Here is a 1,144,849-nt window from a genome sequence, read left to right as displayed (position 1 = left end):
GCGTGCGAATACAGACTGGCCTGTCACTGCTTGTATGAGCTGATGTCAAGATGTTTCAGTAGTTACTTACCAGTGGTGTGATTTTTTTTTTTACTTTATTTTTTTTTTCCTGAGCCACTTTAAAGTCTCCAGCGAATCTGGGCAGTTCTGTACAGCAGTAAAAGGTGTGACACCTGAAGGAAAGAATCTGCGTTAAAACTGTTAAGGTCAATGACTGTGAATCTGTAAATCCAGAAGAAGGTAATTTGTAGAACTGCATGTCTTGCTTCCAGATCAGTAAATTAATTTCTTGACAAGGTAGCTAAAGTGCAGGCAGAAATAGTGCACTCCTTTTTTTTTTCTCTATCATCAGGCATACCTACAGGTGCTTTATCAAAATGGCATTGGGTGGCTTTAAAAAAACAAAACAAAATAAAACAAAACACAAAAAAAGAGAAGCTGTTTAGGTTCAGACCATATATCTCTTTTCTTGCTGTGCATTTGCATTTAATTCACTGTTTAATATCAAGCAATGAAGCAAGAGAAGCGCAGGTTAGTTTTCCCCAGGCCTGCTTCTGCCTCAGCCCGGTTCTCTCACGACTAGCGCTGTGCTCAGCTAACGCTTCTCCATTAATGGTCCTTTTAAAACAGAAGTAAGGAAAGAGGATAGTAACTCCAATTAGAGCTGCAGTTCCAGAGTAATATTAAGCGATCTAACATGACTCCTGCTAGTACTGTTATATTATATCAGCTCCTGCCAACTCTTGTTTCATGGTTGCTGGTGAGAGGCTGCGCCTGCCCTTGCCCTCTCTGGGAAGAGGACACCGTGCTCCAGCCGCCACTGCTACAGGTAGGGCTCACTACTACTCGCATCCAACATTAGGCAGCAGCAGCCTTCCAGCCTTGAGCCTCTGCCTGAAAACTACTTTAACTTCATCTTTAAAAGCAAACAAACAAACAAACAAAAAAAGAATAAAAAAGCAAAAGACAAAAAAAATATACACCCCCCCTTTAAACATATTGTCAATCCCATGGGAAATGTTCAACGGAATATCTGCATACTAATTACCTCTAATCGACAAGACGTATTTTCTGTAGTTTACTATAGAGTTTTATTTCATCAGTAACCTACAACGAAACAGAGACTCATTTAAAGCAGTCTGACCCTTTAGGAATTTAGTTTGCTGATGATAGATTTGAACTTTTAAATAGAATTTAAAAACAAAACAAAAAAAAAGAAAAAAAAAAAAGGGGAGGGGGGGAGAGAGGGGGAAAAGATTATACAAATCACACGGGGAAAGTCTTGTTCAAACTAAGTATTTCCAACAAAATGTAATATAAAATAATTTTAAACAGCTCCTAGGAGAATAATTTATTGTTCAAGTTTTTAACAGGATATTGACACAAAAAAAACAACAAAAAAAAAAGCCAACAAAAAAACAGTTGCTTTGTTTTCCTTTTCTTTTCACGAAACTGTGATTTTGTTTTTAATGGTTTTGGGGTGTGGGTTTGTTGTTTTATTTCCAACTTCTGAAGGCGATCCCGTCCCCAGCAAGGGGGAGAGCTAAAGCTGTGCAGTTCGGAGTTGTATTTAAAAGAAACATTTTTTCCTTCTCTCTTTTTTTTTTTTTTTTTCTTAAAAGCTGTATAAAAGATGTATGTTTATCAGATCACTTTTTACGAGTGGAGGCTTCACGCTGGTGAAGGGAGTTTGGTAAATGGTTCGATATTTTTTAAACTTGCATGTAAAGCTAAAACAAAACGTGTCGAGTGCTTACCAATTCTGGCTGCCGGCCTTCGGGCTATCAGAAGTCCGGCAGTAGTCTCACCATGGTTTGTTTCAGTATCTTCTTCTCCTTTGTTATGCTTTGGGGGATTTGGGGGTTCTTTCCTCTTTCTTTTCTTTCTTTTCTTTTTTGCTTTTCTTTTTTTTTTGTTTGGTTGGTTGTTTTTTTTCCTTTTAATTTACGTTCCTATCTTTGGTCATTGAAACTGCACTTCAGTGAGCAGAAAAATTGCCAAGCAAACTAATGGCTGTAAAAGCATAAACTGCATGTGTGGGCATCAATTACTGAGCCTCATTTTAATGAGGTGTTGTACAAAGAGTTTTAATACCTTTTGTAAATAAAACTGTAAAGAAAAAAAAAACACATTATCCCACTTATCTTTTCATCAGAAGGGAGAGAGAGTCTCTACCTATGGATATCCCTTTAGCCAAGCCTGTCTCACTCTGTTTGGGATGCCCACAAGTATTTAATTGTAGACTCACAGAACCCCGGGTTGGAAGGGAGATCAAGGATCATCTGGTCCAACCTTTCTTGGCAAAAGTGTAGTCAAGACATGATGGCCCTGTACCCTGTCCAGTCAAATCTTTAAAGTGTCCTGGGATTGTTTAGCCTGGAGAAGAGGAGGCTCAGGGGATACCTGATTGCTGTCTACAACTACCTGAAGGGTAGTCTCCCAGGCAACGAGCACCAGAACAAGAAGACACAGTCTCAAGCTGCACCAGGGGAAGTTTAGGTTCAAGGTGAAGAGAAAGTTCTTCACTGAGAGAGTCGTTAGCCATTGGAATGGGCTGCCCAGGGAGGTGGTGGAGTCACCATCCCTGGAGGTGTTCAAGAGGGGATTGGACGTGGTACTTGATGCCATGGTTTAGTCATGAGGTCTGTGGTGACAGGTTGGACTCGATGATCTTTGAGGTCTCTTCCAACCTTGGTCATTCTGTGATTCTGTGTCCAATGTTCAGGACTGCACTGCTTCCCTGGGGATGTTATTCCAATGGCTGATTATTCCCCTGCAAAAAAAAATTGTCTTTTTGGGTCCAATCAGAATCTCCCCAGGAGTAAAATGTACCAATTACCTCTCCTCTTTTCCATGTGACTCCATGTAAAAAAGGGAGTCTTCATCTTCTTTGTAGCTGTCCTTTAAACACTGGAACATGGTTGTAACGTCTCCCTTAAGCCACCTTTTCTCAAGGCTAAACCAACTCAGTTCTCTCAGCCATTCCTCATATGACAGCTTCCCAGTCCTTGGATCATCTTGGTGGCCCTTTCCTGGACCATTTTCAGCCTGTCAAATTCTCTTTGTATAGGGGGAACCAAAACTGAATGCAATATTCCAAGTGTGGTCTGACCACTGATCAGAGTAGGATGATGACTTTTATCTCTGCTGGTGATGCCCTTGATTGATCTTAGTTCCAATTTATGAAGTTTACCTTATCTACAGTTTGTTTTTGACAAGTCACTGCAAACTCTAAACCATAGGAAGTGATCCTGGTGTTAAACAGATAGTGTGCACCCAAATCACACCCCAGCAGGGGCAACCCCTGTGAGGGCACCCCTAGCCCAACCAGCCTGATGGTCCCCATCAGAAACCAACTCCCACTAGGCTACTTCAGGAGCCACTATTGATGATGCTCCCTATGAAGACCTAGTGTGTGCTGGAGCAGGACCAGACTTCACTGTGATGGCTGGTTTGTGGAGATCATCTCCTGGAAAAAACCAAATCAATCTAACAGTGAAAGTCCTAGGTTGGCAGCACTGCTTGCAAAGCAGGTGGCCATGGGGTCTGAGTGACCAGCGTGGTACTTGCTAGTCAGAGCACTCCCTGAAACCCAGCCAGATGGGCTGCATGGACTTGGAGTGCCACTGTGATGGTGCTTCGGGCTGTGAGTAAAATTGTGTGGCAATCGCCCTGGTACCTTGCCCTGGTCAGCACATGGTGCTGGGCGGTGCACCCTGTCCATGGGGCTGCCCAGCTTCCTGAGGGCCTACCACCAGCTACTGGTGCTTGTTGTACATGAGCACAGTGATGGAGCACAAACAGAGCCTACCTACATGTCTCCAGCCAAGTCTTCAGCAACAGCAAAATAAGTTCAGGAATAAGCAAGGTCTAAATAAGGGCAAAAAAGGGGAGAATACCTGACCCTAAACTATCCTGCAAGGCTGAAGGTTTCAGGTTGGTTTAGGGATGATAAGGTCATGACACCACTGGGTGCCACCAGCCCTTTGTGTGGCAGGGAGATGCCTACAGCACCCTGGCCTTGGGGCAGCCTTTGCTGAAATGAGCCTATTTATATGTAAAGCACCCACACAATCAATGCAGGGAAGCATGGGAAAAAAAAACAATTGTTTTGTCCTTTAGTCTGAAGATTTAACCAAAATAATGCAGCCAAAGTCAGCAAAAGCAGGTTAATCTCTCCCCAGCAAAGTGAGCAGAGAAAGAAGCAGAAGCAGAGAAAGAAGCCCCCAGAATGTTTCCATGTGTTTCAATGTTTTGGTACAGCAAGTCTTACAGCAGACATTTCTCCAATGAAATTGTTTAGAATTATCTTTAGTTTTCCTTTTCACACCCAATAGTGATTTTTTTTCTATTTTTTTCTACTTTTCTGCTCAAAATCTGTAACTCAAAGGCACAGCCTAGAACCACCACAAACATTCAGGCCAATGCAGACTGGTAGCACTTTTTTCCAGAGACTACTCCCCAGTGCCTGATGGCTACATGCAGCCCTGCACCAGGCATGGGGGTGAGTGATACTGCCTTTCCCATGTACTTGCCAAAATCTGCCACTGCCAGCAGGGCTTAATTTGACTGCTGAGCCCTAGCACCAAGCTGGGAGAATGAACAAGCCAGCAATGCCAGGCTGATGGCCAACCTGTAGCTGGTGCAGTGTGGCTCTGCTGGGGTCACACCAAGCACCAGAGCTGAGCAAAATGGGTCATAACTTTTGCTAATAAATGCACATCAGGCCAACCAAGGCAATTAACTCTGGGGTGAAGCACCAGGGCTGCACCAGCAAGCTGGGAGAGCCCAGCCAGCTGGGATGGGAACAGAACCATAGCCACAACGGTAAGGTGCAGGAGCTGGTCCTACAAAACTGGACAGGCAGGGGCTGGCAGAGCCCCGGGGCCTTGCCAGGCTGCAGGGGCAGTGCACATTGGGTGAAAACCTGGACTTTGCAACACAGACTGCAGGTGATGCACCAGCCCTGAAAGGAAATGGTCTGACACCGCAAAGTGACTTTGGCTTGGGACTCTTGGGGGAAATAATACAAGGAAAAATTCAAAGCAATTCATCGAGCCTCTAGAGACAGCAGCAGCAGCAAAAGGGCCTCAGCAGCAGTCAAGTTCAGACCTAAAAACCCCATAGCCCTAGCAGCGGGGAGCACATCTGACAACAAAATAAAGCAAATCATAATAAGCCGAAAAGCCACCTCCACTATATTATTATGGAATAGTTTTCCTTCCAAGGTCTTGAGCCAAGCACTGCAGCATGATTATTTTTTTTTCAGTGAAATATTATTTATGGTTATTAAAATAATAACAAGTCATGGTTATTAAAATTAAATTACAAAATGTCTTTGGTGCTCATATTCATCATCTCAGTCTGGAAAATTGACTCTATTTTGCAGGCAGCAATACATAAACAAGCTCTGGATAATGATAGCTCGATTCAATTAAACTAAAGGATTTAAGTACAGAGATAATATTTTCATGGATATTATCAATTTCAAAGTAATATTAACTCATAACACAATACATCTAAAATTGGTATCAACACCCACAGCAGCAGCATTGCACACACCCTAGCATGCTGCTGGCCTGTGCTCAGTGATCCCATGGCCCAGGCTGGCCCTCTGCCAGTGGCATCAGGACAGGTCCTGCCACATCTTGCCCAGCCCAGAAACCTCAGGCTGGAGTTCTGCCACCAGTGTGGGGACCCCCCTCCACTGTTCTGTGTGGCACCTTATGGGGAGGCAAGTTCAGCTATAATACTTAAAGTGGGGGACAACCTTTATAGCAAGGCCTGTTAAGACAAGGCAAAATATGATGTTTTTAAGCTAAAAGAGGGAGATTTAGATGAGATAGAAGGAAGAAATGTTTTTTTACAATGAGGGTTATAAAACACTGGCACAGGATGTCCGTAGAGGTGGTAGTAGCCACATCTCTGGAAGCATTCAAGGTCAAGTTTAACAGGGCTCTGAGCAATCTGATTTAGTTAAAGATGTCCCTGCTCACAGCAAGTGGGATTGGACTGGATGACATTTAAAGGTCCCTCCCAACCCAAAACATTCTGTGATAAAATCTCCACCCTTTGTCCTGCAAAAAGCCCCTCTAGTCCTGCTCTGGCTCTATACTCAGATGTTCAAGTCTTTATTTCATCATTCATGAACAGAATACCTACTGAGACTGATGTGTGACATGGTGGCATCGCTGCAACAGCATCAGCAGAAGTGCTGAGCAGATTGCCCAGGTGTGAGCAGGGGCAGCCTCCCTGTGAGTGAGGAGCAGCTTGACACCACCCTGGTTCCCAGAGGGGAGTCTGAGCAAAGGAGCTGCTATACACACCTTGCAGCCAGAGTTTGGCCTCTGCCCCTTCCCAGCTCTGAGGCTTTCCACACCCAAATGCTGCCCAGTGCAGCTGATGAAGCTCACTGGAACACCTGCAGCGCTGGTTTTGCTGGGCGCTGTAGCACTAGCAGACTGATTTGCTGGGTGGCAGAACCTCCGCAGGCTGACTTGAAGGGCAGGATGATGAAACCTTTGTGCACATACCACATATTTATTTATTGCAGTGGTTAACATTGAAGTGTTAGCCCTAAATTATTTACGATGGCTCTGGCATTTTAGGATGACAGGATGTCTTACAGAAGGATAGGATTCCACACTGCAGCAATTTGTAATCAGAAGAGCAGGAGGGGGCAGGAGGAGCAGGGAAAGTGCCATGAGAAGCAATAGAGCTGGCAGGGGAGGCGGTGGGGGGAGAGCAGTGGCTTCCCAGCAGCACGTTATTTCTAGCTGGTGATGAGGCTGTTGACATCGCCAAGCAAGCAGGCAGCGCTGACACCTAAAGGTGAACTTGGAGCCAATTTGTAGCAGTAGGTGAGGAATGAAACCAGCCTGAGCTGTGACACCTGGCTTGTCCTGACAGACACAGGATTCTCCCAGAATCTGCTTTGTGGCCATTTCAGGCCTTTCTTACTATATTCTAGTTTCAAGCAGTGTGAGAGCAGTGAGGAGTTGGAGGCAGCAGCAGAAAACAAGCTAAAGTGAAGGAGGAATGGGAAACAGGGCAGACAATGACAGAACTGCCCTCTAAGAGTGAGGACCTGTACAGACACCTCAGAGCTTAGGAGTGGGGCTGAGCTGGTGACCAGTCCACAAAGATTTAATGGGGTTCCCCATATGCACCTCCTGTCCCTGATAGCAAGGAGAAAGTAAGGACATAAAACCTATAAAGCAATGCACAGCACAGACCACAGCCATGCTGCTGGTAATGACTGGTGCTTTAGATAATGTCTAGCATATAAACAAAGTAATTGACCAATTAATGAGCACGTGGCAGATGCTTGATATGCTGTAACAAGTAGGGAAAATGTACCATATAACACAAGAAATTGATTACAGGAAAAGAGAAGAGGAGCTGGCTGGGAGACCAGGAACAGTGCCTGTGTGCTGGCCCTGCCAGCCAGCTGCTCTGCACTGGGGTTTGGGTCAAGGCCACAAGTTTTGGGGGAACACAAGAGTTTGGTCCCCACTGAGGGCCCAGCAAGGGCAAAAGGATAGTGCCAGAAACCATGGGCCTGGGGAGGGGGGTCTGGGACCAGCCAGTTTCCCCTGTGTCTCCATTTCCCTGGGTCTAACCCCCCACCTTTTTGGCCGTGAAGAACTCAGAAGTATTTGCTTTCAGCCACGCAATGAGAATGTGCCCACGAGTTTTAGTGGTGCCCAGCTACTAAAAGCACCAGAAAACTCACATAAAGCTCCCAGGCTTTAGCTGCGGGACGTGGTCCTCTGCACGCTGCCGTTGTCTGGAGCAACACTGACATGCAGCGGCCAGTCAGGAGGGAAGCCCATCAATTCTAAACGCGGTCCCAGTTGGCTGCAGCCTGAGGACTGCTGTCCATCTCCTGCGAGGAGCTGGGGGCTCTCCCCAGCCAACCCAGGTGTCCCCCAGCCTCACCCAGCTGAAGCCTAGCATGTGAGCTCTGCTGGAAGAGCCCCAAGCCCAGCCCAACCCCATAGGAAAGGTGGGTCTGTGGCTGATGTGTGTTTGAAACCACTTAAATTGCTTGTTATGGAATCATGATTTAGGATCCTGCTTGCTGTGTAATGAGCAGAATGCACCTCACAGAATAAAAAACCAGAAATACGTTTTGCTGAAATGATAGAATTATAATTTGGCTGAGTATAATTTGAAAGTGATGGGACTTTTAAAAGTTTAGCAGAAATTTATCAAGATTCAATTTGGGGGCAACGTTCACCTTATTGACTACTGCATGGAAGAAGGATTCAAGATACAGTTGAGTTAGGATGATTTGCAGAGGAGACTGGACATAAAAAGGGTAAGGGGTGCAGGGACTAAGGGGATAACAATTATTAGTCAGTTGTCAGGGTGATTAAACAGAATTTACCATAATCATCACAGCAACTTGTTTGACGATTTGAGACTGATAACATTCACATGAGATTTATCAGTACTTACTGGGTCACAAGGTGATTGGCTGTGGTTGGAATTTTTCCCCTTTGGCCATTATTCCTGTCAGGCAACCTTGGCACCCTTCAGCATGGGCTGTGATCCAGAAAGAAGGAATTTTTTTGGGTATGTTTACCAGGCAGCAGGAGTTCAAGGCATGGTTAGTGAGTGCCTAATGTCCCTTCTGATTGTACTTGTACTCAGGACAGGAAGACAGTAGATACCTCAACTCACCGCTGACTAGGTGGTGTCAGATTGTCCCAGCCCATTGCACTTGTAATTAAAACAAGAACACAGTGTTGTCTGGGGTTGACATCATCTTGTAGTGCAGAGAAGGGGGCACTGTACAACCAGAGGTCCCAGCCATCCAACCCCCTTCTAGCTCACAGCACTCTGGTTTAGCACCCGTTTAAATGTCTCCATTTGACTAACCCTTTCCCACCCATGTTGCTGTGAGAGCTTCCAATGAGGGGGCTGGCATTTCCTGAGGAGAGGTGTTTGCTGTGTGCTCAGGGAGCAGATTTTAATATCATTTGAAGCTTTTCAACAAATATTGGATCTAAATTCCAAATATTGGATTTGAATTCCAAATATGGGCTGAGCAGGCTAATTACCAAAAACCAGAATTAATCACAGAATTAACCAGGCTGGAAACAAACCTTCAAGATCATCAAGCCCAACCTATGACCCGACACCATCTAATCAACTAAACCATGGCACTAAGTGTCTCATCCAGTCTTATTTTAAACATTTCCAGGGACAGTCACTCCACCACCTCGCTGGGCAGCCCATTCCAATGGCCAGTCACTCTTTCTGTGAAGAATTTCTTCCTAACATCTAGCCTGAAGTGAAAATAGTTTTAGAAGCATAGAATTGTTGGGGTTGGAGGGGACTTGAAGGATTATCCAGTTCCAACTGCCCTGCCATGGGCATGGACACCTCACACTAGATCAGGTTGCCCAGAGCCCCATCCAGCCTGGCCTTAAAAACTCCCAGGGATGGGGCTTCCCCCACCTCCCTGGGCAAACCATTCCACCCTCATGGTGAAGAATTTCTTCCTAACATCCAATCTGAATCCACCCATTTCTATTTTTTTTCCCCCGTTCACCCTAGTCCAATCATTACCTGACACCCTAAAAGTCCCTCACCTGCCCCCATTTTCCCCAAATCCCAGAGCACCTGGGCCCTGTTGGAGTCTCCTCCCTCTCCAGGTGTGGCCACTTGGCCCTCCCCACCCACTCTCCCTTTTAATCCCCACCAGGAAAGACAGCAGCCCTAAGCTGAGCCCATCTGGGCTGGAGGATCCTCCTCTCATCGCTGGTGAGTACCCATGGTGCACACTGGGTGATGGTGGTGGTGACAACAAAGGCCGGGGGGCCTGGTGGCCCCCCGGCTGTTAGGAACAGGACTGATGACTACTCCAATATCATCCACAGGTGCTGGCTGGGCCTCCTTACTGGGGCTGAGCTCCTCTGTGTGGTATCTTGGCTGGTGAGGGTCTTACCCCCAGCTCTGGGATGGGTGCAAAAATGGTGGTGGTGGAGCAGGAGCTGTTTACTCATATGATATTATGCTAGTTACACTATTTTTACCTGGAGACCCCTTAAGTTTGCTCTCATTGTTCAATAAATCTCTGCTTTTGTGCCTCATTTACAGACCTTTTCTTCCCCCTAACTGCTTCTTTTCAGAAATAAGGAAGGAAAGAAGGAGAAAAGGCAATAAGGCATATCTGGAAAAAACATTCACTTATCAATCAACTCTAAGCAAGAAGCCTTTGGGAAGAGGGACAGGTTGGAAAATGAGAATCACTTCTTATGAATCACAAAACAAATTTCATAAAGAACAGACAGAAAAAGACTGCATCTTCTCCATTGTGGTTATGTTTCATGGTGGTAAATACAGAGGAGAAAACCTTCAAGCTGGCTTGGAAATCTCAGTTGCACTTCTCTACAGAAAGAATTACTGAGAAAGGGACATTGTGACAAGTGAATACCCGTCCTTCATACAGAACATCCTTACATCTAGCCTAAACCTCCCCTGGTGCAGCTTTAGACTGTGTCCTCTTGTTCTGTCACTGGGAGAAGAGACCAACACCCACCTGGCTACAATCTCCCTCCAGTTAGTTGTAGACAGCACTAAGGTCCCCCTTGAGCCTTTTCTCCAGGCTAAACAACCCCAGCTCTCTCAGCCTCTCCTCATAGGGCTTGTGTTCCAGAGCCCTACCCAGCCTTGTTGCTCTTCTCTGGACTCATTCCAGCAACTCAACATCTTTCCTAAACTGAGAGGCCCAGAACTGGACACAGGACTCGAGGTGTGGCCTAACCAGTGCTGAGTACAGAGGCAGAATGAATTCCCTGCTCCTGCTGGCCACGCTATTCCTGATCCAGGCCAGGATGCCATTGGCTTTCTTGGCTACCTGGGCATACTGCTGGCTCATGTTCAGCCTACTATTGAGCAGTACCCCCAGATCCCTTTCTGCCTGGCTGCTCTCCAGCCACTCTGACCCCAGCCTGTAGCTCTGCATGGGGTTGCTGTGGCCAATGTGTAGAACCTGGCACTTAGATGTGTTAAAGCTCATGCCGTTGGACTCTGCCCATCTGTCCAGCCTGTCAAGGTTCCTCTGGAGAGCTCTCCTACCCTCTAACAGATCACCACCTGCCCCCAGCTTGGTGTTGTCTGCAATTTTACTGATGATGGACTCAATCCCATCATCCATAAAGACACTGAATAGGATTCCTGGGGAATACCACTAGTGACTGGCTGCCAACTGGATATGGCACCATTCACCACCACTCTCTGGGCTTGGCTATCCAGTCAATTCCTAACCTAGCGTAGTGCCCCTCTCAAAGTCACAGGCTGACAGCTTGGCCAGGGGTTTGCTATGGGGAATAGTGTCAAAGGTCTTGCTGAAGTTCAGGTAGACTATATTTGCAGCCTTCCCCACATCCACCAGGCAGTCACCTAATCATAGAAGGAGATCAGGTTGGTCAAGCAGGACCTGCCCTTCCTAAATCTATGCTGGCTGGACCTGATCCTATGGAGGCCACTCTCCCATAGGTATGGATATTCCTTCTCAGGGAATGGCCCCCCCTCAGGAAACTGGAGTATTGCAGAGCACATCTGAGGTGTGCCAGCTACAGCCCTTGATTTCACAAGCTGTGGCAATTTGTCTGACCACTGCAGTTTGCTGCTGGTGTAACTGCACTTGCTACACCAGCAGGAGGATCAGCATAAGCTTCCCACATCTTTCCTCCTTTTCCACTACTGCTCACAAAGCCCATGAAAGCACCAGGCTGCTCCTGCCATGTCAGCAGGCATCATGGGCAAGGAATGAACTCTTCAGGGTAGGTATATTGCTCCTGAAAGCTACATTTTAAATTGTTTGATATAATGGTTTGAGCTGGAAGCAACCTGAAAGATCATCTAGTTTCAACCTCTCTTTCATGGGCAGGGACACCTTGCACTAGACCAGGTTGCTCAAAGCCTCATCCAACCTGGCCTGAGCACTTCCAGGGTGGAAAAGTTTCTACTCACTTCTAAGTAACTCAGCTGACATCTTCTGTTTTGTTTGGAGACTACACTACATTCAGAAACCTGAAGGTGACCCCTTTCTTTCCCCAGCTTAACCCCATCTAGGTGTGACAGCCTGCTGACCTGGCAGCTCCTTGGGGACACTGGTTGCTATGTGCATGGACAACCAGCCAAAGCTTCATCTCATTTGTACTGCAGTAAATCCTAGGGACCAGAGTGACTTTGATGGAAGCATTTAATTTAAGACTCAGCCTTAATGAGTTAATTAAAAGCACCTGAGTATTTAGCTTGGTTGCTCCTCTTCTTCACCTCTAATTAAGTGGGTCCCTCATATCTCATTCACTTCCCAATTTGTCTTTTCCTTGCACTATGGGACAGGCCCTTCAGAAATGGCAAAGCCAATCAGAGGAATTTTAGTGATGCACCTAGAGTGTCCAATTTTTGGTTCAAGTTCCCACTTTTCTAAATTAAACAAAAGAAAACCAAGCAAACAAAAAAAAAACCCACACAAACAAAAAAAACCAAAAATCCCACATAACCAGCAAACAGCCCACCACCAAAACCCCAACCACAAGATATTGAAGACAAGGAAACCTCTGTGTTTAATAATACTAATAGGTGATACAAAGTGTTTGGGTTTTATCATTATAGTCAGCAAATATCCTGATAGCTACAGGTTTGCCTTTGTTAATTTTGAATTCATACCAAAAAACCTATTTCTAAACACTCCTGGGAATAAAACAAATTAATCTGCTTCGAGGACAGAACCTGTAAGTCCAAGATCTTCTTGTCCCATTAAAAACCTGTCAAGTTCTAATAAGGCAGCAATTTTATTGCTGTATTGCAATTATTTAAAAGGTCTTTATGTCATCAGCATATTTTTCCCCATTGTCACATACTTTGAGAATCAAAAAATAGTTTGAGAAAGAAATGAACCTCAAACTGAAGCTCCTCCTATGTGATTTTTTTGAACAAGGGGGAGAGCAGGACCAGAGAAAGCGATACAGGTGACAGACCACGTAAAGCAAAACAGTGTCAAAACACAGCATACAGCAATTAACTCGCCATTTAAGACATGATCTAAGTTTTTAATGTCACTTAAGGTTACACAAGGCAATGTCACTTATTTCTGTGCATGCTTTTAAAAGTTCACATAAACAGAATATTGAGCATTTAAATCTATTGTGTTTATAGAATAGAATAGAATTAACCAGGTTGGAAGAGACCTTCGAGATCATCGAGTCCAACCTATCACCCAACACTATCTATTCAACTAAACCATGGCACCAAGTACCCCATCAAGTCACTTCCAATACTCCACCACCTCCCTGGGCAGCCCATTCCAATGGCCAATCACTCTTTCTATGAAGAGCTTCTTCCTAACATGCAGCCTAAACCTCCCCTGGCACAGCTTGTGTCTTTGTCCTCTTGTTCTGGTGCTGGTTGCCTGGGAGAAGAGATCAAGCTTGTTCTGATGGAGTTCTATTTTTTTGTGCTTGTGACTAAACCTTGTTTTCCAAGCCTGTTCAGGACTAATCTCCCTGTGTAAACCTGATTTATACCAGTTTCACTAATAAGCATCAATGACCTTCTACCTGGGGTGGCACAGCCCACAGGAAGTGTTTATGGACATCACCACTGCCACCAGCACAATGCCTCACAGAGCAAAGAGAGCAAAGGCAGCAGAGACCAGGGCGGCATAGCGATGGCACTAATACAAACCACAGCAGCCCAACAGAGAGAATGAATTTCCTGCTTGTCAGTCTGACAGGGTAACCTTATAAAACATAATAATCCTCTCCTGTTAGAGATTGCAGGGAATAAGAACACCTTCCTTTATGTAATAATTCCAGTACAACAGGGACTAGAATACATTACAGTCCTGGGAACTGTACCTACAAGAAATGTCAAGTCTTTGATATCATCACCTTGCAGTACTTGCACTTTTCAAGCTACTTAGATGACACATCCTCCAAGAAACTGGTCCCTGACTTCATAAAATCATAGCACAACCATAGTGGCAGGGACCTCAAGGATCATCTGGTCCAATCTTTCTTCTGGTAAAAGAACAGTCTAGACAAGATGTTTCAGGACCCTGTCCTACCAGATCTTAAAAGCATCCAATTGAGAATTATGGAATGGGTGGGGTTGGAAGGGACTTCCAAAGGTCATTTAGTCCAACTCTCCACAGTGAGCAGGGATACCCTTCACTAGGTTCAGATTGCTCAGGGCCTTGTTAAACCCAACCTAGAATATCTCCTGGGATGGTGCCTCAACTACCTCCCTGGGCAATCTGTTCCAGTGTTCCACCACCCTCATGGTAAAGAACGTGTTCCTAACATCCAAACTAAATCTACTCTTCTCTAATTTAAAATGACTGTTCCTCATCCTACCACTACAGGCCTTTCTAAACAGTCTCCAGCTTTCTTGTAGGCCCCCTTCAGGTATTGGCAAGACTTCATCTTTTAAAATAGTTATTGAAATTAAGGGGACTGGGATTAGCTCTGTATTTGCTGTGCCTTTTAAATACCTTCAGGCAGCAGCTGTGACAGCTCTGCTTCTGCTCACAATCTTCTGACACTGGATGACAACCAAGGCTGTAAGGTTTCAGTTCTGCTTATAAGTCAGTCTTACATTGTGAAATGTCTTCCACTGGCATAAGATCCTCTCCTCCACACTCCAACAGTTTTATTGCATCAGCAATAATTCTGTTGAGGAGCAGAATTTAAAAAGGAGACAGAAGATAAACACAAAGGCTGAAAGGGACCTAATTGATGCAGTCTGATACTACAATTCAATGACTTGGTATGCAAATGGCACCAAAAGGGGAAGTTTTCTCTCCCCCTCCAAGTGACCACTTCTCTTTCATACAGGCTGCCTGCAGAGTACAAGGGTGACTCTTAGCTGGGGTTTAAAGTGAGCTCTGCCTCTCAGGACTTTGGTCAAACAAAGGAGAAACTGAATGCAAAGTTTCAGTGTCCTGTAGTCCCTGAGCAAGACCTGGCTGCAGAAAAAGAGTACAAGATGAATCATCCCCAAAACTTAACAGCAGCTCCTGCTTCTTGAATACATATTCATTTGGTATCAAAACTGCTGTACCCAGGCCCAGAAAGCTCAGTTTCCAACTATACCTTTCTAATGAGTAAATAGAGAACAAAGTCTCTAGACGAAACATTGGAATCTCCCCCTCTCCAAAGAGGGGGAGATTCCTCTTCACAAACTGATTCACAGTTCAAACTACTGATCATTTTTATTGAAGGAAATCCATACCTTGTGGAGAGGAGGGGCAGGGGGGGAAATCAGTCACCCATGTGACTAAGATGGCAGTTTCACCAAAATGACCTACCATGCCACGTCAGAAACCAGCATTCCTTTTTAGCCAGGCATGAAACTAAACAGGCCCAACTGAACTAAGGTATTAAGACACTAAGTCAATCTGAGTTTACTAAAATAGGAGAAAATGTGCCAGCGATTTTAGTGAGCTTTTGATGAGTGACAAACGCTTCGAGAGACGTACACTTGACTGAATGCAGGAAGACAAACCCTGAGCTTCTCAAATCCACTGGAGAAGTGTAACATCTGTCACTTCACAGCAGGCACCACACCACGCCACTCACGCTCTGCAAGGGCTCAGCAAGCGGGTACAGAGGGCTTGCACGCCGGGCCAGAAAACACTCTCCAGCTAGCCTCAATGTTCGCACCACTCCATAAAGCAATAAAGTGACCACACAGAGAATGATTTACGACCCATTGAGAAAACTATTGTTTATTTAGAAAAAAGGTTACACTGGTAGAATTCAGCAGATAAAAAATTTTTTTTCCTTTTTTTTTTTTAAAAATGTCTTGTGAAACGTTTCAGACTAAAGGTCAGCAATACAAAGCTCCTGTAGCTGTCATTGAATCTCAATTTATTTCCGGTTTTTGAAGAGAGCATTTCCAATTACTCTAAAAACGACAGGACAAAAAGTGTGGCAAGGGACGACTGAGCACAGGCTTAGGTTGGGATGGATGGGACTGGGTTCATTCTTTTGCTTCTTGAAACAAGTCAACGTTGTGCACAATATACAAATAATCCCTAAGCTTTGCATGAAAACACTGCTCCCACTTGACTTCTTTTTTTTAGTTACTGATATTAAAAACAGGCCAGGTAATAAATAAAAACTGAGCTTAAATGAGGTAAATCCAAAAAGAAAGGTTCAATAACTGTTTATTTGTGGTTTTCAAACATCTAAAAGAATGCATTTTCAGATTGAAAGAATTACTAAACTCAGGCAGTATTTTTGACAACCTAAAGTGGAAATCTGTACACATGAGACCTCATTTGCACTATGGCAACTGTTTGTTTGCAGCACATTGTGCTAAAATATGGAATAGGTAACACTTTCAGCCAGGTACTGAAAATAAATGTGTAAGAAACTAAGCAACAAGTTAAAAATACAGTAATGTACAACTCAACAATTAAATCCTCAGCACAGGGAAATAAAGCAGAGAACTGAATAATTTAAAGGAGATGCAGATGGGTCCTCTTCATTCACAAATTTCTGTGCAATCTATACTCTGGAAAATACATTTCTGGTCACAGCTGGATATCTTCCCATTTCAATTTCACCTGCAATGAAGGCATACATAATTGAATTAGCTGTTGTTCAAATGAATACCGTTCTCACAACTTAACATTTTGTTCCATTCACAGTTCAAACAATGATGAGGAAAATAAAACTATACTGGGATCTATCCACAGTGATCAGACAATACTGGCTCTGAAGGATAAAAAGAGTCAAAGAAGTTCTATTCAATTCTTTCCCCAAAGAGTTCTCTTCATTTGCTGTTTGGAAGCTATTCACAGAAGCATCTTCTATTATTTCGAGAAGATAACACAAAACCAAACAGCTCTAAGAAGCAATAACCCATCCGTTTTTCCTATCAACACCCTCCAAACAGCACACAGTATCAGCTGTATGTTGCTACACAAAACCCCACCAAACACTTCCCCTCAGCTTCAGTGGCTGAATGAACAGTGTCACCAAATTAAACTTAAGACTCTTTTTGCAGTAATTTCCTCTTTGCAGCCACAATCCACATGCGGAGACGTTCTTCAGAAGATACTTCCAGATGATTGAAGGTTTCAGAATTCAAATTTTGGTTTTTCACCTGTTGGACCCTCATCAAAACACTCCTTTTTGTTATATAAGGCATTCCACAATCCTGAGGCCTCTTGGAAAAGAATTCCCAACAGCCAAGCATTTACAGCTTTCAGATCGGGTCTCTGCTCTTTTAGTTGGAGGCAAATGTAAGAACTTTGGACTATGGTCTAGTCTTTCTCTGACATCTCAAGCAAGTACTGTAGCTACAAGGAACAATGTTAATTTGAGGGTCCACAGCCAGTAAATCTCTCCACTAAGTTTTGCTATATAACATTGCCTTAAGTAGTCTCAAATGTAATACCCATACAATTAAATTTCAAAACCAGTGAGGCTGGAAGGGACCTCTGGAGACTGTCCAGTCCTACACCCATGCTCAAAACCAAGCAGAATTAGCTAGAACACATTGCTCAGGGCTGTGGTCTGCCAAGTTAGGTTTTGAACACCCAAGAGATGACAGCTCTGCCACCTCTTATGGAGGGCAAACTTACAGTTTTTACCAGCCTCACAGTAAAAAGATTCTCCCTTCACATCTCTAAATAGAATTCGTAACAAATTGTGTTTGTGAAAGGTAGCATCACTTTCTAGACCAGCCAGGATAGCCATGAAAGTGAAGATAAGTATTCAGCCTCATCAATCCTTCTTCAAAATCTGAGTAAAAGAAGGACTTTTTAAAATGTGAAAAGCAAAATGTCCACTGCTTTATGTGGAAAGATTTGTAACCAGTCAAGTCAGGTATGTCTAGTGAATTAATGTGAAGTTCACTGGGACCTAATCTTTGTGTTGATGAAGGACAAAGTTTTTATTTTTGAACAATTTTTTTTTAAAGTCAGCAAAAACCCAACCAACCAAAACAACCACTCCAAAAAAATCCTCCCAAAGCAACAAAAAGAACTCCAAAAAACCCATCCTGGGCATTTCCACCCTTTCACACTCCCAATTCTGTTTTGTCTGCATATCCTTTACCAGTCAAAAAGGAGCCACAGAAGATATCAAGTCAGAGTAAATCCTAGAAGTTTTTACCTTGACTGGAACAATCTTCATTATCTGTGCTTGTCTGAAGATTTATGAGTAGACTCAACATTAAGGAAAAAAAATCCAACAAACAAAAGCCCTTTTTATTACATTCAATAAAAGAAACTCATTTTCTGTATTTTCCTGAAATGCTAATCATAGAATGGTCCAGGCTGGAAAAGACCTCCAAGGGACCTCCCTGCAGTCAGCAGGGACATCCCCATTTAGACCAGGCTACCCAGGGCCTCACCCAGCCTCAGCTTTTAATATCTCCTGGGAAGGGGCCTCAACCACCTCCCTGGGCAACCTGTTCCAGTGTTCCACAACCCTCATAGCAATGTGTGAAAGGATATTGTTTCTTTTCTTCTTTCCCTCCAGTGCTATCTCGTTTTTCTTTTTTTTCTGTTTTTTCTTTATCATGTCTTGATTCCTTTAAAAATAATACACAGATGGGAAATTGTTTATTAGAGTATACACTGTAGAGTCTGATCATCAGAACAAGTATACATATTGAAAGTTGTAGATGGCCACAGCCAAGAAAAACACCCAATACTTAGAATAAACCATTTATTTAGAATAAACCAAACCAGGTTGGAAGAGACCTTCAAGATCATCGTGTCCAACCCATCAACCAATCCAACCCACCTAAACAACTAGCCCATGGCACCAAGCACCCCATCAAGTCTCCTCCTGAACACCTCCAATAACGGTGACTCCACCACCTCCCCAGGCAGCTCATTCCAATGGGCAATCACTCTTTCTGTATAGAACTTCTTCCTAACATCCAACCTAAACCTCCCCTGGTGCAGCCTGAGACTGTGTCCTCTTGTTCTGGTACTGGCTGCCTGGGAGAAGAGACCATCATCTGCCTGTCTACAACCTCCCTTCAGGTAGTTGTACAGAGTGATAAGGTTACCCCTGAGCCTCCTCTTCTCCAGGCTAAGCAATCCCAGCTCCCTCAGTCTTTCCTCATAGGGCTTGTGTTCCAAACCCCTCACCAACTTCGTTGCCCTTCTCTGGACTCATTCCAGCAAGTCAACATCCTTCCTAAACTGAGGGGCCCAGAACTGGACACAGTACTCGAGGTGCGGCCTAACCAGTGCAGTGTACAGGGGCATTATCACCTCCCTGCTCCTGCTGGCCACACTATTCCTGATGCAGGCCAGGATGCCATTGGCCCTCTTGGCCGCCTGGGCACACTGCAGGCTCATGTTCAGCCTACCATCGACCAGTACCCCCAGGTCCCTCTCTGCCTGGCTGTTCTCCAGCCACTCTGACCCCAGCCTGTAGCACTGCATGGGGTTGTTGTGGCCAATGTGCAGAACCCGGCACTTGGATGTGTTCAATCTCATGCCGTTGGATTCTGCCCATCTGTCCAGCCTGTCGAGGTCCCTCTGCAGAGCCTCTCTACCCTCCAGCAGATCAACTCCTGTCCCCAGCTTGGTGTCGTCAGCAAATTTACTGATGATGGACTCAATTCCCTGATACATATCAGAATAGCAGATTTCTGAGGTAACTCTTTGTTTCACAGTTCTATGATAACCTCTACCACTGAAGTGTTACAACTGGAAACTCTTGTTTGGTGGTTTACAAGCACAGCTACAACATAATTACCTGTTTTGACAAAAAAAAAAAAAGAAGAAAGTGCTGTGCTGATCCATGCACTTGAAATCCTGAATACAAGCTGAATACTTTATATGTAAATGAATCTTTAATGTATTTGCTCAGCAAAGTAGTCTGTAAAGATTCTAGATTATTCAAAACCTGAAGTGTAAGCACTGACTTTTGCTGGCTACTGCCAAAAGTAACTATTCCTCCAATTTATCCTGCCAGGAGTGACTGCTGAAATATTCAGAGCCGCAAGATACCAGAACATCCCAGAAGCATTTTCTTCCACATTCACAATCCATCTTTTCAAATTAGACCATAAAGCAGCAATAAAAGCCAGGAAAAAAGAAGCTGCTTGCTCTAAAACAACAACAACAAAAAACTCAAATCAGCAGAATGAGACCAGCTTATTTTACCTTTTTGCTACCAGAGGAGCTCTTCTCCATCTTTTCTGCTTTAATTGAATCACCTTTCTCTTTTCCTGAAGATTTGGATTTGTTCTTCTCTTTCTCCTTTTCATTTAAGCGAGGGGAATCAGAAGGACTCTCACTTTTACTATGTTTTGAAGAACCAGCTAAAAAACAGAGCAGAAAGTTGTAATTCACAGCAAGTAAAAGCCTAACACGCACACAAATGCACAAACTGAAAGTATGACTTACTTGTCCCATTTTCTTCTTTGCGTCGTTTAGTTGAATCCTGTGGTACCTCTCGTTCATTGTTTGAATGATCCTGGCACCAAATACAATTATACAGATGTTAGCTGATTAAAATATACTCCTGAAGTAGCACCTGCTTATAATGTGATTTTTGAGAACTGATTTTTGAATACTTAAGATATAACCAAGTTATTACATCTTGTGTAAAGTTTCTGAGGATCGGTTTTGAAGGGGAAGTTTTGAATACGTTACCGTAAACCGACCTTAGAAGAACTAACAAAAGGAAAACAACCTTGATGTGGACCACTTCTGCCTGGACAGGCCATACAATCAATTATTACTGCAAAGACTTGGAACAAAAAGTTCTCCAAGTACACACCAACTTTCTAAACTAGTTCATAAAAATTTCACCAACCCTTTTTCGATCTTTCCTGTCCTTGTCATCTTTCTTCTCTCTCTCTCTGGATCTTTCCCTTGACTTGTCCAAATCTTTCTTCTCCACTTCTCTCTCCTTACTCTTGGACAGTGTTGGAGTAGTGTGGTTAATGTAGTGCTGTTAAATTAAGGCAATATCACTGAAGATTAATATGTATTCCCAGATATGTAAATAAAGAGTCTTACTCTAACATAACAGATCTAGCTCACAGAGGAAATTAAACATTCATGCTTTACTTGCAAAACCAAAAGTGATCGAAAACACTTCCAGACTTGTCATCTATAATTTAAACTATAGCTTTGTTTTCTCAACACTGGAAATGCAGAAACACCATCTCTTAACTGAAACACATTAAATACACACAGCGTTGCTCACCAGCATTGTTTGATACATTGAAACAAACCAGACAGCAGCACTACTGAAACAGGATATGCACATTCCTGGACTGACTTAACACTTGCAATCTTGCCTGGAATGAATGAATGAATGGAATGAGCTGCTTAAACAGGTTCCAATTAATTTGTGAAGAATAATCTTAATCTACAAATAATGCTGTTTTTTTCATTTAGAGTAACAAAGCTCCACCTTAAACCAGCCAAAAAGAATTATTTTGCTGTGTAACGTGCTGTTCTTCCTCTCTCTCCTAATAAATTTTAATGAGCTCCATAAAACATATCAGTTTCACGGAGCTGAAAATTTTTAATACAAACTAGGGGCACAGGGGAGGAGAAGAGAGGTCACAGAAATGTTAAGTATAACACTTGATGATATTTAAATGCTACTGTCTATAGATAAGGTAGCACATGTATTACCTAAGTACGGGTGCATTGCTGTGACTGATTTCTGTCTTCTAAATACAATTATAGAGTTAAATCATTCTAAGAAATTATTTTCATTAAATAACAATAAAAGCACATTTTTAATTAAAAAAAGGTACACAACTTTCCTGGGTATTTTATATATTTTAGTTACAGTGACACAGAATCAGATTCACATCTATATACTTTAATCTCTCCCCAGTTCCATAAGCTATCAACTTTTCTGGGGGGGAGGTAAGGGGGAGGGAATATAGTATCTCTTAATTAAAATATTCTTTGTATTTTGTTGAATATAAGGACACCAAAAAGGTAATTGGAAGATCTGTTTAGAACAATCTAGCAATCACTTGAACCAAACAAATATTGGTTTAAATTAAATTAATCCTGTCCTCCTTCAGTTCTGGTGACTGTTTAACTTACCAAAATCTGATGTTACTGGTACTATGTTAAAAGTCACACTGATAATATGAGGTCTCTTTTCCTTTTATTACTTCACTGGAATTTTTCAATCCTCCTGTGCCACAGACTGAACCATCAACACCTCTTTCATTAGATATTTTTCTTTCTGCTCTTTTTCCTCACTCCTCTTTTCTTGTTCCATTTCCTATACTACCATTTCACAAGTAAATTCATCCATGCTCCCTTTTTATGGTAAACTTCTAGGAGGGACTTGGACTCCCTTTACAAAAAAAGGCTGGATTTACCTCATCAGGCTTTCTCACCTTGCTTCTAGAAATGCTAACTGAAGCCACAAATTTTGGGCTGTGTTGTACATTGTGTAACTTGGGCAAAGGCCAAAGCAAGAATAAACAAACCTAACTCTTGTCTGACACCATTTATTTAATAACCTGCAATGTAACCAACATTTCAATGATCTGGGCAACGTCAGGAATGAAGAAACCCTGTAAACACAATAGCGCCAGACTTCTAACTGTCAGTGGGAGCTGAAATCTTAAATACTATAAGCTTCTGAATATCCCACCCTTCTCCAACCAAGAACGTGGCAGTGAAGAAGAGCATTTAACTTGTTTGACACCATCTATAGGGAACGTTGTCAAGCAGTGCCTTAAGTCTGCTAGAATGGCACTGAAGAATGAAAATTCGTTCAGATGAGAAAGAATAAAGCATACAGTAGAAGGGAAGAGTTGGACACCTCTTATGCCCCAAGCACATAATAAATCCATGGAAAAGCCACAAAACTGCAATACACTTCCAGCTAAGTCTATAGAAACAGTTATAGTTAACTCTGAAACCTAACTTTTCAAATTCACTAGCAAACTAGATGATCAACCAACAGCTCGACAAATAGCTCCACTGTCTGTTTGATTACCACATCAATGTGTTAATAAGTAAAATGAATAGTTTTAAATAAAAATGTATCTTAACTAATGAAAGCTTGAATGAAGTTTCAATTAACCAGTTGAACCTTGACTAACACAGGGAAGGAAAAGCAAGATTATACAGACTACCATACACCACACTTCAGACAGGTGTGAGCTGAAGAATATTATTGTTTCCCAATTTCAAAAACTTTAAATATATGATAATGTGTGGTGGATTGGTTGCTTGGGTTTTTTTAAGTATATAGATTCAATCTATAGACACTAAAATTTAATGAACTATGAGAACCAAAGGCTGCTTCCTACACACACTCTCCCTGAAGTAGGTATGATTGGTACTGGTCAGAGTCAAGCTAAATAAATAAACAAACAAAACCCCACATCAGTAAGTGTCCATCATAAAATCAGAGCTATTTTGAAATATCTGAACACTTTGCTTACACAAAGAGGTCCAAGTAGAACAGTAGTGAGAATAGAAGAATAGGAAGCAATTACCCATTATGCATTTTTAAATCAAGTGAATGTTAAGTAATCCTACATACACCCACAGGTTATGCATGAAGTCCAAATGGTCAGTGGTGAACATACGTTCTATTGAGGTACAAACTGTGTAATCAAAAATCTCAACAGCAACTTTAGAAGATTTGACCCTATCAGCCACATACTGAAGTATATACCAGCAAGCTGACAGGTTTTGTGACTGTTACTTTGCAGATGGCTCAGTTTCAAAAAAGCAACAATGTAGTTGCACAAATTGTCTAAAATACAATATTCCAAAATATCATTCATCTTATACCCCACTCTACTCAGCACTTGACAGGCCATACCTGGAATACTGTGTTCAGTTTTGGTCCCCACTAAACTAAAAAGATGTGGACAGGCTGGAGAGGGTCCAGGAAAGGGCCACCAAGATGATCCAAGGACTGGGAAGCTGCCATATGAGGAAAGGCTGAGAGAATTGTGTCTGTTCAGCCTTGAGAAGAAGCATCTTAGGGGAGATCTTATCACCATGTTCCAGTATTTAAAGGGCAGCTACAAGGAAGATGATGACTCCCTTTTTACCAGGAGTCAGGTAGGAAAGAGGAGAGGTAATGGGTACAAGCTACTTCTGGGGAGATTTTGACTGGACACAAGAGGAAATTTTTTCTGTAGGAGAACAATCAGCCATTAGAATAATTTCCCCATGGAAGTGGTGCAGTCTCTATTTTCTAAGATTCAAAAGACAGGGTGCTGGGCTGTGTTTTTCAGGCTGTGATTTTTGCCAAGAAAGGCTGGTCAAATGGTCCTTGAGATCACTGTCAACCTAGGATTCTAAGAGTCTATGAACTCTTGAAAGCATTCTTTAGCATATTCTCTTAAGATGCTGAATCTGAAGTAGGATTTATAGGATTTAGGAGGCTGGCTGTGACACAGTAAAGCATGAATATGACAGTAGTAAGGGGAAAGAGCACTGGTATTTCACAGTTAGGTCTGAAGTTTTTGTTTTTAAATAACTACTGGATTTAATTTGCATTAAAAGAAAAAGCAAGCAAACAAAAAACCACAACACAAAAAAACCCTCAAAATTAAACTAACTGTTCTATAAGAACTATTTTAACTATTCTATTACCTCTTCAGCCAAATAGATCACTTAATCATAAGGATGTTTCTACAGATTTACAAGTTTCAGAGAAAAAGAAAATGCATCAACCCATGAAAGCTCAAAGATATTGTCAGAATGGTAAATTCAGGGAATTTTCATGACATTGCTTCCATATAACTATCCCTCTCTCCTGTACATAGGTCCTATATAGCACACTGAAAAAAATCCTCTGTTTTCCTACACTAGCATTTACAGGAATGGAATCTGAATTTTCTCATGAGGTTTGCCACAAGACCAAAAGTTAAAGTTCTCTCTGCAACAAAACACGGAAGTAAACTTGGGTGGTGTCAAACCTTTGCTGAAGAGTCCTTGAGTTCGTTGAGGTTGTCCTGTAGAAAATGAACGGAGATGACACGTAAGCTGGAATAGTTTTCAGAAACCAGAGGAACTTTGGGAAGCATGGCCGCACCCTTGAAACAAAAAACAGCTACTCCTTCTGGAATAAATCTTATGTTAATACTGTATACTGGATAAAACTAGGAACTCACTTATCCACTTATCTTTTAAAAAGGGAGAAGGGAAAAAAAAAAAGAAAAAGAAACACAGTCATATCTATTCCCTAGACCCAATTATTATCTTAACTACAAAATGTGTTTATATCTACTTCTTCGTAAAACAATGAAAAACCACTCTCCCACCACAACAAAATTTAAGGAAAAAATCTCTAAGGACAGCTGAACCACAGGTGAAACAGGTTTAAAACCTTTTTAAACCTGTATCTTCTCCACTTGTTGTTAAATGTGATAGAAGCCACTCTAGAATGACTTTACATTGCCATTTACAAAAAAACAGGCAATAAGAACTCGATCATTTTGGGTAGTTATCACTGTCACCTGCTTCCTCAAAACTAGTAACAGCTCTTTGAGTTCTCAAAATTAAACTATAGCTTTCAAGTAAATCTTACATAGAAAAAAATGTAGACTTTTGGGGGGGGGAAAAAAAACCAAACAGAAAAAAGGTAAAGCTTGTTCTTAAGCTGGCAAGATGATGAAGTTTAAAGGCCCACATAATCCATCACAGTGCTCTTGATGAAGAATTAGTAACTTACAGTTTGAAATGTTCAACGTACTGCAAATTCAAAGATTCCATGAACATAGGTGGTTTAGAAATAAAACAAATATGGAGCAAGGAATGGCTACCCTGAGTCTTCAAGTAGGCTACGCCCATGGTTTTGTGCTGCGCTCGAGTGCTTGGGGTTTCTCTTTGCTGGGTAGTAGGCTTGGTTGCCACATCTGGTTTTATCGTAACGCAGGGCTCAACATGGTGGGAACCCATTGGAAATAAACAAACCTCGAAGGGAAGGTACAACCGAAGCTGCATGCGCACTGAATACACACAACTACAGGAGAACTGATCACCAAGGAGACTTTAAAATGGAACTCCTTTCAAGACTCCTCCTTAGAAGGCACATATCGGTATGATGCTCATCAAGAAGCCTGATGAATTCAGAGGTATCGTACATCCCGTATCATCCAGGAATCTTCAGTGCTAGAGATTCTTCAATAGAAGTGCAGAAAAATATGCTCCACTCTGCTGCAAAGACTCGTTTGCTTGTAGCTACCATTGCACTCCAAAAAAACTGACTGCTTAAAACAATGAGGCACTTCTGTGTAAAAATGCTCTTGCCATTTCCAAACACTATTTACAAAATTTGTGCTAGGTCCTTGAAGCATGATTTTGGTTAATTAAAAATATTTTTATAGAAAAAAAAGACAGTCCACCAATAAGAAAAGGAATGCATTTTCTAATGCAACATAAAACCTCCAGTGGTTCCAGTGTATACTTGGCACAAAACTTGAAGGAAGTCGAACATTGGCATCCCAAACTTGTGAGCCTAACATGGGCGCTGCCTTCCTCAGGCTATACTAACCTTTACTGTTGAGGAATGTGATGGAGAAGAATGTGTATCAATTTTGCGGCGTTTTTGTTCTGAGGAAAGAAAAGAACAAGAGCGTTATTAAAACACTGTTAAAAGAGGATCATCTAATAATGTGACTTGCTGAAGAACCAAAACAGTTGAAACTAGAATTCAAGTTTTACCACGATCTAAATTCAGGTTTTCTTACACTATCTAGAGTTAGCAGCATGTCTTGACCCTCTTTATGTAAGTTTGCAGGCAGTGTAATGTGAACTACCTTGCTCCAAAGTTACACTCATTTCAATATTTCATTTTATGTAAGTCTGGATCAGAATTTGAGAGTTGCTATGAAGGCTCTGAAAAGGTGAACCCAAAGAGAAGTATTACAATCCTCCTCTAACTGGTTTGCCTTAAGCAGTGCCAAATGTAAAACTCAACATCAGCCTCAAATTAAAGTAGTTTAACATTAAAGATTCGTTAACCCTTAAGGAACTGATAAGGTTTACTGTGTCCTTTTTAAGGACACAAAAGGCCTACATCTTCCACATCCCGTTTCCTTTCAAAAGGTATGATGAAACTCCCCAGTGAGCTCTTCGAGGTTTTGACAGAAGTTTTTTGCAAAACTTGCAAGGCCACAATTATATAAATATAGTTTAATTCAGACTTTTGCTAAAAAACAATAGGCCTTATGAAAATAAGCCCTCAGTACAGACATGCAAAGATCACACATTCACATGGTTTGTGTTTTGGAGCTACCTAACCTACCTAATCCCGGTGGCTAATTGTACTTAAAAGCCAATGCCAAAATGTGAGCTGTAATTCAGCAATTCTCTCATCATCTTAAGCACTTTCTACATTTAGTGAATTTCCTATTACATTTTCTATTTGTCTAGATTATAAGAGAAATTAAACAAGTAAATTTACCCCTTTCAGATTCTGATGCTTCTGATCGGGGAACAGGTGACTTCAAGGACCCAGCTACTGGCACCTTTTCGCCTCCTTTAGCATTTTCCTTCGATTTCATTTCCTTTGCTACATCTCTTTCTCTGGACGGCTCCTTTTCTCTTTCCTTTTCTGCAGCTGACTTTGACTCAATGATGGTAACAACTGTCTTGGACTTTTCTTCCTTTGAAGCTTTTTCTTCTTTCTTGACTTTTTCCTTCTCTTTGTCAGATTTCGGTGTTTTCTCCTTGATCTCTCTTGCTTTATCATCTTTGTTTGCCCGTTCTTCCTTAGGTTTTTCTTTCCCATCCTTCCCAAGTGCCTTCATCTCTGGAGTGGCAGTTGGAGTCTTGTCTTTTTTTTCTTTATCTTTTTCCTTCCCACTTTTTTCTTTCTCATCTTTCTCCTTAATAATTTTGCTGCAAAAATAAGAAAGGCCAATTAGGAAGCATACAAAAACAGCTCTAGTATTATGACAGAACTTTTACTTCTGATGGATTGATAGAACCTCCTGAAGCAGTCACTGTCAGATACCAGATTTGCTCTCTACCAGAACAACAACAAGCAAATGTTCTCAGTTCATTTATGTTTACTTAGCTAAAATGGGATGCATTTGAAGACAGTGTCAGATCAGCACAGTTGTATGTTTTGGAAGAAAATATCTCATTTATTAAATTTAGAAGAAATGGAAAATATTTACATGGAACTTGAAAGGCAGATCAATTTCAAGTATAATTCTATGGGCTGGGATGAAGAAAACAGAAGAGGTCCAAGAGCAGCTGTTCTCACCTATTAGAAGCACTGTTTCCATTGCTTGTTGTCACTTTTGGTGCAGCATTGACAGCTTTATTAATAACTTTCACCACACCCTGAGACTTCTCCTTCAGTTTATCTGTTTAAAAAAGAAAAAGAGAATAGCTTAATTTCAAGAATATACATGCTACTACTTAAAATAAAACAAATGCCTACATATATTTATGCAAAATCATGCGCAGCTAACAGTTCAAATAGGTAATTAAATGCACAACACCCTCTCTCAAAGCCAACTAAAGATAAAGAGCACAAACTAAATTTATTCAGCATTGCATTTAGATCTTCTCTTCAGTTAAAGGAGTCAGATTTTGAGAGAATAGCCTGTAATGTCAGGAGAACTGTACCAAATGAATAAAAATAAGGTTTGTTTACCAGCCTCCTCAGTAGCGCCTTCTTCCAGTCTAACTGTATTTACTGTGAGAGATGCAGGCATCGCAGCACCACCTGGCCCATTTTGTACTGTTGCAGGTACAGCATTCCTGGCAGGTGGGTCTTTGTGGTGGAATTCGTTTTCAGGTATCATGAAAGGCTTCCTACTTTTCAACTGCCCAGAATAGCTGCAAGTCGCACAGATTGTTAAATATGCACAAACATAAAGCAGAACATGGGTTGAATTTTAAATGAGGATCTAATCTAACAGTTCATCTGTTATTTATTTCACAGTTTTTCCCAACTGATATGCAGTTTCTTCCCCCTTTATCGATGAGCTCAGAAGAAAAAAAAAAAAAGGGAAAACAAACAAACAAACAGAAAACAACAACAAAAAAAAAACATCCACAGAAGACTAGACAAAGCAGCAGCCCTACCTCCACACCCTCTTCACAACCACCACCACACACACACCTGCCAAACATCCAGAAGACTACTGACAAAACTTACAACTTTTAGGGCCACCTGAATCGCCCCCTCAAGCACACGTGAATGACTCTCCATTCATCACAATTAGGTAAAACACAACTAAGTGTGCCAGTTTAGCATTTTAAAATCATATAAACTTCCAAAACCTAAGTGGTCTTGCATCATTAGCCCTTGTCTTCCTCCATTTTACTCTCACTCTTCTATGCTTGCAGCTGTACTATATCCCTAAAATTAAGCTATGCTCTTGTGAGTGGAATCTTTTACTATTTGAAGTGGTCTACTACAGTCTTGTAAAGGAAATTAGTGATCATCCAGCACAAAATGGGAGTTTTCATTCACACTGCCAGCCCTGAGACGCAGGATACCAAAATCTTCTGTGATAAGGCAAAAATCAAATGTTAGGACTGTAACAGTTCCGAGTCTTTAGAAGCTTTTCATGATCCACTTTTAACCACTTTCTTAAAGTAAGGTGTTGTTACCCCATAGCCAATGCATATAGATCAGGTCTCTTCTCTTTCTCTTCTTGACATATCTTATGTACTCTTCTTTCCAAAGCCTGGCCCAGGTTCAGCACTTTTGGGTACCATGGAAGGATTTTGGTCAGCACAATCAGGATATTTCTGATATGTGTATATTCTCCTGTTTCAAGGCAGTGCACAGATGCCTAGAACAAAAATTAAAGCTAATGAAGTTAGTGTTTTTTTATTAAAGCTTAAAAAAAAAAAAGTACTTTTTTAGGCCTGTTCACCTTAGTTAATTTATAGTGCCATTTGTGTACTACATGTCTAAAATTCTCATAATCCAATTGATCAGCTTTATTTCCACCATCAAATCCAGTTGCCCGTAATATAGTCAGGAAGCCTGGGTAGTTGCCACATTCCTACATGAACATGAAAGAAAAAAAAAGATTCAGAAAAGGTAAATCAGTAATTCTGACAAAGTTCATGACAACTGATGCACCTTTTCACTGATTGTACTAAAGACCAAGACATGATCAGACAAGACTTGCACATGAACTTTTTAAAAATCCTATTTATATTTAAATCTTAGTTGTGTGCAAGATAAAACTATTTGCAATTTAACTAGCTTTTACAGGAGTCTGAGTCTCCACACACTCCCTAAATTATCTTAAAAGACAAGCTATGATTAAAATCAGAGATATTTGTTTAGTGCCTGTATTTTGACACTATATAAAATTACTTTTAATAAAACTAAATTAGTTGCAGAAACTTAATTCTAAGATTGCACCATTAGAAAAATTCAATCACACAGTATTGTTAAATGAAACCATTTTGTTAAATCCATTTTTATTAGGATGAATGACTCAAGTGAATATATCCTCCTGAGCAAACTCATTTTAATGACTTCACGTACCTTTTCATATATGACTCTGTCACTGTGCCATCTAGTCACAGTTTCCAACATACAGCATAAAAACCTGCCGTATCTACTAGCTTCGTTTTCAGTGCAACTTGCAACTGTATATATAATATCAGAGAAAACCTGTGAACAGCAGCAATAAAGTTAAAATGACTTTAGTGAATTACAAAAGGGACATGAGTCAACAAAAATTGCAAATTTCTCATCTAAATGACAATTAAACTGGTTTCTAAATATAAAAGGGATATCTCTTATAAAATATCTTGTTTGTCTTCAAGACTTTATTGCTCAGCTGCTGATCCTTTACACTTAAAGTTCAATCCAAGCTGCTGCTGACAAAGTTTCCCATAGTTAAAGTGTGTCTTCAGTGTTTTGTTTTCAAATTAATAATTTACTTGAGCAGGGAGAAGCAAACACCTAGCCAAGCTGGTGTAGAAGGATTTTCTTCCTGGCCTATACAGGTTCATCTGGGCTCATGTAGTTGTCTACTTCTTTTACCTAAAGCATGGACTCAATATTTAAGAAAGCTCACTGGAACCCATGAAATCAAAGCAGACACTTACTCCAAATATCTCATCTCAACAGAAACCAGGCAAACTTAATTGAATGTTTGTAGGAAAACAATCTTCATTGTAATTATTTTACAAAATAACCCCATATACATCCTTTTAATCAGGCTTACAGCCAAATCTGCACAGATGATGCACTCAGTAATTTAACTTCCTATAGCAGTTAACTGCCAGAATGTTTCTGATACCCTGTAACAGTACTGTTGGAGCTGAATACATCCTGCAAAATTATTTAATCTACATTCTCCACCTTTTTCCTCCACAGGAGAAAAAGAATGGCTATATGAATAACAAGAGCAGCCTGAAACAAATGACTCTTTCAACTTTCCTGTTCAACCGAAACAGTCAGGTTGCTCCTGCTATCAAATGTACTGCCCTGTACATCAGTGATACAAGTTCATCCAGTTCATCCACTATCTGCAGCACCATGATTTGTCACAGTCAGAAGGGTGCTGCTTATGAGTGGCAAGTAGAAGAAATTTGATACTACAGCAGCAGGACACACACAGATAAAATGGGAGGGTTAGACGAGGCCGTAGAAATGCTGACCACTGGAAGGCTGCAGAACCTGAACGCAAGTCCTATCACTACTGACGACTTTGCTCTGAAATTCTAGGTAGGATAAATTGAACCCAAAAAATCTTCTAAGTAACTTCCTGAAGTTCCAGGAAAGCAAGTTTTTTAGAATTTGAGTACAAAAAGAAGCTTTTGATTGTCACAGATTCTAAACACAGGTAATGGATTTGTTGACTTCCTTTGGGAGGCAGGGGAGGTATTAGTTTTGCATCCTCAAAATTAAGTAATTAGGTACACACTACTTACCCTGTCGTAACAGAGAAGCGTGGAGAAGTTGGGTGTTTTCTGCTGATGCACCAGTTCCACAAAGTGAGCACAATAAACTGCATCGATTGCCGAAAAAATGCATCGAGGAAATATACATAATTGCAAGAATTTTGTGATAGTCTCATTTTTGGTAGACTCTTCAAAAACAAGTTGAGAGAAAAGGAAGAAAATAAATTAATGGATTAACATGCTATTGCTCTCTTCCCAAAAACTTCAGTATCCATATTCTTGAGGTGGTACATTAGACTGTTTATGTCCCAAACGTATCTTTGGCACTGCTGAGAAAAGTCAAAATAAGCATAACTGTTCAAGGATAGGGGACAGAGCAGGAGGGTGGCAGTGGCAAATCTTTATTTCTTACTAGGAAAATTATTCTGCTACACAATGGGGGTAAAAATAGGCTCAGAACACTCTTTGATAAATTTCTGCAGGTGCTCAAATCACAAACGTTAGCAGAAGGAAAACCATCTGCTGTTTCTCTGCAACTTATCTTCTCCTTTCTATCAGCTCAGTTAGACATGGAAAAACATGCTGTCTGAATACAATCCCTTAAGAGCCATTTTTCCAATAAGCCAAAGTATTATAGGAATTTAAATACAGGAACGGTATTCAGTAAACCACCATCCCAATATACCTTCTGTTAAAGCTCCATTCTACTACTCAATGAAGATCACACTGCATGCTCAACTGTTACCCATTCTGTTTGGCTGACCACTGGTTGGTCACCACAGACCCGAACTAGTCCCAGGGCAGCTCTTGCCCAGTTAACAAGGAGTATAAAACCAAGCTAAAAGCAATATACTATGTAAAAGGAAGCTAGAAAGAAAATAAACTTATGGATCAAAGTACAAAACTGAAGACTGAAAATGGACGCCTTCAGCAGAACTATCAAGATCCTCATGAGAGCAACTGGTGTTTTTGCACTTGGGATTCTTGCACAGGCTGCAGGACACAAGACCCAGGATCTACTTGCTTCAATTCTGCTTTGCTTATGCAATAGATCTTGTCCAAAAAGGACTCTTAGCTTTTACTTAACTAAGAATTTTACTTCAAAAGTGTAAAGGATGTAAAAAGTCCTACAGTGGATCTGCTCTTCAATTTCTTCATACAGCACATTACAGGTAACTTCTTTTGATAGGGAAACTGATTAAAAAGTTACATTTGTTTCTGGATGCAATACTGGGAAACATCTTGCAGCTGAAGCCTGAGCACTCAAGAGCCAACAATAACCATATACACCACAAATGCCTGCATTATTAGGAGTATGTGTTTAGATACACTGTATCTACACAATTTTCTACATGCTTTTGGATGCTTCCTTAAGGAAAGAAATTTATCAGTCAGCCCTAGACCATGCTTCAGTCAGGCAGTAATTCTTCAACCAGTAATTTCATGTAGCTAATTAGCTGTTTGCATCAGTACATTAAATACTCATAGGGAATAACCTTTCTTGGTTTAATTCTCAGTGCTGCTCCATTAAATCAGTTGGGTGTATCTTACATGAGTCGGACAATAAAACGCTTTCCCACTGGATTATGCTAGGCTCCTTGGAACAGATGAGCAACTACTTTCAGTTACAAACTGAAAGTTCTTCCAGAGAAGAAAACTGACCAGAGAAAAACATTTCAGATTAACCATATCAATAGAGTTCACAATCAATATGAAATGTTAATGAGACTTTATCAGAGAAATGGTTTGTTCTGCCTTCTGTGCATCTGCCATACAAAACATTTGCATGCTGTTTCATTTCATGGTGCTATCAGGCTGTAAAAGTACTTATCTTGTCACTGGAACAGGGCTAATGTTACCACCCAAGTACTGACATATTGTTCCTGACCACAAGACTCAAATGAAGTTAACTCAAACCATTAATTTTGAGAAATTACCCTACCTTACTTACTGCAATTTGAATGCTGCTCAGTGCAAGCCATTTTGCAATTACAACTTTTCACCAAATTAGTCAACCATTTATTTTCTAAACTAGTGCAGTATTTAAGATATTGACATATTTAAAAGATACAGACAATTGCAAGAAACAAACTTCTCCCTGAAAGTCACCTACTCAGCATTTACAGCAAAGGCATATTATATTCCAATTATAAGTTTACCTCATTAACAGATATAAAGAGATTGAATTTGAAGTCAATATTGAGTATTAGTGCAAAGTAAACTTTTAGTTCTGATGACACCAAAAGTACAGTGTTTTCCCTACACACACTTACTTGCCAGAAGCCAGTTATCCTTCTCTAGTTTCAGTCTCTGTAGAACCCTCTGCACATGCTCTAGCTGCTTCTTCTCCTCTTCTAGGAGCTTGTCCTGAAGAGCTGTGCAACGTTCTTTTTCTTTTTTCTTTTTGTTTGGAGGCTATAAAATGCCAATGCAGCTCACTTAGAAAGTTTTCAAGTATTTTTTAGCATTACCAGGAATTTAACTTCTCCATAGTGTTACTATAATACTGTTTCACTAAATGGTCTTCCGCTCTAGTAATCAATTGATCTTATGAACACTGACTGACTAAAGTTAAGACAAAAGTAAACATCTAAACCACACATAGACATATTAATGATTGCTTTCTGATACACAGATTTACCACTGGTTTCCCCTTAATGAAGTCAATGGTATTTTTAACATGGGAATGAGTTCAAATTATGTTAATATGACAAATCAGAAAGATTGAATCAAGTAACAGTATCTCCCAGATCTAAATTACCTTCAACTTTAATTACCTTAAACTAAGACTCCACAAAAACAAGAAGTCTCTGAAGGTTAGAAAGTTTAAGTTGGACCATATAATTATATAAACATACCATTTCCTGATTGTCATCTATGGCTTTCATCTGGACTTTAAGTTTGTTGACTTCTCTGTCATAGCTACTATGTGGGACGGCAAGGTCATACATTGTCAAAGACCAGAATGTAGCATAAAACTGAGGACTGATGTCATCCCAAACTTTGGGAAGGTGCAGAGAAATCACAGCTTCATGAACGGGAGCCATCACCAGCTCACATGCTGTAATGTATTTATGAACTTTGTGTTGCTGTTTATTTCCCTTCTCAGCTTTCTTTAGTTCATCATACTTTGACTGTGGATAAAAAAAAAAAATATCTTTATACTCAAGCTAACTTAACTCTTACAATATCATTTAACTTTTCCTAAAAACTTCTTTATAACAAACATGTACATGTGAAATGTTATTTATGTACATAAAGCACTGAAGAACATTGTATAGAACTTTTAATACCCATCCATATCAGATGGATTTATCTTTCTTCTATGATGCTCCTACCTGTTGTTATAGTAACACACTATACTTCTTCGAGTAAAAAGTCTCTTGATATTTAACATTTTAGAGGCAGGAACAAATTTATTTATGACACTTCCTGAGATACAGCATCTTCCAGCAGCTGCAAAATTTTCTTCCACATCAAAAACCCATCTAAAATATCCATAGTAGGATTTTCAAGTGAATGGGGCAGGACACAACTAGTGATCATCCAAATCATCAGACCATCTACACTAATTAACTAGAACTTCTGCAGTTGTGAAAGCTGACACAAAGGCCATGTTTTTTATGAAGATAAATGATAACCTGTTCCAAACCACAGCTTCTCTTTCTACTCAAAAAAGATTGCAAGTTTTATTTAGCAAGCAAACTTTAGAAGGAACCTAACACACATATTGATAACATGTAACATTGATAACATGCAGCACTAACAGCAGGCAAAAAGAAAAGTTCTACTTACTGAAATATGGTGTGCATACATGGGTCTTGAGAGGAAAAATGCAGCATCATGAGGTGTGTGGAATTCATTACAGAGAACATCAATAGAAGGCACTCGCTTAATGTAATCCTCTGTGCTCAGATTGGATGCTAAGAACCCACCAAATTGTACCAGGGTGTCATGGCACTACATGGGAAAGATACAAAAGTTAGAAAACAGTTATTATTTTGTTCAAAAGTGAAGTCAAGCAGAGGTCAAAAGTTTCTTTTAACAGAAAAAAATAATTAACATGTGTTAACATAACATAGCAAGAATTTTCTCATGGGAGAAGAGATACTAAATTTTCCATGCCACATACTTCTGTCATTCAATGCAGACTAATTCTATCTGCATTAAAAAAAAAGAAGAAACAACAAACCAAGAGCACTACAAAAGCCAGCAGAAATGTAAGAGCTTTCTGTTCTACCACAACGAATACAGCTAGTTCCTGCTTCCCAAGACAGCAAAAAAAATTTGGCTGCTGCTTTACAAATAAAAAATTAAAAGTAGAAAGTAAGATCCTCTAACAAATTAAGATCAGAAAAAGCTAAGAGTCAAGACAGAATTTAACTTTTTATGATAAAAGATGTTTGAATCTTTCACTTACAAATCCTTTTGTTGATAACAGTGAGATCATTCCAACTGATCTTGAGAAGTATTACATACTCTTATGTGCTGAATTCTTATAGATTGTGCTGATACACTAGATGTTAGCAAAGAAACAGAGAGGTTTTTATAAATGCAAGTGTTTTTGTTTACCTGATCATACAGTTTTCCCACCAGCTTCAGATGTTTCTCCCCTCCCTCTTGAAAGATCACACCATTTCTCTGTTGAGCCATAAGCAGGCACAGTGGAAGCGCAAGATCGTGGTCCAATAATGCGTCTTTCAGTCTCTGAGAAGATTTTTTTGTATTTCTGATTTGGCCAAAGTATCCACCCTGCAGAGTGAAGAAAAAGGCTGGAAATAGCACATTGCAAATGGAAAGCCTATGTCCTTCTGACTCCTGTCAAGCAATAAAATTCTCTCTCTGAATCTCATATTGCAATGTATGCATCTAAGAATCAGAAACTGACTAGTGTTCTGTGCTTGTAAAATCAGGTTTTTGCACAGTAAACAAAGAGTGACATTTTGGCTTAGGCATCCTGATTGCATTCCAGACTTAAGTCTGCTGTGATCTGACCAGTGTCTCATCTCTACTCAATACATGAATTTCACATTTTAGTTCTAATTACAGCTACTCAACTCCTTGAAGTACTAAGTCAGACTCGAATAGGTCTTTGACACCAAGGCTGCAAAAATTTTAGCTGCTAAAATGGTTTAAGATGTTACTCTACTCAACAGTGAACTGCTACCCCCCCCTGCAGCAGGGCTAAAACAGCAGGACAGGACAAGGTACAAGCTCATCGGCTGCTGTAATTGACAGATCTGTCATATAACAGTGGATAATTAAGGCTGCTTTTGTTAATATGAGATGCTGTGAAGCACAACAATTACGGCTCTTGTCTGCAAGGCTGCCCATCTGCAAGGAGGTGTTTAAGAAGAGACTGGATGAGGCGCTTGGTGCCATAGTTTAGTTGATTGTGTGATAGGTTGGACCAGGTGATCTCTAAGGTCTTTTCCAACCTGGTTAATTCTATTCTATTCTAATAGTAAAGGCTTGTAAGCTCAAAAGAGCAGGAAGCGCTCTGATGAAAGCAGCAACAACTTTCTCAATACACTGCCAGAGTCCATGAATCAGTCTTCAAACCCACCATTAAACAACAGATATTATTAATTAAATTTAACAAACACACCTCAGCTTTCAGTTGTTCTCCACCAGTCATGGCTTCCAACTGTTCCATTGTCATTTCTTCTGTAATTTCTATCCCTGCCATTTTCTGCACTACCTCTTTTAAAATAAGCAAATCAAAGCTGCACAGAAAACAAAAGTGGAGTAAAAACAAAAATACATGTTTAAGAAATGGAAGCTACAACATTCAAAGCAACACTATGATGCATGTTTGAACAGCTAACATTTTTATTATGTTTTTGAAGAAGAAACTAGTACACTGGAACACACAAGAATGTCTTTGTTGCAAGTAAGAAGTTAGTACTTAAAAAGAATGCAGGCATTCAACAACTCAATTTCAGAATCCTTTCAGAACAGTTTGTTTCTGAAAACAACAGTGTGTGGTGCCATCAACTTTTAAGTACCAACAAACCAATGAAAGTTTGTTGTTCCCTTTCCTCCCTTTCCTGCATAGATACAGTATGAAGCTTGTTAAACAAGAAATTTCAAGAATGGGGAATATTTTAAATGTTATTTAAAAGATCTGGATCAGTACATGGCCTTCGAAATTTAGTGGCAAAATTAGTCTCGAGAAGTCATTGGGAACATGGAAAAAGTTTTTTAGTTGAAACACAGAATATACAAATCACTCATCCCATCCAGAGACTAGACTTTACTTCCTGCTCTGAATTCTGTAAGGGCAGTGATTTTTCCTCAACACTAGTAAATTGTATCATGATGTGCCCAGTACTGTCCTTTTCTTAAAGGCACAGCCTCAAACGGTCACACATGATCACTCACATCAGTAGTATTTTCCAGTAACTTCTAAAATTTGTGTGACCTACTTAGAAAAAAATTGTTGACCCATGGCCTTCAAAATGGTTTTATATTTAAATAATTCATACTGTTTACACTTTTGTTTGCTTTTCCAATCAGAAATATGTTTTCTATCTAGGAACTATGCAACACCAGCATAATATACTCTAGTTGAAATTCTTCAACACTCCAGTGGTACAGAATGGATTTAGTGCTAAATCCATTTAATTTCTACAGTCACAAATACTAAAATGACTATTTGAAAAAAAAAATCTTGCAGTTTAAATACTTAGTTCTGGGGAAAAACAAGAGGCATTACTTACCCTTCCTCTGTTGCTCAATGTGACTGTACCATCATCAGAATACAAAACAAATTGGGGACAGGGGAGCACATGAGACTGAGCGTCTACATTGCAGGGGAGGGAAAAAACACCCGATTTCTCAATGTAAATACCCTAAAATAACATTCTGCATTATGTCCACCTCTAAGTTGGCTTTCAGTAAGTATATGAGGTTTCATAATAAAAATTAACTCCATACTCACCTATGTGATACAACACATTAAAATTAATAAAATGCATGAAACAGTAATATTAGGTGATGATGACTGAAGGACAAAAGGGAAACGACAGTTCAAACTGCAAGCCGCGTTTAAAAAACCCAGTTATGATTAACACCAACGTATCAAGAAGCAATTCAACTCCCACTATAGAAGTCGGACAAAGGATTTAAAATAACATGAAAATGTTAAGAGCCATCCCTGCAGAGAAGACACTGAGAAAGAAAAAGCTAGATAACTGTAACAGTCACACCCTTTTACACCACAGATATTTGGATTGTTCAACACTATAATTTTTATGACAATATTAAGGACCAGCAGGGGTTTTTCCCTGTCCAATTAGTTGTTAAGAAAACTATTAAAATAAATTAGATGAAAAAACAGTACTTCAGGAATAATGTCACAGCTATACCATGAGAGAAAAAAAAATAATGTACTCAAGAGGACAAATAATGTATTAAAGAGGATATTATTATTTCTGCTATTCAAGTTTCTTAACCTTCCTCGTATTACAACCAGAGTTTTACCAAACACCCAAATGATACATTAGAAAAATTGAGTTTATAAAGATCACTTGTACAGGACTTGCCTTTTCCCAGCTTTCAGTTGGTTGGCTACATATTGAAGCAGACCAGCAAGTTCAATCGGGTATTTTCGGAAAACTGCACCACAAAAGCTAGCCAGACCTAGAGCAAGGAGAAACAGCCATGACTGCACCTCATGAGATCCTAATCATACAATAAGCATTAACAAAATATATGTGAGATGCTATTATCTGGTAGATGCAGGTGAAATATTGATCATAATGATCAATAGTACGGTGAAGTATTTTAAACATTAATATAATGAATAAAATGAGAGTACTAACTCTGAAGCCAGCTTGAGATTGTAGTGTCATCATGCTTCATTCTCTCCTTCTCAGGATTTGCCAGAGCTTCAATGATACAGTCTTTGGTGGAGTTAAAGAGAGTATTTTTCCTCAATTTGTAAAAAACACTTACACAGCTCCAAAATTTGTAATGTATGAAGCTATTATGCAAGTATAGCAAGCATGAAATAGAGGATCCACTAATACAGTTATGGTATTAAAACAGTAACATTGAAGAAATGGTGACTTAAAAAGCAGCATTTACCTCACTATCTATAAGACCATTACATTTCCAAGAACATAGTGAAAGTAGCCAAATCCTTAGAAATACAGTTTTCCTAGTGTGCATGAACAAATAATTATAACCCACTAAGAAGGCAAAGGTATTTCCAAGCTCCACTAAAACTTCCAGCAAAAAGCAGCAAGAATAGAAATTAAAAGAAGATAGTATTTACTCCCAAACAATAGATTTAATCTGTCTACAACTGCAACTTTATCAGTAACCAGCCACATTGATTTACACAAAAGGATACACGCCAAGACATCGTAGTTCAGTGAAGTGAGGTATTTCAGTGAATCAACAACCGGAGTTATTAAGTTATCATATTTTTGTATTTGTGATAAAATCTGAAAATTACAAAAGATATTCAGCTGAAGAGAAGTAACACTTCTGACATTTCATATCACAAATCAACATTTAACAAGGCTTATCTTCAAAACCTACACAAAACATCCTTTTAAATTAATTTCTCAGAACCTCTTAAAACACTGGCAAAGAAATAGGTAATCTCATTAATTTATCTCGTACCTTAGAGATATCAGGGAAATTTCTAACATGTGAAAACAATTCTGTGTAACAATTTTTCATTTATTAGAAAATAAAATCATGAAAACATTTCACTTTTTTTTGTTGTTGTTGTTGCTTTTTTTTTAAACCAAGATTCACATTTATGAGTAACATGAAGGCCCACTGAGAGACTTTTATACCTCTCAAGTGTTTTGTAGCACCAAGTAATGTTAAAAATCCTCTACAACTAGACTGGTCTATTTCAGACTTTAAAGCTTGTTTAGTTTCACACAGTTTTCTTCTAAATGACCCTGATGTATCTTTATCACACATATGTCCAACAGCCCAGAGAGACCCAACTTGACTTTGCATGCTGCGTAACCTGAGAAGCACATCCCAGTACCCCTGAGACCCACCTCATCTACTTCAAATTAAATATGTGACTCCTATAAATGTTTTGTTTTCTGTGCAGTTGTGGTTATTGAAGAGCTATTGTCTGTCTTAATCTCAGACCTGTGCATCACTAGAAAATTACCATATTTGAAAATTTGCATTAAAAAACTAGAAGTAGTTAAAACTGCCCTTTAAGACAGCAGGTCCATTTCCACACTTTACTATCTATTGTCAGGATGAACTAGTATCCAAATACATGTTACTACATACATAATCAAATAAAATTGTAGGATTGCTGTGGCTGAGCTTCCCAATTTGTCTTCCAGAAGGTTTCACATTTTCCTTAGTTAAGCGCCTGTAAAACAGAACATATTTTATTGTAATAGACAGGCTGAAACAATACTCAAACTACAGCTTAGTTCCGCTGAAGAAACACCTTTGTTAGTCACAGAGATTAAATTCTCACTAGCACATGCATTTTTAAGAAATCTAAGCACAGAAACACTGCTCTTCTGGGAAACCAAAATTTATAATCCTGTAACATGCAAAGTAGAAACCAACAAGTTGCATTTGTATTACTATGTATTCTATTTTCAACTCTGAGCACTTTGCATCTGGAAATTGTCAATGGGACCTATACCACATACAGAAATAGTGTGCAACGTTACCTCTCCTGCAAATTTAACTCATGCACAGATCAGCAATTCTGCATTCCCTGTTGAAGATAGGGAATGCAAAATTTGAAGCTGACACACTAAAGTAAATGGCACAGATAATCCCAACAACTGGCAGCACTGTGGCTCATTGGCACAACTACAACTCACTATGCAAGAGAAGGGATGTAAAGTTTTATGGTCTATGCTAGCTCTGCAGCAAGTCAGAAGAGAGTCAAAATCATTGTTGCTAGCTTTCACAGCTACAAGTTCACAGCTTTTTACTCAGTTAACAATTACTCTGTCTTGCCTCTGTAGAAAAGTTCTAATTATCCACATTATGAAACCACAGCATTTGTTTTTGGCAACAACAAATGGAGAATCCAAATCCCTGATGATGTCAGAGAAGTTAAATCTGAGCTAAATGTGAAACAGTTATTTGCCCACCTGGAGAAAAGAATGAGTAATTCCATTCTATTCCCCTTACTGCCCTAATTTTGAACCTATGGAAACAAAAACTCTGACAAGATGTTTGAGACTCTTCAGTTTAAGGAGTTTCCATCTGTAGAGAAAATATGTTGCACTGACATTTCCACAAGCAAACCATTTTATCAAGAACAGCACAGCCTTGGAAAAGGTTTTAAACAATTTAATGGGACACTCAGCACCCTTGATGACAAATTTGTTGTATCCTTACTTGACAGGTTTCAATCACTGTACATTAAATACATCAGGAACGAGTATTATCAATGAAATTACTCAGTCATTAAAAGGGAATGTATTTGCAAAGGTAATTTTCTCCATCACTTGGTGACATGCAATACATTTTATCACAATTGATAATTACTCAAAGAACTTACTTCATGATGTATTTGGCTCGGTCTATAGTCTGAGCTTTAACTTTCACTAGAAGTGGGTGACTATTGTAGGTTTCGTTCTTCCACTGCCCATAAAGACGGTACCTTGAAAGATTACATGGGAAAATTATTTTTAGCACTGACAAGTCAAGATAATCACTTCCAAAGAATGGGAACAAATTATTCTGCTCACCGGTACTGGTATGGAAATGTTTTGAACATTCCCCATAATTCTTCAGACATGCATGCATTGCAGTCCATTAAAGACAGAGATGGAAGTAAGACTTGATCAGTAATACTCAATAAACAGCTAAACAGTAGCTCCTGAAATATAGACAGAAAACTCAAGGTAACTACCAAGTACATTAGAAGCAGTGGTATGCATGCTCTGCAGACCCACACAAATTGCACATCTTAGTGGACTGATAAAATACGAAGTTTGCCACAAGACTGAGATTTCCTTAAAAAAAAACCAAAAACAAACCCACAAAACTTAAAACTATGTCCCATCATAAATCTTTCGTTATTTATGGACCACATAGAATGCCAATGTTTTATTTGATGTGTATCTTATATATGATACTTGAGCAAAGCTGCTCAAGTTTTCAGTGAGTTTAGGTTTGCGAAATGTAGGCTAGAAAGAAGAAGAAAAAAACAGGACAGAAACACAACACCCCCCACTGCGAATGGTTCAAACTTGCCTAGCAAGACAAGTTTGAAATGTAACTCCACAAAGAAGAGATGTACAGTTGTTAAAACATTTAGTCACAATTACAGCCTCACATAAAATCACCTTCCTCCAAAATAAACTCACCATTTTGTCTTTATCTTCTTGTTTGCTTCCATCAGACTGAAACTACAACAAAGACAATCAAGTTAATAGTAGCATAATTACCGTAACAGTTCCAGAACAAGGCTGCCTCAGCAAAAGCATAAACCTGAAGAGCCACATGCCTAGTAAATGTTTAATTTTCCAGATCTGTCAGCACAGAAATAGCTATGAACAGCAATTCAAATGCACTGATGAAATGCATTGCTTCCATATACAGGGACATTGTACACTTTTGTTTAAATTGAAGTAGTAACTAAAATATCAAGACAGCTTACTATTTTATGAAATACTGAATTTTCTTACTAGAGAAAGGGAAAACAAATTGCCCTCAGCAGTCACCTTATAGCTAAAAAAAACCCAGGACTTTTAACCCAATTATCAACAGCTACAGATTATTTTCCCCATCTTTCTCTTAAAGCAATACTCTTTTGAGCTTTTAGTCTTCATTTCTTCTTTCTTTCCTCTCTTCTTGCTGCACTCACCATGGAAAGCATATTAAGTTGTCACACCAGTAAGTGTAATTATTTTAAAGATACACTTGAGCGTGAAAGCTGCGGTGCAATGTTAGTAAACTTTTTAACTGCTGTATGTGTTAACTTACAGTCAAATCACCTCAGTTATTTCTTCTGTGTTAAATGTAGTTTCATAACTAGAACATGCTGGTGGCAATAGTACATTAAATATAACTTTCCCTAGGTTACCTTAACCATTCTGTCACTGACGAATTTCTTCACAGTTCCAACCTAGAGCAAATAGCTAAAATGGTGCTCATTCTTGTCAGAAACATAGTAAACTATTATATTCATATATATACAGTAAAACTGCACAAGAGATTCTTATAACCAACCATTAATCACCATTCTACTATTCTACTGTATGTATCCACAAAGAAACAAGGGCTTCCTCACAAACCTGAAGTAACTGAAATGCATTACAAATTTGTTCTAGTAGTGTACTGACAGCAGTGAGATTAATTACTCCCTTGGAATGACGATTTTCAAAGTATCTGCATTGTCAGTGCAATATAACATATCACTCAAAGAACAATCGTCTCGTAGGCCAGCAGGAGATCAACATGATGTAAAGCAAAAATATCAACCATTGGAAAACCATCCCGGATGAGATGATGTGAAATTGTATCTTCTACAAAGACATGGAAGAAGGGGATGATGAATATGCTTGAAGTTATGATTTTATTACAAAGACTCTTTGGAGTTCTCTAACTGCATCTTGGAACCTGGGAAGATCAAACACTCTTGCCACAATCTGTTAAGTTAAAAAAAAAAAGACCTTCGATCCCAAGAACTATCTCTGTTCTTAGCTCTGCATCATCAAGTACAGCAGGAAATGGAAATGTCTCCTCAGGTGGCACATCAGTTTTGAACGTTCCAGTATTTGTTAGTTGCAGTTGAAATAAATAGTTTTAAGAAAAAAATGTTATAAAACTGAAAATAGCCCCTTCGGTACCATCTAAATAAATCTAAATCTAAATAAATCTAACACAAGCCCTAGGAGGAGAGGCTGAGGGAGCTGGGGCTGCTTAGCCTGGAGGAGACTCAGGGGTGACCTTATTGCTGTCTACACCTACCTGAAGGGGGGTTGTAGACAGGCAGAGGTTGGTCTCTTCTCCCAGCAGCCAGCACCAGAACAAGAGGACACAGTCTCAGGCTGTGCCAGGGGAGGTTCAGGCTGGAGGTCAGGAGGAGGTTTTACACAGAGAGAGTGATTGCCCATTGGAATGGGCTGCCCAGGGAGGTGGTGGAGTCACCATCACTGGTTCATCACTGTTCAGGAGGAGACTTGACAGGGTGCTTGGTTGCATGGGTTAGTTGATTAGGTGGTGTTGGGTGATAGGTTGGACGCGATGATCTTGAAGGTCTCTTCCAACCTGGTTTATTCTATTCTATTCTACTCTAAATCAACCAACCCCTCCAATTTTCAGAGTTAAACTTTTTAATTTAAAATAATAAGCTAGGTAACAAAAAGGGATTTCTAAGGTGAAGGGCATAAATGGGGTGTTGCTTGCATTTCATAATCATTAATATTGTTTTAAAAACTTTAAGACTACAAATTCAGAAGTTTCCCTAAGCTGCCATAATTACAATACCACCAACATTGAATTGAAACTCTTAAACCCTTTTATTGTTGACTTGAAAACACAAGAAGAACTACTGGTCAAGTAGCAAACTGTCAGAAAAACGGTCTCAGTTCCAAGGGAGCTAAGAAGATAAATTTAACTTGTGGATTTTTAAAACAGGTTGTACTACAAATCACAGTATCACAGTATCACAAAGGTTGGAAGAGACCTCGAGGATCATCGAGTCCAACCTACAAACACAGAGCCCAATCTTTCACCATATGCAGTAAAGACATGGTCAAAAGCCAACAACAAATCTCAAGAAACCATTTTATTTCTAAAGTTTGTGACTTAAGGCTCTATAAGGCATTTTAAGTCTCCACATCGAAACCCTCCTCAGTGACATGCAAAGATGTCAGGTTCAATAGCAGCATTTTAACAAGCAAAAATGGGGACGCCTCAGTAATCAAAGAAATGGGTCATCCCCCTGCTTCCCAAGTAACATAACTGGTGGAATAGAAAATACTATTTTAAGTACTGGATGTGTATTGGGTTATTGTTCTCCACTCTAATAATGTAAAATAGTATCACTCAACATAAAAGCTTCCTCGCTATTAACATCATGTTTGGTTGATGGTTTGGTTTGGGTTTTTTTTTCGGTTGGTGTCTTTGGTTTGGGGTTTTTGGTTGATTTTGTTTGTTTGTTTTTCAACAAAGCCACACAGAGATAATTTTTTAAAAGATGAAGATCACAGTGACAGATCAGTTATCACTAAATATTCCTGGTTATAAACCAGGTGTGCCTTAAACTGTTTGTTAAAATGCGTTATGCTCATTGATCATAAAAACTATCCAAAATTAATATAAGATTTTCTAAACCTGTCCTAATCAAAGAAATTTGTTATGTTTCAGTATTTGAATACATACACAATTGGTAAGATTTGAGCATTTTTTAACATCAGAGGAACTTTTCAAGTTCTGACATACCCACCTCTTTCATAAACGCTTTTCCGAGGCGCACCACTTTTGCAAACAAAATGGGATCGTGTGAGAGATGAGGACCAAGGTAACAAAGCATGTTGAACACTTCCTTTCTCAAGTCCTCAAAGCTGTCTGCTTGTTTTGGTGCTCTCTTGTTTGGCAAAGAAGAAACTGGTGACCCTTTAGCTCCTTTAGGTACACCAACCCTGGAAAAGTAGATGTGCAAAATTTCAGATGGATTAGAAGTGAAAATTTTAATAACGTATCAACACAAACTAGGGCTGTGAGTGAATTCATGCTTAGAAATAAAGGGCAGTTTTCTCCAGTGTAGGAACAGACTTCTACTTTTCACGTTACCTGCGGTACAGAGGTTCAATTGTCACATGTACAAGCTGGCAAAGGGCAACTGCAATCGACTTGTGTGAAGTAGCATAAAACGGAGGCATCTGGTCCATAATACTTTGTGCATGCTGCCAATCACCAATTTTTAATAAAGCTTCCAATAAACCAAGCTTCTGATTGTCAGGAGGCTGCAAGACAACAAACAATTAATGGGAAAAGTATACTCATAAGGTCTTCTTAACATTTCTCCTTAAGCTGCATGCAACTGTAATCCAGAGCTAGGAAAGAAAACATCCAGTATTCCAACTATGTAATAAAATGCATAAAACAAAATTCAGCTAGGCGTTTAGACAAGAAGCACACCTGAAAAGCAGTAACAAACAAGTCCACATAGAATCCAATATCCGGGTCAAAGAAAAAAGTTATAGTTCAATAGAGAAGTTTATTAAGTTGTTTGACACAGGTCTGACCATGTACTTTTCAACTTTATTTTTTTACATGACATTTTAAGAACAATGCAAGCATTTGAGAATCTTTTGCATTGTGTTTTGTTCTGGATTTTAAAGTAGGAATTTCTCTTGCAAATTCAGATTATCAATAAACCCCAAAACCACCACCATCTCAAACCTGAATCTTTTCCTTGTCTTTTAGTTTGTCTGTATCTAAGATTAGCACTAATATCTAGTGCAGAAATTCCTAGTTTTAAGTGCAAATATACAGGAAGTTTTCCAAATGTTCCATCTTACGAAATAGGGGCAGGAGGCAATACAAGTTTATGATTAAGATTGTGCCTTGAAGCATTTTTACATGCACCTGGTATTGATACATTTTACCGTTTTGCTGGTCCCCATGGTAAAAGTCTACTTGTAAGTGATTAACAGTAAGGAATAGTGACTGCAAAGTAGGTGTATGCAACTAGAAGCCTAAAATGATGCTTATACAGGAGGAAGATTACACATTTAAGGCAAAACATTTAAGCTTTTATGGCAAAAAAAACCCCAGTTTTACTTTAAATCACCCAAACAAATGACAGACTGACAAGAAAAATTAATTACAAAGCAGATACTTCTGTGGTTCCACAGTTTGCATGGATTTTTAATTTCTTTCCCTTTTAAAGATTTTTTACAAAACTAGCAACTGTTTTCTGATACTTTTGAAAACAGAAAGCAGTCAAGTACACAACAACATGCAGAGGAAAGCTTTGGAACAAAACAAAGTGCAGAGATCTATTCTACACTCATGTTGAGCTTATACAGTAATGAAATCTTAGCCCTTCCTTTGGGTTATGACAAATGCATCCTAAAAGACAAAAGCAGATGATGATTTCTTTCCATACTAAATTTATATTAGAGGCATGAGACAGTACTAAGTTTTAACCAAATAAGCACTTTGTTGATAAAAAAAAAAGAAGTCAGTAATGGTTAAACACTGTTTTCCTTATCCTGGCATTTACCACACTGTACTGTATCAAAAACTGTAAGTTAAAGTTGCATGCTGAATACAAAGTACTCAAATTTAGACACAGCTTTCACATGTAGATGGTGCACTAATTGCTATGAATTGCACAGCTAATCACATACAAGAATGCAAACACAGAAACAAGCTCTACAAGAATCAGCATGTATTGCATAACAGTGTGCAAAGAGCCACAGAAATCGTTTTTAAGTACGGCTCTCCATTTTCCCATCACACAGGCTTAGATCTTGTTATTTGCCATTGTAATCCTTCAGAAAAACATTGCAGTTTCTGCTGGAGCTTAAAATTCCCTAGCTCTTAATTCCAAAGCTTAGCCATAAAAACTGTCTTAATTCTTCTGACATTACGTATGATATATACACTCCCCATGTCCCATCAAGAGTCCAGTTTTCCACCAGGACATGGTGACAAGCACGCTTCAGAGTATACCAGGCAGTCTCCACTGACTGCAGAGCCAAAGCAACTTGGTATAATCAAAGCGGATATTGACATAATGCGTGGGAGAGAGGTCAGGAACTTAAAGCAGCAGAGGTGGCTGTAATTGAGAGCCAGAGACCAATGACTGTATCAGCTGCCTAAGGGAAAATAATGAAATTACTTTTCAACTAGGCAAGAAAAACAGAAGGAGTATGAAAGATGCACAGAATCAAGGTAAAGTGGAAAAAACAGGAGTAAGTAGGCAAAATAGATTGATGCAATGAACCCAGAATTACAGAAAAATAACAACAGAAGCAATTATGACTGAAGTATATGAATTCCAGGACATACTTAGTGGAGCTTATACAACCAAAATGGAAACAAGAAAGCAATCAGACGCTGAAGCAAGAACAGCAAACTTAGATTCAGAACAACCTCCAAACAACACATTTTCACACATTTAATGTAACAGGGGCACAATCACAGGACAGACACAAGCCTTGCAAGTAGTACACACCTATCTCTCTCAAAAAAATAGAAAAATATTTTCATGGCAATTATTATGCTTAGTTTCAGATAACTTCAAATAATGTTACTGGAATGGAAACTATTCACACACCTTTTCAGTTTTCTCCTCCTCTTTCTCTTTTTCCTTTTCCTTTTCCTCAGTCTTTTCAGAGGATAAGACGACCATTGTAAGTTTTCTGACAATTTGCTTGGCTTCCATTAACTCTCGCTTATGCTCCTCAAGGATGGTATTATCCCCTGGAAGAAGCTAAAAAAACAACACAGACACCACAACAGAACAAACATTACATCTGAGAATTGAAATTGCATACTGCTACTATTTACCACTTGAGCTCGAAGCAAAAATTTGTCTTCCCTGCTACTAATCAGATAATCTTACTGCCTAGAAATTCTCCTTGCCACAACCATTCTGACAAGTAAACTATTAGCAGACTAGTCTGAAACCTATTAGCAGACTAGTCTGAAACCAAGGATTTACGAAAAATAACACTGTCCTACTTCCTTCCTCACAACCATTACTTGTATAAGGTACCCTTCTACTCTCCAATTCACTATTTGGCTGTAGCTACATGGTGACAATTATGCACATATATACATTCAGTGCCTTAAAACAATGTGACTATCAAAAGGGTGCATTTTCACTAAATCTAAAGGAAAAAATAATGAATAACCAAGGAAAATCAGGCAATCTACTTGGGCACACACTTTCATTGCACTTGAGTTTAAAGGAACAGAATACTATTTAAAGGTTACCAAATTTAAACACATGAGTATCAGTTCTGTAAAAGACATCTCACTGTAACAGACACCTAGTATGATTAAAAACTCAGTGTCTTGTACTTGAGGAATGTCCAGGGTGAAGAAGATAATCTTATGCTCTACAATTAAACGGTCACGTTGCAAGACACAGAAAAAGCTCTTTTTCTGGCAAAGTCAGACTTCATTTTGATTCCTAAACAAAACCTACTGGAGTCATGACCTCAAATACAGTAATCCTCTATTGTTTTTAGCAAGGGAAGATTCTTACCATTTTTTCCTCAGCAGAAGGAAAGACTTAGCATAACCTTCTTCAGAGAAAAGATAGTAGAATTCCTCAATTTCAGAGAAATTTGGGGAAGAAAGAATCCCACTTAGAAAGGCAAAAGGTTTAGAGCTAGTCTTTTCGTATTAGAAAACACAGGTAACCTACTAAGATTCACCAAGCAGTACCTAGTGTGGAAAGAATTTCAAGGGGTAAATTGTATCTCCATGATGCTGTACACACATGAGTGTATACACACAAATCAAAAACAGTTCTTACAGGCTTGGAAGGGGGAGGGAGGAAGCACATTCTCGATATGAATGATAATCCTGACAACTGCTATTGTATAGGAGCCACATGATATATCTCACTTAAGACCTACACACCAATTATTTTCTTGAAATTCTCACAGCAAGTTAAATCAAGCCTGAACTGAAAAGACAGGGAAAAAAAATCATGTCCCAAATGTGCAAAGACAGACAAAGAGTCTGACAGAGATTCTAGAAAAGTAGATTAAAAATGAGGCAGAGAATGAACATGATGAAGGTGAACAGTATAAACAAATGTAGGAACCACTCTAGCTGTGACACTGTCAGAAAACATGGCCGTATCTGTATAGGGCTGAGACTTCACAGGTCTCTGTACAGATCACAGCCTAAGCATCTGTTTCATAAATTTAAAAACATTCCTTAAACTAGCACTATCATCCTGCACTCCTCCCTCCACACTGATTATCTGAGATATGAACTCCTACTCGTGTTCCTGACGTATTTGTAGCCAAAACACTCCTATGAAGCTAGTTACTAACAAGTCAGATTGTGACTAATGCTGTTAATTGCTACACAAATTGATGGCAGGACTACATTCCAACATTTCCATAGTTGTAACTAAAGCTCACTTCCTTGGTCTCAGTGGAACAGTAGAGAGTCTTAAAATAACTATGGATATTCTAAAATTAAAAACTGGAGTATAATGAAACATTATTTTGGTAACTGTAACATTGTTTACCATCACTCAAACTGGTATGGTGGTTTGTTGATAAGACTCTCAGGCTGGAGAAATCTCTGAATAAATCTGAACTTGTAACTCCATTTTCCTCTCTGACCTAACAAATGGTCAGAATTCCTGAAGATGGAATAAGAGGTGTATTCAAGAGTACGTGAGAGGGTGTGTTTTTTAATCCTACTATTAAACTAAAAGAATGTTAAGAGTTGACTTGTCCTACCACTTTTTTTCATAAGTTCATCTTCTAAAGCAAAACAGTCAAAGGGTCCAGTTCTTAAGGAAAGTAACTCAGGCATTTACCTCCTATCTCCTATTCAGGCAGGAGGTAAACAATCTGGAGGATACTACCAGGTTAAGTCAAAGTGCATCAGCATTCATATTTCAGTGTGTGTTTATACAAACAGGTGGCATTATAAAGTGATAGGAATTTTAAGAACTATTGAACATATAAAGATATTGCAATTCCCTTAGTTTTGACATTTGACATGACAGAAGTGTCGCTTACATGAACGTAAAGGTCTTCCAAATCTATGAGATTATGTTGCAAAAGGACAGCAGCAACTCTGTATAAGGAGGGCGGTGTCTCACCACTTGGATCCTGAAAAGGACAAGATTGCAAATATAAGAGAAAAAGCCTTGAAAGAGAAACTACTCCAAGCTCAGTTGAATCATCAATCCTTGTTATTCTTGTTCTCCTTGTTATCATGTCATTAACTGCTATTACTCCAAAGTCACTAGACTTAATTGCAATATACAATCTGAATTTTCAGAAACAAAGCATTTAATTACGTTCGCATCTTCTGGTGTTTCTATGCCATCCCTAAACACACATCTAGAAAACACAGAACATCTTATCAAATGTTAACCATGACTCCCTTGCAAACAGGCTCCTCACTCCTGTAGAGAAATGGTTTTTTTATAAGGTACAATCTCTTCATTAATGGTAGCCCTTAAACAACAACACAGGTTCAAATCCAGAGGATCAAAGATTGTTTTCAGATGTCTTTCTTGGAGAATGCTAGGCACTCCCCTCTAAAATACATTATAGAGATTTCCACTCACATTATGAAATTATTGCCTTTAACACTGGAATTCTACAACTTTGAAATTAAATTCTATGCAAAAAGAAAAAAAGAATCTGCAGCAAAAACTCTCATCACCAACTACAGATCAACACCAAGTATAACCAATCAATCATCAAAACAAATTATTAGGAATGGAAATACATTACCTGATAGAATTTGAATTTGAACCCAAGGATATGGCATAGAGTTTGAGGTTCACACATGTACATGTAAGACTCTATCAGTGGTACAAAGAAGTCATCATACTCAGGCCTGCACTCATAGACTTCTAAGATAATGTCCAGAACTCTGTTAGGATCAAGGTTAAAACAACCTAATGGAGAAGAATAGAGTAGAAAAGGTTAGCATTGCTAATTTCCATCTTAATTCTGTTACACCCCAAAAATTGTTCTGGCTTGAGCTAGACCCTGGTCCATCCATTTGTACTGTGCTGTCAATCCAGTCCTACTGCTATGCTAGCGTTAGGGAGAATGGTTTATTTTGAAGGGAGCAAGAGTTAGGATATAAATCAGCTTAAGCCAATGTTGTAATCATACCTGTGTTTTACTATATAAACTCTCCCCCAAAACGCCAGGAGATACTTGAGACAGAAATATTACTTATATCAAAAGAGTCCACATCTAGACTATTTTTTCCATTGTGCCATGAGACGTTTTATTCAGGCACATCTACTATGCAGATACATAACTGCATCAAGTCCTTCCTTCCCAACAGCCATCTCCACTACACCAGGAGCTACTGCAAGTCGGTACTTTAAAGGAACTGACAATTTGCAATTCCTAAAATTCCAGAAGACAGAAAAATATTTTGTTATAAAATTCTCATTTCTCTTTATAAGGAATCACTTGTTCAACTTCTTCAAGACTAAAAAAATACACAGTACCTTAAAACAGCAAAAAGCATTACTTGGTTACATTCCCAATTTGCCTGCTAAGAGATGACAAGCGCATCCTCAAAAAACTACTGCGGGATGAATCAAAATCACAGCACGTAGATTTGAGGTTGTAACATAAATTCAGTATCTAAATTAAACTGAACTACACAACATCTCCAAAATGATTTTTGACACAGAAATGAGAACTTCCAAATGTCATAATTCTACCCAAGGTGATCTGCCAATACGAGTGTCAGACTACAAGCCTGCACAGTATATTTGATCCACAGATGATCCCAAACAATTGCTTTAACACCATGCAGGTTAATCTGTGCTTGCATTCCTTCAAATTCCTTACCTATTAAAGACTTGATATTTTCAAGGATTAAATCACTAGTGATATTTCCAGATAAGTCTTGCCCCAGTTCTGCAATGAGCTTTGCATAACCTTCATTCTCCTCTCTTAACAAGTTGAACTTCTGTTGCTTATAACTGGAAATAAACAAAATTAAGCTGTTGTGTAACACATGCTCACAGTGAATCTTATTTATGCTTTTACAAGTATTAAATTTGTTATACAAATGGTAATTTTGAACACATTAAGAACTTGTGAAGTACTTGAGCTATTGCAAAATATTATAGGCAGCAGTATTGAATACAAAGGTAGTGAGCATTCTCAAAACAAATCCAGCTCTTCTTAAAAGCAAGATTATGCTCATACTTAACAGTAAAACTCGTTCTTATACACTGTGCTGGAGCATTGCTCAATAACAGTCCATGCTAAAGGACCAATTTTAGATTCAAGTTAGTCTTTGAGACTGAAACATTGGATGCAGGGACAAAAATGAGACACATTCACCAAAACTAACACAACCACATTTACGAAAACGTTTATGCTTAATTGATGCCACAAAAATAATTTTCTTACCCTGCAAACTCATATTCATCACAATTAAGTATATAATCTGCACTGTAGCAAAAGCTACAGCAATAGGTAGCATTAAACAACATTTTACTTCTCTCAAGGCTTAAAAACTAAGAGGACTAACAAGGTTCATTTGTCAATAACAAGTCAAAGTGTAACAAAACATACTTCATTAACCAAATTGAGCATTGAAATAAACATATAGCATTGTTAGAACACATTGTTACCAGACTAATTACCATTATCCCCTCCCCCAAACAACCCTTGCCCCCAAACTTACAATAGTTTTGTCTTTATTTTAACAGATTTCTGATTGAACTGCTGAGACTGCTTGATAAGTCCCAATGACTCTAGTGTCTCTGGATCTAAACGCTCCTTCAGGACAGTGTCAGATACAAGATACTAAAAAAAAACAAAAACAAACACCACCAAAAACATGTATCAGATTTGTATATTACAGAGACCTACAAACCATGTGATGATTGCTTTAGGCTACATATCATGCATTCTCACAACCCAAAAAAAAATTTCAAATGTCATGACATGCCATGATACAAAATACATTCTCCTTCAGACACAAAAGTGGAAAAAAGAGACACTATTTAACTAAACCTGGAATTTTACAGTGGTAAATTTTATATACAACAGCACCTTGAAGAAACTTACCAAACAGGCTAACACCAGTTGGGTAAAATGATCCCTCTTACTTTTTTCTTCTAAACAACTTGTTTCAATATCTGGTATAAAGCAAGATGGAATAAAAGGAAAAAGGAAATCACTACTTGTGGAAGAGTTTAATTTTTATAATATTCTAACAAATGGTATAGGTAACACAAGGCAAAGCAGCTTGTTTACAACATGATGGCTTCTTGCCATGCTTTACAGTTACTCATCTACCTTGAGGTCAACATAGTATATGGATAACAATTGTCACAGAATCAGAAATCTCCTGAAAAGGTAAAACAAACCAGAGGAATGACATAGTATTTTTTTTTTCTTCTCTCTCTTGCACTCATTTAGCATTAAGAAACAATAATATGCCCAAAAGGAGGCCAATGCAAATTGATGAAAAACACTGCATGATCAAACGTAACATATTAGTCTCTTTCCCAGTGTCTGTCTATAGAGTAACTACCATTTACTGTACTCTTTCACTAGCTATGATTCTGCATTTCCGTTCCTTTCTTTTGCATTTTCAACTATGCAATTCATAAATTCACTCCCGTGGGAAGACAGGCCATAATACAATGGCTGAGGAAGCACACCTATCTAAAGCAGTCTTAAAAGGCACATCATTACAGGAAGCTGCAAATGGAGCGGAAACACAGTAGAAGAATGCAAGACAGATGTTACAAAAAAAAAGAACAACAACAAAACCAAGAAACCCGCACACCAGAAATCCTACATATCCATAGAAAAAGCAAACCCATAGAGAGAAGAACAACAAACATTCTGAGAAAGAAACACCCAAACAGGATGAAAACAAACGATGTGGGTGCAGCAGTGGAGGAAACAGACTTTGCAAACTAGTCTGTGTCCTATCAGCCAAGCCTTTAAGCCAAAGAACCTGCAGAAAAAAATTATTTTGGGAATGTGGATGAGTGGATAAATGGCTAAGTAGATAAATCCAAATTCTCATCTACTGAAACATCAACTGTAAGATGGTATTAGGGGAAAAAAAAGAAAATCCTGATATTAGAATAGAATAAACCAGGTTGGAAGAGACCTTTGAGATCATCATGTCCAACCTATCATCCAACACCACCTAATCAACTAAACCATGCAACCAAGCACCCCATCAAGTCTCCTCCTGAACACCTCCAAAGATAGTGACCCCACCACCTCCTTGGGCAGCCCATTCCAATGGGCAATCACTCTTTCTGTGTAGAATTTCTTCCTAACCTCCAGCCTAAACCTCCCCTGGTGCAGCCTGAGACTGTGTCCTCTTGTTCTGGTGCTGCTTGCCTGGGAGAAGAGACCAACCCCCTCCTGGCTACAATCTTCATTCAGGTAGTTGTACAGAGCAATAAGGTCTCCCCTGAGCCTCCTCTTCTCCAAGCTAAGCAACCCCAGCTCCCTCATCCAGATCATCAGTAAAGATTAGCAGATATTGTTTATAGGGAAAATGCTCATTAAAAACAAGCAAGAAATTGTCATGTGTCCTTTATCCCAGAGTCTGAAATCTAGCTCCTTAGCCATACACTTTTCTGCTACTAGTGGAGGTAGAGCATTTTTCTACATAGGAATTTGAAGGGAAGGAGAAGAAAACAGCTATTCCACTAGTTCAAGAAGCAACTAATTTTTCTAAGCCATCTTCAATACAAAAAGGGGAATCAGTGTAATACAGCATTATAAAAAGTAACTATTACAAAAATATCAATCAAGTGCACAGAATGAAATACTATTAATAAAAGTCAACACTCATCATTTAGACATTACAGAACAGAGGCTGCATATGAAAACCTAATTAGGTGCCCCTCTGCATAGGGACACAAGACACCCCTCTCCTTCAGTATACAGAACCAACCACAATCTGTGAAGAGCGGAATGTCCAAAGAATTTGCTGAAATTTGTTTAAAAACCAGACACACAGAGAACATAATAGAAACTGCAAACAATTAAGACTATGCTCTGAAACAAAGTGTACTTGATTACTATCCTAAGAACCTGAGAGAAGGGCAACAAAGTTGGTGACGGGCTCCCTATGAGGAGAGACTGAGGGAGCTGGGGTTGCTTAGCCTGGAGGAGACTCAGGGGTGACCTTATTGCTCTCTACAACTACCTTAAGGGGGGTTGTAGACAGGCAGAGGTTGGTCTCTTATCCCAGGCAGCCAGTACCAGAACAAGAGGACACAGTCTCGGACTGCACCAGGGGAGTTTTAGGCTGGAGGTTAGGAGGAAGTTTTACACAGAGAGAGTGATTGCCCATTGGAATGGGCTGCCCCGGGGAGGTGGTGGGGTCACCATCACTGGGGGTGTTCAGGAGGAGACTTGATTGGGTGCTTGGTTGCATGGTTTAGTTGATTAGCTGGTGTTGGATGATAGGTTGGACACGATGATCTTGAAGGTCTCTTCCAACCTGGTCTGGTCTATTCTATTCTATTCACATTACAACATAAAAATCCAGAAGTTATTACTACAATGTGGAGCATGCATCCTTAAAGCTTGCTCAGTTGGCAGAGAGTAACTTGGCAAATGATGTCATCTGTCTTAACATTTCTGGACAATTTGTACAAGCTCCAGTTCACTCAGAGGGACTAACATGCAACATCCTTACAACCTAGCACCTTCAACCCTTTGCAGACTGACTCCTACTGCCTTTAATAGTTAAACTTGCGGAAACTCTTAACAGGACAAAGCAGAATGGAGAAGCATTGAGAACTGAGATGTAGATACACTGAGGAAGAATCACCACGTATTTTTTAAAAAGAGAAGTCATGCTTTACAGATTTAATGATATTTCCTGAAGAACTCAACAAGCAAAGGCACCAGGCCTGGATTTCTCCAAGCCTGTGCTGAATTTACCTAATATGCAGAATACATCAGCTAGGATGGAAGGCATGTCTTCCCGAAATTCCTAAGAAGGAAAAGGATCACATTCAGTGAATGCAAACTCCAATATGCAGACTTAGAAAACTCTTATTCCATTATATCAAACATTTCACTGTAAATTAAGGTCAGAACAATTATGCAGATAATTACTAATTAAAAATTCAGAACTAATGAAGATGCTCATTTATTAACTAATAATATAAGTGCAGTACTCATACTGTTATGTAATGAAATAATATAACATTTTAGTGTAATTTAAAACAGCATCTAGTGGCCAGGGACAGTACATTCTGGTTACTACTTCCATTCCTCTAACACAACAGAATTCCCTGTCTGAAGAATAGCATCAGCCTGTACAGTAAACTAGACTTTCTCAGGCACTGAACAAACTACAACTTTCCATAGTAATTAAAGATCAAACATTACCACATGCTACCCCAACAGTAAGGTGCACTTGAGCCTTGACATCTCTCAAATCCAACACAGAAATTTAATAAGCCTAAAAATGTTATCCTGATATAGAGTAGTACAAGACCTATATTTTCTTAAGCTTCTTCTATACAGTTCTAAAGGGCAATCTACAAACTTGCAAAGAACAGGAAAACATTTTCAGAAGACTTAAATGTATTTTTTCTGTGTTTTTTTCTGTTTAGTTGGTTGATTAGAGCTTTTTGTAGTTTGGGGGGGGAGGGGTTTGGGGATTTTTTTGTTGTTGTTGTTTAAGAAATGCCAATAGTTTGCAATTTTAGAAGTTTGGAGGCAAATATGCCCTAATACACCCTAATTTTTCAAACAAAAAAATATGTCTCATTCATTATGTTAAAGGTAGTCATAGGATTTAGACATCTCAACAGTAAAATGGCAGACACTGCACATTCTTACACTGTGAGATAGAAATTATAAAAACCAGTAGGTGGCATTACAGACATGCTGCATAAGCAAGTGAAATATATTCAGTCTTCACATGCCCTTACAAATGAAATCATTTTTAATTTATGCTAAAATTAATACAGCTATTCCTCACCATAAAAAGTAGGGGGTGGGGGGAACCAGAGTACATATATTCCAATTCCATACAAATGGAGAAAAAGACAAGAACAACTTTTTCAACATGGAAAACCAAGTCTGTTTAATATTATCCACTTGATTTTCACTCCTACTTTTATACATATTTTTTTTTATCAAACACTTACTATGTATGCAATTATTACAAATTTATACTTACTATGACATCACCAAGAACATTAGAAGCTTGGTCATGCTTTAAGTTTCCTCTGACGACATGGTATGCAAGCTCGTACAAAGCCTGCTGGATGTCTGTCGAAAGAAAAAAATATGACTATGACACATACTGAAGCAATGTTTACAATAATGCTGTAGACACATCCTGCAATTAAAGAGGATACACTTCTCTATTACCAAGGAGGACTATTACTTTATTACTGCTGATAAGACTAAATTTGAGCATCAATATCTAAGACTTCACACAAGCAGACAGTAAGAGATGATCCACTTTGCTGAGAGTTTAAGGAATAACAGTAAAATAGGATGAAAAACTACAGTCCTCTGCCCTTAACTTGAGTTTAACAAAGACCTTTAACTTACAACTCAGAAATATTAAGAACATTTATATACATGTAAAAAATGTTACACACAGAAAATATTACAGTACTTTTTCTTAGTATCTCAGCACAGACATGCTTTCAAAAAACATTTCTCCAGGTGAAAGTAACATTTAATTGGAGATAAAATGCTTAAGAAGGATTTTATCTATTTTTATGAAAAGTCTGCCATAACTCAGGAATGTTGTTTTACAAACACTTGTATTAAACTGAAACACTAAACAGAGATACTACATTTGAGAAAACTCTGGCAAAATTCAACTTGATGGTTGCAAAAACAGCTACAGTAAACTTACAAGGAATCATTCTTAAATTCTGCCATTTTAGGATGTGAAAATAATAAACCCTCATGCTTTCACCTTGCACTTGTGCCATGTGGTCTGCTCAATAAACAATTGCAATGGGTATACAAGTTACAGATATTAGCCACATGAAGTACTCACTAACTTGGTGACTGCAAACCACTGCAGCTGCATTAAAAGCACATTTATTTGTTCTTTAAATTGACAGTTTAATTGTACCTATCACAGTGCCTTTGACAAAGAACACTAATTGCTGAAGACTCAAATACAGCAGGATTGATTTAGCCATTAATTCAATGCAAAACATAACTACTATTCGAAGTGGGCAGCATGTTGCAGTACCTAATCTAGTAATTTATGATGAACCTGTAAGCACAGCATCAGACATGCTTCTGTGTTGTGCTCACAGGTACACAAGACAAACCTGACCTGCCTCTATAAGCTTGCAGTAATACTGGACTTCAATAAATGTCTTTTGGGCACTAAAAGGCAGAAATGCAAGCACCAGTGAAGTTTTCAGAACTGGATCCAGACTCAAACTGTAGACAGTATCCATGTACCTCACTCCAGATAATCCATATTTTCAGGGGTTTTATCCATCACCAGAAGAACTTAAACTATTTCTACTGCATATTACTTCCTCCACTGTATGTATCTATCTAGTCATTCCCACTGGATCTTTTAGAACCTGACAGCAAGGACAAAGAAAAAGAAAACAGCACACAGAAATCATTGACTTCTATGTAGAACAGAGATCATCTGGCAGCATTTCTTCCAAAACTTTGGGAACAGATATTTTGCTTTCCTGAATAATAAGTGACTCATTTTTTGCTGTGGTAGAAATTAATTTTCCTGCAGTACACAATCATACTTGCACATATAAATGTTCATACCTCTGACTTTTAGAATAAAAATCTAGTCCTATGTTGAGTTTGCAGAATGGAATTCAATTCTCTACCATACAGACCAAATACTAGATCATCTCAGCATCACTTACTGCTGTTTAAGAAATCTTTCACCTGGACATCTGAAAAGAAACATAGTTGCGCATGCTGCTACTGCTTTTTTACCTGTCATATTCACCTTTAGCATGCATTAGTAAGTACCATACAAGTATGCCCAAGCAGACACACAGAGGCACCATGATCAATCTTTTCCAGCTTTTCTTTAATCAAAAACAATCCAAAAACCCCACACAACTTACCTCTGAAAACCATACTATCATGGCTTTTGTTTTCACTGAGCGCACGACATAGCTGCACACTGAAAGAAAAGACAAAACAATATTGGGGAAAAAAAATAATTAGATATTAGCACATAAATATTTGTTTGGGGTTTTTTTATATTGTTCTGGCTAAAATAACCCTACATTTGGGCAATTTAAATGGCTGACTACATTTTCATAGAGTAAACGCTAATCCACAAAAGTTACACAGCAAAATAATCCAAGACCCCCCAACAGATCTCATACACATGTATATCACAATTAAAAAAAAATAAACACAGAAAAGTGAGAACCCTGAGCAATTTTAGTATGTGAAAGGAAGCACAGAAGTAACTGTTAACAACTACTGTTGTTAACTGATGAGGAAAAGCGTCTCACAGAAATACTATGACTACGATAAAACTCCAGCCTATGAATCATTCTAACATGTAATGTCTTGGCAACAGTAGGACAGAATTCTACTTATTCTAGTCACGAAGAGAATCCACTACAGGCTGCAAAGACCTGTTGTGTTACTTTTAATTTTAGTCACTCCTGAAGCTCCTTCAACAACATTACCCATATGTAAAAAGTACCCCTTAAAGGCAACTGGAAAATAGGCAGTTTCAAATACAGCTTAATCAGCAGAAACACGCAAGCTCAGGAGAAAACAAAACTGAATATCCCAATAGGTTCTAAATGCTGTTCAAGAGAATGCAATGTACTTGGAAATAATGAGAACAGAAGCAGTAAGACAGGGGAATAGATAATTTATTTTTCATAAATGGTAGATACACTTTTCTTAAAAGAAGCAATTAATTATTTTTCCCCAGCTGTCCCCCTAAAAAGTACCAATTTGATCCAAGCCAGATTTTCTTACATTTTCATTACTACTTCTCCATAAAGAATGTACCCAATAAGCACTCATTTCTAAGTCCTCTATACAAAAAACACTAAGGTGAAACATTTGACTCCAAAAAAACTACCGAGATGTGCACTTTGAACCATGTCACCAGGCAGTATTATCAACCAGTCTATGTGTGCAACAACTCTGTCTACTTGGTCTCAAAAGTTCATTTAAGTGACCCGCCTGGTAGATGCGGGGAAGGCTGTGGATGTAATCTACCTGAACTTCAGCAAGGCCTTTGACACCGTCCCCCACAGCAAACTCCTGGCCAACCTGTCAACCTGTGCCTTGGACAGGTACACGCTGCACTGGGTTAAGAACTGGCAGGAGGGCGAGCCCAGAGTGTGGTGGTGAATGGTGCCACATCCAGCTGGCAGCCAGTCGCTAGTGGTGTCCCCCAGGGATCAGTGCTGGGCCCCATCCTGTTCAATATCTTTATTGATGATCTGGGTAAGGGGATTTTAACCTCTTCCAGTTTCCTTTCCAGTAATGCCAAAATAGTACTATTAACTTCACATTACTCTAAGATATAAAACTGTTTGATCAATGTAACAAGAAATCCTACTTCAGATCAGTCTATAAAACAACTTGCTTTATACTTGTAAATAAAAAAAAAAAAACTATTAAACTGAGGTGGGGAGAGGGAAGCAAGTCTTTTCTTTTTGTGAAAGTCTACCTGGGAAAATGCTGGTAGTAGAAAGGAAAATGCTGGTAGTAGAAAGGAAAATGCTGGTACTATTCTTTGGATTTAAATTAATAGTTGTGCGTATTTTCTTCCATACAGATACTACTATCTCCAAAGGAGGGTAATCTTTCCTGAAGATGGTGTCAGGCAGTAGAGCTGAGCTGAATTAATGGCTTGTTGCTGTGGAAATGGACACATTCACTGACACTTCTTTCCTTCTGGTGATGAAGTTCTAGCCCTCATGTCAGTTGAATCAGTTAAACTGACAAACTTGGCAGGGAACAAGTCTTCAGCCATCTTTGCAAGTTGAAGCAGCTTACCAGGAGGTCAGAAAAGTACCAGGCAAAAAAGCCCTCATGAATGAAGGCAAGGCAGAAACCCTCCATTCCAGTACCACCAAGATCTGAGATTAGTTCATTTAGTCTCCGCTAGTTGTGCATTCACAAGAATCAAAATTTCAGTATTAGTACAATTAATCCACTCAGGGAAAAAAGCTACAAACCTTTCCCACTTAAGCACTGCATAGGACAACGGAAATTTATCAGGTCCCCTTTTCAGTTTAACAGATGTAAACTGTCTGCACAGAGCTTCTGTTACTCCTATCCTGTAGTTCATTGCTGCAAGTTTAGGATGGAGAACTTTTCTACTCTACTAAAACATACAACTCCTCACCCAAAGACAAAATGTATAATAGAAGCAAAATACGATTTAAAAACAGAATAACCTAGAACTTAAAAATAATTAAAAAAAAAAAAAAGCACAGCACCATGTCTGAAAATCAAAATTTCAAGATAAAATTTGTTTTGGATGGATAGGATAAACCGATTCTGAAGCACTGTTGAGCATCTACTGAACAAGCTTTCACATCAGAGCCAGCGACTCACCCTAAGCTTCCCAATTCATACACAATGACCTATATCCTCCATTACATTCCCACGCACAGTATATGGCAGTAATTATCACAAAGTGCATGTGCCTGCAAACATTTAAGTATATGCATAATTTAATTGGTGTGGGTAGCTCTCTAGTCGAGTTAAAGCACAATCAGTTGCATTTTGCACTAAGGATGGCAAAACTACAATTGAACTCTGTTTTCCTGACTCTCAGCCCTTTAACTCAACCTTGTGGCATTCCTCATGCAAGGGAAATAACAAATATATGGAGTGCTTGAAAGATTGAGTCTCAAAATTTCACATTCACAGAATGCTAAGTTTCTTCAGTTCATCTTGAGGCTTGACAAACTGTGTAAGCTGCCAGCCAAGTACATTATTAAAGCCTTAATTCTTCTCCAAAGGGTCTTTAATGTGTTTATCACTAAACAAGGCAAAGGTATCAGTGCCTGCCATTTTATGCATCTTATAGATAGTCATTGACCAGTGTCTTACTGTGGAAGACTACACAAAACAAGACCACTACAAAGGACAGTGCACGTATACAGGTCTACACAGCATCTTGACTGACCAGCATAAGCATTCACACACAGATTCCAACTCAATCTCTACACAGTATCTGGCAGTAGAAAAAAATATTTCATTAATTGTATTTAGACAGAGAAGACTCTGTCTAAATACATAGAACAAAATAGAATCTGACAGACAGATGACCACATCCTGACCAACTGACAGTTTTGGCAGCTAAGAACTACTGAAACTACCACATGATGTACATTTATGAATCGGTGTTAGTTATTATTACACACCAGTAGATGGATTAAATTTAAAGCATGTACAGTTTTGAACAGGGTCTCTGAACAATTTCTAAGAAGTGAATGGTCACTGCTCCCTAAGCTCTATGATGCTGCCTTACTAATTAACATTATGACTAAGAAATACAAAATTCCTACCTTCTGGGTTTTGGATATAATTGTTTATCGTAACAAATCAATCACATGAGCAAAAACAAAGTTTGTTATTTTTCACAGTAAAAGATCAGTTTAAACTTGGTTTCCTTACTACATTTCTTTAAAACATCCTTATTGTTTTGTTTTCTTTTTAAGCTCTCAAGATTACAGCAATATTACAAATCCCATATGCTTTCAAGCGTAAGCAAACCACTGCTGCACCACTCATGAAGAAAACACAGTGATTATCTTATATATCTGTTATTAATCACAATAGAAGTTGAAATGCCAAACATAACAAATTATTTACTTTCCTCAATACAGTTTCATATCCCCCCAAAATATAAAACTATGCTTTTATTTATGTAACCAGTAACTGCCAAAATACTACCTTGGGCTGATTCTGTCAGATCATGCAAGCTATTTCACGCTCCAGCAAGTCAATATATTTTTTTTTTCCACAAGACTTAATCTTTTCTTTCTGTTAACTGTAAGTTTTTTCCCTGTCATTTTCACTTTTTAACAATAGTTATTTGTCTCCCACCACTCTGTTTAAAAAAAACCCAAACAAACTCCAGAAGAGTTAATGTTCTGACTTCATGCCTAGGCTTTATTAGACCAGGCCTTTCAGAGTGAAAAACAAACAAACAAAACTTCTTTTTTTCCAATTTTTGTATTTGCTAGAAATGTCCGTTTTGCCCTTCTGCAGTATCCTTCCTCTCTCCACTTTTCTAACTTGGTTCATCAATATAAGGCATTGCTTTCACAAACCCCAAAACTGGAATTGTGGCCTAGACATGATTTGTATATTTATATCAGGTAACAAAAATAAGAACTATGGTTACAATTATTCAACTTTTACTTCAATATTGTAAAATATTTGATGTGTATCATTCAGTAACTTTATTAATCTCCAGTGAATCAGGAGGTAGGAAGTTTGGGAAAAATAAACACAAAGTTCCACACTGAAGATTCCTCCAAAAACCCTGTTTTCTAAAAAGTCCTCTACATATTGGCTATACTCATTCTTTTGCTTCTAGAAAGTTCATACATATATGACATGCTCATAAAGCTGTCACTGACAAACTGTTACCCAGACACAATCACACTTATTTTAAAATGTATGGCCTGTTTTGCAAACTGATCTTTAAATCATTCTGGAACTGCATTTAAGCCATATTCTAAACGAAGTGTAAAAGCCACAAATACAGGAATGCAGCCTATGATTTGTTTTATTGGTCTAACAGCAGATTAATAGTTTCTTCCCATGACAGTTAGGCAGTACTGCTCTAAGGGGAAGAGAGAATCACAGTTTTATCATGGTCAAAAGCTGAGGCAACTTACCTGCTACACAGAAAGTTCTGAGAATTCAATGCAAACAAATGCAGTTGCCATTTTATGATCAACTATGAAATCTGTCTTCGTGCAAACTCCATGCAATCTCAGTCACCATAAGCGAGTAAATTACAGAAATCATAACCATACGTGACTCCATGACCTAACAACCATAGAGATACACTAACAAGTGCATCTACATGTATATAATGCTAGGTAAAACAAGGCATTGTAGCTAGTTTTACTTTTTTGAAAGGCATTAGTATACATTTATAGTCTTTTGTATCAGTATACATTTTATTCTTCTGTATTCATACAGACATTTATAAACACTTAGGATAAATAGGTCTTTGTGCTTATTGCATACATATTGCCACGCTGGATGCATATTTGACTACTGCTTTAAGATCTGAAGCAGGAAATTAAAAATGCAATGCAAACCTAAGCATTGTTTGGGAGCTCCTGAACACTGTAATTATTGTAAGAAATGCAGATACAGAAGAGATTTTCATTGCCTTGTATCATTTACATCAAAACATGTTAAACTTACATGGTAACATGATAATGGTTCTAACGCAATTCAAAGCCAAAAATGACATGGCTATGAGGGGGAAGCCTTCACTACAAAATGGAGAATGGTGTTTTGTGCAGGGAGCCTGTACATCCTCTATTTCTCTGCCCCACTACCTTTTTATTCATGCACAGGGAAGATCATTACCATTGCTGCACAATCTTCAAACAGATCAGCAACAACAACAAAGTGTGCATAGCACTAAGTGTTTCTCAAAGTAATCCCCTATACACCCATATTTGAAACTGCGGGGGTTTGTAGTTGCAACAAACACCAGAAATGCTAACATAGTAAAACTAAACTGACAAACTAATGAATAACCCTTTGAACAGACCTCCTCAAACACAGCAGACAACACAAGTTAAGACTATTTAAAAGAGATACACAGAAAGCCCTAAAAGAGAAAGCTCCAGCACACCTAGATAGCAATCCAGGTGTGGGAAGCTGCAATCAGACCCCTCGATGCCCAAAGGTTATCTTGTAGGATATGACTATCTAATCCTGTCTTGCCTGAATCAAAGAATACAGCGATAGTTCCCTCGGAATAGGTAGAAAGGTGGGAACAAGGACCGAGACCTCTGCTAGAAAGGTCAGCATCGTGGAGCACGCAAATCAAAAACACTTCATGCTCCATGTTACCCCAGGGGGGGCGGCTAAAGCACAGCCCGACACCAGATAAACCTGACCCAGAGACAGGAAGGGGGCGCTCGGGGTGCGGGCAACGGATGTCGGGGGAGCTAGGCCCAGCTACGGGGATCGAGTTGCGGCGGAGGTCATTATTAACCGACAAAAGACGCCAAGCAGGATAGAAGAGAGGCCTGCTCCCTTCGCCCGATCAGAGTTTCGTCCCTAAGCCGCAACCGCAAGGACGCAGCCCTGAACGACGTCCTCCCCACCCGTTCCCACCTCTTCGCCACCCCCCTGCCAACGTCCCCCGGCCGATCAAGCCCAAGACCACTCTCCCCCTCCACAGATCCGCGACCTGTAGCGCCTCATCGTCTTCCCGAGTCAAGCCCCCCGCACTCACAACTCGTTCTTGCCCCCTTTCTCCCAGTTCTTTATCCACTCGGCGGGGAGCAGCGCCGCCATCTTCCCCGTGTGGCGCCGAGAGCCCGGATGGTGGAACAGCGAGCCCGGGTCAGAGGGGACGCAGCGGCCCGCGAGGCACGACGGGACGCGGACGCGCCGTACCCTGGGAGACAGCGCGCGCCGCCGCATCGTCCTTCTGCATTGGCTCCGCCCTCTGCGCCGCGCGGCGGTGCTCGCGGGTGGCCATTAAAGCGGCGTAGCGCAGCAGTAGTGCGGTGGTTTGGGCTTGTGCTAGGCCTTCACGAGGCCTCTGCTGCACGCTCCCATACGCCCGGGCTGCCAGCGGAGCTCCTCAGGCCTCCCAGAGCCGCGCTTGCTCGGCCACCGCCCGGTAGGGCCGCCCCAGAGACACCTTCTTGCACAATGCTGGCTGCTTTGGTAAACGTTTAGATCTCTCAACTGTCATTGAGAGCAATCTCGCTAGAAATACTGTCTGTCTTCTCTCTTGGCTAGAGCTACAGACTTCTTTTTGTGTTTTTCTAAAACGTTGGCTTAAGCAGTACCACGATCAACAGTGTGCCAACGTAGTGCAAGCTCTTGCTGTTCTGAAGTCGGGATTTATGTAGCAGATGCCTGTGGTCTGGGTCTGTGACAGCAGTGGAGGCCATGCAGCCCTGCTAAAGAAGTACTGTTCTATAGGGTTAATATTTTATATATCAATCGCGAAATTAATGACACGAGACCAGATTTTGGAAAGCGTTAAGGGTGTTGACCATAAAAGAGTTTGCAAAAGTAGGTCAGGTGCCTGGTTGCCATGGCTTTCGGTAGGTCTGTCAGAACTACCTAGTTTCAGTATGTTTATCTCACCAGGCACTCACCTGCTGCCTTACAAATATATTTGATTATCTGAATCTTAGAATATGTGGACTTCAAATATCATTAGGGTGTGATACAGCTTTTAGAAGATGGATGTTTTAAGTGGTTTCATGGCTTCTAAAGCTTCACAAAATGAGTGTCACTGAAAAGAATTGCAGAAAACCTGTGTTGTGGATCCAGCATCAAAGAGTGACTCAGTAAAAGAGTATTTTATTGTTGTAAGGTTTGGGCTATTAATTAAATAATGTATTAAACACTTCAATTATGGAATAATTAGGCTTGGGATTAAAATGCAGTCAATTTTTGACAAATAAATTAATCAAGCCAACATTATTACATTTTCTATATTATCTATACATTTATTTTATACTAACTAAATGATATGGTGAAAGTGTGGTGAATGATAGCACTTACACAGTAAATGCAATGCATTATCTGTGGGCACTGACATGCTGCAGTTCTGTTGTGTGGTAGATAGTAGGTTATTTACAATCCATTTAGGGCCTATTCTTAACACAATTTATGCTGGTGAGTAATTTTACCTGCTGAGACTTGCACGGACAATACATGCATGAACTTCTCTGTTATATAAAAGTTTGCAAAGCCATGTTCTAATATGTAAATATATTGAACTCTAGGTCAGAAATACTTACATTTTTCAACACATTGCAATTCTCTGTTCCAAGTTACTATTTTCAGGTTTTAAATAGAAATATTACAAATACTAAATAAACATAGGCAGTGAAACAGTTTTAAGTCCCCATGAAATCTTTTCTCAGAGTTTATCATCAAATCAAGCACTGTATATTTTAGTTTCATCTTTAGAACTATGGTATAACAGAAAAAGATGGAAAACATATATATAAATTTGGGGTTTAGATATATATATGTTCTAGAATCAATTTACTTGCCATTTTTCCGTTAACATTGTTGACACTGTTTAAGACAGATATGAGAGAGTGAAGACCCCAGATATAGCACTTTTTAAGGGACCTAAATGAAGTTATTTAGCATTTGGCTAAAATATATTTTAGATACATTTTTTAAGTTCTCTTGCAGATAGTTCAGCCATTACACATTTCCTATTAGCTACAGTGTATACAAATACTTATATCTTTATCAGCCATTTACATTTTTAATGGCTTTTACAGCTACAGAATCATAGAATGCTTTTAGGCTGAAAGGATTTTTGGTGGCCACCTGCTCTAAAGCCCTGCTCGAAGCAGGATCTAAAAAGTTCTGTCAGGCTGCTCAGCATCTTATCTCACAGAGCTGTCAATAGCTTCAAGGAGGTAATTTCACTGTCTTTGTGTTTGAGCACAGAAGTATTTTTCCCTTGAGTCAAACTGGAATTTTCCTTGCTGCAGCCTGTGTCTGCACTTCTCTGACAAGAATCTGATTCCATAATATTTCTATAGCACTATAGGAAACATTCTGTGATAGATTTTATATAAAATATGCTCTACTACATATATATCTTATATAACCTCCAAAACATAGACATTCATACACTTTAATAATACAGGCAAAGCCAAATATTTGAAGAGAAGCATGTACCAATTCCTCATCAGATTAATATATTACTGACACAGGGTAGTCTTCACTCCCACGCTATGAAATCATGTTCAATTTTGTCTTATCCTTGAGCATGTGGTGGACATCTTTCTTAGTACTATCTGATGTTAGCTGAATGATGAGGAATTTCTAGGTTAAAAATACTTACATTTTAGTTCTATAAAACAACCTTTATAGTTTTTTCATCTCTTCATAAAGCTTGTGAGTGTAAGAAAAAGTGTCATGGGCATCCTAAGATTCCTATAAATGAATCAGAGATGCTTGTTAAAAGCTAGGATAGCTTTTTGTTTCCTTCTGTTATTTCTAGAGGCTGACATTTACCTTTCTAAATATTGGGGAGAAAAGGAGAAAAAAAAAAAAAAAAAAAAGGAGGGGGGAGAAAAAGTGATAATGACTTCAAAGGCACAAAATGTCACACTGCTGTCTTAAGTCACCTACTGTGCTTCCTGCTAGAATAAAGCAGCAATCTGAACGTTTTGTCTCAACTACATTAAAGAAAATGCCTGTGTTGGGCACTATGGTAACAGCTGGATAGCAGCAGGAAGTTATTTAGCTCAACACTGTTACAAGGTTTTCAAGGGTGTAGTATGTTATCTAGCAAATAGAAAAAAAAATCCAGGTTAATCTTAGAAAAAATTATTTAGTCTTAGTTTTCTAAGTAAATGCTACTGACACCAATTAGGAGAGCTAGAAATGTACAAAAGCAGAACTAAAACATCCAACAGCTCATTTGCTCTGTATTAACCAACTCCATGAATTTGTGTGACAAGGCACAACTTTATTTTCTGCTCTGAGTTGCAATCAACTGAACTTTCTTATATAGATATTTAAGAACAACTGTTTGGAATAAAATGTCCTTTATTACTTGGCTTTTGTATCGTATCCGTGTAAGAATTAATTGTTCTAAGTCCACAACTGATCTTTTATTTTTTAAATCAGTCATTTGGCAATTGTTCCATGATTTGTAATTTATTTTTTAAATCAGTCGTTGTTTGGCAATTGTTCCGTTTTTCTGGGAATATTTTCTAAACTATCATGCAGGAGAAGGCACACTTCCACATTTCCCAGATGATTTCCATTTGGTGAATGCTGTTTAGGCAAGTAAGAATCCTAAACATTTGCTATTACCAGATGTTTCTATTCATCTGGGCAACCGAAAGGAGAAATATTCTCGGATAGTGATTCTCATAAAGATCTTATAACTATTGAGGCTTTTTGACATAGCTAAACTCAGTGTCACTTCATCATCCTGAGCTGTAAAATGTTCCAGATTTAATTGAGATCAGTGGATGTGAAGGAACATTCTGCATGGGAAAGGTTTGGTTGTCGTCAGCTCACATTAAGCTGGTTTGTTTCAGTAAGAGCTGTTTGTTGTTTGCCTTTCTCACCCACTTCCCAACACAAGCAAGAGCCAACCACGGATTTAAGTTCCATCCCCAAACCCTGTTGGCCTGTAAGTGCTCTGGGTTCTGGTCAAGTTGTTAGAACAGCTGCATTCATCTTAAGTTGTTGGTTCTGTGTATGTTTATGTACCTGCTGGTGGAGAATGGAAGGCAGAAAGACTAAGTTCTGCCACACAAGGCCTGTGGAGAAGAGGCTTTGTTAAAAATGATGCTGGGAACAATGCCTAGAGCAATGCTATTGGAATTGTTTGGTAGGCAGCAGACCAGTTATTTTCTTGACAATATATTTCATTCCAGTGTGTATTTCTTTCTGATCAGAGTTTATACTTCTGAAGAATGCTGTTTGGTTGTTTTTACAATTAGCATGAATAAGGAAAGACAGAAGTAACCCACAAAAGCTCGGGTACAGCAGTGGCTTTGAACAACTTAGAAATCTACACATACGGAAGGGAAAGAAAAGAAAAGAAAAAGGAAGATAATTGCTTCTTTAATTACAATCTCACCAAATGGCAAAACGTTAATGGAGAAGTGGAGATCTGTTGGGATTTGTCTCAGGAGTAGAAATGAGCTTTTCTGAGGGGTGTTGCTTCCAACCTTTGCTGGAACCATTGCATGAATGATTCCTGTTTCCCTGCTCTGAGTAATGAAGGCATAATGGAAAACTATTAAATTAATTAAGAAACATTTTGGCTTCTGATACATGCACCTTCCTAGCAAGTGCTGTATCAAGGTCATTTATTGGAATCTCAAGATAATAGTACGTAAATTGTGAAAATGTGTTTTAAAAAAGAGGAATTTTGCATATTTTGTAAGCTGAGCAGTGACAGCATCACTGGCAATGTAATTAAGAGTCTTGCAACATTACCCACGTTTACTAATACAGAAAGAGTACAACTTGTAAAACAGGTATTCCTGAGCCCACAGGTCATCAATCACTTATTTGTCTAATAGCTGGGTGCTCTTCGGGATCAGCCTGTATCATTGCACCTCTTGGATGACTACATCCCACAGAAAAATGGTATTTGACATACTGCACCCTGCTAACAAAATCCCTTTGTTAACTTCAGCATATAATTAGCCACTGTCATGCATATGAAGGGTCTGCTGTAGCAGCTCAATGGCAGCAGCTATCGGACATCAGGAGATCCAGGCAGCCCATGCTGGTGTCCAGGCAGTTTCGCAGCATGTCCTTGCAGTTTACACTCCTACTTCTCCCCTCTAGAATGTGTCCAGAGAAGCTCCAAAGACTAACATCTGTGGAAGATCGGCTGGGCACACGGAAGCGTAGGGAGCAAAGGCTTGCAAACAACAGTCACTGCTTACCGGTGGGTGAACAGTAACTGCAGCTTGCCAGAGCTGGTTGGTGTGGCTGCTACTGAAGTTCACAGGCACTTGCCCCACTTTTTTGTAGACTTGAACACCATAGGTACCTTGTGCTGGTCTGTTGTGAAAGGTTAAAGGCATTAGTGCATTGAGAAAATAGGAAAGTTTGAGAGTAAAACCTAAATTCAGTAAGTCAAACTTTTATCAGTGTGGTCCACACCCTTGCTTGGGTTGCTTATCCCAGATACCAGGTATGTTAAAATGGAAGTGTGTCTGTGGCTAATGATAATCATGTAAGAGAAAACCTAAGCCTGGGGCTTGCAGACCGATTGGAGTCAAACTATTCCTGAAACTATCTTTCCTAATTCTTGATCCCAATCTGGAAAGAGTCTGTTGGCACTTTGTCCATTGCTTTCTGTTCTGCTGCTGCCCAGCCAAGATTTGGATGATGATCTTGAATTTCCCTCATATATATTTATTCTCAGGCATTGTCAATGGGATGGGGGGGAAATGAATGACCAAAGTGATCATTTACAAGGAACATGCTTGTTAACCATAACATTCCTCTTAATTTCTCTCTCCCTGTTTTCTCCTATCAAGATAATGTCTGGAAGCATGCAGGGAATAGGCAAGCATTGCCTTGAGGTTGGCATTTTTCTGCTTGCTGTATCACTGGCTTACATAGTACCTGTGTGCCAGAACTAATATCCTAGCACAAAGTAATTATGAACAGAAAACCATGTATGTGGTTATGTGTCACATGCTTGCTAAATCCAAAGTCCCAGTTCTAGATAATTATTTCTTGTATTGATCAGATCAAACAGAACTAAAATGAATCAATAGTTGCATGCATGTTTACCATTTCCTTCTTCATTTGGCATTTATCCTTGTTCACTGTCTCAGTGAGTTGTGAAAGAAAGTAAACACTCTGTGTTTGTCCCTGATTTGACACTGCGTGTAAGTGAACTTAGAAGTAGTTTCAGTTAGTGTAGCCAGACATCAAAAGAAGGTTAGGTTTTTGCATGATTAAGTGCTAACTTTTCCACAGGGCATGTATTACTGGGTTTAGTATTGCTGCCATGATTGGATGCTTTGGGAATTATAGGAGAGTTTGTCCTCCCTAAGATTTCATTGCTGAAACTAGAAAGGCTTACCATGTTTTTCAGTGTTTGCTATGTCTGTACTATGATGATACCTCTAATTATCTTCAACTTCCCTTTGGACTTTTCCTCTACCTTCACTAAAATGTAATGAGAAGGATGTTTATTACCTGCTTGCAATGAAAGGAAATGAAGAACACGCTGTAATAGTAAGTGCTGTGCATAGAGGGACTGGGTGTCATATGCTTTCAGAAGAGAATCAGAGTTGATTTTCTGTGGATCAGCATACAAATGCAAGGCTTTCCTGTTTCTGTGTATCTCTTCTTCCAATGGTAGCAAGAACATTGGATGTAATTCAAGAGGAAAACACAGCTTTCAGCCATCTGTTACTTGTCAGTTATTCAATTTTCTATTGTCATATTCATGAGAAAATATCCTTCGTTAAGGCACTGTTTTGTCATTTTTCTGCATTTGATTTTGTTTCTCTGCTGCATCTATGAAATTTCAGTTCTGGACTGCATAGGATTTTTCACTCCATTCATTAACCTGATCATAATGGACCAATTAAAGAGTCTATAAGATTAGTAGGAAATAAGAAATTACATTAATTTCTTGGGGAATATACCAAGAGACTCAGTTTCCCATTGAACCTCTGTGAGTCATGACCCATTATTGACTAAACAGTTTGTGCCAGAGAAGTGTTTGCTAAGTCCAGTTTTTATTTATCTGACTCAAACAGCTTGGAATAGATTGACATTTTAAAGGCTATTGTGTAAAGACAGTTTCAGAGACTATACCTGTGGTATGGTCTGATTTCTCAGTTTTATATGATTTGTGATATTTTTGAATCATAGACTCGGAGTATTTCAAGTTGGAAAAGATCTCAGGAGGTGATCTAATCCAGCCTCCTGCAGGGTTGGCCATGAGATCAGATCACTTCACCCAGAGCTTCTTCCAAACTGGTCATAAAGCCCTCCAGTGATGGGGACTGCTTGACTGTCTTCATATTTGAAAAGCTTTTGCTTATACCCACTCAGAACCTCTTGTGTCTGTCCATGCATATTGTCCCCTGCCCTTCCACAACACACCACTGCCTCCATTTTCTTGGCAGCTCCCTATGTATACAGGAAGGTCACTGGTAGGTCCCCCAAGTCCTACCTTCTCCAGGCCAAACAAGTCCTCCCTCTTCCTTTAGCCACCCTGACCATCCTGGTGGTCCAGTAGTGCTGACCTCACCCCAGATGGTAAGTGTTTTTCTTTTACTGGTGTCCCCAAAAATGGATGCAGTATTCTAAATGTGGTCTTGAAAATGTTACCAGAAGGATGTTGAAAGATAATCTTTGCATGAAACAATTTGAAACGTTTGGAAACTGTCCAATATGAAAATTGTCCAAGAAAATATGAACATTTGTCTCCATCCACTTGGTGGTGACAAAGATATTGGTAGAAATGTTCTTCAAAGTTTAATTACTTCTTGTAGTTCAAGTACCACCACTGTACGATTCCATCTGCAATCAAAAGTACTTTGAAGCAATACAAATAGTTCTAATGCTCTTGGGTCACCAAACTCTTTGCATTGGCTTTACAGTACGACTGCTCTCTTTGGCTTACAATTCCACTGATTTACAATTTTATTCAAAATTAACTTGAAAATCAGTTCAACTCAACAGAAAAAAACCCAAACCAAAACAAAAACCACACAAACCCAACCTGCTTAGTTAGAAAAGAAATGTTTTAGGAGCATAACTGTCTTTATTCTTTTCTGTTTTCTTACTTCCATTTCTTCTAGGTATTGGTGAGAGGGCATTTTGGGATTGTTTTACCAAAGTTTCTAATTTAGACATGAAAACCTGTAAGTGGATCACTGTAAAAGCACTTTCTGACCTCTAAAAACAATCTGCTTCATTTGGAAAACTATCAAAACCTCAACAGAGCAAGGGCCATTGTGAAAATCATTGCTAATGAATGTATTAATAATGTGGTATGACAAGGATTTATAAGATTAAATATTTGTGCTCACATTGCAGTGTTAAGGTACAAGCCTCCTCTTGTATCATATTATGCCAAAGATCCTTAAATAAATGATCTTACTCTGGACCGATGTGAAATGAGTTTAGACTGATGTGACACTCACTACTGTGAGCTATTTCTCAGACAGTGAGACATGTACAGTAATCACTTTGGCATTTTTAGGCAACTGAATTCTGTCTAGATCACACAAATATTGCCTGCAATAATCAAGCCTTTTACATTTGTTTATTTTCCTCTTCAGGAAATAGAGGATAACACTTGAAAAAAATTAGAATGTGCATACATTTCAGAAGACAGATTTAGGTTATTTATTTGAGGTGTGTTTTACCATTGCAGTCAGTTGTGTGTGTCTAAAGTGATTTGTTTCCATAGCACATTTCTTGAGGCCATCTCTGTTCACATTAAAGAACATCCTTGAGATACTTTACAGGTTGGACTTGATGATCTTTGAGGTCTCTTCCAACCTTGGTGATACTGTGATACTTAAATAATACTGTTACAGTATTTCCCCGGATAATGGTCTGCATTTTCTCTACAGTTCTCTTGTGTGGAAATTACTTTGTGTTTTTTCTTGGGTTTAGTCTGCACAGATTCTCTGAAGATTTCACATTGAGAGAAATGCCAACCTCCTGAGAGACCCCCCCCACATTACCAGTGACTAAATGGAAAAGTAATTTATTCTTATGAAGGAATGAGAGCGATACTAGCCTCACCAGATGCCAGAAGTATGGAAACAAATACAAGGATACAATTTCTTTTAAGAACCACTGTAAAACATGTATTTTTAAAAATATTTTTGCAGGACAAGTACTAGAAGTACAGTACTTAAGTTAGATTGTAAACCAAGAAAGATGGCTGCCTGAAGTCTGTCATGAGCATAACCATGACTTTGCAGTGTCAAATTACAAAGCATTGGTAGCACTGCAGTCAAAGTGTTGTTATCTTTAAAAGTAATGTTAACATGAACCTATCTTTTCTGATAGCTTTTCATTAGACTCAATATATTTCTAAAGTCTCAGACCTTTTGAACTAGTTTTTCCTTTAGTTCAGGGAAAACTTTTGTTCATCTCTTGTCGGCTCAGCAGCATTGTTGGGCTGCATAGGTAAATATTACAGTTTAAGTTGTGGGTCATTCTTTTTTGAATGAAGAGCAAGTAGTATATGGACTTGCATCTTAAGTTACTGATTATTGTTGATTACTGAATATTAATTGTGATTTTTTTTTCTGAGTGACCAAAGGGAGTTTATGATTTCATTACTTATGTTAAGTTACTATAATTACTTGTAATAACTAGAAGCTTTGAATTAAATTGAAGTCTTAATAGATGTTAGACAACATAAAGTGAGAAATAGTCCTTATCCAAAAGGGCTTCCAGTCTAAGCCCTGGAATTTGCAGGCTCTCTGGCACATTGTATAACTAGACTGCTTCTCCTGAAATTGTCCCAAAACATTTCTGACAAATCTTCAGAGATTATGAATTGAAAAACATAAGTTCACACTGATCATATGCACAATGAGGAAACCAACAAAGTTTGAGAATGTTTCTCCAAGTAGCTGGCTTTTTTTTTTTTTTTTCAGGACATCAGGAAGCAGGTCCCCTATATAACTCCAAATATCTTGGCTATATTAAATGTTGTTTTGACTAATCATGAAGGCACCTGAGTTTCTAAAAAAATAGAAAAAAGGTTAACAATATTTTAATGTTGCACAACAAAGATCTTAGTCTTGAAAATTATTAGATGATTTTGGCCACAACTACCAAAGAAAATGGCTTGAGTTTTCTGTCTGATCTGGAAAATGTTAGTGCAAATACATGAAATGAGAACATAATATAAAGTGAGGGAAGAGGGGGCAGAAGAGTCCATGGTAAACTACTTAATAAGTGGCACTGCTTGATTTACTTTGATAGCCTTATGATTTATATGCAAAGATTAAGAAAAAACTATAACACAGTCCAAGCTGTACTGAGACACACCACCAGCAGGCAACTCATGTCATGAGTACTTAAAAGATTAGCATCTCAGTTCCCATATGCAGTCAATTAGGAGAAGTCTATACATTTCAGAACAACTAACTGCACCATCATTCTTTCAGTGAAGGTGGTTCTCAAGAGCCACACCTTCCTTAGGACAAACTTGTGACTTTATTAGTATTGATCTTGTCAGCTGGCCAGCAGCAGCATCCATGAGACTTTGCAGGGCCCATCAGGTTGTGGACCAGCCACGCACATATTCCACCCTTGCACTGCGTTGCGTTGAACAGATTTAAGTCCTAACAAGCCGTTAATAGTGGGGAAAAGGGGTGAGAGCAAGAAGAGATCTGCGATAAACATGCGCCAGAAACCGTCTGGAGAAGATGAGGTGAAAGGGGCCGTTCGAGATGGTAAGGGAGGAGAAGGAGCCTCCGGCCTGGCTAAGACGGCGCGGAGCTGGGGTGCGGTGGGAGCTGAGGCGATGAGGGGACGGAGAAGCAGCCGGAGCTGAGATGTGGCACAGGCGGGACAAGCGAGACTGAAAGCGGTGCGGGGGGCCTTCGGCAGGAGCTGCCGTTCTGCGCTTCCCGCATGTTGCCACTACGTGCCGCTCTTCGTCGGCAGGAGTCGACCTGTGGCGGCCACCCCCTGCCGCCAAGGGGCGCTGCTTTCTGCTCCCCTCGGAGCCGTGGAGAAGGGCCGGAGAGGCTGCCGGGAGCCGCCATTTTCTCGGCGCGCGCTGGCTGTGGGACTGCCGGTAGCCGGTGATGGAAAGGACGGGGGATGAGACGCGGTGAGTTGTCAGGCGGGTGCGTCCGTAGCTGTCGGTACCCCGTGGTAGTGGGAGAGATGGGCTCTTTGGCTGTCCGCTCTGCCGGATCTCGCTGCCCCCCGTGCAGCTCGGCAGGGATCCCCGCTAAGGGGCAGGGGCTACCCACGCAGATGGTGCTGGAGTTCCCGAGGGCTGCCGGGGACGTCGCCGCCCCCGGTCTCTCCCGCGCGGTGGGGGCGGCGGCGGGGGTAGCCACCGCCGGGGTTAACCGCCGGCCGGGGCAGGCGTTGCCATGGGAACGGGGCGCGCTCCCCCCGTGGTCAGCTGCCGGTGCGGCCGGGCCGGACCCGACCCTCCGGCTCACCCTGACCCCTGTCCCGGAGCCTGTCCCTCCGGGTGGCTCTGCGGTCCGTGTCCCGACTGCTAGTTGGAAGGTTCAAAAGCGGCTTTCCTGTGAATAGAACATTCAATGTTGTGTTCTCTTTACATAATTGAAAGAATAATTGGCTGTGCTAATACGCGCTTTTGTGGTCGCCTGATTCTTTTGACATACTTAGAGATTGTCTTGCTTCGCCTTGTCCACTCTCCCAATAGACCCATCACTTTCTAGAACGCTCTTTGTGCTTCTAGTTATTAAAAATGCAGCTTTTGTTCGGGTTTTCGATGGTAAGAATTTAGTATTTATTAAGAATTCTGCAGGAAGAAGTTCATTCGGCTCGTATTTTTTCGTCTTTAATTCAAACTTCAGGCAGTTCCCTTTTGCACAATGGCTATGTATTTATGCTGATAGTATTTAGCATTTTTGGGTTTTTTTTCTGCGGGTGCTCTGATAATCCTATGTACCTGACAGAAGTCCTGTAAAGGAGTGTAAGAACTATTTTTGGTCCTGCTCATTTCTGGCATAACTGTTACTACTCTACATCTGCTAAAATGTGTAATTTTGTTCATGAACCCGCTTTTAGATGCTTCTGCAGAACTGCTGTCCTTATCCCATCATTGCTACAATCTTATGTTGCAATTTGAGTGCTTGTCGTGTAGCTAAGTGGGGAGATTTTGTTCTTTCAACGAACAATTAGAAACTACAAGATCTTACAGTAAACCAGTTTGGAAGGAAAGGCAGCCAGCTTGGGCAGGGACGATGCCTGTTTTGTCAAACACTGTTGTAAAAACGTAATACCTTAACAAAGAACAGTATAATATACATTATAAGCTACTCTTTGTTCATCGTGAAGTAAATCACCACATAACAGAAGAAATTCCCTGTAAGAAAGCAAGTACTCATGTGATGGATTTGAACATTAAGCTTTTCTCTAACTTTTTTAAATTTTCCTGACTGCTTCACTTTGCTGTCTACTTGATTATATTGTGGTTTTCTTTGGGACCCTTTAAAGAATACCCCTGTACTTCTTTCCATAGAAAACTTGTCACCTACAGCATTGGTTAAAAAAAGGCAGAAGAAGGGTTAATATATGGTTTGTAGTTCTCTGACCTTGTCCTCTGTAACCAGCAGCAAAAGCAAAAGAATTCCATGAGGGTGATTGCTTGGTTGTGGAATTTTTGACTACTCCCACTGATATAAGGCAGAGGTGTATTTGTTATCAGAACAGTGAGAAAATGTGTGTTCCTATCTCAGTTTTTGAAGTAAGAATATGGATGTCATTTCAGGCCTCTGAGTACCTGTGATAGTGCTTCTACATCTGTTTCTGTCTTCTCAGGGTGAGTGAGACAGCTGTAGGGAGCTGGAGAGTTTCAGCAAGTCTAATTTATGTCAGATGCAGAATTTCCTAGGAGAGAGGAGGGCGACTGGAACAAGATTCAGTGCTCCAACCTTGTTACCTTTTTGCCACCCTCTAGTTTTTAATTCCAGGATTTTGTATTGCCCCTGTTGGATCCCCTGAAGTCTCCCCAGTAATTAGTGCCTTGCTAATTTTAGTAAAACATTTGAATTTCAGACATTCCCTGATCTCGGCCTCTTCCAACTTTGGAATGTATTTCAATTTGGATTTCTTGGCCAAAGGATAGGATTTTGAAGTGTTTTCTTTTTTCATCATAGCTTTGGAGTTGTGCCTTTGTAAACTATGTTCTCTGAAAAGGAAAATTTTTCATCTGTTGTTTTTTTCTACCAAGAGCAATGTAAATACTGGGATTTGTTCTAAAGATGGATGGAAAGTAGAGATGAAACCAGTAGCTACTTTGATTAATCTATTACTAAACTTGGTCTGATTGAATGCTAACTATTTAGAGTAAAACTGTGAGTACCCTTTGCATTTTATTCATTCAGGGCTTAACAGTGCACAGTCCTGTACTACTTTTTATGTCTTGTAGCATGTAGTCTGTCTTGTGGAGGTCTAAACAAAAATACACTGAATGTGACAATTGAAAATTAGGCTCCAGAAATAGTAAGATTTTTGAATACCAAAAAAAAGGTTGAAAATGTGATAAGACTGAAGGAGACATGCCACAAAGCTTGAATTGAATGTCACTCCTATTGCAGAAAATGTATAATGAAGCAACACTTACCTTGTAGCTTGATGTCCTCCTCCTGCTATATTTTGGAAGGTTTCTTATTGAATAGGAAGGCAAGCAGAGTGTTTTCAACAGGTGGAACTTTCATATTTAATTTTTGGCACGATAGTAGAATTAGAATGAATCCAAAAGTCATCCCAATTTCCCAACAAATTTATAAGTAAAATGTAGAATATAATTCCAGAGAGATTTCCAAGTTTACAAATTATTTGTGTGTATGTATATGTATGTATACATACACACACACATATTCATGTCATTGTTTAGTATCAAAACATACTTTCTGATATCACTAGCAGTGTTTCTGCATGAGGCTGCAGTTAAATGAATGTGACACTGGTATGGTTGGGAGGATTAGCTGGGTGGAAGTTAACACCTTCACCAGCGAGCAAGGCAGATGGTGATGGGCTCTTTGTACTTACGTGGTTTTACAACTTTGCTTTACAATCCAGAAGATTCAGCAGTTTTACTGAGGAACTAATTGGGCTGCCATAGCTGAAGTTCCCTATCATTGTCTCCTTGATGAAAGACACCCCTTTTTCATCAATTTTAAGTTTAAATGGTCTGTGAAAGGATGTAGCACCAAAAGGTGGAGCACAGTTTATACTCTAGAAAAAGTGATGTATTCCAGGGCACTGCAGATGTTGATAGGCATTTTTTACTGTTGGCTTTTCTGCTTAATATACTCCCACTGACTGCATATTTTTTTATTTCTTTAACAAAGGGGCACTAACTCAACTCTTAGGGCCACATTTCTATAGTGGTGCACTTTACATTCACAGATTTAAGCTTCAGTTTGTTTATTTATCTTGTCTGTTTTATAGTCGACAAAAGTATCATGTCATCTCTCCTGTTGGGAGGGTAAGAACTGCTTAGCTTGCATAGCCCCAAAATGTATTGGTAGACTTTGATGAATGGAAGTGTGCTTCAAATTGCATTAAATACAATTTCTAAGCTGTGCTCTATCAGAGGAAAAAGTTCTGAAATTGAATTCAGTTTCTCAAGGAGGAACTTAAAGCTAAATCAAATTCTTGTTAATAATGCAGCAGCTAATGAATTAGATGCTCTAAAGTTAAAGCATCAAAATTATATAGAATGTAGATATCCTGTCACTTGAATTGTGCATCTAAAATGTAAGTGCATAATATAAAAATGAAGGATCTTTTAAAAAATTGATTCCCACCCCCATGTAGTAGTGTTTGTAGTACCGAATTTGAAATGTATTTTCACAGTGATTTGTCTAAGAAGCCTTCTATGAGAAAGGGAACGCTAGCATAAATAAGCGAAGGAAGACACTGGTAGGAGCTATGGAAACAGGATGGAAAACCAACAAAGCTAATTTTCTGAAGTGCTGGGAGGGGGAAAGAAAGCCACAAACTAGTGATGTAAAAATTACTCTTTGTCTGTGATTTGCCTGAAAGAATACTTAGAAAATCTCAATAAGTTTATATGGTCCAATTCAAGTGAACACATTAAAAATTGATAGCTACATCATACACAGAACTCTGTGTGATTTACAGGAGTACAATGCCTTTCATGAAAAATAGTTCCTTATATTCCTGCCTATGCCATGAATAAAACATTCATCTTACTGGAACTGCCAGAGCAACTTGGGATGGCTGGGATTGCTCCTTCCTGTTTTATAGCTTTGTTTTAAGTTTTGTGCTTTTGGTGTTGGCTCTCCTGATCTCTCCTTTTACCTTTGGAGACTCTATGTTTTCTCAGTAGGCCTGAGGTGTAGGGTTTGGCAAGGTTGTCTTTTTGTGTGTGTGTGTTTTTGTCTTGGGGCTTTTTTTGGTGTTTGGGTTTTGGTGTGTTTTTTCTTGTTGGGTTTTTTAAATTATTTGTTTGGTTGGTTTTTTGTGGAGAGGTTGGTTCCTCCCCCTACACACACCTTATTTTTAGGTACTGTCATCTGTAGGCAATTTATTTCAGTGGCAGCAGCTGTCAGGACTAAGCCTTTGCCTTAGATAGGTTTTCCTGTGTCCAATTTTAAAATGCTAGCATCTCACATTCTGCTTTGCACCAAGCACTTAGCAAGGTGAGGCAGAGCTAAAATGACTTTCCCCAGACCTTTAGTGCTTTCTCTTTCATGGTCACTGAATAATGCTGACTTACACGTTCCTTAACAGTTCTAATTGATTATGACTTATGTTTGACTTTTGATGTCTTTGTAGGACCGTGTTTGTAGGGTACAGCATGCCATTTTTTCTGTAGTGGCTCATATTTGCTTCTTTCTTCTTGTACACCTCTAAAAACATTTATCTTGCAAGTTCACCAAAAAAAATATTTTTTTTTTTTTCTATGCCATTGGCAGGTGCAAATTTCTCCCATTCTTACTGAGAGCACTGCCCTGAATCTGTTGTTTATTGCTCTGTTCTGTACCTGTAAGACTTCTTCATGAATAAAAATGTGACATAAAAATTATTCTCTAAATGGTATGTTTCTATTGACCTGGTTTTATTTATTTCTGAGGTGGAGAGATGTAAAAGTCCTTGTGGCTAGAGTCAAGATTTAGGAGGCTCTGACAGCCCACTATAGCCTTGAGCTGCTGTGTAGGAAGCTAAGTAGGAGCTCTTTGAAAAACAGACAAATGAAGCTGAGCTGATGGGTTTATGTAAGCTTTGGTGCTGAATCAGGAGGTGTTGTGTAGATACATGCCCTCTTTATAAAATAAAGTTAAAAAAAAAACAACAGTTGGGTGTTTTTTTTTTAATGGCTACTGATAATTACATGGAAATGTGCTAATATTTGTAAACACTGTTTAAATCAGTCTCTGTGTTCCTTTATGGTTTTAATCTTTATAAATAAGGCTTTCAGTTATCAGCATACACCTTCTTTGATCTAATTGCAGCTCAGCAGGCACGAAGTGAAATTCAGTGGAGTGACATATGCATAATCTGCGTGTCAGCTAGTACAGTATGTTCTGTCTGATATTTACTCAGTGCACTACACTCACATTTCAGAATTCAGTCAACAATAAACACTAATGTTGCTCTCATAGTGAGCATGTCAAGTAGTGGAAGCTTCATGTTTACGTACCCTTTGGTCAGGAGCATGGGGTTGTGAGAGTAGGTTTCAGACTTGAAGGTTGCTGACGTGCTTCTCATGTGGAAGATTTAAAAATAGCTCCTTATAATGCCAGTCTGCTTTAGGATTAAGGAAGGAAATAATCATCTCTAATATAATATCTTTGAAAGGAAAAAAAGCAAGTTCCCCACTTTCCCTTTGAGGCATTTCAGATCTAGCTAATGCAGTGATATATTTTTGCATAAAATCCTGCCTGTTAATATTTTTAAGGCTGAATTAACGTGTTTGCTTGCAAAATCATAGTGCACAATTGTGCATTTTGAGTAAGCTAGTATTGCTTCTATGATTTTTTTTTTCTTCTAAAATAGACCATGTAAGTTGGTACCTTAGGTTGAAAGTGGAAAGTGTCTTTTATTCTATATGCATGTGATACTGCTATATCAGACTTTCTTCTTTTTAAGAATGGCAAATTTAAAGTTGAGTTCTGATAATGAAGCAGCTAAGTGGTGCTTAGAGCATGCAGATAGGTAATAAGATGTGGAGGCATAATTATTTCTGTCTTATAACTGGTTTTTTAACTTCATGTATTGTAGTCATTATAGTATGGAGTCATTCTGTATCAAAGCAAGGGTGATCTTTGTGCCCACAGTAAATTCCTAAGATAAAGTCAGGCTTGAGCTTTCGTCTGCCTTTACCTCTGATTTTACCAAGGACAGGGAGAGCAAATTGCAAAGAATGGCCGAGTAGATAATTTCTGATTTGCCACAGTTATTTTGTATGCAACGGATCAAAGAGGAGATATAGAAGCTCTATTCTGATTTTAAAGGAAATATAAACCAAAAAGAGTTTATGTGTAAAAAGATTTAAATAGGCTGAGTTGTTTACTGTTTCTGAACTCATTTCCAGATAAGTACATTAGCAGTGAAAGTATACTGCTATACATATATTGAAAGCATATGCATTTGTTTATTGTTTTCAATGCAGATTTTGGAAAGGATTCTCTAAAGGATGTGAGGCAGACTTTGCCTTCTTGTAGAATTTCTTTTAGACATACAGATAAGAAAATGACTATGTGGCTAGTGGTATTTCAGTAATGCAAATTATTTTATGAATGCATGTAGTTGTAAGGATGATAGACCCATAAGATCACTCACAATCTGTACAGAAACAGTCCTAAAGTCCTAAATTAAGATTTCTAAATGAAAATAAACATGAATTTCTAAGCTTACATTATAAAAGTAGATTGTTTTCAATACACATGGGTATTAAAAAAACCCCATATATTAGGACATCTTTCATATTACTACATGTAGCTACTGATTTATTTAATTTTTAGTTAGGGTTTGGGGGTTTTTAGGTTGGCTGTTTTTTTTTTTTAGTGGGGTTTTTTTGGGTGGGTGGTTGGTGATGGTTTGTCTGGGGTTTTTTGGGGGGTTTTTTTGGTGTTTTTTTTTTATTTCTCCCTTCAGGGTGAAACCAAGCATATAGGACAGATTTGTAGGTCAGTCAATGCACTTTGTTCAGATGCTATTTTTAAAATCACAGTATGATTTCTAGTGTCATTACATTACTCACAAACTGTCTTACAGAAGGAATTAAAGCTGGTGCTCAGAAGTAGTCTTGTGCTCTTGACTACCTGAAGCAAGCATGCTGGGTCTCTAACGTCATCCTTTCTCAACCTGCTTATGGGTTAATTATCTTTGTCATCTTGGCAGGGGATGTGGTGTTCCTGCATTTTAATTTTCCCCTCCTCCTTCTGAACTTTAAAAAAGGTTTTGTCTTTCCTGCAGAAGTTAAATCTGGTATTATATGAGCAATTATAATTGTAAGGTCTGCATTGACCTTACAGGAAGTATAATCAATATTAATGCAGGTGTTGAGGAAGATGAATATTTGCCTAATGGCCTACCTTATACAAGTGAGACCTGGAAATGGATGCATTTCAAGATTCATATAGAAAATGGAGGGGGGAGAGTTGTTCAAATTGATACATACTATATTCTTCCTTACATGCATTTATTTTTGCTGATTGCCAAATTACTTTGTGCTAAGAACTCCATTTGGGCAGTCTCATAATAATGTACTTTAACACTTTATAAGGGAGTAGGTTTGAGGTGTTTATCAGAAATAACCTGTGTTTTATCCAAGACTTTTCAGGTCAATAATATCACTACACTTGTCAGGACAAAAGATAAACTTTTACTGTGCTCAGCTTTCATACATCTTGGGATGAAGGCAGTGACTGTCAGTTTGTGGTTCTTCTGTAGGACCTGCAGGAACCAAGTTATTTATTCCACCCTCATAAAAGGGTTTTGTTTGAGTGCTCTTAGCAGCCTTCTGGCACAGAACGGCATGGGGTAGGGCTGGCAGTTGGCACTTACCCTGGAAAAGTGCAGGCAGGAGTAGGAATGTGGGACAGGTGGTAAGGAGAACGATGCTCCTTCAGGAAGAGAAGGGAGGAAAAGCTGAGGTGACAGCAGAGGTACAGAACACATGGCAGAGGGTAGGCAGGGCATGGAAAAGTGGAAACAGTGTGCTGGGCATGAATGCTAGTGCTGGGCAGTCCGAGATGCTGATCTTGAAAGCAGAGCACAGCACTTCGGTAAAATTACCCCAGGGAAACATCTGATAGTTTTTTTCATGAGATGTTATGCTAAAAGGAAAACTGGGATGTACATCTTTACAATATAAAACAAGTCCAAAGACTTTTTTTTGCTTTTGGTGGGTTTACCAGTTGATGCCCTTATGTAAAGGAAATGGTGGTCATGGCCTTCATTTGGGAAAAAGAAAGTTGTATTTCTGGAGTGGGCTGTAAAATCTTGCAAATCTGGTTGGGCTTGTATCAGTGTTTTAAATGCAATAACTTTGTATTTCAGGTTCAGAAACCTTAGGGCCAGGTTTTGCCCAGAGATTTTCTTAAACATTCTGTTGATTTTGTTCCTTCAGCATTTGTTTGTTAGGAGGTAGAACTGCTTTTAAAGCTATAAATGTGTAAATTTGTGTGTTTTTCCAGGTAAATTTTTATTGCCCTGTAAACCTTAATGATCTTCCCGCCTTTCTTTATGGATTTTGTTGTTGTTTTTAACGTTCTGGTGTTTGCCTCTGCATGGCAGGGAAGGCAGGCAAGGGTAGCATGGGAGAGAAGAGGAAGAGGTGTTATTTTAATTACATAAAGGCTAGATAGTTTAACTTAGGCAGTTTCCAGAGTTGCATATGGTTGTGATCCATTCTTCTCTTTGTGAAATTAAAACACTTATTCTTTGTTTAGGAAATAAGACAGGAGAGCCCTGCTTATGAAGAGATGACGTGTAACGGCCCAGACAACTCAGAAGCTTCTGCCACTTCAGACACTGATAGTGACCAGGAATCGGCACAGGAACGCTACCGACTAGGAACTTTTGTTGAATTTCCACTTGACTGTCCAGTTTCAGCATCAGCACTAGCACGAGCTGGCTTTGTTTATACCGGAGAAGGTGACAAAGTGAAGTGCTTCAATTGCCATACAACTATTGAAGGATGGCTGCCTGGGGATTCTGCAGTTGAGAGGCACAAAAACCTTTCTCCAAACTGCAAATTTATTACTGAGTCTGCTTTTCTGGAAAATAACATACCTCCTGTCACCCAGAACTACCAGCACAGAACTGAAAATGGTTCCAGCAGTTCAGCCCTCCCATGTACTTTGGATGACTCCTCTGATGTGGAGGCAGATTACCTTTTGAGAACTAGGCAGGTTGTGGATATGTCAGATAGTTTCTATCCTAAAAACCCCACTATGTGCAGTGAAGAGTCAAGATTAAATTCTTTTCACAACTGGCCTCTCAACAGCCAGTTGACACCAGAGGAATTAGCTAACGCTGGATTTTATTATACAGGTGTTGGTGATGAAGTGGCATGTTTTTGTTGTGGTGGAAAGCTGGAACAGTGGGAACCCAATGACATAGCTTGGTCAGAACACAAGAGGCATTTTCCCAAATGTCTTTTTGTTCTGGGCCGGGATGTTGGAAATGTTCCAAGTGAATCCATTCCTGCTGAGCTTGGGAGAAGTGGTCTGAACAGTGCACAGCAACCAAGGAATCCGTCTATGGCAAAATTTGGAAGACGTTTACAAACGTTTTTAACTTGGATATATCCTGTTGACAAGGAACAACTTGCTGAAGCTGGATTCTATAGCACAGGTAAACCAAACCTTAAAATGAGTACTATCTCCTACAAAGAAATTTTATACAAGTGTCTCATTCTGGAAAAAAAAAAAATAGATATTTTGTTATTCTACTATGGAATGATCTGCTGGAATTTCTTGACTCTCTAAACTGCATCTCGTAGTTTTTCTGTAAATTGATATGCATTATATTAAGTATTTTTAATAGTGAAGCATAAACTTGGTCTATTTTATTTTTTTTCAGTATAATACCAGTGTGTTTTCCTTGTCTGCTAGACCCCTCATTATGCATCTTTAATAATGACAACCACTGACGTTAATACTTCTTTAAAAAAGTGAAGTGCTGTCCTCTGGATACCTACCTGAGGTCTAATCAGTGGGCTTGTGGCCTGCACAGAAGCCTAGGAAAAACACAATCCAAGTTGTGTGCCATTTTAGTAACATGTGTTTGCATTGTCATATCATTCAGACATCTGGGTCTAGCAAATGCCAGTAGTACCTGTTGTAAAAGCTCTGTGAAGGCGGCGGCTCCAGTTGAAGAGCTTTTACTCTACACATGTAGTGTTTGACTTGAGTGAGACTCCAATGTCTTTGTGCAGTGGTTTCCCAATTAGATTGAATCACACAGTACCTTAAAGCTCTTTGAAATTCTGCACTGAGAAGTGCTGCAGAAGTGCAAAGTGTTGCTATTATTAGGTCACAAAGAAAAGGAGATTATCTGGGGTAATTTCTTGCTCTCCTCTGAACTGACTTCTCTTTGTAGCTCTCAGAAGAACTTTTTTATTTGACTCCATTTGTTTTACTTGTGGCCATAAATAAAAGCTTTGATATATTTTTGAATGGGTGATATAGGGGCTATATTTGTGCCCAGCAGAACTGTTTTTATTGATTTCTTCTTGGATTCCTAAAAATACCTAACTTCAGGCAGCCACATGAGAGCTGTATTTTATACTTCTTATCTGTTACATCACTTGCCAAAGTGAAATTCAGAAATATTTCATATGTTTCTTATTCTGTATTGTTTTAAACTCAAATCTCTCCTGAACATTTGTTTCAAATCATACATATTATGTCATCCTTTAAAATGGAGTTATTTTTAGTTACAGTTGCTAATCAGTAAAATGGGTGTTAATAATGTAGCTTCTTAGTTGAAAGTGTATCGCTGTATGTACTACGAGTGTGGAACTTCATTCTCACATCTTTCCTCAGGAAATGGTGATCATGTTGTGTGTTTCCATTGTGGTGGAGGATTGCAAGAGTGGAAGGAAAATGAAGACCCATGGGATCAACATGCCAAATGGTTTCCTGGGTAAGGTATTTTTTGCTGTTTTCTTGTTGCGTGTCTGAGTCTTCCTTACAGTGCACTACGTTTTAATGACAGAACATGCTAATAAAGGTTTTAGAAGGTTCACTGTGACTTAACATTGTTTGGATTCATGAAAGTAACTGATTTTTTTTTAATTTGTCCTCCCCACTTCCTTCTTAATTTTTTTTTTTCCAATGGTGGTACAGGCACTTGCTAATTATCAATTTCTGCCACTTGGAAATTCCAAATTTTGACTTGGTGCAGTGAATGGGTAGGGCGCATTTTCTTGCTACATTGCACTCATTATGGATTTGATTTAGTTTTAGTTTGCTTAAATTATGTCAGATTTGATTATTTCCTCTCAGATTATTAACTCTTACCTGAAGTTTATGTCTGCACATCAGTCTCAGTGGCAGCATGTCAGTCTCAAAGCATACTGTGTCCAGCAACGGCACACCATGATGGTCAAGTATTTGCTGAAGGTAGATAACTATTGTTGAGGAGTTATGCCATGCCCTAAATCTTCAGGTAGGGAAGAACTCTGCCCAGTGGCTAGGACTGGTTGGAAAATGGTGAAGGCAAGCATGTATGGCACCTATCTGACCAGTTACTGCTTTTCTTTGATTGCAAAAGACTAAAAAACCCCAATATTTTAACATAATGTTTGGGTTTTGTTTGAGTCTTTAGTTAGATAGACCTACGGCATCAGCTATCATGGCCAAAAAGGCTTAGGTTTCCATCTCACCAAAAATTTGAAACAGGTAAGTACTGCTGAAGCGATTATGTTGTTTTTAAGGCTGTTTAAACAACATTACTGGTGTTGACTAAACATTTAGACATTTCAAAAGCAAGCATTCTGTATGATGTAGGAAATGTAAGGAAGCTTTCCAAAGTTCATAGTCAATTTTTGTTTGCTGCTCCGGCACTTTTATTTTAACTCGATGTTTTCATTTATAGGTGCAGCTTTGTAAGAAATGAAAAGGGGATGGAATTTATAAATAATGTTCACTTAAGAGATGGATCTGGGGATTCAACAGTAAGTGTCTTGCTTACCAATATCATTTTGTTAAAATAGAAAACAGTCTTCACATAATTTTGATACGGAGTTACTCTTCTAATTATCTGCATGTGATTTAGTCCTCCTCCTGCTACTTCATTGGCAGAAAGTAGAAAGACATCAAAGTATGTTTTGGTTCTGTCATTCCAGGTTTGTAGATCTCTCAGTTCTCCTTAGCCGAGTTATTGATCACAGGTGTCAGGCACCCTGTAAATGCTGTGCATTTGGTACTGACCAACTGCTGGGTTTTTTATAGCATGAGACCCTATGGTTTGCAATTAATAATTCCTTTATTCAAGTATAGTAGATAATTCTTATTGTTAGCGGAGCATTATTAAACTGGTGTGTAGTCACTAAAACATAAAGCTAATGTTAGTTTAGAATTCTTTTATACACTAAGAATTGTGTACATATGATTGTGGCAAAGATGGGTTAACATGAAAATTTTAAACAATGTTAGAGACATAACATAACAGTGATCCCTTTGAAAGATTCAGAGCAGATTTAATCGGTTTAGTCAGTAAAATAATGGAGATCAAATAGCTATTTTCTGTCTTGGAGCTGCATAGGTTCCCTTCTGCATTCTCCAGAATGGTAATTTTGTCTGTTTATATTTCAGTTGCAGACAGAAGCTGCTGAAGGGACAACACTTCCTAAAGGTACCTGTTTAGAAAAAACCAAACCAAACCCACAAACACCACCACTCTCCCTGCTTTGCAGTATCCATCTTCACATGTCTAGTAAAGGAAATGGTTAATTGTAAAAATAACCCTATTATGTTTTTAAAGAAAGCATGACAGGCACGTTCTTGGGTGACACTCTTCCATTGCTTCTAAAGAACCATGGAATGAATTTTATTTCTTTTAGGGGAAATCTATTCATGGTTGGATAAATACTGTAAAGTGGAGATTGTAAGCCATGAAAGAAGTACGTATAGGATGCAGTCTTATTTTTATAGCTAGGAGGTATGCATCAAGTAATGAATTAATAGTGCTGTGGGATGAATGTTAAAGAATACTGAACTGAAACAACCATTGTTGCTTTTCATGAGGCAGGAAGAATTGGTCTGTTAAATGGCAAGGGCTAGGAAGCGGAGAAAGCTTAAACAGCTCAGTATGTGTTCCAGTGTTACACATTCCTGCAATGTGTTTTACAAATACCAAGCAATAAAAAGACAAGAGAGTTAAAGGGGTACTAGGAAGACAATCAAGCAGCTTCATCCGAGGGAATGATGGCTGTTGCTAATAACAGTGGTTATACAAACCCTGTTTTAGAAATCTCACATGCTGCTCAGATGTTAGAGTGAGAATTAGGTTAAAATTTTTGCTCTTTGAACAATCTTGTTAAGAATAAATTAGTCATTTGCATGTAATAGAAGAACTGTAAATAAGGCACACTGCTAACAAATTACCAGCAAATGGTATTAAAAAGAGGGGGGGGAACAAACTGAGAAATGGTTTCCCAAAATAGTGATGTGTCTTACCACAGATAGACTTGCTTGCTGATTGTGCTATATTTTGGTTTTGTAAATTAAAATCCTTTATTGGTCCCTCTAAATGTAATTATGAGTTTGGTGGGTTTTTTTTCTTTCCTGGAACTGAACTAAATTTAATGTAATGTTATCAAATGCTTACATATCTATTGTGCCTTGGAATTTTGGATGAATTTCAGTTAAGATTCAATTATAAGAATTTATGATGTTGTGATAAAACCTTTTCAAAAGAAATTGAAGTACTTGATTGGAATAGCAAATCTTGGAGGATTTCTATATTATGAATAGGTGCAGACAGGGAAAGCTAAGATGGAAGATGTCTCAAGTCTGTAGTTTTTGGGTGTTTTGACAATGTAGTTTTTACAATGAGCAAAATTCTCAAATTGGAAATACAGTTCCTTTGGATAGATATTTGCAAAGGTGTTTTAGAAGAGTACTGTAGTGAATACTGACTAATAATTGGATTCATCCTTGCTAAATTGTTTGTTTATTTTTTAATTTCTTGTTTTAGATGATCTCTTACAGAATCCTTTGGTACAAAGTGCCATAGACATGGGTTTCAGTTTGAATGAGATTAGAAACACCATGGAAAAGAAATTGCAGATGTCTGGAGAAAGTCACACATCTGTTGAGGATCTGGTAGCAGACTTAAGTGCTCAGAAAGAAAACACAAGGGAAGAAGAAACAAATGAAATCCCAGTTCAGCAGGATGAGCTTATTCAATTGCAAAACCTCTGTGTGTACTTTCATATCAGTTTTTCAGTCTGTGAAATATATCCTACTGCTATGTGTTTGTTTTGCACTCTGATCCAAGCCTTTCCTAAGGTGGAGTTACAGTATTGTAACTTAAAATTCAGGAGATTTATTTTTGGACATTAAAAAAAAAGAGCTGAACAAAGAGGGTGTTAAAATATTTGAGTGCAGCAGCATTTGTGAAATACCATGTATAAAATAAGTAACTAAGTGCGCTTGTGGGCAAGGTTATACATGCTCATTAAAAAGCCAAAATCATTGTGACAATTCATTTAAAAATAAAAGCGAGAATAACTATAGATGTGGGAGCTCTGGTGGCAAAATTAAATAGATGCTGCAATGTATCTTCAAATAGTCTACTTGAAGTTAAACAATTCTAATATGGGACTATTTATCTTTCAGTATAAAATTTTGCATGGAATACAAGTAATTTCCTTCTTGGCCAATATGAAAAAGTGTACTTCTAGTTGATGTTTCAATTGTTTGTTATCCAGCTATGCTGGGACATGCAGAGTTGTGCTCAGAAAGCCATTGTGGTACACTGCAAACAGACCAAACCCAAGACTTGTAACTGTGGACACTTACAGTTTAAGACAAGCATATGGATGAATTCATAGGGAGCAAAAGACCATCTGGTTGGCCTGATCAGCAGAGATCTTGCCAGCCTGCTACTTCAGTAAGATTTTTAATGCATGTGGCAGAAACTGAACTTGAAATGAAGATGGATATTCTTGTTGTGGTTGGCTGTGCAGAGCTTTCCCCAGCTGCTGGGGGAAGGAATTTAAAGTTTGCAATTTCAGCCCAGGCATGCTGAAATAACAGAGAGCTCACATGCAAAATTGTTTCTTTCTGTGTTACAACTCTGTAAGCTTTTGAGGTATGGGCATTTAGAAAATGGAGGCAGGGAAGGAAATCACATCCTCGTTCTTTTCACTGAGGAAACTCTCTGTTAAAAAAACTCAAATTTCCAAATTACTTAACCAGTATAAATGAGCCTTCCTTTCATCTTCTGTACAGATTTAGGGAAAGTTGTTATTGGAAAGTCTGTGAAAAGAATGGTTCCTGATTGAAATATGCATATCCTAAATTCTATAGATATTTCAAGCTCTTCTAAATATAGATAGTTGAATTCCCTGCTTGCATTGGCCAGGAAGATATCCTGAGATGGCAGCAGGGAGCAGGGGGGAGGGAGGGAGGGAAGAGGATTCCATGCTGCAGCTTGGTTTCCTAGCTTTTATAATTATTTTGTTTGCTTGTTTTTAAAGATGTGGCCTTTAAATTATATATGAAAAAAAGAAAAAAACTCAGTGGTACTAAGTATGTTAACTTCTTTTTATGTGTTTATTTTTCTTAGATCTCAGTACAGAGGAGAAGTTAAGACGCTTGCAGGAAGAAAAGCTTTGCAAAATCTGTATGGCTAAAGATATATCAGTGGTCTTCATTCCCTGTGGTCACTTAGCTGCCTGTAAGGAATGTGCTGAACCATTTGATGACTGTCCTCTGTGTCGAACAAATATTATGAAAAAACAGGAAGTTTTTATGTACTAGTGAGCTGCATGGCACTGGGGAGGCAAACGTTTCCTTCTTTACTGTAATCATGTAGCAGCATTTGGATTTTTCTGCTGTCAGACTTGACATATAGTTTAATGCTTCCCAAAATATTTTCCCCAGATGATTGATTTCTTTTGTTGTTGTTTTTTTTTAATGCAGAAAATCAGCATGTAAAGGCAAATATGTACATTCTGTAACTTCAGTTCATAGACCTGATCTGGGAAAGCCCAAGTAATGCAAAGCTTTATTTATGTGATCATTCCTTTGCTTCACCTTGGTAGGATTCTCTACAACTGAGGTTTATGCAAATACAGTTGTATAGTCTGGCCCTAAATATAATCTGTAAATAAGTGAGGTTAAATTATTATATACATGTACATTATATGAGAGATTTTAGCTTCTCAAAGATGTTATGTAAATTATCTTATTTCTATACTTTTGCTTGTGACATAATTCAGAGAATATGTGTAAACCTGCTGCCTCGATAGTTCACTTTGTTCCTGATATATGAATCCTGTCTTCCCATTTATTTTTTCTAGTTCAGATGTGTAATTTGGCTTCAGTAAACTAGTTTTATCTGTCCATTTTGCACATAAAATCCCTCTACATATAAAATACACAATAATTTCATTCCTTGAAAAGAGAACTCAAGAGAAATTAGGTTTTACATACCTTGCAAAAGGAGCAGTCTCCTTTTAAAATTGCCCTCTACACAGAGAAGTGTTCATTGTTTGAGTTCTTTGTCTTGTGTTTTTGTAACATTCAGCATTATCCCAATCATTTATGTGCTACTACTTTTGCAGTCTGCTTGTTCATAAGAAAAGATTAAATTATGTCCCTATGAAAATGCTTTTTCTTTTCTTTTTTTCCCTTTTTTTAAATTCACCAGTAGAGGTAGAAATCTTTTACTTTGGTTTTTACCAATTTGCAGTAACTAAAATTAAAAAGTTAACTATGCTAGTGACTGTCAACTTAAAATTCTTAAACAATTTCTTACTGGACTGATCCTTAATTCTCCAATTAAAGTATCATAGCTTTGTATTTAAGTCCAGCTGGTTTACAATCACTCTGCTTAATTATGTGACTTCTTCACCTTGTGAAGGTGAAATGTTCTTGTATATATTTTTATCTTTGAGTCCTAAACACTACGAGATTTGGAGTATGCAGAATATATAATTCTGTGACTTCTTCACCTTGTGAAGGTAAAATGTTCCTGTATATATATTTTTATCTTTGAGTCCTAAACACTAAGAGATTTGGAATATGCAGAATATATACAGAATATAGTTTTTCACATGATTAAAGTTTTAAATCCAGTAGACAGATATTTAATGCCTACTCTTCTATTTTTTTAAATAGGTGCTGTGGTTATTTGCTGGCATAACATTATGAGTGTTTAAAATGAAGGGCAACCCAGTTGTTCCTTGATCAGTAGATTTGATTCTCACTTTAATAAAGAACAATCACAACAGAAGGTTGCTTTCTGCTTTCGTGTTGGTTTGTTTGTTTTTGTAACTGAACTGTTACTAATTTAACCTGAACGTTAAGGATAACAAATACATTTTAACTGGAGAGGAAATAAAATCTATTGTTGGTATAAAATAATTAGTGATGACATTCAAATATGTGAGCTTTTACACACCCCACACCCCCTTTTTTTTTTTATTAAATAAATTATCATTTGGTTCTTGGAGTGTATGATGACTAGAAATTCATAAAGAATTCAGCACAGAAAACTGTTGTACCTTTGTGAAGAGTTCAGTGCTTATGAGGATTTTTGAGGACAGATAGGAACTGGCAGTTCTGACAGGCTTGTTCCTAGCTCCCATTTTCACTTACAGGGAGGCTTTCCTCTACTTTCTGAGGGAAGTCAAAGGGGCGTTTGCCTAGGAGCTTCTTGCCTGAAATAGCATGTTTAGTTAACGTTGCAAACCACGTTATGCTGACTTGCTTAAGCAGATGGTTTGTTACCTAACCTTGACCTAAGTCATGTGAGAGAGACTATCTGGGTGAGCTGGATCCAAGTTACTGGCTGCAGAACTTGGCATGAGCCTCAACAAAGCCCTGTCTGGGAAAGAGATTGGACAAATTTTACTTAGGACTGTTACAAAACTAAATCCTAGTAAGGAGATGGGTTTGGATGTAAGTATAGTATGTGAACTGTCCCAAGAGGAGTCTTAAGTAGGTCACAGAAAGTACCTTCTAATCTGAAAAGGAGAGCAAACATATTGTCCAAATAATGTGCTAGCAAATAACAAAAATGCTTCATGTTAAAGCTTGTTGACTTGTTAGCTACAAGGTTGTTGAATTGTTAAGTTATAAGGTTGTTGACTTGTTAGTAATAAGGTATCCCTTATTGCAACTTTTGATAAATGTTACAAAAGATAGAGCTGTAGTAGCAATTCAAATGTTAATCAGTTAGGAACGTTAAAGTGTTACAAGCCTGTTAGTGAGATGACAAAATAACTGCTCTGTGGCTTTTTAAAAAGCTATAATCCTAGTTCTACTCAGAGTAAATACAAAAAAATAATTAGCATATTCATCAAAATTTGACAGCTGGAATTAGGAAGATTTTTTCCAAAGTACTTTCAATATCTTGAAGCAATTCCATGGACACTGATACTGGGCTAAGTGTTCAAAGAGACAGAAATGAACAACGTGAATAAAGGGAGTAGAAGCTCAGGTTCTTGGAGCCGGAGGTTAGTAGCAGCACAAAGGTATCTTGGGAGTTGTTTTTTATAGAAGAGTTACCCGGAATCAAGAGCTGGGGAACATGCTCAAGTATCAGTGTTCAGTAACTCTCTTCTAGGAGCTTCTGTGTAAAAATCTTTCTTCCATTTTGCTTGTGACAGCAGAACTGTCTGCTGCTCTAGATTCATGAGAAATTTACAAGGCTTTTTAATAATGTGTTCTGGAATGCCTTTTTTTAGGAAACATGGAAACTGTGTGCCTAATTTAGGAACAGAAGCTAAAACAAGGAAAACATATACATCAAATTTGTGTTGTTGTTATTATATAGCTTTTTTTCTCCCTGTCTCAAGCTGTGCCAGGGGAGGTTTAGACTCGAGGTGAGGAGGAAGTTCTTCACCGAGCGAGTTGTTCGTCATTGGAATGGGCTGCCCAGGGAGGTGGCGGAGTCATCATCCCTGGAGGTGTTCAAAGGGAGATTGGACGTGGCACTTGGTGCCATGGTCTAGTCATGGGGTCTGTGTTGATAGGTTGGACTCGATGATCCTCGAGGTCCTTTCCAACCTAAGTTATACTGTGATACTGTGATACCATACTGGCTGCTGCCACTTCAATATCTTACACATACTTTGTTGTCTATGCCTTTTAAAATTTGTTTCAGAGCTTGGTTCAAAGCTCATGGTACAATAAAAATTATTTTGGTTATTACAGATTTTTGTTTTAAGTAACAGAGTATTTAAACACTTCTTTTAGTACTGCCTGGTTAGTTTTGATCACAATGCTCCAATGTTTATTTTTGTTAGCTATATGTGCAGCCTGAAGCTGCAGGACGAATAGTTTGTCAAAGTTTTCAAAGCATTGCTGTTAAGTCATGGGGATTTTAAATCGACTTTTGTCTTTGTTTTTATTGAAATTAACAAAAATCTGAATACAATGGGTTGTTTGAATTGAATTCTGACTGGGTGTGAGGTCAATGGAGACACTTGATTACCATGTTCATGTGGAGTTTCAGGCAGCAGTGCTGTATGCTAGGATTAAACATTACAAGGGGCTATGGCATTGGCTGCTGCAGTGTTTAGGAACTACTGAGAAGCTATTCTGCCTTTCAAAGTGTGCAAGTTCTTGCATATGGTGTTAGGCCTGCCCAAAGGGAAGGTTGGCTGTACATAGAGCAAAGGACAAGTTGGAGATTTTTCTGGCTTTTGCAGTGTTTTTCTGCTGCAGTAAGTGAACAGCAAGGTGTTACATGGTGGTCGTTTTCACCCAGCACTTGGTATACAGTTGACTCCTACCAGCAAGAAAGCTGGATACTAAAGAGTACTAGAGGAGCACTTCTACTGCTGCCTGTGAGGCTTTTAATTGCCTGTCTTGTGCAGAATGGCTGGATCAGCCTTACTCTTTAACCTGCTTTGTGAAGGGTGGTGGTTGTCTTCTCCAGGTAGTCAGATGGGAAGAGCTTGTCTAGTGAAATAGCTTCATTCCTTGTGGAAATTAAGTATGAGCAAATACTTCCCCTCTTACTCATTTTTATTTGTTTTGCACGAGTAAGTGTAACTGACTAGCTTAGAAATCAAATTAAGCTTTTCCCTCTCCTGTGACACTGGGGTGCCTTTGTGCTGATTCGGGTTCTTGAAACTATCTTGCCATCTTTGCCACTGCTGCTGTCACTTCGCTTCAAGAGGTGCACTGATGCTGCTGTACAGCAATTAGTATGCTCTTATTATGACATGACTTTTTGTGAGGAGGCAAATGGCCTGTGATGATAAAGAACCTTTGCTGAAGTTAAGGTTCTATCTTTAAATTATTTTTTTAACCAGTAATCCCTATTAAGCAATACTGACATCAATATTGTGGTAAATCTGTAAGTACTAATGCAGAAAATAAGGCTCTGTAACCAACTTCTCCAAAGAACCTGCCTTTTCCTAAGAGAGGAAAGAAGACAGTATATGGAAATGACCTGGATAAACAAAGCCTCAAGGAAAATCTGAGGAAACAATGGTATTAATTATATTGTATGTAATATTGCAAGGCAAGTGAAAATTACTTGGTTGCCTTTGGATAATTATTAATTCTTACAGATTTATAGCCTGGACAGCTATTGATGATGGTTGAAATAAAATGCTTGTTAAGTTATAATGGATGGAAATGTGTTGAATAGAGACATGAATTATGGTTTTGCTCCTAGATTGAAAAATGGTATTTACTATCAAAAACTGAAAAACACTTTTACAGAGTCCCACTATGAGAACTGGGAGAATCATTACAATGATCAGGGAAAGCCAAGTTTAGCAGGAACACATAGGGTCAGTTGGAAATTCTGGAGAACACATTAGTCTAACTTGCAGAAATCACCAGAACAGAGAGCAGTTAAATGTATTCATACGTGGTTGTTGGTTTGTTTGGGTTTTGGTTTTGGGGTTTTTATTAATATTATACTTAGATCTCGCTGTAAGACTCTTGACACAATTTCTCTTATGTAACTTCATTTTGCATAACATGATGAGAGTCATCATTAAAGCCAAATAGTTAATCTTCTAAATACAAGCTTTTCAAAAGTGGGTGTCAAGCCTCTTTTAACTCTTGTGTAACACAGGCTTCTGAGTCTGGGATTGACTTTACCTCCCTTTTCATGGTGTTTTGCAGCCAGTGAGGGGGCTCTGTTGGTAAGGTACAAGCCACCAGAAAAATAACTGTTGCTTCAAAAGTCTTTTTGTTTGTTTGGTGTTTTACAAAACGGAATGTACCAGAAGTAACATTCACTCCCATTTCTGCATCACAGTGTACCCCTTTTATAGCTTTGTTAACGGTTGTTTGCAAAGGCTTAATGGCAAGTTGCACATTTCTGTCAAGAAGTCTCATGTTCCAGGTTAGAAGTTTCACCTCTGTTCTGCTCACAGCTGGAACCATCAACTGCAGAGAAGGGAGGTAAGAGTATGTCCTGGGGAGAGCGAGGCTGGGAATCACTGTCCTCGTCCCCTGTGGTGAGTGTCCCAGGAGTACCCTTTGCCATCCAGGGGAAACCTTTTGGTCACAGCTGCTGACACTGAGGCTTTGTAGGACTTCTACAATCATGCTAAAGGAAGTTACAGTCTAAAAGAAGTATTTTTTATCTTAACGGTTTTGAACATCTGCACAAACCACCAAGACGTCATAAACTGTTGTATTTATTCCTTGCCACTTGTCATGCATCGTGCCACTTAGAAAAACTCTAAATCACAACTAATGACAAGATCACACTTTGCTTCTACCTCCTACTTTGTCAGAGAGTTGAGGCAGCCAGAATGGCCTTGAGCTCCAGACACCGTCAGACATAGACAGGACTTCTGAGAAGCACTGTCTGAAAGAAAACTCACAGCTGTTTGATGATGAAATTTAACCCAAAGGAAACCATGTTAGGCATACATGTAGGATCTTGGGAATGGGGTAGGTCAGCCCCAGAAGACTTTATCAGACTATGATCTGAAAGAGTAAGCTGTTCCTTGACCTTATTTGTCATGTAAGCAACAATCCCTCGTTGCATATACTCACACTTTAACCCTCTAAGTTCTACCCTCAGTAGTTTGTAGAGAAAAGGCCAAGATAAACCAGTGCGCTGTCATCATACATACCTGGCATTTGCTGCAAATACAGAAGACAGCTGTCCCAATTTGATGGGGGATTTTCTTCAGTGCTTAAACTTAAATATATTTGACTTTTTAATTTTTTTGCTCTATGATCCTGTGCAGAAGTTGAGCTGAATAATGCTGTCTCTGACCTAGTTCCACTCTAACCTCATCTAACCACAAACCAGGCTTCTTCACTCTTCAGAGACCCCCCTGGCTCTGTATCAGAATCTCAGGGGTTCTGGAGGCCCTAGGAAACTCAATCAGCTGAGAACTGCTTTCTGTTCCTGATGGGTGAGTTGCCCTGCACATCAATAATATGATGTAGTTTCACTGTTTATTTCTTAGCTGCTTCCCATGCTCAGAGCTACTTGCTGCTGTTTGACCCACTTGACCTTATTTCAATTCTTGCCTACTTATCACCCCAGCCCTTTTAGTCATACAGTCTGTTCTTTCCTGCCTTTAACCATACCCTGCCTCTTACCTAGATTACCCAATCTGAAACATGTTTCTCTGGTTCCTGTGCTTCTTCCACAGACTTTGTCACTGATACTGTTGTGGTGCCTGACTCATAAAATGGTCCTTGATTCAAGATCCCTCTGCCCGGACTTAGCAACAAGATACAATTACATCTTAGTTATGTCTTCCCAAATCTCACTACATCTGGAAACTGGAGCAGATCATGTCCTGTCTCCAAGAGATGTAGCCTGAATGGCAGCACTTACTCTTTCCTGTGCATAAGGGGAGATGAAGCTTCAAGTGAAAGCAACTCCTCTTGACTGAGGCTAGGAGAAGGACTGTTCATTATTTCGTACTAATAACTGATGTGGCTGTTACACAGTTTGGTGATGAAAACTTTAAAACGTACCTAAAGGATTTTTGTCTCAAAGAATAAGACACAGAAAGAGCTCTTCACCTTAACCAGGGCAAAGAGCACAGGGCTGCAGGTAACAAGTGGCACAGACTGGATAAAGCTGCTGCTAACACAATTAGGAGGAAGGCATTTATGATTTACTGGAGTTCTATTCCTTTCCAGAGCTGGTAATGAAGGGGAGTTAAAGCTGACTTCCTTTCTAGTGGTACAGGACAGACTGTGATTCTTTGTTTCATTACAGGTCTGAGGGCATGGTACGCAGAAGCTTACTGAATCAAAGAAAATTCTGACTTGAGTTAGGTGTTCTGGAAAGACCTGGCCAGAGATAGAGGCATGCAAGGGAGACATAGGCAAATCAGAAAAGGACGGAATTATTCACAGAACATGGAAAGGCCTAGGGAGTTACCGATGTGCAGTCTCTCCTCTGCAAATTATGGGAAACTAACCCCTTTTTTACTGTTCTTTTGTTTTTTGTTCCCCCCCAATTTTGTTTGTTATGTAATAGCTCATCTCCAAACAGATTCAGAGCAGATTTCCCTAGAGTGACTAATCTAGTTTCAGAAATCTGGGAAAGAAAAATATCTGACTGGAAAGAGTATTTCCCCCTCTGTATCCAACTTATTTAATACAGGCCATCAAAGTTACCACCTCATCTTGGAACAAACCCAGTATATTCTGGTTTGCTTTCCAATTCTCATAAGTAAATGAGAAGTCCTTTTATTTTATTTTTTTTTTTTTAAAGGAAGGGTAAAGGATTGCCTTTTTTATTGTTGTTTGTTGGGGTTTTGTTTGTTTGTTTTTTAAAGTTGAGACGAGGAAACAGATTTGCAGAGAGAGTCCCTGCTCTGCTGTCCTCAAAGAAAAGGAAGGAGTCTCCTGCCTGGAAGAGTGAATCAGAGTTTATTCTGATCTCTAGTGGTGAACCTCTGGCCATTAATTCAGATGTGGAATTTGTATCTACCCTCCCTCCTTGTTCAGTTTCTTACTTGGGTGACTGATCAAGAGTTCTCTTTAGACCAAGCATGGTATAAGTCTGAATTGGGCTCAATACCAGAAATGGTGGACTTTGAAGCTCTTAAAGAGTAGCTTTTGTGACAAAGATGTCCTGTAGAATACTTTCTGCTCAGTTTTCTCTTGGATATAAATCCTTTCTAGGGAAGTCAGAATTTAAAAGCTATTTCTTTATCATGCTTGGGTAACACTTCTTTATTATTTTACATTTTTACATAGTAAATGATGCTAGAAAGCTAAAACTGTATAAATTTCAAGATGTTCTTTGATTTCTTCACAAAAACAGATGGTAAAAGCTTATTCTGGAATTATTAGCTTAGAAAGAACTGCAACTGCTTTTCATTTCATCTTCTGTGTTGAACCAGCTGGAATGCTCAGTCCCAGAAACATGATCAGTTCATGGGGACAATCTATTAGTCAGGCTCTTCCTACCTTGCTCTTCTTCCTATCCACTAATTGAGACTGGAGTTTCCTCCCTAGATGTGTGCTACATAAACTGGTTTATGGTGGTTATTGGCATGATCTGAGTGTGGTGCTGTGTCAGGAATCCTCCCAGGGCACAGTTGGTTTAAGAAATTCTAATCTTCTGGTCACTGGAGCAGAGCAGAAACATTCCTGGCCTCCATAGGAGCACCTCACATCTCCCTCCAACTGTACTTACTAGATTGGTTGTATCATTGTACTCTAAACAGCACTGGAGAAATAACCTGGTTTGGGGAAAATGCAAAATGAAACCCATCCCTTAGAAAAAAAAACTGTCCCTCCTCCCTGTTCTGATAACGTATGTTTTGCTTAGACAGCAGCCAGCCAAACAGCTGAACTGCACAACTGGGAGGGAGGAAATGAACTGGAGAGTGCAAAATCCTCTTAGGCAGGCTCTGTGACCAATGGTTCATAGTATGCCACTGCACCTGGAGTCTGGGCTCCGGAATGTTTCCATGTGTTGTCCCAAGTTTTGAAAAGCAAATTCTGTCATGTCAGTCAGGGCAATCAGAGGTGTTGAGTCTGGGCTTCCAAGGCCTGAGTCAGCTTTTGGAAACCGTCTGAACCCTCTGCCATGGTGCAGTCTGCACTTGCACACTCATTCCTTCAAAACCAAACCCTAACAACTACAGCATGTTTTGTTCTGTTAAACATATTTACCTAAAATACCTCAGTGATGAGGTCAAGTGTGAAGTAGTGTTTCCGGAACAGACCAGAGAGCTGACGCACGTGCTAATACGTGCAGCTGCCTCTGGAGATGCCTCCCTCGGTCCTGTGCTTCTGCCAACTCTTGCAGCAGACTGCTATTTACAAAGTTTTGGATCTGAGCTGTAATATGAGTAGCCCTATTGTATCACAAAGCAGAGGACACGTTATTGGAATTCTGTGTGCAGGCAGAATGCTAGTTTTGGAAGCGTGTAGGGTGTTGGGGTTTTTTTTTCTTTTTATGGAAAAATTGTCTGTCTGGCAGCAGTCAGAAGTTGGCTTCATAGAGGGAAGGCAGAAATGGATCCAGCTCCTTTCCATCTGTTCCTCTGTGTAATTTAACAACTGTATATATCATAGGCAAGTTTAAAACTTAATTGAGGTTTGGTGTGGGGGGGAGTTGTTGTTTGTTTCTTTGGTGCTTTAACATATTATCTTTTATTCACAATCCTTCTACAATTTCCAGACAGACATTAACAGATTCACATTAAAGATCAGCATCTGTAGCTGCAACCAAAACCTTGAATGGAGTTTTATGAGTAAGTGTTCCAGATATTATTTCAAAGTGTTTCTAAAGAGGTAAACTCCCTCCTCATTTTCCTGTTTCCCCCCTCAGCATTGGCACGTATTCGAGCTATAGAATACGACCGACTTCTGTGACAGTCTCATGTACCCATAGATTATACCTAGAATTGCAAAGCGACATCAACCCCTGTTACGCCGTGAGAAAAATAAATTTATTATTTTAAACACTATTTTTTTTTCCTGACACCAGTTTTCATGTTAAGTGTTGTTTGCTCTGCAATGCCTCTTCTTCCTTTTGAAGGCTGGATGTTATGTGATGAACTCTGAAGTGTCCTGCCTTTGTTAGGCAGGTGGGCAGAGTACTCAGCTTGGTGCCTGCTTAGTTATGCTAACCCTCTCCTCAAAAGCAGACAAGCAGAAGAAGACAATTAGAGACTAATTACCAGGACAAAAGTATTCTTGTGATGACTGATGTAACCATATGCTGTTGCACGAGTACTGCGCCTAGAATTACACAATACAGAGTGGAAAAAAAGGGGAAAAAACCCAGAAACCACAAAACGAAAAACAACAAAAACCAACCCACCAACCCACCCCCCCCAATACAGAAAGAATTAAAGAATTTTGTGTTTAGAAAAATAAGCATCACAAATATAATATCTGGTTGCTTTAATGTGTAACACTGCTTATATGTGATCATTTCAGGGTCATAGGAATCTTCATGAAGGGAGAAAAAAAGAATCGCCCTGAGAGCTCAGTAGCAAATGTAAATTAAAACGGGGATAGCACTTAGTTACAGGCAGAAGCAGAACATTTCAGAATGCTCCTAAGCACCAGCAAATATCGTTTCTGCTCGCATCGCCACCCAGCCTGGCGTTCTCCAGATAAGGCGCTCTGCATCCCTGCGGGCAGCTCTGCATTTATCTCCAAAACCGCTGGGTCCCTCGCACACGACTTTACTTCCTGAACGCAAAACGAGTAAGATAAAACAGATGAGCTGTGGTTGGCTTTAAGAAGCCAGCGCTGGCTTGGCGCCGGCGAGGAGACTGCCCCGTAGTCGCCCGCCTATGCCTCCCTCGCCTTCCAGCATCGGCAGCTCACGGCCCCGGCTGGAGAGCAAAGGCGGCAAGCGGTGAACAGGTTACTGCTGGAAGACTGAAGTTGGCCTCAGGAGAACAATTATTGCTCACTTCCTATGGGAATGTAATGAGAAAGGCCACCAAGCCCCACGTCCGTGTGCGCCTCTGCGAGGCCGGCCGCATCCCCCTGACTCCTCTCGGGCCGTGCCGAAGCTCCTTTTCAGCCTGTCCTCGCGTTTCGGTTACCCGATCCTGCCCCGGGAATGCAGCCGGCAGCTGGGCCTGCTCCGCCAGTCGGGCCCGCAACGCCTGCCTCGTCCCCGGCAGTACCCGCCGCCGCCTCACTCAGTCCCCGCTCTCCCGCGCCCCGCCCCGGGCCGGGCCGCAGCCGACGAGCACCCGCGCTCGCGAGCCGGCGGGGGAGAAGCCCAGCTGCGTGTGCATGCGCGGCACCTTGTTTACCCCGCTCGGCGCGGTCCTGCCGCGGCCGGACGGCAGGTGTCGCCCCACGCCCAGGAGAGCGGGCCTCGTTGGGTGGCCGCCAGGTGGCGCCTGCGCCCTCCATTCGCTAGCGAGCCGCCGAGCAGCGAACACCCCAAACAATCCCCAGCGCCGCCGCCAAATTAAATAACCTGCCCGCGCCCCGCGCCCTCCCTAAACCCCCCCTCCGCCGCCAAGTCTCCGGGCCGGGCTGGGCCGGGCGCGCAACCGGCAGCCGGACCGGGGATATAGGAGCGGAGCTACGCGCCTTAGGCCTCCTCGCTGCCTACGCCGACACTAGGCAAGGTAAGTTAGAAAATGGCGGCGAAGCTTCTGGAAGTTTGGAGGGGGGACTCGGGATCGCGGTGCGTGGCTGCTGAGAGAAGCCGGGACAGGGCCTGCGGTCCCCGGGCCTGCGAAGAGGGCGCGGGTCGGTAGGCCGGCTGGCCACAGGGACTCCATGCAGCCAAGATGGAGGACGGCGGGGCCGAGCCGCGAAAACACTCCAGCCCCCCGCTTCCCCACCCCCCCTTCCCAGCGCGCCTCCGCGGGGAGGGGGGACGCGAGCAGCAGCGCGAGTGAGGGAGCGAGAGGGCGCCGAAAGCGGACCCCGCTGCCCGTCCGGAGCCCAGTTCTTTCTCCTTACAGCCGGCGGCGGGCAGGCTGGGCCCAGTGCTTAGCGAGCTAAAATGGAGAACCACCTTCTCCTCCTCCCCCCGTCTCCCGAGCCGAGCAGGGGCTGCTGGCAAGATGGAGGACTCGGGCATTGTGTGTGTGTGGGCAAACCGGGCCGGGTCGCTTAGGGGTGGGGAGGGAGGGGAAAGGGGGTCGGAGCTGCTGCGGACAGAGCGGGCCGCGCTCGGCGGGGGGGGGGGGGGAGGGAGCGCCGGGCCGCGCGGCGCGCAGCAGAAAATGGTGGGGCGGCTATCGGTGCCCCGGGGTGGAGTGTCGGAGGAGCACGGGGAGAGGGGACTCCCAACCCTGACAGCGCTCCCTCTCCTTCCCGCCGCCCAGCAGCTGAAGTTGTTTGTACCAGTCCGCTGCCGGCGGCTTCCCGCGGAGGGAAGCGCCCAGGGATTGGGTTTTCCTCTTCTGCGTCTTTTCCCACTGACTCGCCCGAGCTAGGGCAACTCTGGCCGCCTTTTCCCGAGTGACTGAGCTGGAGAGCTGGCGAAAGCGAGGTCCCTCGGCCCAACTGAGGATTGACCTGCACCTCCCCCCCCCCCCCCGCCTCCATTCGCTGCTTCCTGTGAAAGAGCTGGCGACCCCCTTTTCCCCCCGCCCAGCTCGGGGAAGGCCTTTGTGGAGCGAGTTTTCCCCTCTGAGTGACTTTGGGCAAGCTCTTCGGCGGCTGCCTGCTAAGAGGAAGAGTTGTGGCAGTTTCCGTTCAGCCTGCTTTCTTTTTTTAATTTTTTTTTTTTTTTTTTTAAAAGAAAGGGCGCTTGTTAACTTGTGCCGGGGCTGCCCGATGCCGGGAGCCGCGTGTTGCAGGAACCCCGCTGGGCTCTCGCTGGCCCTGGTGGGGGAGGGGGAGAGGAGGAGGAGGAGGAAGAAGAATGCTTCTTACTGGGGGGTTTTGGCGCCACTTTTGTTTCATATAGTGCTTCTCTGCCCCCTCCTCCTCGGCACGTACTGAACTGAGCTGAACCCTGCCCAGGTAGGAAGCGAGAGCTTTCCTGGTGGTTTTTTGTTGGCGCTTAATTTTCTCTGTATGGTTTTAGATAGATAGATACAGCTGTTGCCGTGCTTTGAGACTTGGAGGGATAGGGGAGTGAGGAGCAGAGGAGGGCAGATGGCTGGGGGCCTTGTTTTTCGGGTGTTCCCCTCCTTCTGCCCGTATGCCCGGTGCCGGGGTGAGCTGGTTTCGGGTGCCTGCAACCGATGTTCCTCCATGCTTCCTTCATCGCGGTAGCGTTGTATAATCGGTCTGTCCTGTGCAAATGTGGGACCGACCTCAATTGTTATTTTTTTTTCCTCCTCTTCTGAGAGCGGGCAGTGAAGGCGCTCGGCCCCGACTCTGGCCGCTTTTATTGATTGTACAACTCCAGCTCGACTCGTGCTGTTGTTGTCTTCCCACGGGATGCGGTGCCCAGAGTTAACACAAACTTCAATACGCGTCGAGTCCGGTGCTGTTGTAGCTGCGGGTGTTTGGTGTTTTGAGGGGTTTTGTTCTGATTTTTTTTTTTTTTAATTATTACTTTTTGGCAGTGCGGCTAAAGCTGCCGCGTCTTCTGCCGCGCTTGGTAAGTGCTCTCTTCCTGTGTACTCTCCGGAGCCACACCCTGGCGTGTCCGGTCTCAGGCGCCTTATCCACCGGTGTGACCCCGCATTCTCTCTCGCCTCCCCTCCCCCGGGAGGAGCGGCTGTCCCGGCCGGTTGCAGCGGGGAGCGTCCGGAGGTAACCCGGGGCATCCGAGGCTCCGCTGCGGCCTGCTGCTGTCTCCTTTAGTGGGGCGAGGAGGGGCCATGTCAGCGCGGCGGTTCGTGCTGGGGGCGGAGAGTCGGGTTACCGAAGTGCGTCACACGCGGCCCCGCCGAGGCCTGCTCCGCTGCCGCTCCGGGCCGGCGCCGCCTCACCCTCCCGCCTGCCTCTGCCCGTCGCCCATTGGCCAGCGCCCGGGCGGGAGGCGGCGGCTTCCTCCCGCGTCCCGCGGCGGGCTCCGCGGATGGGCCCCGCCACCGGACCCCAGCCGCGACGCTCTCGACGAGGGGCGTGTGGGTGGGGGCTCTCATCTACAGCCAAAGTGGAGCTTCCGCGGCTGTTGCTGCCCGGAGTGTGTTCGAAGCGCAGTTATTTCGGAAAGGTGGCGGCAGTGCAAAGGTCACCTCGTGTGAATCGCGTTAACGTCTCTTAAGTTCTGTTTAGTTTAGTTGAAAGAGAAAGAAAATGCATTTTGGAGCGCGTTCTCGAAGCCATTGTACGGTCGTTTTAATGCTGTCTAGGAGTTTTGTTCATTCCTGGTTTAAATGACCAGAAACTACAGAGTTCACAGCGTTATCTTCAGTGGGGTGTTCTCCAAGTACAGATCTCACTGTTAACTCTTTGCAGTTCAGTCTTGATCAGTGATAGATCGCTTCTTAATAGTTTGTAATGCTTGGCCATTTAAAACAACTTTTTCCCGTTTTCATATTTCATTTCCCCTAAATCCACTGTTTTTTGTTTGTATGATTATTCTGGATTGTCTGTGTAGTATTGACCTTTGCAGGACTTACAAGGTAGCCTTGTGCCGTCTGACTGGTTATCTGCAGATAAATAAATACCACGAGTGATGATGCAATTGACAGACATCAATCTCTGCTTTGGTATTACTCGTCCTCGACTCTTAATTTTTGTTGTGGCATCTTAGTAGTGATGAATTGCAGAATCAGGATGCCACAGATCTTTCGTGGGGGTCTCTGCTGGGTTACAGTTTCTTTTCTCTTAGAACCGTGATTACAGTTCCATTACAAAATGTAACAGTGTGAGAGGACAGTCACCATGCTGTTAGCATGAACCTTCATCTTGTGGCTGTCAGCGCTAGAACGGAATGGGGTGGTGTTTATTTATACCCATACCATTTGGGTTAATGAATAAAAGACTAAGAAAGCCTCAAAGTAATACAAAAAATTTACTACTTTGTTCCTACTTATAACAAGTAGATCTTGTTCCCTAACTTACAGGGCTCTGAGGAGTCATTTATAGCAAACTCGTATAGCAAACTATGGTGTCATCTTCAGGTGGGTTTTATTCAGCTTTTGAGAGAAAACTGTGAATTTCTGTTGTTATTGTTTGTATTAAGTTAGCTATGGTAAAAGTAACGTTGGATGTTGTCTAAGCTTAGATTCAGGCAAACAAAACCCAAACAAACCCAGGCATGGAAACTGGGGGATGGGAGAGACTCTACTTTTCCTGTGAAACTTCCTAGAGCTGTCTTCCAAGTGATATACTTGGCCCAGAGTTATGCTTCTGGAGCTTTTTCCTCTTTTTACAGTTTTAGGGAGGTAGTACTGAATAAAGTCAACAAGCAATGTAGAGGTTTGTTAAACTTGCTCTTAAGAAGACAAAATTTGTGTAGAGATGCTTTTTTCCTCCCTTCATTTTTTAGATGTGAAGTCTTAATGTTTTGTCCCCAAAAGCTGAAATTATTGATGTGTTCAAATTAATGATGCTATGATACTTTAATATATATCTTAAAAAAGAAATCCTTGAAATTACTTAAACTAGTAGGTTCATAGTTTATTAAAATACTTAGTTTAAAAAGGCATTGCACTTCTTGAGTGCTCCATTTCAAAAAGAGGAGTATTCAGTTAGCTGACTGTTAATCTAACTCAGATTCCAAGAATGTATCACATTCTAGCATTACATGTTAAAGTCTTTAAAGGCATAAAAGTGTGGAATGGAATAATATCCATTTGGAAGAAGTGTAAATAGAATTATCAGTTAAATGCTGTCTTCAGTTTTCTTTCAGTATAACATATCAACAGTAATTGAGTTATTTTTAAAAGAAGTAATGTAGCCAGCTTCTCTTGAATATTACATGCTGTTACTGTCTCGTGTAGAAGATAGCTGAAGGCAACAAACCACTTGAAAGTGCATGCTCTTGGTGGTGGGAGCAGTTCTATTAGGCTGAGATCATTAAATGATGTTGTCACACCCAGAGTATTTTGAACTTTTTACAATTAGATTTTTTCTTCGTCATTTATGGTTCAAATTTGGAATGATTGGAGAGTCCTCATTTGTCATTTTCATTTGTGATGCTACTGTCTTCTGTTGTTTTGATGCAACTACTGTCTTCTGTTGTTTTGCTGCAAGCAAACATTACAGGAAAGATTAAGTGTTCTGTAACTTGTATGCCAGCACAAACAAGTTGTATGTTTTACAGAAACCTTAAATGCTTTGGTTGCTTATTTTCATCAAATGAATCCCAAAAAGTAAGAAAATATTTCTGCTGGTTACTTAATGCTTCTTGGTTGTGTTACTGGAATGCTGTGTTTTGTCAAATGAGGGGAAGTTTTGAACTCAGTGTGATCCCTGCCAATAGTGTGACCATTTCTTCAATTAATTTGTAAACTTAGAGTTTTGTAGGTGTAAATTTCCCAAATTGTGCTGTTGATTTTTGGTGGTAGGTTTCATAGTTGGGTTTGGTTTTTTTCATATAGGTGTGGTGTTGGGTGTTTTTTGTGTGTGTGAGGAATTAAGAAAACATACTGGAAGAGGAATGTTGTGTAGATTTTGTCTCTGTCAGCTAGATGCTAGAATTTTGAAGAGCTTCATCTGCTTCAGTAATTGTCTTGCAATGGAAAGAAGTGATTGATAGCAGCCATCAACATACCAGTTTAATATTCTTAAATAAGCTCTGGTTGCTTTCTTGGTATCACTTAAAACGTTCACATTCTGAAAACTTCAGCTTATCTATATGAGGATCATTGAGAAAGAAGAGAGAATGAAGTGATAACTTAGTCCTTGGGAAAATGGTGTGGGCTGGGAGTTGGAGTTTTAGATTGGAAAATAGGAAGCTTATATGACACAAATCTGTGGAGGAATGGAAAGAGCTCCTGTCCACATGCATCAAAAAACCTTACCTGGTGACATAAAGACTTACTGCAGTGGTTTAGATTCAATGCCATGTAACCTTTTAGATCATTTCCACCTTTAAAGTCAAATGGTAAGTGAAAATGGTAATTCTTTATGGTCCCTTAACTCTTCTGTCACTGGCCCTGTGATTTCATCTGCTCTGGTTGTCTCTGTGCCTCCTGACCCTTCTGTCCTGTTGGCTGCGGACAGGCGCAGCTAAATGAGGCTGCAGGCAGATCAAACGTTCTTGTGCAAACATTGGGGTCCTTCCTGACACAAAGGTGTTTATAGTATGATGAGTTGCTTGCTGTAATCTATTCAGGTTTGCACTCGTTCTGGAGCAAGATCTGAGACCACATATTGGTGGCGGTATGACATGGCCTCAGGTCATCCTGTGACACGGCACTGGTCACTGTGCTGCATTGGCTGTCCCTGCTCCCAAGGGGGCACTGCAGGGTCTGGGGTGGGGTTGGTGTCTGGGGGAGAGCCAGGCCTGGGGTGGCTGTAAGTAAGTTAGGAGATCTTTGGGTTTTGTTTTGCTCAAGGAAATTTGAGGGAGAATCTTTTGGTAACCTGGATCACTTTCAGGAGTAAACCATTTAAACCATTCCACCATTCTGTGAACAATTCATATTTGAAGATTAATCTGGTCATTTCAGTTAGTCTTTTATATTGGAGAAAAACAGAATCAATTTCAAAAGATTGTGTGTTCTTGTGGTTTAAGGATAAATGTTTGAATCTCATCTGGCTTTTAACAAAGTCAGAGATTTGCTAATGAGTGATACTGTGAAAACTTATGTTTTGAGAGTTGGAGATTAAAAATGTACTTTTAATAATATGTTGCTTAATTAGAATTTTTCTTTACATTTTCTTGTGTTGCAGTTCATAGAACTGATGAAGTTTTTTGTTGTATTTTGGTCTTCCTCCCAATTTGTTTGGGGTTTTTGAGAGTAAATGTAAAGTGATCACCACAGACAAATGTAGGGCTGATGCTGGCTCATTCAAGCTTGAGGGGCTGTCATCTGACTAACTTCTGTCTTGAGGAAGATGTTTCATTGTCCAGGTATCAACCCCAGAACTGTGTTATTTTTCATGAACCTCTCAGTTTGGTGGCTGAGATCACTAAGATTAGACTCAGAGTCCTTAAGTTTGCTGGGTTATGCCATTGCAATAGTAGTTGACAGTATAATGTATCTGTTTTTAGTACCTCTGTGTCCAAGTGTTGCACTAATAAAATAACAGAGATCTGAGATCTTGAGTAGAGAAGAAAGGAATGTGAGAGATGTTTCTTTCATCTTACAAACACTTTTAACTGCTCAGATATGTGGAGAGATCTGGTACACAATTTTGGAAATAGGAATGAGAAAAGTTCATCCTTTAAGGTATCTTTTTGGCTTTCATGCAACAGATTTTTGTAGCCTTTAGTGGCTACAGAGTTGCACAGAGGAACATAGGCGCAGTGTCTCTTTAAACCTCTTTATCCCAATTTGAGTCAAGAAAGGACTCAAATTGGGATAAATTCTGGGACTGCATTTCTATGCAGTTAACTGTGAGTGGGGAGGGAAGTGAAGTTAGTTGTTGGCTACACACTTTATGGCCAGTTATGTACTTAATTGCATGATCTCTGTATTTTTTGACTGTGTAAGCAACTGTAACTTACCCCTCCAGAGTGCTTATATTTGTAAAAAAGTCCAATCAGTGGAGTAGATATAAGAAGACTGGCATACATTGGAGGGTAGATTGTGTTCTATGATTGAGAAATTATTCTTAATACTCACCCAGACCCAGTTTTCTAGAGATGAGTGTGTTGGCTGTTGATTTTGTTGGGTTTTTGGGTTTTGTTGTTGTTGTTTTTTTAAGGTAGATGTACGTTTTATTTTCTTACAGCTCTGAATATGATGAGCTGTTTGTCTTGCTCATACATAACCATTTGTGGGGTTTTATGTTTTTAGGCTTTTAATTCAGTAGAAGTTGGTCATTGGATTAAAGCAAGGGAATATGTGTGGCCCTGGAAGTCAGTGGAAGAATAGTTTTCTACAGCATTTTTTTCTTAGTGCTTCTGTGTCTCTCTTAGAGAAGAAAGTATTTTTGTATCTATTCCTATTGTTTTAATGTTGATTGGTCAAGTTAATGGCTTTTACTTGTATTTTGAATATGATCTCAAATGTTGCCAGTTGCCATGTAATACAGATGTCTGCAGTGGTCTAGCTTGCTAAGAAGAATTATTGTTGGAGTTGAAATTTCTTCCCCCCTCCCCAGCAAAATATGAGAAATACACTGATGTTTCAGAAAGTACAAATCATGCTCAAAAGTAAAGACTCCTTAAGAAACAACAAATCTTAGGAATGTATGTTATATTTAGTTGGGACTGCATTCCAGAATTGACTTTGAGTTATTGCTGAGTTTTGGTGAAGTGCTGCTCAGCGTCTGGCCAGTGAGTGAGCTGTGGGTGGGTGGGCTGCAGGAAGACTTACCTTACCTGTAGACTTCCCCTGAGTAGTACCAAACTCCAACTGACTAATTTAGTGTATGCTTGTCAAGTGTATACTTCCTGGGAAGATGTCATGATGTAGTACATGTGGCAAAGAGGACTTAATGCAGATATTTTCCTATTGCTTAGTACATGTGATCTGTCTAGAAAGAGATGAACAATCTTATCTTGATTTGGAGGTGACGTTGCTATTCTTGGTTATGGCTGAGTTGCATTTTTTTTCTTAACACAGGATTGGATTTCAGCCTAAGTTTTATTGAATAATACCATGCTTGCAGCATCTCATCTGAGGGGAAAAAAGATAGACTTTTACTTGGTTTGCAAATAAATATAAGCTGTTCAAGATAAGACTTCTGTCTTGCACAATTACCAGTAATTTTATAGACTAAGTCACAGTTCGTCCCTTAAGTATCTACTCTGGCAGTTTGGACCATATCAAGATTTAGTAAGCAGATCATATGCAAGTAATGTAATCAGCTCATTTTAGTTGTCAAAGTCTTCAATATGAGAAGAGCTTGTATTGAGTAGGTGGTGTGAATATTACAGATCTGTATTTTTACTAAAAAATCCAGTGTAAGTAGTAAATGTCAGGAATGCAGTTTTGTAATTCATGGGGTCTGCATTTCAAATGGCTAGATTTCAATCTGAAGGTGATTTTATGTTAAATGAATTCTGGAATAAGTTTTGTTTTGTATTTTTCTATTTTGGTAGTTAAGGATGGAGTGGCTAACTAATGTAATTTGATTAATAAGAAGGTACATCATAACCACTAGTAACATTTTAAATTTCTAATTAAATTTCTAATCTTAGAGAACTGAATAATTAAATCCTGACACCCTACACTCCCCCTTGCCCCCCCTGCCTTGCCCTGAAGAAAAATGTTTTGTGGTGTTTGTGTTTTTTGTTTTTGTTGTTGTTTTCCACTATGGGAATGACCACTGGCTGCAGTATACATATGGCAGTGCTGTGCTTGTGGCAGACAAAGTAGAATTTAAATGGACTATTGTATGTTGATTTAGGGTAACAAATACAATTCAAATGTAACTGAAAATGTTATTTTGCACTATTTGGAGTGGGAATTACGTTCTTGCACACTTGGGTGTGCTGGCATGCATTTCTGTCATTGTTTTACATACCTATTTAAAAACTATATACAAAATACTTTTTTTCCCCCACTCCATCTAAAATAAAGCTTTGCACTGTGTCTGGGAAGTTGCTTCCTAGAACTGATGCCACAATGAAGAAAACATATTCTAGGTCACAGAATCGTGTAGGAGGGAAAGGCTGTCTGGAAGTCTAGTTTAACCTGCTTTTAAAACTTACCTAGTTAGACCAAGTTGGTCAGGAATTTGTCTAGTCAGGTTTTGAATATTTCAGAGGATAGCATTTCCACAATCACTGTGGCAACCTATCATGCAGTTCTTACTGGATGATGCTTTTTTATTTTAGGTCTTAATGACTTTTTGATGCTTTCTTTCCTATTCTTGCACTTGCTGGTTTTGTTCTCTTGTTCTTCATGCTCAAACTTGATTTCTGTGTCTATGACAATGTCCTGCAAATAAAATTTCCTTTCCTAAGTATTTACCTGTTTGCTTGTGTTATTCATACACCAATCAAAACTGTGCTTACTGCAGTTTTCACGTTTAAACAGTGATATTTTTATTCCTTCTCATAAGTATTATTTCTAGAAATTAACAGTTCATTTGAAACTATGGTAACCAGAATGGAAAGCTGCACAAATCTCTCTCTTGCATCTGTGTTGCAAGTCTGTCACTACTTGCCTAATAGAGGATTGGCCCCAAAAAAAAATTAAAAAAAGAAAGAGGTAACTGGCTTTTGCATATTGATTTCCCAAAATAAAAGTAGTTTATTGAGGTAAATACTTCAAATGGAAAAATATTTGTGGCTTCCCCCCCCAATCCCCCATGTGTGCTGCTGGATTGTTTTTTTCTCTTCAATATTCCATGTTTAAGCTGCTTGTGTTTAATTAAGTGGGCTTCCATTCAACTTACTTTGATTAGCTGTATTTTCAAAACTGCTCCATTTATGTTGGTATGTGTTTTATTTTTAAAATGTTTGAATTGCTGATGTAGCTCTGTGTGTGTATGCCCTATTACTATTGTACTGTGAAATGGAGCAGATTTTTGGAAAATAGAAGACCTGTAGCTTGACAGTTGAAAAATAATCAGAAAAATCAGCCTTTAGGCATTTTATTTCTCTTGCTGCATTGCATTCTCTTTCTGGTTATATTGCTCAATTTCTATTCAGCAATGCAATGGTTTTATGAGAGTTGTGTACTTAGAGAGTATTTGTGCCTCAGAGCAGTAGCTGCTGCTGAGCAAAAATTTTCAAAGACGGCAAGACACAGGTTGTGTACATCACTGTGATATAAAATTGTCAAAAACATTTCCAGAAACTTTCAGTTCAATAACACTGTGGATATAAGAAAATACAGCAAGTATTGTCTGCATCTACAGTAGGTCAGGCACTAAGATTCTCCATATGCACTCACAAATGCACTAGCAATCTGTAAACCTGAATTCTCCTTTTTTTTTTTTTTTATCCTTTTTGTGCCAAGGGGATATCAACTGTGAGGCGTACCTTGCATTCAAAACTGGTTAGGGAAGCTCTGTTTACAGAGAGGATTTATACATTCTTGCATAATCCTACAAATGGTCTCCTGCTGTTGTTGCTACTTTTCTACCTGATCTTACTCTTAAAAACCCTTTGGGCGCCATGCCAGTTCCAAAAGTAATCCTCTAATCTTTGCACTTTATCTTGTGGTGTGTTTTTTTTTTTTTTTTCTTTTTTTCTTTCTCTGAAATGTTACATATCCTGTCATAGATCAATTAGAGCTCTGCAAGGAAATTCGGGACTACTGTTGATTTGCATTAATTTATGCAGGCAGGAAGATCATGTATTTTTTTTCTCAAGTTTCAGTCTATGCACTGGTTAGAAGTTGTGCAGGTGTTACTTTGAGTCTGAAGGAGTAAGAGAAGATTTAGCAATGGTTAGAGAAGAGTTTCCTCAAGATTTTCCTTATAGTCTTAACATGGTTAATCAGATGCTGTTGTCAAAACTCTGCTAGACCTCCTCCTTCAGTTGGATGCTTACCAGCCTTTTGTGGTTAGATCTTATTATGAGCCTTTGCACTCTCCAGTTTTCCGTGGTTTATGGAAGCTGCAGTGCTGGTTCTATACGTGAGGTCTGTCTTCACCCTTTTAATGGAATGTGTATCATCATATGCAATGGTCTTGAGCCCTAATCCCTCCTAGCTTCTGAGATTTTTGGGGAATGCTGAGGCTACGGGTCTCATGTGTGGGAGTATCTGATAATTAAACCAGACATACCCTTTTTAAATCTTGTAAAATGTTAATATTGTCCTTTAGAGATAATGAGAAATAATGCAGTTATGCCTGCACACATTGCCAGGCTGTTTTCTCTACCTCACTTTAGGCTCTGTTTGTTTTGTTTTCTTCACTCTTTTAAAAAACATTCTGCAAGTTTTCTTTATTTTTTTTTTTTTTTGTTAAAACTAGGTAAGAAGATGCCAACTCTAAGTGTTTAGGAAGAGCTTTATTGTTTATTGATGGAAACTGCTGCATAATAGTTCTTTGCTTAATTTGTCATCATTTTAGAATGCAGATCCGGGAATACTGGTCTGTTCTAGGCAGAAGCTATGACTGGTTGAAAATAAGCTTCTGTATGAACTTAGAGCTACACTGTAGGCTGTGATTTTGCTTTGTTAAATTGTAGTCTGGTGAGAAATACTAGGCAATGGGAAAGCTACATGTACAGAATTTGGTGAGTTTTATAGATCAATTCAGGCTCTAGAGAGGATTGTGGAGATTCAGGTTGTGTAGTGTCAGTTTTTATAACTCTTGTTGGAACGAGTTATTTTTTGGTGTTGAATGTGTAAAAGACAGTGAGCATGGGTAGTGGACATCGGTTATTCTCACTTTTTTGGGTGCTCCTTAGAAGGACTGTTGTGAATGTAGCTGTAAGTGCCTGAGTGCTCTCAGTTTCTCTGCACTGCTGTTGAAATGTTTCTGTGGGACTTCCCTGTTTGGAGGCATGCCAGAATGAGTGTGTGGGAAGACTTAATACTTGCTACTTCCATAGCATTTTGTATGTTCAAAGTCTTCTGCAAATATTAACTAATCTTTATTTAACATTCAAGTCCATTTTCTGTCAGTATAAATCAGTGACAGCCAGTTTTGACCCCTACTTTTTTGATGTGAAAAGAAAGAAATGCTGTAACTAGTGTGGTTAAGAATAATCTTTGTCATCTTAGTAACATACCCTTTTTGTCACTCCACCCTTCAAGCTAAGTGTGATGTAGAAAAAAAGTTATGAATAGAGTATAGTGCTACACTTCAGGAGGTCCGTGTGTTGTAGGATGCTGACTGCTGGAAAGAATAGCACTTCGTTCATTTTGTGTGCAGTATTTCAGGCTTTTCTGTGCTTGCTAGTTTTTGTTTCTGTTATATTAAGGTTTATTTCTTTCTAGCCTGGAGAGCTGTAGTGTATTCGTAACAAGTCATGCTGCAGGAATAATGTTCATTCTGAACTTGCTTCCTAAGAGCTGTCTGTCATTCTTAAAATGTAGTGTTGAAAATTACTTTAATTGCTTACTGTATACCTGTACTAAAAGATTATGAAGGTTTTCTCTCTCTGTGTTCTGGCATTATAAATGGTAATTTTCAGTTAACTGTTATTTATCAAATATAGCTGGGATGACTAATATATTGTGCTTAGTGTTTTGATTACAATTAAGTTCTCACAACACAAACCCAGAGGTAGCCATGTATGTTTTTACTAGGACCCCATACTCTACTTTGAAAATTACTATGTCAGGCTTTGTCTGTGCTGGTGATCTGCAGGTGACTAGTGTGTTGTATGGAAGTATTTTGCTGCAGCCGTGCCTGAGAAATCAGTGTGGATTTAAACCCAACATTTAAAATTTATAGAAATGTCCCTTTGGAGTAGCAGTTTTTACATAAAGTTATGTAGTTGTATGTTTTAGCATGCATTAACCAGATTTTCTACTGCTTGTATTTCTTTTGAAGATATTCTGAAGTATTCCTTTCTTCAGGTAACTGAAATACGCATGAATTTATAAACATCTTCGGAAGTTTGATTTGGTATGTTTTCATGTTAAACATCCTTTTAAAGAGAAGCTACAGCAGTTCTTACTTCAAGATTTTGTCATTCCCTTTTTTTCTCAGTAGAGTTAAACGTGAAAATTTTCAAGAACAGGTATATGCAGTAAATTATGTGCTGGAAATGGTGCACACTAGTAGGAAGAAATATTGATAACAGGGCCATCATGGTATAGGGTGGGGTACTGTGTTGAAGCAGCTCTCTTTTTCTACACCAGGTTTGGCCTGGGTACTTTTTTGTGGCATTGCATCTTGTGGAGACACATACTGAATACTAAGGAAAATGAAGTGTTAGGTAAGGGTGTATTGGTCTTAAACATGGATCAGAGAGTTGAAAGAGAAATTTCCTAAATGAATGTAAAAAAATTTGGTCTGACAGTAATATGTAGTCTCTGGCAATACAGTTTTCAGAACAAAGTTAAGTCTGTAAGCATGTTTGATTTGTAACTTGTAATGCATTAAAAGCAGACTAAATTTCAGAGAGAGAGCATCTATAGAAAAAGGTCCAGTGTTCTACATTCCGTTATGTTTTGTCTTTGGACAAACTATTCACTGATTTTTAAATGCCTGATATATGTTAATTTGCTGTTTAGTTTCAGTAAATGAGGGTTTTTCTTTGTGAAGTTCAGTAGCTTTAGAAGTAATTGTCTCTCAGATTTCTGACTTCCACTAAGTGTCTAAAATGTGTCTAGCTTTTAAAGAAAATCGGTGGTGTATGAGTGTCCCCTGTGCAGGCCTGCTGCTGTTCTAATAATTCTTTTGATCTTAGTTAAAATGGTAGTCAAAAGAAGAACACAGTAAAACAAGTAATTTTGTTTGTTTTCTGGTAACAGCATGCTTTTTAGAAGCTACACAGATCAATGAAGAAAATCATTAAGAAACAGAACTAGGTCTCATTATGTACTCTTACAGTATTAGACTGCTCAGTGGTGAGTGCTGTCTATGGGTAAAGCTAGTCCTGGTTTTAGAGAAAGTAGTGGCAGATTCTAATCATGTCTGATACGCTGAAGAAACATTGTAATAGCAGTAGATTATAGAACTTAAATGTACTTAGTAAAATGAGCTAGTGGTTCTTTGTTAGGCAGTGGCTGAGGGAACTGAGACTGTTTAATCTGAAGGTGAAGGAGAGACTTTCTTGCTCTCTGCAACTATCTGAAAGGTTCTGTACTAAGAATCATAGAATGTTCTGGGTTGGAAGGGACCTCTGAAGGTCATGTAGTCCAATTTCCTGTGCAGTATGCGGGGGTATCCTCAATTAGATCAGGCTGCACAGAGCCCTATTGAGCCTCACTTTGATTATCTCCAGGGATGGGGCCCCAACCACCTCCCCAGGCAACCAGTTCCAGTGTTCTACAACCCTCATGGTAAAGAATTTGTTTGTAATATCCAATCTGAATCTGCCCTTATCTAGTTTGAAGCCATTGCTCCTCATCCTACCACTACAAGCCTTTACAAACAGTCTCTCTGCATCCTTCTTATAGGCCCCCTTTTTAGGTACTGGAAGGCCACTCCCTCAGCCTGTCATTGTAGCAGAGGTGCTTCAGCCCCCTGATAATTTTTATGACCCTCATCTTGACCTGCTCCATCAGGTCCATGTCCTTCCTATATTGAGGATTACAGACCTGGACACAGTGCTCCAGGATGCAAGTACACGCTGTCTGCTCATGTCCCAACTTCTTGCCCATCAGCACCTCCTAGTCCTTTTCCTCAGGGCTGCTTTCTATCATCTCATCCCTTAGTCTGTATTGATAGGATTGTTCCGGTCCAGGTGTGGAACCCTGCACTTGCTCTTGTTGAACCTCGTGAGGTTCACCTGGGCCCACCTCTTCAGCTTGTCCAGGTCCCTCTGGATGACAACTTGTTCCTCTGGCATACTGACAGCATCATTAAGCCTGGTGTCATCTGCAAACTTGATCATGGGGTGCTTAATCCGACTATCTGTATCATTGTTAAAAATATTGAACAGTAGAAGTCTGAGCATGGATCCCTGAAGGACACCACCTGTCACTGCTCTCTATCTGGACTTCAAGCCACTGAGCATTATCCTCTGGATGTGGCCATCCTTAACCATCGAAGAGTCCACCCATCAAATCCCTATCTCTCCAACTCAGTAGGATGTTGTGGGGGACCCTGTCAAAGGCCTTGTAGAAGAACAGATCACTTCCATAGGTCATCCTGTATCCACCAAAACAGTAGCTTTGTCGTAGAAAGCCTCTAGGTTAGTCAGGCAGGATTTGCCCCTAGTAAAGCTATGCTGGCTGTCTTGAATGCATCATAGTGCTGTAGCCAGAGTGGATAAGCTAGGAGGGGATAAGCTAGATTTGGAGCAAAGTGTGACAACTTTTAAAGCAGTTGTATTATCAAACTACTATGGTGGTGGTTTGTAGTTTCATTCATTAGCAAAAGAGAGGATAGATGTAGTTAATGCAATCTGTTAAATTGGTATAAAATGTGCTTTGAGTTGATAGTTGAAAGGAATACTAGGAAAGAATTTGAAATTACTATTACCTGGCCAAGTTGTTGCTGTTGGGTGTCTTAATTTGCTAAAGGTAACTGACTGCTGGAGAAGGTTTGTAAGAGTAAAGATTGTGAAACTAGTGGAAGTGCTTAGAAATGGATTGTTGGAATACAGTGTGTTACATTGATGTTATATTTCAGTAATAGTACTGTATAATGTTTACTACTGGAGAGCATGATGCTTTTACATATATGTACATTTTGGGGATTTGGTAGTTTGTGTGCAGTAGACTTAACAATGAGGTTTGGAGTTGAAATGTATCTGTTGGAGGTTCTATGTTGAGATTTGTGTATTCCAACATACTGGAACATAGTCCAGAGTATTAGGAATCTGGGGTGTCTGTGTTCTCAGCCCGCTCAAATTTTGCCACATAGTTATTTTTGTTTTTCTAAGCGATTCTCTCAAGCCGCTAATGTGGGAATAGATTATGCTCCAAATAAAATGTAGGAAGATTTTGCAGTTTGCTTGGTGAACATGTAGATGACCGAATTAATCACTTAGACATGTCAAACAGGCACTTGAGAGTGGTTTTTAAGGAAAATACAGGATTTTGGTTAGTTTATATTGGGTTTACTGGACAAATATGTTTGTCTGTACTTGTGGAGATATTCCATCCTGCTATGTAAGTTAGGCTTTCTTTTTTTAATAACACTGGATTTTAACTAATACTTAGTGTAACAGTGACCTTTCAAGCTATGTGTTTTGCACCTTATTTTGTATCTCTCTCTCCCTCCTCCTTTTTTCCCTTCCTGGTTTCCTGCTCCACTGTATAGGCATTCTTTTAAAGAAAATGCGAATTCAGCCACTGCTGTAATACTAGTATTTATAATTCACAAAACAATCTGATGCCAGCACTCTGTCAGTGAATCAAAAATGGCACAGTTACGTGTTAGGATGGTGCTAACTTACTCTGCCTATTTGTAAAACCAACCTATAATTCTCAGTGAGGTTTAATGATAGATCACACATCTTCTCTCCAGGACAGATCTGGCATTGTGTTCATGCAAAATTAGCAGAGATGGAGTTGCATGCCTCAGCCTAGTACATGTTGAGTTCATGACAGGGTAATCTGGTACTGATTTGCTCAAGTGCTAACAACTTTGGTGTTAGTGTCAAAGGACTCGTGTAGTGCTGTGTGCTGTTGGCACAAAAGGCAGAAGTTTATGCTGAAACCTTAAAGATGTTGTAACTTAAGTTTCATGCTGCACTTTCTGACTGTCCTGATCTTCTGTGCTTAGAATTTTCCTGTGTGGCTTCATTCTGGAGTAAGATAATTATTCTGAAAATGCCTCACAGTTACTTCGTATAGACTGGGTTATTCTTCCCCTAAGCATTGTTCCTGGTGGACTGTGTATGATGACAATATAGGTGAATATTCCTGTTAGTTTGTGGTGTCTGCCAGTGTAGCTTTATGGGGTACAGAATGAGATTCATGAGTTTAATTATTGTTGAAGTTTCTAAAAACTGTAAATTACTTCTGGAATACTAAAGTTCTCTTCACTGAGAGCCTAATTAAAATAAAGGCACAAGATAGTGCAGAGAAATCAGTGATACTAATTTTGCTTAATAAAGACTAAATTGTAGGTAAATACTGTCCATTTCATTATGGCTGAATATCATTTGTCTTGCTCTAATTTGGTAGCAGTTACCTTCCTAAAGCGATTCTTTACCGTGCCATTTTAATTTGTTTCCTCCTCCTTCATTCCTGCCCCCACGTATTTAGAGTTATGATTAGATTCTGTCTTTTGACACTGTAACTCAGAACTGCTGTCTTTTGCAGTTCTCTGAAAGACGTGGTAATGCTGCCCTATTTAATTACATTAAAAAGAAAATAAATCTTTGCATTGATGTTTGCTAATTCTTCTTATGAGGTAAATGGTCTTTAGTAGAGCAAGTAGAGATGGGAGTCATCAGTAATGGAGATGGAAGCTAATGGGCGCACGTTAACAACTACCCCTGACAAGGCATAGGAAACCATCAGGGCCTGCTAAACTGGATAAAGGCCTGGGGGATAGTGGGATGTGGAGACCCATTCCTGTCTATGAAAGTAGAACTGATCACTTGGTACCAGATAGGACAAAAGGCTGGAAAGGGACAAAGAAAATGTTTTGCTTGTTTTTCTGTCATTCACTGTTACTTGGTGCAGTTTCCTATGAAGTATTAGAAAGGGGCCTTTTTTTTTAAAGTGTTAAAATACGTTGTTAGGTTACTAAAGATTTCCCTGCCCATAGAAATATGAAAGCCCAAAATCAGCTTCAAGTTCACAAAGCAGTTAGCAATTCTTGGACTAAAATTCCATTTTGCTCTTGCATGTCTTGATGGAGAGTGTACAAGCCACGTGTGTGTTTGTCATCTCAGGACAGGTTTTTATGTGAGACCAGTCAATTTTAACTGAAATGATTAATTACTGTGGACTAAGAAGTACAAAACTGTGTTCTTGAGTAAATGTTAGTAAGAAAGTTTATGTAATACAATTCTCCCTTTTTAAAAAACACGCAGTGCTTCTAATCTCACTTTGACATGCAACAGTGCGTGCTTCAGAAACTGTGCTGTGAAAACCCAAGCTTAGGAAAGTGATTGTTGAAGGCCAGAGACATTGGTGAGCAGGTATGCTGCTGAGACCTTGAGGGAAGTGGGTTTTGTTAGAGTTAAGTTAGATGAGCACCATCTGAGGAATTTTCAAATAATGTGTTTGGCTTATGTAATTCTAATGAGGGAGGCTTAAAACTGGGATGTGCTACAAAGTTTGAATTCTTTAGTGTATCCTAAACCACCTTGGTAGGTTGACTAGTGGATGGTCAACCTTAATGCTTTGGTCAACTGTATTTAACTATTTGCAGTTCTCTGTAAAATGTACCTAGCTTAAAGATCTGTAAGATCTTATTGCTAAGAAATTTTCTAATTTCTTGTCAGTAACATTTGCTCTGGCATTTTCCTGGAAACTACACCAATGTCCAATCACAAGGGGGAAAATAGTATGTATTTAGGTTCTTAATGCTTTTTTCTTATGACTGAAACATGGGATTCTAGTAGGTAGCCTCTAGAAAAACATTTTGGATTCCACAGTAGTCATATGAAGACAGTGACTTAAATGGTTTTATGAAAATTACTTTTCTTTTCTTAGACCATGGCGTTTTCAGGGAACACCATACAGCTTGCCCTGTTTGAAGGGTAACTGTTATTTTCATAGCCTGTTTTAAGAAGTAAGCTTAAAGCTTGTCTTTTGAAATAATGGTTACATTAATTGTGGTGACCAACATATTTTAGTATATACGCATTGCAAGTGGATGTCACTGAACATAATTTTGATTGTAGTATCAGAATTACGACAGAGCTTTCCTTACTAACCACTGATAAATTAGTTCATGAGTTACTGTGTAGATTTGTATTTTGACTGCCTGTACTCCACATGCTTGCAGGATTTTTAGTTATTAGTGAAGAATTGCAGAAACCTTCCAGAAGTTCCAAGCAGTTGTCACAGGTTAGTGAGATTCAACACGTTTAGTAAAAATGCATGATTTCCTTCTGATCCTACTGTAAGGGATCACAGAGAATGCAGAGAGCCTGTGTGGCAGGGGCAAGTAGATTGATTTTTAGAGATGCAAATGAGTGCTGTCTGTATGGTAATACTTGAGAACGTTTGGAGAACTAGGCATCATCTATTACAATGCATTATCTTTTTTCATTCTCTGCAGGTATGAAAGTACAGGCAGCACTGGGGCAGACATAGCAGAAATTTTGCCTACTGTAAAATGGCTGGGGGAAGCAAGGAATGTGAAATACTTTTTAGTCCAGCTATGTAGTTTTCTTTGGATTCTTGGGTGTTCATAAGTATTTTGGTTTCAGGCTGGGTTACAGGAAAACAGGTAACCTATATCCAATGCAAAAACTTTCTCCTGTATACAAGTTTGCAAAAGGTTTGCTGTGAAATTATTATATTAAATTACACTATTTTAAATGTTTCTTAAAATAGTGCTCTTCATAAGTTATATTATGTTTGTATTACAAATACTCAAATACCAGTATTTCCTGTGAAAGATGGGAATTTGGCTAATTGTGGATGAATGGTTTTATCAGTAGGTTCTCTTGAGTCTTGACAAAATGCATGTACATCCCATCTTTCATGTGACTGAAGGGTCTAGAATACTGCAATATTGCTGATTTGAGTTTTGCTGGCTTGTAACTTCTGAGGTTGATACAAGTCATGAGGCCTTTCATTTTTCCCCCCCTCTGCCAGTATCAGTTTGGGGCAATTGTTATCTGCCTGTGTGCATAGTTAGATATGTGATATTTGATGTTGCTTTTATCAACCGTGAGCAGTTTCTAGATAATATCTTGAAGACGTATTGTTTCCTTGGGGATTTACTGCATTTGCAACATCACACCTCTGATCCTTCTGCTTATGGAATATGATTATCTGCCATTAGTACGGAATACTTAAACATGGTCACCGTGTGATGTTCCCTTCTTGGTGATTTTTTTTTTTTTGTGTGCTGCTTGTTATGGTGCTTTCTCTCCTGTGTTTAATTTTTTGTTGACTGTTTTCACACATAGTGGGGTGGGGTTTTTTAATTATTCATCATTACAGTAGAAGTTCTGCATAGATGTTAGTCTTGCTGACAGAAACATTGGTAGATTTTTGCACAATGAATGATTTGACAAAATGTGTTTTCTTCATTTCCCCAGGGAAGATAGAAGTTCTACCCTTACAACAATCAGTCAGTTTCTTTAAAAAGATTTAATACAGGTGCTTTCTGTTGTTTGTTCCCCCTTTAGTCTTGTGTGCTCCAGAAAATAGAACAATCATGTCCAGAATTTTTGGGTTTTGCCTTCATATTTCTTACATGAGAACTATTAACAAGTAGCAGGACATACTGCCCATTAAAGGCCATGTGATGCCGGAGAGCATCAAATGGTACTTCATCCCCAGTGGTTTAAATCTTTAGTATTGTCATACGTATGACAATAATTATTGTCACACTGTACTACTGTGCTGGAGATGGACATTATATGAAATGAGGTTGTGATTAATTTTTTACATCATAATAAATAGTATTTATTCAGTTTGCTATTTTGATATACTTTTTGGGAATCTTAAAATGTGTTCTTTTTTGTCTCGGGATAGGACACCATCATTGTGCATAAAGTTTGTGTTAATTCATCAGAGATTTGGTCACATCTCTTTTGTCCCTTGACAAATACTAGCTTCCATTTTGAACAAGAGTATTGTTTTGGTAAAGGAGAACCATTTAATGGCATTGTTTTATGCTAGTGCTTGAGGGTTGTAAATACCAATCTGGCAAATACGCGGAGATTTCTTGAGCTGGAAAGTGCTGCCTGTGTTGCTCCAAGGAGTCACGTCATATGTAAAGTGAATTGCTTGATGAATACTTCACTTTCTTCAGGGTTATTGGAGGAGGTGAAAATCTTATGGTGTGTGAGAGTCTGGAAATAATGCTGGAGAATTGTGTATTTCCCTGCAAAATGATGTTTTTTTCTCCTATTTAAACTTAAGAAAATTGATTCTTGGGGAAGTAAAGTGAAGATACCTTCATATAATTTAAAATTCTCAATTTATACTATTACTGGTTTTGACCTATCATAATTTTCTGTCCCATTAGTTCTTTTGGGGTGTGTGAAGAGACTAACTGATTGCAGTTGTAAAATATGCATACTTGGTTGGGATGTAATAAAGAATTAAATACAGAAATACTGTAATGTAAAGAATGATAAAACCTTTGTTGCTGTGGAATGTAACTTTTAATCTGTCATTATATGGTCTGATAGAGAATGGCATACAACTATTTTGCTTGGGAAGATGAGATTAGTATTTGTATAATGCTACAGAGAAATCTGATGACATTCTGTTAGGCCTAGACTTGTAAGGTGTCCTTTGTGGATTGGTGTTTCTGTAGTCAGGGTAAAATGACACAGTTACTTCCTTAACTGTGTCCTAGGTCTTGAATTTTTTTGCAGCTTTTTCAAGAAAGCTGAATGAACAACAGTTTTGATGGAGTACTTTCTGCTTTCTTGTTATTACTGCTTGCTAGGATTAAAAGGCTTCTTTAGAGCTTGTCACTGGTAGTGTTTACTGTGTATAAATCTAGTGCCAAGGCTTGATGTCTAGTTTTGAACACTTACTATGCTTTCTTTTTTTTATACATGTGAATCTCAATTGGAGTTAATTCAAAATGGCAGAGTTTTGTAAATTTTGTAATTTTGCTGTCCAAACACTGTTGCTGTTTGTGTGGTTTAGGCCTTCAAATGATCTGCATTCTTATACCTTACCTTACGATTTAAATTAAGTTCACAAGTAACTAATTACTAATTGTTCTGTGGTCCATCATCAGTCTTCTGTGACCTTTGTAAGGTGGTGGGTGGTGTGGTTTGTTGGTGGTTTGGTGTTTTTGGTTTTGTTTTTTTTTTTTTTTTTTTTTTTGCTGTCTGCCTCCTTCTCTTCTTGTCTGCTTTTCTTACCTTTGTTCCTTCCCTGCAGCTATGACTTGCACAAGAGGAATTTTACTAGTTTGTGACCTAGCAAGAGTATCTTGCTATGATCACCTGCAGGAAGTGCTTACATATCTTTCTGGTTTTATTCCTTCTGCCTTATTTATAGTGGTCTGTGTATTATACCAGATTCTGTGCTTCTCCAGTAGCTTTTACACTTGGTATATAAGGTCTAAAGTTAATTCACTAGTAATAAAGTGCATGTTCTGCAATCAGTTTTTTTGGCTGGCATCTGTTTCACAGTAATGAATTAGTAGCAATTCCTAAAATATCTGTTGACTGTCTAGAGAATTGTAGAAAGTTGGCGTTTAAAAATGTTTCTCATAATGAAAAGTGGGCAGCTTTAATTTAATCCATAATTTCTCAGAAAAGCTTAACAAACTTCCAGATGAACTGCATGTACATATTTGTTAAAATAAATTTTAAAAAAATACTTCTTTTTCCCCTCTTGACCTCTTGCCTTTCTGTAATCTCAAAACCACCCTGAAGTTAGAAATAATATTTTAAGGTTACAGATTTAGGGTAGTTTTGTTTCACATTAAAAAACCCCTACACCTTCTCACCCCCCTCAAAAAGGCAGTCACCATCACCCCAAGAAAAGCAAACACTCACCCCACAAATGACACAAAACAGCTAACAAAAAAAAACCCCAAACCACCGAACAATAAAAAATGTGAAACCAATAAAAAAACCAACCTTACTTGCCATGGTGCTGTCTGTTATTGCTATTGTCTCTTCAAGTCCTAACAGCAGTTGAAAAATGTGGCTCTGATTGCAGGTTCATTTTAGGTTGCTTGCAAGACTGTTTAATGATCTAGGATTTTCATACCCTTGGGCAAGATTATAGTAAGTGGAGGTCAAGCTGAACAACCGCCAGACCTAATTTACACTGGGATAAAAATGTTCTTGTCTAACAATTAGATTGAATGTTATTACCTCTTTCCTAACTTTAGCTAAAATTTGGTTTATATTATTTCAAGACCAAGGCAGTCTTATGCCAAAAAGGCATCCTCTGAACCGGACTATTTGCCTCACCTTTCAAATACATGAAATAGCACAGGATCAAGTATACATAGTAACGGCCCCTGTCATGCTTATTGTGGAAGAAATAGGACACTTACTTAGAATATATTCTTAATACATAAACTTCTTAGTAGTGTGTCCACAAGAAAGCAACAGTCAATGCTGAAAACAGTGAAGGAAAGGATCTTGGAAAGATGTAACCCCTCTGATAATTTTATTTACATTTCATCTTCCAAGACAGATGTGATAATTGTTTCAGTAGGATTATTATAATCGCTTCTTCAGAGCAGTTAATTAATAACCTGTATTTTGCAACTTAAGTTGTAGATCAATGTTTGTCGTGTAGGTTAGGTGAGGAATTAAACCTTACCCTGAAATACTGCAATGAATTACACTTGTATATGGGCAAACAAAAGTGGAGATGATAAATACATTTCTGTCAAAGCATTATGTTATTTTAACTGGTTGTCCAGGTGTTCAAGAGGGGATTGGATGTAGCACTTGGTGCCATGGTTTAGTCGTGAGGTCTGTGGTGACAGGTTGGACCTAATGATCTTTGAGGTCTCTTCCAACCTTGGTGATTCTGTAAATGTGTAGATATTTTATCAGGTGATGTTAACTTCTAGTGGCATTCCTCTATAGGAGTTCCATTAAAATTTTAGAAAATAGTGACTACAAACTTATTCACAACCAGATATTACCCCTGTAATTCTGATCAGCAGTGCAACAGCATGAGAATTCTATACTGCTGATCTGTTGTACAACCAATTATAAACATAAAATGGCTATTTGAGTAAGAACAACACAACATTGGCCGTTTGCATTAGTAGTGTAAAGAGATTAATATAGCTCATCACTGATCCAGTGTTCTTATGAAATCAGTGTCTGGGGCATTAAAACTATGATGTGAAGAAATTTACTACTTGATGATACTTAAGTACACTAGGAAATTTTTTTTGTGTGTAAAGGTATTCTAAACATAAAAGAATCCAAATCCAGTTACTTAATTTTTTGTCTCTTCCCACAGACAGCCCTATGATAACAAATGTCTGTAACAGATTTTTTTTTTTTTAAAATGTTTTTTTTTAAGTAGACCTAAAACCACCACACTTAGTTTCCTAAGAACTGAACTTCATGTAAGTAGTAAATGAATTTTCTAGAACCTTACCAGATGGACAGCTTTTAATTTGATGTTAAAATCCTGAACAGTGGTCTCAAACAATTGGTAAAAATAATTGGCTAACAAAATCTCTTGACTGTAAGAGCAGAGTCTGCTGAGTTCAAGACAGGAGTAATTAATTATGTAATTGATGGCTAACCAATTAAGCCAAAGAAACACTGCTCTTGAATAAGCAGCTGAGACAGCTCAGTAACTTAAATGGGACATTCTACTAGATACACCTTTTTTCCCAGAAATTTATATATGTTAATGAAGAAAGTATATTGATTTATTTCAGCATTGCATCATTGTGCAACATGAAATGGAGTAGAAAGATCAAAGCAATCTGAAAGTGGTATTGCCTGTTTGAAATAATCCCTTTTCTGTCCAACTTTTAAAATAGTTGGAATTATTATTTAATAAGAAAACTTAGAGAAACCGAAGTAGAGCTGAAAAAGGTCTATACACTTACCAGTATGTTGTGTTCTCAATTGCTGAGTTACCCATATAGAACTTGAGTGTGGCAAAACGGGGGGATATGTGTTTGGTACAAAACAGAGCAAGAGAAGCCTGTGTGAAGGGTAGGAATGCAGTTAATTATCAAGCCACAGTAATTGTTGGGGGAGATGCAGTGGCAGATACAGCCCTTTGCAATCTCTGAATTCTCACTTTAGTAATTGGAGGTAATTTCAGACTGATAAAGACAAGCATCAACTGAAAACCACCAGAAGATGATGGAGTTCAGATAATACATTAAAAGCTGAAAGTATAGTCAGCGACTGAAGTATTTTTCCACATAATTGTTGGACACCTATAGGTTTTTGATAGTTGTCCTCTGGTGACTTCTGCTGTGTCAGCTGTGTTTTCCATTTCTGTGTTTGAGGTTACCACGCACTTAATGAAAGTCAGCAAAATTTGATTTGTCAGTTCTTTAGTCCTACGTATTTGTAGTTCAGAATGTTAGCCTTAATTGCCAGTGGAGATGAGCTGTCATTAATAGATCTGACTGTGAACCAGAGCATATGAAATGTGAGAACTTGCTCTCTGGTGGGAGTTTCTATTTTTTTTGCTTGGTTGTTGTTGTTTTTTCTAATGGAAGGATAATGTTTGATGTAGCTATGTTTCCCTTCCTGCCTTGTAGCAGGTTCAAGGAAATGGTTGTTCAGCAGTGAATTTGTCAGCCACACAAAATCACAAGTATTAAATTGCTGCTGTGTATAATATAGCTGCTGTAAACATTCAACACTGCAGTGAAATGGTATTTAACATCTTATATGTACTTGCCAAGTAGATTTTAGTGGAGAAAAATGTGGGGTTTTAGTACACTTTGTATTAAAGGAGATAATAAACTGCAGTGACCGAAAGGAGGTTCTTTCTATGTTTAAGATGTGGAAAAAAACAATAGCTTAAATTCTTCATATATACCCAAGATGACATTTTTGTCTTAGCTCTCATTTAGCATGTGAGACTTGTTTCATCTGCTGGAGGTGAGGGTTATTAGTAAGTGATTGGTACCTTCAGGCCCTAGAAAGGTACTGTGTTTCATGTAATTCCAGGAGTATGGGGCAGTTCTCTGAATTCAGCTAACTGATGCTATAGGGTACACCCCTTTCCAGAATGCCTCTCTAGGAGTGGGGGAAGGGGGAGGAATCATAGCGCATGTAGTTTGTTTAAGAGACATCTGGCACTACTGCTCCTTTTTTTCTTTTTTTTTTTCCCTTCTTTGAAAAAAACTACAGGAAAAAGAGGATGGAAATAACTACCTTATCTCCACAGCTTCTACTGTGTTGTTGAGCTACTAAGTATGATAGTTACAGAAATATTTTTTTGTGTGTTGAACATTGCTTAAGTAAAATATTTACTGCAAATTATGGTACTTGCATAATGCAAGCAGTATATTTACAACAAAATACTAATTTAGCTGAAGGCTGTAATTGCTTTTAAAAGGAGGGATCTGCTAGCTTTATTTACATCATCAATTTGCTCAAGAACAAAAACAACACTTTTTTAATTTTCAATTTTATTTTATTAAATGGAGAAACTAAGGGTTTAATTTTTCTTGTCTTAACATTTTGTGTTTTAGATCAGTGTGAAATAAATGCTCCTGTATCCCTATGCCTAATGCACAGCATTTGAGAGCCTTACAGAGGAAGATACTTTCAAAGGGACATGTCTCAGTAACCTTTGCTTCAGAATATTTTATACACGCCAAGAGTTTCTCAGCCTCCGTAGTAAAATGATTTTGGTTTCTAACAAAATGGTTTTGATACCTTTCATAAAAAAATGTGTAGCATGCTGTAGCTCTCCCATTTGGCACAGTTTGTTGCCTGCAACAAGTATAAGGAATTAGAGTTGAAAGAACTTACTGATTTGAATAATGTCAATATTTTTGCAATATTCTTAGGATGTATACAAGCGACCGTGATGGTTTCCTTTGGATGTTTAATGAGTATCAGTAGCTAACTGGTAGCTCTCCATGCATGGGGCTTCAGCACCAGCCATCTCTCCCATAAAATTCTTCTTTTAGGATGAATAGGGAGGATGATTGCACCTCACTTGGTGCTGATAATTTTTTATTTTTTCCATCAGCTACTGAATTGTTAACAGATTACTAGCTTCCTGCATTGTGGACATATTTGTTTCTCTAAACTGTATGGAAGAAAACCATGCACATCACAACTGCTGTTTCATATAAAATTAGTATTCAGTGCAGCAAATCTCTCAACACAGCGGTTGGGATTTTAGCCCAAATGATACGAGAGAGAACGAGAGCAAAATGTTGGGTATTAAAGATCTTTTAAGTTATGACTGAGGATGTATGGAGCACAGATGTTCTGAGGTTGGCAGAATTGCAGAGATTACTTTTTAATGAAAGATAACAAGGTTTCTATCTTTATTTCTTCTGTTTTAGAGGTGAAGCCAACCTTTGCATGCATGAGTAGTTGTTTGAATTTTATTCTGTAAGGATGGTTATTTTGATTGATTGTTGAAAGAGCCATAATCCAATTATGAAAGGCTTATACTGCTTGGTTGGATGTGGCACAGTATTTATTCCTTTTTGCTGAAATACTCATTTTCCTTTCTGATGGCACAGATGTTCATTTGAGCCAGGGAAGAGTGGTTGGCTGCTGTTTTTTTACATAGCCAGCAAGGTAATGGCAGTTTTTGGAGCTTCACTACAAGAAGGCTTCTGTAACTTCTGTTGTGAGGCTGATAATGGCAGACACCTGACTGAGGGTGACTGAAGAGTGCAGTGTGCTGGGGTGCAGAGCAGCTGTGTTCCTGCAGGTGGCCCTGAGGGAATTGAAGTGATGAAGAGATGTCATATCTGTAACCCTGGCCTGCTAAGAGGAAAGTTGGGATGGTGCAGGGGAAGAAGGCATGATGGAATGGCATCAGGAAGTACTGTCACACATCAGCCACCTCCCCACCCCTTTAAAGAAAAAAACAAATTCTGATTAAGACTAAGGCAGTTTGACTTGTGATTATATTATTTTATATTTGTTGCTGTGTTTGACTTAGTCCATTTAGTTAGTGTCTGGAAGCAATTCAACCATTCTTATGTAGTATGATGCTTCAGTTAAAACTCTGGTGGATCTCAGCGGATAAAACAATAGAACTGAGTAGGTTATAGCTTTTCTTATCCTGGAAAGCTTGGGACTACAGTGAGGAGTAGTATAGTGGGATCTTCAGAGGACTATAGAAAGTGCACTAGGCCCTGGGCTGATAGAAGCAGTCAGGGAGATGTGCTTGAGAGATTTTACTTTGCACTCTTCAGTAGTTTTGTTATATGGAGATTTTCCTTATTTCAATCATCTAATATTGACTGTATCTTACACTAACATCTGATGCTGTTTTAATATATATTGTGCAGTCCCACCTCCAGAATTTGTAGTTAAATTCAGTCATTCTTAGAAATGCCGAAGCAAAATTTTGGGCACAAAGCCCTGCTGATCTGGACTTCTCAAAGGGGAAAAAGTCTCTTTGGTAGGAGGGGAAGCTGAGGCTCCTGTGTAGTGGGCAAACTTGCCGGCTCACATTCATCAGTGGAAGAGCAAAAGCCAGGACTTGCCAGATGGGATAACTTGTCAGTTGGAGAACTCTGCCCATGCTGTATCTGATTTGTCACTATTGGCTGCGCATATGAACAATGATAATTCTGTTCTTGGCTTTTTTTGTGTAGCTGGTTACCTGCTTGCTGTGGGTAGTGCCTGTGCACCTTCAGACCTAACTTGTACAAGAGCCAGCATTTAGAGGAGATATGCAGAGGACTATGCTTTTGAAAAATCAGTGTGCAAAGGGACATACTGATCTGTTCTGTAGATTTGCTTAGAAATTTAGGGCATTTAATCAGCTAGGAGGTATGCTTCCCTTGTATCTTAGATAAACTAGTACCTCTCTTTTGTAATGTTGAAGTAGGCATATGTGGCAGGTGGGTTGGTTTGTTTGTTTTAAATCTTGGTTGTCATCTGACTTGGTTTCTATTCTTTCTAAGGCTCTCATTTTCTGTGCAGTCAGACTGTAACATCTGGAAACCATCCCTTCTTCAGCGGGGAAAGATGTGACAGACACAATGAGGTGTAACTTCTACTTTTGTTATCTTACCTTTGCTTTTTTAAAAAAGCATCCAAAATCAAACTCCTGAGAAGATGTATGGGAATTTCAGGTGCATTTTAGCAAAGCTCAAGAATGCTGTTGAGCAGAATCATTAGAGTAATACAGACATTTTTTCCCCTTAACAAGGGTACTAGTTGCGTGTACAGTTTATTTTTTCAATGTTTTGAAATGCTTAGATCAAGTGTTTTGAAAGTGCAGTTTTACTGAATAGTGTGAGTTCCTAAATACAATATAATAATCTCATGATTCAAACTGTAACAGTGTATTTATATTTCAAACTAGTATTCAACTTACTGCATTAAACATATTGATGTTATTAATGATACTTCAATGAATAATCTAATGACTAGTATTGTAGCAGGATCATTTCCTTCCATAATAGCTGTTCCACATATTCATTGGATAAACCCAGCAACCCTCTCTTACTGAGGGAGGGACTATTTGATGATAAATTAAGGTTAGCAGACTTTCTTATATGTTATTCACTTTTCAAGTCTCTAAACTTGGGGTGAAGTCTAAACCACCACTTCAGGTTTTAACCTGATTTTTTTCATATGCATTATCTTTCACCTGTGGTTTCCATGTACTTGGCTGTTTCTGGATGGTCTATTCTGAGGATCACTGGGCTTTTCCTCTGAAGGCTGGTAAGAATCAATTGGTTATGTCTGTATGTGTGCAATAAGCTATAGAATGAAAGCACAGGAAATGCATGTGAAAAAATGAGTAAGGGGAATGCTTTGAGGAGAAGACAGCAAAGACTGGGTAGGTGCCTGGTGAATGTAAAGGTAGAACATGTGTGTGTCACAGCTGTGGTAATTATCTGCAGGCTGGCTTTCCCTTCAGCAGGTAGTCAGCTGGGTGTGTGAGTGGGAGCTTGGTGTGGGATCTGGGCCTTACTGCTTGCTTTGCCCAACTGCAGCCATGGAACAATGGTCTGGGCTGTGGCCTCTCCAACGGGAAGGGCTGGAATATTAGTAGTAGCTATATGAAAATTCCAGTTGGCCGCTTCTTTCCAATACACCTAGTCTTGCATTACAGCAGAACAGTCACTAGCAAAGCTCGTTGTTGGATTTGTTGTAAAGGGGCTGACTTCAGGTGCCTTGGATATTTCATCTAGTGACTGCAGGTGGGGTTGATTCAGTTGACTTATCCAGGGAAGGGCTAATCCTGAGAGGAGGAAATGGTTTTGTTTTCATAATTTGCTGCTTGTTCATCTGAGTGCTAGAAGTGAGCAGAAACTTTCCTGGGTGTTTGGTGAGTGTTGCAAAAGTGTGTGTTCTAAGATGGCTCTTTCTCACTTAATCTGAAGGCTTGTTGCATGCACTAGAGAGCAAATATTTTAAAAATTGAATAGAGAGAAGGCCAGGGAATAAAAATAGTAATGTGATGGCATAATATCAACAGCCTCCACATCATTGCTTTTTCAGCTTTGAGAGATAAGTAGAAAAATGTGTGGACAGAAGTGGTGTGGAGGGTGTGCAAGAGCTGGAAGTTTAGAAAAATTAAATTGTGAAGAAAGGGACTGAAGAAACAATACATGTAAAAATTAAGGCATTTAGGTTCTTTGGAGTGCTATTAAGTGACTTTGGCACTGAGGACTGTTACTGTGTATACAGACCATGTCTGCTGGAAAGCATGGAAGAGTGTAGATTGATGTCTACTTCAGGTCTTCTTGTAAAGGAATTACAAGACGGATTTATTAAGCAAAAACCACAAAAATAACCACAGATCTGAAGGTATTAATTGCATTCTTGTTCACTTTAGTCTTGATTATGCTATCCTAATATGATCAAAACTGCTGATACAGTTATAACTAAATCATGTTAAAGTACAGTTGTTACAATACAGAAAGCTACTTGAAGTATGTTTTCTGTATTTTACTCCAATTACAGAATTCCTTTAAAGCTGGTTGGCAGTTGAAATATTAGGTTGTGTAATATTAGTAGAAATAACACGTGTAGAATTAACACTCTTCCAGAGCTGTAGGGACTATCCTACAGTTACTTAAAATCTTGTTTAATAATTCACTTATTAAGGATGAATACAAGAGTAATATGAAGAAGCATACTTACTTTGGAGAAAATAAAACACAAACAGCCAAACCTCATTTTATAAAACAAAAGTTTAGACATACCATGGTCTCTTAGAAAAAGAGAGAGGGATGTAACATAGTTGATAACATCATTCCCTTTGAAAATAGCTAAGGGAAGATACTGGATGTACTTCTGATCCTTTATTTAATTTTTTTTCTGACTAGCATTTTAACTGATGCTGATGCTTCAGAACTGATTATTCAGCAAATCTCATTCATGGATAGATAAATAATTCAAGGATGAACTCTAGCCATACACTTTGTCACAATTTTAGAAGTTCTAATTTTCTGAATTGTGGAAGTGAGGTACTTGATTTAACAGGTGATTAACAGAGAAAAAAAAATCAATACAGATCCTAACAGCCATCCTGCATTTTCAAAATATTTGTTGTGGCTGTGTAGCCCATTTTTAAGTTTTACATCTGTACCTTCTCAGAAAAAAATAACAAATTTTACTGATTTTTGCTTTATAAAATGTTCAGAGAATAGATGCCAAGAAACAGCAACAAAAAGGAGCATGCGTAGGGAACACATTCCAAACCAAAGCCCATGTACCTGAAAAATCTTTGTTGTGAGCTTGTTAAGTAACACTCTAGTTACTGCACTTACACAGATGTATGAAACAGAAGTTTCTAGGACAGATCTTATGGGATTCTTTGTCATTTTTATGTGTGCGTGCGTGTATATCTGCACATACGTTTTTAAGAAAGGCTACTCCTGCATTATATGAGTTTGTTTAGCCTCTTTTTATAGGTAGTAGACATTATGAGAGGACAGGTAGCACTCAGCAGCTGCTGAAAATGTGTAATTGTGTGAATTTTGCTGTTGGGATTTTGTCATTTTTTGCTGGGTCCCATCATTAGGCCAGTACATTTCAATTAATCTCAGCTATACTTCAATTAATTCTTCATGTATTAGGGGAAAATAAACCTTTTACAATTCAGACCTGCTTTCCTGTGAAGACATATTCTGAGTTCTTTGTAGTGTTTCACACTTAGCTTTTCCTTTTATCAGACTACTATTTTTTATTTTTTTAAAGATAGAAACTCCTCTTACATTTAGACTGGGCAACGTTGTGTATGATTAGTGTTCATGGACTACTTCTGTTGTTCCAGTGTTTTTTTTAGGTCATTAGCATTTGTGTAGCAGAAGTTTAAATGGCAAGAAGTAATAAAGACCTATATTATGTCTGCTACTAAAATGTATTTTAAAATTATTTTGCTTGCTTTTCAAAAATAAATCTGAGACTAGTTGTAGTATGTTAACTGTATGTATTTCTGTCTTTGCAAGAGTCATTGAATCAAACTCTTATGCATTTATTTCAGAAAAGACAGAGGCATCTTTTAGCGCCTGTGTGCAATCTAAATATAAATCTAAGGAAGTGTACTATAATATTATTGCAGTTTTAGCAATCTGTTATAAAGTTTATTACACAGAAATAACTAGGTCAACCTCTGGATGACCTGTCTTTTGGAGTTTCTTCAGTTAGCTTTAGGCTAGAGCTCCACCTTGTGATCTTTCAGCAGGATACATTTTCTTTTTATAGCTAATAATTTAATTATGATCTCATGAAGTTGAGTGTCTTCAGAAAGTTTTCACAGACTTGAGAGACTTCAACATCTACTTGAGAAAATTTAAGTTGGAATTCTGTGAACATGCTAAAATGAAGAGCTGCTTTTTATGATGCACTTCAGTTTTCACTGAACTTAATAATCTGCTTACTAGACCACTCTTCCCAGATAATGTAGACTTTCAGTGTTTGGAATGACACCTGCAAGATTTTCAGTTTCCTCTTTTCAGACTGCACTGTGATGAAGTCAGTGAATTTTAAAAGTTTCGACAGCATGATTATTTGGACAGTTTCCCTTTCTCATTGACTTCCCAAACTGAGTGCTTTAAATGAGTCATCAAGTATGTGCATGAAGACTATGTGGCTGGCAACAGACTTGAATTTCCGGAGGGTATTTACTGAGATTAAGGATAATGGGGAATGACCAATGCCAGTCTACTCCCAAACCAAATGAGAACATCAAATGAAATTGTAAAGTGATCAAATTCAGAAGATGCTTCTTGGTAGCATGGAGTTTGGCTATGGGAGTTCTTGTGTGGAATACCATCACTGTTGAATATTGGTTCAGTCAGTAACTGAAAGTATTAATGAGGAATATATTGATAAAGGATTATAAAATAGCCTTTTTTGCTAAAAAAAAAAATCCCTGAGTTACGTCTGTATGCCAGGAAGGTATGCAGGGGAAGCACTGCCAATAGGAGCAAAGCAAGTGTGTTCCTTTTTGGGCAACTTCTGTTTCATACTGCCAGAGAGGGTGTGCTGAATGATGTTGATTCTGCTGGTTGAGTCATACTCTGGATGCACGTAACTATTTTAAAATGATGCTTTGCTGGGACAAACACAAGGACTTTTCTGCATCATTGCTGAAGTTTGAGCTTGATGGTAGAGCTTCCTTGCAGTCTTACCTAGTATATTCTTGCAAGGCATTACTTTGTAGCTACTGTTTTCCATAATACCAGTTTATAGTTGCACTCACAATGACCAGGTTGCATCTTCCTTCAATAAAAACGGTTCTTGTAACATAAATCTTAGTAGCTTAACGCTTCAGCATCTAGCAGGAACTTGATATTTCTTTCCCATTTTATGAGGTAATTCTGACCAAACCATGCCATATTTTCTTTCATGTTTTGTTTGTACTAAGTGTTCTTACAAGAAGTATAAACTGCAGTCAACTACTTCTGTAAAGTGATGTGACTTGATGTAGAGAATATATGTTGATATATGTTTGCCCATTGTTTTTCATAGTTTAGTAACTATTTTTTCCTCTTTAAAATATTTCTGTGTTAGTAAGAGATTTTATTGAGAATTTTTGCAGAATTTGAACAATAGATTGGCTCTCCATAAAGGGAGTAAAAAACCATGTTAATTCTGTGAACAAGTGGTATAACTTGCCTTGTTTATCAGTACTCAAATTCTGTGGAATAGGTAATTTGACAATTGTAAATAGGTACTATTAATAAGCCATAATGCAAAGTTTTCATGTAAGCAACCCGATTGTCACTTTAGTACATGACGTAGCTTAATACTGAATAAAGTGAACTAGCAAAAGTCACATAATGGCATGTTGATAGATTGAACTTCAGTGAGGTTTTTGAAGTTCGCTGCTTCACTTTGCACTGCGATTAAATTACTAGAGTGCCCCTTCAGAAGGCTTGTGTGGCTGGAAATTACTTTCTTACTTCTGTTTCTTTTTGCTACTCTCTGCTGCCTCCCTCCTAACCAACCTTGCCCTTTACTGAGGTTCTCAGCAGCTGCGACCAAGGCACTGAAGTGTGTAGTGGTATTTTTCCAAATTCAATTTGCTGACAGGTATTGGAGCAAATCTTAAAAACAAATATTTAAATATAATCCCACGTGTAGATCATTTTGTTATGTCACCAATTGAGCGTGTATTCTTATGGACTGGGTGGTATAACAACGCTTTGACTCCAAAGAAGGGAGTTTTAGTCTGCCCTCCCCTGCTCATGACTACTCCTGATACCTGCTGTTGAACTAGTTTAACTTGATAATTCAAGGAAAAGAAAAATTCATGAGATATGTTTTGCCTATTCTATAGGAGTTTTGAGTTAAGTGATACTGAATGGCAGAACCTACGAAGATAAATGGCTGGGGGAGGGGATGTTGCCCTGCAAATGGTTGGTTGCTGGAATGTGTGAATGGAGCAGGAAAGGATGAACCACATTGGTCATGTGCCTGCATGATTTTAGGGAAAGGAGAAGTGGGGTAACAAAGGTTACTGCCTTTCTGCTGTAGCAATGCTTTTGAAGGTTTTTATCTTCTACTGTGTTATGCTTTACTAGCTGCAGATTATCTTGAGAATCACCAGCCTATCTCAAACCTCTCTTTTTGCCACTATTTCTTTCCACTCTGACTCTCTGCTTTTATATAATTGAAATGTGAAGGAAGAGAACATAGTAAGTTCAGGGTTTATGGTTTCTCACAGCTGTTTAAATTCTGGAAGCTACAGTGGCCCCTAGCATCCAAAATAAGCACTAGCAGGAAAAAAATGTTCGGCCTCTTTATCTCCATGCTCGATTGAAATGCAGTCTCTGAAGCATAGCTACCAGACATTAAGCAACATGTGCTTAGCATGCCAAAATTAAATCTTTCCCTCAAATACCTAATCACTCCAGCAAGCTGTAGTCAGCAGATGTTGTCTCTGAAGGCTTTTATTCCTCCTTGCTATTGTTTCTTCAAAATACTTGAACAACATGTTTTGCTAATTTAACTGTATAAAAGTTAGCTTGGGGCAGACAAAACTTTAGCCTGCATAATTAAATCTTGCATTTGAATTATCCAGTAAGGCTTTTCCCTATGCCTTAAATATATGAAAATGAGATAAATAAGAAAGTTTATAAATAAATGATAGCTTTAAGTTGAAGTATTTTACAGTCTGAGTTTTTCTTGATAAAATGCTGTGCTGTTTCTGATTATTTATTTATTTTTTTTATAATGGGGATAGTATATGATCTTAATTGATAGTCTTGTCAAATGCTTTAAATGTTACAATTATTTTAAGCCTGGTTTATCAATTCTGGAAGACAGTTGTGAAATGGCTGGTTGTCACAACTTGTTATAATAGCTTGTCTGTGCAAAATGTCATGGGAGTTTAGAAACCAGAGGTACAGAGTTTGTATATGTACTGTTCGTAAGTGTACACATACTGTGCTTTAAATTTAGCATCAAATCTGGGTTTGGTTTGGTTAGCTGGAAGTATCCTTGTGCTGTTAAGTCTGGCCTCTGCAGTGCATGTCATTACAGTTCAAACTTAAAGCTATTATGGATTTAGAAATGAAAGCTGAAAGCTGTTACTCGGAAGGTGTTAATGGAAACCATTACAGTTTGAGTTTGCTCATCCTACTCAGAAATAATTTTTTTCCCTTTCCCCCCAAATGTTTCTGTATTTTATGTTATTCTGATGCTTTTAACACTTGTTAAGGTACTTTGTAGTAAGATCATGGGAGGAACCAAAAATAGAAAGTCTTCGAACAGGAGAAAGCTTGGTTAGAAACAGGGAATGGTGTGATGTGACTTTTCTGTTTCCGAAAGTCTTCATGTGTGGGAAAACTTTACATTGTATTTATTTTTATTTTCTTACAGAAGTTGTCCACTACAAAAGAAGAAAGAAAAGTAAGCTTGTACTTCAGACTGTTTTTTAAATATCTTTCTAATACAGTGGTGTTCCAGAAGATGATAAAGAAATGATAGCAGCTCCAGAAATACCAACTGATTTTACTCTCCTTCAGTAAGTGTTTTATTTCTAAATATACTTATTCTTCCTAGTGTTAATGCACATAGTTGTTTTTCTCTTGGAAACAAATTGAGGCAATAGGATTCTAGATTTCTTGCTATTTAGATGTTGGAAAGGTTTTGTTTGAATTCTTTATTAAGTATTGAACATTAAATAAAATAAGTATTTTAGAAGTGCTTGATTATTTTAAACCTGTTTTTAAACTTTATTAATAGGAAGCCATTGTGGCATGCTCTTTTGATCATGTGATGTACTTCTCAGGATTTTTTTCCTGAAAATGAAATGTTTGATTAAGAAAGCCTTTGATTAGGAATACCAAAATAAGATTCCTTTTATTAAGGCCTCTTTATGTATTGAGAGAAAGTAGTTGAGGTATTTTCCCTGAATAACTGGAGCAGGTCACCATTTATTTAAAAGCCTCAAAAGAACTACAGGTTGTCTTGTTGATGGAGAAATCTCTCTTAAAATTTTTTACCTTTCAACATAAGTGCATACCTCTTTACTTAGTTTCTAATAGCAGGAAGAGAAGTTCTGAGGCACTTCTGTTGCAGGGGAAGGTGGTGGATTCTTTGTGCTGTTCCCCCCCGTTTTTTTGTTAGTGTTTGTGGCAGATATCTGTAATGTTCTTTGCTTTTGAGATGATGTAATGTTTGTCACGTGCCACAAGCAAGGTGCTGCTGATATTTTCTATGCATGTTCACATCTTTTAACCTTTAACATGGCTTTCTTCACAAGTAAATTGTTTTGAGGAACAGTGTAAATGGTTTGTCTCTTTATTTTTGCAGGGAGTCTGAAACACACTTTTCTTCTGATACAGACTTTGAGGATATTGAAGGAAAAAACCAAAAACAAGGCAAAGGAAAAGTATGTTCAGTTTATAAGGATACTGAAATGCTTCTGCTATTATGACTTCAAGAGCTCGGCACTTGCTTTGAAGCAGAATGAGCTAGCACTGTTTTCTGAGAATGCAGCTGTTCTGTGAAAACAGTCCCTATTTGTATTGATACTTCCTTACTACTATGAAGACATAAGGGATGTGGGGAAGAAAAAGATTAGCTTTGATTTGATTAGACTTTCTGCACTTGTTCTATCCTACACTTGATATTTGGTGCTAATACAAACCATTTTGGACGGTGTCATTAATTTTGACTCTCTTTTAATTCAAAAAGTGAGCAGAAGCCAATAATGCAATCAAAGTTTTTGCTTAATTAACTCTCAGACCTCTAACCCAGGGGGTTACACTGCGTGAATGAGGAGGTCTAAACCCACTTACAGCCCTTCTCTCCCTTCACTGGGCAGGTGCCCACCCTCCTGGATGGCTCCTGCCCATTTACTGGCTTGGCATCAGCCATATGTGGCTACTTCCCAGGCAGGGCACCAGCTGGCCTGCACTGTGGCTGCCTGTCAGGCATCTGATATAGCAGTACAGAGTACCCAGTTTTTAAGAGGTGCTGATAAATAGTTTTATGCAAGTCATTTAATTTATGGTTGGTTTTTTTTTTTCCTTTCATGTTTCTGTATGTCATACTGGATTTGAGGAATCAAGTACAGACAGCTGTCTGCTCTTCCTCGCCCCCACTTGCCAAAGTGTGCTCAAATGGAAAAAACAATAGGTTAGGGAATTGCAGAGGAGACTGCGTGATGTCTAAAGGCAGTTGCCTTAGCTGTTTTAAATAAAATTTGTATAATCTATTTTCCAGTTGAAACAGGAAAAAGATCTTTGCATCATATACTGTCACTAATAACAGTTTAGTTGCTGAAAGATTTTACAGGAAGGAAGAAGGAAATGGAACCTGTAGAATTCTTGTTGGTTTTTGTATCACCCAGGATCAGCTGTTGTTGTCAACTCTGGATTCAAAATCTGGTTTCTGAAAACAAAAGGCCTTATTTGTAGTTGTCATGCTATGGATAGTGATTATTTTATATATTGAGTTTGGGTGTTGGTTTGGGTTGGGTTGTTTTTGTGGTTCTTTTTCTTTTTCAATTAAACTGCTATGTGATACCCAGTTACAACTCCTTGTGTGTGATTACAGACCTGTAAAAAAGGAAAAAAAGGGCCAGCAGAGAAGGGGAAAAGTGGAAACGGAGGAGGGAAACCTGGTGGTCCTAATCGGATGAATGGACATCACCAACAGAATGGTGTGGAAAACATGATGTTGTTTGAGGTAGTTAAAATGGGCAAGAGTGCTATGCAGGTAAGACTTGAGATATCTCATCTCTATGGCTTGGATGGCTATACAATTTAAATATAACAATATTTTCCTGTACATACAATTTAATAAAAATAAGCCTAAAGTAATGAATCTTTTCATAATTTTTTAGTCACAAGTTAAGATACTTTTTTTTTATTTAAAAAGTAGTTTTGCATTGTTAAGGTTCGAATCTGAACAAACGGATTTTCATTCCTAAATGTCAGGTATGAATAATCACATCTATAATGAAGAAAGTCAAGCTATGATTCAAAGTGAATTTTCAGTATCCTGAATGAAGAAAGGTTGTTTTAAATCGCATGATTTTGAAGTCCTTGTTGTGTGACTTCAGATACAAATGTGGTTTATGCCTATAGCTGTCATAGAAGTTAACAAGAAATCTTCAGTTTGCAAATGTTCTTAGAGCTTAGATATAATTCTCTTTTGTCTCCCAATGTATAATAATCACTAGCTACAACTTAGGGGAAATTTAGACTAGTCCTTAAGTTGACATGGCTGATGTGTATTGCAACACTAATTAGGTGGAATTTGGGTCAGGAATTTTTAATCTGTCTCTACCTTAGGCCCTGTCTCCAGTGCATTTACTAATAGGAATGAAATCAGTTTATTAAGAAATGTGGCACTTTTATTTATTAACTTTCCTATTCCCCTTGCAAAAGAAAAAAAAATCAGAACAGTCAAGTGTTGTTTGCTTGACTGTGTATCTTTCAGTGGAGAGGGGGTTAAAGTCTAAACCTGTCAGCCATGAAGCCTTCCTGCTGACTCACTCATGTGACTTCTCGGCAGCCTTGAAGAAAGACTATCTTTGGGATTGAAATCTAGAGTTTACAGCTTCTGTGGTAGGCATGCAGGAACCTATATGCAGTTCTCTCTAGATTTGTAGGCTTCTGCACTAGCAGCCTGAATGGTGTGGCAGAAATTTAGTTCAGACTTGAAAAAAAGAACAGACTACTTTGATGTATTTGCACAGAGAAATCTGGTACTTCTGTAATTTGTGTTTTTCTGCTAGATTTCAAAGTGAGTAGCAAAGCTATACTTCTCTTAACATGCTCTGTGTGCTACATTTTCAGCCAGTTGTCAGTGATGGTATCTAAATGCCATGTTAACTTTTAGAAACTATATAGTCAAGAAACCTTTTGCTCTTCAAGAGAAAAGCAGATGTTTGCCAGGCCTGCATACCCCAAGTTGGAAAAATTGATACTTGGTTAATACAGGGAATCTTATTCAATATATTTTGTCAGATTCAGGGAGAAAAGAATTATCAGATTACTTAGAAAATAAAATCCACTTCAGCACTATGTTTAAAAAGTTCTCAGTGGCCCTCAGCACTTGCTTACCTGAAAAAACTTCAATAATTTTTATTTTATATTAAATTCTGTTTCATATTTTCTTCTGAGTTTAGTGTCTGTTCTCTGGCAAAAACAGATGTTTCATCCACTGAGAAGAAATGTTGGAGAAACTACTGTTTTGCTAGAGGTTATTTAAAATAAATTGTGGAGAAAAGGATGCCCTGCTGAAATACTTCTCTTTTTCCTGGCATTATCTTCTTGCACAGTGACCTTTTAGATGTTTCCTAGATTATTTCCTCCTTCCCCACAGATCAATCAAATGAGTACTAGTTTGGGAGTTCTGCTCATACTGGGAAGACTGACAGTTTCACTTGGAGTTTTTCATTCTTTTTGTCTTGCTGATGAAGGTTGTGTATTATAACATAGAGAGTTTTAAATTTTAAGAGGAGGCATTTATCTATATCTCTGTTGAGCAAGTTTTCTGTGTGGCAGCACCTTTGGTTTGTCCTTGCCTGTGAAAGTAAGCACTTGAACATACAGACAAGAAGCAATGGAGATGCTATTCCGTCATCTAATTTATTTAGAATGACTCTAAATTTTAGAGCAGGCTGTTACCATAATAAGAGTCTCTTGTGCCTGTGTTAATGAATTTCATGATGTATGTTTTTATGATGTTTGCAGTAGACAGTTTGTACTACACATATGGATGTTTGCAACATAATTGCATGTAAATTCTGTGTCCTTGCAAATGTTATCACAGGCTTTCTATTAATTTGCTTCCTTTTGAGATTTTTAGTAAAATACTCTTGTGGAAAGTGTCCCTGCCCATGGCAGGGGGGTGGAACTAAATCATCCTTGAGGTCACTTCCAACCCTGACAGTTCTATGATTCTGTGATTCTCTTGTTCCTATTTGTTTCAGAGAATACAGAGTAATAAATGTCCATGCAGTGTAGGGCAGTGTTGTTCATTCTGTTATGGTTTGTGTGGGTAGCACAGTTGATCAAAAAGACAACATTTTGAAAGAGTATTGGAAGTTACAGCTGTTTGAACTGAACACCTAAATAGTGCATTTAGAGAGGTGACACTTCTTTGGAAGAGGGGAAAAAAGAGAATGCCTGTTGCCTGCTTCTCTAAAACATACCAACTATTTCTGCATTCTTCCTCAATGAAAAAGAAGTTACTGTAGGACTGTGTGGTATTCCTGTGCTTTATTTAGGTGTCAGCTTTATACTTGTGTATATTTATGGAATAAACTTGAACTGTTTTCTTAAAAACTGCATTTATGGCAGTAAAGGATCATTCAAACATTTTGTCCTGTATTAATCACACTCACAGAGTTAAAGTATTTTATGGAAGAAACAAGAATCACTTACTGGAAAGCACTTAAATAACATTGACCGTGTTCAATAAAAGCACTTTTATATTTGTTTCTTTTCAGTCTGTGGTGGATGACTGGATAGAGTCATACAAACATGACAGAGATATAGCACTTCTTGATCTCATTAACTTCTTTATTCAGTGTTCAGGCTGCAAAGGTAATATACTGAAATGTTTACTCATCTGTTTAAGTAATGTCACAATATAATTCTTCTGCTTTGCTTTTACACTACATACACTGTAGAACAGCTTCATCCCTGTAGCTGGTTTACATTGTTAGGTTCTGTAGTTGAGCTGGTATTTCTGAAGGTGAACAGGTCTAGAAATACTATGCTATATTTAAAAAATACCCTTTTGTATTTACACCAGAGACTGCAGTACTGGTATTTAACACTTGATCTTCCTCTGCTTCTGCTATTATTTCAGAAAACTCTTTTAAACATTGATAGTTTGTTCAGTCTTGGAATTCTAGTTTGTATTTATCTGCTTCTTACCATTGAGTGTTTTAAGTTGTTTCATAGTGTTTATAGAGATGCTTGATTTAAAAGTTCAGTATGGACAGCTTCTTAGTAGCCTGTCTACAGTAAGATAGTATTTCCAGATTTTATTTACCTTGTTTCCATGACCTCCATTCTTTTTACCCTCGCCTCCTTATGAAGAGAAGGTAACTTACCCTGCAGTGTCACTGTTCTTGGCAGAGTAGGATGGGATGTAAATTGTTGTCTTGAAGTGTTTCTCTGTCCCCATAAGCATATAATGTGCATAAATCTCCAGAAAACTAACAGCATTTCTCAGAGGGAGGGTATCTAGCCTTTTAAGAGCGGTGACCTTTTGATTATTGTTACCAGATAAATCTACAGGATCTTCTAATGCTTTCTGAGCTGATCCTTGTCATGAATTTTTGCCAGCATAGTTGCAGTAAACTTTAGGAGATACGTTTGGTTTAAATATCACTGTTTACGCTCAAACAATTTCAGGCTAAGACAGAAAATGTGTGAAATCACAGTGTGTTTATTACAGTGCAGAAGATAATAAATAGCAGTAGAACTCTTCAAAATTGTTCTACATCATTACGAATAGAGAGTCCTAAAAGGTCACTCTCAGCTTAGGAAAGAGGTCTGGCACAAGCATCATTTGACTAGTTGATGAGTAAATTCTAGATGCATGTGTGCATGTGCACAAACTCACTTTAAAAAAAGAAAAGAAGAACAGTGGGAAGTGTCTATGTGTGCAGAAGCTATTGGTACTAAGCACTTGTTACATGCTCAAATGAAAAAACCTGTAGCTTCTGAAAAATTCATGTATCACCTGTAGGTTAACTTCAGATGGATAATTTCTGCGTTGTAGCAGGAGGTATCTAATCTGTTTTCATATTAAGTGTTCTAATATTCTAACATTTCAATTGTAGGGGTTGTTACAGCAGAGATGTTCCGACATATGCAGAATTCTGAAATAATCCGAAAAATGACTGAAGAGTTTGATGAGGTAATTTAATGAAGTGCTGATAATGTATTGATACTCATCTTTTTTTGGTTGTACCCGTCCTAATCTTACTGGATCATGTTGCTACAGGTCTCTTTCAAGGGTAAGGTCAGCTGCAAAAATGACAGGACTTCTATGAATGAAAATCTTGTACTCTTGAACTTGTAAGACTAGGAAGCAAAGCTCTGTATAACTTACCAATGGTTTAAGAAATCAGTATGACTTTCAGTTTGTGAACAGTGGGAACTCTGCTAGTGTGGGTCCTTGTGGGGTTCCTCGTAGTTCCTGCTGTGCACTCTTTAAGATGACTTTTAACTTTTAGAATGGTTGCTAAATTTATTTCTGTGCATTCATTAATCTACAATCAAGGGGATTTGAATTTGATTATTCTCCAGTTGAAGAGCAATGGTTTGCCATTAATGGGGGTTGTAACTTTTTTGGACACATTGGGATTTTTGGTGTAGGATATTTGTGAGTTTATTTTTGAGTGGTACTCCTTTTACCCTGTATGTCAAAGACTGTAAAAGTACCAAGACTGTAAAAGTATCTTTTTAATCTTCCCTCAAAAAATACCTAATAGGGAAATAATTCCTCTCCCCCAATGTAAAAATTGAAAAACATTGTCAACTTTACAGAGAAGGAAAATGTTATTTGCTTTTATTTAAAAGGATTTCAGTATTCCTTAGAAATATCTCAGTGCATAAATGTAGTTGTTTACTATAAGGCAATATTTTATGCAATATGTGAAGCTGGGACTGTTTGTAAAGGGATGGTTTTTTAAGTGTTAGGTTTTGCTCATTTTCTCTTGTACCACTAAGGGATTTCTAAGCCCTTTTCATGGATGCTTTGATTTTCAGCTTGTAATGTTGGTTATCCTCTTAAAGAAGCTGATCACAGAAGCACTGATACAAATATTTATTTATTTATTTACCTACTTATTTAGTTATTTGGTTTCTCTTCCACCCTCTCCACCTTCACTTTACCATTACTTGTAAAGGTTCTCAAATCAGGAGAAGAACACACATTTGTTATAGCCAAGGAGTTGTAGTAGGTCATTTTATGACTTCAGGAATTTCCACTCTGTGAATTTTATGTTCATGAACTGAGTGTTCCTAAACACGTCACCTAACTCTTCATGTCCTAGTTCTAGTGTAACCTGAAGCAGATTTGTAAGGAGTATGAAATTTTTTTGAAGGAAAAAATAAAAAGAAACAACCTGTGACTCTTTTGTTGAAGGGAGTAGGCAAAAAGCAGAGAATAGTGGTTATTTCAATATATGCAATTATGCAGGTTTTATAGTAGGACTTCTAGAATGTTGCCTCTGCCATAACAAGCCCAAGCTGCAAAGTAGATACATGTGTATCACATTTTTATTTCAAAGTTGTACTTCTCTCTTCTTAATCTTCATTTAATAAAATAACTTCTAAGATGTTTGAAAGAGTTTTCTGGGTTTATTTATTTTTTATTTATATTTTTAAAAATAGGATAGTGGAGATTATCCGCTAACTATGGCTGGTCCTCAGTGGAAAAAGTTCAAATCCAGCTTTTGTGAATTCATTGGAGTACTCGTCCGACAATGTCAATATAGCATCATATATGATGAGTATATGATGGATACTGTCATTTCACTGCTTACGGGGCTGTCAGACTCTCAAGTCAGAGCATTTCGGCACACTAGCACACTGGCAGGTCAGTGAATTATGTTTGTGTATTGCTTCCATGTTTAAGTTTTACACTGCACAGGGAAGAATTGTTCTGATTCAACTTCTTGATGCCAGACATTCCACTCATTTCATTTTTCATTTGATAACAGTTTTTGTCTAAAATGCCAAGGCATTCATTGCAGAAAGAGGAACAAACCTTTTTATTTCAGGGTAATATACCAGTTCTGCTGTGTCATCAATTTGACTGTTGTACCATATGACCAACACAAATTTTAGTTCTTAAAAACCCAAGCTGTAACTATTGTGTTTCAGTTGTGCCTGAATGTAAGTTGCAAAAGTTGTGCTGTGGCATGTTAATTTCTCTCACATACAATTATTAATCCATATGTGTTTATTTATTCATATCAGTAATAGATTCTTGATTGTTTTTGTAATTTCTTTGTCATTTCATATGAGACTATAATTTGTATTCTTGAAGATTGTTTTAGATGGGATAGAAGCAGCCTACAAAATACTTGTATCCATAGTTACGGATATTTGCAGTAGCTTTGGCTTCTACAGGCGATCTTGGACATGATCTTCAGATGGCCCTTCCAACCCCTACCATTCTGTGATTCTACGATTAGCTCAGACTTGTTCTGTTCATCTTGCTACACTTAGAGATCAGTGTGCGATGATATTTTGATTTATTGGCATGTCTATGCCTTAGTTATGAACTTTATGCTAATGATACATGCTTAGTAAATTGCTCTGCCAATGCAAGCCCTTTCATGTCTTGTTAGAAAAGTTCCTAACAAAAGTAAGTATGCTGTTGACCATCTCCTGGTTTCTGGAATAGGCATATTTCCACCCTTTTAAAAAGGGCTGATTCAGAAATAAATGCACACCAATGAATCCAACCAAGTGTATCTTACATTTTGGTCAGTTCTCTGGCTTCTAATTGACTACTGTAATTTCTCTGCCTCTGTAAATAAAGGGTATTGAAAGAAAACGACTCCTCAGCAAAACTAAATTGAGGAGCAAAGAATAGTGCAGTGTGGTGGCATTGTCTAGGACATTTCCTTTTGAAGAATGAAACTTACTCTATGTTTGACTTTCAGTTTGCAATGCCCATCTACTATATGATTCTAATAATGGAATCCTTTTAAAGTTTCCTGGGCTCTGTCTGTAACTCTCTTTTGTTAATTGTTTTCCTTAGGTCAGGTAACCTGTTAAATATTTTTTGTTCCTGTCATGTTCATTGTAGCCATGAAGCTGATGACTGCTTTAGTGAATGTGGCATTAAATCTTAGTATTAACATGGACAATACACAACGGCAGTATGAAGCAGAACGAAATAAAATCATTGGGAAACGGGCTAATGACAGGCTGGAGCTCTTACTACAGAAAAGGAAGGAGGTTAGTGCAACTGCCTACAGCTGGTGTGAGCAGGATGAGTGTTGATAAATGACAGTTTTTGATTGTCTGTAATTTGTTGTTTTGTAAATGTAGTTACTACTCCATCTCTTGGATTCTTTAAGTTGTTGATATTTAAGATTTGAAAAACTTTGAAAGGTGCTTCTTACTATCTGCATTTCTGTAAAAAGAGGTAAACATAGATTCAAAAATTTTCAGGTAGTGCCATCTTAGTAAAGCTAGCAAATGAGACTGCAATCAGCAATTCCTTTAGTTTCCTAAACTAAGTTTAAATATGTAACAAAAATTACCATATGACCTCTGAACCCCAGGATCCTGGGCCAAAATACTGCTTTTATGATGTCATTACTGATCTCAGCAGAAAGTGTCTTTAAAGGATGCAGATAAGGTACTTTTTCTTCTACAGAAAACACTATCTACATTGAAAATGCAATTTGCTGATTCGTTGCTGACACTGCTGTCTTGTTGAAAACCCTAATTCAGTCAGGTTTATGTTTCAGGATTTTTTTTGGGAACAGATGTTTTATTTTGAAGGTTTGGTTTTGGTTTGTTCTTTAGACATTAGCAAATAACCTTATGATTAAATGCTGCGTCTCACCTTTACTTTCAGCTTCTGTGCTGTTTCCTGTTAACTTTTTTACTTTACACATCCACATTAACAGCTTTGTCTTCTGTTCATCTCACAAAAATCTTACAGTTTGAGACTGATGCCTTAAACACTCATTAAATGTAGATGTGTAAGGTGCATGCAGGACCAGACCTAGTGTAAGTAATATGTAGATACACTGAAAAAGCATTGCTGTGAGAATTGAGCCTTTCCCAATCTCAAGTAGACTAAGGTATTGGCTTTTAGGATTTCGTACCAGCTGTTCTCATTTAAGTTTTGATATTCTAGTTTTCTTAATACTAAATGCAAGTAGCTCCAATTTTAGGTTTTGTTTAATTTATAACAGACTTATCCAGTACTAAAATTCACTTCAGTGATGGACTGTTTTTGTTGGCTTTTTGTTTTAATGTTTTGACCTGTGCTTGTTTGCTGACAATATTTACTTTGAAATATTTTAACTGGCACTCGTGCACTTTCAAAGCAAATACAATTTTCTGTGTTTTAAAGCTGTAGCGCATTTCCACTCATTTACATGTTGTACTCTTGTGTTGTTACTGTCTGGATTTCTTCCTTCTATTACTTTTCAGTTCCATATTCCCTTAATTCTACCATCAGCACCATCCAATCAGACTGTAAAACTGCTGCTCACTTTCTGTACTCTGTTCATTCTTTCAGCTTCAGGAAAACCAAGATGAAATAGAAAACATGATGAATGCAATATTTAAAGGTGTTTTTGTGCATAGATACCGGTAAGTTTATCCTAGTAAATAATTTGTAGCTTCATTAATTTATTTTGGAAGCTGGTACAAGGTGTTTCTACTTATTCATCTGTTTAATCCTCTTGCCCCACTCCACAGAGATGCAATTGCTGAAATAAGAGCCATCTGTATTGAAGAGATTGGAATATGGATGAAGATGTACAGCGACGCCTTTCTCAATGACAGCTATTTAAAATATGTAGGGTGGACTATGCATGACAAGGTAAGTTACATTGAGGCAAATGAACAGAGTCATGAAGCATAAAGCCAGGTTTTTGGTTGTTGATCTTGCTGGACTCTAGGTTCTGATCTCTTAACTGTTTTAATCAGGCACTGCAGTACTTATAATTAATTTCAAAATACATATGTGTGTGTGTCTATATATAATAAACTTGAGTCTTCTGAATGGTTTTAGAAAGTGTGTTTATATATGGGCTTGTAATAAGCTGTTACTTGTAAGGAAAGGGCTTAATCTATTTATTTATTGCTTATACAAACGTCTACCTTATAATACTTAACTATTTAAAATTAATGCTTTTCATGTGGACTAATCCAGTCATATGGCTTCCCATATCCTGTTTTGTTAAGAAACTTTTTAGCATACTCAGCTAGCTGTAAAAAGCATAGGAAAAGTCCCCTTTTGTGCTGATGAGTGCATCAAGCTGTTACTTTACCAGCTACCAGATAGAGATTATTCTCTGCTTGGAGTAGTCAAAAGATACAGTTTACAAATAATTCTTGATTCATTGTTGAGTCAGCACACAGTCTCAGTTCCTGCATAGGAGACTTGAAGCTATTGAATTTGATGAACGAGGGATGCTCACTCATGCTAAGCTGTCATGGGTTTGGTATGAAAAAACAACCTCTGGCAGTGGGGTGATAAGAAACTGAACTCAGTTGTTCTGGATTTTTGAAAAGTATTTGTGTGTACCTTAAAAAACTTAAATCTTGTTCTTTAGGAGCCATATTTCTCTCTGCAGATACTTGGTAATTCTGATCTAACAAGAGATGACTAACAATGTAGATGATGCTGATTTTAAACAGTTCTACTTAGAAATAACTTGATCATTTAGATTACATTTTTAAAGAACAGAACAAGGGTATTTTCACTTAAAGATACTAACTACAGTAAGACATTGGGTTGTGGGGTGTTTTTTTATCGACTTGTTGCAAACAAGGGTATATTCGTAAGTCATAAACATGATTATTGATAGTATATTTGTCTTTAATTTAGACTGCAAAAGAAACTTGTATAATTTGAAATTGCATCTGTATCCTATACTTTTAATCCAGTACTTAATTTTATTTTAGCAAGGGGAAGTGAGACTCAAATGCCTAACTGCTTTGCAAGGGCTTTACTACAATAAAGAGCTTAATTCCAAATTGGAACTCTTCACCAGCCGTTTCAAGGTTAGTATAACTTCATATTTTTAAGTGCATTTATTTGAAAAGTTGTATCACACTTTCCCCTCTTTGAAAATACTTTTCTTTTGTCTTCTTAGGATAGAATTGTGTCTATGACTCTTGACAAAGAATATGATGTTGCAGTCCAAGCAATAAAATTACTCACTCTTGTTTTACAGTAAGTACATGTGTATCTCTTTATCTGACCTACAACAAATATTAAAAATTATTAAGTGTTTCACATCCCTGTGGGTGAGGAAAGCAGCTGGATAAAAATCAGGTAATTGAAAGTCTGGAGAAATGTCTATATATGTTACACTCAAACAAAGTGGGATTTCAATGGTAATCTGGCTAGAGTAGTGCTGTTGCTTAGCTGTTGCAGTTAAGTTAGGTGTAAAGTTTAGAAACGTAGACATCACGCTCCCTAATTTGAAACTATCATGGAATATTTGAAGAAATAGAAAATGTACTGAGCGTTATGAAGTGGTTGAACTTTACAACATAATCTTACACCGAATGGTTATATCTTAACCAGTAATTTTATTTGGGAATACTTTATAACTGAACTATCTTATTTGGGGGTTTATTATGATAAATTGAAGGAAAACATTCATGTTCTCCTTCATTATCACTTCCCATGTTGGATTTCTTGCTTTGAGTCCACTGTAGTGATTTGGTTGTTTTTTTTCCCCTCCTCCCCATCTCCACCCCTAGGAGTAGTGAAGAAGTTCTGACTGCAGAAGACTGTGAAAATGTCTACCATCTGGTTTATTCAGCTCATCGGCCAGTAGCAGTTGCCGCAGGGGAATTTCTTTATAAAAAGTAAGATAGAATTGTTCCTGAAGGTGTTAGTGTGCATTAGTATTACGATTCTTATTAGTTTTAATTAAGAGAAGGAAAATCTGAATAATGAAGTGGCCTTAAGTAGTAACACAGAAAATGTAATGCTACTATAGATTTTGTTGTCATTTTTCTGAATGGGGGGTAGTAATTTTGAAGGCTGTACTTCGAAAGCTTGTGCCTACAGGGAATATAACAACAACATTTCTTTGTTCTTCTCCTTTTCTGTCCCTACTGTGTTCTTTGAAATATCTTAAAGTACTCATGGTTTCATACCTAAAACTTGTGCTTGCATCCTACTGAGGTTTCTCACATTTGCAGTTCATCCCCCTGCCCCCCAGGTTGGGTTGTTGGGTTATCTAACTAGTCTGTTTTTAAAAAAAAAAAAAGTTTCAAAACACATCAGGTGTTAAGAGGAACAAAATGTTTCCATCGTGTTTTAGACCTTTTTCCAGTACTATTTTGCTGCTTGAGGAGCATGGAACCTAACTTAAGCACAAGCGATTATCAGTGATGTTTGTAAAGTATTATAATTACACGTTCAACTGGAGACAGCTCAGCACATAGGAAGTTATTCAAGTTACGCTTGTTCCAAATTACTTCCTTTCAAAACAAAATGTGGAGCAAAGCAGCAAGGTATTAAGTGTGTATCTGTAAAAAAACCCCAATATCTTGATATTAATTTACTGTGGCAAAGGTAACAAAGAAGAAACTGATCCTGAAATAATTTCCCCTTTTAGACTTTTCAGCCGCAGAGATCCTGAAGATGATGGAATACTTAAAAGAAGGGGAAGACAAAGTCCGAATGCTAATCTTGTAAAGACGTTAGTATTCTTCTTTTTGGAAAGTGAGGTAAGTTGAGTTTCAGGGATATCCTTGGTTGAAAGACTGTGTTGTGTTTATTTGAAGGATCTGCCCAGTACACAGTGTTGAGAGTGGCTGTTAGCTCTGGCAAATGCTCTTCTGGCATTCCTCATGCTAATATGTAGGTGGAAAGAAATTGTGATTTAAGTGCTTTATATGGGGGTTGGAGGGGTGGCGTTAATCCCCCAAACCCCACAACCATCCCTCCAACAGCTATCCCCCAAGTTCTGAAGATCCTGTGACATATTCTTAACTTGACTGGGGAAGAGAGGCTTTGGTTGAACCAAAGGGTGCAAAACATTTTCTGGTTTTCACCACAGACAAGAGTCAAGCAGGAAAAATACCCTGTATTATAGCAAGGTCTGTAATGAATTTTGTTACCAGTAAAGAAAAATACTTAATCTGTTCTCTTTTTAGTTGCATGAACATGCTGCTTATCTTGTGGACAGTATGTGGGACTGTGCAACAGACCTTTTGAAGGACTGGGAATGTATGAACAGTCTTCTGTTGGAGGAGCCTCTTAATGGAGAAGAACGTAAGAGATTTTCACAGGCATTTCTTTATATTGCTATGCAGTGTTTGTTAGTCTTAATTTAGAGTCCCCATACATTCTCTATTTTTGCATGACTATAATAAATCACTGATACTACTTACAGAATGTGAAGAGCAGTAGGAAGAGATCACTTCTGGTCTGGAAGCGAGATACAGAACAATGGTGGCGAGAGGGAATAATTATGCAATGTCCAGTTTCCCTATTGTTTAACATGTTCAGGTTGCACTGCTGGCATTAGAAACTTGAGTTTCTTGTGAAACTACTTCATTCGTTGAGTGTTAAAACTACCCTATGGAAAAATACAGTAATTTCTGTAATGACAGTGAGACCAAACAAAGCCCCTGGCATAGTTCTGTAATTCATTGTTCCTAGTAAATGGACCTCTGAAAAATGAAAAGGAGCTAAAATGATTATAAAGCTTGGTACTTGTTTCATCCTGTCCTGTGACTCATGCAGTGATATTAGCTTGTTTTCTTGAGATATTTTATAAGGTTCTTATCTTCTTTATTCCCTGTGCCACCCCTTCTTTACACACCTAGGTATGGACTATTGCTGTAAATGCCCCCCTCCTCTCTTATTTTTTTTTTTTTAATACATGTTTTGATCTTTAGGTACTAATATGTGTAGAAAATGAAAGAAAAGGCAACAAGCTGTATATTAACACCTGTTTGTTTCTTACATTTCAGCTTTAACAGACAGACAGGAAAGTGCACTGATTGAAATAATGCTTTGTACTATTCGGCAAGCAGCTGAATGTCATCCTCCTGTGGGAAGAGGAACAGGGAAAAGGGTAGGAAGCAAAAAGTGACTTGTGTAGATATGTGTAGGAGTGGCTATGTGGGGGACAGTGGGGGAAGATGGAGAAGCTTGTAGACTTTTTCTGATGAAGGGACTGAATTTGAAAACTCAGTTTCAGCCCCTACAGCCTCCAGTATCTGACCACCCTGGCTAATTCACCTTCTCAACACCTTGGCACATGCTTAAAACCATTTGAACTATGCATTTATTTTCATTATAAACTGGTTTTGAAAGAAGTATTGGCTGTAAAGGAGAATAAAAATCATTGTTTGGGAAAACTAAGACTATTTTTCATTTGAAATAGCAAAAGTAGGGAAGGGAGTATACTTTGTAGTCTCTTTGGAAGGTAGACATTCCATCAATTGGCTTTTCTGTAACTATGTAGAGGTTAGGCAGCTCTGTTTTATTGGTACGTGAATTGGAAAGAACTGCTTTCAAGACTGAGGAAGCTTTTGGTAAGAAGCTATTAAGTACAGATAGAAATCTTTGTATGTAGATCAGATTGAAATATGAATTGAATAAATAGCATTAAAAACTTGAAGGAAGCTGAAAGGTTTTCTGCTCTTCCACTGTCAAGAAAAGCATTTACTGATCATGGTATTTTGTTTCGGGCAAGGTACGCCTTTTGTTCTAGATGGTCACTTCTGTTTTCAAGATACTGTTAGGTGTAACTTCTAATTGCATTTTTCAAGTGCAGGGTTTTTTTTTTAATTGGCTGCTTTTTTTCCCTGTTTGGTTTTTTTGTTTTTTTTTTTTTAATCATACATATTTTACAGGGGTACTAGATGGTACCTAATTGTCATTTAATTATTTTTAATGAAACTTTGTTCCAGAATTTTCAGTTACAAAACCCTCACAATCCCATTATTTTAGGTGCTGACAGCGAAAGAGAAGAAAACCCAGCTGGATGACAGGACAAAAATTACTGAACTTTTTGCAGTGGCACTTCCTCAGTTGCTAGCAAAGGTAGGCTTAATTCCGTTGCTTGCTGATGGACTGTGGTTGAAATGTGAACTGGTTTCTCTGATTAACTGCTTGGCTTGGACAAGTTTTCCTTTTTTTCCCCCCTTACTTATCTTTATTAATATTTGATATCCCTATAATGAATTGTGTTGTACAATACCTTTTCACCTTTTTCCTTGTAAATTTTACAGTATTCTGTAGATGCAGAAAAAGTCACCAACTTACTGCAGTTGCCACAGTACTTTGATTTGGAAATTTACACAACAGGGCGATTAGAAAAGGTAAGGAAACATTTGGTAACGCTTAACACAAAAGGCGAAAATCCAGAATTTAGGCTCAGTCACCAGAATTTCAGTCACCATTGTAGGTGTGAGGTTTTTTCTGAGACTTTATTTATCATAACCCTTTATTGTTCAGTTATCATTCCAAATTCAAGTGTTGGATAAAACCATACTGAGCACTGCAAAATTTTAATGACTTCAAAAATGCATTGAGTCTTTAGCCTTAGCTAAGCTGCTACTTAGCTTTTGCCAAATGGATTTTTAATTTACTCAGTTGCTTTCTGGAAGTGTTCTTTGTTGCATTTCATAGTTACCAAAGTAATACACAGAATTCATAGTTCATTAAAAATGTGTACATTTGTGTGTGCATATGTGTGTATATATATGCTTATAAATTACTATTTTATTTTTGTCTTTTCACACTTTATCTTTTTTGTAGCATTTGGATGCGTTACTGCGACAAATCCGGGACATTGTGGAGAAGCACACAGATATAGATGTTTTGGAAGCCTGTTCGAAAACATACCATGCTCTCTGTAATGAAGAATTCACAATCTTTAACAGGGTTGACATTGCAAGAAGTCAGTTAATAGATGAATTGGCAGACAAGTTTAATCGACTTCTTGAAGACTTCCTGCAAGAGGTATTTTAATATACTAGATCAACTTTTCCTACTTCTGTAAATGTTTCCAGTATGTTTTTCTGCCTTCCTATGGAAGCCAGTGAGTTAGAGATGGGAATTTCCCTTCTGACCTTCAGAACCATTAAGTCAGGCACAATACTACAACATTATCATTGCTGCGATTGTGTGAACTCAGATTATTCTTTTATAATAGGACAGAGAGTCTTTGCTTTTATTCTTCTTTTGACAAGTGTCTTTAGGGAACTTGAGGTAAGTTTCAGATAAACTTTTAAATTATGTAAACTTTTCACCTTAAGGTTTTGAAGCTCAAATTTTTGAGATACTAGGATTCTCCCCAGATGTAGTAACGTTGCTGGTCTTGCTTCTGATTGCATGTTACTGCTGTTAAATATCGTAATCTCTAGAAGACATTTCCCTTCCTAAATACACACAGGTGCAGTTAATAGCATAAAAATCACTTTGTTCCCACACCTTGCTGACCTGAAGAGCGAGAATTTTCTCATACCAGTATTTAACTTCACTGTGTGGGATCTCTGACACTCAGACAAAACTTGTTTCTCCTCCTCAGCTCTGATACAGAGCATGGAAAGTCTCGTTTTGATGACTGACTTGTGCACACTTCTGAGATGCAGACTTAACCAAGCTTTACTCATGTTCTTGCTTATTGGCTTGAACTAGGATTTCACGTTGGAAACCCTAGGCGCATATGTGGACTGATTAAGAAATGAGCCTATTAATCCACTTATTTCCCCTTTTGTAAGGAAAAGAAAGAATGAGAGGTAAAGCAAGGAAATGCAATGTCAGACAGTTGGTTTGAGGGAAAATAGCAGTACTGTGGTGGAAGTCTTGAAATCCATAGCACTTTGATAAGACTGTGCAACTCCTGAACATCTTGGATGAACAGAGGAGTTTCTTTGCCTTAGATAATTTATCCTATGTATTTAAATAGATAAATTTTAGACCCTTTTCTTACTCCTTTCTCCAAAAGCATATGTACGTCAGAATTTGTGGGGAGAATTTGAAGAAAACACTTCCCTTGCCTCTCTCAAAGCCTTTTTTCTGTTATTAAAGCAAGATAGAGATGCTGACCTGTGGCCCATCTAGTCCAGTATCTATTGTCTGACAGTGGCCTCTGCTGGATTCTTCAGAGAAAATTGAAGCACCTGCTTAATACTTTCTGTTCTGCTAGCCTAGACTTTCTTCTTTCCTTCTTGTTTTTTTAATCTTCTCCTTCCTGTCTCCCTCCCTAATTTCTCCTTGTGATTTCTCCTTACTATTTGTAAACATGAGCTGGTACCTTGTCTCTCAAACTCTTTAACTCTTCCAAATATCATAAATAAATAATTTTTACGCAGTTCTCTCTTGGCTGTTGGTTGGAGTGGGGGAGAGGTTTGGGGTTCAGTGTTGTGTTTTATGTTTTGTTTAAACCTTCTGAAGTTCCCTAGTTTGTTTGACATTTGTTGCTTTGGGTATCTTACGATATGTTTATTAAATAGGGGGAGGAACCTGATGAAGATGATGCATATCAAGTCTTGTCAACACTGAAGAGGATCACAGCTTTTCACAAGTAAGTAGGCTTCTGCAACCGTCTGTCAGTGTGGTATGTGGGGTGCTGTTTTTGTTTGTTTGTGATTTGATGATTGGAGGGCTTTCTTTTTTAGTGTGAATGATTGATAGTTGTGCAGAACATGACATACTGACTCTGTCATGAAATCTTCTGTATCTTTCTAGCTTGGTATTTTTTTGTGGTGTTGGGCAGGGGGTATTTCTCCTGTATTTATTTTAAAGACAGGCTAAGCTTTTAGTGGTTGTTAGCATGAAAATGCAGAAAGCATGTTGCTTAAATTACATATTTTCTTAATTTCTAATACTTACAGTGCTCATGATCTATCAAGATGGGACTTGTTTGGCTGCAACTACAAATTGTTGAAAACCGGCATTGAAAATGGAGACATGCCAGAACAGGTCTGTAGTCAAACCATGTTCCTTAGGTACAACAATAAATAACTTCTGTCTTTTGTTGGCCTTTGTCTTCTAATGCATTTTTTGCCTTTTGATTTCAGATTGTAATTCATGCACTGCAGTGTACTCATTATGTAATCCTTTGGCAGCTAGCAAAAGTTACTGAAAGCAGTTCCACAAAGGTATGCCTTATTCCACTTGTATTAGTAAATGCTTGCTATAGGCCTGTGGTGACATCAAGTGGGAACTGTGATGGAATTAAGACTAAGAATTTATTTTATTTTTAATGTATGAATGCCTGCCTACACCTACCTCTTTAGTGAGTTCTTCAGAACTCATAGTTTTAGTAGTGGAATGCATGAGTTTTAAACCTAATATTTTTCTAAATGGTAATATTTTTATTATTTAAATGTGAATAATATGTTGAATTTGTCAGAATTTAAAAGCAGCTGTCATAAATAAATGCATACTTTTTAGCCTGGCACACTAAGAATGCTGGAGAGGGGAAAATGCCAATTAGAAAACACAGCATAGTCAATCTTACTACCTCTTAAGTAGTGGAATTGCTTTTTTCTAAACTGTGAAGTATCAGTGACAGGTCGGTGAGAAGATTTTGCATGCTGTCACAGTATTGCTCAGTATATTGCCATTGTATTTTGCTCTTCATCAGTGTTTTAAATGTTTTTAAATAAAGACAGAATAATGGGAGGGCCTGTCCTGGTTCTATGTATAGTAGATTTTGAATGACAAAATTCTGATGTCATCTTTCTAATTTCACTACTTGGAAACTCTTGGAGGAAGGATTAAAGCTCCTTCTATCCAGTGGACAGCACTGCTTTGAAGAGGTAGTTAGCTTTTGATTAGGCAGTTAGCTGTGTGAACTGTCTAACAAAAGATGATTGTAGATAGGCTGGACAGTTTAGAATGGAGTCTGAAATATTTTCAGGATTTCTTGAACTTAAACAGTGTTACAATTAAACTAATTTTTCTGGAACCCTTCTACAGTCACATTATCATAGAATGATTTGGGTTGGAAGGGACTTTTAAAGGTCATCCAGCCCTGTTGGAAGGGTACATTTTGTGCTCTGTCACCAGAATTTTATGCTACAGTTGCACTTCGTTATTGGGGTTACTGATAACACACCCTTTATTTATGTCAGAGATGAAATAAGTGCATTCTTCATTTTTTAAAAAGTATTTTGATTGCCATGCTTAAGAAAAATCAGCTGTAGACGTCTGTCATAATTTACTGGGGCAAAAACAGAGATAACTCACAACATTAATAATTAATGCATAATAAATGCATTGTAATTTGTAATTAATCTAATTAGTCCAGTGAATAATTGCAGCCTTATCAATTCAGTAGTTTATACTAGTGAAGATGTGTTCTTCAACTCTGTCTGGCTAGCTAGTTTACTGTCTAGGTTTTAACAGCTCTTAGGATTTCCGAAACAAAAAATACAAATACCAGGTGGGTACAGGTTATTGAGAAACACTGATGCGAACAAAGGATTTGCAGGCTTTGATAGCTCATTCTTTAAAGTGTGTACTGCAGTCTGAGGTTTTTGTAATAGTGATAAAAGCTTTATCAAAAGCCTGATGGCAGAAGCCAAGCTAAATACTGAAAAGTTAGGTTAGAAATGAAGATTAACTTAGCTGTTTTGCAGTAAAATGTCATTTGTAATACTTCCAGCAGGAATGAAAATGACTTATTTGAGTGGTCTTTTATTGAGACTGTTTTCTGCTCCTGTATAATAAAACCTGTTAAATTAAAGCTTTCCTGGGTTTAACTTCTGAAAGCTATTTTATTACATTTAACTGCTTGACTGCTGTCAAATAATACCAACTACATACAGAAGTTCCATTGATTTCTGTTCAATGCCAATAGAACATAGCAGCAAAGAAGTGGAAGCACAGAACTAGAAGTTATTGAAATGTACTCTGCCTAAAGACTTTTTATTTGTCTGCTTTTTGTTCAGTTGTTTCTTTCTGTGATAAAATTAACTGCTGACTGCATGCTATTTGTGAGCAGGTTGACTAAGTATGGGAATTAGCTTCATAATAGAGGGTGCTAAGATAAATAAGACTTTATAAATGGTTCAATTTTTATTAAAATTTAAAGAATTCTGTATAAAGGAAACAAAATGTTGAGAGAAAAAGTTTTATGTAGTGAATTTTTTCTGTACTTTAACTCTTCGTCAAGAAGCGGCCATTACAGTATCGCAGTATCGCTTAGGTTGGAAAGGACCTCGAGGATCATCGAGTCCAACCTATCAACACAGACCCCATGACTAGACCATGGCACTGAGTGCCACATCCAATCTCCCCTTGAATGCCTCCAGGGTCGATGACTCAACCACCTCCCTGGGCAACCCGTTCCAATGACGAATGACTCGCTCGGTGAAGAACTTCCTCCTCACCTCGAGTCTAAACCTCCCCTGGCGCAGCTTGAGACTGTGTCCCCTTGTTCTGGTGCTGGTTGCCTGGGAGAAGAGGCCAACCCCTTCCCAGCTACAACCACCTTTCAGGTAGTTGTAGAGGGCAATGAGGTCACCCCTGAGCCTCCTCTTCTCCAGGCTAAACAATCCCAGCTCCCTCAGCCTCTCCTCATAGGGCTTGTGTTCAAGGCCTCTCCCCAGCCTTGTTGCCCTTCTCTGGACACGTTCAAGTGTTTCGATGTCCTTCTTAAACTGAGGGGCCCAGAACTGGACACAGTACTCAAGGTTCGGCCTAACCAAAGCAGAGTACAAGGGCACTATGACCTCCCTGCTCCTGCTGGCCACACTATTCCTAATGCAGGCCAGGATGCTGTTGGCCCTCCTGGCCACCTGGGCACACTGTTGGCTCATATTCAGGTGGCTGTCAATCAGCACACCCAGGTCCGTCTCTGTTTGGGAGCTCTCCAGCCACTCCGACCCCAGCCTGTAGCTCAGCATGGGATTGCCATAGCTGAAATGCAGCACTTGGCACTTGGACTTGTTGAATGCCATCCCATTGGACTCTGCCCATCTGTCCAGTCGGTCGAGGTCTCTCTGCAGAGCCTTTCTACCCTCTAACTGACTAACATCTGCCCCTAACTTTGTGTCATCTGCAAATTTTCTGATGACTGACTCTACCCCTTCATCCAGATCATCGATGAATATGTTGAAGAGGACAGGGCCCAGCACTGATCCCTGGGGCATGCCACTAGTGACTGGCCGCCAGCTGGATGTGGCACCGTTCACTACCACTCTCTGGGCCCGGCCCTCCAGCCAGTTCCTAACCCAGCACAGACTGTAATGGTCCAATCCACGGGCTGACAGCTTAGCCAGTAGTTTGCTGTGGGGGACGGTGTCAAAGGCCTTGCTGAAGTCTAGGTAGACCACATCCACAGGCCTCCCCACATCCACCAGACGGGTCACCTGATCATAGAAAGAGATCATAGAAGAGATCATTGCTTCTGTCATGCCTGGTGAGGCTATATGATGCGTCGTACCAGTGTGCGACCTGCTTCCCTGAAGAGACTTGTTTTGGTTTAGACTGAGCAGAGAGTTTATCCACTTATCTCAGGGGTATTTCTTCTTTCTTTTTTTTTCCTGGACTGCTGGTTACACAGTTGGCCTTTTGTAATATGACTTCCCCAGTTGCACGTGGGCTAAAATCTTTACCTGGTTAAGTGCGATATTTTAATCAGCTCAGTAATCTACTTCTGTGGAAATTACTGCAATACTTAAAAAGCTAATAATTTTTAAACTTTACTTTCCAGTGGAAGAGGGGGAAGAAAACCCCACCTCTGAGCTGACATTTTACTTTATCCCCAAGCAATGAGCTAAAAAAAAAATAAAATAAAAAATTCCATGTAGCTTTGTCTGTCTTAGTTATAAATAGCTAGCTAAAATCTATCCTCTAGGTTGAGAATACAGATATTTTACAGAGAAAATGCTTTATGCTCTGGATTGTGGGTTTTTTGAGGGGGTGGAATGCTGGTGAGGGATTTTTAGGTTTGGTTTAGTGTTATTTCTGTTACCTTTTCTTAAAATAAACGTCACTATTTTCATCCCAACTTGCATTTCTTTTTGTGGTGCACAGGATGACAAAATTGAGGCAAAGTGCTACTTGCTATTTTTTGTTTGTAATAGTAATTTTTCAATAATGCAGTGAATGTTAGAACAACATACAGGGCTGTGGTGGATTGCTCTATGAAAATGCTTACTTTAAATGTGGCTGTACAATTAAAAAAGCTAAACTCTTATGTGAAATCCTTCTCTTTAAAGGAGGATCTTCTGCGTCTAAAGAAGCAGATGAGAGTGTTCTGTCAAATCTGTCAACACTACCTGACCAATGTAAACACTGCTGTTAAGGAACAGGTTAGTGTCTGCTCTTTATCCTTGTAGTCTTTAAAACGTTCCTCTTGCTAGCATTTTTAGTGCTTATGGACTAATGTGGTGTGTCTGGGGTGTTTAGGTTGAATTCCCTTTGAGTGTGAATACATATTGTACTTGTATGCCTGCACTCCTTCACACAATTTAGGTAGGATTTCAGAATCAATTTAAACTTCATTCTTTGTAGTAATTTTAGGTAGCATAAACTGTTATCCAAAGGATTTTAAACACTTTTTCCCATTCTTTTTAAAACTACGACTGGACAGGTGTCTTCGGGTTTGTAATTTTAAGTGGGAGAGTTCCTTTGTAAAGCTCTTGCTTATTACCACATGATCTTGACACATCTTCAGTGGGTCTGGTTGTGGATTCATAGACTCAAAGCTGAAAGACCTAGGGAGAACTATATAAAAGAGAGAAAATTGAGACATCATATTGGGAAATACTTGTCTTGAGTCCTGAGAATAGCAAGGTCAAAGGAAAAGGCTAAACTGTAGGGGCTGAATCTCTTTCAGTTTGTGGTCAAATAGTTTTCTAGCCAGGATGGTTACAGAAGTTTCAGGTTCCAGTGAAGAGGCACAGGGTACTGATACCAGAATTAATTCTAACTAAACAACTTTAACCCTTTAGAATACTAAAATGAAACAAACTATCTTCTGGGTATACCTTTTAATTATACAAATAGGATGCTGGGAGCCCTTTTGCTGCTGAACGTAATAATAACTTGGTTGAGCTTAAAGTTGAGAATCTGGAAGTTGCACAAGTGCAGCTTTTGAAACTCTTGCTGTAACAAGAATATTCCTGGAACAGGGTAGGCCTGTTCTATATTGGAGAGCTATCTAGTGTCAAAATCACTAGTTGTAGAGTGTGAAGGTAGGAGTAACAAAAATTACTGAAACTCTTTAAAAGGCTGTGTAACTCTCAGACTTGGATGAATGAGCTAGGAACTAGAACTGCCTCAGTCACATAGAGTACAGTAGCTATGGTTCTGCTTTCCTTCTGTAATCGTATGAAAGGGCACAAGGACTCAGAGGAGCATATGTATTTTTGTGACCGGGAAATTAGTTATGTTTGCTTTGACGAGGTAGAGAACAAACCTCCTTGTTAAAATGGAAATATTTTAAACATTAAAGTGAGAGATGAGGTGCAGCACTAAGCAGCGTGTTGCCTTGATCTGTTAGTTTCAGGAATGTCAGTCTAGGTGCTGATACATTGAATTTTCTGAGGAAGTGAAGTATATGCACTTAAATCTAATGTCAGCTGTACAAATGAGCCAACGAAATGAACCAGTGGTTGCTTTCTTTGGAAGCATGCTTTATTAGGATTTAAAGGAATTTCATGACCCCAGCCGTTTAGATGTTTGTTTTACAAATGTGATCAAAACAATTAACAAACTGGAACAAAAGACCCCAAGACTGTATTACGGCTGATGTCCACAAAGTTTTCTGGTGACCTAATGTAGTATCAGGCAGAACTGGGAAGTTTCAGGCTCCTCATATTTTAGTCTTGCATTTTAGTATTTTGTTGGCTTCCTCTGTGCAGTATTTTTATTTGGAGGTCCAGTCTTCATACAGCAACTTCCTGTAAGAAACTTAACACATTTTGATTTCCAGTTGGCCTGTGTCATTGTGTAGGACTTAAGAGCCCCATAGTGTACACAGGCCACTTAAGTATTCTGTGAAGTGAAAATACATTACTCTGAAATGGAGTTTCCAAGCAAATACTTACTAAGGTTTCTTTTTAACAGGCTTTCACAATTCTGTGTGATGTGTTGATGATCTTCAGTCATCAGATTATGACAGGAGGACGTGACATGTTGGAGCCGCTTGTTTACACTCCTGATTCTTCATTGCAGTCTGAACTACTCAGTTTCATTTTAGATCATGTCTTCATTGATCAGGATGATGATAATAATAGTGCAGGTACCACATTTATATTTCCTTTGTATTATTTGCCTTCTAAGTAGTATATTTATGCCTGCGCTACTTTTGTGGTGTGTGTGTTTGGCTTTTTGTTTGTGGGGTTTTGTTAATTTTTGTTTTGATTTGTTTCCTGACATTAAAAGGTGTGCATGGGCACAGAGGTAGGTTTCTTTTCAATGTCAGCACCCAGTTAAAGCATGTTATGTTTTGAGCATGTGTAGGATAATTGTGGTAAAGGTTTGGTTTAATTGGCACCCATATATATATCCCTGTATCAGGAAAAGGGGCTTATCAGTGGGCAGTGAAGAAAAATGCTGTCAGAACTGACATTTGATTTTCTGAATCCTGAATGTTATCCCATTTACTTTATATGTGAATGCATAAATATGAACCATTTAGACCTGACAGTATTCATGTTCTGAACTCTTTCTAGATGGACAGCAGGATGATGAAGCTAGCAAAATTGAAGCGTTGCACAAAAGAAGAAATCTACTTGCAGCTTTCTGTAAACTCATTGTATATACCGTGGTGGAAATGAATACAGCTGCAGACATTTTCAAGCAATATATGAAGGTAAATCTGAGGCCTAGCCATGATAGTTCATAAAACTGGTAGAATACAGCAGATGTGGAATTTTATCTTATAAGCTAACATTCAAAATGTGAAGAATTAAACACTCCATAGTTGTAGTTTGTAGCCCTTTGAAAGTTCTTTGTCCATAAGTAGGGGGAAAAATGACTGAGATAAGTTTTCGCAGTTCCAGTATGTGGGGAATGGAGAAGAAAACCTGATAGCTATTTTTATGTTGTTTTGAAGCAGGTGACGCCTAGTCAGGTCAAGTAACTTCAGCTTAAATTTTCTATGAAGGAGGGGAAAGAAAAAAAAGTTTTGTGAGCCCCCTTTTCACCCCAGCCCTGGTCTTTATCTTACTTAAATTGAAAAAAACCCCAACACCTTCTTGGTCCCTGGGATTCACAGCCACACAATAATGTGAGTTCTCATTTTGTGAACATGATAAAGCATTATTCCTAGGTGATTTTAAAAAATTTAAAATTTAGGCAGCCTGCTTTTGTCTGAGTGCCCTACATATATTTTGAATCTCTAAATAATTAATTGGGTCTTCATTAAATCTGAAATACTTAAATGAACAGGCAGCTGTCTTCACTGAAAAAAATCATGGCTATGATGCTATCTGTAAGAGCTTCCTTTCAGCAATGAAAATAGAAGACTCCCCACCAGAGTTACAGGAGTTACTTAAAAGATTAGATTCTAATCTTGTACCCTGAAGGGGTGGACACATGTCATTAACAAATGTGTCATGGCCTTGAAGATATATAGGTCATTCTGCCTCTGAAGTAATATGACAAGAATAAAACTAAGTGGATATACGCTTTCTGATTTGAGTGTTTTTATCGTTTGGGAAGTGTTTCAGGATATAATTTCGATGTAATCATGAACTTGTTAGGTTTTTTTTTTTTCCTTTTGTCAGTGTTCAGTTATTTTAAAAGGATCTAGATGTTTTCTGACAGATTAAGTAGTGGTATTGCTTTCAACAACAACAAAAAATAACCTTTTTTTTTAAATGATTTTTCCTAGTATTACAATGACTACGGTGATATTATTAAAGAAACGATGAGTAAAACAAGGCAGATAGACAAAATCCAGTGTGCGAAAACGCTTATTCTTAGCTTGCAGCAGGTAAGAATGATCTACAACATTTTCATGCATGAAATGCCATACTGCAGAGCATGTCTTGTTATTTAATAGCTGGTGTGCTATTAATGAAGAAATTCTTATGGAACATAGTGATAAGAAGGTCCAAAATGAAATGCTTTTTCTGCAACTGCTTGAAAAACTGCCAGAAATCTTTTCTGTACTTACGCCTTTTGTAGCACAATGTTTGGTATGTGAGAGACTGACAAACACAAAACAAATGTGATACCTTCTTAACTCTAAAATGGCAGTCTGAATCACATATTCAGAAGTGTTGTGAAAAAGTAGATTTCTTATTCATGAACAGATAAACAAGGGAAAACACTTCCTGCCTGTGTGGTGGGCGTCGTGTGTTTGTTTTGACTCTTTTTTTGGTTGGTTGGTTTGGTTTTGTTCATTTGTTTGTTTTAAACTTCTGAGAAGTAATGGGAAGCTTTAGTAATTGATTATTTGTTAATGTTTGGTAGGGGCTTCACCCATCTTTGAAATTAAAACATGATTTAATCCTCTCTTCAGTAAATGAGCTTATTTGTGTGGAGACCTGATGATTTCATTTGAGGTCAGAGTTGGATTCATCTGCTCACATGAACCATTTGTATGAATCACATTTACAAGATCAGAACAATAAAGCCATATCTCTGCAAACAACTGTAATCCGCCATGGATCTCTGCCATCATTGAAAGGAAAAATATATACCCCAGTTTATCCTCTCACCACACCTTTTCATTTATTTTTGGCTGGAGGTCATAATGCCACATAGTGGATATGGATTTAGATACTGATCTTGGCTGAGGACTAATCAGAGGAAGTCCTTTATGAAGCCCTTGAACTGGTTTATGTGTGTGGATATTGCCAGTATCGGAGAAGTTGAGGTCTTTCCTTCTGATTGTAAAGTTCAGTGTTCTGCTTTGCCAAGTATTGATGAATAGTTAAGTCTGATCCTCAGTGGCAAAGTTTCTGATGTGTTTGGCAACTTTCCCCAAAATATGTTTCCATTTTAGAATTTCTTACTTATACTTGTATTTTGAAAAGATACAAAAAAAATTACTTAGTGGACCAGGTGAGAATATACCCCATGTATTTCTTATCTTTGAGTGCGCATTTCAGAGAATCCTACCAATTTTTAGTATTCTCCACTCCAGAAACTCATTCAGGGAAGTGCTGAAATCTGTCATCCCACATATTTGCAGTTTGAGTACTTGGACAGTGTGCATTTCAAGGATTAGCTTTGAAGTGCATACTCTTCAAAAGTGGCCTTGACTTGACTTCACTAAACCTCCATGTTTAAGTTTTGGGATCAAAAGGGTTATAAACCACTTCTTTTTAAACTGGAACATAATATTTGTGTCAATTGATCCAAAGTTTGGCATCATCTTTTAACAAATTAAATCTCTCTTTTCATTTCACACAGCTTTTCAATGAAATGATTCAAGAAAATGGTTATAATTTTGACAGATCATCACCGACATTCAGTGGCATCAAGGAACTTGCTCGGCGTTTCGCTTTAACATTTGGACTGGATCAGCTGAAAACAAGAGAAGCCATTGCTATGTTACACAAGTAATTGTGTGCTTTGTATTACTTACACTTCTTGACTTAAAATATCTTTTCAAGTCTTTCAAAATCAATTTTAACAGAGCTGATCAGCACTAGAGATGATAAAGTCTATTTATAAATTAGGAGATGACTACAGTTTTGTCCCTGAGCTAAACTCAAATGTTAAATAATGTTGATGTTCTTCAGCATCATTGCGTAAAGCCTGCAAGTGATGGAAGTGTTGATGCTATCATGGGAGCTATTTGTAATGTCATATCAGTAGCAGTAAGAACTGATATACTTTGTTGTCAGTGGTGGTGATGTTGGCCTCGTGATGAAAAATTGAAATGCCAGTTAGAAACATGACATGGAAAGAGTGTGTCCAGGTTCAAATTGTGAATAATACTAACTTTCTTGATGTAGAGGAAAGGGGTTCATTTTTGGTCGTTCCCAGTGCTTAAAACTATTTTTTTAGTTTGTACTTTGTAATCTAATTTTAACCTTTTTCTTAGGGATGGCATAGAATTTGCTTTTAAGGAGCCTAATCCACAAGGTGAGAGCCACCCACCATTAAACTTGGCATTTCTTGATATTCTGAGTGAGTTCTCCTCCAAACTTCTCAGACAAGACAAAAGAACAGTGTAAGTATTTTCTTAATATTCTTAATATTTGTACTGATAACCATAGGAGACATGCATCTCAATGAATATTTATGTGTATTGCATTTTTCTAAAGTGAACTCTTTGGTACATAAACATTAATTTTACACTAATGCAGTCAAGTACAACCACAAAGGGTAAAATTGTATTTATTCTTGTTTTATGCTGGATAAACAGAAATCATATTTGGGATTTATTATTGTGAGGCCTTTTTGTTAATGAACATTGGGTGTTTGTTTGTTCGTTTTGGCAGTTACTTACCTTGAGATGTTGACATGTTGTTGCAAGTATTTTGCATCTTTGTAATTATTTTTTCCTTTTAAAGGTACGTTTACTTGGAGAAGTTTATGACCTTTCAGATGTCTCTACGAAGAGAAGATGTGTGGCTTCCTCTCATGTCCTACAGAAACTCACTATTAGCTGGTGGGGATGATGATACTATGTCAGTGATTAGTGGAATTAGTAGTCGAGGATCTACCGTAAGAAATAAGAAAACAAAGCCAGCAACAGGGAAACGGAAAGTACCTGAAGGTAGAACTTCTCTCATCTTTAAAACTTAAAAGAGTATATATAGACTACACGTAATCCCTATTTCTTAGCCTGAGTGAATATTTTTTTTGTTTGCTTTACTGTATTTTCTAAAACCAGTACAGCTTGCGTATGTATGTCTTGGTGGGAAAACTCTTCATTTGAAGAGTCTGAATAACATCATGCTCATCCACAAAAAGAAATAAAAGCACTACTCTGCGTTGAGCCACAGAACGTAAACGTATTTTAAATACTATAGCCAGAGGTTATAAATCCAGGCCTTTTGGAGAATGTGTAAGAATTTGTGGCAAAAAGTGAAAAGAAATAGATTCTCACTGAGCAGAAACTAAATGCAGTTAATTTTAAACATTAAAACTTTAGACGAGTTGGAAAAAATGTACCAATGTTCTGTTTTCTTTCAGCTGAAGAAAGCAGTAGTAGTGACAGTATGTGGCTGAACAGGGAGCAGACAATGCACACACCAGTCATGATGCAGACGCCTCAGCTTACTTCCACAATAATGAGGGAGCCCAAGAGATTGCGACCTGAAGAAAGTTACATGGGTGTCTATCCTATGCAGCCTGAACACCACCAAGCTCCACTTGATTACAAGTACGTAGATGTCTAGGTCTGCTTTGTGTTAGTGTTCATACACAAAACCAGTTCATGTTTAAAATAGAATGATGGTCTTTTTAAGCACGCAAGTAACGTGGATGTTGGCTCAAAGGCAACAGGAAGAAGCCGCGCGACAACAACAGGAGAGGGCAGCGATGAACTACGTGAAGCTGAGAACCAACTTGCAACACGCTATGTGAGTGAGAGCGGAGTATTCCTTTAGTGGGTTGGGGAGGGGAGGGTTTGTTAAATGCAGTGTCTCTTAAGAGAGCTGTACATGTTCTAGTTCTCCAGTTATGTTTTTCCATGTATTAACATTTTAAGTTTTCTTAGAAAAGCTGTGGTAGAAGTGCATGGTGATGTGTTTAGCAGAATAGATCTTTTAGCTTTGTTGCTTATTTGTGAACTTAAATTCAAGAAAAGTTAGTAGTTAGATTTATAATAAAGGGAACTGGTTTAGAGTACTGTGTCCAGTACTCCAAATTTTACCCCTATTACAAGAAAGATACACACATGCTGGAGCATGTCCAGAGAAGGGCCACGAGGGTGATCAGAGGGCTGGAACACCTCTCCTATAAGGACAGGCTGAGAGAGTTGGAATTGTTCAGTTTGGAGAAGAGAAGGCTCTGGGGAGACCTTACTGTGGCTTTCAAATATCTGAAGGGGGCTTACAAGAAAGCTAGTGAAGGATTTTTTAGGGTGTCAGATAGTGATAGGACTAGGAGGAATGGATTTAAGCTAGAGGAGGGTAGATTTAGATTAGACATCAGGAAGAAGTTCTTCACCATAAGGGTGATGAAACACTGGAACAGGTTGCCCAGGGCTGTGGTGGAAGCCCCATCCATAGATGTTTCTAAGGCCAGGCTAGATTTGGCTCTGGGCAACCTGATCTAGTGGAGGGTGTCCGTGGCTGTAGCAGGGGTTGGAACTAGGTGATCCTTGAGGTCCCTTCCAACCCTGACAGTTCTGTGATTCTGTGATAATACATGTGAAACATCTTTATGCATTTGTAACTGCAGAGACTCAAAATGAGTCTTAAACAGGTGTTCACTGTGTGAAGCAGAACGTTTCTGCTCAGTTTAATTCTATTTCCTTCTTCTTTGACTTCTGAGTTGTAAGTTCAGGGTTCAGCTGCTTTTTATTTAAAAAAGTATTCCTTTTGAAGAAACTACTATCTTCAGCATTGCTGTGATCGATACAGATTTTGTCTGACCTAAACTGATACTAAAGTTGAGAAGAATCTCGTGGTACTAGTTTTTTAGAACTTCCCAACCCAAACACATGAAAACCCTGTGAAGTTCTCAGTTTTGTGAACGACGATGAAGACAGTCTGTTTCTTAAACTGATGTTGTGCTTCAGAGGTCATACATTCTTACTGTAACGTCATTACTTCCTTGTGATTCCTTGTGTGTGCATTTTGATGTGCATGCTAGCGAAATGATGTTCCAGAGCTAGTTTAGCTGGGGAGGTGAAGACTAGTTTCAGAAGTTCTTTGCTTAATGTGGTTCTGCAGAAGAAAAGTACAAGTTATAACTATGGACCATATGTACTGAGGAGGTTTTAACGTTTTTTCCCTTGATATTTTTAATTCTTAAACTATGTTATATGAAGTACTAGTATTAAAGTGTGGATCTTTTTTTTTAATATAGTGACACATTAGAATGACTCCTTCCTTGTAAAGCCTGTTGCATGTAGAAGTTGCAAGGCAAGAGGATGAAGAGGATTTATACATCCACTTTATTACAAAGATGTTGTTCCTTGCCTTGTTATAAGGCAGGAACAGTTGGGTTTTAGGTAGCAATAGAATCATAGAATCATCAGTACTTAGGTTTTCTCTCACTTGGGTATAAATACCTGTATGGAAATTCTCGTAGCCCCTCAGAATATCCGTTAAGAGATGTACCACAAAGTTCTGTAAGCTGGTCTTTGTTAGTCACTCTCCCTTGATCTCTTAGTATTTCCTATCTGGTTAAATACCAGCTTTCTTTCATAGTTATTAGGCATTTATTTAATAATTTATTTTCTAGCTAATGAAATTGTCATTGTTTGGCAGTTCTTTACTGAACATTTAGCTTTTACAATATTCAGATAAAAAATCACTAGATTTAGTTCTATAAACAGTATGCTTTGCTTCTCATTTCAGTCGACGTGGCACAAGTCTAATGGAAGATGATGAAGAGCCAATTGTCGAAGATGTGATGATGTCATCAGAAGGGCGGATTGAAGATCTCAATGAAGGCATGGATTTTGACACCATGGACATAGACCTAGTAAGAAATCTGCTTGTCTTTTTACTGGATTTGGGATTGGTATTTCTACTTTTGAAGTAGCATATTTGAACCAAATTTTAGTTCTGGTGGAAGAGACAACCCGTTCTTGACCTCTGTATTCTTACATGGCTATGCCACTATCTGAATGCAAGTGCCGTCTCTTCAAACTGCTGTACAAAAAGCACCAGTACTGCCTGTACTGATAATGTGAGAAATGAACATTTATGCCCTATAAATTCTTAATGTCCTGAGAGATCAGTTTTATTTATTATTGTTTAAAAACTCTTGTGTTGTTTTCCTACCATCACAATTAACATGTTTATTTACTTATTTTCTAAAGCCACCATCAAAGAACAGGAGAGAAAGAACGGAACTAAAACCCGATTTCTTTGACCCTGCTTCAATCATGGATGAATCGGTAGGTTAACTTACGTAAGAGGGAAGTAATGTAAAAACAGTCTTAAGGCTACAGTACTCTTTTACTTCACATTTCAAATGGAAAGAATGCAATCTTTAGGTTGTCTGCATTACTTTATTTTGGCAGACTGATGAAGTCAGTAAAATACTTAATGCTGTAATTCAGCTTCATAAATTCCAAGGCAGTCAATGTTCTTTGCAAGTTTATAGAATTTTTGTTCTTTATATGTAGCTATGTAAATACTGAAAAGCCTTTGAAAATGAGGGAAAACCCCCCGTATCTGATATGGGAAAGACCCTTGTAGAGATCAGTAGCAAAGAACATTTAAAAATAAATAAATTGTGCATACACAATAACAAAGGCAAGCTTCCTGTTATGATCTTGAGCTGAGTTGAGTGACTGATGTCATTGCCAGTTGTCAGCATTGGATGGTTTGCATTTTTTTCTTTTATTTATTTTTTTTTTTAATTGGCATATTAACTTCTGTGCTTGAGTAAGATAATGAAGAAAATAGAAATAATACAGATACCTGTCTATAGAGATGAGAGGTATTTTTTCTTTCCATATGAAGTTTTAGGTCCAAAACATCCGAAGTCTGTAGTTTCTGCTTGCAGTTACCCTTTTTTCCGACTTGATAAATCTGCAGTCTCTATTCTCTTTTAAAAATCTGCATGAGGGATTCCTTCTGTCTTGAACCACTTGTAATGTATGCAGCCAAAATTGACCTTGTGTAGCTGGTACAAATTTACACTGGAAATAACAAGCTGCAGCAAGCCAGCAGAGGACAGTACAACAAGGCTTCCTGGGAACCTTGGACAGCTTGGTGGAATTTGGAAGACGATTATGTATTTTTTTTACAGTATTGTTGCAGCGGGAACCTGTTCTTGTTATGGGAGAAAGAAGTCTTAAATGCTGTTTCATATACAAATCCATATATTTTGTACCAGTAAGCCTTTGCTTTACTAGTAATGGATCAGATTAGGTTGTGCATCTAGCTGTTGTGTGTTCTGTTATTAAGTAACACCAGGAAACAATATCACCTGTTTTCTGACCTTCTGTTCTAAAATAGTTCTCCTCTCTCCTTGATTTTTAATTGATTGATCTGTGAAATACCAGTCAATTTTTATTCTGAAAATGCTGAAGATTTGCTCTTATGCAAGTGCAATTCAATGACTTTAGAAACCTTTCAGTTTTTTCAGTTTCTAAAACTAATTAAGAATAGTCTCAATAGGTTTACTGTTAGATTTCTTCCTGTTACTGTATTTCTCCTTCACCATCCCGCGGGAGCTCGGGATTTGCTGGGCTCTCCTTAGTTGCACTGTGGGGCTGTCACCACATGATGGCAGCCGGTGTCAGTCACATTGCTCCGCAAGCTGCTGAGCCCAGCGGTAGTCCTGCTCGGTGTTCCAGCAGAACAACCTGTGCCCTGTTCCTCTGCAAGGAGGGAGCAGTGGTGCGCTGGAATGAGCTGGTACGGTCAAGAGGGCACCGGCTAGCAAACCTTTCTCCCAGTCAGAACACAGCAAGGAGGCAGGACTGCAGAAAACAGCTGCATCACAGCATACAGCTGCTCTTTAGCATATACCCCACCTAAATGAATTTAACTGTCTAAATGAGGAGAGCTCTGATAATTGCCTATGAGACAACATGAATTTATATTAAATCAGAGCTGAATTTATCAGTCAGTAGCTTAAATATAAAACCCCAGTTTCATAAATGCAAAAAACCCTTATCTGAATAAAATTAATATGCTTTATTAATATAATTTATTTCAGAGGTCCATTATTCTTGGCATTGCTTCACTTGTTTTTAATAGATCTAGACATAATAAAGCTGTTTAATTTATTCAGATGTGTGATTTATGATCAGAATTTTAGTTTATCTTTTAATTTTTTGGTGTGTCCAGTTACTGCTGGCACCAGAGGCAGTTGTATTTTAGTGTGCTATATTGTTTGGTACATCTAAAGTGAATTTTATACCAAGAGCAGTTAAAACTGGTTTCTAAACAGATAAATGTGAAAAGCAGCATTAAGGTTCAGGAAAATTAAGTCTCATGGTTCTCTCTTATTTATAAAACCCTAAAAACAAGCTATGACTGGATTAGAATTCGGGGTGCTTGGTGGTTGGTTGGTTTGGTTTGGTTTTGGGTGGTTTTGTCTATTTTGTTTGTTTTGGTTGGGTTAGGCTCTTTATTTTTTTTCTTTGGTCATATCAGTGGTGATAGCTACTTTCACTGGCATAGAAAGCTATAAGGCTTGTTCCCACAGGGGAAGTGGAATCTGATTTTATTTTTGTTTCAGGACACCTATTTCTTTGCTTAATCACACAGCCTCCTGAAGGATAGTTTTTCATTTTTACCAGATTATTGTTTGAGGTTTTCACTGTCTTCCTGACAGAGTTGTTCTTATTTAATAGGAAGTACTAAGTTTGTGTCCTGGCCAGCTGCTGTGAGATGACCTGCTGTTTTTATGAACACAGGCACAGCAGCACCTAGCGTATAGTGTTTTGTCCCAGGCTTAGTTGCTGGAAACTAGACATTTGATGTCAAGTTAAGGACTATAGAATGCTGTTGTCAGAGAAGCCCGAGTTAGGCAACTAACTAAAAATTATTTGGCAATTACTAACTAAATAATTAAAGCACGTTTTTATCACATTCCTACTGGATCTAGTTCATTTCAAGTGTGGGAAAGCTATTTTCTGATGAATGAGGTTGGTTTTTTTTTTTTCCATATTATTACATAAATCAGAAGTGTGGTCAATCTGGTTTGGAAGAAAAATAAACTTATAATGCCTTAACATATCTTGGGAGTGTCTTAATCTTAAATCATATACTGATTGCTTTGTTTTTCTTAAATGTGTGGTAGACTACAAATTGACACCATTTCTAACTTTTTTTTTAGGTTCTTGGGGTGTCAATGTTTTAATACCAGAGCAGCAAATAAATCAGTGGTGAAGTCATTTTCTAAGTGGAAGAGGAAGTTTTTCAATACAAAATTGTGGTAGATACAGTGAAATTCTGAACAGATTTTTCTCTAAGGAGAATGACATGCTTTCAAGATCAAGTGCATTGAAGGGGCAGTTTTGTTTGCCTGAAAAAAAAAGAAATGTAAAGGACAAGTAAACAATTTGAGGATAAGCTACACTTTTTGTTGGGGAAAAATAATCAATATTTTATTTATGTGCTATCAGTTTATTTCCGGATCATAAGAACTATTCCCTCTGAGTTTTTAATCTAACAGTCTGAGAGGTGTTTGGTACAGATTTGAGCCCCTCTCTTCATACATTTGCTGGCTATACTAAATAATCACAAGCTCTGCTGGATTGCTGTTTACATCCATGATTTGAAATAATAGGTGAATTGGTTTTCCTACAGTGATAGAACCAGAAGAGTGTCAGTATTTTAAATTACATGCAAACTTCAGCAACAGAAGGTTTGTGTTAATTAATCATGGAAAAAAAAAAAACAAATACATAAAGCAGAATTTTAACAGCTTTTTAATCTAAAATACACTTTTATTCCAAAAGCTTCATGCTAGTCTTTTCAGAAAGGTCCATAAACTATGAACTACAAGGAGGTAACAGATCTCAGTCATGCTTGCCCGTTACCAACCCTGAAAGTTTGCTTGTCCTTTAAGAAAAATGTAATGTTGTGAAATTCCTTCCAGTAGTGCCACTGTATTTTGTCTCCAAATAAAAGAAGCTTATTGTAGTATGTTTGCAGAAAAATTCTAAACAAAAATTATACAGCTTATTAGAGTGTGGGAATAGGGATCTAAATTTTAAATAAAATTATATATATATATAAATTGGTGCTGATTTTATAATTGCGCAGTTTGTTTAGTTTTTTCTTACTTTTAAATTCCAACTTAAAATTATGAGGTTTCAGAAATATATTGAAAGTTTAACAATGTTTAAAAATAGAAGAGCATGAGAATTCATGCTTTAAAAAATGATTTTTAAATTTGTATTTTATATTGTTTTATCTATCTGTCTTTGCAAGCAGTCTTCAGGTTAAAGATACTTCTAACAGGTTACAGTACATTTCCTCTGTATGTAAATTAGATTGGATAATAGAAATTCATAAACAACCCATAATATTCTTTGAAAGCTAAGCTTTAAACTTCATTTTGTGTCCATTCACAAATAAATTAAATTTGGTCTAAAACAGAAAGTGGATTTATGCCATTTTGACATCAACTCATTTTGCAAGGCTTAGGCAGCTAGACATCATTTTAAAGGAAATATTAACTTATATTACATATGTATATTTTTTGTCAGTTTTCTCTCAGTTCTTGAGGTATATTATTTTAATCATTCCATGCCTTAATATGCTTGCAATAGAAAAATCTCCCCACATGGGTGAATACAAAAAGGCTTCCTGTTTTTAGACTCAGAAATTAAACATTCGGCTGTGGTAGCCAAAAACCATAGATTATCTAAAGGTTCATGATAAAATATAATTATTTTACTAAGTCATGGGGTAACAACAAACTCAAACCTAGATCTGCCTAACTCATTTTGCATAAATAAATACTCTCATGTCTAAAAGTACTGCCTATATTGTTTTTCACACCACTGCATTTAATAGAACTGCTGAGAGGACTGTATATATGATTTTAAACTTAAGTTGATTTTTCTTACTCTTGAAGGAGTGTTTCTTTGTGAAAGCAGTTCTTACAGCTTTGTTTTCAACCAGCTAAAAATGTTTTATATATTTACCTTAACCTGTTGTCCTCCACATTCTATTGTCCTAATTGTACTGTTTTCTGATTTGTATTTATGTCTTGAGACAGTAACTTTTTGAATAAAAATAAACCTACAGTATGTTGTATGTTTGATCTTTTTAAAACGGGGTTAGGGGAGGACAGTGAAGAAAGGGGTATGAGTAATGCAAATGTTATGTTTATAGAAATCAAAATCTTTTTCCATGTCTTTTAAGTGTTTGTCTCAGAGTTGGGATAATGTATGAAAAACTGCACTGTTTTATATTTGTAATAAAATGTACAAGTTTTTAAAATGTGAATAAAGCACTAATTGGGTAATAATTTAAAGTAGAAAAGTTAATGCAATCATGATTGTTTTAAATATGCTTTAATTTGAGATAAACTTGTTAAAAGAATTAGTGTAAATACAGAGTGAGCTTTTCAAGAGGTTAGTACCTGCAAATAAAATTTTTAAAATTTGTATAGACTTTTACATGCCAAGAAATCAATGGTTAATTATTTTTGTGTTACGGTTTTTAAAGGTGTACCCAGAGCCTTTCTGTTGGTTTCTTTTTCCTATTAACTTTTACCTGACACTGTTTAGAATGCTTTCGATTCAGATGTTGAGATATTGTACATAGTCCAGTTGAAATACCACTAAAAGTGTATGTTGCTCTCAACTTCTTATATTTATCATACACCTGATAAACGTTCTAAGCAGAAGTGGCAAAGACAGCAAGGAAATGAGGGGAGAACCCTAAAATCTCTTCTCACCTCAACTACTGAGCAGCTCTGGCTGTGTGTTGAAACCCTTCTGTCACAAGGCTTTTTAAAGGAGTCATTAAAAAAAAATCTGAGAGAGAATACTTCTAATCCTTGATAATGTAACCTTGGATGTTTGGGGTTTTTTTATTATTATTATTACAAATGTTTATTCCTGTCTAAATCCTGCTGTAAGTTCAATACTATATTGTGGAAAACGGTTTTAGTGAGTTCTAGGTTTATAGCACAAGAAACATACCTTCGTTATACAGTGTAAAGTCTGTTCTAGTTACACACTTTGGTACAAAAGCCTGTAAATGAAAGAAATTTGAGATTTGAAGAGATATGTAAAAATACTGTAGAAAACAACAAACAATTCAGAGAAAGTAAAAGCCTGTCCTCTAGTTCACGAAAGAGGCCACGGAGGGTTTTGACACAGAATGAAATTCCAAGGAATAGTCTTCACATATTCTGTAAAAAGTATTTCTTGATATTAAACAACCAAAGACGATATGTAAGAAGTTAGTGATGCTGTTGTTTGTTTGTTTTTTCCTTTGGATGGTGTGGTGCTGATTTGCTGCAGCTTGCTAGAGCTGGTAAATCCCCATCTTCTCCACTCTCAGTATGTCTAAATAATTGCCTCTTTAAAATTTAATCTGTTTCCCTGGTAGTTGACACATAACACTTGTCCTAACATGGAGTCTTAAGGATACTAAGTACTATTAACTTTAGCTTCTTACCTTTAAAAGGTCCACTGAGTTTTTTGATGCTTTGATTCACAATAATGCTTTGCTGCTTTGCAACCAAGAGCTACCTTATTATCTTTTGGGTGTTTTTAATATCCTGATGAATATAACAGGCTTGTTCCCTCTTCTGAAGCATTTGTCAAAATCGTCAGTATCTGCTTCAGAATTCTTTGGGAGAAAAAAAGAAAAACACAAAATGGTTCTTTTAAAGAAAATTAAAGCAGTTAAGAACAAATGAGTATACTTTCAATCAATTCGTGGTACTGATGTGCAGCTGATGCCATTAGCTTTTTATTTTTTTACAATCCCATGAAATCTCCAGTACTGAGACTGTTTAATTTCTGGTATTCATTGACATCCAAAAGGGATCATATCTTTGATGGAGATGAGTGGTGACACATACTTGGAAAGCAAGGTAATGTAGGCCAGTGCTATTCTATTAAACACAACAACAATTCAGTGTCACTTTCCTCAGCTGCCTTTATCTCCTTCTTCATGTTACTGAGCTTTCTTGAACGTGTTTCTTTGATGAAATCTTAATTGTCATATTTAAAAACAAAAGTTTATAAAAGTTAGATTTCAAGTGATCATAGATTTTGTAACTGAGTGCCTTCCAAGTAGAGATTCAGTTCCCTTTTGTTTGTTTGTTGTGTTTTTGTAGCTACTGCCAGATTTTATAGATGTAAATGATAGTGGCAGTACAGTGGTGAAAAGCTGTAACCATGCCCAGAAAAACGCTCCAAATCATGTTAAAGTGATGGAATGGATGGTTGACAGAACCCCATGTGAAAACTTCCCTGCTCTTCCATCGAATATGTACACTTCTTTGTAATGTAATCGTGCTTCCCAAAACTGGCTGTGGAATTTCTACTAAGCTGTTCTGCCTGTTGGCGGTTTTGGAAGTGAAATTGTGTTAAGCTGGTAACAACTTGAATTTTGCACTTTGAGAAAAGGTAGTTTAAAAAAACCCCAAACAACAGCAAACGAACAAAACACCCACAAAACAAAACAACCAAAACCCTGTTAAACTGTAAGGCAAGAAAATCAAACCTCTAGGGGTCTTAGAACATCTCAGAATAGGAGTGGGATGTGAAGTTGGTAGTTACATCATGAAATCATTCAAATGCTACAATGAGGTTTTGGAGATCTTGACAGTTTCTCATAAGTTGAAGTGGGTAACAACAGGTCAGGTCAATGCAGACAGCAGCAATTTGTTTCAGATTTGGTGGGCTGTGGACACTTAGAATGCTTTGGGGTAAGGGACCAATGTTCTGTTTATTTCCATTCTTTAGGGGTGCTTTTGGGAAACTTCCCCCTCCCGCCCTTTTCTTTTCCTGGGTAACAATATTGTTATGATGTGGTTGTTGGAATTCTAGCAGGAATGCTGTCCTTGTACTTACTATTTAGTCCTTCTCTAGACTGCTCATTCAAATATATTTGACCTTAAATTTAATCTTTTTCTGTGTACCTTTCTCTCAAAATAGCCTGTAACATCTGTCAGCAGCCATTGTAAAACACAGGGTCCTTGGGAATTGATAGGAGCACTGTGCCATAGCTAATACCCATAGTTAATAGCTGGGTTGGGTTGGCTCAGAGCTGTAGTTTGTATGACGGGGCTTCGTCTCAACCTTCTAATCTTGTGCTGTTCAGCCAGAGTATTTATCTGATGGAGTGCTTCAGCTTTTGAATACTGTGTTGGCAGCTCCATGTGAAACTTTGTGTTTACCACACCGTATGGCCATTCCAGGAAGCCGTGCAATTTGCTTGAATAGCAGTTAAACCACAGTCCTTGAGTGACGTACGCACGCATCTCTCATTATTTCAACAGGCTCTTTTCACAGGTTTGTGTTCTGTTTTCTTCATTTTAGACTGCTGAACTCTACCAAAAGCAAAAAAGCAAACCACATCCACTTGTTTTTCATATCATGCACAAAAGCACTTAAAAGATGTGGCATATCTTATATTTAGCGCGCTTTGTATTTTTCATCCTAAAATACTGAGCTGTCTTTTACACGACTCTTCTTGCGTATCAACTGACAAAACCTGTCTTTTCATTATTTCTGTGCCTGGCTTATAATCTTTTGAATCTTGAAGAGCACATTTTTTGAGGCGTTTTTTTTAACTGAAGTCTTCCGTTACGGCTGAGAATTGAAGTGCTCTGTGAAACCTAGCATGGATTAGGGAAGTGGCTTTGTCAGTGAAATCACTATCTTGTCATTTCCATCCTGTTTGAGGGTACTGATGGTGTTTCAGCTTACGGGCATATTGTAATGGGGAGCCTACAGATTGGACTATCAGTAGTTTTCCTTGTTCAGGAACTGTTGTTTTTGTTCTTGTTCATATCAATAGCTTGTACTTGGTGAAAGCAGCTTGGTTGTAGTGCCACAAAGCTGAAAGGAGCAGATGTTCTATTTAAAGTTGCTTTCATTACAAATTCTCTCTCTCTCTTTTTTTTTTCCCTCTTTCTTTAACCTTGCAACATTTCATCTTCTGCTTCAGAACGACTTTTTAACTTGCATAGTTCTTTAACTCACCTGGGTGGATTTGTAGATCTGACAGGAAGACGTGACACCCTGTAGAACAGAGAGACTGCCAAGGACATGATTTCAGCTGTTTGCATTACCTTCCTTTTCCTGGGATTTGTATTTAGTTAACCCAAGAGAACCTACAAGGAAAGTCAAATTGTCTTACTTGTTCTTTTAGGTTTGGTTTGCTCTTTATTTATTATTCATTTACTAGAAATGAAGAATGTGTAGAGTGGTCCATAGGGCCAGACCACACCACTTTGTGGTGTATAATCAAAAATGTAGTAACTTAGTAGAATGGGTCTTGTGGGTCCCTGAGAACTCCTGTCCTACCAAACACAAACAGGCATGCACAAGTCACAGCATCACATCTACTTTACACCAGTGGAACGAGGATCTGGAGAGCAAGATGCTCTCACCAGTCAGCATGTTGGGCTGACAGCTTGGCCACAATGTGGTTCCTCCTTGGACTTTGTCTTCTATGTGGTGTCACATGTGCAGTGCCCATCTCCTATTTGAAGGGCAATTAATTATTTGTACACTAATTTATCATCAAGCTGCCAGTGGCATTACCAGGCCTGTAACCCTGGGTCAGCTACTTTCTAACTTAGCAAAAAAAGTTACCCTTGTCATCAAGTTAGTTTTAAATTGATTTGTGTGATCAGCTTGAGCCAGGCAAATGCAGTCAGGTCTCACCTGCCTGTGGAATAAGTGAATTCATTTTTTATCAGAAAAATGCTAGAGAAATTAAGCAGCTTGGTTTGGGACCAAGGCTTCCAGACCATTGCATTCTAGGAATAAAATCACAGATTTAATGCATCAGCATGAAGCAAGGGGGATGAAGTTCCCTCCAGGACTTGCTGGGAAGAAGAGTGAGGACATTTTTTACTGCTGATGTCTTACATATTTGTTCAAAAACCTCTGGAAGATTACAGGTAGTCCTTACTAATTTCTGCTTAGTTCTTGAAAAAGTCATCCTGAAATGAGGGCTGAAAGTGTCACTTCTGTTATTCTTCTCACAGCCTGAATTGAAATGACCCCTCTTACTCCACTTTGAGTGTAACAGGTCAAGAGCATGATTCAAGTCTGTCACTGTCTCCATCCTCAGATGCTGCTGTGGGTAGTGGAAAATGGGCACCAGTGCTTGCCCAGGGGGATTGCAATGGCACATGCTGAGATACCCTCCTTCACCTGCATACACTGACAGGATGATTATTTTCAGAGCCATGATTCTTTCTTTGAAGGCAGATATGTACCATTAAGTAAGCTAATGTTGATGGTACAGCTGATTACAAAGAATTCTGCTTTCAAAGGATGATGCCAGCAATTACACAAAGCGCAAGTTGGTAATACCATGCAGCTCACATCAGTGGAATTTTCCAAGTGATGGCTTGCAGCTTTTGCAGTGGTCATAGAGATGAGATTTCCCTGATTTTGTATGAGAATCAGATCTGGAGAGAGAATTTCTGGTAACTTATTCATTGAATTTGGCCTCATCTATTTGTTCAGACATTGGATGTTTTCTCAGTTACTTCTATTTCTGAAACCATTGTCCCTGGCTGAGATTCACCTATTTTTTTTCCCCACCCTTCTGAAATACAGGGAGTACTTCTAGTTATCTTTACTCCCTATTGTCTTAAAAAGAAAAAAAGTACTTGAAGAACCATGGCTTTTAAAAACTATTTCTGTGTGGCTCTTGATACTTAACACACTGCTGCATGAAGATAGCCTTTATATTTACAGCCAATTTGAAACTTCTGTTGATAAGCAGATTGAGGGAAAGTTGCCAGTATTTATGATATTCAAAAGCAAGAAAATGGTGATTACAGCATCCAACCTGCTTATAATTTTAGTAAGATTGTAGCATTATAGAAGTACTGATTGGAATGCTGATTTCAGCATTCCTCTGAAAATTTGTCAGCCAGCTGAAGACAGCCTAAGCAACAGGTTTCTCATAGCTGAGCTTTGAATGTTCTGAAGGACACAGTAGTCTGCTGCAGTGCTGCACTACCCTCCTGGCTCAGATTGTGCATGTCCCAGCTCAGTACTTCAAGCTCTTTCCCTGTTTGTGTCACTCACCCAAACCAGGAGGAACTTGGCCCCACGGTATTGGTGACTGCTGGGTACTGGCCCATTTGCCAGCCCACACAGCTTGATTCTTTGCCCTCTCCAAAGTTGTGTGCCCATTGCCATGACCCTCTCATAGCCTCTTCTGGGCTTTCCCAGTTTCTCACACTCTTGAACTGGAGGCCCATCAATTGACACACTATTCCAGTCATGGCCTTGCCAGAGCAGAGGACCATGACCTCTGAGTCTGATGGCCAGACAGACTGCTGTGAACATAGGGAAGATCATCTTCAATCTGCTTAATCCTGGATCAACTTCAATGTTCAGCTGACTGTCCACAGGCATTTCCAGAATTGCAAGGTAAATATATTTAACTGTACATTGTATGAACATATCACTACTTGAGGGAATATTTAATGTTCTGTGATGTCTCTTTGGTCACTCAATCTGCATGGGCAGAGATTTGCTCCCACCAGAGAGAGAGGTGTTGGAGCAGAGACATGCTAGTCCTCCCTAGCCCAGCAGCCTGCCTGCTCCAGCCAGCAGCTTGTTTTCCATCAGACTTCAATGATGATTTATTCTCTTCCAAATATGTTCAGTTAACTCTGATACCTGTGTGTGAACTCACAATAGCAGTGTCAAAGGTGTGGTGTGATATGACCCCTTTCTGCTGGGCCTGTCCATCTGCATAGACACATCCTGGATGTTTCCTTGGGCTAGAACTGATCTAATCCCCCTGATGGGAGTGTTGCTGCGGTGCCTGGGTCATGGCTGTTTGCAGCCTGGGCTAAGGTCTCTGGGTTGGTTTGGGTTTCTTTCCTTCTCACTATTTATTTATATATTTATTTTGATTTATTTAGTCGCCTTTTACCTGCAGACTTTCACAAAACTGTAAATCTCTTCAGGGTTTGTGTTGAGGTGTCTCCACCATCTCTTGCAGGCTCTGTGTGGGGACTTTGCCTTGTGTCACTTAACCCTGGGAGCTGTTGGGGGGCACTGGGAGGGCGTAGGTGTGTTTTCAGTACAAGGCAACTCAGTGTTCTGCTCTCCCAAGAACAGTTCTGCTTCTTGCTCCAGCAGCCTTCACCTTTGCAGAGGCTTTCACCTTTCTGCAGACAGAGGATTACCTCTGTCTTAATGAACAAAATGGCAAGTACTTCTGGACCTGAAAGGAATTAATTGCTAGATTAAAATGAGCTGTATTCTCTGTCTTAGGAAAATATTAATATGTTGGGAAAATATTAAATTACAGGTGCCTCTAATAGAAATAAAGGAGCTAGCCGAGTAGAAAGGTAGAACAGGAGATGTTTACGTGGTTTTAGGGGCTGAGAAATTTGAGAACAGATTGTACTTTTCACTTCTGTCAGGATGTGATTTACAGATATTTGAGCTTAGGTGTGTAATGGAAAATACATTTTAAGTGCTGGAGCATCACTGCAGAGAAGACTGCTGTACTTCCCAGTGGAGAAAAGGTCAGGTAAGTGTGTTTGGCTTCTGGGGAGAGGACTTCACTGTCCTTTCATCTGACCAGAAATCTGGGGAAAAGAATACCCTTTGTTCAGGATTAAGTGCAAGGTAAATATAGCTGAATTTACTCCAGGACCCAGAGTAGCCCCGAAGTGTAAGTGGTGGTGCATTACGCCGTGCAGATACTCTTTATCTCCCCTTATAGATCCTCCAGTCGCCTGATAGACGCCTGCATTTCCGCAGCGTAAAATGGTCTGCCTCAGTCAGGTGGTCATCTTGCTGCTTTTCAAGAGATATATGGCCACCAGAAGGGCCACTCCACTGTGATGGAGTGGTCTCTAGTTGGGGCTTAGGGAAAAGATTCTGTATCGTGGCAGGGAGGGAAAAAAAGAGATGTGCATCAATCACTCTTGGATTCTGTTTTCTCTACTAGCATTTCTTACTGCCCTCTCAGTGGCTTTCTGCCTAGAAAGAAAAATAAAGATCTGAGCATGTCCAGCAGGATTTTGGGATGTGACTTTCACAGAAGCCAGTTACCCATCTTCCCATATTTTCTGAAAATTTCCTTTTTCTTTGGCTCTGTCTTCTGAACAGACTTGTCATGGCCATGAAACCTTTCAGTCTTGAAAATACTGATTTTAACCTTTTGGTAGTTTTGCCTTACTCATCTGTGGGATATTTTCCTTGCAATGGGGTGTTGGAAAGCACCGACCCTTGCTGCCAGCACCCATTTCCTTGGCTCCAGCAGTGGCACCTCAAAGCAGCAGGCACTGTGAGGTGAATATCAGTAAAGCATAAAGGAGTAACATGAGAAACTATATGGCTACTGCCACACATTAGATGATGATGTAAGATATGCAGGTATTTCATTAATAGCAGTTAACCTAATGAGCTCTTTTCAGCCTTGAGTACCAGCTTGTCAGCCTGCCTGAAGTGCTGTCCTTGACTGTACTGCCATACTTCAACCTTTCTTCTCCCCAGACTGTTACAGTTTAACTCATTAGACATTTGCACAATTAGTTGTCAAACACTGGCACAGTAAGAAGAAAATAATATAAAAGTAGTATAAACCCCACCATTTTTACTTAAAAATTAAATAGCTTTAAACTGGAATTTATTTGATTCCACGTTTGGCTCCTGAGCTGGTGTCAGGACCTGGATAATGCCAACTCCTCCACCAATTAGAACTAATCAGTGTCATTAAAAAAGGAATTTAGAATGTGTCAAATTGTACATGCTTTCCACTAAATAATGAATGTTTCTGTCTCCCCCTGCTCAGCTGAAGTCTCCTTGGTGCAGTAGATGGATTTGTTTTAAGCAAGGCTAAAACTCTGCAGGCTTTTCTTCCAATCAGCCAAGCATTGTTGCAGCAGTAAAAGGAAATATTAGAGGAAGTAGGACTAAAGCCCTCTTCTTTCTTGAGGAATGATCATAAAACCTTGGATGACTGTGGGTTTTGCCTCCATTTTACACTTCATGTAGTTGAAGCTATCTCTGTAAGCCCCATATATGTTCTACAGCATCTCTCCAGTGCTGTTGGAGAGTGGAGCATTGTGGTCGTAGAAGCTGAGCTGGTGGCTCAGCATCTGTGTGCTCCCTGGGGCCAGTGCTGAGAAGGAGGGTGTGGGCTGGGGAGTCATGCAGGAGTGACAAGTGGGAACTGCTGATTTGGATGTTCAGAGACTCATGAGAGGAGAGGGTTGGGCACTTGCTCAGCAGGTGATGTCAGCTGCACAATACACTCCAAAGTGGAATTTTAGCAAAAACGGGATCCTTTGTCACTGTCCAGCAGAAAGCTGAGCTGCAGGAGCCACTGAGCAGGTGTCTGATATACAGACATCTGTGTCAGAACAATGTCTAAGCCATGGGACAAATTTGCTGGAATTGTTACTGTATCTTGCAGTACTGGTTGATGTTTCTCTGCAAGGCTGATGGAAGCCACACAGCCTCTCACCTGAATCATCATTTCCTGAAAATCTCTTCCAGTGTATCATAAAAGATTACCTTCTGAGACTTTTAAAAGTTGATGTGCAAATTAAAACCAACCTTTCTCTTGAGCAAGGGCTGCACATCTGAATAACACATCTCACAGCTGAGCAGAGCACATACCTTCTAAATGTGGGGTTTATTTCCCAACATCTAGGCATGTCCACTAAAACATCACACCATGGTGCTGAGTGCTCTGCAGTCCCCTGCTAGTGTCTTCCAAAGCTCTGGGAGCACACCTAGCCCAGAGGCAGTAATGTGCCATAGGTACACAATCTTAGGACAGGTGGACAAGAAATAGAGGGTGAGAGAAGAGGGAGAGCAACAGATTCACCTGATTCCTTTAAGACTCTTTGGGCTGTGTTTGCTGTTTTGCTGCAGCACCATGAAGCTCCGTGTTTGTCTCACATCCATAGATTAAGGGAGCTGTCTAGGTTGCACAGAGCATCCACCTAAACAACCAGTGTGGTAGCAGGGTGAGAACAGTGAGATGAGCTGGGCTGTGCAGCTGCAGGGAGCTGGAGACTCTTGTGTCTGGAGGATGGACCTGGGAGTGGAGAAAAGAGGGATGAGAACCATATGTGATACAGGTGGGGGGAAATGGGCATTTGTTGATACCAGTCAAGCTGGTAATCTGGCAATTAGGTGGACTTGTGGGTGTCCCAAGAGAAGAAGCCATTAAGGAAAATGGACCTGCTAGCAAGTGACTAAGAAGGAAACTGCTGGTGCTGCTCTATAAAATCTGGACTTTGAAGGAAACTGTAGTGTTGGGTGGAAAATCTGAAGTCACTAAAATGGAACGGAAAAGGAAGTTACAGAGCTACACAGAAGGCAAAAAGTTCTGCAGAAACGTGATCAGTGCTGCTGAGACAGAAGGAGTCCTGCTCAGGTAGGTAAGGGCAGGAGAGGCAGCTGCCTGCATGGGGATGGATCCCTTTGGCTGGGAAGGCTTCCCCTGACAGTGCAGCTCATCACAGTTGTCTCTTGCAGCTTTTGGAAGCTCTTCCATCACAAAATCCTATGTGTTTTAATGGATGAGAGGAGCCCTGTCTATCTGGTCATAAATGCTCTTCCAGGCACCACTGAGCAAAAGAAAATCTTGTCCACTGATCACTCTGGCTCTGACTCCACTCCAGGCTTGCAACTCAAGAGTGCTTTGTGACCCCACAGATGAATGCTTCTCCAAGCAAAGCATGTAACACATTCAGTGGTGTTGCAGGGTCCACGGGCACAGCCCCTCCTGCAAGCAAGCATAGCTGGTTTGAGTCTGCCCACACCATTTTGGGAAGTCGCTGGGCACTGGTGTGGTGGAACTGTAGGTGGTGGCTGTAGGTGGCCCCAGCCCCACAGCCAGGCAACTGTGGACAGGCAGCTGAGACCTGGGTGGAAACCAGAGCTTGCAGATTTCCAGTGTGCAGGGCTTGCAGCAGGAGGGGCTGTGATGCTGCCTTGTCAGGTCTCTTGGCTCCTGCTCGTTCTCTTTGCTCCCCCATGCAGGAACAGACAGCCCCTGTGCTGCCCTGAGAGCTGTAATGAGCTCTGCAGACTGCCAGGAGCCTTTCTTTAGAAGAAAATGAGATGATTTAGAATCTGGCTTAGTGGAACATCCTCTATTTCAGCAATTAGGCCTCTTTCTGAAGGAGAGGAGCAGTGTTTCCCTGACAGTGTCCCATTGTGCCTGTAGGCTGTGCTATGTTTCCCACAGTGCTGAGGGCTGTTCTGAGTGGGTGAGTGCCTAGTAACACCATCACGGTCACTCCAGGACTGTGTACCTGGGGAACACAGAATCATGTAATCACAGAATGGCTTTGGTTGGAAAAGGCCTAAGATTATTGAGTCCAACCATCAACCCAACACCACCACAGCCATTTAACTATGTCCTGAAGTGCCAGGTTTACAGTGTTTGAGCACCTCCAGAAATGGTGACTCCATCACCTCCCTAAGCAGCCTGTTCCAAAGCCTGGCCACGCTTTCATAAAGAATTTTTTCATGAGATCCAATCTAAACCTCCCCTGGTGCTATTTCCTTTCTCGTCAATCACTTGATACTAGGTATCAAGTACCTTTCAGGTAGCTGCAAAGAGGAAGAAGGTCTCCCCTCAGCCTCCTCTTCTCCAGACTAAACAGCCCCAGTTTCCTCAGCTGTTCCTCATAGGATTTGTTCTCCAAACCTTTCAGCAGGTGTTTTGCCCTTCTCTGGACGCACTTCAGCAACTCAATGTCCTTCTTGTGGTGAAGAGTCAAACATTCAGCACCGTATTTCAGAATGGGGAATGGTACTTGGCCAGCAGCTCTCTTATTTCCAACCTGCCCCATGAAAGGCTGGATAAAGGATTTGAGTCTTGTTTACTTGCTCTGAAAATTGTCTAGAAGACTCACTTTGTGTTAAATTGAATTCAGTATTCAGTATCACTAAGGTTGGAAGAGACCCCAAGGATCATCGAGTCCAACCTGTCAACACAGACCCCATGACTAGACCATGGCACCAAATGCCACGTCCAGTCTCCTCTTGAACGCCTCCAGGGACAGGGACTCCACCACCTCCCTGGGCAGCACATTCCAATGATGATCGACTCACTCGGTGAAGAACTTTCTCCTCACCTCGAGTCTAAACCTCCCATGGCACAGCTTGAGACTGTGTCCCCTTGTTCTGGTGCTGGTTGCCTGGGAGAAGAGACTAACCCCTTCCCCGCTACAACCACCCTTCAGTTGTAGACGGCAATGAGGTCACCCCTGTCCTGAGAAACAGCCTTCAGGCTGGTGGAAGAAAGGCTTCTGCTATGGAGGGCTGGAGGGCACTGTCCCTGAGGCTCAGTATTTAGTAGATCAGTCTCCATCACCTGCCCCCTGAGACTCTGCCAGGCTGAGCTCTGTCCTACAGGTGTCCATCTGTCCAGCCCATGTGCTCCCACCATCTCAGTACAAGGTACTCTCAGCTGGCAAGGAAACCCCCAGTGCTCTGAGTTAGTGAGAGAAGCCTGTAGAAAGGTTTCATGGCCTTTCTGGAAAGTTCTGGGAGGGGGACAAAAAAGGAAAAAGAATTATTTTTTTCTTTTCAAATTTCTTGCTTGCTATGGGATTCTGCAGCCTTTCAGGCACCTGAGTAAATGTTTGTTCTGCTGCATCTCTGTGATCAAGCTGAAGTGGTTTGAGCAGGGTCACTAAGAAAAAAGATGATAATACATATTTGCATTTCTGCTTCAAACTGTTCAAAGCAGCAGGCGGTGAGCGATTGCTGTGTTTCGTGGCTTGGCTTGTGGTTCAGGTCTCCCTGGTGCTTTTATGCCAGATCTCCAAAAAAGGCCCAGAACTAGCCTGGGGAAGGGTTTTTTGAAAGTGCATCATCTAATTCAACTACAAAGCAGCTGAGCAGCCTTATAAATGTGATCATTCATGTGCTTAAGTCAAAGCATTATCTCTTTGAAAATCCAAATAGCTGTTCTTCAATCAGAGCTGCCAGCTCCTGTTTTTTCCCCCAGTTTGTTTATTTTTAATATCTGGCTGCTGGTATGGCTGCACTCCACCTTAAATGCCAGGAGACAAAACCTGTGCAATCTTGCTGGTGACAATGTCTTGGGACAGCACCGTGATTTGTGTTTGTGGGTGAGCAGTGACAAAATTGAGATGTAAATACAAGTTCAGGTTGTATAAATCTGACACTGTATGAGGTGCTGCTTGGTGGTAAATCCCTGTGTTCTGTGTTGCAGAGGGAGGAGGTGGCAGGAGGCTGGCTGGGTTCTGGCTTGCTACAGAGCCTGTGGGCATGGAAGGAATCAACAAATACACAAAATACCTTAGCCAAGGGCATTGACCTTTTGCAGTTGCAGTGTCCATGCTGCTCCAAGGTTGAGCCTGTGGGGAACCCATTGCTGTGTGCTGCAGGGCATGCTGCCTGCTGAGCTGCCTTCAGGTATATTGTATGGAAGAGAAGACACAAACCTTGCTGCCTGCTCTTCTGCCATGTCTTACCTTGTCTGTTTGGCACTTAAGGGTGTTTCAAGGTGTCAGGGATTAGCAAGTAGATCCCCTGTAGGACTTGAGAGCAACAATCCCAAAGCAAGGTGAGTAATGGTGCTGGGACAGTCCTGCTGTTGCCCTGGAAAGGGCCTTGCTTCTCTGCTGGCACTGGGAAAGGTGCTAAAATTGTCCCAAGGAGACCTGAGGTAGGGGACTGTCCTCCTGGGAAATACACCTGAGCCTCATTTCAGCTCACTTACCACAGGCCCAATGCTGGGGTTCTCTGGGTGGAAGGAAAGACTCCTGCCCTGGCTGTCCCCAGCTCCTTCAACAGCTGTATTTGGAGAGAACCAGCTTTTAATACAGGAAGGTATTTTCCAGGGAAGTAGGAGAGCTCAAGTACTGGGAAGAGGTTTGGCCATACTGCTGCTGCTGCTGAGGGCTGTTTCCAAAGAAAAAGTATATTTATAGAATGTCTCAGAAATAGTGATGTGATATAGCCGCAGTGCTGCAAGCCCATTGTACCCTGCCGAGACATTTGGGGTGGCTGTGCCATTTGAAATATATGAGGCATAATGCAACATCAGCTGCCATCAGAGCTCACACAGAGAAGCAAAAAGTGTCTGGGGATGTCAGCATCATCCCTGAGCCACGTGCCCAGAACAGCACATCAGTGATGCTATCCTTCCATCAAACTGTTTACCTTCTGAAGGTGCTTGCAAGCACTAAAGTCTATTATTAGCATCTTTAACTTATTTATGCTTGGAGAGCAAGTATGATGGAGAGAAAAAAATAGCTCAACTCTTCTTAATCCCTCTAGTTATTTATTCCTGTGCCTCCAGCCTGGCCTTTCCATGGGAGCTAGAGCTCGGTCCTTTTGTGCTCCTCATTCAAGGAGCTGCAGAAAAGATAGGGGAAGTCAAGTTCCCACAATGTTGCCCTCAGCTGAGAAGAAATAAAGTCAGAGATTTTGCAGTACCTATATAAATACATGGAGAAGGTAGAAGAAATATGCAGGTAGAGAAAGTAGCTCTGCTGCTGCCCTTGGAGGCAATACTCAGCATTGGGTCTTTTGGACCTCCCTGAGCTCTGCTATATACTAGGATGGAATTTGTGCATCCCAAAGAAGAGGACCTCACAGTGCTGCCCCATGAACTGCAAGGAACAGCATTATTCAGACACATGGCAAAGGAAATATTTCCATTGATTTCAAGAGGCTCAATCAAGGCTAAAACCCATGTACATTAAGATGAGGTTTGTTCTGTGTAGCCATGCATTGATTTGTCCTGTACTGGCAGAGGAGTGGGATGTTCCCCTCATGGGGCCACTTGGAAGATCAGTTCTATCCTGCATGCAGCTGGGGAGTAACTTACCTGTGGAATCAGCTGCCTAAAGGACAGCTGGCTTTGCCACTACATTTCCTGGCTGTATGTTCTTTCCTGATAAAAAGATGTATCTCCATCCACCCTTCCCTGGCTAGGGGAAATTTAACTTGATATATGGAATTTGAGGACTGGGAGGCAGTGTTAAGACCAGAGCTTAGAAGCTTTTGGAAGCTGTTAGATAACTGTGCTTAACAGTGATTAAAAGATTACTCTGTTTCTGTTCTGCCAATGGGGGTTGGACCTCTCCTTCCCACCCTGAGCACTGCTGGGGCTTGTGGGCAGATGGAGGAGGGCACCAATCCCTGTGGCTGCAAAGGGATGATAAAGTGAAATGGAAACTGGGGGTTCCTCAATAAAAGAAGAGGGGAGGGTCAGCTTTGCCTTCCTGCAGGAAAGGGGGATTTGAGCTGGAGGTAGAAAAGGCCACCAAATCCCCACTGCAGGATCTAGGTGGAAACAAGCTGTGTTGATTTCCTATGAGATGGGCGAGCAGGACTAAGGGCCAGCTACTGCCTACGACTGACCACACTTATCTGACCCCATCGTAAACCCTCAGTGACTTACTCCTGTGAGCTTGGATTGTACAGGCAGATACAGCATAAGCTGTTAACGTGAAGCAGCAGTGAGACATGTTGCTCATCTTAAGGCAAGTTGTTCCCACTGCTTAAACCAAACAACTAAACCACAGCAAAGGTAAAACCTTCTAGCTGGGGGTTTGCATGAGAAAGTGTGGTAGTCACATCCTTTTTATGGTCTGTTTTATTTATTTGTTGATACTTCATGTATGAAATGGGAGTCTTTGCATCATCCATGCTCCTCTCCCTGATTTAACTCTTTCTTCTTTACAGTAATGCCTGCTGCTGCTGCTCTAGAGGGAGTTGACATGTTGATCTTTGTGTTAACATGACAAAACTGACCATCTTTCAGTGGTCTGGTGTTACAGGTGGAGGGATTTTGCCCCATTGCATTTGTTGTGGAGTCTCATACTTTTTACATGCTCTTAGGAGAGATGAATGCTAGAAGTCAAAACCAAATTATAATTTTTAAAACAACTTGAAGAATAAATAATCCTGACCCAAAAGCATGTTGCATGATATATCACCCTAGCCACATCCCTCTTGGTTTGGAGCCAGACAAACCAGGGACAACTGGGCTACATCGCAGGTCAAACTGAACCTGAACCCTCTGCATCTAACCAAGCACCAAGTCACCCTTGGCACTCACAGGATGTTCAAGCAAGGCAAGTGATCAAGGAGGGCATAGTGAGACAGTGGCTGTGCGAGCAGGTAGAGCTCTGCCATTGTGGTGCAAGCAGAGGATGGTGGGGTGAGGTATGTGATAAGGATAACATGTTGGGGTGAGGTATGTGATAAGGATAATGTGTTGGGGTGAGGTATGTGATAAGGATAACATGGTGGGGTGAAGTATGTGATAAGGATAACATGGTGGGGTGAGGTATGTGATAAGGATAACATGGTGGGGTGAGGTATGTGATAAGGATAACATGGTGGGGTGAGGTATGTGATAAGGATAACATGGTGGGGTGGTACTTCAGACAGCAATGCCTCTGTGTTTCCACCTCTGTGTTTCCACCTCTGTGCCTCTCACCACTGTGAGCTACTGGTGCCCTGGGCTGCTTGTGGCCCTGATCTGCCTGTGCTGGGGAGTGATACGGCAAGGGGCAGTGACAATGAGGAAAGGGGTGGTTCATGGTCCATAGATAAAACCATAGGTCAGACTGATCTATGCTCAAACAGCTGATGGTGGAAAAACCTTTGGTGTGAGATGAGGGCTGGGCTTGTGGGATGTGCTGCTCTGTACTGCTGTCCCTGGGTGTACACATAGTGGTGACAGAACAGTCTGTTTCTCTCTAGCACTCCCTGATACTCCTCAACCTTTCCAATTTCTCTTCCAGCTCTGCCACCCAACTGAGCAGATCATACTACACACAGGTGTCCTCTCTGCTGCCCTCTGGTACCGGTGCCAGGCTTAGACACTCCCTGCAACTGGGCACTTGGACAGCTACATACATGTGGGGGAATCTCATTTGAATCCCCACATTCTTCCTGGCAATGGCTTCTACCCATGTAGTCACCATACTGGGTCCTCTACTGGGAAGGAACCAGTTACAATCAACTGAGATCACCTTTGTGCTCTCTGAGGCTTCTTATCGGTTGTGGTTGTCTCATGTAGGTGTGCCACTGGGGATGCTGGCTCTGTCCATGCCACCTCAGCAGCCCACCTACAAGCTGCCAGCTCTTAGCACAGGCATGCTGCTTTCCTGGCTTCACAAAGCTGCCTAAAAAGCCCCTTCTTGTCTCTTTTTGCTGTGATTCCCTCTCCCAGTGCAGATTTACCTACACTGCAGCTGGTCTCCTTGCTGAGGAAGAGGGTGGTTATGCTTGTGCCTGTGTCTGGAAAGTAGAAATATGGTCATGGGTGTTAGTGTGTCCCAGCTCCTTTTGCCACATTTTGCCCTGGGTCAATCAAGGTCACTGGGCTGGAACTGGCTTTCCAGCTGGACTCAAGGCTGGACTAGGGCTTCATTGTAAAGCCTGTGTTCCCTCATGTCCTCTCTAATATTTATGTCCAGACTGCAGAGGTTGGAAATACTTCCAGTCGATAAAATAGTTCGACAAAACCCAATCAATAAAACATTACAAAAAGCAGTGAAAGCTGGAGGAGAGATCCACTGGCTGTAAAGCACCACTGCTGTGTTCAGTCACTCCAGACAAGGAGCGTGAATTGCTGCTGGCTTCCAAACCTTCCTGTTCCCATGGGGTGAGGAATAGGAGGGTTTAACATCTCCAACTTCTGGCATGGGGTGTGTAGAGCTGTAATGGCATCAGTGGAGCATCTGGGCTCTCCTTTAAGAACCAAAACTATTGGCAAAACCTCTTGGTTGTGGTCGTTCCTCTTGGAATGACAGCAGACCATGTACAAAGGCTCATGATCTCCAAAGCATCCATGTGGGCCTCAGCACCCTGCATGGGCTGTGGATGAGGAGGGCAGTGCAGATCTGGTCTGAAGGTTGGTGCTGCTAGGATAAGGTGCCAGGGAGGAGATGAGGGCATTGCCAGTGCAGCTGGGTTACTGTACCTGGGTAAGGGCAGCAAAGCCAGCCTGATGCTGTATTGAGAGCTGCAGATAACCCAGGTGATGCCTCATGGCAAAAGCACAAAGCCATTCCTCAGGGTCTGACTGATCTTTCTGTTCCATATAATATGGAGAAAACAGGAAACAAAACTGTGAAGGCCCAAAGCAGGGAATGTCAGAGCACTCAGCAGAGCCTGTGGTATTGCTGCAGCCACCCACACTGTTTTCCCTTTGTTTAATTAAAACCCAGGAAGTGTAAACTGTGACGGTTCTGCAAAGAGGAAGCGATCTCACAGCTCACTTCCTCAGCAAAGGCAACTATTACGTTTGTGTTTTCTGTTGTAGTCTCAGCCGTAGGTGTGGAACTGAGTGGCACCGGCTGCCCAGGCTGCATCGTTCTGGGTGCCCTGTCCCACTCAGATGCTAGTAAAGAACCTAGAGAAGGTTGAACTGAACCAGCCTTTTCCTGGGAATCACTAAAGTCTTCAGGCAGTGGGAGTGCCTTGCCTGGCTTGGGGATCCCTCTGGATTACAGCTCCTGATGTTAGATATATATATTTATCTTTCTGCTGCAGAGCTAACAGTGCTGGGCTCTGCAGGAGCCCTATAAATACCAGCCTTTCCCTGTCATCTCCACTCGTCTTGATTTTAGAGCACTCAGTGGTACCTGGAGTATTTAACAGCACTCCAGCTCTGACTGATGGTTACAGATGCACAGAAGACGGAAAGATTAGCAGCTCAGCTGTCTGATTAATATGTAAATGTATCCAGTTATGTGTGAGTGCTCTTAATGAAGTAACACTTCTGCCTCCATGTATCAAAGGTGATTGATGGAAAAAGCACTTTAGGTGCTTGTTGGGAAGTGTAAAAGTTGGTTTTGTCTATATCTTTCATTTAAAAAAGAATCTGTGGGCCTGGGGCTGAGATTTCCTAAGGGAGAAAAAACAACCCAGTCTGAGTTTAATCTAAACTAATCCAAATTGTTGGCCATGCTCCTGCAATATCTGTAAATTCTCAGATAGGAATAATCCATCAGGATCCTGTGTAACAACTCACACAGTATCTTAAATAAACCTTCTTGTTGGTTATAGCTTGCAGCTGACACCTACTGTAAATTATTTGATGATACTTTATATGAAGGGCTGTAGGCTGAACGGAATGTTATGGTGAAGGCAGGAGGCCCCAGCCCAGTAGAAGATGTTCCTGAACTGCTGCTCTCACCCTGCTCCCCAGCCTGCTGATGGAGCTGTGCTGCATGGGGCAGCTCGCAAGAGTCACACAAAATCCTGATGGATTTGTGCAATGCAAAGGGCTTCCCAGGTGGGAAAAAATGAATCCTTCAGTGCTCATTCCTGCAACACAAGGTGTTGATGGCTATCCCCTTGACAGGGGCTCTCACCTTCTGTGTGTGCTCCATCCCTTGGTTGAGCAGGCCTGTGCCCCCAACAGGTGAGTTGGGAGCTCCTGGAGCAGTGGGGCATGTGTGCCTCCAGCCAGCACCCCGCTCATGTGTTTTTTCCTGGTGGGGAGGACAGCCCTGGAGACACCTCCTGAGAACCCCACTGTGAGTCACATCAGGCTTTCATCTTGTCCCTCAAAACCACTGTATATGTTTCAAGATCACTCTCTGCAAAACAAAGACCATTATGTGGAAACTGGATGGGGGTGGGGAAGTTTTGCAGCAGTAGTAAAATTTAGCATGGTGCTGCAAGCTAAGCCTTGTGTAATGTCAGCTCCCCAGGCCAGGAGCTGTAAAGTGCTTGGTTGCTGGAAGATTTCACACAGATAAAATGCATAACAGTACTTGCTGTCAAAGGAGTTTAAAACAGTTAAATCCTGTGGTAACTTTCCTTTGCTTCATGCTTCTTGGTCCCACAGAAATTCCTGGGGCTCAGAGCATGTATCATTTTCATCTGTTCTCCAGGCTGCTGGGACTTGCAGCCTCTTCCTCCCTGACAAAGTCGGGCTGGGTGGGAGCCCTGTTCAGCAACCCTGGCCCATCAGCTCTCCCTGTAACACATCTAGTGTTTCTGCCTCCTTGTCCTGTAAGCCTGCTGAGACTAGAATTACTTTAGCCAAAGTTTTCCATGTCTCTAGCTAGGTTTTCTTAGTGTGGTTTTAAACAGACATTTTCTGTGAGCTGGGGTTAGAGTGGTGTGACGTTTCCTTGTTGAAAATATTTGCGGATGTTCTCTGTGTGAGCACACACTTGGTTAGTGTGTGAGGGAAGGGGAGTGACAAAGCAGAAAGGTGATCAGTTTTGGGGCTGCCAGCATCCAAGACAAACCACCACCACACCCCCATCCTGCTCATCTCTGCAGAGGAGGATTTGGGGCACAACTCCCCTTGTGCTGACTTGCAGGAAAGCCCTGTGGCAGATGTGAGGGCAGCAGGGTGACCTGCAGCACCAGGCGGGGCAGCTTGGTGTTGGTGGGTGCCAGACCCTGGCCACTGCTTGGATGCCAGACCCTGGCCACTGCTTGGATGCCAGACCCTGGCCACTGCTTGGATGCCAGACCCTGGCCACTGCTTGGATCCTTCTGTGTAAACAAGTGCTGTTGCTGGCTCTGAGGGTTTTGCTACCTTTGTCTTTACTGGTGTTTGTTGTCACGAGTCTTTTTCCCCTAAAAGCAGCAACTTGTGTGCACACTCTGGCATTTTACATGTTTCTTTTTCTTCCTTTTCATAGTTTCATAGTTTCGTTCAGGGTTGGAAGGGACCACATGGATCATCTAGTTCCTCTGATGCAAGAGAATCAACAGCTTGTAAGCAATGGCATAGTTAATGGTTTATTGTATTCTGGATGACAAATTGGTTGAAGATAATTATTAGGCTGCTGTTTAAAGCTTTCAATGCAAATCAATGCAATTAAACATGAAATAATACTTCATAATTCATACAGAGAAAGATCTTTGTCTGCAGCCAGTGTTTCAGAAGAAAATGTTATATAAGAACCATTCAATCCCTGTCAGAGCAGTGTCCATCCCAATAGGTGCTGAACTGGAACTGTGATGCTGGGTTTTTTTTTTTCTCACTTCAAGTCTCATGGGTTTTCCTGGTCCATTCTTTTTTACTCTCTGTATCTGTAGTAACATACACCTATCCCTGCAGGCCTCTGGCAGGAATTCAGAGGACGTAGGATGTGGTTTGCAGCATTAGATGTGTGCTGAAGCACCTGCTGTGGAAGGAGGAATGTCCTTGGCCAGCCTGGATTGGGGAAAGCTGCTGGCATGGCCACAGGTGAGAGGGTCTCCAGCACTTACCTGCAATGCTGAGGGTCTGAGACCTGTCTCCTGTTTCACTATGACAGCAGAAAGGGACAATGGCTTCAGCACCTAGTTCTGGACTTAATTCTCCTGCTGTAAGTTCTCTGCATTGCCTTCTCTTCCCACCCTTTCATGAAGAGTAGGTAGGAGAGCAACCCAATGGTCGTTTGGGTCATGTTCCCTGTAAGCTGGCCTGTTCTTCAGCTGGAAGATGTTTAAGGATTCACAAATTAAGAAATAGTCAATGTATTGATCTCTCAGACTGGGTAAACACATAGTGAAGGATTCAGCTCTCCTTTGAAATAATGAGGAGATGAGACTGATCCATCACCTCTTCACACAATAAGCCACTTTTTGCAACTGGTGTGACACCCAAAGTTGATTGTTTATACTTGCCCAAGACAATTCAGCTTCACATCTCCTATTTTTGCTGATATCCCTCTCTGACAGGTTCTGGACTCCCCTGGGCTCTGCACCTATCTAAACTACTGCAGTCAATAGCAGGAAGATACTCACTGGGTTCACCATGGGTAGTGGGCTCAGGCTGTCATGGAAGAACAGCAGCCTGGGTTCTCACTTTTATGTCAACATTATTTATAGGTTTTTACCCAATAATTAAAATGCAGTATATTCACTTTGCTGTCACCTTGCAGGTTACTCATGTATTAGTAATTACTAACAACACAGATCTTAGATCCTTCAGGGTGCAATGTGACCAAAATTTCTGCAGTTTGATCCTGTATCAAGGCTTCAAATTCTTTGATCCTATATTACAAATACAGGATTAAACTTGTACAAGAAACATCCAGTATTTCAAAGCCACATTGCTTAATTTGACACTGCTTTAGACCTTAGCTTCTAAGCAGAGTGAGCCTGTGTCCCTTGCTAAGGGCTGGTGTTTTGAGTGTACTTCACAAAGTCCTAAGCAAATTCATGGTGGATTCAACTTTGCTCTGGCATTTGCACTCAGCCCTTTGCAGCCATATCCAAATCTCTTGTGGTAGATTTTTGGTTTTCCCCTTCCCTTCTTTTTCAATCCTGAACCAATTGAAAACCTTTTAATGGCAGTAAGTCTACACCTGAGTTGCTATTTTCAAGCTGCACTTTCTGTTGTCTCAGAGTAGCATCAATCCCAGCACCCGAGGCAGCATAAGGGCTTACAGTCACCAGGCTGCTGGGCAGGAATGAATCCCTGCTGTTTCATTAGGAGCAGCAGCCGCTCCCCAAAGAACCACTTACAGATTGTCCAGAGGCAGCCTGAGCATCATCCATCCAGTAAAGCATGGGCCAGCCCTGGTCCCTGCCTTGCATTCACCCACAGTGGGTGGAAATCCTTCTGAGTGGGGACAGCAGTGGGCACAGGGCTCCCAGCCCCTCGCCAAGACTCCTCTGATGTCTTGCTAGGTACAAATTCATCTAATCAGCCTCTAAGGCAAAACAAACACAGCAAATTTTGAACTCAGGTTCAGTCTGGGGGTGGTCTTGTTCTGGGACCCTAAAGATAGCATCTAGCACTGAAAGAGTGAGAAAACCTCACTCTGTTTTCTTTCCCATAGGAGAACATTGCATATTTTCATGCTGTGCCTCACTCTGGGTTAGAGGAAGGATTTTTGGCAGTCCTGGTGAATCCTTCTAGCTCCAAACTACCTGGGACAGCAATGTTGTCACTATAAAGAGGGACACTGGCTAACTATGAACTCTCCATATTTTGCAAAACCAGTGAAGAATTGTCAAGGAAGAATGTACACTGATGGTGGTCTTTGATCTATTTTTAAAAGGCAGCAATGAAACTCCATGTCTCGTGACACACAGACAAACCATCAGGAAACTTGTCAGAAGAGGTACAGTGCAGTATACTTTCCTTTTCCACTCTCTTCATCCCTTGCCTTGTATGCAGGACAAACATGATCCCAGTTTCTGTGAGAGTTCCAGGGGAAAGGAAAGGCAAAACTAGGAAAAAGACAGATAAAAGGGGAAGCAGCAAGATGTGATGGATACATTTACATATAATTTTGCATTTGTAAGAACAATCATAACTCATTTACAGAAGGATGACATCAAGGTCCCCCCTGTCAGCAAATCAGTTTTAAGACCTTTCAGGATTTTTACAGAGTAAGTTCTCTGCAGGCATTTTCCCTTCTAATCAAGACCTGTCCAATCTGCTACTGGGATCTGTAGACTGAAATTTAGTATAGCTTTTTTTTAATCTGTCATACCAAAAGCTTTATTAAGTGGGGCTGGAAACTGTGGGCTAAGGGGGAATGATGAAGAATGTGTCTGAGGTGGAGATGCTGGCAGGTGTGGTGGGTAGGGCAGATCCAGCATTTAATCAACTGGTTTGACTGCACCGATTGCCCGTGAGTTCCTGCCACTGGGAGAAACCAGTTCTCAACCCCTTCTCTCAAAACATATCCTTTTCTAATTCTGGCTACAGATCTCTTCTATATTCAAGAAAATGGATCTTCCTTTTGTATGGTAAGGCAAGTGATCGTAGACTCGTAGAATTGTTAGGGTTGGAAGGGACCTCAAGAATCATCTAGTTCCAACCCCCCTGACATGGTTCCTCAAGGGCTCATCCAACCTGCCCTTGAACACCTGCAGAGAGGAAGCCTCCACAGCCTCCCTGGGCAACCTGTTGCAGTGTCTCACCACCCTCATGGTGAAGAATTTCTTCCTAACATCCAATCTGAATCTACCCATTTCAAGATTTTTTTCCATTCCCTCTAGTCCTATCATTACCTCACACCCTAAAAATCCCTCACCAGCTTTCTTGTAGGCCCCCTTCAGGTACTGGGAGGCCACACTAGGGTCTTCTTGGAGCCCTCTCTTCTCCAGACTGAATAGCTCCAACTCTTTCAGTCCAGCCCTCTGATCATCCTCGTGGACCTTCTCTGGACACACTCCAACATGTCCAGATCCTTCCTGTAATCGATTGCCCTGACCCAGATGCAGGACCTTGCATTTGGTCTTGTGGAACCTCATGAGGTTGTCATGGGCCCACCTCTCCAGCCTGTCAGCATCCCTCTGGATGGATCCCTTCCCTCTAGCATGTCTGCTGCACCACACAGCTTGGTGTCATCAGCAAACCTGCTGAGGTGCACTCAATGCCACTGTCCATGTCACCCACAAAGATGCTGAACAAAACTGGTCCCAGGCTGATGCGCACAGTACCAGCTGAAGTGCAGAAAAGCCATTGGCAATGTAGAAAAGGTGCTCAATATATGCAGGAATGGTAAATACATGTGTTGTGTTTTGAAAAAAACAATTTTCAGCTGTGGTCATACTGCAGGATGGAAAGTCCCACAGTGACTTTGTGTGTGACACATCAGGGACCACCACTCTGCACCACTGGTTCCAGGGGGGTAATCACTGGTACTAGCCTTGCAGCTCTCTGAACTGGTTGTACTGTTTTTCAGCGGTGCTTGGGTCATCGTGGCTGGGAAGCAATGAAAGCAAGCTGCTGCTGTGCCACGATTTGAAAAGCAGCTGGGGACAGCCCAGCTTGACAGCAGTCCTACACAAATGTGTAATACTGTGTGCAAGGGTATGACTAATGAAGGATGGAGAGTTATTCCGTCACTGTAGGGTTACCAAAAAGAACTTGATATCTTTTTAATGAGATTGCAAATTAGAGTGCTAAAGGTAATAATGTTATTGTAATTTACAGAGAAATTTGATTCTTCAAAGCTATTGATTAAGGAATTAGAATTATAGAAAATTAATATGGTACAGACTGCGTGTATTTCAAACCAGCAGATTTACAAGACTCACAACAGAACTGTAAACAGGGGAAGCAAGCAAGCCTGTGTCTGCACAGCTCTGGTGGGGCTCAGGTCTTGCTCTTTCATGATTTAACATGTTTGTCAGTGGTTTTAGGGGGAAAACGGAACACTCATAGATGGCATTAAAACAGAAGAAAGGTGAAGAATGAGGTAGTAAGTCACCAAGGCTGAGCATCTGGGCTTTGTATCTTGGCACAAAGCCAAGCTTTGTAGTGTTTGTTTTTTAATAAGGTCAAACATCCAGCCCTGCATCCTGGAAGCCAGGAGCCAGACTGTGTTTGCAGGGCAGGGATTTCTGCCCAGACGAGCAGGGAGCCAGGGAGCAGCTGAGAGATTATGGTGAATTAGAGCTCCTTGTCCAGCACTGTAGCCTAAAGGCAAAGGAGTAAATTCAGTGGGATAAAGAAGGTAATTGCAGCACTGGGAAGGACATGCTCTTGTTTCTGTGTTGGATGATATGTTGAGATTTCTGAAACATGAGTCCGTTTCTGGTCCTCTTTAAGCAAAACAATGCTGCTGAAGGCCCTGAGAGCAGGTGGGAGAGCAGAGTGCTTTGTTGTTCCTGCCTGGCAGAGGGAAGAAGCTGTGCTTCCATTGTGCCTGGCTGGCTGGGTGGTGTGTGAGGTGTGAGATATGGCAGATGTCCTGGACCTCTCTTGGCATGCCCTACCACGATGGAGCACCTTGTGCTGACACCCTGGTGCCTTGTGGAGCTGCTGCTCTGAAGAGGCACATGGAAATGCACATGGAAATTTGGTGAATGCTGTCAGAACTAGAGGAAGATCCTGTTTCTGCCAGCTGAAAGTGGGCAGATGCAGAGCAAAGAATCATAGAATGCCTTGGGATGGAAGGGACCATCAAGGGTCATCTAGTCCAATGGCTGTGCAGTGAGCAGGGACATCTTTAACTAGATCAGGTTGCTCAGGACCCCATCCAGTCTGTCCTGGAATGTCTCCATGGTGAACAGAGGCTGGCCCTGTGCATGGAGATTTGCTGCTGGAGGGCTCAGAGAGAGGAGTGACCTGTCTGGGGTGTGCTACAGGAGCTGATTATAAGGGTTCTGTCTAACCTTATAATCCAGGAATTATACTGCATGTTTCAAATAATCCTTAGTTTTGGTGTGACAGCTCATCCCAGGTGAGTTTTGTCTGTCTAAACCTACTTGTTGGACTGAGTTGCTCACTCCCCCATCATCACTGTGGCTTTGTATGGTCTAGACACACAGATGAGTACAGAAGCAGGCGGAAGCAGAGGGGTCAGAGTGGTAAGTTTTCATTTCCCCTGTGCCATTACCTTTTACTCCTCCGTAGTTACTTGGTGAGAGCCAACTGCAGCCTTCAGCCATTGGAAATATTTAAAAATCATCCCCTTTGCCCAGGGGAAAGGTAGCATAGCAAACAACTGCTACAAACCCTGAGAGATCAATAACACCCTGTAGGAAGCTAAATCGTCCTTTATTAATCTGATGAATTAGCCTGATACTGGGAGGAAGAGATCAACAGCATGGAAAATAAATGCATACCCAGAAGCAAAGCTCGTCAGCTATGGAAATAGAAGTGTCTTTCCTTTTATTCATAACAAATAATCTTGAAAGTTGGGCTAGGAGACCAAAGTGACTTCTGAGGTTTATCAGTGGTACGTGGATAGAGAAACTCGATTCTCTCTTTGGAAAGCAATTACACAATCACACAGAGACAAGCACTTTCCCTGCTGTGCTGCTCAGTTGAAACCTTGAATACCTTCCTCCTTATACTTTAAGAGAGCCTGATTCAGCAAAGCACTTAGGTACATGGTTGGGCATCGGAGCCATTCAAGGCAGCCCAGCTTCTAGCCTTGCAGAATCAGGATCCTGGGAAAAGGCAAAATGGAGCAATATTTTCATGACAAGGAACATAAAGCATCACCTCTGAGCGGCGGCACTGGAGAGGCAGCCCCAGCTCAGGGTTTTTCCCCTGCCTTCATGGGATGAGTTGCACACCATCAAGAGTTGTGGCTTCCTCTCAGAAAATGGCAGGATGAGGCCATTCTGTATAAGATGTGGTCAGCTTTTCACGAGTCTCTACACTCCCTTCAGTTGCACTGATTCTAGGCTAAACTGTCATAAAATACCTGGGAAAAAAAAAAAGGTGAGATTTAGGGTTTGAGAGCATGTCAGAGCTTGCAAATGATTGAACATGGTGAGATGCATTGGTAGGTTTAGCTTTAGAGCTACCATTTTGAGGGATTTCTGAAGGTGTGCCAGAGTTGCCCTGGAAGATCTTCAGGTACTGAGGAGTATATGGGTCTTGGTGTATTTGCCTAAAGGAATTAAGTGCTACATGTTCCCCACTGAACTACAGAGCTTGAGTTAGACTGAAACGTTGGGAGTCTCTAATTCAGCCTTTCCATATTACTTTTATTTTTACTTAATGGAAGATACAAAGACACAAATAGTTCCATGCAGTCATTTGGTCTGTGCACAAGGTGTTACCGCAGAGAAAGGGGAATTCTGCAGGTGCAAAACCCAGTTCAAATGATGAACTACCTCCAGTGTCAATGCTTTGCTAGTTTCCCATCCCTATGGGGAAATATGATTTTTTGGAACTGTTAATCTACAGCTCTGAATAAAGTTATGCAAATCTGGTGTAATGAAGAAGGCTTTTTAAGCTATGATAGGTCTATCATGGTCCTCTCCCATTCTGTGAAATTGCTTTACAGCCAGACCATAATCACAATGACAGACATGCTTGATTGAGTTTTGTCTCCCTGTTAATCTATGGAGTTGTTTGCAGGTGGAAATGAAGAGCTGTGTGTATCGGTGACACTGAAGATGCACTGAAAAAAATATCCTTTTAATACTGAGTGTGGAGATTCCCCTGTGTTATTAGAGGAGTGCATTTTAGGATTAGTGTCTTTGGAAGCTTCTCATTATAATTGTGATTTAGTTTTTAGTGGTTTTTCTCCATAAAGTAATATTAGAGATTAAGGAGCATATATTTCAGGTGGTAGTGAAAACCTGAAGATTAAGGCAAGGTACTGGACAATGTAAGGCCATGAATGTCTAAATCCACTTTTTTTGCAGAAGTTCTTTTATGGATCCCCCAAATGAGACCAAGAAGGAACCAAATAGCTGGTTTGGGGGGTAAAACCCCAAAAACCAACAAACCACTTGAATTTATTTTGCTTATATACAGGAAGAAAAATCAGAAATATAGAAAAGGAGGAAGAAATAAGCAAGGGGTAGCAAAGCAAAAAGATAATTACCACCACTGATCTGGGTGATGTTTCGCTGATCCCTGAAGGTCTTGATTGGTGGGGAAGCTTACAGCAGCAGAGGCTGAGATATTGGAGCAGAGGAAGCCTCACTGCTTGGTCAGTGTGTAAGCTTCAAACTCTTCCTGTTGCCTCTGGGGTTTTATGCCTTTCCCAGTCCCATGCACAGTCATACTGTCCAGTTCAGCTGAACACATCCAACTGGTGTCAGCACCGGGCCCACAGTTGCTTGCCTGTGCCAGTCTCTCATGGTAGCATTCCTGAGAGTAGAACCCGTGGCCTTATCTGGTTATCAGCTGCTGTTGTCACAGAGCTTGTGGAAACACTTTGGGAAACTGATGTGTCTGTCATTTTTTGATGGTCCTGTCCATGAGAAGGTCCACAAAGACTTTTCCCAGTGAGTCCCAGCATCTGCTGGCTGTGAGCATGGAGTCTGTGCTCTTGTAGGTAAGAAGAGATTCCTCTTGAGACAATAGTGTGAAGATAAACATGAGGATGTGAGTCTTGTTTACAATGGGATCCAGTGTCAGCACAGAGCTTGTGGTCCTCTGGGACAATGGTATAAAACATTTTGGGAAGGTAAACAATGCTGAGGCAACTAGAGGTAAACAAACTTAACTCCTTACAATGAGAGATGGTAAAGATGAGACATCTTTCTAAAGCATGGGGTGAAAGCTTAACTGAAAGGGTGAACAGATGTGAGGCAGTGTTTTATTGTCAGATCCTGAAAAATGTCATTTCAGACTCTTAGGGGAATTCTGCAAGGGCTGTCCCATTATGAGTGTAATTTAGTGCATGTGAAAGAAACCAATGACAAGAGGATGGGTGGGCTTTCACAGCAGGATGAGGAGGAGAGCAGCACTTTTCAGGCAGGGTTTGACTTGCAATAGCATGTACGAAAGAAAGCAGGAAGGCTGGCTGTATCCTTTGCTAGTGAGGATGAGCCAAGGAGAGGTATGACAAAGTGCAGTAAGGTTATCCTGAGTCTACAGTCGTGGAAGGGATTGGTGGGACTCACCAGGACCTGGAGTGGCATGTAAGCTTAAATTCACCCCTTGAAGCTCTGGAAGGGGCTTTTCTCCCTTTGATTTTGAACAGTGAGCTTTATGCATGCTGCTGCAAGACCTTTCTGCAGCTGCTGTCATCCTCTGCAGTCCTGCAAGGTTCACATTGCTTCTGTGAAATGGAGATAACAGCCCTTCTTATCTAGAAGGCTCCTTTCAGATATCAATAAGATTAAGCACACACATTTGTAGAATGTGCCCTAGCACCTCTTATTATTGATGACAAGGATGACTAGAAGCAATGAGTCAAAGTGAAAAATCAAAATACAAGGTAAAGCAATGGTGAGATAGCAACTCCCCAGTCACCAAGTCCTCTGGCGCAGTTCTTGCTGCCAGGGCTGTTTCCAGCCCTGCCATAAACCAGGTAGGCCTGGCTGCAGATGGCATTGTGGGTGCTCCTTGTCTAATTGTGACTGTATGAGTCAACCCCTTCAGCTGTTGTGTGCAGTGCAGAGCAGTGACAGAAGGTGAAGGCAGGAGGCTGAGGTGGGAGGGGATTGGTAGAGACAGCTCTGCCCACCGTGGGTGAACCCAACCTGATTTTCTCCTCTGAAAAGGAAGTTTAAGAGAAGACAAAGTGAGGCAAAGAGCATCCTGATATACTGACTCATCTTTATGCCCAAAGTCTTTGTCCTCCCCACCAGCTTGGCTCCCCACTAGCCCTCTTCATCTGCAGCTAGTTGCGTGCCCAGCAAGATGGTGACTAAGGGAGCAGGATCAAGCTTCTGGGAGGAAAACATTTCTTGTGAACTAGCAGTCAGTGGGAGAAAAGGAAAGAAAAGAATAAAAAAGCCTCTTTGTGCTGATCAGCTTTTAAATGCAGCCATCCAGAGATGTTTGATCCAATCTAAAGGGAAAATTGTAACCGCTGCTGAAGAGCATGACTCCCTTCAGTGGGAGGTGGCAGGGTGCTCCGGATATGATAGTGTTGAACCCAGAGGGAGGTTTAGTTTTAGGTCTCATGTTGACTAAGTTCTCCTCTCTCATTTAGAGAGGGTAGTGTTACTGTAAGGGAGGATATTCAGATGATCATTGCCTTGGGCCTCTCAGAAAAATTGCCACATTTTACATTAAGGGCAACCTTCCGCACACAGCACATCGCTGCCATTAATTGTCTTGACACATGATTAGTACCTGGGGGCAAGGACGGATCGTTCTGTTGATTGGGCAGGGATGCGTTATTAATTGTATCAACTGGCTCATAGTCAAAGGACAAAAACCAGTGGCTGTGGTATTTGAAAGAGTGCAGGAGATTTGTGGTGGGGCAGTGCTCCTTTGCCATCACAACATTATTAAGACTCTCTCACTGCAACATGTAAGAAACAAGCCTTTAAACCTGATCCCCAGGCCACGTTAGGTTGCTTGGTGTTTCTGGTACTGTGCTACACCTCCCCACCTGGTCCTGTTTGTTTCCTCTTTGCATGGACGTGGCATCTGGCAGACTGCACAGCACAGGTAGTTTCTCTCTGAGAGCAGGGAGTGGTTAGGAGTTTTGTACTTGAAAAATGAGCTGGCTCACCTTGACTCATTCTGAAATGATGTGATGTTCCATTTAGAGATTTAGTTCCATTTTATGCCAAAAAGTCAATTTGAAAGGAAGTTAAGGTCATGAAGGATCTTACAAGATTCAGAAGAAGATAAAAAAGAAAAAGCAAAAAGAGGAGCAAACCCAGTAATAATGATCATATCATGTCACTGATTCTCTCTGCATCCCATGTTGCTGATGCAATTTTATAGGTATTGTTACTCGGCTCAGGTTCTCTCAGTGTTAATTACCAGACAATGCAATACAATTCAAGCCTTAAGTCCTTCACTGAAAAGAACCCTACAGTATTTCACTGCTGATTACAGGCTGTGCATAGCAATGCAGATGCTCTGGGTAGCACAGCCAGGGATGAAGGGGGCAGTCCCCAATGGGGAAGAACAATGACAGCTCGGAGGTGAGCACAGCAGCCACAGGGTCCTAGATTTGTAGAGGGAAAGTTGCCAGCTGGAGGCCTCTCCTGGTTTGAGCTAGAACAGAACTAATTCTGTTCAGTGATTTTGCTTTTCAGTTACATTTCTTCTAAGTGACTGCAATTTCTGAAGTTAATGGTGTATTTTTGCAGACAGTGTCTGCTCCTGGTAGTGATAATGCTTGCTGTTCATGGTTGCTACCAAAGTGACCCTAAACTGATCAATGGGGTATTCCCTTCTGTATACATCATTTTCTGTGTAAACCTGAGGGATCACAAGGGCTAATCTGGCATCTGAAGAGGACTCTGTTCTGGTTTTGATTCCAATTGATGTGTTCCTGAATCCAACCCCTCTATCCGGCTCCTATCTACCTGGTACTTTCCCCAGTGCCTGCCTCCAGCACCAGTAGCGATGGTGGTGTAATTGCCATTGGGGGTGTTGGGTTTCATTTTGGTTTTGTATATAGTTGTATGTATGACATTTTATTGTAATTTTTTTCATCACAGATGGTTTTGTTTTCTTTTCCAACCCATCAGTCTCTTTTTCTTATTCCCTTTCTCCCCCCTTCCAGGAAGGGAGAGGGGTGAGCATCTGTCATTCATTCAGTGGCTAGCCCAGCCCTAACCCTTGACAAGGCCAAAGAAAAGTCAAAAGTGCCAGGGCAGAAGGAATATGTGAGTTGTGATCTATCATGATGGGACAAAGGGGTTTTTTTTTCAGGTTAGTTGTGGTGTGCAGCGCCTGAAACATCTCTATAACCAGGAGACATTTCCATGCACTGTATTTTATTTATTTTATTACTGTTCACTTCTTCATTCCTTACTCCACATCCCCCCTGCACCCCCAAAGAGCTGTAGGCCCTAATGGTGGCAGCTGACACTTGCACACTTTCAGTTATGCTTTGTGTGAGCAGCAGCTCACATTCTCATTTCTGAACTCACCTGATGTGGTCAGCTGGTGGTGGCTTTCTGGCAGTGCCCATATTGGGGAGGACAATCATGCCCTCACTGCTGGGCTTGCAGCCTTGGGATGCCCATACTGTTCTTTGCACTGTGCTGGGACAGCTTGCTCAGTCATCTAACAAACTGGCTGCCTCTGTGCAGCTTCACACTATGCTGCCAAAATCTCTCATCTTGACAGCATCACCCTCTGCTCTCATTACATTAGAACCAGAAATTGTACATACCAACTCTTTAGAGTGACAGCTAAAGGGAAATGCACGTTATGTTACCTGCCATTATTAAGTGCCTCAGGCTCCAGCAATCTTTTTTCCTGCCTGCATTGATTCATTAAGCGGCATAGGAAAGTATAATAGTGGCTGGTATTAGGTTATATCCTCCCTTGCTAACCAGACTAATTTTTCTTCTTCATTTTTATTTCCACTCTTTTGTATTGTTGTAAAGAACAAATTGCACAGGATAAAAAGCATCCACTGAATTCTAGCTTTTTGGCTTGTGCATTTTTACAAGACCCATGTGTTTCACTGATAGGGCTTTTATATATTTGAAACTGAACCCCCAAACTTTCTGATCTGAAAATGATCTAGATTTACATGGCATGTTAAACTAAGAATGGACTTCTCAAGTTCATGCACATTCAAAAGTAGCAGGCCATTGTACCTGAAGATGTACAGGAATGTCCAGGGCAGGAAAAATAGGAAGAGAAGCCAGACAGAGAAAGAAAACATCCAAAAAGAGGCATCATAAGCAACATGACAATATACTCGCTCCCCACTGGAGAAACCCCTGTTTCAAATAACAAAAGCAACCCAGTTGTGGTTTAGCTGAAAGCAAGGCTCAGTGTGTTCAGAGGTGGTCTTGTGCCGTCTTCTGCAGAAGGCATTAAAAGCTTGTGCCAGTACCCTGGTTTTCACAGGGCCTAAGTTCTGCACCCACCATCATGTGGATGTGCAACACTTTGCTTTTCTGGTTGATCATCTTTGCACTTTGTCAAACCTCATAGCAACAGAATTAAAAATAAACCAACCTAACCCAACCGTGTACAAAGCAAGGTGTGAGGGCTGCTTCCTGGGACCACTTAGAGCACGTGGTGGGGAAAGGACAGGCAGTTTGAGTGCACAGCTGAAATGCTGCCTGTCCCCTCTAGTTAGGTGGGGTTTAGCATCTTGCTGAATTGTGTTCTCAGCCAGCTGTGCAGAATTCCCTTGGTTTCTACTCTCTATTACACCTGTGGTGATGGTTCAAGGGGAGAAGTGACCAAAAAGATCACCCTATGAGAAGCCCCAGCATGTCTCACCCCTGTGCATCTCTTGCAGTGCTGGTCTCTGCTTGCAGGTTAGTTTCCAGTTGCTCAAGGTGCTGCAGGTACATAGTGTTGCCTCTAGGTGCTGCATGCAAAAGGCTGCTTGGCTGGCAGCAATGGTCGTTCTGCTTTTGGGGTTTGTAGGAGGGCTCCCTGCATACAGCCATACCCGTGCTTTGTGCAGGTGGATGCTTGAAGGGGGTCAGATCTGCCTGAGATCCTGATATCTCAGTGACCCACAGTGGGGTAGGTGGCTTGAAGACACAGTACTCAGTAGGGAGTAAGGACAGAAATGGTGGAAAAATGGATGGTGTTTCCCTAGACACATTGACTATGATCTTTCTTTTATCAGAAGACTTGTTCCTAGAGCCATCACAGATGACTTCTTCCTTCAGCTAAAGCCCTGCATCAGATCCCATGGTGCCTCTTGATGCAGTGGTGAACAGCTTGGCTTAAACTGCTCACTGCAGTCTCTCACAAGTGAAACCCAGCAGTTCTAGTGCTGCCACTGGTGCAGGGGAACCTGAGGTGGCTGTGGACTCACCCCATAACACTTCTTTCCCTGCCCTGGTAGAAATGAGCCCCCTGCCCTGCTTATACATGCATCTTGAATTTTAAAACCTCCCCAAGTACTTCAGAGCTGCTCCTGAAAAAAAAAACCTGAGAAGAATAAAACTGCAAAATAACAGTGATATATACTCATCTGTAGTAAAAGTCAAGCACCCTGTTAACCAAATACTTCATTTCTTAATTCAATTTAAACCCTGCTAGGAGAAATTTGCACTTTTTTTCTTTTTTTTTCCCCCCAACAGATGATGCATATTTGAAATTCATTCTTAAAATGATTATCTTAAGATACCCTAAGGACAAAGAAACGATGCATGTGTGGGTGCTTGGGGCAAGACGAGGGCAGCCGTTCTTCAGTGTGAATTTATTGCTGTTTTCACCTACTATGTTATCACCCATCATGTATTTTATTGTTGTTAATAGCTCATTTGTGTATTAATATTTATTACTGCTTTGGCCTTTGAAGGATTCCAGAGCTCTGGAGATCGAAGGGAGCACTGACAGACTCTTCACACTCCAGCTGTAACTTAAAGATGCTCAGCTGGCAGCAGCGGAGAGCTTCGCTGCGTGATCCTATCGCTCTGCGGAGGCAGAGGTGAGCTTTGTGCGTGGATTTTGAACCCCTCTGCAATTGAAATGGAAAGGCAGACCTGAGCGATGGTGGGTTTCCCCATGTCAGAATTTCCTGTGGTGTCTCTGGTGCTCTGGGTGTGGAAGACCTCTTCTTTTATTATTATTTTTTTTTCTGGTAGGCAGTAATCTGTGAGTAATTTTCTAGGTAAAACAAAGGTTGAACTTTTGAAGCAAATGTACACAGTATGACCTTTATATCTCTTAGTCACTGTCAGGCTTCGCTGAGTGCTCTGCACCTTGACATTCAGTAAAGCAATAAAGAACTGAAATGCACTAATGTAACCTTTATAAAAATAGTTAAAATAATAGTTTAGTTTTTAATCTTCTACTATGATGTTAAATAGGCCAAATAGGCTTTGGCAGTAAATTATATTCAGGAGGAACTTGATTTAAATAACATGATGGCTCTGGTTGTCAGCGAATTATATCCTGAACTACTGTTTCAAGGAAAAAAAACCCAACATGTTTAGGGTGGGACTGTTGACCTTTCCAATTTTTTGGACAGCAATTGGACCACTATTCAATTTTTGGTAATTAATCTGGAACCTTAGGTCCTTTCTTCTCTCATGTTCTCCCCAGGTAATCAAGAGGCTGATGTAGATGAAATCCCTCAGCAGCCAGAGCAGATGAGAGCTTATGTATTTGAGCCACAGCACTGTGTTTTATTTCATCCTTATAAACGACCTGTACAAAACCAGGACCAAAAGACTGCTTAAGGGGAAGATAAAGAAATGAAACAAAAGAATGGTTTAAGCAAGAGTAGAAAATTGGTATAAAAAATAATTTCTTGGTCTTCATATAAAATGCCATTGTTTGCTGGGTGATCACTGCAGATCAGGCTGTAAAACTGGGCTGAGTTTGTGACTCTGGAGTACTTCTTGCAAACTGAAAATGCCCTGTATAAAAATGCATGCTGAAAGTGAGTGCTGTGTGATGGTGGACACCTGTATATCATACACAAGTTATTTAGAAATGGATATAGAAGACTGTGTTGCATTTTACATTTAAACTATTTCACAAATATATTCCTTGGAACTGTTTTACCCAATGTGCATTCCTTCTGTAGTCTGTGGTGACAATGCAGTCTTCATCCATTGACCTGGATGTGGTTTTCATCTTTGTTTTGTCTAAGTGGACAAAACATAGTCAGGAAGGTAAGGGACATGTGCCTGGTATTGGCTTGGCTGTTTGTTTTAATCTATGAGAAGTATTGACATTCTACTTATTCTCTTGCAAAATTAAATCTTTCTCCTGTAGAGCAGCCTCTAATTGCCTGTAGTGCTTAGACAGAGCTTGGACAGGGACCATAAAAGTACTTTGACAAATAGGTAGAACTAGAGAAAACAACGGTGCCTCAGCACCACTCATCCTCTCCCGTGTCTGCGCCTGAGAAGCCTGGCTGCACTATATCACGGTGGAAGGGGACACGCTGCCTGTCACGGGGGAAGCACCAGGGAAGCTAAATACAGTGAGAAAATAGAGCAGTGCCACCATCTCAGCTAGACCAGGAGCTATTACTGGAGGACTGGCTTTATTTCTTATAGCTGTCTGGAGGTTTCTGTTTCTTTGAAGCTGAGGAGAGCACAGCGAAGGGAGGGGAAGAGAGACAGAGAAGAAGCAGAGTTTGTACTAACAGGGAAAATAAGCTGAAGGGAGGAAACAAATCTTACCTCTGGGCGGTAAAAAGGTGGATGCACATTATATACTAGTGGGTGCTATTTTGTGGAGAAATGGTGATATCTACTAGCAGGTGATCTGGATTGCAGTGCTAAAGGCTTATTATGGTGCTCCCAATGCTTCTTTAGGCTTAGGTAATGTCGCATTTTCTCTATAAAGAAATAATCTTCTGAATGAGTTTTACTGTATAATTTTCAGTGAATGTAATTTTAAAAGGCTTCTGTAAAACAACTCTTTACCCCTTGAAAGAACGAGGTCAAAAATTAGTGATCTTGTTTCACATTATTAGGTTTCCCCCAATCAAGGCAGCAGTGAATGTACTGCAGTAATAGAGCACCAACTGTCTAGAACAAATGGATTATACTTCCCCCCCTTTTATGGTAGTACTATAAATACTTTGTCCCTACATACCTTTGTCATTGGAAGTGAAGAATGACATTTAAACACGTGTAAAGAAAGCGCATCATCTTATCTCCATAAAAGTAACTTTCACCTTCTTATGACTAATTAGGAACATGGGGACATTTTGAAAGTCCTTTCTTCCTGAAATTAAGGCACACAAATGTGTTACAGATGCTGAATCAGAAGAGGTTTCATGCCTATAGTCATATTGCTACTACTTTGACTGAGGCTGTTTGTACACTCTTGCAGAAGCCAAGACTTGTTCAAGGCGGCACAAATGGTAAGAGAGAAGTGGGCTAAAAATGTGATGCTCCATAAAATTATCTGACCCCAAATGCCTGGAAGCTAAGAGGAACATTTCTACCAGCCTGTAAGCTGGACATGGCTCAGTGAAGGGAGCACACATTTTGCCTCTTCTGTTCTCTCTCTTTTTTTTTTTTGATGTCTGTCACCTTTTTCTGTGAAACGAAATGCTACCTAGAATGATCTCATTTCTTGGACTTCTATTTGCTTTCCCTTTTTTCACCCAGTAATTACTCAGTTGTTTTCAGTTAAAGTATATAAGTGCTACCAGAGAGATGTAATGTTTGCATCTCTGAAAGTTTTGTAAGAACTGAGGGAATCTTGGAAAATTATGGAAAAAAATAAGAATTTTATGATGCCCTAAAATCTGCCAGGATTATTCTTCTGTCAATTTGAACTGGTGAGCAAAGATATTGCAGGAAGAAAATGAAAGAAGGACTTTCAACAACACAAAGAGGCAAATAGTTTAGGAAAAATTAATGTGCAAACTAATTAAATGAAAATAAAATCAGAATAGTATTTTGCTTTAAAATGTTCACTACAGTAACTTGGTGAGGAAAGCTCCCAATATTTGATGAATAGCTGCCCGAGAGAGGGGAAAAAGTCAGGCAGGAGACTTCTACCTGGTTTAGCTGTCATAAGTGCAGGAAATGGAAGTCAGACACACACATTTAGCAGCAAAGGAATGATGTGCCTGTTTCAGTCTGAGTGGCAAATTGCTGGCACTGTTTCCTGGCTGGGCAAAAATGTAGTCCCTGACTGTCCCATTGCCACTGCTTTGCTCCTGCATAGAGGGCTGGGATCCCTCTAGAGGGCTGGGGTGTCTCTGCCAGGTAGGTCACTGCAGCCTGGAGCCTGAAAATGTTCCTGAGCACCTTCCTCTGTAAGCAAAACTCTAATGTGTTTTTTGGACAACCCTGAGCGTGCTTATGAATAGTTTATAGTAAAAGCTTCCACAGAGAATATAAAAAGCAATTAAATCTTAATGGCCCAATGTTTACATTTTTTGCAGTACAGGTTGGAAAGCTTGAGTGCAAATTGTTCAGTCACAGCTAACATTTTTGCTGTGAGGGGATTTGTGATAAGCACTGGGCAAAAAAATCTAACTGATCTAGTCTTTCATTTTTTTTTTTCATATGCATACTCTTTATACCACTAAAAATAAGGGACTTCAGTTATATTTTAGAGGAGAGTTCCCTCAGAAAAAGGGCTGCTGGTACCTACAGAGGAAGTCCCAGGGAGAGGGGAGCCAGATCTTGCCCAGGCAAGGAGGTCAGAAGGGTTATGATGTCTCCAAACACCTTCAAGGTGTTTAGATACCATCCCCATGGAGTCATTATGACTACGAGCAAATAAAGCAGACTCAAGTGTGAAGTACTTTATAGTTGGGTTTTAGGAACCCAGTCTCACAGGGGCAGCAGCCTTGTGGCAGGCAGATTAGGCATGACCTGGACCTGGGTCCCACCTCATGTAGACCTGCTAGCAGGCTTTCACGTGCGTTATGCCAAATCAGGCAGTAAGTTTCATCTACCAAATAAAACTTTGACACTAGGGAAGATAATACCTTTGGTGTCTTAAGCTTTTTTCTGCTTTCCACTGGCCTTTGTCCCCTCAACTTGGGTGTAACCCATGGGCCAAGACTCACCAAGGGAGGAAAAGACAATGGCTTTCTTTTCAGCCTTGCAGACTTTGTGCCTTCATGCCTGAGGCATTTTTATTAATCATAAAGTAGGGAGCCACCACATGCAGTCTTCCTCATCCTGTCCTTCTGGCTTGCCTTAACCCTGACACAGAGAGTTCAGCAATGCTTGGGACACAGCTTCCTAAACAATGGGGCTGCTGATGTATGCCAGCCAAAGGGGAAATATTTCTCTGCAGACACTTGTGTAGGAGTGCTGGCTCTCAGAAGGTGCCCATCTGGTATGGACTGAAAGCAGTCACCTAAAGTGGATTCTCTGCATCTCACAAGCCTCGTCTGCTTAACCTTTGAAAAACCCACATCTGCCTCAGGGAATGGCCTTAAATGCACAGAGCCATGACAGCGATGCAAGGAGTAAGAGCTTCTCTTGGCATGTAAATGTCGGTCTGTTGGCCTACTCAGTTTCATTTGGGTTTTTTCCCTCACTGTATTTGATTTAGTCTGTGATCAATAGTGGAATGAAAAGGGCGTGGGTTTAGTCCACCCACAAACTTTCGCTGTCTGCTTGGAGATGCCAGATCTGCAGGGTTCTGCTAATCCATGCTGCATGGCATGCAGTAGGTCTAACCAGAACTCAGAGAGTCTTTGCCTGGAGATTGCTGATCTCCAAAAACTTGCACTTCCTGTTGTCTGCCCAGGGAAGTTTCACCTGCTCTCATTCTTGCTCCAAGTATGACAGCTTTGCTTGATTTCAGTCAGAAGAGGATTAGGACTATTACTCATCTTACTATCAGTGCAGCATATGGTGCGGTGGTACAGCCCCAGCACTGAGTCCAGTGCAGGTTTTCTTTCCGGGGCTGAAGCAAAGTGTCTCTATTGCAGGCTTTCACCTGTGGGAAAAGATAAAGCTCGATGAGGGTGTTTTTCAGGACCTGTCAGGAAAAATTTTAAAGTACATAAGCACCAGACATCATTTGTATACACAACACATCTTCAATTTGTCTTTTTTTTTTTTCAGGACAGAAATGTAATTTTTCTAGTTGCTGAACTCTGTGATGTAGGCCAGAAAAATAAGCTGTGCCCAAATACTAAGGCAGACTTTCAAAGAACTGTTAGTATAACCAGAGTAAGTTCTTTCACATTTGTTTAGCTGGCAGCCTGACTTGTGAAACGAGCATAGAGTGAAGTCCACTGCCAGTGTGCTGTCTGTACAAAATACCCAGAGTGGAAGTGTGTCGGGGTGTATTTCTCTGTACTGAGACTGATGTCACATCGCCTTTAACATCACCACAACAATGAGAGAATATCTGCAGGGCTGTACAGAGCTATTTTTTCCCCCCCTAACATTTAGTTTAAATTTGAATAATAAACCACTTCAAACCTAAAAATTAAAAGACAAAAGTATCTATCTGTATTTTTTTTTCCTTTGTACTGTTATAGGTAGACTGATTGGAGTCTCAAAACAGCAGAAACTCGAGGTGGAGACGGGAATGTGCACACAGAGCATTTCTATTTTGCCACAAGCAGTGTTTGGTTTCAGGAGAAGCAGTTTGTGCATCACCACAAATTGATAGTATAGGATGATGAGGTGAGTGCAGTCATAAAGAAACCTGGATTATACAATAAACTGTTCCCACTGGGATCAAATGATACATACCAAATTCTGTATTTATGAAATTTCACCACAGTGTAGTTTTCTTCACCCTATAGTAGTGTACTGGGAGGAAGAGATTTCATTATAGACCAGAGGTTCATAACAGGAAAGAAATTCAGTGTGTGCTTCCAGGGCAGCAGAGAACTCTTCACTGCTTTTGTGCATGGCTGGCATGACAAAGGGGCTGAACGTTGCTGAAATAGGTACCAGGTAAAAATAAAAATACATAAACAAGAAGGACCAGGGAGAACACTTCACCCTGTGATTTTCAGAGTTCAGTGAAGCTTATTAGAAAAAACAAAACAAAATACTTGAGAGGCAACTTGACTCCAGAGAATAAGCACTTACACAGGGAAAAAATAATGGGTGTCAAAGGGCTTTTTAACTTAACTCTGAAATGTGTAATGATATCCTGTGGATAGAATCTGGAGCCAGACAAATTCAAATTGGAAACATGACCTACATTTTTAATAGTGAGTGCGATTAGCCATTGGAACAAAGTACCCACAAAGTAGTGGATTCTCTCCTCTTGATGGCTTTGAATCAAGACTAGATGCCTTTCTGGAAGATAAGCTTTAGTCAAAAATAGTTATGCTTTAGTCAAACACATGTTACAGGGCTCAATATAGAGGTAATTGGGGAAATGTAATGGCCTGTGTTATCCAGGAGGTCAGGCCAGATGGTATAATGATCCCTTCTGGCCTCAAACTCAGTGACTCTCAGAATGAATATAAATGCTATCATCTGGATGTGTATTTGAAATAATTGTAGGCAGAGATTAGACACGCAATGGCATGCGGTTCAGAACTGATAAACTTCCCTCCAGAACAAAAGCCCTTACTGATGTCTAATTACATGATGCTGTTGTAATTCAGATAAATATCCATTAGGAACTCCGATGGGATGTCAGCAAATCAGTTTTAACTGCTCCATGTGTGTGGTGTTTGAAAATCCAGTTTCTAAAGCTTATATTCAACTCCAGGCATGCTCACACAGGAATGCATGCAGGAAGAGCTCTACTATGGGCAGTTACTCCACCCTGAGAGAGTGATTCTATGATTTAGTCCTGCTGAGTCTAAAGCTGATCCAACTAATCATAAAGACATGGATGTCCTGCCCCTCAAAGTGCCTGGGTGCTTAATGCTTATGATTACCTGTGCATTGCTGCATTTTACAGGAAAGGGTTGTTGAAAGAGTAATAGCAGAAAACAAAAAGGTGCAACTTTCCCTGACTAGTTTTGCTTCTGCTGACCTTATCGCAAATGGCATCTCCACTTGGTAATGCACATGCCTCTGCAAAATAGCCAGCTGCTGCAGTGCTTCTGGAGAAAGGCACAAAATATTAACTGGTAAAACGAACCACATTAGAGCACAGATAACGTTTAATATGAATGTCACCATAGGATGTAACTTTCAATTTTAGTGTTATCTCACTCAAAGCATACAAAACAACTTGCACAGGTAAGCAGTGAGACCGCACAGAGGAAATAACGTCGTTAAAGTTCATTGAAATGTCATCATTTATGGTATGTGTGTATTACCTGTGCTCAGAAGACGATTGTTGATGAGTATCATTTCATTCATAAGGATCCATGACCTTTCATATTCTCAGTCTTTCCCCAGAATCAGCTCTGATCGATGGCACCAAGCACTGAACTACCAGGTAACGAGAGTATTTATTTTTGAGTCCTGAGCACTTCACAGAAATCTTCTCAGTGGCTAATCTGCCTCTTGAGGATGTAAAATTCTGAGGTAAGGAGATTTTCCCTGAGCTACATATTCAATTTGAAGGGGGCCAAAGCCTAAGTCTGCTCTGCCCCCACAAACACCCAGACATTTGAGCATTTCTGTGAGAGCTCAGTTTTACGAGTTGACCTTTGTCAGGGTAAATGAGATTTGAATGATATACATATCCCAAAGTATCAAGCTGGAACCTGCACCTGCATCTAAACTTCATTTACTATAACCACCTTCCATTTTTTGGGGGGCTTTTTTCCCCATAAACAACATACATAGAAGATCATCACAAGCACAGAGGCTGTAGAAATATACACTAATCTGTCAGGTTTAAGCCAAAATGTTTTAGGATTCTTCTATATCAGTGCTCAGAACCTTACCATTAATTGCACATTTGCTAATTGTAGACTGCTTTTTTCTAACCTCTGTCATTTCAGCTCAGAGAGAAAACATGAGAGTGGTGACTCTGCAGGTACCCTGTAGAATAGCCAACACTTTACTGAATCATAGCCTTACTTTCCTATGTCAATAGCAAGTCTCTTGTCTGCAGATTCATTTTACTGAATCATTAAGGACAAAAGTGACACAAAATAATGAAAACAGTATTTAAAGTTATCTGTGGTTGAGTGTAGCATTTTGCCAGAGTTTTTATTTGTTTGTTTAGCTGCTGATTTTCAAGCTGCTTTTCCTTCTTCTACAGGGTTGGCATTTATGATAATACTGTTGTATCAGCAAAACTACCAATACAGGTGTTTTGCTTTTGAGTTTGCTTTATGGCCCTTTATACAAGACCTTCCTATAACAGTTCCACAGTAGCATTAACTTCATAGAGGTTCTGAAGGTCATTCTTATTTTCACTCAAATAATAACATCTGAGAATTTTAATGATGCTCTCGTATTAGTGGTACAGTATTCAGAATTGTTATAAAATTCAACAATGTATGAAAATGTCATTGCCAGGGATGAATGAATCGGCTCATCTGAAAATGAAAATCAGCCCAGATCTCTGCAGGTGTTCGGAAAACTTGAGGTAATTTCTTTTTGTCTCCCCTACCTCCACTTCTCAGCTACTTCTACAAGTTCCGGTACCTGAAATACCATCATAATTGATTTTTCTAGACAAAGGAAGTGTTTAAAGCTAATTATCTAAACTGAAGTGCAGCATTTGGTACAGTGCCATGTGGGAAATTCTTAGCTGAAATGGGAGACTAGTACAGAAACCAAAAAGTGAGTAAGAAAGTGAGTCGTAATAGGAGAAGATCAGTACTGAGAGAATGTAGTAGAGCTTCCCAAGCATCAGTCTTAGACCTGATACTCTTTAACATTTTATTAATAATGATGCCATAAAAAATAAGCATGTGCTAATGGAATTTACCAGTGGCATAAGGGAGGGAGGTACTGTCACCACAGAGATGAATGAAATTCTCATTAAGAAGAACTAAGTGACCTTGAGGACCAGGGTGAGGTAAATTGGATGAAATTTGAAAGGATTTGAGTGCAAGTTTGTGCTCCTGGGTCTTGTTAAACAGGTTTCCACCATACCTGCATGTTCATAGGTAAGAAAAGAATTAGGAGGGGAAAGACACAGAACATACAAATCAAGGTATTTTCACCTGGGTAATGAAGTGCTGGTTAAAGGTGTATAAAATCAGCCAGGATAATGCATGGTATTCACAAAAGAGTCACTTCTCTTTAGGGAAGATACCAAAAAAGAATGGTTAGAGTGACCATGGGAGGGAAGAGCCTTAAGTGAGAGGAGTTTGGTGAAATGAAGGCTGAGGGAGGCCACTAAATATAGCATAGGCATAAGCTTTGGGAAGAGAAAACATCTATTTAAACTGAAGGACAACATTGGCATGAGAACAAATGAGTATAAATTGGTCATGAATAAATTTAGGATGGAAATTGGAAGCAGGTTTCCAAACAACAGAATAGCAATGTTCTGCAATTGCTTTCCAGCACGGAAACAACAACAAAAAACCCCAAGCTACTTTTAAGACAGAGTATAATGAGTTTCTGAAAGGGATTATATGATGTGTTTGGCTAAGATAGCAGGAAAGTAGGCTTGATGACCCAAGAGGTCTATGCCGGCCTATCTTTCTAAGCCTGTTTTTCATGACCAAATATTTCAGAGTACTTTTAAGTGCTTCCTTTCCTTCATGTATTTTTTAGATAATTCTTTATACTATACTGCAGGGACCACAGGCTGGACTGTTTTATGGAAGGCACAAAACTGTAGTGTCCATCACATGCTGAATGCTGTCCAAACAAAACAAGAGAAGTGCCCAGCATCCTACAGGGCAAGGTTCAAAGTGCTTAAACAAATCACCATTTTTCAGCAGAAGGCAATGAGGACTAGGTCCAAGCAGGAGCAGCATCCTTTTGAAGCTTGGTTCTTTGTAGTTTCTCCTGCTACTCTATTTTGTAGTTTAGTTTCTCAGCCCCACTACGTGCAGCAGTCCAAATTAGGATGACAAACAACACTATAGATGCATAACATTAAACAGATAAAAAAAATAAGCAGCTGGTGTCATCTTAACTGGTGATAACAGTGCAAAGCTCCAGTGAAGATGTTTGTTTGGGAGAAGGGAGGATTTCTCCAGTCTTGGTGGTGTGGGGCAGCGCTGTGCCAGCAGGGTCATGGTTTCATTCTCCTCAGCTAAGGAGGCACCTGTGTCCTTTGGTTTGGCTTATCCTGCTAGTAACCTTGATGCTTCTTTAGTGTCCCTTGTTTCAAAATCTAGCATTTCCATTACTTCTCAAAAGCTGTGTCTTCTCTAGTCAGTGTGGTCATAAAGGGATTTGTATGGAAGTCCAGGCTTCAAGGTTCAGTAGCTGGAATTCTATGGGTTCCTTATCCACAAAAGCGCAACTGGGTTTTTACAGCTCTTTTACAGTAATAGATACTGCTTCATCAACGTGCTGGGACCATGTAGGCTGGCCTGGTAATGTGGTGACTCCCTTATTAAGAGAGCATCTCATGGTCAGAAGTTCTGTGATTTCCTACCTGTAATTTGGTTGAAATTTGATGAGTGGGGCAAAGAGATCTGCAGAATTGGATGATTCTGGTTGTTTTTTCTCTAGAGCTGTCTGCACACTGAAATCAGCTATCACTACTGAGAAATGGGAGAGTTAGATAAAAATTCCTAAGAGTACAGGTAGTTTGGAATAGGAAAAGAAATAGGCAGCAGCTTTACGAGGCAACAGTGCTTTGCTTACACTTTGTCACCATCCACATTAATCACATTTGCAATAGGCACCAACTCTACCTTTCTGTGCAAATACTTTAACAACTGGTTTAAACGAGTGGGATGGCTGAGTACCCAGGTTCATGTAAACAGGGTAATGAACACTTGGGTAACAAAATAGAAAAGCTGTAAACACAGTAGTGGGAGGTTTCAGTCCCTCTTCAGCTGAGGTTTTCTGCATTGTTTTTCATCCCCTCAGGTGCTGGGCAGAGAAGCAGCCGCTCGCTGGGGTTTGCCTGTGAGCAAGACGCTCCTGGTGCTTCCAAAAGCTGCAGCTTTGCTGCTGGTAACATTGATGCAGTGCCCCATGTGCGAGCTGACTTGTGACTCACTGGTCAGAAATGCCCATACCTCAAAAGGAAAAGCTAAAGCTAGGATGAAAATAATGTTTTTCAAGGGAAAACTGTACTAGAGGTGAGAATTGAAAGACATATGTTGTGAAAGTATCAAGAGAAAACACTTTGAAACTTAAAGAGAGCAGCCATTATTTTGGGTGGGTTTTAAGTTAATTTTTCTTCCTGAAACATGTACATCTAGAGAGCATCTCTTTTACCCTTCCTTAACTACAACCAACATACAGCATTCTGTGGACATCTGAGTGTCATGTTTTCATTCTGCCTTGTCCTGCTAGCAAATTCAATTCAAAAAAGATCAGTCACAAGTATGACCTGTGCTTAGGGCTGGTTTGGGGCAAGTTATTACTTGTACACCCAGGTGTGGGAACGTGTCTCACCAGGCGAGCACAAAAGCCTCACACCAGGGATGAATCCAGCCCTGAGCTTGCTGCAGCTGGCCCAGTGGCTATGGTTGCAGGTACAGCACCACCTCGTCACTGCCCTGTTGTGACACTCAGTGCCAGGAAACTGTTTTTCCATGGAAATATCTCTTGGCTGTAAAAGCACATTTTCAGCTCATTCTTGTTTACAAACAGACTTGTTTACAAGTGTGTGCATATGGCAGCTCTTAAGAGATGAGTGTACTGAGGAAAGGTCTGTGACCACAGCAGATGAGAGAAATGGCTTCTTCAGACAAGTCTCTGGCTTTTGGCTGTCCACTTGTGTGCCACACAAAGAAGCCAGTGGCATTGATGAAGCTGAGAAGAATGTGGGAAGCCTCCTTGCCCACACTGAGACTGTTGCCTTCCTCCAAGCAGAGTTAACAAGCAACCTTGATATTATCAGTGGTTAAACTTCACCAAAGATTATGAAAAGAACCACTCATGAGGTAAATCAGTGGGGGTACTGTCACTGTGGACACTGGACCAGCCACCGTAGAGCAGAGTGCCTGGGTCTGAGGCCAGTGGCCTGGTGGGGCAGGGACAGTGAGACAACCTTACTTCTAGTCTCTCTTTAAAAATAAGAGGTTAATAGATAATTCATGCTTGCAGAGGGGCTTTGGGGTCTACTTTGCTCTTCTTTGGTTTTGATTAACACCACAGGAGAAAATTGTCTGGCAGTAGCTGCTGATGGTGATACCATAGTCCTGGCCTCCATGCTCCAACACATGGTGGCCATTGGGCTCACAGTCATTGTGTACTTTGTTATGCCACCTCCCTGCTGCTGAGTGGGGACCAACATGGGTGAGGGTGGGCTGTGAAATGACACCTCCCTGTGTGAGCTGTGATGTCGTGAAGACGTTACAGCCTTGCAAAAAAGGAAACTAGAAAGGGGCAAAGGAAAAAAAAACACAAAGAAGTGTGCTCGTTCCTCACTCTTCCCTCAGTGCTGTCTCGCCTTGTGCGGAGGCTTCTGAGGTGTGAACACATCCTGTTTACATCTGCCAGCGAGACGGAGATGCTGAAGAGAGCACAAGACTGAGGAGCTGAGGGAGAGCTGCCCACTCTGGGAGACGGCTCCAGCATGGACACACTGCCCATCTACCATGGGGGCATCACCCGTGAGGCTGGGGAGAAACTGCTGCTGGCAGCGGGCACCGATGGCAGCTACCTGCTGCGGGACAGCGAGAGCATCCCGGGAGTCTACTGCCTGTGTGTGCTGTGAGTGCATCTGGCCCTGCATGGCTACCATCACCTCGATGGGGTGTGGGACACCTGAGGGCATCAGGGCTGGGAATGTGGGAGCAGGGTGCTGGGAAGGGCTGGTCAGGTGGTAGCTGATTTTCAGCTTTCACATCCACAATATGAGATATTCCCAAATAACAGTGACAAAATGCATCTTAATATTAGCATTTGCAGACATGAGTGAGACTTTTTGCTTCTTCATCTTGATTTAAGGCAAAGTGGTGCATAAAGGGTGTGGAGACTTTTGCAGATCAAAGAGGACTAGGTTTTGCCTTGAACAGCCCAAGCTTCCTATGGGCATAAACTAAGAAGAGAAAGCAGGTCTGGAGCATGTAGGATAAGAAATGTGCCATGGAGAAGAGCCAGGCAACTTGACTGGGGGAAGATGTGCACTGCCTTCTAGCGCTGGAGAGTCATCTTGCTTTCTACCTGCTTTCTTCCACTTCTCTAATGCACTCATTGAGTGTCCTTAGCATGAGTGTCCTTAGAAACATCCCTAGTGACCTCAGTCATCAGGAATGATAGCATGGATTGCTGTCATCCAGAATGTGCATTTGTTTTGGAACACTCAGTCAGGCTGTCCCCCATGAGGTGTTGGGCTTGCAGTAAACCACCTGTAAAGTTCATGAGATAATGATGACTGACACACTAAATGGCAATGTTTCATCAGATAGGGTGAAATGGGAAAGATCTGATGCGATGGTCTGTCGGAGAGAGCAGAGAGGATTCTGAGAAAGAGCTGAGAGACTTCATAATCATAGGACCTAATTTTAAACAGGTGATTTAATTACCCTGCTTTTGGCAAGAGCAGAAGTCTTGGAAGTCCTGTGTGCAATGAAACACCATTCCACTCATGAACAAAGATGTGCCTACCAAGGCTAAACAGACATTTGTGCCTTCAGTAGGAGAAGGAATACAAGAGAAAACTAATTTAGGGACAGCAAGACATTAGCTAAGAGAGGTCTCTTAGGTACCTGGCAAAAAGAAGGAAGAGAAGGAGGAACTCTAAAGCACAGATTTTCCCCAAATGTCTTGAACACACTTCCAATGATATCTAATTAAGCCCTGGGTGAGCATTATTATTTCTTTGCTGTAGACTAGTAGATGGAAATATGTAAGAAGGTTATAGGCAATCTAGAAATACACAGCCTTCTTTTGGGGAAGATCTTTGCAGTACAAGATGTATTTTTTTCTTCTCTCATGAAATCAGAAGGTGAACCAAGATAGGCACCATTGCTAACAAACACCTTAACAGCTAGCTGAAAAATGAGAAATGAGAAGCATCCTGAGCTAAAATGAAAATGGAATAGCCATAGCAAGAAGTAAGGAGTGCTATGATTCCTGTGATGGGAATAGGCAATAAAAGCAGAATCTCTTTTAAATAACCATCAGAGGAAATAGCGATACATCTCCTTAAATCTCAGAAGTCTTACAGTGCAGGTGAAATACTAAGGCATTAGAGAAAGGGTCTGGAAGAATGCAGAGCAAAATAGAGAATTCTAAAATTAGTCAACCATTAGTCTAGATCAGGGTGTAGATACATAACAAGGTCTTTCATCTGCACACAATCAGTTGGGATATTTAGAATCAGAATTGTTAGGGTTGGAAGGGACCTCAAGGATCATCTAGTTCCAACTCCCCTGCCATGGGCAGGGACACCTTGCACTAGATCAGGTTGCCCAGAGCCACATCCAGCCTGGCGTTAAAAACCTCTAGTGATGGGGCTTCTACCACCTCCCTGGGCAACCTGCTCCCATTGAAGGAAAGACCATGAATGAAGTAAAACACATAAAGTGAGAATAGGAAGAACAGAAAGGATTGCTAACTATAAAGCTCTGCAATCTCTGAGGGAAAATAAAAGAGACTTCAGTAAGAAACAGAACCCTATGTAATTGTTTTTGGAAATTATGGACCACACCTGTCTCTATGTTATGTTCCATTCAAATATATATATGATAAGCAAAGGGGTAAGAGCAAAAAACATTCCTGTTCAGTGCTATGTGGGCTTGTTACAGAATAGAGATCCTCATTATTTATTTATTTATTAATATGGGAAATTTTCAGTATCAACTTGGCTAAATCTAGATGAGAAGATAAATGAAAAACGTTATGGTGAGTATGATCTGATCTAGGCAGAAGGGTGGCCGAAAAACGCTAGTGCTAATCGTTGGTTCCAATACTTCTTAACATTTCAGTTCATAGCATTATGTAAGAAGTAGCAGATACAGTAAACAACACATCACACGATAACTTTGGAGGCAGTTATCATAAAGATGTCAGGAACCAGTCTTGCACCTGGGATGGCAATGGAAGTTTAAAGAAATGTGGGCCATAAACTAGAAAAGTGCTCTGACAGGCAAAAGTTTACCAACACAGAATACTTTACTGGAGAGACTGGGGGGGCGGGGAGGGGGGCAAGCAGGCAAGGCAAGAGAGATGTAGATGGTTAGTCAATGGAGGATGCTAAGCTTGACTTTGGTGAGATAAACCAATGGACACAACCCAAGACATTCCAGTCTGAACATCATGCACAAAACAGGTGACAAGCTTTGGCAAAGACTAAGGGAAACATGCAGTTGCTCTATGCACTGTTTAAGAAAAGGAAAAGAAAAGAAAGAGTAAATGTTTCTCTGCTATTTTTAGACTTCCTTCTAAATAAATAATGAAAATTATGAGAAATGACAAAGTTAATTAGAAATCTACATTTTGGTTCAGCCTTTGTGTTGAAATCACTCTAGGAGTACCTAGGTACATCAGGATTAGGAAAAAAATGTATTTGCTGGAAGTACTGAAGTAATCTTTGAAACATGAGAAACAAAGCTGGTCAGATGTTAGATATATCACAGTAAGTATCAAAGCTAAACAAAAAATTTTACATCTTTCCAATGACAGTTTCTAACAGAAGTGCCACTGTTTCAGGCTGCCAGTGATGTTTCTATTGCTCTTACAAAAGAAAAAGAGAAAAGGCAGTCCAGCTTTCCAATATCAAAGCATGTTCAGTCTGTCTGCTTTCCTCTCCCCCTGCATTTCCCTGGAGAAGTAAAGCAAAACAAATCTAACCCCAAACCCCTCCAGCTCTGAGCCTTCTTAGGTTCTCTTCTTTTTACCGTAGGAGAAGGAGTTGCCAAAATTTAAAGGTGTAGTTCTGATGAAGAGTTTTAAAAGAAATATTTATCAAAAGAATCATTAGACAAATATTTGGGTGGCAGCACTGTCATCAGTTTGAATTCACATAGGTGATTGCTCTGCAATTCCAGCGCCAGGTACAGTAACTGGTAAGTCCTGTGATTGCCACTGCATCACTTAGGCTCTATCAGTGCCTCCTTTTTCCAAGAAAACGCATACATTTGTAATGTCACCCCCTCCGCCAGGCACCCCCCAAAAGCACTGGTCTTTAAGTCTCTATAGGCAGGTAGTCAGGGCAGCTGCATTCACAGTCAGGATGATTCACCTTTTGCTTTTCCAATTAAAAAGTGGAGCCCTGACCTTTAAAAAGGAGAGGAGTCAAAGACTTCATGAATCCCTTGCGACTGACACCGATTTTACAGGGCATGCATAAAAGAGATAGGTAGCAACATAAAACCTGACCGACAGAGATGGGTAACTGCACCAGGCAGGACCCTGTTGTTGGAGTGTTTAGCTACAAAACTCTGCTTTCTGCCTTTATTTCTCTTAGGGTATTGCTTTATCTTCCTTGAAAGCATTGTCCAAAGTCATGGTGTACACATGGCGTGTCTGCAAACCTTCAAAGAGAGACTGGGTTTTGGTGTAACCATGGCAAAACACAAAGAACACTCTTCCACGAATATCTTAGGTCCACAATTAAGTTATGCATGGAGGAGTAGAAAGGTTTTGATTTGTCCCCTGGGACTCTTACAGACAGGAGCACTACCTGAAGATTTTGGCAAATCTTTTTAATACCAGATGCTCCCTAAGATCTTTATTGCATGGACACCATTATTAAAATGATACACTTTAAGGATGTTATTCATGGTCTCTTGTTCATGTGACAACAGAGAAGCACACTCTTTCCCTGGATTATTATGGTTTTTTTTTAGGATTGCATTGACATGCAAGAAGCTTTTTGCTGTTTGTGAAAACTGGGCTAGAATAAATGAATATACTCTAAAAAATGTTTTACCTGTAAACCTGTTAAGACACTGCACCATGGCACACCACAGTTTTAATATCAAACCCTGATTGCTCCTGGGAACTTTCTTTACTGGCCTGCTTTCCTCTTTGCTCAATACCCCATTTGATGTTTTTAGCACCCTCAGAAATCCTTTGTGCACACTGCTTCTAATGAAGTCAGTGGGGGACATGAGCCACAGCAACAGTGCCTGGTTTGAGAAGCAGCCTCTTAAACTGTGCCGGCAGAATGCTTAAATAAAACGCCCGAGAGTGCCAAAATCACCACTTTCTTTCACAGATATATGAACACACATGCAGAAACGAGCAGCTCATGCCTGAATTGGCAAAGATAAAGCATTGGTAGTTTGGGTCTTAAATTTTATATATTTGAAAATACTTGGAATGTTAGTAGTTTATTCAGACCCCTAATTAAGCTAAACATGACGTACTTGTCAAGCTGTGTGTTCAGATTATTTGTTTAAAAGCAGCCATTCATGTACTGTGCGGCATTCAATTTCTGGAGAGTAATCAAAAGCTGGAATAGAAATGTGTTTAGAGCTCTTGAAGTAACAGTAATGGCAACAGGGATAGGCTGCAGTCCTATCAGATTTTACCTGTGCAATTTTTTTCTGTCAGTGTAACCACAGTGCACAAGTTCAGGCAACGTGCTGAAACTTTCCAATGCAGCAGCAGATGTATCAGCTGTACAGCGAGAAGGTGCAGCGCAGGATCACGAGCCAGCTTCACTTTAGCATGTCTTTTGTTTCCCATGTAATATTTTTGATAGAAATGACAGATTAATTGCATTTATTATAACACCACACGTAATAATCATCATCATTTAAAATGTAGCTTGGAACAAAAGCCTCTCTCTGAGGAGGAGCCCCTCAAGTCAAGGTTGTCGTTGTAAATATCACGCCCTATTTTCAGCTTTGGAAAAAGTCTTCTACAGCACAACAGTAAATTCTAATGAGGGGAGTATTTCAGCTACCTGCTAATCAGCATGAGCTTCATCTTTGCTGAGAATATCTTGGCTAATAACCTTCAGATGTTCTGATGGCTTTTCTTGGGAAAAATATGAGCAAGGTAGGCAGCCTGAATTGTGGGCAGCCACTACACTAACCAATCTGTAAATGGGTACAGTCGTTAGAGAAGAGACCCTAGATTAGCTCCACTCTGGGTTTTTAGGTTTGAGTTTAGAGGATTTATTTGCATTCAGGATTTCAGGGTCAAGGATTTTATTGTCAGACTCTGCCTGCCTTTATCTGAGAGAAAGAGTAACATTTACAGAGCTATTGACAGTGCTTTATCTACTGTAGTTCTGGTAAGTTTTGCCTGAAGTGATGAAAGAAATTTCACCAGAAAACCTTATTTCATTATTTTTTGCCTTTTGTGAGGTACTATTCTGGAGGACATAGTTATCCATGAAGCTGGATTACGGGCCCCTTAGAAAAATACTTTCCTTCTATTTAGCATCTCAGATTTGAATAAATTATCATTTTATTTCCAAATTTGAAGAAATTAGTCTCTGAGGCACTGCTTTTGGCTGACATCACCTTGTGCCAGACCAACAGAAATCCTGCTCAGAAAGGCTGCAGACTTGCTCTTTAGGCACACTAGTGGCATTTCTACTGATGGTTGGGAGTGTTCAAGCAGTGAAGATGCTGACAATCTTTCTCAGAGACCTGTACATGACTTCAGAGACATTTCACTCTTCCAAGCCTTTGTTAATTTCAGAAGAGACAAATCAAGATAACACATTTGCTTCATAACGTTGCATTTTTATGGCAAGCTAATACTGGGTACTGTTTCAGTATCATGGGCAAATTTTTGCCACAAGAAGTATTGGTAGGAAAATCAGTGACAGAAATGTAAACTCAAGTGGGTGTGTATAGAATGAGGCTGTGAATTAAGCTACAGTAACTCTGTTGGGCTTTTTAGATGTTGTGAACACTGATTTAAACTATTTTATTCACCCTTGCTGACATACAGCTTGTGTTTTGCACATCATCTCAATGTGAGTTCTATTTCTTCAGCTAGGGTTAGCTGATGGGTGGTAATTGCTAAGCTTCTGTACATTTATTGTATTTGTGAGACCTAAATACACAAGAACCTGGCTGCTTGTCAACCAGAAAATGCAAATTCTAGGGCAGAGTGAGGAGCTGTAAGATTAAATAGGATTTTCTCCTACATTAAATAACAAAACTTTTTGCCTCTCCATGATTGATAAACAAAGCAGAAATTTAACAATTAAAAAGGAGAAAGAAAGACTGGAAGAAAGAAAAAGAGACAAGTTAAAGTGGACAGCTTGCTTGACCACTTCATCATTTTGGCAGCTGTCACTTTTGTTTCCTATGGGGAGATAGCGGGGGAATGGGGACACACAACCGTGAAGCTCAGAGGTTCCCTGAGCAGAAGAGACCTTGGTGAGTACACATATGGGATGTGCAGGTTCCCAGGCACAGGTGTGGATCCCCCTGACCTCACAATCTTTGGCTCTGTGGTAGCCATCTCACACCACTGTAGTCACTGTGGTGTCCATGCAATCACCCCTGTTCCCAGCCCAGGGTTGCTCCCTGAAGTGCTGCTTGCTGCTGGTTTCTCTGGCTGGGCATTCAGGAATTGATTTGCAACTTGAATCAAACACATCCAAATAAGGCAATCTGACCTCTTGTGCTTATTATGTTACCTACTCCATGCCATTGACCTTTCACTCTGAAAGTGCTGAGCTCCCCAGGAGCTCTCCTGTAGTACTCATCTCCATAGAACTATACATCTCTAAGCATTACCTCAGTTTGTGAGATGAAGGGTTTATTAATCTGCTTCACACAGGAGGCTCCTCCTGTTGTTCTGTACAGCCTGCTGATTTGCTTGCATTGTTTAGGTGTGATTCCTTGTTTCATACAGGTGTCCAAAACATCTATCCTCTGTTTTGGGCTTTTTTAACCCTCCAGCACTTTGTGCTGCTCTCAGTTCAGCCCCTCTCATGCTTCACCTTCCTGTATCCCCTTCCTTACTCATTTAGCTCATTTAGCCATTAGACACAGATCCCCTTCTCTTTCCTTCCTTCCCTCCTTCCACACCCACCCCACCTAGTCCCAACCTTCCTTTCCAAAATTCTAAAGTCTAAATTACCTTCATTTTTTTACTCCTGCTAAGCCAGGCCAGGCAGCATCCACAGAACACTTTTGACTTGAGATCATGGACACTGCTTATCTGAGTGCCCATTGTACAGCCAGAGGAGACATGGTGCAGCTACAACTACTAACAATCTTTAGAGAGCCTCTCTCTTGCAGCCTAGACAACCACCACTGCTTTCTCTGAGGCTGCAAGAAATACACCTTCCTTATAACAAATCGATGTCTTATTCTAAACATTGGGGAAAAGACCCAACAACTGAAAGACTTTATCTTTAAGGGGAAACACATTGTTTTGCCTAACATGTCCTCTTTTCTGACACTTCTGCATTCTCTGTCTCTAAGTAAGGTTGAGGTGAACACTTAAAAAAAAAATCAGTCTGAAAGGCTGAGATGTGGCAAAGTCACAAGAAACTGAGCATGTTTGTAGCCCACACCACTGTTTGGTTCCTAAGTGATATTGTAAAGTGAAATTCCATGGTAAGATCAGGATGCAAGTATAGCAGGTAAGAAGAACTGGTTGATACAGTGTGAAAATAACAGGGAAGAAAGCTATGGGAAGAGGAAGGAATTGATGGCATTTATTGCTGGCATGGCTTTCCCCTCTTACTCCATCTTTCCCCCTTTGTAATTGTTCCATACCGGGCCCAGAAATGAATACAAATTAGTTTAATAAAATCTCCCAACTGAGATACAAAACATTTGGAGATGATTTAAAAATATACTGTGCAGCTCCAATGTCATGGTTAATTTTAATCTGCAGCATGCAGCTGATATCCTCTGGCTATTTCAGTGGTGCAGAAGATTGTAATTATTCACCTGTTAAAGTAAACGTAGCTTTAACAAGTCTGATCACAGTTGCAGAGGAGGAGTGGAGAGGACAGGTAGACAGATGCTGTCTCAGTATGTCATCTGTGAATGAAACCTTTGTAGCTCTTCAAGAGGAATTATCTAGCTGTAAAGAAAAAAGCCTATAATATAGAGTAGACCAACTCCTGTAAAAGCATCTTCTTCTAGATTTTTCTTTGGCAAAGTTTTCCCAGCTTTGTAACATTGGCACAGAGACAGTGCTAGTGCAGTTCCCAGCTGATATAACATAGCCTTTGTTATGGAGATGAAAAGATAAGTGATGACAAAAAAATATCATCAGTGGTGACCAAATCCTCCTTTTTAAATGCTGCCCAATATTGTTCTTACAGCAAAGGCTGTTTTCTGCTTCCCCTCACCAGCATTTTGGCATCTTTTGCCTTTGATCAAAAATTTATAGGGTGTCATTCATCAAGTTGTTAATTCGCAATTGCTTCTGTCCCTCGAGCCTCACTGGCATGAAAAAGGAGCTTTGCAATTGTGAGTGAGTCTTGTGACTGTCCTTGGGCCAGGTGAAGTGGTGGGGGAGTCCTTCACTGGGTCTTTGCCTGGGTGTCAAGAGCTGGTCTTCCTCTAAGATATATTGCTACTCCACTGTCACTTTAGGCATGCTCTCTGAAATCGTCTCAGTGACATGTGTCCATCTCTTGTTGCAGAGAGAAGGAGTTCAGGGCACTGAGAAGTGGACCTGGCCAGACCCTCACTAGGCAATGGGTTCAAAGCATAAGCTGTGAGAGAAGCCTCAAGTGGCTAAGGCCACATGGTGTTTGAGGTTTGGCTTTAGCTATGTGACCACACCACATGTAGAAACATTTTGTCACATTAGAAGCTTTTTTCTGCCATGAATTGAGTAAAATGTAGAAAATTGAGCTGTGCTGTCATGGTGGCCTGGGTATTTCTTATCTCCTGAGACCTAAGCTCAAGTGAAATCACTTTTCCACTTGCTTTTGCCAAGTGGTGTGTTTTGCTCTCTGGAAGCTAATGTTCTGCACAATCTCAGTGTTCATTTTTGCTTTAAGAGAAACACCTTGATCTTCCTTCAGTCCACACTGATCTCAGTTGGGAAGTTTAAATCATAAAAACCTCTCTCATGGGAGGCTGTGCCCATATAGCAGTAAAAAGAACTTTGCTCATCAAAATCATGTCACTGGAACATGCAAGGTAAAATCACTTTGAAGTGGTAATGAAGTAAGTTCCTGCTGCTTAACAGCAAGCTTTGATAAGATCTTATTTGTTGGGTGAGTACTTATCAGAAGAGCTGCAATTCATTTTTGTGGAAACAAAGGTCCCAGTGGAAAGTAGATGGGAAGACTTAGCTATTCACCTTCTTAATGAAATGTGTCTTCCATCCTTTGTGAATTTTCTTTGAAGAAGATGTGGTGGTCCTGGATCACCCCTATACATGTGGCTGTGTTTACTGATGGCTTCAGAACTAACAGCAGATGAGATGCTGAGTTACTGGAATGTGTCCTGGGAAGGGCAACAAAGCTGGGGAGGGGTTTGGAGCACAAGCCCTATGAGGAGAGGCTGAGGGAGCTGGGGTTCCTTAGCCTAGAAAAGAGGAGGCTCAGAGGAGACCTTATTGCTGTCTACCACTTACCCGAAGGGAGGTTGTAGGCATGTGGGGGTTGGTCTCTTCTCCCAGGCAACTAACACTAGAACAAGAGGACACAGTCTCAAGCTGTGCCAGGGGAGGTTTAGGCTGGATGTTAGGAAGAAGTTCTTCACAGAAAGAGTGATTGCCCATTGGAATGGGCTGCCCAGGGAGGTGGTGGAGTCACCATTACTGGAGGTGTTTAAGAAGGTACTAGATGAGGCCATGATTTAGTTGATTAGATGGTATTGGGTGATGGGTTGGACTTGATGATCTTGAAGGTCTTTTCCAACTTGGTCTGGTCTGGTCTGGTCTATTCTATTCTATTCTATTCTATTCTATTCTATTCTATTCTATTCTATTCTATTCTATTCTATTCTATTCTATTCTATTCTATTCTATTCTATTTTTCTATTCTTCTATTCTATTCTACACTGGGTTCTTCAGCTTAAACACAGGTAACCCCCTCAGGCTTTACAATCTTTCTTCCTCAGGGAAAGAACACTTCTGTTTGCTATGGGAGTGGAGAGATCTCACTTGTCCTTTGTGATAGCAATGGAACACTCCTTCCATTCTCCATGCTGTGCTCAAAACATCCACGTTCCCAAATTCTTGTTCCTTTTATTCTGTATCTCATGGGTTTATAATCTGAACTATCCTTTGCACTCTCTCTAGGTTTGGTAGAAATATTTTACAGAGGAATATTTTTGAAAAATGCAAGACAGGTATCTCATACTTCACCTTGCTTCGGCCCCGAGTATTACTTTATCTGACCTTTATTTTTCAATTTGTTCAGCTTAGTAAACCCTCCTGGCAGAATGCTGAAAGCCATCAGACATTTCAGAGTCAGGGCAGCACCCCAGCCCCTCAACAACTTCAAATCATGCAAGCTCTTCAGTACAGAAAATGAAAGAAACAACAGATGGCAGCTTCCAGACAACTGAGCTGTTTGTGGAAAAAACAGATTTTAAAGAGACTGAAGTGGTCAGAATGCTATGGGACAACCAAGAACAATCATGGGTAATGTGCACAGTGTATTATTAAGGACAGGAAGCAAGAAAGTGAGTTTTGGATTTTTACATACCAATTTTGTTGTTTTTGAGGCTTGAAAGAAAAGTCACTCTGGAGATGGTCAAATACCCACTTCAAAGAGAGGAGAGAAAATGCCAGAACCTCTCTGATGTTACTCAGTACACTAAGGCACATAAAATCCTAGTTTCTGTAATCGTGGCTGATGTGCTACATATGTAGGTGCAGGAAAGTCCCTTGTGACAGCCAAAAAGAAATGATGAATGTGAGTATCAGTTACTCATGAAAAGCTGACAACATAGGCACAGCTCTCAGAGGTTTTAAGAAAGGATGAGATTGTCTAACAACCCCAGAGACACTGGATTCTCTGAATATGAACATATCTAGTGGCTTAGAGGAATGTGTTTCTAAGCAAATGGGCTTGAGCTGTGGCCTCCAGCACCAGTGATCGCAGTGCTGTGGCATGGGCAAGAGAACGATGTTGTCCTTCCATGTCCTTCCCATGTCCCACAGCAGCAGCAGGCTGCTGACATCTTTTCCCTAAAGTTCTTTCTGACCTATGCAAATCCCTGATGGACTGCAAAAAGCTGGGTTTGCTGGGAGAAGCAGGGGTAGTGGTGGCTGATTTCCTCCTCTGGTTTCCATGAAGTGAGTATGACTGGCCACTTCTCATGTCCATCTGGTTTAAGGCAGAAAGTCATGTTTCTGGGGGAAACACTCCTTGGTTAACACGAAGGTGTGGATGAAGTTGTGGTGAGATAGTAGGGTTGTGTCAGCCATATTCCCTTACCTGAGGAGGAAGGCAGTGTCTCAGCTGCTGCTAGGGAATTCATCCCCGCAGCAGCCCTGATGGGAGGGAGCAGCTTTGTGTCTTGCACCTCCGTATTTAATCATAGTGGGAGTTGAGTGCTGTGGGGAGAGCTTTCAAATCACAGCAGGCATTGCTGCTCCCACTTTGCAGGGTTGTAGCAGTGTGACAGCTGTTAACAACTTCCTGCTTGGGTAAATTATATCAGACACTGCTTTGCAAAGGTTGCTGTAGTGACTTTTTAACAAGAATTTATCCAGAAACCATGACACAGAGCGTAAGTAATTGCAATCGTATGGTATCTGTGTCACCGATGGTGTCTGCTATCTGTAGAGTATCTGCTACAATACCACATATAATTGGAAAGGAATACAGTGTTTTTCTGCTTTTATAAGAATTGATGCTGAAACAGGGAATGGTCCCTAAACTCCTGCTGTGTATTTATGTAAATCCGTGCAGTACAAAATGCAATCTTTCTTATCTGATATCATCTCAGCGAACATTGCACTCACAAAACTACTATCAATTTTCTCTGCATCTGAGTTAAAGTGTTGAATATTGCTGTAATAATCTACCATGTAAATAGTGCAAGGTGCTTGGTTCTAAGAGAAGCAAGACTGACTGTAGACACGAGTACAGCTTGTGTAATTAGTCTATGACTCCTAATTCTCAGAAGACTCAGATTTAAAGGGACACTCTTGTAAGTGTCCTTTGTCATTATTTGAGAATTAGGAATGTAGGGGCAAGGCAAAGGGTAACTGACCTCACCTCTATGGGTCCAGCTTTCTAAATACATTGCACTCATGCTATTGCTTCTGGGAACATCTGTGTTTAAATCCATCACAATACAGCAATGCTATCTATCAATAATCCATCTTCTCTTTTCCCAGGGATAGTATGTCTGGTGTGTGTCAGTAAAAGGAGGTCACTGAAAAAAAACAACAATAAAAAAATGCTGAGGTAGGAAGGAAAGCAATGTCACTTGATGCAGAATAACTGAACACTGCTGAAGTATATCTGAGTCAGACCGATTTCTTTGATCTGAAAGGAACCCAGTGCATTGAACACTGCTTCTGACCTGCAGCTCAGGTTTTTTTTAATCTACCAAGAGCCTTTATGGGTGAATTTATTTTAAGTAAAGGTTAGCAGATGAACTGACTTCCCCACAGCAGAATGTACTCCTTGTGAAACACGACAGCACACATGAGTAACAAATACCTGTCGGTTTATTTTTTCACAGGCATCAGGGTTACGTTTATACCTACAGAGTGTCCAGGACAGAAACTGGATCCTGGAGTGCTGAGGTGTGTACTTCTCTTTAGTTTTCTGAAAATTTCTGCCTCTTGTTTGATGGTTGTATTGATTTAATGAAATATATTCAAGTTATGCATGTTTCTTGCACAGTTTGATTTTCATCAAAGGTAATCAATCCTGAGTGTGCCCATCACGAAGATGTCTCGGTGCCACTTCTGGCAGTCTTGAACTTGTAAATTAATTCACTGTTACATTCTATCTGTTGCATAATGCAAGAGTGCATTATTTTGCATCATTTTAAATGGTGAAAATATTGTGTTTTTATAATTTGACAAGCACAATCAGTTTCCTTCTATCATCTCATGTACCATTAATGTCAGATTAGTAAGGAAATTAGTTTCAATCTACAGTGTTTTAATTTATCTCCAGATTAATTCATCAGTGGTACAAAACATATGCAGGGTAGCCAAAACTTGATGCAAAATACATTTGCACTCATCTGATAAAAGGCTGGTAAGTCAAATGTAGAATAACGTCATCTGCACCACAGATAGTTATTTGGGTTGATGCAATTTGGATATTAACCTGTTGTTATTTTATGAAGGTCTCTTTCTTTGGATGTACTTTGTGTGCTAATTCATAATTAGCTTTCTGTTTGCACATTAATGAGCACTGATTACAAACATTAAATGATTTCTAGACACAGACATAATTACTTGGCCATTATTATAACAGAAGTGGCTGCAGTGGTCTGGAAGGCAGGGCTGATTCCTGGAGTTACTCAGAAGCAGATTGAGGAGTAAAAGTGACTCACATTACTGTGGAGTATATAATTATCTGTGTCACCCTTGGTAATGGTGCCAGGAAGAATTTGCCGACTGGTTCCTGTAAGGCATTGGGAGCACCCATATATTTGCAGTGCACACACAGCAGGAGTTTCGGGATGGGGCGAGGGTGGTAGTTCATCCAGCATGCCAAGGCGAGCACTGCTGTCTCAGAAAGGGTGCTGGTACCCCCTGGGTCCTCCACCTGTGAAGGAAAATTACCTGAGTGAGGCTGCAGCCTACTTTGACCTCAGGTAATATCAATGTCTGCAGCAAGATTATTGTGGTGTTAGACAGGTCTGCTCCTCCTCCTCTTCCCCCATGATCTCCACTGGCTTCCTAAGATGGGTCTTGGGCTTTCCCTTGCTGTATTTTAGGCAAACCTTATTTGAGTTTGGCAGCATCCTGGAGGCCCAGAACTCTCAAGGAAGGGTGCTAGCCACAGAGCCATGCTACCAGCCCTTCCTTTAGGTAAACAGACGCCATTAAGTAGTGTTGCTAAGACCATGCTGGACTCTGCTCTTAGAAACAGCAGCCTAAATCCAATTTATCCCCACAAAATGTACCTCTGAGCTGCAGCTGGTGCTTTCCTGACTCTTCCTCATTCCCTGTGGCTGGTCAGTCTCTGAGCAAGCTCACGTCACACTCATCCTTCAAGGACGATGCAGGGAAACTAAAGCAGTGCTGGTAAAATCCCAGCCACTGTGAAGCCTCCAGCTGGTGCCAGTATTGAGCCCATGACTGCTGGGTGAGAGCATCCCTCAGGTGAGCCTATGCTGGCAGGACCTATGCTTGCCCTCCCATGACTTTGGTGGGGAGGATTTATTATGAAAACTCCTTGAAGGATTTAACAGAAACACTGGATTTTTGATTAAAAGCTTCATTTCACAGTGTTCAAAAAGATGCTAAAGCAGAAAGAGAGAAATACTCCCACTTTTAATAAATAGGTAACATTTTGCTAGTGCTCTTGTACAAGACACAGACAGGAATACTGAATGAACACATAAGCCAGCACTGAATGCTCAGAGAAAAGCTTGCAAAGAGGCTATGCCCATGTCTGAATTTAGTGGTGTAAGGACTCCCTCTCCCCAGCAAGTGCCAGGTAACTCTAGATTCTCTTCCAGGCTGGAAGCATCTAGTTGATAAACCCCAGGCTGGAAGTTAAATCACTGCCTGCAATAAATCAGGGTCAGAAATAGTGAAAGATCACTGAGTAATTTGCCTAACAAATGTAATGATTAAGAAATTGTCCCTCTTCCGGTCTTATATCACCACACTGCTGGAGACTGCTTTTAGTGCAGGGAGGCTGTGATATGCTGGGGGAAGGAGAGAAGCAGGACTCACCAAGTCATTCATACTTGGCACATCACAGGGTTCAAGAGAAGGGCTTGGCTCCTGCCCTGGAGGGTGGGTTGTGTGCATTTCTGAGAACAAGCCTTCTGAGTCAGTGCCCCAAACCCAGCACAGGTGCTGGGCACCCAGCATCTCCTCTCACCTTTCACCCTTTGGCTTTGCAGACAGCACCTGGAGTCCACCGGAGGCTCTTTCGGAAAGTGCACAACCTCATTTCAGCTTTCCAGAAACCTGACCAAGGCATCATAACACCCCTGCAGCACCCAGTCATCAACCACACCAAAGCCAAATACTCCCCAGGTGTGTGTGGGGTGAAGGGAGCCTCAGCTGTGACTGAGCAGAGCGGAGCCCTTGTTCGTGGTGGGGATAGAGGTCTTAGAATAATTTATCTTTGATCTAAACTAGTTATGAGGGTGGCATTGCCAGAACAACTCCCTAACTTTACTACTGTGGAAATGCTGGCACTCAGGTGCTCATTAGGGCTATGTCTGTCCATGTGATGAGAAAGTGGATTTTGATCATGTATTCTTGAATACTATATCAGCAGTGAGTACCTTCCCACACTAGCACACTTTCTCTTGTATGAAGCTTCTGCTCTCTCCATTTTCTTGCAGCATTCATCCTTTCATATCTTTTGTGCTTATTTTTCTTAGGCAGAAATGAAGGCCATGACTTCTCCATGCAGCCATAATGATGACATTCCTGAAGTGAAACATAACTGTGTCTTCCAATGTCTCCTTTAGTTCATGCTCTAGACCAGAACAACTTGTATGATAGTTAAAATAACTCCGTGAGTTCTCTTGTAACATTTGCAGAAATGTGTATTTCACAGAATTTCTAGCTCAAAGTTTAGAAACTTTAAGCTTCAGAATGTTTTGAATTAGGAGTGGTTTTTTGTTTGTTTGTTTGGTCTGAGAAGATTTGCAGTCTTTAAATAGTGTATCACCAATATTTAAATAGTGTAATGCCTTTCCTCCCCCTCTTTGTACTCTCAAGTACAATATGTGTATCACTTAAATATTAGTTATAATGAATAATTAGTTATTAATTTTGTGTAACTTAAATTTGGACTCTGCTTTTTTCTGGATGGCATTTGTACAGAACTGAGCAAGACCCCTTTTAGAGCATTAGGAAAATTGCTTATATTAAAGTGTACCGTGCCTTGAGTGAGCTGTGTGACTGTCATTCATACAGTTCCTAAAGGTATTCCAGAAGTGGCATCATGAGGATCTTCAGTAGCTGCTTTCCCATCACATCAGGCTCTCTACCCTGTAAGTAAGCAGAGCTAGCTACCACTGCTTGGATGTACACAATTGTAGTTTCCACAAACAGTCAAAAGCTTAAGCAATGCACCAAGAAACAGAACCACCAGTGATGTGGAGAACATTGCTCTCTGCTCTTAGGTATTCCCTGTCCTTGAAACAAAGCCTTTCTTCATACAATTTTAAAAAGTAAGTTATTTCTCCATGAGTTAATTTGCTTTGCTTTACTTAACTGTTTATCTGTTTGTGTTTCCATGCTGCTGCTGGGCTCTGGAGGAGAGGTTTTGAATCCACAGGACTCAGCTGTGCAAGATTGGCATGTGGCTACCAGAGAATTCAGAGTATGTGCCTTCTACACCCAGGGTTTAACATGCATGATGAAACTGAGCTGGCAAGCTTCTTTTGAACAGAGTGGAAGTCCTACAGCCCTCTTTTTTCAGGAGATAGTACTGTGTCTGCAATGCAGTCAAAATGCGCTAGACATGGTCCGGGCTCCCTCTGTACAGGCTGCTGCCAGGCCTTGTTTGTGTGTCTTCAGCCTGTGAGGGGGGTGTGTCTTGGCTGGTTGGAAGGTTCATGCCACTCTTAGTCACTCTTCAACTTACACAAATAGTCACAAAAATCAGTCGAACGTGATTCTCACATGCTCCACTCCAGAGCACAAGACTAACAGGGACTGCAAATGGACTACAAAATTATATGTATTTAAAAACCCACACAGTGCTTAAACTTGGGCTGCGCTGGTTGAATGTTTCATGCTTATACTTCTGACTTCTGCTCAGCTTGGAAAGGCGGAAGCATTACCTGAGAGGAAAAGAGGCCTTTTCCAGAAACAGGCTCAGGAGAACAAAACCGATCAAACGCAACCATCCACGGCTCGGTGGCACAGGAAGAGGCTCTGCAATCTCTTGGGGCTGGTGCTGGGTCCTGAGGGAGCAGCCCAAGTGAGTGTATTTGTATCTATGTACAGTATACGTACAGGAGGAAGCCTCTTCCAACAGCATGTGAAAACCCCCTCCAGTCATACTAACTGTTGTATGCTGGATCCTGCCTTGCAGTCATCTCATCAAAGACAAGGTGCATGTGAGCAGCGACCAAGCTAAATGGGCTGCAAGTGCAGGATTCATCAAGGCTGGTATGCTCCAAGCAGCATTTGGTAAGACAGAAAGAGTTACTGGGTTTTTTTTTTTTTCCCTTTCCTGTAAGAGTGTGTGTGTGTGATGGTGCAAGCAATAAAACATGCTCTGTGAAGCACAAGTTCCTTGTAAACCAGCAGCGGGAATAAATGCAATAAATAAACAGACTCATGGTAACAGGGACTAGTGGGCAATGTTGTTGGGAGAATTCATTACTCAGTTTCTCTGTATTTGAAGGCCAGTTTTCATTTGTGGTGAAATCTCCCACCTACTATTGACTAGTCACATATTTTACAGTGTGTTGTGTTGCTCTGCATTTTCCTGTTACATATGCTTGCTGGCTGAAACAGGGAGCTTAAGACAGGCCCATGCAGTGGCAGATCCAGCATGATTTACTCTTTCATAAAATATTTACAAGCTAGTTTTTTAATCCTCACATAACTCAGCAAACTTCAGCCATGGAGGTACTGAGTTGCCCACCACCAGCACAGAGCACAGCCTCTGTATCCACACATTGCTTTGCTGGCACTTGTGTCCTTGTCCCTTTTGCTCCTCTGTGCCTTGAAGGTTCCCTGGCTTGCTGAATGTCTGCGATGGCTGGACCCTTGGCCATTCTTCTCTCTTTTTGTGCTCCTGAAAAACCATCCTTCCCCAAAACCAACCTGTTGGGTGCTGTCAGAGTGTGTGTTCCCCCCCCCACCCCCCCAGGCTTCTTGCGGGAGACCTTTTGCTTTCTAAGTGCTGGGTCTAAACTCTTGATTTACCTGGCCTCTCCTGGGAGCAGGAAAGAGTGTGCTTGGAAATGGTCCGTGGCAGATGATTGCAGCACAGCAGGGATAAATGTAGTGGGAAGCACTTTGCCCAAGGGCTGTTTCCTATAGAAAGATCCTTCTTGCAAAGCAAGGTCCTTCAAGCAAAGGCTGAGGCTGTCAGTGCTGCATGTGCAAATGCTGCAGCACAAGAACAGCAGCTCTGTGTCCGCTCTGCAGTGCAGTGAGCTGAGGATAACTGGTTTGACAGCGGATGACTCGACTCCAGCAGTGCATTGTTCTTCTAAAATATATATATATATAAAATAGGCTGGAAGATGCCACTTTTGTTTAAAGATGAGAATATTGCTTCAGTTTCTGATGTAAATTATTAAGACACAGATTTGTTTGTGTTGTTCCTTCTGGGTACCCAAGAGTCTGGAATTGCTGTAGGCTTAAACAAGGTGGAAACAGAAAGAAAAGCTCAGGGTACCCGTGGGACAAGGAGTCAATGCTTGTTCATAGGAACAGTAATATTCATGCATTGACTTAGGTGTGAAGAGCTACAGATCCTGAGAGCAGCACTAGCTGGATTTTGTAGGCATGACCTGCTTCTTCCTACCCACCATCCCTGCCGGATGCAGGCCCTCGTGGTCACTCTGCCCTGCTTGTCCGAGCCCTCCTGCCTTCCCATCCCTGCCTCTCAGCACAGGGATGCTGCGTCTCCTTCCCCAACCCCCTGCTCTGCCTCCTCCCCAGCAAAGGTGATGCTGCTCCTCTGCAGTGACTAATTCTGCCACAGCTCTGGTTTGGCCTCTGCTAAGCCCTCTCCTAGTGCTTGTCCACAGCAGTGACAGACCTCCTGCAGCACTAAATCAATACTGTCTCCCAGGCTGCTCTTCCCTTTTCTACCAGAGTACCCCTTTGGCCTTGCTTCTCTTATCCATCCAACACAGCTCTTCCAGACTCATCCCTCATGCTGGGATACTGCCCAGCCCTGTTGTTCCAATCTGTTTTTTACCATCTAACCTTGCCATTAGCCTTTAACACTTCCTCTACCCCTCCGGCTCATCTCCTCTCTCCTGCATGAGGTGGGCCTTTAATTTTCCCTCACGTGCACACATTTGATACACACAGTCATTTATAACCATCTATTTGAGGCAGGCTCTACAAACTGCGCACATACTTCAACTTTGCTCATCTTCTACCACCACTGTTGACTTCACCCACTCAGTTCTTGGCAGTGTGAAAGCATTTAGCAGATTTTTTCTTTTCCTTTTCCCTCCCTCACGTTTGTTCTGATGAAATGTAATAACCTGTGCACAGATACTGGCTGTGATTTCACCTGCAGAGCTCTATACAGAAACTCTGACGAATCAGAAGTAAAATGAAATCTTGCTAGCAATCCTCTGCTCCCCAATTTCTTGACAACCAATATTGTCTGAAGCCCTTACTGAGCTGTATGGAAGCATCTTTTACTGACAGGACCAGAGCATCCCCCATCCAGGGTCTAAACAAAGACACTGAGGCACACCATCAGTTTGCACCTTTATTTTTTAAAAATGAAATAGTCAAAGTACTTTCTTTTTCAAATATCGACACATAATATATTAACTTTCAATATTTACAGCGTGTTGCTGGGATGTTCTTGTAGAAAATGCATGCTTCTGGTCTGAAATCCAGAGCAAAATGCATCAGACCATTTAACTGCAGCCATATAACATAAACCTGTACAGTATCCAGTCACTATTCAGCACAGGAGTTAGAGCAGGAATAAAAAAATTGGGATCTATTGTTTCCTAGCAACGAGGCTGAGGCCATTATAACACAATTTCTGTAAGATCAGAACCTCTAACTGGTGTTAGGCAGAAAGTGAAGATCTTGGCATACATTGTAAACATTTGTACTGTTGATGAGAAAGCTAGAAAGGAACGTTACTTTGACACATATTGTATGCTATGCTTCTCTTCCTCGTTTATAGACACTTCTGCCTGATGAGTATGAAGATTTTAATGTTTTATCATGGTTCATACAAGTAAAATACTGTCAAGGACACGATCTGATATACTAACATTTATTAAAAAGGCTAAAGTCCACCACAAGATCTAAGGAAAAACTGGAAATTGTCAAACACGTTTCCTTAGACAAATAATGGCAGGTGACAAATGCCCGGACAAATCCACAGTAAGTCCGACTCCACTGGTCCCAGTTTCTGCCGAGAAGCAATTCCTCTGGCAGTCAGGGTGCTTTCAACCTGGTAATGTTTTGTATCAAGGAGAGGTTTAAATAACAGTCAGCATTGACAGGGAAAACCCTTACAGCTGTTGATGGCAGCCTGATCTGAGTGTCACTGTGCCTGATCTGAGTGTCACCGTGCCTGACCAGCTGTGCTATGGCAAATCCCCTCGAGTAAGCCAACACCCTGCCGGGGATCGGTCGGTCTTTTTGCTCAGGCTAAACCAGGAGCTTCTCTGCCTAAACTGCTTTCCCCTTTGCAACTGTCTTGGCTTCCAGCAGCACCCATCGCCATTGCTCCTCTTGGAAAAGCTGCTGCTGTGCAACCTGGGCCCTGGCCATGGCAGAGCTGGGGCTCGGTGGGCAGGGGAGTGCAGGGCTGGGGCACCACAGCAGCTTCAGGAGCACTCATGGCCAAAGAGAGTGGCCATATCTACCTAGCTAGTGTACAACTGAGAGTATGTTAGAGAGCTCAAACCAAATAGCTAGGATGTGTATACCGAGATGCACATTGACCAGTTCATATATATTTATTTGGCTATGTTCTACCTAGATATATATATATATATATTTATACCTTTGAAATGTTCTAGATCTGCTAAATAAAGATGAAAGCAAAGGAAACATTACTTCTACACACTGGCTCTCATAAAAAATATATCACATATTTCTCATGGTAGGTACTTTGCTACAGGATAGTGTGCAACAGTGGTATTTTATTTTATTTTATTTTACTTCATTTTACCCATTTTCAAAACCTTGTTTGCAGTGCAGAATACTAGCATCAAATTATCCAATCTAAATAACAGTAAAAATTTTCCATGCTGTTTTTTGTTTTTCTCATTTGGGTCTCTAGGCTACAGTGCAAAACAGAAAATGGAAAGAGAACAAGAAAGGAAAACTACAAAAAAAAAAAAAAAACAACACCCCAAAACCCAAACCAAACCAAACCAAGCCCAAAACCCAATCAAAACCAACAAACCCAAAACCACACAAAACCCCCAAGACTGAGAAATTGGTCTAACTACTAGGAAAAATAAAAATGGAGACCGAAATATTCCCTGCCTCCATCTGAGGTTGCTCATGAACGAGATGGTACAAAGCTACTTTTTGCTTAGTTCTCACAAATCACTGCTGGCTGGCCCACGTGTAGCTACGACTCCAGTCTCTGGTGCTCTTCCAGTGAAAACTTGGTTCCTTAGCACTGTCATCTCCACACAACACTTGTATTTAGTTTCCTAAATTTCTGAAAGCGTTACAATGAAGGCATTTTGCTTTTTGTAACCGCGATGTGATGTGATTCTTCATACATCCATAATCTCACAAGAAATATTATTCAAAAATGTACCTTGGATTGCACCCAGGAACTGGGAAAATGCCAAATCTACTTTCAGAGACAGACTTGTAACACATTTCACTCTTTGACCTTTTGGCATAATATGAGAACAACAGTAATCAAGGCAGTATTAAAAAACCACAGCTGTAGGTAATACAAAGTGCATTTCCTGCATATAATACAAATATAACTTTAAGAAACTAAAGGCACAAGCTAACTAAATATGTATTACATACTAGAAATGCACAGTTCAAGGTAATTCTAAGAGCTTCAAATATTTGTTTATAATGGATATTTAAAGCAGTTTGAAAATGATCCTCATTAGTGAATTGCAAAAAGTATAATCGCTTAAAATATAAGTAAAATAGACTCTAATATTGACATCTTGGATCAGTGATAAAATACATCATCACGTTTATGAATGCACTCTCTATATACAACTCAATTATTCTTCCATTGATTAAAAGCATATTAGAGGCTCAAGGAGAATGAAGGTCCATTTTTAGGCTGGTGTGGAGGTATTCAAATTCTCCGTGATCGTATGGAAAATTACAGAAATCAGAGCTGTCCAACCTGGCTGTTGTCAGCTCCCAGTTCTGTACGTTAGTTAATGATGAGCCCAATCAAAATGTGTACGTGCAGATTTTGGTCCAAAATCCCCTCTGGCTGGGGAGTTGAGGGTAGTTTCAGAGGCCAGGCTCTCACTCAGCCTGATCCTGCACCCTCAAAGCTGCGCTGGCTCCCAGGGGAGCAGAAGGAGTCTGGAAATTGATGCTAATGGTGTGAGGCTGAGACTTGAAGTCAAAACTCTGGGTGTTTGGGTCTCAGGTGCCAGTTCAGGCTCATCTCTAACTTTGGTACAGTCTGCTCCACTTGCCCAAAAACAAGGGAAAAAAAAGAAAATTGGAAAGAAAGGGAGAAAGACAAAGAAAACACTTTGTTGGCTTCAGTAAATGTGAGCAGAAATTTTTTCAATATATTTACTATGTCTGTTTTGAAAGAAATGTGCAATAACATCACTGTTACGGATACACAGGCTCTACAACAAGACTTCTAGCTCTCTCTGAAAGTCAGGAAAGGAAATCTGCTTACTTGTCCCTCCCCACCCTGTGTGCCCTCCCCACCTCCCAGTAACCAGGACTTTTGAAAATGACAAGCTGAAAGAAGGATCACCTACTCTTCTATGAAACAACTGTGCCAGCAGCACATGAACCCTGGGAAATAAAAATTTCTGTCCATGCAATATAATGCTTTTCTATGTGCTCTAGATAGCGAGCTGAAGAGTGAAGAGTCATCCCCAAAATGTTCTATGGTTATCAACATATTTACTATCCACACTTAGGTTCATCAACTCCCAACCCACTAATTTTCTTCAGACTCAAAATGATGCATAATACAACAGGATTAGTAATTTGAGATGAAAAGAAGGTAATGCCTGAGCCCAACAACACTGCGATTTCCAAATGATCTATGAAAAGACAAGTCCTGGCCCAATGACTAAAGCCAGGTCTGATCCTGCCCTCCCAGCTGGGTGACCAGGATTGTCCCTAAAGCACCAAGTTAAAGCCCAGTTTGTAACACACTGACAGTGGGTAGGCTTCTGTTGACAACAGTGCTCACAAAGTCCTTCTCTGGCCACCCCAATGCTTGGTTTAAGCACAGCAACGTGCTGCCAGCCTGCACCCTTCTGCTAGGAAGATGGGCAGTTCTATGTGTGCTGCTGGACTCCAGCATAACCCATTAATGAGGGAAACCTTGGGAGAGAGGCCCCCACATGCTAAAAGCAGAGGCAATGTGGTGTTCATCACTGAGAGGTGGCTACAGCTGAGTAAAGCTAAAGGCCATTTGGCAGGCTTTTACCTACTGTATCCAACGCAAGTCAGGTTTCCCAGGTTAAAAAATCCCTTAGACCATAGCTGTGAGGAGTGACATGCGTGGGGTTGGTGAGCAGCTATGGTTTCCATACACAGTCTGGTTTCTATATGCCATCCCTTGAACTTATGGGAGATCTCACCAGGACAAAAACTACCCAGTAAGTAGGGGTTGCAGAATCAGGCTCTGTAGCCTTTTAAACAATTGGTGAATTATTAAATCAACAACAAAAAAGTTGTGTTTCCTTAGAAGGCAGCAGAGCAGCGGCGCTCTCCCCAACGCCGCAGGGACGTGCGGTGTCACCCCGGGGTGCCTGGCACGCAGGTCGCACTGCTCAGCTGTCAGGACTCTGCCTCTGAAATTTTTGAATACTGCCACACAAGAACTAAAAATTGTCACTGTCATCTCTCAAAGAGTTAAACGAACAATATTAAAATACCATCTTCTGTCACATTTAAAGGCAGTTGGATATGTTTTTTTTCTGCTATATTTATATATACAGAGTTCGGATCTAGAAAAACCAATACAATAAACCATTTGACGTTTAAAAACAGGCAGTCTTTGGTGACGCAAAGGCAGAGATTTTCTTTGTTACCTTCTGCCTATTTCACTCTGTCTCATAAAGTGAATATTATTGGCACTGTCAGAAAGTTCGAGATACTGCTCCACAGATAAAACAAAATATCCATCGTAGCCTTGTACTCGCCCAGTGCTTAAAAGCTGCTGTTTCTCTCCATCTGTCCATGCCCTAATGCCTTCTTCCCCTTCCTGCAGCCGCCTCTGCTCCTTAGTCCAGGCCTGAGCCACGGCTCTCTGCCTGGCTATCTCTAACACGTGGTTCTTCTCCTCTTCCACCGTTGTTCCATAGCGCACATTGAAGCAGAGCGCGCCATGCTGGAGCTGGATGTCAGCGAAGCGTCTAGTCCTCCCATTGATCACGGAAGTCATCTGCGACACTGTCACGTTGACACCATTCTCCAAGATGCGTCGTCCTCCTGTGTTTCCAATTAAGGCCAAATCTTCTTCCAAAGACCCCAGCTTGATGAAGTAATGCGTGTCTCGACCATCTATGGTGAAGTGCAGGTTCTCCAGGTAGTGAGCGTTGTTGAGGATCGCAGCGATACGCCGGCTGTCCTCGTTAGCCACGCCTATAATGTCAGCTGTCACTATACCATCCTTTATAGCAAACTTGATGCCTTTTCCAAATACTGAAGGAACAGCTGCAAATCTTGGTTGCTTCACTCCCTCATAGCACTTGCCATCACTATACCTGGGTGTCATAGGAAGTTGATCCAAGGATATAAAGTTCCGGAGTTGCTTTTGCAGCTCACACTGAATACCAAGGACAGTCTGGAAAAGAAAACACCAATAAAGTTTGCAGACAAGCACCTTGCAGTTCATTATAGTGTCTCACAGACCCTCCTGATCGCTTAATTGCTTCGAATGGATCTTCAATTTTTGTGGAAAACACTGTGCACATCTACAGAGCCTGGTGTACCCTCAGGCTTTTTAATCACCCACAGTATTGCTTTCTGTCTCCTGGACTCTTTAATTTCTAGAAATCAAGTGCAAAATGTGTTTATCACAAGTGCTATTTTCATATTCATTCTTCCTTTTTTTTCCTTCCTTCCTCCTTGAATTGTTAATGGCTGATCTTTTGACTCTTGGCCATGGGGAAAGCCAGCTCAAAGTTGTTCTCTTTCTCATGATTCTATGCTAAGTCTCTCTGCATCTAATTATATCTTCTGTGGAACAGCAGTAATATTTTCCATAGCCCTTTCTGTCAGGAAAGCAGGCTGTGAAGGCGTCAAGATAACCAGAACAAGTGGAACCTCAGATCTGTAGATCTTGCTCCCCACTGGGGCTAAAGAAACCCTGACTCCAACTGTCTGTTTTGTCTTTTTAACACTATACCTGTCACTATACTCCTTCTGTGTCTTTGTAATACCTTCTTTGACATCTCAGTGACAATTTTACATGGACATGCTCCTACAACTAGAATCAGCTCTGACCCTCTGCATTTTGTGTAGTCATTTTGCACAGGAGAAAAAAGAAGTGTTAAATGCTCTGAACATGAACTCACATCACTTTATACCTCCTTTTCCTGGCTACACTGGAGAAAAGAACTCTTTCTCTCTTGTCTTTGCAAATCCATATTTCTTTATTGACAGATGTCCATATGGTCAAATGTGAAACTTAAACACCTGCTCAGAAGATCAGTAGTTGGTCCTATTGCAGTTACTTTGATTGCTAAACCCTGACAATGGCTGCATGCTTTTTCCTCATTGAAAATAAGCCACGGAGTTTTACAGACACCCTCACAGATCTATAGCATTTCTGTTTTCCTGCAATAATTATGCAGACATAGAGATTCATAAAGCCATTTATACCCTCAGTGATTTTGCATCTCTTGTGGCTTCTTTGCTAGAAAGATGAAAACATGTTGTCTAAGTTTTTTTATTCCACAAACCACTTTTTTTTTCACTTTTTTAATTTCCCACACAACTTCTTACCCTTTTGCCTATCCTGCCCTTCCGATTTGTCTAGTTTCTCTGTAAAAAGCTGCAAAGTTTCATCACTGTACTGCTAAAAGTTTCTCCTTCAAACTCTCCTCCACTCTGAAGCCAGTGCATAACTGACAACATTAAAGTCCTAGCATCATTAGGCTATTTTCCTTGCTGATTATGTTGAAAGATAGAATCATAGAATCGATAAGGTTGGAAAAGACCTCAAAGATCATCAAGTCCAACCTGTCACCCAAGACCTCATGACTACTAAACCATGGCACCAAGATACAGACATATTGTTTCCCTGGCCTTCAATATTTTCTAATAAAGTTCCTTAGTTTAGTATTAGGAGCAGCCGAACAGAGCAGTTTTACTTACCTTTCCAGGATCCCACTCTTGGGTTTTTGTCTGAAGCTGTAGAAGTTCGTATGTTGTCTCCAAAGCTTCTATCTCTGGTTTCGGGAATCCAGGCAGCACATTATGCAGCTGGAAACCAAACAGCTCTAGCCAACTTCCAATGTCTGCAAAACAAGAAAAGCATGTTGGCAATAAGGCAGATAAATCCTAGAAAAAGCAAGAACAGTCTGCAGAAATTCCAGCTCTGCAGCATTAATTATTTCACATCAATTTATGTTTTCAGTGCTGGTTACAGCATTTATTGTAGCAAACAGTTCATTTGATTACAAAGCATAGCTATATTCAAATCAATAGTGTACCTTCTAACAATTTATAATGGAAAAAATTCAAATGAAGCTGCCTCCGCTCTTCGCCTAAATTTAGCACTTAGAAAAGCAGCAGAAACAACTACTAATTATTTTCTTGGTTACCATAAAGGCTAGAGGAAACAGATCAAGCTCAGTAGGATGTTATCTAGCAAGGAAACAACTTCAATATATGAGCCAAACAGTAATGCAAAAGATTTCTTGAGTCTCAAATCCATTCCAGAATTTGACTAAAGTTGTGTTTTCATGGGAAATGTGTTACTTTTACCTGTTGTATATTTAGCAACATCTTGGATTCTGCCAACTGGATAATTATTTTCAAATGAGTAGAGATTAAATGGTTGTGGGACAGCATTCAGGTGTTTCCATATATGGTGATTTGGTGTTGTCCATCGACCAGCAATGACATCATAGTCCCGTTGACCCAGATGAACTAATTTAGTAAGAGAATCATAGAGACCTCCATGAAAACCAATGATAACCTCAAAGTCAGGATTAGTGTCCTGGTAGATCTCGCCGTATGGGGTGTACAAAATTTCTTTTATGACTTGGCCCCGACTGCTAAATATAGCTAGAGGTGTTCCAGTGTTATCACAAGCAACATAATATTCTTCTCCACTGCTTAATTCCATTGCAATCAGATGACCTTGAAGATCATAGTATAGGGATGTTATTTCTGAGCTAGTATGGTTGTACAGGTGAGTAACTCTTATTGGGTTGGAGAGATCAGCATAGAAGAACTGTAAGTGTTGCCCTAGGCTTGATTTGCTTGCAACTCGTCTTCCAAGACCATCATAACAGTATTGCACAGTCCAGCCAGATACTTTGTTGTATGCTTTGCTCAGCAGACCGTTTGAGTTGTACTCAAAGATCTCATTGCCTCTTTGCCTGAGAAAACCATCTTCATCCATTTTATATTGAATTTCTCCAAGTCTGGTAATGCGATCTCTCAGATCGTATCTCAGAGGAGTGAGGCGCGCACTGTTTCCATGGCTCAGCAAGTTGATGTTGCCGTTAAGGTCGTAGCTGTAGCGCCACTGGGTCTTGTCATTCACAGACACGGTCTGAAGCTGGCCATCAGCATCATATTCATAAAAATATCTAGTTATGTTGGCATCTACGCCTATGCGAATATCACAGATCACCATGCGACCCATATTATCATACTGGATGGTCATCCAGTAAGCGATGGACTTGAGAATTTCGTATTGCACTTCAATCACCTGACCATTCGCACTGAAGATTTTGGTATGTTTCATCACAGTGGTGGTTATAACTTGGTTTAAGTCGTAATTAATGACACTGAATTTTCCAAATTGTTCGGTCCTGCCAGAAACATCGACGTAACGGTACAGGTCTATGGGGAGAGGTGTCTCGTTGATCATGGCCTGCATGCTCGTGACACGGAAGTTATTATAGCTGTAGTCAAACCTGGCATTTACGAGCCCTTCTTCACTAAACCTGAAAATCTGGCGACCAATAAGTGGACCTGTCCAAAACAGAGAGGGAAAAGAGGAAAAGCAAGGAAAACAATGAATTATATCTTGCTTAACCTACAGGTCTAGCTCAGACAAGTGATGAACTCAAATACACCCTTAAGCCTTATTGCTACTTGACTGTCTCAGAAAATGTCATTAAGTATATGTTATTCCCTCACAAACCTTTATTAATGCTTGCTCTACAAAATGTTTATATTTTATTAACACCTGTTTCATTTGTGTTTATTAACATCTAGCTGGGGCTGCTTAGCCTGGAGAGGAGGAGACTCAGGAGTGACCTTCTTGCTCTCTACAACTACCTGAAGGGGGGTTGTAAACAGGCAGAGGTTGGTCTCTTCTCCCAGGCAGCCAGCACCAGAACAAGAGGACACAGTCTGAGGCTGCGCCAGGGGAAGTTCAGGCTGGAGGTCAGGAGGAAGTTTTACACAGAGAGAGTGATTGCCCATTGGAATGGGCTGCCTGAGGAGGTGGTGGAGTCGCCGTCATTGGAGGTGTTCAGGAGGAGACTTGACAGGGTGCTTGGTTACATGGGTTAGTTGATTGGGTGGTGTTGGGTGATAGGTTGGACGTGATGATCTTGAAGGTCTCTTCCAACCTGGTTTATTCTATTCTATTCTATCTGCTATTTTATTAATAATTATGATTTCTATTTACTTAGAAGATAATTCTAAATTAAATTTATTTTACATGGTGGCTTCTTTCCTCATATAAACAGTCCTTTTGAATTTATGTTATACTATGGAATAAGGAGGGAAACTTGAAAATACAAACAATAAGCCAACTTGATTTAGTATTTAGCAAATATCCACACAGTGGAATGAAACAATCTTTGTAAGAGCAATTCCATACCAAGCAACAGAAGGAAAACTGTACTTCAAGTGGGACAGCTGTATGTGCCTATGGATACAGACAGAAGAGATACACACATATATTTTTCTACAGAAACATAAGATAGAACAACTTCTAGACAGAAAAATAATGGAATTTCTTGCTAGGTGAGTGCAGAATCAGGACCAAAAACTTTAGCAAAGTAGTCACAATTCCACATACCTGTTTGCCTGTATCTGATGGTACAGATGAAGCCATCATGCATTAAGTGTATTGTTTTAATAACTCCAGAAGATTCCTCATAGGTGAATGTGACTTGGGTAGTATCATAAAGGATCTCAGAAAGTCGAGACTGTTTGGTGTACTTGTAAAGGACCCTGCGTCCTGTTCCAGGATACAGTGTTTGCAGCAGCCGTCCATCTCTGGTGACATCCTGGATGAAGGCCGCGCTGCTGTCTGGAGGGGTGTAGATGTTGCGGTAGTAGCCGACGGACAGCATGGTCTGCAAGGCATGGCGCACCATGCTGGGCATGGTGACCGAGAGCAGGTAGTCAGACTGGTCATACTCAAAGATGTAGCGACGCTGGCTGTGCAGCAGGAGCATCACGGACTGCAATCAGACAGGAATGGCAGTGTAAGTGACTGATCAAACTAACAATTATTCACCCAGTGAGTGTCCGAAGATTAAGGAACTGAAGAAACAACCATCCGCTCTGGTCCTTTGCTCTTACTGCCTTCTGTACAACGCCGGGGGAAACTTTTAGCTCCAGGAGACCTGGCCGGCAAGGTGGTACAAAACAGAAGGAGAATAATAAGTCTAGCACTAAGGACCTCCAAACTCCAAACAGATGTGACTCTCAGTAGCATGTCAGTCTCATGCTGACTTACTATGTTGTTTTGAAATATTTAGGTAATCCTCCCAGGAAGCAAAAACAGAGGGAAACTCTTCCTCACACACAGGCAGAGCATCTGCACCAGCAGATGTTTCTAGGGGAGGTGAAAAGGAGAAACTTTCGATGGTGTGTACAAGGTGTTCAGCTTTTATTGGCACTCTACATATCTCTAGCACAGACCTATGCCTTTTTCTGCATGTCTTCTATTAAAGGCACATGGCTTAGGATGTCACAGTATCTCCATGCTTACAGATGGATGAAAACAGTCTTTGGTGTGAATACTTCTATGTCTGGTTTGAAATGTTTACAAAGAATATAATTTCTACATGAGTATTTGATATTTGTCCTGTGCTGGTTAACCATGGGCTGGCTGGTTTGATTGGCAGATGAATGTGCAAGCATTGCAGACATTTTTCTATGAAAATTTAACTTTGGGTTCTGCAAACTGTTTCACCAGTCATGTGCAAAGTCACAGAATCACAAGAGCACAAGCTGACTGGTGAACAGTCACCATTGAAACAAGCATAATGAAAACATATCTATGGGGGACTTTTGTAACCTTGCCCCTGCTCCACTTGGCAGGACCAGAGCACTGCATATCCCTGCCACACTGAGCTCAGATACAATGCTCACAGTGCACAGTCCCTAGCTCACAACCCAGACCCACCAGGCACACAAGCAAAATTATCAGGCTTCTGCATCATTGAGACATCACGCAAAGCCAAGCCTTGTGAGGAACAGTGTGACTGCCTTCCCACAGAACACTGGGGGAAGAAATCAAGTAGAAAAAAAAACCAAAACAGACACACAAAAAAGAGGCTTCTTCCCCCCCCCTAAGCTGAGTGTTTCCTGGAAAGGAAACACTCAGAGATCAGCCCTGCAACGTGTTAGGTAACACTGGCCCTGAGCCACTTTGCTCTGACAAATAACTCAAGTGCTAATTCAAAAGACAAAAGACAGGTTAAGCCCTGGCCATCCTCTCTGCAGCCTTGCCCCCCTGCCCTCACAGGATGTATTTCTTCCTGCCCTTGGTGAAAGACATCTGCCACCTGTACACCAGCCAGAGATCACCAGCATATGCCACTTGAAAGCTACCCTCTGCCAACTGGTGATGCCAGACCTCTACATCGAGCTTCTTCTGATCCCTTTATTGCTGGGCTGCCAAGCATTTCTAACACACACAGTGTTTATTTGGTTTTCACCTTCAGTCGAGAGTCCCCAGTCTGCAGTAAACCACCGGCTGAACTCTCTCCCAGCACCGATGTGACGCCTCTCTCTATATACTGCTCCCGAGCTTGTTTTTAAGCTGTCTGCCACTGATGGAGTATGAATAACAAGATCAGAAACATCTCTAATATAACTTTAGTGCCCCTGTGTGCTATTTCCACAGCACTTTGTGGCTTTTCCACTTTTGTCCAGGATAGTAAAAGGATAGACAGTTATAAAGGCTGGAGCCTTAGTATCCTCTCTAGCCTGTCAGATGATATGATAAAGAGAAAAATAATAATAATTTCCAATTCATAGTAATAACATTACAATAGATTTTCCAACTGTTTGCACAAATTGGATTCTAATTGTTTTAAAGGATTTCAGAGGGTAGCTCATAAAACATCCCAAAAGCTGTCGTTTTATGAAAGCAACCACAGCCTGGTCAACCATGTCAAGATTGATGCCGCATGGTGTCCAGAGACAAACAGCCAGTGGCAATTGCATGGAGCTCTACTGGGAGTACACAGAAATGCTGAGCATCACCACTAGATGTCAGCTCTGTCCAACACACGCTCGCAGCTGCTCTTCTACTTTGGTGGCAAACGGCAGGATTTTGGAAGAGGGAGCTTTGGAGTATTCAGGAGAGTTTGTGACACCATCAACTAATTGAGGAAAGTGACCAAAACAATGGGAGCTGAATCTCATCAGTAAAAAATATTTGCGGTGCCACTGTCATAGTGCTTTCTAAGACCTAATTATTGGAGCTAATTATGTAAGGAGTGGAGAGTTTTGAAGATGTACAATTAACTCATCAAGTGCAAGGAAAAAAAAAAAAGAATTAAATCACTATGAATTGGAAGTGAACTAAGTAATTGATTTTTTGCTAAAAGGAATCATTTGGTCTTATGAGGTTCCAGACAACACTTTGCAATCATTACATAATTAACACAATGAGTTATTGACTTTAATGGAACCACAAAATTATATTTCAATGTCTAATTTTGACCATGAATTCGTCTTTTTGGCACAAGGAATAAACAGCAATGAAAGTACATTAAATAGCTAGGTGATTATCTTCATGGTGTGACTTTCAATCCTATTAATTACAAGTTACAGCATAACCCAAGCCTGCTAGCTGAACCAGTAAGCTTTTGCCATTTGTTTCAACAGGATCAGAATTTGGCCACTTGTGCAGAATTCCAGAACAGAAGTTTTAAGCTGTGTGGCTTTATGTATAAGCGTGTCATAAACTAAGAACAGACAAAGTGGCTTGGAAAGAGAAGTATGCATCTTTCCAAAACTGTGGTTCATTAGACCCAAAGAAAAGATTTCTCCAAAAGTTACATTGCCAAAATATTTGAAAGCTGTACTGCCTGTTTACTTGCAATTTTCAGAAGTGCATACAGGCAAAAAGAAGCCTTGACAAATTTATCTGAACCAAACTTCTGAAGCTTCAAGGGTTTGCCAATCTTGTTAACACATGGAAGAACTGTACTGACTGCATGCAGACAAGGAAGGAATCACATTTTTATGCAGTCTCCAGTCTAAATATTTTTTTTCCTCTGGATTAGGTTAAAATTTTTTGAGGATCAGGCTTAAATACATTCAAAATAAGTACAGCGAAGTTTATCTTAAAAGTACACATTTGGAACTTTTAGATATATAAATAACTTCAAAGTGGTTGGATTTCCTGTACGTAATACCCCCTATCAGTTTTACCTCACCTGCCTGCTCCTAGCCCTTCCCTGTTTTTAACAAGGTCAAAGAAAATGTTCTGCAAACTTAGGGTACATTTGATAGTCCAAGATGTTGCTAGTTTAAAACAAACAAACCAAAAAACAAAAAGTCTGAAAGGACACTGAATACAATTTCACACCAAATTATGAAAGCTTTAAAAATAAATACAGGCTTTTTGGTTTTGAGAGACAAGGTGATAGCAAACAAGATGCTCCTACAGATGAATGAGATGCTGTTCCTCCTTAGTCTGTACAACACCTATTCCCCTCTTGTGGCTATTACCTATAGACATAAATGAAAATTACAATGCTCAGGCAATTTAGACACAAAGTCACTATAAAAGTACAGTAATAACTCATATTAATATTCCCCCCCACTCCCAAATAGCTCTCATAAATACTGAAGCAATCTTTCTCTTCACAGAATCAATCCCTTTTTTTTATAGCGCAGAACTGAGTAGGTGCAAGCTTGTACTCCATGGCTCACAATTTTGGCCTAAAAGAACTGTGTTTGTGGGAGGAAACAGTTCCTTTTCAGTGACTTTATGTTTTTGACTATGCTATACTGAGCGACGACGTGTTTTTCAGCAGTGAGAGTCTCCTTTGTTCACTTAAACTTGGACTGAACCCGAGAAGTAATTTCTACCTACCAATTAAATCTGTGGTGCTAATAACTATCTTCAGAACTAAATGATGGCAGGTTTGGACTGATGACATGTAGGTCTAAGTATGTCCAGAGACATTTTTATCTAGCCATGCACCTGTATGCATTTTCTATTTAAAGAGTCTTTGACACTCTCGCGATAGATAGCACTATAATGTGGTTCACAACATAGTGACTAAATCAACACAAATACTTTTGCCTTAGGACAACAATCTACATCTAAAATTATTTACCTTTTCTAAATACGTGTAACTCCATATTTTACCATCTGCCCATGTTCTGGAAATTATGTTCCCGCTTGGATCATACTCCATTTTCTCAGTCCAGGTTCCTCTTTGGATATAGGTGACTAATCCAGAATGTGAATAAGTGATGTTGACCTCATTGTACTTGCTGATGGGTGACCATAAAATTGGGCGTCCTGTCTGATCATACATAATCCGAAGAGTGAATTTGCGATGGTCATCATAAATCTTTCCTGTTCTTGTTACATGATCAAAATCAATGGAGAGCAGGTTTCTGTTGTGGGCCTAAACACAAAGATACATTAAGGTAAGAAAACAGTATCTCTCCATCACACACAATGCAAACGTTTCTCTGTTATCTCTAATCAAAATGTGTAGTGGTTTAACAGTATGATGGTGAAATTAGGTCTTATCAAAGACAAGAAAATAGAAAAATATTCAGATGAGAAACAGGAGGCCCAAGAACCACTTATACTTAGCATCACTAGATGTTTCCTGTTTCCATGTGCTAAACCCTCACCTCCTACCTTACCTTATCCTAAGTCTTTCTTCTTTCTTCCCAACTTTCATCTCTCTGTGGATGGACTTTTTGACTCCAGCTAAAGATGTGTAGTTAAGCTCACTAATTAACAAACATACCCTATCTCATATCCTCTTTCTTAAGTTCTGTTAATGGCGACAGGCCAGCTACTGCTCTGGGCTAGCTCATACCAGGTTGCATACCAATGCTGCGAAGGGATGAATTGTGGTTGCAGCTCTGGAAGACCCTGCTCATCAGCACCCTCATATGTTGTCACAAAACCATCCCACCCCAGAGCTCATGAAAGCCAGCAGCACCAGTGCTGGATTCCAGCACTTGTTGCCTTGTTCCTTGTTTTAGATTTCTCAGCACATTCGGGGCCCGCAAGATTGGTTAAATTCCACTGCATCTGATAGACGAAGGGGAAAGACTGTGACACAATCTGTTAATGGTCCAAAAGGAAAATGCAGAGGGACAGCCCACTCCTCAGTAAATCATGTTCAAAGCCAAGCAAGACTCATGAAGAAAAAACACATTTATCCAGTACTTTCATCATTGCAAGATTCATGAAGAAAAAAACGCATTTATCCAGTACTTTCATCATCTATCTTCTTAGATCATTCAGTTTCTGGGCAATCGCCATTAAACTCCATTTAAATCGGCGACATAATTTAGGGAGCCGCAAGACATTGTTCACTGACTTATCTTTTTCAGATCAATGCTCATATTAATCGACTGAATTTTGTCTAATCGCTTATATTAATCTATTCCAATTAATAAATTCCTTACAGCAGAGATGATGGCAGTGCAGGTGTTAGCTCAGTGCACGGCACAGGGCTTGCTCCTCATTGAGACCTGGAGGCATAGCCGTAAAATAAATTGTTAAGAATACCTGTTTAATAATTCAAGCTGGGATCATATGGTGGTAATGATTAGAAAGAACATTTTTTTCCTTTCCCCTTTCTGTTTTTAGATACAAAATAATTTGAAAATCTAGAGGAAGCAGGTGTTCTTTCTTCAACTACCATTCCTGGGGTTTTATATACACATATGTCTCACTTTAATAGTGTTCATTTACAATAGCTGTAAAATACCCATATAGCCCTGTAGACTGCCTGTAACTATTACAATTTATGCTCTAATGATAGTCAAGGAGCCCAAGTAAAATGTGATGCTCAGTTCAACTATATTTGCTTATATAAAGTCTGATGGATTAAGTTTATTATTATACATTTCTTTGCAAACTTCTTGCCACTTCTGAAAGCCAACACTCTTGGTGGTAAAATAACTGAAAAGCAAGCAGGGGATATACCCAGGCTCATATTCATGTACTGTCTATGCTTCATTCTTGTTATTACAATTAAAAAAAGGAAAAAAAAAGAATCAAAATAGGTCAGACTGGCCGAGCATTCCACTTTCAATTTTGCAGGTATTCAGTTATAAAACCTGGGCTACATCCAATGCCAAGTTCCTCTAAGTTATGCAAAAGCCAGGAAGGAACAGAGTTGCATTCCAATCAGGGTATTACTATGCATCATGCTCATTGGTTTTAACAACAGCCTTTGCTTCATTTTTAGAAGTCAATTAAAATAGCAGTTCAATTGATAAAAAAGAAGTCTTGCTAGATTAAGATTGATGTTAAAGTGCCTGATTGTACGTAGATTTATTATTAATATAAAATGCATACATGCCCACAGACTGTTTTATATACTTTCTGGAAGCCCCAGGGCTGGCAGTTCTGTACTTCAAGGAAACCTGTGATTAATTCCTGTTTCCCACATTGATTTAGATACTGAGATAAAGTTAGATGCCTTTTCTAGCATCTTAGTTAACTTACTCACTTGTGCGCTATTTCTAGAGCAGGGAATTCACACCATGCAAAAATCCCACTTTTTGAAACACAATGTTTACAGCATTATTCAGAATGTGCTAACAGTGGCCTCTTTCCAAAACAGGAACTGTAATAGAGTGACATGCTTTCAAGATGGTTGCTAATTGCGATTAAGAATTGGAAACGTTAGGACCAAGCAGAAAAGAAAAAGCTTTTTTCTCTTCAACTAGGTCATCCTTTATCTCATCCTCAGTCACCTGCCTTCTAATTTATACTTCATAGCACCCAAAGCCGTTTGTTTCAATGGCGGTATCAGGACTGATCTCTAACTAACAGCTTTAAACCTCATTTCTATGCCTTTTTTCTTTTCTTTTTTTTTCTCTCTCAGAAAACTCTTCCATTGTGCTGTTTTCTTTCTTTAACTGAGGGCTCCTGCAAGTCTGTTCATTTCCACTGAGAACGAGTCCAATCCCGAGAGCTTTTCATTACATATAGTTTCAAAGTTCAGCATAGATCTGTCTGCCCTACATTGCAAGCTTTCTAACACAATTCCTATTGTGCCAGTCATAGCATATTAAGTGTTTAAAACTTTCCTTTTAAAATGTAACTCACTAGAAATTTTCAGGAGGTCTCACCAGAATCCCATCCAGCATAAGGGCTTCTAATGATGGTACATTTTTTTCCCCAGCAGTATTCAAGTGTCAACAGCAAGTCCTAAATCCCTTTCATTATTTGGCATGCTGCTTCAAACACAGTATATGATGGTACTTTTTCCTCCTGCTGTCCTGCATATTTCCTTTAAAAGAGAGATAGCTGTGTCTGGGTAAATTCTCCTTTGTCTTCCTTGCCAGCTATGCCTTTCTGGCTCCTTCCTACTCCACTGACTCCCCACTTCATCAGCATCCTATGTGAACTTCTCAGTGCTAAAGCTGAGCTACAGGACCCATATATTTCACCTGCCCACCAACGTCTATGTTATTGGCAGTAACAGCCCCAATAGTCACGCCCATGTACATAGTGCATCCTATGCACAGAATAGATTCTCCTCCTTTCCACAATCAAATCCTCTTTTAATGTGCTATCCCAGCAGGTTCGCTCCAGCCTTGCCCTGACAGATCTCAGACAGATGGTCCTAGTGCTCAGAACAGCCAAAGGAGGTGAAAACATTGTAATACAGGCAGCTGACTTGTCCTTGTGAGTAGGCAGGGACAATCCATAAGCCTTCTTTATCTTGGGTAGGCATAAAAAGACACAGAATTAACAACAACGGTCAACTGCTATGATACTTTGAGAAGGGTAGAGAATATAAAACAGTGGCACATCAAACACTTCCATCTTTTCGCTGGAAAGAAGAGGACAAAGAAGCTGCAATCAATTTCAACAACAGGAAATACCAACTGTGTAACAGGAAAACTGTGCATGACGAAGGCGTCATATTTATAACTGTTCTGAACAACTTGGCCATGGCAAGGTAAGCAGAACAGATAATTGACTATACCTCTTCTGTTTATGACTTTTATTACAAAAGATTGTTTAAAAATACCATTATTTAAGCACCAAATCACACCAAAATCAGTTGATGAGTAATGTATACCATGGGGGCCATAATTTGGATTTTGCCATCTTAACACAGGTTTGCTACTGTTCTAAACTCAGCTGTCTCCATAAACAAGGCTATAAGGACTCACACTATGACTGGAGACAGTCAGAAGATGGGTAAGAAACACTAAATAAAGCTTTCCCCCACTTGCAAGATCCTAATGAACTAACTGTGATTGTCAAATCTGAAACATGTCCTTTCAATTACATGTTTCTCACTGACAGTAGTTGGTCTGGCCAGATCATCAGTGTGTTACTGATTGATCAGTGCAGTTGAAAGTGAAACGGATGCTAAACCTAAATATATAGGATCTCATGACTGAAATACAATCCTGAGGTTTTAATAATCAGCTCAGTATTTTCAAAGCTAACAGATGTACCTTCAGAGAAAATACCTATCCAGACAGGTTGTAGCGAAAAATGTGATATTTGCAAGGCCACAATTCCCAGTCATGCTAGTGGTACAGACATTTTAAAGGGCATTCATGTGATAAACAGGACTGATTTTGTAAAAAACCTGCTCTGCAAGGTAGCAGTCTCTTTGAGACTTAGCATTACATAATTAAATGCTGAATGTTGACCATCTGTCATTGTAACCTGTGAATTTTCCTCACAGATAAAAATAAACCGTGGATGCAATGTTAAAGTAATTCTTTGTTAGAGCCATAGTGTAATACAGCCAGAGGGAGTGAGGAGGTTTGAGAGCTTGTGGTAGACGGCAGAATGCATGGCCTGTCTGGATACACAGGGAGGCTCTGCATCACTCTGGCTTGTGGGAAATACACCGGCCAGGACACCCAAGGTGTGCCCTGCAACACTTGCTGCCCCAGATGGAGGCTGGCACCTGCGCTGTTCCCTAGAAGAAAGACAGATCTGAGAGAGGGAGAATGTGGCACTCTCTCTGCTGCTGTGCCTGACTAACTATGCATCGTCCTTTGCTCACAGCTTCTTCCAAAGCCATAATTAAGCTCTTAGTTGAAAAAGAAGAGGAAGAAAAAAAGTAATTATGTCTTGAGGTCAAGTCTCACAACCATAATCGAACTGAGATCAAACATCCCTGTGACTGTCGGAGGAGTTTGGTTTTGAAATGCATGGCTGGAGTCCACCATTGATACAAACTTTCCATTGCTTTTCTTACAAAGTAGAACATTTCAACATGATTTTAGTTCAATGGTTTTCAAAGGGAGCACTGCACTTTGCACAAGAGGAAGCCTTACCCTTAGCCTTCTCTCAAACGTGGAGATATTGCCTTTGGTCTGCTCTCTCCTTTGCCTCCATTCAATGAGATTTGAGTTATGCTCTCCAGGAAGGGAGATATTGCACTTTCCTAAAGTGGGGCTGACAACCCCTGCTAGAATATGAGGCTCTGTGTTGAGCGTGATTTCCATTCCACTGGCAAAGGTGACTCTCAGAGACCCATCTGGGCTGACCCGGTAGATATTCTGTGTGTTATCTGTCAAAAAAAAACACCAACCAAAAACAGGAAAAGAGAAAAGTTCAGATCCCCAGATCTTAGAAACAAATGTTAGGTGCAACAGGGCTTTGTTTGTCCCTAGGTTACAGACAACTGAACATACACCAACTGCAGTGTGATTTTTGCAACCTGCAACCTCCAGGCCTCCCCATGTCTGAACAGCTTTTCATGGCATTTAACCTGATGATTTCCACTGTGAAGGTTTCTTGCAACAGAGCTTTTGCCTTCAGCTTTAAAGTATGCAAACCCAAGGGCTGGGTTTTGACCACTAACATTCTAATGATTTTAGCAAGTTGAGATCTGCTAACAGGACAGTACGCTGCTTCAGTGACTGCAACGAGTAAGAGGTCAGGCATGAAAGCCATTTTCAAAATGTCAAGGATGATGGCTAGTCTCCCATTCTGCCCCTTTTCCCTGTATCAACATACTAAAATGTCCTCATCTTCCCTATTATCAGCAGGACCCCAGGGTAGAGGCACAGTGACAGTCAGCCACAAGCCTGAATCCTGGGGCATGAGACCCAGTGGAAAGTGCTTGGTGACAGAAAAACAAACAAGTTAGCAACAGTGGCACAGTGAGCAGCCCCAGAGGCTCAGGACTGTGCCGCAAAGGGCTGTTAAGGGCAGCCGGGATGACCTAGCGCAGCCTCCTTTTCCTACCTAAAACTGCCAGAAGCACAGAGACAGTCCAGAGCAGGTCTCCACTGAAAGGACTGTGCTGGGTTGAGGCAGCCCCCTTCCCCACCCCTGGCAAACAATAAACACTCAGACAAACGGATTGCAAAAGTGATGGAAAGTTTAAATAGAAAGCAGTGAACTTTTACAGAAAAACAAAAGCAGAGTGACAAAGAAAAATCCCCAAACAGACCCAGAGAGATCCCATCCCTACCTGAGGGTACACCCGAGACCCCCAGGGCTCCTTCTTCCCCCTCCCATTGCTAGGCTAGTCTCAGCTGGCCAGATCTGAGACTGCCCATCCCCCCGTGGCCTTGGGCCTAACCAGGCCCAAAGCCAGGAGACATCTCCCCCAGTTACCGTCTGACGGAGGAGGAAGAAAAGAGAGAGTGCTAGACTCCGCACTGCATCTTATAGTGGTGCAAAGGATTGTGGTATGAAATACTACATAATTTCCTGTGTCCACCCCTCTGGGCTGGACTTCTGGACACAGGAAGTAAACATTGCAGGGGGGCACCCAGCTCAAACTGTAACAAGGACACAAAGGCATACAGCTAGTGCACACTCCCTTTTTTTTTTGGCCTGGGAACTGCAGCTCCTCCACTGCAGGCAGAGCTGTGTCACATCATTTTGCATTTGGTCAAGATAGGATGAAGAGGAGGACGCAGGAGGTTACTGTGGCTCAGCTGCCAGGGGAGCAACTCCATCACGAGCCTGAATGTTTAGTGCTAAGAGACAAAGTCAAAGTCTCATCCTTAAAATGCAGTTAAATTCATACCAGCTAGGGACTATGAAGAGCATCCTTTTTTCCCCCTTTATTTTTAGCTGGTCCAAACAGAACTAACCAGTTCAGCTCTTGAGACCTGAGTATGTAGAAAATAGAATTGCTTTGGTTGGAAGAGATTTCTAAGGTTATCATGGCTAACTGTTGAGTATGTAAGAAAGTGAAGATAATAAGAATTACATTAAAAGAGACTTTGTGACTCAGATGTAAGGATACCATGTCTGACTGCTTGTTCAAAGGGTGCTTCATGATAGTTTCACAGAGACATGGAAATATGCAAATTATATGCATTATATGCAAATACTGTAGCTATAATAATAACTACAGTTATTACTGTAGCTGTACATTTCTGGCACTGCCTATAGTGTGCTAGCACTTTCCTGAGGTGGAATTTGCTAACATACCAACCTTGAGGACTTTCAGATTTAAGGACTGACACAGTCAGGCAGTGTGCAGACGACAAGAGAGAGCAGATGGAGTCACTTGGACAAAACCTAACAGGTGATACAACAATATTATTTCCACTTATTCAGTGCTCTCTCTGCAATATAGTAGCAAAGAGGAATGAGTAAGTATCTTGTTGATGTAAGTTCTCCCTATTTTCTTCTTACAGATCAAAAGCTGCAAGGAAGATAATCAGAGAGCTATTTCCCAGCACCAGCTCTCCCAAAGCCAGATCAATTAAACTATATAAACCCAGAACTTTGGCAATGAGACTGCAAAATCTGGAAGAGAACATCAGAGTACATCCATTAGGGAGGGAGGAAGTTCTTCTTGAGAGATATGATATTGTCAGGGAAATAGTGTGGTGACTACAGAGGCTGATCCGAAATCTCATTCCCAACACAATCACCTGCATAGGTGGGTCCTTTCCTCTTTCCTTGCAGTGCTGTCACCAGGACACAGCACTACCAGAAAGAATTCACAGCATTGGCCAAACAAGGCATTTTAGCTCTAAACTGTCAGTGGAACATGCCACTCTTCAGGGATATACTTCTCAGAACAACAAAGCTCAGTGTATTATAGATACTGAAGTAGAAAATAGCACGTAAAGCATGGAGAAATCGAATAATCTAACCATGAGACTCTTCTAGGAAGAAAAGAATTCACTTGTGGTTTGTCTCTGACTGGTACCCCCAGGAAAACTAGTATCTAGCTATTTGCAGTGAAGCAAGGAAGAAACAAATGAACTAATTCTAATGTGTTCTGCATGAAAAGAAGTGTAGCAAGCAGGTCAAGGGAGGTGGGACCTCATCTGGAATACTGCATCCAGCTCTGAAGCTCTCAGCACAAGGACATTAACGTGCTGGATTCTATCCTGATAAGGGCCACAAAAATGAATCAAGGGCTGAAGCACCTCTCCTATGAGGATAGGGTGAGAGAACTGGGATTTTTCAGTCTGGAAAAGAGAAGGTTCTGGGGAGACCCTATAGCAAGCATTCTGTACTTAAAGGGGGCCTGTAAGAAAGATCAGAATGGATTTTTTAACAGGGCCTGTTGTGACAGAATAAGGAGTGATGGTTGAAATTAAAAGAGAGGTTAAGGCTAGATACAAGGAAGAATGTTTTACAGTGGTGGGGAAACACCGGAAGAGGTTGTCCAGAGAGGTGGTAGAAGCCCAATCTCTTGACACACTCAATGTCAGGGTGGACAGAGGTCTGAGCAGACTGATCTAGTTAAAGTTCTCCCTGCAGAAGGGTTGGACTAGATGACTGTTAAAGGTCCCTTTCAAACCAAATCATTCTATGATTTCATGATAATATATATATATATATATATATATATATATTAAAAACTATTAAGAACACAATATTGTCTAGGACTTGAAACTTAATAATTAGCAAAGAAATAACAGAAATGCTTTGACTACCTTGTTTTAAAGTATATATTGTAGAGGTAGCTGAGAAGTTTGTAGCTGTGATCACATTCTCTCTGTTTGAAGTGTCAAGTTCCACTCGTGTTAGTTTTTCAACATCGCTGTGGAAACTGCTGACTTCCCCAGTTGGGAAGGTTGCATTGGTCAGATGGCCATCAGAGTCATATCTGCAAGACATGAGGTGAAAAAGCCGTGAAAATACATTACTATTGTCTTCTAGAGACTCCTAAAGGGAAAAAAAGAAAGAAAAAAAAAGAAGAGAGAAAGAAAACACTCAGAAGCATTCTCAACATTGCACAATCTGTAAAAGGTATGAACTGCTCCATTTATTCACCCAAATTGCATTCATTGCCTAATCGAAATTCTTGCTACCTCTCTTTTTCAGTGGTGCTGGATAAAAGACAGACGGGAACAGCACAAGATCACTCAGCTTTTGCCAGAGGTTGCTGCACTACAGATGGTCGGAACTGTGATTTGGGAGGGTGGCCACTGGAGGTCACTCGGCATTCAGGCAAAACCACTCCCCCCATCAGGCGTTTTCTTACCCTTAAGTTTAAATAACCCCAAATCTTAGGCTCTGCAAGACTCAGAAACTGCTTTTTTTTTGGCTTATGTGTTTAGTACATAACATGAATGGTGAATTTAAAAGGGGGACTTAAAGTGTAACAAAAGCAATAAAGGCAGAGTGAAATCTGCAGTGATTAAGTTGCCTGCATGGCTTTTACTCTTGTGTTATGTTTGTCACTGGCCTATTCAAATCAGCACATACTTCTCATCACAACTAACAGCACCAGAATCTAGAGCACTACATTCTAGTTCACCTGAATTTTACCAGTGCTAAAAAAAATCTTTCATTTAAGGTATTTTATTTCAATCATGCCACGCTATGCAGAAGTCAATAATTAATTCAGGTCTGGATCAGTGTTTCAAACAGGATTTTTCAGTTCTGCAGATGTATTCTTTCTGATGTTTCACACAGAAAACAATGCAGAACTCTGCTTGATGCTTGATATTTTTCATATTAATGCCTCTTATCTTAAAAACCTTGCTGATGCTAACACATTCTTATTCATAGAACCATAGAATCAGTTTGGTTGGAAAATACCTTTAGGATCCAACCATTATCTACCTACTAAGTCTGGTGCTAAACCATGTTCCTCAGCACCACATCTCTATCATTTAAATGCCTCCAGGGATAGGGATTCAACCACCTCTCTGGTGAGCTTATTCCAGTGTTTAAGAACCCTTTTGGTGAAGAAGTTTCTTCTAATATCCAATCTAAACCTCTCCTGGTGAAACCTGAGGCCATTTTGCCTCGTTCTGTCACTTGCTTCTAGGGAGAAGAGATCAAACTCCACCTTGCTATAACCTCCTTTTAGGTAGTTGTAGGGAGCAATAAGGTCCCAAGACACTTCAATGATACTACAGATTTACTTTCTTGAGTAGAACCAACTCTGTTCATGAAACAGAAACCTATTTGTGCAGCTAGTAAAGCATAATTAAGTTTTCATGTCTCCTCTCATTGACAAAACATATCCTCAGCTGGCAAATCAACCAGCAATGCTCCACTGTCTCCAACAGAGCTCTTCCAATTCACATCAGCAGATGATCTGGCTATGTCCTTCACTTTAATGTGTTGGCATAATTTCCTTAGGATCTTTATTTCCCCCTAATTAGTCAGACAAAATCTATATGTCACAAGAAGTATTGGTGAAAAAGAACCACAGGATTTGTTCTCTTCCCCACACACAGTATTAAAAAGAAAAATAGAGCAGCTGTTCTTTTGAAATGAAACACTGGAGATGAACTAGTGCACATCTTGGGTTTTTTGACAAATAAATTGATCAAATGCTAAATACAATACAATCTCTCTTTCACCTCCTATGGCCCTCATACACATCACATGAATTATTTACATTCTGCCTTCATTCTGGTTCTGTGCAAACTGACTGCATGCCACACCCAGCCATTAAATTTGACTCAGATAACTACTTTTCATCATCAGAAAACTCCATGAACATTAGACAGGTGTATTTAATGTACTGCTTGATCAAACAGATATGACAGATTGCTAGGTTATTTGGATTTGCTACCACACCAGAGAAAAATACCCAAATTATGCGTTTTAATGGTGGAAATATAGCCAGTTTATTGGAATGTACTCGTGCACAACCTTAGGATCCATCTTTGCTGAGGATCCAGTTTTGCAGCTGCTGAGATATAAAAATGGGATAAGCTGTGGCTGGATGGCTGGCCAGATATGGTACTGACTTCTAATGAGATTACAGCACATGCCAATGGACTCTTACTCATGTAGATGGTCCCAGTGACTTCAAGGAGAACATACAGATTAGTGTCTTAGTAATGATTCCACAATGTGACCATCTAAAATGTTGTCTTTATTCCAGATTGCTCCAAGAAACCCAATCCTCTGAGGATAGATTCTGCCACCTTTCACATGATGAATAGTGGCATACTGGGGCTCAGTTCCTGCAGAGCAATGTCCAACCCATACTAATAGGGGCAGAATCACCACATATTTCTTAATGTTAATTTGGGGGCCAGTTATGCCACTGTTAATCATGTCAGTGACCATTTAATCATGCAAATAATTGCATTGATTTCAGTACTCACATGAGGAAGTACTCACCAATATTTGAAAAGCACACTTGGGGATACAGCTTCACAATCCATTTGCATTTCTACATGTAGCACAGTGAAGAGTTATATCATTTCAGAGGGAAAGCGGTCTAATTAATTTTTTCAGTGAGAGTTGTTTCTTGCAGGTGTTTTCTTGTCCTTGATTTAATAGAGGTCCAGTGCTTCCCCTCCCTTTTTATAGCTTTAATGATACAGTATTAAAAAAATCTAGATGACTGAAAATTTTATATTAGCTATAATTTTATGCAAGAGCTCTTTCAGTACTTCCATTCCATCAGATTAGAGTAGATGGATGACAAGTACTTTTGTAGGTGGCTTTCTACCTCTTAATAATTTCCTTCTGTGAGCAGATCTGACATATAGGTAGATGTTCTGAACAGTTCATTATCTTTGCTCTAACTCCCAAATATGTGCGGTATGTGTTGTTAAACAAACCCATCCCTATTGCAGCTTGACAGTGCCATGGGTTGAACTTTGGGATATGAATGCAAATCTAGCTTAAACAGAGAAGATGGTTCCAAGCAATTTCAAAGTTGCTCAAATGACAATTATCTTAACTCCAATAGTATGTTCATATAGGACTTGGAATTAATTCAAGTAAACCCTTCAAAAAATTCCAATTTTCAAACTGAAATCAGGTTCAGGTTCAGAATGTGACCTGGAAAATAGTGTCTGGTTAAAGGATAGCTAAGGACCATCATGCCCCAAGAACTACGTATGGCAGAAGGTGAGCAGCGCATCTTCTCAGCACAGAGCTGATTATAGTCAGCTGACCCTCTGACTGCAGCAGAATGAGTGACATTCTGTGTATCAGCCATTCAGGAATTTGTAATATATTATGAAGATGACTTAAAATCTTGGCCTGAATATAAATATTAATGACACAGCTTTGCTATTTAATTTTGCTGTTGATTTTGTAATGCTAATAGTTGTAGTTCTGCTCATTTCTGCTGACTGATCTGGACTGGTAGAAGTGTGTGGTCGTGCAAAGACTGGACAACTCACAGTATCAGTATCAGCCTGCAGTAAAGCTGTGAAAGTGGGAAAACCTGTTTAATTTAGCAGAAGTTTCTTTGTGTGAATGATATGCAACATATGAACCCTTCCAAGGCACAGGTATGCATGAAAAAATCTGTACTGCATACAATGGGAGGCACTTGTAAGCAGGTGAAGTCATCTCACTATGCTCGATTCATACAACGACTTGCCAGAGACAATAGGAAGAAGCAATAATTGTGTGAAATGATTTACACTCAATGTCGGGGGGACAGAGTAAGAATACCAAAACTGAGGAGCATATGACTAAAAATAATCTGTTCTAACATGCTCTAACAATCAAGCTCCTGCAATAATTCAGTGTTCAGCATTTTATAAAGTAATAGGCATGACTTGGAGCTACTGCAAAAGCTTTTTGAAAGTGTCATTAGTCCATGGTCTCGACTGATGCCATCCTCAAAGATTTAAATGGATCACCCTTAGTGCTGAAATTATTATAAAGAAGTAGACATTTTCAGTTAGTTCTGCTGATAAAAGGTAACGCTCAGATCAGTGTTCAAAAACCACCAGGTAAACAGTGATCTTTGTTTTATTGCAACATAATTTAAATTGGTGTCAATAGATGCCTGATAATGGGAACTGAACCAGGAAGGCCCTGTATGGTTTAGTTTTCCTGCACAGTGCCAAAAATGTCCCTCTCTAGTGGTTTATTCTTATGTACACCCTGTCAGTTTAGCCTTCTGCCAAGTAATAGAGGGCAGGATGATAAAACATCCTATTGATGAGGAAACTACTGCACTAGGCAGTAGTGTTCTCTGCTTTTAGCCTACTTGTATTATAAGAAAATGTAATTCTGAAAAAGTGTAATGATGCTAACTCAACTACCTCTCCAGATGAAGTAACTTAATTCTCCTCAAAGTGCTTTCTGTTTGTATGTCACCTGGATGGCTTTTCATCTTAGTTCTTGACCAGGAGTTCCAGTGTTCACAGAAAGCAGGCATTATTATCCTTCTTGAAGGCTCTGAACCAGTACTGCAATGTTAATATATGATTTCCATCCATCACTTGTCATATCTCAAACAGGGATTATGACAATTAATTATAAATAATGAGAACTCCTGATACTTCACACCTCACTGTAAATAAACAATGAACCTTCTCTTGGGCTGTTATCTCTCTGGGACCAGACTGGGATGTTCTGACTGCATCTTTAACTGTCTTGTTCTTTAGAAGTCCCATCAAAAGATTCCTGAACATCTTGCTATTCCTACTCCCTGTATTTACAGCAGCCTTTTCCAATTGCATAGTGTCTGGTTATTATATATTCTCTTCCTCTGCTGATAGAGGGAAGTCCACTCTTGTCTTTGAATACTTCTTCCACTGAGGTTCTCAGTTTCCTTTGCAATACTCCCTTCTCTAATGAGCATGCTAATTTCCCCCTTTTTGCCTTCCTCAGGAACCTTGCAAATTCCTGATTTGTATCACAACTTGCTTTTACTTCCTCAGTCTCAAAACCCCCCACAATCATGTTTTCATTTAGAGAAACAGATTCCCAATAATAAAACGAAAATGAAGTACAATTTCAGGCAGTTTCTGCTACACTTAATGGGCACTATGTACAGAGCTTTTACATATGACAGGTTCTGGCACTTAAGGAATGGTAGGGTTTCATTTTAAAAGCTTGTGCAACATCCCTACTTGTCCTTTCTTATGCAGAGTTAGTAGCAGTTTAAATTACTAGAAGTGACTGAAAAAATACCAACAGTCATTTAAAACAGGGTTCCTTCTATCACACATTTAATGTCATGGACTTACTCATACACGGTTGTCCATCCGTTTTCATCGCTTTTGGTCGCTAAAAGCCCCGTGTTTCCAGGGTATGTCATCAGAGCCAGGTTGTAGCCTTGGGCGTAAACTCTTTTCAGAACGCCATTGCTGCTTATTGTCAGCCAGTACACTTGGCCCCCTGGCACCACGATCCACAGGGGCAGCCCACTTGTGTCTCTGCGGATGTGAACCGAATTCCCGTTGCTGCTGGTGATGGTGCCAATATCCCCTTCCCCACTGTAGCTGAAATTGTAAATGTAGTCCCTCGTGATGAGGTTCAGTGTGTGGAGGTGGGTGCCGTTGATGGTGAATTGATACAGTTCCTGGTCTGCTGGCGATGCAATCTCATACATATTTGTGTCACTGAGGTGAGCCTTGTTCCGGCTGACTGCACGGATGCGAACGTTGCCAAGGTCTGCTACATACAGTGTGTCATCAGGAGAGACTGCTAGAGAAGAAGGTGCTTTCAGCTTTGCATCTTTGGCATATCCACCATCACCTGAGGGAGAAATGGTAATTTTTGTCATCTGTGATGTCCATAATCCATAATATCCATAGCTGATCCCCTAAACCTAACACACTGCTTCTCCTCAGTATCATTTACAGTCCAACAAAACAGTATCTTCAACTAATTAAATACCTACTATCTACGGTTGGTGCAATTCTAATTTAGTCTCAGTGAAGGCAAACAAGAATATAAATTATCTAATTTACAGCATTTTTGCTAAAGACAGAACTCAGTTGCTCAGGAAAGCTTTAATGGTAAAATTGTGAAAGAAAAAGACATGTCACCTGAAGCTTCATTCCCTTCATTTTTGTCTGCTGGAATGCAGCTAAAGTAAAATCATGTTATACATAAAATAAAGAGAGAAGAGAACCAAATAATTCAGCTAAAATGACACTGAAGGAAAGATTAGTTTATACTTATTAAATACTCAACACTCAACAGGAAAATATAATGACCCAAAATGCACCTTGAGAAACCACTCTTTCCAATATTACTTTATAATTTACTTGCGTTTTGTATTTTAAGATTTGAGAAAGATATACAGGAGCTGCATGCAGATATCAAACTGACTTTACATGAGCAAAATTTTCTGTAACTAGCAAGAAAGCACATTAACCTCACTCTTAGATAATACATTAGTGTTTGGATTGCTCCCTTTCTCCTGATGGAGAAATGAAATTTGCTGGACAGTTTGAGCATACCTTATGCTTCCTTGGAGATGGACAAATAAACTTTGTGCCAAGCTGATACTGCCTTTTACCGACCCAGCCCTGGCACAGTCATTAGATTTGGGACAGTTTTTCATTTTCCCACACCAAGGGTAGTTTTCCTCACTAAGAACCCTGAACAGGATTCTTGTCAGCACTGGTCAACCACGGCTGTAACTGAAGTTGGCAGCACTTGGCAGTGCACAGGACGCTTTGATTATCATTACAATGCTAGGTCAGCAAACCACCTTCTCTGGAAGACCATTTGCATTTTATTCTCTCCATTCTTGACATACTTAATGTTTTCTTGTCAGTAATTAACCTTTTACTTGAAATGAAAGGCTTAAGAATTATGATGGCATTATGGAGCTGAACACAGTGGTTCTTAAGGATGACAAGATGACAACACACTGCACACCTCTGTGTATGGGAATGATGTCCTTTGTCCCTTTATGAAATATGTTTATGAAAACTAAAAAAAAAAGAAGAAGAAGAAAAGCCATGATTTGTTTTGGTGCATGCAGGGGAGAAGAACTTTGCTGCTAAGAATGTACAGTGGTGGAGTGTGGGCCTGGCACTGGTTTTTCCAAGTTTAAAACACACGAAGAAGTTCTGAACATTATGTACTTGTACCATTTTGCTGGTTGTGCAGTGTGACTTAAGTGATGGGAAGGAATAAGTGCTTTCCACTTGGTGTGAAATGTCTGGCTACTCTTCTTGGTAAGAGGGCTGTCTGACACACCAGCACTTTGGGGCAACTTGCTCTGGGGCTGATACCATCTTCAACTCAGGCAAACACAGATGACAGAAAGGCAGATATTGTGGAGTCTCTCTACCAAAAGAAGAAATGCTAAGACCAGCCTGAGGTTCCTCCAATGCCACTGGAAGACTCACATCTCTGAATCCAATGGATGAAATCCACAAAGAGTTGCTGAGAAGGTGGGTTGTAAACCACCACATCACCCTTCCAAGGAAAGGGAATCATTGCTTATCTCTCCTTCCCCCTGTCACTTTGCTAATCTGCAGCTGCACCAGGGGCTCACAAAAGGCAAAAAGACAGGAAATAACTAGCATCTCCTTACCTGAAAAACAGTCACAATTAGGATCAATCTTGCAGTCACAATCTGATGGGGCTCCAGCGATTATGGAGATCTCACCATTGGTTGTGACCTGTTGTATACGGTTGATCTTTCTTTCATCTGTCTCTGCGATGTAGAGTATGCCACTGTGAGAGACAGCGATGGCCCTGGCTGACTCCAGGGTGGAATGGATGGCCACCTTGCTGACGAGGAAGTGGTCGATGCCTGGCACCTGGCAGTGGATGGGGCGTCCTGCAATAATTCGCACACGCCTGTTCTCAGAGATCTGCAGCACGATGTTGTTGTCCAGAACATAGAGTGAATTGTCTAGGGGGTTCACTGTGAGGTCTGTTGGCCACTCTAACCGCACCTGGGAAAAAAAAATTAAGGGGAAGGCAGGGAATAAAAAAAAAAAGAAAAAAAAGAATGGTTAAGACAATAAGGAAGCTTCATTCAACCATCTGTGATCACTGTGTCATCAAGGCACTCACTCAGTGGATACCCCCAGCACCATTTCTCTAGTACCTTTAGATGGGTTTTGCAGAAGTTTCAACAAACAGTCTTTTCTGTGGTCCAGCTCCAGTGTGGAACAAAACTTGCTTTGAAATGTAATTTAGCACCCTCTGAGAGGTTTTGTATGAGTCCATTAAGATAGGAACTATGCAGTCATGCAAATAAAAACACACACTTCATGTTGTGCGACATCAGCCAGTAAATTTTCTAGGTCTGAATGCTGTTATTTCAAGGTTGCAGTCAACACTGGCAGAGTGGAAAGCAGTTAGAGGTTGTCAATGTCCTAACACTTTAATTGACTGTTAGCAGAAAATGACATACTAGAAGAGTAAGACACATTTCCACAATTTATTTACTAAGCAAGAAATGTTAATAAGACTTAAATGCCACAAGAAATATAAGCTCATTAATGCTTTGCAACATAATACCCCAATATATCACAATTCACATGATACAGTACCCCAGCTGTAATTATTTATAATGATTTTGGCTTTGTGAATTCAGTAGTTCAGTCATGGATTAATTACATTCTTCATACTTAAGGTTATCTTTTTTTGCCTCTTTCCATGCATGTGAGATAAGAGCGGCAACCAAATAGAGCTTCAAAACAATGCTGGAGGGAATACCAGAACAACCTTGCTCAACTGATACCTGTTGCATCAGAATCTGGAGGAATTAAACGTCCTCCAAATTAAAGGTGGGGCTGCCTGTCAACCTGAAAGACAGCCACTATGTAGGCTGCTGATTGTAGCATGTCCTGGCCAGAGCTTCAAACTGCTCCTGTTGAGAAGGCTCAATAGGTGGTACAGGATCACTGAACTGGGAAACAACAACAGAGTAGACTGGTTCCTTTTGCCAGCTAAGGCCAGTGGAGGATTTGGATTGCAGCTTGTCTATGGAAAGGTCAGAGAACAAATGAGCCACTGAGATTGCATGACAGCCTATTTTTGCCTGTCTCAGGATGCTCTGCTTGTTATTCTTCATGAAGAAATGGCTGCTTTTATCTGAGTGGAATTTTTCTGGACTAAATATTTCAGTCATCAGAAGAGAATAAATACCAAGCTAGAATGTAGCAGTTTTATATGCTTTTGATGTCACAGAAGCTTCCATTATTTCGCTTACTGATTTTGTTGCTGTTTTTGCTCATTTTTCCACTGCGCCAATTAAAAGATCTATGAATGCAGAGACCACAGATGCTAACACAATGCTCAGCACTGAGGAATAACATATGGTGGAGTGTGTGGCCATCACAAGCCACCTGCTCGCCTGGGGTCAGCTCAGGAACCAGGCTGGAGGCCAAGTATCTCCCTTTCTGAAGCATCAGTATTTCCTGAATAATCTCATTTCCAGGAGTACATTGCTTGTTTGATAACTGATGTTTTAATAAAGTGAGGGCATTGTGGCTACTGCATCTTGTCCTGCGTGGTTACATTGTGAACCACACAATTATGAAGACTCACAGAGTAATTGAATTCCTCCCTGTGCCCAGCCTGTTTTACTAGACAGCATAATAACTGCCATTAAGACTAATGCTGTTGGGTTCAAGATCTCTTCTGAACCAGGTGGTAGAGTCCTTCCAAATGATGATAAATGTGGTGAAACAGTTGGAAGCAGATTCCTCCCATAAAGGTGCTGATTTCTGTGTGTGTGTGAGACTGCCTGGATTCCACCTGCTGTGCTGGGCTGCTTTACACACTGCTGTTAGCTCATGCTTCAGCTGAGAGTTCACCGAGACATCAAATACAGCTCTATAGTTAGTATAAAAAAATCCCTGCAAGGGAACTTGGAACAAACTGTATTTCAAATCTACTTTTAATGCAGAACATTTGACTGCTCTGTCCAGGTAAATGGATTATTTATATTGGGAAACAGACATCTTCAGCTTCAATAGCCTCCTTTACAGATTGTAAAAGCAGTCTTTGATTAGCCATAACTAGATTATTAGTGATGAGAACTGGGCTGAAACTCTCTATTTTTGCCATAATGACTCTGCAAAGCATCTGCCATGTCTTAATATCTGGATTTTCCTTTGTGAACCAGCCACACTGCCTTTTTCCAGGAAATAATTTGAATTTGTCCCACTGTGAAGGTATGGATGGTGTCCTGTAGATAAACAGGCACTGGTTTGGGCCAAATCAACTTTTTTTCTCTGGCTGATTTGAAGCTGACTTGGTTTACTGAGATAGAATGAACTTTTATGCAGCTGTCCATTTCACTTTTAGCAATGTGCCTATAGCTTAGCCTTAACAGCTGTTGACTGCAAGCACGTTTGTTTCATACTGGTCACATCTGTAAATCCAGCTGCATTATGGTAAAAAGAAATAAAATTTTAGATGGGAACATCTGAACAATTTTGGTCACCACACCAGAAGTTTTGCCTGGTGCTCTGCTCTGCAAAGGTAACAGAAGGTACAGCTACAGCTTCTCCTTCCCAGGTTTAAATTCGGCCATGGATGCATTAATGGTTTAATCTCAGGTGAAATAAAGTTAGCATGTACATGTCTTGAGGCTGCAGCAAAAAACACAAGCTGCTGTTCACAGCATGCTTACGCTAGTGCAACTGGAGGAGGGAAAAAAAGGTGACAGGCCAATTTAAAGCAAACAAACATAAACTCCTGAGCTTTCTTAATCTGAAGAAGAATTTCACAGATTTAGACAAAATCTGCATTGGTTTTATCAGGATATGGCCCCGTGGCATTTTAAACCGGTGTAAACCGAGGCTGCTGCAGTCCTTACCCATCCTTCTCCCAGCGCAGCTCCCAGAAGCAAGGCCAGTGTTTATGTGCTCCTACAGAGAGCAGGTTTGGGACAGTTTGCTGGCTGAAAACTAATCACCTAAATCAGCTTAAGCTGAAGTGTAACTGCACCCTCAGGTTCACTGTTATCTTGCAAACTCACTGCTTGTTTCTTTTCTTTCAAAGCAAGCTGCTCTCTGGCAGCTTTCTGTGACCAAACCATCAGTTGTGCTTTATACAAAGCCAATAAACACATTACAGAGAAGTATTTCAAGTCTCATCTGATATGACTGTGCCTATTAAAAAGTTCTTTCAGACAAAATCTGTTAGAATTAGAATATTAAATCAGTTACTATACCTTTTAATTTGAAGCACTACTTCACTAGCCCCTGTAAAAGTCCTCTCCCATAGATTTATACTTTTCTTATAAATCGAGTCTGGGCCTATTTCAAATGTTTTTTTTTCTTACATTTAATGAGTTCTTTTTTTCCTTTTTTCCCTTTTCTTTTTGATTATTTTTTTTTTTTGGGTAGTGTACAGCAATGGCACTGCTGATTATCCCATTATAAACAAATAGACAAGGTTTGTTCAGTAGCAGTCAGTACATCACACTCCACACTGACTGAAATTTTCAGGTGACAGTGCTGGTTTGGTTCACGGGAGACTGAGTATAGGCAATGGAAATCACTGCCACAACAAGTGAACCCTTGAGCAATGAGACCTTGCACCTAAGTATTAACATGTCAACTTCTCTAGGAATTCAGCATTTAACTGTCAACATAAAGGCTCCAGCTATATCTAATAATCAATCTCTGGTTTGAGAAGTGCAAAATTAACACCTACTGGTCTGGCTTTCTAATGCATTTTTTTCATGTCAAGTGTTCTGGAACAAACAAAGTGCACAAATCTGGCTTCAGTTGAAATGACTTTTCACAGGGAGATCTACATTTAGGCAGTTAAATGGCTCTCAGATCCAAATGGTATTTTTTGTGTTTGTCGCTTACTTGCAAAATACAAAGGTGCATGTGTAACTACATATCCACCTACTGTCTGGGTTTGACATATCTCAATATTTTCCCCCCCAGCAAAGCTTTAAAACTAAATAAATAATGTGATATTTTATTTTCCCCTTTTCTTTCAAAGTAGCACTGATAGGTGAGCCTGCACTCAGAAACTTCTTAATCATACATGCCCACAAATCTGCACGCATTTAGGTGCTAGTGTGTGACAAATATTGTTTCATTTTTGGTTTTGACCATATGGCTAAAACTTCCTGCACATTTTGATTGACATTTTGCAGCTGTGACATTTTTTTGGTGCTATTTTAAACAAATCGGATCAAACAAATTCTACTGTTCGTATCAAAGTAAGAAAAGAGTGAAAAATTTATCCTTGTCTGCAGACGCCAGTTTCAAGAGCTTAACTGTTTGGTTGCGGGGGTAAATTTCACTGGGATAAGTTTAATTTGTCGTGGATTAAAAGAAGCTACATAAATCCCTAAAAAAGCTTCACCATTGCTTTGATTTCTTGCCATGCATTGCTTGTATATTTTGATTCAATTTCATGCAGTAGCATAAAAATTCATGCCAAAATTCTTCTGATAGTCCTGACTGATGGATTACTTCCTATCTGTACTCCTCAGCTTCAAGCCCTTCTGTTTATGCTACCTTTGCCTTTATTCTGCTCTACAACATGCATTTGCAGACCTCATCACAGCCTCTTCCATACTTCTCTTTTGCTGCTAACTTCCTCTTTTTCATCTCCATCTTGTTTAGACTCACTTCAGCAATTGTTTCCAGGCCAACCCCCTTAACTCCCCACAATGTCCTTCTAAATAGCATTTTATTTCTCTTCCTGCTCAAACCTTTCCTTATGGGAGAGAAATGGCTCCAAAGAAGGACCGACACATGTGGTCTACGAGGAGCAAGTGTGCAGTTTACAAGGCTGAAGGATACTGGTTCTGCTTCCCTGAACTTTTTACAGGATGTCTCACTACATATATTTCTCTCTATTTTCTTACAGTTGACAACCATGGTATTTTTTCATCATCTTCTGTCAGTTTGCTCTCACTTCTGGGCTCTTTCTTTTGTTGACACTGACACTGTCAGGTCCTCTCAGCAGCTTAGCTACTTTCTTAATGGCACACAGAGATGCAATTCAGCTCCTGCAGTCTGACACTGGGGAGCCCTTCCCCACAGTGGGATTACAGCCTCCTCCCACACTGCAGGAGCCTTTGTTTCTCATGCTCCTGATGCTACATATTATAAAACTCAGAATTATACAGTTCAGCTGTACTAGTCCCTGCTCTAAACTTCACAAATGCTGCTCCCTCTGCATTCATTGTTCCCCAGTGAAAAACCCAAATAAATGAATTTTGCAGCCGAATAACTGCTGTTTTCTACACTGGGCTGGGAATGCAGCTGCAACACATTTGCAGATGCAGCTCAGGGATCTGAGACCACCAGTTCTCCAGGATTGTGACTTGTGTAGTCTCCCCACCAACCTGTATTTGCTGTCAATTATTTCCAGTGGATGAGGGACACTGTGCAGGAGCATGAAGGCAAGGCATGACTTCAACACTTCTCACTGCTTGATTTTTTGTCTCACTTGCCACAAGATTCACTGTGCTCTCACTTTCCAGCTCTCCTTGTTTCTTAATTTCTTTTCTATGATTTTGTTCTGCTTCACAACTTCAACAACTGTATCTGGACTCTACTAAGAGGAAATGTTGATTTCTATGGGGACAGGCTTCACACTGCCTTTATTTAATAATAGAGGGAATGTTATCCACAATCACACACACCCATTGACTATGAAAATCAATGGGAGTCAGATTCCTAAGTCATTTATGTCTGTTTAAACATGGTACCCATGGTTTATACAGGCTGTGAGAGAAATACTTTGTTAAATGCCCAGAAGGAATTTACAAAGTATTTTGAGCAGCCTGATACCTCTCAGAGGAGGAATCTCAGACTCTTCAATTAAAATATCTCAAAATAGACCATGAATTTGAATCTAAGCCAAATGTGTCTCCAGTGCTGGAGTGGGAATAGATGTCCTCCAAACATAACACTGCAGTTAATTTGCATGGCCAAAAGGAAGGAGTAGAACCAGGTGGAAATCTAGCTAACAGCAGCACTATTTCCATTTTGCCTCACTTTCTAGTCTGCGTTTCTAGGTCCCCACACATGGCAGATGAAACAGCACAAAAGTAAGGTTGCATAAATCTTAATAAAACTCCATAAATCTCTCAACTAGTTTTGGCCTCATCTTTCCATTTTGGGCTCAGAAGTTCTGGATAGAGAAAACCAGTGTACTGCCAATGCAAAAAAAGGTGGGAGGAAGATACTGAAATGCTTTAATTGAGATAGTAATTAAGAGCTGTTTGAGAACAGTGAGATGCTGGAGCTGGTACACTATGGTGTCTTTTGCTTCCAATAAACAGTGAGGTTGATAAAAGCATCTGGCCTGAAAAGTGAGAGGAAGAGAGGATACATAGGAATGAAATTTCCATAACTGAAAAAAGCAAAAGCTCTACCTCTGAGCAACATCAGCCACTGTCGATATACTACCTAAAGACTCTGACCTGAATCCTCAGTCAAATTAAAAATGAAAATTATATTAAATTATTGAAATGGAATACAGATTTGTGCCCAGGGAACTGTCTCTGCAGGGTTATGATCTCTGACAACAACATGGCTCCTCAGGGCAGTGTTCCTTTGACCCCTGGGCTAGGCAGAAAGTGAGACCAGGGGAAGTGAAGGATGAGATGCTGCTGCCAGGAGGTTTCCAGTTGGGCATGAGGGAGCCACAACTGCTCCTCAGCTGGAACAGGGCTAGAACACATTCCTACAAGGATCAGAACAAATGCTTTCATAAGAAAATGCAAATTCACTTCTGTAGTTTAAGCTTTCCCTTAAGACTTACACCGTTAGACTCATAAACACAACCCCTGCAAGTGAAAGAAAGAAGGATGGAAAAAATAGATATTCTGCAATTCATGTTTATGGCAGGGCACCCTCTATGGCATATTTCTACGATATACAATTCAATAGTAATAGCTTTTTAAAATTCATTGTAAGAGTGAAATTCTTTACTAAACTGTAGCAGAGAGATAAAGCAGAACAGCCATAGAACAGTTTCATTTTTATCTTTAAACTATGCATATTTTTTCACATGGATAAAAAAGTTCCAGTTAGAAAAGCAACTGGAGTAAATCAAGTCCTTACTTTCATAAAAAAATAGCATCAAGATTAATTGTTAACATGATTTTCTGCTGCTGATTTTTCACAAGTATTTGCACAACAGATACTTCAGCTAAGCAAAATGAATGTAATCTGACTAGCTGTCATGCTGCATTGAAAGCAAACACATACTGCTGTTAGATTTCAAACAGCTAATAAAAAAAAACTTAGGCATCTTGCATTTTGCAGAACAAACAAGACAGCTGCATTCCATGCAGCAATCTTTCCATGATTAGACACTTGTAAGAAGACACACTGAAGAGTGTTTGATTCTGGTCTGAGACTCTAAGAAGGCACTCTGTTTACATTTCTGTCAGCTAAGGGCACTGGTTGCTGCTGTGATGCATATTTGGATATGCATTATCAGACTGTGCCAGAAAAGCTTACAGGGATAAAGTTTAGGACTGATGTTTTTTTCAAGCAAAATAAAAGAAATACCACCAAACTAAGTAATGTATCTCAAGCCTGGGATGGATACAAGCTCAATGTAAAAGGAAGAGCATTCGGTTTTCTTGCCTTTGAAAAGACTCTAGACAAGAGATGTAAAAAGTGCATCTGAAATTAGGTTTCCAAGAGGCTCCCAATGACATTGCTAAATAAAGTTTATGATTTTCAGTAGCTGAGCTCTAGATCTGGAAAGGCATAGAAAGGCTCCAGACCTAGAAGGTCTCAAGAAAGCCTCTTGCAAAACAAAAAACTGAAAAGGAGATAGAGGAAAGGGAAGTGCAGGAGACCCTAGGAGGGGTCTCTGGGAAGTTCTGTTTTCTGAAAAGGTCCATAAGGGCTCTGGATCTAGGAAAGCCTGCCAAGCTAGAAAGGGCTGCAGAAGGGCTCCAGAGAAGTGCTAGGCAGACTCTGAGAAAAGGCTCTAAAAGGCTTCCAAACCACCCCAGGAAAAAGATCTAATGAATGTCTAGACATGTTCCAGAATCTATGGATCCTCCTCCTTCCCCACTCCAAGCTCTAGATCTAGAAAGGTCACAGATCTACGCATGTGCCAGGAAGGCCCTTGATGCCTCCAGCCAAGTTCTAAATCTCTACATCTCGATCTCTTAGCAATTTCTAGATGTAGCAAGCAACAAGAATCTCCAGACAGTGGTATATCTAGAAACACCCTTTAGAAAAAAAATATTTTCTTTGTTCCTTCAAACCACATCCAAAAACACCTGAGCAAATAGCTGGCTGACAAGCATGCTGGCTGGCAGCATACAAAAATCACTTCACAATGAAATTAGCTCCTTAAGACTATATTTATACCAAGATTCAACCACTTGACCTCTCCTGATTCCCCAAATGTTAGGCATACCTTTTATGAGCATCCCAACACACCTATAGTTTACAGCAGTAATAACATAAACACATTAGTTCTGTTGTCACTATCGATACGGACAGAGAAATACAACCCTTAACTGGCGAGGAAAAGAAAAGAAATACATATGGATGGAGGACCTAAAGGGTTTTACATCATATCATGACTTTCCCCAATTCTCACCAGAGACAGCTACATGCTGCTCAGTTTCCCGTTTTGCTTTGAGCGGTTGATTGAATGGCTATTGAGTGATGTTCAGACATTTATGATTTTCCTGCAATGTGACCTACATTGCTAAACTTCAAAAATTTATTCTCCAGGGCAGTGGATCATTTTGCATTCCATCCCCATCCCAAAGGAACCTATCAGCAGGAGATGAGGCCCAGTTTGTAAAAGCTGAATGTCCTTCAGACATTTTTAGCTAATTTGTTTGTAAATGTGCTATTGTCAGAGTAACATACTGTGTAAAATGGTGCTCTCCATCACCCTGCTTGCATCTCTCTGTGGCCTAAACTTCAGAATGCACACTATAAACGTAACCATGGTATGGCACACTACAAATGGTTACAACCAATTTCTGTCCCGGCATTTGCTTTTTTCCCCTGCACTGACACAGTCACCTTTTTTTTTCTCTGCCCCCCATACCCCCCTTGGCACAAGCAAGGTCAGAAAAGAGGCTGAAGCAAACATGGTATCATGATGATGAGGAATCAGGCATCCTTAGCTGCCATTATTCAGGCTGCAGCTCCTGCCACATTACTTTTTGTGGTCATCACAGTTTACTTTTGTTTGACTTTAGCAGCTTGTAAGCATAACTCAGGGCAAAACTAGTCTTAATAATAATACTGGACATATCACTAATAACTCCAAAGTAACACTTAGTACTAAAACCTTTTCAGTCTTTGTTTATAACAAGCTTTGAGACTTGAGAAGTACCCAGACAGCAAGGGAACAACACCCTCTGACGTTCCCTCATGCTGACACACTTCAAAATCCTGCCCTTTGTGAGCTGTTACTATTGCAGTGGTTTTTTGACAGGATCTGCTGACTTTCAGGTTCCTCTTAGCACCTGGAGCATTTTGCAGCCCAGAAGTATCACTGTGCTGACTTTTTTAACCCTCCTTCTGCAGGGTACCGTGGTGCAGTGCTTTCAGTCATGCAAATATACCCACACTTTCTTTTACAGCTTTTAAATGCAGTAGTTAGCAGCTATGTAAAATGTCAATGACATGATGACAGAATTAAAAGCCTGTATTGCTTTTTTTCATGCCTTTTATTTCTGTAAGCTTTTTCCTGATTTGTGCTGCCATGAAGATGGACCACAGGGCCCAAAGACCAGTCCTCACTCCTCTACAATGTAGGACGGCCTTCCTCTGACCTAGTCAATGCAACAATTTCTATCCCAGCAGAGCATGATGTCTCTGCAGGATGAGCGCTAGGACCTCAGGTGATTGCTGGCCTCAAACCTTTTCTGTACTCAAACTCCAAACTTGTGTCAGCCCATTTAATCTTTCTCCTCTTAATGCTGCGCAACACTTCCAAGTGCCCAAATCAGAACCCACTGGGTAATCTGAAAGGCTTCAAACAGAGGCAGTAAAGACAGTTCATATAAAGCTCAATTATTATTATTCTTCGCTTTATAACACACAAAACCCCTTACATCTGTGGGAGGTCCTTTACCCCATAGATGTGTGAAGGGCTGGTTGGAGACAAGAGCAACATACAGTATCAGCCCTGACAATCTTAAATAGCGTGGCTGTGGTAGGAGTTACCTCCATCAAAGCAGGTATTTCTTAAATCACAGACAAGTCTTGTTATTAGTGGATGTGGATGATCAAGTGGATTAAAAGAGAAGGAGTAGCACTCTCTGCTCAGCCTGCCTCTGCATGCTACCATCAATACCTATGTTCCCTTCTTAGTGGACCTTCTTGGGGTGTTGACTCCAGGACGTTAAGGACCAGCTTTCAATGTCAAACTACTTGTGTTAGCTCTGTGCAGAAATTACATATGCACATATGTTATAGCTGCATAAATATATATACCTATATATTATGTGTATATATAGTCTTCATGCATGCACTTTGTCCACTATGTCTCCTCAAGAGAGGAAGAAAGACAGATGTAGTAACCAATATATCTCAACCCATTGCAGACTTCAAACAGTCTGGCAAAGCTGCACTAAACATTTTCAGCAGTGCAATTCAGCACAGTAGATGCAAGGTTTCTGCCACAAATAACTCATCAACTAGTCCCCATCATTCTGAAACCATACTTAAATGGAGAGATAATAAAAGGCTACTTGTTTGTAAGGAATACAAAGTGAAACAATCAGATTTAAGTTTGTTGCTTAGAAAAGACTGACAGCAGAGCCTCAAAATAAGCCAGGCTTCTCAGCTGGGAACCCATTCCCTGGAGAGCTTGAAGAGGATCAGGTGTCTGGGGAGCTGGGTAGTGCACTGGGACCTCAGCCATGTGAGGACAGTGGGACAGCTGGAGGAAGCCTGGGGGTGGTGAGGCAGCTTGGATGAACTGGAATTGCTGGGTGAGTATGTACATGACAGCTTTGTACACACATAGGCAGTATTGGGCGAGTGTGCTGTGGTGACCCAAGCTGGCAACTCAGCCCCACAGAGCTGCCCACTCATTCGCTCTGCATTGGGGTGGGGGAGAGAACTGGAAGAGTAGAAGTGAGAAAACTCATGGGATGATACAAACACGGTTCCATAGGTAAAGCAAATGTTTTGTGTGCAAGTAAAGTAAAGCAGGGAATTCATTCCTCATTTCCCATCAGCTGGCACGTGTTCAGCTATCCCCAGGAAAGCAGAGCTCCATCATATGTAGCAGTGACTTGGGAAGGCAAACACCATCACTCCTGCTCCCAGCTTTTATATACTGAGCTTGACATCACATGGTATGAGATATGCTTTGGTCACATGAGGTCATCTGTCCCAGCTGTGTCCCCTCCCAACTGTTTGTCCACCCCTAATTTACTTGCTAATGTAAGGAGCAGAAGAGGATGTGAATCTGTGCAAGCACTGCTCAGCAGCAATGGAAGCATCCCTGTGTTATCAACACAGCAGAAATCCAAACCATAGCCCCACACTAGCTACTGTGAAGAAAATTAACTCTATCCCAGCCCAAACCAGCACAGTATAAAGGTTACTGTTAGTCAAGAAAGATGCATCTGAGAGCACCTAGACTTAGGGATGAACCGCAACCTTCTTGCCAGCCATCCAATTCTTATGGAAGTTTCTTCCTTCGTAGCAAAATGTCAGAGAAAAATCATAAGCAGAGGTCTGTCAGGTCTCCTTCACCTCACCACCGAGTGTCTAACACTCCCTGCCTCAACAATCAAAGAAAACGATAGAATATCTGGAAGAGTTGATTAAAATGTAGATAGTCTTTACTCAGCAGTAATGCATTACTTATGGCAGTTAATTGAAATAAATTGCTGGTTTGCAGGTGACCAACACAAGAAGAGCACTTGGGCTTCAAGGAAGAAATTGCAGTGTGACTCCATTGCATGCTATCTTGCTTCTATGACTAACATTTCAAGTTCAGTGAAAGAATAATTTGATTAGAATATAAATTAGCCGTGATGAAACCACCCTACTTTCTATTTGATATTCTAAAAACCACATTATACACCCACAAATTTGATTCATGACTTTCACAGCTTTTTTTCCCCCCCACCTGAGGTCCTAATCCTATGAGCCTCTTTTCTCTTAGCTCCTGTTAAAGACAGGCTACTTAACCTCTCCTCTGCTCCTGGGAAAAGATTATTTTATCTCTGCTTGAAGATCCCTTTTTAAAAAGGCTTTCAGCTTGCTTTTGCATCAAAGTGTGGGTACCAGTGACTGCTTCTTCCTACATATGCTATTATAGCTAGAATTATTTTGTATAGGCTTAAGGTCCCGAAAGACTAACAATTAATTGCAGGAGTGGGGAGGGCTCTTTTTTGAAAAGGTTTGAAAATACCTCAGTAAAGGCTCTGTTCACTACTTGTTTAGGTCTGTTTTTCAGAAGCATATACATTCTCTTAGGATCCAGCTGCTCCTTGCTATCCACGTGCCACTCAGTACCCTTTCAATTATGCAAGAACCCAGGGAGAATCCCCCAGTTCCACAGTGGCAAAACAGTTGCTGATTTTGCTAGGGCCACAAATGCTATTCTAGGTAGCTCCTCTGGTACTCCAACAAAATGAGAGAAGAACAAACAAGAAATTAAGGAACACAGCAAGAAACATCAGAGAATAAGATGGCAGTATACTGGAAAATAACAACAGTTTTCCTGGACACCTTCATGAAGCAAAAATGAGGAAAAAAAATCTTTTCTAAAAAGAAAAAAAGCTCTGAAAGTCTTCTGTAAGGCAAGACCACAAATGAAAAATAAAGGGCCTATAAATTATCATTTCTGCTTTGTGTGCAATTTGCTCAGCAATTTCATGAATACACATAAACCATGTTTCTGTGAAGCACTGAAAAACAGAGTTCAGAGATTTGGAATATTTATGATGCATTAATTACACATAACTACAACAGTGTAGCAAAAGCTTCACACAAGTAGAGGGCTAAAAGTAAATCAAGAGCAGGGGTAGTTTTGCAATACTTCACTGTGATGCAAACAGAGTTGTTCATTTTTGATGGTGTGCAGCTCTCCAACACAATTAGAATATTATAGATCTAGTCTTTAAAAAAAGCCAGTGAGAAATCCATTCGTGCTTACTGCTTTTACAAGAACACAGTATGTGCTGTTGGGTATGGAGAGAACCACCTAAAGGGATACTGTGTCTTCCTCTGATCTGCAATACTAATTAATTCATTTGCTCCATGTAATCTGGTAGTTGCTTTGTGATACTCTACTTTCAACATGTCTTAAAAGTACTTCAGCCCAGAATCAATTTGATTTTTATGCTGCCACCTTGCTCCCCTTGTTTCTCATTCATTCATCAGATCATATTTTTGTCTTTCACATTTTCCTTCCCTTCCTCCAAACATACCCAGTGAAAGTTCTGTTAGGCTATGCTTGCTCTGATGAGCAGACCCTCATTGTGGCCTTCAAGTGAGGTCACTGTGTCCTGGGAGCTTTTTGTTCTGCTCAAAAAGGCTTCCACAATGCCACTGAAGCATATTGTGCCTGTGCAGATGCTGGTGGGGAGAGCCTGCAGCACTTGTGACTGCAGGAGCAATGTCAGCGTTTGCATTTTTGAGATATATATGACATTTTCAAGCAATTCTGCTCATCTTTACTCCTGCTTCCCAGCACTCTGTCTCTCACTTCACTATTTCATGTAGGTCATCAACAGCGTTACTGATTGCTCTCTCCCCTGTCCTCCATCATTCAAAGCAGGCTGGTCCAGGACATGGTGTTCTTAACATTTGTGGGTTGCCTTTAAAACCTGTTCTAGAAATCTGCCTTTTAATTTGACCTGTGCAAGCAAATTGCCTACGTAAGTAACACTGTCACATTTTTAAAGGGGAGCAAAACATTTTGCAGTGTCACTGAAGTTTATGTGAACCAACACAATATAGATGGTTCCCTCACATGGAAAACTGCTGAACAAAGGCTGATGAAGTGCAAATGTCAAGAAAAAGTCTTCAAACCAGGCCTTTCATTTTGGAACACAGCAGTGACAGTTATTAACACCATCAATCAGGCTGGAGCTATTACATTGGCACAGACTCATGCGTAGTGGGACTGACATCAGCACGAGAACAAGGCCATGGTTATAGCATAAGAGAAAGCTCTTGGGATTAATTTTGTGTTGCCTTGCAAATGTTTGGTCTCTGTATTTGCAGCAACTGTGCTTGAGATTGGTTTGAATAGTTCCTAAACACTAACCACTACCACTCACACAGAAATAAATGACTTGAGGTTCAGAGCGGTGGAAATTCAGCCCACATACTCCTCATGGGAGGAAAGATACAGACTGAAATTGCAAGATGGTAGAAACGTCTGCTAATTCTCTCCTCAGCTTTCACCACAGCAATGGAGGCAGAAGAGCAGTGAAGCTTATCACTCAAGCTGAGCTGAGCTGAAGTGTTTTCACTTTCACACAAAACCTCCCACAACATCAATATAACTTCTATGAACAGTGGATCTAATGAAGTCTGGTTTCCTAAGGACTTCCGTTGCATGGTTGGATGACTTGGAGTTTAATAAGATTCAAGCACCAAATGAAGCTTTTCCTGTGAATGGGGCATTTATTAGGTCCTGAGTGGAATCTCTGGTGTTTAATAAAAGAAAGCTCATACTGCAGTATTTCCTTCTGAAAGGGTACTTAAGGTCTCTCTCTGCCAACTGGATTAATATTTTTTTTACGGAACGTGGTAGAAATTGAATCACTATGAAGGCTGCTGTTCCTCTACAAATTTGTTTGAAATTGGCCCAAAACATTGATTTACTGGGAGGAAAAGTACACTGACAGACATGCATACCCACACAGTGTGCTCTCATTTGCTATCAATAACTAGGCTAAAAATTACTGTATGCCCTAGGGAGGCAGCAAACACTGAGAAAGCATGCACGCTTGAGAAAAGTAGCACCTAGAGATGCCTCTGATCTAGACCAAATTCATCAGGCAGTGAAACAGAATGATGATCCCCTGTCTTTTCCTCCTTTCACTTTCCATCCCAGTCTCCTCTGTTAGCATCCATATTGTGACTTGTGGACAGGAGACCAGGACCTCCTGTGGGGTGGTCCCTCCAGTCAGTCTATTACTGGCACAAGTTTTGGAAAGCAGTTAAGAGTGTATCAATTCAACAAGTCAATAGTAGTATTTTACATCAAAGCTTATGTCCCTGATTTAGTGACTACCTACAATACTCTTCCTATCCCAAGTAGATGGGGAAGGCAGGAGATGTAGCAGGCAGTTCTGTTCTCTTCAGCTGGGCTTCAGTTTGGCAGAAGACTGTACAGCTGGGAGATCCATTAGCTCAATTCATGGGTTCTCTAACTCAGATGCAAAAGTGTAAGTTTTGACATGGGTTTATTAATCATTTAATTAACCTGCAACAAAACAGTTTCCAAAGAACAAATGAAGAATGGGAGCCAGAGCTAAAAGTCAAGGATGAGTGGCAAGGGCACTCACCTAAGAAGTCTGGCATTCAGTTTCTGGGTGATGTAAATTAGTAAGGTGAATATTAACAATCACAAAACAAATGAAGGCCAACATCACCTTTTGATATGCCTCAAAATTTTTTTGCCTTTAGAATTTATCTTTTGTTCATATTCTAGTATTCAGGCTTTCAGAGACAGCATTGTCAAAGTACCTAACCAGCTTTATCAGAACGAAAGACATGGGAATAACTGATTTAAATGGAGGTGTCTGCTAAAATCCTGGCACCAATGGTGAGTGTTGAGTATATGCACATATATATTCATGAATACAGCTCAGAAGAACCATTTTCTTTAGATTTGCTTCTTATTAATTGAAAAACACACAGAAATCATATGTGCTACGAAGAAAAGTCATCCAAGTTTTGCACATGCTGAAATAATACTGAGAACACTAGCATACCACATAAACACTTCAACTGAATGTCCTTTCCTTCTAAATTCAGATTAACATCCTCACAGTGAAGGATGAGATCAAAGTAATTAGACAGAGCTTGGTGGTTTATTTGCCTCAGCATATAATCTTTTCAACCCCAGCTGTCCTTCTCTCGCCCTGTTATGAATGCAGAATACTATATTTAAGGATGAGAAGGTGGTGAACAACAAACACAGAATGATTAATAAGAAGTGCTACTATCAAAACTATCTTGGAATAAATGATTAAACCCTTTCATAATCAACTCATTTATTAAAGTGAATGCCTTAAAGTGAAAGCTTGTCATTTATGGTGGCTTTTGGAATGGGCAGTTATTCTATGTGTTTATTTCAAGAGAACAGTTTTGTACTTTGGTAAATCAAGAAATACTGATTTGAACAAGTCGTTGATTTTATTGTCAGAACAAATTTAGCTTTGAGAATTGATTTCATTAACCTATTTCATGAGTCCTTCTAAACACATAATTTGACAGAAACCCACATTCTCTTGATGCAAATGCCATTTGTAATTTAGCCAAAACCCCAATTTCAGTGGAGATGGGCCAATTTCATTTTTCATTTACATTTATGCCATTCTGAAATACACTCAGAAGTCTTGCAAGAATATACAATTGTTTCTGACTAAGTAAAAATATCATTCCCTTATTTTCATTGAAATAATTTCAGGTTAACATGCCTGACTCCAAGGAGATGCAATAATTTCATATGGTGTTCTGGTTATCACCAAGAATTTTGGAAGGAGACTACTGAACAAGTTTGATGCAGTTACTTTTCAGAATATGCATTCTCAACATTAATTTTGTGTCTGTGTCTTACTGCATAATACGGACTTTGTGAAAAATCTAAATAAGTAGATTCACTTAAACCCCCACAAAACAAATCTTCCACACAGGAAATGCTTCCAAAAGCTATATGCACATCTGTACTGAGAATTGTCAACAACGTGAGAATAGAATAGAATAGAACAGAACAGAATAGAATAGAATAGACCAGACCAGACCAGACCAGACCAGACCAGGTTGGAAAAGACCTTTGAGATCATCAAGTCCAACCTATCACCCAACACTATCTAATCAACTAAACCATGGCACCAAGTGCCCCATCCAGTCTCTTCCTAAACACCTCCAGTGATGGTGACTCCACCACCTCCCTGGGCAGTACATTCCAATGGGCAATCACTCTTTCTATGAAGAACCTCTTCCTAACATTCAGCCTAAATCTCCCCTGGCACAGCTTGAGACTGTTTCCTCTTGTTCTGGTGCTGGTTGCCTGGGAGAAGAGACCAACCCCCACCTGGCTACAAATCATATAGTATTACTATACTTAGATGTAGAAAACGAGACTGGCCCCTTTCTAGGAATGCTTTAATATGCCATCAGCCAGAAGGTTCACCCCCATCACCAACAGCTTCCCACTTAACCCAGATGCTCCTACCCACATAGTCTCTCTATCACCTTTCACCACACTTCAGAAAAAGATGCAAAAATCAGTTCCAGACATAGATGATGGAGAAGCCACTTCAACAGGACCCAGCACACTACCTTAGCTGAATCCTGAGTGCAATACCAAGAAGACTTTTCTCTATGACGTGTTTTTTTTTTGTCTATGATTTTATAGAAGTGCTTTGCCCATGGCATTAGAACTACAATGTTGAGTAAGGTAAGGTAAATCTGTTTCTGGCAAGTAGGCAACCTTCCAAAACCCAGGATTTTAGGTTTATTTTAATTTACTTACAGATTTGGCATATTTGATTCTAGCTCAAGAAATTTATGTTTTAAATTTTGTTTTTCTGCATTTGCCCCATCCCCTGCTGCAACTTATCTGCTAAAGGCTATTTGCATTTTAAAAGGGGAACTGAAACTATCAAAACCCACCATTTCAGATTTATTGAGACATTCTGTCACTGAGCAAAATGAGCAAAAATTTGAACATGAATACACAGCCATGCACGATATGCCCAGTAAAGCTATTATTTGTACAGCCTGAGATGCAGATCACAGGGAGAAGGCAGGGAGCAGACGTTGCACCTGGCACCATTCCCTGTACCTCAGAGATATCTAATCTGGTTATTGATGCCCCAGGCAGTTGTTACACATATCCAAGAAGCAAGTAAATGTGCTTCAAGCAGCTTTAAGTTCCATGAAGTATTGCTCCTGCCAGCTGGTAGGTAGCAATGGAGTGGAGAGTGAGTGCCTCCAGCTGAGGAGCACCGCTTGCTGTACTGAGTTCTGCTCATTGCCTGCAGGACTGGCTATCCTGCAAGGAGAAGTGCCAGAACAGAAGCCAAGGTGCCCAGAAGCCATAGGATAAAACAATTACTAGGCTAGTTTAAGCTTGGGTTTAGTACAACTATGCCAGTTTATCCTGTTTTGCTTTACATAGAACGTTTATTTGTCTACTGGGCTGGTGAAAATACAAAGGCCATAACTGGAAACAAGGAAGCTGAGGGTCCCCTCCCTACATCTGAAAAGACTTAGGGTGCAGGGACATGTGAAATGAAACACAAACACATTTTTCTGTCTAGTAATAAAACCCTCAGGTGCTTCTTAGACAGTGGTATTTAAGTCCATCATTTGTCCCTGTGAAATTTCATGAGAACTATCCAAAGCACTAACTCCCACATCCTTCACATACGTGAAGAAGATCAAAGCTACCTACTGTTACTCCGAGTCTGCTTAGAAATGAGGAACAAGCTCTTAACCATGGTTGCACTGTATTTTAACTGTGACTTTCCAATTGTGAAGGACTGAGGAAAGGGCAGGGAGAAAATGAAATATATTAACTGGATCCTGGTTATTAGTTTACACAGTCCATACTACAGCTCTAGTATGTTACTTGAATGCCTCGAGATTTTTTCAAGTACATCTTTCCTCAGATTCTGAAGCTGTTTAATTCAAGTACTTATGGGCAAAGGCCAACCCCTTCCTTGTGCTGTTTATAAGTGTGGCTCACTGACTAGTCAAGAGCACCATTTATGTTTCTTCATGTTTATCTATATATCTTTTTTAGCACAAACTAGAGATGTGATGTGCCTTTTAGTCCTATTTCTTCCACACTGCTCTTAAAATAAGAACTGCAAAGCACTCTGAGAAATGTATTGAAATGCAGTAGCTTCACTACAACACCGCTGTTGTATAATTACTTACTGTAATGCTCCTTCAGGATTTAAAACAGACTTAGATGTTAATAGAAAATGTATTTTTTTTTTCCATTTAGCAGTTCAGGCAAATCAGTCTAAATGCTGGACTAAAGGAAAGAAAAAAATGTCTGAAAAACTCTTTAGAAGATGCATCTCAGAGTAGGAAGCAACTTTCTAAAGCAGTATGTATTTTTATATAATCCCCTCTATACATTCATCTACCATTTCCTGGAAAAAAAGTCCAGTGTACAGTTTTGCGTTTGTATGCTACACCTTAAAACAATGAGGTGAACGGAACAGCCACTCCATACTGTGCATGTCATTCAGCATATCCTGACACACAGTCCCTGTACAAAAACGAAGGTATTTTATCTCCACAATGTGTAGAAAAGTGGCAAGACATGAAAACCAGGTGCTTACCTGAGTGATGTCCATTCCAGAGTCACAGCTCAGCGGCTGGGTGGATGTGAGGCCGTTCGATCCTATTATTGTTGTGATCACACCGTTCTCATCAATTTTGCGAATCATGGTGCCATCCACAAAGTAAATAAATCCATGCTTATCCACAGTGATACCTGGACAAAGTTAAAGGGTAAAAAAGGGTGTTAATATTGATATTACCTAGATTAAACTGTATGAGCTTAAAATGTTTCCTTTCCCCTCATTACTTATTTGAGGCTTATACAAACCATATATGGAAAGGTCATACCTATATAACAGACTGTCTTTGTCTTGGAGAGAAAAGAGGGAAGATATGAGGAAGAAACAGAACAAACCATCAGAAGCTTTCATTGTAATGCAATTCTATATACATAGAATTAGTCTCTTCAATAACTTTATTTCATGCCCATCGTAAAGCGGGACAAGACTGGTTTTTCTAAGAACTTACAGTTGATTTTTCTTCATTTTCACAGAATCATTAAAGCTGGAAAAGACAACTCTTTTTTTTTTATTACTGTCCTGTGCACTCAAAGTGTCTGAGAAAGGAAGAAGCACCCACAGAAAATGAGAGACTTTTATTGCGCTTTGTGTCTTACATACAAATGGAGCAAACCAGGCTCTGTTTAGCAGGCAGAAGGAATATCAGTGCTGCAGAATGTATTGCAGTGCAGTGCTGCCTGAAATGATGACCATGTACTGGAACCAGTCTCATGACAACAGTGGACTTCAACAGGAACTAGTGCAAATCTCCCACTTTTGGATCTGAAATAGTTCTAGCACCACTGCACTGGAGATATGGACCCTGAAATGAATGTGAGGGCTATGCAAAGGAAAGGTCATGGTCTTCTGAGGAATGAAGGGCTTGCTGTCTTCCACCAGCAGTGTGTGGTCCAGCCATGTCCCAACTCATGCCCAGCCTTCATCTGTCTCAGTTTAACACTGTTTAGACATTTCCATACTGGATGAACTGCAAGATCTTTTTGTCCCCCTGAAATATTGAAAATATAGGTAGAAAAAACACTTCTACTCATGACAGGTTTGTGAAATCCTTTTCACCAGACCTTCTCGATTTCATATTTTAAACTACTTCATAATTTCCCATTTAAGTTGCATAACGTTGCAATTATAGCAGCTGCTATGCACAGCCAAGCTATTTTAATAATGAATTTATGTTCTGCTACACAAAAATGAAAGGCAGAGGACTTGAACAGATGGTTTGGACAGTGGCTTATATGGTTCTTGATTTTTGTTCCTTGCATTTAGCACAATCAAAGGCTGCATGTCCTCCGAGTTTACAAAACACTTGTCTACAAGCCAGTTTAGGCTCTCAGACAGTAATTCTACATGCCATTAAAACAGAAAAAAACCCAACCACCAAATTCCCCCATCTTCCAGCCCCATTTCATTACACTTGATTTCATTTCCTTAAGTACACGGAAGGAGTTACAGCTGGGGCAAGGGAGAGTAAGTAATCTGAGGGGCAGAGGCAAGATCAGGCGTGCCTGACAGAGAACATGCAGGTCCCATGGAGCTGAGAGAAGAGTGGAGCAGGGTCCCCAGGCTCCCAAAATAAATCTGCACCAGACATTTGGAAATGCTGGCAAGTGAGTTTGAGTTACACACACATTTAAGTGTAATATGCTTTCTCTTACTGTGTTACCACCCAGTGGCAGAGTCTCAAGACTGTCTATGACCCCTTCTTTTGTAACAGAAAGTAGGAATAGCAGCCACACCAGTTTTTTGTTGTGGCCAGCAGGTTAGGGTTCAACTCTTCCCTCTGCCAGTGCAGGCTGACCCGTGTGCAGAGGGTTCCCAACCCTTACATTGGCTGAGACAAGGACACTGAGCAAGGCTGTGAAGGCCTTGTGGGACAGCCTTTCAGGTGCACTCTACCATCATGTCCCTGACCACCCAGCTCACATCTAGAGGTGTCTCTTCACTGCTCCTTGAAAAAGTCTGAGGATACTGTTACAAACAAAAAGACAAAACCAACAAAAACCAAAATAAACCCAAAGGCCACAGTAGTTATGTTTAGCACCTAGCACTCCTACTATGTCCAGTTTTCATGCTATCTTTCAGCACAGTTTTGGCAATTGAAATTAATTCCCGAAATTCTCAATTCAGTGCATTCATCCAGCTGTGAACTGCTACTAGAAGAGGGCTATTCAACATGATGAGGGTGGGAACTACAGTACATGTGCTGTGTCTTAGTCCTCCTTGCAGAGGGGTGGTGCTGCCTGGTATGCCAGGAGTTCTGTTTCTCACCTGGGTAGCACAGCCCTGGATCAGATCCATGCCATAGATAACACGAAGCCAGTATCTATCAGTAGGGCAAGTGCATCTTCTGTTTTACGCAATTTCCCTGTGAACAGATGGCTGTGTTGGCTGCAAACCATCCATTATATAAAAATCAAAAATTATGCTGCAATGAAATAAAGCTACTCATCTGTGGCACTGAATGGAAACTGAAACACTGACTAGATAAGAAAAGCAAAGATCCTTTAACATTAATAGTGTACATTCTGCTCTTCAGCCGTTGCAGATAAGCAATTTAACTGCAAGGGAAGCACATATGCCAGGCTGATGGCGTAAACAAGCCCATGTCTTCAATATTCATATTACAGATAATTTCTGGTACTTCCCAATAAGCCAGTTTCTTCAAATAGCAGTGTATTGCTTCCAGTGACATCACCTATGTGAAAAAAATACTTCTGCATTTAAGTCTTGTTGACAAATACTCTGTATCACAGTATCATTCAGAGTTGGAAGGGACCACAAGGATCATCTAGTTCCAATCCCCCTGCCTTGGGCAGGGACATCCCACACTAAATCAGGCTGCCCAGAGCCTCGTCCAGCCTAGTCTTAAACACCTCCTGTACAAGGCATCTACTGGAAAACAAAATATGGATTTGAGGCTAAAGTGTCCCAATTTATTCATTGTTATGAGTTGGATTCATTAATGCTCCTGTCACATCTTGCACGAAGCTTCGCATAATCTGTACTCCAAGAGCTTATTTTTAATCCTTTTCTGACGTACGGTATAATGCAGAATCAAATCACACACAGCACTTCGATTGTGCTTTAATCACCGAGGAACTCAGAGGGGAAACAGGCACAGGCTGAGTGTAATGAATTGCACTGAGTGCAAGTAGGAACACTACTCACTCCATGAGTGAGTAACAAAGGTCATAGTTTAGTTATTGTTCCTTTGCACAGAGAATGAGATGTAGCTTGTATTAGGTTCTCACTTGTATTCTGTAAGGGCTTTTTAAAGCAACCATAGCGCTAAACCGTACGTCTGACTGATGCTGTCTTTGGGCACAAATGTGACATCACCAATGACAGACTTGCCTTGCTGGGATACGAGATTCCTCCTTAAACACTGATGTCTGAGTAAGGGCAAAATAAACCTGTGCAAGGATTTTTGTTTTCTTCTTTGACTCAGGGCTGAGCACAATCTCTTCCTGAGTAACATCCTTGTACTGAAGGACTGTTTTCAGTCGTGTTTAGTCACTACCTCCGGTAGATAGATGTGCAGACATCTTGGAATAGTATTCATAAGACTTGGAGATCTTTTTACCAGTATTATTTAAATTATCTTAACTAACCTTAAAAATTAACTGCAGCTAAAGAAATCACATGTGGCTACTATCTATCATCATTAAAAAGACTGCAGGACAGGTTTTGCTCTTTATGAGTGTTTTCGGCATAAAACAGTGTTATAGATGGGCTGTGTACAACCACGATAACCACAAGGCTGACTATAACCTCTCTTCTTGTATGCTCTCAGGAGTTATTTTGGTTAAAGGGTTATTTCTCTTGGCAGGTCTGCCTCAGTGCATGTATGAACACAATTACAAATGCAAATAACACTTTGAAAGCAAAGTGATCACCTTTGTGCTTAGTTCTCACAGATACCAATTCAAAAGACATATGATTATAAATACAATCTTTCAGTTTAGAAAGTCTGGCATTTCAACTTTAATGGAGGTGTGAGTATGGTGCTAAAAATATGGATTAGAAGTAATATAGTAAATTCCTCATTAAGGTATTTCCTTTTTGCCCCCTCCTCCCACATTGTTGTCCACACTTGCATTCTAAGAGGCTTGTTTTGAGGAAAAACAACTCCATTCCAAACACATCAACAAACAGCAGCTAGAGCTATATGTTGCCCACGTGTGGAAGCTATACTTTTTGCTCAGCTAAAAACTTTACAAATGAGCATCCTGCATTGAAAACTTCTAATTAAACTTCTGAAGAATTCATAAAAGAACATCTAAAACTACTGGCGAGGACTGATAAAAGAGAATGCCACCTCCTTCAGAAAAAAAAATGCATGTAGAATGAACTTGTGATTCTCATAAAACTTTTAATAGGAAGAAGTGAATCAAATTGGTTAATTATCATTTTATGGTTGGTAAAAGGGCAAATTACATGCCATCCATTTCTAAACTTCTAAATGTCTCCAGTGCTTTTAATTAAAGCTGCCATCTAGAAACTACTAAAGCAATTTTATGCAATTAGTTATTTATAGGTTACCATAATACACCACTCAAAATATGATTCAAGTGATTTGCAGTCTGTTGCTTTGTGATCTTTGTCATCTTTACTTCATTACTGTCTCAGTGCTATCAGCAAAATATTCAGCAGCTCTTTGTCAGCTGGAACGTGAGTTTAGTACCCACACTTCAGTGTCCTCTTCAGATGCATAACAGTGGACTTGGAGCAAACAGCATTTTTAACTACTGACTGAATGAAAATGTCCTGCTTCCAGACTGAGACAGGATGACTGGGGTCATAATTACTGCTGACAATGGCTAGCAGAACAGTGAATAACTCATGCGTTCAGATGAAGGCTGGATGAAATTTAGGAAAACTTGCTGTCCAAAATGTTTATCAGCTGTTCTACAAGGTTCTCAGACTTCTAAAATCACAGGTAGCTAAGATCACAGAAGAGAATAACAATGAAAAAAATAATCTGCTGAATCAAAACCAGTATGATGATATTTTTTTACTGGTTTTATGATGCATAGGTGGCAGTGATTTGAGACAGCAAATCACCTTGGTTTGTCTACTATTTACTCTCTATATAGCTAATGAAACATCTTACCCAGTTCTGCTTTCTTTTTGAATTGTATGGTAGGGACAAAAAGGTATTAGGAATTCATAGAATAGCAGAGATTGCTGAATAAATCATAGAATCATAGAATTGTCAGGGTTGGAAGGGACCTCAAGCATCATTAGTTCCAACCTCCTGCCATGGGCAGGGACACTCCACCCTAGATCAGGTTGCCCAGAACCACATCCAGTCTGGCCTTCAAAACCTCCAGGGATGGGGCTTTCACCACCTCCCTGGGCAATCTGTTCCAGTGTCTCACCACGCTCATGGTGAAGAATTTCTTCCTAACATCCAATCTGAATCTACCCATTTCTTTATCCATTTCCCCTAGTCCTATCATTACCTGGCACCCTAAAAGTCCCTCACCAGCTTTCTTGTAGGCCCCCTTAGTATTGATCATTACTTCTTGTTTCCACAATAGGCTGTATTGGGAATTTGGTGCACATCCTGCTGAAGGTAACAGGAATCTGTTAGCTGAGCAGGAGGAGCAGTTCTTAAATGTGCTGTTGTCATTTGACAAATGCAAAGGTTTAATCTCAACAGTTGTTCTTGCAGCTTTATTTACTTTAGAAGGTATTACTGCAGATGGTGAGCTACAAGACTGATTATTTCCGGATAAGCTACTGGGGTGAGCACATTTTCCAAACTACAATTCAAAATTCTTTTTAAAAGAATTGTTTGCCTTGTCATTTGAAGCAAAATGAATAAATCTACATTGCAGAACTAATTTTTAATTTCATCTTTCATTTGTGTTGCTAGTTGATGGCCACGGGTTTGAGTGAAAAACGCTCATTGGTACAGCTGTGTACTTGGTACTTTATAAGCATGGGATTTAGAACTTACTCCATCCTCCTACATTTCCCTGGTGCTTACTCTGAGGTCACTGCATCTGTAGTAAGGTCACTGCACTGCATTCAGGTACTCTGTAATCAGTGTACAGTTTTTAATTTCTTGAGCTGTATGCACAGCTTGCACAGACAGCTCATGCATCTATCTTTTAGGTCTAGAATCTGATCTGGATCCAGGAATCAAAAAGCAGACACTACAGGACCTTAGATGCTTTAATCTTGGGATTTAATGTTTGCGCTTCCAAATGTTGTAAGTCACTACTGACACTTAAGGTTCAGTCACTGGAGGCACTTGCTGCTTTCATAAGTTACTTAGTTTGCATTTTAACTGCAGCTGTCCTGTGTGAATGCTCTGAGTGGGTCACATACACAAGGGTAAGCGAAATTGGACATTAACCTAAGACACTTTTCCTAGTAGACTGACTGGGAGACACTGCAGCTAAGCAAACAATGTGTTAACTTAATTGTTTCAGCCTCTCATCGGCTTTGTCAATTAAGCTTGGAAAGTCAAATCTATTTAGCATGTCTGAAGCTCACTGATTTCAGAAGGACAGGGTAGGTAAGTGTTTAATGACTTTGATCCAGGCATTGCTTTTGCAGTGCTAAGTAGAAAAACTCCCAGGTATTTCTGTTCATTTTATCGCTTTTTATTGCTCCAACACTCAATGACTAACCTAGTTAAAATCAGGACATTATCCCTTAGCATCTTGTTATAAATACTAATCCAGATTGTGCAAACGATAGGGTTGGTGACTAGACATGCCATAAATACTTCTTTTGCAAAAAATCCACAAACCCACCAAACAGAATTTCCCACCTCAGAATTAAAATCTGTTACTTTGTAAAGTTCAAGTGATTGGAATTCAGTAAATGATTAATATCTTGTGTAGTTACTTCTTCATTTTCAATATCTTCTTGTGTAATAAATGTGTTCACCTTGTCACAGATCCTATTTTATGTCCCTACCTCTCATCATTTCACATTCTGTTTAAGTATTTGGTCATCTATTACATGACTCATTAGTCTGAGATCTCTACAGAATTAAAGAAAGTTGCAGTAAAAATAATATATTGAAGTTCAAATTTCAACTACATCAGCCATGCATGTTTAAAAGCATCTTTCAAAGTCAGCTCAATATAGAATAGTGCAAGATTAATGTTCACTAAGCCTCATCTCTAGTCCACAGAGACATGGGAACAGACTGAACAACACTGCACGTTTGTTACCTGCAAAATAAAAGTTGTGGAAAGCAGATCAAATAATAATTGATTAGTGTGACATCATGTTTTCCTGTCTGGCATTTAATTCCTGGTCAGTAGGCAAAGGTAGCCTTGCCAAATAAAGATAGCAAGAAATAAAAGTGGATGTAAGACTTAAATCATTAATAATCTAGGACTTTTCCAAAACCTACCTGCGTGATCACGGAAGTGAAAAACTAAAATTCATTGTAAGTTCCAAAATGTTCAAACAGTATTTGAAGCAACTTTCATTCAGGAAAGTAAATATGAAAGAGCATTTGGATTTTCATGTATTAACATACTTCTGAGGATGTTAGCAAACAGGATTAAGTTTCACAAGTGTTACACGGTCGGTATTTCTTATCAATGTTGCAAATGATAAACTGAGAAATATAGATAAGCCCTTATATGGAGGCACAAGCAGCCAGCAGCAAAAATGAGACAACTTCTGAGATGTAACTAGCCAAGGTCAGACAGCCACCAAATGGAGTTCTTTCTGAGATACTACCTTCCCACCAAATAACAGGTAAATTTACTTTTCATTCAGAACAGGGAAAGAAGTAATACTCAGGACAAAAAGATAGAGGCAAGAGGGGAAAAAAAAGAAAAAAGGGCACTAACCACGTTATCAGTTTAAAACAAAAGCTAATCTTGTCTGGTCATTGAGTAATGCAAGTGATTATATTCAATAATCTCTTGGCTATTACTCTGTCTTTATGTGCATTATTAAGTACCTGTTTTTGCAATGTAAAAATCTCAGAGGTGAGAAACTAGAAGCAATTCACTTATTTCTGTGGTCAAATACTACATAACATTGTGTTACTTTGTGTTCAAGTACTTTTAAACATGGATAAGATGTAGGTGAATCTGTGGACCCTCCAAACATTTTTCTCAGTGTTTCCTGCTTCCTGGAAAAAAATGTATTTGTGTATGCTGTTTGAATGCTATTTCAGTAGAAATGTGACAGCTTCTAACTTACTGATTATTCCAAGAACAAGCAAAAAAACCACCAACAGAATCTTTAAGACTGCATTTAACAGTGGGAGGTTTTTAGGTTTCTTTATAAATAATAGATCTGTGGGTATCAGACAAGTACTTCCAACTACTGTCCAAGGTTAATCAACCTCTTACAGTTTAGAAGAAAAAAAGGGCCATTATAAGGCCCTCATGATAATGCACAGGTAATTGCTCATACTGCACTGGTGACTATAGGCTGATGATGCATTTTGCTAGGCCTTGTACAAAAAGGGCATGTTGCAGCCCATAGTTCCCTGAGATTAAAATCTAAAACCTAATTGATCTGACAGTTTCAAACTGATGGAATTTAGTGTAGATGCATAAATCAAGAACAGCTGGGAGCCGTCACCTGAATTTGCCAATATATGATCCATTCTGCTATCAGTGAATGTTTTAATATTTGCTGGTTGCCCCAGAACTCATAAATTGTGATTTTATTGCCCTTAATTTCTTTATGACTAGAATCTTCTGTTGAGGAAGTCAGCTGTCTCGAAGCATTTTTAAAGTAAACAGTATATTATAAATTTTCATCAACATACTTCCCCAATAAGAGTGTGAGATGGAACACCTAATTGTATTATAATTAGATATAATCAATCGTAACCAGCAATAAAACATCGATCATTTTCCTGCTAAAGGTAATGAAAACCTTTGTTTTCTACTATTTTTAGAATTGATTCATTACATTAATTAGCTGCCTGAAGATCAACATTTATTTGTACTTACCTCACGCTTACCTTCTATCATTAAAGACAAGTTAAAGTCACTCTATAATTACATGTTTCTTGCTAAGCCTTAAAAAAAGGATTATTTGCTTGTCTTAGAAACATTTCTTCCTAATAATACATTCTAATTTCCTACCGATATACAGCCTTCCTTTATTAGCACATGAAAAATAATCAAAACCCTTCCTTAGAGGTAGTCATTAGGTGGAGCAGTGTGCTACGGGAGAAGTGCGTTAAAAGACTACTCTAGGCTCTGCCATGGGAGCTGCTGAATATCCTTTGTTCCAGGGACTACAGTGGGAGTTGAGGGTGATCAGCTGCTTTAGAGCACCAAATCCAGAGACTTTATCACAGTTTTAATGCACACTGCAAGGGAATTAATTGTGGCACTGGTGGGGATTCAAGCCTTCACATACATTTTGCCTGTGACAATACAGGGTGTACTCAGAGGGGAAGGCTGTAGTAAAATGATTACTTCATGTGCAGCAGGTGAGATGCTCATATTTTGCAAATTGCATTTAATAAGCAAGAACAAGCAACTTCCAAATAAACTTGATTTTGCTGGCTGCCTGACTTGAAGAGCTCTGACTTACTTAGTATGAGTAAGCTCCACTAATATTTCAAGAATCATCTGGATGCATACAATCTAAAAAATGTACTTTGCAACCATATTATTTGCTTAAAAGTTAAATATAATTAAATGCTGCCACCTTGCAATTGAAAGGTAATAAAAGAGAAGTGTTGCCACACAAGGAAAGAGTATTTCACAGGATAGCAGCTGGAGTTTGCTGCTTGTGCTATTCCCTCATAAAGGACTGACTGCATTAAAAACACGAGTAAGCTTTATGAAATGATCTGGCTTGCTTATAGTTGGCTGAATCATCACCTCAAACCCAGTTTTATACATCCAGTTACATTTGAGTTTCTAAATAACAGCAGTAAATGACAGATGACCAACACCAAGTACTTCAGATATGTTCTTACCTCTTGGACTGTTGAGAGATGCCTCAGATGCCTTTCCACCATCTCCACAGTGACTCTGGTCAAATGGAAGGCACTGATCCCCTGTTCCTGCCACCACATCTGCGTTTTTGGCCAGATCCTTTGTTTCAGTGATAGATTTTGCTTTGTAGACTTTTCTGGTGTTGGTATCTGACAGGTAAAGGGATTCTGACACTGGATCAACAGCCAAGTAATATTTATGTGCAGGACTTGTACTAAAACAGAAGGGAAATACATCAAAGTTAAAATGGTTTTCTTTTTAATCTCTCTTCATGGCAGTGTAACAACTGCATTCTACTTATCTGAAGACATCTGTTTAATGATGACAGAGGGAGACCAGCTTTAATGTAGCTTGCACAGGCACCACTGGAAGGAAGGACCTAGTACTGGCTGCAGAGCCTGACCAGCTAGATATGTATCAGCAATCTTATGCAGAGAATGGAGTAGCAGAGTTAGTCTGCCCATTAGTACCAAGCCACCCAGTATAAAGCTAACCAGAGTGATTTCATCTTAGTTATAATTATTACTATGGAAAGCAAGGTCATTTTCTATACCTGATAACTCCTAGTACTCTTGGCACTGAAAACAAATCTATGCGTTGCAGCAAAGTGAATCACACACTGTTCTGCATGGGCACGAATACCCACTCTTGGTTATTTTTATGTTTCTAAACCTTAGGAAATATGAAGGTGTGAAATATGGTGCCTTAATTCATGCTGACTGTATTGTCAGGAGCAAGGCAGAAGGCCAAGTACTGTCAGTGCAACTAGGCATGAATTAATGCACCATAATTCATGCACTGAAGTGCCTTATTGAGATTATAAAATGTTATTAAAAATATTTACATATGTTAATTAAATAGTGAGAATCATAAATTCTAATCGAAGAACTGGGCTGCATCTTATTAACCAGTAAGACTGTTTTTTATTTATTTCTTTTTTCAATGCAAAGTTAATTTCCAGTCTGAGGAAATTGTCTAAGCACATGGCACACCATGCTAATTGTCCTCAGTCTGGTGAGACTGTGGTGTAGTCCCGATTACAAAATAGAAGTCCAGTTAGGTGTAGCTCCTTTAAAACACACAGTTCATCACTGAAATGGTGGGAGATAGGTGCAGAGCATTAAGGTGCTCAGTGTTTTTATCCCTGCCACGTTTCTAATGGGCAAACCTCTGACCTGTTTCTATTCTTTGTGACTCCATATGGGACTTTCCTATCTGCTCTGCAGATTAAAAACACTGTTAAATTCCTACTTTTCTATTATAGAGACATTTTACTAACATTTGTACTATTAGCTAATGCTTAAGATGGCTGTAACAAATTTTGTATATTAGTTAATCTTCTCAGCTTTGTTCTGATTAAGGTGGCTTTAGAATCATAGAATCAACAAGGTTGGAAAAGACCTCAAAGATCATCAAGTCCAGCCTGTCACCACAGACCTCATGCCTACTAGACCATGGCACCAAGCACCATGTTCAATCCCCTCTTGAACACTTCCAGAGACAGTGACTCCACCATCTCCCTGGGCAGCCCATTCCAATGCCTAACAACTCTCTTAGTGAAGAAATTTCTCCTCACCTCGAGCCTAAACTTCCCCTGGTGCAGCTTGAGACTGTGTCCTCTCGCTCTGGTGCTGGCTGCCTGGGAGAAGAGACCAACCGCCTCCTGGCCACAACCACCCTTTGGGTAGTTGTAGACAGCAATAAGGTCTCCCCTGAGTCTTCTCTTCTCCAGGCTAAACAATCCCAGCTCCCTCAGCCTCTCCTCACAGGGCTTATGCTCGGGGCCTCTCATCAGCCTCATTGCCCTTCTCTGGACATGTTCAAGAGTCTCAAAGTCCTTCTTTAATTGAGGGGCCCAGAACTGGACACAGTACTCAAGGTGTGGCCTAACCAGTGCTGAGTACAAGGGCACAATGACTTCCCTGCTCCTGCTGGCCACACTATTCTTGATGCAGACGACGCTTGGAGTACAGCCCCTTCTACAGGGCTGGGGTTTTGTGCCACAAGCCAGGAAAGGAATAATCTAGATAAAATTGTAGAACTGGTAGAGGCTCCAGGGTGGATATGTAACATCTGAGATGATACTGACTTATTTTACTGACTTGATTTCAGGCTGATGGAGTCTCTTCAAACAAATTTTTGCTTGGCTGAGAAATGTTGCAAAACAATGGAAAAGTTATTTACAAATGGCTTTTGGCAGTCTACTGAGTAGCCTAAATATTGCTAAGATACTTCTAAAAGATGGTCAGCTAAAATCTTACTCTCCCTTATAAGTGATAAGGTTAATGTTGTACCATGATAAATGTAACAGAACTTAAGCCTATTTCTGGTAAAGCCCCATGGGTTCAATGGATGGAGCATTCAGTAGATAAAGAACTGGCTTGACAGCTGCACCCAAAGGGTGCAGTGGAGGCCAGCAACAAGTGGAGGCCCTCAGGGATCCGTACTGGGATGAGTCTTGTTCAACATCATTGTTGGCGACCTGGACAGTGGCATTGAGTGCACCCTCAGCAGGTTTGCTGATGACACCAAGGGGGATTGGAACTAGATGATCCCTGAGGTCCCTTCCAATCCTAACAATTCTATGATTCTCTCAGTTCTCACTCTTCATCCAAAAAGACAGAAACTACTCAGCATCTCTCAGGACTGAATCACATGCTAGATCAGGTTAAAGCTGACCTTAGTCACAAACATCTATAAAAGACAGAAGGGAGAAATACGAGGAAAGAGGTATTCCCACAGTTGGGGAACAGATGTGAAACCCAGTCCAAGGCAACACAGGAATGAGAGGACAGTGACATGATGAAAGGTGAGTATCAGGATGAGTCAAACACAATTAATGATGAATTATGTATCACCAGGACTAGAAAATTTTGTTTTATGAATATAGTAAGAATCATTTGTACTTTCTGGAGTGAGCTCAGAAGAGATGGTCCAGCCAACAGATGACTTTTTAGTAAAACCCTTCTGTGGAAAAAGTTGCAAGGAGAATTCTAGATGTTAAATAAACATTGTTCATCATGCCAATACTGTAGAGAATGAAGGGTCCTATACTCTCCTTGCCTGCACATTTTCTGTCATCCTTGTCGTTATGTTTAATAGACTGGCTATTAGAAAACTCTTGATGTTTATGCTTAAAGCCTTGCATACTAAATGTTTAAATTGAAAAAGAGTATTAGTAAAAAATGGAGCAAATAAAATACTTGCTATCTTTGCAGAAGTTTACAATCAAATTTAAATCGGAGTTCATTTAAATTAGCTTATTAAAACTGATACCATGTAGACTAATTTACAATGAATCCTGCCAGAACAAGTTATTACTATCCTGCAGTTAAACTTCTCCCTGTAACCTCAAAGCTGAATTCCCACTTTTACCAGCTATTAAAGAGCTTTGTTATTTCTTACTGAAATCTTTGTGACAGGGAAAACAAATGGCCTAAGTTTGCTTTTAAACAATCAAAGCTAAGATCACTGGCCCTCCCTGTTTACTGATCTCCAAATTCTGTCCCCTTCTACATGGTTTTTTTAGGTCCTCGTAAAAAGAACCCTTTTTCCCTACTTTTTGGAGATTACAGGTTGTGTGGAGAAACTGGATTTTGAAGCCTTTTTCTGTTTTGACTGTTATGAGCCTCTGATATGTTTTAGTTGTGGCTTCCACACATTTCTTTGAGCACCCTAGAAATTTTCACCGGGACTATGGCTTTGACAACCTCAAGAAAATGGCACAGAGTGGGACTGCTGAGTACTCCCCAATAGGATCACAGGATGTTAGGGATTGGAAAGGATCTCTGGAGATAGCATCAAATAATACATTAACGTCAAGTGATTTCCTCCAATCTTCCACAGATTTTGCTTGGATAGAATACTGACACACAGAGGCAATTATTGTAATTAAAAGGGTTGGGGTACTTGAGTATAGTCACAACTTGATTTAATTAAGGTTTAGACTCATCTCAAGAAATTAGTATTACTGAATTAAATTATACTTTATAAATGAAACCCCTGAATTTAAAGCCTGAGTCATGTTCTGCATGTATTCTAGAGTAAATAAGTTCAATTTGATTTTTTTCTTTACAAAGATATTGGTAAGTTTAAAGAGAATGGGAACAATCCTTGTGTGAAAAAATAGAATCTTGCACTTACCAACTAGGAATTATTCTTTTTTAAAACCTTTTTGTTGTAAAAACCATGAGATGCGACAGCATCTGTAAGAAGGCTGGAAAAACAATCTACAATGCTCAATAGAATTATTGAGGTTAAAGGGACTAATTCCAACCAGTACTCTCATCTTGTAAACATTCAGTCCACACTCCATTTCTACACCATGAAGTTACCACTCAGCTTAGGCTGTACTAGTGTTGGCTTATTTGTCTCATTTAAGTGCTGAAACAGTAAGAAATTTGTTTCCAAGGATACAGAGTGCCTTGCCTTCTTTCTAGCATGCAACATCATTTCTGCAGCTGGATTGTCATAGGCAACTCCCTTACTGTCTGTCGCGGAGGCCTAATGTGTCACATTCATTCTTTTAAGGAAATCCCTATATTGGAGTGCCAAAATGCTAACTGGATAGGGTGGAAACCGCTTGGTTTTGCTTTACCTGGAAAAGCAGGGACAGCGCTGTGGACTCTTTGTAACTGTGGCAGGTATTAAAATTTGTAGTATTCTAGAACTGCTAAAGCACAGTCCTGTGTGACTCTGAAAGCCTTTCTTATTTTTTCTTTTCCTAAAAACCCAGTTTCCTTGGCTGGCTATATCTATGATCATTCAAACACTGTGTGAAATGAAGATGACAGCTATGAAATGCATGCCCAACCTTCAGGTTTAAACTTCTCCATCTCTGATTGATGATCAGAAAATTGATTTTTAGACACTTCATTCCTTCAGAGGGAACAAATCAAACCTACTTTACCATAAATGAAGGTGAATTTGGTTAACATTTGTATTTATTAAATTCAGCGTGTCTCTATATCTAGACTTCCAAAAGCACTTTTGTAAGACTGTTTCTGCAAACATGGTTCAGATATTAGTTTTACTTACCTGTGTCTTGTGTCTCTATTCCTAGCAAGACAGACCAGTTCGGGTTTAAAGATAAAAAGAAGGGGGGTAGGGGGAAAGAAAAGAAAATAAATGTTAGTCTTCACCAAAACTGTATTCTCTGCCTGACCGTACCCAGAGTTGTACCACTACAACAAAACACTGCTTATTCTGTCACCATTTCCTTCATTCAGTGCTTCCTTACTGCTGCTGCCATATCGCCAAGTTAATTCTGAGTACTCGTCACCACCTAGTTGGAGATTCATGGCTGTGAAGTGCATCAAATGTATTCTATTGGTATCTGGAATATTTCCTGTCTGTCTTTCTGGCCATGAGAGGGAATGGGAAACTGGAATCATAATGACAGGGGAGCTGTTAACAGCAGCACCTCAGATTGCAATGCCAGGTTTGGTCTTGTCTGCTTAAACTCAGCCACATCTTCTGTTACAGATTTAACAATTTAGAAGTATTAATTTTAAACATGGTCAGACTGTCTTCAGCCATGGTGCTGTGACTTAACATAAGACTCTGTATATTTGCTATGGAATTAGAGGTTTTTCTTCCAAAATATGCTTCATGGAATATTTTAACTTTCTGACAATGTATGAAAAATCTTGCAGGAAAAGGCACCCACTGTTAATTCTGAACTTTGCAGAAATTCATTATGTAAAACCTGTTCTAAAGCCCACTGAAGATGCCCTCTTTAACTGATGACTTTAAGTAGAAGTTTGCTGGTGAATTTGCTTGACAGCTGAGACATGCTCACAAGACAACTAAATGTGGCTGCTTCTTTAAGTCCTAAGGGAAAAAAGGCTCCCTGTAGTTTTCATAGGCACATCCCAGGTGGAAAAATGAACGCTAGTCAGAGAAAGATGATTTTGTTACCTTAATTCTAATATACCAATTGAGCTTCCAGAGGGAAAGATCCGTCTGACGAAATTGAAGTCACCAACATACACGCTACCATCAGGTCCAGAAGCAAGAGCAACTGGGGCAAAGAGTTTGCTGTTGAGTGCGAGGCCATTGCAGTTGGAGCAAGAGACACTTCTCTGGTGTCCATTGCCCATCACGGTTGTGATGACTGGTGGCTGCTGGGAAATGAAGAGGTTTTCACCATTTCCTTTGTGTAAAATTCCTAAAGGGGGGAGGGAGGGAAACAGAGACAAAAAAAGCAAATGTAGTGCATTTAAACACTTCAGCAGTTTTTTTATTGTACAATCCTCTTTAAAACCAGCTGACCAACACATCAGCACTAGATGTGTTGACTATCACAGAGTCCCACTAATCTCCTCCAAGTTTGTACTACCCCAACCTGTCCATTACTGGTTATTGGTTAGTGACTATTTTAAAACCTAACATCATGAGAAAAACTCATGGTTGGTTAATGCTCTAACAAATTGACTGTTAATTGCAGTGCTATCTGATTTCTTGGGGATTACTACTTTAATATTCATTCTATTCATAAATTTTTATTAGGTAGCAGAGGAACTTCTTAGGCAGTTTGAATATTTAATTAAGGAAGATTAATAGCAGGACTACTATGCATTTTTTACAAAAGAGCACTGAGTGGCAGTACAAAATCAATATTTAAATTTGAATGCAAGTCCTTCATGGTATATAAAAATGGTGCCAAGTGCAGCAAAGCCAAGTTAAGAGTCAAAGCATAATTCTGAGGCGTAAGTGAATATCTTACCAGTACGAATATATTAAGCTCTGCCATAAAGCTTAAAACAACTTTTTTAGTGTGTCAGTATTTTAGCACTGCTCTGCAGCATATGTTATTGAAATTATTCTCAATTCCTAGGCTGGTGATACCAGAACCAGTATAAAGATGTATTTTTTCAAGGTGATGGCCACAGTGTTTATTTTAAATAACAATGTGGGAATATAGTTAGGTACCTTTGAGATGACATGTTCTTGTAAGATTTTGGCTGTTTCTGAATGATAGATAGTGATTCTTTCAGACCACAGTCAAAAATCTCTTACTGACCTTTGACCAGTACTTATCTGAAAGGTGAAACCATTAAAGGAATAAACACAGGGAATGTGCTTTCTAGAGGACTCGTATACTGTGAAATGAGCATATTCTAGATACTGCAGGGAATACAGGTTGAGACACGTCCAAATTTTCCTGAAGTTTGGCAAATGTATTTATGTACTGACTATACCAACTCTTGTTAAACATTTTTTGTGGCTTACAGGTAAGTTCATAGCTATTTTGAAGGGTATTTTATGTTTATGTTTAAAAATATGTTTCTGAACAGAATACATACATCTGTATGAGTGTTATCTTAAAATGCAACTTGAAAACACACCAGTAAGATTAATGGCAACATCCTCCCTTATGCACCAGATAAAAAATCCTATTAAATGAAGATGCTGCCCTTTGACTGAAATTAACAATGTAAAAGTAATTTTTTTCATACAAATGCCAGTAAATAATTAGGGCTCTGGAGAATATGCTTTGCTGCCTACAAATGCAAGCACGTGCTTAATTTCAGGCTTTTGAGCTGCTGCTTTAATTTTAGTGCTGTGCTGCACAGGGGTGAAATTACCTTAAAGCATAAAGTCCTAGTAAAATTACTTGTCCTTCTCCCAGATAAAAATGGAATCAATATATTTGCCCATCAGAAGAACAATTGAATTCAAGGCATATGCTGAAAGATTAGCTAATAACATGCTCATTTGCATTTGTGAGATGTAGGTGTCTCTAAAATTATTCTATGAAGGAACTAGTATTTATGGTAGATGTTTTCTTCTTGATTGTGGGAAATGTCCTGGTGATCCTACAAGCTGGCCAAAATCTTTGTGTTAGAAAACACTAATATCTAAATCATGTAACAAATTAGAAGTCATCAAATCTATAAACTGGAAGGGAAAACAGCTAAAAATGAAAAGAACAGTGTACTATAGCTGAGATCAGGATGTGATTCTTTGTTAACCCAACAGTCATAACAATGCAAAACCATACACATTAAAAAGATGGAGTTTCCAGTGACAACCACAATGGAATGATATGCATAATTTCATACTTATTCTGCTGGAAACTGACAACTTTTCCTTTCTGTTTCTGAAGATTCTTACGCCTGGCAGTAGAATGCAGTTCAAACTTGCTATGGTTTCTGCATGTCAATACTTGTACCTCCACAGCTTAGACTGTGCTTCATTATGAAGTGCAATTCTGTGAAATCCCATCTGTTTCTTTTGCAACTTTTTCTGTGGTATTTAGTTTATTTTGTAGCATCTCAAAAATAAAGAGCCTTTATGGGGAGGGAGGTAAGCACATCCACCTTAGCTCTAAGAACATTGTGCACGGCAGCAAATCTACTGGGAGACAAGGCTTAGTGGCTGAAGTTAGACGGAAACTCTTAGCTTCTCAGTTAGAAGCTCTTTAGGACTGGTTGTCCAACCAAGCAAAGTGTCTCCAGCTTTAGTTTGAAACCAAAATTGTAATTTGCAATAGAGAATTTTTAGAAAGGCATCTGTGTTATATTCCGGCACTGTTTTTGTAGTTAATCCAGCAAATGTTTAAAAACAGTTGCAAGTTTCATGCTTCTATAAAGAGGTCTTCATACATACAGAGGGAATACTTTAATCAAAAGCAAAAAAATCTCAATATATTCCTACTCAAGAAGGCTACTCAGGCTTTTCATTTCACTCATGGTGGTGTGAAGGTAAGTCTGAAATGTATAATTCGATGTTTGAATCATGTTCTTGTACTTATTTAAAGCATGTGCTATATATCTGAAATGAAAGAGCAGTTCATTGGTTTCTAGAACACTTGTTACTTTTATCCTTCTGGTTAACTCAGTTCATTATTTGGTTTTGTTGCTTTAACACTAGCCTACAGGCTGCTCTTTCATGTGAGCACTAGCTGTGGTAGAGTCATTGTTTTTCTTCTCCTAACTGCTTTTGTGGTTCCTATTTACAAGCCAGGTGTGCACGTTCAAAGCCTATTATAATCATGAGGAACATTTGAGCTCTGCCTGGGCTTTGTCTTCCTCAGTAGAAATACTCTCACATGCAAACTACAAACACAAGAGACCCACTGATTTCAAGTCAGATGTGCTTATACCCTCCCCTCCAAAGATTGTGTCTCTGTATGTAATGGATAAAGACATTTAGCAGCTTCCCCCTGACTTCAGCCTTGATCGTGCCCAACACAGTGGGAACACACGAGGAAGAGGAGCAGGTGTAGGAAACTGCACATTCCTCACCTTTGTTATTGAGCTGGGATAGCATGCATAGCTGGATGATTTCAGAAGAGGCAGCGTGTGTCTGGCATATCAGTGCTCTTGACCACACAGCTGAGACTGGGCCAGGAAACAACTTGTCACCATACACCCAGTGCTCAGGAAAGCAAAGATTTAGCCCTGCTCACATTGTGATTGTATATTTTACAAAATCTCAGAACACTTTAGTGCCTATGGGGTGAATTATAGTTCTAACCATTGCAGTTAGCAGATAGTCATATAAATTGGAGCTATTGCCAGCAATTCAGTCTTGAAATTAAACTATGCAAGTGGTAAATTGGCACTAAGGAGTAGACTATGGGGCTCACAGTTGGGGGCTGAGCTGACTGAGGTCAGATTTCTCTTTGTGTTAAATGTCAATAGCTGGCATTTAAAAGAGACAGTCTATACAAACCAGTAAGACAGGGTATGAAAGAACTGCTGTTTAAAATGTCAAACTATTGTAAATCAAAACAGAAATCCAGATAATTTACAAACTAAATCTGACCTTTTGCATTTGGAATATTTATACTGTAGCTGCGCATTCAACAACAGAACTTGTAAAAACCTGACAGCCATACATCTGTGCATGAATCTTCACTAACAGAAGTTTGCAGATGGAAACAGATTTCAGTGGACAGACTTTCAGCTGGAGTAAATTCAGGGACCGTTACTGAATCCCATATTCTGATGATTTGTAAGTGCTGAAATCCGACCCCAAGCTTGTCTTCTCCTTGACTGTGAGATACCTATTTATTGGTAAAACTGTATTTTGCTAGTTACCATAATTTATCTACAAGTATTGTTTTAATAATTTAATCCCACAAGTTCCTCATTATAGATGTTAAGGGAGAAAAAACCCAAACCACTTCAGGGATAAAAAGCAATGAGAAAACAGGTTCAAGCCTCCATGCTTGAAGAATGTCTATGCAGTGTTGGTGCTGTCACACCAAAAAACATTTACAGTTCTTCTATGTTGTTTTTTCTTTGCTTTGGATTTTTTTTTTTTTTGGTTTTTCTAATGCTTGAAAAGGTGCTGGATTGCTTACTGTGTTTCTCCACGCAGTAGGCAGCCAGCAAAGCTCCTGCATATCACTGGCAGTGTGGTTTTGGCAGTGCTACCTCTCACTCAGCTGGTTTGCTTTCATGGTTGGTTTGTATCCCTGGTGCAGTGACTCTACTAACTGATGTTAGTCATTGGGTGAATTAGGGGTGTAGACACCTCACTGAGGATATTACACACTCTAAGCTCACCTAAAATGATGTACTTCTGTACCAACAGTGTGAGAACCGACCTAAATTAGTATGCCCTTTTCCCATCCCAATGATAGCAATGTGTTAGCGATTGCAAGAGTTAGAGATATTAATGTTTAATACCTGGGAGCCAGAACATTAAAAATATCCTTTCAGATGGCATTTACAGTTCAGTTCCCAATAAATGAGGGTGCACATTCAAAGAGGATTACACATTAGGAAGTGTAACGCTTAGAATCTCAACAATTAATTCCTTTAAAATTTGTATTCCTCTTCTGCATGGACAGTTAATAAAGGAAGGACTTACCACTCTGTGGATTTAGTACATGGTGTTTGTTTATAGACCAGCCTCCCAGATTTGAAGCATCCATTTCAAAGCCTTGAAGGATTACTGTTCTCTTCTCCCACAGTATAAAATCGGGACATGTTTCATATTCATATCCCACTGACACTGCAAACAAATAATTAAAGATCTATCAGTCTGGTTTTTCCCTCTGTGAACTCCTAGGTAATTTTTCATATTGGGTTTTGATATTCACCTGTCAGTAAAGATGCCATTAATTTTCCTCTCCCTGATTGCTGTTGTTGAGTGATTATTTTTTCAAAACAAGACTTTAAGAGATTATAACAGCTCTAGTTACTGCTGTTTCAAAGCAGAAAATGCTGTGCTGTGTCAGTTAGGGGTTTCTTAGGTGTGTGAATCTCCTCCAATGACTCCTGACTTGTTTACTGCATTTCTGCTAATTACCTGAACAACAGCTTAAATAGGAATGAATAAATAAATAAATAAATAAATAAATCCATGCTAACCCAAACTGGTTTTAATTTGTTTGCTAACTGTAAAAACTGTAGTTAGGCAGAAGTAGATTGCCAAACTGAAAATGTCTAGAAGGAAACATTTTGTTTTAAACAGGCTTACACATGACATGGCTTCCTTCTACAGCTGGCCACAATACCTGCTGAAAACCTTGAATTTCCAGAAGGATGGTGAAGTTTGGACCAAACCCCTTCTCTGTAGTACTTCAATAAAGCACAAATAAAGCTTCAATTGAATTTTGGCATCTCTAACAGAGCAACTTCTTTGGTGTTTTTTTTTTTTTTTTTAATATAAAATTACTTCTCCCCTCTAGTGAACCTTTTTAGTGTTCAGTGCAACTCCTTCATATAAGGAAGAACGCTATTTTTGACATCGACTCCCTAAATCTGATCTAGGAAATATTGAGATAGGAAAGGCTGAACTGTCTATAGAAATATTTTAAGATAATACAATTAAAATAAATTAAAAATCACAGTTTTCTGACATTTTCAGTATTTTTCTTCTCACTTTTTCTCTGTAGAAGCTTTAGGTACATTTTACTTGAACCACAAAAAGTCTTAATACCATCTAAATTCCATTAGTGGATACAATCAAAATATTTTGACCAGCCATAGCAGGGAGCATTTGTGTTTGAAAGAGAAATGTTTTATGGCAAACTGAAATCCGTTTCTTACAGCAACTACACTTAGAGCTGCTTCATCATTTTAGCAGAATGAACCTATTTTTGCAGCTCAACTCTGACTTGTAAAAATCACATCTCCTTAAGTACTGTACATACTGTATGTTTCAAACATTCCAGGTTTCAGTTGGAGAGTCCAGCAGCCACTCTGTTCATTTTTTTGTACAGGAGCTCTTATGACTACCATCAACAGTGTTCCTGAGTACCTCCCTGGGCTGAGTGCCCAATTGTGGCCACTCAATTTCTTCCGGAACAGCCACATCCTGTGCTGGAACATCAAGGTTCAGTAACTGAACATAGCTATTTTCTATGTGTTAATGGCAGATTTCTTCCTAGGAAGCAACCTCACACTTGCCACCTACACATTAGCATCTTTACTCCATTCATGCACTTAACACGTTCAGTCCTGGGCCAGACACCTACACTTGGCAAGAGCAAAGACCTATAATACAGTCACTCAGCCTTGCTCAGTGAACCACTGCAGACCCCCAGGACACTTCCTCAGCTGCTGTAGGGTAACATGCTGATATCTGGGTCAAAGGAAGTATAAGAATTTACACCATCTGAGAATCTGTGTCAATGGATCCACAGCGGCCATTTACCGGGACTGTAGCCACCACTGTAAAGCATCTGCTATTCCTGGCCTATAGCTGATGTTTCTGAGATGCCAAAGATCTTCTAGAGGTTATCAGTCTCTTTCTTGAAGTTCACTGTTCCCTGCTCTCTCTAAGTTATTGTGCATAGATGACTTTTTGTTCCTTACCAGTAACAGACAAATGGACACACTCACTTCATGTGTGTCTACAATCATATTTCTGTGTATACTTACAAATATCGATGAAAGAAGTCTATGCTCTGAACAGGAATATCTGTGATCTTAAAGCAGGGCCTTCCAAACCATCTAATTGGAATTACTGATGTACTGTCTATGAAAATTTCCTATCTAGGAATCAAGGCAAAGCATAATGACAGAAAAATCAACGGAGTGACTGCAGTGCCACTTGAAAAATAAGTTCTTTGTTACTGGTAGTTTTTTCAAAGCATGATTTGTAAGTGAAATGACAATCTCAATCAGCTTACCCTCATTGTGGGGTGGAACTTTCTGGTCAAATTAATTTATAGCCTTTTTTTGAGGCGACTGAGGGAGAACTGTAGTGTCTCTCTTTTAGGACACTAACAGCCAGCAAATGCAGTCTCAAAATGGCTTTCAAAAGATCTAACGAAATAATCTGTACCAAAAACGTGGTCTTTTTATACAACAACTATTGAGAGGAACAAACAATATTTTGTTACTAGTGCAGTATATCACAGTTCAAGAGCTGTTGTGAGAATACAGGTAAGAAATAAAAGACATGATTAAACAGGTCAGTAACCTCCACTTCAACCTCTCCTGAAATATTTGTACTTACCAGCGCCTTACTTCTTCAAACAATGAACACAATGAACACAACCAAAATAAGGAATAATAAACAGAGGAGATCTAAGACTGCTTGAGAGTTGGTTTATAATCTCACCTAGAAAGGGTTAGTCCTTACACAACACTTCAGGCTATTATGTGGGATACAAGGGCTTGAAGGAAATAAGATTGTGCATGTATTGAGTGTCCTACTGAAATCTTTGTTTTTCTTATGTTAAATTACAAGAAGACGTAGACTTTACCACCGAGGATTTATGTCAGCATCCACAGAACATTCTTTTCTTCTGTTATTCAGAACAAAAGAATGTTACTTTATCATCTTAGTTATTACTCTGAGAAAATGGCTTCTTGTTAGGGACTCAGGGACTAGACAAACACCAGCAAACATTTCACCAACAAATTTGAAAAGAACCACTTCTGAGTGGAACTATACTACACTTAAAGTGTTTTTTGGCTGCAACTAATTAGATGATCATTGCCGTCAATAAGTCTGAAGAAGAATAAAGACGTTTATAGTACTTATAAAAGCAAAAGCAGATGGTTACATTCCTGAGTTACAGGACTTCAACCTGCTGCAAATTTAATTTAATTGACATGAAAACTGAATGGAATGCATTATTAAATATTGGTAATATACTGGCAGAGGAAATTATTTTGACAAAAATTCATATAATGGCTTCAGATAAAGGTCCCTGAGTACTATAGTGTGTCAAATTAAATCAAGCGTTATTGGGATCTAACAAAGGATGGCAACAATACACTTAAAATCTAAATTTATTTTGCTGCTATTTTGCAAGAAGCATAATTAACCTAAACTTTGAAGAAAGGAGGAAAAAAAAAAAAAAGCACCAAGTAAATAATTTAAAAGTTGATCCCCAGCACTATTGCATAAGCTTTCTTCATATTTAAACATATTACACTCACAAACTTCTACATTGGGGATCTGTAACTACACTATTATTTCATACAATGGTATGCATTTGATTTCAATTTTTTTAAAGTCCAGGTATGAGGAAGGCTTCATGGTCTTCAGAAGACTCCTAAATGACACAGAGGAAGCAGGCATACTCAACTGCTCCCTCTCAGACACCCTAGTGATAGACTCCGAAAGACTGAATACAGGACACACAGTCATATCAGACTATGAGGTCGGGGAGCAGTGTAATGCCCTGGAAATCCATGAGGAATTAGTTCGGGACCTCCTGAGCCACTTGGATATTCACAAGTCCATGGGACCGGAAGGGATCCATCCTAGGGTGCTGAGAGAGCTGGCGGATGTGCTAGCTAGGCCACTCTCCATCATTTTCCTCCAGTCCTGGCTCACAGGTCAGGTCCCAGATGACTGGAAACTGGCCAACGTGGTCCCCATCCACAAGAAGGGTGAGGAGGAAGTTCTTCACCGAGCGAGTCATTCGTCATTGGAACGGGTTGCCCAGGGAGGTGGTTGAGTCATCGACCCTGGAGGCGTTCAAGGGGAGATTGGACATGGCACTTGGTGCCATGGTCTAGTCATGGGGTCTGTGTTGATAGGTTGGACTCAATGATCCTCAAGGTCCTTTCCAACCTAAGCGATACTGTGTGTGTGATACTGTGTGTGAAAGCCTCACGTGGCACCCATGAAGCATCTGCTCCTGCCTCATCATCCATAGGGTGGACAAAGGGCACAATGGGATTTATCTTATTTTTTTAATTTCTGGATTTGCACAAATATACTTAACTGAAATGAAGAAATCATTTAATACATTCACTCATTGCAAACCTCGATCTGCAAAGGGCTAGTGCTACATTTGCCCTCAGCAAGTGCCAGCACCTGACACCTTTGAAAAGTTGTCCACCCTTCTGCATATGTGGTAGATCAGATGCAGATATGTTACATGATGCAGCAGCTTAGGAAACCTTGCACTAAGGGTGGAATTTTGATCAGTTTAGGCCAATGTAATGTGAGAGCTACAGCTGGATTAAGAAGACCTCTGCTTCTGCACTAGCATTCATAGCAGATAGGAAACTAATGAAGCTGAAAATTTATCACTTATTTTCTGGTTTCTTCAGTTTTCAGCTGAATTTGTTCCTGATCTGGCTCATTTCATGACCAAATGAATGTGAGTGGTGGCTCAGAGGCAGGGAGAGAATGTGGGAACACTGTGGCATCAGCCTGCAGTTCTATGTGTTGAAGTAGACTGCGGGACCACAGCCCTAGAGTATGCTCTTTCTTTTCTGATTTATCCCTGTGTGCATTGTCTCACAACTCTTTGTGGACACCAGTGGCTGACTCTTGGGCACCTTTGCATGGATCAATCTGCAGGCACACTGCCCGTATGGATAACATGGCAGAACCTGACAAAAGCTTGTGGCTGCCCCTCAGAACAGCATTTGCATATTGGGAATGAGGCATACTCCCCATAAGGGTAGACAGCACCATGTAGCCCTTGCTATTTGTGCTTTGTACAATGTTCTAGCCGATGCTGCTTATTATAATTCCCCTGACTTAAAACGCAAACCACAACCACTAAGGGAGTGAAACTTACTCACAATGCCAAGCTTTGCTGGTAAGGTAAATAATCTTAATGGAAAGTAGCTGTACGATTAGTCAACTAGCAAAATAATCCCAAATTTAATTAAAAAATAAGAAAGCCTTTTAAAAACCAAATCATGAAATTAATGAAAAATGGCTGGCTCAATAAAAATGTGTTTGCACAAGCAGAACTTCTGTAGCGATTCTCAGAATAGCTGCTTGTGCAACTCAGTAAAGACAGCATATGAAACATGATGATTTTCATCTAAACATCTTTAAACAATAAATCAATTAATCTTAAATGTTGGGGACATGAAATGGAGTACAAAAAGATGCCTAAAAGTTAGAATTTTGTAAACTCTAAGTGGAAATGACATTTTAAATGTCAAAGCCAAAAACTGACAGAAACAATGACACACCAAAGGTCATATTCAAAGTAACATTCAAACCCAAAGACAGCTGAATATAATGCTGTTAGTACACAACCATTCTCTGAGGGAAAAGGAGATTTTCAAATTGATTAAATTAGAAAGATGACATTGGAAGAACAAGAAAATAAATGTTCTTAGGAAATCATACAAGTCACTTTACCTAAAGAGGCATTTGATTTAAAAGAATATGAGTACAGCAACAAAATTTCTAAGCCCTATTTTCCTTGCTTGATGTATATAAGCACTTCTGCTTAAGTCAGGGTGATTCTACATACCCATTGCCTCAGCTAGACCAGAAACCTTCTGTCCATATATATCTGTCTTATTCCAGGCAAATGTGTACACCAAATTGGCTGCAGCAGGAAACCATTTCTGAAGCAGACGTCCTTCAACAGCAACTATCAGGTGGACTTTTGTCATTCCAGAAGGGATGGTTGTGTGTGTCAAAATAATGCGCAGTAAAGTTTTATACCCTGGTGTTCGACTGCTGAGATAACTCAGCTTCACAAAACTTGAAGGAATTGGGATTTCCTCTTGGACCACCTTGGAGAAAAAACACATCATTTTATCTGTAGCCAAGGAAAATGCAAAATTATAATAATAACAGCAGGTGCTTATTTTACATCTGACAATCATGACATGAACACAGTACCGCTTAAAACACTGATGTCTTCTGTGTTCATATCAGCAGTGCAGTAGCCAGAAATATTACAATGCTGGAAGTTGCTTGGTTGACTTACTGGATGGCCATCTCTTTGTTTTGATAAAGAGCCTCTTCCTGTGATGCTTTACTCTTATCTCCTAAGTAGCAAATAGTGTCTGTGGACATATTAATACATACGACCTCTATGGCTTTACCTTGGCTTTCTTAGTTGGTTTACTTAAACAATGTTCTTCATCAGAATGCTAATAAAAATGTTATCAAAATTGCACACAATTTGTATGTTACATTTGAGGAGAACTAAGAAAGCAAACAAACCTTTACGTAAACCATCTTCTGTGCAGAAGTGCTGGCAGCAAGGCTGAGTGTCAGCAAGAAGGAGCATGCCACATGTAGGTGCAGCATAAGGAACCTAACAAGCTAAGTGGGGACACATGGCAGTGAAGATGAAACAGTCTGGGCATCAGAGTCATCTAGCTAACAGGTGAGTCCCCAGGGTGTGCCACAGAGTTCAAATCCCCTGGCACTGCTGTCAGGGCTGCTGTCTGAATCACTTGGATTAAAGCTGGCTTGGATATGCCCACTGTGGGTAGTATCAGTTCCTGGCCGCAGTGAAGATAAGCCTTCAGCAACTAGAAGGACTATATAGACTGTGAGCTTGCGAGGGAAAAAAATGAATTTGGCCTTGACCTTGTGAATGATGTGGGCCTTGGAGCTACAAAAAGGGATTTAGCTCTTGTGATCTCCTGAGAGAAAGATCCTTTCTGGGACAGACTGTGAGGAAGAACAGACAAGAGAAGAGAGCAGCTTCTTGGAGGATGCCACTTCAGTCACTCAAAAGCCACTGCAAACTAGGCTGTGCTTAATAAGGTTCATGGTTTTAGTGTGCTTTTGTAATAACAAGCCGAGCTAAACTCATCAAGCTTTGAAAATTACAAACTGATTTGTTCATACTCCCCAGTTTTTAGATTTTTCTTGTTTAACAATAGTTGATTTCACTTTCAAAACAATGTCATTTACACATTGCAACAGCATCACTGTCACAGGATTGCTGCAGTACAGATGAAGGCCTGCCAGCACTTGTCGTTTCGACATATGAAGTGTAGTGTTGCCAGGGAAATCCTTCTCCTTTTATTGTTCCTGATTTGCTGTGTTACCCTTCTTTCCTGCTGACATCCCAGCTGCCCCCTCTGTCATACATCTGACATCTCTTACCATTTTTTGATAGAAAACCAGGAAGAAATATTCATTCATTGATACATGCTAATGTATCTCCTTCTCCTATTATTCTGAGTTTCTTTTAGTTCAGTTCCCAGCACCACACAATGGAAATCAACACCCAATGAACCTTCTAATGGCAGAAAACAGGCCTGAAGACAGTTTCTCCCTGAGCAGACTGCAGCCTGCATCTTTGGGTACCTCACTGTTTAAAGAAAACCCAGGAATACCTTATGTGGAGTAATGTGACCCAGTTTTTTCTTACTAGTGTGCATCAGTTATTTGTAATTTATGCTCATTAGCTTCACTTAGTACATTCTGTGAAGCAACATTATGACCATCAACTGCCTGAAACATAACAGTGTTTTTAATAGTTATGGAGATGTTTAGACATAACTGAGTTCAATCAGAGGCCTCTTACAGGTAGAATAAAGGCTCTTAATCAATAGCAATACTTTTATGAGAAAGAGAGAAAAGGTTGGAAATATTCATGGCTACAAGTAGCCTCCAAAGCATCTTCCAGACATGCTTGGTCAGATTAAAAGAGAACCCAAAATTGCTCTGCTGTGTAAAGAAAATAATAAATCCCAAGAAGCTAGCATATAGCTTGAGATGCCACTGTAAAGAACTAGAAAATGTGGACAGATGAAACATCCCTAATGAGTCTTCAAAGCATTTTGAGTCATGTCTCACACTGACGTATGGGGAAGTTGTACTGTTCATCTGTAACCTTGGAATGGCTTTGTGCAACACTTACAAATTAATTAGCATTTCAATAATAAATCGTTTTAGGACTCCCCACTTTTTTCTAGCTGGAGGTAAGAAATAAAGCACTTGAAAAATACAAAAGAAAAAGTAAGAAAGAAAAAAACTGTGAAACTACTGAAGAGATACACATTGACGTCATTCCGACAAGTGAGTAACATCACAGCAGTTAATTGCTCACGATTTGGTATGGGATCATCTTCTAAAATTGCCTAGAACAGCCTCTTCATTTGAACAAATGGTTGATTCATTACCTGTAGCTCTGGAATAACAGTTCCTCTTTCTGGGCAGGACCCTCCAAATGCTGTCAATGGTGAAGGAAGCACAATTGGATTTGGGCTGATGAAACTACTCATGTCACAAGACGGTGTATCTGACTCTGTTCTCTGCATTACGACTTTGTCTACGATGATAAATCTATTCCAAGGCAACCAAAGTGTTCTTTTTTCAGATATGAAAGGAGATCTGTCAAAAACTAGAGTGACAGAAATACCTCCAACAGCCACAAGGTCAAAACTGGAAAAGAGAAAACAAATAGTCTTTTTTTTACCCTTTGTTTTATCACATTAGCACAACTTTCAACGTGTTACAAACAAAAGCTCTATGTTTCTCATTACAGCCCTTAATTTACTATATGAAATCATTCCAGTGTACCTTCCTAGTGTCACCTTGGTAGGCATGAAGAAGCTTTATTTCTGTGTTTTTTCCCCATGCACATCAACAGCAAGGTACAAAAAGACCTTCAATGCTACTTGGCCTACCTGCCCTCTATTAACCAGCCAGAACCAATACTACCAAGTCATCTGTAACAAAAGTGTGGGCCCAGTTACTTTGGTTTATTTGAAAAGAAATCCCTATCCTAGGAAAGGGATGCTACTTATACTCTATTCAGGTACAGCATGCAGAATAAGAAGCCTCAAAGCCCATTAGGCCTTTTCTCTATTAACCTATCCTTTTCCTTTTTTTTTTTCCTAAAAGAAGCAGGAGGAAAAGGTTGAGTATGCTGTGCAGGAGACCCCTCTGTGCAGGATATGAAATTTCTGGGAAAGATGACAATTAATTGCACTGAGAACTGAATCAGCTCTTGTACAAAAGGCGGGTGGATCCTCTGGGAGCTATTGTGAAGAACCTTTGGCATATTTGGGCTGCAGAACAGTGGGATGTAGAAGGCACAGTATATGGAGGCTCAATTTCCTGAATTTCTGACATCCACAGTTAGGCGACACAAGGTAATATGTAAATAGATACTTCACTCCCTGTATTATTGAATGCATCTATTATGGAGGCTTTTGATGGTAACAAACTGTGATAAGAAGTCAGACTTAATTACGCACATCTCATCACATTTCCCAAATGACACCGATTACATTCACAGTGAAGTACAGGTAGCATATTTTAATGCAACAACTTTATCTAGGCTAGCGTAAAGAGGAAATGATAATTACTAACTTTCAGTAGTGCCATTTGAAAGTCAATAAGCTAAGGTAAAATAAATATGCATGCTCTTTATTTTGATAAATTGACAAAGCCAAACAAAACAAAAAAATAATTGTAGAAACAGTGACAAATTACACTCGTTCTTGTTGGAAGATAGCTTCTGATTTCTTGTAGTTGACAACGCAGCCAAGGCAGATGAAGTTTTGAACTGTCCTTAGCAGCTTAATTCAAGTTCAGTAGGAAATCATGACCCTGTTGCAAATGGCCTGTCAAACCTGGAATGCAATATGCATTATATAGGAACTTCACCTCTGAGAACTGAACTCAGCTCTACAAGATTGGGGAAGGACAGGAAGCCAGGATTGCTCAGGACTGGTTGTGGAACTGCAATGTAACCATGTGGGCACTGTAAAGAGTGTGTCCTCACCCTTACTTACATGGCTCAGGTGATCAGCTAAAAAGACCAGCCGATCTAGTGGAAAGCGAAGGGGGGTTGGAACTAGGTGATCCTTGAGATCCCTTCCAACCCCAATGATTCTGTGATTCTGAGTTACCATCATGCCTCAGTAAATGACTTGGAAGATTCACACTTAACATGAGAAAAAAAGGAAAGAGAGAATTCTCTAGAATACCTGGCTAGTGAAAATATTCAAATACCAAGAAGGTACTGTTACGGCAGTCCTGTCACATTTTGACTCCAGGTGTTTGAATGTCACTGAAATCTTGTTGCCATTCAGCACTTTTTAATTTTTATTTCTTCTTTGGTCCCTTTACTCCAGAGAGCTTTACTTCAATGTGCTTCCAGAGCAGAGGCCCAGATGCCATCCTCAGTCTGCACTTTGAGCGGTGATGTTTATGAAACTTTTTGGTGGTAGATGGCCCTAACTATAAAAATCAAAACCAGTGAAAGACCAAACATGAAAGTCAAACCTTCCATCTTGTCGACTGATGGTGTATCCATACTCATTGTGGTGCAGAAAACTGACGTTCACTCCAACCAGAGGTGTTCCATCTATGGCTACCACCTGGCCTCGAATGACGCATGCCCGTCTGTTACAAAAGGGTTAAAAAGCAATGTTAGACACATCAGGAGGGTGAGAAGGGTGTGGATTTCAGAAACTGTGCCATACTTCTGTCCCAGACAGAGAGTACTACTCTGATTTCACTGTGACTGCTGATTCTGAATGAAAATTCAAACAAAGTCCAAAGGACTGATTTGAAAAACCATTATCTCAGCAAGATGACACACAGACTCCCCCGTGAATTGCTGGTGTATCGAGAATACATTTCCATTTCTGGCTATATTTCAGGATACCATTTGTCCTGCCATTGAACAGCACTGCAAAGATTTCACTGATAGCGTGACTTAGCTTGCTGAATCTCTAGGCATTGATGATTTGTGAAAGGGGAGAATGAAACCTCATTCTTTGCTGCCAGGAAGAAAGCATCGCTGTCTATTAGAAAAAAGGCTGAACTGATGCAATAAGGCAGCAGTGAGACACATGGTCTTCACTAAACTTCAGAAAGTTATATAGGTAAACCCAGGAAGCACCCAATCAAATGTAACATACTTTTGTTTTTTCTTTTATTTTTTTTTTCTTGTTCCAGTCCCCCATTGCATGTTATGCCCTTTTAAATTCCCTCTGGGATATGCTGGACTTGTATCCACTTTGCAGAATAAATATCCTCCCATTGCAGTAAAGAGGTTGGAATATGGCAGCACAGCAGAACACATCAAAGTCAATGGACAGGAAAGTGAACTCATTACTAAGTGAGTCTAATCAGAGGCTAACAGGATCACAGAATCATAGAAAATGAGAGCTGAAAGGAAATACAAGACTATATCTTGTCCATTCCTTTGCCTCAGGTAAGATCAACTATACCTACATTACTCCAGACAGACGCTTGTCTAACTCTATAACCTCACCAAGTAACCCATTTCACCGCTTCTGTACAAGTCCTTTTTACCCATGCCAAGTTTTCCCTCTGTCTAATGGGAATCTCCACTGTTGCCCTTTAAGACCATTACATTCACCCTAGACACAGAAATGGTGAAGAAATTACTCTCTTTTTCTTAGCATTAGCCTTTTATGTATTTGAAGACTGAACAAACATAAAGTCTCATCGAGAGTAAGGAATAAGATGTAAAATAGCTTCACTAAGATGTAAAATAGTGGGATTTTCTAAGGTCTTGCAGAGCTACATTCCACTGAAATACCTTGCAGCATGTTGCCCCATGCTGTGAGATACACTACAGTAGCATACCTCCAGCAGATGAATGGATCCAGGTTTTGGGATGCACACAGTCCCTGGAACTATGCTTTCTCAGAGCAAAGTGAACACTGAATACAGAAATCTTTGGATAACATTTTAAGGCATTTAGTGTCCAAACCAACAGAATTCAGAATTCTTACAATGGTAACTAGCATTAATCACTCAAGATAAAAAATAAGCATAAATTTAGACATCGTTCTGTTTTCCTCTCAGTTTGAAAGCTCATGGCATACCTCAACAGACACATCCAGCCTTTGCACAGTGAGTGTCACAGTATCAGTATCACAGTATCACTTAGGTTGGAAAGGACCTCGAGGATCATCGAGTCTAACCTATCAACACAGACCCCATGACTAGACCATGGCACCAAGTGCCACGTCCAATCTCCTCTTGAACGCCTCCAGGGACGGTGACTCAACCACCTCCCTGGGCAACCCGTTCCAATGACGAATGACTCGCTCGGTGAAGAACTTCCTCCTCACCTCCAGTCTAAACCTCCCCTGGCACAGCTTGAGACTGTGTCCCCTTGTTCTGGTGCTGGTTGCCTGGGAGAAGAGGCCAACCCCTTCCTGGCTACAACCACCCTTCAGGTAGTTGTAGAGGGCAATGAGGTCACCCCTGAGCCTCTTCTTCTCCAGGCTAAACAATCCCAGCTCCCTCAACCTCTCCTCATAGGGCTTGTGTTCAAGGCCTCTCACCAGCCTTGTTGCCCTTCTCTGGACACCTTCAAGTGTTTCAATGTCCTTCTTAAACTGAGGGGCCCAGAACTGGACACAAACTAAAAGAAAAAACTTAACTACTCCTCAGATCAAAGTTATTTAGAAGTCTATATATGAATTTAAAAAATAACCCTTGAGAGATTAATTGCTCATGATCCAATGAAATCATAAGTACAAACTGGAGATCATAAATTTCTGAAAATTCTGACTTGTTTCATAAGATTCCATTCTCCAAAGCTGTTCAACAGAACACTAATTTATCACTATGATATCATCAAGCCTGGCTGACTACGATCTGAGAAAATGCAACTGGTGAATGTTAAGCCCTTTGTGAGCACATCATTCACCACATTTGTTCATAGGAATTCCGTGCTCCCAGGACATAGAAAGATGCTGATTTTCAGCACAGATGCTGATAAATCCCAAAGGAATGTGGGAAGGCTGCAATACTTCCATATGTACAACACAATTCTGATTTACCACTTTTTCATTTTCTACATTAACTAAATTGGTTGTGGCCCTATTTGCAGGCAAAATCTGCTGCTCCACTGAAAGCAATCAAACTCTTGTGAGTCTCAACAGACGCACAAGATTCACTCAACAGGACTGTCAGGTTCAATTATTCTTTGATTTGTTAGAGCATAAAATACGACCTTCTATTGTTTCCTCGTATTTCTAACATCAACAAACCTGCCTTTCCTTTTCTAAGGCTTTTATTAGTACACTCCATATATTTACAACTCACGGTGAAGTGAGAAAGAGAGACACCTCAGAGTCATTATTATTCAGTACATCATCCTCATACTCCTGTTTGTTCATTCCACACAGACCTGTCTTTTGACTCCACTCTCTCCTCATATTTTATCAATCATACAGATTTGTGCGATAACAACTCATCAAAGTCTTCATTATTTCATACATAGTCTTTCTTCCCCCTACTCATTCACTTTACTTCTCATTATTCATAAATAATATTAAGAGACTTATCTTTCAAATTTCTTGTTCCCTTTTTATTTGTCATATTTTACAAGCCACACACATTTATGGTATATGATAAAGACACATAAACCTCATTATTCTACATCTATCAGCATTGAACTGTCTTTGCAATCTTTTAGATTTTAAATGTTCTAAGCCTGCCTCTGTGTTGCCACATTTGTCCTCATTATTTACTGTCTTTTTATTATCTACCCTAAGCTGAAGAGTCTTACTCTCTGGCCTCTTATTTGAATTACTAGCACCTACTAAATCTCTGACTACGCATTTGATCAGAATCAGTTTTTATTTTTGCATTTACTGCAGTTATGGGAACATTTTTCAGTTACTTCATGACCAGCACAAGTGCTTGGGGAGTTAACAAACAACCCCGCAGTGTGCAGCAGGTTCTCCTCCTTCCCCAATGCCCTGACATCTCATAAAGTGGACTGCCATGCCTGAAGGCATGTTGGCATGCAGCTTCCCTGCAGCTTTGCTGCATCCTTTCCTTACCAGAGCTTTTAGGGCATGTTCTCTGCAGTGGTATCACTTCATACTCAACTGACACTTCACGCTTCCTTGCTTCAACATTCACCCTCTTTCCAGATGAGCTGTGGACCTTGCTACCACTCACGGCTTTTCTTAATTCTATCAGAGAAACCTCTAAAGACCATTGTGCCTCCTCAACGTACTGCATCTCTCCTGCTCTCAGCCTCTAAGATTTATTCTACAAGCTTGTGACTGGCCTGCTTTTCTTTCTCATGGGGGATAACTCCTCACATTACCTGTCCAACAGCAACCTACTTGCTACAATTGCATAATCTTGGACTAAGGCTGTCCAAGTTGTTTTTAACTTGAAAGTAAGTGCAAAAATGTCTTTTCTCATTTGGAAGAACTGGGAAGAACATGTCCCTGATAAGCTGCCTTAGTGTTTTCAAATGCATTAAAAAAATGTTTCTTGTCCCCTGGCAAGCTGTACTAAATCTGTAACTCCAGAGGGAGCAGTTGGCTTTTCGAGAGAAAGCAGAGATTCCCACGGGTTGCAGGTGGCCTAAAAGGAGTTGGATTTTTCTGTCAGTGCTTCATGGGTCATTCCATGTGTAACTGAGGATCTCAGCCCTGTGGGCCTCAGCTCTCTGCCATCAGGCAGTTTGTCTGACATCTCTAATTTAAAATATAAATAGAAGTTTAAGATTCTAGATGCATTCTTTCACTTGTAAAGCATTTTATTATTCTACTACTTTGCCTGGCTCTACTGCTACTTGTCTGTTACTTCTTTGCTTTTGTTTTGTGTGTCAAGTTTCCAATATTCTCTGAGCACCTCAGGCTGAGGCATAAGGCTCAGATGAGGAGCTCTGTCAAGCAACTTGTGAATTTGCAAGTGTCACATTACCAGAAGATGTCATTTACTGTATTACATTTCTGATTAAAATCTTCAATCAGAGAAATTAAGCTAAAGGCTAGTAAGGTACATTCATTTCTTCCTGCTGACAATGTTGCTGTAAGCAGCCTTTGAAGGGTAATTAATTCAGTACCATACATTGGACCCTTTTTGTAGACAATTTACAGGGAGTCAAATAACTTGCCAGCAGCATGCATTGAAAAAAAACTCAGCAATGAAACAAGCTAAAAACCTTCTTGAGAACAGAAGCTGATAAAAACATTATAATCTGCTATAGCCTGGTACATGCAGTAGGTCAAAACCATTCCTGATGTAAGCAAGTACATTTCCATTTGTTCAGAATGTGTCTAATCTGCCTTTCAGCATGTCACACTCTAAGTTGTGAGTTTGTAAAAACCCTGCAAAAATGACATAGCTTTGACATAGTACAAAGAAAAATAGGTTTTGGAAACATGTAGCTTTTTAGCATACATTTTGGTGCAGTATTCAGCTGTGGTTCAACACTATGTAGTAGTAGGCAAATGTTTAAAAATTAAATCTAAGCTAAAATCTAATGTGCAAATGCAAAAGGATAGATGTCCCAGCAGTTGTCAGAACAACTAATTTTAACATTTCACACAATGTTTAAAATGCCAGGATATGGCAGAGACCAAACACTTTCAGATGGAAGGACAGAGAGCTTCACCATTTTTGGATAGCTATCCCAAATCTATTTCACATCACTTTGGCTTCACCTAAACTGAGATTCATGCAAACATCACCCACATTGGAATTCCACTGTCCTGTGGTACAGTAAAACACAATGTCATCTGAAACAGAGGATTGAAAACATTGGATAGGCATTTCTTCCATAATCCTCCTAATGGCTTCAGAGAAGCAAACAAACAACAAAGTAGCAAAACAAGACAGACAGGGATTTTCCAAATTCAAGCACCAGGGGGAATTGATGCCAGTACTCTGAAATGAATGTCACCATTTCATCCAATTCTTAAAAATGCCTTGTTGAACCACCAATGCTATAAAATGAGTGGCATTGCAGGCAGCCATGAGTTAGAACCATACGCCTGGATGCAACCTTTTCAGCAATAGCCAAGAGGAGATTAAAAATCCCCAAGCATTCTTTGGTCTGTACCAGATAGGCAGGATCACAGATTCCTGATTTTTTTATTTTAAACTGTACTAACACTTGTCTTTCTGAATTTTTTTCAGCAATCTTAATTCTCAGAAGAACAGACACTAGATGACAATCAGATTGACAATGTCAGTGGAAGATTTCTGAACAGAGGCAGCACAGCTAAGCTATTGCCTCCTTCTGAGACTCTGCTTATCTCTCATCCTTGAGGAAAATTCTGGCAGTTTTTAATAATATTTGACTTATGGATGAGCAATTTTTCAACAGCCTGGAAGACCTGAGGATCAAGTAAAGTGTGGACTGATGAACTCCTCGGGGTGCCCAGTACATTGCAGATTATTGTTGACAAAACCCAGGAGACATGGCGCAGCGCAGGTCTCCAGGCACTGCCCTGATTCCCAAGATATGGGCAGCCTCATCTGAATTCCAATGATCTTTGCACCAAACCAACTAGCAATTTCTCCACAGTGGGAGGAAATGATATCTGGGATGTGAACAAGGTACTGGTGCAAGTATAAGTCTTATTCCTTAGTGGTATAAAGTATCAAACAATGGCAAAGGTGGGCTGCTGCTCACATGTGGCCCTTCGCTGCTCTTCGCTCTTCAAAGCCAAGGCAGATATCAGGGTAAAGAAATGGAATACTCAGAAAAAGCTTTTAAATCCAAGTTAAATCCCATCAATGATAGCTTTAAAAGATCAGTTCCTTATATCTATAAAAGCACGTTGATGGGATTATATGCAATCTGGCTGCTAACATTTGCAGTGTCACAGAACACTGTACAGGCAACTTGAGTGCTCACCTCCTCTCTGAAAACACGTCCCTGTGAGGCATGTTGATGAGGAAAATCTTTCACTGGTGACTAATGACTTTTGGTTTAAATTGCAGCATGCTCAGCTGAGCATACAGACAGTCAAGGCTCCTGCACCAAGAGCAGTGGCACTGTGCATCAGCAAGACACTGAAACCCACCACGGACATGCAGGGGCTTTCTATCACATTAATTTTCATACCCCATACTTCTACATATTTATAACATCCTGTTAAATTATTAATAGTGATTAAATGTTTAGGTATTTCAGATCAATAAAGACTCTGTTTACATATTTACTTTATTAAAAATTAATAAGCTACAAAGCAAAAGTGCACTGAATTAGTGTGCATCTATGGAATGAAGTTCAGGTTGTAAGCTAAGTGCTATGCACTGTACTGTGAAAATAGAAACATTCTTATGTCCTTATTACTGGAACATGGTTTATCTAATGCACAGGCCTAGTTGACAGGGTAACAGTTAGGTGATGGGGATGATTTGTGGATCTCTTTGTCAGTATGTAAGTTATAGGTTCCCAAGCGAACTACAGCATAAAAACTTATGTGCCCCTATATTTCAAATGTTCAAGAAAATATGTGCTACCACATTTTCTGAGCAAGTAAATGCCCCTCTCCAATTGCACAGTATTTTCCTGTTAAAGGGCAAGCCAAACACTCAGAGATCACTGTTGGCATGACAGCTTGAGAGTAACCTGCAGCACAAAATGGTAAATTCCACACTGGTCTATCAACATGTAGTAAAACAAACAAGTTTGTTAATTAGATAGCTGGATTATATGTAAGGGGCATGTGTTAAATTTATTACACTGTGAATACCAATCAAGTTCTACAGGGCAGAAAGGTGACTGAATACAAAACATATGAATCTAACTCATCCTTCTGCTTCCTGTCATTACATCTACCTACAGCATAAAGTGCTGAAATTTCCACCACTTACTTCACAAGTATGAGATACTTTACCTTCCACAACAAAGCTGTCTTAACAACAGTAGCAACTTGTTGCTGTGACACTTTAATGAACTTCATAGGTAGTAACAAGAATCTGATAAACAAGTTTCTCAGCTGTTGGGACTTAAAAGTTTGCCATCCTTTTGGGTATTTTTTGATCCCTGGTGAAGAATTCTCAGCTATCCAGGTTTTTTCCTGGTTAAATGGCAGTTCTCAATACTTAGAGAAGTTGTTTCTTTAAAAGAAAACTCACCTGCTTTCAAAGGTTATATCTCCTGGGATGACGTGAGTGCTTTCCTTCCCAATAAGGAATCTAATTCGATCATAAAAGAGCCTTGGAGGATGTTGAGAGAATGGAGGTTGGCTGTGTTGAATAAGGTCAAGGGGATCAGGTGAACCCTGGCAGAGAGGACTGGCATAACAATTGCTTTGCTGACAGCAGTCAGGGTCTACGCAGTCTGTCAAGCCATCTGAAACATAGAAGGGAAAGTTCAGGAAATTGAGTGATTCTGAGAACAAAGCACTGTGTTCACTACTGGAGAACACAGGAGGTATTTAATCAATTGGAAGGCATACTGATTATGGCACATTCAAATTCAATAAAGCATTAACATACATGCCTAGCCCAGGAAGGGTGTTTCTCTCTAGTCACTAACAAGTATCACCTTGTGAAAGCTCTTCATTATAATGAGAAAACAGAACATACAAACTAAGTAAATAGGGAAGAGCAGGACTGTCTTCACTGCAAAACAGGCAGAAGATGAAAACCATTACACAGTATTTGTTAGTCCAGCAGGTGCCTGATCCCCACTGCATCTCCAAGAGTTCTTCAATGTTCACATCTGTAAAGAACATGAGCTTGCAAAACAGTCTGCAGTAATGACCTCTGAAATGCTACCTCATTCTCCTAAGCATTTTCTCTACAGCAGTAAACCGAGATCCTTGGCACAGTCATTCAAATAAACTATTTTAAGCCCTAAAATAGTTTTATTATTGCTTTAGGATGTTTACTTTTCTCTTACTCATTGCAATACTAGAATGCTCTGAAAAAGGGCAGAATCATGACTGTACTCCTTTTGTAGTTGGTGACAAACAAATACACATCTTGATGCAGGATCTATCCCAGTGACCTGACAGATACAGTCATCTTCATGGATGTTTGCACCAGGAAAGCAAACTTGAAAGTGAAAATAAACCTATTCCTCCTCCCTCCATTTTTAAGTATGAAAAATAGAATAAATAATTGATTCCTCCCATCAAGAAACCAAACCAAACCAAACCTGCTTTTCCACATGGACAAACTTGCAAAAAGATTTGTGAGAGAAATTTATTTACTCAAATATTCAAAGCTTATGATGAAAACTGAAGCACTGAAGTGCATCCAAATTAAGTACCTAAATAAAAGCAGAAATTGGGCTGTTGGCACATAATTGATTCTATCTGCAGCTTAGATGTCCAAATTACCGAAATTACATACTTGACCAGAAACACATTTCATAAGGTACAGTAAAATGTCCAACTGTCTTCTTAAACGTCCAATTTATGGCTTAGCAGTTGCCAACTTGCTTGGATTGACAAGCACACTAATGCATATAAAGCAAGATTAATGCATCGTATCCTTCAACAAAGACATCTCTTTGTACTGTTAACAAGGTCAGTCTGAATAAATGTGGAGTAATCATGCCACTGTATGGATTTCCCTGGTGTTAAAATCAGAAATTTACAGGATCAACATACATTTATCTATTTTAACTTCGTATTTTGACTTTCCATGCTCTGTTCATACCAACACTTTGGTGCCTATCAAACTCTACCTCCTCAGGGCAAACTGTGTTATCAGGGAAGCTGCTATAGTTTTGTCATTGACTTTAACGGGTGTGAGACCAGCCCTCAGCCAACTGCTCTTTTCTCAGCAGAGCATACTGCACCGTGTGAACGTGCAGTAAATAACAGCATAAAATATTCACTTTGAAAAGAGAGAAAAAGCCCTTCTACAGAACAAACAAGTGTAATGGAATTGGTTTTCCTGAAATCCGAAAATCCTTGCCTGACCTTGTGCAAGGTAATTGCTCGAATAAGCAGAAAATATTAACAAATCTGTCCTACTGCAGCTGGGGAATCAGTGCAGGCTAGTTTTTGTGATAATGAGCCAAGGGCAATTGCAGATAGCTAGCAATAATAATCTGAGACTCTTGGATCCACCAAAGATGGCATAGCTACAGGTCAGCTAATGCTTTAAGTTCTTCCCATGTTCCTGAAGTTGTGAGGATAACAGGCCTCTGCCAGAGGTGGGAGAAGTAGTTCACAGGGCACTGTTGAGTTTATTGAGTGTACCACTCACTTGGGATTCAGGAAAACCTAGAAAGCTATTGAAATCTGCTAGGATGGAGGAGCCCATGATGTAAAGCAGGATTTTTTCCATTGTGTTCTGATGAAAAAACACAAGAGCTTTTTGGGTTGAAATCTGAGCAGCAGTATTGGAACTGGAAGGAAAAAAATACCTTTTCTTACTGTTTCCTCTTTCTTGTCCAAGGAATGAAACTCGACAGAATTTATATTCTTAGCAAGTGAACTGAAAAGCATAACATTAGTAGTAGATTCTCCAAGCCTGCTAGACTTGAAGAGATGATACCACATGATCACAGGGCGTTAGGGGTTGGAAGGACTTCCTGAGGTCCCTTGAGTCCAGCCCCCCTGGCACAGCAGGATCAGGTCGCACAGGAATGCATCCAGATTGGTCTTGAGAGTCTCTACAGAAGGAGACTCCACACCCTCTCTTGGGAGCCTGGTCCAGTGCTCTGTGACTCACAGAAGAAGTTCCCTCTCATATCAAAACTGAAATCTCTTACTTTTGCTTTATATGGGTGAATATCCCTGCAGAGAGCTCTAACATGGTTAGATGTAGCCACTCAGGGCTGGTCTCTGCTACTGAGATGGTGTATGGCAGTGACAAATCCTGTTCAAGGAGTCAAGGTACCTTCTGGAAGGTACTAATTCCTACAAACTGACCTGGGAAAATTGACAAACATTGGTCTGACAGAATAAGCACTAATCACTAAAAAGCACACTTATTTCAGACTAACAGTGTCCATGGGGAAGCTATTCTGGAGTAATTTATTCCACAGTAGCTATTCTGATTAATTTTTTCCTTGTCAACAAGCCATTAGATGTGGGAAATAAGCTGACCTGATTAATTTATGTAAGAAATAAAAGTGAAAAGTCACAGAATTATTAGAATGTGAAGATTTGCTTAGACAAGAAATAGCTATAAAAATAACAATTAAATACTTTGCTTTCTCCAACAGAGTCCTTATTCTTCTCTGCTTCAGTCAACAGCTTACATGCCTAGCAACAGAATTCCGTGCATTCATGTTGGACACAAAAAGAAACCAAGTAAAGGGAAAGCAGGTTTCCATCTTCCAGTCAGACTCAATTTTCATCTTTTCTTTGCAGCTTACTTGTCAGCAAAGTGACTCTCTGATAAAGTCTTCCAGGTTCTGCTAATAGAGTTATTTTGGTTTGAATTACTTGCACTTGGTTTCATTTGCCTCTCCAGGCTCTCAGGGCTACAGAACAGTGGGTTTCCTGTAAGTAGGGATGTGAAATCCCAGAAGCATGTCTGAATTAAACCATGGTGAGAACGGTATTTGTCCAAATAGCACCATGAATGTACATGCAGATTAGCATTCATGGTTTATCTCTTTCACTCATACTGAGCACCAAATCTAACCCCCGCCAAAAACCTACTGTAATTCAGCATGATACCCCTTAAAACAAACCAGGTAAATCAGACTGGTACAGCATCACAAGTTACATATGGAGACAGGTTATGATAATGCAAATCATATTAGTAAGTGCATGTGAGGAAGACTTTTGAAATGAGATTTTTAATCCAGGAGAATAACACAGAAAACCCACATTTTATAAAGTATAATATCAAACTCATTAACTTGAAAATGCCACAAATATGCTAGTCAACGCTCAAGCAATGGTCACATTATTTAGTTAAGTTTTCATATTAGGAACTAGCTACTAAAAAACTCACTGTGTTAAGAAAGAAACAAGATTTCTTATAAATCTCAGGAGACAACAGTCAGAAGTATGAACAAACTGCTACAAACAGCAAGAACTATAATGCATGCAGCAGAGAAGCCTGTACACTGACATTTTACTGTCAGTTACCCCAAAGTGCATCACAGGCTGAAATGTATTCCAGAGGTGTAAATGATTTTGTTATTAGCATTTCAAATGCTAATGCATAATCTCTAAAATGCAGCCAGGCACCTTCATGGTGCACTATACGTTATATAACAAAGTGATTCACATCTTGATGAGTTTGAGATTACGGTTTCACATCTTCCAGGTACCTTGTTTGGTATGCAAGAGATAGTGATGAACTAGGATTTTTGTTTTTGAAATGTGACTTAGACATTTAGAATACCTTTAATACTGCTGCTAAAATAGAATTCACAAAGATCAACTTGAGGATAAAGAGCACTTCATAGCACTCTTACATTATTTAAATGACCTCAAAAAAAAGGCCCAGAAGCCAAAGCAGGTTGATCTGGTTTCAGTCACATTACTCCTCTCTGCATTGCTGTAGCTCACAGAGTAAGGACAAGATTTTCCCATTTCCTTGCCAGGGAAGGGATCCTTTCAAGAAGCCTTCTATAAGGAATGATATTAATATTTATAGTGTCAGGAGTTTGTGTCAGTGGAATCATACAATGTTCTCCATGAAGCAAAATAGATTTTCTTGCTTATACGTTTATATATATTTTTGTTTTTTAAATTTTTTTTAACTTAATATGATGGAAACAATACCATGAGTGTGATGGAATTACCTCCTCAGCTGTGTTTCTACTGCAGTGATGGAAGGCTCAGTTTGTGCATGGTACAGCACATTCTCTAATGTCCACATTATGCAGCAATCTCTCCTCTACATGGATGATCACCTTCAGCAGTCAGCCTGATTTGCTCTGCAGCTATGGACCCACCTCTTCATTGTTACTTGCCAGCAATATATCTTTACTTACCATGTTTGGGCAAATGCTCTACAGTGATTGTATTTCATATGATTTGTACACAAGCTTTCTATATGCTGCATAGTATCTATATTAAGTCCTCAATAAAATAACATCTGGAGAAGAAAAAAAGCATAAGCTAACAGCAAGAACATGGAACAAGTCACGTATTTTTGGGCACAATGTGAACAGCTCGATGCCATCTACTTTTCAAATGCTGGCTTTTCTAGTTTTTTCATCTACCTTTGCATTACTTGCAATTCAGGACTGCAAATATGGGAATAACACAACTCATGTGGCTGAGAATGGATTTGTGTTCACAATCAGTACAAATTGTCTAGGTAGCAGAACAACTAAGGACATTAAAGAGGCACTGGGTGGGGTCACTGGTAAGGGAAGCAAAGAACAAAGCAGTTCTAATTTCAGCAGCAGTTGCTTCCCTAGCTCACCAGCACAGTGTGCAATAACTGTCACAGTAGCTTCTTTTCTATTAAACCACTGAGACGCTTTATTAACTGGCTATGAAAATGACAAACTCAATCAGACTCTACCTCCCATGTTACTGGGTTAGTTAATTTAATAAAACATTCACTATCATTAGGTTCTGGCAAGCAAAATGTAAATAACTAGCAATAATCCTTAAAATTGCTATTCTACTTTAAAATTCATTAAAAGAGCAGAGTTCTTAACTCTTCGGGCTTTTTTTCACATGCAGAGAAGACTCTACTAATGTTAACTGTGATAGCTTTGAAGTTTTACTGTTAATGCCAAACCCAGAATACTAGAAATGGTGCACATGCTTATACCTGTATCCTTGCATACTCACCAATCCTAGAACAGCTTGGCTTGGAAGAGACCTTAAACATCGTCCATTTCAAACACTTATGCTAATAAATATACTTGCTCAGTCATATGAAAATCAAACACATCTCTAAGCAATACACTAAATTCAATGTAAGTACTAGCAATGACCTTTGTTTTCAGTGCTGAAGAGCAGCCCAGAGGTGTGTGGGGGAGTGTTCTGCTCCCACTGTACTGATCTCAGGGAGCCATTACACCTATGTCCAGTATGTCTTCAAAGTCAGTGAAAAATGGGCTTTAAGTTCCTCCTTTCAGTAAGCAGATTTCATTCTCTGCACTCCTTTGGCAGTACAATGTCGCTGTAGGGTTCAGGGGTCAACCCAAGCAATGAGGATAAAATGCAAGCAGAGTATAGAGAGAGGGACCGGGACCCAGACCAAGAGACCAAAGACTCCCTTCAAGCAATTTGTATTTGTATCTCTGCTCTTAGTGTGGCTGCATGTGATTGGTTCCAACAAGCTTTTCTTAAGACTCTTACTGGCTAGTGATACTTGTTAAGCTAACACAGCTGACTCCTATCTTACCTGCTATAGTTACTCGTTAAGCTAGTGCAGGTGTTTCCTATCTCATTTTACAGTTTCTCACTCTCATTCGGTTCAAGGGACTTTCCAGATTCTCATGGGACACAGCCTCCCAGAGTACAACCTAAAAACCTCAGCACCATGACTCTCAACACTTCTAGGATTTGAGCTTTTCGGTGCACTTCATGTTCCATACTATTGTTTGTGCAAAAAATATCCACAGGATTCTTCAGCTTGCACTTGCTTGCTTCCATTTACAGATTTCAAATAAGCATCACACAGTGCCTGTGCCGACTTGTTCCACCAGAGGCTCAGTTAAGTCCAATTAGGGTTGCCAGGTTATCTACGCAAACTGAATCAAAGAGGAACTTCAGAAGAGAATAAGCAGCAGTAACCATCATGAGATTCTAATGCCGACTTGTACACATTAATCTAAACTGCTTCTTGGATATTAGCTCTTAATACATACCATGAGGCTGTTAACTGGGAACACTGGCCTTTGTAAAAAGACATTGGGAACTCGCCAGTGTTCCTGTGGAAAGGCTGCAGAGTGCATTATCCAGCGGTGCTTGGCCTTCCATGCACAGGAGAATGCAAATATATCAAGGTATGATTTTTAGAAACTCTGAGTATCCCCAAGGAGCCCTCACTGCTCAGCAACAATGAAAACCATTCCCATCAGTATTATTTATATTGTGTAATAATAGCATATTACTTATATATGGACTCAATATCTCTGTGATGGATAGGTTATTAAAATGCCAATGGATGGGTCAGAGATACATCAATATTTTAGCAGCACTGGTTATCAACCCAAGGCTATGCTGAGTCATATATTTTCCTGTGCTTGGGAAAGCTTGGGGAAAGCAACAATAACTGTCTGAAGTGACTGAAGGAATATTTGGAAAAGAATTCAAAGCTTGTAGTAAATAGTATTTTCCTCAAAAACAAACAGTCAAAATTGATTCACAAAAGCAAAAAGAAAACGATGCAAAGAGATCCAGGTGAATTTAAAAGGGAGATGCATATCAATGAAATTAATGGGAGTGACAGCCTGCAACTTTCAGCTCAAGTCAAAGACCAGCATGTGCAGCAGCAATGTAAATAGGTGTGAGAAGAACAGGTGAATTGTGGCTTGGCAAGGCAGAGAGGTGACCTGGGAGGTGATGTTGAGTGCCTGGTGTGTCCCAGTGCTGCAGCAGCATGCTCAGCTTCCTCTGCCTGGGACATCAGCAAGTGCCTGCACTGAGCTCAGCAGCTACCGAAGCTTCCAAACGAGCTTAAAGGAACAGCAGACAAGAGAAAATGACCTGCTCAGATGAGCTGAAAAGTCATTTTATAAACTGAAAATGAAATCATGTCATTCATGACAATGAAGGAGAATAAGAAAGGGGGAATAATGTGATACTGAGGGAAGCCGCAGCAAGGGAAAGGCTCCACTGCAAAGGACATCTGCTTGACTTCTTGGCATTATTTAATGGACATCACACTGCTAACAGACTGAAGATATACTCCACAAGAGCAAGTGCAAACCAAGTTGTTGCACATCTGTTATAATGCTGAGACCTTTTCAATGATATTTGTAGTGGTATTTGAACAGGTAAACATGCCCTTAAGTCTGCAAGTAGGAAAAAGCCAAGGGAGAGTTCTGAGATGGAATGGGAAAGGCAGTTCTGGTGCAGTCAGGGTACAAGTATATACTAATGGGAGTCTAAAAGCGATGGTGCTCTCTGCTTGTTTAATCTATGGGTAAGTGCACTGGTGGGAAACTTGGTGCTTCCTTGGTCTACAGAACTGGGAATGCCTATGAATATGTTTGTGGCTTGTCTTTATACTAATATACTAGTCCTTAGGAGATCAAGACTTCCTCCCCATCCAAGCTTTTGTGCTGTTTCAACAATACCACTTCAGCAACAATAACAGTAACCCTTCCTCATGTCAAATAAATAACATTCAATCTGTACAGTTGGAACTAAGAAAATACTTCCTTTTCTAACACCTTTTTTTTTTTTTCTATCATGTATTTGAATGCAGTTTTATATAGTAAAATCTCAGTTTTCCAGTCCCTGAAAGTACTGTATAATGAATCACATTGAAACTACACAAAATTATCACTTTAACTCTTGAAATTAGTATTGGTTTGAAATAATAATTATTCAGCTTTACTACAGCTTTGTTCTTTGGTTGAGACTTTTTCCTAATGAACCTGAAGCACAAAACATCTCTTAAGGACTGAGATATAAATGTTTGATTTAAATACATCTGCAATGACTATGACCTTTGTTAGTGAGAATCACAGAATCATTAAGGTTGAAATAGACCTCTGGGATCAAGTCCAGCCATCAACCCAATACTACCATGACCAATATACCACGTACCTACCTGCTACATCTACACAATTTTTAACACCTCCAGGGATAGTGATTCTACCACTTCCCTGTGCAGCTTGATTTGGAACATACAACAGTAGTAAATTAGTGAAAATTAGGTAAGGGCTTTCAATCCTAGAAAAGTGACCTTGGCTGGTGTTGTCATCAAGGGGAAAGGGTCTCCATACAGGCAAGATGTAGTGTTGGAGTGGTGACTCCCAATTCCTAAGATGAGTCTTAGGGCTTTTATCCCCTGATTTATGTGACTGTGGGCAGGGATATGCCTGAGTGGATTATACTTTCTGGAATGTTTATCTTGGGCAGTGTAATGAAGTTTCCCCTTATCTTTCTTTATTCCATCCATAGGTAGGGTGTCCTTTTTTACTTCTCTTCTGCTGATCTTACGACTGTCTGGATATACAGAGCAGCCAGATGAAACTCACACTTAAACCCCCTCAAGCTTCTCTGTATCTTACTTTCTTGGGCAACTGAGTAGTGGTTTGAATTGAGACTCGGCACGTCTTATTTGTAGAGGGATTTCAAGGCTCAGCTCAGGTCTCAGTTCTCTGAATGATGCAGCACTCTCCTGTTTGGTCTATGGCTTATGGACAACTTGGGACTGAGATATCTACACAACTCCCTGTAGGTCATCTCTGCATAGATAGGGCTTCAAGGCAATCCAAGTCTGGCTTGCTTTTACCACCCCCTGTAAGTTGCCTGCATGCACTAGACATTACTGGAACTTGCTCATGACTCTGAGCAAGACAATCCATACAGTATGTCAACAAACCCCCAAACACCAGGAATCAGCTTACATTTTATATTGATGCAACACTCCAATGACTTCAGAGGAATTTTTCTAATTTATGCCTATGCCAAATCAGGTCCTATGAACTTCATATATATAAAGAGAAGTAGTTTTAATACATAGATATAATTTTCTTTTCTTATATAAAATTGATGGAGAAGGAAACTTAATTACATTTAGTCCATCTGTAGTAGTCATATTAATTAAATATTTCTCTCTGCACTTATCTCTAATTGTAATGTCAACAGAGCTGTCCTAGTCCATGTTATGATGCCATTAAAATGGAAAAAGAAAATTACTTTTAAAACCTGCAGTGAAATGATGTTAAGTGTCTGCCTTAAACTGACAAATTCAAGGAGATTTAAAGTTAAAACTGCCAGCTCTTTCAATAACTCACTGTTATTGCAGAATATAAAGCACCCAAAACCACAACAGAGGGCAGTTTATACAGAGCCAGTTCATGGAGTATATCAGAAATGCTTTACATACATTACAGGCTAAGCAGGGTTTTTGTGGACAGATTTAAGAGTGCAGGCAGTGAGTCAGAGCCTCAGACAGCAGGGGAGAGCACTGGACAGATGGGAGAGCACGTGGGGGTCTGTGATGCCAGCTGTGGGACCTTGTGTGAGAGGGATACACACCAGCAAGGAAGAGCAGAGAGAGTATGCAGAGAGATGGTTGTAAGATGTCTTGGAAATAAAGTGAAAAGGAGGGATAAGAGAGAAATAAGGGGATTTTGAATGGGTTTCAGAAATAAGAAAACTTTTGCCAAAGGACAGCATGGTCTTAGAGCCCACAGGATACAAAATGAGAAGGTCTCAAAATATATCTGCAAATGAGGAACTGTCATTGAGTCAGAATGTTTCTAATGAGGTCCCACAGTGACCTCAGTTCTTGGCCTAAAATCAAATTTAACTTATTAGCGAGTTAGAAGAAAGTAAAGCTATCATTATACTAAGGTTTGAGACTAAAATGGGGTATGAGATCTCACACAGGACAGTGAGATGGTCTGTAAGAGTGACACAACATCTATTTCAATACATCTCAGTTTACAATCTAAGGAAAAAAAATACAAAACTCTGCTTGGGGGAGAAGCATTCACAGTCTGAATGAGAAAGCTGCACAGCTCCAAGTATGAGGGCAAGCACACTGTAAAGGATGGTAGGAAGGAAAGGAAAGCAATAGTCCTTCCTGACTGACCAGTAAATGAATATTCCTAAAATAGACAGGAAAAATAATTATCTCTAAGGATGATGAGTGGGGAATGCTGTATTTTTTCTCCCACTGTGACATAAGAGTTTGAATGTTTTTTTCTGAACATAATTCACTAGTTTATGTATCAGAATGAACTCCTGGAAATGAGGCAGAGGCTAACTAGTGAGAGATCTATGTTTTTTCCCAGCAAACCTAAAACTTAGGCAGCCTTAGAGTGAGTCAAGATTACAGAGTTCTGAGGTAGGGAGCAATTAGTGCCAAATCCTCTGGTTCAACTGGTGGAAAAGAGCTAATGATGATTTCAGCACAGGGTTCTGTTTATGGCACTTCCAAAAATTACTTCTGCACACATTCTGTACCAGCTTATTCAACAATCACTCACTTAAAGGTTCAGATAACTGCAAGGACTGGGCTGTGTCTCAGTGGAAACATTAAGAAAGAGATTAATGTTAAAAAAAGCATCTCTAAATGTATGCTTTATGCTTGCAAATGTATTCATCTATTAATAACATAAGACTAAACTCTGGATGCATTTTGACAGGAACAGAGGCTTTTCTCATTTTGGTATTCACTGGCTGTCTTTTCTGAAATGGATGCCAGACTTTTGAGATAGAGTGGAAAGGACATGGAAGAAATTACTCATTACACTTTTTTTTCCCCTTTCTTATTTTTGCTTGTCTGATTTTTATTTTTTTTTTAAATAAAATAAATCAAGTACTGGGATGATGGGTACAGCACATCCATAATTTCTGCCTTGAATAACATCAAACACAACAGTGTGTTTTCTCACTGCACCGATTCAGATGAAGTTAGGGGAACAACTGCCTTGAGCAAACAGAGAAACATTGACATTCTGTGATAAAAAAGGAAAACACAGACCAAAAGTATAAATTCAAATGACAATCAGGGATGTGACAAACAAACAAAGAGATATGAACTATGTTTCATACCTCCATCATTGTCCAGGTTATCTCCACACACCATTTCCATGACAACGTTGCATCCTGAGCCACTCCAGCCCACTTGACAAACACAGTGCCATCCATTTTGATCGAGAGTGCACCTCCCATTTCCATAACAGAGACCTGGGCAGCCATCTAGAAAAGAAAATGTAAAAAAACCCCAAAAAAAGCCTTATTGAGGAGCTTTCTTTTGTTCTTTTACAGTTACATTCTCTAACATACTTTCATGTAGTTGCTGCCTTCAAATGATCACAGCTCCTTTGTAAACCATTTATATTTTTGGTCAAATACAGAAGAATTCCCATCCTGATCCCTTCATCCACCCACCCAGAAGTCACTTCTCAGAGAGGAATGCAGATTTTTTAGTGTGTAACAGTTTGTGTGCAGGAAAAAATGTGAGCAAACGTAGAAGATATTTAACAGTCAGCCATGTCTCTTTCTCTACTTAGAGAAAAATGAGTTGTAGATCACAAATGAGGGTATCTACAGAATCAACATTTTTATCAAAGACACGCATGGCAAATATTGTTGAAATGACAGATTGGCATTTGTGGACATAATCATACAACACATTGCAGGGAGTGGAGATGACCTTTTTGTTCTGTCCATAAATCCTCAGCTGACTGAGAAAAAGGCGATTTGATTTATGTTGCAATGCAGCTCTTTCTACAGCAGGCAAATGAGGGAGCATTTTCCTCCCAGTGTACAGTTTCACTTCCTTCACATCACAGCCGATTCAAGAATGACAAACACTTGCCCTTTAGTGGCTCTGGTTCTAGATCAAAATTGGAATGACTGTAGCATCATCTGGATTCTATGCTTGTAAACTCTGTATCAATAGTAATTTGGGCATTCTCAGCTAGACCTCTTGCCTATAAGAGTGAGAGGAATTGTCTCTTGGATGTGTATACTCATGTCCATCTGCTTGCATAGTTCAGTGCCAGCTCAGACATTTGTCAAATCCTCACCATATCACACATGGAGCCAAAGGACAATGGATAATGCTCAGCAACAAGTTTAACAGAATAAGTGGGATCCCTTTTAAAAGGGCTCCTTTCTTTTTGCCAGCATAGAGGAGCTGACAGTCCTTCTGTACTTGACAGGAAACATCAACACTTGTGTGTCATTAGAGGATTTTGTTATTTGTTTTTAGAAGAAGAAAGCAGAGGCTTCAATCTGCATATGTTTGGCAGCACCACGAGGTGCTCCCAAAGGACCTTGAGGAAGCTGACCAGAGAGTAAGACAAGCTGTATGACTGGTCTGCCAGGTTGTGACCTACAGCCCGGCATGCAGCACATTTCGTGGCAATTTACGCCAGACACATCATCTCCCTCGTCCTTAGCTTCAGCACAGTCTATCAAGCACATCTACAGAAAAGGGACTGGGGAATCTGACCCTCCTGCTCAGAAGAGCTGGAGGTGGGTGGCATCATTTCATCACACTGAAATTCTGGAAAATGCTGCTCTAAATTAGCCTGAGGTTGGCAACAACCAGATATACTCTAAAAGCCAATTATTTACCTCTTTTGGGTAGTTGGGGCAGGATGCGAGAGCTCCTCTAGGTGATGGGGATATTTTTCCACTTCAGTTTGCTGTCCTGCTGAGTTAATTAATTTCTCACATATGATTATATTTTGCTGCTCTGTGTGGTTATCCTCTAAGATTATAAATGTAATCAAATGAATGCCTGCATGATTTTATTATTATCTAATTCTGAAGAAATAAAATAGTAAATAGAAACTAACCACCCAGGTCTTTCTGGAATATCGGTCAGTTTGATATTTCAGCTAGCAGTGTTTGTGGAAGGGGCAGTGTGCCTCCCTGCTCTGCATGGAACGACTAGGGCTGAGGGACTGCTGTCAAACCCAAGGAAGGTACTTGTGCTGACATGAATAAGCAAAACCTGCGGCAAGGCACAGAAATCAAACAAACAGCACCAGGCACAAACCAGCATCAAATTTAACTCTCACACCCAATGATTTCAAGAGAGCTGTATCACATCTAACATAGACAGCTTTTAAAAAAAAAGGTGTACTTCTCTATCAAAAGAGAACAATTTCAAGCACAAATGATCAAAAAGGGGGAAAAAAAAAAGACATGTTTTGTTCTCATGGAAGACAGGATCAACACAAAGTTTTTAAGCAAATTTTCAGGTCTGCCATTACTTTGGAATGGTAAATGAGAGCAAAAAACCCTATTTGCCTAACATAGCACATCAGTTGGGCACAAAAATCATGCTTACATTGCTACAACCTTGCAAGTGAGTTGAGCACATTAGTTCTTAAAAACTGCATTTTCTTCTGTAAATCTCTGTGTTTCTCTGTGTGTGTATCTAAATATATCTATATCTCTGTGAACAAATTGCTGATCTATTTCTGCAGTGCAGAACCTCAGACGAAACAGGTAACACAAAACACTCCATTCCCAAAACTTTTGTGTCTTTTCATTATTCTTTTGCAATGCTGATATGAAAAACTTACCTCGAACAGCATCTAAGTAGCGAGCTTAAAAAAGAAAAGAACAAAACTGAGATGGATTGAACTCCTGTACCCAAACAAAAATACAGACACCGTTTGCTTATGGCTTGTCACCCTGTGCTTAGCTATACAGTGTCTCCCTCCTACTGCAGCCAGATCTGTTCCTGTGATCACAACACGTTGTGTGTGTGATCTCCATTTGGTGACAAGCATGCAGAGGACAGCTTGGGCCATGCTTGGCTGTGCCTACAATGGGAACAGCAGCTCTAATTATCCTTTTAAATACTTTGGTCCTTTTCTGGATTCAGCCTACACAAATCTTAATAAAAGGAGGTTGTTTCTCCTACACAAACCTAATTCTTGATTTAGCAAATCTGATTTAGTAAATTCTAGAGACAGTGAATGAATTATCTTAAAAAGGATCAAGATAAAGATCACTCATTCTATTTTTTTGTCAAGAAGCAAGCACGAGAGCTTAAACAGTTTACCTCTGGAAACCAGATACCCTGCTATTATAAACAATTAAAATGTTTATGAATAATTGTGCTTTGGGGCATTTTAGGGAGAAACACTATTAGACTTTGCAAAAATTGATTGTATTTCATTAACAATAGAATTATTATGTTTGTATGCTAACGACTTCTAAAAAGATCTGAAAGCTTTACCTTATTAGGTATGCTGTTAGAAGCCAGCTATAGAAAAACCACCTCTAGTAGTAAGTAAAACATGTAAATCCCCAGAGATGAAGATAAGAGATTTAATGCAAGAATTACTTAAGCTGAATAATAGCTTCATCCCATTACACCTTCTATTTCTTAAATAGTTTTTTTCCCTCCTGACTTGAAGTTTTCATATTAATACAACACAAGCATGTGTTAGGACTGAAAGCATCTTTCTTTCCTGTGTGTGGTTTTTCAGAAAACAAAATATTTATCAGTATTGTTTCCTCTAAACAGCTGCACTGAGTTGCTATTCTGTGGGACAAGTAGGGTGCATCAGGAGCAGGCTGCCTGGGGTGGGGTTGTGGAGTCTCCCTCTCTGAAGATAATCAGTATCTGCCTGGATATGTTCTTGTGTTCCGGTATAAGTGATCTTGCTCTGGCAGGGGCATTGGACTAGATGATCTTTTGAGGTCTCTTCTGCCCCTAACTTCTGTGTGATTCTGCGTGTGATCATCAGTGGAGAGGCACCTTTTTATACCCAGCCTGGTTCTGAGTCTGTTTGTCCAAAGTGACTTGAACCAGTCCGATGGCTACAGCAGACCTTTGTGTAACTGGTTAAGATTTTATGCTGTTTTCTTTCTCCAGGTACAAAAGTCCCTTACCAATGGTGCAGTGGTCCCCTTCCCATCCAGGGCTGCACTCACACTTCCCATCCTTGCACTGGCCGTGTTCAGCACAGTGAGAGTGGCAGGTACGTTCTTCACAGGTTGGTCCCACCCAACCCTCTTCACACTGGCATATCCCTCTTGAACAGACACCGTGGCTGCCACAGTCCAGCGTACAGAGCTCTGTAGAGGATTACAAAAACACATCATGTGAAACGGCAATTTCCTACTGCAAACAGACGTTGTACCAATGCTAAATTTAATCACTTCTACACTAATATCACTCATCAATTGGATCAAACATGGCATTTCATCACCTTACACAATCTGGCTGCCTCCTTCTTTAGCAGTCACTTGCAAGATCATTTATCTGTATGGGGAGGGGACTGCAAAAATGATGATTTTGCAATGGCAAATGGATCTAAACAGACACATACTGACACAAAGTCTCTAATATTCGACTGATTTCAGGTAAGGCCCTCAACAACAGCATGCCATGGCTTTTCCCAGGTCCCACCAGCTCAGTTCTGAAATCTTTTATAAAATCAAATAGTGCAAGTGAGATGAACTATAAAGGATAAAATAGCATTAAATACACACAGGCAAAAGTCTGAGACATACAGACTTTTGTAGTGATGACAAGTTTGCCATCATTTACAGTAAGAAAAGCCACCAGAAAGGTAACAAAGAGAAAAAAGAAGAGCAAGCAGCCCACCCTGATGGCAGTATACAATGTTGTATGACTTACAGGCCACACACATCTGCTTGGTTCTAAAATGGATTTTAAAGATTAAAATTTTTTTCCCTTCTTCATTTTCAGGAGTCAACTGCTAAGAAACCAGAAAAGCTGTTCTGGGAAGAAGGGAGCACTTCTTTTGTTGCATGCAGAACAATTTCTCTACCTGGGCATTGCAGAACACCACTTATCATGAAGTGGAATGAAAGTCCTGAATTGTTGTAATACATCACAATATGCCAATTGCAATTCTACTTCCACTTAGACTAAAGTTGTTCTGTGAAAAGAATGGCTTCCTTATACAAAGGTTCTATGTAGTTTGGATTTATTTAGAATAATTAGTGTCAAGAGATAGAATTTGCTTGTGATTCTGCAATTAACCTGCCACAGAAATGTTTCCTCCTTCTTCCTCTCAGAAAGCAGCTGATAGCACTACAAGTGTAAGCCAAATATGTCTGTGCTGATTTCAAATATCAGGGTTACATATTTACTTGTAGCAAGATTTTTCCCTTGACAGATTTTAAACTATAATAATTTGTGTCTGGGAATTATTGTATATAAACATTCTTAAAAGCATTTGTAGTGACAAATGCTGTCACTGGATATACCAAGCAAAGTTTTTAAAGTTTAACTTGAACTTCAATTCCACTCATTTTAAACACAAAGAAGCAAGCAGCACAGACACAGAGCTGCACAGTGCCATGGCTGATGTGCTGGGCTCTGTCGCAGCTTATGAATCTAGCCTTTACTTTTGTTAATAGACAGGGTGATGGCATAGAGTGCAATCAAAAGAATGGGTAAGTGACAAAACCAGCAGAGTATGGTCAAACTCAGAATCACTGTCTGAAGCAGAAGGCATGGCAAACAGCCCAAGACAAGGTTCAGTAACAGCAGCTGTGACATACTGTTCTAAGGATGTGAAAATCAGCTGCATAAAAAAAAAAAAAATAATTAATTTTACTGTTCCAGAGAGAGATTTATGTGATACTGGATTACAAGATAAACATATTTATCTGATGATATTCCTGTGAAAGAGTATTTAAGACAAGAAAAAAGGCTGCTCCGCTATAGTCCAAGGAAAACCTGTGTCCAGCCTGGGGCATTATCCTTTAGAAAGATTTTATTGCTGCTTGCTGATCATGCATTAATCTAATGCTTGAAGTGTCTGTCTGCAGGTACAGGGAAGCACTTTCTCCCCCTTGCTGCATAATTTGGCTTGGCTTTTTTTGTTTGGTTACTTGCTCCTTGGAAACGTGGGAGAATGCTCAGAGGACTGCAGCAGCGATTTGCCCTTTTATTTCATTAGTACTGAAATTGCCCAAATACTTGCTCCTATGATCAGAAGTAAACCAGTCCATCCCATCTGGGCTCACAAAAGAATGACCCATAGGTCAGACTGGTAGAGAACCACTGGTATTATTTTAACCTACCCTTATAGCTTGGGGCATGGGCTAACTCCTGAGAATTAAATCTAACAAATTACCTATTACTTCAAGGATTTAAGATGCTAGAGGGATACCTTTGATCTCTCCTGATCTCCCTCTAGTTCATTATAATTATTACTTTTGGTATTTTACTGTAAGTGGCAAAGATTCTTAAGAGAGTTTTAAGACATATTCTGTAGTATACTCTATGCTGGGTTAAGTAGACTAGCTATGTTTAAAAGCCTTCTGGACTGAGTGTCTACTACACAGTTTTTTTGCAGCTGTGGGACTGGCTTAGCCCAACTGATGCCAAAACTTCAGGGAATATTGTAGCCATCTGTATACAGACGTGGCAATGAATGTTGGAATGGCTGAAGAGGGGAAATAAAGAGATTTATTGTTTGTGTCAACAGGTCTCACCACTTCTCTATCTGTAAATGAAGCAGTGAACCAACTATGGGAAACCCTGACCACATTTCCACACATGGCCTGCATGCCTGCCTCACATCTCAGGATTCTGATCATCAGAAACTCATCTTCCAAACAAACCAAAGAAACTGCAGTATGGAGCCAGAGACAATGTAAGCACATTCCTACTACAGGGACAGAGATCTTATACATATGTCTGTTTTACAACCTTCCTAATTAAATGGATCTTAAAATGTTGGAAAGTTTTCCATTGTTTTCCCCACATTTCACACAAGGAATGGAATATTTACGCACTATGGAAGATACTAAATTCAATCAGATTAATGATGTAGAGATACAAGATTTCCTGTTTCGTTAAAAACTATCCCAGGACAGTCAATCTTCACTCACAAGGCTCCTTTTTAAAATTCTATTTTCCCACATATGATTATATACAGACAAACAACATTTTCCTTTCTTTTTCACCTGTTGGAACACAGCAGCTTCCTCTCTCCCAACCACACCATCTTGGAAAGACAAGACAGTGGCAGAAGCTCTAGACTTCAAACTAACTCTGTGTGACTGGAAATACTAGGTTAGTTCTCTTGTGCCCAGTCACGCAGTTTTCACACCTTGTTTCTGCCAGCAAGTCGTGGCACAGTAACCAGACATCAGTTACTTAGTAAAAAAATGTTACAAGAAAAGTGCGTGTCAAACTTGTCCCAGCAAAGGAATGTCAGAACGCTCTCACCTAGCTCTTGCCTTTCCTTCTAGTGATGCATGTCCTCCCCCAGATACTCAGACTAAATCTTCTTTGATGCAAATCACAACCAGTTCTGAAAGCACCAGATGTAATGAAACCTGGTTGCTAAGTTTGGAGCGGTTACTCTAGCTTTCCTGCTGCTCAGTTCACTCATCCTTTACAGTCACTGAGGCCAAGGCCAATCTTTAGACTTACATTTGTTTTAGCAATTTAATATGAGGCTTCAGAAATGTTGTTCACTGTGATAATGGATTCTTCTGCGTACAAATCCAAGATTCTGCCCAGACTCCTCATGCAAAGCCAGGGACACCAAGCCTAAAGTCATCCTACTAAGGCTGTGGTAGGACCTGCAGCTTTAATTCACAGCTAACTCAAACAACTAAGATTTGGGGGGGAAAAGGGAAAAAAAAGCTCAGCATTATCAATTCAGGTTGCCCTGTTTTCAAATGCAAAACAGTTTCCTGGCTCCTCCTGTAAACAAGTACAGAAGTATAAGCAGAGCAAGGAGGTGGGATATCATTTGTTGTTTGTATCAAGAGACTGGATTTCCACAGCAGACTAGACAAAACGAGATACACCAGTGAGTGGACAGTGCCCAAGTGCAACAGAAACAATACAGTAACTTGCAATAGGTAAAAAGCTTTAGTCAATGCTGATAGGGTAAAAAGTCAGACATCATGGAGCATCTTCCTCCTTCCTTAGCAATTGGTCCTACAAGACTTGGAAGCACCCCAAAACACAGAGGGTGCTCCATGCAGGGCCAACAGAGCAGGACAAGGTCTCTGAGCTGTGGGTAGGTGCAGCAGTTATGTCTCCTCCAACTGAAATAGCTATTCTGCTCACTCACCTTTCCATCCATCTCCTGGAACGGTGGTTCCTGCTTGGAGTTTAGCATCTGAAATTGTCATGAGCTGATTCAGGTCATCAAACTGGCAGATAATTATTCATTTTATTTTCCTGGGTTAATACCTGACAGCTTGCTGAGATAAATCAGCCCACCAAGGGATCAAAGAAGCAATGCAGACAGGGCAAGGGAGGAGAAGCATATCACAGCCTGAATGGGGACTGTCCTGCTGAGGAGCCACAAGCTGTGACATCATCTGACTGCAAAGGACACAAGCAAGGCAGAGGTGACTTATTTAAGGTAAGAAGGAGGCAGCTGACAACAGGTACAGTTGGGATTAGTTGACTGCGGGATATTACATCACTAGCCTCTAGTTATGCTGTTACATTAGCTGTCAATCATTCTCACAATGTCCAGTGTGACACATACAATTTGTTAGGCCCCCCAGCTGTGTTGGTGTTTAGCCCTGTGGGCTTACATGAAAGCCATCTCTTCTTTCCCACTCCTCTTTATCATTGTGTAGTGGGATACATGCCTGCCCAGCTCACCTGCCTGAGCTCAAGACAGATCTTGTGGAGTGTGGTGGGTTGAAGGCTGGTCTGTGGCTAACAGACCACATCCTCACTAAGTGTGAATTTTCATGGCTTCTGCAAAACCAACAGTCTCCCTAACTCACAGTAATTCATGGCCCTGTTTCAGGATTTGTACCTGTGTGCTTTGCAATCAAAACAAGCTTCTCTGAGTGTCAGGCTGGAAAGTTAATTTCCTTATTTAAAAACAAGCTCAGCTGTGCAGAGTCACTGCAAGGAATGTGCTGGCAAATGACTGGGTGCTGGCCTCAGCTGACCTCTGCAGTTTCTTAAAGACTTTCGTGAAACACAGCCTCTATCAGAGTCCTTAGACTTAAACCAATTAATGAGTAAGAGACTTAAAAAATATTCAACTCAGCCTAGAATTTTTACTGACATGTCCTAAATTCTGAAGGCTCATTAATTTTCTTGGAAGAAGGCAAATGTGAGCTGTGAAGCATTATTTGTACATATTCTTGAAAAGGAGACAAGTATGTTGATCATTCCTGAGCTAATCTAAAAAGCATTAAAAATTCACTCCACACTCTTCATTTTAATTATCTAAGTCAACAATGAGCTCTTTCAAATGTGTTTTATAATAAGTTTCTACTTATGTGATATGAAAAGGGAAATTAAAGCTAAATATTTTATAATTTGTGATGATAAGGGAAGATTTTAATGTTAATTCAACATGTTTCAGAAATAACTCTCAGCAAATCATGCTATGAATCCAAAACTATGTGTAAACAAAAGTGGCCAAATCTCAATGAAAACACTTTCATTTCACTTTTCTTCACATTGGGTTGCTCTACAGCCAGTCTAACCCTTAAGTAACATCATCATAATTTTGCTCTCCATTTTTTAATAAGTGGTTTTCCATAAAGATTAGAAATTAATCTGTCCTGACTTTCACCCAATAAGCTTAACTGCTGGAGGCAGCAAAAAAAATCACCTATCTAGGCCTAATAGAGGAAGTTTTTTTTCAATTTAAATATACATTGCATTTAATAAGCTTGCATGGTGGTTTCAACAATGTTTCTGAGCTTTTAAAATTACCTTCCTGCTGTGTCCTGGAGACAACTCTGTTCTGGCTTTCATTTTCAGCAACTAACTTTATTAATATAATTTTTTATGCCACAAAAACGTTCAAAATTTTGAAGTTTTAGGATTTAGACACCCACCCCACCCCCAAAAAAAAATAACCAAACCAACAACCTAATGGAAAGCTCTCCACACAAGGGAAGGTTACCTGAGAGCGTGAACTATTGAGGTTAAATGTAGATACCAAGTTTTATGCATCTGTACTAGAAGAGATGCTATTTTTGTGGTGCAGCTTATGTTATTTTCCTAATTTAAACAGACTTTGGCAATCTGGATGTTAACGGCAATCTGCATCTCATCTTGGCTTTCCCAACATTGCAGTATGTCAATTAGGTGTGCAGAGTTTTGCACGCTTAGCCCACCAAAGTTATGCCAACAAACCATCAAACTAGGGGTAGTTTATCTACAGAGGTAACACAGATGGGCTATGCCAGTAATCAGTGGCACCTGCTCCTTCAAGACCTGCCTGGAAATTAAAGGGACTTGGAAGTGACTTTAAAACATTAGTTTTGAAGTCTTTAGCTGTCAGCAGAGATAAGATTCCTGCATGGAACAGGCAGCAAAGGTGCATTCCCCAACACTGACTGCTACATCTCCCTGTCCTTTGCACCACCAAACAATATTTGGATGAGAAAACGTTATAGAACTTTATGTGAAATTTGGTGCAATCAAAAATAAGTCACAGTGATATACCACCACTGAATGATTGACAACTCTGGCAAAAAAAGCCCAACCAACAAACCCAAACCAGCCTTTACTGCTCTATTGTCAGAATACTCAAATAAGACACATTTCTGACACGTATCTGTGTGCATAGCCCACTCTGCCTATTTTAATGTAGATTTATAGAAAACAAGAGGTGCAAAGAACTTAGACAATCACCTGTTCTTCCTTGTTTGGCTTGAAATCACATCTGGCATCTCTTAAAAGCTCCCAGCAACAGAGAACCTATAACAGGACTAGGTAATCATAGTTGACTCCATTCTGGCTCTGAAGGTTAGAGAGGCTCCTAAGATAACTACGTATAGGTTTCCATGTGTTATATGGATGTGGACATTCCTTAAACTCCTTAAATATAATTATTGTCTTTTTAATGTCTTCTATTACTTGGACTTGTATTAAGTACCCCATTTCCCTTGTGATTACGTGTCTCATACCCTATTTTGTATTTTCTCTTCAGCAGATCTGTCAGTTTTCCTGCGAAATGAATAAGCGACTCCAATAGGTAAGATTTTGGGTGGTTTCACTGACAACTGAAAAATAAAACATCTGAAATGCCTCTGACTGAAAAAAGGTTCAGTCCTGGTGCTCTACTTCACATTACAGACTGCATCATCTCAGGAGATATTCTATGGGAAGGCAAAGAGGTGTGTCTGGAGATCAGGTCATCCTCAGAGCGACGGAGTTGCAGAGAAGTACTATTGAACAGTCCTTGTCTTCAGAACAATGTGGGGCAACCTAAACTTCACACAGTCCTATTATCTGGGGCAATTCAGACGCAATTAATTACTGCACAAATGATAAACTCTTTCTAACAAAGGGAAAACTTCTCTGAAACTTCTTTATTCTCCCAGAACTGTTTAATTTTAAACCTTTCCACTGTAAGCGTTATGCAGCAAACCTTCCTGATGTTGCCTCACAGATACCTAACTGCCTTTCTTATCTTACTACCACAGGCCACAACACATAAAATAAACCCGCTGGAAGTAAAACGCCATATCCTCACTGTTTGTTACTCAGAATGTTTCATCATCAATCTAGCAACAGTTTTAATTGCTTTCTGGAAATAACCTTACCATCATCTCATTGAACTTATTTCTGATGCATTAAGTACTCTATAAATAGCTCTTCTGACTTCTGGTAGGAAGGCTGCCATTAACACTATTGAGTATCTCCAAATACATGAATACAATTGTGTTTCTAAAACACCCATGCAGTATAGCTTCTGATATTGCTGCACCTATTTGAAAGCATCTTTTCCAAACTGGGGGCCTCAATTTGCTTGAAAATCTATTTGAGTAAAAAAGTAATCAGTAGGCAGAAAGAAAGGTCTAAAGGGCAAAGACAGCAGAGGTGGGGGAAATGACAGAAACTTTTTCCCTTTCTTAGATTTTTTTATCACAGTTTTCCTCCAGCTTTATTTTTCATCTGATGAAGAGTATTTTTTTCCTGATCCAAATCCAATTTGTATATATATATAAAACCCCTCACCCTTTATCGATTTCGCTCTGGTTCAAAATGGTATTTTTACAGTGCAAAAATTTAATCAATACAGCCTGATGAATCTGGACTGGTAATGGTAAACATCCGAACAGATCTTTCATTCCAGGCAGCCAAAGCTCTGAAAATTGATACAACTGAAAGGATGACTCATTTGCCATTGGGTCTATCTCTGTTTACCCAGCCATAGCACTGGTGTAAAGCAAAGTACAATTATGCTGAGCTTGCCACACGAGGGACTTCAGTTGCAGAACCTGTCTCTTTCTTAGAGATGATGCCAGTGGGCAGGTCAGACCAGGCCTTTGTAGGAAATGTTTAAACTAAATGAGCAGAAGGGAGATTAGGCTGACACAAGGCTGAGGAGAACCACACAGTATTCTGACCGGGACACTTTTTAAATTCCCAAGTAACTGTAGAGTTCTGTGTCAAAGTCAGTGCTGTTTTGTAATTTGTCTTCACTGTTTGATTTCAAGTTGTACACATTGTAAAGCAGTAAGATTACAGTTGCCACTGGAGATTCATGCTCTGACTAACAAGCTCTGAAATCCTTCGCAATACACCAAGAACCACAGAAGTAAATGTCGTGCAACGCTGACCTTTTTCGATATTTTATTTGATCAGGAGCCTAGTAAGAAAGCAGTCCAGAACAATCTACTGTGAGCATTAATAAGTGAGATGAAAGCTGTGAAGGCTCTGCCTTTGTGTTCACTCACAGAGGGGAAAATGCAATCCACAGCTCCTTGGGCTGAAAAGCCAGTTGTGCAGGAAAAATGGGAAACCTGTTGAGTAAGTGACAGACCATGAGAATTGGAAAAGGCATGAGGCCCATGATAATGATGAGACACATGGAGAGTAACCAAATGGCTTTGTAGGAAAAAAGGAAAGAGGCAAAGACATGGCTCAGTAGGTATATTTAATAAAGCTATCTCACAGGTACAGCCTGAACTAACACAGCATCAAAAGAAAACACAGATTTTTGAGATTGCAAAGGTCCACCAGATTGTCTGACCGGATGGGGGTATGCCTTTATATAAGCACTGCATCTTTTCTGATACACACAAATACTACTCTTAACACTGACTAGGGCTCTGCTCAAGGCACAGAAGTTTTCCACAATTATTTAATGAGTAAATTTGATTAGTATCATTCAGTAATGATTTATTTAAGCACTATTTGCAAAGATTAGGAAGCATCTTTAATCCACTGGCTTACAGTATGACCTTTGAGCACAGGTCCACTCACAAACATTGCTCCAGAAAGAGCTTACCTCACCCAGTTCACCCTGCTTTGTATGTGAGATGTATCTGATGACTTCAGTAATGAAGATATATTTCACTTTTCATTTCTCTGAAGGGCTCAGAGCACTGAAAATGTTCATCTGTGTGGCAGCCTCAAAATGGCATAGCTGCCATTGCTGCCCAATTCAGACATAGAGAAGGAAAGGGGATAGTTACTTGCAGAATATACATCAACATGCCAGGACTAGATGCTTTTAAAAGGATGTACTTCTATTTTTACCTTTTTTTTTTCTTTTGGGGGGAAGGGCCAGACTACATGGATAAACAAAAACAGTGGATCAGCTAAAATAAGCCTTAGGAACTCTGTTCCCAAAACCCAATCTGTATCACACTGAAGACCAATATGAGATAAAAAGGTCATTACTACCTTCTAAGTGACATCTCAGTTTCAGAATCAAAAGCAAAATCAGCTGAAGAGGCTGGCCTTGCTTCCTCTCTTTTTAGCACAAATAGGCAGTTTCAGGGACAAACTCAAACTCAGCCAGGCACAACAGCTTTCACAAAAGGAATGCAGCCTCAATTAGCCAAACCCAGAGTGCTCTGTGACAACTACGAAGACTGCTTACAGGGACAAGGAGCAAACATTGCCATGTCCATTACTGCATTTGTGAAGATGAGTACAGCAAGAGATGAAGCAGCCCTCGGTAAATAAACCATACCTTCCTCTGTGTCAGCAGCACAAACAGAAATAGCAACACGCATCTGGCAGCTGCTGTTCTGACGTGCTGCTGCTAAAGCAAAGCTGCAGTTCATGACTTGCATTTTTCCTGCACGAGGAAGAAGCAGCACCTTGGGCACAAGCCCTGGGGCTTGAAGTGAGCCCTGCTGTCACACTCCTTTCTTAATGTCCCTGTCATGACTTGCAATAGTGCTTTGTACATTTTAAGAAGGGAATGAGTTCCCTGTGTTAAGCTTACTTCCTTCCTTCTACAATGCCTACATTTTCCCACTAACCCATCACTTCTCTCCGGCCCCTCCTTGCCCATGCAAATTCTGCTTTGCTGAGGCAGTTCTGCTGTCCCCATGACATGCTGCCCGGTCACATACTGCTCAATGTCACCCAGCTGCTTCTTTCTGCAGAGCTGACAGAGGCACTGCCAGGCTGACCACCCTCTACAAGGTGTTTTTGTAAGGGGTGACCGGAGTGGGAGGTGAAAATACAAATGTGCCATGTGAACAATCAGCTGCCTGCACTCCATCAGAAAATGATTTCAGATCACAAGGTGATAGACATTGTTTTAATAACCTGTTTATAAATTGCAGGGCTTCCTAAATTGAAGGGTGACATGCACACTGCACACACACAATTTTCACTCTATTACCATTGAAATATTCTTGCATAATTACTAAAAATTTAGTTTTATTTAAAAACTATTACTTAAGGCTAAATATTTAAGTAGAAGTCTTTAGACAGCAGAGACCAGGAATTCCTTAGATGGCTACCTATATTATCCTTGCAATGATCTACACAGGCAGTAAGCTTAAAAAGTCCAGCATGTAGGAGAAAAGAAATTTGCCATGATTTAAACTTTTACCAAAAGCAATTTCCCATTTTCAGGGAAAAGTTAAACTTCTTAACTCTGCTGTATAAATGTAGTGAAATGATGGTATTTTTGGAGAACTACAAACAAACAAAACCAACAAAACAACTATCAAAATCTGCTTTTCAGCAACTGATGCAACAAATTCTGCACAATAGGAGATTTCAAATTTGCTGAATGACCAAGTCTCCAGTTGCTCCAGTGTTTATTTTGTACTCTTGCTCTCACAATTCCCATTCGCGCTGTTCCAGCTCTGAGGAAGGGAAGCTTCTTCCTAACGCAAGAATCATTCCTCAAAGTTTCATCACTGGACCTGGCACAGCAAGTTATATTGCTACTCTCCTGTTGTCTATCTGGGCTGTTTCCCCTCCTCCACTGCAGCATCCACAACACCAGCAGAACATTCTCATGACTTCTGTACTTCGGAAACCTCTTTTATAAAAAGTTCTTGTTGCTTATGCCTTTCAGGTTCAGATTTTTCTTGGACGGACATAGAGTATTCACAAAGTCCTTTCCAGTCACCTGTCAGATGTTTTACTATAGTTCTTAACTACCGTCTAGTAGATTGACTACCATGTAGGCAAAAAAGGTTGAGATGCAAAAATGGACACAGATATTTAACTACAATTTTAAATATCTAAATTCAAATTTTAGACCCTTAAACCCTTTGCTCAGCTTATGTAATTTGGAGGTGCCAGAACCAATTTGACACCTGAATTGCTACAGAAATCCCACTTCTTTGACAAGTTTTACTACTACATAATCACCCAACTGAGGACATAACAGCTTTATGTTAGGCTCTCTAATTCCGTAGTGTGCATGAGGTGGAGAGTTCCCAGACAGAATGGAGTCCCCACAGAGACACAATGCCTTGAATATAGAGAAGAAGGCCCCTGCAGCTACTTAAAGGTAGGATAATCCTGACCATATTGCTGTCACCAAAGCAGTTTGACTGTTTGGCTCCTAGAAAAGGGAAGAGGTGCTGTGATAGAAGCCAGCAGTATGCTCAGGTGGCCAAGAGGGCCAATGGCATCCTGGCCTGCATTAGGAATAGTGTGGCCAGCAGCAGCAGGGAGGTCATAGTGCCCCTGTACTCTGCTTTGGTTAGGCCACACCTTGAGTACTGTGTCCAGTTCTGGGCCCCTCAGTTTAAGAAGGACATCGAAACACTTGAACGTGTCCAGAGAAGGGCAACAAGGCTGGTGAGAGGCCTTGAACACAAGCCCTATGAGGAGAGGCTGAGTGAGCTGAGATTGTTTAGCCTGGAGAAGAGGAGGCTCAGGGGTGACCTCATTGCCCTCTACAACTACCTGAAAGGTGATTGTAGCCAGGAAGGGGTTGGTTGTAGCCATGAAGGGGTTGGTCTCTTCTCCCAGGCAACCAACACCAGAACAAGGGGACACAGTCTCAAGCTGCACCAGGGGAGGTTTAGACTCGAGGTGAGGAGGAAGTTCTTCACCGAGCGAGTCATTCGTCATTGGAATGTGCTGCCCAGGGAGGTGGTGGAGTCACCGTCCCTGGAGGCGTTCAAGAGGAGATTGGATGTGGCACTTGGTGCCATGGTCTAGTCATGGGGTCTGTGTTGATAGGTTGGACTCGATGATCCTCGAGGTCCTTTCCAACCTAAGTTATAATGTGATACTGTGATCTGAGACTGGGGCTGCGCATTCTGCCCAGTGAAACAAGTAATACCCTTTTGTGGATTAGAGCAGGATTTACAAAAGCTGACATAAGGAATTTATGTTTACATCCGAATGAGGGATATTTCCAATAATTGCTGAATGAGGTGCAGACAGCAATAGATTATGAATCTTAATTTGCAGGAACAAAAAGGGAAAGAAAGAGCCATTACATCTGGCATATCTGCAAAATAAGCAGCAAACAGTTGAAAAACATCCCAAGTTTCCTCACTGTGTATCTCATACCCTTGACTTACCCTATTCCTTAAATCAATACATGACTACATCAGGTATTTCTGGGTTCCCTCTGGACTGATTTCAACATGCAGGAGAATTAATTTTTATTGGAGTGCTTCTTCACTGCTTTAAATTTCTCGTGTTTTAAACTCTCCAGCAACACATATTAAGTGTTCCAATCTTCAACTACTAAGTTTTTAATAGGAATCTTGCTCACCAGATCTCTTTTTGCAAACTCTTGCAACTCTACAGGAGATACAAATCAAACTAGTCACACACCAATTTTTTTTTTTCCTGTTCAGTGAAACACAGTAGTAAGAAGAGTCTTTCTCCAACGTCAGACAATGTACAGGAGGGGAAACTTCAATCATCCTTTTAATTAGCAGAGCTGTAATAGCCAAGGCTCCTCACAAATTAAAGAAAGAGGACAGTTAGGTGAAATTAAGCAAGTCCATCACTTCTTCAGAACAAAACAATGAACAATGGTTAAAGTGTAATTAAAAAGTTCTAGAGATTTGTCTAAAATAGGAAGCAGAGTAGAAGCACCGACGTGGACCAGAGCAGAGTACAGAAAAGGCGTGACATTACATCACGTACTGAGGAAATTTCAAGGCTAATTTCACTACAGTGAGCTTTTTCTGTAGTGAATACCCTTGTCCTTGGCAAACGAGAATGACTGACAGCCGTAATTTGCCATTTCCTATACCCGAAGAGTTTTCTGATTGCGATGAAACGGTTTCACCTAATTATTTTTTCAAGTTGCAGTTTTTGATGTTTAATTTTGAAACCAATTTGAGATGTCTTGAACTATATTAATACACCGTATTATGCCTTCATCTCTTTTTTGAAGCACTTTAAAAAATGCATACTTCTAATGATTTTTAAATCACTCTGCTCTGCACATATCAATTTACAACAATTACAACATTTTGCATTTCTCAAAGCACTTCAGTTTTAAAGAGGTTTTATGCTTTGCATAAGGAAGGAAGAGGGTGCTGATCCATTTTTACCCTTTGTAAAATTACCATCAATCTTGCTAGAGAGAGCTGAACTAAAAATAGATATGCTAAATATATACTATCTCCATATAATCATTTTAGGATGAATGTTTTTGTGACTAAAAACTGCCAGTATTCTTTTCCCAATCATAATTAGGTTGCTTCAGTGGTATAAATGGATTCAGTGGAATTATGACAAATGTCCTGGAGTGAGGAGGACAGAAATTGGCCTACTTTGGCTGAACAGTCTAGAGAAATGAATACAGGACAAGATGTCAGAGGCATCAGCCCTGTCACAGATTGTATTACTTCTGTCTATAATATTTTAGGTATATTGCTGCAATTAATTAGCAGCTTGGGGCTGGATTCTCACCTGAAACACACTGGGATTGCACTGGTGGTATCACCGCAGTTACAGTAATTTATGCAACCAAGGCTTTGCCCCACTGAACAACTCTGTCATCCATTCTCTTTGGATATTTCACTCCCTTAATCTCAAAGCTCCATGTTAAAGGTGTCAATCTGAGAGTAGAAGATGATTTCTTTTTGTTCAGTTTGTTGATGCTGCACCTTTAATTAGATAGAGCTTCCCTTCTACCTGACATGAGTACTCAGTACTCACAAGTTTGATTTTGTCTTTCTCAAAAGCACTGCCGATACACCTCAAAGGGAGATGACTCATTAACATCAAGGGACTTTGGATGACAGCCTATAAATAAAGCAACAAAGATCCACAGTAGTAGAAAGTTGAGTACACTGAAGTTCTGGTGACATTAGAATACTGTATTATGAGTCAACTATCCAACTATATTATTTTGTCATGTATGCAGTAAATCACCCCCATACTGCACGGGTCAACTGAACCATATGTTGATGGTCTGAATAATAGATTTTCACATACCATCATAACTGGATTCAGTATGACTCAGAAATGACCTTTTCCAACACAGGTAGCTTTCACAAAAAGTATTTTATAATCACTTGGCACAAAATATTAAATCCCTGTTGTCTATTCACATCTTCACTATGAGGGTTCTGAGACACTGGATCAGATTGTCCAGAGAAGCTGTGAATGTCCCTTCCCTGGAAGTCCTCAAGGCTAGTTTGGATGGTGCCTGGTCTACTGGAAGGTGCCTGGTCTACTGGAAGGTGCCCCTGCCCATGGCAGGGGGGTTACAACTAGACAATCTTTAGGGTCTCTTCCAGTCTAAAGCATTCTGTGATTCTAAAAAGACTCCAGAAAGTGGGATGAATGACTTTCCAAGGGACAGCTTACTAAAACAATTTAAAGAAATGAAGTTACTGTAGAAGAAGACACTAGATCTCTGTGTACCTTTCAGTGTAGATTACAGCACAGCTAACAGCAGCAAGGTCAGGTTGATTACCTGAGTAATGGCTTCAGCACTGATCCTTGCAACTGGAATTATGACAGCTATGCCCATGGTACAGCATCTGGAAGAACTCAGCTTGAGTAACTCTGTACTGCTTCTCTTACAAATTTCTGACATTGGTATAATTTTGAAGCAGTGAAAGGCTTGGGTTTGACCTTCAGTATTCATGCCAGTTGGCAAATTGGCAACACAGGCTAATCCATCTCCCTCATGGTAAATACATATCCGTGTATAATCATCTAGAACAATTAAAGCACTTTGATCTTGTGCATGCAATAAACCAAATCTTAGGCATAGAGAAAAGGTGTGGGGTTTTTTTTATTTTAATCCTGATGTCACATATGGCTGTAGAAAGGACACCCATCAATATTGCTTTGATTGGTGTGGCTAAAGACTGGTCATGCTTTTCAGAGTGAAATTCAGTTGATGCTGCTTAAAGGCAGCAAAGGAAGCAGAAGCGTATTATCTTTCTGAATGTTAGCTGATAGGAAGAACTTTTACAAATAGTCACATAAGCAGCAAGGCAAACCCTGAATGAAAACCACATCATCGTTGGGATAGACAAATTGCAATCTGAGCTAACAAAAGAAAGTGGTTTTTGATTGAAGTCCAATTTCGTAGGGTAGAAAGAAGCCAGTATGTCTGTAACAGATATCCAGCTAAGAATATTGAAAGGATGGATCTTAACAGAGTTGAATAAAAAATCAGCACAGGTTGTGTCCTACAAGTAGTGCAGGATTAGCAATATTATATCTGAACAAATTTCAAGACATACGGAGCTGCTCTTATTAAGAATCAATTCAAACGAGAGGAGAACACATCATGATAGCTGTTCTGAAATTCTTTAAGAGGCTTTTCTGGATCTCAAGGGACAGCAACTGGTCACTTTGGATACAGTAGAGAGTATTTGAAGGTAGTGAACTCAGACCAGTTTTTGGCAGTTCACAGATCAGAGCTTAGACTATGCTGGACATCTGTGTTGACTAGCCAAAACTGTCTTTGGCAGTGTGGAACTGTGACAGGGTTGTGGCTGTTTCTTTTGGTCTTGGAAATACTTTGGGAATCAAACCACTATAAAGAAAGTGAGCAAGTCTATGTCAAACTGTAGAAGGCTCCTGGCCTTAGGCCTCTGATGATAACAGTAAGATCTTGAAGCACTTCAGAATTATCACTCTTGGCTAGAAGCTGGTGTAATGAAGAGGATATCCATGATTTTGTCAGCAAGCACTTGCTCTTCTCAGCTCATAGCTGTTAACGGCATGCTTTGTAGAAATGCTACAGAGATGCCTGATTTCCTACTGATCCTCATACATGAAAGATACTCAAACTCATAGATCATGCAGGACAGCTGAAATAGAGCAGTAAGTCAGATGGACTGTGGACTAGTTATATGGAGGATATGGTAAGAATTGCTTCTAACATTGGAGTTATTTTTCAGACAAAAGAGTAATGCTCAAATATGAACACATACTGAGGCTGCCTAATTATGCTAGCCTTTGTAGTACTGATGTTGTCTGGTTAATTAATCTATTCTATTGAATAAATTGATTCCTTAAGAACATACATAAGGCCCAAAGAAAAAGGTCTTCAAAGAAAGCACTACAAAAGTTCAATGGGCAACCCAAGACATATAGTTGATGACACAAAAAAAGGGACTAATACCAGAATTCATATTCCTATGTGGAAGTCTCCAAGATGGACTCTGCAATACTTAGATGGATCACAGCAATGACCTTCTCATTTTGCCAGTCCCTTTAGAAACCATGCCCCATGTGAAGGAAGACTAGAAATAAATCCAGTTTTCTCCAGTGCTCTGTGCTTTTGGGCATGTGCTCCCTCTTTATATTTATATATAAATGTATAATATGTATTTATATATAAAAATACATACACATGACACCTTTTTAACACTAGCCACTTCACACCAGCTGATTAAGTCAACCGTGTCACAGCTCAGTGTTTGCTGTATCAAAACACTGTCAACATGCAGCTTCAGGGAAAATCTGAACTGTCTTGTAGGTTAGAGAAGACATTGTCTTTAGTATGGCAACTATCTGGAAAAGCAAGTGTACACGAGAGCAGGTAACTGCTTGGATGATCAAGCCATATATGCTTAGCAAAAAGGCATTTCTGTAAGTGTGAAAAATGAAACCTGTTTTGTAGGAAACACAGGAAAGATGAGTTAGTTAATGTGCAGGTATTTTCTTTTGGCTTTTTTTGGACCTTTGAATACTGAAACTCTAAATATCAGTGTTCCCTTGGTGTAATTTTTTAACAAAGCAGTAAAAATAAAACCCCAAAACCCCAACAAACCGCCAACAAAAAAACCCAAAGTCACCATCACCGGAGGTGTTTAAGAGGAGACTTCATGGGGTGCTTTGGTGCCATGGTTTAGTTGATTACTGTTGGGTGATAGGCTGGGCACGATGATCTCGAAGGCCTCTTCCAACATGGTCTATTCTAATTCTATTCTATTCTAATTCTATTCTATTCTAATTCTATTCTATTCTACTTTATGTGGTCAGTCAAACTTCCCCAAAAGCCTACCCAAACTCCAAGAAATATATAAATGCATTTCCTGGCATTATTCTTTTTGTGGAGGTGGAGTTAGAGATAAAGAGACAGAGAAAGGGGTGGTAGTGGAGAGAGGAAGGTGTGTGCATGCAGCATTGTGTGATGCAAATGGATTTAAAATATTGGTTTCTTTCTGAAAACATTAAGGACAAAACCACAATGAATTTGACAAAGAATTTGACAGTCTTTTACCTCACAGAAAGAAACACAATGCTAAAAGTTTTCACTTATTCAAACTCAGAATAGAATGTGCACTTTTTAGCAGAGAGGGTCAGGCATAATTGAAACAATTTACCTAAGGACATGGTACACCAGCCTTCATTTTCAGTCTCTGTGAGAAGGCTGAATTTCTAAAAACTAAATAGAAATTCTGAGTGTCAAGCAGAAGGATGGGGTTTTTTTGGTACATGTCCTACAGAAAATCAAACAGCATGAACACCATGAACTTTTCTAGCTTCAAAAATCCATGAATTATTTCAGATCTCAAGCTGGGGTTCCAAACATTGGCAGTCCTTCAGGATATCAATGGATCACACAGTCACCCTTCATCCCTCCATTCCACATTGATTTCTGTCCTTCTCCAGTCCACTGCTAGTAAAAGGGAACTTCTCACTGTTTGAAGAGCTAGAGATGGGCAGGGAGGGAATTATAGAGATGGCTCATCCCTCTCCAGGCAGGTGACAGTGTAGCTGGGTTAACACACCTAAAACCATTATAGCACATTTGCTATATCTCCTTTTTGAAGTACAGCAAGATACATTAATTTCTTGTTAGGAAAAACATAAAACTTAATGTATCTTCTTACTTTGAAAGTATTTGAGATTTGCTGGAGAATACAGAAATCATGAGGACAGGAGCCTATATTCCTCAAGGTGATACAGAAAGGCAATTTTTCACAGTACTGACGATGCGGTACAGAGATGTTGGCAAAGTGCAAGGGTTTGAGGCAGGCTGAGAGACTGCTCGTCTATCAGCTGCAAAGCTTCCCTGTTGTCTGATTTCAGACAAGAAGCCTGTGGTTTACCCTTTTCATCGTCTTCATTGTTCAGAACCTTATGATTTTTTCCATTCGCATATGACGGCTCATTTATTCTGACCTTGTTGACTTCCCCATTTGATGATTCCCTTCCTCACTAAAATCATGCTTTACTTGCACAGCACAGCAGTCTAGGAAGAAAGTCTTGAGCAAAAATGAACATCTGTGCTTCAGTCTAACACTCATCATATTGTCTCAACAATCCTGAATCTAGTTTAACACCTATGAAGCAAGATATATTTGAAAGGAGAAATCTGAAGTATCTAGCTATAAAGTGAGATGCCTGTTGGTGGTTGTAAAAGCATCCTCTGATAACTCAGAAGACAGCGGGGATGAAGTAAGATATTTTTCCTACTGGTTAATGGAGGTAATAAAAAAAGTTCTAAATATTAATCAAAACAGTATTAGAGGCAAGACAAACAGGAAAACTCTGATCCTAAGCACACAAAAGTCGCTTCACCGCAGTTGCTAATTAGCTCTTTGTTTCCTTACTTAAAAACTAATTGCCCCATGCAGTTGACACAAGAGACCTATTGGAGATTAACATCTCTTTCTGAGCTACAATAACATTGTATTAGAACAGAATTAGTTTGCATATTTTGTGAGTAAAAAAAAAATCAGTACATAGCTAGCACCTTTCCTAATGATTTGCTTCATTAATGAAAATACTACTTTATTACTACTAACCTTCAAGGACTATTTGTAACACACAATAAAATACATGACAAAAATGCAAGCAACTGTGCTTTTACTGAAAGCTAATAAAAACTCAATTCTTATCAAAACAGGTACCTCATCTAACCATGTCAGACTAAAATTACATGCATTCATTTTGGAGTGTACAAAGAATGCAGGGTCTTCGCAACAAACACTGAAACTCAATATTTTGTTGCTGAAAAGGTTACCTGGGAGGGGGACATTTCATAAGTTCCAGCTTAAAGATTGTAACCATACACTTTAAAGGTCTGAATGGAAATGTGTGCTGTTCCAAGTGCTCTTTTGAATGATGATTTCTAAGAAAAACTGGTGGCTTGGACCACTGGTTGTACTCCACAGCATTCCACAAATCTATCACTTGTGTCTATTCTGGGCTGGGATGTGCTAGTTATCTCATATACCAGTTTTGTGAGCTTTATGGGGGAAAAAAATTGTACTAGGTACATTGGTAATGACATGGTCCATTACAGAGTAAAATGACCAAAGTGCATTCATTTCAAGAAAACGAAATGTAAATGAACAAAGCACATAGGAAATCCATTTCAACTCTTAATCAAATTCAGTGGACTCAAACCCTGATGGCCCTCTAAGAAAGAGAAGAGTTTTTATCCCAGCATGAGAGAATGGATGGTCATTTTTGTTTAAAGATTTTTTGACAGAGCCTTCTTACTCATCAGTCACTGCATTTCAACTGCCTTTTTTTAATATACTCCCAGCCCCTCAGAGTTGTGGATTTCCTTATTGCAGGAGCCTGGTGAGAGCTCAACATCTCAGGTGAAAGCCATGCTTAACTCCAAACAATGCCAGGAGACAGCCTCATTTTTTGCAGGACTACTATTCTTGCTGTCACACAATCAGACAGTCAACATTCTTGTCACTGAGAAAAAGCCTTTCTGTCCTTGTCAACGTAAAGCCAGTTGCTGACAGCCCATTAAGTGCCATGCCACAGCATCCCTGATTCATCCCTACCTTGCCCTTTAAAATCATACTAGCACAGTAACAATAACTACCTTCTTTCACAGCTCAAACACAAAGCATAGGAAGTATTAAAAAAATATAATCTTCATCATACCTGTTGAACAGTCTGGGCCTGTCCATTGTGGTTCACAGCTGCAGAGTCCTGTGTCCAGGAGGAAAGTCCCATGCCCTGAGCACTGTTCCTGGCACACGGGAAGTGATGTCTCACAGTTCACCCCACCCCAGCCTGTGGAACAGTGGCATTCCCCTTGAACACACACACCATGACCAGAGCACATTGGATCCAAGCAGTCTTCTGCAAAGCAAAAGCAGGAATATACAGTTTAGAGCATAAAGCTTGCACCTTTATACTAGTTTCCTCGAAAAATACATAATCAGGAGGATTCAGATGAATTTGGTGATTTTGTGTAAACATCTGATTTGAAATGATGTTTTGATAGGACAAGAGGAAACACTCTCACGTTGTGCCAGAGGAGGTTTAGATTGGACATTCAGGAAAATTTCTTCATCCAAAAAGGTTGTCAAGCCTTGGAACAAGCTAAGGAAATGGTAGCATCACTGCACCTGAAGGCATTGACAAACATGTAGCAGTGGTGCTGAGGGAGATGGGTTAGTGGTGGACTTGGCAGAGAGCAGTTGGACTTGATTATCCTTAAAAGTCTTTTCTAACCTTAACTATTCATTGTATGATTCTATGATGCTATCAAACACAAGTATAAAAAGGTCTATGATGATATCTGTGCAAAAATATAAGCCAAAACCAAGAAAAAAGACAAGCATGTAGATTTTCAGTGATCATTATTCTGCTTGTCACGGACACTTATTTTTAAAACTCAGATTCCCAAGACAGCTCTATTGGTTCAAGTCAGTGAAGTCTGTGCTTCAGTAGAAGGGCTGGGAAAGAACTCAAGCAACTAGTAATTACTTTTACAACTGTGCATTGTGTTTCCATTTGGTATTTGTGCTCTGTGTTTTATTTACATCTGGGAACAGAAAGATTTTTTTCCTTTCATCTTTCTGGGGAAAGCTATCTCTACAGCTGAAAATTTGATACAAAAAAAAAGGCCAACCACTAACCCTGAGCAATGTATCTCTGACTGAATGCTTGCTGTAAAAAATTCTCATACACTCATAAAAAGTATGTGCTGGGCAATTGCAGATAATGAACAGATTCATAAAAGTCATAACGTACTGATGAACAATTTGCCAACAGACAAAAAGCTAAATTTGTTCTCAATTTGGATTAAACTATTCCTAGTGAAAAATTCAGGAGATCTGTAGGAGAATTTAAATCAGCTGGTTAGTCCTGTATGATCAACATAGTCTTTCATAAAGCCCCAGCATTTCTTTAACAAGACAGATTTGAAGCAGAACACAGCCTGCCTTCTCTGGAGGCTGCAGGAGGTCTGCAGAGCTGAAGAGGATTTGTGGGGTCTGAGCACAGGAAACAATTAGCCAAAAGCTTATGCATGTTAGATCATGCTTGAGACGAATGTTAAAGAGACACTCTGAAAGTTCTTGTATGTATTTTTCAAGAATCAGCACAAGTACTGTGTTAATAATTAAATTGTAAGCTTCACAAACAGTATTCTATGCCACACAAATGAAGAGATGCTCTCTGCCTCACTAAGCGAAGACTAAATACTTCAGCTGCAGAGATTAATGGCCTCCAGTTTATAGGACCTTCTGACCTACAAATAAAGAAGTGATGCTTTATCTATTGAGCTCCTATGCCACCCATTCGAGATCTTATTTTAAGATTTATGTTGTATCTTTTTCAGCCTCCCAGGCTTGTGCACAGCACAATGTAACACTGAAAGAAGGGAATCTGCTTCTGGACAACACATATCTTGGTAAGCGTAGGACAGAAAATAATCAGCAGTTTTCTCTCATCCTGAGACAGCTCTTTATTTTGCTGATCTTTTATAATTAATTGAGTGACTCCATAAACAGTTTAGTAATGATAATCTGACAGGACAAATTCAAAGGACTCCCATAGCAATGGATACATGTAGCTACTGATGTTCCCTGGGTAGTACATCTGTTACTATGTTTACTATGTTAACAATACTGCTATAATACTAAACTCATATTTACATGCAATAATGTAATCTGAATTCCTGACAGAATTACTTCCACTGAGGCACAAGTTATGTTGCACAATACAGTAACCTGAGCAGTCAGGTCGCGCACACACTGTTACAACAAGAACTCACTATGCCTGGCTGCACAGGTTTGTTTAATCCACCCTATTTCTACAAAATCCCACTTTTAAAACAATATTAAATATGTCTCTTATTTTTTAAATCCAGTGCTTTCACACTCATAGTTTCAATAGCTGTCTGAATACATTTCTCTCAGCTGTTATTTTTTTTAACCCTTTTAAAGCATCATTTTATGCCACATAACAAAGCAACTGAAACCAGCAGTCAGCCTCTCACCAGCTACAGGCTTGTTGGGCATCATGGCCTTGGTGAGTAAATCTGTGTATTACTTGCTTTTTCCCATTTGGGATTTCTTGGGTTTGTCCATTTTTGAAACTACCAACAATAGAGTATGTCAGAAGCATTCTCTTGATCCCTCCTTTAAAAAACTGTACCTGGCATGTCAACTCCATCAAATTCATCCTGGACATTTTTCTGACTAGAGAATTCATGCCACACAAAAAAACCCTTCTGCCGCATACTACTCGAAAGAATTACCTAAAATCCATATAGCAGGAAGCACAAAGTATGCCGTCACTAGCTTCAGGCTAAGGGGACTAGTGGAAAAATCATCAAATCAGGGGAAGCATGAAGAGTTCTGCTTTCTGAGGCTATGCACAGGGGAAGGAAGTCAAAGCTGATGAGCTATCTCAGAAATGCTAAGCAGCAAACAGCAGCTGCTTCTTTCTATAGATAAGGGCAGAGACAGATTGCTACTGTAACCAGCAAAAGTGCAGTTAACTTACACTCAGAATTTCCCACTTTTTATTAGCCAAGCCTAAAAGGATGCCAGTTTAGCAGTCTCACAGTAAAACTGACATATGACAACAGAATTATACAATATGCTCTGGTAAACTGAAACTGTTTGCTGCTCCCCTGGCTTTATATTGTCAGTATGTTCTTCACAGAACAAAATCTGAGATTTAACAGAATGAAGAAAGAGAACAGCTGATTACAGTCTTCTGACTACTTTGGAGAACCACCACATCATATTTTGTTTAAATGATCTTCTGACTGCCCTACCCTGAGCTTTTGGCTGAGTCAAAAATCTGCACAGGCTCTGTGACAGTATGTGCTAAGGGACTGAGGTTACTGGCAGCAAGGGAGACTGGGGACATCAGCCACCCTTCCTGAAAAAAGTATATGGAGCCTGAGAGAAGAAAAGTGGAGACAAATCAAGGCAAGATGGTCTCACAACTTTCACCAAAAAAACCCAACAAACCACAAAAAAAAAGGAATCCTTCCTTGCTGCGATGCTTTCCGGGAAACTCTTTAAGGATTAAGAATACACTGCTTGCTGAAAGGCAAAATCTTCCGTCTAGTTCTGTCCTTCTACTGAGATTAAGTGGAAAGAGGGAACAGAAATCATCCAAGAACTATAGTCCTCCTGGACCAAAAGGAAAAATGAGTATTTCAGAGGAGTGTCCACACTACAATTGTTTGATCGTTGTATGAGGAAATACTAAATTATTTAAATATTTTAGAATAAAAATGTCAACTCTCGGAAATTATGTGATCAGTTACCACCTACTGCCACCAAGACTCAAACACCTTAAGCTTTGATAATTTTCTATCTTAACATCACTAAGATAAAGTAAAGGTGCTTCTGATCAAACCAGTACTGCTTCACAGCAAGCTTCTCACATCCATGGGAGTTCTTAACTACCTTAAAACAGGTGTGGAGATTAAAGACAAAAATCAAACTCCCGAACTATAGAGAGGGAAATAGAGAGGGAAACTTCACAAACCTTCCTCACAAATCTCTCCTTTGTATCCAGGGACACAGATGCAGACGCCCATGATACAGGTGCCGTGGCCAAAGCAAGTGGGATCAATACACTGTTCTTCTGGCACATCACACTCCGGTCCTTTCCACCCATTTCGACACACACAGTGACCTTTCTCGTATTCTCCATTTCCACTGCACAGCACTGGACAGGAATCTAAAGGTGGCAGATGAACATTTTTAATGTTGTTACTCTCTGTAACTTTTCCTGCATTTATTGGTCTGTAAAACTGCTTTTCACTCCAGCCCCCCGATTCTCCATTGGATTCAAGGGTTATGACAGGCCGAAATGTTTTGAACTAGGGAGCGCAGCAGAAATAGCATGTCCTCATCAACTCGGTCTGTTCAATCGTATACCTTAATCTTGATCTGAAATGGCATATCTTAGAGGATAAAAATGATTCCCTCTGACGATTTGGCCTCTGCAGAAAACTTGCAGTGATGCCTGCTTATGATTTTCAGTAAGATAAATATTTCTTCCCTGTAAACTGAAGCAAGAAGTTGCTCTTTTCTTCTAAGCAGACAATGTTACTGTAGTTTTAGCCACTACTGATCTGCACATAAACAAGTGATGTGAAAGCTTAGTTTTACAATCTAGTATTAACTTCTGACACAATCAAGCTCTTATAGATAATCCTAAATTTGAGGAAACACTGGAAAAACATGAGGCCTTCCAGACATCATATGCCAGTAGACAATGTATAGTAAACACTGACAGAAATATCTGGAACAGAAATAAGATCACTTCCAATCTTCCAAGCATGATTTTTTTTCCTCTCCTCACCCTCTTTCCCCCCCCAGAAAATAGGCTCTAAACGTCTTCAATGTTTTTTTCCTACACCCTATCCAAGTTAAGACCACAGAAGCGAATAGAATAGAATAGAATAGAATAGAATAGAATAGAATAGAATAGAATAGAATTAACCAGGTTGGAAAAGATTTAAATTACTTAGGCAATTTTCTCCAAAGTGAAACTGTTTGTCACTTTTAAATAACAGAAAACGTTATACTAAGCTAACACACTTATTAAAGAATGTATTTTATAATCACAGAGCAGTTGCAAAGAGGGATGGAGGAACCTATTAACTCTGAAAGTCAGGGAGAGAGAAGTGGTTGATGCATCTTAGCTCAAGCACAGCATAAAGAAACTTTCTATGTATGTGCTTGTACTGTATCTGCCACCTGGCTGGAAAAAAGAATTTAAGCTCCTTTAATCACTTAGAATTTTTGCCAGCCCAGCAGTCACACACAATCATCATGATCCCTGTCATGGGCTGTGGGTCAGTTAGTATGAGATTACCTTTTGCACAATCAGGACCAAGAAATCCTGGGAAACAGTGGCAGTGTCCCGAGATACACTCTCCATTCCCATTGCAATTAGTAGAGCAGTCATCCAGGACTTCTGTTTATTCAGAGAGTTGTGCACAAAGGAAAAAAAACAAAAACCAAATCAGTTGAATCTAAAATGAATGGCATCTTCACCTCACTCTGCAGGACACATCTCAACATATAAATTAGGTGCAGAAGCAGTAAAAGGCCCATTTTCATTCATAGCGAGCATAAAACAAAATTCCTGTTCAAGCAGCTTACAAATATTAGATTTTGTCTTGACAGCTTTGAGATAACGAGTGCATCATTTATATTACACCAAAAAGCTTTTAAAGTAAGTGTTCATGTAAAATTTACTACCATTAAAAGCACTGCAAGGACCAGAGTATTTGCTGAAAAATGTCCACCTTAAACACTTTCTTTCATTGCTGAAATCATTTGTTTGAAACATGTTTATAGCATAAATTGCCTTCCATGGTGTTTATCTGAATCACGTGAATTGAATTCCTTGGAGGTGGGGGTAGGATTTCCACTCCTATAGAATCAGATGAAAAAAAAGCATAGTACTTTTTGCAGTGATGAAACTCAATGTAGTACAGGACTAAGACCTAGGTTTGAAGAAAAACAGCCCCCTGCCACCCCTACCCCCCCTAAATTCTAATCTTAAAACTGCCAATGTTTTATCACACAGATTTGGACAGCAAACCACTTAACCTCACACATCTGGGGGCAGGCTCACATCTGTACATGGATTAGCTGTTTTAAATTTACACATCTATTTCCTACAGGAATTCAGTGGGTTCACTGAATTATAGAGGTTCTATGTAAAGAATACAAAGCTGAGATGTCCCCATGCTGAGTGGGCCACTGTCAGATCAGTATTAGGACTGAGGGTTTCTATAGCTTAGGCAGATAGCGTGCCAAATGGGAGACCGGCTGTAGACAGTGGGAACTGAGGCTGTTCTATGGGCACATGCACTGAGATGTGAGGAAGTACCTCTGGCTATAGAAAGATGGGAAACATGACTCCTTTCCCACAAGATAATAACTGTTTGGGGTAAAGAAGAAAATCCAGATCCTTTTGAAGAGTATGTATCTATGGCAAGTGATCTGAGAGGAAAATAAATTCCCATGAAAAAGGCATACCACTGTAATGTTTAATCAAGTCTGATATTTAAACTTGTATGTAACTTTGCAAAAGATGGATCATAAACCATCCTACAGCTAATATTAATAACTGAAATAAGTTTATTTTGAACTTATTTAGGGAAACTTGGACTGACAAAGATTGGGTTAACTTGAAAACTCACACTGTTATTTAGAAGTGTTCCTTTCAGGCTATCAGTTTGCATCCAAGAACAGACATTTGATATTTATCTGTCCATCAGATGCACACAACATGCATAAGCATGTATCTTTTGAAGTCAAAACCCAGAATTAAGTTTGGTTTTTTTTCCACAGATATGCTGCTTATTGATTTTCATATATTACTGATCATTGCCAGCTCTTTTCTTGCCCTATGCATACTCTTGCCTGTCTTCTCAATTTCTGAGAATCATGTGGTAACTGATCCCTACATTGATCTGAAATGAAGAATTAACTGAAAAGTTACTTTCCCTCAATGCAACATCCAGGTTGGGCTGGCCTTTATTCAGCCTGTGAAAGTACCTGAGGCATGCCAGATTTTGCATGTAAATGATTTCATTCAAGGAAAAGTCTGGTCAATACTTTAGCTAAAGTGTCAGCAAAATCAATTTTATACATAACTAACATTTAACAACTTGAAATGCTACCTAAAAGCTGCTCATGAGGAGGGCATGACTGCTTCACACAACCAATGGTGGCATACAGTAGAGATGCAGCCAAGCCCTTGCTTTATTCTGAGTGTTTCCGTCTGTGATCCTGGTTGACTACTTTGTTGGTAGAGATGTCAAATATGATTCCAGCCCAATCTGGAGTAAAAAGTGTGGCTCAAGGATTTAGTATTTTTTTGGTGTGTGGGAACCTCCCAAAAAACAACTAAGAACTATTATGCAAAGAAAAGTATGAGAAGAAGATCCACAAGTTATGAAAATGTAATGGCCAGCACTGTTTTCAAATGCATCAGCAGCAGAGGCTTGCAGCACAAACCCTCTTTTTCCTCAAAACATCTTCTTACAGCCACTGTGGAGGTTAAATATAAAGATCCCTGCCTGCAGCACAGCTCTCACAGCTCCATTCTGTAAGACCTGCCTGTTCTCCTTATTGGCCAGAGGAAGGGATAAACAGCTGTTGTTAGTTTTTTGGTTGTTTTTTTTTTTTACACCAAATGTGAAAAAACAACTGCAGAATTGTTTTGTTTTGATTATTTTTTTTTTTTGAGAGGGCATGCTACTAACAACACAATATTGGTTAAACCCTCCCATATAAACATTGCTGTCTTACACTAGAAGTAAACAAAGGGGGTGGTGTTTGCATTCTGGGGCTTGTCCAGGTTCTATGCTCTTCATAGATGATCTTCATGCTCTGCAAAGATGCTTTGTAAATTGCCTGAATGATATTTTCTCATATGGCATTGAGTAATAGAAATTTTCTTGGTTGTAAAAGATTCACTTTTCCGAATAGAATAAATATGAACTATTAAACCCAAAGCAGTCATTACAATTCTACCTCAATTTCTAAATTATTCTCCTGCAAGTCCTTTAAAATCTTAGTATTTGAATCACACAGTCTTGCTCTGCAAGGTGTTTATCATCAAGTAAAAATAGCATCCAATTGTTCTAAAGAGCAGATGGCATGTCCATTACTAGTAAAGACATCTTGCTAAACATATGGTAGAACAGGTTAACTAAAGGGCATAGTAGTTAAAATCTTGCAGCAAACCAAGACTGTCACAAATACAACAGTTTACCTAAATTTGAATTCCAAAGAAGCCCTTCCTGTGAGTACTGCTCACTAACAACACCTAGGAGTTACAAACATTTGCCCACCTCTATGCATTAAAAAGGCAGTAGGGATCTGGTGTGCCACCAGGACACTGCCTCTTATACTTGTCTTCGGCGTTCCAAACAAAATGGTGCATCTGAATAACTGTCTAAAATAACAGGACCCATCCATCATACAACAATCACAGCCAGATCCACAAAAGTTGCCTTTCAGATTTTCCAACAGACTACAATACTGAAAATGAGAACTTAGCATGTGGGTAATTTTAGTAGGATTGATGGCTCCCATGTAAACAGTGAGGGCAGATGGAATTTTTTACTTTGAGCAATGTAACATCAGAAATCGAGCCTTTAAGCTACTGTATAAAAGTCTTAACAGACACAAAAACTTCACACTTAATTACAGCTTATTAATCTGATAACATTCATCTTTAATACACAAATGTTGCTGTTTGTGTAATATTGACATAAACACGAATTTGCTCCGCTGAGGCTAATTAAACTGAAATAAAACATATTTAAGAGAACACTTAAAAGAAGCAGGAATCAAGATCAGTGATTTCTTTCCCAACACAGCTTTCCAGTGCAATGATTGGATAAGTGCACTGATTGGACAATAATTTCACTGTAACGGTTCTTACCAATTGCTGTAGTTAGTACAAATACTTGCTCCACTTTCTTTCCATCATTGTAGAATGCCATATGCCAAGCTCCTTGATCCATATACTCAATGAAACCTGTCTCTTGCAGTGAAGTTAAGATCAGATTCCTCGGAGCTTGCTGAGTATCTTCTGAATTTTTTGGTTCCTGTTTAATTAACTGTTTCCCATCCATCAGTTTTACAAAATCAAACTGAAATAATAATGAACAAAAAATTAACCACCTAGTAAAATTTTGTGAATCTAACTCTGCATGTCATCTTCAAGCAGAAATAAATAGTTGACATCTTAAGAAGAACTGCCTAAGTCCAATGTGGACAGCAGTTGCATAACCTAATCTATTTAGCTTCAGTTTCCATATAAAAGGCATTTTGGTAGGTCAAAAATTTGGCATCAAAACTTGCAGTTTGACTATGGCAGGGTAAATTCAAGCTGGGTGCACTAAATACAGAAGATTTACTTCAAACATTACATCCCTTTCATGGGAATAATTCCAAAATTCCTAAGCTGTAGTGCCTCTATTATACAGTGACTCATGTCAAATGCTAAGAGTGGATTAAAGAATCTGTTGTTCTAGACCAGATTCTTGAAATGTTTGTCTTAATATCAATATCATCTAAACAATCTAAACAAATTTTCTCTTTAATTTTATTAATGCAAATAAATATCTACTTTTTACATGGAACTTCTCAATACCCAATCAAGTTGATGCTGAAAGCTTTATGATCGATTAACCTCAAAGGATCAGAGATGTACATCTTTCTATGAATCCCTGTTTGAGAAACATACACATTTCTCTAGGATTTTTTTAGGCATTCTGATTTTTCACTGAAGTTCAACTTCAGCTTAATTAAAGCTAGATCTTCAGCTGAAGTAAATGGCAGCTAAAAATACCTATTTGTAAGATCAAAACCATTGTGAATAATATCCCAGGTTAGACTAGATGATCTCCAGAAGGCCCTTCTAAACAATCTTTCCATGATTCCATACATATGGAATGTGTATGGAGTGTGATCCTGCTATAAGAAAGCTGAAAAATATCTATATTCCATAGAAATGATGTCTTCATATGCCAAATACATTAAACCTAAAAACCAAAAAGAGTCGAATGTGACCAGCAATATTACATTTTCTTAGCTAGGTCTTCTCCTGCTAAATCCTTAGGAGAAAAAAAATAAAATGAAATAGCCAGATTAGAAATCAGAAACAGCTTTTATTTTTCCTTCAGTCTATTAACTCTTTATACTGACTATAAAATCTGTTTGTTTTGACGAAGTCATAAAGGGATTAAAGCATTTTCAAATGGTCTGCTGCTTCATCCCACTGCACCTGCAAAGAAGATGCTGCACTCAGACAACAGCCCAGTGTGACTGGTCCAGCCTCCTGTACAGTCACATCACAGTGGTCAAACTGCTGACCTTTCTGGTCATGATTGAGAGGACATAGTTTGAGCATATAACTAAAGCTCAGTAGAAGAAAGGGACAAACTGACTGCTTCATGGGGTTGCAGTCAGTCCCTTCCCCTCTCCTTGCTTTGAAAGTGTACTGTTAACATTGACATCCACTGCTGGTTGAAAATGTAAACATGACAGAATCAGTATTATTGCTAATTACCTGAGTGTGAGTAGGTGGAATGTTTCTTCTGCCATAAATTCCCAGCAGAGAATCCTTTGCCAGTGAAATGTTAAATTTCAGGTACACGGGGTGATGTATAGTGATCTGAAAGCGCCAGAATAAACCAGGGGGGATTGTCTGCATGACTTGTGATCCAACCTCAACTTCTCCTGTGTCTATGGCTCGTCCCTTCTGAAACACTGATTTTCCAGAAACAAACAAGACAAGCAGTTGTGTATTTATTGTGGATGAAGGTAGTAGGTCATATGATATAAACATGCCTTAGGTTTATCAGGATATGTTGAAGCTAATCTCTAAACAGAGGGCATTTCATTGAAACCATCACATTTTTTCAGTCAACAAGTTGAGCAATACAAGCAAATGTGCAGCCAATATTAATAAAACCACGGGTCACTTAGCTTTTTTGCCCTACACATCTTGAAATGAACATAAAGAAGCAGAAATGCTGCTTCATATACCATGGTCTTTACCCATCAGCTGTGCATACAAACCCCATTCAGCTGAGAATGCACATGGAGGAGGCAGCAGGAGACCTTCCTCTGGTACGTATTTCAGACTAGTGTTGAATGGGCATTGAATAAGCTACTAAATTGGAGGTCAGTGAGGACAGAAAATTCATCAAACCTGGTACCTCAGAGCCCATGTCCAAAGCCTAGTTTTCTATTAATCACCCTTCCTAACGATTGTATTATGGCAGTGATAATCCAGTCCTGATGAAATAAAGAAGGTCTGTTTTGGCTTGGTCTTTCTGCATGAAAGCATAACAAGGACATGAGGATAGGGACAGGCAATCTAAAGAGAAAACTGGCATGATTTCATACTGACTAACAATAAATTTGCAGACCTCTACAGTACATAACTTCACACATGGGTATGAGAGAGCTAAATAGAAAGACAAATGGAATGCATAAAGAAGACACTGCCAAACTAAACTGGAGCTGGCTTGCTTTGCTGGCTTATATCACCATCATTGTGTATTTTAATGCCTATCTGTGATCAGCATTGTGACATGCTGCAAATCACTGACCCAAGCCTCCTAACATCTGAACTAATTCCAGCCTAAGTTTTACAAAACTCTTACATGCATTTCCATGTCTTCTCTCAACTAGAGAAAAAGAGCAGGACAGTGCGCTGGACTGGAGGAAGAACCAAGATAAGATTGGATTCAGCAGTCGTGCCCCTTTATTTTATTCCACTATCAGAGTGAAGAATGAAGAGGAGCAAAGTGACTCCGAGCCTCACCTTTTACAATAACGCAGATAAATATCTAATGCAACACAATGCATGTGAAATTTTAGAAACTGCTATTGGAAACGAAAACAGCAGTAGCAAAACTAGGGCCAGCATTTTCCTGAATGTATTAATAACACCGATTCTCAGTGGGATCTTACATGGGCTTTAAGTAGCATAGGAAGTACTTAGCATGCCTAATGAATAGAGATTTAATTTACAAGGCAGGACGAATTCTCAGGGTACTGGATCTTCCAGCTTTACGGCTGCTTTGTGTCACCAAACCTACAGCAAGAACTAGGAGCTGACTCTTAACACCTTAGCACATAAAATCATCTATGTTTAGAGCACAGAACTTGTAATCTAAAACTCTAAAAATACACCTGTTAGTTCGTGAGTTAAAGAATTTCCAGACTGCTGCTTTAACAACGATCAAGGCAAGACTACTTCTGTTCAATTTGCTTCACGGATAACATCTTGAATGTTGAGTTTTGAAGAGAAGATTAAGCTTCTTATGCCGGGCGATGAAAGTGGATCCCTTCCCACCTCAATCCATACAAAGTCCCACTTGGCTGAGGTAAATTTAGAAACCTTTTCCTGTATTTCCAGTACTCCAGAGATATTAAATCTTAATGATTCTTTGCAAGCAATTTCCCTGGGTTAAGTAAAACACCAAGGAACTTTTTGGTGATATTGACACATGGTAATTAATGTGATTCAATTACTAGACAGTAGAGCAGTAAGTAAAAAGTCAAGGATACAGTATTATTTCTGGAGTTAATGGGATTACTGGTTGGTGTTCAAGGTCCTTCAAAATACAGTAACTGCTTCTTAGTTTGTTGAAGTGAGAAGGCCTGATTCTTTGTTGAAAATAAAAAAACCATTATATCAGGAAGCATTTTTACTAACTTTACTCAAATTTACTCAAATTAGGCTGAACACCCTGTTAGCATTGCTATGCTCAAAGCAACATCTCTTGAATTTTTCCACATTTGGCTGAAAATACCTTTGCTTTAGGCATAATTTTATGTAATCCTTTAAAAAAAACCCCAACAAAACAGATGCCCTTAGATTTATTTTTATATCATTATCTGGGAAAGCAGTGACTGCTGCTGTTCACAATGGTAATATAAAACTCTATTACCTACCACCTACTGAATGTCTTCAGTCACAGCATCTCTACCTTTCAAACACTATTGTTTTCAGACAACCACATGGCATGAAAAGGTTCCTTTAAGAGCCATGACTGAAGTGTGTGTTTTTGTACTCTCTATGCCACTGTGCCTTCTTTATAGGAAAATAATTTAGGTCTGTTTCAATGCTTAATTGAACTGAGCAGGTATCTGGCTGCACAAAAAAAAAAGGCATCTGAAGATCCACTATCACAGACTATCCTTGTATATTTTGTTACTGTTCCTTGACAAAAGTCTGAAATAAGCTTTCAAAATAACAGTGCTGCTACATGAGTTCTGCTCTTTTCTAAAAGCATCCTTCCCATAACAACATTTTTCTTATGATGAAGTACCATTTAATTATCTATACTCAATTCCTTGTACAGCTCCCAATTCTGACAATCATTATTAATTCTTCCCCATTCTTTCTAAGCACACTTTCCTTGCCAGACTGAAACAGAAGATGGATTCCTAATCACAGGTTTCTCTTGTCCTTAAGAAAGCAAAACTCTGAACAGCATGGTGCCAATTATCTTCACAAGAAAGTACCCATATGCTGATTATTACTGATCCTGAAACAATCAATCTCCTTGTACTCCCCTGGTAAATAGCAGCATCAATAGGATGTCTGAGTTTTTAATCACATTACTACACGTTAAAATGTTAACTCATAGCTGTGGGTCACTGTGTTATAAAGTGACTTCTTAAAGAAATCTGACTTGATGGTTTGTAAACTTGATTTTCATTAAAAGATTAGTTAAAATATATGCTTTCAAGGTCTAGAAAAGCATTCTGTGGTGCTGCATTGAGCTGGGAAAATGGGAGGTCATAACATCTGATAGTAACTCTTTATCCCTGTGAAATCACATCAGAGGCAAAGTATCAACTTTCTGTGGTATCCTGCTGTAGTGATAAGAGTTTCCAAATCCTCCTTCCAAGCACATCTACATGGAGAATTTGTATGAGCAGTGGGAATAAAATCACTGACATACATTAAAAGAGAAGGAAAGAAAAACAAGCAGGAAAAAACAGCTACAGTCAGACTATGCAGGTACTAATGCCTAGCACTAAGGCACCAGGTGATTTTTCTTGTGTTTTCCCGAACTCCTTGTTAGCATATTCTATGGAACACAGGTTACCCTTAAAAAGTGATAGGGGCAAGTAGGACAAAGTCAAGCTATATTCATGACTGACCTCTGAGACTGCTGGATAAGCACTCAGTGAAGTGGCTTTGCTATCACAGCTTCCCCATGCCTTAGTGATGTGAGGGAATTGTGCAGCTATACAAGACGTGAGGATTGTATGGGGCAGGGCGGTGGCTCAGATGTTTACCTACTACACTGAGTTTATACTCACTTAAACTATTTTTTTCTGTTTGCAAGCAACTAATTTTTAAGGTTTTTGATTTTTTTCCTGCACATCCTCCTCTGGAAGTCAAATTATTTGGAAGAGTTTTTATCAAATCTGTAATATGTTGACTTGAGTTCAGTTGAGAAGAATTGTTTGAAGTATTTTCCACCGTGTACCAGGACAAAAAGACTAAAGTGGATAAAAAAAAAATTACCACTGCTCACTACTAAGCCATTGTAAGGGACAAAATAATGGATAACATCATCATTGTCTCCTTACATGTATTTCTACTGACAATTTATCTAATATGATCTCTATCCAGTTGTGCCGCATTGATTTGTAAGACTACTGATGTGAGATTTAATCTTCTTTCTGGACTGACTGGTACACCAATGTCCCACTTTGTATCATATTTACAGTCATAGACCTTACCTGGTATACACAAAATCAGCTCTCTGCTATGCTCTAAAATGTGAAAGCTCAGGAAATCTCCTATCATTGCAGAGCTCTCAGTACAATTTTACCTTGCTCCTAACAGCTGGAACGACTAGGGTTCATGTTCTACTCCCATTCACATTCTGATCTAGTCTGATTGATCCACTTTATCTGAGTACCATAAAAAGAAATGGGAGGGTTGTCTGCCTCTTACAATCAGAAAATATCACTATGGTAGCCACAGGGAAGCACAAGCCAGAGCTTGTGTAACTACTATTGGAGTAGGTGATCTAATGACATGAAATGACAGGTTTTTAGAGACAAGAATTGCGCATCTCAGAGAAAGTCCTGCTCTTTGTTTCACACTCCTGGCTGCACAGTCCACTTCTTCCCTATACCAGCTCTGGCACTTCTCTGCCCCTTCAAATGAGCTGATTCAGCTACTTACGTGGCAGAAGACTATTTGTGTTTTTTGATGAAGCTATTTTCTGCTGCCATAGTGACCTGACATGCCTCAGTCAATCCCTGCAGTGGGCACAGGAACACAAGGAAATGCACAGGGAGGGAGCAGGGGCAGAGCAGGACTGTGCCCCTGGCAGCAGGGAGCTGCTGGGCTGGCTCATGCACTTTGTGAAACCTCAGTGGATTCCTGCGAGCTGATTCACTCTGACTGGTTAAGCCAGGATGTGACAGAATGCTGTATTTTAGCTTACGCCTTCAAGAACTGGATGTCTTTAAAAGCTTCTACCCTTCTGCATACTCTGACCTGTCAGTATGAAGGGTGTCACTTTGCCCAAGACTGCCTTTGGCGAGCAAGACAGGGACAGCACAAGACTTCGGCACAAATAGGAACGAGATGAAGACAGTCTCACCTTTTCTGTCTTAAGACAGAAGTCAAATGCTCTAATCTCTCTTCTCTCACAAAAGAAGGGCAATTATTTTGCTATCGAACATTACCTTCCTAATGGCTTGTGTTGGTTCCTAATTTCAGTGAGTGTTTTGCTAAAAGGAAAAATCAGGTTATGGTTTTGCATACATGTTTCAACATTATATTAGAGCAGATAAAACATGATCTCAACATACTGCCAAACTGTAGCAAATACAGAATCCAAACAGTAGTATTGCTTAAATATTCCTAATTTGTCTCCTCACTCACACATACCTTTTTTTTCTGTTTTATCAGAAACTTTTCCTCCAATTGGTGAATAAGTAGTATCCATAGATTCTGTTCCTTTATTTCCTTTGCTAACTCCATTTTCATACAGCTGCCCTTCCACAGGCTGCAGTTGCCAGGTTAAACCAAACAAGTGTACTGCTGCAAAAAAATGAAGACCAATTAATTGATGTCTAAGGTACAGCACCTTCAGTCACACTAAGGAAGATTGCTATGACCCAGTTTCTGCAAAGTCAAGTATTACTTTGTTCAGTTAGTGATAATTCAGAATTTCAAGGGGTCTAATGAGCAATTTACTATTTTCCTTAAAATTCAATGCTTAATTAGTTTCCACACTTCCTTCTGGAGCTCAGCCAGGTCAAGGTGATGAATTTCTACAGCAATTAATGGAGAAAACTTGCAATTAAAAGGATAACAGTTGAATGAATTTAATATTGTATGACAGATTCTAATGCTACGTCAATGCTGTCTCCCAGCTTTCAACTGTTGAAGAGCTCAGAGTGTTGATTAACACACTGACACTAAGTAAAACTTAGAATCACAGAATCATAAAATTGTTAGGGTTGGAAGGGACCTCAAGGATCATCTAGTTCCAAGGCCCCTGCCATGGGCAGGAACACTTCATACTAGATCAGATTGCCCAGAGCCACATCCAGCCTGGCCTTCAAAACCTCCAGGAATGGGGCTTCCACCACCTCCCTGGGCAACCTGTTCCAGTGTCTCACCACCCTCATGGTGAAGAATTTCTTCCTAACATCCAATCTGATTCTACCCATTTCTAGGTTTTGTTGTTGTTGTTTTGTTTTTGTTCTTTTCCCATTACCTATAGTCCTATCATTATCTGACACCCTAAAAAGTCTCTCCCCAGCTTTCCCGTAGGACCCCTTCAGATACTGGAAGGCCACAATAAGGTCTCCTCGGAGCCCTCTCTTCTCCAGACTGAACAGCCCCAGCTCCTTCAGTCTGTCCTCACAGGAGAGGTGCTCCAACCCTCTGATTATCCTCATGGCCCTTCTCTGGACATGCTCCAGCATGTCCGTATCTTTCTTGTAATAGGGGCTCCAGAACTGGGTGCAGTAGTCCAGGTAGGGTCTCACCAGAGTAGAGTAGAGGGGGAGAATCACCTCCCTTGACCTGCTGGCTATGCTTCTCTTGATGCAGCCCAGGATGTGATTGGCTTTCTGGGCTGCAAGCACACACTGGTGGCTCATGTTGAGCTTCTCATCCACCAGCACCCCCAAGTCCTTTTCTTCAGGGCTGCTCTCAAGCCAGTCCCTGTCCAGCCTATATTGGTGCTTGGGATTGCCCCGACCTAGATGCAGGGCCTTGCACTTGGTCTTGTTGAACCTCATGAGTTTGTCATGGGCCCACCTCTCCAGCCTGTCAAGGTCCTTCTGGATGGATCCCTTCCCTTCAGAGTGTCTGCTGCACCACACAGCTTGGTGTTGTCAGCAAACCTGCTAAGGGTGCACTCAACGCCACCGTCCATATCGCCAACAAAGATGTTGAACAAGACAGGTCCCAGTTTGATGGACTCCACTTGTCACTGGCCTCCACTTGTACATGGACCCATTGACAGCAACTGTGTGCGGCCATCAAGCCAGTGTTTTACCCACTGAACTTCCCACCTTTCCAAAGCAGTTCTAAGTGAAACAGCACCTGCTGCATTCCAAACATTTTCATTTAGATTAAGCATTAGTAAAAACACTGACTCTATAGACTTTGAAATTACACTGCAGATAAAAAACTGTCTCTAGATAAAAAATATATGCAACTATTCTACAACACACCACCAGAAATACAGTTGTTATTTATGTATGCACTGGGAAATCTACTAAATTCATCCTTTTATGAAGTTATAAACTAACCTTATTACCATTCATGGGGGCTGCCTACTCCACTTTGCACTGCCTTTCACTTTTTCTGCTTTCCTCTCTGACCTGAGGCACTGAAGGATGGCAGGAGGACAGCAAGACCAGATCTTATTTTAAGCATAATATAATAATACCACAGTTGTTCTATACAATTACCTAGGTATTTCTGAGAAGGGTAAATTCTTCCAAGGAAGCACTGAAGAAACTCAGCAGGGAGGACTGATGACCCAGTAAAATATGAATTGAAGATACCCCTCACAGAGGAGCTGAAACTGTCACATAAAGAGCAAAACCCAAGTAGCAGGCTTTTTAGCCACCAGCAACTTGCATTGAGCAGGATCTGCCCACAGTGGGAGCCTAAAAAGCAACATATTTTATTATCCTGAATCACAGAATAGTTTAGGTTGGAAGGGACCTTAAAGATCACCTCATTCCAACTCCCCTGTCATGGGCAAGGACAGCTTCCACTGGACCAGGCTGCTCAAAGCAACCTGGCCTTCAGCACTTCCAGGGCAAGGGCATCCGTATCTTCTCTGGGGAACCTGTTGCAGTGTCTTACCACCCTCATCATGAACAATTTATTTCTTATATCTAATCTAAATCTATCCTCTTTTAGTTTAAATCCATTATCCTTTGTCCTGTCACTACACACTCGTGTAAAATTCCCTTTCCAGACTTTTTGTAGGCCTCTGTACTCAAATGAACACTGTAGGAATTGTGTAGAAACCCCACAGACTCTCAGAAGAAACAGTGTGATCAAGAACAGGTCTTGAATTTAGAAAGTAGATTGCTTGCTTCTGCATTTGCACATACTTTAAGGAAAAAATCTCAATACAAACAGGAAACCTAGAGCCTATTATGCATTTCCTATGTGTTTGTTCACAAGCCTCCCTTGCATGCCGCAAATTCAAATTACAAAGCAGAACCCCACACCCTGAATGGGTGCTGGGCAAGGCCTTGCCAAAACTACCACGGGAAGGCGAAGCTGCCAATCTACAGTCACTAATTCCAGCTCTCTGCACTCCTGGATGACCCACTGCAGATAAATGATCCAAATCAAGCAAATGAGAGCATTTCTACTGAATTAGCGAGGTGACAGTATTGGTGACACATTTATAATTTTTCTATTTGCTTCAGGAGAAGAGAGCCAAATTTACTGAATATCCAACTACTGCTTCACCGTCAGATCTGGGCTCTGAAGACACACCACTGGACAGTAAATTCTCATTTTCCAAAAGAGTTATCAGAAGCTTAGTCTGGTATTAGTGCTTAGATCTCAAGTCAAAGACCTACTTGGACTGCTTCATATTCTATGGACCTAAAATCCTCACAGAACCATGCTGATACTTTGAAAAGGGTCTTGACCTGTGTGATAACACAGACCTAAGCTCTAATCTTTGAGGTTATTAATGCAAGACAGATTACTTCTAAGTACAGAAGGTACAAGAAAACTCAACATGCTTGACATCTCTAGAGCAGGTAGCTCTTGCCCCTGGCTTGAGCTTCCGAACATTATTATTATTTAAAGAATTAATGACAACAAAAAGGACTTATAACTAATAAATGTATGTGTCACATATACTAATGCAAATAATTATATCAGCACTCAAAACATCAGCACTAGAAGCAAAAAATAACCGCACACATCAATAAGCTTTTAGCGGTTACAAAATCATGAATATAATCTAGCTGCTTTCTTACACTACTTCCATTGTTGCTATTACTCATTTCCTAGGACAGCATACACACGTGCTACAGATGGTACATCACAAAGCAGGGACTGGATATGTAGTGCACCTTTCTCTTTACTATGTCTTTTCTAGATTACGTACACTACCCATTTTGTCACCCACTCACACCAATCTGAATAGTTTGCTTGCTTTGTCTTCCTTCAGGCTGAGGAAGAGCTGTAATTTTTCTGGTTCATGCCAAAGCTTGACAAGCCAGCAGACCTACTTCTATATCTGTTTGACAGTCAGTTTCCTCCCTGAGAAACACCAGCTGCGTTGTGGTTTTTGTCAGCCTTGGACTTCTAGGCTGTGGGAGATGACACAAGGTACTGGTAGACCAGCTTCATGTCAAAGAATGCAGAAGACTGAACAACAAAGCACATGGCTAAGAAAATGAGGTCTACTTGAATTAAACTGAGTGGCTTCTATCATTGAAGAAACCTGGTCATCTTGCAGGCTATAGCTCTTGAGTAGTTACCTTCAGTTACCATTCTAGTAATAATCGGAGCACATATACCAGAAAAGCCATTAATTCTTAGAGACACCTTGTTCAGAAGCTAACTACAGGGAATCGCAAATATTTGTTTAGCAGACACAGAGCCTTACCTTGCCTCTTCATTTCCTGTGATATTTTTCTTTTACCTGGGGTACACACAATTCCTACAAAGCTTGTGTTTCCTACAACACATGTACATCATGTTTTAAATATAGAGACGCTTCACCAAATAAGATGAAATAAAACACAAATCTCTCTCTCTCAAATCTCTTTAGAAATAAGTAGGCACGTACTGAATTTCATTAAAAACCTCAAAAGAACTTCTCTTTTGAGTCATTCTCTCTGATTTTTCTAGTGCATTTGAGGATTTTACTTTTTCCCCTTTTTACACAAAGGGCCACAATGTCATTTTCCCACAGCACAAATCCATTTGTAAGATTCTCAGCTGAATTTCCCATGTGTAGTTCCCACGTAGAAGACTCTACTCCACAGACCAACCAGAAGGTGATACCATCACTGTCCAGCTTAGGCTAGGTAAAAAGAGGAGGGCAATTCACTGTCCGATGAAGGTCTTTGCCTGTTCCTCAAAGTTCAGCCTTCCAGACTGATGTTTATACAAATAGACCTTGACTACAGACAGGAAGCTCAGTAAGAGTACCAGATCGCACCACTGTGACTAAGGACGCATTATTTGAGTTAGCTCAAAATGCCCCAGAACACAAAGACCAGCCTTTGTGATTTGCTGACAACACTGGTATTACAGAAAAAGCAAAAGATACTTAGGCTCTGTTGATCTGCTCCAGAAAAATTCTTCAAGGAGATACTCTGTATTTTGCAGCACCTAAAATATCACAGTTACCAGCAGGGTGTGCAATGTCATTGGTGAACTGCTGCAGTTAGAAGCAAAAACCAAGGACCACCAGGCACACGGAGATGAAAGAGCTTGTTATCAGCACCAGAATGGTTCACAATTGCAAATCGAGCCTGCAAGTTAGGTGGGGCAGTGTTGAATCACCAGGAGCATCAGCCCTCAACAGCCTCTCATCTGGGTCTAACTGCACCTCTCTGAAAACCGAGGGCAAATATTCTTCCTGTTGCAGCACTTAGGCTTCTTCACTTGGCATTCTTGAACTTCCAACTTGATATCTCCATTCCCTTGGGTTTCTCATCCTACCACAAAGCTCATCTGAAAAGATCTTCTTTCTTGGCTCACCTGAAGCCCCAGCACATTACCCCTTCTATCATTACACCATTACATTGCTCTGTGTTAGTTATAAATGAGTCGTATTCTGTCACGAGCGGAGTTGTACATTGCTTTCACTGAGGTCATCTGGAGGCAGGAAAATATATTTGAAGGCAAAAATGTTACCCTCTTTACGTAATGTTTGGATATGGAGCTTATATGATGGATAACAAAATGCCTATATTTCATTTAGATTTTATTAGATGTCCTTTTTTAATTCAAAGTTTCAGATAAAATTGTAACACAAAAATGGACACACTTCCCTCCCCCCCCCTTTTTTTTTTTCAACATGCATTATGGGTGTTATTACAGATGCTACATTTGCAGGAGTCTGTAGTCAGCAGAGCTAAAGAGACTGGAAGATGACACAGGATATCATGAAACTAAGCTTCTTGCTCAGTCCTCCTGCCCTGGACTGGCTGCACAGTGGAGCTGCTCAGGGTAATTTTGAATGACCTTCCTCTTAAATATAGGAGACTCTACTGGTAGTACAGAGCTTTTCTTAGTTAATTTATTATGCTTCTTAGGTAAAAAATAATTATTAGGTATAAAACAGATCTCTTGCAGAAAAAGATAAATTATTTAAAGGCCTATATCTCCTACCCTTCCCATAAATTTTCTTCGCGGAACAAAGAGATGAAAAGCTACTCTGACTTTATGCTGCCTAAGGGATTTTCTCTATCCAGAGGCAGGTTTTTGGTTGCTTCACATTATTGCTGGAAGTGAAACCAGTTGGGTCTTGTTCAGAACCAAATCTTGGGTCTTTACCTCTGAAGTAAATGGCCAGATTGCTTATTTTGATCAACATTTAAATAAACCAAACTGACACTTCCAGATAAACTAACTCAGGTCCCACAATTCTGAGACATACTTGAGTAAATATTCACAACAAATAAATAAGCAATTTATTCAGAACTTGCTTTGTAAACTGGATTAACCTACCATCTGCTACGAAGCCAATGATCTAATTTAATTTATTCTTATCTACCTTCTGTGTAAGCACAGCTTGTCAACTCCTGTGCTACACGTTTGGCAGAATATGAATAAAAGTCTTGGCTCTAGTGCAAAAGAGGCTCTCAGTAGTGAGGGGGTGTCAAAAAAGTCCCATGCAATAAGTATTTATCAACCTGCAAGATGAACTTCAGAGGACAAAAATCACCACCAATGTGAAAGTCACTCCAAATTGCTGACCTCCACTAAAGGCTTTCCTTTATCTTTCTCTGCTGTTCCCAGTTATTTTATAAAACCTCAGTAGATCATCCCGCTGAAGCCTAGACTTTAGCAGAGCTGTAACAGAGTGCATATCAGCAGCTGACTATTCTTTCTGCACCTGCTCTGTCCAAGTGCCAGAATACTATTTATTTTCTATAATTGCTAGCAGATTCTGCTTATAAAACTGGATTTCACCATGGCATCACTGTCCCAGATCCCCAATATGGGTGAAGCAATAGGAAAATACCTGAATGCAAATAAGAGTCACAATCAAAGTTCTGATCCTGACCTACAGAAGGGGTGTTCTTCTTTTGTAAGCTCATTTCATGAAGTCAATGCTTTGTCATTGTCCTCTAACCAAACCTGAAAATTTGAGACTGTTAATATTTGATTCAGTCTTTAGAATATACATATATATATATATAAATACATATATTGAACACCTAAGAATAGAAATCCTCTCCTCTCCTGCAGTCCTCCTGCTGGGATGTTTTCAAACCTGATTTCATTTATCCTTACTGAGTCATATGTTAGATTTAGGAACAAATAAAAGCTAATCTCAGACAACAGTACAATGCTGTCAGGCTTTCTCCTCAGTGTACTTAAAGATTTTTGACAATATCAAGTTTATCAGTATGACCCAGGCTCAGGCAGAGCAGACACTGTGATTTCCAGCTGTGAACCCCTGACATACCTGTCTCAGTGCGAGCTACACTGCTAAGGAGTTCGACACTTCAAAGTTGCATGTTTGCATCAGAGCTTTTATGTGTACCTGAAACATTTAGCAATGTTTACTCTCTCATGATATTTTTCATTGTAAAATGAGCATATTTTCCCCTTGAGCCTTCTCTGCATAATTTCTAGTTCTCAGAATTAAGGATTGCTATTTTTCCTACGGCTTTGTATTGTATAAAGCTATGCAAACCAATATTATAAATCTATGCACTGAGATATAGATGTCCTTCAGATTTGGTCTGGCCTTTTCCAATGTTGAAACCATCATTCCTCTACCTTGTACACAGTGTGAGAAATGACAGGTCACAATGGCAGGCAGAAGAGAGCTTTTCATTTCCTCACCCTCCATATGAATATAATTTAAGATCCAACACCCATCTCCAGTGCATACTCATAAATAGTGATAATATCATGAAGGATAGGGACAACTTCATATTCATACTTGAGAATTCATTTGTATATAAAATAGTCATTTTGTAGTCAGGCATGGTTAAGTCTAAGAACATGGGATGCAATTTGCCGAGGCACTGAACATTTGCATCTCCTGAAATCAATAGGAACCATAGGAGTTCAGCACCTTTGATCAATAGGACCAGTGATTTGCAAGTCCAAATCAGCTGCTGATAAAATGGTAAGGTATCATGGAAGAAAAACCCTACTTACTAATGGGCTAAAAATAACTGACTAGATGAGCAGCCACATCAAATATTGTATTGTACTTAGAGAAAATGGCATGGTGCTGGAAAATTACAGAAAAAGTATTGTATTTCTTATTCTAGCTCTTGGATTTGCCTTGTTTATTCCTAAACTTTTACTCAGATTTATTTTTTAATTACCGATGGTTTCTTGGCTTTCTATGACAAGGAGATTAAAAATCCAGAATATTTACTGTACCCATTCCACAATGGTAGCCTATTTTATACTCTTTATAGTGACACAGGCCAACAGATGACCAGAGTGACACAACTATTGGCTGCATTGAATCAAACAGGTATGTTCTTGTCTTTCTTGAATTAACTTGGGGTCTACATTATAGCCTTTGGACATTGGTAGGTACACAGCATCTGCTACTCCTCAACTTAACTTACCATATAAAATAAACTATTTAAAAAGTAACAGAAATTCCAGTTTTACTTTTCCATACTTTCCTTTTGCAAGATGCCATCCTGGTAAATATCTAGGCCTAGACTAGTGACATGGATGCAGCTCAGTCCTTTCAAACACCTCATGCCAAAGCAACATACAGTCACCACACAGCTAGGGATCTATCCATTTCTATTTTGTAATCAAAACCCAAAGAACTTTAAGGTAACTTGATTTCAATAATTTCCCCCCTAGGACTCTTTCTCTTAAAATTTGAGCACTCATTTGCATAAATCTTTAAAACACATATGACTCATATGCCCTTCAGACACAGTGAGGGCTAGAAGGCAGATTCTGCCCCTTTCAGGTTGCTGTCTGAAGAGCAGATAACTTGTTTTCCCTTTTCAGCCTTTTACTCCACTGGCAATTTCACTCTGCCTTACCCAAAGGCTGTGCTCACTTCTCACAGCCATGACCAGGCTCTCAGGAGCTGCTGGTGAAATTGCTGCACCCCTGATGCACTGATGACACGCACCAACATAACCTCTCTGGTGGGTACCCCAATTGCTCACACCTGCCTCACTGTCCTCTTTGTAGGAAAATGAAGCAGTTGTGCCCCAGACTGCCAGGAGTGCACCCCAGTTCTCAACATATATGAAAACACAGAAGGAAAATAAAAGTATATCTGCCTTTATTCAATAGAAAATTCTTCTATATAGCTAGAATGTGGAGACCAAGCATCCATTTTATGAAATAATTATTTTTAACAATTATGACTTTTGTACCTATTCACAGAAATCACTCCTGTTGAAGTGAAAATATGTGTCTTACTTGATAAAGTAAATATTGTGACTAAAGATTTTCAATAAATCAGCTGTTACACAACATTTACAGGGTTCTACAATTTCCTTACTATCCACTTAAGAGTAAAATTTATTTCTAAAAGGACCAAACAATAATCACGGTGATTACAGGCCAAAAGTGAAAACATGGAGGGAAAAAAAGGGGTTTTAAAATTAACTAGTAGTTCAAAGGACTGAAAATACAATTCTCAAGTAAATGTCTCTCCACTGAGATTGAATCTCACTGATAACAGGGAAAGACTGAAAAATAAAAGAACAAAACCTTTTGGTAACTTCACCTTTAGATTGAAACCACAGCTTACAGCACTCTGGGACAGACCTTTGTTTCAAACATAAGAGCCACTTGCAAAATCTGATGTGGAATGACCTTTGGGTTACTTTGGGAATGTTCTGACTTGAGGCTGAGACCTGGGTCTATTTTTGACAGTAACATGTAGTTCATGCATCAAACAGCAGTACAAGATACTTGAGAAAGTACATCTAAGTTATTAGATAAGGGGAAGAAAAAGCTTAATGTTAAATTGTGATCTACATTCATTTGGCTTGAAATTGCAGCTCACTATAAACTGATGCAGACGACGGCATAAACCGCAATGATGAAAAGGATTTTGCCTTTACAAAGTCTCTCATTATTCTTCAGTAACAACCACTGATTTGCTCTTAGGTTAAGTTTAATCCTGAAACTGAGTTTTGTTTTGCAATTTTCACCTGAGTCTGCAGTCATTGCTCAGGCACAACTCCCTCTGACATGAAGAAAACCTGCTTGGAGTGAAGACTGAGGGAACCTGAATCATGGTGAGCAAAGAGAATACTTGAGGGAGTGAATTTTAACCAGAGTGTTACATACAGTCTGATTTTGTATATTCAATGACTCTTATTCAAAACATGTACATTTAATTTTTTTTATGTGAAAAGATATGCAAATATGAAACCCTACAAAGCAAGTGAACTTTGAATATAGTTTATATGGTATTATTCATACTTAACAAAAGGGAAAGAACTAAGTACCTGACTCATAAGAATAGACCATGTGCTTATTTAAATATTGAACCAACCAGACACGGGCAGCATGACCACCAGTTTGGAAGAAGCTAACTAATACTACTTAAATCTGTAGGAAAGCTTATGCAACTGGGAAGTTCCTGGGGCAAACAAAAACAAATAAAGACATCTTGGAAAATTTTCCCAATTAGAATCCCTGGATCAGAGATCTGTATTTTGCTATAGAAAACATAAGTAGAACTATTAACAATTTATAAAATGCAAAGATATCTTCATTTCACCTAGGTCTGCCCAACTTAAGGAAACACATTACACCTTTATGTAACCAGGTTAAGATGAAGACAGCCATGTCTGGAGGAAATTCATGTAGTGCTTTTTAATTCATAGTGACATGGAGTGCTTGCAGCCTTCCCAGGCTGATGACATGCAGCAGTAGATCTCTAGAAAGTCAAAAAAATTTCAGTGGCAGACTGAAATCTAAGCAGGGATAAAGCAAGCAGTTCTTCATCCAGATACAATCTAAATGGTGTGGGTGGGATATATATAGCAAACAGATGAGGCTGCAAAAATTATACAGCCAGTCCTAACTGAGGGCATATGCTCACCAGCTGTTATCTAAAGCTGCAATTAATGTACCTTACTAGATCCTCAGGTGCTTTCAAGTAATTGTACACCATGAATACTCAAATCTGCTTTCCCATATGCATTAGATAAGCATGTTGAAAAACCTCTCTCCTCATGAGCATCCCACTGACAGGAACCAGAACATTGTCACTAAGGGACAGCAAAAGCCCAATGGAAACTAAAAATGACTGAAATGGCAATAATTTTCACTATGAAGCATTTATTTAGGAAATGTGGCAAAATCAGAGGCCACTTATTTGTACTTGTACTTCTGTACCAAGAACAATCCACTCTTGCAGACAAATTCAATTACTCCCATTTAAACAGTAAGATGTTGGGGATACACTGGCTCCTGCCCACCTGCAAACTGGCAACTAGATCAACAACACAAGAGTGCGTGTCAGAAAGTGCATTACACAAGCAAAAATTAATGACATTTCCTTTTGCTTAGAAAAGCCACAGTCACATTCTAAGATTTTACATAATGAATGTTTTCTAGCATTTTTCAGTTCAGACTGAGAGACCAATGTGGCAATTAACATTCAACCAAAATGTTATATAGCAAGGCACATAGACTTGCCCTCCCTGTACGATTGTAAACATGCTGCCTCCGAGTCCACCTCCAATATATCCACCTAGAAATAAAAAAGTGCTTCTAGCTACTTTGATAAATCCTGCCAATCTATCATGCTAACAAAACTACAAAGTTACAAAGATGAGTTTGAAATGAAGTAACTGTACTTCAACCTATGTAACATTTTTCTGACACATAAATTCAGTAAAGAGACAGCAATATGTCTCTTAGAACGCATGGTGTAAAATACCACATATGCTTAGAGACAGCTGTCATTCTTGCAATGATATAGAATTAAGAGGAAAACCAGAGAGATTTAAATTGTGGCCAGACTGAAGAAATGCAATGAAGGTAGCAAGGTAAAATACAGGTAAGTGTTACCAGTCTTTCCTGAGCAATTCTTTAAGAGCAACAATGTCACAAGGCTTAATGCAAAAATCAAATGTTTAATTTAAGAAAAATATCACAGCAATTAAAATCAGTAGGAGTCCTCTGCTAGTATAAACATGTCATCTTCCATAATATTTCTTTCTCTATTAGGCAGCATCTAGGTTAACAGAGTAGAACGTTAATGAGAATTCCGTGTCACATTCAACCTCTGGCCAACCTAGCATTTTGTTTGCCAGAATTTACAAAGCACCCAATGGCAAACATTACTAGTAAAACATGATTTGTATTAGTGGAAAAGCAAGCAAGACAAGAGGACAGAAAAGGTAGAGAATAATTCAGCACAGAAAAGAAAAGAGAGGCTTACCGATAACATAGGCTAGCAACAGCGCCAGGGTGACTGTGATGGCAGTGGCACTCAAAGCAGTGCACTTCCAGTTGCAGCACCTGTAAGGTTTGTTAAAAGTGAAGGCAGGTCTGGAAAAGGTACTTCTAGGAAGAGGCCTAGGAGGTGGAGAGTAAACAGTATTGGATGTTAAAGGATAGTTCTGACTGGCTGCGCTGAAGATAGCTGAAGACCCAGATCCATGTTTAAATAGGAAATGCCTATGAAAAGAAGACAAAGAACCATGTTGTAAAATCCGCTTTGTAAGGTAAGAAGTGAAAGGAACTCTATAAGCACTGCATAATAAACACTGCATGTATTCTCAGAAAACAGCAAAGACAGGCAAATCTGCATTTGAATGCCCTCCATAATGCAAGATTCTAACCACCCCACAAGATTTCCAGCAAATTTTAGTGAGACAATATAATGTAAGTGAATTCTAAACTATCCTCCCAGTGAGTCACAGGAAAGCGGAGGAAAGGTTATTGCTCAGTACAGTACCTGAGGGTCCTTCAAGACAAGCAGCCCTTGTGTGCCTTGTTACACAGGGCGTGCCCGAGACCCGGGCATTGTTGCCAGCAGAACCCACTCTATGCAAAAACACATCACTGTGTTTATCTCACCAAGAACACAAAAAACCATGCAGAGGCCACTGCCACTCTGAGTATTTATTTTTACTATGGATTCTCTCCATAATTAAGGAAATAAGAAAGAAAGGAAAAAAAAAAAAAAGAGAGAAAGGTGACTACTTAGCAGAAAATCTTCAAGGCTAATTCATCCTGAAGGACTGCAGTTACTGTATAGGTGAGTACAAGCTCTTCAGCATTTTTTAATTGAGCTACTGTGAGAGCAGCTTTTCTTCAAATGCTTCTGCCGACTGTGGTGATTTTCAAACATACTAAGAAAGAATTAATTTGGAAACCTATTTCAGCGTATTTTGGAGGACTGATTGCCTTCAAGAAAAATAGCAAAGACCTACGTTAACACCAAAAAGAAGGTACAGGAGCGTGCCTTGCAGAACAGGCTTTGGTGCAGAAATGCAGAGTGGCTGTCTATAGGAAGGTGGGTGGTTTTTCAGGACCGGCAAGTGCTCTCCAAGAGAATGTGGGAAAGGGTGTTTAATCTTAAACAAATTATTGTGCTGTGTGCTCAGAAATTGTGGCAAAAAAGGTCACATTCAAGGCTGACCACACCTTTCTTTTGGAAACACCAACTTTCTTTGGGCCTTTATGCAAGTAAGCAAGCTTCCTCATCAGTGCACTCTTTTCTGAGAGTGCACATTTAAATCTCATGCCACAGCATGCACCCAAAGAAACTTAGAGCATCCCAGTGCTCCTCTGTCTGATGCCATGAGGTCTGAGCTGAGAAAGCAAGGGAAGGGGCACTGATACTACACAGCTTGCAAGAGCAAGGACTGTCTTGGTCACAGGGCTGCCACTAGAACAGTGGTTGAGCCTGAATCTCTGTAGCTTTTCTATTGACTTTCTCAACTCAGGAAGGCATTTCTTAGAGAACAGCATTCAACTCTCCTGAGCTTGCCACCTCTTTGCTTTGGGAGCCAGACACTGATGTGAAGCAATGACCCTCTTGCAGTTCAGGTGCTTTGCACTGTGTTCTGTCTATATGAACTCCTTGCCGAGTTAGGGCATCTCTCACTGTGGCTGCCCTTAATTCCCATACAACCCATTTTTCTGTTCTTCCACCAGCTGAGACATGTGAAATTGCTTTGTGGACCCCAGGCAAGCTCTATCATCACTTATGCTGGGGGTGCATGCTGCTGTCATTGTTTCTGCCTGAACTGAAGGAGGATCTTGTATTTAGAATCGCATGGCACTATGATAACTGCAAAAAAGCCACAGACACACTTCACAGTGAAGTTAACCAGCCAATATTGACATGGTCCAGAATCTCCCCAAATGTACCTTTACACCTTCAGCAAAACAAAAGTTGGGTACATAGATGGATTGATCAACCACTCCATGCTGGTAGAATTTATTTGATGAGTTCACAGCAGGATGTACACAGGATCAAACACTCAAGAGTATGAAATGTGATTATGCTGTGACATTTCACTTTAAGACTATTGTAAATACATGTCCCTGAAAAGGTAATTGCTAAAATGGTGTAATGAGTGTGATACTATGTATTTCCATTATAAGATTTTAAAAGAAAGGTTAGAGTTCTCAAAAGGCCAGGTTGTAGAAAATAAGAAGATATTAGAGAGCAGTTTTATCTTGTAGAAGGCCTTTTATTCAGGCAGTTACATAAAAAAAGAAGGTAAATGAGGATATTGGCTAGTTTGCATTACAGCCTATGGTGTCTACATGTCAAGAGTCTTTTGACAAATCACCACAATGAAATTTTTGTGTTGCTTATGTTAAGTACTAGTTATTCCTGCTTTATACTAGGTAAAGAGCAGACAGGCATTGTATTAGACAAAACATTCTACTTTTCTTTCCCAGTGAATTTCAAAGTCATCGATTTATATATCCTATAGGTGGCAATGCTATAAACATGGTTACATTACCTGTAATGCTCAAAAATTCTAAACTCAAATACAGTAAAATAATAAATTCAAATGAAGTAATGTGCCTGTCTACATGACTACATAAATCTTCCTTCACATCAGACCATGAGAATATAGGTGGTTATTTTGGCACTGATGCTTCACTGTCACACATGAAAGCTTCTGCAAGTATGTGAAGCTTTACTTTTCAGACAGCAGTTAACAAGAGACATTGGCATTTAAGCTTTTGGAAGGAAAGAACATCACAGTAAAATTCCTACTGATTCTTTAGATGTAGAAAATGTTATTATATATAAAACATATACATATATAAAACATGTACATATCTGTAAATTACACACACAGGTACACACACAATATATATAAAACCAGTCAAGAGTTCTTTACTTGCTTTACATTACCAAGACATAATGATAAACCCCTATTTATTAGGTAAATTATCATTTAACTTTTTAATTACAGCAAAATAGTCTGATATTGGCAGTATTGATTGTCATTTATTGTGTGCAGATCAAAGATATAAGAGATGAAGGGAAGGAAATGCTGAATTGAAAGTTACTATTAAAGCTCTAACAGCTTTGCAATGAATAGCCAGGAATAATTTCATTCTCTTGCACAGGGCTTTACAAATGTGGCTTTGCAGCCTGATGGTAAAATGCTAGTGTGCAGAGGGATTTCTTTATTAACAGAAGAGCGCACAGAAGCTGGATCCAGCTCAGACCCTTTTAGATAGATGACTCCATTCATACAGAAGAGAATTCACATAGTTCTGACTTGTAATAAGGCAATCCTACACTGAAACTGAGCTGCTAGTGATGTCAGGAAAAAGTTCAAAATCACCATTGTTTATTCCTTCCATTTTTCAGAGAGTATACCAAGTATGCAAAGATTTCTATAGAATTTGGAAAACAGTAGTAGCACAAAGACAGATTTCAAAAGCTAGACTCTGACTATGTTCTCATAAACTCAGACGACTCATCTGTCTGAGCACACGTTCCCAAAGGACCTTAGGACAAGCTAAACTGTTGCTATCAATTCCATAAAATCAGGTGTTCTCTCTAAAGAGCAAACCAATAAAAACTGCAGTTCAAAAGTTTAGATGCGATTGCAGCCTGGTGTGCGCTGAAATATTTTATCTAAGAGAAAAGCTAAGGCTTATTTTTGTAAACTGGGAACACAAGAAAAAACAGAGAATTATAAAGATGATTGATAAGATCACTTGTTCCAAGTGAGGGGAACTCCAAATGTTCAGAAAAATGTCAAAAACATCCTTGAAGAAGATGATAACGTTCCCTTGAAAAGATAAACACAGAACACAATCAAGAAGGCATTTGTTTGTGAAAGCAAAGTCACTTATTATTACACTGATCATTCTAATGCATAAATAAATAAATATTAAAGACTCAGCAATAATTTCACATGTAGAAGAGGCAGTTGAAAAACATTCCCTGCTCAAGGTAATCATAATATCTGTTTGCCTGCTTATCATCAGTTCATCTCTACAAATGTCAAACTGTTGAAATGTGAATCCTCTCAAGCCTAGTTGACTGGAGGAAAAGATTCCACACACTGTAAAAATTGGGATGGAACAACCTTTCCTTTCTCCCTCCCCCCAAACCTAATAAAACCAGCAAAAGCTCCTGCTTCTGAACTCAGCTCTTTGTCCTCTCTAAGCTGGTCTAGACACTCATGCAGCATAGCACATGGTGGCTAATGAAGCAGAACTGGCTGATCAATAGTCAAGTCTAAGCCTGGCCTAAGTCACTGACATGCCAGTAAAGAGGTAAGGTGTGAGGGAAGGGAGTTATTGGATGGTTCATGTGACAAGGCATAAAAATTAGATCTTTCAGTCCTACGGAACTCACAGTAGTTTCATGTGGATCACCTAAGTATTCTTGTTCAACTTCAAGAGGAATGGATATAACTCCAAGTGTGCAGTTCATACAAAAATGATGAATTCTCAGCTAGGAGAATGTTAGAGAACAGGATTTCATATCTTTCTTTACACCCTTCTCTAGCAAGACGTTTTGTTATGTACTTTTGGTCTTTTTTCTGGAATGGTAATTTAAGGCTTATAAAAGGTACACATGAAGCAACATCCCAACTAAATTCCCATGGCAACAACATAATACTATTACAGAAACCAGATTTATCCCACACAGAATTCCTTCATTTAATTCCAAGAAAATGTTTTCATATCCTAGGACTGCAGTAATGTCCCTTAACTTTATCAAGGGCTTGATACCACTTCCGTCAGTCCTGTGAAGTTACCCTGTGCCTAGCATTTGTAGGTCTAGAAGTCCACCTTCATTTGTCCCTAAAATGTTTCTCTTTATTTTCATTAAAAGCTACAGGTTTGTAAGAGGAAAAAATTAAGAACAAAAGCAAATTTGAAATCAAACCAGTGGGTGAGCTAGCACAAACATGACCTTGCAATACCTTGGCCAAAAAATGACTCTGGATAAACTGAGCAGGAACACATCTTTACTTGTGTATGTTTCACATTCCAGACAAAATTACCTAAGCTGTGACAAATTGCTGCCTAGCTGTGTGATAATGAAACTACAAAGGCTTCAGCTCAATCATTTCAGTTTTTCAACTTCTTTTCAACCAAATCCTATAACTGCATATAATATATGTAACCGTATATCCATACCAATGTTTAACTGGGCATTTGAAGTAATTCTTTTAGATGCCAACAGAAATGCAAAGGGAATCTTAAGAGGCATATTAATGGAAAGTTAATAAGGATTCTGATTTTTGGCATAGCCTCAAAATATATAAAGACAGTAGCCAAGAAGGATTTCTACCTGATATAGTTGCCTACCTACTTCAGCAAACATCAACATAACCATGGGAACAAGAATTCTTATGGGTTTAGATTTATTTTATCACTTCATTTTTACATACATAATTGAAATATTTTTGAAACCCCCTAGAGATCTGTCTTTGGGAATAGCATTGCTTTGTTAAAATTTCTTCTTTGAGCTGGACTTGACTTTCGAATCCTTCACGTTGATGCTTCCCTTTATTCCCTCACGGGTTTTTTTACATAGTGCTTGAAAAATACAGCCCTGTGACCCTGGATGTAAAAGGATATAAAAAGGATCTGTATCCTTTACTTTTCCCTTCAGTACAGAACAACGAATGACATGATGCTGACTCACTTTTTGTTATTGCTGCAGGAAATCTAAGCCTGCTAACCAGGTGACTACACTTTCAAGTCCTTGGCACAAAGCTGGGATGATAATTTTATATATATATATAGGACAATGCCAAAAGTAGTCAAGAACAGCTTATAAAATGGAAAAGTTGTCCAAAATACAACTGCCTTCTCATTTCATTGTCTATTTATTGGTGGAAAAAACCCAACAAACCACAAAAAAAACAACCCAAAAAACCAAAATACCACAAACCAAAAGCTACCACACAGGGGCCCTAGATTTAGTCCTGTATAGATCGGTGTGGGCTTTATTATTATAGTGCATGGAGACATTGCTACATGACTCCAGTACTTTTCAGAAGCACTTTTCTGTGGCTTAGAACTTTCCTTTAGCACCAGTACTCATGAGGGCTGAGTAAAGCACATCAATGCACACGGAGATTTGTGGGCTAAGGAAGGAATAAGGTTGCAGTTTGCTCTCATTTTTTTTTCCTCAGTAAATTTGAGATGGAAAACTAGTACAATAGTAGTTACAACAATATGTACAGAATAAAGAATATTTATGTAGTATTTGCAGAGAGTTTTGAAACTATGAATCAAGAAGTGTAAAAATGACAATATTATGATTTTGTTGCTTATATTTTGTGGCTAGAAGCATGACTTAAAACAAGGAAAGGAATGAGATGAACTGAAGTAGTTGTACCATAGTACTCTTTGTCGTGAATTTCCTTTTGTGGGTATTCATGAATATTCTAACTGACTTTTATAACTAGCATTTGAGTCTGCTTCCAAATACCTATACTAAAGCCAAGTAGCACAGGCTACTGTGACAAATAACACAAATTTTACTTGACAAGAGATGCATCACACTAACTATGTGAATACTACTTAGTCTTCCAAACCCAATTTCCTACAAGTAGCTATCCAGGGAATAGAGACACATTTCTGGGCACTAACATCACACACACCTAGGTGATCTTCTTGGAAACGAAAGCATAGAATGTTCTGCATATCTCTGACCCTTTCTCATAGTCTTTGTTTTCCAATTCAGCACAGACATTTTGTATTAGCCTTTAATTATCTTTCTCTTTCAAAATGTATATTCAATCTGCTTGTGGTTTTGTAAATGAAAACACTGTGTTTCATAGAAAGCTAATAGGATGCTTGCTTATTGCTGGCCATAAAATAAAAGCATGTCTTTACTTTCAGCATTACTGTTCCATTATTCAAAATAATGAATGAAAAGTTTCTGCAGCATGACTATTCAAGTTACTGTATTAAGCTTGCATAAAACCCTCTCACACATACAAATACTACCCTGCTATTCCAGGGAAGCCCACACCAGAGCTTCTCCCAAAGGAAAAAAAAAACCACCAGTAGAGTATATGAACCATTTAAATTGTTATATTATCCTTAGTGAATGGGTCTCAAATTATTCAAAAGAAGGACCCTCAAGTGCCATTGCTGCTGACATGAAAGCTGTTTTTCACTGTAGCTGATGAATGTTTATATTTTTATTTCCATAAAAGATGCTTTCATTCCCGCATTATTAAATTTAAGGTCATATTTACAGCTTTTATTTTAAGTTCATGGTCATATTTACAGTTTTCAATTTATCTTTTACAATTCAGAAGTCTTAAATATCTTCAGATCGTTTCTGCTGTGCAGTGGGACTTGGACTGAATTTAAAACCCTTGCCTTGTGTCTGTTTTTAATATAGTCAGCCTCTCTATAGGTTAGATTTATTGTTTAATTAGGTACAAAATCACAAAATACAAGTGAATGGTGTAGTAGAAAATACTGACCAACACAATTTGAAGAAAAGTTCATAAAGGAAGCCCTCCCCTTTATTTACTCCTGGAATAACCATAACTCTGGTGATTTAACTCAGGAATAGGTTCCGTTGCAAACAAGTTCCTAATGAATTGCGCTGCTCAAGCAGTCATTGTCTCCGTGCTTGGTGGTTTATGACCATTAACACCTGTGTGCCTTGGGAGCTGTAAAAACCTTTCTGTTTGCTATGGAAACCTTGAACTGGGGAAAAGGAAAACACAAAAGATCTATCTGTATCTCTGCATGGGGGGCAAGATTGAGGGGATACTAAAATTAAGAAAATAAGAAAAGATAAACCTTCTGAGTACTCACTGAACAGTGTATATTTATATGTACAACTTCACTTCATTATTTCTGCTTTCAGCTCTGCTCCAGATTAAACAAAGTGTGCATGTACAATGCTTTGTGTGATTTGAAAGGCTATTAATGTACTTTCTGAAGAGCACAAAAAAAGACGAGCTTGAGTAAAGAAAAACAAAAAAGAATCAAAACAAGGAAAAAACATAGTACAGAATAAATCTTTTGATATGTGATAGCTGTCCAGAAGTCCCCTATACTGAACAGAAATATGATGATATTTATATGAAAACAGAAGTGCAGATAGTCTTAAACATGCACCTTAAATAACTACATAATACAGAAAGGAATGACTCCATCTGTATGGTGAATGAACTTCTTGAACTCTAAAACTCTCAGAGTTTTAAAGTGTTTAGAGCCACAATCAAACTTTAGCACACCGAAATATTGCTGAATAACTAAAAATAGCTTGATTTGAACCCCAAATACTTCTCTTACTATTCTAGTACTTCGAAGTTTCATATAAATTAATGATAATTGAATCTCAGGTTCATGGTCTGGTAACTCACTGTCCCCTTAGAGGAGCTATTACCATGGTGATAAGATTGCTTAAATTAAGCTGTCTTTTTCCACAGTACTTGGCTCATTGCCAGTGCAGTGAAGGGAGATTTCAGTCCATTCAGCACAGCATTAACCTTACTGCCAACACTGCTAAATGGGTTAGAGGACCTAGAAAGAAATCTTATCTAAAAAAGGAAGGAACAAGCAAATAAGTTAAATACTCAAGCACAAAACAGGCCTAAAAGAACCCACTTTGAAACAAAAAAAATCAAAATCCAGTAAGACTGAAAATGTAAAAATTCTAATGCTTGAGTAACCTAAATGCAAAACTTTGTTTAAAGTAATTGTGCCCAATGGTTTATCCATTAAGGAACTGTTACAGACTCTAGGGAGGACCAGAATTAATGTCATGTGAAAATCCCTATTTAACATCTGTGTGAGTTTATATTATTATTTGGGAATTTGACTGAAGTGGGAAAATATACAGCAAACACTAGAAAAAAAACCACCCAAAACCACACACACACAAAAACCTCCAAAACCCCAAACCATAAAAAACAGGTGAGATACAAAAACAAATAGTGAGTCAGCTAACAGGGCACGGATAAAATGAAAAACCCTCCTTTGAATTGTCAGGGTTTAATACACACTCCATAAAAAGCAGTAAGCTATGTTCAGATGGGGCTGTCAGAGATAATGACAATGTATTACACTGTAAATCATAAGATTTGAAACACTAGAGCAAAGTATCTGGGAAACCTGAAAAAACAATTATTTTAGTGGAAAGAAGGGAATAGGCAATAGTTTCCAAGTACTTTATGCTGGGGGAGAAGAAAAAAAGATCAATTTATATAAGAGCCAAATAACATCATTCTGAAAAAAGAGAATCAATGCTTCCTGTGTTTTTATGTGGCGTGAGAGATACTTGCAGTCTTTTTTTTTTAAGCAATACTTAGAAATTATTTTTCTGTGTGACAATGAAATTACTGCATGCCCATAAGTCATTTTAATAATGACTACCTTTTTCCCAAACCTCTGTGTGCATACACAGAGAGGCTGCACCGACATTTGCTGTGCTGAAGGCGGCGCCACAGTTGGCAGTGTGAGCTGTTTCACCTCCTTACAAGTACAGGTCTTCTCCAGTTCCTTCATCAACAGCTGCCCTGTGACATGCCCTATGAAGTTTCAAAGGTGTTCCTAATTCTTATTTTCATTTGGTTTGCTTATAATAAGAATAATTGCTGGAGTTAGGGTACTGGCCACGGCAATGATGTACACCTAGACTCTATTTTTGGCTTTGCCAGAAGCCCTCTCAACTTCAACAAGTAATTTCTTTTACCTTTCCAAGTTGGGCTACTAAATTGTGTCCTGGCAAAACTGTTTTGCAACTTAGGCCATGCATATAACAAGTCTAGATGAAGCACAAACCAGGATTTGTGATATGCCCTTTTCTATACAAATGTAACAAAGTTTTACTCTGCAGAATGTGTACCTCAGTATATGCCATTACTGCAGCCCTGTGTGGTCTAATCTAAGGTTTCCAGTCCTAATTACATAAGAATACCTTTTTAATCAGAGTACTGCAAATGTTTTTCAGAACTACAGAATTTTCTTTTATATAAATATGTCACATTATCATTATTGAGCAGACTTATAGACTTGCTTCATTTCTAACTGTCCAGAGTGAAAAGGGATTAACAGTTACATGATTAATTCTAGGAAATCTTTTCCTGTCTGAAAATTCTCTTAACATTACATGGCTGCAGACAAGCCAAGCCAACACATGTGCTGTTTATGGATTAGCAAGAGACACAGCTGGAAGAAAAGCTGAACATGTGCATTCTGATTTTTGCCTAGTTATTACAGTAGGGAATACATTACTGACTAAGTCTTCTTTTTTGATTGCAAATGTTCCAAATTAAAAAATAAATCTGCTTAAACATATTAGGTATGTACATATTAGGTAGATTTGGTACTGTTAAAGATTTAGCACAGAAACACTGCTGCAATGCCATCTTTCCCTTTATTTTGTAGGATTATTTTTAATGGGGAGCTAAACATTAACAGAAAAGGAAAGCAAGAGAATCCAGATATTAAGCCAAAGTCTTCAATTCAAGCTGAATCATTCCCTGTTAAAACAAAAAGCAAGCAGCAAGCCCTCCTTTTTCTCTAAGGCTGTATGTTGCATCTATGGGCTTCTGGGAAGTGGTGATCACAAATGTTTTTTATTACAATGTTCCCCTGCTGTATCACTTGTCCGCACATAAACTGCAGATACATCTTGGCAAACATTCTGGCAGATTCTACTTTCAGATTATATAGCCTTTCAGCCAGCTTTCGAGAGGCTGCAGCTACCTACTAGAGCTAACTGGTGCCTGAAATCAGCTCCACCAACCACTGAGTGGGAAGAATGGACAAAATTTCAAGGTTCTGTGAATATCTAACATGTAGCTCACACTACATTTTCCAGTCTGAATTCCTAATCCACTGCACAGACCTTCTGTCACTATGCAATCATATAATTACAACCATATATTTATGTATTTGTCCTTTATGAGATGTTTCAGATTTGCAAAAATAGACAGAACAGAAAAAAAATTAAACTGAAGACACTTAAAATCCCAAAGTATTGTTCCCAGTGAGGTCTGATGAGAATATAGTGAGCAGGGATGCAGAAAGGCTAAACAAGATTTGCCTGTTAACTGAAGAGAACCAGAAAGTACTAGTATAGAGAACACCCAGGGATCAGCCTTAAGGTATATAAGCTATAAAGGTACAGCTATATAAGCTTGTTACACTAGAAAGGACAGAGATTTGTCTTTATTAGGATTGTGCAAACAGAAGCTTCTGGCTCTACAAGCACTAACTGAACTAACATTTTGTTTATGTTCACTTTTGGAGGAAAACTTCCATCCTCCTTGGTTCTTTTTGTGATTTGTCTTTAAGACAAATAAGGAAAGTTTTATTTCAGAATGAATAATCTTATTCTTCAATCCCAACTTAATAGCCTTTCAGAGAAGAAAAACTTCATTTGACATTTATGATGAGCAGCAGTTAAGTGCTTAAAGATCTATACTAAAATTAAGTTCTATAAGAAGATTGTTTTAATTTTATTACAAAAGAACAACATTTACTTCTCAGTGATTGTGATAACCGGCCCTTGGGTATAGGTGTATTAAAAAAAACCCAAACCCAGTGTTTTATATTCTCTGGATCAGGTTAGTTGGATGTCAGCCATTCATCTGTTTCACCAAACACAGGTTTCATAGTCAGGCACTTCACATGTTTTAAAATGTCAAAATGCAAAGGAAACCCTAGGTAAAACTTCTGAGTGCTCTGTTCACTATGAAGAAGGTTGTAGAAAAGTCAAGGGCTTGTTCCAAGCATTAAGTCAGCAAACACAGCTGCAAGTTGAAAGCCAAAAAACTCAGAGGAAATTGTGCTTACCTCTGTGGCAGAACTTTGAGTACTGAAACACAGGTTTCCTAAATACAGTATGTATTTGCTTTGAATTACTTTTCAGAGTAGATTATCTGTGTAAATTGTGAATGATCCTGAACTTGAGCCCTCCCTTACCCAGCTCCCAGAGGTAAGGCTTTCCATGTTCAATATCTGTCTTGACCCTGTATCACTTCTCTATTGACAAATGATCATCAAGAAGTTATATTCTTTGTGTAAATAATAGAATCACAGAATGGTTTAGCTTGGAAGGCACCTTTAAAGGTCATCTTGTCCAACACCCCTGCAGTCAGCAGGAACATCTTCAACTCAGAGCACCATCCAGCATGGCTCCGAAGGTTTCCAGTCATGAGGCATCTACCACCTCTCTGGGCAACTTGAGTCAGTATTTCACCAGCCTCAGTGTAAAAAGCATCTTCCTTAGATCTAGTTTAAATCTCACCTCTTTTAGTTTAAAACCATCACCTCTTGTCCTGTTGCAACAGATCCTGGTAAAAATAATGTCCATATCTTTCTTATAGGTCCCTTTTACTGAAATATGCAGTTAACTGTTTAAATGCACACTGAGGAAAGCACTATTGTAGCATTATTTCCTTTGTTTTCTTAGCCACAGGAAAGCTATAGCCTGCACACCAATGGACTCCAGAAGAACCAATGCACACCAGTTAAACAAAACTTCTATTTACTGATTACAAAATGGCCCTAGGAGAAGATGGGAGGGAGGCAGAAGAACAACTCCTGACTGCACACAACTCTGCGATCTGCACACCTTAAGGAAATCAGTGTCTTCAAAACTTTGCAAAAGATGTTTTTGTAAGCATTCATGACCTAGGCACATCACATCAGTAAGGCCTCACACAGCTGCACACCATGGGCTCAAATAAAAAAATGCATTGGCTTGTCTGAAACGAGAAACTTGTCATTCTCTACCCCCCAACTCATGTCAATATCAGGCCTCCTCCCTATCTTATTATTATTATTTTTAGGTTTTTACATTTGAGATACATTGAGAACAAGTTGGTCTGTACCTGGTTTCCAGCGGTATGTTGCTGTTCAGGACCCAGCTATTATGGAGATGCACTGAATCTTGAGTACTGGTTGGGGGAGTCGGGGCAGCAGGACTGGGCTGGCTGCGAGTAGTCATTGACCTTCTCTGGAGCGAATCGGCTGTTGGAGGTGGTTTTCTGGCACAGGTGCATGCATGTGGTGGTGGAGGCGGTGGTGGGAGGGGTCTGAAGGTGAACTGGTTATGTGGGCTACCTGGCATATCTGAAACAACAAAGAAAAGGCAAAGAAACCCAGTGAGGGTTATTATTCTAGAAAGATCAAAAGACCATGAGCATGACAGAGTAGTTATTGGGATGAAAGCACTGTGCTTCTTCATTTTGCTAAGCCAGCTGCCTGTAAAATGCTGTTGCAGCATGTGAAATAATTTAAAATATAATACTCTACTGAAATGAAGTATATCAGATACAGACACACACCCTCCAGCACTGTAGTTCAGTAAGTCAACAACAAGAGAACAAAAAAGAAAAAGGAAAAAAAAAAGAAGATTTGTCATTCACTTAATTTGTCATAGGGTTAGTTGTAGGAGGGTAAAGAACAAATAAATCAAGCTGACAATGTGTTGCAGCACAGACACCAACTGATTTCATGAGGTATAATTCTCATTTAAGAATGTCTGTGAAAGAGACATAGTATAAGAATTAGTCTTGCACTTCAAGAGAGAAAATAACTGAGTAATTCCTATCACCTGACAAACCTCTTCCATCAAATAAGGCTAGCACACTTCTGTGAGTTTGTTGCTGCATTATTAGTTAAATGAGACCTGTGAAAAGGCCTTTCCTTAAAGACTACATGGAGCACTAACGATCCAGATACCCAGGGAGATGGTTTTATGGCAGCTATAGGCAGATAAGCTGGCAAGGAGCTCACAGCCACTGGACCAGGCTCTGAAGGAGATGGAATGAGTGGTGAGCACTCGATGCCCTGCCAACTCTGTTGCTGCTGCCCAGGGGCTCATAGCGCTGGTGTAACTGCAGGGCTCTGCCCTGTGCTAATGACAGTACACAACTTTAAATGTGGCTCAGCCTGCACCACTGAGCTTGAATTCTCCTGAAAAGAACAAAGATGCAATCATGCTGTAACATTAAAGGCACAACAAAATCTTGTTTTCTCTACTTCCCACAAGAGTCTCCAAAACCTCTCAGCACAGCAAGAAACACAGCAATGGAGAACAGAGGTAAAAAATTCTTTTTTTAAAAGAACAGTAACAAATACTTAGCAATGACATTGATAAAAACTGCTGCCAGACCGGATAAACCGTGACGCTCTTAACCTGAATCTCTTCCAGCTAATTTACCTTGGTGTCAAACATGGCTTTCTCCCATTTCTATACTCAGCCTTACTCTCCCTTTTACATTAGCAGATGTCCAGTTAAATTTGCACAAAAGTAGCTGGAGTGGAGCTCTGATGAACTTGCAAAAATTCCTTGCAAGGAACTGTTGCTGCCATCCACTCACAACACACCCGTTCTTTAAATTACGACATGATGTGTCTTCAAGGTGAAAGATGAAAGTGAGCTCCTTCCCTTCTTGGAACAACTAGTGGAAAAAAACCAGCACTTTTTCTCCGTGACAATCACAATTTACCCCAACTGAAGAAACAAGGTTGCTTAGTGCTCCACATAGGCTTTTCTATGCTGTGGTAAGCAAAGCTGTCATGGATTTGGCCCAGGCTTAATCCTTTTAATTTCATCGATCTTTTATCAAGGCAGCATTCTTACAGTTGCACTGAGGTTTATGCTGTAATATTAGTTTGCATATACCAAAAAGCATTTCTAAGCATGTTAGAAAATTGGAGACCTCAGTAAATTAAATCACTGGAGTCAACAGTCCAGAGCTCTACAATAATCTGCTAAGGCACTTTCATATAATAATTAATCTCAGTAAATCCTGTATACTGTTATTCTAGAATTGTAAGCTACCCCAATTCTGGGCATATTTGATGTCCAGCATCCTCAACTATTTGATCAATGACATTCCCTTACTCAGTGGTATTAATCTGAAATCCACTCTACAGAACATGTGCAGGATTAATACCTATCCTATCATTTTCATGGCAAGCCATTTTAATGGTTGTGTCACTGTCCTGTTAGAAAACTGCTGACCTTTGCCAGGACACACAGTTAGACTCTATAAAGTGGAGCAAACGTCAAGCAGCCAAGGTGAACTATGTCTCTAGGTAAACAGGAAAAAACCTGTATAATCTACATAACGACACATCTTTTATTTCTCTTCTTCCCCCATTATCTACACTGTCCCTATCCTGTCAATAGCATGCAATTATCTGACAGTTTCATTTGTTCCATGCAATAGAGTGGTTCTGCTTTGTGAACTTTACAGTATTTCTGGTTGGTAGGGTAGCCTGGATCTCCCAGTGCAATTTATCACAATGCATTAACACAGCAGATTTCCTGGGGGATTCCATTTTAATTATCACTCCTTCACGCAGCTACCAGCATCACAGAAAACCTCACATCAGATTCTGAAGTATTTTGGTGATTTAAAGATAAGTCTTCTATCTGAGACCTTCATTTCAGTGGAGCACTACAAACTCATTATGCTGAGAATCAGCCCAAGTTCCCAATTAGTTTTTACAGACTTTCTAATTTGGCAAAGTTATTTTCATTTTCCTTGAAACTAAGTCTACATCTCATTAACTTTATATTTATACTACAAAAAAAAATGTTGTTTGGGACATAAAACAGAATTATATCAAAATTTGCACACTTATGATTCCACAGGACTCCAAACAAACAGTAGACTCTGTAAAATAACTTAATGCAAAAACATTTAAATAGCTAAAAAGTGACATTACACAGGATAATTTGTCTAAAGCCAACAAGTTTCCAAAGCGTGGGAAATAAACTTAGCTATGGATTTCTCTCCTATTGCTATTGTTCAGCATAATGCTACTCATAACAACTCCTCTTTCTCTATTTAATAGTGCTAATAATCCTCAGATTTTAACACCTCCCCCCCCCCCCCCTTTTTTTTTCTCTCATCAAAAAGCCTGTGTGAGATATGGAAATACACTATTATCTGTTTTCAATGTGTTCATTGACATTGTAGAAGCTTCCATTCATCTAAAAATGTAACTATAAATCATCATATCAGCTCAGACTTTACATTCACAATAATTTGTTTCAAATCAGATTTTCATCTGAGTCATGTCCAAGCCAGAAATGATGCTCTTGGCACTCACGATTGACCTTCTCATCTGCACTTGCATTTATCTCAGTTTTTTTGATAGATAGAAGAGGCTATTTAGAACAGAACTACATTCTTTCTCCTGGCTATTCATTATTTTTAAAGACTTCTCCCATTTCAGCAGAGGAAATCTAGAAACTGTGATGCGCCCAGAAAAGACCTACGCAACATTTTGCTTCTTTGTTGTACATTGAATCTGCTTTGTTGAACACACACACACACACACACACACTCTCCCTGTCCTCCCCCACAAACTGCACCTAAATGTCCTCCCTCCTTTTTTTAGGCTTTATGCTTTCATTCTTCAATAACAATGTTTATTTGTTTAGCTTTTCTGTTTTGGGACACTTGCCAGTTTCCATCCAGTCACTCCAGAAGAGAAACACCTGCACTGAGGCTAGCTATAAACAAGAAGAACTGCGATTCTGCAAGTTTGAAGGACTTCTACTTACACTTTTTTCTTTAAAGTTTGAAGGAAGGAGTTCTACTTCTGCTCTAAATTTTTCTTCTTGTTCAGTTGACTCATTCTTTTGAATGGCCCTTGAACAATATCAAACACTTGCTGCTCCTTGGCAGTTGTGTAATGGAGCTTGGTATCTTACAGTCATGACGCATGGACCCAAACATTTCCTCTTCAACTGCTCAGTTCTACCACTTTCTCCTTCAAGAGACACAATCATTCAGATCTTGCTGGGTTGGTTTTTTTTGTTTGTTTGTTTGTTTTGGTTTTGTTTTTTTCAGAAAGTGGAAAGTTAACTTCAACACTTCTCTTACTCTGCCAGGTTGGCTGAGTGCTGCCATTCTGCTCTACAGCTATTGGAAGCACAGAGCAAATGGGCAAGAGTAGCATTAACATGACCTCATGACTTTGTAATCATAAACATGGAGCTTTGTTGCAATATAGATTGACAAAAAATACATAAGCACATTTACAAGTAGTTAGCACCTGATTAAAAATCAGCTTTGAAAAGAATCCAGGCCTTTGCTGAGGTATCCTCCTAGCAGTTTCCAAGATACCACATAGAAAGAAAAAAATAATTGAACTGTTTTATCACTTATTGACAAGACTACAACAGCTTGTCTCGATACTAAGAGAAGTAAACCAGAGAGAATATATTAAAAAGTAATGAATCTTAAAAGGTTTGCATCTAAACTGTAGTACTTTGGAGATACTTTAATTTTGTGAGTTCCTAAATTAATTATATTTTGGTATATTTGGAGGGTTAGGTTGTTGTTTTTTAACTAGACATGTCTCAGGTAAGTATGAATTAGCCTGCAATTCATTATTGAATGAAAGAAAGAGGAATTATTGTTCAGAAAGATTAGTTTATTTAAAAGTTCTATAGATGTACTATTGCTCAGTTACAAACCAATCTCTTGATTTTTTTTCTCAAGCAGAGGTGAAGGAGCATAATGGGTACTGAAGAACTGAAAAAGATTCAGTGCAGAGAAGACAGAATGAAAATGGTGAAGACTAGAGCTCAACAGCAAAGAACAAAAATTCTCAATTTTATAATGAGAATTATGCTCTGGGTCTAAGAAGATGAACTAAGAATTAGATGTAGGTGCTACCATTGCAGAGTGCTGCTCCTACTACTTGTTAATATACTTCTTGACACTGTCTAAGTCTTTACACTCTTTTCTTCCATTCTAAATTGAAAATAGCTCCTTTTCTGTGTATGCATCAGTAACTTTACTAAGCCCCTAATTATTTGCTGCCTTTTTCTGAATTCCTTTTAGTTTTGTTGTCAGGTATTTTTGAGAAAAAGGTGAACATAGAAAAAAGTAGAAGTGTATGAAATTGCTTTATTAATGTATAAATTCACACTGTGTTTCAATGTCTGCTCTGCACTTACTCCTCATGTAGCTCAACATTTAGTTGACCCACCTTACTTGAAAAATCATTTTCATCACGAACTATGTCAGACCACCAGGTTACAAAAGTATCTAACCTGGACCTTTAATACCAATTTGCCTTTCCATTATTACTTTGCTGTATGCATATTTTTTTTTTTCCCTCAGCCTCACTACACAGTAAATCTTCCAGGATATAAAATATCAAACATCTCTAAAGAATTATAAAAACCATATGGTTTTATGCAAAATAAAGTTTATAATGTAATGAAAGCTTATAAACTAAAGGTCATATAGACTCAAAGTTTACTTACAAAGTAAAAGAGATTTAGAGATCTCCAGAGATCATGTTACTTCACACTTCAGCCTTCTGACTCATAGCCATAGTGCTTTGAGACTGCCCCTGCAGCAACAGGTTTTCCTTGTTAAGTAGGATGGGACAGCCCAGAATAGTCCCAGAGAGGGAGGTGCCAGACAAGCATTGGGGATCAAAGGGCTTGGGCCCTTCATTTATCACTACAGGTGTGCCCTCAAATAGCCAAATACTTAATTCCACACAACAGTGCCACTCTGAATCCTGCATATAATTATTCAGGCTGTGCTGAAAGCACAGCACTTTACTTCCAAAGAAAAATTAACAGAGATCGTAGGCCAAGCCCTTTGAATGGCATCAGTGAGCATTAAATACAGCTGGATTTACATAATAGCAATGCAATGATGTCAAAGAAATGATGGATAATACTTAAACACTGAGTTCCATGCGTTCATACAGATCCCATTAAATGTTTTCTTTATGTTCTCAGCACCACATTCCCTCAAACCTCTTACAATTACACACACATGGTAGCAGCTTCTATCTCATAATTTGTGGATAATTTTTAACAAGATGATATTTGGAAAAACACGAATTCCAGTAATTTCCTTATGCTAGCAGACACATTTCTCCTTCAGCATTTCCAAGTGTAGCCAAAAAAAAAGAAATATGATGGCAATCCAGCTCTTTTTGAAACACCAGCATCATTTGCATTGAATGCCATATGATCTAATATGTAGGGGAAAAAAACCCTATTCTATATGTAACGTAAAAGGACAGTAAGGACTTTTATGGTGATTGCCCAGCACTGCCTTTTCAATTTTTACATTCACAGTCACAATTTGTACTGTAAGACTTAAGTGATGATATTTTGTAAACACTCATAATGGACATCATTCTAGGAAATGTTATGAAAAACCTAATTACACAGGTTTAAATACAAGAGTAAAAAGGAATGCTGACAGCACCACTGGCAAGTCTGTCTTTAAAAGACTATGTTTCCAGAGCGTGAATGTTTTAGGTTTCTTAAACTCTGCTTAATACAATCTCTTGAGAAAGGGTTCTAAACTCATCTAAAATTCCTTTGGATTCCATATTTATTTAGGCTGAATAATCTGTGCCTGGGATTTTCCTGTAATCTTGATTCATATTTTTGGTCCATTTCTAACAAGTGCTGGACTACTTGAAATCTACTAGAAAATCTTCTGAAATCAAAACATATCATGGCACTTTGGGACATTGCTTAGTGGCCATGGTGGTGTTGGGTTTATGGTTGAACTTGAAGATCTTAGAGGTCTGTTCCATCATTAATGATTCTATGACTTTATGACCTTAAATATCAAGATCTAAACTTCCAACAACAGAGAGCATAAGGAATTTTCATTTGCTGGACTTTTGTATTTACCAGTAATTTGCCATTACTTTTACACATCAGGATGGTAACAATGCTGCACTATGTTTCTGTTAAAACATCAATCAGTGGCATGATAAAAGTGTGTGTGTGTGGGGGAAGTAACACTACAGATGTTGTAGTGTTTTGGAAAATAAATCAGAAGTGCATCAAAAGAGAGACTGCAAACAGTTTCTTGATTCAGCTGCAAGAAGAAATGGGAGAAATTTTCAGGCAAAAGAGTGGAGGTTAGAACTCATTAGAGAAGGTAAGGCAGTGACTTATCCCTAGGGAACTATCACGTGGCCAGCCTTTCCAACTTTGCTGATAGGATGCATTGAATAATACTCTGCTTTTCAAGATTTAAAAAATTCTGGCACCTGCCATCTTTGTACCATATACTTAACTTGTCAGTGTTACTTGGTAAATTTCTTGAAATCAGGTTGAATTTTTTTTTGGGAAGGTGTGTGTGGGGGAGTGATTTTGCTTTTTCTGATGATAGAAATGTTAATAAATGCAAACGAAAAGCTGAATTTGGGGGCCCAAAGCTAGCTATTTTTTTTCCTCCAGCTGTATCAGTGGTGGTATGAAAGACATTACCTTTCCTGACAAACTTTGCCTCACTTAGAGGCACTTATTTTTGTAGACCATTAGAGCTACAACAGCACTATTCCTACTTAATTAACTCCATCACTCAGTGTTTTAACTTGGGAGCCTGATTGCTGAAGCAGAATAATTTTGGACATAAACACTGCACTATGAGATGCCACTGTCTTGTGCTGCAGCTTGTAGCCAGAAACGAGCTTCAGGTTAGAATGCTGTGTACTGTGGATAAGATGCAAGTGTTAAATGGCATCATGCAGAAGCGCCTGACAATATAAACACACTGATGGGTGCTCATATAAAATAAACATTGCCAGAGGGGAGTGAAGAGCTAAAGCTCCTGAGATGCTTTCACTCTGCTGAACTGTCTGAATTATAGCTTTGTTCTATAGCACTTCTTCACATAGCTGTTAAATACTAATGCACTCTATGCATAATATTTACATGAAAAACATTATTCCATTTATGTGAAATACTCACATTTATGTCAATTAATATGACAAATCTGAAATGAAACTGTCCTGCTTACTCCTTTCCATCTCATTTGTTGCAGGTGGTACATCCATCAGATTCTCTCAACACTCATGCAGTTGAGACAGGACTCTTAAATCACTATGCTCTGTTCCAACACAAGAGAGGCCCATTGGTGGTTGACTCACAGAGGTCAAGGACAAAATGTAAAGGAAGAAAAGCAGCACTCCAGTTATAATGGAGACTGAGGGATCAGCCTGAACAACCAGCTCAGGCTTCCAGTGGTTTGTTTAGCAGATCAAGCATCTGCTGGTGCAATTAACATCACACAGCATTCAAAGGATAGAAGTGGAGATTGACAGCTCCCAGCTAGTTTAAAGGTGATATTTTCAGCAGAAGGCATAATTCCCACCTTTACTTAGAAGTAGTGGGTTCAGTCAGTACCACCAGTTGTAACTCCTATCAGTGGCAAATCTTCACTACTCTGAAACTACAAACAAAGCAGGAAAGATTACAGTTTACAGGCTAAGCCTACTATCCAGGCTTACAAAAGCCAGGCAGTTGCAAGTAGCCTAGCAGCAAATTTTGACGATCTTAGAGGTGAACAGGTTTTGATTAAAGAGCAGTTTATGATTGGTAAAATAGGTTGCAAGCAGCCATGGCTGTAAAAACTAATGTTGCCCCAGTTATTGATGGTTTTCTGCAGTGTGATATATATTAAATTTGGCCTTTGTGTCATTAAATTCATTAGCTATGAGGGCTTTCTAAAAGGGATCTATGGGTAATGGAATTAGCAATGATAAATCATACTGAAATACACAGTGTATCTAGCCCAGCAGTTCAGTGGAAATACCATGAATACAGGCATATTAAGCCACTTTGTCACCAATATCTCTTCTGTGTACGATAACCTTCTCTCCCTGTCTCTTACCTGTTTCATCTCTGTTCCTGTTAGGCTGCAACATTTTTAGGAAAAAAGACTGCTTGAGGCCATGCCTCCTTACAGACCCAAAAAAATGTAAAATTCTGCAGCATTTGAGTTCACTGCATGGGGATGGCTGAGGTAAAGATTGTCATTTTAGTTCTTGCCTTCTGAAGGCTGGGGACATGAGCACAAGTCCTTCCAGGTGACTAAAGTACTGCTCAACTTGAAGTCCAGCCACAAGAACGATCAGTCTGTTGATTCGTATTTTTGTAAAAATAAAATTCTACAGAAATATGAAAAGATGATCGAGTCCTAAATCATGGTTAAACCTGACAGTTAGGTCAGGACCCAACGTCAAGCCCTGATGAGCATGTTCCTGCACATTCCTGAAAGTATTTGGGTCAAATTCTCAAGTGTATCTCCTATCTATTCAGACGTAGACAGATCTACTGCCTTTTTTTTGGCAGCTCTGCAAGTGTACTCCAAGTCTGCTCCAAGGTGAAAAGTGCCTGACCCTCCTGGCTTCAAGGATGAATCACATTCCAGCTTCCCCCACCTGGATACATAAAGGCTTTGCTCAGGACACTTTCTGCACTCCAGATTATCACGTCAAATCTAGACATCTGGTATGTATAAGGACATTATTTTGCAGAGTCTAATTAAAAATACTAGATCCATGCTTACAATCAGAGGAGGAGACTCAGGGGTGACCTTATTGCTCTCTACAACTACCTGAAGGGGGGTTGTAAACAGGCAGAGGTTGGTCTCTTCTCCCAGGCAGCCAGCACCAGAACAAGAGGACACAGTCTCAGGCTGCGCCAGAGGAAGTTCAGGCTGGAGGTCAGGAGGAAGTTTTACACAGAGAGAGTGATTGCCCATTGGAATGGACTGCCCGGGGAGGTGGTGGAATCGCCATCACTGGAGGTGTTCAGGAGGAGACTTGACAGGGTGCTTGGTTACATGGGTTAGTTGATTAGGTGGTGTTGGGTGATAGGTTGGACGCGATGATCTTGAAGGTCTCTTCCAACCTGGTCTATTCTATTCTATTCTATTCCATGTGGAGATATAGTAGCCTGAAGCTCCTCTGAATCATCAATTGTATCTATGCCTATGTATTACAGTCCTTTTAGAAAAGTAAGGAGGGAATGTTGGGAGAAGTCTAAACTAGATTGTATGTTTATTATATTCTGAAGAATATGTTTATAGCATATATAGGAAAATGAAAGTCTGTATTTTATTAAACACAGCTGATCAATTGACAAGCAACAAGGATGTGTGCTTATTGCTAGTCAAGAAGTATCACTGACAACTTTTTACAAAGTTCTCAAAGTACACAAAGCTCCTCATCTCTCCTCTCCTTAGAGTAGCCTGACCTACAAAACAATTTGCAGTTAATACATAAATTACAGTAGGACAGATTTTTCTCAGCAACCTTACTAATTCCCTGTTGGTCAGGGTAGAGAGCTAGCAGGAAGGCAGACTGTTTCCTTCAACTTCACTTATGTTCTACTTCACTAACTTTAGTTGACAGGTTTGTTAAAGAAGAGTTCATCAACATACAAATTACAGCTTCAGAACATATGCTGTCCTTTTGAAGTTTTGCTTTACAAGAGAAACAAATTTTCAACTAGAACATTGTTCAGATTAAAATTCAACTCTCTATTTAACCAGGAAATTATTGTTTTCAATAAGAAAAAAAAAGACCCAACCAACAAAACCCCAAAAAACCCAAGAAGCATGGTAACTTCACCTGTAGGATAGCTTGCAACAATTTATTCTTGGCAGCCCTTACAAGTACATGGTATTATTTAAGAAGGAAGTTGCATAGAATGGCCAGATAGCATAACAAAAGCCACTCACTAATTGATTTCATGTGGTATCTCGATTGTTTGTTAGTTAAAGGATATATCTCAGTGTAGAATCAGCTGACCAACTACCTCTGCCTTTTATCCTCAGAAGTAGTTTACAAGTTCCTGTATATATATATATACACACTTCAAGTATGTGTGTATATATATATGTGTGTGTATATATATATACACACACACTTCAATGAAAAGACCTACTTCTGCCATTGATGTTTGCTAACATTTTATTTAGGAATGCTGACACTTCTCCTATAGTACTCAGCTTGCTTGGAGGAAAGACAAGGGTACATGTGTAACTGATGGTAAACAACAAATCGATTACTTTTGAAAGAAAAGAAAAACTCCTGTAGGGAAAGAGAAAACACCACCACAGAAACAGGGAATGTAATGTCTGAAAATGAACATATCCTAGGCACAAACCCACAGTCTCTCTAATGCACAGTTACAAGAAAGCCTGTGCGTTTTCCACAAGCCCCAGGTTTAGTGGAGTGGTAGGAGCTTGTGGCATGGCTCCTCAAAACTATCGAGGGCTTTTACCTCCACTCTGCATTTTACTATTAGGAGCTCTGTACTCTTAAGCAATTTTTAAGTTCTGTGCAGTGGGGTCCCTTCTGCAAGAACTGGATCAGAAAGCTAACTTCAGGTATAGAATTGGCTCACTTCTGAAAGACCTCTAAGATCATTGAGTCCAACCATTGACCTAATGTCTCATAGCCATTAAATCACATCCTGAAGTGCTGCATCTACACAGTTTCCAGGGAGGGTGACTCCACCACTCCCCTGGGCAGCCTGTTCCAATGCCTTACCACTCTTTTAGTATAGAAAGATATTAAGGGTTGATAATTATCTTCTGCTAGTCTTGCTCAACTAGCAAAAGAAATCTGGTGTGACTCAAAAGTAACCAAGGTTACATCATTTTACAGTATTACTAGGTTACAGAAGTTCTTTGTGACTGTATCCTCAGTTCACCTCACAGCACATTTCTAAGGTGCATTTCACTCAAAGCTTACCTATATACAGTTATTTAAACTCATTGTAAATAAGAGATGCATTTTTGAATATTACTAGAAATTACATCTATAAAATATGGAATAAAACCTTCAAAACAAATGCATAAAGAAGTATCAAGGGAAACATACTTTTTCATATGAATCTAACCAACAAAGTATTTTAATGAGTGCACATCTATTAAGAGAATTCTCAGGATACTGTAATTATTATTCATTTTCTAGAATTGTTTCACCATGAAGCTTTATGCTGCTATGGGGACTTTAATGTTTATGTTTTGTGACGGCTGCGTTGACTATTAAAAAGCAATTTGGCTGACATTTTAAGTCTTTTGTTGCCAGTTTTAATTGGATTGTTCACCAAGCATCAACTCCCCCGTTAACTGCAAAAATTACAGGCCAACGTCAGTTTATAGTAATGACTGTTTAATGATTTTCTGCTGTCACTATGCCAGCTTCATACGGATGCATGCATGATTAGTTTCATATCAAGACCTGTAATTAATAATTGAAACCTCAACAAAAGAGAATATCAAACAGGAACGCATCCTTAATAAAGACTCAAAGATTTATCAAGGCACTCATTCCAAATTAAAAATTAATTAATGTTTTGAGGTCACACTGTGCAAGAGCTGCTGTGAAGGAAGAAAGTTCTCTGCTACCTTTTGCTATAGGTGAAATTTCCCTTTAAAGGTTGCGGAGTTTGAGAGCGCATTGCAGTATGACTCTGCTTATCATTCTTAAAACTGACTCAAAATTATTCAGAGCTTATTATTAGCTATTTTTGTTTGCTTTCCAGAGGAGATAAAGCCGCTTTTATAATAATAATTATAAGATATAAAAATAATTATAGTTCAACTGAAACTTACAGTACTTACAAACAAGCCCACTAACTTCTCAGAAATACAGAATCTTGAAAGAGAACTGATTTTTCTTTGTTCAGCTCTGAATCCTATGCCAAACTCCCACATATTTCAGAATTTCAAATAGAGCAGAAAAAGGCTTTTAGAAGGCAACTCTTTCAATGTGTGAAATAACCATGAAAATAAAGCCAGAAACAAAGACTCACAAAGCAGCATCAGGACTGCAAAGGCACAGAATGCCTCCTCATCCTGCTCAAAGAGAGTTCAAGAACTGGGGGGTTCTTAGACAATTTCACACCTTATGCTTTTGGCCATCTGCCATGGAAGGTAACATTCTGTTGGCTGTCAAGTTTTAGAATTTTGAAAAGAACTTGGCATGTCATGTATTTTGATACTTAGAAAGTCCAGGGGGAAAGAATACTGACCAAGGGTTTTAACTATCTTATTAATAAGCACATCTATAAAATTTGAGAGAGGGGTCTCTGTAAACGGAGCTGCTATGTTTATGGATTCCCATTAAACTTAGACCTCAAAGGTCAAATACCAGACTTTATTAGATTATGCATTCAGTAAGTACTCAGGCAAATTTCAGCAATTTATAGCAACTTAGAAGAACTCACCTTCATCTGTTTTCAGGCTTGGATTTTATAGACTATAGTCACCTACTAGAAAATATTAACCTACTGGAAAGTCAATAGATTTTCAAGGCTGCTTCATTTTTATGTACAAGAAGCTGTATGCCTCACAGAACCATTCATTTTCCTTTTATTGCTAGGATGATGGCTTAAAACCTGTTCTGACCAAACTTTTGAGCAGATGGCTTTATTTGAAAGATTTAGGGGTAAATTTAGGACCCATCTCTTTTTCCAGTTATGACAGCATGATATGGGATTAACTCCATTGATTTCAATTATGTTATTCTGCCTTGGTTTGCTAGATGCAACCACAGAAGCTAATAGCCCAGCTTTGATAGGGCATATCCATTTTTTATATATTTAGAAACAGAAAATTTGTCACTTGAAAATATCAGCCATGGAACACTGCGTGATCCTGAGCAGCGTAAATCACTGCATTTGTGATTTAGAAAAGGATGAACGACTGAACCTGCAAAATACAGGTTGGCACAAACTTATTTCGATTCTTGAAATAAGAAGGTCCAGCAGAACTATGTGAATGGACCATACATCAGCAGATGAAAATTCATATCGACAAATGCAAGATACCTCAAATTGATTGCTGAGATCTAAATTACCTCCAAGTACTCAGAAAATGGACTTGTGTACGCTTGCACACAGCTCAGTGAAAACCCCTTCTCTATGTGCTGCTTTAGTAAAAGAAGGTAGGACCATGAAAGATGAAAGCAAATGGGACAGAAAGCAAAAAGGCAAATATGTTAAATTGTTACATACACATCTTATAGAATACTTTGTTCTAATCATCTTTTTCAGAGAATCATAGAATGATTTGGGTTGGACCTTGAAGATCACCTAGTTAAAACACCCTCTGCCACGGGTAGAGACACATTCCACTACACCAGGCTGCCCAAAGCCCCATCCAACCTAGCCTTGAACACCTTCAGGGATGGGGCATCCACAACCTCACTGTACAACCTCTTCCAGTGTCTCACCACCCTCATGGTGAATAATTTGTTCCCAGTCTAGATTCTTCCAGTTTGAAGTCACTGTCACTCATCAATACATGTCTCTGTAAATGAATGACAAAGTACTCTCCTGTAGGACCCCTTCAAATACTGGAAGGCTGCTATAATACCTCCCTGGAGCTTTCTCTTCTCCAGGATGAACAACCCTAACTCTCTCAGCCTTTCTTCATAGGACATAACTGGACATGGACCATGTCCCTATCATCAAGCTTAAGTGGGAACAGTTTACAAGACTTTAAGCTTGCAGGACACTTTCATGTGTTCTCAGAGAAAAGGGAGTATTTTTTCCCCAACTGACCTTCCAAAATACCTCTGCAGACCTTACAATTGTTAAGCTAGAGGATCAGTCATAACAGTGAAAAAGTTTTGGTAATAATATAATTGTAAAATAACCATATTCTGTGGAAAACTTATTTCTGAGCTCAGTGCAGTGTTGCATTAACTCTGGGCCCCAAACATATTCTGGACATGGCCCTGTTGGAGCAAGTCCAGAGAAGGGCCACAAATAGTATCAGAGGTCTAGAACACCTATTTGGTATCTTCAGTTGAGTTGTATTTTCTTTATGACATTAGAAAGTTGTAATGTTGAGAAGACAAAGAGCATTGTTTTCTCCTCCAATGGTAAATCTACTTAAATTAATCTGAATGAGAAAAATTACCTTAGGTTGTCAGAGGAAAGAAACTGATACTCTCTGTGAAGTGTCACTTGGGAAAATATGTAGACATGCTTCAGGGGATAAAACAACAGCCACCAAGGTCTGCTGTTGATGGTATAGAGGGAGATGAAGAGAATTTATAGAAAAGAGGGTTTTCTTTACAGTGATGAAAAACTGATAGCCTCAAACTATCCCCAGTTAGTTTGAAACTTGGTTCAATATTAAAACTGTAGTTTTCTCTTTGTCTAATTTAAGTATATGTAAAAACCATTGTCAGCCCTGGTTTCCTTTGGGAAAAAGCTACATCAGCACTTGTATTTGCTGATCTATGCTACAAATCAATATTTTAGTAACCATAAGTACAATACCATTTTAGATTCCAAGAAAAGAATCATTCAAAGTGAAACATTATTTTTAAACACAAATAAATAAGACATAACTTAAACTGATAAAAAAGGTGAGAAATTAAGTTCAAATGCTACATATCTACCTGACTGTCCCCATATATGATTTCTCTCCTATAAAATCCGGTATTGTCAGACATAAGTTACAAAGTTATTTGATACAGAAAGTCAACCTTAACTCTAATGAATGCTTTGTCATTTTGTTACACAGGCTCAAGTACTTAAATAACTATCAGTTTTCAAATTTAGCTTCCCTATTGATTTTTTTGCAAACACAACTATTTTTTTTGGCGTCAATTAGATATTTTTATAAAGCATAAGACTCTCATCTCACATTAAACCTTCCTCCCCTCCCCCCAAACTTAAAATAGAATGGAAACCACCACCTTTTGGAACGCCTCTAACACGCTGCTGCAGAGAGAGCTATTTCTTCCTGAACTCTTATAAAGTTGTTGGTTTTTTTTAGCCTTTGATTGATTGATGGAGCTTTGAGTTTCATAAAGATTGCATTTCATATCTTTTGCTGGTGTTTCTAAACCCTGTTAGCTAAAAATCGGAGCAAGAATGAAAGAGGGTTTTGTAAAAATGGTATAATTGACAACTAGCAAAAAATGCATGCAAAGTCAGTTTTAAAAGCCAATTTACACGCTGCTGCAAGGGCTGGGGTTTTTCGGGTGGGGAGGGAGAATAAACCTTTATTAGAATAAACCAAACAAGGTTGGAAGAGACCTTCAAGATCATCGTGTCCAACCCATCAACCAATCCAACCCACCTAAACAGCTAACCCATGGCACCAAGCACCCCATCAAGTCTCCTTCTGAATACCTTCAATGATGGTGACTCCACCACCTCCCCGGGCAACCCATTCCAATGGGCAATCACTCTTTCTGTATAGAACTTCTTCCTGACATCCAACCTGAACCTCCCCTGGCGCAGCTTGAGACTGTGTCCTCTTGTTCTGGTACTGGGTGCCTGGGAGAAGAGACCATCATCAGCCTGTCTACAACCTCCCTTCAGGTAGTTGTAGAGAGTGATAAGGTCACCCCTGAGTCTCCTCTTCTCCAGGCTAAGCAGCCCCAGCTCCCTCAGCCTCTCCTCATAGGGCTTGTGTTCCAAACCCCTCACCAACTTTGTTGCTCTTCTCTGGACTCATTCCAGCAAGTCAACATCCTTCCTAAACTGAGGGGCCCAGAACTGGACACAGTACTCGAGGTGTGGCCTAACCAGCGCAGTGTACAGGGGCAGAATGACCTCCCTGCTCCTGCTGGCCACACTGTTCTTGATGCAGGCCAGGATGCCATTGGCCCTCTTGGCTGCCTGGGCACACTGCAGGCTCATGTTCATCCTACCATCAACCAGCACCCCCAGGTCCCTCTCTGCCTGGCTGCTCTCTAGCCACTCTGACCCCAGCCTGTAGCACTGCATGGGGTTGTTGTGGCCAATGTGGCCCCCTTCTCTTTCAGGTCTAAAGACAAATCCTTTAGTCAATTTTTATCTGTGTTTCAGACTTAGTTTCAGGCTAGTTCTTTGATAATTCAAAATTACTGTTGAGGTACTTTGCACGTGTTTAAAGTTTATGAATAAGTTAGATTGCTTCCCCATTGTCCTAGTTATTGGTGCTTTATATTTAGTAAGCTCACCTTTATAAGACTCTACCTCTTCACTTCCTTGTCAGTGAGGTGAAAGGAAAACACTGTCAGGCTCTTTATATCCAACTGAGGGCAGGTGTCATGCATTCACATGTAAATAGTGCAATTAGTGACAATTATAATTTAAGAAGAACCATTAAAAGCTGCAAGAACACAGTTTGTCACCCATACTTTTTTGTCGTTTACTACTTTAGCTTCTTTTTTTCAGGCATCTGCTGACTTTTATTCCTGATTACTGTAGGGCTTCAAGCTGATGTTTGTATCCATCAGGTTAGACTCTGGTAATAACATAGAAAGAGGAACTCAGGTCAGATTGCATTTAATCACTTTGTGTGACTTAACTTTGTATTTTATTATATATCTAAAGGACATAAAATCTTCTGCATATCTCATAGATCACAGGAAAGTCGGGGTCCTCTCTGTTACAGTTGAGGATTTGTGCACATCCATACATCAGCTAGGGAGTTAGAGATAGCTCTGGGGAGAGTGCTTAGAAGAACAGTAAATCTTCTGATATGCCAGCTTTAGACCTCAGAACAAAACTTCACTAGGTTTATTCATTGACAGCACACTTCATGCTGGGGATGTCCTGTCAACTTGCAATACTTTGTGCTTATCCTGTTCTTTACCTTCTAAATCCTGTTACTTGGGTCACTGGTTACATGTTTTTCCCCAACACTTGAACACAAGTCATAGTTTCTCCCTTTGCCAGTTTTACTGCTTGTATACTTAAATAAAATGTTTATATATAATGCATGGGTGTGCTATCAAATGTTACTGACATGGGGCACTCTGTTCCAGTATGCTTACATTTGAGCTCAAGGCATGATAATACAGATTATATCCTGACTAGTGCACGTAGAATTTGAGTCACTTAAGCTACATCTCCACAGAAAACCGCATCTGCAATGGCCTTGGTGTCCCTGATGTATTTCAGTTCTCTGGTAACCTTCTTCCGTTGCTAGGGCACTCTTCTCTACCCAGCGATAGTTGGGACGTACTATGTGGGGGCTTGTCTAAATATTACATCTTTGAACATCTGCACTGGCCAAATCATGCACAAATTGCTAAAAGTTTTTTTCAGGTACCACTTCACATGAGAAGACCACTTCTGTGGTAGTGTGAGTGTTGCCACGCTGACACTTCAGCAGCACACTTGTATCACCCCAGCTGTTCAGAAACCTTCAGGGTCTGTGACACTGGGACTCTCTGGATGCTGTTCATCTCATGTCTCATCTCACTTTCCACTTGTGGCAGGAAATTTTGCTACTTCTTCAAGTGTATGCTGTCAAGAACTTTTCAAGAGAAATGGTTCTTCATTTTTCCTTACCACATGAGGCAAAAGGTGGTGAATAAGGTATTTGTAGTGATGTTGTCTTTTATCCATGTTCATGGCAGGAATACAATTACAATGTGCATCTTTTATAACTGTTTTCTCACTTGTCCAGCACACCTCAAAATTAAGACCGCTTCTTCTGGCTTATCAAACATCTTAACAGACTTGTGATTAGATGTAGTCATCTGACTGCTTTCTGATATTCTTCTGTTCTTAATGTAATATCTTGAAATATATTATTTGCATTTCTGACCAGTTATTTAATTTGTGATGATTCTGAGATCTAGATGGTCAAGAAAATCTGAAGTGCCAAGAGATGAGTACCTTTCTGTTTGTATAAACTGATATATTGACTTTAAAGAAAAGCTAAGTACATTTAGTATTGACATCAGTCTTACATCTTCTTGATAGTGCGATCCCTTACAGGACAGTAATGTTGAAAGTAGTTGAACAGTACAATTTCTTTTGTATTAATATTTAATCTGATACCAAAAGCACTTAAAGGAGCTAGGGATATGAGTCTTCCAGCAGAAACGGCTTCTTTGTTGCACTGAGCACTTACTACCCAAGTAAATGAAACCAAGAAGTTTGCTCTAGTATCATTAACTTTTAAAGATTGTTCTGCTGGGAAAGCTTTTGTTTCAGTTTTAGTTTTTAAGAGTTGTTTCTTCAGAGTCAATCAAAAAGTAACTTCCTTGATGTTAAACACAAGGGTACAAATTAAAGCTAATAAACTGATATTGAGTGAGTCAGAGAAGTACTGATAAGTGTGAATGCTTCTGTGAGTGTTCTGCAGCTCTTAGCCATGGAAGAACTGTACTTCTTTCTAAAGAAAATAATTAAATCAATGAAGCATCAATTATTAATGTTCTGTATTGCCAGAAAATTGGGGGAGCTAAAAGAAAATCGGTATGCTGCTTCAATCCCAGAGAATGATGAGCACATCCAAGATTCTTGTAGCATTTGGGATAGTTTGCAAGCAGAGCCTTTCCCAGCTTTGATGGCTACCCTCGGAGCATGTGCAGAGGCAGTACTTAAATGATGATGTGAAGATTTCAGCTTTCAAGTAAAATAGTGTTCCTCTTGGTCATGAGAAAGCATGAAATGTTTTCCATTGAGGCTAAAGAAATTCACAGGGAAAATGCATAACAGGGTTAAAGAAAACCTCATAATTTAGAATTATCCCATGTTTTCTGGGGCTTCAAAAAAAAAAAAAGATTATTTTTGAACAGTTGGGTCATAAATCCTGTTTGCATTCCTATGTTGTGTTCAGTGCCTCATCAATTCAGGCTGTTGAAACATTTGGATTTGACCACAGTTTGGCAGCAGCTCAGGCCCACATCTTAGTCTCAGTACAGCAGCTGGTTTTGCTGTGCACTGCTATTGCCGGTAGCTACCATTTGTGCACAACTCAGTTTCTTGCTGATGGATGGAAGGACTTCTCAGGGGTACAAAAATTAGGCATTAATGCTTGAAGCAGTCACCTCAGTGTGGTTGTCTTTTCTCATATTATACCTGTGGCTGAGGTAGGAGAATACTGCCCGATATTGGAATAAGTCCTTCATTGCCCATTATGGTATGGACGCATCCATATGCTGTACATCTTCATGTGTCAGCGAAATGCTTTTTATCCCTATTTCTCCTCCATCCCTTAGTTCTAGGAATTTTCTCTGAAATTCATTTAAGTCACTTTTCCTTGGTGTTCTGCTATCTAAACTCTTCGATATATGTGTTCATGCTATACAGAACATCACTTTGTCCATTAGCAGATAAGTAAGGTCCTGGTGCTGGTTGCAGGCTATACAATTTGGATGTGCTCTTCTAGAATAGCACCATCACAATCAATGAAGTAATTCCTTTTAAGTCCATCTGAGAATCTATTCTTATGTAGCCAGATGGTCTTCCATACAGCTGGAACAGTGTTTCATGCTGGTACCTTAGACCTCTTGAATTTTAACAAGGTATTTTTTATGTTTTCAATTGTCTTTTAATAAGTTTCATTGTGTTGCAGAGCACAGGGGGTGGGATGATGATGTGGGTGCTTTATATACCAATTTTGTCAGTAATACTTTGCAGCAGTGCTTTAAATGTCTAGTGGTGTAATTGATTGGCATTCCATTAGTTTTAAATATTGATAAGAAATTATTCATCTATTTAATGCATAATTTCTGTCACCTTGTTTTGGCTATGAGAAGAACTGATCTATTAACTCCAGGCACAATATTTATGGATAAAAACCTTGAGCTTTAAAATTAAAAATAATTAGCTGTTGTCACAGTACTAATTATTGTACATAGAGTATCACCAGGGCTATAATCTATCTGTCCAATATGTGTTCTACTCAAATCGCATTAATCATAACTTGCTTAAACGTTAGCAAATGACTCTACAAAGTGCTAGCAACAGCGATTCTTGCTGTTTAGAAATAATGAAGATGTAAATCACTTCCTACATCCTTGCCATAATATTCATATGAATGGATATGAAAGTGCTGCATCTGCTTTTATACTAATATTTAAGATAGTTACTCTATGGTGGAGCACCTCAGTTTATTTCCACCTGTGTAGGGCCATGACATAGCCAATTGAATTAGTGAATTTAGATTTACTTCTTCAAACTAGTCATGAAAGTCAATACTGGTTGAGTGTACTCTAAATTCACAGTAACACTGTGGGCTTCTTGAACACATTGCATTAGCATGTATGCTTAGAATAGAATTTTTCCTACGAAGTTCCACACGTCAAAGCTAATAGTTTTCAAGTTTTAGTGTGAATACTACATTTTCACTTAATGCAAACTAGTGTCTTACTCACTTCAACTGGGGTGTGCAATTTTAGATGACAGTGTATTGCTTGAGAACCTTATTTTCTATGTGCTTTTATACTGTGTAAGTTCCTTGATTCTTATTCTGCTTTCTTTGTGTTCCAGACTGTGTATATTAGCACTAGCTGCAACATTTTGTGATCAGCTCAAAAGCAAACACTCCTGCAAACTTTAATGTTAGGAAGGGTAACTGTAGTTTGAGAAGACCACCAGTTCAAAGCCTCTGTCCCTATTTCCTGTTGGAAAATGCTACAAAACTATTTTCTTGCCACACATATTTAATTTCAGAAGCTTCTGACTATTGCTGTGGTTACCATACCTGAGCAGCACACTAGGAGTTGAGTCATGGTACCCATGGGGCCATGGCAGGAAGAATGACGCTGAGTTCATTTGCTTAACTCTTGTGCTTGTTTTGTTTTTGCTTTGCAAATGTAATTTGTGTGTTAAATTACCAATCTAGGCTGTCAATTCCCACACAGGATTTAGTAAATACTCAAAAAATGATTAGTCTTCCAAGATGAACTAGAAGGGGAATGTTTTGGTAGGGTTTCCAAGCTCTTCTAACATCAACTAGGTTTGGAATTTTTAGAGGCTGTTAATTTCAGCTCTGTGGGGAAGGGTACCAGTACTTAGAAAGGCTTGAGAGTTCATCCATGAGTTTCGTTTATCGCAAGGTTATCAACCATTTGATGGCTATCACCATGCCTGAGAATCTCAGGAGAAGAGGATTTTAAAAGTGTTTTTATAAACAAAATGAATAAAAGTAAGACAGAGTAATAATGAGGAGCTGCATTTGTCAGCTGCTTTCTGAAGTGTGCCATTCTTGTTGCTACGATAATAGAGAAAATTAATACATCCTGTCAGGACCGCATGACAGGAACACTGAAAAGCTGTGAAGTGACTGTACACAGTGGAATAAAGGAAATCCACTTTGATCTACCATTTTTGATGTTTTATAATTGCACTTATTATCAGGTCCTTTACTCTCTTCTTATTTGACACGAGATCCATTATCAGTGACAGCGTGAATGCGAACATGGGCTTGCTTTGAAAAACTACTTAGGATGAGGTAATGGGGGGGAAAAGCTTTCTGTTCCTGACTGTTGAAAAAAAGAAAAAAATAAAAAACCATTTATGCTACTGCTATCAGTTAATATCTTCCCAGAAATGCTCTCCTTCATGTGTAATACTGTTTATATGCTACATTTGAGTACAGCCTGTTTAATTAGCTCCCTAATGAAATACTGTGTAGCAAAATGGAAATTTACCACTTGTTTTTGTTCAGCTACAAACTGGGGCAGGTCACTGTGCCCAGACTGAACTAGGCACCATTTTCCTTCATGCTGTATTTGAATAGAACCTACTTAATAGTATTAAAAAACAAAACAAAAAAACCCAAATGTAGTCTATTAAAATTTTTAAACAATGGGATGAAGTACTGTCCTTTCAGTGTTCCACGCCATCTCTTATCTCTCCTGTGTGAAATGAGAGGAAATACTTCTCAAAGAGGCAGCTTACCAGGTATTTTGTCTCTTATTGGGCTATATGGTAGCCTGTATGTTCAGAATCTACAGAGTCTTTCTCTTGCATATGAGGCAAAACTGGTAAATCGGTTATTTGCTATTTTAAACAGACTGGAAGTTGTGGAAGTTTCAATTGTTTCTAACTGTAGTCAACAAGAAGCTCCTACTGGCTCTATTTAGCCTACAATTTGTTTACCTTGGCTTTGGCAGGTAAGGAAATAAATGACCAGAGTACTCATGGCATTTCCACACTGGCAGGCACACTGCCCCAGCTGTGAGCCCAGTGCTGTGTAGGAACCCCCCACACCTTGTCAGAAAAGCTCTGCTAACTTACAACCTTTAGGCTGCACATTAGGAAGAATTTCTTCCCCAAAAAAAGGTTGTCAAGCTGTGGAACAGGCTGCCCAGGTTAAGTGGTGGAGTCCATATCCCTGGAAGGTTTCAAAAGACATGTTGGTGTGGTGCTGAGGGGCATGGTTTAGCGGCGACCTGGCAGTGTTAGGTTTACAGTTGAACTTGATGGTCTTAAAGGACTTCTCCAAACAAAACAATTCTATGTTTCTGTGCCTCATATTGAAGGGTTGCCTTTATCTTTTAAAGTGCAAAATCCCTAACGTTTGAAGGAATGTATCAATTCCAGTAATGTTCCTCCAAAGAGAAGACCTCTTTTTGGAGGTAAAATTCCTTATGAGAGCACAAGGGTCACAGAGGAAAGGCAGTTGTCAATATATTGCCAGGAAAGCCAGGTAACAGTGAGCAGGAAGATTGAAAAGGATACCCTGTCACCTGGTACGCAAGCAAGCATCTCTCTCACTCTCTACCTAATCTCTTGCAAGCAGCTTCACTGCATATAAATAATCAAATATTAGAGATAGGGCAACGTGCTCCATAGCACAGACACTTCTGTGACTGACAGAAGTTCAAATCCCTGTGCCAACTACATTTTAAAGAGTGGCATGTCTCAGGTAGTAGGTGTACAGTAGCAGTGTCTAAGATTCAAGTCCCATGTCTGTGTCAGACAGAGCAAATTAAGCTGAGCCTCCTGTGCTCAATGAAAGCTGTAAAGACTGGCTTTCTAGATTTGTGAGGAGGAGTGTTTCCTCTGTTTTCTACCCTTAAGTGTTCTCTGTGCTGCCTGGTTATGCTGATATACATTGAGCAATACTGTCAAGTCTAGGGAAACTGTCACCCTGCATTCACTATTGCCAAGCTTAATAAGACTTAGCACTTCCATAGTGCATTTTTATGTTCAAAGTGATATAGGAATATTAAATCAAACTCTGCTCTCAGCTGAACTGTATCTCCATTTATTGCTCAGTTCTGCTTGACAGTGAGAGCTTGGGACAGAAAATAAAGAGCTTCATTGCACCAGTGAAAGCACCAGAAGAGACTGAGGAAGAAACAATGCGTTACTCTACCCATCAAGACAGCACACTTGGCAATTCCCTTCTGCTCACCTGGATTATGAGAAAGGAAAATAAGACAGCATCTTGTTTCATCTATGTTCTCCCTTCCTGCTTTTGGAAAAGGAGCATCTCAGTGCATCGTCTGTGCTCCAGTGACGAGTTTACCCTTATTTTTGGTACATGTAGGAACCATTTGTGGTCTCCATATATACCATGTAGCAGCTGCCTGTGGTCCTGCTCTGCCTGGAATTTGTGCTATTGCAAAGTGCAGAAATTTCTTACAATTAATGGGACCGGTGCTGGAAATCTTCCAGGTGACTTTACACATTCAGTGATGATATTCAGCATTATTCACTTTAACAGAAGCCATTCAAAGATTCTCTACTACTGTACCCTAGTAGAACAGCTTTGTTTTCAACTAATGCCTTAAGGGAGGCATTTATTAGCACACATGAAGTATGCTGCTGTTGCTATGGGGTCTGTGGGGACACCTTTTTTTTTTTTTTTTAGTGCAATAGAGTAATTTTGAAAGCATCATGACAGGTTTTGTTTTGAATAGGTAAAGCATGGTAATTTTAGTGCTGCCTTTATAGCACGTGAAATGGAGCTCATGCTTTACAGTGAAGAAAAATGCAAACATACACAATGCTGTCATACTCAGAGATCATCTGGAAAGAGATGCATGACTAATTAGTAAATGGATAAACTTCCCAAGCCCTTTTACTTGGTATAAATGTTGGAGCCTGATCAATACCATAAATGTCAACTGCAGTTTCAATCATTTAGTTCAGTCTCATCAAGTAAAAGTTGGGTTTGCATTAGCTATGCTCTCACATGTAGTGTGGAGCAATGTTTTTAATATAAATGATGTAGCAATAGAGTCACATTTGTGCTATCAAATTGCAAGGATATTCACATGAGATAAATTTTAGCTCGGCACATGTCCTAGGCAATGGTACCAATTCTTTCTTCATAACCACTTTGGGACTAGTGCATTGCTTTGCAGCACACAGAACAAGTATGGATGCTGGCACATGCACTGCAGAACTGAGCTGGTGACACATCCTTCCTTTCCCTCTTCTTTTCCTGTCTAAGCAACAGGATGGAATTAGAGCTTTGAAGATCACTACAGGCTGTAAACTATCCTGGGAGTGTCTCTGCAGCCATCTAATATTCCCTCCTACATTAGGCAGAATTTTCATCCAAATTGGGACTATGAAGTACCACAGAGCTGTCTTAGGCTGCATCTTTATTCTCAGTTCTTCTTTCTTCAGTTTCATTGACATGTTTACTTGTACATTTTCCAGCTGTGCACTTTTTTTCCCTACAACACAATATACTTTATTTTGATAGATAGGTACCGTGTTGCTTTTTCTTCAGTGTGAGACTGAAAAACAAACTGGAGGAGAAGGAAAGATGGGTTTGAGTGGCCCCATCCCTCTTGATGCATTTTTCTTTCACAGTTCCCACTTTGTAAGTATGTGGGGAATTCTTAAGAGTTCAGTTTCAGCTGAATGCTACAACTCAGTACTAATAATCACTTTCTAAAGGTCATTTTGAAACGTCATGAGCTGAATCAGCCTGCTGATCTTTGCCCATTCTGTCCATTCTCCTTAGTAAAAGGTAACCATAGCATGTCTTATTGCCAGCTCCTTCCTCCATCCTTTGACATATTTGCTGTGTTTACATTCAATCTACATATTCCATAACAAATACATGTATAAAGCACATTGCAAGTATATGAACAGATGTATTGGTTCTATCCTAGTTTCCTTGCTCATTCCGTTATTCAGTTGCACAAGATGAGTTTGGTGGAGGGCACTTTGTTAGCTGGACATTGCATCATTCAGGGTGAAATGCAGTAGTCCTGTTTGTATTGTTCACAAGGTTCTCTATGGTATTTGCTAAGAGTCATATACTTCAAAAGACTGCAAGTAGGCATTGATATTAGAATTTAAAAGGCAGGATGAGGATCAGAGGGAGACTTAAATTACCATTCTGTTCTGGACAATAAATCCTTTGGAAGTGGTTTCACGGCTTCCTTTTATGGTCTGAGTTTCAAATTGCTGTTTAAGTGTCAATACCTACTTCAACCCAAGATCTGGAAATCAAGTATTTAATCTCTAGTTTTTGCACTTTTGATGGTACATGATTTCAAGGCATGTCCATTCTTCTTTAGCCATGAGAATGGATTCCTTTAAAATCGTCTGTCTGTGCGACATATTCATCTTGGTTTGTCTTCTGACTAAACCAGGGCTGATCACATTGGAAGAGATTCATTGATGGCTGTGATTTGTTTGAGGTTCTCTGGCTGGAGCAGGAAGCAAGCGGTGGGTGTGATTTTGCTCTGTGCTGTTGTATTGACATGTGAAATGAAATCCTTCAAGATGGTAAAAATACAGCCTTGTAAATAAACTGAACAAACGTCAGTTTTACTCTTTCCCTTTGGATTTGAATTTAGTGGAAACTTTTACATGTGTATAAAAAATGTATATTATATACTAGAACACATACAAATGCTTCCTTTTTATATATCTGGTTTATACTTAGATACAGTTAGGCTCGTGTGCATACTGCCTGCTTACTAGGTGAGGATGAGTAATTATTTATATAAAATTTTATGCATTAAATATTTTCAAACTCCTCATCTCAATGACAGCTTTGAGCAACAAGTGCCTAAATTGTTTGCTTAAAAAATGACACACACAAAACCCCAATGAACCAACAAACCCCAAACCAAAGCACTAAAACACAAAACACAACCCTCACCTCAGAGCACTATCTTTTTTAGCAGTTTTAGGTTTCTTTCCTAATAATTCCATTTAGTAGTCCACTGTACTTCTATTGTGAGAGCAAATAATTTTGTACCCACTGAGTTGATTACATCGTTGCTCTATTTTTCACACACAGCTTTTTTCTAGATTACACAACCCGTTTAGTGTCTCCTCAGAGGTTTTTTTCACATCACTGATCTAGTCACCTGTTTGCAAAATACCTTCTGTTTTTACTAAATTGCTCTGAAGCAAATCATTATGGCAGTGAAAAGTTGTACAGACAGTTCCCATCTTCCTTAGACTTCTTTATATTACCTATCAGCTCCTCCACAGAAAGCCAGGCACAGCTGCATGGCTTTCTTCACTCAGAAGAAAATGTAAAGGTTTCTGTGACTTAGATGATTTTTGTGTGACAAATATTCTATAAACTATAGCCTGGACTCAGAACCTGTGTAACTTTTATCAACGTGTCAGACATCGAAAGCTACACTAATCACTTCTGAAGAGCAAAGCCTTTACACAAGCCTATTTCACTAGCAAAACCAAAGGTTTGAATCTGGCATGAGACATGAGAGAAGTGGTATTCAGCAAAGCACATACATATATACAAGAACACACCTATATACATTTCAGTGAAAGTGAAGCAGTGATAGCCAGCTGAACAAAGAGTTTAGAATTTTCCTGGTGATATAGAGGAAACTGGTACTAAGAAGTCAAACTCCCGCAGTCATTTCCAAGCCTCAACCATAATGTGACTGGTGGGGAGGACAGAGGAGACCATCAATGAAAGTAACTACTGAGCACAGATTAAAAAAAAAACAACCAAACACAAAAAACCCACAAAAACCCCCCCCAAAAAGTAGGTTGATCTACTCCTTTCCATTCCAGTTATGACAAATAAACACCAAAATAAGTACAACAAAACAGTCTTGAACATACACAGGGAAAGTTCAACTCAGATGAAAAACCAAAGCATACTAGGGCTATATCTTGCCTCTCTTTACCTCTGAAAACCCAAATGGAATCCAAACTTATAACCTGATCTGAGTCATGGTAACAGGACTATGAAGAATTTTTTTTAGCACAATGTACACTTAAAAAGAAATGTTCTTGCATGGAGTTTATTAGAAAGGATCATGGTCAAGCCTGAAGCTACTGCATGAATTTCAGACACTCCATCCAAATCAGTGTGCTACCATGAACAGAACAAACTACATTAGCAAAGGGCTTGTAGCCTTTTATACTTTGAAAATCTATTGAGAGTCAAACCTTCCTGTGAATCAAGTGTTTATAATTTCATCAGCTGTACTAGAATACAAATTAATTAAGATATTCATCAAAGTAATTAAATGCAAGTCAAAACTTGTTGAAAACAAAATCTAGTGGGCATCCCAAATGTGATTTTATCAGTATATGTTGCTACAAGTTTGGTTTTTTTAATCCCTGCCAACTTTTCATCATCCATCAGCAGATCCTCAACATGGGAACAGATATCATATGTCAATTAATAAACCTGAAAACAAGCTGGATGCCGTAAATTAATTTGAGAAAGAGAAGTTGGTGACTCTGCTTAAGTAGTTGCAACATTCCCTCACCTTAACATTGAAGGCGTATCTGCTTGGTGATTTAATTTAATGTCACTCAGAGAAGCCACAATTCTGCTTGCTCTCCTGTCTCTGGCTGTCTCATCTGGCCTGGCTCCACTGTGCAATTGCAAAGTTAACTAGCTCAGGGTCCTGCACTGAGAATTAACCTAGTAAAAAAACCTGACCATTTGTTGTGTAGGTCGACTTTGCAGCCTGAGAGAAGACAGGCACATTAGGCTAGCGTCAGGGAGATGGCAGGGTCGTGACAGTCAGCATGATCTCTGGTGTAAGGACATTTTACAAGTGATGAAAGAAGGGCTTTAGGGTATTGTAAGGAACATCATGCTTCCCACCCCCTCACAGTGCTTCCAGTCAGAAAACTGCAAACACACACAAACTAACTTCTAATCATGTACTCAAAACAGAATTAAAAAATGAAACCGAAGGAAAGGTCAGCTGGCAGATACCTTGTATTTACTTGTTCAATTTCAGGTTGAGTTTACCAAAGGGGGAAAATCAACTTGATTTCATTGAGCCATGGACTGTTCCTGGAATAAAGGCTGACAGAAATAGAACCATAAAGACCTACTCCGGGAAGTTGTACATTCATTTTATTCTCCTTTTGACTGTTCTCTGCTATCCCATCCCCTATACAAATCTGTAAGGAAATAGGAGGCCTCATGGATAAAGGGTTTCCTGCCAGCAGCATGCTCACTGGAGTCAATCACAGCTTTGTGTGTGAGCTGCTAAGACAGAGACCTTTGTGTAGAAATGGTTTCGTTAAAAAAATATATATTTTAAAACAAGATGATTTGGGTTTAGTTAATCATCTTACTATGTATTCCTGTCATTCTGGGCAAACAGCCAGGAAGGGCTGGTGGAAATAAATCTCCTGCAATGGCAACAGAACACATGAAATTGGTAATGTTATGATGTAGCTGTTTTTTTTCTACCTTCCCCAAATAAAACCCAATACATAGTATTTTTGCCTTGAAATACACTCTATTTCCTGTCAAATGCAGCGCAAGCACTTAAGCCAAGAAAGAATAATGATTGCAGACATCATTCCTGTTAATGTATTGTCTTTAAACTTCATTTTTCTTGACTTCTCTAAGGAACCTGCAGTGATTTGGAGAGGAATCAGGCTGGCAGCCCCAGCACCACAGCCCTACCTTGGACTGACCTTGGCTACTGCCTCTCTGGCAAGTGTAGGGTTAATACTCTCGCCTTCACACCAACAACCAGGGAACAGCCAGGGCAGCCATTAGTGCCAGCTGAGGGTTTCTGATCCAAAACCCAGATGGCTAATTATGAGCACTTAAATGCCAAGATCTCTTATTAACCATTTCACCTTAAAATTGCAAACCAGCAAAATCGAGGTAATGCACTTTCTAATGCAGGCAGATATCCTCATGTCCTGACCTTTCATTCACTTGGAAGGATGTTCTGTGAGAACCAAGTGAATAATGCATTTCTCTCTTTTTGGCAGCATTTGTAAGTACACTTGTGAATATTCAGACAGCTGTCAGCTCAGAAAAGCCACTGCTTAAGGAAGTTGTTTGGCAGGACTGCAGTCACTGGTTGGTGAATGCTGGATGGAACAAAGACATTTCCTACATGTTTCATCGATGGCAAAAGAGTGGATCCCTTTAATAGCTTATCTAGGATTCAACATGCACAGCATCACAGTATGTTGCTTCTTACAACATTTTGAGCATCATCATTATTCTTTTCTAAGGCTGGCTTCCATAAGCCCCATGCTCTTCACACTAGTTTCTCATAGCAACCTCTTTCCACAGTTACTGAGATTGCAAGATTGCATCTACACCTTTTTACACTTTCCCCCTCTTTCTTTTTATCACCACCATTTCTTTCTGGGTACTGCCCATTTCTCTCTCACCTTTAATGTGCAACTCTATTTCACTGGACATTGTCCCTGTTTCCTTTATCACATCCTCATGACACATCTACACAATCCTTCTTGCTGCATGAAGCCACTACATCATGCTAGTGAAAAGCAGCACACACACACAACTATCATTAATTCTTTTCATGCTCGTAGCACAAGTGAAAATGCACTGTCTCCAAGTAAGGAGCTGTCATGAAAAAAATAAAGAAAATAGATTTACTAAAAGTAATTTCAAGTATGAAACAACATTCCAAGTCAGTTCCTATTTACTATTTCATACACACCAGAAAACATACTACAGTAATACAACACTATGATTGCTTAGCTCCTTTGAAAAACAGAATTCAAGGTGCTATCGCTTTTTTTTTAAATGGCTTTTGTATGACAGACATTCAAACTACAGCTTAACTGAAGAATAGTTTGTGCATGATGAGCAGCATAGAGGAGGTTGGAAGATCAAGCTGTTCATAAAATATGAATTCAATTTATCTTTCTGTATCTATACAGTATTTCAAAATGGATCTCAATCATGACAACGCCGTAAGTGAAAACAATTAATTGTGTGTCTGATGACAACAGTTTCTGAAATTAGTTTAGTAACAGCAAAACATCTTATTCTCTAAAGCCAGCTTCTCCATGAGGATAGGTGCTTCTCCTATTTACAAATATGGAGCACTAGTATTTAAAGTTAGTACCCATGTGAAGAGGAAAAAGAATTGTCTACTGTGTAAGTGACATAAGGTCAATACAGGGACATTCACCTATGTGAGTCAAACAGTTTTACTTCTGATAAATTAGGCTTTTCAATTATTGCTTTTTGCTACTTAAAAAGACTTTTATCTGGTTTATAATCAAAATGCATGGCTCTTAGTGAAGATCATCAGACTTTCTCAAGTCTGGTACCTTCTTATTTACTAACCTGGAAACCAGTCTGCCCTCCAAATCAAACAGGGATAATTTTCACTTGCAGATGTTAAAAAGGCAGACCATGAAATTACTTCTATGCCAAGACCAGAATACTGTGTTTTCTGCACTTAAATAGCATGGAAAAAAATCCTCAGGTAGAAGAAAACAGCAGAAATTTTGCTTCTACTTATGGATTTCCCCCTCCATTAGTTTTATGGGCACAAACTCCTAAAACTAGTAAGGGTGGTGTGGATAAGATTGCTGGTAGCTTCAGCCGCCCTTCCCTGGTATCATTAATGCATCATGTGTGACCACGAGGACGACCTCAAAGTGATCTGAAGACCCCAGAGTTCCGCAAGAACAGTATACTGAATACTTCTTACAATACATCTTTTATAAAGATTGTATTTCAGCAGCCTGGAAAAGAGAAGAAAAGATTTATGGACCACCACAAAATGGATAACTCAGCTGCAAGGTAGGCTGGTTGGAAGGAAAGCATTACAGCTCAGAAGTTAGAGTTCTGCATTCTAGAAGAAAACAAAGATACCAGACTTCACTTTGGTGTACGTTCAGAAACTACATTCCTCTTGAGGAATGTCAGGAAACTTATTGGGTAATGCAAGAGAATGGTGAAATTCAGTGTATTCCACAAAGAAATTTAACTTTAGCTGAAAGAGGTTAATTTCAAACTGTTGTATAGCTACATCGTGTCCAGAGGAAGAATCAACGAGGAATCTACGGTGCACGAACCCTGAGATCCCTGAGAGCCCTGAGTCAACTAAGAGACCGAGATTCCCTGTTTCCCTTTTCTTCGCTTCGTTGGCGAAGGAATGAACTGTTTTCCATTTTTCTCATTTTCTGATTTTCTTGGACTTTTGAATCATCTACATCTGAGCATAGCCGGAATGGACTATGAACTTTACTCACGAACTGTAAATATAGTTTTGGATTGGATGGACAGTATGAACAGCCAATGAAATTGGCTCAGAAGTTAGAGTTCTGCATTCTAGAAGAAAACAAAGATACCAGACTTCGCTTTGGTGTATGTTCAGAAACTACATTCCTCTTGAGGAATGTCAGGAAACAAAAGTTGAAACCACAAGCAAAGAAAATCTAAGTGTGAAACAGGAGAGCCTTTCTTATCTCAAAGTGTGCAGGAGAAGAAGGAAGTAGCTTTAAGATTGACAGAAGGTCCAAGACAGAAATAAAAAGGGGAGCTACTTCCTTCCCCAGAGCACGGAGATGAAGGAGAGAAATAAAAGAAAACAAACAGGAGGCCAACAAATTCCTCAACAGTCTTGCTTTTGAAAGAAAGAAATGCGACGATGAGTCTCTTACTATCCCCTGGGGTCATGGCAGTGTGCCAAGTAACTGTGAAATAGCTGAGGTGAACCCTAGCTAGGCATTTAAGAAGTATGCTAAAATCTACAGATGCAAAAAATGATGTTTTTATTACGGTATCAGTTTGTAGCTTTTAGTAACCACACAATACAGAGTTCAGTAACTCAACCAATAAAACTGAAGACCAAAGATGTTTTCTCCATTTCTCTGGTCACTAAGTGGTAGCACACACTTAATTTCATAAATAATTCAAGCTAATGGGAAGTCTTAACTTTAAAGTAATTATTAGCAAAAACAGTGCTTTCTATAGGAAGCACAGCCAGCAGTATAAAAAAAAACCAACCCAACCCAACTTGTACTCTTGGGAATAATTATATTTCTATTCATTAAATGCATATTTTCCAAGGATATCAATGTAAATAAAAATGGCCTTTATATATAGCATTTCTTGAAACTTAACTAGGATGTTGCATGGAAAAATGTATTCAGCTGAATCACAATTTCAGAATGGAACCAGGGTGGGAGAGGCTGCAACAGAACTACAGGTGAGTCCAACTGACTTAGCAGTAAAAGATAAAATTCAGACTACTGTATCTGTTTATATGACATCACTCTTCTCAATGTCCTTAAATAAAGCAGATTCTACCAGGAATGGACTTCCTTTTTTTCCCTATCTTTCTCCAGATGTTAAGCCAGGTTCTTTAGAATACTGTATTCCTCATCCATTAAACATGTATCAAAAGAAATGAAGGCAATCCAAAAGAGTGATTTGTACTCTCTGGTTCACTTCTGTGTGTTATCCAAACCCACTAATCAAGCAGAACTCTTCAGTAAACTTTGGATAATGCCTGATTCAGAAACAAATATAGTGGCAGGTTTTGTTGTAGCTCTCTAGTTAAGCAAGTGAATTATTTTGTGTACAAAGAGACTGTTTGGTGAATGGGCTTAGGCTAGTGGAATATTGCCAGTATCAGACAGTAATGTAATACACTGCAACATGACTGTTCACTGGGTACATTTTAAAATTGAAATTATAGCATGTGATAATCACTATGCAGCTGAAAGTAAACAACCATCACATTACCTGTAAAATAAAATCCCCTCAGGCTACACATCACATCATCTACTGACTTGAAAATGTCTGTGTGCACACATTGTTGCCATCTACAACTGCCTGAAGGGAGGTTGAAGCCAGGTTGGGGTTGGTCTCTTCTACCAGGCAGTCAGCAACAGAACAGGAGGACACAGTCTCAAGCTGTGCAGGGGTAAGTTTGGGCTTGATCTTAGAAAGAAATTCTTCATGGAAAGTGTGATTGCCCATTGGAATGGGCTGCTCAGGGAGGTGGTGGGGTCGACATCCCAGGAGGTGTTTAAGAAAAGACTGGATGAGGCACTTAGTGCCATGGTCTAGTTGATTAGTTAGGACTAGGTGATTGGTTGGACTTGATGATCTTGGAGATCTCTTCCAACCTGGTTGATTCTGTGATATATTTTTAACACTGTCAATCACTTATTATGTACTACATGCAGAAATTACATTAACCAATGGTTGGATTTACAGAGCAAGCCTAAAACTGCTTCTGAATGCAGCACTTTCCAAGTCAAGGACTTAACCTCCAGAATTAACACACCTTGCAAACATCCCTTCAAATCCAAACCAGACAATGAGGACAAAATGCCAACCACAAAAATGTACACCAGTCCCAGAGGGAAAATCTCCCTGTAAATCTTAGGAAGGACAACAGCTGTCCAGCTGCTCCTGCAGACACTCATCCCAGAGCAGAGCACCTGGGGTCTGCAAGCACACAAAGCAATTGTAGCTCTTCTGCTGAAGCAAGCAGAATGAGAAAAGAGAAGCTTGCGAGCTTCCCAAAGAAATGCCACTACATACTACGTATGCACTACAGTCTTGTAGGAATGGCAACACTATTTTAGGAAAGCCTAAAAAATTTACAAAATAATCACAAAGAAGCCACTCTAAATACACATTAAAATACAAACTAATAGCCTTAAAAAAAAAGTAGTAAGTTTTCCTTCATAACTTTCATCAGACTTCATTTAGAATACTAACTGAGTATCTCAGAACAAATGTTTTTAGCAGGGCAAGCTATGAAATCTTTGTAAAACTCAATTCTCTGTTATCAGGTAAAGAGAGATACCTGCCTTTTGACTACATGCTGAGACATGCCTAACAGCACATAGCAAAATGTGTGCAAGTGTGCACGTCTGTACAACTCATAGGGCTGGAATCCATCATTTTGATCAAACCAGCCATTCCAGTCAGGTCTATGTAACACAGACTACACTAGAAGTTCTGGGGAAAAGGGCTGCAGAATAAAGTAGTTACTGGAAGTAGGGTAGGGCACAGATCACAAATCCAGTGTTCAAAAACTGGATGATTTTTGAAAGTGTTATGTGGCAGAAGTTGCAGGGAGCTGGCATATCACTCAGGCTATTCCTCTGATCTTTGTAAAACATTCCTTACTGCAATATGACATTTGGTTGTTTTTTCTGAAATTTTAACTATTGGAAATGAGCCTCTTGTACCAGTCTCTACCTCAGGGAGTTTGGGGAATCAGACATCTCTGAGAATGAACTTAAGTACAATGAGTTTTACATGTGTTGCTGGATACTTTTCCTCTAAAGTGATGAGAGGCCCCTAGCTGAAGCTGGACAAGAGATTTTCAGCTTGTCACAGCATTAGCCTTTATGGCAGTCTTCCATCCAGACTGAATGCATGCAAGTCCTCAGAGGCCTCTGGGAGACCATAAAGTGCTGGCACCACACTTTGAAGAGGTTGAGAAGACTTCAGCCCAGGGCTACAGGGGTCAGGCCTCTGCTCTCTCTGGCACGTATACTCATCCAGCAAGGACAGCAGTAAAAGATGAGTCAGATGTTTCCTTATTCTGTGCTCTTAAAGACCTCTGCTTAATGGCATTTAAGAATGATGGAGAAGACAAACAGCTGATTTAAAGTACTACAAAAGAGACAAAACCATCTGGACACGAAACATGTGAAGGAAATAGAAACAAGAAGTGAGAGCAAATCATTAAAACAGATTAAAATGCAAAGGAAGTGGGGAGCACATGAGAACAATTAGAGTGGGAACAGCAACATCATATCTCTTGAAGAGTGCTACGGTAAGATGACTGGAATGTGAATGGAAGGCCCAGATAGAGGAAATTATGTAGAAGCAAAGCTTTGGGGCAAAGCTCAGGCTTGGAAAGAAAGTGACTGGGACCAGATTAGGGAAAGAAGTCAACTTCAAGTAAGGAAGAAAAATAAAAAAGAAAAGCAGCTGTCAGTTAATATTTGTGAAACCAAACAGCAATAAATGTGTTGTTTTTTTCCCCTTTCAGTGTGGGGTTCAAAGAGAAGATGATAGCTTGCTACTGGAGGTGTTGTTGAAAAGACTGGATGAGGCACATAGTGCCATGGTCTAGTTGATTAGCTACGGTTAGGTGATCAGTTGGACTTGATGATCTTGGAGGTCTCTTCCAACCTGGTTGATTCTGTCAGTAAAAGTTCTTCAAGCAGAAGCAGTGTAAATCTTTATACTGAATCTAGATGTTGGAAGCTGCTCAAAACCAACCAATACCACTTGATAATTTCAATTCTTATTTTGCCTTTTTCTAAACCTACAGAGCTTTAATTTACATCAGGAAGAGCTGTTCTTAGTATTTGAAACATTAGTCCAATATAAACCTGTGGAAAAAAACGAATGGGTCTTGAGCACTTGCAGTTAGATGCCCAAGTTTAGCAGGTATTTTTCACTTATTTTGTACATATGTGAATTCACCATTCATAAAACACAGATAAGACTCCCACCATTTCCCAGGGTTACTGCAAAGAAAAATACATTAGCATATGCAAAGTATTTGAATACTGTAGTGATAAGCACCACAGAACTGTCAACAGGAAATTAATAGTGCTGTATGAACATGGTTTGAATACTGGCAATAAATAAGGATTAAGGCTATACATCAAAGAATCAAAATAAACTTAAATATTGAATTGCTTGTCATGATGATGGCACAGTCTATTCTGTGCACTCAGTATGAGAGGGGTCCCGTGGGAGAGGGCACTAGTAGAAAATGCCACCAAGCTGTGTGGTGCAGCAGACACGCTGGAGGGAAGGGAGGCCATCCAGAGGGACCTTGACAGGCTGGAGAGGTGGGCACAAGCCAACCTCATGAAGTTCAATAAGAGCAAGTGCAGGGTCCTGCATCTGGGTCGAGGCAATCCCAGGCACAAATACAGGCTGGGCAGTGACTGGCTGGAAAGTAGCCCTGAGGAGAGAGACTTGGGGGTGCTGGTGGACAAAAAGCTCAACATGAGCTCTCAATGTGCTCTTGCAGCCCACAAAGCCAATCAGATCCTGGGCTGCATCAGGAGAAGTGTGGCTAGCAGGTCGAGGGAGGTGATCCTCCCCCTCTACTCAGCCCTGGTGAGGCCCCACCTGGAGTACTGTGTCCAGTTCTGGAGCCCCTATTACAAGAGGGATGTGGAGGTGCTGGAACGTGCCCAGAGAAGGGCCACAAGGATGATCAGAGGGCTGGAGCACCTCTCCTATGAGGGCAGACTGAAGGAGTTGGGGCTGTTCAGTCTGCAGAAGAGAAGGCTCCGAGGTGACCTAATTGTGGCCTTCCAGTATCTGAAGGGGGCCTACAGAAAGGCTGGGGAAGGACTTCTCAGGATCTCAGGTAGTGATAGGACTAGGGGGAATGGAATGAAGCTGGAGGTGGGGAGATTCAGGCTAGATGTGAGGAGGAGGTTCTTCACCATGAGAGTGGTGAAACCCTGGAATAGGTTGTCCAGGGAGGTGGTCGAGGCCCCGTCCCTAGGGGTGTTTAAGAGCAGGCTGGATGAGGCTCTGTCCAGCCTGATCTAGTGTGGGGTGTCCCTGCCCATGGCAGGGGGGTTGGAACTAGATGATCCTTGTGGTCCCTTCCAACCCTGAATGAAACTATGAAAATGTAAGTAGTGACTACAATATAATGCATATGTATATACACCTTCACTCTGGACAGTAGAAATGTTTTGACTACTAGATTTGATATTCTTAGAACAATGCTCATTACCAGATAGACCATAAATCTGTACGGAAAAGCAGCACTGTTCACATGAAAAAGCAATCAACACTGGCAATGTACCTATATGCAGAGGGGTGTGGTGGGTTGAAGTATTTGGTACTGCTGTAAACATTCAAGTTTAACAAAAGGGGTAACACACTGCAAGATTATTTTTGCTTGAAGCTTTCAATTTACAAGCTAACATTTATTATAACTGATAAATACAGGAACATGATTTTTCTCTGTTCCAGACATTTTTCCTTTCACAGGTCTATACATAACTACAGAAGACCACTATTCCAACTCTTTGTGTTTTATTTCATGGCATAATAATTTACACAATAACACACACACTCACTCCTACTTCATTCACCTGTTCACTTCTCTGTCTTTACTTACATGAAGGATAAAGGTAAAGCAGAGATTTCAGTATTTGCTTTAATATGATATAGTAAATCTTCTCCCATAGAAATGGAACTACATAGCAGGGCTGAAACCTTCTCATTCAGCAAAAGTATGGATTAGTTAGCATGCGAGCGATAGCAATAATACAATTAATTTAGTCATGTGCATTGTCACAGAATGAGTGCTTCTGCCATGATCTAGTATTAGCAATTATAAGCAAATTCACAATGAGGTCAAAGAGCTAAGCACGATGATGCTAGCAAAGTGTTTACATTTTGGAAGTAACTTTGAGAGGAACACAAGATCATGTCTGTTCTTATTTTGGCAGCTCACTCAATATATGTCAAATACGTAGCTCGTCCTCAGATAAGAATCCCAGTTCAAACAAATGTTTTCACCCAGGGAAACAGCGAGAAACCAAAGAAAGAAAACAAATTTTGACTGGGCTTTGCCAGCAGTGCCAAGTTGCACTGAACTGCCCAGATGCCTAGTACTTGCCAACTTACAGAGTGCATTGTTGGTTGGAGCTTGGTGCAGTCACGTTTGCTTGCTGCACATTTAAAACAAAACCAGACTGACAAAGAACTCGAATTCTGGACCTTGTTAAAAAAATTCTAGGCCAAGGGTCATTGTGTCATATGCTTTCATGTTGACAGGGCAGTCATGAAGTGTAACTCTCTGGGGTGAGATAATAAAATGCCTTTAGTCTATTCCTCTGCTTCGCTGGATGCAGCAGTCACAAAAGAACAGTAACACACGAGTGCAATAGATAATAACAGCAAGTAGCCTGTTACGTACTCCAAACATTTTTGTAAACTTGTTTAAAAACTCCAATCTACTGCAGTAAAGTTAATATAATGTTTTATATTCACATGGAAGTCCAATCTCTCAATGATCATTGACAGCACCTGTTTTGTGACATGTGTTTCACCGAAGTTTAAGTTTTTCCACTGGCACCAAACTAGCCACATACTATCCATGGATAAGAAAAATCACTGATAGTTTTTTTTTCTAAAGAAATAGGCTGCAATATTTAGACAAACAGAACTATCTCTTGGCATTAATTAGAAGTTTAGGATAAGCAAAATACTGACTGCTAAGAGAGAAAGTCATCAGTCCCACACAGCAACTGAAGGACACATCCTGTAGATGTATTTGCAGATATGTGACTTAAAGGAGAATCAATTTACTGAGATACCAATGCTTGGTCAAGAAGTGGAAAACAGCTGAGATGATGTGCCTCACACCTATTGTATACCTGAAACAAAGACAGATGGGGAGCCACCTGATCCACAGCAAGCATTCAGCAGTATGCAGTGGAGAACCACAGATGAGTTAAGCAGACTGTATTTAGATTATTGCATTCATAAAAGCAAACCAAGCTCTACTAATTAGTATCCACTCCCACAGTGTCATCCTTGTTAAAAAAGTGTTCTTGGCACAAGGTAACTAACCTGAAATAAAAGTCTAGCAAAAGCATGGCAGACTGTCAATGTTGGAGTCAGCATGTCAAATGAGAGAATAATATTTGAGTTCCCAATTTATAACAAAACTACAAAGCTACCTGGACTTTAGTTTTAAGCTAGCATATTTAAATATGAAAAGATTTAATGCTTCTCTTTGCATGTAGTGAATGCTAAAATTCCGAAGCAAAGGCAAATGGTAAGAGAAGATTTTTATTACCTTTATCAAGTGTTTGACAAGACTTATAGACATGTTCAATAGGTTTATAAGATCCCCAATTCAAAAATTTCCAAAGCTTTCATTTGGCAAAGCCTGTTTCTGAAAGACGAGATGAAAAGCAAGCAGAGGTGAGACACACTGCACTGACAGAGACTTTGAGGATCAGTCACTAGAAATACAAAGTGGTTTAATTAGCAGTGGCCACCCTTAATCAAGAGATCTGGGAACCAAACAATCAAATCTGGCTGGACCCATTAGAAAACTACAACTCCAAGTGAGGCAGAAAAGCCAGTGTGATGGGATAGGTGGAAAACTTTTCAGAAATGGAACCTGCCTGCCGTGCCTGGAATCTGAAGTGCAAACTACACTGGACAAAAGGAAGCAGTAATTAACAACTCATCAGGGGTGGGCAGTGATGCAGTAGGATAGTGAAGGGAACGTTCTTGGCACACTTTGATTAGATGTATTTCTCTTTACATTATTTATTTAAACCTTTAATAAACATTTGCCTATTGGGGTTACCATAGATAAATACCTTCACCTGCGTTCTACCTGAACTCCCCTTTATTTAATGAGTGATTACTGCACAAGCACTTCTATGATGTGCTGGCGTTATTATTTTACAAATGGGTTCTACCAGCTTATTCCCAGATGTATAGTTTTCAGATTCAATAAGCTTGCTGTATAAACAACAGATTGAATGGCCTTTGCCCTTATTAGCTTATAGAAAATTAATTTCTTAGAGTGTTAGTTTTTGAGCTTGGGCCAGTTGCCAAATGTTCAGGGCAGCTGCTAAAACTGTGGACAGTATCACACGAGTCAGAGATGGAAAGATCTATTAGTTTATTTCCTTTCACTGTAAAGTGATGAAGAACTACAATCAATGAATCACAAGCCTGTCATGTCCTCTATAGTGTATACTCAATTGTATTGGCTGGTTTTAAACAACTGCAGCCACAAAGCCTCTACAACTTCATTTATTGCTTCATACTACTCTAAATCAGATATGTTTGAAAATTTAATAGTCAGTAAAAACATAATAGCTTTACAGATTATGAAGGAAAGAAAAGAGCCAGAGAACCCATCCAGTCTGATCACCTTTGCAATCAGAACTACAGCTTCAACCAGTGACCCTCACATTAACCCTCATAATGCAAGGCTCAGCTCACTCATGTTCTGAACAACATTCAGACCAAGGGCTCCAAGTACTAAGACTTACTGTCCCTCAGCAAATTAATCCCATGTTGAATGACTGTTTCAAAACTGTCTTTGATTTCATGCTCAAATTTCTCAGACTGCAAATTACATCTACTGAACCAACATTGCTGGGTCTGTGCTAGCAGATATATTCTCCACTGTATTCTCAGGTAAAATGTGATGCTATAGACCTTCAAACTTCTTCCCTCCCTGTGCCTCATACTTGTTTGAATTATCTAAGTGACAACTCAGGCATTCTCTGCAGCTTCTGACTTTTAAAAAACCCCTCTCCTTGAATAACAAGTCCCAAAGACATAATCACATATTGCACTCCTCTAAGAGCCACTTCAATTTGCTACATCCCTGGTGTTGGAATGCCCAGAACTGACTCATCAGAGAAGTTTAAGTGACATCTGCCACATTTCAGAGATCCTTGACAAGACACGTGCACACAGGCAACCCAAAGTAGCTTTTGAGTTGTTGGCTCCATTTATCTCATTTACTGGCCCTTAAGGTCCCTTTCAGCATTACTGCTTTCCGAAGTAGTTCCTATGAAATATGTTATATTTGGTTACTATCCTCCGCACTGAATCACATTTAGTTTCTTGTGGATCCTTGTGGATCTTTGAAGTGTTCTGTATCAACTTCTGTGTCAGCAATGATGTTATTAATGTCTGCACCTTAAATACCAGACAAGAAGCACACTTCTGACACCTTTCACTATGGTTTCTCATAAAGATCTTCATGCCCCTAACATGTATATCATGGCATGCTATGCCTCTCTATCCTCATCTCAAATATTAAAGAGGCAACCAACCATATTTTAATATTGTAATAAAAATCTGTATTATCTATAATTAAAAAATATTGTATTTAGTAATTAATATTTCTGAACAGACAAGCAATAAAGGGAGCAATCACCACTTCTGTTGGTCTACTTTTCTGTGTCCACTTTTATGCTACAAAACACCATGTGGGAAACAAAGATTTCTATTAATTAAAATATAACATCTAACTATCCTTGACATAAAAGCTTTTTCTTATGCAGAAACTAAGCATTTGTGCAAATTCTGGCCTGATACCATCTTAATAACAGATAAGGATAATAATGACGTTTTTCACAGTTAATAACAACATTCTGTGTTGAAGAGCTTCACACATATTATATGAGGTTCAGAATGAACCTGTGGAAGATAAGAGATAAAATAATCAATATACATACACCATTAGGGCTCTTCAGAGGACTGGCTCATCTTTCAACCATATCTGTGTAATGTGAAGTAAAATAAGGCTTGATTTGGATGAGAATCTATTAGCATTCTTGTAATACAAATAATAAAAAGAATAAAAATCACTGCCTGGAAGCACTGCTTAGGAGATTAGAAGACTGCCAAGTGATAAGGTTAACACAGTTAACTAAAACCTTCACTTGTGAACTGTCTCTGTGACAGGGTCTTATTCTGGTTAAGCTTAATTCTTCCATTTTTCTATTATTCTATTAACTGATAAACTTCACTGTGTATACTGAACATAGGTAGGCATTTCAGAATAATACCAGGGAACATCAAAAGAAACAGCAATCCAGGGTTATGAGGACAACCAGAGTATTTCCAAATGTTCTAAAATCCACCCAGCAGAATGGGAGTAATTATAGTTTTCTCATTACTAAAATTTGTCATGTTCCAGTCCCTGAAACAACAGCTCAATGGAGCCAGTCTTTCTATTTCTTTATTTTCTTCTAGGATGGCCACCAATTTCAGTCACAGTTATCAGCTTGTCACACCACTGAGGTGACCCAGAAGCATGTCTATAATCCCCTGGGTGTCCTCACATTAGGAGAAACAAGCTACACTCAAGAGAAAAATGGAGAAATTAATTCAAAGATGTGGAGTTCGGAAATGCCATTGAATTTAGCAGGTGTTTAAAATCCTTCAGGTTAGATCAGTAGAAGGTTGATCATTGTTCTGCTATTGAGGAAAGAAAATAACCAATCAGAAAAACAAATACATTAAAATATTTGCCGCCTGCTTTCAGCCCACTCTCTCTAAAACAAACATGTAGAAAATTACTTTTTAGAAATGATTTTACCAGCCAAACACAGTAAATCTGTAAGAAGGACCTACTTGTAGTGGAGAATTTGTAGGCCACTGTCCCTACTTGTCATCTTCCTGGTCTGGTGGCTCATTGGAAGAAACCAAATCTGAAATCACCAACACAAACTGCTTGATGTAAACCAGCTGAAGAACTCCTTCAAATACAATTATTGTTTATATGAACAGGAGCAAACACTCAAGTGCCCAGTCAGCTGCTTTTTGGGATGTTTGCTTTTCTTGTATTTGCACAAGGATCAACATAGGAAAGTAAGAGGAGGAATGCTGTAATCTGAAGAATTTTGAAACACTTTCAAATTGATTGAAATGCTGATGTATCAGTTGTGAAAGTCAAACTAAACCCCACCAAGTTTACCAACTGAGATAAGTTCCACACTTTTCACCTGTTTGCCTTTTTAAATCTGAGCAGCGACTGATTTCAGTACAACCATTCACATTTATGAGGCATTTAAATGCCTCCAGGGTTCAAACTGTTTAAGCTGCTACAACAGGTATATTGAAACAGAGCAGGTGTGTACTTGCCACCTAGCAGAATAAGCAAAGCGACCCTGAACTTGCATCCTAGAAGACTATGCATAAGGAAGCTGACATATACTTCAAAAGATCTCTCTCTGCATCACAGGAATATTAGCAGGTCCTCCAGCTCTCAAGGAGTGATTGCTTTGGAAAATTATACAGATGCTTTAAAAATAATTTACCATCTCGTGCTTCCAGCTCTTCACTGGAGTTCGCTTAATTTTTGAGCTTCATCAGCACACTGACACTTATTGAAGATTCAAGCATCAGAATATTATCAAAACTTCTTTGAACATCATCACAGAAATGTGATGTCCTCAGAGGACATCAGGAGACTTGATGGGAGACAAAACACCAGGGAACATTACAGCAAGAAAGGGGGAAAGCAGCAGGATGGGAAGCTCCTGCCAAGTAGTTTTGGCAGCTATGTTGTATACCTGAACTAGACAACTACACTTCAAAGAGTACTTGGTCACTGTTTTTCTCTCCATGGGCATAAAACCCTGCAAATTACATCATTATATACTGAAAGGGCAGAAATGACAGGGATTGCAGTGCAGGAGACTGGTTTTTTTAGTGACATAGAGAACTGCTGTGCAAGATTATCATCAAAACACAATCTGAGCTGGCAAAGCTAACAGCCAAACCTCTCCACCTCATGGACTATCCTTGCTACTTCCAAGCTGTCTGCAGGTTATTTCTCTTTCCACATTCTGACTCCTAAGGCAAATTTCCCCAGTGGGAACCTACAAGCTGAGCTCTGCCAGCTGTCTAGAGCCCACGTCAATTTGCAGGAGTTCAAGCCAGAATTATATTTTCCTTCACGACAACACAAAGCTAAAACTTTGGAAGAAAATAATCGGAACTATTTGAAAATGGCAACTCACTGCCCTTTCTCTAAACAGAGGCTTCTTGCCATAAATTTGACCATGATTCAGTATGTTGAGAGTTCTTACTGATCCTGAGAAAGAAACCTAACTGGAACTGCAGGCTTTGACCAATAGCTTTCTCCAATGTAAGAGATATGTGGTATTTTCCTCCCTGCCCTTTTTCCTTCCCCAAGCAAAAGGTAGATAATAATTCCTTCTAATCTATTATAGAAGCAAAAAATAAACAAATAATTCTACAAAGATTTATTCAAACCCCCAATTGATTTACACTGTTTACTTATGATGGCTCTTCATTTAACATTAATAAGCATTGTTTAAATGCTGAATTACTTGCATATAAACATGTTTATTTTATTGTATGTACAGCTGTAGTATAGTTTAAAAATGCATTCAGTATAAAGCAATCTTCCTAATTTTTTATTCTCTGTTTATTTTGCAGATCTTGATGATTTAGGGGGCTTGCCATTATTAGCCACCAATCAATTTATAAGATACCTACGAGAAAGTTCAACAACTTCCACTGTAATTGGCTGGTGAAGCACAGAAAATGCTTTGTATTTGATTTTGTATTAAAAGGAAACTGAGTATCACGAGACTACAATGGTGATTCTATGCAGAAAGGTATTTTGAGACAAAATGCAGAAGTCTGTCTTCAGATAAAAGATGCAAACAGCAATGAGTGACTGAAATAATGTGGACCACTTCAGATATGGACGAGAGGTACTAGGGATCAAAAATGAATTATCATGCTCTAAAATGATCCAATAAAAAAATAAAATAAAATCGAACTGCAGTGCAGTACTCAGAAAATGTATTGGAAAGAAGGTAGGTTATAAAAAGAAAAAGGAGCTTTCAAGTATAGTAGGTTATTAGCTACTGTGGGAAAAAAAGCTGTATTCAGGAGATTATATTTGTAACAAAATATGCACACAACCGAACACAGCTGAATCTGCTGTTCAAAAGGAAGTGAACTATAAAAATTAAAAAGCTCAAGTGGAGACAGAATCACAGGCTAGAATAAAAATAATCAATGCAGCCATCGATAGCAACATCGAGATGAACACTGTACTGACTGAACATAGCCACGCAAGGCTCGAGGAGAAATGACTCAATTATATTTTTCCCCATGGGCACAGACATAAAAGATAGTTGTAGACACATTGAGCACACCACGAAAAAACACTTGGGCACTGCTCCTTGTTAGAAAAGAAGAATTGCAGTTTTGAATGGTGAGCAATTACAGATGTTCTGGAATAAAAACATTTGGGGTGTAAACTATTTGGAGACTGCAGCCACTGTATCCACCTTCACAAATGCTCACCAGAACCTGCTAGCTCACACACTTGCACAAAATAGGGAAGAAGACCTTCCTTTATCAAAGCAGTGGAAAAGCACTGGAAAGCTTCTTAATAATTCTTACTAGTTCTTCCTAATTCCTGAGTCAGGTAGAGGGGAACGGCTGAGGGTTTTTCAAATAGGCACGTAACCCTTAAGTATTTTTATGCTAAACTGAGGCAAAAGAGAGGTGGGATGCAAAAGCAACAGAACATAGTTACTTTACATTTGGTTTCTGTTATCCAAAGGGTTGCCCCTCAGTGCTGCCAGTAGATCTCGTGGTGAACACTTTGTAATCAAATGATGATGTACTGCTCAACTGCAAGTCAGTGTTCTGAGGCGCTGTATAAAATCTACATTGCAAATCATCTGGAGTAGGAACTTAAGATAAAGAAACAACATTGGCAATATAATTAGTCATCAGAATATGGGGATCTAATTAAAATATTACTCCAAAACATCTGTTAGGGAGAGGAAGCAGCCTGCAGGAATTATTCAGTGCTCCTAGACCCATATTCTAGAAGACCTAATTAACCACAATTCTTCTTCTGCTCATTTTTCAAAATATAAAGTCAGGGTGTAGAGCTAAGTATGATTAAAGAAAACAAAATTAATATCTAAAACACTCTCTGCCATTTCATAAGATGAAACTAAGCTGAAAAAAGAGGCATTCGGATCTACATTATTCTGTGCAAACTGTCATTTCATATACAACTTCCCATTCTTATTCTATTTTCTATTGCAGAAGTGAGAAATAGTCTAGTATGCTGGGTTGAGCTTTCACTTTTAGAAGACTGATGCTACAACCATGGGAAGCAGCCACTTTCTCCATGTTCTATGTTTTGGCTGTTCTCTTCTTCCAGGCAACCAGCACCAGAACAAGAGGACACAGTCTCAAGCTGCACCAGGAGAGGTTTAGGCTGGAGGTTAGGAAGAAATTCTACACAGAGAGAGTGACTGCCCATTCGAATGAGGTACCTGGGGAGGTGGGGGAGTCACCATCATTGGAGGTGTTCAGGAGGAGACTTGATAGGGTGCTTGGTTGCATGGTACAGTTGTTTAGGTGGGTTGGACGATAGGTTGGACACGATGATCTCAATGGTCTCTTCTAACCTGGTCTACTCTATTCTACTCTCTAGATGGTCTGACCACAAAGCTATTTGCCACTACCAATACTTCCCATTTTTAAGATAAGAATATGCTAATATTTGTAACTCTGAATAATACAGATTTATGCTGATCTTCACCTTACTCCTCAGCCCAGGAGGAAATTAAATACCAACAAATTTTAAAATGGAAGATAAGACTTATGTAATTTAATGCAGAATGGATGAAATTGATAAAAAGAAAGAAAGACTGAAGAGGAAGAATGAGTAATCTTTTGTCATCCATGATAGGATGACAATAAATTCTTGGAAGATCTCATGCTGTTAAGAAGAAATTATATTTAGATTAAACCTTGCCAGACCCTAAAAGGAGAAATTGTCAGTATTTTCCACTTTTCTACCAATCTTGTATTCATTTGCCAGATCCCTTCTTTTTATCTCAGAGTATTACAGATTGGAATAGCTAAAAAGCATCTTGCTAGGGTAAAGGAAAAGCTCCAGGTATCTTTGCATTTAAAGTCATACAGGTTGATGGCAGAAGGAACCAAATAGAAGTAATTTGGTCTTATTTATCAAATAGCCTTAACTATAATCTTCTATGATCATGGTTCATGAGTTTTCCTGTCAGACTAATTTCACACCAAGCACATTCTACTAGTGGCTTTCAACAGTACATCCCGAACTTCGATGAAAAACAGGTTCCAACTGTCAGGAACATTTACATTTTAAGACATAAGTGAGAATTTCTCATATTTCAAAATAGCTTTTAATCTAAACCAGCATTAAACTAAAGTAAATAATTTATTCTAAAGGATATACATATAAAATATGACTGTAGGTTGCTTCTGTAAAGCAGATTTCTGATCTTCTAATACATTTTAAATTTTAACCAAGAGAGATGAGAAATCAAACATATTATAAACTCAATAATAGAGCAACATAAATAAAACATCAGGGTAGACATGTTGACTGTTTAGAATGGAACTGTTCCCAGCAGTGCACTAGTCCAGAGATGTCCTCACGCAGAATTTATTGTAAATATTTAACAGCAGAAGAAGTATTTTGTTCAATGTCCTCCTGGTCTCACAAAGATTGCTGAAATGAAGTCAGATAATCCCCACACTTCTGCACCACAGCACTCTGATGGAAGGCAGGCACTTCACTGCCTATCCCATCACATCTTTCCCCACCATGGCAGCCAAGATAAATTGAGTTCCCAAGAACTGCAGCAGTGCTGCAACATCCTTCTGCACTGTGAAGTATTTGTGGAAATACTTCTCCTGCATGCTCATTTCCACCTGAGAAAGTCAAAAGGATTTAAAAGAAAGAAGGAACAATAATTTATATTGCTACAGGCTCCTTAAGCCACATCCACTTCTCTCTCTGCATAACACAGGGGAGGAAAGGCAAGTGATTTTTTTTTTTTGAGGTCTAACGCAAAGTTACTTATTTCTAGGATAAAAATTAGACCTGACTGCTCTCCTCCAGCTTGATTCCTTCTCTCCCCTCTTTTAGCTACCCACGAAAGAAAACAAAACTGCAGGGCTAAAAATATTACACAACCTTGTGCCAATGCAGAGATTCTTTTTACTATGCTGTGGGCAGAGGTCATTTGGATTATGGAATATAAATAATATTTCTGCTATGTTCTAAATACCAGTTCATTTACTGTAATGCAAAATATTAAGCAGTTAGATATTTGTCTTTAAACCAGCATTCACTGTGCTTAAAAGAGAAACGAGACAGAGAACATTTTAACATTGTGTACTGATTTTAATATACCATGTGAGAACTGTAAAGATTAAAATAGCAGATATGCAGATGCAATGCCCCTGTCAGTCAGAAAAAGTAATGAAGATAGTAATTTTAAAAGGCAGAATTTTCCTTGCAATACTGAGAAACAACTCATCCTGAGCTGAATTTCCATATATGAGTAATTTCATAAATGGCTTAAATACTAGGGCACAAATGCAAGACTTCACGGAATCCCAGCATGGAAGGAATTGGAAGAGACCTCTGGTGATCACCTAGTCTAACCCCAAATCAGACTGGACAGGACAGCATCCAGGTGGGTTTGTAATGATTCCAGAGATAGAGACTCCATTGCCTCTCTGGACAGCCTGTTCCAATGTTCTGCAAGTTCCCCCTCACATTTAAATGGAACTTCCTGTATTCAAATTTGTGCCTGTTATCTCTCGTCCTGTCACTGTTTACCACTGGAAAAAAAACCTGCCCCCATCCTCCTGACACCCACCCTTTAGGTATTTATAAGCACTGGTATGATTCCCCCTCGATTTTCTCTTCTCTAAGCTAAAAAGCCCCAAGTCCCTCAGCCTTTCTTCAGAGATGTTCTAATCCCATAATCATCTTCATAGCCCTTTGCTGTACCCTCTCAAGCAGTTCCCTGTCCTTTATATTACAACTGAGGTGATGTTACAGTGGTTATAGAAGCATCTCACACATATCCAAAGCAATTCAGGTGACTTACATGCTTCCTCTGAGACACTAACACTTCCAAAGGACCCACTCTGAGGTCAACAAAAGTATCTTATATTCTTAACAACTCCAGCAGAGCAGTTACAATGCCAGTCTATACTCCAGTGCTCCCCAAAATGCAGTACTATGTCACTGAAGAGATTTGTTCACTTCTTTTGGCACCAAGGAGCTTTCTTTGAAGCAACATCAGAAGCAACAAACATAAATGTCATCTAAACACTGAAAGAGAAAAAAAAACCTAATGCAATAGAAGCAAAAGAAATCTTTTATTAAGGGAAGATTAGTGACCCTTACTGTCAAATATCTGAGAGCACCATACATCAACTATCTGACAAGCTATAATAAACTCCAGAAGCTGAAGAATTTTCACCATGGGTGCTTTGCATTTTGTGTAAATGATGAGGTTGCCATTATCTATTAGGTGACTAAAACTATCCAACAGACAGGAGTGTACAAACATGGACACAGTCCCTGCACAACAAAAACACAAAGTAAAGCATGTTAGGAATGAAGAGGGAAAATATTAATTGGTACAGATGGAATGAGATAAAGACTGATGTTTACCTTTATATTTTGAAGGCTGCTCACATGTATTTGACCTACCTGCTCTACTTGCAAGTTAGCAACTCAATTTGCTAATTGTGCCATTGTACACAGAGAGTGACAGGACAGGAGCTAATGGAAATACTTTAGATGCAGCCATCATTATTACAAACAAAATCCTGCACAGAGAGTCAGTCACATGCACACTTCTTCTCAGAGCATGTATTGTTATTATAATGGAGCTGTTAGTAATAATTTCCTGGAGAAATGAGAAAGCCAGAGATCAGCTTAAAGCCTGGCGTGTTTACAAAATAACAGTAAATAACAGCAACATTAATCCCATCGCTCTCACTCGGTTGCATTAAGCACAGGACTTGTAAGAAGAGCCAAATTCAAGCCTAATTTGAACAGGTGTGAATTCACAGTAGGTCTCTTAACACACACTGTAAATTAAATCAGAACCTTGTCCTTAGCTAAATTCTCCCCATGTTTGAATAACTACAGCATTCACAAAGCTGCATTTCTCATACAGCACCCGCAATTGCACCACTTCTTTTACCAATTAAGCATCTTTATCTCTGCAACAGATACTATTAAGATACTGAATCTGAAGTGCAGAGAGCTGAGGTGACTTGCCTAGAAGTTCCCCACCTGCCTAGCAATAAAAGCAACCCCCAGAGAGTAAGAGAAAGGGAACGGGTCTGTTAAATGGACTATGCCCCTCAAGTATAAACCAAATCCTTAGGTGAACTGTACAAGATTAATCTTGCATGTTTCTCTGTCATACAACTCAGCTTGGATCTGTAGCCTACTAATTTCTCTGCTACACCTTCTTACTAATAGCTAGCTAGTATTATTTTTCATCTTTGCTGTCTGCTGTTTAAAATTTTTGATATTATTAAAATTATCATTCCAAATAGAATCTGATCCTTTACACTGATGTTTAGAAAGAAGTTGCCTTAATAATTTTTGTGGGGAAAAAGGAAACAACTATATTTTTTTCATATTTTTTTCCCCCCTCTTGCTTTGATTCAAAAAGACACATTTATTAGTTATTAAAAAAACCAAATAAATCCCCTGGCCAGACCTTAAGCACTCTGAAGTTATATTCCATCACAAGTCTAGTGGTATTTCAGCCTGTACTAACACCTCAGTTTCTCACCTACAAATTTCAAAGAAGCTGCTGTGAACTATATCCTATGTTTAGTTGTTATAAAACAATGCAGCCAAAGGAACTGAACATGAATCTGGGTCCAAGACTGAGTGTGCATTTCGCAGCACACTCACCCAACCCTGTGAATCCAGTACACTGCTATTGGCTCTCACTACCAAGTAGAGTAGCTAATTGCATAAAAGCATCTAAGTATATGTCAAGAATAAGTCAAATACGTCAGCCTCCAACTTATTTAAAAACAATACAATGGCATAAACCAGGTTAAGGTTGTGTTGCAACAGAAATGACTTGAGTTCTGTACTAGCTCTCAGCTGAGATGTAGCTGCCAGAAATAAAAGAGTTGATGGTTGTGCAAACCAGTCAAATATGGCTCAAAATTGGCTTATGGCATGTCATGAGTGCACTTGAGGTAAAATTCATGGCTTCACAGTTGCACAGACATCCTGTAAAGCAAAATACAAGAACTGCATGAACAGTTTAATAGGCAGAGTATATGGATACAAAATGGACTGCAGTCTTGGTTTTGGCACACTAACTAGTGAGAGATGCAGACACATGTTGCATGATGTAATTTCTGATATATACCTGCAGACCAGTCCTTTTGTAGATCAGGGTTTTGTCCTCTTCTGGGCCATAGCTTTACTTCAGAAAAATAAAGAAATAAAGGAATTTGCCAGCTCAGTAATCTGTCAGACTGAACCACTGACCTCCATGTTCTGATCAGCTGCAATGACAGACAGCATTGCTGCAGCAAATTGAGGGTAAATGTGGTATTCTCCAACGGAACAAAGTGACTATTTTTGATATTGTTATTCTGTAGTGTTTCTGTCTGGAATTTATATTCACATATTGTAGAGTTAACACTGCCCATGTTTAAATAGAGCTATTTATACTATACCAGAGATAAGCAATGATCCCCAAGAAATTGGTCATTCATTACTTGCAGTTAATATATATTTTGCTTAGCCTCAGGCAAAGCTGAAGGCAGTTTGTGCACTAATAGGCTATTATTAGTTGCCATTAACGTTGACAACACAAATTTAAATGGGAATGTTGGTGTTTCACACAATCTGTTCAATGCTGCCAAAACAATCAGAGTATGTTTAAACAGTGATTATGACAGAGTTGGTGCATCTATGAAGGAAAATAATCCTCAAATAAATTCTCAAATTGGGCTACTCAGAATACATAATGAAGAATATGTTCTGTGTCAGGGAACCTCTTGCTTGAGTTCTTAATGAATACGAAAAATTCCAGGAATATACAGAGTAAAATATGCAAAGTATATTTGCTTCAGCTTCAGATCAGTGTAAAGCAATAAATGCCCTGAAAGGAGGCCTAACAGAATCCGCACACTTAGTTATCCTAATGTCACCACAAGAAAGCCTGTTCTGCATTTGTAGCAGAATTGTGCTCTTAGAGAGAAAAAACCCCACAACAACCCAACAACAAAAAACAAGAGACCTTTTCAAAAGATAGCAATTAGTTTTCTCAAGCAATGCAACAACTGTATTCTCCTCATTAATTTTTCTCCAGTTACAAATAGCTGTGTTTGCAAACCATTTGGCCAACCCTGAAAGCCAGAATTTTGAACTATCTGTTTGTAGAGCAGTGAGACACCATCATGGAAACCAGTATTTCATGAATTTCCAGCAACTGGTCTTATGCACTCACCCTTTGTCACAGAACAGAAGTTACTGGCTGGCACAAAGAAAGTCTGCTTCCATGGCAGGAACTGATGAGGATAAACGCAACACTTGTGGCTCTCTGATAAAGACCCTGGCACAAATGATTGCATAGAAACAGAGAGATGTGCCATGTACTACTTCATTTAAGTAGAGATCTATGAACTAATGTTTTCGAGGAGTGCTTTGTTACTGTGTGCCAGTCCAGATGTAAAACATGCTGCTCATTGGATCAGGAACCTTGACTATTGAACTTAGCTGTGAAGTACTAGATAATATAAATGAACATAGTTTGAACCATCATTGTCTTCAAAATTATCCACATTAACTTTCAAGGCTGTAATTTCTGGAATGACTCACCACCTCAGGAAGCAGAAACCAGCTCTGTCAACCCTGTCTGGAGACAGCTAAGAGCTTGTGCTCTGTTTCCCTCTTTCAAATTACTCTTGCTCTCACTTTCTCAACTATTTAGTATAAATTTGTATTCAAGCACATAAAATATGAATCTCTGATTGAAAATGTGATATAAAGCTTACAGAGACGCAAATAATAAAGCTGCATGCAAAAGCACTACTCTGTTCTACTCTAGACCATGCAGGAAATGAATTTAAATTGATTAAAATCATTCTCTGAGACAAACATTCAGAAGAATCCACTCAGTTCTTTGCTGGTGAAGCACAATGACTGTATGTCCCTATCTCAATAACACTTAACCCATGGTTCCCGCAATGTGGGACAATGAAATAACAAAAACATTTCCTTTACCATCTAAAATAGTTTTAATCTGTAGCAAGATGACTTATTTAGTGCAACTTGTATGCCTACAAAACATGATGAATATCCATCTGCATCCCTGCCTTCCAGAATGAAAGTCATAACAGCTTTCTAGTACCTTAAAACATAAATGAGGGTGTATTTCCCAGTCTGAACAGTACAAGTATGCACATTCCTTTCTCAGGTGGCATTCCCTTTAAGTCATTTTCATAGCTAAGGGCCAATCAATTCCAAGCAGACCTGATTCAATTCCTTCAGCCACCATCAAACCCCAAATGCTTTAGGAAAATGCACAACCCCCCCAAGACCAAACAAAAAACTCTGTGCCACAACACTTCATGTAAGGTGGATCCCGCCCAGTGTGGCAGAAGCAGGAAGCTGGAAGGCAATCAGCCACTGATCATTGTGCAAATGGGGTGGCACCTGAAAACTAACTGCCTCTAGCAACACAGTATGATGTGACGGTGCAGAATGCTGAATCCTCATAGGAGTATTCAGTTAAAAATGAGCTGTGTGCTAAACCCCCTTTTTGGTGTTCGATTTTTGTTTGGTTTGGGTTCTTTTGTTTTCTGTTGGTTTGGTTTCTTTTAAAGCCATGCAGGTAATTTGATGTCTTTGAATCTATGCTGTACATTAGCAGTGATATTGTCAAACATGCAGATTAAATAATTAAATTACCAGCTTTGTATCTGACAAACTCAGAACACATAACTATAGAAATGGCATTCATGACTGAACTCTCTTCCATCTTATGACTACACATCTACTGAAATGTATCACTGACAACAGTGAAGTATCAATCTGCTACTTTCACTGGTTCCCTTATCACTTATCCAGTTAAAAATACATATTTAACTACATTTACACTTGCCATAACTTGTGAGTATGAAACACAGAAACTAAAAATATGAGCTAAACTTAAGCATGATAAATACATTCACTTATTATATTCTTTAAAGAGGCATTTAGAGCAGACTTTCATCAATTTTAAAATGTCCCTCCATGTCACTTGCTTAAACATGCATTTTCCCCTTCTGTGACACACTAAACCATAAGCAAAGCAAATAAGTAAAATGATCCCAAAGGAAAATAAGCATTTAGAAAAGACCAAACCACAAAAACCCACACCCAAAAAGCCTAACCCAGAAACCTGCTCAACCTGTCCTATTGATCAAGGCGTGTCTTCAGGTACAGACTGAAATTACACATAAGCAGAACATTCACGATTCCAGGTGGTTTTACTGAAGTCACCTGGCTGTACAGTCTTAAAGCTTCGCCTGGAACCCAACACGTGCAGGATCAATTCTACACAACAGATGATAGATTTATTTTAGAATGGAATTCATAGGCCACCAAACTCAAATGCTAAATTTCCTATGGCATAACAATGAAGAACATGGGAAAGTCATGTTTCTTTTTTTTTTTCGGTCTTATTTTCCATCTAGGTTATAAATAAAATATAAAACAACCCTATCACCTTTCATGTAGTATGGAGGCCTAAGAAGGAAGTGGGAAAGAGAAAGAAAATACAAACAAACAAGCAAACAAAACCACACACCACCAACAAGAAAAAACAAAACAAAACAAGAGAAGTAGAAGACGACTGTTTCAAGTAAAGTACTACTTCTATTCAGTATGTTAGATGTATTTCTTTATTACCATTTTCCCCATCAGACTTCCTTTCATGGTCAGTGTCAGTGAGGGACAATGCTGAGTTTGCCCGGCTTGACAGACAGGAGCTGTGTTCCGATTTCATCCCCCTCATCCACATCCTCAGGGCATGATCTGGGGACGCACCACCTTCTGTCTCAGTGTCCACATCGGAGCCCACCTCCAGCGGGTAGCTGTGCTCGGCTACACCGTGTAAGTCTGTTTGATAGCCAGAGCACAGAATATGGGGAGTCTCACAGAATTCCATGTCTGGAAGAAACAAAAGGTCAGAAAAATATTTAGAAGTGAAAAGCAATACACCTTTGATTTTCTTTTGGAGAATCTGTTTTGAGAATTATCATTGTTAACACTATGAGAAGACTTCTTTTGATCAGTGACTCACTCTGCAGTCTAATCTACTATAAGACAGCTAAAAGAGTGCAACTCTGTAAAATATATAGCACTGCACTGTAGCTGTGCCTTTTATTTCTGATGGAAATAGATATTTGAGCTTAAATAAGTGTACACACCCACACACTGAAAGTAGTGCATCAATTTACAACTGAAGGGAGCACTTACAAATGCAGTAACTTTCTTGGGTTTTGCCAGAAAGGCAACATCTCTGAAATTGGTATGGTTTTGACATAGGGAATGTGTAGCAAATTTGGAAAGAGAATTTACTAAATAACATTTGAGATACTTGGTTACTCACAGAAGGCAAAGAAAGGGTACTTACCATTGGCTTGCCCTTTGAGAGTGCTGTCCTTGCATATTCACACCAGTGGGTTTTGGTTCTCCAGTGCTGGTGACCTACAGAAACTTCCTAAAAAATCAGTGACTACTAGAACTGTACAAGTGCCATCTGATGACATCAAGTGATCAGAGATTTTAAAGTTGTACAGTGCTCAATACTTCAGTTACTCTTACTAAACACCACAACTGTAGAGTAGTAGAAATCCGAGGACAAACAGAAGGTGGACAGGACCCATAATGTGAATATGCAGAGGAAACATTCTCGAAGAACTACAGGTAAGTAACACACACCAGCAAATTATAACTTCCCTTTGAGGTAGCCTCTGCATATTCTCACTTGTGAGAAGCTAATTACAAATGCAACTCCCAGGGAGTAAGACAAGGAGTTCTAATTAAATAAGGATTACAGAACTGCACTCCCTAATTGAACATCAGACCAGGGATGCCATCTTGAGAGACTAAATACAATATCAAACATGCATACAGAATTCTTTCAATTTTTACAAAGGAAACATAAGAGACAAGACTCATTGATAGCGACTGAGGACAAATAGTCTCTTCTACTGTCATCCTAGCTAAAGCTTTAATTTGCCAAACTAATCCACTTACCAGGCAGTGAGAGGAATGTTTCTTATTTTAAGCACACTCTTAGAAATAACAAAAAGCCCTGGCATTTTTTTGAAAGCATCAAACAAAATCTACAAAACAAATGCTAAGCTAGAATATGCTAAGGTGGCTCAATTTTTAAACCATCTATCTCTATATACCTTCCCTTTACCATCAAAATAGTTCTGAAGTTCTCAGTTGTTATGACAGTCCACACTGTGGCTTTCAGTTTAGGGAATGGCAGCCTCTCTTTTAGAGGGCAGAAAGGTGGTGGTCAGCAAACAGAAAGAAGTGGCCTCACTCTTCTTTGCAAGAGTACTGGAAGTTCACCCTCTCTCCTTGGTGTTGTCACTGTATAGGCAGGCCTATCCCAACAGCACTGGCCATCACTGCCCATGCAAGACAGATGTGGGGACCCTCCAGAGAGCTCCATCACCTCTCTGATCACTTCCCCTTATTCACAGAAGGAAGACTTGACCTCAGTCCTATACTTGAGAAGCTGCAAATTATGCCACCCTCACTAGCTCTGTTCTCCAAGTCTCTCAAATGCCTTGAGGCTGACTATGAGGCTTGATGGAGATGGCTAGGAGAAAATAGCCAAGATTCTGGGAAGCAGCTGTGCAGTTTCTGCAGCAGTGACAAAACTTTATCTGGCGTTTGAACTTCACTTGCCATTGCAATGAAATGTTGTTCGTGCTCTCTGGGGCCTGTTCGAGACTTGGCTGACTGATAGAAAGACCAGTAGCTGTGGAAACAAATGGGAAGTGGAGACTAGACACTACTGCTTCTCAGTCCTACACAGATGTCTGCAAGATAATCTGCAAGATACTCTGAAAAAAAACCTCTTCCCTTCCCCTGTGGTTAAGATGGTAAACACCAAAAGTTTCAAAGTTCATGGGCATGGGAGACAGAGACAATCTCACAGCAAGTGACTGGATGCAACTGTACAGTGTTGCTCATACAATGCCCTATTTTAAAGTATTGGTTTAGTTATGTATTATATAGACAACAAAGAAGTTCCACTTGATTTAATCAGACAGCATGGATCAAATCTCTGTATGACACCAAGAGTGCAGATATTGATGCTGGACTCTGAACCATCACAGCTTCATTACACTCCTAATTTTTAATTTCTCTTTGACAGCACTAATTGAATAAAATCACCTTTTTTACAAAATATGGTTCCAACTGGGAAACATTAATTCTTATTTTTTTTTTTTTCATCAAATTCAAAAAGGACTTGTACATGAACCAAGATTAAAAAGCCAGCAACGGTCACAGATTACTACCCCAGAGCATAGTATTGATGAAACACAGGCTGAATCGTACCAGCAAGCTGATTGTGCTTCACTCTGAAAGGATGACATTGTTCATTTAAATTGAGGTTAGGGATGCCACTATTTCACCAAACGTTTTTCAGTAACAAAGAGGTGAGTCAATGCTCTCTTGTGAAATAGCTGATTAAAGTTCTGCTTAACTGAGCTGAGCTACTCTGAAAACGTGACAGGAGCGTCACTCTATGTGCTGCACCCATGCTCTAAAAGAAAGGGGAAAGACAAAGTTAGCTTGTCACATACAGAGTACAGTCCAGATTGTCCATCAAAAATCTGTGATGGTTAATACATACTTTAGCAGATTATATGGAAAAGGAGAATAAATGTATACTGCCATTCAAAGTGTATTATCAAAGAAAATTAAGATTTAGCTGCTAAAGCCACACAAAGTTCAAGGAAAGTAAAATGGGCTCCTACATTTGGACAGTTATTTTAAGACACTAGCAGGGCTTTAATGATTCTCCCAAGCACTATTCAGAAGGTACTTCCAAAGGGAGACAGTTTATTGATGTACATCAAGAACAATTTATATTGAAATATACAATTAATTATTTCCTCAAGAAATAAGAGAGCCAAGAGGATTAATAATCAGCCTTAATATTGGTCTCAATTTTGACTGAGGCCCACAATGCAGAAATAACCTTCAACAAAAGTGCCCCATAACTTTTTTTTTTTTTGTTTAATTCTATCAAAAAGCAGGGCTATTTTTAGCTTAGATTTCTCTGAAATACTACAGCAGCACGGGGTTGTTAAAGTATCTCTCTGTCAACTAAATTATACCTTGTGATTTCAAGAAGCATCTTCTTAAACTCCTTCCCCCTCAAAGCAGATTTCTACTTATTTTCACCAGCTGAAGAAAACTTCTCCACAACTACAAATCATCTCTTAACTTTATGAGTCATGTCAGCTGATGCCAAGTCCTCAGGGAGAAAGGATGGAGGGACTTCTCTACATGGATGTCCACTCCAGGCAGATGTCTGCCCCTAGCAGCCTGTAGCCCATGTCCTCCCTGTTTTCAATTGCATATGCCAAGGGGAAAACACATCCCAGCAAATCTCACAAATGCTAAACAGATTACACATGTTTAAGAAGCACAGAATTTACCCTTCAGTCTATATGTTAATTCAAGATGTAGCAGCTAACATGTTCAATATTTTAGCTAACTTTTTTTGATGGAGCAAATGAAAGTTACTTTTTTCTACTATAACTCATATTCAGCTGAAGCCTGATACAGTAATGCTGTGTAGTCTGCTGCCTTGTAGTCTGTTTCTTAAGCATACAGGTCTTTGTAGTATTTTAACTCCCATGGGAAACATTTTCTGAAAAGCACTTAGAAAGCCCAAAGTGTCTGCTTTTAGCCGGCATACATAACCTTGTTACCCAAAATACAACATACTTCCACAAGGAGATAAAGTTCAAGTGCATTTATGACAGATTTAGTACTACCAAAAAGACACAGTCACAAGAGAAATGTGGGAACACTAATATGAAATTCAAGTTTTTACATGAACTGTGGACAGAAAAAATCATAATCTTGCAGCAATGAATGTATAGAGAAGAAGATGATGAGATTGTCACCTCTGGAAGCCTGTGGAGTCTATTGTAACTACTAAAATAAAAATATTTTATGCCTCACTGGTATTAATTTATTTGTACAAAAGGCAGTGTATAACAAAATGTAACATGCCTAATGACCAAGAAAAGGAAAGATGGCTAGGTGCTTAAAAAAAAAATAATCATCAGTATTTCAATTAACAGATCCCTTTCTTTCTACCCTTAAGCAACTTAATTTTCCTGAAAAAGAATATTTTTTTCAGAAATGGCCAATTAAAGAGAAGTATGACCCCCACTGGCCACTATTGCCTTTGCTATTTAAATATTAAATTTAAATAAATATTGAAGATAACAATGAGACTGTCCAAACAAAGAAGATAAAAGAGAGTCACAAAAAAACTACTTTATAAACAGAGATGAGCATAAAGAACCTTCCTTTCAAATCTTCCTGTGCCTTTATGGGAAAATGTTATTTTGCATCAATAACAGAATGACAAATAATACTTATTTAAATTACTTAATCGACCTATCTGTTCAACTAGAGAAAGAGCTTTCAGAAAAATGTAAATTATTTATAAACCAGCATAGTTTGACAAGTTGCTATTATGTGCCTTTTATGAACCCTATCATATAATGAAGCAAACCTGACGCATTTTAAAAACCTCTTTAAATATCACAGATTCACGAATTTATTTTATCCTTGATTCTTGGTATGAATTTGTTCTTACTCTGAGGATGCTCCTTGCCCAAACAAGAATGAAATTAATTCTTCAGATGAAATTGTATAAACTGCTCTATCTCTGCAGATGTAAAACTATAAAGGATCCCAAGTAGCTCAAAGACGAGGAGAAAACGTTGGTGCTTTGGAAGTTCAAATCCATGGTACTTTTCTTGGGCCTTTTTCACACTGAAAGTTATTTAAGAATACTGGAAATATCAGTGTCTGGGGAACAAACCCAAATAAAAAATCCTTAGCAAGAATGGAAGGAATTCCAGAGAGGTAAACAATATCCATTAACCTGACTAGGGCCAGGTTTACATTCATTACCAAGCTGGTGTGTGAAGAAGTGACAATGGAAGCCATTTCAAACATGTAGTTCTGAGGTTGATGTAGAGTTTGGGATTCTCTAGTGTTATACTGTGAATTTGCACATGCTGTTTCACATGCTGAACTTACAATCATGGTTTAATCAGCAAGAGTATTGTACATGTTTCAAAGTGTGAAGAAAGGCAGAGCAGCTAATTAGAGCATAAGAGACTTGGAGAGAGGGGGAGGGAAGGAAGACAGGTGGGAGAAATGTAAATCAAATGTGTAAATCAAAGTGAAGTTCACATTCATTTTTGGAAGCAATACATATGCACCCTTCTAAATGAGAAATTTTGAGGGCTATTGAGCACTCTGCTAAATTCAGTGTGTTCAACAGCCCTTAAAATTTCTCATTTCTCACCTGAGGACCATGGTTTACCGGCTGTACACTGGACTTGAGAATTAAATGGGCAGAGATCTTAAGCTGCTTCATTAAGTCTTTCATGTAATACAATCTGCTAGATAACTGTGAATGTCTTAGTGTATTCACATTTCATTTAGTCAAAGATCTTACTTGTTTCCATGTTGAGAACATGCCAAATCTTTACTAGGACAATATAATTCAAAGACATTAAACTTCAGTATCCATTCACACAAAAATCACTGAGGAAGAAGCCAAAAATCAACTAATTTGCTTTAAAAGCTCACTACACTGACTATTAATTTGCCTTAGAAATCTCATGTTTATCATTAATTACAATTTTACCACACCTCAAAACAGATTCTCAGTTGCATTTATTTTAATTAAATATATATACACACTTATTATAGATAAATAATATGCACATAAAAGACATCATATGAGTTTTTCTACTTCTATAGCAAATGAATTGCATTGTACATGTTTTATTTTACTGTATTTCAATTTCTCCTTGCATTCCCTTTTCTATGTAGTTTATTTTCTTACAGTGACCTCCAGTTACTGACAGAGATGCTAGAAAGCTAAAAATAACAGTCATAACAAATAAAGGAGGAATAAAAGAGGAATCAGTCTCTGCTGTAACACAGAGTTTCATGAAATTTGCAGATTAGGCAGCCATGGGATTACAACGAGAGGCTGCACTTTCAGGAAACTCTCTGGCTTGTGAAATTTATGATAAAGAAAGAAACTCTTTTATTCCTCAGGTCCTTCCCAAGAGGAACTAAAGGATAAGGTTCCAACCCATGCCTCATGGCAAATATCCCTCTAGTCTCTTCCTCAAACTAATTCTTCAAATTTAAAGAAAGAAGAGAAGAGCAGACTGAACTTATTTTAAAAAATGCTCATGAATTCTCAGATCTTATTTTTATTTTTATTCATATTGGGTTTAATAGTTATAAGGAAATGCACTACTGACATTCTGCACAGAAATCAGCCTGGTCCTATGAGGATACAAACTTTCTCTCCAGAAATGGAATATTCTTTTTGTAGATCACTGAAAATTCTTAATGTTAAGAGAGTTTGCATTTCAAGAGTACCTAGCAAGACACCAGAGCTACAGTGTGGATGCAGAGGGTCTCAGTTTAATTTCTGAAGAAATACCATCATTATTGGATTGACTACCTATTTAATTCTGGAAGTTCAAATACATCTTAAGTATTGCCAGCTATATAGCCTTTCCTATTCCTAAAGTGTGGCTCTATGAGGTAAAGCACTTCTATTCACAAGACTCGGTGAAGGAGAAATTTTTATTGCAGGTCCTTATAAATATCTCTCCTTGAATGAATTTTAGAGTTATAAAACCATAGCAAATGCCAGGAGTAAGCATTTAACCTAAATTTCTGATAAAGGAAACCTACTTAATCTCAAATAATGACCACACTAACTCTACTCTATTAAAGACAAGAGAGGGGGACAAAAATAAATCTAATTATCATAGATGAGAAAGAACCTCAATATCATTTGTGTGGATAAATGAACCAATTTTAATGCTACAGCTGAAGCAGAGTTTGAAAAAGCTTGTCTTACAATACATTCAATTATAATTTCATTCTCCATATGCAAAACTCTATTAGGAAATGAAGTTTCAAAGAAAAGGCTTTCTGTTTCCAAAAACTCCATTCTAAGAGAGAAGTACTAGAAGTGGCTTTCAAGAAATTGAAAGGTTTCTTGGCTCTGAAGTATTTTCTCAATTACAAGTTTTGGCAATAGCAACAGGTAATGGATCAGGTTTTGTTGCCATTAATTTTTAAAATGAAAGCTAGTCACTGCCTTAAACTCTAGATTTTCTTAAGTTCTTTATTTAAAAGGAGAAAAAAAAACCCACCAAAACAAACCAAAAAAGAAAGAAGATGCAATAAGACTTTTACAAAGGACAGCAGAACTGTGAATCAAATATTCTAGAGTAGATGAATAGAATAGAATAGAATAGAATAGAATAGAATAGAATAGAATAGGTCAGAAGAGACCTTCAAGATCATCTTCCCTTTAAAAGAGTTTAGTATGAACAAGTGTTCTTCTTCAAGATTAACCAGAGTGTGAAACAGTAGAGCACTGTTGGAATTAGTCCAGTATGGTTACAATTCTTGATTGTTAAAGGTAATATTGTGGTCCTAGCTTGTTTCAACGCCTATGGCACTTAAAGATTGACAGAATTATTAAAGAGTGTAAGCTATACACTAACATTCTTTAAAGTGGAATTACCCTAAGCTTGTTGCTATATTCCTCCTAATTTGAAATAAGCTCAGAGATGCTTTTCTGCAAGGAATTTCCTGAATGCAGGAGCATTAATAGCAGAATCACTTTCATTCAAACATCAATCTTAGAGGTTTCATGACAGGTATCAATTTCTAATAGAACTTAAGATGGAAATATGAAATTAATTTCTACAAACAGTTTTGGGTTTGGAGTATAAAATATTTTTAAATGTACTTTTTGTTTCTATAAATACTGAAATTATTTCTCTTTTAAAATTCCAGTCGAACCATTAACTTAAAATATATGAGCATCAGAGCCCTTTCTAAATAAAAGATGTGAGACCTCATCTTGAGTGCTATGTTCAGTTTTGGGCTCCCCAGTTTAAGAGGGACACAGATCTACTGGAGAGGGTCCAGTGGAGGGCTACAAAGATGCTTAGGGCACTGGAGCATATGCCTTATGAACAGAGGCTGAAAGAACTGGGGCTTTTTTGTCTGGAAAATAGAAGACTTAGGGGGGATTTAATAAACGTTTATAAATATCCGAGGGCTGGGTGTCAGGACAGGCTCTTCTCACTTGCTCCCTGTGATAGGACAAGGAGCAATGGATGTACGCTCCAGCAGAGGAGGTTCCACCTCAACACAAGGGGGAACTTCTTTACTGTAAGGGTCACAGACCACTGGAACAGCCTTCCCACAGAGGCTGTGGAGTCTCCTTCTCTGGAGACTTTCAAGGCCCATCTGGATGCATCCCTCTGTGACCTGAGCTAAATTCTATGGTCCTGCTCTGGCAGGGGGGCTTGGACTCAATGATCTCTTTGGGTCCCTTCCAAACCCTGACATCTTGTGATCCCGTGTTTCACTGACTTAGTGTTAGAAGGCAACACATCTAAAAATCCAGAAGTCTAAAATCTGATTTAATTCACAGGTGCTGTTAATTCAGAAGTGAATTCTATTATGCCAAAGAGCCAGGTAAGAAAGGTAGCACTTTAGCTTCAGGTCAGCATGACTGTCTCGGAATAAGCATCAGGCAAGTGCCAATCTTTGTGATAATGGAAATACTCTTAGAAAACTGCCATCAACAGCGATTTACCAGAAACAGAAATCTTTTACTGATGGGCTATTCAACAAACCCTGAGGCACTCACCACAGATGCTGTTCTACAAAAAACAATCACAGAGCAACTCAGCTCCTCACCTTAACTTTTGCCAAAATCTACAAAACTCTAGCAGAATTTTAGAATTGCTTAAGAGAGTATCAAGGACACTACTGCCCATTTTCCTTTGAAGTGACATGAATGGAGAGAAGACAGCAAATGGTGCCAGGTTGGAGTAGAGAAAGGTAATTCCTCTCATCATGTGCCAGTCTGAGTGAATGAGTTATTTCAGACAGGTAACAGAACAGCACAAGTGAGAGGAAGGCTGCTGCAAGATGGCACTGAAGAAGTTGCACTTGTTCACGTTCCAACTGATAAATTGTTAACACTGACAATCAGGAAAAGTATTTGCAATGGAGTGGGTATTACAGAGAGGTCAAGCACCTATGAGACCAAATCCTTTATGGAAGCAGTGATTAGTAAGGCAGTCACCAACATCACCTTGTGTGCTTACAGAACAAGCAAGAGAACAACGTTTGATGTGCAAGAGAACAGACCAGTTGCTGCTGTTACTGTGCTGCTACCACAGAGCAAGGGAAAACAAGAGCAACAGCCTCTTCCGGGGGGCAAGGTCCCATGAGCTGCTATCAGCCCTCAGTTGGAGGCCCAGGAGAATAGCAACTGCAGCCTGCCAGAGCCAGGATATAGCAACCTTCAGGGCAGAGCATGAAACATTCTGTTGACCAGTTTTAGTTTGATTTCAGCAGCTTTCTAAAAAGGCTGTATATGAATGGCAGAACTATGCTGTATTTCACCTTTTGTAGTTACTCAGGCATAGTAGCAAATTGCAGAAATAAGTATGGCTTTAACCTTTGCATGCAGAAAGGTTAGGAGAACTAACACGCAGCCAGGATGTTTAGGCAAACAGTGCATAGAGGAGCATGCTGTTTGTTCCACGATCCACCATCCCCAAGCACGAGCCTGGGTCTGAGTGGGAAAATATGAAACATGAGAAAGAGATTCAACATAAGAAATTATTTCCCTCCAAACAAAAAACTTCAGGTGGGATTAACACTTGTATTCTTCTAATTTTTTAAATGAATCTGCTAGAAATTCAGAGCAGAAAATAGCTAACAGAAATCAGAAGAGAAAGAGCTGCTAGGGAAAGACAATAGTAGCAGCAAGAGTATCTTTTTAGATCTTGACAGGCACACCTGGTTTTGAAGGGTGAACTATTTGCCTTGATTTTTTGAGAAGTCAGGAAGCATAATGAAGCAGAACAGGCATACTTTGGAAATATAAATGCTTGACTATTTCTGATTACTTAGGTAGCTTGACAAATCCCAGGCTGCAAGCTACCAGTGTCAGCAAGTCTGCTGGTGACAGCAAGCAGACACAGATGTATTGACAGCCAGATTTTCACATCTTGGGGATCAACACCGCAAATGCTGTCAATGTTCAAAATATGTTCGATACCTCTCCCAAGCATCCACAGCTAAAAGGCTGTCTAATGGAGCCAAAGTCTGCATTTGCAGAACACTGTACTCAATTTATCTTGATTTTTTATGTATCCATAGATACACACAGTTTGATTCTGCCCTATTTTGGATTAAAGGTGCACAGATTTGCACCTGGTTTCCCCCTTTTTTTTAAATATATTTTTTATTTCTTTTTTTCCTGGTCTTTCAAAAATGTACATGTGGTAGACATGATCTTACATGATCTTACTAAATTAATACCTGCTATGGAAGCAGCATATTCTTAATTTTGATTGAATCACAATGTAATATTTAGACCAACAAATGTACCCCTCAGATTAATCTTGTACCAAGAAAGCAAGCGTACACATGTGCATGAGCTCTTCAGTTCTTCCATTCACATCCAATTACATCCAGCTGCCAATCCGACATCAATGAGAACATGTGAAAGACAACTTGGCACATCTGTTTCATTTGATTAGCCAACTGGGGATACAGCTTGTCAGTCAAATAACCCTTCTTTCCCCCCAAAACTCAAGGGGTTTGTCATCAAATGTTCCATCTGATCAAGAAACAGGAGATTAAATTACCTTCAGAAAATTCTGACCGCTTCTGCTCCCTTCTTTCCTCAAGGGTTCGGTTTATCAAAGGGATTTCAAGACCAGCAATTCACACTTAAAGGTCAGCTATATTGCAGTGATATTAAAATAATTTAATAGAAATAACTGATTTTGCATATCTGGTTTTTGATACACCCAAGCACAGCAACTGCATTAGGTCTGTGGTTGAACTCAATGATATTAGAGGTCTTTTCCAACCAAAACAATTTTATGACTGTCTCCAGATAGTATTTCTTTTACTTTTCTATAAGCAACTATTATAAAGACTATTACATTCTGTTTCAACAACTACAAAATAAGGTCATTTTTTGTTTTACACCATCAAAATGTGTCAAAGTAACTCAGATGAAGGCAGTTGAGTCATTCCAGGGATGAATCCCCAGAAAATACACTATGGTAACCTTACATCAATATCACATAGCATCATTATTACTTAAGTGAAATAAACAGTTCTTACAGTGTATTTTACCCTAAAAGTCACATCATGGTTACCAAGGAAAGATGAAAATCTGAGGCATTTGTGACAGCATAATAAAGTTCCTAAGCATATAAAAATGGCATCTATAAAATTTTCCATCTCAGGATTTGATGTAGAGCTCCAAGACAGGGAAGCACCACCATCGCTCCTGTGCTGCACCAAAGGGAACAAAGTATGGCAAGAATTCCAAAGCACAGCAAGTCAAAAGACCTCTGTGGACTTGTATAAAGTCTAAACAAGTGCTTAGTCCACATGATCTGCCATCAGAATTTATCCAAACTTTGGGAACACAGCCACTACACAAAAAATTAACTCCATTATTTTCATGGGTGTAGGAGCACTTTTGCAGCTCTATACCCCTTTGATTTCCTTGCCCTTTCTTAATGTGAGTTCTATTTTAAAATACTAAGGGGCTTATTTTGATATATACTACTAATTTGAGCAAGCATTGCAGTAAATTACTCTGTAAACTCCAGCCTGTGATTTAACCACATAGTATTTTTATCTTTCACACAGACACAGCCATATAATTGATACCTGGGAAATAACAAGTCACTGGCTGATAAGCATTAAATTGTGATTGCTCGCCTTTGAAAATTAGCAGGTAGGTACCTGCTCTTTCTAATGCAAATCACAGGTCATGTTAACTAGCCACAACTAAACCCAAATCCCCTTCATCATCAAATAAATCAATATATTTTTAGTGTTAATGCATATAAGAATGACTGGGGGGGCTGAATATCTAATAGGAGATAGCTAGAAGTTTTTAACTCAACAATTTTGATAAGCAAATCCTGAAAAGGAAATGAGAAACTGATTTTTCCCCCCTTTTTTTTGGATCTTAACAGACTGAAAACACAAGAGGGATTCCAAAAATTATTAGCTTTCCCTCTAAAAATTGCTTCTACAGTTTTCCAGCATCTGCCTTTAGGACTTATTATTTGTGAACTAGCAGACGCACACTAGTAGCCTTCTTCAAACTAACATAGCTTCCATTCTGCAGCACTGGGCAACTGAAAGCCTGTGAGCTCACCACAATTCTTGGTTCTGCAAAGGTGCTTGATCAGTGATGCTTAGGAAGACTCAAAGCTATGAGCTTCCACAGCACCTGAGAGCACTCTCTAACCCAAAGACAATAAATCAAACCAAAAGGCCACTGACAGATTAGCCTGCAATGACCCTGTAAACCCTTCTCTACCCTGAAGAAAGCTTGCCATTGGCAGATAAGCAAAGCTCTCCCTCTGTATTGCGGGAAATACTTTGTACCTCCTTATTAAAAAATGCACACAGTTGGAAGTGAACTAATTGAGGTGGTGAAAACAGTAACACAGAAGGCACTTAAAATGTAATTAAGCCATTATCAGAAAAGGGACACATAAGGGAGAAAGCACTCAAAACAGAGACTCCAGGGAAATGCCAGATTCAAGCAAAAATGAGAGCAACTGTGTATTAGACCATGTTCAAAGATGTTTATATATACTGCTGCAAGAATCTGTGCAGGTATTAATCCAAAGACTAAGGCCACAGCTAACCAGGAAAAAAAGGGAAACAGATTTTTGGATAACCTTCACATGCTTTAACAGATCCCACAGAGAGGTGTTTTGACAGTTAAAGAAGGGCCCTATCCTGCGTCTAGGCAATTCTGAATCATGCTGGGCATTAAGAACAAGAACACTGCAGGAGCATTATGTTTCTCAGTTCTTCTGGGTCTGGTCTATAAAAACATACTTCATCTCTACTGTTAGCTATTCTGAAAGCACTGTAGCAGCAACTATTCTGTAAACTGAAGAGCACAGCTCACCCCTACACTCACTCCACCAAAGGGGAAAACACAGAAACCACCAACGGTAAAAACACGTAACTGTGAGCTTCGCAATCTTGACTTAACACGCATTACAGATTTCCTTTGTGACAAACTCTACAGCCTAGACAGACCCAGCAATAGTCTACTGAATTTAGTGCCTATTCCACCCCCCCACCCAGGTTGACTACTTTATGGGGGAAAAAAAAAAAAACTTATGCAAGGAACTGTTTTCAGATTATAAAAAAAAAGAAGAAAGTTTAAATATCCTCTTCCACAAAGGTTTCTTCTAGCTAACAGCTTTATATTTTAAGCAGACCTTCAAGCTCTTTTCCATTGTTTTTCCCTTTAAATTTGTTTCATCCAAACCTGCTGAGTTCAGACTTCATGAGAAACAGCTCCCCCATAGGGTACAAGTCACACGTGGATTTTGCCTTTCCCCCCCATTATCCACCATTTGGTATTGTTTCATTTCCCTACCAGCTGCTTCACCATTTCCTGAGCTGCACCATCTCACACTGTGTCAGATATTAGACACAGCAGTGAAAGAGCAAATGGGAAATAAACAGCACAGCTGATTAGGACAACTGGCAAAGGATGCAAGCAGCACATCCAGAAGTGATTTTAAGTGAAAAAAACCCACACTTGTTTGTAGGAGCTTAAATCACATCTCTTTAAAAACATACTAAGGTCTTCTCTGACTCAACCCTGATCAGATGGAGCTCTTAGAAGCCAGTCTGATTCCTATTTCAGTAAACACATGGAGAACTGAGCACCAAATTAGGAGCAGACATTTTTCATGACAGAGCTCCCAGTGGAGGTGGAAGAGGGAAGAATAGGTTTGGACTCAGTGGGTTTGAACACAAGGATTATACAAAACCAAGACAGATGAACAGTGAGCTACCATGTAGTAGCTGCCATTTATTAGGAAGAATCTCATTACTGAAAAGATTATCAGACATTGGAACAGCTTGCTCAGGGAAATGGTGGAGTATCTATCCCTGGAGGCATTTTAGAGTTGGGTGATGTAATGCTTAGGGATATGGTTTAGTTGAGGACTTGTCAGTGTTAGGCTAATGATTTGACTCAATGATCTTAAAGGTCATTTCCAACCTAGGCAATTCTGTCATTCTGTTGCAAGGAAGAGAGTGTGCATAGGACAATAAACCTATTTGACCTGTGTTGTCAACAACACACACATCCAGAAGAGTATGTACATCTCTCACTGTTGGTCCCTTCCCACACTGCAATTCAAAATGAGGAGTGTATAAAGAGCAAGGAATGGAAGGATGGATGTCAGGACGGAAAACAAACCACCAAATGAGGAGCAGCCTGTTGATAGTGGGAAAGTGTCACATGTCAGCACTTTCCTGTTCAATAAATTTGTCTTCTTGCTTCGAGTACTTTGCTCAAATTGTAACCAGCAGATTTGTTAAGCATGTTTTGAGGCTAATTTTTATGAAATAATGACACATTTGTCTTGAATGTTGCCAAAGACACCAAGTCAGAAAACACCTCACTTGTAAAGAATCTGCTGCTGAACTACAACTACTTCAGACACTGTCGGTTCTCTTACCACTGTTGCTGCAGCTACTTTTTAGTTAGCATTTTTATTCGTTTTAATAATAGTATTTATTCAAAGAAAACAGCCTTATGTTCCTTTTTACTCCTTTAGTAGGATTTATGAGCCATTTAATCATTTAATTCTTCTAAAGAGATCATAAAATTAAACTGAAATATAGGTACTTGCTGCAATATTATTCCTCTCAATTGATAGTTCAGATAAATCCACTACCACAGACAATTTAAGGATAGGGATTCCTTTTAGTACCTACAATTCCTGAGAAAAACTCAAAAATACTGAAATATAAGGTCTGAGCACTCAATTGCCCACAACAGATACCTTAACTGGAAGACCAAGTTACAGCAAAGCAGCACTTTGTTTATGCTCACTGTGCTCTTACCTCACATTCAGGTGTGGGATTTAAGGCAGTCCATGGAAAGGTGAGTGGCAGATGCTTCTTTGTCTTCCTAAAGCATCAAGCATTGTATAAAGGAAGTGTTTTCTAACTCTAATACAACAGATGATGGAACATTATTAAAACATGAGAAATCATAAGCTTCATGCTGCCAAAATAGTGACAGAAATGATGGGTGGTGTGAGAAGTTTGGTTTCTTTGAGTGGAGCTGTTCAGGGGTGACAATAATTATCTGTGAAATGAATATTCATCATATGTGTGAACTCAAGGCTGAATAATGCTTCACTGGAGAGTAGGAATAATGTTCAGAAGTTGGCCAAAGCAGACACTTTGTACTGAGGTCTAGTGCAGCTGCATGACACACAGATGGGTGCCAGGAATTCATGAACTGGAGAAACAGCCTAAATACAAAGCTGCAAATTAGCTAAATAGCTTTTATATCCCTGAAGATATTCTCAGCACTATTCCAACAAATACAATACAGTCATTTCTGCAAGCAGTAAATAGCACTGAGGTATCCACTGCCACCTCTTCCCTTTCTCTACAACTCCAAAATCTCTTCCTGTCAGAGAGAACATCTTGCTTACTTAGAGTAATAAAAATTTTTAGAGGCAGCCACTTTGTTTGCTAGTGGCACCAGCCTCCAGCTAGCTGAAGTGAACACCTGGCAACTGACCCAAAAGCACAACGGGGGGGGGAGAAAAACCCATCCAACCAACAAATCCCTAAAAAAACCCCAAACAAACCCAAGCAAACAAACAAAACAAAACAAGACAAACAAACCAAAATAAACAAACAAACCAAAACAAACAACCAAAAAAAAAAGGAAGATGTTAGCTAGCTAGAAGCCCTCATTTTTTTGTTTGTGGCTTTTGGTTTGTTTTAAAGTAAGGTAGAGAGCACACTGGACTACTTTGAAGGACCTTTCCTTTCACAACCAAAAATTATTTGAACAGCTGCACTGCCACATGGGGTAAAAGAGACTTGAGAACACAGAGAGAAGTCCAACACAACAATGAAGGGGAAAGGAAATGCTACCTGTATCCTCTGGCTCCAAAACAGCATGGATTGAAGCAATGACAACCCTTAACTGGAAAGCAGGAGTATTTAAATGAGTAACAATAAACAAACCTGTGGTGAAAGTGATAGTACACACATGTATCACCATCTGTATGCCTGCTATCCAGAGTTATCACTGATCCCTTGTCCCTGTGAAATCCCCGGGAAGCAAGTAAAACTTTAATAGTGGAAGCCAAGAGGTACTTTGAAAACATGAATCAATGAGATCTTCCTGGAGTCTGGTAGGGCAGCTGGTATGTAAAGAAGGACAAATAATTGAGTAAGTAGGTTTCTGTTTTCTAAGCACAAAATAAAAGCAAACTGTTAGCATACTTCTCACTGAGCACCTAAACTCTGCAGATCAATAGCCAACAATTAATTGCAAGCATCAAGTAATCACTACTACAATATCAGCTTAAACTGATGTCACACCTATAATTCTCACTGATACCGGGAAGAACTGTATCCCTAGAATCAACACTTCGATTAATCCTCCAAGAATCTATAAGCAAATCAAACTGCCCAAAGAAAGCCTACAAATATTTCCTCTCCAAAAGCACTAATTACACACTTCTGACAAAACACTCAAGGTTTTGTATTGACACATGCTACAACACGTAATTTGTAATGTACTTTTTTTCCTTGCTAAAGCCATTGTTTTCTGATTTATAGAAAGTGATATGACTAGTCAAGTCAATGGACTGACTGCAGACAGAACTAGCATAAAAAACACACATCTGTGTTTTTCATATTTTCACCCATAAGCAAGAATCTAAAATTAATTTTCTCTTCTATCTTCACAGAAAAATTCTACAGGAAAGAAACAGTCTTAATCCAAAGACTAAAGCAAATAACTAAAGGCATGTCTGTGGTGGTTTTAGGCTAATTTTAGGCTAAAATTTAGTTACAGATTTTGAGCAGGAAAGTAGAAAAATATAAATAAGCCACTATTTGGTGTAAAAAGGAAAACAAAAGATTACCCTAAATAAATTCATTGGATAAATATCTAGAATCAGACGGGCTGTATCTAAACAATTCTCTCCTCTGATCTCTGCTGGTTTGCTTTGCTTCAGGGGAGATTAACCTGCTTTGTCAGCTGGCCTTGGCTGAGCTGTTTAGTTAAGTCTAACTCACTGCTTTCTCTCTGCTTCTCTCTCTCTTGTGGGACAGGGGGAGGGGTAGGCAGTGGAACAGCTTCCTGGTCTCCGACCAGGGGGATTTTCATATTGTTTGCTAATTGTAAATATCTGTATAATATTGTAAATACTGTATATTTTGTACATAGTCATTGTATTCCATTGTAGAGTGTAGTTCCTGCTTGTAAATACAGCTTCATTTGTTTCTAACTGAGTTGGTCCAGCAAAGCTAATGCTGAGGGGGGGAAAACTCCAACCCACCACAGTGTCAGATGTTTGTTTTTGGGTTTTTTTTTTTACAACTAAATCAACCAAATCCACTAAAATGAATGCTTTCATTTATTAAGAAATTTAATCAGTGGAAAACAAATATTTAAGAAGATCACTAAAAATTCCCAAATATCACAGAAAACTCCTAAAGCTCAGGGAGGGGTAGAGGAATCCCAAAAAACCCACCAAAACATCACGAAACATATGAAAATTCCATATTGGCATAATACATTCCTAAATAAAGATGCCTCACCTGGCTTTACCTGTACAAATAGTATGACACAAAGTTTTGCCTGTGTGGACTGGCTAGGGGAAGGGTGTGCTTTGCCCTTTGTCCCAGACACATGGTGAGTATATGCTGACATTAAACTGTATTGTGCTCAGCAAGGTCATGCAAACACATACTGCCATAAATTTATTACACTTTTGCTCATTTTGCTTTTCTCACTAGAGCTCAGTAAATATTACTGAATATAAAACTTACTCAGAAAGGTTGGATACAAAGGAAGAGAAAGGAAATACATTTAGAAGAACAAAGACACAGTTTACATGACAGCAGTCACAAGAGGAGAACTGCTGCTCATGCAGATAGGTACTGCGTGTTCATCCTCATTTTTACAGTAGGTAACTGACAAAAGAGTTGTCGAAGATATGCTCATGTTGTCTTGATTACAGCAGCACAAGTTGCAGTACTGTTTTTAATTCAACAGATGGTGAAATAGAGATCATTAATTTCATGAAAAGAAGGAAAAAGTTCGATATGTCCAAACTGAACTAAGTGGAAATGTTTTAAACATGATTTTAAGTTGCTCTTTGAACAGAATTCAAAAACTTTACGTTCTAAGAAAAGTGCATGCCTGTTTCACAGGCCATTAAAAGACATCTGCAAAAAGAAAACTACATCTTCTTTACATCAGCTTTGCTGTGTTTGTTATGACAAGTGCTTACTCACTATTTACCTCTCTTGAACAACGCTGACGTAAATCATGCAAGCCTCTTGCATGATACCAGAGATATAAAATTCTACAGTTAATCAAAGCACAAGTGAGCTTCCATTTGAAGACTTTGAATAAAAATTGATCAATAAATTGAATTAGTTAAGAAAGTAACATACTCATAAATGACCACTTACTGTGTTACCTGCATTTGCATTTCTATAACTTTTACAGGTTAAAAAATTACTATCTACTTCTAGGATAAGTTTTATTACATTATGCTGCTAAGAAAATCAGATGTGAATAATCTTTGCTTTCTAATCTAAAAGAAGGAGGAATTCAAGTTTCTATATATTTCTAAAACACCAACCACTTTCATCCTATTAAAATATTTAGAAGCATGGAAGCTTTAAGCATGTCTGGCAAATACTTTGCTGCTTATATTGTTACCCAGAACTGTACACCTCTACCAGGGAGGGAAAACCATCAATATTGCAGAACTGTTAGAAAGCTTAACTAAAACCCTCTGATAAATCATGTAGTTAAGCACACTGGGCCATTTATCCCCTTACTTAGGTCACTTTAAGACCAATGTGTCTTCATTTGTTTGAATGGAAGCAATCTTAAGTGATGTATGAATTAGGGAGAAGAAGAGTGGCAAGTCCTTTGAGTAAAGAATTCTCCACTCAGAGAGAGAACTAAAATGCAAATAAATTTAAGGGAGCAGATAAAAATTAAAATAGATTAACCTTGCTGTAACTAAAATCAATTTTATTAACAGAAGTTTTACAGAACAGTTCCTGAATCTGCAAGGATTTTTTCTCCATGTTTAAGATTACACTAATTTTTCCTTCCATGGTAGCTTAACAACCACAAACACTACACATTTTTGTGAGGACTCACTCATTATCATCTGTGGAACACAGTAACAGCCTTGGCTCATATAATTGCACTTTTCTTGGCAGTTAAAAAATCATGTGTGTAGCTAAACCCCTTACCTTGATTAAGTCAGTGGCAACACTCAATCTGGCTTTTCAGATCTGTTTTCAGTTATCAGAAAGAAATACTAGGACTTCTGTAATAGCCTATTTCAGAGCACAATACTTAAGACAGTTCAGAATAAAACATTGTTAATCTTTCACATATTTTACAAAACTTAACATTTATGTCTCATTAATCACTGTGCTAACACTATCATTCAAATTTGCTGGCTTCATAATCTCTTGATAAATTTCACAGCACCTGTTTATATTTTGATATGTGACTTTTGTAGGTCCTCAGACTATTTTTTCCTGAGGTTACAGCTGGAAATGACTAGAACAACCTTACTCAGTACTTACTGTTTTGTTACATTACTGGTGCTTGGGGGGGTGGTGGTTTTAAACATTATCTTATTTATTCCATGCTGTCTTTCCATCTGAGCTAAAGGTACCTCATCCACATGCAAAGCATTCCTAATGAGTGACAGCAGGAAACTGATTTTTGAGCAGCTCCCAATGAAACTGCAACTTTAAAAGGAGAATCCTAGGTTTTAAATTGCATTCACAATTTATTTAACATAAACACCTAAAAAACAAAGTTCAGAAGTATCCGTGTCTCAGTCTCAAAAGCACAACTAGCCCAAGCACTAAATGAGTTTGGATACACCCACCCTGCTGTTCCTCCAGATACACAGCAATATCATTGACTCACTGAGCTACTTCCTGACAGTTACTTCTTGACAGTTCTTTATTTTGAGAAGTACAAAATCTTCTGACAGATACATAATTGAGATACCCTGGGAAGAAATGTTACTCTGTTTCAGCATCTGCTCTATAAATGAAGATGAGTGCAACAGATTTGTAGTTCCAGAAATTAAGACAGTTCTTTGTTTCAAATGGAGTGACACAGAAGATACAGCACAAGTATGTATATTAAAACGGCTTGTAGGACAAGCGCAGATCGTTCACTGGTTCCCATGGTCTGTAATACTTGCTTCATCACTCTTTATGTTTGTTCATATATTGGTTTTAATACATAACAGATCTTGGTATCAAGCTGTGCCAGGGGAAGTTTAGGCTCGAGGTGAGGAGAAAGTTCGTCATAGAGAGAGTTGTTAGCCATTGGAAAGGGCTGCTCAGGGAGGTGGTGGAGTCACCATCCCTGGAGGTGTTCAAGAGGGGATTGGATGTGACACTTGGTGCCATGGTCTTGGGTGATAGGTTGGACTTGATGATCTTTGAAGTCTTTTCCAACCTTATTGATTCTATGATTCTATTAAGTGTTACTGGAAGAGGTTCTACTAATGTAGAGGAAGCACATTTTACACAAGTAATTTCAGACCTTGACAAACACAGTTCTAAAACATACTAAGTCAAAAGTTTAGGCCTCTGCTGTAGATACTCCATTAGAATTGGGCCCAGGTTCCTGGAAGGACTATTCTGTCTCAGTTTCTGTTACCCTGTTTGGGTTACTCTCTCCTCCTGGCTTTTATTTATATCATTTTTGGCATTTTACACCACAGAAAATTTGTGATTTGGAGAAGAGAATGGAAATTAGCATTGTCATTTGTATCTGTACACTGGCAAATGGACTGCTAAGCTTGTGTAACATTTGGAGAATGCTTTTTTTATTCCTTAGATGAGATTTGTTAGCAGGGGATTGGAAATGCACTGTGATCCTTCTCTTGTTGATTTCCTTTCTCAGTAGGTTTTTTTTTTTCCCCTCTCACTTTTCTCCTCTCTCGGATATTCACTTTTTAAATCAAAAGAATTACTTATGAGAATGAAACTATCTTTGATCACACAAGGCATTTTTTTTCACTGAGATGATGGCAGATATTATGAGACTGAAAACAGCATTACAGGAATGGCAACAGCAGGTTGCAAGATTTTTTTAAGATAGTTGTGATCTAGGAAGGGAGCACCCACTTCAGCCATGTGGGAAAAGAGGCTCTTTGAACATTCAGTTTGCCTCCTGTATTTTGATTTGATGAGGGCAAGGAAAACTGCTCCCTCCATGACATTTTAAATGAAGCTACAAGTATACAGTTTCCTCACTAGTTATTCCAAGGAAAGACATTTCCAATTACTTGGCAAATCAAGAAAGAATATCCAGAGGGGGGCTGAATCTAAGTGCAGCTTTTTCTTTCTTAGCGTTTGCAGATCCTTCTCACAGAGTAGAAGGCTGCAGTCCAGGAAGCCACAGAGAGCTGCTCATTGCACTGTTGTTTTTTTTCCTGGGAGACAGTAACATCACTGTGATTAGAACATAACCAGCCAAACAAAGCACAGCACAGCACATCAGGAGCCCCTATTTCTGTAAGGAAATACAGGAGGAGACAAGGCACTAAAGCTTTAGGAGTGTGGAGTCTCTTACTCTGCCTCATATGTAATTTTTTTTGGACAACATGAAGCTCGTAAACACTCAGACCAGATGGTGTAACATGCAGCAGCAGGAGACGGAGCTTATTAGCTATCGCTTCCTTCCGCTACTATACAGCCCAGAAATTTGAAGGACCTTTAAATCACCCTCTGCTGAAAGCTGAGACCGTTTTACGAGACAGTACAAGGGATACATACACATCACATCTTCATTACACTCCAGGTCCCTGCTCTAAAGTATGCAGGTACAAAACATGCTTAAATTAGGTTCTCAGAATACTTCCTGTAATTAGGGAAATAATGCTGTGGACAACATTAAAAGTCTAAAATGCAAATGTCTGGCATTTGCAAAGAAGTGACAAAAGATTGTAATAATACAAGATCCAGCATCACATCTCTCCTTATTCATTCTTCACCTGCATCAGAGTCCTGGTGGAAGCCTGTGACCAGTGGTGTTCCCCAGGGATGAGTACTGGGTCCAGTTTTGTTCAATATCTTCATTATGATCCGGATGAAGGGACCGAGGGCACCATTAGCAAGTTCATTGATAATACAACACTGGGGTGGTCATGGTGGCTGACATACTGGAAGACTGTGCTGCCATCCAATGAGATCTGGACAGGCTGGAGAGCTGGCTAAAGGGGAACCTCATGAAGTTCAAAGACAAGTGTACAGTTCCTGCATGTGGGGAGGAATAACACCAGACACTGGTACAGACTAGGGCTTGTCCTGCTGGAAAGCAGACCCATGGAGAAAGACCTCAGAATCCTAGTGGACAAGAAGTTATCCACGGGTCAGCAATATGCCCTTATCATCAAGAGGGCCAATGACATCCTGGCGTGCATTAAAAGTGTGCCCAGCAGGCCTAGGGAGGTTTTCCTCCTCATCTACTCTGCCCTAGTGAGACCACATTAAGAATACTGAGACTAGTTTTGTGTTCCCCAATTCAAGAGAGACAAGGATCTACTGGAGAGATTCCAATGGAGAGCTATGAGGATGACTGAGGGACGTAAACATCTCTCCCTGTGAAGAAAGACTGAGAGAACTGGGGCTGTTTAGTCTTAAGAAGAGAATGCTATAAATATCTGAGGAGTAGGTGTCAAGATGAAGGTGCTACTCCCTTTTTCTGGAGCCCAGTGACAATGGCAAGGAACAATGGGTACAAGCTGGAACACAGGAGGTTCCACCTCAACACAAGGAGACACTTCTTTACAGTGACAGAGCACTGGAACTCAGTACCCAGAGAGGTTGTGGAGTCTCCTCTGGAGACATTCAAAACCTGCCTGGACGCATTCCTGTGTGGCCTGCCATAGATGATCCTGGGGGTGGGGATTGGACTTGATCTCTGAAGGTTCTTTCCAATCCCTAACATTCTGTGATTCTATGACTTTAATAACGCAAAATATCTCAACAGTTTTGATAGGTGCTGGCATCAATTTCCTCTGGGAGGGCTCACAAGACCACAGATTCGTGGTATGTTAGAGTATTCTTGCACTGTTACATGCAATGGATTAAGCATAGAGGCTTATCTAAAAATAAACCCATTGAAACAAAAGGCACACACTATAGCCAGCCCAAATTCAACTCTCCATAGCCCTGGTACACATGCAAAGCAGATCTGCTGCCCTGAACGGATTTACCTAACTCTGAAATAAGAGCAGAATATGGCTATTGTGGGAAAAGCTTTTGCTACTTCACGGATGACAAAAAACCACCATGACATTTTCCTGACAGGACAATTTCCTACCAGTGCTTGTCAGCATGCCTTATATTTATGTCTATGATGGTAACTAAAATTGGTTTTGACTGGTTAACACGATGTTAAGAGTTACGTGTGTTTAAATCTTCCTTTCTAGTAAGCTTAAATTTGCTGAACTTTAAAGCAGAGCAAAACAAGATGGCAATTTCTACACCCCACATACAATTTTTTCTTTCTAGAAAAACAAAGTGCTTGTCAGCAATGGAACATTTCTAATGGCTATGTATCCTCACTACTGCTAGAACATAACAGAGGGCAGAAATGAGAATGGGATGGCAACAGCACTAAGCTAAAAGAGAAATCCAGGATGAGACAGAAATGCCCTAGGCTGAAGCGCACAGCTTTCTCACACTGACCCATGCCTCTTCATGAAGCCAATGGAGTTCATTCAAAGAAGAATCTGACCACTGAGCTGGATCTGTTACCTATTGTTCCTCAAGATAATTTTATATACCTTCTCTAAAAAACATTTTATATGTGACAAATCTGCAGCTTTTGTCCTACAGAAACGTTTTCCTTACTTGGGCTGAAAGCAGAAAAGGTCACTTCTTTGTGAAGCACTCCAAAATGTCATTTCCTAGAACACTAGAAACATTGACTTTTTCACATAGATTTACCAGAAAATATTTGTTGTTGGATCCTCCTGCTAGGAATAACTCCAGTTTGCCTTGCCTCTAATGCAGATCAGTATATTTATCTTGCCAGGAAATACATGTTTGTCTAACCAGAAATTACCGCCGTATGCTCATATTGTTAACGATCAATAAACTTTATCATGCCAATGACTCAATCCCAGATGATTATCCTATCAGGAATTCATTCCTCTAAACTAGTGTTTTCTACAAATCTATAATTAACCTAACAGCCATAAAGCTCTTTTGTACTGCCAGTATTTGTAGAGTACAGCTCCTCTCATATTTACTTTGGTGGAAACCATGAAAACTGTGGAAGAAAACAGCTCTAATGATGTAAACATGTCACAAATAAGCTAGAAGTGCTATCCATGTATGGTACAGCTATAAAAACTTCTCTCCTGGCAGCCATGTCCATCAACCAATTTCCAAGCAAGAACAACATTTATGATAACTTCTGCCAATTCTACCCCATCTCTTTCAAGTACAAAACACCATGTTTACCAATTCTTCCAGGAATTAATTTACTATGCTTGCCAATATCCCCCAAGTATATAATATTGGGTCTGCCAGGAATTTATTTCCTAAGATGTCCTTGCCAGGATGAGATATTGCAGATTTACATATCTTCAGATAAACAGGAGTTTGAACATTCCACTGACTAAACAAGTGCATTTTAAGATGTGCACATTATGCGATTAGCACTGCCTCTTCAGGAGCTGATGACGCTTTGCCAGGAGAATTTTCTAACTGCTCACATTGAGTTGTTGGGTCAGTAACACCTAGCTCAGCTAAAACAGTCTGCAGTGTTATTTGTTCAGTCTGGGATTGTCAGATAACTACAAGTTTCTAATGCAAATAACTCAGGAGGCACAATTTATCATTGTGAGGGGCACTCTCTGTGAGGGGCATCATTACTAGATCTCAAGAATAACACCTCAGAATCATTCCTTAATCAATACATGGATTCTGCACCTACTGCATGTGAGGGCTTTTTTCTTTCATATTCCTATCTACAAGACATGTCAAACTAACCAATGAATCATTCCTCTTTGAAGAGTAAGATTCTAGACAGGATTTCAGGAATTGTAAGGGACACGCAATTATTGAAGCAGTTAAGTATTCCACATTTGGGTTCTGTTGTCAGTCTTTAAAAGAAAAATCACTGTAATTTGCACGATCACATGGCCTGTCAAAGAAAACTGACACACAAAATATTTTGCAAAATACTAACTGTGCTACTCAGCTCTGTAGGATGTATTTGGGAGCTTTTAAAAGGTTTACTTCGAGTTCCTGCCCTGTGGTTTATACAGATTGTCTCTATTTGCAAACACATAAATACCCACCTGTAATGAGCTTACATAATCTCAGATCTCAGCCAAAACTTCTCATAGAAATAAATCCTCAATATTGATAGTAACAATGAAATAGTCAAACTGCTCATAACAAAAAAGCTTCACAGAAACTGCTGGGATATATCAGTATTTTGAGCAATAAATCACACTTTACTCTGAAGCTGCTTACTAAATTCAGATCAATCTCAGTGTAATTTATATAACCTACTATACATAAGCAGCCAATATAAATTCCTCCAGTTTCTATAAAGATCCAAACTGGTGATTCTTGTCATAAAACTGAGTAGATCAGAACAGATACCCTGACACTTGTTCTAAGCTTCTCTATTATTTTTTGTATTCTGAAAAGATTGTCTTCTCTCATTCCATCTTTAGAACTCCTCTGACTGCTCTCTCACCCTTCATCATAATCACTTCACTCATGGCTGTTGCTATATGTCTGTTTTCTTGTCTATTCTCACGACTTCCATGGATAAAGCTCATGGATTTTATCCTCACTGTGGATTCCATTAATTCATCACACATTATGTACAGGGCATTGTTTCAGTTGTGGCTAGTAGCTGGAAAAGAATATTATAGTACTACCTGGGCATACAGCTGTGGATGTCCCTTGAGCTTTAATATATGGGTTGGTTTGTTTAACATCACTATCTTAAGCAATGGCACGGTACAGTCCTCTCCATACAGAACAATCCTCCTTGAAAAGAGGGATTTGGGGGTTGATTTTTATATTTTTTTAACATTTAAAAAATGTGCTCTGTTAAAGATTCTGATGAGGAATTTTATAAATGAATGGATTTAAAATTCCATCTACAATTTTATAGATTCATGGCAGATTTAGAGTCTAAAAATTAACCTGAATTTCTTCTGGTATTGACTGATTAACTACCAGGGATCACTAAGAAATCTCCAATTCCCAGACTCCATACCATGAAGCCTGGTGTCCTTTTGGAAATAACATCAAGATGCAATCAAATCAAACTCTGGCTGAAATATGAAATTTTCCACCCAGCTTTACAAACTTTTTTCTGCTCTTTTTTTTTTGAGTTTTGAGCTCAAACATTTTTTGAAACGTGCAAATCTTTGCTGCTTGCCAGGCCAAACATTCAGGTTCAATTTGTTGCAGAGGAAAACTGTGATTTAAATCACTAGAAAGACCAAACTGAATTTGTCACAGGAGAAAACTATGATTTCTGGTACAAGTAAAGTTCATCTCCATCGGTACAAACCAGTACACAAGTGTATGTTTTTAAAATATTTCTATGCTCAATAACTCAAGAAAGCAAGCAGGTTATATTCAACAATCATATACTGACTTAAGACAATTCAGGAAAGAAGGTAGCTAGAGTATTCAAGTACCGCCCTGCCTACTGACAAACCACTTTAGGGGCTTAAGCGATTTTCTATGAATGTGGATATCGAGCCTCATTCTGCAGTTTCAGGGCATACAAGACTATTACTTCCTAGAAGAAAAATAACAATGCTCATAAAACAGAAGATCTGCCAATTCAATCTCTCATAAAAATTAATTTGAATGAAAAAATTTGGGGCATGTATTTCCAGCAACACCATCTTACAACATGAGTGTAAAATACCTGTTCACTTGTGCAAGCATAAATCTGATTCCTAACAGGTCAGTCCTGTGTAAGTGAGGTAAATTCATGCCTGACAACTTCCTGCAGAAACACACACTAATTTGATAATTTCTCCAAAATTATTAATGCAATTGCTTTCAGAGGCACTGTTCTGGAAGAATAAATTCAACCTATGACACACAGGCTGGTTTCTTATGCCTACAATAGAATGACTGCAACCCTTATACATGTGTCTGAGCCAGTGATGCTACAGCTAACAGGAATGCCAAGTGCAGCAAGGCTTTGCAAATACAGGGAGTTTTTCAGAGGTCAGTGCAGAGGTTATGCTTTCATAGCCTGAGTTATCAGTAATGAGGTAGTTGCTTTAAGTAGATCTACAAGTACATTTATGCCATCTCCGGTTACCCCAGTACAGTCATATCTTAAGTTACCCAAACTCTCACAGCATGTTCAACAACAAGTAATTTAAAAAGAATCAAAGTAAAGTTTTCTATGCAGTACTGTCTTGATATCTGTTCATGGCCTTTTCATGTCCAGTTTTGCAGCTCGTTGGAGGGAATACATGTATGTGGATTAAGGCTACCTCTGGCAGGTAGGTATTATTGCTCCCATGAATTCTAGGTACTTTCAGATAACATCAGTGTTACAAAAGGAACTTGATGCAGAATATCTGCAGTAAACTCAAAAAGGCTGTAAAAGTGATGGAGCACAGCTATTCTAATTTTTGCATTAATTTACACATCAGAGGAGACAAGTCTTCCAGCTTCAAAAAGTCTTTTTTTTTTTTTTCCTCTTGTGAAAAAATAAGCTATTTTGATATTCAGATTGGAGAAGGCTTTCTTGAGTGAGTGGTGAGGGACTGGTTTGCTTTGTTTGAAGAATATTTTCTTTGGGTTTTTTTTGTGTGTGTTTGTTTGGTTGTTTTTTTTATAGTAAGTATCTAAATTTTTAGCTCAGAAGCATTGGCCACACTATAATGGATCAATGCAACCACATCTCTGAAGAGCAGAGAGTGACTGCCCCAGCTGCTATTTAGGACAGGACTCTTGCCACTTCTGACATGCACTTTGATACCTGCTTCATGATCCTGCACAAATTTATGACAGATTTAAAGAACAGAAAAGCCACTTGTCTGTACAAATCGTGCTAAAATCCACCACATGGGATTCTACAGACAGCACTCTTTCAGGGAATGCTGCTTGTCTCCTTCCATTTCTTTAGTCTTTAGCCAAACAGAAGCTTTTGCTCATCTTAGCTCAACCATCATAAGCTCTCAAATATTTGTCCTAGACTTCTGACTGTGTAATGCAAAAGGCTAAAAAACCCTTAACTGATGACTTTTTTGTCATAAGACACTAATGATCTTCAGTACATGACTTGCTTATTTGCATGATTAGAAGCTTTTTTAAGAAAACAGTTGCATCTGAATTAATTCACAGCCTTTGTGAGCACACACAGAGATAGTCTACATCAACACTGATATTATACCAAAAGGTACACAACACACAAAGGTAGTAAATACATAGTCAACGTTAGTGAGAGGAGTAGCTACTACTAAAGCAATACTTATCTATAGTTACCTGGTGATGGTCTCCAGAATACCAGTCAGTCCAGCCTGCTAGAAAAGCAATTTCACTTAAAAAGACCCTAATTAAATCCCTAAATTTCTGATACTATGGTATGACTAAATATAGGTTAAAAGTGAATTATCTTCACAAGTCTTTAAAAACAAGTGTGTGTTTGTCTGCTGAGAAAATTATATTGTTTCATAGTAAGTAATCAGAAAGTAATAACCATAATTAGGAGATAAATAAACAATTTACCTTGTGTGGGCTGGTCGATGTTTTTCCTTTTTCTGCTATGACTGTTGTAATTAAGTCTTAGCTCTTGGCTATACTCGTTCAGAGTTTCTCTTGAGTCATAAGATTGCCTTTGCTTTCCCCCATCTTCACTTTCATCTGAAGAACTTGTGTAAGTTAAATCCACTTCATGTTTAACTTTTGACAGCGGCTGGTAGGGTTTGCAGTCCATCTGCTCCATCTCTGATTAAATAGGCTCAAAGTCATGAAAACAAGCAACTGGAACTCCTTAAGGAAATACTCCTAGAAAAAAACAACAAACATACACAAATAACAATAATTTATCATATATCTCCTACATAAGCTTAACTCACAAAGACCCAATTTTATTTTCAGGTTGGTTACATTTTATTACCAATACTGTAATCCAGGAAAGAATCTGACCATGTCTTATCTTACTATTTTACTTTTCTAAAATAAAATTAAGAAAAAAAAAAAACAAGAGAGAGAGAGAGAAAGAGAGAGAAAGCCAAATCTTAAGCACTCTCCCCAGACCAGGCAATAACCCTGCCTTATGTACAAAATACATTTCAAGACATACATTTGGTATTAAAACCAAGATGGAACAGTTACTTCTTCTCTAGAGGGACACATATCCATCTTAAGTGGAAGAACATATTACATCTCCTAAAACAAGAAGCCAAGAAAACAAAGTTCACTCTTCTAAAGTATTTTTCTGTAATTTAAATTATACTTAATCCAGAGTAACAGACTTCACACTATAGAAAACCACCAGACTTAGTACAAATGAAAACACACCACACGGTTACTCCTCAAGAGCATACGATGGTTCATTTTCCTTTTAGCCTGTGTGGACATTGCAAGAGGAAGAAACTTCTACCCTGCAGTACAACCTCCTGCCTAAACTCATACCAACATGGGGGGCTATACTGACCCTCAAGGCAACCTTCCAAACTGCAGCTTGCATTTTTGCACATACCCAAAATGACTTTCAAATCCAGTATCATTAAGTGGGTTGCAGCCACACACATAACTAGTGCGTTTGCCCTGTAGCCTTCCCTTCATAAAGCTGTTTCGATCATTAATTCTAACTCTGTGACAAAATAACAGGGGTTGTGGCACACCTTCCACAGCAGCACACCTTCCACAGCAGCACACCTTCCACAGCAGCACACCTTCCACAGCAGCACACCTTCCACAGCAGCACACCTTCCACAGCAGCACACCTTCCACAGCAGCACACCTTCCACAGCAGCACACCTTCCACAGCAGCACACCTTCCACAGCAGCACACCTTCCACAGCAGCACACCTTCCACAGCAGCACACCTTCCACAGCAGCACACCTTCCACAGCAGCACACCTTCCACAGCAGCACACCTTCCACAGCAGCACACCTTCCACAAACAGAACTTTGGTAAAATAAATTTGGGTTTGGTTTTTCGAGATTAACAGACTGAGAAAGAGAAATGGAACAGAAAAAGGGAGCTGTGAATATTATTGCTGGAAGACCAAAACCATAGAAGCTAAAAGAGATGTTGCTTAATTAAAAAGCAATTGCTCACAGCTTCTTAAGGATTTTAAGGTCAGGCAGCAGAGGGAAGTATGTTTAATACCCAGTTTGATATCAGCCCATCGTTCATGTGCAACAAGGACTTTTAACCCCATATATTGCCAGCTAGGAGCATACAATATCAATCTTCAAAAGCAACCACAGAAAAAGTGAAAACACACAAAAGGTAAACATAAAAAAACCCCACAGAAAGCACTTCCTGTTAGGGGGCTGTAAAGGCTTCTATCATACTAGTGGAAGAAGAAAACCCAGGCCCACAGAAGTGATGGATGGATGGATGGCAGGGTGGGAAATAGACCACAACAGCAGAAAGTTAACACTATGGAGTGCATGCTTTCTCTTTCCCACATTTTCCTACATTGTTTTGCTTGAAACACAAAATCTCAGTTTCATCCAGTCATTTAACCTGAGATGGAATAGCTCTTCAGAAACAAACAGCACCTGGATAATGAGCATTAAAAATAAATAAATAAATTAAAATAAGCAGTTCACATAATCTACTCAACAAACTGGGCCTGAAAGCACTAAAGTCAATAAAAAACCTCTTCAAGGGAGAGGACTAAAAAGAATAACTAAGGAGCTGTCAGTCTGTCTGAGACCAAGGCAAGCTGACAGGTGTGTCTTGGGGCTTCAGGAATGAGCATGAGTTTTTGTGCTCTGGATTGATTGCACCACATCGAGTTGGTTTCAAGATGCTCCTGTAGACAAGTTACTAATAAGCACTATTCACTTCTCAAAAGCTATTTGCCTAAGCAATTTACTGTTATTTGCCAACATTGCCTATTGTTGCCTATGAAGTTCAGTACTTATTTGATAAGCTGTTTTAACAGCCTGATCTGCCACAGAATAAGCAAAGGTGCTGTGACTTACAAGAACAGTGCTGGCTTAAAGGATTACCTGATGACTCTGTAGAAATGGTTACTGACAGGAAAAAGCCTTCCTATACATCCTTTCTGACAGAACAAATGGAGAGGATGCTACAAAAGACAGAGGAAAATGAGGAGAAATTAAGGGCCTCTACCAAGAAGATGCAGTAGACCAGAAATAAATTTTGCCATGAAGGCACCAATTGCAAACAGGCTCATGGTAAATCTCACTTCCCAAAGTACAAAACAATGAACCTGACAAATTTAGCTCATTAATGGAAAAATTGAGAGTATGCTTATGCACCTTGACTCACAGAGAACAAGAAATACACTGGAGTTACTCCTAAAAGATAACCTTTGCTGCACATCTATTTGGTGGGAAGTTTCAGTGGTGACTTTGGTGTGCTTTTTGAAAACAAGTAACAAAAATTTATTGTTTGTTGCATAAATTTGCTCAGAGATCTGTAAAACTCTGGTTGCAGAAAACCACCTACTTAAAGAATTACATTTTCTCTTTCAAAACAAGGTTTGATAACTGAAGTCTCTGCCTTTTGGGAGAACAGTTTGTAGCAGAAATGTATTTAATGATACTAAATCAAATTATATATTTATATATTAAATTCTAGTATAGTAAACAAACCTCAACTTCCTTCCACACATGGATTGAACTTGAGCTTCCATTATTTTTCTTTAGTGCATTAGTGTCTCACAAGCTCTCAGCTACTTGGCCTGACATGAAAGCAGGTGATAAATCTTTTGCAAAAGCTGGAAAAATACTTCATAAAATTTCTCATGAAAAAAATACTATTATGAATCAGGAATATATGATTGAAACCAGATCAAATCTTCAAGCTTTTCTACAGTAAGAGATTCAGTTAAATTTAACAAATGACGATCTGTTATAACTGGAAGTTAAACACTGACAATCAAACACTTTAGCACTATTTCATATTTTGTTTGGGAAAAGGCAATCCAATAAGCAACTCAAAATGCTGGAATAGGGCAGGACTAAAGAGAATATTGCCTGTGTGTTTACACAAGTGATTTCAAATAGCTGGCCTTCAAGTAACTAAGAAAAACATCCAGACGATCAATATCAAGTTGACCTTGTCAGCAAAATGATAAAGTCTCATAAAAGCTTACAGCGCCTGTAAGTGACCTTTGTGTGAGTGTTTTGATGTTCTCTTCCTCACCTTAAATAGCACTTTTTTGACCTTTCTATCACTGTTCTGTCATTAAAGGGTTTCACAAAATACTTTAGAAAAAATATAAAATACATAAGTAGTGTATGCATACTATACATATAAGTGCAGGGTCCTGCATCTGGGTCGAGGCAATCCCAGGCACAAATACAGGCTGGGCAGTGACTGGCTGGAAAGTAGCCCTGAGGAGAGAGACTTGGGGGTGCTGGTGGACAAAAAGCTCAACAGGAGCTCTCAGTGTGCACTTGCAGCCCGCAAAGCCAATCAGATCCTGGGCTGCATCAGGAGAAGTGTGGCTAGCAGGTCGAGGGAGGTGATCCTCCCCCTCTACTCAGCCCTGGTGAGACCCCACCTGGAGTACTGTGTCCAGTTCTGGAGCCCCTATTACAAGAGGGATCTGGAGGTGCTGGAACGTGTCCAGAGAAGGGCCACAAGGATGATCAGAGGGCTGGAGCACCTCTCCTATGAGGACAGACTGAAGGAGTTGGGGTTGTTCAGTCTGCAGAAGAGAAGGCTCCGAGGTGACCTAATTGTGGCCTTCCAGTATCTGAAGGGGGCCTACAGGAAGGCTGGGGAAGGACTTCTCAGGATCTCAGGTAGTGACAGGACTAGGGGGAATGGAATGAAGCTGGAGGTGGGGAGATTCAGGCTAGATGTGAGGAGAAGGTTCTTCACCATGAGAGTGGTGAAGCACTGGAATGGGTTGTCCAGGGAGGTGGTTGAGGCCCTGTCCCTGGGGGTGTTTAAGAGCAGGCTGGACGAGGCTCTGTCCAGCCTGATCTGGTGTGGGGTGTCCCTGCCCATGGCAGGGGGGTTGGAACTAGATGATCCGTGTGGTCCCTTCCAACCCTGAATGAAACTATGAAACTATAAATACATGAAATATATATATAGGCACTAAACAGCAAGCAATCCTTGATCATACTTTAAAACCAGTATTAAGCAGAGTTTATAGTTAGGTTTGCAGAAGAAAATGCAACTAATTTTTTTTTTTTTAATTTGCAAAAGAGCAAAAGTCAAAAAGCTCCATTTCCATTTGTTGAGAAAGCACCTTTTAAGCAATAGAATGAATACAGATATGTACAGGAATTTATAGTTTTAATGTATGATTTATGTCACTCCTAAAATGTAAGTTGTAAGTGTTATTAGAAACTATTTTCACATCAAAACTCTCTTAACATCAGCCACCTAATTTTCTTGTTCTGCTCAGATCAGAATCCTGCTTGCACTGGGGCACACTAACATTGGATAACTGGCTTATGAGAGAGCCTGCCGTGAGGCTGTTTTCAGAGCATGTATCCAGCAACAGGTATTTGCTGTAGGAGTTTATACTGCAGAAAGGCTCTGTACTCAATATATTGATGCGACAGAGATCACTTTATTTAATAGCTCTTTGCAGAAATTCTTATGAGGCTGCTCTGAGAGGGTGCCCATTTAATGAGCAAATTTCCATACTGATTACTCACCATTAATCCCATCAAATCACCAGTGACGTGCTCAACTGGTTACCAGTAAGTCAAGACATATTTAAAGTGGTTGTGATATGGATGATAATATATATCACACCCTAAACAGAGTCCCCCAGAAGTATACAAGAATAAAAATGCCAAGAACTGTAGTCTTTAACCTCAACTAAGCATTATCTCCAATACTCAGATATTCCAAAATACATAAAATTAAAATCAATTGTAGTTACAGTGCTAAAATATAACCAGGAAACAGCCCTTGTCTGCAGATATTAAAAACCCGGATTCAGAAGGCATCCTCCTGCAATCCCATTTTTCATTCTCAATCAACTACCAAACCCCAGCTCCACATTTGCTCAGTTCTCTCCTGTATTCTTTTTCTTTCAACATATATCCTTATCTGAAAGCTCCCACTTGCTTATTACCTTTTCAGACCACTGGTTTCTGAAAATGAACTACTAAGCAGGTATTTCAGCTATGGATTGCTGAAGGCAAAAAGAACAGCACCTTTGTTCTTTAGTCTTTTCTGAAATACAAAACTGTAAAATATGAAAGGCAAAACAAAGCAGACAATCCTGATTTAAACCTTTGAAAAATGTGATACCAACCACAACCAAAAGGAAAAAAAAAAGGAAAAATATTCTGACCTTGTACATACCTTCACAACTATATCCCTCAAATATTTGTTTAGATAGTCTTATTTCTGTTCTAGTTCATCTTTAAAGTTCTCTGTTTTACAGAACAGTCATACCCAGTGAGAAAGATACCAGCTGAGCAGCAGTAGAGCAGGGACAAATTATGTTTCTAGATGATGCATGGAATTAGATAGCACCATGAAGAAACACAAAGTCTGTGAGATGGAAGCAGATAGTACTTGCCACTGGGAGGTAACAACCTCCTTCTAAAACCAAGAAGAGTAATGGAAAGCAATCCCTAGAAGAGTGGCTGAGAAAAGAAAAGAAAACAAAAAAGAAAAACTCAAGAAGCAACATTCACAAGAACATTTTCTGTGGCTCATAAAACATCAGCAGATTTCAGAAGACAGCATAATGAAGTATGGAGCACTAGGTACAGCATGCCCAGCATATCTCTGTATGAGTGAGACTGAAATACTGAGATACTGTGTTATTGCTGCAAGTGGACTATGTAGTACCTCTTAGGAAGAGCTGATGTACAGATAAAAGAAAACAATGTGAGGTTTTACATATCTTTCTAAACTAGAGATGTAAATGCAAAATGCAGGTTTCAGGGCCATTCCATGGGTTCACCACACTGCCCAGAGGATGTGTTGTTTTTCACCTCGGGAGGGATTGCACTTGCCCATACATTTATAACTGTCATTGTGATAGATGTGACCGTATTAAAGTTCATTTTCACATTTAATGATTAGTCAGTCTAATTTGATTCTAGTACACACAGTAATTCCAAGTATTGCCTATTAAATCCAAAGTTTCAGAGAGAAAGCACCACAGAATAAATGTTAAAGAAAGTCAGGTTGTTGCAGTATTTTGTGGCATATGGCAAGACTGAAAGTGAGCAGGAAAACATACGTTATGTCAGCTACTCAACTGTGATACAGAATTCTTGGCCAACACGTGCCCTTCACTTTACTTGGAAAATTGCCACTGACTGTAAAAATCACACAATTCCCTAATGTTTCTTTTGGAAACCCATAATTTGGTGAACATAAGTAATGGAGATTCAAGCACAATAGATCATGCTCTACTGCTGTGGGACAAAGTAGATCCCTGCTTCAGGGTGATAAATCCTGGACAGTTTCAGAACACCTCCTAAATTCTAAGTCTTTCTGAAGAATTGTACTCTAAGAAATACAGTTCCTAATTATATTGCAGGGTAACTCCTGCTGTGGACTTTTAATTTCAAATAATAAAAACACTGTGAAAAGTATCCTGGTGTCTCAACACTTCAACTAGGAATCCTGCAGAACATGGAAAAGTCTGGGCTTAAGTAAAACTAGCCAAGGGTTTCACATCTACAGATCTGGTACAGAACACATGGGCACATCATCTAATGCCTTAACAACAAAATTCCTAACCGTATGGCAGGGACAATATAGGGAAAGAGGTGAAGGAAATGTGGCCTATATAAGACTGTAGGTTGAGACTGCAGGATCAATATTCCCATGTGGATCTCAGAAGCTGTTTTTACACTCCAGGAAAGATGTATGGTCAAAGATGTGTTTTTTTCAGTTAAGGACCTCATAAAAAGAGAACAGAATTGAACAAAGGGATGTTCCCTCTCACAATGAAGTATGCCTGGGACAATTAAGCTTCCCCCAACAGTACAGGACTTTTCCAAAACATACCAGGCACTCTGCTGTAGTAAATATACCCAGATGCAATGTTAAAATGAATGGTATTGCAAGCTCAGGTTGCTTTCCACCATTATGATTACTGCTTTGCTGAAAGGAGTGTAATTTTACATTTTAAAACCCTTAAATTAGGGACTCCAATTAGTAACCAAGTTCTGTGAAAATACAGTTTAATCTTAGAGCTCTTCTACACTAAAGAGGTAAACAATACCTCACTGGGGTTTTATATATATCCACTACAGAAGTGCTATCATTTACCTAACAATATAGTACAATAGTGAAGCACACACCTACTTATGTGTATGCACAGAGGAAAAAAGGAATCTTCAATTCATCTAGGAGTGAGCAAGCACTGTCCTTTGGATGGTATGCTGGTTTAAAAGGCATCAACACATAACAAGCATCAAATTCATTCATATGTGACAAGGAAACTGAATCGTGCTTTGGCTATTTGTTGACAAGGCAAATTGTACAGCCATCAAATTGAGATAATTATTGCTGTGTCTCTCTTCCAACTGTGTGCTTAATTAAGAAGACCCAGTAAGACCTAATTAGCAACAATGTAATTTTTAAAATCCAATTTAGTTGCTCAGAGATTACAAAAAATTGAAAATAACATGTTCCATTTAGATGTTATTAATTTGGGGGGATACCAATTTCAGTTTTGTAACACAATAAGGTTAGCACATGAGAATAATGCACAACACATCAATACCACGGAACATCTTAAGAACAGTTCAGGTATTAGATTGTCACGGACACTGGGATGCTTTGGCAACGGCCTTTAAAAACTTCCAGCAGACAATTTTGTCTCCATTTCACTTTTCCTGTTTCTAATTTGAATAAAGGTAGAAATCTTTACTGAACAAATTAGATTTATTTACTAGTGTATGTATGGACTACCAAGGCATTAGAACAGGTCTAAGTACCATCACTCTTGATAAGACAAAACATTTGATCAGTTGGCATCACAAAGTCACTTTAACCTTAATCTTCTGGTTTTATTCTCCTAAGACAGATCCCAAAGGATATTTTCACAGATCTCGGGGGGCCTTGGCATTTTCTTTCCTACTTTCAAAACTGAAGAACTGCACCTAACAAAAAATACATAAGACCAAACACTGACACCAGCTCACCACCATGCTAATGGGACATATTATCTTAAATATTTTCAGAATCTCTCCAGTATTGTCCACTCCTCAGCTCTGCTGTGGCTTTTTCACAGATTTATGACCTTTTGGGGTTCATTTGTTTTTTGCTACAACTTCTAGGATTTCTAGAAGCAGCATTGATTCAGCAACATGTTTATTTCCAGTACAGGCTCAAAATGTTGGTGCACTTACAGTAGGCATATGATCTATAGTTTCATGGCTGGCAGGTATACAGGTATTCAAACAAGTTATCACAGCAGTGTGGAAGGGCTTTTAGGAAGCCACCATTATTTACTACACAGTGAATTTTTCAGGGTTTTTTCCCCCAAATACTTTTCTTAACTTTTGCTCTCCTAACTCTAGCAAGAAATACATCCATTATTATGCAGTTTTGACATCACCTACTAAGTTAAAAAGCCTTTCAGGCATTTGAAGTACTTTTTGCAAGAAGACCCGAGTACTGCCTGACCACAAGAGCAACACCTGCATTACCTTCATTTGAAGTCACTCAGGTTGCTATTTGTGTGCCTGACACCATCATGACTGAGAACTGATCTCACTGTTCCTTTTCTTCTTGCTTTGATGACTGTCAATGTATTCAGTGTCTTCAAGTGCCATTGTTCTGACAAGCAGACCCTCCCCATGGACTTGTACTATACCTTGTGACTCCGAGAACTGCTATTATTTGAGCTGGTGTCAGATTGATTTTCTTTCTGTTCATGATAGTGCTATGATCTTGCAGGGTTGAAATTACTGCTGGTCTATGCCTTGATACTACCCCTTGAGAACTACCTTGTATCAGCATGTCACCTATGAAAAGGTACATCTGAATCCTTGGAGATCTTTCTAGTGGAACCTTTGATCTCATTTCAATAGAAAATCCTTTGTAATGGATGTTTGCTAGAAATTCTTCTGCTTCTGTACCAAGTGTCTTCTGTAGTGCAAACTGGAGGTATATTATGCATCTGCCCATTTTTACCAGTCTGTGGAAGCCTTCTTGGCAGAGATTAAAATTCTCTATCCACAACCTTAGGGTTTTCACAAATGGATGATACCATTTTCTTTAGAACTCCACAAAGACTGTACTGGTTGTGGTGGCACTGAAGAGTAGAAATATTTCCTAGCATTATGCCTAAAGGCTCACCTACAAAAAGGAAGTGCAACAGACTAAATCACACATGTGGAATAATAATCTTTTATAACAGGGCCTTCTTTCAGTTGGAACAGGGAATAATTTCCTCTTGTTTAAGTGTTATTCACATTTTCATATTCTGCATATTGGCATCACAGGCAGGTTTTGCACTCTCTTTACAAGTAGCCTCTTGTCAATGTCTTTGTGAGCAATCTTCCCATATAAATGTAGAATCTCTTCTGCAAAAATACACTAACAGTTACAGAATTGGTTGGCAAAGACCTTGAGGATCATCAAATCCAACCATTAACCAGACAGAATTCTTTAAATGTAAAATCAGTGCCTAACACAGCAAATTCAGTTGAAATCTTATTTTCAAAGTCAGCGTCTGAAATCTTAATGTATTTTATTTTTTCCCCCTTTGCTGACTGAGCTAATGTAGATAAGCTAATTATTTTCATGTGTGCTTTCCTGCATGGTGGCAAAGAGAAGACAGGCATGGGGATTCAGCCATATTTGTTATGGCATTATAAAGAACTTGGCCATTTAGTTCCATACTAATGGACAGCTCCATACTAAGAAAAACTTTTCACTTAGATACAAAAATAGTAAATTAATTCAGACAGTGATTTAATGTTCAACATGCATTTGTTCAAATATGAAGAAAAAAAACCAAAGAAATAACCCCCCAAAAACCCCCAAGAGCAACTGTACTGAAGGACATGCAGGTTTTGATGTATTAAAATAAATTCTTACTTTTCTAGAAACTAATCATTTCTACTCAAAAATATTTCTTAGAAGCAAGCGATAGCTGTATTTAGTAAACTATTACTACATAAAGCACCTTCTCTATAGGACCTTTCATCAATCCTAGGCAGGATAAGAACCTGTTTCAATGAGGAGTTACTGACCAATTCCTGTTTGCCCATGTCATCTCTCAGTCTAAGTGCTTCTGGTACACATACTGTCCTTTCTCCTAATTTAGCTACCACTGTTGACAGGCATTTTCAGGAGTACTGTAAGAGGAGCTGAAACAATTTCTTTGGAAACTGGCATTCTGCAATAACCAATTCCAATTAAAAAGCAGATACGAGTTGGCTGCAATTGGTTCTTCCTACCAATCAAGAATCTAAACAGAGGTGCCTAAGAAATCAAGTGGTCATACTCTCCTGTCTAAGAGCAGAAAGAAAGATGAAACTTCAGAAGGAAATCAACAACCTCTGTATCCCCAATGACTACCAAGGGAGACCAGGATGACTGCAGCCCTACCTTAGGTACATAGTCTAGGAGTAATTAAACTGTGCCACACTTGATTTCTTAAAAAAGTTTTCAAAACTCTGAATGTTTTAAGTCCTTGCATGATATACCTGATAGATTGTTATCACTACCACCACTCTGCTAAAGCACTTGGCAAGAATAATTCTACTTAACTCCTGTGCAATGACTCCATTTAGCTCATCTCCCTTTCTTCAGCTGCAAATTCATAGCAAGAAGACATAGGACGAAACTGAAGTATGTGGCTCTTGCCTGCTGTTTTTTTACACACAAATATACACAATCTATCTATACCAGCTCTATTAAAAGTATAAAAAAATCAGAATCATTATCCCTGCCTTAATATTAGGATGTGTTGTTGTCTTGATGAGTAATATGTCCTCAGGGACACTGTGTGTATAACAATTCGGCTCATGTTAATTCTATTTACATGGGGAGCACTGTAGTAGACATTTAATGTGAAGCTGTGCTTCTTTCACAAGTAAGAAAAATGTCACTTTCCTTTCCCAAAGCACCAAAAGGCTCCTTTTACTGTCACAGAACACAATTATATGTTAGGGCTCTGCTGTCTCTTTCCAGGCAACAAGACAAGAAAATGACCTTTCTTTAACCTACAGTTGAATTGCATTATGCTGGGTTCAGTGGATACCCCTGTTCATATTCCCTGGTATCAAGTGTCTCCTTACTGAGGCCGAGATGGGCACCTGCCTTTCACATCTGCTACTGCTTTCATTTTTGCCAAAAAACTTGCTTTCATTTGAGGAGGGATGTTAACACTCATCCCACATTTCATACCCTGGTTTGTACCTGAAAACACCACGAACTGCAGGGAGACTACCAGCAGAATCTGGTTACTGCTGCTCCATCTTGCCCCATCACACAATCATGAAAAAGGCAAGGAAGCAATCGGCCACACACACACTCAATGACTGTGTCATGCTGCGGTCTCGTGCAGAATAACAACGCTCTGAAACAGTCCCTGTATTCCTCCTCCATTCTATGAAGCAATTATAGGTAGCTTGATGCTGAGAGGAAAGAGACCCTCCTCACAGCACAGGTATCTCAATTGTGCTTTGGTTTACAGGAATAAGATGATCAGGGAAGCAGAAAAAAGTAGCTGTGACATTAATGAAGTAAGCCACTGCTGATCTGCACAGGAGAGCAAGTCAGCAGTGGAGGATTTGTGAACATGACTCTGAATGACAAATATGATTTCTGAAGAAAACTGCACCACACAGCTGCAACAGAGTATTATGTTCCAAAATTAAGAAAGCTTAAAGACAAAAGAATATCATGTAAGTTATTACTTACACACGTAGATCATCTCACGAGCAGCCACATAAAGTCCCCTAGAAAATACTTGACATCAATGTTGATCTGGAGAAAATTCTAGATATTCATTTCAGTGCTCTGAGGTATACAGGAGTTCTAAGGTTTAGCAATTTGCTATGGGACAAAAAGGCTTCTGTCAACTACTATTAGATGACTCATACTAATGTCTCCTCTATCATAAGAGGAAAGTTTTGTAGCTTAAGGATACCTTCCTAAACCCTACAATTTAACCAGCACACTGTTGCATTAACACTGAAGGTGGTGTTAACATGGAGGTAAAATGTGACTGCAAGCACAGGAGAGAGGCTAGGACCATACAGCAGGCTAATCTTGGGAAGAACACTCCTCTCCTAAAAGCTTAACTCAGAGTTACTACTACTACATTACACTGAAAATAAACAGAAAGTACCAAGGACTCAAACTAAAATGAAACAGCCATTTCTTGTTCTGCAGTAAAAGAAGTCTTTGTATTCAGTTGAAGACTTTCATATACACCCATATAAATCCAGAGGCACTTCATGTCCAAGTGACTGCTAGCTTCTGAATGTCTGGAGTTGCAGACAGTTCTGGCATTTTCAAATTTCCACTCAATTTGACCATCATTCTGCATAACAGGCTGGCAAAACAAGGCACACTTGCATATTACAAGGTACACTTGTATATGAGATACAGGTCCTGTACACTTTAGAATGGACAAAAATGCTTTGTAGTGAAACTACTGTGCAAAATTGTCTAAACAGTTGTTTACACGTATTGATTGCCCCTACGTCAACGTGGCAATCTCTCAAGGAGAGTTTTTTTTTAAGTTGATGCTGGCCTTGGAATTCAGTCTGAGTGAATCAACTACACCACAAACCGATTTAAATAACTGTAAGGATGAGTACACACACTGAATTGGACCAAGGATTGCAGAGCTCACCAGAACCATTTCCAGGTATTACTATCAACTCCAATACCATCTTGCCTGTGACAGAACAACACACAGACAGTTCTAGTTAAGACTTTTAATGAGTTGTTTAGCATTTAGTACCTAAAACATTTATTATTCTTAAATGATTTCATTTCAATGGATCTTTAAAGTCAGTTCCACAGCTCAGGAGTTTTCTTCTTAGAGAAATGAGCAACTAATTCTGCTTTTGAAAAGTCATGTCTCAACAACACATTGATCTGTGTGACTTCTCGTGAAACCTTCTTGTTTAATACCTGAAACTGCTGAGAATGAAGCACAATTTCCCTCTATCTCATGTCAAACTTTTTTTGTTAAGTGCCAGGAGTCTTGTAAGATCTTGTAAAGTACAAAGGTCTTCTGTTCTTTAAATTGACAGTCCAACCTAAGTTTCTTGCTTAAATGTAGTGTCTAAGAAGTTAAAAAGTGTTCAAAACATTGTAACACTAGTACCTTAGCAAAACAAACGAATGAATCAATGATCCTACACTTTACTGGAGGATGAGAGGAAGTTTCATATCTTAAGGAAAAAAAAACAACCCACAATGAAAATGTGACTGCACTAAGCAGATATCAAGAAACAACTGGGATTTGAATGGTTTCTTACTTGATAGTTTTATGATTTATCATTGGAAAAAATGAGCTCATTAAGATTAAAAACTTCAAGTTATGCAATTAAGGTCACCCTCAACATTTTCCTCTTTAATACTTCAAAGTGAAGTCTGAGCAGATACAGTGAAATTGCTGGAGCCACAATGCTCACCACTTTATTGACTTTGAAAGTTAAACACACCTGTTTGGGGTGTGGGAGCACGCATTCTTCTAAAATCTGCATTTCTTCTAAACATTTAAAACTCAATGGGACCTGCACTGATGCACAGTGGAGTAAACAAATTCAGACTCAAACTCAATCCTGTCATCTCCTCTTTGAAGTTCAAATAAGAGAACTAAGATAACTATCACAACTGCACTGGGAGAAACAGAAAAAAGGCATCTTATTAGCAGCTTGAGAGGGTCCATTTTACAATCACAGATGTTTGGAGGCTGAACTATTTCAATAACTTGTCTTTAAACCATCTTAAGCCGTATTACAGTCCAAAAGTAATTTCAATAACAAACTGTATTGGGTGAGTTTGGAATTAAAAATCCTCCTTTATCTGCACAGCAGAAGGAAAGTAAAAGACAAGTTAATATTTTGTTGAAAGTGTGCAGCACAGAAGTGTTTAAAAGTGAGTTAAGATTTCATTACTTTTTCTGGGTAACATCCAAATGTTGGTGCATGCAGATCCCAAATTAAACAGCTGACCAAAACACTGAGTAAATTTATCTCCCTGATGAGTTTAGACACAAAAGAAAACATGAGAAATTGAATTCTTAGAGCATAAATATCTTGGTTGAAATCTGGAATGCAATCAACATTATCATATTTACTGAAAGTTAACGACTTAAATTAATGAGTACCATGTGTTTATCTACCAAATTTCAGCTTGCTAATCTAGTCTGATCATCATTTTCCAAGTCAAGTGGCTATGAGAAATGCTCAATAAATGTTTACTAATGATCAAATGTCTTTCTGCATCAAAACAAACAACTCAAAATGAACACAGAATACACTTTTATTAACACACAAAAATGGAAGATGGATCTGGTAGGGGTACTGCTGTTCATAACAAAAAGTAAACCTTTAGCAGAATTGTAGCTATTCCCTGCCTTGACGGGAGATGAAAGCAACACATTTAGTGATCTGTGTGGCTGAATTCAAAAGTATTAACTCAGAGTTCAGCTAATGGATACTAATTTTCACACCACACATTTAATCTTTAAGATACCATAATAAATACATTCCTGAACAGTTATCTGGAACATTTAAGAATCTTGTAAGTAGCAAAGCACTCTGTCCAGGAGAAGGATCCTGCTCAGAAAACAAGGATTGCTTGAGAAAAGTCTAAGTAATGACGACAAAGTACACAGAAATCTATCACTGTTGATTCCCACTGATGAGGACATCACCATTGGGATACTGGTACTGAATGGCCTGTACCATGGTGGTCCCTTTGATCAGGTTCATATTATTCTAAAAAAATAACTAAAGAAACAAAGAGCAGCAGTGCCAAGTGTCTGGCTTTTCAGTCCAGTATCCAGACGTCTGTATTTGTAACCAGTGAAAGATTATTTCTGATTGAGTCACATTAAGCAGTGAACCGCACAGTTGGTTTAGATTTTGTAATTCAGAGTTCTTTTAGCAGGATTAAGTTGATCTCAGCAGAGATGCACAGATTCCTAAGAAGTTAAGGTCTCTCAGATTTAAAATAAATAAATAAATACATCCAAGTTAATCATCAGAAACAGCCTAATCAGATTAAGGTTGTGAACTCTGGACTACCACAGTGTTTTCCAGCAGCTCAGCAAGCTTAATCCACAAATGGATAATATGATACACAGCATTTCTATCAAATATTCCCTTGCAAGACACTAAACCTATCATTTTGGAAAAGGAAACAAATATCTTTGCTAAATCTAATAAGAGATTTAAACAAGACCTTTAAGCGAGCTGTCAAGGGCTACAATTTTTGCCATGCTAATCCTTTTTCTCCCAAACTTATTTCTTGAGGTACTCAAATTCATTTTCATTTGAAATATGACAGTCACATACTTCTATAGGAGCGTGTTGAAGTCCTTTCTTCTTACAGCAGCTCCTTGTACCAGCATTTAATTTTAAACTCAAAATTTCAGCACCACTCCTCTTCTACAGGCAGTCTGTCTCTCCAATCTTTTATGATCCCTTCTGCTTCTCTCCTTTCATCCTGAAGATATCACACCACCTTTCCTCCCACTTCATAGAAGGGTTCTCTGGCTGTGAGACTGCTGATACTTCCCTGAGGTCTGAACGTAGTTCTGCTAAAGGTCTGAGGATTAACAATGATCGGATTGTGTGATAAAAAAAAGTATGTACATGAAATGTCACCTCTTATACGTTATCATGTATACTACATTTTTCCACTGGATGAAAGTACTTAAAAGAAAAAAAATTAAAACCCACTGTTATTTCTGGAGGGTTATTTTTATGGATAATGTTATATTATAATGCTGGACATTCCTAATAAACAACATTAAAGCCCCAAACAAAGTGCTTTAAAACTCTTTCCATATTATCCAGTCTTTGAATTCCTTTCTGTAAAATGTAAGACTGCTTTCAATAAAACATGGTGCTTGTCCTTTATCTACAGTGAAAGTAATGGGAGGCCATAGTACAGAGCCATTTTAAACCACCATTAGAAGAGGTGTAGTGTACACCACATGCGATGTAGCTTAGACTGCCTCATTAGCAAAGGTCATCCCCACAGTCTAATATTATTGGGTACATTTTACTTGTCAGTTAAGCTTTGATGAATACATACAGTTAACAGATTGAACAAGCCATGCAGATGTTTCCTATCAACTCTTGACAAATGAGAGATAGATAAGGCCATATAGTTCTCATGACTTGCTGATTTTGACATGCTGATACCTATTTAATAAACTGTTCACAGCTACAAGCAGAAATTAGAACTCTGCCATAGAATTCAGCTTAGCTTGCAGCAAGCTGCACTTCCCTGTCACAAATACTATGCCATTCTAATACATTCCACCTACCATAGGAAAAAAAAAACATGTTTTGGGGCCACCTAAGTAGATACATCAATTTAGACTCTTATTTTATCATGAATACATCAAACTGCACTTTCCTGAATTTATGGCTAAGAATCTCTTTCAACCTTAAGTTGTTTGGTTTGGTCTTTTTTCATTTGTTGTAGCTCTTTATCCAAAAACCTAGAAATGTTTTTCTTCCCAATGCTACCCTCATGTTCCCTGTTTGTTTTTCTACATCTCCCAACCATCTTCTCTGAGTTTTCTGTTGTTTCACTTTACTGTGCAGCTTAACATTGCAGTTGTGTCTCCTTGTTTACACTCAGCCAAACTGAAGCTGTATAACATATATATATATATCAGATAGAAGCATGCTGCACAAGATGTTTGGAACACATGATGATTTGCCACATTTCAGCTCTTCTTATAGGCTATAATAAAGGTTAATATTAGCTTATGCTTCACCTGAGAGACAGGAACTCTTGTCTATTGGCCCTGAGATTTACCTCAGTCCACTGCAGAAAAGCATTAAAATTTCATGGTACCAAAAAAAGCTAATCAAATTGTTCGTGCACAACCCTGCTCAATTTACAACAAAATAAACTACATCTGAAGAACATGGAATTTTGGAATATAAACAGACAACCTCTGAAGGCTTCAGAATCTGCATTTTGGCATGTGGATATTGGAAAATGTGTGACTGTCACTGTTTCTGAAGTACTCTTACAAACTATAAAATCCTCACACTGCTAAGCTCAAGGTATGGAAGAAAACTCAAGTGTGGATAATGTTTTCCCTGTGCATTTGAGGACAGAATTCATCTGTAAACACAGAGCCCAAGGGACAGAAGAAAAAAAAGGGCTAAAACATGGGTATTATGGTTGTTAATTGCCTAGGACCGTCAGAGAGGAATTGCCATGGAAAAACAGCATTTTACTGAAAGAAGAAAAGGCATAGGATGGTACCATCTAAGAACTATTTTGGGTCAGTATTTCCTCTCAGGAATAATCACCTCACAAGCAGAGATCTTTATGGCAGGAGGATAAAGGTTGCCACTTTTTGTTTGCAAAGGCCCAAGAAGAAATATTGTACTTATGCCCCACACAGTAGAGACATAAAGAGTTTGAAGCTTGTTGAAATGTTAGATTCGTTGTGCCCCCACTGCACAGTTCACCTGTGCATGTGCTGTAAATCCAACTTACTCAGATGCATCAGATCTGCCTTGTATGCACAAATTGCCTGTATGGTACACCCACCATGGATCTGCACATATGCAGAAGTCATCTCAAGAATTCCCCAACACAACAAAATTTTGATCAGAGAAGATTTCTGCAAGGAAACTGGAATGTGCCAGCAAAATACCCTCTGCTGTAACTTCTCTCCTGAAGTGGCCAAATCTGCTTCATGATTCAGGCTGACCCATGCAAGGAACTCGGGGAAGAAACTCAATGCTTACCCACGTCCTGACAGGCTGGATTAATTTGCAGCAAAGCAACATCCAGGAAAATAGAACTGCTATTTGTCAGGGAACACAAAGCATGATCATACATTTTACTGTACACTTCCAAAATCTGAGGGCTTATCCAAGAGGTAATACTGATAAATAGAGACAGGAGCCCTAATTCAGAATAAACATTGGTTGCTTAAGAGAATGACGCACAACTGCACACACATGTGTATATTAATGGCTTTGCAAATGATATTTCATTGGCTGATACTTTGTTTTTTTCCCCAACTACAAACCAGCACTAACATTTTCCCATTCATTTGTCATGGAAATGCTCTGAGTATGTATTGGACAACTTCTGATTAATTCTCATTTGTTTTCCAAGAGCAAAACATTCTTCTTCAGAACAAAAGAGTCTCTCAAAGAGAAATGTAAATGAACCAGCTTTTTATTCTCCAAATAATACTCATTGTTCACTCCCGGTATCAGTTTTAATGCCATGGGGTATTTGTTTGTTTTCCAAATAAAACTGTATCACCTCTTCAGCACAATTAATAGAGAACAACTTGACTCTGAACACGTTCTTGAAGTACAGCTCAGGCAGATGTACGTTTATAAATATTGCCTTGGTTTTCTTGGCTAGTTATTGCACTGTTCATTCTATCCCTATGAAAATTACAGAGATAAGCTTGAAATGGGCAGACTAGACACGCTCACTCCTTTGTTCACCACAGAGCTGCCAATGACAATGGGATCATACATCTAAGTTATGTAAAAGCATCAGCAGCTTTAGATTTCTTTGATAGTGTTTATCCTTTCCTGGTTTGTGAACAGTACCCATTACTTTGTAACACTACAGTACTGCCAGAGCCTTAAGAGCTATTCCTCCACGAATAATATATTGCCTTTGTCAGTCTCACCAGGAGGAGGAGATCTTAAAGCTACACTGAAAAAAAATGTATTCTAAACATCTATGTGAAGTTTACATTTCTATCAATAGGTGGCAACACTGTGATGTGTAACATATGAGGCACATGTCTTTACGTACATACAGATGGCCAGACAATTCTATACTACTATGGCCTATTTTTGCTCGTGTTGCTTCATCTAGCTTTAAATCTTACCTGACACCATTTTGCCAGCAACATGCAAGCAAAACCTCTCTGGCTCATATGCTTTTTATAGAACATATGTGTGGATCATGGTGATATGTTAAATTAATTTACTAATTCTCCCTGACTGCAAACAGTACCAGTTGGATTAGGAAGCAAGTAAGTGGTTTGGTGTATGGTCAGTTGGATGGCATATGCCATGGCTGCTGCTTGGGAGCAGGAAGACTGACAAGTAACTCTTGCCCCTTGTAAAGACCACATGGATGCTGGGGCACTTACGGAATTTTAGGGGTGCTGAACCTTTCATTGATGCATCATCATACATTTTGTAGTGTGATGCAGAAAAAAGTCCAATTTCTAAACAGAAAACTTTACAGATGGTCATCTGGTTACTGTGCCTTACATTGAATCTCAGATCCTGTATTGGTATGTGTGTGGGGAAGAAAATTAGTACCAGTTGGGTATGTACAACTGTTACTTTACAGAAAAGCTCCTGAGGTACAGCCAGGCTATGCGTTTTGCTTGAGGTTAGGGAAGTCAACACAGAAATCCAAACCAGAATCTGCCCCTTCTGACTCAGCTGTGAGCTTTAGCCAAGAGGCAGATGCTACCTTGCAGATCACATTGTTTGCCACAGTCAGTAAACCCAGAGCTCTGCTGAAGCAAAGATACCTTCACAACAGCTCACCAGCACAATGCACTAATTAATTCAGGTCTTTTAAAACTTCTATCACACCAAACAAGAACAGCACTAGAAAGCCTACATACACTACTAAACCTACATTTCTATGTATGCTGTTGGTCTGTAGAGAAAAGCTAAACCTTCAAAGAGAGAGGATTACACAATGTGATAGCAGTTCAACACACACAGATAGTCTTTTGTTATTTTCTGAACTACATTCATCTCCCTTTTCAACAAGGGCTGCCTCTTTTTTTTCTTTTTTTTTTTCAACTAAAGAAAAATCCAACTGTGTATTCTCCACTGATAAGAAATGAATTTGGGTGTCAGTACAACAGCAAAGCTGTAGAAATTCTGATAAAAGCTCTTTCTAGCGGGGTTAAAGAAAAGGCATCCAAAAGGTTATGCTGGACAATGTTTCAGATATCACGGTTATAGCTGACCAGAGAAGGAGGCTTCCTGTATACCTCTATTTGGATGCTCCATTAATTTTCAGTTTAACAGCAAAGTCACATTCTGGCTAAGGTTCAAATATGATAAAAGAGATTTACAGATTACTTGGATAACATTAAAGTGGTATCATAATTTACACTACTTCAAGTGTTATGAGGATAGTTAAAATCCATCAGGACTAGGATCTAAAAACTGTACAAACTTTCATAAATTTGCATACATGAATACTGATGGCTTGCAATACACACATATATGCAGACCCACAGCCCAGGTTTTCTTATCTGAAGACGTATCACAGTATCACTTAGGTTGGAAAGGACCTCGAGGATCATCAAGTCCAACCTATCAACACAGACCCCATGACTAGACCATGGCACCAAGTGCCACGTCCAATCTCCTCTTGAACGCCTCCGGGGTTGATGACTCAACCGCCTCCCTGGGCAACCCGTTCCAATGACAAATGACTCGCTCGGTGAAGAACTTCCTCCTCACCTCCAGTCTAAACCTCCCCTGGCGCAGCTTGAGGCTGTGTCCCCTTGTTCTGGTGCTGGTTGCCTGGGAGAAGAGGCCAACCCCTTCCTGGCTACAACCACCTTTCAGGTAGTTGTAGAGGGCAATGAGGTCACCCCTGAGCCTCCTCTTCTCCAGGCTAAACAATCCCAGCTCCCTCAGCCTCTCCTCATAGGGCTTGTGTTCAAGGCCTCTCCCCAGCCTTGTTGCCCTTCTCTGGACACGCTCAAGTGTTTCGATGTCCTTCTTAAACTGAGGGGCCCAGAACTGGACACATGTCTTTGCACTGTCACAAAACTGCTATGGGAATAGCGCTGTTGTTCCAGGAGAACTCAATAACTAAACTGAATATACAGTCTAATTGATAACATAATGCAACCATCTCCGGACTAAAAAGCTAAAACTCCAAATACACACAAGTACATGCAGCAGCAATATTGCTGGTCAGATTTAAAACAGGGGGACAGTAACCACAATGATCTTCTCAACTACATTTCCACCTGGTGGGAAGCAGTAGGTTTGCTTTTAAAAATACTTCCAGCATTAAGTATTTCCTCCTTCTTTCTCCTTAGTCACTTGGTTTTTCCACACATGGATATACATGATGCACATCCCGAGATGGCAGCATTTCAATAACAGTAAATCAGGCTGCCCTGCTTACTGAAATTATTTTCATGTTTGCAGATGATGAAAAATGATCTCTCTAGGACTGCAATCCACACTGCTTTGTAAAGGCAAACACACAGCCTTGGTTCTGCAGTAAGCTTTGGTAAAATAGATTTGTCACAGGGAAACCACAGGATTTTTTTGCCATCAGAAGGACTGCAAAAATCCTACAATTCCTTGCGGAATCCATTCAGATTTACATAGTTTTAGGCCAGGCACTTGTTTATTTGCTGCCTCCAAGGCAAAATCCTGTGCCAGAAATCAGTATGTAGAATAAAAGACTCATCTACATTTTCCTCACACAGATGTATTTCTGTTCTACTCATGTGTCTCAACCTCTCAGTACTGGCAGATCAGCCCATCTACTTACACCTTACCAGAAAGCTATTAGTGGTAATGTATGGAAAATATCTGGTAACTACTTAGTAAGGTAATCCTAACAGGTTTATCATTCATGAAGGCCTAGTAAAGCACCATAGCTTAGAAATATTTGTCCCATCCTCTCAATCTTATTTCTTGCCTGCAGAGTGAGAATTACACATTATCCAGTTATAAAACAAGATTGCTGTACTGATGTGGAAACTCATAAAGAACTACATGTAATTCAGTGGTGGGTGTCACAGATGAAATGAAAATAAACCTATACACAAAGCCTTCACAGAGGAAGAACCATATATATGTGGTGACTGTAATCTAGTCATTTCTTTGCAGGAGAAACCAAAGTTTTCTAAATGCTCTATAAATCTACATAATATCTCAAATGCCAGCTGTTGCTTTTTATCTTTCAGTTACTTGAAAATGTGAAAAATATTGTATCACTACACAGCTCTTTATGGGCTATCCACCTAAAGATGCTCAGCAGAGTTATTCTAGCAAAATAAACATAGCAGTAATTTACACTTATACAAACAAACAAAAAAAGAGGTCAAGAAATAACAGAATCCCCAAGGTTGGAAGAGACCTCAAAGATCAAGTCCAACCTGACACCACAGACTCCACGACTAAACCATGGCACCAAGCGCCACGTCCAATCCCCTCTTCAACACCTCTAGGGATGGTGACTCCACCACCTCCCTGGGCAGCACATTCCAATGGCTAACAACTCTCTCAATGAAAAACTTTCTCCTCACCTCAAGCCTCAACTTCCCCTGGCACAGCTTGAGACTATGTCCTCTTGTTCTGGTTCTACTTGTTTTCATAGTGATCCAGGATCTAATCAGACCTGCTAAGTCTCCATTTTGCAGGTTGCTAACATGTGTTGTGTGGTGAGGAGAATATGGGCAAAACACTGCTGCAGACAGGCTGCTGTCCTTTACAGCAGAAAACTTATGTAATTTATAAATACACAACTGACCAACAGAAGTTGGCCTAGGAAATATTGGGGAGTTGGAGAATCTTGATTCACACAGCCATTTTTAACCTGACATTATTTTTTCTAAAGAGAAAAATTAAAAACATTCTTCAAATATACCATATGTTGTGAAGTGTAGCAGAGAAACTTCCCCAAAGTGAAACACTGGTAAAATGATAATAGAATAGCATAGCATAGCATAGACCAGACCAGGTTGGAAGAGACCTTCAGGATCATCGTGTCCAACCTATCATCCACCACCACCTAATCAACTAAACCATGGCACCAAGCACCCTATCAAGTCTCCTCCTGAACACCTCCAGTGATGGTGACCCCACCACCTCCTCGGGCAGCCCATTCCAACGGGCAATCACTCTCTCTATGTAAAACTTCCTCCTAACCTTGAGCCTAAACCTCCCCTGGCACAGCCTGAGACCGTGTCCTCTTGTTCTGGTACTGGTAGCCTGGGAGAAGAGTGTCTTAGCTCCACTGAAAAATGTAAAATCTCTCTCTTTTTTTTTCCCCTTCCAAAGCATTACCAGACACTTTAGAAATGCTGCATGGTATGGTGCTTTACTTCACTCTTCACTGATGCACAGCCACCCCTAACCAGAAAGGCAGTAATACTTAACAGTGTGTAAAAATACCTTCCTGCAGTTAAAAGGAGAAAGAATCACTTACCCAGTAAGTTAGCTTAGTTTATGCTAAATGTATTAATCTTTACAAACCATAAAGTGTGTTTTCTGAATTATTCTAAACAGGGACTATGATGTAGAAAAGGTTTGTGTAAAATATACATAAGCCCTAAAAATACGCATGTAACACTCATGCATATGTGCAAAGGTTGGCACAGAGATCAGCTCTGGAAATAAAACATTAATTATAGTATCTTGAACAAAAATAGAAGTGTGAAGTATAATCATCCTAAAATAACACATCCTTGGGTGGTGAGAAGGGAGAGGGGAGAATTACTCTAATAAAATGAAGCTTCAAGTTCTTGCAAAAGCCAAGAGCACACAGTATTTCCAGTGGTAACTCCAGTATAATTTCTTACAGAAATGCCATGAACAATCCTGCTTTAGTAACTCCCTGGAGATAAAGGATGTGCCAGCTCAGATTTTGCAAACAGAGACATATCTCTTGGAGGGAAAAAAAAAAAAAGACAAAAAAAAAAAGACAATATTTCTGTGCTGATGTGATTCCATCCTGACATAACAGAATTGCTCTCTTGTCCTTTTCAATTTGATTAGTATAGCAAGATCTGCTTTTACAAAGTGTTTAGAAACCACCACAGCTAGAGTTCATTTGATGATGTACCTTGCGTGCCAGATTGCCAGAGCAGTAAAAGTTTAATTGATAATAAAGATAATATCATTGCTTTACATTTATATGGCACCTTTCACAGCAAAAGATCCCAAAGGCACTGTTGACTTACAGGTACCACTGGAGTGGAAATGTGATTGTTACTTGCTACTATACTGCGAGAGAGTTAGAAGATGGCACACAAAATCAACACTCAAAACTTCAGAATTCTTCTCTCATCACATCCCTACCCTGAGAGATTTGGCCCGACAGAACAACTGGACTTGATTAAGCAAGCAAAAGGGAAATGCAGCATTCAACCCTTTTCTGCTATCAAGTTATTTTGATTGATAGCTGAAGGAGAATGCAAACCTGAAATATATTAATTTTCTTCATTGCAATTTAAGCACAAAGATCCTCTGAAGCACAGATACCCTGAGGAAGAAATTTTCAGGCATCAGAGTGACAACCTGGCCTGGATTTCACAGGGCCTGCTGTAATAGATGCCCCTGAGTCTTCAGCATCAGTTTCTGGAGAGGATGGCAAGAATCCAGCACCTCAACTCCCTCCCAGCTCCACCCTGTTCTTGCACAGTGGAAAACTGCAGCTGAGATTCACTGACTACAAATATCTTGAAAAAGCTTCTCAAAAGCATGGATCCTCTCCACATTCAAACACCTACAGAGTCAGCTGAATGTGAACAATGCATTTTCTAGCTGATGGAGGAGCAATGATCAGCTTGTTTCTCATGACTGAAATGATCACCGCCTCAAACAGGGTGGGAGAAGGGGTAAACCACCTCTCCCTTTTTCTTCAGTCCAGCCAATACTGATGACAGCATCAATGTATTCTGGATGTTTCTAAGCAGTACCAGACAGCAATCTGCTGTTCAGAAAGCAGAAGTGCTAGCCAAAGCCTAGTGACCAGATACTCTCCTAGACCCTGGCAAGGTCAAGATTCTGCTCAAGGCAGGAAGAAATCAGCCTCAACAACACTGATGCACAAATCTCTCTTCAGTGATGAATGGCAAGCAGACATCTGTTCCCATACTCCTAGACTTCCCTACAGCATTTAGAAACGTGGATCTAAGAAATGGCAAGGATCCAAAGAACTGTATTGAAGTCATTTAAGTCCTTTTTGAAGGCACATAGAGAAAGCTAGGATGCAAAAAACAATCTCGGCAGTGCAAACCTCTCCTCAGAGGACTGACAAAGATACAGTCTCTCCATTTGTATTCACAACAATACAGATGCAACAGCAACAGACAAGTGGCACTGAAGCAAAAGTTGTATTTATCTCATGTGAGGATAAAGGCATCCCTAACACCACAATTCTGTAATGTTTAACTGAAATCAGAACTAGAGACTGAATCAGAACCCAGACTTATGCAAAGATGAATCACCAGAAGACATGCAAACATCAATCCTTCAACCACAGGCATTGATACATGGCCAATACAGTTCATTATTTCTCATTCCTGGAGAGAATTACTTAGAAGTGATGTTTCTACTTCTCTTAGTCTCATCACTTAGCAATATACTGTATTTGGTATAAATCACTTTAAGTCAGTAATTTCAGACAGGCCTGGAAACCTTCCAGGAAAGCATCACTACCAAAAAGTCAGCACCTACTGAATTGGGCATCAAGTAATACAGTTTTACCTCTCATCTTCCTGAGTATGAAGAAGCAGTAAGCTTTCTAAGTGTGAGCCATGCTTCTGGGCTTTGTTCTGTGGACTACAAGGAGAGCAAAAGACAGACACTCAGTTGTTATGTTTTTTTACCTCCCCAGTTTGGAATATAATGTAACAAAATACTGGAGAATATTCTTGTATTTAAAAAATGTTAATTAAGCATCCATGAATATATTTCATCTCAGAGCTGTAAGTCAGCTTATTTTGCCAAAGGAAAAAAAAAAGGGGGGGGGGGGGGTAGAGGGGGGGAGGGAGGGGTAGTCTTTCACCTGCATTTAAAATACTAAATTATGTATTTCAAATGAATAAAAAAAATGCTGAATTTCCTTTTCTTTCAGCTCTTCCAGGTCTGAAACATATGAAAGCTACATATGAAATCTGAAGATTCTTCCTATTTTTTTCTTTTCTTTCCCCCCCCCCCCCCCCTTCTCCTCAAAGTATGATACAAGCTGCAACCATTTAATTCAGAGAATTAGCTTCTATCCACATCAAAAGCTTTCTATGGTCATGACAATGCTCTCATCTTCACTTTCTATGTTCACACAATCTGTTTCAGTTCAGTTACAGTGGATGCTAAATACAAGTCCAGAAATAGATCCATTCTGCATTCATTGCACACACACAACCATTTACACCTTTGTTGCTGACATTAGAATACATCTTCACCCTACATTTTCTGTTTGGGTGTTTCTTAAAGCATTTGTTATCTCACATATTTCAGAATTAAAAAACTGTTGTGGTTTAACCCCAGCTGGCAACTCAGCCCCACACAGCTGCTCGCTCACTTCCATCTGTGGGACAGGGGAAAGAATCAGAAGAGTAAGAATGAGAAAATTGGTGGGTTGAGATAAAGACAGTTTAACAGCTAAAGCAAAAGCCATGCACACAAGCAAAGCAAAACAAGGAATTCATTCCACTTTTCCATCGTCAGGCAGGTGTTCAGCCACCCCCAAGGAAAGCAGGGCTCCATCACATGTGGTGGTGACTTGGGAAGATGTCATTGCTCCAAACATTTCAAGCTTTACCTACTGAACATCACACCATATAGTCTGAGATACCCCTCTGGTCAGTTGGGGTCAGTTGTCCAAACTCTGCGCCCTCCCAGCTGATTGTGCACCCCAGTCTACTTGTGGGTGGTGTAAGAAGCAGAAATAGCACTGACTCTGTGTAAAAACTGATCAGCATCCCTGTGTTAACAGTTTCCAGGACAAATCTTAAACACAGCCCAGTACCAGCTACTGAGAAGAAAAGCAACTCTATCCCCACCAAAACCAGCACAAACACAAACCACAACTTTTGTTATTAAGATAAAAGCAACATATAGATATATTTTCTGGGTAATGCTTACAAAAGCAGATGTTTCTGGCAATAGAAATAATTTTATGGATGAGTTACATACTAAATCTGGAGGAGAGGGAAGTCCTTAGTGGATTGAGATTACTTTCATTATTGACAAATGCCAGGCAGTACATTCATACACACTAAATAAAATGCATTTACTGAAGAGAAAGACCTTACTATCACCATGGAAAATTTAATGAATGGCACTGCTCTCATAACTTGACAATTGAAAACAATACAGAACTAAAGGCACATTAAAAAGTGAAGTATAGAACAAATCAATCAAATATTCTGAGTGATATGGCATACAATCAGTGCTAAGCCTCCTTCTGTAATACTATACATACACTGTTTATAGGAAAAGTAATACAGATTCAGAAGTGGGCAATGAAAATTATTAATCAAATCAATATCCTTATAGGTTTTTGACCCCTATGTGGATATCTTACCTGCTGCTATCAAGTGAGGATTCTGGATTACTGATCTGTTGGACTGTTCACAATTCATGACTACAACTGAGTCATAAATGAGACATGAAATCCCCAAAAATGCAAATAGAACATTTAAGAGAAGTCTAGAACATTCCTCTATAGATGATGGCAGATTTCCATCCAGATCATAGCTTCATAGTTCAGACCAGCCTGGTTTGCAAACCAAGATCTAGAATGTGTAGCACATACTTATTTTCATTTGGAATAGCTACAAAGAACAAAGTAAATGAAATATCTCTTGGGATCTTGAGAAAAAGAACACAAAACGTTGAAAGGCTCAGCTTCCGCTTAGAAGTCTGTTATCTCATGTGCTATGTTATATATAAACACTGGATGCTTTGACAAATACATTTTTTCTACAATGAATTATGTATGAAATGCTTTAGGCCCCCTCCCTCCCTCAAGGGCAGCCAGCCTGTGCTCTTAGACGGATAAGTCACTCAGGTCACCTGTGGTTTCAAATCAGACATCAGTGTTTGCGATCACCTCCACAGGTTGTTTGGTTTTGAAGGAGCTAAATGCCTGACAGTAAACTTTCCAGTAACAATAACAAACATTGCACCTTCTCCTGTTAATCCTTTCCACGAAGCTTCTCTGATCTATTACAAATGTAAACCCTCATTAAGATTCATATCTTTTTCTTTCTTTTTTCTTCCCCCCCCCCCCCCCCTTTCTGTATATATTACCACAAGGGAAACTCTAAGTCATTTCTCTCTCACTGATCCTTTAAGAGCCTGTGGCTACTGCTGATCTGTATTAATTGCTACTGAGAATTCAAAATCTTGCATCTTCAAAACAGGCCAGAATAGCTCCCTTCATCATTATGTCAACTGCAGTAACATTTCATCGTAGAAACCCTGGGCACGATGAGGCTGGAGTCTTCTGTGATTTCAGAGTAAGAAATTATTTCTGGTGAATTACATTTAAAAAACAATTTAGGGCTTTTTCCTTACAACAGCAATTTCAATAAGCACTTCACTTCCCAAGTTCTTTTAAGTACTTCTGAACTCACCAGTCTGGAATACAAAGAGTTTCTTTGTATATTGAGGTCATTAGGTGTGCAATTTAGTCTTCTCTGAAGCAGCCTTTCCAGTAAAATAAGTATCATCTACATTTGGCCCAAATCTGCACATTCAAAAAAATATATGGATTATGCATACTTGAGTACTGAAGACAAGTTCAGTGGGATTAAACAGAGCAAAAAGATTCAAGAATAACAGAAGTAAAAGGATCTCTAAAGTCTCATGCATCTGAAAACTCGCTGCTTTGGGTAAGTACAAGCACTAGAGTAAAATGTTTAAAAAAAAAGCTGCTGGAAAACATAGTTTCTTTTTCAACCTAGACCAGATGCATCTGAACTATAATCACACATCAGAGCATTTCAGGGAATGGGCATTTACAGACAATCAGGGGGAAAAAAAATCCTTTCTTCGGTAAGCCACTGTTGTATGACATCCAGTGGTGTTACCCTTCCTGCCAAAGGCTGCTTTGTTAGCTCTAGAGCAGTAACTGTCCTCACATACAAATACTTTAACTGCTTAAAAAACAACTTCTGGTATCATAATACAAATATGAAAGACAGGCTGTGGGAAGAGGATGTTTTCGGATGACTTTGAAGGCTATGGGGAAGATTTGCCTTTGATTGAATTAGACAAAGCTATGTTTTGTCTTTGACTTGGAGGGGAATGTAAACACCTGGTAACTGAAGGAGAGAATCCAGGCAGAATTTGGTTGGATGTATTAAAATATTGTTTTGTTATTGTAACCTATTGTATGCCTTAATTACATACATGCCAGTAGAAAATGACCAATTAAGATGTGACACATGTGCCTTCTGATAGACTATATAACTTGCTGTATAACGTAATAAACATCTTTGCCTGCTTACATCTTGTCCTGGAAGAGTTGCTTGAGATAAATCAACCATCTATATAACATTTATATTATAACAACAGGCTTCTCTAACTGCTAGCATTTCCAGTGAGAGGAAACCATTGCTTCCCCACAACAGCTGCCAGGGAAAGAGAGACTAATGCATTGTTTAGATAGCAAGTAAGGATCCAGAAGTCATGGATGTAACTGGCCAAAGAGTTAAAGGTTGAAGGGGAACACATCAAAATACCTACAGAAACAAACTGCACTGGACAAGAGTTTCCAGAAGCATTCACTTATGAATTTGAAGATGATGAGTTGAGAATTTCTGATAAAATGCTAATCACATTGTAGCTCTAGAAAACTAGACATTCATCAAACAGCTTCCTATGAGTAGTACTTGTTTAACTTCAGACAGTGATTGAAATACCCTTACAACAGTAATACAGCATTATTTTCATTTTTATATGAATTATTTACAGGTTAAAAGTAAAACCTTGAAGCACTGCAAGCTAACAATATTGCATTTTTTCCTGTTAAATTGGAAAGCATTTTAGTATCCCACAGGATGTGATTTCTTCTGCAAAACATGGATTTACCAAGCACTTGGGCAAGCAGAAAAAGCTAGAGCTTAAATAAGAACATATTTAAGCACATGTTTCAGAGTCTGACTGAAACTAGATTGGCAAAGTAGCTTATCAAACACAATAGCCTGAAACAGTAAATATATATTTTTACATTTACTACTGTTTTTCAAGCCATGAGATGTATTGTAGAGAATGGAATCCACAGTAAGATGCAAGCGAAAACGTACTTCTCCTCTAAAGCTGCATAACTAGAAAGTTTGACCAGCAATCTACACATTCAGAAACTCAGAAAAATACTTTTCTGTCAATGTTAAAAAAGGAAGAAGAAAAATTACAATACTCAGCTATCAAAAGCTCACAAAATCAATGGCAAGGTTTAGAAGCTGTGTTTAGCTGAACATCAAAACTTGCTTAGTCTCTCAATTCCAGAAGTATTTTCCTCTTGTTATACTATACCAGTATATACTATACCATCTGTACCTATAAGCAAAGACATGTGCCAGGTAGAAGCGCATGGTGCAAGCACCTGCATTATTTCTAAGACCAAAGTACACACAAAAAAATGCATTTAAGACACAAAGCAAAGAGCAATCGATGGCCTACATGCAATTCTGGGAGCAAGATGCGATACCTATGCTCTGTATTTGGGTTACAGAAGGGCGCTTGAGTAAAACATACATGAAAGGAAGCATCTCAACGCTAAGGGGCTCTTACTTGTGTTTAAATGCCAAAAAAACATTGAAAGGATAGGCTGGTAGGTGGCATCTTGGTCTGCACCTCAACATTGTGTGGACAGATAACAGAACAGCCAGTATTTTAGACAGGGGAAACTTAAACCAGCAAGAACTCAAGGATTTTAGTATATTTTACAGTCACTGTCAAGTTTGCAGGAAAAAAAAAAAAATCGTTTCAGTCCAAACCCATTTATCATTATTTTAAAATAATGTCAAGAAGTTCTCTATAACTCTTCAGTCATACATCATCTGTGTCCCACAGAGGATCCAGGTGGCAAAAAGCAAACAAAAACTCTCAAAAAACAAAACCACTTTTTGTCATCTGAAAGACTCTGGAAACAACACTATATATCAAGAAATGAAAACTTCAGAGATGTTATTGTGAAAAAAAATCCAAAACAAAACAACAAATCAAAACCAAACACCTCCCCCCCCCCCCCCCCACACACACTTTATTCACTGAAAAAAATACCTCTTTATAGCAGCATCTGTTTCACATCACTTCATCCAGAAGTGTATTTTGCTCTGGGATTTTCCTTTTTTGCCCTATCTCTTTACTCCCAGGATTTGAATTCTGATTAATATGGGACAGTTTTAACTCATCTATTTTGCTGTCTTTCAGAGACAGGGCCTCTGGCTTGCCCCTTCACTCCAGGCTCTCCCCTGGTACTGCTCACCAGAAGAGCATCAACTCAGACTTTCCCTACCCAGCAGCCTCCAATTTCTTAACCATGAACAAACTAGCCCTTCATTTATTCTGCTCTCTTATTCCCACCATGTCCTCAGCCACTCACAGTTGGATATAAGACAAAATTGTAGCGTGGTAACACATAGGCCATGGCCCCATCACTAGCCTTCAGGGTGTTCCCATCAAGTGACTTCACACTGGGAGTACTGTTTTTCTAAGCTCAGACATATGTATCCTGCAAATATTTCTGTTATGCTCCTGATATGCTTCCCCTTCACCTTCACTGTCTGAACCAAATGCAGATACACATGGAGTAGCTATATGGCAATGAAGTATAGGCCTACATCAGGATGAAATGCTCCTTCTGTCCACTCCATACACTGCCAGCTCAACTCTATGCAGATTCCTGTCTGAAAAAGGACATGAGGGTCTGGAAGACAACATGAATTTCCACACTTCTTTAGCTGCCATATTCTTTTGGTTTGTACCGCTGATCTGCAATTACTATGATGGTGCATAGGTAGCACATGCTTTAGGCTTCTCCCTAAAATGTCACAAATCCCCGCCCAAAAACAAAGCCTAATTAGAAAACTGATTTAAAAGTCAATGTAGTATTGAGCTACTAAATAGCCTGTAACCATAATCTTTCAGAGAGAGAACAGAGGCAGACCATGGAAGTCAGTATGTTACTGTGAAAGTCACATGTATTTGGTTCTCTTGCAAATCTTCCCTTCTTCCTTGCTCAAAAAATCCTCCAAATTCTCAAAAGATTGCAGCCCATTTGTAACACAGAAAATTAAATTCTGAAACCTGTATATGGCAAAAAAAAGTAATGCATTCAGGCTAACAACATGCATTCAAATCTGTTGCAGAAATCTCAAAAGCCTTCCATCAGGAGGACAACAGAGGTATCCAAGCTCCTGGAGTTCCATGGGTATCATTTCCTGCAGCACGCTTGTCAGTCTCCTCCTTGCTTTTTTTGATGTTTTCCCTTCTGCCCAGGTCAGCTGTTAGGGATGCTAAATCAAAACACTAGCTCAGCGGCTTTCTTACAGCCTTAGGATTCTTTGAAAGGCTATGAGACTGGAAATTAGGTCCATGTTTTTTATCTTTGCAATCTCCTTTTGGTAATACTATAATACTGTATGTATTACAGAATAACAACCCTTCTAATGCTGTGAAAACCAACCAAGAACCCTTCCACTCAGAATCCACAACTTGATCTCTTCCAGAAATAACATCAGAATTCTGTTATCACACAAGACTACAGAAAGAAGTTTTTCATGATCAGGTGAAGGGCAGGCGATTCAGGTCTTCTGTTATTAGCACCAGGACAATCTTATGGGAGCACTGAAAAGTTCTACAGTTCCATCAATAAAATAGGAGAAGTTTCCGGTTTCTACAGCGTGGCTGCCTCACTTCATCCACTATTTACAGCTTCTGGATGCTGTAAGTCTAAGATTCATGCAGGTGCCTACTAAAGAAAGCCCAGATGTGGGTTTTAGAAAGGACAGGTGTAATGCAAGAGAGAGCTCAACTAGTCACTCACTCTTGGAAAAGTTCACACAGTAGGTATTTCAGGGATATTCAATCTGCAGTAAGAACTCTGCAAATATTCTAAGCTCTCTCCAAATCCTAAGGGTAAATGCTGCCCCTATATGAGTTATAAATACTGTCCACTTATTTACTTACTGACATTGTGATTTTAATTTAACACCAAGTTTGACGCCCAGTTGCCCATGCCATTTCTTGGTTTGGAAATTGTATTCATTTAGTTCATTCATACTTGTCAGATTCCTCTCTGAGAAAGACAAAAAAGTATTAAAATTAAGCTAGACCTCTGGAAAAGGCAATAATTCCTTAAGCCGATTTCAACACACAACATCCACAAACAATTCTCCTTGCCTCTCTGGAATTTCTCCTGTGTTACACAAGAAGAGAGCATCAACTTCTCAGTTTTCTCTATAGCCAACCACAGGGAAGCTCAGGAAGATTAACAGAAAACTCCAACTCTTGTCTCTGACAGAAAAAAAAACAGCATTGTCCTGCCTTTAGTCTTTGGATTCTACTATAGCTACCCAAATCAGATCTCCTCTCTGCACATAAAAAAGGTTTATACCAACAGATAACTGCATTGTGAGAGAGATGGAGGAAAGAGTATTAGATGGGCAGAAAGAAAGACTTCATTGAAAACCAGATATAACACAAAAAAAATCATCTCTCACACAATGCAGTAATTTTTCTTAATGTTTTAAATAAATGCTGCTTTTCATGCCTCCCCAACTGCATTTATAGTATAATTATATGATTGCTGGGGGCTTCATATAGCTGAATTATAGGTTTGTGAAAGAGTCTCTCCGCTTCCCTTCATATTTCTCTAAGCACCGACAAGGATACTCTCAAGGCATTCTATAATTCAATTAGAGCTATCCTCTGAGAAACATATAATTTTATAGAAAGAAGATTTAAGCCATCATGTATCCATTTTTTTCCTGTTATGAAAGCATTTCTCTAAAGTCTGGTATGAAATTTAAATAGGTCTGAAACAATCTTAACCCAATAGTTTTGAACTGTGTCATTTAACAGTTGTCAGACAGGCACAACCTCCCAAGCTCAGCCTTAAGCTTCTGTGCTCTATGGGCTAAGTATGTGTTGAAGACTATTGTACAGAAAACACCACACAGGGAATGTATGATTGGTTGTGTATGTGTAAGCAAATATGATACATGCACTCACCTCAGCTTCTCTGAAACTAAATTTTACATCAATATATATGCTAAACAGATCCAGGGCAATTCAGGTGCAACACCACATACTTAGCTGCTGCAGTAAATGTGAAATGATAATTAGAATGCAAAAAAACTCCAAATGTGTGAGCTAATTAGTAAATAACATTATTCTATCAAAATGCTTTCACAGCGTATAGATTTTTACAGGTACAGAAATAACTGATTAGTCACAAATCAGAAAGTGTTTTATGGTTTTTCTCTAAGGAAATATACAATGTTGACTGTAACCAAAACCCAAAGAAGTGCTCCATGACAACTCCCACTCAGTTTTCTCATAAACCCTGTAGCAAAGGAGAGCCTAACCAGTGCAAGGAACTGTCCCAAATAAGCTACAGATGGTCTGAATTTGTATTCTAATAGACCAGCCAAATCCTTGCAAATAGCAGGATGTTTACAATCACTGCAGAGCTGACAGATATGACAAGTCCTGCAATTGAAGAGGTAGATGAAAAATGCATTTGTAAATCTTAACTAATTTCCATTACTTTTACTCAATTTCAGCTGAACGACAGAACTAAGTTTCACATGTCTTCCATTTTAACTACATTGCAGGGACTAAAAAAATAGAATTATTTTTTAAAATTTATTTTACTGTTTAAATATTCTAATCCTACATTACTTTTCTAAAAATCAATATTTATATTTCATTCTAATTCATATTATCAATATCCTTTACAAGAATACACAAAGTATTTTTACAAGAATGCAACATTTGAAATGTGATCTTCAGCTTGAACAAATAAAATAGAATGGAAAAGCAAGGGAATATAAAGAAAAATAATGCAAGTATCTTATAAATCCAAACAATTATGAGAGTGACAAAAGAAAACAAGAAGTCTCTTCATAGTTCTGGGATGCTTTGACACCAGATTTGCTTGCTGTGGTGTAACTAGGACTCTCCAACGTCAGACAACTTGTGGAAAGCATTTGAATTGTATTTACACGGCTACCAGCAATAGCTCTTCCAAGTGCACAAGTTAAAAGATAAATTAGCTTTGTTCTCAATATATTCATCAGGAACTTTACTATGTTGAGGCATTTGGACATACCTATAAAACCAATATATCTGGAAGGAACAATGCTCATTGTAGCTTATCTTGTGGAACATACTAATGAACCTAGCACCAAATTCCAGTAACAGGTAAACAGCATCCAGTCCTCTTGACAACATGCTTTCGGTCAAGTCTAGTGTTTTGCAGTTACTTCAACCACGAGGCCAAACAGCAGGAATTTTCACTTTTAATACATATTGCTTTGTTTACACACACCAACAAATACCTTTGTGCATTTAAGTCATCACTTGTGGTTTTTCAGATGCCACCTGAAATGGATTCTGAAAACATCCCTAGGGCACAATACTCCAGCTGTACTATGCAAGGAAAACAGACCCTGTGCATTTTCAAGTCATCTTTACTTGAGTTTATTTTGGTGTTTTTGAAATCTGCAGCCTCAAAGCAATCTCTGACTCATCTCTTTCTTCAGCAAATTCAAAACAAGCCATCAGAATAATTCAACTGCACCCTGGCAGTTATTTTCTATTTTCCAGTATTTCAGGCATGATTGGATGGCAGCCAATGCCAAATGCTGATTTTTGTAAGGGTAACCACTAGCTACCTAGGGAAAGGAAGGAAGTTGACATATCATACTTCATCTATCATAATTTGTCAGCTAAACCCAAGAAGGGTTTCTAAAAAGACAATCTAGACAGCACTTCAGGAGTTTTATTTTTCAGATAATGCTCAGAGTTGGCAAAAAAAAAAAAAAAGGTCTTAAAACTCTTTCAGGCTCCTGATAAAATTAAGCAGATATACTGAGCCATTTCACAATTATTTTCACATGAGGATGTTTCCCCGGATCAAACAGTTCTAAAGTGGTGTTACAAACAACACTGCAGTAACACTAAATTGACATTTAGCAACAGAGGTGAATTGTTTTAATTTTACAAACCAGACAACATTATCATAACTTTCCCCACACAATCTGATTGTTCTACAGCAACAACTTAAACATTCAACACTTCATAAAGAAGTCGATTGTGCAAATTCAACACGACGCTCAAAGTAACTAAAAAACTGGGACCTATATCAAAATAACACCAATAGAAATGCATCTGAAATCTGTGGTGCAAACTTAAACTAAACCTTACACCAAACAAGAAAACAAATATCTGTACATTCCAGTATATAACAAACATGATACTCCATGAGCTTCACATAAGTGAACCAAATATAAACCATCACACACGCTCTGCCTGCAATTCCCAGCTATTGATGCACTACTGATCCTCAAACAGAGATCAAAAAGCTTTGTAGAGAAATATGGAAAAGTCAATATCACAGTAAGAATATTAACTATGTACCTAGACAACCAAGACAGGTGTCAATATTTTTACATTCCACTCAATTTGGAAGATTTCTGTTCACTAGAAAATGTTGTGATATAAAGGAATATTCCATTTTGGTATTGCTTTCTTCTAATTTTAAGCCAGTATCCAATAGCCCATCATACAGCAATCTGAGCTGTAGTCTAAAATGTGCACAGAAATAATGTTTACTTCTGTAATGAATGAAGTCTTCATCAGTTTATCTGGAAGTAAGCCTTCACATGAGTTCTTTCATTTCAGAAAAGCTGCCCAATAATTACCCCTCTAGCTTGGGGCAGAAACATCTTGTTCAGCTCTGCTCAGGAGTGCAAACTGCAGGAAAGCTACAATCATAAAAACTTCACAGAGAAAGATATGTCTCCATTTATTGAACAATCCCTTGTCAAATTCAGGTGTAGCTGGAACAGGCAAAGGACCAGTAAGAATTACTTTTTTGCTTGGATTTTCAGGTGCCTTGTAGCAACAGCAACTAGTTTAATTTCAAGACAGATATTGCTTTGATACTTTTGTACAAATCAATTTGTTGATGCCTTGAAACTTGACCGGACCAAGCAGTGAAAAAGGAGGCAGGTGGGGCTTTGCTTCCCACTCCCTCTGCGCTCAAGGACAAACCAGTTAATCATCTTTAGCAAATGCCTTCATTGGCCTCAGCTTTTCTGGGACTCACTTATTTAGTCCACATGCAACCTACCTGTACTTGTAACTGAGACTGCATACAGAAAAAACCACACACACACGTAGCAAAACAAATCCAGTATCAGTAACACAGGAAGGAGCTACTAACAGAGGAATACACACCCTAGATCTATCTTTGCAACTGGTCAGAGCTTGGCAGCCAGAGAACATGTCAGCCCTAGTGACTAGTTCAAATATGATGTAACAGACTTAAAAAAATCAACCAAAACCAGAGAAAAACTCACTAGAGCTCATAGTCTACCAATCAATAATAGAAAAGGAGTACTAGATCCTAGGTTTTGGGGAGAAAGAGAAGTATCTCTACAGTCATTGAGAGTGGGTCCATTTCCAGTTCGTGATGACAACAGACACAAATGGGTTCTGTCATCTTCCTGCCTCCAGCTGTAGTGCTTAGAGCAACTGACACATATGACATAACTTTGCATTTCATTTCCCTTCACCTACATGTGAGGGTCAGAGAGATGCTGGGCATTTTACTTCCATTTCAGTACTACAGCATATGTGTCCCAGTGCAGCTAATTGGTAATTCTACTGGGCAGTTACATACTCTAAGATACCTTCTAGTGCCACCAGACTCATCTGCTTGAATACCAAAGCAGTGAGTTTCAATGACTGAAATACTCCTTAAAGATAAAAATGTAGTTAAGGACAAGGTAAAAGATGTCAAAATTATGCTCCACATTTGTTACCAAATGCCCACCTGTGGCGCCACATTTCCTCTATATTGGGCCCCATGACACAGAGAAACATTAGTTTGGGTATTGTTGGCAAGCTGCCTGGAACTCCACTGCTAAGCGTACGGACTCAACTGCTTGATGCTGCCAGAAAGAACACTAGGCTAAGACAGGGAGCCAACCTGGATGAAGGGAGGAGATTACTACAATGAGAAAATAAAAGAAAAAAAAAAAAAGTGATAGGATAAATAACAACACTGCAGGCCTTTAAGGACAAAGCTTGCTGGAAAGAAAATATCACATCAGATTTATTTCTAATAAGAAAGTGAGATTACACTGTGAAGCCCTGAAGAGGAAAAACTGCTAAATCTTTGTGACACTGATCCTTGGAACACAGTGGAATAATACATGTTAATATAGTGCTGAATTTTAACAAACTGCAAAGGACTTATTAAATTTTAAATGAAGAAACAAAAATTATCAAGATCTTCCAGTCTGCAAATTCTTTATAACTGTGATTGTAAAAGGGAAATAAATGCCACTGATAAAAATGTAGTAGGCAAATTATCAGAAAGTATCCTGACATTTAATGAATAGCCAACAAAAAACAGAAGCATCCTTAGATTACTGTTGTGACAATTCATACCTAGGGGTAAGCTAAACAAAACAAAAGGTCTTTAAAAGATCAAAATGATAGGTTTGGGGTTTAGATACATAAAAACCTTTTTCAAGGGAAAATCTCTTGCATATTCTAGTACTTCCATGAATATCATAATTTGATTGTTTTTGCAGCAGAACAAAAAACCACCTGATATGGAATATACAACATTCCTCTCAAAATTCCTCATTTATAAGTTATTCTACAGCTTCCAAGAGCAGCCAAAACCTAAGTGCATGTGTTACTTTTCTATAACTGGTGTATTAACATAGTGTTCTGAACTCCAAGGATGTTATTGACTGCTGTGCTGACTCCTGTTGACAAACTTTCAGTTTCCCAGTGACCCAAAAGAACAGAATAGCTCAGTCTAAGTGTGTAGTATCTGCAAGAATGAGTAAATATTTAACTGAGTTAAACTAGATTGACACAACAGATTTTAGAGGTACTTGACACAGTAGGTCTTAAAGTGCAATTATCTTATCAGGAAACAGTTAAGAGTGAGAGAGATGGATGTTGAAAGGAAATGCAGTAGAAACCAGGTCACATAATGTAAGTGAAAAAGCTGTGCTGGCTGATGTGAACAAAGCAGCTTGGTGGAGAAGACACTCTTCCCTGCTCCTTCAGCCACCATCTGCTTGGTCATCAGAGAGTACAGCATGAAGGAGAAGGGTGGTCAAAATGAACATTCTGGGTGCTGGGACCGTATGAGTTTCATCTGATATTATCAGTCCCATTGTGCCACTAGTCAATAAAATTCCTGTACAAAATGAAGCAGGCTAGAAACAAAGCATTGCACCATGTGCAACCAAAGAACTGTATCTCTTAAATGCTTTCACTTGTGGAAGAAGCACACTGTTTGTAAACTTCTCATGTAATGTACTCTCACGGGGGACCTAAGGACTACCTTGTATTCTCCAGATGTAAACTCATCTTTAAGAGCAACCACTTACTGAAAATGTTATTTTGCATGTTACTTTGTAATTTACTTTAGATGATCTTGCTCTGGCAGGGGGGTTAGACTGAATGATCTTCTGAGGTCCTTTCCAATCCCCAATATTCTGTGAAAATAGATTACTAACTCACCTAATTAGGCTAAAAGACCTGGCATATAAAATTTATTAATCAATATAATCAAAACTACCTACCAAATCAAAATCACCTAGTAATGCTATTTGAACTGAGCTTTTAGTCAATGGTAAGTAGAAACCTCAGTACTGCTATACATGGCTCATAACAGCTACATATATTTTTACTATGGTGCCAGTATAAAAATGAGAAAACCTCTGCAATTTACCTTAGGAAGCAGGTGCTCTTTGAACAAGACTACAAAGTAATCTTCAAATAAAATGAACATGGAAACATGCCTGAAAATAGTAGATCAGTTATTATCATTAAACACATACCAGCATTCTTTCAAAGAGTCATCTGGTTTTGAAAATTAAGTGATGATAAAAGAACCATCAAAAGAGAATCTTTCAAGGAGTAAATGGAAGAATAAAAAAACCCACACAAACAAACAAAAAACAAGCAAATTCAGTAAACATCCCTGCTGTCCCTCCCAAGAATCCTGAAATGGTTGAAAAACTGTGGCAAGCCCTGCTGTGCTTGGTCAGTGCCAGTGCTGGCATGCTCTGCTCTAATAAAACAGAACTGTGTGAACCAGACAGGTCTCCTGGTCACTTGTCTTTCACAGTCCCAGAGGTTAATCACATCACCCTTTGACGGAGAGATAAGTGAATCAAGATGGAGTGAAATCATTTTCATACAACAATTAGAACAACTAAAGACATCACTGTTCAGCTAACAATCTAAGAATCTAGAGGCAAAAACGAAGATGAAAACATCAGTCAAGCAAGGACTTTAATCAAGTCATTGAGACCTTGCTTTTAACATTCTAGAAAATATTTGTGAAAATCCAAGACAAATGCACTTTTTTTTTCATTTCTTACACAAACATAATTCTTCCTTCAGCCTCTGCTCCCATTTTTTGCAGCTGTCTCCAGCAATTAGGCACATATTGCTAATAAAATACATGCTGCTGAATGTTGTATGTACGTGGGAGAAAAACTGTGGGCCTGTTGCACAAACAGTAAGCAAGGAACAGACATACTAGACTATCCAAAGCACCAGATAAAACAAAACACAGCATCATTGTTTAGGAAGGTCATTTTCCCAGAAATATCATAATGATGAGAAATTTGAGTATTCTATCTCACAGCAATTTCCTCTGTAATCTACTTCAATAAGAACAGAAGCAAAATGAAAAAAACCCTCCAGCTTACATGTAAAAGAGGCAAGGGAAGAACCTGGTAGAATTTTGGTTGCAAAATTATTCATCTTGGTTTTTCAATTACTCTGCAAATACTCAGCTGTTTAATAAGCAGGCTACTGGTAGGTTATCCCTTAACAGCTGAAACGCAATCAGTAAGCCAGACAGAAACCTAGCATGATGGATTGATCTTTTATTAATACATTCCAGTTAGCAACATAACACTACTGGCTTGTAAACTTTCCTTCAACCCTTCTGACATGTCCAACTACAATCCATGCACTTATCAAAGGGTTCCTTGAAATTATAATCATAGTCTTCACCAACAGCCTCATCTTTTAGCCCATTTCTTCCCTTTGTCCACATTTACTTCCCCTTCTTTTTAAGTTTTCTAACTTAAAGTTTTTTAAGTTTTACCATTCTCAGCCTGCATGGCATTGCTATATTAGCCAGATGATAAGTAACTCCTAACTCTTGTAATTTTTTATCCTCTGCCTCAGTAAGGGGAAAAGAGCAAGGCTGAGGCACGTGTTTATCAACAAATGCTGCTTCCCATTTTCATTCTGACACTGATCTTACCAAACCTACATTGCTGAGGTGTAAAAAACACCCATGATACAACAAAGAACAGCTACTTACATTTTCTAATTCAGTGTTTTGATTAAGGTTTACACAGTGTTAGCTACTTCACAGAAGTGTAATTAATTCAGTAAGCATAATATTTTCTGTTAAAGCCAACCAGAAAAGACAACAGGGCCTTTCACCTCGAGCCCAAGAACTCCAATGTAACTTCAGTATCTGGCATGAGGTAAAGGATAAAAAAAAAAGATAAAAAAATCAATGATACCTGGATTTAAATGACCCTTCTTTCACTCACAGCACTGCTGCTTAATCAGCATATGACAAGGATCAGAACACTGAATGGCTTTATTTAAAAGCCTTAACTACCAGAGAGCCTGCATTAAAAGGCATCTCTGAATTGAAGTGGAGGTGCCAATTGGTCATAGAAGGGTGTACCCAGTGCACACCTGATTTGCCTTCTACATCAAGTGAATCTCTAAGGTGAGATAAGGTTATCTCCCAGTGCAGAGCCCCCTGAGCAGTACTAAGTGACATGTGAATAGAGGCAACAGGAAGAGGCTCCTGTGTAAACAGTCTGTAGTTAAGGGATGCCCCTATGACATGGTGTGGTGGTAGCCAATGCCACAGCCTGCCTAGAGCAGCAATTTCCTCACAGCAATTCAAGCAGAGTGCTGGTACAAAGCAGCAGCTGTCAAGCTCCTTACATCTGCACTGTGATTAAGACAGAGGATTTAGACATTTGGATTTAGATATTTTAGGTATTTATGGATTCAGATATTTGCAAGAAATGCTCCAACTCAAAAGGCCACTGGAGACATATTTAGTATTTATTATTTTTAAAATGAAAATTACTAACTGCAGTTAGGTTTTATGGAATAAGAATCCTACAGGTAAACAATCAGCTGGGCACAGAAAATTCATTTATAATTGAATGAGAACACCTTCCCTGGACATTAAGCTAGGTAGGCACTAATCAAAATAAATAACAACTTCCTACAGAAAAGATGTTAAAACTGACCAAACTATTTCCAGAACATGTTTTATGTATGAATCAAGTACTAAGGGGAGGGTGTGGGGGGGTGTGTGTGAAATAATTAAAAAATCAATTAGAATAGTAATACAAAAGTTAAAACACACTGTTTTGAAAGGGCTTCTGGAGGTCCAACATCCTGCTCCAAGCAGGCCTCCCTTCAGCACTAAGCAAAGTTCCTCGCAGTCCTATTCAGCCAGCTTCTCCAGGCAATGCATTCCCAGACCCCTACCACCTCTTATCAAGAAGATTCATTATGCTGACTTCCTAGCCCACATTTCCCCATGGTCCCTCCTGACCATTGACTGTCACTGTACTCCCCTGAGAGCTACCGGGCACAAACACATGGAGGCCTGAGACCAGCCACTGCAGGTGAAGGCTAAACTCAGCCCTCCTCCATCATTCCTCGCAAGGTCACCTCTTCCCTTGCTCCATTCAGCATATCCACTGAGGCACATAAGAATGAGAAAGACCTTGTGTGGGAGAGTTTCAAAACCATTTGGTATTGACTTCACACTGCTCCCACTACTAAGCTAACACCAAATGCTTACAAAAATTCCAGCCTACCAGCCTGCTAGCTGAAAATACTATAAATAATGAAACAGATCAAAAAATATCTTTCTTTTTTCTTCTTCTTCTTTCTCCTTCCTATATTGGAGGTCCCATCTGCTATTTATTAACCCTTAGTTTGAGAGGAAACAGGCTGACGCTCTTCCCATTCTGTGATTCCTGCAGGCTGGTTATTTATAGTCCATCTGAATGATTTTCCTTCATTTCATAATGGAAGTGAAAGAAGGTCTGCAAAGTCTTTGCATTTGTTCATCACACACCATGTTGTCAAAATGTCTTTCCTAAGAAAAAGGTCAGAATTATGTGAATATCACAGAGTTCTTGCACTTAACAGATTTTGCTTCTTAGTAATTACAGACAAGTGTGTATTTGCAGGTGTATATAAGTACAAATAGAGCTCATTTCACATGCATTTTATGGGTGACAAATGTGTTCTCTCCTCCTAGATGATACTTTCAGACTATTAATCACTTTCTACAAAAACACAGAAGTAAAATGAATAATGTAAATCAAGCCATGTAAAATGGAAACTTATTCTTTAAAAGGGCTGATTAATCTTGCAGTCAAATCCTGTTAAAATATCTCAGCTTGTCTCCTTGAGAAGCAGAAGAAACAGTACTGCACTTAGATCATTATTTTCTGTAGTCAATAACACTGCTCTGGTATTAGACACTCCTGTTGACAGGGCAGTCTAGCTGGGGACCGGCTTTGCAAAGGGTCCTGGTGGATCCAGTGAATCACAGTATCACAGTATCACCAAGGTTGGAAGAGACGTCAAAGATCATCGAGTCCAACCTGTCACCAGAGACCCCATGACTAGACCATGGTACCAAGTGCCATGTCCAATCCCCTCTTGAACACCTCAAGGATGGTGACTCCACCACCTCCCCAGGCAGCACATTCCAATGACCAATGACTCTCTCAGTGAAGAACTTTCTCCTCACCTCGAGCCTAAACTTTCCCTGGCACAGCTTGAGACTGTGTCCCCTTGTTCTGGTGCTGGTTGCCTGGGAGAAGAGACCAACCCCTTCCTGGCTACAACCACCCTTCAGGTCATTGTAGAGGGCAATGAGGTCACCCCTGAGCCTCCTCTTCTCCAGGCTAAACAATCCCAGCTCCCTCAGCCTCTCCCCACAGGGCTTGTGCTCAAGGCCTCTCACGAGTGTGTACAGAGAAGGGCAACATGACTGAAGTGTTTCGATGTCCTTCTTAAACTGAGGGGCCCAGAACTGGACACAGGACTCAAGGTGCGGCCTAACCAATGCAGAGTACAGGGGCACAATGACCTCCCTGCTCCTGCTGGCCACACTATTCCTAATGCAGGCCACGATGCCATTGGCCTTCTTGGCCACCTGGGCACACTGCTGGCTCATTTTTAGGCAGCTGTCGATCAGCACCCCCAGGTCCCTCTCTGTTTGGGAGCTCTCCAGCCGTTCTGATCCCAACCAATACCTCTGCATGGGGTTGCCATAGCCAAAGTGCAGCACCCAGCACTTGGACTTGTTGAATGCCATCCCATTGGACTCCACCCATCTGTCCAGTCGGTCAAGCTCCCTCTGCAGAGCCCTTCTTCCCTCTAACTGACCAACATCTGCTCCTAACTTGGTGTCATCTGCAAATTTGCTGATGACTGACTCAATCAGGTCATCAATGAATCCTAAAGGCCCATCCAGTCTGAAATCTTTTCTGACTTCACCAGTGAAGCCTACAGCTTCCCTGAGAGTTACTGTAACGTCTCAGTGACATTTCAACACACACTTAAGGTTACCAGTCAACACATGACTATTTTTAATAAAACTATTAGTTACCACCTTTATGGTTAAGAAGACACTGAAATGGTACTTGAATATGGCAAAACAAAATATATGTTAAAATCAGTATTTAGTAATAATAATATTAACTGTGAAATCAGTAGGAAGTCCTGAAAAACTTATTTCAGTGTGTCTATGACCAACCAGTACAGACCAAGTGCATAGAGCATACCAAGAGCTGTTGTATTTGCACTGTATAACAAAGAGTAGGTTTTTTCTTTTTTTTATAGTAAGATACACCCAGTAGTAAGACTCAGCTACCAGTCAAAGCTACAAAAATAGAGCTTATTATCTGTTGCAACCCTTAAAGGCATGAAGTGCTATCAGGTCACCCCTCAGCTCCCTGCTCTGCTGCTCATCTATACTCCCAGAGGACACCAGACATCACAGAAGGAACCTGGCCCAGGCAGAGCCATTGCACCTGGCTTTTTGCTTTAGGCTGCAGGTTTTCTAACTGCAGGACTTGGTGCAATGCTGCCACAGCATCTCTGAATTTTTAAAAGACTAGTGAACTCCAATATAAAGGAATATTCATATAATAAATGAACCTCATTTCAAATTTAGTAAAATCAGAATGTAAATCAACACACTGCTAGAATTTATCACCAACCTCAATGAGAAAAATCACTATTGACTTGTGAAAATGTTTACAAAGAAATCAGTAGGGCAGATCATGACAGAACATTTTTCATAATGCATAACTGATAGGGAACAAGAAAATGAAATTCAAAAGCTTCTCTCAAAGCACATTCTGAAATCCTTTCTAAATAAATAAATAGATACCCCAACATCAGAAGACAAAAATTGTTTTGAAGAGGCTAACTACCATCATCCTTTTTGTTGTAAAGCAGTATCTTTAATCTGTTTGAGATTTCATACACTTTGAATGGCTGGATACAGTCTTGTACATAGGGACATGAGGATAATATAAGGGGTCAGAGACATTTTGCAGACACAATCACAGCACATGAAACACAAATTTTGCCAGTGCTAACAGGGGTGTTTTGTTCACAAAACACAAGGTCAACTAGCTTCAAATCCCTAAAGTGACTGACCAGCTTCAGCAAGAGCCAATGAATAGTTGCACAAAGGCAATTCACAAACAGAATAAATGACGTGCACCAGAAAGAACGCAGTGCTTTTTACACACCAAATGCAAACAACTGCCTCAACAGCTAGCAAAGGGCCTCTTCCCCCCATCATATTTAGATGAGCATCTTGGTAACAGTGCAATGAAAGTAGCACTTCCACAAGTTCTGGAAGAAGAGGCTCCATATTCCTTTGTAATTACATTAATTATTAAAACCTGGACTAGGGAAGAGCACAAAATTGTAATCTCTGAGAAAAAGGTAAGACAGATTCAAGTACAAGAAAAATGCCTATATCCAAACTGAGATCTTCCAGGAGTGCAAACCAGATAAAAACTGAGTCCTGGTTATAGGGTTATCAGGCTATTAATTCATCAGCTGGGCAACAACAGGAGAATGAATCCTCTTCTAGGAGGAGGCACAGTTCTCTGTATTTCTCGTCACCCTTCCACAATGTCTGAAGCTTTTATTCTTTACTTTGTTTTTCTGTTAACATTTGTTGTGTTTTCAGCAGATTTCAACATAATTGATCTAAAATATGGTAATCCACTGCTACAAATGCAGCAGTCCTTAAAAGTAGTATACTTAACAACTGACATTGATTAGAAACTCTAAATGATCCTGCTGGGATTTAGATGTGTAGCAGAATGCTTCTCTACCAAGCCACATTGGCTGATGAAGGAGTCAGAACAAGATGGAGTGTGCAAAGGGCAGTTTTCTTGAACTTTGAGCAGTAGTTGCCTTTCACATCTTGTACCCCTTCTCTCCCAAACTGAAATATATTCAAACAATTTCTTTGCTCCATTTCTCACCAACAATCTGGCAAGTTGAGTAGTAAGCCCTACAGTACCATATGGTAGAAGACAGCTGAGATATAAACGTGTTGTGTAATATCAACCCTAATGAGTGATGGAAATAAAACTCAAAGAGCTAAATATCTGGCTTGAGCATCAAAAATTCTCAGTAAAGGATAAAAACCTATTGTGCAGTCAATGGTAAATATTTCCAAACTCTAATGCTGTACTTTACAGATGTGTGGTACCACTTTTGTTTCCTGAAGCAGCCTGACTATAAATATTCATTCCAAAACTCTCAATGAAAAGCTCAGCAAAGCTGTTTGCTGTGCCTAATTGCTCAATGATGCTGGAAGAGAAAAGGAATGTAAACACACAGATTTACCTTTCTCCATTTGAGTACAGAGATGAATGGAAGGGAGAAGAGCTAGAAGTTATTTTCAGACCCTTCAGTACAGTTTACTGCATATGTAAAAATACAGCTTGAAAAAGCAGAGAACAAGTAGTAGAGAAACATTTAGCATTTGAGGAAGCGTAGGCTGTAAGATCTCTCTCAGACATACTAGTTGTAGTTTTGTTCAACATCAAATGAACTACTGACAATCATGGACAGGGTTTCAGTACTAGAAGCACCAGCAAGTAAATTCCTGCTCCCTCCTTCCCTCTCTGCCCTGCTCCCCACCCCCTGTCCCCTTTTTAAAAAAGATTTCTATAGCTCAGTCTTTCCCACTACCATTGTAAGACAATCAGACACACTCATGTCTGCAAAGCTCTGTGTCTGGATTTTGGGGACTTTTTGTGGTTTGTTTGTTTGTTTGCTTGTGTTTTGGGGTTTTTTTGGGGTTTTTTTTGCCACCTTCTGCTTCTTTAAGAATACACTTTAAAATCAGAGAAAATTACATCTCTACCAAAAGTGGCAACTACCAAAACCTGTGCAGATGCACAGGCCTGGAGTTGTACATATATTACAAATTGACACAATTTTGGGCAGAAAAAAAAGATACAAAACATTGTAGTGAAATTAATTTCTCTTACACTGTGCAAAACTGAGGAAAACAATCAAGGGAGGAAGCTAAGACTCCTAAACAGTCCCCATGTTGGTGCATCACACACATTCCTCAAAGAAATCACTCTTGGTCATAGTGTGCATCTCCACTTAGCTGGAAACAGCAATGACGGCTTTCCCTCCTTCTGCACTCTGCCCCACAAATAGCCCTCAGAGTATGCACACTGGACACCTGTTACGTGAAGCTAAGCCAGAAGATCCACTCTAACTACTAACAAGCACTCAGTCCAAGCACTGAAACAGATCTAGCTGCAACTCTGCATGGCCAAAATGCATACACTGCACCTTCTGTGTCTCACTCTACTGACTCACTGCTGCCATCAACCCACTCTCCAGGCTAACATAGGCATGGACATCAAGGCCCCCATACCAAGATCACCCACTTCTCTGTAAACTGATTGTTTGGATCTGACTTCTTAAGAAACACTACTATTTATGGCTGGAATGAATTAAGACTTCATTCTCTGGATTACAGACTGATGGTTTATAGAAGCTTCCACAACTAATAACATTTTTAATTTGAAATGTGAGCACTTACTCTTTTTAGAACAAAGCTATAAAGTTTATGTTCAGCAAATTCATCACCCCTATATACTTGTTCTCTTGACATACATTACTTATTACTACATTCTGTTAATTTTGTTTTATTATTGTATATGCAAAATGAAAACTAAGTCTCCTTATCCACTTTTGTTTCTAATATTTGGTTCCACATCCACAAGCATTTGAATTTCAGGGCAACTACAGTGTGACTTTTTCCAGCTTTATTGCAAATCTGCTGCTTCATTTGGACTTGTATCATGCAGCAATGAAAACAGCCAACAGCAGTAAGCTCACAAGTACAGAAGAGATGACTGCTCAAAGCTCTTTGGTAGGCAGAATGGTTCATTCTTAGTCTGTCAAGTACCAGATAGGTTACTCTAAGAAATTAAAGGCAACTCTTCTCCTACTTCTTAATGGAAATTGAGACATTGCAAATTTCAATTATAATTTAATTTAGTAAGAGATATTAATGAAATGGATTTCCTATAAAACATAACTGGGAATGCAAAAGGCACATTTGCAAGGCACCAAGGACGTTAGACCAGTACCTTGGACAGCAGCCCCAGCCCCAGGTCCTGACCTTCAGCAACTGATCGCTAATGATTTAATTACAAATGTCACCCAGCACAATTAGCCATGTTTTTAAATCGAGTACATTTGTGTGTAATATCTGGACAATTAGAGCCTAATTCAAAAATCACTAAATAAATACTGAGGAGACCAATGTTTCACTTCAGTTTTGCTGCATGTAAAAACTAGAATGAAGTTTTGAGGCTCCTCAGAGTCCCTCGGAGAAGCGTTTTATGGGCTGACTTGTCCCTAAGCTCCAAAGAATGTATCAGGAATAATTCTGAATGAAAGGACAAAAAAAGAGAATGTATAGATTTAGAAGGGACAGTTTCTTTACATGTTTACTTGAATACCCCATACTCATAGCTTAACAGTGCTCTAAACAGCACCAACTCTTCCTTAGAGCCATCACTTCAAAAGATTTTGCAGACTACTGTTCTAGCAGGCACTGTCAAATACAAAGTAGAAGTGATCCCAAGTCAGTTTACAAATCAAGAATGAGACAGGAGAGAACAGAGAAATAGAGCAAACAGATTGGAAAAGGAAAAGGGAATAAATAATGAGACAATGTTGGTTAAAAATCAGTCTCAGAGCACAATCTAAAGTGACTGGTGTTAAACATTCCATAGACTCCATGAATGCAGAGATCTGCACAGCCATTTGAAGATGATGAACTAACTTGGCAGACACTTATGGGTAACCTTTTTGTTCCTAAAGGGGACAGAGATGATTTTCTAAACTTTACTAAATAGAGATGAAGCTTGGCACAGGCTGATTGGAGTATGAGTTGCCTTCTCTTCTAGGCTTCAAAAAGAGAAAGCAGGCCACAGAGACCCAAGAAGAGAAAAGTCAACCAGTTGGTATTTGACAAGGTAAGGTAAGTTGGAAAAGACGCTGAAAGCACAGTCAGAAATCTTGTTTTTACAGAACAGTTTTCAGTGGTTAGGGAAGACTAGAGGCAATGGCCACAACAGTCAGGAACACAACAAGATTAAGAGATTTAACTCCTCTGTCAGAAACTATTTTATCTTAGAAGGTAACTACAAAAAGCACATTCACTTTGCCAGTTTGGGTCAACCAGAAGTCACAGAAATGAGCTTGAGCTATCAAACCCTGCCAGATTCTTTTAGGAAGAGTGCAACAGTAGACAGAAAAACAAACAAACAACTGAGGAATTCTAATTGTCAAGTTTGTCCAGAAAAATATTGCATAAAGATGTGGGCAAGAGAGCAACAGACATTTAGGGAAGACAGTGAAAACTCAGCTCTAAAGGTAAGAGAAGGGAGGATAACAAAAGAAAGGATTAGGCAGGATCCAGGAGAAGGCTGAGTCACTGAAGTCCAAGGAGGAAAGGATTTCAGGAACAGAATATGGTATGAAATGTTAAAAGCACGCAATGGCTTTCAGAGGATAAATAGGTTTTGTTCTGACCTTTTCTTTGGTATTATTTCTTAAGCAAAATAGAAGCTATTCAGCAACCCTGCCCTCAACTACTGTCACAGAACTCCTCACAAACTACCAAAAGTGCTCAATCACAGAGAGTTATTTTTAACAATACCCTAAGGCATGGAAAATCCCTACTTCTAAGAAACTGTTTTTAATTACTAGACTTTAGAAAAACAAGCTGAAGAATATTTTTTATTGATACTTCCTGTAAGTCACAAATGTCTTTCTGCTCTTATGAGCACTAACATGAAAATCAGCACAATTTTAAAGGCTGCCATCCTGTTCAGCCTCCACCAAGCACTCCAGAATATGGACTAAGCTGGCCATCTGCAATGGAAGAATTCATTGGGAATTTAACACAGTAACAATAACTATATACTTTACCTTTATAGGTTATTTATACCCAAGGAGGAATAAAATAAGTGAAAGCCATAATATTACTATATAAAAACCTGAGAAGCTGTATCTGCCTGTGTTGTAAGAGATCTGTTGGGTTTGCTTTTATTCTTTGGTGTCCTGAACACTGAAACACAGACTTTCTATTAAGGTAGTGAAACCAAAGCCACAAACTATGAAATTACTTCATTGCTTGAGCTGAATTCTCTCAGATGAGGACATGCAAATAGATGAAGTTGTTTTTTCACTTTTCTTTTTCTGAAAAGAAAAAAATATATTATTATATAAACAGGTGCATTTTTCCTAGAGACACTCTTTTCTAGGGTAGAAGTTCAGTGAAAAATAAAGAATGCCTAATGCAATGCTGACTTAAAAAAATCTAATCGTTCAACCAATTTGTCAGAAGTGACTTGACTTTTAAAAGGCAAGATGCTGAACCTTATCCAAGCTTGTTAATTAATAGCCTCCCTAGATAAATTCCTTCTTACTGTTGTACTTGATTACTAAATCTCTCTGCTTCAAGGCAACAGATGGCTTAAGTTCTTCCAAAATTAAAAAGTCCAAAACTCTCCATGCTACAATGATCTAAAAATTTAGTCAGATTCTTCAGTATTAATATTACTTTTTTAGCTATGCAACGGAACAGCTATGGATATATGACAGTTCCACTCTTGACATTTTCTGGATAGTTACAAGTTCAGAAAAATCATTTATATACATTCCCCTTGCTTAGTAAACTGTTCAGCAGCACAAGGAAGATAAACAGAAACGCCAAATCCTTGACACCAAATGTGAAGCTATTACACTCTTCTGTCAAAACTGTTAGCTGAACATTCTCCATCATAATAAAAGCACACTACACACTCTCAAGTTTTCAGTCTGGTACATTCCATTGTTCCTTCCACTTTTAACTCTTAACAGAAGGGGACTGCAGTTCTGAACTGACCTAGATTATTTGTGTAGTTTAAATGAAGGCTACACTAACCATTTTCTTCTGGTGACTATACACTGAAAGGCTCTAAACACAAATCCACTTATTTTCTCTTCTTTCTATGGCATCATGACCTAAGGGCCACCAAAGTCAGCTGAAATATTTTAATTGATTTGAAAATGCATCCTCTGACCCTGATATTGCAAAGATCCACACAGACAGATCCCTGCTTCAATGATTGCACATTTCTTTGTAGAGTCAGGGTTACTAAAGCACAGTGGCTGATTCTTTGTAGCAATTTCAGATTTTACTGCATTACAAGTCATGGAAAATGCTGTGGGGTCTCTTTATTAAATTACACTACTCCTATAAAAGGAAAAAAATATATATAACTTTTGGCATCATTTGAAATCTGTCTCAGAATCCAAGTGCAAAACACATGTCAGTTTTCAGAACTCCTGGCCCAAAATGAACATCAAGCACTGCTGAATAGATCATATCTATTTATTTATTTATGCCTTTATAATAATGTTTTCAAAATATATTCTTCAAAGAGCTATTTTAAGTTCACCCCAACTATATTCCCTTTCCTTCTCCAGAGTTCATTTGTCTCTCGTGTTTACTACTTCTCTGAATTGTTTGCAAAATACTAAGCTTGAGAACTTAAAAGATAATTTCATTTTCCAGTACCCTGTTGCTTTTGAGTGCATTCTGCTTTCTCCCAAATTAAGTCACAGAGAAGAATTCAGCAACATTTCATTACACTAACTTCTTGTTTTAAACTTAAAATTCCTAAGTGGCTGTTCTATTAGAATTTAAAAGAAAGTCTGTCAAACCTCTGGGAGCTAAAATTCAATTATATGTATGTGTCCACTGGTGCTGGGGGAGAAGCTGATCTATATGTGGAAACCACAACACAAAATTCTCCGTTGGTTTATGTAAGAAAAACAGCTTTCGTATGCCAAAATGGTCAGTATGAGAATATAACGCTTCAATCCTAAATTTTAATTGGAAATAGAGTAAGGGAATGCACTTTCTCCTCTCAAATCTTCCTAGCATGCATCTCATTATCCTGAAAAGCATGGTATAAAACATATCTTAAAATAAAAGTATTAATCTACTTTTAGCAATGCTACCAAGAAGTGACGGTTTCCTGTCAGTTTTACAAAACACACACACAAATTTGGGAAACCTTGATTAAACCAATTATTCAGAATTATCTGTTTGACTATTATACATGAAACATTTACATAAATTACTAAATTCTTCATGTATGTACTCATTTCCTTCCTGGAAGCTCTTACAAGGTGTAACTGGAGAGATGCCCTAGATACAAAGACTATCCCATCAGACATGCATAAATGCAAGACATGCATACTAGTCTCACAGGCACCTTGGATTTCACTGCATTGCTACAAGTATGGAGAGCAATGAGACACTTGATTTGCAAGAAAAGCCCAAGTACTGCAATAAGTGATCCCAGTGGAATAATATACTCCTGCCTGCCTCAAACTGAGCTGTCTAATGAAAGTGAGTCTAATATTCAAAGGTACTCGGTTACACTGTAGAAGAGCCAAGAAGTGACATTTCTTGTAGGGAAAAAAAAAATCATCCCAACAGCAAAAAGGAAAAGAGCCCAGTCCTGCAGCTTTTACATAAGCAGTTCCCTGTGAAATCACAGGAGACCAAAAAAAAACAAAAAACCAAACCCAAACCAAAAAAGCAGGCTCCACCTTGCAGTTATGATCAGAGACTGATCTGCCAATTCATACATAAAGTTATTTACACAAATGCATTTCATTTTGAGCTCATTTAGAGGAATATCTAAAACCTTTGGTGGACAAGGTTTACTGGTTACAGCCGTATTTTGGTTCTGAAGCCAGTAAATTACTTTATGTTAAAACCAAATTACCTAATTATCTCAGACCAGTTCAGCTGTATATTAAGACTCATAGCAGCTCTTGATGGGTCACTATAAAATAGATGCTTGAAAGCACTGACATGATTTATTTAAATATAAAGTCTTAAGTGTGTTCATCTAAAAAAGTTTGTCATTCAGAGGAAAACTAGACATATTCAATGGCATTATTTTCCACTCCAATTCACTCTCTTCTGTCCACATATTTTAAATAAACTAACACTTATTTTATTTATTTTTATGCCTGTATGCTCTGTTTTCAGAGAGACTTTTTGCATACCAAACTAGTTTACCTATAATAACAATAGAATATCACCCTTATCTTGCCATTTATTTGGAAATACATTATTCCAGGAAGACTCCTCCTGTGTCACATTTAATTGCCTTTGAAGATCCTGCCATTTGAGTCTGTCTTCTGGAACATGCATTTCATCATTATTTTTCAGCCTTGTTACATCAATCACCACAACTGCTACAGAAAATTTCTGGGCTGTGAAGTGATAATTTGTTCCAGCGATATTAATGAGGCAAGCAGTGGTCTTGAGGGAGGTGACAGTCCATTGCCTTACAGACAGTAAGAGATTAAGGTGTTGCACTATACATAGTTTGAAATATATCACTGGAGCATTTAAAGTATTATGTACTATGTCTTAAGGCATTTGTGCCAACCATACTACCAGTTACCCATGGAGTAATATTACATGTCTTGCCATGCTGCACCGTCACTCAAAGAAGTAACACAAGCGGTAGATGGTTTGGAGCTTTCTGGGAATGACAATACAGAACCAGGGGGGGATGTGGAAAGAAAAAGAAAAAGATTTGTTGATGCTGTTATGGCATTCCCAGTATACTGCTGCAGGAAGCAGTACATCTGGAAACAACAGATGGTCTGAGTTTAAATGGGAGTGAATAGAGTATTTTAATACCCACACATCTCTAATTCGCTTCCACAAGTTTGATTTCTATGTTTTCTCAGATTATGGAGTGTTACAGGATCTGTATGACAGGCTTTATCCATATTACTGTTACTATCAACACTGCCAGCTAAAACCCTAATGTTGTACTATCTTTATCTGTGAACTCCGACTTAGCCATATGTGCACTTTCAGAAAAGCAGACTTGGTCTTTAAAACAAAGCTTAAACCAGAAATTCCTATGAAATAAAATACTATTCATTATAGGCCAGATGCTCCACCACTCTGAATCATTCATAATCACCTATTTAGCCTTTTGCACTTTGTGATATACTCTGTACAGGTAGGTACACGTGGTCCTAATGAACAGTTGTAACTAAAAGGGGAAAAAAACCAACCCACCCTCTGGAATCATTTACATGTATCCTTTCCACATAAATGCCTCAAGCTCTAAACTGATTTATACGTAAGAGCTACTTACAGGCATTCTAAAGAATAATCTTAACTGTGCATGATTTACATTTACACATTTTAACTCAAAAGAGGAGAGGAAAGAGGATAGGACCATCTGCGTAGCTTCAAAGCCCTCTGTGGATAACAGCTAGTGCTACCAGCTCTCCCAGTTACTAATGCCAGATTGAAGCATTTGTAACTGGTGCATAGGGAATGGCTGGCTAAGAGCTGGAAGATAAGCTTCTAGGAAAAGGACAGCATACACTTTTCAAGCAGAAAGCACAATTATCTTCCTGATGATTAATCTACAGCAGAAATACAACATGGTAAAGATGAATGAGGGGCAAATCTTCTAAGAACATTTGACTATTTTCTTTTCAACAGCATCCATTCAAGGTATTGGAATTTTGAGCCTGACACATCCTGAGATTAATTTAACATCTATGTTATACTGATCTAACAAAATATACATACTCTTGGAAAGGTAAAAACCTATTTTTTCTTTTCCTAATAGATGGATGGATGAAATTGGAAATTCGTTCAAGCGTAATTAGCCCTTATGCCTTTGTAATATAGAGGTCAGCATCTGTTTGAAGTAGGATTTGACATCAGTTGAAGCATATGGATAGGAATCCAAACTCTTTTTCTCATTAAAAATACACCATTTAATTTGGCTCAGTTCAGGACGATTAGCAATATGTGCTCAAAGACAAGCTTACAATTGGAACAGGGCGAGTTGGCTTGGGCAGAAGACCACGCACAGAAGAGAATCCAGAAGCTAGTAAAGATGGCCCGTACACACTATGCCAGACTCTTGCTAATGCTATTAGCTCTCCATTTTCATAAGCACTTGGATATATTAAGTAAAAATGTTCACCCAACAAGAAACATATAATAACAATTACATGCAAATGAATCAAACATATTTCCTCCCTAAAACACCCAGAGACCTATGTTCCAACCTTTCTAGAAATAACAGATTTCCACAAACAAAAACGACCCTAGGGTTATTTACACTTAAACACTGCTAAAAACAATTAGACAAAAATACACATTTGAAGAACACAGACATAATGCTCTGATTCATGCTTTAGAGAAATACCCAAATACACTGCCAAATATAAGGCTTGCACAGATCCTGAACTTCAAGGTTCAATGAACATTACAATGCGAGAAGTATGTCAGAGATTTAAAAGTAAATACTAGCACTTTCCACTATATGTCCTCATGGAAATGAAAAGAAAAATAAACAGACATCTCCCCCCAAACTGAAAAAAAAAAAATATATATATATAAAAATCACACTGTTATCTTGGCACTCTTCTCTCTAGAACTTGTTTGTATGCTCAGGAGTTACTTTGCAGAATGATAACCCATCATTTCACACTGATATACAGAAGATGCTGGATCAAATATTTTAAAAATAATTAGCTGTGTAATACAGCTGAGGTTTCAGAATAACTTTAAAAATGCTTCATCTGGTTGCAAACTAGTAAAGCTGATCTAGCATACATTTATCTACATATCATGGGGATTTCCTCCATAGCGTTGCAGAAAGAATAAGAAAGAAACTTAATACAGCAATTTTTTTTTCCACAGCAAAACAATTTAAAAATCACAGGAACCTCATTACTGTAATTTATATTCCACCTCCTATAGTTTAACTGAAGTTATTTGGAACACCTGAATTCAGTGGCTTGGACTTTTAAGACTTCAAGACTGGATTTAGCACAAACCTTTAAAAAGAAAGTAAAACCTAATTTCATCTATCTTCCTTGCACTTCCTCATTTTATGTGCTTAATATTTCATATATAAGCTTGCTATAAAAACCACAAACAAACCAACAAAGAGAGCACATCCATGCTCCCTTCTACCACACAAGTGTCTTCTGCCCATTCACTGTTTATGAAGTGGATGATCTGGTAACATGAAACAGATGAACCTATTCAAAAGTGCTGTTACTCCACCACAATATAACAACGTCGTATTGACTCACAGTTTCCCTGCCTTTACAGAAGACGACTGTGAAACTGCTTTTCCATGTACCAGGATTTGCAGCATCAAAGCATTTTTCTGAGCATTCAGGACCTCTCTCTACAGTAACAGGAGTACAAGTTCAACTGTGCTTTGTTTTAGGTTTGATTTAGCAGGGTCTCTACCACAAACCTTGCCTAGGGGCTCCCTTTCATGTTTCCAGGGCACAGTGTTATTACATAAAAATGAAAATGTCATCAATTCCACACAGTCCTCCTCTTATTCTTACTAAGAAACTGGTAGAGGCAAGAGGACTTTGGTACATCTTCTCTACTGTTAACACATTCATATAACACTTTCACATAAAATTTGCCTTTATTACAAAATACTGCTTTTTGATAAGAGGCTAGTATGACTGTGTTTGATTACAGAGTTTCCTTTGCCAATTGGAATAATGAATTGTATTTGGGAAAACATTCTTTGCACTATAGCTTGTTTCTGTGTAATTTCAAACCCCATGACACTCTATTCTTTGACTGTCAGTCTAAAAATCAGAATAAGCTCACCAGATTTCTATTCCTTCTTAATAGGACTGACTGTTCTCCTCAAATATGTGGAAGAAAAAAAGAAAACAGACACTTATTTTTCCCCCCTCTGGGTTTCTCAGCTAAGGAGAATACACTTACCAAACAGTTTCAAGAATATCAAAGTAAAACCTTGATCTTCAGGTGCATAGTACAGTCAAAGAGTATTCTTTCTTGGTATGCTGAACATAATATTAACATGTACTTAAGAGTGGCACTTCAATTTACCACTGGTTTGAAGGCACAGTAAAGCAAGAGCAATGGCTATACAACATGGAACTTAAATTAGCCTAATTCTTAGAATTTGACAGCTTCTAATTAACTGTTGATTTAAAAAAAACCACAAACCCAGAATGACAACTAATCCCACAAAAAGCCCCCAAACAAAACACCCCCAATCCCAATATTAGTCCCATTATTCTACAAGTTATCTTATCATAACAATTCCTTCCAGAAATCAATGTATACCAAACTGTGATAATGAAAATTCCTAAGGATGCATGTGACTTAATGTAATATAAAAAGAAATACACATATACTGTAAATAACAACTGTTATTACAGAGGCACAAAGAATAATAATGATATAGTATACTTGTGTACATTCATAAAGAGTGTGACCAGCAGGATGAGGGAGGTTCTACTCTCCCTCTACTCAGCCCTAGTTAGACCATATGTGGAATACTGTGTACAATTCTGGGCTCCTCAGTTCAAGAGGGATAGGGAACCACTGGAGAGAGCTCAACAGAGTGCTATGAGGATGATTAAGGGACTTGAACATCTGTCTTATGAGCAAAGACTGAGACACCTGACAGAGATCTGGAATAGGCTGCTCAGAGAGCTTGTGAAGTCTTCTCTAGAGATCTTCAAAACCTGCTGGGATGCATCCCTGTGTGACCTGCCCTAAGTGGTCCTGCTTTGCAGGGAGGTTAGACTTGATCTCTGAAGGTCCCTTCCAAGCCCTAGCATTCTATGATTCTATGATCTGTTGCATGAGGAGACATCCCACAGGTGTTCACTATCTACTGTTCTGGAAAAGACCCTTGTAAAGTATGTAAGGGATGTTCAAAAAGATTCCAACAATTTCAATACAGGAGTACGTTTGATAGTTTGGATACTTTTGCATTAATAAAGAAAGTCAGAAAAACTTGGTTTCTACCTCAAAATTTCCAGACAAAACAACTGGTGCAGCACAGAACAAAACATCATTAGAAAACATCATCTAGAAGCCTTGTAACTGCTATGGTACCTACTCCGTCTCCTAGCAGGGTGCAAGTGATGTGACTTGGGCAGGCAGCAGTTGCAGGCAGAGCTCCAACAGTCCTGTCTGATAGTTCCTCCTGCAAGAATAAGGACTGGCTTTCAAGTCCTGACATTGCACAAAGATTTCTCCCTGTGTTTCAGCCAGTACTTGAAGCTCTAGATTAACATCCCACACTTGTTGAATCACTGCCTTTTTTGTGAGAAGTTTAGAAACTAGAAATCATTTTTAACTATCTTCAAATCCCAAGATGAGTCTCATCCCAACATTTCAAATAACTAATGCACAACAAGTGTTATTTCTTTTTTAAATAGGAAGGTTCTTTAATCCAAGAATACAAAAGAGTCATTTTGCTTTGAAAAATTCCCTCTCTGTGTAATGATTACAATATAAAGACAACAGAGAAGTTTTCACACATCCTCTTACAATCAATTAAAAACTATTAAAGTGACTGGTTTTTTTCCTAAAGACAATTAATTCACCTATAGAAGTGTTTTTAGAACATGATCTCAGGAAATGCACTTCATGAGGAATCATATCATATTGAAATAAATGAATGAAAACCACAGTCCTAATAATCTTATACTGGAGTATATACATATGAAAGCTTTACATACCATATTCCTTTAAATACAACAGATTTAGATCACATCCCCTCTTTACAGAGTAGTATGTAGCAAAATATGACATCTACAAGAATTCAGAAAACTTACTGCTGTACTCTGCCATCAGCAGCTGTTGGCGTTACTGAAAACTAAACTTGGTAAGACTTTTTGAAGACAAAACCATACACTGAAGCACAGCAAACACACATAAAAGAGTCAAACCCAACTCCCATTGTCATTTGCAGCCACTTCCATCACTAATAAAACCACTGAAATTTCTGTGGGAAGTAAAGACAAACAAATACAACATGAAATGAACAACTTCTGTTTTCCATACAAAAGTGCCTTACTTGGCTATACAGTAGGGCTACATATAGACAATAAAGTGTCACCTACTAGACAACTGCAACATTTTTCAGTTCTTGAAGAGGAAACTGCTAAAGATGAATTTCCACTTTTCATCTGCTACTTTGGACCAGAAAAACTAGAGAAATCAAGTATTGAATGACACTGAGAGGCAAAGAATTATGGATTATTTCTTTTTGATCAGGCCTCTCCCAACTGGCATGTTAATTGGAAATTTGCAACTAGGAGTCAATCAAAAGACTAACCTAGAAGAGATACACATATTTACTGGAAAATATTTCAAGTCTTATTTTAACTGTATTAAGAAAAACCTATTAAAATGCTTAAATAATTTGGCTTGCAGATATGGCAGACCTATTTAAAAGAATGGAATATTATGATGACATTTTAGTCTTAGCTTTTTCTTAGCACTGTTTGTTAGGTATTGTATATGCAACAAGTAGAAATAGTTTTGCAGGCAGATTCCTTCTCAAAACTCAATGAGATCACTATTTTTCAAAAGCCACTTTAATTAACTTCATTCTCTCTATGAAATCTACAAGGTACTACTCTTCATTAATAAACATCTTAACCATGGACTAGTACAATGATAAGAAACAAGAAGAACATTGCCACCTAGCTGTTTCAACAGTGCCCATGGAAGATGGCACGTTCATTTGCCTCTCAAATCCTCCAGAGAAAAAACAGTCCAAATCAAACATGTAAGAAGGGCTACCTAAAAACATGAGGCAAGAGTAAATTTCTGTCACTTTTATCTTACCAACTCTGAAAGCAGCTGGTAACAAAATATGTGCAATGGAAGCCTTTTCAAAACAATTATTCAGTACGATCACGAATTAATGTCTGACACCATCTTTCTGTCATCACTTCACAGCAGAAAGTCAAACAGACTAACAGAGGTATAGACACTGACATTTGTAAATTAAAAAGCACTCTGAAATTCCTGCAAAATCTGAAATATCCTTAGAAATGTCCCTGTATATGTAAACAAGAGAATACCTTGGCTGACAGTTGGGTTTCTTCAAAATATACTTCCTGGCAGCATGTTTTATGTATATTTAATAAAGGTTACGTTTGAAAAGTAGCCCCTGCACCATTTACAAAATGCAGCTGGCTACACAGATGCAGTTTAATGACTTCCCAGAAAATTCAGGATAAAGCCCAAGCCTGACATTGCTGATGTCCAGACTGGTGTTTTCTGAGCAAGTAATTGTAAGAAATGCCACAGTAGAAGGGCAGCCTGCCCCGTCACACAGTCCGGTGAGAACAAAAGCAAGCCTAACAGAACTGGTACATTGTCTGCTTGGCAGCTGTTTATTCCCCTTCTGCAGCTCTGCAGCCAGCAACTCATGCATTCCAAAAGCATTTGGTAGTTTCTCTGAAGCTCTTCAAACGAATACACTAAAAATTTTGGGAGCTGTTGTACTGAGTAAACAATCAAGAAAGGCAATAAAGCTTCTGTAGAGCTGTAAGTTCTCAGACAGTGATTTGATCCCTGCCTTCTCTAAAAATCTTTATTATCTTTAGAATAATGCCATTCTCCTAAGAATGGAACTACACTATGTTCTGTTAGGAAATGAGGTGTACCAATATAAAATGGCAAATTTTACAAAGTTTTCCATTAAAACCTGAACCTTTACCAGTTCACTGCTGGTTACTCCCCAGTACTGCAGCTCATTGGTCATGACAGTCTCAGAATCTCATCTGATGACTGATCCTACGTACAGCTCAGCCTTGAGAACAAGCCAAGGAGTTCATGGTGCATCCCTCTCATGAATGAGCCTCCTGTCTTCATAGTGCAGGAAACACAGGAGCACAGCAGGGTCCCAAATGCCTCCAGTCTCCAAAGGAAACCATCGACACTGTGACACTGATGGAGCACATTCATTTATGATTCTTCCCAGCACCACCATGGCGCAGCCAAGCAAAACTGCATTATGCTCATGTTTCATAACAAGTTTCATTATAATCTATAGGAGTAAATAACAGTTTGACAAAGGGGTGTGTGCATTTATTTTAGTACCTTACATTTCACTTGAAACATAATAAAATAGAAAATTGACTCAGACTAGGCAAGTTTATCACAGGTCTAACTAACAACTCTTCCTAAATTGAGTGCTAAAGACCTCTCTCACTTCAACTACTTCATTAATCAGCAACTGCAGCAGGATTTTGAGCCAGTAAGAGGATGCATGTGTCTATACTACATTCAAACATACACAGAAACTTGGCAAAACCTGACTGTTACATACAAGTGGAAGAAAAAATTAAAGAACACATTTCCACAACAGCCTTACAAAAAGCTGAACAAGTGTCATGCTTCATGAGCACTACACAACCCTTGTCCTCCTAAGGAGAAATAAATACTCGTTCAAAAGGATACCAGAAAAAATATTTACATAGCAAAGTTCCCATATGCAATATGCTTTCAAGCAAACACATGTATGTACATGTGTATACATAAACACACAGCTATGTAAAGAACAGATTAGTAGCCCCTAAATCAAAGAACCCATATTTTAAATGTGTTTTTTCCCCACCATGACTCCCTAAAACATGAGGGGAAAAGTTAGTGACTAAACAAAATGTGACACTTCATTCCAATTCTCTGGATACCACTCGAAGACTTACCACCAGTCTTTCCATACAAAGTGAAATTACAAACCTCAATGCAAAAAAACTCAATAGACAAAGCAGATTCTCAGGCTCAATAGAAGAAAGAATTCAGACTCTCTATGTGGGAAGGTATCTACAAAATGAAGCAATTACCAAGTCTTCCCACCAGTTACTGAGGGGTGATACAGGTTTCATGAGTCTCTTCTCTGCATAAACTTGAGCTGGGATACTGGTTTTCAAGACAGACTTAGGAAAAGAAACCAGAGAAAGGTTAAACCAAAAGCTGAAAACTAACACAGAAGAAGCAGAGACAGAGCTTTAGTTTATGGTCCTGAGACACTGAGCATTTTATGGTAAGAAAAGCACATTTTTTGTTGTTTATGTTAATGAGATATTCTCGCTGTAAGAGGGAAGAGGCATTTACCAGAGACAAATGATCTTCAATTACTCCCAGTTTGTCACTATAAGGACAGCTGCAAATATTGGCAAAGGATAAGGTATTTAAATGGTGCATGTTTTGACAGATGGAAGTTGGGGGATGAGGGGTGGGCAGTGAATTGGAGTTCTCTTAAAATTGTATATTTAAAGCAATTCATTTGATACACAAACACTTGAAAGGCTTGAAGGCCCCACATGTATACAAGTCTGCATACACAGAGACAGTCTACTCTTAGAAAAATAAAGCTATTAAATTTGGAATTCCCAGATAATTATGGGAAAACTTAAAGAGTCCTGAGCAATATTTGATTTACATCTTTGAAGCTTCAAAGAGATATCTCAGCTTCTTCTGAACTAATTTCCAACTGCTATTTTTAAGGCATCTCTTTGTTGTTTTTTTTTTTTTACCCCTGTAACTGCCTTAAAAAGTTCTAAGCACATAAAAACATGTTTAAGCACAGCTGTCACAATATTTTCCTCTCAAAAAGCAAACAATTCTAAATGTCTCTCCGTAACTGCTAGAGTATTAGTGTCTCATGCAGCACCATATTTACAACTCGTCAATAAGCTCAATTTTAAAGATAAAATTAGATAGAATATAACCTAAACTCAGCCATTCAAGACTGAATTTGCATTTCAGGGTGCTTCATTTGAACAGAGCTCTGAGACAGAGCTGAAAGCGTACCCACAGAACAGTCAAAATACTACTGCCAGATTTCCAGCCCTTCTCGGGAGTTCTACACAAACATCAAGAAACAGCACTGGGATTTCATTTCGTCATTTATGGGTATTTTATTCGCACTGAGGGATTATGATAGTTATGAAATAGGATTTGTGTTGTCATTTTGGGGTGGGGTTGGTTTGTTTGTTTTTCTAAAATGCTGCTCCGCTGTGTTTTTTTTATCAGCTTTGACATAAAATAGTTAAATGCAATAAGCTGTTAACACATAGGAACTCCTTCCATATGGGTAATCCAGTGCTATGGAAGCAAAAACTGAAAACAAGGACAGAACAAAAGCAGGTGCTTGCAATATCTGAGGAAAATACATTTTGGAGAATCTGCTTTTCGGCAGACCAAAGCACCCAATGTTTTTCCTGACTTCAAGACTAAAATTCAAACTATAATTGCCACTGAGGTCCACTACAGCTGTAGCAGTCATAGTAGACTAAGTAGTAATTAAAAATCTTCACAGCTTAATATCCATGAAACATGGCACAAGACTCCTCTTAATGCTTACAGTGTAGGTGAAAAAACCAAACCAAACCAACAAACCACCAAACACTGGGAGAAAAAGGGAGGCTCACAACAAAATTAATTTTGTCTTTAACTGAATTTACAAAACAAAAATCAAACCCAACCTCAAGGGAGAGAAGAGTACTAGTAATCTCTTTGTAGGAAAAGGGGGTTACTGGTCACACAAAATGGACAGGAGTATGAGCTGAGAAATGCTTATACCAAACAGGCTAATGAGAATGTGGGTCATTGTCACTTGCATAATGTAAAAGTTAAAGGCTGACAAAAGACTGAGAACACCTTTTACAGCTCTACTGGAGGGCTTTTGCTAATTAGAAGTCTTCCGGTGTCTCCACTCAAAGTCTGCCACAAAACAGAATCAAATATTTACCGTTCTTTAGTAACATTTTAACAAATGTAGGATACAAGTTTATTGCATCAGGGTTCACAGACTTCAGTTCTAACACACAAGTGGTAACAAAGTTCTAATAAGTAAATTTACTTTCTTTTCATCTTAAAAGTAGTCTGCCATGTGACATTCTTTTTCTAACAAAATCAGGAAATGAGAATGAATGCCCATGCGAAGAACACTTTTTTCTTACAATTTAAGCCTTTAGAGTTGTAAAAAGAGGCTCAGAATGGACTATGGACTAGATTATTTATAGAGAAAGACTCAGAAAAATGAAGTTTGGGTGAAGGAACTATAAAGGTTAAGAACTTCTTCCTTCCATGTGGCCTAGTACTGGGTCACATCTACTAGCAAATCACTATAGTTTACATAGCAAAATATTATAGGGGAAAAGAAAGTCATGGAAACAGACATACACAGTAACAAAATGATTATACCTGAATCCTCAGTTATTTGGTATGGAGAAGTGGACACACTGTCATCTGAACTACCTTGTTCATGGCACTTGTCTTCCATCCTGCCAGGCTAGCCAAGATAATTGCAGACCTGCTGTTTTCTGCTTCCTTAGCCTTGACAACCTTGACTATTTTTCCTAAATATGAAGTGCTCTCTTTTCACAAGCTCAAGCCTGATAGCTGAGTTTCAAAGCAACCATTATAGCAGGCTCTCTGGGGTCTGCAGGACTAGTTAACAAAAGCATCAGTAAAAATTGTGGACTGAAAGAAGGATTTGATGTCAGATGTCTGATGACCTGTGTTAGTCCTGAGTATCTTCTGTGAAAGTTTACCTTCAGTTTGGAGGTATATCAGGCAAATACTTTGAGTACCATTTCAGAGACCTATGGAGTCCAAAACTAAAGCCTCTAGATTTCTTTTCATGCTTACTGATTTACAGCCAATGCTTTTAAGTGATACTGTAACTCAGTAAAGCACAAAATACACTATTAGAAATCAGGCACCCAATATAATTTGGCATTAGTTATTCTTATTGACTATACCTAGTAAGCAACAAGCTATGCTGTTCAACACAAAAATTCACCTAAACTAAAAAAGTAGAAAGCAAGTAAAAGTTCATTTTTATGATGGAGCTTAGAGCACAAGTAATACATAAAAATAATACCAAGTAGTTTCAGAAAGAGAATACAAATTACATTTATCAGTGTTGGGTGGTACATTTGTTTTGAAGTGGAATATTATGACAACTGAAAATAAAGTCTCTATCCATTTCCAAATCATGCTGAAAAATCACTTCAGCTGTTATGTTGTTATAAAAGCAACATATCAATCATTTCAAAGTAATACTGCACTCAATCCAGTACCAATGCCAGCTATATTACTCACATTAAGCATATCGAAGTACACACAGTTTCATTTTATGATCACTAATTTTCATTACTTAATAGCAGTATACTCAGTGCCTATGGATATGCTGTTTGAATACTGAAATACAAACTTTACATATGAGAAGGAAGAAGAAAGCAGTTTTACAGACCTCCCTGGTCCTCCACTGGGAAACCTTTCTGTTATTAGGAAAGTTAGCCAGTGACTAAAAAGGCATGAATTATATTTGAAGCCTTACCCAGATTTCTCTGAAATTCTTAAGCAAGGCATTTAAAAACAGTTTATTTTTAAGGTCCACAGGTGCCTAGATCCCAGTAACCTCTTAGTGCCTCAGCCCTTGCACATAACAATGACTGCCATCCAATTCAAATTCTGACCATTCCAACAACTTATTAGCATTTGTAACAAACATCGAGCTTATCAAAGTTGCCACAGGTGGAAACACATAATATTGCTGTTAATAAAGCAATACAGTTCTCTTATAAGCAGCAGAGGAAAATGAATCCTGCCTACAAGATTTGCAAATGCTAACAGTAGTGCCAGAAGGACAGATCACCAATAATGGAGCATTTCTTGTAAACAGTAGGCAGAGGTAGCTGGGCAAACCTCAGAACTGCAAATCCCAGCAATGCTTAAAACAAAGGAACTAGAAATGCAGCCTTTAAAAATTAACTACATGAACAATTTCATAAACAGTAAAAATAATATGTCTGGAAACAGCAGCAAATTCTGTTGTTGATGGCACAGGTCCGCAGCCAGCACTTCCCGCTGAATACTTCCTATATTAGGTGTTGAAGAAAAGCACTGGGAGTTGTGCCAGAGGCCCTCAAAACACAGTGCAGAATGTTTCTGGCATGTTTCTAATGATAGTTAATTCAATATCTTTTTTTTTTTGTTTGTGTGGTTTTTTTTATTTACAGAGATGCAAGAACTGCAAGTTGCAGTATCTTGCACATCCAACAATAAACAAACTGAAGCCTGCAGAAAATGCTGTCTGTTTGCATAGTATATCTCCTAGACATGTTACTACTCTGTGGCTGAAAGCTACAAATACTTAGTTTTCCTCTTATCCAAACTTGAAAAATATTGCAGTGCTCTCAGAAGTATGAATAACAGGCTGAAAGTCCATTGCCTAAAGAACTATGCAGATAAGACTCGCCTTCAAAATTTGTTCAGAAAAAAGAGTCTTAAATCTCAGTCAGTCACCTTATCATTACAAATTATATCTTCAGTTCCATGAGGGAACTTGAAGAAAAGATGAAATTGTTGTGCATCAACCAAACTCCAAGCTTCTTTAAAAAAAACACTACAAAACCATTAAAAAATATTCAGAACAACTTGTTGCTGAGTTCCTTTCATTCCTTCTGCAAACAACGTCGAACATTTTACTATGGTAACAACTTCTATCTAACATCCTTTGAAATTCTTTTGTCTGTATGACTGAAAAGGAGGAATGAACTTCTTGTAATTAATTTAGTATTTCAGTGAGATAAAATTCCAGCAAGCCCACAGCATCTACAATTCAAATTGACAATTGGCATCTCAAAAATCATGAACTGAAAATCTCTCATCTCTAGAGGAATGATATTCTTTGGCTAACGATATCCATCCTTAGATGCATAACTTAAATAAACATTTATTTAGAGGTACTTTATCTAAATATATGTATTTGCACTCTAAAACCAGAGTTTTGCAGAGAGTTCTTAATATTAAGAACAGGAGCTGAATCTTAAACTAAGACCTCCTGGGTCTGTCACCATCTCTACTGTCAACTGTACCTAAGTCAAAGCAACATTTCTTGTTCACGAATTTGTCACCACTGTTAGATTACTAGAAGCACAACACTGAATTAGATCATCTCTTCTTTTTGATCTGGTATGGAAAATCCTACATCTGACCCGGGAATTATCTATCTCTTGCTCATGTAAAACTGAAACTGTTTGCCTGCAGCCAGAAACTTCATCTAAGCTGTTCATGAAATGGCAAGAGAAAGAATTAAAAGGTCTATATCATTAGCCTTTTAGTTTTAACTAAAAACTAACAACAACCAAAAAAAAAAAGCAAAACTGGATACCTACTTGGCAACACAGATCTCCCTTTTGCTCTGTTTATAAACAAAGATTTCATGTAACAGACAAATCATGGACTGAGTATAGCTTTAAGAAAGTTTTACTGCTTTGACAACCTAGATGAAAACCTAAGTAGTGCGTAGTTGTGTCTATATGGACGTGCAACAGGCATTTCATGATGCTTTACTGACCAGCAACCGCTGAATCTGTACCTGTTTTGCTAGAAAATTCTGCCCGATGACTCTCTTTTTCGTACCTATTTTACGCTGCCAAGGCCAGGTACCCACTTAAGAGCACTTAAGGGATCTTCACAAACAGCACTGGTCAGCATGTGAGAGGAGTGAAGAACTGGAGAGGAGAAACAGACACTGGGAGGGAAGAACAGTACTGCACTCTGGAGAGAGGGCAAAGCACCTTCAGAGGTGAGTGGAAGATCTCTCTGACTTTTACAACCAAGAAGAAAAGGCAGATAAACCAGTGCTGGTTTATTTCCCCCCATTAACTATGTTTGCCAGAAGGGTGAAAGTGAATTTGGATATAATCTGGGAATGATCAGAAATTGGACACAATAAATTGCACTTCGGGGAGTATCATCTGCATGTTCCCCAAAACAGAGGAGTTATTTCAGAAGGAGGAAACAATAAATCTTGATTTGTACTAATTCTGTTAGCACTGTCCCTTAGGCCTATACAGCTCATCTGCTATCCAAATCTAGCTGTTTGCTTCCCCAGAAGCACAATCTTGCTGAAACAGTGTCCTTTTGTGCCCTTCTTTTTTAATATACAAATCTCATCTAAGGAAAACATTTACAAGGGCTAAACCAGTAATTCCTTTAAATGGTTGTACTTTTAGTAAGTGCCATTTAACGGAGAGCTCTACTGGAATCGCTGTGGCAGAGACAGTTCTGTGTTCCCATCAGTAATGAACCATGCATTTTTACTCAAATATAGCAGGAAGTTCAGCTCCCAGGATGATGATTAGGAGAAGGACTTCTGTTTTATTCTGCACACAAAGCTGATACCATGCTTAAGTTTCTGTCCCTAGGAGCTGAAACCATAACAGAAGACAAGTTTTGTTAACAGTTTAAGGAAATAACCTTTTAAAAGTTTCCATACTATGCAATTATGTCCCAAAGCAATTTTGATACAAGTTTTCTCTAGTCATAATCATCTCCATGGTACATATAGTCGTCTTCTCATCTATTAACAGCCTTGTAATCCCACGGCCCTTTCGTGCTGGAACACTAAATCAGCTTTGGAGAGGAATTTTGCACAAATGCAAACAGACAAGTTCTGTTAATAGGCGCAATGCTATTCAAGTCTTCCAGGGCGTGTAGATAGCAGGCATCAAGAACACATTTCTGACCCCCAGGCAAGGCATCAAAGAAAAATCAAGAGAACAACTTTGAGGTTTATTTCTTAATTACAACAAGCTTTCTGCAAATTCAAGGCATGATAGCCTTGAATTGATCTCACTTATCCTCAGGGTAGGAAAAAATATTTAAGTAGTTTTGGGGTATCAGTTTACAGGAGATAAACAAACTTACTCAAGTGTGGCTCTACTTGAAACATTCCTCATTTCCACTTCTAATTTATTTGAAACTTTGTCACTCATAAGACTCCCATTAATACTTTTTTTTTTTTTTTTCTGAGTAGTATCATCATTTAGTCATGAATTCATGTTCCAAATAATAATACAGAAAGTTGGTAACACATTTGCTGTCCTCCAGATCTCTTGTGTTCTTCACATGAAATCTTTGTAGCAGGTCACAGTTCATTTAAAACAAACAAAACCCCTGAACATACCAAATCATAACTTCCCCTTAGAAATCACAGCAACTTCAGTGGTCAAGGCTAGGAAAGATAGGGTGGTCCAACATTCCTTTACAGTTTTCACTCTAATGGGAGATAAGAAAGACTCAGGAAATGTTAAGGAAGATAACCTGACCCACAGAGAACACGGATGAGCCATTAAGTGCCTTCTCTTTTCCACCCAAGGAGTTTGCTTACCTCTCTAGCAGAAAACTGGCAATACTTAACAATCTCCCTCCCAGATCTAAAGTTATTGAAAGTTTTTTTACAAAATAATTGTGCACACACAGACTCACTAATGATGTTCCAGTGAACAAAAGAAGAAAAAACCCCAAACCTTGCACTTTTCATTCTGTCTTCAGGTTTCCTAGCATTTCTCAGTACCAAGTTGTTTTAAAATTTCAGGAATTAGTGACACCTAAATGCAAGCAGAAAATCTGAGACAAAGCAAAACTGTCCCATGAGATTTCACACAAACAGAAAATACACAAACAACTAATTACAGAGGGCCATGCTGTCTGTAACTTAAGCTCAGAGCTAGTGGAAGAGCACATGCATGTCACTAGAAATATTTGAACAAGAAGTTCAGTGTTTGATTACATCAGTCAAGGCAAATTTGGAACTGTGCAGATCTGCCAAAAGCACTTTTTTGTATCAGGAAGCAGGCAGCATGTATCTGCCTGCTGCAGCCTATCCTGAACACCTCAGCAAAACTCTTGTGCCTTTTCTACTGCGCCATGCACGCAGACTCATTCTCCTGCTCCACCTCACCTCTCCTTTCTGCACCACTGTCAAATTACCTTGAACATATTCAATTTTGCAAAGGCCTACTAATGCAGCTCATTTTCCTCCCTTTCAATTTATTTTTCACCTTACCTTTCTCCCCAGATCTTCCTTAAATGATGCACTACTTGAAGCCTTGAACCCTCAGCTTTTCTCTGGTATCACATTAAAAGAAATAGGTAGCAGTCTCTGCAGACAGACACCAAACAGAAACACTTGAAGAGCACTTTCCCTTTGATTGCATTTCATGATTTTCACTCCAATCTCATCTGTTATTTCCCTTGGTTTTTTTTTTTTTTTTTTTGGTTTTTCTTTATAAACTAGCTTACAAACTCTTAGGAGAGAGGGCCATAGTAGATTTTTCATACTATATTTTAACACAGAAGAGTGCTACTTGGTTGAGATTTTTCCTTTTGAGGATGAAGCTAGTTTTCTTTAATTTTTAAAGGCAGATAACGTGTCCTAACCATTCAACCTTGATTTCCTCCAGAAAGCTATCATCTTCATTTTCACATGGAGAAAAGTACAGACATCAAATACAATTAAAAAAGTTTATATATATATATATATATATATATATATATATATATATATATATATATACACACTCACATATGTAATTTAATATTCAGTTCTATCTGGAAAGAAAAACACCTACTAAGGGTACCCTGGTCCCACAATCATGTTCTCTCATACAAATGATTGGTCTCTCAATAGTTTTATTTAGGAGTACAAGCCAGATCCTTAATGTTCTTATAATGCAATATTTTTCACTGATATGGTGCTTATGCTTGCAGAAAGTTTTGATGCATTTACATTGCATTTGTGATTTAATCTACAGCTCTATGCTTATCCCTTAGGTGTGCGGTAATCCCTACTATTAAAAAGGCAAAGCAAAACAAAAAAGCTGAACACACACTATTTAAGCAATCTATTTCAAACAGATGTCAGAAGCATATTTTATTATTTCTAAATTGGACCATTGATCAGCAAGATGATGAGCAAAGAAAAAGATCTGCTAACCTAAAACGTGTGACACTTATTTACACTGCATTTCCAATCAATAAGGTAAAAACATTATTAAAATATGAAGTCATGGTTTTGATTTACTGCTGCTTCTCCTGTTCTGAAGTCCTTCACATCATGCTGGAATGGTGTGTACTTCACACTATCACTCTGCTGCTATAGCATATCAATGCCATATTAGTTATGCAGAAATGGTTCAAAATGGCTCTACTAAAGGTGGCAGACACCTCTAGCTGGTCGTATTCTTGGTCATTATCCTCAGGTATTAGCTCATCTTGTAAATACCTTGCACAGAGACAGCAATTTTTATGATGAAATAAAAGTTTGCTCACACTTCTGCTGAATTGTTTTCCTTAAGAATAAGTCCAGACTAGAACAATTTCATCTCCTTTACTTGTCTATAAACAAAAGCACTTGTGGAGGAGGAGCAGACAATAAACACTTCTCTTGTGTCATTACTGTATTTGACCTTCAGCAATTTGTTTTAAACAGGAGAACTTACCTTGTCTCCATCTGATAACAATAGAGACAGCACATTTAGCATCCTACATGATGATGTTTCTTGAAATGTCAAGGGTTACTCATTAAAAATGAGACCAGAATGATTAACACTTCAAGGGTCCCATTTGTATTGGCTTGATTTATGGCACAGTAATAATGAGTAATAATAAAAGGCAAATACATCTGTGAGCAGTTCTGGACACTGAAACACGACAAACTTTCAAACCAGCAATGCAGATGTTCTAATATTAATCTTCTGAGACCTGTGATATTAAATCACTTTTTATTTAATTTCTTGGAGCTTGACAATTTTTCTTCATTTGAGCATATGGTCTCAGTTTAGTGTAACAGCATGTGTGTATATATAAAAGACAGCTACTAGTATCACTCTATTTCTATATATCTGGCATTTCTAGATGCAGTTTTAAGTCTAAAAGCCCAAAGGGTTATATGGCTTATACATAATGGGACTCTAGAAGCTGCCCCATTCCATACCAAATCAATGGGACTCAAGCAATAAAATGTCTATGTAAGTTCCACATTGAGAATAGAAAATATGTAAGCCTTCTATATCTCAGTTCTCCAAAATAAATCCTCATTACCAGATGATGAATCTAATTGTCATAATAATTTTTCATTTTACTTCAGTTCAAGAGAAAATGGATACAAGTTCAACTCAATACAGAAGCTCCAAGATTTGAGTCACAGAACAAAGTTTTAGTGCTATTGGTAAGTGAATTGTTTCACTTACTTTAGAAGGAAAACAATTTCCTCTTTTCCAGCCTAACTGGAGCTTTAATAGAGAAACTTTGAAAATACCACTTACATGCTGACACACAACCAGAATCCAGCCAGACTGGGAACAGCAGCATTCAACTAATGTGCCTGTTCTGTGTGGAAGAGCAGGCATATTCCAAGATCTTTTGCTCAAAATAAGGAAAAGGAGTATCAAAACTGACTCCTTGCAAGTAAATAAAGACAACTCAGCAACAGGAAGATGAGAAATGTCTTGTCTCTTTGCACACCAGAACACTCTTCAAAAAGTCATCTGTCTTTCTTTCCCTAAGGGACTTTTTATGGAGATTAATTTCTATGCCTCGTTTCATTATTGTTCAAGACAGTGCTTTGGATTTTCTGTTCCACTGTAACACCAAGAGTTAAGTCATAAACCACATTTTTAGAATGCATTTTCTCCAACATTCTAGGACTCATTTCAGCTTCTGAAACACCTTGAAATTATGCTCAATGTAGAAATTACAAATAAAGGAGTTAGCATTTTCATCCTCTGGATGGTATTTTTTCCTGACATTCAATTAACCCTCTTTCACTGATACTAATATTTCAATTTCCACTAAAGTTGCATTTCTGGTGCTTTTTTTATTGTTGTTGCTCAAACAGGTTTTTAAATTTATTAAGGGTACATTAAGGTAAACCCAATGGCATTTAATATAGTGAATTAACTGAACAGGTAACGCCTACAAGCTATTGTAAAAAGCAGAACAACATCTAAATTACATCTCCTGTTAAGTGCAAATGCTAGTGATGCTACTGCATTACAAAATGCTAACTTTACCTATTAATTTACACACAGATTTCTACATCATATTATACCAAATTTTAAGATGGGTACAGGCTTTCAAGCAAATACCTTTAAACATGCAGAAACCACTTAAACATCAACAAATAAAAAAGATACAGCTTTAGTAAAGTTAGATGGCAATGTATGACATCCGTCTCATCTACATGAAGTGATTTTTTTTAAGTCTACCATCATAGATATTTATTGTTAGGGTATTAATTGTTACATGCTTTCAAACATAGGCAAGGATCAATGAGGTCTGAAACGTGTTATTTCAGAATACTCTCCTCACCACAAAATGCAGATTCTCAAGAACAGACATATCCTAAATCCCAAGATTAGGTTATTGCCAGTATTTCCTTTTTAGTTAAGTAGCATCAAAATCTTACTTTCCTCCCATTGGAAGTACCATTTAACTTCATTTCCTTCTCATTTCATCCATGCAGAGATTACACATTTATGTCGCTTTCTTAGCTAACTGTTTGACTCGTGGGAAGCAGAACAGTAGCAAGATGCCACATGTTGGATATTCATTTTGAAGAAGGCAGACATCACTGACAGCTCCATCACAACTATTAAAAACTGGGGAATAATGCCATGCACCTGTAAAAGCTCAGACAAATATTACTAGGATGTACTCCTGGCCAAGAATTGATAACAAGTAAGTTGGAGCAGGGTGAAAGGACACAAGTCTACCTCTAGTTGATTTTATTAAACTTTGGTTATGTTATCTGTCAGGGTTTCAGAAAGATGTTCAGCCTTTCAAAGTATCTGCCTAGTAAAGTGGAGATCTTGGTGAGCATCACTGAAAAACTGTGAAGATGTCAAAGCACTCAACAACATGGTGCTGATCTGGCAGAATCATCACAAAGACTGATACACAGGTAGCTGGTTGGTCAGCCTGTCACCACAGATCTGCATACTACGTACAATGAAGTTTGAGCTCTTTATTCCTAGAAGGACCTCCCTTTAGTCATGTCAATTACAAACTAGCATCATATTCACATAAATTTAGTGCACTGGGATTGAAATTGAACTTCAAAGGCGAGCAAAACAAAAGTGGTGAAGTAAACACTGCATTTCCCTTGAACTCCCACCAAAGCCAAAAGCCTATTACAGTAGTTCACGAATCTACCATTGAGAAACTGAACAGACCAGTGACTATCTGTCACTGTGCCTAAACTGTCACACTATCACACATAGTACTACATCAATCTTTGCTAAACTAGAGTCTGGCTTTATGCTATTTTCACCAATTTCAAGGCAGAAAATCCTGTACCTCAAATCAGTGGGATCAGAACTAGGACATTAGAAAGTAAACCCATACTAAAATTAGTCTGTTCTCATGAAAACAAACTGTTTTCATTTGTTCATTATCTCAAGGGTAATATTTCAAAACAAACAAACAAACAAAACTAGCCTTGAAAGAAGTAAAATAAAATCCATTTACAATGATTCACTTGCATAGCAAATGAAATGGTACCACATACAGCAGCACAGGCTTTTCCTTTTTTCTTTTATTTTTTTAACTATCATTATCAACAATTTCACAGTAATAACTAAGTGATTTTAAACTATATTTAGGATTATTATATACCCACTTCTAAAGTCTTCTATGACTGGCTTCGGTTAGTCAGGTCCCAAGAAGCTTAGAACCATTTACTTGAAGATAATTGTTGTGATGCTGATTTACAAGCTATAGCTTGCTACAGTTCCATTAGATTACTGCACATGGGTTGCCACACATTAAAAGTGGGAACAGCACACGTACATACACATAAATACTGTAAACACATTTTGTACTAAGAATAACATACACATATTAATACCTAGGAGATGAATTTTAAAGCCACATTGTGTGCAATTGTGAAATAGGCTTGGAGTCTGGGCTGGGCAACCTTTTACCTGAAGAGTTTCATCAACGTTGTTTGGCACTGAAAAAAACAACCTGCAAATACTGACAGAATTTGGTAATTTGATTCATACTTTGTTCATATTGAAACAACATTCACTCTTTAGAAATGGGGTAAGAATTATTGGGTTTTAATGCTTTAGAATTTTTCATTTTACACCACCCAATGTAGTGTTCCTCAGTTTCAATTTCTTCCTAATTTGCTCGTGCAACAAACTTCAAATCATTCCCAGCTTCGGTTCTGTTCCAAATTCTAGGATGAAGAGATGACATTGGACATAGGATGTCAAACCCACTTGTCTCTCTTCATAATGTTTTTGAAGATGGACCATAGTTTCATTCCATAAAGAAGACATTAATAACAAAGCACACAAAACTAAAACAAACAGAGGAAACAGGGCACCTTTCCCTAGTTTTACCACACGGACTGAAGAGTTATGTCGCTTATCTGGAGTTAAGTGCGTAAGATAAGCCTTGCTTCATTTCTACCACTTATTTTTATTTTTAAAAACCCATAAACCCAAGAAACCATGAAACCCTGTTGTTTACTAATTAAAAAAAAAAAAAAAAGGGGGGGGGGGGAGGGGGGAAGAGGGGGGGAAGGAGAGGAGGAAAAAAAGGAAATTGCCAAGCAAAAAGCCCACCATAATTCAACTGCTAATAGAACTGACCTTGTTGATATACTACCTAAATGAGGTTTCAAAAGAGCAGTAGGGTAATTTATGGTAATCTCTGATGTACATTACAGGTTTGCATTTGGGAATGCTAACATCAACATATAAAACAATTTCTCACGGTCTGTAGCTGCTACTCTGGAAAGCTTAGTATGAATTGCTCAGAGCAGTTCAATACAGCTCACATATACTTTGTGATTCCAAAATTCAATTTTGTAACTCGTAATCAACTACAAAAAATACTATGAACTGAATATGAGCAACATTAAAATGCAATTTCTTCTTACTATTGACTACTTATCAACTGACAACTTAGTCTGTTGAAATTAAAACAATTGGTGTATTTTATGGTGATTGCTAAAGCTGCTGACCATAAGGAAAATTATTGTGCTTTACAAACTTAAAAGTCTCTTAATCTAAGCAGCCAATCAGACCTAATGCTTCTAAAGAGAATGCAACTTTAAATAAAATGCATTAATGAAACATTAAAAGGTTGCATAATTAAAGTACAGTTAAACACGTTCATATTAACTCTTCCAGTATGTCTGCAGAGGTAAGAATCTACACAGTTGCACAGCCTGACACGGAAATGTTAGCTATCCATCTACATTTACAAAAGCATAGATGAAAGGTGTCTTACCCCTTCCCTCTCATTCCCTGTTCAAACCATTAGTTAGGCAAGAAAATGGGGCCTAAATCCTCCACTGAATGACTTAGTAGGACTTCACCAATTAAATCAGTGGCATATTTCCATGTAGGTGGAAATATGGCATATGGTGGTATATGCCACAATACTGGAAATATACCTACTTATACCTAGTAGAAACTGGCCCATTTTCCCTCATCAATACTTTATTTAATAAGCATCACCAAAAGATTATTTCTCAAAGCAGTACTGCAAAGTTCAAACGACAGTGGCAAAAGTGAAGTTTCCACACTCACCTTCACACGCTGCATTAGCTGATATTTCAATAACCAAACTAGTTGCTTACCACTCTGGTACTCTTTAAATACACTTACTCCATGGTGTGATTTATTGAAATGTATGGAATTTACACTAATGGGTTGATGAAACTCCAAAAGTTACAATACTGTAACTATGGTGTAACAGAGGCTAGATCTCATATTCTAGCAGACAGGCATGAAAACACATTGCACAGGTAAGGAAGACCAGCATTTGTAGACAACAAATCACTTGGACAAATGCAAGCCGCGTTCTTCCCAACAATACAGAGAATACATTTTGCAGATATGTTGTAGCCAAGACATGTATTTAACCTAAAACCTTCAATGACAAAATTCTATTCTGTACAAAAACCCAAGACACCTTCGCTGACAGAAGTAGCTAACCCACATGCTGTAAAATCCCTTTTGTCCTGGGCTAGGGAAGACTTAGGTGCAAACTTTGACTAAAGGGCTAACTAACTGCTAGCTAGGAGAAGAAGAAAGAAGAAACAATACCAATCCTTACCGTCAAATCTTTTTCACTCAAAAGCTATTAATAAACTTAAACAACAACAATACATTAGTATTTAAATGCTGTTTTACTAGTTGAGGGCACAGTGTGAGCTGTGCATCATAGAATTGTGTTTTACAAGGGCGGGATAGAATGTGCTTATAGCAACCAAAGTATTAACATAAAGAAGAGGGAAGGGGAAATAAAGACTAAAAGCTCACAGAACCATAGAGTTCTCAATTGAACACTGACCTAATGGTAGAGAACCTGGTATACGGCACTTCATCAGTAAAAATACCCAATAAAGGTGATATTTGCTCCCCATATCTGGATCTAGATAAAACCATGGAGGAAAGAGATGATGAAGGGCTTACCCCTGGGAGAGACTACAAGCAGAAGCTGGTGATGGATAAGATCAAAGTTTTGAGAAAGCCTATGAAAGCAGAACTTCATAGATTTCAATTGACTGCACTTAACAAACCATAAGGGCTCAGCATGCTAATACAGAGCTCTGCAGAAAAACAGACAAAATTTGGATGAATTGGGAGCTCTGAAGAAAGACCTAGAGAAGAAATTGAGGAAAATGAAAAGACATTAATGTCAGCTCATAGGTACATCTATAACTTGGATGTGCAGAAGGTGAGGAGTATTTAGTTGCTATGGTTTATAAAGTACATCAGGTGGTTATGAAAGAATGAGACCTGTTCTCAAAGATTGTAACAGTAAGAGCTAAGAGATGGACAAAAGTGGGGGTAAGAGAAATATAAAAAGGAACAGGAAAAACTGGTGAATAGAGCAGAGAACGATGTCAGGAAATCACAGCAGTAGTTCAGAGCAAGAAATGGTTTAGCGATAAAGGAGCACCAGAAGTACCTATCTATAGGAAACCTGTATGGTCTTCAGAGATGAAAAAGGTTCTGTAGTTAGTGGCACATGTGAAAGACAGAATTTGAAAGAGGAAACTTCATATATGAAGACTAGCAAATATTCCTGCTGAGGCTGACTTGTAAGGAGAAGCAGGAAGGCTCATATCCAGACCGTCAGGAAGCCTGCAATGAGCTATGCTTCTTCTGCTTTAATTTCTTTCCACATGACACTTCCCTGGTCCAGTAGTTGGCTAATGCCTTGTGTAGGAAAGAAACTCAGAAACAAAATGGGCTGCATATATAAATCAGAAAAATTGTATCACAGATCAGAGCAGCTGAAGAAGAAAGTGTCTTCTGGAACAAGGACATATGTTACAAGAAATTAAGTTTGTTTGGTTTTATAGACAGGCATCTGTGTTGTTTCAGATAAGCAACACAATCTCCACAAAAATGGAGCAAGAAAGTCTCACACCTCCAAACAGCATATGAAAGCACCATCAGAGGTCCCACTGTTGTCAGGTGGTACTACCTTTTGGAACCCGTTTCCAGAGAAACAGCACACTGGTAAGAAGAAACAAAGTGGAGAACAGTCAGCAATCTCCCAGGTTTGGATTCTCTATCAAGCACAACAGTCCAATACCCATTACCATGGAAACAGGTGGAACTTGTGAAGTTCCATTTTTTGAAGTTCTTCTGTTAGAAAAACAAAACCCAGTTAAAAATAATTAACACCCTTTATCAAAAGAAAAAATAAAGTAATGGCATTATTTAATTGCAGTGTCTTTTAAGAGTGGTCAAGTCACTGAATACACCACTCAAAGCAAAGGCAATGCAGCCACTGAATGCAAGTTCATATATTCCACTTCAGAATCTTCACCCTAAATTACTTTATCCTAAGTATCTGTAGTTAATATGACTCAGCACAAAATTCTTTGGCAGATGAGGCAAATGTAGTGTGTGAGACTACATACACACTACAGCCATTATTTCATTAATCACTTCACTAAAGGCCCAAGATCTCTCACTTTTAGTGGATGTCTCTTTAACAGCTGCATTGTTACAAAACACACTTTGCAGCCCAAACATCATAGATCAGCCCATGAACATTCATATTAACAAAATTATGTATAAACCAATTATCCCTCAGAGTAGAAAGTGATGCAAGAGCAACTGCATGAAAATGTCATCTGAAACATCATCCCAAACCTACCTACAGAATAGAGCTACAGAAGGGACTATTTGCTTACAATCCTTTGAAAATCTAAACCCAAACTTTTCAATTACAGAAACATGAACTCTTTGATATGTCACAATATTGTCAGTTATTTAAGACTGAAGCCCACATAGACATCAATAAGACAAAAAAAAAAAAAAAAAGGTAAAAAAAAAGAAGAGTTTATGGACCCCTTATAACCCTTAGCACACATCTCTCTGCATTCAGTAAAATAAACAAACCGAAACACCTTAAATGCCAACAGCCCACAGGCAAACCAGAAAAATACATCTATAATTTGGAACAAATAGTACTGTCTACTTAAAAGAGGCTCTGAACTGGAAGAGTGCGGTAATTGCTCATTAAGGCTACAGAAAATAAGCACTGCTGAATGAAGGCTTCCAAAGCAATAAGCCAGGGCTAAGCCCAATTCAATACAGTCACTTTAATTTCAGTATACTTATAGGCAACACATTTAACTAGGAAACACATTTAACTCGTACTAGAAAGCCGAAAACAATGCATTGGCCTTACACAGTAGCTTGAGTCAAGACAATTAATATTAAATATATGATTTTTTTGTTCTTTTAAATAGAGAAGTTCAAATGAAACAGTTCAATGCAACAGAGTGAAAGAATGAATATTTATTTTCAATAATATACTCAATATATTGAAGTTCAAATCTGTTGCAGAGAAACAGCATTAAACATGAAAAGAAGCAGCTTAACTATCTTTTAATCAGCCTTCAGAAACATTCTTCTAAAACACTGAGGTGTTTTCTCAGTATAGGTTAATCCACTGGGTATTTGCTAAGCTATTGCAGAGTTGACATTTTGGGGTATCCTCAGTGTTTTGCAAAAGTAAGTTTTAGAAAAGCCAGGTTCTTATTACAAAACCTACTTATATTGTGTACATATTTATGGAAGTCATAAAGAACAGTTATAACATACCCTAGACCTCTGAGATTCTGTCTGAAAGAGGTAATGCCACAAAGACCACTGCGTATTTTCAGCTTTATTTGTCCCTAAATATATTATCAAAGGACTGACTACACAGCAACATCCAGATGGAACATTCTAGATATAGCCAGTGCAACTGAACTCTCTCTGACTCGATGCTCTTTGCAGTTGTACAGTGGCGAACATTAATTCACTTGTGCTGAAACTGTGAAACACAACCAACAGACAAAGCCAGATGAGAAAGTAGCAAACAAGAAATTCCTGAATTTCAGATACAGCGCCATTACTACAGTTACTAGTCACTGTGAGACACTGCCAGTCACAGCAAAGAAAGGGCATGCCACTCTCCCAGGCTGTAAAATGGGATCAAAAAGTATTCCTAACCAAAAGGAAAGGACTGGTTTTCCATAATCAAAGCCCTGAGATGACAAATAAAGCAGCATTTTTACATTTTCCAAATTAAAATAATTAAAAAATCAAATTTATACCATTTAGACCTCCTGAATCACATTGAAATAACGTCCTGCCTGCTCCAATTACCATCAATGCTCAGAACTTCCTGCCTCAATGAAAAGAACATACACATTTACCTATTCCCAACCCATTGCTGCAGAGCAAAAATGTTGCATCTCTCCATACACATGTGACTGCAGGCACATGTGTGAGCAGCCAGGTCCTTCCTTCAGTTTTAAAAACTATCATTTAAAATTACAATCCCATCTCAAATGAGTAACAGGTTTCCTTTGCTACATCTTTTCTCACACGACATTGCTTTTATAGAACTCTGAATGCATTTCAATGGCTTTTTCATAAGCCATCAATACAATATGTTCATTCACTTCCACATCTGACTACTTGAGGTGTTAAGAGTAGTAATTTGCATTCCCACATTCTTAACAGTTGCTTTTAATAATAATTAAATAAATCATCTCTGTTTTGATTTACACGTGCCATTTAAGATTTGGCAAATGGAAGGCACCTTTTCATTTAAAAATAAGAAAAGGTCTTTTTGAAAAGTATTTGAAATGTAGTTTTCTTGGGGCTTGTTTAAAGATCAGACATTCACAGAGCAAAACCTATTTGGAACATGTTAGTCAGAAAACTTCTAATAATTCCTTGAAACAAAACTGCAATATATTTAAAAAGAAAAAAAAAAGACAACACCCACAAGGGTTTCCAAATCCCCAAGCTGTTAAAAGATTTGAGTTCTTGAAACAAGTCAACCCCCCCAAAACACACAGCTACATTAAAAATACATCAACAACTTCTAGATATTATCGATATAGGCTCTCTATAGAGAAATAGCAATTAGTTTATTAACAAGCCTATATTTCATCTCAGGAGAAGTATTCTGAAATTAGCCCACAGCATTACAAGTCATGCATAAAATAAACTTTGAAGAGAAACTATGGGCAGGGAAGAAGGAAAACTACTGGGCTGGGTTTCACCTTCTGATGGATAGCTCCTTCCCTACTACAGTGCATCTTGCTATTTGTGATTCACAAAAGGTTCTCTACACCACTAGGAATTCCATACTTCAGATATGAAACTGCTCGACATTATGCTTCACAATTAACAGCTAAAATACGAGCACCAGGAGTGGTGGGGTTTTGTTACTGCAAAAACATTTGGAGATACAGTAGATGTTTGAGATGCGTGCCCCACCACACGGACAGCTGGTATTTGTACCCACAGTACAGTGGATCGGATTCGTTAATTATCGCAGAAGCATCAGCACAATCAAGATGGGTATCTACAACCTTTGGATATTATGCACACAATCAATGAAAGAGTATCACCAACAGTTATGACTCGGTCTGAAAAGGTAATGCATATTCGAGCCAAAGAATGGAGTTGCGTGGAGAAGTTCTTGCCTTTGAGAATTGAAATATGTAAACCCCACATCTGCTACAGTAGTGCTGACATTTAATACCGCAAGATCATACGGTGAACACCCAAGAAGCAGGGACCTCGCTAACGTATCACAATCATACCAACAACCACTCTGATTAATGCATCAGCTGAGCCTAAAGAGTCAGTCCCGCGCTAGAGCTGGAAGGTATTAGAGGGAAAGCAGTTGGAAAGAGCAGGCAGCGTAACGAGCATACGCTACACGTACGCCTTGCAAAACTAGAGATGAGCAGCTCCCACAGACTGCAGGTGGAGAAACACGCGTTTAACCGATCACGTCTGAGCATCAGTCCCCCTCCAGCACCGGGGACAGCGCGGGGTGCTGCTGCCCCGACCGAGCCATCCCGCCCTTGCGCGCACTGGGGATGCAGCTTTTCCCGTGAGCTCGGGCCCGGCTGCTCCCGCAACGCCAGTGCGGAGCCGGAGCCAAACGCCGCGCCGGGGCGCCCCGCGGGGTGCGGGCGGTGGCCCCCGGCAGCGCGTCCCCGCCTTTCCCCGCCGCCGCACCCCGCGGTCAGCCGCGCACACGAGCGGCTTCACCTCCGCGGGGGAAGCCAACAAGAGAGAGCAGCGGCTGCTCGAGTGGGCAGAGCACCGCTCCGCACTAACCCACCCCGTCCGCTCAGGCGCGCCGCAACCGCGGGCGAAGAAGACCCCCTGTGGGTGATAGGGGAGCTGTCGCCCCAGTGCCCGACACAGTTGTGGGCGAGGCGTCTCCAATGGGCGACGGCACCGGCTCCGCTCACGCTCGCAGCCGTACCGGGTGCCTGCAGCGGCAGACCCGCGCGGTGTCCGCACACCGGCACGCACCGCCTCAGAGCAAGGCGCCTGCCGGCACAGTCCTCCCAGCCCGCAGGGCTCCACCGCGTCTTAGCACACATGTAGGCGCACGTACACACCCAGTGGCATCCAAAAAAAAGCCCTCGGAGCAAAGCCGGTGGCTCCCGCTCCGGCGGGGCAAGACACCCTCCTCCGCTCCTCGGCACGGTCGCCGCCCGCCGCTGCTCCCCGCGAAAGGCGAAGTTCGGGCGCCCGCGGCGGCGCTCCCGCCTTCCCAGCAAACTTACCGAGCGCGGCCACCGGCTGAACTTTCAGCAGCGCCCAAGCTCAGCCCCACCGACGGCTTCTCCCATCTCCTCTAGGTGCGGTGCCCGCGCCCCGCTCCCCGGCAGCTGCGGCGCGGGCGAATATAAATCCACATTGCCGCTGCCGGTGGCTCCCCCGCAGCCCGCCCCGGCCCCTCCGCCCCGCTAAGGGGACGGCGCCGGCTCCTACTGCCGCGGCTCGACCCGCAGCTAACGGCGGCGGCGCGTCAGACTGCGAGAAGCCAAGGCAGGAGAAGAAGCGGGGCCGGGCTCGGCGCAACCTCGCCGCCGTCGTTGCCGCCGCCGCCGCTCCTCTCCAGCGGGTGTAGTGTCAGCGGCGCCGCACGCTCTCAGGGCGGATTGTGTGTGGATTTTTTCTTTTTTTTTTTTTTTTCGTTTTTTTTTCCCTTTTCGGCTCCTTTCCTGTTAATGAGCATGCCCGGGAGATCTGCGCAGGCGCGTTATTGGCCGCCGCGCCTCAAGTCGCCTCTCGCCGATCACCACCGCGGGCTGTGAGGCGGGAGTTGAGGGGGCTTAAGCCGGGGAGCAGCGGGCTGGGCTGCCCCGCGGGCGGAGGCGGCACGGGGGGCGGGAGGGCGGTGGAACCGTCACGGGCTGAGCTATCAGTCGGGAAGCCCTCGGCAGAGTTAGTGGTGAGGCGAGTACGCCCGTGTAAGGGCGAGCAGCTATCCCAGCCCCGCGGGGACGGGCACGCCGTGCTGGACAGCGGCTTCTCACAGAGGCAGGGCGGAGAGGAAAGAGACGACGCCACCGACGGGTCTCTGCGTTTGGGAACAACGCAGAATTCTTCCCTCTAAATAATTTACATTTCCGAGGAGATAAGACCGATTGTGGGATCAAGGCTTGGGAGAGAGCTGTCGATTTAGATGGTGCTTCAATTGCTTGCCTTTCACGAGCTGAGCTTATTAACGTGGGTATCTCCCGTGGCCACCTCCATTAACAGTCCCGGGGCTTGGTGCAGGGGAGCTTCATCTTCTGGTGATGATCGCTAGAATTTCATCATTTATAAGCCGTGTATCCCCGTGAGGACATACAAAGGCGTAAAGGTGATTATAACCTGCATTTTCATAACAGCTACGTCTGCATCTGCAGTTATTTGTAAAGATTTTTTTTTTGTGCTGAAGAGTCTCAGGAGCTGAGAAAAGTGTGCCTCAAAGGCTGGACCCAGCTCATCATCCCAGCTTCAGTTTACATGCATACCACATACATGTATCTATCAACTCCTTAAAATCACTGTGGTTGTTTACATTATTTAGCCTGTGCATTCAGCAACAGGAGCACACTCGGGAAAAAAACCCACATAATTCACAGTTCTCATTATTTCTTCACAAGTGTCTGCACAGATCACCCACTGAGTGGAGTTTCTCTTTTTGCTCTATACCATGCCCCAGGACATACTTCATTTAGACAGTCTATGGTGTTTACATAAGTATTTGATGAAAAAACACATCGTGAAGAAACTAAAACACCTTGCAAACTGGCACTTAAGAGAAATTTTTGGCTATATAATGTCTTACAGTACATAAAAAAAAAAAAAAAGGTAAGGTCCTGTATGACTTTAATATACTGCTTCTAAGACAAGCCCACCCTGAGCTTGCCCTATCAGAAATAAAATTCAGGTGCCCATAAGAAATATTACCTAGTCATTTTCACTTGGTTCCTCAGGTAAAAACACAGAGTTTTGGTATTCAAAATTATCTCCTGATGGTGTGATCTGTTTGTAGAGAACAAAGGGGAAAAAAAGAAAAGTCCTCCCTGACTAGCATTAAAGAGGTGCTGAAGGAAATGGCCCAAAATGCAACTTTTTTTTTTTTTCAAAACACATACATTAGTATCTGTATATATATAAAGCAATGGAGATGTGTTTCCCCAATTCATGGAGGCTGAACCCCAAATCTGAAAAAAGTTGTGAGGTTTTAGTAACTCCAAATCTAGCTTCATGAAAAACAAAGGATGGGGAGATGAAAAGAAGGAGGAGGAACCAGAAAGATGATCAGGTTTACAAATCTAGCATAAAAATTGCTGTTTACGTGAATTGAGAGTACTGACTCTTTATTGTCTTTCATAGACCTTTGGTATTTATTTCCTTCTCTTCTACAGATTTCTAAAGATGGAAATCTAAGATGAAGAAGTTGGTCTAGTTCTTCAGAACAAACACTTCTTTCAGCAACACTCCAGAAATCTAAATCTGCCTCTCCCTAAAGAAAGCACAGCTGTAAAGATTCTGAAGTAAATATAGAGTCCTTCAGGAAGTCCTTTCTGTATTCCTTGGATTAAATGCATCCTACGCATCAGAAAAAGCCATGAACTACTGGTTATACATTGCTTTCTTTGGAAGGTCAGAAGTAACAAACTAAACTCAATTCTCATGAATCTTGAAGCCATTAAACTTCACTGTGAACTGAATCTAAAAATCAATTATTTTAAGTCAGAACAGTCCCCTGAAAATTTTGTCTCAAATACTTGTTTGGACGCAATAATGCTTTAGCAGGGTAGGTCAGTCGTGAACTATTCTGAACCTAGAGTAAAGAGTAAATTTTTGATCACAGGAGACAGGGTTGTTTTGGTTTCTTCTTTCTGTAGATAGGCTTCAACATTTGCTTTTCATTAACACAAAAATTAGATACTGCGGGTTGCGTATGGAAAGTTCATAACAAAACAGACAAAAATAAATGGAAAAAGACATGTAGAATGACCTTGATGTTAGTAACAAGAACACAAGAACATAAACCAAGATTACCTACCAGCTTCTATTCCAGATTTTAGGATACTACCAGATTCAAGTAAATATTGCCCTGCTATTAGCAAACAAAGATGACATTATTAATGTTTCTGCTCAGAATGCTATAGAATTGTCTGTTGTGGTGATTAACATAGAGGAGTTAGGATGGCAAAATGGCAGCCTCACCAAGGGAAGGCATAAAAAGGTAACCAGTGGAGGCAGACACTGAGCTTTACCTGTCTTTCTTCAGTCACTGCTGAGATAAACAGCCAAAGTTGATAAACTCAATAGTTGAATTAGTTGCCAGATATCAAGTGGAGTGTCTGATATATATATGGTAATTCAGATAGTTATGGGATGCTTCCTAGTGAGTTGAGGTTAGGAAAACCAAAAAAAGCCTGCTTGGAGCACCATGCAAATCACACCCATTAGTCCATGAGGAAGACACATCAGAAGGTGTGAAACCTCAGGTATATGTCATGCACGCTCCAAGAGAACTAGGAGCAGATTACAATGCAAACCAAGACCCACTGGATAATCAGAGCTTTTATTTTAGAGAAACTACCCCAGCAAAAGGAAGCACTAGGTAAAAGATTTCTAGATGTGCTGGTGCCAAGTGGAATTTTCCTGAGTGCAAACACATGTAGTTTTGTACAGCATCAGTGCTTCCTCCAATGAAGATTTTTCTCTGTAAGCAGCAAAAGATAGTATTTCCAGTGTGTAGCTGCGATACCAGTCAGTGCAGTGCTGATAGTAAGGTCTTGCTTGACACCTTCTGGCTAGCTCAAGTTCAGAAGAGCCTCCTGAGTGACCCATTGTCTTTAATTGGTACCCAAATTCTGTTGAAGCATTGGTTTTAAATTATTTTCCTGTGGGAACAGGGATCATTGTCTGCATTACACCAAGCTCTGTTGAGATCTGAAATACAGCTGCTGGTCTCACTGCTGAATAGCATCTTTTCAACCCACCTGAGGTAGGATACCACCACAGGATATTGCCAGAGTTCTGTCATCCTGTGCTTCCAAGAATGATGATGAAATTTTCTTTTTGACTCTTATTCATTGAACCAGTTGAAGTCCTCAAAAATTTCTGAAATTGTGGGGAATTTTCCTAGTTTAGGAGCCTGCTTCCTGGACAATTCTAAGATAGCACAGGGTACTTCCCTAAGTAATTAATTGGTTGGTTGTTTGATGTGCTATTTATGGAAATTACTCCATATAGTCAATGGGCTTCAAAATGGAGAGGCAGGGAAGCAGGCAGACCCCCCCTCCTGACTATGCTTCTTACAATTGCTTGAAATATGAGGAGTGATTTGTTTGCTGTGTTCTTTTCAACAGGCTAAGAGAAAAATATTTCCAAAGGGAGATTAAATATTTACAGTAAGTTCCCTAATACTGTTAGGAAACTACCCAAATATGAAGGACATTCAGATCCCAGCTCTCTAGCAGAAAGTGACAGAAGGGATTGAGTAGCACTAACAACATTGCCTTGCCCCCTTATTGTAACAGACAAAACAATTATAAGGACATCTGAGACTTTACCAGACTCCAAAAGAACATGGTTGAGGAGGTGGTTCTTGTGTGCATCAACATGGGGTCTCAATTGTAACCCAAAAGACTAAATGATTTTTTAAATCCAGTTATTTATACTTAATAAAATTAAGTATAAGCCTGATCCATCATTCAGAGTTGTGCACACCAGTTTTGGAATGTTGCCATTTCAAAAAATGATACCTTCCTTCAGTCTGGTGTAGCTCCATATCAGATGTGGATGTAAAACATGATCAGAACATAACGACAGAAGTCTGCGTGTACCTGATGCGTATTCGTTTTGACAAGGCACACAGGTCATTACACAAGATGAAATGTAAAGGAGAATCAGGATCATTTCTTTAGAGATACTAGTGTGTTATGTCATTATATGTTTTTCTAGTTCCATTCCTACACTGAAGTGACACACACACAGAGTCTTGTCCCTAGTCTGAGAGCATCCAAAAGATTAGGAAGGAAAAAATGAGATATGAAACACCAGTCAGAAGTTTTTATTCTCTGGACCAAAAGAAGGGTCCAGCAAAGTTGCTCTTCTATCTCCCTCTCACTGAGAAGAGGGGAATTTCATGAAGCAAGGCTAAATACACATAGATATAGAAACCATATTTGAAATTGCACTCCTGTATTATTACCAGCTCCCGGCAAGAACAGGTTTTGCCCAGACTTTCTGCCATAACTGTGCATCATGTAGCAGACCTAAAGAAGAAGTAATTGCAATTTCTAATAGAATATCACTTTTCAGAAATTGTACCCCCAGAACCAAGCTAAAGAGAAGTTGATATTTTTGAAAGATAAATGAAAACTGATGTATTTCAGTACTCATCTTGGTGAAAAATGTACTAGAAATAGATTTGCTTACAGAACAGTTTCTACCATCCAAAAGACTGAAGAAAGCATCACTGTCTTATGCCATGTTTGCAGGCTATGAAGAAATAATGCAAACATATGATAATGACTCTCTCTCCAAGGTTTCCCATCATTGCACAGTGCCTGTCTCCCTTCCTAACTTGTTAAAATTTCAAAGAAAATACTTTCATAGTTTTTACAGTGTCATCTCTCACATTCAGAAGGAGTTCCTGTAAATAACTTGAATTGTCTTTCAACGTTCACATCTAAACTATCTTGCTCACACTATCTTGCTCCAAGATGCCTGACAATAATTCAGCTGTCTGTGTGCCAAGACCGTTGCCCTGCGTGTTAACCTCAACTGCAAATTTGTGTCCTGATCATTTCCCACCTGTCTGGATAAATTGACTGTTCTAAACTTATGTCTCAGAAAAAATACGCACCTTTTCCACAAATATGGCTCCTTTGTTAATCTGCTGTCGGGAGAGCAGAAAAGTGTTGCAATTTTAATGGCCGGAGAGGGGTTACTTACTTTCCTGTCGCATGAACACAAGGTGGTGCTAATGCTCCTGTCACCACTTCTAATTCTCCACTTCCCCACAAAACCTTACTTGGGTAATGGTAGCTGATGTGTAGCTGGTGTACCAGATAATTAACTTTCCTTAAATTAATTCTGAGAAATTATATTTATTAAGATACAGCATTTAATTTAAAACTAAACTCTTGATTTTGTTTTGATAAACTGGAAAAAAATACTAAAATCCACTTCTAAATGACATAGAGAAAGATTTGCTTTCTTGATTTCACTTGAAAGTCAGAACTCTCCAAATAGACCAGTTGTATTCTGAGCTTCCCTTCAATATCCAAATAAAAATGAATTCTAGGTCACAGAAGAAGAGGGGAAAAAACCCTTAAGAGTTCTTAAGAAAGAATCAATAAAAACACCAAGCATATGAAAAGAACATGTGAAATAGCTAAGTGAGTGTATTCCCAGATAACTGAAAAGAGCTAGAGCTGTGAAAAGATTCGTTTAAATGCCTTTCACTTATAGGGGCAAGTTCTTTGGTATTGCAGAGAGGTGCATCTAAGCTAGAAGATTTTTAAAGCCTTTTGCTAAGAAAGATGATTATCAAAATTCATTATTGAAAAATATTCAGTGAAAATGTTTATTCCTGAATATGAATACATGCTAAAAGAGGTTTGAGTCAATCAGCTTGCCCATTAGAGTGGAACTAAGGTAAAGCACTTTTGGAGACTAAACTTCCTACTATCAGGGATTTTTCTCTTTCCTAGGTCAAATAAAACTTCTCATTGCATTGAAAGTTGATGCTGAAGAACATATGGAACATAAAAAAACAAACCCCAAAGGCTTGTTTCATAAAGTGTTTTGGATCTATTGTTTCATCAACCTCATGGTTAGTCTATTTTATTGCAAAGGAAAGAAAGGGACATAAAGTCCTTTATTCTGTGTTTCTGTTCTGGTTCATCTGATAATTACATGATTATTTTGTTACAGAAAAATTCTTACAGTGTAGTGCATTATTTTTTTGAAGCATTTCAAAGTGAAGTTACTTTATGAAGGCTTATCTGTCCAACCTCCTTCTCCCTTTCCCTGTGCCCTTTTGTTACACAACACTACCCTATGTTCCTGCTGCCTTTCTTCCTTCTTGTATTTTTGCTGATTTCTCTTGCTCATACATTTACTTTTCCCTTAGGAACATATACAAAAGCAAGACCTAAATATCTTAATCTCCTCAGCTTAATTAGACATGAAAGTAACTGTGGCCTCATTAAGAAATGTCCTAAAGCAACAGGTGAAATGGAATCAGGCGAGTCTGAAATCTCATCCAGATATCAGCTTGTCAGACAGTCCTGGCTATTAAAGAAGCCTGGGATACAGCTATTGTAAAGAAGAGAAAAACTAAATGCTTAGTATAAATCTCAGTGGAAGAGATGACTAATTAGAGGTAATTATACACAGATTTCTTGCATTAAAAGTGTTTTAAAACATAAACATTCAAATTTTACTTAGACTCCCAAGTGCTTCCTAGGAGGCAAGCTTTCAAAGAATGTCTTTTAAATTATGTCAAATGCTTTTAAACCAAATTATTTTTAAAAGGCATCTCACTGAAAATTGTGGTGGTTTGAATGTTTTTTTTGTTCCTCTTCAGTTCAGTAAGAAGCTGCAAGACAATTGATGGCCTGTCAGTATCCCAGTAGTCTTATAGCAAAGGTAATCAAGAGTCATATAGCACTGAATGGCTACCATTCACTAGCCACTTGAAAAACTGTACACCAAATTCACTTGATAGGAAGACACTGAACTATCTTCAGAATGGAGGTCAAAATTGTCAGAACATTGATAAGAGACTTAAGAGGATGCTGTCCCCAAAATATATCATCTTTGAGATAAAAAAACTCACCTAACCATTATTCAGGACACAGACTATAAGCAAATTTCTGGAGTATTTATGGAAAATCCTAAAAGTCAGTGCAGAAAATTATCTGAGATATCTTCATCCCTTAGTACACTGGGGCAAATAGACAATTTCTGAATTTTACAATGGGATTCCATTTTCCCCTTCAGTTATGCATTTGTTATCAAAATACAAAAAGCGTTATTAGCACATCATCTTTAAAAACTAGAGTTTATATCATCATTACTCTTCCAGTGACTTACTGATTTCTACTTAGGGTCATTACTCTGAACATATATTGAAAGACATCAACCATTCTGAGTAGGTGAAGAATTACAATATGGTCATAACAGTAGTGAATGTTTAATCACTGTGACAAATTTTGGAAGGAGCAGTTCCTTAAGTATGCAAATCTCAGTGTTTTATAACAAGAATTGGTACTTTCATACTCACCATGTCAAGAGTTTGAAGCTGATAAAAACATAAACAGATGTACAAGGTAAGTATTCTCATTATTATTTTCACTTGCTTGCCATCAGAACACAGTGATGATGCAGGTAAGAGTCAACCAAAGCAAAGAGTGTGGACACCCACTATCATAGAAAGTACATTGAATCACAATAAATACCAAAAGGGGCTATAGGAATATCAGGAAAAAGCAATCAATTTGCAAGATTTGTCCTGACAGTAAATTGTGAAACAAGAATATTGTGGCCACATTTGTTCTATGTCTGGTTTTTAGGAAGAAAAGGATCTTTTTTTTAGAGGCAGTCTTCAAGACAGAATGGAATTGGACAGCTATTATTTTCAGACAGACAATATTACTTTGTAATTGGAAAGTGTCTGAGTCTTATGGTGTTACAGCATATAGACAATTACAGAAATAACTCTGATAATTACTAATGCAGTTTGGGGTGCCAGGTGCAGAAGGTTGGCTCCCCCATTCCTTGCTACATTTTTAAAGTAATTTTAAAGCAATGTGATGAAAGTGTAAGTATTCAAGGCTGATATTTCTTCTCTGCTAATTTACATTTATATTCTTAATGTCTAGATTGAGCCTAGGGAAATTTAAAACTCTATTTCATTAATGATAACTTCTACAGAAATCCCAATATGCACAGAAGTTCCTAGATTGCAAGGCTAGTTAGATGAGAATTTAGAAGCTAAACATAATTGCTGGGTAGTTATGATAGTCAAATATGTACTGTCAGTTTTGACTTTTGAAACCCCTATAAACACACTGTTTTAAAAGTTACAAATATGAAATAACAGAGCAATGGATTAAAATATCTTTAAAACAAGTGGTTTGAGTTTAAACTCTTGTTTGCAGATACGTTTTAAACTGTTACAGCAAACCAACGTTGTGTTTGGCTTTTTCAGAATTCCTATGAAGTTAGGTGATTTAATCTCTTGACTTTTGGCTTTTGAATGGATGGCAAATTACAAGTACATGTGCAGCCATTTTAACAGTCCAGATTGGGTTGTGTTCTGGCAGGCATTTGTAAAGTGCTGCAGTTTTACAATGCTAATGCAGCATTAATGTGTGCCCATTTACTGACTGTCATCAGCTCTGATGAGGCTTATGATGAAATTTCTTCTTCAAAAATAACCTGTTCAGAGATCTGGATGCAGAAGTCTTGGTCACCTGCAGAAATCCCTGTAGACAGGCAGATAGGTAGGTAGGTAGGGAGGGAGGGAGGCAGATAGAAAGACAGATAGAAACATGCCTCTCAGCGCCTGAGGTTTGTCTAAACTGGCTGCGTAACTATTTTTTCATGCAAAGCTGAGGATTGCCTGGTTTTATACCAGTCAAAATGGGGCAAATGGAGTAGAAACTTATTGAAGCTACCTATTTGACTGGCCAATTACTGGCTTAGGATGAATGAGATTTGCTAATTTTGTTATACAGTGATATAGGTCCTCAGGCATGCCTGCAATTTCTGCCAGGCATGTTACTCCCAAACTTAAATACTGGCTTACTTCAATCATGTGATGCATGGCAAGCAAGTGCGCTTGCTTTAAGTGATCAGAAAGTTCTGCTTTGGCCTAGTTCCATCTTGTACAGGTAAGACTGCAGCAGTACAAGACAATCAGTCCCAGAATAAATAAATTAAAAGTGATTATAAAATATGCATGAGGTATTTATGTAAAACCGTATTTTCTGCAAGGTAATCTCTTATGAAATTTATAGTACAGTATATCACCAAAGAAAGAAACTGGAGAAAAGGTTAATAGCTGGGCTAATTATGAATCCAGATATATATAATTCAGCCTCCAAAACAGCATCATGCCCTTGCGGTTTAAATATGAAGTTATAAGGGAAATACTCTTTTGGAACCTATTGGTCTTTTCTGTAATATTTATTAGTATACCAGCATTTAATTCATTATTTATAGGTTTCTGACATGCATCTCATTTGTTTGATATATAATTTTTATCAGTAGTACTCTGTAGACAAGCAAGTACTTCAGGAAAGCAGACTATAATGTAAATCTGCAATAGCCTGTGGGAAAATGTATTACGTATGTAAACCTGACTGAATAATGTGTGGAAGTATGGGACAGTATGTTAAACTTACCATTTTGTTATAGCTGAGGTAAATTTTAATGTTTGTGTTATTCATCCTAACTGCAAAATCTTTAATGTTAATTTTTACTATACAGCATTGGATAAGAAACACAATCATTCTCATACAAATGAGAACTAAAATACCATAGACTTTCCTCATGCTCCTTTAACCTAACATTTCTTCATGGTGTTTGTATACTGGACAGGAAGTGGAAAATAAGTCTGAAAAAAATCTGGTGTCATGTTTGGGATAGAAACCAATGGTTCACTGAAAGGTCTGTTTCTAAATGAGTGAATTATGTGCAGTTTATCTGTCTGCAAGCTGATACACACATGTGTGCATGTGCATATATATATAAAATAGGAAGCTATAATGTAGTGTGGGGTTATTACTGCATATCTTGTGGCCTACAAATGGAAGACATATATGGTAAAGCAGCTCCAATAGCTTTGAACTGTAGAATTTGGGATGATGGGACTTTAACCCTTTATATTACCTAAGAGACTAATATCTGTCTGCGGAACTGCACAGGCAAGGTTTACAACAAAATGGATCTCATTTGTCAACCTAAGTAGAAAAATATAGAAATACTAAGAATCATGAGTAGAAATGATAAAGAGATCTAAGCTTGGGTGAAATATAAATGGAAAAGCGTAGTAACACTCCTTAGCAGTGTGTTTTGCAATACAATACAGCTAAATGGCATGCATCTGACCAAAGTTTTTACATCATCACTGGGGACTCACATGCATTTTTCCTTCCCTTTGTAACAGATCTTGCATTACTATAACTCCCACAATTCTCAATTATTTGATAATTTTAGGTAAGTTGTCAAAAAAGACAGGAATTTCTTGTTTTAAAGACCTCAACTGAGATAATTATTCTTTTACTGGATACTCTATCAGAGATTGTGTAAAACCCTCAGTGGTCATGGAGAACAAATTGATACAGGCATTTAGTTATTCTCAAAATGTGTACAAGTGACAACTAATCAAGCCTCGATAACTGCAACTAAATGCAATGGCTTTCAACCTTTTGGGAGCAAGACTCACTGCTGACAGTCTTTCTGGATCTTGTTCCCTCAGTCCTTACTGGAGAAACAAGTCAGAAGAACCAGAACTGCTTGGGATGCAAGCTGCAAAGGAGTTTCTGCAATGAGTTGTGCTGGAATGAATCTTGGCAAAGCAGAAACAGAAAAAAAAGAAAGTCTAGCCTGCCCCACAGCAGCTGCTTTTTTCCTGACTGATGATGTGGGAATAATACAAAAATAAGTAAAGCTATATATGTCACCGGGAATCGCTCATCTGGGAGACAAGCACCAATTTAGGTATCTGCAAATTAGGTTCTACTCACATTTTGACAACTAGACCATACTCCAGACTTCATTTTTTCATCTGTTAGAACAACACTGACCTTTACAAAGAACATTAGTCTCTATTAATGAAAAGCACATCATGAGAGTCAGAAAAGGCTCTATTGTTTCTGTGTGGAAGAACAGAAGAGAAAAAGGTAATAATTAATAATTTCACAAGTTTAGAAAACAGCACTTTTTGTATTTAGCTGTATGGAGATACATTTACTGGGCAGATACAATATACTATTGTCTTTTAAAACAAATTGAGGGCCATCTCTTTTCTGTAAATGTAAATTTTAATTTCAAATGTAACTGAGAAAAGCTTAGAAAAACCAATCAGACAAAAGCTAACTTTGCCCCAATTGATAGTCTCAAACAAGCCCCCTATAAACACAAGCACTAAATCTTTAACTCATTACCTCTTTCTTTGTTAGAGACTAAACAGTACTTCTTTCCATTGTAAGAGGAATGTAGAGTATGCATTTTCTGAGCTGCTGAAGCTTGTTATTGAAATTAAGCTTTATGACACTGCTGTTTTCCATATTTGGACCCAGTCTATTGGATGTGTGTGGCTGCTTCCAGAAATAAGAAAGGCAAATGTCGATGTGTTTTCAAAAGGAAAGGCAAGGAAGAGATTGTTAAATGGGCTGGGTTAAGCAATCTCCTAGAACGGACACCAACAAAAAGTAGTGTGAGGAAGAGCTTGTCCTAATGTTCTCCTCTCTTTCTGTGCCAGTACAGTCCAAACTCAACAATGGTCTTTCCTATCACACTTAATAGCTTTGCATCTCTGTGGTTTCCAATAAGATTGATTCCTTTCAAAAGACTAGATGGCAAGGAACATATCAACCCCTTCACTCATCTTTAAATAAGAGAATATGTATTTCAGTGTTTATGAAGTAGTGAGGAAGTAGTGCCTCTATTTTCCAAAGAATTCTTGTCAATTTTCCTTTCCATATGTTATAAACCATATTGATGTGAATGCCTTCTGAAGTTACTCAGTCAAAAAAGTAATTCATTTCACTAGAATGATTTCTGAGGCACATCGCTGCCCTGTAGACTTTCATCAGTTTCCTTTCTTCAGATGAAAAATGAGTACATTTCAAAACTGCAATTTTAAATATTGAATAAGGCTACTGATATCAGTAGGTTTGATTATTCAAGACATGAGCTTACCAAGTGTTGAACACTATTATTATCAAGGCACAATGCAAGAACATACAGTTTTTTCTATGTAGCATGCAGCACTTTAGTGGTTTGGACCCTAAAGAAAGAGGATTAACAGTTTATAGGAATTAATGCAGAGAGAAGTAAGACAAGATATTACATAACCCCAATATCTGGCCTTTTAGATTATTTAGATAAAAATTTATATTTAATTGATATAAAAAAATCATTCAAGCATAGATCAATAAATTTTTTTTCAGTTTAGTTATGTATCACATCTATTTCATAGTCTTCATACTCCCTTGGATCAGGGACTTGGCAGCTCTGGGTATTTAGCACTTCATTAACACACGGTATTTGCGTATAATAACAACAGGTTATACTGACAACAACATGCACTGTGTAATTTGACAACATTCATTTAGAATTAGCAACAGAGGTTGAGCTAGGAAGTGATTATACTAAAAGTGGCACAGCAGAAAAAAAATCAGATTTTTTTTTTTGTACTTCATTAATAACAATAAATATACTTTAGAATCATGGAGAGCTTATGTGTTAGCTTCATATTTTCACATGACTGCAATGGAAGTAGAAAAAACCTGAAATTAGATGTATGATTACAACCCTAGGGGTCTCTGAGGCATGTTAGTATTTACTGTATGCTAATTACAGGATCAGAGGATGTTAGGAGTTGGAAAGGAACTCTGAAGATCTTTGAGTCCAACCCCCCTGCCAGAGCAGGACCATATCATCTAGTGTAGACTGGACAGGAATGCAGCCAGACAGATCTTGAAAGTCTCCAGAGAAGGAGACTCCACATCTTCTCTGGGATGCCTGTTTCAATTCTCTGTGACCATTACAGTAAATAAGTTTTTCCTAGTGTTTAGATGGAACTTCCTGTGCAGCAGTGTACAACCATTGCCCCATGTCCCATCACAGGGCACAAGTGAGAAGAGGCTGTTCCTTCTTGACACCCAGCCCTCATACATTTATATACATTTATTAGATCCCCTCTCAGTCTTCTCCTCTCCAGACTAAAAGCCCCGAGTCTCTCAGCCTTTCTTCATAAGACGTGTGCTCCAGTCCCTCATCATCCTTGTAGCCCTTCGTTGGACTCTCTTAAGTAAAGCCCTGTTCTTCTTGAATTAGGTAACCCAGAACTGGATACAATATTCTGGGTGGGGCCTCCCTAGGGCAGAGTATAGGGGGAGGAGAACCTCCCTCGATCTGATGTACACACTCTTCTTAATGCACCCCAGGATACCATTTGCCTTCTTGGCCACAATGGCACCAGGACTACCAGGTCCTTCTCCATGGGGCTGCCCTCTAGGAGATCACTTCCTAACCTGTACTGGTGCAGTTCACTATTCCTTCCCAGGTGCAGGACTCTGCACTTATCCTTGTTGAATCTCATTAGGTTCCTCTATTATTAAAAAAAAGAAAAAAGAAAAAAGTTTAGCTCTGCATACAGTTAGCTTTCCAGTGAAGTTTTTCTCTTTAGAAGTCAAGTGAAATTTTGGTGGGGAAAGGGCACATATTTATCTTTCTGCTTTATGTGTATCACCTTGGAGCATGAATCTTTCCACTAAAAAGCATGCCATATTTGTTGAGCTCTTTGATGAGTGCAAAATGTGCTTGTTTGTGAATTAGGACCTCTGTTCTGTGAGTTGATTTTAACATACTTAATATGTGCTTTGATTCTTACACCTCTTTATCTTGCTTCCTGATTTCAGTAGAGTTTTCTTCTTCAAGGAGTAGAGGCTTTCAGATGGACGTTTTGCTGTTTTGCCTAGGGTATTCTGATTCATCTTATTCTACTGTGTTTTCCTAGTCAGCTAGTTGTCATGAATCAAAAATTATTTTCTTTTCATCAAGAACTTTCTCTTTCCAGGAGGTATAATTTTATTTACTTTTCCCCTTTTCTTTTTCCCTTTCTTTCTGGTTCTTTTTGATAATTCATTTAAAGGAAGCAAAATTTTCTTTAATGCTGTTGTAAACCAACACGGGATATATTACTACAGTGTAAATTATTCCTCTTTCATGAAACACCAGAGAGTGAGACAAAACAATACCCTCTCATTTCACTAGCTTAGATGATACAAATTAGGGGACAACACATCACTAAGCACTGACAAGCCTAGTTCTCAGGTCAATAATTAAGGTCCATTGGAGAGTAGGTAAATCTCTGAAAGCCTCATCTTAAATTGTTTGCCCAGGCAAACAATACAAATATTGTATTTCCAACAATATTTGGAACTGCATGTTCCATGGATTACAGTAACTCTGGTTTTAGTAAACTTCCCTTCCTCTGTGCTGTTCTTCCAAATTTTTTGCATTACAATTTCCAGATACTTAATAGAAATCAGAAATTGCTTTGCTCGCCTTCAAAGCTCGACATTTCAAGATCACAGTACATTTTAGGACACAGTGGAAGACTCAAACCCCCTTTTCCTCTGAGGCAGTATTGGTCTCGCAGCCTTTAATCAGCAGCATCTCAACTTGTGTAATTTGTAATATAAAATATATAATATACAATACATACACTTCATCTATGAAGAATTATTTTCCACACTGAAAGGATAACAAAGACAGAAATTTTCCACAGATACGATAAAATCCCCAATTTACATTGGGAAACACACCAGTTCTATCCCGTGCCAGATTTTAAAGTAAAAGATTAGTGTTATCTTTCTCCAGTCCCAGGCAGAAAGAATACTCTATTTGAAGATGCACTGGTGAGCTTAAGGGAGTCATTCATAACTCTTTCCTGCCTAAAACCCTAACTGATGAAGTGGGAAAAGGATGAAAAATGTCTGTGGTTAAACAAAGGATTTGCACGAGAAGTACACTTTAAGATTTTAAAATGCAAACATAAAACCTTGGTTTACTCTTCAGATCACTAGTATCAGGCTTAGCTTTAAAATCAGCTGATGAAATATATGTATTTTTGATGAATAAATGTCAAAGATGCAGAAAAGCTTTATGAGCAGAATGGTAGAACAGATTTTCGTTGTCCCCTTTTACATCTGCACTACCGCATGAACAAGATTGAGGGATGAAAATTCCAAGAACTGTATCTTACAAAATTAGGATACTGTGAAAAGGTAACAGGAAATGGGCCATTCATAGTGAATACTGGAACACACAAAGAATAAAATATAACTAATGGAAAATACAGTTTTAATAAGTGGTTTTAAAATAGGATCCATAAAGGCATAGCAAGATATCTATTCATGTAAGAATAGCTGGCTGTCGTAAAGGTCTGTGATAGAAGAGCAGTTACAGATGCTTTTCAACAAGCATCCAGCTTTCGACAGCCTTGTAGGACAGGACCCTTAAAAATGTGAGAGCTGCTGCACTTTAAACCACATTAAGAATAAAGAATACTGTGCTTTATATCACATTAAGAATAAAGAATGAAAGGGAAAAATTAAGGCCATTGTTTCCTTAGACATCGTCAGAAGAACAGTGTTCTCAAGTTAAAAGGAAGTTAATATGCATGACAGGGATCTTAAATAAGAATTTTATCTCTTCTGTAGTATTATTCTGTTCTAAAGTATTGTCCATTTCATTCTTACTTTAGAAATACCGATCTTTAAACTTTCACCAAATTCCAAACCTTTGTGTAAGTGAATAGAAGAAATTCGTTGGCACTCTTATGCTTTATGTGGAGTTTAATTTGTATCCGAGAAAGCAAGCCATTCTGAAAAACGTTTCCCTAAATAACACTTTGGGATTTTACATTTTGCCCCAATGATTTCTGATTAAACTCCTTTACTGTTAAAAAAAAAAAAAGCAAGAAAAAAAAAAAGCATTAGTGCCTGTTTATCAGGGCCAAAATTAAATTCGAGCTCTAAAGATCAATCTCAAAACATCACAATCTAGTCAAAGATTGTAGAGTAAGAAAATTACATCATTTATTCTTTTATAATCCCCACCCTTGAAAAATTATATCACTAATTTAATCTACCTTTAAAGGAACACTATTAAGAACAAAATATAAAAAGAAGTTAAAGATAGGCTGCTACTAAAGTGAGAGGTACTGAGGCTTTTACTTCATCAGGAGATTGCAGCATTGCAAATAAGGCCTAAGCCTTGGGTAGAGATGACAGAAACATCTTTATCTGTTGGATTGTCATCCCCTGAGGTTCTGTATTTTGCTTTTGTATTCAACTATGAATTAACTGTAATGGGAAAAAATTTATCAAGAATCAACAGTTACATTTCTGATCCAATATCCAGACTAAAAGCCAGTTTTTTTCAGTTATTGTTGGCCTAACTGGTAGAAACAGGGCAAGAAAATTATTTTTGTCTCTGAAATATGCACAGAAGGCAGTATGGCTGAGTAAGGGAACATCACATTTGTAATGACCTGGATATGCTCCTATACTGATAAACAGTGCATAATAAACTGTACAGCTTATCAAAACAATGGTTACCTTTTAAGTGACATTCCTGCATGTATTACAGTTTCCCTTTAGCTTTTGAACAAAGGTTTGTCTTGCAGTTTGCTTTCCTCTTAGAAAACAGTGCGGATCTGAAGTATCTTTAGAGCTGCTACATTTAACCTATGTATTGTTCATGCTGGTTGCAATTCTGCTTCCACCAAAGATCTACAATAGCTCTGTCAAGTTCTCTCCTAGTCTGAGTAGCATTTACTCCATATTTTTCAAAGGTTTTCTCTTATCTGATATGATACACAAAAGAAAAGGCATACAGACAAGGAAGGGTTTAATACTAGCAGCTATCCATCTCAAATTATATGCTGTTTTATTCTTCAACATTCTACAGAAGTTCATCTGCTTATTATAAGATTTCCTACTATCATTTTCTGATAGCTGTCTAAAGAAGATATCCACAAGCTATTATAATTCATTTCCATGTAGAATGATAGTCTGAGCAGTGTGGCTTTAGATATTTAGACAACAGCAGAATAGGAAACCAGTATGAAAAAGGAAGCCACTTCTTCCTAAGAACTGGTGAACACTGATTCTCATCTCTGATCGTGAGAACATCTTTCAGTTTATGGTTGGGAGACAGGCTCATTTTCTTCCAGTACTGATAGAAGCTATCCATCTCTGCTGTGGGAGCCGCACATCTGCACACTCAGGCAGAATGTTCTGTCAATTGGTTAAGGCAGCTGTGATGGAAATTTTTATCCAGAGGACATTTCAAATACAGAGAAGCAGCACCATGCTGACATCAGACATAAGTGCGACTGAAGCCATGCAGCTGGCATAAACAATGTGCTTTCCTACTACCTGTAGCTGTGGCATGCCACCAGCTCAGATAACAGTCTTGTTTATACAAGCTGCTTCTCAGGGTTGAAAGGGACTGTATTTATGTTCCTTTTATATTGCATGGTAGAAGAATAACCAAGCAATAAATAAAATAGCTTATATTGTATCATGCAAAGAAAATTTGGAATTCTAGTCAATGGTCTTAGCAACAGTCATGAGATACTTCTCACTGTGACTACCACAGCTGACCACAGGCAACTGTATCACAGCAATGCTTGGTGATGCAGTTATCCACATCATTAATAGCATAGTAACTGCTGTTAAGTAAAGGCTTCATTAGCAGCTTTGAGAGACAAGTATATAAGGGTATTAAAGAGGACAATGTGAAACTTTATTGTGTTTTTTAAGTAATGACACTTGAAGGTTATGGCACAGTAGCGCTGGAGAAACTCCAGTGCTGCAACCTGTGCTCTGCTCTTTAAGAAATCATGCCTTCCAGAGCAGTGAATATAAACTTCTCACAGTACTAAAACTTGCTTTCAGAAGATTACTCTATCATCTGAAATATGCTTCCATCTATAAATATAAATAAGTTTTAACTTTGATATGGCACCAATGAATATTGAGAAGTATACTGCCGTTACTATACTCGGTTTATTCCCTTTTGTTACCTAAGAATTCTGATCTCTATTTCTTTGCCCTTACTGAATAGATGGTACAGTATTCACAGCATTTTGATAACTCCTATTTTAAAATCTGTTTGTTACATCTATTGCTCCCCTCAGCTAAATTTGCCATCCGTATGGAAGATATGAAACTGCAAACCTGAGTTAAAGAGGATGAACATACTGAGTAGTTGTCTTGCATAAATATATCTGCATAGCTCTACCTCTGGTTGGCCTGTGAGTCACCCCAAATTAGGACCCCATTTTGCTGTCCACTGAGTACAGTATAAGAGTATTGAGGAGCTTAAGGCAATTGAGCAAACCTTGCTTGCAAGTATTAAGATGTACAACTAACATCCCATTTGCTGTCTTGTTTTCTAATTATTGTCTTAGGGAAATGTATCTTTATAAATAGACATGAACATTAGATGATTTACAAGATTTAGCATAGGAGTCATACAGTGGGATCTCCTCTTCCTCCACTTCTAGCACTCCACATACACCTCCAGGTTCTCTTCTGTGTTGCTTTCTCACCTCCTGCCTATTCCAGTATCCCACATATAGCACAAAGCTGACTGAGAAACCAATGAAAATATCCTCATACACAAAGAAGCTCTGTCTGCAACAGGTTTAACCATGTCTGCAGCCCATGCTTTAGTCTCTTTCCCAACCCCACTCAAGAATAGAATAGCCACATCTGTCCATCCATCAGAACGTAAAATATTCCAGAGACCAGATTCCAGATGCGACACAGAAATCAAAGTCTCATATGCTTCAGTTACATTCAACTATTTTGAAAGGTGCAGGTGCCACAACTGTCCATAAGATTCCAACATTACAATGCCAAAACTGTCAGCGGTATAGAAAAGGTTGTAGAAAAACAGTGACTGATTTCATGACTTTTCAAAGTATTTGGGAAATTTTGATTCAACTAACTTTAAATCAGTATTTTCTTTTTTCTAGAAGTCTTTGGATTTTGATGATATCAGGAGATGATATTAGCAGCATGAAATTAAGACTGTTGAATAACAGGAAAACTGCTGCAAAATAGGATGCTCTAAAAGGATATTTCACAAAGGATTTTTGTTTTTTAATATGCTGTTCTAGTACAGAATGGTTTTCTTAAGAAACATTTCAAGTCCAACACACTAACAGTATTTCAGCTAGGCTATAATGTCTTAACTTGTAGATTACTATTTTATATTTAACAACATCCCAGCATTATTTTACCTTATCCTTTGCTGGCTGCCAGTTTGTTTATTCTTTCTAACTCCCTCTGTATACTAATGGTGTTGTGTCTTTTTTTTCAGGTTCTCAAGCTTGATGTTAATGGAGAATTTTTCTGACAATATTGTACAGCATTTCCATTTTAGTGGTAACGCTACTGACCTAAGAGTTTCCATCATGCACTAAAAAGTATTACTGCTAAAGATCTGTGTTTCTTTATAAAGGTCTACAATAGTCTGTGCTTAAAAATATCTCACAGCTATGAAAAAATTACAGAAGCAGGCTCCTATCATGAAAGAGAAAGTCATTCTTGAAATGCTAAAGTAACATGAGTTATTTGAACCTTTATTAAAATATTACTGAAGTATTAGTACAAGCATTTAAATAGACTGAGAGAAGCTATTTTAGGGAGTAACTAAGGGATATTTTTAGATACCCAGCCTTCCGAGCTGGAGTTTAAGAACTGCTATCACAAAAAAAGTTAATATTCTTGTACTAAAAAAAATCTCATAGTAATAATAATAATAATGAGAAACAGGAAATGGGGCAAGAGTGTAGAGTCTTTCCATTTAATCCAAATATTCCAAACAGGAAGTTTTACATTCCTTTTGACAAATTTTTTTCTGGCAATTAAACTAGATGCAAAATTACCAAGGCAGACTTTTATGCCGCTGCAGAATGGATACAAGCTGTATGCATGCTGTGTTTGAATCCAGTTGTAGCAGTAACACCTATGAAAATCTGGATGACATGAATATCAGGCATTTTAATGGGAACAGAACTAAAATGGGCACTGTCCCTGGAGTTCTACCATAGAGATATACAGGGTCAAGACCACCAGTTGGAAGAAGCTCAATGGCATCATGCCTATTCTCAGCCTCTAAGGATATCACTAAGATTTGGGCGCTATCTAGAAAACACAACTATGTACCACATCGGTATCAGCAGATGCTGGAGACTCTTTACTTGATAGGAAGAAACCCACCATCCTTTTCACAAATCTTATTTAAAAAATGGTATGAAAGAAAATCAGTAAGTGGAAGCACAGATTTTTTTTTTTTCCTCTTTGTTTTCCTTTTTTATTTAATGCTGGAAAACAACACACAAATTCTGCTCTGAGTATCAGGCTTAACTTGGAATGACCTGATTTTGGCCAAATGTGTCACAGCTTTAATGTTATTTAAATGTAGGGGTTTTTTTTGTCTGTGAATATTAGCAAAGTCCTTGCTGCTTTAGATAAGCAGATGACATTCCATTCCTCTTAGTTTTCCTCATTAAAGCAAAGAAGTTGAATATTAATGAGTGTGGAGAATTATGTTGTCATGCATGTTAGTCTAGAAAATATAAATTCATCTCATAAAGAAGTCAAAGGATCAAAGAAGGTTTTTACTGTTAATTGGAAACAAAGTGTCAGTGGTGTCCTGATTTAAAGGGCACTCAAGGATGATAAGGGAGGAGAGGGTTGTTTGTTTTTTTCATTCCAAAAAAGGAAATGTAACTAAAGTAGCAATGGAGTTATTATTATTACTTCTTCACTAAAATACTTTTTATTGCCTGTGGAATTCAATGTGGCATCCCCAATGCTCAAAATAATCTTAAAAATTAAAAAAAAAAATATATACATTCTTGCAAACATACTTCAAAATTAGTAAAAGTAATATTTTTTGTAGCCAAAAGCACTTTAAACATTATGGTTGAACATATTTTAAATATGGTAGTTTTGCATGCTCACTTTAAATCTACACATTTAATGTGACTAGTATTTTTGCACTGTTCTTTTGGTAAGTAAACTTAGAAATAGTGCATTTAGCTCATGGCTAAGCAAAAGGGAGAAAATAAGTGGATCACCTCCCAGTTCTGACTTCTGTGCTCAGCTCTAATTGCAGCAGTAAAAATTAAACCTGTGTTTGATGAGCAAGCCTGGAGACACTAGGTTTCTCACACACTCACCTGCCCACACCAGAATAAGAGACTGAGCTTATGCTAGCATAGAGTATAATGTTAGTAATTCCTTCAGTTATAAGTAATGTTATACTCCACATATATTCAAACCAGCAGTATTGCAAGCATATCTTAGCTGTTTAGGCCTCACTATGTAATGTGCAATAAAGAGCAAATGCCTTTTACAGGTCAGAGTACAAAGTATCACCAGAGTATAGACAGGGAACAATTTTGTGCAAATGGTCTTCCTAATTAAATACACATAGTGCAAATTCTGAGAGATCTCTCACTTTTCTGATGAGAAAACCTCATTTTTAAAATAAAATCTAAGGTCATTTTTGTGGCTTTATTTAACATTGCTTAATTGCAGTAGTATTCAGAAATACATTTTGCAGAAGACTCTTATTGTTTATTGTAGCAACTGTACATGCTAATTCTTACTTTTGTATGAACAGAAATTTACTGAAGAGTTTACATTGACCCTAAGAGACAGTGCTAAAGTCAAGTGAGTATTGACAAAGCTTTGTGAAACTTTCTAGGTATTTTTATATGTTCCCCAAGGTAAAGCTTAAAAGGTTACAGGCATATACTTTGGACCATCAATTATAATGCTCTAAAATGTATCTATTAACAAGGCAAAATCCAAACAAAAATATATTGTATGGTCCTCCACGAGCATCAGCTGAAATACTACAGGAATAAATCAATATGATTTCATCACTAATACATTTCACTAGAAAATTTGTTAATAAGACCAACAAATAATTAAAGTACAAGTAAGAGGATGATATTGAAAATCATTACTGCTTAGAATAGAGTTGTCTGAACTTTTTTTTCAGTAGTTAATAGAATTTACATGGTTACAAGTGCAGTGGGTGCCATTAAAATTTTAACATTTGCCACCTTTTGTCATTATAATTCTGCATATATTCAGGGGCAATGAATTTTGAGGTGTTAAAACACCTGCTGCATCTATATAAGTCACAAATTACAATTCGTTATAAAATAATTTGAGTGTTCTTCTCCTAGGAGTATTTGGCTGCCTGAACTTGCTGCTATAATTTTTCTCTGAACGTAGACCCGCTGGGGCAATATCAGCCCCAATGGACAATTGCAAAAAACAACAACAACACACCAAACAAGCAAAAAAACAGCCACCAAAAAAACCCCACCCCACAAACCCCAAAAAGCCACAGAAATGTTGTGTTAATTTTAAAGTTTTGAGTCCACTTCTTTAAGTTTCCAAAATGGCAAGTCAGTGAATGAAGTCCCCTCTTAGAAGCATGCATGCATTGCCTGTATTTTATATATGAGCAATCACTCCCTTACCTAATAGGTAAGCTGTAGACATGAGTTAAGTGCTTAGCTCTCACAAACAGGCCTTTTGTGTGCATGCTTGGGTGAAGAAAACCTCAGTGTCTATGAAGTCATTCAACAATAGTCACTAATTCCAGCATGACATGAAGTAAAATTGAGTGTGTTTCAGACTCATCCATTTTTGCCAGCATAGCATTATTTTCTTCACTGTATTGTCCATTTTCTTTTTAAACCTTGAAAATCTGTAAATCATGTAGAGTTCATAAACTGAGTGCTTAGCAGAAATGTTATTTGCAGATGCTATTCATAAGTCAAGTTAAACCAACACTGCAATACACACTACATTTACGGACTTGGTTTTGTCCCTCACAAAATGGCTCTAAGCTATTGGTACCAAGCTATTAAGTGAAGTCAAGGGCCACATGAATACACTATTCATGGGTCTTAAGCATTTTGACTACAATATGCTGCATTGAATTGTGTTTACTATTTCAATTTGTCCTGGGAAGACTGATTCATCTGATGCAGTGACAGCACCATCATGCTGTTAGGAAATTTGTTAAAAAACCTGTATTGATCTCTCAGCACAGATACTTTGCTAGAGAAACACCGTGCAGGATGTACATGCATACATATACACAAGCACAATAAGGAAGGCTGATTTTGGAGGTACTTATTAGCAATAAAGGTAGCCTTTACAACCACGTTATGTCCACCTGTCTGTTAAAATCAGTGAAGGTGAATTCGGCATTCACTTTTCTTTATTTTTTTAATAAACACAAATATGGGAATCTCCAGGTGTGCTACTGCACCATAAAGAGGCAATATTTACGGTACAGTTGAGGAAAACAACAGCCCTGGAAATGCGGTAGGAGCTGCTACTTCGACTGAAGTGAACCAGAACAAGTACCAATGACTTGCAAAAAAAAAGCTAAAAGCTTCCAAACAACATTTAACAGATGCCACAGACTTCTTAAAATGGTGAAATGGCACTCAAGAAACCCTGATTTATTTTTATTTAATATTATTTGTGTGTATGTGTATGCATAGAGAAGTGTGTATATGTATATTTAAATGACTTTTCTAATTATGAAGGAAGCATTCAGTTTAGAACCCAATGTTAATAAACTGTTTGTTGTGAAGTCTGAAACAAATGCCTCAGAGCTTTCCACATTTTCTTAATGCAGCAAAGTCTTTGGAACTTAATGAGAACAATTAAAACATCAATAATGTCAATAATTGTACTTCAGAGCATTTTCACAGAGACCTCTGACTGCTGAGGGTCTCTGCTGTCTGAAAGAGTGATAAGTTCTAGAGTGAGGAAGAGCAGAAATGCACTGAGAGACTGCTGGGATAACACAGACTGTGTGAAATACAGATTTAAAATTCAGATAATTGGGTCACTAAAACCTCTACCTTAAAGAGAGCAAAGGAAGAGAGACCTTTCCCAACAACTTCTGAATGCTCCAAAAATCTCCTTTGCCAGAGCAGGTTGTCTCTAGACTGCAGCCATCTGTCAAAGGTTCTAGATACAGATTTCCAGCTTTTATCTCTCTTTTTGGAAACAAACAACTCCCCAGTTCTCTGTGGAGTACTCTAATTAATGTAAGCTCATGCATTTATTCTGCATAGTATATAAACCTGCTTGCAAAACAAAGCAGAACAAAGTTCATCACATCATTCTCAGTCTGATTTTTCCATCACTGGGAAGGAGAAAGGGTAAGATCAGTTGACAGATTCAGGGCATGGAATTGACAGTCAAGGAGTGGAACAAGAGCCCAAAGAGCTTGTGTATTTTCTGATCTTTGAGATTTTGAAGACCCCATGCTGAAGCCCTGAGTTGTCTGGCTGGACCTTTAAAGTGACCCTGCTTCAGTAGAAAGTTGGACAGCTCTCTTTGAATCTGATCTATCCTCCAATCCTTTGAATTCTTGTCTCTACATTAAAAATGGTTTTAAAACAAGAACCATCCATACAACAAAGAATAACTAAGATGAGTGATAAGTAGACTCATCAAGATTTAACAGGACTTAGATATTACCTGAATACCCTCCTGAACAGCTTTGATCATCCTCTATTTCCAGGAAACTTTTCATTATTATAAAGTCCTTTGAGATGAAAAGCACTCCATGAATGGCATCTATATTCATTTTTCCTGCATTTTTAACCTGCTTGAGGGATCAGCAGACATAGTTTACTTTCATGACAGTTACCTGTTAATTGTGTTCTGTCTTGTGGAAACATGCAACTAATCTGAATGCGCTGGGGTGATTTAGTTTCTTATTTTATCATGTCAGCCAACTCTCTCCTATTAATTCAGGACATTAAAATCTATGACAGCATGCAAGAGATTCAGAAATACTCCAAAATTTGTGTGTAAATCTCTCATCTAAGGTTAAACTAAACAACCAGAACACAAAGACTCCATGATAGAGAATTAGCATGCAGCAGTAATCAGCTTTGTAGCCAGGGTTATGCTGAAAGAAGATGAGGGTTTTTTAAAAAAGTATACAAAAATGTAGAATTTCCTCCAGTGAACCTCACATGAGTAATATTACGAGCCCATCTATTTGAAGTTTGTGCTATGATTATTTTTAGCTTATAAATAAGAAAACATTTGGGAAGATGCATTTTCTTCTCCACCAGTCTTTATTTGATTTATCAGTGTATTACATTTATCAGCATCACTTGTCCTGTCACTTAGGGAACAATTTGAGGCAATACACAATGAATGCAATAGTTAGAGTACTTCTGAAGAGTGCAAAATTTCCTTTCTGAAAATACGACTTGTTCCCACTGCAAACTGTGTCTTCATTTGGGTATCCTGTCAAAAAGCCTGAATTTCTAAGTGTAGTAAAATTATTTCCCTCCACTTCCTTCAGTGCCACTACATACAAGATGTAATGCATCCAACAGTATAGTAGCAACAAGTATGTTGTTACATGGATGGAAACAGGAAGGAAAACCAAGTTGTGCATATTGGAATCTGATGAACATATCTCTCTCAAAGCATCTTCAGTAGTAAAAATTTTCAGTGAATCTGAACCTTGTTGACTGCATTTGTAGAGCATCTCGGCTCCTACACTGCCCAAGCCTTCTGCCCTGGAGGCAAGACACACATCTTACAGAAACTTCTGTCTCCATAGTCTGCTTGTGTAAAATTACACTTTGCAGCCTGTCTGAAGTGGGAAAAGGGGAACTGTAACAGAGTGAAGAAAAGAAGATTGCCTACATGTAAACCAATTTTCCTCCCAAGATCCTTGCGGTAACAGAAATAATTGCTCAGTTTTATGAAATCCAGGATATCCTCCAAGTTACAGGTTATCCCTGGCCTCACAGCAATACCTGAGTAGCAGAGGTGGAGGCTGAGCCAACTCCCTTGTAAGTTCATCTCTTGATGTCACAGCCCTGTGCCTTGTACACAACTTCAGATAAGTTTCTCTTCAATCAAATCCTAAACTGACTCATGCTTGCACTGTGAAATCACATGAGACTTTCAGGTCAGGCTGGCAAGTCTGCAAGATACTCTTCTACATTTCTTGTTTCAGGGGACCTTCTGACACCCGGTCCAAAAGTGAAACATAGCTTATAGTGAGTGAAGTTCTAGCAAAAGCATGCAAACAGCTAATTTCTGTTTATCATGGACTCACCTGCTATGTTTTAGATGAGATGAAAGAAGCAGTCACAGGTTTTGTACTTATTAAATTAGTTAATTTTGCAGTTTCTATGGTACAGTCAGACTGTGACTTACTGCCTCCAGGTAGCAAACTGGGCTTCAATTAAGATACGTTTGAAAAAAAGCTTTAGCAAAACCATTTGTTTGATAATTTGTTTCTTCATGGAAATAGGTTAATTTGTACACACAGATTGTTTTGAGTAGAAACAATGCAACATTCAAGATATTGTATATAACACAGGAGAGACATATTTCACCTCCAACTCACAAGTATTAGAGAGACTTAGTTCTCTAAAATCACATTGACCATGTATAGAGAGTGCTCCAATTTAAACTTGAGATACTGATGTGACCTCTTCTTTTGGCAGGAAACTACAAAATCCCTTTCTTGAAAAGACTCATGATTTGACTACTCGTATGACATTGAACCAGGGGCAAAACAGGTGCCTGAAGACAGCAAAGCCAGGTATAAGACTATCAGTCTTGAAGTACGGACTTGAATATTTTCTGAAACAGAGGATGCACCCCAGTTTTCTCCAGGAGTGTACTAGGAAAGTTGCCCTGGAGACTAGAGGACATCAACAACAGGTAAAGAATGTGACCAGTGGGATGAATAGCCTGGAGAAGAGGAGGCTCAGGGGTGACCTCATTGCCCTCTACAACTACCTGAAGGGTGGTTGTAGCCAGGAAGGGGTTGGCCTCTTCTCCCAGGCAACCAGCACCAGAACAAGGGGACACAGTCTCAAGCTGTGCCAGGGGAGGTTTAGACTCGAGGTGAGGAGGAAGTTCTTCACCGAGCGAGTAATTCGTCATTGGAACAGGTTGCCCAGGGAGGTGGTTGAGTCATCGACCCTGGAGGCGTTCAAGGGGAGATTGGACATGGCACTTGGTGCCATGGTCTAGTCATGGGGTCTGTGTTGATAGGTTGGACTCGATGATCCTCGAGGTCCTTTCCAACCTAAGTGATACTGTGATACTGTGAATGTGGCCTTGAGCCTATGCTCAAACTATGTCCTGTATCATTCTGAAAAATGCAGCTCCTAGACTTGTTCCTGTAGAAATGTTTTGCATGCCTTCCATGTTAGTAGTGATGTGCTTGGGACTCATAAGCAGAACAAACATAGACTGTGCCCCTTAGATGTGACAATCTGTAAATGAAAAATAAGGTTTAACTAGGAATGTCTATTTCTGACAAGAGAATGATAGATTGAGCCACTTTATTTACCCTGACAGAAATATCTTTGTTGATGAGCTTTGTGTTTTGCAAAAGAAAAGGAACAGTGAGTATCTAGATTTATATATGTGAGGTGAAATATTGCATTTCAGACTGGAATGTATAATTTCATAGATTATGAGTTTTGTCTAATGACTGACTGCAAAACTGATATTTCAGTGTTTAGCATTTCAATGATTTATGGTCTTGTCAGCGAATATTTAATATGTTTTATGCGCACAGATGTTTCTGCAATTGTGACATGCTATAAAAATACACAGTGGTCAATTGCCCTCCAGTGCTTTGCACATGAAGTCTGTGGCAGAAAAGTCAGAGGACTTCATATGGGAGCTGCAGTGAATAGCAGGCAGGGATAGTTTAGTCATTAACTTGTGAAGTTTCTTGTTGTTAACCAGTGCTGGAGGTCACCAGTGCTTCCAAAAGTGTCAAGAATAGAAAGAGTATTTGAAATAAAACAAGAAAAATCAACTGAAAACATTGCAACAACAACATATTTTCAAATAAATAGAAAACAAATGAATTCTATCCACTGACCTGACTTCCTTATACCTATTTTTGGCCTAAATTGCTCCAGCTAAATAGAATCAACCCATCATCTCTTTTTCAGTAAAAAAAAAGTCTGATTCCTCAGAACAAACAAGCAGGATTGATGGCAATAAGTGGATTTTATGAGGTTCTTGATGATTTCATAATATGGTACTGATAATAAAAGTGTTGCTCTCTAACTAGTTTGGGGTCCATCAGGATGTGGAAGAACCAGTATCCACAGTAGTGAAGCTTAATACAGAAATATCTGTAAAATCTCTTGACACATTTCTGGAAGACCTGCATAAATTTAAACTTCAAAGTACTCTCTGTTCTCAAAAGCAGCATTCACTAGATCCCAAGTCTCTTATTCTGAAAGTAAAAGATCTAGTCCTTATTTTGTTTGTTTTAAGGTTTATTTTTATCCTTCTATCCAATTAATATAATTTTAAAAGTTGTATTTACTACCTATAGTTATAATTTTGTTGGAACACACTCGTCTCATCCTGGGCCTACAAAAGTGAGAGAGAATTGTGATACTATGCTGTCATCTGTCAAGCCAAGGATAGTATAGTCAGCTTGGTAGCTTATTGGAAATTCATATCTGTTTTTCTGCCTTTCTTCATTTTTTTCCTCAGTCAGTCAGTCATTGGTTTCATGTTTTGTTTGACAGAGTATTTTCAGTCTAACAGAGCTCATTGAATTGCAAAGGAAACTAATGAGTATTACAACACTCCCACACAGGTAGGCTCTTCCAACTGGATGCTGAACTGCCACACAAAACCCTTGCACAGATTTGCTAAAAGCCAGTGATATATTAGAACAATAATAAATGGTTTTTAAAAGAAGCTCTCCCTTCATATACACAAATATATATGAGAATGCAAGTCAACAGAACTACATTTTAAAAGTTAGAAGTTATTTTCACAGAATGTTTGGGAAATGAAGTCAGCATATGTCTAAAATGGGTATGCCTGCTCTAATCTGTTATTAGCGTAGCTGCCAAGATGCAGGCAAAATAGAACAAGAATTGCACAATTTTCCTCCCTGAAGAACTGACTGATTTAATCAATAAGGCAATATTTAAAAGACATTCACACACACACAAAAGAGAAAAAAAATGAAAACAAAAAAGAAAAGAATGAACAGATAAGTTTCACCATGACCCTACTATGTACCTCTTCCTTCACACAGCATAGAAACATCAACAAGTCTGACTGCTGTATCTTAAAGACTTCCACATCTCTCCATGGATCCCTGCATACCTCTCTATAAAGCTCAGCCAGGTTGAAGGACATGTGAGAAATCAGCTGTTTATCTCAAGAGTACAAAAGTCAGTGGCCCCAGGATATTTCAAGTATGGCCACATCTGCCCATGCCTGCTTTATAATTATCTGCACACATTAAACAATGGCTCTCAGTAAGAATAATTATTCCTGTTTCAAAACCAGTGTTAGAAACTCGTTATTTAAGAACTTCATTGGAGAGAAGCAATGCTGCAAAGAAACTAACTTCTCTGTTCCTTACTGCCCTGTCATTACGTCTGACTTCATAATTTATCTTTTGTAAAAATAAAACCAATACATTGAGATTAAGTTTAGCTGTGAAAAACAGACAAGCTTTAAAAAAAAATAGTACTATCAGTAGTCAAACACATGGCAACAGATTTTAGCTCAACTAGAATATGAACAAACTCCCATATGGTAGCATGAGCAATCATGACCAAAACAAGACTATATATCTTGTACAAGGAATAACAAACAACTGTGTTTTAACAAAAACCCAACTCCACTGTTTCATTTGTACTGAAAGAAAATAATGATGTTTTCCTGAAAGCTTAACTACAGGAATTGCTGGCTTACTAAACATAAAATGTCCTTTACCAAGCTCATTCCAGAAGTAGCAGATGATCATAAATACCTTATACTCTTATTTTCTTTAGAAAATTGTTCATTAAAACGACATAACAAAAAATAGATTCATGTATGTCACTTGGTACAGATACAAAAATATTCCAAAATCAGAATTCAGAGCAAACAAGCTGGACTGTAGGTGAAAAGGGGGTATAAATCAACACATATCTGGACATGCTCCCTAAGTATATTAAATATTCCTGTAGCAGTGCACAGAGTGCATGATATATACTACTACTACCTACAGTGAAACTCTCTGGGTCCTCTGCAATAGCTATCCAGCCGCTGCAGGGCGGAGAAGAAGGGAGCTACAGTGTAATAAACTCACAGCAGAATATTGCTTGCTTGCCAAACATTTAATTTTCTGGGCAGCCCTAGATAAGATATCCTCTTTTCTTGTAGGCAGAAGAAGGGCAGGATGGCTACCTGACCTTTGCAGAAAGGCTCTTTTACCTAGGAAGCCTTTACAGATATTGGTACTAATGCATTGATGCTCTAACAATGAGCTTACTGAACTAACAATGAGATGATTATTTTTTTAAAATTAATGATAATTATTTAAATATTGTAGCAAATAAGCACTACAGTAATGTAAAACAGAGGTATAGGAAGCAATAACGGTTATGTAATATCCTGTCCCCAGTAGCAGAATTCTCTGCAATTTTGCTATGTTTTCCCAACCAAATTCTACCTCACTTGCCAGGTGGCATGTCTGACCTCAAAATCTCATTGCAAACAGTCTGCTGTTGCTAATGCAGTAGAAATTCAAATAATTTGTTCTAGAGAAACAGGTTGAATCAACATTCAGACAAGGCGCAACACCTATATTTGTTCAATATTAATTACACCTGCCTAGTTCAGTACTGCACATCTGGTTCAAAGCCATCAAGAGGGATGCCAATTATAAGGAGTATCACCATGCTAGTAAAAGATGCAGATAGACCAACAGTCTGAGCCACTGTGTCAATCTCCTATCTCTCATAAACATCACGAATAATCCATCTCCTTTTACAGCATAAGGTGAGTTCATAGAATTATTCAGCCAAAAATGTTAACTTGCTTAGAAATTTTCTCACAATATGTTCATACATTCATCAAGATGTTAAAAAGAAAGCTAACTCCATACTTCTTTCTATGTTCTGCATTATTCTTACACTGCATGAAACATTGCAGAGAATTTCTAAAGAGCACACAATAAATAGAAAACCATATACCTAATTTGCACTGGAATTTACTACAGACTTGTGAATTCAATATCAGGAACTGCATTTCCCTCACCAAATAACGAAAACACCATCCACTAACTAATTTTTGGAGGTTTCTATTTCTCAAAGAACTTTGCAAGAGGTGAGTGTCAGCATCCCCACATTCCAATCAAGACAGTTACCTCAAGTCCTGGTACTGTGTTCTGTGCATTACCTTCCAAGGACAGTACTGAAAAATAACTGGATACCAGACGACAGAGCATGCCTTCCAGGGAAACAGACACTGTGCATTGTGTGTGCTAGAAACAATAGCTCTGCTAAAGCCAGAGATCTTGTGCAAATGATATTCCTGTTGTAGATCTCTGGGTAAGAGCTGCAGATGGTTGAGAAACCTCTGCACAGGCAGTGAATGTCTGTAACCTTGCATGGGATCTGTGTGTTTTCAGTGGAGCTCTTCTGATACTATACAGTCAGGAGATAGTTATTGTAATGATAACTATACTATGAAAGGAATCAAAATAGTATCAAACTGCTGACCAAACTCCCTATTCATCCTACAAACTCCATTTGAACTGTTGGCAATGATCATTAAGATTAAGAAATGACCCAAGCTAAGAATTCATGCCAACAGTACAGGGCATGTACAGAGTGGGTTCATAATAACCATATGCAATGGTTTAAGTCAGAACAGTGAACCAGTGGGTTAGCCTGTATTTTCCTAACACAGAAAGGAGGGAAAAGTAACACACAAAAAAATTGGAATTGAGACAAAAAAAGCCCAACCAACTAACCAACAACAACAAAAGATAAGAATAAATTTACTAAGCAAAATCAGATAAACATAGTACAAAATACATGATTACCTTAGCCTATTTGCAGAAAATAAAACCACAATGCAAAGCAGCAGCAAGCAGAAGCAAGCAAGCCAAAAGCCCAAGCCAGAAAACTACTCCTCCTCGTCCTGCTGCCATCCCAGCGGAAAAGACAACACCCAAGAAACCTGGAACACAAAAGCAGCACCTGGAACAGGAAGCCTCCCATGTTACAATCTGAACTTCAAGCCCTGTAATACTTTGCTCCAGCCAGTACTTTTGTTTTTGAAGCTGGCATGACTACAGCATGGTGTGAATAACACCAGCAGATTTAACTCAAACCGTGACACCACAGAATCTTCTCTGATTTGAGTGACCAGTGTCTCCTGGAATTGAAATCAGGAAGCTTGCATGCAGCAATGTTTAAACTGCTAAATCATTGCCCACTATCAAGTTATGTTTTTCCTCTTCTACTTTTTTCCAATACTATAAAGGTCATTTAAAATAAAAATTGCAATTATATAGAGACTCGCATGGGAGATTTACAAAATATATTTTTTCTTTACACCTGCCACAAACTGCCTACTCATATTAATCACATTAAATGTGATTTAGACAAATTGGGCTGTTTGCCAGCAATGAACTGAAAAGAACATCTGGACATGTGCGACACATGCAAATTCACCTCTAGCAAATCAGTTTGGAGGTGGTGAATCCCAGTTTGCTTCTAGCTATTTTTTGATTTATGGCCAATTACTCCTGACATCTGACAATTACTAAAACACTCCTATACTTGAAACTTTTTAGACTCTCTTCATGTTTACTGTGTAACACTGGATTTTCATATAGTCTTTCACTATAGATGAGATACATAGGTAGCGCCAGTACTTTCACTTATTTCCTCTATAGATAGACATGAATGACTCACAATATATTACCATGTACCAGATGTTTGAAAATCATTTAAGATAATTAATTTTAGAAACTTCACTAATAAAAGACTTAAATCTCTGGAGCTCATTGTTCCTTTTGGAAATCTCACAATGTATCTGCCAAGTGGGCAGATTCATCCCCACTATCGCTGTCCTCAGGTCAGTGATGTCAAAATTGCCTTGAAGTATGAAGTTGCACCAGGGGGGCATTGAATTCCACTGGGATTTCACATTAGTGACTTAATCTTGAAGGGTCTTTGAGGATTCCCGTGTGATAAGTCCTAATGAAAAGGCTCAACATCTAGCAGAAGTGCTCAGTACTCAGAATGGAATCTTTTGAACAGAAAACCAGCTGGTTTCTAAGGAGTAGACACTTTACCCGTAAGCTGTTTTTCCTGGGGATTAATTTTATGTATGCTGTGATCATTTGAGGCTGTGCTTTTAAGAAAGGGACAGTGCTGGGACATTCTGGCTGAATATGTTTATATGCTTTCCCAAAACTTGAAACTAAACTAAAAAAGAACTAAGTCAACATGTAATGAGTCCAAGGTTTTGTCTGTGTATCTTCCACATAAATTAGTGCTCAGAGGTCAGCAGGCAAGAAGTGTCATGCTGTCCTGAGGAGCTTAAAATAATGCTCTAATAAATACAAATATTGCTCAGGCAGAAGAAGAAAATACAAATACAAAGAGAATACCTAAACCTAACCTAAACTTAAAAGAATAACACCATGGACTTGGTCTCACTCAGCATTATATTTCATGAGATACAAACAGGATGGAGTCACCATCCCTGGAGGTGTTCAAGAAATGTGTAGACACGGCACTTTGGGATGTGGTTTAATGGCTATGGCGGTGTTAGGTCAGACTCAACAATCTTAGAGATCTTTTCAAACCATAACACTTCTATGATTCAAAACTATAAAAGTATTATCACTAAGATTATGTTGTGGTTTTTTTTTTTAATCTGCAGTACTACACAAACCTGAGAATTCTATAAAACAGAAAATAACAGAGGCTGACAAATTCTTTTTCCTGCATTAAGGGATAGCATTTGTGGTATTCCCCATAAAGAGCATTACACTTAAAAGCACTGGGCAGCTGTTCTCCAGGCTGTTTCCATTTCTTAAAAAGAAGAAAAAAAAAAAAAAAGACAAAATATTTCCTAGTTCTGAGAGGCCTGACATACCTGAAATCTATTCTGATACATACAGGGATGCCCTCCTGGATTAACCTTCATTTCAATAACTCTTAAAGCAGATACTGAGGATAATTTTAATATCATGACGGGTATGCGTTTTGCTGAACTTACACAATCCTCCAGGCTAAAGAGTCAATGCAAGATTTGATTTCTTAAAATGGGCTATGTATACACACATTTACAAAATTCTACAGCCTAGTAGGATAAGAATACCTAAAGCAATGTAAAATATCTTAAATGTGGCCATGGTTCTCCGCTATGGATTTAATTCTGCAGGAAACGCGAGATTTTTGTACTGTCCCAGATGTGCCTGATAATACCCTGAAATTCCAACAACTCACTAGAGGCAGTGGTATCTATCAGTGTTCACTAACTTCATTTCTTTCAAAACACTTTCTAATTAGTAAGAAAGTAATGCAGGCATGTGCCTGTGATGTGTCAGCGCAGCCAACACTGAGATTATTTCCTAGGTGATCCTTTCCAATGTGATGTTTCAACACAACTGCAAAATTTTCCATATCAAATCTGGAAATGCTGCTTCTCTCATGCACCAAAATAAAAATAAGTTTGTCCTTCTGGTGTGGGCAAATCACCAAATTTGTAACATGTTACAAAGCAAAAGCAATTGATATATCAGTAGTATTTTCTTCATACTAGAGAATGGTACTGACGCTAGTGGAAAATTTACCCTGCAAGTCACAGTGACAACTACTGTCTGCAGAAGTTCAGACCTGTTTGATGTTCTTTGCATTAGGTCTGAACACTCAGGTAAAACTGGAATTTTTTGAAAAAGCATGACAAAGAAGGAAATGCAAAAATAGTTCAGCTTCACTGCCAAAATCACTTTGACAGTGCACATTATTCCACATTACATAGCATAAGTAGCTAGGCAGATGCAGTAAGAGGTTAAAAAAACCCAAGATTTGAAGAACTTCTCACAGCATGAAATGAGCCTAGAAAAGCGCATCAGTAAAGTTGTATCAGTTTGGGCTTGTTTTTTGTTGTTTTTTTCTTTTTTTTTTCTCTTGTGTTCATTATCTGCCTACTTCCCAAGAGAATATTTCAGAGATTAGTGTATAATTATAATCAACAGTTATTTTATGAGGCCTACAAGACCTCCCTGAACCAAAAGACTTTCCCTTTTAGTCACAAGCCTTTCTACGGCATTAGTAATTTAAGTGGTCAATCATACAAATTCAAATGATGAATAGCAATCATTATTAACGCTGAGTTTAGCTTCTTTGTCAATTGATGAACATATCTTATGTAGTATGGTTTTTTTCATGTGCACTTATTTCTATTTTTGTTATTATTTTTCTATCAGAAGTGAGTAGGAATTTGTCTCTGACAGTAAGAGATTTTGACATGTACTGTAGCAGTATGTATATATATTAAAAAAAAAAAGGTGAAAAAAGCATTAATGACTTGTTACTTGTTACTTCTGTGATCATTGTCTCTTCCTCTCCATCATGTTCCTTGTAACTCAAAGGCTGCCATGCAGTTCACTGGTATGTAGTGACAAAGTGGAAGGAAGATATTCAAAGGAATTTTCAGAGTCATTTATACTTACCACAAATCAGAATACTGTTAAAAGAAGTACTAACCAGGGAGGACTCCACTCACAGCCTGAATTTCTTTTTTGCAATAGTTCACATTTTTCTGCTTTAAAGCTCTGGCAGAATATAATAAAGAATAGTAAAATAGAGCCAAGAAGTGATACTTCAAGTGTTGCAAGGAAAGGTGTCATTTAGAATGATGATCACAAGTGTACGTTATACCCTATTGCACATACCTGCTTTTCATTGTGAAAACATGATTTACAAGTTCCATTGATAATGATTACACTGGACAAGTGAGCAATTCCCAATGGGAAACACATAACAACTCTTATTATTATTATTTTTATTTCCACTTGGGGAAAGACTCTAAGAGCCAGCATTCTGAACATCAGACAAAGTACAGCAGGTGGTCATAGGCAACACGAGGCCAGAATATTATGTGATGGGTACAGAATACCAGGAGATGAAGCACTGATGATTTTTGGGGTTTTGACATTACAAAAGCACTGTGAATTTGAGGCAGAATGATGGTGTGGCTAGCCAGTGTCTCTGAGTGTGACAGAAAGCACATAGCTGAGCAGCCCTCACTAATCAGAGGCAAAAGTTGACATCCTAGTATCTGATGAAAGATTATAAACAGAGAGAATAAGTAGTTCAGGGTCTTAAAAGTAAAGATAAAAGTTTATGTCTAATGAAGAAGCACCAAAACAGTGGACACAGAGAGGTGAGTGACACAGCCAGAACCAGAGTGTAGGAGGATGAACTCTGCAGCAGTCTTCTGTATAAGTCATGACTCTTGCGGTTAAGCAGAATGATTATGCAGCTGTGAGAGGGGAATGAGATGCCATTCCTGAAGGTGTTACTTGCAACAGGAGCAGTTGTTAAGTAGAAGGTGAATGGAGAAACAAAAAGCCTTTCTAGAGCTGAATTACATCTGAGCAAGTAAAGCTGTCTCACAGCAACCCAGGAGTAGACTCTGCTCTTCCACACTGCAGACCTGTCTTTGCAGTAAGCCTGAGGCAATGCTAACTTTCTAGCAGCATAACAGTTACTGCTTTTTCTCCTTTTCTCTTCTTTACATAAATATGTACAGGTGTTACTGTACAATTGCAGTCCCCTCAAGAGAGAAGAGTTTCTTTAATTTAGTGTATCAAAACATAACATACTTAACTATTGTCATATCCCAACGCCAAATATCAATGTGAACATTGACATTAAAAACCACTGGATTGTTTGGAAAAGGTATTTAGGGAAAAAAAACAAAAAACAACACAACAGTTCCTTCCCTATATAAGATGGTGAGATTTGTTCATATTGTGGGCATTCCTGCCAAGTTTCTACCATTACCTCCAATTAAGAAACATTTCTTTTTAAATTAAAATATTCCCATAGTCACATCATTCACCTTCTTTAGTTTCCTCTGTGCACAAATAAGCTTTTGGGCTGGAAACATACATGACTGACTTAAACAAAAAACCCCCACAAGGTGTGAGTTAAAATGAGCTAACACGTGCCCCACTGGCCTTAAATGAGCCAATAAAAAGACTATCTTCCAATACCACACTCTTGGAAATGTCTTATTGTGATAATGAAATGGCACCAAAGTTCAATTTGCTGCAGAAAAGCTGTGTTTATCCACACACCATGAGTATTTTTATGTGATTTCAAGCAAAGATATCCAACCTTCCTGCTATTCTGTGGCACAGCAGAGAAACATCCACCAAATTGCTTAATATATTAACTGTGTAATGTAGTAATATGTGACAGTTATACAACACATTTTTGATTTATATATTGATCAGCATCATAACACTGTGGCCTAGTGGCCTAGAAAGGGGCTCATTGACCTGCAAATTTCCTGTAAAATTTTGGACAGGAGTCTGCCACTCTCTGTTCATAAAACTAATAACAGTGAGAAAAATAAATCAGTATTTATTTGTATGCACATTACTATTTCTCCCCCACCCCCTGAATCTTATCTCTCTACAGTTGTTCATGAATCCTTTCTACTGGACAATTATCAATATTACTGATACTAAATTTTCTTATCATGTGTTGTGCTCTACAATTAATACTTAGAGACACCCAAAATATATTTGCTGTTTGGATAATTGTGTCTAGGAAACTTGGAAAGCAATGAATTGCAGCAAGACAGGAGGAAGCGATGACATTTATGGTCCTGTTCTATTTGCAACCATACATCAGAGTACACATCAAGGGCACATGTCTGTACCATGATGTTGGAACCACCCAGTAAGGGCTTGACTACTTCTTCCATTTTCTCTTGCAGAAAAGGATTACTTAAAAGCAGTAGCAGAAGCAAGCATCCTACCACATTATTCTCTCCTTTTTTATTCTCCTCTGGCAGGTGGCCTGTCACCTCTGCCGTAGTTTACTCCTTAAATCCTTGTTTCAGCTTCACAACGAAGTGGGGAAAAAATATTTTTTTCTGGTTTGTAAAATGTTTTTCTGCCAATGAAATCCTAGAAGTGAAAGTGTTTAAATTTCCTATGCTTTTACCTACAGAGTAACATTTTTTTAAAAAGTATTTTGGAGATTCAAAGGCCATCTTCAGCTTCTGCCCCTCAAAAAGGTAAAAAGGTGAAGAAGATAAGCAGAAAAACTGGTCACAAGAAAGAACAATATTTCTGAACCCCTTCCAGCATTATACTTGAATCTGAAGTAAGAAATGATGGCCAAGAATTTTCTTTATAATTCCCCCCGCTATTGTCTCCACATCTGAGATAGATAGTCATTAGGGATAATGTTAGTTCTTTAACTGTGAATATTAAGATAATAGAATAAATTCACTCGTCAGTGAATATTGTGAAATATTATACCAATAAAAATCTTTGGTGGAAGATGAATCTTATTCAAAATGGTACAAAGGTGTCCATAAATTAAGAGTAATGTGAAGATCACATATTTATTGAGACTGAAGCATTTATCAAAGTTGTCAACATTTAATTGGAGTTAATACACTTGCAAGCTTTTTATTTCTGTTGTACAAGTTTGTTCATTTAACTAGGGATAAAGTGCTACTTTTTGTTTTAACTTTTTTTGGCTTTTATCGTCCATCTTTAAATAAATGTGTATTTGGATGACATTCCTTTAGCATTCCTTTGGTGGGGCAGCTGCTGGAAAAACAGGAATTCATGTGCTTCATATTTGTTGGCATTTATCTTTTAACATCATACTAAGTGGGGACATTAGGTTACAGCTATATCCAGTGGGCAGCAGACACCTGCTCACCCTCTTCTACTGGAGGCTCTCAGAAGCTAGTCACCCAAGAGCTATTTCAGCAGCCTCTGGCCATATTTCCTCATTCTCTGCAGTGGACATTATGCCTTGTGACAAGGACACATCCAGCCATATGGGGGGCAAGAGACTGAAGCACCAGGCCCACTCAAGAAATATGGAAAAAGTACTCTGTGATTGTTCTGGCTGTGACAACTTTACTCTTTCTTAGAGATCTGCTGGCTACTGCATCAACTGGACTGTAGGAAGGAAAGGTGTCACCTGGATAGAGGTGATAAATCTGCATGCGCAGAGCAGAGTCAGGCCTGAGGGAGGATTAAGAATTCAGAGTGGGACAGCAGGACTGCCCTCTGTGTGCCCAGCAAGCCAAATACAATCTGGAGCAGCTCTGTGGGAGGTCCAGCTGTGCCAAGCCTAGCATGGCAAATCTGTGCAGCCCACAGCTGGCAGGGCACAGTTGCCAGTGTACACCAAACAGATGAACAAAATTGTTTGTGAAAAGAAATTACAGAAAGATGACTCTGTGATGGTATTTTACTGGAATCTGTAGACCTATTGGGACACTTACATTATTGATTTTTTCCATTGATAGATTCCTTTTCAAAATGTAAAGAGTGCAGTCAGGCATTAAAGTATGCATGCAGTTTTCAGGCTCCCTAACCAGCTGCTCATGAAATAGTAATGCCATTTTTGACTAAGGGAAATGGTGAATCTAGTGGTCATGTTAACTGCTGTTGAATTGCTTGACAAAAGGTACCTACACGATACAAAGCAAGATGACTTTTTACTGCAGTCCATATTTCAAGTCTGAATTTGTAGTGGTTGGAGCATGATTCCTAAAAAAAAAAATAATCTTCAGATGCACTGTAAGCTGTAAATTCCTACTACACTGTAAACAGGATGTGTTTTTTACAGCTGTTTAGATCCACTAAATATTTGTGGATTTGCTTCCTCAGCTATAGTAGGAACTTACTGGTAATAACTCCCTGCCTTGTTCAATAACTTCCAGTAATTATCATGAAGAAAAAGCAATAAATTTATGTAATAGACTGCCCCTTTGCTATAATATACAATGAGAAGCAATCAACGCTCCTTACAATAAGGAGATGAAATACAGCTGTGGTTTATGTTGCAGCTTTGGTAATGTAGCTTTCCAAGCCACCAGAGGGAGCAGAGTGAAAAACTCCAGTGGTCAAATTCCAGTCCAGCGAAATAGCCCAACGCTTACACCTTGCAAAGTAACAACCCAGCACCGGGTTGTGTACTTCTTAGTAGACTATTTTATTTATTCACCTGCCCAGCAAATCTGACGTCCCTGTCACCTGCTGCTCTTATCCTTTATGCTTAGAAACAGGGAAACTCTATGAATCTTGTAACTAACCCTCCAACTTCAGCTTTGGTGAAACAAAGAAGATGCTGTAGGAAGATGACAGCAATAAATCTACTTTGGCAGTTACCAACAATAATCTTGGAAAAAAAAAAGATAGTTATATTTAATCGGGGGTTTAATATATAGTTTTACTATAACTTAAGTCAAAGAGCATTCCTGTGACCATCCTAGTAATGCTCAAATTACACGCTATCTATCTTGGAAAGTAAATGAAAGCCTTTTCCTGGTGATTTGCTATACATTTCTTTTTTTGCCTCTGGGTAAGTGAAGGATGGGACTCTGAAGAGTTTCAAGTATAATGCACAGTGAATATAAAACAGTCCATTAATTGGGATAATAGGTCCTGGCATGTAATTGCATTGCTAAGGTACTATGGATAGCTGCCGAGTGAAATGGTATTTATTCAAGGTTGTTAGTCACCCGTGGATAACTTTATTTGTCCACTGATGCTTAAATAAATGCATCATCCATCAGTGAGAATACTTATGAAAAAATTTATAGCAAAAATCATTATCATGTCTCAAATTATAAAAGGAAACAGTATATAAAAATTGCTGAACAGTGCCATGATAAAACTATGCCATGCCGTGGTTTGCTTGTTTCTCTGCCAGTGGACAGTAAAATATGGTTGGAAAAAATGAAGGCTGAATGGCAGATTTCCATACTTACAAGATTTACCCTAGTCACTGACTGTAACTAGCTATCTTCAAAAAAAATATAAAAATTTAACATTTTCCTACCAATTTCTTTTCAAAGCATTGTAGAAATAGGAGAAATACACTCAATAATGCATGCGACAAAAGTATTTAAGTGTGTTTGAGTTGCATATATGAGCAAGGCAGCGTCTTTTGTTCCTGTCATCATTGTAGTGTTATTTTGCAATGATCTCTAATCCCCGAGAAAATAGTGAGAAACAAATTATACACACACAATAGTAAGACACGAGTAGTCCTTGATTATGAACAATCTCATACAAAGCTTAAATAAGACAGAAAATACCTACAAAGACTTTGTGGTGATACCACCAGCACCTCACCTGAAAACACCTTCATATCTCATGTAAATACAAGAAATTATTATGAAGGAAAGCTTTTCAGAGAGAGTGCAGCCACATCCTCTTTTATCTTCAGATACACATGTAAACACTCATTATTTTGACAAGCCCACCCTCAAGATCTTATCTCATCATACATTCCTTCTGAATAGAACTGAGTAATATGTAATATACAAGGGCTATAGGTTTCCAAACAAGCTTTAAAGGAAATGCATACATTAATTGAAATAATGATGCCTGTAGCTGCAGCAAATGTTGTCTTATTCATTTTTGTGATTTCTAAGTAGCTGTCAACATAGTCTGACTGGGATCATAACACAATATGTCCTTTTTGAAAGGGTCAGTGCCAGCTTATTAGGTAGATACAATGAGAAAGAAGCCTCTTTGGGGTTGAAAAGAGCAGGTGCATAAGCTTTCTTTGCCATTCACAGAAATAAATCACAGGTCAGCCTTGACCATGTTTTGCCTCCACACCTCCTATCAGCTGCAGAGCCACCAGTCACCTCCCCACTCGCATGGGAGGCTGAACCAGCACCATCTCATGATGTATAAAGGCCAGCAAATGAAATGTCTCAATAAGAATGAAGGCCCATTGTAAAAACAGTTAACATTTTTAAGAGTGGTCACAGGAGTCACTCCTGCCTTCCTAATAGACATATGAAATTTCTCAGAAGGCAGGGAAAATTCTGCCCGACTCACATCTAAGTATAAAGCTGATCAGGAGAGCCTGGTCCTGCAAACATGTATGCATATCTCAAGTTAATAGCATGCAAGGAGTTGCAGCAATCATAGTGAGGCAATTCATGCATTAAATTAACCACACATGTATTATGGAGATTAGAACATAATAGCAATGTCTTTTCCTTGAGATTCACTTTTGAGGATGTCTGAAAGGCATCAAGTTTCAAAATATCAGATAACATGATTGAACCAGAAGGAGAAGAAAACCCTGTCCAGTCCTCTCCCAAAGATCTTCTGTTCTCAAAGCAGGATTTCCCACTTTTCCTCCAAGTTCAATGCTCCAAACAGGGACTCTCAGCCTTTCAGCATATCACTTTATGTATTTCCAGATTTATCAGGTTCACTGAATGTATTTCTTTGTTCTATTCCCTGATTTTTATTATTATATTTTTGTTTATATTTGTATGATCACAAGAGGGAAATTTGGCCAAAAGGTTATTCTGTATGATTGATTTATGAAATAAATTCAATTTCACATTAAAAGTTCAGTTGGACAAATCAGCTTTTAGTGCTTCCACACAGTGAGGTAAGCATTTGATGTTGAAATTGTTAATAAGCATGCATTGAGCATATTTTGCTGACTACTACCTAATTCAGTATCTTGTTCATCTACAGTTTACTTGTGTAATACTGCAACCCCAGAACATCACTTAACACTCAGATCTATTGCATTTAATTTTCCAACCCCTGGTCTGTTAGTTCAATTTGTATAAAATTATACCATAAAGCAAGTACAACCATCTGCAGTTTAAGCACTCCCTGTACTTTACTACCACCTGAAATATTTATTGCCTTGCTTATTTTAAACTAAATCAATAATTGAAATATTAAAGGAATGATCCTACCAAAGAAAGCAAAAGGATTGTACTCTTCCACAATCCCCCAAAGTGCACTTCCCATGTCCTGCTATTACTTATCAGCTTTAAAATTCCTGAACATCCACTTCGTATTCAGACAGCTTATACAAAATTCTGTTGCATGAAACTGTGTTAAAAAGAAAAAGCTTTATTGAAATAGAGAAATACTAAATCTTGCACTCTCTCTTCTTCCATTCACTTGTAAAGAAGTAATCTTATATGCTTAACATCATCCATCTTTCAGAAATCCTTACTTTCTTATGCCCTTTAAGTCACAATTTTCTAAGTGTATCTTTTTGGCAACCGTGAATTAGTATTTTCTGCTAACATACTGAACATATTCTACTTAACAGGACTCTAATTTTCAGCCTCTCATAGAGCACTCTCATTTTAAGGACAGCAATGAAATTCAGAGTTTTCAGTATCCTGGAAACTTTTGTATCAAATATGCATTTAAAAAAATAATAAGGGCATCAACAGTTTATTTTCTCTGTGACACATGAAGCATATGCATAGTCTGTTTCTATACTTGGCCTAATTTTCATTCACTGTGACATTTCCTCACTAGCACTTCTTCCAGTATTTGACTTGATATTTTTCTACATTAGCAATGTTTCACAAAACATTAAAAAACCCATAAAACTCCCTGCATCTTCCCCCAAGACCTGAGAGAACGTGCCAAAGAAAATTTATTAACGCAACTAGCATTAAAATTTGAGTCCATCCAATGTGCACATTGCTCTGGCATATATAATCTGTACCAGGCAAGTTGGAGGCCTAACCTAGGCTCCTGCCTGGAAATAAGGGGAAGAATCAAGAGCACCTGTGACGATTGCTATCAAGATACCATTCCAACATCCAAAACCTGCTGTTGAAGGACTTCTGACATTCCCACTTAACATTCATTCATGGCAGTATTTAAGCATTCATTGAGTGTCAGTAATAACCTATTCTCCTTCCTTGTGTTTAACCCTTGGTTTTATTTATAAAGATGGATTGTGTGCTTCTGTCTTCATTTTACCAGGCTAAACAAGTAGGTCCTAATATATAACACACTTTAATTTCTTCTCATATGATAGATTCACTGTTCGCTTAATCACCGTAATTGCACTCCGTTCCATCTGTTCTCATTTAAATTCATTTTTCTTGAACAAGGATGACCAGATTGCACCTACTATTCTAAATAAGATTAATGGCTTTAGTGGCTCTCATTTGTCACTATTTCTTTTGAAAATACTTTGCATGATCTTAATGGACTACATTTGCAGAAGAACTGAATTACCAGGATAACTGAATTACCAGAATAATTCAGTGCCATTTACAACTGAAAATCTTTCAACATTTTAATATCAAGTCCTACTCATAAAAATTGTTACTTATGGATTTGGTACTTCATATGAGACAGTAACTTACACCTGAATTTCAAACCTTAAGCAATATACACTTCACAGTGTTCAGCACAAATTACCTCCTTTCAGAATTTATGTTACTTTTAAAACTATGAAGTTAGAAATCCTCCAAAAAATTGCCTTCATAGAAGAATTTGGGTTCATTTTCTCCTCTGCCCCAATTCCCATTAATTTTCTTTGCTTTTCCCCCAACATACAATAGCAATACAGTCAGAAAACTAAAGACAAAGCAATATGGCTCCATTACTGCTACATGCTCCCTGAAAAGGTTCATCACATCAGTGACCAAGTCAAAGGCAGATAAATATTCTACTTCCCCCCCCCCCCCCCCCCCCTTACTAATTGTTTTAAATTAATTAGTAACACAGTCAGTAACGATCAACTTTGCAGTGAGAGGAACAAATGAAGAGCAGTCACCAGAAGACCACTGATCACAGAATCACCAAGGTTGGAAGATCATCAAGTCCAACCTGTCACCACAGACCTCATGACTAAACCATGGTACCAAGTGCCATGTCCAATCGCCTCTTGAACACCTCCAGGGACAATGACTCCACCACCTCCCTGGGCAGCCCATTCCAATGGCGAACGACTCTCTCAGAGAAGAACTTTCTACTTAATACATGATTTATACACACAAGAAAGGAAAACTAGAGCTTAAAAAATTCTTTAGCTTATTTGCTTCATTCAATGAGAAACTTACATTTTAGAAATTTTAGGCACAAACATTTGTTGAAAATCCAGGCCACTGAAGTTTATTCCAAGAAATTCTGGAAGGTCACAAACGGATTTCAGTTTCTACTCTATGGAACTGTAGCTCATTATGTCCCACTCCCTCTGAAGAATTTCCTATTTAGCTTAAGATATAGCAAGAAAAAATGAAAAGGAAAATAGTCTGGGTGTAAATGAATACAAGTGTACCATTGTTTAGTGCCATTAAGTTATTCAGCTCTTTCTGGAATTGAGCAATATAAACATACTGAACACAAACTAAGAAATCTGGCTAGATTGTTTTGTGTTATAAGAAAGATTTACCACAAAATAATTAGGAGTGTCTGATAAAAAAAAAGTAAAAAGTCACTCAGAAGTCATGCAGAGCTTCTATCCTAGAAAAGCCTGACTCACAGCTCTAGGACTGCATGATCTCCTGGCTGCTCTCTAATTTACATAAACACAAACCACATAAAACTGTTTCATCTGCTTTGCCAAATACACATCTGAACAATTGACATCGGTAATCACAAAAGTAGAAAAGGCTAAAGGAAAAGGCAGTGATAAGTTCAATCAGGAACAGGATTTCCATTTATTTGCATGCAATTTTCACACTTAATGTTCTACAACAGAGTTCACCTTTTGATAGTGTAAAATCACTGCATATTTCTTTTGAAACCTGACAAGGAAGTAACTCAAAGGAAACCTTTTTCTACAGCATCTCATTAAGAGATGCTGTTCTAGAATTCATATATATGACATTGCCCCTATCCCTGGAGGGGTTTTTTGCTAATTTTGACACTTTTCCATATTCACACAAGAAAAACAAGTACTCCAGAATCTCTAGGTTCCCTATGCGGCATTAAAATTCAGCTAAAGACTGCAATAAAAGCTAATCTTATCACTTAATCTGAAGTCTAAAAAATATTGCCTTTCCTATCTCTGTCCTGCTCCAACTTTCATATTACAGTTCTTTAAGCAAAAGGATAATAATTCAACTTAGAATTCCCTTGTATCAACTTTCAGTCAGATATTAGCAAAGGAAAGCAATTACATAACACACTTACTAAGATTAAAAGGTACCTATTTCTGAATATAGGAACCACAACTTTATGAAGCTTCTCAAGTTAAAATTTGTTTCACTCACAGGGAATCAGGACCAGCTTCTGCTTCCTCTTCTGCTAACTGGAGGCAGCAAGGTAGTTCTGGTATGCAAACCATGGATTTTCTTCTCCTAGAACACATATAGGTAAAGGTGAAGGACTCTCAAGTGACTTTGCTCAGCTACTTCTCATCACAATGATTCACAGATTCATAAAATGGTTTAGGTTAAAAGACGATATAGTTCCAACCTCCCTGCTATCAGCAGGGACATGTTCCACAGTCCAGGTTATTCAAGGCCTCATCCAGCCTCGTCTTGAACACCTCCAGGAAAGTGGGAATTCACAACCTCCCTGGGCAGCCTGTTCCAGTGTCTCACATGATGATGATTTACAATCATTCAACTGTGCTATTCTCTTTGGGAAGTCAGCAATGTCTCTCCCACAGAACACTGCTCCAAATACTTGTATCATGTAGTAACATCTTTTCTATGAGAATTCGCTGAATGCACAAGCAATAATGGATTTGCATTGTTTGGGTGAATGTGAAATACTAAGAGGCAGGAGCTCTCATTTCAAACAAAATTTCCTCTATTTGACAAGACAGCAAAATAATTTCACTGAAAATACCCTAGTCTAGGCAACCATTTTAGTTTAATAAATCCATCACACATCAATAGAATTAACATATGTATATCATCCCATATACAGATCACTAACAAGTGACACATTACAGACTTCTAACCACATTTTTTGTCTTACCGTCAGTGGAGCTGAATGCCAGTTTGCATGGGTGCATGAGGTACAAACAAGACATCTGCAGAACTTGCCCCCTCCCCACTGTAACATATATGCAGAAGGTATAAACTGCCTTTGGGACTTAATGTTGGTTTTGACGTTTTCTTTGCTGATGAGTAGAATGTGAGGGCACAACTAAAGTGCCTTCTATGCCAGCAGCTCCAAGAAGAGTCTTTCAGTCAGAAAGTAAAGCAGAAATCCCAGAGAACCATGGAACACCAAGATGGAAGGGACATCAAGGGTCATCTAGTCCAACTTTTCTTGGCAAAGCATGCCTAGGTGTCTAGATGTCCCAGTATTCTGTCCGGCCACATCTTAAAAGTGTCCAATGTTAGGAAAAAGGCAGACAAAAAGGTAGAAAAAGACAGCTAATGTATCAGATAACAGAGATAACCTGCTCTTTGGATTTATTGTTTGACTTGGTTGTTGGTTTGCTGGTTTTTTTTTTACTGATTTCTAAGTCTTTGATGATGCAAGGAAACCTGTTTTCCCAGGATACCAAATCATAATAGCATAAAAGAGATTAGTAAAGAGTATTCCTTTATCCTGCCTTAAGCATAATGAGAAAGCCTCTTTTGAACAGCACAGGAGCCCATAAAGAAATTAGTGGGAAACTTATTTTTAGTAGCAATATTACCAGTCACAGGACTGCATAATCTGTTTTCCTCTGGTTTTAACAGTCAACTGAAATTCATAAGCATTCTGAAAATCAAAACCACAATTTATTCAATTAAACTCTACACATAAAGAATATCTATCAGCTGTCAACAACATAAATTAGATTGGAAGCAGAATAAATGCAGTATTTCTGATGCTGGCAGGCAGTTCTTTGTACACAGGAGGGCAAGCAGCAGACTAAAAAGCATTTCAATTTTAGCTACTAGATTTGAGTGGAACTCAAATAGCTGAGGGAATCTGTTACACATGAATAGGCCCGTTGCGATTCAGGAGAAGTCAGTGGCACATGTACTCCCAAGTCAAAAGGGGAGTAACTTTGATGGGGACAGACAACAGGAGAGTTGGTTTCTAGGAAACTCAAATAACATATTGTCCTGTCCTTTGGCACAAGGAGACAGAAGCATGCAAGAGGTTTTTGGTGTAAATGAAGAAAAAAAGAAAAAAGGAACTAATCTTGGTTTATTTCTGTGATTTTTTGCATCATATTATAAAAACAACAGGAGAGCATGACAAGTAAGAGGCTTAAAGTCAAACTCTGGAACACAAACTGGGAACTCTCATAAACTCAGAGCATATGGGTATGTTTTTATAAGATCTCATAATTAGGTCTATGGACTGTGCACACGTGTGAGGGTCCTTCCATTGAGTTACTGCCTTCAGGGTCCCCACTCTGTGGTATTTTGCTATTAGAAAATGTTGTATTTCTGCTCTGTTACATTTAATGAATTACGATGAACAGTGAATGCAGAACTTGTAATATTTTGTTCTTTTAATGTCAGAGAAACAGGGACACAAAGCTTACATAAAAGCACATTGCCTGTTTTTCAGTTGTCATAGCAAACAGTCTGGCCAGCTTTCTGAAGTGTTTGTTAGCTAGTGGTTAGCAAATACTGTCTGCTGATTAAATTTGGATTCAGATAAATTTGTTAAATATGTTTTAGATGATTAAGGAGCTGCCTGGATGACACAAATTGATGTTGATTAGCATGGTACTAGTAGCCTGCCACAATTTAGTAGCATAAGTGTAAAGTATAAGCTATTTTTGAAGAAATAACTGGTTTTCTTGCTTTTTTTCTTTCAAATATTCTGTGGCACATCTCACACTTTTTCTATGAGCACACAAGGATTTATTTTCACAGAAAGCTGGTGATAGATTAGAAATACAATAAAACTTGTATTTCTCAATTTAAGGTTTTAGTTTGTGGGTAACTAAAGAAGATTTTTAACTTTAAAGATGTTACAATAGTATGTAATGAAAGATAATTTATTTCTCTGTGGCTATCTCATTTTTTGTGGTGTGATGGTGAAGGGAACTGTATCTACTTCCCTGAACTAATTGGAACGTTTGTACTAACATCAGTGATAATTCACCAGCAACTCTGTTCTTTCCTTCCATGCCTGAAGAAACTTCTTGAAAGTCTGAGTAGCAATTTTAGCCCAGTAGTATAATTGCAGAATTGCTCCATGACATGATATAGTGTATGTTCTTTTAATAACAGGACTAGAATGTGCACTTAAACAAATTGATTGTAAATATGATGTCAGTTTTGTTATCAGACATCTTTCACATGATCATCAAAGGGTTGATAATTTTTGGGTTTTTTTTATCCAGAGATCTTCCTGGTACATTTTATGTAAGAGTATAAATATATTTAATGTATTTAACCTTATAGCAGTCCTCAGGGTAACAGAGAATTGACTATTTCATGGATGGCAAGCTGAAGCACAAAGAAGTTACACCAGTTTGGTCTGGGTTCTCGCAGATGGGCAGTAGCATGGTAGGGACCTGAATTCAGTCTAACAAAGTCCAACCCCAATGCACTGGTCTTGGACACCAGAATAACAAGAAGGCATTAGAAAGAGACTAATGTAAAATGTTTTAAAAGTTTTTTTTTTTTTTTGGGAAAAGTAAATGACATTGTGAATGGGGATGTGTTTTACTGCTTTTGTTACAAAGATGACACTTCTAAGTTTTATTCAGTTGTGGGTATTTTTTTACAATAAGCTATCATCAGTTGAAGAGCATGTCACTTTTGGATGCACTGACTTCACCACAGAAAAAAACACTGTAATGCATTATTTTTCCTGGCTGTAATGAGAACGCAGCTACTGAAGAACACGTGCTATGAGTCACCTAAAGAACCATCTTCCCTCCCTGCCCTTGTTTTGCCGGTGCATACTCCTGGAACACGTGTCTCTTAACAAAACAGATTCATGAGGATGAGAAGAAAAGAATCACCAAATCAACATTGTGATGTTAAATGTGTAAGGCACACATAAGAACTATCTTTCTGATGCTTTTTGAGCAGCTCTTAGGCAAACATGACCAATTCAACAGCTGTTGCAGTTGGGAGCAACAGCTCTGAGCCAAGGTACGGCCAACTGATCAGTGGTACAGGATGTGGACAGTATACAGCAGCAGAAGTTGCCGACACTGGTAAAGAGGGAAGCTTCTGAGACCAATTACTTCCTTTCTGCATCTAGCACATCTCTTCTGAGCATGTGCAGAAAGATTTCAAAGGCTTCATTTTTCACCAAGTACAGGTGGATTTTCATAGAAATGGCAAAACACGTATTTCTGACACACAGATTTCCCTCCTCCTGCCAAACTGCAAGCCTCTGCTTTGTAAAATGTAAATCAAAGTGGAGTCAGACCTACCATTTTCAGAATCTCTTTGAATTTGTTTGACAGTTTCCTACTCTTTAATGAAATAAACGTGAATCATCTGAGAACTCTTGACCTATACTGCAAGTTGTTTTGGTTATTAGCTGGTTTTGGGATCACTGGTTTTTGTATTCTTCGTGCAGCCAATCTGTCAAAATCAAGACACTGTTTTTCCATTTGTATTAATGCAAATATTTGTTGGAGAAGAACACTTAGAAATAGGGGAAAAAGAAACTTTTCTACAGCTTTTGTGACAGGCTGTTTTGGAACAAATTAAAAGTCACATTTTTAAGAAAAAAAGTGCTTCATTTACCAAGAAAAGGCATATTTATGAAAGCACAGAGACTCTGATAAGGTGAAATCAAGTGTACATTCACTATGAATAAAGAAAATCTGCCCATATGTACACTAAGAAATTAATTCAAAAGGAAAAGAATGGATCAGAATGTGAAGTCTCTGCCTTGGAAACACTGCACCGGCTAGGCCACACCTTGAGTACTATGTCCAGTTCTGGGCCCTTCAGTTTAGGAAAGATGTTGAGATGCTGGAAGGTGTCCAGAGAAGGGCAACAAAGTTGGTGAGGGGTTTGGAACACAAGCACTATGAGGAGAGGCTGAGGGAGCTGGGGTTGCTTAGCCTGGAGAAAAGTATGCTCAGGGGAGACCTTACTGCTGTCTACAACTACCTGAAAGGAGGTTGTAGCCAGGCAGGGGCTGGTCTCTTCTCCTAGGCAAACAGCACCAGAACAAGAGAATACAGTCTCAGGCTGCACCAGGGGAGGTTTAGACTGGATGTTAGGAAGAAATTTTCATAGAGAGAGTGATTGCCCATTGGAATGGGCTGCCTGGGCAGGTGGTGGAGTCACAATCATTGAAGGTGTTTAGGAGGAGACTTGATGGGGTCCTTGGTTGCATGGTTTAGTTGATTAGATGGTGTTGGATGATGGTTTGGACTCGATGATCTTGAAAGTCTCTTCCCGTCTGGTCTGGTCGATTCTATCCTATCCTATCCTATCCTATCCTATCCTATCCTATCCTATCCTATCCTATCCTATCCTATCCTATCCTATCCTATCCTATCCTATCCTATCCTATCCTATCCTATCCTATCCTATCCTATCCTATCCTATCCTATCCTATCCTATCCTATCCTATTCATAGATGAAATTGCAATAGAAAGGGGATGTAGGGAAAAATCCTTCAAGAAATATTAACAAGTGGAAGTACTGAAACAGATATAAGTGAATAGAACCAGATACTTAAATGTTTACTGCGATGTTCACTCAAGGGGCAAAAATCTTTTGTTTGGTGTAGAGAATCACAAAATAGTTTTCTGTGGTTTTGTTTTGCATCAGTATTAAGTCACATGCATTAAAAACACTACTAATTTAATAACACCTTGTTGTTTAATTTCACTTCCTATTATAGCAGTGTATTCTCTGGATGTGGCAAAAATATTGGAGTCCAAGTTTCTTCCAGGTTTAGGAATATGATCAAACAATGTACAAAAATACTTCTGGCACTCTGTTTTTTAAATCAATGAACATTAATACTTAATGCACAAAGTGGATAAATATTGTTAGGAAGATTATTTGCTAAAGACATAGTAATTCAGAAGCAAATCTAAACTGTACATTTATATTCATGCATCCTTGATTGGGGATTTTTTTGGTGTTTTGTTTTGGTAGGTTTTTTTCCACTATCATTTTTATATTTTGAATTCAGTTTTATATTTTCAGTTCTTGGGGTGGATCTATTAATTCTCCCTTGGCCTTAAATGTAAATCTAAAGGAATGAAAATGCTTTACATTTGTTTCCACCTTCTTTTCATACCAGTCTATTTACACTATCAGTATTCGACACTGTATTTTCTTCCATAATAATCATAACTTCATTCTTTTACCCTGCCATAGTTAAGTACTTTTGAGTCTAATCTAGCTCCTGTTAAAATTAATGGATGCCTTACCATTAACTTCAATGGAGGAAAAATTACCCTTTAACCTCTCTATCCTGTTTAGTTCTTTCAGGAGAGAATTAAACTCGAGTACTGTGTCCAGTTCTGGGCCCCTCAGTTTAGGAAGGATGTTGACTTGCTGGAACGAGTCCAGAGAAGGGCAACGAAGTTAGTGAGGGGCTTGGAACACAAGCCCTATGAGGAGAGACTGAGGGAGCTGGGGCTGCTCAGCCTGGAGAGGAGGAGACTCAGGGGTGACCTTATTGCTCTCTACAACTACCTGAAGGGGGGTTGTAAACAGGCAGAGGTTGGTCTCTTCTCCCAGGCAGCCAGCACCAGAACAAGAGGACACAGTCTCAGGCTGCGCCAGGGGAAGTTCAGGCTGGAGGTCAGGAGGAAGTTTTACACAGAGAGAGTGATTACCCATTGGAATGGACTGCCCGGGGAGGTGGTGGAGTCGCCGTCACTGGAACTGTTCAGGAGGAGAATTGACAGGGTGCTTGGTTACATGGGTTAGTTGATTAGGCGGTGTTGGGTGATAGGTTGGACGCGATGATCTTGAAGGTCTCTTCCAACCTGGTTTATTCTAACTCTGAACTTCCTATTCCTTATTTATAATGCTGTTACATATATATGGTATATTCCCTCCACTTCCTTTCCAAGTGCTCTCTGAGTGAGTTTCACCATATTATAAATATTTCTATTTTTTAGATTTTTTCCAATATTTCACAAAGTCTCTGTGGTCACATACAGACATAGAGAAAGCTCTCTGCCAATGCAAGACAGCTCTATTAACTTCTAGGGAATTACACAGGTACAACCAAGGGCAACATTTTAGGCTTTAACAGAGATGGAAGCCACAGTAGAGTAGTTTATGGCAAACACAGTGTAGTAACATCACATTACCATACAGCTTCTCTATCACTTATTGCACATATCCATAGCAATTAATATCACAGCTGTCAGATAAAATTGGCCTGGATAAATCATTTTCCCCAATCAATAATCACAACAGCACATTCACGCTGCTTCATTCTGTCACTACATCTTACACATGAACTTCCTTCACCAGGTTCTTTAGGGACAGTCTTAGAAATGCGCCAAAGGCATCGGGGCTAATCTTGCTGATGTGTGCTGACTATACTGAGTGGAAGTAAAGGAAATAGCACAGTAAAACCAAGCTGAAAATATTAAAACAGAATAAAATATTACAATAGACTTAGTCATGTATGTAAAGACATATTTGCAATTGTAGGTTTATTATTTCTGGGCGTAGAAGATCAATGGTGAGCACTGAGCAGAACTGGACACAATTTAACATTATTATATTAAGAATATTTTTAAATGCACCAAAGCATGATGGGATATTTAAGTGTAAGATTTCCTTTCTTCAGTCACTACTGATATTTCAGAGAGTTTACACAACAATTATTTACCCTGCTAAACATGTCCTATGCAATGCAATGTAATTTACAGGTAGCAGTAAGATTTCTTTCTGAACATTTATCCATAGTTATCCAATAAATTGAAATTAACTTTTCTTCACCTTAACAAGCCAATAATCATCAGGACAAATTTTCCCATGTAGCTAAAATATATTTTATGTGAGCAGGAGTCAAGTTAAAGAATTTACTATTTGCTGCTGGTTCAGTTCCCTTTTCTTTTTTTAGCTATTTGCATGCCTACATCATAGAATCCATCAAAAGTGTGCATGACGTAGTGACCTAAACCAATAGGCAGCAGCATGATACCATGTTGATATGTTTCTGAGTTCTAAAAAGGTGTAGCCACTTCATTCAGAAGCCCTGCCATGCTAATTCCAATTCCAGAGTTACCTGAGATGTTGAGAAGTCAGGCATTTTTGCACTATGCATGATGTGTTTGTGTAATTTGTAACACAGGGAAAATTCTGAAAGTTAAAATTTAAGCTCCTATTCACATCACTGTCCATCTGGACTCCCTTGTGCTTAAATATAATAGTCCATATAGAGATTAGCATGAAATGGTTAAAGCAGAGTGAGCCATTGGGTGAGCTGGCTGGTGAATGATGAAAGGGTTGAGCAGGAAGGCCTGGCATTACCTCCTTGATGAGCCATTACTTTTACAGATACACAGATGAAGAAACCAAGACACCAAAATCTGAGTATCATAACCAACCCCGAGTAATCCACCATGAAAAGTCGCCAGGCCTATATAATACTGCTTAAAGTCATCTGCATGTGTCCCTGTGCAGTTAGAAGTCTTTGCCTTCAGTCTTCACCTAGATGTCATTTCCTTGGAAAATTAGGAGCTGTAGAATCATCCATCTCTTTCTGTTGAACAGGCCTATTTGTAATTACAAACTCGTGGCCTTTTCTGGATGAAATATTCATGTAAACTCAACTGCCAAGCTGCACTTAAGGCACAGTAAACTGCAAAACATCATTTGAAGCAATTCGGCAACATGCTTCATGTCAACTTAATAAAAATGTCGTTTTAAATATTGTTTAAAAGCAATAGTCTGTTTTAAAATGCAGCATCCTGAAATGTACTCAGGAGACAGTATATCTTGAGAAAATGAAATCAAACAAGAGGCAACGGATTGAATACAGGTAAATAACTTCCAGATACAGGAAAAGCATTTTAGTCAGTGAAAAAAAAAGTAGTCTATTTGTTCCAGTGGCTTTACTAAGACCTACTACAAATATTCTACACTTTCTTATGTTAGGCAAATTTATAACCAGTCATTAGAAATAAGAAGTCAATAAAGATAACTGAAGATTGTTTAGATTGCAACTTAAATGATACACTTACAATAATATTTGCAAATTTATATCTAGGTATGCTGACTTCAAAGATGTGTAAAGACTGAAAAAAAATCTTCTAGATCTGGTGATTACTCAGACTGAAAAGCATTCAGTATTCCTAATTAAATAATATGCAAAATTACAGAAGCTTGCATATAACAATAAAGAACGTTTGCACAGTGCAAAGGGGTGCAAAGTGATTCAAAGATTTATGTGGTCACATTTCAAGCTTCGCTGATGAAGTATTCAGAAGCAGCATCCTATATTTATTCTTATTCTGAGCAGGAGTACTAGTTGTTAATGGCAGCAACCTGAAATCTGGAATTCTAACAATGAAGATTAAACTGTCAGATGGCATAGTGGTAAAGAAAGGCTCTAATTCAGAAATTACTTTTCAAGTGCTAAAGGATTATCCTGTTGTTATGAAAAAGAGGGCAAATTTGAACTGAATGAAAAATGGTCTTTCCTACCACCAAAATAAAGGAAAACTAATTTGAAAATCAAGATTAAATGAACTGTTTCAGACTCTGTTAAGAAAAGCAAAACCAGTTCAAGTGAATGTAATTCCCAATTTAAACTTGCAAGTAAAAGTAGTGGCCCTAGGTCTTACTTTACTTAGGAGCCAGTGGATATGGCCCCAGTCTCAGCTTTATTAAATATTTAAGTATTTTGTACAACATAGAACAATATAAACAGTAGTGACTGAAAGCACTTGATGTGAATCACTGTTTATCCTCAAGGAATAGTCTATATTCAGATTCTCTTAAGAGGCTGTTGCTGCAAACTTGAATACTCTGGCAGAAACCTGCCTTTCACCTCTAGGCCAAATAAACCCTGAGCTGCTCTACAAAATACCTGGGGTTCTGCAAACACTTATAGATTTTGACAATGCTCACCCTGTTCACACCACACAGCCCACCTAAATAATCATTCTGAATAAGGTACTGCGTCAGTATCAACAGGTGTTGCAGCAACCTGCTCTGATTCCATCCAGAGTTTAAAAAAAAAAAGATGTGATTTCCATAGTCAACAGAAAAATCACCTTAAATACTAACTTGTTAAGGAGACAAATATGCATTTGCTTTCATTTGGAGATGATGCACTTTCACTTAGAAAGGTTCAGAAGGATTTAAGAGGAAATTATGGCTGGATGCTTTTTTGAGTTTCAGATATTTTCAAGAACACTCAAGCCTAATGAGGTCGACATAAAAATTGTTGTTCACTTCACTGGGTTTTGAGCTGAGCCTCAACAATTTAGTTTTATAAAATGTCATATCACTCTGAATGCATATGTCAGTAATGAGACAATAGGGAAACTCCCATTATTAAAAGTAAAAGATAATCTTTCAAATGAAGCCATGAAATTATTTCCTTCTTGCTAATCTCTGTTGCTCATTTTAAAAGGATTCGTAATAGCTGCTTTGAGTTTATCAACATTATTATAACTCCAAGGAGCTGAGTGTGCTTTTGAACAAGTCAAGAGCAAGAACTAACTTAGAAGTTAAGACAGAAACAAGAAGAACAGTTTCTTGTGTTAGTAAAAAATTTTGGTTGACACAGTTTGAAAACAAACTTACATGCTTGCTGCAGATATGACCCCAATGAAATGTCTAAAACTGTAAAAGTTGCTGGCTGATGAACATAGAATTTTTGTACTGTTTTTCTTGACATTTCTGTGTTTTTCTGAAAACAAACAAACAAAACCCAAAACACCAAAACCACATCTCACTGAATTTGCCTTCAAAATGGTGGAAAGGCAACCAAACCCCAAGGGTGCAAACCCTGCAGGGTTCCACACTGCTGAGCAAAGAGAAGTGAAGCCAATGGCTAGTACATGCTGGGGACTAAAACACAGTTTTCATTGATTTTCTTCTTTTCTTTGGTCTTTGGTTGTGGATTGGGTTTTTGATATGATAAAAAAGAAATAGTGCAGCTCTAGATTCCTATTCACCAGAGTATTTTGTCAAATAAGCTCCTGAAAGTCATCAGCCTCCTGATTTTCCCAGAGAAAGCTCACATTTTACCTGGGGCCTCACTGCATGATGCAGGCTAAGTCTAACATAATGATAAGAATAAATCTAAATAGCACCTTCCAAATCACCAGGCCTTTGGGAAATTCACACTTCGCCTTGTATAAACAAGCCAACAGACCCACTCAGTAAAATGCTGCTTTACTGACAACACCAGAAAGTTGTTAAGCTCTCTTTCCAGGCATGACTCACAAGAGAAAGACACATGTCTACACACAGATAGAATATCATACTCTCTGTTGTTTCTCCTTGACTCTAACAGAATCATAACAGAATAGTTTGTATCTTCCTGCTGAAAATTGATCTGTTTCCGGTTTTCACTGCTTGGTGTTTTGTTTAGGTTGTGTTTTCCCCATAACTAAGAAGAAAATCTGGTAACTGTCATGATGTCACACAGAATCACCAAGGTTAGAAGAGACATCAAAGATCAGCAAGTCCAACCTGTCACCACAGACCTCATGACTAATCTTCCCCTGATGCAGCTTGAGACTGTGTCCTCTTGCTCTGGTGCTGGTTGCTTGGGAGAAGAGAACAACCCTCTCCTGGCTACAACCACCCTTCAGGTAGTTGTAGACAGCAATAAGGTCTTCCCTGAGCCTCCTCTTCTCCAGGCTAAACAATCCCAGCCCCCTCAGCCTCTCCTCATAGGGCTTGTGCTCAAGTCGAAGCTGTTATTACTGCCTAGTAAGGTCTTACAGGACACGCGTGTCCATACGATCATCCAATAAAACTGTAAAGTCTTAAAAGATTTGGTTTTATATGTGATAAAACTAACAGCTCAAATAGTAAACAAGACATATCTAAAAACCATATAAAACAATTCCATGCTCCACAAGGTCAGATGAACTGGAAGTATTCCTATTCCAGAAAGAAACTGCGCAAATTACTAACCTGTCAGAATTAGGTACCTAAAATTAGAAACATCATGGTTCAGACAGGCTACTTTCGTATACCTAACTCAGTTCGTAGTCTCTTTGTGATAAAAGCCCAAATTAATATTTCTGCAGAAAAAAATATAAAAATATGCCCTCAATCAGTGGAAAAGATGGGAATAAATCACTTGGTGATGTTTATTCAATATTATGTTTTTGCTCCCACTGTTTTCTGTATGGTGTCATGACTTGTTTGTTGTATGCTAGTCAAACGACGCAGCCTAAATGATTAATTTCTTCACAGTCTTTCCGTGACACTCATCAGTGCAGTACTTAGGTCCTTCATAACACATTCATAACAACTATCTGAGATAAGTACATATTATTAGTCCTATTCTAAAGACAGCAGATGCAATTCCAGAAATCTAAAATCCGATTTAGTGCTATATTTTGCTTTATATATCCAAGGTAGAGCAATTTACTTCAGTTGCAGCCGTGAAGTCTCAGCACTGGTATTTATTACAGTCCCAAGTCAGATGTCCAGAATACACACAGTAAAGGTAAACTCCTTATCAAGTGTGGATTTAGTAACCAGCACAGCATTACTGTGTGTCAGGAGCATGAAGAAAACCAATTCTCCAGGTCACTAACCATGAGGACATATTTTTTTCTTCCTGCAGCATTGTGCCTCATTCACTGAATTCTGTTCAGCTACCAAAATAAAAGAGAGAGGGGATCTGAATAGTTTTCTTTCTACTGGAGTGGCTGGGCCCTAAGCTGCTGGAGAACTGAAGAGTCTCTTCAGTGAGCATCTTTACATTCTCCTATTGTGCCCTTGCCTAAGCATCCCCTGACACAGCACTGGTATAGTTCAGCCTTCTACTTTGACTGAGAATATATTTGTTTGTTTGTTTGTTTGTTTTTTAACAAAATCCCCTTAAATTCTTTTATTACATACTTCCTTCTTTAAAACCATGGAGTTCCATCATATGCTCCTAAATACTGTAAACTTCTTTGTAGACCAGTTCTCCAAAACTTCCTTACTGGGTTTTGGACATTTACTGACTGCTGAAGAAGAGAAAAAATCAGCTGTTTCATCCACTCTGCTTAGGGGCAGGAGGGAGAATTTTCCTGCTCATGTACTCAAACTCTCTCCTGGCAAAACCTACACAATCAAAAGTTCGAGAAAAGTCTTGTTTGGCTCCAGGGCTCGATCATACCCACTGTGAATAACATGTCTACAAAGTTTGCTGCAAAAATGAAATCTAAGAAAACTGACTTTACCAGAAGATTTTCAAGTGGATTTAATTTTCAGAGTTTCATATTAAGTATTCAAGAGTAAAACCCTGGATTTAACAGCAACTCTTCCTCCTACCAACTTCTAGGAACATCTGAGGATAGCATTATAAGGTGTCAGATCATATTTTACTTGAGAAAACCAATATAGAATCTCCTTGTCTCATTCTGGACATGTAGGGTATTTTTTTTTCTGACGTTTTAAAAAGTACATTCAGATTGCTGCAGACAGTTTTCATGTATAAATTCAGTGTGAGTAGTTAAAGAGTGATAAAGACATATGAAAAGTAGGTCTTATGATGAAACTGTTTAATGTTATTTTGGGTGGTGCTTCCGGCTCCCCTTGTATAATGAAGATGCCTATACATTTGTCCATGCATTTAGCACCTCAGATTATCACTTCATTATATTACAGTGGATATTTCAATTGCTGTTTATCAATATCTAAAAGGCTTCACGGAGATTTAAATTAAAATAATATATAGCAAGTCCTAGTTGAAAACTCAGCTTAAGAAAAAAACCCAACAACCTAGAATATGCATCCATTCTAGTAGTGGTATGTTATTTAATTGTAGTGTGGGCCTCACTATAAAAGGAGAATGACGCTTACATGCACAAACATCTTAAATTAAAGAGCCCAGGAACCTCTTACTCCTCACACCTGTTGTTTATAATTTTCAGTATTCCAATTGCAGACATCATTAGCATGACTCAAAGCACTAAGCATTTGAGGAACTGAGATTTCAGTAATGCACCATATACTCAAACAAAGCATACTTAAAAAAGCATAAGAAAGAAAATGTTTCCTAAGTCTTACAACAAGCAGTAAACAACAGAATTTATGCAAAGATGAGCTTGCTGGTGAGAAAACCCTCCGTTCTTTTTGCAATTCCATGCATTTCCTCACACGCTTCACGTTTCTTGTTGACACAAAGCATAGTATTGCTTTATCTCCTTGTCTATCCATTCTTCCATGATATAAACCTTTCCCTACCTCAGTAATACCAGCTCAATCTATCACTTCACCCTAATGCTCTCATCAAAACCAGGCAGTCTCACTCCATTTCTTGTTTACAGTATGTCACTGATTCATGCATCTTAACCTTCTTTCAGGGCTCAGGGAGTGTTCCTACGTCTGAGTAAGGTTTTAGTCTCTTCAGTCATTGCACTGGGAAACAATGCACATTGCAGATGCCACACAGTGTGCCATTAATCTCACACTGACCTCACCTGCTTACTTTCCTCTCATGTTTAACTGCCTCTCTGAAATCGTCTCTATAATTTTCTGTAACATATTCCATACTCTGCTTTCATTATCCTCTTAATTAAGGCAAGACCAAATTAAAGCACCTACTGTATATCCAGGACCATCAAAAGGTATGTGTGAGGTCTGGAAAGGAAATGTTCAGGAGTATGTTTCAATAAACCCAAGAAATCCACGTTGATGGAAAACATACTCATCTACCCCCACTTTCAGGAAGCTGAAATGAATTGTCATGCACACAGAGTTTACAGAGCAAGAGAAATGTGTGTCTAATTAATATAAAATAGCAGCTAATTAGGAACAATAAACATTAGATGAAGGGAATCAGACTGCAAAAAGAAGAGGAGGATGCCAGTTTGATCACGTAAATGCTAGATCAAGCATTTCATGGCAGCTAACACTAACAGGAACAAATTAACTACTTGCTGCAGCTTTCTCAGGTCTATACAGATTTCTTTACTACAGCAGCATCTCATCCTAGCCCTGAACCTCACAAAGTCATCAGATGAAGGAAAAAAATGTTGGCCATGTAAGAGGAAAGACTTTGTTTATATCAGAATAGCTATATGACAAATAAAGAAACTAACTGGAAAAAAACACACTTGAAAGGCGTATATTGCTATAGATCTTACTGTGGTGCGCTGAAGCCTCTCCAAATATTGTCTTATACCCCAGCTTAAAATCATCTGAATATGTTTGGTGAGTTTTGGCTTTGGTTTTCAGTATGAGTATTTCCCAAAATACTCTAGGGATATTCTCCAGACTACTTTCCTTTCAGGGTATCTGAAAACTCCTTCTTTTCACTTAAGACAGCTGTGAAATAGCACACTTTTAAACTTATCCAAAAGCTTTGGAAGACTGAGCAGATAACAATGCAATGTTTCCTTTTCTTTTTGTCTTAACCCCTTTAGGGATTGCTAAAGCAGTAGGCTACATGTAGCTAAATTGCTGTGGCAGTGTCCAATTAAATTTAATTTTTTACCTCTAAAAAGACATAAATTGCTTGATGTAAATGTTCTGTCTAACATTTAACAGTGAATGAGAATCTGAGACAAGGCAAATAAAATAATGAAGAAATGGTCAACACTTTGCTTGACTCAAGAATAGCAAAATCCTTGAGCCAAAATGCTCTTTGATACAATATTTGCAAATCCTATTCTGTGCTATCCCAGCATTCCTATATTTTTACCATGAGACAAACACTTCCTATCTGTAGGCATCAGTATCAATATCACTAAGGTTGGAAGAGACCTCAAAGATCATCGAGTCCAACCTGTCACCACAGACCTCATGACTAGAGTAGGGACGACACTACCACCCACTGCGGGCTTGAACTCACGACCTTCCCATTAAGGGTCTTATGCGCTACCATGAGTATTCCTTATACTTTCCAGCTGGGACCTATGGGTTTGTTAGCTAATGTTTTTACTTGAAACATTAAAATAGCATGATTAGTTGAAAGACAGAGAAAGCTACTTTTTCATGTATTAACATGCAATAAAAAGCTGCTAATGAAATACTGATTATTTATAAGGCAATCAAAATCTGGACCGTTATGGTGTGTAAATGCTGGTGCTAGTTAGTGTACTAAATGCCTAAGAGTAGGGGTGATGCTCACAGCAATCCAGATATTTATAGAAAAATGGGAAGCCAGCTTGGCACATAAATGGATATGCTCTCAGCAGCTGAAAACCATAAACATTGCTGGAAGTAGCATCCCATGGGATTTCAAATAGCTGCCAAGCTCTTGCTACAGGTCAAACACAAAGACAATCAATTTGCAAGCATTTCTGGTAGGACTGTTCTGCTCAAGGTTTGTGATCTCAAACAAGGATCTGCACATTCCCAGGGCATCTCTCTCTGGGGTGCTTTATGACAGTGTCTGCAGCACTCCCAAGTTAAAGCTCACTTTTATTTTGTGGGGAAAATGTACCCATTCATGGGTGGGTACATGCACACTTCCATTCCCCACTAGGGGTGGCTAAGTGGGACGTCACACTTTGCACTTGTGTTTTTACTGGTCTGTGGCCCAAACTTTCATCTGTTCTCCCCATAAATATTATGTTACATATTCTACAGATAGATCATATTTAAAGTGTTTTATAATGTGTTTATAAATAGTAATGCAAAAATTCTTTCCTTTACTTGTCCTGTGCCTATGCATTCACATCTCCACAGAAGGAAAAAATGAACAATGATTTTAAATCAAATGCATCTGTGTTTTATCTTAAATAATTTTGCAGTCCTACTGAGGGCTTTGTTTTTTTTAACATAATGCTTTTTTCCAAATCAATCTGTATCATTTACCAAGATCAAAAACTGTTGTGATGCTGACATTTATTGCTGAAAGAAATATATTCATGTTTCTCAACTGAACAGAAGTAGCTGAAACACCCCAAACCATTCAGACAACAGAAAATATTGATAGTAATACAGCTAGAACACAAGGTAAATGTGAACAACTTCAGTTTCAACAATGTGAAAAATAAAACCAAACCCATAGGTCCCAGCTGGAAAGTATAAGGAATACTCATTGCTATCCCTAGCTGTGTGCAGGTGAGTCTAACATGAATCTTTCTCAGCTCCTATTGCATTCACACGCTCATGTTTCCTTACATCAGTATGATGCATGGCACTTAATTTTTTATGTGAGGATTTGAAAATTTCCTACTGTGTATTTTTCAGTTGTACATAGTAATTTTTTAAACATACAGTGTCTATTTAAAGGTCAGCACCATTGTTTAGAGTTACTCAGGAGGAGATGAATTATTTGGCAGACTGAATTTAAGACTGTCAAAACTGCCTGGATATCACTTATTGGATGCATTGTGAAAACAGGAAAATTTCTGGTTTATGGACAGCATTAGCTTTTAAAGGCACAACTATGCCACTGCACTCCTATCCACAGGATCTCTTCACATCCTGCTTCATTTAAGCAACAAACTGGGAGTTAACAGAAACCAGAAACCAGACGGAAGTTACATGCTAAACGTAACTATGTAGCATTTCGCTAAAAGAAAGAAAGATAGCTCAGAAGATAATTAAACTGTACAACATTAAGAAAAATTTTCTTTCTAACTTTTGTCTCTTTATGTGAATGCTTGACTTTGTAAATACAAAAAGGGTCCACAGAAAGTTCATCTATGAATATCACACTACTCATGCAGTTATTATCTATATATATATGCACAAGCCTTTCTTGTTAAATAAGAAACTTGACAAGAAGCATCAGACAAATTCATAGTGTCCTAGATGTGCTGGACAGCTGTTTGGCTGCAGTGTGTTGCTGAAAGCCACCATGTATGCACCACAGGAATTACAGATGGATGTGCAGCGCTGTAAGGCAACCACCCATCAATCTCAGAGACTTGTAAAAATCATGCCCTTCTTACACTATTGACAGATCCTGACCTTCTCACTCATTCTGAAGCTGTTGTAAAAAGGTTGCAGTAAAAAATTGGCATGTAGTCTGGGGGTAAGTAGATGACAAGCTACTCAAACACAATGATAGCCTGGGAGCCAAAATACAGAGGTCAGAATCATAAAGTTTTCCTATAAAGTATTTACTTATTTGGTCACTTTAAACACAGCCTTAAAGGTCTGCTTAACAAAGTACAGTGAAAACTATTTTAACTCAGAATGCAAAAAAGTTTTAACTTATTCTAAGGGGAGTGAGGGGTGGGATGGGGGTGTGTGGTGGTGGGGTTTACACTGCCATTACTGGTGCCATTATTGGCAGATATCATTACCATGATTACTTCTCATATTCTGTATTTAGCAACAAAACAATCAATCTCCACATCAACCAGAAACCACTTACAATATATGGAAACCAACTTAAATGAACTTGCCGCTGGTCCCAAAAAGTATTTCACAGTAATGCTTAAGCAAAGAGAATGAAGTCAAGCTGCAGCATTAAAATACACTGAGCAGAGCTTTTTCCTCCTCAAGCAGCAAACAGGGATGCAGCCAGTGTGGCACACGGCACTGTGTCACTCCAAGGAGTTCCCATCTGCAATTTAATACTCTAAGTATAGTGAGAACCTGTATCTTATTAAAAAATAGTTACTATAATGTTAATGTTAAGTCAATTCAAACAGTAGTATAAGTCCTTGTGAGTGTCATTACAGACATGTGGACAGTGTTTAGATGAATGAATCCCATACCCATCCACAACACCACTGTAAATATCAAAGAGAATACAGGGGCTCACATTAAAAGACAAATTGCTTACCCACACCCATCAAAGCACCACTACAGGCTTTTACCTTTCCACTCATCCACATCAGCTACTGCTCCCAAAGACATTTCCTAGCTGTTAGCAGCCACAAAGAAGCTCTGAAGATGGTAGTGTAGTTGTAACAAGAAGAACTAATCCTTCTTGGCCACCTCTGATAAATAAGTGAGAAGCCTTTGGAAGCTGGATCAATGCAAAAAATCACCACTGCAAAGAAATACTCAGATATTCTGCAAAGCAGGCAACTGCTGAGAGAGAAATGGCATTGTCAGTATATTACAGCATCCATGCAGCTGTGCCTGGGCCTTGGCAATACCAGGGAACCATCAATAGGGTAACTCCAAATGTTAAAAAGACTCTTAGTGCTGCAAAAAATAACTATGAACACTACTATCTAAAAATACAGAAATAATTCATCCTTATTTCTGTTTTCATCCCCCACTCCGGGCTCCGGAGGTTACATTTACAGTTTCAGTCTGTATTTTATCATTTAGGGTGCCAGCTGAACCCTTGCTCTGAAATGTTAACAACACTGTGTCCATGGGGTGTGTGTCTGTCCTTGGATAATCAGTTGTACAGACACTTATGTGGACTGTACAGCACACAGTATGTCCAAGTCTTACAAGTTTTTCTTCCACTATGCAATCCCTGGATCGTATCACAAAGCATGTGTGCCACGTAGTTATCTTGAATTTACTGGGTTTGTACTGGGCAGTGGTGGAAGAAAAAAACCGTAAAGATTAAGGTAAATATTCACTTGGATAAACTGTGAACTGAAGTGCAGGGCTCTGAGTCTGTTTAAAAGAAGAAAAAGTCATGGTCAAGTGATCACATAAATGAAAGAAAGATTGAATGATGTGAAAAATCACTGAGTTCATTTTTCACTCCAGACTTCCAAGTTTTGCTTAGAAATAAAATAGTGGGGAAAAAAACAGTGTAAAAAGAAAGTAAGATTAAAGCTTTTATACGGAAACATGAATATTTTTCGAAGATGTCATACATTCCTTTATTGACTGATTTCAAAATCCATCTACTATCAGGTCTCTGGACCTCAGATAACTGGAACATTTTAAAGTATTCTGCATTACACTGAAAATATTCCTCACAGCTCTAACCAGAGTACTCATGAGCTCTCTTTTATGACTGTTACTCCCTTTACAGCTTTTGGCAAGTGACTAAGGATGAAACTTTGTCGAGTAAAGTCAAAGGGTATTTCAGTGCTGCTCTAAATGAGGCAAACATTTCCTAATCTGATCATCCCCACCTATCTCAAGGCAATCCAAAGTGTAAGAACTTGTACTATCACTTGGAACTGACATGTAGGAATGTATTCTAAAATGTATCATTTTCATTCCTAAACTCTAGTTGTGCTAGTAAATCGGTACTTCACAATCATCAGAGATCACCAGTAATTTTTTTTTCTTAATGACATTTGGAAGTAATTAATGTCATTTCTGCATTCCTGGATTTGTAGTATTCCCTAGGTATTCCTATAGTCAGTAAAAGGGGAATACTGTGATAACGTAATCTAATTGCAAAGTCAAATTGTAAAGATTTTTAATAGCAACCACTCTATAGCGCTTTTAATTTTGCCTGCTTCATGAGCATTAAATAATTATTTCTTACATTACCCATGTGAGTAGATTGTCTCTAAGCTTGGTAGTGTATATTCTCACTCTGCCGTAATGCTGAACATGTTATGCTTGAGAGGCCTGGTTTTCAGAGGCAAAGGCTGACTAGCAGTGTTTCAAATGAGTCCTGTTATTGACTGGTGTAAGCATCTTTCTAGCATCATCCGTGGAAATTTGTTACATGATTGAGCTGTAATACTAAATCAGATTCTGTATGCAGAGAAGGTCTGAATGAAGATCTTTTCAAATTAGCAGATGAAAACTCAGGAAATAAACTGAGGCCATCTGCTTTACTCTCTGAATTTTAGCAGTTGATATTCTAAATACCTGCTACCAAATGCATATTTTATCACATTATTGCTAGGAGCCAAATTGAGGTCAAATTTGATGCCAGAAGAAGAAAGACAAGTGGTAAGGACATACATGAAATAATTGCTGCTATATGAAGAAGGACAAGACTTCTTTCATTCCACTTAAAACATATTCCTTATAGGAAAAATACAGTGTTCTTTTGCAGACCAAGTGAGGGAGTATAGATCTTTAATCTTTCACAAGCCAATGACAATTTTATTAGCAAAGGGAGCTATGCAAGACTAGCCATTTTCTCTTGGAACAAAACCTTTTTGAACCATATACTACTATGTGAACTTCATAATAATTTGCTGTCACAAGGGCAGATTAACTGACTACCACTAGCTGCCCTGGATCCTAACAGAAGCATGGGTTGTAGCCATTCAATTTATGTACAGGAAGGTGGATGACTCACAGAACAGATTTTCTCCAGAAATTCTGAAGGATTTTCTTCATCACAGCTCAAATTTTCCTGAGAAATGTCTCACAAACAAACATCTCCTTCAGATGTCTACCTCTTTTGGTTCTTATACAACTATCAATTAATTGATTTCAAAATCTTTGTTATTTTTTTAAAATGAGGGATTTTTGAGGAAAAGGAGCCACTGCCTTCTTAAACAACAGAAAGACTGGATTATTTTTGTGAATATATAACACTTCCCAAAAAAACAACCACCAAACAACAACAACAAACAAACCAACTGACCAACCAAAGATAACTGGTCTTGATTTAAAACTAACATGACAAAAGCTCTTCCAGACCTTAATTCTTTTACTGCTTTCATCTGGACTTTCATTTCCCACCAAGTTCTGTTCCCAAAAGTTTTTCTTGCTCTTTGAATACTGAAAGGAACAGAATGGGATTGGGCACAGGTACATGTGCAGATGAAGTAATGGATTTGACAGATATTTAGAATAAGAATAACCTTTATTTAGAATAAACCAAACCAGGTTGGAAGAGACCTTCAAGATCATCGTGTCCAACCCATCAACCAATCCAACCCACCCAAACAGCTAACCCATGGCACCAAGTACCCCATCAAGTCTCCTCCTGAACACCTCCAATGACGGCGACTCCACCACCTCCCTTGGGCAGCCCATTCCAATGGGCAATCACTCTTTCTGTATAGAACTTCTTCCTAATAGCCAAGCTGATCCTCCCCTGGCACAGCCTGAGACTGTGTCCTCTTGTTCTGGTACTGGCTGCCTGGGAGAAGAGACCATCATCCGCCTGTCTACAACCTCCCTTCAGGTAGTTGTAGAGAGTGATAAGGTCACCCCTGATTCTCCTCTTCTCCAGGCTGAGCAACCCCAGCTCCCTCAGTCTTTCCTCATAGGGCTTGTGTTCCAAACCCCTCACCAACTTTGTTGCTCTCCTCTGGACTCGTTCCAGCAAGTCAGCTTTCACACCGCTTAAACAACATGAAAAGGGTGGAAGCTGTATCCACACATGCAAGTTAGGGTTATAAATGATTTCATAAGTTGCTTATAAATTACACTGGTGAAAACCAAATTGAGATCTTACAACATTTAAGTATATTTTAAGGCATTTATAATTTGCCTTTTTAAGTGCTACAAACATACAGTCATTAAAACCAGCTTCAAAGTCCCTTGTTTCTGTTCATCAAAGGAAATTTTCTTTCTGGCTATCATCTAGTGAGCCTAGTCAGGTGAAATATCTTTTCTGTCTATTTAGCCAAACACCCCAGTCATCTTTCAACAGATCATGCCCTATTAGGTTCAGACAAAAATAAACTAATCAAGTTTAGAGGGTGAGTTAAGAAAAACAAAAATGAAGCAAGATTTACTATATGTTCTGGTCCTATCAGAGAGAAATGCCTGAAAAAAAGGAATTTGGGGAAACTGTTATTAAGAGGTTAATGTGTTTGTCAGACTCTTAAGTCATATTGCCAGCAGACTCAATGAAATGACAAAATGAACTATAAAGAAGCATACAAGAAATCAATCTTTAAGCTATGCATGGAATAACCAGTTCTCCTTGGTTTCTGCTGTATTTTTGTTAACTTGAAAGGTTCCAAGACGTACTCTGGATCAACTGTACCTTATGGGAGTTTAATAAAAGAAAGGATTTCCTTCTCAACTTTTAATGCTTCTCTGAGACAACTGTCTGAGCTCTGACAGTCACCAGCCATTTTAATTTTATATATCCATCACATTTATTTTTCCAACAATGATCAATATTAAAGTTATAGAAGACCTTTCCTGTGAAATTAAATCAGAGAAGGAGGAATGTGGGAAGGAGGAGGGAATAACATTCCAAACTAAATTTTTCTTGCTTTAAACAAATACAGAGATAATTTCTCATTTACTTGGGCTATCCAGGGCCTACCTGTGTAAAGCATTATACAGTAGGAAACTTTTGAGTGCATTGTACTTGAAGGTCTGCTTTCTATTCCATTTTCTTTAATTGTAATTAAGCAGAATACTCAAAACCAGTGATACAGCAAAATTAGGCAAACTGACCTTACTGTAGAAAACTGTTTGTCAAATAACAACAATAACAAAAATAATAAACAACTGCTATTCAAATTTTAATGTCTCTCATTCAGCTTCTATCAGAACTACACTGCCCTCTGCACTCCACTTGTCCTTTCACCTTGGGCTCCCTCATCTGTCTGACTTCCATCCCTTCTCTTCTGTGCTCCCTTTTTCTGCTCCCCCTCCTGTTTGTTCTTCTGTATATTTTCCTCTTCACTGTTGTTCACTGCTTTTTGATTCCACATTGTTTTGCTAATTAACAGTAAAAATATTCCTAAGAGACTCATGCTGAATGACAATGTGTGATAGATAGATAAAATTAAAGGAAGCAAGTCTAATTAGGTTGATCCCTGCAGGATTCAGAATCAGAGGTGCTATTAGGGCACAGACATCCCTTGGCGATATTTCTCATTCCATGAGTAGAACAGACAGGTAAGTGTGTACCAGCTGCAGCTTGGGGTCACAGCATTGGTAGCAGCTTGACAAGCTGCTTCACCAATGTTACCTCTGCTTTGTGATTTTCTCAAGCCTGTAGCATGGGCAATTTATGATTTCTACAAAGAAATCAATATGAAAACTTTCTTTATATTACATGGTCACATTCTGTATTTCTGGCTTTTCAACAGAAGGGCTTATACAGTAGTTCTAAAAAGGGAGTTTTTAGTAAAGTAGTAAAGTACTAAAAATCACAGTAGTAGCAGAGCAGCAGGAATGTTAAGAGAGACATAGACTTACAGGGCGAAGGCCAGATTCACTTATACATCTGCTACCAGAATAAACCTATGAAGAATCTCTGCTTGCATAGGAATGTTCTCATTTTGATATAGATGAACTACAGAGAAGCCCAGGAAGAACTATATCATTAAGGGAAGGGAAGAGTCAAAGCAAATGCCGATACAGTTGCTTTCCTACTATTCCCTGACTGCCGTGAGGTCTGATATTAAACTCAGAGGACTGACTTCAGTCAGCAAACCCAGAAGATTCTGGGACAGAGTGAAACATCCCTTATAGGACATATCATCTTGCCTAAAGAGGTTAATTTTTAATGGCTCTGTAGGATATATGGAAAAACCCCTGCTACACATTTTTACTTGCAGCATAATTTTGCTGAAGTTATGATCCACATCACTTATTTTCCTCATATTTCAGGAACATAGGGAAACAACAGACACTGAGCCTACCATTCTCTCAAGAGTATGAGAAACAGATCACCATTCCTTGCACCTTCATTTCAAACACCCCATCGAATGGCTGATTAGGGAGAAAAACTCATAATTTCATAAGGGTAATTGGATACATTTTCTTCTCTTGCAAGCAAATTGCCCCCTGGCACAAGAATTTAAAATCTTTGGCAGCGAACCTCCCGAAACCCATCTGTGTTGGAAATTAATTTTTTGCTTTTGGGTATACTATATTTACATATTTTGTTTTATTTCTCAATATTTAATCTAGTGAGAAGAGAGACTCTTAGGGCAGGCATTGAAAATCCTCAATAGATTAAAAAAAAATAGAGGTCTCAGAAGAAACTGGCCATACTAGTACAGTCAATGTGCCAGACTGGATCTGAACTTCTATTAGGCAGTCAAATGTTTATGATGTTATACTGAGAGAGTATTTGATTGCATTTGCTACAAATGTTCACTGATGACTATTCTCTTCTATGCCTGCAATTTCCCTAAACTTTCCTTTGGTGAAATCTGTCATGCAGGGTCTCCTAGCAACATTGAATTCCTGTTATTTTAATAAATTTTATTTTATTTCATATAAAGAAATTATAAAATAATTGTGATGGCCAAAACACTGGACACTTGACCACAGACTTTTCCCTCCTAATTTAGGACTGGGGTCCCCCTGAGTCCCTACCTAGTAAGAGAGTGACACTCTGGGTGGTAAACCCTGAGATAAACTCATATCAACTCCTCTGAGCTGAGTCAGATTTCTTGGGTTGCTCCTGGTCACCATTCCTCTTGCAGTTGTGGGGTTGCAATGAAATACGAGAAGTTACAATTTCACCTGTGCAAAAAGTAATTTGAAATACTGCCTATACTTTAAAATATTCACATAGATTTTTGGAAAGAAGCAAATTCTTAGAGAGTAAAAGAGTCTAAATAAACAACATAAATGCTTAAAGAATTTGCAACTATGACATGTTTTAGGCTCTTCATATTTCCTAAGACAGAAACATGTCAGCATACAGGAAAACTTCTTCATACTAAGTGCAAAGTGCACGAAAGGAAAACATTCACTCTAAAAGCTTGACCTCTGTTGTAGGAAACTATCACTGCTAGGACACCAGCTGCTTAAAAAAAACTAACAAAAACATTCAAGGTTATCAAGGGTACAAACTATGAAAAACAGAAGCTATTAAAAAACCCTGAAATACCGATGAGCAAAGATGATTTACGGAGCTGACACAACTCTAAAACCATAAGTGGAAAAAGCAAATGCGACGTTTGAAAGGACACATGTTGTGAAAACGATGAACTTCAGGGCATAAGCTTGTTCCCAGATGAGGTTTGGAACAAATTATTTTCTTGTGCAGCATCTGGCACAGTCTACTGCCAAAGAAAAGGATACTCAAGTAGCTGAACTTCTCTCCTGCTCGGCAATTTCTGTATTCTGAATTATTTGAGGAGGTGATACCTACCTACACTCTATGAAGTATCCGTGGCCAAGGACAAAAGGAAATTCCTCTGAAGGGCAGATACCAGAAACAACTCATTATTACAGACATAAAAGGACAGTATAAACCAAACTGCTAAAAATAAAAAATGCCTGATAAAGACATTCCAGTTGTGAAATACATGAGCGCTGTGAAGTTGTCTATTCTGCACTGGCTGGCTATAGTACTGCTGTCTAAGTGATATTTATCAGCTATGTCTCGCATTAGCCTCCCCAGGCAGACACAGACAGATGTAACTGTTTGGACTCACACGGACCGGAGAGCACATTACTATTTTGAAGTACATTTTTTACAGTATGACATGACTGAAGTATGATAAGATTCCACTCTGAAACTTTGATCAAATAATGTGAAAGGCACTGAAACAATTGACCTACAGGGAAGGCAGAAAACAGCAGCCACAGACGAGAAACCAGACCTGATAAGTTCTACATCAGGGACAAGAGGGTAGGTACCCATACCTCCCCATGACTGCCAGACTTAGTAAGATGATATGTATGCCCTTTTGGTTATTGTTAAACCTTTCTTCATCTCCTCACTATTTCCCAATAGGTAACTAAAGCTTTTTGTTTCAATTTAAGCAATTTCTTCCATAGTCCCCGGGGTGGGAGGTAAAGAGGGTGCTGTCACTTCAGAGGTGTCAGAGCTGAGGAAAGGTGGGTGCTGCCTACAGGAACAGACAGATCTGGGGTTGGCATCAGCAACCTGCAAGCTCTAGAGGTGAGAGATTACCCTGAAGGCATATTTCTAGTGTGTGAAAATCATCAGATGGTAAAATGAGTATTCTCCACCAATTTCTTCTGCAGTTTTCATTTATATTTGCTGTATTTTAATTTCCCCCATTTTCCAAATTCTGGTAGGGTGTCAATAGTTCAGTCTTTATATGTCAGGTTCCTAGCAGTCCTCCTCCAAACTTGATCAACTCAATTTTCATGAGGCAGTGATACTAAACAGTCTCTTCTATTCTTCTTCTACAATATCCTAAGTAGCTAGGGGTTAAGGTAAATTACCATTACACATCTTATGAGTGAAGCCTAAGGGTGTATCAAAAACTCCTTGTCAAAGTCACACAGCAAGTAACTATTTTAGCCATTCCAGATGGAGCAACCTTCAGAAATATGGAATAAGAAAATATAAGCAAACTTCAGCACTATTTGAACTGAAGATTTCACTAGCACCTAAGGGCACAAAAGAAGCAAAGAGAGAGAAAGAATCTTTTTCCTTGTGAGAACACGTTGCTGAAGGAGAAGAAAAGCAAAAGCAGTTTCAGTGTTTGCATCTGGAAAACAGCTCAAATCTTATTTATAGCAGGAAGTACTCTGTTAAATTCTGTGATAAAATTAAATTATCTGCCATAAAATAGGGCATCCACTTCAGTAAGAGCAGATGTACTTATTTTTGGATGGAGAAGAGAAGAACAGTTCCTCATTCAGATAGCCAGAGCAAAGCAATCCAAAGCTTTTCTGTCCAGAGGAATCATTATGATTATTTGTTTGTTTTGAATAAAACAGGCCATAAGATTTTGTCAAGTATTTTTCATGTCAGTTCCTGCAAAATGAAAACTAAACATAAGAGAACTACTGCTGATCTAAAAAGAACTTCCTATTTATAAAACAATAAACCCAAAACCCAACACTAAAAAATACCATTGGAAAATAGAATCATAGAATCAATAAGGTTGGAAGACACATCAAAGATCACCAAGTCCAACCTGTCACCCAAGACCTCATGACTAAGGTTATTCTGTAAGTAGGACTCAGACACTGTAGTGCAAGGGATTCTACAACACAGTAATAAAGGACTTCAGATATCTATACATTAAGGAAATATTTTATCAAATAACATCTCCTCCTCCCCTAATTTACAAGCAGTAAAATATATCCATGAAAATTGGACCATATTTTATGACCTGTAAGGTAGTATTACTGCACCACATTACTTTTTAAACAAAGTAGGTTGGAATTATCACAGTATAACTTAGGTTGGAAAGGACCTCGAGGATCATCGAGTCCAACCTATCAACACAGACCCCATGACTAGACCATGGCACCAAGTGCCATGTCCAATCTCCTCTTGAACGCCTCCAGGGATGGTGACTCAACCACCTCCCTGGGCAACCCATTCCAATGATGAATGACTCGCTTGGTGAAGAACTTCCTCCTCACCTCGAGTCTAAACCTCCCCTGGCACAGCTTGAGACTGTGTTCCCTTGTTCTGGTGCTGGTTGCTTGGGAGAAGAGACCAACCCCTTCCTGGCCACAACCACCCCTCAGGTAGTTGTAGAGGGCAATGAGGTCACCCCTGAGCCTCCTCTTCTCCAGGCTACCAAACCAGATGTGTGATAAGTTAGGAATGCAAACTTCCCTCTGAAAGAATAGTCGCATGTTATGCATATCTTAAATACTTTAGTAATTAATTTGCATTTTCATAGCATTTATACTTGTAGCATAAGCCTCCAAAACCGTTCGCTATTGGAATGGGCTGCCCAGGGAGGCGGTGGAGTCACTGTCCCTGGAGGGGTTCAAGAAGGCACTGGATGCGGCACTTGGTGCCATGCGGTCAGTGGTGACAGGTTGGACTTGATGATCTTTGAGGCCTTTTCGAACCTTGGTGATACTGTGAAAATAATATAGAAGGAAATTACCTTACCTGCACCTTTTTTCAACAATTGTTCATGACAAAGATTAGGCTTTTACTAATTCTTCGGTAATTTAACAGTCCCAGCATCCTGCTTCTTTCAAGTAGGATAAAATAATTTGTTTGGTTTTGCTGTATTGGGTATTTTTAAAGGAGGCAGTGTACAGTCTGTCAGTAACATAATTATTAGATAATATTCCTGAATTCTGAAGTTATGAAAAAAAAACCCTAAACCCGCAGTGATTTTTTGGCCCGTCTTCAGTGAAAAAGAGACAGAACGGCTTCTGTGAAATAAACCACATAATCAGATTAATTTTAGAGCGCTGATTACTGTACTTCATATTCAAATAAAAGCCACAGAATAATGTATTTGATGTACTAGTTAAGCTAAAAACGCAGAATTGACAGAATATGGAAGTTCTTTGATCTTTTGTAGGTGTTCAATATACTCTCAATGCAGCTTGATGAGTGACAACAATTCATAATGTTTTAAAAATAAATCTTTATGCACAGTTGGTTGTTTTTTTTTTTTTAGCTTTAAGCTTATGCTTTCATTATATAACTGCTGCCTTGACTTTGAAGATATTTCTTTTCCCTATTTAAACAACATATTTTATTCTCATCTCAAGTGCAGAACGAGGAACTGAAATAGGTTTGTAAAAGGAGAAAAAAAGTTGACTCAGAGCCTTTTTAAAGAAGATATTAAAAATATAGTCAGCAGGGTAAGGTTCTCATTTACTTTCCTTTTCAACGCTGATAAAAAGTGACAAGAGTCAATTTGGCTTCATTCTTGTAGTATCCAGGTACATTTTTCTGAATGTCATGTTCAGGTGGGACTGCCTGCAAATTTGTCTTCCATTTCCTATTCTCTCTTCCACCACAGCAAAAAAATAAAATCTTCATGAAATATGATGGGAGATTACAAAGTGGGATTAAGCATCTCCCTCATTTTCCAACACTTAGCCCTCTAGTTCTTGGCATCTTCTAAAAGCAAGTCAAAATTTTCTAAAAGGTACAGACAGTCCAGTGTTGAGACTGACAGAAGGATTTGCTGTCAGAACATTTTAACAAAATAGAAAATATTTCATTTTTTTCCCCCAACTGGAACAGTTTTTAACTCTTAGACAAGCTTATCTCATCATGCTTTCTACAAAAGTCACGCTGCTGAAGTTTGTAGTGTTTCACTACATTTCAAATCCACTATTCATTTCATTGGTGACTTCTGGTCTGCAGTGGACATAGGGGTTACTTCAGCTTTTTCATACAAAATTTCAGATATACAAAGCAGGAATATCCAGTCCGTATGCAAGTTGCACTTGTCTCACCAAAGTCTGCATCAGGACAATCTGCACAGAGCACCTAGGCTAGCAAGATAATAGAATAATAGAATAATAGAATAATAGAATAATAGAATAAACCAGGTTGGAAGAGACCTTCAAGATCATCGCGTCCAACCTATCATCCAACACCACCTAATCAACTAAACCATGCAACCAAGCACCCTGTCAAGTCTTCTCCTGAACACCTCCAGTGATAGCGATTCCACCACCTCCCCGGGCAGTCCATTCCAATGGGCAATCACTCTCTCTGTGTAAAACTTCCTCCTGACCTGATAATGGGGGCAAGGCATCCAGGCCAGCTGAAAATCCATTTTCTGGCAGCTGTAGAAGTTGCTAAGATAACGGAAAGAGATTGTATTTCACAAACTCTTCTTTGTTCATTTAAGTATGCTCTAAAATGGACTCTTTAGGAATCTTTGATGTGAAAAAATTCTATTGCCGCTGCAGTGTGGAAATCTGGTCATCAATTCAAACTGAGCAGAATGGACATTCAACATGGCTGAAGCAAAAAAGATCTTAATGAAGTCACCTGAGTGTACTTCAGGGAAAGGGAGATTTAGGTTTTCAGAAGACATGATTTTCTTGTCTTTGTTTATATAAGTCAGAATGTTGTTTCCCAGAATACAACCACCAACAACTATTATAAAAATTCAGCTTTTAGTTATAGAAAGAAAACAATAAAAACAACTCAAACACCTGCACTACATCTGTGATTCCAAGATTAGATGCATGTAATCATTGTTCTCTGAACATTTAAAATCACAGAACAATATTGGTATTTAAAAAATAATTTGGTGTACCTTTATTTCTTCTGATTTCTTGGATGTCAGAACTTAGACCTTTAATATATTTTCATTACAACTTTTTTTTTTTTTTTTTTAACCAACAATGAAAGTGGCTTTAACAAATCAATTTTCTACTTGGTAATCACTTCAGTATCAAGAGATCAGAAGAGCAGCAAATGAGTTTGCTGGTTTGAGGATGAGAGGGAAGTAATTCCAATATTTGTATGACTTGTGACTTTCCATGATTTTATTCTACAATTCCAAATCCCAGGAAAGAGGTAGAGAAAGAACTAGAATGGGATTTACTCAAAGAAATGTCTCAAGAAGCAAGCAATTTTGTAATAAGGTGTTCTAATTAAATTACCTTCCCTCTCCCTAGCATATGCCTAGCAGCTGAGCTCCTATTTTCACTTCTCCCTATAGCATTGTCCTCCAGACATTTCTGCTCCTTCCTTGCTTTTCTCCAACAGGTCACCACCCACCAGAGCCACAGTCCCTGCAAGCCAGAGATTTCACTGGCACAGGTTGCCCAGAGAGGTCACAGAAGCCTCATTCCTGGAAACATTCACAGTCAGTTTGGAGGAAACTCTGAGCAACCTGATCTAGTTGAAGATGTCCCTGCTTGATGCAGGGAATAAATGCATAGACTAGATGACCTTTAGAAGTCCCTTCCAAACTAAAACATTCTATGATTCTCCAATTCAATCTGAAGCCTTATCACAGTTTCTTTAAACAACCCCTTAAATTCAGTGTTTCCCAGCAGTAATATGCCTTAGAGACAGTTTCCAACAGATGCATGTGTCCCAGGATAACTTTTTGTAATGGGTTGGGGCAGACCCCCTCCCCACCACGCGCAGAAATAACGACTCAGACAAACGGATTGCAAAGGTGATGGAAAGTTTAAATAGAACGGTGAGTGCGTGCAAGGAAAAAAAAACCTAAAAATACAGTGACGAGAGAGAGAGACCCAAAAACAGACCCAGAGAAACCCATCCCTACCTGAGGGTACACCCGAGACCCCCAGGGCTCCTTCTTCCCCCTCCCATTGCTAGGCTAGTCTTAGCTGGCCAGATCTGAGACTGCCCATCCCCCCGTGGCCTTGGGCCTAGCCAGGCCCAAAGCCAGGAGATCTCTCCCCCATGTTACCGGCTGACGGAGGAGGAAGAAAAGAGGCAGTGCCAGACCCCGCCACAAAACTTATAGTGGCGCAAGGGATCATGGTAGGAAATAACCTAATTTCCTGTGTCCACCCACTGGGCTGGACTTCTGGACACAGGAAACACCCCTGTAGCAGAAGGCAGCCAGCCCAAACTATGACACTTTTGAGCTGGGGGACAGAAGGAATTTCTTAGTAAGTGAGCCCAACCAACATTTTACTTTGAATGTGAGGATCCCAGGAATGATTTTCTCAAAATCCAAATGGTCAGCTCCTAGTAGCAGGATATGGTGTCTGGCCCCTGGTACCTGCACATTCTGACTTCACAGACTCCCTCAACTGCACTATGAAATGACATAATAGTTATGATTCCCAGTGTAGTGCTGCGCCATGTTACACAGGCTTGATTGTGCTTTCTACTAATATAATTTGTATATTTGTTATGTTTTCTTTTACTCTTTGGCCACCTTGGCTTTTCTGTCAGAGCACCAAAATAAATGTTGGTTTGAAGCTCATTCTAGAACAGTAGCTCAGTCTTTAAGGAAAGTAAAAGGAACATTGGTGGCTATAAAGACTCAGCTTCACGTTTCTGCTCAAATGTTAGCCTCAGAAACAATCTTAGAAACAATCCCTTTCCATGATTAACTGCTCTCACATGACCTTGTAAGTTGAGCTCATGAGGGATTTTGTGAAAAACTGGGATCTTGAGCATGCAACAGTGACTAAATTCCTTACAAATCACATATGATTTACATAAATGAGTGTCTTGGCTCTCACACAGTCAGCACTAGACCTAGCTACTAACACATGAAAAATGCACTCTCAGACTTGGCACACAGCTTTTGCAGCTGCCAAATATACCCCCTGTGAGATGAGAGCAGGTTGATGAGGAAGGCAACGAAAATATTTTCAACACTGCTAGCGACAGGAAGAAGAATGAGAATTCTGTTTATCTTGTTAGAGATTTTCTGATTATATTAGTGATTTCATTATGCTGTTCCTAGAGACCAAGCCTTTTAAAATGGCATGGAGCTCAAAAACGCCCCATGAAAATTGCTGCTATAAATCAGACTCACGCCACATTAAGAGCACAGGAATTCTCCAATGTCAAGAAAATAGTAACTCTCCTTTTAGTTGATGTTGGAACACCCTTTTGCACTGACATTCACACAGGTGAACCTGTCTCCATGCCATAAATTTATTCCAGTATCTGGTTGTGGCATGGCCTGACTTCACCATGGGCTATGGGCATATTTACTCTTCTGCTTTTGGCCAAGCCCTGAAAAATAAGATGGACTTAAGAGCAGTAAGTGCAGCTCAGTTGTGGTCTGTAACAGGGTTAGAGGAAGGCAAACAATTAGTCTGCACATGTTTTTAAGACTTGCTGGGTTTTTTTTTACTCCACGTGTCCATAATCAGTTTCATCTTTCTATTCAGATTGCTTGACCTTCTCCTATTCCTCTCTCTTTAAAAAAAGTTAAAAAATGTTGCTACACCTGTACATAATTCCTCTGTCTAGCTTCACGTGCCAGATGATCTCATCTCCTGTTTACCAAAGACTTCAGAAACGAAAATAATAATTAAAACTAGCTTTTTGGAGTCATCCCAAACCACATTTTACTAAAAGACTTTCTGTCTCACAGAGTTATTGTGACTTACCTAAAACTTTGGGCAATGATAAATCCAATCTATGTAATATAAATGACTGCAGAAAACTGTATACCATTAGTAAGCCTAAATATATTTTAAGAGATGCCTATACATTCAGAAAAGCATATACTTTAAATGCTTTCAAAAGGACTTGTGAGGATGTGAGCTGAGAACAGCATAATCATTAATTAAAAGAAAAAACCCTTTACCTCCATCTGGTGCAGAGTGATCCATTAACTGGGATAACACTGCAATAATCAAAAGTTTGATGGCATCAACCTAAGTATACCATCACATGTGCCATTATTTCTGGTATTGCACAGGAATCTCAGTTTTTACATGGAAGACAAAACAACAACAAAAAGTGGTGTGGTTTGGAATCCAGGCAGAAGACTTGGGGGGGAGGGGGGGAGGGCGGGAGGGGAGGGGGGAATTTGTGCATGTCGTGTATGCATGGGGTGAGTCTGTGTATTTTCCTTTGATTTTTAGAGGAAACTTTAAATGAAGTCTCCAAACAAAACTCCAGGGACTAAAGTCTATGTCCCAAAGGCAATTACTAGTTCAGGGGACTGTGTCCAGTTTCTGTAACAGAAACTGGAGCAGACCCTCTGTGAAGTGAAACACAAACTGTTGGTTGATCTGTCTTTTAAACATCAGTGCTTTCACCTGGTTATATTTGTAAAAGGGAAGAAAAATTGAGTCTGTACTATATATAGCTAAACTATGCCATCTCCTTCAAAATAAGAGAAGAGAGGCTAAAATGTCCTGGACTCTGTATGAGAAAAGGAAATCTCCTTTGTCGAGATTACCTTACAAGCTTTAGGAAGATCCCATTCTTGACACTAAATCAACTGTCAAAAGCAAAATCATCTAATCGTCATAAAGGGAGAATAAACTGAATTCTGGTTATCTCAAAAAAAAGAAATCTTTTGTAGCACAAGAGAAGTAAAGATAGAAACAGACATTTGGCTTATTTTTTTGCTGTATTTTGACAATCTACGGAAAAAGTGGCAGACGGGATTTATCTGGAATACAAAATCATCTCATCCTGGAGAGATCAGAACTACCACTCTCTGCTGCAGTTTTCTAACACATTCTCAGTTTCTGAATGCCATTAACAGGGAATATCTCCAGCAGAAGGGTAGGGTATAACAACTGCACCAAATCAATGAAGAGGAAATCCAAACTGTCTGATATTACTGAAGAGCAGTGAACAGAAAACATTCATTAGATGTAGTAGTCTCTCTTTGAAATGATGACAGCACTGCTCAACTGCAAAACTGTCCCCAGTTCCTTTGATAAAAATTACTACAGCACATCCCACAGAGTGAACATTCTGGCATTGAACATAAGTAAAATACATCTCATTGTATCTCAGTTGGCATGCCCAGATGAGTGCAAGTAAATGTCCCACCAAATACACAGTGATATTTAAGAGATTAAAGTAATTCCAAATAAAGAATTGACAGTCCCAATAGTCTTACACACAGCCTTCCTATTACAACTTTTTATTGATTCATTTTGTCTATACTATTCCTAATAATCAAGTATTTGAAAAGTCACTTGGCCAAGGACCACAAATGTACTGTTTCACATTACTTTAGAAGTACCTGAGCAAACATCTTCTCTGTCATCCACAGTAAATATGATAAAATGCATCAAATGCTCATTATCCATTATCTTATTTTTCTGCTGCTACTCTGATATCTCTCTCTGTGATAAGCATTGATGCAATTTTTCATGTTGTTGTCTCACTTTATTTTGCTATTTTTCTTCAAAATCATGAGTACTAAAGATCTTGTCAATATACTGTTGCCTTGGTCTTATTCTCAGTCAGTTTCTTCCGAGCCTGGCATGTTGTCTCTTCACTGTGTTGTGCCTTAACCTTACTCCCTGACAGCAAGAGATCTCTCAGTACAGTGGTGTGTCATAATCAGCAAATCCTTGTTTCTGGAAGGATACACATTGCTCTTCTCAGCACTTGCAACACAGAAGATGCCCTTAGAGCTTTCTTTGAACAATTAATGCCCCATGATACTGCCACTTTATCTAGAACTCAACTTTGTGCCTATAGCTGCAAACAGAACAACAAATAGATTGTCTGATGTGCTCTTGGTTTAATTCCTCATAACAAAAATTCTGAGATAAACACAACAGCAAAAGAAGTGAAAGAAGAATACATAAGCCATATCACAGATGTTCCAGTGCCATGGATGATTGTGGTATTTAGAGACTATTATTTATCCTAATATGTAAATAAAATATATACTGGCTAATGTGACTGAATGGTGATGATGATATGTGTTGCATGATTTATCTTTGCCCCTGAAGGTTTTTACAACTCTGCAATCTTCCTAGCTATATATGAAAAGTAAACACAGAACTATTGAACCCAACATTTAATGGACAAAACCAAGCTTAATGAAGTGAAACTTTATGAAAACAACAGAAAACCTGCTGATCTCAATTTTCAACTCAATAGGTTAAGCTGCTGAAAACTAAATGCACAATATCTATCTCAAAAAATGAAAAAAACATAGGATTGTCAGCTGGAGTGAATAACAGGCATCCCATTAGCACCATAACACTGGTGATGTAATCCACTAAAACAAATGTCTCTTATGGGACAGATCAGGTAAATAAATCTTCCTTAGGCAATGAACACAGGACTGGGTCTTGGCAAGTTGTGTTGTATAACCTACAGAACAGATTTTTATTTCATTACATTCCAGTCCTGAATTGTTCAGTGTGAAAACTGTCACCTTCCAGCCCCTACAAATTCGTTTGGGCTTCCCAGAGAAATCCATCCTTGACAACCTTCAGAACAGAAGAGTTGTTCTTTCAGGTAAATTTAAACATTCCCTTTTTTGAGTTACTAGAGGAGATATTAAGACTTATCCCTTATGATACAGGTGACTTTAGGTGACAGCTGGTCATACTCTGTGATGATCTTATGTTCATAAAGTACTCTGTGACCTCTTATGTTTATAGTTATGAAACAAGGAGCAACAGCCACAAACTGGAACCCAGGAGTTTCCACCTAAATAGAAGGATAAAATTCTTTATTTTGAGGGGGCTGGAGCTCTAGAGTAGGCTTCCTGGAGAGGTTGTAGAGTCTCCTTTTCTGGAGAGATTTCAAACCCACCTGGGCAATGTGATGCTGGGCAATCTGCTCTTGGAGACCCTTCTTTAGCAGGAGGATTGGCCTAGCTGACCCACAGAGGTCCCTTCCAACCCTCACTATTTTGTGATTCTGTGATATGCTCCATTTTATAGAGAAGCTACATAGCAGCCAAGTAGCTATTTAGGACTATGCAAATATATTCTTTATCACAATCTTATAATAATTTCAAAGATACATATGATCATGGAAGCAACAACAGTTACTTGACATGCAAGATGAAGTAAAAATAGGGACACCATATGTCAACGTGATACTGGAAAAGTGTTCAGTTACATCTGCAAGTGCTGAACTACCTAAATATCAGAATACAATAATATCCCAGAATGCAAAATGGGAAACACAAATGGCAACTGCTAAGCTAGACAGTGGGTTTTAAAATATGGATTTGAAATTTATTTGGCCATTAAGTACCCTTCACAGAAGGTACAATGGATCTGTCAGCATCACAAATTCTCCATGTCTATGTTGTGCAATACTGATTGCTATTTTTTTAACCATTTAGGGTTCAAAAATGTGGAAAGATTCATTTTTGCATTTCAATGACAATTTGCAACAGGAAGCAGTGGAGGGACAGCAGAAAGCTTCAGCATGAAGAGAAAGGATGAGCAGATTTATGTCATGCTTTGCTTTTGCAGCTTGGGAAAAAAACACCTAGGGTTATGCAGCCAACCACTGAAAAACTCTTAATTTCATTGCAGAGACCTTGATCAAGATAAGTCTTTTGTAACACAACAATGATGTTGCTGGGTCCTGTAGTGCCTCTTCTTTATCCATTTTATATATATACCTATATATATAAAGAAACCACCCTTCTTTCTCTCATCATGACTATTGTTCCTGTTCCTGTATTTCATGTATAGGAAGCAAATATAAGAAGTTTCTTTCAGAAAAGCAGGAATTCTTTATATAATTTTAGGAGAAAAATGGTTAACATTTTAGCCTCATGACTTGCAAATGGAAGAAAATAATAACGCTTAGCAAAAGGCATTAGAAGAACACATTCACCATGAATTATACTGCCCTTGAAGGTGCAGCTTAAAAAAGCAGAGAAATAGATTTGACACCACTTGGACTTGCAGCTTGGACATGCTGCATTAAACTGTTCAAAATTAATTTAATCTGAGCATGGAGAATAATAGCCTCTCAGTTCAAGGCTTCTGATAGCAGTAATTTGCACTCAAAAGTACTTCCAAAGGGAAAGAATAAATGAAGGGCGACTCTCCAAAACTGAGTGAGCAAATGTATTCACTAAATGAAAGCCACTTGATCACCCTGTAAAAGAGCATTCAGGAAATGACACATTCTGTATCATTTTGTATGTTGGGAATTTTTACTTCAAACTGCTCTCTGCTACAAGGAGAGATACTGTGCTTCCTGGTCTGATGGTGGGATAAGAAGTCATTTACTTTAAAGCTCTTACATTTTAACTCACAAGCTGTGAGATCCATGTGCCCTAGAAACACGCAAGTAAGACTGGTGTAGTAAAAAATCTTCTTGTAATAAGGGACTTTGAAAATTAATTGCATGTAGGGTATTGGCAGTTACCCTTGCTCATTCAGCACAAGACTAAGAGATAACTGTAAGAAAGTGTCAACGCTCCAGCCCTTAAAAAGTACTTTATCAACTCAAAACATTCTTAGATCTCATAAAAGTCATATTGTCTTCAGTTCCCCAATCGAAACTTTTAATTCCATTCACCATGCCTGAAACTGAAATCTTTTGATAGCTGTTCCTTTTGTCTCAGCTCCTAAGAGTCACTGTGATCTCGTTGAAAGGGCACTGGAACAGACGGCAAGAAACTTTGCTTCTCTGTTTGAGTATCAGAGACAAAATTGCTATTTTATAGCAGCATCAACCCAACAGAAACCACACAGGTCACATCAAGCAGCATGCCAGGCAAATGAATGGGAAGACCTCATTGCCTTCAATGATCACATGCAAGCAAAGAAACCCAATGCTAAAGCCTACAAGGTTGTACTCCACTGTTAGTTTCTGGCCCTTATATTGGTTTCTCCAGCCCCAAATGACTGTCTCAAAGTATTCTTTATGTACAAGAGCCAAGTCTGACCTGAATCAAGTTAAAGATTGCTGGGGAAGATTGTGGGGAGAATCACAGAGGCCAGAAGTTGTTAAACATCTTTGCAAAGGTTAGTGATGAAGAGAGAAGAGGGAGGAAGGAAAGAGAAGGGGACTGGTGTTGCTGAAAACTGTGGATTGGGCCCAAACAAAAGATATTATACCTTCAAAAGAACCATTACAGTTTTAACTGAGGGACAGAAGGAGGGAAGAACCAGAAAGTACAGTAATCTTCAATTTGTCATTCAACCTTCTGATACTTTCTGAATTATATGCCTACTCCATTTAACAAGATCAACAGTTAAGACATGATCTCCATTTATTAAGAAAGCACACATGCCAAATATCCCAGCCAGAGTACCTTAATTAAGCAGTTCTAGCCAGGAAAGCATGAAATACATGTAAGAGCCTGGGCAGACAGCCTGGGAGCAGGCAGCAGTAAAGAGGTGACAAAAAGGCCTACAGCGTGCATTAGGGTCTTGGGCTATCTCTTTCAGTGTCTTTCATAGGGTCTTTGAGCGGTGTCTTGGGATGTACCTCTTCCTCTGAAAGGTAAAAGACACAAAGGTGCTTGGGGAGTATGCATTTGTGCACAGACATATATGCACATGTCCATTCAGAAACACAAAAGATCCTGCTTTTTAGCAAATCTGTCATTGTTCTGATTTGCATCTTGTGGAGGTACAGCACAAGGTAAACTGTGTGCTTAAGTGATGGTAAATAATAACAATATCCTTTCTAGCCAGAGAAGTAAGGACAGTGATTTGCACTACAGTAAATAGGCAGAACGAAAGAACAACTATAGCTAATGAAAAAATAAAATCACAAAACAAAATGAGCTCTTTACTTTCTCATCTCCTTTTTCTTTCTTCCTCCCCCCCCCCCCCCCCCTTTTTTGGGGGTGTGTGTCCGTGTATAAATTTTAAGAACTCACTTTTTTGAATTAATTTAGCGGTTGTGAAAAAGTCCTAGGAAGAGATGTAAGTAAAAAGCTTCAACAAACAGTGAGAGAGTAAATAATGTATTAGTATGCAAGTTTCATTTCCAATCCCACAGCTGTATTACTTTTGCCAATTTACAACAAAAGAGCCAAAAGGTCTTTTTAAATTTTCTGGTACTGCTTAATTTCTTCTGAATAATTTACCTGCCACTAGCTGTTTGTTCTATAATAATTCAAAGAAAACTGGTTATGCCAAAAGTCTGAAAAAATGAAAAGTATTTCTAGAATGCATTAAAAAGTAAAAAAAAACAGTAAATGTAAAGCCTTCAGGATATTGTAACTCATACACAGCTGGTACGAAGACCATTGCTGACTATTGGCACTCCAAAGACCAAAACTGATGTATACATGATGATTCTACGATTCTGTGATGCTTCTGGTACCTAGTATCACATCAGAATTGGAGGATAAACTGTGAATTCCTATTATTTTTATGACAATTATTCTTTGAAGGAAATGGAGGGTGCAAATACAAGTAACTCAGGTCTTCCAGGGCTCATCCTTTTATATCCAGCAGCTGTCTTAAGATGCCTGGTTTTCCAATGCTCTGTGATTAAACAAAGGAAAGATATCTCTGTTTTTAAAGTTTGCTCTTTCCAGCAGAGCCCATTTAGTAAGCTAAGTTAATTTATCAAATTCCATTTGAAGTACACTAGTATTTAACCCCTGACTCTGCAGATGAATTAGCATACCAATACTGAGTGACTTATGGGAAAGCTACCCTGCAAGCTAGCAAGTAATTTGTGTTAGAAAACATAATAAAGTATATTATCCCACAGTTTGGTTCCTCAAGAATATCAGTAACAGCGAATAACATCTTGAGAATAATGACTGGTCAACTTTTCATTTCACTTCTTTCTTTCAAAACCCAAACTTAGTTCCATCATGACTGCTTTTTACAAGAGAAGAGCACTTAATCACTCTTGCTACAAATGACTTTTCAGAAGTTAAAGAGGTTACCTACTATGAGAATTAGCTTGTAACTGAAAGTTTAGGTCAAGAATATATCTTTCAAGATATATTCAAGATATATTTCAAGAAGAATGGAATAATAGCAAGCCACAATTTCAAATCAAATTTGACAGCATGTGTAGGAACAACAAGTGGAATAGCAACTGGTACCAACCCCATTTTTCTTTTGACATAGTGAATGACTTTATAGAGTCAAGGGTAGGGTAGGGTAGGGTAGGGTAGGGTAGGGTAGGGTAGGATAGACCAGACCAGACCAGACCAAGTTGGAAGAGACCTTCAAGATCATCGCGTCCAACCCATCAACCAATCCAACCCACCTAAACAACTAACCCATGGCACCAAGCACCCCATCAAGTCTCCTCCTGAAAACCTCCAATGACGGCGACTCCACCACCTCCCTGGGGCAGCCCATTCCAATGGGCAGTCACTCTCTCTGTATAGAACTTCTTCCTAACATCCAACCTGAACCTCCCCTGGTGCAGTCCTCTTGTTCTGGTGCTGGCTGCCTGTCTACAACCTCCCTTCAGGTAGTTGTAGAGAGCACTAAGGTCATCCCTGAGTCTCCTCCTCTCCAGGCTAAGCAACCCCAGCTCCCTCAGTCTTTCTTCATAGGGCTTGTGTTCCAAACCCCTCACCAACTTCGTAATAACTGTAACTTTGTAAACGCTGTAATACCTCTATCAGGAAAAAGAAACAGAAGGACTTGTTCTTATAATATTTTATAATTTTAAAAGATTTTGCATATTTACAGTTCTCAGAGGTAAAAATAAACAGACAGTTACTGGACATGACACTTCAATTTTGATTTTCCATAAAGTCTCACGACCTTAGTACATTTGAAAGCTAAAAGCTCCAGCACCTTTGTGAAGAATTAAATGGTATAAAAGGTTTTGTCTAAACATTGTATCTTTGCTTTAAAAGATAAGTGCAGGCAATTAACCCATTCAATGACCTCTGACTGCACATCCAGCTAAGGAGCTCCCTCATGGCTCTATATCGCTATATCACATTTTAAAAAGATGAACAAAAAAACTTGGATCCAGGGTTCACACAAGGTTTATGCAGCAAGGAGATTAACAGTATTTGCTACTGCACAAAATGAAAGTTTTCCTGGTACAGTGAAATTACATATAAAACTTCTGTATATTCATTTTGGAGTTTGGAGCCATCAACCTTCTGCAGGACCATGGTGCAGGAAGTCATATAGCTTATCCCAGGCATGGTGGAAGGAGGTGAGCTGCAGCTCTTTCTCTGCCTTACATCCCTCTCATTGCCCAAGCACAGTCATGGGAACTGGAGTGTAAATTCACAGCCCCATGTTCCTGGAAGTTTTTTCATTTCAAGACTGGGAAGGGCTGAAAATCTGGTGCCTGTTAAGAAGCACTTTTATAAATAAAATCAAAAGACCTAGTTTTGCTAATTCTTAACAAAATCCTTAACAAAATCATTTACCAATAATGAATTAGATGATTTTTACCATCAGATTTGAGGAAGTTGAGTTACCATCCTTAAAAATATTTAGGTTCTTTTTGTTTCTTTGTTTATATGAGGAAAGTCATCTGATGGCTGAAAAAGTTAATATTTACCTTCTAAGGATAAGATATAGGAAATGAAGATGACAACAAGTATGATAACTCAGAATGGGATAAACATCTTTGTGGAGTGTCTCTTGTGTTGCAGTTCAAGCTTTGTGTGTTCACAATCTCACTAACAAACTCATTCACTGAAATTTTGAAAGTTTATCATCTGTTAGATGGAAGCATCTGTGCAAAATAAATCCTGAGCATGGGAGCTTCCACAGGGAACTTAGAATTATATCTCTCTCTTGGGAGAAAGTATTACATCATAAAGTAACTACTCAACCAAGACTAGCCCATACTATTTTAATTTCTGATGGTTCCACTCAATCTGCAGACCACTAACCAGTGATAACCAGTTACGCCAATGTGGTAACCAAGCCATGGAGAAAGATGTGTGCAGGAAAGAACAGAGAAGTTGAGGTGAGAGAAAAAAAATACTTCAGACATCACATTACACAGAGAACTAAACAATCCACAAACCACTAAAGCCTGTTCAGGCCTGTAGGCTTATACACATATCTTATTATGCCACAATTTTCATAGCTGACAGAGGATAGTTTTTTTTACAACACTTGTGATTATTTAATCTGAACTGCCAGTGAGAAAAATTTGAAAAGATAGAAATAACTGTAAACAATACAAAGTTCTGCTATCAAGTAACAGCTTGGCAATGACACGGCAAAAATAGGATCTTTGTTGTCTGAAAGCCAGTAGACAGCTTCCCAACACCACTCCAATGCCACTGGAGGCGCTGTTGTGTAAGATACCACATGGGGGTTGCAGGAGCTTTGGTAGCACCTCAAGGTTTGTTTCTGACCACATCTGTCTGCGTTCGGTGCTGAAAATACCACAAGTGCAGGTGTTACATATCATCCTGGGGTTCTTCCTCACAAAACTTCTATGGGTACTGGAAGAATGTGGTCAAGGTACAATGTAGGGGGGTTGATTACTGACTGATTACTTTACTTTAAAGGGGCAGAGAAGCTAAGAGGCAGTTTTTCCCTCTCAGGGATACCAGTAACAGTACTACAAACAGAATAAGGTAAATAAATCTACACATATCTCCACATCACCTACAGGTAGGGTAACAGTTGGGTTAAAATCTGCAGATTAGAGAAAAGCAGATAGCACATTTTTAGACCTACTAATAGCGTTTGGCACTTCTGTGAAAAACAAGTGAATTTTGTCTTATGAAATGCCACAGCAGATAGAGTCTGTTTCAGCAGACTAAGAACTAAGGTGTGTCAGTGCTGTGGGCTACTTAAGAAACTAAACTAACAGGTAATGAAAAAAGTAATCTCTCTGATACCACAGAAAAAGGATAATGTTACTTTTGCAGAAGTTCTCGGTTTAAAGAATAACTGAACAACACCAAAAACACGAACTATGAAATATATTCAACAAGCAGATGGTGTGAGAATAATTCGGGAAGCTGATACCCAGTTAAAAACACTGCCTAATGACTGACAGTGCAAAGGATTGGTGGCATTTGTTATGTAAGTGGATGCACTGTGTGTTATGCTAGCTGGAGACCAGCTGCAATGTGAAATTACAGAAAGGAAGCAAAAGGAAAAGAAGCAGAAGCAATTATCGCAAAGACGAAATAGAGCAGAAAAGTGGAAACATGGAATTGAAATGAAAGCGTGGCAATCAAGCAAAAGTAGTAGAAAAGTAAAATGAAAATATTTTGTTTCCAAACAATTAATTAGAAAACTAATTTAGGATCTTTATCAACCATATCTGCAGTCTACTGGATATGGATCACAAATTCATATTGCTATTATTATTGTGTTAGTCACCACCCTTTTATTAACTCTATTACTTTATATCACACTTTGCTCATGCACTTACCTATAATTAAGCACCTCTCTTATGCTGCATCTTTTTAACAGCCCAAATCACCTTGAAAATGCTGCAGGGTGAAATACTGACATGCCTCTCAGCACCAGTATCAGAAACAAGCTCAAGAATACCAAAGTAACTGTAACTGATTTTAAGAAGGATTCTTCAAGAGCACATCTGTACTTGACATCATTCCCAGTCTGGTTAAGTTCTAACAATGTATTTTTACCTTGCAGCGTATCTGGCAAACCTTGTTAATCTTTCTAGGGGCATGTATGTCACCAGATTGGTGATAACACATGAACTGCATTTTAAGAAGCCAAATGTCATCTCTCTAGTGGCCTCTTAGCACTTTTTAAAATGCTGATGGACAATCTAGTCCTTTCACTGTGCCCTGTCCTGCCCTCTCAAAGTGATTAGCTCTTAGAAAGCTCAGACAACTGCAACTCACGAAATATCTGTTCAGAAACTCTCCTAGATACCCAAGTATTTATGGACCCTTTGTCAGAATATTCAGCAAGGCTTCTGCAGAAAATCAAGCTTTCAAAACCTTTAGCATCCTTATTTTCTCCAAAGAAATACACTATATAATATATGCCACAGAAATAACCAGTAATTACTTGTATAAAACATCAGCTTTCACTAGAGCTCCATTTTTGGGGGTTTACTTCCATCTTTATTTAGTAAACATTTATATAGTAAATATCCCTCATGGACATTCAGATATTATTCTTATATCATTTTTCCTTGCAACTATAATGAAGATTGATTTAATCTCGACAGCATTAGCCCCTTGCCAACTGAATACTGTGCTGTTCTCATAAGTCACTAACAAAATTCTTTATGACAGTGTTTACCATTCTACTTTCTAAAATATTGACTTCATAAACCACAGTTTATTCATTTATAGTTAAAAATCTCTTACACTGAAGGACCTAAGATGAAAGGAAGAAAAACAGACATGTTTTTGCCACTTCTGAAGAATCATCTAGCGTGTTATAAGCATCTCTCTGCTAAGGACTTCAAGAAGTTAAACAATTCATCTTTTCAAGTACACCTGAATTAAATGTCACCTTTTTTCATGCAGGTCATGAAGTATCAATTTCATCAGAACTAGACCATACACTCAACAGTATGTTGCTAATGACTGCAGTCATCACAGTCTTCTCATAAAGCATCATGTGTGGGAGAAGTGGCTGTCCATCACACCTTTCAGGATGAGCAGGAGGGTCCTATTCTGTCTTTTGCTTTTGAATTTCTGTCCACCTAAGAGGCACATATCTATCTGCTAAGGTATTTAATGAAAGTGTTGGCTGTTTTTTTCCTTGTTTGTTTCAAACATGTTTTTCCCTGTAGGGGTCATTAAATGCTTAGATTCATTACTAAAATAGAAAGATTTATCAAGTTTTCCTCCTGGACTAAGATCATCATTAAAACTCTCTTCAACTGTTAATTAAACTTTCCTAGCTGAATCATAACCACCTGACTGAAGTATCACCCACCTCAGTCTATTCTGCTTTCTTGGGACTGGCAGAGTACAGGCTAAACTGTGTATTCATGTTTGTCACAACAGGGTAAATACAAGCACAACCTCAGGTAAAACATAACTAATGTAAAAAGAAAAGTAAATTAAATGAGATAAAAGACCTAATAGTGCAGGTGTTTGGCTTTACTAATAGAAGTGTTCCAAACTTACCCTCAGAACTGCAGTGAAATTCACTGATAAGAAGGACTAATAATTCTGAAGCTGGAATATGATTTATGGCATATGCATGATATGTCATATGCAAAATACTTAAATATGCAGGAATCTGCATATGGCACTATTTTGAGATCACTAACTGAAAAGAAGATTGGCGAAGAGCAGTGAAAGAACAAGGAGGAAGCTGTGTGGTTGATATTACTGTAGCCTATTAATTAGACGATGATGACTTTTCAAACCATTAAATGAAGAGCTTATTATGTTGTCATACTGTGCCTTTAATGAAAGAATTAATTGCAAAATTGCCAGTATTTATTTTTATTTTTATAATTGACACTTTTAAAGCATAGTGTATAATTATGTGTTGGGCAGAGGTTCATACTTCAGTGAGGTTACAAACTGAGTGTCCTTGTACTGCCGTTAGGTGATTCATGGCAGATATATTCAGTTCCTCAAAAAAAAAAAACAAACATTGAGCAGTTGTATGGAGGATTGCTTCTGTCAAGGAATATGACAAAAAGGCTTTGTTCCAGTCTGGAATTCTCTGTAGGGATCCCTGTTCAGCTCAGCTGCCTTCCCCTGTACAAGTTGTTTCTATATTGTTATTCAAAATGCAAGAAACAATATACTGCATTAAATACTGTCACAAAGTACACTGAAATCTATTAATACAAGTCTTCTGGCAGGACAGAAAGTACTCCTTTTTCTCCATGAGCAGAGAGGACAAATTGCATATGGGAAATAGTTTCTGTGCCTTCTAGAAAAGACTGAGCCTAAGGTTGGACAGATAAAATCTTTAAATTGACTGGAAAAAAAAATAGTCTAGGTCCAGGTTTAAACTTTGCTCTGTTCCTCATATCCCAGTTGTCTTCAATTTCGAGTTAAAAACTTTTTTGTATCACCATGTAATTTTGAAAGGTGTAAATGAAAGTTTTTCTCAGCTTTATTCCTTGTGTTTTTTAAGGATTTCTAAATCTGTCCTCTCATAGGTGAACAGAAACACCTGCCAAAATACTCCAGCTTCAAATATACCTTGTCTACAACATATGGTCTCCGCCTGAGGAAGATCAAAACTACAGAGTGAATTATGAAAGCTTAACTTTAAAGAATAAATTTTCATTTGCTGTTTTGAGATTATTTTAAGTTCTTGGTATGACTCCAATACTTCCAGGAGACTTGTCAACAGCGTGGATAGACATATGCAACTTAGATTAAATAACAAGAATTGTGAAGATGTAGCAAGAGCAACCTTGAATTTACTGGGAACCGAATGTACTTAACTGAGACAGCCTGGGCTGATGTTCTTGCTGTCACATCTTCACTGCTACCAAAATAAATTACTTTATGTCTTGGTTATGTAGGCTTACTCATGCAGCAAGCAGAACATTGGATAGGAATGGGAGCTTAACAAAACACAGAGTTCTTCAGAATTTTTAAAGCATTTTTGTTCTATTTGATGTATTTGGTTAATTCACTATCAATTCATAACAGTTTTCATTGTCTAGATCTGACTCATGCATGGAGAGAGTTTCATATGACAATGCACTATAACAGCTTTTGCTGCAACGTAAAAGTAGTCTTCAAATGGGGTGAGGTGAAGTGCAGATCACAGCTGGTTTCAGCAGCTGGGCTAAGAGGACCCTATGGATTAACTGTCTGGTGCAAAGTTTGCCCCATGACAAGGCAGAGACTGCACCTTTGCACATGTCTGGTTACATACATCTGGAATGTTACCCACGCCAGAACTATGTTGTGATTACATTGTTTAGTAGGATATTTACAAGTGCTGTTATATTTGTACATATACAGTGGGAATCTCTGCTACTAAATACAAAACATCAGGCACAAAAACTGTCTGTAATCTTCCTGTTGCAGCTGCCATCTAGTCTATACACATCAGCTTTAAACAGCTGGATACAAAACAGTGCTGTTGGGATGCCAGCATACTGTCTTCTGTGCATTTTTATGTGAAATAAGTTAATTGCAAAGGTAAGCTGTCTCTGATATTGCTAATGTTGCATGTGGATGTAGAATCATACTCAGATGATTTAGTTTCTATTTATTGCACTCACAGTATCACAGTATAACTAAGGTTGGAAGAGACCTCGAGGATCATCGAGTCCAACTTATAAACACAGACCCCATGACTAGACCAGGGCACCAAGTGCCATGTCCAATCTCTTGAACGCCTCCAGGGACAGTGACTCCACCACCTCCCTGGGCAGCACATTCCAATGATGAACGACTCGCTCGGTGAAGAACTTTCTCCTCACCTCGAGAACACTCAACACACTTTAGCAGTATACCTTTTGATATTTATGATGTTTCATCCTTTACATACATACAGAGTAATACATCTGTCTACAAGCCTGCAGCCTAGAACAAAACACTCATATATTTTTCAGCTGGTATCAAAACTATGCCAATGTGATAAGTTGACCTCGGCTGGACACCAGATACCCACGAAAGCTAAACAGCTAATGACTGATATTCACTCATACAAGCTAGCATTGATGATTAATTTTACTGTCCCTTTCTCTGACTTTAATTGGGTAATATTTTAAACATATATTTTCCAAGCTCTAAACATGTATTTTACACAGTGTCATTTTTTTATTGCAGTGTGCTCATTTGTGAGAATGCACAGGGCCTCAAACAGAGCAAATAGCAGATGACCACCTATCCATCCACACTCAGAAATCCACAATTTTAAATAGTCCAGTGGTTTTCTCATGTCAATTTGTTCTTTAAAAGATATTGGTTGAATGAATGCCACACAAAGTAACTAAATTTCAATATACTGACCTATTTACATGGATTTAAAAGCAATAATTATATATAATAAAATAATTAATTGTATTATGATTTTTTAATGTATATACACCCAGAAACTTGAAGAGTCATATTATTTCCTTCAGACAGCAGTTTCATACCTCAAACCCTTGCCGTGCCTATTACTCTGCTCAAGTTACTCACACTTCTTACTAACCTAATGCTATTGATGTATCTGCTGCTGTTGATGTTCTTTCTAGAAGAACATGCTGAATATAGCCTGCTGCTATATAGGCTGTTAAAAAATTGCCTGCCTGGGGAACGCTCTTTCAGGGACAAAAAGCCATCTTATTCTTCCCTTATCTGTGCAATCAAGGGAAGCAAACTAAATGTTAGACCAGTATTCAGTAGGCCAGCTTTGGGACAGGGATTCTATTTTCTTTTCTGCAACATTTAAAAATCCAAAAGAATATGAAAATTATCCAATATGCAGTTCAAAAGACAAGTTGAACAGGAGGAATACAATCAGTACAGCCCTCTGCTTTACTGAAGAAATTTGCTAATGCATTTGCAATAATTAATCTCCAGACAAGCATGTTAAATAATTTCAGAACAAAGAGTGGAGCAGAAGGCCACTGGTTGTGAAACTAATAAAATTATTTACTGTATTCTGTTCTGACAGAAGTGCTTTTCAAGACTTTACAAAAGAGACTTACTTCACTCAGTAATTGGAACTGCCTAGAGACCAGTTTCCAAGAGTGTTTGGTTTTCTCTAAGCTAGATTCCCTGACACAATGGAACAACCAGCTGTCAATCTACGCTGTAAAAGTTCCTTGGGAAAACAAAACATGCCCAGATATCATCTTTAAATTCCATCTACTGGTAAGTAAAAATATTTGTAGAAGCAAAATGAAGCATATTTTTATTCCCCAAAATGTTGGCACATTCTTGATGTTCTCATGTTAATTGGGTCCAGTATGCAAAGCAGTTACAGGTACGCACTTTGACTTTTGAACAGGCACAGCCTAATTCCAGCTGAATACATAAACTTATCCCCCAACTTGTTCAATCGTTTAGCACAGAGCCAGCAATACTTTACCAAGTCCTGACTATTAAAAAACAAACAAAGCAGAAACAAAACCAAAAAAAAGCATGTGCATGCAAATAAAAAGTATACTAAAAAAATATGTGTGCCAGTATATGGGAATAACGGCTCCAGAAAAAACATAAATCATGAAGAACCATACAAGAGAAAGCAGCAAATGTCACCTAATTCTAGTTTGCATTCAGCTTCTGAGGAGAGACTGAGGGAGCTGGGTCTCTTTAAGTTGAAGAAGAGGAGACTGAGGGGTGACCTCATTAATGTTTATAAATACGTAAAGGGTGAGTGCCAAGAGGATGGAGTCAGGCTCTTCTAGGTGATGCCCAATGACAGGACAAGGAACAAAGGTGGAAGTTGAGGCATAGAGAGTTCCATGGAAACACAAGGAAATTTTTTTTTCGCTGTGAGGATGACAGAACACTGGAACAGGCTGCCCAGAGAGGTTGTAGAGTCTCCCTCTCTGGAGATACTCAAGACCTGTCTGGATGCATTCCAGCGTGATCTCTTATAGGTGATCCTGCTCTGGCAGGAGGATTGGACTAGATGATCTCTCAAGGTCCCTTCCAGTCCCTAACACTCTGTGATCCTGTGAATAATCTGACCAGATAATATGTATAATTGTGATATTTACTATCTCCTAATGAAGCACTGTTTAGGCATACACTATATGATGAAGACATATTTTATGATTAACACACAATTAATTTAGGAACAATTTACAAGTATTTAAATACTGCAGTTTTTAAGGAGAAAGCTCTCTCTGACTGTTGAGGTACTTTTATTGCACACTGCATATAAAATAGGATGTTTAATGCAAAAGCTATGGATTAGATAAGAACTCAGTGTGAAGAAAAAAAAAGTTTTCAGGCAAGAAAATCTGAGAGATTCCTCCTGAATCATTCTTTTTCTGGACAAGACGTATGCCTTCACTTAGAAAAGGGGGAAAATACATGTATGGCACAGTGGGAGCAATTTCAGACCTTCATCCTGAAATTGAATAAAAACTGAAATTTGAGGGCATGTAGGGGGCATCATCTAGATGTAGATCATGGAGAACAGCATCTATAAAGATGTCTAGTGAACACTATCTTCACTGTAATTTTGTTCTTCTGTGGCCCTGATTCATGACCTCAGGTTGTGTTTCAATGGACTGTTGATCCTATAAATTCAAGGGAATTTCTGGTGTCTTATATTTCAAGTGGGTTCTCCAGATGCCTGCTTGGGTGGGTGGACATTTTCTTCTGCAGTCATGTTTCTGAAGTCTAGCTTTTCCGAAGAAGAAATAAATAGAAATATAGGACCTGTAGGAAGTCTGTGAGGCAAAAGGACTTATAATAACAGGTGAAATAGAAGTTGCACACGAAGACTCACCTTATTTATTGCTGAACTTCTGCCCACATAATTGTTGCAAGTTAAATAGTTATTTTATTGCAATTCTCTCTCAGAATCCCTAAGTTCTACTTCCACATTTTAACCAGTAGCCTAAAACTAAACAGCTTGGTGGATGATGGGATGCACAATTCAAGAGCTGCTTGATATTTAATCAGACTAGGGCTAAATTCTTTTCAAGTGCCTACCCAATCTGCTGCTGCATTTGGTATCCCTGCTATTCATGGTGTTTATAAATACTTGTTGAAACCAGATAAACTTATCCCTTCCCTCATCCTCATAAAACACTCCAAGAAAATCCAAGGTTTTAATGACTTCTTGAGCAGAGTAACAAATAGTCTGTGACTAGACTGTTGTATACAGAAGTTCTTTTTGAAACTGCGCTGGCATGAAGTGAATGTAAACTAGAAATAACCAATTTTAAGGCCTCCACTGAGATTTGTTCTTTGACAATTGACAGAAAGACTGAGAAATTAGCATTTTGGTAAAACCTTTATTTGTTTAAGATGCCTTTTAGCCAAAGAGACTGCCTGTACAAAAGGATTAACCTATTGACAATGACTTTCTAAATCCAAACTCATTGAATAACAAGTACTGAATGTGTTTACCTTCCTAATGCACCCACAATTCACAATGAAGCAGGCTTTCTTGAAAAGGTCAAAATACAGGAAGAGCTGAATTTCAATAGGAAAAGAGGAAAAAAAATAGAGCTGAATAGGATAGAATTTATTTTATAAAAGAACTGGTAGGATGAGATGCATTTTTGGTTATCTAAATGAAACCTAATAAAAAGAAGATTTTAAAGGACTAGCTTTGCAGGCCTTTTAAGTTTACCTGACTCACATTCAATTGCCTATGACTTCAATAAAACATTCAATCATATATCAGTTAATTTACTGTATATGAACTTATTTATGAGGTGAAGAGCACGATATCCTAAATGACTTACACAAGTATATAAATGCATTCATATTTTCATATTCACCACAGCTGTATGTCCCCTCTGGGCAGGTAGGTTTGAAAATGTGAGATGAGCCATTATAACTTATTTAAGTTTTCTTCTGAGGAACAGGTTAACAGGCTCACTATGTGAGGCAGGTACACTGGAGTTAGATATAAAACTGTTTTATGTATTTTACAGGGTACATTTAAATAAGTTGATTATTCACCATAACTCATACTGAAGAGATAATTATGAAGACAGATCACTTGTCACAGACTGAAAAGATTTTTTTTTCAGGTAAAGCTGAAAATGCAAATGAAGCAGTTTAGATTAGGCAACTGTCAGTAGGTAGCAGATATCATAATGTGAGTACTATATATATGAAAGAGAACATTTTTATAAAACAAGTCGGGAAATGTGATAGAATCAAAATAGAAAGTTATGCCTGTAAGAATAAAATCTTCATCACATTACAAAAATGTTAGCTTCCCTTGAGCACTCCTCGTGACATTTTCTGAGGCCTCTGCGTTATGTGTGAAGCTTAAAATGAATGTTTAGTGTTACTCAGGCACCACATTCAGGTGTGGTTTTATTGGCACATGCTGACAGATAGGTTTAAAACCACTACTTAATCATTTAAATCAATCAGAGATTTTTGAAAACTTTCATGCAGATTTGTTTTCTTAAAGATTTTAGCCCCTTTTCTCAGAATGGTAAACCTTTCAATAGATCCAGAATGCCTCTGTCAGGACTTTCAGATCTTGTCCTGCACCATCACAGCTGGATTACAAATTCTGAACTGCTTTGAATTAACCTGTTCAGTATTTTATGGTGCTAAGGGTGATAAGATTTAAGGACACATAAGGATGCAGAACTGGAAAGGATATGAGTCCCTAAATGGAATTGGTGTGAGGTGAGTAAATCCTGAGAAGATTTAATGATCTGTACAGTTGAGAAACAGTCCCTTAGCTGCTGACTATTTCCTTACCTTGGATACACCAATCACAGATTAATGCCAGCACTTCCCATTCCATTATCAAGATGAATGATAATTTTGCTATCTCATCTTGGCCAGTTTGTCCTGTACCTTGGGGCTTGTTTATGTACATGTAGTAGTGTGATGGTTTAGCCCAACCGCATCAACAAAAAGCACAGCTGAACTCAGCTGGAGAAGTGAATGAAAGCTGTATTTTACAAGCAATAATGAAATGCAATGAATATGTACAAAATATACAGTAGTTGCAATACTATACAAGAATTTACAGGAAAGATAGCAACACAGAAATCTTCCTTGGGAGGAGGATCCCACCTCGGGTTTCCCCCCAGTCTCTCACCTTCTCCCCTCCCCTTTCCCTCTAGTTAATTAAAAGAAAAGAGAAGAGTAGAAAAAGGATGTTTGGAGTATTCCAGTTAGCTCAAAGCAGCTGTTAAGAAGTTAGCTGCTTATCTAATCAGTTTCAGTCCAGGGTCAGCATGCATTCCAGCCAAGAGAAAGACAGAAGTTGGAGTGAGAACAGAATATAAGATCATAAAACTACATCCCATTCATCTACCAATGAAATTCGATTAGAATTGTCTTCCTTTTGTTTTCCTTTTTACACCCAAACATTCAGCTGGAGAATTCTGCAGCTATCCTTTTCTTAAAGGCACAGCCTAAACTGTCACACATATATTTAATAATTTTAGTCTCTAGTTCTACATTTAAGCTCTTAAATTAAAGGAATGAAAAAAAGCAACCCGCAAGCTTCAGACTACCAGCAGGTTTTTTCTGTTGCAGAGCAGGACTTCCTACAATATCCATTAAATTCACCTGTGTTGTAGACAGAGCCTTCTCAAAGGTATCATAAAAAGACATTCATTTGAGAACCAGTGGTCACCACATCAATTAAGCTTCACCAACAACTTATAATAAGTGGAAAGAAAAATTCAATGATGTTTTGTCCCACTTTCTTATGCATGAGCCACTAACAGACAGCATTCTGCTGCAAGCATCTACATTCCTGGGGTGAAGGTGGAATAAACATAATGAAGACACTTACTATATATGCTATTGAAGGTTTTCAAATTTCACAATGATAAGCAGGACAAAAAAAAAAAAAACATGGTCAGAAAGTCATCATTATTGTTTGCTTATATATCTATACACGCCACGCTGCCCAAAGACATAAGAATGGTCATAATAAAAAAAAATAAGAATAAGAGGATGGAGAACCTCATTCCACCTGTAGGAATATAGTAATGAAATATGACACAGTAGATGGCCTCATTAGAATTGGAGCAGTGTTTTGTCAAAGTAATAATTCAAAATATTTGGAGAGGAGCTTGAAGTTTGTGTATCTGTGTATATAACTACACTTACAGGTGCATGTATATATATATGTCTCTATGTACACAGCTAATCACACATTTGCCTTTCAGGATACAGTATGCCAAGTAAGTTGGGAAGAAGAAGAGCTCAAATGATAGCATTATGTAGAACCCCTATATTTTCTTGTTTCGTAGCATGGAAACCTGGATCCTTACATGCAAAGTGTTCATCGTGCAGAACAAACTCTGAAATGTAAACTACTCAAATAATTGCACTGAAGCAGTCTGGTTTCCAGGAATATGATTTGGAAGAGAAAAGCTAAAAATGTAGAAGATGACTACTGCAGTTTTAATACATGTAAGTGGCAATAGATCATTCAGAATATTTCAACCAAAGCAAGACTTTCTGTTAATATCAACTGAGACAAAGAGAGAAATTTAATATATGGTAATGGCAATAGAAGGAACAGATGTAAACCCGTTCTTAGCCATGAAGCACAAGGAAATGACATGTAATAATAAATCTATGCAATACAGGTTTGAGAACATTACACCAATTTCCTCTGTTATTTGAATGGAGATCCACATCCAATATAGAAACTCTTCAGACCTGTCCCAAGTTCTAAATATTAGAAAGGATGACTATTGTCAGAGGGAAATGCTTACAATGACTTCTAATATGCTGCCATGCACAGTATCACTTTTTTGTTTTCATTATTCAAAGTTCTACACGCTTGTTAAGTGCAATTTTAAGTCAGTTTCTAATATCAACTAGAATTATTATACAAAATGGAAATGTCTGTAGCTTTTTAAACTATATACCAATTAATTTCTGTCTAATAGTATATAGCAGGAAAAAGCCCATGTCTGCATTCACATATAGTCTTACTGACATCACTGAAGTCCTGTATATGTTTGAAGGTCTAATTCATGAAGAATTCTGCCCAAAATGACCCAGCTAAGTTGGAAGGGGAAAATCTATTTAGGCTATTATGCTCCTTTTATATGACACCTTACTTTAAAAATAGTCTACAAAAAACAAATTTGAAAAGCAAGGGTTCAGTAATGCAACTTTGGAAAAAATAATTAATTTTTATTGGTTTTTTAAACTGATGTCTTTAAACTGATGACTACAATGTATTTAATCAAGTCTTTCCATAGCAAAAATTTACCATCATTCTGTAAGTCTATGGAACCGGAAGTAAAAGTCAGTAAACAAGCTATGGAAATTAAACATCTGGATAATTTAAATATTAGCAGTAAGCTACATACTTTTAGAGTAAAATTTCTTTAAGAGTGTGCTCATCAGCATTTTTAATTGCCCTCTTCTTGGTACACTGATTGTGTATTCAAGGTAGGTTAGGGTTTTGATTCTAGAATTGTTTCCTTATTTTCTTGACACGTGACTGTTTGAGGCTGTGCCTTTAAGAAAGGGACAGTGCTGGGACACTATGGCTGAATGTTTTGGAATGTTAATGAAAACAACCAGATATTCTAAACTAATTTCATTGGTGGATTGGTAAAAATGCAGTTTTAAGCTTAGGTGCAGCTGGGACTTTCCTCAGTTCGCTCCTTTCCTTTCTCCTTTCCATCTTGTCCAATTCTGGGCTCCCTGCCAGACTGACCTTGGACCGATAAGGCCTACAAACACATTCTGCTTTAATTAATAACTGCTCTTTTTCTCTCTTTCTAACCTTCTTTGGGGAAAAAGGGGAGAGAAGGGGGTACAGGAGGGGAACCCTCCTCCGGGGGGGGGGGGGGGGGGGGGAATTTTATTCCTGTATTATTGTTTCTTTTTTACACCTTGCTGTATATTTCTGTATATATATTGTAAATACTCTAAATTGTGTATATATCCTACATTCCCTAAAAATTGCTTGTAAATATAGCATTTCCCTTTTGCTCCTCTGGTTGGCTAGCTGTGGTTTCTTTCTTCCTCTTTGTGGGGGGGAGAAGGCTGAGCCCTTCTCTTAAAACCCACCACAACACATCAAAATAAAAGCTTTTTTTCCTTTAATTTAAAATCAATGTAACAAATTAGAAAATATCTTCTATGCTTGTCAGATTAGGAATGTTTCCCAGTAGTTGTAGGAATAGTTCACAGGATTGGCATAACCTACTGAAGTCGCGAAGGAAAGGTTCTCTTCTAGTGGTTAGCTGTTTGTTTTCTGTGTCTGTTTAAAACACTATTTGTATAACTCTTGTCATACAACCCTGTTTTCCTATCTTTATTTTAACAAAATCTTCCTCTGTCAGTCTTTTCTTTGTTTATGATAAATCAATGAAAAATATGGAGTGAACATGCAGTGTTTCTGACCCACTGAGAGGTGTAACTGCTCCCGCAAGAGAGCTGTTGCAACGCTGCATTTAGAGCAGGTCAAGTTTGTGACACAGCTGAATGTGTTTGCTTTTTCCTTGCTTTGCTGATATGGTTCAATGCCATTTTCACTTTCTTTTGCTTTTCTATTATGGTAGATCAGTTAAACCAATGTTGAAGTGGAGTGTCAGTGCTGAAGGTCATACTAGATATTAACAGTCATATTGCAACCACCAGTTCACCAGATGAGGACATATTATCATCTTCCATGCGCATGTAGCCCTCTGTACTCCTACCTTCATGAAATCTTAACAGCAATGAGACAAAGAGCAAACCAAAGAAATTACAAAATATTTCAGCTGGGTAGACTTTTGTAAACTTGTAAAGACACACATCTTTAACCTCTATGCTAAAAAAAAAATCTCTTGCAGTAAACTGCGGTCATTTGTTTTATACAGGTAGAGCTCAGGTAAGTTAGTGTTGTTTGTGTGTGAGAAATCTAAAGAGACATCAGTTTGGAACAAGCTGGGTTTGAATGAGGGTATTAACATCATAGGAACATCAGAAATTTAGTAGAAGGAAAATAATGAGTTGAGAACCCTAATACCTGCAAACATACAGGAGTATCACAGTAAATGACTCTGCTGGAGAAGTGCTCTGTGCTAAAGAAAGTTTTGGCCCAACTAAGGTAAATAATTTCCCTGTATCAAGGACTCAAATTTCAAGCTTAAACAGAAAGAAGATTAGTATTAGACCTATAATAGTGACAACCTGACCAGGTGCAAAAGAGACTATGAAATGCTAAAATAGATTAAACTGCAGGGCAGAACACTGAGCAGGACTGAGAGCCTTCAATTATTCCTAGGCAGACAAGGTAAATGTCACAAATGTGTTTTGGTTCTCACATCAAATTCACTTTTATAGAGGACAATTTTCACAGAGAGAAATACCAGGATTTTCATATGCAAGACAATGCACATACTTCTGTGTTGTGCTGTGCCTTCCAATGTCCCTTTCTCTCCCATATTTGAAGCTCAGGAACTAAGTTTTTTCACACTCATGCAACTGAATTCTGCTAGAGAGGCAAGGTGCACTGTGCAGACAAATAAAATTTGAAACAAAATCCAGCTGTAATTGCACTCTGACACAGGAAAAGCAAACTGACATCTATGGAATGTTTGTGCACGAAGACTTGGAAAAAAAATAACAGTTCTTAGGGTAAGATTTGGGAATAGTAAGTCACTGAAATTTGGTTACAGACTGAAGTTTTAGCCACATGCTGGCTATATTGGATATTGTTATCACTTCCTGCTCTGAGTTAATATACAGAAGGGAACTCAACAGCATATGAATTGGCTAGCAAAGAATAAAATCCATAACAAAATGATCTTACTTCCCAAGGATGCTAGGGGAATATTTTGCGACAGATGAGGTACACCTTCATGCACTTCACAGAAATTAGCTGCACTGTTTTACGTTCATGATACTGCTTCAAACACAAAGAATTAGTTAGAAGTAAGGTGTAAATCATAGGCTGATTTGGTTTATCTAATCTTTTAAACATATGTTAGTCATATTGTAAAAGGAGAATTAATTTTCCTTTCTTGAAGTCTAACTAAAACTTAACATTATGTAAAGAGACACCTGCTCTTTTAAATATAGCTAGAAAGCGATCCACATTTACTACAGGATAACATAGAATTAAAGGGTATTGTAACACCAATTTGCTTTTACCTCATTTGTTTAAGCAACATGAAGGTCTAAAAGCACTGAATTTCACTATGACTAATGTTGCATTTAACATGCTGCTTCAGAGTGTAGGTACTATAGCAAGAGCCAGTGTACAGCAAACTGACACCATTTAAAAATAGCACATTTAGGGTACCTACTCCCTTGAAAAGAATAATCTCCAAAGTAATCTGCTTGGCTAGATTTAAAATGTCAGAAATGTAAAGGAGGGACACAAGAAAAATCTGGTTGAAGAACACATGAGTGCAGTCCAGCTACCTAAATCAGGTGCTGAGGAAACACATCTCCCTTTGTGTGCTTTTGCAGGTGTATGTGCTTTGTGCTCACTCCTGTTTATCTTGCTATAGTTGTGCTTCCAGTGGGATGACATATTTCTTTTTTTTCCCCTTTCCACTAGAAGTTTGCTAAGAGATGGAGGTGGCATTAATCTGCTTCAGGAATGTCAAGAAAAGAAAGGGGAAAATAGAGTCTATAAGGAAAATGTCCAAATAGTTCAGACAGGTTTTCTGAAGGATTTAGGAAACTCCACTCAATAAATACTATAGAAATACCTCAAATTAAGTAGAAATACAGAAGCTATATAATTTGAAATACTTGACCAGCCAATAATATTTCTTAAATTATGTGACTAGGGTAAAATGAATGTTGGTAGTCATCTACTGCAAACCAACATCCAAGATTACACTTTCACATATGTAATCATTGTAGCATGAGATTGGGTGTTCCGCACGTTGTAATTGAGCACAGCAAATACCTTAATCTGCTCACGTGAATGGTATTTACTTCCAGAGTAAGGCATGGAAATTTGTACAAGCTACATTATGGGAAATGGTACTCTAAAGCCCTGAACCTCTCAACAAAATTCATAGATACACTGGTGGTGTTCTGGTAACAGAAGCAGCCTTTTAGACATTATGATGACAGACCATTCCCAAGAGAGAACAAAACACAAAATCAGACACATTCTAAAGTTCTTAATCATGCACAAAACATAAGCTATTTTCAGTGATACTCCTACCTGAAAGATGATGATTGTAAATCACTGCACAAATCAAAAGACATATCTAATAGTTATATTTCAAAATGTTACGGAAAAGGTATCAAGGCTTCTAAAAACATGATCAGGAGAATATTATTACAGTTTGAAGGTTCCATGCAATGAAACAATGTTGTTTGTTTATTCACTATATGGTTTTCTATACATTTGGGATAGAAGGGATCATAAAAATAGAAACTGCTCATAATTCTTGACATTATCATGCATATGCAGTAATACCGCTCTCCACTCTGTTCTTTATTTTCCTATTCCCTGGATGGAATGCAGACCATGCAGCTTTCCAAACACAGCAATATTGCATGATAGACAGAAAAAGAATAATTTTTATCTTCTGCTTTGAAGAGATGGGACTTTAACCTAATATGCAAGGGGTTGATTCAACTGAATATGAGATTTTCTTTATTGTATCCAAAAATGCTACGTGTTCATTTTGAGGATAGGTCAGAATTGCTCAAATTCCCTCAAGGGGCTTTGGCTATTTGAATGCTATGACCAGGAATACAAATGAAGATAGATCTTGAAATAACTACTTTTTTTTTTCTTTTATTTTGCATTTCAGATGATAAGAGTAAGCAGCATAAGGCCAAGTATAGACATCTTTTATAAAAAAGGGTTTTCAATACACACCGTTCACAGAGTGGTGAATTCTGATGAGAAATCAGATAAGAAGTTATGTAGTTAGCCACAAATTCCCCATGTTAAGTATGAAGTCAGAAGGCATGCAAGGAACCAACTTTTAAAACAACATCTAATAGTTGTACAGCTTCTAAAAAGTTTTCTATGATTTCTCTTGTGCTTCAGTGTATCTACAAAATGTCTTCAAGTACTAAACACTGTATTTTGAACTTGCTTTGGATTATAATCTCCAAATATTGAACGAAAAAGGTAGGGTCCTTGTTTTCCTTGCAGAAAGCACTAGGTACTTTTTTATCTTACACCAGTTAAGGATATGATTCCTACTCATAGTCTCAAGTCTTGCTATGAGGGTCTTGCACTTTGAAATTCTACACACAGAGAGTGATTGCCTATTGGAATGGGCTGCCTGGGGAGGTGGTGGAGTCACCATCACTGGAGGTGTTTGGGAGGAGACTTGTTAGGGTGTTTGGTTGCATGGTTTAGTTGATTAGGTGGGTTGGATAATAGGTTGGACGTGATGATCTCGACGGTCTTTTCCAACCTGGTCTGGCCTATTCTATTCTATTCTTTGTATGCTAAAATACTTGAAATGAAGCATCTTAATTAAAATACAACTTTCTATAACAGAAATTCATGCCCTCTTTTGATGTTCTTTTCCAGCTATTGTCCTTCTATACAGCCTTTACTTCTAAGACAAGCAACAAAAACATAGACCAGGATGTAAAGCTACACTATCTGCAGATTGTCTCTAACAGGGACAAAATGGGGATACAATTCCTTTTCTGAAAACATGGCAGCATCAGGGTATTCATGAAAGGCTATTTCATTCCAGGTGATGTCTCCTAATCACTAAAAACATTTGTTCGATGAGTAGTAAAAATACAATGTAGTAGTTGACATGCCCCAGGATCTTGCTCTTTTCTTGAATTAACTCACAACAGGATTTCAGCAGAATAAAATTGTCATATGAAAACAGTTTTCATCTTAGCAACATTTTGAAAAGTAGCATTGACAAAATTAATCCCTCTCCCATTCCACCTTAAAAGATCCTTCCAACAAATTCACAGTAGAAGCTGCCAAATGGAGCTTTACTCAGTGCTGCTCATTGGCACTGTGCAGCTTGCACCACTGAGGGAATTGTGAGCGCAATCCCAAAGGCAAGGTTGAAAAATTCTCATTCCACACACTATAATTACTAACACCAGCCAGTTATTCTAATGGTAATCACCACACTAAAAGTGACACATAAAAAGGCATTATGCTTTGGTACAAATCACAAAATACAAATTAATTTAAAGTGAATGCTGATAGAAGTTTTCTTTATGGTTGCACAGCAGTCAGGAAATTGTGGCTACTACATTAAACAAAACAGCAAAGGGCTATAAACCATCAGCCAATTGCCACTGGGAACACAATGCCTTACAGTACATCCAGTGACTGAGGCAGGTTATGGTGAAAGTTATGGTCTAGTACATAACTGGCAATCATGTCCAGGATGTACTGAACATCTGGAACTTACAGAACTAAGTACTGTTGTTGCACAGAACTAAACATTCTGTGTTCTGCAGTATGGATCTGTTTTTCTTGACAAGATATTTTGAATAACTTTTGGTGAAATGTGTCTAAATTTAGGTCACTTTTTCTCTTTCCAAATGTGTCTTCCATACAGCAGAACACAGCACACCTTAATATGTATTAATATGTAACCTCAAAGCCTAAAAATTCACAGGAAGACATTTCTCTGCCTGATTCTGAACAACGTGTCCAAATGAGCTTGAAATAGTGATTAACTGAAAGCACTTAGGAGAACTACATTGATCTACCAAACATTATTGGAGCAAATATTTCCAAGGTCAGAAAACACCTTGGTGGCAGCCACAAAGCCATTCCAGTTTAACAATACTACTGTTTAAAATGCTGGTATCCTGAATGATCTCCCAGGCAGGAATGAAAGAAAGAGATTCTGGTAGGAAGTACAGGAGACATATGAGAGACAGAGGAACTGATAGACACTGGAGCTGTAGGAAAGGCTCCATTAGAAACCTCTTTTGAGAAGCACTGTATTTGTTTCTATATTGGCCAAATTTATCTATTATGCAGGTTTTAATTGTACCTTAAGCTTTGTAAATAGGATGCATTTTAAAATAATCCGGTACTTGAATATTCCAAGAATGTTTTAGGTGCAAAATTAGAGCCTAAAATACACCTTTTAATATTTCACAATTGACATAGAGGATTAGTAAGTGAAAGACACTGATATTTCAAACCTTGCTCATTTGCAATACTATAGAAAGGGTTTCAGTGTCTGAGCTATTTAGGTATCAAGAAACTGAGGTCTTGCCCTCCAGGCAGGAAACCAAATGAGCCTCTGGACACTTCACAATACAGTAAAACACGGTTTCTCTAAGGAATTATTTTTACAAAGCCAAAGCCCTGCTGATCATTCCCTTTTGCCAATTAAATCAATAGAACCACTTAGAAATACACAAAAGAGATTTCAACAAAAGGTAAATGGAATTTGTATTTCACAGCAGAAGCAGTAAGTCTAAGGAAACATCAGAGACAGCAGAACTAGTAAGACTAGGTTATTGTTTCACAGATGGGCTGTACAAAGGTGAGGAAACTGCAGGAGAATATATTATTTTCTATAGTTTAACAGAAACTCAAAGAAAACAGGCACTTATAGCCTTCTCTTTCTAGTATTGGCTTTTTGTGGAGACAACAGTTTGTACTGTGTAATACAGTTTGTCCCCCTATCATCATTAGATTCCAGGAGTCAAATGCTTTTGTTTCAGCTGCTGAAACAAATATTACCTTAAAGGGCAAGACACCAAGACACTACCTTAATTTGTAAGCTTGACAGAGAAAGGAAGATTTGATTCTACAACAAGAATTATAGGTGTGAGATCTTCCTTACACCAATGAGAGTATCAAACACTGAAATAAATATAACTATTCTATTTAAAAGAAAGTTTAGATGTTAAACTTGCCAAACTATTAGCAGACTCAGAAAAATGAGTTATAAAGTCATTTTGAGTACAATCTCTTACTTGTTATGAAGTATCTAGAAAGATTAAACACAATAGCTTTGAGGAAAATATAAACCTGTTCTGACACTCATGTCAACATAAAACTCTGACCATTATTATGGTAGAAAATATCATTCTTTCATTTGACAAAAAAAATTCCGTTAAATAGATTCTGTATTATACAAGGTCTAATTTTTTTAGCATGGTAATATGATATCCTATATGCTTTGGCAAGCTATTGTATTATTTATTATTAAATTTGCAAGGGGTAATATTAAAAATGGAATTTAAATTCACAGCTTCTGGTAAACAGAAAATAAACTCAAGATGGAAATTCAGAGAGTCTCTGAATTATGCACAGAGGTTTTCAAAGCATTGCTCCGTAATTGTAAAAACTGTAGAAGTGACCATAAATAAGTAAACTCCATACTTCTCCTAATCCCTTTTCTACACTCCACAAATAACTACCTCCCTCTTAGCTGCTGGAAGAAAGCCATAATCAAAAGAAAAAGTAGGGGCAATGTTGATGCTCATCTGTGAAACTTTTTGTTTGGAGTTTAATGCACAAATGGCATTGACAGCAACTATGACAGAACTTCCTTGCTGTTTCATGCTTTACTTTACTTTTCCTGTCAAATAGCAGAAAATAGTGGATACATAATGAGCGAAGGCAAACAACTGCTGACTTAAGAGAAGTTAAGAGTTACTGTTGCTACTTCAAAGAATTTGCAATCTGGACTACACAGTTACTTTGTCTCACTTCATCTTGAAATAAAGGGGTTGAAACAACTCCTACATTAAAAAAGAACAACAGAATCATTAAAAAAGAAAATAATGGAATTCACAGAACACCTGGGAAGTGGCCAAAAAAGCAACATAAAATCATGGCTCTCATAAAAGTCTATAGACTTTAAGCAGCATTGTTTCATGTTTTAAAACTACATACCGAGTACCGGAACTTTTACTAGAAGTTACCCATTACTGTGTCCATGTAGGAAACAGGAAAGTCAAATTTTTATTTAGCTAAAATTCTGCATTTTCACAGTGTCTGCTACCTTCACATGTACAGTTATGGATTATTGTCTGGATCTTTTTCCTCATTCTTTAAAGAGATTATATGACCACAATCCATTTTGTCTGGGACTCTTGTAAAGCTACCACAGTTATTCAGAGCAAACAATAAGTGAGATTTGCAAAGACTTTCAGCTCTGTGAAAGCACATTTTTAGGTTTTAAGTGTCCTGGACATTGGGGGGATGCAGCTCCCAGAAACCTGGAATCTTTGGCTTTAAGAAAGGTAGAAATACTTTCTGATTTACTTGAGAGATGGAAGTCACTTTTGGCAAAAATTCCAGAACTATCCTTATTCGTTATTAGAAAAAAATATGTAAGAGAGAAGCAGGAGAGCATGAAGCTCAAACTCATCAAGCCAAACACACAGCAAGCTCGAAGGCAGTGCTCAGGTCAAAAGCCGAAGAGGAATGGAAGCCATGGCTGAAATGAAGACTCCATCAGAAGACTCAGCACTGCTTTTAGGTCCCATGATAAAAAGAAAGAACTCTTATGTGGGGTCATATAGGGGACGCTTTGTGAAAAGACTGCATTAAGTTTGGATGTGAGCAAATCTGTTTGCCTTTAATGCATCACCTACAGTAATGGTAGAAAAGCTTGCAACCTAAAGTACCCTTAGTTCCTTTCAGAGTCTACAAAGTGTAATATAGTGGAAACAAAGTATATCTTGAGTAATCCGTGCCACCCTTTCAACCAGAGGTTTTAAAAGGAGTACATGAGACTTTCTTTAAATGAACATACAAAACTGGAACCAAACCTTGCACCAATGTAACTGAATATACATGCACCTTCCTGTGGAAAGCTGGAACCGTTTGCAGCATCGTTTCTTCACTGAATGTTTAGGAGACTAGCAAAACTGGGCTTTGGTGTTGCTAGGGCACATCAGACTGACAACGCTTGTTCTGGCATCAGAGCTGGTTATTCTCAGAGATGGCATCTAAATTGCAAGTGCAGTGGTTTCTGATCCACACAAACACAAAACAGCTATCCCTAAATCCACCCAAATGTTCCACAGTTTACCTACATTGTACTGTATTCCTGAACAGACTCAAATTGAGTGTCTTTCTCATAGCACTTTAATAACTACATGGCACAGACAATATTCTAATACTTCCCTGTCTTCCTGTAGAAAGACATAACTAAATCCCAGTAACATTAATCTCTGAAATGCAATTAAATTGATATGCAGAGTTCTTTAAATACATCCTAAATTTTAAGCAACATAATGATTGTACCACTAACCTCAAACAGGAAGATTTCCAAGTGATTCAGCTATGAATATGGGACAATATGGATCTAAAAATATGCTTTATATGGATGTGAAGAAGAATAAAAATATATCTTGATTTGTGTACATTTTCTCATCCAGAGCAGTGTGGAATCCATTGATTTTTACTTCAATTTCAGCAATTATTCAGAAGGAAAACAAACAAGCAAACAAAAACACACACCAAAAAACCAAACCAAAAACCAACAAACCCCAAAATGAAAACACCTCAATATCTTGTAGGTCAATAAGCTCAGTTATGTTGAACCAGTGAAATTCTAAACATAATGAGAAGAAGAGACATTTTGACTAAGAAAAACCAGTACTTTTAAACTGAAATTCCTAGATTTAATTTATGCTGCTGAAAGATATGGCACAACATATTAAATTAGTCTGGCAGGTATTTCTACCTTAACTTTCATGAGAGCATGGCAAAATGACACAGTAGTAGCCTTTGCCACAAAATTGGATCAAAATTCTGCATTACAAGACCAAAAATAAAATTGCTTTCTGGTTACTATTTTTTTGTTGTACTTATTGCAAATGACTGCATAAATAATCTTTGGTTTATGCTTTTGAGAAGCATACAAATAAATTTACAGATATCCTGTCTACTAAGTTTGACTTGTACTGTGAAAACTGAACATGAAAAATATTGGCCACTGTGCTCACAATCCAGCCAATGTTTCTATCCCATCTAAACAGCAGATTCAGAAACTCCTTTAAGAAAACATTGGATTTGTAAAAGTACATTGCAAAGCTCTTGCCTCTGAACCATGAGAATTATACTGTATGACTGCCAGCGTTAGGACAAGCAGTTTATATGCTTAGATGGATAGAAGTATTTGCACAGCCAGGAAATTCTGTTACAAGAAACACTGTGATGTTTAAAAATAATGTTACTATAGCCACCACTCCTTTCTTGCTTACTTTCTACCCATGCTTAAGTAATAAAAGAACTACTCTTAATGGAGCAAAGGATACTCCTCCTCAGGGAAAGCCACCCTCAATTTAAAGACTATATTCTATCCAAAGAGTTGGTCATGATGTTGTGAGAAGCCTAATACATGCAAAACCCTTTCCTCAAAACTGGCACGAAGGCTATCAACCTCAGCTGACAGTTCTTAAGAAAGGTTACAGTTTGAGTAATTAGCAAAGAAATTGACAAATGGGATTTAGCACAATCCACTTGAAGAAAATTCTCAAGTGATCACAGATCATTCACAAAAAAGTCACTTGGTAAATTATTTACTGTTTTCCTGAAGAACATCGAGTATGACTCTATCTATATGGACATGGTACTTCTGACATTATTTAATGGATAAAATGAGCTCTCAGGAATGATCACTCTTTTTATGTCAAAGTGCTCAGAGTAAGCGATGGCAGTGATGACAAAGAAGACAGATATTTTCTCCCTTTGTAATTTTAGTTTGATAATACCAGCATTCCCTAGATTTATGAAACCTGACATCATTAAAATCTCAATGTTACATCATAAATCCTTCAATTTAGAATAGATTCAAAAATTGTTTATGTCCGTCTATTGAGGGGTTTAGGCATAAATGACACTGAAATTAATATATGAACTTCACCAAAAGCTTCTTAGTAGAGGCATGCACTTCAAAGTCAATAGAGTAATGCCTGAAGAATTAACCTCAGATTTTTTTGTGGTTTGGGTTTGTTTTGATTTTTTTTTGGGGGGGTGGGGGGGTGGGGGCAGGGAATCTCCCTTACTGAACTGCTTATGGTCCTCAGGATCCTGTACCCAGGTTGTCAACCCCTCTAGCTTGGGTTCAGATCATCTGTGCTGAGCTCACAGTCAGTACACTGAGGTTTGAAGTGGTTCATCATTATACATGCCCTGCCCAGAGCACATGATCACCCTTGATTTAATAAGTCCTTCCCAGCTTGCAGGGGCTAGGAGAATGCTTGAAGATGTAGGGCTTTTCTTGGTGTGGATATTCTTATCTGTAGCTCTGGCAGAAAAACCACAATGCACTTTCCTAGGCAGGCACTCAGGAGAGATGAAACCCAGGCTGTAGAATCCATGCTCCAATAAATTATTCTTTTATTTTTACATTGGCCAATAGGGGCCCAAGGACTAAAGTAGTCACTATAAAGCTTTTCAGGTCTTCTCTGGGACAAAGCTACAATTCTCCATCTCAGGTGTGAAATGGCTGAGGGCCAGGATCACAGATTGCTGTGATACCCGCTGGAGCACTCTTGTCCCTAAACTGCAGGCTGACACATTCCTTAGTCTGATATGGACATAGACTGGGCCAAATAATACTTGTTCCTAAGTCAATTATTTGAACATAGAATGGGTAATGGGAAATTTATTGTGCTACTGTTAACTTTGTAGCAAACTGAAGTGTTTGTAGCATCTGTAAAATTGATGGATTGTTTCTCATAGAGCTAGCAGTTCAATAGCAAATGTAGCTTTTACGTGCAGAAAAGCAGCAAGGTCAAAGAGCTGTGAAGGGTATAGTGGAAACACAACTGATTTCTGGGGAATAATGCATGCCTTGGAACTTACTATTGTTTCTTTGTGAAATGAGTGCAGATGTGAAAATATCCACAAATATAATCCATATTTTTTTTGCCAGCTTCTTGTACCTATGATGGACAGAATACCTTAGGAAAAGAAATTACTTGGGTTTGGGTAGATTTTTAAAGAGGATTTGACAGAGAGAGATTCTTTTTCAATAGGATTTTACAACCTAACATATATGCTCTTCCCAAATGTAGAAAGAATATCGAGTGTGCTTGCGTTACCACCTCTAGATCTTAGAAACAAAAGGGAAAGAGGTATAGTTGCAATCTGAGAAAAAGCAACAGTCATTTGAATTTTACTTTTTATCCCCTTTCCTCTACCTTCAGTTCATATTTTTGTCTTGAATTGGGAGGTAGAGAAGGAAATATAACTCTTCAGAAAATGTATTTCTCCATTTCATGGAAAATATCTGAAGTTATGCAAATGGAAAATTCACTGGGAAAAAAACTGCATAACAAAATGTAACTTTTGATTTTGAAACTACATCAACTTGATCATGTCTTGTAAAGAACCGAGACACTTTGAGAAGTATATGAATGTACAATACAGGCTAGTTTAAGATATCTTTGGCTCTGACTGCAGCTTGTCATCAGCAAAAAAACAATAAAACATAAGTATCTTGTCAAGCTGGGAAAGCTGGCATGACTTTGGCCTTTGCCCAACCAATCAGCCCTAATCAAAGTGTTAGGAAATTGTGTTGAATAAATATGAAACTAGACAATTATTACAGATCTCTGTTTAATTCCTGGCTTTGTTAGTCTTCCTGTGTGACCTTCAAGGAGGTATTTAATCTCTTTCTATAGCAAACTGTAAATAGTTGTCTGAGAGTAGTTGCCTGAGAAGGCATATAAATAGCCAGCAGAAAAAGAGTAACATAAATTATTCACCTTGTTTTATGAAAAGCTTGCCTCCAATTGAGCAAATAGAGTTTTTTTGGCCCGAATTAAAGTCTACGCATAATATTTTCTCTACAATGGATTAATTTTATGCAATAGCTACATTATGTTCCTCAAACACCCAGAAAATGGTGTCAGCCATGCTTTTCATCATTTGTGATGAAATCAAAGTCCCACTCATCACACCTAAAGCTTTATTTCTATTCCTAACACCTCCTTAATGTAAACTGGGCTGTTCAAGGTAGAGAGTTACCAGATGCCTTGCTGTAGCAAAAAAAAACACACACACACACAAAAGAGCAGATAACAGTATCACCTAGTTAAAACCATTTGGCAATCTTCTTGAAACCAAGTTTCACAGATTTATTCTTTTACATAACAACGTTGCTCCAGTTAGCTCATACTGGCAGATCAGTCTAGCCTTCTTTCAGTGCAAATGAAGATATGAGCTCCAGCGGCAGTGTGTGCTCTGCGAGCACATCTGATTGCTTGGTGTGGAAAGCAGAAATTAAAAACTGATTATACACACATGCAGTAACAGAAGAGAAGTGTAATGACAATGAAGTATTTCCCTCTCATTCAAATGCATACAATTTATTTCAAATTCATGCATGTCTAATAGGGTGCCTTGCTATTTAAAGACTCTTAACTCTGCCATGATGCCATGAAAATAAATTCACAGAACTTCTTCCCTATCTCTGTTAACAACAAGTTGCAAATGTAGCTAATGTTTCCTGGAAACCGAGAATATCAGCACAGTGCCTGATCAGCTTCAGTAATATTATGTGGTTTATCACTCACCATAAATGTAAAAGTTCCTCAGCAAAATAAATAAGCACCTTATGCAGTTTGCAATGTGCTTTAAGATAACTTTCAGACTGAAGAACAATTCAGCTAAAAGATGATGAAGAGCAGATTCATGTTTTACTTTAATCTTTTGTCATGTCATCCTGGGCCTGATACTTGCACAGAATCAGGAGAAGAAATTTATGAAAGTACCTTCAGTGAGTTAAGACCATATATCAAATATTTATGATTAAAGAGCATGAATAATTGTATAGATAGAGTTAGATATATAGATATAGATGATACAGATATGATGCAATATTTTTCAATACAAAGCAGTTGCAGAAAGCTGAAGTAGGAGCAGTAGTGTTAGGAGGAAAGGCTCTACCTTGCTGTTTTGCTCTAGTAGAGTAAGATATCAGTTCCTTCAATATGTATCTTACATGCACCAACAGCCTGATAGATCAGTGACAAAAATTTCCACTGCTTACATTTCTGTTATAGATAAACTTAGTGAAATAATTGCATATCTAATAAGGAATTCCCCTGACCCAAGTCAAAAGTAATCCTGCACAGCAATAATTATTAGTATGTCATAACTGAACAGAAGGAAAAAAAGGCAAATTTGTAAAATGCAATTTATGTCACTGTGAATCTGATACCAAGATCAGCAGGATATCCTAATTATAAATTCAGTTTCTATTAATCTCTTTTAAATAGAAAAAAAGTCATAGTAACAGCTCTTAATGATTCTTGTCATCCCCCACTACATCCCTTAAAAATCCCACACTACCAAAGCACCAAATGGAAGATGCAAGAGCTCTTCTTTACTATTCTAAATAAAAATTAAGCCAGGATTAGTACGGTTCTTCCTAAAAGAAGTAAGATTACACTTCTGGACCATAACCCTGAAAGCCCCTCCAGCCAAACGCACTTGATTTTCATCCAGGCAGATTCTCTGGAATAAGCCTCAACACACACATCAACTATCACACATTATATCAATTGTCAACAGTTTAAACTGAGTTCAGAAGTTTGGCTCCCTGTTTCTGCTACATACAAGCCTGTATATAACGATTTATTTATTTTTTGTATGAAGCATAAAACAACTATAAAACCCAAGCCATGAATTTCAAAGCAACCTCAAAGAACTTTAAAGTAACTCACAAGCCCTTTTTCGTATGAGCTCCTGAAGATGAGATTCAGATCTTCTTGCCACTACCAGTCTTTAAGAGAGAGGTGAGATCACAAAGTTGCTTGGTTGAAAATGAACTTAAAACTCAAATGCATAAAGATTTAACATGTATTTATCATTCAAAAATAAAAGCCATGGCACATAACAGCTTTATTAAAGGGAAAAAAAGAAAACAAAAGAATAATTTAGCACTATAGTGTTGGGTTTTTTTTCCTATCGAGATGCTGTCGAAAACACGCCACTTGCACTGAAACCCTAACTGCTGAAAAACAATTGCTTGGAAGATATGGACAGATAGATCAATGTATTGAAAAGTTCTTGTTGCTGCTGTATTCCAAACAACACTTGAACAAGAAGCTGTTCAACACTTGACAGATGCACTTTTTAGCTGCACACAAATACTCCTTCCCTCCTTTGCTACATCTTTTCTGACTCTGATTCCATAGAATCATCAAGGTTGGAAAAGGCCTTCAAGATCATCAAGTCTGACAGTTAACACTGCCAAGTCCACCACTAGGCCATGCCCCTAAGCACCACATCTACACATTAACACTTACAGGGATGGTGATTCTACCATTTCTTTGGGCAGCCTAATCCAATGTTTAATCACTTAACCTCATCATTCCTTGTATCTAAGTCTTGTCAACTGCTGCACAGCAGCATCAATCTCAATCAAGGGATGAATGATCACAATGTTTGAAAAACAATTTTAACTATGCCATAAAAGTTATATAATCCCAAACCAATGTTCTCCAAATTGATTGAATTTAGCAAACAACTTTCAGCAGATTTGTAACTTTCCCCAACCCTATTCAATAAACTACCTTGTCAGATTCTTATTACTCTGATTAATTGATCAAAGGCAATGACAGCCATAAACATGCACAGAGAATGAACTCTGGTACCCTCATATTTCTTTGCAACCCATATTTGCTTGGGCTACTGAACATATGTGAAGTAATAAATCTCAAAAAATTGTTTATCAGGGGTGTTGTAGAAGGCAACCTGGGTGTTAAGAAAGCATAATTTATGTTGAGACAGAAATTTGCTACTGAGCTCTCAGGAAAGGATGGTTTTCACCTTTTGTATCTTAGAGAGTTTACCAATGTTAATGAAATCCAGTTCCCACTCTAAAATGATTCCCTTCCCACCCTAAATCTAAAGTGAAACAGTCTATATGTTGAAGGCTTCGACAGTCTATTTAGTATCAAAACCCAGTACGTTGATTCCTCAACTTGGTTTTCTTGGTGTAAGTTAAGAATAACGTCAGTATATGCTAAATCTAACTAAATGCCATTATCCACCAAATATCTTTTATCTATTGATCTTTTCATGCACAACAAGAAAGCATAGCTGATGCCCCCACAATGGAACGAAGTGAGAATGTACCATGGGTGAGACATACAATAAACCCAGCTGGGGTTTCTTTTTGGGAATAAAAAAAAAAGAAGTAAGAGAGAAGAGGAGAACATAAGGGAGGGAATGGGGGTTGGGGAGAAGCAAAAACAAAGACAAAAGATAGCTATGAAGGCCTGCCTTTCATATGGTGCAAGAATAATATATGGATACCTGATGGATCTCCAGATCTAGTGCAAATTCCAAAGATGAAAAAGCTGTGTGAGTTTCCCGGTACCCAGCTCAGTGCAGTCACACTGTTATTTTAGGCAGACTGAATTGCATCAGTTCTGGCTGCATAAAAATCACTGTGTCTTTGCAACAGGCATCACAATGGTCCTTCCAGGAAGAAATTTAGACTGTGCCGTCTGCCCAGTGGTGCTAATAAAGACACCATTAAGACCTCAATTAGGAAAGAGAGTTAGCAGAGACATGTTCCTGTAGGCACACAAATGTCTTCAAAGTAATACAACACTACAGTAACACACCAAAATTCTAAATTATCACACTGCTGCTTTCATCAGTGAGTTGCTGTATGAAGTCTCTAGCTCAGCTGAGTCCTTTATATGCTGAAGGGGATATCTTATTGCACTATTAACGATCTAATATCAAGGAACTCAATTGTTCCCTGTCTGTAACTCTCTGATCTCTATGTTTATCCAGAGATAACCATTCTTCAAAGATTGCAAGTTTTTTGAATCTATTAGGTAGCCTACTAGAATCAGTGCTAAGGCTTCTATTGACTCCCAAGGACTTCAGATCAGATATTTGGTTAACCTGAAACTTCTCAATACAAAGACATCAAATTATATGAAGTCTGAGGTTTAAGTCACCCAGTTTTGAAAGGCATTCCATTATTTGGCAATCAAGTGTAATGGGAATATCTGTACCAACCAAAGACAGTTTCAGTTAAAATCAGCTAGTTTCACCTCAGTGTTATCATTTAATCTGAATTCCATTTATCTGTTAAATGTCTGCTAGTCTGCACAATAAACATTGAGTTTTCACTTCGAAAAGATTCAGGATTTTCATTCTATAGCACCTCTATTTTCTAGTCAGGCAGATAAGCAAATAATTATGAGATCACATTTATGCACAGTATGAGGTGCAATTCAAGAGAATGGTGAGAACCACCTGAGTTATCCTGGGTAAGGACAGCAATTTACACTGTCAAGCTCCATCAAAATAAGGAAGGAACTCAACAGTTCTGGTGTGTATCAGCACAAGTCATCCAGGGTACAGAGCTCCAATGTGTTGCATCTTATTTTGGTAGGATGGAGCAAGACTGAGAAGAAAAGTGGCTTTATATAGACACTTTAAATATGCACATAATTGTGTTCTCTATATACACTCTTTGGGAATAAGGAAATTTAAAATAAATCATCCCTAAGTGGCTGGTGTGATGGCAGCCATAGAAAGAAGGCACAAGTACCACTCTGTGGTATGTTGTTGCCATTTCTACTTTCACAAATGCTGCGGTGGAATTGGTTAGAAAACTAAATTCTAATAACTAAATGGAGAGGCAGAGACCCTTACTTAGAGAATGGCCAATACTTCATTCTACATCTAGCGACATCTGAGTTATATGGCATTTTGGATGTCAAAATTTTTTTATGTTCCTTTAGAATGAGATAGAGATAGGTAGGAAGTTCCTGAAGAGGACCTAAATTCCTTGTGAGTTGATGCCATTTCTGTAGTGCTGTTAACAAGTATCAGAGCACCAAGAAATCATAAAATGACTAATGCTTAAGGATTTGTTTCTGCTTGCAAAGATTTTTTGAGCATAGCTATTAAATCAGCTTTAAACAGAAAATGTGTATTTTAAAAAATCATGCACATGAATTGTGATGGAAGCTTTTGCTTGAGTAATCAATTCAAGATTCTTGGAAATACTCTGAAGAGCTTTCATCACTGGTAGAGAATGGTCTAGAGACTGGCAAATCCTACACTGAAAAAAATACACTTGAAAATACAGAGTAGACTGAGTACTGTCACATACAGGTTTGGGAAGTCGTTGCTGGATCTCTGTTGGCTTGAAAGCAAAGACTGCCCCCAAAGAATAAAGTGCTCACAATATATTCACATTAACAGGCTGTCCTTACTTTGGCTAAAAAGTAAATATTTAATGTTTTGAGGGAAGACAGAAAAAAAATCTAATTCAAGTGCTTTTATTTATCAGCTTAATAAAGTGCAACTTAAGAAATAAAAAACATTTGTCATAAAAGTATCTCCTGTGTTAACTTAATGACAGACCATTTAAGACCTACAGGTTCTGTAATATCTGTGCATTATTCCCTAAATTAGGATCATCAATTCCTTAGCGATTGCCTACAGTTCTCTTTAAAGTTGAGGACTTTATTTTCTCATTACAATTTCATACTTATTTTTTTTTAAGGAATGGTAGAAAGCAAATGTTATAAATATGGGATGTTTGTCTCAGATTCAATTTCAATTAAAAAATAAAAATAAAAAATTAAATGCTGACCAAGCAACCCATCACAAAACCTATGTTTTCATGTCAATTGGAAATTGCTGGACAGTGGCCTCTGAGAAGAGGACAGTCTTGTGAGGAATATATGAGCACACCTAGTATTAAAAGAAAATTAGAATAAAGTGATGGTTGCTCAGAATTTTCAAACTTCCAGGGAAGAATTCAAACTGTATCCAGTACAGGGTACTATGATATTACAAGAGAGTGTACGTGTCCGGCCAACTTCATTAGAGTCAAATTGCAAGCGTGTCTTATTTCCTTCCAAATAGTTTGTGCCCTCTAAAACAGCAGAATGATAAAGAATTTACTTACTATGTTTGGATTTTGACTCATGGAACAAATTATACTGAACACAGAAATCCACAGCTCCTGCAAATAATAATACCCAAATCTTCACAGAATGACAGAATCCCCAAGGCTGGAAGAGACCTCAAACCTGTCACCACAGACCTCATGACTAAACCATGACACCAAGTACCATGTCCAATCCCCTCTTGAACAACTCCAAGTATGGTGACTTCACCACCTCCCTGGGCAGCTCATTCCAACAGCTAACAACTCTCTCAGTGAAGAACTTTCTCCTCACTTCAAGCCTAAACTTCCCCTGGTGCAGCTTGAGACTGTGTCCTCTTGTTCTGCTGCTGGTTGCTGGAGAGAAGAGACCAATCCCCTCCTGGCTACAACCACCCTTCACACACAACCCTGAAATTCATTTATTTTGAAGCTTATCCTTAAAGCAATTCAGTTCTTGTATTTTTTTTATTATGTTAAACACTGTATCTCCACAGTTCTGATGACACTCTCAGCTTTTCTTGTAATCAGTTTATCATCTTTGAAGAGGGCTTAGAAACAAGATCCATTCAAATTTGGTGGTGAACACTGACTACAGTACAGCAAAGTAACATTTCATAGTTTGATTCAACTCAGATTACAAAAAATGTGCAGTCTTCTCTTCCTTTCCCCCCTCGCCCCCATTATTTCTTTGTCAAGCACATTTTGTTCTCAGGTTTGCACTGTGCTTAAGATGATTCTGAAAGTGAAATCCAAATTAACCATTCATGTTGGCCTGCATCCTAGTTTAATTCTGTAGCTGGCATCTTAAGCTTGCTCTAATTTCAGATGTAGACAATTATTTTGAATATGCTAATAAATCTGCTATTTTTCAAGACACCTATTTTGCTGGAACATTGCGATCTGTGAAGCAAATAATTCTGCCTATCAGCTAACTGCAAACATCCAGCAGAAATGTAAATGGAAGAAGCTGAGACCAACCACCCCTCCCAACTAATTTGCTAATTTTCATGCTATATTTGGGCTACATCCTAGTGCTGTTCTCTTCAGGCCCAGATTCATTTTGTGTGCATCAATTTTTTAGTGCATCAATGCAGGATGCAGCTTTACCAATCAGAGCTGAGCCACAGACATCCTTAATATGTTTTTTATTTTAAATGGGGGGGCGAGGGGGGTTGTTGCTGTGAAAAGATTCTCATCTGGAAGGACTTCAGTGAACAATGAGTTCTAAGGAACTGATTTTTCTAGGAATTAATTCATGAGCATATATATGACTCAGCAGATTTTAATAAAGGCAGAAAAATGTTCTCCTGTGCAGTTAAGGTATGTCTGCATCATGTAAAGAGCCTAAGCCCAAAAGTCATGACAAAGCTAAGATTTTTTTGATATTTTTAATAACATGGAAAAATCACAGTGGTTTCAGGCTTAGGTATTGTGTTTTCCCCATTTATCTAATCAACAGCTGCAAGAGAGATGATATAAAAATAAGTGGAGTAGGGGCAAAAACCAAAAGCTTTCCAAGATATCATTTAAAACATCAAAATATTTTCAAACAGAAGAGTGCATGGTGGAAAAAAAATCCTGATTTCCAGAACTAAAATTGCTATGCTTTTTCTGATGAAAGAAATAGCAAATGAAAGAACTTGATGCAGCTGCAAAGTGTATGTGCTGTAGTTAGAGCAATAAAAAGGAAGTTTTTAGCTTGCATAAACATTACAGCTAGCCATTCAAGCACAAAAGTAGATTTTCTGCTGCAGCAACAGTTTTAGTTTCTGGTTTTCATCATAAAACTAATTAAAAGTAGAGATGGGTTGAACTGTTGGGAAAAAAAAGAATGCGTGGGTCTATTTGAATAGTGGATTACCCACTAAAGCATGTATCACTTACCACGTACAGTTCGCTTGTATTGAGTTTAAGCTGTACTACAGAAAAAGCTTGAGAGGAATTTAGGTGAAGCACACTTCCACAGATTTAAACTCCCTAAAATTATCCCAAAATGTGCTTTTTTTCCCCCCTATGACTTACTGAAAATATATTTTCTTTTCCCTTGTCAGTTGATGAAAGACAACATTGTAATGTCAATATGGCTGGAGAAGGCAGCTGCTGCAAAAGCTGGGTAGTGTTTGAGACAATTTTAGTAGATGCGTACAAAACCCCCTTGCTACTCTTAACAGCCTGCTCTTGAGTTCAGCTGTGTCACAGACCTATTTAAGCACATGTAAAACTAATGGAAAAATTGCCTGATATAGAAATACAAGCCTGAATTCTGGGTAGCCAAGATGTTTTAAGATCTAATCCACCAAGCCTTCTACTTGTTTACTCAGGCATATGGGTGTAACTTGAACCATTTGCAGGAAGAAGAATAAATGGAAGAGACAGTTGATGCAGTAGATAAGCCATATCAAAACTCTAGAGAGATTCTAACATGGAGATAATGGACTTGTGCTAAGAAAAGTTATCCGAGACTTCATAGAATGTAGACCTGAAGGCCAGAAGATAGGCTAATGAACCATAACTTTCCATTTTACCTTTCTAGAACTTCACATCTAAAATACAAAATGCACAGTGAACACAAAAATCCTCGTCTTTAGAATACTTCATCCTTCAGTTACTAGTTCAATGTCCTGCCCTCCACAGCATACACAGACACACACACACATATATAATTAGCTGTTGTATTTCTTACCCCTGGCACCTGCCTTGAGCCCAAGGTGACTGGATCTGGGATGTACTCCACAGACAGCTCCAACCACTTGCGAGTTATGACAGTCCTATTACCTATGAGTCACAAGTACTTGAAAAGTCCTTTTCAAGAGTACTGAAACAATATTTTCCTCAAAACACATGCAGTGATTTTCAGGTTGTATACTCAGAGAATGCAGGCCCATGATATGCATATTTTGGGATTGTTTAGCCTGGAGAAGAGGAGGCTCAGGGGTGACCTCATTGCCCTCTACAACTACCTGAAGGGGGGTTGTAGCCAGGAAGGGGTTGGCCTCTTCTCCCAGGCAACCAGCACCAGAACAAGGGGACACAGTCTCAAGCTGCGTCAGGGGAGGTTTAGACTCGAGGTGAGGAGGAAATTCTTCACCGAGCGAGTCATTCGTCATTGGAACGGGTTGCCCAGGGAAGTGGTTGAGTCATCGTCCCTGGAGGCGTTCAAGGGGAGATTGGACGTGGCACTTGGTGCCATGGTCTAGTCATGGGGTCTGTGTTGATGGGTTGGACTCGATGATCCTCGAGGTCCTTTCCAACCTAAGTTATACTGTGATACTGTGATTCAAATGTTTAGAACAAACCTCCTGAATGCTACAGCTGGCCCATGCTAACTTAGGAATTCAAAATCCTGTCCCATTTCTAATTAAAAGATGTGAATGGAAAGCTGATGTTTTCTTGTGCCTGTTAAGAATTTTGTTTGTTTGCTTGTTTTTTTAAATTCCAGATCTGTAAATGACAGGCAATTATTTAGTCAGAGTAAGACTATTCTATGTAAATGTTCGAGAAGGTGGATGTCAATTTGACATTTGTAATAGGGTTCTTTCTGGTTCTCAAGTCATGTAGTCAGTTTATAATATTCAGACAAATATTGTGTTACCTACCACAGCATTAAAAGTTCAAGTACATTTCTTGTAAATGCTTGCATCCTAGTAAAATAATTTAAATTCTGAAGAAATATGTATCATAAGCTAAATATAAATATTATTAATAACAAGTTTCATAACTCAAATTGCTTACAAAACAGGATTTAATGTTTAATAAACCTGTAGTACTCTACAGAGGTATGTTTTGTTATATATTTGGAAGTTACTGTGTTTTAATTGCTTTATTTGTCATTGTTACAGGTTGTTACTGTAACAATTGCTACAAAGAAAAATGTTTTTTGTCACAATTCATCAAAAGTAATTCAGATTAAGACAACATAACGACTGAAAGTGTAGAAGAAAACAATAATTTCATCCACAAAGTGAGCGTAATGTTTTAGTAATACTTAGGATCTTCTATTGACTTATAAATTTCAACAAAACTTTATCATGAACCAAAGAGATTAAAAGAAGGATCAAGCTCAGATTATAACTGAGGAATGGGAACACACATAGGAATAAAAAGCTGGAATTTTGCACCCCCAAAGGAAAAGAAAAAACACTTTCAAGAATCATGGCAAATAGCACATGACAGATGAAAATCAAATTGGTTGCCCTAATTTCTTTACATTACATTCACTTTTCAGTACAGGATATACTCACTAGTGCCTACTAACAAGCTGAAAGTTTCTCAGTTATCTGTATGCAGCTGTGTCTGTATGTGCTGCTGATCAATAATGGTCACACAGCAGTCAACATTATTATGGTCCTAGGGTAACTGGGCATAGCTTACCTATAAATCTACATACAGTTCAGGCAGAAAAGGACAGTCAATGAGAACAGAAATTGAAAAGGAAGAAAAGGAAATAGTATCTTTTTTGAAACATAATACTAGCTAAGATTACTTACATAACATGACCTGCAATACTTTTAGAAGGCTAAACAGACAACATACATTGACATATAATGTCAAATAACAAGCAGATCAGTCTTTAAACCCCCAGAAGGAAGACTTCCATATTAGGGATGCAACTATACAGTACAATTAGGTTTGAGTCATTCACCATGATTAGCACCATGACTTATGCATGAAAGGAAGATCATAGATATGTCCATGGTATGATTCAACACAACAAAGCCAGAAGACACAAATTTCAGGGTGGAGGGATGATGACAACTTAAACTCAGAGCTTGCTCTGAACTTTTGTGATTCAAAAATTTATTGAAAGAAATCTGTCTATGGTTTTATTTGTTTAATGTCCATGTATTTCATTTCTCTTGATACAAGCATGTGAAAGTCCCATCCTACATCTTCTTAAGTAAGCAGACATTTATATCCAGCACTATTTTACATGGCAAAGAAAAATTGGAGACCAGATTAGGATCTCCAGGCATGTAGTCCACCAGGTTAATACAAAGCTAGTTTGTTAATTCAAGGTAGAAAATACTGAACAGATTAGTATAACCCTTATAGCATAAATCAGGCTTACACTCCTGGGAGGGACAAGTAAGTTGAGGCTTTTGCATAGACCATTAAAATCCATGCCCTTGGGCACTAGCACAAGCTACCAGGCTCTGTAACTAAAGTAGCGCTCTATGTAGGCATGTAAGAGAAATATCTCTACTGCATCTAGGAATTAAATTCAAGGGACTTTCAAGCAGATGCTTTACTAGTTAAAAAACTGCATTATTAATTCCTCTAGCAGAAGCTGGGTGAAAATGAAAATGCACATTTTAATTTAACCTCTGATCCAATTCTACAAAGTGATCACTTGACAAATTCTTCTGGCTGTTTGCAGCTACCACTCGGTACAGAAACAGTACTAGAAAAAAGCCTTGTAGATTTTCTGGCTGTTTTGTGTATAAATTAAGCTAAAAGCTTGCAGGCATTGTGTAGTTTACCCTGATTGCTTGCAACACATACATTCTATAAAGCAGGAGTCAAGAAACTACAGATCTGCTTACACTGTAAAATCTTCCCATGTGTTAACCATAGACTGTTACTTCATAGAGTACTTGTAATTCTTCTCACTGAACCTCTTCCCTTCACCTTCTCTCCCCTTTTTCACTTAAGCAACAGCAGCTAACCTAAAGGTTGACTTAAACACAAGGATTCAAATGAGCATGTTCTATCACTGTACAGACAGTTCAGAATGTCCTTTCAGAATCTGTTAGACTGTTGCTGTTCAGAGAAGAAACTTGAGTCCTGATTAGGGCATGAATGGACATTATCAGCCTAATGTTGTGACACTTTCCATTTGATCTTAGTTCCTAGTTCCAGCTGGTGCATAAACCAAAGGAACCCTCTAATCATGTAATTTTCAAGGTCATCTTACAACTTCTTAGTTCTATTACTGAGCTTCATTACTACTTATTTCCATATTTAGTTTTTCCTTAGCCTAAAGTCTTGTATAGGCTTCTCGATACCACATTTTGCATTCAGGTTTCATTCTTGGTTTCTATGGCTCAACTTCTACTCTAGTCTAAATATCACATCTGGTGCTTCCCACTGCTCTGCTGACTGGAAGTAACAGAGGTTATTTTGCTTTTCAGACTGAGTGGATAATGGCCATTGTGTCCAGAAGCTTCACTGACATTTCATGCCTCTACTGATACTAATGTACACATGTGCATGTAATCTCCTTTACAGGAAAGACACAATATTTTCTATTAGTGTACAAATCTTTGCTCTTCTTGAATATATAACAATTAACTGCTATGAAATTGTTTCTGAGAAAATACAGAGTATGCATGGTTCCTTTGTGATTTCCCAGCTTCATAGCATCAGTCAGCCAACACAGAAGAGACAGAATGTCTCCAGACAGCCTATAAATGCCACCTCTAGAATAATAATGTTGTAAAGTGAACAGGAGATGAGTGAATCCCATTAGGTTACTAATGACTGTTTCTTTCCCCTAGTGACATGAGGGAAAAGTTTGAGCTTCCTCTCAACCTCCATGCCCAGCGCAGAGTTTAGTGTTGAAGCTTCCACAGCTGCCTTCACCTCACAGGTGCTGAAGAGATCGCTGTAGTCCTAATGATGAAGTACATTTACATTGTTTAGGTGTCTAGTGGTAGGCAAGGTTGGGAGATTAAGTTACATGAGATAATTCAAGCAAGATTCTTTTCTATCTATTCGTACCCTAGGGGAAGGTGGAGATCAATTTGCGCAACCTTTTGACTCTGAATAGTCCTGAACAGATATTTTACTAGCTATTAAAATTAAACTAAGATCTGTTCCAGATACTTCCATATTACTTACTGACTTGCTGCTACTTTTTCTTTCTCTTTTATTTTTTTTTTTCCCTTTCTGTTAAACAATTTCTTTTCAGTTATGTATTTCAGCTACCATGCATGGAACCATTTTCTAGTGAGGTTTTAAGCTCTTCTTTAAAAACAATTTTTGTTCACTATTTTAGATTATACCAACAATCAGATGATAGATTTTTCATTTTGGGGTTGTTCAGATGTTTGTGTATATCTGGACTGGACTTTTAATATCAGTTCAAGCAGAACCTTGTCATTAGATACAGCAATCAGTGCTAAGCTTCACAGTTTAATGAAATACATTTCTCTGAGGTGAGTGACATGAAATATGAATGAATCTCCTTGTGATGACATTTAATGAGTATCACACTTGCTGTGTGACAGTTGCAAAGTCCACTCCCCTTCCTGTCTCAGCTCTATAAAGAAGAAAAAACTGTTTAAACAGCCTCATAAAGAACTTCAAAATGTGTGGATGATCAGTGTTATAAGAAACAAATGCTAAGTGATGAGAGAAATAAAGTATTACTTCACAGTAAAAAGATGCATTACAGTGGATGCTCTCTCCTCCAAGGAGCTGTTTATGCTCTGATTGAAAGATGAAAATGAAGAACAGATCCTCTATGTTAGACAAGAAAAAGGCCTTTTCTCTTTCAGCTCATTGCAGATACCTCTCTCTACAAAGTAAAGCAGATCCCCCATGAGACAGATGGCCATTAGTATTGCAGGCAAGACTAATTTCTGCGTGTATAAAAGATACACCATTTGATAAAATACTCCATCTTCAAGGAACAAAGTTAAAAGCTTTTGCACTATAACAAAGTATTCAGATTTTAAGAAAATAAATGAGTTACACAGACCCTTGTTGGAGGCTGGAAGTTCAATCACTTGCTTCACAGTTCTTTATTCTTAACAAGAAACTGGAAAGATTTGTATGAGCTCTGGGAGTGGCAGGGGGAACTACGCTTTTAGTTAAGTCATAGGAAGTTAGTCATCTCTACCATGAGAATAGAATCAGTCTCTACACAAATTATGTAGTAACTACAGTCAAGGAACTACATGCTACAATGGCATTAGAGGTACCTCCTTAAGCACTTATTTCTTATGGAATTAAATGAATGCTTCATTGAGCTTTGTCTCCTCCTTTCTCTGCTCTTCCTTACATACGTGAACTCTCCTCAATCACTTCTTTAGTCTAGTCCAAGATGATCAGCATGATTATGCCCATAACCCTCAGATTACTCTAGCTGTACATCACATCAAACAGAGCAAACCCCAAAAATATCTCTACAAAATTTCTGGTGAGCTTAAGAATTTCCAACGCAGTAACAGAAGCTGTGGAATTCCAGCATCACAACTCCTTTTACTGAAAATATTCTGGCAATTAATTTCAACACAAACAGTGAAAATTGGCCAACCTACTATTCAGACGGAAGTGAAATATGTGCACTTTTGTTGTTACTGTTCCTGCAGAGACTAAGGAATTTTCTATTGAACTGGTTATTGTTCAGTATTATAATTTAAAACATGAGCTGTGCCAACATTCTAAATGAAAGATTCAGAGAAGAGTCCTTTTCTGCCTTTTTTTAATGAAACAAAACTTTCCCAGAAATGCTGGGGTGGGGCAGGGGGGGAAGGAAGAGATTGAAAAAAAATAACTAAGACGTGCCTATGCCTACTGGGCAAGAGAAAATACTGATCTATATATGGTCCTCACGATGAAATTTCACTTCATGCTTAACATTTCCTGCTCCTCCTCATTTTAAAAATTTGCATAGCAATTTGTCATTGCAATGTTTGCCGTGTCACAGGACTATTATGTCACTAGCTGTGAAATAAATGTCTGCTTCTGAGTTGTGCAGTCTAACTATATTTTTACATATAAAAAGAGTCCAAAACAGGACAGCATTTTAAAATGAGTAGCAGGTGTAACATCCCAGCTGGAAACTGGATTTGATGGTGAGTACCAGTGATGGACTATTTCCTGTGGAGGATATCACAACGTAATAAAGTAGCAGTTGAAAGGACGCTTTCATTATACTGGCTTCATTTATCTGTTCAATGAATAGGAAATCTGCTTAAGCCACAGTGCCAAGATATGCTATTTCTTTTGCCTCAAATGCATTTTTCACATTGCCATAGTACTAATGGAAAATGTGTTATAAACAACAAAGAATGTATTTTATCTTACAGGGTGCTTAATTCATGCAGTGAGGATTTTAACTCAAGTTTTTATCACTTTAGATATGGAGGAGGTTGCTTTTTTCCCTTTTTCAAACTTCACGACCACTTTAAAAATGCCATATTCAATATCAGTTAAAAATACCTACACACATCATATTTGTCTGTCAGCAGCACATAAGGCATGTAAAAACATAACCACCAGCTATACAGGACATCTCTCATCAGCTTTTAAAGTACTGGTCAGTAGCAAAGGGCTACTCCATGCATCTCTGCATTTGCACACAAATTTCACTACAAGCCAAGAGTGCTGTTTTCCAAATTCAATTGGAAAGGAAATTGTTCCCAACACACTATGCTATGACTATTATTGTGGTGAAGCATGCCTTCATCATCTCTGTTCTTGACCAAAGCAGCATGACCTGTGTAGTGGCTGACTGCTGAGTAACAGGATACTGGGACAGATCCAAATCATAGCTGTCCACTGTTGAACCAAGCCAGAACAACACACCAGGCGTCCTCACCTTACAGTGGCTTTCAAGTTCTTGTCAAATATAAATAACAGTATTTCTCAAGATAACAGGAAACAGGAAGGTATCCAAAATTCTATCATGAAGGTTATCAATTTTGATGTCAGTAATAGCCTGTGCTTAAATAGCAGTGTTGGCCTACACTCAAGACCACCTGCAGCTGCAGGTATGTTCTCTCAAGTGACGTAAAAGGCAGAATGCAAAAAGCTTGTCTAATGTCAACCTATATAAATAAATATTTAATTGCATTAATGTAACAAGAATGTTGAGCAGAATGAGCAATGATTTCCTAATTGGTAACTACTGAGTCATGTCAGGTCAGAGGCACATTATGCGATGCTCTGTATCATCATCACCACTTCTACTGCTTTATTTTTAGGGGACCAACAAAGACAGATGAATATTTGCACTTTCTGAATTTGGCTATATTCTGCGTGTTCAAAATCAAAGTACAAAAGATCATGCAAGAAATGATTCGTGTTATAGAAGAGAACCAGTGACAAATTCAGAGCTGAGGGATATTTATAGGGGGTAAAACATCTTGAAATTTCCTGTGAGTGAAAGGTGTTGAAGGCAAGAGTAGCACGATATTTATTCCTTGAATTTACTATCTATTCAGCAGACTCTTTTGAAAGACACACAGCTATAAAAGGCCACTCTTCTGCGACAGCACTCTCTACATTATGCTCACTGATGATTTTGCTAGAGCAAGACAACATTGCTGTACTCTTTTAGTAACAAAATGATGAAAAATAGCATATTTTGTTGTTTAGGTTGATTGTTGGTATTAAGAAATCTTTGTGGCCTTTGAAGTTTGCTTGTTCTTCAAATTTCCCTTCTAATCTACAGGTTCAGGTGATCCAAGTACCAGCAGTCAAGCTTCTTAAGGTGAACAGTTTAGACATGCTGCCCCAATTCACATTAAATTGTTTTATTGTCAGTGCTGCATGGCTGCATTTTTTGATAGCATGGAGCAGTATGAAATAAATTTTTTTGATTTGTGAAGGGCACAGGCAATCAAACACAACTTTTATGTCATTACCACTGTATAAAAGCATATGTTCACTATAATGTTCCTGAGCTATAGGAAATGCCAAGTAAAAGAAAAGCAATGTTTGATTGTTTACTCACTCCATTTATCCCACATCTATGTGAAATACCACATTTAACCCTTTCTGTTGAAAAGCTAAAATGTAACAGAAAAATACCAGAACGTTTTGGAGAAATATTTACTATTGCCTCACCAATAAAACCTATAGAAAAGAGAAGAAAATATTTAAGAATATGTATGAAGTTTATATGTTATTTTTTTTTTTTTATGTACATTCTTTTGCAGTCAAAAATCTGGCTTCTCTTAGGCAAATAACTATTGCTATGTGAATGTTTTGACAAATAACTCCAATTTGTTTCTTAGAGCTCTGGTCTACTGCAGTGGGAGGTGGGATTGTTTATCATCTGTGTTGACAACTGTCACAAACTGCCTGGTATTGTGCAGACTCCTTAGTTAAATGTATACTTAATTGCACTTATAAATTGCATTAGGTTTTAGACAGCAGAGGAAAATGTGTGGTTACTAGAGAGGTATGGCATATATTTTCAAGTTAGTCATAAAGATGATATTTTACTTCATAAAACTCAATGCATTCAAAACACAAGCAACAGATACAATTTTTGACATGTGCACCTTGACTTGGGATACACATTTTCTGAGGAAGATTAAAATGCTAAGAATTTGCAATACAGCCTTTGTTTAAGCTCACACCTTGTAGCAAACTCCAGGAATATACCCCTCAGAGGAAAAGGGGAGCTACCTACACCACATCACCCAACTCAATGTTAAACAGAGGAGAATTCTTAACTTAAAGGCTTAACTTAGGGCAACATAATTTTTGGACCCCTTTACTCTTGCATTTATTAATGGAAAAGAGATGTCAGCAACAAGAATTTTCTTTTTGCTTCATACAATGACTTCTAAAATCAACTTCAATGACAGACTATGAGTAAACTCAACCCTGAAGTTTGCTGTTCTGTTGTCACACATTGTGTGACATGTTGCTATTTCCATATAAAAATAGTGATTTTTACTCTCATCAGAGCAGTAATCCATCAAATCTATGATGGATCTACTGGATTATAGTGGTCAGTAACTGAAGATTCAGTTTAACTTGGAAGAAAATCTGCTTGGACAGAATAACCTGCACAGACAAAATACTTGTCAGCTCATGAGGTTGATGATTTGGGTTAGCCTTAAAACTTAAATAATTTTATCTTGTTTAAAGACATGTTTACTCACTCTAATTGTTTTATATTGTTCACATATAGTGTCAGTTCTCTCTGGAACCTCGAGTCTGTAGGGAACTCATCAAATCCAGTCTTGAGAGGTGGAGTCACTATCATTGGAGGTGTTTAGGAAGAGACTTGATAGGGTGCTTGGTTGCATGGTTTAGTTGATTAGGTGGGTTGGATAATAGGTTGGATGTGACGATCCCGAAGGTCTCTTCCAACCTGGTCTATTCTATTCTATTCTATTCTATTCTATTCTATTCTATTCTATTCTATTCTATTCTATTCTATTCTATTCTATTCTATTCTTTCCTTAAATGGTTAGATTTATACTTTCAAAATGCCATTTACATTTCTCTAGAAATTTAAGGGAAAACAGAAATGCATCATACACTTCACTCTGCTATTCAATAATGTCTACATAACTCTTCTGTGTTCCAAGGTAGTTTTCTAATCCTGAAATAAAATTTTCATCTTTTCTCCCTCCTTTCAAAGATTTCCTCTGCCTCTAATGATTTTCTTTCTACATAACATTATTTAAAACAAACAAACAAGCAAGTAAACAAAAAAGGACTCATGATCAGGAGAGATTACAACAGTGCTAGAAAAAGGTAACTGTGTAACATTTTTTCTGATTACTTACGCACCAATATATGTTAGGATTACTTTAAAAAAGCACCAAGTTCCCCACTAATGATGCCTAAGCCTTTCTTCCAAAGCATTTTGGTCAAAGCCCAGTAATAGATGTGACAAGCTGAACTATTTTTGTGCCACGCAATATGTTTAATTCATCAAAACTGGAACTCATTGTCCACATACAGCTTATGCACTAAGTTTGTATAAAACGCCAGTGAAACCTATCAACCTTCAATAGCACTGCAAAAATCGTTTTCTGCAAACTGATACCTCACTGTGCTCAGAAGAGTAGTAAACCCATTATGCAATGCTGTTCCTGCTACATTCTTTAGGTCTCCTGACAATAGCATTAACCTTTTGCCATGCTGAAAATTGCCCATTTCTTTCTACTTTTTGGGTTCTGTTTTAGCCATTACCTGTTTCAATACAGCACTTTACCTTCCCACCAAAATTAGTTATTAGCTTTGGCTATGGATTTCCTTAAATTACATCCTCAGTCTGTTACCTACTATTTGACAGACAAAATAGCATGTCTTCTTTTTAAAGGCATGCTAGCTTCTTTGCATCACAGATGTTTGCAAGATATGTTTTCTAATTAGTAATCTGCAATTTAATAAAAACTCCTCAATCAATTCATGAACATAACTGCCAAGAATTTGATCTTGAAAAGACAACCACAAAGCTAAGATGTAGATTAAAGAAAACAAAACTAAACAATCACCATAATATATGCTGACACTATAAATCAAGTTCCTACAATGATACAGGTTCACCTGAGCAACAGCGTATGTGTCTCGAGAATTTGGTTCAGATGTCTGGAGATAACATAACCATGTTGCTAAGGTAACAAGTGTTCTGTTTTTTTTGTTCTTTTTGGTGTCCCCCCCCCCCCCCCCCCCTTTTTTTTCTTGGAAGAATAAACAGGCATGTAAAACCGCTCTGAAATTGACAAGTAATATCTTGATGCCCTAAGGGCTTTTCTAGTGTATATATGACACTTTGCATACATGTTTGATATTCATCTTTCACAGCTGATTGCCCCTTTCCTCATTTAGAGGTTCCTTTAGAAACCAATTGTGTAAAATGGAGAAATAACTAAGGATTCAGAAGAAAGAGCAAACTGGATTGTGAAGGCAGCACTACAATTGTACGCAGCTGCTGCATCCACAAGTGAAATGCTGAACATTTTTGTCTAAAGCACAGCAGAGAGAATGTCAATGCAAAACAGCTCATACATAAGGGACCTGTAAATGATTGCATAAGGTAGCATTACAACTGTGAATATTACAAAAACCAACAAAAGGATCCGATTCCATTTTCAAAGTGAATTACGTTGGACTCTCTTCCACTTTTATATTTATTTTCTATGAACTATGATATTTTTATTTGCATGGATCTTCCTGAAAATTGTATTACAAATTGCATTGTAATGGAAAAATCTCAGGGCTCAGAAAAAAGTTGGTTACCTTCAGCACCCTATTCACTATCCTAATATTTTGTCAATTAAATGAACTAGATGAATTTCAACTATAAACATTTCATTTCATGTGCTTAGACAATGCAGGTCTGGGATCAGATGACAAGCTGCAGCAGCATTTTTCACTGATGTCTCATTGTTAGGTTTTATTCAGAGAAGACAGAGACTGAAGTACTAGAGCTTCCCATTTTACTGAAGTGCAGGCACCCTTTTCCACTACAATCTTTTTTCCTTCACTTCTTTTCTTCTATCCAGTGCCTTCTTCCTCCCAGAGAAAAAAGCATTAAATAATGATTCATGGAAACTTGAACAACTTACAGATTTGAATCAGACGTCTATAGTAACAAATCTAGCTTTAGCTCTGAGGTTTTTATTCCCTACACATCTACTATTTGCACTTCTGGGAAATTACCATCTTTCCATCTACTTTCAGGCAATTCAAAGCTATACCTTCTTTGGGAAGTGAGGTCGAAAGCAGAAATAGAATTCTCAGTACTTCCAACCTGTCCACATGCATCATCACTGTAAGAAGAAGAGTTGCTTTTAGTTTAATGAATGGTGTTCTATGCTTTCCCAAGCTAATGAGCACCACCAGGTCACATTTTAATACATTATTTGCTCCCTGAGAAGTCTCTTTTGGCCGTGGTGGTCATTAGTAATACGGTAACAGAAGATGACAGTGTGAAATGGGGATAAAGGAGGGAGATATGATAGAAGTGGCAGTATCTTACTGAATTGGAGCAGGAGCAGAACAGTAGTTATATGAAAGGCTGACATAGAAATGAATCAATGAATTGACAAGAAAAACTAGGAAATCAGGTTATAAATTGGAAAGACAAATGGGGATTTCTGAGATGGGAGGAATATAAAGCTTAAGTAGAAAGGACAGGGACTGTTATACAGGTGGAAAAGGGTGGGCAGGACATGAGATGGAAGACTGGTGACCTTGGCATTTCATCATAGAATTATAGAATGGTTTGGGTTTGAAGGGACCTTAAAATTCAACTAGTTTCAAGCCCTCTGCTGGGGCCAGGGACACCTCCTGTGAGACCAGGTTGCTCAAGGTCCCATCCAACCACGCCCTCAACACTTCCAGGGTTAGAGTCTCCACAACTTCTCTGGGCAATCTGTTCCAGTGTTTCACCACCTTCTCTCATGGTGAAAAATTTCTTCCCAATGTCTAATCTAAATCTAACTTCATCCAGTTTGAAGCCATTACCTCTCACTATAGGCCTCTGTAGCAAGTCCCTCTCCAGCTGTCCTGTAGGCCTCTTTCAAATACCGAAAGGCTGCTAGAAGGTCACCCTGAAGCCTTCTCTTTGCCAGGCTGAACAACCCTAACTCTTTTAGTCTGTCTGAGAGATGAGTTCCAGCCCACTTATCATGTCTGTGGCTTTCCTCTAGATCTGCTCATGTCAGGACAAGCTGATAGCAAGGGGATGTGGATGCCACATGCCCACAAATGTGAGAGAATGTCCTTTTGAGATGCGGATATGGCAGGGACAGGAGATCTCAGGACTCTACTCTAGTGGCTAGAAGAACTCTAATCATGATCCAGTTTAGCACTGGACATCATGGACAAACCTACCTGGCCTCATTCACCATCCCCACTCACCATCCCCTCTCACCATCCTCTATCATTCAAGTCAAATGTATTTTTCTGCTGAAATTCTTTGTAACTGCAATTCTCTGAGGCAAAACAGATTTAACAGCAAATCAGTTGAAAGGAAACTGATACTGCAGTCTGAACAAAACAATTTTCACAATTGCAGCACACCAGTTTACAAGCTTCCCATACTCGAGAAATAATAATAAAAAAATCTAAAATCAAACCAAACCCTACAAAACATTAAAAAAAGGCAGAACAAGTACACTTTTCCCCCCCCGACTACAAAAGAGACAGATTAGTTTGAAAATTATGTCTTCATACAGCACATGTCATTCTACATATAAAACCTCTACTACAAGAGCATGGTGGCTTACTCCTTCATATAACAAACAAGACTTAAATGATGCATAATTAACCTCAAGTAATGTTTGCATGTAATAAACATCAGTTTGCACACTTAAGACTGAATGTTTTGCATTCTGAATAGAATATATTTATTTTCACCAAAACTGCACCTGTTTATTCATCAGCAGCTAGCTGAGATCTGCCACACACATACAGAATACACAAAGCTTTAAGGTACAGCATTTGGAGCTATTGCAGCCATTTTGGTAACTAAACAAATGCTGTTGAAAAGTGAGGTAGGACAATGAAACAAAAAAACAAAACAATTTGCCAAGTAACTGGCCATCATACGTTATTCGAGCAGAGAGCTACAGGTATTCTAGGATAATCCTGACAATTACTATTATTGTCGTGTCCAATTATCATGTATTCAATAGTTGTTCTCAAGAAAACTAAGAAGGAACAAAACGTATCTACAATAGTTTAAATTAAATGGCAGGTGTTCTGCACACCACAGAGCTTCCTCAGAAGCTCTCAAAAGGAGTGCCCAGTGTTGAAATGACAAGTTGCGTAGCCCAAGCCAAGGTCTTTCAAATGCCACTTCCCTTAAAATTCAGGGCTGTTTATTTTTTCCTTCATATCTCAGAAATAATCTTTCCATAAAATGTTTCACCTGTGCTACTGATTTCTTGGTACCATCTGGATAATTCTTTTTTATTGGTTTTAAAGAGAAAAAACATTTTAAAGAACAACTAACCTAGTTAATATTATTGACAATGACAGGTCCTTTGTTTCACGTGCAGAGCATAGAATTGGTGAGAAGATTTTCTTTTGTTTTAGAACCTCTAACTCACTCCAAATCTTCCCAACCAAGTTGAAACACCAATGGGAAGAACTTGTTTCTTTGCAGATATACAGCCCCTGATTCATAAATCTAGAATTAAGCACTGTCTCTGGGAGCTAATGGAAAGGGCAATTAGCAAAACCATATCAGTTCTGCACTTGTGCCCTCCTGTTTCTTGTCTTTTTTTGCTATTACCTGGAGCACTTACATTGCAAGTGCCCCTGACTCCCATCTGAAATCTTAACTGTCATCAATATTGGTTGGACTTCACGATCATAAAGTTTTTTCCCCAACCAAAACAGTTCTATAATTCTGTTCTATTAGCAACCATTTATGATACCAAAGCATTACAATTTTGGACTAGTAAAGTGTTACAGAAATAAATGTATGCTTACGAAACAAAGTTACATTTACCAAAATAATTTCAACAGCTTGCCAACAGCTGCTGAAAATAGCAAATATTCTAATTGGAACACTGTGGATTCTTTTTAACAAGTTTTGGAAGAATGAGAAGAAATCTTTCTGTTAGGGTAGTAGGGTAGTAGTTGCATGCTATGCTTATGGTGCTGCACAGCCGAGAAGTACCTTTCCATACACTATTTCTACTCTCTATTTGCATAATATCATAAATTGATGTGGAGCATGATGCCTCTGAATAGAACAAACAGAAACAGCTCTCTAAGTAAATAGTACTCCCCCCCCCCCCGGGATAAACTCTTAAATGTACATTATATAGATCCTTGTATGTTAAAAACCATTCCCAAGTTCCTATAAATCTTACTCGTGTATCCTTGCATTATACTGGCCTGCTCCTACAAGTAGTAGGAGGGCTCAGAGCAGCCACATCTGTAAATTAGGATGGGTTAAACTTGTTGATTTGGCTACATGTTGTTCTGAAAAATCTCATGACTCAAAGATCTATGTGGAGCCTGAAGACTTTTCCATGGGATTTAAAAGTGGGTCTCCTGAGTTAGTGAGCAGCTCACTGGTGTGGTGAGCTATCAGCAGAGCAAATGGTCAGCTGTGCTCAAATCAGTTTTAGCCCTTGTATCTGGGCTTTGGCTAAAGATACCACTTCAAATAGATGAGCCTTCTCCTACAAAAAGAAGCAGGCTGACTTGGAACACTCCCAGTTTTCCAGACTGGCTTGACTTCAGTTACATGCATCTGATCACAGACATGTAAAACCACTGAAATGTCATTCCTTTCAGTCTTGAGGGTTGGGGGAAGCTCTAAATGTCCCATCCATCAAAATAGTAGGAGAATTCTAAATTTTGAATAGTCCTGATGGAGACTGAAAGCAACAAAACAGCTATGTCTCAGGTTTGAGAAGCAGCATCACATTACCATCACAGAGCTGACAAGAAGTGACAAACGTCTTCTTCGTCCTATAAGCTTGTTTAACAACCAGAAGGGGACAAAATGTAATGTGTCTATCACGGGAAGACTGATCAGGATTCAAGTGGTAACTCACAATCTCAAATACAGGATTTTGAAATGAAAAAAACCCGCCCTGTGTGTCCATTCCTATTAAATGAGGACGAGATGCAAACTCATTGTGATAGCACTGTCATCCAGTCTTATCCCCAGCTCCCAAAACTTGCACAAAGAATGTTGCAGTCAGCTTCAGGACAACAGAAAATCTCCCAAACTTTGACACGCATAATCCTTTGGTAAAATAGGCTTCTTCATCTGCAGTACTATCACCTGTCAACAGAAGCGATGTGATGCACCATTGACAGCATACAATGTGATGCAGATATAGAATTTCTTTTAATTTTTAGGTTATTTTTAGAAAAACTTTTGCAAGAAATAACCTGATTTAAAGATTTCTTACAAGTGTTGCAATTATTTGAAGTACTTAATGACAAAAGAGCATCATTTGCCAATATAGTAAAGATAATTACAAGGTGATGAGTCAAAATAATTGTGGTTAAACCACTTCCTAGGTACTGTTTAGGCAATGATAAAATGAGAATGGCAGCACAATCCGGTTACTGACATGTAGAACTGTTGGAAATATTTCAAATCTCTCCAGAATAATGTAAATGGAGAACTGCTTTCTGCTTTGATTTTGCTTTTAGAAAGATTTTTGGTAATGTTTGCTTCCTGTGGAACTGTCACTGTGGAAAATTTCAAGCTGTGCACAAGATGCTCCATTAGTCTAATGTTACTGTTCTGACCTTTGTATTCTTCTGGAAGAGAAAAACCACTCCTGCCATTGTTTTCTGTCAACCTGAGTCCCTTCATATGCCTCAGAAGATTGAAAAATAGCATTGTCTAATGTGGTTTACATTTTTCATTAGGATTTCTGACAGTTCATTGCATATAACCATTCATTCCATACACACAGGTTTTAAGGACAGTGGACTCCTTTGTGATCACCCCATACAGCCTCCTGCTTTACACTGGATAGATTTAAAATAATATTAGAAATACAGTTAATTTTTATAGTTGGGTTTGTTTTTTTTTTGTTTGTTTTACAAAAATATGGGCTTTGTGGAATGACTTCAAGCATCAGCAATGACATCACACTCCTACATGAGCACCTGTTTTCTACTTTACCATGGGGCATGGCTCACTTCCTAGTATCACCTGGATATCTTACCAAATTCCTTCTGTTGTGTCACACAGCAGTGATACCCTTGATCTCTCCTCTTTCTGTTACAAACAATAGGTTTGGGTTTCAGTCTTCAAAAATCAACACTAAGTTTATAATATTCAGTACATATAAAATTTTCATCCTGCACAGTGTGAGAGCATTCAAGGCAGATATTCCTTTGCACAATTTCAAGCTTAACGTACAAAGCTGAGGTTCACGAGGGATCATGTGGTTATTTCTAATTGTAAGGGAGTGGACTTGCTGAATCAAATAGTCTTTTCATCCTGCATTTCCATATTGCTAGAACATATAATGGTCCTATTAAAAATTAATGTTTTAGTTCATGAGTTACTATATCCTCAATGATCCTATTATACCTTTATCTACTAGTTTAGAACTTATGTCAAGATTTTCTCTCATGGACACTCCTCTAGATATTTTTTTCACAAGTCATCTTGTATCACAGTATCACTAGAGACCTCGAGGATCATCGAGTCCAACCTGTCACCGCAGACCTCATGACTAGACCCTATTGGGAAAACTAAAGAGAGAGGCTTTTTATTGTAAGAGAGATTATTATTGTATTATTTTTACAAGCTCTTTCTAGTTGCAACTTCATTTTGAAAATATGGTTTCTCTTAGTGACCTATTTAATGTCATACACATGTGATAAAGCATCTACTTTAACCTTATCTTTTCCTACTTAAAGGCAAGCTTTAAAGTCACCTCTCATAGGTCCTTTTTCACAAGGGGATAAATCACACTTAGCTTCACTATGTTGATATTTTAGTTATTTCCATAATTGCATTTTTCAAGAGTATGCTGTCACTTGTCCCCTCCCTCCAATTTCTCTTAAGTGTGGGTATGATTTTTATTTCCTTGAGGCATGACTTTTCATTTCAATAAAGAAAAAAGCTGAGTGTTTTATGTGAGCGACTTGCAAAGTAGTATAAACTCCTATATTGAATTAAGACCCACTTCATGACATGCTCTTTTCTCATTCAGTGTTTCAGAAGACTTCATCCTTTGCCCAGGCAGTCACAACACGTACAAAATTACAACACTTCTTTCACTTCCTCCGACTACAAAACAAAAATGACATTTCCACAAAGCTACTTCTCTAATTTGAATTCAGTCTTCACTCTGTAGTTTTCCATGGACTCACATATTCCTGTTCCACATGAGCAGTTTATATCAGACACACCGATCCAAACACAGCATTGTTTAACGGACCTTTAACATATTCAGAGCATCTACTGAGCATACTTACTGAACCCTCACAGGCCTGAGAGACTCATGAGTCTGTAAAAGAAATACGACCACTAGAAAGCACCCTTGAACTTGGGAGGACAGTATGCAGTAGATCATTTTAATAGCCATTTGAGAGTCAATGTCTTCTGGTATTTTAATAGTACTGACCAGTATTATAGCAAAAATAATGTGCTTGAACTTTGGAAAATGCAGTTAAATGTGTGTGGCACCTTCAGAATTTTGTCCTCTTACCTAAAGCCTGCTATAAGAGATGACTGATTTATCTCTTGATTGAGTTTTATAAAGCTATGACAATTCTTTGCAGAGAAGAATGAAAATTATTCATCCCCAGAGATTTCATAATCCTTTTTAACAAAACTGTTCTAGTTTGTCTTTAATTTCAAAATACTCAGAGCCCTACAGATTGGACATTCTTTAATCAGAGCAGAACTACTCGTTTAAACCTTCCAACTAGCTCCTATTCTTGTTTTCCAAAATAAGTTTCTTGTAGGAAAAAACCCAACTAATAAATATTTTCACAGTAGTATGCAAACAGAACAGAAAGTACAATGACAGAACAGAGATCAGGGATTGAGTTCTAAGGTCTAATTTCTTACACTTGTACGCTTATTTTTATGAGGAGAGATCCCACCACTTGTCTTATAAGACCACTGCTTGGAAATGCATGCTGTAGTTACTCTAGCTATTTAAACATGACTGGTGACCACCAAGAACATGGCTAAAGGTGAATGGATACTGAGGTGCTGATTGCCATAAGACTTGTAATAATTTGTGTGTCTTTAATTCAGTTGAAATTGGACAACACTTGAGGAAAATAGATTGCCTGTACTCAGAAAATGTCACACCAAGTACTAAAGATCTCAGAGGGGGAACAAATACTGGAGCTGAGATCCTTTCCCCTTACATTTACTGTATGAAAGAGAGCCTGAGAGGCAGCAATAGATCTAACCAGTGCAGCTGACTCAGGGAGGGTGAGTACAAAATTTACTCTAAGAGTTTAGACTTCCAAATCAGTAGTCAGAAGCAACCAAAAACTTGAAATGCATGTTCATGAAGTAAGCAATCACTTGCATTCTGTAAGAGCACACATTTCCAAATGGCATTGCAATTCAGATGTCTTTAACACAGTGATGAAGGTGAGTACGCTGGTGACCGTAGCACAACCTGCCTTAGCAAGGAAGAAGTTTGGGTTTTGTTTGTCTTTTAGTATAAATACTTCCTTCATTTCTTCCTCCTGTACACTTTTTAAAGCAACTTGCAAATATATTGAGGTTGCTGCTGAAATTTGCGTTTTCTGGTGTTGGATAAAGGGATTACTAGGGTGGGTCATCTTAAATAAATTTGTTTAATCTCAAATGGAATAAATTGGTAGGCCTTGGCTTTTGCTTCACCATCCTGGTCAGCCTACTAATGTTCCTATGCAGCAGACCCTTTCTTATATAGAGAACCAATCTAGCATGAAGTGCTTTGAAGTAGGTTTCTGAAAAGGAATGTGCTTTTTTATGTGTATTATCTATCAAGCAAAAGTAAATGAGGAATCAGAGAATAAAGCAAGCTAGCAACTAGATTTAAAAGGTCAAATGCCCAGGTTTTGTCTCCAGAAAGTGCATGCACAAACAATAGGAGGAATGCAAGTGGTTCATTGTCCTAAACTCAATTACCATCATTTTATTGTCATCTTTCAATCTTCCTTAACATCTTTGGGAATCTGTAAATAATAGCAAACCATATTCTGTCCATACTATTTTAGAGAAAGATTGATGTAGGCTCTCCTGCTCTAAATACAATGCTGAGATGTTGCAAACCTTTGTGGGCCCACAATTCTTAAAAATAGTATAGAAACAGTGCTGTAATCATCCAAAATTACATTGAACTCTGTAGTCCCCTATTACAGTAATTTTTCAATACAACATCTCATCCCTACTTTTAAAGCAGAGTTGCACTCAGAAGATCATAACAGGGCTTGGATAATAGAAATAATACTGGTTATTGTAATCCCTCTGACATGAGCTTGCCTAGAAGTAGCCAGAGTATCCTCTCATTAACTTTCCATTATACTTAGCAACATTTTGCTGCTGCTGTGCTATTACTCTCGACAGGGCTCAGCTAAACATCAAGAAAGAATGCATGCTATCCCTGTAAACAGAAAAAGGACTGTACAAGGGACAGAAGGGTTACAATAAATGAATTGAGCACTGCAATTAGGAAGACAACAGGTAAGATGTGAAACAATGAATCTTCTGCATGAAAACAATTCATACCACTGACCCCGGTCAGCCGGAGGAGTAAGTTCCTCACATGGTGACACAATTTCATCAAATGCAAACACTGAATGAGTTTTTCTTTTGTTTTATTTTCATCTCCTGGTAACTGATTAGGTAAAATGTTATGTGTTTTCAACTGTAATAGGTTATAATCTCTATTATTGACTCAGTTGAAAGCACTCATCAGTGAAGTGAATTAGTTCATCACTCCATGTGTCACTACTGCCTACTATGACACGCTAAGGTCTTTTTTTCTGGTGATGATTTAATGAGAGAAGCTCAGAAATGCAACACGTATTTTTGAGATTGAAATTCACTTCCTGTAACCCAAAATATTTTTTTTAAATAGGTGCTGGCTGATTGGTGAGTGTGTTTCAATAAATAATGTGTTTATGCCGTCTGTAACAATGCAATGACAAATAGGAAAGAAACGAGGGCTAAATCTAATTCTGAGAAAAATGTTTTGTTTACCAATTTGCCAGGGACATTGAGTTGCCTGTGAGGTTATGTTGTTTTTAAAAACAAAACAAAACAAAAGAACACTGAATGGAAATGCAAGAATTTAGCTTCTTATGTACTTTCATCATCATAAACTTGCAGTTTTCATTAAAATCCAGATGGATTAGAAGGTGATAGATGCAGCTTCTTGTTGTTTTTTCTCACATTGCTGGCAATTGCTCACATTTTTGCTGGTAATAGAAAGAGTAGACTAGGAATACAAATTTATTCTGTAGCCCAAGAGGTCCATTCAAAAACATTTGACTAGGACTCATTCAACTTCATTCTTACACAATTTCCCTACACGGTCAGTCCAAGCTACTAACATATTCTTCAAACACATGCCAACCCGATGCAAACATCCATGGGTTCACTGGCTTAGGGAACAATGACAATTTACACCACCTGGCAAGGGGTTGACAGGAATGGGCATATGTTAATATAAAACCAAACTATGTATAAATCATATTTACAGCTAAAGAGAGTGCAGGTTGAAAATGTGCACATGCTGGAGGAATAAGCTGTATTTACTCAACCCAAAACTCTGATGAAAAACTGAATTATCTATTTATAATTATGTATTTAACATTCAGATTTAAAAAGAACCCAGTATTACAGGTGCATCATAATTTGTTCTCATTTATGAGATGCAAGTTCTTTGGGTCAAATACATGTACTCCTTCTTGTACAAGACTTTGAATTTATGGAAATATATAGCAGCAAATAAGGAATCTTTCTTGTTCTAGGTAAAACAAATTGCAGAATTCTGTGTATTTCTGGTCCTGGATAATCAGCTCTAGATGGGCATGCCTGAACAGGGGGCTGGACAAGATGACCCTTCCAATTTCAACCATTCTGTGATTAGGTGTATGTAAAGCTGGCTACCTCTACAAATATTACAGTCATTATTAAGATATCCACTCATACAGCCACAAATTTTATTTGAAGATAGGTTATGCTTAGGGATGAGGTAAATATTTCCTGAAAGAAAAATGTCGCAGGTAGGTTGGAAGAGAGCTTGCTTACATTGCCCACTCACATTACGACAATTCAATTCACATTTGCATGTTCTATTTGTCCAGTACTCAGACCTATAGTCTCCCCCATCCAGGTTTATACTAGTCATTACATGATGGTATATAGTCACTTCAGTATGCAGATATGAAAACTAAGAGCTTAAATTGGAAATAAAATGTTAAAAACCTGATTGATATCTAAATTCTATCATTCAATATGATAATTTGTTTCAGTCCATTCACCTTGCATGTGCCTCCCATTCCTCTCCCACTGCAATTACCTTCACTGTTTACTGCACACAAGCCATTTCTATTACTAATCCACACTATTTCCATATGAGACAAGGGAAATACAGTAGCTGCTATTGATCTGTATTTCAGTAATGTATTTACTGTCCCAAGGGAAAATATTAGCAACATATTATAAGTTAGATCAAGAGATGATTTCAACTGGAAAAGCAAAAGGGAGTCACAAAAGAAAAAGCTGAGTTTAGAAAAGGTTAAGAAGATTTTGTTCCTCAAGGATCCATTTTGGACCCATTCATAAAACACCCTCACTATTAAGAAGAATTCCTTTTAATAAAAGTAATATTCTTACCTAATCTGCTGATGGAAAAAAGTCAGAGGATTTATCAATGCAGGAAAAGATCAGGATATCATACACAAGAACTATATATCCTTGAGGACTCACATAACACAGATGGAATGAAGTTCAGTAGTGCAAGAAAGGCAAGGCTAGAGAGTTGCCAACTATTAATCCAAAAACATCTACTAGACTTGAAAGATCATGAAACAGAAAATATGAAAGAACAAAATGTTTAGTGCTACATGACTAGGAATGAGATGACCAAATGCAATGTTAGAGCAGTCAGTGAGACTTGACTGAAAGAAGTTCAGTAGACATACAGAAGTATTAGTGTCATTGAAGCTGTACTCTGTATAAGCCATTAGATGCATTCAAGAAACAGTACCACAAACAAACTAGATTCAGAGATGAGCTCCCCAAATGGCCAAGAAAACGGATTCTTAGATGACCAGACTCTCATTTTTACTCTAAAAACCCAAAATCAAGTGTGAAAGGAAAAGATTCACTTCGAAGGCAATCTGAAATAGCAGAAACTAAAAGCAGCACAGGGTTTCAGAGGAGAATTCAGGAGACACCTTTTTGCACAGTTTGGTTTTTGTAACAGAAATTTTCTGTCTCTGCTTATGGGAGTAGAAAGTAATTGCTGTTGAGGTACATACTTGCGGATATGGAACATCTAACTACAGAGAGCTTCATGAGCTATTTACATCAGCTAACAAATGAAACAGTTTCTACAGCATATCCGTAAACCAGGAACTTGGGACACCTTATTTTTCTTCATACTTCTTACGGCGTTGTTCTTCTAACACATCAAAGATCTCTCATTACAATTACATCAACAAAGAATCCCATCACCCTATCAGCTTATTACACTCAATTATAGAACCCAGGCTGCTTTGTTAAGGTATTCATTAACCTTTTCAGAACTTACAATAAGAAATCTAATCAAAGAGAGGTGGTAGGGTGCATTCTGAAATGAGAACAGTTGTCATGTACAGTAAATTTTAATACACTAACTTTTCTTAAATTAGCTGGTTTTGTTAAATTGAATGAGGTGAATTTCTTTTAATCAGCACTAGCTGTACAAAACAGGAATTATTCTGCACTCTAAAAATAATATATATTGTCTGGAATGAGAGTTACAGACTACTTTGACTTTTACTCAAATTAAAGGTGTAGCATTTATTAAATTTATTATTTTTAATTTTGTGCCAGGTGAATTTGCATTCTTAAAGGAACTGGATAAGCAATTATAAATAGACCCAATTAATTTCTTTAGTATTTATCATTCTAGAAGTACAAAACATGCTTAAAAATAAGTACAGACTAAAATGGCAGACAGTTTACAGAAGCAATTCTACCAAAATAATCAGTAGCTACCTTACTGTGCTCTGGTAGTAAATAGCCCCTGTGAGTGTAGATGAGCAGAAGCCAACTGGAAGGGGAATGTGTTTCACTGTCTGAGGCCTATAAACTATAAACCTAGAAAAATTCACCCATGAAAGTCACCCTGTTTAAGACAGTTAAAGAAAGAGCTCTTAGAGAAGGATAGCTGAGTACAACACTAATGAGATCAGTTTCCTGAGAGGTGAGGCATCTAGGATCTAGACCCTTTGCTAATCAAAATTGAACAGTTTCATAAGGGAAGACTAAGAGACCTTGGAACACTTCATAGATAAACTCTTGAATTATACATGGGAAAAGAGGAATTATTTTGAATCCTTGCTCTGAAAGGTGTTGGGAGAATTTGGGCCTATGTCTGTTGTTTCCAAATGGTGCACTGTAACTGTTCAAAAGTATTTTGTAAATGTAACTCCTCATTGTGGATCCAGTCTTTTGCTTTTATTTAGAAAGCCTGAAAACGAAACTGTTTCTCTTTGATCTCTCCTCCTTTCCCCCCCACCCCCTCCATCAGTTGCTCAAATACTCTGTTGCACACATGAAACTTTCTTTCCTACAACACATTTAACTTCAACTTGAAATATTTTAGACAATTTTTTTAAACATCATTACAATTTCAATTATCTTACTAAGTGCACATTTAGCTCCTCCTCCCAGATATCTTACGTATGTCCAGGACATCATTTTTAGGTGTGGGATGACTTGAGTGGAGACGGAGTTTTAGAACATGTATTTGAGCTCAACAAGATGCATATTTCAGCCATCATACAGTTGTTCTCCTCACAAAAGAAAGTCTGTTCTGTCTGGCTTTTACCTGTTCCTTTTACAGTTAGCAGGGTTTTTTTGTGTTTGTTTGGTTAGTTGGTTTGTTGTTTGTTTGTTTTTTTTTTCTGTTTGGTTGGTTGGGGTTTCCTTTTGAGGGAGTATTGGTTTCAATAATATGGAATTTAGTCCACACATTGCTTTCAATACTATTTGGAAGTTATGAGGAGATTGTCAGACACCTTATGCAACTGTGTACTGTTGCACACTCTCACAGTGGGTTGAAAATATCATTGTGCACAAAATCATTGGATTACAATTTTCCAGCACAGTTGGCAACCATCACTTTTGTGCCCTGACAACAGGTTCTACTTTTTGAAGCTCACTAGTACACTGTCAGCAAGACTCACTGTAAATATGTAAATTTAACAATTGATAAAAATTTGAATTAGCTCTTTACTTACTGTATTGTCCAGATATAAGACAGCAAATGCAGAACTTTTAAAAATATATAATGTTTTCTTGCCATAAGCTCAGTGACTTGTTTTCTACTTCCTCTTATATCAAATCCTTATAACTTGTCTCAATGATAACAGCCAGTTAATCATCACTAATTATTCAAGGGATTATTTCACATGCATAATTACAGTTTTTGGTTCACCAATTTCCTGTAAAATATTGGCCTATAAAAGCCCCTGTTAACCTGACCTTGCTGTAAAATACACTATTAAATGACCAAAGCTATTAGTGAAGAGAACTAAAGGCCAGTGTGTGAAGGACAGAGGCAACTACCTCCACATTTAAATATCTCTGTCACTACATAAAAGTGCATGTGAAGGCAAGGTCAATTAACTGATTACATTCTGATTCCCATCTGCAATTTTCTTGGATAGAAGCAATTTTGGAGTTGAACGAACATAGATTTGAATAAAATTGTAGAGTTTCATTTAAAACAAAAAAAAAATGTTGAAATGAGTAATAAATTCAAAATTGTATTTGTACAATGATATTCCAAATCTGCATTAAAAGACTACTGAAGAATTTAGAGATACTGAAGGCTCTTTAAAAGATAGGAAGTGAAAGTGAGCAATGGAAAGTAAAGGAAAATATATCACTGTCCCAAAAGTAACTATAATATGCATCTATTAGACACAGAATCAGTAAAGCTGTCTCTTTCATAAACATCTCTATTTTGGTTACTTCTGGAGGATGAATATGCACCAGCTAAGCCAAGACCTGAACATGGGATCACATGAGTGATAGAATAGAATAGAATAGAATAGAATAGAATAGAATAGAATAGAATAGAATAGAATAGAATAGAATAGAATAGAATAGAATAGAATAGAATAGAATAGAATAGAATAGAATAGAATAGAATAGAATAGAATAGAATAGACCAGACCAGACCAGACCAGACCAGGTTGGAAGAGACCTTCAAGATCATTGCATCCAACCCATCATCCAACACCATCTAATCAACTAAAAAAATCACACAGTCATCTTGGAAGCTCTTGCATTTAAAATGTATTCTCTGGTCTTAATCTAAGACACCTGTGGCCAGATCTCAAAGGTCTTCAATAAACCCCAAACAGTCTGCTGGGCTTTTCAGATGATATGTCATTTACAGGGACACAGAAAAGTATACTTCTCCTGAAGAGAAATGGAGATCCTAACAAAACACACCATCTGGAAGAATTTTTTTGAAACACTAGCACAGAATAACCTTGTGATCCCACAAAACCCACCCTCCAGATTGAGATTTGGAGGTGTTCAGGAGGAAACTTGACGGGGTGCTTGGTGCCATGGTTTAGTTGTTTAGGTGGGTTGGATTGGTTGATAGGTTGGACGCGATGATCTTGAAGGTCTCTTGCAACCTGGTTCATTATTATTATTTTTTTTCCATATATACAGAAAATTATTTCTTGGCTCCTCACAGTATTACATTTGGCTAGTTCTTTAAACAATTTAACCACCAACATCTGACAATATTTACATAAAAAAAAAAAAAAGAAAATAAAATGACAAATTTATCTTTTGGCATCCTGCTCCTTCTAATTTCTTATTCACTTAGAGACTTGAAGATACAAAATAACCTGGATGATTGGAGAAAGCGTACTCAGTAACTTTGTAGGCAATGCCAGTTTGGAAGAAAACAGCCCATTATGCAGGGCCGATATTCAAAAGTAGCTCAACGGCATGGAAGGTGGGCTAATGTGGACCTCATCAAGATCACTAAATTACAATGTGAAGGTCTGTGTCTTGAATGGAAACACACCACACAAGTACAGATGTGAGGCCAGGAACTTTGCAAAAAAGACCAGGAAGAGCTGGTGGACAGTGTGAACCAGAGTCAGCAGTGTGCCCTTGAAGCAAAAACAAAAGGCAGACTACATCCTGGGTTGAATTAGCAAGCCAGAAGCCTGAGAGGAGTGATCCTTTTCCTCTATTCAGCACTTGTTAGACCACATGTCAAACTCTGTGTCTCATTTTGCATGCACCAGTATAAAAAGGTGTAGACGTATTGGAATGAGGTCCTGCAAAGAGCCACAAAGACGCTGGGTTGGATGAAGCACAAAGTGTACAAGCTGTATTTATTCAGCCTAGAAAAAGGGGACACAGGAGGAACCTTATAGCCACCTCCAACTATGCATAGCGGGAGGATGTAGAGAAGATGGAGGTAGATTCTCCCTGAAGAGGCACACAGACAGTACAAGAGGCAAAACCAACGTTGAAATGAGGGAAATTCTCACTAAATTTAAGAAATAAATCTTTTCATAATGAAGGTGCCCTGGGACTTGAACAGAAGTATAGAGACGTTGTGCAACCTCTTCCCTTGGAGTTACTCAAAACAACCGTACAATGTTCCACCAGCAAGCCGTCCCAATGCATTTCACTGGGTACAGTTCTGGTTTTGGTGCTGTTGTTACTATTTGTTAGAATTCAGACTTTTTGTACATATTTAAGCATTTTTGGAGGTGATTAAAATGAATGGAAAGAAGGGAAAATAGGAAAAATAAGAAAAAGAAAATAACATCTGAAAGATATGCCAAATGTATAACATCAAAATGAATCAAAACAGGATGAAGGATAAGATAAGCAGTATGAAAAAAAAAAATATTTACATTGGTATAGTTTGTAATCATTTTGATTTTACATGTCAGTCTGTTACTTCAAATACCGAGCCTCTAGGCAAAAAGGAAAAAAAAAAAAGAAAAAAGAAAAACAGAAAGAAGAGCTCTCCTCAAAGCATCCTTGTCTTCCTGTGTTCTCCCTCAACAAACTCTTTTCACTACATCCTGCACTGAACAAATGCTCTGCAATGTACAACACCATCAAAAAGCAAATGGAAGACAAAGGTGAAATTCTCTCCTTTCAATGGATGCGAGCTGCAGCTCTGCTTGTGGAAGCTGTCAATTTTCTTCCATCTCGCAGTGCTGCCTGCCTTCTGCCGACCTCCCTCACATCCAAAAGCTGTGGTTCCAGTCCCTGAGGTTTTACACTACTACTCACTCTCTTGCTCTCTTCTGTGAGATAAGGGAAGACTAATAATTCACAGCAAGTTCATGTGTAAAAGGGAAGCAGTTCGGTGTTGTTTTGATTCTTCTTACATGAAATATGCAACTTTCTGATTTGAGTAGTTGACAAATTGAAAGTAGAAATATTTCTACATGGATGAATTTGTTACTCAGAGAAATGTTTTAAATTTAATTTAAAAATGAAAAATAATGCAAACATTTCCATGTGATAGCCAGAGGGATAAAACATATTTCCACAACATCAAGGGTTTGGGTTTGCTTGTTTTCTATTTTAAAAGAATAAAATGAAGTAGAAAAACAGTATACATTTAAAAAGACTTAGGGATGACCTTTTATGACAGTAAAGTCAGGAAAAAAATTACAGTGTACCCTTTTCATGTTAATCATGATGCTTAGGGAACAAAAATTGCAGAGTGTGGTGGTGCACAGATCAAAGGACTGTGTTTGAACACAGTTTCAAAATTCCTATCTGCAGCAATGTGCTGACTGCACACCCTGCAAGAATCCTTACACAACTGTATGTCACAATTTGAAATGGGAGGCTGTCATGAAGATTAGTCCCACATTCATGAGGTAATTCAGAGTTAAAAACATCTTAGAAAAGAGCTATATAATGAGTTAGTTGCATATATCCAATTAATATTCACCTGTTCAGCTCAAACATACAACACAGAGGTTCTCAGAGCTCCCCCACCAGCAATATTGTGTCTTGTACAGCAAATGCATTACAGGAGAATAACTAGATTATAAAAACTCTCCTCCCCTCCCACAAAATAGAAAGCAACATTCTTTGCAATACATTATTTGGTTCAGCTTTCCTAGTCATATGTCTCCAAATAACTCACATAAAATTTAGTCCAGACAATAATTTCTGTGAAATGTAAGCTACTAAGTGAGTCCTGTGAGAGACAGAGCTCTGTGCAAGAGTTTTTGTCTTCACAGATCAGATATTTGCAAGTCAGCAGCTGCAGTGGGGGAATTGTCAATAAAATTACTTGGTAGATAAGCTCAAATCAGAGCTGGCAGAGCATGGTGATGGTTTTTATGAAGAGGTACACAGGGAACACACTGGGAACATAAATGAGCACAGTACTAGCTTTTAATTTTTTACCATATTAACTTAAAGAATCTAAAGCCTCAATGGAAAATTGGAACTCAAGCAGGTTGCCATGGATGACAGTATGCATCAAGATGCACCAGGGGAAGTTTAGGGTTGAGGTGAGGAGAAAGTTCTTCACAGAAAGAGATGTTCGCCATTGGAATGTCCTCCCCAGGGATGTGGCGCTTGAAGCCATGGCTTAGTTAGTCATGAGGTACTGGGTGACAGGTTGGACTTGATGATCCCTGAGGTCTTTTCCAACCTTATTGATTCTATGAAATGTATCATTTAAAAATGCTACAGAAGCCAAAAGAGAGAACTACTCTGCTTACAAGCAGACGCCAAGGGTGTGGAGCAACAGCATTATTTGCCTGGCATCTTCAGGAGAGGATGGCTTATCATTGGCAACTGGCTGGCTGGAAAGAAGTTGGACTCTCTCCTGACAAGTGCCAGGGAACTATATAGCATATAGATGCACCACTGGATGGCTCTCTGGCAATAGCAGACACTTGTTTGAGGCAATGTGCTTTGGGGAGTGGATTTAAGATTTACACTTTCCGACCTTTGGTAAAGATTCCAAACACCTATCAAGCCCTATTGGGACTGAGGAAACTATCCTACATAACAGATTACTGACATGAGGTGGGGCAGGGTGTTGTGGCAAAGAAAAATTCCAAAAGGAACTCTGGGTTATATAGCTACTCACTTAGTTTTACTAATTAATTACTACTTTTCAGGATATAAACTTATTAGATCAGATTTTTTTCCCCTCATCTTTTCAACATCAACATGATTATCTTTTACTCTAAGATAAACTTTAAAGCAAACTTACATTTAGTGGACATTTTAAGAAAGAGTAGTAATTGGTGTGATTTAGCTGTTTTTCTGAAAACTGGATGACTAAGAACTGAAAGCGAATCAAATTAAATGATTCACACAGTTCTGTCTACATCATTTGCGGTCTACATGATCTGTGAAGCTTTTAAAGTTCACATATACACATTTTAAGTATGCTCTCAAGCAGAATTTCACACAACTGTAGATGTAGAAGTGTCATCTGTTCCTAGTCTTCCTTTTGGAGAAGATAAGTAATCCATCACCATTATCCAGAGGAATCACTTGTCCAGGGGAATGGACACAGCGGTTCCTTTATACAGTAAGGTAAATAGAAGAAATCCCTTTAATTCCATCCATAAATGAATGAAACTGTCCAAGAGCTGTCACATTACATAATGCTCTTTGGAAATTAAACAAAACAATTACTTCATCATCATCTGAATTTGTTTCTCATAGCCATGTTCCAGAGCACATGATGGTTTAGTTCTCTGTTTTTAATGAACTGAACATTTTGGAAGAAGGCATGCTACAATAATACTGGATCATTTTAATGTTGATATACAGGTATAGAGCAGGTGGGATAGAGTGTTCATAAGGAAATTAAGCTTTATTACTTTTTCTTTGTATTTGCTTAAAGTGCATTTGTGAATTCATAAAAATAATTCCTCCGGCTAAATGTGCTTTTTAATTAGCTAATGCTCACTGATACAGAGAAATGTAATATCTGTGACAAGACTGGTACCAAATTGCTCATGTAACTCAATACCTGCATTGTTGCTAGGGAATCTGTTCACATCTCATCTGTTTTTCACTATGCTAATACTGTTCCTAATGTTAGTATTAAGGATACCATGTACTTCAGATGACAGCAGGTTTATTTGCAGGGGCTTGATGCAGGCTCATAACCTAATCTTCGGCTCAGACTAGCCTACAGTAGTGCAGCATGTTATTATATTTGAAAATTTGACCATGTGTTTATCGAGAGGAATATATGTGAGCTGAGATCCTCAGAACACTGAGCATTCTGATGGAGCTCCCAGAATCACAAGGAATGCTACAATTTTTAATTTCTACTTTGGGAAGATAAGTGGCACACAGGGAAGTTTCCTTTAAAGACAAAGGTCTCAAAGTGAGAATATTTAAATACTTTTTTTTCTTTACTGAGTTTCTTCCAATTCTTATTGTTTCACAATTTTTCAGAAGCCATGCAGATTGTAAGCAATATTTTGCATATAAGAAATAGAAAGCCAAACCTGCAGGATAATTTAAACCTGAGGAAGCTCTGTGGAAGTAAGTTGTTATCTCAAAAGAATTATTTCATGCAAAGGTAATAAATCCATTCAGTAAGGAAACAAAAGGAAAATAAAGCAATAAATGAGCCACGAGCACACAAAGCAATAAAAATTTAGCAGAACTGCCATCTAAGGCAGGTAAACAACTAATCACAGCACATGAGAAAAACCCCACTGACTATTACGAGAGTTTCAGCTGCTAATGGGTGTGAAGAATTTTTCAGCTTGCTGTTCAGAGAGCCATTTTGCTAGGGATGCCCAATGAACAGAGAGTTTGGAATACTGTATGAAGGTCTCAAAAGCTGTCAGAGAGTTGATGTTCTATACTTTTCATTTCATAGCCTGTCCTGTGTCTAACAAATGTATAAAAAATTGAGTGTGCACCTTCTACATACATACAGCATGCGTGGCATGATTATACCATACACTGCAACAAGTCCTGCGAAGAATGTTAGGAGAAAGATGTGAATAGAATAGAATAACATAGCATAGCATAGCATAACACAGCACAGCACAGCACCTCACCGCACCGGACTGGATCGGACCAGGTTGGAACAGACCTTCAAGATCATCACGTCCAACCTATCACCCAACACCACCTAATCAACTAACCCATGCAACCAACCATCCTGTCAAGTCTCCTCCTGAACACCTCCAGTGATGTCGATTCCACCACCTCCCCGGGCAGCCCATTCCCATGGGCAATCACTCTCTCTGTGTAAAGCTTCCTCCTGACCTCCAGCCTGAACCTCCCCTGGCGTAGCCTGAGACTGTGTCCTCTTGTTCTGGTTCTGGCTGCCTGCAAGAAGAGACCAACCTCTGCCTGTCTACAACTTGTCTACAAGCCTGTCTACAACCCCTCTTCAGGTAGTCAGCAATGTGTTCTAGCAACAACAACAGAAAGGAAAAAGCAAGTAGTGGTACCAGTGCTATCAATGGTAAAACATCAGTAAGTATTAAATTTGTGCAACAATTTCACTTCTGCTTCAAAACAGTTGTTTTAGGCATTGGAGTGCAGGCAATATGCAATGTACCTACTGAAATATTTAAGGATGATAGCATAGGGCTGAAGATGTGCATTGGTCTTGACTGAATTACATGTTCATCATTAATGCAAATCAAGCTCAAATTTATAGTCTTTAAATGGACATTTAAAATGCAGTAATATATAAAGGTGACTGAGTCTAATGCACTGAGATAGTCTAGATTCCTCACCTGCTTTCTGAGAGTTACTAGAAACATACTAACATTCACAGTCTGACTAATACACTGAAAATCAAGTCAATAATGGCTGTAAGAGAAATATGTCTTAGAAATACATTCCATTAGTCTGAGAGTACCACTTTATAGAAGACTTATTATATGGACTGAGAGATTTCCTAGTAAAAGTAAGATGTATTATTCATTTCTGGCAATAGATGAAGGTCACTGGGAGCAGAACAATAATGTGATGAATACAGAACACAGGTAGTTTTCCAGCTCAAAACCGAACAGCAAGATTTCCTGTTTTCTGCCAAAAACTGCCATGGCAAATTGCAATATCCTACTGTATGAAACAGGGGAAGACAGCTAACAAAAGTCTGAATATACTACTAGCATTTACATTTAACACAAAAAAAAAAATATATATGAATTATTTAGTAACAGGAAAATGCCAAATCATGGACATCTAAAAAGAAAAGGATACAGAATTGACCAGTGCCTTTTAAGTTTCCATCTAAAAACAAAACAAACCAAACCACCACCACAATAAAATTGAAAGCAGTGTAAATCTGACACCAAAGCATAACCTACCAAGGACCTCAGGATGGATAAATGCGTCCTGGAAAGAAGTCATATATTTAAAGGATAATCAATCTTTGGAATAAAATATCAAAGAATACTACTACCCTGCTCTTAACATAACCAATTCTTTTTCTTTCCTTTTGGAATCTCTAATTCTGAATCAGATGGAAGATGATCTTGGTAATATTTACATCCCCTCCCCCCCAAAAAAAAAAAGAGACAAAGGTACAAGCATGAAGTACATGTGCCTGTGATATATATGAGGTTAAAATTAGATTATCTCATGATGCTTTTGTGCCTCAAAAAGTGAATGCTCACTCTTAAAGGAACAGGATGAAAACCTTTCTAATCTTACCCAACATGAACAAGTGGCACCATTTCACTGAACAGAATTCAGTTTTGAATTTTGATTGACCCTGTCCTATGACACATAACACAGCTTAATAGTTGATGTCTACCATAATGAAACCATGGCCATCACATTCAAGGCAGAGCTCTTCCAATTCCAGTGCTCCCCTTGTCATGTGAGCAAGAACCAGAAAGCAAATACACAATATTGATAGAGTAGCGCTCTGAAATATGTATTATGCTACCTAAAAATCATGTAAATGCTTAATGTTGCCCATCTCTATTCTATTGTGTGCAATATAGGAACGTCTTACTGCTAAATTAAGTAACTGTGAAATATTTAAGTGCTTCAGAAATGCATTTTATTTTAAATGTGTTTTATGTCACAAGGCAGCTCCGTTGCCTTATTTGTTTTGGGGCTGTGAGTTAGGAATTTTTAGTGGTGGTGGTGGTTTAAGGTTTTTTTTCCTGTTTGTTTTTGCAAAGATGTTTGTCGAAAACGCTCTGTTGCTGCCATTGATGAAGTATCCTCTCTATTTCATTAAAAATTAAATAAAGACCCAGGGGGTTGAAGGAAAATGGATTTTTCATTTTTCTCCCTTTTGCTCTTGAGAATGATTTATGAAGTACAAGTGCATTCATAAACTAGATACTATACCCTGGAGAAAATAAACTAGATATTATTCAATTGTTAGTGGTTCATATTATAAATGGCCACCACCAATTTTACATTGTTTCTTGAAATCATTTTTAACCACATAACTCTCACTCAAACCATGAAAAATTGAAATATGCCCCATTTATCATCCAGACCAAAACTTAAACTCATATGTCTCTCTTCCATAGTTAACCCCCAAATTATATTTTCATGTTTTATTCCATTCATTAAAAGTTATGAACACACTGATATAATATGTTGTTAAAAAAGCTGCTCATTTTCTTGGCTGTCAGAGTTAAGAAGCACACACAAAAGTGTACCATTTGGTCACTATGGGATTTCCACGGCTGCACAATCCAGACCTTGGTGTCAAATCCACCTGCCTTCAATTAGCTTTCTTTCCTCTGCTGGTAAGTTTAACCTGAGTATGAATGGCATGAGAGATCCTTAATGGGCACCTTGTATCTGTTAAGGCTCTTTCCCTAATCACACAGGAGAGAGGCATCACTATATTAAGCAGGATTTCAGATGTTCAATATCAAGAGTAAGCCTTGTAAAATTGACTGTGCTGCTTTCTCAGTTACATGCACTTTTCCAGATGTCCTCCAAAAACCTGTAATACCCTCATTCTTTTGAATGACCAGCAAAGCATCTGTGAAGTAACTGTGAAGGAAAGAATAAAGGTGGATCTCTAGACTTACCTAAACTGATATTGGTGATACCTAAGGAGAGGGAGCAGGACCACACTGCTTGTTACAAAGGCAAACACGAGCTGGTGTAAAACGAACCTGCACCCTGGAAATAGTCTCCAATTCTTTCCAATCCTTGGAAAAAAAATATTGTTTCTCCCTTACAACCTTTCTCACTGTAAAATTTCAGAGATGATCTGCACATTAGTTAATATTTATAAGCCATCCCCAAGAGCTAATAAACACTGCCACTTCATAACGGTAGCATTTTAAACAGACATTGAATGAGGCTTTTGCTGTTGTCAAACTGCAGCAAAGTTAATACAGTTCTGTGTAATAAACAAGTGAAAATATAGTTTTAATTATTTTAGACAAAACAAAACAAACCTTAATGAAAGAACTCTATTATCTTTCAGTGCTTGACTTGTTCTGTCTTGCTGTTTCAGACAATACTACTGACAGCAGTGACACTTGTATTTAAAGTTCAATAAACAGCCACTGGCAGTAGTATTGCTAGAACTGCCTGTAAACACCAACTCTGCAGCCCTTTTCCTTCATTCCTAGTGGCAGAACTACAGCTACTGCAGCAAAGCCTTCAAACAGTTCACATTTATTGTACCTATGTTGGAGGAAAAGAATTACCCTACACCAGCTCTATGTAAGAGTATGTCTGAAGTTTTATTAATGATCAGATGAGAACATTAAATGCTCCATTTTTAGGACATAAAGTGATCCAAGCCCCATCATATAAATATGTGCTAGCTTCAGGAGCATGTGCAAGGAGCATAGATGGGGAAAATTATGAGATTTGACAAAGCTGCTTAACCTGGCCAAGGTTAGAGGTACCCCCAGCTTCAGAATATCGGGGTTTCACTGAGCTGACACCTGTTGTTTAGTCTTGTTGGTTAGTAAACTCTGGAAGCTCTGGCACATGTGAGGACAAAGCATTCATTTAATGTAAAGGTCTGATGACACCTAGTTTGTCACACCAGGGAGGTAGTTCAAATGCAGTACAATTAGCTGTCTAGAGAAGTCACATTCCAGACAGGAGCAGAAATACCAGCAAGAGCCTCTTTTCTCCTATTAACAAGACAAGTCCACTGAGAACCAATCAACCCTGCCACTACAGAGCCTGTATGGGGATTGTTCTGCACTAATAGACTGGAAGAAAGTAAATAATGACTTTTTAGTATTCTGAAAGCTCTCTCTAAATCACAGAAGACTCTAATAGCGTAGTTACACATTTAAAAGTAATATTCACATTTCAGTAACACAAAATGCTGTGAATGATTCATAGAGTAGGTTTTAAAGCCTCCCCAACCCCCACCACATCACAAAATAGCAAGAAGCTGTTACAGAAAATGCTTTTTGCTTTACAAACATGACAGCTTTTGTTTAGTGCCTTGCCAGTTGGCCTTTAAACAATTACTGAAGTAGCATTTTTAAACTGAGCACTAAATTCTGTTAAGTATTTTAAGAAAGGCAATGAATTTGGGAAGGATGCAAATCACATATTCAGCTGACTTACATTTCTTCCTCAGTAGAAGCCTAGAACAACCCCAGGCAAATGTGAAGTGGGTGCTTGCACATGAGTGGAGCAAGAATGCACCACTGAAATGTCTGTTTTATTCAGACCTCTCAAGAACATCAAATGTGAGCATTGGTTTGCCACAGCTCATTCTGCTGAAATTCTGTGGCATGTCAGCCATAGTAAAAATGTGCATGTTTTACAAGAAAGAGGAAAAGAAAACCCATTTAAGTAAGAGGAATGTGTGCATGACAATACAGAATAATCTTGGTGTGGCAGCATTTCAGGAATTGAACCTGGGTCCCAGAATATACCTCCAACGGGACAGAAGATTGTTTTGAACAGAGTATACAAGAAAAAATGAATGCTGCTCACCAGAAGGAAAGGACAAAGCAATACTTGGGAACTGGCTAAAAAGTTCTATGGCCAAATAGAGTTGATTCTTAAAGCAGTGGAGAAGTGAGTCCAGGTGGAATGGCTGAGCACGCACAGTAAGGTGCAACACTGGCTGGTTTCAACAGTAGATTCACAGTGTTTCTAGTGGAGATAATTTGTAAAGACGTGTGTTTGTTTGTTTGTTTTTCCTCCAACTGTGATCACATTGTTTTCACTAATCAGAAATCTTATCCAAGATGATTTTCTAAAGTAAGCAGAAAAATGGGTCTTCCTCACACCACACTGAACAACGACATTTATCAAGACTAACTGCACAACTGTGCAAAAACACGTTCCTGTGGAAAGATTGGGTCATTCTAAGCAGAGCATGTCCTTTTTCTTTCAACCTGTACTCAGCTTCCCCCTCTGGTTTAATTTTTCCAACAGCTCTCCACTGACCTCACCTTAAATCATCTAATTTTTTTGTAGTACCTAGAGTTGTGAGCTACAGCTGCTTTCTTAAAAACCCTGTCCAACCCAATTCACCCATACTTACTTGTATTTAAATCATGTTAACAACAGATTACTTTCCCAAACTGTTAGAGAAATCTTGAGTGGAAAACAAGTAACAACAAAAATGCAATGATCTAGAAAAGACAGTTTTCCTCAGATTATCACAGTTAAAGCCTGATATTCCGAGAGAGAGGTAGAGAGAATGGTCATTTACAGCCACAGCTGCTTCTTGTATCCTTTCTTCTCTCTAAATCCATATACTACATTACTTTAGCATCACACTAGTACTCTTTAAAATCTGACTTTCAGCCTGGATTCTCTTAGCAATTAAACTACTACATTGCTCAGACTTATGCCAAACTAGACATAGATAAAACCAAAACAAATATGAGGAAAAAAGCAATCTCATTAGGTGTGTAAATCAAAATACAGTTGCACAATGGCTATTAAAATATTCCACAGGTCTTCCATAGGACATATCATCTAATGTATCACTGCCTGTTTCAGATGCAGGAAGCCAGCAAAGCTGTGAAGGATGTAGTGTGATTACTCCATAACTTCATGAACTTATTTAGAAACTACACAGAAATAAATTAGACAATGCAGGATATATATCACATACCTCAACTAGGTCTATTTTTCTCAAAATGTTATTATAAGCGCTTGTATTTTATATTAGGTATGTTTGTATTAGATTAAATTTACATTAGATAAAATATTATATATATATCAATAAATATAATTAATATTATATAATATTTATATAAACATATAGAAGTATTCCATAAAATTAAAGATAAATCTCTCTGAATAAGTTATCAATTTTGTGTCTAGGCCATTTGTGTCACCAGCATAGATAAAAGAGGGCTAACAGAAGAGGGGTTTTTGCATTTACTGACATCCATTACTCTTCTCCCCAATCTGCGAAAACCCCTACAGGAGGAAAAATTTGTTCTTCATTAAGAATGTCTTCATTAAAGGCCAGGTTGGCCAGGAACTACTGTTCATACCCAGACAGTGTAGTATCATCCTAACTCACATTAGTGTCTAATTACTCCAGCTATGTAATGCATCTGCAAAGTTTTGTTCCTCGGGTTTTCTGAGAATCTGATTAGGGCTGTTGTCACTCTGCTCACCTACTAAGGGGGTGGCATCTTGGGGCAGGCACTGGGATCTCTGTTATGGATAGTGTGGGTTCCTTGCAAGATTTCCAAGCTCAGATCAGAGGTAAGTTGCCCCACAGCTAGCAAGCTTGCCTCTAGAATACATTCATAAGCCTTCAAAGGCAAAGACTCATCAGGTTCTACATAATAGCCATTTCCTAAATGGTAGTTACACAGCATAATGATCCATGCCGCACCAAAATAAAATGCATACTCAAATACTTCATTTGATTTCCTTTCTTCTCTTAAAGGAGTATAAAAAAGTAAATGTGGGATCCCATAAGCCAGTCTGCCCTAAAAAAGCAGCCTCAGAGGATTAAATTATATTGTAGCTGTATCAAGAATTATCACAGCACTAAATCATTACATTTAAAACATTATCAACACTAGTTATAGAATCAGAACTGATTTGGTTGGAAGAGACCTTTAAGATTATCAAGTCCAACCAACAACCTGACACTACCAAGTCTTTGCTAAACCATATTCTCAGCATCACATCTACATGTCTTTTAAATCTCACCAGGGATGGAGACTCCATCACTTTCCTGGAGAGCAATTTCTGGGCCTTTACAACTCTTTGGGCGAAGAATTTTTATCTGATCATCACCTGGTGCAACTTGAGGCCATTTCCTCTTAAAGTATTGCCTGTTACTACCCCTCACCTTACTACAGCCTCCTTTCAGGAAGTCGTAGAGAGTGATAAGATCTCCCCTCAGCCCCAAAAATTTTCTCCAGGCTAAACAAGCCCAGATCTCTCAGCTACTTCTCATAAGACTTATGCTCTAGACCCCTCATCAGCTTTGTTTCCCATCTTTGGACACAGTCTGTCACCTCAATGTCTCCCTTGTAGTGAGGGACCCAAAGTTGTTACCTTCTAAGCAATAACTTAAAATGAATTGTATGTGGATTAAGCAATGACTGTTTGATGTCTGCTGAGAGTGAAGAGAAGCCCTCAACGGCAACATAACATGTCCTGCACGTGGTAGCCCCAGCTGCTCTCTTCATGCCTTGATCACAACGTATAAGCAACGAGGTAGGAGAAGAACAGCCACAGCAAGGCACACAGTGCCTGTCATCCTCAACAAGCAGGTTAGTGCCTAATGGGTCTAAGGGCTGGATCAGACCCTAAACTTCTGTATTAGGAGACAGATATTAGATGACATTAAAACATATTTCCTATGGTTTCAAAACAGATGTGCATATCCAGGATAAATAAAGGCATCTGGATAATTAGAGAATGAAAATACCATATTATTATAAACAAAACAGTCCTAATAAAAAATCTAAAATATTTTCAAGTTCTAATTTTAAGAAATAGGATACAAAATTCAGAGAGCAAGGAGGCCCACAACATAGATTTTAAGTACTACAGTAAATGTACATGAGAATTAAACCTGTACAGTTGATCTCTTTCACAGATAGCTTATTATCCAAGAAGTTAGGTTAAAGATTCAATAATGGAGTACATGAATGAAAGGAGGATTAGAGATGGCTCTAAGGAATGCTCCAAAGGGTAGGAGCAGAATGTGGTAAAATGACAGCAAATACAGAAGCATGGAGTAGTATGGGAAAAAAGGCAAAGCTAAAAGGTCAAACCCTAATTGAGGAAAATATGCAAAGGGTAAGCAGGGTAGACTAAATGAGCTAAGAGATAAAGACAAATTATATCAGCATCCATAAGATGCTTCAACTACTGGGATCAGATGCAGTAAAATTCAACAATGGTGCAGAGTTGCTCCAAGAGAAAAACTAATAACGTTTGATGTTATGGGAATGGAAGATTTCTCATTAGATCTCTACAAAACAATTACCAAGGAAGGTGAAGGACAGGAGAAGGAAAAAGAAAAGACAGAATTTAACTGTATTATAGAATGAAAACTGTAAAGCTCAGGTAAAAATGGATGGGGGGGGAAAAAGCAGGTAACATTTGATGTCAGGAAAAGGAAAGTGTGGCCATCAGTGGAAATAAAGAATAAAGAAATTGATTGCATTTAGAGAAAACATGATTAGAAGACTAGTTTTAAAAACAGACCTGTGTGGCCACATATTTACTTTATTTTCATGGTTTTTTTTTCTTTCTTTTGTCTTGGTTTTAAAGCAGCCTGTCAGATTGGTTAGAAGGTTAAAGAACAAGCACCACTTGCATGATTCATTTTTTGGAGTATTTATCAGGAAATTTTCCCCTATTATCTAAATAATTACCTTTCTGAATTAAAATAAGTCATCAATACCTAATTGATGATGCATTATTTCTCTGCCTGTCTTTCTGTTTGTTCCAGGAGAAGCTCTGTTGCTTTTGCACAGAAAACAATACCATATCAATAAAGGCTTTATCCATACATGTCCTCCCTCTCTACTCCATTTCATTTGTAAGAACAAGATTTTTTTGTTCTGTACTCTGGAAACACACACACTTTTGTACAAAACCAATATTTTAACCTTTTCAGCATTCTCTTTAGGATATGAAAGTCTAGTGCCTCTTCAGACACATTACAAAATGATTGATTCTGAAAGAATATTCCTTTGTACTTTTGAACATTTTAATGATACAAAAATAAATTGAGTTTGGAACTTTCCATCTTTTTCCTCGCTTTTCTCTCTGAGGGGAACAGGTAATTTTTTTTTTTTCTCTCAAAAGAGAGGTGGGGAAAAAAAAAAGCAATCACACTTCAACCATTAGTGTTCTCACTGAAATTGCAAAAGCATCATACTAAATGTACCAGCTTTCCTTTGACAGACATATAAGAGCATTTGCTCACTAGTGTAATGGAAAAAGTTAGTGATTATATATACTAAAGTGATTGAGCCAACAACGACTCTAATGGAGGGAAAAAACCCTTGATTAATAACAAGTGTCACTAAAGAACAGATTGTTTTATGAGGAATGAATCACAAAGAATGTAGCAATACAGTGTGTCCTTGTCCATTGGCTGAGAATTGGTAAGAGAAGGAATAAAAAGACAAATGCCTTAAGATCAGTAACAGTTTGCTAGAAAGGTTTTAAAACAAATGTCCTCCGCATCTCCTCCAATTCACAGGGTGAAGATGTATCAGAACAGGATGGCTATGAGTTTCTGGAAATCTCTTCCAGATTAACTATGCTGCTGTTTTCATGATTTATACTTGATGCTTGTGAACTAAGGAGGATGCAGGATGATTTACCATAAAGCACTGGTTTTGTATGATAAGTTAGCATACCGTGTCTATAAATTAAACACTGAGTGTTTATATGCTCCTGAACACTGAAATATACACACGCAAATACCTTTGAATAATGTTGATCCAGTTAATACACAGGAAAGGAAAACCTTTTCATCATTAAAGGCAGCAAAGCTTCAAGTTAGACATACAGAGCGCTGGAGCACCTCTCCTATGAGGACAGATTGAAGGAGTTGGGGCTGTTCAGTCTGGAGAAGAGATGGCTCCAAGGTGACCTAATTGTGGCCTTCCAATATCTGAAGGGGGCCTACAGGAAGGCTGGGGAGGGACTTCTCAGGATCTCAGGTAGTGATAGGACTAGGGGGAATGGAATGAAGCTGGAGGTAGGGAGATTCAGACTGGATGTGAGAAGAAAGTTCTTCACCATGAGAGTGGTGAAGCACTGGAATGGGTTGTCCGGGAAGGTGGTTGAGGCCTCATCTGTGGAGGTGTTTAAGACAAGGCTGGACGAGGCTCTGGCCAGGCTGATCTAGTGTGGGGTGTCCCTGCCCATGACAGGGGGGTTGGAACTAGGTGATCCTTGTGGTCCCTTCCAACCCTGACAATACTACGATACTATGATACAATGGCGAACATCTGCATGCAAGCAATGTTCAGTGGTGAAGAAAACCAATCAGTGTTTAAACGAATCGTTTACCGTAATTCCATAAGAAACTTTCTACTTTTGTTTAGACAACTTGATTTTTCTAAGAGAGACAACATATTGGTTCAAAGAACAATAAAAAACAACTGACAAGTCTCAGAGCTGTTGGTAATCTCTTGAGGCTGCTAGAGGTGCTGTACCAGGGGAAGTGTGAGAACTGCCCCAAACAAGGAATCCCACACAACCAGTGAAAATCTACACAGCAATCAGCAGAAGACTGTGCGGCATTCTGCTGTGGATCAGATTGCTTGTTATTTAAAGCAAACACTAGTGAACAGAACCTGAGAAAGATTTTCAGTCAAAGAAAGTTCAAAATCAAAACACTCTAGACTTAGTTTAATTTAGTTCTTGGTCTGTCTCCCATTTGTGCCTGAACACTATTTTGTGCATTCAGTGCACTGCATGCCTCACTTCAAAATACATTCACAGCAGAAGTTTCCAAATTAGTTTCTCCAAAAGGCTGTGGAGCAGATGGGCTGTACACATGTGCACTCACACAGTAGATACTGTGATAGCCACTAGTAAATCTGGCATCACCAGCAGCAGACTGTAAGGGGGGAAAAAAAAAAATCACCTCTGCTGCTACAGTGTGCAGTTGTGGATATGGAATTAATCAAACCATTCCATTGCTTTGTTTTTTTTAAACAATTTTATTCTTCTTGGAGTGCTTATATGAAACCATCATGGCCAGAAAGACTTACCTGATGCATGTTTAAAATCTTCCCAGGGGAATGAACAGACCTGCTTTTTAAAGAACTACAATTCTAGCCTCTTTTGTAATAATGATAACCAGATATTGTTGTCTTTTCCTGAAAAAAAATCACCACCATCAACAGCAAGATTTGTTCTTCTACAATGAATTGTTTTGGATGCAGCTTGAGAAACCTATTTGTTGAAAACAAGGGGGGGAAAAAAATCTCAGTGCAGATAAATAAATAGGGCAACTTCACTAACTGATACTGTTATCAAAGCACCATTTGCAAACCAGTACCTCCACAGTTGTAGGGACAAAGATGATTTACCTATTGAGACTACAAGAAACAATTGAAGTTAATGATGGAACATTAAAGAAGTCAGTAAACAGACTGAAAATGGTACATTTCTGATGTGATAGACTTTGCCTCTGCAGAGTGCTTGGATATTCTGGCTCTGAATCAGCAGAACACTTAAGTGTCTTAATAGGATAATTATACCAGTAAGTATAAAAGTAATTCCATTGATTTTAGTGGTGTGACTCAAATCTAAGTGCACGCATACTTGAAGTATTTTTCTGCATAGTGACCTTTAGCATCCATCTAAATAGGAAGGCATGCTCAATTCTGCATTTGTACTTATTCCTGACATCCAGCTGAAGCTCTATATTCCACTCCTATCTCCATATTTTATTTTGAAAACAAGGTAATAGGCTTCCTTTCACTGTTGTTTAAAACTGAGCATCTTGCTGCTGCAATAAAACAGAGCAATAGGCTCAACAGAATAGCAATAGGAATTGGGCAAAATCCATATTGATGACACTGTATTATTAATAAATTACCTACTGTGAACTTTCCATGAATTATTAAAGCAAATAAATGCTATTTTAAAGTGTTATAGATACTAGATAATTTATAAATATGGAATCATTGAATTATAATTCAATCTTTTCCCCTGATCTCTCTCTGTATTTCCATTTCCAAATGGCTTTTTAAATGTCCATGCAGTATTATTTGGTATAGCTGTTTATATATGAATTTGAATGCTCCTACTTCGCTGCAGTGTTGTCGAGCTTCCTAAATATCTGCTGTACCACAGGTACCATGAAAGGATAGTTGCTTATCCAGAATCTGCCCTTCACTGTGAAGTGGTTCTTTGCACCACATATACACATGCTCTTCTGTACCAATACTTTGAAGTATTCCTGTCTCTCTCTCCTGGGTAGGGAATGTGCAATTGTATTTTAAAGAGACTGAAAGGGGAAAAGGCAGGAAAAATGGGAAGATGTATATTAAATACTCAACAACAAGTTTTAAATGGCAAGTAACCTCTCTTCTACAAGTTCACTTTGGCAGTCTAACAGTTGACAGCTCCCAGCAGCTCTGCCATCAGATTTCTGGGAGAGAATCTTAAAGTGTTCTGAGCAAACAAGGACTGCAGTGTTGCCATGCCTAAGGCTAATATGGGGACAACAGAGCAGTGAGTGAAAGTAAGGCTCAGTATCCAGCCTGGTAATGTCTGGGTGTTGCTGACTGAACTCTGGTAAAGGACACCGAAACAGTCTTCAAATTTTCCCTTCCTACTTACAGATAAATCTATGCATATAGAATAGAATAGAATAAACCAGGTTGGAAGAGACCTTCAAGATCATCACGTCCAACCTATCACCCAACACCACCTAATCAACTAACCCATCTAACCAAGCACCCTGTCAAGTCTCCTCCTGAACACCTCCAGTGATGGCGACTCCACCACCTCCCCGGGCAGTCCATTCCAATGGGCAATCACTCTCTCTGTGTAAAACTTCCTCCTGACCTCCAGCCTGAACTTCCCCTGGCGCAGCCTGAGACTGTGTCCTCTTGTTCTGGTGCTGGCTGCCTGGGAGAAGAGACCAACCTCTGCCTTTTTACAACCCCCCTTCAGGTAGTTGTAGAGAGCAATAAGGTCACCCCTGAGTCTCCTCCTCTCCAGGCTAAGCAGCCCCAGCTCCCTCAGTCTCTCCTCATAGGGCTTGTGTTCCAAGCCCCTCACTAACTTCGTTGCCCTTCTCTGGACTCGTTTCAGCAAGTCAACATCCTTCCTAAACTGAGGGGCCCAGAACTGGACACAGTACTCGAGGTGTGGCCTAACCAGTGCAGTGTACAGGGGCAGAATGACCTCCCTGCTCCTGCTGGCCACACTGTTCTTGATGCAGGCCAGGATGCCATTGGCCCTCCTGGCTGCCTGGGCACACTGCAGGCTCATCCTACCATCAACCAGCACCCCCAGGTCCCTCTCTGCCTGGCTGCTCTCCAGCCACTCTGACCCCAGCCTGTAGCACTGCATGGGGTTGTTGTGGCCAATGTGCAGAACCCGGCACTTGGATGTGTTAAATCTCATGCCGTTGGACTCTCCCCATCTGTCCAGCCTGTCGAGGTCTCTCTGCAAAGCCTCTCTACAGAGAGCCACTAGAAGAAACTGTCAGTTTTATACATTCCACTGATGGAAATTAAGAGCTGGATGACTGTAGAAAGTCTGTATCTCTGCAGTTGAAAGAGTCTTCCTGGCACTGGGGATATGAGGTAACATAGGTAAACTCAGGGAAAAGAATCTCCTGACAAATCTGGATTTCCCCAAGGTCTTGACCCTAGGCTTCCTTACACTATAAGCAAGAAGCCACCCTGCTGAAACAGTTTTGACATATCCAGTATTGCTCTCCTGATGCTTTTCTGGATTTTTTTTTTTGTGTTTTTTGTTGTTGTGTGGGGTTTTTGTATTGAAAATAAAAAGTAAGATCTGTTCAAATGAAAGAATAGAAAATACAAGGACAAGCTCTCTGTGCATTGGAATGATCTATTTTTATTCTTACAAAAGCAATTTCTCTCTCTTTTGCCTGCTGTGTTTTAGATGTAAATCAAAACAAATTAAGAGCTTACACAGGCTCTTTTGGTTTGTTTTCACACAGGTTTTTCTCTTACTTGACTTCTTTACATGTTTTTATTTTTCAACTGAGCTTAACATGTACCACAAAGGCTGGTGCCACCAAGACAGCATTTTTACCACTGCTCATATTTTTTTCTGACCTGCAGCTCTTATTCTGTTCTTTCAAGTACTGAGCTACTTGGGTTAAAAGTACATAAATAATATTTTGACATGGCTGCAACTGTAATTTTAAGATTTAGAGGACTGTCTACCAGGGATTGGGATGAGATCAATCTACTAAAAAAAACTTATCTAAATCTCTGGAGGCAGAACTTTAGTGTACTAAGCCACACAAATAGGTAAGAATTAGTATCCAAGATTTCCTTCCAAGCAAGGCAGCAAAATGTTCAACCTCAACAGTGTTCAAACAGTCTGAGAATTACTATTTGGAGCCCCAGGCCTCCCTTGTGCTGGAAAGCATTAACAGTAAAAAGATAAAAGCAGGATATGATCACTTTTGTGGAAGTGTAAGTGAAATATGTCAGGCAGAAGATACATATTTAACCATTTACTGTCTTGGTTTTTTTATGCTGGAAAAAACACATCACAATGTGTTTTTGCTGACACAGTCTTTCTAAGGCTAGCAAAAGCACATACTATTCTATTTACAGATATACTAGGCAGTGATCAGCTTAATTTACTCCAGGATATGTTTTATCTGTAAAATTATGGTCTATGAGAAAAAAAAAATAATACATATTAACAGTGTATCACTGTTCTTTTTAATTATTGTTCTTTTTAATTATTCAGCATTGCTCTTTTTAATTATTCATTTTATCTTTCCTGTTACTGATTCATCAATTTATAGAAAATGTTGGAAGAAATAAGAAACATCTCCCATCGCCACCACCACATGTTCCTTTGCTAGGCTAAACTCAGACAGATGATTAAATATCAGTGATTTGTAAAATGGGACTTTAAAGATTGGAAAATAATTCGAATAACATAAGAATATATTCATCTTAAAGGACAGAACATTGGAATATTGCAAGAAACTCTCTCCACAGTGAATTACTGAGAAATTTGATTTCTAGAATTCTACAGCAGCTTCTACTTTTTTGTTTCATGTACATAATTAAAGAAGTAATGATGTTTAGGTGCTTTGTAGTTCAGGTTTTCTCTAAGAAATGCTTTAATTCTGTCTTTCAAAACAACATTTAAATACTGTAAGTAGAGATGAGAAGAGTATAGGAAATCATGACCAAAATGGTAGTGTACATGTGATGTACAGTACTGGACAACATGTAAAATGTCACCTTTGTATCATGGATTGCCATTGATATCAAAAGGAGTCTCTGTGGCATAAAAGAATAAAAAAAAGTATACCATTGACTATTTTGCTATCTCTGCAGCTTACCCTGACTCTGTAAATGTATCTTGAAATTGCTATGAAATATATCACTAATGCATTTTTATCTTGTGAAAGTTGGAATGAGATTCCAGTGAGACAAGTTAATGACACGAGCATAATTTGCCAGGCACTTTCTGACAATGGATTATTCAGTAGTTCCTACCCTACATTAAGACATCTTGGCTAAGACTAGTAAATATAATATAGAAGGAAAGTTTTACATTCATATACAGAACACAGTGTACAATTTAAATAAACAGTTCATGGAGTTAAGAGAAAGGAAGAAACATATTAAACCCCACCCAAAGCTCAACAGAAAAAAACCTGTCAAAGACAGCTAAGGCTCTACTATCTGATGTTTGAATAGCTGGCTATTCCTCCTCATCTGTCAAAGTTGTTTGGTCTAGCCTTTTGACACTGTAAACTGAACATTGAACGCAATCATTTTAACTAAGAGAGTTTCTATACCTAGGGAAAGTCAGTATTGCTGTTAGAAAGCTGATTTCATTCTCACAAGAGTCAGTGAACCTATATTTCAACTCCAGCTAGTGTCTTTGTTTCCTTTTGATTCTTCAGATTCTCTCAAAATTTAGATCAAGTTAATAAAACGCTCAAGACAGACCAGAGCCCTAATTGAACCAAAGCTTAACCTCAAAAAGTAGATTCCAGAGCTGGGAAGATGCAGCCAGTGAGCATTTTTTGAAGCAAGTTTATTAATTTCACAGGGTGTCCACAAAAAAACAAACCAAACCAAACAAACCCCCAAAACAACAAACCAACCTAAAAGCAAAAAACAGCCCACAAAAAACAATCAACCAACAAAAACATACAAAAACCCAGAAAAATCAATCAAACCACCAACCCTTCCCTCCTCCCCACAAGAACCCAGCAAAGAAATGACTAGTTTTCACTGTCCTAGCATAGCTATTACCCATTTTTACCTCGGTTTAAAGGTTCCTAGGACTGAATGCTCACTGACCTTACTGCAATGTATTATTAATGTCTGCAAATTGCTTTCACAAAAAATGAGAGTGAAAAGGACAGTATTGTTGCAAAGTATCTTCCACTGATTGCCTGGAGATTCCCAGCAGTCAGTCTCCTATTTCACTACAGCAACATTAACAGAGAATCTCTGATATGAGAACCAGTAGAAACAAATGTTTAAGATCCTCCGAGCAAGCCATCCACTGCATGCAGGAGAAGCCTCAAGCATTTTAAATGGTACTCTACCCAAAATAGAAACTGCAAAGCATGCTTTATCTTTCATAGCTTGTGAATCCAAACACATCTTGAAAAATATGAGTGCCCCAAAGATGCATTATACAAATTATCCAGGAAATCACTTGAAGGCCTGTAATACTATCAAGACTTGGCAATGGCTTGGGGCCATGTGTTGACATATATTGCATCTGCTTAAGGACTTCAGAATCCTTTCCTGATTGTACAAGCTAACAGGAACTTACAAAATAGCAACATAAGAGATGGTTTATGAGAGTCATACCTAATCACATACCTAGTACACTTAATAACACAGATAAATCAAATTCTTTCATCCGTAGCATAAGGTTTGTGACTGCTCAATAGGAACAATAAGCTGTCCCATAAGCAAAACAGATGTTTTTCTGTGTTTACAGTTGAAACTGTGAATATAATAAACAGTAAAGCACAATGTCTGCCAACTGCTCATACAATAATGGGTTTCGGTTTTAAACACGAAAGCCATAACCTGGAAGTACTGCTGCAAAACTGAGCCACTGTTTTTTTATATCAAATTTCATTATCCTATAAAGAAATAGGATATATACACCATGAGGAAGAGGGAAATGTTCAGAGCACACGAAGAAGGTGGTAGTCTGATATTCTGAGCAGAACCCTAGGACAATGCACTGCATTCATAAACTTCCTGTGGTCATCTTCCATGTGTAAAAGCTGCAGGTTCTGACTGAAACACCTCTCCAAACTTGGCACATTTATTAGGTCTCTTTCTAGTCCAAAATCTTTTAGAGAGGCTTATAAACTGGTCTTCCCTCAGGGCATTTTACAAATCCTTTTTTTGCCCCCTGCAAACCCATCTTTTTAATTTAAACACTGGGAACATAGTTTTCTTTCCACACTCTATCTTCCTGTTAATGTCAATCATTGGGCTAAAAAATGTCCTACTGACAGTCAACAGGTTAAAAATTATTGCAGGATACAGAAAAGCAGATATCCCACTCATAGACATATATTATTGTAACCATATAAGGCTTATTTTCCTTCAAAACCACAACAAAACTGACTGTTTTCAGTATCAGTAGGGGTCCCAATTAAACTGCACACCTAGTCAGCACATTACTCATTTTAGGCAACAATTTGGCGTAAGAGGTTTTTTTTTAATGTCATCCACACTCATCACAACGAGGTCATTATGCTTATAAGACGTTAATAATTTCTAAGATCATCTGGTTTAAGTTGTTAATGTACCTCACTAACAGGGTTTTGAAGAGCCAGGAATCTTCAAGTGAAAAAGTAAATTTTTATAAGAGAAGAAATCAGTGATTTATTTTTTAAGGCATTAAATTTGAGATATCCATCTATCGAAAGGATAGCTTTGAAATGCAATTATAAGCCACTGAAAGAAAGTTGAAGAGCTACAGACAAATCAAGTGTGCTTTTTTCAAATCCTATTAAGAGTAGTTAATTTAAAGTTTAATTAATTTTTTTTTTTTTTTTTTTGAAGATGGACCCTGTTGGTAACTAATTCTGTGTAAGAACCTCATCTTGCTTTCATAGCCAATGTTAGGAAGTATTGTTTATTAAATTATATAAATGTTTATTGTTTTACCATCTTTTCCAGTCTCAGAGGCACTACAGTGAGATCTGAATGGATTATTCAGTCAAATTCTTAAGATCGATGCCAGTTAATACAGTTTGCAGCATGGCCCTGGGCAGTCTGATCTAGTTCAAGGTGTCCCTGCTGACTGCAGGGGGGTTGGACAAGATGACCTTTGAGGGTCCCTTTGAACCCGATGCAATCTGTGAATCTGTGAAATGTCCCTGGCTTTTAGCAGAAATGATGCCCTAGATGGGTAACACAAAGGACAGCTGTGCTGCACACCACAGTTACAGTAAAATGGTACTCAGAAACCATGAAGTTATTTGTCATGCCTCAAGGATTCACATAGCATATCCAACCATCAACATCTGTAAGAGTAGTTTCTGACAGCAATTATAGAAAATATTTTAGGAAGGCTTACAACAGTTAGTTATGTATACTACCAAGTCTGGATCTGTAGGTACAACTCTTCCACAGCAACACATGTGCTTTGAAAACTCACCTAACAAACCTGCCTTTATTTATTGCTGACAACTACCACCAACTGTCTTTATACAGCTGGAGATGCAAAATTAAAAAGAGCATTCTTGAGAGGGATACAATGTGTATTTCACCATCCCAACCCAAATATCTGATACTATGCATTGACAAGGTGAGAAGGCAACAAGCTTCCTAGCCTGGTTTTTCATATGAGGCTATGAGGGGGTTGAGGTGAAAGAATATTCAAGAGTCACTGAGCCTGATCTGCACCAGCTAGTATTAGTTTGAACCTGGACCTTGATAGAAGACTGAGAATGTAGGAAAAAAGAGTGAACAGGAAAAATAAGAACTGAGATACCAATATTCTCTTTTGGTACACATCAGCAGTGACTACAGAGGTATCTAGAGCAGGCTATGCTTTTCCAGCTCAAAAGAGGTTAATATTTTTCAAACCATGTCTGCCTTACATGTTTATCCTATTAAGGCCAAATCACTGCGCTACTTTCCTCTGTCATCTTTAGTTATACCTGCCTTGTTTATTATTGCAATCCTAAGTAACATAGCAAAAGTGACTTCCAGATAGTTTAGAAAGATCTGTTATCAACAAAAAAGGATAGCATAGCTCTAAGTGCTGAAATGGGTTAAGTTTTCTAATACAGTACCTAGTGTTGCATTGTGGAGAACATAAAACTAGACTGACCCAAAACTTCATTTTAAATAACTTCAGAAACATTAATTATATTCATATGTTCACTATCAAGACAAACAATTTTCCAAAGGACTCCAAAACACAGAAAAGTACATTTAGCAATTCCAGAGCTCCTATTCCTATCAGTCATTTGTTTCCTGTGGCTTTGTCATCAGTAACTCTCTTAAACGCAATGAACCAAACCCTCAGCGTACGCAAAAACACAACGGTAATTACAGATCCCTTGGAATCAAGATGCTTAACGTGAACACAGTTAGTGCTCAGCAAGTAATTTTTTAATGTCATTGATCCTGGATATTTTTTTAAAAGCTACTTTCTGTTCCTTTGACAGATGTGCTATGCTGCATTTCATTACTTTCACTTCTTACCTCGTTCTTCTTTTGTTTTAGATAAGTGATGAGGCTTTCGGAGAAGATTAAGTACTGGCAGGCAAAGCAATGGCCCAAACACGGTTTTAATTGGAACCTCAAATCCTGTGGAAAAAATAAGAAATTAAACCATTAATAATTTAGTTTTAGTAGCAAACGGAGTGAGTTCGTGTATCCTGGTTTTGGCAGCCTTTACCATATTTCTTCATACTTGATTTCAACAGGTATACAATTTGTTATTCAAATCATGTCAAGTACAATTATTAGCCCAAAGCATCAGTAAGACTATGCATAGCTGCTCATAAATGCTGGTGCCAGTACTCCTCGTCTAGAGAAGTCCACTGATTACTGGTAATAAACTCAGAATTTACTTGATAAAGCCTCAGAACCAAAAACAAACAAACAGAAAAACCCCAACAACCCCCTCCCCCCCCCCAAAAAAAGCTTTCTTCTGTCAAATCTAGAAGTCTTCTCATTGCTGTATAACATTCACTGTATTGTTTTCTTACGCTGCTACAGTGCCCTCTTTGCCCCACGATCGCTTGATAGAGTACCACTATTATACAGCAATATGCCTCAAATGCAACTAAGACGTAATGCTAAACAATTCAAGCTTCAAGACAAAAGACAGAGAAAGAAATCTCATTTCTCCTGAGATTGGCAAAGACTATAAACATAAATACCTCCATAAAAGAAAACCATAAAAGCAATTTTTTAGAGAGTCAGAGGTTATATGTTGTAGTATTGGGCAAGCAGCAACCAGAGAACCAACAAAATAAAACAACTTGGTATACGAGCAACTTGCTTACTTCTCAAAATAAGAAATCTTTGCATTAGGAATTTTTATTCAGATATACAGTACAAAAAATTCCAGATACATAACCAAAGAGCTAATTTTTTTTTCCCTGAGAATTTAATTTTATATTTCAATGGACTGTAGGCCCAGATTCTTATAGATAGCAAATAGTATTAGAACAATTATTTCAATGGACCAGCAGTTAACTTCTACAAGTGACTAATCTGATCAACTGAGATGAAAGTTTCTATGTTGTCAAAACCGTGTTGGGGAGGAGGCTGCATGTTTCTTTTTCTTACTTCGCTGTTATTGTACAGCAAATGCATGCATGCTTAATTTGGGATTACAATCAAATTTATGTACCGTGACCTCAGTCACACCAGGCTGCTGGAATTCAGTAGACGTTCTTTAGTAGGCAACTACTTATCAATAAGTGTGTTCAATTACATTTATTGCTGCTACTTAACGCAGCAAATATATCTAAAGTCCATGTAAAAGGTGGCATTTGGAACTGCTGGAAGACCATATATTTACAAAAGCTCTTTTCATAATGATAGTTTGTATGGGTAGTGAGTTCATTTGTTATCATTTGTTAATTAAGGGCTGCAGGATGCTATGGGAACTTTGAAGGTAAATGTTTAGGAATAGATTGGGAGGCTTTAGTTTTTATTACACCTTCTTTTCTGGAGAATTAATTTGCTGAAATGTTTCTCTAAACACTCCATCAGAAGCATTTATTAGGAGGAATATACAATTGCTGGTCAAAATGAGGACCAAAAAATAGAAATGGAAAACCTAAGTTCAAGCCTCTAGTCTGGTCAGTGTTGAGAAACCTTAACATGTTTTCCTGAAGAACATTTTTGTCTTTGAATTCTACTTATTTAATTTACATAACTGCAAGCAATGGAAATCCTTGTTCCAGCATCAGATTATCTGGTCTATAGTTTCCTTTCATGAATTGATTAACTAAAAGCACAACAATGTGTGTATGACTGTCTGCTGTGCAAAGTCAGAAGATATAGGTACAAGATGAAAACTGCCATGGGTAGTGGGAAGTAATTTTAACATGTATAGAGCTGGAATCAAAGCAGGGGCAGCCTACCCTATCAGCTTCAAAGCAAAAGTCCTAACACCTGGATAATGGCATATTTGCAGATTCCAATGTATCATAAACAAGAAGGAACTGATGCTCAACATTGGCAATTCAGCCTTAGAAAATTTCAGAGGTTTATAATAACAGTTTTCCTCCTGAAATTCAGAAATGAGCTTGAGGGGAAAACAGGCTATTTCTCCCAGAAAGGAATTGGTTGTCCAAATATCACTCTTTCACTTCTCCATCAATAAATAATTTTAAATGCAACTATTGGGTTTCTCTGTATACATTTCAAAAATGTCTTGCAAGCTCTCCAAGCATCACTGCTCTTTTCAGCACAAAGAAACACTGAAGTCTTTCAATACACGACCATTCAAAACATTACTAAAGTTTCGCAGGAGGCAATTTTAGAGCCTGGTGTTCTAAATGAGACCCAGACACTAAGTACCTATCTAATTTTAAAAAATGTATTTATTTGCCTATGGAGCTATAAAAATAGCAAATACAAAAATAACAACCATAATAGCCATCATTATAGTTTTGTAGCAAAGCCTGCCAGAAACAAAAAGGACAATATCTTATCCTCAGCAGTAAAAGCAGGACAGAAGAGCTGTTAGGCCCCCTCTGGAAAGATACGAACCTTTGGGGCATTCAAATTTTCTGTTGTATGTGAGAAACAAGAACACTGTGGTTGGGATAAGTGAGAACAATAATAATAAAAAGTTTGAATTTGAATTTCATGACTATAAATGCACTAATTGATGCTTCAGGCATAGAAAGTTCAATAAAGTGTTGAAGTATAGAATAAAAATAAATAATATTGTCACGATGGTCTTCAAATTAATTCACATTCAAGGCAATGTCATGAGGAAAATTTTAAGAGAGGGGAACAAACTCCATCTGACTAACAAACTCAATATTTATTTGGTGAGTAACCACACTGCTTGATTTATTTCCAGGGTGTTCTTTACTGCTTTAGTTGTTGTGTTGAATCCAGCAAAAGTTTCAGCATTTGAAAGAGGGCCACACCTCACCAAACTACAATTCCCTATGATATCAAATTTCTTGTGAGTTTACCTCACCCTGATGAATATGTGCTTGGAGTGGAACAAGAGAAGAAATGACAGCATCTCCTGTTTGTGCAAGACTGTACTTGAAAGAAAGAGTATGTGAGAGCTTGAGATGTCCTTGGGGTATGATTAAAAGCTCGTGACAAAGTAATTCAAAAAAGAAAGCTCTGACTTTCGCCACTGGGGACAAGAGATCTTTCACAGAAGACATGTCAGTCATTCGCAGGTATAACTGAAATCATACAGAAGGCATGTATTAAAGCTTGGTGATTTAGATGCAAACTACAAATGAGAAAGACCCTGTGGGTGGCATTAAAATGCCACAAAGTTTAACCAGAGTTTAATTTCTCACAATACTACACCAAAGCTTAGAAACACACTCGCTTAATATTGATAACACTGAATGATAAACTAAAATTTAGGGAAATAAAAACAAAAGAAGAAAAAGAAAGAAGAAAAAGAATCCTAGAGGAGAGAGAAAAAAACATGCAGAATGTGATTCTTTAGTAAAGAAGAAATCTTCAGGCTGTTTTCTCTCTAGTGCCACATCTGGGCCATACTAAGTCAGTGCTGTAGCAAAGGTCTGAGTTTATTAAAAAGCTAATGAGATTTCTAACCTAGACTATTTTATGTTTTATATAATGCTGCCTTTAAAGTGGGTGTATTTCATTAAAGTTCTTCTTTCCTGAGCTTCAAAGTCTGTTCCACTTTTGTGAATTCCCTTTATTTCTTTTCTGACAGTGCTACAATTATCCAGCTACAGAGACACAAACCCAGCTGTAACTCACATTGTAATATATGTGTACATACATCTAAATGCCATTTACACGACCTCTCATCTCATCCAAACATATCATTAACAGTTTAGTTTAAAAAAAGGTAATGAGATCGACCCAAGTGTGAGACTCCAGTAGCTCTTTCTGTGAACAGCAGAACTGATGAAGTCTGCTTCAGATTCTACTTTTTCCTTCTGTGTGGGTGCTTTGGCATCCAAATAGTTCCAGACTGAAGTGAAAATTTTCCAAGTGCAAGCATTGATCATGTTTCTCTCCTGTGTGCAATAGATGTTGTCTAATAAAGAGCATACTCACACTACAGCCTCAGCGGGAGCATACATAAAAGCTGCTGATAGGGGCTCAGCCACAGAACCCTTGACTGTTGACAGCTAACTACTTTGAGGACAGCCAGTTTGCAGGAACTAACTGCCTTTGAGACCTCTGTCTCTCTGTGCAATGTGTTTCAAAATAATATCAAAAGTTGCCAGGGGAAAAACAGATAGATGTAAGGCATAAACCATGTTTCCTTAGCATCTTGGACTTCTTTTGACTGAAATGAATAAAATAAAAGACCAATCATTAAACCACATTCTCTGTTAGAGTGTGCTTAATTATGAGAGTGAAGTCCTAAACCACTTGAAGTTGTAAGAAGTTTAGATGCTGACTTTAGCAGAGTTTTGTTCACAGAGTTTATCTTTGGCTTTATATGCCTACATATTTGGACGATAGCATTGCAGTAGCTTTTGGACAGAGATATTCATGCTCTTTTGAAAAAATTCTACCTTTTAGAGAGCCATTCCTGTTCACAATGAAATTCCTGAGAGAAAGAAAGGGTCTTTGTTTCCTTTAGGAAAAGAGGTGTGAAGTCAAGATTATTTGTGTACTCATTGCTAATGCAAATATACCTCAGGTTATCAATATTGAGATACGATGAGTACATCACTCCTGCTGCTCCTCGATGGTAATTGTGTAAAAAGGCTTAAATTTGAATCAAAGGTCCCAGAGGCTTTACATTCTTATTAGAAAGGTAATCTCCCTGTATAACAAATTTTACAAGAGAATACTTGACAGTATTTATTCTCAGCAACATTTACGGTTTCTACAAGCCAACTTCTAGGTTCCATTTAGCAGCTGCTAGATTGTTTTTGTGGTTGAATCATTCAAATAAATACTGAAGAAAACAGAAAATTTGTTGTCTGCTTCCTTGTGTATGCTTGTATCTTTTGAAATTAGCTCTAACAGTGTTTTTGTATTAATAACAAGCCCATCAGTAACAAACTAAAGTGATCAGGAGATAGTCTTTTTGTCTATCAAGCGTGGATGTCAGCTGAGACTGTACATAGCAGTTCAAATCATATTCTCTAGCGTGGAGAGTGTCATAATTTTGACAAGCCTAAATATGCATGGCTTCCTGACAGAAATGAAAACTCCAAATGCTGGCTTTCTCCAGCTGAGGAAAGGTGTTTACAGACAAGAAATTTAACACTAATGAAGCCGTTACAATCTGACACCATTTTTCTAACCAACAGATTCATCGTTTGCTACACTCTCTTTTCTCACATCTTTTCTTGAAAGACTTTAATTTGTTCTGAAATCTTCTACATCCAGTTATAGCCAATAATAGGTCTTCAAATAGCTTAAGGCACATTTTCTTTGTCCTTAAGGATCTTTCCTCTCTTAGTGCTGTGCTATTGAGATTTCCTATTGAATTTGCAGCAATCAAAACCAGGCTCCATAGCCCTCAGAGCAGTCTCCAAATTCTGAATACTTATTCCTGAGCAAACACAGGGTTTGGTTTTTGGACACCAGTCCTTCTTCTAATGTATTAAAGGCTGGCTGACAGCCTGCTTCATGGCGCTCATTACTGCAGAAAAAGTGACACTCCTTTCCCTTTCTGTTGGCTTACATCCTTCTACCTTAGAAATAGTTCAATCTCATTATTATCAATAAATAAATTGCCTTCAGTAAAAAATATTTAATTCAAATTTTGCTTACACTGTTCTGAAAAAAAACAAACACCTTCCAACTAATAAATGGATTTTATTAGCTAGTTATCCCACACTCTCCATGATTTTCTATTAGGACAATCTAAGTGCATAGTCATGCTGGTCCATACCCAAAAGATCTCAGCAATACCATGTAATTACTTAGTTAAGCTTCTAATTCATTTGTTGTTAGTTTTGTTCCTTTGAAATTTCCTCATTAAGTTATTGCAGGGAGCTGTGTTTGCACAGCAAAAGAGAAAAATGCAAGCTCTATTGCATTCTTTTAATCCCCCTTTTATCTTTAAACTAGCTAATTAGCATATTAATTAACTAGATACAGTACTCACGATCCTACAATTAACTGTGGCCAGCACGTCCTACTGATTTAGCATAACACCATTTGTACTTACATCACAATATCATCTTCACTTTTCTTTGCTCCAATGTATCATTTATTTTGAAATTAAAACAACTACTCTTGTAACATATCCTGTTAAGGGTAACTAGCCAAGTCAACTTTTTCATACTTTGCCAAAACTTTCCAGTCCTAACCAATAAATGCACAAAGCATACTAATTACCCAAGAAATGAAACTCCACTGGTCTCACATATGAAAAGGTTATTCCTCTTCTATTTTTACCATCAAATCTTCTGTTTGGTGTTTTCAGACTCAACTGCTTTCCGTGCCAACTTCCAAAATTCCACTAGAAGTAAAATGTTTAATTACCAATAACAACTCTGGAAAAAATTAAATGAGCAAAACCATTTCCGGCTCTGTTTCAAACTGTTGCTGAGGAATGTTTTCAGTGTCACCAGAAACTGAGACCAGCCACTACCACTACCCATGCCTGGGTTCTCTCCTGTTCATGTTCTTTGTGTTATACCTGGTATGGCTGTAACACAACCAAGAAACCTACCCAAGCTGAAAGTCTTACCTTCTTAAACCACATCACTGGAATATGAAAGCAAGGCAGTGTGTTCCATAAGAACAAGAACCACATGCCTCTCCTGACTGAACAGCTAAAAACAAAGAAAATATGTTCAGGCTCCAGTGATTGTGCATATTCTGTGGTTCACACTTGAGATACTGAAAAATCAACATACAGACATGGGTAGAGGAAGAGATGAAAAAAAATACATACCAAACCTCATACAGTTTCTTGGCATTATGTTGTCCAAGAACTGTCTCCTTCAAGCTGCCGGATTTCAACTCTGTAGCCTGACAATATTTCTAGTCTGTTAGTCATGCCAGTGATTTTTTGGAGAATGCCTGCATGGTTATTACATCACAGTGATCTGGAGAAAGGACAAGCATTTGATGTCCTGAAGCACAGTGACTGTAATTTTGGTGAGCTGTTTCAGGAGCTGAGCAAAACAGAAGGTGAGAACAGCAATTTCCTCATTCCAAACCGTACCTTTCAAAACAGGCTCAGCTGGGAATATACACTCCAGCTGGGGATATTACAGAACAAATTATCTCAGTAATACATTTGTACTGGTCCAAGTTCTGGTTCACAGTGCAAGAAAATAAAAAAATTGCACTTGTGAGTTTAGTACACTACAATTTTTTCCATAATCATCAAAATATGTCAGCCAATAAATATATGATCAAGTGACCCACCTGGTGGACGTGGGGAAAGTTGTGGATGTACTCTGTCTATCTGGACTTCAGCAAAGCCTTTGACACCGTCCCCCCCAGCAAACTCCTGGCCAACCTGTCAGCCTGTGGCTTGCAGAGGTGCACGCTGTACTGGGTTAGGAACTGGCTGGAGGGCCAAGCCCAGAGAGTGGTGGTGAATGGTGCCACATCCAGCTGGTGGCCATTCACTAGTGGTGTCCCCCAGGGATCAGCGCTGGGCCTAATCCTGTTCAATATCTTTACTGATGATCTGAATGAGGGGATTGAGTCCATCATCAGTAAGTTTGCAGATGACACCAAGCTGGGGGCAGGTGTTGATCTGTTAGTAAAAATCTATGTTTTCACATTAATTGAAGGGGACAAATATTTTTAACACAAATCTGATAGCCTGAACATAAAATGCATATCTAAACAGCTATGTACTGACTTCAGTAACAATATTACAAGATTAAGGACTATATGGGTGACCCTACAGGGCTTTGACACTGCAGTTGCTCCTGACAATTTCCAAAACATGAGAAGCCCTGTTCTTGTATGGCATGCTAAAGCATCAGCCCAATCTGTGGTGCTCCTTTCCTCCCCTATACTATAACCCTTCTCAAGTCCTCAGGACTTGGGCAAAAGTCCAAAACAATTTCAAAAATGAAAAGATAAATTACGGGTGGCTCACTTATCTTACTTCTGTCTTTGCAATGGCCTATTGATGTAAGCAGGTGTTTATGAAATCACCTATACAAGATGATGGTATTTCAGGCTGCCTGTGGCCTTTTAAGAATGTACACACTGACATTACATTTTTGTGTTTGAGAAAGTCAGCAGACCTGGACATTTTTTATTCAGTTTCATATAGACATTGATGTGTTGGGTGATTTACAGTGTCTGTGCTTTGCATTTGTTTGAAATATCTCTGACAAGCAGATATTTTTGAATTTGTGATCTAAAGATTTTTTTGATTATATAATTATGAGCTGGAGGCTGAATTTTTAGAAGTGAATTTGGTGGTAGATTTACAATTCAAAGAAGTTACTTAAATTAACAAAAATGCCCTAAAAGAACAGCTGTCTACCTGACAGATCCAAGAAAATGAACACTGAAAATAAACAGCTGCCCTGTAGAAGACTATGTGATAAAACTAATCACCCTTTGCATAATGTATTTATTTTCCCCTGTGCTTATTACAAACTTGGTGAACCTTCCAAGCTATAAATATTTAAATGTAACAGACATTCCAAGCATGCGAGTTCAAATGAAAGTAAGATTTTGGTAGCCTGTCTACAGCAAATCCAGCTCTCTTAACAAAATCAGTTCTGATCATTATATAACACCCCAAAACATTATTTTTTTTTAAATTCATTTTTTTCTGGTTATATCAACAAACCCCCACAAAGAGAGTTTTCTAGTGAAATCTGAAAGCTCTCCAAATGCTACAAGGCTCAGCGTCTGGGCAAAGCTACATTTCTGCTAACATCATTACAACCCCATATTACAGAGAGCAAAAGAACAGTAGATATTTAAAGTGTCTAGATAAATATCCCCAGGTGTTATACTTTATCACAGATCCCCCAGCTGCAAGTCCTTAAAAGTTACCCAAGTAATGACAATATCTAATAGCTGACACATCTCAACTCACTTTCAAAAAGCTAGATGAAAGCATAAATATAAACAAGGATGACTCAAAACAATTTTGGGGTTCAAAAGAAGGGATTAGTTTTAGATACAGGTATTTTCACCACCATGAGGACTCACTCTGCAGTCATAACTCAGATTAATCCAGTATATGGAATCCTGGCTGTGAAAAGACAGTGTGACAAATGAAATAAAGTGCTTGAAAACAAACTGATTTCCCCTTTATCATATCCACACATGGAAGGAAGTGGAGGAACATCCTTTCCGACAGGTGTTTTTTTCCACTCTCGCAATAGCAGACCATGTTGTTCTTTCACCCAGTCCCTGAGCAGCATTCTACTGGGCTAGTCTAAAACCAATACCAACAAGCTCAGTTATGGCAAAAGACATGAGAAAACACCCAAATCAAAGCTAAACCAACTATCCATCACTTTCTGTGTGGCCATTAATTACAGCAAGGTCTGATTTATGAGGAAATCCATGGTTTCCTCAAAGTTTCTTTTAGAGAGCAGGATTTGAGATGCTGCCACCAGCACTCAAGCAGCCAGAAAGCTGTAATGTCTGTGGATGTGGTGTCTGCACTCAAATGACATGAATGTACCCTTTATAGTTTCATCCTTCTCAACAGTCCCTACTGCGTGCAGTGTTTTCCCCTAAAGGCCTTGCAGCTTCCAGGCCTCCTGGGTCCTGTCAACCCTGTTGCATGATCTGCAGGATGAACACTTTTTTTCTGTTCTCAGGAAAGCTGTCCTCTCCCCAGGGGCTCAATTTCATTCAGCAGCAAAGACAAAGGAATGAGGACTGAATCTCAGACAGAGCCTCCTAAAAGTAATGCACAGTCCCTACAGAGTCAACTGAACAATTGAGTCATTTGTCAGACTTAGCCTTTTTTTTTTTTTTTTTTTTTTTTTTTCATCAGAACTGCTCAGGAACAGCTGAAGAAAGGCCATGAGAAACAAATATGTATTATTTACCATACTCGAATTTCTAAACTGGACAACTTCAGTTGATGTTAATTTCTTAAAGCGAAGATCTGCCTATTATCAAATCAGTTAATTGTCTCTTTCAAAACATCCATTAAAAGCAATTGTAGTTGTCACTTGTCCAGGTGCCCAGGAGGAGGAAGATGCAAGAGGTAGTCTTTTTCCAGTCAGCCACAATGGCTGTGTTTTCAGACTAACCCCCACAAAAAGCAAGGAAAATAGACAAAGATGTTTTAATCAGTCAGCAGAGGTGGCAGCCTGGAAAGGAGTGAACAAAATGTACCATACAAGAGGTTTGTCTTTGAAGGCTCTAACAGACATTTGTCTTTCTGAGGCAGGTATTCTTTCCTTTACCCATGCAAAAGCTTGTACCACCCAAGTCAAGAGGAATCTTTCCACTCATTTAAGTGGGACCTGGAGATCGTGGTGTGGCCTTCAATGAGGCCAGAATTTCTTTCCTTTCCTTTCCTTTCCTTTCCTTCCTTTTTTATTTAATTAAAAAAATTGCCTGGCATAGATTGCCTGGCAGGATGTAAAGAAGATTAACAACAATGTTCTGAACTAGCTTAACCTAAAAAAGATATAGTTATTCTAAAAGGTCTCAGCACACTCGGATGTACTACGTGTTATGAATATTCAGTACAGCCTCCCCTCCAGTAGCCATTTGTTGCAGGACTATTTTTGCTAAAAGCCATTTTGATGTGACATATAGAAAAGATAAGACTTTTAATGCAAAATAGGATTCACTGGAAATACTTTCTAATGAAATTTTTATACTATGTAAGCTAGCCTGCCTGCACTCCTTTCATGCTTCCTCCATTTGCTGCTACAACACATCCTACTCTACTACAGCATGTTAGAAGGATCAATATGATCATCCTTGAGCCTATCTATATGAATATGATATTACTAGCGGGACATGGCCCAGGAATTTCTCAGGAGTAAAACACTTACATGACATACCTTCCCTGTGCCATCACATTTGTTACACTTTCTTTAAAATTAATAACAAAAATACATCTTAAAAGAGCATTAATAAACAAGCACAAGAGAAAGGAATTTTAAATAGCTCATGTTAATTGTGTTTATCTCAGTGTGAAGCCATGTCAAAAAGCCTGCAGCAAATGTATTTTGTAAAAGTACCACTTACACAGCAGGCATTAAACATTAGAAAGCAAGCTTGTCATTAGTGGGCTACAACTGAAAAGGCTACTAAAACTCAACTAAATTATTAATGTGATATCTTAAAAATACGAGATGGAGAATTAAACTCCTTTTACACAGTACATGATTTTAATGCTACTTTTTCATCATGTTATTCCATTAATAATGTCCCAGCTTTATACAATCTGAGAACCAGAGAACAGCCTCCTGCCAGCCTTGGTTTGCATTCTTCAGTGTGGGAAATCTCCACTGCTCTCCTCCTCCACTTCTGGGGCTCCAGTATTTTACTTCTGTGCTTATCCAAATGGAGTTGACAGTTGTGTGTATTTTCTCAGGTTATTTATACAGTTAATGAAGTATAAAAGATGAAGGGTTTTAAAATGTAATTCCATTATGGTGTTTGGGATCCCTAGTATTTCTGCAGATGTGGTTTCGGGCTGCATCTAAACCAGTTTATCACTGAGCTTACACTGAAAGGGTGATTCTGCTCTTCCTTGCCAATTCAAGTCTGACTGAGAGTTGAGTCAGTTGGCTTAGGAAATGAAACATGGGGCTCTTTCAGGGTTGTTTTTCGATTGGATCAGCCACACCAGCTGTACAAAGAAAGGGAAACATGAGGAGCACCAAACTGCAAAGTAGGAAGCAGGTGGTGACTTTAGGCAGTAATGTCTTTGAATTAGTTTCATTTAACATAGTGTGAAATTACCAAATCTGATGATTTAAAGAAAGAGATTGAAATCTGGAAAACATCAGTGTCTACTACCAAATGCATGCACAGAATAGCTCCATATATGTAATGAGCTATGTATCACATAGTCTATTTCAAGTTTTGCTTTGTTTTGTAATTCATTCATAACTCTACAGCATGAACAGGCAATACATAGGCACAATGCAACATTTCTTCCTGTTGGTCTTTGAAATCTGACAGAGAATAAGAAAGAGGAGAAATATAAGAGATCCCTTAGCAACACAGCTATGATCAGAAGTTGTGTTGCTCTAAAGCATGAACAGGCTGTACTCTCAACCACCAGCTGCATGGGTCAGTGCACACATTCATCTACCATGCTGAGAAAATAACTTCTGGGGGTTTGAAGTTGATTTTTTTTTTATTTTATTCTTTATTTACAGAGATTTCCTATCATTCTATAGATTCCTTTAAGTCACAAAAGCATTCTGAAAAGACAGTGAAAGCCAAATCACACAATCCTATCCAAATCGTCTAGTCGAAAAGAAGGTACCAAAGGTTAGGTACTCAGACATCATCAAGGTTTACAAAACAAAAACTTTACAAAATGAATATTTTATTCAGAAACCTTATATTCATACCACATTTAGTATTAGCTCTGAGTCTTTTTAGCAGTTTGTTTCTAGCTTCAGAGGGGATGAGATGAGATGAGATGAAATAACACAAGGAAGCATATTTATGAGAGCAGAATAGAAAATGCCTCGGTACCAAGGCTCTCTTATTTCCAGATTACTTGGGAAACCACAAGAGGAGAGGGTAGCTAGTAATGATGTGTGCCTTCACTGTTGTCACAGATCAGATGCACTGTTCAGCATGTCTTGGATGAAGGTGCTGTGACAGCCCAGCATGATTGTTTTGCAAGTGATACAGATTAAATCTGATACCAATAAGGTGCTCTGGGAGTCCAGAAATGCTTCCTCAAGCTAAAGGTCACCTGCTTAGTACAGATGTCTTGGGGAACAAAGGAACCTGCTCCTTCCCAAATTTCTTCATCTTAAGACTGAAAAGTTGCGGGGGCTGCTGTTTGAACATCAATACGAGGTACTCTACGTGTCAGTCATTCTAGGTTTGATGAATGGCTTCTAAATGTCTGTCAAAATGATCCTATAAACTTATTTTTTTCTAAATAAGTCTGAAAAATAGTGTCTTCTCCCTGTTACAGGCAGCTTATAACCTTCACCCACAACGGATGCTCAGGCAAGGACAACATACATGCACCACCACAAGCCAGGTAAGAGTCCCCGTGCAGTCTTCTTTCTGCTAAATGACGCATAAGGTCTTTCATTTTACTTATAAATTCTTAATATCTGGGTTCCGTCACATTTGAGGAATCACACTCTCCATAAAACACGGTATTAAGGGAAGTATTCAAGCCTTTTCAGTTTAAGAGACTAATGTCAAGATATTACCCATCATACAACTCCCTATCACAATGTATTCCTTCTCTCTCCTTCAGTGAAAAAAATACAGGTTGCTGGTGGTATACAACAACATTTATTTCGTCAGGCCAGCTACATTCAGCTAAAAAGCTGGACAGGAGCTAGAAGAGACAGTTGAAAGAATAGTATTGGGCTACAGAAAATAATAATATCTGGTATTTCAGTCAAAAATTGAACTACAACAAACAACTGAATAGTTCCTCAAGTAAAGCAGCTTCCTGAAAGTTCTCTAGCCAAATTGCCCTGGAGACTCTGTCAGACCCCAAATTTGCACAGAGTTGACTACTTCTGCAACAGTGACATGAGGCCAAGCAGCCCTCTATCTCTAGCCAACAAATCTCTTTGATGTGGTTGCTTCAGTTCAATTTCATGCATTTAAGGGCTGAACAAAATTTTTATGTTTTATTCCTAATAACTTCAATTCTTCAGGAAGGTGCACTTGGATTATTAATTTTTTTAAAAGAAATATTTAAAAATACAGATCCAAACAAATCAAACAAATGAGGGAGAGGCAGATGACTGCACAAAACTGTCTGACAGAATTGGACAATAAGGAAGACTGTCGGATTTCCCTCGCTTAGTCCTTTCTCACAGCTTTACACCTAATATTAGATGCCAGTCAAATACTTCTGCTTTCAGATTCTATTCAGTCATAGAGGGAGCTATTAAGAAACACTAATACTGGCTATCCTACTCTCCATTTCATTAAAAAATGTAAATAGGTTTGTCACATCCATCTGTCACTCTGCTATCCCTCCACTCCCATTTTACATATGAATATCAGTATTTTTGACTACAATAGACAATATAAGTACTGCTGGTTTTCAGCTTTCTTGTGCAGCTTTATCAATCACTGACTTTTATAGGGAGGATCCCAAACACTGATACGAATATTATATGCTTGACACATTAAGCCAAGAATAAATAAAACTTGCACATTGTTGCAGCAAAGATGCAGTCAATGTTGTGTGAAATGAGATGGTCTCTCCATACTGAGAAGACTGAGGAGCACGCAGCCGTCCTTTTGAGCACAGTCAAGGCTCACTTAACATCAACATTTAGAAATACATAAATAAATCCCAATAAGACCAAAACATTCCTGAAGAGACAGGTTAATTGCCTGTTTATTGGGTATTTAGGGTCTATGCTTTTATGTTTAGAATGAAGTACCTGCATAGAAATAGAACAGTATTTTCATCAGTGTTATTCTCATAAAATTGCATATCATACTAAAGTAAGGCTGATGACATTTAAGATATTTCTGTCGCACCTTTGCGTGCTTTGAAGCTTCAATTTGACAAAAGTGTGACTACTGGCTATCAAACACCAGCAGCAACTTCATCTGTGTTTACTTTTGTTGTGGTAACTAAGATAGTTCATGTCACAGCAACAGCAGTAGAGAACTGTGGGTTCTTTGGTAGCAGAAAAAACACCACTTCTAATGTACAAGCCATGAGCAAGAGATGAAGTTTTATGACAGAAAATCAGAAATCAGACAATTTATTCTCACTTCATGAAGCCCCCCCTTTTTTTTTTTGTATTACAATGCTTTGTGACTTCTTACAGTGTCAGATGGACTTGTGCTTGTGTGGGAATCAGTTGCCGTGGGATAAAGTTTAAGTCTCCCTTAAGTCTCACACGGGACTTCGTGTGTCACATCTGTCAAACATTGAGATCCTGACCTACTTTGCTACTATAAGGAGAGTATTCCATCTACAGAGCACTGCAAGAAAAATATATCTTTCACCTGAAACTTTAGAGGAAACTGTGACAGTTTTAAATAAAAGGAAATGGGTTTTGGTAGGGAAATGGATTTTTTTTTCCTTAACTCAACTTTGAGAAAGTATCCCAAAGAGACATTCTGAAAGCTAGATTAAGTCATGATCTAATGTAATGTTCCCAAATACTTATTTGCCTAAAACAGGTAGAAAAAGATTAAAAAATTAGACAGCTTAAAAAGCTGTCTAATTAAAGAGCTTAAAAAATGACGTTTTTCTTGACGGATTCGTAACCTTATAGTTCTCCAAAACTTTAATGTTCAATAACATTTCATTAGGATACTTCAGTGTATTTATTGCTGTGCATTATTAATACAGATATGTGCCAGGGAGATGTACAGTTTGTAATTATTTTTCCTTTCAAAATATAATAGCTTCACACTGGGCTTGTTGCAGCTACAATATTTCATCTATGAATGCTCCTTCAAACATTCTGAGGCAGTGACAGAAATTTGTATTTGAACAGAAAAGCTGTCAAGAAAGTGCTGTTGTGTTATCCATCACATTTTTAATCCTGACCATACTTAGATGTTACTGAAGCTATATGTCCAGGACACTAAACAAAGACTGAAATTATGCTTTCTGTTCTTACACATCAAAGCGACAAAGTTAGGCTGAATTCAATAGGCCTGAATTACACTCTATTAATTTCCTATTAGTCCTCAGCTGTGCAAAATCCGGCCACAGTGTCACTGTGGTTTAGACATGCAACCTGTATTTCAGCATCAAAAAATGGGGCCTGTCACTTATCATAATTTTACAGAAGACTCTACCAATGTAAATCCTTTTTCATCCTGTCATGCTTTTATGTCTTTAATGAGTTTGCTTACTAACAGGGCAGAATCTTAATTCCACATTCAGAAATATTAAGTTACTGTAACTTTAAGCATCTGAAGCAGCTGCTCAGTTAAAGCGTAATCTGTACCTTTATACTTGGTTTTACAAAAAGCAACGACATCCAAAGTTTCAATTTTCTTCCTTTTTCCTTCCCCCACGCTTACATTTTACAATCCAAGGGAGAAAGTTGCAGTCAAAAAATTGAGCTAAAGATTCTAAACCAAAAATTTTTAATCAGGAGCACATTATGTAGTGTAATATGATTCCTTAGCAGTTAAAATCTAACATTTGTGAAAACAAATGGCACACACTTGACAGGCAAATTACACACGGATTACCATTTGTTAAAATTTCATCAGAGAAAATAGTTTAACTATTGTGGATATGAGCCAAGATCAGCCTGACAAGTACTTTACATGAAAGATTAACATATTCTCTTCCAGAGGTTTATACTTAATTTAGATGCATCAACTTTTTGCCACCATTGCTGACCTTTATGTCTAATCAAGGTCCCTTTGAATCCAAATCCCCAACCTTTTATCTCTCCTGACAGTTTTTAATTTGAAGACTTGTAATAAAGTCTATTAAAATTCAAAATGTATCAGTGTTTAAACTTAGTTCACTTTGCTGGATTTTAGATATGAAACTTCAAATGGGCTGATTACAGAGACTCCAAACTTTTCCTTTCCAGCTTTACCCCAGGTTGAAGAAGGTCTTCGGAGGGAGATATTAGATTGTTAGTTGTAATGCACAGAGACTGCATGTGGCATAATTATAAACTACAAGTATTGATAAGTAGCACTGTATATAAACATCAGATAAGTTAGGACTGCAGTTGCTTCTGTGCTAGTCCTGTATCTGTGGTTAATTTAAAATTGCATTCCATGTACAGCAGCAGGAGTTTCCATATAAGACAGCATGGATTCAGTGCACTAGCCTCCATCTACACAGCTAGTGCTGCTGCACCTGGCTGTGTTATGCAGGGCAGTTCTCCACAGTGCCACGTGAAGGAGAACACAGCCTCTTCCTCTGGGTCACTGTAACTGCCAGTTTACAGAAGAAAAAGGCGAACAACTTTTTCATCCTAATTAAGCTAATTACTTCAAAAATAGTAAGGTAATTGGGAGCAAAATGTTACAAAACTGCTGAAACTTGTAATTGAAAGGCCTTTTTCTCTTTAAAATAATCTCCTGTTCAAGTGCACCATTTCTTCAAGTGAAATTGTCCTATTCTCTCCCCATAGCACATATAAATCCAAACATTATGCATCTGATTATCACATAATCCTACTGTCTCATTGGGCATGTACTATCATCAGTGGAGCTGTAGATATGAAAAGGGGATTAAAAAGTTGCCTAAAACAAGGGGATGCTACAAACTGTTTTAAAGAAGAAATATGTATCTGAAGCCTACACGGCAATGTGAACACAGATGAGATTGCTTGTCTTTGCATTGGTACGAGTTACAAAGCTATGGAAAAAAAAACAACAAAACAACCGAGTATGCTGCTGTTCCCACAAGGGCTCAAAGATCCATCCATACAGATCTCATATCAAAGTAAAGACTTGATTTCCTTGTAGTTTACATGAAAAACCCAAACACCTAGCTTTTGGGGTGAATGCAATTAAATCCAGTTGGTGGCCAGTCACAAGTGATGTTACCCAGGGCTCAGTATCTAGAGATTGAGGGCACTCTTGGTAAGTTTGCAGATGACAGTGAGTTGGGTGGCAGCATTTATCTACTTCAAGGTAGAGAGGTCCTACAGAGAGATCTGGACAGGTTGGATTAATGAGTTGAGTCCAACTGTAGGAGTTTCAACAAAGCCAAGTACCGGGTCACAGCCCCATGCAGTGCTACAGACTTGGAGAAGAGTGTGTGGAAGGCTGCCCAGCAGACATGGATCTATGGGTCCTCCTGAACATAAGTCAGCAGTGTTCCCAGGTGGCCAAGAAGGCCAACAGCAACCTGGCCTGTATCAGAATAGTGCAGCCAGAAGGACTAGGGAAAGGGTAGCACCTCTGCACTCATCACTGGTGAGGTGTGTATTCACTTTTGGACTTTTCAATACAGAAAGACAATTGAGATACTTGAATATGTCCAAACAAGTGCAACAAAGTTTGTGAAGGGTCTGGAGAATGAATCTTATGAGGAGTGGCTGAGGAAACTGTGGTTGTTTATCCTGGAGAAAAAGAGGCTGAGGTGAGGCACTGCTGCTCATTACAGGTACTTGAAAGGAGGTTGCAGTGAGGTGGAGGTTGGTCTCTTGTCCCAAGAAACCATTGATAGAATGAGACAAAATGACTTTAAGTTAGGTTTCATCAGGGGAGGTTTAGGTTGGACATTAAGAAAAATGTCTTAACCAAAAAGCTTGTCAACCCCTGGAAGAGACTGGTTAGGGAAGTGGTGAAGTCACCATTCCTGGAAGGATTTAGAAGATGTGTAAGTATGGTGCTTCGAGTCATGGTGGACTTGGCAGTGCCAGATTAAAAGTTTGACTGTTTTTTGTAAATGTCTGTGCATTAACATTAGTAGTAATTCATGTTTTAAAATTCATGCCTCTGAAGAGAATGAAAAGGGACCAGTATTGTCTGCTGGGTTCCTACACTGAAAAAACATAAAGTGGAATTTTGATCAAGTGCATTAATGATTTCAAGAATAGACTTTAGCCCTTTCAGGTGAAAAGGGTGATGTTTCAGAAAACAATGAATTCTAAGAGGAATATTAAAAATATGAAGTCCTCGGAGATCTCAGCTCCAGTTGTTATCATAGACTGAATTTGCTTCCAGGGATCCATTTTAAAATGTCATCTGACTTGCTGCTCAGCCCTTGATTTAAAGAGAATTGGATGAATTCCTTTCCATTTCTTTTAATGTTCTTTATATGGTGGTATGCAATTGCTAATCAGGGATAAATTAATTTTCATAATAGCCCCATGTAGCACAAGCAGCTATATTCTCATTTTACAGATGAGGCACAATAAGTCTTCATTTTAGGTGCAGAATGTGAGGATGTAGGACCTCGTTGTTTACACATGAGTGTTTTCTGTTAAGCACTTTATATTTTCAAAGCACAGATCCCAATGCACAAGGTCTCAATGCTCAGTTTTTCTGTAAATCAGACCCTGATCAAGTCAGACAGCAACAAAATGAAAAACAGACAGTTAGTGACTATCTGTGAAACTCTTTTTTCCCTTGTGTGACACAAGAGCTTTGTGGCAGAGGCCAGTCCTGCAGCACAACATTCATCTGCCTTACATAGAATCACAGAATTGTTAGGGTTGGAAGGGACCTCAAGGATCATATTGTTCCAACCCCCCTGCCATGGGCAGGGACACCTCACACAAGCTCAGGTTGTCCAGAGCCACATCCAGCCTCGCCTTAAAAACCTCCAGAGATGGGACTTCTGCCACCTTCACAGGCAACATGTTGTAGTGTCTCACCACCCTCATGGTGAAAAACTTCTTCCTAACATCCCACTGGAATATACCCATTTCTATTTTTTTCCACTCCCCCTAGTGCTGTCATTACCTGACAGCAGCTTTCTTGTAGGGCGCCTTAGCATAATGGAAGGCCACAATAAGGTCTCCTAGGAGTCTTCTCTTCTCCAGACCGAATAGCCCCAACTCTTTCAGTCTGTCCTCATAGGAGAGGTGCTCCAGCTCTCTGATCATCCTCATGGCCCTTCTCTGGACATGTTCCAACACCTCCTCTGCATTGTTCCCTTAATAGTTTCCATCTTCTGTAGCAAACCGTTTAAGGGCAACACAGAGAAGACAATCCTGTGCAATGCAACCCATCTTAAGAGTAACCTTATCACATCTATTGAGGCAGCTTGGCAAATATGAGTGTTAGCCATTCTGCCTGTGATTCCCACCAGAGTACCTGCACCCTGCCTCCAGTGGGAAAAGCAAGAGAGCTCTCATCCCAGATTCTTGTAGTTGTTTTGGTATGGACAATAGCTTAGTTTCCTAAAGGATGCCAGAAATAACAAGGTCATAAATGCAGATGGAGCGAATCTTATGATTCTGCAAGTACTACCCCAACTTTCAAAACATGCTTCAGAAGAAAACTTAAAGTTTTGCAATATGTCACCAGCTAAAGCAAAAATTAAATCAATATAATTACTCAGACTTTGGGGAGATATTATCACATTTCAACTAATTAAGTCAAAATGTCAGTGAAGACAAAGGAAATGAAACTTTTTCATGCAAGCTTTCCAGAATCTCAGGGGATAATTTCAAAAACTCAGAAGCAATATTCAGCAGAATATTCAGCATGGTTAAGGACATGAAATTTAATATTCAAAGTAGACAGATAATTTTCCATAAAAAGCTGGTTTATGCAAAAGACTAATCAAAATATTATTTTCTTCTTTCTAACTTAGGTCCACATCAATTAAATTACAAAGCCATAAAGTATGTCTAATAGTTAAGCACCAATCATACACTTAATGATTCAAATGACACTTTCTAATGCCACTGGCTACTGATTTGCATTATGGAGCAGAAAACCAAAACAAAACCACAACACACACACACAAAAAAAAACCCCCTACCACAACTTGAATTTAATTCTCAGTCAAAATATTGCTTCTTTGCCAGGAGAAAAAAGATGTAGAGTTGTCTTATGCAGTCTACAAAGACACACAACAGCGCTCCCTTGTTTTTTAGGGTGGGAGATAGTGAGTAAAGCTACAGTAAAAATCTGCTAGGGAAGATATTAGAAAATTATTCTTTGAATCTCATGCCTGTAGAACTGAGATGTGAGCTGGGCCTAGGAATTCTAAACCAGATTACAGAAACAAACTCCTTGATTCACAAAAGCCATGCCTCACTAACAGTGGTAGCTCTACCTCTGGAGAATACCTGTAACTGGGGAAGGTTTTCCAGGAGCATTACACTTGAAATAATGTTTCCTAGTTGTGAGCACTCAGATAACATCAAAGTAGTACTGGAATAAGAAGTGAGCTAATATTCTTGGTTTAGCAGTCCATAATAAAAGGTTTAGAAGGCAGCTAAACCCAGTCTCCATCTGCCACTCTTTAATTAACAGCAAAAAGCCTATAAAGCAACCTTTGGAAGACACATTCAGGAGGCACAATGTACTATATCCAAGACACTATTAAAATAATGAAGACAAAACCTGATGAGAGTTCATATATATTGTCAGAGATGTCTTTGTCAGTATTGGAGGCTATTTTAAAGAAAAGAGCTTTTCAGCTTTTCATTACTGGTTTGAAGCTTTGCCAACTCAAGAGTCTGCACCATCTCATTTCTTAAATAGGACCTGGAATGACCACTGGGAGTAAGGTCTGCTAAAAGAGCCAACTGTCTAATTTATCTGCAGAAGCCTTTCAGGACACCACAAAAATAATATTATTACTAAATGTTAAAACATCTCATTTGATTATCTCTAGTCCACAGGCTTTTTAGGGGGAGAATGCTGTCACAAGTGACACAAGGACCTGAAGCAATGACCCAAAATTCCAAAAAGCTTTGAAGTTTGAATTTCCAGAATAATCAAATCTTACTGGAAAATGAAATCAGGTTATTCGTTTGGCCTTCTTAAGCAAACTCTTTGTATAGGTACTGAAAAGCAGCTTTTATTTCTACCACATTAAAAAAAAAATCCAACATCTGATTATCTACCTAAGAGATTCTCTTATGTTCCTGATTATGGCAACTCTGTGCCACAGGGCATGGATGGATTAGTTCAGCATGAGCTAATTCCGCAGTATAATGGCTGAAGAGCACACTACACAGACACCCATGGGAATTTACTGGTTCAGGTTGGTCTAAGCTAAGAGGTTATTGGCTTGTATTTCATTACAACAGACAGTTATGCCAGAGGATATCTTTATGGAGAATTTGTGTTGATGGTTTTTCCCAAGCTGATTTTAAGGAAGGGGTCAAATTATTCTCCTTCAACATTTACACTGCATTTGTCACCATCTAATATTGGCTCACATATAAATATAAAGCTCTTCTTTAGTGCAACCTCCAGGAGCAAGAAAAGCTCTCTGTTGCTTTTGCATGACTCTGGAAATGAGAAAGGAAGTTTTCTCAGAGGATGTAGGTCATAACTATGTCCCCTACCATCTGGTTCTTGAAACCCAGTAAGGAAGGCTGAATATATTGCATTTCTGAAAGCTCTATTGACAGACAGTCCCTCAAGGATTGTATCTAAGTGATGAAGTTTAGAATAACCTCCAAACTTCTCGAAGCACCACTAGAGCTACAGAAGTCTTATACCAGTTGGCTCAGCAGGAAACTATAACCATCTAATTCATCTGCTTCCCCTTTTACTACAGCTAATCTTCATGTATTTGCATTCAGAAGGTATTCATACCTGAAACTTGACTATCTTTTCATGTAATCCTCTTAATCAGTAACAGAGCATTTATATATTTAATTGTAGACTACATTTGACGGTGGTTAATACTTTAATTAGCTATTTACACATGGTAAAAATTACAGGAGTAATTAAGGATATTCAGATTAATTAAAAGCATTAGGCAGTATTAAATGTGAGAGAACAGATTTTAATTAAGTCTTTCAAGTATTTTTTTTATAATCTCTTCTGTTGAGAAATAAACTGTAGTGACACAATTACCCAATCAGATAGCTTTGCACCATCATCACCATAATGTTTAAAAAAAGAAAGCCAAAAGCAGTGCATGAACATATTTTTTACTGTTTATTTTAAAACCTTATCCACACAGATTAACTTTCTTTTCTCTCCACCTATTTGTTTTACCAGTACTGATACAGAATGAGTGATAGCAAACTGAAATGATAGAAATGCAGACAAAAATCTCTCCTTTATCTACTTAAAACTAAGCATAATCCAGAGGTCTGTAGATATTCTGTGGATTCTAGCAGACCATGTCATCATGACTATGTTACTGGGTTTATGGGTCCTAAGCTTGTACATGTGGATCGAGGAGTACAGAGTGCACCATGCAGCAGTTGCACTTTGCCAGCTGCTGTCTGGGGACAGCACAGACCTGCCAATAAGCCTGTCAGCCTTCCCTTACATTAGAATCATCATTTGTGAGCTAAAAAATAATAATGTGAAGCACATGAAAACATTGAGGTGAAACAACAGGTTTTGTGGTTATCTACACATACAAACTGTGTCAAAACACGAAACCTGCTTAGTAACAGTAGACTAAGATAACCAAGAGGGAAAAGCAACAGGGCTAAGACTTGGATTCTGGAAAAAGTAAAGCAAAAGATTTGGTCACAAGAAAATCTGGCATCGTGACTAGTGAACACCCCCACAAACATAATTCCTCTGCAGCTTCCAGGAATAAGACAGTCTACAATATCAGAAAACAAGTATCACAGGGTCATTTAGGTTGAACAGTTTAGGATGCTGGAGTATAGAGAGAAGCAAATGTTGCAATTATTTACATATAGACTACCAATAAGATCATAATGAAAGCTAAATGACCTTTAGATTCAGTGTTCCTACTGCACATGTGAAAGCCAGAGTAAGATATTTAAGTTCTTTTACTCACAAATGAATCATCCACATGAATGCCAGTGCTGTTTGTTCCATTCCCATATGTTCCAGAATACTATTTTGTCCTACTTTTGTCTGTATACAAAATTAGAATTGTAAGTTGCATCAATTTTAATCTTTAAATTGGTTTTCTTTACAACCTCTAAAGTTCCTTGATTATTTCTAGTAACATTTGCATCAATGTTTGCTTAAATTATTCATGACATTTCAGTTATATCATTGGGTGCTTCAAAGCAAAACTCAAAGTAACTTTTCTTTCCTGAGAACAAAGACATACTTTCCTTGCTCTCAAGCAGAAATTCATAGGAAGATGAAAGAAATGCCAAGAATTGTTAATAAACAAATTTGTGGAGTAAATTATAAACAGAAATATGAAAATATTCCCAGTAGAAATAGGAAACTATTTCTAAAAATGCCTCCAAACACCAATTAAGTCTATCCAATTAGGATAATGTTTGATTTATCTAGGTCAGGACTCAAGAAATTTTTTGCTGCCTAAGTGGCATCTGAATTACACATCCTCCCTGTGTAGGACATGTGACCGGAGAAAGTTGTACAGCCATGAGCCAGACCCAGAACAGAAAAGAGCAGCTTGGAGACCCACTGAGTGCTAGAGCTGCTGATGGTGCCAGATGTAGCCTGTCACAGAATCACACACAGAGTGGTAGGAGTTGGAAAGGACCTCTGGGGATCTTCTAGTCTAAACCCCCTGCTAACGCATTTTTGCCTAGTTTGGGTTGCACAGGAACATGGGTTTGGAAAGGCTCCAGAGAAAGAAATGCCACAACTTCTCTGGGGATCCTGTTCCAGTGCTCCATCACCCTCAAAGTCCCCAATGCTTTACGGGTCACTGCTTTAGGCTGTGACATTGTCCTCATCCACTCCAACCATGTGGCTCAGGCCTAAGGGGGGAGGGACTACAATCTCTTCCTGCTGTCTTACTCCCTTCTCCTTCCCAAGATAGATATACTCTTTTCCTTCAACATATGTAAGGAAATACAGCTACATAAAAGAATGTACCAACAGCATTAGCATGCATTTCTGGTCTTTTTTGGTTTGTGTTAAAGATGAGATGTTGGAATTTTATTTTATCGCTCTTAAACTGCTCGAATATGTAAACCAAGTTTCAGAAACCTATAGATTTAATTCGCCACAATCTTATTTTCATGTTCTGACATTGTGAAAAACATCACATTTGAACATCACAATGAAAGATCAGGCTATTATGAAACTTTGGAGTCAAAGCTTTCAATTAATGCTCCAAATCAAAAGCTGCCCTTCTTTCTGGAAATACATATAATGACAATTTTTGATGAATATAAGCAAGGATATTTATGAATGAAATGCAACTTCACAGTAAATAAACCATCCAATTTCACATTATGAAACTGGTGGTAACATTTCTTGGGAGTGAGGTGAATTATTCTGCGAAAAACCCCACTGTAATAAAAACACAGACTTATTTTTTGTAGTAATTGTGCTTCCTTGGAAGCCTTCTTCAAGTGCACAACTAAACATATTTATGTTTTCACAACACCTTTACAGTTTCACACCAAATCATGTGAAACGTGAAGCTTCACATGGCTTGGCTTTGCATCCAAGTGGAAGCATGCAAAAGGCTGTCAATATTTGCCTAAAGCACCACATTGTGACAATAGCAACTGATCCCAATATGCAAGTGGTTTCCTCTTTTGCCAGGAGAAAATAAAAAAAGGTCATTAAAAAGTTCGGTCTGAGCAGCCTTCCTTGAAGAATGGTTTCACTGAAGGACAGAAGACATGCAGTGCTAAACTGTACTGCCATTATCAGCAGCTTTTGAATTAGAAAGCTAAGCAGCAACAGTTTAAAGTTAATGTTCTGATCATTTCTTGTTGGGTGCCTTATTCAGTTATTCAGTATTCCTAAGGTTGGAAGAGACCTCAAAGATCATCGAGTCCAACCTGTCACCACAGACCACATGACTAGAGTAGGGAAGACACTACTGCCCACTGCAGGCTTGAACTCACGACCTTCCCATTAAGGGTCTGATGCACTACCAAGCTGAGCCACCCTGCTCACCCTTGTACCCTTTCTTTCTCCTGTATAGAAGTACCTTAAGATGTAGCATCTCAAACACAAAAGATCAGAATAAACCAAGAGACTCATGGCAGGACTCAAGTGCCGGCTCTAGAGAACATGGTGGACACGAGGCATGCTGACTGCAGCTTTGATGAAAGACCCCTGCGCCAGGTCAAACCCAGTTTCATTAGTTAGAAGCTAAAGACTTCAGCAGCAAGAGTTTAAGAAAAGACAAGAAAAACAAAGGATTACAGTAACACACTGTTGCTTTTCTAATTGCTCTCTTTAAACTCCACAAGGGGAGAGAAAAATTACCCAGGATGGACTGTTATTTTCAGTGATATTTCCATTAGCCAAAGTGTGAATAATGCTGTTATCATCTGCCACACCGACAAGAGTGGGTGAAAGCCTTACAAGTGAAATTCATATTTTTAAGTCTACAAATATTTACTTCCTTTATGGCAGTGGAAGCAAGGAAGAGATGAAGTGAAAACGTATGTTAAATTGTTAAAACTATTCAGGCTTAAAGAGACATTGACTCTTGGCAGGTGCACAGAGATATCTTAAAAAATAACTATTATTCTTTGCTAAAGAGCTTGAAGAAATGGTCTGAAAAAAAAAAAAAAAAGAAAGGGAGAGACATCTGCTAGGCATTATCTGAATAGAAATAAATGACTAATGTAAAGCTAAGGCAACAGATGGTCCACACTTCGCAAGCTAGGCCTGCAACATGGAATGAGCTCAAACAGTTCTTCAGGCCTAGACTGGTAGAATGGCAGAGGAGGAAGAGATTTGTGTTTGCTTGAAATATTTGGTATGAATTTATTTATAAATGCCTTGAATTTTCTTAAAGTAGTGTCTGTCATCTTAACACTCTTATTGGATCTCAATGTAATTAGGAGATGCCAAGGAAATATTAAAAGGCTATGATACACCCAAAGAAGAAAGGTGGGATGGGGAGCAAATTTAGTTCCTAAACTACACGTCACAGGAGTGAAAAAAGTCTGATATAGGCAAACTATCAAATTAGAAAGGTGTAAGTGGGAAAAATAAAGTTTGAACTTTAAAATGTAGAAAGTAGGAGAACTTTAAAAGGCAGTATATTAACATTTCTTCATTAAGATGCTGTTAAAGCATACTGTTTCTGTCTTAAACATCAGTAAATTAAAATTTACTTGAATAAGCATGCTCTCCTAGGTACATTAGAGGCAGGGTGACATATAACTTCAGAGAGGAAAACTGTCAACCTTTTCTTGGTAATGTTTTAGTATCTGTTTTCTTTCTGATGCACTAAAAGGACTTTATTATAAAAGCTAAGAAACCATTTCTTTGGTTGTCAAGATAAATATTGACCCAATCAGCAAAATAAAAGCCCTGAGTTTTCAGACATATCAATTTGACTCTAGTTGCACTGTATTAGACACTGTATGAACATATCTATTAGAATGCATCTTCTTGTCGTATACTCACAAAATAACTCACAAGGCATTTGACAGAATCTGTACAAATAACATCAATATTTCAGCTATTTTTAAAGAAGCTTCCTAAAGAAAAAAATAGAGTACCAAACAGCAGCAGCAAATGACCTTTGATACACACGTGTATGCATTTATATACTGCTAGCTGTGAAGTCAAGAAAGCTGATCTCACATCAAAAGCATTCCCAAACAGTTATGCGGAAAAAACCCAAACCAAACCAACCTCTTAATGAACCCTTTCTCCAGTTGCAAATAACTAACTAGAAGACAGCAGTGAGTCAGTTAATGCCCAATGCCTATTTATCTGAAACAAGGAAAAAGGAGGGGGAAAACCCCAGCTCTCTTTTCTTTTTTTGCTTTTCCCTCTCACGATTCACATTCTTGGCTTTACAAGCTTGGCTCTGTTTCTAATGAAATATGATGCAGCTGTAAATAGCAGTCCTTGTTATCAGGACAGGTCCATATCAGCTCTATTTAATAAAGCAAGAGTTGTAGTTACTTTCTGTCCCTGATTTGTATGTTTTCTTCCTCCCTGGAGTGCTCTTAGGTGTGACACTTCACCTGGAATCAACTCCAGAGCAGTCCCTACCATTTGTTCAATGTGTGGTTTTGAGCTGGCCCCAAGGTGATTAGGTGGTAGGACTAAGAAGTACCACTAAGCTCCAATAACTCCATTCTAATTAATTAGGGACTTTGGGGCACAAAAGGGATGCTTTACTTTTAACATTTTTATTGAAACATCTGCCCTCTCAGATAGTTGCATTATAGGGAATCCTGGGGTAACTGCACCCTTTCAGCTGCCAAAAGTGACAGCTCAGCCTCCCCATAAAGTCTCTCACTAGGGACTGTTAAGGATCTGTTCATGGGCCATAGTTTTGAGGGAATTTTTACTGCACTTTCTGCGATAAAATATTTGACAGTAGAAGGCACACAAGTTATGACTCAAATAAGGATGTTCACTGAAATTGCTGGACTCCTTAAAAAGTATCTTACGAAATGTTTGTGAAAGCAGTTTGTGATCATGGTGAAAAAGTGAGATATAGGAAAAAAACCAAATAAAGCAAGGGTGAGTGAATCATAAATTATGAATGCTCAGAGGGATGTAGCTCTCCAGGTCATGGTAGCCTATGATAGTCAACCTTTATTCTTCAGGCAAATGAGTAACTGTGGCTTTATTGATTTACTGTCATGAAAGCATTATCTTTAACCACATGACAAAATAAAAAGGAGGAAAATCTGCTTTTTCTTATACCCTTGCCTGCCTTGTCCATAGTAAAGAAACAGAAGTATATCACACTAGATTTAATTGGTTATGGTTTTGAAATCCTCAGTGTAGACTAAAACCGAAAACAGCACAATTGTTTCTGGTAGTGAAAATGCACCTACAAGATGCTCCAGATCAAGCCCCTCATTCATAGCTTAAAGCCTGATGTGCTGCAGTTTTTGCTGCTGTTGCTACAGACCCCACTCCTCAACCACTTCTTTCCCCCATCCTATCAAAAGTCTTTTACTCAAAACTCTAAATAAACACCTCCACTGGTCTGGAAAAAGGTCCCTTTCAGTCCCTTGCATGATACACTGCAGATGCCAGCAGGGTTTTTCCTGCATCTGGAAGGTTTTATCCCTCCTGTCTCTTTTGCTTTCATCTCTTCCACAACAGCAACTTCCCCAAACAGAAGTGTCAGGGCACTGATATGATCTTGCTCTCTTCACAATATCCATAATATGAGGACAATATTTGGATATAGCTACGTTCACATCAAAATGCACGTTACAAAAACCTGCATCTGTTCCCACATGCCAAGGGAGGTTGAGATGGGATATTAGGAAAAAGTTCTTCACTAAAGTGTGGACAGACATTAAGAACAGGTTGCCTAGGGAGGTGATAGAGTCACTGTCCCTGGAGGTGTTCAAAAAGCATGTAACCATGTTACACTTTGGGACCTAGTCATGGCGGTGTTAGGCTGATGATCTTAGAGATCTTTTCCAGCCAAAGCAAAACTATGATTCTATAAACTAGCTAGTCATAGCTACAAGGCCAGAAAAACCCTTATACTAATTCTCACTGTCCAGAGAAGACTATTCAGTTTCTGAAGCCCACTTTTCCAGAAGTATTGATGCTTCTTTACCAAGCACCTGCTCCATTTGCCTTCAAGTGATTACATCAAAAGAGTTTAGACTGATGCTGTTACTGCACTTACACTAGATCTACTGTCCAACTTTCCTGGTCCAGAGATATCTTCCACAAACCACCTTGTGTTGTTTTAGTTTTAAAAAGCCCCTTTGCCTAAGACATAATGAAAAACAAGGAACATTAATAACTTGGTTGATAGTTTGTCACTGTCTGCTCTTGCCATAAAACAGTCCGGTAAATGAAAATCTGGTGGAAAAACTAAAGTACCACTTCTCAGAAGCACTCATTCCTACCAACAGCTACAGCTTAGAAATGTCAGCCTCCCTGTTAACAACCTGTCTAATCCTGTGACTTTTGCTACACTCACCATTTGATAAAGTTTGGCAATGCAAGATTCAGCTGCAAAAATGCATCTAATGAGAGTAGGCTGTAACATTGCACTGTATTCCTTGAGGCTAATCACTTTACAATGAGTTTAGTGAAAAGTCCCTATGCAGTAAGTTGTAGCTGACAGCAGCCCAAGGGAACCTCTAAGTGCTAAAAATTAGCTGCTGAAGGATGTTGAGTCTCATCTTTTTGAAGATGGAAAACAGGTTTCTTTCTAAAATACAAGCAGTTTAAAGTAGACATAAATCAAACAGATGGTAAAAAATTTGTTTTGCTATGGGCTTTATCCTGTTTTTATTTTTTTACTCTTATGTGGTAACAGATACTTTAAAAGGAGAGGAAGATTAGTCATCCTGCTAGAGATCCAGTTATACTAATTTGTGCCACTATACTACTTGGGATTCAAAGAGATTTGGTTTTGAATCAAGTTACCTTGTGAAGTCATACAGTCTATGTGAAGATCTCTACTCCCTTCTCTGAGGACAGAAACTGAGAGGATGAAATTCCTCCCAGTCACATCCAAAGAGTGGAACTATGCCTTTTTCTTATTTCCTTTTTCCCCAGCAGTAAAAGCTCTCTGTATTGTTCTGTACTACCATCACATTGATTTGCCAACTACAGCAACTAGTTGCTACGATTATGTGTTGTAATACACAGATTCAGGTTATCTGGGAAATCTGTGGCTCTAGAAATGAACACATTAATATTATAGAGCATAAAACTAGGAAATAGTTCAGCCCTTTGGAATCCAAGGCTATGAACCATGAAGAAAAATAATTCTGAAATAATAATCTGGTAATAAATACAGATATAGAATTTCTGAGTTACAAACTCACTAATTCTTGCATGAAAATATTGCTTTTGCTCCTATGATCACTGTAATGATGGACACTACACCCATCTTTGCCAAAATTTTATCAGGCAAATACAAAAACTGGTTTTAAGAGCTACAAAGGAAATGTATAGAGAGCTTTGACTGTAATTTTAATGATAGCAATTAAATCATTTTGCAGACTAACCCAAAATTCTTTAATGGAAAAAAAAACTGTAGGACATTTACTCACTGCCTGTTAGAACATATAGATGAAGTTCCATATGTAATTCCATCCCTGCCTTCATGGAACAATGCATCCATCAGCTACATTAGATGAGCATTCCCTAATTTTTCATCTGCAGGCAAAACACCCATTAATCACATCTATTTAAGAAATACCAGTTACATTTCAATTTACCCCAAAATGCACAAATGCATAGAATCATTTAAACTGAATCTGACCTTGAGTCCAACCATTAAACAAATACTACCAAGTCTGCTACCAAACCATGTCCCTAAGCACGTCATCCATGCATCTTTTAATTACCTCCAAGGATCGTATAGATAATTTAATGGAATCAGAGATACATCTACTTGGGTATTAGTTAACAAATACAGACAATATAAATTTAGAAAGCAGCGTACCTGCATCTGAAACAATCATTTCAAGCTCTCTCCAAACTGGTAAAACAGTACTGTATTTTGACATACTGTGATTATACCTGACAACTATCTGATTAACTGTGAATCTAATTTCCATGCCTACCTATATTCATAAAACAAACACCTGTTTATTAGTATATTTTGTTCCAGTTTGCCCTTTTAGCTAAACATTTACACACTATAAACCCACAATTATTAGGAACAATTTCTTCTTCTTCTCTAGTGTAATATGATGTCCAAATGGTATGGAAAAATAATCCTATTTTTCACAGGGCAAACAGTTTTCTAAAATTCTTTAGAACCCAACAAATAGCTCAGTCTGAATTTTTACACTTAGGATTGACTAAGTCAGAGCTCATTTATGCTAAGTTTTGTGTCAGCAGACTGCTGAGATGAGGAAGAGGGAGGGAGGAAGAGGGAGGGAGGAAGAGGGAGGGAGGAAGAGGGAGGGAGGAAGAGGGAGGGAGGAAGAGGGAGGGAGGAAGAGGGAGGGAGGAAGAGGGAGGGAGGAAGAGGGAGGGAGGAAGAGGGAGGGAGGAAGAGGGAGGGAGGAAGAGGGAGGGAGGAAGAGGGAGGGAGGAAGAGGGAGGGAGGAAGAGGGAGGGAGGAAGAGGGAGGGAGGAAGAGGGAGGGAGGAAGAGGGAGGGAGGAAGAGGGAGGGAGGAAGAGGGAGGGAGGAAGAGGGAGGGAGGAAGAGGGAGGGAGGAAGAGGGAGGGAGGAAGAGGGAGGGAGGAAAAAAAAAGAAAATGAAAAAGAGTTTATTCTCTTAATTTTTGTCTTTATTTATGTTTCTCAATGAGATCTGAAGATTTATTTTCAGAGGCACAAGAAATCTTTAAAGCCTGACAACAGCTTATTTTTCCAGACTCAGAGTATTCAAGATAAGCCCTCAAATATGAAACACTGGCTGCTTATCTGAATTGGAATCCACATCCAAACCATTTCAAGTGAGTCATTATACCTAGCAGCCCTTCGGTTGCTTTAGTAATCGACAACACAGACCTCATTTGGAAACAGGATGAAGTTCATAATTCAATTACAAGGATGACTGCCTAATCCACTGAATAAAATGGACATAAAAGGTAAAATAAACAAAAGTTCCACCTCAGTTTAATGAGATTCTTGGGTATAAAAGAGGTGAATTTAGCCAGTTTGCTTACAAAAAGTTGCTGAAAATGTAGATATTTATCACTCAAGTCCAAATTTAATTGCAGCATAAATTCAATTTAAACAGTGTGTACTGGGTTACAGCTATGTTGAAGAAACTGGAAACGTGATTCATGTGTGCTTAATAGTTATCACTAGTATAGGAAGAAAAATCTTATTTGAATAATGACTATTTGAACTCATGAGCATGTTCTGTAGAGTTCTTCCATTAAGCAGAATGGCACAGAAATTACAGACCCACTTTTTCACATTGTTACAAACTAAAACCAGTACCTCTTGGTCTATTTTCCAGGAAAAAAATTGATTGCTAGAATTGATGCTGCAATTAACATGTACCAAGATGCAAGGATGTTAATTAAACTAGTTGTAAATTAAATCTCAGAAAGATAATAGCTATTAATTTAATGTCAGAGCATCAAAGGGTAAAAAGTGGGAAATAATAGTGAAACTAGCTCAATTTAGTCATGAAGTAGGAAATTCTAAAGATTATATGAAAACTGCTGTGAGCTCATGGTAGGTACAACTAAACCAGTTTAATTTCCAGTAAGCATTTTTAGATTCAATTCATTGTGCTTGGTAATTGTTTTACTAGGTCATCAAACTTCAGTCAGAGGAAGACAAATGCATATAGCCACAGCAAATAAACTGACTTCTTGGAGATTCTGCAAATTGTTGAAGTCCAACAGCATGCCACAGATCACGGTTTGGTTTTTTTTTCCAATCTGCTGAAATAGGACACACTTTGGAATCTAAATCCCATATCAGATCTGCCACACAAATATGGAGACTATCAAGTAATGCATCGTTTCTGTTAGTATTCTGATAAACTGCTCCAAAGCACAATAATCTCTGTCTCTGCAGAAAAGCAGCAAAGAAGAACTGGCCCAAAACTTCATATTGAATGTTGCTTTTCACTAAACTTGTTTTAAATAATTGTTGAGAAGTGAAACATTCCTACCAGCAACATGAGACTTTTTGCTTTGTGGGGCAGCTGTCCTCCTCCTTCTCAAACTCCTCCAGGTGCTCTGTAATATTCCTTCACTCTCTTTCCCCTCTTCCTTGGTCCTACACATCCAGACTCAGCATTTTAGAGCTGTAACACATTTTCCCAGGCTGCATCTACAGCAGGCTGAAAAACCCATGTTTGATCAGTCTTCATTTTTTTTCCCCCCATCTCACAGATCTATCAGAAAATTACTTTAGTAAAACAGAGGCTATTCACACCATATGCATAGTCCTTTACCTGACAGGTATAAATCTCTCTGACAGAGGGGAACAAAAAAAAAAATCCCTACCTTACTGTTTTGGAGGAAACAATTGTTCTCCTTGGGTATTAGCTCTCAGACTTACCCAGATCATTAAATGAGGTGAGAAAAGCTACCAGTTACATGAAATTACTATTACTTATTAAATGCATTACCATTAACCTGTATCATTTGCTCCCATACAAATCCAAGATGACCAAAGAACTACATCACAGCTTGTATTTAAGTGTCTTAGATGGCCATCAACACCACCATTTATTTTACAGTCTGTATATACTTAGATTGAAATGAGTCTAAACCAAAGCAATTGCTTTGCCACAGCCTTGGGAAGTAAGCCAGGCACATACAAACAGATTTTAGAGTAGCAGTTCCTTCAGGAGATACATAGAGGTTTCCTGCAAATGTACACACATTTAAAAGTGAAAACATTTCTATAATCTACATTAAGATACAACCTAAACATAGAACAGGAAAAGAACAATAATCAACACAACCACAGCCAGTTTCAGTTTCTGATGTGATGAAATGTCTTTCAGAAATTAAAAATGTTTTTCCAGACAAGCTAAAGAAATTTTGAGATACCCAGCTTCTGGGTATATGTTTTAAGCAAAGTGAATGCATGCATTTAGAGGAATATGCACCATTACCCACTTGGGGGAACTAGAAACCCAACATGATATTAGAATGCCAGCAATCATCACTCATTTTGACATGAGCTACAGTTTCAGGGAGCATATTTGGGGTTTTGCTACAGAGGGATGCAAAGTATGCTTTCAGCCTGTTGCAAAGACATTGCAAAGGTCTGCTTACTCTATCACCATAGTAAATGAAGCTTTTCTGTACTGCAGTTTTTTTCTACTTCGACTATGTTATACAAACATAGGCTCTTCAATACATTTTAGCTTTGCTCCAGTCATGAAAAATGCCCTTTGAGGACAGTAGATACAACAAAGTTGCCAAATAAGAATTCTCTCTGTGGTTGTTTGCAGCTGGGAGACTGAACATGGGGCTACTTTTTGTAACACAGAATAGGTAGAAACATTAAATAGTGAATACAAAGCCACATAAAAGGATAGACCAAAGAATATTTTCTTGGTGTCTGTCACTATGTAAATACAATCTGTAAGTGATTAAACGTCAGGGATAAAACCCACTGCTATAATTACAAACCAAAGGTATTAATACACACCACCCACTTCAGGAATAAATACATATGGAAAATCTCACACTGAGTTGCTACTGGTAGAGTTGCTCCCCAGGGGGAGATAATAACTAAGAAGAAATAGGAAGTTGCACGCTCAGCAAAAAATGAAAAAGTTTATGTACCAAAAATCAGTTACATAGCCACATATCTTTTTACTGGCAAGCAATGAACAAACAGGTCAAAGTGTTTTGGCATCTAACCGCCTCCCTCAGGACCCAGTGAGCAAGGCATCAGTAGCAATGCAGCCTCTGTTTCTCAGTGGTGCACTAACGCTGGCATACTGCTAAAATACTGCAAGCATTCGTATGTTAGAAGGTCAAGAGAACATCTGGTTTTATGAGAGGCCATTTTCTGCACTGCACCAAATTCCCTTTAAAAGAGGCTATAAAGACAGTGCCTTCCCAATTTGAGAATACTTGGAAGATGAAGTGCCAATATGTCCAGCTCTGTTTCAAAGTAAAAGGTATACTCAAGCAGATATTGGCATAATAGAAGTTCTTGGCATTTCTATTCGCAGTAAAGAGTCAGATACTCTCATTCAATTGAAATTTTTGTGAAGCTGATCTATTATGCATCTACACACAAATATTTGATTGCTTTTTGACTGCTGAGTATCTGTTGGTGTGTGAATGAGAGAAGGATGTAGAGCTTTCGACCTATTTGTATAGGTTGTGATAGCTTCGAATATAGACAATTTCCATCTTCAAAGCAATGTAGTTCACAGGTACTGCTGGACATGTAAATTGTGCCATGTCCGTCTCAAGTACAAAAATGACACCATGAATTCATTGTTATATACAATTGCTCAGAGGACAGACAAATCAATTGGAATTCACTTTCACAGCAAAACTAAAGGAGGAAAATTACATTAGCTCAAGTCCTGTTACTGTACCATTGAAACTGAAATTTAATTCCTTTTTCCAGTACCTTGCCAAAAGAGACCTCAGCCTTCTGATGCAAAATCCTTATTGAGATTATCTCCTCAATGCTTGAACTGACATGATTTGCCCAAGTTATGCAGTTATGCTAAAAAACTGGTTTGTTATCAAAGCAGTGCTTTGAATCCAATCAAATACACACTTTGTTTCTGAATAAAGATTTTTGTTTTTTTTAATAAAATATCTAAATACTTATATCACACTGCCCTTTTGGTTCATGGATGGGGGGTTGGGTGGGGGAATGACACACACCACAGAAAAAAACCCAAAACAAAACCAGGAAAACTCCACAAACTTCCCTCCACTGTCCCCTTTCTTAATAGCTACATAGCCAACACCAAACATATTTATTTGTTCATCACATCCACAACAAATAATAAAAAGTTAGCTGTTATGTGTTAAACCCCAAGGTGATTAAAATAAATCGAACAATAACCCTTTTCTCTGTCTCTCTTCCCAGCCACAAAACACACGTATTACTCAGTTGAAGCATATCAACACAAAAGGGTGCTGCTTTGCCCTCCAGGAGAAGCAAAGATTTCATCTTGTCTTCTTCAGTCACAGAAATACAAAAAAGGGGGAGTGAGAAGCAAATTTATAAGACATAATTATGAATATTAAATGTGCAAATCAGTTTTTAGAAGGTGGAGCTGAATTTATCTGGAAAAATATGATTAAGAAGAGACAACTAATAACATAGAATTACTGGATTTCATTCCATACCTGTTTAATTTCACAGACAGTACTAGTGACATTGGTAAATATTATTGTTTTACTATTATTGCAATTCTTTTACAGTATTTCAAAAGCAAAACTAAATGTTTTGTTATCACTGAGAACTGGTTTAGGATGTTTCAGTGATTTTCACATCTACCTGCTTATGTTGCAAGCAATTGCTTGTGCTAGTTACCTCTATTCCATAAAATTGTTTTAAGTCTGGAGCTGGACAAAAAGCACCATAATCTATTGAGCATGTCACTCCAGCCTTACATTACGTGTTCCAGCACCCTGGTTACACCCCAACTTGGCTTTTCCTTCTCGCCCACAAGAAAGCAAATCCACCCTCCAGCTATTTGACTCATCTAACAGCACTCATCCTTTTTTTGCCACCATTCAGTGTCAGCATGACTGTGAGTCCAACAACCAAGACGCATTAGTTCCTGGAAATCGTCTCACAGGCTCGAAAGTTCAAACAGTCACCAATGTACAGTCATGGAGTAACAATGCTAAAATAACTGAACTCTGCCTTAGTGCACCTCAAATGCAAGAGCATATGGAGCTGTGATGGATTATTCCAGCTTCTAAAGGATAAAGCAACTCAGGCAAGTGCATTTTGAACACACAAGAATGGGTAACTCTTAGAATCACACCCCCCCCCCCCTATTTATTTTTTTCATTTATTGATAGTATTTCTTATTTTTTATCAGTTTGCCAACCACTTCTGAATTGCCTTTTATATAAACTACACTCATGCAATACGGCACTTGGAAAAGAAATCGCTGCCTAACAACAAACTATAACCTCTTCCACTTTACCCAGTGACAGAGTTAATTGGTCATTGAAGTTTATCACCGAAGTCACAGATTTATGGATAGGTTGCTTGCACCTCACCTGTTTTGTTATTATTTCTTCCATGATTAGAAACATGTATGATTTGCTAGGCTTTCCACATCATAAAGGAATTCCACTGGACAACTTGAGGCTCCTGTATACTTTTAAGAATTTTGTTGAAAACAACATCCCAATAACCATAAAAAAAGCTAATAAGTCCTTAGAACGTATATCTGCTCTGAGTGTCAGTGTGCTTTTACTACTGTTTTTTTCTACTACTCCAAGTGAGTTAGCAGCTATAAGAACATAAGCCAGAATCAGCTCTAACTTCAAGCTGCAGCAACAATAAATGTTCATAGAGAAGAAAAGTATTGAAAATTAAATTAAACTGAAATCCAGCTCACCACAAAAGGAAGCAGCTGTTTTCACAGTTTCTATGGACCTTCAACAGATTCTTAAACCACTGGCCTTCCACCCTTTAAATTGAACAACATCCATTTGTAAGACAGGTCACCATAACACTCATCTTAAATTATGTTCCTAATATAGCCCTTGCTTGCAACAGAGCACTGAGGGGTAGTCTTTATTCACTATCTATGAAAATAATGGCATCTGAAATGCCACAGTAGATAACATTTGTCTATATATAGCAAGGAAAAGTGGAAAAAAACCAAGCTTCAAGAAAGGTACTTAAATTCTACATAGATAACTGCACATTTATTGACAAGCATTTAATTGGAGCTCCAACTGTTTGATCTCAAACTTAAAAATTTGTATTAGTTAATGGGTCTGTGAGTTTGTACATCTTGTAGATATAGGTCTTGTAGATGTAGATATAGAAAAATATTATCCCTACAACATTGCTGCCAAAACAAAAAAAAAGAAGGGCTAACAAAGACCTGAATACAACTCCATGTATTACCAAACTGTCCACATTACCATACAGTCTTTTGAGTTTATGCAGTGAGAAAAAAGCCGTGTAGCAGAATTAAGTATGATTTGATTGATTATGTTTTGCAGATAATATGCGTGGGTTAGTTAATGTTTGTGACAGACTTTCGTCCCTCTGGCCCTCAAATCAACACATTGATTCTGTATAGCTCTGTTCAAGAAGTTAAATCACTTTTCAGTTACATAGTCTTAAAAAATTCACTTCTGTTCAGAAGATCAGCCCAAGGTCTAAGAAATGTTGACATCCTTATTTTGCAAATGATACAATTCAGGTATTATCCTCTATCCGCAGCCACTGAAATCCAAAATCAATTTCCTCTGTTATTATAGGCACAGACAGGTGAAGAATCTGGTCACAGTCTCAAAATGTACTTTGAGATACTTGAATGTATTATTCATTTTGAGCCAGATTTCTGCACTATTTTTGATTCTCACTACTAGAAGGGGCTTAATACCAAGACTTAAGAAACTATTTATGTACATAATGCACTGGCATTTAATCTTAAAATCACTTATATTAATGTATGATACCTTTGTTCATGTTACTTTATGCCCTTTCAAGTAGTATTTCTCAAGAAAGTACTACCCCATGTCAGGCTGTAATCACAACTTGCTCTCACAGTATCAACAGCAATGCAGTTTTCACTCAACAGTGTCCATAAAGATTTATCCAATAACAACATTCTGACACTCCTTTTGTTCAGTGCAAATATCAGAAGTTCCATTTCACTGTAAGTGGAAAGCAGAAACAGTATTTCTAAGGATGCACTGTATGTGACTGTATTTGACTGCAATGACCTATACAAATTGGAAGCAATCCACTTAGAAAGCTAATGGCAGATCTCATCTTAATTATATTTAAGTGACTCAGGACTCCAGAAACGTTGTTTACTCCCGTCAGACATACTTAAAACGAAAAACTTTTCTCAAAAACTTTGTTTCTTTTGCAAGGATGTTTTGTTTGGTCCAGATGATAAACCCCATGGATAATATTGCATTAAAAGCTGTGTACAGAAGTTAGAAGTGTTCTATTTCCTCCTTTTACTCATGCCCCCTTTAAAAGACACAGTACAAACAAAAAGAGGTTCATTTTATGTTTAGCAGGATTCAAAATGCAATAAAATATTAACTGTGTTTTTGTTTTAAAAATTCAAAGGGACAGAGTGGATAGATATCTTCTGAGCTGAGACAATGTCACAGGAATTGAAAATCTGAGGAAATGACAAGAATTTCCAGTGCATGCTTGGACAGCTTCCACATCAACACAGAAAAATTAAGTAATGATGTCTTTCTTTTCACTCTAAGCTGTTCCTGAAACACACCCCACTGCTCTTAGGAAATGTGGTGCAATAACAATGTAACCCCAAAGTACATATCAAATATCTTATTTAGTTCAAAATCTCTAATTATTTCCTAAAACTCTGGAAAAACCAATCCAAATATGTGTCTTCTAAAGAATCCAGTAGAAAGAACTTGTCTTTCCATGGTGAAATTCTAGCTTCTCAAAACATTGTCTTGTTGAAAATATTAAGATGAAGGTGCACAGGTCTGACATATACATTTGAGTATTTACCTCATGTTTTGAAAGAATCTCAAAACCTGGATGTTCAGACCACAGCTTCTACTACTATGTTTTTTTCCATATTCCCCAATAAATCTCTCTTCAATAAAAAGGAAAACAATTTTTTCATAATTAACCATATATCATACATTTATGATTTAAAGAGAATCACATAAATAAAATACAGAGATCGTCTGAATCTGTATCTGGAAACATGAAACCTGTTACCTTTATATGCATGCTCTGGAAATTATTTGAAGAGATTAATGATCCACTGACAACAGAAAATAATCTATTGTCTTTCATCTGGACCGTGGTAGCTGTGACCTATCTGGACTGCAGGTACAAATGTCACCTACTGTGCCCCATATTTTCTATAGTTTAAGACATGTCTTCATTTCCCGTCACTAATTTCCCAGCAGTGATTTATTTAACACATTAAAACTCTGCTTTGGCTATTCTTTCTACATTTTGTTTTGCTCAAGAGAAAATATTTAGCAAAAGAATGATGCTGCTGAATGCTGGACTGAAATTATAGGAATTTGAATGTAATTCTTGACATTTTGCTGCTGTTAACCAACACAGCAAAATGTGGCAGAAACCCAGAAAGTATTAAAAGAAGCAGTTTCACCAGCTCAGACTTGCACCAATCACTACCATTGTCATACAGATAAGCTGCCAGACAACGCCTTGCTTCCCAGACTGGCACTTTCTTTGCTCTGAGGTTTTTCTGATTGCATCTTCTTAAAGCCATAGTATTTAGGGGGAAATGGCACTCTCCTCCTCCCATCAGTCACCCTGCTAGCCAATGTGACGACAGAGGTTATTTCAGTGTGCCTTTGGAGTTAATACAGTTCTTCTCAAAAGTAGGCAAGCATTAAGAATGCTACAGACTATATATGTTGCATAAACATTCTTTAGCAGAACCCAAAGTCCAGTACTGTCACCATAGTCCTCACCCTGTCTACAATCCCTCAGCAGCTTCTACTAATTACATATTCCCTCCTTTTAGAGCTTTTCCTTCTTCAGAGCATCACAAAGTGCAATAACGGCTGAGAGGTCTTTCACCAGCTTAGGTAAGCTTCTGAGTCAGTGTAGAAGAAGTCAGACAGAAAGAAAAAGGCAAATATCCATGAAATTCTTTGTTTCCAGTACATAGCTGCAAAGCAAATGATTTGGCCAAGAAAGAGTTGAAATTTCACAAGGTCTTTCTATAAACTTTGTTATAGTTTGATTTTTCTTATCGTAGTTAAGTCACAATTACAGAAAATTTTTCTCCTCTCAAAATAATTTCTTTTAGAACTAAAGAATCACGCAAGAGAGGCGGAAATGTAGTACTTAAAACCAAAATTTACTTAATACCAGGTTGCATGGGATCGTGTTCACACAGGTTTTGAAAGTCTCCAGAAAAGGAGACTCCACAACCTCTGTGAGCAGTGCTCTTTTCCAGTGCTCTTTCACCATCCAAGGAAGCTGTTCCTCAAGTTCAGATAGGCATTGTTTGTGGTCTAGTGCGTGCTTGTTTCCCCATGTCTTATCACTGGAAACCACTGAAACCAGATGGGGCCCATTCTCGTCACACCCACTCTTTAGATAGTTATAAGCATTGATAAGATCTGAACATCTGATGATTATGGAACTTAGAATCCCTCTAGTTTTGGAGTTATGGTAAATGGATTTTGACCACTATCATATTTTCTTCTAGGGATGAGGAGTGAAAGAGAAAAATATCCTTACCTGTATTAAACCATAATTTGGTTCCAGAGTGTGTGCTTAATTAGAGCTAATACTTTCGGGGTAAAGGCAATTTTTAGATATCTCAAAACCACCTCAGGAGCGCCTTACATAGACTTGCATAACAGCAGCTGTAACATAAAAATCTCTAAAAGTACAAGTACTTTGAAATAAAGTTTTATTAAGACAAAATATATTCAGTTGCAATTGAAAACATAATTGCCTTATTTGGTTTCCCAGTTAAATATTATTGTGTATTGCAGTATTGATATTTCTAAGGCAAACATTAATCTGTTAAAAACAACAAATCAGGTCAAAAGACATGTCTGAAAACAAATTCTCTTTGCAGAAGAATCCTGCACATATACAAAACATGTTATATGCAGAGCAGTTGCACTGGATTCTAGATTATCTATGCCAATGCAAATAACTTCGACATTAAATATTTACAGGAAATGAGCTTCTAAATGCAATTAAGCTCTGATTATTTTATTTAATGTAAGCACACTTTACATATCAGCAGAGGTAGCTCGAACTTGTCTCTTCAGGGACTAAAATCCTTTAATAACCTGGTTTTAACTTCCTGAAATTAAAGGATAAAATTAGTGTTTAATGCACCAGTATAACTAGTTCCTGATGAAGGAGGAAACCTTAGTGAAAGCCAAGACTGCAGGTAGGTGCCTGGAAGGATGCTGCAGCCCACAGCTGGAATCTCTTGAGTGTTTTGCAAATGCATAAATGGGCCACAGAATCATTCTCCTATTTGAATAATCCCTCCTCAGGAAACAAAATGAAAAAAAATTAATAATCACATTTCTAATCTGTTTACTGTGGTCACAGAGCACAGAAAAAAGGTGATAATAAACTCAGACTATTATTACTTATCTATTATAATTCACAAAACAAGAAATTAGGTAATTATGTTAATGAGATAATATTCATAGCCCAGAATTTAAAGCTTTATTATGCAAATCACATCATGAATAGGGAAAGGAAGCAAAAGAGAGGTTTGCACACCACAGTCAAATAATTATGCCAGAACGCACACACCCTACTGAACTTTAATTTGAATGAATAGAATTAAATCATATATTTTCATACTTTTCTAAACATGAAATACAGCAGGCTCAGTTCATCCCACTATGGGTAGTCACCCTGTAAGCCTGCAAACACAGAGAACATGCAGGCTACACTGAAAGTAATTTCAAGGTCCTTTTTAAAAGCAGTAACTGGAGTGGCTGAGCCATAATGCTTTATGTAAAACCTACCCAAATGCTCTATTTATATGACACTGTTGATACTTCATCAGATGCTCCCTCCTGGTAGCACAACGATCCCTCCTATCATATTCTGATAATCAGAATAAAGTTAAAAGGCTCCCCAGAAATGAACATGAGTAGCAATACCCAACTAATAATAGGTCAGAGATGAGAGTAGGGGCACAGGTTCAAATAGCTCTGTGAGGGGGGATTCATTGATAACCACATTGAGAAGAGAAGTATGCAAGGTTTCATTAGAAGTTCCTGTGTTCTCCCTCTCTGTGCAAGCTGAAGTGTGGTTTGGGGTTTTTTTTAGTGGTGTTTTGCTTTGTGGGTTTCTTTGTTTGGTAGGTGTGGGGGCTTTAATTTTTTTCCCTCTCCTTTACTTACAGTCTTTCCCACCACAGTCAGTGAAGCTCAAGGCTTTATCAGAAAATGAGAGGTAAGTAGTTGTGAAATCCTCAGATTTAGGTAATACTCAAATACAAATATTTAAATGATCTTTCACTATGGAATTCTATCTCACTGACTTTTACACAGCTTAAAAGTTCAATGACCTGATAAAAAGTCTCCAGTAAATTACACCACTCAGCTAACCTACTCCAAGATGTTTGAGCTCTAAAAGAATACTTTAGCTAATTGAGAGGTATCCTTCAACGCTGGGAGAGGAGCTGTGGAAAATACATTTATTTGAAGGTGTTATTCCACACTGAGACCAATGAGGCCATGAGCAAAACCATACTGTGGTCCCCTTTAATACTCTAAGGTCAACACATTAATTTCTCAGTTCGTTAAGCCATGATCTCGGCAGCATTTTTAAAAGCTATGTTGATGAGCTAAGGCTAATTCAAATGACAATGGGAGAAGAGCCAAAGAAAAGTTTAAAACCAAGGAACTGCCTGACCTTGAATAGCTACTTTGTCTTTTCAGTAGTGGCCTGGACTAGCAAAGGAGTAAAAACTAAGGAAAACACAGAACAGGCCCAAATGCACATAAGATGAACAATACAAAACCAATGCTTATTGATTATCTTATTACTTTAGCACTTGTCATCCTCATCCAGCAAAAAGAAAGGTTACACCTGGGACAGCTCAATCTCTCATGAAAGAGAAATCAAATAGGATTTACCATTTCTTTAATGTAAGACTGACTCTCGTAATGAGGAGGAGGGGACTGTGATCCTGGGAAAGCTTTTCTCATTAAACTGTCAATTCTGTGTTTCTAAAAAATTGATTAAGTGAGGTACATATTGATGATTCTGTGAATTTTAACAACTTTAAGTCAATTACACCAGCATCCAAGCACAGTTTCAATATTGATGCTGGGATGTTATCTTTTACATCCGAATGAAATAAAGTCTTGAAAAGGCAAAGCGTGGAGGAGTCCCTTAAATCATGAGAATGTGAAGGGCAACTCTCTCCATACAGCTGTCATGAACCACAACATTGTTTCAAGTTTACAATACCCATGTGTCCTTGCAAAACTTAACTGTGGAAAACAGGAAAACAAGACCAGCAAAGAATAAACAAAACTCAACCCCAAAACAGTTTCAAATACACGTGATGTCAGTTTCAAATACCCAGTTTCAAATAACCCATGATGTCAGACTGGAATGTATCAGGAAATCCTTGCCTTGTGGTCAGGCATTTATAAGTTCTGGAGGAAAAGAGGCAAAATATGTTCTTTTCCCAACTTGTATCTCCTACAGTTTGAAAAGCCAATGTACTGTTTATGCTTTTGATGCTTCCAGAATGGTAGACAGAGTGAGAAGTATTTCACAGATAACATCTTCTCTAGTTTAGCAACCATACTGCAGTTACAATGACGGAGAAAGGTGTTTATTGTAATGGAGCACAGCTTTTTAATGCAATAATTGTATAGAATCATAATGTCAAAGAAGTTCTTATTGGTTTTATTCAGTCATTTCTGGCCAGGTTAATGCTTAGGAAATTATTCTTAGGGAGTGTACATATAAATTTCCATCTCATTTCAATAATTTATATAATAAACATGAAAGATTAATGCTGTGCCTAACTTCTAGGGGAGAAGAACAATAAAATGGATAAAATATATAATTTTCAGAAAGTGACTGAAAAGTTGCTGCATTCATTTACTAAGTTTTAGTGAAGATTATCCATAAATCATTCTTTCTAAGCCTAATAAGGACAGAGTACACTGATTTACATTCTAGACTGACTACTGCCCCGGCATTATTTCTTTCTAAGGACATCTATGCCATTGATATTTTGCAGAGCGAGCATACTTTATGTCAGAGATGAGCCAAGGCTTTCTTGATATAAATGGTATTGCTGTATGTACTTTTTGAATAATGATCATTTTGTACATTTAGTGCAAAAGCATTCAGTACTTTCTACCTGCAATTAAGAGGCCAATGCAAATGCTTTGCATTATATTTCTTACAGAAGTATCAGTCCTGTGTTAGAATTATGCGGGGACTGAAAAATACCCCAAACGCCCAAACATTCTCTCAGTGTCACATGGAGGAAACTATCAGCTCCAGATTTAAATTACAAACCCTAGTTTTAGAGAAAAATAAAAGACAACTTTTTTCTTAGTATTAAGTGATGTAATTCATACAACAGATTTACTTTACACTTCATATATATTTAAGATACATTTCCATGTTTCTCTGATTCAACAGCAACCATCAGTCCACATCCTGATTTACACCCATATGCCAATCCATGTGTCCTCTCCAAGAGCAACCTCACCAGGGAAAAAGAGACATAAATAACAGCAGCCTCCCTGCTGTAACTCAGCTTAGGAAGCATTGGCATTGTTTTGAAAAGTGTTCTTAGGTATATGTTTAATCCTAAATGATCACAGAATCATCAAGGTTGGAAAAAACCCTCAGGATCACCAAGTCCAGCCGATAACCCTACTCTACAAGGTGAACCCCTAAAACACATCCTCAAGCACCACATCCAAGCAACCTTTAAACACATCCAGGGTTGGTGACTCAAACACCTCCCTGAGCAGCACATTCCAATGCCTGACTACTCGTTCAGTGAAAAAAAAATTTCTAATGGCCAGTCTAAGCCTACCCAGTCACAGCTTGAGGCCATTCCCTCTTGTTCAGTCACTAACTGCCTGTGAGAAGACACCACCACTAGCCTCTCCACAACATCATTTCATGTTTCTGTAGAGTCACTCATTATCAATGGACACTACACTCATTCTCAAGTGCTTTTTCTTTTTTTTCCCAGACCCAAGTATTTTTATTAACTCCTAAAATCACACAGCACATTTCTACATTGTTATTAGTATTTCTTAAACAGCTATTCCTAGACATCTGCAAAGGAAGAAAAATGCATGATTTTTAGTATTAATTGCATTCCACTATACATATCTATAAGAATAATATTTTAAAAACTCCTTTTTTTTTTCCCCTGTTGTTATCCTTCAATTAAAAGGCTGGTACATAATCTGTGATACAAAGAGATGTCAAAAGAAACAGCATCTGCCCTGGAAGTATTGTTTGAGCATTTTAAATTAGTTTATGGGCTTAAACTAGTGTGTCCTTAAGCCATTTCTGGTGAAGGAGCTTACTGCCTCAAGTTAGTAATATATAGATATAAGCTGAGTGAATCAAAGTATAAACATGAAGAGAGTACAAGTAAGCATTTTAAATTGAAAAACATTTTGAATGTATGTCACAACTTTGACATTTTCAGGGATGTATGACATTTTATTAAAACAATCTCAAGCATTTCAAAAGCTCTTTCCTGAGTAGTTACTGTGTTATCAACAACCTTCCATGTCTCTGGAAGAAGTATTTTTTAATTTACTATAAACTGGCAAACACTATATATTAATCATGGCTAATCATAGATCAATCTTCTGACAAGTAAATGCATATTGTGAAATGATAGCTTATTACGCTCGTGTTTCTTCCTTCCCCCCTAGTAAAGCAGTAAACTTGCATTGCTTTATTTTCGATTTAGAATCATAAAGTCATAGAATCATTAAGCTTACAAAAGACCTTTAAGATCATCAAGTCCAACAGCAATCCTAAAACTGCCAAATTCATCACTAAATTAAGTTCCTCAGCACCACATCTCCATGAATAGTGATTCCATCACAACCCTAGCCAGATCAATCCAGGGCTTGACAACCCTTTTGGTGAAGTTGTTCCTAATGTTCAACCCTAAACCTCTCTTGACGCAGTCTGAGGCTGTTTCCTCTTGTCCTATCACTTATTACTTCTAACAATAGACTGACCTGCACCTCACTACAGCCTCCTTTCAGACAGTTGTAGAAAGCAGTAAGATCACCCTCAGCCTCCTTTTCTCCAGGCTAAACAACCACAGTTCCCTCAGCCACTCCTCAGAAGATGTGCTCTAGAATATTCGCCAGCTTTGTTGTCCTTTGGATGCCCTCCAGAATCTCTGTGTCTTTCCTGTAGTGAGTGGACCTCACTACAGCCACATCAGTGCCCCATCAGTACAGGGGCAGAATGACAGAATTACCAAGGTTTCCCTGTCTAGAAAGATTCATCCCATCTAGGTCCAGCAGGGCAGGTGTAGTAAAAGTTGCCCCTTGACCAAAAAAAAAACAAAATTCTGCTGCTGGCACCATCCCTTGAGCCATTTTTTGATAGCATGGGTTCTCTTGTTCCTTTCCATGTACACTCCTGCCACTGAGGGAACTGAGCAGAACACCACTTGAGTTCCCATCCCATTCAATTGTCTGAGGGCCTTGAATTCCTTTTTTATTGTCCTTCTTATCAATCTCATTGCTTCTAGCTTGGATTACCAGCAATGGGTAATAGAGGACTGGATTAGCTTTGATAGTCTCCTGGTGATGTCCCTTACTCACACCCCAGGTAGGCAGCAGACTTCCCTGTGAGATGGGTCAGGATGACATATAGGACCTTCTGTTCCCCTGAGGAGAGAGTCACCAACAACAATTACCCTCCTCTTTTTCTTTATGGCACTAGTCCTGATGGTTGTTGGGGACTGATTTGCTTTAGGCATCCCCTTAGATGGTTCCTCTTCTGTCTTCTCATCCACATTGCTCCCAGGCTGCAAGGCCTAATTCTTATTGTGCATGGGAAATAGGTGAGATGAAGAGGGCCGGGGTGGATTCTCCATGCTTCTCCTAATAGGGACCTCTATCCATTCCCCACTTTTTCTGGGGATGCCTCCCTCAACAGGGGAGCTCTGTAAAGCCTGCTCCCACATATCTAACTTCCTTTCGCATTCCCTTACAGTCCTGAATCTTGATACTTTAGCTTGGCCAACTTGAACACTTCTCTGGTCCAGCCAGAGACATTATTTCTGATACTGGCCAAGATGCTGTTGGCCTTCTTAGCCACCTGAGCATACTGATGGCTCATATTCAGGAAGACTCCTGGATCCTTTTCTAAAAACCAACATTTCCAGCCACTCTTGCCCCAAGCCTGTAGCAGTGTATGGAGTTGTGGTGACCTGTCACTTGGCCTTTCTAAATCTCCTACAATTAGCCTTGACCCATTGATCCAGCCTGTCTAGATCCCTTTGTACAGCCTGCTTACCCTCAAGCAGATCAACGCTTCTACCTTCCTTGGTGTCATCTGCTGTTAGTTTTTACCATCACTACTTATCAGGCCAAATAAATTGAAACCTTCCACAATCAAACTGCACGATATCCCCCATTCACCAAATCAATTTGTTCAATTTTTAATAGGCTAGACCAGTGGTATTGTAGTTTTAAAACAGTTCTACAGGCAAATTCTATAGCGATCTACATTTTTAAGTCCCTTTTATTGGATTGCTTCACTGCTGGCCTTAGGGACATGAAAAAAAATAAAAAAAAATCAGATTAGAGCTTGTGAATTCCAGACTTCTTTTGATAAAATTGGATTCCTCAAAATTTGACCTGTGGCAATGGTTTTGTTTTGCTTTGCTTTATTCCCCAGCGGCAGCAGTTTTCAGAACAAATGAAATACGCAACAGTCAGTGAATGACTGAATGCACCAAATATTGTCACAACAACACGACATGGTAGGAAAAGGATAAGATGACAGTTCAAAAGGATGAAAAATGGTTTAGTAGTATTCATTTTTTCCCTTACCCAATGGATTGTCCATTGGTTCAAAAGCTGATGTGAGGCACGTTTTGCTGATAAATCACGTTTGCTTACACTAATCTTTAAAATGAGAGTTATTGAAGCCTTTGTACACTCAATAAGGTTTCTTTTTCATACAGTGAAGGCTTGGGGACATTTGAAATACATTTCTGAGTATAGGCTTCAGAACAGAGCAATTCAGCAAGGGTTAGATTTAGTTCAGCTGTGAAGCCTAGCAAATCTGTTGGGGATGTAAAACCTGGATGACATGGCATCTGTATTCCCTCTCTGTTGAGCAAACACGGCTTCTTGCTGACGTGCTAAGACTCCCCACTCCTTTCAGTGATGGCATTGGGAAGCTATGTGTTTCATATGAGGGACAGTTCTGTCTTCCCATTATTCAGTATCAGTAGCAAATTACATTTTAGCCTTAAGTCAGGCTTAGGCTAATAGAGAGCCACTGTTTGGCTTTAGGCAGTCCCAATGTATTGTAGGTTTGTAATTGCTCACCAGAGATTGTTTTCAACCCTTTAAAAGTCCTCTGCCCAAAAAGTGACTCTTTTCTCACAGAAATAATTTTCCCTCACTCTGTCTGAATTCAGGATATTTTTTCTGGAATGGCTTTGTTAAATCACTGTCGAATTTCCAACAGCTGATACCCTGTATCTGGAAGTTGAAGATGAATTGGTTTAGATTACAAATAAAAAGCACAATTTTACCATGTGGATAATCAAACTTTAGAGCAATTTACTTATAGATGTGCTGAATTCTCATTCACTTCAAGCCTCCAAATCAGCAGTCAATACATGTTAAAAAAGCAAGTTCTAAATCAACCAGGGACCATATTGTACCTCATGCAAGAGTGACTGCAGGGAATTTTTGGTGTGTGTTACTCAATAGAACAAGAGAAAATGACCATTATAGGATAATTTAACCTTAAAATCTTTTCATGAGCCCACATAGTTGTTCAGTGGAAAGATAAGGAAGCAAATAAACCAGTAAAACCTCTATAAGTGACAGCAGAATTTAAAAAGGCAGAATTTGGATAAAAATTCAGTTAAGACCAACAACTCATATTATATATATATTTTAAAAACTCCTTGAAAATATCACAGTATCACCAAGGTTGGAAGAGACCTCAAAGTTCATCGAGTCCAACCTGTCACCACAGACCTCATGACTAGACCATGGCACCAAGTGCCACATTCGATCCCCTCTTGAACACCTCCAGGGACGGTGACTCCACCACCTCCCTGGGCAGCACATTCCAATGACAAATGACTCTCTTAGTGAAGAACTTTCTCCTCACCTCGAGTCTAAACTTCCCCTGGTGCAGCTTGAGACTGTGTCCTCTTGTTCTGGTGCTGGTTGCTAGAGAGAAGAGACTGACCCCTTCCTGGCTACAACCACCTTTCATGTAGTTGTAGAGAGCAATGAGGTCTCCCCTGAGCTGCCTCTTCTCCATGCTAAGCAATCCCAGCTCCCTCAGCCTCTCCTCACAGGGCTTGTGCTCAAGGCCTCTCACCAGCCTTGTTGCCCTTCTCTGGACATGTTCAAGTGTCTCGATACTGCTATTTTATACTGATGAAAGGAGTAAAAGTCTTAAGTAGAAGTAATTCTCACTGGTCTAGAATGTGGGGATTCATATAGGGGCTTTCCACACATCATGGAGCTCTTAAAACATGAATAAACCCAAATTATTTAAAAAATGTTATTGTCAATGATTAATTAGTGATGACAAAGAACAGTCAAGTGAATAGCTATATATTAAATAATATTTTTTAAAAAGAAGAAGAGAAGGAAACAAACAGCAAAGTAAACCCCAGCTTCACAATGCTGTCCGTGGATATCCATTTTCATTAACATTTCATGGAAAGTCACCTTAATCAGGCAATAACATCTGGGGTTTTTTCTTTCTGCTTTGAGTAAAATCTTATTGTCTGAAGTGTGCTTACAGAGTAAGGAAATCTAGTGACTGAGAAAATATGTGTGGTTCTTCAGTTCTCCAAAATCAATATATACATTTACTTCTTCTTTAATCCACTAACAAACCAGCTATGAAGTATTCCAGCATCCTTTTTTAACGCGATTCTTGTCTGATAAACAAGAAACTGATTAAGAGAGAAAAAAGTTGAAATGCTGAGTGCAGTGTTCTGCAGCATTGTCACAAAAAATGGTTGGTAAAACATGTCAGAATAAATAGAACTCTGAAAAAAATAATGGACGCAAACAGAAATTTGGAATCTGGGGACATTCCTCTGATCTTTATCCTTTATTAAATCCCTTTTACATAGCCACTATGAGACACTGATGCTACCGTAGAAGCATCAGTAGACAGACCTCTCAGCAGTGCCATCAGATTAAATCAATCACTGACTTCCCTAGAAAACCACAGATTTGTTTTCCTATAGTTGAAATGACAACCAAGTGAAATGAAGCCCACTGCATGGACAAAATGTAAAGTAGAAAATGAAATCCAAACTCAGAATGAATGTCAGATTTGTGAACTTTAAGGTTGTAATAGCCAATACCCTGGTAATACAGCTGAAGTGACAGGGCAACAACTAGTAAGACTTTCTGAACTGCAGCTACCATATCTGAGGGGAAGAGGAGGTTGTGTTAGGCTGGATGCCTCAAAACATATTTTCACAGTAAGCAAAGATGATGAAGAGCTACCAGAAGATCATTGTCTGTGTGAGTTTGTGTTTCAGCAGAAGGAAGCAGGTGACACTTAACAGTGAGGGTACTTTTGGCATTATGGACAGCTTGATGCTTATTTTAAAAACCATGGCCAGCAGTGCTAACATTGGGCATACCCAGACTGAATTTAACTACAGGCTGTGGCTAACTCTGAGTTAGAAGGCCAGAAGGAGATATTTTAAAGAGCTATCTGATATTCTATACTTAACAATTTCATATAACTGAATTAGAGCATGAATATAGTCAAAGAGCATCAAAGGAGTTCAAAGGACAGTGAGAAAATTTAATTATGGTGCAACGCCCACCCCTTGAAGCTCTCCCATGTCTTACATTTCACACACAAAGTGCTAAAGGAATTTGTTTTATGATGTTATTTTTATTATTATAAATGATGTAACTCTAGCCAAGTTCTTGAAGCAGAAAATGTGTCCTGCATTCTCCTCTTGTCTTGCTCTTGCCTGAATTCAGGCAAGACAGGCCTTTATCCTTCTTTGTTAATCGAAGTTCTGGCCACAACGTTCCTCCCTTTCAGACAGCAAAACTCCAAAATATCACATTACTAAGGTTAACTTTCACACTTTTGGAACATGCACAGTTTGAAAAATAGCCATGTAAATGACAATTCCTTTTGCATATGAGCCAGATGGCAAATAAGGGTTACTATTTGCTGAAAATTAACATATTTTTCTCTCTACTGAAATAAAACAATCTTAATTTCCTATTTTTCAGAACTACTGCATTCTGCAAGCAGTGTTCAATTCGACACATCACTTGAATAAGTTATACAGGCAAATTGACTTTCACAGAGCCTATATTTGATATTAGAGATGTACTTACTTTACTGAATACTGATAATGCACTATATTACTTTGCCAGCACATCTTCTGTACCTCCCAGACATGTCACGATCACATTGAATATATATTAATATTGCAGCACTTGATACTTAAGATATGTTCAATAAAGACAGTGTTATAAAATATTATCTTAGAACATTTGTTGTATTGGAAAAATTTCTACAGAGACACATAGTGGAACAAACCCAACATCCAATCTGTTAACGTTTAAATCAAGGGCATACATTTGTCCTAGCCTACTGAAAAATTCAAGCAATTGTGACACCTAGGTGTTATGTTTCCTTGTAGAAAACAGCTTCTGAAGTCTTAAAAGTGCTTAAAGACAAAGCGATATCTGGTAATAGAGATTCCAACAAACACACCACCACAAAAGATTTGGATATCAAAAATCCACCTTCCATAAACTTTTTAGTGCTGAAAATCAGATGGCATCTGCAACAAGGCACTGTGATAACAATCAACCATGGTGCCTCACTATGAGTAACTATTGTTTGTTTTAAAACCTGAGTATCAGAGAAAATAATGGGATGGGTAGTATTTAATATCTCCATTGATGATACAGACAGTGGAATCAAGTGCACTTTCTGCAAGGCTGTGGATGACACCAAGCTGAGTGGGGTGGCCAACACTTGAGGGATAGGATGCCATTCAGAGGGACCTGAACAAGCTCTGAAAGAGGGCCTCTGTGACATCACAAAGTTCAACAAGTGCAGGTGCAAGGTCCTGCGCCTGAGTCAGGCTGACCACCAGTATCAATACAGGCTGGGGGATGAAGGTACTGAGAGCAGCCCTGCAGAGGATTTGAGGTCACTGGTGGGTGAAAAGTTGACCATGAGCTGGCAACATGCAGTTACAGCCCAGAGACCAAATATATCCTGAGCTGGTTTTAAAGAAAGAATGCAAACCAAAATGATTTTGTACTTAAAAGGTAGTCTGAAAGAATATAAAATATGAGTGATAATTTATTGATGTCACTAGACTATTCCCCACATGATATCAAGTGTTCAAACAATCACTCATGCAAAATAGGTGAAATTCAATAGAATTAACTAAAGTTTACCAACACATTTTGACACTTTTATCTCGCTTACTATGACTCATACAAAAGTTGCACAGGTGTCCAATGCACCCCATTTCCAAAAGCTAATTATAACCATACCAGATAAATGAATGCACTAAACAACAATTCGTTCAACCAGTTCATAAGAGAAACTTCATTATGAAAAAAGGCACAGTAACTGCATTATGAACCAAATCCCATTTCCATTCTTTTCTGCAGCAAACCCCCCATTCACTGGGACTGGTTTGCTGGAGTATTCCATCTACAATAAAGTCAGAGAAATTCAGGGTGGTGGGTGGGAAGCATGGTGCAACTTGAGCCAGGGAACTTTCAGGTTTTCATTAACAACCCTAATCTCATGCAAAAAGACAGTGTTTTCTTCTGCTACAAATCCTATAGGACAGGAACATGTAATCAAAGCACATATAGAAGAAATATAGGTCCAGCGTTTAAGATAAAGCTATCAGGACAAAATTTCCATTATGGTTCCTTCTCTCCAGCCTCAGCCAACTCAGTTTTATAAGACCTCCAACTCCTCATAACTACAGGGAGCCACAGGTTAAGCACAATAAATGTCTGCAACCTGGCATCAAGAAAATAATGAACACGAGAATATATGTCTAAGTAATTATCCCAGGTGAGCTGCTCACAAGTTATACCCACCTCTAGCCATTACCCAGTGAATGCATAAAACAAGTAGCTATTGTGTACTGAAAAAAAAAAAAAGAGAAAGACAAAAGAATGCATTGAAAATGCACAACTTTACAACTGTCAGCCTACGCCTCCAGTTCTGCCTTATCAACAAAAGATAAATGTCAGTGACACAGGGACTGACTAGCGAGCAAATTATTTTTTTCTTATGGTTTTATTTATAAGATTAAAACATTTCCTTTGAGAGTCTGCAGCAGGGAAATAGCAATACATTGTGCATGAATCATGCAGTACTTTTAAGGCAAATATCTATGTGCCCCCATAGCATAATGTTGTTTTAGAATTTAGTGCTGGAGTGGACAAATGAAAACATTATTGGACAATATTGCCAACGGATTACACGTGTGAATTGTAAATTACATCAGCTCAATTATAAAGGAAGCCACTGGAAATGTTCTACTATTGATGTGGCATAGATATCATAAAGTGGTTTGTGGCACTGAACTACCGTATTTTATGCTGCTTCTCTGCTGTACACATTACACATCAGCACTGCTTATAAAGGGGTTCTGTATAAAAGTCCTCAACATCAGTTTTAGAGAGAAACCATTTCTTACATTTCCTATGAAACAAACATTGCTTTTACCTCCTAGTTTACAGTACTGATTCATACCCCCTGGTTCCCAAGCCACAGCAGCTACTGTTGTTTAAGAAGTGAATCAAAGATAATATGGGGCTTCCAATTCAGGAATTGTTGTTTTTCAGTGAAGACTAACTTCATATTCATGACTGAAGTACTAATGAGCTAAACAACACTGAGACAGGCCAGAAAAAAAGTGAAGTTGGATGATTTTATAATACCATCTATATACACTGTAGAGTAAATCAAAGGATTTATTAATATTTTATTGACTGTTACTTATAAATAGTAAAGAAAAGCAGAAAATTCACTGGACAGAGTGGGCGTAACAGCACAAACTACATAAGCCACATAGTGCCTTATCATGAGCAAAAATGAATCTTTAAGTAGGAAAAGACCCACTTTAAGAAGTCAGCTGTTTTTGGAGATGCCCAAAATGTCTAATCACCGAGTTGTGTGCACCAGTGTTCACTGGATTAAAAAAAACACAAAAACAAAAGACAAATATAAAAGAAATGGGATGCATCAGCTGAGGCCCCTTTGACAGCAGGACCCCTCCACCCAAGCTGAGCAGCCTACTAAGTAGCTGAGAATGGCATTGTGACACTCTTGCATAAGTGTAGATGGCACAAGAACTTCAGATTCATTTTTAGCTCCTTTTTGCAGGGAGAATTGACAGTTTAGCTGTTGTTCATCAATATGCAAAACAACTGGAAATCCCTACACAAAAAAACTCAACATAAAAGTCATCAGGCTTACCTTCTAGACACTGCAGAGAAGGTGCCATTCCACTGCCTATGCTTTTAATGAAGCTAATGGATCTCAGAATGTCCACCTGTCCTTGAAGTTCAAGTCAGTCAAGCATCTAAGCAACTAGCCTTGGTTTTCAAAACCTCAAATTGTCTTTTTCCTCCTTCAAAAATCCCCCTGCTATTACCACAGTGCAGATCCTGACAGGCTCTTTGCTGATGCACAGGAGGCAGTATTTAAGAAAACCTTTCATGCTCCATATATGGGTATGTCAGAACTGAAGTTCCAGGAGAGAAAGAACACATCACAGCAGGAGAAGAGAAGGCATTGTGAACCACCACAAAGGACGGCATCATAGATTATCCTTTTCCTAGGGACCAAATTAATGCCATGGAAGGAAGAGGGAAGAAAGAACTCCACTTCTCAGAGAATGGAGAACTAATGGAGGACCAAGCAACAGATTCTGATTGGGTGGCATGGAAACCTTTGAGGAGAAAACATTGATCATGAATCTAACAAAAGGCTGCTGCAGAAACATTAATAAAGCATAGTAGCAGATTGCAAAGGTGCATGAATGCTGCCCAAATAAATCATTCACTAGCTTGGTGCACAATTGACATGCTGGGAAGGAGCTCTGAGGGACAGTGTCACCTTTCCATGGCTGATAGAAATGTACATGTCCCTATCTCTTGTCCTCAAGGGATTTTATCATAATCTCTAACAAAAGGCAGATGACATCAACTATGGGAACAAGTTACTGTGAAAAGAAAGTCCTCATTATCCCAAGAGAGTATATGAAATGAAAGAAATAGATCCTTTCACCACTCCCTTCACCACTGGGGCAGTGGCAGGGAAAGAGTAAGGAAGTAGGAAATAAGTATATGAACACTGAGTTGTTTTGGGGTTGTTTTTTACTTGCAAGGCAAGGACATTTCTGAAACTCTTGGCATTATGATGTTGAATCAACCAGAAAATTACAGAGACAGTCACTCCAGTGTGCTCTAAAATTTTCAAACTACAAAGCCAGGTCTCTAGTTCTCTTCACAAAGCTCACACAAGCTGACTTTTAGCTTAACTAGGGAGATTATGACACAGAATGAAACCATAGTGATTCACAGAATTGAAACTAAGCTTTATTTTTAAAATGTATTAGACTTTTCCCAGGTTAAACCTGTATGTCCAGACAGCCTATACTCCCAAGGAGTTTAATGCCTTATCTTGCAGATGTAGGGTAGGCAGGGTAGACACAATGCTTAAGCAGATGCCCGCATAAGGATGCACTCTTACAGCAATAGTCTACAATGAACTAATAATTTATACCTTTCTCCACTTTCTTGTAGTTATACAAAACTAGTTTTACTCTAGTGGATGATACTGTCCCTCCAAATGCCCCTGGTAGCCCCCATACCACCCAGTGCCTGCTACTAGGTTGGATTCTATGATCTCAAAGGTCTCTTCCAACCTGGTTAATTCTATTCTATTCTAGTGCACACCAGAAAAAAATACTGAGCAAAGAAGTAATAAGCATATAATTTTGTCCTGGAAAAATCTATTTCAAGTCCCAACTACCATTTTCTTACATTCACTGTGTAAATATCCAAAAGAAATGCAGAGGCAACAGAATTTAAAAATTAGTGTGATAATTCTTTTATGGAAATAGTCTATTAATTTTAGCTATGGGTACTAAAAGAACACAACAGACAGTCAGCTTCAGTAAGATTTTGTAGCAGAGGGTGGATCACAGGATTTAAGCCCTTACCACAGCTTCCCTGAAAAACAACAAGAAGAAACACCAAAGGCTTCTGACAGCATTTTTTTTCCTCTCAGAATTTGTGCTGAGGTGTCAGAAAAATTCTGCCTTAATTAGTTTTTGCATTCATGAAAGTCCCCAGTATCTGCTCCAGTAATACCTTTGATAGCCAGACAGCGGCATTTACAGTCTTCCACTCTAGTATGGTTCAGGATTTCACAGCTTAAAACTGAGAATATAAACCACCTGTTTACAGGTCTGGCGTGGCTTTCAAGGGTCAATACAGAGGATAAAAATCACAAGAACATCTTCTTACTGCATCTTTAGCAAACGGGAAGAAAGCCAGGCAAGACAGTGAGAAAAATCCACTATTATTTTACTATTGCCTGGGTAACCCATACACAATACAGTAGTAGAGCTAACTCTTTCCTCAAAAGTGTGTCTTGCTAAATCAAAAACGAGGTTCACATCAATACATCAAACTTCACATATTGTGTAACTGAAAGTATAATAGACTAAAAAAAGAAAATAAATTATTATTCTGCCAAGAGTAAATTATGAGTCGACAAGGAGGAGAAAACCCCCAACACCTGACTGACTGTCTGCTGAGCTCTTGGAGTCTGGTCTCTCACAGATCACAAGCTTGTCATTCATGCTTCTACCACAAAGCCTCTCAGTTTGTTTCCTCATTAGAAATAATAGCTCAAGAAAGAAGAAAGAGAACAAGCTATACCTGCACTGATGGATAAAGTTTCAAGACGTGTTAGTACTGAAAAAAAAGAGACAAAAAGAAAATTTGAAATTCAGAGTGACTTTAGATTTCCTGTTTTAAAGTCATTCAAGACCACACACAGGCTGTTAGTACAAAATAAATTCAAGATTTGCTGTATGCAAACATTGATGTGGAACACAATCTTCTGATCTGTAACTTTCAGATCTGTCCCTACAGGTAAAGACATAGCCTGAATTACAACACAATGAATTTTTTTTTGCATGAGCCACTTCAATGTATGGATTGTGAAATGCACTCTTATTATTCACAGATTGCACTGGATTGGAAGGGACTCTCAAAGGTCATCTTGTCCAATGCCCCCTGCAGTGAGCAAGGACACCTCCAACTAGATCAGGCTGCCCAGGGCCACATCAAAACTGATTTTGAATGCCTCCAGGGATGGGGCCTCAACCACATCCCTGGGCAGCCTGTTCCAGTATTTTACGAACTCACATTGTAAAGAGCTTCTTCCTTCTGTCCAACCAAAACTGACCCTACTCCAGTTCAAAACCATTGTCCCTCATCCTATTGCTACAAGCCTTTGTGAACAGTCCTTTGCCAGCCTTCCTGTATCTGAAAAAAGTTTTGTCATTTAATAATAATCTCCTACAAACCCTACAATTAAAGAAGCCAATGCCCTAAAATCAGAATAGGAAAAAGTATTTTAAATAGCTAACTGGCCAAATACACTAGAATTTTGGAAGAAAAATATTCTATAATCTCTTGAAACAGTAAACAAACTAAATAAAGACAACAGTATAAACAGCTCTAGCATGCCTGTCTGTCACATATAAATTATTCTATTTGTAGAATAGAAACTTTACGTTCTTAGAATTCTAAATTAAATAATTCTAACTTATATACAAATTATTTTACAAATTCCCCAAAGCACCCATATGTTCATGCAAAGCAAAAAGACTCCTCAAAGTAAAATGAAATTGGGTTGTAAATCATGTTTCCAGGAGGTGCAATGTGTTAGAGTGATAACTGCTAATTTCTGAAGATACTTCAGGATACTCCAGGAAGAATACTTCTGGAAAATTAATGTCTTCATAAAAATGTGTAGAAGCAATAAACCCCTGAGATTAGCAATAGAGCATCTGTTAAGTAGTTTATTTTTTATGTGAGTATAAAGTCTGACAAAGAGGTCATGCAGAGTTAGTATGTATGTCACAAGTTACAATACATTTATTTCTCTGTGAAGCATAAAATATTTACTGTACTGTAATATGTTGCTGATATTAAATAATTCTATCAAAGCCAAGACACTTATAAGGTTTTGCTGATTTCCTGAGAAAATACTAACATAAATCTTAGGGGTTTGTATAATTAGCTAGAACAGCAAATAGGCCTCACATAGTTTCTTCAAACCTGTTTTTTAGGGTAAAAAGAAATGATGCTTCCTCAGGGAGAAATTTCTCAAATATATAGACATTAACACTCTGGCTTTCAACTCCACATACCCTCATTAACTCAACAGCTATCTCCAACAAGGACCAAATGTTTTCTCAATTACATCAACCCAAACTGACTTTCAGGTGATAATCAGAACGTAAATAGAAGAAAAAAATTCCTTTGCACTAAGTGAGCATGCACACATGACTTTCTAACATTACCAGTCATAGCTTCAATGAACTATTTTATATCAGGATGTAGCAGGACCTATGAAAGAACCATCACTTGGACAGAGTCAAATTACCTCCCAGAGTTATCTAACAATACTATAGGGAGAAAATATTCATTCCTGAACATCTAGGAATGCGTAAACTGTGCAGTTCCACCTACTTTTCATCAAGTTTATGCTACTCTGAACACTGTTTCTTGCTAACTGTAACCAGCATATTATTTTATTTGGATCTGAGTGCTCATTTGTCTTCAAACTCAAGCAATTTGTAATAAGCATCTCATATACTGATAATGTAGCAGCTGTTTGCTGCTACTTGCTATCCATAAGCAAGTTAGTAACATCTGACAATAAACAAATTGAAAATTCTTTTCAGCCACAGTGTCACTTTCTTCTCTAGTGCCATTTTATAGAACAAAGTCACAGAATGGTTTGGGTTGCAAGGGACCTCCAAATGTCATCTAGTCCAATGCCCCAGCAGTGAACAGGGACGTTGTCTACTAGATCAGGTTGCTCAGAGCCTGGCCTTGAATATCTTCAGGGATGGGGCCTCAACTCCCTGCCTGGGAAACCTCTTCCAGTGTTACAGCGTGCTCATTGTAAAGAACTTGTTCCCAAAAACCCAATCTAAATCTACTCTTCTTTAATTTAAAACCATTGTTCCAGGCCTTTGTAAACAGTCCCTCTCCAGCCTTCTTTAAGTCCCACTTCAGGTACTGGAAGGCTGCTACCAGGTCTCCCCAGGGCCTTCTCTTCTCCAGACTGAACCCCAGCTCCCTCAGCCTGTCATCATAAGAGAGGTGTTCCAGCCCCCTAATCATCTTTGTGGCCCTCCTCTGGACTGGTCCATGTGCTTCCTGTGTTGAGGGCTCCAGAGCTGGACACAGTACTCCAGATGAAGTCTTACCAGAGCAGAGCAATGTGGCAGACTCACCTCTCTCAATCTGTGGGTCACGCTTCTTTCGATGCAGCTCAGGATGGCACTCGCCTTCTGGGCTGCAAGTGTACATTATTGGCTCATGCCTGGCTTCTCATCCACCAGAACTCCCAAGTCCTTTTCCACAGGACTGCTTTCTAGCACCTCTATTTATAATGAGGGTTGTTCAGGTGGAGGACCTTGCACTTGGTCTTGTTGAACCTCATGAGATTCACCTGAGCCCAGCTCTCCAGTTTGTCCAGGTCCTTCTGGATGACATCCCATCCCTCCAGCATATCAACACTATCTCTCAGATTGGTGTCATCCACAAACTTGCTGCAATCCCACTGTCTATATAACTTATACAAATATTAAACAGTACTGGACCCAGTACAGACCCCCGAGGGACACCACTAGTGATCTATCTCCATCTGGAATTTGAGCCATTAACCACTACCCTCTGGATGCAAGCAGCCAGCCAATTCCTTATTTACTGAACAGTTCACCCATCAAATCTGTATCTCTCCAACTTGGTGAGTAGGGTGTTGTGGGGGAGCTTGACAAAGGCTAGCAGAAGTTCAGATAGATGACATCTATAGTTGATCCCTTGTCTACAGATATAGTCAAGAACTACAACTTCAATAGAAAACTTTAGATAGGACATATGAAGGAAAAGACCAGCACTGGCAGATAATGAGAAATGACGAACGACACTACACTAGGGCCATGGCCAGCCAGTATCAAGGGGATGTAGAAATTTCTTCATCTAGCTATTTACTTCCAAGCAGGTCTGTAAGACCAAGGAGACAAGTCCAATACTCAATATTAACATCAGATTTTCCTTCCAGCTTTCACATGCTCAAAAACTTTTAAAAGGCAAAAGTTATCCGCTACTTCCCCTTGCCTCCAAGTGAGTTTGAAATACCTCAGATGCATTTTGACTGACATGGTTAAATGTGTAATACTTCAGCAGACAGTTTAGTTATTTTGATAATGGAACCACAGAAAATACTGCATTCATCTTTGTCAGATATAGAAGATCCTCACGAAGTTGATTAGCCCTTAAGTTGTTAGCAAGAAGACAAGAAATACAATAAATAAGCACAGATTGAGGGATTGTTCACAAGGACTAGGATCAATCCCTTCAGCTGCTTGAATGATCAAACCATATCCTCAGGCAGTTTGAGACAACTTACCAAAATAATTGTTTCAGCATGAACTAGCCTATTCAACAATAGCAGGAGGCAACACTGGAATTTCATTAAGGGATACTTACAATGTTCAGCTATAATTCAGATTGCAAATGAAAACAAAGAGCTCCCAGAGAGCCTTGCACCACTGCAGTACTTGTAATCTATACATAGTACCTTTCTAACAACTAACAAAAGCTGTATTAATTAGCCTGTAAGATAGAAAAAGCATGAAATGAAAGTGATGAAGAGATCAGGCATCAAATAATAAAGCTGGAAAAGTTTTGTGACCTCTCCTTTTGCTATTACTTGTCTAAAGTAGATTTCTTTTGCCCCAAACACTTAAGGACCTTTTGCTTTCCATCAAGACAGGTGTATTATCTATATATGGTCTCAATTTAGAAATATAGAAATAAAATCTTATGAGAACCTCACCCTTGATTCTAGCTACTTTGTCTAGTATAAAAGGGTATGAAACCTCTGATTCTGGTTCATCTGAAGTCTTCAGTACAGTCACTGTTAAAGGCTGTCACAGCCTTTGAGCATCTCATTGCAAGCTCTGACAAAGGGACGAAGCCCAGAACCCAGCAGTACAAAGTTGCTGAATAACATTATGGTTATATGACCACATAGATAATAAACCATTTATTTAGAATAAACCAAACCAGGTTGGAAGAGACCTCCAAGATCATTGCATCCAACCCATCAACCAATCCAACCCACCTAAACAACTAACCCTTGGCACCAAGCACCCCATCAAGTCTCCTCCTGAACACCTCCAATGACGGCTACTCCACGATTCCTTGGGCAGCCCATTCCAATGGGCAATCACTCTTTCTGTATAGAACTTCTTCCTAACATCCAACCTAAACCTCCCCTGGTGCAGCCTGAGAATATGTCCTCTTGTTCTGGTACTGGGTGCCTGGGAGAAGAGACCATCATCAGCCTGTCTACAACCTCCCTTCAGGTAGTTGTAGAGAGTGATAAGATCACCCCTGAGTCTCCTCTTCTCCAGGCTAAGCAATCCCAGCTCCCTCAGTCTTTCCTCATAGGGCTTGTGTTCCAAACCCCTCACCAACTTTGTTGCCCTTCTCTGGACTCGTTCCAGCAAGTCAACAATCTTCCTAACTTGGACAACTTCCTTCTTCACCTCTTTGCAACACTCCCACAGGCTTTGTTAGGAGTGAATTTGGATAGGTAGGTGGAAACAGTAAGTAGGGCTACAGAGAAAGAGGCACCCCAAAAGCACCTTTATTCCCACAACAACCTAGTTCCAAAACCTAGTTCCAAAGTAATGCTGATGAAATAAAAGCAGAGGGATCTCAAGAACTGTTTTGATCTGGTGAACTATAAAGATCGAAATTAATCTTTTGCTAATGCAGGCTGTTATCCTTTAAGAATTTGGAGCTTAGATCAGAATAAAATAACGAGGTAGGGCATCAAACTATTATGCTTTCCCCTTATGACTTTTCACCAGAATTCTGTCAAAAAAACTTAAAATAAAATCAAGGCATATTTTGAAATCTAATCCAGCACTTGCCTTCCAAAAATGTGATCAGCCCTGGGAAGACAGTGATTTTTAATTAGTCAAAATGTTATTGCTGGAAAATATTTGCTAAAAACAAATATCATATCCTCTATAGTGGCTTTAGTTTTATATCTACAGACCATTCAAGTCTGAACAAACTCACTAGTGGCCTCAAAATTCACAGCTTATCAGATGTAAAGGCATAGCAAGGGACTTTATTGTACAATTTAATAACTTGGAGTGCTGAGACCAAATGAAGTTCGTAGGGAGTAAAAATAGAAACAGTTAGGTGCTAATTATTGATGGCCTACAGAAAGGGAGCTGTCGAAATTTTCTAATAGCTGTTAAAAAAGAAATAACTTTTACAGGTCAAAACCAAGGGTCTACTGCATGAGAAGCCCTCTACGTCATGGAGCTGTGATGATTTGTGGATTTACAGTGACTTGTTATTCCCCACGAGTCAAAGAAAGGGGCTGCTCCCCACACAGCTCATAAGGCAACAGACTGTTTTCTCCAGTGAGCAGAGTCCTGATGTGGTTTATAGATGGATGGAAAAAAGGCCTATTATGCACACAACTGTAGCAACTGCAGATAGGAAAAAAAATAATAATTAAAAAAGAAGCCAAGGCCTGATTCAGCCATAAAAAGAAAGAATTGCAACTGATAACACTTGAAGAAGCTTTTTCTAAGCTGTGTGAGGAGAATGGGAAAAGCAAAGATCATATCCATGCAGAAGAAAAGGCTCAGTCCCTGGATGCACCACGTTCTTCTCTATGAAATGACATTTTCAAGCACTATCTACTTAACTATTAATAAAAGCCTGAAGAGGAAGAATTCCAAGCATTGTCATTTTTACAGTCTTTTATGCATGTTTTATGGTCAACTTATTCTGCAGCAGAAAGTCTTCAAATTCTGGATGGCACATCATGAGGAAAAAATAGAGCTGCAGCACAATCCTTAGCTGCACCAAAGGTCACATGATTTGTACAGCATGTGGCAGCCCAACCAGATCACTCCAGTGCTGCAAATACCAAGAAATTGGTGGCAAGCAACAGCTTGCTGTGCAGTGGGGCTGCCGGAGCCTCTGAGAGTAGCTGACAGGCTGTCCTGTGCTGGACATAGCCAGTCCCAGACAGTTTCTGCTGCCTCAATACAGGACACAGCTGAGCTCCTCAGCAAGGCTGATGTTACCTCAGGGAAACTGTGTTTGGGAAAGTGCAAAATGCTGCTTTGAAAAGAGGGGTGAGGGGGAAAGTGTGGGAGAACTGGTTTTCCTGACAGGAACTGTCAAGTGTTCAGAAGGAGACTTCACAGGGTGCTTGGTTACATGGGTTAGTTGATTAGGTGGTGTTGGATGATAGGTTGGACGCGATGATCTTGAAGGTCTCTTCCAACCTGGTTTATTCTATTCTATTCTAACCGCAGCCAGGGAATACATGAGGAGGAAGAGACATCAGGGAGCTGTTAGGGACTGACCACAGTCTCCCACCTCCTGTCCTGCCTGCAGCTGGAGCAGGCAGAAAGGTTAGCAGTGGAAGGGATGAAGTGGAGTCTGGAAAGAAACATGGGGTGGAAGCAAGATTCTCTAGTTTTCTGCCTTTCTCACCATCCAAATCTAGTATTAGCTGGCAATAAACTAATTTGCGCCAAGTCAGGCTTGTCTTGCCCATAATAAGTAAATGATCTCCTTGGCTATCTCAATCCATGAGTTTTGTAATGTGTGTGTCCTGATGAAGAGAGCAGCAGGTGAACGGCCACATTGGTGTCTAGGAGTCAGCCAAGGTCAACCCACCACATATGTAAGATATGGGCTGATGACTTTATCATTAGATTATTGCCTTTTGACCATGATGTGCTTATCTATTGCCAAATACCAGTCCCTGGGTTTGTTTCATTCTTTTCAAGGTCAACATATACATCTCTGTTTGTGCCATATGAAGTCATTTAAATGGGGATGCTACCAACAGAAATTTTGTAGATACAGTGTGTTACACATGTATCAGCAGCATCCTTATAATTTGTCCAATTCTTACTGATAGAAGATTATGATTGTTGTAATTAATTTACGTACTTCATGGGGTATTCACAAATGTAGAAGAATCTTGCACATGGGAAATTTCCACCTAGAACAGCGAGACTGAAACATGATACTTAAAAATAAGATATATAAAAATCTCATCCTCTGCTAATGAGCTTTTAAATTTTAAATTTATAGCAATTCCATTTCTCCAAAGGTGCCCATATGTAATTTTTAAAAACATTTTAATAATGTGCTCATTAACCTAGGAATGATTTACTTTTATCTACCTTCTTATTGCCAGTAGAAGTGACTGTGATTGGGACATGGAACCACAATAATGTCATCATGAAAAATATGCGCCTCTTTTCAAAGTCTCTTCAAACCTGTTTCCTAGCACTTTAATTTATTTTCATACTTTGCACATCATGCTTTTATCTTCACCTTCACAGCATCGTGTATTTATTACAGTTAAGTAATCAGCACCTTTATTTTCTAATCTACTGGGCTGTAGTGTTTTAGTCTGTATATAAAGTGAAAAGACTATCAAGGTAAGATCAGATTATTAGAGTGCATTAGATATTCTACATAATTATGGGCCCAGTGGAAGGCTAAGGGGGATAATGTATTACAAAGCTCATTTACTAGGGGTTATTTTTTATTACATAAATGAAGCTTTCCTTATCTTAAATTGTATCTCACTAGATTTCTTGCTGAGCTTAAGGAGTGTTGGCCTCCACCCTCCCTGCCTTTTTTTTTTTAATGATGCTGTTGCACTTTGCTGCCTGTCAGCAAAAGGGCTCTGAAATCTAAGGACTCTAGAAAAAAAAATAGCAACAAGACCTTCACAGCTAAGGACCTGATGCTTTATTACTTGTCAAGAAACATCAAAGCAAAATAAATAAATTAAAATGATGCACCACTTTCGTGAGAATGGCATCCTGTCGTATAAATTCTGTCTCGAGGGTTTAAATTGGTGTTCTACAGCAGCATTAGAAAAAGATAGAATCCAATTAAACCCATGCTGGATTCCAAGGACATTGCAATATTCACCCTACTTCTGCCATGTAAAATAAATTAAGAAATGATTCAGTGCTGAGTGCAAGGAATTAAATTCTGTAATGATCTATTTCCTCAGGTATTTCTGCAGTACTACCTTTAAAATACTGGGAAACAGTCAACAAGTTAGCTGAGCTAGGAGGTCTAAGCATGTTTAAGTAAATCCAGCCATTAGACAAATAATTTTCAGGCCTGGATTTCAGTCCCCAAATTCATATTGAGGCAGACTTCAGTAGATAAGACGCAAAAAAACCCCAGCAACAGCTCTGGATTATAAGCAAAAGCATCACACATTTTGTTTAAAAAAGACAGCTGAAGAAAAGCTGCCTATTTACTTTGTTCTGTCTTCACTTTGTACCAGAGCAAATTAAAATACAGAAGGAGGACGTATACAGTGGAAGCCCATCCTAGAGAACTGGCATGGGGGCTAGGAAGAAAGACAGAAATGAGTCAAAGCCAATTGGTTACAACATAAGCACACCCAGAGAGATGGCCAAAACCAGTGGATTTCTCTGTAGCAGGTAGTCAGCCCAAAGGCAGCCTTGGAATGATGTGAAGAGAAGAAAAGTGAAGGAATCTATTAACAAGCTCAGGTATTCCATTTACTTTGTAGTTTCTGCTGTTTACAGAATTAGCTTGTCTTAGTTTCTAATTTTGTGTTTCAGTGGTGAGCATTAAATATTGAAAGCTTTTGGCATTATCTAGCACGTTCCTGTCAAGAAATCTGTCATCCCTGAAATTCTGGAAATCGGTTTATTTCCATTGGTCAGCTTATTTCACTGGGAGTGAAGTTCACTTAAAGATGTTTTCCCCAAATGCCTTGTTCTACATTGACATTCTTCTCCTTTATCTCCTTCATCACACTATTAACATGACTCTAGGTTAGTTAGATGCTGGCATAGCATGCAAATGCAATGCACAAGGGGCTACCTTCCACAGATGAAGCTTCCCAGGAACAAAATATCAGCTTTACCTGCTGCTACCTCTAGAACAAGCATTAGAGACCAGATCATCACTCTGGATTTGTAGTATTAGAAATGACAAGAATAACTGAAAAACACATGATGCATAAAAATAACAGGAGATCTGGGGCAGGGAGATGCAGACAATGCACAGATGAGCAATTTCTAAATTTAAACCCACATCAGAACTGCATTAGGAGGATGCTGCTGCAAAAATTGCAAGAGGGCAGGCCAGGAGGCAAGTCTGACTTCCCAAACCCCATGAGCATAACCATCAAGCCCCAACTATGACACAACTGCATCAGCTATGATCAGTACAGGAATAAGGACCAGATAACTATGTGGATGTGGGTATACAATCACAAAAGGGAAAAGAACAGCACAGAACAACAGAGCACAGAACAAACCAGGTTGGAAGAGACCTTCAAGATCATCACATCCAACCCATCATCCAACACCATCTAATCAACTAACCCATGCTACCAACAACCCCATCAAGTCTCCTCCTAAACGCCTCCAATGACAGCGACTCCACCACCTCCCCGGGCAGCCCATTCCAATGGGCAATCATATATAACAACGTCTCCTGTGCTGTGAGAGAGAAAGCAGACTTATGCTACCATAAATCACAGGTGACACCACAACTCCAGGCATAACCTCATTTGTATAGGATTTGAACAAATCTAGATCCAGTTTTCATGAGTGGGTCATACAGAAGTTGGTTCATTGGCTCAGTCACGTAAGCTGCTCTCAATGAGCTATTGCAAGCTTAGTAGCTATTTAGTTGCATTTAAAAAGACCTACAGTGCTTTTAGAGTCTAGGCTGGTATGTGCCTGGATTTGCATGAGGTGGAGTTATGGACCCTAGTTTAGGGAATCCCTAGCTCTGAAGGCATTATCACTGTCAGGTTTCTTTTTTGCCCTTTAGGATATAGTTTTAAATCCTTTCATACAGCAAGATCAATTTATGTTGTTTTTTTTCTTTCCATCCTCCTTGAACACCAGTGGTTTCCACTGTAGGAACAGCTGCTGATGTGACTACCAGTGCTAACCTCTACTAACCTATGACTTGATGTGCCAATTTTGTTCCTTTTTTAAAAATATATATATAAATTGATTATTTCTTACAATCAAAGTCTTTCTTATGAAAAACACCACCACAATTACAGGAAAATAAGAATGTCCTAATAATTTACAGAAACCTCATTTAAATAAGGAGTGGAGATTACTCAATGTATTTTTGTTAAAAAAAGAAAAAAATCATGACAAACATAAGGCACTAACTACAGGTAAGGTTCTTCAGTGATGATATGCTTCATTTGACAAGAATTTGCATACAATACCATACCAATTATTGTATTATTGCATCATCATCCAGACTTCCACAGCCACAATGTTTTGCTTTGTATAAAAATAATTCAATATTCTTGTATCATCCAAACCCTAAATCTGTATCTTGTGAGTACCTCTATGCATCTCTTGGAGGCAGTGAAATAAAGAACGGTGTAATTGTTTCCTATACATAGGTACTATTACAAGTCTGTCTTTCCACAGAGATAGAGATACTGTAGCCTGTGGTTTTAATTAGGTCACAAAAGTGGAAAAAATTTGATCTACACAGATGGCTTTAATTGCAAATAATGCAGGAATCTTGCTTTCAATAGAGGAGGCTCAGGGGTGACCTCATTGCCCTCTACAACTACCTGAAGGGTGGTTGTAGCCAGGAAGGGGTTGGTCTCTTCTCCCAGGCAACCAGCACCAGAACAAGGGGACACAGTCTCAAGCTGCGCCAGGGGAAGTTTAGGCTCGAGGTGAGGAGAAAGTTCTTCACAGAGAGAGCAATTCATCATTGGAATGGGCTGCCCAGGGAGGTGGTGGAGTCGCCGTCCCTGGAGGAGATTGGACGTGGCACTTGGTGCCATGGTCTAGTCATGAGGTCTGTGGTGACCGGTTGGACTCATCTTTGAGGTCTCTTCCAACCTTAGTGATGCTGTGATACTGTGGTACTTTCTTTTCAGACACAACTACTTATTTACTTTTTAGGTCTTGTACAATAAAGACAGTATACTTACATTCCATGCACATTCACTTAAATTGGTTTATGAATAATAAAGAACGGTGCTTAAAGTGTTTTAGCACACCCACCAGTGCAACTTCCCACCAATGTATTTTAATAGCACTTTCATTAACCAAAGATGAAAGATTTTCCTAATAGGTATTAATTTCGCTGTTGCTGAAAAAATTAAGTTCTAATAATTGCTTTTCAATATAAGTGTGTAGCAATCAGTTCTGAAGGCAAACTTTTACATGGCACACCACTGAATTCAAATGCAGCACCATTTCTTAGATTTATTAGTGCTACTATGATGACAAAATCTATTATAAAAATACTCCTTATACTGCAACTTTGAGGGAAAAATACATGTTCTATATCTTCATTTCAGCATAAGGAAGATTCTACTTTAAATCATGTCAATCTATTACAGCTGAAGTGAAAAAAAACCTCTTTTCAAATAGATTTTTTCCTTTTATCCTCAGTGACCTTTTTGGAAATCTCAGGTCACAAATGATGACCTGAGATTAGTGATCAGTGAAAAACAGGCTACATACCTCCACTGAGTAGAGATTTGACAATGAATTACTTAACAGCCTCTCCAGGTAAAATGACAAAGATTTCCTTGCTGTGCAAGAAGAAAGTCCACCTTGCAGGTCTAAGTTTCTGAGCAACAGAAGTCCCTCAGCATCACAGGAAATCCAAGTTTTAGTCATTTTTAATGACACCATGAAAAAATTGCACGTCCTAATATTAAACATATAGAACAAAAACTGAAAACTCTTCAGAGGCTGTGCCATTTTTGTACAATAACATGCTAAAATGCATTGCCAGATATACTCCACTTCATGCTATCTGAAAAAAACAACCAAACTTGTATTGGCAAACACAATGAAAATCTCAATTGATTTCCAAATCTGAAATGTCATCAGTTGCCTTCTGTCAAGATTTTAAAGAAATTAAAACATTTAATGTAAGATAGTAAACCACATCAATAATTGTGATATTACAACTCAAGCAATTGATCTGAACCTCTTTTCTGAACAGTGACCAAGCAATGGACCACATGTATTTCATACCCAAACCAAACCAAAATAATACTACAGTATTTGGATCTCCACAAGCATTTAAGAATCTGTATTTTAAGTAGCGACAGAAATTTGAGCACCCACAGCAAAAAAAGTCTCCTGATTCCTGAACTTCTTCCATCAGCTTTCTAATTCTTTCTTCTAGTCACGTTTTACTTTTCTTTTTGCAATATACAAATAAGACTGGAATTAGAGAGAGTTACTTGGTAAGCCCATATTCCCATTGTCCCAGAATTAAGCTTACCTAAGCATAGCAGATAGCATGTTGGTACTGACTTAGTTTTTCTGTTTACTGTTGTGAATTATTTAGCAAGTTCTACAATTATTTGAAGGTTGGAAAATGCTTAATTAGGGATCACATTTAATAATGGCAATTTCTAATTTGATGTGAAGAAATCAAGCTGGAGATTCTTTATGCCAGCCCCAGGCTTTTTCTTTCTGTAGCAGAGTTTATACTATAATCACATTTTACACACAGTGTTCCAAACGTTATCCTCTTCCCCTGGAACCGATAAAGACACTTTAGCTAAAAGTTTTTATAATCTGTGAAACTCTCTAATACATCTCTCAACCTTAGTATTAGGCCAGCATGTCAGATCAAAACTGCTAACAGGAAGCATATGGCAGAGTGGTACATTTTTAAGCATCAGGTGGTCAGATCAATTGCATCTAACAAGAATCCATACAGAGTTCAATAGTTTTAGACCTAAATAAAGCTACATAAAACTTTATGTTGGAACTGCATAAAGACAGCTAAGTATGCAGTTATACATACCCATGCTATTTAAAGCCCATTATAAGAGTATAACACTCTTTCACTCAGATGGTCAGGAGATATACAAGAGATATCAGAGGCCATGTAGATTTATCAACACTTTTCCCATATTTGTCCAAATAAATTGCAAAAAATGAATAAAACCACATAGCTGATGAATCAGGACCAACCACACAAGGCCAACAGCAGAATAAGAACTAGATGCAGCTTCTGCAGCTGTTGAGCTGCTCCTTAAAATCCACGCATTATTTCTCCTTATGAAGAAAACGTGAGGGGCACTCAGGCATCTCAGCATTTGACACCTAACTCGCATTGTTAGTTGCATGCATTACTCATGGATGTAGATTTGGTCCAAAATTATGATACCGCATTGAACTTCATGTAATAAATGTTATTGCTTGCTCTTGTGCTGAAAATTACCCAGTTATACCAAATAAATCATCTCAATGCCCTCCTATGCAAATCCAAACAGTAAGAGCATCTCACCCGTGGCCCAGCAAATACTACAAAGTTCATTGCTCTACCAGTTTCTGTTGAACCATAAAGCATATCAACATTGACTACATGGATTCCAATTTTTAAATCTTTAATAATACATTAGCCATGTCCATTCTGAGGAAACCAAATGAATATAAATGTAAAGACCTGAAAGAGAATTTCAAATAATGACCACATGGCTAAGTACCACAACATGCAAGATTCATATTTTATACTTAGTCACTTTTTTTTTTTCCCCCATCAGAAAACATGATTTATAATTTAGAAGTATAGTTCCATTCTGAAAATATTGGGGCCTTGCATTATAAATCTGACAGAAGAACTTTCTTTTAAAAAACACGAGTTCTTCTACACATTGGAGTCAGATAAAGTTTGACTTCAATGTGCACAACAATCCTGAACATACTTATGAAAGTATGCTGTAATGATGCAGAAGTAGAAACACTTGGAAGCATAAATACTGAAGTCAAACTACAGTATCGCACTGTAATAGCTTCCTTATGAAAATATTTAGCTAGAGAACTGTTCCTGCAGTGGACAAAGAACTTTAAAAGGAGTCTGACAGATGATCATGTTTCTGAAATGTGAGGTATTCCTCTCTTTCCTAATTGAGTGGTTTAGTCTGCAGCGCTACAATGGAGCTACCTTCCACCTAAAAACTCTAGCAGTCCTTTCATGGTATAACTCAGATTTCAGATTACTGGGTGGCAGTTCTGAAGAGGAACCTTTGTAATGCTTCTGTCTTTAGAATTAATAACTTTTTCTAGACCTGCTTTCCACCTTCAAATACCTTCAAAATACCTTCCAAATTAAGAACCAGAGGAGCATTACCCTGAATTCAGCCCATCTCCTAGACTAGCATAACTTCATTAACCAGCATCTCACCATTTCTCATTCATGTTTCCTGCCACACTCCTCTTCCTCAGCCCAATGCTCAAACTGAAGAAAGACACAACACTGCAGGCTGATATGCATTGTCTGTCAGAGGTTTCAAGCTCAAGTAAGCCACACCACATAGTGCAGTGTCTCCAGCTGCAGCCTTATGCCATGTCCTGATATGCAACAAGCTACAAGAATTGCACTGACTTTCAGATGTACGGCCAGGAAAAAGTCAAAAGATTGCCTCTGTTACAGATAATGTAAGCTTGTTTCTAAGGTATGATAAAGCACAAGAGGGAAAAAAGAGATAGATCCTAGAACAAACTAAGAGATTTGAAGAGGTTCTACAGAGATCCAGTTTATTCTTCTTCCAAATATTTGGACCATATGGACCCAAATCTGCTTTTGCAAGATACAAATAATTCCCTGCACACTTCTAGAATTACTTGGTTCCCAAAATAAATAAATAAATAGGCCTCTCAGGAAGAAAAGGGCAGGCAGCCTATTGCCTTCCTATAGAAAGATTTTTCACTGCAGAAAATAATGCTTCAAGGACAATGCAAGCAATCACTGAGCCTCACAGAATCATCTTTTTCTTGCTCTCTCCTCTTTTGAGGGTTTATTGTTGTATGAATGGACAAAATAAGTACACCAGGGATTTAAAGCAAATGAAGTAGGGACTGAGAATTAATCCTTCAGTTTGTTCTGCTGGGAGAGGTTAGGAAACAGGTTAAAAAGTAGCATCCTATTGATTTATGTCTATTAGCTTAATATCCTGAACATAAATGAAATGAGCTTCTCAGTTTCCATGGTGATAGAGAGTCATGTCATAAGGCGTATTTGTAACATTTTGTTTTCATAGATTCATAGAATGGGTTGGGTTGGAAAGGACCTTGAACATCACCTAGTTCCAATTGCCTCAGCATGGGCAGGGACACCTCCCACTAGACCAGGCTGCTCAAGGCCTCATCCAACTTGACCTTGAATGCCTCCAGAGAGGGGGCATGTATAATCTCCCTGGGCAATCTGTTCCAGGCTTCTATAAGCCTTTTCTCCAGGCTGAAGAGCCTCAACTCTCAGCCTGTCTCCAAAGGGTGCTCCAGCCCTCTGATCATCTTTTGTGACCCTCCACTAGACCTGCTCCAGCAGTTTGATGTCTCTCTTGTGCTGGAGGCACCAGAACAGGATACAATACTCCAGGTGGGGCCTCGAGAGAGCAGAGTAGAGGGGAAGAATCACTTCCCTTGTCCTGCTGGTCATAATTAGCCTTCTGGGCTACAGGAGCATATTGACAGCTCACGTTGAGTTTTCCATCAGCTGACATCCCCAAGTCCTTCTCCTTGAGAGCCACTGCTCACCCAGTCTATACTTGTGCTTGGGATTGCCCCAACCCCAGGTATAACACGTTGCAATTTGCCTTATTGAATATCATAAGGTTGGCTTGGGCCTGCCTCTCAAGCCTGTCCTGTTTTCTTGTCTGTAACAGTAATAGTTGGATAAACTGGTAGCTTTCTCTATGCCTTATGACAGGAAACAGGTTTTCAGAAAAGTGCATATTCAAGCAATATTAATAGGCTTGAAAACAACTTATTTTTCAGAGCACCAATTATCTTGTTGAAATTCAAAGTCTGATGACAATTAAACAGAACACCAGATGTACAAAATGACATTTTACTCTGAGAGTCATTCAGCAGCACAATCAGATTTAGACATTTTCCATAAGGAAACTGCAGAAGAACTGTGAATGATGTGTGGGACTGTGACACTTAGCAGTACAAAATTCTTGAAAGATTTGTGCCATGTGGAAGGTCAAATTTTAAAATGCAGAGCTACAGAACACCAGGGCAGAATCTATTAACACCAGAAACATCAAGAGGCTTTCCAAAAGTGTTTCGGCAACTCTTCAAAGCTATGAATTCTACACCACGGTGAGGTACTTGTCAAAGGGAGAATGGATGGGATCACTTCTGGTTCTTCAGTGTTCACAATATAAGCTCATACCATTGCTCTATTTAAACAGCTGCATATTTTGTCTCTGCAAACCTCATGAGCACTTACATGGCACTATCAGACTTCCAAATCAGTAAGCAAAGACTGCATTGAATGATGACTAAATTGCAAGCCAAAACTAATCTCTCTCTTCACCTCCTTCCAAAACCTTAAGGGAAACTGTGGTAAGAATTGAGGTGTCTCTATCTGCACAATGAGTGGTTCATCTCAAGCACTTCTGTTAAAATAAGGTTACACATTTGTATCAGGCTTAAAGAGGGAAGAAGTCATTCAACCACACTGATCCTTTCTACCTGCTTTGCTGTGGCTAGGAAGGGAAAATTGTTTCTATCCAGCAGAAGGAGCATAACACTATATTCTAGACTGTAGATTTGCCAATATTGCCAAGTTAAGAGGTCAGGTCACAATGAAAACAGTCAAGATAGGATTACTACAACTGAGAACTTGAAAAGCCAAGACTTTAGAAGAGACCAAATTTATTGTGCACTACTTACACATTGCATTTTCAAGAAAAATTTTAGCCTGGTGAATCAGCTTGTCATAGCAGTTTTATTTGGCAGGTTTTAAGCCTAAAAAGATGCAGGTGTATTCACAGTGCTTCAGGGATAAAGGCTTTAAGGAAGACATAACAAAAAAGTGGAAAATCCCCAAACAAATTCCAGTACAGCTGTGAGCTGGAAACTGGGATCCTGGGACAAAACAACTGGGTATGAAGAGGACTACAGCTATCTTCAAAATCCATTTTGTTCTAATGCATCACTTAGGTAGCACTGTAGTTCTCTCTGTGTAATTTTTATTGAATGACCTGGAAGTGATTTTAGTTTTTGCTCTCACCCTCCATTTTTGTGTGAATTTTCTCTGTGAACCCCCATCCTAGAGTGGTAGGGGTGGTGACAGAGAACATTCAAATCTGGTTTTCCTTTTGTATAGTTGTGTATAAAAAGATTTGCCTTTCCTTATACTCTTTCAAATAATCAAAAGCAATTTCAGCATTCCTAGTTTTCAGCTGTGGAATTAGTTCATAAAAATTAAGCAAGAAAATATTTTAATAGAAACAGCAAACAAGTCCCACTGAACAATATAAAATGACACTGAAGACTCCAGGGAGCCCAAGTCAATTTTGTCTGTTGCAGTGGCTCATTTGGTAATGAACTGGCAAACATTGATAATTCATCCTAAAGGCAGAATTGTAATAAGGCTATTACAACTTTATCGTTTGCTACTTTTCAACTCTAAGTAAATAAAATACTCTTCTTCTATGAAACATCCTTATCTGAGAAAGTACAGAGAACTAATCCTCTCTTTGATCTCTGACAGATGCCACTACCAGAAGAAAATCTGAAGTGGGATGTACATGAAAGAAAATCCCTCTTGGCAAAAGTGTTATAACTAGCCTAAACAAGCATGCCAGGTGCAGAAGCCCATTGCAGAAACATAAAAATTAATTAGTGTTAGGAAATAGATGTGAGGAAGGCAGTGTTAGCAACTTAACAGGGATGACCCCTTCAAGAAATTACAGATAACAATAGTGTTTTGTTCTGTTTGGTTTTTTGTTTGTTTTCTCCTAACAGAAGAGAAGACTTCCAATAAGTGCAGAAGGACCCATGCATTCAGACACTGTAGTAATGCATCCAAAACCCCTCTCCGTGCTGCTGAGTCAGAATGGGGGTGAAGAACAGAAAATGTGGGAAGAGGGGTAAGGAGGAAGGCACCTCACCCCTTTCCAGGCTGTGCCAGCTGACACCTGGGCCCCTACCCCCAAATCAGATGTCAGGGCCAGCACAAGCCTGGACAATGCAGAATCTAATGCTGATCAGTCTCTTGCCCTTTTCTGTCATGCGGAATATGATCTGTGGTATTTGTGACACGGGATATTTGGGCCATGAGCTGATATAAAATGGGTTTGCTAGGAAACACAAGAGGCTCTTCCTGGGATTTTCTCCCCCTCATGTGTAGACCACACGTCACAGTCCAGAAGGATTCCTTGAGAAACAGAGACACTAAGATGACTACTCACAACTGGAACCAGCATTGTGGGTGTATTGGGAAGCTGCCTATGACCCCAGGGGATAAATTCTCTTGTTAGTAGGGGCGATATACTGCTCTTGAGTTCTATCATTTTTTACAAATACTGATCTCTAACCATTTGTACCTGTTCCTGTACTCTGGAAGATATTGTCCAACTGAGCAGTGACCCTGTAAATAATGTTTTTCTAAATTTGTGTATTTGTTATATGGGTGGTGGGATTTCTTAATTAATAGAATAATCTATATTTTTTTATTAATTCCCTGCCTGCACACCTTTATTTGTAACAGACATCTCCAGAAACAAGTGCATCAACTAAAGGTCATTCTCATTTTTTTTAACAACTAGTTCAAATATCTTTATCTCTCTATGAAACATATTCCAAGGTCAGGGAAAGCTGATTAGAGGATTTAGTAAGTGCATGAAGAGTATGTACAGTATGGGAGTGAAACCATATGCAAAGAAAAAGGATATTTTTTCAAGAAAACATGGGCAAGAACTCTTTTCCATGTATTACACTTCCTCACTGAAAATGCAGTCTTCTTTTACCAAGACATGAATTTCCATAGTTATTCTCATTCAAAACATTATGATGAGAGTACTTTTGCCTAAGTAGACAACACCAAAATAGAGCATTACATGCAGAAGAGCGGTGGCCTACATCAATTCTCATTTTTCCCAATTTTGATTTTTTTTTCCACTGAAATACATTATATCTGATATGAATTAAGGTTATTATCAGAAATCTGAGACAGCTAAAAATCACTACAGAAAAAATTAAGAGTTCCAAGAACAGTGACCAACCAATATTTGCTGTAATTATAAAGTAAGATGGTTTTAATGTAATTTTACAGTGCAGCATTTCTCAACTGCAAAACTACTGGCTCCCAGGAATGGAAAATCCCCTGACACAGAAAGCAGAGAAATAGTGACACAAGCATCTAGAGGAAGCTCAGCATCTCAGACAGCACACTGCAATTGTTTAGTGGCTTTCATCCTTGAGGTCTCTTAATACAAAAGCTAGGTCATTTCAGATAAGGACAGAGGAGAAACATCCTCATCATAACATATTCAGTCAGTGTTATGAGAAAGACTTCTGTGAATATTAAATTCACTTAGAAGAAACAAAACCAGCACATCTCCCCCACAAAAAAAAAACAACCAACCAGAAAACTGAAAACCAACCACACAAACACACGCCCCCCAATCCAATAAAAGCAGACAAACCCACAAACAAACTACCAAATGCCAAGATACAATCTCATTTTCCAAGATGACTCTACTCTGGACTATGACAAATGACATTAATAATAAAAACTTCAGGTAATATATTGCTCATATTTTGGTCTATTATAAACAGGCAACATTACAGTGATGTCTCATTTTCCTGTGTGCAAGAAGAGATCAATATAGGGTTGGGAAATTTGGTTTATTCATAGCTCTCTCTCATACAGCACCGAATCCAAAAATCTGCTCTAGAATTTTCTTGGAACTAATTTTTTTTCCCAAAGGTCTTTCAGACTTTGTCTGCCTTACTGTGATGTGACTATGACAAGCTCTCATGTTCAGTCTCTTCCACTTGCACATCTAGTCAATTACCTTTCTGAGGTTACTCGTATTAAAAAGCAGATCCTTATTTTGGAAGATGAAGTACACCTGAGCTTGGGTGTAAAGCCAACAGCAGTTCAACAAAGCAGCACAGCTGTCTTTTCCATGGGTTTTTAGAGAAAAGCAGTGCTTACATTAACTTCAATGACATTTCATCAAAACCACACTACCAGAAATGAAACCCAGTATTCTTTAAGCCTGCAGAAGATTCATGTGAAGCTTAGAGAACTGTATATTAGCATAGTTATGAAGCAGATGCCAATTCAACACTTATGTTTAATTTAACACACTGTAACATTCAGCAAATATTAGACAGCCTTAAATGCACAAACCAATCTAAATTATGGTGAAATCCCACATATATCTTAGAAACTTTTGAAACATGTATGCATTATGTAACACACTGAGGACCTGATCCTTTCTAACTTTGTGCAGCCCATATACTGCTACTCACCTTGTAATTGCTTTGTGTTTTTCAGCTGAGCATACCTGGGAATAAGTTATTAGAGGATTAAACAAGTGATCGTACTGAGACAGAACGAAGTCTGTCTAGTCTGGTCTCTCAAATCCAACAGCAAACAACAATTTATGCTTGGGAAAGAAGTTAATAGTAGCAATAACTACATAATTACTCTTTTCAGGTGTAATCTCCTTGACTCCAGTGAAGCCCAAGAACCTCCTAAAGCAGAGGTGACATAATTGTGGTGCAGTGAAACTGCAAGAGCCAGAATCTAGCCCCAAAGTTAGTCCTGCAGTTAATAATCTAGAGTTCAGAGAAAATCACAAGTGATAAAAACACTTTCATTTGTGTTAGGGAATAGAATAAAAAGAAGTAGTTGTGTGTATTAAAATAAAATTAAGAACAAATCTAAAAATAATCTTCCAAGGAAGTATATAATTAAACATGTTTGGAGACTTTAAAAATTAGTATTTTTAGTTTTCTTACAGAGTAAAAAGCACAACTCAGTCCAACTTCCATGTACGTGTGTCCTTCATCTCCACTGGCATACATTCAAGTCTTGTGTATATAAACATATTTATTTCTCTTCCCCTTAGAAAAAAAAACCCACACAAATGAACAAAAAATGAAACAAGTGTAGACTGTTTATCTCTCCACATTTGTTGTGGGGAGCTGTTTTTGTAAAAACATCCATTTTTTCACTTAATTATTTGTAAGAAAAACTGCTATCATGCTTCTTCAACATTTGTGCACTTCAAACCATCAGCTCCTCCCAGACTGCTATTTTCTCAGTCATTATTGCTCAGTTCTACCTCCACCATTCAGTGTTGAAAATTCTCCTGCATTATTGCTTTCTCTCAAGCATTTGTAGATAAGGTCCCATCTTGAATTACACAGGTGAAAGACAGGGTTAGCAACAGATTATTTTAATGCTGTTATGTTAACAACATTTTATTGAGATTAGGCTGTCAGAAAATCATCTGGTAAGGGTTTAGTCAGGGATTTCAACCTGATTTAACAGCTACTGGAAACCTTTCTTTGACAATTCTTAATGCTCAACTTAGTAAAAAAAATAAATAACTAAAGGTAACTCAGTTTTCAATTATTATTAGGACTTTAACCATTGATGCCTTGCTATCATTCTACTCTGCTCAGTTTATGGCTTTGTTTTGAGCAGCAGGTAGTTCTGATTAACAAAGTGATATCAGGAATCACTTCAGAACAAGCTGAAATCAGTGAAACCTGTAGGATGTTTCTGAGCAGACTAAGAAATGGACTATATACACTCTGAAATAGCTGAAGTGGAGTTGCAGTTGGCAGCATGATGGTTATTTCAGGACATTACACAGTAGGGAGCCTACAAGAACACAGGAAGGACTATTTAGGATGTTTGGTAGTGTTAGGACTAGGGGCAATGGAGCAAAACTAGAAGTGGGTAGATTCAGATTGAATGTTAGGAAGAAGTTCTTAACCATAAGGGTAGTGAGATGCTGGAACAGGTTGCTCAGGGAGGTTGTAGAAGCACCATCCCTGGAATCTTTTAAGGCCAGGCTGGATGGGTCTCTGCTCAACCTGATCTAGTGTGAGGTGTCCTTGCCTGTGGCTAGTGAGTAGGGGTTGGTACTGGATGATCCTTCAGGTCCCTTCCCATCCTGACAATTCTATGATATGGTGATAGCATGAAAAGCTAGAATATATCTAGCAAGCATTTTTATAAGCTCAGAGCAGTCAGGCATGAGCTCAAGTTGTCAGGTACTTTGGCACTCAGACTTGCATGTTTGAACCTCATGGGTAATTAGAGCGTCTACATGCATACTGAGGACTTGTTACCTACCAGTTAAATGGCTAAAATCGGGGGAAGGTTAATTTTGTCTCTAGTAAAACTCCATCTTTTCTTTTCCTCTTTTCCTTTCTTCTTCTAAAGGAAAACTAAAGACACTAAAATATTTTACTTAAGGTTTTACCCCTTCTCAAATAATAGAATGAAAGGCATTAGCAGGCAAGAAAACCTGACAATACTGGAAGTTTCTGAAACAAGGTTTTGCATATCTCACTTGGCAGCTGGCAGCAGAATGTGACAAATGAGAATTCTCACTCCAAGCTGCTGGCTGCCAGTCACAAGTTATCTTATTCCTTTCAGTGAGAGCAGACCACAGGAAAACAGCCAAGCAAATAGGCCAGAGATACAGGGGAAAGAGTGGATACAAATATTAAAAGAATAGAGCAAACCAGGAAAAAAAAACAACCACCAAACCAAAGAAACTAACCAGATGATGAATGCACTGGTACTTGTACTCTTGATGCTTTATTTAGCATTGAGAATCTTGTGTCATATTATCACAGGCTCTAATGAAGGTTATACAAAATTAAAAACACAATCCTTGCTCTGGGCACATTTTAATTTGTTCTTCAGTCCATTTGAAGTGTGTCAACTTTTAATTGTTCTAAAAGAACAGAACTGACTGAAAGTGGCTTTAATAATGCAAGGCCTACAGCTAAGCCCAGGTGGCACACATCAGAGTGACTTCTAGTTATGATATTACTGACTTTGGAATACAGCCTGGCCAAATAAAGACTGAACCATGAACTGAGCTTCTCTTCTTGTTTCAAAAAAGAATTCAAGTAAGGAACAATATTTCTCCTCATTTTCTCTTGTGTTCAATGTGTCATGTATACTTGCTCCAAATTCTAAATCATAACTTGCCTGTTATCAAGCTGACTGCCTGCCTCACCCCTTAGAGCTCTTTTTCCCAGACTTTTAACCATCGATAGAGTTTTTAGAACTCAAAGATTCACTTCACACACAAATCCTACCGTCCCCACCCCAAACTGGCAACTAGCAACCATGGGAGAGTCCAGATGACACCACAGCATTTTCAGAAGATTGTTTCCATTAGGGAAAACATTGCAATGACAGCTAAAAAGAGGGAGCCGTTTTCTAAGCAGTCTGGATAGTTAAACTGAATGATATTTTCTGTTTCTTCCTCGAGGACTGCTGACCTGTACATCGTTTCACAGGGCCTCCATCTCCTCTTGTGGACACAGTATTTTCCAAAAGCAGGCTTCCAAGAGGCTAGCTTTTCCTTGCTGCAGCTTTGATGCATTCAGGGTTAATGCTCAAAAAAATGGTTGCCAAAACGAAGCAAACCCTTTGTTGCTTTTCTGGGATGTCTGCATTCCTCCCCACCTCCTCTTTAGCTGAAACAGAGTCAGTCTGGCTCCAAGCACCTAAAATCCCCTTTGCTCAATCTACCTATTTCTAGCACAAAAAAAAGTATTTTTGTGGTTAGTTCCCCTGAAGTCTAAAGCAACAGCTAAAGAAACAGCTAGCACCACCACCTATTGGTGAAAAGAGGCAATTTTAAGAGATTAATTTGTAGAATATTACGTAAACTTGTGTTTGTTAACAGTTATGTTTTAGGGAAGCTATTGTTTATTCTAAAAGCTGAGCAAATACGCTTAAGACTAAAGTCCTGAAAATGATAGATGGCTTGTTAAAAAAAAACAACTAAAAATATAATACAAAAATAAAGGCAAATAAGTAGCGAAGCTTTCCATAATCTTTTTATGCAACACTAATGAAAACTGGAAGCGGGATACCAGATCCACATGCTTCCTTAAGCTTTCTTGATTTTATTGTTTAGATTTACTTAAAGTTAAGGAAGACTTAAAAATGTTGCTTATTGCCAGAGTCTACTGCAATTACAATGCCTGAAAGGGATTTATGACTTTTCAGTCATTTCATACACAGGAACTTCTCAGAATAACATAAGAGTTTTAGAAAGCAGGGAAACAAAATAAGATGACATCCAGTATCTTATTATCTTGCATTTGTGAGGATTCAACTAAGACCTAATCCAATATAATTATATTAAAAACAAACAAACAAACAAACAAACAGGAATCTTGTAGCTGATTAGTTTTGAGTTCTTAGATTATGAAGCTAGAGTAGTGTTACTGAGTATTGGCCCCTGACATACACAAGTATTTTTTCAAGATTAAAAGACTATGTGATTATTTATTTTCAGTGACACCATTATCCCCTGTTCATCTTTCTTCTTATCAAACAATGTCTTAAAGAGCAGAAACTCCACAGACAAGGAAACACCCCAGGACTGTGCTGATGACTTCTGACAGTACATGCCACAGGATAAAATCTACTTAGTTACACACTAAATTTTGTTAATGCTATTTATTGAAAAAAGAGATTCCTCTGGTATTTCCTAACAGCATGAGAAACAAATAAAGAATGTGAACATTTTCAACTGCCAATGTGAAAAGCTGTTCTTCTTTGAAATGACATCTGAGGTATGATATTTGAAGATATCGCTTAATAACAAGGAATAAGAAATCTTGAAAATGGATCCTTCCTGGAAAGGGAGTAATTAAACCTGAGATAGCAGTCTTCCCTAAACAGGCATTAGAGTTCAGCAGTGTAGTCAGGGAAGAGATGCTTATAAGTATTGTTTTGAAAGACTAGTTAATTTTCTCCATCATTAATAAATAACAATTTTGTTTGAAGCACTTGAACAAAGACATTTTGACTGACAAAACCTGCCTAGGATCCAATTGCTTAGAACGAAAAATGCTGCTGCTGATTAAAGACTTGCTGCTGTCGAGTGAAGCCTCTGTATGTTTTCCCACGTAGGTAATGTCTGAGAAAATCTTGGATAAAGAAACAGAACAAATAGTGGAGCTACTTATGTTCATTGGCAGCAAAACAGAAGAAGCTTTAAGGCAGATTTTTTGGGTAACTTTTTCCACAGTATGTCAGTTTCCTTAAGAAGAAAGCTATTTTGAAGAGACAGAACAAGACATCAGGTATGAAAAGGTTCCAGAAATTACCAAAATGAATCAATATATGAAAAGGAGGTAAGAGCAGAATGGTGCTGTAAATGAGATCTTGCTTGGTCTTTCAAAGAGCAAGGGACTTAAGACCCTGCTGCCTTCAGCAGAGAATGGAAAACCATGTGAGCATTCTCAAACACTTCCCCATCATGTGTCTGAATACAGACAATTGTATTTCACTGAAAAAGGGTTAAGATCTCAGGGTTGAGCGAGCATATGGTCACCTCTGTTAACTATGGTACTTGTGCAGTTCAAAACAGCCACCGCAGAAATGTTCTTGGACATCATCCATTATAAAAGACCCAGGAGACACAAGCAAACTGATGGTCATTACACATGCAGAATGTGATTTCTGGTGAATACAGTCACCTACCTTAGTAGCTTATGCCCACTGCAGGAGAGATGTTCTTTCAAAAGGCAGTACAGAATATCTAGTTTTAGAGCCCTCCTCCCTCACCATCCTCATCAAACTATCATGTTCCTTGGTCCTGAGTGATCATAGCCAGTTTAAAGTACCCCATTCTACAAGCACACTTCATTTTACATGTATCTACAGCAAAATTTATTTGCTGTTCTGATGTTCAGTTGCTCTCATGTCCTGTTAAACCCAATGCAGAAAACTTCACTGTTGTAGAATAATCACTATCAAAACCAATTGCCCCCTCAAAGCAACGTGCTCTTTTATCTGCACACAAAAACATTTTCAGAAACATAAACCTCAGCATCCACTGCCTCCCCTTCACAGACTGCACAAACACCACCATAGAACTGTGTCTCACATGCAGGTTTATATATCCTAATCAATCAGGCTGATTTTAATTAATCCTAATTGTCCTATTAAGGTTCCTGGCTAACAACAACACAGCAAAAAGGATTCCCTAAGCAGCCTAATTGACTTAATCAGCTCCTTAATAATCCTTCTTCAGGCCTTTAAAATGAACTAACCTCTAGTTCATTTTAATAAACATACTGAAGAGGAAGATAAAGCTAAATTCTTGATCCTAAGAGTCAGATTTCATCACTACAATGAAGAGCATGGCAGGCAATGGATATGTGAGGATCCATAGATGGAGAAGAACTGCATTAGAATATGGGACCAGCATTCCTCCAGGCATGTATAATCAACAGAGGATGTTTAAAGAGCTCTATCTGAATTTTCCCACAGGGAAACACAGGATTGCAATCTTAGACTACAATTACAGTTGTTTACGAGTACACAAAAGCTAATTGAAGGTACTGTAGGTATTAATATCGTCATGAATTAAAACCCCTATAAATTAAAACTGCCCAAATTAAACTGATGTGTGAAAAGCTAACAAGCAACTTCTACAATATTTTTAGTGCTGAATTTCTAGCAGTGTACAGATTTAAACTGTGCCTAGAAATTCACAAAGGTAGCCAGGGGAAGCAAGTTAAATGTGTCCAACTTCGGTCTGATGACAAAACCCCCTTGTTTTTTCAGTATTTGTGTACTGAAGTTATGCCAGCTTTCAAGAACTCTATCTGTGCAGCTTGTTCATCGCACATTTTCCCTCATTACTCTTGTATGTCTAGCAGCAGAGGTATTCCTGGCACTTTACAGACAAATGACATGATACATTCCTGACTGGTTTTGTCAACTGGGGCTTTAGGTCAAGATTTTTCACAAGCATTAAGACGTTAAAAATGCCTGTGAATTGCAACAGAATTTTAAGAATCCCCTGTATGTTTTGAGGTGCTTTTTGTAGGTTTCATAAATGGTTCCAAAGCACGTAAGTATATGCAAATGTATGTCCTCTGCTAGCTTCACCTTTGCAGAGAATACAATAGAAAATCAAAATAAGTAAATACAACTTCAGACTAAGTCATTGTTTCACTGAAGACAGCAAGACTGGTGTGGATTTGGCCTTCTGATTCATTAAAAGCTTTAAATTATAACTAAGTAGCATGAAACGAAGCAACAAAACATAATGAGTGCAGCATTGCTTTTCTTATTTATCCTTAAAAAAAATAAATAATCAGAGCATCTTGGATGAAACCATGATTGGCCCAACCCAGATTATGCATTGATGACTTATGTACAGGCTGCCCAAATTGTTCTCTGCAGAGGTTTACATGGAAGCCAAATGCATCCTGAGAAAGCAGAATTTGGAATTGAAATAAATAAAATACTGAGTCACTTTACACCCAGCCTGCTTCCACCCAGACAAATTCCAGCTCATGTTAGCTTCTCCTCCTTCTCAGTGAAAGCAAGAAGCTTGAGATACTGACAAAAAACTACTGCCCAAAATGGGTCCATTTAGCGAGTACTAGCGGTATACCCCATGCAATCTTCAGAACCAGGGAGTGTGGATATACTTCTCAGTAGGAGTCATACTAGTAAATAGATGGCAACATACACAAGGGGCTTATTCTCCTGCTTGGAAATCCCCAATTTCAAAAGATGATGAGATTCTGTCCTCTTTATGACATTTCATTCTACAAAATGAAAGCTAAAGGATGTGTGAAGCATTATAAAGATAGTCTGATCAGTGAAATTCAATAGAGAGCAGTTTTCTTTAGAGTGGTTACAAGCCTCAAGACTGAAAGCACAGATCGTTTGAAAGTGTTTTCCAGCAGTGTTTTCCTGAGTCAGTTGAGTTCAGTGATTTAATTTAGGCTTACTATGAGCTTCATAAATTAAGAAATTCTAGCAGATGGCATGAAACCTCTTCTTTACCACCACCAAACCACCCAAACACCATCCCAAAATGTACAACAGCTTCTGTATTCTGCCTCCTTTTACCTTATAACCACATTCTTGACACAGTCAAGTCAGCTGAAGAGATCTTGCTATTTGCCTACACACTAGAATCCTGAACTAGCAATAGCTACTTATAATTAGCCTTATATTGAGTATAACAACTTCACTATGTTTCAAACTTACGATATGAAGGACCCAATGAAGTTCAAATATTATTTGTCCTTCCACTGTACATTTGAGAAAGTACATTTTGAAAGTATTTAATCTTTCAAGCTCACTTTGATAATTATTTAAAATTGATATCACAGTGTGATTAATTCCTTTGTAAGACAGAAGAAAAAGGCACAGTGTTTAGACTTTGAACATACATACAAACCATCAAACTGCTGATTAACATAAAGATTTTGGATGTGGCAATCACCAATTTGCATATGTATCCTTTCTAATACTTTTTAAAAGTTAAGACATTTCACATTTCATTAGGAGCAAGATCATAAAAACATAATCCAGAAGTCTGAAGCTGCTTGCTTTTGAAACCCTTTATTCTGTAGTTTTTCTGGACTGACTTAATGGAAACTGTATGTTTCCAGGCTGAGGATGAATTTCAGTGTGCTTACCGTACACTAATAGCCCCAAGAAATTCAAGATTGGTTTGCTGTTGAATGAAACTCTTGTAAGCTTGTAACCATTCTTCCATTCAATAAAGGTCAAGCTGTTAGTTGACTGTCATTAGGCACAGTCTCTTGACTGCTTAAAGGTTATATAAATATTAAAGTTTATGAAGTCAGCCAGGAAACTTTCTTTTCAACTACCTTGCCACATTATTTTTCTTTTCCCAGAAAAAAAAAATTATACATCATTCAAGAGGGTGCTTTTCTTTTGAGACAAATACCTGCTTCTCTATAAATAATGGCTTTTCTCAAAAACCCCACTGAGCAAATAAAAGGATAAAAATCTTAGCTAAAAGTGATGATTGGTGCGCTTATTAAAAAACAAAAAAAAGCCCAAAATCACCCTATGACTTTATTTCATTTACCTAGCCTCTGAACAGTGTGGTTTTCATTACTAGGTTACAATAGATCAAGATTTACGTTCCCACTAACGTTGCCTTCATTTCCATTTATATTAAACTGGTATTTGTTTTTTAAAAGAGGCACATGAATGAACCGAAACTTGCCCAATCTCTGTTTGTTCAGCTTGTAACTTGCACAATAGCAAATTCAATCTTGTTAGGAAGCTTATGCTTCCTTTATAGAAATTACTTGAATTGCAAGAAATTTTGAATCTGCATAGGGTACAGCTTTATGCCAAAGCAAAAGCAAAAACAAAACACTGACAAAACAAATCAAAACTCAAACAATTAGTGAAAAGGAGATCTGTCTTGCACTAATAAATTGCATGCAACTGGCTCATTTCAAATATTCATTGCCCATTTTATTACAGAGCTAGGAAAAATGCTCTCATTTGACAATAGCAAGTGGATGTTCCTCTGATAATGCTGCAGGAATAATAATGAAATCACATTTCCCCCCCCTCCCCCCATTGCTAATGCAATTTGTCACCTGAATATCTGTCCTTGCCCACTTATCAGGAAGCTAAGTAGAAGCCAGCACTCCTGATGAGATCCTCTGGCCACAGGCAATTAATGAAAAGCAATCACTGATCTTAATTGTTCACCTGAATTATTTTCCTAGCTTGGCTGCTCACTGACTCTATGTTGTTATCAGTTAGCTGCTTATACTCTGGTTTCAACATCCCTGATTCTAACATAAAGAGAAATAAAGCAGATCTATCTCATAAGGTTATAGGAAGTCTCATTTCTTCAAGATTTCTATGCCTGAACTTTCAGTAACATTACTTACCTGCAGAGAGTAATGGGAGCAAAATACCTGATGAAACAAGTTTAGTGTCTTGTAAACCAAACTGATCATCTTGAACTAAGATTCGGGGGGGAATAAATAAAAATGCAAGCTGCTGTTTACTTTTTCTCTTTTCCTCCATAACAAAGGCAAGTGCTTCCCACTTACTTCATAGCAAAACAAAAATAATTCAGATATATGAGTAATCAGAACATGTGCAATTATTAGATGTGTCAGATGCCATTTTTCCCTTTTTTCCCCCCATTAACTCCTTAAAAATATTGAATAAAAGCATTGGTCAAGCTTCTGGACACTTCCCATTCTCTGGTGAGGTTTTTTTGTTGTTGTTGTTTGTTTCCTGACATACATTAGCTCATTTTATATTTTTTGTTATTTAATCTGTGTCTTATTCATGTAAAATAGAAATCTCTGCAATTTATTTACAATTTGATTGTTCTACAACTGCTTCATGGCTCCCCTGCCTCCCAAAATCAGTTCCAGAAAAAAATGTGGTTTTTTTCAGAATAAAAATGTGACATTTTTCAGAAGTGAAGATAAGAAGAGACTAAATTGCCAAATGTAATAGACAAGGCAATAGCTACAGAAAGCAAACAAGTATTATTTTTGCATTATTTCGGGGACTTATAATACATTTTTCAATTATGGTTGCTATTCTTTCACTGAAGGGGATATATACTATCTACAACTGCAGTTTGATATTCCTCAACAAGTTGAAAGCAGTCATTTTCTAATGAAATAAGGAGTAGTTAGATTGTTCCAGTGACATTAAAAACAAGTTCTCACGTTAAAGAGAAAGTAAACACAAAAAGGCTTTCCTGTGCAGTTAGGGAATGATGATGTTGCAACCAGAACTCCCAGGGCTATCAAAGATGACTTCAGGGCCCTGGGAGACCTGGTTGAGGGGTCAGGGGCACAAATAATTTTTTCATCAATACCCTTAACTGCAGGAGGGAATACAGTAAGGAACAGGTCAGCAGCTATAGTTAACAAGTGGCTTAGAGGCTGGTGCAGTCAAAAGAATTTTGGGTTTTTTGATATTGGGAAACTTTCCACTGCACCAGGCCAGCTGGCAACAGATAGAGTACATCTGTCCCAGAGAAGGGGAAAGATCACTGTATATGAGAACGGACTGTCCCCCAAAGATAAAAAAATCCTGGGTAGGGAATTGGCGGGTCTCATAGACAGGGCTTTAAACTAGTTTCGAAGGGGGAAGGGGCTGAAGAGAGTCCTCTCAGACAAGAGTCTGGGGGCGACAAGCTAGAGTTGGAGGTGAAACCAGCAGCCCAGCTGAAGTGCATGTACACTAATGCACGAAGCATGGGTAACAAACAGGAGGAGCTGGAAGCCTTGATGCAGCAGGAAAATTATGATATAGTTGCCATCACAGAGACGTGGTGGGACGACTCACACGACTGGAGTGCTGCAATTGACGGTTACAAGCTCTTCAGGAGAGACAGGCGAGGAAGAAGGGGTGGAGGGGTGGCCCTGTACATCAGAAAGACACTAGATGCCATTGAGATGGAGATTAGGGATGATCGGGTTGAATGCTTGTGGATAAGAATTAGAGGGAAGACCAGCAGGGCAGACACCCTGGTTGGAGTCTGTTATAGACCACCCAACCAGGAGGAAGATGTTGACGAAGCATTCTATAGGCAGCTTAGGGCTGTCTCAAGATCTCCGGACCTTGTTCTCATGGGTGACTTCAACCTGCCTGACATCTGCTGGGAACTCAACACGGCAGAGAGGAGACAGTCTAGAAGGTTTTTAGAATGCATGGAGGACAGCTTCTTATCCCAGGTGCTGCGAGAGCCTACCAGGGGCAAGGCTATGCTTGACCTCCTCTTCACCAACAGGGAAGGACTGGTGGGTGATGTGGTGGTTGGAGGGTGTTTGGGGTCCAGTGACCACGAGATAATTGAATTCTCGGTTTTTGGTCAAGCCAAGAGGGGCGGCAAGAAGACCTCCACTCTGGACTTCCGGAGGGCAGACTTTGGGTTACTCAAGGAACTAATTCAGAGGGTTCCTTGGGATAAAGCCCTTAAAAACAAAGGGGTCCAGGAGAGCTGGACCTACTTCAATGAAGAATTGTTGAAGGCTCAGGGACAGGCTGTGCCAATGTGCCAGAAGATGAGCCGCCGGGGCAGACGGCCAGCCTGGATGGTTCATGAACTTTTAATGGAACTGAGGGAAAAAAAGAGGGTGTATCACCTTTGGAAGCGAGGGGAGGCAACCCACAGAATGTTTAAGGATGTTGCTAGGTCTTGTAGGAAGAGAATTAGGGAGGCAAAAGCACACTTGGAACTTAAACTGGCCTCTACTGTGAAGGACAACAAAAAGTCCTTCTATAAATACATTAATAGTAAGAGGAAGGGGAAGGAAAACCTCCACTCCTTGGTGGATACGGAGGGGAACATTGTAACCAAGGATAAGGAAAAGGCAGAGATACTTAACACCTTCTTTGCCTCAATTTTTACTAGAAGGGCAGAACGTCTTCCTGACAGCTGGTCTGCAGAGCTAGCAGAAGGAGCCAGGGAGCTGCACAGTTTCCCTATGTTCCATGAGGCGGTAGTTGGAACTCTCCTTAGCAGCTTGGATCCCCACAAGTCCATGGGACCAGATGGGATTCATCCTAGGGTGCTGAGAGAGCTGGCAGATGAGCTGGCCAAGCCACTCTCCATAATTTTCCAGCAGTCCTGGCTCACTGGCGAGGTCCCAGAGGACTGGAAGCTGGCCAATGTGGTGCCCATCCATAAGAAGGGCCGGTTGGATGAGCCAGGGAATTACAGGCCTGTCAGCCTGACCTCAGTGCCAGGCAAGATCATGGAACAGGTCATCCTGAGTTCAATAACACAACACTTACAGGATGGCCAAGGGATCAGGCCTAGCCAGCATGGATTTAGGAAGGGCAGGTCCTGCCTGACCAACCTGATCTCCTTCTATGATCAGGTGACCCGCCTGGTGGATGTGGGGAGGCCTGTTGATGTAGTCTACCTGGACCTCAGCAAGGCCTTTGACACCGTCCCCCATAGCAAACTGCTGGCCAAGCTGTCAGCCCATGGCTTGGACGGGAGCACACTGCGATGGGTTAGGAACTGGCTGGAGGGCCGAGCCCAGAGAGTGGTGGTGAATGGTGCCACATCCAGCTGGCAACCAGTCACTAGTGGTGTGCCCCAAGGATCAGTGCTGGGCCCTGTGCTCTTTAACATCTTTATTGATGATCTGGATGAGGGCATTGAGTCCATCATCAGTAAATTTGCTGACGACACCAAGCTGGGGGCAAGAGTTGATCTGCTGGAGGGTAGAGAGGCTCTGCAGAGAGACCTGGACAGGCTGGACAGATGGGCAGAATCCAACGGCATGAGATTTAACACATCCAAATGCCGGGTTCTGCACATTGGCCACAACAACCCCATGCAGTGCTACAGGCTGGGGTCAGAGTGGCTAGAGAGCAGCCAGGCAGAGAGGGATCTGGGGGTGCTGGTTGATGGTAGGCTTAACATGAGCCTGCAGTGTGCCCAGGCAGCCAAGAGGGCCAATGGCATCCTGGCCTGCATCAAGAACAGTGTGGCCAGCAGGAGCAGGGAGGTCATTCTGCCCCTGTACACTGCACTGGTTAGGCCACACCTCGAGTACTGTGTCCAGTTCTGGGCCCCTCAGTTTAGGAAGGATGTTGACTTGCTGGAACGAGTCCAGAGAAGAGCAACAAAGTTGGTGAGGGGTTTGGAACACAAGCCCTATGAGGAGAGGCTGAGGGAGCTGGGGCTGCTTAGCCTGGAGAAGAGGAGACTTAGGGGTGACCTTATCACTCTCTACAACTACCTGAAGAGAGGTTGTAGACAGGCTGATGATGGTCTCTTCTCCCAGGCACCCAGTACCAGAACAAGAGGACACAGTCTCAGGCTGCGCCAGGGGAGGTTCAGGTTGGATGTTAGGAAGAAGTTCTATACAGAAAGAGTGATTGCGCTATGGAATGGGTTGCCCGGGGAGGTGGTGGAGTCGCCGTCATTGAAGGTGTTCAGAAGGAGACTTGACGGGGTGCTTGGTGCCATGGGTTAGCTGTTTGGGTGGGTTGGATTGGTTGATGGGTTGGACACGATGATCTTGAAGGTCTCTTCCAACCTGGTTTGGTTTATTCTAATAAAGAGTTTTATTCTGTGCCCAAGAGCACCATTGGGAATTGGAGTACTAGATCATTAATTTCTGTGAATAAAGACTGTTTGAAATGTTTCTCTAAAGGAGTTTTATAAAAATACAGGGATTACCTTTTCCTCCTAGGAAACTGATAGTTTGGAACTTCTATAGAAATTACTATCTGAAGAAAGATATGAACAGATGTAAAGACAAAGTGCTTGCTTGGCCATTAACTGTATCCTGCAGGCAATTCAGCAGGATAATGAAACTTTATCTTGCTCCCTTATGGAAATATTCCAGTATACAGGAATTTCAATTCACTGTGATATAAAATCCACATTAAATATCAACTAAGATCTCTGCATTTTAACCTTCTAAGCTATTGTTGAAGAATGAGTAAAGTAAAATGTGTCCAGCTGAAGCCCTGACATCTTGTAGAGGATGTCTGCCCTTCCAGTTCACTTACAAAATTCAGAGCAACAGATCTTAAGTACCTTCTTCCTCTTCCTCTTCACAGCCTTCATCAAAGGTCTGAGGATTTGTATTCACAGGTACAGACAAACAAAAAACCAAATGGTCAAGATGACAGCTGATTCATGTCTCAAGGCACTTAATACACTGGAAAGGCACTTTACAGTGGGCCCTATTAGCACTCCTCCATGCTGAGATCCTACCAGTAGATATTTTATATAATTAGACTCTGAAGGATAAAAAAGAATTTGTGGTGCTTCTGAAATAAAACTTTTCTTAAGTTTTTGAAAACAGAGGTAGTGCATGCCTGAGACTAAGAGCAGGAGAGAAAGAACCTTCTTAGAGTAATTGAGAAGGTACTAACTTGGTACAGCTTAATTCCAAGCTCAATTCCATTAACCTGTCTGACCACAATAATCAGGTACAGTTATTGATGAGAGACATACAGCGTTTCACATTATAACCATGAGATATTACAGAAAATGACAGACTATTGGTTCTACACCCAAAGGAAACATTGCTCCCCGTTTAGATGGCTAGAGCTCTAGATTTTCCCTGATTTCAATAGTTGTAGAACAGTGTGTCGTGAGGAAAAATTGCTTAACTGAATCAGAATCAATTTTCTTGTATTTAACAACTTAACTCTAGCCCTCTGCACATTTTGCACCTGATATTGATTTCAAACACAGCAACTGCTTCTAATATTTCCCATCACCCGCAGTCCAAATAATCTTACATAACTAATACAACCCTTATTGCAACATTTAATCATCTTTGCCCCTAGATCTAACAAGTAACTGCACAGAAGTAGGACAAACTTAGTATTTTGTGCTATGTTCAGTGCTAAATATTTATTTCTTATTATTGTGATGCATATTCATTATGTGAGCAAAATTAGGAATATACCAGAATCTTGTGGTCCAGGTATGGAAATTTTGCCTTAGATTTAAGGTCCTTCAGGACCTCTGTACCAAAACAAAACTTAACCTAACAAAAAAAGGAAGTCAGCTGTAAGACTGCAAACATAGACTGCAGCAACAGGCAAGTGAAACGTAATCTTCAAACATCACTTCTAATATACTGTCAAACACTGGGTTAATTGTCAGAGTTATTATGTACCATGCACCTTTCAGAGCTACAAAACTGATTGAATTTTCCTGTGGAAATACCAGCTCTACAGCATAGCATGGCTAGATCTTGAAAAAGAAAATTAATTATTTAAATGCAGAAGACCAACGAACTCAAACCAAAGAGTCAGGGGCAGGGGGGAATGTTATGGCTTTTTGATGGTTCATTTTTAAGGCTACTATATTTAATAAGGGAAATCCATTGCAAGATATAGGCTATGAAACAATGTAATAAATTAAAGGCTATGTGATAGGCCTAAAGGGGGAAACCAAAGCAGTAACAACATTTTCAGCAGCAGCAAGTCTCCATGAAACCTTTCCTAAATATGTTAGCTGACTGCAAGGAAGAAACTCTTACACAGCGTAGTTAACTTGTGATCTGAAGTGATCAAAATGACTAAAACCAACCCCCAAAAAAATTGCAATTCAACTTAACTTTTTTCAGTGCTACTCTTCTAACTGCAGTAAAAGCATATTTGTTTACTTTCCAGTTTTGTGTTATTATTTAATCTGTAGTTAAGGCATGACTTATTCAAACAACAGATAATCCCTTTCAAGCAAAAGGCATTGATCTATGGCCAAGACAAATATTTAGATGAATCACTTACTGCATCCATGTTACAGACTGTTGGGTTCAAGGAGCAGAACAACTTTCATTTCTGCTAAGTTATTGTTGTTTTGGGAGCGATACACACACAAACTATTTTCCCAGCTCAGAAGTTGTTCATATAAATCTGCTAGGTTAACCTGGTAGTGTATTTCCTATAACTAGTTTTTGTTTGTTGGCTCTAGGGGCTTTTTGCTGCTTTGTTCTCCTGCTAGTAGTATTTGTGATGATTGACGTTAGGCTATATGAAATAATGAATTACAGCACAAGAAAAGTTAAACTGTACATAATATAACTACAGCTAATCCTGAATCTCTTACCTGTATCATGGAAAGGTACACAGACACCACAATTTTGTTATAGAGATACCAGAGTGAAGCATATTTAGAACAAAATCTTTACAAAAATGTTAAGGTCAATATAGACTTTGGATATTTCCATCTCTCAGAGAAAATAGAATAGGTCAGTAGAAATATGTTCTGATGGATGAAAGCTCAGAAAGAGAATTGTTTTCCAAGAACTATTCAGTAGATAAGCGTATAATGTAACCTTGTATTTTGTTCCCCTGCTAAGTTTCCATGTGGGCACTCCTATTGCCTAAAAGGAGAGTCTTTATAAGAGATAACTAATCAGCTTCAGATGTTTTCACGTCGCAAATTAATGAGTAGTTAACATACCATAAATTCAACATTGCTTATTAAACACATTTAATAGAGAAGCTCTAATTAAATGCTGCCATTGCAGTTATTTTCTCATAAGAAATAGCTGACATGTTGCAAATCTACTCTTGATTCTACTGTCAGTTGTAAGAGCCACAAATTCAAGTAGAACCATGAAAGGTAATCCCACTGTTTTATTGCTTGATTTCACTTTTGAAACACAGTAGAATTGATTCGTTAATGGGAACCTAGCCAGGCCCAAAGCCAGGAGATCTCTCCCCCATGTTACCGGCTGATGGAGGAGGAAGAAAAGAGCAAGTGCCAGACCCCGCCGTGGAACTTATAGTGGTGCAAGGGATCATGGTAGGAAATAACCTAATTTCCTGTGTCCACCTACTGGGCTGGACTTCTGGACACAGGAAGCACCCCTGTAGCAGAAGGGCACCCAGCCCAAACTACGACAGGGAACCTCTATTAACAGAAGTGCCCCAAAAGAACCCAGCTGAAATGCACTCACTGCTGTTGTCCCTGATGTGGGAGCCTCACAACTAAAAACTAGCATTTACTTGTTTTTATCAAAATGACAACTTGGAACTTAGCTACATGGAGACAGCAGTAAAAATTTGCCAGTTTTAAGTACACTTTTTTTCTTCTAAATAAAAAGTTAAGAACTTTTTCCTACCATACATTCTGAAGCGTAACTCTCATGGAACAATATAGCAATTGTTACAGTAACATTCCTGATTAGAAAAGAACTGCTGCAGTCAGTAATTTGCAGTGATTTATTTGGTGATATGGGGTATTAAAAACTTTTAGAACTCATTTCATGTACTGCAGGTGACATGTGATTGAATATTACTGTAGAACCACAGCTCCCAGAGGGTTTAATCGATACACTTTTATGCTTTCCTATCATATCTACCTTGCTTTATTTCCTCTGAGCATGCTCTGAACATAAGAAGTAGATGGAGAACTGGCAAAACCAACTACTCTGATTCTCATCATCTAATTTGTTATCTATGATGCAAAGCATGTTGTAGCAATTTATGGTAAAGAAGCTCAACAATAGCCACCTGCGTTCCTTTCCAGTGGGCTTTTTATTTTAAATAGCTCTTTCTTAGGGAATCTGGAGTATGTTTATATGGTACAGAATTACAAAGTCTATCTGAAAGCCTTACTTGGAAAAAATAAACCTCCCAGAAAACCCAGCAAAATAAAAGAAATCAAAACTGATCCAAACCCACATAAACCACATCTGACAAGGTGGGGGCAGAAGGGCAGAAATCATAATTTTCACCCAACAATGTCTATGAGTTTCTCCATAATTTAGGATATCTATTTTGCTTTAATTAAACACTCAGAAATGTCATGTAACTGCAATTTAACTGAAAAACTAAAACAAAAGATAACTTTGAGGATGATTTGGAAGCAACGAGTAGGTATAAAAGAATTACAAAGAGTTGATGACAACGCAATTCTCTTTACAAGATCTTTTATTGTCTTGCTTTCTAAAAATAATTTATAGTTCTATGATATTTACTTGTGATAGTATTTTTTATTTTCATGCATTTTTACTACTCATTTTCAGCCACAAATAGTTATGATTTAAAGCCTTGAAGTTTTCTGATTTATAGCAGCCTTTAAGTTTTATTTGTCTTGTGGGTAGAAAAAGAATACAGGCAAGGCTACATTCTGAAATTATAAGGTCAGTGGTAGGAAGGAATTTTTTATCCAAACTCAATAAAACTTCCAAATTGAAACTGAAAGTATAAAATAAACAAAAACATTGTGTTAATCTTTGAAATGCCAAGATTTAGCAGACTATTGGAGACAATTAATTCCAAAAAGTTACGTGAGCGTACCAGTTAACACCAACATTTTCCAAACATCAGTGTTAAAAATTCATTGTCAAGGAGCAAATGGATTTGGGGCATAATTGGAGTGAATCAACATGTTCACTATCTATGTAACTGAAGAATAGACTTCAAGTACAAAGAACCCACATTTTGCCCACTATCTTCCAATTCTTTTCCCCACAAATAATAATGGTTGTACATAATCACTGATTTGACACAAGGGTCAAATTAGAAAGGGAAGTTCATTTTCAAACCTGCAATTTCTCCAAATTCTGAGCTAACACCCTAAAAGAATATACACTTGATATCATAGAGTTGAGCAGTTGTCAAGTGTGACTATACATTGGAAAAACATAACCATAAACTAAAAGTTCACCTGGCACAATAATAATTTTTATGGATGAGTTTCTGCCCATTGAAATCACTAGCTGTAGGACCTGAGCTCTTATACTGGGTTAGTAAGTATCAGTATCAGTATCACTATGGTTGGAAGAGACCTCAAAGATCATCAAGTCCAACCTGTCACCACAGAGCTCATGGACTAGAGTAGGGAGGACACTACTGCCCACTGCAGGCTTGAACTCACAACCTTTTCCCTTCTCCCTTCTCGTTAAGGGTCTTATGCACTACCAACTGAGCCACATCTGCTTGTAAGTCTGGCCATCTTATCTACAGCAGTATTCAGGAGGATTTGAAACATTACACAATTACATTTTGCTGAACTGTAAGAGAAAAATCTTTTTTAACCTCTTTTAGGAAAAGTCTAAAATGTGTGTACATTAATAGCAGGAACTGAGAAAGATATGAAAGGAAAATGGAGAAGTAATAAGCTAAATTACAAAGAAGCTTTTTGTGCTGTTTTTAGCAGTCCTTTGATAAAGGTTTCTGTATGTAGTAAAAGTAATATATTAAGTCTGTTTGCACCAAAAAGGGAACAGAAACACAACATTTCCTTCCACACACAATACACAGGTGCAAAAAAAAAAAAGAGAAGGATTTCTCCTACTTAAACATACTGGTGACAAGTTTTATTGTGTTATAACCCAACTACTGATTCTACTATCCTTATCTTGAATTATTTTGCACTCATGAAGTCAAGCACAAGATGACAAATTGCTTTATCTTATTGATACTGAAGCAGAAAAGGATAAAAAAATTCTAATAACATACAGAAAAAAGAAGTCAGCCGTCTAACTGCAACATGTTCTTCATACAGAGCTAGCACTGCAAATTTCTGCACTACAAGCACGGCGAAATCAGGTGTAATCCTTAGTTATGAGCTTCACAAGTTACAGCTTTTCAGGTTTTTTCCACCAGATGGCAGGTGAAAGTTTTGATTTCCATATCCAAATCTGTTACAGCAAATTATACCACTAACAAAGTTTTTAGAAGTGGCATCTTGAGTCATTTACACTGCATGTTTCCATTTACTCTGAGGCAGGCAGTTGTAGGGGTTTGCTTTCTGAATTTAAAAAATAGCTTCAACTTCAGAATTAAAAATACATTCAACTAAAACCTTAAAAACCTTGATCTATTCAGATTACACTGTCTTGGGAAAAAAAGAATGAGGAGGAAAATGTTAATATTCTGGGAAGCAATATATTTCTGTACTGAACAGTTTATTATACAACCAAGATGATAAGAACACACTGTAATTCTTTTCCTCTATTATATGTCCACTTCAGCAACTGAATCAACTCTTTCAAGATCATTCTCCTTTTATACTAATGGTTCTACCCCTCTAATGCAATTATTAATCTTAAGAACAACACCATCACTGAGAAAAGCTATGAAAATACCCATCCCTCCTGGTTTAAGTGGAATAAAAGTTCAGTAAAACAAACCAGAGAACTTATTTTTGCAAAAACTTACATTCAGAGCCTCAATCCTGTAAAAATTAGTTTTCTCTTCTCAGGTAACGTGTCACTGAAGGCAAAAGATGTTCAACTCTCTCAGAGGAGAAAGACCTTCTGACAGGTGTAGGATCAAACAGCTTAAATAGTATTCTCACAGCACATCAACATCAATGTTTTAGTTTTGAATCTCCCAGCTGTCTTGGCTTCCCCAATGAAGCTACAGAAGCACAGCTCACATACTCCAGTCACTAATGGGCATTCAGCTCAGGGCCAATGTGCGGTAAAATTCGTGGAACGCTTGTAGGCTGGATGTTGGCTCACCAGTACAAGCTGTTTCACTCAGCAGCTCTGCCCTCACTTCTGCACAGCCCTAAGCAATTAACTTCTACATACTGAAGTAAGCCACAAGCTTTGTGGTTTAGCAATCATTACTAATTGTGCTTCCCACATTCGAGTAGCCAAAAAATATATAATTATATGCTCAGCATTCCCCAAAGAGAGAATAAATGTTCATTACAAAAATGTCAGGATTATGCTGAATTAAAGAACATTTCTTTTTGCAGTAGGGCATCTAAATAATGGTAGATTGGTCACTCATTTTTTTTTAGTTTTATCTCAATTCTTTACAGCTTTTCAATATTTGGCCTGTATTTCATCTATTCTATGACTTAAATATTTCAAAAAGTGAATTTACAGAACATCAGGATAGAATGGAAAATTACCAAGCTGGATTTATTAGGTTCTAGACATAAAACAGTATCTGAAAAATGAACGGTATTTATTAGAATTAAAGATATTTGTAAAATAGAACTAAGCTATATGTAATGTGGCTTAATTATAGTAATCCACACAGTGTATTTGTATCTCAATGAGAAGGAAGGGAATTACATTTAGAAATCCCTGTGTAACAGAGTCTAAAAATAGCTTTCACTTTTTATACTGTTCTATAATGTAAGCTGTGTATTTAATAGTTTTATACAAGTTATTTTGTTCCTAATTGCATCTCTCTTCCTAGAGTAATATTATCTCAAAGGCAGTCATCATCTGGGTGGAGTTACCTAACCTATTAGCATTTAAGGGCAGCTTAACTTTGAAATAATATTTTTTCATGACACAGTATTTGCAATAGCTGTGTAAAGTATCTTTACAGATATTCTGTAGGGTAAATACTTAACAGGACACTGCATAATTTCAAGACAGATAATAATGTTTAGATATGTTTTTGAATTGTAACAAAATATTGCTGAGCCTCATTTGTTTCCTTTCCCAAGCAAAATCATCAGAAAGTGCATATGTTATTTAAAGCTCTTCCTTTCAGCTGAAGCTTGGACTGAATCCGCCTGACTAAGCTGCTATACAAGTGGCATATTTTTTCTGTAGAATGAGGCCACCATAATTTTTTCAACTGTCACTGCTCCTGTTTACAAAAACCCAAAGTTTTAAAATCATTGAAAAGCCCCCAGCCCAATGTATTACCCAAAACTCAGGTCACCCTTACCTACCCACCAAAGCCATTCTGTCACAGCCCTTCTTAAATGGACAGAAGAGAGGGAAAATATAACAAGAGGCCTATTAGTCAAGATAAAAGCTATTTAATAGCATGAAAAACAAAAGCAAAGGTTGCAAGCAGAAGCAAGAGCAAAGAAAGATGTTATTCTCTACTACCCATCAGCAGCCAATGTCTGGCCACTCCCTGGCAAGCAAAGTTTCAATAGGTGTAGTAGTTGCTCTGGAGGACAAACACCATCAATGAATGTCCCCCACACTTCCAGTGTCAAATGTCCTGAGATTATATGATATGGAATAATCCTTTGGCCAGTTTGGCTCACAAATTCACTTTTGCTCAAGCCTATGCTCCCCCTTGTGCCCCCATACACAAGCTATCCCACAAAAGAGCATTAACATTTAAGATGACTGTTTTGCATAGCTCAAAGAGGCCCACTCAATTGTCCATGTTGCCAAGCATTGCAAATGTGCCTATCTCACATTTGATCAAAAGCTGAAAAAGCAGCTGAAAACCAAACAATAGGGTGCAGATCTTATTTACCACTGCCAGAAACTCAGCTTGATCCAGCACTAATCAAACTATTTGAGTAATAAACAGTGAATAAGCAGTTCAGACCAAGAAAAAGCATTGTCCTTAGCCCCTGAAGGAAGAAAATATGTAAGCAACTAGAAGAAAGGACAGGCAAACAGTAGGCAACAGAGTAATTTTTCATTGCATCTTACAGCAAATTTCTATACATTAAGTACTGATGCTATCATAGTGATCTTTCCCTGAAGCTGTGTACTCCCTAAATCTAATTTAAAGTGGTATGACTGTAATCCAAGGCATAAACAGAATTACTGGAAGGCACAGGCATGTCTTTCCTAAAACACCAGTGCTGCATACCTCAGTAGCCAAATGGGCAATTCTGTGCCTGTTGAATGCAGGGAATAAACTGCTGCTTTGAGAGCTCTCATTTCCAAATTACAATGATTAAGGACTCCATATCACTGAGTGTCAGTGCACTGGTGACAACCATGCTCTGGTAACAACCATGTCCTGCTAACAACCACCATCCCTCCTTTCTCTGTGAAGCAAGAAAAAGTAAGAAATCATGCTACCTGATATTAAATAGAGGAATATCTTCACTTTCTACTCTTTTAATGAAGACAAAAAAAGGAAATAAATGCACTGTGAAACCATAGAATCATAGAATGCTAGGGGTTGGAAGGGATCTCCACAGATTATCAAGTCCAGCCCTCATGCAAACCAGAACTACTTAGGGCAGGCCACACAGGAACAAATAATCCAGTAATGCTTTTAATATCTCATTTCACACTGAAAGTAACCCCAACTTAGGGTGACCTGGAGTAATTTATAGAAGAAAAAAAACATTACAGTATGTCCTGTTGAAGTTTTTCTGCTCTCTGGGCTAAATAATGATCCACTTTGAAACTGAGAGCACAGTTGGAATTTTATTCATTTATTTGCTCTGTAATTGGCACCTTCAAGCACAAATTTCATCTCTACTACAAAAAGTTTGCCACCTGAGCTAGCACCACTTTTCAAAAGCTGCCAAATGAGATAGTCCAATCTCAAAATGAAGAAAATATATCAATAACTGCACTTACTATAATCACACTCATATCTGACTAGTGAAATAAAGCTGGAGAGGGAACTGGCAGAAAGGCACAACTGGTCTATTGCCAGGACACATTCCCAGCATAGTCAAAAGTGAGAGAAAGTGGTCAGGAAGACGGACTACTGAAATGAAAAACAGGAAAGAAATAGGAGCTGAAGGGCAAGGAAAGAGGGAGGTTGCAATTTTAAGATAAAGGCAAACAGATTCATTTCAAATCAGAGGGGGAAAAAGGATCAAGGTCTGAAAATTTTGTTGAAAACAGAGCAGCTCCCTTGAATTGCTGTTTTCCTGCTTTACATCTGCAGACTAATGCCTGCTATTTCTGTGCAGTGCAAAGGGTGGACATAATAATCTTTTCTTTAACACTTCTGCCACTACTGTCCCCAGAGTGTGGTGGCAGTTTGGGTGCTAACACTACATATCACTAATTTCACTTTACAATCACGACTAAAGGGATGCAGCCCCTAAGGGCGCTCCCACACGTACCTGTGTGTGGTTTGGGTACCTGAAGTCCTGCTCAGTAGCTGTTATTTGGGGTTGTAAGATGCAGCTGGCCTTTTAGCAAGTGTGCAACAGAATTTAAAATTATGGTTCAGCCTTTTTGTTTAAGGGAAAGTCATATTCCTAACAACAGAACCAGTCATGTAGGAAGCGCTGGTAGGATTAGAGTTAAGATGATAACGCAAATAGAATTAAGAATAACAGTATTAAAATAATGCTTTTTTTAAGTGTAGGAAACAGGTGGGCTTGAATCAAAGAGAATATATTTTATTTAAGGACACATTCTCAGGGAGATTTCAAAGGAGACAAAAGAAAACAGCTTTCACTTTTAGGTTTAAATAATGCACTTCAGAAGAGAGGCATTTTCTATCAAAAAGAATAAAAATTTCTTTTTTGATAAGGGAAGCATTTAGGAATTGTTTCTGTAAATATGTCTCACTACAGATTGGAAATGTTTGGCAGGTCCAGCAACAGCTGGGCTAGTTTTAGTATTGATCACATCAGGAATTTTAGTGCCTTTAATCATTGCTCCACAGAAAGCTGTCAGCATGTGAGCTACCTGCACAGTTTTCACTTTTTATTAGGCAGCTTCAAACACTTTTTAGTCTTAAAGAACTAAGCACAGCATGCATAACACTTGCATTTACTCTGGCTAAAGACAAGATTTTGTTCAGTTGCAATGAAGAAGCGCCAAGGAAGGCAAGAACATCTATTACCAATCACCTGCTCTATGCATTAAGCCACACCTTCTGAAATTCAGGCATTTAGATATGATATCACTGCTCTGCCTGCCCAAACCCAACCAATCTCATTCTGTGGAAGTGAGCACAAAGCAGCACACTGCCATCTCAGAATGACACAGTAGGGCAGGTTCCCAGCATGCTGAAATGATTCTGAGAACTGCAACCCGAAAATTCAGTTTTAAGTCAGTGAAATCAGCTGTATCAGCTATGGTAAGGAAAACAAATATGTGCTTGGTGAAACATCTGACTTTTTCAAATTAGATATTTGATATCTCTGAAAAGTACCTGATGAGACAAAGATATATTGGAAAGTACAAGTCAAAAAAGGCAGGTGACTCCATCTGTATCTACACATAACCATTTAGTAATCCATAAGTTGTACTGTTCAGTGGTGTAGAAATTTGGAAATTTGCTAGGACAGCAAAGAGAATGCAAGAGCTAACTTCATTTTTGAAGTTCACATACAGGGAACAAACTAATTGAGTGGGAAAGTAAATACTGATGAATAAGTTAAATTCAGAACAATCTATTTTTCCATGCTTTTTGCTAAAATTTCTATAGTAGAAGATACTGTTGCTTGATTTCTGTACTGGTCACTCTTAATTACAGTGGCTTTCACCTATGTAAATGAAAGGCCAAGGAAAAAATATGAAGTGAGAGAGACAAAAACATTTCCTTAGTGATACTGATGGAAAGAAACTTACTCACCTGGACATGTGCTGCAGAAAGTTATAGTGCCTTTCTTCTGTCAGTGTAATACAGAACAATTACTCTGGTAATAATCCATAAAAATAAAACCACCATAGCTAGTTGACCACTAAATTTAACTTAGATCTAATAACAATGTTGTAAACCTTAAGGAACAGGGTGGACATACATGACTGTCTCTCTTAAATGGTACAAGAACAGTTCAGAAGAGAAATAAAACCAAAACCAAAATACATTAACTATTCTTTTGCAGGCTCTTGGTACAAGTTTCTGACTCAAAATGAGAATATCTTTTCTGAATCATAATGAAATTTAAATCATCATAAATTGGAGGGAGTTGCTAATTCAAAGGTATCTGTCTTATGCTAAGATTTTATATTTTAAATATAACAATCTGTACTCTTCTCTGTATGATCAGAGCCAACATTCATTGAGTTTCACTAGGCTGAAACTTAATTTCATAGGGATTGATACAAAATAGATAATATTCAATCTTATTTTGGAATACAGAAAAGTACTAAGGAAAATTCATGAGTAATAAGAAAGGCAAAGGGACTGCAACAATAAGAATAAAATGTGAAAACCCCTGTAATGTATCTCATAATAGTTGGCTGCATTGTTAATCAGAGACTTTTGTTAGAGGGACAAAGGAAAATGAAAGCATCCTCCCAAACTAAGATTTCTATTCAGTACTCCTGAGAAGCTCACTGTACAACCTGTTATACACCACAAACCTGGCAGCAGATGTAGTGCTCTTATGTCTCTATTATGGAAAACTATTGCCATAAAGATAGCAGAGAAGATCATTAAATATCTACATGTCCTTTAAGACACTTGTATGGTTAGCTCAAGCCAAAAAAATGTTATTTGGGTTACTCAGATTTCCCCATGTCCTCAAAGGAATTAATTTGCACAAACAATTCCAGATATTTTGTTTGGTTGCTTAAAACAACTGATCTGGAATTCTTCCTACAGCACATTTCTGCTCCTCCAACATACAGCATACACAGTAATTGGAGGGATGGGAGGATCATCCATGGTAATAAGGAAGTCACTTGAATTTCAGCTGCTTCTACCAGTTCTTAATTAGCTCTACAGTTTTGTGCATTAAAGACTGCTGGGCGAGGCACCCCAAAAAGGCTGATTTGAAGATCAGTTTCTTGTGACCCACTATTCCTTTCACTTCCACTACCAATCCATTTGTTCCATGAGGATGTCACTGATTTGTTTTAGAAAGGATAAAAATGTATATGAGAAAGCAGTTCTTGCAGCTTTCTTATTTTGTCACAACCTTCATTAACACTCTACCTTCAAGCTACTAGTGCTTTTTTTAGTATGAACAGAGCCCTACTTGGTCCAACACTGTTGTGAATTAGACCCCAAACACACCCAAATAGTTTCCAGGCTACCAGCTAGATAAAACATTCACTGTTGCTTTTGCAGGTATTTAGACTCTGATTTAACTCTTTTCTCTTTTAAAAATTGAAAGAGAGAACATATTAGCAGAGGAGAAGGAAGGAAGAGACTTAGTAATTCAGGTGATATAGACCTCATGGTAACTCATAATTACATACGAAATGGAAGAGCTGGTACAGCACATCTGTGATGCTCTGTAATACAGGTGGGTTTGCTTCCTCAAGATTTCTCTCTCTTTTTTTTCCTTCATCATCAGCATATTAATGTTCTTCATCAACATTCTTTGGAAGTGTGACACATATCACATTTCCCATCCTTCCGAGCATATGGTCTGGAACTATTCAATAGCTGCAATATGATGATTCTGGGCTGCTGAGCGCAACTGATTGGCACATTAAACTGCTGGGAGACTCTTATCTGGGGCAGACAGGATTCTTTCCAGTGCTGTCCTAAGGGGCCCTCAGTAATGAAAAATAGTAATTCTAAGTCTTTTCCACCTGTCTGTTGCCAGGCATTTTAAAATGGAGTTTCAATAGTTTTTCTTTCCCCATAACCCTTATTAAAGCAAATCAAGTGTAAGCCAGAAGAACTTGGAGAGTTTCACTAGAGACCCTGCAGTTATCAGTTTAAAAATAGGTTTTTCAAAGCTTATTTAGCCTGGCTTTTAACATTGTAAAGCAACCTAGTATAAAAAAAATTAATAAATATGAATAGAAATAAGTATTAAAATAAATAAATACAACAGTGCATTAATAAAGAGTAAAGAAATAAGTATCAAATTAAATAAATAAAGGGGAAAGAAAACAGTAATTTCTTTTTGCATGTAATCAAGAGGAGGGAAGTAAAAATCTAACTGAAGATATAACATTTACCAGATCTAAAAAGATTCCTTCAGCTACTGCAGTCTTAACTCTTAGACTGTGCTTATCTCTAAAATCACAGTTCTCTTGCTGGGAACAATGAATCAAGCATTTACTTCCCATCCCCATTTCTTCATGACACCTTACAAAATAAGGGAAGGATTTTCTGAGAACAGTGATTGCCTGAAGAATCACTGTACAAATTGGATACTAATATCACAATCTAAGGACAGAGCTTTTGTGGCTGACATACTAGCAATTGAAGTAGTTTACATGTAGTGTCTTTTAACTCAGTAAGATAATATTTCACATTCTTATGTCTAAAATACTAGAAAAACTGATTCTTTTGAACCCAGTGTAAGTTTGGTTATGTTTAGATCTGTAAACAGTGGCTTTGTTATTCCCTTCCAGGAGATAATGATATAAGGATGTACAGGATTTTGCAGCAGAAATACCTTCTGCAGTAGTGCTCCAAATGGGTCATCACTAAATCATCTTGGAAACAGGCTCAATTGTGTTAATTTTTTAATGCACACAGTTTTCTTGCTTATATTTTACATTTTGGTAATCTTTCTCGCACTGGTTGCTTCACCTCTCTAACTTCTAAAGAACAGTTTCTGGAAGTTTATGAACTGGCCACTCTGTCATGGTCTTGTAACTCAGAAAACATAGATAGAGAAAGAATTCTGTGTCATAGGAGTCAGCTACTCATACAACACACAGTGTTGGAAATTAGAGATCACAGTATAACTAAGGTTGGAAGCGAGACCTCAAGGATCATCGAGTCCAACCTGTCACCCTAGACCTCATGACTAGACCATGGCACCAAGTGCCACATCCAATCTCCTCTTGAACACCTCCAGGGACAATGACTCCATCACCTCCCTGGGCAGCCCATTCCAATGACGAATGACTCGCTCTGTGAAGAACTTTCTCCTCACCTCGAGTCTAAACCTTCCCTGGCGCAGCTTGAGACTGTGTCCCCTTGTTCTGGTGCTGGTTGCCTGGGAGAAGAGACCAACCCCTTCCTGGCTACAACCACCCTTCAGGTAGTTGTAGACAGCAATAAGGTCTTCAGTTCTTACTTTTGCGACTGCAAAATGACTCCAGAGAGAATTCTACACACAAGTCAGAAGCACTGCTAAAATTCAGAGTTGCTGCCAATTTGTAGGGATTAGTTATTACACTTTTTGTTTGAAAAATTTCTCAGAGGAGCAGTAGTCACTTCATTTTGAGACTTCTAGAAGGAAATCCCACACAAAACTCCTTACTTTCACATAAAGAGTAATATTTAAATGATATGCTTTTCTTTATGCCTCACATCAAAACTGTGTTAATGTTTGCATTCTTCATGGATTAACTGTTTTTTTGGACTTTTTTTTTCCCCAATGTTTCTGTGTTCAAAATCTTATTTTCCTCCAGCATCACTCTACAGGGAGGTACTGGCAACGTTATTTGTGTTCAGATTGGTAAAACTGAATTCTTTTCAATGGCAATATATTAAGGCAGTTGGATGCACTAACCTTTGTACAACTTGCCTGCTGGATATTTGCAATACCTGTTATTTTCCTATTTATCTATAAAAGATAAGTGATTTTATTTGAAGAACTTTACAAGTGGATTCTGCTGTGAGAAACAGAGCTCTGTGTCTCTGAAGTATAATAAACTGACAAGGAATATCTTAACTTCACAGCTGCACTTAAAAAAACCCAAATTTTTTTTAAAAATATATCTTTTTTACATTTCTTCAGGTTTCTTCTACACATGCTTCTCTATAATATCAGAAAGAGTCAAGAACAAGTTACTAGCATTCATACTAGACAGTGACCAGCAGTAAGTATGGTAATTACTCGAAGCGGTCGGAGAAAAGCTTTCATATTCTGGGAACAAACTAATTTTTTGGGAGGCTCTTGGGGGAGAAACAGCAGTTATGTAATTCCATTAGACATGTTCTGCTACTATTAGACACATAGTACTGCTGTAACTCAGTAGGGAAGCCTTATTCAGCTATGTATAAATTAAATTAACAGTTTACTGAATTCATAGCATACCTCTTGTGGTTAGCCAGCTATAGTGTCCTAATCTAAATTTAGTGTTCTGTTCTAAATTTAGAGAAAAATATACTACAGGTAAGAATTTTTAGTGTGTTTTGTTTCTTCTGCACAAGGGCAGATATAAATTAGCAGCATGATGCATTGTTTTGTCAAACATAATAATACAAAATTTGGAGTGGGTATGGTAGTCATAGAATCAACAAGATTGGAAAAGACCTCAAAGATTATCAAGTCCCACCTGTCACCCTAGACCTCATGACTACTTGACCATGGCACCAAGTGCCACATCCAATCCCCTTTTGAACAGCTCCAGGGATGGTGACTCCACCACCTTCCTCGGCAGTAATTCCAAGGGCTAACAACTCTCTGTTTGAAGAACTTGCTTCTCACCTTGTGCCAGGGAAAGTTTAGGGTCAGCTTGACACTGTGTCCTCTCATTCTGGTGCTGGTTGCCTGGGAGAAGAGACCAACCCCCTCCTGGCCACAACCACCCTTCAGGTAGTTGTAGACAGCAATAAGGTCTCCCCTGGGCCTCCTCTTCTCCAAGCTGAACAATCTCAGCTCCCTCAGCCTCTCCTAAACTTGGAATACCTGTGGTTATGTACTAAGCTTTTAAGCAGCCTAAACTGAGTGACTTCAGTCCTGACTGACTCTTGAGGGTTGCTGAATTGTATTTAAAACTTAATAAAATACCTCATTGATTAAAATGTTTTGCTGACAGAGTTGTAAAATTAACACTGTTGATTTTATTATGTTTCACAAAAAGTTATTGAAAATTAGCCAGAAAACAAAATAGTGTACCCTTTCTTCTTATGGTGTTGAGGAATACACTTTCATGAAGTCATTCATTATGATTACTTTTATTCAATAAAACAAATGTTTAATTAATTGTAAGATATATTATAATTTGGGAAGATTATTAAAAGGAAAGCATGACAAAGGAAAAAGTCTGCATTTTTTTTGCCTTCTTTCCACTCAAATTTGAGAGATGTGCTCCTTTTCCCACCTTGACTAGGTATCATGTTCCCTGAATGACTTTAGAAGGCATTCCTCCTTGAGTCAAACTGTCTGTCATTAGTACAAAGTAATCCTTATAATGGTCTTTAATTGCCTTTAATTATTTTATATCTGAATTACCGTACACTGCAGGACATTTAAAGCCATAATAATAAAATATCTTATTACAGTGGCTTATTGAAGTACTACTGGGCTTTGACTTCTGGGAATCATTCTCAGGTCCTGCAGTAATTGTAAATCATTCTGATCTCTACTGTGTAAGTCAATGGGGATATTGCATAAGAAACTGAACTTGTAAACTTTAAAACATGAATTCCTACTGGAACCAAAGGCATTGAATTCCTTTACTCATATAACTTGGGTTAGGCTAAGGTTCAAAAAGCAAGGCAAGCATCGACTATGGCACAAAATCAATGCTTTCTTTTCTCCCCAATAAACCATATTTGTGACTCATAAAATCCCTGAAGCTAGCCCAAGTAGACAAATATTGCTCTATGGTTATTAATGCTGCTTGTATGCGTGCCATATCCTGAAGTCACTGCTTAAAAGCCATGCTTTCAACCTGGGGAAGTTTTGGGGCAAGGTTATTCTGTGAAAGGCAAAGGTAAAAGACAACCTATACAGAACAAGGTCTGAGAAAGCAAAATCAACACTAGAAAAAAATTGCTTGGTGTGTTTGTTAAAATCAAGTAAGATTTTCAAAATGAAGTCAACCAGCAGCAGATAGAGAGAGAGATAAAAATATTGAATTCTAACAATAGTAAAGTAGTTAATCTGAACAATGACAATATTTTCTAAGGGACTGGGAGCAAAGTGCACAGGAGACACAGGACTGCCATCACGTAGACATGGGTTTGCCACACAGTCAGCATTTCATCAATGTATTCTTCATACTCCTATTAGTCTGCTGCACAATGTTGTGCCAGAACATCAAGAGATAAACCATAGGCAGTTGTATGTAGGCATGAGTGGCCTATGATTACCTTGTATCTGGACATGGAAACAAGGACTATCTTCAAAGAACACAAAGTACTGAAAGCACAAGATGCTGTTATTATTTATTACGCAATATGTACAGCACCTTGTGTTCCCAAGGTCCAGGTGCTGAACATCATGAAACCACACACCAGAGAAAGCTATAGCCCAAGACTTGGACAACCTCAGTCCAGCTGCAACACAAGAGCAGAGATGGGGAAATCAGTTCTGATTCGTTTCACTGACAGCTGTCAAATTACATCAGATGCCCATGTACTCTATTTCATTACACCATCATTAAGGCTTTGAATCAATACAAACGTGCAACCTACTCTTACTGGAGCAGCACTTTACACACACACCCCTCCCCACCCCCAATATTTTGGAAAGATGAAGAAACACTGCAAGATGTGCTGCACTTCCAAATGCTATATCAAAACTACTTTTAGCTTGCAGAAAGTCCAAGTCATTTCCCATAAGATAGCAAACTGAATTAAAGTACAGCAAAAGGTAAAGAGTGTTTCACAGGAACTTCACTAGAAAACAAGACAAACACAAGAATCTCAAGACAGTAATAGATATAACATCAAACAACTAACCATCGGTTTCAGATCTACAGATGGTATTTGCAGTGACACTACAGAAAATACACCAATAAAACATTCTGATTTCAAAGCACTTTTATGCACCATACTTGAATTTACTGAACTTTTGTCCTACTCATCCTTGTGATCATTCTTTTCCTGTCATTGGTTACCTAAGGCAGAAGTCAAACAACTGCAACCTTCTCCATCGCAGACTAGTTTTACCACCAGGTCTTTTCTGTTCAGATGCAACACAGGTGCTCTCAATACTGTGTCACAAAATGTGCCCTCAGCAGGCCAAGTCTTCCCATTTTATTTTGTCTTTCATTAATAGCATGTATTAAAAATTACTTACAGAGAAGACAAGCAAACACAGAGTGTGCTCTTTGGAAGAGGTAATGTTTGCTATATTTGTTGGCATCTGCCTACCAAACCAGCACAGCTGAGACTGATAAATCAGAATTCGATTAGCATTCAAATTATAACTTGTCCATTCCTCTTCATAATGACAGTTTGACTGAGATTGTGTTTGACCGTTTTCAGAGATGAATAACTGTGGCATTTAGTAAAGAACTGAGGAAACCTTGTTTGGATTTTAATTTGTTTTAATGGCTTTCTTGGACATGGTTATTTGAAGAAGAGTCTAGCCAGCTGCCTTTATTTCCCCTTCTGTTAGATTATGATCTCTCTCTCAAAACAATACTGGAAAATAGCTCATCTGAACAAAATGAAGAACGTGCTGCAGAGCAGATGAGTAAAAAGACAAAAGACATTGTGGCAGAATCACCAAACTAAATTCCAAGTATGTCAGCAAAGTAGTTTCAGCAGAATGATTTATGGTAAAAACCTGAAGAAAATAATTTGTCCTCAATCTTCCTTATAAATAATTTGATTTATTTTCAAACACATTATAGCACTAGGCTCTCCTTTTTCTCTGTCCTGAGGCATAAGGCATGTTGTGTTAGAATGCATTGCATTATGCATACACAATCCACAAGTAAAGGTGAGGGAACTGCTCTCTGCTGTAACTTGGAGACGCACCCTGCATGCAATCATGTAGGTCACATGGAAACCTAACTTCTCTGACTATCAGTTTTAAAAGGCAGGTCAGAAATTATTGTTCTTAAAAGTGTGCTGCATATTAACTACTCCATAATGAATATACTTTGTTCAGAGCACTGTAGTAAGGTGCTGTGCCATCCAGGATGATTTGCTTAAAGCATTCTGTCTCTGTTCCTCATCACAGCAAAGTAGTATGTTCTCAAGCACCATTCTTTCACTTTCCCCAGGACATACAGCACTCTAACAGTTATTCCCATGTTCTTATTCCATCTGGTGAAGAAGTAGCAGGAGGAGTAGTTTATGAATAGAGAACACTGTCAAACATCAAGATACAAAAAACTGAAGTAACCAAACAGTAAGTATGAAAACGTACAAAAGATATTAGACTATGTGTGTGAATCAGAACAAAACTCACCTGTCTCCAGTTTTAGTTTTGTATGAAATATTTCAGGAAATTTGTTAGTTGTCACCAAAATAAGTAATCAACCCTGTATAAGTAATGTCAACACTGTTCTTCAGTGTCCCTGTCTTTTCCACAAACTCCATGCATCATGGATTTAATTCTATGGTATAGATTTTTATTCATATAATGCAAGTCAATGTAACTCAAGTTAAATTTCTCAAATGCACTTAAAACCTAACCCATTTAAAGATATGCAAATAACCTATCCAGAAAAACAAAAAACAACAACAACAAAAATCACAGAACAAAACAAACCAAACACACACCAAAATCACACACAAAAACAATCAGGAAGGATTACTCAGAAGATGAGCTGAAAAATTCAGTTCACTATTTTGCAACCATTTTTATTGCTGTCAAGTTTATATGGAGGACGTTCAGCTAATTGGGAAACTACCCAAACTACATACTGCCAAAAGAGTTATTGAATAAGCTGGACATCAGTTAGATGTCCTTCAAGAAGTCACTCTTTTAGAAATGTAGAGGAACACATGTGAAGGAATCTGTTGAATGGCAAAAGTCACAAAACTAAAAGTCTAAGAACAGAGTCTGAGAACATTTAAGCAGTATGGGCTAGGAAAAGTCATAACCTCAAAGAGAGGCCAGTTGAGTTCTACAGAATTTCACCAGGGCATGAAAACTAAATAATGCCAAAAATCTTTCCTTGGTAAGTTATGTATTCACATTTTTTACCTGTCTGAATGTGAAGTCTTACCTGTGAGCTGCATCATAGACATACCCTAATATCTGAGACTGATAAGCAAAAAAACCTTAGCCAGGTATACTTGCAGAATTACTTCTTGAGCTTTGAACCCTCTCTCCCTACCGAACAAATAGTTGACTGTGCTGCATTCATGGTATTTAAAAGTAGACTGCAATGCTGCAGTAAAAGAAAGTTAAAGATGTGAGGCCAAAAGTCTCATCAAGTATCTTGAGAAATTGTCTCTGTCCATTATATGGAGTACTAAGTCATTTCATCATGAAACCCAGACTTTATTTCAGCATTACGCTATCTAAAATCCACACAAAGTTAGTGGCAATCGAATTTTAACCATCCTCTAGTGCAGTGACATAAAATCCTATCCTAGCAAAACCAACAAAATTTAGCAAAATGTGAGTTCCTGGGCACTAGACAATTTCTTCTTACTGAAGATCTTGGAATGTTTCTCTGTGGGGAGTTACAAAATATTCTCGAGTACAATAATTATTTGAAATGAAGAACTCCCAGGTGGCACCAGATTCACACAGGATTAGAATGAGCAAACAGGTTTTTCCTAGTCAGCAGAGCCTTTGTTTTATATTCATGTAAAATGTGCTCATAACAAAACAGTTCAGATAGTTCAAAAAGCATCTACTTCACACAATTTTAACCTTTGGAACATAAATCAAAATATGCTGCTTATTAAGTACAAAGCCAAGTACTTTGCCTATTCTATAAAAGAAAAAGTGAAAGACATCTGAGGTTTCTGCTTAGTTTGAACACTGTCTGGTTGTTCACAGCTAGCACGCATAAGTTTGGGGCAAGTTCAGAAGCCTATCACTGAGTGGCTTTGCAACATGTAGGAAACATTATATCCATGAGCCAGCATCCTCTATCCATACAGTGCAACCTCACAGAAAGACTTCTGGACTTATCTTTTTAATTCTCTTTATGCAATAAAAGTGACGAGCAATAAGTTTTGGAGATTTTGAGCAAAAGGGTGATTTCAAAAGAATTTGCTTCCTAATCTCATCATAGTATTGAATCTCACAGGCCCACATGTGTACCCAGAAAAAAAACTGTTTTACAACTGGGTCATATTTGAATACATCAGTCTAGAGTAATTATTATTCAAGTGAATTGACCATTTCTTCTCCTTACATCTTTTTGACATATTCATGCTTTATTAGTATTTTCTGTCTTTCCCAGTCCTGACAGAATTGGCTGCAAATTAATACTCTGAATATTTTTCCAAATTCTCTTTCCTTCTGTCAGCTACAACTAATTTTGCATGCATTTCGTTAATGCCTTCATAATTATCTCACCAACTGCTGTAACACAGCAATAATGGCTTACTGCTACTGGTAAGGATGAGACTTTTTTTCCTCCTATGAAAGAAGAAGATACGGAATACTTGCTTCTCCCAGCAGGATTCCTGGATAGGGCTGGATATCTCTTGCATATCTGCACATGCTCTCATATGACAAAGACTTTTCTAAAAAGCATAACAAATCCATAAATGATGAAGACATAAGAATTTCATGGTGATAGATGAGTTGTAGTGAAGATATTAAAATGTCAGCTGTTCTCTTAACTTATCCTCTTTCTCCTCACTTAAACTTTCACAATAGGAGAGAATGGTGGCTTCTAACAGTGCAACCCAAGGCAGAAGAAACAATAGAGCCTTGCACTTCATAGAATCATAGAATGGCTTAAGTTGGAAGGGACCTTAAAGATAAAAACTGTTGCAACCCCTCTGCCATGGGCAGGGCCACCTCCTACTAGACCAGATTGTTCGAAGCCTCATCTAGTCTGACACCTCCACGGATGAGGCATCCACAACCTCCTGAGCAACCTGTTCTAGTGTCTCACTACCTTCACTTAGATGAAGTAAGAGCATGGGCAGAAGTAAGCACTAACACAGACAGTGAAACTCCGGTCACCCTCCTGAGGCGGCTGTGCCAGATGTGATGCACTGTGAGCAGGCACTGTGTGAGTTACTATCGGATCTATTCTGCAGCACCCAGCTTTGGGCGTACACACAGCACGTGCTTAGGTAGTGCTGGAATTCTACCACCACAACTCAACAATTCTGAGAGTACAGATTTTATGAGATGCTGTTGCTAAATTATATATATGGCTTTCACCTGAAAAATGAGGCAAAGAAAAAGTGCTTTCCCCGATATAGAAGACAGAACCATTTACTAGAGGCACACTGCTTGCAATATCACTTTGCCCATTCTGATGGAAAACAACTGTGTGTGATGATTTTTTTGGCATTTTTGTCCATGCTTCAAAGAAGTTGTGCAGCAGGACTTAATGAAAGGCACCAAAACAGTGTACCCTGGACAGGCTCAAACCCCATCAATCTTCCTTATACAAGGTAATCTGCAAAATATATACATAACACTTAAATCTAGAAGGATGACTATTTTCAGTGCATATATTTGGATGGATGCATACATTTGTATAATTCAATATGCATTCACAGTTGCCCCGTACTTCTGAATTTAATGTCACTTGGTTTGCAAAACAGATTCTCAGCTGATAAAAGTAACTGATAGTTTTATTGACTTCCTAGAGCTATGTTTATTTAAACCAGTTCAGAAATGTTGTTCCACAGATATCACTCTGAATTCATCTATGAGAGCCTAAATTTGCAGCAGTGGAAAATTCAAAAGCACCTACCCTTTATTTTTACGTATTTCCTCTTGCCTGGGAGAGCTTTAGCAAGAGAAACTGCTGTTTCACATGTCATATTTTGAAAAAGAAATCAGAGTGAGTCAAGAAAAGGCATTTTCCTGATACTGACACTTCACAATTGCAGAATGTAGAGATGTCCTAATATTACTGCTGAGCTGTCTGCATTCATCAGACACACTGAATTCACTTGTCCCCTCTTCTGCAGATTCAGTTGTACAAGAGGAAAGAATGAGGAAAAGAGAGAAGGAGAAACTGAAGCACAGCTTTATACCCTGTCATTAAAATGGCCCAATGACTCCAGTATTATTAGAATGGGAATGCGTAGCAGCAAGCAACGTTGTAAGATTCCAGTGCCACCCAACCCAAAACCCAGCATTGCCACAGCAGTATGACCCTGGAGCTCACACAGTACATCACAAACTAAATGTAATCTATATAGCATAAAAGAGAAAAATCCCTTGCTGAACACTGCTACCAAGAGACAACTTTCTAGGTGCTTTCTTCAACATCCACTCTCCTCTGCTCTCTTCATAAAACAATTTTGTAAAAGTTTTCCTCCGCTCCAGAGAAAGATAAATTATATCTAAAGCCACTAATAAATAAATATATACATATAAATTGCATCAGATACTCAGACATATGCAAGCACCTTGAAATGAATTTATCAGCAGTAGTGAGCTCTCATCACACCAGTTCAAATTCCATTTTTGCCTGTCTCAGGGGCTATCAGCACTAATGTTGCTTACTGCTTATAAGCACCCCCAGGCTGTAAGTAATCATTATTTTCCTATTTCAACTCTTTGGATCTGATCCTACTTAATACAAAGAGTTTCTGAAAGGTGTTATGCCTTCAATTGGTATAAACTTTGACAGAACCTGGCGATAATTCAACTAGGCCTGTTTCCTATCCATATTTTTTAATTCACCTTAATTTTTACAACCCATAATGTTATGCACTTACTGATGCAGTTGACCCAACACAAGAAAGCATAATCTGGATACTTCATGATCTCTAAAATGTTACAAAAAGAAGAACACTTTCCACCTAAGTATTGTAATGTCCTTTTAAAAAAGCCTAATCCAAATTTTATACATAGAGAAGCAATAAGGATGGGTTAATTTGCTGTTAATTGCATAGAAGAGTTGAGACTAAACACTGATTTTATTTGTTCTGCAACATCAGAATGACCTTCCCTGTTCCAGAAGTAGACCTCCATGGGTTGGTGGGATTTTTTTGTACTGAAGATTTCAAATAAGACATCCTAGAGAATCAATATCCTCCTGGCACCCCTAAAATCTTCATTGTCTTCCTTTATCTTAGGTTAAAAACCATTCAATGTTCCTTTTATTTTATTTTCAGTTCCAATGTATTTATTAATTTTTTTAACAGATTCAGTCTTGGTTACACTTAAATACTTAACGACTCCCAGTGGTAGGGATGGAATTGTCTAATTACACCACAGTTTATTGGGTTTTACATTTAAAGATAATCTAACTACCTCTGTGTTTATTTCCACTGCAGTGAGAGAATGAATTTCAACACTTGGAAAGTAATTTTCATTTAGAAATGAACTCACTGCGGTTGATGATCCAGTTCAAAATAGTATTTGTTGAGAGGTGGGAGAACCACAACAGAATGCATCATTATCTTATTAATGAGGAAAGAAACTAAGCAGGTGTTGAATATTCACTGGCCTTAAGAAGGGAAATGTAATCACCAGCCACCAGGTGTAAAATTCTACTTTGCAGTACCAATTTTATGTACATCCAAAAGGTGAAAAGCTCCAGAAAGGCATCACTAGAAACTAATACTTAAAAGAGAGAGGATTAATAAGAAGCAAAGGTAGATGAATATAAAAACCTAATTCATATGAGATAGATATTGATATCTGTTACTGTCTCACAGATACTCATCACCTATGTTGCTTTTGTAATTTCAGTTCTCAGTATCAGACTTGAACAATAGAAAAATAAAGACACAGAACTACCTCTAGTTCTTCTGAGAGGAGAACAATTACTTGGAACCTTATACTAATTATAAGTCAAGAGTTCAGGCACTGCTGTCTTTGAAATGGTCATTAAGGAACAGTTAAGCAAAGTAACCACATTTCTAATTGCCTTCCCACTTTAACTTGATTTTCAAAAGAGAAAGCAGAGGACAAGGAGACTGTTAACAAGATTGTTTATTCATGTGCATTTTGCATTTCAGTGCAAAACAAAAGGGCTGAAAAGCATATGAAACCTTAGCAGTGACACATCTGTCCTGACAGCCCATAATATGCCATCACAGATCTGTCGAGCCAGTGGAGCCCTTCAGTGTCAACCAGGCTTCAGAATCAGAAGCAGCCTTGCTAGTAATGCAAGAGATTAGAAGATGACTTTCAGGTTTACTCCACCAACCAGGGACAAAGGTTTTTAAGCCAGTTCATTCTTTCTGAAAGAGATTGTGAAGTCCATCAAGAGAATTAAAAACATTTCTTCACCTTGTCAGGTCACCTTGTTGCTTGATTATAGAAAAGATAATCCAGGAACACCAGCTTGTTGCATTTTGATTAAAAACTGACTTATTTTCACTGCCATAGAAAACAAGCTAGATAAGGTTCCCTTATACAGCATCTCTCTTAATGGCACCTCTATCACATGCCCTACAAACACTTCACAACCGGTAATTTCTTTTGCCTACCTGCTCTCTTTCCAGCTGCAACTAATGGGAATTACAAACGGAAAGATCAGGGACTTTAGGAGAACAAGCATCCATACATATGCAAGTAGCAGTTTAGCAGATAAGCTAGGTAACTTTACTGGAATAAGCCAAGGCAATGAGAAGACCATTGCAAGGTCATTGCTGAGGGGGCAGGCAGGGATACCATCAGGGAGGACTGTCCCGTTTAGAAAAGAAATGTACTATTCTCTTTATTACCTGTCATTCTGTATGCCTTCCAAGAGTTGGACATGAGTTGTAAAATGAAAAAGGCTCCATATCCTTTCTAGTGATCATATTAAGAGATTATATACAAATAGTGGTTTTGCCTTAGTGCATTTTTAGACATCCAAACCTCTCAGTTTCCATCTGTCAGGTATGAGGGGTGTGTTTAGGTGCCAGTTTCAGGGAAATTATGGATTCAGCAGAATTCATCTTAAAATCAGGTGGTGTCGTTAGACTGTGGGGCTGTTTGCTAATTTAAGAGACCCATAACCTACTAGAGCTCATTAGATTCCAACAGTGATGATCAGGGTCCTCTGGGCTCATATTTGGGCTTAGCTTTCCAAGTAGAATAGAGGAAAAAAGTTAAGCTCGGAGCCTGAACTGGCACTAGAGTTGTCAAATACCATAATTAGCATTTTAGAGGGGAAAGGGAGCAGCAGTGCTAGTGTGTGGTCATAAAATATGATTTCATAATGAACTTTTGCCATCTATAAGTGAAATTTGCACTCTTGCTTCAGCAAGTAAAGAAAACAAAATTTTGTCATGATGAAACTACCGATATTGCTCTAAGTAAAAAAGGATTTAACAAAGGATTAGGAAATAGGTTTTGTTCTCAAGTTTTCCCCTTGTATTTAATAAAATAGCACCAGAAATGTTGTTTGACTGTTGTCAATAAAATACAGTAACAAGGCAAATATTAAAAAGGATTAATGATCCAAAGCATCATAGTTTCACAAGCCAGTAATTTGTGACAAGTATAATATATTGACCAGTAAAATGCCCCAAGGCTTCATATTCAATCCAATGTTTAATATATTTATTCATGGCAGTGGGAATGAACAATGAGGTAGCAGTATTTGCAAGTAACAGATCCACCTCAGGGAAAGCTGTGAAGAATTCCAAGGGAATTTTGCCACACTAGGTGAATAGGCAGTGGACAGAAAAATGCAAAGGGAAGGAGGGAATTTAAACTATTTGTACTCCTTATAGGTTTGGACCTGGCTGTTGCGACACAAGAAGCTCAGCAAGATCCTCTGTTCACACTGTTGTCACATTTAGGTGCACTAGGTATGAGTGGAAAATTATGTGCAATACATTCCAATTCAGCCTCCTCTGCAGTGCTATATGCCGTACTAAAGAAGGACAATAAAAATAATACAAGCACACAGAAACTCTCACACAAAGAGAGACTGTGAGACTTCGACAGTTTGTCTTAGAAAAGAGACAAATAACGAAGGACATGAAAAGGGCATATTCAAAAACAAAACAACAGAAGATAGATCTGACATTACCATTCCACACACATCATAAAGCAAGAGCAAAAGGAAAGCTAATGAAAACGAGAGATGGTGGAATAGTGAAATTGAAATCACTGAATACACAGTACACAGTTAGACTGTAAAACTCCCTGTCACTAGGTACTGTAGATGCAAAGATGTGCATATAGGAGCCCATCTTGTTTCAATTGAGATTAGACATTTGTATACGAACAGAAAGGAATCCTGAATTGCAAGAATAGACAAGAAAACTGAAAGGACAATTTAATCTCATTCTCTAGGGTTAAGCTCATATCTAGGTAGGGCGGTTTAAGGTATGACCTCAGGCAAGAAGAAGGATATGAAAACATTATTTTATATGTATCTACTTCACAGTTTCCAAAATATCTGCTACAAGCCACTATCAGAAGGCAAATTCAGAGTAAGGCAGAGCAATTCATGTCTGTAATTATTAGCTTTCCCAAACAAATTATGATTTTATGCATTTTTAAACACCATGTTGTTCAGTCTCCTCCAGCACACACTTTCTGTAGCAGAAAAGACTCCAGAGAGGAGCCAGAATGTCTGACTCCTCAGACACATGGACCCGCCAAAGCTCAGAAAGGAAAGCGGGAAGGCTTTGATGCTTCTACTTTCGCATAGCTGTCCAGGCCAGCATATGTATGTTTATCCTAGTGTCTATCTGGGCTGTCTAAAAACTGTCTTAACATATACGCTGATCCTTCTGCAAATAGGTACACAGTGTTAACACTTGCAAGTAGAGGTCTGAGATGAGAAAATTGAAAGATGTCAAACTGTGAAGAGTTGCACTATAATTATAAACTACACATGCCAAAACCCATAAGAATGTGTACCAAGCAACCTTAAAGTTACTAATTAAAAACAAATAAAAGATCCAGTTCTACTTACAGCTTCTGATTGTTTTCCTTGGCAACTAAATTTAAATCAATAGGACTGAAGGGAATTTGCTGTTACTGTTTTGATCCATTTAAACAAAAAAATATACAAAACCCCATTCCCCTTAAGAAATCTCAAAACAGAGAAGATACAAATGTTTAGTGCCTTTTATGTTTCCACAGGTTACTTGCTGTGGTACATCAAGTTTTTCTTTTTTCCTTTTTTGGTTATTTGTTCATGTGTTTTGTTTTCACTCTAGCATATCTGATATAAAAGTGTCACTGCAGAAAAAAGTCCCACTGCTTGATGCCTGAAATTATTCTCCAAGAGAAGAGGCTTTCAGCAGAAGCACATCATTTAAAATTTCCTCTTTGATGACTTGGGCAACACCTCTTTCTCAAAGCAACAGGGGCTAAGATCATAGAATTGTTAGGGTTGGAAGGGACCTCAAGGGTCATATAGCTCCAACCCCCCTGCCATGGGCAGGGATACCTCACACTAGATGAGGTTGCCCAGAGCCACATTCAGCCTGGCCTTAAAAACCTCCAGAGATGGGGCTTTCACCACCTCTATGGGCAACCTGTTCTATTGTCTCACCACTCTCATGGTGAGGAACTTCTTCCTAACATCCAATCTGAATCTACCCATTTCTAGTTTAATTCCATTCCCCCTAGTCCTATCACTACCTGATGCCCTAAAAAGTCCCTCACCAGCTTTGTTGTAGCCCCCTTCAGATACTGGATGGACACAAGGAGGTGTCCTTGGAGCCTTCTCTTCTCCAGACTGAGTAGCCCCAATTCTCTCAGTCTGTCTCCATAGGAGACGGGCTCCAGCCCGCTGATCATCCTCATGGCCCTTCTCTGGACACGTTCCAGCACATCCATATCCCTCTTGTAATAGGGGTTCCGGAATGGGATGCAGTACTCCAGGTGGGGTCTCAGCAGAGCGCAGTAGAGGGGGAGAATCACCTCCCTCAACCTGCTGGCTAAGCTTCTCTTGATGCAGCCCAAGATGTGATTGGCTTTCTGCTTGGATCTGGTGGTCAGGTGGCCTGTAGTGGACCCCTACAGTAATATCACCTTCCCCTATCTTCTCTTTAATCTTCATCTGTATGCTCTCAACCAGCTCCTCATCCTTCCCTAGGTGTGCCACTGATACAGAGAGAAACACCTCTTCCCCTCCTACCCAGCCTGTCCTTCCTAAAGAGCTTGTACCCATCCATCCCTACATTCCAGTCATGGGAATCATCCCACCAAGTTTCAGTAGTAGTCACTAAGTCATAGCATTCCAGCAGTGCAGTGACCCTGAATTCATCCTGTTTTTCACCCAAGATATGTGCATTTGTATAGAGGAACTTCAGGTGAGCTGGCTGCGCTGCCTTCTTAGGTGAATCCCCCTTGATTCCCTTGAGGTATCCCAATGCTTCCTCCTCGGCTTGCCTCAGGGCGAGTGGAGAGCCCTTGCTAGTACTCCATCCCTCTGCCTCTAGTGAGCTGCCCCACTGTCTGTCACAGGCAAGCATTAAATTAATAACCCCTTCCCACTCTGAATCTAGTTTAAAGCCCTATCAATGAGCCTTGCCAATTTCTGCCCTAGATATAGCATTATTGCCTACAAGATTTTGGATATTCATATATTGCCAACTACTTTCCATTGCAGCAAAAAGCAACAGACTAAGAAAAAAAAAAAGGGGGGGGGGGGGGGAGGAAGGAAATAAAAACTAATCCTGCCTACACAAACTAAAAATTTCTTCCTGCTTTCCCAGTACAATATGGCTGAGCTCTCACCTGGCCATTGCAAGATTTAATCAGGAGCTATTATTAATCGCTATTTAATCAGACCTGGGTTTGCTCTCCAGTATATTCCAATGGCCCACAAATTCATACCGAATTAGGGCTTTCATGCTGGAAAAGATGAATTCATTATTTTCCAATTAATTTTACTGTCATAAAAATGGAAGTGACTATGGGGTGAATTATCACACAGCATAACAAAAATATAGCTTGGCACCTTAGTTGGTACAGCTTTGGTTTGCTAGTGTAACAACTAAAGTTTAAACAGCAGCACATTTGGGATGGATGGCCATCATTATTTATTCAACTGGACACAAAATAATTTGTTACAGCCACTTGGTTTTATCATTACTTGATATTGAAAACTGACAAGCATCATAACTCACTAACATGTTGAAATCTCTTAGTATTTTGATCCTTCAGAAAATTTGTTTTCACAAGGTAATCTAGGTCTGGCCTGCTAGGCTTTTAGCAATTAGTTTCCTAAGTGTATATACTCCCTCAATGTGTCTTATGGCAAGAATGAAAATGATGAAAAGGTGCTGTCACGGTTCAAACTAATAGTTTCTCCAACTGCTTTGTGAATTCTCCAAGCATATCCTTCTCAGCTGCTACACTCTAAGTATTTTATCTCAGGTAAATCACATGAAGCTTTCAGACCAGAAAATGCCCTACTGATTAACTATTCTTATCAAGAGGGCAGTTCTCTAACCTTATTTATATTTTCTACAACCTATTTCCTCCTCTGCATGCTATATTCTGTTCTCTCCTATTATAGGTACAGTATTTCTCAATCTGCAGATCTCCAATTCCCTCTGTCCCTGGGCTCTGTGCTGCCAAATCCCTCACTGTACCCCAGCCCTCTATCTGTCTCTCCTAGCCACCCACTCCTGCCTTCTCTCCTTCTGCTATGAGAGTTGCTGCCCTGTGATCTGCACCAGCCTGGCATGTTTTCATCTCAGCACTCAAAACAAGAGACCTCTGGTGACACCTGACAAACGTGCTTTCGTCCTGATTCCTGGAGGAATTTTGTCCTCTGTATCCCCTTAAATGGGTTTTGTATTGCCAAATATACATATAAACCCACAAAGACCATGAAATTATTTCATGAGTGCTGCTAAATGGATGGCTGTCTGACTTCCTTCCCCTTCTAGAGTGTTTATTTTGTTTAGAGTCTCAGTAACACCTGAGACTCCAAACAGAATTACTAGACTAGCATTAATCTAGACTCACCTTACCCAGCATAAACATCATCTGAGATTTCAGATAGGTGGATCAAGTTTACCATATTCATAAAAATTGATCATACTTAAAATTCATCACATACAGATTAACATCTGAAGAAAATATAGAATATATCATCACTTTAGGACTTATGCTTTCCTTTTACTTCAAAATCAAGCAACTGTGAAAACCCCAGGTTTACTTGCCTGCTGTTTGGAATGTCCCCAAAAGTTTGTGGTGTATTCTGCCTTGGATGCTACTCCCCTCTAGTGTGCAGTCCTTGTAAAACCCCTGTGATACTGAAGTTCATAACCCTTAAATTTTATTCCAGAACAGCAATAGCTACAAAGCTGTTAAGTCTTTAAAGCACATCACCCTGCAAAAAAAAATCTGATTTCTTTTCAGACTGCAAACAGAATTTGTTTCTAGCATGTTTTCCACCTTCAGAGTACAGCCAGCATACCTAAATATGATGGAGCAGCCATGAAGCTCAGGCAGAAATGTAGCAGTGCAAGTTATTCTCATGACACTACAGAAAACTCAGCCTAATCTATCATGCAGGATTTCTATGAGAAGGTGATCAGTAATAAATAACTGATTACTCCTCAGATACAGTAATCAGGCATTTGTTATAGAGTACTTTGTCAAAGGAGATTTAAAGAACATGTCAGAATTTGTCACAGTCTCACTCAAAAGGGGTGATTGGTTTGAGTGAATTTTCCACCAACCTAGAGTTAATTTACAAGTCTGCAGTAAACTTGCACAATCATTTTGAGCATTATTTGAATCAACATAACACATTTGTCTTGCTGACAATCTGACTTTTGCCTAAGCTGTAGACAATTGAGAATAAAGAACTCAATCTATTTCTGTGATTTTGGAGAACAATTGGACCTCTGCTCTTCCTTTACTATGGGTACACTTTCACTACTACTTAAACTGAGCATTCAGGCCTCACACACACATGCAGAAAATGATCAAACTTTCTTCTTAGACAATCTTTAAAAATTATCTTAGAAAAAAAAACATGATATATATTTTTTTTCCTCTCAAGTTTCAAAAATCAACTGTTAGTGCACTCTGCCATTGGGCCATGAGAAAGGGGAGACACATGGAACCCTTGACTGTTTGGCCCCTGCTTTTCCTCATCCTCAATTACTGGAGAAGAGGAGGCTCAGGGGTGACCTCATTGCTCTCTACAACTACCTGAAGGGTGGTTGTAGCCAGGAAGGGGTTGGCCTCTTCTCCCAGGCAACCAGCACCAGAATAAGGGGGGACAGTCTCAAGCTGCACCAGGGGAGGTTTAGACTCGAGGTGAGGAGGAAGTTCTTCACCGAGCGAGTCATTCGTCATTGGAATGGGCTGCCCAGGGAGGTGGTGGAGTCACCGTCCCTGGAGGTGTTCAAGAGGGGATTGGACATGGCACTTGGTACCATGGTCTAGTCATGAGGTCTGTGTTGATAGGTTGGACTCGATGATCCTTGAGGTCTCTTCCAACCTTAGTTATACTGTGACTTCTCCAGTCAGAGGAGTCATTGTCTTAAAATGTGTGTATTATCACTTACCCAGAAAGATTGACTGTGTAGTAGCTAAAGAGATACCAGTTAATATCTTCTTTTTCTCAGTCCACTTCCGTGGGCAACTCACACATTCCCTGACAAGAAGTCCCACGACTTCGCTTTAGCTCCTCTTCCACTAACATGCCTGTCAAGCAGCTGCATCTGCCACAGCATCTCCTGCAGTAGGAGAGGGACTACAGTTTTGTATACAATTATGCTGACAACAATCAACTGCAATTACATTGCAGTAACTGGGCAGATGCTTAAATGTTGGTAGCAAGTAGGTAGAGGGGAACTATACTTACACATGTGTATTCTTTTACTATTGATATGTAACTTGAATCTCCAGGGTCAATGAAAAAAATCTGGGAATGAATGCATTCACAAGAGTATTTTAAGCAGATCTTGAAGGAAGATACTGTGCTCTAAATTAGTGTTAATCTCTATCAGGAAAAAAAAATATACCCTGATAGCCTGATCTACAAGATGAACAGGTTACCTGAGAAATAATACATTGATGGGCAGGTTGTCTTCACTGACAAACCAACTTAAACTCTTAGAAAAATCTTATAATTTAACTACATGGGGAATCATCACAGCTATCAAACCTCACTGCATAAGCAAAGTCTTCTCTGTGTTGACTATAAGAGTGCAAACTCCAAAGAGCTGCACTGGCACTTCCTTTTTTCCCCCCTAATAGGGTATGCAGAATTGTACTGCCAATGAAAAGCATACAACATGCACAATATCCTATTCACACAGTTGGTTTCAAAGCATCTTGTTAATTTTGATGAGGAAAAATTTCACTCCATGTTCTGCAGTTTGTACTTTGGCATCAAGGAACCAAATTCACCTTCACTCAGATATTTTCAGAGCTTTTAATTTATAACGCTCTTCTATTAAAGAACCCATCATCCTCTTCCATTCCGTCAAAACATTTTTGCTGTTCTCAGCTGCTGGATCAGGACCAAGCATAACCCAAAACCTTTCAAATAATTTAGAACACACAATGAAGTGAAAAAAGACTTCATGCATTACCAAAATATTAATTAACTGGGGGCATTTGAAAGTTGCTTTTCCCCTCTTTCTAGTTTTTATGTCCCTGAGTCTAGTATGCAGGGGTTAACAACCCTGTTTCTACACTTATTACTAGTAAAAAGTCTTCTGTGCAACAGAAACAGGTGTAATCACATTATCCTTTCACATCATTTTTCCTTACTCACATTTTGGGCATAGTTAAATCACCTCTGCCAGTTTGTCACATAAACTCATCTCCCATTTACTCTCACTTGTGAGTTGAAGTTCACTGCCCTGTGACTCTACTTAAAGGGTCTGAGTTAAAAGTGAACCATTAAAAGCTAAAAGGGAAATAAAAAGAATGAAAAGGAGGAGAAAGCATATTTACATGGTGAGAGATGAGGGAAAGGGATGACAAAATTTTCAGGTAATTCTTTTGTTGAAGTCAGATACACCTGATATGTCTAAGTGCTTTCAGATAGTGATGACACCACTTGTTTAAATAATGACTTCAGTCACCCATGGGAATCCTCAGTACTGTAACGCAAATAATTACAAATTAAAAGCAAATATATTATTAAATGTTCAATATTTATTTCCTGTGAGGTTCCTTTCTTCCAGCTTCAGTTGTTCCACAAGCAAGACCCTGAGACTACTGTATTACTAAGTAATTTTTAACAAGGTACCAGAAATTTAAATGCCTATCACGTATTAAATACAGAAAATACTGGTTTCTAAAATATAAACCATGACACAATGACCATGTCTGAACAAGTGTATCAAACTCGGCCTTGATGAGGAAACAAAAGTTTTTTTCCTCCCCATTGAAACCCAGAGATCTCTTGTGGTCATGCCTGCAGATATGAAGTTTACAGAACTATTAACTCTATAATGCCAAGAACTCTTCAGAATCTTTCTACCTGGCTTCACACGCCTGTATTTAAACTCCTATGGTACCCTCACAGCTGTATTTTCATGTGGGTTTTAGATCAATTTCTAATAAAGAACTATGCTCAGACTTGTAATGGTAATGAATTTATAGATGCCCATCTGTCTTGTTTTTTATCCAAAGTGTTTTCAGCCTGTGGCTGTGCTTGAGGCAAAGTTATATCATCTTGACACAAAGAAATATGAAGTCTTGCCTCAGAGATTTCCCTTGCTTGAAAGCAGCAGTACAGTAAGAGCTTCGAGGTGTTATAATTAAAAATGCATCAATTAGTTATCCAGTTAACTAAAAGAAAATGACCATTAAGGATTATTTCCATCCATATAGCAGCCCTTTCATTGTTCATCAGTTTAGACTTTTAAATTAGTGATCAGAATGCTGTGTTCCTGCAGAAAAAGCATACCAAGTGTGCCTTAAATGCCTCCAAGGACTACTAATATATGAACCCTATGTGCTATTTGTTATGTATATATTTAAGATATATCTGAAAAGACATCAATTAAGACACAGATTTTTCTGACCACTGCTTTGGGCAGCTGAATAAAATGTCTCTCTTGAGAAATGCTAATATTTTAATAACAGACATGAAATGGAAATTTTGATTAAAGAATGCTTCTTTCTTATTATTTGATCATTTTCAGTACGTATACAAATGCAGAATATAATTAGAAACATTGTAATTAAAGAAATAATTAGGCATTGCAGACTGATATCACAAACATTTAGGGTAATTTCAAGCTTCTACCACCATGTCACATTAGCATATTCCCTCCCTCATGCAAAATTTGCTAAACAAAATCTCTGGCTCTTTAGCCATTTAAAATAAGATACATTAATGAGGAAACTAATGTTTTATCTTGTTGGGAAGGGGAGTAAAATGATTGCTGCATAAATTAAAACCCAGAAATCAGTTCTATTTGTGTGCAAACAAGTTCCTTTCCACGAACAGTTTTATTTTAATTAAATGACAGAATTAACCCACTGCAAATAATTGTGGTGTTAATCTCACTGCATTAATTTGAACAGAAATTGAGGGAAAAATTGGTCAATGTTAATCAGTGCCTTGGAGGAAGGGAGCACTTTTTGACAGACTCATATAATGATGGAGCACAAAATGAGATAATTGGGAGATGTTTGTCCTAGAGGGTGCCAAGTTTGTAATTACAGGTAAAAAGTTTCATTATACCCTTACATTAACTGCTTTCCACGCATGAACAATGTGTGCTCATAGAAAAGCTCAGCAAAGGAGGGGTTTGGTAGTTGTGTCAGCTGTTTAAACCTAAGCTTACTTTATCATGCTAATGAAGGCCTTAGTCAACAGACTTTAACCTTAGGCAATCTCTATAAACTATGTTAATAAAACATTAGAAGAACGCTTAAAAATTGCTGTGTACTTACTTTGCTTATAAATATATACAGAAGACATCAGAGCAACTATTATTTAAACCTCATTTAGAAAATAATACAATAAAAAGTGAGAGCAATGTAGAAAACAACCGAGAAAGAGACAATATATCCACAGGAAAGTAAATTACTTGGATTACACAGCAAATGATGCTGTCTGACATTATCAGAGGCAAGAAAGAAGGGAAATCTAAAGACTGTCTAAGGAGCCCATCTTGGAAGAAAAATTTTCACCAGTAGAGAATCTTCTGTCATTAAGAGGGTTAGAACAGAATATTCACTGACAGATTCTGGGCACCACTGGGGTGTTTGCCCCATTTTCAACTTCTCAATTCATAGGACTAGACAAGCATTAGAAAACCTTAGGAGGTTACATTATTTCATGTATAGTTATATCATGAATTTGGAACAATTTTCTTAATACAAAATCAGAATTCACTGCTCCTTTTAACTGCCATATTATTTTTCCACTAGCTTACATGACATAAGTTTAAGACATTTTAGAAGCTTGCTAGCTAAATCATAACGGCAAACACGCTAGGAGAATCTTACCTTTCTTACTAAGGGCTGGAATGTGAGCTTTGACTGCTCAAAACTGGATTTCATGTAGGGGAAGGTAACATGTCAAAGTGCAGCTTGTCTTCCAACCACAGATTGGAAGCAGTAAACCACAGAAAATTGAATTATTCTGCAGAAGCTGCACAACACCTGATTAGATTTTAGAAGTCATCTTTAAAAGCAAAATAAAAACAAAACTAAACAAATTAAACTAATGAAATATATCTTAGTCTCCAGGTCTGAATTAATTCAGCAAAGACATTTTGGATAACATTTTAAACTTTTAACTGATGTAAATTCTCCCCTTTGCTGATCTAAGAGCAAGTAGTTCATATGTTACAAGGCTATAACATTCAAGGGATTCAGCAAGCCATGCAGGAGGAGAATTGAATAAATTTTGCAAAAATCAAGTCTGTGGCATCTTATGCGGAACAAAATCAACATAATAAACTAAAAACATTCTCTTAATGACACTTTCATCTGGGAGGAGCAACAGAGCTTCCTAATTTGTATCTGGCTTTTAAGATAAGAGCAAAGTAGGCAACATACTTCATCCTGGTGCTAAACTTTTCTAACTTTTGGATACATTTTATACCCTTTTTGTGGGTTTTCTGCTCATCTATGAAGGTACACATCTGTTGCCATCAACACCTAAATTGCTTATCAGTGTTTCTGATGAAAATAAAAAATGTCATGGCAGTAAAAGAATGTTTTGAAAGCAAGCCAGTTTGTCAGTAAATTATAAGCTTTATTATCATAAAACTGTAACAAACTGAACCCACAGCTCATTAACTGAAAGCACAATATGACTGCAGCAATATTCATCTCCCAGAAGAGTGCTTATCTATAGGGGTAAAAAAGATAGGGTTGGTTTTTTTTTTGTCTGAGAGGTGCCACTTTACTTACTAAAGAATAGCTAAACATTTCTGAAAATACACATTTCCACTTTCAATTCTGGTGTCCTGATTAAGTAAAATACTGTACTAATGAATTTTATGAACTTTAACTTTTCTCTATCACAGAACCACACTGTAATTTAAAGACAGAAGAATGCTTTATCTTGGGTTTTATTTTCATTGGCTTGCAACTTTCCATTCCTTCCAGAAGAATAATCTGCAAATTGAACTCTGTCATGACCTGTTCTACACCACAGGCATATTCATAAGCAATATTAAAGAAAAACTACCTGGCTATTATTGAGGTTTCCAGGCTTAGCTTTTATTCTAAAGACCTTGCACAAGCTTCTATAGACTGTTGGAAACTTAATTATATAAACCAGAGAGGAAAGTCTGCTCTGCAATACGTGAAAGGAAGCATTATAGTGATAGTGTTAATTAATGATGGCAAATATTACATTAGGATTTCCAATCAATTCATATTCTTTATGAAGGCCATAAAGCAATCATTTGGCACTCTCAAACCAGCATCCTGAACTCATACTGCTATCAAGTGTGCTCTCATAAATGCTCGATAAAAAGTGCACTGCCCAGTGTGAGAGGACACAGCCACAGCTCCTGCCAGATTCTGCAAACCAGCACCAAGCCACAGCACATCTGTGCATACTGCTTTAAGACAATCTTCTCCACTGATGCCTTAACTCTCTGACAGCCTTCCTCTTGGTCCTCACCTCTATCCAGCAAGATTTTTAGGAAATATGTATTGCTGAAAGTCTGAGTAATTTCCTTTGATCTGGGTATCCCTCTCAGACCTTCCAAGTTTGGTACATATAAAACTCTCAAGAGAAACTATAAGTTTTCAATCATCAATAAATTCAAATAAACTATATAAACTTGTATCCCTGCAGCCTTTAAAAAGAAAATAAGTCTTTCAAAATCACACATTTTCCAGCTGCAATGCATTATTTTTATATATATATACACACCAGAACTTCACACATTGAAATGAAATCCATCTGGTTGCATATGGAATAGGTGAAAGGTGGGATTCTAAAGGTGAAAGTATTCTATAATTTGGGTTTGAAAATATGACTATGATAGAACAGTTTACAGACAAAAAGTTAACATAAATATATCTTGCAAAAAAATGTTAGTTAAGAAACAGAGGTAGTTCTTCCTCTATTTACTAATGAGGCCAGCCTAGTTAGTTTTCTTCTGTAGTGATAATATCTATTTGAAAAACAAAGCAAAACAACAAAACCCACCAACCAACCAGAAAGCAGCGTTCTCTGTAAATATCACACAAGTCAGTGACATCTAATTCTAATACTGTTTACTTTCCAAAAGGTTTTTAGGTCTTGATGTTGAACCTAGTTTACAAAAAAACAAGGCTGGAATGTTAATTTTGAAACCCAGATAAAGTCAGTGTTAGATAATAATTATTTGTTCTGAAGGGAAAATACCAACACCATGTGGCGAAATCAGCAGTGCCTTGTTTCTGAACAGCTCTGGACACCTTAAATAGGCAGATGTATATTCAGTCTTTGAAATCATTTGATTTCAGGTGTTTTAACGAGGGAGACAGCAAAAGTATTTTATGTAATTTTTGATGGTCAGAGAGGGTAGTAAGGAATACAAGGAAAGCAAAATAGTCTGTCTGCAAAAGGTTAATGAACCATCAACTGATGTAAATCAGAGCAAAATTAAGCCCACACTAGGATTCTTCTCTACCTGTTGGTTCTCTTCAGACCCCCTGTAGCTGTCTCTATACCTGATGTCATGGCTGTAATTCATACCAAGTTCCACAGCACCATAAAGTTGCTTGCCAAAGAAGCTTGGTTTGATAAACAGCTAATAAAAACCAAACCAACAAAAAAAACCAACCAAACAAACCAGACCACAAAACCAGACTCCTTTCTTATTTTTCTCTGAAAATGTAAAACTAGGAGAAAACAAGCTTAATTTTCAGGGCATTTTAAGCATTCTAAGAGCAAGTGATTCTGCTGCAACTGATGTATTTAGCCTCTTGTGAGGCTCCCAGCAAATCAGGTCATCTTGCATATCTGTTTCATTTCCTACAGCTTCTCTCTTGCATTTATTACTCTATATGTACTACTGCAAAGACATCAACCCTTTCTCCTGCTTTATTGCTACCTGTAGATGCATAAATAGAGAAGGCAGAAAGATGAGTCTCAATTGTGTTTTCTTGATCTAAAGTTTACTAAACTTTAACCCCCAAATTCCAGAAGTCTTTGTAAGAAGTCTTTGTCTGGAAGCTCCTTTTACTTTTTCAATTTATTTGATTACTTTGGTCTCAGAAATCTCTTTATTTCTAAGTATTTTTAGCACGTTAATAGTAGTAATACATTATAAATACAGGCCACAATTTCCCCAGTACAATGACAACAGAAAGAAAAGGCTTGTGATAAGATTCAGAGAATTATTATCAGGCTTTTTTCCTTACAAGTTTTCAAAACTATTTTAAACTGCATCTCTAAGAGATGCCCTTGTTAGGACATATTCCCTCTTTCCAAATTATCTAAATATTTAGCCAGCAACCTGGAATAGCCACAAAACTGGTGGTGATGGAACTGACTTTATGACACCACACACCTATGCCAATTGTGTAGCTTTTCTTTGTCATTTACATCATCCTGAGGAAGGTTGGAAACCATAATTTAGGCTGTGAGCCTGTATTCCTAAATAAAATCTCTCTCAGAACTGTTCTTCACTACACTGTAATCAACACAAAATTGGTTTGAACTCCTATTACTGCAAGGGGAAGCCATTACCTATATTATCTCTAGCTTATCAGAATTATTAGCAGTGTCTGACCCATTATAATGAAAGACAATTCAGATTTTTGGGTGGGCTTTTTTTAAGGCTCTGATTCTATAATACTGTAAATTATTTCAAATAATGTGCTCAGTAAAAATACTTGGGCTGGAAGGTGAGCTGTGGTAAATATATTTAAAAGCTTATTATGCATTTAGGTCAATCAACAATATTTATGTTTACTAAATACCTGTTCAGATACCATCATCATTCTTGCTTCTACTGCTGTATTCACACCATCATTCCTGCAACTCAAACATTTTTCTCATGGGTCAGTGGTAAAGTTTCTGCTTGACTACCTCCTTTCTTTACTACCTTTTCACAACACCTCTCACAACTCATGTTTGCAAACAAGGACATAAAAAGCAAGAAATATGACTGCAAACTTTTTTTGTTCCTATGCAAGAATACTCTCCTGGCAACAAAGCTACGTGTTCAGCTCAGATATCTACAATCAGAAAAACGGATCAAACAGGGCCATACTCCACCTGATTCTTTAGTTTTGGTTTCTGTTTACCCCCAAGATATTATGCCAGACACCCATCCAAAAACAGAGTATTGATTAGTAGCATCATATGGCACAGAAAATAAAGACTGGTTGGGAGATGGTGTAAATGATGGGATGGGGGAGGGCAAGAAGCCTTCAGGAATTGTCCTTGGAAGACAGTTTTAGGCAAAAAATCCAAATCTTATGTGGATTATGTTTGTTCAAACTGGCCACAGAAACTGTTTTCTGGTCTGAACTGTTCTGTGGTCCACACCCAAGTTTCTCTGCCTTGAGTCTCTTTGGAAATGCAACAAAGGAGGGAAAAAAAAAAATCATACTTCTTTGAGCAGAAGATTGAAATACAGAATCTAGAAGAGTGTGCCTAAATGCGTTACAGAGCTAAGACAAGTCACCCTTCCACAGAACCAAAGGCCTCTGTCCTTAGCATGTGTATTTACTTGAGAAATTTGATACAAGCATTTGATTAATATATGTGGTCTGAAATAATGTGTTAGGTCTAAATTCTAATAAACTTCTCATGTCATTGAATTACTTCCTAAAAATTTAAAACCTCCTCCTAAAATAACTACTCCCTTATTTTAGCAGAAAAGTTGGCACACATCTAATACTTCATGATCTGTGTTGCATGGGTGATTGCTTTGAGGATGGTATCTAAAATGTAGATTCCGTTAAATAACTGTATTAAATCCGAACAATATTTATGAACAACCCTTCACTGTTTTATGCTAAAAAAGATTAGTTTGTACCAAAAAAACTCCCCAAGCATTCCTGAATATTTTTATTCGTCTTTGGAAGACTTCACAAGTGAAAATCTAGCCCATATCCCAGGCAAGCTGTATATTACAATGAATAATAGATAGATATTGGCACTTCTAAACTTTTCTTCAAGTAAGGCAAAACACATGTCTGCATTTTAGCTAGGCTAAACAAATATCATTATTTTTTGCTGCATAAAGTTATTGTTTGTTTAAATGTTGTAATCCTTCTGCTAAATATAAGACAAAATTTTATGGCCCTAGTAAATCTTTCAAAGCTACATAACAGTTTTTCTTCTTCTTTCCTGATAACTATTTTACATTTACATAATTTGAACTCTTTACTATTTCTCCTGCTGTTTCCCATAGGTTGGTTAATGGATCTTTCATGAAGACAGAAAAAAGCTTGTGTGTATACACTGGATTTATATGCAGATGTGACACAGTGAAAAGGAAAAACAAATCATGCACCTGAGATTTTTGGCAATTGGTTCAGTTGTTTCAAAACACCTATGTCATCCCTGGGAGACAGTTTAACCACAGCCCCATTGATTGAGGTCTGCTCCATGCTTAAATCATTGAATCACAGAATGGTTTAGGTTGGAAGGGACCTCCAAAGATCATCTAGTTCAATTCTCCTGCAGTAAGCAGGGACATCCTCCACTGAACCAGCTTGCCTAGAGCCTTGTCAAGCCTGACTATGAATATCTCCAGGGATAAGGCCTCAACTACCACCCTGGGAAACCTGTTCCAGTGTTTCACTACCCCCATGGTAAAGAACTTCCTCCTAATGTCCATCTTAAATCTACTCTTCTCTAATTTAAAACCATTGTCCCTCATCCTGTCACTGCAGGACTTTGTTAACTACACTTCTTCAGCCTTCTTGTAGGTTCTCTTCAGGTACTGGAAGGCTTCTATTAAGTCTCCCTGGCATTTTCTCTTCTCCAGGCTATACAACCCTAGCTCTCTTAGCTTGTTCTCCTACTAAAGGTGTTCTAACCTTTTGCTTTGCTTATGAACTGTTTTGGTAATAGCCATAGTACTGATGCTGAAACAGCAATTCATTTAACACATGCATAGAAAGTCCCACATGAATATTATCTTATAGCTGTCATACCACTAGATGTCAGGGACTCTTACCTTCTCAGTATGTTTAAATACATCTGTTAGATAAAGTGAAGGCATGAGATATATTCACGTTTCTGAGCTCTACTGCTGCAGTCAAATCACACCATCAGATAGGAGAACGAAAAGCTCAAGATTTGTCTGAAAGGGCTAAGGCAATTACCTTTCACACCTTTTGAACACTTCTGAGATCCCATCCATAAATTGTGTCCAATGCAGTTTCAGCAGGAGGCAAACAAGAAATCTGAGCCATGCCGAATCTTCTGCTATCTTTTGAAACTATTTATTAATGTCTGGAGGTTTTGACAAACAATTCTCTTTAGCATTAACCAACTGCACAGGGAGAAGAAACATTCTGAACTGGGGATAATGAAGATCACTGAAGATATGAGAACCACGTGATTTAAATGCCGATCAATATACACCCAGGCTAGATGATCAGATTAGCACATTATACACACACACATCCTTATACCCTGGAAGACACAGAATGAGTAAAAAGTAGAAGGCAAATATATACCTGGTCTTGAACTCCTAATCCTCTCAGGCTCTTTCCAAACATCCAGATCTAGATTTGCTTGCATTCAGGCCTCACTAGCTGAAGGGACATCTCACTGCTAAGCTCTAACAGTGCAAATAGTACCTGCCCCAAACACTCAGAAGTAAACAAAACAGGAAATGGGAAAGGTAAAACTGAAAGAAAGAGGAATGCACTTTTTTTTAATCAGTATGTCAGCTGGGATATACTACCTTTCTCACTTTCTTACATGTATTTCACTGAAAAATAGGCTGATTTGGAATCAGTGCTTACAAACTTCTGTTTTGGGGTATGAAGACTGTCACATCTAAGCCTATTCCTGATGCTTTTTGCTCCTGTTTTTGAAGGAACAGCAATCCTCTCTCAAGAATACTGAAAGCAGACCTCATTGCCAAATTAGTTATTAAGGTATGGATTCCTGCTCATTGTAATCCATCTTACGCTTCATTTATTTGCTTTAATCAGTTTCAGTGCTAAAAGCAAGATCATTATTTATGTTTCTATTATGCTGTAATTTATTTATTAACTTTGAATAATGTACTGAAGTGCAGAGCACTGACTGCAAAAAGGCATTAATGAAATATAAAGGAAAATTATTACCCCTTCAGAAGAATACAATGTCCCTCATCAAAGGCCTTGAAGTCTAAGCTCTAATTTTTACCTAATTTCTTTAAATAATATCTGGTGAACCTCAATCCCTCCACATTAGAAAATACTTAGATAATGGGCTGGAGCTGACTGTAGCAAGGTGAAAAAGAATTAAATCTGTCACTTATACTTTGAAGTCATTAATAGGAATTTACAATGCTGTAAATAGAAGGCAGCAATACTCTCCCTATTTTGAACAGGTCTGATAATCTACACATTTCGAGTATCTGCAACCTTGGGTTTCAGCTATATATAGAAAAAGTTCTGCAGTTAAAGAGGGTTTTCATGTTCTTCAGCTGGCAGTCAGGCATGTAATTAATCAATTTCTAAATGCCAATGCAAATGCTGGGGTTTGCACGTGCATATTTACCATCATCAAACACTATTCTAAAATTTGGACCACTCAAGTAAATCATCTATAAACTGCTTCTTGTCTGCTCATTTACGTCTTTTTCACAGCAGTTTAAATTTCACATGCTGGTTTGTACTGAATGCTTTGTTTCTTTGCATAAATAAGTAAAATGCACAAAAATAACAGCAACCTATTTCCATATAATTGCAACAATTTCAAGGCAAAACAGATGCCTCCAACTGACATTGGACTTACATTGGTGCTTCAGAACTGAGGAAATTCAGTGTTTTGCAGCTAGAAGAACAGCTAATAAATGTATTTTCTTCAAAACACAAACTAGGGAAATCGATTTGTTATCAAAATATAAGATAAACACACATTGAGAGGCAGCAGGAGGTGTCCTGTAGTCCTTCACAAATGAGGAAACAGACCTTTTGTAAGCAATGATTAAATGGCAGTTTTACCAAACAAATGGCAGTAACAAAATAACAATTTAACTTAACAACAAATTAGGACTGCTTTTGCTGGCTTCTGTCATTATTTTAATTTTGGCCCTCAGCAGCACATTTCCTTGCAAATGCTTCCAGCCCCCTGTCTGTGTGGTAGGACACTGCACATTGCTGTGTATTGCAGTCACTAAATGGAAGGAAACAAAAGAGTTCCTATATCTGGGTGATGTGTTTTACTGTTTTCTTAAGCTCTTTAAGGAAGATGACAACATCCAGTTACACAGGGCTTGAGACTTAAAGTGAAAAAAAGCAATTTAACTGCTGAGGTTTGAGAGCATTAAGTATCAGAACTGTGGTCACACTCTAGAGAAAAAAAATAAATCTGTTGGCAACCCTAGCTGCAACAAACAATGAAGAGATAAACCACAGTCAATATTTCTTCTTTAACTATTTTTCATTTTAATGTGGTTCTGTGATCCAGGCATTTCATCCTGGTAATACCCTATTTTGCAACATGACCTGTATTCATTGAAGACTCTAGAAAATGTCCTGGTACTTAAGATGGTTGAAAGCCAAATCTTACTGAGAGCTCTCAATGGTGTGGCAGAAATCACTCAAACCCTTCTGCTTGGTGTTCCATAAATCACTTCACTTTCCCTGTCCAAATCTTCTCCACCTGCTAAGCAGATATAGTAATAACACTCCTCTGATCTTTTGCACCTGCCTTACACAATAGACAGGTCAAATACAGCACGTTGTGTGTAAAATGTTCTTGCTAAAGCTTTACATGCTACCCCTGGTCTGTATGTTTCCCAAATTGCAAGCAAGCCATACACATCATAGCAAGAGGAAGAAAGAAGCAGCTAACAATTACAATTAGCAATTTAAAGGGATGCCTGGAGCTATTCGGCCACTGAAGTAGTTGCTATTGATTTAACTAGAAACTTCTTACCCTTGACTCAATCTAACAGAGTTAAATCTTTTTCTTCTTTGACCTTCTTGGCCTAATTGCAGAAGGGGTTCACGTGAACACAGGATAGCTACTGACTGACAGCAGTCTTTTATTCAGTCACAAATCCAATACAATGCTAATGTGGGCATTTTCATTTATTTTAAAGCATTAATTTTGTGCTAACTGGAAAATTCTACTCTTTCCAAGCTCATATTTTCTTAGCAATAAAGCACATGCACTCTCCCAAAGCCTACTTACAGCATTAAGCCACATCTGTTAGCAGATCTTTCATTTTTCAGACTTAATCTTACAGGAAATACAATATTTTACAGTTTGTTGTTTACAGTGTATATAAAGTAAGACTGAAAAAAATTAAATGGCCCTCTCTGTTCTACATAAAGCCCATAGCAAGAAAAATTTATTGTTTTGACAATAATGCAAATTTTTAACTGCTTCACTATAATTAAGAGTAAAGATTCACAGCTGGAATTTCAACACAAACCGCAAAATAGTTCAGCAACTCAAGAGTAATTTTTGAAGTCTTCCCTGTTGAGAGGCTATGGGCAATCATTATAGGTTAAATACTTAGCTGCTTTTCAGGCAGGTTACAATTTCTGCTAGCTATTCAGCACTCCCCAAATCAGATATTTAATTCTCTGATTATCTGTATCTCTGCCCTTTCATGAGGATTTATAAATTGTGTCAAACTACACGCATTCTACTTCCTTTCCCACACCAAAGTGACCCAAGTCCCACACCACCCACATGGCCAGATTCGGCTTTCTTACAGACTGAGATGGAGAAGCGAGTCCTACTTGCTGTCAGGCTCCTTACAAGTGGTAGACTTAAATGAGCTCAGAGCACATAATACAAGGGAACTCTTAATAAGTGCAGTGAAAAACCTGAAATAGTTAAGAATTATTTCAATGGTCCATGAAGAAAACACCATGTGACCTCAACAACCCTTTCTAATGCAAAATAGGGGTGGCAGGAAGAATGATATACAAAAATCAATCTGCAAGAACATTAGTGGTGTAGAATAGACGTAGATTACAGATTCACAGATTGTATTGGGAAGCAACCCTCAAAAATTATCATGTCCAACATCCCTGCAATGAGCAGGAACACCTAGAACTAGATCAGGCTGCACAGGGCCACAAAGTCTGATCTTGAATGCCTCCAAGGACAGGGTATCAACCACATCCCTGTCAACCCATTCCAGTATTTTACCACTCTTACCAAAGAGAGCTTCCTCCTTATGTCCAATCTGTATATACCTGACTCCAGTTTAAAACCATTTCCCCTCATCCTATCGCTGCAAGCTCTTCTGAACTGTCCTTCCCTAGCCTTTCTGTAGGTCCCCTTCAGATACTGAAATGTAGTTATATCAGCTCCCCAGAGCCTTCTCTTCCCTACATCGAATGGACCCAATTCTTTCAGTCTGTCTTCACAGGAGAGGTGCTCCAGTCCCCCAGTCATCTTTGTGGGCCTCCTCTGGAACTGCTACATCAGGTCTATGTCCCTCTTGCTTTGTGGGTGCCATAGCTGGATACAGTTCTACAGGTAAGGTCTCACTGGAGCAGAATGGCAGAATCATCTCTCGATCTGATGACCACACTTCTTCTGGTGTGGCCTAGATTAGTATGTTTGTTTTTTAATTGGATTCTATGACATGGCTTTGAGAAAATTGAGTTGTAATCCCATTAGAGAAAGTCTCAGATGGGGAGATGTAAGCACAGTACTGGGGGTATAAACCTGATTTGCATCACTCAATCCTCCACATGTAGACTTCTCAGAAGTTTTCAAGAAAAGAAGCTTCCAGTTTTTGATCTTCAAATACTATGGTAGCACTACCTGTATCTTCAGGCCTCAGAACAAAGGAGTTGAGAATCATTATAAATATTCTATGCTATAGACAATGCGTCAATAGTATCTCCATAACTAACTAGGTCTGTGGGTATTTTTATATAGAAGTAGTAATTAATTCATTTCAGATCTATAAAGCTTTTAACATTCTTATTTTTATTCATGTTATTGGCAATTTTCTATTCACATTTACCCACAACTGCCTTTCATGCAAAACATGTCACATTCTAGGAGAGAGTGTCCACAAAAGATAGCACATTTGCAACTCTGTCTTCCTTGCTGGATTCAATTATACTTTGCAATCCCTTTTCTCATTCTTACAATTACAGATGCTCACAACACACATCCAAGGAGAGGTCTTACCAGCACACTGAGAATGGGTTAAGGATTTTCTCTCTCTTATGCTTGTTACAATCATTACCACAAGAAGAGATTCATGTTGTGCTGTTTATTATTTATAGTTCTCATTATATTCTTTGTCACAAGACGGCAGCATCAGAATTTTAATGCCTCATATATTCTGTGGAAGATAATAGTAAAGTGTACTACTTTGACCTTTTCAGTGTCCCATAGCTTGATTCATTAGCCATTCCTATCTCTCCTATTAACAGCATCAGTAACCTGGGAAGAAGAGGTCCATCAGGCAACCAACCAAAAAGTAGAATATTGAAAAGGTTAAACCCCAGATTTATAAATCTATTCAGTTTATAATCCTTTCCAGACTATGCTTGGTACAAGAATTATAACACAGCCTTCTGCAAAGATTGTCACTGGAATACAACTAATGTAAATAAACTACTTATATTAGCTTTTTAGACAGAAAGACCTTTGCTCTTTAGAACAAGTCAAAGGTGACTGAGCTCATTATATAGCCTATTTGTCACATACCAGGTCTATCAATTTATGTCCAGGTTATAGGTAGAGTTGAGGAAATACTGTAGCAAGTGCATTGCCCTGTGATAATATCATAAGGGCCAGTGAAAAGGGCTTCTTCAAGTCACACTAAGAAAAACTTATTGAACAACATTTTTGTATTTCATTTCACAGTAAAGCAGGTTTCAAGTAAGAAAGCCAAAGTGTCTTACATACAACTCTTTCACGAGCAGCAAACATTCTCAAATGATTTCTTAGACAGCGTTTACTGCACACCACGACCAGACTTTTGAGCACAATATATAGACATTCCTGTTATAACACAGATAATGAGGCTAATAGCAAATGAAAAAAAAAATATAGGACTATAGAGGAAAAATAAAAATGTGTTCATGTCACTATTCCATTTTACTACTCTACAGTCACAATTTGCCAAGCAGAATTACTTTAAATTTCTTCAAAAGTTAAACAAATGATAAAACAGCAACGAAGCCTTATCCTTTGTGTGCCTTTCCTTAGCTTCAAATACATCTCACTATATACTATCGTGTTACTGACTGGAGCACATAGAAGATTCTACAGCTCAATAAATTCCCTAAACTAATAAGAATTTTATACAAATTTGGTTTTGCTAAATCTCCCAGAACTTCTGTGTTTCTCAGCACAACAAAGCATTTGAAAAAGAAATTATAAATAAAGTAATGAAGTAAATCAGTTCTGTAAACTCAGAGTTTCTTTACCTGATTCCTATTCAGGTTGGGTTTTTCTATGCATCCATAGAAAAATGAAAAGAAGCGTGGGACATTATCATTGAAATTAGCTTTGGGAGTGCAATAGTCCCATGGAGGGTTTCCTTTCTGCTCCAAACACTTACTTTGCCATAACAGGCACTGATGACTTCAAGAAGAAAGAGCTGTGCACTCTTTTTTCCTTCTTGGTTGAGAGCTTATTGCTTCCCTTTTTCACATTCTCAGCCATTGTGTAGTTTAATAATTTGCAGAGGTGAAGCTAGGAGGGAATATACCTGTTTTTATTCAATGCAGTCTTCATCAAGCAGCCAATAAATGTGTTTTATTGCTCTTCCCATAGCAGGCATTATTACCTCCCCTATGTAAAAAAGGACATATATTTTGAGTTCTTATAGTCACTCAATAGTCAATCAGGAACTCACGCCACTATAAATGTGCACAAGACAATGCATAATGTCACAGCCTGAGTGTTGATTATTCCTTTAAAAAGAAATCTCTGCCTGCAATAGGTCACTTGTACAGTATCATCACTAACTCCAGGCATAAATTAGTTTTTAAAGCCAAATATATTTATGTGGTAGGTATTCTTTAAAGATCACTAATAGAAAATAATATATTTACACAAATTACAGGAGAAAAATGCCTTCCTGGTACTACTTTCACTCCTTCCTTTTTAATTACTTGGATCAGTGTGTAAACTGTATTTATGCCTCTACAATTTTAACATGAACTTATCTTGTGTTTGCAAAGGTTTGTGCACTAAATTTGTTTTCTTTATTAATAAGTGATTACATTTCCACATAATGTGTTAAACACCTGTATTCTTATGCAGAGAATGGGTAGCTTCATAACACCACTAGCATTTTATTTCATCTGAGCTGTCTTCATTACACTTGGATTGCTTCTAGCTTTGCCAGATGCAAAAGAATTACCATTTATCTTGAGGCACTGGTGTCCCTTCCTGTTTGCCTTTCGTGTCTGGCACTGTGCAGACAGCTGGCACCCCTCAGAGAGAGTCTCAGTAAGCACTAGACCAAGAAGTTGTGCAGAATTTTCCATGCTCAAATCCAGCCCACTACAATAATTCCTGAACAGCTCAGTAACAAGTTAGAAATAAAGCCATGTAGAATGCAATCTGATAAACTAGCCTAATAACACACTAATCAACATAACAACACTGAATTGTAGCAGCACATCTTGCTTGGAGTCTTAATATTCTTCACGCCCATCCATAACATTTGAATTAGGGGAACTTTCAAGAGTGTTTCCTCTCCAGATTTTCCATGATATACAGTGTCCGTAGGGATGTTTCTATGCTCCAAAACATGACCTACTCTTCCCCATTTTTAGTGCAGGCACCAACAATTTCCTTCTCACCATAACAACCATATAGCCACATTAAAAAAGGTGTCAGCAGGTAACATTAACTTGCTTTCGAACTATTACAGATGGAAGGTCTAACTAGAAGACTTAAATTTTCATCTGTGTACATTTGGTGTGTTTGTTTAAAGACCAAAGGTAACAGTATTTTACTCTAGAAAGCAGATAAAGGGTAGACGTATGGTAGAAAAATGGGAAAATGTGAATTCATTCCCTCCTGCCCCCGCAGAACTTCAATTATCATAATCAGATTTCTGCAGACACTTTCACGTTGCACCTGTCCCTAAGACAGAAGAGACAGATGTGAAGTAAACCACTTCAGAAACATTCACAGCCAGTGAGACGGGGCAGGGGGTGTTTGTGTGGTATATTTCAAGCATACTTGCTGCAGGAAAAACATACCATCATTATGGTGTTAAAAAAATTAAAGCCCTAATGTAACAATTAACATATAATTGCAGTATCATACTATGCTGCACACTGAAATTGCACAGAAAGTGCAATTAAGAGTGAAGCCCTTTCCATGAGGAAGTAGAAATCACAAACACGTTAATAACATTCTCTGTGAATTAAACAGCTTTCCTCATAGTATGCCTTTGTTTGCCACACTTTTGAAGGCATTATGTGGCACACAAATCCTTAAATGTAAATTCATCATGCACTGAAGATCTATTCACACTTCAAGTGAAGCAACTTATTTAACAATTTCTCAGGCAATGTCTCTTGGGTTTAGCTGTAGGCAGGAAATGAAGTGTAATTAGCACTTTTATGTAGCATTAACAAACAATCTTGTTAGTTCATTACATTTTAATATTTCCACCAGTCTTCTGAAAGCAGATTAAGACCAACTGTAATTTCCATATGTAGGATTCGGTGGCTATAAAGCTCAGAGAATGTTCACTTTAATCAAAGGCACTATGATGTCTTCAATTAATTTTTCTCCCAAGATCTTTTTGCAAACTTAGTTTTATTTGAGTGAAGTGCTAATCTGAAATGTTTATTCCCTTGATTTTGATTTTTCAGCTTGCAGACATGGACAGGATTATAAGGGAAGGCTGCGTATATCAGCACAGAACTGAATCAATTTTTTATGGGGAAAAGAAAAATGCAGTAATGCTAACTGAAGTGCTGAAATGGGGAAAAAACCCCAGATATTCTGAATTAAAGATACATCTGACCAGGGAAACTACATGATCAGTCAGGGCTTTTCAGACTTCTATCTACAAGAATACTTGAATCCTGGAGTTTCATTTATTCTTGCAGTAATTGATACTGCTGGATATTTCAGATCCTGGCATAGAGATTCCAAGGAACACCGTCCCAAAACATTTGGCCTTTGTGCCTTTGGGGTGGTCAGTAAAATCCAGACTAATTAGGTTTACTGCATATGATGTAGATTGAAGTGTTATGAATCAAGGAGTCTAACACCCAAGATTGCATAAATATACATAGCTGCCTAAAACCTGTTACAGAGCAGGCATTTTCAAAAGCACTTTAAAAAACTGAGTCCCACATTGGTGCTAAATAAAAGCTTTCCTTTTAATTGCTTATGCTGCAAAACAAGACTGGCAGATCAGAGTACGTGTTTAAATTGATAGTGGAAGAAGGCTATTAAAATCTTTGTAACCCATGGTTTCTCTACACTGGACATTAGGAAGCATTTCTTTACCAACAGGGTGGTCAAACACTGGAAAAGAATTTCTAGACAACTAGTCAATGCCCCAAGCCTGTCAATGTTTCAGAGGCATTTGGTCAATGCCTCAGCCTTCAATTATTAAATGTCGGGTTCCGTTTTGGGGGTTTTGGTGTGTGGTTGTTGGTTGGTTTGTTTGGGGTTTTTTTTTTGGGGGGGTGAGGGGGTGTGTGGGGGGATGTTTGTGTTTTGTTTTTTTAAGACACACTGTACCTCTGTAGCCACAGAGAACCTGAAAGAAATCAATTTTTTAATTTTCAGGACTGCCCTTCCGGCTCAAGTTTTACACCGAATCAAGGATTTTATGTTCATGACATTTTACTAATTAGGGACAATAAGCTATTAATGGAAACTTACTTTTTATGGCCAAAATCTACACCTTTAGAGTTCCTTTTCCTTTTGAGTCACTTTGGCCCCTGCTGTACAAAGAGTTAAATACTACAACTAGCATACAGATGTGCCAAGCAGATGTGATCCCAGACACCTGTGTATTTAATTTAAAATACTATTTTCAGAATCAAACAGTTCTGGTTTCATAACAATTAATGCTGTGACTATGCATTCCAGTCTTACGCACAGACTAGGACTTCCCTGTGCTCTGTAGCCTTGCAGTGAACAGAAACATGGCTAAGTAAAATGGAAATGAAAAGCGCGGGTCACACTGCCTTTGTCAGGATGACTGAAAATCACTTATGTGAATAAGGAATTTAGCTACTGTCACAAGTTTACAAGTCTCCAGGCAAAAATGTTGAGGTAAAATGTAAAGGTGCATGAAGAATTATCTGAACTGAAACCTAGTGGGTTGTTTTTTTTTCCCCTGAGTTTGAAGCTGCACCTTGGGGAGAAAAGTACTTGTTTTAAATTTTAACAGGTGAGAAAAGCAACCTGAACAGTATCTAATCATAGCTGACAGTCAATTTACCATTCCTGAGGGAGAAGCATTATATGGAGCCTGGTAAGAATTGCAAACATAGATATTTATCCTTTGTCATATGAGCTAGAAACCAATAACTGACCCTGCCAAAGTGTGGCATGGACTGATCATAGGAAATTTTCTAATTGGTGGGGGTTGTTTTAATTTGCACAGTGTACTTCTGTTGACGCAGACTTTTTTTGCCCAATATACACTGGGCTCAGTTTACTGTCTTCTAAACCAAAGCAGGACTGGCTACATCCTTTTATACATTCTTAGCAGGTTTTGCCTGTGACTAGTGGCAAATTTTAGCAAGTTATGCAGGAGGCCTGCTCCTGAAAACAGCTTGGAAAAAAAATGTAGTCCCTGCAAAACCTGCAAAGCAGCATAGTTTAGACATATACACACACATACACAGAGTTGTGAATTCCTGCACACTTCAAATAGAAATAAAATTAAAATAAAAAGAACCTAAGCCTCCCAACACTTCCATCTGTTTAGCTAAAACAATGAGCAAGAAAATCCTGAAAGAGCTCTCTAATAAGAGAGGAAGAATTCTATTTATCAGCTGGAGAAAATGAAGGCACAATAATCAAGATATGATGACAAAAGCTTGTACAGCAGTTCAATTATTCAATGATTCAAACACTGCCACATTTGCTCTTTGTAAGACATCCAAAGCTGTATCCCAGCAATCACAACTGCATGTAAAAGAGATGCTGGACTGCAAACAGTACCCACCACATTATACTCAGAGTGAGCTGTTTATGAAGCATGGCAGAACACAACAGTAAATTGTAGTGAGTTAGAAGTACAGTCCTGGCTTGAAACAGCTGACATTGGTCAATCTAGCTTGAAAGTTTCCTTGACTATGGATTTTAGTCAGATCCTTAATGAGACTTGAAGATTTTGACTGTGGTACCATTATGTACTAGAATAATAAACATTTACTCCAGATGTTTTCTGAATGTGAAAGACTTTTCAAAATCCTGAAGAACTATGAAAAGAAATACACAAAGGCTGGGCATATCATCACATGAATAGAAATTGTATTGTAGGAGTATTTGCATTTCCTACTATCATTTAAAGACATATAAGTATGCTGTTGGAATATAACTTTTAATTTTTTTACACATATTGAAGTTGTTAAAAGAAAAATTAAAAAACCTTTGCAATATCTCTAATTAATAGAGCAACAATTTACCTGATTACCTAGGCTATGTTCACCATATCCACAAAATCTTTGGGGCAGCATATACTGAACTCTTAGAAATTCGGCAACTAGTGTCATACTAGGAAATACTTTTGATAACAGGATGCTGCATTAACCTTTTGAGCAATGATTTGGGTTTTGTACTCAAAATTTCTGGTTTTGGCAATGGAAAAGGCTTTGTGTGTTTAAGTGCTTGCTGAATATTATAAAACAAATAATAACATGCTGCAGTCTTCAAACCAAATTAAAGCAATATCTTTATACCATATACCCTTCATTCTTAAAAGAATTGAAATGTGCATATTTTAGAGTATGATATGATCTATTTAAAACCTAGTTCATACATCATCTTGATCTTTGCTAGTACCAGCAGATGAGCTGATTTTATAATCAGAGACACTGTCAGCTTGTCACATTCTGCAGTTCAAAATGTCAGATGCACTGTAAACAGGCTCAGAATACGCCAGACACTCTAGAACAGAGAGACTGCATGCTGGGTTCAGATGTAGAGAATGGATGAACCCTCTTTATATTACACAGAATAATACATGAGCCAATAGTTGTTTTAAGGGCAAATATCCTTTGAAGGATTACGATGAACAAGATAACTGGAGCAACTATCAATAGAGCCCTCACAATCTCATTGCTTTCCTTCCCAAATTATCCCTTTAGAAACATATGCTGTACTAGGATAAACATTCGACACTACCTAATTATTTCATATTCTACTAGCTTTGGGGGTGTTCTTTCTTTCTTTCTCCCTCATCCCCAAAACTGGCACACAAATGGTGGAGTTGCTTATAAGTAAACATTTGAAGATTAACATACACACACACCTCTGTGATTGTGAAGAACTATGAAGTCTTGTGGTTTTTAGGAAGAATCAGGAAGTATCTAAGTCCAGATAAAATGCCATTTCTTTATAGGTAGTAATTTTCTTCACCCCTTCTGTTTAGTTGGAAATGATTACTTACTTATTTTCCATGCTATATCTGCATAAAAGCTACACAACGATGTGTATTTCACTAGAAAAACTAGCATTTTATTGCATGCCATTGTGAATATATGAAAGGAAAAAATTTTTTCTAAAGTAAAGAAGTTTGAATTAATCAAAGCTTCTTAGAATGGAAATAATGCCAGCAGCAGTGCTTTTTTCCTACAATTAGAGCGCTGGCAGATAAATATTAGGGGGTTTTGTTTGTTTGTTTTGTGTGTGTGTTTTGGGTTTTTTTAAAGGAACAGACTATGTTATTACCATAACAAGCCCATAACATTTTAATCATACTTTCTTCTGGGACCAAACAGTGAAATAATGAAAACCTACAAATTTGCTTTTGGTATGTAAAAGAGAACACATCTAAATAATCCTCAAGTCTTTCTTCTGATGGATTGATGAATAATTATGTCCTGGAGGATAAAAGCAGGACTCCCAGAGACTGGAAAGAAGAGAATCTGAATTATCACTCCTTTAAGCACCTTTTAATCCACATCAGTGATTGTGAAGAAAGTCAGAGACTGTGAGGGACTTAAGCTACCCAAGTGACATTATCTGAAATGGTGGGCAAGACACAGAAACACATGGTAAGGCAGTCATAAGGACAAGACATTTACCTGCATCTCAGAAAGGCCAGTTGACTTTTCGTGTACAGGCCAAAAGTATTTTAAAGCATATAGTGCTCAAGTCTTCACTCAAAATACTTGCTGCAAGTAAACCTAGCAGTCAAACTGTATTGAGACTGCTTTTAAGAGGGCAAAATAAATTTTAAGTAGGAAAATGTTATTGATCACCTCTGACAGCATGTTCTTTTTGCTGTGTCTTTTTCAGTCTCAGTAACCTTGCCCTAAATGCATTAACATCAATATTAAATATTTTGACTCCACTGGTCAAAATCTATTTCTGTTAGTACCAGCAGGTGCCACCAACTAAGGCTGCATTAACTGAGCATTGCTCACCACTCTCGGCCAAGCCCTGAAGGATTGCAGTCAATCATCTTCTTCATAAAGAATTTACAAGAAAGATCATTCTCACTGTTTTTGTCAGGTCCTGATTTAAACCCAAAGACTTGTCCAGATTCTGGTCAGTACTTTGTTATGGGAAGGTGGGAGAGAGGAGGAGTGATCAAAGTATTATGTATCTGACTGGATATTTTTTTCCTGTCATGTATATATAAAGATGCTATTATTTGTCTATCTCCTGTATCATTGCTATTTTGGCCAAATTTCTGAAGGACTTCTATTAATCTTTGTCATTTTACCATACATTTGGTGCCACTGCAATGGTAACTTGATCATTTCCCTTCTGCAAGCACTAAACTGCAGTCCATGCTATAACTTCTTCCCAAAGACAGAATAATTACATATGCTACAAAAGGATAATCTCAAATCAATCTAGGCAATTTTTGAGATCAACCTATGCTTAGCAGGTATATGCACTTGAAATAATCGTTAAATGACTGCTCCCTACAAATTTCTCTCCACTTGATACAATATGCTGTGGTATGAAGGGTTAACCAGCAAATTACTTTGCTTGTGCCGTTTTAGCAAACGGTCTCCTATTACACTCTTTTAGAGGGATTCAAGATGGATGATAAATCACAGTGCTAGATCATACAAAAAGTAATGGAGGATGAGGGGGGTTGTCTCACAGGTGGCACACAAGAATCTACCATTACGAAAAGACAGAGTATAAGATGAGGGTAGTGTTAGTCAATGAGATTTACTGCACATAATAAATACTAGAAGAGGAAGGCTGATCCATTCAGTGAAGCAGCTTCCTACGCTGAACGGTTCAGGACCATTAGTGATGACGACATACTGTAACAGTCTGAACAACATGCTATATATTGAAAGCCTGTAGTGCAAAATACAGGTAGAGTGAAACCATGATGCTTGAGTCAGGCTTGTACCTGAACAGTATCTAACTGTGAAAGAGGCATTTAATATGTGGCTATGGAGAGAGCAATGTTTGAGTTTGTAAAGAAAATGAAAAGGGAATATAGAAGGAAGGATTTGTAACTATAATCAGATTTTATGTATTCATAAAGTACTAAGATACTTGATAATGTCTATGGGCTGGGAAAACTAGATTTCCTTAAATTACTATTTCTAAACTGGTTCATATCTAGAGGAAGTGGAACAACAATGACATCTTAGCTAATTAGTCCCTAAAAACATAATACCACTCTCCTTTAGTGTTAATACTCAAAATTTTGCTGCTACTTACACTGGGGGCTTTTGTTGTGTTTGAAAATATCCCACTCTCCAATTGGGTTGCCATGATTAATTAATCCATTAGCTGGTTAATGATGAAGGGTAGCTGTATGTCACAGAATTTCAAGGGTAATAGCAACTTCTCAAGAATCTCAAGCTGATTTGGTTTTCCCTGCTGATAAGTATTCTAGTTGTATTTTAATGAGCTGAAAGTCAAGTCTTTCTGGACTTCTTAATTTTTATAAGTAGTGTTCTTTGAGACAATCCTACTGTAATTACATGTACTACAAATGGTCCTGCATCACAGAAGGCACAAAGTCTTCCCAAATCTTTGAAAATATATTGCTGTATCTCTATTTCTGATTGACTCCTGTATTTGTGAATGGTGGGATTCCAAGTTGAAACACAGGAAAAGAAAAAAAACTAAATCAGAGTTTTTAGGAGATTTTTACCTCTGCTAAACATCAAGAGCTTACTCTGCAAAAACATCAAGAGATTTTATCTCTGCTTAAGCACAAATCCCAACCTTCACACAATACATTCACCTTTTGATGCACCTAATCATTACTACATAAGGTTAGCAACAGTGATTAAGAAAGATCCATGACCAACTGTCCCAACACTTTACCATCATCCAGATCCTCGGTCACTGGGGAGCCCTGCTTAGAGCAAAGATTTGGAAAACCTTTCCCAGTAACTGGGAAGTCCTACAAAGTGTATCCACCTGTAGATGAGGCTTCCAAAGTCACTGTAAAAGGGTCTAGCCTTTATATTATTGAATAAACAAGTCTACATAAGTTCAAATGTGGGAATACCTGGCTTTGTTTTCCTGTTAGATTCCTTCCATAATCTGGACAGGGCCCAGGACAGAACTCAGAGTGTGTCTGTGTGTTTGTTTTGACCACATGCTTCCTAACAGGGCCAAACACTGGGCTGCATGGCTTTGACAATCTCTCAGATATGGTCTTGACAGTCTACCAAGCAAGGCTGTTCGCCTACAGGACCTTGATGATTTACCAAATGAGCCTGGACATCTGCTTACGCGACCTTGATACTCTACTAAACAAGGAAAGTTAAATACATTCTGACAACATTTCATGCCCACTAACGATTAGTAGATGCATATTCCACTAATGAGCAGACACTAATATCATCTAACTTTTGGTAGAATGTTCATCTAGAGATCAAACTTATCTCAGGACCTATTGCTCAGGCCACAGCCATTCAACTCCTTGATGCTTATTTTTTAGCTGTATCTACAATGGGAAACTTTTAAGTACTCCCAAGCATCTGTGACTTAGCTTTTGAGACATTTTTAATCTCACATGTAATTAAGACTGCCTTCTAAAACAGAAGACAGGAATTTGACTAAGAGAGTTGGAACACTATCTCCAGCTTGGACAAAAATGACAGGATTCCCTGTATTCTGTGATACATATAATCTATTCATTTTAGATGAAGATGCTGCCAGCTGGACTATTTTATAAGTAGTTACATGAGTAAATTCTAAGCTAAACTCAGAAAGCATCTAAATAACTTGACTCTGTCCATGATGGCAATGGCAAAATATATAACTAAAAATAGCTGTTAACACGGAATTTTCTTTAGTAGCATGCCTTTCTCAAAATAAAGAGCTTACTTTTCTTGGGTCTCCTAACCTAGTAATAGCTTATTCTCAAAGACATCATATCTGAAGTACACTGCAGTACATGCTGCACTCCAAATACAAGCTTTGTGGTCCTGCATCAGATCAAATATTCCCTAGGGCGACAGGCTGTTGACTGTACCTAGAGAGAAGAACAACTGTTTCTCCTACATTTCTGTGTTCTTTAGACATCTCTCCAATTGTAGGCAACAGTATTGCCACTCAGTATGAGCTGAGTAGGAGCAACTTTCTTGATGGAATAATGCATTATTCACACAGAGAGAAATAGAGTGAGCTAGCTCTGACTTGCTGAGTTATTTTGTTCCCTTTCTAAGAACATCACTTCAGTTTAACATCTCCCTTGCTTCAAGATTTATCTCCTGGGCCTTCTAACTGCCACTCTCCAGTCTCTTAAATAGAAAACCAAAACAAACTGCAAGAAAACACAAACAACTAAGAAACAGTATATGGCAAAAAGTCTTAGCGTAGGAAGGATGGTATCAATGGGAGAGGAAGCAGTGGTCACCTCTGAGAGCAGATGTGCGTCATCATCAATTCAGTCAAGGACAGATGGGGAAGAATTTTCTTTCCAAAAATGTTATGTTGAAACCAGATGATTGCGAGTGCACATAGCGCTGGAAATGCAGTTCTCTGAGAAAGGGATAGGACTGAGTTCAAAGCAAGGCTATGCTGTTAATGAGCTATGAGATACTGAAAAGCTTCGTCAGAACACATTTTCAGAATAAGAATCCACTGATTTGGGGAATATTCAGAACTCCTAATTTTAGAAACATTCACACACTAAAAACAGAATTTTGTTTTTCCTAATTTTTTAACTTCTAATATTCTAAGATCTGTCTTATTAATTTGCAAAACAAGGACAGTGATTTTACTAGTACTGAGCCATCTAACAACACAAGCAGTGTCAAATTAGTCCTCTCAATTAAATGTATGTAACTCCCACCAAAGTCTACTAAAAATATATTTGAAAGCTTCAGGTAGAACTCTTTAAAGTGTCTTAGGCATTTCTTCACTTATATCAACTACTTTAAAAGTAACGGTTATATTGTTTTGTATGGGCAGCTGGGCAAACACAAAGACATTGAGTCATTGACCACTACCCTCTGAATGCAACCATCCAATCAATTCCTCAGCCATGGAACAGTCTATGCATCAAATTCATTTCTCTCCAATTCAGAGAGAAAGTTGTTGTAGGGGATAGTGTAAAAGGCCTTGATCCATAAAACTGATGTCTTAAACCATACATATTTACGTATGTTGCGCCAGGGGAGGTTTAGACTCAAGGTGAGGAGAAAGTTCTTCGCCAAGCGAGTTGTTCGTCATTGGAATGGGCTGCCCAGGGAGGTGGTGGAGTCACCGTCCCTGGAGGTGTTCAAGAGGAGACTGGACATGGCACTTGGTGCCATGGTCTAGTCATGAGGTCTGTGGTGACAGGCTGGACTCGATGATCCTTGAGATCTCTTCCAATATATGTTCTTTTAAATCCTAGAGAAAAAGGCTTCCTAATATCCTGACAGACAAAATGTGTTTAAAAATAGGTTCCTGGTAACAACCTGGTACACAAAGATGGTAAGCAAAAACTTCAAACTCCACGTGTGTGGTAGTTTTAGGCTATGCCTTTAAAATCTAGCTGCAGATTTCAAGCAGAAAAGTAGAAAACCATAAATAAATCACTATTGGGTATAAAAAGGAAAACAAAAGATTATTCTAAACAAATCCATTGTATAAATGTCTGGGATAAGAGAACCTGTATCATAATTCTTCACATTTCACTTCCATTCCCATTCCTCCTCTCTTCTGATCTTGGCTGTTATTGCTTTGTGTGGGAGATAATGGTGCTTCTGACTGGCCTTGAGATAAGCTAACCCACTGCACTCTCTCAGCTCCTCTCCCTTGGTACAGGGGGATCTAAGAGGTTTGGGGTGGGGGGCGGGTAGTGGAGCAGCTTCCTTGGTCTCTTTTTGAAGAGGGGGGTTTTCATGTTGTTAGCCTATTGTAAATATTCATTGCATTCCATTGTAGAGTGTAGTTTTGCTTGTAAATACAGCTTTCATTTGCTTCTGAGTTGGTCTCACTTAAAAGTTAATGCTGGGGGAAACATCAATCCACCACAAGGTGGTATCATGCACAGAGTGGATGTGAACACTTGTCTGCCTTATGACACATGATTTGTGGATGATGAAATACAAAGAAGGATGGGACATGGCTTAGAATGGGTATGCAAGTTCTCCATCCTGCTTCAGGACAGATAAATTTGTCCAGCATGTTCATTTGCAGGTAGTATTCTAGATAAATGTCTCTCGTTATAATACATAGCACTCTTGCAGGCTTTAGAGAGGTACTGCATCATTGCAGTTAGGAAGAGATTGATATGCTCCAGAGAAAAAATTAATAGAGAGTATCCTGAAGAAGACCTCTGCAATGTCTCTACATTTAATCTCTCAGATTATTTTATTTTTATTTTTACACTTTCCCTTAACAGAAAGTATATGGCAACCAGCCACTGGTGCTTAATCTGTATTAAAAGCTGAAAAGCAGTATCTCGTAAAATTGATAGCCTCATATAATAATAAATACCTTTTCTAGAGGAAAGCATTCAGTGATTTGAAGAGAGATCTATACCTAAAGTCATGGTTCTAACTTTGGGGTTTTTTAATTTTTTTTTTTTTTTTTTTTTTTTTGCATCAAAAAAGGTATTTCTTCATAGAAGAAAATAGATGGAGTTACCTCCCAGTAGATCCCTTCCCTTTGGGGAATAGATATTGGTAATTAACTTAACGGACGACTGGAAGCAATCTCTCCTTCACATACACAAAGCTGATACAGCACTTATCAGAAAGAAAAGACTTCAGAAGGAACATATCCCAAAATGACACTTTGAAGTAGTTTTTCCTCAGCCTGTATTGCTGGTAAAATTGAATGCATTTTAATCCTCATAAACTGACAGTTTCCCATAATCAAAAATCAAGTAACCATTGAAAATATCATTAAAAATTAGGGCAGATATCAGAAAAGCCAAATGGATACACCCAAGTGTATCCCACTTCATTTACCACAAACCAGTTCTCAAAACAAGAAATAAAAGGCAGGTCTAAAAGTCTAACAGAGCAAAAAAGGGGGGGGGGAAGTTTACAACAGGAATTGAGTATGATTTGATACACTCCTACTCTGTTCCTGTGCTACATTTTCTTAGCTTCCCATATTTAGGTGCTCCTTTCTCTGTTTTCTGAAATGAAGAAAGCCGTTTTTGTCTGATATCACTACTGATCGAAAGATATTCCCATTAACTACCAGGAATTTTAAACCTTACAGAATCAGTTTTAGAGCTTGAAGTGTGTCTTTTCATAGCCTCTCAATCTATTCAGATTTCAGGAAGCTATTGGTATTTTGTCATATGATAAACATTAAACACTTCCTAGCCAAGGTCACCAAATAGAGATGCAAACGCATATACCAACACATCATAAAATGTCTAAGTACAAATTTCCATTCCATGCATGTGTTAAGAAATCTAACTTCATGGCTCTCAAATAATTCTGAAAATAAACAAAAAAGCACATTTAAGAAAAAATAAAATGCACTGTCTTCCCTCCATTTGCTGACAACTAGAACTATGGGAGAGCCTGTTAAACCTCAATACAGGAAAAAAACACATGCAATGCAAACATTTGCTATAGAGTTGGTGATATGCTCTAAAACAACAGAAATGCTGCTTTAAAATGAAAACAGTGAAACTGATTCCTGTCCAGAGGTGGCTAAAGGAGACCTTATCCTTCAGATATATTTCTCCAAATAAAGATAAGATCATGGAATATCCCATTTAAGGCTTTACAGGAAAATCCACTTCATCCTTCCTCTATAAGAAGATTGCTTTTGGAAAGAAACCCTTTTGACTCAGTGAGGGAAGCCATACACAGTGCCTGCCCCCAAGACAGAACTGAAGTCACGCCAGGTATTAGTAATGGAAAGGATCCAGAAAGAGGATTCTTTCCCCAAGTCCTTTCATACAGATACCCCCTTTTATCCTTTTTATGATGACTACTTCCAAGGATTTCTTGCACAGACCTGGCTTCCATTGCATTACTTCAGGCTCTCCATCAGGGGTGAATATGCACCTACAGCTTCTGTAACTCCAAACACAGAACTTACAAAACTGACAAAATACAGGAGTTAACTCTTAACTGGTAACAAGGGCACCATAGCTCACAGACACGAGAAACATGATTTGTCTAGGAATTCAAATAATTGCTTTTATTTTGGTGAAACACATTAATTTCATTCAGTTGGCACATTTCACTTGCTGTCACTATAGAGAATTGTTTGAAACATATTCAACTAGCTAAATTCATTCTTCTGTCCAGGACTGGAAAACAGCAGATTACCTGGATGCTTAAAAAATCTGCTTTCAATCCACCTGCCACCTTTTCATTATCAGTTGCAAATAGTTTTGAAATTTCAGCTATGTTTTCTCATCTACATTGTCCTCTGAAAGTGCCATATTTCTGTGTTTTTGACACAGGCCTGCTCAGTCCCCTGGGTGTTTTTCTGGAGTACAGACAAGTTTGGCTAGTTGGGTTTGTTTGATGAGGAGCAGCTACCACATTTGTAATCATTGCAAAGTAGATGGAAATTATTAATTTACTAAAAGATCACGCAACTTTAAAGAGAAACTTAACCCCATAAGTAATTTTTAAGGACTAACAACACGTTAGGACAAGACTACAGATGACAAAAAAATGTCTCTCTGGTTACATTTAAGCTGATTAAATAAGAACTGTTTGTCTTTATCCACTCCCAAAAGCCTTTTTGGAGCTAAGACAACAGATGTTTGTCACTACATCTAGTCACATGCTGTAATTTCACTGTGGTGAACATATTTTGGAAACAAGCTAATGAGGCGATCTGCAAGAAATATGTTTGGTCCCCTTTGGCTAATATCTTATTACTGATGTAATTTACCCTTAATCATTGCACAGAAAAAAAACAACCTGTAATTACTTTATCCTCGAAAAAGAAATAAACAAAATAAAGGAATAGAATGTTTTATAGAAGTATACCTGAAAAGTCAATTTTGCACAAGTATCTGCAGATCTCCATACAGATAAAATGGAGAAAACTGATGGTCAGAAACTGAATGTTCCCATAAAAATTTGAAGTACTTTTCTTTGTACATTTTGCCACTTTGTAACATGATTTCTTCCCATCTCAATTCTCTGCTTTGTGCCATGCTTTCTAGAGCATATCTTTTGCCAAATTCACCTATCAATCTGTTAAAGTTACAGTAATATTTCCACAATTTTGTGCCTGAAGAGTTTTTGACAGATTTGGACTTTTCATTGAGAAGTAGATAGTTTCCATGGATAAATATTCCCTTTCCAATTATTTCTAGTCATTACATAAAAAAGTAAATTCTTTTATTATGGTGTTTGCAGTCTTCAGGTTAAAAAATAAACGTTGACTGCGTCACTGAAGACGTGCCATTTTGCATTTCCTGGCCCAGACTAGACTCTTTCTCCATCAGCCACAAGACTGAAAAATGATCTGAAATTTTTAGCACTCCTGGCACAGTGGAGGCCTTCTATCTTTAGGAAGTACACCATTAGATACCACCTTTTTAACACATACTAGTCACATTAAATCCTGTTGAAAAATAAAACCAAAATAGCCCTTTTCTGAGGTAAATATTATGATGTTAGCCAACAACATCACAGTTTGTATGAAAACCTATTCTTGGAAACTTTACAGAGTTTCAGCTTTAACTAGGCAGTTCATTTCACAACAAAAAAGAAACAAGTACAAAAGAAACAATGGGAGGAGTAAACTGAATCTTGATTGCACTCCTTTTGTTGCTAACCATTTACTGTGCTTTGTTTTAATGAGACATTTTCACATTTACATCTAGTCAGTTAGAAAGAGAATTAAAAGTAGTTGCAAACACGTCTGCCCATGACTCATTCTGCCAAATTTAGTGATTTTTTACAAACACATTCCTTTCCAAACATTTTCCTCTCCTAAGATGCTGTGTGAAGTAATCAGACATAAAAAGACAAACTGAAAACAAGTCTTCCACTTATGATATTGCTGTAATTTGTAACAATGGTAGGGTAAAGACTTATTGGACAGAAATACAATGCTTGTGTAGAAGCGTAAACTTTAAGTTTGATATAATTTTCCATTTATCTACAGTGAGGCTGGAGAACACTCTTGAAAGGAGAATAAAAAATTAATCTTACTGAGATAGTAACTGTGACACTAGAGAGTGTGATGAAATGAGCTGCAGTTTTAAAAGAAATCAAAGGGGATCAGCATCCAGTTAGCTTCACTTACATTCTTTATATCTTGTGTCGAGTGAGATCAGACAAAGTGAATTTGCAAAGTCTGGAGGCCAATACATGAGAGAGGTGATAGCAAAGCCAACTCACCCAGAGACTGAGAGAGTTGCCTAGTAGATCAAACACTCCCTAGGCACGTCTGTGGAGTATCAGCACTCAGGAGACAATGGAATGGCTGAACAAAAGCAAACCAAACCAGAACAACAAAAACAACAACCAAACACCAAAACCAAACATTCCTAGAAGAATGTAGGCCTTTCTGCATCTTCCATTACCTGTTTTTTTTCCTCAACTCTCTTGCTTGAGTTTTGAATTTAAGATGATATACTTTAATAAACAGCTCAACCAAAAGCTTCTCTAATTGGAATCAGCTGCTCTACTGGTAACCAAAGAACTGAAGATTTACAAAACATCACAGATCAGTTTTCATGTTTAGAAACAAAGTTCATAAAACCACTCTCAGTCTCTCATGGCAACACTCAAAAATGTGACTAACGGTCATGATTCAGTAAACTCCCATTTGTGACAGCAGTCTTGGTATAGTCACAGCTCTGGAAATCACAAGATTGTAGGTTACACTCTCACTCTTAAAATCTGACTCAGCCTAAACAGTCCTGAAGGGAAACAGTCACTAATGCAGTTTCAGAAATCCTCACAATTTGATGACAACTACATTAGGGTGCTCTAAATTAGTTAAATTCACACTTCCTTTGCACTGTAGTTTGATGTGTTTATCTGCACTCCACATCGGTTTCATTTTGTGCTCTGCAGAAGCAGGGCCAATGAACAAATGGCTTCCAGTTAATTAAATTAGTAGTTTAAACTAAAGCAAATGACTAAGTAATATGAAATAAGTGTGATAGATGGTTTGATTGATTTATTGAAGAAACTGTGAGGTATTAACTCCTTACAATATGAGGATAGTTTAACACAGTCAATAAGATTTCAGATTTAAAATGCATTTGCAAAGAACAATAAAGGGAACAAGTATGGAGTATCTACTGAAAAATGAAATTAATCAAGCAAAATTGAAATCAATTAACAATTAGTAATACTCTCAGGACTTACTCTCAGGTCTGCTTAAGATGATGGATAGTCAACAAAATATCCATGAATTTAACTTCAAGCAGACATCTTAAAGAGAATGAGGTTTTACAAGTCACCTACTCTTCACATCTAAAATGACATCTGCACCCTCTCATCAAATACTCAGTAGACTCTGTAAAACAGCTAAGAAAATGCCATGTGAATACATAATAAATGGCCAGGTTAGATTTAGATATCTGCAATATGAAAGAACTAAAATAATCTCAATGATATTTCATTAATATGTAAAGTCTTAAAATTTATTTTAGAGCTTTCTAAGTTATCAACTTTTAAAGTTAATACAAGGACTGGAGTTCTTGTTAATCATAAAGTTTTAGTTCATCTTTTAATGTCATTATTAACAAGCAGACTGCTAAAAATATTTCAAGTTCAGAAAAGTCATCCAGTTTGATATTAAATTAAATAAAGTCTTCAAATTTATTAATGTCACTAATGGTTAGAAAATTATTCTTCAGTCTTTTTTTCACTTTTTTCCTAGTTCATGCCAAACATTTTCAAGTGATAAAATTTCTGTCCCTCATCATCATTCATTGCTACATGCATAGGATATTCACATCTCTGACAATAGATTTCCTTTGAACATTACTATCATTAAATATATAAGAAAGCCAACAATAAACAAGCTTTTAACTGCTGGTACCTCTAATCCTTGCTGTATTTCTATCTCAATATGAATTCCAGCAAGTATTTCATCCATAATTTTCACATTTTATATCAGGTCTAAGAGGAACTAAGCCTTAGTGACGTTGCTAAGGAGGTATTTGCATGGCAAAGACTGATGTGCAAGATATGGGAGATCTTTGGATCCTTATTACAGTAGCTTCGGGAGTTTGCTCTTTTCTTACAGACAAAAACTAGACTGAGCAGGGCTAACAAAGCAAGAATTTCTGCTTTAAATGCCTTATGACAATGTTTGCAAAACAAGCTAAGGACAGAATAGGCAAATGTGGAAGGAACAGGGGAATTTATTATACTACTATGGAAATTAAACACCCATTTAGTTATGGAAATTAAGCACCCATTCCTAAAGCTGGCTAATGTGAGATGCTTGACATCTCTCACCATGGGGATACTCAGTATTTCTGTCTGTAGTGACTTACATAGACTTAACCATAAATAAGGCAGCACTATTAATAACCAGGTCTATTGATGTTTACTAACCACTCACTTGGAGTTTGCAGTTGGGAAGGTAAATAAGGCTAAGAAAAACCCCTGCTCTACAAACCTAGGAATCAAGGTGCACAAGCTTATTTTCAAGTGGGTCAAAAGTTTGTAATAGTATTTTCCTAGAGAAAATGGATTTGTTATAGACCAGATCTAATATTCATACCAATGGGCACAGCCTTTGCCCAGCTCCAGACTCAGACTTTGGGCTGATAAATGTAGCGTGCAACTTTCTGGTCACAGGATGCCATGAGGTTAAAGCAATATTCCTACTCTAGCAAGATGTTTATACCCTCTGGTAACTTCCCTTTTAGATGCTGCTGAATTTTCTGAATAATTGTATATATACCATGCACTTGACTTATTTGTATTCTCATATTTAATGACATAGTGTGGAACTAAATTTTAAAATGATGATGTATGACATTTTAAATTACTGCTTATTTCTGTTATTTATGCTCTTGATAGAATCAAGAAAAGTGATTATTTCATATCTATTCAGAAATAATGTCCTCAAAAAATGCAAGCTGGAAAATAAAAAAAAAAAACCTCCTACATAAATTTTAAAACACTTCCTATTTGCATTTTTAACTGCAAATGATATAATAGTCAAACCATCACAAGAAGCTAAATTATATTTATTTTGTCCTGTGCTGAAATGTTTGGGATTGTAACTGAAACATTTCTGAAGAGAGTAAAAACCAAACCAAAATGTATTCCAGAAATGCATATAAATTTTCAATCAAAATATAAATTAAGCTATGAAGGAGGAGTTGATAGCTTTCATTTGTAGTAAGTAATGCAGAAATTTCTATCAAGTCTTTTTATTAAGCTCAGTTGAAGTTAGATGAACCTTGATGAGTTGTATTGAGTCTGAGGTGGAGTTCATTTTCCCCTCAGCAGCCCTCACAAAGCTCTGCTGTTTACCTAGAAAGGTGTTGACATCACACCAGAGTTTTGGCTACCGCTGAGCAGGGCTCCACAGAATGGAGGTCTCTCTCCAGCATTTCCCCCCTCACCACTAGACTCCGGGCAAGATCTTGGGGAGAGAGGTGGAGGTAGCCAGAGCAGCTGACCCAGAATGACCAAAAGGATATTCTGGACCATAGGATGTCTGCTTGACAATAAAAGCTAAGAGAAAGGATGAGGGGGAGGCCTTCATTGTTTATGACATTTGTCTTCCAGAATCACCACTGCATGTAATGAAGCTCTGCTTCCCAGGAAGCAGTCAGACATCACCTGCTGATGGGAAGCAGTGAATAAATCTTTTGCTTTCCTCTGCCTCCACATACAAATTTTGCTTTACCTTTGTCTTTAGCTTGACCCATGAGACTTTTTTCTATCTTATTTTCTCCCTATTCATTCCTGCTGAGGAGAGGAGTGATAGAGCAGCTTGGTGGGCAAGTGCTGATACAAGACACATTCAGTATTTTGAAGAATGGATTTTCCTATTAGAAAATCAGTTCTTATGTGTAATAACTTTACACTTCTTAAATCTTATCCCAGTATCCTCCAAAACTTTAGATTTGTTAAGCAGGGCCAACTTGTGTGAAGAAAATTAATTTCTCTTGGGTACTTCATTCAATACACAAGCCTTGGAAAATTGGCTACTTAACCTTGAGTTTCTAGTGCACAGGTGAGAATCTGAGTAGTCATTTATACAAACAAATCTGTAATTGACTTGATAGTGTGATGCTTCACTGCAAAATACATTGCAGGAAAAGTCTGAAAAATAAACAGTCAACTGAAAAAAAAACCAGGGTATATGGACTCTTTTCAAAAGCACAAGTGAAAATTTGCCAGTCTTGCATTCTGTGAGATCAGAAACAATCAATAAATTCTGTGTTAAAATTATTTGCATAGTGAAAGCTGCTGCTCAGAATTCAAACAATGTTTTCAAAGTAAAATGGAAATGTTGATAAAGCAAAAGACAGAGGTTGCAGAAATTGTAGTCACATTCTTTCAGTGTTATTTGCCTGAAGTTCACTTGTGGGTTTGAAGGTTTTGCAACATATTTTGCTACACTTAGCAAGTTTGCAGTGCAGCAGTACTTTGAAACTCCTTGTAGGTTGGACGCTATGATCTTGAAGGTCTCTTCCCACCTGGTTTATTCTATTCTATTCCTCTATGGAAGGCTGTACATCAGTCTTACTTTAAGCAAAAAGCATAATATAAAAGGTTATTTTTTTTTAAATGCAAGGAAAAGAACAAAGATTTTATGGCAACAGTAATAAAAACAGTCCTACTGGAAAGAAATGCTGTTTCAAGGACTCTGAAGAGTGTAAATAAAAGCTGTTTAAGAGAGAGAACAGATTTGATTGACCAAACTCAATGTATTTGTTTCTATCCCAAATACATTTATCTGAGAACAAATCTCTGATGCAAATTTTATTTCACTTTTTACTTAGGCAAGTGTCTGTCTCCTCCCCTTCCTCCCCCCCCCCTTTTGTTTTTTTTAAGTCAAACTCATTCATTATTTGGGTTTCAAAAAGGATGTAGGAAAAAGTGTAATAATGGGTGGGAGGGGGGAAAGGGAGTCTTTTAATTATTGATCTAAATTATCACCAATTAAATGCTAAATAATCCAGAACAGCTAATTTAAATCTTTCACTTGTATACTGAGTGCATTGTAATGAGTAAGTAACAGACTGTGCTCCACAGAGCAATATCCTCTATCACAAATCTTGAGCTGCATTTCTCCCAAAATGTGGATCCAAAAATGAATTAAGTTATAACACCTTAGTAATTTTTAAGCTTCAGGCACTTCAGATGCTGAATTTTAGATTGCCTTTTCTTTTTGTATTCTGCCTGTGAGCAGCTTCCTCACAGTATCTTAAGTTCTTAGAGCTGTCTGCTCCAATTTCCCCTCTGCATAGGGAGATACGACAGAAAGATTACCTTTAATCTTGAAAAATTAAACACACCATCAAAAATAAAAGTGGATCTATAAGAAAATGGTGGAATAATGCCTTACCAAGGTAGTTTACATTGTGTGGTTGGGGAAAATATGCTAAACTAAGAGTGCGTGATGTAACGTAAGTCTGGTCCCATTTCTTATAGAAATCCTACAACTGATATTCCACACAATTTTGCTTTTCCTTTAGAATGCCCTAATATAAAAGAATTTCCATTAGTGTAATTATAACCTCTTTTTGCATAAAACACATTGAAAGTATTATGAAAGCACCAACTTTTAAGCTTCATTTTCTGGTTCCAAGAAAAAAGGTCAACTTTGCGGGATAGGGCTTCAAAATACTGAATGACTACAAATTCAGTCTGAACTTGAACTGAGTTGTATCCCCACAATACTTCTACCTGTGGCTCTTGCTGTCTAGAAAAGATGCAGAAGAATCAGATATGGATCTGTATGACTGAAGTCCTAGAGGGTATACTTGTATATGCAATTTCAAGTTGCAGTATGTAGTCTTAGTTATGCTCCTCAATGGACAGCATGATTTAGAAGGAAAACAAAACCAAACAAACCAGATTTTGCATACACCCATTCAATTCAGGTGCAGATATAGATCACTTGTTCCACATTAATAAATTCTCTCAGATAAAATTTAGCAAGGAAAAGAATTACAAACTCACATGAGAGTAACACTGTAGGTATTTATATTTATGTACAGGAGACTAGCATCTAGTCACTTTGATGCAAGTGGTATTTGCCCCACCACAGGCCAGTAACCTTTCTGCATGACTGGCTTTTTAGCTTAACCATAACATTGCAAATAAGAACCCACAAAAGCAAGCCTTCAAGTCAACAGCTTGACCATTGGTTGATTTTGTTCACTCTCAATAATACTTTGGAAGAAACATTGTGAGCCATTCATAACACCAACGGTAAATGAAATGGATGAATTCAGAACACAAAAAATTTGCAATGGCAAGGCTCAAAGTGAACACCAAATGAGCTGGCATACCAGCCTCTCTCAGCTTGACCTGGTTGCACAGAGGACTAGCCCAAAGTCCAGGTACCAAACAGCCATTCAGTCTGACTGGATTGCTGGAGTCAGGCCTCCCATTGATAAATGCAGTGCTAGTTTCATATCACACACTGATATACTGAGCTGCATTACCAAAGAATTGTACCACAGTGAAGGTGAGCACTGGGTTCCTCTTAAAGCTTAAAAACTAGTTTTATGGATTTTCCTCAAAGCATTTGTCATTACTGGTTAACTGAGCCTGTCCCCCTTTGGCTGCTCAGTGAAGCCTTTGAAAGGCATGATGGCAGCAGGTTGCTTTAGGCCAAGGGGAATCTTTTGCTGTTTCTGGAGCACAACTGATTTTATGTGAGACACTTGCATTCCTTTCAGGCTAACAGCCTACTTTTTAATATTAAGCATCTCAAACACTGCAAGATAGAAAATAAACCCACATTTTCCTAAGTGAGGGATGACATAATTACTATTCTCAACAGAGATGAAAACAATACTGCAGATATCTCCATAAAACAACAGAAGGTAAGCAATAGTTTGAAACAAGTCATTACTTAGTATATTTATGTGTCCACTGGTGGCAAATTGACTATATAATTGGGGCAGTGTTTTTTCTGACTGAGTTTATTACTTAACAACTCACTGAAACAGTTGTCCTATATTGATAATAAATGGGGGTGGGGAGGGAGGGAAGTTTTGCTTAGTCAACTTGTAACTTTTTCCTCCAAGGTCTCTTTGACCCCTTATCAGTGCTGGTGGCAATGTATTCCAGAATTTTCTCTCACATAACATGGAACAATCAAGACAAATTATTTTTCTTCCCTGTAAAGGCGAAATTGAAGATGTCAGGTTGGACTCGATGATCTTTGAGGTCTCTTCCAACCTTAGTGATACTGAATACTGAATACTGTCAACTCCTGTTTGTACCCCACAAGCAGCTCATCTGGAAGATTTGATAGGAAAGATTTCTTTCTAATTACAGAGACAGAAATGCTAATATGAATATGCTGTAATTACATAGGATAAAAATCTACCCATCCCATGCCAGGCAATGAGATATATATACTCAGTCTCCGCTGAGAGTCTGATGAAAAGGCGAATGACTAATATGGACTCCATGGCATATAAAAGGCATATACAGTGCGTGGAGCAAAAATGAGTAATCAGTGTGATTACATGTACACTTAGTTTGCATACAGACTTTCATCCTGCCTTATAATGTATCTACTTGCTTATGCTGTCATATTGTGCTACAACTCCTTTCAGAAAAATAATAAAAACCAGTAAAAAGAATAGTCAAGGAATTTAGCTTGCAGACATAGTGCAAACCCCTGCTATGCAAAAAGAGAGAGAAAATTTAAGGAAATCCATATATTGATAAAACAGGGCTTACATTAAGTGTTCAAGCAGCAGATAAATAAGAATTCTGTATAATTCTCTAATTGAGGTATCCTAAAAAAAACAAAAAAACAAACACTTTTTTTCTGTAGAACTGTTTCTAGATAAAATTACCTTACTCTTTACCTGACAGTTTAATAGAAAAGGAGATAAATGTCCTTCAAAAGGGAAGTGTTTCTAGTCTCAGTGTTTCCATTTTATTATGACTGGTTTATTGATGGTTAGTTGCACATTACTTGTGTTGAATTGAAGGAGTTACTCTGGATGGAAACAGAATCAGACAGACTCACAGATTGGAAGAAACTTCTGGGGATCACCTAGTCCATCCCCTTGCTAAAGCAAGTTGGCCTAGATCAGGTTGCACAGCATTGCATTCAAGAAGGGTTTTAATACCTCCAGAGGAAACTCCACCACCTCTCTGGGCAGCCTGTTCCAGTGCTTTCCTTATATTTAGTTGGAACCTTTTGTGTTCCAGTTTGTGCCTATTGTCCCTTGTCCTGTCACTGGAAAACACTGAAAAGAGTCTGGCCCCATCCTCTTAACCCTTTAAATATTGATAAGGTCTCTCAGTCTTCTGTTCTCCTTTATATTTGGACTACTAAAACCATGTTATACAAAAATCTCCTCTGCTTACAATCCTTCAAGAGTAGCTGTGCTATGATTACATTCATAGAATTGTAGAGGGATAGGGGTTGGAAGGCACCTCCAGAGATCAAGTCCAGTCTCCCTGCCAAAGGAGGACCACTTAGGGCAGGTCACACAGAAATGCATCCAGATGCATCTTTAAAGTCTCCAGAGGACATGACCACACCCTCTCTGGGTAGCCTGTTCCAATGAGGTGGAATTTCCTTTGTTCCAGTTTGTGTCTGTTGCCCCTGGTCTTATTACAAGCCTGGAATTGTCTTTTTGACACCTACCCTTCAGATATTTGTAAACATTAATAAGATCCCCTCTCAGTCTTCTCCAGGCTAAATAACCCCAGGATTTCCTCATAAAATAGGTATTCCACTCCCTTAGTCATCCTCACAACCCTCCATTGAATTCTCTCTTGTGTGTCTCTGCCCCTCTTGAACTGGGGAGCCCAGAACTGGGCACAATACTCTGTATGTAGTCTCACTAGGGTAGAGTTGGGGGTGGTGGTGGGGGGAGAACCTCACTTTACCTTCTGTACCCAATGATCTACATTCTCTACAGAGAGCTCTTATAGCAAGTATCTCTATTGACTATTGGGATCAAAAATTCCAACACTGGTTTGAATTTCTATTTCTCCATATAGCTAGTGAATGAAATGCCTAATGAAACAGGATCCAAGTCATAGCTAAATACCAACAGAAGTCAAATAGGAACATCAACTGCATCTTATGCATTGTTTTTTACTATAACAGCCCAAAGCAAGGCTAGATATTTTCACGTCACCCATAATAACCAGAACTGCACTGTTATTTTAGTGTTTTTAAAATGTAAATAGAACCACAGAAAATGTAAATAGAACTTAAGAAAGCATAGATTTTTGCATGGTAAAATCCATCAAATAGCCAGTTTGTGTAAACACCAACAATTCATTAGTTCATGTATGCTGCTTTTCTAAGGATTTGACATCACCCATCCTCTGCTGAGCACTCAGACATATATATAGTAAAACAAAGACAGAGTGAAATGGGGAAGGTTTGAATCTCTCAGCATTAGGTAACACAAGTTTGGTGACGCTTGCAAGGAATGGCATGTTGAAACAACCGAACTGATCATATGATAACAATGCACAGTGTGTGGAGAGAGTAAAAGAGAAAAGCAAATATCAACCTTAACTATTCTGAGGAGGAATGATATGTTGCTATCAGCAAAGCAGCCATGGTTTTTCAATAACAAGAAAAACAAATCACATCAATAGGAAAATAATTAAAAGATAAAGACAAGTCTAATGCTTGGTTTTAGATAGCTTGGCTATCCATTTTCAGTGTCACCGTATGACTTTCTGATCTCTAGGACATGGCACTCAGTACTTTTGTAGAGCATGTCTGAAGTTAGGTGAGCAGGTTGAGCATAAAATATTTTAAGATTACTATGGAATCCTATTTGTGTTCCCAGTATTTAACTTTTGGAAATGGAAGCTCTCCACAGTGGAAGAGTTTCAGAAGAATCTTAAAAGAGACCTCTGCAACTTTCTTCTTGCAGCATCTTAAGGATTCTGGAAGATGTCAGCCCGATGACTACAGAAATTTTCTTGGCAATGGGTCTAAATATGGAGACTCTATTACCAGAGAAAGAAGATACAGAAATTGTGTCAAATATCAATTTCCTTCAACACATCTTGAAAGATGTTCTTATTTTCCACTAGCAGACAGCAACTACTGCACGGAAGTAAAGGCAAGAATCAAACTATTACAAGAAAAAGTGTCTGTGTGAGTCAGATTAAAGTTTGAAATTTGTGAAGTGATTAAAAAAGGTGTCCTATGCGACAGATACACGTATCATATGAACACTGGCTTAAGTATGCATAAGAATGGTACCACTGGAAAAGAAGACAACATGATGACACAAATGTGAATTCTATCTACAAAGTATATTTTCACTGTCTCTTTCAAATAGTCTTTTGTTATCCAGCAGAAGCAAGGCATAATCTACAGATGGGTCATGATGGTGTGCATATTTGGCTCAAAGGTGTGTCAGATCCTATTTGTTAACAAGCTAGCCAGAGGGCAGATGTTGCAAGAAGCCTGGGATGGGATCACTACAGTCATATGTTAAAAAGAGCAAGTCTGTGTGGAGAATTTAAGTCTATGTGCAGTCTATGCACTTGCACCTCTCTGGTTTACTGTCTTAAAGAGACTTGCTTTAAGAGTTAATATGCCTATAGCCCAGTGTTTTACACATAATTCAGAACCTATTTTTACATTGAGACTGAGATCACCGACACTTTAGGACAGGAGGACAAGGTAAGAGAAAAATAGTTATTTTAGATTACTTCAGCAAAGACAACACCTTCTTTTTTAAATGTTATTTACACATAACTAGTTTTCATCCCTGATCTATGTAAAATATTAAACATTTTTTCAGCTTTTAGTTGTTCTGGTTGTGCACATACACACAATCAGAATAAATAGCAAAAAGAATAACCCAGATGGAGAGTTTACTCTTTCAGGATGTGGGAAATATTTATGTGATTGTTTCTATAGCACCAAAGATCAATAAAATGAATATATTTGAATCTTTCAGATATTTTCATTATGTATTTCAGCTGTAAATATTTTAGAATTCTGATTTTACTTTATTACTATTTCTTTCTCTGATCTTTCAAAATTACATCACTCTTCAATTTATTTCTGTGCATTCCAGCACTCCACTTCCTTCAGTGCATACCACAGTGAATAGAAAAACTTTCCTTTGTGAGCTTGTAGATACAGAGGGCAACAGTACTCACTTTCTCCCCAGCCCCATTCCAGTAACTTACCAATATTGTGGTGCTTAACAATCATGAAATTTAAGATAATGTCAGGGTTATTTTTCAGTAGGTATGGTAGCTAGTAATGTGGTTTTCAAACTGTGTTGTTACACAGAGATTCTTGTCCTTACGTACATAAGGATGATGGCTCTTGTCATCTTCCTTGCAAGTCTCATTTACCTTGAAATCTCACTCCTGGGTGATCAAATAAAAATATCAGTTTGGACTTGTAAGCAGTAATTTCATGATTGCAAACTCAGTAAAATGTGAAAATGCAGATCTGGCTTGAAGGAAAATTCCTATAGTACAAAATATTTCATCTACATATAAATTAATATGAACCACGTTACACAAATACAGTCTGAATTTAGTTGTTTAGCCTAAGACTACTTTTGCAGCTAAAATTGCAAAGCAATATTCCTTTTACAAAAGAGAGATACTGATATCAGAATCCACACTTGAATAGATTCCTTATCAGGTTATCAAGTACATGGATTTCCTGTGTGCCAGAACTCTCACACCCCTTCACTTCTAATCTACCCTTATTCAATATATTTCTTGGTACACACATGTTGTATCTAGACTTCCCATTTGTTCTTTAAAACATAATTGCAATGCTGAGAAAAAGAAATAAAAATCTATAGCAAAGCTCCATATGCAGCAATTCAATGCCTAGCAACCTGCGATAGACGAAGGGAAAAAAAATAATAATCACAAATTATCTGCAAGAGGCAGTTGGAACAAGGGCTTGGGGTAAACAGACACACAAACAACATGTCAGCCATGATAAAGAGTGTAAATTTGAACAGATGTCACTTCCAGAGCAGCAGCAGGCAGATTAAACAGAATTGGCTTTGGATGAAATCCAAGGAAGAGCAAGAAAATATGATGCTTTTGCCCTGAGCTCTTCCAGAAATCTAGTCTCCAGAACCTCTTTAGTAATCAAAATTGAGCGGAGGAAGAGACTTTAAGAAAGCCAGTTTCAAATAAATACAAGTATTACACATACATATTGTCCTGTAAATACTTCTTTTTCAGGCAAAAAAGAACTGTCTGATAAAAACCTGCTAAATAAGTACCTTTTAATTTATAATAATTAACAGTAAGACAGAGTTCATCACCATGCCAATACTGCTTAATGAATCTAGGCCAATGCTGTGAAAAAAAAGTATTGCAACTCTCCAAATCAAATGATAGCCATCACAAATTTTTGCTGCACCTATTGTTTCTTGAACAATTCTGGTCACTAGTGTTTGTGCATGCATGCTTTAATTCACTGTTTCTTCTTACTTGTATACATCAGTATACCATGTATGAAGTACAACAACAGAAAGAGACAAAACACCGAACTGAGAACCTGAGCCAAGGAACAGGCACATATATTTGCACTGCTCCTAAAAAAATTCTAAATAAACTTTGTTCTCCAGTTCTCCTCAGGTACATCATTACTACACTTTGCTGCAGACAGATATAGCTGGACAGTCTTCAGGGATCTGCACAGAGAATTTAGTGGTGGATTTTGGTTTTTGTTTTTATTTCCAGGACTGTGATGCCTCCTCGGCTTCGAATGCCAAACAATGAAACCAAACTTTATTCCAGTGGCCATAAATTTAAGAAGGCATTACCAAAAGAGTTCTTGTATCATCCCTCCATAAGCATACATTTATTCTATTAAGTTGAAATAATAACAGTGGCAGAAATAAATGCCAATAAATCGTCATATGTCCATGTTACCACACTCTAGAGCTAAGAAAACTATATCTAACCCCCATTTATAAGCCTGAGTTAATCCATCACCTTCATTATCATTATTACCCTTAATTGGTAGACACAAATAAAGGAAGAAAACAAAATTTTATGAAGTTGCAAAATAAATAAATCAGAGGTAGAATCTCAAACCAACTGAATTTCCAGTTATTATTTCTGAAATTAACTCCACCATGTGCCTCAGGATTGTGTCTGAAATCCCTTAAAAGGCACCTACTTTCAGTAAGGCCCACAGAACAGTGTAACTATCTTTGTGAACGCAAAATGAATGCCAAGTTATTTCTCAAGCTAATTAATAGCAACTTTCCTAGTTAATGCTGGAGCTCCACGTGGAAGAGATACAAATCACACACTTTTAGTATGCACAACAGATGCCATTCCCACACATCTGAATAGCAGTTGCAGATTTGTAAGTCAGTATTTCAAGTTGAAGCGTCGCAGGGTTTTTCTAAGTCAATAATACAAGCCGACAAAATTAAAATGCATTACTTGTATCAAACACAACAAAATCATTGTTTGTTTATTTTTAAGGTGATAATAAAGAAGATTAATGATACTGCTGGATAATGAAACAATCTGCCACAAAGCAAGCTGCAGAATATAGAGTGAAGCTCTGTCACAGTCCTAAGAAAAAACTTCAGCTTGTTCTCCACCACATTCAGAAGTCCCTTTCATTACCGGGTGACAATTTTGCATTTAAAAGAGAGTTGATTTTTAAGTGGTGCTTAAAAGGTCAAACAGTTAATCTACCTCTGTAAGGAGAATATTTTCCTCTGAAGAGATTTCTAGAGGACATCAAATCAATAAGAGTCATCAGATTCACTTTTCTCAAGGCAAAAGCTTATGCTAGTCTCAAAGATATTGGATCCAGTTCACACAGATGTAAAAGATTGTTATATAATTAATTCACAAAAAAATATTTGGTGTAGAATCTGGAAAAACATCAGTTTCATCATGCAGAGTCACTGTGCCTTTTCATTTCTTAGGGGTAAAAACAAGAAAGAGTGAAAAGTTAAACTTACCACAGTATGACACTGAAATTTTCACTGGTGTGCTCCTCACCTATCACATGATGAGATAGAAACCCCTCAATAGTTATGCTGGAGGAGAGAGAAAAAGGCATCCCCAATGAGAGAAAAACAAATCAAGCTATGGGCTCCATCTTCACTCAGTTTATTCAACATATTACAGCCATTTCTTCTCTTCAAAAGGAAACTGATACTTACCATGCATATAGGGGCTTTAAGAAGCTCATTGGGGGCACCTCAAATTGAATCAAAATACTGAATTCTGAAAACTAGTGACAAGTCATTTCAAAAAGGTGTTTGTTTTTGAAAGTCTGGAAGAAGGGAATTCAAAAGTCCATCTTGCATTCCTAGTTCTGACATAACTTTTTATAAGAGTTTTCTTGTATCTACTTCCTTTTATAATGTGAGGGTAATAATACCCTCTTTTAGTCTTCTTCATAGACTGGGACCTCTCCAAAACAGTGGCTATGTCATGGTAGGTACTGCATATATAAATACATACACACATGTGTATAATGGAAAACTTATCTTAATATCCTAAAGCTAATTAAAGTTAACAGGCATCTCTACAGCACAACTGCAAAAATAAAAGGATACTCAGAACTCAGTTGTTGACCTTCATTAGATGTACAAAACTCCTAATGAGCTAGAAAGAAAGGGAGGGTTGAAATTTACATGGGAGTATGGAATCTTTCATGAGGACTGCTGTTCACTATCTTTCTACATGTATAGAATAGCCCTGTTTATGATATTCTGATGGTTTTGCTTCTGAAGGACATTAAAAGAAAAAAGCAAGGAAACAGAGTGGAGAAGTTAAGGAGAGTTTAAAAAAAGAAGAAGGAAATCTGGTGAACTACTGAACAAAAGATTACATTATACGGACATTACTAAAGAATAATTATTTAGTTTGCAGGAAAACAATTATTCAGGCCCCAGCAAAACAATACAACTGTTTGGTCTGTATCATGCTCTGAGAAATTCACCTTGAGAGTGACATTGTGATGTCTATCAGAGTTTATACCAAAGTTATGGTACATACACTTTTAATTTTCAGCCCAGTTTCAGCTAATCTAGGATAAAACTCAATCATTATTGTGCCTTGCTTGCTTTCAACTCCAGGAAAAAAAAAATCCATAGTGTATAGGATTTGATGCTTTTTGTTTACATGATAATTGCTTTTAATTACCATTTTGTTTGTCAGGTCTCTTGAATTAAATTTAAAATGCAATTATTTTCCACTCAAATGCACACTAATGTGAATGACTTGTATTTTGATACAATTAAGGTAAAGCTAATCATTATATATAAAATATTTTTAACATTTCCTGACAAAATATTATTTTTTATTTCCCTTTTCATTTATCAGTAATTTATAAACCATTCCCAGAGCTTTGATTGCATCTAATGATTGGTTTTACAGTTATTAGATGCCATATTGTTAGAAGAAAGCCTCCTAAACAAGCTGATCTTTCATGTATTTTAAACTACCTGGAGCAGATTTACTTTTTTCCCCCCTCTTCTAATTAACATCTTTTGATTCTATACATGCCCATCTTTGCCTTCAATTTTCACTTCAGCAGACAACTCCTGAGATCCATATCAGTGTCAGAGGGAGAACACACAGTAGAGGGAAAGTATTTCCCTTTCTATCAACTCACTACACTCATCAACAAACATACCACTACATTCAAGTAACTCTGCTATACCTCAACCCTCAAACAGTTACTCAACCCTAAGCAGTTACTGGGTTTACAGAGATCTAAAACCTGAGCTAACAAGAGACTGTGAAAAAAAAGCTGTGGAAGAAAGTTATATCAACTTCCAGGCATTTGGAAACATGGATGTTCTGGAGAAGACCTTGTTCACAATGGAAAAGTGAATACAGGGTCTTTAATAGACTTTAGCAGAGTAAAAAATAAAGTCCATTATGTACACACTACAGTCCTTTAAGTCTAAAATCTTCCATAAAATGATTTTGCCCTATTGTCAACTTATGTTCTAAACTTTCTTCCCCACAAGTGCATTTTGTACTGCAACAGACTGAAAGTTCATACAACAAAAAATATGCTCCTTTCTCTTAAATTTATTCAAGTAAGGTATTCCAGTACAACCCTTTAACAATTTTGAGATCTGCCTTTTGGAAAACTTACAGATATAAAAACTGTAACTGAAAGCACTAAGCACTGACACAGACTCTTACCTTTTCTCATATTTTGAGCAGCTCAGCCTCTGGATGAGATTAAGGTTGCAGTTCCACAAAATAACAAAAAAAAAAAAGGTATCTAAGTTTTGAGTTTCTCAGCCCTCCTCTCCACTCCTCAGCTTCTCTTGGTGATGTACTTTTGTTCACTCTGCTTCCTGAATTGACTCACCCTTGGATAATTAAGACAAATTGGGGCTCCCAGGTGAACCTCATGAGGTTCAACAAGACTAAGTGCAAAGCCCTGCACCTGGGCTGGAATGAGCCTCATTATCAATACAGTCTGGTGGATGAGGTGATAGAAAGCAGCCCTGTGGAAAAGCACTTGTGAGTTATGGTGGAGAAGCTGGATATGAACCAACATGTGTGCTCACAGTCCAGAAGGCCAATGATATCATGAAATGCCTTGAAAGAAGCATGACCAGCAGATTCAGTGAGGTGATTCTGCCACTTTACTCCTGGTCAGACTTCACTTGGAGTACTGCATTCAGCTCTGAAGCCCTCAGCACATGGACAGGGACCTTATGGAGCAGGTCCAGTGGAGAGCCATGAAAATGATCAAGGGGCTGGAGTACCTCTTCTACCAGGAAAAGCTGAGTGACCTGGGGTTGCTCAGCCCAGAGAAGAAGCAACTCTTTGGACACCTAACAGAGGCCTTCCAGAAGGGGCCCTACAATAAGGCCAGAGAAGGACTGTTTATGAAGTTCTGTAGTGATAGGATGAGGGGCAATGGTTTGAAACTAGAGAAGAGTAGATTTAGATTGGATGTTATGAGGAAGTTCTTTACCATGAGGGTAGTGGAACACTGGAATATGTTGCACAGGGAGGTAGTTGAGGCCCCATGGAGATATTCAAGATCAGGCTTGATAGGGATCTGGGCAACCTGGTCTAGGAGAGGATGTCCCTCCTCACCTCAGGCGAATTGGACTAGATGACCTTTGGAGGTCCTTTACAGCACAAATCATTCTATGATTCTTCCCTCCTGCCTACCTACACTGTAGGATCTTCTTCCCTTCCTTTGAGCTTGCACTGGCAATAATGAAACCAGCAGAAGACACAGAAAGAGCAGCAGATTAATCTGAAAATCCTATTAAAAATAACCTGAACTTCAAATCAGTCTTTAGCTCTTCCATCTTGTGAAGAACTGGGCATGGATGGTGAAATAAGATATCTAAAAGCATAACACTAAACCAGAAATAACCCATCCCTTTTAAACAGCAGAAATGATAAAATATTAAGTTGTAACAGGATCCTAATTACATAAATGCATCTCTTTGCTGGCTCACAAAGAAAGTCAAAACAAATTTCCCAGTTAATGGACTGTTCAGTGTGTATCTAGACATAAATATTAGGCTTTGTAAGCAATGTGATATAACCAATATCCAGTCATCCTTTCTAGTCAGAAAGTTAATATGTATTAATAGTCCACTGCTCAGTGAAATTTTACTGATGGAGAATAGACAGTACAAGGGTTAATACTGCTCTGATTACAGTAGTTTTTCTGACAAAAGTAGTAGTGAAAATCCACAACATAGAATACTATAACCTCTGTAAAAGGAAACTTGGGTAAAATAACACAGGGATCATGAAGATGTGTCCTTAGGAATACACCACAAACAGGGACAGAGACTATTGGATGGCAGGATAAAGAAACAGAATGAAAGTATATCAAGGTTTCCAGAGTGACTTATTCCCATAATGAAAACAAACAAACAAACAGCTAGACTACCCCCATGACTTAAAATGGAAACTGGTTGCACAAATGTTTCTATCAGGCTGCCCAGAGGACACAATGATCTCTTTAAAACTATTAGTGCCCTAGAAATGTAAACTCAAGTGTTAAAGGCAGATACTGGAGGGACTATATTCCTCTGCTTCTTTATGGTCAAACACTCATAGAGCAGTCTCAAAAGCTAGTCAAGAGCAGGTAAGTAATTGGGAACAAGTGTCTTCCCCTTCATCTGCTTTGGTTGTGGTGTTTGGGGCTGAAATGTTATCACTCACTTTATATTTATATAGGGCTTACACCATAAAATGAAAGAAGAAACAGCAGATGCTTGGGATTTTTAAAACTAGCAATAATTTACAAAATTCTTAGAGATGAGACATGACAAGAGTTGTACATTATGAAGAAGAGAACGAGATCTCAGCCTACAAAGCCTGAAGGTCAGAACTCTTCTAATGGGGGCTTTATGTTATGCTCACTTCAGAGGAGGGGGCACCAGTATATTATGGAATTCCATATAGAGTTTTGGATCAGAAAGACTTTGCAGAGAGTATAGGACTTATTGTAAGGGTTCAGAAGAGTAAATGGTGACTTGGTATAAGAAAAAGGGAGACAGATCAATCATATCATACATTTTTATGGTGTAAATGTAATAATTTCCTGAACCTACTATCTAACCAAATACTCAATTGGATAAAGCTAAGGTATATTGAGACTCTCACATCTTACTCAACCAGTGGACAACTGAAAGCAAGTTTTACAAGTTGGACAACTGAAATAAAGTTTTAAAAGTACATATTTTCAGAAACAGTCTACCATAGGCCATAATGCTAGGCCATAATGGTACCCAGAACCAAAACACAATAAGGGTGATGTGCTGTAACTGCCTAAATTTGTCTATACTCTAATTTCAAGATGAAATTGAGGAAAATGTTTTCTTGCTGCAGAAAAAATTACAAGTCTTTTCAATGGAAAGAATAAGGCTTACAGTAGCATTTCACTCTGACCTAATTTAGAAATTAGACTGCACACAAGGCATCAGAGGAGTTGCCAAAAAGCCTGCAACCTGAATGGTTACCTTTATCACAGTTTAAAATATGATGGGCCATGGCCTGCATTCAGCCTTAAAGACAGCTCCACTAAGGAGGCAGGAAACTGCCTTTTCATTAGAGGACATAGGGAATATATGACTGAACCACAGATCTTGCTCTGACATCTCAAAAGTCTCTTTTAGTACTTGTATAGAGTCATAATTCTAACTTTTGTATGAAAAGCAGGCTGCAGTTAAAAGTGTGTGCAACACAAAAAGGACATGCAATGAAAATTGTTCCTGGGGCACATAAAAAGTCCTACAGCAAATTAGACTGAACTATTTCCTGAGTAACTCATTGTGTTAAAAAAAAAGCACAAAAAAACAGGAAAAAAAAAAAAAAGTACAAATTTCCTTCAGGGAACTTTAAAAACATTTTTGACAATGTGATTTGTTTTCCAAATTTGCATGCACAAGCTAACTTCAAACACACTTCAACTATTACCCCTCCCAATACCTCACAGCAATAATTTCACTGTGCTTACTTAGGATGTTTCTTCAAGTTTTAAAGGTCATCAGGGTTTAAGAGGTATGTTCCATACTTAAAAAGTTCCCTTGAGTTTTAGAGTTGTTACTAGATCTCATTATATTTTCCATATATGAGTACAGCTCTTAAAGTTTACATTAAATTTTAAATAACTAGAATTTTGAAAGGTCAGATAAATAATGAGGTATCTCATTATTTCAACAGGAAATATATTCACTATTTTGCCACCAGCTTCTCTAATACAGCTACATCTGGAAGAAAATCCTTTGCTGTATTGACTTGTTGCATTAAATTCTTATCATGCTCATCATTACAGAATGCACAGTATAAAACCATTCTAGACAGAAGCATAATAAAACCCATAGTGTTGCTTTAGCCACGATAATCTCTCAGAAATGAAAATGTGATTCAATATTTAAGAGTAGTGCTTCACCACCACCACAATGAGTCCTCCAGCATCATGTAGTCCCTTTATTGTTGCTTACTAATTGGTGACAACACTGGAGATGAAGACTAAGGACCCTGCTTAATGTTCTAGAGGATACTATTTTTTTTCCATGTGGGACCACATTGCCCAGGAATTGATACCATCCTCATTTAGAAGGCACTGGTTTCTCTTCCCAGCATCCTCCACTTCTCCAGGCATTAGTGACACACCAGGTACACACCTGATGCTCCACTCCTTTGCTAATAGGTAGGAAACCAACTGAACCAGAAAAGCCACTTAGATTTTTTGCTCCAGACAAGTAGCACAGCATCATGGTGTCTCAGACTCCTTCACTGATTCCTTCTTCACTGCATTATTTAATCTTCTATCAATCAATAATTTTCTGTACTTGTGATACACATCATCATTGGCTAGTAACTTTACTAACTAAAAAAATACACCTGAGAAGACTTTTTTAATCAGCAGATGCTGTTTAGTTGGTGAAGGAATGTTTTGACACTGAGGTCTAATAATACAAATCAAACTCAGGGAAGCTCATGTCTGAAATATTTTATGTTAGTACTAATGGATATCTAATTATCTATTGTAGGGACTTGAAACCCCATTCTGTCACTGCCCAGGCCTAGAATTAGCAGGTTGGATATTCTGGGAGCAAGTTTCTTAGAGTCCCCTGTGATTTGCTTGATTTTCTTGAGAAGTAGTCTGAGCTCACATTGTAGTAATTCTAGATTACAGACTTGTATTTTTCTGTTCAATGGAAGCTTCATTAAAAAAAAAAAAAATCCTCACCAGTGCCATCTGAACACCCTAATCAGAGGAATAAATTAATATTCTGAGGACCTCTCTGTTTTTCTTGGGGTTTTGGTGGTTTGTTTTGTTTTTTTTTTTCCACAATACGAAAAGCAGGCAAGAAAGTTCACAGAGTCTTGGGTGAGTCACATGTTCACAAATGGTATCACAACACAGGAAGCCATCTGCCAGACTGGTGCAACTTATTTTTTTCTCTTTTCTTTCATCTGTTCATTTGTATTTGTTTTTAAACCTTACCCAGAAGCAACTTCCTGCACAATTAAATTGCCACCTCAGGACTGAGGACTGAATTTGATTGCATGGTCCCTCTAAGCATTTCAATACATGCTGTTTTGAATATTAATATATGTATGTGTGCATGTGTGTGTCTGTCCAGGATAAAATGCTTTATGATTACCAGCATCACCGTTAGATAACTACTTTTAATTTTGAAGCAGCATAACCAAAATAACTCAAAACCAGAGAGAGACTTCAGCAGCATAAACTAGAGTCAAGTCAATATCCAAACCTTCCCCAGGTTCATGCTGGTTTCAGTTAGAAGTTTCAGTCTACTTTTCAAAAGTGTTTAAACATCCAGAATTTGCCAGTCTTAGAAGCCAAATATATGTTTAACTTTTGCTACATAGTACTTTTAGTACACAGTTTTACATCTTTATACTTTCACTGGCTCTGTCCAAACAGTTTAATAAAACTTTCTACTTGCTAAAGCCCTCTACTAGATTTAAAGCTGGACAACATAAATTTAACTCAGCTTTATGTTCCATTTATGGTGGTGAGTTTTTTTTAACTAATTCTCCAGGGGAAAATTATTTTACATTTTTTCTTTTTGCCATTCTTGTGCAGAAGAGCCTTGAGGCAAATTAGAAATGTATTAATCAATAACTGAGTTTTATTAAGAGATTGAATTTAGATAGGCATGCAAACTGAACGTTAATATACCAATCAAATCTACCACTTGACTTTCTAGATCAGGTTTAGTCAGAAAAACACCAAGCAAGATGGTAATATTGAAAAGTAGTTTTTCTACTTTGGCACTATTTCTAACTCTTTTCACCTTTTTTTGACTCAGTTAATTCAGTGAGAGTTTCTAAGGTCACAGGATGAGCTATCCAAAAATCTTGTCACTCAGCAACTGAAAGGGACAACCCTTTTGTGAATGACCAATATGCTGCCACTTACTGAATTATTTGAGTGATAACATAGAAAGAAGAGCAGGGGAGATTCAGTAAAAACAAAACCACAACAACTGTTTTTCTACACAACTAACTCTCATGAATTTCAAAGCAGAAAAACAACCTAATTATTTGAGACTGAGTAGAAATACAAGATAGATAAACACTTTTGGCATTGTCATAAGTACAACAAATATCAGCACATTTATATTTTTTACCTAATTAGCTTGAAAAACAAGAATAACACAACTGAAGCCTCAATATCTGCTTTTCTGAAGTTACCACAGTAGAGTCTAGATGCATGAGGAAGCCTCAGCAAGGTTGTACAAAGCTAAAAATCCCATACATGCAACAGATGATGGTAACTTGCACAGTGAGAGATGGGTTAAGGCTCCATCTTAAACCAGCATCATGTCTTACCTCCAATATAGCATGTAGAGTCCCCCAAAGAGGTATCAGACCCCTAAGGAGATCAGGTTAACTGGACTGATGTGACATTAGGAAGAGGAGAGATGCAGAAAAAGGCTCTTTTAGCTAGGGGACCATACAACCATACCTATCCAAAAGTCTCAAGGATTCTTTTTTGCCCCGACATCCACTGCAGAACTTACTCTGCCACTACTAAAAACCTCTATCTATGAGTCATTCTGCTTTGCTGAGGCCACCTTCTTACATCTAGACAGCACTATAACAATTTCACAACAGCAAAGAGCTGAGCCTTCAATCAGGTTATCACTCACTGACATAACACATTTAATCACAGGAAAGTTAAAAGAAACTATGCAAAGAGGTATTGCCTTTCCTCCTCTTTCAAGTCTCAAATAAACATGAACAAACTGTCTCACACTACACCAGACCTGTCTAAACAGATCTGTATCTCTGGAAGAAAAAGGCTGATGCTAAAGAGGAAAGACATAAATGGAAATGGATACATAATGCCCCAGAGAATGTTGATTTTATTTCATAACCAAAGTGATCAAATATTTCCAAGAAACTCAATCAAAAGAAGGGTGTGATTTGAGCTAATATTTATTTGCTATTTAAGAGTCTGTGATTAACAAACGCTTCATTAAAAAGTACAATCGGTACCTGAATGCTTAAAAGGAGTTTCTAGGTGACCATATTTTCAAGTTTTAAGCTAATGTAATACTAAACATGGCTATAGATCTTTCTCTCCAAACACATCCAAACAACAGAGAATTTTCTGTTCATTCTGGGAATCTCTAGGTCAGTCTTTTCATATCATGCCCAGCCAGAGGAGATAGCAGCCACAAAAATAAGAGATCATATTATCTAGATAGGGGTGAAATAAGGAAGTTTCAAAAAGCAACATGTAATTATTTCCTCAGTAAGTTCTTAGGGTGACATTTATTTCTGCTGTTGTGCCAAATAACTTATTTTACCTACTTAGCATCACTGTGTCAAGCAAATACATCCACTCAATTGCAATCCCTGTGAATATTTCAAATCCTTTATATAAACTGAGGAAAAGTGTTAGCACAGATCTTGAAGTAGAGCCACTGGATGGAGGAGAAGGGATGGCTGAAGTTGTCTTGTTTGATAGAGACTGAAGATAAGAGTTTAATGGAATTTTTATAACAAATCCTGTGATATATTGAACAGTTCCATTAGGTAACCATAAGGAAATGCTATTTTTTGGAGAGCTCTTGAATGTATGACCTGAATCTAAGAATTACTCATTGCCTCTCTACTTCTTTTATGTGTTTTTAATAAACAATGTTTCAGCTCTGTCTTCAGTGTTCCATCTTTAAGACACTGTTATGGTATACAATCTGCTCTATTCAATGCATTTTGTCTAATGTTTCATTTCCAGCCTTAGAGAACTCAAAGCCAGAGCTCTGACACATCAGTCACACAATCAGCTAAATTAGGCTACTCCAGTTGGTTTAACTGGCAACTTCCAAGCATGCAAAACAAAGCAGCAAGGTTTTAATGGTTTAAAGCCTCCAAAGTGGATCATAATACAAAATGTATTGCTCATCAGCTGGCATAGAAGGCAAGGAATGCCATATGCTTTCAGTTTCATTTGTGTTGTTTATCTTTAATACTAAACCCTAATGCAATACACTTTCTATTACTCTGCCGTGTTGATCTTTTTATGTGGAAGGAGGTCAGGAAAACAAGGCAATATTGCTCTCAACAAGTCACCAGCCAATACAGGCTCTGCTAATTCCAGGGCAGCTGAGAGCTATGGAGTAGTAAATTATTTTTTTTTCATGCATGAATTAGGAAGAACATAGTTAACAATCCAGTCAAAACACTTGTTTGGATGGTTAGCTACACACTTGAAGTTAATGTTTAGACAAATTTGAAAACAAAAGAACAATAGCTTAAAAACATGCATGAGAACTCGGGTTTGAAAGTATTGACACAATAGTTAAGTACTACATACACAACGACATGTTGACATGGAAGTGGAGGAGCAAGCTGCCTGCTAGAGAGCACTGTGTTCATAGCTTTAGAACATTTTTTCATTTACAATAAGGGAGGAATGCCAGTACCTTGGTGACAGTGACTCCCCACATTGAAAAGCAAGAAGTTACTACTTACAAGAAAACGGATTCCATCTAGGCCTACTCAGGTTCCCCATCAGGTTGCTGGGGATTAGTAACGTTAATCTTGTATTTTAAGTCAATGAAGATAAAGACACAAACACATCCAGGTAACTTTCTGAGAAGCTTTTTGCCCTTAAATTACCCTTTCAGTTGCCAACTTTTTCCTCTTTTATAAATTGAGGGTAATTCTTGATGACGTGATGTTTTCAGAAGTATGCATACTGGAGTCACCTTACCCAAGGTGTTATATTGCTACTTTACTCCTCCTACTATCTTTGTAGGGTTTGAAATGCTATTCCTGATTCTATTGGAGTATCTTTTAGTTCCCTCTCTTTCTCTGGACCTGAACTTCTCATTGTGAACCAGAAAGATGCTGCAATATGACATGATAAGAGCTTAGAGAAGGCAGCTTGCCAACTGGCCACTGTCCTGAAAACTCTCTGGGAGAGCGACAGAAGGCAGCAAGCTGAATCGCTAAAAAGAATCATGGTGGAAGGCAGCAAATGCAGCTTAATAGAGATGCTGCAGAAACTAAAGCAAGAAACAATGGATTGAATACATTTGACAATTACTGAGGAAATGATAAACTAAAACTTCACTCAAGCTCTAGACCTAAGAAATTAATCTCAAATCAGGGAAATAACAATTATATCTTAAGAAAATTGGAATAAGTCATTGACCACATCAAGTTCATTGTGTTTGGATGGTTAAAAGCTGGCAGATATGAAGCTGATCTAGAAGAAGAAGAGTTAAAAGTAAAGCAGATTTTGCTGAAAAGGAGCACATTAATTATCTTCAAGAGAGAATTAAGTCCCTGCAGTCTTAAAACACTTTGAACAGAATTTCACTGGGATAAGGTCAGAGAAGCAATTGCTTTGTTCTCAGTTAAAATATAAAATAAAATAAAACCAAACAGTAAAAAGACCTAAAAAAAAGCCAAACAAAAAAACACCCCAGGAAAACTCCAGGGAACCATGCATTTTCTAAATTGTCTGTTTTATTTTAGAAAAAGCAATTAGAAATAAAAATCAAAATGCAATTAAACTACAAATCCCAGCCCTACTTCACGTATCTATGAAGTATTCAGCAACTCAACAATTATATTTGTCAAGTGTTGCTTAGTATTTAGTAAATAAAAAGAAGACCATCATAGAAAAGTTTCTTTTTAGTAAGGGAATGTATCTGCAGAAAAAGATGACTAGATGTGTCCCAGAGAGTTAAAGCTCCTAATAAAAAAAAACCCTTGGTTTGATGATTTTAAATAAAACACTGGTTGTACTCTAGGAGCTCATGACACAGCATTTTCTGCGGGTTTTACAATCTTCTCTCCTGCTAGCTCTAAGACAATTACCACAGGAAGATTTCACTACATGCAAATGCGCTAAAACCTAGATTAAAGTTTAATTAACCAGATTAATGTTTTTCCATGTCATCCTTTCTGAGACGACCTCTGAAATTGTAGAGAAAAATATTTATATAGTTTTTAAACTACATTTCCTATAGTGCAGCAGGAATAGAATTCTTCTAAAAAGTTATTTTATTCTTAACCTTAAGGTGACAACATTCAATCTTACCTATCTTAGAAGCCCTGAAAGGTTTGGACTTGCATAAAAAAAGTGCAATGTCTATGCATGAACTAAAGTTCACTTCTGGGAAAAACATTTATTTCTTGCTGTAAAATTCTCACAGCTGGAGAATTTATCAAGAACCTTGGCAAATATTTAACATTCAACTTCTTCCTCTTGAACGTTTACTTATAGTCTCAATTTATATAAACTGAGCTTCTGTTCTAGGGGCCATATTATGCAAGAATTACTAAGCAGTTGAGATCTCAGGGATCTCTGGACATCATCTACTCATAGTCAGCTGAAACAGGTTGCTTACGACTCCACCCCATCAGATTTTGAATGTCAGCAACAACAGTGACTCAGTCGCTCTGTGCCAGTGTTCAATGCCCATCACAGTGGAATAAGTATTTTTCTTCTGTTTAAATGGAGTTTTCCACATTTCAGTTTCTGTCAGCTGACTCTTATCCTGTCACCAAGAATCACTGTGAAGAACCTGCCTCCATACTTTGCTGTTTCCCAGTAGGTATTGTAAACATGTTGATAAGATCCCCCTGAGATTTTTCTTCACTAGATTAACTAATCTGAGTTTTCAGCCTCTTTCAGTATGTCAGATGCCCCATTCCCTCAGTAATCTTGCTAGACCTGTCCAGCACATCCCTTTCAAACTGGGGAGCCCAGAACTGGACACAATGCCCCAGTTGTAGTCTCACCGGTGTAGTCATATAGTGCACGTACCTATGCAGACTCTATGCCAAAACAATGAGTTTACAGATGTTTTATCTGGTAGTATTCCTAGAGGTTCACCCTAAGCTCACTCTCTTCTACATTTCTCTGATGCATTCACAAAAGAGCCTTTGTCTGCCTCTCTTGACTGCTCAGCCGAGTTGAAAAATTCTGTTGTCTGCTGTATTTGGAGGGTACACTTAGATCCACATTTCCTCTGTAAGATCCCTTTTTTATATCTTTGGGAGATGAGTTTCTATCATGCATGAATTCTGCTTTGCTGGCTGGCTTCAAGAGCTGTGTTCTCTGAAGTGCAATTTTTAGCCTTGAATGGGCACAGACGTTGTCTCTACTGTTCTGGCAAAAAGCACAAGCACTAGCAGGTGCTGCATTTGGTTAGCCTTTAAATTAAGAGCCAAGAGGGATCAGCATCTCTAGGATTTTAAAATTCCCAGATTTTCCAGCTCTTTGGTAATCTGCAGCTCTGGTATGGCCAAAGTTTCAATCCTGCCACCCTTCTGAAAAAGAGGCTGGATAAAGAATTCACATTTCCAAGGCCATTCTCTGCTTTGCAAACCCATCCTCATTACTACATTTATTTGAAGGACTGAGCATCCAGGAGCCGTCTGTTCTTCAGTCTGCTCCCTGCATTTTGGTGCCAGGGCCTACCAAAACATTCATCACCAAACTCTGTCCTGAATACAGGGGGCTTGTACTTACTACTCAGATCTCTGCAACTGTTTACCACCTCACCTGAGCTACTTTGGACAGTTTCTAGGAGCAGAAACAAATATTTCTTTCACTTCTCCAGGGAAGTGAAAGAAAAAACACTGACATTAAAACTCTCCTATAATTAAAGGTTTGATTATACATTGCCATGCTTCTGTGTCTTAGTGACCTAGGTATCACTGTGAGAAAATTCTCAAGGGGAAGCTAAAGCAAACTATGGAAATTTCTTTCTTTGCATTATCAAAGAACTAGGAGTAAGAGTAAAATTATGTCTACTTATTTATTGACGCAGCTTTCCATTTCTGTAAATCCAGAGAAGGTGTTGTAGGTTACTATTACTCTTGAAAGGCCATTCCTCATGCTAGTTTCATTTTTCTGACTCACAATGTATACTTATATCCATCCAAATTAAATATCACAGCAAACTTTCCCTAGTATTGCCATCATTTATTTGTATTTCGGAGTAATTTCAAAGGAGAGTTTAGATTTCCAGGCACCACTGTTCTAGGATATGTTCAGTTAGATAATGGATGTAGACAACTCTTAGAAATTCTAGAATTACTTTCTTCCCAGAAGAACTCTTTCTTTAGGGGTTGGTTATTTTTTTATACTGCTCATTTTCCCCCTACTATTCTATTGCTTATTACTTCAGCACTTTTAAATATGTAATGGATACTCTAGCAAAATCGTTTTGCCATCCTGGCAACAAGGCTTATGAAACAAGGCTTATGAAAACAGAAAGAAAAAAAATGTTATTATAGTAATAGCTTATTTTTTGTTCTTGTTGTTTATATAACCTAATTCGTATTTCCTAAAAGCTATAGTAGCCACAGAACAGATAGACTGAATCCCTCACAAAGAAGGAATACAAACACATTACACTCTTTAGTAGATTTTTTTTCCAGTAGAATTGGGAACTTCTTTTATCCCTTATTGCTCCTGACAGAGTGGATAATTCACTTACAGCAGGATCTCTGGGCATTTTATGTACTAGCTACCAGTACAAGGTCTTCTGATCACTTGTACTTTTATCCATATTAGGTTTTATTAGTCAAAGTACCTTCTGAAGCCAGAAGCCTAGAAACTGTGAGACCACTCCAGCTTTCAGTGCACCTTTGCATCCTATGCTTTAGCCCTGCAGCTCTCAGCACCAAGCAAGCTTCCTAATGATGTGCTAGACAACATCAAGTGGATCCCTCTCTTTCCCCCATTAAAGTCACTAACTACTCCTGTTAAACAGTTTTCAGGGAACAGAAACTCTAAAACTCTTTACCAGGTTTTGCAATTTTCAGTGTCTGATATATGGATTTCAGTTGTTGCTTCATGTTTCCACCTCACGTCCCTATTTTCAGCAACTTCAATTTGCTGCACTTGGAGAAAAAAAAAATGTATCAAAAAGACAAAAAATGTTATTATGCCACCATATAAGTATGTGATGAGTCTGCAACTTGAATGCTGCATGCAGCTCTGGTCCCTACATCTCAGCAAAATTATTAAAGGGAAAAAAATAAATTGAAAAAAAATGGTAACTAATGCTGATGAATGATGCAGAACCGCTCCCAAACAGGAAAACAATTAAACAGTGGAGAATTCCTCAGTTTAGACACCAGATAATAGATGCCCAAGATGTGTTTGCTCTATGTAACCTGGCAATAGTGTATTTCCTTTCCAAATCAGGGTTTGTATTACAATGCAATGTATCTTTTAAAAAATTATATCTAACAAATCCTATGAGATATTTCCTTGAGGTATTTGAGTGCCCACACAAAGTTGCAATAACATTTCTAATGAAAAGGAAAACTGTGATGCTTTGTATGTAAAATTCTCACAGTAAAAATCTGGGACATTTAACGAGCACTTATTCACATAAACTATTATTTTCTCATAGAACTAAATATTTTTCATTTCAGATTACTACAGGTCTTACAGAATCTCCTAGTTTTCTAACATCTTTCTCTTCTCATCAGCTCACGTTTCTAATGAATTCACTGGGGATTTCTTTGTACAAGCTTTGAATTAAGAAAATCAACTTTTGTCCTGGCTCAGTGTACAAACTGTGCTAATAGTGAGAGCTAAGAACTCAATGTTAATGAATGTTTAATAATCATCAATGTTTTCTTTCAACTAGAAAAAAATTATAACCTTTAGATTAATACAGTCCTGAGATTGTTTTATTTTACATTTTCAAGAATGTGTCTATTATGTTGCTCACAAAGTAGGTCTGGAAAGTAAAAGGTATTTACTGAGAAAGACAAGCATAGCCTAGAGACAAAAACATAAAATGAATTAGTAAGAGTAGTATGTGAAGAGTTCTATTTAATTGATTCATCATCTCAACTTTTTTTTTTTTTTCTTCCCATGCTCATTAAGAAAGAATCCAGTGAAGTGCAAATGTCTGAAATAATTTTAATGGGCACTGACTAAGCTTAGGAAAGATTGTTTTAATTGCTTGGAGATAGGGCTAAGTTATTACATTATATGTCTTCCTGTATTGGAGAAATAAAGTGGTGGCTACAATAACTAAATGAAGCAATCTACATAAATCATCATTATTCCTTTCAGAAGGAAGGAATTTTCAGCCCAAACACATTGAAATCAGTACAGAAAGCTGGCCATTTACTAAATGCTCTATTACCAGCTTACAAATACAGCTGCAGACTCAGATAGAACAGGTGGTCATAAGCAAACCCATCTGCCATCATACACTGCAGGTAGAATTCACTTAGATTTGAGTCTGGGAATTATTAGAATCAATAAAAAGGGAGAAGGGGTCAGAGTGTTTTGGGTTTTGGTGTTCTTGTGTTTCGGTTGTGTTTGCTGTGATTTTTTTTAATTTCTTCCCTCTTAACACAATATTTATAAAATGTAACCTTATAGGAGACCAAAAGAGAGGTCAGGTGGACAAGGTAATGATTTGATTCTGGACGATGCCGAGGGCACCACATAAATCATCTAAGCACAACCTTTCTACTGGCTTCTCAAGCAAAGACAAGGGCATGCCAGGAGCTGCTTGGTGGTACCTTAATTTCAATTTTGAAGATTTCATTCTTGCCTCTTAGATACACCTTAAATAAGATGAATCCTGCTCCATTCAGAATCATCCCAAGTTATCTCTTTCATGCCTACAAACTATAGTCTCATTTAATTTTTACAGACTGCTTCATTTTTCAGACCTAAAAAGACAATTTTAATAATTATCTTAATCATTGTTTGTTATTTGAACTATATGGAGGTTTGTGGACTTGACAAGGAAGTAATGTATTTGCTATGTTATGAGCATAAAACATAAATTTTATTACTAGCAGACTCTTCTGCCCCTTCATGGTTATCCAGAGACAGGCATGGGCATTTCATCTAATTTTTCAATGAGGAAACACAGGAGTCTCAAGAGTCTCAAAACAACATTAACTGATGTGGAAACATGGCAAATTTTAAAATATTTGAAAAAAATCACATTTTTACCGTTGCTCCATTGGTTGCTACAAATATCCATTAAATAATGTCCTGCAGTTTTCACTTAGGAGCAATACAGTGGTGGCTGGCTATAGAAGTTACAATACTGAGAATCAAAGACTTCTTGTCTTGATTATTTGTTGATGTAACAAAATAAACCTGTCGAACGCCAAAACAGCAAAAAACCCAAAATATCCAAAATTCAACTTGACAAGCATTACTCCTTACAGCCAAAAGCATTGTTAGCGTATCTACATGAACTGACACCAAAATGGCTACAATGATTGGCAATGTATCAATTACAAATTAGTCCAGACCACTTTGATCATACAATGGTTCTTGATGCAAGCAAGGTGATTACTTACTACATGCCAGAGACAGAGAGAACATGAGAGGTTGAGAAAGAAGAGTGAAAAGCGAGATAAGATCAGAGGGAAAAGGAGAAAAGTATTACCACTGCTGGTTGCAGTGGCATCCCACAGGGTTGATGCCTTCTTAGTGGTGGGTGCAGAATAAAATAATAAATAATAGCAAAATAAAAACTCCTGAATGCCTTTTCATTCCCCCTCTGGGGGTAGTTGGTAGAGGTGTTCCCAAAGCAGGGTGGATCACACTTCGCTCACATAGTGGTGTAGGCACTTTGGGCATTGTGGGGGTGAGCGCCCCTAATATTCTGGGTGACTATGACTTCATTTTAATTTGTGCAAGCTTGGTTGTGAAGCAACGGCCTTGACTCAGCACAAGTGATGAGTAGGCACCCAAGTGGTGTAGAGTTCCAAGAGCAGACTGTCATACATGCTTGGGTACAAAGAATGGGGAGCAGAGAAGCTATCTGAGGCAAACTTCTGTGATAGCAGAGAAACAGTTTGTGCAGAACAAACTTCTATTGGAATGTAGCTCCTACATCCTCTTTGTAACTGAGAAAAATATTTTAGTTATTTAAAACCCATAAGTTGCTAACTATTAGACAGACTGAGTCAAGATCTACCTTTGCTTTAGCCTCAGTTTTATCTTAGCTGATATCAAGATCTCTTTTTCTTCTGGCTTCCTCTCCAGTGATCCTTTGTACAGTATCTTAGTTTTCCTCCTTGAAATTCAACACACCAATAAAGCTTACTGAAAGAACTACTGATATGAACCAAAGAAACAACTATGAAAACGTAAAAACTTCCTATATATTCTATGGGGTTTTAGGGACAGTTACTCTTGGTTTGTGAATACAAGAAAATAATGCACAAATAGGAGGTAAGGAATTATTACTGTGTTCTCATAAAAGTAATAGCATTCATCACACCCAGTTTAGTCCTCTGGAGAGCATTGGCATGGATAGTAGATAAAAATGAAGTCAATAAAGGAAATGAATAGAATCTTTTGAAAATAAGCACATCTCTCAGGGCTATGCATTTTGATCACAGGTAGATGAAAATGACATGGCTGACCTTAAATGTAACAATTTTCTTTAGAGATGGGGTTATTTCTGTTAGACTTGTCAATCAAATATTGCAGGAATATATTTCAACAGATGTGAAGTTTGATTAAAAGTTAATTTAGTTGTCTTTTTCATAGTCTGAATACATTTAGATGGTCCACTACCTGTGTGATGGTGACTTTGCTTCTCAATTTTGCAGGAAACCTTCTTTTGATTTGCTTTTAGCTGAAGGACAGTTAAAATGAACCTTGTGATATTAAAAAATACCTATCATAAAGCAATCTTTAAAATTCCTTTTACAGTAAAGATCCTGACTGTGTGCACTGATAAACTTTATGCCTAATGTTAAAAATAAATAAATAAAAATTATCTTTGAATATGTGCATGATACAAAATACTAACACTGGAATGTCAAAACATCAATTATGCTTAACTGGGCTTTTTCCTCAGCTTATAAAGCTAGGTATCCTATCAAAAAAAATGTGGCTCAGTTGGTAGTGCATAAGACCCTTAATGGGAAGGTCGTGAGTTCAAGCCCGCAGTGGGCAGTAGTGTCCTCCCTACTCTAGTCATGAGGTCTGTGGTGACAGGTTGGACTCGATGATCTTTGAGGTCTCTTCCAACCTTAGTGATACTGAATACTGAATTATTTTGTTGACATGAATGAAATGTCTCCCAAACAGCCATCTATCAGGACAGTTACTAGTTATTATTCCTTTTATATAGAAATTGATGCACCCCTCTGAAAATACTTATTTAGCAACTGCTCTGTAAATACCAGGTAAACTCTCTTAATATCAGAAAGACATGATTTTTGTCATTTTCCATAGCTTAGAAAAATTAAGTTATAGCTAAGATAATTCTCTCTCTTTGCAGCAATGAGAAAGAGCTAGAGTTTTGTGCCCTGATTTTCATCTCTCCTTCAGTCCCTAAAAGGAACCATTTCAAAGTACAAACCAAAGTGAAGGCATTTCATGATGAATTGCATTTTATGATTCTGATCTTGGCCAGATAGGTCTAATTGTGTCCATCTTTCAGATGCAGTATTTTTATGATTAAATGACATCAATTGCACTCAGATTATCTGCAGCTCCAAACTAGAAAGACTGGATTTACAATTATTTCTCTACTTATACCGCGTTAAAATAATTTCAATAATTGTTATATTCTTTTTATCATAGCCTTCAGAGTATAAAGAAAAAGGATACCAAATCATTCTTTAATAGGAGAGTTGTAATAGCAGCGTAGAACTATTTTACTGTATTTATAGAAAGAAATATGGCTGGCTGAAAGGAATGCAATATCTGGTGTGTGGATTGGGTGATATGCATGCAGCAGCTCTGCATATGCAACCCAATTCCTGTGAAGCTATGTGTAACCGTTTTTCTCTCTTTCCTGAAGCCACCAGTTTGAGACAGTTCTTCATTCACCGTAACAAAATTATTGAAACAGTAATTTGAATTCCAATGTTCTCACCTAAACAAGTGTTAATCATAGAATCATAGAAGAGCCTAGGCTGGAAGAAACCTTAGAGATCACCTAATCCAACCTCCCTGCCATGGGCAGGGACACCTCTCAACTAGACATTTTAAGGATGTCAGTACAGCTTACAGCCTGCCCCTCAAACTACTGATAAATTTTATGTCTACAATACGCCACCATTTTGCTCTCAAAAATGTAATCTGATTTTTCTGTCTTCTTAATTTTTAAGATGTTTATGCATTTTCAGAAATATTGTCCATAAGGATAGTGTTGACTATTATCTGTCAATCTTCTCTGCATGGAGGGGAAAAAAATGAATATTTTCCCAGAACTCTGTTTTAGAGTTAATTGTATCCTTTCTTCTATCCTTTTAAAATCTGGCAGGTGCTTTTTAGAAAAGTCACTTATTTGGGCAACAGTATAATACAGAGACAAGCCTTAGACTACTCTATAATTTCATGACTGACACCCCAACCTCTACTACAATGTCTACACAAACTCTATCATAAATAATTTTGACCACTGATTTCAACATTTTCTGTCCCACTGAATACAACGGGTTGCACTGCTTTTTCTTCAGGGTTCTTTGAAGACCTCTTCCTATGCAAGACTTTGTTTTCAGTTGCTCATAGCTACAGACCAGTGCTTTTCAGGCACTGGGACACTGGAAGATGTGTGGACAGGAAGGCCAAATCAAGGGGAAAGCCTTGACCCTGTGGAGTCCAGGGCCCCTGCACTAGGCTTGACCTGGCCATTATTCTATGCTATGCTATGCTATGCTATGCTATGCTATGCAATGCTATGCGATGCTATGCAATGCTATGCTATGCTATGCTACGCTACGCTACGCTACACTACTCTACTCTACTCTACTGTTTCTCTGAAATTCATGCACACAGCACGAACCTTTCTCCCTGCCACAGCTCCATATAAATCTTAGTGCTTTGTTCAGTATTCAGTATCACTAAGGTTGGAAGAGACCTCAAAGATCATTGAGTCCAACCTGTCACCACAGACCTCATTGTTATGGTTCCCTGAGCAATTACAGCAGCAGTTTCATGAGTGACTTAAAGATTCCTATCATGGTGGAATGTCTCAAGCTGTGACACACTGTGCTGGGTGCCTGTGCCTAGTGTTGGCGCTGTACATAACCCTCTGAGGGGAGCTGAGGGGCTGCCTGCACTGCAGTTTCCAGCCTGTTCCAGTGGCTGCACCACAGGGCACAGCCAAGTCCCTCGGTGAGGCTGGCAGAACCTTGGGAAGTTGTGTTTGGGAAAGGGCAAAACACTACTGGGCAGAGAAGGGTGAGGGGGAAAAGGGTGAGGGGGAAAAGGGTGAGGGGGAAAAGGGTGAGGGGGAAAAGGGTGAGGGGGGAAAAGGGTGAGGGGGGAAAAGGGTGAGGGGGAAAAGGGTGAGGGGGAAAAGGGTGAGGGGGAAAAGGGTGAGGGGGAAAAGGGTGAGGGGGAAAAGGGTGAGGAACCGCCACCAACGCTGAGGGCTGGGCAGGAGGAGAGGAAAGAGGACTTAGAAATGAAGGGAGGTGTGTGGGTGGGACAGTGAGAGTGAGTGAGCAGCTGGGTGGGCAGATGGCCATAGTTTCTTTTTCTTGTCTACCGTGAGTTTCACCCACCTTAGGTGACATAGAGAAATTGAGCTAAATCTGGAGACACGTGATTTTTTTAAACTATAGACATTCAAAAAGCTTACTGTAAAAGTAAGTGACCTAATGCAGATCTCCATGGCACTACATGTGTGTCAAGGCCAACTCAGGTGTCACTTTGGATTGTACCACACAAACATAAGCTTAAGTGAATGACATGGGTCTCAGAGCCTGAGCCTAAGACACAGGGTTGTACACACTTCTCACCAAAATAATAAATGGAGTCACTCAAGTAAGATCTGAAGCTTAAACTGTTAAAACAGAAGCTTTCAAATACAGAAACAAATCTCCATTTATAATCCTTAAAGTCAGAGATTTACATACTAATATAGAGGTACACCCAGAGGCAGCTGGGACTGCAGTTGCAAGGCTTTGGTCAGGAAAATCACAAGCATACAGAATAATGTACAGGTAAAATGGAGAACTTCTAACAGGCTTACTCCTCGCACACACTCCTGTAGTATTTGTTAGTCATGGATCAGGAGGTGTTCTCTAAGCGTTTCCTGCTCACAACTTATTTTTCTAAAGCAGAGTCAGACGTGCCTGTTATCAGCACTGTTACAAGGATAAAAACATCAAATATTAGTATCACTTTAATAGAAGTATTATCCATTCAGACAACATTTTATTAGAATAACAGCTAGGGTATTATACAGATCATAAACATCTTATTAGTTTAGCAGTTGACACGCATTTGAGTGCATTCCATGTGCTCTCCCCTTTATAAAAAATTGTTTAATGAAGGAACATTGCATATTCTACCACTAAAAACTCTATTATCCATTTCCCTTAGGTTATCAGAGGCTGGATAATAACATAAAAGATGTTAATATCCCTATCCATTAGTCATGACTTGATAGAGAAGGATGAATATGTTAGCACACTTAAAATAGAAAGATGTCTCAGGTTGTCAGTGGGAATTTGATTAGTGTGCAAAAGAAACTTGCTCAGTTTGTATGCTTATGAGGCCCACTGTCAAATTTTTGTGAGATTAAAGACAGATGACCCATTGGAGTACACAGGCAAAGATAATATTCACATAAACATAGCATCAATCCAGATAGATTCACATTTTTCAAAGGGTACAATCTAATTCAGAAAGGTCTGAATGCTCTTCAGCAAAGCGTAGTAACAGTTTGCGTGCTGAATATTACCACCAGAGAGATTCCTCATGTAAGTTTTAGGTTGACTGACATCTTGATATATTCTTTTTACTCTTTGAGATGAAGCAAGGTAAACTTTTCTTATTCTGAATGTGATAAAGGTACACAAAAGTTATTTTGGATAAGGAAGTCTTTGTTCCAAAGTCTGGGAAACAAAATGAAACTGCAATGAAGTATGCTATTTCACATCCACATATTCACCCTCATTTATTACAGTGCTCTGAGATAGCTATAATAATAACTCAAGTAAGGCTTATTATGGACAGACCTCCACTCTTCACTGTGACCTCTGCAGAACCTGCTAAAGTCATAGCTGTGGTGACTTATGCATCAGACAAAATACTCCTGATTGATTCATTTTGATTAAGCACAGCAACAAAAGCAGAGGTAATGTGTATGGTGGTAGAAAGTTACACATCAGTGAATGCAATGTCATATGCCAGGCAGTCTTAATCTAGGGCAACCATGCTAGTAGAATTTATGTGCCAAGATGCCAAAAGTACTTTATTTGAAGTAGAAATATGCAATATTAATATACAGTTCAAGTTGTTTTTCTTCTTCAACCAGAATGCCCTGGCATTTAAATAAACACCAGCCCAGGCTTCTTTCATTTCTGCTAATTCAGAAGTGATCTCTACAAATCAATAAGCCCTACCCCAGCAAGTGAGAATAAGCCTAGGCAAGTCTGAGCTTGTCAAGTAGAAAGTCTTGAAGAAAAAGTGCAAGTTACAAATCATTTATCTTAAATTGCCTTTCAAACTCATCCTTAATATCCTGGACTGAATATGGGCAGAAAATGTTCAGAAACATGGTCATGTTAAGTAGTCAATTGAGAAAATAAGCATATAGAAACATCTTTGCATAGTTCAGTGAAACTTCTAATCAATTAGTCGGACTGTACTTACCTGCAGCAAATTTATACACATTCCCAGTTTAGTGAAGTCTTTGAAAAACACACTAGCAACACAACTAAAATACAGTAGATGCTTGAAAGCAAAGTAAGTAAATCACAATCAATTACCTTCTTACTCCTGGGATGCAAGTCAATTTCTAGAAACAGCTGCTCCAGTTTAAATACTAATAGTTTAGAGTTTATGAATTCTCAGTATTAAGCTTGCAACAAACTCTTCCAATGTTTTACAGCAATAAACCCCAATTATTTAAAACCATTTTGGGGAGGAGTTGAACTATTCAAAACTGGAACAACTGTTTAGCTTGATTCTTATATGCATGAAAATAGAGAGATTTGGTGGACTTATCGTTACCCATAAAGAGAATTGCTCCATTCATTTCTCTTAGTTGTACACAGAAAAGGAATCATCTCATTACATGAGAGAGACGTTAATCCTGCCCAGCAATACAACCGACTTTGATTTGCTGTGCATGTGAAACACAGAAGCCATGATCACATAAAAACTGCTCTGCCACTGTAGTTCCTAAATTACACATTATGCTGTTTTAGGTATTGCTCATTAATAAAACTACCACTAACATTCAGACAACACTAGGATAGTTGAGAATTTCTACTGTGGAGGGTAATGAGCTTAGAAGTAAGCACTGCTACTCATTTGGGCACCCAGAAGCAGATGGAACTGTCTTACCATCTCATGAGATATTAGAATATCGACACCCAAAAGCCTGTTAATAACATCTGTTAATCTAATTACAAAGAACACGCATCTGTAATGAAGGAATTTCTAAGTCAGCTAGCTTGCAGAAAATCTCTGATGACTGTTGATTTGAAAGGCTGACAAACTATTGTTTTCAGAGAAGAAGAAAAAAACATACCCCTTACCTGCCAGACCTATAAAAGTCCTAATGGGTCAAACAGCTATGATTTTATTAGGATACAAATCTTCAACTTGTGGATATATGACACCAAATATAAGGATATCTACAAAAGTGTTCTTAAAGCCAGAATTTGGGCTTCAAGGTATTTGGACTCAGTTTAAGAGCTTTCTTACCGATTTCTTCATTTTCTTTTCTAAACTGTCTCTCAGCTGAGATTTGCAGCTGTTACTAATGATTTGTATGTATGTGAGAAGATAAATGGGCATGGTTAATTATGCAGTATCTGGTGAGAATAATGTTGTGTCTGTATTATCCACATGTATCATTGAGAAAGACAATTTAATACACAAGACTAGGCAATTGATTAAGACGAATCATCAGATCACTGAAGCCCATTTTATCACATTTCAACAGGCTTTGTGTGACAATTTCAGCACTTTGGGTTAACATCAACCTCTATGCTCAAGCTGCTTGGAGGGGATAATTCAAGAGCAGAAAGGCTAGATCTTTCCTGTAAAAAGGATGATGTTAGAGGGGAAATTATCATCATATCATATAACATCGTATCATACCATATCATATCTGTATAAGGGTTATGCTTCATTTAACATCATTTTTTTGGGGGGGAAATCCATTAAATATCTCCATGCTAAAGCGAGTAAGACTATCACCTCCTGGGTAAATACAGCCATACATTTAATCTAGGTTTATAGGTCAATATAGTGAAAAAGACCTGGCAAACTTGCACTATTAGTTTTGCTACATCTAAGCTATTGCAGAGATTTTTGTTCTAAATGAATGGCTTAATTGTACTGTGTCCAACAATGCCAATGAGGCTTACAGTTCTTTCTTTTTAAAACTAAGACTCAAAGGCACTCTGCTATTCACTTTGGAAACTACATATCCAGGACAGGTGACTTTTTGCCATTGTCCTAATATTTCTGTGTTGCTGACTATTCAGTTGACCTCTCTGTTGACCAACAAAGATCAAAAAAGAGACATTTTTAACTTATTTTTTAATAGATCACTGTAATTCCAGAGTAGTGGTGATTGCACTTGTTCCATCTGATGTATGTTTTAAAATGGACCCAACTGAGGGTCCTAAAAATCTTCCACACTTGCAGCGGGCAAACTTAATAGCATCTTTATTGCCCACAAGACAAAATGTTTGGATTAGGTTTTTATTTGTAGATTAAAATTAATTTGCACACATTGGACATTGATTTTGCATTAAGAAAAAACAAGACTGAAGAAGCACGTCTTGCATCTGGAATGGAAGCTTTGTAATGACATTCAGCTCTTGTGGGAATATGGCCTGCAGTCTAGAACTACTCCCAGGGAAGATCTGTTTGCTGACTTAATGAGTTTAACTCTTTCTGAAAAACAGCCCGTGTGCTTTGTCCTACAAATCACCACCAAAGTGATAATCAGAGTATGCTGAATGTCTAAAAAAGACCCTTAGAGTTGAAACTTGTTTATATATCATGGGCACAGTAAGAATTCAGCACAGAGAAGGATTTAACTTCCCTGACCTAGACTGACATTCCAAACTTCTGTAACATGTTTCTTTTTGTAAGAAGCTTTCTAATTTTCTATTAATTAAAAATTAAACCAAACAAAGAAAAAACACCAAGCATTAAAAACAAAAAAGAGAGAGAAGAATACTTAGAAGACCAATATATTAATAATTAGGCTACAATAAAAACATTTTTGGAAGTGTTAATGCTTTTTATGTTGTCAATTGCATGCAATAGTATAAAATCTTATGGCATGTGAAGCATGATTTACAATAGACCTGAAAGAGTGATACAAGTAGGCAGATGATGCTTTTAGTGGCAAACTCTTCTATGTGCATTTCCAATTCAGTATAGAAAAGAAACTTTTCCTGTCCTGTGGTATTATGATGATATGGAGAACTGAACTCTGCTGTGGCACAACCATTTAATAAAGCTCCCTATGAACTGTATCTTTAAAGTGTAGGGGAACACTTCCATCTACTACTTAGGGTGTTAACATTCACATTTCAGATAACTAAAGTATGAGAGTGACTCACTCCTTGGAACATTTCCCCTGAGGTATTTTTCTGTAGATACAAGAGAGAACATAAAAAACATATTGAGCGAAAGCATAATGAAATGCCATTTTTCTGTGTAATATATGGTCAGTGTGGACTTAGCCTATGTATTGGCATGTGAGACTTCTGTTCTTAGCAACTGCTGTTCTGAAGAATAACCAGCAGTCCTACCACTACGGCAACACTCCTCTCTCACTGCAGGGATCATACTTTCTTTTTATGGAAGTTAACAATTTCTTGGGTACTTCTGAGTTCCCCTTTCAACAATAATAATACTCTAAAGTACTGATAGTCTAAAACAGGATAAGCATCTCAAAAAGTTTAGGACTGGCTTATACTCATCTGATTCACAATTCTGTAAATCCAGTGATGGTGGAGAGACAGCCCTGACCCCACAGTAGAAAAAAAGCCCCCACACAGAGAGAAAACAAACCCAAACCCCAACAAACAAACCAACCAACAAAACAATGCCCCAACATTACTGACAGTAGTGAGATCAGAAAGAAACTCGTATGTTGCTCATGAGTTGAACGCTTGCAGACTAGACTGTTGATAGTTCAGATAAACCAATGGCTTGCTTTCATTTCTCACTGACAACATTTGCTACTGAATTATATAACTTCCTTCACTGTTTCATGTTACAAGCAGTGGTGGTCACCTGGCCTGATAATGCTTCCCCATCCCTGCAGATTAAGCTGGTTTCCACAGGATTTATGCAGCCTAAAGAGGAAGGTGTGAGAACGCTAAAATACTTTTTAATAGATGTTTATTCATTTTCTGTAGATATAGTTCTTTGACACTATTTCTTGAGTGTTTTGAATTGTCAGAAAGCACCAAAGATAGAAACACATTTTCACTCCTTTTTGTTTTTTTTTTTAAGCATCAAACTATGCTTTTTCCTTGATTTTTTTCGTTTTCCTTACATGGCTGATAAAATGCTAAGTGCTGCATCTCATGTATCTCCCTGCATTTACTTATAGAGCAGATGTCAAAGGCTCTATACAGCTTTGAAAAGGTGATGAAATTCTGCTTTTTGAAATGACCATTTGTTGCAAAAGACACTTCAACGTTTTCTGTCTTTTCCTCTGTATGAAAGTCCTTGTTGAGATACCAGGTATAAACAGACTATTTTGCACACTGGGTGCATTTCTCTCATTCCCTCTTCTTCCCTGTGATTCTGCCCACTGAATAAGCACTTTGCTGAAACAAATCAAGAAGTCCAGTGAAATCAAACATTCTCCTGTCTCTGTATTTCTTAAAAAAAATTAGGGCTGGCTACAATTTGTTAACACTTCCATCTAATATCGTACACCAGCAATTTTCCTTCTAATATTTCCCTGTGTTACAACTGATTGCCTTGATTTTGGAGGTTTCAAGAGCAATTGGGGGAGTGGATTTGTTTCATGAATCTCTTATCCCTCTAGAAGTCAGTTAATAATTACATTTTTAATTTAAAAAATAATTAAAAATGTTTCAGTAGACATTTGGTAGTGAAAAATATCATCCTACCAGGCCGAGCCACATCTGAATAGTTTTTCAGTCCATTGAAAACTATCTTAATCCCCTCAGACCACATTTGCCCCAGCATTCTTTTGTTCCTTCAAAACCATTAAAATATAATTGTCATACTGCAGAAAAGAAAGTGTCAAAACATGGAGAAAAGCAGTAAGTCATCTCAAGGTGGTACAGGAAAAGAAAAGGGAAAGTCTTCTACCCACGCTAAGTTAGAAAATTGGACTGCTACACTAACCTTCCATCAAAGAGGAATGAAGATAGCAAATCCAGAGAAGGGCAACAAGGCTGGTGAGAGGTCTCAAGCACAAGCCCTACGAGGAGAGGCTAAGGGAGCTAGGATTGTTTAACCTGTAGAAGAGAAGTCTCAGGGGAAACATTATTGCTCTCTTCAACTACCTGAAGGAAGGTTGTAGCCAGGAGGGGGTTGGTCTCTTCTCCCAGGCAACCAGCACCAGAACAAGAGGACACAGTCTCAAGCTGCACCAGGGGAAGTTTAGTCTTGAGGTAAGGAGAAAGTTCTTCACAGAGAGAGTTGTTAGCCATTGGAACGGGCAGCATGGGGAGGTGGTGGAGTCACCATCCCTGGAGGTGTCCAAGAGGTGAATGGATGTGGCACTTGGTGCCATGGTTTAGTGGTCATGAGGTCTGTGGTGACAGGTTGGACTTGATGATCTTTGAGGTCTTTTCCAACCTTATTGATTCTATAAATCAAATCACCACTCATACATACAGAGCAATGTCCCCTAAAATTTTTAAAGCTTAAGCTAAATACCTGCATTGAAAGAACATCAGTGTTTAGAATATTCATGGTTCTGATAAAGTTATTTAAAGAGTTTCCCCAGAAGCAAGACATAAAAACATATGACAGCTCCTGATATATTGCTGGTTGTAAAGCAACTTTGATTACAATCCCTAGTACGTTTGTAATGTGATTTGGAAAACTGATAGGCAGACAATGTAGCACACATTTACATCACTGAATAGTGAATGCTAAAAACTAGAAGAGGTAAATATTAGGTAAGAAAATTCACATGACATTAAGCCCCATTGAATAAAATGTGAATTTTATAACTGGAAGATTTTTTTCATAGTTCTGTTACTATAGATATTAAAGCTGCGCAACAAGAGGAATACCAAAAAAAAACCAGAGTAACTGAAGTTTAAGATCATAGTAAACATTAGAAATTTGTTTCCAAAGTAAGTATTTTTTAGGGGAAAAAAATTTCACTTCACATCTACTTAAATATTAGAATGTTCATGCCTTCAGTGATTGAGACTTCCCTACTTCCACAAGCAAAAATCAGCAATTGATATCCCTCTTGCTCATTTCTGCCTAAATACAGTATTATACAAAGGAGTAAAATTCTCCAACAATCTTTTGTTTGGCAGCACAAGCTATGTTTAATGCACATAAAAAAACATATAAAGCAGTCACTCATGGTCATACACTCCCGTGGTCTCAATTAGGCTGCGTTGTGCTCCTAAGAGTCAGCCTAAATATCTGCTCCTGGACTCCTTACCACCTGAGGTACTGGGAACAAGAAGAACAAGAAAACAAGCAAGCAAACAAAAAATAAACAAACAAAAGCAAACCCAGAAATATCCCAAATGTACCCACCCCCACCCCCTCAAACCAAACCAAACCAAACCAAACCAAACCAAACCAAACCAACAAATCCCAACCCTAGCAAAAGCAAATGAAAAAACAGCCAGACATCTATCTAGGCTGACTCTCGGTAAAGAATGTATTTTTAAAAGCAAATTTGAAGCTAATTCTTCATCACTCTCACACCATTTAAACTAAAGAGCCAGAAAAGCAGATAATTCACTCCAGGGAATCGCACTTCATAAGTGAACCTATTATTTTTCAGAAATAATCGTGCTTGCTCTCTTCTGCCCCCTTCACCCCATTCAACTGTGTCTCCTATGGCCACTCAATTTGAAAATACTGCATGCTGGTATATTATCTAAGGAACAAAAATACTTTATCTGGGCTCACTGCTTTTATTCAACACCCAGAACAATCTATGTCTATTCCTTTAAGCTCCTTTGGATGTGAAAAAATATGGTTACATAAATCTCTGTAATCCTGAGGGGAGGATAGCATATAAAGAGTTTACTGGCATTAGGATTAAGCCTAGTGTATTACAGTGCAATCTTTAATCTTCTAAAATCTACCACACCATTCCAAGCTGTTTTGTGCCACTAGATGAAGCTTTGGAAATAGGACACAGCTGGCAGCAATGATAGAAAGAAATACTTTTAAAAAAGAGAAAGAAAGAAAGATAGAAAGAAAAGAAACAATAGGAGAAACTGTGAACGAGCTGATTTAACACAGTGACTTGCACACTGGAGTTTTTTTATTATCATTTATTTAGAAGTGACAGAAGTTGGAAGAAGTCCTTGTAATATAAATTAGGAGAAAATAAACTCACCAAAGTTTGAAACCAAGGAAGCTACAGATATTGGACCAACCCCAATCTAAAAATATTGTACAAGATGCAAGATCCTTCCTGAGTTTTGAGATTCATTGATCCAAAAGAATGTAACAAAATTGTCATAGGTAGCCAAGAAAAATTGAAAAACACTTCATGCTGAAATACACTTTCTGTTCCCTTTTGATAGAACTGCACAGAATGAAAACGTTGCTGAAGCCATGTATTACTTGTGAGAAAAATGTAGGAAAAGGTTATTAGGCATATTTCTGAAGAATGCCACTCTCTGCTACTTGTACTTGTGATTTCCCAGTCAGGTAGTTTTCCATGGAGCTACACATGGTCTCTGCTGAGTTTAAAGATGCAAAAGGCCAAAAGCAGAACAGATCAGCAACTAACGCACAGGCCTTACTGGGAGAGATTCTGGAGCACTGATTGCAGGTGCTGCAACCTTGGCTGGATCATATCACTCTCAGTTTTCTTTGGCACTGCTGCGTGCTCAGGAAAGCCTGTATACTTACAGCAATATGTAAACATTTGTTTAAGGGCTATTGTGACCAATGGTATTTAAATGTGTGATTAGTTGATGTCGTAGTTTGGGCTGGGTGCCCTCTGCTACAGGGCTGCTTCCTGTGTCCAGAAGTCCAGCCCAGTGGGCGGACACAGGAAATTAGGTTATTTCCTACCATGATCCCTTGCACCACTATAAGTTTTGTGGCGGGGTCTGGCACTTGCTCTTTTCTTCCTCCTCCGTCAGTCGGTAACATGGGGGAGAGATCTCCTGGCCTTGGGCCTTGCTAGGCCCAAGGCCACGGGGGGATGGGCAGTCTCAGATCTGGCCAGCTGAGACTAGCCTAGCAATGGGAGGGGGAAGAGGGAGCCCTGGGGGTCTCGGGTGTACCCCCAGGTAGGGATGGGTTTCTCTGGGTCTGTTTTGGGTTCTTTTCTCTCGTCACTGTATCTCTAGTTCTCTGCACGCACTCACTGTTCTATTTAAACTTTCCATCACTTTTGCAATCTGTTTGTCTGAGTCATTATTTCTGCGCGTGGTGGGGAGGGGGCCTGCCCCAACCCATTACATTTTGGCGCCCAACGTGGGGCTGGCTGTTGTGCCCACTCTGCAGATCGATTGCAAAGGATGGAGAGTTTAAATTCAGTTCTGGGCGTCGGTTTGGGTTTGGCAGTTGGGGGCTCAAGTGATGTTGCCGGGGCGACCGTGTGAGTTCTTGTGGATTGTGGGGGGATGACTGGTGCGCTGCCGGTGGCGCGGACCCTCTGCTATTTCAGGCAGGGGTGGTGCTCGACCATCGGCATCGGGGTACCGCTTGAGAACGCGGAACCTGCCCCTCCTCCGCGGCGGGAAGCGAAGTGGGGGAGGGGCAGCGGCGAGCAGATCAGAGTCAGGTCCGTTCTCGCTGCGGGGATAGAGCCAGCCGCTGCGAGCGGGCGAGCCAGCTCCCAAAGCCCCGGGGGGCCGACGGGGACTCCAGCTGGAAAGCCGTTTTCAAGGGCTCTGAGAACACGTGTATGGCTTTCGCTGGAGAAGCCGTTTGAGTGTCCGAGGGGTGGAGGTGATTTTGATTCTGCGCCGCGGCGGCAGAGGTGGGCGGAGCCCTGCTGCGGGCGAGCGGCGCCGGCGGACCCGGCCGTACGCTCGGGCTGCGGCGGGCCCGGCCCTAGTCTCTTCCCCGACTTTTTCGGACGAGTTCCGAAACTGGCGCCGAGCACCTGGCCCCACCTCCCTTCTTCTCAGTGAGCTGTGGTGCAGCCCCTCCCTTTCTGGTGGGGGGGGGTGTGCAGCCGGATGCTGTCTTGCCTTGGTACGGGTACGCCTAGTGGGGGGGCGGAGTACCTTGGACAAGCATCCGTGTAGTGGGACCGCAGTTGGAAGCGGTTGGTTGCGGCACCCTGGATGGATTGAAAAAGGCAGTCGTGGGTTGGATGGTTTCGACTGGCCTGCCCCAGGGGTGGAGAATATGCCGCCGAGTGACCATGGGTGAAAAGTAGAGGCTTGGCTGAGAAGTCATGAGGCTGTTCCAGGTGACCAGGATGCCCAACGGATCCATGGAGAACTTGCACCGCAGGAGAATGAGTTCTGCATCGCTGGGAGGTTCCACTGGATGAAGGAAGAAGAACTGGAATGAACAGACACTAGAGCCTGACTGAGAGACTGTTTGAGTGGACGCCCAGATGAAGACACGGACTTCGCCGGACATGTCATCAGTTTTCTGATTTGATGATGTGTTTGGGTGCAGGCATCATGGTTTGAAATAAAGGGGTGGCTCCTGTCGTAGTTTGGGCTGGGTGCCCTCTGCTACAGGGCTGCTTCCTGTGTCCAGAAGTCCAGCCCAGTGGGCGGACACAGGAAATTAGGTTATTTCCTACCATGATCCCTTGCACCACTATAAGTTTTGTGGCGGGGTCTGGCACTTGCTCTTTTCTTCCTCCTCCGTCAGTCGGTAACATGGGGGAGAGATCTCCTGGCCTTGGGCCTTGCTAGGCCCAAGGCCACGGGGGGATGGGCAGTCTCAGATCTGGCCAGCTGAGACTAGCCTAGCAATGGGAGGGGGAAGAGGGAGCCCTGGGGGTCTCGGGTGTACCCCCAGGTAGGGATGGGTTTCTCTGGGTCTGTTTTGGGTTCTTTTCTCTCGTCACTGTATCTCTAGTTCTCTGCACGCACTCACTGTTCTATTTAAACTTTCCATCACTTTTGCAATCTGTTTGTCTGAGTCATTATTTCTGCGCGTGGTGGGGAGGGGGCCTGCCCCAACCCATTACATTTGATAACCTAACTAGGGACTCTCACAGTAAATACAGATTACATGCTCATGCAATATCTGGAAAAGAGAGTTCCTTTGTTCCTCCTCTGTGGCTGAGATTCCCTAAGCACAGGAACAGCACTTGCACTTTGAAACAAAAAAATAGTAAAGTAAATTTTTCCCCTTCTGCACTGAAAGGATACTTACATTTTGAACTTGGAACCTCTGCTTTGAAAAGTTTTAAATATGACTGCAGTAAATTTCGGCATCAGCACAAACTTCTGTATCTGCCTGGGACACTGCTTGTGTTGGGTTTTTGTTTGTTTTTCATCATTCTTTTTTTGTTTTAAAAATAAGTTGCATACTTTTCTACATTTGAGATTATTCCATCTGCCTCTGTCAAGCTGTAAATAGACTAAAGCTTGTTAAGAGCTAAGTATGAGCCATAATACATGGAATTCTGTTTATCTGATGAAGTTAGGCAAATAATACTGCATGTAACTGATATTCATCAGTATTTTGACTGTGAGGGAAGTTTTTAATCATTTCCAGCACTGAAAAGAAATATTAGCAGAAAGTAATTATGGTACTGCAGAATCTAGAAGATAGCAAAATAATAGCATTTCTTTCTTATTTAGTGGTTTGTATTTCCAAAGCACTATGCAATCATGAACAAATTAATCTAAGGCTTACATTTAATTTTACTGATAAGGACATTAAAAGCCTTTAGCAAATGTTTAATTGAAATAACTGCCACACATTAATTCCAAGAAACTTCTTTGACCATCATGGCGATTTAGCAAACACCTAACAAGAATGAACTCAAATGCCCCAGTGAAGAGAACCCTGTGTCTGCCCCTGAGTCTCAGCTATCAAGAAACGGCTTTGAAATGACATCTTAGAGGCAAATGAAGGACAGATGAAAAACAGAAAGAACCTAACTACCATTGTCTCTTAGACCATGAGCAGAAGCCGTAATCTTTAGGGCTGTCTTTTAGATGACAGGACAATTTTCCACCTTGTGCTTTCAGCAGTTTTGATTTTCACCAAAGGTTTGCCCTCTCTAGAGCAAAAGTAACTGTCTCCTATTTTCCTCCTATTTTTTTGGTGTCTTCAGGACAGTAAGTTAATTCTTATAGCTAAGTAAAACCTGGAGTAACGTGCCCTGTGATGAACCCAAAGGTTTTGACAGAAACAGCATTTCAAAGAAAAGTATTGCTGCTTCTTCAGCTGATTCTGCTATCACCTGATGGGAATCCAAATCTTTCAAGTTCTCCACTGAACACCACTGTCATAAAGGAAATTTTCATTTTGATTCTCTGTTTTTCCTGCTCATTCATTTTTTAACAAAGTGGCTGCCATTTAGCCAATTGGTCCTTTTCCTCAGTAAAGGTCCTATGTAAAGGAGGGTGTGACTATTCGCACCCATGTACTCATCACCTCAAGTTATTTTGATACTGGAATATTTTTGATGCATCTCAACCTTTAGGACTCTCTATTTCCCAGCACAGCACAAAATGGATTGTTTCTGAAGTCATTATGGCTAGGGATATAGCAAAGAGGGGGAAAAATAAAAATAGTCTAAATACATCAAGAAGAACAGCCATTAAAATGTCACAGTAACATGCATATTCCATTGGATTATGCATGGGCATAGGGTTTGCAGCCTAGCTGTATGTCTACCAGACTGATGCAGGCTACTTGGGTGCATCATAATGGATGAGTTTTTAAGAGGTAACAGTATCATAGAACTCCAGATTTGAAGGAACCTCAAAGTTCACCTGGGCCAAGCTTTCCTTGCAAAAGCAGTCTAGATAAGATGCCCCAGCACCTTGCCCAATTGAATCTTGAAAGTGTCAGAGACTCCACCATGGTCCTTTTTTTCCTTATTCTTGTGAAAAGATTGTTCTCTTGTGTCCTATAGGAATCTCCCTAAGAGTAATTTGTACCTATTATTCCCTGTCTTTTCCATGTGACTCTTTGTAAAAAGGGAGTTTCCACCTTCTTTGAAGCCATCCTATAAATAGCAGAACATGTTGATTAAGTTAAGACAAAGTAAGGTCTCAAAATTCTGTAAGTCCATTACTGTACTTTAGGCTTCTTGCCTACTCACTTTTAGGGGATGGTCAGCAATAGAGGGTTTGACAGATCTTGAGAAGGGAAGAAAAAGGAAGGCAGATACCAGTAACAGGTAGAGAATGGGGAACAGGAGAGTGATTGACCAACTCCATGGAAAGAGGATAGGATGGAAAATCATTGTATTACCAGTCCTGCTGCTGCAAACCTGAAGTGCAAGAGATCCATTCACCTAGGTTTAGCCTAAACACTATTTTCCTGATTTTTTATCATATTCCCCAAACTACTTTTTTGCCTCTCTCTCTTCAAGATACCATCTTTACTTTCATATTAAAATAAGAATTATGATAGTATTTCAACATGGGATTTGTATACGTGTAGGTAACATGCTGAATTTCAATCTAACTTCAATTCTCCTTGAGTAAACATACAGAAACAATAAAAAGAAACAAAACCAAAAACTGCTTAGACTGTAAGTAGGTGGTAGTCAATAAAGAAATAAAGCTAGACATGGAAAAGCTTGTCCAATATACCTGCATTTAATATTTAATAACTTTTGTTATAATTAGTGTTATGTTGTTAATTTACTAAATAAAGCTATGCACACTTCTCATATCAATCTGTGCTCTGACAACCTATCAAAGAAAATATAGACATGCAGTAAAATATACTCACTTTAAAGACCTACAGGAAAAAAGAAAACAAGCATACAACGTTCAGTTAGAGCCCAACTGAATGGATTTCCTGCAGGCCTTCCTAAATCCTTTACAGTTTCCACAAAATCAGATCATAACTACTTACTCTTATTGCCTTGCAAAATAAAATGGAACCTAACATAACAGCAGAACTTCCTAGGCAGATGTCAAGCAGATTAATTCCTCTCAGTAAATAACACAAATGCAAATTTTTGCCTTAGTTCTAGAGGCATAACATTTAACTTAAACTGCCTTGTATTCTATTACTAATTTCTATCCCGAATGGAGTCAGAGAAGGTATTTGTCACCAAATCCAGTGGCTCTCCAATTTCTTTACTATATTTAGCATATATAAAATTGACTGATTTCACTAAACAGTTCTTAAACCCATAGTGAATAATTTTACCTTCAACATTTTTATGAAAGGAGAAAAAGAAAACAAACAAACCCAAACTCATAATATGAATATATGAATATTCATAGAAACAGTACCACCAGAGAATTCAAACTGCATAAATTGTGAACAAATGCTGAATTGTGGGGAGGGGTTAAAGCAACTTCACATGGTGACTTCCATTATTGATTCTCTGTCAACATCATGTTGCTTCTTTTCTAAATTGGTTCTGTCTCTTGAACTTGAAAAAATCATGATGCAGAGTCCAGAGGTTCATTCTAATTGCTGTTTTTCCTGGTGGACTGCACCACACCAACCTGTCACTCACCAAGACCATTTGTCTGTGAACAGACTTAATTAAACACCTCAAATCCAATTTCTTTGATCCTTTCTACTATTAAAAAAACACACACACTCCTTCAGCTATGAAGAGTTTTCTAAAGAAAAAACTCCTTAACATACTCCTTGGCACTATTCTCTACTGCTGAAGAAACAGAGAATTCAAAAACCAAGATTAATTAGGAAGGGAAAATAAAATAGTTCTAGAGACAACAAAGAATTTGTTAACTCCTAAATATTCAGCAGAAGATTAAAGAATGATTCATATCACCTACATATCTCCTCCTTTTTTTTTTCTCTCCTTCAAATAAGATCTTCAATATGCAGTGCAGGCTTGACTTGAATATAAACTTTAAGTTATCTTCCTTCAGATCTAAACAGGTAATTGCATTATTTCTCCTGAAAGAGGTAAGCATTTTCAGCAGGTTTTTTTTTTTTTCCATTTCTTAATTATCCATTGGTAAAACAAAGTTGAAGAGAAAACACTTCAAATATAAACGTGCAGTTTCATGAGAATGATTCGCAAGGTGTTTCATTTTCTGTTCTTAACAACCATTTTTGCAATTTAAAATTTATTAAATTGTTGTCAAATTACAGCCACTCATGTTTAGTCTTGCATTTACAATTCATTTACAACCCTGTGTTTGCTGGAAATTCACTGCACCATCAACAAGTACACACTCTTCAACACAGATTGCTAAGAGTTATAATTTCAAAGCATTTCTTGGTAATAAATTTATTAATAATGAATAACTCCTCCAATGGGAAATAAATTTTTTTGTACTTCAGAAAGTGCCATTTCTATAAGTGCTTTTATGAAAGAAAATTACTAGTTACAACTGGGTTTATTATTGCAGTCTTTAGTGTCTGGTGGGCTAGTTCTCTCTTCTTGCTCTCAGTTATATATTTTCCAGAGTTTTATGGCTACGCAAAGGAGACCAGGTCACTGCAATCATATCTGAAGACTTTCTAAAGGGCAGATACTTAGCTGGCTAAGTAGTATTTTACTACTCTAAGTAAAGCTGCACTAACATGCACTGAATAAATATTCATCCCAACCCCTAAATCTGGTCTGCACCATGTCCTTCCCAAGCATGGCAATAGACAAGGTTGATTAGCTTGTCATTTTTTTTTTTGTTGGGAATACAAAGTTCATATCATAAGGACATCTAAAGAAGAAATGCACAGAGCTTCTAAGTCAGTGTTCAAATACTGTCACAATGGGTTCTATTATTAGAATTAGATCTTTCATGTTTTAAAAATCTTAGGGCTTTTTTTCATTATTGATGCAGCAAACAACATCAGCTGACTTAAAATACAATAGGAGTCAGTCTAGAAATGACAAACTTATCCAAAACAGTATGTGTGTATGATGTGTAATGTCATGCTTGATGCTTTTCTTCCATTGAGTTTGTACCACCTTCAAGAAATATAAAATAACATGACAGTGTCAGAAAGAAAAAAATAAATAATGCAGTGTGATTGATCTTTGGTGTCAGGACAGCCAGACTCATCCTTGTGTCATTAAGACACTGTATCTCCATACCTATAGAGATATAACTTCTGCCTTGTACAATTGCATACATTAGCTCTTTATAACACTGGTAAATCTTTCTGTATACAAAGTTGTATGTTAGTGGATACAACCTGCCCCAGTGCTTTCAGCATGCTCTTATATAGTTGCTGTTCATTAATTTGTCCAAATCCTTTCTGCACATGCTAATACTGTCCTCATTCACAACCTTCAGTGGCAGCAAAATACTATAAGTTGCCCATCCCTTATACCTTGTGCTGAGGGATCTGTTGAACAGTTCGTGCACCATATTCAGCATATTTACTGCCTTCTCAATTATGAAAACTTCAGTTCATTACCTCCTCTACTCTAGCAGCAACTAAGTATTTCAAGTGTTGGACCCAATACACTCCTGACTTTAAACATATTTAACTACTCTGAGACAGAAGATAGGGGTCAGAGAATTGCAAAAGGGTATTTATAAATATAAAGACCAACATCTAGGTTTAAGCCTCATGATGAATTATATTCAGGGGAAGAAACCTCAACATAAGAAAATCCAGCAACGCAGGTCTGTTATTTGTACTCATTATAACTCTCACGATGCCAGCGTTAGTGCTTTTACAGACATACAGAGACATCCTCACAAACAGGATGTTTCCACATTACAGTCCAAATGCTGCTATTACAGCTAGATTAGATATGCCCAAACTCTGAACTAGGTCATTCATAACAAGACGGATGTGGGTGACAACCCGTCATGAAAAGATGAGTAATTAGCGTGTGCTGAACTCCAGTGATGCCTGGCAGTATGAACGGCAGCTGGTTCAGAGATAGCCAAACAAAAACTACGCTTTTAAGAGATTTACTAATGTGATATTTTTTGTCTTCACACGTTGCTGTTCGGCAATTACCACCTCTACCTTGTAATTTCATACCTTTTAAGCTCATCCTGACTCAGAAGATTTATCACTCCTTAGCCACAATAATGAAAAAGCAGTATAATTTTTGAACATATCAAAACAGCAAAGACGGGAGGGAAAAAATCAATCTATAGACATATTAAGATCAATTCAGTAAATTGGTGGGCTCAGGCCTGCCAATTCAGTAATAAGTTCCAGTTCAGGATCTTTTGTTGTGTAATTGCACTTGGAAACTTTTTTCTGATTACCCAAGTAAATAGTGATCAATGTGTACAACAAGCACAGTTATATGACATAATTTAGGGTTTTAACAGGAGGAATAATTCCCACATTTAAGCTCTTTTGGCCATCAGAACATGGAATGAGAGGTCAAGGTTCCTAAATTGCTTTTTTTTTTTTTCTGTGCTCCCCCTTGAGAAGGTCTCATTAAAACTCCATTATGAATTCAGAATATATATTTGTATATAAAATATATAATTTTCTCTTGAATTTGAGTCTATTTGTCCTATTAACAATCCATTACAGAAACTACACACAAAATTACTTGAAGTAGAAATCTCTTGGAAGTTCATGATACTTATATTTTACTAAGGGCTTTTGGTTGGGGTTTTTTTTGTTTGTTTGGGTTTTTTTGTGTGGTGGGGTTTTTTTGGAATAAAATGTAATAATTTCCTGTATACTTTTTAAAACTATTTTTATTTGTACATTCGATTAAAAAAAAATCAAAGCCTTTTGATTAGAAAATAGCACAGAGTAGATTTAATTATTATTCCTGTCTCGACACAGAACACAAGGCATACCTCAACATTTGAGGAACTACCATATAAAATGTATCATGATAAAAGCTGAAAAGTGGCATTAGATTTGATTCAGTAAACCAGTGTTAAAAGAAAGAGCCCTGAGCAATACCGTGAATTCCGTATAGGCTCAAAACATTCCTGTTTCAGATTACAGCACTCGTCTGTGTTATCACATTATAAGAGTCAGAGAAACATATCACAGTCAGACATTGCTGTGTTTTCTCCTGATTGAGTATTAGGGCCTTATGCAGACTTTATTCTACCCTAGTGAGGCCAAACCTGGAGAACTTTGTCCAGTTCTGGGATTCCATATCAAGGGAGACAGGGAACTATTGGAGAGAGTCCCACAGAGTGCCACACAGATGCTGAGAGAACTGAAGCATTTCTCTTAAAAGCAAAAGCTGAGAGACCTGACACTATTTAGCCTGGAGAAGAGCAGTCTGAGAAGGGATATTGTCAATGTTTATTAGTATCTCAAGGGCAGGGGTCAAGAAAATGGGGCCCAGTGACAGGACAAGGGGAAATGGGCACAAACTGGAACCCAGGAGGTTCCACCTGAACATAAGGAAAAACTTATTTTCTGTGAAGGTGTTAGAGCCCTGGAGCATGCTGCCCAGACAGGTTTGGGAGTCTCCTGCTTTGGAGATATTCAAAACCTGTATGTAATCCTATGCAACCTGATCTAGGCAAACCTGCTTTAGCGTGAGATTGTACTCAATGATCCCTAGAGGACCCTTCCAACCCCTACCATTCAGTGATTCTGTGATTACCAAATTACCAACACAGCGGCTGGACCAGTAACAAACTGCATATTTTTTCTTTTCAGAATTCAGTCTTTTAGTCCTTTAAACCCTTTAGACCCTTAAAATGAAAAGGGTCTTTGTGTTTCCTAGGTTTCTTATCAGTAAGGCTCCATGATATCACAAGGCATAATTATACAGATTCAGAAGATAGGATTTTCTTGTGACAGATATTTCTAACCTTAGAAAGGAAAGTGCAATAACATCTACTCTTACATATTATGAGAAAAATTAATGACAAACTGTGTTGCTCTATATCAAGTAGTGACTGTACTTCAAAACAGAATCAATATGACTTCTTTTGCTTTTTTTTTTTCTTACAAACTCCACCATCCAATACAATTATATTTTTTTTACAAAAATCACTGGAAATAAACTGAGTGAGAGCAGAAGAGATGTGGCTAACATAGCCAGCTCTGATTTCCATAAGTATTCAGCTGGGTCCAGTCACCAAAAGGTCTTAAATTAAGCTGACATAAGATAAGAGGGAAGGTCCTCACAGGGATAACTAACTAAAAGAATGGAAACAAAGAGCTGCAATATATGGTCGATTTTCTCAGTGATGGGAAGGCACCAGTGGAATCCCACAGGGATCTTTGTTGAGGCCTCAGATGCTCAATACGTTCAGGAATGATCAGGAAAAGAGAATGGAGAGGAGATTAAGTTTGCTACTGGAAGTAAGTTTTTCAGGGGAGGAAAAACAAAAGTTGACTGCAAAAGAAAGAGTTTCAGAAAGACTCTGAGGCACCCTGTGATTGAGATTGAGGATAAAACAGCAGATGGAATTCAAACTAGACAAATGCAAAGCAATGAACTTAGGAAAAAATCCCCACAGAACTGTTCTCCCTTCCTATACCCAGTTTCATAGTTTCATATTTTCATTCAGGGTTGGAAGGGACCACAAGGATCATCTAGTTCCAACCCCCCTGCCATGGGCAGGGACACCCTACACTAGATCAGGCTGGCCAGAGCCTCATCCAGCCTGGTCTTAAACACCCCCAGGGACGGGGCCTCGACCACCTCCCTGGACAACCCATTCCAGGGTCTCACCACTCTCATGGTGAAGAACCTCCTCCTCACATCTAGCCTGAATCTCCCTACCTCTAGCTATTATTTCTGAATCAGCTCCTATCAAACCCAGAAGAGATCTGATGTTAAATTAACAGCCTTATGACCAGCTTTGTGAACATGTCCATTCAGTATCTTAGGAATTATTGCTAAACAGAGGAAAAACCTCAGAAAATGGATAAAGTCAGTGTTGTGCCCGTTTCATGACTGTTATGTAAAATTCTCATCCTTACATCTGAGAAAAAGCATATAGTAGAACTGGAAAAAAAGGTTCACAAAAACTATCAAAGGTAACCAAGCAACTTGTGCACAGAAGGAAGATATTTACAGGCTAGGGCTCCCAGTATAGAAAAGCATCAACCAAGAACCACCTAAAATTCATGACAGGCAAAAGGGAGGTGAAAGGAAAATCACTTAGCTGTCTCTTCCACTACAAAACCGTAATTCAAATACAAATGAGCAAGTGGAAGTTTGACTTTAAAAAACAGGCATGCACTTCTTCACTTAATGAAAAGATGAACCATGGAATTTCTTGACATAAGATATTGTGAATGCATGGATTCACAAACTTTAGGAATTAGTCATAAAAGACATCTGACAGGTGATTCAGAACAAAAAGCCTACCCCTGATTCAAGGAGCCCCTTTTCCTCAGAAGCCAGGAAAGCATTCATTAGATTTACCACAAAGTTTCCTTCTCATATGCGTTCATTTTCAGCCCATGCCTGAGATGGGATACTGATCTAAGTGAGGCATTAGCTAATCTGTTATGAATATTTTTATGAGCTCTACAGACAGGATGCCAGCAGCCAGAGAGTCACCATCTTGATAAAACATTGCAGTGTCAGAATCCCAAAAGTATCAATTCCAAAATCCTGCCTCAGTAGGACTATGTTTGCCTATTTTCACCAATTCTGCTTAAGTTTTATTTTAAAAAGAGATTTCTAGAAACAAACCTGTTTAGTTTAGAGGACAGATTTCCATTCTGGGGGCAAAAGGAATTTAAACTGGGAAACAAATAGCATTATGCATACTAATAATTTCACACTCATCGATAATATGTCCTGTAGATCAGAGGAATAAACAGCAGAGTAAGCTGTACATAAAAACAACCTCAAATGCTGGTTCAGTGTTCTGTACATTGAGCAATGCAATTTCCTAGGACACAGAGGAAAACTTCAACAAGAATTAGAACAAGGATTTTATTCCACACGATATAATAAAAGGTGGGGTATTTTCTCCATTCAAATGAATTCATCCTTCAGTCTTACAGCTAGTCAGAACAGCAAGAAATGTGTCATAAAAGTCTGAAACTGTCTGTTGGAGTTTATTTTAAGAAGAGAGGCAGGGGGGTGGGAAAGAAAGCTCCATCTCTCTAATGAGTTTTAAACAAGGGTAATAATATCTGGAAATTTTTAAGATCTTGCTTACAAAAACATGAAATTTTCTTTCTTCATGAGCTGTACTTAAAACATTTGCCTACCTTCCAATTCTAGGAACAGAAAATGAAGGCTACAGTTTTACAAAATAAGGATGTATTTCATCTTGAAGATTGATGGAGCCACACATGCTGTATACAGTTTTTTTGTTAAATCCTAGTAAAAGTGTGGGTTTTTTTCCCTCAGGAGTCCTGCTCTGAACCACCAAGCATGACCTATAACTAAAATCTATTATATGGTTAACAGGTTTTATTTATTTTAACTCAAGACAGAAATACATAATTGCACTTATTTGCTTTAGCTTTCTCATCCTAATGCTGTGAATTTGGTGATCTATCAAACTGTATCTTCTACAGTCTGTTCTCTTCATTGAGCAAGTTTACTGCAATGATAAGCAGAAATGCAGGTAAATTTTGGTCATCCAACTGTACAGTCATCAACTGGGACAGCTTCCCAGCAAAAGCAGTTGTAAGAATCCAGAAATAACAATTGACATTGAACATTTTGAGTGGTGGAATGTACCTCAGTGAATATGAAGAAGTATTTTCCTTCACCTCCCACTGCGAGCTTTTTCTTTTAAAAAGGAATAAAATAAAATATGAATTATCTTCCTCTTTGGCCTAATGATAAATTTTAAAAGGGAAAAAAGAAAAAGCCAGTATCATTCAGAACAGAAAAAAACCCCACAACTTTCCCATCAGTCTACAAATCATAATTCATCCTGTTAAGCATATCACCGAACACTCAGATTCTTTATTTTAGGCTCCAGGTAAAACCTTTTCTACTGGTTGCAGTTCCACTTATTTTACAACACCATAATCAACAACTAGTCCTGCACAAAAACATTACAAGTTTTACATCAATGTCATATTAGGGAGAACATGAAAGTAATGGAATATGTAGTGAGATATTAGCCGTACTTCAAATATTTAACACCCAAATGACTTTGGCTACCCAATGAAGACCACAATACAAGAAGCTTGTAGGGATAGTAGGATAACAGGCAATGAAATCTAATGTTGTAAGACTAGTATTTCCAAAATAATAACAAAAAACTAACATTGGAAGGCAAGCACAAACATGAATAAATTAAGATACCACAGAATTTCCTTAAGCTTCTAAACAGCCCCAAATGAAACAATCAAGTAATCTAACTTGTAGGCTCATTAACATGCAGACTGCACGCAGAACAGTCAAACCTCTCTAAGCCTTGGCCACTGATCATCTGAGTTGTGAAGATTCATTTTAAAGATCAAAGTGAACAGTAGCTTGAAGGAGTTCCAACTAAGTCCATTAACATTTCTCCTCCTAAGAATCTCTTTTGGCACAAAGCTCAGAATGCAGCCAAAACCATCAGGCGATCACATATCAACAGGTTAGAAATATATATGATGCCAAGAGAACTGTTTAGGGTTTGTGAACACAGGTAAGGAAAGAAATATATGCTGCTTTCATGTTAACATATTTAATATTGGAGAAGGATTCCAAACAATTTGAAAACAGATGGTTACACCAGAATTTTGCAGAGTAAGAAAAATGTATTGCATTGCTAACAGGAGTTTGAATTTTACTTGCAAATCCTCACGACAATTGATTCATCTGTGTACTCTACCTTTCTGCTGCTGTGTTGCCCTCATCGGCATTAATTTGTGTTTTCCCCTGATATGTGAGACTTAAAACTGACTACAGGGAAAAGATTAGAAGGGACAGAATTCGAGTTCCTTTACTGGCATTAACCTTGCCCTCATTTATTTATGGATGAAGCTTTGTCGTTTAACAAAGACAGGTGTTAGCAGGTTAATGACTAGATACACAACATTTTCTTGCAGGCACTGATATTTACAGAACAAAATTCATATTATGAGCTGAAGATGTGATAATTAATTTTGTCATAGGCTTTTCTAGAGCACTCATCATTGTGGCATTTAAGTTATTTAAAATAGCCCATAAAAATTAATCTTGACTATGCTCCTTAGGGACAAGTAGGGCCAAAATTCTCAAATCAGTGTCTTATACTGTGACACAGACATCATGATGTGTGAACTACAAGTTTCTGATATTTGTGGTTTGGGTTTTTTTTTTTACCTCTGGATTCTATATTCTACAGGGGAATGAAGATTTATTTTTTAATGAAATGGAAACTTAAGATTCACTTCATGCTCCTCTGCCACTAGATTAAATAAGAGTTAACTGATGGAAGCATTATCTTCTAAAATTTTTCCTAGTTAAATTAGCAACAGACTCACTCATTCTGACTGTAAATTATTTCACTTTCCAAAGGAACACAGCACTTACTGAAAAAGAGTATGATATTAACAAGAGTATTTTACATTACTGAAGTAAAAATCTGTGGGACTTAAATACTATAGCCAGCTGATTTAAGAGATCATCCAACATCTGAATAAATTATTTCACAGCAAAATTATTCTTACTCAGCAGGAAATTAACTTGTCATAATATGATAAAGTGTTAAAGAAATAGTATCTCTTATCTACTCCTACATATGTTGTATGAAATCACTGAGTAGTCGTTTTTCATAGTGTTATCTCTAACTTATTCCACTCTATACATGGAATAAAGTCATGTTGCTTATTTAGTACAGGTTACTGACTTCATTAACTTTATATTAAAGTCCTAGACCGCTCAATAAGTGAGCAGTGAAGGAATGCCAGAACAGCTGCTCACTGACAGCATTACTACAGATCACAGTTAAAAAGTTACTCTTTCTGCCATGATTCAATTTTATAAATGTATAGGTTAATTCATTTAAGATTTAAGTGATTGTATGGTGCAAAGTATTTCTTGTACAGTAAGTATAAGCTTTCCGATTTCTGTCTTAACAAGGGGAATTTTTGAGCATTGACCTTCAAGAAGGTCAAATGCATTATTAGTTACATCTTGTCACAATAGGTCATCAATTATAAATACAATGGAAAGTGAGGGAGATGTGGGGATTTTATCTCAGCTTGATATTATGTTGTATAAATAATGTAGAAGGTTCAGATCTCAATCCAGTTTGCTCAGAGAAACATCTCTAAAGTGAATTGCCTATGGCATTGTGAATCATCACCGTGCAGAAGTGAACCACAGCAGAGATGTCTAAGAAGTTTAGGTATGTCAGTCCAGATTTCCATGTATAGTGGTTACAGGTCCTTGTTTACCACGTAAAATCTGAAGTAATTTGTTGCTGTTGTTAGGAAGATAGAGGTATTTAAAATACTTGCAGAATAAAAATGGTTGATAAATAAATTTCCTAGTGATTATCATCATACCTGATGAACATCGTATCTTTTGCAGCCAGAGAAGAATTTGCAGAAGTTGGAGATCAAATAAGCTAACTAGAAGTGCACCTAACTAAGTAACTACAATCCTTCATGTCTTAGCATGAAGCATGAGCATAAATGGAGACACAGACAGGTTTGTTTCACAAATAGGTCCATCATCACTAACAGACCTAATCCTCTTTTTCTGGGAAGGTAGGAAAACCAAGCATGTCTTAGAGACTTTTCACCAGCATTAAGATACCAACACAGATATTCACAGATGCTAAATGAGAGACATTCACTTGGCCAGAATTAATTGCTGATCCCTCACATTATCAGAGCTTTAATCTGCGTGAAGTATTCATTGTCGTTGTCAGAGACCGGTATAAATTAAGAGTAAATGTGAACAGTGTCAGGACATTTTCTGCTCAGCTTCTGGGAGATGTCATTCCGAAGTACTGGTAACTGTTTTAAAAGACACACATATTGCCAGGAGAAATAATGCCATATTCTGTCCTGTGCCAGTCTATATATCTCAATTAGAAAATCTTGTCTGTACACCTGAAATTAATGAATGTGCTCTCCACAACATACTTATTAAATGCATCTATAATATAACTTTTTAAGTACAATTTTGCTAGAGGAACAAACTCATTAAAAGGCAAAATTCACAAAGAACTGAAAACAATGCAGAAGTTTTTCTGGTGTTTCATAATTCAAGTGCTTCATAATTCAAGTGTTCTTCCTACTGAAGAAATTAGTAGAATTAAATTGAGAATTGAGTAGAATTAAATTTGGAAGAGGTGTGAAATAAAATGTGTTAAAGGCCTGTTTTCCAGCCCTTGTTATAACGATTTAACATGGTCTTAATCTTGTTTATTTTCTTCCCAATAACTAAAGCACTCACTGATAATGTGAAAGAGCATGAAGAACTTTTAGCTTAAGGCATCTGTTCTTCAATCAGTTTTGCTTTACCAGGTAAAATACAATCCCAATTTAAAATTAAAAAAAAAAAGTTTCTTGAGAGAGCAAAGTCATCGAAGTCATCACTACAGTTATATTTGACCTTTACTGCTTGAATTCCAGGGAAAATAATAGCAGTTCATAGAGTTAATTAAAAACACACAATGCTGAAGAAAACTGAAAACTGTTTGAAAATAGAGAAAAAGCTATTTGGTAAGCAAAGCTCCAGGTGCAGTTGTTTGACAGACAAATATATATATATTTTTTTTTAAATCCCTGCTGTTATAATTATAGTAACAGTTATTAATCTGAAATTTCCCAAATTTTCCAGTCTCTTGAATTCTGTGGTTTAATCCTGCTGTCAAAAATGCATCTGTTGAACTAGATGTTCCAGAGATTGGGCTGAAGTGTAAATTGATACCTTGCAAATCTGATCATTTTTCCCCCGATATTAAAACATGTGCATGCATACAAATGCATAAAGATGTATAGTTTGTATCTGTCCACCTTGAAATGTAACCTTTAGGTCTGATGTAGATCCCCTGCAACACTAAAATCTCTTAAGATATTTCAAATATATTAATAGAATTGTCTATTTGGGAAGGCTTCTGATCATTTTCTAATATGATTACTTTAGCATTCATTGCTTCGAATAAACACAAGAGCTACAGCCAAGGGGCTTAGTTGGAACTGGAACCTCAATAATGCTGCTCACTAAATAAAGCAGAGATGGTGCCTGTCAAGGAAATTCATAGCTACACATTGTGTGCATTAGATCAAAGTGCAAACATACTCATTGGACTCTAATGAGGAAGTAAACAACACTGAGGGTCAGATCAGAAGGCTGCAACATTCTGATTTCTACAGGGAAAATAACAGTTGAATTAAATCCTGTACTGGTAGCACTGCCACAGGTAGGGACGTGCAATCTTTTTTCTAAATGTATCAGCGTCTTCACCTGACTGAGCTTACCACATTAGCATGAAACTCAACAAGCGGAAATTTAGCAAGGAAAGAAGGACAGGGGGAAAAAACAAACCACCACAACAGTAAGACTGGCACTTGCCAACACAACAGAATAGTTTGTATGCTTATGTAGTCACAACAAAGCAACTGCTCCTCTCTTGTACATCTTGTGAAATCTGTACTTAAACACATTTCTCTGTATTTCTACTGCCATGAAGCATTTTATTGATAGTCATGAACTTCCAGATGATATAGCTTTGACACATAAAGCTAGAAAATAGAAATCATCTCCATCAGCAGTGTAAGGCTGAGCTCTTTCTCAGAACCTTCACTTCCTATGATACCTTGGGCAGTGAGGTTAAGCAAACTAATTTCACATTGAAAAACATATCTTGTTCAGTAAAGAATATAGAAAATTAACAGTAAAAATTAGCATGAAGAAATGAAAGCCTTTTTCTTTATGTTTCTGATGCCCCCACTCATTGGATGTGTATAACATGCTCATACATCAACCAGCATTAATGAATGTTTGAAACAAAGCAAGATCTAAGCCAAACCATGGGTAAAAGCACAGCTTCGTTTAAAGGCAACTTCCTATAAGCCATAACTTCATATAAGTTGTGCATAGTTATATGCAGCTTTAGGAGCTACCAAATAGCCAATAATGAGAGACCTTTTAATTCCTTTCAAATGACTTCTCAGAAATCCACCTTTGGAAACACACTTGAAGCACAGAGTGCATAATAATATGACAAGGAACAGCGGGTTCAAACTTGTACATGGAAGATTTCACCTCAACGTGAGGAGAAACTTCTTTACAGTGAGGGTGACAGATCTGGAGCAGGCTGCCCAGGGAGGTTGTGGAGTCTCCTCCTCTGGAGACTTTGAAAACCCACATGGATTCATTCCTGCACAGACTACCCTAAGTGATCCTGCTTTGGCAGGGGGGTTGGACCCGATGATCTCTTGAGCTCCCTTCCAACCTGTAATATACTGGGATACTCTGAAAATGAAGCTAAAGGAGGACAAGATGAACTGTGCAGAGACAAAGAATAACACTGAGGGCAATACAGAGCAGAACTGTCAGCAATTTTACCATAAGTGAATATTTTTTATTGAATGAAGCACTCCCTGTAATTTGATGTCTGTTATTTCAAGGATACACCAACTCTTGAAGAAGTTACAGGACTGACAAGAATTATGGTCATACTCAATTCTTCCCTGAAGCAAACTCCTTCAGTTTTGAAAATTAAATCTAAAGGTGAATAAAGCACTTCTCCGCAGTACCAGGGTATTTTTGGGTTTTGTTGGGTTTTTTTCACTCATTTATTTCACTATGTCTGATTTCTGGTTTGTTTTGGAGTTTTTTTGTGGTTGGTTGGTTTGTTTGTTTGGGTTTCTTTACCAGTAATGGACCTTGAGCAGAATTCCATACCGTGTAAGCAAAGAAATGTTTTTTATGAGTGTTCAGTGAAAGTCCTGAATCTGAATTTCAGTTTGAGTAGCTTCATACTGCTCATCTTAATTTTTAATGCACTTCTAGTTAAGAAGTCTGTTAAGAGGAATTCTGTAGCATAGGTGAATGTATGAAAAGGAAATAATTTTTTTTAAAAAAAGGAAAGAGTAGTGTATCTGGAAAGTGAATCTTCTGTTAATAATTCTACTTGCATTAGAAATGGATCTGAAAGAAAAAATGATCTTTTGATGTAGAGAAACTTACGTGTTGACCTATAAGACCAATCCAGTTTACGCACCACAAATTTTGAGCAGCTAATTGGTTCAAAATCAGTTGTATTCATAGACATAATATGTATATTAAGTATTATTCAGAAGTAACTTTTAAAAATGTCAGATCAGCCCACAGGGAGTCAAATATTGATTAAATATTTACCTCTATTAATTCACTGGGATTTTTTACTTGTCCTTATCTACATTTTTCACAGACTTTAATCTGATACCATATTTGTCACAAAGAGATTCACAGAAAAATAATGGTGTAGTTGCTTCTTTTAAACTCACCTAATTATTTGTTCCAACCTTCTTTCTTTCCAAAAAGTCAAGGAATCCTCTCTTCATCTCCTGCAAGCTCAGCTGATGAGTGTGACAGAGTTATGCTGCTGGAAAGAAGACAAATGAAGAACATTTTATTCAGATCTGAAAAGGTAACTTGGATTGGCAACAGAGCTCCAAAATCCAAATGACTGTTTAAATCAGTAATTTTAGAAGTAAATGCAAACCACAGTTGTAAGATATTTAATTCAACATTAAATAACATTGTTTAATCAGTGCACTAATGATATTTGTGATCCTCCAGATTCTGCAGTAACTAGCACTTCTGGATTGCCTTTCATCTTAAAAATGTTTGCTTTTAATAACAATGAAATATAACAAATATTTAGTAAGAATAGAAAATCAATGTACAAAAAAGAGGCACCACTTATAATGGTTCCATAGTAAAAATTATTTTTCACTGGGAAAATATTAAGGAAAAAAACCAATACCCATGGTGTATTCTACTAGCTAGATCAAATATAACTCCATGTGATTTCCTCCAGTGCAGTTGCATCATTGAAGTCCTCTTCTCTACTTCATAATGTGGACCGTGTCCATTAATTAATAGAGTTGGACTTGGTCCTAAGAAACATCAATTTATACAAATTTTGAAGGCCACATATTGTCTGGAAATGGATTCACCTCCATTAATATATTTATACACCAGAAATTAACTAGGCTGCAGGATACTGAAAAATGCATTAAAGTAGTTATTATCACATGCTGCTTGTCTAGGAACTGTGGATCAGGCTACTTGGCAATTCCCTCCAATACAGAAAAAAGTCAAGTTTTGTTTACACATACACCACTAAATTATATTTTTATATGCATTAGAACATTCTATTTCTTATGTATATAAAAATGTATGCAGAACAGTTGCAAAACACTGCAAAGAATTATTGTCTTAAAGCTGGCACCAATTTAAAGCAGATAGAACATTCATTATTTCATTTAGTAACCACCATATCCTAGGATCAGGAAAAAACAACCAGGTAAATGTTCCCAGTCCGTTACTTAATTTTATCTTGGAATGGAATTTCATTTTAAAAGTAATGGAAAAGGTCAAATTAAAAAAAAATTGAATATTAGTTTTTAGGTCAAAATCCATGTCTGAAATGATAAATTAGAGATTATTTGTAAATGTTTTCTGTTTCAAACCTCCAAATAACTCCATATAACCACCATCCTCCAATCAATTTTTCCACTCAGGTCTATTTCTAATGCAATTTCCTAGAGGTCAGTTTAGACATATATAGAATATATATCATTTTAACCTGAGCAGCCTGTCTTATAGATATAAGACATGAAACTGCTAGTGGAGGTAGTAATTTCTCTCTACAATTGACCTTTCAGTCCTCCATCTATTTCATGTTTCTGTTTAATCATAGCCAGGGTTATTCTCACTCAGTTACTCTCTACGCATTTTTGCGGGTTTTATCAAATATTTGCCATAGTTCTTTTCAAATCAAGTCAGAGAAAGTTCACTTTTTAAAAATTACCCCTTGAATTTTTCATTATATTAAAAAAATTTCAAGATCCCTCCATGTTTGGAAGTGGCATATTCTTTCCTGTATTATAGTCAGTTTTAAGCTAGTTTCAAAAACAATACAAAAAATAAAGGAATTAAACCCATGGGTGATGAATAGAATAGAACAGAACAGAACAGAACAGAACAGAACAGAACAGAACAGAACAGAACAGAATAGAATAGAATAGAATAGAATAGAATAGAATAGAATAGACCAGACCAGACCAGACCAGACCAGGTTGGAAGAGACCTTCGAGATCATCATGTCCCACCTATCATCCAATACTATCTAATCAACTAAACCATGGCACCAAGCACCCCATCCAGTCTCTTCTTAAACACCTCCAGTGATGGTGACTCCACTGCTGCCCTGGGCAACCCATTACAATACGTAATCACTCTCTCTATGATGAATTTCTTCCAAACATCCAGCCTAAACCTCCCCTGGTACAGCTTGAGACTGTGTCCTCTTGTTCTGGTGCTGGTTGCCTATGAGTTGGCCATTATTTATTTATTAGAAAAAAATAAAGAAGTGACAACTTTCATATGAATGTTTAACTCATTCAAACTAAAATTTGAAGTACTTTTGCTAGTGGTAAAAGAAAACCCATTTGCACCCATTAGTAGACATGATTACAGGTCACATGGGTAGAAACACGATCCAAACATAGGTTAACTCCACCACAAAGAAGCTTGCTGACATTGTCTTTTCATCCTCCATCAGAAATGTTATGCTTAAAGAGCTGTGGTCAAAAACAGAAGATTGGAACTTAGAGAACATATAATGACATTTTAATGTATTTGTCAAGCTTGGATGCCAAGTATGGATTATCGCTGATTAACATAGTAGCTTACACTGAACATGTCACTGTATAATCACAGCTGCAGTTACAAAATTTTTCATAGATATAATTACAGGCCACAATTTCATCACTGGCCCTCAGTCTGGAATTAATACACCTTCTGAAAAAGCAGAAGATCAAATTTAATTTTGCCAACTGGGCAAAGATGAAAGTAATTTTTAGAGAAGTAATCAAGGAATATGATAGTTGTTTGCCTCCAGGTTTACTTTAGACTTTTAACCTTTTTCCAACATGATCATTTCTCCTGTATGATTTGTAGTCTGGTATCAGAATGCTTATCAAGAATACATCCATCGTGTCAATATTCTCATTTTGAAACAAGTTATTTTAAAATAAGTTATTAATAACTGATTTTTGTTATATTAAGGTTAGACTAGATGATCTTTCAAGGTCCCTTCCAACCCCAAATGTTCTGCAATGCTGTGATACACAAGTTGGAAATGATGTGATATCATGCAGCACCCTGGAGGACCTGCCAGCAGTTCAGGAATCCACAGGAAAAGTAATATTCAGAGATGACTCTTTCCTAGGGTTCCTGTCCTCAACTTTAGTTAGGAAACACAGTTTCAGGTTCCAGCTTGAGTCAGTCTGCAACCCACTATATACATTTGAAGGTCAATCACGCCCTGTGTCCATGTGTAATTCAAAGGAGGACTTCTCAGTAACTTCTGATTCAAGAACTGTCAAGTGTATTCCTACACACTTTGTTAGTTTATGGTATAGAAAACTATCTCGACTGAAGCCCACAGCATAAACTATTCCCCTTTTAACTTTCTAGCTTTGTTTATAACTTTGGCAGTTTTCCAGGCAAGGTTTCTTACTTCTACAATAACTATAATGATTTTCCAATATATACTGTAAAGCAGTTTGATTAACATTTTTGAGGGGGGAAATCTGAATTTGGAGAGTTATTGTTTGAGTAATCTTGAGATTTCTTGGATTAGCACAATATTTCTACCATATGTTTTGCTTCCTTTGCTGCAAGTAGGGACCAGGTTGCTGTGGCAACTGAATCACAGCATAACTAGAGAGTCCTCTTTTCTGACACTCTGCAGCCAAATTACTATCCTCCTTGAAGGAAGAGTGCCATATATTGCATTTCAGTTGTTCAAGAGGGTATATTTTGACTCTGAAGTCAAGCTGCCATCCTGTTTGTATTTACATCTTCTTAAATATCTGAAAAAGTCTCAAGAACCAGCTGCCATGATAAAGTTCTAGCTGTGGATTCAATTAAATGTTTGTTCCCAACTGTAAGTAAAACCATAAAATGAAGGTAGATGTGGTCCTATCCTAGAAGAACAGTTTGCTCTGTAGCACAGAACTGATTAAAATGGCTTCATACTTCTATTATTATTTTGTTGTACTTCTGTAGGTCTCAGTTTAAAGGATAAAGTGAGGCGGTAGACTGGACTGTTCCTACAGACAACAGACCAAGAATCAAAGTGAAAATGACACATAGATTAGTGTTTGCTCTTCTGACAATTTCCATTCACAGGCCATCGACACAAAGAAGTGTATCAGTGATGTCAGATGGGAGACCTTCTGAGATGCCTCTAGGCATGGCCCAGCCTGGGCACTACCAGTCTTCAAATACTGATCACAAGCCAAAGAGACCTTGACTCTTGGTACCTCTTAAATACCCTGTTACATCAGTAGCTTTTCAGTTACAGTGCATAAGGAAGGTAAGCAGCAAGAATCTCACAGAAGCTTATTTAAGAAAGCATAGTTTTCCACTGGAGTGATGACCTACACCTCCTCGTGGCCCCAATGTTTGGAGCTGTAAGACAGTCAGTCGGTATCTAGGTGGTTTGGCAGCTGCTATCCACCAGTGAATTTCCTCAATGCACCAAGTTTAGTGCTAATCTGACAGTACATCATATACATTCTTAATTAAAAACAAACAAACAAAAAACACCAACCACAAGCAAAAACCCCAAACCAAACCAAAAATAACCCACACACCAAGCCTACAAGAATTAAACTTTCTCTTTGAAAGATTTAAGCTATCCTCCAATTCACGACAGTTGTTTAACTTTCTTGAGCTATGCCAGGGAAGGAAGTTCACTTTTCTTTCTGTTTCCAGGTTTATCTCAGAGCCCTTTCTTCCTCATATTACTTTCATTTTACATATATACTGCCCAACAACATATCAATATTAATATGAAGCTTCAGGGCAAATTCTTAACCTCTCTTATGTTACTAAATGTTTTACCACTCAGTTTCCTAAGGTCATAAATTAATTGCTGGAAAAGGTAGGGCCAGTCTGAAGAATACGTGGTTGCCAACACTAAAACTAATGTACTCTCCAAGGTAAACAAAATCCTGAAAATAACTTAATATTAATAATCCTAACCTAGCATTCCTTTAGCTCAAAAAAGGGCTTGTCTTCATTAAAATTGCATCCAAATATCACTCATCAAGTAGGCAGATCTCATTAGTTAGATTTCACTGTAAAATCTAATCAGTACTTTAGTCTCAAATAATTTTTATGCACCTTCCTCATTACAAAACCCTGCAATTTTCAACTTAATCAGTTTTACTACTTACATTTCATTAGGCATAAAAAAAAAAAAGCTGTGAGAGTGGGGTAGTCTGTTACAGAAAACATTAGACCTAAACCTTGGTTTCTCAACAAAAAAGTTCTCTGCAGGACCCCTAAGAAAGGAGACTGAAGACAACATCATGCTCACAAAAATTTAGGAACTATGCCTTGCAATATATTATTAAGTCTAAAATACACTACATTATCAGATATTTTTCTAGTGGAATTATTGCCTCTCATTGCCTATCATTTTTTTTCCTGTGTGCAAATCTCCTAAATTGACAAGAGTGACATTCAAACGTCAGGTATGCATTTTCACCACAAAGGCTGATCATTTATCATCTCTACTGGGTTGGGGGTGAGGGTGGAAAGGACCAAACCATAAACTCCAAAACTTTTCAAGATTTTTTTGTAGGTGACAAACATGAGAGACAGCAGTGAGCAAAATCCCACTCCTCTGATGTTTGTTTGAAGGTTATGCCAAGTCACATTGAAATTCTACTGAAAACTCAATGAAACAAGTTTTGTAGGATCTTGTAGAACAGATATACAGGTTTTGATGTTCCTCTGATCATATGATACACACCAGAGGCAGACTACAACCACCCTTGCATCTAAACTAGGACCAAGGATGAGCCCTAATGAACAAATGCAACTTTTTGGGTCCTCTTTGTAACCGACCATCTCTTTCTAAGCACTGGTGGAGCAAGAGCTAGACATTCAGAGTCTCCATTTGGAGCTTGACCTAAGCAAGGCTTAAAATAGTGGGTGTCTATAGTCCATCTGATAGTTTAAATAATCACTGAGTGCTAGGTTGGGTCAACTTGTTTGATTTTCCCCTGAAACAGACTAAAAGCATTCAAAACCTTCCTCATATCCCAGATAAAGGTGGTGATATAAGGCCATGAGTACAGAAAACTACCCAAGGTTACTCTCATAAAGTTAATATCTCCAAAGCATATTTTGCAGGACAAGACATTTAAGAACCAAATTACCAGAGGTGAGAGTTCATGGTACCAAAGTCTTCTCTCTGTTTAGCTACCACAGGTACACACACAGTGAGTCCATGATGCTATTTTGAACACAACAGCATTTCAGGCTATTTGTCCAACTTGGCTCAATCTGAACTACAAAACAGGAAGAGATCTGCAAGTTCAAATCCACAAGATTGCTAATGATCATTATTGGTAATTGTCTTCTCCAACTAAATCTTTTATTTCCTAGGAAGTAATACATTTTCCTCATTATCAGTGTACTGAAACCAGAAAAGCACTAGCATTAAAATATCATTTCCAAAGGGTAAAGTAACTTAGGCCATAGTACTGCTTGAATACAGCTAAAAATGCACACCATGTAATATTTGGATGTGTAAGAGATACTGCTGATGTGCCTGCTGCTCAGAGAATATTTACAGCTCACATGTTGCATGAATCAGTGTGATGACTGCTGTCAGCTACAAATATCAGCTGCGCATTACGCACCTACCACATGCAAAGTACTCCCGCAATGATCTTATTAAGGAGGCTGCACCATACATCAATATAACTTATACTATAGCAGCCCTAGGTACTAAAATATGCCCTGCCTGCATATTTTGTATACAGAGAAAAATTACACACTTGTGGGCAAAGTCACTCATTAATTCTGACATAAACCAGAGTATGTGCTTGATAACATAACTGGAGTATCTGAAATCTATAGAAACAGAAGTGTTCTAAATGTTAGTGAAAAAGAGAGAAAGGGAGAGGAACAGAGGTGACAATTATTTGAGCTACACAGAATTGTAGATAGTGAGTAGCTGAGTGATAGAGAAATCTCACAAGATTTCTTGAGTAATATCTAAAAATACCTCAGTCTGAAACAGAAGAGAAACTTTTTCAACAGTTACTTCTGAGTATCCTTCTATCCTTTGTGGGAGAATCAGCTACTTTTATTTGCTTGAATACATAAAAAGCAAAGGATACTGCACATAAACATGCAAGAATTGAGAACTAACTTATTCTTGTTCACAGCCTTGAGTAGACCAGCATTTATTAAGATAAGAAAAAAAACTCATGAGAGGAAACTTGACTCAAAAAGACACAATCCCAGAGGCCTATTACACATCTTAAGAGCATTCATTCTTGAGTACATTCAAGCAACAGGGATATTCCTCTACATTTGTAGTGAAGGCCCTATCTTGTAGTATTGCATGCATGGCTTAATTTCCTGGACAGGGTGCAGCATAGTCTTTGAATATCACCCAGATGTAAGAGTAGCTTTGGCTGGACTGCCTCTTCATTTCAAGCCAGAGAATGAAAGAAGGGGGAAGTCCCCATCCCACCATGGATGAGGAGAGAGGGGACAGAGGAGAGAGGAGCAGAAAAATCAGATTAGTTTTAACTTGCATGTCACAAACCAGCTGCAATTTCACCAAGTGCTGTGATCAGATCGAATGAAAGCATTTCTTAAAATACTTTTGTGTCAAGAGGTGAGCCTGCTCCTCAAGAATCAAGTGGATTCCTTTGCTCTATAAAAGTTACACATAATCCACTCTGTTCCCTAGTTTTTAAACAGGGCCAATTCATTTAAAGGTCAGGACAATACATATGGCATGCAATTCAAAACAGTAAATGTGAAAATATTTGGCATGAATGATTATAAACCCCCCCCCCCCCAAAAAAAAAGTAAATATAAATAGTTACCTACAAAGAATATCTCATTTCCTACACAAGGAGACGGTGGTGGATGCTCAGTAGCAAGGAGCTGCAGCCAGTACAGTAATTAGAAAATTTTTATACACAGTTGGTGCTCCAGCCAGCAAACAATGGACGTGATTGCTGCTACTGTTAGTGTGTCTGCATACCTAATTTCAGGAGCAGCATGCCCAGTGCTTTCCCCTTAAGGTGGCTTGAGCAACCAGTCTGTATTTTAACAGATTGAGCCATATGTAAGAGCAGAGCTTTGAGGAGACAAGCTACACTTTTAACTTGTTCTTGCTGCCAGTGTAGTCATTGCAGTTAAAAGGGAAAAAACAAAACCAATCACAAGTACACACCTACTATAAACAGATGGCTAATAAAAATTTGGGAGCTTTTTCAGTATAGAAATTAAGTGCTCTAAAAAGACACCTACATAACAAATGCTTGGACATGTTGTCTCCTTTTATAGACTATTTAAAGATGTGCCCTTTAGCTCATCAGCTGAACTGTTTGTTCCTTTATTGCTGATTATACACAGAACTTTCAGAAAGCATGTATGCCAAATATTTAATCTATATAACAGAATGTATCAATGTACTCATGCAATGCAGGCAGTAAGCATTGATTGCAAATGTGACATGCCCAAATCTGGTAACAAATGTTTATGCTGTAGATCACAGCTCTCTGCTCCACCATATTTAGATAAGCAATAGTTTGGATGAAATTAGGAGACTACAATATACAGTAAAAACACACTTTAGTCCACTGAGGTTTACTGATGCCTGCAAATATCTGCCCTCGTTTTGTACTTCTGCTTGAAGAAAAGAACAAATATTTCTGTTTGCTCAAAAATGATGACAGGTAAATCACTGTTTCAACATTAAAGTAGGTCAACCCATGCTGCATTATTCAGTGTAGCAACACGACACTTGTAAATAATAAAATATTGTCTAAGGCAGATTTGAAGGGATACAAACATATATCTGCTTTCTGTAGAAGTAAGGAGATTTTAATTTCAACATGTCCCTCATCCATCTGTAAGAAAAATGTGAAGTTTTAAAAAGAACTTCTTTTTTACCTACCTATCCTCTTCATCCCAGTCAATAGCTGGGCAAACACATGAAATAAGGACCTGCATATATGGGCCCCTTGGCAGCACAAGCGACAGCAGATTTAAAGGGGCATCATCAGCTTTAAACATAAGTCAAGTGAGAGCAAAAAAAAAACCAAAACAAAACAAACAAGACAAAAAACAGCCCACAACAAACCCAAACAAAACCCAGCAATCTATTTTAGATGCTATGAACAGCCTGGAGTCTCCACCGACAATTTTGGGAGGTAGAACCAAGTAGCCATTTTCTGCTTTCCACAATATTTTCTCTCCCTTATTTGAAAACTCATACCCCTAAGGAAAACAGTCACAATGTTCAACATGACCTGTACACAGAAATATTTGTCACTGGGAAAAGTAATGAAAGTAAAGCTGGCACCTCACACCTGCCTCATTTGCAATAATTCTTTACAGCACTTTTAGTAACAGGAAGCTGGATATTTTCAGGAATTGTTTATCAAACAAATTTCTCTCCCTGAAACAATGAAAAGGAATCAAAATTGTGTTTCTAACAGGAAATCAATAGTGTGATTTATACCAAAAAGTACATTTTCATTCTCTTTTTAGAATATGTTATTCTGTATCAGATTGGTGACACCGTATATCTACTATAGAGTTTCCTCCATGGAAAGAAAATAAATTATAGACATTGCAGGCAATCCTTGAGTACTTATTTAGCTAGAGTAGCAAGGTGTGCTTTCTTGGACCTAGAAGAGTGAAATTCTTTTTTAAGAAAAACTGAGCAAATTCAGTAATTAAAATGCAATGTTGTAACTTTCAACCAAATCAAACCAACAACACTTCTAGTGTCCTATGTAAAATCCAAGTAATTATTTATTAATTAGGCCATTGAAAGGGATTTGTACACAGACTCAAGCATTAATTTATGGAGTAACCTGCCTGAAATGCCATTTGTTGCCATTGTGGAGAATAAACTTCATAACTTTAAGTATGTTCACTCATCTTTATGTGCAAGCAATTTGGTTATTCAGCCAGACTACACATATGCTTAAAGCTAAATATACCTGAAAATATCCTTGCAGATGGAGGAGCCCATAATCAGAGCTGCAGCAGATATGATAGAAAAACCTTACAACATTTTAAAGCAATATTAGCAAACAAGGCTGATGTGGGTTTACCCAATATAGAAAAAAATCCCCTGTCTTGCTTTGTTATAGAGACATAGAATGGTTTGGGTTGCAAGAAACCTCCAAAGGTCATCTAGTCCAATCCCCCTGCAGTAAGCAGGGACATCCTCCATTAGATCAGGTTTCTCAGAGGTCTGCCGAACCTGACTTTGAATATCTCAGGGATGGCATCTCATGTACCTCCCTGGGCAACCTGTTAACAGTGTTCCGCTACCCTCATAGTAAAGAACTTCCTCCTAATGTCCAAACTAAATCTACTCTTCAGCATCTTCATAGTCCTCCTCTCAATTCACTCCATCAGGTCCCTGTCCTTGTGTGCAGGGCATCAGAGCTGGATGCAGTACTCCAGGTAGGGTCTTACCAGAGTAGACTAAACTGTCATCTAGAATCTGTGAACTAGAATCCATCATCTAGAACTGTCAACTAGAATCCCCACTCTTGATCTGCTGGCCACACTTTTGACGTTCCATTATGCTACATTATGATGATCCCAATGTCCTTGTGTAGTGGGTTTTGAGGAACTTTTTGTCTCTGGCCCTTAAAAGATGTGATACAACAGACAAAGCCCATCTCTGCCACACATCACAAAACCTTCAAAACCACAAAAGGATTAGAAGGGATTGGAAAAGAGGAGTGCTGAGCCTCTAAGTGTAAATCAATGGTCTCAGAAGCCCACACTTATGTAAATTGTTTTCTCTATGAAATAAAATAAATAAAAAACCTCAAACAAACAACAAAACCAAGCAAAAACCAAAGCAACAGATTACCATAAGGTCTTTTTCTACTGTTAGAACATTTTGAATGAACAACAACAAAAACCTCTCAGAAACCCTCTAAACACACACTTAAGATAAAACTCTGAACTACCTTGTGTACACAAGAAAACTCCACACTTTCTGTAGAAAAAGAAAAAAGGCAGTGACTATTCTTGACAGGATTAAAATTTTGAACAAAGGCGCATGTAGGAAGCTTGATTCCGGCTACTGATAACAGTTTTTAACTCAGAAATAAGGGGAAGAGGAAGTCCAGCTGAAGCAGTAGTGAATAAATTCTCTTATATTCTTTCTCACAGTCTTTCCTCAAATCACAGATCCCATCTCTTCCAAATGCTCATTTATAGCACGTGCCAAATAACCCAAAGCACAATATTACAGCATGTGTTCTCCCACATGCTGTTGAGAACACAGCGGTAAACACAATAGCCAGCTATTTTGATGACATGAATTTCTATGGGTTTGCCTGTCTGAGCGCAATCTCTTGCATAAAGCTCAACAGTAAAACTGGAGAGTAGAGGTCTAAAACTTCAGCTGGAAGAACCAAGCCTGTGCTTCCTTTCTTTGCATACATTTTCTTCCAGCCAACACTGCTATCAAATAATTACTGATGCGAAATCACCAAAACATTTTACTTCTTATCACATTTAAGATTGGCCACACAGAAATCATTCTTGTAAACCTTTTGGTAACACCATCTTAACAGATTTAACATAAGAACAGCCTTCGTTGCTCCGTTCCAGTCACTGTATTTATCAAAAATTGATCTTACTAATTTTCTTTTCTTAATCAGGCTCTTGTTTCTCTTTCGTTTAAGCCACTTATCACAGCAATTTAGAGACTCAACATATTGTAAATGACCATCTCACCGTCACACAGCACCAGAGTGTGAGCATTTAAAATGTCCCTGACAAGTGATTTGAATTATGGTGCAGAGAGATTTCTTCAATATTTACAAATTGATATATACAAACTGATGCATCCATGCATCAAAAAGCATGGATGAGCAGGTTCCCAAGCAGTTTTTCCAAGCAGGAGTTGGCAGGGCCACACTGGAAAATAGCAATAGCATTTGTTTGATTTTTTTGTGCGCTTGTTGTTGGTTTGGGGTTTTTTATTTTTGCTTAATCTTTGCCAGTTGTCCCCACCCACCCCTTTTCCTTCACTAATGGCAGTGGAACATATGGTACAGAACAATCACCTTCTTGCTGAAGGAAAACGTGGTAAGGTGACACATCAGTTACTAATATTAAATCATTTGTTTTTATCGTGTCTTGAGAATGGAAAAAAGAGACTGGGTTTCCTCTTAAAATGTGATTCTCCATAGAAAACTGACTAAACAGTGACACCATGGGGTGCCTTGCCTGTTCACACTAATTAATTTTCACCTAAAATTACATAGCATGTTAAGCATTTCAACTGCTATCCCTGTGTAATCAATCAGAAAAAAAAAAGAAAAGAAAAAAAAAGGTGCCTTTTTCACCAGCCACGTAGGTAAGCACTAAAGAGTACTTAATAATTATGTAGTGGTAATAATAACAACAATAATAATAACAACAACAACGTGGTGCCAGTCAAACAACACAACCTATTTGCTCTTCCACAAGTGTACTGGACGGTCATGGGCAAGACCATCAACAGCCTTTAGTTCATCTGGATCCCAGGGCTTACCTAAGAACCAAAGAAATTAGAGCTGTGCCTTTGGATTAGATAGATGAGAATACTCAGGCTGATGCTGAGAAAGGAGCTACCCTCCTACAGCATAAAGTGTTCGAATTGTAGCTTGTTTTAAGCAGAAGTGCTTTACTTGCCATCAGCAATTCTGATGTTTTTGTGATTGTGGCCTTCACTGCAGCTGTTCTGTGCTATCTTGCTGGCACAGAGCAGAATACTAAATTGGTTTCTAGGGCTAATTTCAGTGGGTGGTGGGTAGCCAGGTGAGCATCTCCTACACTATTCTGATTTAGGAGCTACAGCTGTAAGATTAGGAAACAATGTCTGGCTAGTTGCCAGTCACTCTGACAGACCAATACCTTGATGTAAATGACAGCTCTGATTTGTATTTGCAAACTGCCCTTCACATAAGCTTTGCAATTGCACTGTTTTTCACTAATGCTATTGTTAGGACATACCAGCTCTTACAGAGGAACTTTTCTTTCAACAGCTGAGCTTACTTCTCAGAGTTATAACCTTTGATCATACCACTACTATTCTGGTGCAAGGTTAAAGGGTTCAAGAATGGATGAAAGGAAGACTGAGAGTCCTACTGTAGAAATTTCTACTCCCCAGGCTGAAAGTTGGCCCTGCTTTAAGCACATATGCAGACACTCACATTCAAATTCCCACTAATAAAATTAGGATAGTTCTCTCCAAAGGATTAAACAATTGTATACAATATATATTGTATATACCAGGCAATGACACCTTTATAATGCCTGAATATTTTTGCTGAGGTAATGGTGGGACCCTGTATTAAGCAATTGGGCATCCTAAAAAGGCAAGCACTGAAAATAACTTCTTACAATGCACATCATTGTGCTTTAGATGAGGAACAGAAAGAGACATTACTATTGTGGAAAGTTATGTTAACTCTTTTATAAATGAGGTTTATTCAAGCGGGCTGAAAGAAACAGTATCTGCCCCAAGCAAATGAATTTAGCACACTGGTCCTGTCCTGTTCAGAACAACCTACTTGTTTTGGGTGCACATCTCTAGACACAATGCTCTGGGTTATTATTTGTCTCCTAAAACAACCGCTAACTGTGTTTTTCCAAAACCTGTGTCTCTTTAGATTTCTCAGGGTGACAGAGTCCTGTGAGAGACATCATGTCTGATTATATCAGTCAGACTGCATTAAGCTGTGTCAGTAATGACTGCCAATGTGACTGATGTGACTGGGTGTGACACACCATCACACTGTTTTCTCTTCTGTGAAATATGAGATGGATTTGGAAGCAAGGAGAAGAGGAAAAGATCACTGAAATTTCATATCAACGGAAAATTTAGGAAATCTGTTCTTGTACTCACTTTCAAAATCAAAACTGATTTAAAAATCTCTTACTACGTTAGAGGTTCAAATTGCAGTAGTGAGGTACAAGGTATGTCTACAGCCACTTGTGCAGATGTCTGTGCTATACTAGGCCTATCTTCTTAAAGAAAAAGTATGAGAACTGCAGGATGGAGCCTAAAGAGTTTGGCATGTAAGGAAACACCACTTACTAAAAAACCGGCACAGCCACCTCTGACACTTCTGGAAGAATGCTCCTGTCTTTAACAATTCTCTCTGTGTGAACCCAGCAGTCTGACACTCAGATAATTCTGGAAAACCGTAAAAAATTGGTTTATCCTAAAGGTGTCTGGTTACTGTTTTATGATTAATTATTTTAATATTATTAACATGCCAGTCACTGACAAATTCCTAAAAATTCTTCCTTTGACCATCTGATTCTTTTGGCATTGACTCAGGACTGTCAAAGGCGTTTACTTCCCTTGGAGACTGAGAAGGGATTACAATCTGAGTGTGCCCAGGCTGTAGAGCAGGGGCCAGGAGACCCTGCAGAAACAGACCTTTAAAAGCCTCAGTATTTCATTACTAATGTAGGCTCACAGGCAAGACTTAAGCTATGTTCAGCAATGCCAATACTACAGAAGCCAGCGTATTAACTTGCCAGGGATGCATCCCTCCCCAGCCCTCAAAAAACTAGGCAGTCAGGAGAATCCAAAGCAAATCAAAGCCTGGAAAGAAGCTAGAAGAGTCAGACTTTCATATAGTAGACAGCAGAAAAAAAACCCAACCTGTTTCATAGCAGATCACTTTCCAAAATCTCCCCCCCAAAACTAAGGCAAAAAATTGTGAGCAGTAACAAGCACATATGGGCTATTTATCCTTTTATCCTTTTAACTTTCTACTATAAATTTTCTTTTTCTTTCCCTAGCCAGTTGGAAAATTCTCACAGCCAAATCCTCAGAAAAGCTATCTGTGGATGAACTGCCATGTTGCTGTTTCCAATATAAAGCACTCCACTTGAACTGGCAGAATCACATCTTAAGCAGCAAGATGAATCAGTGGCTCTTCCTCTTCCATCTTTGCCTCTCTGCCTCTCCTTTGCACACCAACACTAGAAACTACAGTTAACACTTCATCATAAGAATGAACTAATGTCATGCTTTTGTAGCAAAAGAAATCATACACAATCAAATGGCTCTGCTAAATGCGCCTTTACAGTAGCCAGAATTCAGAGGAAGAGAGCAGGCTTTATATAGGTAGTAGCTGACACAAGAACCTCAAACCTTACATCTTATTATGTATTGATTTTTTAAATAATAAGATCCAGCAAAGCACCTCTGGGGTTGATATTACCCAGTGCATGGCAACAGAGTGCAGCACTGCCAGGTAAATTAATTTCTATTAATTAAACCCATTAAAAGCAGCAGGAATTCCATCCAATGTAATTCTGAGAAAAAACTGTTTGTTTGTTTGTCTGTTTTCAGTTGCCTCAACAGTTCAGAACATTGTGACCTACCAAAACAATAGAGTAGCCATGCAGTGGCTAGAGGAAATGTGCCCTGCAGAGGAGACAAAGTCACGCATGCAGCAAACACACACAGAAACACAAGCCACGTTCAAAGCCAACATATTGATCCACAGTAACCAGTCCTGTAGCACACTCTCTGCCAAGGGCTCAGTTCTGTATTAGTTTTAGCTAATGGCCCAGCTGCAGGGATAGAGATGTATGCCAGTAAACCCACAAGCTCACATGGCAGCTCTATTTGCAGGTAGGAAGAGATGGAGTTACACAGATCTTTGCTGTGTTAACAGCAAAAATAGCCTGCAAGGTATTTGTTTGCCCTATGTACATGTCTCTAAGCCAGTTTTGTGGCTCACTAGAAGCAACCAATACAAGCAATAGATAAAAAGCTTGTGACTTTGCTTGCTGTGCAAATAAAATAGACTGAAATATGGGTTTATACTTGCACAAACATGAATCCTTTAAAAAACATATATGTTTATGTTAAAGCATTCACTTTTAAAATGAAAAATGTTCACGTTTACACATATGGAACCGTCTATTGCAGATGCAGACAGCAAAGGTATTTAACTACCTTCATCACTCTGAACTTTATCTCAAATACTAGTGTATGAAAAGCAGAAGAGAAATAATTGCCCAGGTAATGTCTAGAGTCACACAGGTACATTTGAAGGTCCATGCCTGTCCTTAAACTCCATTTCTAAATGTATCCAAGTGTTCCGATAAAAATCAGCCCTCAATGTGAAATGGGAAGCGAATGCATTTTTGCTTCATTTCAGCCTTATCTCTGAAGGTCATCTCTTCCCCCAACACATTTTGCTTACAACAGAGACTATACTTTCCGTGATGTTGCCTCAGTAAATTGCATGAGTCAAATTAATTTGTGTGTCCATTTTCCACAAAAAGTTTTCTGAAGCCTAGAGCCCTGTACAAGAAAGTATTCATAAATTAATTGTTGTTAGAGGGAAATTATGTGAATATTGAAACTGGGAACTCTCTATGCAGACTTCAGTATTATAGAGCTGAACAGAATGCAAAACATAAACCTACAAGTGGAAACATAATTTACTACAAATGACTTTGTGTCTGATGCAGAAAAGTTGCATTTGCCACTTCTCCATCTTACACTCTGCTAAACAGGAATGGAATTAGAGGATATTGCTTGCTGGAATTGTGGTAGGGAAGAAATTATTGATATTTCTAACCTTAATTGATCAAGTTTTAATTGTAACGTCTAATTCATAACCTGCCTTCTAATTTTACAGCTAACCTTGGAAAAATAGAGTTTCTAAGTCTGGTTGAATATCTAGTTCCAGGGATACTCATCAATAGCCCTTTCTAGGACACAGCAGATTTTGCTCCTTTCAAAAGCTTTTTCCTGTCCAGAGCAGTCACAAGGCTATACGAAATAGTGCCATGTACTGACACATTAAACAGCAATAAAGTCACGAAGTCCAGAATTTATTGACTACATCTTCTTATCCAGTACCATTCAGGAATCAGCCACTATTGCTCTGTTTTCAAATTCCTGTCCAGAATTTTAGAAGAAACAGCAAAGCTACAAAAGAATAATAATAATAATAATTTTAAAAAATCACCTCCTTCAGACATGCCACAGAATCATATCCTCCTCAACAGCCCTGAGCAAACTCATAGTTTACTTTGGTATCCTTTGCTCAACCACCAATGAAAGTTTGAAACAAGTCCTTGAGTTGGAAAACACCTTTATCTCGGGAAACCTCTCTGTAATCAAGACACAGTGTATGTTCAAGGTAAGACAGGGTGAAGCCAAGTAAATATCTGTAGTTTATCATCCTAAGTCACCCTATGGTACCTTTCTCCTTCACCCAAAGGCAACTCACCTGGTTTTATGCAGAGGCTGCTATATCAGAGCATATATGCCTGTTACTAAACATAAACCTATTGCAATCACTGAAGCAATAGAAGAAAGACACAAGACTTCAATCCACAGTCCCCTTTCCAGTGATGTGTTAACAGAACCAGACATGTTTTGTTTCAGGTACTCTCTGTTTCCAAACACTGAATTAGATTTCAAACACTTCCAACAACAATCAAGTGATACATGCAAATGAGACATTTCTATGAGTATCTTTAATTTGCTATAGATCTAGAGAGATCTTGGTTACATGCAGAAAGCAAAAGAAGCTATCAACCCTGTCTACATCACATGATGCTTTAAAGAGAGCTTTTAACACGTTAAGCAGTAGACCAGAACTTACTCCCTAGAAAAGCACATAATAAAAAGCAAATTCTTTGCTCCTAATGTGTATACTATAAATTAAATCATTAAAAGCTAAGCAGCCCAATGACACCTTGATGCCCAGCTACAAGCAGTGAACACCAATATAGTTGAGGGGTCTGCCTGGAATCTTTCTTCTAACCCAGATGACAGCAAGAGAAAAAATACATTCAAGAGCTTGGCATCTGAGTCTTGCAGCTGTCAGAGCAGAGAGTGGCCACAGGTGTTACTTCCAACCATGAAATCCACCAGGGAGAAAGAAGGCAAATGAGAGTGCAAATGCTACTAGCAAAACAGAGAGAGCAGGGCAGACAAAACCCCTTCAACTGCCAACACAGAGACATAGATGTCTTCTGACCATATGTACACTGTGACATAGAAATAGCAATCAAATTGGAAACCTTAACCTGTTGAACATGTGTTTTTAATGCAGGCAAGTCAGCACCTGCCAAAGACTCTTAAAACTAAAAGCAGAGGGTGAAGTGTAAACATATATATATATATAGTCAGAGCATTAAATTACTGGGGGAGAACACGCAGCAGTTTGCTTCTGTCCTCAGCAATTGCTCAGTGATGCAGAGATTTACCCATTTCTGTCCATTTTCCCTCTTGCTCTGTTTAGGCCTTCTTTCATCCCTGAGGTCAGCTGTCATTTCTTATTATATGAGCCATCAATGCAGGATGTACCAGCCTTTACAACTGTACTTCTGTCCTCTACAGTGCTATGTACATAGCTACATGAAAACTAGTAATATTAAAGGTGACTCCAAAATGGCCAAGGACCTCATGTCAACTTTTTGTAATTACAGAATGAAAGTAATGGATCATTTGCAGCATTCATAACTGAATAAATGTCACTCCTATTGAACTTCAAGTAAAGTCATTCCCTCCCATTTTCCTCTCCTCCCTCAACAATACACCTATGCATAAGGTGAGAAGTTTCAGCAGCAGAATACTGGGAAAGTCATTACAATGGTAGAGTTCCACAACGCAAAGAAAAAATTCAGTCAGACTTGCTATTGCAGACAAAGGTAGATGGAGGTCTCAGATACCCTCCTGTAAGCTGCTTACTCACTCCAGAAATAGAATCTGTCATTATCTCATCTCTACACATATTTTAATCCCTCCCTTTTAAAAGGAGAAATTAACATCAGAGCAACAGATGACAATTTTCCTCATGAAAAATACCCTAATATCAACAGAAAGCATTACTTCCATCTCATGGAATTTCAATTAATAATTCCTTGCTTTTCAACAATAGACTAAATATGGATTCTTTTCTTTTTTATTCCAAATGTTTTGATAGCCAGCTTCCTCCCTCATTTGTTCCCTTTATTTATAAATACATCTGTAATAATCAAGTATACACACAATGGTAACAGACTTGATTCTTTAATCCACATAAATTCTAAACAATCAGCTAAATCCTTTCCTGTTATTTCCTATCCAGCTCAAATTAACTAAATCAAAAGACGTATTTGCCCCAAACAAAACAGCTGGACCTCCATTTTTCTGTATAGTCTTTTGAAGACTATATTAAATTAGTTGCTGTGTAACCAGAGTGGTTAGCTCAAAGATAGTCCTTTAGAAAGATAAAACAGGACATGGTTTAACTACCTTAGTTTTTAACTACAGCATGTCCAAACTATTAAGGTGGATGGCAGCTCTGCATGAACCCTTACAAGTGTACAAGTAAAATGTGGATTAATCACATGCAGAATTTTCTACAGCTGCATAAAAGAAACCAATTCCCTTAACAGCCTAACATTATGATTGGTCTCCATGTCCAAAGCATTTACATTTAGTAATCATGCTTTGCAACTTAAAGTCTGGGAGCATGAATATCTAGATGATTTATTTTACTGAAAATCTGATGGTGATGTTTAGCACACAGTTATTATATAGCTGTTTGTTAGATGATTTACCAGGGTGAGTCCCACTTAACATGATAGCATGCACAGGGTCCACACTGCCACAGATGCCTGTAACAGAGAAGTCCAAATATCAGCTCAAGAACTGAAAAGCATTGAAAAGATCTGTGGCAACTAATGATTAAAAACACTTTCATGGCACTTACGATCCTATACCTCTGTTAGACCAAGCACTATCTAGTACTTCAGAAGATACAGATGTCTCAAGCAGTAAGAGGTGTACAAACAAAAAGTTTAAATACCAATGGAATTTACACATTCAGATAATTTAGGCATTTTGTTATCTAACCTGTCATCAATTTGCAGCTAGCAGTGCCTAAATAGCTTAATAATAAACTGACTTTAGTAACTTGCATCACACAACCCAGTTTTAATTTAGGGACAAATTATTTTCATGGTACTATTTCGCATTTACTAGTACATGGGCTTCTGAAAGTATGATGAAAGGAGAGAGACTTTCTGCTTTCAAAATGGAAGGGGAAAAATCCCTAACCAACAAAACCAAACAAACAACAAAGCAGGTATTGTTGGCATTGTTAATGCCCATCTTGGGATAACAGACTGGCTTTCATTAAAGCCACAAAAAAAGTCTGCTTTCCTGTCTTCACTCTCCCCACATCCCCAAGCCCCATTACTAACTACAGCAGGTTTTTTTTTTTCCCAATCTGAAAATCAAATAGAGAGACTATTAAAGAATTATACCCAGTCATCATCACAACTCTCACTCCAAGTTACATGCAACCTACAGCTTGCAAAGCCTCATATTTTTAATGAGCATGAACGATGGACTAAACAGGATACATTATCAACTTATCTTTCCAACCTTTTCCAAAAATATTATTCCAGTATTCTGCCTTGTCCAACATCTTTTCAGTGAGATAAACAGAGAAATCTGAACTACACAAACATCAGTCTCTGCAAAAGCCAGATGGGCAATGTAGAAAAATGGTGACTGCTGGAAAACGTCAGGGTATAGGCCGTTCTGGGGAGGATGTGACTCATAAATCTAAGGACTTCCAAACATTTACTACCATTATATATTACCATCTGAAAAATGTAAATGGTAAAATAGGGAGGCCTTCTTCCAACCTAAGTTCAATGAATATTTTTTCCAGAACTCTGTACATTTAAAAGCAACATCGAAAGCTTTGATTCTCATCCCAAAGCTACAGAGTTGCACTGAAATGAATAAACTTCCCAGTGTCACCAGGATGGTAGGTCAAGCTGGCAATCAACTTGAAAAGAGGTTTCCTCATTCTTTATTAAGAGTGCATCTATCAAACAGAATATTTATATTGTTACCCTCATCTCTGCCTTGTTTTTATCCCAATGGGAAGGACTCTGTTGCTATCACTGTTAGAGATGTCCTAGGGCATGGGAGACATCTATGTGGAATCAGATATAAATGTTATCCTAGGAATTAGTAGCTATAGCCAGGGATGCAGAGTTAGGAAAGCAAATACCAAATTCTATTATCTGAATAAATGCCCTAATAAAGTAAGGTTTCTTGCAGAAAATTCATAATTTATGTGACTGACTTTTAATTGTATTTTAGAGATTGTTATCTTCATGAATAATAGCTAACCTAATGTGAATTTCTTACAATCAATGTTTTTAAATGTGGTAATTTTCTAGGAAATGTACCTTCTGTTTCATAAAGCTAACTAGCTTAGAAATAGCTCTATTAATTCATTAGTATGTATCTAAGGCTTTGGTAGAACATTACCATGTTAATGAAGTATTAGGTACTTCAAGGTGCCAAGTCCCTCTGATGGAACAGTGTTCCTCAAATTCTGAAAGAGTAAGCCAGCCTTGTTGTATCACTGTAATATTCACATGGGAAGCCTTTCACAGAGCAACTACTAATTATGTCTCAGGAAAGAAGTGAAGGTGTCAGCAAGAAGCCAGAACACAACAGTTTATAAGGATAAGAACTAGAGGTAATAAAATTTGAACCCAGTAACAAAAGTAGCAATTGAAATAAAGCTTGTTTGGAAACCAGATATTCTTGATCAGATAGGATTAATGCTTTTCAGTGTCTGGGTTAAACAACACAAAACTCAAACAGCTTTGACATGCCACTCAAACACTACTTAAGCAGCTAACTGTCCTTCGTGAAATGTATCAAAGGGCTTCATGTCAGAAACATTATCTGTGATACCATAAAATAGTACAACATTAATGTTGTGATTTGTAAGACAACTGACTGCTGCTGTATGGCAACACGTGATGCTGCACACTTCAAAAACACTGTTAAAAATATTATGCAATCAGTTTGGATGCCAATGTTTAATTTTTTTCCCTTCATTTGTTTTCATTATGGGACATGTATACCATAACATACGGGGTGAAATTCACCACTGAGGTTATTGCAGCTGTTTAGTTTTACACTCGCTTGACAGAAAGGAAAGTGTTTCAGAGAAAGAATTATGAGAGGTGAAAGTGGAATTGAATTGTGAAAACTCTTAGGTACCATATTTAAAATACTGCACTATTTTAAGAACCAGGAGTACTGGTGTAAGTTGTTGTTGCGATGAGTAGTAAGTGCTACTTAGAGATTACTACAGCTGACAAACTCTCCCTTAAAGAAAAGGGGAACGCTGAACTATTGGCTTTTATAAAAGATGTTCTGCTTGTTTTGAAACAGAAATAATAAAAGCACTACATAAAAAAAAAGAGAGAGAGATTGTGAATGTACAGGGGAGATAATTGTTTTCATTTGGATAACCTTTGGTAAGGTCTAATATAGTTAAGTGACATAGATGAGTTCTTGTTCACTCATGTGTAGGTAGGTAATTATTCTTCCATGTAGATATTTATTTTAATGCGTGCTGCACATGCCAGCCACTCCTGAAGTTTAGCCTTCCCTAAAAGCTTTCAGTTATATTTCCTGACAGAAAATAGCCACAAGTTACAACGCTACATTTTCTTCGTGACCTGCACTCAGTTAAGATCTGTGTTATCAGATGGAGCATGTATCTCATCATCGTACAAAAACTTAAAAAGTTAAGCCACTTTACAGTGACACTAACAGCAAGTGAATGATTTTTACATATCATGGAATTTCATTAAATACCAATTGTGGTCAAATACTGAATTTTCTCATGTTGGATGGAAGCTTTGTTACTGAATTCAGAAGATCAGGACAACACCTTGAACACTGTTTGAGGCTTACAATAAAATTCTGCATTCATTTAGAAGGCCATTTGCTGCTGTGCTCAAGATTTTTAGGACTCTGAAAATCTGCCCAGTGTTTTGAAGCTGTAGAGGAACCTCTTCTCAGTTCAAGCTTGGGTAGCTGGTTTAGATATTGTGCACGCCCACTGTATTTGCTGAAGATAAACAACTCTCTAGTCAGACTTTGTCTTTATGAGCCATGACTAAGCATTATGCTCAGTTTCAATTTACTAGATGAAGCCCCTAAAAAGGCATTTTTCAAATTACTTTTTTCCTTGTTAGCAATTTAATTTGTATTCTGGTGTGAGTGAAATTCATCAGCTAAAGACTCCCAAATTATGTAAACTCAGGTAATGAGGAACAGGATGGGGGAAAGAACATGAACTGTAGGCACAAATACACGTTACCTACCATATAGTGACTGGGAGAGCATTCAGATGCTCTCTGTGTTCAAGGACCCACTAAGATATAAAGAGGCTTCATCATGACACAGTACAGTTAGATTTCAAAAGCTATTTCATTCTGCTGTCAGAAAGTGAGACCACTGAAATTCTTAAAATGTAGACCAAAGACTGCCATGAGTGTTGCTAGATTACAGATGAAGTGCCAGTTTCTGGCCTGCAAATCAAGAGTATTTCACTAGGTGCAATTCAATTGAACAGGGCAGGTCTAATTTACTGACTCTCAATGCCTGTAGGTTTCATTACAAAACTGGCAATTACGTAAAGCTGCATTAACAATTGCTCTTGTTTGTTTGTTTGCTTGGCATCCGCTATAAATGACACGATATTTAGTTCAGAACAATCCAAATGTGTGATGTTTCAGTTTTTCCTCACAGAAGACAGAGGGGAAAATTGATATGAAATATTCCACTTGATCAAATGTAAAATATAAGGACAGCTTTGAATGTAAACACTTAGATGAAGGAAACTGTCATACACAATATCATAGAATTATATTATTTCTGATCCTTTCTCCTCTCTAAATATCTTCTAATCATTTAACAATGTAGCATGCATCAGTTTTGCTATATATAGAAAATGTTTCCAAGCAACCTCTTGGCTTTTCTGAAGAGAAGCCTTAAAGGAGCTTGGAAGTCCCACACTACCTGCATTCACCTCAGTGTGGGAGATTATCAGGAAACCTACAGCTGTTCACTACCCCCACAGTTATTAGTTATTGCAAGTCCCACAGGCATGACTTGGGCTATGGAATGATTTTGAAGTTATTGAAAGCAAAAAAAATATATATGTATTCTATTTTGTATGTTCTTTTTCCTTCTTCCTTCCTCCACATTAATCCATATCTCAAATTTACCATGTTTTAATTAACCCATAATACACTGCGAGTATACTGACACACCAAGTTCAAGCTCTTTTAAGTAATTACTAACTCACTTCAAACACAACGTGAAAGGTAGTAGGAAGGACTTGTGTTTGAGTTGAGACTCAGTAATAAAAGCTGCATGGGAAAACTAGTAAAAAAGAGTAAATTTTTTTTTTTCCTCAGTAACAACCAAGTTCTTACAAGCTGCTTTTTTTCCTTTTTCTTTTCTTTTAAACCAAATCCCAAAACTTTACCTTTCCCTTATGATCTCGCCTGAACCCCACAATCCTTCCTCTCCCAAGTACTCTGCTGCCTTTACTCTTCTGTTCTCTGCCTTTGCTCCCAAGTGTCTGTCCTTTATTACCTCTTGATCCCTTCTCAATTTCCTGTTTCTCACCAGCTATCATCTCTACAGAAGTCTTTCCTTTGCCAGATGAGCCTTCCAATATGCAGTTCTATAAGCTGTGTTTCTCCAGCACGTCCTTAGAGAAAACCTGCCTACATCTTGAACTAAATAAAGAGAAATTGAATTTTTTATACAACCTGCAATGGGGGATTATTATAATACTATGCCTGCTTTTTATTTCCTATAATGTAGCTCTATCAAATCAAACATAAAGACAAATTAAGATTTCCTTATAAGCTAAAGCTTGAAACTCCAAGAAATATCCAAATCAACCAGGACACTGTGTTTTCTCAGCTCACAGGTTCTCATGCACTCACATGGGCTCTCACAGATTTCCATTTGCCATTCATTGCAGGGACAAAGGACAGCATGCTGGACTCTGCACAGAGCAAACCCCATTGTAAGTGATGAGAGTTTTACAACACAGAAAACACCTGAATGAAAATCTGAAATCCTCTGGACCTAGACAATTAAAACACGTGATTCATATTAACATAGGAATTTGTACATCTTCTGAAGCAAAGTAATATTTGGTTCTGATACTGAATGTCAAGGATAGACCTAATACTTGATCATTTACCTGTATCAGATTCTCTGAGTATCTCCTACGTGCAAATTTGTTTACCATGAGGAACTCATTTATTTCAGGGCAGAATCACTGATAGCTTCCAAAAACAAATTGAATTTCTGACTTAATAAAGAAATTATGTATCTATTGGATTTATGAAACTGTTGAAAATATTATACCCATGAGAACCTAACTTCCAGTGGTTCATAAGTGTTATTTCCAACTGCTAACTTAATGTCTTATAGTATCATTATGCAACTTTTTCAATCCCATTGGAGAATTTCATCTATTCTCACTTCTTGAATAAATAGCCTGAAACAATGTACTCCCAAACTGTTGTGGCTGAAAATCTTATGACACCCTGTTGAGAATCATAGTCACATTATTATTTCTTGCAAATACAAATATTTGCTTCTCAAAACATCCAAGGATGCTACATTACTGAACAGCTTGTTCTTATTAATCTTTTGGCCATCTTATTAAACCTTCAAGAAGTTAATAGACAGAGAAGTAAAACTGAAGTATCAACAGCCCTCTTATTTTTGAGCTTAAACTTTATGAAGAGCACAGGGATGATTAGTTGGTCTCTACTTAGAATGTGACAGTTTTTCGCATGTGTCATGTATATGTCCATAAGTAGAGAGAAAACGGCCTCAAGTTGCACCAAGGAAGGTTTAAGTTGAATACTGGGGGAAAGTTTTCCTCCCTGAAAGGTTTGTCAAGCCCTGGAACAGGCTGTCCATAGAAGTGGTGGGCAGAGTGGAATTTAAAAGATGTGCAGAGGTGGTACTGAGAGACCTGATTTAGTGGTGATTTGGCAATGCTGGGTTAACAGTAGGACCTGATGATTTGCTACTCGTCAGTCAAAATCCAACAAAATTAATGTGGTGCATTAACCTCTGGAGTAATAAACCATTTATTGTGTAAGTGGCAAATAAATTTTTAGCATTAAGTCAAAGGGATTTTGAAGCTGACTTCTGACAAAATAAAATTTTCACCCAGAACCAACTCCATCACAACTCATTGGGAAAGATGCTGGCAGTTCTGTATTATCTCTCTGCCATAAAACCACATGCTCACTTCTGGCTGGGAGGAAGATTGCAGACTACCAAGAAAATTTTAATTGAAATTAATATTTTTCTTTCTTGTAATTACTGAAGTAAATGCCTGTCAAAGATTACTGCTACAAGTGAAGCAAAGGGGCTTTAGATCATTGTTTTCAATGAAAACATGAACTTTTGTTCACTTCTACAGCTGGTCTCCGTGATGCTAACACCAAGAGTTGGATGCTTCCTGCACCAACAGATAAGAAATTGCAAAATCAGACACATTCTGTCTTCATGTTTGGATTTTTTTTTTAAAAAAAATAATATTATTCAAGAGGTGGGTTATTTTTTTGGTTTGGTTTGTTTTTCACATTCCCTGGAACAAAGCATCATTATAATCTGTAATCACGCCTGCTAAAACTGATCTAGTCATTATTTTTCACTTATACCGTGTAAACCCCCCATTACAGATGACTTTCAGGACTACAGTAATTTCCTTCTCTGAAGCTAACACAGTTACATGCCACTGTTACTTCAAGATGATATAAATCATAACAGCCCTTCTCTATTTTCTTCCTTTTTTTTCTTTTTTAAAAAATTATTTAATATTTAAGAGTTTCTTAATAATTCCTTCCAGCCATGAAAAAAAAATTACTGCTAGGAAACAGATTTTTCTGTGTCAGGTTTGGGTTTGTTTATTTTTTCACCTATGTCCATATGCCTGATTCCATTTTCAAGATACCTAATTATATTTCTAAATTAACCCTGTGTTTTAATTAATTAATTGTATTTTGCATGCAAGCAATGCTGTTTATGCACTGTTTACATGTTAAATATGTTCCCTCTTTATGTTTAAAAAGAAGGCATAAAATTTCTTTCCTGTTATAGTCCTATAAGGGTCTTGACGTGTACTTTGTAATCTATGTGTACACTAAGTAAACATATACATCCTCTTTAAGCCTTTTAGATCATTTCACCACTGTGCATAGATGGTGCATTTTAACTAATAGCCACATATTCCACCACTTTTGGTTTTGATTTATACTGTTATTTGCTACTTTAAAAGATTTTGAACTCCTAATGCCAAGTTCTGAGATATTATGCTGGTGCAAGCAAATGATCCACTGAAAGAGTCAAGCTTAAATTGCTCCCTGATTTGTTGGAGAATTGATAGAGGGTGAGACAAATACTGGGGCTGGGGGGTGAGGAGGGAGAGAAAAAAAAGAAGTGGAGTTTGCACTAGTCTGCTAAAAGGAGATTATAACTCCACAGCAAGGAGTGGCAGGAAATAGAACAGGAGAATATGAGAAGTCTAATTAAAAAAAAATAAAAAGAGGAAAGAAAGAAAAAATAAATTCACAGAACTTGGTCTGCTAAACGCCAGGCCAGCAAGAAACAGTTTGACTCCAGGTGCATATTTTTACAGAAAACTCAGATACCATATTTCTTTAGAATTAACATATGTCACCCTACTTTTCTCCATTCCTGATCATAAAGCTGAAAAATATAAAAATATCTGAAAAACAAAAATGCCTGGAAAGAGAGGACTTAGCACAAACCCAAAAAAAACTTTCAAGAAGAAGCACCAGTGCAGTAACCAGTAAGCTGTCCAGTTGCAATTATGGAACTGAGTACTGCCCAATGGTTTTCACACAGACACACACACACACAAAGTTGCTTAGCGTTAGAAAACATTAGGATTGGCTATCCTGTTTGTCTGGAATGCAGAAATACATGGCTAGCACATAGCACTGGACTACATGTACAGGGAATATTTACGAACAGTGTTCTACTGGAAAGAAAAAAAAAAGAGAACAATGTGGCATTCATTGATCCCTACTTGACAGCATGGGGTCAGAGACTCAAATATTTTGTTTTATGAACTGATTACAGCACTTGTGCTTTTAATTTTTTGGTATTAAAGTTTCATAAGAACTTTAATGTTGACTTACTGCACATTTACAACAGGCACACTGATTCAATCGACCATGGTGACTCTAAAAGCCTTTTAACAAGCTACATGGACAATAAACTAGGCTTGACAAAGGAGCCTTTAGAGATTTTCCAGGGTAGTAATGTATTTTGTTGATTCTTTATTACAGTATGAAATTCCATCAGGTTGTCTTTTTGATAAACCTTGCTAAACATCAGGGTTAGTAAAAAGTTTTGTGAGCAGGATATGGTGTAGACTTGTGCAGTGAGCTTTGAAACTTCTTACAGTAGCTTTACTTTATAACATCAGTTGAATTGCCAGGTGTGTATCTTTCAGGACATACAATAGCAAGCCAGAAAACAACAAAATGCTCTATTTGTGCTCCCCAATAACTACGTATTAATTTCTCAATTTTTTACCTCTATCCATAAACAACCAGATCATGAGCAGCTTCTGGTTTTCTTGAGTATATTCATATATAATCTTTCTTCACAACTAATAACTTAATTGAAATAAATTTTCAGTCTACCTACTCAAAATTCCTAACAAGAGATTTCATTCTACTTTGAGATTTAGCTCACATGGTATTATTTCTCCTCCTGGGTTGGATTAATGCAATTCTTAAATCCAGTGTTCAAAAACCTACATGCAACACTGGCAATTTCAACTTTTCTTGATATCCATCTTAAATTTGCTACAATTAATTTCTCACCAACTATTCTACTTACTTTCCTCACATGTACTGGAAAAAGATTTTCTTTCTCATTTTACAATGTAAACAATATACAGATTAAAACTAGTGGCAATAACAATCTTAGAACTAATTTCTGTAAATTGCACTTTGACAAAAAGATTTCATAAAAAGGATGTCACAAACTAAGTGTGATAAGTTTGATTTTATTGTAAATGTATGTGGAATAGTCTAGACAATCCTCAAGAAAACTTGAAGGAAGGACAGAAAAAAGGCAAATGTGTTTTAAAGCACACTTAATACCCAATCATTTAACAAGGAGGCTGACACACTAATCAAAACAGCTCAAACCTGCTCCATGTAAATGCATTGTCTAATAAAAATTGGGCAGCCCCACCACTACTTTCAGGGCATATAGACTTCATCATGATTCACGACATGATCCTTGAATTCCTCAGTCCACCTCAATCAGTCTACCTCACCTTCAGCAGCTGGCAGGTTAAGACCATTTGCACAAACCCTGCTTATGGTAAGGTACTTCTGGAGAACTGGGTTCACCCAGATAATTCTTATCACATTAATGAATGCAAAATATTATCTCAGAAAAGCCTTTCTATAGCAAGACAAATAATGAAGTGGAAACAAAGCTCACGCTTCTTCTTGTTTTCTACCACCCTACAGATCATCACAACTCACACAGAATTCCCATATGTGTATATTATAAATATAATATAGTAGTATTATAAGAGTATAGCAAAAGAATTAAGCTTCAGGAAAAAAATAATATACACAATATGTGGTTTTCTCTAAATCTGACAAAGAAGATCTCTCTCCCCACAAATCATAATCATTCTCTTCATCCATATACTATTTTCCATTTCTGCTCATATGCTTTTTTTTCTCTCTTAAAAAAGGTATTTTTCATGAACAGTGTCAGAAATGTACTAGCAACATTACGAGCAGGAAATCTGTTTGCAAATGGGATTGGGAAAGGCAACTCAAAGACATGTGGAAAGGTGAAGAGTTGAAATATCTGCTGGAGTCTTGTTTGCTTAGATTAGCAGCTGATTACCACTTGCCCACATCAATTGCAATCAACAGTATTTATATTTATCCTTGGCATTTTCTTCTAAGCTATCAATCAAAACATTTTTTCTGGTTTTCACAGTAATGCCCACTTATTACCTGCAATATATGTGCACTTAGTCCTTAATTCAACAACACTTAATACACATGTACTATTAAAAGCAAGAAAGAGTGAAATGATTTAGAGGCTGTGCATGAATTTAAGTTCCCAAGAAAAAGATGATCCTTTCCTTTAGGGCTTAACTGAATTGAAGTATGGTCAAAATTGTTCCAAACATTTGAAAATTTACTCTTCCAGTAAGGACTAATATTGAAAGCAGTGGATTATGAAAAAAACCTTTCAGTTCTTTCTTTTCCTTAAAATAATTTAACAATTCATAAAGCTTGAGCTGTATATCTACCAGCTCCTCCTGTCAAGTTAATAGTCTGTCATTAAGACCACCCTTTAAAAGTGAAAAGGGCCCAACCCAACTAACAGAGACTATTCATTTTTCTTTACTATGACTGTTTAAAATACACACTCAGCACTTGATTCATTTTTACTTTCTGGAAAATTTCTGGGATTTTGGGCATGTGTTTTGGTTTTAGATTCCACCAGTCTATTTCTTTGAGTACTCACAAATGCTGTCCAAACACAAGCACATCAGAACCCACCATCCTCAAAGATGGCAAAACCCACTAGTGTAGCTCCCAAATACATGATGTTCCACTCTTTGGGAGAGCTGCGCTAGTAGCTGTAATAAACAAAACAAAACCAACCAAACAAAATGAAGTAGCATGGGGTAGACAGAAAATCTTTTTGAATGTTTACAATTCTGAGGCTTGTTCTTGTAGGTCTTGAACCATTGAGCCTCCATGAGGTACAGCAATGTCAGGAAGGCTCTAGGTGAGGAAGAGAAGTGAACGTTCTCCCTCAGTTAAAGAGAGCTGGATATCAATTCCTCATATTTGGCTCTTAAAACAATGGCCAAGAATAAACCCTCTTATTATTTGGCTTATTTACAGATGTCCATTGAGATTATATTCACATCTCAAGCTGTTCATTATTGGTAAGGCACATGGTATGCTTCTGCTCCACACCTACTGTGGAAGGCTCACTATGGCAAGGATTTCGTGTAAAAACTTCTTATTATAAACAGACTTTTTCTACCTTTAAATCTCTGTATTTATGGAAAATATGGAGTTTTAGTGAATATTTAGTATAAGTTCTATAAAGGCATCCACACGACATGGATTCTCTTACATATTTGCTTCACTTCTGGGTACACAGGTACACCACCTGCTTTTTCCAAGTGAGTTGGAACACGCAAAGAAATTTCTTTCTGCTGTTGTCAGAATTGTCCTAGGGCTCCTAATTTGTGTGATATTCAGCTCCTGAAAATGTACTGAATTGTTATTTCAAACTGATAGAACCTTATGAATTACTTTTGAAAACTTAAAAGCCAGGCAGAGACTTTGCATTTAAATTGATTTTTCTGAAGGGTTTCCCGAAAAGGCCTATTTTTGTGATGATACTTAGTGATATCTAGCAGGATACCATAAAGCATGAGTAGCCTAGAATAGAATGACAGTCATTTACATACAAATGAGCCCATTACTATTGAATTTTTTACCAGCTGTTGATTCAAAATTTGAAAGATATTTTATGAATCTACATAAAATATTAAGTAATGGCCATTCCATTATCAGTGTCCTTTATTAATTCTTTTTTACTAGTTTTCATCTGCATTTTAGTAACTGTCATTCCATATGTTGAGTTTAATCAAAATCATCACGCCCTCAAATTTTAATCTATGCTAGGAAATATTTCCAACTGTAAAGTACATTGCATTACCTAGTCATGAGAAGTTTAAGCTACGACATGACAAGCGAACAAAATACACACTCATATTTTAATGGAACCAATATGCTACACTTCCTTTCAAGGAAATATGTATTCTACCCATTGCTTAAAGGAACATCAAATTTATGGGCAACCTCTGCAGAAACTTCCTTGAATAAACATTCACTTCAAAAGGATTAGCATACATCTTTTCAGATGCCAGCTCTTAATCAATATTCTGGTTGTCTTGCTCTGAAGCAGCAGGAACATTTATTCTTCATCTTCTGTACAGCAGGTAATGTGCTAGACCCCTTCCAAAATCCTCACAAGGGTAAATTCAGGCAATATTTACTTTACACACAGAGAGAAATATTTATCTATTCATTAAGAATTACTTATTTACAAAATGATTTTGAATAGATTCTTTTTTTTTTTTTTCATGCAACCCATTCCTTTTCATGGGCTGAATTGAATTTGATGATGATATTCAATACCATGCTGCCCTCATGCCACCTTCAAAATCAAAGAGCTGGCTGGAGTAAAGTAGCGTGGGGTTTGAAGTTCAGATTGTAACATGAGAGGCTTCCTGTTCTGGTTGCTGCTACTAGGTTCTGTTTTTTTTGGGGTGGCCTGCAGGTCCTGGGGTTAGAGGATGTTGATGGGTTCTGCTGCTCCTTCAGCATTTTTGCTGTGCTTTTCTGCAAACAGGATAAGGTGTTTGTGTATTGTATCAATTTCAGTAAAACTCTTTATGTCAACTCTTTATCTCAGCCCAGAGTGGGGGTTTTATGTGTTACTTTCCCTACTGTCTGTGTGGGAAGAGGAGGGGGGCTTCTGAGAGTGGGCTGTGTTAACCCAATGGAGTAGAATGAGCAGACCCAAAGAATATGCCATGGCTTTGGAGATCTACTAAGCAACATCTGCAGAAAGATATTGCATGCCTTCAGTGGTGCTGTCAACACCTCCCCTGCTGATAGGCAATAGGAAATACAGCAGTTTAGCAATCAATTAATATGAAAAGCTAATAAATTATCCAGAAAGAAAATGATATTCCATCTTAATGCAGCAGCACAAATTCTAGATCATATGCAATAAGCAACCATGCTGTTGAAAACTATCTTTAGAGAAGTAAAGTCCTCCTAAGCAGATGTAATCTAACTGAAGCAATCTATGATGCCTCAAACAGCAAAAAGGTGATGCTGTGAACATAACAGGAGATTAAGGGATATAAATGCTTACCCTCAACTCCTAAATTAGTGCCCTTGAGCAGAAGCACCCGATGATGACCAGTAGCACTTCGTGTCACATTTTCTTACATCACAGAGGTACTAGATTTTGTGCTCTACCATCCAGAAAGTCCAACTCCTCCTCCTTTTGCCATACTTAGGTCTGTCCCTCATCCTGCTCATTTGGGAGGATCTTCGCATTGCTCCTTTCAACCTCGACAAAAGACAGACTACAACCCTTCACCATGATGAGGAGTAAGTTGGTTAATCAGCAATTAGGCAAATTCAGAATCAAAAGATGAATAACACACAACAGAAGAAAACCAAAAAAAGCTTGGAGCTTTCCAAATGGGGACTGAAAAAATAGCTCCATTTGAGAGCCTGGCCATGAAATTCTACAGGAATTTCTAAAGGTGGCTTACACACTGACACCGTTCCTGCATGCCAGGCTCTGACTCTCACAAAGCTGCAGCGGTGTATCATCCAATTCGATGATCCCTTAGACTATAAACTTCCCCATCACTGAGCATGAATTAATAATTTCTGAAGTGGAGGATTTTAGCTTAAACGTTGCAGCACATTAAGGTTAACATTATAGCCTCTGAAACTGCAAATTGTGTACTATTGTTCATGAGTTTCCTTCCTGCAGAGTTTTTGGAGGAAACAAGCATTCGTGAACAAAGCTTTGCTAATTAGCTCGGAGCCTGCCTGTCTGAAGGGGCCATCAGGAATGAAAAATGAGAAGCAATCAGTGAGAGACTTCAAAACACAAGAAACTGGCAAGAAGAGCACAGCAAACCAAACCATAATTGTATTCTAAATATTGCATCAGCTCTGAAATTAAAAATATATAAATATGGGAAAAATCTCTTACAGATATTGTAAGCATAATTGGAAGGTATATGCATCTGATTAACTAGCATATTCAGAAAAATAAACTTTGTATTTTGAACATGTTAATTTTCTCCTGTACCACAGAGTATGAAAATAGCTTTAATTTCAACACTTCATGTATAGTCAGGCTAGGAAACCACTGAGGGCATTGGTATCAGCAAAAACTCACCTGAAATTCCATCTTACCCATTTAAAATGTAGCTTATGCAAACTCTGTCATTGAGAACATCTTCTTACATGCATGAAAAAGTAACATTACACCAAGAGAGTTTGGTGCAGTGTTAAATGGAACATTTCAGAGGAAATGCAAAAAGATCTACTCTGGAAAAGCCACCCTACACCAACACAGTAGAAGATGTGATCCTGATATTGCACTGAAATGCTCATGCATCTTCACACCAACATAATTCCAACCTGATAAATTAAGAAAGCTATATCCACATCCCAGCTGTACAATCGGATTAATAATGACTAACAGTAGAAGAACCTGCCGTATTTTGGGAATTAATCAATGAAGTGATTACAAACTTAAAGCACTGCAGAAGCAAAGCATGTAACAGTGATGCAGAATATCATACATCCCTAACATACATGCAATCATTCAGCTAGATCCTGAATTCATATTTAAATAAAATGTTAGGCTTATCTAGAAACTTTTTAGACCTATAGGGTTTTTTTTCTGTGCTAAGTTTCTCAGTAAAATTCAGAAACCAAAGAGAAGTATCTCCATCAGAAGATGGAGTTTATGATCAAACTATTCCCATAAGAGTTCAGTCTTATCAGAAGTTGAGCAGTGGAAATTAAAGTATTTCCAGTACATTTAATTTCCAAAAGGAACCTGTTAGAGTCAGGGTTCTTGGCCATGATGAATAAGATGGCTAAAAACTGGGCTAGACTTTGAGGGAGGAGGCTACTTCACTGTCTCTTATACTTTTGTAATGCCTGTACTCATTTGATGTAAATAGGCCGTGTCAAACCAGACATCCAAAATACCCATGCTTTATATTTTGAAGTTCCCAAGGAGAGAGAAAGCAGATGTTAATTAAAATTTCAGATTTGGATCCTTCAGTGAAGAATCACATGCAGGTATTTTTTTTTCCCCAGTATTTATTCAAAGCTTAATTGAGTCTTTAAACTGTCGAAGTTTGAGTGTGATTAATTGTTTTTCTGTGAGATTGCTGATAATTTTCTAGAAGTTATCAAAGTCTATTACATAAACTTCTTCATGGAGTTGGAAAATCCATATAATTAGCACAAGAAAACATAAAATCTTTGAAATTCAAATGGTTTGGGGATAGCTAGGAAAGGGAAGTATTTAATATAATCCATACATCTACTTAACATAGCAAATGGCTAATAATGTTTACATCACAGTATCACTTAGGTTGGAAAGGACCTCGAGGATCATCGAGTCCAACCTATCAACGCAGACCCCATGACTAGACCATGGCACCAAGTGCCACATCCAATCTCCCCTTGAACGCCTCCAGGGTCGATGACTCAACCACCTCCCCGGGCAACCCGTTCCAATGACGAATGACTCGCTCGGTGAAGAACTTCCTCCTCACCTCGAGTCTAAACCTCCCCTGGCGCAGCTTGAGACTGTGTCCTCTACTGCTATGAGAATGGAGGAATTCCTCCCCACCTCTGCCTCAAAACTATATGGAAGTAAGGAAATTCAGAGCAAATTGTGGCCTATAAAGTTTACACACCACATGCAATTTTTATATTTACAACTGTCTGGCTTCTGTCATCTTTTATTTCAGAGTCATCATTGTGTCAGTTCTCCTGAAGGGCACAAACACTGGCTTGCCCTTCCTACACTGCTGCCATACAACAACAGTCTCCCTGCTCCAGCAACTATTTTCAGAAATATCAAAAAAATAAGATTTATGTACATGCACAAATACACAAATCCAGATGTGCATCTTGTACAAGCACATCAGATAATGGGTCATTAAGTTGTAGGGAAATGACATAAATCAAAGAAAGAAATAAAGCAGTCCTATATTATTTGCCTTGTTCACCGTAACAATGAAAGATCATAAAATGCAGAATGAAGAAACCTTTACTGACTTCAATCAACTACTCCTGTGTATAATCAGTTACAGTATCAGTATTTTTTTAAGATGGGCCAGTAAGAAACAATGCATATTCATCTGTGAAAACTACTTTTTTCCTGTGTAGCAGTGATTCCCAATAATCAGTCAGAAATCCATGCAACCTAAAATGCTGCATTCTATTCCAGTCCTTAAAACTTGAATTCCAACAGAAATACAGCTTTCCCATTCAAAAATATCTGTGTATAACAACAAACTCTGCATATTGACAATTGTATCTTGAATTGAAAGCTAGATGAATGTGCCTTTAAAATATTTTTACTAGATTGTAAGAAATTGTAGTTTTAAGGAAAAATTACCATGCAGAGATCTAGGGCCAGCAGTTATTTAATAACCAGGTGCACTGTAATCTATGCATTGTTTGCTTTTATAAAATACTTTGCAAGCTAAAATACATATTTTCCACATGCAGAACAACTACTCTGTAATTGTAGGTGAGAGAAAGTGCAACATAAACACCAAACTTTTCAGCAGGACAACTTCATTTTTAGTAAGAACTTCATTTTTAGTAAGAATGCAAAGAATCAAGAGGGATGTAAAACTGTGACAGTAATTGTGTCAGCTGGCCAGGCTCTGAGGAATGCCCCACATTACATACATCACTCATCCCATTAAGACATTATCCTCACGAATACACATGTAACAACCCAAAACATATATTCACATCTTGTAGTATACAACACTTAGTTTCACAAGAAAATCTAACACAGTTCTCTAAAATTAATCTGAGCTCCTCTTACATCTACAAAAATTCTTACTTGTTACCAAATCAGCTCAAAGAGTTTATTTACAGAGTAAGGGATACAACACAATGCCCTATTATAGAAACTATTTGCATGCTTTAGAGCAAATCTAACCACAACTTGACTAATTTGAATCAGAATGCACACTGAGATAAAATGGTGGATTTTTTAAGACCACACCGTAAATTGCAGTGAATGAACTATGCGTAGAGTTTGTAGGGCAACCGAAGCCAACTTTAACTGAGCTGAATTTCTGGACTCTGACAGCTCATATTAATTAACAGTTAGCTTCATTTACAATACAGCAACCATTTTATCATGACATAAACTTAAGAATAAAAATTCAGTCATAATCCTCACTTTTCAGGGTATGAATAGCCATTTTGCTGATGAATTTATGCCATTCTTTAAATAGCCAGATTATTTGACAGATTATTTTAGAGTGATCCACATCAGAGACAACACACCAGATTCAACAGACAACTGCTCTATTTCATTACAGAAACTCAACAACTGCTCTATTTCATTACAGAAACTCAAGGATTTCTAAAAGGTCTTCATTCTAGCTGCTGAAGTGGAAGCTTTTATTGTTGTCCCACAGGACTGAAAATAACCTTGCATATTTATCAAGATATTAAGATATAAACAACCTCTAGCTTTTATGAAAAATTATATTGCTCATACTGGTATCAGTAGGACACTTCAAGATTTATTTTTATTTATCATCAAAAGAACTTGTACAATTGCAAAGGATACATATGGGAAATAATGATGGAATCTGTTTGCTGACAGTAACATTTTCACTAATTGCTTCAATCCACAGGAAGTGGAAAAATATCCAAAAGTTGTTGGCTTTAATCCCCTTTTTACATTAGCATCTTGATAATTAGCTGTGAATGAACCTCTTATACATTTTGCTTGCATGATTCTCTGGTATTCTGGCTGTAATACACAGTCATTTTCCATTCCTCTTGTTTCCTCAGTGCATTGGTGTACCCAAATTTTGGTGTCCTTGTGCACCAAATTCTATTGGGTGGTAAGACCCATTTGTCCAGCACAAGAGGGGAGGTAGCACTTCAACTTGTGCATGAAGTTCTTGCATATCTTTCCCTGTGGCTGTTTTCAAAAGAAAGATCAGCATCCTTCTGAACATCTGACTAAAACCATTGTTTTCACAGAACTAGGTGTGCTATCATTTATTCTATTCATATGTATGTTGTGTGCTTTAGTTGAGGTTTGAAGACATCTGGTCCCAACCTCCTGCTCAAGCGAGACCACTTGGAACTGGTATTCCAGGACCATGTCCACGCAGCTTCTGACCATCTCCAAGGTGAGATTCTGCTCAATAAGCATGTGCAACCTGTTCCAGTAGGATCTACCCGTCATAAGCAAAAGAAAACAATATTCTCAGTGGTCTAAGGGGATTATAAAAACAGCTCATCACTCTGAAAGTGTAAAGAAAGGTATAAGCAAAATGATCTTTTTGGCCCTCTGGTATAGTACTGGAAAGACACAAACAGCAAGTCTTGGCTTTGATGTGGAATATTGCTCGCCCCTTGGATGTAGAAGTGCCTTCCAGTACACTTTCTCCAGGTGTTACTAAATGGCAGAGTCATCGCAACTAAGCTTGAAGATAGTTCTTCAAGGGACAGATGAGATAATCAGCATGTGTACAAACCTGCACCATCCCAACAAGAATAACACATGTAAACTCCATGAAGGACTTACTTGACCTGATTTTCTTGAAATACTTTGAGAGCTTTTAATGTGAAAGCTTACTCTGGTTCAGTATGACCACAGTAAGAACAATAAGGATTTTATAGCCATTTGCTCAGTGCATAAGAAAACCTTCAAAAATAATTTTGAATCTATTTACCCTTTTTATTTTTTTACTTCCGTGTTTTTTTTATTCCACAGCATTGCACAGAGTATGTTAAAAAAGAGACTGATTTCCTTGACTTTGTGAATGCAATTGTTATAAATAGGAGAGACTGCCTTTGCTTTTTGGTTATACACTCGGATAACCCATCTAAATTTTACTTCTAGACTTTTTTTTTAACATTAAAATCCTCCAAGTAAGATCAGAATATCTGCCTTTGGATATTTAAGCCTTTTTAAAAGCTTTAAAGGAGAATTTAATATGTATATATGGGATGCTATGCCTTGTACCTCATATAATCTTATTGCAGTAATTAACTCCATGCAAAAATAAAAAAGGCTGTCATTATGCATTAATGCTTGTGAACCTCCTGTGGCCAGCAGGAGCAGGGAGGTGATTCTCCCCCTGTACGCTGCACTGGTTAGGCCACACCTTGAGTACTGTGTCCAGTTCTGGGCCCCTCAGTTTAGGAAGGATGTTGACTTGCTGGAGCGTGTCCAGAGAAGGGCAACAAAGTTGGTGAGGGGTTTGGAACACAAGCCCTATGAGGAGAGGCTGAGGGTGCTGGGGTTGCTTAGCCTGGAGAAGAGGAGACTCAGGGGTGATCTTATTGCTCTCTCCAACTACCTTAAGGGAGGTTGTAGACAGGCAGAGGTTGGTCTCTTCTCCCAGGCAACCAGCACCAGAACAAGAGGACACAGTCTCAGGCTGCACCAGGGGAGGTTTAGGCTGGAGGTTAGGAAGAAGTTCTACACAGAGAGAGTGACTGCCCATGGGAATGTGCTGCCAGGGGAGGTGGTGGAGTCACTGTCATTGGAGGTGTTCAGGATGAGACTTGATGGCATGCTTGGTGCCATGGTTTAGTTGATTGGGTGGTGTTGGATGATAGGTTGGACTCGATGATCTTGAAGGTCTCTTCCAAGCTGGTCTATTCTATTCTATTCTATTCTATTCTATTCTATTCTATTCTATTCTATTCTATTCTATATTCATTACAGTATTTCCAATTATGAAGAGAAATGTGATTAAACAATTACACAAATATGAAATGTTGTGACTAATTTAAAAAAACAAAACAAAAACAAAAAACCAAAAACACCCTCTCTCTGTCAACTCCAAAGATGCTCCCTAAAAATACCTGTGCAACCTGAGGTGAAATTCATGGAACATTTCTAAAAGCTCCTATATTTTCTGTTGAAAAGTTAGAAAACAGTTGGGTGGTTGGTTGTTGGGGAAGGTTTAATGCAATCATGTTATTTATTTTTGAAACAATTCTGGCTTTCAGAGCATGCTTCACTTGGATCCAGGAGTAGTAAAATTACAGTTATTAAAAACCAGTATTACGTCTTACTTTAAAAACCACATGGGTGTCCTAAAATAGCACAGAAAGCTGCTAATACATTCATGCATAAGAGCCCTAATATTTCCTCTAAGGAATTTAAATTCTGACTTTAAGAAATTATGACAGACATTAAACATTATAAGATAAAATCCCATGGAGGACCCTTCATCCTTGTTTGCACTTCTGAGGCTAAAGTTATAATCACATAAATCATCTGTGATTGAACAACTTTTGTTTCTCTTGAGATGGGAAGAATATGCACATCCAAGCATTTGACTCTAATTTCCTCTATATTGATCATGTATAGCAAAAATACTTGGCCAGAAAGATTGAAATGGAGAGATCCATTAAGTGGGTTTTATTTTTAGGTATTGCAAGAAAAATCATATCCAAACTATGAAAAACAGATTGCACTCAGAATATTTCCCAGGAGATGCTGATTTATATGAGCCAAAGGAAGAGCAAAGGAGCTTTACTACCTTCAAGCTGGCTATACCACCTGCATCCTTACTACATGCTGCAAGCACCTAATAGCAAGGCTGGGGTGTTGAATGTTGTTATACCTTAACAGGAGCTGGGGGATTTGGAGCATACACACATGCAGTTGAACAGAACAGAACAGTTCATTTAATTTAAAGTTCTTTGTTTCACTTAAACTGATTTGTTTCCTTCAGCTAAGACCCTGCCAATGAGATGAAGGGGCTGTTTCTCTTAAAATGCCTTCTGAATAATTTGGAACTCACAGAATTACTCAGGTTCCCTTGATATTTGACCTGTTGTATGAAGGTTGAATTTTAATATAAGAGTTATGTAAGCCACTAATTCCTGAGCTAGTATATCTACCTCTTTCAAAATATATCTTAGGACAGAGTTCTAATGAGTGTATGGGATGTTAAGTTTAACAAACCCCAACAGAGCTCTTACTAAGCTTAAAAGAGTTTTAGTCAGGAAACTTTTGCCTTATCAAGTTCAAGCAATAAAAATTCCATTTATAGATTAACATTCAATAAGTTACTGAAGAAGGAACTAAATACTGTAAATACAAGCAAACACCACTGCACAGGACTAGGTAGCTTGTGGTACAGGCAAGTTTCTCCCTGCTATCACTAGAGAGCACTAATCTGAGGAGATTTCTCTCTCCTCTGCACCAGAAAATAGCTTCCATACCCACACATGGAAATCCACAAGAAGGTGAACTTCTAGGAAAGTTTTCCTGAAAGAAACGTGCCTTTCACTGAGATATACACAAAACTATTTGCAGCCCAAAGCACAAGATTTGTTAGGCAGTAATGGTTTCTAAAATGTTAATAGCCCAATTAAATAAGAGGAAGGTAGAACACTTCCCCTCATATTTTCCACCTCTGTGATTGAGATATCCAGTATAGTGTGTATCAGTCTTTTCTCAAGTGCTTGAAAGGTTACTGTTACCATCATGCAATAAAACTGCCACATTATTAGGACATTAAGTCCCAATATGGTGATTTCCCTCACCAGCTCTGTTAGTAGCTCTGAACATTTCAAACTATAACAATGTATATGTGATGGTATGAAAAGAAAAAGGACTCTCATAACATCTTTCACCTCCAAAAATCATCTTTACAGTAAAACTGGAAGTTTCTGTGGCAGAAAAAAACAATAATCTCTTCCTTTAAAAAAAGTTCTGGAGTACTCAGAAACCAGATCATCAGTGTGAGTTACAATTGTCAGGGAAGACCTTTATCCCTACCAAGACATCACATTTACTCAAATTCCAATCTAGTTTAGTGAGTATATCCTAATTCTGTCTTAGGTTTCTGCTGCCACACAACCCTAATGCACAGTTACACATCTGCTTTTGAAAATAGGATTAAAATGTTGTGCCATCATCCTACTCCTCAAATATAATTTGCCAAATTGTACAAACCTATTATCCTTTTGTAAAACTCTTGACTTTTTAAATCTCATGATACTGTTCCACTCTTCGCTTTCAATTCCCCAAAATCAAGTCTCCGAGCTACACTCACAGCAATGCAACCGGTAACAACTACCATGAAACAATCCTTGCTGGGGCCTACCAGTGCAGATGTGAAACAAGACTTTATGAAGCTATAGATACCCGCTCTTTTTGAGCAAATAACAGCATGAAAATAGGCCTCAGCCCAGCAGTTTATACATACATAGTAACCACAACTCTGCCAACTTCTTCCAGGTAGTGCTTCAAGTACAGGTACTATATAGTTACCTTCAAATACTCATTACTTGTGCTGGCCAGTTCTGACACAGGATAATTAACATTTCTTTTGTTGACATTTAAAATTTAACTTGTGTCAGTTTGATTATTAGACAAGAGTATTGCCCAGACAAAACTAATTCTGTTAAAATGTTTGCCCTTGTATTTTAAATAACTCAGAACTGCTGATCACTTGTCACATTAGAACAGTATTTTATAAACAACAACATTTTATATACACAACATTCCTGCCAAATTTGTTATTTAAAGCATCATCTCTTTTGAGTAACAGAGACCTCATGCTTAGGCTAACCCGAATTAAAGTCTAAGCCAAAACCACAATAATTTCATACAAAGTAAGAATATAAAATTCATATAAATAAGAATGAACAATACTTACTCTCCTTATGCTTCTCTGGAAGTTTAAATAACCAAGTTTATTCCCCAGGTTTAATAGAGCTGGGGTTTCTAAATTACCATTTCTTAGGTTTGACACATCTCCCAGAGGGAAGGAATAAAAAGTTGTCTATCGCATTTAAGCAATGAGTTTGCTTTGCTGTCCAAAAGAGAGAGTTAATTTTAAAGCTCTGGAGCTTTCTAAGTTTCTTTGCGTCAGTAAAAGTATTCATGCACACTGAAGTCATCTAATACAGGTGTTTATATTCATTCTGAAAAAACCCAAAAGTAAACTGAAGTACATTTAAGTATGTACTGTATACCTGAGAATTCTGTAGTCTTTTAATAAGCATTACAGACCTGGCTTGTATCCTGGCTGAAAAAGCTGACAAAATGCACATGTGTACATATTACATACGTGTACATATACAAAAAAATAAAATCATAGAAAAAGCAGAATGCCTCCTGAAAAGGTAGCACCTGATCCCGTATCTAAAATATATCATCATTACAGATAAAAAAGGTAAACACTGATTCACAACAGAAAGGAAGATGAAATTTAGTTAACGTACGCATACATTTCAAGTCCTCATATACCTCTTTCAGCCAGCAAGGTCATCCATGGCTGACGTTTCACTCAGAAAGAGACAGCAATGGGAGGCAAAGCACCCAAACCATTGAAAAAACATTCACTAGAAGGGGAAAACCAACCAAACAAAAAAAACCCAACAACAAAACAAACAAACAAACAAAACCACCACAACAACAACAGCAACAACAACAACTCCAAACAAAAGCAATGACCAAACTAAACCTAGCAGCTGAAGGAGGACTCAACTAGGTCTACAAAAGGCTTAAAAAAAAACAAACCACCCACTCCCACACACCAAAGCACCAAAGCCAAATTGCCAAGTACTTTAACACAGTATAAAAACACCCCATAACTGCCCCGTTGAACACTTCAGTATCCTCTCCTCAGTTCAGGTTTCAGGGATTAGCTGCTGGCTGTTATGCTGCAAACTCTGATCAAAGCCTCAGCGTAGCTAGGACACTGACAATGCCTGATGTGATTTCTTTCCAATGCCATGTGATTTTTAAAAATATATTTTTAATAAAAGAAATTTCACAGTCCATATTTCCCTGACTGCCCACAGATAGATTTAGAGCAGCAATTAAAAAAAATCCTCCCAAGTTGCCAAAAATATCAAAGGCAACACTGAAAAGGACAGGATTTTTTCCCCCACTTTTTTTTAGTGGGGAGTAAATCAGATCAGATTACTTTGTGAAACCTCTTATGTTCCCCTTTTCTTTGAGTTTAGAAGCATACCTACACTCAAAAACATGAATTCATACTCCCCCAAAGCTTTTTAAAATTATTCAGATGCTTAATTTCAAAGGAAAATAAACTTTAAATAGTTAACTGTATAAGCTACTCATAATAATTTAATTATTTTTCTATTGATCATTTTTATTGCTGCATTTTACACTTTGCCCGGTTATTTATTGGATATTGTAATGAAATTCCACTGCCTTATTGCATTATTTAGTAAACAAAGTAGCAAACTACAAAAGTACAGCAATAAAATTAAGGTGATTTAGCAGTAAGGCTGAATTTTAATTAAGTTATGGGAAGATGGTTTTGAAGATGCTGAAGCAAGACAGTTTACGCAACAAAAAGAGAAAAGGCAATTCCTTCCTGCATGACAGAAATTAAGAAAGCATTCTAGTGATTTCTTCATCTAAAGCAAAAAGAAAGGGAGAAAAAAGGGAATAAAAAAAGCAGACAGTATTTTCCCTCAGCAGAATTATTATGGATTGCTGAATATTATAAGGCATTTTGGGGGAGGGGGAAGGAAGAAAGAAAATTAACACTCCAGCAGATTCCCTTGCCATCAGCACTTCTTTCAGCCTTTATTCCCAAGAGAGACATTCACAAAACCCACAAGTGATGATGATGATGAAAAACCCCTGAAACCCAAAATACATAATCCCTATGTGGTCTAAAAATATTAATGCATGCATAACATTTATGCAGCTTTCCACTTATGTGCAGGTGAGCAGATGCTTTCAGCCTCACATTCCCTTTTATACTATGCTTCATATCTGTAATATTAATACTGCATTTACCAGACAGATTAACTGGATTTCCCCTTACTTGGCAAAATGGCACTACCACAGTGCTCTGAGTTGTGATGTTTTCCTGAGCTCTGCCTCAGTTCCAGTGGCCTGTTTCTGCACGAGGCATGGTTCTCATGCTTTTTTATTGGAACCTAATGTTGCCAGCTAAAGAATGGGTAATCCCCAGGGCACAAATTGCCTTTCTCAAACTCCATAAAAGTCAGTAGGTGTTTCCTGGAAAGCTCTTTCTGTATTCTACCTAATTAATAAATATTTCCAATTCTTCTCTTTAATTAAGACCTCAACAATTTGATTTCCTTGCAACATATGTTGAGGGTTTCAGCTCACTTTGGAATGTCTGAGCAAGCTGGAGAACAGACCAAGCAGACAGAGGAGGTTCCTTCCCTATAAGAAAGAGTCAAATCCCAGAAGAGAAGCCCATGACAACACAAGGCAGGTGCACAGTCTGCACAGTCAGGTGTCCCTGTGCAAGCAGCATGCAAGTGTCGGTAATATACTGTGCTACTCCTGGCTAAATATATTTAGTATTCTAGCATGCAGCTGGCATATACTAAGAAAAAAACCCTGAAATTCTGACAGATATGAACTAAGCTCTGATTAACAAAAATTCAACTTTCCAACCAGCCTTAGGATATCCCTGTTCTAAAAACAGTGTCCACTGGTAGGGCAAATTTCATGAAAACTCAAAAATATTAGGTAGTTGGAGAGATTTAATACTTCTTTTCTTAGTCAAGTTTTATTCTCTGTCCAGCTTGTTCCATTATTGAAACAAATGTTCCAGTTTATTTCAGCTGTGGAATAAATCCCTGGGTTTTTTGAACCTAATTTGCCTTCATTCTAGATAATGTGAATGAGATTATTTTGGTTATCAGTATCACCCTTTAGCATTCTGAAGGTAGAAGCAAAAATTTAAATATGATGTTTCAGAAAGACCATATTCTCCTGACTACACCATAATAACCCCACTGAATAGGAAGACCAAAGGCTTTTTCTTTCTAATGCAATGACATTGTGTAGCTTTTATTCTGTTACTGAAGAAAGGGAAACAGAAATATAGCATGTTCCTTAGTCCAAGATACAACATACTCTCCTCCTCTAAAAAAGCATTCACCCCTTGCAATAGGGTGTACAGGGAGCAAGTGCCATTTTTAGACCTAGATCCTTTCACCTTGGGACTAGTCTTCAGGTATGCTAACTTACATAATTCATGAATCTACGTGTGAGATGAAGGACAGCAGCAGTGTGAACCAATAGCACACAAACTGAAATGACAAAGTGACAGTGATGACTGGGATGACAAATGACAACATTCATATTAATAAGCGCCAGATGACATTCAATCACTGTCCAGTCCTGGCTACAGTGAAAGACAATACAATGTTTAAGCACAGCAGTAGAAAAGAGATGACAGTTTTTTAACATCTTCCACCACTTAAAAGTCAGCAGGGAAGGGACAAGGTTACACACATCTGTAAAGAGCTCTTGCTGGAGTTCAGCAATACAGAAATTACTCAGAAAATCTCTATGCGGTATTTTTTAATTGACCTAGTTAGCTGTATTTTCTTTCTTTTTTTTCTTTTTCTTTTTTTAGTGCATAAATTGGAAGTTCTCCCTTCACAAACAAAAGGGATGAAAAAGGAATTGGTTCTTCCCCTGAAACGAGGCCATGGGAAATCTCTAGATGTTCTGGATCACTCTTTCACACAACCTTTTGCAGATTGGATCCATATATTTGTGGATCAAATTGCTCAGCTGGTCCCACTCTGGCTGCAGATTGTGGGTTTCACAACAGGAACATTCAAACCCTTGCTGCTCCTCGCTACCTCCCCCTGCCCTGGTTCATCCTCCAGGGGGCTACAGCATTTATTTCTCAAATAAATGAGATAAATGCAGGCTATATGCCTGCAAAAGCAAGGCAGATTCCTGCCTCTTTTTCAAAGGGGTGGCCCTTCCCACTCTGCCAGCTGGGAATAGATCTCTCACAATTGCTTGGACCATACCCTGTCTTGTATAACCTCCTTGGTGCAGGCTGAAAATGCACCCAGGGTGCAAACATAATTTACCAGTGTTTGGTGCCATTTATTGATGCAATACAGCCAGAGCCTGGTGGTCTCAAGCTCAGGAGGTCTTCACAGGTTTTGTACAAACACATTACAGCTAAAACGACTGTACATCTATTTGTGTGATATGAAATATATTTACATCACACTGACATATTGATCTACTAGGCATAAACTTGGGGTTTATTTTCAAGGAGAGAATATTTCCAATGAAAGACAAATGTAAAACTATATGCAACCTCAACAATATGTACCTAGTTCAGTAACCAAGGATCTGAAATTTGCCACAAACATCAACAAAATCAAACACATGCAGGTGCTGTGGTTAAGTTCCTCTGAGATTATACACACAAACAAACATTTTTCTCCACTTAGCCATAGTTTTTCAGTAATTCTAAACCTTTGCTATATTCTGGTAGCATATAGAGTATCATCAAGTAGTTTTTGCATATGGTCACAGAAGCCAAATATTTACTGTTACTTGCCTTAGCAAAAGATGTGTTACATATAGCACCTTTTGTGCATGGATAAATATTACACATAAAGTAGCTGGGAAATATCAAGAGGTAAGTGCCATAATTTTGCAAAGTAGAAAGGAAACATACGAAAGCAGCTTGTATTAACAAAGTAATAAAAGCTTTACATTTTTTTCAGCAAAAGCCAGAAAATTATTGTTGATATTGACAGATTTTCTATTGTAGGAGATATGAAATCAAAATAAAATCTTGACTAAAAGAATAAGCAACAATGTTCTGAAACTGCTGATGTAGTTTACTGCAGTTATTTTCCCAAGCAAATTATAATTTAGGTATTCTGAGGCACATATGCCCCAAAATATTAAAGGAACATATATTTCTGAGAGATGGAGCACTCTGTTTTATCATGTTCCCCTGCAAAATTGCTCACAGGACATCAACAGAATAGCCACTTTGAGAAAGATGCTAGGGAAAAGAAACACAACAGAACAAAAACAACGAAACCAAACCCAAGCCACAAACCAGTAAGTTGCAATTGTTTTAAAAGTCCATGAATAATCAGGTATCTGAAGTGAATAAGGCCTGAAAGGCATTGTAATAAATGATTTGTCTATTTCCTCACCAACACCTTCCCCTCTCTATTTTGAAAGACCAATCTGACATCATGAACAAAAGAATGACAGGACTCTGGCTAAACAAAGCATTTACCTCATATCTTCATTGAATTACAGAAAGCATTTTCCATGCAGAATGTGGCAGTTTTGAGTCTTGAGAAATGCTTTGGACCTACCCTTGAATATGCTGTGGTCTCTCCATGCCCAGAACTTTGCAAAGAGAGATAAATCCCCCTAACAACTGAGTGAAACACAGGACATTTGGCAGCATAGGCAGAAGGTTCCCATACAACACAGCAAAACATCTCACAAAGACTTCAGGAAAGAGCATCCAATTGTCTATCTTTGGCCAAGTGGCCAATGTGCTTGGATGCTGCACTGCACAGAACTGCTTTGCAGGTACCCCTCGTGGCAGCCAAAGCGATGCTGGCTAAATACAACTCTCAGTCTACTGAAGAAGGTTTCTCTGTTCAGCTGTATTTGGACTCTTTACCATAATGCACTGGCTTTACAGAACAAGAAAATCCATGAGATATGCTGTCTTTTGATAAAGCTTTTTCCACCAAAATCTACATGAAAAGATCCAGTCTAACGCCACCTAATTCCTTGCTAGCAGAAGAGAGTCCTCTAGGTACTTCAAGAGCTCTTTTAAAACAACAAAGATGTATATGCATCCATGAAACATTGATGAATCAAGTCCTGCTGTGTCTTAGTAAACATGTAATTTAGATTTAGAGTAATGTTTTCTGAATATTCAATAAGCAGTTGATTGTGGAAAGCATTTACTGCTTAATAGCCATATTAAAGTAAAATATACTTGGCAGAAAATTTCTTATTAAAAAAAAAAGTCTCATGATATATTAACAGGTATAAGGATGTGGTTTTTTCCTGACTATATTTGAGTCCTCCTCCTTAAGAAGAGAATAATGAATCCTTCAGTGGATTTATTTACTCCTTTTTCTTTTGTAGTATACCAAAACATGTTACATTGAGTAAAAGACCAAAACCAGCAGACATGAAATTATCAAAACAGCACTTGAATTCAGCAGAAACACAGAGGTCTAAATTTGACATTAATTTATCATCTTGCTATCAAAGTTTCAAACTTTCTCTTCCTAGGCAAAAAAACCCAAATTAATCTTTGCTACAGAGATATATCAGCATTATTTGTGCTCTTTGCCAGACTTTACAGCTCTTTTCAGTAGTCATGAGCCTTCCTGGCTGCACAGATGAGGAGCTTCTTTCAAAATCACTGCTTTTCCTATGACAGAAATTGTTCCTTTCTGCTGCCACTTTCCAATACAGCTGTTTCTCTATTGTTTATTCCAATCTGTATCTCCCATTCTTCTCTACCCACTGCTCCATTTTGCTCAGGCTGCTGTCTCCCAGAGCAGCTGTTTAGTCAGCTAGGCCACGGACAAGACACAGGAGACATGGAAAGATACAGGCTTCTTTTCTACAGGCTGTAGAACAGTGCAAGAAAAACTCCGTCAGCTTCAGATGAGTGCAAAATCAATGTTAGTTCTCCAAACTACAAAAGCCTTCCTCGAGGCTACCAGCTCAGCTGCTCTTCAGCCAAGCTCCAACTACCTCCCCAAGCTTACCTGCAGGCATTCCTCACCTCTTCAGGAAGAGAAATCAAAAGAAATTGCTCTTTCTTAAAAAAAAAATAAGGAAAAAAAAAAAAAAGGAAAACAAAGTAGCAAAATAAAGATATTCATCCAACATTTCCTAAACTGTTAGAGCACAGCTTAGCTTTCAGACCCTATAAAGTCTGATTATTCCTGAAACTATTTTATTCCAGTAAGCTATGCTCCTGGGAAAATGCTCTTGCAAAACAATGTTAACTACACATGTTGTCCACATATTTGGGATAAGGGGAGTTATCCACCACCTTCCAAAGTTTCCAATCTCTCTGTGGCAGGAAAGCTACAAGTGTCGGGCTCTAGGCAGCTAGTGTTATTGTAAGGGGGAGGGGTGTGGATATATATCTATAGTCAAAACAAACAATCCTACAACAGTAACTCATAAACATGCTGACACTGATTTGATGAAATATACAGAACACATTGAATAGAACATATATATGTAACATAAAGAAATGAAATATATGACAATAATTTATAGAAAAGAGTCAGGTGTAGAGCTGCTCTGTAGTCAGAGTACTAACACTAATACTTGCATAAAGAAAGAAACCTGTCATAGGAAGAAAGAAGGTGAATACTAATATTCTAATTACATATTTATGTATTATATATATAATGCTATTTGCAGTGGGAAAGAGGGTTCAGTGTTAATCTGAAATATAAGTCATTTGTACAAGACTTTTTCATGTTAAACCATCACAGAATGTGCCCAACACTGATTTCAACATGTAGGGCAGAAATAAGTACTGATCCCAGACACTCTGGACCTTCTTTTTTTCAAAATACTCTTCATCATTGGCGTGTATTTGTATTTCCCACCAAGGGAAGCAAAGCATATTTACAAATGGAGTGCCTTAGCTATTAGCAAACATCATTAAAAATATTAGATAGAAATTATTGAAGCCTTTTACATTCTCAGTGACTCCAGGGTTTTAATATAGTAGAAAATATTTCAAGTCTGGATATAATCAGATTATACCAATATGCTGAAAGAGGGAGCATAATATGGTTTCTGACAACATCAAAATAGGGACTTTGAAAAAAAAATCCAAACCAGGGAGAATATGTTGAATCACAAAAGAGAGAAAAAATAGTTTAGTGTCTATACAGGGAAATTATGAATGAAGTGGACCACAGCGAAGTATTACAACTAAATGAATGAAATGGGAACAAAAGCAACAGCTTACTCTATGTAACAGTTTAACATTTTATGGAGATTTTCTATCCAAAAGTCAAAAACTGAGAAATGACAAAGAATGTGCTGGAGCGTGTCCAGAGAAGGGCCACGAGGATGATCAGAGGGCTGGAGCACCTCTCCTATGAAGACAGACTGAAGGAGTTGGGGATATTCAGTCTAGAGAAAAGAAGGCACCAAGACCTTATTGGGTCCATCCAGTATCTGAAGGGGGCCAACAAGAAAGGTGGTGAGGGATGTTTTAGGCTGCCAGATAGTGATAGGACTATAGGGAATGGAGCAAAACTAGAAATGGGTAAATTGAGTTTGGATGTTAGGAGGGTGGTGAGATACTGGAACATGTTGCCCAAGGAGATGGTGGAAGCCCCATCCCTGGAGGTTTTTAGGGCCAGGCAAGATGTGGCTCTGGAAACCGTGATCTAGCGGGAGGTGTCCCTGTCCATGGCAGGGCTGAAACTAGATGATCCTTGAGGTCCCTTCCAACCCTAACAATTCTATGATCCCATGAAATACTGAACATACATTGACTATATCTACGTGTACACATTAACTATCCAACTTGAAAAAACTCCTTCATCTATTTTTGATCAAAACCCATAAGATCTTGTTTCACTTAAAGAATTGCTTCTGAAATATGACCATGACCACCAGCAGGAAGAAAATTAGGGAGGCAAAAGCGCATTTGGAGCTTAGTCTGGCCTCTGCTGTGAAGGACAACAAAAAGTCCTTCTATAAATACATTAATAGTAAGAGGAAGGGCAGAGACAACCTCCACTCCTTGGTGGACACGGAGGGGAACGTTGTGATAAGGGATGAGGAAAAGGCAGAGATACTTAACACCTTCTTTGCCTCAATTTTTACCAGCAGGACAGAATGTCTTCCAGACAGCTGGCCTGCAGAGCTGGCAGAAGGAGCCAGGGAGCAGCATAGTTTTCCACTGTTCCAAAATGGGGTAGTTGGTGATCTGCTCAGCCGCCTGGATCCCCACAAGTCCATGGGACCAGATGGGATCCATCCTAGGGTGCTGAGGGAGCTGTCAGAGGAGCTGGCCAAGCCACTCTCCATCATTTTTCAGCAGTCCTGGCTCACTGGTGAGGTTCCAGAGGACTGGAAGCTGGCCAACGTGGTGCCCATCCATAAGAAGGGCCGGTTGGATGAGCCAGGGAATTACAGGCCTGTCAGCCTGACCTCAGTGCCAGGCAAGATCATGGAACAGGTCATCCTGAGTGCAATAACACAACACTTACAGGATGGCCAAGGGATCAGGCTCAGCCAACATGGATTTAGGAAGGGCAGGTCCTGCCTGACCAACCTGATCTCCTTCTATGATCAGGTGACCCGCCTGGTGGATGTGGGGAGGCCTGTGGATGTAGTTTACCTGGACCTCAGCAAGGCCTTTGACACAGTCCCCCATAGCAAACTCCTGGCCAAGCTGTCAGCCCATGGCTTGGACAGCAGCACTCTGAGCTGGGTTAGGAACTGGCTGGATGGCCGAACCCAGAGAGTGGTGGTGAATGGTGTCACATCCAGCTGGCAGCCAGTCAGTAGCGGAGTCCCCCAGGGATCAGTGCTGGGCCCCATCCTCTTTAACATCTTTATTGATGATCTGGATGAGGGCATTGAGTCTATCATCAGTAAATTTGCTGATGACACCAAGCTGGGGGCAGGTGTTGATCTGCTAGAGGGTAGAGAGGCTCTGCAGAGAGACCTCGACAGGCTGGACAGATGGGCAGAGTCCAACGGCATGAGATTTAACGCATCCAAGTGCCGGGTTCTGCACATTGGCCACAACAACCCCATGCAGTGCTACAGGCTGGGGTCAGAGTGGCTGGAGAGCAGCCAGGCAGAGAGGGACCTGGGGGTACTGGTTGATGGTAGGATGAACATGAGCCTGCAGTGTGCCCAGGCAGCCAAGAGGGCCAATGGCATCCTGGCCTGCATTAAGAACAGTGTGGCCAGCAGGAGCAGGGAGGTCATTCTGCCCCTGTACACTGCACTGGTTAGGCCACACCTCGAGTACTGTGTCCAGTTCTGGGCCCCTCAGTTTAGGAAGGATGTTGACTTGCTGGAGCGAGTCCAGAGAAGGGCAACGAAGTTAGTGAGGGGCTTGGAACACAAGCCCTATGAGGAGAGACTGAGGGAGCTGGGGTTGCTTAGCCTGGAGAGGAGGAGACTCAGGGGTGACCTTATTGCTCTCTACAACTACCTGAAGGGAGGTTGTAAACAGGCAGAGGTTGGTCTCTTCTCCCAGGCAGCCAGCACCAGAACAAGAGGACACAGTCTCAGGCTGCGCCAGGGGAAGTTCAGGCTGGAGGTCAGGAGGAAGTTTTACACGGAGAGAGTGATTGCCCATTGGAATGGGCTGCCTGGGGAGGTGGTGGAGTCGCCGTCACTGGAGGTGTTCAGGAGGAGACTTGACAGGGTGCTTGGTTACATGGGTTAGTTGATTGGGTGGTGTTGGGTGATAGGTTGGACGCGATGATCTTGAAGGTCTCTTCCAACCTGGTTTATTCTATTCTATTCTATTCTACCTGGGAATCTTAAAAGTCCTAACACACTGTGTGATGACTCATACACTTACAAAGCAGGCAAATCTGTATGCTGTGTAAAGCCAGCACATTGCATGCTCAGCCACATCAAAACTACATGCATGTAAACAAACTATTTCAGCCACTCTGCCTCTGTCACCTCAATGATCTTTCTCACCTGTTTTGTTTTCTTCAGGGCTGCAATGCAGAGGTGTTCATGATCCAGAAGTGGAACTTTGTTCCAGAAAATCTTAGAGATCCACCAATTTGCCAGCCTCTCACCAGGTTTACATCACTCAATTCTTTTTCTTCTAGCTGCCAGAGGAGAATGCTAATGACCTGCACTGGTGTGTTAATTCCGTGTTAATAAGATAGAAGCCTGTTGTCTTCACAAATTTCAGGAGTGCTACTCATGCTCTTTATGCACTCTCATATTAGAACATTTCCAGGAAGCCCCCAAAATACAGTAAAATAATAACCTAATGCATGCAATGAGGAATGCATGAAGGGAAAACAAAAAAAAAAAAAAAATAAAGAGAGATAAAGATAAATATAGCCAAAAAATTATCACATCTAAGTGTTTGGAGTGGTTAGGAAAGCCAATGAGGCAGAACAGCCATGGAAATACTTTTCCTTTTGTTTGTGGTTGGTGGGGTTTTTTTGGGGGTTGTTTTTTTCTTTTTGGCAAAAGCAGTGCAGATGGGAATTTTATACCTAACTGATGAGTCCAGTATGATACTAAATCCAGCCTGTTAGCACTAGAAAATAGCTTTTCATGTTGATGGGATGAATGTATGATAAGCTGCATGGGATGGCTGCAAATTCAGCATGACTTGAAAACTGAAAACTAGTTTGAGATGTACAGCACATCTCTCTAGACCCAGCCACAATACTCCTGTGAGACACTCAGTGATGGTTAAGCATGAATACAAACCACGTAAGGAAGACCAACTTCCTACAGGAAAATATTTATTTTCATACTTCACCTCAGTGTGCAGGGAAAGTATGCAAAGTCTGTGTTGGCATTTTATATGAGCTTTCCTTTCAAATACCACTGTTCACTGAAAACAGAGTTCATTACCTATTAACGCTCAAAAGCTTGCAGAAAATAGAAATACAAACTTTCTTGCTCTCTCTCCTCCACAGTTATCAGACTACTTATTTACTCTTACTGACCTCTTTGATTAAAGTCTGAAGTTCTATTATTAGCCTGATATCACACTGAAATTATTATAAATGTTTTCCTCTCAAAGGGGATCTGATCAACCAAGAAGATGATCATCAGCACAACTACTTTATTTAGGTCCTAGTCACTTGACTGCAACAGTGCATCATGTGTTTGTATGGATAAGTGCTGTCACGTTAATCTGTAACTGGTTTTATAGAAAAAACTGTAGGTGCCAGGTTACAATCTAGGAGTTTAACAGCAAAAATTCCAACAAACCAATAAAATGGACGATTATTTGAAAATAATTGAACAAAAAACCCCAAACAAAACAAAATACAAACTGTGAGGGATTGTTACTGTGATCGCACTAGTAGTCTTTGCTGGAACTGGTCAAAGACATGCTAACATTTAACATCATTTATCATTTATTTAATTAACATCAGTACTTAAATGGAGTCTATAAGAAAGACAGGGACAATCTTTTTAGTATTCCTGTTGTGAAATGACAAGGGGTGACGGTTTTGACACTAAATGAGGGGAGATTTAGATTAGATCTAAGGAAAATAATTTTTATAGTTAGGGTGGTAAAGCAGTAACACAGGTTGTCCAGAGAGGTAGTAGATGCTTCATCCCTAGAAACATTCAAGGCCAGATTATTTGGCTCTCTGAGACATGAAAATCTAGTTGGAGATGTCCCTTATGACTGCAAGGGCAAAGGTCTTTTCCAACCCAAGATTCTATAATTCTATTTCTGAAACTCAAAAAAAGGACTTGCAGTAGGTGAAACTGAGTTTGCTTCCAGCCACTGGAGAGTTGGCATGGTTGGTTTGAATCTGTTACAGGCCCTCAGTAGTGGGGATTTGGGCAGATGAACAGATAGTGCAGATACTGTAAGTGGAGCAATAGGAAGTTCATGTCTAAGAGCAACTAAATTTTATCCAAATTACAACAGCATCCAGGAAAGCTTCTAAAGTCTAAAAATCAGAGAGTTTTAAATTCATTATGTGTTTAAGTAGATTAAACAATAACCAGTTGCTTTCAGTCAACTCAATTTAGATAAGAGATTGTGGGGGTAGGGAGATAATTGATATTCTTTACTTAGCACACACCATTTCTCAGCACTAGCACTGCCGAGAAGTATGCAAGACTCACAGCGCTAATACATGCTCTGAACCTTACAATGAAAAGCAAGACAGTCCTGAGGATGCAGTGCAAAAAAAGACGTTCCTAAAGACTATTTTATTCTACTATCTCCACACACACCCCACACCCCTCCTCCCCAACATTGCCAGTGGCTATCAATTAAGTAAATCGTATTTGATCCAAAGCAGGGGGACCACTACTTTTCCTTTTCTACATTAAAAATCTGTAACTAATACGCCAAATTCATGACTCAGGAAGATCACTTGCAAAACTGTTTCTGTATCAGTATGCTCGACATGCTTTTTACTCACGTGACTTAATTCATTTTTTTTTATCCATTCATTTTTGGGAGTTTAAAATGTCTTTTCTACTGATCAGTAACTACATTCTGCCAAAAGGTGAACCTGAATACTTCTCAGATATGCACCTACCACTAGAGATAAATACATAAACAGCTGAAAAAAACAGAACTCATTCCACAACTTGCTCATCATTCCTCCTTTCTACTCTGTGATCCAAAACCTGCATTGTCAGTACCATTTTAAAATGTTTTTCCCCCTAGATAATGAGCTACTCATTCAGGCTCTAATTTCTTCACACATTCTCTCTTCAGCCAAGAAACACCATTTTGCAGAATTTCAGACAAGAATTTAGGTATGGGTAACAAAAGGTTAGAATTTCTAGTTAATTGGAATACATCATTTTGCTGATATAAATTCATTTGACAATAAATTACATTTACCATTTTGTGGAAAAGGAGAGCTTGGTTATTAGCCTCCCCTTCAGGAGGTAGAAATATGACAGCCGCCATGCAGTCTTATTTCTCATCCCTACTTTGATTTGCTGGCTTGGTTGTTCTTAAGAGACCTTCTCAATGACTGGAGTTTGTACAGACATGTAAAGACTGGCTAACTGGTAATTGCTTGAAACAAAATGGGCTGCAGGGTATGCACATGAGCCTCTTCTATTGAATACCTGGCAGGGGGTTAACAACAAGCAGCAAAACAAGATGACACAGCTACAGAGAAATTAGCTTTTACAGCTAGCCTTCCTTATAAAAACCCAAGATGTTCTTATCCTGTGCCTCTTCCCAACTATGTGCTTCTCCTAGGAAAGATACCATAAATGTTCCCTGCTGCTCAACTATTTCATTCATTCTATTGTTTGTTTTGTAACTAGCATTGGTCTAAGAAAAACAACAACCCTTTAAACAGTAGATGGAAACAGTGAGTGCATTCTGTGCTGGACTGTAGTCTGAATGTAGCTGTTGAGTGATATTTTAACAGCAGTGTTACTTTGCAGATAAATTCTGTCTTTGCACTGTTCTGTCTTTCTCAGATAATACTGCTGTTGCGGTCCAAAACATAACCTACAGTGATTAAAGCCACAGATCATCTTTTAGGATTTACAGGGGGGAAGGGAAGGAAGGGAAGGAAGGGAAGGAAGGGAAGGAAGGGAAGGAAGGGAAGGAAGGGAAGGAAGGGAAGGAAGGGAAGGAAGGGAAGGAAGGGAAGGAAGGGAAGGAAGGGAAGGAAGGGAAGGAAGGGAAGGAAGGGAAGGAAGGGAAGGAAGGGAAGGAAGGGAAGGAAGGGAAGGAAGGGAAGGAAGGGAAGGAAGGGAAGGAAGGGAAGGAAGGGAAGGAAGGGAAGGAAGGGAAGGAAGGGAGGGAAGGGAGGGAAGGGAGGGAAGGGAGGGAAGGGAGGGAAGGGAGGGAAGGGAGGGAAGGGAGGGAAGGGAGGGAAGGGAGGGAAGGGAGGGAAGGGAGGGAAGGGAGGGAAGGGAGGGAAGGGAGGGAAGGGAGGGAAGGGAGGGAAGGGAGGGAAGGGAGGGAAGGAAGGGAAGGAAGGGAAGGAAGGGAAGGAAGGGAAGGAAGGGAAGGAAGGGAAGGAAGGGAAGGAAGGGAAGGAAGGGAAGGAAGGGAAGGAAGGGAAGGAAGGGAAGGAAGGGAAGGAAGGGAAGGAAGGGAAGGAAGGGAAGGAAGGGAAGGAAGGGAAGGAAGGGAAGGAAGGAAAACCACCACCACCACAACAACAAAAGAACAACCAACCAAAAAAAAAAAAGCCCCAACAAACCAAACCAAAACACACACACACAAAACCCCAAAACCAACCAACCAAACAACAAAACCCAACCCTGTCAAAATGAACAAATTGCAATTAAAACAAACCCTGGGATGATATGTGGCAAAGTTCTTTATGGCTTAGTCATTTTCTGATGAAAATCTAAATTGAGCTATCTATAGCAAATGGTTCACTGCCACTGATTTCTTAACAATTACAAGTTTTTTGAGGTTCTGTTTATCCTGAAAGCATGAAATCCTGCACTTTCTTCCAGTAAGTCGTAGAATTATTTGTACAATTGCAAATCCTTGCACTTGCAGTGGACAGAGACAGATAAGAGAAAGCAAGAGAAAAAGAAAGTAAGTTGTGTGTTTTTCAAAACAAGGGAAAAAAGAGATCAAATAGAGAACATGAAACCCAAAGCAGGGCAGATGTTGGACACAATGATCTTGAAGGTCTCTTCCAACCTGGTTTGGTTTATTCTGGTTTAAGGGTAATTTGCAGACCTTTAGGTGAGTAAAAGAGAGAGCCCAGCCTCCTGAACTTCAGTTTAGCATTTCATGTTGTCATTCACACTATATAAAAAATGAATAATTTAATGTCTTTAGCTATAAAAGGTAAGACATTAAAGAACGTGACCCTTCCTTTTATTTATTAAAAAGCTACATTTAAAGGGTATATATCCACAATCAAACAATAACAAATGGGGCTAAGAAATAGCAAGACCATTACTTTTAAGACCAAACCAGGATCTGTTTGTGACTCTGTACTGAGTGTTGCTTGACCCCCACAGACATTACTCAGCATTTCTGTCTCATTTTTTTAATCTGTAAATTGCATTTTTAACTTCTAAAGCTAAATATGGCCCAGGATTCTCCTTTCACCATTTACATAAATAAGCCAAAGAAGGTGCTTTTTTTTGTACATGAATAATCACTGGCTGTTGCTTTAAGGAGGAGTCTAGGCAGTGCAGTCACAGGACACCTGCAACTGCTGACGACAGCAGCTGTATTGAGGACTGAATAAAAGAAAAATAAATCTTTTTTTCATTTCAATGTGCTATAGTTTTGAAAAACTTTTTTTCTTCAACTGATTGGAAAATCATTCCCACTCCCTTGTGTAAATCATTACAAGTTAAACGTATTTAGCAATAGCTTGTTGGACACAGCTGAAAGAAAAATCACGTCTGAGGCTGAACAAAGTATCTTTTTATGAGAAGATGTGACTTTCACTTGATGAGCTCTATGCAAAGTAGTCATACGGGAATCCTCTCCACACTGTTTTGGGATTAATGCTACTTCTCTAGAATTTTAAAAATGACTTTACATGTGCTTGATATCTTTTACAGACAGCCCCCCTCAGCTGACTACGATTCACTGCTGAATATGCCAGCAGCCATTAGCCAATTGCACATAGTTCAAGCTTTCTTGTATATCCTTGCTTGCATTATTTATTCTTGCTGCACTTCTAATGTGACCTGCAGACCGCACTAATACTTAGCTCCTAAATCACAGCCTAATTTTTTCAGAAATGCTGAGCTTTACAACTTGAGGGGAAATCTTCCACTACTTTAACATTAGATTGTCAGCCTCTTACATTACCATGCAGTTACTGCAGAGGTACTTTCAACAGAGCAATACATAAAGGCTCTGATTTAAAATACCCTTTAACTATATGATGCTAAGCAGGTACAGGATTCTCCTTAAATCTTCAGCTGAGATGTAAGCTCATGATTAAATACTCTGATAAAGAAGACAAACAACCCTATATTATTATTACTATTGTTCACAACCCCGTAAATAAGAACTACATAATTACTACACAGCACTTTGTATTAGGACAACAGAAACACTAACATTTTCTTTACCATACTGTATTCTTTCAGTTATCAGTATGTCTTCATTCATCAATACAAAGCAGGGTAAATATTTTATGGTTTGTCTTACAGTAGTTCCATTTTTCAAAGTATTTATATGAAGTAGTAAATCTATTTCTAATACTAAAGGTTCTATAGCAGTATAATGGTTGGGTGGTAGATGAAATCTTAATGTAATACTGGATGTGTAACCGAAAAATTAATAAACCTGGAGTACAAAACCTAATTGAAGGTATGTATCTATTTTCTCTGTGTGTGTGTGTGTGTGTGTATATATATATATATAGTATTTACACAATCCCTTAAATATTAATTACAATTATTAATAATGATTCTGGTAAGACATGCTTTGAAATTACCTACTTTATAGCAAAACTAGAATGCTTCTTCACAGGGATATTTTTTTGACATATTGTGCCTAACTCTTAAATTTCTCTTCAGCATTATGACTGAGTGACAGCGTTTCCTGGAGCAATTCCTGACAGAAAACTGTGAAAATGGGTATCAAAATACAAAGTTTAGAACATGAAACATAGCCTCTAAACAACTGATTAGAAGATTTTTAAGTCTCAAAGCCGAAGGGTGTAAAATTATCACACAGAATGTTGGGATATGGATTTTAAAAGCAAAGGAAAACCAAACTGAAACCCAACCAATCAAATGAAATAAAACCAAAACCAATCAAACTATCAGGTAGTGATAGGACTAGGGGGAATGGAATGAAGCTGGAGGTGGGGAGATTCAGGCTGGATGTGAGGAGGAGGTTCTTCACCATGAGAGTGGTGAAACCCTGGAATGGGTTGTCCAGGGAGGTGGTCGGGGCCCCATCCCTGGAGGTGTTTAAGACCAGGCTGGATGAGGCTCTGTCCAGCCTGATCTAGTGTGGGGTGTCCCTGCCCATGGCAGGGGGGTTGGAACTAGATGATCCTTGTTGTCCCTTCCAACCCTGAATGATACTATGATACTATGAAAATAACAAATGTCATTGAAAACATCTTAGTTTCACTAATTAAATTATCAGTACTGAGGAAAATCTGGTAGGTCAGACACCAAGTGATTTCTGCTTTCACATGTTTGGAATTACACAGTAATATTTGTCTCAACCAGTGCAGTGTAATTCTTTCCTTTGTTTTTTCCTTCTTCATGCCCCCTGTTTTGGCATGACAAGTTCAGCGAGCAATGGCATTACAGCTCGTCAAGTAGTACACATCTGTTTTGTGGGAGATGTGTAATGGACATATCAATAGCACTGTCAGTTGGGGGGGGGGGGGGAAGGATACAGAAATGAACAAAACAGCTCAGTTTACCAAATTTCCATATGAAGTTGTAAGTACCCAAGTTGACCAGTTTACCAGATAAGCTGGAAACTTTCTTCCTTTAATTTTCCATGTCTAGTTTTCAAGTTACAGTGAAATCATGCATAACAGTGATAATTAACAACCCATTGATGATTTTTTACAGAAAACAATTGATTGTATTGGCTATTTCTGTGCCTGCTTGACAAAGAACATGACTTTTATAGATTCTCCTAGAAAGCTTGTTTTCAATGTATGACACTTTTAACTTCATATACATATACAATTCCAGGTTTTGGTGGTTTTTTTGGCCATTTTATCTATTCAACACAATAGATAAAATCTCTGCCTCCCTGCAGTGGTCCCCACCCCTATCTGCTGGATTTTGCAGGTGTATAACAGTATATTAAACTTTCCTGTCCCAGGAGTCCCAGATTCTAACCTAAGAGCTGCTCACATCCTAAATAAACCCAGTGATTTATAACTGATGTAAAAGCAAGCTACTTACCCCTTTTCTTAACTGCATAAGGCTTGTATGACTTAACAATAAGCTTCCATCTTCGGCCTTAGCAATACAAATCTTTCACCCCCAGGCAAGCCCAGGACCAAACACTTACCCAGACTTTACCATAACTCGCTGTTAACAATATTCTCCCTCACTGAAAACCAGTAAATCTTTCTGAGCTGTGAGATTACCTGAGATTAAATCTAATCCTAGCCTGCTCTGAAGTTACTGATAAACTCTTCTTCCCTGCTGGCATTTCTTTCCAGCAAGACTTCTAGAATCTCAGACAAACATTCTGGAATTCATAATCAGAACATAATCAGCATTTTACAGCACTGACAGTAGCCCACCACTTAAATCAACTCAAGGCACCCTACAAAAGAATAAATGGAAATCATACACTAAGAGTATCAGCTCCTCCCTTCCCCTCCAGAACTTTCTGGTCAGGACCTTCAGTGATTGACAACAGTGTCAGATTCATTCTTGAGGGTTATGCTGGACTTGAACTAAAGGCTAAGGCATGTGGTTCTTTGCTCCAAAATTCTAATCTAGGTTCAGACCAAGGCAATGGATTCCAGCCACAATGTATTATTCCAAGCTTGTAGACCTTGCAGGATGGAGGTGGTGGAGGCCCCACCCCTGGAGACATTCAAGGTCAAGCTTGATGGGGCTCTGAGCAACCTAATCTAGTTAGAGAGGTCCCAGCACACTACTACATGATCTGTGGAGGTCCCTTCCAACCCCATGGATTCTGTGATTCTCAGATAGAACTTTTGCCCTGCAATTAAAGCCCTAGCTCCGAAGAACCCTTTTGGTCACCAGAACTACTCAAGAAACACTAGTAATGTCAGCTCCAGTTTTGATCTTAGCCCTGTCGTCTGTCACCACTAGGCTAAGTCCTTCCATTCTTCCACCCCAAACCCCAATGTCACTGCAAATATTTCTCCCGATGCTGGATGACAAGAGTCTATTAATCTCTAATGTAACCAGCTGTAAACCCAGCTGGCTCACACACTAAAAGCTTTAATCCAAAAATTAACCTGAAGAATCCTAAATTTTACTTAACCTTAGGGATTTTTACCCAAACAGGAACCATAAGTTTTTCATTAGAGGGATTACTTGATCTTTCCTCTGAAAAGATTACAGAAGGTATTCTTAGGACTGGGTCCTTGATATGAGTCTCAGGAAAGAAACAGCAGAAGATGTTGATTTATTACTTGATCTTGCAAGGCTGCAAGACTGACGTGGACTGTGTGGCAGCAGAAGAAAAAAAAAAAGTTATTGTTATTTCTCAGAAGGCTGAGGAATGCTTATGGCTAAAGTTTGTAATAGGCCTGAATTCACTAAGGAGGACAAACATTTATTGCTGTATCTCACAAGGCAATCAGAGTTAGAATGAATGCTGGTGCAAGGTGAGCCATTCAGTTTAGGCTTAGCTTCAAGTAGACATATATCCAGTAGAGTGTGGTTATATCTAGAATTAGAGGTGATTAGGGAAACAGAGGTTGAGGATCTCAATTTACTGCATGCTTCTATACTTGTAAATCTTCTGATATCCAGGAATAAACATAGCCATTTGAACAATTTTTTCCTCAAATACCAGCCCCTATTTCATCATTAACTTTAAATCTACCCTAAAAGTAAATTTTCTGTTTCTGACTCTCACCATAAGCCTTTCGTTCCTACCTGAAGTATCTCTTTAACATTAAATCCTACAAAATCCAGAAACAAATGTATCTATTGCTCCTCTGGAGTATTCAACCCTGATCTTCAACTCATCCCTGACCTTGATGTTAACTTGTTAACTTCATAGCAAAAAGATCTTACATATTCTGGAGCTAAGCCAAACCCAATTATCCTACCATATACCAATTCTTATAACCTTGAGGACCTGTGTGATTCAGAAATCAAACTCTTCAGCCATTTCCCCATATTGCTATTTTTATAGGGTTTGCAGAAATCTAGACAGATCTAGCTAAAGGCCCTCTCTTTTCTAAAACAGACATAAGTGTACATAAAGTTGGAATGGTTCAACTTTTAGCATGTTTTTTTTCTAATGGCATATTTAAAGTAATTAATAGAGTAGAGCATTCATTTGCTAGCTTGCAGTGTTTGTATCTGAGGAGGTAATGAGGACATTTGAACTTCAAATGTTCTGATAAGACATTTGTGGAGTCACTCAGTGTTAACGTTAGGGTTTTTAAGAGGCTTCCAAGATAAAGTTCTTATAATGATGCATATGGCTTCATGGTGTTATTAATATCCATGTAATGTGAATTAGTGCTAACAGAGTAAGGTTTCCTAAATATTTATTATCAGATAAGTGAGCATGTAATTGGAAGATATTAAGGGATGAAAACATACATTCAAGAGAGCTAGTTTGAAAGATCTTTTCTGAAAATTAAATCTCTTTTAATCTTATTCATCAAAAGCCAAAGGACTGCTGAGCATATGAAACTGCTTTGTTTGAATACTTGTTTGATTCAACTCATAGAGCTGGATCTAGGTTGTTTTTACTACAAAAACCCTCAACATTATAACAAATTAAATTTTGTCATGTGGGTCTTCCAAGTTTTAACCTGATCATGAAATCTTTAGCTAACTTATTTTTTGGCATTGAAGTCTCAATAGAAAAGTATTTAGTCAATAAGCATTTAAGTCTTCCTTTCTTTGTTTGTAACACAACGATGCAAAAGGTATTTCAGAGGTCCACATGCTCTCTGTAGATTGCTTCAAAGCTTAAAATTATGTCTTTGAAATCATTACACAGAAAAAAGATGCACCAGAAATTCAGTTCTGCAAAAGGGCGCACACAAACCAATTGCTACCTGACGTGCACATTATCATGTGCCATTACCATTTGGCTAGGTAAAAATATTGCTGATAGCTGATCTTCAGACAACTACTCCACTTTAGTTAGAAGTAATGATAATTCAAGTAAGAATAAGGATATTAATCATTAATTATTTATTACTACAAAGTTAAGAGACATATCTGCTGGAGGGTAGAGATGCTCTGCAGAGGGACCTCGACAGGCTGGACAGACGGGCAGAATCCAACAGCATGAGATTTAACACGTCCAAGTGCCGGGTTCTGCACATTGGCCACAACAACCCCATGTAGTGCTACAGGCTGGGGTCAGAGTGGCTGGAGAGCAGCCAGGCAGAGAGGGACCTGGGGGTACTGGTCGATGGCAGGCTGAACATGAGCCTGCAGTGTGCCCAGGCAGCCAAGAGGGCCAATGGCATCCTGGCCTGCATCAGGAACAGTGTGGCCAGCAGGAGCAGGGAGGTCATTCTGCCCCTGTACACTGTGCTGGTTAGGCCGCACCTCGAGTACTGTGTCCAGTTCTGGGCCCCTCAGTTTAGGAAGGAGGTTGACTTGCTGGAACGAGTCCAGAGAAGAGCAACAAAGTTGGTGAGGGGTTTGGAACACAAGCCCTATGAGGAAAGACTGAGGGAGCTAGGGTTGCTCAGCCTGGAGAAGAGAAGACTCAGGGGTGACCTTATCACTCTCTACAACTACCTGAAGGGAGGTTGTAGACAGGCGGATGATGGTCTCTTCTCCCAGGCAGCCAGTACCAGAACAAGAGGATACAGTCTCAAGCTGCGCCAGGGGAAGTTCAGGTTGGATGTTAGGAAGAAGTTCTATACAGAAAGAGTGATTGCCCATTGGAATGGGCTGCCCAAGGAGGTGGTGGAGTCGCCGTCATTGGAGGTGTTCAGGAGGAGACTTGACGTGGTGCTTGGTGCCATGGGTTAGCTGTTTGGGTGGGTTGGATTGGTTGATGGGTTGGACGCGATGATCTTGAAGGTCTCTTCCAACCTGGTTTGGTTTATTCTAAATAAAGGTTTTATTCTAAATATGATTTGGGGTATAAATAAATTTAAACCCATATCTAAAAAATAAGATTTTTTTTAAAGATATATCTCTAACCATTACAGCAGAACATCTTTAAAAACAGAAATCATTTTAACTTGAAGCAAAACATGTGATTCAACTATAGAAAATATAACTTTCTGCATTTTAAAACCAATGTCTGAGAACATACATGCCAAACTGCATACTGGAACTAAAAGGAACATTTTAGGATGATATCACTGTACTGGAGAGAAGGAAACAAGTACTGAGACTTTTCAGTGAGCAATGTGTTTCAGAATGAGGCACCAATATTTCTTCAGAAAACGTTCTATATTCATTGTATCATAAAATTTTTCAGTTTTCAAAGCAAAATACTCTGTTTTAGAATGAGCTGTGGAAGAGACAGTAAGAAATTGACACCCATCTAGATATATGCTTTAAATATCACAGGGTGTAGACTCAACAGTATAAAGCAGCCACATCAGGCGATAGCAAGAGAGCAAATAAACCTCTGCTGCAATATATGTCCATATTTACTGGGGGATGATTCTCAGATTCATCTTTATTCAAGCTCTCAACTTGGCAATTCAGGGACGTGCCCCTCCATTGCTTCTAAAGCGCTAAAGTGACTCTCAAAGCTTTGAGTCATAGAATCACAGAACTGTTTTGGTTGCAAAAGACCTCTAAAATCACCAAGTCATTAAACTGGAGGATTAACTACAATGAAATGAGTAGGAAAGACAAAAAGATGACTACAATGACACTCTAGTACAACTACAGATACAGTTACTCTAACCAACTAGATAACTGTGCTGCCTGTGAAGGACCGTGCTGCTTTAGGCCCCATCATACTCAAGGTAACAAGAATCAAGTAGCTTTTTCCTGTTTCTCTGCTCTCCAAGGTCTGGTGGCAATGACAGCACACTTCTGCCCCAGAACTCAGATGTAGTGACCCAGCAACCTTTCTGAATCAATTCTCAAAATCAGAATGCTTTCAATTATGACAACTCGTATGTCCTGCAAAGTTGCCTTCAGGCAAGTCTCGAGGACTGCTAGGAAGTTTGTAGCAGAATACAATAACCATATTTTAAAGGGATTTTGAATGTTGATATTTCGTATATGGTTTAAGCTGGATAAATGCAGAATGCATGGTTTGAAATGCTAACCATTAGTATATATGAAATGTGATATTTAAAATGGATGTGGAGGTTTTTAAGGCCAGGCTGGATGGGGCTCTGGCCAGCCTGATGTAGTGTGGGGTGTCCCTGCCCATGGCAGGGGGGTTGGAACTGTACGATCCTTGTGGTCCCTTCCAACCCTGACTGATACTATGATACTATGAAGCAGTAGCAGTATTTAGAGATACATTTCCGAACCAAAAAGGTTTCAGTTCCAGCAAACACATACTGCAGTGTTTGCAGGCCCATTGCTAGATTCTGAAATTTAGCTAAAGGAACAGCTAAATGCCATATGACATTACTTTTCAATGCCATCTATTTCCCATTTCTTTCCATATTCTTGCAACTCTTCAACGAGCTGTTAAGTACTAATGTTTACCATTGTGTTTTCAAGGTAGCAGCTCACAAGATAACAGCTATATTTACCTTCCTTTGTTCTTCTTAATCTGCATTGATTACAAAGTGCCTAACATTTCACTCCTATTTCTTTCACTCACAATCTCTCAGCTTTAAAATCATAACTGCAGAATTACTCCAGTATCCTAATGATGTCAGAATGTAGCTACCATTTAAAATCATGTTCTTGTACATTCTTCTGCTCTAAAAAAAATCACATGGTGTGGTTAGTCTGGTAACATAAAGCCTGCTTGATAAGGGAAGATTCTATGAAGTCAGTTCCAATACTACAATGCAAAAAAAACATCCTCAGGGCACAAGTGACTGACAAAGATCAGGTGGCATGAAAGAACAACAGGTCTTTTGTAGTGGCAACATTTTCTATGTGGGCACTGAGGCTTAGATCTCCCGAGGAACGTGAGGACCATGCTGTAGTGATTCTCACACAGCAGATGCACACAGATGTACAAATTTGTCATAACAAAATATATGTCCAAGGAAAGCATTCAAATAATCAGGCAGTTTCAGTTCACTGCAGTTTTCACTGAGCAAAGGAGTAAAAGTCCACTACTCTATCATCAGGACAACTCCTGCTAGGATTTGCAAAGAGAAAAGGATGCCACCATCTGAGTTCTATCATGGAACAGCCTCTCTCTGTGTATACTCATGGTTATTGACCTTCCTGGTGATGCACAAGAGGAAAAAAAGTAGAAATATTAATCAAACTCTTTTCTGAAATATAATCACATTCATTACCAGGTAATTACATGAAAATTATTGTAAATATCAAATGGTCTTGAGAGAAAAAGAAAAGAGTACAGTCTAGATTTAAATTTTGTGAATAGGTGAAGTAAGACAGACACAGTACCAGTGAAGAATTTGAGGCAGGTGACACAAGAACTGTAGAGCACTCTTTGCAATCAACAAACTAAACAAATGTGTATGTTCTCACTGACAAGCCACAGATGCAGAGCTCTCAGGGAGAGCTGGGCCAATGACATGAGCAAGACTAGCAACAAGTGTAGCTCATTCTCCTACGTTCCTCTAAGGGGACTGAACATAGTCTTCAATTCTTTATCTCTGCAAGGACATAGTCACATTCAATGATATGATACTGACTCAACCTTAGCACTTATCAAGCACTATAGACAAACAATTGACAATAAAACCCATGTTATGTCCAGAATGCAAAACCAAAAAGTACCTTCTCTTGGGAAAATCTGAATTGAGTCCAACTTCCAGAACTAAAACAGCCAAGCAGAATTGTGCATGAGTTTTTGCAAGGTGTTGTGAAGTAAGCACACATCCCTGTAACACATTTTTTTTAGCATCTCAGGTAATTTTGCTAGTGCAGAACTGTTCAGCCCTATTTCCAATTTGAAGGAGTTCTCAAAGTTCAAGGCAGCTCAGAAAAATTCTAATTTCAGAAGTAAATTGTGTCTTGAAAGCAAAAAGACCAGATGAAGCTATAATTACTGTACATGCTGACTGTAGCAGCACTGAAGTCTGCATTTTATTGCTTTGACTCTGATCAAGTGCATGCAATCAATGCGAATTATTACAAAAGAGTTAGGAGATAATTTTGAAAATATGTCAAAAATGCAAAAATTTGAAAGTTAGATGAAGTTGAGATGGCTGTATTGATTTTGAAAAGGTTTGTAAATTACACAGAAACATCACCCTGCATCAAAGTAGATCTCAAATCTTTTTAAGGAAGCTCTAATCTTATACACAGTTCTCAGTGCTGTATTTCCAGCTGTGAGCAGTCTTGTTCTTAACTCTTAAGCTGCCTGTATGATTGCTTGGAATGAGGTCCTGTGTTACTAATGCTGGCCAATTTGTTTTACTTCCATACTCTCCTGGAAGCCTTCTAAACCAGTTTATTAAGAAATATAAGAACAGCCTCAGTAGCTAGTTATCACCAACATTGTTATTTTCTTTTTAATGTATGCTGATGTTGGAAAGAAAAAAAATCTCCTAAACCTAGATTATGGCTACCACAGCAATAGCCACTCAGTCTATGACCTAACCAGTGTGTTGCTGTATTTTGCATTTGAACAGTTTAGCTTCTGAATAAAACCACCAGTTTCATTCTGGTTCATACATTACTGAGCTTCAGTAAGTCTTGCAACAGATAACTTTCAGTGAGATCCAAAGAGAACCAAATATCTATCTTTCAAAGGAAGCATTTAATAAACTTTACTTCCTATGCTTACACCTATGTTAAATATGTACCATAGTCACAGGAATTTTGAACCAATAGGCAGAAAATAGAATAAAACAGAATTACTAAGTGAGCCTCAAGTATACCTATGCACAGCTGTAATTTTACTGATGTCCTTATTTCTTTTGGGTCTTACTGTAAAATACTCCATGGGTACCAACCTAGGCTGAAGAAGGTAATTTTCTGTGTGCTGGTTTTTCTACCCTGATCCCTCAACTTTTGACAGGATTCAGGGAGGCTCATTTGAAAGTGACCTAAATAATCCAAAATTAACCTAAACAGAGAAGAACTGTTCCCAATTGTCCAAGGCATATCATGCAAAAATGAATCATATTTTATTTTTAAATACATTGATGACAGACAGTTTTAGGAAACATTTCCTTCGTCTTCTCAGATAAGCCTATTTCAGTAGTGATAACCTCAAACAAAACACTGGGACTAGTGTATTCATGTAAGAAACAGCTGGATTACTGAGTGAGTAGATGTTAATAAAGCACACAGGACAACAAAAGGTATGCAGCAGGACAAGCAGTACATGTATTTACAGATGAAATCATCAGACTCCCAAGCTCTCTAGTGGTAGAGCATTTTCTTTCATTTGATAATAGACTCAGGGGTGACCTCATTGCCCTCTACAACTACCTGAAAGGTGGTTGTAGCCACGAAGGGGTTGGCCTCTTCTCCCAGGCAACCAGCACCAGAACAAGGGGACACAGTCTCAAGCTGCGTCAGGGGAGGTTTAGACTCGAGGTGAGGAGGAAGTTCTTCACCAAGCGAGTCATTCGTCATTGGAACGGGTTGCCCAGGGAGGTGGTTGAGTCATCGTCCCTGGAGGCGTTCAAGGGGAGATTGGACGTGGCACTTGGTGCCATGGTCTAGTCATGGGGTCTGTGTTGATAGGCTGGACTCGATGATCCTCGAGGTCCTTTCCAACCTAAGTTATACTGTGATACTGTATTACCTATAGTTATGTTGATCTAAACACAGTAACACATTATAATTAATAGAGTGAAATGAGATGAGTGACATTAAGGCTGATTGGTATTTGCAAAGAGTGAAATATTCTAGTTACCACATGACTGTAGTTGGCAACTTGGATAACACTGAACCTCTCAGCTTCTGTAAGCAAATTTTCTCAGAGCAAGAGAGTTCAAGCTTTCTTCACTTTCACACCTTTACATTACACTAGCAGAGAAACAACACTATAAAGAATAGTTCTTGTTTTCCATTTGACCTTCAACAAATCTCTGTCTTCCACAAGTTTTGCTAACCTATAGGAGTTATCGGATCATCAGTTTCAGCCTATTTTCAGTACTTTTAAATTGCATGACTGAGAAGCAAGAATCAAGGTCCAGAGGATCAGTGGGGAAATACTTAACTATTTGATCTATTAGAAACATTCAGAACACACTGAAGCTATATAGGTTGAATGAACATAATTGTTCAAGAATGTACATATATTGCTAACATACTGTTTAACATCTGAATGTTCAAATATTGAATGCCTTCCTTTTTTTTCAGTATACAATCAGAATACAGTGCAATTGTTATTACAATGAATTCAATCATGATTATTAAAAAAAATGTTACAGGTAATTAGAAAAGACATTAAATGTAAAGATGAACTCATCCTCAAAAGAATAATGTTTTTCCTATGCATTTAATCTGTGTCTCTATTTCTATTAACGAGGTGCATAATAATGACTCTGGCCATTTGAAAAGCTTAAAGTCCGTAATTGAACAATTATTAGTGTCACGCTGCCTAAGGGCACTATTTATCAAGGGATTTATATGATGGGCAATTATATCCAGTCAGCCTTGAAGGATAGATAATATTATCCTCTGATGGAAACAAATTACCCTTTATGTTTGATTTCTGGAAAAAAAATAATAAAAAATTACAAGTTCAGGTTCTCTATTTTATTATTTATATCTTCCACCCTGGAGTCTCTGAGAATAATTTTTTCCTACTTATCAGCTTCATTAGGGAAAAGTATGGAAAAATCACCACTGCCAGTTCATCACATTAATTATCCCACCAAAGGAAAACAATTCTTTCATTCCTGTCTTTGGCATATGATGTTTGATTTAACTTTCATAATGTATACAGTTCCACACATAATCCCTACAAAAAGACAGCAGAATCTCAATGAACACACAAAAGTTCTTTGAAACTTTGCACTTATTTAATGGCAAACTCATTTATTCTTTATTACTTGAAAGAGTCTTAACAGAATGCCATGCTAAAAGATAAGGAGGTATCCATGGTCTTGACCATTCTTTACTAACTAAGAAGTTTTGAGATTACCCTCCACCCTCCTTCCCCCATATATCTCTGTATCTCCCATAAACTACAAAACAAAAAAAAAAAAAACTAAAAGGAAAAATGTGGGGAAAGGGAAAATAAAGGCAAAATAGGAAAAAAGACAAAAGGGAAGGAAAAAAAAAAGGGGGGGGGGCAAAAATTGAAAAAAAAGGAATACAAAGGAAAGGAAGAGTGAAAAGGGGAGGGGGGAAAGGAAGGAAAAGGGAGGCAAAATAAAAAGTCTTACAACAACCTCAAATAAGGAAGACTGTGGGAGGGGTCTCACAGCATTACACATTTTGTGACATCCAAATCCTAAAGCAGGTTGAAAAGAGTTTTAAAGATATAAATGTAATGATTTCTGAATGCAGGGAGTTGAATTTTTTTTTCTGTCAACTTTTCAACTAAGACTAAACTCGAGAAACTTGATTAGAATGAGTAAGCCCTGATTTGAAGGAGCAGCACTTAACCTTGGCAGGACGCACATCCAGGGCCCAAAGCATACTACAAAGTAACAAGGCCATAGACTTTTTTCTCTGTGTCTATCTAAAGTGAAGAGTGATTAGCTCTAGAACTGTTCATTAAACCTTTGCATTGTGTGCTTTAACTACTGCCTGTCCCTGGAATGGTGAACTGCAGACTGGCAATCCTGCAACAGATTTTTATGACAGAAAGGTCTGTATGTCCCTTTAAAACATTTCCAACAAAGATAATCAACCTGGAACTTAAATGGATGACCAAACCCCACAAATGCAGTCTGTCACAATGCAAGCCGAGAAATCTAGAGCATTACAAATATTGTGTGTTTTGCTGCAGACAAAATAAACCCCACAATGCAATAAATCTAGATACCCTGTGTGTTACCTAGGGTAGTGTGCCAGTAAATGGGTAGTGTACCAGTAGACTGCAGTATACTTGCCAGCAGTACACTTGCTAGCAGTACACTGGCAAACAGTAACTTTGTTTATTGCAGTCATGAGCTTGACAGAATTAGGAAATTAAATTAATTGTTACATCAATACTGCTATGACCATACACACTCACAAGAAGACAGGAAAATCACTAACCACATATTAAGAAATACGACTGAAGTCCCACTTCATGCATAAAAAGAAATGTTTTTGTTTCCAGGAAGAGTCTGGGATCTGCCACTCTATCTTTGGTCACCAAAAATAATTAGGACCAAGACTGTAAGTTCTGTTTTTGGAAGACTTACTCCACATGCTTCACTGACACATTGCTATTATCAAAGTCTGAAATGCTTTTCACTGTTATTATTTGTGTTAAATGAAACACAGTGGTAAACACTTCATTCTTTTCACAAATTCTGTCAGCTCCCCCATTATTGTTTTCTTCTTGTCAGCCTCAGCAAATAGCCTACTAAAAAGCTATCTGCAACTTAATTAAAATACACATTATTAATGTCATGTTTCTATGGAAAATCTTTGGCAAAATAAGTAGCCTCTAGCTGTTGAAGCAATCGCAATTAAGTCTGTCAATATGTGCTAGTTGCTAAAACACATGAAGAAAACAAGATGAAGTGGAACAATTTGACCTGCTTCAACCACCTTGCATGCATTTCAATGGCATTTCACAGAACATTTGATCTAAAAAACTACCCATGGATTGCTTGTATGAAACTATCAGTTGTGTAACATAATGTATAACTGAAGATGCTAGACAATGTAAAGCTACTTTTCTTTAAATAAAATGGGTAAAACCTGGTCCCAATTTGGATACATGGGAACCTTACCACTAATTTCAATAAAACCTTAATGTCCTGGTACTACAGAAATAATCCTAATGCATAAGCAGTGACTGCTCCAAAAACATCTAGCCAGATGAAAGCATCCCAGATTCCAAGATTAATCTTTTGAATGGTCTGTTGGTGTTGCAGGTTCCCCTGAGGCCACCCTTCTATTTCATGAGCGCTTGCTCTCTAGTTTGGTCAGTGGGAAGCTCAGCCTTTTTCCCTGGAAAACAAACACAACCACAGTTCTTATATGACCTTCTAACCCTGGCTGACTGTTAGGGGCTGTGAAACCTGCAGTTGAATAAACTTTCCATTTCAGTAAGATCACATTTTTGGGAGTAGTCTACATATTACACAGATGTCTATTATTTTGCAAAAGAGTGTATTTCCCACTTACTGTTTAACCATTTTTCATATTTGGTTGCAGAATAAAACCTCACACTGCTCTTTCCTTTATATATTTTTAAATAAAATCTAAGTTGAAAGAAATAGTTATGAAATTGCCCCAAAGAGCACATTAGTTTGCAACTCTTAACTTCTTGTTGCTACCTGTAACAAATGTGAAACAAATTCATAGCTCCCTTGTTGTTGTTCCCTTCCCAGTACACTTGACGGCACACTGTGCGTAACCTACATTTGTACTTCCCTTCATATGGAACAGGAACCCTGCAGAGGCGAGATGGAGCAAAGGTTCAGGAGGGTTTCTTTAAATATAAAGGTGGCAGGTGGGGAATTCAGAAGCTGAGAGCATATGCCACAGCACAGGGGACGACAAAGACAAGTGTGTGCTTGGATAGCTGGTGTGGAACAAATTGAGGAAGCAGATTCAAGTGGTGGACTTCCAAATGTGTTTGATTTAGACAGGTGTTAGAGCTTTGGAAATCAGGAATCTTTGTCTTTTAGCTCAAAAATACCTCTGAAATATCTATTCAGAAATTAATATAAATGCACATATTTATTATACACACAAAAATGTGTAAAAGCATCAACCTATTAGTGTAAACATTCTCAATGAACAGGCCAATCAGTAGCACTCTTTTAAGGACTGTGCATCTCACACTAGTTCTGCCACTTGCAAGTTTGACTTTGTCGCCTTTTCTCTGGCAAGACTAGATGAGAAGATATATCAAGGTTTGTTTCACTCAGTTATAATGAATGAGGTTAGTAGTGAAAAAAATCCTCAGAATACACTTCCTAACACTCTACAAAGTGAGGTCACATAAGAGGGGCAGGTGCACACAGACATGTGTGTTGAGAAATGACCAGAGACACTGGAAGAAAAGAAGGGATGAGCTGGTATCTAATAGACTGTTCTTTTAAAGATCCCAGTAGACAGCACTGCCTGTAGCTCAGATGAGGTTTATCAGCCACATCTGAAGCAGAGACTACTGTGAAAGGGAGAGGTTGCAGAACTGCTCTGCAAGCTCATGAAACATGAGCACAATGACAAGGTAACATGAGCACAGTCAGGTCTGGAGAATTCCTGCTGAATGTAGTTATCTGGCAGGCCTATAAAAAGAACAGTTTTTCCATCATCCTCTGTCTTTATGAATGCCAACCTAGAGCTTCATATTTTGAACCTCATAAAAATGTTCTTAAAAGTCTAATTATTATGCAATTTTTATGCCATTTAGACTGAATAAAGTGGCAGAAATGCAGGTTGGTTTGTCTGGGTTGGGCTTTTGTTATTCGGAGTTCCCATACTGATCCTAGAGAAAGCAAGCACTAAAACATCCACTATTCCCTGCGATGGAAATCCCATCAGTTAATTGGCTGCTTTGTTAATATACATTTATCATAACTATACTGGGAAGAGATTCAGATTGCCTACTAAAATTTTACATCATTTAATATTTGCTTCTCACTGTTACTCAACTAACAGAAGATGGAAGAAAGACCAATCACTTACAGTGGCCAATTACACCTTTACTCACCATCATCCCTTTATTGGAATACTGAAAGAATATTTCAGTTGTTTATTTAAGTCAATTCTCAATTCTTGAGCAAAATAATAATTGCAGAAATGTTTTTGTACTCTCAAATTAAAAACTTAGTGCTATGCAGTGTTTTGAAGTCAATGCAAGACCTGAAGCAGACAAATGCACCAAGCCTCAATAAATAGCCACATTGGCAGGTTGTTTCCAAAAAAAGATCATAAAAACTGAGCATCCGAATAATATTCCAAATAAGATGTGGAATTTTATGTCTGGTGAAATGACTTGTGATTCCATTAGCACTCTTTTTTCAAATATTTTCAGACTGCCTGTAATTTTCTTCAGTGCTGTCTGTAATGACTGCTTGTGGCAACTCTAGGTCTCAGGTTTCCTAATAGAGAAATAGCCAGCTGCAAAATGATAATGACAATTCAGGTATATTCTACAGTGACAGAAATGAAGAAGTTCTGATAAATTGTGAATGCAATGAAATATGAGAAAACTTGGGAGAGTCATAATCTCTTCACAGGAGCAAATGGCATGAGCTTAGATTTCCTGATTCATGAACATTCAGGAACAAGCAAAGCATCCACTGCCTTATGAAACTAATCCAACCCCAAAGAAGCTCAAAACAAATATTTTAACTTGATGTTTTCTTCAAGAACAAACTCTTAAAGCATATTAGATCAAATTCTAGACTCAGTGAATACAATGAGACAGCTTCTACTGTTTTTCAGTAGAGCCACACAGCTCACCATGGACCCTGCTGTGCATTCCATGAGCTGCTAATAGTACAACATGACTGTTCAGAGGCATAAGGGATGTCAGATGTACCTGTCAGAGAGATAAAATGTTGAATAAGACATGATTTACATCTAACCTATTCCAGTGCCTTACTACCATCATGGTGAAGAATTTCCTCCTATGTCTGTCTAAATAGCATAGACAACTCCAAAAGGATAGAGTCAGTGCTGTATCGGTTCTCAGCTGTAACACTGTTCAATGCTCTTTGAGAATACGAACAAGACAGCAGACCACTTTATGATGAAAAAATGAGGTGATCTCTGTGAAAAAAAAAGGAATGATTACAAAACCAGCTTCTAAAATTCTCTGTTTTACATCCTTTAATTGTGTTTTGTCTCTTTACTGCAACATGGGAACAAGAGTAAGATCAAAATGTGGGGGAAAATGTATTTGCAAGGTGAAAGAGTAAAAAACACACCCAAGAATGTGGATAATACAAAAAATAAAGAAGCAAATAAGAACAGAAATTTAATCCTATATTAAGTGTAGGTGCTTAAGCTTATCAGTGTAAATCCTAGGATGCTACCAGAGAACAACTTCAAGCGACAAGTAGACAAAGGACACATGTCACATGTTTCCCAACTTCTACTGGCTGAACATAGGGCAATCATATTAAAATATGCAACAATTTAAGACCATTTCTATACATTTTTGCACTGCCAAATGTAAGAGTTCAATCCACAAAATACATCCTTCTAAAGCCTATTTTTCATTAACAAAATATCAGATCAACATTTCATTGCAAATACCTAATAGGGATTTATATATGACAAAGCACAAACAAAAGCTTTCATGTTTCCCCTCTGTCCTCTGTCAGGAATTCCATTTAACTGTAAGTGTCATTAAAAACACCACCCCCATATTACTGAAATTGCTCAGGTAAATAAAGTCATCATAAATCAGAGTGAAATGAAATATTCAAGTGCACACTAAAATTATTATCCAAGACCAATTCCAAGAAGCTGCCTCTGATTACTGTAGTACCCACTCGGGATAAATCTAGGTACAATCTGGACCACTGAGAATGAAAATCTCCTTTGCCTGCAACCTAGCTTCAAAAGCTGGCATTGACCAATATGCTGCATTCCCCAAACACAAATTCAGTTAGAAATTAAATACTAACTTTGGAATCTCTCTCTCTCTTTCTCCCCTCCCCTCCCCCCATCTTCCCCCATATCACCTGGTTACAGATATCCAACAGTAAAATATAAGTTACAAATTTGAAGTTTCATTTTTACTGTAGGGAAAAGAAGAAAAGCTTTCAGGAAAAATCAAGTATTTCACTGTTTAATTAAATGCTCTCTTCACAGACATCTTCACAGAAAAGCAAATTCCAAACTCTTCTCCTGCCTTGAAAAACCTATATTAACTATTTTTCACTCTGGCAGAGGAGCAATGCAGGTAACATATATCTTAAATATCTGAATGCCCAGACATTCACGCTTCCTGATGTATGTACTATTGTCTATGGGAGCAAAATACACTTTTTTTCCCACACTATGAAAATGTTTACATCTCCTCCTAATAATGAATTGATGCAACAAATGCCTCTTACAGAACAAAATATCATCTTGATATTTTCTAGAAGGACAACAGGAAAATTATAAACATTACAATGTGTCAGACCAAGCAACGATTTGACTGAGGTGATATTTGAGACACAAAGGCTGCCTCATCTCTTTGTTTTTGGTGATAGCATTCTGAGCTATCAATAGCCATAGAGCCCATCCTAACATGAAGCTGTGCAATTGCACCACTGAGGTGCTAGGCCTCACAATTCAATCAAGAAAAAAAAGAAGTAGAAATGTTTTATAACTCTAAGTATGTAAAGACCATATGTAGGCAGATTAATTAATCTATTCACATACACGCATGTAGAAAGAAGTTTCTACCCTGGTGTCACTGTAACAATGAAAGCAAGATAATGCCAACTATGATAAAAACCCTTTTTGCATTAATAAGTATGCTGAAAACAAAAGAAAACTTGGACTAAAAGTGTAAATAAACAAAAAACAAAAACAAAATCCAAAACAAACCCAACACCACTCCCAGACCTCCACACACACACAGAGCATGGCCAGGATTAATATGGCTGTGTGACTTCTGAGGGTGGCTCATGGTGCCAGGCACCGTGCAATGCCCAATGAGACAATGTCCCTTTTTGCAGAATTATCCTCACCACTCAGGAGCTACATGCTGTGCTTTATTGTATGACAATGTTTCATAAGTTGCCTCTTTCAGAAGGGGGAATTGCAGAAAGGCTTTTGAATTAATATCTGGATTATGCTTCAACCTAAATGCACCAGTAACTTTTTACACCTTAAAGTTCAAACAGAATTCAGGCTTTCAAGTATTCTTAAAAAAAATCCATTTTATGTTAATCTCAAATTTAGCAGTCTGCTTTGGTTTCTTCACATTATACTTCCTATCTTGTGTGATGTTTTATCTGACCTATGCTAATTTAATGTATTCTCATGCTTCTGGAAGCATTTCATGTCCCTTTTGCCCAGTAAGCAACTCAACAAGTCTGGGGCAGAATGGGATCAAACATACTGTGCTGACAAGCACCTAGGTGCAATCTTTTGAAAAACTTGGTATTTACTGAATAAGGAACCTGAAATCTAATATGTCCTTAAGAATGGAAAAGATTGATCAAAATTTGTTCTGTATTACCTGAGATGTATTCAAAAGCCTCCAGAAACATCTAAAACAGGGACAATCTGAAAACCTGGAGGCTCAAAAAATGATACTCACATTATGGTGACAGACAAGAGAAACTTGGGCTATGAAAGGAGGCTTCAGGCTGGAGGAGATACACTGCAAGAGAAGAAAACTAAACTCAGGTTAAGTTGATACACTGGACAATATTAACTAGTGAATTATTTTCCAAACTTTTTCATAAATAGGTGGTTATTCAGAACAGGACAGAGTTGTCAGTGGAATTCCAGATGTTCTAGATCATGTACTATATAAATGACACCTTTTATAATTCAGGATAGGCAGGGCTAAATCTGGATGGCTTTTCTATTTAACTCTCTGATATGCCTGACCTTTAGATTAAATTTGCTGGAATAGATTTCCCATTAATATTAAATGACACCAAAAAAAATTTCCCGTGAACTCCAGATTTAGATTTCCTCGGGCTCATGATTATTCCTGTGCTCCAATTATTTACTTACTTACTAATATAAAGATACCCAAACCAATATCACTACCAGCCCACCAATTTCAAAACTGACTGAATCTGATTTACTTTAAACATGACAGTACTGTGATATAGAGACAAAAAAACCCCAACCAAACAAAACTCTCATTCATTTCTCATCATTAGTTCAAACAATTTCCTGCCTCTTTTATCTGCAAATTATTGAGTGCTTTCCAATTCTGAAGAAGGTTCCTTTCATTCCTACCAGAGGTAAACAAGTAGACATGCAAGTAGCTAAACTAATGAATCCTGGTTTCCAAATCTCCATGGGAAGATTCTGATGTTTAATAAAAGGAAAACTAATTATCTTTGGGGTTAATAAGTTTGGATATTAATAAGGCCTTTCTCCTCCATCCAGAAATCTCTATTCAGGCTTAACATTTTTGATACTTCCAAGCCACTGTCACATACAAAAAAATACACCAATAAGTCAAAGAAGTGAGGTTAAAAACCCCTATTTTGAGGGAAGAAGTGATTATTCCTTTTCATAGCAGGGAAAAATGGTATCTCATCAACTGCATAAATAACATCACAGACCAAACATGTTATTAAACATTCTCCAGGAAAACATTCACAACCCTTGGCACATATTTCCTCTTAACAAATAAGTATGTATGGGATCAGTATGATGGAGGATTGCAGAACACTGCATCAGAAGGAGGTCCTAACACTGCAACCAATATTCCCTCAGACTTTTCAAACCAAAGAAGTCAGCAGAGTTTATAGGAAGGAAAGATACCAACAAAATGCTCATGAGTACCTGTAGAGAAATCAGTGCAGATGAAATAACTGCTTACAAGCATGCTGAGGAAACATTCACGTGGCCTCCCATCAACAGGAGGACAATGATGGTAGAAGGACCAGCTGTGTATATCTGAAAGCTGTATCTGAGCTGCTCAACCAGTAATGCTTGCAAGCCACTTTCTCTAGTATCTGAGAAGCTTCCAGCCTTTGTAGCATTTTAATGTACATTTAGATGATACATGAAAATTGAAATCTAAAACTTTACAGGAGTCTGAATTTTGCAAACAACACAGCATACGAAGTACATGGAGAATTGCACTCGAATAAGAGATTTTATACTGAATTTCCCCCCAAACAGGTTCATTCTGTTTTACAGAAATTAAAAGTTAAGCTTCCCAAACCCATGAGATATTTATTCTCTTCATCTTATTGGAAAGAGACATGAATTAAAGAACAGCTCAGCTCTCCATCTTGACAGAAACTTTGGGAAGGAGAAAGAGAGAATAGTTGAGCCAGCATCTAATCAGTAGTCCCAGAATGACACCCTAATTCCTAATGAAATCCAGAAATATAGAATGCTGCATATTTATTTCAACAATAGCCCTGTCTCAGTACCAATTTTGCTTTAAAGTGGTATTTTAGAGATTATTTATACTATCTTTCAAAAGAATAGGCTACACCCTACTACTTGCATGCAAAACCCAGTCTGCTTTGTATTTTCTATACCTGGCAACAATTCTAGGGCACAGAGTTGCTTGAAAAAAAAAAAGAAAAAATCCCTGCAAGCTAAGTAGTGTTTGAACCATCATTGTATTTAGGTTTTAGTTAAGCAAATGAATCATAAAAACCTTAAACCAATTGATTTTCCCCCCTTTAGAAATCAGTCAAAGAATTCATTTTTATGGTGGACCTTAGGCACTGAATCACGATTAGAGAATCCAACAAGCATCAAAATGTTCACAGCACCACAAGCTATTTCCTTCTCTGCTTCTCATTCCGAGACAGTTATTACTTTGGACAACGGATTACAGAGAAATATTCCTCCAGGTTTTTGAAAGTAAGGAGACATTAATTATTAATAGAAATTTTTACCTTGGTAAGAATATCGTGTCAGAAAGTACCATTCAGGGAGGTTGGGGAGAGATGAGACTGGCAGACTGCTGGACTTTATGTATGCTGTAGCAGCTTTAAAGATCAGGCAGGTTTATATATATATATATTTTTTTTATATTATTATTATTCATTATTTATTTCAACTTTTTTAACTTCTGCAGTGACTGCTGATGAACTTCACACATTGTACAGGTAATCTGCAGAAATTGTAGGCTGGAAAATGGAATACCTATGCAAATGCACACTATTAGACTTCTATTTTATGGCAGGTTGCAGATCAAAAATAAGTCTGAAATTCTGCAGATTAGGTGCCAAATTAGTTAATTAATTTTAAATCTTGTTTTAACTTCTAATCTGTCTGAACACAAGAAGAAATTAAAGATACACATACATGTTTCAAGTATTTGGTAATGCACTTCCCCTTCCCCCCCCACCCCCCCTAACGTTTACCAAATGTTGGTGGTTAAAAAAGCAAACCACAAAACCAATGCGAGCCTTAATCACTTCAGCTGACTGCTAGATGGACTCATCCTAATACCCATTTCCCAAAACAGCATTAAATTTATTTGATTCACCTGGACAATGCAATAATGATTTTGATAGAGGAGGCAGGAGCCAGAACTAAATAATTGGATCCTGATACATAATACCTCAAGATTTGATGATTTTATTCACAGTAAGTGTAGCTATTGGATCATTTATGTGACTGATACTGAAAAATTGAACCAGCTACACTTGGGATGAATGCATTGAGTCTCATTCTAAATAGGTTAATGGATCTGTTCTTTGAATGTTAGTTAATAGCACTGTCAAAAAAAAAAAATCACTCTCTAAATTCACCGTATTGTTTTCTAGCTGTTGCTGGTAAACAGCTTACGAAAACTGTTTTGCTCTTCAAGTGGGTGTTTTCAGGTATAAAAACACCATTACAACAAAATGGCTTAAATTCCTTACAGACCTTGCAAAATAGCTTCTTGTTTCTTTTCCTTTTTCTTTTTAATCTGGAAAAAATTCTTGTACTTAACGTAACAGGCACCTTCACATTCCTATTAGAAAAAAGACCTTGATTTGATTCATGTGGTTTGAAATCAGCGTACAAGTGTTAGGATGGGTTTTCTTCTGCTCCATCCATTTCTGCAGCACAGACTTTCTCTATGCTAAGATGCACAACTCCGGAGTTCCTGCTCCCCAGATGAAAACAGCTTATGCAAAGAAATGGAGAAACAGTTTCTCAGAATTGAAAGCTACTTGCAGATGCACAAGACTGTCAGATGTCTCATCACAATTTACATGATTATGATTCTGTCTCTCTTTTGCCATCACTTCATGACAGAAAGAAACTGAATGTCACAAATAAGGAGAAGACCTCAAAATATTGAATCTCTCATTTACAGGTGTATAGATTTATGCAGTAATATTGTAAAGTTGAAACCCTTATTTTACTCTTGAAATGTGGTTTGAGTCATCATACCACATTTCAGAAAGAAGTGAAACAACTGTTTAATCCAGTAGTTGCTCATATCACACTGAAGTGTAGGAATATTTAATGTGCATGGCAGTGCTTATGACTGAACATCACTTTACTAAATAAAGGAGAACAAAATAATGTAAAGAACACTTCAAAAATATTACTGTATTTCTTTAATCTGCTTCAGCAAGAAAGAAGGATAAAGTGCAGAAAGTCATTGCAGATATATGTGGTCAAAAATAAAGCCAAAACTAGACTTTCAGATTGAAGTTTTATGAGATCAACAGTTTCAGAAAAAAGCAGAGGAAATGGCTGGCACACAAGACTCTTTTCAGATCAGAAACAAAAGGAAAAGAACTGTAGAGTGAACTGTCATTAAGAGATTAAAGAACAACTGCTTGGAATTTCATTAGATATGTATTAGACTATCCAGGAGAAGAGGAAGGTGTACCTGGGGAGTCAAACAGACTGTGGAGAGGTGAAAGGTCATTGCCTTCCCTGAGGAAAGAGGTACATATAATTTATAACCTGTGCTACACCATGACATTAATGGTGGGTCTAAGGGTGGAACAAGACTCAGATTATAATGGACCAGAAAAACAGTATCTTCAGTAAGTCTATAATTCTTGGTATTTATTAAGTTATTAATTTGAGTTTCCAGTCTTATCTTTCAAAAGTATTTTGTAGGTCATTCTTTAATTAAGCCAGAGCAGTTGCTTCCAACTTGAATTTTGCTTTGAAGTTTTCTGCTTCTGTTTCAGAACTAAAGAACTGCTTATGTGCCTGAAAGCTTATCTGTTTTTTCCACTATACTTAGTCTAATTAAAGATGTTACCCCTACCTGTAAATCTTCTCTTAATTAGCAACTTCATGGATTTGCTGATGGCAAGTCCAAGAGTGGATCACTCCACTGCTATCAAACCAACAGGGAATTAAACTAAGCATGCTGAAATGTCATTTCCTCATTAAAAACACACAGTAACACCTTATGCTCTCTAACAAGACTATGGCTGCAAAATGCAGCCCTCTGAGAATGAAATGTTCTTGTTGAGGTCTAAGAGAATGGCTATATCATGTTGGAATGCCTGCTGAACATCAGCTTTATGGTTAAACATCTCTAGGCCTCCCTGGTATGCAGACATCACAAAGGAAAAAACGAGATACACTGACACCTGGAAAGAGTTAAACCAAAGCTGAACTAATTGAAGAGTAATATGTTGTCAGTGAAAAAGAATAGAACATAAAATAGTGATGTTGTTGGGAGAGACAAAGGGATAGTAAATATTGAGCTGTTTTGCATACTGTTGAAGAGGGTAGGTCTCCATGGTCAGGGCGTGTTCCCTACAGAAGTTATATAGGAATGTCAATCAAAGAACATGTTTCCATTCTCCTGGGATTTAAAAATTCCCATTGAAGTATCTATCTGCTCCCCCATGTGAAGTCAAACCCAGAATAGTCAAAGGGGGCAGATGGGACACTGTGAGAGATGCAAGAAATAACAGAAGCATTTGTCAAAGCACTATGTGCAATGAGGTTTAAAGAATTACACAGAATGTAAAGTGATGGAACTCACCTAAGAAATTTCACCATGAAAGAGAACCTTTTCCACCTATCTCCCAAAGGAATGAGAAAATAAATCTGATATATTAGAGAAGAGCAATCTCATAATTTGAATTTAACTTTCAACCAGAAGTTCTCAAACTTTCAGTGCTAACGTATCACTGCTGTTCTTACTACAAAGCAGAAGAAATGTACGGATTCTCTAAATCGCTTATGAAATGCAAAAAAATAGTTGACATGAAATTTCATTAATATTTTGAAGTAGCTGTACAGGAGCCACAGCACATAATTTTGATACTTCTTTTCATGGGAAAAAGATCCACACCTGTTAAACAGTAAAACAATAAAAAGATAAATACATATATGTTCAAGGGCACAGAGCGCTATCAGGCAGATAAAGCATACCAAAGTAAAACCCTCCTGCAAAATGAGCAAAATAGGTTTACACAAAGCCAGACATTACAAAGACGACCAATAAAGCAGCTCACTGTTCAGAGATAACTGCCTCTTACATTGTGGTCTATTAAATCCATTTCAATCCTTCCAGAATACAAAATGTACACAGACCACTTTGTCCTTCTTTCTAAGGCATGACTGTTATATATTCTAGAGTTCAACAAGTCAAGTATTCATTGCAGTAATATGGACACTTTATTATAAACCCCATCTCAATAGACATGGGCTCAGAGGACCAATGTCTCTTATTGGCACCCTGAAGAAGAGCTTCCCTTGGCCCCAGAGTATCCTGCAGGATTGTTTCTGAACTCGTCTATCTGTATTGCTTCATCTCCTTCAATCCCATGTGCTGTTAGTTTATTTATCTAAAACATGGTGATTAGACAATCTGCACTCTAGTTCTGCATATTTTCAATCTCTTGCTGCCATATCATGTCTTTGATGGCATTTCTTCTGCTAGTCTCTCTTCAGTGAAACCTTTCAAAACACATTTCATTATCATGGAATTTCTGTATTATATGGTCCACAAATCTCATTCTCAGACAAAACAATCCACATCCTAATATGCTATAATTTCTCTAACACTGAGATTCAGAAATTAGTCTGGATGTATTTATGGGAGTCCTGTTGTTAATATTCACTTAACAATAAACATATTGTAATAAGCTCCTGAAAAGGTTGAAGAGATTTGTGTGGTGTTGTAGACACTAGTGATTCCAGAAGAAGAACTGAGAGCGTTGACCAAGAATAGCGTATTGTACGATTCTGTAAAAAGAGCAGGAAAAATAATGATTGTAGGTTTTATTTGTCATATATTTATCATAAAAGAAACTGAAAAAAGTACAGCTACAGTCTCCATTCTGGCAAAACAAAAATGATGCAACTAAAGACAAAAGACACAAAATACTAAGAAGGTTGACTGGAGAAAGCAGTGCAAGTGATAAAAACATGATTTAGCTTAGTCTAATCTCTGGAGCTTCTTTGCCATTTTTCTTTCCTCTGCTGAGAATATTTGTTTAGGATTTTACATTACAGGTCAATACTGTTTCTAAAGGAGGCAAATACAATTCAGTAAAAGGATTCCTTTGATAAAGTTCCCCAAACTGAAATATAAATACAGTGTTGTGGAAATGACCTTAAGACAGTATGCAGCAGAAACTGAATTTCCCAGTCTGTTTTTGGCAGACACTGACAGGAACAAGAAAAAAAATTCTGACTCTATCTATGGATGAGCACTGACGAAAACATGTGATAAGTTCCAGCTGCTGCTTGGCCACATACAGAGATAAGAGGAGCCAGATGCAAAGTTCCCAACCTGCATATACTAAAGAGGCCAAACAGAGATTAGGTAGCTAGTGATCTGTGCCCTTCTGGAAAAGGGAGCTGGAGGCCAGCTGTGCCTACTAAAGACTTAAAAGCAAGCCAGTAGACTCTACCCTTTGTTTTCTTTACACAGTGACTTGTGTCCTTCCACACCAATACTCATTTCTAGTCTCTTTCCCTCCACATGGTCTAGATTTAAAATTGTTTTCCCACCTTCCTTGATTGCATATCCACATTTCAACAAGCTGCTTTGATCCAACCTGTATATTCGGCACCTTTTTCCTGCCTGCATGCCAATTATTTCTTTCTGGAGGAATTAAACTCAAGCTAACTATGAAGTGACTTTTCTTACTTATTTTACATAGTTACCTAACCAGACTTTCTAGAACACATCAAATAAGAATTGACAGATTAAAAAAAAAATATAATTCTGCAGAGGGTTCTCCTAGGCACATCTGTCCTGTTTGTTATTTTAGTCATTGTTGCTCCTTACCTTCCCAGCACAGAAACTTCTGTTCCTTGCTCACAAGGGTCTCCAGTGAATGTTTTTAACAGATTTTAACAGATGTCTTCCCATAATTGTCATCTTCATGAAACCCCAGTGAGACAATAATCATCCCCACAGCTTTCAGTTTGCTCTAAGAATCCTCTCTTACTTAAAAGTTCTGCTTTGCCTCACAAAAATCAAACCCTTTCTAATAGATCTCTTCTATCTAGCATGTTCTGTTAATTTCAAATTTCCTTCCTCTGAGTTTACATCAGCCAGTATTTATTCTGAAAAGACTACTGTCTTTGATCCACACCTTTCAACTACAAGGACCTATTACTAGCTGTTCAAAAGTGCTAGTGACAAAAAAACAGAACAAAACAAATAAAAAACACACCAAACAAACAAACAAAAAGAAATGAGGATAAAAAAATAAAAAGCCACAGCCTCCACAATAGAGTTTGTCATATCTGAATACTACTTTATTGATCTCAGGATTAGAATAAACAAACAAAAAAAAAGAAAAAGAAAAATATATCTTCGTCTCTGGGGAGAAATATAGACAACCCTGCACGCTGAGAACAGAGCATCCTTGAGCACCATTAAGGCACGTGCGCTCACCCATCTCCACAACTTAGGCTCCTGCCTAGAGACTTTGATAAATTAGTAACAGCTCTTTTTCTATCACAGCCTAATAATTGAAGCATTCTCTAAAGAAGCTATAGACCTTAATTCAAATTCTTCCTCATAGGCCAAGTGGATTAAAATTCTGACCTCTTACCTTCCCAAAAATATCCTAACCATTAGACTGTAAGATTCTTCAGGACAGCAGACAACCACACACTGTTTACTTAAAACTCCCTTCAAGGTTGTAGTACTTAATTCCAAAGGAACATCAGATTCATACTGCCAAGAAGCAAGAAAAAGAAATACTCTGCCAGGACTAGGTAGCTTGTACTTCCATTGATGTATAATCCTGGGAACAGGAACTGAAACATTACACTCCCATCATGTGTTTCTCCCAGATAACAGCACATCCCCATAGGAATTCAAAGACTAAATTGCTCAGATTGAGTCTGGGTAGGGGTGCAAGTGCAACATGATACCTCAGGATCTTCCAGGCCAAACTCAAGGTGTAAATTTACCCAATCCATTGTGCATTGGGCATAGCTAAATGTGGACCATTAAACTGCCATGTTGAATGCAAGTGCTGAGTACTTTTTCACATATAGAGTGAACTTCCCACTTCACTGTTTCCACTGCTTCCTATTTCCAAGCTGTTTCTCAAGCTTCATGTCCTAATTATGAACTTCTCTCTACATGCCCAAGCTGTGTGACCGGTTACCTCTGAAGAACTGGATTAGACATGCTCTACCACTACTACCTTCTTTTGTTGTTGTTGGAATTGTTTGTTTTTTTTTAATTTTTTTATTATGTCTCTCTGAAAGAGTTTTCATTTTGCTGCCAGTCTTTCTTAAATGTTTACCAATCTGATTGCTGTCTTGAAACCAGTTGAAAAAGCTCATACGTGGAAGATCTTCAAGGAGCAGGAAAACATTGAAGCAGTCTATTTTTTGTTTTATCACCAGCAATATAAATGCTTAAGCACATCTTTCTCCCTTCCCATTCTCTTTATTTTCCAACATAAATGGCAGAGATGCTCATTTTCACATCTAGCCAGAGATATCAGCTCTGCTTGACAAATGACGCTGAAGCTAAACAACAATGTTCAGGAAAAAACCAACATAGACTGCATTAGCATACCTATATGCCTATATTTTAATTTCCTGGAGTTTTAGTGATGTGTACTTCTCACAGAAGATTCATTATGTAAAATTCAAGGTGCCTGGAAACAGTTTAAACATGAACATATATACACAAAGTATGAAATCACTGAGGACTCTGCGCAACAGAAGTAGCTTGCATTAATTCAGTCTGCAGAGATATGCTTACAAAGCTATAAAGAAAAAGCAGCCCCACTAAAGTCAGCTGGAAAATATACAACTGCATTTAATAATGTTTAAGTATCTACTAGATTGGGGGACTGCTTTCCTATTGCAAATGAAAATGACCCTAATGTGAAGACTGGTATTAAGCTTGAATATACTAAAGGCATACAGCATTTTCTACTATTAATCCTTACTGTAGTAAAGAGAACAGTCAGCATAAGATGTGATGCTGTGCAAGACAGTAGAATACATCCAGTCACTTCTGTCATTGGAAAGACATTTCAGACATAGCCAGGCTAATCTTTTTGCATGTAAGGTCACGTACTGTGAAAAGAGGGAAGTCACACACATTTAACTGTTGGCTGCTACCTCAAACCAGCACAGAACTTCAGATGGGGCTTAGCCAATTACTGACATCAGCTTTATCACCTTAATAAATGACATGACACATTAAGTATCAAAGCTTCATTCAAGCCAGGCACTTCAAAGAAAGTCATTACCTCCTGACCATTCTTAAAGTCTATTTAATATTGTGTAATTGTCTCACCCAGATTTCTTACAGATGTGTAAACGCCAGAAAATCCACAAATGGCCAAAGTGCCTGAATTCTGTCTAAATCCTCAGCCCTTGGATTAATTTCTTTAGGCTGAAAAGGTAGATTATTATGAAGATAATTTCTATAAAATTCTAGCAGTAAATTTCCAGGGGAGCTTAGCATAAAAGCAAGTCAGCAAACTTGGTTTTATTATTTTTTCTGGGAAAATACATATCAGTATTGCCAAATTTACAGGCAGTAGGACTAAATGTGTTGGGTTACATGGGAGTGCGTCTAACTTGCAAAAGTAACATTTATCCTTGGGACAATGTGCCTTATTTCAAGTTAAGGAGACTGAATCTATTTTGAAAACAGGACTTTGAACCTACATGAATAGATACACACAGAGCTGAGTGAACCCTGCTTTTGTTTGGGCTCTAGAAGGAATAAATGACACAAAAGAGCCTATTTCTAGTCGGGCTGTAGCTGGGACAGTCCAGAGTCTGGTGCTGCAGTAGTGCAGGAAAGCAGATGGAGGGGCAGGAAGAACCTTTGCATTGCTTTGTCACAAGTAGTGCTCAAAAGATGGATCTCTGTGCAGTAAAAAAAAATTAATCTCTACTATTTTTGTTGCTCTTTCATTTGGGTTTGTTCCTCCCTTTGAGAATGGTCACAGAAAGATTTCCGAGAATCTAATGTTCTGATATGTGTCTCAGCATGGAAACTACCAATGTACTATTTTGGTGACTTTAAGCCCTGTGCTACCATAGTACTTTTTACCAGCCCTGTCTGACAGTCTCTCCATCTAAATAGGGTTCACTATAGCCATCTTTTCAAGAAGGAAATGAAGAGCCTTCATATCTAAAAATAACTGCAATGTCTACAGCTGAAGAGTGAAGACAGTTATTAGGTATTACCCCTCCTTTATTGACTGATAACTGCCACACAGCGCCATTAAGGGGTTCATTTACCAAACATACTGCATGTCTTAAACTGGGTTAGCTCTTTACTTTGTAGAGGACAAAGCACTGGTGATGGAGAGCCTTATTTTACTTATCCTGAAGGGATTATTTTATTTTTAAAAAGTGATGAAGTGTTCAGGATTCTATTTCAGACAAGCTGACATTTGGAGATTTCACTCTTAAGCTTCCCCATTATTTATCAAGGGACTTGTTAAAAGTAAAGAAAAGAGATGTTAGATTTTTGTTTCAGGTATTTAGCCTGCCCTACCAAAGCAAGCCCTTGTTTAGGGATGCTTTTGTTACCGCCTTTGCCTCTTCCTGTTCCTGACACTATTGCATGTTCTCTGACAGGGCACATCAGTATCTGAAGTGATAACCGGCAAGAAACCTGGCACACAGACAAAATCAATATTATTTTAAAAAAATAGAGAGGTAACTACTAAAGGAGCTCTGTATTTGGTACAATGAACTATCTTCTCTCCCTCCCAAAAACTTCAGGATTTTTTATATTTTTTTAAATACAGGTCAAGGTAAAGAGCTAATCTTTCAAACGCATCAAAAGAAGCAGCAAGCTGACTAAACAAGTGCCAGCAATCTAGGGTTCAATAAACCCAGCTCAGTGTGTGCCTTGGATTAGGTCAATCATAGCTCATCTAATCTGGATAAGCATGGCCTAACTAGAATTCTGCATTTTAGAATCATTACTCCTGGAGTCCTTTGATTTATGTTTATTTTATTGCTGATAAACTATTTAATAAAAAGTCTTATATAAAAAAAACCATCATCATTTCAGGCTGAATCAATATTAAAAATAAGTTCTATCAGACACTTTCTCATATTTCTGGTGAAGAGTTTGTACTATCTCTGCTTGCCTTGATATAGCAGAAATTTCTAGCCCTGATCAAAACTCTCATTGCAAAAGCCTGTGCTACACAAGCTCCAACACAAGCTCCTACCAAGTTCTCCAACCTCTGCACATGCCCTTACACAACTCTGATGTAAACATAAGCTCTTAACTAGACTTGCATTGTGCCTTTGAAAGCAGAATCACTTCACAGCAGACAGATGATATCTGTGCTGACTATGGGTCACTGAGTTCTCTGCATGTTTTAAGATACTGAAAGTGACACATTTATTTACTAGGTTTCACTGGCACAATATATAAGCTGTATCTCCCTGAACTGAATGGTTGCAAACTCACTCTCCAGGGTAATTTGTTCTCCAAAATCATGATTTCACAAACTAATTAATCTTCTTCTGTCTTCTAACCAACAGCTAATTATTTTTTCTGCACAGTGTTATGAATGAGGTTTAGCAGTTTGCTTTGTTGCTTCAACTCTTCCATTTATAGAAACTGTCTGTGCGTAATAAACCTCTGTATTTTAAAGGCTGCTAGAATACACCAAAACAAAACAAGTTTTAAAACAAAACAAACAGAAAATACACAGAAATCTTTAAATTACTCCACCCAATTCAAAATGCACTGTAAGAGATCACCCCATTCATATCTGTTTATACTTTGAACTTCCTTCCATCACCATGGATAAACTAACACCCTTACCTGTTCCACTCTACCTCTTCTTTTTTTGATATGGTGAAGATTTCTAGAATCAAAGACTTCACTTCTACTTTAGCTCAAAAGACTTCACTCATGCTGCAGTAAAGAGAGTCATACCCTTAAAGATAACTATGACATGCTTTTCTGGATCATAAAAATTCATCATCAGAACCCACATATTTCCATTCTGTATTTACCCCAAAGCTAAACACCATATATAGAAAGTAACAGTTCTGAATATGACCACTGCTAACTGACCTGACAACCACTGGTTTTGTATTTTACAAGGTAGAAAATCCACCATTTGATACACAGCAAAAAGACCACTCACCAACTGGGGCTTTGGTTTAAAACAAACAAACAAACAAACAAAACAAACTGATAAACACAAAACCAACAACAAAACCAAAACTAAAATACTTCAAAGATTTCTGCAAGATTGTTTGAAAGATGCATTAACATGTAATAACACTTACACAAGACACTCATGGAAGCATATTACTACAAGGCACTCCGCATCACACCATACTAAACTGTCTTGGAACTCTCCACCACCATGGTAATCTTACACAGAGAATACTACCACCTACTTTACAACCCTTTAATTATAATCTAGCAAAGTGAACTTGTGAGGTGACAGTGTCACTTCCAGCTCTAATTCCGAGACACCACACAACTTACTCTGAGTGGGGGAAAAAAAAGCATTACTCTGGTTGAAACGGTGCAATCACACCATGTAAAGAGTCTTTTAAAAACAGACTCCAGTGTCTCTCAGGAGCAAGACTTGTGCATACCAGGGAGACTTCAGCTAGCAGTGGTGTCATTTCAGCAATCTCAAAATCAGCACTGGAAATCAACATTGTTTTAATGCAATGAAAATGTTTATAGAAATGCAGTTCTTTTATTAATTCCAACAGAAGCTTGACTTCTGCCTGGATAGTTCACTTAGTTCATGCACTCAGATATATTCAGTTCTGCAGCAGTCAACCAGCAGCAATGCCTGATGTCTAGAAAGCTCAGAGATATTTAAGTGCCTTAAAAATAAATCACATTTTCAACTTTCTCAAAATAAAATCTCATCATCCCTGATTTGCTGGTCTTTAAATAAACAATTGTTTCACTACACTTTTTCATTATTTCATTACCTTTTGCAACACATTTCTGTTCAAGCCACTTTAAGGAGTCTCTTAACATTTCATAAGTCATAATTTGCACTGAAAAGACAGGCAAGTCTAACCTTGCCTAATAGATATCTTTAGAAGAGCCATAAAAGATCTCTGGGTAGTGATTAATCACAACTGCATACTCTTGTGGAATATTGTCCCATTTTGAAGATTCATATCTTGCAACCACTTGAACATGGTGATTTTGCTCGGGGGACTAAAATCACAGGACAAAGCATGGTATACATGAAAGCAATGTTATTGCATCTTCAAGATTTTACTGAATCTCCACAAGTTCCACACTGAAATTATTTCTGGCTGTGCCCTGGCAGCCCAGTTTGAAACTAAGCAGCCCATACACTGTAACTATTGAACCTCTTCATGGGACATTCAGCATACTTTCTGAATAAATCAAGCTATAAAATGTTTGAGTATCTCTACATAACAATCATCTGATGTTCATATGCAGAATTACTGGTTTCATAGTGAGTGTGAACACAGTGCACAGTTGCTCTGCACTTCCATGCAGGGACATACAAGTATTGTACAAATTTGGCCATGGAACGATGCTAGGGAGTTAAATGTGTATTCAGAAGCAAAGATAGGTACATGTTCTGCTGATTTTTTTTTTATAAGGAAGAAACAAATAGTAAAAAAGTAACAGATTGGAAAATCTGTCTCTATCCATTTTCAAGTACCAGAAAAAGAGGGGACCAATGTACCAGGTCTATGACACCTCTCTCAGTGCAAGTATTTACCCCATGAGAGAAGAAAGTCTGTGGGTGAAAAGTAGATGAAAATTGATCACATTTTTAGTACTCTAAAAAATATCCAGCACAACCTTAGATTGGCATAAACTCATCACAACTTCTTATGCATGTTCTGATAGCACACAGTTTGCTCCAGCTCTCTTTTAATCTATTATTCCCATTGATGTCTTTGGGTTAATACATGTAGTCTCTTCCTTATGTTACCAAACCCTCACAAAAATTAGTCAGAGAAAAGGCTAATAAGCCTTAGCCCAATACTCAGAATGAATTCAACAGCTCTCAGAATATGCCTCAAAGACAGGGTTATATAAACCTCAATATGCAAATCACAGGCTTCAGGAAGGTGCTGTGTCCCCTTGCTCAGATGCAACAGGAACTGCCAAGAACATATTTGAAAGTATGCATCCATTTTTTCCCCTCCCTCATTACTATTCATTATCAGACTTATGAAATGGCGACACAAGTATATCAATAAGGCACCGCTGGTAATGGTTTAGGAATGTAATATTTCAACCTTTCATCTTTTGGGCTATCCTTATTCACATAGGGATCTCTCAGCATGTGAGTTACAGCAGTTCAGATATGGGAGGAATTTGCCCCTTTAAAATGCAACACTTCATGCAGAAATGACTGACTGCTTTTGGCTCTATTTTTCAGTAACAGGGATCACAAGTCGCTGCACCTTCCAGTACCATTGATGTTAATGGGTAAAATTCTAAGGTTACAATTCAGTCATGCTGCAGCCCCCACTGAGATGAATGACAAAATCTTTGTACTGCTCTCAGTAAAACAGGATCGAGAGCTCAGTTATACTTCAGGCCCATCTCATGCACATTTTGCACAGAAGACAGTGAGACCTGGCTTGAACGAAGATTAAGGACCTCACTCAAGATCCAACCTAATGTGATCTGAATCTCTCAGTAAGTAACCAGATTAGACCTGTGCACGTTACTTAAAGTGGGAAATGATGAAAGAAAATCAAACATATTTCTATTTGACTGATTTGTTTGAGAATCAAAGAGACCTACTGTTTCAGAATATCATAAAAAAGTGCATTACCCACCAGAAAAATATGAAGACATGTGGAAGAACTCTGTTCATGTGTATATTAATCAAAATAAAACTTATTTGCAACTCATATGTCTATCAGCTGTAGCAGGCAAATAATTTTCAAGCTACAGCTATGGCATTACAAGTACAAAGGCAGAAATATATTTCACCTCTTTAATTCAGAAGAGAAGGGCTTGCGTACCTCTTCATTTATAAACTGAAATGCATTGTGAGACTACATGAATAATGAATATTAAAAAGACACCTGCTGCCAACAGGTCTAAGAAATTCAAACTCGAACACAAACAGGTTTAAAATGCGTTTCTGAGCTTTTCCATTTTTTCCCAACACGACAGCTTTGAAAAGGCTCTACTGAGCAAAATGGGTGCTGCTTCCTTTAAGGTTCACTATTCTATTTCCTCTGACATTTGGAAAATTTTCACCTCATTCTGCTCTTTCTCCTCTTTGGGTTATTTGTTAGGCTCTCCTTATCTTTTCTTGCCTTTTAGGTCAGAAAATAGATGAAATGATTTGTCTCATCACAGTAAAAGAATAGCTCATACTGGTTTTCTTTCCATTTTGGTTCTCTATTACTTAACTGCAGCTCCTGGATAGTTCTTTGTATTATGGTTTCTATCTTGGGAGTTAACAAATTAAAAAGAACAAAAATTAAATTAGACTTGTCAGGCTTGCAATAGAGAGTTATTTAGGTGCTTGCTCACATAAAATTGAAGGGGAATGTTTCCGTATCCTAGGGGAGATCAAATGAGATTAATACCTTGAAAGAGATTAAAATTTGTTATGAAGACAGAAAGAACAGAGAGCAATTCTGGAAAAAATGTCTAAGGAGCAGCAATCTTACATTTCCAAAATCTCTCTGAAAAGAAGGAATGACCTCATCTGTCCAAAATTTCTGAACTTGGCATGCTAAAAAGTTTTTAAATATCACAGGCTTTATGACAAGTTGATATCACTTTCATTTTTAACTGCAGGTAGGATAAAGCATCAATTTTATTGGCAATACACTGAAAGTAAAATTACTGCTGAATTAAAAGCATAGATTCTAACTGATATTTGTGTGTGTGTGTGCTCTCAGTCTGTATATAACATTTCTTTAATCTCAACCGGATCACAACAATTTGCAGGAAAGACATGGAGACTCCCATGAGTGAGATCAATCTATATTTATCCATGTAGGGTTGGTTGGCAAAGAAATCAAAGACGCTCCCAGCAGGACCAGAAAGTCTGCAGGTAACATTCAAGCCTCAAAAGTGATGAAAATACCTTACTAAATACCAGAGGGGATGGTGCAGTTTTCCACCATTTAGAAAGTCAACAAGTTCACAGAACTCAAACCTGGAACAAGGAATTAACCTGAAAACACACAGCAGCTACGTGGAGAACAGTTCATGTTCCCTATGCATTCTGGGTCCACAAATTGTAATAAGAAAGCTGCACCAAATAATTTATAAGCAATATTTATAACAAATAATTCCCTTGCTTTTACATTGACAAACAGCCAGAAACAAAACCCAACCAAACAAAAAAACCCACAAAACAACCCTGTAATTTGATAATTTTGTACTTAATTTTCATTTTCCCCCACTTTTTATAGCCACTCTTAAAATTTAAATATCCTATCAGTAGGCCACATCAAGTGGTATTTACTTTGATGTGTCTGTATAGCTGGTATTTCTAGGGGCTTAAACAGCAGGCCCCCATGAAACAGTCCCAGGTTACAGTCCATTTGTTAAAATGTTGAAATAGAAGAATTTGCACTAGAATATCAGACCTATAACTGACATGTGAGCCACACCATTTGTTCTGTGACCTTTATTAGGGATGTAGTTACCATCAAGAAGGGATGGGTATTGAGAGTTACAACATCCTGGGTGAACTGAGGCAATTTCACCTGGAAGACATAGCAGAGGGACTCCATCAGAACAGAACAGAACTGAACCAAACCAGGCTGGAAGAGACCTTGAAGATCATCGCGTCCAACCTATCAACCAACACCACCTAATCAACTAACCCATGCAACCAAGTACCCTGTCAAGTCTCCTCCTGAACACCTCCAGTGATGTTGATTACACCACCTCCCCGGGCAGCCCATTCCAGTGGGCAATCACTCTGTGTAAAACTTCCTCCTGACCTCCAGCCTGAACCTCCCCTGGTGCAGCCTAAGACTGTGTCCTCTTGTTCTGGTGCTGGCTGCCTGGGAGAAGAGACCAACCTCTGCCTGTCTACAGCCCCCCTTCAGGTAGTTGTAGAGAGCAATAAGGTCACCCCTGAGTCTCCTCTTCTTCCGGCTAAGCAGCCCCAGCTCCCTCAGGCTCTCCTCATAGGGCTTGTGTTCCAAGCCCCTCACCAACTTTGTTGCCCTTCTCTGGACACACTCCAGCAAGTCAACATCCTTCCTAAACTGAGGGGCCCAGAACTGGACACAGCACTCGAGGTGTGGCCTAACCAGTGCAGTGTATGGGGGCAGAATGACCTCCTTGCTCCTGCTGGCCACACTGTTCTTGATGCAGGCCAGGATGCCATTGGCCCTCCTGGCCGCCTGGGCACACTGCAGGCTCTGCTACATGAGCAGAAAGCCTGGCTTTAGTAGTTTACATGGTCGTACAACAGTACTGACATTATCTAAAAAAGAGCATATCCAGCATGAGATTAAGGGAAAGGAAGAGAATAAAGCACTCTTCATAGGAACGATTTAGTTTGTGAAACCTGTTTTCACCTTATGTACTGAAAGTTGCCATGAGGAGTAAATTGGAGTCAACTCCAAATAAAACAAAAGATATGAAATAAATACGTATTATCAACCCGATAGAAAAGCAGGTCTTTATGGTTTGAATTATAAAGAAGTTCAGCTAAATTGGTAGTGCCAGACAATACTTGCAGTCAAACTGAGTAGTGTGTTACTGCTCTGCTTCCTGGAATACAGTACACATGCCTCAAGAGCAAAATCCTAATTGGTTTAAGAAATATTTGAGTCTTACTGTGTAATACACTTAGGGATTTTGCACCTGATGGAATTATCAGAGAGACAGGAACGTACAAAAGGATGCACAGTATTCAGTAGAAAGGTCTGAGGAAAGGAAAGAAAAAAACCACAGCCAAATTAAAGACAAAAAAATTACATCTTGTCATAATATAGCTTTTACCTACTAATTAAAAAGAACAACTCTGTCACCTTCTTGTCACGAGCTATTCCAGTCTTGAAAGTATTTTCTGACTATTCCTACAATCAGGCCTGTCCTGTTTCCATAAAAACAACTCCTCTAGAACTAGCTGCATTGTCTTATTTTATTAAATAATTGGAGGAAATGCATCTATTATGATGGTCACACAAAACTAGCTCACTATCAGACATCAGGGCACAGCAATCCAGCAGGACTTATTACTGTAGTTCATTGTAAGTGGGAATGTAATCATAGTCCATCTTTCTCCACCAGAGCTAAGAAAGTTAGTGGCTGCTATTTTTACTCTGTTCTTTTTGGGTTCTAAACAAATACACAGAACCATGCTGCTTTTCAGATCAGACATTTCTATTCAAGTATATTCAATTCTAAGTGAATGCACGTAGAAGACAAACTAAGCTGTGCCATTTATTTGGTTTTATTACTGGCCTGCTAGATAACGATCAAGATTTTTCATGGTAAATGTGACGAGTCAATGATAAAAGTTAAATAAAGACATCTCTGTTAATAAGCAAAATTAGAGTAATACATTACACTGTAGACTCAGACCATCTAAGAGGTCATTTGATTAAGGCTGAACAGCAATATATATATATCTTTGTTTAAAAAGCTCTCCAACTTTAATACAGCTAACAATATCAGTTACAGTTGGCTTCTAGCACCAGATCTAGTAAAACAGTTTTAGCACTGGGACACCAAAGCTTCAAATTTGCTGTCCTAGAGGATAAGCCTATAACCCCGTCAGATGCACAGGCATCCAATGCAGCACACAAGAGCACAGATCCTTCCAAACAGAGAGACAAAGCTTCACAGATGAGAGCTACCTCTAACCAAGAGTCATTTTACTGAAGACAGGAATAAATCTTAAATTTGACCTGGTAGATGTTTCACAAAGAGCTACATTAGGACACTTCTGTCTGCTTGGCAATAGCTGCCACAGTTGAAAAGAAGTATCCATATCTTATACCTTGCTGTTGGAAGAGCTCAACAGAGTAGCACAAGACTAGTATCACTATCAAGGATAGGCAGACAACAGTGTTTATATTAATCATGTAATTTGGCCAGATATGGGGATATGGGCAGGTTTTAAGCCAAAAGGATAGGTAGCATGTTCAGTAGCAGCTCAGCAATGTCATTAAGGTTTATAATTCTGGCCTCTACTTTTCACATAAATTCTGTTTTGTATCTCTCCTTAACTGTATCAACTAGGTGAGAAAAACTATTGCAAAAACTATTTTGGTTTTTTTTTTTCCCAGTCACAGACATTAGTAGCTGGAATCCCTTTGCAATAACTGTCTAAACATTGAACTTAATTTTATGTCTTTGCTAATCAAAATGGTCATTTGAGAAATAGTGATCATCCTGAACACTCTCAAAAGACTGCATAGGAATTATCTTAAATTTAATGAGTGCTGATTAAGTCTACAGAGCATCTTCATTTTAATTTATGAAATTGGTATTTCATTTGTTGACCATTTGTACACGGTTACAACAAAAAAAAAAAAAAAGGAAAGGAAAAGAAATCACTGTAGATACCTTGAGTTAATTGATGTGCTCATTAAACCTCTATGCCCATAGGTAAAACTGTATGCCCATAAATGTCAATGAAAATGCCACACTTAAAACTCTCAGCTCGTTAAAAACGTTACATGTGAAATTATTTATCACAGTTCTGCAAGTCTGACAATCAGTTCCTAAATGAACTTTGCAGTTTCTGTGACACCATTTAGCTTACATACTCAGACACTAATGCCCTTATGGGTTTGACAATTAATAACCACTCTCCAACTGACTTAACATGTTATTCTTCACAATCTCAAGGGACAAACAAAGCAAAACAAACAAACCCAACCAAAACCAACAACAACAAAAAAACCAGACCAAAAACCAAACAAAAAAGCAAGATTCAAAATTTTAAAAAGAAAGATATATACTTTTCATTCAAAAATAATTGATCTGCACATCCCTATCAATTTACCTGCAAAATTTACTACAGTTAAAGTATCTGTAAATCGACATGTCATGCAAAAGTCCTTCCTTCTCACTTGGAAAACACAGGATTATTTTATATAAAAGTAGCATGCCCTAGCTCTCATCATGTTATGTTTCTGCAGAAACTATTTTCTTTTTAATAAAGCACGAGTGAAATCACATCCAAGCTGAAAAAATGCATATTAAAAAACAACAAGCACTCCTTTGAACAATTCAGGTCCCTTAATTTCAGGTAACATTTTCATATATATGAATAGCTTTAGTGATCAAGAGAATTTTACTATGGCTAGCAAGTTAGCACCCCTTTAAAATCCCTCTGAAACAGGAAGGCATTACTATCTGCATGTAAACAAGCAGAGGCAAATGTGCAAATGCTGATGTGAAACATTTCTAACATTCCTTTCACTCTCTTGACAGTCAAATGCCCCAAGACCATCAGTAGAACCTAGTCATCCTTTGAGGTTTTCTCCAAATCTACAGTTCTTCCCCCTAACTACTGAGATTCTCTCAAGCACCTTCTTTTCACATACTGGAATTATCTTCCATCTGCTCTCATAATAAGGACTGTGAAACGATCCTTGAAAATTAGCCCTTGAAGTCATAGTTTGTGGCAATTTAGGCTGGATGCTTCCTGGACTGCCACATAAGTTACACCTCCAGTGTCCCGAGTGTCCAACCCAGTAAGGTGGACACAGGAAACAGCTTATTTCTACCCATAAATCCTGTGCTCTACAAATCCGTCTGCAAAGTCATTCTCTTCATCTTTCTTCCCGCTCTGCTCCTGTGGGAGATGCACCCTATCAGGTAACAGTGGGGGCATACCTCAAGGCCTCTTCTAGGTATAATGGCAGGAGGAGAAGGGGGGAGGCAGTCTCAGACCTGGCCAGCCTGAGACTAGCATAGCAGTAGGGGGGGACGAAAGAGCCCTGGGGGTTTTGGGTATACCCTCAGGTGGGGAGAAGGGAAGTGTTGGGGGCCTTTAGGTGTGCTACAAGGGACTCTGTATGCTTTGGGGTATCTTTGTTGCTATGTTTTGTAGTTTCTATAAAAAAACCAAAAAAACCAGCAATTGCTTTTCCATTTAAACTTTCCATCACTGTAATACATTTATATGAGTGTCATTCTTTTGCCCCTTTCAGACAAGAGAGGATCTGTCCAGCCTCAAACCAGGACATGGTTAGAGTGCCTTTTTTACCTATAGAAGATATAAGAAGAAAAATCATGCTGATCACAGAACCACAGAAACATTCAAGTGTGTGGAAAAGACTTTCAGGATCACCAAGTCCAACCAATATCTGGTCCTTCACCACTCAATGTACAAAATAGCATCACTACTGATCAGCACTTGCTCCAACAAATACACTCACCCACTTGGAGAGCAACGTGTCATATTATGTGTTTCTCGATGGTGAAATGAACTCCAGACTTCCCAAATTCAGCAAGACTTTGAGACTGAATGAAAAGATGCTAAATCTGTTTTCAAACCAGCAACTGTGGATAGCTTAGGGTCAATGTATGGCTAGCATACATCCAAGGATGACTAGCTAACTCGACAAAATAACTGGAAGCAAATCAAACAAAGGAAAAGAGATGGAATAGGATTTATGATGATCTAAGACCATTTGAAATAACTCACATCTACTGCACTTAAAGCAAAGTCCAAAGGAAATTCAGAAAAGAACAACCCTTAAGTCAGTCAGACATTTGCTGTCCAGTATTATGAAAATGTATTCTTTGTAGCTATTAGAGCCTATAGGTATATGAAAATCCATAATCAAAATTAGTATGAAGAAAAAGCTTATTTTAAAAACAAATTGACCCACCACCAACCAGCCACACCACACTGAACAGGTTGATAATGGTGGTTCATCAAAACAGACCACCTCCATCACTAACTCTACAAAATACATGGGTCAAGAAGTAGTCATTTAGCGCTAAATCCCAAAGCCTAAATAGGGTGCAACTCCTGTCTGTAGTCTCATGACTTGCCTCTACATCCATTACACTGCTACTACTAAAAGATGTCACAGAACTTTGTTTTATTCTTTGTCCATGAGGTCTAAGACTGTCATATTTGTGTTAACTTTCAGTGAAGACAGACATAAGCCACAGAAATAGATGTGAAACACACAACCATTCTAAATTCTTCAGTGTCATCAGGGGTTTTGGAACTTTACTTCAACAGGTTTTAGGGAAGTGCTGGGTTCTGCACTTGGGTCACAGCAACCCCATGCAACAATACAGGCTTGGGGAGAAGTGGTTGAAAGCACCCCTGCAGAAAAGTATGTGGAAGTGCTGGTCAGCAGCTGGCTGAGTATGAGCCAGCAGTGCGCTCAGGTGGCCAACAACCTTAATGATTCTGAGATTCTATTCTATGAAACATAACACAGGAGTTCAGAGATTTAGATCCTGAGCACCTAACAAGTCCATATCATTAGGAATGTTGAAAGCTTTTCAGAAACAATCAAGGGCAACACTATCCTATCTTTTTGCAAAGGATAAGATCTTCTCTTTGAATGTGTGGCACTTAATTCTGTTGATTGTTAACATTTGTTCAAATTCTGGTTTAGATGAGCATTGTTCTCAGCTGACATTCTCAGAAATGCAAGGTTAGACATATCTGATAAATTAATTCCCTTTGGATGCTACAAACTCCCTTTCTTGCAGGCCTCAGTTCTATTAATTGCCAGTGTTTTGCTTTACCATCTGATATTTAAAGCTAGAACTCCACTAGCTTTATTCACACGGGGTGAGGGAAGAAGAAGGAAAAAAAAAACAAAAGAGGTGACCAGGAAAAGGCCCAGAAAGGCTTCTGCCAGCTACAGCTCTTGGATGGTATGGCTGGGGAAATTAATTGTCCCCCACAGTTTTGAGGCAGTGGCAGAAAGGGTGAGCTGGATTCCCCAGGGCCACTTGCTTCCAACAGGTGCACATAATTCTCCTGTGAGGAAATATCCCACCTGCTTCAGTGATAAAGTGTTGTAGGAGTTGGTATTGACTCTACAGTAAGTTAAAATGTAATCTTTTCATAAAGCAAAAGGGAACACAGAATTTCATGTAAATTAGGGAGAGGGGATAATTTCTGCTCTGAGACAGTTGTACTCAATTCTTCTTACCAATAGTGGTGCAAGCATATATGTACATACCTCATTTTTATTGTAGAACAAGATGCCTTTAAGTCATGTGCACACAGCTTTCTCTTCTCTCTGTTAGTGTGTGCATCTGTAATTGCATTTCACAGAAATTTCTAATTTTAATAGTTTGTATTGCACCAGGTAATTCCACTTTTGACGCCAGATTTTAGATGGCCTGCTCCAAAAGCAATGATTCACTATGGTCCTGAGCTTGCAGGACCCACAGTGTTTCTTCCATTCATTCAGAACAGTGAAAGCTGAGGATGCTGCATGTTCTCCAGGGAGACACTTAATACTTCACAGAACTGTGTCTAAATCCACTCATTGCTGGTTCTGAGGAATTATTGTCTAAAATACAACATGAAAGAGCAATTCTTATTGATGAGCTGTGGTTATAGAGATGTTACTAACCCTTCAAAGCAATTCAGTCCCTAAGCCTCTGAGGAGAAGAGAGGAAGTCAGAACAAAGAACATAAAAATAATTTTGACCATTAATATTTAATATTTTACCTTTTTTTCCCACCTTTACTGTGCTTTCCTGCTAAAGCAGCTGGGATGAAAATTACTTTCACTGTTCTTTAGGGAAACAGTGTTTGGTTATATTACATCTGTTCTTTAAACCTACAAACCCTGGAAGCCTCAGAAGCAGATAAATCTCTTTGTCAAGAAGACATACTCAAGGTTCCAGGACAAAACTGATCTCTGCCTCTTGGGTTAATGGCATTAATAATTGCCGTTTTGATAAGTCTAAATGTAAAAAGCCTGCTTAAACAAAAGAGTCAACCCTTCAAAAATGACTGTCCATGATAAATTTTCAAGAGCAATGAAAATTGTCACTCTGCCAGCTTGATAAATTGTAGCCCCAACTGGCAGAGCCGTTTGCCTTGCAGTAAGCACAAAATGACAGATCTTTGCTGAATACAAAGTATATGCTTGCCCCTTTCACAGCTGGCTTAGCTTGTAAATGCAGCCAAAAAAAAAAAAAAAAAAAAAAAAAAGAAAGAAAAGAAAAGAGAAAAAAAAAAAGAGGCCTTAATAAAAACTGAAGGTTATGCACAAAAAAATGGTCTCACATCTAACTGCTACTCTCAGCTTAAAGACGTATCTTTCATATTGGGAGTAGTCTTGAAAGAAACCCTTCAGCTGTCCATGGGATCATGCTCTTAAAATACATGCACAATTATGTTGTGGTGGTTTCTTCACTGAAATGATTCAACAGTCTTAATATTTACCCAAACACACACTCATCTCTCATGTGAAGAAGATAGAAATCCACACACTGAAGTTACAGAAATGCCAGCACCTACTCCACTGTGTAACTACCGCTCTGTCTCCCTGGTGACTCGTTCTAATAATCCAAGTCACAGAGCATCTTTAACATACATCTAAAAAAAGAAATTGCTTTGTCAAAGATATCTCTAATTATTGTCAATAGATGGAATTCCTTCAAATAAAAAAAAAAATTGTACTTGCCTGAAGCCACTTTTGCATAATATATACATTACGCAAATACCGTGAAGTTGCTATCTAATAGCTCTGTGTTGCTACAAATGGATTCTTTATGCCTTCAAAAGGAGATTTCCACCTACTTGACACAAGCAGTTACTTCTAGTCCTAGCAAAACTTGATATTAAATATGTACAAATGCAAAGATGTGATTCACTCAAGCTATTTTAGGGCAAGCTTGAAGATTCTTAGCTCTCCTGAGCCATAGAGGACTCACTAGTACCTGACTGGCATACAGTCTGATGAGCAAGAATTGTACAAAGTCCTTCCAACCTCCTTAAAATAATCTGCCTGTAATAGGTATGGCAATGGGCAAGAGAGATTTATTTTAAAGTCTTCTCACTTGGTTTGTCCTGTCCAGAAGATCTGAGGATTTTTTGGTCTTTAAAAAGCTAGCTACCTCTTACCAGCTTATTTTGTGTTATAATAAAAAACAGCTTCAAAGACCAGGATCTTTCTGGTATATGCTGAGGTGTTCACTTCAGATAAAACTCTTGAAGCTCCTCCTCGGGGCTCAGAAAGTCTGGGTAGCTCCATTATACCTCTGTGGGCAAATACGCAGACCTTCTTGGAAGAAAAGGGTATAACAGAGGGCAAATATTGAACTGCAAATTCCAGATGTATCAATGACTGTTATTCTTTAATTCATTTCTGATACCTCAAACCTGCATGTTTGATTATGTTCTTTTATTATAGTTCATACTGTTTAGATCTCTCAGCTTCTCTACCTCATTAGAAAAACCACAAACCAACACAACAAACCCACAAATAAAACCACCAAAACAAAGCAAAACCCAAAGCATCCAACAAGACAAAACAAACAACAAATAAAACCACAACAAAACCCAACACATCTATAAAAAACAGAAAATTCCCTGATTAAACAAAAGCAGAACTGAAGTAAGGGGGCAGGGGGGTGGGGGGGGAGGGGGCAGAAATCAGAACAAACAGTTAATATCTTCAAATATGGTAAGCAGCTGAAAGTCAGTCATTTAACTTGGCTAGTTATAGGACTGCAGAAATCTCAGTGATTGGTACCACTGTTTGCTACACCTGTTAATGTAAAGTTACAGTCATCCAGGTTCTCTCCTAACAGTGATTAAGAGGGGAGCAATTTTGTCAATAATACCTCAGCATCTTAGTTTTCACATGTCATAAAGCGTTGCTTTGCCTCACCTTACAGATAGATGCCAGAGGACTTAACTGGCTTGTATAAGACAGCAGAGAAAGTCTGCAACAAGCTGTCAAGAAACTGCTTGTCTTCTATGGCAAAATGTGCATATGGGGAAGAATGTCAAGAGGTGTGCAACTGTGTACTCTGCAATGGCTTAAGCTCCAGTTCTTGTGACTACAATAGAACTATCACAGCTATCCAAAGGGACAGCTAATGGTTATAGGGGACAGGTTAATTGGAGGGACGTATGAAATGCTGTGGACAAATTACCACAGTCAAAGGAAGGCTAGAAAGATAGATCAATAATGGAAGTACTTGTCCCAGAAAACTCACATAAACTTTCTTTAGATTTTAAAACTGAGTGGAAGTAGGATGGACTTCTCTCCTAGAACACTCTTATCTGCAATAAAGACCAGCACAGAAGAGGTATGTAAGCCAAGGGACAATTTTGGCACAAAAAAACAAATGAGTGGAAAGGAAAAAAAAAAAAAAAAAAAAAAAAAAAAAGAGAGAGAAGAAAAGAAAAGTGAGAAGAAAAGAGAAGGCAGTTTCTAAGTCACACATTCAAGAGTTTGAAGCAGCCCTCCAAAGGAGCAGCGAGAAAGGAAAGACACCTACAAAATTTTAGAGGGAAAGATATATGATGTTGCTGTCTGAAATAATAGGAAACTGTGACTTGACCCAGAAATCCTTTCACTTCATACATCTATAGTGCTGCCAATAAAAGCAAAAAGAACATGCAGTCAACAGAGAAAGAGAAAAATGGGGAAGGAGTCTAGATTCTTGACTGAGTTGAAAGCATATATTGTATATGCTGTTAGGGAAAAAAAAAAGGACACTCCTCTTTGCTGTTCCACCATGGTAAAGGATAAGGAGCTTTTTTTTTACCATTCTGTGAAATGGATTTTACTCTATCTAGCCTCAGGCTTTTCTCTCCCTACCCCTTCAACATTACAACAGGAACTTTTAATCTGAAAAAGTCAGATAACTGGCAAGGTTACCACAAAGAAAATGTATTCATAAGTGGAGGTAATTTTCGTGAGCAATGATCTACCTTGCTGATGCTTTTTCTTTACATATATATATATATATATATATATATATATATATATATATATAACTAATTGGAGTATTTTTTGGCTTGGTATAAGCCATGAGGGGGATGCTGAATCCTGTTTAGATGCAATAACAGAGTGATTGGTGAAAATATCCAAATTACACACTCTAGATTCTGTGTGTTCATATAGTTCCATGGGCAATGTAACCTCCTAAGCAGGATACTTGAGTTGGGAAAGTGCTTCTGAAAGGGTTAGTTGGTTTGCCCAGAGCAGATGACAGGAACCCAACCAATAGACTATTTTTTAAATCAAATAGTTAATTCTATTTCAACTGCAAAGAACACAATGTGTTCTAATGAAGATAGTTTTTCCATTTGTGCACTGATTAAATACCCCACATGAAGTACGCAAGTACTTCACTGTAGTAGACTAATCCAGACCAAATTGTTATATTTGCCAAAAAAAGAGTTTTTCTCCCCACATTGCCAGATCTTATCTTTCTTGTATTATTTGATCCAGCAAATGAGTTCCTTTCAATCATAGCTTTCTTAAATGAAGAATAAGAGTTTGAAATGAGAATCCAACTGTTCTACAGGGAACGTAAGCAATATTTCTGCATAATGTCTCTGCCTAAGTCAGGGAAAATATTATTTTTATGGCATCAGATAAAAAGTGTATGACAGAATCTAGGAACATTAAATGCCAGAAAAACAAATACACAGCAAAACCACCATTTGAACTTTTATGACATCCTACTGTAATGACTGGTATTTCCCTTAGTGTATCTTACACAAGCAAGCTTTGCCAAGGGTTTTCTTCGTATAATTTAAGGCAGAATCTTCTAGACAGCAATATGCATGTACTGAAAGAAAATAATTACAAGAAATTGTGAAACCAAATTGTCTTTTCTCATCATTTGACTACTATTAATATCCTCCCTCCCTTTCTAATTTACCATTTCTCTAATTTCACCATTATATGTAAACAGAAGCAGATATGATTTCATGTTTTATTCCAGGCCACAAATACTAAAATGGTAAATCTGGAAGGACTGAAAAGACATACTTGTGGGGATTTCATTAATCATACACCTCTACTGGTACCCATGTTTTCTGATCAGTTTAACATTTACTGTCATTTGTTTGGATAATTCTAATGTGTCAGGCAAAATGCTTTACGATATCAAGTCAAACACCTTGTATAGTTCTAGATATGATATACCTGAGCTATTAATTTAGACAGTAAAATCAGTGTCATAAAACCTGCAGAATTCTATAAGCTCAGAATTATAACCTTGCTTATGTTGCCATTGTTGAGTTATTTATTTAATCAAATCTGAGCTGTTCCATTATTTTGTTTAATGCCAGCACCAGTCTGGCATTCCCATTATTATCAAGGCTGTCTACCTTTAAACTTTATAAAATATTGCTGCTACATTTCTTCCATATTTCTTTCCTTCAGAATCTGCTACCTTACTAAAAGCTGATACTTTCTAAGTTAAATATTTTATATCAAGGAGAAAACTAATTTAGACTCTTGGTAGAGCACTCACTTTGGTTCTGACATTCTTTCCCATTTGGATTGTCTCCAAAGAAGAATAAACTACGGAACATGATGTTCTTATGCTGAATAACTCTGTCTAACAGGAAAAGAAAAAGTACTTCCAAGAGTCACATTAAAGATGATTTTTTTCAGAGCTCAGCAGCAGACTGAATCATTAAGGTTTATTTTGTGTTAGTTTTGAATCCTTTGTGAAGTGCTTCTATGGACATTTAAAGCTTCTGTAAATGACAGTCTCCTCTATCTTTTAGAAGTGCTTCTAAGTCAATAACTTTGCTAGACCTTACAAAGAACTGAAAAATGCAGACTGATGAAGCCAGAAGACTCTGTGTTTGAAATTTTAAAACACTGTTGGCTTTTTTTTATCTAATATTTAATCAATGGTAAGGGGAAGTAAAACTATGAAGATGGTTATCCTCAGTGGACAACAGAGAAGCATAAAAACAATACATTGGTGCTGAGAATAACCTTTTGTTAATGACCACAGCTCACCACAGATGATCAGGATATATCATTCAGAGGTCATGGATGGAAATGGGGTTTAAAAATAGTCTAGATTTTAAGTAAGATTGAGAAATGCAAGATGCACTGACATAATTCTCTCTGTCAAATTACTCTTCAGCTCACCATATGTAGTAAATTGATTAAGGTTATGTCAGAGCAGTAAATATAATCAAAGAACCTATCTATAATAATGGGATAGGAGGAGTAACTTATTTAAGGAAACTTGTTAATCCCATACCAGTAACTAACTGAATAATTAATTCTATTAAACTGATAGACCTACAACAGAAAAAGGTTTTTAATATAAAGTTAAGAAAATAATTTGTGTTTACCATTTAAAATTGATAACAGTTTTAAAGGCAGTAATTGCTATCTCACAAAACTAAAGCTGAAGTACTTTCCTGACATTCTGAAAATGGGGTTGAATTTTGACCAAAAAGTACATACTAATATTATTCCTAAACATATTTCCAATCTGATCTTACATCTTAAGAAACTTAGGGTTCTTGCTAGTATTTACGTATAAGCTTGTAGGCAAACTAGGGTTACCAGTTTTCAAAACGCTCAAGTCATTGTCTGATTTTTGTTTTCCCTTTGTTCACACACTAACCAGTAGTCTTCAGAGAAGCATAATGTATTATTTTTTCCCTTTGCATTTGTACATTAAATCTTCCATGAAGCTACTTTATATTCTATTAGCGGCAGTGCTCCCAGTTTTCTCATCTCAGTTTATTATACCGCGATTATATAACTGGATGTTTCTTCTGTTAAGTGATTACAATTGATTCTGGTTATTTCTTCTGGGACTCTCATGTGAGTGAACATGAGTGAGCCTGTTGAGGTACTGAATAGGTAACCCAAATTTTTGGTTGAGCATTTTATTAACCCTTAACTTTGCAGTTCCCCAAGTTCTGCAAGATAACAACAGTGGCTTGGGTGGGATTTTTTGTTATGGCTTACAGTCACTACTTAAATTCCAACAATACAGTTTTATTTTAGTTGTAGCTGAATCACAAATTGTCAATCTGAATGTGAATAAGAACATAATGAAAGATAGCCTAGGTTAGCTAGCCTAGGTTAGCTTAACAGAACATCTGCAACACTGGTTAGCAGAAAACAGGTACACAGCACAGCACTGATGTAGGTATATGCAGATACATTTTAAAAAAGAAAAAAAAAAGAGGAACCTAACTATTGCCACTTTTTTATGCAGTTGCTTTCTTGTATCCTCCATAAATTATTCTGAATTAGATGCCCTCATATTATCTGGTGATGTGACACTTACCCTTTCATTTACGTCTCTGCTTCATCTAAAAGTTTCTGGACATGTTCAGAATTGAGGTGAGAAACTGGAGGGGAAAAAAATGGCCAAGCCTGATCCTGAATTGATTAAATGAGGATAGTGCTCTGGAAAGAAGCACAAGGGAAAACAGAGAGCAAGTGATCCTGGCTGTCAATGGCACATAAGGCAGTGGAACCTCATTGACAGCCCCCTTCATGGAAGTCTGTGGAATCTTTATCTTATTTTTAAAACCAGATCTTGAAGAAATATGATTAGGTACTTAGTGGAACATTTTCAAAACTTTCTAGAAATCAGAAATTGGTAATGCTCTGAGGTATTCAGTTGATACCTTCATCTGACTTGAAAACCTTTTAGTACTGCTCTCATGACATTTCTCCTGAGTAGTGAAGTGCCTGCACTTTCATCCTTAGACAAACAAACCTTCCACTGAAAACAGTAGGAAACTTCTCTGTGCACTCAACTTCCAAACTTCCTTTTAATCCACACTTACCATCTTCAGAACAGGGATTCAAACCTAAATTTGTTTTTTTTTGTTTGTTTGAATATAAATTCACTACCTTTGGTTTGGTAAATAATATTTTCAAACTATAACCATGTTGCAGATAACAGTACATTGCCTATTTAATAAAGAGAGCAGGAGGCCTTGAATGGTTTTGACCAGTCACAAGATTTAAACCAACAACTATATCAATGTATAAATACAGTGAATGCTGTGCACATAGTAGACCCACCACTCTTCAAATGAGAAAGTTCTGCATTGCAGGAGGGGACTAAATTTACTGTAATACTGGAGGAGCAGAGACAGCACGCTGCAGAAAAGCGCAAGTTCAAAGTTATTTCACTTCAGTCGGAAAGTTATTCAAGTCTAAGTTTAAAAATTAATTTTGAAAAGTAACAACTACAAAAATTGCTAAGAAACTTCTGAAGTATTAATTTCAGTAGAGGTATAATGATGCAGTTATAATGCTCTACCTCAGAATGAATTGGAGTAAATATCTCACACGTATAAAATACACTATGCGGAACACTTAGATGCTAACGACATTTACTGTATGCACACAGGATTATCAGTGCAGAGAGAATGAAGGGAAAGATAACTGTTCCAGATACAGATGCTGTGTAAAATGAAGTAGTAAAATCATGGAACTGGGCCAGTTTTCAATTTGCAAGTGCCTGCATTCTGATGTAATCCACAGAATTGAGGACTTAAAACAGTCCCCCAAAACTAAGGCTGAGAAATGTGAACCCTATGAGAGAATTTCCTTCCTGATATCTTTTTCCTCCATTAAGAGGAGTAGCCAGCATACCTTGTTATTGAAAAAATGCTTGCAAATGCTGGCAAGGAATTATCTATTCACCTCTTTAAAAATGACCCTGAAGGCTTTGTGTGGGATATAAAAACACATTAAGAAGCAAATTAACTCCACAAAGACAGTTGATAGAAAAAGAAGAACCTTGGCAGCCGCTAGGCTAAACACTTGTGCTGTATTTTTCTGAACTGAATCCTTGGAGTTTTTCAAACAAAAGTATCACGATAATCAACTTTCATGATCACTTAATGCTTTGCTTTATCCTGCTGCTCCTATTCCTCCTGCCATGCACTACTGTATCAACAGGATAACACAGCCTCATAATTTAGTGGTTTTAAATAGGAAGGAAAAGATAGGAGGTTTTGACCTCAGAAATAGTCCCAAGTATCTGTCTATTTCTTTCTTTTCACTCCAAAGCTCAGCATATTGTAGAAAAGATCTGCACCCATCTGTGGAGAGTTACTGGCAGGTGAACAAGCTCTACAACATACTTTTTCCCCAAGGGGGAAACTCAGTGGGTCTGAATGAACTAACAGTGACAGCAGAAGGGAGAGATAAGGCCTTGTGAAGCTATGTCCTATGCTAGCTTGCAACCATCACAACTCAAGAGGCATATCTTTTGCTGAGGGGATTTCTTCCATTTAGTTAAGACTAATTGAACCTAGCAAGATTGTATCGATCATTATATACAACAAATTGTACAGCTCGGTCATAAGAAGTCAAAATAGTTTCAATGGAAAAATGCAAAGATGCATATTTTGCATACCTGCATTCTGAAAAAGGTTATTACAATTTCATCAAGTCTGAATAGTGCCTTTTAAACCAGGCTCTGTGGCCCTTCTCTGCCTTCTGTCACTGCAACACAGGAAGGTAGAACAATTGAGGAGTTCAATTCAGTCCCATGCTTAATGGTGCAGAGTTTGCTCTTGTGCTCTTAACTCTCATTCATCAGCTATGAGAATTACAGGCATCAACTTCTACATATAAAACATTTTAGTTTCTCTTCAGCTCAGTAGTCAATATATTTTTAAAGCCTATAAATAAGCAAAGGGTCAGTGGACCAACTGCAACTGTCATGATGAATAAGGTTTGCATTTACACCACAACACTGGCATGTAAATTAAAGCAGAAAAAAAATTGTAAAATTTACCACCCCTCATTCATAGCAGCTGGTGCTCAAAGGAGACAAACTAGCACAAGGACTGCAGTTTCATAGTGGAGAGCAAGAAGGTCTCAGATCAGGAGAAACGTCACAGTTTATTAGTACAAAACTTATGCACATATATAAAGCCAGGTGTTTCAGGTAAAAAAATATTTTCGTCTATTTGCTGCTGGCTTCTTGGCTGAAAAATGAATACAAGTCTCAGATTTGCATTCCTTCTACAAAGCAATAGTTTCTAGTCAAAACTGGCATTTCTGAAACTCAATATTAGGTCAGTCCTTTTCAGTAATATGACAGGTAAATGGCTAGTATGCTGCTGTGTCTCTCAGAAAAATAAGCGTAGGCACTAGTGCTGGATACAGCTTATATAGCACCTTATGTCCTTCCAAATAAGCAAAAGAGGAGCAGGAAGGAGTAAAGGAAAAGTAAAACAAAACAGCAAGCCAAAAAATCCCACAGGCAGAAAAGAAATATTCTTTCAGTGGATCCTGTAGTCTTGGGTAACCCAGTAAGCTGTTTGTGGCTTGCTGGGAATGCATTCAGTTCTTCCTTCTAAAGGCCACTTACACACTGTCACCAATTAGTATTGCGGTCTGGAGCTCAGCAAGCTGCTAAGGGTCTTTTGAGCTACCATTCTGTAACCTTTCCAAAACTGACCTTTTCGTTATCATTTGACATCACTCTCTGAGTGTGTATGAGAGAAAAATGGACTTCTTAATATCATGCTTATTTCCACTGGCTTTTAAGCTCTTTGTCAAAACATACTGTCTTATTGTACATTAGGTGAGAAAGAGCTCACCTTCCAAAAGCATTCAAAACATTTCATTCTCTTTTTCAGATAAGCATAACACTGCATCATGTTCATCACTACCCAATGCATGAATGTTATTGCTAATAGCTGTATGTGAGGACCTCATATTTAGTAAATGCTGATTCTTCTCTGAGAAAACTGCAACAAGCCCCCTTCTCAAGCAGAGTTGGCTGGAAATACTGGGTGCATCCCTAGGGAATTGTTCCTCTTAACAGTTGCTGGCTTTCCAAGGCATAGCTGCTCTTGGGTTATTTAATTTCTTTATGGGGTCATTTGGTTTCTTAAAACTCACTAGAAATTGTCTTGCAAAAAATCCTGTGGAACTGTGAGACAAGTGTTGGTAAATCAGCATACTAACCATGAGTTTAATATTGCTTTCTATTTCTCAGTTTTCAAGAACAAATGCCTTTGTAAAGTTTGTAAGATCAAAGCAAACACAGTGACTTTTGCTGAATGGTTCTGTAAGAAGTTGTGTCCAATGAATGCAGATAAATTGAGATTACTCGTTGGATTCTGGCTTTTAGACTGCCAGATGATTTGAATTTGTCCATTCCTGTTGCTGCAGAAGACTTAAGATATTTGTGGAAGTTTAAAAGTTACAGTGTTAGTCTTAAACTGTCACAAAGGCTTAATTTGTGCCACCAGAATTTTGATAATTTCTCTAAAACATGGCACAGCACGCACCCAAGACACAGACAAATATAACCCCGATATTCCCTTTTACAAAACATGGAAGAAACCTCTAGGATGCATTAAACTTTGAGATCCAAGCTTTGAAGAGGATATATACTAGCAAATCCTGTACCAAACACACAAAACCCCTCCCAGCAAGTGCTAGTTTTCACACAGCAGTTGTAGACAACTGACCCTTTTAACCCATATTTTAGATACTATTTGGATGACCTTTTATTTTGTGTGTTGAATATTTATATATACAGCATCATAGCTATTGGGCACACAAAACTCTCAGGTGCAATCACAAACACTGAAATAAATGCTCAAATAAAAACCCCAGGAGCCCAGTATTAAAATTTCCTAAGAAAGACTGAATTGAAGAAAAGATAAAAATGACAGTTCCACATAAATGTGTTGTTATCAGCACACACAAATCACTACCCTGATCAAGACCTGGCTACACAGAGCAGTTTGACACTTCACATTTCAGTGACAAATATAAACCAGCAAATAAACTCTGTACAAGTGAGGGACATGGGAGAAGGAGCAGAAAAAGCTTGTATGTTTGCTTAGTCCTGATGACAATTCCTTTGTAGGTATCAAACTCTTAAATACAAATCATTTCTCACAGCATAAGATTCATTTCCTACCTCTTGCCTTCTCAAAAGATGTTCAGAAGACTTAATTAAAAATTATTCCAGTTTACATACTCCTATCTCAGTGAATTCATCATCCTTTCACAGCAGTGAGTTTCTGGAGGTCACATACTTCAAAGGAGAGACTAAGCAACAGCAAATATCTCCTATCTCACCTTTGGGGCTTTTCATTTTTTAGCTGCATATTCCACATATGTGTTGCAATAGAGTTTACCCTCATGATTCTATATGTGGTCTGGTGACAAACCTCTCAAGTATTAAGGAAGTGTTCCCCATCATAAAGTTGACCTGTTGCAGATGTGGTTTTCCTCTCCTTCTCTTATGCACACTTCCTACTCCCTCCCCCTCCCCTTCTCTCAGAAGACCTCTATAGACCACCATTTTGATTACCACCTGGACACTGGGCTCTGCTGCACTCTCTTATTGTATTGATTTCTAGGACTACCTGACTTTCCTATCAACTAAACCAACTGGTTTGTATTTCTCTGCATTCTATGCTGAAATTGCTTTATCTTTTAACTCTGTGTTTGCTTCAGATGCTAAAGGCCATGTATCTAGATAGGTCACACTGCTTTTTTGAAGATCTGCCTTTAGGTCCTCTTCTTAAGTACATGTCAAGAAATTGCTAGTTGTTGGCAAAATGTGAGGCTTCACCACTCTCCTCCCTCGTATTCTTAAACTTGTCTAGTGTCAGCTATCAGCTATGCCTGTGGTGCTTGAATCTTGTTTTATCAGATTCCACAGGATTTCAAATACTTAACATGTAAACAAATACTGTCAAGTACCTACTTGAGGGTACTATTAGTTCTTCACCTTCTCCACACACTTTTTTTCATTGTCTCCTCAACTCCTAAGAAAAACTCAAAACCTGCATGAATAGCTGACCTTTTTAGAGAAAAAAATGAAACTTGGCTTTCATCATCTCTCTCTCACCTCCTCACTGCAACCAAAGAATAAAGTCATACATCCACTTAGCTCTGAGAACAAATTGACTCTGCCACTAAATCTAAGCAATAGGTTTGAAAAAGGGCTTTCTCCAGAACAAAGTTAAATCTCAGTGGATGAGCCCAACTAAAATGCAAGTAGGTTGAAAAGTCCTGATCCATTCTGTGGTTCTGTAATCTTGACACAATGACTGTTCTCTGTGCATACCTACCAGGTAATATTTACAGCCACACGCAAAAGAGAACAGCTTTATTTTACACAGCAGGACAAACAAAGCCTGATATTACCACCTCCTTTTAGTCACTGCCCCAAGACAAATCACAGTCAGAAATGGATTTGTTTCCAAGCTATCATCTTCTCTCTGACCCAGCAGTCTCCTTCAATAAGAAAGACTCTCCAAAGGTTTAAAGACAAATGTTTAAAAGACAAAAGCTTAAACATATTAGTGCAACAACCATTTTTAGTGTCCCTGTTTGTCATAGTCATTTTCTTTGTGACAGTTTTGAAGCTAGGCAAAAGGCTAATGGCAAAGAATTCTGATAGAAACTTATGAATCAGAAGTGATACTCAAAGGTTTTGAGGGCTTTTATGGTTTTATCTGTTTACTGGAGAATCATCATGAGGTAACAACTGTTGAAAAATCAAACACCACCACAAACCCACAATGCAAGACAACCCCCAAAAGCACTATGACTGAAAAAAACTGGAATCAACTTTTCAATCTCACATTCCATTATAAGTAGTTGTCTCAGCAGATTCTTCTTGTATAGGATCATCTCATTCTTCCTGTTCAGACCATTACATATGTCAAGTTCCTTACATTCTTTTTTCCTTGCCCTTCTGCCCACAATCATCAGCACATACTCCCACATTTTATGCTTACCAGCTCATGCTATTGTTGCGTTGAATTCCAGATGTCATCTATATATTCAAATCTTTGACAAATACTTTTCAATTCAGAGTTTGTTTGCTTTTTGGGGCAGGGGAATAAATGTAACAGCAGGGCAAAATATTAGGATTTTGTCAGTCTTTGTTCTATTGTAGTGAATTGTACTTTAGTCATCTCTGCATCTTGCCTAAGGCTGTGCAATTTTAATCTACCTGTGCATTAGTGCCCTTGACACTTAAAAGATACACCTGGAAACATTAAGCAGCAGGCTAAGGAAGAGAGAAATTGAGTTTTTTGATATATACCTTAAGTATGAAACAAGAACCGTCTTGGGGACAAGCTACACAGACATCTACTCTTTTGCTCTGAGACCAGATGCTAAAGTTACTTAGCCTAATTCTACTTTGACACTACCCATTTCATTTTACATTGGGTTTCATGCTGTTAAAGCTTAAGAAGAACATACTGATACTGTGCACATGGAATATCCAAATGGGAACAGAATGTTGCTTTTCTTGAATATAAGAATTACAGAATCACTGAATTGTAGGGGTTGGAACAGAACTCTGAAGATCATTGTGTCTAACCTCCCTGTAAGAGCAGGATCACCTAAAGCAGATACATTGTTTATAAGGTACTGTATGACTCGATCTCCTTTGGGGCAAGCACAGTGCCACTGCATCTATTGCTCAACAGCAGAAGCAAATCCCACAGTTTTACTGAAGGAGTTTCTCTGAAATTCATCATTTGAGGCAGAATTTCATTCTCCCAGAAGTCAGTATAAGCAGATACCACAGGAAACTTTATAATGTCTAGTTGTAAGAATGATTTTGGGGGATTACTGTAAAGTAAGCAGTACTTAATATCTGGTAAAGAATAAGTTAACATAGACTAGATGCATTTTTACTTAGCTGAAACTCTGCTAATCCTATGTTGGTGGAAAGTTTCCTTCGATTATGAAAGCATGTCATTTAACCCAGAACTTTCAAATACAAAACCCTTTTGTCTTGGGTGGGTTTGGAACATAATTTATTGATTTCTCCTTGTAGAAGCATTTTTTTTCCTACTGCAAAACTATCTACAATACCTGCTCATACAAAGGATTTCTACCTAGCAGAACTCTAGTTGTGTATCTAGGAAGTTTCAGAAGATGAGCTGCTGACACATCCAAAACATACACACAGCAAATAATTTTTCCTATACTGCTTACCAGTTGTAGAATAGAACAGACCAGATCAGGTTGGAAGAGACCTTTGAGATCATAGCATCCAACCTATTATCCAACACCACCTAATCAACTAAACCATGCAACCAAGCACCCTATCAAGTGTCCTCCTAAACACCTCCAATGATGGCGACTCACAGACAACTAAGACACAACATAGACTACACCTATGGAGTACCTTATAATAAGCTGTATTTTAAAGGACAAGTACTACCAAATACTGTACTTTCCAAGCAGGCAACGTGCTCTCAAAATGAAGCAGTTGACAAATATGGTGACCACGGACAATACAGAGAAGGGTGAAGGAATAGATCACATGTTCATACATACGATTTATGTCTTTGTTTCAAGGAGTGTAAAGGTGGCTTTGGCAGAGATGCTGCACCACAGAATTTAGAGATTAAAAAAGAGACTGATTTTGATTTGTTTTTTAAACTTTAATTAAATTCATAATTATCTTCATCATGCAGTTTATTCAGACATTTTATCAGGACCACTTATACCATTATTCATATAGAATTTATAACTATCTTAAAGCCCTTGGTATGAAATTTTGCACTTTTTCCTATTCTTGTGAAAAACAAACAAACAAAAACCCACCACCAACAACAAGCAGATGGCATTTATTTGCAAGCTTGAATTAAAAGATCGCCACCACCCCAGGCACTGCCACTTTCCTCTATGGAGCTCTTTTTCTGGTGTATGACAGAAATCCCAGAAATTGAGTATGAATATATTCCAGATCAGATTGGATGGCCCTCTGAGCAACCTGAGCTAGTTGAAGGTGCCCCTTGGACACAGTGACCTTTATAGGTCACTTCCAACTCAAACTGTTCAATGATCTTATCACGATACTTTCTCTTAAGACTTCAGTGCAGCATAACACAAGCAAATTTTCTGCTCTACAGTCACCTAAAAATTCTCACTATACTTATTAGCAGCATATTTTTATGATGACTTTCACAGTATCTTAATGAAAAAAAAAAAAATATTAAAGAAAAACTTGTTAAACATGAAGAAAACCTGTTCTCCAGCAAAAAAACTTTTCCCGTTTGTTTGCTTAGTGCCCTTTGACCCTTAAAACCTGTTACTTCAATAATGCCTCAGGAAAACAAAATAGTAGATAATTTATTTCTAAAAACTAATATTACAGCTCTCCCAGTTATGAATTATCATATATATGCTGCATAAAAAGAAAGGGCCTACTGTGAGACCTGCAAATGGCAGTAGGACATACCACAGATTTCATCATATGGATGTACTTTAAAAGAATGGATTCCTGAGTTCATGGGAGGTAACCTATGGATACAGTAATCAAGATCAACCCAGATACAGAGTCTTGGTTAAGACTGTGAGCTATTCACTCACAGTCATGGATTGTGGTGTCCAAGTGATAAATGTAGTTTCTGCGAAAGAGAAAATGACTCTTCCTGCAGGTTTTCTCTTTTTCAGGGCATTCTGTGAAATTCCACTTTGTATCCTTGCAAGTCAGACTCTGATGTTTTCAATAAATATTTAAAAGAAACTTCTGATTTCAGTGATATGGCCATTAATAAATGAAATATGATGTACTGCAAAGGAACTTCAGAAGAAATGAAAATACATGCACAATGTACAGTATTAGTAAACTAGATCTGGACAATCAGATTCTGATGGCAGAGGGACTCAGTACAACAGAAGGACCTCAGTTTGTTCTGCTGATATTACAATCACTTATTGTCAATACCAAGTATATAATTTTGTATAGTCCCAAATACAATGAGTTTTCAACTTAGGTTTTACTTTAGAATGCTCAGCTTGTCCTGGCTCCAGCAAAGAGAATACAGCCCCACTGGGAGAGAAAAAGGGCAGGGGGAAGAAAATAAAAGAAAAAGAATCAGAGTTAGTTTTTCTTTCCAGAGAGTCATAAAATAGAACTAAGATGGAAGAATTATTAGTTCCCACCCTGCTCTACTTGCTGCCTATGTAGAATTGTTCCCTATGGCACATTATGTAGTGTTTCATCCAGACTTATTTTAAGTGTTCAACTCAATTCAACCATGAAACTGCAGCTAACGAATAATATCCTTTGGTTTATTTTTACCACATTCTCAAGTATGCATTAAAATTAGCATAATTGATGGTGTAATTAAAGACGTCAGCACAGTTCTGAATACAAGGTTTTCTAGCTTACATGCACTCCAGGCTGGCTGGATCTTAGAACAGGATTGTTTTTTTTTCCTAAAAGCTTTCTGCCAGACTGACACTGGATTATTTTAAAGATGTTTTTAATTCCCAAATTATCGTCAAGCGGGTTACAAGGTGATTTTATAACTCTCAAGGTTACATTCATACTCTCCTGCATAATACAAGCCAGAAATTAAAAACAGTTAAAGACACAGTTCAGCCTGCTCCCATTCTACCTGGCCATTTGTGTATATAAAATTGACTCCAGTCATGAAGGCTTTCTTGTATGCTTTTTTTTTGGGGTAAAAATCCGTCTGCACTAGCAAAACAGGAGCACGATCACCTCAAACAAGCCAGTGATTTCCAATTGCCTACACAGGTGTCAAAGCTTAAGCACCTGCCATTAAGAAAACATTTCCCTTTAGGCTGTACCGTTAACAGAGAACAAGATGGACATAGGCTCAATACAGCTCTATACAGAGTTACAGTCCTCCGCTCCTTTTCACATTTCTCCTGTGTCATTAAGATTCTAGGGACCAGCACTGAAATTCAGTTTGAGCTGTTAAAATGACCAGGGGGAATGAAGTCAATGAAGAACATCCCTACCTACCGTACCAGTGAGTTTGTATTCTTTCATTTATGTCCTGATGGACCTGAAGCGACAATTACCCTGCTTCAAAGATGACATTAGTTATAATAATCTTCCTCAAAGCTTAATGTTTATTATATTAAGAATATAATTAAGGCCAGAGCTCACTTTACAGTCAACTTTTGGATCATGAAAACTCCATGATTGAACCTAATTTTGTATGGGTTGTTATTAGACACTAATCCATTCAGTAAGAGAAATTGTATTATCCACTCATACTATTCAATAACAAACCGTTGCTGCCCTCAAATCAAGGTACCACAGTCATGCAGCCAAGTACTAACTCATGCAAATGTTAAAGTAGTAGCATGATTTTAAACCTATTGTAATTAGCACCTTGGTTGCTGCTCAAGCAATAGTTCCTATCATTGTATGGATGAGATGCTTAGGGACTTAGTACAACAGTGGACTTGAAAGTGCTGGGTTACCAGCTGGACTCAATCATTTTGTTTCCATCATCTTAAAGTTTTCTTCCAACCAAGACAATTCTACAATTATACGCTTTCCTTTGCACCAGAAACTACCCACAGCTTTTAGTCCCAGTTCTACCAATCTGGTTGATTTTACAAGATTCAAGGAATAAGCAGATTCTGAAAAAAATAATGCTGTTGTGGAATACTGACTCAAATGTAATTTCTTTCAGAAACTCCAATGTATGTTCTATTCCAAAATTTATGAACAAGCCGTTCTAACTTCTCACAGTTGTTAGGGAATTCAGTTACAATTTTCCTCTATCCTCAGATTAAGTAGGAAGCAGGTAATAAAAATGTCAGAATAAACAATCTTCCCCACCCCCCACCCCCCGAGAGCAAACTAATGCAAAGGTGGAGCTGGGAATAACTGAAAGAGTGAAATGTATCTGTCTTCAAGTTATTAAACAAGCTCAGAACTATCTTTCATTTGGTACTTAGCAAAATTTAGCATGACTGCACTAAGAAAAGACTGTAATCCAGGGTGATGTACAAGAATAATGCAATGACAAAGAAGTGATCTTGATTTCCATACTTACACACAGACATTCTTAATAATAATTAATGGAAGATTTTCATCTCTTTTAACTGTTTATTCAATGAAAGATGTTCTGCAGGTCCAAAACTCTTGTCTTGTGTGAAGCAGAAAGAGAAGTTTTGTGTTTGTACAGGTCTTTATCAGGCAGAATTCTATGGCTCTACATTCAAATGTCTTGAAGGAATGACTGGCATTTCAACATAGTTTGTACAAATGTTAAAAATATACTTTAAAATATGGTACCTGATGCTCATTTCTGATGTATAAACAAACTGAAAGAATTTGTGCCTGTAATTTGGCATGGTTCCATTATCATTTTCTATTTAATTCTTCCAAATGCTTCTCTGCTGCATTTCATCTACTTTATAGATCTCCTCTCTCTAAGCTTCCTTTTCATGAATCCATTACAAAAAGATACTTTACCTGTTTCATAGTTCAAAATACTTTTGTTTCAAAGACAGAAGATAAAAGAGGATAAAAACCAGCAGAAGAAAGCCTTTATAATGAGGCAGACTTTGAAGCTTTGATATAAATACAGCACAATGCTTTCTAAAATATTTTTAATTTAAACTCTCCCATTAAAATAGAATAATAACCAGACCCTGTGGCAAGGCAGGAAGACACATGGCTTAAGTGCATGTCTACAGAACACCTTCATGGTATTCCTTGCTTCCCTGCTTCTTTTATCGCAACAGTACTTCAGCTATGTAATGGCTCTGGTGACTGGCACCTGTGAAAATCTTTTTGAAAACGTAATCAGTCTGTAAAAAACTGATTTGGTCAAGCAGCACAAGTTATATCAAGAAACACCCTTTGGAAAAGCGTATTGAAGCTGAATTTGAATATAGTTTAACAGGAATTTCTCAAACGTGTGACAGATTTACAGTGAAGTTCTTAAATATCAGGAAATCTGGTGCAAGAATGCTCTCACAAATGTACCTTTACCTAAGAGCAAAGCCCCTTTTGGCATCCATGTCCTCACCTAAGGGATTGGTACAGTTTAAATGTGATTTGCTGTCAGCAGCTATTAGGAAAACATAAAATGTCTCTTGGTAACAAGAATTAAGAGCACAGGTGATGGAGGTTATGGGTTACTCAAAAGTAATTATAAATTCACTTAAATTACCTTGGATTAATTTAGAATTGAAGCATTACTTAATTTGCATATGACGTAGTATTTTCAGATTAAGCATGATTATTTGGATGGCAATGTCATTAAGGCCCAGAAAAAGAATTAAAAACCATCATGAGTAGGACAAGAACATTGTCCACTAGAAGCTTACAACATGCTGATTTGGGACCTCCAACATTGTCCATTAATCTCTGTAAGATAAATGCCTACATGTTTAAAATGACTCTGAGTCTGAGAAACTTGAAATGTTTAATTGATTAGGAATTTATAAATCATAACACCCAGTTAATCTGTAAGGAGAGTCTTAGCTCTTTGAAAGAGTGAGTCCTGAGAAACTAGACCTCGTTTCAGCATGCATGGGTACCTATCAGGTTAGTTCCTCTTAATTCACTGCATTTCTGACTGAGGAAGATAAGTCAGTAAGAGTCATAGTTCATTTAAAAATATCAGTCCTACTTATTTCTTACTACTTTTAAAACCCGAGAAAGTATTTTTAAGTAGAGGTTCGCAACAATCTGCATCACTAGCATAATCGAATGAGATTTAGGCTTACAAGTGTAGCCATGCAAATAAGCTTGAGTAGACAAGCATGTAGGCGAGTAAATAAATTTAGTTTATTCCATGTTAAATGAAAACAGAAAGTGTGAAATAAGCTGTATTAAGAGCCAAAGTATACCCACTTCATCTACAATTTCTTTACAGCTATATATATAGTCAAAACTCTTAATTTGTGCATGCAATTATAGTTGGCAAATACTAGTATAAGCCAGTATTCTGCTCAAACCTCTCTCCATCTGCAATTTTGGATGTAAATTAGGAAAAAAAGCCTGAGAATAATATGTACAAGTTGGAGGTTACACCACCAAAGAATGAGAATGACAAAGTGAAAGCACTGAAGATCTCATTGAGTGACAACCACTGACAGAACCTTGGAAGAAGAGAGGGATGTGGAAGCAAGGAGACAAGAAAAAGCAAAAATATTCCTAATCACTTTCACTATGTATAAACAGATATAGTGCTTAAAAATAACCAACACGCTGTCATCTGCCATTTCCAAATACAACATCTTGAAGCAGTTACTAATGTGTATTTCTGACAGCCATGAATCAAAGAGATCTGCTATTTGGCATGAAAACCTGGAAACCAAATATACACAGCCAGCATAAATGTACCAAAAGTAGTGAGAGTTTGAAGGCAATATGTCAAATTGTCCACACACTACTCTAGACTGAATATTTTGTCAAGATATGTGTTGTACAGAGCAATATAGCTTAAAGGAATATAGCCCATGTAATGAAATACTTCAGTGTAATTACAAATCCATTATCCTTTGCTGTGCATTACCTAGTGGTCTAGCATACCTTCAATGGACAGATTTTTCAACTTATTTTTTAACCTCCATAATAGGTCAATGCCCTACCCATAAATTCTACTCTCCCTTCCAGATAAATGAGGCAATGACCCTATTACCTGTTTCCTTGAGCAGCTGTGTGACGGCAGATTGCAGAGCACATTACAAACACAGTAATGCTATAGCCTGAGAAGCCGCTTGACTGCATGTTATTTAATGTTCAGGGGGCTACTAAGTATGCAGTGAAATTTGTGCTCATAAGATAAGCTAGGCAGAACTGACAATTGTTTCATTCAGTCAGTAGAATTCGCAGAGGAGGTTACCTAAATCATCTCTAAGCCAATGGCCCAGCAGTACAAGCAAAGGAGAAAGGGACAGAAGGGCACATGGATTAAAGCAGTGACTCAGAACAGTTTTGAGTCAGACATGTTAGATAAATTCTGAAATCTCACATATTTGAGAGAGGCATTCTTGGGTGCTTCTAAATTCTTGAGATGCAGGCAGAAGAGTCTCAAAAAAACAATTTTCACCATATCTCGGTCAAACAATTCTAAGCTTAGCCTAATGAGGATCATGGACTCAGCTCATCACAGACAGCACTGCTGGAATCAAAATTGGCAATATTTCTCATTCAAAATTCCATTACTATGCTTCAGTCAGGCTTCAGGTCAATTTAGAAGAGCTGAAGCACATTCAGCATGCCTCCCTGGCAAAATATATTGAGACTGTTTCTTTACAATGGTCATTTTTCCACCACATCACTACAGCCACAATTATACACGCATACCCTAGGTATATATCAATTAAATAACCTGAAATTTTGGGTACAGAAGGCTGAAAGGAGAGAGGCTGGCCCCTAATAGCACTAGTGAGAGCTTTAACACTGTTGTCAGGAATAGAAGACATTAAACACCTGGCTGAAAACACAGAGCCATTTCTTACCCCATGTGGTTGTTCTACTTTTACCATTCAGAGGAAAGATCTCTAGCTGTTTTTTAAAAGAACAACTATGATGATCCTGAAATGACAACAACAAGGGAATGTCTAGCATGACTGGGACATTTGCCATAAATGAAGCAATAGCTGCGGAATACCCCAGGACTGGTTCTTTGATTGCTGCTTGGAGATTTAGAGCACAGAACATGGATAACATGAGTGAAGAACTGTTGCTCCCAAGAAGAGTAATTCCTTGACAAAGAGCAGGGCATTACCATGAAAGAAAAACAATTAGGTTATCTGTATGTCTCTATCATTAGCTTTAAGCTACAGGATACATTTCATGTTGTTATTAATATTTTCCTACAAGATGAAGCATTTTCAGGAAGGCTGACCTATGCAAAATAAATACAGCTTTCTGCATGCAACAATGTTTCAACCACTTTGCAAATAACTCATAGATAATAAAATGTAATAAACACAACTGTCAGAAGCTCAATTGCAATGTCCATCTTGTGTGTTGATATTCCAGTGTTTACCAAAAACAATAGATTAATTTTAGGTCATATTGTATTTGAATTTAGTATTTATACTATGCCTAAATTATCATGGAATTTTAATTCATGGACTGCTTTAAGTACATTTTCATTCAAATATCAAAGAGTGCAAGTGCAGAAAATAGTACATTTATCCATTCTTACAGCATTAAGAACTTAATCTCCTTGTGATTGTAAGCTGGGTTGTTCTATTTTATTTATTATTTGATATAGTTCAACAGAAGTTGAACTTGACATAATTGTAGTTGTTCTAGGCTTTTACCACTGTTGTAGTCAATGCTCTGTTTATAGTTCAGACTCTGAAAATCACAATGCATCCTCAAGCAAAATTATGCTCTCTTCCTCAAAGCTGCTTAAGTGTTACTCTACAATTGTCTTTTTTAAATGCAGTGCCTCTGTAGTGTACTTCCAAAGTCCTTTTTAGACATTAACTAATGAATCATTTACCATTTCATCAAGCTGTGCATTTAATCTATTTTTATACATTTTGAACCAGGTTTACTGCCTTAGCCACAGCAAACAGGACAGCATCAGACCTATTGCTATGCAGAACCACATACCAAGACCAGTCTGAAATGGACTCCTGCATTTATTTAATACTCTAAGGGTTTTACACAAGTTTTCTCCCTTTCTCTAGCAGAAGTCCTCACTATTCAGCTGTTAACCCTGGTGGCCCTTGCTTTGGCCTGCTCACTGGAGTCAGGTCTATTCTAATGTCTCTGACACTCCCCCCAGGAGAGAGACTGGCAAGCATCCAGTGAGGACTCTAAGATTTGAGATGACCTAGAGGAGAGAGCTGAACCCTGAAAAGGTCAGCATCCCCAGCCTTCCCAGAAAAGGAAGTGTGCGAGCCTTGCTAGTACAATCTCTCCCTCCACACAGATCATCTGGACCCCCAGTCAGGACAATGCCAGGAACAGACTGCCTCTTCAAAGCACTCCCCCCAGTAGCTTTACACCTCTGCAAGTGTTCACTCATGTGAGAATTTGAAATGATCTGCCATACATGAGTGTGATTGCACTGCATTAGGTTTTCTCACCCACACAAGGAAGCTAAAACACTAGGCAGTGTATTGGTTTTGACCTTGGCAGCATTTGAAATAGTCTCCTGGTACTAACAGCAAGTTCTGGTCTATTGTGTCCAGCAATAATGAGCACCACCTTAGAAGAGCACATATCGATTTTGCTGCCAGTTGTCAGCCCTTATTTATTCATTTCACAGCACTACAATAAGATCAACTGTGCTATAACCATGTCTCCATGATCATTGAAATATGAAGTGTGATATAACACAGTGACATGTTCTGCATTTAACCAGTTCTCTAACAACAAAAAACCTCCAAACCAACCCAAAAAAAAAAAACCCAAGTTTAATGAAAAAAAAATCCTGATAGTGCAGAAACAATTTATTCCCATAAAATTGATGGCAAAACCAAATAGAAAGAAAGTAATTGATTTTGCTCTTATTTTATGTAAAAAGCATTATAAGCTTAAAATATTACTCGTTAATACATTAAGTCAAATGTATTCAGAAAATAAAAAGCACAAAAATTTACCTAAGTAAAATAAAATTACAATACCAGCAAGATCATTGGAAACTTAAATTTTTACTTTATTTTTTTTCTCTGTAGAGCAAGCATTAATCATATCTATGCATGGGTATAGGTATGATCAGTGTATGGGGTTGACTCATGTAATAATAGACTAATTATTATTAAAATCAAGAAGTATAAAAAAAAATAATGAAGACATTTAGAAAGTATTCTAAAAACCACCACCACAACCACAAAACCAACCATGGAATGGTGGTTGCATCACTTCATTACTGATATTCTCCCTAAAGCCATTAACCACAGCCCAAATTATATATATATATATATAGGAGTACCCCAAACTATTGGTTTTTATAAAGACAGAAAAATCAGGATAATTTTCAGGTAATTTGAAGACCAGTAAATTTGTCCTTTTTTTTATATCCAACCACTAACAGCATTGTCTAAACAATGCAATATTGCTGTCTATATGAGGTCTTACCAAAAGGGGGAAAAGCTTGAAAGAATTAAAGTGTTTGGTGATAACTCCCCCTGTACCATTCTAGGCTTTAGCTTCATGATTAACTTAGAAATTACATATTTGGGTTTGATAGTCTTCAACAGATTTGGGTTTTCATGCTGTTCTTCAGTCACTTTCTGAATCCACATAAACTTTTGCATCTCGCACATTAAATAGCACAGAGATCCAGAAGTTTTAGTTGTAGTTCGAGGAAAAGAAAAAAAAAAGAAAACTAAACAAAAAACAAAACACTACTTTCTTGTGTTTGTTAAAATGTTGTTGTTTTCAGTTTTCATTTGTAAATGCCACCAGCCCTCAAGGAGTTCTTACAGTCTCTGAAAGAGTGGACAGTTATCCTCAACTTATACACTCTGCTAGTTCTGACTTTCTTGGACAAGTCCCTCATCTCCCATTGTTGTCTCTGTGACCGGTTGAGACTGTCCCCTTAAGAAAGGGAATATGGTGGATGGAAGTTGGTAAACGAAAAGAAGGATCTAAACTAATTTCATTGGTAGAGTGGGAGGAAGCACCTTCTGAACTGGGAGTGCAGGAGGGTATCCTGGGCATTCCAGCACTTTTATCTTCAGTCTTGCTTCCGCTCATCCTTAGGGCAGCAGCTCTCGGTTCTGGGCTTTCAGCCAAGGCTTGACCTTGAAATTGATAAGCTGCAAGGCCTGTATTAACTGCTTTCCAATTAACACATAACTGCTAACTTTTTTTCTCTTTTCTCTCTCTTTCTAACCCGCTCTGGGGAAAGGGGGAGAGAGGGGGAAGCGGAGGTGGGGAACTCTCATTTCTGTGCTACTTTGTTGTATATTTCTATATATACTGTAAATATTGTAAATTTGTATGTATTTCCCTGCATTTCCCTGCTTTGTAAATATACAGCTCCCATTGCTTTGCTAATTCAGCTGTGAGGTTTTTTTTTTCCTTTCCCTTCAATTTTTCCTTCCCTTTACTTTACAGAGGGGAGGGAGGAGGCTTATTGGCCTTACCCTTCCAACCCTAAGACAGTCTCATTCACAAACTGTTCCCTATCTCTAGTATTTACCCTTTTTTACATCTGTTCCAGCAGGGTTTTTTTCCAGGGTTTTTGATATACATGAGAATAAAATGGTGAGGAAATCAATAACTCAAATATGGACCTGAGAAAATACTTGACTGGTGTCACCAGTGTCCAGCCTTTTCTTCCCCCTCAGTCACATGGTCACTGAAGAATGACTTAGTTAAGTATCAGTAGTTTTTTTTCATACAAGAAGCTTGCAAGGAATTGTCAGCCAATCTACAAATTAAAAGAAAAATAAAAACCAGAAGACTACTTAACATCACAGAGAGAGATGGTTATTTCAAAGAAAATCCCTTCACTCCACGACCTAGTGATCTCTTCATACTATATGCAAATACAAAAACTGTCTACTGTCACACCCTGGGTGACAGCATACTAACAAAAAGGCATTCTCATGTGGATGCAATACCAGGAACAGGCATCTCTTGCACAAAAAAAATCTCTTTGAATTGAATACTAAAGTAAGAGTGTTTTGGACCAAATCATTGCTGCCTTAAATTGAAAACAAGACAAAAGTAAAACTAGAGAATGAGCAGGAAGGGTGTTTGTGTTGCCCAGGCTCAGGGGTTTAACCTCAGTGACTCATCTTCCCACACCTCACACAGACAATAATGAAAGCCCAGCCATACAACAGGCCAAATCAGAAGAACTGCCTCTAAACCATGAGTGGCACAGGGGACGTACAAAGAGCAGTTCGGCAGATACAGGGATGATGGAGCTGTTATCACACCCAAAGTGACATCTGAGTGGTAGATTCAGAAAGGCAAGAGTGACAGGTCCCTGGGACAGGCAAGTGGACTGCCTGGAATTAATCAGACATAGATCAGATCAACGGTGGTGATTTTGACACACTGGTCTTTTGTAGGTAGAGCATGTAAAGACCTCTTTCAAAACGCAGACCTCTCCCGTGCAAATGCTGAGAGATTAACATCTCTAGAACTGCCAAAAGGACGGAGCTGGAGAAAATGAGGAGTCATGAAGTTATCACACAGATTCATTAACCAACTGATTGGCGCTTTCCTATTGCTGCTGTCACGACAAAGGACAGGAAGACAGATTAACATTTATCTTAAACACTTCATAGCAGCAGTTCACACGGAAAGTACATCTCATCTCAGATAGGTGTCTAGCACTAACTTATTTTGAAGATAGCAGGTGGTAACTGTGGAATCAGCAACTCTTAAGTATAAACTTAGTAAGAAAACTTGACATTTACCGTGAGGTTGTTGTTATTTCCATTCTTATTATAACTATAAATGCTAAGAGTGTAACCACTGAAGATCTAGGTATAAAGAAACAGACTTAAAAACACAAAGAAGTCCTTAAAAAAAAAAAAAAAAAAAGGAAAGAATTGTAGTAAAATAGCATAAGACTAGGAGAGTAAATCATGGTCTGTATCATCTACTTAATGACAATAAACCTAACCATTAGCAAAACCAAATTGTGTCAGCATTTTACACCAAACCTAAGATTACGAATCACTAAGGTAAGGATCAATCACTAATGAACAGTTCCTCAGGCTCAACTCAGAATTCTAAAATTGTAGAGTATTGTCAAGTCTCCTCCTGAACACCTCCAGTGATGGTGACTCCACCACCTCCCTGGGCAGCCCATTCCAATGGGCAATCATTCTCTCTGTGTAAAACTTCCTCCTGACCTCCAGCCTGAACCTCCCCTGGTGCAGCCTGAGACTGCATCCTCTTGTTCTGAATTGATACCAGTAAATCCTTCATACAGGGTTCTGGACAACAGCCTTTGTCAGAGTATGTTTCAGGATGGTAGTGCTTATATTTTTGTCTTTTTACCTTTGCAACACCTGACTTCTCTCTACAGAACAGCCTAAAACCCTTCACAATAGCACAATTGATGAGATTTTACAACTAACACCAAAACTGGGGCATTATCAAAATCTCAGCTACAGAGGTGCTACAGGTGCACCACTATCTACCAGTAGGTTTCTTCTCTGTGGGTTGTAGGACTCCACACAAACACACTAAGAAAAATGGATCCTTACTGTGATTTTCCCCAAACTGAAAGTGACATTTAAAACAAAAAAAAAAAAAAATCAAATCCAAATAAGTACTACCAGCAATTATACTTCTCATATAGCAAGATTATCCAGAGCTTCCAATTAGCTGCAGGGTCGCACCTTACTGGATGCTGTGTGGAAGTACACACAAAGAAATGGCTCTTTTTGAGTTGCTTAAAATCTAAACAGACAGTTGCCACAAGAAGCAGGAAGGAAAGATGGGAAGAGTCTACTCTAGACAATTAAATATACACAGAAACATATGTGAAAATACTAAACACATATGGAGAATGCTTACTAGAGTTAACAAATAAGGGAAAGGGCTCAATGAGAAACAAAAAGAAATAAAGCTGAGAATCACTGCTCTCCTTGCAACTCGCAATTCTGCTTCATTTTATCTCCAACATAAATGAGTCAGTGTGACAGGAGCAGATGCCACAAATGCTAGCATAGCAGAACACTTGCTACAACAAAGGAGAGGAGTAAACAAAGCAGTTCAGCAGCAAATAGACATTTCTGAAGCAGACATTACCCCTCTTTAAGGTTACCCCTTTAAGGTAGCCCTGGAGCCCTTGGTTTTAACAAAATAAACTGCCATAGACAACCTTATACTTTGGGGCTGCAGCTCACTCTTCTCCAGCCCTGAGAGCATGAGTCTGATACAAGAGCAACACTCCAAGTTACATCAGTAGCCTGATGTGCAGTGCTTCTGAGCAGAGTTCACTTTTCATCTCTTGGATACTCTCAGCAACAAACAGTGCACCTCAAGAGGGTCAAGGCAAGTTCTCACCGAAAAAGCCCATGAAACACATTGATTGTTGTCATAACATTTGTTCTCTCTTTTCCTGCATTTATCTCCATGCTGCATTGTGTCCCCATAACAAGTTCACATACCTTAACAAAGAAATGCAAGAAAGTGTCCTACTGAATTAATTTTTAATGTCTTTGAGAAGATTAAAGGTAATAAGGTGTATGGGCATTTGGCTGCAGTTACAGTAATCTCTTCCTTTATCTCTTTGCCTGCAGCTCTGTAGCATGGCTGGCACCAGCAGCTCTTGGAGTCTGATGTGAGCCAACACAGATGTTTTCCAGTAGTTAATCTGTGACTGTGACCAATGTCTCCCAACAGGAGCCTATTCTAGCACATGTAAGACCATCCCTGAAGCTAATATAAAGTCAGTCTAGCCCAGCTTTATACCTCAGGATGCCCTCAACAATACTGCCAAACCTTGTCTTTGGACTTAATTTTCCCCTATGCTTACCACCATTGTGGTTTTTAAAGCTGTCACATTTTAACACAACTATGTATTCTTCACACCTGCAGCAAAAATAATTACTTCAAAAAGCACAGGTTAAGACCCAAGTCTCTCTGAAGTAAGACACTTTATCCTAAATCAATTCAAGCAATACTCTCTGAGATAAATTTATATGAGAGTTTGTCAGCTGTGTGATTCAAGCTATAGATTCTCAATAGAGAAGAACTAAAACTCTTTGAGAGGCACAGACAGAGATTTTGAATGGTGTGAGAAGAGGTGACAGATATGAAGAGTTATTTCTATTCCTTCAGTCTTCTGTAATCATGCTTTTTTTTCCTGATAGTGTACATTCTAGAAGTATATATCTCCTAATCAATCCATTACAGTGCTTAGTTTTCCTCCATGATACAGACATTCTCAACATTATGCTATAGAAAAAGTAGAGTTTTCAAGCTTTGAGGAAGAATACCAGACCTTGAAATACTATTATATTAGAATATTTCTCCCAAAACTCAAGGCTCCCCTTACATTCTTAAGTATTCAAGTTGCCAACAAAATCAAGTCTATCTTAGCAATAATTATTTTTTGAGAACACATTTGGGAGGCTGTTAGGAATTCTTTCTATCAGCCTTTGATTTTGCTGCAGAGGTACATTATATTTTTTTTCTGAGGACAATGGACAAAGTAACTTCACATTAAAGCAATAATTGTCATCTTATCACCGGAATTGCCTAACTCAGAAAGTACCCATAGAAAATCCATACAAAATGATTCCTGCTTTGTCTTCCATTCTCAGCAGAACACATGTGCAATACACATAAGAACAAGTTTTTAAAAAGAAATAATGGAGCAGCATTCTGGAATAAGTTTCCTGTAAAAAGTTGCTTCATATTCACCTTCAATCACACACTCTAAAAGAAGGCATCTTTGCTGCTCACCACTGTCTGCCTCAGTGCTGTCCACTACTAGGTGCAAACTAACATCAAAGACAAACAAGTCTTGATACTGAGGATGAAGAAAATATAATCCAGTGAAAACTCAAGACTGGGGGAGAAAGGGGAAGTAAGTCTCTACATGAGCCTGGTGGTTCTAAGAATTCCCTCTCAGCAATGCTACTCTGTGACAATAAAACTGCAGTTTAAGCCCACAATTACCATGTGACAGCATTTGAGGAACTTCAGTTATTATCTATTCTCAGAGCTACTCCTGTACCCTCAGGCACTGTAGAATAAAAGGATACATTTCTACCACTGTCTCCTGGATGTTTGCAGGCAGGGGGATCAGAAAGAGATACTCTCTGCTACAAGTATTCTACAAGTAAAAGAATAAAATAGGTTCTCCCAAGGTTACTGAGCTTACATTGAGATAGATCCCAAAGTGAAGTCTGGGTAAGGAATGTAATAATATTACAGTATAACACATAATATTACAGTGTAATGATGTCAGTAGATTTGGGGTTTGGGACTCCCTAATCTGTCAGCAGTCCCATGCACCTCTTCTCACTTTGGCAGTGTACGCTCCTGTAAAAAACAGCATATCACAGAATCCTGGCATGGTGGGATTTGGAGGAGACCTCTGAGAGATCCTAAAGTAGGGTCACCTGGAGCAGTTTGCACAGGAACACATCCAGGCAGGTTTCGACATTCTACGGAGAAGGAGACTCCACAACTTCTATGGGCAGCCAGTTCCAGTGCTCCAGCACCCTCGAATTTTTTCCTTGTGTTATGTCAGATGTGAAGGGGTTCTAACCTGGAAGAGTCTCCCGACAAGATGGCTACTTCCAACCCAGAACATTCTTGGATGTGGAGAAATTGTGGAAAAACTGGAAATGTCTACAGTAAGATCAAACATCAGACAAAACAGCCTGTGGAAAGCAGGCTTCTGGATGAAATATCTTCAGACTGAGTTGAAAGATAGCCTTAACGCTGTGAGTGTGGGATTTCAAGCTTTCTTCATTGTAGTGACAGCACTGGATACTTCTCAGGATCAGGCTAACATACAGTTCAAGGTATATAATATTTAGCTTTACTACAACCATTATCATACAAATGAAAACATGTGTGCCTTTACTCTGTTACATTTATTTTCACTCTAAATGGAGATTTAAAAGTAGTGGTTTGCCATTTTGTGTTGTTCTTGCTTTTCTAATATTTTCCCTCGCTCCTCCCCTGTTTTTCCTTGTAAACCTTTTTATCTTCACGCTTTTTGTATCTTCATCTAGTTTTTCCTTTATATTTGTGACTCAGTTACCACTCCTTCACTTCTCTTCCCAACCAGCTTTCCCCTTCTATGTTGAATGGACTGGTCAGACAAAGCAACTCCTGTTTCATGCCCACTGATTCCACACATAAGAGCAGAAATGCTGTTTTCCAGAGTTCAGCTCAACAAGGGGAAGTGGTCAATATCAAGAGCAGCAAGAAATCACTGTTGGTTCATTATGAAGAAAAAAATCAAACCACCCAACACTTGCAAAGCTAAAAATTCAGATCAGCAGGATGGGAAAAATGGCAATATTATGGGAGTCTATCAACATGTTAAGGGAAATTCTAAAGTAAAGAACTGCTTACATTACAGGAGTTCAAGCCTGTCTTTGCTCTGTAATTAGCATGAGGCCCACCTGAAACTAAGCCATGGGATTTGGGAAAATCCATTTAAAAGTAGATTAACACCTAATTTATCTTAAATATCCAGGAAGATATTTTTCAGGATACATCCTTATAGACAAAATAAAAAGAGAATATGTCAGTGAATACAGGTTGCATTATCAATACCATTACAACACTGCAACTCTTTCCAGTCTGACAACATAGTTCCAGCAGCTTATGATTTATGCTGATTTCTCCCATCTCCATTACAATTCAAGTAAATAGAGACTAAACTATAAATAAACCTAGAGGTATCTGCATTATTGACCAAATTTCAATATTATCCTTTCCTTTTAAATGGTTAGAAGAACTGGAAATGATTGTTCTTGAGGCTAGCTACCTTTAATTACTCGCAGGCAGGTTAGATTTTCTCCTTGAAGAAGAGAGTAGTTCTTCAGGAAAAAGTTTGGGTAGGGTTTTGGGTTGGTTTAGGCTTTTTTAACCATTAAAATCAGCTCCAGAATATCACACTTCTGAGAGCCAGACACATTTACTTCTATCAAATATATTTATATAATCCTTTAATTTATTTGGTTGGACTAAACACACGTCTCCCAATCTGTCTTCTTATGGAAGACTTCTCATTCTCCTGAGCATCCTAGTTAACCTTTCTTTCCACCTGTTCGAGTTTGAATTTATCTTAATTAAAAGCAGGCAGAGAATTATTAAAAATACCCTAGATTATGGTTTCTGCAGGATCAGTGCACTCGTTATTTCCTTTGCTAATGAAAATATCTTATCCAGCATGGTCTAGGAGTGTATTTGCCCTTTTCATAGATGCGTTGCATTGGTGGCTTGCAGTCATCCTGTGACTTTCTCCTCCTCTGTCATTTCCAATTAACAATCTCCTAGCTTATAAGAGAAATGTATTGTATTTGTACAGGATCTTGCACTTTGTCCTATTGAATTTCACTCAGCTACCCCTACTGTAGTCCTCAAGGTCATTTTATTCTTCCTGTATGGTGTTCTAAACTACTCATATAACAGGGCCCCACAAACTTTGTGGGAGTCAGAAAAACTGATTGCTAATTATTTTTTTTTTCAGGGCTATTACTTAAATTTTTAAACAAGGCATACCAGGAGCAATTCTTGAGGGATCTATGTGTAGCCCCACTACAATCCTCCTGGTGTGATCTCATTTTGTCTTCAGTAGATTATAGTAATGGACATAACAAGAACTTTGAAGTACTTGAAATAGTCAAGACCATGTTGGTCTTTCTCTCTGAAAAATTAACAGTTTTCACAGGCATCTGGGCATCTTTCTTAACTAAGGTATCAGATGCTTCATGTATTTTTCGCGTTTCTCCCTATCTCTGTAAACAATATTGTCTAAACCAAAATAATCATGCTTTCAACTTTACAACAGCACAGTTGCAATCTGCAGAGCTGACTTGACCGTCATGCACAGTATGTAGCATGAACTCTGGCTTGAAAGATGTAGTGAGATACGGTTTGACTGCAGCGCATTTACTAGATCCAGAGCAGATTCTTCATTTATCATTGAAATGAGAATTGTATACCTCTAAGGACGAGTATAACCATTATCAATTTATGGCACTTGAAATCTCCTCTTAACCAAGTTTAGAGAAAAATGTATGGTTAGCCTAGCTCCAAGACACTGGAAAACTGAAATACAAGTTTGAGCAATGAATAAACCAGCGCTAACCTCACAAAAGCTGAAATAGAAATTTGAGTGATGAACAAAGCGGTGCTCACCTCATGAAAATGAAGTCTTAGCCTACACCCAATGATGAATCTTTCTGTTACAAAGAAATATATTTTTAGTTTGTTTCTTTTTTTTTTCCCCTCTTGCTTTTGAGCTTTCCAGCTCAAAAGCTTGAATGATGACCTCTTTTGAGAATAAATGCTTTCATACTACTTTGCAGGACAGTTTGGAAATATTCAGAAAATGGTGCCACTGATACACGTCAGAACTTCAGGAACTTAGCCACACAACCATCAAAAATGAGAGTAAAAAGGAGGAGTGGAGAAGGGACCTTTAACTCCTTTTCTTGGAGATCAAAAGCACAGAAAGTACTTGTCATTTTGCCCTTGGGTCTATTTAAGTTTTATGGCTTCTATTCTACAGGAAAATTCTGCTGGAACAGTTCTGGTTTTATATGGTACAAAGACAATGAATGTGGAAGCAGGTACTGCTAATGTGCTGCATCACACAGACCCAGTACCCCATAAGAATAATTTCCTCTCAGAATCATAGAATCACCAAGGTTGGAAGAGACCTCAAAGATCTTCAAGTCCAACTTGTCACCATGGACCTCATGACTAAACCATGACACCAAGTGCCATGTCCAATCCCCTCTTGAACACCTCCAGGGATGGTGACTCCACCATCTCCCTGGGCAGCCCATTCCAATGATGAACACTCTCCGTGGAGAACTTTCTCCTCACCTCATCACTCTTCTGGAAATACACATGGAGGACACACAAACTTATACCATGGACTTAGATGCTTCAGTACCCATTCTGACCACAGAGTTTTGGAAGGATAGAAGAAACATCTACATTTATCTTCTGCTGTAGGCTGAAGTGTAGATTCACCCAGTGGACACACTTGCCAAGGTACAGGGTATGCACCCTGCAGACCTATACATCTATTCTTACCACTTTTTCCCCTAAAATGTTACCAAATATTTAAGAATCTCAGTTTTTCATCATGTGGTATTTGATGGACTCTATTCTTACATACTGTGTAACTGTTCAAAATGTAAACATAGCTTCAAAGCATTTCAAAATTATTTTGCAAATTTCATGAACTGCAGCCCACCCAACAGCCTCCAGGAGGTTTCACCTGAGTCTGAGAGAAAAACTCTTCCAGTGTCACAACAAATCTCCAAACACGCTAGTTTCAAAGACTGTAATGAAAATACAAATTCTGAAAATGTAAGTAGACTTTAAAAGTAAAGACATTTTTATAATCTTAAAAGTTTTCTTCTGGGTTTGTTATACTCATATGCTAAATTGGAAGAATTGCCTTCAATTTTCTGAGATCTAAACCCACCTCATTTTTAGTTCTCTGCATGGTACTATAGATTTAGGTTTTTAATTATTAAATGTGGCATCTCTCTGACAAACTGCCTTGTACCATTTCATAAAGGAAAGATGGACATGGAAAAAAGACTAGTCAGACTTAACTGCAGAAAGACAAACAAACTCTCTGACTGCAAAACTGTCTACAGATAAAGCAATAATAAAGCCAAATGAGTATTATCCTATGCAAACTGGTTTTCCATTTTACAGTCTTACACTAGTACTCTTTTTACCTGGCATGAGAAAACAGAAGCCTGTCATTCATTTCTGCAGTCTTAATGAGTTCATTATATTATGCAGTGGATTGATGTTAAATCTGGCAGGTGTTTCATAGACAAATGTAAACAAAGGTACCAGCCACTCTGTAATGCTGAGGTATGCCTCATGTTCAACAAAACACTAATATCAGAAGCTTGATGGATTTGTTTCATAGCATTTAAACAGCTGCCATTTTAAGAAAAAACAAAACATCACAAAATAAAGAATTATACTATAAGAATACCTTTTTTACCTTTATTGCTTCTCTATAATGATGTTTATCTTCTCTATGAGATTTGTACCAGTCCGATTGACACTGAAGGAGGGAACAAGCACAGAAGGAAAACACACCCAACAACACAGCCCTGGCACAGAAATCATTCCTTTCTCACAACGACAGTTGCTTACTTTTGTTTCTTCACTGGTGACTTCAAATTGCTGTACATCTTGCTAGGCAGAGTGCTGAATAGAATGATTCTCCTTCTCTCCTGCCTCTTGTACTTTCAACAATAAGTTGGCTTATCCAAAGAGGTACTTCAGAGAGACATTTTTATTGTACCAAAGTAATGCACTATAATATAATAAAAATCACTCTCCCATCTCCCCGCCTCCCTTGCTGCTTCCAATGAGGAAGCTTAACCCTGACAAATTTTACCAACCCTGAAAAAGCCATCAACTTTGACACTGCCTGATTGCTCAAATAAATATAAAAATAAGAGCTTGTGAACTGTACAAAAGGCGATTCATGTTTTCATAAAACACATGCTAAAATCTAACAAGTTCTGTGTTTTCAGGGGTTTGTAAGCTCCATATGTCACAAGTACTTGTGTGATATATCCTTTTTATTTGCAAAAATAGTTTCATTTTCTATGCTAGGTAAGATTTGGACCGAAGAAGAGTCTGGGGTTTCTTTATTCTAAATTACTCAGAGTACATATGTAACTTCTGAGGGGGTTTTGTTGGTGGTGTGTTGGGTTTTTTTTCCTTTTTCCTGCCAGCATGGTATGTGGGGCTCATTAGATACTGACCTAAATCCATCTCCCTTCATTTCATTGCAGCATGGCAGATTTTGTGATGGTTCTAATCAGCCTTAGTAGAACTGCCCACCTCAATTCCATTAACAGAAAGTCAGTGCATACGTACTTGTACCCTAAGCTATCAATGATTTCTGGATCAAGCAAGCAAAGCCCACAGATAAAACAGCTGTCATACTTTAAGAGAAATAATATTATCTATTGTGTATTCTTCTCTTTCTCTTTTTTCCTGGTTGTAGAAAAAGTACAAAAAAAAAAAAAACCAACCAAAAAAAAACACAAAAGAAAACCAACAACAACAACCAACCAACCAACAAAAAAGCACACACAAAAAAAACCAAACACAACATTGAATAAACCTGGAACTTTGAATAAACTTATTAAAATAGCAGGAGTTCATCTAGCAGTTTATTTTCCATGCCTTCTCACACTCAGTTTTGCTTTCAGTTTTAATCTCTGAGGATAATGAGAAGGCCAAAACATCCCAAGATATATTTTTTTCCAGTTGTGTCTGTCCTAAGAATGACCTATAGCAGAAGAACTTGTGCTAAACACTGCTTTCAGGACTAAACTGAATCAGATCAGGGTTGAGTTTCTAGCCAAAGTTATAATTTCATTTAAGAAAAAATAGCAACTACAAACAACCCACCACAAAACAAAACAAAAAGGCTGGAAGCACTTTCTCAAAAAACCCTATTATTTAAATAGTAGTATTGCATAATGTGCTTCAAAAGAGCAGCAATAAAGTTTTAGGGGGAAAAAATAACAGCAAAATCTCGCCTTATTGGTATTAAATCCCGCTACAGCATCACAGCCTTTCCACATAGCATCATAAGACACTAATAGGGAAGATAATATTTAATGAGTCCTTAGCTCCTAAAAAAAAAGGCATAGGGCAGATAAAGAAGTTATATTAAGTGAAACATGCAGTCAGAGCACACACCTCAGAATTTGCTGTTACTTTAGTCAACAGTCAATTTCTTAGACCATTAATGGTCCAGCAACCACCAAAACAGCACTTAGTCACTGGTAATGATTGGTTTCTTGGGGATTATTGCCTAAACAAATCTCAGAAGTTGTGTGCTGTTAAGTAACTTAACTATTTTCTTCAAGCTGAGGATGAAGTCTAATGGTAGTTATGTTAGTTAATGTTAGTCAGCCTTACCATTAACCTTCATTCCCTGAGTTTAACCATTAATAGTAATCCTTTGCATACATAGAAAGCAATGTACAAAACTTCCTGATGACATTCAAGTGTTCATTTGTAAAAGGTATCACTGAATACCTTGACAACGGGAAAAGGAAAATCTAGTCTCACATTCACAATAGAAAGAATGTATGCCTGAGTGTGGACAAGTCTGTTCAATACAATTGTGTAGCCCCTGGCCCTCAAAAGCAGCCTGCCAGGTTGTTTGGAAATCCTCACGTGTAAACTTGCAGAGTCATCATACACTACTGGGACTGTATTTAGTGTTCTGCTTCACAAAACCCAGGAGCTTATTAAAATGAACTAAAGCTAGATCAAAAGATAATGGCCACTCTAGGGACCCATAATAATACAGAAGAATATCAATACCAAGAGCTTCACACATTACATTTTGACAGTTCTTAAACTAACAACATGCTCTCCAGTCAGGCTAATTTCTTGATGCAACTGTCAAAACCCACCAAGAAACATCAATTACTTGCACTTTTACAGAAGGACCTTTTTATTCATATGTCGACAGAAAAGACCCTTGTAAAAAGTCTGAGGTGTCCTCATCCTATTTCCAATTGCACTAGGAGTCCCAGCTCTCCACCACATAGATGCTAAAAGGAGTATCACTGAGTGGGTCTGGGAACTCAATGCAGAGGTAAGGAGTCTTAGTCAAAGCCACCAACACAAGGGAGTACCTGCACATTGCAACATGACAAACAGGGATGTTGGCTAGTGATTCCTCTGTTAGAAAAAGAGGCCCATTTGACTAATTAAAAATAGAAAAAAAAATCAGCATAACCAATTGCACCATGTCTTCTGAGAAACCATGTGTATGGGACACTGAGACAAATTTATACTTTAAGACATGTAGACATCGGTTTGCTAGCAATGCCTCCTGAAGGGGTGTCATTAAACGTACTAGAATTCCCCAACTGGACAACCATCCCACAAACCCTACTGAGCTCTCTGTCACAAAGGTAGGGATAGGGGAGGGCTGAAGTATACATGAATTTGTTACCTGTTTTATAAACGAAAAGCAATTTTTAGTCATGAAGAAAACAGTGTTTGTTCAGCAGACTTTCATTAGGGTGAGCAACAAGTGACATACCAAAAAATTATTGAAGTCAAATTCACAAGCTACAAGGAGAACTAAAGTCAGAAAACAAAGTAAATCTCTATAAAGCACCACTAGTGTGAGTGAAGGCAACCTGGAAAATCTCAGATCTCCAACATCTTCCTAGATAGGCAGCTGCCAACACATATGCACAAATGAGTAAACTGAAGCATTCAAAGGTAGCAACATGTGAGCAATACCAAGGTAACAAACCTATACACCTCAACACATGGATCTCTGATGACACTTCTGCTCAGAGAAACCTACAAAGTGTGACAATGAATTCATAAATAACAAACCCTGTAGTGAAAGCCAAAATTTAAGGCCTGGGTCATTTTTTTTTCCTTATAGAGTGTTTGAGGATTGTACTCACTCATAGGGTCAGCATTTGGGCTAGAGGGTTAAAAAAAAAAAGCCAACAAAACCACCTGCCAAAACCCAAAAATACAAAACAACCACTACCAGCCTTAGACTTCACCCAAACCCAAATCTTGTAGGAGTTTCTAGTGAAATGTATTACAGTGTCTGACTTACTGCCCTCACTACCCCCTCTCTCCTTAAGGTAATAATTCATTTCAGTTTTATATCAAATGTATACCTGTTAAAAAGCCAAAAGGGCATGGGTCTTGTTTTCTTCACCACATATTTCATATATCAAGATAAATAAAAGGAGTCAAGACATCACTTTCCCATTCCAGTTTTCTTCCTATCTTAGTTGCTAATTGAATTGGTGCTTGCTAAGTGTGAATTCTCTGAAGCATTGAATTTCTTGGAACAGATGAAACAGAGGGTAAAATTCCTCTCACCAGCTGCCAGGTCCTCCAACCAGCCCTGGTCACTAACTAGATCTCACCACTATCTCACAGCACTAATTTTCAAAGCTACTTCTTTTTTAGCCCCTCAGATTTTACTACTATCAGATATAATGCCCCTTTCTAAGTATTGTGTTTTCAATTATGTTCATTTAAAAAAGAAAAAGGGTATGGATTTCAATATCTTCTAAGTTTTTCCTATAGATAAGAGTCACAAGATGCCTTTAAACACAATATATGAAGCTATTTCTGCATAGAGTAATTATATAGAAGAAGAGATTGTATAGGTACAAGGACAGCTCTACTACTTATCTGTGTGAATTTTCTTCTTACAGCAGTGGTGCTTAAGCTCTGGCTGTTTTGAGCACTATTTTCAGGTTTTCTTGCAAGCAACTGAATCTTTAGACATTGTATATTTGCTCCCACTTTAAAAATACATCGGTATTTGGTCTGATTTACAGACGAGAATGTTAAAGTTTGCAAAAGTTTCCCTCAGACTCTCTTACTGCTTTTAAGACAGCAAGTCAAAAGTGATAAAAGAGTGAGACTTTGAGAGTCCCACAGACATGGTGACCCTGCTAGGAATTACTCCTTACCTCTGAATTATTTCTTTGTTGAATGCAAATGCTACTCTTGCTTTTAATTAACTTAAGTCACATTACTCGTACAATACAAAAAGGTTGAACAGATGTCACATAAGAATTCTTTCCTCAGAATGAAAAAGTACTAGGAAGAAAACACTGCACGACAGGATCACAAAGACGAATTACAGATCTCTCCTCCTCCTGACTTTTCCCTCTGTCCTTTTGTAGCACTAAGGCAGAACAAATGAGTGTATGTGACCTAGAGCTTCATCCCACCTCAGCCCTCAAACATTGCAGGAGATGCCTGCATTTCTCAGTAGGCGATACTGTAAAGCAACCAATATAACCAGCTCACTACAATTACTACACTCATTATTTGTTAGCAGGAATATTTATCTGCCACATAAGATATGCCTTGGGGAAGTTTAGAAAAGTCACGATAAAATATGCATAAGCAACTATGAAAAAATAGTAGATAACTGTCAAAATAACTTTGAATAAACTAAAGCATATCTGCTTACTTTCCAGCACAAAAATAATTTATGGTAATAAGTTTTGGAAAGTAATACAGCCATGTTGCTAAAAATGCAGAGCAGCTGCTACACTTATTATAAAATGGCTAATTTTTACTCATTTGTGACAGGGTTCTGTAGACGGCTAACAGCTGCAGTTTCACCCAGCTGCATCCTGATGCTAAATGCACACCTCTAGGCAGGCAGAGGAAAGTATAGATTGCTTTACTTTACAGCACTAAGTACCACTGTCTTTCCAAGGAATACCCTGAAGGTCATTGGCAATTAAAGCTCCCCAAGGTCTCTTTCACTCGGGGAATGGTGACATGCAGACACAAGGTCTCCAGAAGTCAGCCACCATATAGTAACATAACAAGTAGTAACTGAGCCGCACAAATTAAAGAGGATGTTGAAAGGGCTTCCTACCTGGTACAAGTTGCTACTCCCCCTCACAGCCTGGAACCCTAGATGCTGGCTCTTCTCCTTAATTGCTGAGGTAACACGAATTTCTCTAGTAAGAAGTGGGGGGAAAAAAATGAAAGGAAAAATAAAGATCAAAAAAAAAAAAAAAAAAAAAAAGAGAGGTTCTGTTGGCTTCTGCCTCCTGCTTAAAAAGGTTACTTCAAATGCCTCTCTCGCCTCCTATTTATTTTCTCTCCCTCCCAGAAGAGCAGTTTAGAGGGAGAGTAACGGAGTGTTTATCCTGGCTCTGAGGATGCACGCTTGTGCGATAACTGCCTGCTCCCTGCAGTATAGCTGGCATGATGTGATGTGCATACTAAAGCAGTTTGCATTAGGCAAGGCTTAGCAGAGCCAGCTTCCCAGTCTCCACCTTCTCTATCACAGAACAAGCTTGCTTCTTCGAAAACAGTGAGGCTGTAATGAGAAGACAGTAGGGCTCTGGTTATAGTATAAATGCATTTTCTCTGAAGATAGTACTTAAGAATGAGGTTGTATTTATGTATCACCTCCCCTCTGAAAACAGAGAAGCAGCTCTAAGTGAACACACAATACAGCCAGACAAATGTGTAAAGATTCCCCGTTGTTTGCTGTCGTATGACAGATGACACTAAAAACAAAAACTAATGAGACATCTCCAGTTAGGAAACATTTATCTGCTGCCATCTATCAAATGAGCAAAGGGGTAAATAAATAAGTAAAGCCATGAAGAACACCAAAGCTTAAATGTCTGCAGGCTCAAAGATAAATGTGTGATATTTATATGCTATAGTCACAACTGAACAACGGCTATGTTACGAGCAAGAATTAGCTCTAAAGTACTGCATTTGTCATATATCTGAATATGTATTAGAGAAGGGCTCAAGCTGTAAAACTCTGATTTGGATTTTGAACACTCCACAGCTCAGAAGTGCCTGAATCTGAGGATTTGACTCTGGCCTGTCTGTATTAGCTACTCATGCACATGCCCCCAAAAAGTAAGAATAGATTATGATTATGTGAAAAAAACCCATTGCTTGCTCAGGTGTAAGAGCACAGTAGTAGTGCTAATATGAGAACTTCTTGTACTTTTTTTGGTTGTTTTTAAAGTTAGTGATTAAGTTCTTAGTTATCTTTAAAAGCATTTTTCAAGAGGGCTCATTTCTTTACTGCAGGGGAACAGCTCAAGACAGATCAAAGCTTTTTGGCCCAGCTTTTCCCTTATGAATTGTGTGGCAGCCGAATGCTTGTATGTGTTTGCAATGATTATGTCAATTACTTTTATTATTCAGCATGTTCAGAACATCCTTCCTTCCTGCATTTCAGTTTAATTTTCTGGGATTTGTTTCTCTCCTGTGGGGTAAAGGCAAGGTTGACTCAGTATCATTCTATTTCCACATGTTTTCATAGAACCAAAGTTTGGCAAAGATCTCTAAGATCATCAAGTCCAATCATCAACCCAGCACCACCATGTAATGTCCACTTAGCTTTCCAGGAAACGTAAGCCTCCTTAATAATGAGAATAGAAATAGAAGCATTGAACACAGCATGAATCACTATCAGAAGCACCACAAAGAATTATCTCTAAAGTTGCTTTTAAAGGCTACACAGATTCATATATTTCTAATATATCTCTACACAATGACTGCATAGAGAGATATTGGGCTTTCTGCTCTGGTAGGCCTGGGAGATATTGTCTGATATGTCTACCTTCTTGAAGAGACACTCAAAATTCAACTCCTGTTTACAACACACTTACTGGCCATCAGTTGCCAATTTCCTGCACCATAGTAAATGCTTACCTGTTCAAGCAAGAAAAAATGGCCCATGAGGTCACAAAGTAAGGATTTTGAAATGTAATTTGAATTCCTAAATTTGCTGAGGGAAACGGTTTCAAATTTATCAAATATCAGTTTTATCATATATCAAATTTATCCTCTAACCTGATCCCTCAGTTATGAAATATGAGCAAATACTTAGCCCAGGAGTCTTGTTAGAACAGAACATGTTCATTTCTGACTCTAAGATGTTTAGATACATCTATAGTGAAAAACATATGGAGAAGCAGTGAAGATCAAAAGGATTTCTGTGCATTAATAAGATACTAGGAAAAAAAAACACCAACGCACAACAACTGAGCAACCAAACAAAACCAAGCTATAAAACAACAAACCACATGAAAAAAAAAAAAGGGGGGGGAAGCCAAAACCCCAACCAGAACAAAACAAAACTCCTGAAACCAAAACCAGACTTCTTCACTAGTATAGGGGGGGGGGGGGGGGGGGGAAAGGAATCATTCACACCACATGGCTGAGCACAAAGATAGAATCTTCTCCTTGCTTAGGGAACACAGTTATGGACCTTACTTGAAAACTCTATACAGTCAAAGTAATTTTATAGCCACATATATCAGGCTTGTATTCAACTTATTTTGAACTAATTTTCACCCCTCCATGCTGTTTACCTCCAAAGTTGATAAGCTTTGGAGAACTAATTTAAGGGAGCCTACTTTTTTTCTTATGAGGGAGGCTCTGAAATCCTGATGTCCCTGGCAGGCCTCTTCTCCGAGTTTGGTAACAGGTGTTGGTTTATTTTTTCAATTGGTTTTGTTTCTATACTGGAGCACAAGTGACTGGACTGTCCTAGCAGACAGCTGAAAAACATTCTGTGCAGTTACAATCTTAACATACTTCCCACTTTTTTAGAAACAATCTGCAGTGCTTTGAAAGATTACATCTCCAGCATGGATTTAGGAAGGGCAGGTCCTGCCTGACCAACATGATCACAGTATCACAGTATAACTTAGATTGGAAAGGACCTCGAGGATCATCGAGTCCAACCTATCAACACAGACCCCATGACTAGACCATGGTACCAAGTGCCACGTCCAATCTCCTCTTGAACGCCTCCAGGGTCAATGACTCAACCACCTCCCTGGGCAACCCGTTCCAATGACGAATGACTCGCTCGGTGAAGAACTTCCTCCTCACCTCGAGTCTAAACCTCCCCTGGCGCAGCTTGAGACTGTGTCCCCTTGTTCTGGTGCTGGTTGCCCAGATCTCCTTTTACACTCAGGCTCCCCACCTGGTGAATGTGGGGAAGGCTGTGGATATAGTCTACCTGGACTTCAGCAAAGCCTTTGACACCGTCTGCCACAACAAACTCCTGCAAAGCTGGCAGCTCGTGACTTGGACAGGAGCTCTCTGAAATGGGTCAAGAACTGGTGGGAAGGCTAGGCCCAGGGAGAGGTGGTGACTGGTGCCACAGCCAGTTGGCAGCCAGTCACTAGTTGGGTCCCCCAGGGATCAGTGCTGTGCCCAATCCTGTTCACTATCTTTATTGATGATCTGGACAAGGGGATTGAGTCCATCATCAGTAAGTTTGCAGAAGACACCACATTAGGAGCAGGTATCAACCTGTTGGAGGGTAGGAGGGCCCTGCAGAGCAACCTTGACAGGATGGATGGGTGGGCAGAGGCCAATGGGATGAGATTCAATATGGCTAAGCGCAGGGTTCTACACTTGGGCCACAACAACCCCAAGCAGTGCTACAGGCTGGGGACAGAGTGGCTGGAGGGCAGCCAGGCAGGTGCTGGTAGATAAGCGTCTGAACGTGAGCCAGCAATGGTAAGGCCACACCTTGAGTACTGTGTCCAGTTCTGGGCCCCGCAATTCAAGAGAGATGTTGAGGTACTGGAACGTGTCCAGAGAAGGGCAACAAAGCTGGTGAGGGGCCTGGAACACAAGCCCTATGAGGAGAGGCTGAGGGAGCTGGGGTTGTTTAGCCTGGAGAAGAGGTGGCTCAGAGAAATTTCATTGCTGTCTACAACTATCTGAAGGAAGGTTGTAGTCAAGTGGGGGTCAGTCTGTTCTCCCAGGCAACCAGCAACAGAATGAGGAGACACAGTCTCAAGCTGTGCCAGGGGAGGTTCAGGCTGGATATTAGGAAGAAGTTCTTCACAGAGAGAGTGATTTGCCATTGGAATGGGCTGCCCAGGGAGGTGGTGGAGTCACAGTCCCTGGAAATCTTCAAGAAAAGACTGGATGAGGCACTTAGTGCCATGGTCTAGTTGATTGGATAGGGCTGGGTGATAGGTTGGACTGGATGATTTTGGAGATCTCTTCCAACCTGACAGATTCTATGATTTGCCTCTTTATGGTTCTATCACTCAGGGTACCATCGTTATCATATCATAAACTTGTACACCTAAATCCTTCCCACTGGATAGGTTCTCACCTTGCAGAAGTTAGCATTAGGGTTTCCCATATGCATAAATCTGCTTTTCAGACCAGTGAATTTTAGTTACTTTTAATTTCACAGTTCTTATGAGTCTCTCTTTTTGTTATGATATTCTAGTACTCCTTTGGACTGACAGTGCCTCTTTCTGTGCAGCAGACTCCAACAGCATAACACCTATACAGAGGTCATTCTTGGACTAATTCTTGATAAATTCCACCAGTAAATTTTGTCCAGCCCTTATATTGTGGACATGTTCAAGCCTGGAACAAGTATTTGGATATAATTTAGAACCATAAAAGTGTATTGCAAAATAACCCTGTTCAATATTCTCCTCCACAACGTCTATAGAATAATTAACTTTGTACCCAGGCATCCACATAATGAACTCAATTCAATGTTTTGACTTAAAATTCTCATACAGTTTCTGGAAACACCTTGTTAAAGCAAAAAAACAAACAAATCAAAGCAAAACAAACAAAACCCCCAAACAAACCAAAAACCCCCACACATATTAATTAGTGCCACTACTTGAGGATGTCCTGCAAGCGTGGTTTATAATTCTGTGTTAAAAATCTCAAGGACTTAGCTAATGTGTTTATACCATCCATATGTCAGAAATTATGCACAAATACCTGCACACATAGGTAGGTGACAACAATTCAACTGTATTATTCACAACAGCAAGTACCAAACGCTTAACAAGCTTGCAGGATAAACTATGACAAAAGTATTATTTCCTCTCTTTGCTATGTGGAGCTTTGATATGCACCAAAAGAATGTGTTTTCAGCATGCTTTCAATTATTGAGCTTGAGATCTCTATCCTTAGTCCAAACTCATTCAAACTCATTGTCACCATAAGTATTAGTAAATTAGAAACTCATGTAATTAACAGCAACACATGGCCATTCCTTTATATGACCATTCTTGTTAAAGACATAATATACCTTTGAAGCTATGCATTGAGATATCTATATCAAACATGTAGATGTATGTGATTACATCTGTGTGTATTTTTTTAAATTGCCATGAGATTTTCAGTAGAGCTCTCCACTATCCACAGTCACCCAAAGAAGGCTTGAAAATAATGTGTTTTATATATAAGTGCTTCCAGGAGTTACTCAAAAGGCTAGCAATAGAAGAAAAATGAAACTGCCTGTAGCCAATTTTAATACAACCTGTTATTCTTCCTATCCTATGACAGACAGGAGTTCTGAGTGAAATAGAAGTAACATTTGGCTGGCTAAAAAATCTTTACAGACAACTCTGCCAACAGACATTACACATTAACATTGACAATGTCTGATGTTCATTGTGCAAACATTCTCCTTGTGTTTCAAGTTGGAGCCAAAAGATATTTTATGGCTTACATAAAGTTTAGTGGCAACAGCAGAGGCATGTTTTTATGGACAGTAGTGTAAAAGTCCTCCTGTTCCTGAAAAGGCATTTGGGAAACAGCTGACAGTCACAACCTACTGAAAAGTACAGATCTTTAAAAAGAGTATAAAATATACCTGTCACTCTCACAATTTTCAGCATGGACACAGAGCCCTACATACTGTACCATTTTCTAAGCATTAATTATGTCTTCCAACAGAAAATTTGACTGCCCTTTCAGAGTTGACTAAAAGATTTACAGAAATTAAATTAAATGAAAACCACCATTTTTGGTGGTTGGGGTTTTTTTGTTTGTTTGGGGGCTTTTTTTGGGGGGTGGGGGTTTTTGATTGGGTTTTTAGTGGTGGTGGTTGTTCAAGGATTTTTTGACTGGAGGGAAAGGGAAGGAGACTTTCTAAAATATCCCAATTTCTTTGAAACACAAAGGTTAACTGCTCATCCATACTATCTCTGGCTGAAAGCTTCACTACCGCGTAGGTCAACAGAAACACGAAGATTTGTCAAAAGGCATTTTGCAGCCTTACTAGAAAAAGAAAGAAAAAACAGACATTCAAATGAAAATAAAGACATCCTAAACCAAATTCATAAAATTTTAAATCAAAATGTTAGTTCTGAAACAAAAGGATGATACATTATTCATAGCAATATTAGAGTTACTATCTTACATAGCTAGGCGTTAATCAATGCCTACCAAAATGTGACACATTTCAAATATCCTGGCATTTCTTTTCTTATGGCCATTGGCAGGTGTCACAGGTAAAAAAGGCTCAGTGCCTCTTGGTGTATACCTTTCAGAAGACTTATTGCAGAATGATAATGTCACCAGTCCATGAAGACAAAGTTCATTGACAATAATTTCAATGCACGATAACCAGAGAAGCTTGACATGTCATTAGAAACCAAAACCTGCATGTAGGGAAAGGACATGAAGCTGATCTCACTCCTCACTTGCTTAGAAGTATGAGATGTTTTCAAGGACACAATATTCTGGCCCACCAAGATACATTTGAGACTATTTCTATTTCAAGCATCCAGACACACCAGATAAGTCTGCTTAGCAACTGGCACATGACCAGCCCAAAGATTTAGGTGATTGCTATTCATGAATTGACAAAAGAGATGAGGAAAATGCTGGGTTTTGTCTCTCATATTGAGTTTGCATTTCCAATAGGCAAATTATGCATCTTCATTAAATACTATCTGTATTTGAAAAGAGTGTTCCTGTTCATTACCTGACACAGCTTAAGTGTAAAAAGGATGAAGGCCAAAAAAAAAAGTGCCCATATGATTAGCTCTGATTTTCTGTTCTATAAAAAGAACATCATTAAAATGAAATTATTATTCACTGCAACCAATATAATTCAGTCCAACTGTTAGAAATAGTGTTTTCTCAGACTCTGTTCTAGGAGAATGATCCAGTCTCCTCCTCAGGGTATGTATTTTCAAAGGGACACAGAAAAGCAGGATGCCCAACTCCCATAACCTTTGGATGGAAGCCACTGGAAGATGGTCAGAATACTTTGCATAGAGAACTTGCTTCTTTGATTAAAAAGTTATTTAACCAGCATTTAAATATTCAAAACAAAACTTATCATGCTGTGGATTAGAATAGGAGCAATAGGAAGAACAGGGGAATAGTTCTGCAAATTATTTAGGACAACAATAAGATCTAAAACATCAGAACAAGATAGCATTTTTTGCCTTCCCAGGAAGCTAATCTATATTTAATAACAAAGCACCAGGAGAGGGGCACTCATAACAGGATGAGAAATATTATGGTGTTTCTCTTGTTAAGCAGTGAAATATAGCCATTAAATCGTTAAAACCTCTGTAGTCCTTAAATATGACAGGAGAAAATTGGTCCCAATGAGATGATAGGATCTTATTTCAGTCTTTTTGAATGGTGAATGTGGACAGCAAGATTGGGAACTACAGTATTTCTCAGTAAAATTTCAGGCCATAACCACAACTGTAGTGAATCAATTTTGACTTCCCAGAGAGATTTATGCAGAGATGTATAATACAGCGCATTAATCCCTTCATGAGTCCCCAGAGGTGATGCACTGTACCTATTAAAAACATTATTTTTTTTTAAACAATAAAAATTCTTTTCAGACAAGTATTTGTTCTCTAAAACCAAAATGAACACTTTGGATATCAGCAGTATTTTTACTGAAACAAAAGTGGTAGCATCCCCATGTATATAATAGTACAGCTACATACATTACGACACGAGGAGATTGTAGAGTTTGCTATTCATCGTTCTCCTCTGTGGGGCATGAAGGCACAGATGTGGCCAGAACACCAGAAACGTTGCTTTAGAGACTCGCTCTTTGAGCCACGAACAGCTGGGCAAGATTTGAAGCAGTTCTACAACTGCTCAGTGTTGCTCTGGGAACAAGAAGGCACAGTCAGTCCCCCCATTTCCAAGGCAAAAGAGTAATGTGGAGAAGAATCTTGTCAGATATTTCAGAAGCACAGTTTCCTGGCTTGTTTTAAATTATTTACTTGGATATCAATTTGCACCCTGCATATAGAAGTATCATGCCAGTATAAAAACACTCAAACAAAAAAGAAACACAATTTTTTTTTTTTTAAAAAAAAAAAAAGGGGGGGGGGGAGGGGGGCTGAGAAAACCTGAATTCTGCAAGTGTTAACAGTGCCCTCTGTATAAATCAGGGGGGAGAAGAGATGGTAGAATATCTGAATATCTGTAACCCATGGAGCTATGGAGCACGCAGACTATGCCAACTTTCCTCCTGTGCATCTGCTCAGCCAAAGTACAGCCAAGAGACATTAGCAGACATTTTTGAGATAGTAGCAGCAGTGAAGTACCAAAATCATTGCAAATGGTCACAAAGCTAACTTCTGTCAGGTGATTAATAAGGAGTGTGTCTAAAATTTCAATTTTAGTTACCTGCAGATTCTCTGCACATAATCAGAAACACTTTTCAGACAGTTTTATAATTTCTGAATTTCTCTCTAAAATAAATCTTTATTGAAGCCTTCACACTTCCTTACAACTTTCCAGAATCCTACAACTTTAAGCTCAATTTAGATTTCCTCTCCTCAGTTTTTGAAAAGAAAAGTCAACAAATACCATATCCACTCTAATTTTATAGACCCTGACAGCCTTCAGCAGCTTACTGGCTGCTAATTCCTTTAATAACCTTATTTCCCAGTATCATATGTTATAGTTTATGACTTCCTTTTTAAATCAAGTTGTATCACCCTAGAGGAAACAAAGTATCTACTCCTAGCAGTGCAGTGAAAACAGCACAGCTGGAGAAAACCAGTATCTAATCATGAGACATTATTGCTTTTCCAGCAATTGTACCACCAGTGGCTCCTCAGAGCTTTGCTACAGCACCAAGCTCCTTTTTTATTTTATTTTAATTAACTCAGCTTTTATTTAATTTTTAATATGTACATAAAAAATTATATTTATGAAATTGATTGCATTTTCAATCTAGGACTGGCTCTGAAATCTCGATGTATTGAGTATGTATTCCTTCATATTTAGCATAGACCATTTCCTATACAAAAGGTTTGTCAAAGGTGTTTTATTTCATGGGTGCTACGCTGAAAACTCAAGTTAGAAAGCAGTGACTTAGTCAGGAAAACTTAAATGTTTGGCTTCGAGGAAAGTCCACTTTTGGTGCCCCATACCAGACTTGCATCATGAAATCTCATAGCAGAATTTGTTCAAGACTGAAGTACAGTACATCAAAGACTCCATTTGCAGAGCAAAGCCAGACATCAAACAAAAACTGATAATAACAGTTCAGCTTCCTGGTATGACAAGACAGGACAAATTCATGTAGAATTGTGCTGAAAAGTCTGAGTAAAGACAGAGGATGAAATTGTGGTGCATCCCAAGTCTCAACTGGCAGACAATAAATGAATGCTCTCATATGAATGTATTTCAATGACTTACAAAGGGGAAGGGAGAAAAAATAATTAAAGAATTTAATGCTTGTAAAGAGACAAAACAGGAAGACCTCCTGATGTTTTACTCATGTGAACATGTGCTGTGGAAGTAATTGCAAGCTATTTGTAACCACATATCCACACATGATGTTACGAGGATTCATGTCTTAATTCAGTGTTGAGACAACATAGTTTATTTTTAATGAGTGCTTCTTTCAAGTTCCTCCCTACGTAATATTTTGGTGTCCTTGGAAGAAGTCTTGACTCAGCTTTTGCAAAGATGAGAATGTATAACTCAGATACTGTAGAACTTACTCAAAATTACCCACATACCTTCTTTACATTCAGTAATGTCCAAGAGGATCATGAAACACTGATAGAAGAAAGTGCAATGAAATTATACTTAACTCGATATCCCTGGCATTCTAAGTATTTTTTTCTTATACTACTGGTCAATTTCAACCTTCTCTTTTCACTTTGGTTGTTAATTTGAGCATGGAAATGCACAAACATAAATATGTAAGATTCAAGTAATGCAAAACTTTTCAGGGAAACTGCAAGTTTTAGATTTTATTTTTATTTACTGCACTTTGCAAACTACACATTTGCTTCTCATTCTAAACAAAGAGGGTGTATAACTTGCCTACTTGTAAAAAGATTCAAAAATATATGTAGGGATTTAGCCATTTCTCAGATATTTAGAAGATCCTGTCTCCATATAGTTAGGAATGAATGGAACAGAAAAGTTTGTTTAAGTATATTGGTTCCAACATTGCATCTTTTCATGCTGTGTTTTCTCTTGTGGCCCTCCTACGTGAAGACCTAACTGTCATAGAATTAATATTGAGAGAAAACTCTATTTTACTTTATTGAAGAAAAATAAATTTTAATCAATATAATCCAAATCAACTCCTCTGCTCCTTGTTTTCATTTCAGAATGAAATGAAAACAAACTCTCATGGGTAAAGAATTTTTATCTGTAGAGGAGAAACATACATGAGGGAGACCAACAACAGCAGACACCTTAAGTACTCTTTCAGAAACTCAGCACGACTACAAGCGATTTAAATCTATTTTAAAAACAAAGACTTTTTTTGTTTGTTTCTAAATGGAATTCAGAGTATACATAGCCCAGCAGACAGAAAGTAAGTCAATAAAGAGATCACATGCCCTGCTAGTATTAGGAAAATAATTGTAACATAGCCCATTCCTTTGACTAGCAAGATGATTCAACTCATTTTCTTCCACATGGATGTCACTATTATTTGTAATAGAGCCCTGAGAATAGCACCTCAGTAAGGCCTGGGTGTTCACCACAGGTTAGTGTTGTCCATTAGAGGTATTCAGGTCAACACTGCCAAGTCGGTTGGCAACTTACAATGATTTACAAATAGCAGACATTACATACCTTAAATACCCTCTCAGAAGCAGGTCAAATTTAGTTACAGCTGCATCCCACATTTCTATTTTGTTACACAATGGCCAGCCTCCTAGGGAAAGTAAAGACCCAAAAGTGTACTCTTTTGCACCAAATAAAAATCATTTATCACTTCTGCATCATAACTGGGAAAAAAATATGCTTGTACAACATGGGGAATAAAGAACCTTTTTCAATAGTCCTCCTGCCCCTGTGCTGATACAGGGCAACTACATTTAGAGCACAACAGTGCATTCAGAGATGTGAAGCTAAGACCGAGGAGGAAAGGTCTCCAACAGTAATGGGCTCAGTTTGTGCTCCTCAGCAATAGCAAGACCTCTAGGTAGAAGATTTCTTCCCCCCATTTCATTTTTGAGCCCAAGCACCACCTGACCCATTGCACTCTAGTCCACAGAGCTCCTGGGCCTTTCTTAACCAGTGACACCTTTAATGAGCCCATTTGTTATTCTGAGGTCAGGATGGCAAGACAGCACTGAAATAACTACCTAGACTCTCACCTTTGTCCAGAGGAGCTACACAGAAATGTTTCTTGTTGCAGACAGTACATTTGTGATCTATGCCACAATGTATGATTAGTTTTAAGTACTTATATATAGTTTAGACAGAGTCACCATCCCCAAAGAATTAGAAAACAGCAAATACACATTTTAAAAAGGCTGCAAATTTCTGTTCAAACAGAATGCCAAATTGACTTAGTCTGGTTTGGTGGAGTTTTATGCTTGGTTTCTATAGCACTCTGGCAAATGAAGATGCTTGCAGAAAGTACTGAAACTGTAAACAGAGATACATTGATGCAATCACCCTCCCCCACAACTGGACAGAAAGGAAGTCTGTATGCAATCATAACATAAAGCTATATAGAATCACAGAATGGTAAGGCTTGGAAGGGACCTCTGGATCTAATCCAACTCCAACAACCTGCTTAACCACTCCTCCAAATGAACAGCTGACGCTTTCACTCCAGCAAAACAAAAACCAAAGAGATAAAAAGGGGAAATAACCCTCAACCAAACAAACAAAACATGCACACACACACCACACACACACACACACAGATCAGCTAATCCAATACAAGATAAAGATATGGAAGCACAACACTCTAGCTCTTTTGCTCTGTATCATGGATGACAGCATCAGGCATTCTTTCAGACATCTTTCATCCTCTCCTAAGCCTCTGGCTACCACAGTATTTTTTTGTGATTCTCCCACACAGCAAGCAAAAGCTCATGCTTCAGAATCCCAACCAAATTTTATAAAATGACCAGAAGGCACCTCTCAGGACGTGGGATGAAACATAACAAACTACACAGGAGATATGTACTTCTCCCCACTGCACAGAAGCGGGAGAGTAGTGCCTGCCAATGCAAAGAAATCCTAAATGGCTTGGAAGTAATGATTCTAAACATTTAATTTATACTTGCTGTGTCTGTTCCTAATACTGCTCTACAATGAAATGGTGTTTCTCCCTCCTTTATTGTCAGTATGCAAATATTGTCTCCATTTCCTCAAATAGCCATGTCCTGGTTATACTGTACAATATTGCTGTACTTTAATGCTAAATGAAGGTTTATGAACTAATGCAAAATTAACTGATCCATATCTTCAGCCTAGGATGCCATGCTACAGGTCTGGTGCACAACAAAGATTACATGATCTCTGTGGGATTTTTCTATTTTACCATAGTGGGGGCTTTTCCTGCCTGACTCTGGAATGTGTGAAACTCATACATAGGGAGAGCATTTACAGAAGGCACACAATGATTTTGAAATCCACCTGATTTTTATACAGGCTGCATAGGAAAGTGCTGCATAACTCTAAAGCTGAGAGGCAGTCCCAAAGTAAACCTTTTGTCTGCAGCCTGAAATTGTGTGCATAAAAGACTAAGCAATAGCAATATTGTACAAATGAGTATCTACTATTAAAGGAAATTAGGAAGCCAGGTGCGCTTAGCAAATAGACATAGAATATTTTGTCCTTTCTTGCTAGATGTGTAGCAATTACTTAGATACCAACAAATCTCCCTTTTTGTTTTTTTTTTCCATATCAACTCACACACCAAAGCTCTGTGTTATTATGCAGCAAACACATTAAGAAGTATATTCAATTTGGATTCACTTTGATGAACTATATGTACTTCTGACCAGACTGAAACATTCCCCACAGACTTTCAAAATTATAGAACTACAACAAAATTGGAAGAAAAAATAAAAAAGCTATTTAAATAATAGAATTTCATTAGATTTCTTCATGTAAGTGCTTATAGCCTTTCACGTCTGACAACAGCTGTGCAGAAAATATCTAAAGAGAGACTGGGAATGCTTTACATGAGATGCAACCATCCTTCTTGAATATACACTATACAAACATCTTTATTTGCACTTGAATAATGTGTAGAGCTGCAGCCTTGGGATTGGAAGTTGGCTGTCCCTGATGACAAATAAACCAGAAACAGCAACAAAAAACAGATAGCCTCTTTCCTCAGGAGAGGTCATACACATGGAGACAGAAAAAACAAAGGGAATGCCAAAACCTCTGAGAACATCCTTCTCGGCAAGGGAGGCAACACTGATGCTAAATCACCCACAACATACTTGTCAAGTTTTTGCAGCCTTGCTAGAACAGATCTCAAAGGGGGCTCCAAGGAGGAAGGCTGCAGATGTTTACAAAAAGCTCTTCTTATATGAGCAAAGCAACAGAGGTAAAATGAAAGCACATACAGGGAAATATAGGACTTCAGAATAGACCTCTTTTTGTGCACCTGAGTTGGTGTTTGTGGTTAATCAAGAGCAATAACTGTTCTTGGAAATCTCACCTACAATGATCAGAATGCCCTGCTTCTCCAGAGGGGCAAAAAGGGATGAAGCAAAGAGTACATAGATTTACCAAGTGACTATGGTGAGCAGCTCTAATAATTCTGGGTAGTGCAAGAGGTACATTCCTGGCAGTTTCCTCTGACCCAGATTTAGATGGCAAAATGCATTAGCAAACCAGAAGATTATCCCATCAGCTGTTGCAAACTAAGAGCTGTATTTGTGTGTATCGCCCTCCCAGGATGAGGGGCAAATATGTCTAGTGAGAACAATCAAGAATTGTGCTCATTCCAAGATACCACCTTAGTGGCTCAGGTCCCAGTTTGGCGCAAATTGCCACTAGAGAATGTCCCATGAGAGTGAAAAAACTGAAGCATTTGTGCAAGATATGACTCACCACTGTCAGAGCTCTCTCCAGCCTTACACCTCCTGTCCATCTGGGCCATTGAGACCTATCTTTGAACTTCTATGGAGAGCACAGCAAGAAGACCTTAATGCCCTCAAGTTCTTGCACATTCTGGAAAGCTAGGTACTCCCTGCCAAGTCTGAATCCTGACTGCGACACCAACACTGGAGCCTGAAAGTGTCAGTTGTTTCCAACTCTCTGGAACCACACGCCTACACGATTTTGTAATGTCTCTTCCACTCCATCTTTTGTTTTCCCTGTGGAATTCCTAGCAGTTTAAGACTGAACAAAACAATGGTCTTGAGATGAAGAAACAGATATGCTACAAATCTTGTCAATCTTTTTAAGAATGACAACAGGAAAAGAGGGAATATCTTGTCAAAACTGAACAGTGGTCTGTTCTCAGCAGGTTAGGCCACACCTCGAGTACTGTGTCCAGTTCTGGGCCCCTCAGTTTAGGAAGGAGGTTGACTTGCTGGAACGAGTCCAGAGAAGAGCAACAAAGTTGGTGAGGGGTTTGGAACACAAGCCCTATGAGGAAAGACTGAGGGAGCTGGGGTTGCTCAGCCTGGAGAAGAGGAGACTCAGGGGTGACCTTATCACTCTCTACAACTACCTGAAGGGAGGCTGTAGACAGGCGGATGATGGTCTCTTCTCCCAGGCACTCAGTACCAGAACAAGAGGACACAGTCTCAGGCTGCACCAGGGGAGGTTCAGGTTGGATGTTAGGAAGAAGTTCTATACAGAAAGAGTGATTGCCCATTGGAATGGGCTGCCCAGGGAGGTGGTGGAGTCGCCGTCATTGAAGGTGTTCAGGAGGAGACTTGATGGGGTGCTTGGTGCCATGGGTTAGCTGTTTGGGTGGGTTGGATTGGTTGATGGGTTGGACATGATGATCTTGAAGGTCTCTTCCAACCTGGTTTGGTTTATTCTAATAAAGGTTTATTATTCTAACTCAGGCCATGGTCACTGCAGCCAAAGGCTTTTCTTCCTGATTGCAAGCAGTAAACACCCACCAATGCAATAATTTATCTTGGTCATCATCTGATGCAAACATGAATGTTACACACACCCACATCTACCATGTTCACACTGTCAGTCGAGTGCTAGTTAGTTAAATGGCCAAACCTCCTTTTTTTTTTTTGTTTTTACTCTGCAATTCCAGCTTTGTACCTTAACAGCCCAGTCCTCTTTTGATGGAAAATATGGGGGAGCTATTAGGAAATAAAATATTATAAAAATGTCAGATAACAGAAACCTCAGTAAAGTAAGAAACCAAGAATAGCACAACATTGAAGCTAGAGGACTCTATAATAAGCTCAAATTCAGGAGTAATAAAAAAAGCGGTTCAATGTTTCATTCTCTAATTTCTTTAAAAGTCATTTACAACTGCTTTATACAAAATCCCAATTTTAACCCCATGTGAAGATAATGCTGTTGACCTATAGCCAGGATTTATCCTGGCAGCTTTTGCTATACTATGTGTGTTCTGTGTATATTACTTTCCCAAACTGCAAATACCTCTTTGCACTTAAGAAATGGCTCCTGGCAGCTGTCCAGCTTATTTCTATGTCTATGCTCCATCAAAGCTCAATTACCCTGAAAACTTCAATAAATATTACCAGGATCTCTGCCATAGTTCTTAGAGGACACGCAAGAGTATTGTTTTTTAAGTAGTATTGTTGCAGCGAGAAAAAGTAGCTACAAAGTTACGTATTTTCCAGGGAGGGAGTAAGCAAAAAAAGGATCCAGGGTCACAAAATATGTTAAAAGGGGAACTTTAAGTGCATTGTATAACAGGAGTCATAGTTTCTCTAGGTGTACTCTCTGTACAGGTTTCTGAAAGCACCTTTTCTGGGTTGTTCACCAGCCACATTATAGGTACTTTATAGTTCTACAAATCATTTGCTGTCCTATGAATGTTTAAGCAGAAAAAGGTTGAATGCAATACTAGCACAGTCTACTAAAATTTTAAATAAATAAATAAAGGAAAGGAGAATAAGTACAAACAGTCAAATGGAATAACATGGACCTGATGAAAAGAGCTATTCAAAGGTAGTTCTGCAGAGGAACATTAAATATTCAGTGAAGATTAGTTTGCACTGCTAACACTGAAGGTGTGGAAAGTGTTGAGTCTGACCAAACCACAGCAATTCTGGAGACATCTCAGTGAGCCTTCTACCACTCATATTTGTAGTGTGGAGTGGCGATGAAGGGTAACTCTGAAGCACACAACACGGCAGACTAGCACAAATGGGCAAGCAGTTTGAGAGAGAGGCACAGTAAATATGGAAAAAAAAAACCCACAAACCAACAACAAAACCCACAACAAAACAATTGAATTGCAAGAGACACAGCTCCTGCAAAGTCCTAATGCATTCTTCCCAGAGCACAGTCATACAACCAATTACATACTTCAGTTGTACAACTGAGTTGAACATGTTTTTTCTTCTAGTTCTATTACAGACAAACTAAAGGGAGTGGAACTGTGAGGGAGCAGAGCGGAGACTCTCAGCAAGAATAGCTGGGGCTCCACAGGAAGCACTTAGTGCTGCTGAGGCTTCATAAATGATAAGAAATATGTTGTTCTCCAATTTTAGATACTGATAGAACCAGCTTTTTTAAGAACCAGACTGATATGAACAGTATCCCATGTGAACATGCATTAAAACATTTTGTATTTTCAATTTTTGGCTGCTCAATTATCTCAGAGCTAATTACAGAAAAGCTTCCAAAGCTTCATCTAAATTTACAGTATTTCTTCATCATCCAATGTGTAGCAAAAGTCTATTTCCAAACAAAATTCACACATACAGTGTGCAATCGTTGTAAAGGGTGCTCACCCACCATAAACGCCAACTTATTTTCTGTGTAAAATTAAGTATACGCTCTATTAGGTCCTGAATCAAAGCACCTGTTCTTAACCTCATTTTCAACTGTGAGAAAACTGATATCCAAACTCAGACATTTATCCACAAACCTGTGGCATAAAAAGTCTTAGAAAACTTCATAATCAAGACAAGATAATTGACCTAGGGCTAAGCATGAATTTGAACAGTTCAGCGCCATAACTGTAGCAGTTACAGGAAAGCCTCTCATCTTGGATGAAGAAGCTGCCCCTAAGGGTGTACTGGATGCCCAAATCTGTGTGAAAACAAACCTGCCCCTTCAATCCCATTCATATCTTGTGTTTGTACATTTTTTTAAGATTGAAAGAGACCAAAAGTAAATCCTAGTTTGAATAAAACCCTTTTTGGAAATTTATAAATAAATAATGGCTGAATATATAGGGTTTATATTTTTCTGGTATGAAGCATTTGTTTTTCTCTTTGAGAATAAATGTGGCTGTAAATCCTACAGAGGCTAATACTGCATATTCCACAGCAGAAGATTTCCACAAATCCCAAAGGCCATGACATCTGTCAGATTATAGATAAAAAGCAGGACATTGTGGAAATAATGTGTGGTTTTGACAGTGCAGGACTGAAACACACTGCGCACATGTTGAACAGAGTGGGGCTTTTGGGTTGTACAGTTTGTTGTTTAGGTTTTTTTTAAATCAGAAACAAGCTAACTCTGAGATTTGAAATACACTTTTAAAGCTGTTCTTAATATTTGGTGTCTAAAAATTCAAGCATTTGAAAAACCTTAAACACTGTCAAATGAGTCTAGCCCTGAGGGCACCAATAATTTATAATGACCCTGATGCAACCACACCACCCAAACCAGGGGCTCTTACCGTGTCTGGAGGCTGTTAATTCGACCTTGTTGGCAGCAGCTAGTTCTGCCACATACCCACAGGGCCTCAAATCAGCTCGTGGGCCTGAGATCAGCTCATCCTTGATGGGTAGCACCTGACTTCATGAGTCACCCAGAACAGAACGACCACCTTCACACCCTTTAAGCCCAGTTAGTTCAGGCTATCTTTGCAAGCTCAGCACTAGAAGTTTAAACGGAACTTGAGCTGTATGCGAAGTTCAAGTTTTTGTACAGCATGCTACTCCTCTGATGCACACCAAGTAGCAAGGACTTGTTGCAGAAAAGAAAATTTAAAAAAAATAAAAAAATTTTGGTGAGAAAGAACAGAAGACAGCAGGGAAACAAGTAAAAGTAGCTATGGAAAACACTAAACCTCAACACCATTTGCTGGAGATGCACAAAACTGTCCTATAATGCCAAGACAATGTTTATACCTTTCAGCACACCTGGTTTTCTACTCACAGGGTGCATTTATCCAGGCTGTGCTCAGGAAGGACATATTTTGAGAGCTATCTTGAACATTTTGCATTATGCTAAAGAAACCCAAAGCCACTAATCATTAGAAGTGCTGCCCAGACCAACGTATTCTCAAGGTCCACGCAGAAATATGATCCAAAAACTGGGAAAGCTAACTCCAGCTCTGGCCAGGTAGAGGGCTAGCAGCTACAATTTGTCACTCTTGACCTCCCAAGTCCAGAGGAAGGGGGGAGAGACCAAGTCTGTGGTGTATGTAGTGTGTTGAAGAAAAGGCATATCTCAGGTGACTGTAAGTGAGAATTTCCTTCTGCTTCTCCTCTTGCTTTGACAAACCCAGAAGAGGGATAGAGACTGCTAGAAAAATTCTGCTTTGCGTGAAGCCGGTGTGATAGTGATGCATATGGTCCATGCTATAGGTGACGTTGCAGGTAGAGTTACAAGGAGTGACAACAGCAGGGTGTCATCACACATCAGGGACATCCTACCCAGTGTGTGGGATGGCTCTGCATCAGCCCCAGTCCTCCTTGTCAGCCCAAACATACATGATTCTGATAGCAAACACACACATTCAGGGCCCAAAGTGATACATTACCTTGCTTTGTTCAGTGTCATACAGATAACTTCACCAAACGGGACTTTGCTGTACTCAGTATCCCATAGTGTTAAAGACAAGATAGAAGACTCACTTTCTCTAATTCAGTTGTCTTTATATTGAGTTTTAAGCATCTTGCTAACAGACACTGAATATAGTAGGTGACCAAGCAAACAGAGGAGTGCAGCTGCTTGCATTTTCCTAAATACTTACATCTTGGTTTAACCTATATCTCCATTCTAAGACCCAAACTCTCACAAGCATTCCTCCTAGAGGAAGGACTCTGCTTAAGAGGACTTACTGTAACTTTTCCCTATCAGTTGGTTATTATCACTACTTCTAATAGGAATGATGGCCAACACCAAAACTGTTTGAAAATATGAATCTTGTGTTTGGCATTGAGAGCATGAAAAAAAAAACCAAACATGGAAATACCAGTCTCAATATTACTCTTTGTTATGTTTTTGTTAACATAAAAGTAATTAAAAGAACCCAAAGCCTTGCTGTAATTTATGGCAGCTACCAAGTCCCCTTTGGAACACAGTGGAACAGCAGGGCAATCCCAGCATATGGGAACAGGTTGGTTGCACTTCTCAGGTTAGTGGAGCAAAATATACTCAACTCATCAGCTCCCTTTCACACCATTCTACCACTGCCTGAGGAGCCTGAAGACAAGAAGCAATAAGAATAAAAGTGCTTCCATCATGTTACATGCAGACACCGATTTAAAATTAAATGTAATAGCAGATATGAAAAATACAGGAAATCCAGAAGCTTCAGCTTTCTGGGTGCTTCACACTAAAACCATCAATTGGTTTAAAAATGTAATAAAGCTCATAAAGGAATCTAATTATCTATAAAGCCTACTCAGATAAAAAATAAGATGAAGAAAAAATGGAAGAAATAAAACTGCTGTCTTGTGTTTACTGATCCGTTTAATGTTGTTGGTTGTACACACTAAATTAATATTTTCCTCATGAAAACAGCTGGAATATTTCTTCAGAATACCAAGGAATGCTATCATTATTTCAAAACAGTAGTGAAAGCCTTGCCAGCATCAGGTAGTTTTATTTATTATCCATGAATTCTAAGTATGTGTTCATACACAGACACACACATTTAGAGAATCATAGAATCATTTTGGTTGGAAAAGACCAACTATTATCTTAACTCTACAATTTAGCATGTATGATATATAAGAATATATGTTCGTATATGTATATACTTATTTATGTTTACACAGACCTATGTATTTATATACACAAAGCTACTCAGGTTTGCTATATTCCTGTGACTTATCAAATCATAGTATCATAGTATCAGTCAGGGCTGGAAGGGACCACAAGGATCATCTAGTTCTGACCCCCCTGCCATGGGCAAGGACACCCCACACTTGATCAGGCTGGCCAGAGCCTCATCCAGCCTGGGCTTAAACACCTCCAGGGACAGCGCCCCAACCACCTCCCTGGACAACCCATTCCAGGAATATAAGAGATAAGTTAGTTTTTGAGTAGGAGGAGTCAGATAATGCCAAACTTTTCATACTGAGGTCATTATCAATGTTTATTTTTTGCAGTTGCAGAGCAGGGATATACTAGGTTTCATCAGGGTTTTCAATAAATTGTTAATTAAGGTTTATGGCTTTGGAAACTTCTTTTCTGACTGAAAAACAGCATTGGCCAGTTCTATTCTCAGAGGATTTTGGACTGTATCATTGCCAGATCCTGCCTCTTAAAAAAAACAAAAGTGTTTTCACAAGTGCTGAGCTACCACAGCTTCCTTTCATTGCAACTGGAGCTGTGATTTCTGAGCATCATTCCAAAAACCAGAATGTTTTGATTAACTGTTGATGAAGATTTTAGGTTCTTTCATCTTGTTAGATTTATATAAAGATGAGCTGTAAGGGAAAGTTGATGCAAAAAACCCCACTGTAACTCACAGAAGTTTTAATTCTCCTCTTTGACTTTTTTTTCCCTTTCTTTTTTTTTTTCCACTTTTTTTTCTTTCTTATTTGAACCTTCTTTAGATTTTAACCACATATCAGAGCCATATTAACTAATTTAAAATATCAGATGACTAGGTTTGGGAGTACTAAAGTTATATTCAAAATCCCAAACTGAAACGTGTTGTACTTTAGGTCATTCAGAAGCGAGTTTTCAATTTAGAAAGTACTAATAAGAATTCTCATTCTTGCGAATTTTTTGTTCCAAAAAAAGAAAATAATGATAATTCTCTACCTTGGAACTCACATCCTGGAATTCTCTAGGTAGAGATTCTCTTTCTACCTAGAAACATTTTTAGCATGAAATTCTAAAGATATTTCACTAAAGAGCAAGTCCTATACAGAGTGAAAAAGTTGGCTGAGTGAAAAATATGCATAGGCCATTAGCAAACTACCACACAGATAACGCTACGCAGAAGGACATAGGTTTATCACCTGCAGAGACCACAAGTGTACCTGAAAGCTGAAACTTATGAGCTGCTGTTGGCATTTCTCAGTATTTTAGTCAGAAAAAGAGCAGCTGGCACACAGTGTCTTTTAATAGTCGCCCAGGCTCCAATGTCTGAAAAATTAGACAGGAAATCTCCTGGAAAAAGGTTTGCTCAGGAAAAAAATCTCAGCAAGGAAAACACAAAGACAGGATTTCTAGCACTCTTTTAGCTACTGCTAGCTCAACTCTTGAAAGTGAGATGGGGAAAACGTGTAAACAATGCAACAGTTCAAACTTCTGGAAATCTCGTTAAAATGAAACTGAGCTTTCTTCAGACACTAGTGCTACTTGAATTACCTTCTCAATTACTTGAGCCTTCTTGTCATGTTTTGCTGCTTCTTTGTGTTTAGAAATTCAAGGACAGTATAATCCTACCAATGCACACTAGAAAAATAAGGCACCACAGAGTTGGATAATGAGAAATAAGAACAGATTTAAAACACCCCTTTCCCTCACCTCTGTCTTCTTCCCAGGCTCAATTTCATTTACCATGTTCTCTGCCTCCTCCCCCCATGCAGTGCAGGGGTACAGGGAACAGAGGTAGCAAC

At 38.6% G+C, this 1,144,849-nt stretch overlaps 5 protein-coding genes across 24 annotated transcripts; 3 read left to right on the top strand and 2 right to left on the bottom strand.

Moving 5' to 3' along the window:
- Positions 1 to 15,724: 15,724 nt before the first annotated feature.
- THOC2 (THO complex subunit 2) lies at positions 15,725 to 67,082 on the bottom strand. 2 transcript variants are annotated; one of them, XM_068152103.1, is made up of 39 exons: positions 66,977 to 67,082; positions 60,612 to 60,670; positions 58,709 to 58,800; positions 57,457 to 57,508; positions 54,598 to 54,668; positions 54,212 to 54,333; positions 53,365 to 53,498; positions 52,279 to 52,445; positions 51,553 to 51,645; positions 49,113 to 49,268; positions 46,616 to 46,788; positions 46,269 to 46,464; positions 43,183 to 43,224; positions 42,562 to 42,692; positions 42,372 to 42,473; positions 41,129 to 41,213; positions 40,212 to 40,305; positions 39,679 to 39,759; positions 39,400 to 39,496; positions 37,461 to 37,578; positions 36,425 to 36,604; positions 35,648 to 35,812; positions 34,711 to 34,986; positions 34,126 to 34,267; positions 31,883 to 32,040; positions 30,486 to 30,614; positions 29,860 to 29,991; positions 29,591 to 29,775; positions 28,626 to 28,810; positions 28,230 to 28,332; positions 27,423 to 27,859; positions 26,511 to 26,569; positions 24,934 to 24,969; positions 20,820 to 20,957; positions 20,408 to 20,477; positions 20,165 to 20,322; positions 18,494 to 18,570; positions 18,150 to 18,197; positions 15,725 to 16,594 (listed from the first exon to the last, which is right to left on the bottom strand). In XM_068152103.1, the coding sequence occupies exons 1-38, from the start codon at positions 67,036 to 67,038 to the stop codon at positions 18,170 to 18,172; spliced, it is 4,785 nt and encodes a 1,594-aa protein (XP_068008204.1). In that variant the 5' UTR covers positions 67,039 to 67,082; the 3' UTR covers positions 15,725 to 16,594; positions 18,150 to 18,169. The 2 variants fall into 2 exon arrangements, with proteins under 2 accessions (XP_068008204.1, XP_068008205.1); XM_068152104.1 differs by lacking the exon at positions 66,977 to 67,082 and adding an exon at positions 66,932 to 66,960.
- Positions 67,083 to 67,248: 166 nt separating this feature from the next.
- Positions 67,249 to 95,379, top strand: XIAP (X-linked inhibitor of apoptosis). 5 transcript variants are annotated; one of them, XM_068152099.1, is made up of 7 exons: positions 67,249 to 67,416; positions 86,856 to 87,762; positions 88,956 to 89,055; positions 90,010 to 90,088; positions 90,729 to 90,861; positions 92,113 to 92,337; positions 93,709 to 95,379. In XM_068152099.1, the coding sequence occupies exons 1-7, from the start codon at positions 67,402 to 67,404 to the stop codon at positions 93,900 to 93,902; spliced, it is 1,653 nt and encodes a 550-aa protein (XP_068008200.1). In that variant the 5' UTR covers positions 67,249 to 67,401; the 3' UTR covers positions 93,903 to 95,379. The 5 variants fall into 5 exon arrangements, with proteins under 5 accessions (XP_068008200.1, XP_068008201.1, XP_068008199.1 ...); XM_068152100.1 differs by lacking the exon at positions 67,249 to 67,416 and adding an exon at positions 77,947 to 78,052; XM_068152098.1 differs by lacking the exon at positions 67,249 to 67,416 and adding an exon at positions 78,617 to 78,697.
- Positions 95,380 to 105,461: 10,082 nt separating this feature from the next.
- Positions 105,462 to 179,752, top strand: STAG2 (STAG2 cohesin complex component). Of its 8 annotated transcripts, none has more exons than XM_068152097.1 (34): positions 105,462 to 105,658; positions 141,646 to 141,790; positions 142,582 to 142,660; positions 143,830 to 143,991; positions 146,735 to 146,831; positions 148,082 to 148,158; positions 149,640 to 149,844; positions 151,066 to 151,217; positions 152,518 to 152,591; positions 152,700 to 152,823; positions 153,912 to 154,010; positions 154,103 to 154,182; positions 154,719 to 154,826; positions 155,585 to 155,696; positions 156,126 to 156,243; positions 156,948 to 157,051; positions 157,933 to 158,025; positions 158,214 to 158,303; positions 158,743 to 158,946; positions 160,443 to 160,513; positions 160,824 to 160,911; positions 161,010 to 161,090; positions 165,162 to 165,254; positions 167,014 to 167,188; positions 167,622 to 167,761; positions 168,785 to 168,886; positions 170,314 to 170,462; positions 170,951 to 171,079; positions 171,423 to 171,628; positions 172,048 to 172,237; positions 172,353 to 172,436; positions 174,384 to 174,510; positions 174,851 to 174,928; positions 177,829 to 179,752. In XM_068152097.1, the coding sequence occupies exons 2-34, from the start codon at positions 141,747 to 141,749 to the stop codon at positions 177,850 to 177,852; spliced, it is 3,759 nt and encodes a 1,252-aa protein (XP_068008198.1). In that variant the 5' UTR covers positions 105,462 to 105,658; positions 141,646 to 141,746; the 3' UTR covers positions 177,853 to 179,752. The 8 variants fall into 8 exon arrangements, with proteins under 8 accessions (XP_068008198.1, XP_068008196.1, XP_068008190.1 ...); XM_068152095.1 differs by lacking the exon at positions 177,829 to 179,752 and adding an exon at positions 175,500 to 175,754 and having other exon boundaries at positions 172,323 to 172,436; XM_068152089.1 differs by having other exon boundaries at positions 105,463 to 105,658; positions 172,323 to 172,436.
- A 34,507-nt stretch (positions 179,753 to 214,259) lies between these two features.
- On the top strand, positions 214,260 to 244,599 carry SH2D1A (SH2 domain containing 1A). 4 transcript variants are annotated; one of them, XM_068152084.1, is made up of 9 exons: positions 214,260 to 214,365; positions 216,654 to 216,762; positions 219,865 to 220,012; positions 221,691 to 221,830; positions 222,776 to 222,845; positions 226,847 to 227,059; positions 239,890 to 239,953; positions 242,245 to 242,380; positions 242,734 to 244,599. In XM_068152084.1, the coding sequence occupies exons 6-9, from the start codon at positions 226,923 to 226,925 to the stop codon at positions 242,769 to 242,771; spliced, it is 375 nt and encodes a 124-aa protein (XP_068008185.1). In that variant the 5' UTR covers positions 214,260 to 214,365; positions 216,654 to 216,762; positions 219,865 to 220,012; positions 221,691 to 221,830; positions 222,776 to 222,845; positions 226,847 to 226,922; the 3' UTR covers positions 242,772 to 244,599. The 4 variants fall into 4 exon arrangements, with proteins under 4 accessions (XP_068008185.1, XP_068008188.1, XP_068008187.1 ...); XM_068152087.1 differs by lacking the exons at positions 214,260 to 214,365; positions 216,654 to 216,762; positions 219,865 to 220,012; positions 221,691 to 221,830; positions 222,776 to 222,845 and adding exons at positions 225,347 to 225,477; positions 226,070 to 226,287; XM_068152086.1 differs by lacking the exons at positions 214,260 to 214,365; positions 216,654 to 216,762; positions 219,865 to 220,012; positions 221,691 to 221,830; positions 222,776 to 222,845 and adding an exon at positions 225,936 to 226,287.
- Positions 244,600 to 246,763: 2,164 nt separating this feature from the next.
- TENM1 (teneurin transmembrane protein 1) lies at positions 246,764 to 1,122,767 on the bottom strand. Of its 5 annotated transcripts, XM_068152080.1 has the most exons (35): positions 1,122,751 to 1,122,767; positions 980,049 to 980,143; positions 757,473 to 757,577; positions 628,391 to 628,477; positions 497,655 to 497,933; positions 468,336 to 468,596; positions 413,180 to 413,420; positions 400,294 to 400,532; positions 388,092 to 388,244; positions 382,722 to 382,921; positions 381,090 to 381,300; positions 377,496 to 377,597; positions 376,158 to 376,352; positions 372,300 to 372,500; positions 351,689 to 351,874; positions 350,368 to 350,391; positions 347,876 to 348,022; positions 336,381 to 336,597; positions 328,779 to 328,898; positions 326,666 to 326,927; positions 324,043 to 324,310; positions 318,219 to 318,362; positions 313,311 to 313,560; positions 312,429 to 312,449; positions 307,373 to 307,605; positions 297,421 to 297,575; positions 277,513 to 277,879; positions 275,204 to 275,714; positions 269,726 to 269,898; positions 266,141 to 266,376; positions 260,962 to 261,258; positions 256,449 to 256,836; positions 254,168 to 255,388; positions 253,556 to 253,698; positions 246,764 to 252,020 (listed from the first exon to the last, which is right to left on the bottom strand). In XM_068152080.1, the coding sequence occupies exons 5-35, from the start codon at positions 497,869 to 497,871 to the stop codon at positions 251,262 to 251,264; spliced, it is 8,142 nt and encodes a 2,713-aa protein (XP_068008181.1). In that variant the 5' UTR covers positions 497,872 to 497,933; positions 628,391 to 628,477; positions 757,473 to 757,577; positions 980,049 to 980,143; positions 1,122,751 to 1,122,767; the 3' UTR covers positions 246,764 to 251,261. The 5 variants fall into 5 exon arrangements, with proteins under 5 accessions (XP_068008181.1, XP_068008180.1, XP_068008182.1 ...); XM_068152079.1 differs by lacking the exons at positions 628,391 to 628,477; positions 757,473 to 757,577; positions 980,049 to 980,143; positions 1,122,751 to 1,122,767 and adding an exon at positions 581,714 to 581,924; XM_068152081.1 differs by lacking the exons at positions 628,391 to 628,477; positions 757,473 to 757,577; positions 980,049 to 980,143; positions 1,122,751 to 1,122,767 and adding an exon at positions 581,714 to 581,924 and having other exon boundaries at positions 388,092 to 388,241.
- Between the last annotated feature and the right edge of the window lie 22,082 nt (positions 1,122,768 to 1,144,849).

The sequence above is a fragment of the Melanerpes formicivorus genome, unplaced genomic scaffold, assembly GCF_026170545.1.
Source record: "Melanerpes formicivorus ecotype bairdi unplaced genomic scaffold, bMelFor1.0.p_v2 SCAF_22, whole genome shotgun sequence".
Classification (NCBI taxonomy): Eukaryota; Metazoa; Chordata; class Aves; order Piciformes; family Picidae; genus Melanerpes; species Melanerpes formicivorus.
The sequence above is the reverse complement of the archived record's forward strand: the minus strand, read 5'-3'. Positions and strand labels throughout refer to the sequence as shown.

Coding starts and splice junctions, on each gene's coding strand:
- THOC2 (XM_068152103.1), bottom strand. CDS start 67,038: ATGGCGGCGCTGCTCCCCGCCGAGTGGATAAAGAACTGGGAGAAAGGG. Junction 27,860..28,229: donor GGAAACAGTGCTTCTAATAG/GTGAGAACAGCT, acceptor TTATTTTTGCAG/CAAAATTATTAAGGAGAAAG. Junction 20,958..24,933: donor TCAAGGACTCTTCAGCAAAG/GTTTGACACCAC, acceptor TTAATTTAACAG/CACTACATTAACCACACTAC.
- XIAP (XM_068152098.1), top strand. CDS start 78,671: ATGCAGCTTTTGTTCGGGTTTTCGATG. Junction 90,089..90,728: donor ATGGATCTGGGGATTCAACA/GTAAGTGTCTTG, acceptor TTTATATTTCAG/TTGCAGACAGAAGCTGCTGA. Junction 90,862..92,112: donor CATGTCTAGTAAAGGAAATG/GTTAATTGTAAA, acceptor TTCTTGTTTTAG/ATGATCTCTTACAGAATCCT.
- STAG2 (XM_068152089.1), top strand. CDS start 141,747: ATGATAGCAGCTCCAGAAATACCAACTGATTTTACTCTCCTTCA. Junction 146,832..148,081: donor TCAGTGTTCAGGCTGCAAAG/GTAATATACTGA, acceptor TTTCAATTGTAG/GGGTTGTTACAGCAGAGATG. Junction 174,929..177,828: donor CTTCAATCATGGATGAATCG/GTAGGTTAACTT, acceptor CTTTTTTTTTAG/GTTCTTGGGGTGTCAATGTT.
- SH2D1A (XM_068152084.1), top strand. CDS start 226,923: ATGGACACACTGCCCATCTACCATGGGGGCATCACCCGTGAGGCTGGG. Junction 239,954..242,244: donor CTGGATCCTGGAGTGCTGAG/GTGTGTACTTCT, acceptor TTGGCTTTGCAG/ACAGCACCTGGAGTCCACCG. Junction 242,381..242,733: donor CAAAGCCAAATACTCCCCAG/GTGTGTGTGGGG, acceptor TATTTTTCTTAG/GCAGAAATGAAGGCCATGAC.
- TENM1 (XM_068152080.1), bottom strand. CDS start 497,871: ATGGAGCAGATGGACTGCAAACCCTACCAGCCGCTGTCAAAAGTTAAA. Junction 382,922..388,091: donor TGATAAAACAGAAAAAAAAG/GTATGTGTGAGT, acceptor CTGGAAAATCAG/TGTTTCAGAAGGGACGAGCC. Junction 252,021..253,555: donor AAGAGTGGGATCCTGGAAAG/GTAAGTAAAACT, acceptor TTTCTTTTCCAG/ACTGTCCTTGGTATTCAGTG.